The sequence below is a fragment of the Myotis nattereri genome (genome assembly GCF_964212035.1).
Source record: "Myotis nattereri genome assembly, chromosome: 3".
Taxonomy (NCBI): Eukaryota; Metazoa; Chordata; class Mammalia; order Chiroptera; family Vespertilionidae; genus Myotis; species Myotis nattereri.
Window position 1 is genome coordinate 64,530,146 of NC_138077.1, and position 1,053,385 is coordinate 65,583,530.

The following is a 1,053,385-nucleotide window of genomic DNA, read 5'->3' on the forward strand; positions in this document are numbered from 1 at the left end:
CGCAACCTCCCCATCGACCCTGCCTTGAGTGTGACAGGGGGCGGTGCCCCAACCCCCCAATCGGCCCTACCCTGAGCATGACTGAGGGTGGCATCGCAACCTCCCGATCCGTCCTGCTCTGTTCATGACAGGCGGCGGCGCCCCAACTCCTAATTGGCCCTGCTCTGAGCCCGACCAGGGGCTGCGCCTGGGGATTGGGCCTGCCCTCTGCCACCTGGGAGCAGGCCTAAGCCAGCAGGTTGTTATCTCCCGAGGAGTCCCAGACTGCGAGAGGGCTCAGGCCGGCTGAGGGACCCCCCTCCCCCGAGTGCACAAATTTTTGTGCACCAGGCCTCTAGTCTCTATGTATAAAAGCCTAAGTGACTGGCTGACTGGCCCATCGGCCAACCAGTCAGTAGCTATGACATGCACTGACCACCAGGGGGCAGATGCTCAATGCAGGAGCTGCCAAGCTGTGGTCACTTGGCAGCGGCAGTTCTCAGGTGACACACCCAGAACCAGAGAGGAGGGAGCCCGATTCCAGAGTATGTCACCCAAGAACGGCCCTCTCGCAATCCAGGATCCCTTAGGGGATGTCGGAGAGCCAGTTTGGTTTCAACTCGATTTCCACAGACTAGGCTGAGGGACCTCACTGGTGCATGAATCTGTGCATCCAGCCTCTAAGAGGCCCATTGGCTCCCCACTTCTGGTCTGGTTCCCCACCGGGCCTCTAGCCCATTGCAAAGGTCGTGGATCTGGCCCTTACAGAAACTTTTCAACTAGATTAGCTAAATGATGAGACATGCAGGACCTACTGGCTATGGCCCCAACATTTGGCACCCGCGTTGGCCCATCCACTTGATATCTATTTCCAGTGGAGGCAGCGAATTTTCAGTGGAGGCAGCAAATTTTCCCACTACCACTCTCAGCTGGGAAACTGGCCATGGCTTCCCTCCTTCCAGGCAGACAGTAGCACAAGCGGGCAACCTCTGGGGAGGGAAGAAGGAAAAGGAGCAGCTCAGGTGGGAAGAAGGAGGTTTCCACTGCCACAGGACTCCACCTAGGCAGAAGGGCCAGGGCAGGAGCCTGATATTGAGCCTGCCCTAGGCAACTAGATTCCAAGCTAAGTAAATCTTGTTTGCTAAATAATTGCATTTTGCAGCTAAGTGCCCACAAATCGTCAGTTACTGCCAAACTTAGGGTGAAGTGAGATGAACGAAGCGAGACACATACAGAGAGAAAGTGACATAATATTGGGAAAAAGAGAGGAGGGAGCCCAATTCGAGAATGCGTCACCAGAGAACCCACCCTCTCGCAATCTGAGACCCCTCGGCGGATGTCGGAGTGCCGGTTTTGGCCGATCCCCTCAGGCGAGGCCAAGGGACCTCACCAGTGCATGAATCCATGCACCAGGCCTCTAGTGTAATATAAAAATTAATGACTCTAAGGACTGTGTATTTCAATATATTATGATATCGAAATGCTCAATTCTATCCTGAGACACATAGGACTAGAATACAAAGTGTTTCTGGTAGAAAAATGAGAGACAGAACAATGTTTTGCTTCTTTTAGCTCAGTCTGAAAGGCTGTGTTGGTGTGAGATAATCCTGCCCTCTCCCTTCCTCCCTCCCTCTTCTCCAGGGAAATGTGTCGCACTTAGTTGCTGCCCTTGATATGATGTTTGGTATTCTGCATTCCCATCAGCCCTGCACAGCGAGGATGATGTCAGCACAGTTGACATTGTTAGATCCCTGCTCTGCTTACATCAACTCCCTGTCGCTCCGGCATCAGATGAGTGTGGCAAAGGGGAGAAGGCATCATCTTCTTAGCAACCAAGCTCATGTGTCCAGGATCCAGAAATGACATATGGCACTTTGCTTTGGAGATTTCCAGAGCTTCCCAGAATTTCAGCCTGATTGGAATACTGTTGCTCTGAGTTAAAAAAACCAAAAATTGTTACTTATACTCTTCCCATCAGGATGTGTATGCTTTTACAATATTTCAAATCAAAATGTTTATCACCAAAGTACTATTTTTACCAAAGTCCCCATCCCATATTTCCTCAATTCTTCTAGGATATACCTTATATACCTTATCAACATTTGAGAAAGAATCTCACTTCTAGTTAAAGATGTAAAAACTGAAATGAGACCTTTCTATCGCCCTTCTACCTCAAATTAAAGATATGTATAATATAAGCAATCAAACGGAAAATAAAAATTATTGTGCTAGTTATAATAGTAGTCTCTTAAAATGACTCCAGAGAAAGTGTGCCAGTATTTCTGTGTCTCATTTGCTAGATTATACCCATTTAGCAAAAAATACAACAACACAATGAACTCAGACGATTGCCATCTATATAGACATTCAGTCATATATTGATTATCTGGGTGGTGGGGGAGAGGAGAACTCTAAGAGGATATTTTAGAAAGTCCAGTGCTATAGTAGAAGAACTGTGGCAGAGCCATACCACCATTCTACAGAATTCTCAACAATGGAGATTTGATGTCTACTTTGCAAGAGCGATCTCTCCAAGTTATTGTGGGTATCTTGGCTACTTCACATAAATGGTGCCAGTTATTATGTAATTCTCTTTCTGTTCACTGATTCATCCAACAAGCATTCCTGGGTAGAATCTCTGTCTCTGTGATACTTAGAATCAAATGGGAGAGGTAGGTAAATAATTAGACCACCACAGTAGTACTATGTGATAAGTGCTCTCATAAGAAATAAATCCAGGGTGCTGAAAGCAAGGAGAAGCTGAGATGTAGGAAGTAATCCTCAGAGATGGTGGCCTTGAATTTTTATAATTCTTTTTTCTTTGTAATGCAAATGATTTTCTTAAGTCATCACACTTGATCCATCAAACATTACTTCTAAAAAGTTTTAACAAGCAACTCTATTCGGTCCAAAGAGTTCATTTGCCTTCTGACATGTCCAGGTTACCTTGAGCATCCACATTCAACTAAATAAGAAGCAGGTATTACACCTGGCCTCTTGTGGCAAGGAAAATGAGAAGAGTTCAGAGAAATATCTCTTTAAATCTCAAGATCTGAATGGGTTTGAACTGGTGGTTGGGGATATATGTATATAGACCTTGTAGTTTCTCCTCCACCGCTACCCTCTGTCTCCCAGCAAATTACTTTACAAACTATATCATAACTGCTAATTTAAATATCCCTTACTTTTAAGAGACTGAGCTCTTTGAAAGTACATTTCTGTTTTACTTACACCACAGTATCCTCTAGGTATCCCCACTATCTTACCTGGGCCCTGGAACAGAGCAGATGCTCAACAAAAACTTTTGTTGAGTGAATCTTTTATGCTTTTGCATTCTCTCCTAATTTTAATCCTGGCTTTCACCCTATAGTTGGCTGGTTTGGAGCCGTGTTTCCTAACTGTTTTCTTATACCAGCTCCCATAGAAAATGATAATGTTTGTGGGGTGCACTGACGTGAATGGTAGAGGCTGCTCCAGGCTGCAGGCTATTAGCCCCAGGCCCTGACTGATGTCCCAGGACCCCATTTTCCATAGAAGCTCTTTGGTTTAGCAGTGGTTCTCAACCTTCCTAATGCCGCGACCCTTTAATACAGTTCCTCATGTTGTGGTGACCCCCAACCATAAAATTATTTTCATTGCTACTTCATAACTGTAATTTTGCTACTGTTATGAATCATAATGTAAATATCTGATATGCAGGATGTATTTAGGTAATCCCCGTGAAAAGGTCGTTCGACCCCCAAAGGGGTCGCGACCCACAGGTTGAGAACCTCTGGTTTATAGTATTAAAAAGGGAGAGTAAAACAGGTTAACTTTCTTCCACTTGGCTTTTTGTGTCCCAGCTTTGCTTTCCAAAGTTTTGTAGTGTTTTTCCTGTTAACTTTCAGTTTTAAAAATATCTTTTTTAGGAAATCTTGCGCATTGCTGGTTGGAATATATAATGGTGCCAACATTGTGGGGAACAATATGGTAACTTCTCAAAAGTTAAACATAGAATTACCATGTGATCCAGCCATTCCACTTCTGGGTATATACACCCAAAAGAATTGAAAGTAAGAATTTGAATAGATATTTGTACACCATGTTCATAGCAGCGTTATTCACAATAGCCAAAATATGGAAGCAATCTAAATGTCTATTGATGAATAAATGGCTAAACAACATGCGGTATATACATACAATAGAATATTACTCAGCTTTAAAAAGAAACTTCTGACACAATCTACAACATGATGAAACTTGAGGACATAAGTGAAATAAGCTAGTCACAAAAGTACATTTATATGAGATAACTTAGAATAGTCAAATTCATAGAGAAAATTTTAAAAAGGAAAGGAAAATGGTGGTTGCCAGGGGCTCCGGGGAGGGAAGAATGGAGAGTTACTGTATAATTAGTATCAATTTTCAGTTTGAAAAGATGTAAAAGTTCTAGATAGGGATGGTGGTGAGGGTTGCAGAGCAATATGAATGTACTTCATGCCATAGAACTGTACACTTGAATATAACTAAAATGGAAATTTTTATGTTATGTATATTTTACCACAATAAAAGTATACATTTTTAAATGGCATTCTTCAAAACACTTAAAATGATAGTAATTATTACTGTTAACTATTTGTGGAATGATTAATGGAATGCTTAGATGCACTGTTGACTTGTCCAGACATTACGGAAGGCACTTTGTTTCTCCTCTTGCAAAGTAGAGACTGTCAATAAATACTCATTAATCTCACCCCCAACCCAGACCACCATTTGTACCTCCAGTGTCTGTTGTCTAGATGGGTTCCTAACATTCCGCAGGTTATGAAATTCTCAAGTCATTTCAGAATGGATCTCAACTTGACTTCTTTGTCATAAGCACAGAGCCATACACTTTTCCATTCCCCTTCTTGCCTTAAATTTTTAATAAAATCTGATTGATTAACATTTAAAAGCAAATACAAAAGCCTTGATCGACCTGCACTTACATTGATCAATGCTTCCAAGAAGTGCAAAGCTCTGGTCTCTTGAAAATGGAACATAGTTTGGGACTGACAGATTTTCATAGCGTGCCTAGCATTAGATTAACACTTTTCTCATGATGTGTTTACACAGCACAGGACAGAATTTAACATGACTCAAATAGCCTATTCTTTTGCTCATTTCACTCACTGACTTTCAAAGGCAAAAATTAGACATGGTTTTGTGGGGTTTTTTCTCTCTTACCCAGCTTCTATGCCTTCTTTCTTCCCTTCATCTTAGACTCTTAAAGTCTCATTTCTCATTCTTGTGTAAGAAATCAAATGGGGAACAGGTTAAAGAGTAGTCTTGTTGGGAATAAACAGAGAGCAGAAACTGCCCAATAAATAGGATCCAATTTTATAGTCACATAGAATTTTATAATCAACCCAGGAAAAATGGTCAGGAGCATGTCTAGAAAGTAAGTTTAGCACTTTAATCTCTTGAGAATACAATACATAATTGAAACAAAGCAATTTGGAGCTTATATTTCAGTTGCTTGACCATTGCAGTTTCAACTCCTTTCAAATTGCCTGGTCCATAGTAGGCCTTTAGTTCTACTCCACAGCACCTCCTTCTAAATCAGTAAGTGATGCCAGTCTCTGTCAAATTGCTTAATAGAGAGTAATGTAGATAGGTGAAAAGTTGATTACAATACTTTCTATTTCACTGAGCCATGGCCCTGAGGGTCTAGGAGATGTTCACTGGAAGATTTATATCCACATTGAAAAACCATCATTGTAATAATAAGTAGAAGAGGATAAGAAGGAGTTTGACTTTCTCCTCGAAATGGGGATCTATTTAAAATTTTAAGCAGGAAAGGAATATGATTAGATTTGCATTTGGAAAGATCTGCAGTTTGGAGATGAGATTGGATTGAGGGCGAAAAAAGAACAGGGTTGTTTTTTTTTTAATCTAAGTGCTTCTTGGGTAAATTTTTAGGAGATAAAGTGTTGGCCATGGAGAAGCCCTGAAGATTCACTGGGTCCCATAACTCACTATGACGATAAACAACTTCAAATCAGAAATGATCCCAATTAGATTTGGTCTGCTCATGCTCCTTCCACACTCAAACATTAGCCAACTCCTAGAGGGGCTCTTTGCTTTTTAGTTTCTCCTAGGAATCTTTTCCTGTGTGTTCCATAAATGCCTCAAATTCAACATGCCCCAAACTAATAGCCTTTTTCTGTCCCCTACAACTATGCATTCTGTATTTTTTTTATTTCAGGGAACAGTACTGTCTTCTTTAGTGGACACTTAAAGCTGGGAATCTTTGCTCTCCTAGATTTCTTCCTTTTTCTTTACCATATATTGATTGTACCATAGTCCAAACCCTGTCATCTTTTACTTCAACTGTGATAACAGCTACTACCAGGTCTCATTGTTTCCAGTCTTTCTAGCTGAAATTCCCTCATCCACAACTGTTGCTGCATTGAACTTTCTCATATGCAAATCTGATCATGTTGCTTCCCACCTTAAAATCCTGCAATGACTGAGACAAATTAAAACTCAAGTTTCTTCCTATGTCTCTATGTGCCTCAACCCTCTACCCAAGATGCCTATTTAGCATCATCTTTTGTTAACTCCAATTTCAGCATGCCAGCCCTAGTCACCATCTTTGATTGAGAGACCCTTACTCAAATGTCAAACTCCACATTTAGTGTCCATTCCCTGTGCCCTAAGAGAAACTAGCCACTCTTTTGCTCTGTGCTCCAATAGCACTTGGTAAATGTTTGGCTCTAATGTTATTGCTTTGCCTTGTAATTATTCATTTACATGTCTTCCTCCTGCCCTCTAAACCTTATGTCTTAAGTCTGGTTCCATTGGCTCCAGGATGAGTTTTGGGGGTTCAAGCCTCCTTCAAATAACATGCATAATTCTGTGTATAAAGGCTGGTACACACATGCAGGTGATTTTCATCTGCTCTCAGAGGTGTCTATGACCCCAAAAAAGTTAAATATCTATGAACTTTTTAAGGGCATAGAACATATTGTATGCTCTTTTGTATAACCAGTTTATTGAAGAGTCTGATCCCAGTGGGGCATAAACATGAAACAGTTTTATTTTTCTCTAATCTTTACTTTGAACTATGTTCTGTCAAATCTTCTTTTCCTGCTCTTTAATGACATCTCAGCCAGATCTCATAGCTTTCCGGTCTCTTTCAGTTAATAAAAAGACCAGTTCATTTGTTTGGATCCTGATTCAAACAAATCAACTCTAAAAACACATCTTTGAAGCAATCAGGAAATTTGTATATGGATTAGCATTAAAGAATATCATGAAATTATTGCTAATATTCTTTGATATAATAAAACTGTGGGTATGTCTTTTTAAAGTAGTTAAGCTTTAGAGCTATACACAGAAGTGTTTTCAAACTAAAACTATATGATATATTGGATTTGATTTATAATATTCCAGACAAAATGTTAAAATTATTAAAGTTGGAGAATGGGTACAGGATATTCTTTTTAAAAAATATTTTTATTGATTTTAGAGAGAAAAGGAGAGGGAGAGAGAGAAATATGGATGAAAGAGAAATATTGATTGGCTTCCTCCTGCTCACCCCCTACTGGGGATGGAGCCCAAAACACAGGCATGTGCTCTGACTAGAAATCAAACCAGTGACCTCTTGGTGCATGGGACAATGTTCAAAACAACTGAGCCACAACAGCTAGGTGGATACATGGATATTCTTAATATCATTCTTTCTTTTTTGTGTGTGTTTGAAATTTTACTAATAATGTACATGTTTTCTAAACTTAGTCCAATCCATTTTGAAACTTCACTCTCACTCATAGCCAGTGCTGTGCTGGTGTTTAATGACCAACATCTTTGAGGGGATAGGGGGAGGGGGAGTAAGAGGAAATAGCCCTGATTTGTAACATTTGCCATTTGCCATAGTGTAAATTCTATCACGGCCAAGTTACCAACATAATACCATTGAATTTAGAGTTGGGAAGAGATGATGCACAGTTGCACAGTATTACATAGTGTTCTCACCACACAGATACACTAGAAATAAATAACCACATAAAGTAAAATGTAGTGATGAGCTTTATTTGTTGCCTTTGTTTATATGTAATTTATTTACTTAATTGTATACTACTATACCCTAATTTTTAATAATGGCTGTGTAACAACTGGCTTACAAAATTCCTGAAAATTTAACCACCTGCTCGGCCAGATCCAGAACACCATGCAATATCCTCCCCTTTCCCAACTGCCTAGTGCAGCAAATGCTGAGAACTGCTTCTCTAACCTAAACCGAAACGTCTCCTGTGAACACACCCAGCTCTTCTCAGTCAGGCATCACCAGCCAGGGAAAGGGAGAAGCAAATAAATTACCCCCTCTCCTACTGCCTACTGCCGCACTGCCTTCATGCTGCTCTGAATCCTTGATTCAGGATTGCCCCTTGAATGACATTTCAATTTGCTCCTTCTCTTCTTGAATCTTATTTTGCTTCAAAATAGTTATGCACATAACTCTACAATATTTAATAAGTACTTCCATCTCTCATAAAACAATAGCTTAATTTTTCATAGATTGTATTTTAAAGGAAGAGTATGAAACTTTTTTATTGCTAATAAACACTGTTAGGTTATTGATGCCTTAAATTACTGAGTACCCTCTTGGCTTAAGCTTAAGTACAACGTATCCATTCATTATTTATAACCATTTAAAAATTTTAAGTAGTATAATCCATGCTGTTATTTACACTTGTCTTTTCCATATTCTAAATTCTTTGACTTCAGTTCAACAATGGAAACCCATAGTACGCTTTTCCATATCCCTGTTAAGAAGACAATTGATTTTGACTACTTTTTCCTCCAAAAGGAATAACATACATTTTATGTAGAAGAAACAGACACAACAGGGCAATTCTATCATCTAATATTTTACCATCACCAAAGTAAAAGAAAAAACTTATTAAATAGTATACACTGAGTGGCCAGATTATTATGACCACCTGACATTTGTAGGCAAATTAGCTATAATTTTGTGCTGAAGTTGCTAGATGCCCAGACCATTATAAATAGGGAGGCAGGTTGTTTACCACGACAGTAGAAGTGATTTTTTTCTGAAGATATGGGTAAACAACGCAATTTAACAGCCTTTGAACGTGGGATATATTTGAACATGAGTGGCCAGATTATTATGACCACCTGACGTTTGTAGGCAAATTAGCCATACACTGCATCGTATGGGATATGGAAGCCGAAGGCCTGTTCAAACACCTTTGCTGTCTGCATTTACCAAAATAAAACATATCCAATTTGCACAGGAACACAAGAATTGGACAGTCGAGCATTGGAAAAAAGTCATGTGGTCCGATGAATCACTTTTCCAATTGCAGCATGCAGATGGCAGAGTGAGAATTTGGAGGAAACAGCATGAAAGCATGCACCCCGCATGCATGAGTACAACCCTTCAAGCTGGTGGTGGCAGTGTTATGGTTTGGGACATGTTTTTCAGGCATGATTTGGGCCCTTTAATTCGTGTGGAACAACGTCTGAATAGCACAACATACCTAAGTATCATTGCTGATCAAGTTCATCCTATCATGTTGATGGTGTATCCCAATGGAGATAGCTTCTTCCAACAAGACAATGCGCCATGCCACGGTACTCGTATTGTGCAGGAGTGGTTTCAAGAACATGAGGGAGACTTTACCTTGCTTAGGTGGCCCCCACAATCACCAGATCTCAATCCAATTGAGCATTTGTGGGAAGAAGTTAAAAGAACCATCAGGCAGCTGGTTCCACAACCATCAAATCTCACAGAACTGGACAGTGCTATTCATCAGGCATGGTGTCAGATTCCTCGCATTGCCTTTCAACATCTCCTGGAGTCAATGCCAAGAAGAATTGCCGTAGTATTGAAGGCAAAAGGTAGCCTAATGAAGTACTGATGGGGTGGTCATAATCATCTGGCCACTCAGTGTATATTGCACTTCCTGTAATCTTTACTCAACCTAAATAGCACAAATTTACATGGATTTCCAAAGTACAAATTTAGTCAAAGATAACACCCCTAAACCAATTGGCTTACACAACAGATGACCCCTCTGTGCAAATAATAGGCCATTCTGCCATCGTCATAGACTGACAATGCTGGAAGGAGTTTCTAGCCAACATCTCATTTCCCAGAGATAGTAAAAGAATTTCAAGTTACCTTTCATATACATATACACAGACATGTCATACATGTCACACAACTAGTTAGGAACAAAAACAAAATAAAAAGAACTAATATTTGTTGAGCTGGAACTGAAACCACTCATTCGTTGAGAATTCCCCAGAGGCTTCTAAATAAATATGCACAGTAATTTTTTTTTATTTATTTAGCTATTTTTGATGGAGGCTTTCAAGGTTTGTGCCCTTTTACTCAGCAATTTTTTAATTAGCATATCTGTTACCTCAGAGTGAGACAATTGCTAGAATTGCTTGCAATGCCTGCCTTATTGACATGCAAGAAGCATTTAAAAAACCTTGAGCTTAAGAGAAAATCTGTATAGCCTGTCTGTTGGAAAATAAATAGTCCCAAGTGAATGCCATGTTGTGGGCAGTTCTGCTACAGAAGATGGTGGTGAGAATCCAGAACATGCATGGGAAAATACTCTGGAAACTGTAAAATGGCCCCAAAATGAGGAATTGTTATTGAAGTGCTAATAGTGGTGCCTAATTAACACATTTGCTTCCATTGTTTTTATCTTTAAAATTAGAGAAAAATTTTGTTTAAATCACAGACTAAAATGGAAACTTAGCTAACAGTGCAAGGAAAGATTGCTGGGCTCTTATCCAAATTGGTTCATGACACCCTGTACAGAGCAGCAGGCCAGTGTTCCTCTTTCAGGATGGTCATGATGCTGCTAATGAATTGATAATCATGTTGCAATTTGTCTGTTTTTTTCCCTATTTCAATAGCAGCTCACCTATCAGGAGCACAATATCAGCTTTTTTTTTTTTTACCCTTTTATTTTCCTAACTGGAATATGAGTAGGAAGTGGTATGAACAGAGAAAAAAAAAAGAGCAGCCAAAGTCAATGTCACCAAATCCTGGGAGTTGGAGCTCTCATTCATTCTGCCATGTTGATAAAAACCTAATCAGGCTCAGTTTGTCACAAGGCCTTGTCTTTATGGTTTTCAAGACCACAGTGGACTATAAGCAACATATTCTTCTTAGTGAAACGATGTTTTTAATCAGATATACTTACATTGATAGCAGTGAGAAAAGGTACCTGGGTAGTGCCTGCAATATCAAAGTTAAGATGGATACAAATTCAAAAATCATAGCAACCTAGGAAGAGTAATATAGAAGTGAGCAGCCCAGTATACCCTGATGGCCCTTGAGGGCAACATTGCTTTACAGAATAATCACTTATGTGTGCAATGGTAACCATGAGTCATCAAGAATAACTTAAATAATGTTCAGCTTTCTTTAATTAAGAAGGTAGGAAAGTGTGCAATCCATTTTAGAAATATATCCTTAATAAACGCCTTAAATGTTAAATAAAACAATCTCCCCAGGGAGGGGAAGGGCTAAGCCAGGAATGATGTATTTTAATACCTCCTTGTTCCAGCAGGCTTTTACTCTGACCTGACATTCCCACTGTGGACAGCAGCACCAGGGGCCTGGGCCTCTGCAGTAAAGCATGGGTAATAGTTATTTATATCTTAGGAGAGAGGAAAGAACAAAATTAAACCACAGACAGACATAAATAGTAGTCGTGTCGTTAACAAAACAGATTTCCACCAAAGATACCAGTTTTTTCAAATATGGTCAGATAATAAAAAAGGTTCCTGACATTGGTTCCTTGTTCCCAAGAGAATAAATAATATCTGTGTTCTAGGTGTTCAATGGGAAGATACCAAAGTTTGGCCCAATGTGAGCTACACCCCATGGTGATGTCAGAGAAGGTTTGAAGGGTTGTAGGAGAATAGCTGTGTTCAAGTCAAAACTGAGTATAAGGAATCCCAATTTTGACCTAATCTCCTTGGAACCTCCAAGATTATAGAATGCTGGCTACCAAAAACGTCACCAGAATAACCTGTAATAAGACAATGCTGACTGTGGTGAGGGAGAGCACTGCCTCAACAACCATAGTAGCATCTCAGCGGCGGGGGGAGGGTAGGTGAATATTTATGGGATTTTAAAGCCTGGTTTAGAGCAGGTCTTTCAATGAAGAGGCTTGACTAGAATTGAGTAAGGACTATCATGATAGGTGTAAACTGGCTATGATACTTTCCATAAAAGAGTTGATGGGTCTTTCAGGAAGTTAGTTACTGGAATAAACAATAAAGTTATTTGTAACTTTTGTCTTCTAAGGCAAGAGCATCCTAGTGAAGAGTAGCAGGATGTGCCACCCTAAAATATGCCACTTTGGCATAAAGATAATTTTGAGCTGAAGGCAATTGAGAGGTAGCAGATTAAAAAACAAAACAAACAAAAAAGCACACACAAAAACCCACCTCTCTTCCATGCCCCTATTTGTTTAAAAGCAGGACGTAAATTTATAAAAGTGTCTCCACTCCCCTCTCTACTAGGAAGACAAAAGTAACCAGAAAAAACTGGAGACCCTTATCAACACAGAGATGGCACCCGAGGAATTTATATCACTTTACTAGTTAATCCTTATCTTCCATTAGTTCCTCCATATATTTACCTTCCCACAATTTGCCATCCCTAGGATCTCACAGTCCTTGCTTTTGTCTTATCAATTTTCTAAAAATTTGCTGTTCTTTTGTTAAGATGCTATATAAGCCCAAGTTCTAACCACCCCTTTGAGTCACTCATCTCTGAATATTCCATTTGCAAGTGGAATGCACATGTTTACTAAACTTCTGTTTTCCTCTTGTTAATCTGTCTTTTGTCAGTCTAATATATAGGGCTCCCGTTGGAGAAACTAGGAGGGCAAATGGAAAATTTTCTATTTCCTCCCCTTACACATGAATGACAATGTTACATTGAAGACAACAACAGTGAAGAGTAAAGTCAGGGTCATGTAGAAATAAGTTGTGTAGATGGTTTCCATTCTCCATAATGCTCTTAATTGCATTCAGTTGTATATGTGTATGTTTCCCACCCAATAATTTGTAAACTCTTTCAGAGCAGAGATTATATCTACTCCTGAAACACTTCCCATTGTCTTTTCTGTCTTCCATATTGTGTCATCTTCAAAATCACCATCATCTCTAAGGCATCTATATCTTCTAGAAGTTTCTATTATAATTTCCAAATATTCTGTAGGCAAAAAAATGTTAAACAAGATCATGAAAAATACCAGTTGTGGGTTTTTCTAAATAAAAAACTAAGATTGTCTCAGATTCTCTGAGCATATTCAATGGAATTCATTCAGAGAGTGTGCGTTTTGAGCTAATTTTAACATGGATTGATTGTTAAGCCTTCTCAATTGTTTGCAAAACAGTGCTAAAATAGGATAACTTGGATATGTAAAAGTGTATTACATTTTTTCTATAGCAGTGCTACATCTAAGTGTTTAAGAATCACAAATGTAAAAAATTCCATTTCCATGTGTCTTTATTTTTATTACACCAGTTTGTCATCAGCAAAATACTGTGAGGTTTCCTGGGGAGAAAAGAGTTCCTTTGCATTTGAAATGCATCAGAAAGAAATGTTTTTAATTATCACTGGTATTATTTCAGATCCTATGTTAGTCACAAGAGCCCCACTGATGACCTTTTCCATGAATCTGATTTAATTTATATCTTGTAAAGTACTTTCCTTTTTCAGAAAAAAAAATGTTGCTCTTCTGTTTCTCACTTTTATTGCATTTTACATATCACATCATCAAATGTCATAAGGAAGGAATTTGAAGTGAATTATAGGTTGATGGAATGTTTCTCAGAGACATCACTTGAACTACAAGAATGTTCCATGAAGATAACAATGGTTGGGTCTTTTTACTGCTGAATAGACAACACCCAGGATTATGTCAGGCACCCTGGACATTTTCTCAATTATTCCTTAAGCCTACATCACATTCCAGATTCAAAAATGAGACCCCTGAGTGACTGGGCTGCTAAGAATTTGAATTCTACTTCTACCTCACATTATCATTCTTTTTCTGAAATAATCTATTGAAGTCTTCTTTGGGAGTCTCAAACACAATTATGAGCCAAATGTAACACTGTGTTCTTCACAGTTGTCAAGTGATGAATTTCAGGATCCCCTAAAGGCAGCAGAAAGGTGTTACATGGAGTTGCATAAGTCCAAATCGACCAAAACATGCCCCTGTATCTTACATTTTATAATTCGTTTTTAGATCATGATCTGCACCTTTTAAAGTGTTGGAGGGAAAGGTGAGAAATGCAGCCTCAAAAGATATAGAAGCTAAGGTGAGCATTTCCTTTTATCATAGTATTAAAGTCTTGACTAGTTTAACCACAGTTAGGCAGATAAATGCCTATAGTTGTATGTCCAAAAACATGGTAGATAGTAATCAATAAATGTGTAAAAAAGGCATTTTCTTTGCATACCTTTGAGAAAGCTGAATTAAATAAAGTTAAATAGAATTCTCTACTGCAGCATTTCTAGAGCCCTTAATAAGTTCTGAGGATACCCTATATAATAAAAGTGTAGTATGCAAATTGTTCCCTCAACCGGGAGGTCTTCTGAGAGTTTGACCAGGGGGTGGGGCCCACTAGGGGGAAGGGAGAGAGGCCCCAGGCAGCAGTTGGCAGCTGCTAGGGACCCTACCAGTGCACAAATTTCATGCACTGGGCCTCTAGTACATATATATATATGTACTATATATATATACTATATGTACACTATATACTATATACTATATACTATATATACTATATATATACACATATATATTGCAATTTTTATGTGTAAACAAAGTTCATGTGTAAAATAGAATATTTTTTCAAAGAATGTTTCTTACAACTAAAGTTCAAAGAAAAATCATTGGGAAATGCAGGGCTAAAGAATTAATATCAATTAACAAATGGTTTCAGGTATCTGTGTTCTATTCTTTATCAAAAGCAGATAAAATTCATCTTCTTATTGATAATTTCTATCAAAGTCATGGACTAATCTAAATAAATAAAATGAGGTATATGCCTGTCCCTCACCATTTGCTGTGGCCAGGGGAAAAAAGAATATGCTTATTAGATGGCCTGGGACATCTGGCCATCACTAATGTCCCCACCTCTGGGAAGGTGGGAAAGGCAGTGGAGTCAGCCCCACCCCCATGGACTAAGGGAAAAATCATTGGCTGCTATACTGGCATAATAATATCTACTTTGTAGATATTATTAAGGTGATAAATGTATTTAAAGCATTTTAGCACAATGCCTGCCTGGCTCTTAGGAAGAGATAAATAAATGGTAATTGCTGTAACAATAACAAGACCAACATCATCATAGCCTCTCTATCTATTCAGAGTATGTCATCTTTAGGCCTTCTAATCTAGAGCAACTGCCTTCCAACTGGCTTATCACAAATCCTGTGGGATAATTCTTCAAACTGCATCTAAATTATCTTTCAAAAATGCTTACTAGTAGCCCTCGTGGGGTGGCTCAGTTGGCTGAAGCGTTGTCCCGTACACTAAAAAAAGCTTGCAAGTTCGATTCCTGGTTGGGGCGCATACAGGGGGCAGCTGCTCAATGTTTTTCTCTCACATGGATACCTCCTCCTTCCTTCCTCTCTCTCTAAAATCAATAAATATGTCCTTGGGGTTAGGAGAAAACAAATTATTATCTGAGTATGCTACTCCTCTACTCTTTATAGAACTCTATGAAGTTCAAAAACTTGCACACAGGAAGGTCTTTCTGCTGTCTCATAAAAGTCTACCTTTCCAAGTTCATCTTCCACCATTTGCCTGGTCCCATGGTCTCTACATTTTAGTCCTACCACACCTCTTACCCTTGAAGACACTATACATTCTCATTCATTTGTTTAATCATATCCTTTGCATGTGCTCCTGCTGTTCCCTCAAACTGGGACATGCTTCCCCTGACTCCAGCTGCAAAGTTTTCAAGGCCAACTCAATTACTATCTATCCTTGTATCCTCAGTCAGCCTTAATCACTTTCTACTCTCTGCTCCCACATAATTTTTACATTTATTATAGCACTTCTCACACATCCTAATATAACAACTACTTGGACAAATGTTTATTTCCATGCATTATGTAGGACTGTCTGTTGCAGGTGCTAAAAACTTAATTTGAACTTGCTTGGGCAAAAATATGGAGATTAAATTGGAAATATTTTGGGCCACTCATGTAATCCATAGAATACATAATTAACCAAGCCGCCCCAAAAGACAAGAGCTATATCCCAATTTCTGAAACAATTGCAACCACAGACAAAACGCAATTAGAATTTTATTCCAAAGGCAAACCTGCATCATAGTTTCTCTTTATGGGTAGGTTTTCTTTTCTCTGTAAGGTATACTGAGATAAAATTTACATATTGTAAAATATACCCTATTTGTATACAATTCTATGAGTTGTGCAAACACATACAGTCATGAACCCACCATTATAAGAAACATATCAGAGGAATGATTTTTACCCTCCAAAACTCCCCTATTCCCTTTGTAATCAAATTTTTCCTGCAACCACAGCCCCTGGTGACCACTGATCTATTTTATGTCCCCATAGTTTTGCCTTTTTCAGGATGTTGTATGAAATCAGTATGTAACCTTTTGTGTCTGACTTCTTTCACTGATGGTAATTATACCAGATATTCATCAATGTCTTTGCTTGTACCAATAGTTACTTGATCGTGCCTTATTATATTAACTAGGATCTCCAGTGTGATGTTGAACAGGAGTGGTGTGAGTGTACATCACTGCTCTTTTTCCCATTCTTAGGGGGAAAGCATTCGGTCATTCACTATTAAGTATGCTGTTAGCTGTACTTTTTTTGTATGTGCCCTTTATCAGGATGATGAAGTCTCCTTCGATTCCTAGTTTACTGAGAAAAGTTATTATGTTGTTGTTTTAAACCATAAATGGATACTTTATAAAATGCTTTTTGCGCCTATTGTAAATATCATATAGTTTTTGCTCATTACTCTGCTGATATGGTGAATTACACTGATTTTGGAATATTGAACAAGCCTTGTATTTCCAGGATAAACCCCACTTAGTCATAATGTATTATTCTTTTTATATATTGTTGGATTCAATTTTCTAACGTTTTGATGATTATTTTATCATTTATTCACGAGGGATATTGATTTTTTTAGTTTATTTATAATATTTTGTCTGGTTTTGATAATAAGGTAAAATGAGTTAATAAGTGTTCCCTCTATTTACTAGAAGAGTTTGTGTAGACTTGGCATTATTTCTTTTCTAAATGTTTAATAAGAAGTACTAATTTCTTTAATAAATACAGGATTATTCAGGTTATCTAATCTTGCATGTGCTCTTTGACAGTTTTTGCCTTTCAAGTAATTTATCTGTATCATCAAATTATTGAATGTATAGACACAGAGTTGTTCATAATCTCTTATCCTTTTAATGTCTAAAGAGTCAATAGTAATATCCCTTCTTTCATTTCTGATATTAATCATTTTTTTGTTTTCTGTTTAGTCTGGGTAGAAGTTTATCAATTATATTGATCTTTTCAAATACCAGCCTTTAATTTCATTGATTTTTTCTATTTTCTTGTTTTTAATTTCTTAGATTTTTACTCTTTATTTTTACCTTCATTCTGTTTGTTTTGAGGTTTAATTTGTTCATCTTTTTCCAGATTCTTAAAGCTTAGATTATGGACTTGAGGCCTTTCTTCTTTTCCAAATATAAGCATTTAATTTTATAAATTGCACATAAAGCACTGCTTTAGATAAGTCTCACAAACTTTCATGTGTTGCACTCTTATTATATTTTTTATACTCACCTGAGGATATATTTATTGATGAGAGAGCGAGAAACATCGATCAGTTTCCTCCCGTACACACTCCAACCAAGGATCAAACCCACAACCTTTTGGTGTATGGGATGAAGCTCCAACAAACTGAGCCACCCAACCAGGGCTGCATTGTTAGTTTTATTCATTTAAAAATATTTTCTAATTTCCTTTGTGATTTCCTATTTAACACATGGATTACTTAAAAAGTTGCTGTGTTGTTTACTTTCCAATATATGTGTGGATTATCCACATATCTTCCTGTTATGGATTCCTAGCTTAATTCCATTATGGTCAGAGAACATACACTGTATAATTTCAATATTTTAAATTTACTTAGGTTTGTTTTATAGCCCAGAACATGGCCTACCTTGATGAATGCTCCATATGTATTTAAACAGTGTGTATATTCTTTTGTTGTTGGGTTGAATAATCAATAATATCAACTAGTTCAAGTTGGTTGATAGTATTCAGATCCTCTATATACTTACTATTTTCTGTCTTCTTGTTCACTCAGTTACTGAGTATTAAACTCTCCAGATATAATTGTGGATTTATCTATTTCTGCTTCCTCTCCTAGCAATTTTTGCTTTGTATAATTTGAAATATAATTTGTATATATAGTATATAATTTGTATAATTTAAAGCTGCACTCAATTCCTCCCCAAACCAAACTGGAGTTACAATAAAATATAGAAAAATCAACCTGAATAACCAACTGACAACTAGCTGAACAACTAGTCTTATAACCAAGGATTTACAGAAGAAGCCACTTTGAGACTTACAGGAAGGGCAGAGATGCAAAAAGGGCTGGCCCCATACCCACAGGCAGTAGCTGAGAATCCAGAGGGATAGCTCAGTGCAAAGCCCCCCGCTCCCCCCACCACACACACACACACACACCCTGAAAAAAGTTGGGTCTCAACCCCATGCCCGGCTTCTTAGCCCATAGCACCAGAGCTTGGAAGAGGAGCCCACATAACATCTGGCTGTGAAAATCAATGAAGATTCTAAAATTATGTTGTTAGGTACATATCTATTTAGGATTTTTATGAGTTCTTAGAAACTGAATTCTTTGTCATTATATAGTATGCATGGTAGGTTTTGAAGTCCATCATGATTCCTTCACCTATACAAGTCATGAGCAGTGCCAGGTACTGAGTTTCACATTTTGTCCCCTCTTACCACAAATTGACCATCTTTCCCAGGTAAACTTAAAAATTGACTCAGTTTCAGGTAGGTACTCAACCCTGGAGAAATCAACAGTGGCAAGGTGGCAGAATCTGCAAGAACATGGCATCTACCCTATAAAAATTGCAGAATTGAAATGAGAGAAGGAGTAGTTCATAAGGGAGGGAGGCTGGGAAAATAGTACCAAAGATGTCTACCATGCTCTCTTCTAAATCATAAATATGCTTAAGTCATCACACTCATCATATTGGTAATGCTTATCCTACAGAATCTATCAAAATATCCACCATAGAATGTTTGGCCAAAGACTTTGTTTTGATTGCTTACTTCTTCCTATGACAAATCTTGTGTCTTTCCCTCCCCCAACAGGTATTATTGTTGAGAATACTTCCTTGTATATGATCTGTACACTAAGCTACATCTCAGAGTTTGCTTCCTAGGAACTTGACTTGCATCACAATCTTTCAAAATCTAATGAAAGATATAGATTCTTTTTAACTGACCACATAAATATTCAATTTCATATAAATTTAGGATATTCACAGCACCCTGATTCTCACCATGGCCTTAAGAGAACAATTTAAATCGTTTATTTTGCCAAAACATTTGCCTAGTGATATTTGTAATTTGCATAAAGTCTTATGATTACTCAGTGGGAAAAATAGAATTAGATCCTTGTTTCTAGTTACATAGTCCATTACATTTTCCACTATCTTAAGAAATTTGGGACATTTGCCTGTATCTATATTTTTAATTATTCAAATTAATAACCTAGTAGTTATGGAAAACATATCATGTTTCAGCTACTGTGCTTAATGTTTGTCCTGTGTAATTTCATTTAATCTTCAGAGGAAACTTTTGAAGTAGACACAATTATCCTCAGTTTTCAAATGATAGAAATAAGGCTTCTTCATAGTAACTGTCCAGATGTAGTTTGAGAGCCCAAGCTTCAATCCAGTTGTTTTTATATAGAACCAGTTCTAATAATAGCAATACTATACACACATTGGAAATGTTTTTGCATATAATACATTTTACTGATTTTTCCACATATTACAGATATATATAATAGGAAGTCTATACAAAATCTGAAAACCTGAACTCGTGTTAAATGATTGGTTCATTGACCTAGCAAATAACATTTATTGAATGTTTACTATGTGTCAGGAGCCTCAATCATCAATAACCAAGAAATATAGATTGTCTGCCTACAAGGAATTGAGAGTCTAGCAGAGATACAGACATTAAATTATTATAATTTAATTTATGATAAGTTTCATTTTATATCAAACTGTGATAAATGAAAGTTATAAAGGCATTTATCAGGGGGACCTAAAATAGAATCAGGGGGTTTAGGGAGACTTTCCTAAGGAGTGATATTCAGGTTGAGACTAAAGAGAGTATAGGAAAGTCCAGTGAAATTAGATGGGGTAATGTGTTTGGCAGGTAAAATACAGATGGAAGAAACAGGTCTTTATTTTGTGGAAGAAAAATCGTGTACTGGGATTGAGTGGCTTTGACTACCCTTACCTCCATCTGCCCTATTTTGAGCATGTCTTACCTTATTTGTACCATGTTTTTAATATGTTTGTCCTTTCTTCCTTAGTTCTATAATATTATTCTTGATGAATGGGAATAAAGTAGTTAGTAGTTCTCATTTTCTTTCTGGTACAGGCAGTCATCTCTGTGGAATGACTTGAAAAAAAAATGCTGAAAGCCGTCTTTATCCCATTCCACTGCCTAATCATCAACACACAGCAATGTAATACCTCCCACTCAATGCCTTCATTCATTTAAGTAATTACTACCCTCCATGATCCTCATTTGGAAGCAAATCCTCTCGGAGTGACTATAAATGAAGCCCCTAAATCAGGCTGAATGATCTAATTACATTTTCTGCTTTCCTTATGACCCAAATAAACAAGTGTCAGCAACCTGTCCACCACTTTTGAAACATTGTGAATTCCTGGTGCAGTTTAAGTCTCAGAACCTAGTTTTCCCCCTCTGTGATTGAGAATGCTTCACTTTTTTGTTTGTTTATGTTTCTTTGTTTGTTTGTTTGTTAATCCTCACCTGAGGATATTTTTTCCATTGATTTTTAGAGAGAGTGGAAGGGAAGGAGAAGAAGAGAGGGAGAGAGGGAGAAAGGGAGAGAAGGAGAGGAAGAGAGAGAGAGAGAGAGAGAGACATTATGTGAGAGAGACATATCAATTGCTTATCTCCCTCCCATAGGCACCCCAACCCGGTGGAGATCAAACCTGCAACTCAGGTACGGGCCTTTGACTAGAAAATGAACCCAAAACCCCTAGATGTATGAGCTGATGCTCTAACCCAGCGTTTCTCAACCTGTGGGTCGCGACCCCTTTGGCGGTCAAAGGACCCTTTCACAGGGGTCGCCTAAGACCATCCTGCATATCAGATATTTACATTATGATTCATAACAGTAGCAACATTACAGTTATGAAGTAGCAACGAAAATAATTTTATGGTTGGGTGACAACATGAGGAACTGTATTTAAAGGGCCAGAAGATTGAGAACCACTGCTCTAACCACTTAGAAACACTGGCCAGGGCACTTCACTTTTGTCTTTGGTACTTTGTAGTGTCACTCAAAGATGCGGAACAGCCCTAGCTGGTTTTGCTCAATGGATAGAGCATCTGCCTGCTGGCTGAAGGGCCCGGGGTTCGATCCGGTCAAGGACACATGCCAGAGTTGCAGGTTCAACCCCCAAGTGGGGAGCGTGCAGGAGGCAGCCAATCAATTATTCTCTCTCATCATTGATGCTTCTATCTCCCTCTCCCTCTCCCTTCCTCTCTGAAATGAATAAAAATATATATTTTTTAAAAAGATGCAGAACTATGTTTGAGTTATTAATAAGGGTGTTCTCCACTCATCTGGAAGAGTAACCAGGCATTCCCACAGATGGGCAAGAGACCTTTAAATTCAAGAAGAATAGCTACTCTTTGAGTCACTCAACTCCATGTTCAGCCCATCCTAGGGCCACTTGATGAGAAGGGCCACTTGCTTTTATAGCATAACCCTAGGATTTAAATTTAATGTGACCTGAGAAACTGATAAAAGAGAAGACATTGAGAAGAATAGGGAGAAAAATTTTTCTGCAGTGTCTGCCTACAAGGTCTTTTAGTTTCCATAAGCCTCATTTTTTCAACTAGATGGCTTCAAAGTTGCTTCCAGCTCGGGTGACGAACATTTTCCAGTTTGCATGAGATGGTCCTCATTTTAAAACTGAAAGCCTCTCATCCTTGAGATCTTCTCAGTACCTGGAAATCTAAGATAGTTGGTCACCCAACTCTCTCCTCTGGTTCATGAGGAAGCCTAACTCATCACTTGATACATACATATTTAAATTCACTGTTTGGTCCTAGCCAGTTTCTCAATGGATAAAGCATTGGCCCTCAGACTGAAGGGTCCCAGGTTTGATTCCAGTCAAGGGCATGTACCTTGGTTGCAGGCTCGTCCCAGGCCCGTTTCGGGGGTGTGTGTGGGAGGCAACCAATCGATGTATCTCTCTCACATTGTTGTTTCTCTCTATATATCTCTCACTCTCCCTTTCACTCTCTAAAAATCAATGGAAATATATCATCAGGTGAGGATTAACACAATAACTAACTAACTAAATAAATAAATAAATTCACTGTTTGGTTTAAATGGTAATAGTCTCAACTTCATGATGTTTAATTTCAACAGCAGTGCAAATATTTTTTGTCTAATTTTTCACATGGGCTTTATAGTCCTTTTATATTGCTCAATGATTGTTAATTTAAGTGGATGAGTGCTAACAGAGTCAAAGGTTGAGGTGGTTTTTTACCTTGTAAAATTCTGGATACACCAAACTGCTTGTTTTGACTGAATGTAGCAACTTTGTGTGGCATGACATCTTTTCGAAAGCGGCGAAGCACAGTGATATGATGACATTGGCGATCTTCTCAAGAGCTATTCTCCCAGCATCATTCATCTGACAGTGCAAAGCACTTCACTCACAACTTCTAAAACAAGGCTCACAGGTATTTGTAACTGCTACAGAAACTATCAGCTGTTGACCTGGCTGGTTTGGCTTAGTGGATAGAGTGTCAGCCTATATATGGACTGAAGAGTCTCAGGTTCAATTCTGATCAAGGGCACATGCCTGGATTGCAGACTCAATCCCCAGTGGGGGGAGTGCAGGAGGGAGCCCATGGATAATTCTCTCTTATCATTAATGTTTCTGTCTCTTTCTCCCTCTCCCTCCCACTCCCTCCCTCTCTGAAATCAATAAATATATATATATATTTAAACTATCATCTGTTAGTTGATATTAATATTAATGTAATTATTTCTGTGACACTTCTAAATCCATTCCATTTCTAGTCTCTGCTTAAAAAAAGAAGCAATGACATCATCGTTAGCTACTATTTGGAAATCAGTCATAGTGACTAAAACCCTGTTTTCTTCACAAAAGAAAGAAATCAGATGACCTTTGCCCTGACCTTTAGCTTGATATTTACAAAAGCTAATTGTGGGGTTGGCAACTCTCCTTTATCATTCAGGAACATTTGGTTAAAGTCTACACTTAAACTTAAAAAAAAAAAAAAAGCAAAGAAAAAAGAAGTCATTCCAGATTAGGTCCGTATACAGGATGATGAAATCTAGAAAGGGATAGTTAATTTTGAATTTTGGCCATCAACATCGATTTTCTCAAAACCAATCAAGTAGAACATAGAAATGATATAAGTCAGTCATTAAAATCAGTGTTTCAGCTAACAAAATGCAGTCAGTCACCTGGTGTTCTGGTAGTTAGAGGTCATAGAGATATACAGTCTGACAGCTTTAGCATTAAACCTTCCTCATTTTCCACCACCACACCCTCTGCTACTGCATCAGCAAGAACAGAACTGCAGGAAACTCTGTATTACTTAAACTCTAAAGGTTACTTGGCTAATAAATGCCCCTAAGATGGAGCCTAGTCATATACCCCATAGTGCACATATGTTACTTATGTAGCTTTAATACAATCTTTATGATTATAAATAGAGATTTTTGAAGGGCAAAAGTTCAGAAGAGAAAAAAAAATAAGCACTTGTAATTTAAACAATAAGGGAGGCACACAGCATTCTTCTTTCTCCCCAGGCTCCCCTGGCAATCTTGATCTCAGGGTAAAAGTAGAGGTCTGATTCCTTTTGTTCACTCCAGCCACCGCCCTTTATTCTCAGCAAGGCTGCCACGCCCAATCATGGGACAAAGGCAGATATAGGAGAACTCTGGGCACAGACACGGCCTGATCTTATTTACAGATGTGTAATATACTGGTCTCAATGACATGAAAGTGAAAATCAGTTGCTATATCTATAAATGAACAATTAAACAGTGGGCTTAATATATATATGCACATATTCTAAAATGCTAAGTGATAAAAGTATTCTTTTCCTAGAAAGAAAGGGATGTGGCCAAAGGGTTTTCTGGTTTTCGGAAAAAGGGTGAATGCTGCCCCCTTTTGACTGTTCAGAGCTATACACTATACAGCTTTAAACCTTAAACATAATGCAGTGAATAGACTGTGGAACTCAAGATCCCATTTCTGTAATGAAAAATCTGATTAAATCTTGGAAACTAGAAAGCTAAAAGGGCTCAAAGTTTACCTAGTAAAACTCTTAATGTAATTTTTCTAGATTTCTGGAAGATTGGTCATCCTTCATCCAGCCTCCTACATCATTTTAGTTGTATCTCTTTCATTGACTCTGAATTCTGCCTGGAATAATCATTCTAGTTTATTGCTGTTTCTCCCACTAATGATAGCCTTTTTATTGAATTTATTGGGGTGGCATTGGTTAGTAAGATTATATAGGTTTTAAGTATATTATTCTATAATACATCATCTGTATATTGTATTGTGTGTTCTACACCCCAAGTCTCCTTCAATCAACATTTACCCACTCTTATAACCTCTTAGTGATAGACTTCTTGAGATCCTGAACCATGTCCCTTTTTTTGCCTATGTAAGTGTGCACAGTGCCTGCAAAGTCTTATGCATAGTGGGTGCTCAAAAAATACACATATATTGAAAGCAAATGTCTAGCTGAGGTTGAGATCATAGTCTAGTTATGAATGGTTCTCTCTGAGCAAAGCTAGTGAGTCCTTCTGGGGTGTAAATTCAGGATATTCACATCAGTGGTTTCTTACTTTAATCTAGGAGCTCTAAATGTTTTGAGCACACAACTCCAATAAATGTTATGCTTATGTATAGATTATATGGACCTACCACTAAACTATTATATTATATACATTAAAAATACACAAATAATGAAAATTAAACAAAATGAAAAACTTAGTTACACTCCACACAGACATAGCATTGAGTGAAATAAACTATACACAATAGAGAGCACACTGTATGATTCTATTGAGATAAAACTCAAACACAAAGCTAATGTATAGCATTAGGAGTCAAACTAGTGATTACCTTTGGGAGAATGCTGATTAGAGGAAAGTACATGAGTGACTTCTAGGATGCTTCTAATGTTTCTTTATCTTGATGCTGGCTACACACATGTGTTTAGTTTATGAAAATTTAATAAGCTTTATATTTATGATATGTGAACTTATCTGTATACTAGAGGCCCAGTGCACGAATTCATGCACAGGTGGGGTCCTGGGGCGGGGGGGGGGTGGGATGCAATCGGCCCCTCCAGGAGGATGGTGGGACGCCCTTGCTGGCCTAGGATCCGGATCTGTCCCACTGACATTCGCACCAATTGTCAGGAGTCACCTGATGACTGCTTTTATATTGTTTCTTCTTTGCAGAGCATCTAGGGAGGGGAAGTGGCCACAGTGCCCGAGGCAGACTTCCAGGAGGCCGGTGGCGCTGTCGGGATCATGCTGGCGGGGCTGGTCCATTGGTGGCTGGCCCGTTCTCCAGAAATTGGACCTGCAGGACTACTGAGGGAGGGAGTGGCCACCACCAGGCTGGTGGCCCGCTGGGATGGGTTGGTCAGCTGAGTGGCGCTCCTGCTGTGGGAGCACAGTGGCCACCAGGGGACAGCTCCTGCATTGAGCATCTGCCTCCTGGTGGTCAGTGCACATCATAGCAACTGGTCAACCGGTCATTCAATTATTCGATCGTTCAGTTGCTTAGGCTTTTATATATATAGACTAGAGGACCGGTGCATGGATTTGTGCATGGAGGGCGAGGGGTCCCTCAGCCTGGCCTGCACCCTCTCGCAATCCAGGACTCCTCGGGGGATGTAGCAGTGTGCCAAGCGGCAGGCGGCCAGGGAGGAGCCCGAGCCAGGGCCAAGCACTGCACTGCTCATGCTCATCCCAGCCCTTATCCCAGCTGGCTGTGCCTGCCACCGTTGCTCAGTAGTGTTGTCACAGCATGGAGACAGGCTCCCGATGCTGCGGCAGCTGCACTCACTAGCCATGAGGCCAGCTTCTGGCTGAGCGGCACTCCCCTTGTGCAAGTGCACTGACCACCGGGGGGCAGCTCCTGCATTGAGCATCTGCCCCCCGGTGGTCAGTGTGCATCATAGCGACTGGTCGACCAGTCATTCTGGTCATTCTGGTCATTCAGTCATAAAGGTCACTTAGGCTTTTATATAGAGAGATATTATACCTCATTAAAAAAGATTTTTAAACAATATATTTCTCAAACCCCAGAGATTGACTTGCATATTTCTTAGGGTACATGCCCCCCATTTGGGTTACATCTGTTTTAATTAGATAATAAAACTCTGAGTGACTGGTCAGACAGAAAGATACCTTCCAAATGGAAATTCTCTAGCATGAATGCTTGTGCATCACTTCTTAGTTGCTATAGCGACTATAGGGCACTTATCCTCCTTGAGAAAGAGTTTGTTCATCTTGCCCCTCTCAGGTCTGTACGTTACTATTGTCCACTTGGGAAAGTCATTTTAAGCATGAGGACCTATCTTCTGGGGCGAAAGAGAGCACTTCCATAGTAAGGAGCCTCATGTGTGCCTTCCACAGCTTCATATTTCTCATCTGCAAAATGGGAAGTGGACTTCATGGCTTGTGAGAAGGATTTACAACATTAAAGTGTGAAGAGGACAGAACCTGGCAACTTATTGACCCTTTAATAAACTTATTTAATTAGGAAATGTCCTAAATTGTTAGGGAAAACGTCCAGCTCTGGGATTCGAAGGACACAAAGCCTATTACTGTGAAAAGTTAAGTACACCATTAAATGTCTCTTCATCTTGGTTACATCAACTGTAAAATGACCAGATGGCCTTCAAGTTACAAAGGTAAGCATCCAGATGTGAATACAGACTAGAAGAACAATACAAAACTCCGCCAGCCATAGAGTAGAGGTTCAATTTATCCCTGCTGCATGATTAGAATTTTATGACTTGCTGGCCAGTTGCTTCCTGGGCTTTTCACTTTATTACTACAATTTCCTGTGATAGCATAATTTCCTGTTTTCCCCCCTGCCTTTTTTTCACCTTGCTTAACCGCATTGTGTTGTTGGACCATGAAGTTTTAAGGAAAGGACTCCAAGGAGACTTCAAGCCCTTTGTGGCGGCCTGGTTCGCTCTGCTAACAGGACGTGTCCTCTGACACACTGGAGGAAAATTATGGTAGTGAGAGCAAACAAAAATGGTTTGGCCTGTGTTGAAAGATACAGTAAGGAAAGGATATTTTAAAAGGAAGGATGTCATTATTAAATTTTCAGAAGCAAAGAAGAACAATGCAAACCAATTGCTACAAAAAAATGAACTGGAGATGATGCTATTCAAGAAAAATCTGTGGAATATTTTAAGCATAAGAAAGGCAAGTGAGAAAAACAGGAGCTTAGACCTCAAGTTTAAGTCTTCTTTTAGAGAATAATCCAGTCCTCAAAGCAAGGAGGAACACTGTTTGAGGTAGATGGGCAAAGCTCCAGAAAATGTATTTATGTCCAAATGTAAATAGTTAGTATTAATGCATGTATGAAAAGGAGTCAGAAGAAATATAAAGATGTTGTTCACTGTTTAAGACTTTAGGATAACTGACTAGAACTACAGAATAAACAAAGAACTACTAGTATAGAATTGTTGATATGTAGCCTTTCATATTTATCTCATTAATATTCTTGAGACAAGAGCTGAGTAAAACTAAGATTAAACTGTGTTAAGGACAGAGTGATGGATGAATATAATTGCAAAGAAGAAATATGAGAGTAGAAAATGGGAAACTGAAGTTATCTTTTAAAGACAATAAGAGTAAGAAAAAGAAGCAACCCAAGATAAGTATCATTGTAGAAAGAATGGATAACAAACAAAGCAGGTATTTTCATCAGGGAAAGGCTGAGAGGCCAATGCCAATGCCAGCACTGCCCACAGGAAAGGTCAGACCTGTGATGAGTGAGGCCAGCTCCCAGATGGAGGCTGGCTGTTTACACTTACTTTGGAGAATCCGCCATTTGAATACTACCTAGATTCACATGCATACATTTCTTTAACAAATAATGGTAATTTCTTCAGAGAAACTGACTTTGTTACATAAGGCCATGTGTTTTCTAACTGATGGGGGAAGTTTGCCAACTCCTAAAGCTGGACACTCCATTAAAGTATGTATCTGAGATATGGGAAAGGGGTTTCTATATGTCTTAAATGTAAAAGGAACTCTCTATTAGGTGAAACACCTCCTACACCAGTGCTTCTCAAACTTTATTGTAAATCTGAACCTCATGGGGATCTTTTTACAATGACCATCCTGATTCACTAAGTATGGAGCCTGAGATTCTGAACTTCTAAGAAGCTCCTGGGTAATGCCCATACCTGGATGATGGTATATGGGGCATACTTTTAGTATCAAAGTACCCATGCACATTTTAAAAAGAGAAAGAAAATTAATAATATATATATATATATATATATATATATATATATATATCAAGTCACTATTCGTTCCAGCTAAAGATTGACATTTCATTTATTTAGCAAAGATAACTAGATATAATTCTAGCACTGCAGAAATTCACAATTTGAACAGACATTGCTTTGCTTGCAGCTTTTCACACAACTAAACACTCTGGCAGAGATATGACTATGGTGTTTTGCCACACAGAGACGGGGACCTGACTGACAAGGTCTAATGTAAACAAATAACCAGTTTGTACAAAAGCACAGAGGTCAGCAACTGCAAGTAGTTTAGCATTGCTCCAATGCAGAACTTATTTAGCAGAGGCAAGAAGATGAGAGCACCTTCACAGGGAGCACTTCCACTAAGCACTTGGTTCTTACCCTGAGGCACTGAGGCATTTTCTAATAAGTCATGTTAAGCCATTGAGGGGAACAAAGTAGCATGATTAGGTTTTTGAGTTTGAAAAGTCATTCCTGCTACAGAATAGATTTAAGAGTGGGTAGAGCCAGAGATGTAGACACTATTGTAATAGTCCCAGCAGAAAATAATAGGGGCTTGAAATAAATCAATGGCAGTGGGAATAAAGAGATACAGATTCAAGAGATGTGTATTTAAGCAAGCTGCCAGAGTAAAAACCAAGATACAAGATGAAATGCTCAACAAAGAAAGAAACCTTCAAGTAAAGAAAGGATATTCTTCCTATGCTTAAACTCCAGAAATAAGTTAGGAGAGAGTCACACATTTTGTGTCAATGATGTAATTATCAGTTTTGATAATGACATACCATACATACTTACATAATACATAAAATGAGCTAGAGTTTTAAGGTAAACATGCTAGGAACAAAGATAGAATCCACAAAGATGGGATGGAAAGCAGCAGTAATTTTCTACAACCTAAAACCAAGAAAATCTTTGTTCAGTTTGTAAAGGAAGTGAAAGCCTACTTAATAAAATACTTGGAGAAATGATGAGAGCCTGAATCAAACAACAAACATTTCAGAGAGGGACTTCGGAAAAAAACTACAAGGGCATAACAGATGCTGCCCCAGCTCTATTGATCTGAAAAGATGTTTTTCTAAATTAATACATGTGGATTGTGACAGCAACCAAAATCTGCTTCCTGACCCAAGTCCTAATTAACACCATCCACAGAAGGGCCTTCCCCAATTCCCTTCCAGGGGGGCTCAGAAGTCATTCCTGAACAACTAACACCAGTAAATTCACCATGAGTAGATATGGACCAAGCAACTCCACACTCTGGCCTCTCAGTCATGGCTGCTTCTCTGTCTGCTAATGCCGCCTCCCTTGGCTTTAGCCTGCACTGCAGCTGTGCTCATTTTCCCAGTGGCATCCGAGCTACTCTCCCAGGGGCCAAACCTCTCCCAATTACCTTTTAAGCACAGCTGTCTTCCCTTCCACTCTCCTGAAACAACATCTTTTAGGTTCCTGGACCCAATTCCAATGTCAAGTGTGTGTATTTGGGGAGCAGAGGATCCCATACCAACAAGCAAATTTTCTAACACCAACTGGGTGTCCAACCATTCAACTCAATTGTGACACTACCTGCATATAGCTTCAGATTCCATAGATTAAGAGTCCAGTCCTATCGGACTGCTACTGCCTTCATGCACCGTGCCCCCCTTGTCCTATTCTGCCCTGCCACCCCGCCCTCGAACACAGAGGGCGCCAATCACAAGCCCAAGTTGTTACCTGTGTTTCTGAATGCCCAGGTATAAATTGGAGGTTCCAAAGACTCTGTCCAATTTAGGATGTCAATCACATGCTATACTTCTGGCTATAGATTGGAGGTTCCCATCATGCCCTCCTTGGGTTCAATTAATTTGCTTAGAGTGGCTCACAGAACTCAGGAAAACAGTTTCCTTGTGTTGACCAGTTTATTAGAAAAGGACGATAAATAACACAGTGAACACCCAGATGGAAGACATATGAAAGACAAGGTATGTGGAAAGGAGCTTTCACACCTTCTCCAGGCACACCGCTCTCCCAGTGCCTCCAAGTGTTCACCAGCCTGGAAACTCTCCAAACCGGTCCTTGTAGGGCTTTTCATTACTTAGGCATTGTTGACTAATCATTGGCCACTGGCAATCGATTCATCCTCCAGCCCCTCTCTGGACCCGTGGATGATGGGTGGAGGAATGGCAGTCCCAACGCTCTAATCACGTTTGGTCTGGCAACCAGCACCCTCTTCCTCAGCTGGTGTCTAAAAGTCACCTCATTCACATAACAAGAGGCACCTTTGTAGCTCTCAGCACTTAGGAAATTCCAAAGGTTTTGGGAGCTCTCTGCCAGAAATGGGGAAGAAGATGAGACATATATTTCTTATTATAAACCACAATATTACACTCCAAAACACACCTAGAAGCCTCAACTAGGCAGAAGGTCAGAGGAAACCCTGCCTTTTACCACATGTAGACCTTTGACCACTTTACTCCCGCTGGTTATCTTTTTTTGAATGCCATCATCACTGTCAAAGATCTGCTTCTGTCCTTACTATGTTTCTCTACTCCCTATCATGGGATTCAGTACCCACTCTACCTCCAGACCTTAGCTGCATAACAAAATGCTGTAATGAGAACTAATATTGCTACAGCTGAGGCCATTTTGATTGGGAAAAGATCCAGTACCCAACTGAAGTGGTTTAAGTGTGTTAGAAAAATAAAATGCTTTCTATAAGAAACCTTTCATACCAGGCTAAGTCAACTGTGTAAGTATGGGCCAGGATGGTTACTTGAACTAGCGCCAGTCATTCGTACACCTTCCTCATTAAGAGGAAGAAACTACTTTCTCAAAAGTCAATGACTTCTTAATGGACAAGCACAACATCTGTTCTTTCTATACTGGCTTTGGTTATGTCACAACAAATTGTCACAGACATAGCAGCTTAAAACAACACTAACTCATTACCTCACAAAGAGTGAGTCAGAAGTCTGGGCATAGAGTAGTCACCTGGATTCTCTGCTCAGGGTCTCACAAGACAACAATCAAGGTGTCAACAACTCTTACCTAAAGACTCTGCGGAAAATTCCACTTCCAAACTTATTCTGGTTGTAGACAGAATTCAGTTCCTTGTTCTCTATTTTCTTGACACACAAGCCCCTTCATCTTCAAGCCAACAAGGGCATTTAAAATCCTTCTTAGTTTTAGCATATCTGAATTCCCCTTCTACTACCAGACAGAGAATCACCTCTGTTTTTCAGGGCTCATATGGCTTAATTAGGCCCACCTGAATATCTGAATGAGCTCCCTACATCTTAAGTTGGGAGGCTTCAGTTGATTAGAAGCCTTAATTACCTCTTCAAAATTCCTTTTTGCTACCTAAGGTAAAAAATTCACAAGAGTAACCCAAGGGGGTAAATGAAGGCCATCATGGGGGCCTAAATTCTGCATAACACATTCTACATCTTTGCAATTAAGTGGACTCCATTGTTAGTTCATCTCTGTCTGTACTAAGGTTTTAAAACCTGACTGCATATTGTGATCACCTGAAGAGCACTAAGAAAAAGTGATGCCCAGTCCCTAAAACCAATTAAAGTAGAACCTCTGGGGGTGGGGTCTGCCTCAGTAGTTTTTAAAACTTTCTAGATGATCCTAATGGCAACTCAAATTGAGAACCATTGATCATCACTTTTTTCTTGGATCAGTTTATCAATTGATGTGCTTTTAATAATCACCTCTATAATAACAATCTTCCAGTCTATATCTTCATATCTGACCTCTCTTGTATTTCAGACCTGAATCTCCAAAATGCCTACTGATGAAAATATCAGCCCCTCCATGACCATCAAATCTTCATGGCACCTGTTCTAAAACCTTAAATCACAGCTAAAAAAAAAGAAAGAAAGAAAGAAATGTAATATCTTTACTCTCCTAGGAAAGTACTATAACTCCTTAATAGAAACAAAATATTTTTATTTATATATGGCTTTGTATTATAATATTATTTTTAATGTATGCTTTTTTTTTTTCAAAAAAAATTTGTGGGAATGCAGACTGGTGCAGCCACTGTGGAAGACAGTATGGAATTTCCTCAAAAAGTTAAAAATGGAACTCCCATTTGACCCAGTAATCCCACTTTTATGACTATATCCCAAGAAACCAGAGACACCAATCAGAAAGGATATATGAACCCCTATGTTCATAGCAGCACAATAGTTAAGATTTGGAAACAAGTGCCCATCAGCAGATGAGTGGATTAAAAAACTGTGGTACATCTACACAATGGAATACTACGCCACTATAAAAAAGAAGGAACTTTTACAATTTGCTATAGCATAGATGGAACTGGAGAGCATTATGCTAAGCGAAATAAGCCAGTTGGAGAAAGATAAATATCACATGATCTCACTCATATGTGGAATTCAATGATCAACATAAACTGATGAACAAAAGTAGATCCAGAGACAAATGGCAGGGCAGGTGGGGGAGGGGTGGTTAGAGAGCAACCAAAGGACTTGTATGTATGCATATTAGCATAACCAATGAACACAGATACTGGGGCGGTGGGGCTTGCCCAGGGTGGGAATAGCTGGGGAAGAGGGGAGTGGGGAAAAGAGACATATGTAAAACTTTAGACAATAAAAAACAAAAAAAAAGTTAGGTTTGATGGAGCAATTGAATTGATACCCTTCCCCCGGGAACTGCCTTTTCAGGTCATTTCACTATGGACATTCCCTTTGCTGAAGACCACTTTTCATTTGCGGTGACCACATTCCATTATCTCCCCTTTGGGTATGCATAAAGAAGTCTCTGCCCAGAAAAATCCCGCCAAAAGTCCTTTAAAAGCCCCTGACTCCCCTCACTGGGTCCTCTAGGCTCAGCCACCTGGTGTGTGGATGATCGAATAAATGAATAAATTCGTAATCGTGCGTTCCTCCTTCACAAATAACAATAAATAAATTAACAAAACAAACAAAAAAACATTTGAAGTTTCCTCACCATAATAAAGTCCTTTTCTTTTTCCCTATTGAGTAGCCACTTGGTTTCATATTTCCCATCTGAATGTTTCACAGACCTTTCTTTTCTCTTAACACAAAGCAATGATCAGAGAAGTCTCAGGATATAGTTTTGTATAAAATGAAGCAAGTAATCTTAATGTTTTAAAAAATCAGGGTATGATAGTTCCCAGCCCTTCCTTGCTATAATGCTGGCCTTATAAACCATAGTCTTGATTTTAAATTGTAAGTATGTGTTTTCCCCTGTAACAGTCTAGAACAATTCAATATAGATACCCTTTAATCATACCTTCAAATTCAACATAGCTAACACAAATTCACCAATTAATGTATAGATCGTTCCATTGTTAACCTAGGCTACATGACTAAAAGATTTTCACCAGAGCTTAACATTGCACAGAGCTCTCAACTGAGCCAAATGTTATGTCAACAAAACACTGGGAATCCACTCTTCATAGACATTATAGGTTTGTTTGTTTCAGGTTAAATCCTCAGAAAGTTATATATCCCCCAAGAAGCTATGAGCAATTATTAATTTTTTTCAGTTACCATTGTTTTTTCACATTGAGCATGTTAATTTTATAATCAAAGAAACTGTATGGCCCATTGTTTAAGAAGCTGGTCCTAGGGCCAGACTACCGGAATACAAATTCCAGTATTACTTCCTTGTGATCTCAGACCAGTTATTCATTTTTCTGGGCCCTGCTTTTCTCATCCCCAAAATAAGATAATATTCACCATGTTTTACTGCTCTTCACTTTTTTGCACTTCACAGATATTGTTTTTACTAATTGAAGGTAATACACTCTACTAGCAAAAAGATTATGACTCACTTTATTGCAATATTTGCTTTAATGTCGTGGTCTGGAATTGAACCCACAACATCTTTACAATATGCCTCTAGTAATTCTTAATAGGGTGGTTCTAGAGATTAAATGAGATAATACAGAGTAAAGCACTAACATCACAATAATTACTTTAAAAAGCTGGACATTATTTATTTTATTTTTTATAGCAGAATTCTCTTTTTATTTATTATTGTTTTAAATCTTTATTGTTGAAAGTATTATATATGTCCCCTTTTTCCCCCCATTGACCTCTTCTAGTCCACCTGACTCTTCCCGTCCCCGCAGCCTTCACCACCCTATTGTCTGTGTCCATGGGTTATGCATATATGCATACAAGTTCTTTGGTTGATCTCTTCCCACCCACCCACCCTCCCCTATCTTCCCTCTGAGATTTGACAGTCTGTTCTATGCTTCTATGTCTCTGGATCTATTTTGTTCATCAGTTTACTTTGTTCTTTAGATTCCACATATAAGTGAGATGATGTGATACTTCTCTTTCTCTGACTGGCTTACTTCGTTTAGCATAATACTCTCCAGGTCCATCCATGCTGTTGCAAATGGTAAGAGTTCTTTCTTTTTTATATCTGTGTAGTATTCCATTGTGTAAATGTGCCACAGCTTTTTTATCCACTCATCTACTGATGGGCACTTGGGCTGTTTCCAAGTCTCAGCTATTATAAATTGTGCTGCTATGAACAAAGGGTTGTACTTTTTAAATAATTTTTTTAAAAAAGGAATGTTACATACCAAGACATCCTTAGTTAGCCTTGCAGGAACACTGTCATTACGAAGGCAGTCTAGCAGAGTGGTCAAAGAACAAGTTCACATCTGAGCTCTGCCACCTCTTACCTGTGTGGACTGACTTAAAATTGCTTAACTTTTCCTCACCTGTACACCTGTGGAAATGTCAGAACCCACCTCATGGGACTGTTACGGGGATTAAATCAATTAACATTTGTAAAGAATTTAGAACAAGACTTGGTATGTGATAAGTACTATGTAAGCATTTAATACTTTTTTAATTTAAATTCTTTATTGTTTAAAGTATTACATGAATCTCATTTTCATTTAATACACTTTTAAAATGGTTGATTTTTCCTCAACTTTTATGAAGGGTTAATGCAGTAGCTATAATAACTATTTAAATAATTTACATATTCAAACATAAAAACTTAGTAATTTTTAGTTGCTTTCTTTAAAAAATAGAGTTAAGATTTCTTTTCACATTCTCTTTGTTATGTTTTGGATGTTAGAAACTTTTTAAACTATTTCTTGAAGTTCTCATAATAAAGTATGCAATGCCAATGCTCCAGTCACTTTATGAGTAACTATGATTTGTTCTAAGCTTCTGTTTTTTCTCATTCTGATCTTTCCTGGATGAATGTTGTTGAAAATGATTTCATATCTCTCTGGAATAAAATATTTTTTCTGCCCTTAGAACAAAGTTATTTTAGTTACAATTACCTAAGAAAAATAACAGATTTTTGTGTATTTCCCCCTTTTTATTCAAAAATAAGATTCAAAATTATTGTGATTTTGATAGCTGTACTAGAGACCTGGTGCATGAAATTCATGCACGGGGGTGGGGGGTCCCCTCAGCCCAGCCTGCACCCTCTCCAATCCAGATCCCTCTCACAATCCAGGACTGCTGGCTCCTAACTGCTCCACCTGCCTGTTTGCCTGATTGCCCCTAACTGCCCCTCCTGACAACCTGGTCACCCCCAGATGCCCCCTCACCAGCCTGGTCACCCACAACTTCCCCCCCCCTGCCAACCTGGTCACTCCCAACTGCTGCCCCTGCCAGCATGGTCACCCAAACAGCCCCCCTCTGCTGGCCTGGTCATCCCTAACTGCCACCCCCTGCCAGCCTGGTTGCCCTTTCCTGCCCCCTTCTGCTGGCTGGTTGCCCCTAACTGCCCCCCCTGCCAGCCTGGTTGCCCCCAGCTACCCCCTGCCGGCCTGGTCGCCCCACACAGCCTGCTTCTCAGTCGTTTGGTCATCCCTCACTAACCGCCTGCCGGCCTGGTTGCCCCACTCAGCCTGTTCAGTTGTTCATTCGGTTGTTTAGGATGTGACAGTCCCTGGCTCTTTATAAATATAGGTAGTTTTCTCTACTTAGATTTAAATATATTTTAAGTATTAAAATAATGTAAGAATTGAATGCATAGAAAGTCTTTCTTTAGACTATCTTCTGATTGGAATTCAAATCCTAAACTGAGATATCTTTTACATTAATAAAAATGTTCTTTAGTGGTTTCTTAATGTAGTTTCCAGGTACACACAGGCCTATTCCTATAAGATACCAGATGTCTCTGAAAAACAACTTTGGCTCTAGAACCCATTGGTTGTTCTGCCATCTAGGATGCTTCCACCCAAAAATTCTTCACTTATTCCTTCACCCAGTTGACTTGCATGTAGTATGATGGCTCTCTCACCATTTTATCACATGAACAATTTTCCCTTTTAATTAATCCCTTCTTGGCATCCGTGTCTTAGAGAACCCAGACTAACATACTGCCCTATATATATTTGGAAATACCTACTATGTAGGTCTAATGCCAAAAATAATGGGAAACAAATAACTAGAAGGAAACCAAGAAAAGACAGGACATAATTTATGGAGCATTGGTCTACTTGGATCTTTAGATTACACATTATAAACCCATCCCATTCTAAATTAATCTGCCTTGTATTCTCTTGGCACCACCTGTAGTAGAGGAATATTGTCTGTATGATCCCCCATCAAAAATCTGTCTTTCTTTTATTAGTTTCCAACTGTGCTTAAAACATAACTTACCACAGCCTGTTTCAGTCAATGGCTGACTGCAAATATGATGGTGGTCCCATAAGATTATAATGAAAATTTCTATAACGTAGTGATGGCATAGCCCTGGTAATATCATAGCCTTCCTAACAGAATGCAATGCATTACATATTAGTATAAACAAACCTACTGTGCTGCAGGTCATATAAAAGTATAGCATCTACAATTTTGTATAGTGCCAGTACATAATACTTGATAATGATAATAAATGACTATTTTACTGATTTATGCATTTACTATACTATACTTTTATATAAGTAGAAAAAGAACACTCCAAAATAATGATAGCAAGTTTGCTACAAAACAATATGCCATGTTATGCTGGCAGCAGCCTCAGACATCTGTTTACTGTGTCTCTTGGTTACATTATTTTCTCTTGTGCTTGATTTAATCTCATGTTGTTTTGTTCATCATGGCCCCTAAGCATACAAAATCCACTGCTAGTGTTTCCAGTAAAAGGCCATGGCGAGTGATTGACCTGGAAACAAAATGAAAAGTGATTAAGGACTATGAAGGTGGAAAATCAGTGGTGGTTATTGCTCATCAGTGAGGCATGTCCCATCCCACCATAGCAATGATACTGAAGAACAAGAAATGACAGAAGCTGTTGAGAAGGGCCTATGTCAGACATGGAGAAACTTCTAGTGACCTCGATTAAAGGTCAACACAGAAGTATATCCTTCTCAACAACATAACAATTGCAACCAAATCAAAATGTTTGTTTGCAATGTTGAAAAAAAAAGTTGGCCCTATGATGTTGAATTTACTGCTAGCTCTGGGTGGTTTAAACAATTCAAGAATTCTTATGCGTTACATAATGTAAAAGTGAGTGGTGAGTCTGCAAATGTAGATATGAAGACAACTGAAGAATTTTTAAAACTGTAGATAAGTTAATTGTGAAGGAAATTACTTGCCAGAGCAAATATTCAATATGGATGAAAAGTTCCTGTTCTGGAAATGGATGCCTGAAAGGATATTCATCCACAAGGAGCCTAAGTGAATGTCAATTTTCAAGGCATTTAAGGAGAGAATAATGGTCTTGCTTGGAGACAGTGTTGCAGGCCACAAACTGAAACCCTTTGTGATTTGGCACAGTGAAAATCCCAGGGCCTTCACACATGCCATTAAGTACACACTGCAGTGTACTACAGGAGCAATAAGAAGTCAAATATGACCCAGATCCTCTTCTAAGATGCCCTCCTGCATTGCTATGGTAGTGAAATGGAGAAATACTGTTTGAAGAAAAAGAACCTTTCAAGATTTTACTTATTGTTGATAATGATCCTGGACATTCTTCTTTCATTGGTGATCTTCATTCCAATATCAAAGTGGTGTTTCCCTGTCCAAAAGCCACCTCTTTGATCCAACCAATGAATCAAGGAGTTATAGCAGCTTTTAAGGCCTATGACCTGAGGAGGACATTTTCCCAAGCTACTGCTGCAACTGAGGAAGACACTGATGCACTTCTGGGATCACTACAACATCTGTGACTGCATCAAGAACCTTGCTTAACTACAGCGGGAAGGCTGGGGAGGGTTGGGGGGCGGGAGGTGGGGTAAGAGATCAACCGAAGGACTTGTATGCATGCATATAAGCATAACCAATGGACATAAGACACTGGGGGGTAGGGGAGGCCAGGGGAATGTCAAGGGGGTGGGGGAAGGAGACAGATGTAATACTCTTTGTAATACTTTAAGCAATAAAACAAAATTTTAAAAAAAGAACCTTGCTTGCCTTTGAGGTGATGTCACCAAGGAATGTATGAATATCATCTAGAAAAAGATACTCAAGAGGTTCATCCATGACTTCAAAGGATTTGCCAAGAATGAGGAGGTTATAAAAATCAATAAGATGATGGTTGAGATGACAAACAACTTTAACCTGGGTGGGGATAAAAATGACATTGAGAAGTTCCTGATGGTGGTTTTCAAGGAATCCACTAATGAGGAGTTGTTGAAGCTGGAACAGGCACATATAGCTGAAGAAGAGGCAAGAGAAAAGGGGACTGCAGGCGAAGAAAAGGAAGAACCTCTAAAGAAAATTAACAGCAAAGGGTTTGTTTAGCAGAGGCTTTTTCAGTCCTCACCACGCTCCTTAAAAAGTCTGAAACCTGCCCTGGCCGGTGTTGTTCAGTTGGTTGAGTGTTGTCCCTTGCATCAAAGGGTTACCAGTTCGATTCCCAGGCAGGGCACATGCCCACATTGTTTCTTCATCTCTCTCTAAGATTAATTAAAAAAAATTTTAAAAGTCTGAAAACATTGAACCCAACACCAAAGGTTTCAATTTATATAGAGATGTGTTTATGGTGCATTAACTGCTTACAAACAAATTTATAATGAGAAAAAAAACAAACCAAGCAAGCCATCACAGACATATTTCTGAAAAGAGTGACACCTCTTCAAGAAGAGGCTCAGGCAGGTCCTTTGGGAGGTGTTTCAGAAGAAAGAATTGTTTTCATAGGAGATGACAGCTCCATGTGTGTTATTGCCCCTGAAGACCTTCCACTGAAACAAGACGTGGAGGTGGAAGACAGTGATATTGATGATCCTGACCCTGTGTAGACCTAAGTAATGTGTGTGTTTGTGTCTTAGACTTGCACAAGAAAAGTTTAAAAGTAAAAATAATACCTATTTAAGAATAGAAAAAACTCATAGAATCAGGATATAAAGAAAAAATATTTTTATATAGCTATAAAATGTGTTTCAAGCTAAGTGTTATTACAAAAGAGTCAAAAGTTTTATAAAATTAAGAAGTTTATCATGTAAAAAAACTACAGTGAGCTAAGTTTAATATATTATTGAAGAAAGACAAACATTTTTTATAGATTTAGTGTAGCCTAAGTGTACTGTTTAGGAAGCCTACAGTAGTGGACAGCAATATTCTCGGCCTTCACATTCACTCTGCATTCACTCACTGACTCACTCAGAGCAACGTCCAATCCTGCAAGTTCCATTCATGGTAAGTGCCCTATACAGGTGTACCATTTTTACCTTTTACACCCTTTTTTACTGTTTAGATATATTTAGAAATACTTTCCATTGTACTACAATCCCTACAGTATTCAGTACAGTAACATGTTGTACAGGTTTGTAGCAGAGGAGCAATAGGCTATACCATATAGCCTCGGTGTGTAGTAGGCTATACCATCTAGGTTTGTGTAAGTACACTGTATTATGATCCCACAGTGACAAAATTATGTAATGATACTTTTCTCAGAATGTATCCCTTTTGTCAAGTGATACAGGACTATATTTGGAACCATTATCATCCTCACTCTCTGTCTATTAATTTTATTTTTTTTCTCACTCTCTGTCTTAACCATACTGACCTTTCAGTTCCTAGAATACACTAAGCTCTTTCCCCTGCCTCAAAACTTTTATCTAAGCCAGGAGTGGGCAAACTTTTTGACTCGAGGGCCACAATGGGTTCTTAAACTGGACCGGAGGGCCGGAACAAAAGCATGGATGGAGTGTTTGTGTGAACTAATATAAATTCAAAGTAAGCATCATTACATAAAAGGGTACGATCTTTTTTTTTTTTAGTTTTATTCATTTCAAATGGGCTGGATCCGGCCCGCGGGCCGTAGTTTGCCCACGGCTGATCTAGGCTGATATTTCTGCCTGAATTTCTCCTGTTTTCACTCTTTGGTTAAGTTCTACTTCCTTTGGCTATTAGCTTCCTTACAGTGGCTTTCCTTGGTCCCTTTACCCCATAAAATCAAAGTTATAAGCATCTCACTGCCTTTATAATAGATCCTGCTACCTTAATCTCTTAGCAGTATTCACAATTTTAATTATTGTAATTACTAGAGGCCCGGTGCATGAAAATTCATGCACTGGAGGTGGGTCCCTTAGCCCAGCTTGCCCCCTCTCACAGTCCAGGAGCCCTCAGGGACAGGAGGCGACCCAGCAATCAGGGGAAGGTGATGCCCCATCACACCTCTGCTGTTGGCCCTGGTTACCTGAGCCTCAGGAGGCCCTGGGCGGCTGGGCAGCTGCCGTGCAAGGCTTGCCTGCACCTCGGGCTGGCTCTGGGCGGCTGGGGGGCTAAGGGAACTGGGGGACTCTGGAGGCAGGCACACCAGCAGAGCTGAGGGGACTGGGCACCACCATCTTGTGGCTGTGGGTGCCGCCATCTTTGAGGGCGTGGCAGTCAATTAGCATATCCCCTCCTTATTGGCTGTGGGTGCCACCATCTTTGAGGGCAGGGCAGTCAATTAGCATATTCCCTCCTTATTGGCTGTGGGTGCCACCATCTTTGAGGGCAGGACAGTCAATTAGCATATTCCCTCCTTATTGGCTGTGGGTGCCACCATCTTTGAGGGCAGGGCAGTCAATTAGCATATTCCCTCCTTATTGGCTGTGGGCGTCACCATCTTTGCAATGGCATGAGGGTCAGTTAGCAAATTCCCTCTTTATTAGATAGGATTAATATTTTATTATGTGTTAAATGTCCAACCAGATTATAATCAGCAAGTTGCCAGAAACCATGACTATTAAAAAAATTTTTATTGAGTTTGAGAGAGAGAGAGAGAGAGAGAGAGAGAGAGAGAAACATCAGTGTAAGAATGAAACATCCATTGGCTGCCTCTTGCATGGCCCCTACCAGAGATCAAGCCCACAACATGGGCATGTGCCTTGACTGGGAATCAAACTGGCAACTTTTTGGTGCATGCCCAACCAACTGAGGCACACCAGCCAGGGTAGGAACCATGACTGTTTTATTTTCCTTTGTATACAGTGCCTTACAGTGAAGTTGTCTTATCAGCAAATTGTTTCCATTTGAGTTATTAAATTTACCCTTTGCTGATGTCCTAATCCATGCAGATCTCACAATCACCCTGGGATTGTCTGCTTAGCAAGCCAATTAGCAGTCTTTCCATGACAAATATCTATCCTTGTCCTATCATTTCATTTTTGTTAATGTTGGTAATAAATTAGTGAGCCTGAGTTCACTGGAACAGGAAACCAATCCTGTCATCCCCACGTGAGAAAAGTCCTGAGTAAAGGGCACAAAGAATTTACTAGATTCAAAGCTTTTGATTAATGTTAGAGTGGATATTAGTAGTAGTCTTCCTTCTATGAATATCAGTAATTTCAACTCTGAGAGAAACAGAAATGGTTTAATTCCAAGTAGGAGATTCCTAGCCCTTCCATAAATGAGTGTTATTCTACACACTGGAGAGTAGAGATCCTGTCTCTACTATGACTGTCCAAGGTAAATCCTTGGACTTGTGGAAGTCCTCAGAGCTATATGAAACTTTTGCTTCCAACAACATTCTACCTCCTTTCCCAGAATACAAAATTGTGTTATATGTTAAACCCCACAACACAGCAGCATTTGAAAATATCTTCATTATCTCATTCGTTCTTTGACCTTCAAGAATGTGTCCCAGCCCATCAGACTGTGTTCAGGCATGTTGTGCTGTCAGTAGCAGAAAAAAAAAAGGAATGAAAGAGTTATCCAGACATAGAATTGGGGCAAAGGGACTTACCTTGGCAGTAGGGCTGGCCCCTAAAGAGGAGTATAAATTTGAAGCCAGCCCAGGCTTATGCTAATATTCATGGAATTCCTAAGAAGACAGGCACTATATGAAGAGTCTCTGGAGAGTAGCAGTACTCCATTTGGGCAAATATTTTGGTTGCAGTTAGATTAGTATCATTTGAAAGAGAACCTGAAAGTAAGGTCCATCTTTCCAGGGAAAGCACATTACAGAAAAAGAATGAGAATCAGAGCACCAGGTAAACGGTACAGAGATTAAGACAAGGCTACAGTCCCAGCAGGAAGTTGGATTGCACAGCAGAAAAGTAGCAGAAGACCTGGCATGTAGACTAGTTACATATGTTGAGCATTATTGGGCAGATTGCTCCTCACTGCAAAAGCAAGTGGCAGAGGGCTTTGCCCAGGACTTTAAAATTCAGACTCAGACTGGAGGCCACAGACTATTTTTAGGTCCTATCTAATTGTTAAATTGGGCAATTAAAATTATTGGTTCAGGTAGTTGCAGAATTGAGCCTATGGGAGAAAGGTTGTCGAAGCTTGCATCTAGACAAGGTGAGGAAAGCAATAACTAAATAATATATATCCCTAAACAAATGAGGACCAAAGATCCATGTGTGGACACACACACACACACACACACACACACACAGTGATCTATGGGAAGTAAACTCACAGGATGACCTGATCATAAAATCCTAACTGGGAAAGTTATGGTGGATCGTCATGCCCAGCCCCAGGCATGTAATTTTTTAGTGAAAGCGTTATCTTTGCCCTAATCAAGTTGTGTCCACGGTTCTGTGCATCTACTTTAAGTCACCACTGAAATAAACTATAACTACTGGCAAGAGAACTCATAATCTTCTTTAAAAAAATATTTGTTGTTGAAAGTATTACATATGTTCCCCCCCCCTGCCCAATTGACCCCCTAGCATGCCCCCAACCTGTAATCCAATTCCCATGAGACTAACTCCAAGCACATAATCTTAACTGTTCTATAGTCCATCCCACTTTACTCCCATCTTCATGTAATCTTCCTTATCTTTCCTCCTTAAACATAAATGCAAACAAAAGAACTGAAACTTATTCTCTTAAGCATTTTTCTCAGTCTGTTGAGATCTTGTTTCCAGGTGTATCCTCTGGCTCAAATAAAATTTTATAAAAATTCCCCTACAGGTTTGGACATTTCTTCTGTCTACACATGCAATACTCATAGATACTGCTTCACAAAAACTAGGATGCCTTCTTTCCAGGGCAGAGGTGTTTTGAGTGATAATAATAATAATAATCCTATCTAATAAAAGAGAAACATGGTAATTGGCATACGACCGCTACCCTTCCCATTGGCTAATCAGGGCGATATGCAAATTAACTGCCAGCCAAGATGGCAGCCGGCAGCCAGGCAGCTTGAAACTAACATGAGGCTTGCTTGCTTCAGTGACGGAGGACTCCAACGTTCCCCGCCTACGGCGGCAGGCCTCTGAGCTGGCAGTTTGAAACATAGTTACAAAAAATAGTAGCTAAACAAAACCCCAGAAACCACCTTTCAGCTAGCCGGGATCTCAGACCTGGAGTTGATACAGAGTTTCGATTGTAGAACCTAAACAAACCAGATACCTGCTTTCAGGAGCGGAGGCCTAAGAGCTGGAGCCTCAGAGCTAAAGCTGGCTCAGAATAGAAAAAAAGAAAAGAAAAAAAGGAGCAGTTGGGAGCTTCAGTCCCAGCCTGAAAACAGCCCTCAGCCCCTCACCCAGACTGGCCAGGCACCCCAGTGGGGACCCCCACCCTGAAGGGTGTGTGACCAGCTGCAAACAGCCATCATCCCCTCATCCAGGCTGGCCAGGCATCCCAGTGGGGACCCCCACCCTGATCCAGGACACCCTTCAGGGCAAACCAGCCAGCCCCCACCCATGCACCAGGCCTCTATTCTATATAGTAAAAGGGTAATATGCCTCCCAGCACCAGGATCAGCGGAACCGCAAGGTCTCCCGGCACCGGGATCAGCATGACAGGGGGCAGCACCCAAACCCCCTGATCGCCCTGTGGCTCTGTGTGTGACAGGGGAAGGCGCCCCAACTCCCTGATCGGCCCTGCTCTGTGCCTGATAGGAGGGAGGTCCCCAACCTCCTGATCACCCTGCGGCTCTGTGTGTGACAAGGTGTGGTGCCCCAACCCCCCGACCCCATGGGCCCTGCTCTGTGTGTGACGGGGTAGAGCCATAACCTCCCCATCGGCCCTGCCCTGAGTGTGACAGTGGCGGCGCCCCAACCCCCTGATCTGCTCTGCTCTGTGCGTGACAGGGGGGAGCTCCCCAACCCCCTGATCAGCCTTGCTCTGTGCCTGATAGGGGAGAGCTCTCCAGCCACCCCCCGCCCCCCACGGGCCCTGCTCTGTGTGTGACGGGGTAGAGCCATAACCTCCCCATCGGCCCTGCCTTGAGTGTGAGAGTGGTGGTGCCCCTACCCCCTGATTGGCCCTGCTCTGTGTGTGACAGGGTACAGAGCCCCAACCCCCCTGATGGGCCCTGCTCTGTGAGTGACAGGGGGCAGCGCCCCAACCCTCTGATTGGCCCTGCTCTGTGCGTGACAGGGTACAGAGCCCCAACCCCCCTGATGGGCCCTGCTCTGTGTGTGCGGGGGCAGCTCCCCAACCTCCTGATTGGCCCTGCTCTGTGCATGACAGGGTACAGAGCCCCAACCCCCCTGATGGGCCCTGCTCTGTGAGTGACAGGGGGCAGTGCCCCAACCCCCTGATTGGCCCTACCCTGATCGTGACTGAGGGTGGCATCACAACCTCCCAATCCGCCCTGCTCTGTGCATGACAGGGGGCAGCGCCCCAACTCCCCAATCGGCCCTGCTCTGAGCCCGACCAGGGCTGCACCTAGGGATTGGGCCTGCCCTCTGCCACCCAGGAGCAGGCCTAAGCCAGCAGGTCGTTATCTCCCAAGGGGTCCCAGACTGCAAGAGGGCACAGGCCGGGCTGAGAGACCACCCCTCCCCCCCGAGTGCACAAATTTTTGTGCACCAGGCCTCTAGTAATAATAATAAAAACTTCTGTTCACTGTTTATTCCCTGTCCTTGTGAACAATGCTCTCACCTTTTTTTAAAATAAGATTTCTCAGCTACAACTACATTATATAAATTTTTATAAATATTTTGTGTCTCTATCCCTCTCCTGAAAATGAATGACAAGAACTCAGTTGGTTAATTGATATATTGCAAGGTATCCACTTTATTTTCTTACCAAAGACACACAAACTATCTGTAGTAACTTTCTGTAATAATAGCAACCATCTTAGTCAGCTCAGGCTGCCATAACAAATTATCACAAACTGGGTAGCTTAAATAAAAACATTTATTTCTCACAGTCTGGAGGCTGAGAAGTCCAAGATCAAGGTGTAGGCAAATTCAGTTCTGGTGAGAGCCTGCTTTGTGGTCTGTAGATGGCTGTCTTCTCTTTGTATCCTCACATGTTGGAGAGCAGAGAAAAAAAGAGAAAGCTCTTATTTCTCTTCTTACAAGAGTACTAATCTCATTCATGAGGGCTCTACCCTCAAGACCTAGTTACCTCCCAAAGGCCTCACCGCCTAATACCATCAGATTGGAGGGGGGAGGAGGGGTGTAGAATCTCAACACTTGAATCTTAAGGAAAAAAGAACATTCAGTCCATATAGCAACATAATCATCTATCTTACTACTTGCCTTTGCATCTCTCTTCTGTTACATGCTAAGGTTACTTGGAGGTCGCCAATACGTGTATTCCTCTGGTTGGAAAAAAACTGAGAAGCTGAGGTGACAGCCAACCTACCACACTGCTGGTCTTGCTCTACATTTATTGGGAAGTTCTTGAACTTCAAAATTGGGGGTAATTTCATGTATAGAAGATCAGTGGTATAAGTGCTTAATAGTATAATAGTTACTAGTAATAACTAAGAACCTGTATCAATTCTTGACCAACCCCACTGTTCCTACCAGAGTTCCAGTGATTAATTAGATAGATTGATTATATGCATTTATTTATTCATTCATTCATGAACTATTCATTGAAATATACTCTGTGCCAAACATTCTGCTAGGTACTGGGAATACAACATTGAGTAAAATAGACAAAATCCATGTCCCTGGGACTTACATTCTAGTTGAAGTTTTCCGAAGAGAGTAGGCTAGCTGGAGCAGTGTACGCAAGGAGAACAGTGGAACAAGATGAAGTCAGAGAACTTTAGTAAAGGGTCAGATCATATAAGACCTTGTAGATCATGATAGGGAGCTTGGATTTTATTCTCAGTGGTATGGGAATCTACTGACCAGTTTTCAACATAAAAGTAACATGATCTGGTTTCCAATTTAAATGTGTTTTTATTGACTTCAGAAAGAGAAAAAGGGAGAGGAGAAAGAGAAACATCAATGTGAGGGAGAAACATTGATCAGCTACCGCCTGCACTTGGGATCAAGTTAGGGCATGTGCCCTGATGGAATAGAACTGGTGACCTTTTGGTGTATGGGACTACTCTCAACCAACTGAGCCACACCAGCAAGGGCTGGTTTACATTTTTAAAAAATTACTCTGGCTACCCTGTGGGAAAGCTAGAGTGGTAGCAAAAAGGATTAGGACACTATTGCAGTTGTCCAAGGTAGAGATTGTGGTGGTTTAGATTAGAACAGCGGTTCTCAACCTGTGGGTCGCGACCCCTTTGGGGGTCGAACGACCCTTTCACAGGAGTCGCCTAAGACCATCGGAAAACACATATATAATTACATATTTTTTTGTGTGATTAATCGCTATGCTTTAATTATGTTCAATTTGTAACAATGAAATTGGGGGTCACCATAACATGAGGAACTGTATTAAAGGGTCGTGGCATTAGGAAGGTTGAGAACCACTGAATTAGAATGAGGCAGTTGAAAGGGCAAGTGGGAAAGCGAAATTAGGGAAAATTCCTAGGTTTTTCACCTGAATAGCTGAATAAATTTAAAAAATGTGTTATTTGCTAAAGAAACATCAAATGTAGGAGGTTCAATTTTGGATTTTGAATATGTTAGGTTTGAGATGCCTTTTAGACACTCAGATAGCTATATCAAATATGAAACTGACCTAAGCCTGGAAGATGAGGGGAAAATCACACTGCAGAGAGGTAGTGGGAGTCACCAGGGGATTTGTATAGACTTTTAAGGACATATATTTATTATTGTGTTCCAGGGAAAGAATTTATTTCCTTGTGTTGTAAATACGGTATATTTCTTTGTAGTGCAAGTTCCAACCCAGAGCCTGTGTTAGTCATTATATTCTTTTGGTTGCAGACATCAAAAACTGTCTCTGAATAACTCTAGCAAAAAAATGAAATTTATTGAAAAGCATTTTTTTTCTCTCACAGAACAAAAGTAAAGTTGAAAGTCTCAACCCAGGAAGGGCAGCAGGCAAGGCCTCACCAGAAACCTAGTGAAAAGAGTTTGAGGAACTGCCATTAATACCATTCAGCTCTAATGACTTTAAGTTCACAGTAATGCCCTGTAAAGTGATGTCCTTCCCACATTCAATTCCCTCATCTATTAAAGTGGGTTGAAATAAATCTTTGCTATACAAACTGTGGTCCTTGGACCAACAGCTTGTTTGAAATAAAAATCTCAGGTCACACACTCTAGGCCATTTATCAAAATTTTCATTTTAACAAGATCCCCAAGTGATTCATATGCACATTAAAATTTGAGAAACACTGAACTAAATGGTTTTCTAGCCATGAAATTCTGGATAACTGAATGGTCAAGGGTTATGTTAGCTACATCATGGAAGGCTCTTTGGATTCCTACCCATATAAACTTTATTTAAAATAGAATTGTAAACAATTTTGTAATACGGGATCACAAAATAGTTAAACTGTATGTTTAGTGTACATCTTGGTTACATGCAGGTAGGTTATAATATATTGTAGGGATGTTATAAACTTCTCACTGTACATCTTATGATTCTTCTTTCCAGAAAGTTCAGACTTATTTTTGAGACTAATATCTACTCTGGTTATTGATACGTTTATTGTATATAATTCAGGATTTTAAGACTCACAGATATGATATTCTTATTGGGTTAAAGTGCTCTAAAGTAATCTTTTATTTAATTTACACTACATATCTGCTTTCATTGATTAGAATTCTGCATTTTTAGTATTCTATTATTTATAGTTTCTTTGTCATACTTATGACAATATTCTTGGGAGTTGTCACATAAAATAATAAGAATGAAAGGAAACCTATAAAATTAACACCATTGTTTGAGGTAAAATGCATGACAATTTTTATGTGATGAAAATAAACATTGGCAATTCATGAAAATTTTAGTCCAGAATTGTGGTCCAGAAACCCAATAGGTCTTGAAATGGAATGTAACCTGCCCATGATTTCACAGTCCCCCTAAATAATGTCCATGATTCCTTAAGTAATCTTTTCCAAAGAATTCTCCTAGAAATGTATCTAGCAGATATGATTTAAGGAAAATCTTTCAAATGTTTAAGTAGGTTAACTATTGAAACTTACTCATTAGCACTGCTTCTTGAAATGTGACCTCATATTAGAATTATCTGGGACACATTAAAATACAGAATCTATGATCCACTCCAGACCTACCAAATCAGAATCCTGGAGGATAGGGTTCACAAATCTGCATTTAACCATAGTTCCTTAGGTGAGTCTTATCACAATAAAGTTTGAGAATTGCTATACTAAAATTAATTTTTTTAAATATATTTTATTGATTTTTTACAGAGAGGAAGGGAGAGAGATAGGGAGTTAGAAACATCGATGAGAGAGAAACATCGATCAGCTGCCTCCTGCACATCTCCTACTGGGGATGTGCCCACAACCCAGGTACATGTCCTTGACCGGAATCGAACCTGGGACCCTTCAGTCCGCAAGCCGATGCTCTATCCACTGAGCCAAACCGGTTTCGGCCTAAAATTAAATTTTTAAGTTTGGTTTTCTGTTGTCATTAGTGTCAATTTCCAATGACTGAGCCAAGTATTCACTGTTATTGTTTCATGCTGTATTTGCTCAGACTCTGCATACTTCATATTGGAGTGACATTCTGACAAGTACAGGGCTTAGATTTTTTTCTTTTTCCAAAGGCTTCAAACAAATATTTCTTCTTGACAACTCATTAAGACAATATGTACTAAGATGCAGCATTTCCAGAACACCTACGAATATTGCCTTGGCCAGGTTTAGAAATCACTTTTATAATTTTTTTTCTCAATTACAGTTTACATACATTATTATATTAGTTTCAGGTATACACCTGAGTGATTAGACATCACATAACTTAGTAAGTGATCATCCTAATAAATATCACACCCATCTGACACTATACATAACTATTAGAATACTAGAGGCCCAGTACACAAAAATTTGTGCACTCGGGGGGGTCCCTCAGGCTGGCCTATGCCCTCTTGCAGTCTGGGACCCCTCGGAGGATGTCCACCTGCTGGCTTAGGCCCACTCCCAGGAGGATCGGGCCAAAGCTGGCAGTCAGACATCCCTCTGGCAGCCCGGGAACCCTTGGGGGATGTCCACTTGCCAGGGGGGAGCAGACCTAAGCTGCAGTCGGACATCCTTAGCGCTGCCGAGGAGGCAGGAGAGGCTCACACCACCACCGCTGTACTGGCAGCCGTCAGCCTGGTTTGTGGCTGAGCAGAGCTCCCCCTGTGGGAGCTCACTGACCACCAGGGGGCAACTCCTGCATTGAGTGTCTGCCCCCTGGTGGTCAGTGTGTGTCATAGTGACCAGTGATTCCCAGTTGTTCTGCTGTTAGGGTCAATTTGCATATTACCCCTTTATTATATAGGATAGAGCCCTGGTGCATGGCAGAGGGCCGGCTGGTTTGCCCTGAAGGGTGTCCTGGATCAGGGTGGGGGTCCGGCTGGGGTGCCTGGCCAGCCTGGGTGAGGGGCTGATGGGTGTTTGCAGGCTGGTCAAGCCCCCCCAGTGGATAACCTCACCCCATGGAGGTTTGGCCAGCCTGGGTGAGGGGCTCATGGCTGTTTTCAGGCTGGCCACACCCCCTTTAGCGTGGGGGTCCCCACTGGGGTGCCTAGCCAGTCTGGGTGAGAGGCTGAGGGCCGTTTACAGGCTGGCCAAGGCCTCTGGTGACGGAAGCTCCCAGCCTCTCCTTTTTCTCTCCTTTTTTTCTTTTTCTTTTTTATTCTGGGATTTATTTACCTTCTATAATTGAAACTTTGTAGCCTTGAGAGGAGCTCAGAGCCAGCCAGGGCAGGAGCGAAGCCTCCTGCTCACTCCAGCTCCTTGGCCATGGCCGGCTGAAAGCAGGTATCTGGGGTTTATTTGTCTTCCATAATTGAAACTTTTTTGCTTTGAGTGGAGCTCAGAGCCACCGTGGCAAGCGGGAAGTTTGGCTTCCTCCATCATTGGGGCAACCAAGCCTCCTGCTTGCTCCAGCTCCGTGGCTGCTGGCCGCCATCTTGGTTGGGTTAATAATTGCTCTGATTGGTTGGTGGGCGTGGCTTAAGGCATAGCAAAGGTATAGTCAATTTGTATGTTTGGTTTTTATTAGTGTAGATTATTGACTATAGGGAATCACTTTTAATAGAGGATCACTAACCTGCAGTGTGGGGGAGAGAAAAAAAAAGAAAGAAAGACCACAAAAGGAGAGACCAACTTATTATTTGAAGATAGACAAATATTTATCTGCTTTAAAATTTAAGAGACCTATTTTAATTGATACAACTTTATCATTTTTAAATAGTATATGCTTCTTAAATCCACAAAAAGAGAAGGTAAAAATTCTCTCATCTTAAACCCACATAAAACAAGTTGTATATCTCTGTAGCTCTTCTACCATGTTTCACTCTTAGACAGTACACTATACAGTTTGAATGAATAAATGGCAAGTAAGTAGATTTTTACATGTTTTCTCAAAATCTGATTAGTTTCTAGCTATCAATATACCACAGAATATTTTGTAACAATAGAAACCTACATTCTACTGTATTTGATATATCAAAAATCATTTAACCAATACCCTACTAATGGACATTTACTTTCAATTTGATAGTACTAAATCCAGTTCTGAAGTAAAACTTTACATAATTGTCTAGGTATTTTAGGGGATAAATTCCTAAAGCCGAATTGTTGAATCAAAGCTAAAACTTTAATACATGTTGTCCTCCTGAAATGTTGATTCAATATCTTTATAATTTATAACTATTTTCCCACAATGGCATCTTTGTTAATCTGATAGTTAACACATACAATCTCATTATTTTATTTTAATTTGCATAATTACTAGTGAGAATATATCTGTTTTATAAGTTTATTAGCCCATGTGTATATCTCCCTTATGAATTTTACTTGTTCATGATCTTTAGTTCATTTTTCTAATGGAATGGAATAAGGAAACTTAAATTCTAAATAGTAAATATAACAACAGAAACTCCATTGTTTTGTAATCATAAAAGAAGAAAGACATTCGTAGAGAACTGAATTCAAATAGAAATTGAGAAAACCGTAAATAAAATGAAATTCAGAAAGAAAGACAGCAAGAAAAGAGCAAAGTCATATAAGCAGAGGGTTACACCGAAATGGACATAGACATAGAGAACACAAAACTTCTATACATCTAAATAGACAGACATGCAGACACAAAAACACACAGAGATATGCATTGACCAAGGCATAAACAGGGATCAAAAGTTAATAGTGACACCTACAGAAAAAATAGATGGGGCACACATGAAAAGGCCCACATACACAGGCACAGAAAATGACACATAATCAGATGTATATACATAGTAGTATACAGAAAGTCATATTAAAAAACAACAGCACAAACGTAGAGAAAAAGTCTATGCACAAAAATACAGGAAAGAGAAATACAAGAAAATACAGGCAGACTTAGCAACATAAGGATAAGCAAGATCAGAGATAAGCCTTTCAGGAATTAAAACCCTATAATAATGATGTGGTTTTATTTAAAGCTTTTTAACTTGTGTGGCCATATCCCTGGTAGCTAAAGTTAAGGTGATATTTCTTGCTCTTTCCTCTGTAGATCAGATCATCTAAAAGCAAGAACCAGCCCTGGCCAGGGTAATTTAGTTGGTTGGAGCATCATCCCATACAACTAAAAGGTCTCAGGTTCGATTCCCATTTAGGGCACATACCTAGGTTTCAGGTTTGATCCTGGTCAGGGTCGATCATTGTTTCTCTCTCACTTCGATGTTTCTCTCCCTCTCTCTGTCTCTCTCTCTCCCTTCCTCTCTCTCTAAAATCAATTTAAAAAATTAAAACCAAGAACCAGATTATAATCACACTTAGATTTCTCTATTTAGAAAAAATACAAAAATGAACCCTACTAATAAAACATACACAAAATAAATTCTTATTTTGGTGATTCCACACAAATAATTTATCTATTTTCTTTCTTCATTTAGACATAAACATAGTATATGAAAAATAACTAGAAAATTATGTAAGCTCAATATAGAGAACTACAGTTCTCACTAAAGCTACTTCTTTTACTAAATCCTAATGCCAAAATGATCCTAACAAATCTAGCATTTTCTGAATTACTGTTGGGAAGGTGATGAAGACAAGAGGTAAAATAGCAACTGAGAATCAAGCATCATTATGGTAAAGTTAATCTAATTTGTTTATTAAGTTCCCTGCTCTGAGAAGGAAGAAAGTTCAGAACCCCCTAGTGGTTACAGACACCTCACTATTGAGTTAATCAAATCAACTGCATGGAAATTCTATCAAATGCTCATCAATCAACCATTATGAATGGCCAAAAACAAACAAACAAAAAGACTTAACTACAAACCCATCAATTCAGCCTTGCTATACAGACTCCGCCAAAGTATTGCAGGGATGCATAAATATTTTGAAATATGTTTAAATAATGTGTCCTGACTGCCAGTAAAATTTTTCCAAGCAAATGTTATTGAAAATGTTTGGGCTATCCACAAATGTTTTTACAAGCATTCCGACTAGGCAACTACTGAAGCCTCAGAAAAAAATTCTGGCCAACAGGAGAATTCATAAGAAAGAAGTGCTGCAAAGAAGGTGACCTAAGGAAATATAGACAGGATTATTTGAGGTGGTGGGATGGGTAAAACACAAATGCATATTTCATAAAAGCTTTTGAAACAAATAGCTCTAGCTAAAAACAAACATTTGGATAGTGAGGGCACACCCAACAAAAATGTTTGTTTGCTGATACTAACATTTTATTTGGCACGTATTTGCCAGAGCAGAAGTGGGGGAAAAGAAGATAAATGCAAACATCTCACAGAAGGCAAAATTACAGTAAATTTATAAGTGTAAGAAAGATGAGAACATTCCTTTTCCTGAACAGAGAGCAAAAGCTAGATATTTATGGCTTGCTTAAATGACAATTTTACCAGCACAAGATCCCTTTAAAAGCCCCTAAATATTAATTATGTTGGACACTACTATAGCTTCTACATTTGTATAATGCTGCATAGTTCTTTTCAATTAACTCACATAACAATTCTCTGAGATCAGCTTATGACAAGTATTATTATCTCCCTTTCAGATGAAATATATTGGCTAGATAAGGCTGTTCTTGACCTTTACAGTACATTTGCCTCCTGGCATTATAAAACACACTTTTAAAGCAGCATATTCTTTTGTTCTGCTAGAAAAAAAAGAGTTAAGGTATACACTGCTGACTAACATTAAGAAAATAACTTGCATGATAAAGGAGAAAAACTAAAAATTATAGGAACATATAAAAATGTAATTATCGGTGTACTAGTATTTCTTTAATAGCAATTTTTAGAATGCCTACTGTCTACTATTTGTTCTCATTCTGTATCTTAGCACATGGTATGTCCTAAATTACATAAAGTCTCAATTTATTATTACATTTTTCTTTTTAATCCATTGATCTAACTAGACCCAAATTCTAAATATTGTATACTGAGGTTCACACTCAAATACAACGTTCCCCTTATTTGACTTGCCTAAGTTTCTGGATCTCCATTTCGGTTTCTCTTTTCCTTCTTGACCTTAAATATGGTGGATTTCATAGGTTCTGGTATCTGTTTGTTCTTCCATGCTGACTCTTTTGCTAACTCTCACCCCTTGCAGGACTTTTATTGATTCCACTAAGTGGTCATGGTAGGTTAGGAGGAAAGGGAAAATACCTTTATTTCTGGCCCCACTTCTCTTACAGCTCAAACTCTAAGTTTCCAACTGCATGATGGAGACCTCCACTTCGTGTTCTACATCTAACTCAAAATGTCTGAAGAGTATTCATTGATTTCCCCCACAACAAGCCTAATTTCTCCTTTCCATGTATGGCAATATCATCAGTCAGAGATTGATATTTGTGTCTCCCCCAAGTCCCTATATTGAAATCTAATCCCCAGTGTGATGATACTTGGGGAAATGATGATAGGCAGGGCCTTTCAGATATAATTGGGTCTGGAGTGCAAGCCCTCAAAGTGGGACTTGCGCCCTTTAGAAGAGACCCTGGTGAGCTCCCTGTCTCCTTCTTTCGTGTGAGGTTAGAGTGAAAAGACAGTAGTGTATGAACCAGAAAGAGGGCTCTCAGACACTGAATCTGCTGGCACCTTGATACTGGCCTTCCTCCCGAACTGTGAGAAATAAATCTCTGTTGTTTATTAGCCACCCACCCTGTGATATTTTGTGATAGCGGCTTGAAGGGACATCACCATTCTAGTAGCCTTTTTAAAAATCCCTCCAGCTCTCTTTTCTATAGATCCGATTGCTAAATCCTATTGATTTTACCTTCTTAAGGTCGGTAACACATAATACTTTCTCTTTATTCTCATCAATACTACCCCAGTTCAACTACCAATCAGCAACTCACTATTAGCTTCCTTGATATCTCTACAGTTTATGTTCCATCTCTCATTTTGCTTGCTGTTGTCAGATTAATCATCCCACAGCGATGCCACACGTTCATGAAATAAACTAAAGCCCCTCTGGCTGATTTTCCTTTAGTTTGGTGGCAGCTAGGAGTTAGAACTCAGCTTCAAGTACTCCTGATGTTTCCTTCACTTTTTCAGAGATGTATTGAGCAATCCAGCCAGAGGTGTGTTCTCATGAGGTGGTCTTCACTATCAGAATAGCTAACCTATCATTTCATAATATTTTCCCACTAGTTATCTTCATACTCCAGCAAAATAAACTGCTCTCCATGCCCAGAGTACGTTCTACACTTTCCAGTTTCTATGTTTTTGTTCAAAATGTCCACTTGAACACAGCAGTATTTAAAACTCTCATCTCCATTTGTCCAAGTTCTTTCATTTTTTAAAATATATTTTATTGATTTTTTTACAGAGAGGAAGAGAGAAGGATAGAGAGCTAGAAACATCGATGAGAGAGAAACATCAATCAGCCGCCTCCTGCACACCTCCTACTGGGGATGTGCCCGCAACCAAGGTACATGTCCTTGACCAGAATCGAACCTGGGACCCTTCAGTCCGCAGGCTGATGCTCTATCCACTGAGCCAAACCGGTTAGGGCAGTTCTTTCATTTTTTATGATATAAACTAGTCCATGAAGATTTTCCTGATTCAGCCTCAAGCAGGAGGCAATCCCTAATGCCCAAAGCATATTCTCTGAGTCTTTTTTGTAATTGTTAAGAAATTCTAACACAGAATATGTGCCCATATCAGCCTTACTAAACAGTAAGTCCTAAAACATCTTTCAGTCTCCCTTGGCCTAATAACAATAGTTATGGGATATAACTATTGATAATTGCCATATGATTGGATAAAAGAATGAAGAGCTAGAATGAGCATTGCACTATTACTAGAAGATAAGAAATAAAACATAAAAAATGACCTGTTTTAAGGGCTTGTAGTTTAATAGTCTTGACAGAAATGAATGACAAAGGTTCTTGAATCTAAAAATTCTACAAATACTGTATCACTTTGAGAAACTCTAGTGTATGTTGGACAAGTAACTAGACACATTATCTTTGTAGTGGGTTTCTTAATTTTGCAAACCCACTATGCATTCCTTTTTATTCTGGTTACAGAATCTCATTTTGATTTGGTATGCCTTCCTCTTCAACTCTCATTTGATATGATTCAGATGAAGCTGATCCCTGATGTGTCTTAATAAAGTATGTCCCCTTGGGCTACAGAATTGATTCAGGGATGGAATCCTACAACATTGATTAGAGTTCATCTCTGGACTTTTGTTATAACTATTGGGAAAGAAGCTTATAAAATGTAAACCTAAAACTCCAAGGTCAACTTGGCCATAGCTGCATGAGAATGAAATCAACACTGAGGAAAACAAAGATATGGAGAGAAGCATTTTGTTGAGGATGGGACCCACCTGTGCCTAAAGTTAGACTCTACTATTCCTTGTTTTTTGGTTTGGTTTTGTTTTTTCCACTTATAGAGTCAATTTTTTTCTCTTTTGTTTAATCTAGTTTGTGCTAGGTTTCTATCACATCCAAAAGAACTCTAAATAATGCAACCATTAATTCTTGCATCAACTCTGCAAGGTAAGCCTTGTGATCCCCCACTTTACAGATTGGAAAAAATAAAACTGGGACTGGGAGCCTTATACGTATGCCCAGAAAATGTAAGAAGAAAAGTCTAAATTGTCCCTCAAGTATTAATAGCATTATTCGTGGATGCTGAAAATATAAATTATTATTACTTTTTAGATTTTCTGTATTTTCAAAATTTATATAATAAATGTGTACTAATTTTGTTTAAAATAACTATTTAAAAATATATTCTTGTATATTTGTGATATCATTGTATAAACATGTTATACCTTTCTTTATTCTTTTAAAATTAAGTCATAAATATTTCCCATGTCATTAATTTTTTTCAAAAATATTATTTTTAATGACTCCAGGTAATTTCCTGCTTGCCATATTTAAACATTTTTCCTATTGTTGGGAATTTATGTTGTGATAATTGTTTCTAGTGAAAATATTGTATTATATAAATACGCCCTCACAACACAGATTAATTCATCAGATTAAATTCCCAGAATTATTTTGAGTTCAAAGGTATGATTTTTTTATATATATATTTTCTTGTCTTTTGAAAATGTTTTTATTGATTTGAGAGAGAGGAGGGATAGGTAGAAACATCAATCTGTTGCCTCCCAAATGTATTCCGACCAGGAACTGAACCCACAATGTGGGTATGTGCCCTGACTGGGAATTGAACCAGCAAACTTTTGGTGCATGGGACAATGCTGAACCAACTGAATCACACTGGCCAGGGAAGTAAGATTGTTTTTAAAAACTCTTTGCACATATATATGGGCAACAGTGGATATTATCAGTTTTTAATTTGCCTATTACGGAAAATTAAAATTAGCCCTACATTATCTTTAACCATGAATTTCTTTGATTATTGATGACAGCAATGATCATTGCTGAGTTTTAATATTTTTATGTTTCTCAACCACTTGTAAATCTCATTTTACAAAATGCCTGTTAATGTTTTTTGCTGATTTTTCACTAAAGTAGTCATCTTTTTCTAATTTTATTACAGATATTAATTCCTTTCTCTCGACTGTTTAGCATATGCCTGAAATTTTTTATGTACAAAATTAAAAATAAGTTTTAATGCAGTCAAATCAATTATTTGGCTTTGTTATTGATATTATGTTTAGAAAGACCTTCTAATAAGCAGGCCAATATTGTATTTTCCTACATAACTCTCTTATTTGCCCATGTCTCTTTAACCTCACTCACATCTCCATCACATTTCTAGTTTTGCCTTTATATTTAAACCTTCATAATCTCATCTATTACAATAGCTTCCTATCTATCAGCATACTTCTGGCTCTACTCTAATTCATTTCTCTCAGGGAAATCACAGTAATCTTTTTACATTATGTTAATCTGACTGGGTCTTTCCCAATTTAAAAATTCCCCATGACTCCTCACTGACCTTAGGGTAAAAGTCAAAACCCTCAACAAAATCATATGCAATATGGCACTTCACTAATTCTCTAGCTACCTATCTCAACATTCTTCTTTTTGTTTTCTATTTCCAGTCTGCTGAACATCTTTCCACAGATAGTCTTCACATGGACTGTTCCATGGTCTTTTAACTCATTTCCCTCTATACCTAAGTTGTTAAAATCCTTGAGGTCTTAACTGAAATGCAATTTTCTCCAGTAAGTCTTTCCTAATTTATGCAGTACATTTGTATTATAATTGTAAACAATAGCTACTTTCTCCAACCGATTGTAAGCTCCATGAGGGCAGGGAGAATGCATGACTTCCTGAACACTATATTCTTAGTGCCTACAAAAGTGATATATAATATAGTATGTATTAAAAGGAGAATGTATTATTTTACCAGGGCTACACTATTTTAATCATATAGTTTTATTATATGTTTTAGTATCTGGTTGAATATATCATCAAATTTACTTTATTTTTAAAATGTAGTTTGAATATTTTTGTTTATTTATTTATTTTTATCCTCATCAAAGAATATATTTAATGACTTTCTTAGAGAGGAAAGGAGGGAAAGGGAGAGAGGAGAGGAAAGGGGAGGGAAGGAGGGAGGGCAGGAAGGAGGAAAGGAAGGAGGGAAGGAGAGAGAGAAAGTGAAACACTGATGTGAGAAAGGAACATCAATCAGTTTCCTCCCATATCCACCTGAGCTACTGAGGATGGAACCTGCAACCTAGGTATGTGTCCTGACCTGGAATCAAACCCAAAACTTTTTGGTGTATGGGGACAACACTCCAACCAACTGAGCAACCTGGTCAGGGCTGTTCATTTCTTTTAACAGAAAGGACATTCTGTCCAGTTCAAGGTGAAATATAATGGTATATTTGGAATGACGTTGAAACTATAAATATACTAGAGGCCTGGTGCGTGAAATTTGTGCGCTCGGGTTGTGGGGGGGCATTCCTCAGCCCAGCCCGCACCCTCTCTCAGTCTGGGAACCCTTGGGGGATGTCTGACTGACATGGAAAAGGGAGAGGTGCTCCCCCTGTCAGAGCAGACTGACTACCAGGGGGCAGCTCCTGCATTGAGCATCTGCGTCCTGATGGTCAGTGTGTGTCATAGCGACCGGTCATTTCGCCATTTGGTTGATTTGCATATTAGCCTTTTATTATATAGGATGTAGGCAGAGATGACTACTTTATAATATTTGGCTTTCTGATCCAGGTGTATGGCATGTTCTCCATTATTAAAATCTTCTTTTATTTTGTTTATTTAAAAAATTGTTCATGTAGATCCTGATATTTTTCTTAATTTCTAGAAATTTCATAGTTTTGTTGCTACTCAGAATGATATATTTCTCCCCTTATAGTTTATGTAAACTATTTTATTTTAGAAAAGTTTTACATTTATATTATTAACTGCAAAACTAATAGAGTTCCCCTTTTAACCCACACCCAGTTTTCTCTATTATTATCATCTTACATTAGTGTGATATATTTGTTACAATTAATGAATGGTTACTAATACATTATCATTAACTAAAGCTCATGCTTCATTCAGATATTCTTCACTTTACCTAAGGTCCTTTTTCTATTCCAGGATACCACACTGTAATCAGTAGTCATGTCCCCTTAGGCTTCTCTGATTGAGATAGTTTCTCAACCTTGCCTTGAATTTCCACTACCTTGGAAGTTTTGAGTAAACTGATGAGGTATTTTGTAGAATGTCTCTCGATTGGGATTTGTCTGATTCCCCCCCCCCCATCATTAGAGTGGGCTAATGAGTTTTGAGTAAGAATACCATAGAACTAAAATGTTATACTCATCACATCATATCAAGGGCACATATTATGAGTATGACATCACTATTAATGTTAACCTTGGTCACCTGGCTTGTGGTAGGGTTAGACAAGTTTCACCACTATCAACTTTCCCTTTTTGATCTTCTTTCCAATACTCTACTTGTTAGAAGAATCTCTCCTTATACTTTTAACTGAATTTTTTTTTCATATAAGTGAAGAATATTTTAGTATTTATATACTATTTTAAAGTAAATTATAAAGCACACATACTCATCAAGACACTTACCAATTACAAAATATCAATGAGAAATTAGAGTTTTCCCATAAACAATACCCAAAGAAATCTAATTTTTCAATCTAATTGTACAAAAATATACTTACTTTGCTGTGGCTGAGCAGTATTTCTATAATTAATTTCTGGAAATTTTGAAACGGTGACTCTAATATTTTATGATTTTATAAAATAAGAACAGAAATTCAGAGCAAATGCCAGGCTCTAAGTCCCAGGGAAAGCTACTCAATAAAATTTGAATAATTTTGAAGTACTGATCGCATGTATCGAGAAGCAGCCTATTCAGCTCTGTGCCTATTTTCTTTATTGCAGTAAATTATTTGACTCTTTACCAAATATTTCAGCTTCTCTCTGTATTAATTATCTATTGCTGTATAAGAAATTAACACTCACCACCCCCTACACACATACACACAAAACTTAGTGGCTTAAAACAACAAGCATTTATTATCTCATACTTTCAGTGGATCAGGACTGTGAATGGCTTAACTGGGTTCTCTGCTCCTGGGTCTCACAAGAGGTTGCAATCAAGGTGTCAGCTAGGGCTGAAGTTATCTCAAGGTTCAACTGAGATAATCAGCTCCCAAGCTCACTCACTGGTTGTTGGCAGGATTCAGTTCCTCCTGGGCTCCTGGACTAACTAGGAGGGTCTTGGTTCCATGGTGGCTATTGGGCAGAGGTCACCCTCAGTTCCTAGCCATGTGGGCTTCTCCTACATGGCAGCTTGCTTCATCAATGTGAGCAACCCAAGAAGGCAAAAGAAAGAATAAGAAAGTACCAGCAAATGGAAGTAATAGTCTTGTATAACTTAATTATGGAAGCAACATCCCATCACTTTGCTAAATTCTACTTATTAGAAGGCTGTCACACTCAAAGGGAAGGGATGACATAAGGGTATGAACACCAGAAGGGAGAGACCATTGGGAACCATGTCAGAAGCTGCCTACCGTATCATCTATGTGGTGTTCCTGCTACCGGCAGATTAAACAGCACTATCTTGTTGAATAAAGAAATGGCTGTGTGACTTGCTTTGACTCATGAATTCTAAACAGAAATAACACACTTTGTAACTGCATAGGTTATGAAAACTGCTTCAAAGAGGTTGGGATTCTGAAATAGTGGAGTGAGAAGCTTGGCAAATCTTCTTCCCAAAAGCAACAAAAAACTGGACATTTGAAAGAAAATTCCAACTATGAAAATCAACTAAAGATGTATAATTAACTAAGAAATATTTGTTCAAGAAAAACTGCTGAACCTTGGGTAGGAACAATGGGAATTCCCAGCATTTTAGCCATGGGCTGCTCCCTACACAACTCCCCAGGGCAGGTGAGCCATGTAATCCACTGTCTTTATTGCCAAAGTGGATGGACTTGATATTGAACAGAGTAGAAAATCCCCAAGTCCAGGGCATTGTCAAAAATAACAGTGACCTTGGTCACAGTCAGGAGAGACAATATCACAGGTTGCCTGAAGTTGTGTTTAAGGTTAGGACAAGCAATAGACTGCCAGAAAAGGCAGAAATTTAATGGGAAGAAATTAAGAATGAGACAGTTTTCTTACTAACCACAAAACATATTGTGTGTCATACTAAACACAAAAATTAACTCAGGTGAATCACAGATCTAAATATAAGAACTAAAACTGTATAACTTCTAAAGGAAAACATAATGAAAAATCCTTATGATCTTATTAAGTTAGGCAAAGAGTTCGTAGATGTGACACTAAAAGCATAATTCATGAAAGAAAAAATTAAAAGTAAATCCAAGCTGGGATAAAATATTTGCCAGTTAAATATTTGATTAAGGCTTTTTCCAAAATATATAAATAATTCTTAAAATTCAATAAGAAGACAACTCAAAAGGTTGGTGAAGGATTTGAATAGATAATTCACCAAATTTGTGGTTAATAAGCACTTGCAAAGATGCTCACTCACAGTCATTTGAAATAGAAAATGTAAATTAAAACCACAATTAAATACAGTTACATACCCACTGGAATGACTATAATAAGGCAAACAATAACAAGTGTTGTCAAAGATATGAAGAAAGTAGTCCAGCTGACATGGCTCAGTAGTTGAGCATTGACCTATGAACCAGGAGGTCATGGTTCAATTCCTGGTTGGGGCATATGCCCATGTTGTGGCCTCAATCCTCACTATGGGGCATGCAGGAGGCAGTTGACCAATGATTCTCTCTCCTCATTGATGTTTCTATCTCTCTTTCTCTTCCTTCCTCTCTGAAATCAATAAAAACAATTTTTTTAAAGATATGGAGAAAGTGGAACCCTCATATGTTTCTGGTGAGAATATAGACTAGTCACTTCGTAAAAGTTTGGCAATTTCTTAAAATGTTCAACATGAATTTGTCATATGACACAGCAAATAAACTCCTAGGTCTACCCAAGAAAAATAAAAGCATACACAGCAGCTTTACATATAATAGCCAAAAATTTGAAACAGCATAAGTGTCCATCAACTGGTGAATGGATAACAAAATATGATATATCCATACAATGGACAATTATTTAGTAATAAAAAGAAACAAACTATACTGATAAATGCTACACAATGGAGTAACCTCAAATACATGTTGAGTGAAAGAAATCAGACACAGAAGATACATATTCTGTTTCTATTCTTATGGAATGTCCACAAAAGGTAAATTTTTAGACAGAAAGCAGTGTAATCGTTGCATAGGGCTGGGGTAGGAATGAAGATCCATTGCAGTGGGGACAGGAGATGTTTTGGGTTGATGGAAACAAAATATTCTAAAACTGGATTGCAGTAATCTGTTGTACAATTGTACACTTAGAATGGGCAAATTTATTATATGGAAATTATCCTACCTAATAATAGACAAACATGGTAATTAACCGTACCTTCGCTACCCTTCCCATTGGCTAATCAGGGCGATATGCAAATTAACTGCCAACTAATATGGCGGTTAACCGCCAACAAAGATGGCGGTTAATTTAAATATGTAGGCACAATGCTGGGAGGCGAAAGGGGAAGGACGGAAGAAGCCGCCTGCCGCTGCTGGTGATCGGAAACCGAGGAGGCAGCCAAGAGCCAAGGGGAAGGGCAAAGGCAGCCCTGGGGGCCGCCTTTGCCCTGCCCTGTGATCGGAGAACCAGGTGCCTTTTCCCGCCCCCAGCCAGTGATCACAGGAAGCAGGGGCAGAGACGGTAATGGGAGCTGGGGGTCCCCTGCCCAGGCCTAACGCCTCAGTCAGAGGCATTAGGCCTAGGCAGGGGCAGAGCGGGAGATCGCGGGGGTCTGGGGGTCCCCTGTCCTGGCCTAATGCCTTGGCCAGAGGCATTAGGCCGGGGCAGGGGTGGAGCCAGCCATCGTGAGCATGGGCAGAGTCAGTGATCATAGGGAGCTGTGGGTCCCCTGCCCAGGCCTAACACCTTGGCCAGAGGTATTAGGTCTGGATAGGGGTGGAGCCAGTGATGGTGGGAGCTGGGGGTTCTCTGCCCAGGCCTAATGCCCTGGCCAGAGGCATTAGGCCTGGGCAGGGGCAGCGCCGGCAATCGCGGGGAGCAGGGGCAGAGTCAGCGATGGGGGGAGCTGGGGGTCCCCTGTCCATGCCTAATGCTTCTGCCAGAGGTGTTAGGCCTAGGCAGGGGCAGACCAGGAGATCGTGGGGAGCTGGGGGTCCCCTGCCCAGGCCTAACACCTCGGTCAGAGGTGTTAGGTCTAGGCATGGTCAGAGCGGGAGATCGCGGGGGGCTGGGGTTCTCCTGTCCAGGCCTAATGCCTTGGCCAGAGGCATTAGGCCAGGGCAGGGGCGGAGCCAGCCATCGCTGGGAGCAGGAGCGGAGTCAGCAATGGTGGGGGAGCTGGGGGTGCCCTGTCCAGGCCTAACACCTCGGTCAGAGGGTTAGGCCTGGGCATGGGCAGAGCCAGCTATCGTGAGCAGGGGCGGAGTCGGCGGTCATAGGGAATTGAGGGCCCCCTCCCCAGGCCCATCGTCTTGGCCAGAAGCATTAGGCCTGGGCAGGTGTGGGACCAGCCATCTCAGGGAGCAGGGGTGGAGTCAGCAATTGTGGGCAGCTGGGGGCCCCCTGCCCAGGCCTAATGCCTCGGTCAGAGGCATTAGGCCTAGGCAGGGGCAGAGCGGGAGATCGCGGGGGTCTGGGGGTCCCCTGTCCTGGCCTAATGCCTTGGCCAGAGGCATTAGGCCGGGGCAGGGGTGGAGCCAGCCATCGTGAGCATGGGCAGAGTCGGTGATCATAGGGAGCTGGGGGTCCCCTGCCCAGGCCTAACTCCTTAGCCAGAGGTGTTAGGTCTGGGCAGGGGCGGTGCCGGCAATGGTGGGAGCTGGGGGTCCCCTGCCCAGGCCTAAGGCCTTGGCCAGAGGCATTAGGCCTGTGCAGGGGCGGAGCCAGCAATTCCAGGGAGCAGGGAGGGAGCTGGCGATGGCGGGGAGAGAGGCAGAGCCAGCGATCATGGGGAGCAGGGGCTGAGCCAATGATTGAGGGAGCTGGAGGTCCCCTGCCCAGGTCTAATGACTCGGCCAGAGGCTTTAGGCCTGGGCAGGGGCCAAGCTGGCAACTGGTGTGAACTACAGAGGAAACACCTTTTCTGACCGTTCATTGGCTTAGCTCCCTGTATGCCACTGGTAATATTCTTAGTAACTTGGGTAATAAGAATCCAAATAGGTGATCTAGGGTTTTTTACCACACTCCTGGAGAAAAAAAGGAAGGTCCACTGCTGGAGGGTTAAGAAATGTCATATCCTGTCCTAGCTGGTTTTGCTCAGTGGATAATGCCTCGGCCTGCCCACTGCAGGGTCTGGGTTCAATTCTGACCAAGGGCATGTACCTAGGTTGCAAACTCCTCCCTGGCCTGGGCCCAGGTCAGGGCTCATGTAGGAGGCAACCAATCAAAGTGTTCCTCTCACTTTGATGTTACTCTCTGTCTTTCACTTTCTCTTCCACATTCTCTAAAAATCAATGGGAACATATCCTCAGGTGAGGATAAAAAATATAATAAAGAAATGTCATAACCTATGAAAGACCCATCTTGAAAATGCCTAAAGAAAGCTGTCATTTTTTCACGGTAAAGGGACTGGAGTCCGTGTTGATGAAAACACCTTGTTGGCTGCGGTGACTGGCAGTGGCTGCAGCAGTGGGGTGATGGGGCTGGTGCCTTCCCCTGACCAGCCTGGTCACCTCCCAAAAAGGGAGGCCAGACTGTGGCTTAGGCCCGCTCCCCAAGGGGAGCAGGGAGCAGGGAGTAGGACATCCCCTGAGGGCTCCCAGTATGTGATAGGGGGCAAGCTGGGCTGAGGAACCCCCCCTCCAGTGCACAAATTTTTGTGCACCGGGCCTCTAGTCCTATATAATAATAAGGTAATATGCAAATTAACTGTCATGCCCTCACACAAGATGGCTGCCCCCATTTGGCCACAAGATGGCCAGCAGGGGAGGGCAGTTGTGGGTGATCAGGCCAGCAGGGGATGGCAGTTGGGGGCAACCAGGCCAGCAGGGGAGGGAAGTTAGGGGTGACCAGGCCAGCTGGGTAGGGCAGTTGATGGGGTACCAGGCCTGCAGAGGAGAGCAGTTGGGTGTCGATCAGGTTGGCAGAGGAGCGGTTAGGCGCAATCAGGCAGGCAGGCAGGTGAGCAGTTGGGAGCCAGCAGTCCTGGATTGTAAGAGGGATGTCCAAACCAGCAGTCGGACATCCCCCGAGGGGTCCCAGATTAGAGAGGGTGCAGGCTAGGCTGAGGGAAGCACCCCCCCCCCAAGTGCATGAATTTTGTGCACCAGGCCTCTAATATTTCAATAAAGCTGTTTTTAAAAAGGAAAAAGAGTCTTTCTTTTCTGTGTCAAGATAACCAGTTATATTCCAGATAAAGGCAGCTTCAACAGCCTAGGTCCCAAAATGAAGACACCTGTGGAACAGCTACAGGCAAACCCAGATGAATGTGAACAGGAAAACAACCTTTACTGTTGTAAGCAACTGAGATTTAGGCATCATTTATTTTACTCCAGGATAACAGAGTGTATTCTGACACATTTATCTTCTAAAAAATAAAATATATTATGACATATTTGTTGTTATTTATTTTAAGAAATAAAATTATTACAAAATATTTTTTCTGTAGTTCTATAACAAATTTATGATTCTTTAAATTAAAAATATAAAACTTTCTCCCCTAGCCCAGTGTTTCAGGTGGTTGCAGGGTCATCCTGTGCACCAAAGGATTGCAGGTTTGAATTCCAGTCAGGGCACAAACCTAGGTTGTGGGTTCAATACCTGGACAGAGTACATAATGGAGGCAACAGATCGATGTTTCTCACATCAATTTTTCTCTCTCTCTCTTAAAATCAATAAAAACATATATATAAACTTTCTGTGACAATTTAGTATTTCATTCAACTCAAAATCATATAACAAATTATTTATACATATTTGCACAGCACCTTACTTAGGCATAGGAATATCCTGGTGAACAAGATTGACATGGCCCATATCTTCACAAAATTTATGATCTAAAAATCTGTTTATTATCTTTATGCTTTGTATAAAGTATTAAAAGTGGATTATAATTTTATTTTAATATTAAATATCCAATCCTTTTTAAAAATAAAAGAACTAGATGATCATCCTTTTACTAGTATACTAAACTGTGACTATCACTTTTGACTTAACATATAATTTTTAAAGTGTGTATTTTATTTGAAGTTATTTATTATTTCTACCAGCAGGTGGAACCCTTTAGATTTATTTTGTCTCTTACTTTAAAACAGCAACATACACTATAAGTCTTTGTGATTTTCTTTCATTTTAAAAATTGTTTTTCTTTTATTTAATTTTTATTTCTAGAACAGAAGTTAATCACAGTAGGCAAGAATAGTCAGTCCACATTTCAAAAAAAATTCTACATTAATGAAACCCACATCAGCATATTCAATTAAAATTATAAATTGGCAGGCATTTTGTCAAAAAAAACACCTGTGATGGAGTAAATGCTTAAGATAGACTCTACTTCCAAAGCAAAAAAATATGTATGAGCTAGATCAGGGGTAGGTAAACGTTTTGTGAAGGATAAAATAATAAATATTTTTGGCTTTGTGGGCTTTAAGGTCTGTATTAAAACTACTCAAGTCTGCTCTTATAGCCCAAGCAGCAATATACAATGAATAAAGTTGTGTTCCAATAACAATCTTACGCAACATATAGGCACGTGCAGCCTTTAGCCAGTTTGCCCACCCTGGCACATTTTTTTTTTTAAATTATATGTAATTTTAACTAGTTGGGTCACTCTTCTTAAAAAAAATTTTTTATTGACTTCAGAAAGGAAGGAGAAGAAGAAGAGAGAAACATCAATGATGAGAGACAATCATTGATCGGCTGTCTCCTGCATGCCCCTCATTGGGGATCGGGCCCACAACCTGGGCATGTGCCCCTGACTGGAATTGAACCTAGGCCCCTTCAGTCCACAGGCTGACACTCTATCCATGGACCACCCTGGCTCTTACACTTGAGCATGCGTTGGCATCACCTGGAGTGCTTGGCAAAGTACAGGTTTCTAGGCCTCACCTGCAGAGTTTCTGATTAGGCAGGTCTCTGGAGGTGCTGAAGGATCTGCATTTCAACAAGCTTCCTGGTGCTGCTGCTGCCGCTGGTATAAGGTATAAGTAAACACAGTTTACTTTGGAATCCCTATTATAGTCTATCTTTCATCATTTCTTCTGTGCTGTTTTTGTAACACTTAAAAACAGAGTTAAAATAGACTTTTTCTTAACATAAACACTAAGATTTCCTAAAGAGATCATTTGGGAGGGAAAATGGTTGGATGGGTAAGAAGTAAGATTTTATGGCGACTTATCTGGTTCAATTATCACCACCTATTATAGTGACAGGAAATACATCTTGCACAGGTCACGGGCTGAAAATGTGCTGACATTAGCATGAGAAGGTGGGAAAAGAAGCACCCACCTCTCAAAGGCAAGCAATGCTTTCACCATGACATAATTCATGTATTTTTATTTGTATTACTTTTTAAAATACCACAGTCTTTTTTTTTATATTGATTTTAGAGAGAGAGGAAAGTGGGAGAGGGAGAGAGAGATTTGCTGTTTCACTCATCTATGCATTCCTTGGTTGACTCTTATATATGCACGTCCTGACCAAGGATTGAACCTACAATCTTGACCTATCAGGATGATGCTCTAACCAACTGAACTATCTAGCCTGGGCTAACTCCTGTATTTTTAATACATATTTTTATACAGTTGATTTCGTAATATGCTTTTTAAGCTTAGTGATCAGAATCATTCCACTTGTAATGTTTGTAAACATTTTTAATGGATGTGTAATATTCTATTATACTAGCATATATACGTAACAGAGTGAAATGCTTGGCCTCTCTGACTTTATCTTGTTTCAAGCCTACTCTGATTCCATTCCCTACTGCTGAGTCCTGCATATAGATATGGGAATCATTAGAGGTATTCTGCTTGAGGCCTGAATTTTACAAAAACAACTCCTTACCTAAAAGTGTCTCTCCTGAGGAGATAAGGGAAGTATGTACAAAAAATAATGATTGTTTATCAAAAGATTTTTAGGAAGCTCGTGACCAGATTCACATCAACCAGCATCAACAGACTAAGAACAAAGCACAATCTTTCTTGGACCCTGATGGTGGCCAGATGTATTGCTCCTTCCACTTCCCCCCTTCCTTGATGCAAGAAAAGCCCAAACTGAGCCACCATGTTCTCGGTTTGCTGGCTTTTAAAAATATATATATATATATATATATATATATATATATATATAAATATATTATTGATTTCAGAAAAGAAAGGAGAGGAAGACAGAGATAGAAATATCAATGATGAGAATAATCAATTGGCTGCCTCCTGTATGCCCCACTGGGGATCGAGCCTACAACCTGAGTATGTACCCTGACCAAGAATTGAACTGTGACCTCCAAATTCATAGGTCAACACTCAACCACTGAACCAAGCCGGTCGGGCTCAGCTTGCTGACTTTCTAACTAAAGTTGCTTTCCTTGACCTAACACCCTGTCAGCTGACTTATTGGCTGCCATGTGGTAAGTGGTATGAGCTTGGACTCACATGCATATAATCATATTTTGAACCATTCCCACCACCTCCATAATTCTTGGATATTTATATTCTCCTCAGTCTTTTCCTGTTAAAAGTAATTTTGCAACAAACATGATGGTGCATAAATATTTCACCATTTTAGATGTTTTTTAAAAACAAGTAATAGAAGTGGAATTTCTGGATAATTTTCAAACTCTTAATGGATATGGGAGTTATTTTGGTTATAATTTCTCCCTTATTTTATGAGACCCCACTTCACTATACCCTATCCAACATTGTACAATCCAGGAAGTTTCCTTAATTTATATATAAAATAAAAAGTAGCTATAATTGGCTTAATTTTCCCTACCATATTAGAAAAATGTCTGTTTATCTCCTGTCTCCTGTATGAAACCCTTGTCCCACTCATGCTATCTCGCTCTCCCTTATCCTCATTGAGTTACATACACAAAAATACTATCACAAGACACCTGGCTTCAGGCCCAAACACTGCCTAAGGCTGCATTCTCTAAGGTGTTGTGGTGTTTGCCAGAAACACTTGTGTGCATCTTTATGAATATGCAGAGCAAAAACCCTACCCAAGGGTACAACTACACCCAGTGGCACCCAAAGAATGGTCAGAAGACAGATCTCTCCAGCACTGTGGCAGCCTCTCCCTCTCCATGCAGCACAGTTTGAGTCAAGCCATGGTGGAGGCAAAACAAAACAGGGAAAAGGATGATTGAAGCCACAGATGTGCTTCCATGGCTATAGTAGCCCTCACCCAAGGAAATTTCTCCCTGAATGTTGAGTGGAGAAGAGATCAGCTTTACAGCTGCTACTCTGCATGGCTTTGAAAACAATTTTGACAAGTTCATGGAGAAAACATGGAAGAATCTTACTGTCAGAAAAATAAAAACTCAGATGTGTTCTGTGCTGATAAACAATTAAAGATCAGCTAAGAAACTGTCCTTGAAGATGCCAGGACTGATAGATGACAATCATGTCAAATTCTCCCTCTATTTCCATCCCCACCATGCTTTGGCATTTTATAAGTCCCATGAATCTTGGAATCAACACTGGGAGTACAGGGGTGTAACTCCAAAGTGATTGAGCTTCCACCACTCAGCAGAATGAGATCTCAAAGTTGAAATTAAGTTCAATTGAGAAATAAGAGATGAAAGTTATATTTCTAGCAAGCTGGCTGTGTGGACTGAGACTCAAACCCAAATGCCTGTCATTTTCTGATACTCTACTCCCAGGTATGGCACCAATTGTTACAGCTTCTACCCTGTCTGAAAAGCATTTTAAGAATTAATGATGGGTAAAATTGACATAAAAACATGTCTAACCAGTATGAATGTTTTCAAATAACTGGCTTATTGGTGGAAATAATATTGTACCATCTATTCAGTTGAGTTGGTGGCTAACGGAAACCCAAATAGTTGATCCACAAGATCTCTACGATCATATCTTTGACAGCTTAACCAAATTTCTAGAGAATAACAGCAGCAGACCCAAGTTTCTCTATTTATATTTTGTGCTTGAACTTCACGATGAAAAACAGAAAACTGTTCTGAGTTATTTTAACATTAAACACATTCGTCCTTGGACTTGAAAATGCTAATGCTTTCTTATGCCCATATGCTGAATAAAATTGAAAGTAAACAGATCTAGCATATTTTAGGAGTTGCTACTATAGTTATCAAACCAATTAAAAACTCATTTAAGGTAGTTATTATAGTAATAGTTATTATTTATATGTCTGAAAAAGAGACACTTCTGTAGTGATACATTATATTACATATATTAACAGTATAAAATAATCAAGAAAACTTATCTATTTCATAAATGCCAGAATTGATTCTAAATTTTTCAAAATCAACATCTTAAGAAATAAGTTCTTTCTGAGCTATCATGAGTTTAACATTTTCATGTAAAACTACATGTATGTCATAAAAGCATGGTAGATTAAGAATAATAATGTTAGAAACCAAGATGGCGGCATAGGTAAACATCGGAGATTGCTGCCTCGCACAACCACTTCAAAAATACACTAAAAGACAGAACGGACATCACCCAGAACCACAGGAAGGCTGGCTGAGTGGAAATTCTACAACTAGAAGGAAAGAGAAAAGCAGACCAAGACTCAGAGGAGGCGCAGTGCGGAAGTAAAATACTAAGGTGAGGTGCATGCGGAGCGGGCTGGCGGCTGAGGGTGCGGTTGTCGTTTTCAATCGGGAGGGAGTCTCAGGCTCTGAGCTCCAGTTCCAGGTGAGTCTCTAGGGACCCAGACTCATACAGGAGAAGCGGGACTGTCTGACAGCGGTCGGAACTTGAGGGCAGCTTTCTCTCCGAGGGGCTTGCAGTGATTACTGGGACATTGAGAAGCAAAGCCTCTGAGGGCAAGACTGAGAGCAGCCATAACTGCTAGCCCCGCCTTGTTGATCCCCTGGGACCCGCCCCGCCCAAGCCCTGCAGGGAGGCTTTTGCTGGATAGACTCAGGCAAAGGTTAAATTAACACCTCACTAGAGATCCAGGAGCCAGGAAGCCAAGAGGTCAGAGTGGGACCATCCAGTTTGCAGCTCCGTGGAAACATAAAGAACACACTCAGGGGGCAGACTCAGTGAGCACCAAAGCTCCATTGAAGCAAGTCTTGCCCCAGAGGGGTGTCTCCAGCACAGAAGTTCTCCCACTGCAGACACAGCTGATTTTCACAGCCAATTGGCCTGGAGGCCAATTCCTCCCAGTGATACCTACAACAATCAAGGCTTAACTACAACAAGACTGTGCACAAAGACCACAAGGGGGTACACCAAGAGTGTCCTCCTCAGGTAATTGGGGAGGCTGAACCACTGGGCCCTAGAGGACACTTAGCACAGAAAACCACTGTATCAACACAGGGAAGCATAAAAAAAATGCAGAGACAAAGAAAAAGGACACAAATGACATAAATGGAGGAAAGCAAACTACTGGATATAGAGTTCAAAACCACACTTTTAAGGTCTTTCAATAATTTTCTAGAAACTGCCGATAAACTTAATGAGATCTACAAGAAATCTAATGAGACCCTCGATGTTGTGATAAAGAACCAACTAGAAATTAAGGATACACTGACTGAAATAAAGAATATTATACAGACTCCCAACAGCAGACTAGAGGATTGCAAGAATCAAGTCAACAATTTGAAATACAAAGAAGCAAAAAACACCCAGCCAGAAAAGCAAAATAAAAAAAGAAGACAAAAATACGAAGATAGCATAAGGAGCCTCTGGGACAGCTTCAAGCGCACCAACATCCGAATTATAGGGGTGCCAGAAGGAGAGAGAGAGAAAGATATTGAAAACCTATTTGAAGAAATAATGACAGAAAACTTCCCCTACCTGGTGAAAGAAAGAGACTTACAAGTCCAGGAAGCACAGAGAACCCCAAACAAAAGGAATCCAAAGAGGACCACACCAAGACACATCATAATTAAAATGCCAGGAGCAAAAGACAAAGAGAGAATCTTAAAAGCAGCAAGAGAAAAAAAGTCAGTTACATACAAGGGAGTACCCATACGGCTGTCAGCTGATTTCTCAACAGAAACTTTGCAGGCCAGAAGGGAGTGGCAAGAAATATTCAAAGTGATGAATGCCAAGAACCTACAACCAAGATTACTTTATCCAGCAAAGCTATCATTCAGAATTGAAGGCCAGATAAAGAGCTTCACAGATAAGAAAAAGCTAAAGGAGTTCATCACCGCCAAACCAGTATTATATGAAATGCTGAAAGGTATCCTTTAAGAAGATGAAGAAGAAGAAAAAGGTAAAGATACAAATTTTGAACAACAAATACACATCTACAAACAAGTGAATCTGAAAATCAAGTGAATAATCTGATGAACAGAATGAATTGGTGATTATAATAGAATCAGGGGCATAGAAAGGGAATGGACTGACTATTCTTGGGGAGGAAAGGGGTGAGGGGGATGCGGGAAGAGACTGGACAAAAATCATGCACCTATGGATGAGGACAGTGGGTGGGGAGTGAGGGAGGAGGGCGGGGTGGGAACTGGGTGGAGAGGAGTTATGGGGGGAAAAAAGAGGAACAAATGTAATAATCTGAACAATAAAGATTTTATTTTATTTTATTTTATTTTATTTTTTAATATATTTTATTGATTTTTTACCAAGAGGAAGGGAGAGAGGTAGAGAGTTAGAAACATTGATGAGAGAGAAACATCGATCAGCTGCCTCCTGCACATCTCCTACTGGGGATGTGCCCGCAACCCAGGTACATGCCCTTGACCGGAATCGAACCTGGGACCGACGCTCTATCCAGTGAGCCAAACCGGTTCCGGCTGAACAATAAAGATTTTGAAAAGAATAATAATGTTTGATTGTCTGACTCATACATATATGAGTCTTCATTTATTTAATCAGATTGCCAGAGCCTGCTCATAAATTAAAAGGCTTTTAAAGAATTGAGTACAGTTTGTCCTAGACAATAACATAGTTTACGTATCTAACATATTTACCAATTTAGAAAGAGAAAAAATTAAGTTCTGTTTAACAACCTTACCTCTCTGATGCTAAATATTTTTTTAAAAATTATTCTTTATTGTTGAAAGTATTACATATGTCCCCTTTTTCCCCCTCCATTGACCCCCTCCAGCCTATCCCCCCCCCCCCCCCGCGAGCCCAGGCCTTCAAGCACCCTATTGTCTGTGTCCATAGGTTATGCATATATGCACACAAGGTCTTTGATTGATTACCTCCCACCCACCCACCCTCCCCATCCTTACCTCTGAGATTCCACTCGGTTCATCAGTTTATTTTGTTACTTAGATTCCACATGAGTGTGATCATGTGATACTTGTCTTTCTCTGACTGACTTATTTCACTTAGCATGATACTCTCCAAGTCCCTCCATGCTGTCTCAAAGGGTAAGAGATACGAAGCTAAATATTAACCTAAAAGATTTTATAGAATAAGTATTTTCCAGAAAGTTCTTCAGACAGTTAACATTTTTTCATAGTTAATAATCATTTTTATATGCAGAATTTCATCTCCTCAACCACAGAGTAAACACGGAGGATGGAGAAAAAGTTGCACATTGTTCTTTATACCTCTACCTGTCACATACTTCTCATGTTTGCCCAATACCTTAAGCCTGAGAAAATCTCATTCTACATTTCAGGAAGCTTCACATGCATGCCTCTCGTTTATTTGAAAACACATTAACCATAGAGTACCAGCAGACATTATTTAAATAAAATAAAGCTAAATTTATTAAATAGCTTGTGAGAGGCAAATTGCAGTAGTGGCTATCATACTCACAAATGCCCCAAACATATTAATTGTGGTCATTCTTGCCCTATGCCATGAGAAGTGGTGGATGTGAAAAGTCTCTGTGTAGTCTTAGCCTTCTTCAAGATACTGTGACAACTGTACTGACATTCCAGGCCCGTCTCAGAAAGCTAAGATCCCTCCCTAGAAAAAATCCTGCTGTTGGATCCTGAGTTTCTGGCTCAAGTCTCACTTGAAACTCCATGTGCACTTCCTTATCCTATCAAATATCTGTGTTGTCGTGCATTATCTACAGCTCTCCATGAGTGTTGCTTAACTTGATGAGAAGGCATGAAAACATCTCTACTCCCAATAGATTTGTCATTCCAATAGATGCATGGGACTCAGTCCCTAATGGATATACTGCTTGGTTTTATGACATCACATTTGATTTATCAGCCATATTCAGAGCCTAGAACACCAAGGATTGAGATTTTGTATATGTACTCACAAAAGGAGACACATTCTTCCTTAACAGAGTTTTTTGTGTTATCAGTCTTTTGAGTTGTTTGTAGTCTCTTTGTCTTGAGCTTTGAGGGAACCACCTCGTTGCTGCAGGGAAGTCTGTACCATTTTGTGTGACTCTCATTCCCTTATGTAACCCCATTTTAGTTAAAGCTATCCCATCTACAGACTTATGTTGGAGAAATCTGTCTGTCAGTTAGCTCTTGCTGTGTGAAAAGGACCTCTAAACCTGAATGACATCTATTTAGCTCATGCATCAGTGGGTTGACTAGGGAGGGGTTGGCTAATCTAGAAGAGACCAAGAGTAACCCACTTGGAGCACCTATACTCTGCACGTCTCTCATTCTTTTCCTGGGGCTGGCCCAGGTCTTGTCTTCCCATAGCAATAAGTGCACAAAGATAAGAAAAAACATGCAAGTCTTTTTGAACTCAGCTCAGCACTGGCATTTTGCCATTTCTGCCTCATTCTATTGGACATATGTCACTTGGCCAAGCCCTAAATGTGACATTATATTCTGCCTTTTCAGCAGGAAAAATGTGTATCTCGTGGTAAACAGCATGGATACAGGGAAGGGTAAAGAACTAGAGCCACTAATGCAATTTACTACACTGCCACAGCTTTACCTTACACATAAATTACCTTGCCATAAACCCCAGGATCACACTATCTTTGCATCACTAAGTTAGGAATTAGCATCTGATCAACAGCAGCCATCTTTTGGGTTTATCAACTTATGATACAAGACTTCTGATCAACGAGAGAACTTTTTGTTGAATGATAATTAACTAATACAATTAGATATTTTCCCTGGGGGAATTTTTGAAACATACATAAAGGGTCATGGATAGCTGAATAGCACAGAAACTGAATGATACAGTGAATGAAGGCAATGAGGGGAGATATTAGGTGTTGGAAGCTATGGTAAGCTGAACAATGGCCCAAAAAGATGTCCACATCCTAATCCCTGAAACCTGTGTGTGTTATTTTATCTGACAAAAGGGACTTTGCAGGTGTGATTAAATTAAGGATTTTAAGAAGGGAGGATTACCCTGGATTATCCAGGTAGGCCTGATGTTATCCTGATGGTCCTTATAAGGAGGACTCAGAAGTTAGAGTCAGAGGAGAAGGCAATGTGATGACATAAGCAAAGATTAGCTTGATGTACTTTGAAGATGAAAGAAATACAGGCAGCCACTAGAAGCTGAAAAAGCCAAGGAAAAGTATTCTCCTCTCAGAGTCTCCAGAAGGAGCCAGCCAATACCTTGAATTAGCCTACTGATTTCTGACTTCTGACCTCCAGAACTGTAAGAGAATACATTTGTTTTGTTGTAAGCTATTAAATGTATGATAATTTGCTACAGCAGCAATAGAAAACTAATGCAGAATCTGTGAGTAAAAAATGCCATACAGTAGAAGGTGTACAGATGAGAGGAACCCGTTAATTGACGCCAGTAGTCACCACAGAAATGGCAGTAGCTAAGAGAGGAAGTAGTTGAGTGTCCTTTATAATGGACCATTGAAGTTGGAAGGAATAGTCTTCTGCTTCTAGTAGAAATACTCTGTACTCTAAAGGATCTTCCACTTCTCAAAAATCTATCTCTTTAGCCACCAACATTACTTTCACTTTTTTCTAATTTTGCTGTGTTCCCTATATGTCAATTAACTGAGGTAAACATAGGGAGTCAATGTTTATTATAAGTCAAAAGGGCTGAATCTGCCTTATGATTAGAGTATATCAGGAGTCCTCAGTGAAATTATTGACATTTCGAGCCAGATAATTATTAGTTCTCCTGTGTATTGTAGGATGTTTTGCTGTATCTCTGGCCTCTACCCTCTAGATGCCAATAGTGTTGGCCTCCCTAGTTGAGACAACCAAAAATGTCTGTAGACATCACCAAATGTCTAGAAGTCAAAATGCCCCTGGTTGAGAACGAATGAACTTTACTAACCTGAGCCCTCATTATATGTTCCTTACTAATGGTAACATTAGGATTTTGATGTACATTAGCTGACACTCTGAGAAGACAGCACTCACTAGCTATGTGACCTTGGGGAAGTTTTCAACCTTTCTCTGCTTCAGTTTTCTCATCTGTAAAACAGCAAGGAAGAAAATAGTAATTACCTCATGAGATGGTTGTGAGAATTAGATTAGATACACATCATGTGCTTAAAACAGGTCAGCAAACTTTTTCTGAAAAGGGCCACATAGTAAATTTTTTAGACTTTTCTAGGACATGGGGCCTCTGTTGCAACTTCTCAGCTCTAGGGCAAAAGCAGTGGAGGACAGTACTATGTAAACAAATAGTACTGGCTCTGTTTCAGTAAAACTTTATTTACAAAAACAGGTAGCAGGCTGAATTTGACCTGGGCCAATCTGTAGTAGTTTGCTCAGCATGTGATTAGAAGATGCCTGGTACATAATAAGTACTCAATAGTATTATCTATTTTTAATATTATTACTCTTACGTGGTTTCACAGCAGGTAGATCCACAACTGAGGAACAAAGTTTCTCAAGGGAACCTTAATGTTTGGTTTGGATCACTTTCTTTTTGAAGAGCCCATGGTTCTCTCTAGTAAACTATAAAGACCAAAGAAGAAAATGGGAATCTATGCAGATAATAGGTCCCTTTCCTCATATTACAAGTCATGCCTCCCTTGAAGAAATGCCCAGGAATGGTACAAAATGTTGCCCAGTTTCCCATATTTACCAGAGATCATTGAAAGATATTTTGAAAAGAAACTATACAGTAGTTCTTTATGGTGCCTAGGGGATCCTACAATATTCCACTAATGTGGAATATCAATGAGAATTAGAGTCTAAGTTTCCTCACAAACTTTCTTCAGTCTAGATAACTGTAGCTAATCAATTACATCAGTAGTTCTGATTTTGAAGGAAGGACAGCCATAATGAAGCCCCATAGGAAAAGGGAGTCTTGATTTCATTAGTGTGAAATAGATCACTAAATTAACAATTTTTGTTGTGTCTGCTCAGCACCCCTTTTCCAAGTATTGCTTCATTCAACTCCCCAACCATAAGTTTGCAGAGAGAGATGGCTCATTTCTAAAATGTGACCCATCTCAAGGCCACAGATGATTTGCTCTGGGGTGGACACTAGTTCTAGTTGAGCAAATCAGTTCTTGTCCTTAAAATTTTGTATTAGGGATACAAAGAGAATGGTTTTCTACCTAGGGGCTTAGAGTACCAATAATAGGCAAGTACAAAAGCTAATGACAAATATGGTTTTTACCAGTGGATGGGGAAACAAAGAACATTGATCCATACCTTTCCTCGAATGGTTACAAACTGTACTTCCTAACGCTTTGTCTTTGCTAAGGATTCTCCCCTTTTTTCCCTTCTAGTTCATGTGAAGATCCTGTGTATGCTTATTTCCACTTTGAGATCACATCTCTGCATTAAAGAACTATTTGATTGTTGTGTTGGCTATTTTCATTTTTTTTATTTGACAATCTAAGGAAAAAGAGGTCAGTGCCCTTGACTAAATAGTTAGATATTGTGTTTTAAAAATTCTTGTGGCACACCAGTGTGCCATGGGCACAATGGTTGAACATCACTGTCCCAGAGCATTTACTAGCAATATGCTTACTGCCATGTTCATATTGGTTATGGTGCCATCTGCCACATAGTCACAAAGCCTTGTAGAAGAGGCAGCCCAAGGGAGCAGTGTCCTTCTTCACAGATTATTCACCACCACCTCTGTCCCATTTCCAACAGCCAGGTTATCTACTCTTCCACTAAAGGCTAGGTGAGAAAAGCTCAGGCTAAATGAGGCTTGAATAATAAGTCAAACAGACTCTCAGAATTAAACTTGAACTTTAGAAAAGAGAGGGGCAGAAATTAAGACAGAGAAAAATAAACCCAGAGAGAACCATTATCATATTAATGTAGAACATTGGAGCAGGGGTTCTACCAGCTGCCTTGAATCCAGATCAAGCCTCCACGCTTATCTTTCTATAATGCCATGGCATGGATCTTTATCCTAGAGCTCCATCACATCCCACGACTCTTATTATTACATGAATTCTAATGAACCCTCCTCCCCTCCCCACCGTGAGTCTCTATGGCTGGAAATGAAAATAACTATTTTCAATGAAAACACTAGCCATTTATTATATCCTCTGTTGTCTTTTGTTGCATGTTTCATTCCTATTTACTGAGATTATCAGCTCTTTGAAGGCAGAGATATTATGTATCTTCCCAAAGGAACTAACACAGTCTTCCCACACATTGAGATCCTCAGGAAGAACATATTAAATTGTAGTGACATCCAATCCCAATATTCTTTCTAAAACCAATTTAAAAATTATCCCAAATGTATTTGTTATATGCTATTTTAAATAATGACAGTTGAATTCCTTCTTTCAGATGTAGGATGTCCTACAAGATTTCTTCCCAGACAGCAAAAAGAACAGAACACTTTATCTAATCTATTATTTTCTCCTGCATTTAATTTACCTCCACTAGAGATAGAGAATGAGCCAGCAACGTCCTTAAATCACTACTGTGTATTCACAGAACCAAATGTCTGCTGGCAAAACTTTTGTCCCTGGATTCTCTGCAGAAGTAAAAATCATACTTGGAGGTGAAAAAATACTATGGAGAGGCAGAGTGAGAAATGATGGTGAGCCAGAAACTATCAGGTAAGTGTACTGCCAGCTGTTTGAAGTCTCCATCGCTAGCTATACTCACCTTGGGAAATAGAAGTAGGCAGTAGAGTATTTTCTCTCAGCCTTCATCTCCACAATGCATTCTGACAGCACACTGGGGGCTCATCATATATAAGTATACAGAGTAATTCTACGAGGCTTAAGTTTTTCTCAAGTCTGTGATGTTCTGACATTTCAAATGATTAATCTTTGATAGAAAAGATAAATCAAAGGCAGGTTACCTTGGAAGTATTTTATTTAGCAATATTTTTAAATTACATCTTATAACTTTGATCCTTCCCTAGAAGTCTATAGTTAAATCTGATACTTTTACAGAGTTTTAAAGCTTCAACTTTTAAAATACACAATAAAGATGCAAGGAAGGCAATAATATATTTTTAAAATGTATTCAGGATCAAATTACTTGTTCCATTTTTTTTCCTAGTAAAGAAAAAGAAAAAAATGCATAAATAATTCTTCCTAATACTGGAGACTATCTGTGTCTCCTTTCATTAGAATTAAGTTCCTGTATCAGCCACACATTTCTGTCCTCTGAAAGCTATGCTAATTCTTACATTTTAGGAAAGAATTAGGAGAAACTTTTTCTACCAATTTCTCCTAAAACATGATTCATTCTCTTGCAGCTTTCATTTCCAGAAAAACAGATATTGCTTCTTTCTGTGTAAAAAACTCTATTGCTATAAATCTCAATTTTCCTCTCCCATTGGAAAGTATTATCTAATCTTTTCATATTCTAAATAAAAATTCAGCTGTTAGTGTTCAAGAATTCTAAAATGTAATTTTTCTAGTCTGTGTGTCCATGGCAGCAGACAAGACTAACTTCTATCCAGAATATAAAATAGAGCAATTGGAGATGTGATCTAAAATATGTTATATTGCACAACTGTTGCTTGGCTTGCTCCCAAAACTCTTTTCTGCTTATGGAGACCCTTTCATTCTCCACTTTTAGTCCAATGAGGCCTAGAGGATCCTGAGACTTACATCAACCAATGGAATTCTCCCAATGGGAACTTCTCCCTCCCCCAGGACTTTTGCTGGAATCATAGAGAAATATGATTCTGTCCTTCTGTGAATGTGGGCACTATTTTATCTGGTATCCATCTCACCTGTTTCCCCTTATATGGCAGCCTTTTGGCTTGGGTTGGACAGATACAACCCCCAACTCCAGAAGTGTGTTCTGATTAGGATAAGCCAATCAGTGGAGTTCCTACCCACTTTGCCCTAGAAATTGGTTCCAGCATGGACAAATACCTAAGTTGGTCCTCCACAGAATGAAATTCAGAACTTCTGTCCTATAATCAAGGAGAAAGATTTGTTCTCTTGCTCTCATTGGCATGGCGTACATCTGTGAGGCCTAGGACCAGTTGACATACAAAGAAGGGCTAAGAGAATCCAGAGAGTTTGATCAAACTGCCTTCAAGTGAATTCAAATCACTGTACTACATCTGGACTTCTATCTCTTATGGAAGCTGGTACATTTATTACTTAAACCAGTTTGTGCTGGAGATTATGTATGGCTGATGTTTTTGTTACCATCTTTGCCATACATAATCTCCTGAGACATAGTCCACCTGAGCATAAAGTTAAAGTGGAGAAAAGCAGAGCCAGGAAAGTGAGGAGCAGATACTGATTGCTGGTAACACCAGCAAAGAACACTTGTGGTTCTTTCTTCAGATGCAAATTAATACAGTATCCTTTCTTATTTAAATCAATTTGAGTTGTGCTTCTTCCACCCTTAAATGTGAAATCCTGACTAATTCAGTACTGTTTCTGGTTTGTACAGTTTATGTTTCCAAGACTGGGTTATTCTCCCATTGAAAGAAGCATTGTAAGAACCAGATTTCAAAACAAAACAAAGACGAAAATATCATAATCTTTCAGAACTGAGTATAATAGAACCAATAGTCAGAAAACCATAATTTATTATTCAGACAGATCAGCAATTTGCTACTTTAAAGGATAGTTCGGGCTAAAAAATAAAATTAGAGAAAAATGGCTTAGATAAATTCCATCATCCTCCTAATACCTAGTTAAGTGCCCATTCTATATGCTCCTATGGCATGATTATTGTTATCTACATTACATTCCAGGCTCCAAAGAAGATTCAAAGCTCCCTCTCTCCAATGCTACTATCACAACTAAAGAAATATTGTATGGATCAAGACCAGAGCACTGCTAGGCAACAGTGCTAATACTTCCAATCTGACACAAGAGGTTTGACATCCCTATGGCTTCATTCTTCTCTCTATAGTCATCAAAAACTCTCTTTTGGTGCTGTCTTGATGGGATGGGGTCCTCTTTTGGGCTTTTTCTTCTCCCGTGCAACTGTTATTGTCAGAGGAGGTTAGCCCCTTCTTTCCAAGCATTTTTCGACTCCCATTACTTCTAGGCCCTGATAAATGTACAGAATATCAGGGAAGTCAAATAAGCAGGACATAAGTTTGATGGTTAAGATAGGGGTTGAAAGAGAAAGCAGCTATATTAGTTAATATTTTAATCAGCTTATCAAAAAAAAAAAAACACTCATAAGTCAATTCTATCCCAAAATAAGGAATACCTCAACTATAACCTAGCTGTCAGTCACCGTAAACTACTTAACATTCCCTGATTTTACTATATTTTTAACTTTTCTAAGCCTCAATTCCTCATCTTTATTAATGGATACAATAATTGTACTTAACTCATAAAATTATTGAAAAAATTAACTATACATATAGTCCCTAGGCACAGAGTTAGCATTAGGTATTAAAACATATCTCTACCAAGGCTTGTATTAGATTGTGATAGAATTATCATGTTTTTTTTAGTAGACTATGTGATTTGTGAGGGTAGGACAGTAGAACCTTGACCGATTTGTATTGATACATGCAATATTTAGCAAAATTAGGAAGTTCTCAATAAACATATGTCCAATACATAAATAACTGAATGTTTAGAGTTCAAGACTTCCATTGGCCATGAGGGAGAATGGGAAAATAACTTTTCCTACAAATATTTAAGCCATATACAAATCATGTTTAAATCACCATATATAAATGCAAATAATAATGTAATAATGTGATAATTTTTAAAAGATGTGCTTTGCATTCCTTCCAAATTTAAATTTTATAGTATCTCTGAATTTGAAGGGTAGATAGTAGAGGCTACAAAGAAAGCAAGCACTGATCTAGCACATACAGATTAAAGTAAATCAGTTCATAATGAGAATCAGGAAATAGGTCTGATGTCTTTTCTTCCCTTTCACTTGTTCTTCCTCTTCTCTAGGAAGGAACTCAAATTAACCTTAGGCATATGCACCACTTCTCTTAAACTACTGATTTAGGGAAGCATTAAAATGTTTAAGGATTGACAGGAAGTAGAAGAGTTAGCAAGGTGTTCAGCGAAAAGGCTGTGTATGCAAAAGCAGTCCCCAAATGCTAAAGGAGGCCAGAGACCAAAGAACCAGGCAGCCAAGTTCAACTTGTCTGTTAATGGATTCTTTTGTTTAGTTTTTGTTAATCTTCACCCGATGATATTTTTTTTCCCCATTGATTTTTTAGGGAGAGTACAAGAGGTAAAGATAGAGAGAAACATGATGTGAGAGAAACACATCCATTGGTTGCCTTGGGCGCAAGCCCCTGACCAGGGCCGGGGCCAAGATGGAGCCTGCAACAAGGTACATGCCCTTGACAGGAATCGAACCCTGGACCCTTTGGTCCACATGCTATTGCTCTATACACTGAGTCAAACCAGCTAGGGCTGTTAATGGGTTTAATAGGGAACTTAGGATGGGCCCTAGGCGGCCCTGGACCTTCAGGTCTCTGCATCTTTCACCCTCTGCTAGCCCCCCTTAGGGATGGGCCTACGTGCTAGAAAAGGAGTTCATGGGTAGTCAGAGGAGACCAAGAAGCCAGAAACTGACAAGCCTGGGTGCCAGGGAGAGCTAAGAGATAGATAATAACTAGGGCTCCTTGCCCCAGAAGATGGAGTAATGGAAATGTCATGACTAGCCTTAAATCTCTGTACACATCTCAGAGTCCACCGAGGGGGGAGAAGAAGAGGTTAAAGGTCCAGGCTCTTTCACACAGAAGTTAAGCCAAAGATTTGCTTCAAAGATGGAGTTAGCTTTTCAAGATGGGATCAGCTCTGTCCACACACAAGGGTTGTAATTATATGCTCTTGGACCTCTTTATAATGAACCTTTGCTTGTCCCCCAAATTTAAATCATCCCAATTTCCCGAGAATATAACCACCTGTTGTAAGTGCTGAGTCCTGATATGCTTTCAATAGTATCCATTTTTCAACAAAATCCTTGCACGTTTTTAAAGCTCTTGGCTCCCAAACCAGCCTTTTGCCCTATAGCGAGCATATCAGTACCAGCCATAATGACAGATGTGTATGGATCCAATGAAGAAATTTCATTCAGAATGACAGTACTGCCATCTCACAGTTTTGAACATTACTTTCAAAGTACATAGTCTATGAAGGTTTGAAGAAAATGCTAAACTTAGAAGGTAAGGAAACCATTTTTCATGATGACTTGGTTAAAAACTAGGAAAAAAACACACACCCTTGTTTATATATTTACTAGTGGCCTGGTGCATCTTTTATTTTCCTTTAAAATATCCATCTTTTGAACTTAAAAGTTTATCATTATCCCTGTGACATATGTACTTTCCAATGATTTCTATGAGGATCATTTTTAAAATTTGAATCTCAAAAATGCATTCTGATTTGAAACTTAAAATGTCCCTGGCATTTAAAATATCATTTATTTAGGTGCATTTTTAAATCTAGAAATATTAAAATTCTAATTAAAATATTGAAGAGTTACTAAAAGAGGTTTTAAACAAATTTTCCCTGGAGATTTAATACAGAGCAGATTAATTTTCTGCACAAATAGTTTAGGGATTCAGTTTGAGGAGAGAGAGAGAGAGAGAGAGAGAGAGAGAGAGAGAGAGATGCTGTGATTCTGGCTTTGAAGATAGAGGGGAGGACCATGAGCTAAGGAATGCAGGTGGCCACCAGAAACAAGAAAAGGCAAGGAAATGTGTTAATTCTCCCCTGGAACCTCCAGGAGGAACTCAGTCATGTGACACCTTGAATTTAGCTCACTGAGATTGACTTTGGACTTCTGATGTCAGGAACTGTGAGATAATAAATTTGTGTTAAGTCACTACATTTAGGTAATTTGTTACAACAGCAACAGTAAACTAATACATTTTCTCTATTAGCTTTCCAATGTATATCAGGTCTACGGACAATTCTTTAACACTAAAAGTGGTCCTCTTAGGCATTCAACGAACAACAGAGCCACAGAGAGGGAAAATCTTGCTGGGTAAATCACATTCAGATGATTGCTCTTTGGTATAATTGTAAATTTTTCCTTAGCTGAACTGTGATTGATCCAGTGACAGAAATTGCAACAGCCTTTAGGGCAATGAGGGAAAGAATTCCATCTTTACTTGAGGATTAGGAAACACAGTGTACATGAAAGGGCTTGTTCTGGTCCAGCATGTGATTAAGGCAAGAAATTCTTCTGATGCAACCACCCATCCATTACATGAATACCAGGAGTAAACTATTTCTCTGTCTTCTTTTTTTCCCCTGAACAATCTCTATAATGAAATAACTGTAAGATTTGAAATCTAGGTTTGTGAGTCCATAAATTATACTGAGACAGGAAAAGGGGGTTTCTTCACCAATCCTGACCTCTAGGAGATCAGGGTGGGACTATTTATAGTGACACAGGTGTCAGGCACTAGAGTACAATTTATTTTAGAGAGAGATCCATCAGTTTTCAAAGCAATCCTGAATGAAAGTAACAGCATCAATAGAAGTGCTGGTGAATAAACCAGATAGATACTCTGGTCATGATACAATAAGTAGAAATGACACCTTGCACTCAGTAAGCATCTCTGAGAATCTTAGACTTTCATTGGGACATCCTGAGTTGGGATGAAAGACATCTATGGCCCTATTTGATGATAGTTGGGAATTTTTAATTTGAATATTAAAAGATATGTGACCTGGTTTTGTATGCTTTACTTGGTAAATTGATATATATTCATTCATCAAGGTTCCAGTCATGATGGAATGGCTTATAACAGACTAATTTTATGCCAGAAACAACTATAAAAGCTGAATAAAATATAAGTATATAAAACATTTGTTTGAAGACAACTGATGTAGTGTTTGAGGAGCTATGATTCCTGAGAGAAGGAAAGCATAACAAGGAGAGCTTTAAAGTCAATCTCTGAAGCATTTACTAATTCACAAAATGAGGAAATAAGTTCTGAATAAAAAGTTACAGGCTTGCCCTAGTCAGTTTGGCTCAGTGGATAGAGCATTGGTCTATGGACCGAAGGGTCCTGGGTTCAATTCCAGTCAAGGGCATATACCTCAGTTGCAGGCTCAATTCTGGCCCTGGTTGGGAGGCAACCAATCAATGTGTCTATCCCATTGATATTTCCCTCTGTCTTTTCCTCTCTCTAAAAATCAATGGAAAAACAAAAACAAAAACAAAACAATAACACTTCACATCTGTTAAAAAAAAAAAAAAGCTACAGGCTCACTGGGTAGAGGCAAGAGAGGATAGGGTTTGACTCTGACAAAGTGGTTGAAATTTTAGGGGCAAAATTTCAGAAGGAAATGACAGATAACTTGATTTTCTCTTGAGGAGTTTGTGAACTGTAAGATATATATGCACAGAGTAACACCAACAAATCCATCAGGAAACAGCAGCTAAGAGGCTAGAGCTGAGCAGACATTTCTTGCTAGGGATACACAGGATGGAGTTCAGAGAATACTAAAATAGAGTAGAAATTGTAAATGCCCAGACTTTCATTTGAGACCCCAGAAAGGCGATGTCTATGGAAATAAATCTGCCTGGAACAGACTTGCCCAATTAAAGATTAATGCCAACCTTCCTCAGGATTATTGTGATCTACCTGCATCCTATGTGCCTCCCAAAAGAAAACTTTTTGCCATAAATGTTCATTAAATATCCAGAATTCAGTAAAAAATTACGGGTCATGCTTAAGAACAGGATGACTGACTCAAAGAGAAAAGCAATAGAAACACGTCCATAGGTATGGAGTTTTACTTAAATAAGTATTTTATACTAAACTAGAGGCTCGTTCACTCTGGGGTTGGGCGGGGGGGGGGGGGGGGAGAGGTCCCTCAGCCTGGCCTGTGCCCTCTTGCAGTCCAGGACCCCTCAGGGGATGTCCACCTGCCTGCTTAGGCCTGCTCCCCAGGGGATCAGGCCTAAGCTGCAGTCAGACATCCTTAGTGCTGCTGAGGAGGCAGGAGAGTCTCCTACCACCACCACTGCACTCACAGCTGTCAGCCCAGTGTGGCTGAGCGAAGCTCCCACTGTGGGAGCACACTGACCACCAGGGGGCAGGTCCTTTGTTGAGCGTCTGCCCCATGGTGGTCAATGTGGCTCATAGCCACCAGTTGTTCCTCCCGTAGGGTCAATTTGCATATTACCCTTTTATTATATAGGATCAGAGGCCCAGTCCATGAATTCGTGCATGGGTGGGGTCCCTTGTGGTGGCCTGCGGCGATTGGGCAAAACCTGCAATCCAACACTGCTTGCAGCGCCTATCTGCCACTCCCGCTCATCCCAGCCCCACTGTGCCTGCTGTGGGCTCACACCCAATCAGTCCTGATCAGGAGAGGCTCGCACCACCATAGCAGCGCTTGCCAGCCAGCTATAAGCCCTGCGTCTGGCGCCCTCCCGAGGGGAGTGGCCTGCGGGATCCCGCTGAAACTGGCTCTCTGATATCTGCCAAGGGGTCCCGGATTGAGAGAGGGTGCAGGCCAGGCTGAGAGACCCCACCAGTGCATGATCCGGGCTGGGGAGGGACCATGGAAGGGCTCCAGGGTGTGTTCAGCCCAGTCTCTCCCAGTTCTGATCGGCTGGACCCCAGCAGCAAGCTAACCTACAAGTTGGAGCATCTGACCTCTGGTGGTCAGTGCATATCATAGTGAGCGGTTGAGCGGCCTTAGCATATCATTAGCATATTACGCTTTGATTGGTTGAACAGTTGACTGGTCACCAGACAACTGGACACTTAGCATATTGGGCTTTTATTATATAGGATAAGCATATTTTGTATGTTTAGATTAAGAGGGAACGATGGAAAATTTCAGCATAGACATGACTCCATCAACAGGAATCGAACAGAAATTCTACAACTGAGAAATACTGTATTTGAAATAAAAACTTTAGTATGTGAAAATTTTGCCTCCAGATAGGATGGAGAAGATAGCAATAGGCCATAACGCCACTTGAACTAAAAAAAAAAAAAATCTGATAAATTACAAAAACTGTTAAAAACACCAGAGACTTGTGGACACAAAGAGGAATTAATGAATTAAAATACCAGAGAATCAGAACATGCACAGACTCAACAGATACTTCCCCAGGAAAATGTAGTTGGCAAATTCAGCTCACCTCTGCAAATTCAGTAAGACATCAAGGGCTTTAGACTTCTGCCATATTGTGCATTTGGGGGTTCAAGGAAAATTTTATATAAGTCTCCAGGGACAGAAAAACTTGTATCACAGGTGGATTTATGGAAATCTTCCTTTTGCTGCTTTAAAGGCAGTTGTCTAACCTTAATTATTGGCAGGTTGTCCTAACACATTTTTATGTTTAACTCAGTTTTACTTCACTCTGAAAGACTCATTTTTCTCTTAATATCCTTTTACTGGCTATCATCTGCTTAAATTATTGGTGAGAACTTGTATAGAAAAGTCGTACCTGTCTTTTGAGTAAATGGCAAAAAATATCAAGGAATGTGTATTTCATATCTGTTGTGCGTGAGGAAGGGTGGCAAGTTCTCTAATACATCCTTCAAAGACCATCTCAAAAATTGTCTTCCATTAAGATTTTCCTGATTTCCTATCCTTTACTCCTCAAGATGTAAATAGTATTTCTTTTCTGATCTCCCATAACACTTTATCATTAAGACTCTTCTTGTCCTGGCTGGTTGCTCAATGGTTAGACCGTTGATCTACAGACCCAAGGGTCATGGGGTTGATTCCCAATGTATCTCTCTCATGTGGATGTTTCTTTCCCTTTCTCTACCTCCTCTCTCCCTTCTACTCTCTCTACAATCAATGGAAAAAGTATCCTAGAATTAGGATTTAAAAAACCCCACAAACTTCTTATGTTGGCTAGTAACACAGGTTCCTCCCCCCCCCCCCAATATATGTCTAATTAGTGCCCTTATTAGAATCTAAGCCCCTTGAGAGCATGATCTAATTTGATTAACTTTTGAATTCAGTATAGTGATGAGTACAGTGTATTATACACATTCCCAAATTCTTAAGAGTTAGGCATTCTCTTTTCTACATTCCCACTTTGTACTAGTATTACCACATATGTACACAGCATATTTTATCCCTTTACTTCTCTCCCAGTACACAGCGAACGCTTTGCATAAAAATGACAAATCTTATCTTTAGTTTCTAAGTTCTTTGCACTTTTTAAAAAATGTTTTTGATGTTTAGAGAGAGAGGGAGGGAGAGGGAGAGATGGAAACATTGGTGTGAGAGAAACAACATTGATCTGCTGCCTCCTGCACACCCCATACTGGGAATTGAGCCTGCAATCCATTCATGTGCCCTGACCAGAATAGAACCAGTGACCTCTTGGTTCATGGGTCGATGCTCAACCACTAAGCCACACCGGCCTGGCAGTTTTCAGCACTTTTAAACGCTCAACAAATATATCTAATATGAATAATATGCACTTAATATTTTTAATGAATGAGTACATAGCATTTTGAAGAGGCAGACAACTTGAGTTTGAAAACAAGGTCCGCCACTTGTGACATTTAAAGTCAAAGTGTCCTCATTTGTAACATAGGCAAAGCACATTTACTACTAGTTTGGCCTCTTTTGAAGCACTTTTGAAACTTTAGAGTATATTTAGGATCTGTAAAGGCACTAGTTTAGGGGACTAATGAGAATTCCTTGTAAAGTCTTTTCTTAAGCAATCATCACTTTTATTTTAATTTTTATCAATCATGCCTTCATCATTCTTCCAAGCTTCCTTATTACATCATTTGTATTGTAGCCTTTTCCTCAATTCTGCTAATTGCTAACCAAGAAAACATGTCTTTTGCCTCAACATAATTATGGAATTCTTGCTACAACTTTTGTGACATTTGTATTTCCGAATGTGTGGGACTGATGGCTGAGGTATATGTGTATGTAATGTAAAGATAAAGACTGATATAGATTGAGCATTCTAACCCAGATTCTAGTATCAGGAGAACTGGACATAACCACCATCTCTTACAGGGGCAGTAATGTCCAAGGCTTCACATTAGAATATTTTACACTGATTTCTTAATGCCCTACTGTTATAATCCTAACAACTCTCATGGCAACACATTGAATACCTTTAAAAATTTGTTGGAAAGGATGAGTTTTAAGGAGTATTTAGAGTCACCAGTGCCCCTTGGAAAAATTATGGGAATAACTAAATTTTGTTAAATTTTACTTAACTTTCTAATTTGAAACTGATTATTATGGATGTAATACTTATTACAGTCACTACCTAAGTGATGTAGTGACATCACTTTTTAGCTAAGATTTATACATAAATTCTAAAATGTTTCAGCTTACAGACTCAATAGAAATTTGCACACTTTACTGGACTTTAAATTTGACAGCTGATACAATAATTTTGTAAATTCTGAGGCCCTCATACATATATTCCACAAAAAATAGATCTAATAGCATTTATGAGGTTAAGGCCTTTTACATATTTTTTCACTTGAGCCAATTTATTTTGTTTAAGTTCTGCCAAAAATCCCCTAATCAAAGCCAGGCCTCTGGCACTTCCTTGTAAAATCCAATTTTAGCAAGAACCCTGCTAAGTCAGTTTAGCAAAACCATTCCCAACCCACCCCCACATCTGATCCTCCTGGATGTATCATCAGGTTCCTCTTCCTCCACCTCCCTCAGGTGATGTCTGATCACTCTAATGTAACCTGTCCTCAGCAAGAATCCTGTTAGGTTGGTTTAGCTAGAATTCCATCCACTCCCTCCCTTACCTCTGTTTCCTTGGTAATTTTCCATTCACTGACCACCCCCCCCCCTCGCCCCCCTGCTCCTTGGCTGAAATTTCCACTTGCTCATACTGTCTTGGGAGTCCAGGACAATCTCTCTCCCGCTCCGCAAAATTCTAGCGGCACTGGTCCCCACTGATGGCCCTGAATAGAGTCTGCCTAACCATTTTTTGACAAGTGCCATCAACAATTTTTTTCTTGAATGCACGCTGTGTCCAAGGAAGCCTAGGATATAATTCAGAGGATTTAACACACGTCTATTGGAAACTATACATCAGATGCATATCCTATAATAATATTGTTTTAAAATGGCAAATACAGAGTATACTCTTTGCATGCGTGCTATCTTTTCAAATTTAATTTATTGGAGTGACACTGGTTCACAAAACCCATACATGTTTCAAGTGCACAACTCAATAAAACGTTAGCTGCACACTGCACCTGCGTGCCCACCGCCCCAAGCAAAGCTCTTTCTGTCCCCATCCCCCGCCCCCCGCCCCATCCCCTCTGCCCTCCTCCACCGGGACCCCACCTCCCTTTCCTTGGGGCTATCACCACACCGATGGATGCCGTTTTTGATCAAGCCCCTTATTTTGTGATAAGTCATTGCTATCCGAGTTCCCCAAAATGTCCAACATCTTATTTTGGCAGGATTGTGTGTTTTTTCCTTGTGGAGTGAAAGAAGATCCCCCTTCTCCCCCCCACAACCTTTTTAGGAATCTTCCCTGAGCCTCATCCCCCCCCCCTCCCCCCCCCCGCATGCCTGAGGACTGGACCAACACTTGGTAAGAATCTGGCTCTGGGGAGTGCTGTGCTGAGTGACAAATGGACGAGGGAGAGGGTTTTAGGGAAGCATCTGAACCGCATTTAATTTTCCGTGTTGCTTTGTTTGTTCCTTAGCCCCGAGGATATTGAATCTTGTGGGCTCCAGTTGGGTCGCTGGTGCTTCAGGCGTTTAGTAAGAAGACACGGAATCTGCCTTTCCCGTTAGGATAACATCCTCATTTACATGAAGGGCAGCTTGTTCGGAACTGTTGTCCATGGCATGTTTCTAAACCTCCGGAGCGAACATTTTCCCCTTGGAGCGCTGGCTCCGCTTCCGCGGCCTCCGGTGACCTCCCGGCTTGGCAACCTGCGCCCCGCTCCGCAGGAATCGAGCCTGACCCCGGACGGCCCCGGGCGCTGCCGCCTCGCCAGGCCCCCCTCTCCTAGGTCCCGCCCACCGCCCGGGACCTAGCTTCCCTCCGGCTGCCTCCGCCGTGGGCGATGGCGACACCACCTCCTCCCCGGCCGGCTCCCCCCGAGCCCGCCGCGCCAGACAGCGGGTAACCGCCGCCTCCGCTGGGGCACCCCGGCTCCACAGGCCTAGCGCGCTCCAGACACCTGTCTCTCACTGGTCGCCGCCGCTGCCCCTCACCCCGCCGTCCCCTCGGCAATTGGACCCAGGCGGCCCTTCGTCATTCCCGGCCTCTTGTGGAGTCCCGCCTCCGTCGCCGGGTCATTTAAGTTTATCACAAATAAATAAATAAAGGAGGAAATAGAAATGCGTAGAAAGTAAAAGCAGCCGGGAGGGGGCGGGGGCGTGGAGGGAAAAGGGGGAGGCGGGGCGGAGGACAGCCAAACTTTATAGTGTCTGTTGTTGACCAATCACGGGTCAGTCCAGTCCGGTCCGATGGGCTTTCTCAACCAATAGCCTCCCACCTCTAGGATCACTGAACAACCAGATGCGACTGACCTCTCCAGACTGGGGGAAGGTGCGGCGAGGGGGGGGGGGGGGCGGAGTTGGGAGAGTGTTGACCAATTGCCTGTTAACAGTCTTCTGAGCGAAGTTTCGACGCCCCAATAGGTGTTTGAGATAGCGGATTGGGCTTCTTCTAGCCCAATCGACGGTGGTACAGATGAGGGGAAAGGAGGTGGGGCGGGGACAGAGAGGGGCGGAGAAGGAGTGCATTTTGTTTATGGGCGGCAACCTCACGAGGAGCGTCCCATTCTTATAGGCTCACTGAAGCTGAGAGTGGCAGCAGAATCACCCAATAGTGGGGGGGTAGAGAGGATTCGCGGCGTGAGGCGCCCAATGTGGACCTTCTGCCGAAGAAGTAAGGGCGGGGAAGTTTAGGAGTTGAGGAAAGAAGATTAAAGAGCGCGAGGAGGTAACGCCAAAAACTCTAATTTGTTGCTGGGCGGGCGGGAGGGAGGGGTGTGTGCTTACGGTGGGGGATGAGGCGTCCGCGAGGCGCTGGGAGTCGGGGGCGGCGGGACGGGGAAGGAGGGGAGTGGGGTGAGGTCGGCAGGGGGAGCGAGCTGGCGCGGCGAGCCCGCGGGCCGTCGGCCGGCAGAGAGCGCGCGCCCCTGCGCTCCGCCCCGCTCGCGCCTCCTCTCCCCGGGCGCCCCTCCTCGCGTCCGGCTGTGGCGACGTCCTCACCCGACCCGGCTGGGAGGAAGGGAGCGCGGGAGGGTCTCCGGTTCCAGGAGCGGGCGGGGCGTCCTGCAGCTGGAAACGCGTGTTCTACCTACTTCTTTCCACTCCTTGCGCCTGGAGCTGCCGCTTCCAAGAAGAGGAGCCGAGGGCGACTAGCCTGGGCTCCGGAGCTGCTGCTAAAAGCGTCCGCTTGTCTTCCGCCCCCTCCCTCCCCCCCCATGCCCCCCCCCCCCCATTGCCTTGGCCCTTGCGGGCTCTGGAGCGTCTGCAGAGAACTGGGGAGCGGGACATGTCCTGGCCCCAGAGCCGCTGGATGCCTCTCCAGCCCTCGGAGCTACCGGCCCCCGCCTGCTTCGCTGCTGCGACTAGAGAGGAGGGGGCTTGGGGAAGGAATACACACCTTCCCTTTTCGGCTCCTTTGGAAACATTAAAACATGTTGACTCTTTTCCAGTAGCTGAGATAAAAACGGTTGGAAGCCTTGTGAGAGTTTAGAAGCAACGCACTCTGTTACACTGTGGGATGCATGGCTTTAAATCTGTGTGGGTTTCTGGTCCTCTCGCACCCCCCAGCCCACGCCCCCTACCTCTGCGAAGCGGTTAAACCGTTTGAAAGCGGTTGCAGAGGCAGGGATTTTCTCAAAGTTCTATTGATAAACACACTTGCACAGCATATGCCAGGCACACACATAAACTATAAACACCAGCTAAAAACACAATATGGCGAACAGCTACGCTCCCTCGCGCTGTTACCCGCTGATCTCGAGCGCTGAGCCAGTTGAATGGGGTCAGTGGTCGGATGATAGTCCTCCAGTTAAAAATCCGAATGAAAGCAAAAGTGACTTGGCAGCCTGTGGCTTAGGTGCTGTCCTCCGAATCAGCATCGGCCCAAGCTAAATTGAACATGTTGACTTTCTAGACGTGTGAAAATTGTCTTCATCATTTACCATTAAAAATACCAAAATGTTGCTAAAGGCGAGAGGTTTTTTTTTTTTTTACTGTGTGGTCATATATGTGTGAATTTCAGCTCGTAAAAAGAGCCGAGGACAGTTGTTATCCCAATGTTTACGAGTGAACTCAAATCTACAGTTACTATATAGTAACTCGTTGCTTTTGAAAATGTTGAAACCTAGATTATAACGACCATCTTGTAAATAAATTCTGTAGCTGTAAACACTATTTAAGTTATCAACAAACTCATAAATGGTTTGCTCTCCTACCTGTTGCTCCTAATCCCAAGTAACCTTTGCTATCACGTGGGACTAGTTAACATGAACCCTCCTCCCTCCCCGCACCCTACACATGTAAATTTGACCAGGCCAGATTTGGCTGCTTTATGCATTTTATGCTTTATAATTAGGTGTTTCTAGGAAAAGAACAAACCCTCAAAAACAATTTACATTGATTTTTCATCCCTTTGTTTTCTCTTTGTTATTTTTATTCAGACTGCATCCAAGTTGTCCATTCACATGTAGTGCTCTGGCATCATTGTGCCCTCTCAGGAATAGTCTTCTCTCAAGAAAGCTTTTGGAATTGTCTTTGAAGAATTGCTAATGTTACTCATTGTTTAGTGCTCAAGATTCAGTTCCCTAAAATCAGGGTGGTGAGTTACATGGAGCTCAATTTTGGAGGGCTTTAGGCTTGAGAATACTCAAATTAACAGGAGAGAAGAAGTAGAAAAGTGAGTTTTATAGAGATTTGTTAGCTGCTCAGTGAGTCCAGCAGTTCGGTTGTTTGGCTTTGTGATTTCAGATCTCACAGACCAGGGGAATACAGGCCTTTTGCATATGAAGCCCAAGTGACAAGTTAACTGGCTACCAGTCTCCAAAGCAGTACACCCTTTCATGGTGAGGTCCTGATTTTAACAGACTAAAGAAAGAAGTTTAAGGTTAAAATTGTCAAATTTTATTCACTTGCAGGAAGAAGTCTTTATGCTTAATGTCTAGTCCAGTTAAGATGCCAGTATTTTGAGATTCCCACTGCACCAAGAAAATACAGATATAATTCATGTGTACACTGACTAGCCACTGAAAGACAATATGAGTTTAGAAGGAATACTAGAGGAAAGAACTTTCATGTGAGGGTTCTAATTTGGGGTGCATGTGTATGCTTAGAACTACTAGTTGATGTGATGCCAGAAACTTTTTGAGACCCACAAATATACAACTACTTTTACTGTCAAATTAATACAAATTTGACTGCTTTGTATAGGAATAAAGTCTATGAAAAAAGTCATTTTAAATGAATTGCTTTTATCTCAGAAGTGAAAGTCTTCAGACTTTCTCTGACAAAATTGGAGTTCCTAGGAAAAAGAAAAAGCTACACTGAACAATTCTATCATTTTAGAAGAGCAATAAAAGGTACAACTAAGTTCCTTTAGGATCTGACGTTTATAAATGAATTACAAATTATTCTGAATATTTTAGAATGAGTGGTAAGTAGATACTTCTTTAAAACATTTGGAGTAAAAAACGTGGAACTTGATGAGCTCTGCTTTATTCTCTGAAATAATCATGTTTTTCTGAAATGATTGTTTAAATTCAACAACTTGTTTTAGACACTCTCTTCTTGACACTTGGGAGGTAAGGTGAACAAGAGATGAAATTATCTGCATTATAGAGTTTACATTCTAATGTCACATATACTTTGTGTGCTTTAGATTGTTAGGAGGAGACATTTTTGAATGAAACTTTAAAACCTAGCTGTTTTCTCCCTTTTGGGGAATACGTTCTGAAAGAGCTTACAGTTTGAGGGGCAAGGAAGTGTTTAGCAATTGCCAATGATAAAGGAAATGCTTATTTTGTTTCTCATTTTTACCCTTTGTTATTGTTATGAAATGTCCTCCATATACTAGGGTAGATTAAAAAAAACACATAACAGAATAGGGGTTCTATTTTTTTCTTAATTTTAAGCATGCCTTTGAAATAAATAAAATGTTTATATATATAGATATTTTAAATCTGCAGCTTGAAATTTACTGTAAAATTCTTGTGGAGCTTTTGTTAGCAAATTGTGGTAGAACATCACCTAGAATATCTGAAATGTTTTAGTTAGAATGAATAGAAATAGGTGTGAAAATCAAGTGCCTAAGTTTTTTTCAGTTGGAAATTTGTTGTAATTTACAGGTGACATTAAAGAGAGGCCTGCATTAAAAAAAAAAAAAAAAAAAAAAAAAGCTTTGTTATTTAAACCTTTCTTTCAAACTACAAAAGCATTTGATTGGCACTTCTCTTATTTAATAGACCATGTGTAATGCAAGAGGAACATTACAGAAGATTTTAGCATTACTTTAAATCTAATCATTTAGTCTGTAGGTGTAAAAATCCTAGGTTTCTAACAGAAGGAAAGTTGGTGCCTGGTTAAGGGTGTATATGATTTAACAGTGAGTTTGTTGCTTCAAGTAGTGGGTGTCTCACCTTTCCAAAAGCGAGTTCATAGTTCTCAAATAACAAGTTTTGATTTTCTTCATGTTTCTTTGTCATGGTGAGTCTTATATCATTAGCCAAATGTGAGTTGTTTTCCTAAGTAGGATGACTCTTTTTATACAGCCCCTCCCCCCCTGGTCTTCCCATCCCCTGCTGTGAGGGGTTTGTGTTTCCTATACCTACATTAGACCTCTATCTTCTATGCTAATTTGTAGCATAACCGCCTCTTCCAAAAAGGGTGCATATTAATGAACTTTAGAGAAAGTTGAGGTTGCCTCTATTTGTGTACAGACTTGCCAGCATCTGAACATTATAAATAGGAAGATTTAGGAAAAAGAGCAGCGACTGTAACTAACCGAATATGTTGTTTTAGCTGAAATCTTTTTTAAAGAGCAAAGTGGAAGAATGGTTGATAGAACGTTAAAAATGAAGAACTTTTCCTAATTTAGTGAGGATGGTTGATGTATGTGTGTTTATGTACATGTGAGTATATATTTTTATATGAGCAGTTTGTGAATAAAGACATATTTCAGTACTGGATAAATAATTCCAGTCCCGCCTGTGGTCCTTGACATGGAAGACATTCAAAGTTCCCAGGTGATATTGTTTAACTCACTTTGTTAGTTACCAGAAGTTTACTCTGAGCAACATGAAACACAAGCTAACTAAATCTTTGTAAGTTTTGTAATAATTTTGGATTCAAATATATTTTGGAAGTTTTTTGTTTTGTTTTTTAAAGCATGATTACCAAGCAGCTCATAAAATAAATGAAATCTAAAGTGAAGAGTTCTTAAGTCCTGGATCGATATAAGAAGACAATAGAGAGTTTCCAAAGAGGTATTCATAGGGCAAAAATTAAAATCTTGACATCTATCAAATTTTTATAGTATTAAATAAGCATGACTAGTTCTATTACTATTCATATTTTTAGGTACATGTAAGTATGTGTACACTGCATTTTAAGTCAAAATTTGCGGTGTTATTGGCTACACACAGTTATTTCTTTGCCAGAGACACTAGGCTGTGTGAAGGCTAACCATCTGTCAAGTGATAGAGACAAAGAAAGGTTTAATATACTAGTCTAAAATTTCCACAAACTTGTTTTGAATTGTATTGTCATTTTGTTTTGGCCTTCATACTCTGTGTTGAATATGCACTGGGTCAGTCACCCCACTTTGTTTTATGAACAAACTATTCAAGGTCTGGATGAGGTTATTGTCACAGCTGATGTGATCTAGAGGCAAGATAAAATATGTTTTGATTTTGCTTTCATGTAAAGATAAAAATTCACAAGTGGGCCACCCACTAGCAGTTATACAAATGACTTCAAGCACACGTATTTCCACCCACTGATTCTGAATTTTGGGTGTCTTAATTCTTTTGCTTTATATATTCAAGCCTTGTATTTCAAACCCATTCCTGAGCTGGTAGGGGGAAGTAGCAACAGGAATCCAGATTGCCTGTTTTAGGTACAATATGGTGTGATGTGAAATTGAAATAGCAGATTGGTGAGAAACTTTAGTTTCAAACAAATATAAACTAGTTTGCTCAGTGAAGTCATACACAAAACAGTAGTCTCTATTGACAAGGCAAACTTTTTTTATTTCTATTTTTTTTCAGTAATTTCCACATCATGAGGTCACTGTTTCTTTAGGCCAGCAGTCTATTACCAAGGCATTATATAAGAAAAAGAAGCCCTAATATATCTGACTGTAATGATATACTTAGTTATGGCAGACTGAGAAATTATTTATAGCAGTGCTAATTATATCAATAAAAATAGCAATATTAATGCTGTGAGTGTCAAAATCCATTTCTGACAGTATGTGGTAAACAGAACTATAGTCAAACAAAGCAGCCAGCTTGTCTCCACTGTCAGCTCATGAATATGTAATTCAGGAAAAAATATACACACAGTTTAGAGAATTGGGTGTACTGATTTAATCTTTTTCAATTTTAACTTTTTAAAAGATGTTCTTTATTTCTAATTCACACGATATTAAAATGACTTGGATTTTTAGTTTTGAAATTCTTGGTATCTGTTTTACTGTGAGTAGTAAGATTCTAGAGATTTATTTATAGTTAAGTGCGCTAACAATTTAAAAAAACAATGCAAGACAAAACAAAAACCATTACTACAGTTCACACACACACTAAATCTCTGGCTTCCTTTTTACACTAAAAAGTATCCTTTTCCATGGTTTTGATTTAAGGAAGTGCATACATTTCCTTTGATGTTTTTATTACTTTTGAATTTATGATATTTCATCCTTTTATTGATTTCAGAGAGGAAAGGTGAGGGAGAGACAGATAGAAACATCAATGATTAGCTGCCTCCTGCCTGCCCACCACTGGGAATTGAGCCTGCAACTGAGGCATGTGCCCAGACCAGGAATCAAACTATGACCTCTTGATTCATAGGTCAGTGCTTAACCACTGAGCAACACTGGCTGGGCTGAATTTTATGATTTTTTTTCTTTTTTTTATATTTTTTTTATTGATTAAGATATTACATATGTGTACCCTCTACCCCCCTCCCCTCCCCCCCGCTCATCCCCTCACCCCCCCGTTGTCCGTGTCCATTGGTTAGGCCTATATGCTTGCATATAAGTCCTTTGGTTGATCCTTCCCCCTTGCCCCCACCCTCCCCTACCTTCCCTCCAAGGCCCGACAGTCCAATCAAAGCCTCTCCGTCTCTGGATCAGTCCTTGTTCATCAGTTTATGTTGTTCATTATATTCCACAAATAAGTGAGATCTTGTGGTATTTATTCGATCTCCAGTTCCATCGATGCTGTGGCAAATGGTAAAAGTTCCTTTTTCTTCTTCCTCTTCTTAAAGAATACCTTTCCGCATTTCATATAATGCTGGTTTGGTGGTGATGAACTCCTTTAGCTTTTTCTTATCCGTGAAGCTCTTTATCTGACCTTCCATTCTGAATGATAGCTTTGCTGGATAAAGTAATCTTGGTTGCAGGTTCTTGCTATTCAACTCTTTGAATATTTCTTGCCACTCTCTTCTGGCCTGCATGGTTTCTGTTGAGAAATCAGCTGACAGTCGGATGGGTACTCCCTTGTAGGTAACTGACTGTCTTTCTCTTGCTGCTTTTAAGATTCTCTCTTTGTCTTTTGCTCTTGGCATTTTAATTATGATGTGTCTTGGTGTGGTCCTCTTTGGATTCCTTTTGTTTGGGGTTCTCTGCGCTTCCTGGACTTGTAAGTCCATTTCTTTTACCAGGTGGGGGAAGTTTTCTGTCATTATTTCTTCAAAAAGGTTTTCAATATCTTGCCCTCTCTCTCCTTCTGGTACCCCTATAATTCTGATGTTGGTACGCTTGAAGTTGTCCCAGAGGTTCCTTACACTATCTTCATATTTTTTGAATCTCTTTTCTTTTTTCTTTTTCGGTTGGGTATTTTTTGTTTCTTTGTATTTCAAATCTTTGACTTGATTCTTGGGATCCTCTTGTCTGCTGTTGGATCTCTGTAAATTATTCTTTATTTTAGTCAGTGTATGCTTAATTTCTAGTTGGTCCTTTTTCATGTCCTCCATGGTCTCACTATACTCCTTGAGGGATTCATTAAATTTATCGGCGGTTTCCATAAAATTCTTGACAAACCTTATAAACGTGGCCTTGAACTCTATATCCAGTCGTCTGTCCTTCTCCGTTTCTGCCAATTGTGACCTGTTTCTTTGTCTCCACATTTTGGCTGCTTCCCTGTGTTGATAGAGTGGCCCTGCGCGCCAGGTGTCCTGTAGGGCCCAGTGGCTCAGCCTCCCCAGTTACCTGGGGTGGACACTCTTGGTGCACTCTTGGTGCCTTGGTTGTTGTAGGATCACTGGGAGGAATTGACCTCCAGGCCAATTGGCTGTGGGAAGCAGCTGTGTCTGAAGTGGGAGAATGGTCCCCCTCTGACCACTGGGTACAGTGGCTCCTGGATCTAAGGAGGTGCTAATTCAGCCCCTGCCTGAGGCCACACAGCCGGAGCCACGGAGAGGCTCAGCTGTGAAGCAATGCAAGCCGCTGCGGGGCCTTGGGCCTTCTCTTGGAAGTTCCAGGTCTGCTTGGCTGGGCTGTAGTTAGGTACATTCACATGCAAAAGCCTCTGCCGCAGCCTGGGTGGGGCGGGGTCTCAGGGAGTCAAAAGGGCGGAGAAAGAAGCTATGGCTGATTGTCTGCACCGGAGTCGCGTGTCTCAGTGTCCCGGTAACGGCTGCAAGCACCTCTGAGGGAAATCCGCCCTCAAGTTCGCCCGCTGCTGCCTGACAGAGCAGCCTCTCCCCGTATGAGTCCCGGGTCCCCAGAGACTTCCCAGAACCAGAGTTCAGAGCAGTCGGGAGCTTGTGATTCAAAAAGACAGCCGTGTCCTCAGGTGCCACCCCCTTTCCGCGCGCGCGAGCCGCAGCCGTACCTCTGCACTCAGCCTCCGCAGCTCCTCTGGCTCTCAGCGTGCTTTTCTTTTCTTCTAGTTGTAGAAATTACACTCAGCCAGCCTTCCTGTTGTTCTGGACGATGTTTGCTCCGTCCTTTGGGATATTTATCAATTGTTGTGGGAGGCGACTATTTCCCGGTGTTTATCTATGCCGCCATCTTAGTTTCTCCGAATTTTATGATATTTTAAACTTACTTTCCTAGGAATATAAAATCAAGTTAGTAGAAATCATTAAATTTAAAGCTTTAACTTAAAGGGACAACATTTAAGTTTTCTATCACCCCCTCAATATATTATGTTTAACTCTCTCATTTTACTACACATTGTCAAAAGTCTTAGGTGTAGAGTTAGAAAAGATTATCCTAGGTCTAGTGCTCCCACTATCCTAGGTCTAGTTGTATGATCTTGGGCATGTGATATAATCTGTTTGGATCTCTCCCTGAACTTCATCTTCAGGGTTCCTTTTAGTTTTAATAATATAAATATGTTTCTTTCAACAATCAAATATTTTAGTTTCAGATAATATTAGTGGAAGTGATGGTTAGGGTTCCAGAAAAGAGTATATGTAAAATATTTGACTTTGCTTTTGATTTTTAGTCCTTGATAAAACTTCTTAAAAGTGATATTTTCTTTTAAATATGTCATAGTATTATAAGTACTATATAATATTAAGTATAGGTAGTTAATATTAAGTACTTACAATCTTTTATAATTGGTAATTATAATAAATTTATTAGTTTACATAAGTAAACTTTTTTACCAATCTTTCACTCATGAAGATATGTTGATAATAGAATTTATAAATATGATATTTTTGCATTTCACTCTCCCTAAAGTTGATTAACTGGGGAAGGCAGGTAATACTAACTCAGTCATTTTCTAATTCCATAAAATAATATAGTCAGATAAATTGATATATTTCTTCAAAGTGAAAAGATAAACTTGGTTTTTGTGCCTCTCTAAGAAAAAGTCAGGAGCCATCTCCATATAGATCTTATAAAATTGGTAATTTTTAACTACTGCTTGATTTTTGATCAGTAAATATACCCATCTGGAGATAGATTTACATAAAAGGGTTGATAAGACAGACAAAAGAAGTTGACCATTTTGATGAAGAATAGTGGAAAGAATCTGTATTAGAAAAGACTTTACAAATATTTCACTGTTTTATATAGAAACAAACTGCACACAATTCTCACATCGCCACTTGATAGGTCTTTATTTAAACCTCAAAGTTTTCATTTAACATTGAAAATAAAAATCACTCTCAGTTTTGTTTTAATTGACTCATATTCCTTTTGCTGGTAGTGAGAGGCTCAAAACCATCAAATACTTTGCTGTTTCCATTTGTGAATAGGTAATGTGGAGAAAGCTATACTATCTGGGTCCCCCACCCCCTTCCCTACATCCACCCACAGCTCTAGATATTCCTGGTACTGGTCGTAACATTTTTATAAATACCCTCATAGACAGAATATACAGCACACTCTCTGATACAGGGTGGAGAAAAGTAGGTTTACAGTTATGAGTTTATGAAAGTTTATTCTACCATTATTACTTATTAATTATTGTATTATTTTCCATACGCACAACTGTAACGCACCCTGTATATTAGATAAGGGTAACTTATTCAGGCCTTCTTAATGTCTAGTTGACAGACATGGCAAGAAAATTTAGATCAACGATTGGACACAAAAGGTGATAATGAGTGTTTTAATGTGTGCAAATAAAAGAAAAATTATTCTAAGTGATATTTTGAAGGGAAGCTGAGTCCTGGCCAGTTTGGCTCAGTGGAAAGAGCATTGGCCCTCAGACTGAAGCGTTCCGAGTTCAATTCCTGTCAAGGGCACGTCCTTGGTTGCAGGCTCAATCCCCAGCTCTGGTCAGGAGTGTATGCTGGAAGCAACCAATCTATGTGTCTCTCTCACGTTGATGTTTCTCTCTCTGTCTCTCCCACTCCCTCTAAAAGTTAATGGAAAAATATCCTCTGATGAGGATTAACAAAAATAAATAAATTAATAAAATAGAAGGGAAGCTGAGTTAGCTTTATATCCAGCACATGTAATGAGGAATTAATATAGATTCTTTCTAAAGACAATGGTACAAAAAAGACTAGTTAAAAATATTGGTGGACAATGGACATAAGACACTGGGGGGTAGGGGAGGCCGGGGTAATGTCAAGGGGGGGAAAAAGGAGACATGTAATACTCTTTGTAATACTTTAAGCAATAAAACAAAATTAAAAAAAATATTGGTGGAAAACATAGTGAGAATAAAACAAATACATTCTGCCCTTGTACTAAACAACAATAATAACAATAGCAAGAGTAGCCAATATTTAATAAGAATTTACTCTGTACCAGGCATTGGTTATATCTACATTTTCTGAGTTAATTCCATAATCCTATGAGACAGGTACTTTCATTGTGCCCTTTTAAAAGAGATACTAAGGCTCAGAAAGGTTAAGTAACTTGTTCAAAGTCACACAGCTAATATATAACAGCTGGGAATGCAAACTCAAATTCAACTTTAGAGAACCTAAAGCTTTTAATCACCATTCCATCATGCTTCTATTCTGGGACCATTTTCACTCAATGCTTGCCCATATTTGTACTGGTAATTTTATTTTAAGAAAGTTATAGTGGCTTTGGAGAAGGGAACAAGGTGAAAGGTGTAAGTGGAAGAAATGGTTGCTATGGTAGAGTCTGTTTTTAAAATTTAACTCTTCAGTTTAGAAGAACAAATGCTGAGAGAGAATTTGTCTAAAGGTTTTACAGTGGGTGGACTGGGTACTGCTGCACGATTTGGTTCAATGAACAACAGTATTTCCTAAGACTGTTAAAATAGAAGCAGTTCAAAGGAAGCATTAGATACTGGGAAGACTGGGAAGGTAAAGAAAAAAGAAGTAAACCTAAGTAGATTGAGTAACTAAGAACTAGGGATCATACAGGAAAAAAAAAAAGGTGAAGTAGGACAGAAATGCAATATATTAAAAACTGTGGCAGATCCTCAGACTGTGGAAAGTCCTTACATTTATTTGTTGTTTGTGCCCTTACATTTGTTTCAGAAACCAACAGCTGGCTTAAATAGGGACCACCTAAAGCAGTGATGGCAAACCTATGACACGCGTGTCAGAGGTGGCACGCGAACTCATTTTTTTGGTTGATTTTTCTTTGTTAAATGGCATTTAAATATATCAAATAAATATCAAAAATATAAGTCTTTGTTTTACTATGGTTGCAAATATCAAAAAATTTCTATATGTGACACGGCACCACAGTTAAGTTAGGGTGTTTCAAAATGCTGACACGCCGAGCTCAAAGGTTCACCATCACTGGCCTAGAGCAGTGGTTTCTCAACCTTCCTAATGCCATGACCCTTTAATACAGTTCCTCATGTTGTGGTGACCCCCAATTTCATTGTTACAAATTGAACATAATTAAAGCATAGTGATTAATCACAAAAACAATATGTAATTATATATGTGTTTTCGATGGTCTTAGGCGATCCCTGTGAAAGGGTCGTTCAACCACCAAAGGGGTCGCGACCCACAGGTTGAGAACCGCTGACCTAGAGTTTGGGATAGAAAGACTGCTCGGGTTTTGACACAAAACAAACATGATCACCAGTATAATTAAGAATTATTCAGTAAGTTGAGGTGCATTACAAAGAAATGAAATTTAGTACAAAAAATGTATGTGGTAAACCTGAGAATAGTTGTTATATATAAGTGCCTACTGTGTGCCACTCCATTATGAGATCACTGTTTCTGGGAAATTTATAAGTTGCTATTTGCTGTTCATTTGCCAAATATAAGAAAACACTTGTTAGCTTTTCTAGGGATTGGATAGGTGAAATAAATAGTACTTTAATTTTATTTCATTTCATTATGTAGTTTAACTTTTTATCAGCTCCTTAACATATTCATTGAGTTTTAAACCAGGCTATCCCAGGTTTAGGTGGAATAGAGCCTATTTCTCTTAGATAACTTTAACTTTTCCTTAATTTGTCACCATATTGAAAGAAAGGTTTACTTTTATGTGATAGGATAAATACATTTCTATCAGAGTTATAGACTCAAATCATCAAAAGTCAGTTTATATGAGTTTGGGTTATATTTAGGATCGCCAGCATGAATTAATGGAAAGGGAATTATAGAAACTTTAAAATGAATTTTTATTTCAAATAATTTTAATGATATCAAATCAAGCATAAACTGATATGTATGCCATGTATACATATTAACTCACCCTTTTATATAAGGTATTGTAGACTTCAAAAGTTTTTAAGAGCTAATATTCATTGTTGATATATATATGAATATATATATGAGTTGGATCATCTGAATGGAGTAAAAAAAGAAAGTACTTATACCTTTACTTTTGTGACTACTTTTCCTAATGACAATATTTTTGATTTTTTAGACTTATTTTAGTGCATTAGGAAATACGGTGCAATAATCATTTTGTATGTTTCAAATGAATACATCATTAAGAAAAATATACTGTGATTTTAAAAAGGAGATCAGTGTTCAGTTTATGCATGATACCTTTTCCCTTTAAGTTCATAGTCATTGGAACTCTTTTGTTCTTGTTCTGTTGACATCTTATAGTACCTAGTCTTTTAAACAGCTATGTTGTTTGCACCTGACCTGTAGAGAAATACCTTTGAAAACTAGTGCTCTCAATAATTTTTCTTGTTCTAGTAAAGGGTTGAGAACAAGGCAATACTATGTTCAGGAGTGATTTGAACTGAAAAGCAGTATGGAAAATAATGAGCAGAAGTCCAGACTCTTCTGATTCAGATATTCTACATTATAATCTCAACATTTGTTATAAAGTGAATTGCCAAAGTGTATAAAAGCCAAAAATAAAAGGTGTTTTTTTTCCCCTGTAATTTTCTTTTATGCATACCTCCACTTCTGTCTGTTATTTGTGTAATGGTGAGTTTTATTATGTAAAAATGGGTGCATTCAGTGTAAAGTGATTTGATTTGGTTTGATGTTTTATATGAAGTTTCACTCTTGACTCAAATTCTTTGACATTCATCACTCAGGAAAAGTAGTATTTAGAACTGCAGTTCCTTAAGGACAGATACCATGTTTTATTATCTTTAAAGCCTTAGTGCTTAGCATAGTACCTAGCACACTGGAGGGATTCAGTGTTGATCAGGCTCTTTTGTAATTGTTATGGGAAGATTACTTTGATTTTTGCTTACCAGGTTTCTCATTCCCTCATTTTCTTTTGACTGGCTCAAATTTAGCATTGTTATCATTATTACCTATTACAGGCTTTCTCTGTACTTCTCTCAGTTACGAACATTTTTACACATGCTTATGATCTTTTCTCTTTTTATTTAATGAAATTCTATCATCGCAGAGGTTCCAATAAAAAATTATATTTACCGTGATGCAGAAAAGAAATATATCAGATATCACCCATCAGCGGTAAAGCAAATCTACTACAATCAATTCAGGATATTGTGTTGAATAGAGTACACAGAATCATACTACCTAGTGATTCAAGGATGAAACCCAAATTTCATATCCTATATGATTCCTATCTGGATAATAGGACAAACAACCCATAGTATTTTTTACACTTAATAGATGGCAATTGAGATTTGAAACGTTCTATATGATCTTTCTAATTCTTAACAAAACAAAAAAATAAAGTTCATAAAATTTCATACAACTAAAAAGCAGAGGAGTTTTTGCTTATTTTAACTTATTATCTAAGTTGTTTAGAAGTCTGGTCTGGTGAAACATTTTAATATTGGGTGATATTATATCCTTAGCTCTTCTAAGGAGCAAAAAATGTAATTGGCTGTGAACAACATGAAGGGTGATGTCATGTAAACCACCATGTAGAATGTATGTTTAATTCCTATATAGTGGCTGACATTCTTTTTCATAATTATAAGACTTGCTAGTTAGACATTGGGAAAGTTACATGATTAGCTAAGGTCATAATTTGTCTTTCTACTAACTGAAGCTACAGTAAATTGATTTGAAGTTGTTTCCAAACAAAAGATAATTATGTCCTGAATAATTAAAACGGGGATTGCATTGAAGCTTACTGCAAGTGATTAATAGCTGTAGTATGTTTTGGGATCTGTATCTAAGCATAAAGAAAACATGTTATCATTTTCATATATTCAGGGATATGTTTTCTGAGAAAAGTATTGATTCTTGGGAATAATTATAATGAAGTCCCAGACACACTGCAGACTCATACCTCCCTTCCTCGATGTTTTTAAAATTAAGGATTCTGAAAACCAGATGACCTTTGTATGGCTACCTTCCCCTTCATTTTCAATTTCTGGCTGCTTTTCTGAATCAAATAACTGCTGAGATCTGTGAACAATTGTCACGACACCCTGGGCAGGAAAACACTGCTTTGTTTGAAACTTTTCTACTTTTCAGTTGGCAAGCAACTAGAGAACACTACTAGAGTCAAAAGGTAAAGATCAGAAAACAGGAGATATTGGGAAGAAGAGCTTGGGCTTCAGAAGTCTGTGAACCACCGTGGGAGAAGATCAGTAATCACCTATTTTAAGTTTCCAAGTCTCCTCAACTAGCTAAAAAGCCAAAGTAGCTAAATATGCTAGCTGAGTTTTCTTTGTTTCTGAGGATGCAAAGAAGTAACGAGAGAGGACAACAGAGATTCTCCTCCTCATGCCTTGGCAGGGAACTGATTGGCTATTTACCTTTTCTTTTCACTAAGTGTGATATTTTTGCCATTTAGGATACTCCAACAACCACTGTGTTGTCAATGAAAAAATAACAGTCCATTGAAGGGGATTTAGTGGAGGAGAGAGGAAGATCAGGTAGGAAAATCAGAGTAGACATTCCAAGCAACTAGTGTTATTGGCAAAATAAATGAAACCTGAATTTGAAAAAAAAGCATTTGAGGAAATTCAAATATAGAACAAAAAGAATTTTAGGTACTAAGAAAAATATATCAGCTAAACAACTCAGTGGAAAAATCAAAGGAGAACATCATCACTATTGAAACATAAATCAGTGAAAGAACAAGTGCAAGAATTATATCAAAGCACATAGAACAAAAACATGATGAAAATATTGCATAAAAGGATGAGTCTTGAAGGATGGATTAGAAGTCAAAACGTGAATAATAGGAGTTACAGTGGGAGAAATAAAAACAGGAGAAGTATAATTTAATAAGAGAAAATTTCTATGAGATTCAGAAAGATCAGAGTCTGGATTGAAAGGGTTTGCTGATTTTTACATTTCAGGCCAAATAAACTTTTCCACAGATGATTTATAGTTTGAGGTCAAATCAAACTCTAGTCATACCCATGTCAAGGCTGACATGCAGCTTATATCCTTTGATAAAACTTAGGTGGTATATTTCAGTTTGTTCAGTGTTTATTTTCTTTGGTTGGTACCTTCTTTGTCAGTTGTTAAATATTTCTAATAATTAACCCTGTTAATGTTACAAATCCTATCTAATAATAGACAAACATGGTAATTAACCGAACCTCCAACATGCTTCCCATTGGCTAATCAGGGTGATATGCAAATTAACTGCCAACTAAGATGGCGGCTGGCAGCCAGGCAGCTGAAGCAAACAGGAGGCTTGCTTGTTCCAGTGATGGAGGAAGCCAAGGTTCCCCGCCTGCCGCTGCCAGCCTCTGAGCTGCACTCTAAAAAACAATGTTGCAGTTATAGAAGCTAAACAATCCCCAGAAATCTGCTTTCAGCCACCTGGCCTCGGAGCTGGAGCTGCAACAGTGTTTCAATTATAGAAGCCAAACAAACCCAGATATCTGCTTTCAGCAGCCGAGGCCTCAGAGCTGGAGCCGAGCCTCAGAACTAAAGCCGGCTCTCAGTTCCAGTGACAGCCATAGAAGGTGAATAAATCCCAGAATGAAAAAAAAAATAGAAAAAAAGGAGAGGTTTGGAGCTTCAGTCACCCACCAGCCCGAAAACGGCCCTCAGCCCCTCACGCAGACTGGCCAGGCACCCCAGTGGGGACCCCACCCTGAAAGGGGTGTGACCACCTGCAAACAGCCATCATCCCCTCATCCAGGCTGGCCAGACACCCAAGTGGGACCCCCACCCTGATCCAGGACACCCTTAGGGTAAACCAACCGGCCCCACCCGTGTACCAGGCCTCTGTCCTATATAGTAAAAGGGTAATATGCAAACTGACCCTAACAGCAGAAGGACTGGGAATGACTGGTCACTATGACACACACTAACCACCAGGGGGCAGACGCTCAATGCAGGAGCTGCCCTCTAGTGGTCAGGGTGCTCTCACATGGGAGGAGCTCTGCTCAGCCACAAGCCAGGCTGATGGCTGCCAGTACAGCAGTGGTGGTGGGAGCCTCTCCTGCCTCCTCAGCAGCGCTAAGGATGTCCGACTGCAGTTTAGGCCTGCTCCCCACTGGCAAGTGGACATCCCCTGAGGGCTGCCGGGCTGCCAGAGAGATGTCTGATTGCCATCTTAGGCACAATCCCCCCGGGGAGCGGGCCTAAGCCAGCAGGTGGTCATACCCTGAGGGGTCCCAGACTTCGAGAGGGCACAGGCCTGGCTGAGGGGCCCCCCTCCACCCCGAGTGCACAAATTTTTGTGCACCGGGCCTCTAGTTAATTATAACAACAGTTATGTATCGAAGAATTGCATGTAGAAATTGCTTAATAAATACTTGCTATTTTGACATAATATATCTTAGGTACCGTAACGATTTTAACTAGATAACAATATAGAAGTGAAAACATTTAATAATATTTAATAATATAACTAGAAATCAGCATATAATATGATTTTACACTAACCCATTGACTTCTGTGTATCAGAATCTTCATCTTTAAAAGAGTATATTTTTCTCATTTATTTCACACAATTCTTTGTGACGGTCAAGTGAAATAACAAGTGTCTAAGTGCTTTGAAAAACATGATACTTTGTGCAAAGGATGATAATGAAAATCTGAAGGTGGTCATGTTTTACATTTAATGGTCATGTATTTTTATATATATGTATACTGTTTCAAGTTGCATATTGGATATTAAGCCTCTTCACATTTTATAATATCACATATTACTGATGAAGGTATCAAAGCTTCAAAAAGACAAAACAGTGGGATCCATGGAAGGTGTGAATACATTTAATTGCCCAAAATCCAAAATGAGTCTGTAGAGATGTATATTTACCTGGTCATTGAGGGGAATTTCTTATTCAGGCTATCTCCTGATAACCTTTAGTTCTATAGAGATATTAATGTTTTATGTGAAATCTGGGCTTTTATCACATCTGGATAAAATTATAATGTTGACTTTTGTTTTGAATTACTAGTAAATGGCCTTGGACAGCTAAGCACAGCTGTGAAATCTGTTGTTATATTTCATTAGAAATTCTCCTTGTAATTTGTAGCTGCAGTTAATAGTGACTATAGCCTGAATACTTTAGTAAAATTTTTATTGTTTTTTGGTAACCAGACACTAAATTTGCCATTGGGTAATTTGGGGTGTTGGTGCTAAAATAGGGAAATCCCTACATTAGATTTATTGGTTAAAAACAACACTACAGAAGAATTAAAACATTTACATTCTTTTATTATAATCTTCATATACTAGATTCTATACTGTATTATTAAATACTTGCAGCCTCGGCTTCGTCTGGAAGGTCGTCCGGAAGGACGTTTGGTCTAATTAGCATATTATGCTTTTATTATAAATTATTATAGATGCCTAGATTTTGGTTTGGAGAATGGATGAACGTGTTTCTCTAAGTGTAAATCAATTATTATATCTGACTCTTTTCAAGGACACATCCTCATTATATCTATATCTACCTATTTGTCTATCTACCCATTTAAAAATTTTCTTTTCCTTTATGTCTAAAATGGTACTTTATTTTCCCATTGAATATATTTAGAAGATATGAAACAAGATCATTGTACTTGGTTCCATATTTTAAAGTACTTTTATCAATATATGTAAATAATAGAATTTTTTGATTGTTGCACAACTCCAAAGCCAAATAAAATAAAGCTACCATTAAACCTTTTCAGTGGTTCTCTATGAAAAAAAAAAAAAATTTCTTTCCCCAGTAGTTTTGTTTTTACTTTTTCCCTAACTATTCTTGCAACTTCATTAGTCTAATTTTCTTCAGCTTCTTTACTATTCCTCCAGTAAGGGAGGCAATGTTATAAGAACATTGAAAAGATAGATCTTAAAAGAGATAATTTCTCTGCATTTCTTTCAATAGACATTACCCAAGGCTACCAGTAAAAACAACCTGAATTGATTATCTTTGATATTATATGTTTCACTTAATGAAATCATTTGGTCAGGCATATTTGCACTTATTATTTGTGTATTGATTATTATTAAGTATTAAATTAACAGCAATATTGAAAGATATATCTTTTTAATATATCTCTTCACTCTTGCTTAGCAATACTAGTGTTACTACAGCAGTAGGACTTTTCAGAATATACTGTATGCATTCTTGGATGTATGTCATTGCAAGTCATCTTTTAATTCTGTTCTTTTTCTGCCTCCTTTCAAGAAAATTTCTCCTCACCAATGATTGCTCTCCCAAATGGAAGTTGCAGTTTGGTAGAGAACGGCAAGGAAATCTTTAAGTAATCTTTTTATTCTGATCCTTAAGAAACCTAAGTGATATTCCCTTAATTATTAATATTCTTTAAGTCTCTTGTAACTCAGGAAAAGTTTCTTTCACTTCAAAGTAGACCCTGAATCCCAGAATCTTTCATCAATATCTTCAGCTTCACTTTGGAATGGGCTGAAACCAAATCATTATTTCTTAGCACTGTAAGTAAACTTTCCAAAATAATGGCACCAGTCATCCCATTCAGTGGTCAGGCCAGTTTATATCCCAAGTCTTGAGTCATGGATGCTCAGACCATGGTTTCATTTTTTTCTGCTTAGTTTTTTTTTTTTCAAACTAAGTTTTAACTTGCCTGAATAAAAATGTTTACCTGTTCCATTTACTATCTTTTATTTCATTCTTCTTTCATTTGTTATTTTTCATAAAAAAGTGATGGTTGTATATGTGACATGGCATCAGGACTCAGGTCATATTTGATCTTTTATTTTCTCAGATGTCCAGAGCTTGTGTAGTGGCATATTTATCAGAGGATTGGCAAGTATTCTGCTTAATGTGGCTGGTAAAGATAGTCTTTGACAATTTAATCTGCCTCCATCCTTAATCCTTTGTGTTTCCAGAACACTTGCATTCTCTGTGTCTACTTTGATTTTTAAAACAAATTACATAATCAGATAGTAAATAATTGTTTTATTAATAATTCATATTAAAACATTAAATGATTAATCTGCTATTCTAGGTATTTGTTAAATTACATGAAAAGCAAAGTTAACAAGAAAGAAGTTTCTGTGGGATGGAATGAAAATAGATGCCCACAAAAATGTTAAAATAATATTTTTATATTAATAATATAAATAGCAAATAGTTGATTTATGAGACTCCAGTTATTTCTTACAAGTGAAGATATCTTAGGGGGATGTAGATCTGAGAAAGTAGAGGAAAGAACTTTCACTGACCTGGAGTGGATGCAATAGGGATACACCTGGAGGTGTATGATGACACAGCCCACAGAACTAGCTTGTGATGGATCATTGGAAAGGCACAAGAGTTGGAAATTTATGGAAAACCATGCATGTTTTTCATAGTAATTGGAGGTTTGAGGTAAATTATTAGGTCCTGACATTTTTTTTTTTAAATCCTCACCTGAGGATTGTGGGATTGTGTGTGTGTGTGTGTGTGTGTGTGTTTGTGTGTGTTTTATTGATTTTAGAAATGGGACGGGGGGGGGGGGGGAGAAAAGCATCAATGTGAGTGAGAAACATTGATTGGTTGCCTCTTGGTACATACCTGACTGGGAATCGAACCCACAACCTAAGTATGTAACCTGACCAGGAATTGAACCCGCAACCTTTTGGTGTATGGGTCAGTGTTCCAAACAACTGAGCCACCTGACCAGAGCAACCCTGACTTTTTAGTTGATACATTTTTGCCTCAAGAATGGATGTTTGATATTGGAAATGAGAAGCTAGAGAAAGTAGAATTTGGAGTGGTAAACAGTAGTTGGAAAGTGAGCTAGCTATGTGAATGTAGGCTATGGAAAGGTGATTGTCTGGGGCAGCGGTTCTCAACCTGTGGGGGTCAAACGACCCTTTCACAGGAGTCGCCTAAGACCATCAGAAAACACATATATAATTACATATTGTTTTTGTGATTAATCACTATGCTTTAATTATGTTCAATTTGTAACAATGAAAACACATCCTGCATATTAGATATTTACATTACGATTCATAACAGTAGCAAAATTACAGTTATGAAGTAGCAACAAAAATAATTTTATGGTTGGGGGTCACCACAACATGAGGAACTGTATTAAAGGGTCGCGGCATTAGGAAGGTTGAGAACCACTGGCCTAGGGGATGGGCACTTATTAAAATGGGATATACCCTGCAAGGAATGGGAATATATTAGAATGTATAGCAATTGTAGGGATGTGTAGTCAGAAAGAACAAAGTGTGTAGACAATCTTTATGGACACGCATTAGAAAAGCAAGAGATTAGACTTTAGGAGAAGCAGGGCACATAAAGGCATTATGGGATTGTGGCATCTTTTGAATGAATTAACTGTGGAGAACCAAGGCTCTCCTCAGAAGTATAAGATTGTACAGAGATATAATTTCACTGGATTTGCATGAAGTATAAGAAGGAATAATTTTGATTGAGGACTTTTTTTTAAAAAAACATTTAAGGGAGAACGGAGAGCAGTAGACAACAATATACTAACGTTTTGCTAATGAAAATAGAGGAGGGAATTAGACAATCTCTGTTGTTTGGATTTGCAATCTAAATGCATAGCCCACTGACACAGACATCAGTGTGGTGAAGGCCAGGTGTAGGGCCTGGGTGGAAGTGGGCTAAGTGGGGAGAAATGAGGGACATCTGTAAAAGTGTCAACAATTTTTTAAAAAGTCAATTGGGAGGACCCAGATTTGAGGGGAAAAAACACATTTATTGGATATTTAGATCCATGCTTTAAAAATTCATTTGGGCCTTGTGATTTTATAATTTAAACTCCCTTATCCCCATCACTTCCCATCTCTACCTAGTTTTTGCTTTTTGTTTCATGATTAAAATTGAGACAGTTTAGCATGATATTGTTCACATTTTCCTTTCAATGATGATGTTTTAGATATACTTATATTTGCCACATAGCCATCTTCTAATATTCTCTACCTTCAACATTTAGACAGGAAGATAAATTGAGATTCTAAATGCTCAGAAGAATCCTCCAAGGTTTACGAATAAAGTATTTTCATTAAGATTACAAGAAAGACCATTGATCTTGATAAAGTCGCTTTATATTCTAATTTAAACTTTCAAAGTAAAAAATGGAAACATTCTCAAATACATGAGACTTCATAGGAAATAAGCAATTTTATTTATACTGTAAAAATGAACCATTGAGCTGTAAAAATAAACTGATACTTAGTGATACTAAAATTTTGTAAATGCAAACTGTTCTTTCTTTAGGTGCTTATTGGACTATGGTTGGTTAGTGACTATGTGAATTTAAAGATAATGAAAGAAATCCTAATATTCCTCAAACATAAGCCAATGTTTAGAAACTGTAACCTCAATGAAGCTTTATAATCTTTCTTGTCAAAATAAAAAAGGTTGGAAAATAATTCTTTAAAATGCTTTTCCTTATTATAGTCAAAAGTTCTATTTGTTGTCAAATAACATATCTAGACTATCTTCCTAACACACTTATACATTATTATTCCTGCCTTTTACATTTATTTGCTTCACAGTCTAGAATCTTTCTGGTTCAAGTATCAATGGATAACAGGCTGGAAATATTCCTTAAATCCTTTCTTTTCCCTTTTCCCAAAGACGGTTCTATTCTTCATCTTAAATTAGTTCAGTCATCTAAATAAAGGGTGGTGGTGGCAATAGGTAAAATACGAAAAGTAAAATGTTGTGAATTATTGAAATTGGATAATGGATATAACACATTCATTACACACTATTTTTGTATGTTTGAAAATTTTTATAATAAAATGATTTTTAAATTATAATCAGAAAAATAAAATGAAATAAATTAGCCCAATCAACAGATGGGTTTATTTCCCAGTTGTAACTTGATATGAACTCACGAAATTTCAGGGCACAGACTTGAAAGTTGGCCTTATCTCAACAGGTTATAATTTTTTACTAGAGGCCTGCCCAGTGCAGGAATTTGTGCATGGGTGGGGTCTAGCTGGCCTGCCCCATGGGAGCCCATCAGGCTGGGCCAGCAGAGGGGAGGGGCCATGAGCAGTTGGCTGGCCATCCCCACCCCTGATCAGGGTGTTGGGGTTCGATCGGGGGCAGGGCTGTCCTGGGGGAGGGACCGCAGGTGGTTGGCAGCTGGCCCCACCCCCAATCAGGGTGTTGGGGGCTGATCGGGGGCCAGGCCGGCTGCGGTGGGGCCAATCAGGGCCCAGATCAGGCTGGTTGGCTGTTGCAGTGCGTGTCATAGCCACTGGTTGGTCTAGTCGTTTTGCCGTTCTGGTTGCTGGGCTTTTATATATCTAGATCATTTAGTGCTTTATGTTATTTTCTGTCATTTAGTCCAGGCTTGAAAGCACTTTGAATTATTATCTCCAAGGCAAAAACTCAGGTCTAAAACTACCAAAATTTCCACTAGTGAGTCTCTGTTCCTGGAAGATATGACTCCCTGTATTTGCTTATCTCTTTCCCATCATGGTTCAATGGTTTGCCCTATTTTCTGCCCTCTTATGGATCCAAGAAAATCTAGTTGATTTTTTGAATCTGTTCAGCTTTTTACTTGTTATTAGGACTTCCAAGTTCCTTACATGTGGAACCAGAAACCAGAAGTTCTCCTGTTGAATTTTATTAGTTAAGTGACATATGAGAAATCTGATCCTTATTCATAACTGTAAATAAATAATTCACAATTTAGTGCTCATGTTCTCTCTCTGGTTTTTTATCTCCCCCTTCCTTTTTTAGAATGAAATTAAAATTTTTGGGAACTATTTTATTTTCTTTGGAACTATTAAATAAGAAGTTGACATGTATGTAAAGGAGAATTAAACACAAAAAACATAAGCTGAGATTTATTAAGTACTTCCTGGGTGCCTGGCATGGAGCTTAATTGATTAATACTCTTGAATTAGTCTGTTGGTTTTATTGATTTTGTTTATTTTTTAAATTTATCTTTATTGTTGAGAATATTATAGGTGTCCACCTTTTTTCCTCCATTGTCCCCCTCCAGCCAGTTCTCACTCCACCCCAGGCCTTCAACTCACTATTGTCTGTGTTCATCTGTTGGATTTAAATCCTGATTATGGCCTGTAGCTGTGGGACCTTGGGCCTCACTTTTCTCAACTGTAAAAAGGTATAATACTATAGTACTTAATAGAGTTTTGTGATGATTAAATGAGAAAATGTGTAAAATTTCTATCATAGTGTCCTCTATATGGTCAAATGCTTGATAAATGCACTTACTTTCAGTACTTGAGTGATCACATTTCGTTATCACAAAAGCTCTGGTCTATAGGTACTTTTATTTCCTCCATTTTAAAGATGAGGAAAAAAAGCTTTTGATGATATTAAGGTCTTTTTCTAAAGCAGTTAGGTCAAGATTTGACTGAATCTAGAAACTACACACACACCTTTAACTTTTATGCTCGATTTCCTCCTAATTAGTAAGAAACAGATATAAGTTAAGGGCTCAAAGAAATATTTCTTTGTTTTAATTAAATGTATTTTATTTTCTAAAAAATATTTTTATTGATTTCAGAGAGGAAGGGATAAGGAGAGAGATAGATACATCAATGATGAGAGAGAATCATAGATTGTCTGCCTCCTGGAGGTCCCCTACTTGGGAATGATCCTGCAACCCCGACATGTGCTCTGACCAGGAATCGAAATGTGACCTCCTGGATCATAGGTTGAAGCTCAACTACTGTGCCATACTGACCGGGCCAAAGAAATATTTCGCAGTGGCCTTAAGATTCTTGTGCTCATGCAAGTGAGTAATCAGTTGTTCTCTCAAAGTTGGTTACATGAAATGGGAGTCTTATTTTAATGGACCGTTCAATATTTTAGACATACCTATTTTACCAATATTAGTTTTTTTTGATGATTAAGTAATTATTTTATTAAGATATTTTTGTAATTATAAAAATAATATATACATTATACAGAAAATATTGAAAATACAGAAAAGTACCCCAAAGTAATGTATATGTTTCTAGTACTTAGAGACAGCAGTTTTTAAAAAAGATTACGTACACTTTTTATCCTAAAAAGGTTTCCCCAGTTTTATTGAGGTATGATTGACAAAAATTGTATACTTACATTTTACAATTTGATATTTTTAAGAAGTAACTACATGATTTCATGTACATACATATTGTGAAATGACTACCACAATTAATTAACACATCTGTATCACCTCACATAGTTACCATTTTTTTTCCTTTGTGGTGAGAACTTAAGATCTATTCTCGGCATATTACAAGTATATAATACAGTATTATTAAGTATAATCACCACACTGTGTATTAAATCCCCAGAATTTACTCATTTTATAATGTCATTAAGAAATACATAAATTGGTTACTGAGGAAATTTACTGCATTACTGAAGAATATAAAATTACACTCTAAATTTTATTTGAAAGTTATTCCCTACCTTGAAGAACCGCACTAGATATTACTTGTTTTCATATGGGCATATCTTCCTTAACTCAATGTTCTCTCATAAAAACTATTTTCTAGGAAAGTGTTACAAAAACATTTGACTGTACCAACTAAATCTCAGGTCCTAGAACCACAAGTGATAATAATGTGAATATGCCCTTCCTTACTTCAATTTAGGGCTAGGTAAATAGTTTAATAATACTCATTATTATTAGATATCAGTTTCTTAGTATAAAACATTCTTCTTATTTAGTTCTGGATAGAACTATTTTTTAGTATTTGGGAAATCAAGTTTGATGGAATGGTAAGTGAAATTTCAATCTTTTAAGTTTCTACTTGCAAAATCTTACAAAAATTATTTAATTTCTCTGAAGCTTAATTATTGTGAATGAATAGAATAATGCCAAATTACTATATTGATAATAAGGATTAAATTCAGTAGTTGATGTGAAAAACTTTTGTAAGCTGTTATATGAAAGACAAATATAAATTGTTGATGAAGTCATTCATAAATTGAGAACCTCTTGTTTATGAAGAAAAGGAAGAAATGGATTATCATTTAGTGGATTTTTGCTATGGGTCAAACAAGACTTTATATCTATTTTCATTTAATACCTTTATCCCATTTTTCCTAATGAGAAAACTGAAATTCAGGGGAAATGAGTAACTTGTTTCAGTTCATAGCTTGTGAATGTGTAAGCTTGATTCATATCTGGGTTTGTTTGACTTTAAAGCCCATATTCTTTCTATCAAAACATTCTGCTTCTCATCCACCTAGAGAAGGAGTGTACTGTCCATGAATAATTGAGAGTGAGATGAAAAGCTAATCTTTCAGGTTCTCATTAAGATACAGTGATGCCTTACATTTATTATTCCTCCTTTTACTATCTCTAAATATTTCAAAATGATTTGCTTATTTTTCTTTTTAACAGCAGTATTAGTTGGGTAGAAAACTGCGAGATTTCTGATGTGATTAAACAACTACATATTGTACATCACAAATGACCTCAGGTCATTTAGCTGAAAAAAGAGTCATGAAGAACATTTATGGTTTGTAATGCAGTTCACAAGTCAATATAATACTTAAAAAAAATCAAAATTGTTAATTTTAGTGAAGCAGATGGTATATATCACAATACATTTCAATTGATTTTTTTGTAATACTTAGGTAATCATGATTTCAAATTCATTGATTAGAATTACCTACCTTATGCAGAAAATACCCCCACAGAAACCAACATTTAAACATTTCTTATCTTTGGGGAGGGTCTGGAAAAAGGCAAATTCCACATAGTTTGAGTATGTTACACAGAGGGGTTAAGAGGGGGAAAAAAATCACAGAAACTAAATTACATTCAATTTATTTCTAAGTCAGCTTTTCATAGTGCAGCTTATTTTGTTGGAAATGCATTCTCTTTTATAGAACATTAGGCATATCTATACTCACATAAATATGAAACATTTAAAAATCCAAAAAAATTAGGTTTTGATTATCCATACCTTATTTTCCATCTGTTAGTACAAATAATCAAGGTTATTGTATTTTCAAAAGCGCTGGAGAGTGTTATGCTTCCTGCAAAGGTATAATAGAATATGTATCAAAACAGTAGTATGTTTTGCAATGCTTGTGCAATTAATTGATTATTCCTGCTGATAATGGAGTTGCCAGAAGTTATGATGGCATCCTATGTACATTCATTAAAAAACATTTATTTAATTATACAGCACTTAATACATTCAAAACATTGTACTTTGCACTCTATTAAGATACAGGGATGGCTACAATATGACTTTTGCTCCAGGAACATTGAAGTTTCATGGAAGAGATAGGCCCGTAAACAACCAACTGTATTTGCCCTAATAAATGTTCCTGTTTTTGTACAATTACTCTTTCTCTTTCCTGGGAAAGAAACTAATTTTTATTGCATATGCATTATTTGTAGACATTATACTCCAAAAATTAATACATTTTACTGTGCTTTGAATAGTACTTTACACTTTGTAAGCACTCAACAAATATTACGTTATTATTATCAATTTAATATGATAATCAAAACAACTCTATGAGATAGCTCTTCTTATTCTCATTTTATAGATGAGCTATACAAGACTTGGATAAATAACTTGCTTAAGGATACATAGCTAATAAGTATTATTCAGATCTGAGTCCATGGCCCATGCTGCAGAATAGTGGTCTCAAAAGTAGTGTACATGCACTCTAGGAAATATGCAAGATGGTTTATTAGGGCTTGAGAAGATACCAAATCTTTTGTATATATTTTTTTATTTTAAAGAAATTATTGGTGACTAATATTTAATATGTAGATTGTTTCTGGCAATGTCAAAGTATTATTTACACACAATGTAAGTTATACAAAGCATCTTTGTTTTAAAATTGATTTCAGAGAAGAAGGGAGAGGGAGAGAGAGATAGAAACATAAATGAGAAGAGAGAATCATTGATCGACTTCTTCCTGCACGCCTTCTACTGGGGATCAAAACCTGGGACCCTTCCATCCGCAGGCTGACGCTCTATCCACTGAGGCAGACCTGCTAGGGCTATACAAAGCATCTTGAGGGGAGAGTGGGACTTGGTTTCTTTTAAGATTTGGAGGTAATGAATTTTATTTGTGCCTTGTTATAAGAAGTCACAGAGTACATTATCTGCTTTTAACTAAACCAACACTTAGAAAACAGACAACTAAAAATATAGCAAAATAAAGATACTACTAATAATCCATGCACATTTGAACAAGAATATATCTCTCTAATACATATTATGAACACTTTGTCAGCTACATTACAAAGTAAAAGCAATGCCGATTTAATCATATTTGATAATAAATGAACCAAAACTAATGATCAAGAAGTCTATTTGAAATGTGGATTTATATTCATTCTCATTAAGGATGAACCTCATCCTTAGAGTATGGTGTACCTTGAAGTATAGAAAATGAGATGGTGGAAGGCCTTCTCATTGGTAAGGCATTAAAATTTAAATATCTAGGTCATGAAGCAAGCAGTGTTTAATGTCACATGATTCTCAGTCCAGACTTTACAAAGTCATTAAGTTAATGTTTAAAATTCTTTTGGGGGTTATTTTTAACTGAATAGGAAAAGACAAACACATATATCATTAGAAACACTGTGCTTCCCTCAATAGCAAAAATGGTTGAAGTTATGCATGAAAAATAATATAGTAACAAACTAGCACATTTATTTGTTAGCAAATCCTGCTAGAAGATTGTAGAAAACAGTCCTGAAGATTTAAAGAAATAATTACTTGAATATATGATAGTTTGAAAGGTTTACTATATAGTTAAAGTACCAATATTTATAATATTTCAGCCAATGGTATTTGTTACATTTAATCTAAGTACTGTTAAGAACTATATTTTTAGAAAACACTAAAAGAATTACTGGAGAAGATACCTAGCTAAGCATCAAAATTCTAAATAAAACAATGCATTTCTACAAAAAATATCCTATATAATAAAACCCTAAAATGCAAATCGACCAAACTGCGGAATGACCGGTTGCTATGATGCCCACTGACCACCAGGGGGCAGACAGTCAACCAGTCGACCAGTCATTATGACATGCACTGACCACCAGGGGGCAGATGCTCCGACTGGTAGGTTAGATTGCTCCTGGGGTCTGGCCAATTGGGACTGAGTGAGACAGGCCAGGCACGCCCTGGAGCCTTCCCTCTGTCCCTCCCCGGCTGGCCAACCTCCCGCGTCCCTCCCTGGCCCCAATTGTGCACCGGTGGGGTGCCTCGGCCTGCCCTGCACCCTCTCAAAATCTGGGACCCCTTGGGGATGTCAGAGAGCCAGTTTCGGCTCAATCCCGCAGGCCAGGCCGAGGGACCCCACTGGTGCACGAATTCTTGCACTGGGCCTCTAGTAATTTATAAGCAATCTATTTTAACAAATCAGTTGAAGTTAAAAGTGGTGTAGGATGTCATTGATATGATTAATTTGTTGTGTTTTTCAAATAAAAGCTTTTAAATGGTAGAAAATAGTAAAATTGGAAGAACAGTACTTTGTAATAAGATTGATAGTGGCCATGAATATTGTTTGCACCATATCAGGTTCACTGGTTAGTCAGTGGCCGACTATTGAGAAGCAATATCAAATTTATGCAGTCATGTATTTTCTTTTACACACTGACAAAGAATTCTGTTTTACTGCCCTCTTCAATGATGACAGATGGCTGACATTACTATACCTTATAACATATATGCATTTTCAAGAAAACAAACACATCTCTATTTTTAAGAGTAATAGTACCTATAATGAATAAGAAGGTAACTACTTTTTGAAAAGCTCATGTTATGAAAGTTTGTAATTATTTTCTTTTTTATGTTATTTTTATGGATTTATTGTGATGACATTGTTTAACAAAATTATACAGGTTTTAGGTGCCCAATTCTACAATATCTGTACACTGTAGTATGTGTTCACCACTCTGAGTCAAGTCTCTGTCCATCACTTTCTATCCCCCTTATACCCTCCTCCTCTTCTCCCACCCCTCCTTGTAATTATTTTCATTATAATGTAATTTTGTTGCTAAAACCAATGTTAATTGTAAAACTCTGGTTTCTATATAATTTAAAAACTATACAAAACTGTACCTGATTACCTGGAACCAAATTTTATAACTTGTTTTAAAAATCTTCTAAATGAAATCTTTAAATCAATTTAAAATTTTTTTGTTGAAAAATAAAAATGCTAAAATAACCCGGTTAATAAGAATGACTGATTGACATCCGGGAAGATGGAAACTTACTAGCCAGATTTAAACAAAATCTTTTACATAATTGGTGGTTAGGAATGAAAATTGAATATTGTGATTTAATAATCACATTTGGATCTGCTATTTTATGAAGCCACCCCACCCCCACCATGGCAACCTGGATAGTTAAGTATCACAATAACCTGAACATAGTATCAGATTTTAAATGACTGTTTTACAAAGTGTAAAACCGAGCCAAGATATAAAGAGTGACAAATATTTAATCAAATTACTCTGTCTAAATATTTTGTTTTTTTAGTAAGAGCAAAAATGTTTTCCAGTTGTTGATAAATACAACAAAATTAAAATTTGAGTATTGTTTAATTCTTATTTATCTCGTCCTTTATTTATTTATTTATTTAATATATTTTTATTGATTTCAGAGAGGAAGTGAGAGGTTGAGAGAGATAGAAATATCAATGATGAGAGAGAATCATTGATTGGCTGCCTCCTGCATGCCCCCTACTGGGAATTGAGCCTACAACCTGGGTATATGCCCTTGACCAGAATCGAACCCAGGACCCTTCAGCCTGCAGGCCGACACTCTATCCACTGAGCCAAACCAGCTAGGGCTATCTCATCCTTTAGAATGCCTGCTACTTCATTCTATGTTTATAATATAGTAGTATATATCTATAACTATATATATATGTATATATATATATACACATATATATATCTATATATATGTATTTGAGCTTAAAGAAGCAGGGGCCGTCACATCTGAAACAACTAAACGGACGACCGAACAGGCTGAGTGGGGCGACAAGGCCAGCAGGGAGGTTAGTGAGGGACAACCAAAGGACTGAACAGCAGGCTACGTAGGGTGACCAGGCTGTCGGGGTGAGGGGGGGGCAGCAGTGCGGGGTGACCAGGCTGGCAGAGCGGGGTAATGAGGCAGGCGGGGGGGGGAAGTTGGGGGTGACCAGGTTGGCAGGGTGGGGCAGTTGGGGGTGACCAGGCCGGCAGGGGGGGGCAGTTAGGGGAGGTCAGGCAGGCAGGCAGGAGAGGAGTTAGGAGCCAGCGGGCCTGGATTGTGAGAGGCAGTTGGACATCCCCTGAGGGGTCCCAGAGTGGAGAGGGTACAGGCTGTGCTGAGGGGATCCCTTCCCCTCCCCCTCCGTGCACGAATTTCTTGCAATGGGCCTCTAATGCTGCGACCCTTTAATACAGTTCCTCATGTTGTGGTGACCCCCAAGCATAAAATTATTTTCGTTGCTAATTCATAACTGTAATTTTGCTACTGTTATGAATCGTAATGTAAATATCTGATATGCAGGATGTATTTTCATTGTTACAAATTGAACATAATTAAAGCATAGTGATTAATCACAAAAACAGTATGTAATTATATATGTGTTTTTTGATGGTCTTAGGCGACCCCTGTGAAAGGGTCATTCGACCCCCAAAGGGGTCGCGACCCACAGGTTGGCGACCCGGAGGTTGAGAACCGCTGATATATACACTTACATTAATCAGTGCCCAGTCAGTAAAGCAGATATGATTCAAAACAGTGACTTTAATCTGGAGAATTGTTTACAAGTGTTGGAAAATCTGGTGGAAGGAATAAAAGGTGGCACTGTTATTTAGCTGAGTACCTGTAGAAGCAAGGGAAAGTTTTGTTACACAGAGCTTACAACAGCACTGTGATGCTCACTCAGGCAGCTGGAGCTCTGCTGCAGCTGTAGCTGTTGGAATCACCATTACCACTGCTTTTCAGGAAGCCAGGTGCCTGCATGCCTACTGACACCAAGAGCCCAGGAGTCTACTGTTCCACTGAAGCTGGTGGGATTTATCAAGGCTGCTAAAGCTTCCAGTCACCTGTGATGGCTGCTACTGTTCTACAACTGCAGTCCCATTGCTGCAGTCAGCAGTCATGAGGGCCAGATCCCGAGTTCTGTGTCACAGAGGCTGCTGAAGTACCATTGCTGAGATTTCTAGTGTCAAAAGCCAGAGAGGGGGAAAAATTCTCTCTGATTTTCTGCCAGTGCTTTCCATTCTGACAAAGCAATCTGGGAAATGTAGTTTTCAGGTTCCACCACAGAAGAGAGCTTGGAAAGGGTGGGATGTAGAGAATCACAGACAAATGATCTACATAGAGTTCAAAATATTTTTACTGATGGGTGTATAACTTTTGAAAATTGAAGAATCCATTGCTCTAGAGTGCAAGGGTAGTAGCTCAATAGTAAAACTATGTGTAACTTCAAAGTTTATTAGCTTGTTAACGAGTCAGATTCTGGTTGTTATTCAGGAAGCACACATTGGTAACATATCACTTATTTACAGTCACTATCTGTTTTAATTAGTTACTTTAACATTTCTTATTGGTCTATGCTCATGCCTTATCAACTATAAATATTTTACCTATTAACTATCATTGCCTAAAAACTGTGCTGATTTATTATTTATTTCTATATATTTATTATTTTAACTTTAAAAATAAAAATAATAGTGAAAATGTAGCCCTGGAAAAGTTCAGAATTTGCTTTATTTATAACATCTAATATTTTGTAATATAAAACATTTTATATTTATTATTTTATTGTAAACATTTTAAACATATGATTAAATTGCTAAAGCACAAGTTAATTATTGAATGGCATATTGAACTTAGTGGTTTTATTGGTAGAGGGAGTTTAAGTAGAGAGGTTTAATTATTTTAGTCAAAATCATGAATTTTATTAAATTGCTTGCAGTTTATTTCAGTTGCAGACTTTTAGATAAGACAAAGTAAGAAGTGTGTAATATTATAGTCCAAGACCATTATATTTATAAAATGAAATCCACAATGATGATTTATTTCTTCCATAGTCCTTTTCATAATTAATACAAATTTAATTATGGGCAGTGTTCTTCTCTTATTGATTATTAATAAAACTGTTTCCTCAACTGGTGAAATACTTATGTTTATATTCTACATAGGTTTAAATGATGTTCAGAGCATATTTCTGTCTTGTGGAAGGACTGGTTATTACATTTTCATTTGTGAAATGTCATCAGTTTGAAGTAGAGTAGACATCTTATGTAATTAATGATGATAAGTTCAAATTTATGGATCTTCACCCTGAAGTTGAATTTGTTTATTTGATAATTTTAAAATACCCAATGTGATTATTGAAATAAAATTTAATTTAATGAAATTCATTTCAAATTTTCTATTTAATAAGAATCCTGTAAAACATATCTGATACATTATAAATTGTGAATGCACATAATCTGATTAAAGAGGTTTTTCTGTATTTTTTATTAGTAGAAATGAAGATTAAAATTTTATGTAGATTCTTTTTAAAAAATTGGTATGACCATGTATATTTGAAAGGTTATGGTTGTGACCCTATAATGTATTGGGGTTAAATGAACTTTCTTAAACAAAATTAAAATATACTGTTTCTATCCATTTTGAATCATTCCAATGGCCTGTTGCCTCAGAGGAATTAGCAAGCTGCTATCCTGCTGACTCTATTATTAATAACTGGCTTCAAAATTACTGGACAGATTGTTATTAATGTTTCCAACCCTTTAATCAGACTGGTTCATGATATGTTTCTTTTGTCACTTTTGAAAATTATTTATTTATACGCTGCTTTTCTTCATTATCCTTTCTTTAAATTTTACTTTGAGACACAATATACATTAAAATACACACACGCACACACACACACACACACACACACACACACACACATATATTAGAAGCCTGTTGCACGAAGATTAGTGCAGTAGGTCGTCCTTCCCCTGGCGGCTGGCACCGGTTTTCCTCCGGCATCCGGGACCCCCGCCTTTGGTTCAGCCGCAGCGGAGAAGCCAAGCCTCTTCAGTCCTCAGTCTTCAGTCTTCACTCCCGGCCGGAGCCTTCAGTCTTTGCTCCATGCCTGCATATGCAAATTGACCTCCATCTTTGTTGGGTTAATTTGCATAATCACTCTGATTGGCTGGTGGGTGTAGTGGAGTGACATCAATTTGGATGTTTCTCTTTTATTAGTGTAGATATATATATCTGCTTATATAAAAGTATTGAAATTATTTGGTGAATGCTTTCAAACCTGTTCCCCATTATTAGTCTTCTTCCTATCTTTCTCCTTATTGTTACCAGTTGTTTATTCTAGAACATTTTGGAGTAATTTTGTCAAGCCCCTTCCTCAATACCTTGCAATTTCATTTGGATTGAATTTAGGCCTGAACTCTACCACTTCTTAGTTATGTGACTTTGGGCTTTAGTTTTCTTATAAATGAAAGCACTACCTTTTTAATAATGCTCTTGGGAAGATTATATGAGATAGTGTATGTAGCACTACACACAATTCCTGACAGCTTTTGTAGATTGGAAGAACTGAAGACAGCTTTTTCATTTAGTCACCATGCAGGTTCTCACCAATCTGCTGGACATACAACAGCTACAATTAAGATGCCTCTTTTATATCTTCTGTGGGGCTTTTAACTTTCCTATATTATACACTGTAGTTTCTGTTTATTTCACAAAATTTAATATAACCTGTACATATGAATAAATTATTGTGTCAGTATTGAAACTTTAAAGACAGTTGCTAGCACACACTGTCTTAGATTGTTTAGCAGAGAGGATTGAGCATGGAGCTGGAAGAATTCATGTAATATATGTCTAACATTATCTTAGAGCATAAGTACAATGACACTTTTACGTTTTTTAATTCTTTAGTTCAAAATTTTTTGGTTGTGTCATGAAAGTACTTTCACCCCCTAAATTTCTGATGATATATCATTTAAGATTAGTTTATAGGTATAGTAACAACAATAACCATTGTTATAATTCAGACAGTAATTTCTTTTTTTAAAAAAAATACGTTCTATTGATTTTTTACAGAGAAGAAGGGAGAGAGAGTGTTAGAAACATCGATGAGAGAGAAACATCGATCAGCCGCCTCCTGCACCTCTCCTACTGGGGATGTGCCCGCAACCCAGGTACATGCCCTTGACCGGAATCGAACCCGGGACCCCTCAGTCCGCAGGCTGACGCTCTATCCACTGATCCAAACCGGTTTCGGCCAGACAGTAATTTCTATGCCTCTTCTTCACTTGGCCATATTTGTCCCATATATTTGTGGGAAAAGGTGATTGACTAGTAATAATATCTGAGTGATTCTATGCTAAACACACTTTTGACTTTTTACTATTCACTATTAGCCATTTACTGGTCACTCTTCACAATACCACTGGTTACTTCTTGGAACTCCTGGAGTATTTTCTCATTAGGGAGTTTCTATGTTTGCAAAGGTGTGGTAGTATGGCAGTACCTTCATTTTTTATCCTCTTATTTCTCATTACATTACTAAGCAAGGCTGTAGAATATATCAAGCTATCCATAGGTTTAGAGAGTAGAATATTTGCATTGCAAAATGTAAAATTCTTAGAATTTAATATTAGGCATCACTTTAAAAAAATCTTTTGGCCATCTTGACGTTGGGAATTTCTTACTGTCCACCTTTCCTGTCATTCTCCTCTCATTTCCTTTCATTTCTATGCTTCCCTTCCTTCAAAGTGTTACTTCTTAGGCAGTTCACTTTAACCCCACAAAAATTATTATTCAAGCTTCACTCCCTGACCCCAGCTAGCTTACCTAGGTGTTCTCAAAGGAGATGCTTCCATTCCTATGAAGAATACTCAGGCCAACTTCGTACTTACACTTGCATTCTTAACACTGTAGGTGTGCAAGAAATAATGGGTAAATGAAATGTAAAAGCAAGCTGAATTTTCGTCTTAGAGATAATGGGAATTAAAATTCTGCTATCTATAGGGCAGTACTTTTTTTTTAAGAATATATTTTATTGATTTTTTTGCAGAGAGGAAGGGAGAAGGATAGAGAGTTAGAAACATCGATGAGAGAGAAACATAGATCAGCTGCCTCCTACACACCCCCTATTGGGGATGTGCCCGCAACCAAGGTACATGCCCTTGACCGGAATCGACCCTGGGACCTTTCAGTCCGCAGGCCAATGCTCTATCCACTGAGCCAAATCAGTTAGGGTGGGCAGTACTTTTTTATTCAAATTTTATTATGGCATTTTTCCAATACACAGAAAATTTGAAAAGTATTACTTTACCACCCCCCCAACAATAACCATTTTTTCCCCACAAGATCTAAAAGTAAGAATGTTTTCTATATTATTTAACATATTATTAAATGCTATTTACAAGTTGTTTATATAATCCTTAGAATTCAAATTTATTAAAGTTATTAATCAAGATTTATAATACCATGTATTGTTGCTTTGTTCATTTGTTCTGTCATTCATTCATTCATTCATTCAAGAAAACTTTATGGAGCTTCAACTGTATTTCAGGTGTTTTGCCAGGTATTGGGTTGACAAAGCTTAATAAGTAGAGCCTCTTCCTCAGCCCAGTGGAGAAAGGAAAAATGACTACAGCACTGCAAAAGGCATAGTAGATGTACTCCCAGTGATATAGTTTACATGTAATACTTTTTTTCTGTCTTAAACTCAAATATTTGTTGACTAGAATTGAAATTAGACATGCATCTCTTCTCACATAAGAATCATATTACTAGCCTACTGTTAGTAAACTACCATTTATCTATACTTTTTGTTTTGGGGGTTCTGATGGGATACAATTTTAAAATAGATGACCAAGATTAGGGCTTATTATCTAACTAGAGGCCCAGTGCACGAAATTTGTGCATGGGTAGGGTCCCTAGGCCTGGCCAGCAATCAAGGCTGATGGGGGGCCTTGCCTGCCAGGGCCTTCCTTCGTTCCGCGCTGCCCCCTGGTGGTCAGCGCATGTCATAGCGAGCAATCAAACTCCTGGTCTCCCAGTTGAATTCCCAAGGGGACACTTGGAATATTAGTCCACATAAAATTAGGCCACATAAAATTGACTTTATGATGGTGACCTGAATGACAGCGCCAGTAATTCATTAGCATTTATTCATTTTGTTCCACTAATACCAGACTTTGCTTTTCCACTCATTTATTAGAGCTAAAAACTTTTGTTCTGTACATCATTACAACATACTCTTATTTTATGCCTCCTTTTAAACCTGGACAATAAAAATACCTTTTGGGAATGTTCTTGTGAACAGTCTTAAACTATCAACATGTTTTCCAGTTTCCTCAGGTAATATAAAAACATTAATAATACCTGAGAAAGGATGTAGCAAAAGTATATTTGGGACAGTGGTAAATACTTCTGAAAATTAGTTGACTTTCTTTTAAAAAGGTAAAAAACAAATTCTTACCTGTTAAGTACTTTTGAAAGTACTTATTTGCCAAGACAACAATCTCTGATCAAAGTACAGTACATTATAACTTTTAAAATTAATGAAATTTTACGCTCCAGGGCAGTAGCTATCACTGATTTCTACACTCATGTAAGTACTGTGTACTTGTAGAAGACACTTTACTAGGCACCTTGGGGACTATGGATAAAATGTACTCAAGGGGTCTATAAACTGTTAGAGAATAACAATTTGTGGGAAAATCTATCTTTAATACCTCCCCCCTGCTCCAGGAATGAATGCATGTGAGCAAAAACACACACCTATTTCATAAGACATATTTTAAATTTAGGTATTTCTATTTGATTTGTTGAATTTTATTTTTAGCTTTTTGAGGGAAGAGCACAAAGTTGAAGGCACTGTATTACATGGGATATCACATTATGTAGTTGGAGGATTATTTGCTTGCACCAATATTTACATGTCTGTCCCCAGCAGCCTGTGAAGTTTGCAAAAGCAGAAAGTACATCACACATTTTATCTTCACTTTTTAAAGTGAAATGGCAGTGCACATAATGGGCATGCAATCTGTATTTAGTTAATGCACAACGATCAGAGCAAGGGTAAATTCTTTCTTGTAGAATGAATCTATCATAATCTTCAAAATACAACTATTAATAGTTCATAGTTAAAACCAACTGTTTAAAGTCACATGTTGATATTATTCAGCATCTCTTACAAATAATTTATAATTGAATCCTTGCTTTTTCTATGCCTGTTTCAGGCTATGGGAAACAAGACATTTTTATTGTATTTTATTTAATATTTAGTTTTTTAATAATTATTTGCATTAGTATTAGCTATTGTACTTGAACTAAGAAACTTTTAAAAAACTATATAGAGATGTGTGTTTTTTTCCCTTAACACAGCATTCAGAAGAATAATCTGTGGGAACTATATATAATTCAAGTAGGCTTCATAAATTGATTACTTTATTGATTATAGGTTATTTTCCAGTTAAAGCGAATGGAAGCACATACTTGGAGATATTTGGTAATAAAAAAGGTGGTTAAATGTATAATTTAAACTTTTAAATATTGTTGCTAGACTCAAACCAAATGTATTGAGAGCTCTGGGTATAAATTTATAAGGGCAAATTTGCACTATGCTGTATTAGTAATTAAGGTAGGGTGAAGAATCATCAGGATATGTTATGTTGGGTTTTACTCATATCCACAGAATCTTATGGCTAGATGAGGCCTTAGTTATTATTAGATATTGGGAGATGGTATGACACAGGGATTAAATACATGAGCTCTAAACCAGACAGGTGAGTTCAAATCATATTACTGCTATACTGTGTGATCCTAGGCAAATCTTAACCCCTCTATCACCTGGGAAATGCAACAAAAACAATCTACGTTATAAGATTATTAGGATTTAATGAGTTAATAAATGGAAAGTACTTAGAAGAGTACCTGGCACATAGTAAGCACCTAAATACTAGCTATCATAATAATTACTGTTATCCAGTTCTATTCCTTTAATTTTTTTTTTTAATATAAAGAAATGGAAGCTGAGGACAGTTACATGCCTTGCCCAGGGCATGCAGACTACTCATGGCAATGCTGAGAACAAAACCAGTTTTTAACTTTCACTTTAGGATTGATTTTTCTACAGGATGAAATTTCTTCATGGCATATCAACATACTAAATTTAATAACTTTATAAGTTTCAGAATATGATAGTCATCTAAGATGATGATTTCACGTGGTGCTGTGGTTAATTCAATACCTGGGTCTTCTGTCCCAGCAGGGAGAATGTATCTTGAACTCTAGAAAGTATTAAGAATGTGCCACTTACTGTGCTTGGAATCCAGTAGTGTGTGCAGATATGGAGAAAGTGTTGAGATGTGCGTTTTTCAGCTAGCTGGTTCTTTAGAAAAGGTAAATAGCCTTATGGTCCTTACATTCCTTTTGGCTCCTGCTGGTAAAAATAAAATACTCTCTTATTCTCCTTGGGTTAAAACAAAATGAAACTATCAAGAACCTTTTTTAAAAAAAGTTATGGCATACTAATTTGAATATCTAATTTGAATCAGTCTGTCAAACTGTGAGACTTGTGTTCTTTTTTTTAAAAAAAATATGTTTTCATTGATTTTTAGAGAGATAGGAAGAGGGAGAGAGAGAGAGAAAGAGAGAGAGAGAGAGAGAGAGAGAGAGAGAGAGAGAGAGAGAGAGAGAGAGAGAGAAACATCAGTGATGAGAGAGAATCATTGACTGGCTGCCTCCAGCACACCCCACACCGGGGTCAGCCCACAACCTGGGCATATGCCCTCACTGGGAATCACACTGTGACTTCCTGGTTCATAGGTCAACAGTCAACCACTGAACAATGCCAGTTGGGCTTGTATTATTTTATAAGTGGCATTTTTCTTCATACATTTCAATAAAGCTTCAGAGAAACAGTAGGAGAATAGTAGAAAACCAGAACTGCCAGGCTGAGCAGTAAAGGGAGGGGCAAGATGCCTACTGGTCCCTTAGTCACACTAATTGTGTTTCAGAAAGTTGTTTTTTTAAAGACATGATCAAAAGTAAGGGTCAGTTACATCTCCTTTCCTGTGTGTCTGTACCTGGAGAGGGCAAAACACTACTGCAGCACCAGATAATTAGAATTGGTGGTTTACAACGAGAGTGGAGGTTCTGGACTCTTGGTTGGTTGGTCCTTCCTTCCTTCCTTCCTTCCTTCCTTCCTTCCTTCCTTCCTTCCTTCCTTCCTTCTTCCTTTCTTTTTCTTTTTTAAAATGTTTTTATTGATTTTAGAGAGGGACAGAGGGAGGCGAAACATCTATGGGCTGCCCCTTGGATGCCCTCTACTGGGGATGAGCCCACAACCTGGGCATGTGCTCTGACTGGGAATAGAACCAGCAACCTCTCAGTGCATGGGCTGATGCGCAACCAACTGAGCAACACTGGCCAGGGCTGGACTCTTGATTTCTTGACAGAATTTTCCCAGGACAGTTTGCATAATGTTTGGCTGGCCACTGCCTTCTAATTTTTATGCTATACATTATCTACTCTTAAAATAGCTAAAACAAAATTGATCTCTGTTCTGAACATGACCCAAGATTTCACTGACATTCTAAAAACATTTTGTGAATCAGGTGAAGATGTATAATTTATATATTGAAATAATTGCCGAAACCGGTTTGGCTCAGTGGATGGAGCATCGGCCTGCGGACTGAAAGGTCCCAGGTTTGATTCCGGTCAAGTGCATGTACCTTGGTTGTGGGCACATTCCCAGTAGGGGGTGTGCAGGAGGCAGCTGATCGATGTTTCTCTCTCATTGATGTTTCTAACTCTCTATCTCTCTCCCTTCCTCTCTGTAAAATATCAATAAAATATATTAAAAAAAAGAAATAAGTAAGTTATTTACTTTATTAACTGAAAACATACTTTTAAACGAAGGAACTGATGCTTATATAGTAAAGTAGTTTTATTTATGCAAAGGAACACATTCTAATTTTGAAGCATGGTAAAACACTAAACAATATAAAAGGGTGCTTTTACAATTAATATATAATTAATTATTGATGTCCAAATGCAGGGTTTGAGTAGGTTAGATCCACTCATATTTTTTATTTAACTTTTTAAAGTAATATTTAATCTCTAGTATAATGTTTCTAAGTCCCATCTAAGTGGCTCACAACCAAACTTCATAAAAATATTTTAAGGAAGGTGCTGTCTAGGCAAACAAGCAGAGTCTAGTCTCAAAATATTGGGGGACAAGGGGAAGGGCATTAAACTAATTCCATTTTCTGATATTTGTAATTCCATAGCTGAAAAAAGATCACTTATGGGAGAAAATACACCTGGGAGTGGGGGAGAGGGGTGGGAGCACGTGATGGAGTGAGGAGTGTAATACCATCATTATTTTGATTCTAGCTTATGAATAAAATTAGAGTTATCAGGCAAAGAAAAACACCTTTTTTTCCCTTTTAAGAATGGTTTTGAATATTTTTATTTTTCCTTCCTGATAAAAGAACAAGGGATTTCTGTTATGGTTCAGACCCATATTCTATTAAGTCTTATCCTGCTTGTGAGGGAAGCTCCTTATGGGATTTATTTCTGTTGTTATAACACTATGTACTATATGCATTGCACCTGTTCACACAGGGTACATTGCATTGTGATGTTTGTACAGATAGGTGCTCCAAATAAGAATCTAGTCTGCCTTCTTCTAAAGTACTAGTCTATTAGGTACTTAATTAAACTTAATTCTGTTTTTATCTGCAATATTGCATATAGTCTTGACTTATTTACTGAGCATTGATTTCTTCTTTGCAGTTATCAGTTTTGTCTGGGATCAGTTTTCCTATTGTATTGAATCTGTTTCTTTCAGAGCCTCCTTTAAGACTGCTCTGACTTTAAAATCATTACTAGGCTTTTGTCAGAGCAGATTTGTTGACACTCTTCTCACATTAAAGGAATAAATTTAAAAGATTGCACAAATAAGCTGTGCATTTCACTATTTGCTGCTAATGTGCAAGAAATATATTTATGATAATTACATGTACTGTGTGCCAGAACTGAAACAATACATTCCTCATAATGGAGCATAAATAAAGAAGGTGGAGCCAGCTGCTCTTAAACTGTTTATTTGCAAGCTGTAATGATATAGAGAATATACCTTTTTTCACTCTGTTAGTCTGGCAATACTGAACCTGTTGCTGCATTAGACGAGTTGCATTTTGCTGGATAGGGGAAGGAAGGCTGTCTGCTGTCTGGTAGGAGGGCTTTGTCTGTGCCTTTCTCTCTGTTTCTTTCTGTTTTTCTTTCTCTCTCCTCTCTCTCTCTCTCTTTCTCACTCGCTTGCTCTGTCTCTCTCTCCCTCACTGACCCCCCTCTCCCTCCCTTTCTTGCTCTCTTTCTCTTCCCGTCTCTGTGGTTTGTAAGGTAGGTTGCAGTGTGTGTATATACACAACATCAAGAGCAGGAAAATGGACTCATTAGGGAGGCAGGCAGTCATTACCACTCACACTGTACTTCCAGGGAGACACCGATTATGAGAAGAGAAACTCAGCGCTGGGGAAGAAGGTAGGGCAGACAACTTTCATAAAAAAAATCCTGCTTCCTCAATTCCCCCCTCCACCTATCATCTCCTTTAGCCCCCAATGCTTTTATTCTTTCTCCCTTGGATTTTAATATCCAGATTTAAGTTTGACAGAGCTGTTGCTACCTTAAAATTTGGAACCTTTATAGGAGGCCTACCCTTTGCTAATTTTCTTCCTACTTATTTAAGGGTGTGCCCTTGTGATTCAGTTTAATTACTTTAAGAATAATTACAAACAAACCTATTTTTCTCACTAAAGTACCAAATAAATCAGTATCTTTCACTCTTTTAAAACAGACCCCTCCGTATGTTTGTTAGTCTCTTTGCTTTTCTTGTCTGTTTATGCACTTCCATCTGTCTGTCTATATATCATGTTGTCCTTATTTATTGCTAATTAGGTTTTGTCAGTTATGTGCCAATGAGTTTTAGCTGTAGTGCCAGTGTGGGTATTACCAAAGTGAGACTCTTGTTCTTTGTTTTACATTGAAGTTTAAAGTCCATATTTACAGTTTAAGTCCTTGAAGCAGGTTGAAGACTTTTTGCCCAGCATATTTATTTGATGGCATTGGCCATAAGATGAGGGGAGTCACCGAGGGTGGGTGAGAATCTAGTAATTATTTTTATCATCACACATTCTTATTACATCTGGGGGATGTATTTAGAAAGGAATAAGGTACTCTGTTTTGTAACTTTTATTTTGCAGATGGACTTTTATAGGGATATCACTGTGGTTAGTAAGAATGCAGACTTTCTTAACAAGCAGTTTTTATCCTAGGACAGTTTCTTTTTCGTATGTTACTGTTTATTTATGCTTGGGGAGGGAGGAATGGGGGGGCTGGCCATCTTTTTACAAAGTGGAAGCTATGAAGTATTTCAGGCCATCTTGTGCAACAACTGTAAGTATTCTCTTAACATTTTGGGGACTATAAATAATGTATTTGTTATTTCAAACATAGTTTTGAGGTATTTTTCCCCCTTTATATTTTTTATTTTTTATGGTGGGAAAAGTTGCATTTCACAACTAGCTGACATTGTTGAAGAGTTTTCCCAGAACAGAGTTCTTCAAAACTCAAGAGTAGTTAAATAAGTCCATTTGAAATGGACTTCTCAATTGAGTTTTATTCTAATTTGTTCAAAAGTAAACTGCTATTCATTTGAGAAAAATTAAGTCAGCTAGTAAGATACAGAAATATTTTCAGCATGTATGTGTGCAACGATAGAAAATAGATGCTGATCTATAGAGATCTTTGATAACAATCACCTTTTTCATAATACATTATTTATTTAATAGAAGTGGCAGACTTTTTTTTTAAATTCCATTAGGCCTCTCTGACAACACAAAGAAGTCCATAAAGCAATATTCTTAACCCACCTGGGACACCAGAGCAAATTCCCAAACACATTCTCAATGTTCAAACCTAGTAAAATGTTTATTAAAAATCCATTATTTCAAGTAGGTGGTGAACTTTTGCTGTTAAGTCTTTTTTCACTTTCTTCTAAAAAATTTATTCGGAGACCTTAAATTTGCTTATATTGCCTAAACTGTCTTCTCAGCTGGAAAGGCCAGCTTTGATCAAGAGTAGTACAAATAGCCCGTATACTCAGGTTCTAGCAGAGATTTTTTTCTTAAATGGGAACTTTTGGGGGGAGTCAGTCAAAAGTGTATGTTAACAGTGGGTACAAGGGGATTGTGTTTCATATATAATTTTCTTCATTTCAGATTCTTGATCCAAAATTTTGTTTTAAAACTAATATGTCAAAAGTGTGCATGTGTCATGCACCTGTTATTTTCTGCATTAACATGAGTACTATCTAAAATTCTGTGCCTTTTTTCAAAAGGAAATTTTCACGTCTCTTGATCAGTAATTCTCTTTTTCTGTACATATGTATGTGTGGAGATATCTGTGTGCTTATATGTGCCCTTATGTACAATATTCTCATACATGTATGAAGGAAGGAATCGCAGATATTTTTTCACATATGACATTTAAAAATTTTCATGTGAAGCATATTAATTTAGCCTTCCCTTAAATGGAGAGGCTTTTAAGGGAAGATGAAAATGTCTTTCAGCTTTCTAGAAAGAATATAAAAGAAAGTTAAATTTTAATGATTTTTATGGTTGGCTTGATTTTTAGAATGTGTATATGTTTTCTTCTGAATTATAACTCAGCCTTCAGTAGATATAAAATATTTTTAGTAGGAAAAAATATTCTCAGCATTTTCTGGGAAGAACTGTCACAATCTAAATACAGCAGGACATTGTAAAATGTGTGTAAGTAAACTTAAAACCAGTGTGCTCTGCTGTATAGGGAGGGGTTTGGAAAGCTGAAAGGCTTGAGTCATAGGAGGGCTATAGAATGCCAGAAAAATTCACTAACCAGCCTTGCTGGTTATGGTGGGCTCTTTCTATCAGCACATAAGATTTGCCTATTGAGAACTCTGAAGTCTTGGTCCGATCACAGTGTGTTTCATTTTAATGTTGGAGCAGACAGTTATCTAACACACCCACATGAGGAAGTGCTCTAAAGCAGTTATTTCATGCTCTGCCATGCCCTGTAGCTAAAACAATTTGGTATTGAATGACGTGTGTGTGCTTTTTAACTCCTATCTTGATGAAAATCATCATTGGCTCCTCTAGAAGGACCGAAACAGTAGAATGCAGGACAGTATAATTCATGCTAAGTACATTGCTGGTTTAAACTTTTTTTTTAAACTAAGGGGAGAATCACTATGATTATTTTAAATATAAAGACCATAGAGTAATTTCTTGGATTTTACTCATTAAGATTTCAAAAATTATGAATACTTTTCTTTTTCACATTTTTCTCCAGAAGCCATTCATCAAAAGGATAGCAGCTGCAGACTTTCCCCTGAAATGTGAACAAATAAATGGCATCCCTGTTTATCTGTTTTTGAATTTTAATGATTAGTCCATGTGCTAATGAACAAATTCCTATATTCATAAAATTTGGCACTTCATAAATATCCAATTGTGTGATTATCTACACATGTTCTGGCCTTCTATGTAAATATAGAAATTATCAGTGGACGTGTTTATGGACTTGCCCAGCCTCAGTAGTGGCTGGTCATGCTGCCACATCAGAAGACAGGTTCAGGCTCTCAGCAAATGTGTTGCTCCAGGGTCTGGCAAGGTATATGGGAGCAGCATCTGGCTGATACTGCTAACTAGTGAGTGATCCTTCTGGCAAAGGAAGGACTGATGTTGACATTTTTTGAATGACACTAGTTCCATGTTTCTTCAGTCCCAAGGGTAGCCTGTTTAGGTCTAAAAGTTAATAATGAAGCATATTAATTTAGCCTTCCCTTAAATGGAGGCCACGTTAGAAATATATTTTAACAAATTACATTTTTCACTGGAAAATATAATTTACTAAACTTCTACAAAAGAAGCAAAATAGTATGCCTATCCTAAGTTCCTTAATCAATGAGGATATAATTAGCATGAAAAGTCACATAGCACAAAAAATAAAATCTAAATATTTTCATTTGTACGGCTGTGTAACTATTGCAAGCAAATTATAGAAATCAAATATTACTTACATAGTACACCCTGCATGAAAGATAATAAACAGTCATACATGCAGGAGTTATTATTAAATTAGAAAACAACCCCAATTTAAATTATTTTTTTCATATTGTATAAGCCATTGGTTATCTTGTACAAGTACTAGATATTATTTACAATGTTACTAGAGTTAGTATTGGTCAATTGATTCTTTGCTGTAAACTTTCAAATTACATACAGGATTCTTGGGCATTTGGCAAAACTTGAAACTTGTAATTTTCTTGAAAACCCATGTTTCATGCATTTGCATTGCTTAAGTATTTTCTAGCATTTTGTAGAATCCTTAGGGATTATAGCCAATGTCAAGTAACTGGCAAAATCCATTTAATTCTCTACCAAAACCCCAAGGGGGTATATCTATATCCTAGAAATTCTAGGGAGAGCCTGAATTCATATGCTTTCCTGTAACATAGATACTATATATTTAATCATCAGAAAACATTGATGACATTATTTTAATGTATTAAAATATATATTTCTTGAGCTCTTGTAATTTGAACATAGGCAAACTTCTGAGGCTGTGGGAAGAAATAATGCCATCTATTATTACTATCATGTACATGTAAGCACTACAGCAGATGTTGGAAACAACTTTCAAGGGCCTAAAAGAAAAAGGGCTTTTCTGACGCTGTAGCTATATAACTGTAGTAATGAGTAAGTAGCATGCTATTTCTGCACTAAACTGTGGAAAAATTATGCTCAACTTTGGCTTCATAACCTCTCTTCTACTCCAAGATCAAACCTTTTGGTGATTCTACAGTTCGCTTGAAAGTAATCAACTTGAGGACATGGAACTTATCTTTCTGGAATCTTTTGACACTCAACTGAAACTTCAGCCTGGGGTGTTTTGTAGTTCAGTTAACCAATGTAAACCTTATATAACTGCTTTAATTTAGGAAAAGTTAGCTACTAACTTCCAAGTGAGAATACTGAGGTAAGGAGCAAGAGTTGAGTTAGTTAACCCATGTAGTTACCAGATGGGAAATGAAGATATTGTTATTAATTTCTTAGTATTCAGTCTCACCTTTGAAACCTTGTTGGAGAGGGTGGTAATTATAGCATAATGTGTTTACCTTCTTGACATTAGAAGTCATTTTGGCACTGAATACTTCTGTGTCTCAAGGTAGGAATTTAACAAATATTACACAGTATACATTTAGAATATTAAGACTTTATTTTAAAACTTTTCATATTAAATAACTAATGTAAGGATTCATATTTAATAAATAGAAAACTATATAATGAAGTTTGAGGTTTTTGAAAATTAAAAAGATGTTCAATAAATTGAAACTAAAATTGGCAATAATTATAACTCATACATAATAGTTTTATTTAGTTATTTGTAAATTCTTAATCTAAACTTTTTTTAAAGCCATGTTTGAATTTAAATTATTTAAATTTTATGTATTTCTAATCTTTAGAAGGCTTTAATTTGATTTTACTAAATGAGCCTGGTTATTTGCTATTTTTACCTTTTCTTTCAGAAATATTCCCTGAATTACTGTTGTAATCAAATTGTGATTTGTTATTGGCAAATTCCTTTTATAGTATGAGATTCTTTCCAGTAAATGAAATGCAACTTGGAGAAAATAAGGTATTATTGTCAGGTACCAAATTAAAAGTTATTAAAAAAACTGTTATTAGTAGAACACTATCAATGCTTTAGGCTATGTAATCTTTCTGGTAGATGTGTGTGTGTGTATGTATGTATATATATGGTAACTGTACTTTTATTATTATAAACAAACAATATCCCTTATTTAGACACCAAGACATTTAAACAGTGAGAATATGGTCCTCTCTGTTATTATTTAAATACTAAAGGCCCGGTGCATGAAATTCATGCACTCGCGGGTGGGGGGTGGGGGGGTGTCACTCCGCCTGGCTGCGCCCTCTTGAAGTCTGGGAGCCCTTAGGGGATGTCCAAATGACGGCTTAGGTGGGCCTAAGTCATCAGTTGGACATCCTTAGTGCTGCCGTGGAGGTGGGAGAGACTCCCGCCACCGCCACTGCACTCGCCAGCCTTGAGCCTGGCTTCTGGCTGAGCAGAACTCCCCTTGTGGGAGCGCACTGACTACGAGGGTGCAGCTCCTGCTTTGAGCATCTGCCCCCTGGCCTGGTGGTCAGTGCATGTCATAGCAACCTGTTATTCTGCTGTTTGGTCTATTTGCATATTAGCCTTTTATTATATAGGATGAACTAGGCAAATATCTCAAGAGTGGCTTTATGCTGTTGGTTTTCTTTTTGTTGTTGGGTTTCTTTCTATTTCTATTTCTTTTTTTTAAAAAAACTCTGGACATAATAAAATTCATTTTGGCCCAGTAAATGTACTTTGGTTCTGCACATATTTACTAATGTCTCCATATTCTTGGTTATTTACACCCATGCCCAGGCTTTGGGCTGGGTAAAAAGAACTGGAATAATTCTTACTTTTTATAGTTCCCCACATCAACAATGATCTTTTATCCCCTCACCTCATGTTTAGAGGGGAGAAGAATAGAGATGATTAAGCAAATGGAGATGAAAATATAAATAAAGCTGAGGGTGGAAGGGGTGGGTGCTTTTGAAACTTCAAAATGTATAAATATAATAAAAGAAAAAGACTTTCCTCAATAAAGGCCCTCTGACCTTTTTGACATGGCATTATCATGTCATGCCTAAATTTCTTCTCCACTTCAAGAGATTCCATTGGTACCACCAAAGGAAAATAGAAGAGAAAGACCTAACATTTCACATTTCTAATGCAGATTTTAGTTGTTTTGATAAGATGCCTTCCCAACAAGGCAGTCCCAAGGCATGTCACAAAACAGCATCATTAGTTTAATTAGAACAGGTGAAATGATTGACTGAATAAGTTTGTGTGTGTTTCTTCTCTTAAAGTAAAAATACCTTTTATATAAAACAAACAATTCTAAACTTCCGCAGTCCGAATGGATTCAGTTTTGTTTTTTTTTACAAAATGGCTTTTTGAAACCATTTTTGTATAGTGGTTTTGACCAGCACATTCTACACCAGGGGTCCTCAAACTACGGCCCGCGGGCCACATGCAAATACAAATATTGTATTTGTTCCCGTTTTGTTTTTTTATTTCAAAATAAGATATGTGCAGTGTGCATAGGAATTTGTTCATAGTTTTTTTTTTTTAAACTATAGTCCGGCCCTCCAACGATCTGAGGGACAGTGAACTGGCCCCTTGTTTAAAAAGTTTGAGGACCCCTGTTCTACACCTTACTTTGCCCACTGCTACTTTGCTTTCTAAATGTTGATGAATGTGAATAATTTGTTAGTTATATAAAAAAAGAAGCATGTTTTTATAACAGGCTCAGAATATGGCCATAAATATGAAGATATGCTAGGATTTATATACAGTAGTTTCAATCTTATCAACTTAGCATGAAAAACATGCATTACAGTTTTAGAAAATAATTATTTCTCTAATATGTTGAGGGAAGCCCTATGGTGTGGTAAGAAAAAACAAAACAAAGAAAAAGCACTGAAGTACTGCTTTGGAGAGCAGGCGGCATTAATTAATGCTAAAAGGAGTTTAAAGTGCTTAAATCCAGAGGCTTGGTTTTTAGTCTTAACTGACTATATGATTTTGAATAAATCATAATCTCTCTAGCCTCAGTTTCCTTGCCTGTAAATAAAGGGGAAAGTTCCTTATTAGATTTTCTTTTATTTTCAAGAATGTGTGATTTTATTTTAAATAGGCATATAGGTAGTTAATTCTGCTTGCATTTTCTACCTGTAAATCATTTTCTACCTATAAATCCTTTTTTGCCTGTATGGAGAAACATGTAGGTTGGTAATGATGGAAGGACGAAGGGAAGTTGGGTGATCTGAGAAAGCAATGCATAATTTAATTTTTTTGTGGTGGTTGTTTTTTGACCTAAGTAGATGTCACAATATATTATTGGGTCTATTTAATGATTCAGTGAATGCAGTGTCCCCCAAATTCTCATTTGTCAGACAGAGTGACATATTTGCCTGTTGATGGTTTGATAAAAGAGTTGCTTTTAAGGGAGTGAAGCACAATGTGGTTGCTATGGCTTTATTCCTCCCCCACTGGCCACTAGATGTCCATGGTCTTACACAGGGTTAAGAGTTTACTTCTGAGTTTCTATTCACCAAGCTATACTATATGTCTTTGGACATTTCTATGAACAAATAAAATTTGCAGAAACCATCAGGTAATAATTCTCTTCTAGACCGGCATGATGTGATATTCACGAAATGCAAAATGATTTGATCCTTCTTTAACTGCTATTAATGCTAGTAGAGCTAGGAGAAGGCCAGTGTTAAAACTCTGGTTTTAATTTTCAAAATAGGGCCTTTTGCCTCTTTCTAATTTGTCCATTTAGAAAGGACCCTGAAGTGAATGTCAGCACCACAGTGCCACCTTGTGTCCCTGTTGCTGTGAGATTAACTGATGCCTGAGCCAATGAAAAGGAAAGAACAGGACATTTGCAAAAATTTGTCAAATTGTTTCAAGTTCTGATTTTGTAATAGCTGCAGAAAAATCTATGTCTTAGTGTGTTTGGCAATTTTCACTATACAAGGAGAAGTTATGATGTATGCATTTTACTCCTTTCATGCCAGGGTATATTAAAAATACTTGAAAAATTCCAGGCACAAACAATTTAGAATTCGGGATGATGAAGGCAGGGATTGTTGGAGATATTCACTTAATTCTTATCACTTATAAAGCCTCAGTTCAATCATTTCAGATAGTGAAGGGCTCTTTCCTGCATATTCTCAGAGCAACTTTTATATGCATACCTCGATACTACCACTTTTCACATTGTATTGCCATTGTTTATAAGCATATTGGGGATTGTGTCTGTGTCTTACTCATCCTTCTGCTTCCAGGACTTTCTATGGAATTTAGCCCAGAGGCATTCAAATGTTTGAGGTCTGAGTAAATGATTATGTTGCTTGGTTTATAATGTCTCATTTGCTTTATTTTTATTTCTGAGTTTTAAATAAATTTAGAGTCCTTTCTCTTCAGAAAAACACATTCTGATGTCACCTCCTTTCCAAGCATCCCTTTATAAATTTACTTTGTCTTATGTGAAAACTAGCGGCTGCCTGCTGCTGGCTGGGACCTCCCTACCTTCCCCTGGTCGGCCCTGCCCCTGGTTGAACTCCTGGACAAACTCCCTTCGAGGGGACAATTTGCATAGTGCTCTTTTATTATATAGGATGACTATTTCTGTTTTTGATTATGAAAACAAGTTTTTTGCCATTTTACTAGTGCATTATTGTAGTTAACTTTGGGGTAAAGCTACATCATTTCTAGTTCTAGTACTATAAGAACTATACTATGTTATCTTGGGTAAGATATTTAACCTTTCTAGCTCTGTTTCCCATGCATGAAATGAGCAGGCTGGACTAGTAAATCTTAAAGTACTTTTTGTTGTTATTGTTAATCCTCACTCAAGGATATTTTTTTTCCATTCATTTTTAGAGAGAGGGAAGGAGCATAGAGAGAGAAAGGAAGGGAGAGAGAGATGTGAGAGAGACATATCAATTGGTTGCCTCCTGCACACCCCCTGATCTGGGCTGGGGATGGAACCTACAACCTAGACTGGGAAATGAATCCACAACCAACTCTAACCACTTAGCCACACCAGGCAGGGCAATCTTAAAGTACTTTTGACTTTTTTTTTTTTTTTTTTTTTTAGGGATTGGGCACATGTTAATATTATTCTCGTTGTATATTTGTTTTAACAGTTTTTAAAGTACCATGATAACTGAAAAATAAATTGCTAGTTTTTGAAATTACTATTTGATATCCCATTTTTAGAGAAGGAAACTGAGGCACAGGGACTTTTCATATAAAGGGCTGAACTGCAAATGAACATGGTAAATAATATTTTAACTGATGGGTATTCCAATTTCTTGTTTTATTTTATTTTCTTTGTTTGATGGTGGTTAATTGATCTTCACTTTTACCTCGTTCCTTTCGCCATAAAATAAATAAATGACAACACATTTAAACAGTAAGATAAACTCATCTTTGGTATAGGACAATAGACAACTTGTAATTTAGAGATTCTGAATTTTTAATTACACTTAAAAATGAGTTCTAAGTATTAAATTTCATATTTTTTTTGCATAGAATTCACATCTGGAGTTTTCAGTTCATATATTACCATCAAACACCACCAAATTACTTAAGCTTCTTAAACTCGGTTTTCTGATTTGCAGAAAAATGATAATAAATGTTACCCTTCTTATCTACCTTGTGAGGGTTAAATGAGTTGATGTGTTTGGAATTTCTTTAAGATAGTAAAGCCCTATACTAATTTAATAGCATGTTGTTATTAATGCTCTAGTTAAAGAAGGACTGGATAATAGAAGCCTCAGTCAAAGCAAAGCACACAGACACATTTAAAAAACACTGAAATTCATAGCATTTCTTAGTTGGATGCTTCTCAGTGGTGATAGGTTCTCTGGAGATCACTTAATATGTTTGTCCTGTTTCCTATAGTTTTGGTTTAAAAAACTGTAATAATAATAATAATAATAATATGTATGAGCCTAAAGTTAGTGTTTCATTTAAATTACCCTTCATTCATAAATTCATTTTGACAGTGATAACTGATAAAATAGAAGGTGATAAATTTAAAATAACAGAATATGAAGAAGTAAATTGTATATACCTTTAAAATTCTTTTTAAATTAATTTTTAAAAATTTATCTTTATTGTTGAAAGTATTACGGATGTTCCCTCCCCCCCACCCCCATTGGCTCCCTCTGACCCTGTACCTGCCCCATCCAAGTCTTTAATTTGTAGTATTGGATGCTAGTCCAGTAGTTCTTAAATTTTATTGTACTTAAAATTACCTAGGGAGTTTGTTACAATTCAAATTTCTGAGCTCCATCCCTAATATGTCTGGGGTTTCGGAACTCAGGCATCCTGAGTTCCAGTTGGTCTAAAACTGTTAGAAAATGCTACTTTTCTTGTCTGTTTTACATCATAATCAGCCAGGGGCTTTTAAAATGTAGATTTGTAGGTCCTACTCCCAGATATCTTAAATCAAAATATTTAGACACATGTTGGAGCATCTATATTTTCAAAAACTACTTCATAAATTCTAATACTGCTCTTGTTTTTAGGGTATATTGCTAAAATACATTTCCTATAGCCCCTGAATTCATTTTCATTGTTCATATTATTTTTATTTTTTTAAAATATATTTTTACTAGAGACCTGGTGCACAAATTCGTGCACTGGTGGGGTCTGGCTGGCCCACCCCATAGGGGCTGATAGGGGCTAGGCTGGCTGGAGGGAGGGGCCATGGGAAGTTGGCCACCAGCCCCGCCCCCTGATCTGGGTGGCGGGGCTGATTGGGGGCGGACCAGTGGGTTGAGGGGCTGCGGGAAGTTGGGGGGTGGTGTGATTGGGGCCGCAGTTGGGTTGGTTGGCTGCTGCAGTGTGTGTCATAGTGATCAGTCCTTCCGGTTGTTTCGGTGTTCCGGACACTTGGCTTTCATATACCAGTATATAGATTGATTTCAGAGAGGAAGGGAGAGGGAGAGATAGAAACATTGATGAGAGAGAATCATTGATTGGCTGTCTCCTGTATGCCCCCCACGGGGGATCGAGCCTGCAACCTGAGCATGTGTTCTTGACCGGAATTGTACCTGGAATCCTTCAAGTCCATAGGCCGATGCTCTATCCACTGAGCCAAACCAGCTAGATCCATATTATTTTTAAATTAAACACAAACTCACTTTATATAGAAGGGCAAAATTGAAACTGCTATGTATGAAAAGTTTAGGCTTGCCCTAGCTGGTTTGGTCAGTGGGTAGAGCGTTGGCCCAAGGACTGAAAAGTCCTGGGTTTTGTCAAGGGTGTGTACCCCTATTGCAGGCTCAATCCCCAGCCCTGGTCGGGGTTCATGTGGGAGGCAACCAATCAATCAGTCTATCACACATCGATATTTCTCTCTGTTTCTCCCCCTCCCTTCCACTCTCTCTCTCTCTCTCTCTAAAAAAAAAAAAAAAAAAAAAAAAAAATCAACGGAAAAATATCCTGGGGTGAGGATTAACAACAATAAAAGAAGAGGTTAGGCTTGAAAAACAGCAATTATCACTGTTACCCTATAAACCCAAAATTAAAGAAAAGTTACTCAGCACCTTTTGATAATTGCTTAATTTATCTTTATAAAAACTATATTTTATCCCCTGGTTTTCTGCCTATGTTATAGAGCAAAAACAAAAAAACTGAAGCTCATAAAGTAAATTGCTAAGTTTACATAGCTGTTAAATGTTAAAGCCAGGATTCAGAGCCTATACTCTTTCTATATCATATTATTTCCTCCCAAATTCAATAAAGCTTTACCAGGTTTCTATTATGTTAAATGGTAATGTCTAGCTTTAAGGGCTTCAAAGTGCATTACTGAGATGGTATAATAATTATTCTTACACCAGTAAAATAAATTGATATATTTTTCTATTCAGAAATAATTTTTAGCTGGAGGTAGAATTCAAGTTTTGTGAGCAGTCAGCAGTGTTCTAAGTAGTAATCCTATATAATAAAGAGCTAATATGCAAATTAACCCTCACACCCTCACAAGATGGCTGCCTATGACCAGGCCAGCAGGGGGGTTAGTGAGGGATGACCAAATGACTGAACAAGCAGGCTGCGTGGGGTGACCAGGCTGGCGGGGGGGCTGTGAGGGGTGACCAGGCCGGCTGGAGGGTCAGTTGGGGGCAACCAGGCCAGCAGGGGGGCAGTACGGGGGCAACCAGGCCGGCAGGGGGGGCAGTTAGGGGCGACAAGGTCGTCAGGGGGAGCAGTTGGGGGTGATTAGGCTGGCGGGGGGGCAGTTAGGGTCTATCAGGCTGGCACGCAGAGGCAGTGAGGGGTGATCAAGCTGGTGCGGGGGGGGGGGCAGTTAGTGGCAACCAGGCAGGCAGGCAGGTGCGTGATTAGGAGCCAGCGGTCCAGGACTGTGAGAGGGATGTCTGACTGCTGGTTTAGGCCTGGCCCCTGGGATCGGGCCTAAACCAGTAGTTAGACATCCCCCGAGGGGTCCTGGATTGGAGAGGGTGCAGGCTGGACTGAGGGGACCCCCCCCCCCCCGTGCACGAATTTTGTGCACTGGGCCTCTAGTAGTAATAATAATTATTGAACTGTTAAAGAACAATGTCTAATGGATCTTTTAATCCCCCCACCCGACTCCTGTGCCTTTGCTGTGAGGTATTTCTTAACCCAGTTTACAGATAAAGCCAGAAGTGGGAGAGTGACTTACCCAAGATTGCAGATTTAGTAAGTGGTACAACCAGAATTGAACTCTGGTTCAGTCTAACTTTGATAGCTTTGAACTAGTATATCTAATTTCTGACTGCACTTTATAGTTATCCTCCAGAATCATTAGGCTGTTCCTCCATTTGATAAGTACAAGCCACTAAATACTAATTAAACTTTGTGGGATTTAAGTTCATTTCTTTTGTGGGAACAAACTTGGTTTGGCACATTGAATCAGTCTAGTAAGTTCTTTTGTCTTGTAAAGTTTGGCATTAAGATGAATAATGTCTTTGGGAAGTCACTTGACATGAACAATCTTTTGTTATGTTTTTATTTGAGATTTGAAATTCTTTGATAGGATAGATTATGTGAATGAAAAATTTCAATCTTATGTATTATGACACATCATGAAACACAATTTAATGACATAGCCATTGTTATTGGTCTTAAAATAATTGATTTGCATATAAAATCCAATGACAGTATTAGTAGATTCAGTGCAGCAGTGCTTCATAACATCTAAAAACTGAATCCTGTCCTAGCTGTTTTGGCTCTGTGGATTGAAGGGTCCTGGGTTCAATTCCAATCAAGGGCATATGCCCAGGTTGCGGGCTCAATCCCCAGTAGGGGGCATGCAAGAGGCAGCTGATCAGTGATTCTCTCTCATCATTGATGTTTCTATCTTTCTCCGCCTCTCCCGTCCTCTCTGAAATCAATAAAAATATATTTAAAAACACACACAATTCCTGAGCATTCCTGATGTTCTTATTTTTAAAAAGTGCCTCAAAGTATAAAATGACAGCTTGGGTACACAGTGTGGTGTGCAACCTAATACAATTTCTCATTTACCCATTACCTGAATTGTAAAAACATTGTTTGTACATTTTTATAGATTTAATACTACTTTATATAAAACAGGGTGTTGACAATTTAAAGAAGCCCTGAAATGTATAGTTTAATGTGAAGATAATCATCTCTATATATAAAAAGCCAGCAACCATAACACCGTAACAACCAGAACAACCAGTTGCTATGACTCCCACTGCGGCCAGCGAACAGGCCTGTTCTGGGGGGTGGGGCTGGCATGTCAACCTCCTTTGGCCCTTCCCCCCAGCTGCCCCGCCCCTAATCGGCCTCTTCCACCCCGATCAGGTGGTGGGGCCTGTGGCCCCTTCCCCCGGCTGGCCCCACCTCCAATCAGCCACCCCACCCTGATAGGCCTGCGGTCCCTCCCCACAGCCAGCCTGGGCCTGAACGCCCCGATCAGTGCGGGCCAACTGGCCAATCTCCCACTGTTTCTTCCTCCCGCCAGGCCCGGTACTGATCCGCCGATTGGGGCCAGGCCAGCCGGACCCCACCCATGCATGAATTCATGCACTGGTCCTCTAGTGGTTTTATAAATTTTGATATACATATATTATGCCTCTATACTTATGAAAAAAGATACATTTTTAAAAAGACCCACAAAGTCACTAACCAGAGGATTTAGTGTTGTCATTAGCAGACTTTCAAGTTTATTGGAAATTTGGGTTTTGTTTCAACTTTCTTCTCAAAGGGTGGTCTTTTCCCAAATGGCATTCTTTTAAATTTTATCAAGTGAATGGATGCTACCATGAAGTGAGAAGGGTAAAAATATAAAGTGAAGAACTGTACCTTAATTCCTTTTTCAGATATAGAAATTAAAACATGATTTTAAAAATAAAGTTCCATTTAGCAGCAGAGCATAAATTGGAAAATTTGGTCAGTGATTTATTTAGGTTCCACAGGGAAAATCCTGTAGGGTGTTTTTGAATATCCTAAATTTATTTTGATTTGAGACCAACCTAAAGGGCATGTCTATCTTAAAACAGTTCTCCATTTTCCTGAGAAAAATTCCAGTAGGGCTAGTTGTGGGAGGTAGTATCCCAACAATGAACCTTTTGGGGCCAAATAAGCACTTTAACACAACTTACTCCATTCCTTTCCTTAAACCAAAGTCTGTCCTGCCCACTGGGCTTGTTTAACTTTGACCACTAATTTTATTTCTCTGCAGAGGCAAAGGAGACAGGAAAAAGGAGGGAAAATAACTGATGGCATGTTTGTGAGGTTTTGGTTCAGGAAATAGATTTTAAAAGATTCTAGGCAGTGTAGGGATGCATAAAGCAATTGGTCTCTGAAACTTACCCCTGTTTTACAGATTAAGAAATAAAAGTCAATAGAGGTTGAATTACTTGCCTAAAGTTTCACCATAGATTACAGTGTTGGGATTGGTCGTAGGAACTAGGTTACTCATTATTTCAATAAGACAGTTGGACAGTCCAGTCAGTTTCTTTTTTGATTAAGATGCCTTTCTAATATCCCTGACCTACTCCCTTTCCTTTCCTTTTTTTTTTCTACTTTCTTTCAATATCTAAAAAACTATCCTGCTTATAAATTCAGGTTTAGAAGCTGGTTGAATAAATATATTTTACTAGCAAGGCTGTTTAGGATTAGCTGAGTTGTGAGGACAGTATGCATCATGTTAAGCCTTCTACCTCTGTTTTATTGGGATTGTGTAAGTAATGAACATGGAAGCAGAAAATAAAGATGGCTTTGAATAAATTGGGTCTGAGCTCATAGCAGAGTTCTAAACATGAAAAATGTGATGGGCATCTCATAAAGGATAGGCCATTTTTAAAAGTTCTAATTACAATTGATCATAGGATTCTGAAATTAACCTATGCTATTTTGATACTTTTTCTCCTAAGTGGCTGTCATTATATGGCATTAAGGTGGAAAAGGGACTATGATAGAAATGTGAATCAGAACTTTAGTCCTCCTTAAATGGTCTATAACTGTCCACAAATATCTCCTTTGTTTGGACTTTGTGGGAAGGTTGTTTCTTAGCCCTAGTATCACTCTGTCAGAGTTGTGAATATATGTTGAGTCAATTTCTCACTGAAATAATAAATATTTGCTTTAAAAAAATTGGCAAAACATTTTGATGTTGGGGTGCTTGGTGAGTATTGCCATTCACCTGTTAGTGCCATTAGTGTGGTCCCAGATATCAGTCAAACTCAACTACAATATGAGTTTATTTGGTTACGAGCAACTAACTTAGAAGTGATGCCATTATATCAGACATGGTATGAACAGGCCACAGTGTACTAATGTACCCTCTACATTTTTATTAGGAAATATTTAAGAGTTTTTCAAGCTTCAAACCCCAAATGAAATCCAGGTATATATCCTCATGTTGACACATCTGCAGCCTTGATTTCTATTCTAAGAATTGCAGTTTGAATTAATTGAGGTCAGAAGCAGCTACATATTTGATTCACCAAATGTGTCCTATCTACTTGCAAATAGCGGTTCGTTTCCTTTTAGAGGAGGTGGTTGTTGTTTTTATGTAGCAGCACACACAGGCTAATTGTTAGAATATAAGGCTTTGATAGAAATGGAATATAGGCTTCTGGTAATCAAATTCACACCAATTGGCAGGAAATTAAATATGATTCTCTAAGAAATATATTGCAAAAGGCTTAAACTACAAATGGTTAAAAAAGAAAAAAACAACACCACACAAATCCTTTTCATGGGCATTTAGTTATTTCCTACCCCAAAAAAGTAATTTTAAAAAATCTATATTTTTACTAAATCTTTAAGATGAAAGAGGAGAGCTGTAGAATGGCAGTGACCTAAAAGCGTAAAAATATAGTTAGTGGACTTTGGGTAATCTTGAGGACAAATGTTATCCAGGGTATTTATCAGTGAGCTAAGAGAGGCAATACTACCTACAGCATACTGCAAATAGAATGCTTCATTAAAATTCTCCTAAATAGTAGCAACTTGGCCCTGGCCATGTGGCTCAGTTGATTGTAGCATTGTCCTGTACACCAAAAGGTTTCGGGTTCGATTCCCAGTCAAGACACATACCTAGGTTGCCTGTTCAGTCTCCATTTGGGGCTCATATGGGAGACAACCAATCTATGTTTCTCTCTCTTTCTCCCTTCCTGTCTTTCTAAAATCAATAAAAACAACCCCCACCCCCGTGATGATTAAAGAAATTACTTTGTTTTGAGGAAATTAAGATGTGGGGGGCAGGGGGGGAGGAAGGGGGAAGAAAGAAGAAGCTAGTGGTTACAATTTTTTTTTTTTACATTTAGATACTTTTAAAAATTGGTTTTTTTAAAAATATATTTTATTGATTTTTTTTTTACAGAGAGGAAGGGAGAGGGATAGAGAGTTAGAAACATAGATGAGAGAGCAACATCGATCAGCTGCCTCCTGCACACCCCCTATTGGGTATGTGCCCGCAACCAAGGTACATGCCCTTGACTGGAATCGAACCTGGGACCTTTCAGTCTGCAGGCTGACGCTCTATCCACTGTGCCAAACCGGTCAGGGCTTAAAAATAGTTTTTATTCTTAAATTTTAATATTAGGAAGATGGGATTAGATTAATTGCCATTTAAATAGGCAATTCCAGGGTTGTAGGCAACTTACTGAACCAGGATGGGAAGACCACAGAAAAGAATTTAGTGTGGAAATTATGTCTCATGTGGTGAACAAAAATTCAAGAAGTTTCCTGTTATAATAAGGTGACAGTGGTTACCAAAGGAACAAAAGTTTCTTATCATTCTGCCTGAGGCAAATATGGCATATTAAGTTTAAAATGAATCCTCCTTTCCTGAATGCACACAACTGTTATTAAGGTCTTGGAAATTATGCACAATAGGAAAAGAGGAATAAGAATTTCCGGATGCATTTGAATAAGCATCCTTTTGGGGTATAGGACCTATCTAATACCTATGGATACTTTAGTGCTGAGCTGGCCAAAAATCAGTTTTTTCTATTTTACCTTTTACTTGGGTTCAACTGTAAACGGAATGACTTGTTTTCATCTTAAAAGAGGACTTTATTTTAGTGCATCTTAGGTTCCCTGGTGGCCTGAAAGAGTTAATGCAGTTTCCAAGAGTGTCCAACTTACTTCCAGGGAGTACTGCTGTGCATGTGAGAGTCTGGCTCCAGGATATTTGTTCACATCCCAAAACCAATTTGGCACAACTTAAAATGTCTGCTAGGGAGAGGATTCAGAGTGTTGTTAGGCCACGCAATTAGTGCTTTATTTCATGAACACCAAATTCACCCAATAGTGTTTTGTTTTAAAGAAGAGCTTGAAATTCACAATAATAGGTTTCATTTATCAGAGCCATATGGGACTCACCATCTTTGGATATATTTGTAAGGCTTTCACAAAGAAGATTCCTTAGGCATCTCAGATTTCACGGATAGGAGGGCAATCTGGATGAATATCTTTTTTGGAAAGGATGAACTGTCTTTTTCATATGTAGCCTCCAATTTCAGCAATCCTTGAGAAGCCCCCACACCCCTTCAAACAGGAAAGAGTTAAGTAAACCTCAGCTTAATAGCTTTTAGTGGAAAACAAAGACTGATTTTTAGACTTGGCTCAAATGCCAAGTATACCACTGATAATGAAATGTGACCATCTAAGCATTACATTTTCTGATGTGGGACTTAGTAGAGGGAAGGTGGGTTCTAAGTCTCAACCTGTTTTTGTACTTTTTGCTGGTTCTGTCATTGTCATTTATCAGTGGATTGTTGGGAAGCTATCTGCAACACAACAGACAGTAATATAGCATTGTGGTTATTTTGATGTTTGCCTAAGATTATTTATTTTCTGCCTTCTCCTTTTCCATACTTCTCTGATCATTAGAGATCTGTCTTTATTCACATATTCTTGAAAATGTTGTTAATTGATTTTTTGAGAAATATCTTTTCAGAGTATTATTGACTACCATTTAAACTTTATATTGATACCAGTGACATATATTTTAAATACTATTTCATAAAAACTCTAAATTCTACTCCCAACTGCTGGTATTTATTCTCTAAAATTCATACCCTATAGAGACAGCTCTTAGACCTTTGTTATATAGCAGTCCTGAAGGGTACGCACTTGTGTAGCTATATGTCATTGACCCCAAACTGTAGGCTGATGAGGCTGCTGGACAATAGGTAGAACATAGAATGAGCTATAATTGCTTAAGTCAACTTGAGCATTAATTGTGCTGGATGGTTAACTGTCTTGTACTTTTCTACATTTTATTCTTTTATTCTTGTTTATACAAATATGGGCATTGGGACCCAATGAAGTTAAGTGTTTTTCTCACTGAAAAAGTTATTATGGAACTGAACATGAACTCTTTTTTTTTTTTTTTTGGCTGATGCTCTGGTGTTTTCTATAGAAATTTTGAAATATTTTTTCAAGAAAACAATATAGTAAGAATGTTGAAACAGTGGTCAATGACAAAAATTAAAGATGACAGACTCAGAATGTATAGATATAGATACAATGGTATTTCATAGGTCTTAGTTTTAGTATAAACCATAGCCTGTGAGGAGAAGATGGCATCAAATAAGAAAATGCGGATGTAAGGGCCAGTAGTTAATTATTTGTGAATATTCGTATTAAAGGAAAGATGAGGATGGAGAGAAGGACATAATTTGATGGACTATATATATGAATGGTAAAATAGTTTGATGCTGAGTGAAGAAGAGAGATAAGGATTATACATATGAAGTTTTGTGCCTGTAACTGCTTAGTTTCTTACATTTACATTGAGTTTCATAGGATGAATAATTCCTATATGTAATGTTGTTTGTATAAGTAGAATTCATAAATCATTGGGATTGAGCAGGACAACCTGTTTGATTTTGAGGTGTTGTGCACTATTATTTTTACCTTATGGCTAGAGTAAAGTTTATATTATTCACATTATAATTTGAATATAATTATATGAAGCAAATGTGTATATGTGTTGTGTGTACATGCATATATACACATGTAAAGAGGGACCCTTTCATTTCTGTATATTTGTTTATCTGTCTCTTTCTACCTCTTCTGTGCTTGCTGCTTTTTGCTTGCCAGTTTTCCTTTGTCTCTCATTTTTATCTTTGAACCCATCTGTGTAGAACAGAGAACGTTTGGTTTTCTAATTTTTAATGATTTTTTAAATTTATTTTTTTTGTTACTTTCTTCTCCCAACTTGTTTTCACCTCAAAAATTAAGGCTCAAGTATAAAGCATTTTAGTTCTCACATTCAAGAGATATTTCTGCTTTCTTTCCCATCCGTTTGTCCATATGTTTACTGGTTTCTGATAGGCTGTGCAGTGAGACAGCAGTTTACTCTGTGTGTGTGTGTGTGTGTGTGTGTGTGTGTGTGTGTGTGTGTGAAATTAGCTAATTGGTGTTAGCAGAAATATTTTCATATATTTTATAAGCAAAGTGCAGCAAGGTATATAAATGTAGATATGATCCAGACACGCGCACGCTCACAACTGTTACTGCTCATGCATAGGCGCTCAGAAGTAATTAATGTTAATAAGATTTTAATGTGCTTGTGAGATCATAATGAGGAGAAATGAATGCTCTGATTAGGAAAAGGTAACTGTGTGTGTGTTTTGGCTTAGAACAAGATTTCAATTTTTATAAACCGCAATTTTAGAACTTGTTTGTGATTGCATCAATTGGTTTTTATTTTCAAATTAGAGGTCTGTTTAGCCATTTGAATGATTAACCAAATAAATGGGTGAAACCCTGATCATAAGGAATAGTTCAGGTTTTCATTTGCAAAGCAATGTTGGCTTACAGCAAGGCTGTGATCATATCTTTTGCCAATGTACCATTTTTATGTTGTTTCTTAGAAAGCTTGTTCAGAAGCTACTTGTGGAGACACTATTCATTTTTATAAATGTAGATGTTATCTATATGTTCAGAGACACTAATCAGACACTGTAACTATTGTGTCTGAGATATATTCCTGCCAGTCGGTGATGGTGTATTCAGTGCGCAAAGAATGTATATATATCATGCTTGTTGAAATGTTTATTGGGAAAAACATAAAACAACCAAGATTTTTCTTCTTAAACATAATCTTTAAAAATTTTAGAGGCTGAACACTTTCAGGGTGAAGTACAATACCTCAAAGTAAGCAAAGATTACTGTCTTATCGTGGTGGACTCAAGTGCTATGCAATCAATAGCCACTGTAGACTGGCTTGAATCCAGCTGGACACCAGAGGTCCTTCTCCACAACAGATTTTTTGAAAATATTGTTTACAGAGCTTTTGCATACATTTGCATTATTATTATTTTTTAATTATAGGATAAATCTAAATATCTATTAAAGGCCCTTACCCTTTAGCACATAGAAATCCCTTTTGCATTTTTTAATATAAATAGTGGATTAAGATATTCAAAGATTGTAATCCCTTTTAAAGTAAGTATAGTCCAGAAATGCAATAAGAAGTCTTTGAAATGAAGAATTGGAATATGAGGTAGTGTACTTTATTTCTAACTAAGTCCTACAGATGTGGTTTAGGTTCTTGGAAGTTTGGGTCATATTACTACAATCTTTCTGCTGCTGTTTTAACATGATAGTGAAGAAGGTGAAGGTGTTAGAGTTTGTTCTACTGAATTAAGTCCATAGTTTCTGTGATTCCCAGAAGTATGTTGGATTTTGCTTTCCATAGAATCCATGAGAATGACAATTATCTGACCAAAAGAGGCATTGGCTTTTAATATTGTTTGGTTGACTTCATTGGGTCTTATGTAATTGAGGCATAATTGGGAAAAAATTTCCCACTTACAGTCTGTAAAAGGAATTCATTTATGTTTTCTTCCAGTACTTACATGGTTTCCTATTATACATTTTTCTAAACAGTAATACATGTTTTTATATTTTCTGTTTTGTGCAATTAGTCTGTCTACTCATATGGAATTATCACATTATTTTAATTATAGAGGCTTTAGAATATGTTTTAGTATCTGAAGTGTTAACCTGTCCCACCTCTGCCATTGTAGACCTTGAAGTAAAAAAAACCTGATAGTATTTTTATTGGAATTATGATAAAATATGAATTAACATAGGGACAATTAATATCTTTATGAGGTAGAATCTTCTTACCTAAGAACCTGCTTCTCCCCACCCCCATTTGCTCAGTAAGTGTTGTGTTCTTTAGAAATGTTGTATAGTTTTCCTTATTGAGGTTTTAGACATTTGTTACTGTTTGTTCCTTGGTGTTCTATTCATTTATGTATTTACCTGCTTGCTGACCTTTTTACATATATAATATTCTAAACAGACTCTTCTCTTCCATATATTTTCTAAGTGGCCTTTTGTTTCAGTATAGGGAAGCTGTTTATTTTTGTAGTTTAATTTTGCAAAATCCCACTTTGCAAAATTCTCTTATTGTTGGTGTTACATGAGGTGAGTTTGAGCACCCAGTCTAGCAGTGCTTGGTATCTGTGAGACCATGGACAAGTTATTCTGAACTATTTCTCATATGTAAAATGCAAATAAGAAAACCAAACTCCAGAGTGATGGAGAGTAAATGAGATCATATAGTAAAGCACCTAATATTTTGCATAGCAGATAGTAAGCACTTGACTACTGATATTTATTAAATAATGTGATATGAAATGATGTAATATAATGTTATCATCATTATTATTAAAGTACTACTAACATGTTATTGGATTTTTGAAGGTTTATTAAATCAAGATTTTTACTGTAAGAATGGAGTGAATTATAGAAATAAAAAAACTTTTACTTTCTGATAAAACTTTGATTTAAGACGCTTGGACTGAAGATTAATTCTGAGATTAGGATATTTTGTAGCTGTGCACATATATTTCCGTTACTTATAATTATTGTATGCATGACTCTTTAATTCTGGAGAATAAGTAGAGGGAACTTCTTGATCACCTAATCCATGGTCGGCAAACTGCGGCTCGCGAGCCACATGCGGCTTTTTGGCCCCTTGAGTGTGGCTCTTCCTAAGCCTTAGGAGTACCCTAATTAAGTTAATAACAATGTACTTACCTATATAGTTTAAATTTAAAAAATTTGGCTCTCAAAAGAAATTTCAATTGTTGTACTGTTGATATTTGGCTCTGTTGACTAATGAGTTTGCCGACCACTGACCTAATAAACCAGTGGTCAGCAAACTGTGGCTCACGAGCCACATGCGGCTCTTTGGTCCCTTGAGTGTGGTTCTTTCACAAAATACCAACTTCTGAGCATGGGCCACGAAGTTTCAGTAGCACTGTACATGCGCGCCTGCACATGGTATTTTGTGGAAGAGCCACACTCAAGGGGCCAAAGAGCTGCATGTGGCTCACGAGCCGCAGTTTGCTGACCACTGAATTACAGTGATTATTCAGTTTACAAAATGTATTGATTCTAGCACTTGTTAACTATGTAAGTGAATGTGAGCATCTAATTTAAAGTCCTGTAACCATGATGTTCAACCTCAAGAATCTTGCAACTTTACTACATTTTATTAGTAAACAATGCACTGATTTGCAAATGAGCTCTTGTGCCGTAAATATTGAACATATATGAATTCATGATGGTATTGATGTAAGCAGAATAATAGTGCTTGCCAGCCCATTATGTAACTTTTTGATAAAGTTTATGAAAAACAATAATTGATTAAAAATGTAGTCCAAAGTGGTAGTCCTATGACCTTTAATAAAATGGATACTAACATTGCAAATTGCTCTTTTAATTCATCTGAAAAAATCTATTGTTAAAAATGGGAATGCTAGAATTTCAGGGCTCATCTTATTCCTCATTGTTGTTATGAGGGTTAAGCAAAATAATGCACTGGCATTATGTAATGCCATTAACAATGATAATACAGGTGGTTGGCCTCATGGTAAGTGCTGGGAAATTGTAGTTGTTTTTATTGCTATTATTTTATTGTTACCTTTGTTAGTTCTTCACTCACACCCACACACATATTTTTCACTTATATTAGTATTGTTACTAGTAACATTATTTTATGTTTATAATAACTGTATGAAATATGTCTCATAATGGTAGTTAAAAATAAACATACAAGTATATATCTGTTATTTGCCAATATTGAAACTAGTTAAGGGTGAAGTAAGACTCCATCATTGGAGCATGTAAGAGCTTTGATTGCTGTGGATGAAATTTCTGAGGAGCTGCAAGGATGAGAAATAATTTCTCAGAATTATAGGTACATTTTTGTCCATAGTTTACTTTACCCACATTCTGGTTTATTACTTAGTGTAAGTACTCCTCCACAGCTTCAAAGTGTTCCTTTGTTCACTCATTCATATGGAAAACAACATAGAGTATCTATTAGATATAAAATATTGCTCTGGGTTGTATGAGATATACAAATATCAAGATCAGTTAAATGAACTGTCTCTATTCAGGAAGTCCAGTAGACAGCAAAAAACTGGGTAATGTGTACTGATTTTGGAGCCAGATTATTTGGTTTGAATCCCTGCTCTGAAGCTTACTAGTTGTGTAACTTTAGGCAAGTTATTTTGTCTCTGTGTTTCAGTTTCAGTTTTCTTACCTACAAAATAATGACTACTGCATAGGATTGTCCAGAGGATTAAATGATTTGGTATGTGTACAGCATTTATAGTAACAATGTAGTGAGCACTCAATAAATTTTAATTAATATTAGCATTATTATTAGATAAAGCAGAATAAAAGTAATTCCATAAAACAATAAAAATAAATAAATACAGTATTATAGAGGATGATAATACTAATTTTTACTGTGCCTACGTGCAATAGAATTGGCGGAGCTTTGTTGGGTGAAGTAATGTTTAAACTGAAACCTTGAAGCATAATTTCTATAGGGCAAGGAAGACTATTAGAGTAGGAGTGAGTTGATTGCTAGGCTGAGGTATGTATAGTCTATGCAAATATTTAAAGGTGGTAGAAAAGTAAAAATTGAAACTTCTGGGGACTTTGTAGTCAGACTCCTTCCTGAAGCCCAACTCTACTCCTTGTTAGCAGTGTGGCCCTGGGCAAGGCAGGCTGTTTGGTTCTCCCTCTCAGAGTACGTTAAAACAGTTGTAGGGCTGACCTTGTCATGTGCTGCCTCTTGTCCAATGTCTGTAAACCATTATTTGTCTACTTCTTAGTTGTTTAAGGCAGGAGGCTAAATCCTGTTTCTGTCACTCTTTCATTTTTGGAAGCAGAATACCATCATATTACTTTTACTTTTCTCATTGAGTTTAGGATTTACCATCTAATTCTGTTAGCACCATGTATTCAGTTACCCTTTGCAAGTGTTAGTTTTTATCTGCCTCCGCACTCCACTGGCATCTTTGGGAAGGAGGACTATGTCTGGTTCATCTTTATTTCCACTACCAGCCCACTACTCTGTTTAGAGTCTGGAACATAGCAGGCAGTTGGTATCTTCTGAATTGAATGATAAGCTAGAGCTTGGATTTTAATCAGTAAAACACTCAGGGTTTTTAAGGGAAACTCCATGAACCCTCCCACCCCCCTTTTTGAAGCAGGTAACTAGAAGCATAAAGATGGATGGCAGAAGACAGTAGTTCAAAATAATTAAACTACATATTTAGGATTTGGGGCAGTACAAATGGGAACAGAAAGAGAACATTGACAGAATCTGGTGACTAATTGGATGGGTGCTACTAAAAAGGATTGTGAGAAAAATGCTGTCCGATTTTCACAAATAGTTGATCAATTCCTTTAGAATGAAAAAGAATTTTTTTGTCTTTGAAGGATTTTAGTATAATAATTTGAAAATAAAATTTCATGTTATAAAGAAATAATTAATGGTAGAAATTTATCTAAAGTCCATTTTAGTGTTTTTATTAGACTAAAACTTGAATTTAAAATATTTTATGTGAAATGAATTATGTATTTTATTTTACTGTGTATGGATAAATTTCTATTGTACTACAAATATCATTGTCTTTTTATATACATTTTATTATAATCTCTTTATTTGAATACTATATATATATATATTTTTTTTCTTTCCCTGTTAGGTTTTTCTGAAAGATTGCATCTGTCCTTAGAATATGTTGGTAATGGACTCAGGGTCAAAAGTTTATTTTGTGCAATTGAATGAGATGGTACCTGTAGAATGAAAGAGTGAGATTAATTTTTCGCAAATATATTTTAACTTTGGTTTTGTAGTATCAATTTCCATCCAAATTGTCTTCTCTTTTTGAAAGAAGTTATAAGAGCTACTGAAAGAGTAGAAGTGGTGGTAGAGTGGGGGAACAAGAAACATTAGAACAATTATGGATACCCTTCAATGACAAACATTTCTGCATAGAATATAATAGTGGCTCTTTGAAAAGTTAAAACACTTGTACCAAGAACTTGTTTACAGTCGTCTGAAAGACATTAATTAGAACTAATGGATTGAATATGTGCAACGGAAATATTTCTCCAATGAGTCCTGTTCCCTTTGGCATAATCCTCAAGGAAGTAATGCTTCTTGTAAAGTGTGATCTAACCTGAGAAAAATGACACAATGTTTGAATCAACAATAGCGTGCTGACAAGGTAGGAGAATATTTTTTATATTATACCCCCTTTCTTCAGTTTCTTATGTGAACTATTTGTTACTCCTCTTGTAGACACAATGACTACTATTTATTGAATCACCCTTTGCACTGGTAACTGAACTATGAGGTAAATATTATCTTCTTACTCTTCACAACATTCTCATAAGACAGATATTTATTTACATTTTGTCAATAAGAAACCTAAGGCAGAATTAGATTAAGTAACTTCCAAAAGGCTACACATCTACTTATGGCAGAGTTATTTGGAATCAGTGGTGTAAGAGGTAAAAATGGATTTCTGAGTCTAATGTGTGTACCATTATGTGCAACAAAAGGAATTTTTTACTTTAATTTAATAAACAGAGAAAGATGAGTTTTTTGGAACAGGAGGGGGGAAGGACTAGGGAGGGAGAGCAAATGTTTATAGTTTGGGAAGGTGCAAGTAAATTCATTATAGGATAGAAGGCTGGTGTTTCCCTGTGACATATCTTTCCAAAGTCTTAGGAGCTGCTTTTGACTGTGCTTTAGACACTGACGTTCAGGGAACCTGAAAAACTGCATTACACCTTGCTGGGACCAGTTGAGGGGCAGGAGCAATGGCGGCTGCAGGGAAGGTTCTGATAACTTTTAACTCTATTTGGAACACCTTTTGTGGGCAGACTCACTCTATACAACTATTCCATGCTATTAGAGTGCATTGGACCTGATGCCATATGATGAGTGTCCCTTCAGTTTCACTGTTGATCTGCCCTCAACATCTGTGGTCTTAACCACTGTGCTGTTTTGTATAACAAACGTATTATTCAGTGCACTTGAATCATTTGCAGAAAACAACATCTATTCCTGTATACATTTTTAAGCTCTGAAGTAGCACTGAGCTCTAATCCAGAGGGAAACAAATCAATTATATAATATGGTTTCTTACTATAAACGGGGAACCCCAAATGACTATAACCAATTAGAAAATTTTTAAGTTTCTTTTAATCACAAGAATATTTACACCTGGTGAATTGCAGAGATGAAAAAACCCGGACTCTCCAAGTTCTGTTATAAAGAAGTCTAGTTATTTGCCTTAGTTTCAAAAGGACAGTTTCCTAAGTATTTCAAAATGTCCAGTTGGCTGCCACAGCCATTCTCTTTGGAAGCTTCTTTCTCATCCTCATGGCACAACCCTCTGGCATGCATGACCAGCTGCAAGCTAAACCCTGTGGAATAAGAATTCTTTCATCCCTTTGTATGATGTGTTTCATTTTCAGAGTTTGGATGATCCTCTTCGGTAGCAGCAGCAGGCATTGTTAGTTTCAATAGGCGGCCTGGATGCACAAGAACAGTCATCATAGAGAGACAGGCTCTCAGGGTCTGTCCCTTCATGCCGTAGTGCTGTGTTAGATAATTTTCCCCTGCTGAATTAATGGCCAGAAAAAAAGGGAAACAAACTATACCCAGAGGAATCCAATTAAAGTGCTTGAACTTCACTGACGTCCATCCTATTGTTTTCTTAACTTCCTAACCTATGGGTAATTATTCTGACCAGTAGAAAGGAATAACATAAATAAGAGAATTATCTCAAGTTCATTACTTTTTTGTATTTTGAAAAGGCATCAAAATTTTATTGTGTAAGGTAAATAGTTATCTGTATTTGATATAGTTGAATTCTGTTGCTGTTGATGTTTTAAATCTCTTCTCTAATATCTTTACCACACTGCTAGGACTTATTGTATAAAACTGCTCAGCCTTTAACATTTTATCTCTGATGACAGTTTACACTGCAGCATTAGTTCATTCTGGGACTTCTGTTTCCTTGAATCTCCAATTGATCCTACTCCCTGGACTGTGATATTCTTTTCCTGGTTAATCAAGAATTCTCTATTTCTGCTCTATCATCCATGCTACTGTAAGTAGAAAAGGAATTTAAACTTTTGGCTATCAGCCTCGTCACTTGTGAAATGGCCTCCCCTGACTCTTAAGTTCTGTGTCCAAAATACAAAGTAGGATTTTCCAATAATAATAACTTATATGTGTATGACGGTTGATAGTTTTTTTATGTTTTATTTTATATAATTCTGATTATAGTTCTGTGAGATGGGAAAGGTATTATTGTCTTCTTTTTTAGATAGGTACTGTAGCTCTGGGAGAAGTAACTTACCCCACAGCAAACAAGTAGTACGTGGCTGAACCTGACCTTTCAGTCTAGTTTTTTCCATTAGGTGATGGTTTCCTTTATTGGGAAGTTTCTTTATTAAAGCCTAAGTTTCTTCATTTATTATAAGTTTTTGTGTGGTCTGGTTGGGGATGTTCATGCTTTGCGAAGTGGCTTTCTTATACTTAATTCAGTTTGGGATAAAAATTTGTGACTTTATTTTTTATCAGTGAAGGAATCTCTGAGGACTTCTAATTGAGAAAGATTAGAAAAATGTTACCTTTTTAGTGTAGAATTTTGGTATTATTATAAACCCCTCTATCAAAAATCTGATTATATTTTTCAATTGTAAATTAATTCTGCGAGAAACATAATATACTTATTAAATAGTATTCTTTGAGAATTAGGGAAGCTATGAATAAGCAGTCCTCTTAGCGCCAATCCCTGCTTCAGACCAATAGAATACATTCTGAAAATGGTGCATTTCTGTTTATCTGCTTATCCGCTGGTATGGTTACCTATTTGTGTGTGTTTTCAATTTTTTTAGTCCAATCAAATGTGCAATTATCATTTAATTATGCAAACCGATGAAATGTGAGTAAAAAGTATAAAAGGTTGTTGATTTAATGACATTTAAGTTGAATGATATGTAAAGACTTTTTAAAGGTGAATCACTAGCCGGGCCAGTATTGCTCAGTGGTTGAGCATGGACCTATGAATCAGCAGGTCACAGTTTGATTCCTGATCAGGGCACATGCCTGGGCTGCGGGCTTGATGCCCAGGGGTCATCCAGGAGGCAGCCAATCAATGATTCTCATCACTGATGTTTCTATCTCTCTCTCTCCCTCTTCCTTCCTCTCTGAAATCAATAACAATATATTTAAAAAATAAAGGTAAATTACTAAATAAATTATAGTCTAAATAGCTGTACCCTAGACATCCAGGAAATATTGCCTGGGGTGGGGAAAAGGATTAAAGTAAAAACTCTGGAAGGATCCTGCATTCACTTGTAAGTCCCTTTAAGCACTTCCTAACTTAAAAAACCTCAAAACCTTTAAACTCTCACTGACTTTAAATAGATGATACATTGTGGTACAGTTTAAGCAAGAAGAACAATGAGACAGCAAATCTAGAGTCAGTGACAGCCCTTGGTCTTGCTACAAACAGTTGGCCAAACAGGTGTACATTTTGTTTTAACTTAAATAAGCTAAATATATTAAAATTGCTTTAACTAGCTTCTTTCTGTGTCTCAGAATCCTGTATAAAGTGAAGATGAAAATAATTTTACCTAAGAAGGACATTTTTTTTAGAGTGTGAGGATTAAATGAGATAATACATACATAACATAACACCTAGAACAATGCTTGGCACAGGTACTAAAAGAGGTCGCTATTATCATCCTCAGCATCATTGTCATCATCAGCATCAGCAGCATTTGAGATTATCTGCAGTGAGGCTTATGTACACTTATATAACAAACATAATCTTCCGGACCACTCCTACCAGCTATTGAAATATTTTATTAGCAAGATCTAATAGTTCTGATTGGATTGGCAGCAAAACTATCTTATTTCCTACTCCCACTCCACCTCTTTTTGCAGGATTTCTCAGAAGAGGAAGTTTGACTATTAACTACCTGCTCTCAGGAAGTGCTGAGACTTGAAAATGTATTTGAGATATAATTGAAAGGACTACATGGGTATAGTCTCAGCTGAAGACTATCAAAAGGATTGAGATATGGAGAGATTAAGGAGTATTGGTGGAGTTGTATGGACTTCCTACAGGGCACCTATCCACATTGAGCCTAGTTATCTAGCTCAGGTGTCTCTCACTTCAGTAAAAACTAAGCTTCACATAGTTCTATCACAATTGTAAATAGAGAACAAACAAAGGAAACGAAAGTGCAATCGACAAAAATTCCTGGCAGCTAAACTCCAACAGTTGTGGGGTAGTTGAATACTGATTGAAAGGGTAGGTATTGTACTGTTTCCATCAGTTTCTAAATGCTTATGCTGATTGGTAGGTGACAGGTTTTTATTAATGAATCCACATTTCAGAACTGCTTTTCAGAGGAGAATTAAGCTTTTTCTTGCCTTCTTTCTGAATGTTGCCACACACATCTTCATATCATTTCACATCCTGTTTTCCTAACCTACACATGTGCTCTTCATAGAAAAGGGGCTCCAGTCCAACTTCAGGGTAAGAGACAATGCCAACCCTGCTCATCGTTTTCTCCTTGGTTTGAATGTTATAATAGTTGATTCAGTGTCAGTGGCATTATAAGAATGAATGTGCTATCAACTGTTTCTTTTATTATTATTTAGATAAGTGATACCATTCACCTTCTGTAGATGACTTATATGGCACTTCCATAATTTTTAAAAATAAAGCAAGTGGGTAGCAAAGTGGAATTTAAGATGTTTTCCACAGTTAAAAATTTTAAATGGTATAAAGTTATTAACTACCCTTTTGTGTTCCTAAATAAGTATCACTTTTTGTGCCTATTATGAAGGTTAGAACTATTTGTTTTGCATATTGTAGCCAATCCTTACCTGTCATAAAGCTTTTGGGTAATAGAAATGTTGTCTTCCTATTTCATAGCTCATTATAACATTGGGATTATTCCTCAGCTCATAGAACATACATTTTCCTACCTATGATATTATTCAAATATCTCCTCTACTCTGTCTTTCCTGTGCTTTTCTTTCAATCATTACATGTCCTTTCAGTTTTGCCTGTCCTCAGGCCTTGGCCCTCGGTGTGTCCTCATATATTTTTCTTTGCTCTTCTGTGTGTCAGCATTTGTTAACATGTATTTCTTTTTCTAACTTATACTTTTATTCCTTAATTTGTTGATTACCCATGTTTTTCTTTATCTACACAATTTTACATGAGGACAACAGTGGAACTTATAAAAACAAGGTAGTATTCCAGGAAATAGCTGTCTTTATACTGAAGTACAATAGGCTAGGTATTCAGGCTTTGAACCCAGTAAGGATCTACTCATTGTATCCTTTTGTTATACAAGGTGTTTTTAAGGTGGTAGGATTCAAGGGAATTTTCCTCTTCATATTAAATTTCTGTTAGTCAACACAATATTCAGGACCCCTTGCTAAGGACATTTCCAGGCAGAGAAAAGAGCCAATCTCAGTTTGGATACTCAGAGTGCTCTGTTCTTGACTCAAATCCCTGGAGCCCAGCCCCTTGATATTTTAAATTTCAGGTTGTGGATTAAGGCATTTCTATAACTGGCCTGGGATGCATTGCCAAACTTCAGGTGATGGGTTAATACTAGCAGAGTTTTGCTGCAACTAAAATTGAGGTAGGCAGGCAAGTTGGCTTTAATCCATAACAGTGGTCAGAATATCATGGAACCTGAGGTTGGTAAGATAGAAAAAATGATCAATTAGGTATATGTGCATATACAATGGTGCTGTTTCTGTTTTGCTTAGAAGGCAGTTTGGATATCATTGCAATAATATGGAAGGCAGTAACTTAAAGTTCTAGCTAAGAAGATTCTCATTTCTCTGTATTGGATAAATGCGTGTTGGCCAATTTAAAGAGAAGAATACTAACAACGGGATCATCTTTTTTACTTGTTTTTCAAATAGTATGGTTTTTTTTATGTTGAAAATGTTTGCTGTTACTCATTGAAAGATTTAACAAATGTCCAAATAAAGATCAGACTAATGGTCCATATAAAGATCTGCTGAATAGATACACACACTTTAAAAAAGATATATTCATGCCATTTTGATTAAGTTGATCAACTATAGTAATAAGTTCCATTGAATTATTTGGCTTATCATCTAGAGCAGTGGTCGGCAAACTGGCCCCTTGAGTGTAGCTCTTCCAAAAAATACCATGTGCGGGTGCGCACATACAGTGTGATTGAAACTTCGTGGCCCGTGCCACGGGGCCAAAGAGCTGCATGTGGCTCGCAAGCTGCGGTTTGCCGACCACTGACCTAGAAGATAAGATATGCTAAGGAAATGACTCCTTAGTTATATTGAGAAAAAAACATTTCAACAATTGAGTGAGGAAGAAAGGATATAAAGAGAAGAGACTGGTCTGTGAGACCAGTTGGAAGACAGTTAATAGTAATCAGGATTAAATACAGTGAAGGCTGGGACTGAAACAGTAGCTGTGAGGCTATGAGAACCATCACCAGGAATGGATTCCAGAGATTTTTAGGAAGTAGAAATGATAAGATTTGGGGACTACCTAGATGGAGGAGTGGGGGGTGGGTACTATTAAGGGGAAAGAAGTTTAGGATGACTCTCAAGATTTTTCCTTGAGTACCTGAGTGTGCTATTCATGAGGAAAGGATTATTTTAGGAGAAGCAGGCTGCTGGCCAGGTTGAGGTCAGGGAGAATGTGAGAGGGAGAGATAAGAAAGGATATAAATAATTCAGTTGAATTTCAAACATTACTTTGCTTTGAGAAAACATGGTGGAATACTGTGACCTGAAAGAATAAAAATTAGGGTAACTGGCATGTTGAAGCAGGCTGAGGAGAGTGAGTTTCATGGGACAGTACTGATTAGGAAATTTTAAGTGGAAAATAAAGTCTAGAATCATATACTTATTCTTGGAGTAATTTTTTCCCAAATTATCTTTAATGGCATCCTTCCCCCATTTCGTTAACCAAAAAGTAGACTGGCATATTCAAATGGTTTAACCTTATGATGTGTCTGGGAGTCCTTGGAGAGTAGCTGCTTTAAAGAGTTATCTATGTGATGAGGCAGTACGGTAATGAGGCAAGTTCAAGTACCAGCTGTATGAATTGCTAGTTAAATAACCTTGTGTAAAACACTTAACCTTTTTGGGTTTCCATTTGCTCTCCTCTACAATAAGAAGTTGAATAGTATGATCTCTGAGAAGGCTTTTAAATAGTAAAAACCCTATGATTTTATGACTGTGAATAACTTGATGATACCTATAGGATTAACATCTTTAGAAACTTTAACAGAAGCCCTTACCGGTTTGGCTCAGTGGATAGAGCGTCGGCCTGTGGACTGAAGGGTTCCAGGTTCAATTCTGTTCAAGGGCATGTACCTTGGTTGTGGGCACATCTCCAGTGGGGAGCATGCAGGAGGCAGCTGATTGATGTTTCTCTCTCATCGAAGATGTTTCTAACTCTCTATTCCTCTCCCTTCTTCTCTGTAAAAAATCAATAAAATATATTTAAAAAAAAGAAACTTTAACAGTAGACTTCTAGTTAAACATGGTGATTTAAACATGTTTTTTCCTCATTCCTTCCTAGGAAGGGATTAAAAGTGTGAGTAAAAGACTAATATATAGTCTTCACAAGGAAGAGGAAGCAACGTATGAAAGAGATACCATTTTTGGAAGATGTAAGATGGATGGAGGAATCAGTATAACTGAGAAAGCTGCATACAAATGTCTAGCGAGGATTGTGCCAATGAGAAAGCAACCCAGTCATGTGCCAGGTCTGACTCAAGAACTGGAAGCAGTACTTTCTAGGGAATACAATAGGTGAAGTAAAATATAACTATTATACTCACAGAGATAGGATAAGATAGCACTTTTATGAAACATGTCAGGGTGGATTAAAAAAAGAATAATCAGAATAAGCACTCTTAAAATAGCTGAAATATTTTTAATAGAAGAATTGAATCTTTCCTAAAAATATAGCAAAAAGTGAAATAAATGGAAAATGGGAGAAAAAAACAAAATTAGACAAACAGTCTAACAATTCTGTAGATAGAGTGTTGGCACGTGGACTGAAGAGTAGCGGGTTCCATTCTGGTCAAGAGCATATACCTAGGTTGCAGGCTCAATCCCAGCCTTGGTTGGGGTGTGCAGGAGGCAACCAATCAATGTGTCTCTCTCACATCAATGTTTCTCTCTCTGTCTTTCCACCTCCCTTTCACTCTCTCTAAAAATTAATGGAAAATATCCTTGGGTGAGGATTAACAACTACAAAAAATATGATTAATAAAAGTCCTAGAAAACCGGAGAGCAAAGAAAATGATAGGGAAGAGGTTATCATAAAATTATATTATAAAAATTTTCAGAACTGAAGAACATGAGTTCTGCTGGGTGCACATTAAAATATATATAAAGCAGATCTATGACAAGTACATAACTGGACTATTTTAGAATGCCAGCAATATAGAGATAATAATACTAGTTTCTAGAGAGAAAATATAAACCGTACATATACATGTGCTCAAGAAGCAGCATGGTATTTGCTCTCTTAATGGCAATAACCAAAGCCAGAAGACATGGCTAAAATTCTGAGGGAAATTACTTTTAACTTGTGTTCTATACCTAGCCAAACCATTAATCAGGTGTGAGGATAAGAAAAAAGACATTTTTAGATGCATGATTCTCTAAATGTACCTTCCCTGGTTGCTTCCTCAGGGATCTTTTTACATGCAAATGAGGGTAATAGGAGAAAAGAGGAAAACAGTTTTTAGGAAATAAGTGATGAGAATGAGGTAAGGGTGAAGGGAATGGAAGTTCTTGGGCAGCAGCTGTGCATTGATCCTAAGAGTAATTAGTCTGCAGTTGAGCAGGAAGATGGAAAAATCCAGAAAGAGATATTTTTAAAAGGAAGAGTTGGAATTAATAGAATGCTTCATGCTTAAGAGTATGAAATAGAAGGGATTGGAAGTACTGATTCATAGTTATAAACTAGTTACAGGGACAACTGTTTAAAGCACAGGGAATATAGTCAACACTATTGTAATAACTCCGTATAGTGCCAGGTGGGTACCTGAAATATCGGGGGAGCACTTTGTACAGTAGATGTTTGTCTAACCACTATGCTGTACACCTGAAACTAATACAAAATAATGTTGAATGCAAACTGTAATTGAAAAAAATAAATGAAATTTTAAAAAGAGTTTGAAATATATTCAGAGAGGTTTCACATTTCTGTTGCCTAACTTGGGAGTTGGGGACAGAAGTGGCATTATTAACTCTAGGAAAACTTACTCAAGGAAGGAAATGTATTAAAAATATAGTAGTTCACTGAACATTAGGAGGATGAAAAGAAAGGAAGTGTGGGTGGTAGAAGAGCAAAAAACTAAGAATATAATCATATTATTTAGAGAAAAAGAGATAAATACTAGAAAGGTTATGGGCTGCTTTTTTTGTGTGTCTTTTTGTTTGTTTGTCTTTATGAGTTTATGTGAGCCAAACTGACGACATGCCAGGGAGCAAATATACATTTAAAATTAAGGAGGGAGACAGTAGGGGGGGCAAGGGCATGTGCTGGGGGGTGAGAGTGGCTGGAGAGAGGTCAATGGGAAAAAAAGGAGACATATGTAATACTTTAAACAATAAAGAATTTAAATTAAAAAAATTAAATTAAGGAGGAAACTTAGGGAAAATTATGTGAAGATGGGCAAAAGCAAAGCAGGGATTGGATGCAGGGGTGGGGGACCTTTCTTTCTGACAAGGGCCACTTAGATATTTATAACATCATTCCCGGGCCATACGAAATTATCAACTTAAAAATTAGCCTTCTATATTTGGTCAAACATTTAATTAATCACCCCTAATGCCTCGTCTGGGCCAGACCAAATGATTTCTTGGGCCTTATATGGCCTACAGGCTGGATGTTCCCACCCCTGGTCATTACAAAATAGTTAACAAGATTATGTGCTCTCTTGAGATTGGTTACAGTTTATTTCAACTGTGTGTTAACCTAGATGCACAGAAGCTAGGGACAGGGTTTGTGTAAGACAAAGATAAAACCTTTTACTAAAGAAATTATATGCCTGGGGCATGACTGCCTGCCATGACTTGCCCAGTTAGGAATTTATGATCAGATTACACTGTGAGGTTACTTTTCATAGAACCCCCTTTTTTTGTTAATAGTCCCCACTTGTAATCATAAATTGAGAGACCAGTCAGGAACCGAAAACCAGGATTACAGGCTTTATTAGGGGAAAGAGACCTGCTGGGCTGTCTCGCAATAGGAGAACAGCCAACTGTGCAGAGGTGAACACACCTTTTGAGGGGAGAAATGGGAAGGAATGGGGGCTTAGTGTACTTGGCGAGTGCTAATTGGTGGCTTAATGTATGGTCCATATAGGCACAAGGGCTTAGGGTATTTGGCAGGTATTGATTGGTGGTTCAATGTATAGTTCATATAAGGTACATGGTTAGTCACTCAGGTATTTCTGGGCTGCAGGGTACATCATACTCTGCCCACCAGTTGGGGGAAGGGAGGATCTATCATTCCAGGCTTTTGGTAATAGTGAAAAAAAATTGAGAGTCCGGGCAAGGTGAGGGGGCGAAGGTCCGTCTTCTGTAGCTACTTCCTGCCGAGAGGGGATGTCGTCAGGGGCATCTACCCCGGGGTCTCAAAGATTCCAGTGACATAGGTGTCTCTAGGTTCTGAATCCAAGGCCAGATAGATCTCTCCCACCTTCTGGTTGGTGAACACCTGCATTCTGTTCTGCAAAAAACTAGTGAAACAGCACATGAGGCAGGGGCCAAAGAAAGGGGGTAAATTTATAGATTGTGCACAGTAGTAAGGTGTAGGAGTAGTTGAGGTAGTGGTTTGAGAAGTATTTGTTAAACAGGTAGTGTTTTCCGTATTAAAGAGAGATGTTGTATAGGGTGTGTTGAGGTCTGGTATAGGTAAGAGTTAAGTTAGTTGTCCAATAGGTTGGGATTGGAGTGGCTGTGATGAGGGTTCCAGCCAGTGACAAACAAATCCAGCAGGATGTAGAGAAGGAAGGATTGATGTTAGAGAGTAGATGGAAGGTTGTGTTGATGAGGTTGGGTAAAGGAGTAGGCCCAGGGTTCGTAGGGCGAGAGAGAATGTCCTTTAGTGGGGGAGGGATAGGTTGGGGATTAATATAGGTTTTGATAAAGACAGTTATACCCCCAGGGTTCCTACCTCCCCATCTATTCTAATTCCTGCTGGGTGAGCCTGGTTCCAGAGTGGGTCTGCTGGGTTTGATATGGTAAAGCTGACAGGATTACACGTTAGGGGGCCACAGTCCGAGGGGGGTCTGAAGTTTACTAGCAGACTATGTAAAGCACCAGAGTGGTAGTGAGAACAATGCCAATATGGACAATAGAACTCCCCTACATCGTCACAGTCCCCTTTCTGGTGGTATTTCATACATAGATGTTTGTGGTTGGTGGCATGGCTCTGATACCACCACAGTAGCTAGACCACCCTGGGGCCATGGCTGCACAGGCATTGAAATAGAGAGTGACACTAGAGGATTTCCCATCCCAGACAGTAGAATTGATGACTTCCTCATCATCCCATGTCTGTTTCACCTGAAAAGACCAAAAACCTTCTTTGGTGCATTCATTGTTAGCTGACTGTAGGAGGATTATGGTGAGGAGTCGAGACATGTAAAAAGGAATTCGAAAACCTGAACTTCTTGGGCAGGGCCCAGGCGGGGGTCTTGGGTTTGAGCAGGACTTGGCTCAGTGTCCTTCCTTGTTGCATTTGAAGCATGGGCCCGGAGGAGGCTTAGCCCTGACTTACCTGCAGTTGGAGGACCAGCACTTTGTTTGAGGTTTATGAGAGTGGTGGCTATGAGCTGGAAGGCCTCCTACTGGGCCTCAGCCTTGGCCTGATCTCCACTTTATTTTTTGGATTTCAGTTTCCTAGTCTCTATTATCAAAGACCTTAAAGGTTAGGTTAACGAGGTCTTTTTGAGGGATTTGTGGACCTGTATCTATTTTTTGAAGTTTGCGGTGTATGTCAGGGAATAAAGGTGGTCAGGTCAGTGGAAAAAGACCTGAGATGCCTCTTAATTTGTGTGAGGCTGGACATAGAGAATGGGACATGGACTCAGACCATGCCCTCAGTTCCTGCTGCCTCTCTCAGGGGTAGAATGGACGCGGGAATAGAAGAGGCTGTTGAGGAAGGCAGTCTTTGGGTGGCCTGAGAATGAGTGTTAGATGGGAAAGGTTGTTTTGGAGCTCACGTTCTCAAGATCTGGGCTCTCAGGGACTGGGGAGAAGGCGGCTGCTGGTTAAGAGGGTCTGAAGAGAAAGAACCGAGGCGTTTTTCGATTTGAGAAAGATCAGAGAGTGAGAAGGGAATGGCAGCGAATAATACCCTCCCCCTTTCAACCTTGCGCAAAGGGAACTGGCCAGCCACCTGTGAATTCGGTTGCTGGCAGTCACAGGGGCAGAGATTAGGTGGAGAGCGCACAGGGAAAGGTAGGTGGTTAGAATTCTCAGAGGGTAGAGCAGGGGTGGGCAAACTTTTTGACTCGAGGGCCACAATGGGTTCTTAAACTGGACCGGAGGGCCGGAACAAAAGCATGGATGGAGTGTTTGTGTGAACTAATATAAATTCAAAGTAAACATCATTACATAAAAGGGTACGGTCTTTTTTTTTTTTTTTTTTTTTTAGTTTTATTCATTTCAAATGGGCTGGATCCGGCCCGTGGGCCGTAGTTTGCCCATGGCTGGGGTAGAGCATGGGGTGCAGGTTTCATGGCGGGGTTGTAAGGAGGTGGCGGGGGCTGGCGAGGTGGAGAGGAATGATCAGCTGGGTCGAAAGAGTCAGAAGACAAAGGGGCTGAGGACCGGTTTGAGAGGGTGAAGGAGACTTTGCAAGGAGGATCTGATGGGTGGAACTTGAGGAGTAAAGTGAGGGGCAGGAGTGGAGGGGAAAGAAAGCCTGTACATAGGGATCCCTGAGGCCTTTCTGTCCGGTGGCAAAAATTATCTAGGTCTCGAAGGATATTGAAATTGAAAGTGCCGTTTTCGGGCCACTGAGAGCCATTGTCGAGTTTATATTGTGGCCAGGCAGTGTTACAGAAAAAAAAAAAAATGAGCTTCTTTGGTTTGATGTAGCCAGAAAGACCAAGGGTCGAAAGATTGGCAAGGAGATACCCTGAGGGTGTGTTTCGAGGGGTTTGGATTGAGAGGTCCCCATGACTGGAGGGAAGGGCTATCGGAAGTTGGGGAAGGAGCAAGGAGCATCCTCCTGTTCCCTCAACCAACATGTAGAGAGAGGGGGCTGAGAAAAGGTTTTGAGATCATCACCCCGAGACACCTTTCTCATGGAGTAGAAGAGAATTCCCTGGCCAGGCACTTGGGCTTTCATAGAACGAGTAGCCGAGTAGACGGGAAACTCTGTAGACCCTAATGCCCCTCCAGGTCACAGGGAGAGAGAAAAAAAAAAGGGGGGGGGTAAGTTGGGTCTGAAGGCCTACCAGAAGGCGGGAGGTGAAGATATCCTCACGGGTCCTGGTTCGGCAGGGTCCGAGAGAGGGTCCAGGGCGGACCAATCAACTCAGAACCGTACCTTCGAGCAGAGCCAGAGAAGCTCAGGGCTAGGTCTGAGGATCGTCCACATTCTCATTCACCTCTCTCGTGTTTTGGCACCAGAATGAGAGACCAGTCGGGAGCCGAAAACCAGGATTACAGGCTTTATTAGGGGAAAGAGACCTGCTGGGCTGTCTCGCAATAGGAGAACAGCCAACTGTGCAGAGGTGAATACACCTTTTGAGGGGAGAAATGGGAAGGAATGGGGGCTTAGTGTACTTGGCGAGTGCTAATTGGTGGCTTAATGTATGGTCCATATAGGCACAAGGGCTTAGGGTATTTGGCAGGTATTAATTGGTGGTTCAGTGTATAGTCCATATAAGGTACATGGTTAGTCACTCAGGTATTTCCGGGCTGCAGGTTACGTCATATTCCGCCCACCAGTTGGGGGAAGGGAGGATATATCATAAATCACTTTGAAATATTAATTGATGACTAACATTTTGGTAGGATTGTATGGTCTCACAGTGCCAGGAAGGCTCATTTGTAGGGAGTCTCATTATAGACAGCATCTTATGACCATTGAGGATGGGGCCATACTGCAACCATGGCGTTTGAGTTGAGACTGAGTTTTCCCAAAACCTGAAGGGCAAGTAAAAAGAAGGAAGTCAGGTGTTACGACCTTCATTGTGAAAAAACACTCTGGATTGTGCATGTCTATCCTGTGAACTGTCATGATCCCAGTTTTGCCTTCTGTCTCCTTTTTTTTTTTTTGTATTCGGCATCAAATGTAACATTTACATAAGCCATAAAAAGAGTATTAAGTTATCTTATTTATGTTCAGTAATCATAAACAGTTGGGCTGTATAGAAAAACCCAAAGAACAAGTATAACTATTATAACTAACTAGGGGCCCGGTGCACGAAATTCGTGCACTGGGTGTCGGGGGCGGGGAGTGTCCCTCAGCCCAGCCTGCCCCCTCTCACATACTGGGAGCCCTCAGGCGTTGACCCCCATCACCCTCCAATCGCAGGATCGGCCCCTTGCCCATGCAGGACGCCTCTGACAGAGGTGTCAAGCCTGGGCAGGGGACCCTCATTTCCCCCCATCACTGGTTCTGCCCCCAGCCCAGGCCTGATGCCTCTGGCCCAGGCATCAGGCCTGGGCAGGGGACCCCCAGACCCCTCCGATTGCTGGCTCTGCCCCTTGCCCAGGCCTGATGCCTCGGCCAGAGGCGTAGACCCCCATCACCCTCTGATCACCTGATCGGCCCCTTGCCCAGGCCTGACGCCTCCGCCAGAGGTGTCAGGCTTGGACAGGGGACCCCCATCTCCCCCCGATCACTGGCTCTGGCCCCCGCCCAAGCCTGACGCCTCTGACCCAGGAATCATGCCTGGGCAGGGGACCCCCATCTCCCTCTGATCGCTTGCTCCACCCCCCGCCCAAGCCTGACGCCTCTGACCCAGGCTTCAGGCCTGGGCAAGGGGACCATCATATCCCCCCAATCCCCGGCTCAGCCCCCCGCCCAGGCCTGATGCCTTGGCCAGAGGAGTTGACCCTCATCACCCTCTGATCACCAATCACCGGATCGGCCCCTTGACCAGGCCTGAGGCCTCCGGCAGAGGTGTCAGGCCTGGGCAGGGGACCCCCAGCTCCCCGCGGTTGCAGGCTCTGCCCCTGCCCAGGCCTAACACCTCTGGCTGAGGCGTCCCGCTCGGGCAGCGGGGACCTGCAGTGGCAGCGGGGGGCGCCGCGATCGTGGGCTCCGCTTTAGGCCCAGGCAAGGGACCCCTAGCTCCCGGGACTGCCAGCTTAGACCGTGTCCAGCTCCCATCGCTGGCTCCACCCCTACTTCCTGCTATCACTGGCCAGGGCGGCAAAGGCACCTGATTCTCAGATCATGGCTGGGGGGCAGGGCAAAGGCGGCCCCAGGGCCACCTTTGCCCTGCCCCCCAGCTCTTAGCTCCCCCCTGGGTTTCAGATCACTGTCAGTGGCAGGGGGCTTCTTCCTGCTTTCCCTTTCGCCTCCCTGCATTGTGCCTACATATGCAAATTAGCCGCCATCTTGTTGGCAGTTAACTGCCAATCATAGTTGGCAGTTAATTTGCATATAGCCCTAATTAGCCAATGAAAAGGGTATCGTCTTAGCCAATTACCATTTTTCTCTTTTATTAGTGTAGATACTATTAGCAGACAGGTAAAGATAAACAGTTTCTGAGTTCAATATCAATATACAGACCTTGTCAATGTCTTTGTATAGCTGTTTACCTCTGAAGTTGGCAACTTCGCATCCTAGAGGACTTTGATGACCATTGTAGGCAGAGGCAAGTGTCAGAAATATTAGGTATCAATTTGTGGTTAGGTGCCTGACAGGATTCCTTCTAGTGAGTTTAGAGAGTATCTTTTATTTGATGTCCTGTCCACAAAAACAATATCTAAAGTCTGTCTCCTGGGAGCTTGCTGGGGAACTTTTTGTTTTTATTAAAAATAAATATTGTGGTACTATTTAACTAGTAAGCTATACAGATATATTACTTGGAAAATTATGAGAACTGATCATTTAGAAATTATAACAGTAGGAATATAAGTATTTTGGCTTTTGATTTTTCAGATAGAAGGGTAATTATTGGTGAAGTGTACATATTTGACTTATCTGGAGGAATTAAATGGTTTATACCGTGGTATTGCAGAAATTTGGACATTCTGTATCTGGAGAATAAAATTTAGTTACAGGAGTTTCTTCTTATATAGTACACATGTCATTTCCTTGTTAAAAGTTATGGTGAGAAATCGAAAAGTTGTTGCTGCAATTCCCATACCCTAAATATGTGTTCCAAATAAAAGCAAGTTAACTACTGATGGCTAAGGAGAAATAGAAAACACATGAGTAAACTTTCATTTAACTTTGTAGGTACAGTCATATAAGACAAATTAAACATAGTTCACTTGTTAAACAAAGAATAGTTTTCCCTTATTCTAAGTAATGTCTGAATACTTAAGATCAAAAACTTCACTTGGCTAGTTTATGCATTCTCATGGAATGCTTTTAACTGTTCACTGACTCATTACCTATTCATCTATAGCTAATGTAAAACCACTTTTGTTGTGGTTTCAAAAATATGGAGGTTATGTGATTCAGTGCATGCAATTTAGAATTTAGATTATCTTTCAGTAATCAAAAACATCCTTTGCCAAAAAATCCAGTATGAGTGTGCTCAAAATATCAAGTGCTTTTGAAGTTTTAAAATAAAAACTCCAACAAAAATCCAACAACAAACGAACAAAACCCCCATTACATGTCTTGTAAACAAAAGTGTTTAGCAGACACCCTTAAACCTCCTTGAGAAAATTTTTAGAACATAAGAGGGCAGAAACAGAGACTGAGGTAGCAAAGGAGGAAATTTCTCCTTGAATTTTTTTTTTTTAAACCAAGGACATTTGGTGTTGAGAGGAGAAAAAGGAGAAGAAAAATGAATAAAGAACATGATTTATTTCAAAGATTTATTTTGTAATTGATTGTAGCTTATAAAGGTTTTCATTGATAGTTGTATGGGAGGGAGAATTCTAAGTTTCAATGCTGACACTTTGAAGAGTTGCCCTGTTGTTGCAGCTGCTTGGGCAGCCTTGCTCAAACATCAATGGTGCATTGTGGCAGCTTGCTCCGCTTCCCTGTTTCTGATGGACATTCTCCAGGCAGTGAAGGGCGAAGGGGCTGGCAATGCTGGTAACTGGCATAATAGAAGTTGTTGGACCAGTTTAGAGTGTATGTGTGTGAACTGAACACTTAATGACAGATTCTGTATTATGGTCAGTATAAGTTCAGGGTCAGAAAGTACTTAATAGGGATGAAATATATATTTTCTTTCTGTGGCACAGAGTGCATATTATTTAGTTTTTGTTTAGTGGTTGGTAAAAGGGACTAATGCTTGTGGCCTGGCGGGGGCGTGGAGGGGCGGGAATCAGTGTATACTCAGATATAGCTGCATTGAAATATTTTCATCATAAAAATAAATAATTCAATTTACTGTTCATAATATTTTATTATTGATTTTTAGGATATTCTAATTAAAATTTCTGCTATTTGTGAAAATCTGTTTCAGTTTTTAGCCCCCTTCTATATGTCCAATGATACTCTAATATATTCTTTTAGATTCATAATCTTCTAGAAGGGATATGAAAAGTGGCCTCATTCTGAATAGATAGGGTCATTATTTGGAAGTATATGACATAATGTTAGGAGGTAATGCAGAGAAGGAAGAGATGATGGATATTTATTTTGTGTGTGTGTGTGTGTGTGTGTGTGTGTGTGTATATATATATATATATATATATATATTTTTTTTTTTTTTTTTTTTTTTTTGCTAAGAGGAATAACCTTCATATGGAAGGAGGGAATGGAAATCAATGGTTCGTAGATGCTGATTTGTCAAAATTAAAATTTCACAAAGTTTGACACATTTTATTTTAGAATGATAATCATATTAAAAAAAAATCCTGCACATTTATGTAACGTTTTTCAAAGCATTGTCAATATATATTTTTACTGAATCCTTATAGTGATGCTGAGAAGTAATACATTGTGATAATTCCCATTTCATAGGGATGAGGAAAGAGAAAAGAAATCAACTAAAGAATTTTGAATAGTAGGCTGTAGGTCAGATCTTTGCACTTAATCTCATTTATTATTCACTGTACCCAAGAAGATGCTATCCATTTACAGATGTGTTTATTAAAATTAAATAATATTTCCAAGCCACATAGCTGTCCATCAAAGCACCTGGAATCCAAACCTAAGGACTTTGGCTCTAAAGCCTATGCTTTTTCCACTGAAATTCATAACTTTCAGATATGATTACATTGGGGAGTTGGAAGATATATAATACTGTATATAAGCAAATGTATAAAGTCTTAAAGATAAAATAAAGACAAATTTTGTAATCTACACAAACTATTAACTTTGTTTATCTTTGGCAAAGTTATAAAATGAAATATTGAATACATTATTTGTAATCTATGTAGAAACCAAGGTGATTACTAAGAGCCTCGTCATGATTTCACAAAGAGCAAGTCATGTCATTCTAATCTCATGTTCCTTTTTTGATAAAGTTAACTAGGTTATCAGATGAGGACAGTTTGCAGCCATACCTATCTTGGTATAAACATGGGATTTGACAAAATGATGGCAGTAGATTTAGGTAGATTCATAAGCTATTTGAAAAACTTTACTTAAGTAGTCATTTATTCTTGTTTGTTTATTTTTGGTAAATATTTGTTAATTAAGAAAACATACTCTCAACTTGGATCTAGAATGGCATTTAAACTGTACCTTGAATTATAGGATTTGTATTAAAAAATAGGGAAAAGGTTTGCAAGTAATAGCATTAGCTAACCTTTACTGACTAAATGCTCTTCTATTTATTCTTCATGAGAATCCTTTTGAAGTAGGTTCTGTATTATCATTACTATTTTGATGATACTAAAAGTACAGAAAGTTTTAGTGTAACTTGCTCTGTAAACTGCTGGAGTCAGGATTTGAACTTAAGCAGTTTATCCTAGAGCCTGTACTCTTAAGAAATAAAATCAAGAAGATGGGTATTAAGAGGAGGTTGTTTAGGTAATGATACACAATTCAGTATGGTTAGAACATAGGTATGTCTAGAGCAGTGATGGCGAACCTATGACACGCGTGTCAGAAGTGACACGTGAACTCATTTTTTTGGTTGATTTTTCTTTGTTAAATGGCATTTAAGTATATAAAATAAATATCAAAAATATAAATATTTGTTTTACTATGGTTGCAAATATCAAAACATTTCTATATGTGACACGGCACCAGAGTTAAGTTAGGGTTTTTCAAAATGCTGACATGCCGAACTCAAAAGGTTCGCCATCAATGGCCAAGATATCAGGTAATGTCTTTGACTTTCTTGTCATCAATGTTATTTTATATAGCAGTGATTTGGATGAAAGAATGAGAATTTCTATAAAATTTTAAAATTATTCAAAGATGAACTTTAATAGGAATGAATATAACTTCTGTATTTTTTGAAATATTTATAACATAAGTAGGTGTCACATAAAATATATGGTTCTTGAAAATAAACCCTGAAATTTAATGAGACAATGGGGAGAGGCAGATACTTAAAAAACAAACAACCCGAATGCCATCTTCTGCATTGAAATAATTATGTTTTACACCTGGATATACTTTGCTGACCGTGATGCAGAGAAGGGGAACCAAAGAAGAGCACAATAATCACCTTGAGTTGAGAAGACAGAACTTGAAGGTCAGGGCAACTGAGGAAGTGGAAATAGCAGAGTGGGGACAGAGTACTAGAGGGGAGGGAGGTATACTAGTAAAGAGAAAGAGCTGCAGCAATTTGCAAAGGCATTGTTGTGAGTCTGTTGCTAAATACTAAACTGCATACTTTGGGTGAACCTCCAGAAGGCTGGGCAAAGAACAATCAGAGAACTGAAAGATAAACCAAGCCCAGAGCTTATATTAGGATTGGAGATACCTCGTTTTGTTCAGCCAAAGTGGAGAGATCTTATTAATAGTGTGGGGAATGAGTACCCAAAAGAATCACCATTTGCCGTATCAGGTAATATTGACAGATTTCAGGAATTAGGATGTAGACATGTCTTTGGGGCTATCATTCAACCCACCATACCAGGGAAATTTAAAAATATTCTTAACTAGTGCTCGCTTTGGCAGCACATATACTAAAACTATTCTTAACTAAATTATAATGAAATCATTATTTTGAGATGCAACTAATGCAATGGTTAGAAGCAAAAATTGTAGCTTTAAATTATTATATTAGAAATGAGAAAGATGTACAATCAATGATCTAAGCTTCTGCCTTAAGGAGTCAGACAAAAAATAGCAACTTGACCACAAAGTAAGTAGCAGTGAGGAAATAATAAAGTAGAAATAAAATTAATAAAAATATATGAACAGAAGAAATAATAAAGGAAACATAGTTCTTACTTTGAAATTATGAATAAAATTGATAAACTTTTAGGAACTCTGATTTTGAAAAAAGAAGGTACAGATTGTCAGTGTTAGTAATGAAAGAGGGAAATAACTACAAATCTTACAGATATTGCATGGATAATAAAAGAATATTGTGATCAATTTTATGCTAGTAATTCAGTAACTTAAATGAAATGGAGAAATTCCCTAAAACACACAGCTAACGTAATACTTAGTGGTGAACAACTAAGTGCTTTCCTATGATTATCAATAACAAGGTAATCATACCCACTCAAACTACTTCTACTTGATATTTTTTGAGATCTATAAGTGCAATAAATCAGGAAAAAGAAAGGCATAAATGTTGAAAGGAAGAAATAAACTTTATTTATTGACAAATGACATGATCTTGTTTTTCAAGATTCATATAAGTTCTATCAATCTACAAAAGCTAATAGAACTAATAAGATAATTTATCATCCTTGCACAGTATAATATACAAAACCCATTATATTGCATGTTAACAGCAAACAATTAGAAAAAATATAAAATTTCATTTATCATAGCATAAAAATCAGGTATATTTAGGCATAAAATTAATTCTCTGTATAGATAGGTAGGATATAGATATAGATATAGATATATATGACTTATACATTGAAAACTAAAAATATACTACTCAGGGAAAGTAAAGATGACCAAAATATAAGGAATGATAAACCATGTTCATGGATCCAGAAACTCAATATTGTTAATAATGTTGATTTTTCCTGATGTAATCTGTAGAATCAGTGCAATCCCCATTAAAATTAAAGCAAGTTTTTTATAAAAATTGATAAGGTATTTCTAAAATTTATTTGGAAATGTAAATGACACAGAGTAGTTGAGATAATTTTTAAAAATGAAGAATAAAGTAGAAGGACTGGTATTACTTAATTTCAAAATTTATTCTCAAGCAACAGTAACCAATAGGCTGTTTTTCTGCATAAAGATAGATGTATAGGTGAATGCATAAAAATAGAGAACCCAGAAACTGACTCACATATACATGGCTAGTAGATTTTTGATAAAGGTACCAAGATAATTGAGCAGGGAGAGAAAAGTCACCCTAACCAATAATGCTAGTACAACTGGTTAAATCTAAATATTTTCTAGAACACAGGGGGAAATGTTTGCAAGCTTGGAGTAGACAAAACTTTCTGGAAAAGGATACCAAACCATAAAAGAAAATAAAAGATAAAATAAGCCTTATCACAATAAAAAATGTAAAAATTGGCTCTTTGAAAAATGAGAATGTAAGTGATATATACTATAGGAAAATATTTACAGTATTCATCTGACAATTTATTTGTATTCAGAATGCTTAAAAACTTTTTCACCTAATAAATAAGACAACACTGCATAAGAAAGTGGACAAAATATTTGAATCCTTCACTAAATAAGGTACAAGAATGGTCAATAAGTACATGAAAATATGCTCAGCATTTTTCATTATCAGGAAATTGAAAATAAAAGCTACAAGATTCCACTACATATCTCTCTATATAAAAGCCTAAGCAACCATCTGATCGATAGCTAAGATGTGGATTAACCATCAGGGGGCAGATGCTCAATCCAGGAGCTGCCAAGCTATGGTGACTTGGTAGCTGCGGTTCTGAGTGATGCACCCGGAACCAGAGAGGAGGGAGCCTGATTCCGGGTTGCGTCACCCGAGAACTCTTGTCGCAATCCAGGACCCCTCCAGGGATGTCAGAGAGCTGGTTTTGGCCTGGTCCCCTCAGGCCAGGCTGAGGGACCCCACCAGTGCATGAACCTATGCACCAGGCCTCTAGTTTAATACAATAGCTGAAATTTAGAACTTTTTTTTAAAAATTAAATCTTTATTCAGATTATTACATTTGTTCCTCTTTTTTTCCCCCCATAACTCCCCTCCTCCCAGTTCCCACCCCACCCTCCGCCCTCACTCCCCACACCACTGTCCTTATCCATAGGTGCACGATTTTTGTCCAGTCTCTTCCCGCATCTCCCACACCCCTTTCCCCCCCAAGAATAGTCAGTCCATTCCCTTTCTATGTCTCTGATTCTATTATAATCACCAGTTCATTCTGTTTATCAGATTATTTATTCACTTGATTCTTAGATTCACTTGTTGATAGATGCATATTTGTTGTTCATAATTTGTATCTTTACCTTTTTCTTCTTCCTCTTCTTAAAGGATACCTTTCAGCATTTCATATAATACTGGTTTGGTGGAGATGAACTCCTTTAGCTTTTCCTTATCTGTGAAGCTCTTTATCTGACCTTCAATTCTGAATGATAGCTTTGCTGGATAAAGTAATCTTGGTTGTAGGTTCTTGGTATTCATTACTTTGAATATTTCTTGCCACTCCCTTCTGGCCTGCAAAGTTTCTGTTGAGAAATCAGCTGACATTCGTATGGGTACTCCCTTGTAGGTAACTGACTTTTTTTCTCTTGCTGCTTTTAAGATTCTCTCTTTGTCTTTTGCTCTTGGCATTTTAATTATGATGTGTCTTGGTGTGGTCCTCTTTGGATTCCTTTTGTTTGGGGTTCTCTGCGCTTCCTGGACTTGTAAGTCTATTTCTTTCACCAGGTAGGGGAAGTTTTCTGTCATTATTTCTTCAAATAGGTTTTCAATATCTTGCTCTCCCTCTTCTTCTGGCACCCCTTTAATTCTGATATTGGTACGCTTGAAGCTGTTCCAGAGGCTCCTTACACTATCTTCGTATTTTCGGATTCTTTTTTCATTTTGCTTTTCCGGTTGGGTGTTTTTTGGTTCTTCGCATTTGAAATCTTTGACTTGATTCTTGCGCTCCTCTGGTCTGCTGTTGGGAGTCTGTATAATATTCTTTATTTCAGTTAGTGTACGCTTAATTTCTAGTTGGTTCTTTATCACAACATCGAGGGTCTCATTAGATTTCTTGCAGATCTCATTAAGTTTATCAGCAGTTTCTAGAAGATTTTTGAAAGACCTTAAAAGTGTTGTTCTGAATTCTATATCCTCCATCGACATTTGTGTCATGTTTCTTTGTCTCCACATTTTTTATGCTTTCTTGGTGCACCCCCTAGTGGTCTTTGTGCGCAGTCTTGTTGTAGTTAAGCCTTGATTGTTGTAGGAAATACTGGGGGTGTTTTGACCTCCAGGCCAACTGGCTGTGAGAATCAGCTGTGTCTGCAGTGGGAGAACTTTTGTCCTCTATGGAGGTGCTAATCTAGCCCTTGCCTGAGGCTATCCGGCAAATGGCTCTGTGCAGGGCTTGGGCGGGGCGGATCCCAGGGGATCAACAGGGCAGGCGGAGCGAGCAGTTTTGGCTGCTCTCAGTCCCATTCCCAAAAGCTCTGCCTCTCAGAGTCCCAGCAACCCCTGCAAACCTCGGAGTGAAAGCTGCCCTCGAGTTCCGAGCGATGCCAGATAGTCCCGCTTCTCCCGTTTGAGTCTGGGTCCCTAGAGACTTGCCCAGAACTGGAGCTCAGAGCCTGAGACTCCCTCCAGATTGAAACAGACAACTGCGCCCTCAGCCACCAGCCCGCTCCACACGCACCTCCGCACCTTTGTATTTTCCGCACTGCGCCTCCTTTGAGTCTCGGTATGCTGTTCTCTTTCCTTCTAGTTGAAGAATTTCCCCTCAGCCAGCCTTCCTGTGTTTCTGGGTGATGTCCATTCTGTCTTTTAGTTGTATTTTTTCAAATTTAAAACTCTTGATGATACTATCTATGGTAAGGATATGGAGCAACTAGAATTCTCATTCATTGCTGGTGAAAAATGTAAAATAGTAGAACCACTTTGGAAAACTGTTTGACTATTTTTTATAAAGTTTTACTATACAGTACATTCACCATATAGTCTAGCAATTCCTCTCCTAAAGTGTTTACCCAAGATAAATTAACATGTCCACCTGAAAGACTTGTAAATGAATGTTATTCATAGCTGCTTTATTCATAATAGTCTAAAATGTACATCAGCTCAAATATCCTACATCAGTCTATTGGACAAAAATTTTGGCATATTTATGCAATGGAATACTACTCAGCAATAAAAATGAATAAACTGTATGTGTGGTTTTTATTTTTATTTTATTTATTTTAATTAAAAATTTTTCTTTTTATTGAATTTATTGGGGTGACACTGGTTAACAAAATTATATGGGTTTCAGATGCACAAGCCCACAACACATCATCTGTATACTATATTCTGTGTTTACTACCCCAAGTCAAGTCTCTTTCCATCACTATTCATTTCTCTGTACCTTCCTCCCTCACTCTCCTCCCCTTGGCAATCACCACACTTGTCCATGTCCATGGGTTTTTTTTAGCCTTTTTTTTCTTTTTTGCTCAATCTGTCCACACACACCCCCACCTAGCCCCCCTACCCTCCTTTCCCTAACAGTTGTCAGCCTGCTCTCTTTATATAAGTTGTCTCTGTTTTGCTTGCTAGTTCATTTTTTTTTTTCCATTGGATTCCACATATTAGTGAAATCATACTGGTTTTGCCTTTCTCTGACTGGATTATTTCACTTAGAATAATGCTGTCCAGGTTCATCCATGCTGTCACAAAGGGTAAGATCTCTTTCTTTTTTACAGCCTAGTATACCATTGTGTAAATGTATCACAGCTTTTTTACCCACTCATCTACTGACAGACACAAGTTGTTTCCAAATCTTGCCTATTGTAAATAGCGCTGCTGCAATGTCTATTGGCACCTGTATGCCATTTTTGGAGAAGTGTCTATTCAGATCCTTTGGCCATTTTTTAAATTGGATTGTTTTCTTTGTGTTTTGTTAACTTATTTATAAATTTTGGATATTAACCCATTATCAGATGTATCATTGGCAAATATGTTCTCCCAATCAGTGGGTTGTCTTTTTATTTTGTTTATGGTTCCTTTGTTGTGCAAAAACTTTTTAGTTTGATGTAGTCCCATTTTATATTTTTTCTTTTGTTTCCCTTGCCTGAGGAGACATATCAGAAAAAAATACTGCTACAAGAAATGTTTGAGATTTTACTGCCTATGTTTTCTTCTAGGATTTTTATGGTTTTGAGTCCTACATTTAAGTCTTTAATCCATGTGGAGTTTAGTCTTGTGTATGGTGTAAGAAGGTGGTCTAATTTTATTTTTTTTACATGTTATCTGTCCAATTTTCCCAACAACATTACCCTGTTGTATGTTCTTGCCTCCTTTGTCAAATATTAAATGAACATAAAGGCGTGGGTTTATTTCTGAGCTCTCTATTCTGTTTCATTGATATACTAGTATATGTTTGTTTTTATGCCAGTACAATGCTATTTTGATTACTATGGCCTTGTAGTATAGTTTGATATCAGGCTATGTGATTCCTCCAACTTCGTTCTTTCTCAAGATTTCAGTGGCTATTCAGAGTCTTTTGTAGTGATATATCTTTGGAATTTTTGTTCTAGTTCTGCAAAATATTGTTATCTTGATAGGAATAATCTATAGATTGCTTTGGGTAGCATGGGCATTTTAATGATGTTAATTTTTCCTATTCAAGAACATAGTATATGCTTCCACTTAGTAACTTTTTTCAATTTATTTCTATGGTGTCTTATAATTTTCCCAGTACAGATATTTTAAATCCTTGGTTAAATTTATTCCAAAGTATTTTATTCTTTTGGAAGCATTGTGAATAGGATTGTTTTCTTAGTTTCCCTTTCTGATAGTTCATTATTGGTGTATAAAAATGCAACTGATTTCTGGATATTTATTTTGTATCCTGCTACTTTATTGAATTCATTTTTTTGTTTTAGAATTTTCTTTTAGTGGAATCTTTAGAGTTCTCTGTATACAGTATCATGTCATCTGCAAATAATGACAGTTTTACTTTTTCCTTTCTAATTTGGATGCCTTTTATTTCTTCTTCCTGTCTGATTGCTTTGGCTAGGATTTCCAGTATTTACATGTATGGCTTTTAAAAACATTATACTGAGGAAAAGAAGCTAGACCTCAAAGAGTCCATACTGTATTAATTTAATCTACATGACATTTATAACAGGCAAAACTAATCTTTAGTGGCAGGAAGCATATCAGTGTTTGCCTAGGGCCATGAGGGGATGGAGTATTGAATGGGAGGGGGCACATTAAGATGTTCTATGTCTTGGCTGTGCTGGAAGTTAAATGGGTGTACATATTCATCAAAATGCAGCAAATTGTGCACTCAAAGTATGTCCATTATATTGTATATAATTTATGCATCAATAAAGTTGATTTAAAAATTATTCCAATCTTAGTGTGCATAAAAAGAAATATATTGTACCAGTCAGGAAAGATGCTTGTTCTATTGAAGATGAATGAAGTTGCAATGGCCACTCATTCACTAGAGGCTTTGGAGAAGGCAGAAGGGTAATGAGATGATGTTTAATTCTGTGGCTTTATAATAATTTTAAAAATTACATGTGAGTAATTGGAATATGATGATTATTTTATTCTCAGTGGAGAATTTTTATGACCATATACTCTGGAATAGATAAGCGTAAAGATTGCTCCAAAACAATAAATCATACTCTTTGAGGTACTAATTGGATACAACCTATTGTTAAGCAGCTACTTTTAATCTTCAATTGTATTGTGAAGTAAAAGAAGAAATATATTTCTTTTTCTATTTTTTCTCTTTCTCTTCTTATATTAAGCTCAAACATCCCCTAAATAAATAATTGATAGCATATGTAAATTAAATGCCACAAAATTTAGAAGGAAATGCCACAAAATTTAGAAGGAAGGATTTGGCTGTGAAAAACTAGATAGCTGTATGATTTAATTATCTGAATATAAACTTGGAATCCTCTGAATACTCTCATTGGAGAATATTATTTATAGTTCTGTTTATCTTTTTTATAAATTTGAAGAGAAGACACTTTAAAAAAATCAAAGTGACAACATGTAATACATATTCTATACATTAGTTTAAAAAATCTTAGCAATAGAAGAAACTTGTTTGTTTTTTAAGAATATACAGTGTGTGTATATATATATAATCTCCCACGTTCAAAGGCTCTTAAATCGTGTTGGTTACCCATATCTTCAGAAAAAAAATCACTTCTGTTGTGGTAAACAACCTGCTTCCCTATTTAAAATGGTCTGGCCCTCTAGCAACTTTAGCACGAAATTATATCTTATTTGCCTACAAACGTCAGGTGGTCATAATAATCTGGCCACTCAGTGTATTTGCATCGTTGTAGATGACTCTTGCATACTGTGTGATTTTTTTTTTTAGGATAAAATCATTGCCAGCTCCAATGGGAAGTGCACATACAAGATTGTGATATATATTGCAAGAGTGCTTTTCAGAAATTCTGGACCAGTTCACCCCCTCAAAATGTTGTGTTAATTTCTCCACTCCCTCAGCAATACTTAATAATTTTTATCTAAAGATAGGTAAAAAGTGATACTCTCTGGCATTTTGATTTTATATTTTATTTTGTAGCATCTATTTTTGTTTATTAATAATTTGAACTTTTGCAGAATTCTTATTCACTTAACAGTTTTTAAAAAATATATTTTCATCCCTTTGTCACTTGACTTTAACTCTTGTATAAAATCAGTTATTTTACATGTAGTTTCAATTTTATGTAGTCCCATCTCTTAATATTTTCTTTTAAGGTTTTTTACCTTGGCATTATGCTAAGGAAAATTTTCCTACTTCAAGGTTATAAAAATAGTCTTTATAGTTTCTTCCAAAACTTTTATTATTTCATTCTCTACAATTAATGTTAATTCTCTGTGTGTGAATTTTAACCACTTCGGTTTATGGAGTAAAAATGAGCTAACAAATGATTATGAAACACGATAAACTTTTGTGATTAATAATGGTATTATTTTATAATAATAATGAAAAATAATAAATAACATTTATGGAGCTTTTAGTGTCAGCTAGAAATGGTGTTTTTATATTTTTATATAGGTTTGGTATTAGTATGTCTATTATCTCTCAGGAGTGAAGAAATAGATTCAGAGAGCTAGGTAATTTACCTATTATCTCATTTTGGGTGTTAGCTTATCTATTGCAGTTTAACAGGTTACCCCAAACTTAGGGACATAAAACAACAAACATTTATTACATAATTATTTCTGTAATCAGGAATTTGAGAGCTACTTAGATGAGTGGTCCTAGCTCAGAGTTTCTTATGTGTTGTAGTTAAGATATTAGCAAGGCCCTGACTCAGTGGATAAAGCATCGGCCTATGGACTGAAGGTTCCCAGGTTCTGTGCCAATTCAGTTGCAGGCTTGGTCCCCTGTCCTGGTCTGGGTGTGTTCGGGAGGCAATAAATGTGTCTCTCTCACATAGATGTTACTCTGTCTCTCCCCCTTCCTTCAACTCTCTAAAAATTAATGGTGAAATATCCTCTGGTGAGGATTAACAACAACAACAAAAAAGATATTAGCAAGGATAGCAGTCTGGGAGATCTGTTTCCACAATAGCTTACTCACATGAGTATTGGCAAGAGGCCTCAGTTCCCTGTTGGCTGTTGATCAGAAGTTTCTCCATAGGGTTGCTTGGATGTCATGATGACATGGCAGCTGACTTCTTCCCAAGCAAGTTAAAGAGAGAGAGAGAGAGAGAGAGAGAGAGAGAGAGAGAGAGTTTGTGGTAGTTAAAATTGCTTCATGGCTGAACATATTTGTAATAACAAAAGGAAAGCCAAACATGGCTCTGATCTCAGGGAGCCTCTGCAGTGTTTGTGTTATCAGGAAAACATGAACTATAAAAATTCCCACTTCTACAACTCTGACTTGAGGCTAAAATCCTTAAACATGAACTAGCATGAGAACTGGAGGCAGGTCCTTAGAGTTATAATTAGTTTCTACATTTTTCTAATGCCTGTAAAGCATTGTAAGAGTAAAATTATTGAGTGTGAAAAGGATAAAGTGCTAAGAAAAGTCAAGATTGTGTTACTTTTAGGAATAATTGTAGTGACAACGCTAAGGATAATTTCCCTACTTCAAGGGTATAAAAAATTCTTTACATTTTCTTCTAAAACTTTTATTATTTCATTCTCTGTACTTATTTTAGTATATGAAGTTGAACCACCTGGGAGCTATTTCTAGTTGTTTTTTTGTTTGTTTTTATGTGTGTGCTTGTTTAGGCTTCGTGTAGATCAGAGTGTGAACTCAACCAATTATGTATTATCCAACTATTTGTTGCTTGCATGATAGTGTGTAACTTAAAATACTATAAATTCCTGAATTATTCCTGTTTTGGAAAATAATTAATTATGCTTTGTTAATTGGTGCTTGAACTGTGTATTTTTACCTTAGAGAGACTAAACACAGAACATGATGTAGTGTTCTTTAGAACACTGAACTGGAAAAAGATTTGGGTTTGAGTTCTAAAGCAGCTACCAAGTAACTAAAAAATCTGAGGTGCAATTAATATCACCTCTCAACCTAAATTCTTTATTTTTAATATTAGGAAGTGGGTGAGAAACTTGCAAATTTGCTATGATTCCAATTGTTGAGCCTAAATTAACAAAGCTTAAAGAAGAGTTAAATTGCATGACTCTTATAGGTTACTAGAGGCCCGTTGCACGAATTAGTGCATGGGTGGGGTCCCTAGGCCTGGCCGACGATGAGGGCCAATCGGGGGCCCCCTGGTGGTCAGTGCACATCATAGCGAGCGATAGAACTCCCAGTCTCCTGGTTGAACTCCCTAGGGGACACTTTGCATATTAGCCTTTTATATATATAGATTTCAGTCCTTCCTAGGAAAGATGAATGAAAAAGAATAGCCTATACTTAAAGTTGAAATAGTGTCTTTTACTGCTCAGTATGAACAGATTATTTGATATTTTTATCTTAATAAGAAATGTTTTCCTTCACAGCTATTTCTCTGTTGTTTACTCATCAGTTGAGTGATAGGCTTTCTGTCTTGGGTATATAAAAAGTGTAGTATATTTCAATGCCTCATATGTTAAAATTTTGATTTTTTATTTCTTCAAAGAAGATATTGACTAATGGGAGAGAATTGACTGTGATTGTGCCTACAGAGTAAATAATTTAAACAATTGAACATGAAAGCCCAGTTTAATTGAAATTACAGTCATTAGTAGTTTTTATGGTAAAGATGGAGGTTTTATTTTCACTATAGTGCCAAACTGACCACAAACTAAACCAAATAAAAAATTTGCAATATATTCTGATAACTATACATTCTGTTGCAGTTTTCATCCTTTTTTACATGTGTTTCAGTGTTATCATATTGAACCTCTTATGTTTGATTCAGAATTTAAGTATAATGGACTGATACACAGGGCATTGAGATAATTTAAGAAGAAAAATGGCTCTCAGCTTTCATTATTGAAATTCCTGAATTATAGACTGAATATACATATTACAATGCAAATTAGAATAAGATACAGTAAAATCTCATTAATAAATATGTTAATATAAGCATATGTAATTTACATGAATTTAATCATGTGCATTAAGTAAAAGAAAAAATATCTAGTTATTGTGCAAGTACTTGATACATATTCTACTAAAATGAGCTCTTACTTATTAGTGAGCTCATCACTCTCAGAATGAAACAGGTGACATGGTTGAACCCTGTATCCTTTTCATGCGAGCATCTTTTCATTCTGAATTATTCTAATATTTCTAATATTTGATGACACTTAAATAAATTATGCATAGTCCCTGAAATCAATTCAACTATTTTCTATGGTGCTTAACCGAAAGAAAAATAAAAACAAACAAGCAATACAACAGAAAAACAGTTCTAATGATGGAGGGGAAAAAAGGCTGGTTAGATTTATTGAAAGAGGTGTATATTTTCCAGTGTGCTACATCTTTTAAAGAGATATCTCAAATGATTTAGAAGAGTGCTTCTCTTGTTTGGAGCTCACATTTTAAAAAACCATATAGGTTTTGTTTTGTACTTTTTTATCTGTATTGACAATATTTATTTTAGGGAAAAATTACTATTCCCAAAAAGAGAGCGAAAATGGCTACTCAAATGAGAGACTCATGGGCACTGATTTCAGCATTAAGTTTGCTCTGTATTGTAGATTTTACTACAGTGTAATAAAAATTAAATAACTAGTGATATTGATTAATTATAAAGATTTTAAATTTAATAAAAAACCTGATTAAAAAGTGAAACTTATTGCTAATAGTAACTAAAAACAATTTAAATACCATTGCAGTGCTTGTTTTGCAGTAGTGGGATTCTGAACAGTTATTTCTTATGAAATTTCTACTTTTTTACATTTTAAAAAAATGTAAAAAATACTTATAAAAGTATTTATAGTTTTATAATAGAAAATTAAATATACTTCAAAATTATAATAAAATAGAAATTTAAGTTTATGAATTTTTAAATTAAATTGTTTTTTTGTTTGTAGAGGATAATCGGTGGTAGAAATGAAAGCTTGCCAACTTCTTCTAAAGAGAGAGTTTGTCTTTCAGTTATAAACTTTGTAGGAGGAAAGATGATGAATTCCTGTTTAATAGTACAACTTAATTCTAATTTTATCTAGTTGACTTCATATTTTTTTCAAAAATTTATTCATTTGCTAATTCTTAACTGAGGATATTTTTTCCATTGATTTTTAAAGAGAGAGGGAAGGAGGGAGGGAGAGAGAGGGAGAGAAAGGAAAAGGAAGAGAGAGAGAGAGAGAGAGAGAGAGAGAGAGAGAGAGAGAGAGAGAAAGATCAAATGAGAGAGGCACATCCATTGGTTGGGTCGAACTTGTAACTCAGGTATCTGCCCTTGACTGGTAATTGAACCTTCCACCCTTCAATGCATGGGCCAACAATCTATTAGCCACATCAGCCAGGGCTATTTATTTACTTACTAGAGGTTTGGTGCATGAAATTTGAGAACTTGGGGGGGTCCCTTAGCCTAGCCTGTGCCCTCTTGCAGTCTGGGAGCCCTTGGGGGATGTCTGACTGATGGAGCGGGCCTATACTGGCAGTTGGACATCCTTATCATTGCCGCAGAAGCGGGGGAGGCTCCTGCCACTGCTGTTATGCTTGCCAGCCTTGAGCCTGGCTTCTGGCTGAGTGGTGCTCCCCTTGTGGGAGCGCTCTGACCATCAGGGGGCAGGTTCTGCATTGAGCGTCTGCCCCCTGGTAGTGCACATCATAGTGACTGGTCGACCGGTCGACTGTCTGCCCCCTGGTGGTCAGTGCATGTCATAGTGAGCGGTTGAGTGTCCTTAGCACAGTGGTTCTCAACCACAGGTTCTCTTTCACAGGGGTTGCCTAAGACCATCAGAAAACACATATATAATTACATATTGTTTTGTGATTAATCACTATGCTTTAATTATGTTCAATTTGTAACAATGAAAATACATCCTGCATATCAGATATTTACATTACGATTCATAACAGTAGCAAAATTGCAGTTATGAAGTAGCAACGAAAATAATTTTATGGTTGGGGGTCACCATAACATGAGGAACTGTATTAAAGGGCCGTGGCATTAGGAAGGTTGAGAACCACTGCCTTAGCATATCATTAGCATATTACACATTGATTGGTTGAATGGGCAACTGGATGATCGGACACTTAGCATAGTAGGCTTTTATTATATAGGATTTTAAAGAGAGAAAGGAAGGGAGAAAGTGAGAGAGAAACATCAATTGTTCCACTTATTTTTGCATCTATTGGTTTAATTCTTGTATGTATCCTGGCCAGGGATTGAACCCTCTGTCTTGGCATAACGTAAGGTCTCTAACCAACTGAGCCTCCTGCCCTGGGCTTTCATATTTCTTTAGTACACAAGATAGATGATTAGGCCTCTTGCATTAAGATAGTACTAATTTTAGACCTGTGATAATTGGAAAAGAATTTACAGAAATTTCTTAGGAAAATGGGTTGGTGAAGCACAGTGAGATTGTGACCAACATTACTAGAATAATTTCTAGCCTATTTAGGAGAATATATTATCTTTAAGATATTATTTTAGCACTATTAATTTCTATTCTAACAATCAAATAACAACTCTTATTAGCCTATATATTTCTTTAAGAAAAAAACAAAACCCTCTAAATCTTTATCCTGGCCCCTACCAGCTTTAGCTTACCAGCCTTCAAACTCCTACCCAACCATCATATCTTAAACATCATTCAAGGGAATCTTCATGATCATATGTCAGATTCCTTTCTCAAATCATATCATAAAATCTCATTTTTTCCTTCTAAAATGTTCTCTCTACTGATAATTATTTAATTGTTTATATGATTTTTTAATATCTGGCTCCCACTGTGCATTAGTTAAATGAAAACAAATTGTGTCTATTTTTTCTTATTATTATTTTAGGAACTAACATAGTATCCCAAATATAATAGGATCACAATATTATTTATTGAATTAGTATTTTGTATTAAATGTTTTTGCTTCCATTTTCAACTATTCTATTAGAATGACCTGTAAGACCATCCAAAGCCAAGACTGATTGAAGTCATTTCAAGCTATTAGATCTTTCCCAAGTAGTACTTTGTTGTTTAAAATTAAGTAATTGTTAGTGTGCCCCAATACATGGAGCCTCTCTTCTGTGCAAAAATATTGAGTAAACTGCCTTATATTCTGAAATATACTGTATTTGGTTAATACCTACTATTTGTCTAGTTGCTAGAGGCGTATAGGAGGGACACCTAACTCAAGTCAGGGAAGCTTCCTATACGGCATGATGGCTAAGATGTTACTGAAAAGATTAGTAAGAATTAGCCAGAGGTAGAAGTCTTAAGGGTATTATACAAAGAGGAAATTGCTTGTCCAAAAACTTGGATGTTAAAAACATAAGTGTGTGACAGGTCCATGCTTATGCAAATACTTTAATAAGGCTGGAATGGAGTTTGCAGGTAAGAGTGTGTCTGTTAAAGGTGAAGTTGTGCAGATAAACTAGAACATGCATGGATTATTATAAATGCCTTTTTATTTATTTATTTATTTTTATTCTTTTAATTTTTTTTTTTATTTCAGAGAGGAAAGGAGAGAGAAAGAGATAGAAACATCAATGATGAGAGAGAATCATTGATTGCCTACCTCTTGCACACCCCACATGGGGTATCAAGTCTCTAACCTGAGCATATGCCCTGACTGGGAATCTAACAGTGAACTCCTGGTTCATAGGTCAACACTCAACCACTGAGCCATGCCAGCCTGGTTAAATGCCCTTTTAGATAATAATCTTTAGTACATGCTCTTTTGTAGATCATCCAAAAAGTACTGTTTTAAGACAGAAGTATTTAAGACATGCTCAACTAAAATGTAAATAAAAATTTAAAAGTAGTCACATCTTGCCCAACTGGTGTGGCATAATGGTTGAGCATTAATCCATGCACCAAGAGCAAATTGATAGTTCTCTCATCAGTATTTCTATCTCTGTCTCCCTTTCTCTTCCCCCTTTCTAAAATCAATAAAAGCATTTTTTAAGAAGTCACATACTTATAAACAAAGGTTAAATCATGGTTTTTACTTCTTGTGTATGTGAGAAAAGACTGATGGATGACCCTTCAGAGCAGCCCCTAATATATAAGCTCTGTGAGAATAGCACTTGTGAGTTTAATTCATTTTGTGAAACTATGGTTGCTTTGAAAGGTAAAAAGTAATAATTATCTCAACATTTGTTTTAATTCAGCCAAGATTATTTATCTTACCTGAAATGACAGACACTTCCGTTGACATATTATTATAATTATCGTTATTATTTACCAATATAAATCAGAATCCCAAGACCCTGACTTTAGCATAGGATTTAAACCCGCATTAAGTAGACAGGCCTTAAGATGATTTAGAAAAGGGATGTTGCACAGGCTTGTGTGGGAACTTTTCTCTCTTAGCTAGAGTAATTCAGGCATAAAAGACTAATTGCAATAAATAAAAATAGTAGATTTTTCTTGTGTGCATAGATGCACTTCAAGTAAAAAGATAGTTGGTATTTGATAGAGAAAAAAATGATCAGCTATTAGTAATTATTTGTTTTTTTTTTTATGCCAACATCATGATCATATTATTTCTGGGGTCAAAACAGTGCCACAATTCCAGGTATCTTCATAAGGAACAAGCTTTGTAAACACTCTATTCCACCATGCATGAGGTACGTTTATGTATAGAGCAAGCTGTTTGCCATCAATTAAATTGTGATTTATTTGTGTTAAGTAAATTGTGACAACATTTTGACACAGCTTCAGAATATTTGTTTTTCTAAGTGTTTCCTGCAAAATATAATAATTCCAACCATATATCAAAAAACACTCAGAATTTAATAACTAGAGAAAAAAGTCAGAGTCTGTACTTTGAGTACATCTTTTTTTCCTAAGGAAAATTTGTTTGTAATATGTGTAGAGTAAGCAAACTCAACAAAGAAGAGTAAGAGGTAGCTTCTCCATGTCATATTTGAGCACCACATAAGCTTACAGAAAATCCATATTTGGAGCAGAAATGTCTGGTATCACCCCAACCAAAACTTCTTACACTGTCCCTTTAATGCTTAGAAACAAAGTTATTACCGCTCTAGCTGGTTTGGCTCAGTGGATAGAGCATCGGCCTGCAGACTGAAGTGTTCTAGGTTCAATTCTGACCAGGGGCACATGCCGGGGTTGTGGGCTCGATCCCCTAGTGTGGGGTGTGCAGGAGGCAGCCAATCAATGGTTCTCTCTCATCGATGTTTCTGTCTCTCTCTCCAACTCCCTTCCTCTCTGAAATCAATAAAAGTGTATTAAAAAAGAAAAAAAAACACCAAAGTTATTACCACTTCAGACATTATATCAATACTGCATTAGAAAAATAATGAAGAATCAATGAAAGGTGATATCAAGGGAGAAAGGAAGTAACATTTGGCTTTGAAAGAACCTGCATTGCCTGTCTATAATCATCATTGCTGTGATTCTATGGACATACCCTCTTGGCCTCTCATTTTGCAATATGTTTTTAGAAGTCGTGTTACTAAGACTGAAGTGTATGCCCATAAGAAGGTGGAAATTTACATAAGGATTTGTATCTTCATGTGCCACACACTATGCATGAGCTTGCTGTAAAAATAAAATGAACACTGAGAAAGAAAATCCACTGAAATTATATTTACAATGTGGTATTCTGCTGTGCTGTTTGAGCTGTTGCTCAAAAGAAGATCCTTTTCAGATGCCATCCAAGCCATTTCATACCAAGGAAGTTCACTTATATACAGACTAGACTGTTCATCTGAGTTTTATTACTCAAGATATTCATTGATTGTGATTATGGCTGGTGTTTTCTTTCACAGTGATTTATAATAAAGTATTTAGATGAGCATATTTTTTAGTCTTGGGTGAAGGCTAGGAGGGTTGCTTATGATGTGGATGGGTTGCTATTCTTGAAAGTTGCTCAATTACTTAGAGTAGTTCTCTTATATGTAGTGAAGATCTGTCTTTGCTGCATTGCCTGTCCTAATTCAGACTTCTGGTTTTTGTCCTTTTATAGCAGTGTTTCTCTAATTTGTTGCCTGGGCACCATGAATTTTGGTAGCCTTAGAGAAAAAGAAGAAATGAAATAATTTTGTTCACATTAATTTCACAACATAAATATTTTCACACGTTTGTACTTCAAGTTCACATACATATCGCAAAGACAGTTTGTCTCAACCAATACTCAGATAATCGGATACAGTATATGATATGTTTTAGATAGTATGTCTATATAACTTACAGATTGTTTACGTTTGCTAAATTTTGCATTGTTACTTTTCTGTTATAGTCCTAATTCATAAAAATGTATTTATAGTAAAAAATAGGTTCATTGAATATAACAGTATTAATGACAAATTTAAATAAAATTTCACAATATTATAAATATAGATAGTGAATATTCTGGAGCAATCTAGAAAACATATTGAGTATATGCAGGGAAAAAGTGGATATGCAGTTGTGGCGATTTCATACAAACATTTAAAGTACAAATCGCCCTAACCAGTTTGGCTCAGTGGATAGAGTGTCGGCCTGCGGACTGAAAGGTCCCAGGTTCGATTCCGGTCAAGGGCTTGGTGTGCAGGAGGCAGCTGATTGATGTTTCTCTCCCATCGATGTTTCTAACTATCCCTCTCCCTTCCTCTCTGTAAAAAAATCAATAAAATATATTTAAAAAGAAAGAACGAAAGAAAGAAAGAACAAATCGAAAAGCCCAATGATGAATACCAGCAATTCTTTTTCCTCTTAGTTCTTAGTGCTACCTTTTCTTAAAATTTGTCAAATAATTAAAGGAAGCCATTGAAGATTTTTGTTTTTGGTCATTTACAAGCTTTCTGGTACAAAACTTGATGACTTTTATTGCCAAAAGTAAAAAGATCAAAACTACAAAGGCTTAATTCAGAGTTCTATTCCTCAAAGCAAAAACAGATACAAGTGATGCACGGGATTGTTTTAAAACTGGTAAATGAACTTTAAAGTTAGTGACAGATATGCTTACATATAAGGTACAAGAACCTATTGATAAAATTTCTTAAACAAGCTATATTGATTCATTTTGGATCATAGCAACATAGAAATACATTATGGAAAATAGATATCATTGCATTTTAATATATACTCACTAAAGTTCTCAAACCAACATCATTTGGTTTAGTTTTGTTTTAAAAAATATTTAAGAATTAAATTGGTTTTTTTTAGATTAACTAGGTAATAGGCCTGAGCCACATTAGGCTTTAACTTTTCATTTATGTCTGAAGCTTAGAGTTAAGTATGTGTGATATCAAGAAAGTAAATGACTTTACCTCTACAATGAAAATCAGATTTGTGGTTTAAATGATTTTTTTCCTCACTACGGAATAAAAGAGGGTAAACCTAGGCTGGCTGTCAGCAACATGCTAATTTTAGTTTTATATGATTTGAAATATTTTGGAGAGTAATTCCTGATAATAGGACTTATAAATTCAAGGAAGTGAAAAATAATAAAGGAGAAATAAAGAAACAAAGAAAATATGAAGTAAGACAGTATCTCAAAACTACTCGATTGTAGTTGACCTCTTCTGGTTTCAACTACCTTTTTATAGTTCATTTAAGGATGCCATCAATTCTTTTAGAGAATATGTTTTCAGAGTTAAAATACATTTTTTAAACTTAACAAATATGAAATGTGCTAATTCCTTCTGATATCATGGGGAATTTATAACTTAATATTTGAAACATTGTCAATATGAGACTTTATGGGTAGAGACAATATTTTCAGGATAAGGCAAGAAAAGATGTATATTTCTAGAAAGATGTAGCTAGAAACTGGGAAAACCAGACTTTCAGAAAAATTTGTGAAACTTTCAGAAGTTTGTGAAAATTTTTCAAATGACATATATTTAATGAATTATTTTCTCCCTTGTGTTAAAATGAAAAATTGGACTTCACTTTGGATCATAGATATTAATTTCTAATGTTGTTTGCATAACATTGCGTGGTTGCAAAGATGGAGTATGATGGTAAGGCATGGGAAGGGTATGAATTCTTGGTAGAGATCCCACTGACATTTTTCAAATTTGCAAAAAAAAAAAAAAAAAAAAAGGTAAAAAAAGGAGTTACCTATCACTGTTGGAATAAACTCTTTGAAAAAAGAGAAACTCTTATAGGAGGACTTATAGCTTCTTTCCTTTAGGAAATAGAGAGAGACATCCCATACTACTAAAGTTAGAGACAGATATCCTTAGAGAGAAGGTACAAGAACCTATTGCTAAAATTTCTTTAAATTAACTGGATAATAAGACTGAGCCTATTTCATTGTTAAATCTTCAAACTTTTGTGTCTAATTCTAAAGGTATAATGCAGGGAGGCAGAACTAATTGCTACATCAGGAATTTGTAGCCATTTAAAAAATTTTAGGTACTAAATTACAAATTTATGTGTTTCTTGCTAATCACCTCATTAACAAATGAACATCTCCAACCAAAAACTGTAGATATTCTCCAATGTATATTCCCTAGTGGCACTAAATATTGGTCATCATATTCTTTGGCGTGCACATTCTCCCAAAATAATTCTCAGAAAAGTATGCAAGCTAATTCATAATATTTGCATTCTCTTTCTCATAATTTTTCCACAAAATTACAAAGAATCATTTGGTTCTGTCATCTCCTTGTCTTAACCTTGTCCTAGTTCTCAATTGTTTTCAGTTGTGAAATATGACAAAGGGAACCAAGGATTGAACTAGAGATTTGGTTTTGGCACTATCATTTTTTAATGGTAACATATGAACTGGGAAAGTAATTTAAGTTATATGAGCCTCAGGTTCATTTCTGCTAAAATGGGGGATAGTCATGTTTGTTCATATGGTCATGGTGGGATCAAGGCAGAGAGAGGAGATGATGAAAATAAAATGCCTTTAAAATTTTTATGTGGTATGGAAATACATGTATTAATATTATTTTAAGATAAATCGCAACTTCTGAAAGATAAATGTAAAAGCCCATTGAACTTAAGGTTTTACTTTTAATTTGATCTATTTTTATCCTCCTTGAGTTAATTGCCTTTTCCCTATTATGCACCAATATAATATGGTCTTTAATGCTTTAAAAATGATTATTTCCTGTACAGTACTCTACTTTGTACCAATCAGTCCAAATAGTGTTCACTAATTTAATGGAACTTTTGAATAAAGGAATTATTTAAGTAAAACATACAGACTCAGAAATAATAACTGATATTATAAAGAATGGGTGCTCTGTGCTGCCATCTGGTGCCTATTAACTCATCCTTTGGTGGTGCTAATAATTGGAGGACTGAATCCCCCCTCCCCCAAAAAATATATTTCAAAGCAAAAACTAATATTTGAAAAAAATGTATTTCTCACACTGATGCTCATAAATTTTCTGAAATGCAAATCTCATTATATCATCTTTCTACCTGGAAACATCTTCCCTTTGTGCTCAAGGTTAACCCAAATCCTTATATTGTCTTAGGTATTTAACCACAAACTATTTAGTCAATCTTTTTTTCAATTTTCTTTTTACTCTATGTCTTATGCTTACTTTAGTCTTACCTTTATTTTTGTCACTTTCTACTACACACAACACAACACTTGTGCCTCAGAGAACATGTTTCCTCTGCCTAAAATACCATTCTCTCCTCTTACTATCTAGTGCAGGGGTTCTCAACCTGTGGGTCGCGACCCCTTTGGGGGTCAAATAACCCTTTCACAGGGGTTGCCTAAGACCATCTGAAAACACATATGTAATTACATATCGTTTTTGGAATTAATCACTGTGCTTTAATTTATGTTCAATTTGTAACAATGAAAATACATCCTGCATATCAGATGTTTACATTACGATTCATAACAGTAGCAAAATTACAGTTATGAAGTAGCAATGAAAATACTTTTATGGTTGGGGGTCATCACAACATGAAGAACTGTATTAAAGGGTCGTGGCATTAGGAAGGTTGAGAACCACTGATCTAGTGAAACCCTAGTCATCTTTTAAAACACAGCCTAAATATCACCTCCTCTGTGAAGTCTTCCCTGATTCTCCTGGAAAAAGCAAACATCATTTTAGTATGCTCTCAGAGCACACACTTCTAGAATAAGACCTACGAGTACTTTAGAAAGTGATCTGTGTGTGTGTCCACTTACCCCAATAGATTATCAATTGAGGCCTATCTTGTTCTCTCTTTTTATCTGCCACCATGCAGTTTTGGAATATATCAGACTCTGAATAAATATGTGTTAAATGAATGACTGAATGATTCATTCAGTCAGTCATTTAGCTCTTTGTCAGGCCATATGACTTGAAGTAAAAAACAGGCAATCACCATTGTAGAAACTACTTATTAAAGGGCAAAAAACCCAACTTTTTCATGTTTTGCTATTCAAAATCAAATAATAGTAGATTGGTAACTGCAGATTCCAGGCACCATCAGAAAAACATTTTCATCTTAGCAGAATTAAATATTTCAGTTCTTCGCTTTGAGAAGAATCTTAAACTCATGTGGTAAATTTGCTCTTAAGAGTAATCTAGTCTGATTTCCTACATTTTTAACAAACACCTTCAGTCTCCTTATGCTCACTTATATCTTGGGTGAGATATCATATAATCTGTGAACAATTCTAATGATAAGATGTTCTTATTTACTTTGAATGGAAATCTATATCTAGTAGTCTCAATACGTTATTTTAGTATATCCTTTGAGATGATGCAGAGTAAAACTAATAGGAAGTTTTCAAACATTTGAAACCTTGCCTACTCTAATTATTTCCCTAATCCCATAAATAGTTGCCTGCAATGCCCTTGATTCTTTCAACTATTCCTCGCCTGTTATAATTTCAGTCTTGTACCTTTTTTTAGAATACTATAGTGATTCTGGGTCATTCTGTATCACAATATTGATCATGTCATCTGACCATTGCTGAAGAGAGTGGGACTCTTATCTCCTTCATTCTAGATACTGTTATTCGGTTAGTACAGTTTACGATTTAATCTGATTTCTCTTAATGTTCATATCACACAGTTGACTCATGCTGACCTAACTAGAGATACGATCTCTTCCTATCCAAGGATACAGTAACAGGTCACCGAGATATTACCTAATAATGATTTCAGAGAAGGAGCCTTTAACACTTCAGTAGACAGAATTGACAAAAAGAAAGAAAATTTTAAATAGAATGGTAAAAAAAGTGTGGATTAAATATAAATATCATACAATGACCTAAAGCTGCTGAAAATGCTAAATGTTTATATTTTGAAACTTTCATATTGTAGACATGTTACACAAATGTTGAAAGTATTATAGCTTTAGAATCATAATAGGATATAAATTTCAATATTTTTTGCATTTCCCAAATAACATACAATGTGTTATATTATTTTATATTGTGTACATTTTATAATAAAAAATTCAAGAAAATATGATTTACATAGCAAAAAAATATAAAGAAAACTTCACTGAGTTGAGTTTATCCATTGAACAAGTAATGTATATTATTTTCATCCCTTAACTTTCTTGAATACTTACTGATTTCCATCTATTTATTTGAGATTTTTAAACATTCTGTTTAGATTATAAAATCTGTAAAGCTAAGTCAGTTTTGTTTTGTATTTGCTCTTACAGTGTTTTATGGTTTTACTATGCACACAAGGAACAAGGTCTGTTATTGATGATTGTTAGCTGGGTTTGTGAGTATCTTTAGAATGTAGGATGTTGTATAGCACTCACTTGCTTTTAACAAGTGCATTTTGGATTAAGCATGTACTGGTTAATTCACCTTAAAGCTTACATGATTTTCCTTTTAAGTCTTTAACCCCATGACATTTGTCATCTTGCATAGGCTTGGATGGTAGATTGGAAGTCTAATCCTGAAAAGATGCTTATTTTTTGTGTGTACATTGACCAAAACTTGGTAATGGGTGCCTTATGCATATGGAAGTGGCACCTATGCAAAGCTTCATTTTTTTAATATAGCTAAGTTTTCTATAGTTAGGATGAGTGATTTAATTATGATTTTCAATTCATTTGTGCTGTTTAGAAAATAAAAGAGAACTCTCTGTATTAAAATGGCAAAGAATTAATGTTTTCTAGTGGATATATTTATTTAAAAACTAAAACCTAAAGGCAGCTTTAATGGAATAGCCACATCTAGGTAGTTATGTTTTTGTGTTTGTTTGTTTTTTTAATTGATGAGAAAGAGAGAGAGATTGAGAGAGAGATTTGTTGTTCCACTTATGCATTCATTGATTGATTCTTTATGTGCCCTGACCAGGGACCAAACACACAACCCTGGCTTTCTGGACAACTCTTTAACTGGCTGAGCTATCTGGCCAAGGAACACTTGTGTGTGTTTTTATACTAATAGTCTTCTATAAACCCACTTTCTCACACCCGATTGTCATCCAATGTATTCATATTTCTACTGAAAGCCTACTAGCTTGCATGCAGCTCAGCTCCAGTTGTTTTTTATATCAAGTGGGCTTTTATTTTAAATTACCAACTATGCCTCAGTTTTGAAAGTCCTATTTACTTAGTTAAATTCCTTGACTTTGGCTTGAGATATATGTAAGTTTCACAATCACTGTTTTTGTGTCTTTGGGTATTCTTGAGCTCACGATCTTTGTTTCTGAAATAGGTGAACCTTATCATGTTGTTAAGAGAAAAAAATGATATTTCATTAAGAATGCTGAACATATGCTTGCCATTAGTAAGAACTCAAATACTTATCATACCTATATATTACTATCCAATAAAATTTCTCTGTGTCATCTATTTACATCATAAATTTCTCTGACCCTTTAGGTTTGTTCTGAATATAGTTCTAGTTTTATGGTAAACTTTCTACAGAGATGAAGCTGAATTTTATTTTGGATTACTTTCTGTTAATCCTAGGGAATGTTCTTAGTTTACTTTTTGTGCATTACTTATAAGTTCTTTGAGGGCTTAGAGTTCTTCCTGAGGACTTCTTTTTTCTCTCCGTCAAATTAGAAAAAGAAAGTAATAACTGTTTTACTATTTCTTTATACCAATGCTTACTAGGTAAATTTTCCACATATTTATTTTTATTTTTTGTCTTTTTGTTTGGTAGGGGAAAGGGCAAGTAAAAAATTACAAAGCATTACTACCATTTCTTTCATTTTTAAAAGTTGTGATAAAATACCCATAACACAGTTATTTAACAGAGGCCTGGTGCATGAAAATTCATGAACTGGAGCGGGGGTCGCTCAGCCCGGCCTGCCCCTTCTCACAGTCTGGGAGCCCTCAGGGCCAGAGACGACTTGGCAATCAGGGGAAGGTGATGCCCCTATCAAACCTCTGTTGCTGCCATTGCCGGCAGCACAAGCCTTGGTCAGCCCTGGTTACCTAAGCCTCGGGTGGAGGCTTGCCTGTGCCTCGGGCTGGCCCTGAGCAGCTGGGGGACTGAGGGGACAGGGGGACTCCGGAGGCAGGTGCGCGGCAAGGCCGGGCCCTCCAGCCGCCCCGGCAGGGCTGAGGGGACTAGGCGCCGTCATCTTGTGGCTGTGGGTACTGCCATCTTTGCAACAGTGTGAGGGTCAATTAGCATATTCCCTCTTTATTAGATAGGATTTTTAAAATATATTCTATTGATTTTTTTACAGAGAGGAAGGGAGAGGGATAGTTAGAAACATTGATGAGAGAGAAACATCAATCAGCTGCCTCCTGCACACCCCCTACTGGGGATGTGCCCACAACCAAGGTACATGCCCTTGACTGGAATTGAACCTGGGACCCTTCAGTCCGCAGGCCGACATTCTATCCACTGAGCCAAACCGGTTAGGGCTAGATAGGATTTTTAAGTGGCTCTCATATTGTTGTCTAACCACATAATCACCATTCTTCTCCAGAACTCTAGTATTTATGAAAAACTGAAATTCTGTATGCATTAAGCAATAACTCTCTATAGCTTGCTCCCTCCAGCTCCTGGAAACAACCATTTTACTTTCTGTCTATGATTTTGTCTAACCTATTTACCTCATATAAGCACAATCATACAGTATTTGTCTTTTTGTGATTGAGTTATTTCATTTAGCATAATATCTTCAAGGTTCAATATGTAGCATATGTGAGAACTTCCTTTCCTTTTTTTTTTTAATATATTTTATTGATTTTTTACAGAGAGGAAGGGAGAGAGATAGAGAGCTAGAAACATCGATGAGAGAGAAACATCGATCAGCTGCCTCCTGCACATCTCCCCACTGGGGATGTGCCCGCAACCAAGGTACATGCCCTTGACCGGAATCGAACCCGGGACCTTTCAGTTCGCAGGCCGACGCTCTATCCACTGAGCCAAACCGGTTTTGGCCTTCCTTTCCTTTTTAAGGCTGAATAATATTACATTGTATGTATATACCACATATTGCTTATCCACTCATCCATCCATGGACACTAGGGTTGTTTCTGTGTTGAAGCTATTGTGAATAATGATGCTGTGAGCATGGGTGTACAAATATCTATTTGAGACCCAGTTTTCCATTTTATTTTATTTTCTTAGTAAATACCAAGAAATGGAATTGCTGGATCATATAGTAGTTCTATTTCTACTTTTTTGAGGAATTGTCATAATGTTTTCCAAAGTGGCTACAACATTTTACATTCCCACCAATAGTATAGAAGAGCTCTTAGTTCTCCACATTCTTTCCTACACTTGTTATATATTTTGATATTAGTCATCCTAATTGGTGTGAAGTGATATCTTATTGTAGTTTTGATTTGCATTTCCCTAGTGATTTGTGATGTTGAGTATGTTTTTGTGTGTTTATTGGCCATTTGTAGACTTTCTTTTGAGAAATGCCTATTTTTGAATAAGGTGGTTATTGTTGTTGAATTTTAGGTGCTCTCTATATATTCCAGATATTAATCCCTTATTTGACATATGATTTGCAAATATTTTATCCCATTCTGTGAGTTCCTTCTTTGCTCTGTTGTCTTTTGATGCAAGATATTTTTAAATTTCCATGAAGTCCAATTTGTCTCCTTTTTCTTTTGTTGTCTTGGTGCCATATACATAAATCATTGCCACATTCAATGGTATGGAAGCTTTCATGTTTTCTTTTAAGATTTTATAGTTCTAAGTCTTGCATTTAGGTCATGAATTCATTTTGAGTTATTTTTTGTAGATAGTTGTTAGGTAAGGTCCAACTTTAGTCTTTTGTGTATGGATATCAAGTTTTCCTAGTACCATTTATTGAAAAGACTGTTTTTCCCCCCAATTGAATGATCTAGGCACCCTTGTTGAAAACCATCTACACTAATAAAAGAGAAAAATGGTAATTGGCGTACGGCAATACCGTTTACATTGGCTAATCAGGGCTATATGCAAATTAACTGCCAACTAAGATTGGCAGTTAACTGCCAACAAGATGGCGGCTAATTTGCATATGTAGGCACAATGCAGGGAGGCGAAAGGGAAAGCAGGAAGAAGCCCCCTGCCACTGACAGTGATCGGAAACCCTGGGGCCGCCTTTGCCCTGCCCCCCAGCCATGATCGGAGAATCAGGCGCCTTTGCCGCCCTGGCCAGTGATAGCAGGAAGTAGGGGTGGAGCCAGTGATGGGAGCTGGGCATGGTTGAAGCTGGCAGTCCCAGGAGCTAGGGGTCCCTTGCCTGGGCCTAAAGTGAAGCCCACGATCGTGGCGCCCCCCGCTGCCACTGCAGGTCCCCGCTGCCCGGGCCGGATGCCTAGGCCAGAGGCGTTAGGCCTGGGCAGGGGCGGAGCCTGCAACTGTAGGGAGCTGGGGGTCCCCTGCCCTGGCCTGACACCTCTGCTGGAGGCCTCAGGCCTGGTCAAGGGGCCGATCCGGTGATTGGTGATCGGAGGGTGATGAGGGTCAACTCCTCTGGCCGAGGCATCAGGCCTGGGTGGGGGGCGGAGCCGGGGGTTGGGGGGGTATGATGGTCCCCTTGCCCAGGCCTGAAGCCTGGGTCAGAGGCGTCAGGCTTGGGCGGGGGGTGGAGCAAGCGATCAGAGGGAGATGGGGGTCCCCTGCCCAGGCATGATTCCTGGGCCAGAGGCCTCAGGCCTGGGCGGAGGCCAGAGCCAGTGATAGGGGGGAGATGGGGGTCCCCTGTCCAAGCCTGACACCTCTGGTGGAGGCGTCAGGCCTGGGCAAGGGGCCGATCAGGCGATCGGAGGGTGATGGGGGTCAACGCCTGAGGGCTCCCAGTATGTGAGAGGGGGCAGGCTGGGCTGAGGGACACTCTTCCCCCCCGCTCCCCCCCCCCACACCCAGTGCACGAATTTCATGCACCGGGCCCCTAGTTTGATATAAAAGCAAAGATTTATGTACTAATTATCTAGTCTATTTCATTATTCTATATAACTGTCTTTATGCCACTACCACACTGATTTGAATACTGTGGTTTTTTAGTAGGTTTTGAAACCAGAAGTTATAAGTACTCCAGCTTTATTTTTTCCCGGGTCTATTTTGGCTATTTTGGTCCCTTGATATCCCATATGAATTTTAGTTTAGGTTTTCCTATTTCTGGAAAAAACACCATTGGGACTTTGGGATTGCTTTAAATATATAGATCACTTTGAAGAATGTAGATATTTTAACAATTTTCATATCCATGAATATGGACTCTTTCCATTTATTTATGTACTAGGGGCCCAGTGCATGAATTTGTGCACTTTGAAAGGAACTGTGGGCCACGAGGCTGCAGTGGACACAGCGGCAAGTCTTGGCCCTGTGCTCCACGCCCCCATCCGGCCCCTCCCGCTGTGGCTCCAAGTCCCCTCTCTGCCGGCAGCCCCGCTCCTACTGCCACAGCTCCCACGTGCTGACAGTGCCAGCCCCGCTCACAACAGATAATGGTGCCAGCAGTGGGTGCAAGCCGTGTCTGCTGGCCTGATTGCCTCCTAAGAGCAGGGGGAGGTAGAAAAGCCCTCAGTGGCAATCAGGGCCAGCAACCATGGCTCTCATCCATTGGTGGCGCCGAGCGATTGGGACAGGAGCCAGGCACTGGTGGCGGGTGTGAGTGGCGACTCCAGCACCAGCAGTGGGTGCAGGCGGGGCCAGTGCTGGCAGCAGGTGAAAGCGCCGGCTGGGACCGTGATGCGTGGGAGCAATGAATTTTCAGAAACCACCAGAGGCTTGCCTCAGTGACAGTGACCGGTGCCCTGCCTTGGTCTGACACACCTGCTTACCTGCTCCACAATCCCACCACGGCTACGGCTGCCGCCCATCATGTTCTGTTCCCTGTTGCCTGCTGGAAATGCCCACCATATTCCACGTGTGCCCCCTGGCAGTCAGTGCACATCATAGTGGCCAATTGTTCAGTTGTTCCTCCATTCAATCTATTTGCATATTAGGGTTTTATATATATAGATTTCTTTCTGAAATGTCTTGTAGTTTTCATTGTGCAAGTCTTTTACCTTCTTGGTTAAGTTAATTCGTAAGATTTTATCCTTGTTGATATTATTGTAAATGGAATTGTATTCTTAATTTCTTTTTGGATTGTTCCTTCTTACTGTATAGAAATAAAACTAATTTTTATGGGTTGACTTTATATCTTGCTACTTTGCTGAAATCATTTTTATTTGTAACAGTTTTTTTGTATGAAATCTCCAGGGCTTTCTACATATAAGATTACATCATGGTGAGCATAGATAATTTTACTTCTTCCTTCCCAATTTAGATATTTAAATTTATTTTTTTTGACTAACTGTGCTGGCAAGGACTTCCAGGAGTGGCGAAAACATGCATCCTTACCTAATCTTAGAAGAAAAACCTTTCAGTTTGTCAGTATTAGGATATTAATTGAGTTTTTGAGTTCTCTTGTATTACAGATTTGTTGATTTTTTAAAATCATGAAATGGTGTTGAATTTTATCAAATGCCTTTTTCACATCAACTGAGATGATCATGTGCTTCCTATCCCCCCGCCCCCCCAACTTCATTCTGTTAATGTGGTGTAGTGCATCAATTGACTTCCATAAGTGAACCATCCTTGCATTCCAGGAATATATCACAACTTGGTCATGGTGTGTACTCCTTTTAATATACTGCTGAATTCAATTTGCTAGTCTTTGTTGAAGATTTTTGCATCAATGCTTGCCAGAAGCCGTTCCATCCTTACTGCTTGACACAGTCACTGCAGGGAAGACACATCTGCACAGCATATGTTCCAAGGGACCTGGCGTATATGGCATACTGTTTTTAATATGTTTTCTCCCCTTCTTAGCGCTATGTGTTCTTACCAGGGCCACCTCTTCGGGAAAGGTTGTTTCCCTAGCTGGGAATGTTTCCGTAGAGTTAGGGATTAACGGGACTAGGGAAGGGAATGAATCAGTAAAACCCCCTAGTGTTACAGAAATACCATGTACCACTTATGAGGAACTCAGACTAAGACTGTTAGCAATAAATTTAGGACTTGCTAGGCCCACATCCCTAGGATCTACCCACCAGAGAAAGTACCAACGCCTATACCCCTAAAAACTCGCCGACGCAGTGCAGTCCCAAGGAAGACCACCAGTAAGGCTAAAAGGACAGCTATCAAACAGCTAAAGAAATACCGCTGCAAACAATGCAGGCAGGCTCCTTATCTAAAAATCTTATGCGAGCTGTGCAAGCAGAAAGACTTAAACTAAGTGCCAGACAGGTAGTTCATCACCATAGCTAAGAATTATCACGTTTAAGCTACATAACCTTTACTTGGGCCATAGAATAGGAAAACCTCCTTCAGTTTTTCCTTATAGCTTAACAGTAGAGCAATAGAATACTAACCTTAGAATAGAAATAACAAACTAGCCCTCATAATGGAACACAGAGACTAACCTTTAGAGTAGAATGTAGAAACATAGACAATAGATAAGATTAAAATCAGCAGAGCTAAATAGAAATAAGATTTTTAGCAAAGGTCAGATAAGAAACTGTAAACATAAAATAAGAAACTGTAAAAGGTCAAAGGAGGAACCAAAACATACCATGATGTAACTATGTACGCATGCTTATAGAATCAAATAGTAAAATACAGTTGTAACAGGGCAATAAAAAAGAACCTGATTATGCTGATCATCTGAACGCTGTCTCCGTGTCCTTCATTCTTCACCGACGCCATCCACACCTTTGGTGACCCCTGGACCACTGGGGCTGGACCCCGGCAAATGCTCATATGAGATAATGGTCTGTGGTTCCTTTTTTATATTATCCTTGTCTGGCTTTGGTATTGGTAATTCTGCTTTCATAGAATGAGTTAGGGTGTGTTCCCTACTCTTAAAACCTTTTTGAAAAGTTTGAGAAGGATTGGTGTTAGTTCTTTAAATGTTTGGTAGAATTCACCAGTGAAGCCATCAGATCCAGGGTTTTTCTTTGTCAGGAGATATTTTGTTACTGATTCAATCCTATATAATAAAGAGGTAATATGCAAATTAACCCTCACACCCTCACACGATGGCTACCTATGACCAGGCCAGCAGGGGAGTTAGTGAGGGACGACCAAACAACTGAACAAGCAGGCTGCATGGGGCGACCAGGCCGGAAAGAGAGCTAGTGAGGGACGACCAAATGACTGAACAAGCAGGCTGAGTGGGGTGACCAGGCCGGCAGGGGAGTTAGTGAGGGGCAACCAGGCTGGCAGGGGGTCAGTTGGGGGCAACCAGGCCAGCCGGGGGGGCAGTTGGGAGTGACCAGGCTGGCAGAGGGGGACAGTAAGAGGTGACCAGGCCGGCGGAGGGGGGGCAGTTAGGAGCGACCAGGCCAGCAGGGAGGGGGCAGTTGGGGGCAACCTGGCCACCAGGGGGGGCAGTTAGGGGTGATCAGGCCAGCTCACAGAGGCAGTGAGGGGTGATCAGGCTGGCAGGGGGGGGGACAGTTAAAGGTGACCAGGCAGGCAGGGAGGTGAGCGGTTAGGAGCCAGCGGTCCAGTATTGTGAGAGGGATGTCCCGGATTGGAGAGGGTGCAGGCTGGGCTAAGGGGACCCCCTCCTGTGCACGAATTTTGTGTACCAGGCCTCTAGTCTTCTTAATAATTACAGTAGATTCTATTTCTTCAAGGTAGGTTTTGTGTTTCTAGAAATTTGTGATTTTACCTAGGTTAGCTAATTTGTTGGCATGCAATTGCTCATAGAGCTGTGTTATAATTCTTTTTATTTCTATAGAATCAGTAGTAATGTCTCCACTTTGATGTCTGGTTTTAATAATCTGAGCCTTCTCTCTCTTTTTTTTTCTTAATCTGTCTGTCTAAACATTCATCAATTTTGTTGATTGTTTTAAAGAACCAACTTTTGGTTTTGTTGATTTTTATCTATTATTTTTCTGTTCTCTATTTCATTTATTTTTCATCTTTATTACTTTCTTCCACTAATTTTAGGTTTAGTTTATTCTTCTATTTCTGGTTCTTTAAATTGTAAATTTTATTGACTTTTTTACAGAGAGGAAGGGAGAGGGAGAGAGAACTAGAAACATCGATCAGCTGCCTCCTGCACACTCCCTACTGGGGATGTGCTCGCGACCAAGGTACATGCCCTTGACCAGAATCAAACCTCGGACCCTTCAGTTCGCAGGCCGATGCTCTATCCACTGAGCCAAACTGGCTAGGGCAAGTTATAGTGTTAATTTGAGATTTTTCTTGGTTAATGTAAGCATTTGTAGCTATAAATTCTCTGTTAGCTTTTGGTATGTTATATTTTCATTTTCATTCATTTCTATGTAATTTCTAGATTTTCTATGCTTTATTCTTTGATTCATTTTTTTAAACAGTGTGTTTTTTAATTTCCAAAAATCTGTGAATTTTCTCATTTTCTTTCTGTTGTTGATTTCTAATTTTATTGTGTTGTGGCCAGATCTTTATCTTTTTAAGTATATTGAGAATTAATTTATGGCCTAACAATTGGTCTATCTTGGAAAAGGTACCATATGCCCTTGAGGAAATATGCAATCTATTATGGTGGAATAGACTGTTCTGTCTAGGTCCATTACCCCATAATTGTTTTTTGTGTTACTAATAACAAGTGATTTTTATAGTTTTTAATGATTTAAAAATCCCCATTTGTACCCCCAGGAAATATCTAAAATATTTAATGCAATTCTCTTTGTAATGATTATAACTTATCCCCTTCTGCTTCCCCCCCCACCCCCCTTCATATCTCCCATGTCTACACACTTCCCTTTCCCCATTACTCAGGTTAAAAAACAGACCTATAAAATTATTTCTTCATAATATCCAATGATACTACTAACTTAAACAATAAATTATTTTGTGTTTACTGTACAGGTCATTATGTAGTAAGAAATCAGTCTTGATCATATTATATAAAAATATGCTATTATTTTCCCTTTTATTTCATCCTAAATATACGTATATGTTTATACTGAATATATATGAATTTTAAAGGAGTGGGATAATCAAATAGGCCCAAGAAATAATTATTTTTACCACTGGTTAATTTTTGTCATTTAAGCATTTAATTAGAATTTTCCTACTTCTCTTGAAAGCTTATAGGAAGAAAATTTTGTCTTGGTAATATGACATTAGCTTATTTTTTGATAAAGATGTTAAAAGCAACCAGTCTGATGTACTCAGGGTTGGATAGCCTGCCCTAATTTTTGTTGACTAGTGACCTCTAAAACTTATTACATTTGAGCCCACTTAATATCAAGTCACCTAATGGAAGCACATTCCTTTCCAGCAAATCATTTTCTACTAATTCAGTACAATTTTGCCCATTTAATATCAATTGACACTAAACGATTTCCTGTGCAATGTCAATTGAAAATCACTGATTTCCTGTTAATATAGCACTTAGTGTCAATTTCTGTGTGCAGCAAAAGCATTTTTTCAATTAACTACACCATATAATTTTTTGTTTTTAGTTATTTGCATGGCTTGTCTGATAATAATTTTGTGAAACAAAAGACATAAGAAGGAGAAAAAGAGGACTTTTCCCCTTGGCATTAAATAATTTAAATCTAATGATTTTATTTTCAGTCTATAGGAGGTTAGGTAGTTCATTGGAAAACTTCGGAATATATTAAATAGTATGATAGAAAATTGACTTTAGCTGTAAATAGGATGTGTGTTATGAGATATTGTATATACTAAGCTATATGTAGAACAAATGTTTTGACTAACAAGAAAATTCTTACTAATACCTGTCATGATTTAGCTCAAGAAGATCTACTATTGAATGCTTAGTAATAATTTTTTTCTATTCATTGTGGAGAGATGAGCTCATTTAAAAATCCTCATATATTCTACTAGAAAGGGGTTGGTGCAACCTTATCTCCACTAATTCATGAAAATTAGGAAAGCTTTGTGGCCTGGCACAGTTAGCAGAAACATAGCCAAAGCTGTTCTGATTTAATACTGTCAGGTTTACTTAGCAAGTGTAAGTATTTCCATAATATTCAGTATATTGCTACCATTTGGATGGTGATAGAGAAAGGATGAAATTGGAGTTGATCCTCCCTGTCCTAGAGAATTATGAAGAAAATCATGTATATAAAAACATATAAATTATTCAAAGCTATATATCTCTATATATTGATTTTTATTAAAGTACTAAGCTGTCTAGACGAACACATTGTAGGATACCTAACTAGAATAAGCTACGGCCTTTTTCTATAGCAGAGCTCAAAATATGATGAGAAAGAAAAGATCCATAAGTGAGAAATAATTAAATAACAATAAACTTTAAACAATAAATTGTGGGACACAATCTGTAAGTAGTAAATGTCTTTAGATTTTTGAAAAGATCAGTATATACCTGGAATACTCTAGGGTGAATCATTGAATTGTACCCTGAAGGAAGCTACTGGTATGTCTTGGAAAGGAGTACAGAATGAATTCTCATTAAGTAGCTGGCTCTTTTATTTTTATTTTCTCTCAGCCTTCTTATACTGTTTGATTCTTCTTATATTGTTTGGCTCCCTACTGACATTCATTTTGGAATAATCCTGATTAGAAGACATTTCAGCAATAATTCAAACTAATCTTTTTTGAATGTGTACTACCTAGGTATAGTGGTAGACACTCGGGATTCAGAGAGGAGTAAATAAAGTTTTTATTCTCTTGAGGAACTTTAATAATAAGAGTGGAGTGATATATAAATATATATAATGTTAATAGTATGTAATACTAATTTGTTGGTGTGCAACATTGTGCTATGAGCAACACACACATATTTATTGCAGCCTAACAATTCAGGCAAAAATTCTGAATGTCTGAAGAGATGTCTGAAATGATCCTTGAAAAATGAAGAGTAGCCATGGCCAGTTTCGCTCAGTGGATAGAGCGCTGGCCCACGCACCTAAGGGTTGTGGGTTTGATTCCCAGTCAAGGGCACATATACCCGGTAAGGGTATCAGGGTACCTGCAGGAGGTAACCAGTCCATTTCTTTTCTCTCTCACTCCCTGTCTCCCTGTCTCCCTCTCTCCCTCTCCCCCTCCTCTCTCCCTCTCTCCTCTTCCCTACCCTTCCCTCCCTCCCTCCCTCCCTTCCATTCTCTCTCAAAAGCAGGGTTAACAGCACCAACAACAAAAGAATAGTTGACTAAACAATGAGAGAGGAAAGATTTTTTTGGTCAGAGCTAACTGCATGAATAAAAGCATGGAGATTACAAACAACATGATGTGTATGGGAAGCCATTATACCGAAACGTGCATATATTTTACAAAGTTGGGATCAGGACATATACTGTTGTGTAATGTTTTCTTCATTTCTGTATTTGTTGATCATATTTCTCAGGTTCTTACTTATTTTTCATAGAAAAAATTAAATTGCTACACGGTATTCTGTCATGTTTCAAATAATTTTTCTGAATTTATTGTTGTCTTTTATTTTTGCTTATTTTTGTTATATAGATCTTTTTATTTCTTTATGTGTTTAAATCTACCATTTTAAAAAATCTTGTTACATTTTCTTTATATCTACTGCCTTTGCTTTTATGGTTAGAAAGAACTTCTTCAACTTTGATTAAAAATTCTTCTATATTTGCTTCTAGTTTTTTATGGTTTTATTGTTTGCATAATACTCTTTAAACCATCTGGAATTTTATTTTGATATACAGTGTGAGATAGGCTCTAAATTTACTCTGTTCTAAATATTTAACCAGTTGTCCCAGCATCATCAATAGAAAAAAATCTGTTTTCCCTGTTGATTTGAAATGCATTATTTATCATATGCTAAATACTTAATTTACAAATGGGTTTGTTTCATGCCTTTTTATTTGATTTCTAGTCTTTCTATTTTTTCTCTTCTGTTCTATCAGTTTCTTTATTCTTTACTTGGACTATGCTATTTTAATTATTGTGGCTTTTACAATACAGTTTAAACTTATTAATGAGAGTTTTGTTTTATTATTTTTATTTTAAAATATTACTATTTTTTCCAGTTAATCTTCTATATAAGAACTTTAAAATAAATTAATCAATCCCATTTCCTGTCCCGCCTTCAATTTAATTGGTTCTCTGATAGGGTTTGAGTTAAATTTATGAATTATTTTGGGGAGAATTGACATGGGTTTATTAGCTGAAAATGCTGAAATTCAAAACTTTAGATGATGGGTTCAATTTAGTTATATGTAACTACATATTATACCTGGAAAGAAGTGCCTATACTTAATAATAGGTGTTTTGCTGTAGCCGGTTTTGCTCAGTGGACAGAGCTTCAGCCCTCAGACTGAAGGGTCTTGGGATAATTCTGGACAAGGACATGTACCTCGGTTTCAGACTCAATCCTGCAGTTGATCAATGTGTCTCTCTCACATTGATGTGTCTTTCTCTCTTTCTCTCCTCCTCCCTTTCACTTTCTCTAAAAATCAATGGAAAAATATCATTAGGTGAGTTTTAACCAAAAAAACACACCAATAGTGTTTTATGTTATTGTGTTTTGCTATTGTTATTATTGCTTTCTGTTCTCTGTATTTTCCTTTTTTAAAAACCCACATATGTTTTTCATATTGAAAAGTAAATCCTTTGAATTTTGTTGTTTGTTTATTCAAGGAACAGAGAAGAGGAGAGAGAATTCTTGCCTAAGGGAGGCACAGGGTCAAGTGAGATTTGTATTAGGATGAGGGTGATTTACATATTCTGAAAAATAAAGAGGCAGTAGAGAAGAAGGCATGAAGATAAGGAGAGAGACTTTATAATTGATAGAGCAAAAACCTAGAGACTTTAGGAGATTATAAAAACCAAGTATATAAGTGGAAGGATTGGCCTTAAGTAGAACAATAATGATAGTGAGTTGGAAGATAAATGAATAAAACTATGATATGCAGTGAGTCTATCTGATTATCACAGTAATGCTGAAATATGGGTATTATTGTCCTACAGATAAGGAAATTTAGTTTTAAAGATGTTAAGTGAAGTATAAGTAATTTCCATAAAACTTTGGTAAGCTGAGACCTGAGATTTGTATTATCAAAGTAAGCAAGGCATTTATATATTGTAGATGAAGTGATTTCAGACTACCAGGAGTAATTTGGAATAGATTATTAGTAAGCACAGTACAGTGAACAAACAGAAAGTAGATGAGGGGAAATGTCATAAACAATCCTAGTCAAAATGGACCTTATTTAACTTTAATTTTCTTAATTTTTTAATTTCTTGTTTTGTCTCCCACTCCAAACTGGTAATAATTTATTAAACTGTCCATAGAGCCTTTTACAGATGAGAAATCTGTAAAAATACCCATTCCTGAGTCTTTCGTGTGTCTCATTAAATGTCTTTAGATATTTAGATATGCCCCTGACTTTGCAACATTCATTTACATCAGTGTGGTTTTTGATTTATCTAATCTTCAGACTGTCCAGCTAAATTTTATTAAGCCTAGGCATTCAGTTAGTGTTTGGGGAAACAAATATAAAAGAGGTCTCTGTTATTTATGCAGACTCTTTAATTGTGATATTATAGAATCAGTAAGATTTCATGTCATAGGAGAATTGGGAAATATTTATGCAGACCATTCACATATGTATCAAGCCTGGAAGCAAACATAGATTTTATTCTAATTTAAGCCATTTGTTTTATAGTGGAGGAACCCAACTCCACAAATATTAAATTATTTTTATAGACATTATATTAAGTAATCTCTGTTTTCTTCAGTAGTTACACTTTTGATTATGTGATTCTATGAATCATATTCTTCATATATTTAAAAATATCTGATTTTGTTTTATTCTTATTATTGTGGGAATCATGATTTCTAATTAGAAAACAATTGGAAATTTTTGTGGGCTATTTTTGTGTCTCTGAGGTAAACCTTCATAATAACATCAAAGAATAAAGGCAAAGTTTTATAATTTTTAACCAATATAATATCTATTTTAGTAATAGTTCCTAACAGTAACAGTTGATTGAATTGCATTAGATTAACTTCAGTTGTATTTCCTAAGTGAATAAGTATAAAGCGTGCTCTGTTGTTTAAAAAACAATAATGTCAAGACATATAAATGCAGTTTTATGTGAAGAGTTAACTGCTCACTGTTGTGATTGAAGTGTATGAGGAGTTCTTACTAAAATTTCTCTCCTGACAGATTATTTACTATACAGTTCTGGAAATCTCCACCATTAGCAACCAGTTTTTTTCAAATGGAGTGACTTGTTAAAATGCAAGAGAGATATAATGTACATGCTTTGCTCTTTTAATATATATATTATGTATATATTAAAATACATTATACATATATATAAAATTAATTTGTAAGATTGTTTTCCCAAAACACCCAAGAGGTGTGCCTCGAGGGAATATAGGTTTAACCAATAGTTGAGTTTTAATGAGGAGGGTAAAAGTACAGAGAAAATCCTAGAAATAAAGTAGAGGACTCTGAGTAGCCAAATTCATAATGAGGGGAGCAATCTGTTACTTCCATTAAGGGCCATATCGAATTATATTACAGTATGTTCCTACCTCTCCACCTAAGTTATAAACTTGTCCATGTCAGAGAAGGCCTAATTCATCTGGTTGTCAATAGCACTTACTCTAGTTCCTTACAAATAGGTAAGGATCAGTAAATATTTATTGAATGAAAAAGGAAAAAGAGGGAATCTAGGAGATCAGGTTTATCACAAGGATGAAAAAGTGAGAGTCTGAAGACAAGCACTACCAGGTCCAATTTTTTTTTAATTTTTTTTATTTTTTTTTTGCCTTGACCAGCTTTGCCTTCTGCCAACAATGGCCTTTTGATTTAGACCTGCCAAATTGCAGAGCTACAGAAACTTTCTGTATACTCAGATTAAACTGTGTAGCATAGTTGGCAAATAATATGTTGATAGCAAATATAAATGACAAATTTTCTTTAAAAATAATTTAATAAAATATGTTCATCTCCAAAATACTTGTCATTTAATATTTGATTTAGAAAAGAGATATAATTTTGAGTCATCATTAAAATCCTAACTTGTGTGATTGAACTAGCAATGCTTGGAAGTACCATTTAGCAATGTTCTGATTGAAAAGACATTTGCTTTATTTTAGCACAGTTTTTTCTTCTAATGTCCATCAGCAGTGTAATGTAAAACTCAGGAAGGAGAAAAAGGGAAAAAGTTTAAAATTTTTAGATAGTGCTAAGAAATGAATTGAGAGAGAAGAAAAATTTAAAAAGACAGAAGTACAAAGAGAAAGGAGTTGTTGACAGTGCCATAATGTAAAGGTTAACCCAAGTTTGGGTATGCCAATGAGAAGTATTTTCAACTCTCAGGTAAAATGTATTCTTTCCCCCTTATCTCTATTTCCTGTCTAATGGCATTAAAGATAAATACCTAGTAAATTTTACTTATTGTAGACAACAATTAAATTTCAGTGCTAGAAACAAACCCTTTGGAAAATGATATAGATTTTAAAAAACTATAGAAAACATAACAAAATTATTTCTTTATTGTTGTATTGACCCTAGCCAAAGGATTCAGATTATCTGTAAATTTTTTTTTTAAGATTTGTGTTTTTATCTGGGATTATGCTCACTTAAAAAATAATGCTGCTGCCCTAACCGGTTTGGCTCAGCGGATAGAGCGTCGGCCTGCAGACTCAAGGGTCCCAGGTTTGATCCAGTCAAGGGCATGTACGTTGGTTGCAGGCACATACCCAGTAGGGGGTGTGCAGGAGGCAGTTGATCGATGGTTCTTTTTCATCGATGTTTCTAACTCTCTATCTCTCTCCCTTCCTCTCTGTAAAAAATCAATAAAATATATTTGAGAAAAATAATGCTGCTGATAAGATGAAGGAAAGAAACTCCAATAACTTTCAAGCAACCTGCTCTTGGGCTCTCTGCAGAATTTGGGTCTCTACTGTCATAAGAATTTGGGGGTTGAATATGTTCATAGGCTCTGTCTCCACTTGGCCAGCAGGAACTCTACTTTGTATTATTTCCCCAAACTAAAACTCAGTGTAGGTCATCTGCCTCGAAGCATGCATATTATTTCCTGAAAAGAGTATGGCAGACTATATTTATGTACCTAGCATTACCATGGTTTAAAATTACTAAAATGTGTCTTACCTACAATCTCTGTGTATGCAGACTGACCACTCCATTATATGGAAGTATTCTGTGATTGCCTTAAACTTTCTCTCCTTCGATCCCTCTCACTCCTCCTCATATCCTTCCCCTTTCTTTCCTCCTGTCCCTCTCTTTCAGGAAGCAGGGTATGTAGACTTCTTTAGAATATAGCTATTTGGAACTATTTCGCAAGATTTGACACTAACAAAAAAAGTTTCTATGTAATGTAGTTTGTGCTTCCTTTCTTTTTTCAGTTTTATCCTATACTAGAGGCCCGGTGCACAAAAATTTGTGCCCTTGGGGGGGGTCCGTCAGCCCGGCCTGTGCCCTCTCGCAGTCTGGGACCCCTCAGAAGATAATGACCTACTGGCTTAGGCCTGCTCCCGGGTGGCAGAGGGCAGGCCCAATCCCTAGGTGCAGCCCCTGGTTGGGCTCAGAGCAGGGCCAATTGGGGAGTTGGGGCACCGCCCCATGTCATGCACAGAGCAGGACGGATCAGGAGGTTGCGATGCCACCCTCAGTCACGCTCAGGGTAGGGCTGATTGGGGGGTTGGGGCACCATCCCCTGTCACACTCAAGGCAGGGTCGATGGGGAGGTTGCGGTGCCACCCCCTGTCATGCACAGAGCAGGGCCAATCAGGGGGTTGGGGCACTGCCCCCTCTCACTCACAGAGCAGGGCCTATCAGGGGGGTTGGGGCTCTGTACCCTGTCATGCACAGAGCAGGGCCCATCAGGGGGTTGGGGCGCTGCCCCTTGTCATGCACAGAGCTGGGCCAATCGGGGTTGGGAGCCTCCCCCTGTCACGCACAGAGCAGGGCCCGTGGGGTGGGGGTTGGGGCGCCGCCCTCTATCACCCACAGAGCAGGGCCAATCAGGGGGTTGGGGCGCCGCCACTCTCACACTCAGGACAGGGCCGATGGGGAGGTTATGGCTCTACCCCGTCACACACAGAGCAGGGCCCGTGGGGGGGGCAGGGTTGGGGCGCCGCACCCTTTCACACACAGAGCCGCAGGGCGATCAGGGGTTTGGGGAGCACCCCCCTATCAGGCACAGAGCAGGGCTGATCAGGGGGTTGGGGCGCCTTCCCCTGTCATGAACAGAGCAGGGCGGATAGGGAGGTTGTGGCCCCGTCCCCTGTCACACACAGAGCCACAGGGCGATCAGGGGGTTTGGGCACTGCCCCCTGTCACACTGATCCCGGTGCCGGGAGGCCTCACGGCTCCGCTGATCCCGGTGCTGGGAGGTATATTACCCTTTTACTATATAGGATAGAGGCCTGGTGCATGGGTGGGGCTGGCTGGTTTGCCCTGAAGGGTGTCCTGGATCAGGGTGGGGGTCCCGACTGGGGTGCCTGGCCTGCCTGGGTGAGGGGATGATGGCTGTTTGCAGCTGGTCACACACCCTTCAGGGTGGGGGTCCCCACTGGGGTGCCTGGCCAGTCTGGGTGAGGGGATGATGGCTGTTTGCAGCTGGTCACACACCCTTCAGGTTTGGGTCCCCACTGGGTTGCCTGGCCAGCCTGGGTGAGAGGCTGAGGGCTGTTTTCAGGCTGGCGGGTGAGTGAAGCTCCCAACCGCTCCTTTTTTTCTTTTTTCTTTTTTAATTCTGGGCCAGCTTTAGCTTTGAGGCTTGGCTCCAGCTCTTAGGCCTCTGCTGCTGAAAGTGGTTTCTGGCCTTTGTTTACAATGTTGCGATCCTGCTGGCTGTAGCCCGGCGGACTAAAGCGGGTTTCTGGGGTTTTGGTTAGCTTCTATATTTTTTACATAGTTGCTTAGAGTTGGAGGTCAGAGGCCTGCAGCGGCAGGCGGCAGGTGGGGAACGTTGGAGTCCTCCGTCACTGAAGCAAGCAAGCCTCATGTTAGTTTCAAGCTGCCTGGCTGCCGGCCGCCATCTTGGCCTGCAGTTAATTTTCATATTGCCCTGATTAGCCAATGGGAAGGGTAGCGGTCGTACACCAATTACCATGTTTCTCTTTTATTAGATAGGATAATAAAAGCCTAATGTGCTAAGTGCTCGGTTGTCTGGTCGGCCATTCAACCAATCAAAGCTTAATATGCTAATGATATGCTAAGGCCGCTCATCCGCTCACTATGACATGCACTGACCATCAGGGGGCAGACAGTCAACTGGTCAACCAGTCCCTATGAAGTGCACTGACCACTAGGGGGCAGACACTCTGACCAGTAGGTTAGGTTGCTGCTGGGGTCCAGCCTATCGGGACGAGCTAGATGGGCTGTATATGCCCTGGAGCTCTCCCACGGTCCTTCCCTGGCTGGCCAACCTCCCACATCACTTCCTGGCCCGATCGTGCACCGGTGGGGTCCCTTGGCCTGGCCTGTGCTCTCTCTCAATCCAGGACCACTTTGGGGATGTTGGAGAGCCAGTTTTGGCCAGACTGCCAAACGACCAGTTGCTGTGACACACACTGACCACCAGGGGCAGACGTTCAATGCAGGAGCTGCCTCCTGGTGGTCAGCGTGCTCCCACAGTGGGAGCGCCGCTCAGCCAGAAGCCAGGCTCATGGCTGGCGAGTGCAGTGAAGGTGGCAGGAGCCTGACTGATGGCTCCCTGTGGGGAGCCGTCCTAAGCCATCATTCGGACATCCCTGTAAGGGTTCCCGGACTGCAAGAGGGCGCAGGCCAGGCTGAGGGACACACCACTACCCCCCCGCGCCCCCCCCCCACGCATGAGTGCACAAATTTCATGCTCCAGTCCTCTAGTACATACATAAAGGAAAGAAAAAACAAGAGCGTCTTTCATTTGCAACAATGCTCTTCCGTGGGTGCCATCCCTTTCTTTGTTCAGAGATGAAGATTCTGGGTATTCTCAGACAGAACACAGCCAGTTTTTCTTTTGCTCCATTGTAAAGTGTGTAGTGTTTCTTCAACTGAAGGACACCTTGATATAATTTCAAAGTGAGATTTTATTTAGTTATTATTTTCATGGACGATTTCTCTAAATTTTTGGCAAGAAATAATTTGGCTATAATTGGTCACATTTATCTATCTTCATTTCAAGGATCTCCATGGTACTGAAATTTCTGTTTAAGGAATTTGAAAAATGTTCAATTATATACAGCCCATGCAATGTATTTACTTATTCCTCTTCTTTCGTGTCAGCTATTTGCAAATGTGAAACACTTGCTAAAGCTCTGTGTGTGTGTATGTGTGTGTGCGCGCGCGCATGCATGCATGCCTGTGTATCTTGATAGGAGAAGCAGAAAGAGGGAAAGTAGGTAGTCATTGCATTTGAGCCAATGGATGCATTTCTAGGATGAGATACTTTTTGTTGTAATCAATTGGACATTGAATTAATATCTGTATAACTTTTGTATAATTCCCAATATTTTATGAATAAAAATCTAAACATTTTCCTTTGTTATCTAAAAAATTAAAATATGTGTGTGAAAGCCAAAAAGTTCATATTTGAGTGGATATTTAGTTGTTATTACTATTTCTAACTTGGAGTGAACATTATTTTTAAACTAGAGGCCTGGTGCACGAAATTCATACCTGGGGGCTGTCCCTCTGCCCAGCCTGCTCCCTCTCGTAATCTGGGATTCCATGGGTAGGGTTCCTAGGCCTGGCCGGTGACTAGGGCCTGTTGGGGCTGTCCTTCCCCTGGCTGCCAGCAGATGGCCCTGCCCACGCCACTGCCACTACTTACTATTTTTGTGGCCTGTCCCTCTCCTCCCACCCCCCAACCACTGGTCGCCTCCCTCTGCAGGCGACAGGCATGGGGTGTGATCACTTGGCTGGTCTGGGCCTCCCTCTGAGGGGCGATCTCTGGCCGGCCCCGCATACCCGCCACAGAGTCACTGGCCAGTGGCCTGGGCCTCCCTCTGTGGGATGATCAATTGTGGGGCCCCAGATTGATCACCCCGTAGAGGAAGGCCCCACCCACTCACCACAGTGACACTAGCTGGGTGGCCTGGGCCTCCCTCTGTGGTGGCCAGCCAGGTGGCCTGGGCCTCTGCCGGCCAGGTATTGCGGGGCTCTGCAATTGATCACCCAGCAGAGGGAGGCCCCGCCTATCCGGCTGGGGCTTCATGATCGATTGCCATGCAGAGGGTGGCCTGGTCCTACCTTTTTGGGGCGATCGCAGAGCTCCCCCTGCCCCAATGATCCAATCAATTGTCCTACCAGCCGATGACCTGGGCCTCCCTTTGATTGATCGCGGAGCCCCCCCATTGATTGCCCCACAGAGGGTGGCCTGGGCCTCCCTCTGCAGGGCGATCATGGGGCAATGGCAGGGCCCCGACCAATGGCATCACACCCACCTTGGCTGGCCTGGCGCCAGTGTGTGTCATAGCGTGGTCGTCCTGACAGTTGTTAGGTCAATTTGCATATTATGCTTTTATTATAATAAATAAGTATAAAGAACAGATTTATTGCACTATTTCTTATGCCAAGTACTTGTCATGTTCTGTCTCACATAATGCTCTGAAAATCTCTTTGCATTAATGTAAAGTGTGACCCAGTGTGACTCAGTGGCTGAGCTTCGAGCCAGGAACCAAGAGGCCACAGGTTCAATTCCCAGTCAGGGCACAGGCCCGGGTTGTGGGTTGCTTGCTCAATCCCCTATTGAGGGTGTGCAGGAGACAGCTGATCGCTGGTGTTTCTCATCTATGTTTCTATCTCACTATCCCCCTCCCTTCCTCTATTGCTAAAAATTCAATTAAATGTATTTATATATGTATGTAATTAACCCCAGTTTTTAGAAGATGAAGTTGAGGCTCAGAGAGAGTAGGTAACAACTAAGGTGGTTCAGGACCTAACTACAGATTTCTGCTCACTTCTCTCCATCTTGACTGCTGCTTTCTTGATAGAGGTGACATGATCTCCATTCTAGACCAAAGCGTAATATGCTAATGTATGTCCACCACCCACAGTCACATAATCTGTCACCATATATTTAGCCCCCTTTACCCTTTAGTACCCTCCCCCTTCCCTCTGGAGTTTCAGTTTTATAATCCCACATTCTCTTTACATCATCTCAAATCAACTTTCTTTTTAGCTCACAACACTAGCCACACTGATTTTTTTTAGTCCATGTCAAGTGCTTTTCTTTTTTGGAGCATTCATACATACTGCTTGCTGCCCTAACTTTCTGCATCATTGGATGCTTCCACCCTTGAAGTCTCAACTAAAATACAACTCCTAAAACAATTACCCTTTTCCCTTTACCTGAATTTTTGTTCATTATTGTCAGATGATCTTCTTATTTTGTAATTATTTTTTTTTTGTCTATCCTTTTCCACTCTTCACATTATACTGAAATCTGTATGATATAGCACTGTAGACACTCTGAATATTTGGTGGATGACTAAATGACTAAATAAATAAATACCTTCTTCACTTTAATATGTTTTCATATTATTTAGATGTACTCATAAAATTTATCCACTTGGCAATGTATATTTTGTTCTTTTACACAGCATTTCTGTTGTCCTTTAGTAAAGTTTGGAATATGTGAAATGATGGCACTTCTTTTGTTCCTTTGAATATTATTCCTTGCTCAGTGCATGTCATCTTATTGCCATCCCATAATACATTGTGGCTTTATGTTTTAGCAGAATATCTCAAAAAATCATAAAATCCTTAAGGAGCTGAAGGCCACCTTAAATCCCATTTATCCCATCACCTTCCTGAACCTCGAGCCTCCTCTAGAGACTGTCCACCAAGTGGCCTTGGAGGCTATGCTTGGACATCACCAGGCTAAGGAACTAAGTACCTTTCAAGGCAACCCATATAAATCTTACTTTGTTTTAATAGTCTGATATCTATGTTTAGAGTTTTAGTTATTAGTACATTCCAAGAGTCTCCTGTTTCTTGAATTTTCACTATTTATGCCCTTAGATTCTTTTGACTTTTTCAGTTTAACCTTAGTTGCTTTTTTTAATTTAGAAACTCAGTTAAGGTAACTTTGTCCTGAATTAATACAGCAATTTTTAATGATGCAAGTAGTAGTATTTGGAATTTTTCTGGAAAATATTCCCATCTATGGTTGTTTTCATTTTTATCGTGACAGTTCTATTTTCTCAGTCACTGTAGTAATAGCTTCAATACAATAAACCACATCCATGAAAAATTATATTGAAGCAAATATAAAATATACAATTTCATTCATGAAAATGTCAGTATTTCAGATGCAGTTTTTAAACTTCTTTCTCAGTCCTAAAAAGATATTTCTAGAGAAATTCTTTTTCTTGGCTTTCTTTAAGTTAGATTACCATATGATTCATCTGTAGCCTATTTTATGACTTTATCTAATCAGAATACCCAGAACCATAGAGGACCAGACAGCATTTATAGCTTCAAACTGCTTGCCTCTTTTAGGCCCTGGTCTGTTATATTTTTGTCATCAAAGTATGTATGCAAAGTAATTCAATTAAGTAAGTACTTTTAGAGGTTTCACTGTGAATCTTACTGTTTCCTAGGTATTGCAGTGAACCAAAAAAATGCTTTCATGGAGTGTACAGTTTAACTTTGAGAGGTGGCTCTAAAGTTCAGACTGTTTATCAGAGTGGTTCTCAGTGTATTTCTGTTTTTTTGTCACCATTTTCTTTTCATTTGAGGCTTAAAACATTTCTTGTTAAAGCATTGGCTTAAGTATCTTGTCAAGGAGTCTGGTGAAACAAAAATGCTCTGTATTGTGTGGTATCACTTACAAACTTATAAAGTCGATGTTACTTTATAAGAGACCGAGGAAACAGTTTCAATGAAAGCTTTATTGGCTGTTTTAGTGACATCGCATTTTGTAGTTCTACTAAAAACATAACACAGAGGAGTGGGGAGAAGTGTAGTTGGAGCTATGTTTGTTTACATGCTGTGTGATGAGTCTCAGGTGCCCTATATGCTATTGTAGATAGAAAGCATTGCTTATTTTTTAAAATGTAAGTTTGATTGCAATGTGACTAATTGCATAAAAGAGTTATACAGGGAACAAAAACAGGATATTCTAGATCTGCTAATTAAGATAAGTAGAATGAAGTAAAAATAAAGTATGGTTTGTGCACAAATAAAGGAACATACTGTGTCTTTACTGTGTGATAAGGTTGATAAAGTTATTTTGGACTGAATTGCCAATAAATATCCCTAAGAAAAATTTATGGTATACATTAATAGTTTAAGATGGCAATCTTCATTGCAGTAGGCCAAGAAAAAGACAACAATGAGCTGTTACAGAGGAAAAACTACCTCTTGAGGAAATATGTTGTCACTATGCTTTTCCAGGATTTCTTTTATTAAGGATTTTAAAAATCTTACATTGTGTACTGTTGCATTCATGTTATTCCCTTCTTATAATTTCTTCAACAAATACATATTGAGTAAATATGTCATAGGCATTGTGCTGGAAATTTGGAGATACTGTGGTGATTAAATTAAGCATGGCTCATAGGTCTTACAGACTAACTGAGATAGATATATATTTACACACACAAACACACATATACTCACACACATAATCATATTAAATAATCACACAAATACACAAATATTTACTTTCAGATAATGCTACTAAATTGTGGTTAGTTTGTGCTAGCAAGAAATATCTAGTATATAATGATATATACAGTATTTCAAGGACTTTTAAAAAATTTAAACCTGTTTATGCCTAAAGTTTTTTTTCTTTTTGTCCTACAGTTTCAGTTACAAATTGAATCATTGCTGATTTGTATATGTGAATGTTACTAAGACTTCCTCCTTTTTGGGAAGTTTATATGTTATAATATTTTTCACTAGTACAACACATTGAAAGATGCCTTAGTTGCTTGGAATTTATTCAACCAATAGGAAACTTAATTAAAATAGTTTTTCTTGAGATATTAATGTTTATTGCATATATTATTATATTTAAGATAGTTTTTCTTAAAATATAAATGTTTATTGAATGTTACATTAAAAAAAAGAGAGAGAACAGTGAAAAGTGAGTTAAAAGCATTAGATCACTGGGTTAATCATGTTCTGCCAGAGTATCATTACTGTCCTTTAAATAAGAAAAAAAATTCAGTTAGAAAATTTTTAACAAGTTAAAATTAACCAGGGACTGTAAAGGAAAGCAATTTTAGCAGGGTTATTTATGTCCTCAATCAAAGTTTAAAACAAACAAAGAAAGCAACAAAAAAAAATAAAGGTGTATATGTGGTAGCATCTTCTTATATTTGGAAGATGATTCTTTCCATTATTTGTTCTTTGATTTCTATATGAGCAGAAACACATGAAGTGGCAGTGGGGGCCAGGGTGCTAGCTGTCTTGGCACTCATTAACTATGGCAATTAGCACTGTTTAGATTGATTTATTTCCAAGATGAAAACAGACTTGGCCAAACAAAAGATGATGATAGCATTTGTGAAGGTGGAATGACATTGACCAACAAGAAGCAGAAAAGAAACAGAGCTCACCTTAAAAGACTTGGAGTATTTGAAAAATTGATTACATGATAAGACTATTTCGACATAAGTACAATTCTCCCAGGACTTATTAATACTAGTACTTCGGTAGCATTAAAGTATAATGAAAAGACACCATGCCAGTCCGCTTTAATAGTTTGCTGGCTTGAACCCTGATACATAATGTTCTTGTAATAGTTTATGGGTGACTGCAGTAAATTGGTAGTGAATGTTTTCCAATTTTTGTCTGTTCATATCAGATCTACTCTTAGAGAACATTTTGTTCTGAGAACGTTATGAAGTCAATTGATCTAGTTTAGAAGTCGCTTGACAATTTCAGTATAGTGCTAACTTTTCTCCCCTCCAGATTGTCTGATTTTTGTCCTTTGAGCTGAAGTCAAATTAGAGTTAGTTGGATGTAAGCAATTTACTCATTTATATTTCACCTATCCTACCTAAATATTTTGTAAGTACTGCCACAAGGAAAGAAAAATTTAATTTTTCCCAATGCTTTTGTTTGTGATGTCTATTTAGATAGCAATTTAAATCCATTTTTCTCCTTGGCAGAAGAAACAATTTGAGATGGATTAATTTTGAACCTAAATAGTTTGTTGATGAATCATTAATGATCTTATTCAGGGGTTGTATTTGAAATAAAAAGATAATTATAATGCACCAAAAGAAATGACTGTATTTTAAACAAAATAAAGGCTAAGAATTGCCTGGGTTATAATGAACTGAATTATGTAATATGGAGTGCCATGGGGCATTTAGTGCATACCCTCAATGCTTTTTAGTTTTTCAAGCAGCAAATATTCATGCTCTATATACAATAAAAACATGTTACAGATTTACTAGAAATCAAAATGGTAACAATGTTAACATTAGATTCATGAAAAATTAGAGGATATCTTAGTAGCTTATTCATTGTTTTAGTCTTCATGTGCCTAGAAACATTTGTTTCATATAAAAGTTATACAAAATTAATGTACAGAGAGTGGAAATGGAATTTGAAGGAATGTGAATTAGAGTCTGGACATATACTGAATACAAGTTGAAGATGTTTGAGGAACATTTTTTGGAAGAAAGTGCAATCTCTTTCTACTAAGGAGTAGGCATTCAAAAGCAACAGGAAGAGTCAATGTGGTAATATAAAATTGCAAAAAAATTCTGGTCGGACAGAAAGTTCTGAAGAAGTGGCAATGAGGCAGTAAAAGGGAAAATTGAGCAAATGAGAAAATGCAAAGAGGGGTTAGAAATAATTAGAGAAGAAATAAAATGCCTCAACAAAAATGGGAATAAAAAATTCAGGGGATTTCAATACAGAGCAGTCCAGCTGACAGAAAAGAATTTTAAAATCATATGTGCAACAAGCAGATACCATGATTGGAAATGAAATATTTGCTTTTTCCGGTAAGAGTTGCAGGGCAAGACATTCCTAAGCAGCACAACTCTGCACTAGAATTAGTTGCACGTTCTCAAAAGTATTTTGAAGTAAAAAGCTGAAAGCCAAATGGCTTCAGCCACCTGAAGCACCCCAAGTCTTACGTAATACCTTGCCTTTAGTGTTTTATGGCTTATACAAGAAAGACAGATTATATTTTAAAATTGATATGCGTGTGAGCATGGTTTTGCTACATCTATGGATTACCAAAAGTAATACCAATAACAATCAACAGAGTCAACTCAGTCTCAGTATTAAAAAACAAAACAAAAACCCTTAAAAATGTTTTGTTAAATCTTAAGAAAGTGGTTTCAGTGACAAAGGTTTCAGATCTTTGCAAATGGTAATGACTTTGGAGACATAATGACAAACTCTATATTCAGTTCTAGACAGATTTAGATAAATAATGACCCACTAGTTGATGGCAGCCATAGTCTTTAACTTTGAGTAAAAGGATCTTAAAAGCAATTCAACTAAGAAACGTTTTCTTTCCTTTCTCTTTTTAAAACATTTAATTGTTTTTTTGAGGGTGATAAAGAAAAGATGAAATGTAGAGACTTCATCTTATATTATACTCACTAGAGTCCTGGTGCACGAATTCATGCACCAGTGGGGTCTCTCGGCCTGGCCTGTGGGGTCAGGCCAAAACCAGCTCTCTGACATCCGCCGAGGGGTCCTGGATTGTGAGAGGGCGCAGGCCAGGCCGAGGGCCCCCACCAGTGCATGATTGGGGCCAGGGAGAGACTCGGGAGGTTGGCCAGCCAGGGAGGGACCATGGGAGGGCTCCAGGGCATGTACAGGCCATCTCCCTCAGTCTTAATTGGCTGGACCCCAGCAGCAAGATAACCTACCTGTTGGAATGTCTGCCCCCTGGTGGTAGTGCGCATTATAGCGGCTGGTCGACAGGTTAGCTGTCTGCCCCCTAGTGGTCAGTGCACGTCATAGCTAGTGGTTGAGCAGCCTTAACATATCATTAATATATTACGCTTTGATTGGTTAAACGGCCAACTGGATGGCAGGGCACTTAGCATATTAGGCTTTTATTATATAGGACTAGGGGCCCGGTGCACGAAATTTGTGCACTGGGTGTGTGTGGGGGGGAGAGTGTCCCTCAGCCCAGCCTGCCCCCTCTCACATACTGGGAGCCCTCAGGCGTTGACCCCCATCACCCTCCGATCGCCTGATCGGCCCCTTGCCCAGGCCTGACGCCTCCGCCAGAGGTGTCAGGCTTGGACAGGGGACCCCCATCTCCCCCCGATCACTGGCTCTGGCCCCCACCCAGGCCTGAGGCCTCTGGCCCAGGTATCATGCCTGGGCAGGGGACCCCAATCTCCCTCTGATCGCTTGCTCCACCCCCCGCCCAAGCCTGACGCCTCTGACCCAGGCTTCAGGCCTGGGCAAGGGGACCATCATATCCCCCCAATCCCCGGCTCCACCCCCCACCCAGGCCTGATGCCTCAGCCAGAGGAGTTGACCCTCATCACCCTCCGGTCACCAATCACCGGATCGGCCCCTTGACCAGGCCTGAGGCCTCCTGGGCAGGGGACCCCCAGCTCCCTGCGGTTGCAGGCTCTGCCCCTGCCCAGGCCTAACACCTCTGGCCTAGGCGTCTGGCCCAGGCAGCAGGGACCTGCAGTGGCAGCGGGGGGCGCCGCGATCGTGGGCTTCGCTTTAGGCCCTGGCAAGGGACCCCTAGCTCCTGGGACTGCCAGCTTCGACCGTGCCCAGCTCCCATCACTGGCTCCACCCCTACTTCCTGCTATCACTGGCCAGGGCGGCAAAGGTGCCTGATTCTCCGATCATGGCTGGGGGGCAGGGCAAAGGCGGCCCCAGCTCTTAGCTCCCCCCTGGGTTTCCGATCACTGTCAGTGGCAGGGGGCTTCTTCCTGCTTTCCCTTTCGCCTCCCTGCATTGTGCCTACATATGCAAATTAGCCGCCATCTTGTTGGCAGTTAATTGCCAATCTTAGTTGGCAGTTAACTGCCAATCTTAGTTGGCAGTTAATTTGCATATAGCCCTGATTAGCCAATGAAAAAGGTATCGCCGTACGCCAATTACCATTTTTCTCTTTTATTAGTGTAGATTATATTCCCTCTGATGCTTTACACATAACTCTGTTTTGCATTTTTATGTTTATGTTTCTTTAAGTAAACATATTTTATATCCTATATAATAAAGCGGTAATATGCAAATTACCCCTCACGCCTTCCCAAGATGGCTGACTACGACAAGGCCGGCAGAGGGGTTAGTGAGGGACAACCAAATGACTGAACAAGCAGGCTACATGGGGAGACCAAGCCGGCGAGGGGGCGGGGGGGGCAGTTGGAGGCGATTAGGCTGACAGAGAGGGCAATGAGGGGCAACTAGGGCAGTGGGGGGGGGTGGTTGGGGGCGACTTGGCCGGCAGGGGAGCCAGTTAAGGGTGACCAGGCAGGCAGGCAGGTGACCTATTAGGAGCCAATCAGTGGTCCAGGATTGTGAGAGGGATGTCCGACTTCCGAGGATGTCTGCAGGGATCGGGCCTAAACCGGCAGTTGGACATCCCCCGAGGGGTCCCGGGGGAGAATGCAGACTGGGCTGAGGGGACCCCCCACCCTGTTCATGAATTTTGTGCACCAGGCCTCTAGTATTATCTATACACCTATGTATATCACATATATATAGGTACACGTATATATAAGTATAGGGGTATATATATATATATATATATATATATATATATATATATATATATACTATTTCCATATGTATATGGATGTGGATGCATATATATATACACATAAATGCATATTCTCTTCCATTTAGGCTCATGTAGTCTTTTAAAACATTCACTGAAATAATAATTTTGGGTGGATTGGGTTTACATTAAATAGTTTTATTACAAACTAGAGGCCCAGTACATGGATTCCTGCACTGGTGGGGTCCTTTGGCATGACCTATGGGGATTGGCCGAAACTTGCAGTCCTTTATTCCTTGAGGGATGTAGTAGTGCCAAAGTGGCAGGCAGCCAGGGAGGAACCTGAGCCCAGGCCCGGCGCCGCGCTGCTCCTATTCATCCCGGTTATGCTGCGCCTGCCACTGCCACTGCTCGGTAGGCTCCCTGCCACTCCACTGAGGTCTCTGTGCACCTGTTCTAGGGCAATACTGGTGTGCCCATGACCAAGAAGGGGCTGTGGGCTAGCGCCAAGTCAGTCCCGATGCTGGTCCGATCCCGGTCCTGGTCCAGTTGGGTGAGGGGCGCGCAGGGGGAATGTCCACGGGAGAGGCTCATGCTGCCGCAGCTGTGCTCACCAGCCATGAGTCTGGTATCTGGCGCCCATTGGTCAGTTGAGCGATGCTCCCGCTGCAGGAGCGCACTGACCACCAGGGGGCAGCTCCTGCATCTAGTGTCTGCCCCCTGGTGGTCAGTGTGCATCATAGCTACCAGTCTACCGGTTGCTTAGGCTTTTATATATATGTGTGTTTGTGTGTATATATATAAGACTTCCCTTTTATTAACCCTTTGTGGTCATTTACTCTCAGCCACTAAAGCTTTTTTACCGTTCCGGTCGTATGTCTACTCTCAGCCACCACAGCAAGGAACCGTACGAATCTTAACTCTATTCATTCATGTATCAGTTCATAATTTCTCTGAAAGCTCTTAAGTGTCTAAGCGACCTTGTCACGAACCAAAACATTGCCCCGACAAATCGGAGATATCGAAACTCAATATAAACAAACGCGGTCGTTCCACTCGCCATGCAAAACACCATGGCGAGTCAGTCGCCTTTTGAGAGTGAAGAAATCGACAAGCTTCGGAGATACTTCGCAGAATTTCAAATAAAGCTTTACAAATTACATTTAACTGTAATTAGGCATTCTCGCTTGTTAAGATATTTCAAAATAATGCTCCAAAATGGCAAAAAGAAAGTTACGAAAAGAAGTGTACTGCAAATCTGAAAGTAACGATGAAGAGTTTTATTTTGGCACCTTGAATACTGACTCTGACGTAGAAAGTGATAACATTTTTAGTGGTTCTACTAGTAGTGACGTAGTTCCAAAAAAGAATTAATAAATCTTGTTTATCCTTCATAATCTTGTATGTTATGTATCACTCCTCTTTCAATGGAAATTAATTCCGACCAGTACAACACCCATGTCGAAATTTAATATGACCGCAAAGGGTTAAATGAAAGCTTCTTTTAATTCTAAAATGAGGCAGAACATTATTGCTACTGTATAACTTTGTATGATTGGATGTCCTGTTGGTTCTAGATCTCTCAGTTGAAAAATTTACAGGCTGTTAGATGGAGTAAAGGGCAAGATGCAGTCATGGACTGCAGGTTTTTATCCCTTCATTATTTCTATAGTTTGTACTTTACATTAATGGACAATTTTTATCTTGTGACAAGAGTCAACCTATTATATTGTTTGCTATTTGATTTTCCCCTCATATTTTGAATTAATTTTGAGTTTTTTAAAGGCTATTCTTTATTCTTTACCTGGATAATGGCTTGGATGGGTACATAAAACTTGACGTTTGAATTTTAGATATAATCATCTTAATTTCTCATTGAAATTAGGGATAAACCTAAGCAAAGACAAAAGCAACCTCTTATCTACTAAAAAATCACTATCACTATCATTTTCTAACAACCTTACTGTAAAGATGGGGACAGTATATTTATATTTTCAGTGTTTTGTATATATTGCACTTATGTGTACATTCACACATACAGGGAAAGTTTGTTTGTAAAATATATAAACCAACAAACAAAATTGAAACAGACTTATAAACACAGAGAGTGGACTGGTATTTGCCAGAATGGAGGGAAGGTGAGGGATTGAGTGAAAAAGGTGAGGGGATTAAGAAGTAAAAATTGGTAGTTACAAAATAGTCATGGAGATGAAAAGTACAGCATAGGGAATATAGTCAAAATTATGATAACTATCTCTGGTGCCAGATGGGTACTGGAAATATCTGAGGGAACACTTTGAAAGTATATGATTGTCTAACCACTATGCTGTACACCTGAAACCAGTACAATCTTATATTGAGTGTAAACTGTAATTGAAAAGTAAATTTAAAGTTCTTTTAGAAATACTATACTTATGCAGCATGAAAATATCCTATCTAATAAAAGAGAACCATGGTAATTAGCGTACGACCGCTACCCTTCCCATTGGATAATCAAGGCAATATGCAAATTAACTTCCAGCCAAGATGGCGGCCAGCAGCCAGGCAGCTTAAAACGAACATGAGGCTTGCTTGCTTCAGTGATGGAGGACTCCAACGTTCCCCGCCTGCCGCTGCAGGCCTCTGAGCTGCAACTCTAAGCAACTATGTTATAAATATAGAAGCTAAACAAAACCCCAGAAACCTGCTTTAGTTGGCCGGGATTCATCCAGCAGGATCACAACATTGTTTCAAATACCGAAGGTAAACAAAGGCCAGAAACCTGCTTTCAGCAGAGGAGGCCTAAGAGCTGGAGCCAAGCCTCAAAGCTAAAGCTGGCCCAGAATAAAAAAAAAAGGAAAAAAGGAGCAGTCGGGAGCTTCAGTCACCTGCCAGCCTGAAAACAGCCCTCAGCCCCTCACCCAGACTGGCCAGGCACCCCAGTGGGGACCCCCACCCTGAAGGGTGTGTGACCAGTTGCAAACAGCCATCATCCCCTCACCGAGGCTGGCCAGGAACCCCAGTGGGGACCCCCACCGTGATCCAGGACACCCTTCAGGGCAAACCAGCCAGCCTCCACCCGTGCACCAAGCCTCTATCCCAGGGGTGGGCAAACTTTTTGACTTGAGGGCCACAATGGGTTCTTAAACTGGACCGGAGGGCCGGAACAAAAGCATGGATGGAGTGTTTGTGTGAACTAATATAAATTCAAAGTAAAGATCATTACATAAAAGGGTACGGTCTTTTTTTTTTTTTTAGTTTTATTCATTTCAAATGGGCCGGGTCCAGCCCGCGGGCCATAGTTTGCCCACAGCTGCTCTATCCTATATAGTAAAAGGGTAATATGCCTCCCAGCACCGGGATCAGCAGAGCCGCGAGGCCTCCCGGCACTGGGATCAGTGTGACAGGGGGCAGCGCCCAAACCCCCTGATCGCCCTGCGGCTCTGTGTGTGACTGGGGGCAGGGCCACAACCTCCCTATCGGCTCTGCTTTGTTCGTGACAGGGCAAGGTGCCCCAACCCCCTGATCAGCCCTGCTCTGTGCCTGATAGGGGGGAGCTCCCAAATCTCCTGATCGCCCTGCGGCTCTGTGTGTGACAGGGGGCGGTGCCCCAACCCCCTGATCGGCCCTGCTCTGAGTGTGACAGGGTCTGGCGCCCCAATCCCCCCACCCCTCCATGGGCCCTGCTCTGTGTGTGATGGGGTAGAGCCATAACCTCCCCATCGGCCCTGCCCTGAGTGTGACAGTGGCGGCGCCCCAACCCCCTGATGGGCCCTGCACTGTGGGTGATAGAGGGCGATGCCCCAACCGCCCCCCCACGGGCCCTGCTCTGTGTGTGATGGGGTAGAGCCATAACCTCCCCATCGGCCCTGCCCTGAGTGTGACAGGGTGCGCCGACCCAACCCCCTGATCCGTCCTGCTCTGTGTGTGACAGGGGGCGTTGCCCCAACTCCCCTATCGGCCCTACTCTGTGAGTGACAGGGGGGAGCTCCCCAACCCCCTAATGGGCCCTGCTCTGTGCGTGACAGGGGGGAGCTCCCCAACCCCCTGATCTACCCTGCTCTTTGCGTGACAGGGTACGGAGCCCCAACCTCCCTGATGGGCCCTGCTCTGTGAGTGACAGGGGGGAGCTCCCCAGCCCCCTGATTTGCCCTGCTCTTTGCGTGACAGGGGGTGGCGCTGCAACCTCCCCATCGACCCTGCCTTGAGTGTGACAGGGGTCGGTGCCCCAACCCCCCAATCGGCCCTACCCTGAGCGTGTCTGAGGGTGGCATTGCAACCTCCTGATCAGCCCTGCTCTGTACATGGCAGGGATGGCGACCCAACTCCCCAATCAGCCCTGCTCTGAGCTGACCAGGGGCTGCACATAGGGATTGGGCCTGCCCTCTGCCACCCGGGAGCAGGCCTAGGCCAGCAGGTTGTTATCTCCCGAGGGGTCCCAGACTGCGAAATGGCACAGGCCGGGCTGAGGGACCCCTCCTCCCCCCCGAGTGCACATATTTTTGTGCACCGGGCCTCTAGTTACTAAATAAAGCTTATGGATAACAAAGCTGTTATGTACATTGATGTTCTGTAGTGCAGAAATTTGTTTAAAAATTTTCATAGAATTAATTCACTTGAGTCACTGTCCAAACATGAATCCCTATTAAAATAAACATATTTAGATTTGATCTTCTATACAAATTCAGATTTCTAAAAAAGATAATACCATTATATTTGCTGTTCTGTCATGAAGAAGTTCTGTTTTTACAATTCATTCTATTCTCCTCCATACTCAAAAAAGTCACCATCACGTAACTGGTGTATTCTAACAGTAGAAAGTTGGTATCCTCATCAAATTAAATATTACATTATAATACTTTACACATTTGCATGGAGAATGCTGTTCTCATAAAGAATGTTAAATTTGAGTAGAGACATTTTGAAACTGGCTAGATTTTCAGTTCCAAGCATATATGCAGTTTATACACTAGTATGATTATTCAGTAATTCATTCCATTTTGAAACCTTTTTCTTTTTTTCCTGAATAATAGCAGTATTTTTGGTCATTAAGGCACATTATTCAAAGTGTTTTGAATAAAACTTAAAGAGACATTTGTCCCAAAGGTTAGAATCTGTCCACATAATAACTCAAGTGATCTCCATCTTTAAAAACCAAATTTATGGAAATTTAGGATTTGCCAAAGAGATAAATTAAGGAATGATGGTTTGATACATAGAAGAATTATGGTTTGCAAAATATTTTAAAAGTGTAATTTGTATACAAATTTGATTTATACCTATTTAATATATTAAAACAATCAACTTCATATTCTGAAACACATTTAAAAAAACACAAATGCAACTGGCTATTATGAAATGGATTTCTATGCATCCGGATGAGTATTATTCTTTGCAAAGTAGTCACCTTGGGAGATATTTCTTCATTTAAATAGTATAGATATTGTTCTAAACATTCTGCTATATTGGAGTTGCCTTCAGAACCAACGACATATCCTTTTGAGTATTTTCATTGACAACTACCCTTTAATTTGATTTGATTTTTAGAAAAAGTCAAGAATAATTTAGAGTAATGTTTACCAAATAGAAAGAAGTGTGCCCTTGCCAGTTTGGCCCAGTGGATAAAAGGAAGGGCCCCAGGTTCGATTCCTCTCAAGGGCATATGACTGGGTTGCAGGCTCAATCTCCAGTGTGGGCAGTGCAGGAGGGAGCCCATCAATAATTCTCTCACATCAATGATGTTTCTGTCTCTCTCTCCCTCCCCCTCTCTGAAATCAATAAAAATATATTTAAAAGAAAAAGAAAAAGAAAGAAGTGTGTTGCCATAGCAAAATCTGGCCTATTCTGACTGGTACAGTTCTCTCAATTCCTTATCTTCATTTCCTCAGCTCCAACTCTGCAACCTACTCCACTTTAGTGCCCTTTGCCCTATCCACTTCATCCAGACAACTGTTTTTAAGTTTATTGACTGTCTATTTTGGATGATCACAAGGGCATTTATTTTTTACAGTTGTCCATCTGAATTTGCTAGTATCCTAAACAATAAATTAAGACTAATCTTGAGATAATATGTTAGTTCTATTTTTAAATTTTTTAGGAACATCCATATGGTTTTTCATAGTGGCTGCACCAATTTACAATCTCACAACAGTGCCCAGGGTTTCTTTTTCTTTATATTCTTGCCAACCCTTGTTATTTATTCACTTATTTATAATAGCCATTTTGAAAGGTGTGAGGTGATATCTTATTGTGGCTTTTGATTTGCATTGCTGCAGTAATTAGTGATGTTGAACATCTTTTCATGTGTCTGCTGGCCATTTGTATATCATCTTTACATGAAGCAAATAAAAATACTAACTTGAAAGGTATTTACTTTGCTATGTTCATTGAGGCATTATTTAATACAATAGCCATGATATGGAACTACCTTAAATGTCCATCAATAGATGAGTGGATAAAGAAGACAATTTTATTCAGCAATAAAATATTGAAATCTCAACATTTATGCAAACGTGGCTGGACTAGAGGGTATTATGCTGTCTCCAACAGACCCACCTCAGAAAAGGGACTCACACAGACTGAAAGTGAATGGATGGGAAAATATTTTTCAGGCAAATGGAAATGAAAAAAATAAGCTGGGGTCTCAATAATTATATCTGACAAAATACACCTCAAAGTGAAGACCATAGCAAGAGATAAGGAAGGCATTTCATAATATTAAAGGGATCAATACAACAAGAGGATATAACTCTGATAAACATATGCACCCAATGCATGAGCACCCAAATACACACACACACACACACACACACACACACACACACACACAAAACAAAACAAAACTTCTGGAAGATATCAATAGAGAGATCCACAGCAATATAATCATAGAAGGGGACTTGAATACCCCACTGACATCACTGGATAAATCCTCTAGAAAAAAAAATCACCAAAGAAACAGCAATCTAAATGACTCACTAGATCAGATGGACTTAATCAACATCTTCAGAATATTTTACCCCAAAGCTACAGAATATATATTCTTCTCAAGTGCACATGGGACATTTTCAAAGTTACCACATATTATTAAGCAGGCAAAGTCTCTTCAAATTCAAGAAGATTGAAATCATATCAAGCATCTTCTCAGACCACAATGGCATAAATTAGAAATCAACTACAATAAAAACACTAAAAAATATCAAACACTTGGAGGCTAAATAACATGTTATTAAACAATGATTGTGTTACCAAAGAGATCAAAGAAGAAAGAAAAAAAAATCACGGAAACAAAAGAAAATGAAAACACAGCCATCCAAAACTTATGGGACACAGTGAAAGCAGTCCTGAGAGGGAAGTTCATAGCAGTACATGTCTACCTCAAAAAACAAGAAAAACTGGTAATAAATTATCTAACTCTACAACTTAAAAAACCAGAAAGAGAGCAACAAGAAAAGCCCAGAGAGAAAAAGGAAGGAAATAGTAAAGATCAGAGTGGAAATAAATAACATAGAGACCAGAAAAACAAAAACAAAAAAAAACAACAATACAAAAGATCAATGAAACCAAGAGTTGGTTCTTTGAAAGGATAAACAAGATTGATGAACCTCTAGCCAGGCTCACCAAGAAGCAGAGAGAGAGGACCCAAATAAACAAAATCAGAAATGAAAGAGGTGAAGTAACAACAGAACCAACAGAAATGCAAAGAATTGTAAAAAAATACTATGAACAACTCTATTGCAACAAACTGGACAGCCTAGACGAAATGGACTTATTCTTAGAAAAATACAATCTTCCAAAACTCAATCAGGAAGAAAAAAAAATTTGAATAGGTCGATAACTATGGAGGAAATTGGAGCAGTAATCAAAAAACTTCCAGCAAACAAAAGCCCTGGTCTGGATGGCTTCATAGGGGAGTTTTACCAAACATTCAAAGAAGTACTAAAACTTACCCCAGACTGTTCCAGAAAATTCAAGAGGAGGTACACTTCCAAGCTCTTTCTATGAAGCCAGCATTACGCTAATCCCCAAACAGATAAAGACAATACAAAGAAAGAGAATTACAGGCCAATATCCCTGATGAACATAGATGCTAAAATCCTCAACGAAGTTTTAGCAAATTGGATCCAGCATTACATTAGAAAGATCATACAACTTGATCAAGTGGGACTGATTCTGGGAATGCAAGGCTGGTACAATATCTGCAAATTAATAAACGTGATACATCATATAAACAAATTGAGAGACAAAATCACATAATCATATCAGTTGATGCAGAAAAAGCATTTGACAATATACAACACCCTTTCTTGATAAAATCAGCAATGTGGCAATAGAGGGATCATACCTCAACATATATAAAGCCTTGTATGCCAAACCTACAGCCAACATACTCAATGGGCAAAAAGTAAAACCATTTCTCCAAAGAATAGGAACAAACAGGGATGCCCCCTCTCACCATTTCTCCATTTAGTAATGGAAGTGCTAGCCATAGAGATCAGACAAGAAGAAGAAATAAAAAGCATCCAAATTGGAAAAGAAGAGGTAAAACTGTCATTATTCACAGATGACATGATATTGTACATAACAAACCCTAAGGACTCCATCAAAAAACTACTAGACTTAATAAATGAATTTGGCAATATAGCAGGATACAAAATTAACACCCAGAAATCTAAGGCCTTTTTATACACCAACTAGAGACCCAGTGAACAGAATTCGTGTACTTGGGGTGGTCCCTCAGCCAGGCCTGTGCCCACTTGCAGTCCAGGAGCCCTCAGGGGAAGTCCAACTGATGACCAGCAGTCAGACATCCTTAGCACTGCCATGGAGGTGGGAGGGCCTCCTGCAACCTCTTCTGCACTTGTCGGCTGTGAGCCTGGTTTCTAGCTGAACGGTGCTCTCCCCCTGTGGGAGCGCACTGACCACCAGGGGGCAGCTCCTGCATTGAGTGTCTGCCCCTTGGTGGTCAGTGCACGTCATAGTGACCAGTCTTTCTGCAATTCAGTTGATTTGTATATTAGCCTTTTATTATATAGGATTAAAGGCCCGGTGCATGAATTTTGTGCACTGGGGGGTGGGGTTGTCCTTCTTCCCAGCCTGCACCCTCTCCAATCTGGGACCCCTTGGGAGATGTCTGACTGCCTGGGGATGTCCACAGGGATCGGGCCTAAACTGGCAGCCAGACATCCCTCTCACCATCCGGGACTGCTGGCTCCCAACTGCTCACCTGCCTGCCAGCCTGATCACCCCCTAACCACTCCCCTGCCAGCCTGATTGACACCTAACTGCTCCCCTGCTGGCCCATTTGTTCCCAACTGCCTTCCCCTACCAGCCCGATCACCTCCAACTGCCCTCCCTGCCTGCCTGGTCACCCCAACTGCCCTCCTCTGCTGGCCTGGTTGCCTCCAACTTGCCCTTCTCTGCCGGCCTGGTTGCCCCCAACTGCCCTCCCCTGCTGGCCTGGTCACCCCTAACTGCCCTCCCCTCCCGGCCATCTTGTGGCTGTGGGCGCCACCATCTTTGAGGGTGGGACAGTCAATTAGCATATTCCCTCATTGGCTGTGGGTATTGCCATCTTTTGTGATGGCATGAGGGTCAATTAGCATATTTCCTCTTTATTAGATAGGATAATGAACTCACAGAAAGAGGTACAAACAAAAAACAAAGCAATCCCTATTACCATTGCATCAAAAAAAAAATTAAGATATCTAGAAATAAACTTAACTAAGGAGTCAAAGACCTGTACTTGGAAAACTACAGGACGTTGGAAACAGAGATAGAGGAAGACATAAACAAATGGAAGAATATACCATGTTTAAGGATTGGTAGAATCAACATCATTAAAATGTCCATACTACCCAAAGCAATCTATATATTTAATGCAATCCCCATTAAAATACTAATGACATATTTCACAGACCTGGAACAAACTGCAAAGATTTATATGAAACCAAAAAGACCCTGAATAGCCACAGCAGTCTTTAGAAAGAAGAACAAAGTTGGAGGGATCTCAATACCAGAACAAGCTGTACTACAAAGACACTGTTGTGAAAACGGCCTCATACTGGCACAGGAACAAACACAAAGGAGGCAAGAGCATTCAATGGAGTCATGACAGTGTCTTCAATAAGTGGTGTGGGAAAATTGGATAGATACATGCAAAAAAATGAAGCTACACCACCAACTTACACCATACACAAAAACAAACTCAAAATAGATAAGAGACTTAAACGTAAGACAGGAAACCGGAAAGACCTTTGAAGACTCCATAGACAGCAGAATATCAGGCATATTTCGTAGAAATATCTTTATCAATATATTTCCTAGGGCAATGGAAACTAAGGAGAAATTAAACAAATGGGACTACATTAAAATAAAAAGCTTCCGCATAGCAAAAGAAACCATCAACAAAAAAAAAACACAAACAAACAAGAAAGACCACTGCATGGGAGAACATATTTGCCAATTATCAGAAAAGGTCCTAATTTCCAAAATTTATAGGGAACTCATACATCTTAACAAAAGGGAGATAAACAGTCCAATCAAAAAATTGGCAAAGGATCTAAATAGACACTTTTTGAAATAGGACACACAGAAGGCTGAGAGACATATGAAAACATGCTCGATGTCACTAATCATCTGAGAGATGAAAATCAAAACAATGAGGTACCATCTCACACCTGTCAGAATAGCTATCATCAACAAACCAACAAACAATGAGTGCTGGGGAGGATGTGGAGAAAAAGGAACCCTCTTTCACTGCTGGTGGGAATGCAGACTCGTGCAGCCACTGTGGAAAACAGTTTGACGTTTCCTCAAAAAATTAAAAATGGAACTGCCATTTGACCCAGTAATTCCACTTCTAGTAATATGTCCCAAGAAATCAGAAACACCAATCAGAAAGGATATATGCCCCCCTATGTTCATAGCAGCATAACTTACAATAGCTAAGATTTAGAAACAGCCTAAGTACCCATCAGCAGATGAGTGGATTAAAAAAACAGTGGTACATCTATACAATGGAATACTATGCTGCTGTAAAAAAGAAATAACTCTTACTATTCACAACAGCATGGATCACTTGGAGAGCATTATGCTAAGTGAAATAAGCCAGTTGGAGAAAGATAAATATCACATGATCTCACTCATTTGTGGAATATAATGATCAACATAAACTGATGAACAAAAATAGAACCAGAGACAGAGAAGCAATGAACAGACTGTCCAACCTATGAGGCAAGGTGGGACGAGGGGGTAAGAGATCATCCAAAGGATTTGTATGTATGCATATAAGCATAACCACTGGACACAGACACTAGGGGGGGTGAGGGCATGTGCTGGGGAGTCAGGATGGCTGGGGAAAGGTCAATGGGGAAAAAGGAGACACATGTAATACTATATTTAACACTTTCAACAATAAACAATTTAAAAAAGAATTAAGCCATGGTATGTAAGGTACAGCTCAGATTATCTATCTATCTATCTATCTATCTATCTATCTATCTATCTATCTATCATCCTATCATCTATCGATCGATGAATCTATCTATCTATCTATCTATCTATCTATCTATCTATCTATCTATCTAAAAGCCTAACTGACCCAACGACCAATGACCAGTCAATATGATGCACACTGACCACCAGGGGGCAGATGCTCAATGCAGGAGCTTCCCCCTGGTGGTCAGTGCACGCCCACAGTAGGAGCACTGCTCAGCTGAGCGATGGGCAACAGATGCCGGGTTCATGGCTGGTAAGAGCCACTGCAGCAGCACAAGCCTCCCCCACCTCCATGGCAGCGCTACCGAACTGTGGCAGCTGCACGTGCAGCGGGGACTGGATGATCCGCAGTGGCTTGGTGCCCAGCCTGGGCTCAGGCTCCTTCCAGGCTGCCAGCTGATTTGCGTACTACTACGTCCCTTTGGGGATATTGGACTGTTGGTTTCAGCCTGATCCCAGTCCTGCAGGGATTAGACTGTAACTGGCAGTCCGACATCCCCTGAGGGGTCCCTGATTGCGAGATAGCACAGGCTAATCTGAGGACCCTACCAGTGCAAGAAATTGGGGAACCGGGTCTCTAGGGTAGTCAGTCTACACTAATAAAAGAGAAACATGGTAATTGGCGTACGACCGCTACTCTTTTCATTGGCTAATCAGTGAGATATGCAAATTAACTGTCAGCCAAGATGGCGGCCGGCAGCCAGGCAGCTTGAAACTAACATGAGGCTTGCTTGCCTCAGTGACGGAGGATCGTTGAAGGAAACCAACGTTCCCCGCCTGCGGCTTCAAGCCTCTGAGCCGGCAGTTTAAGAAACATTGTAACAGATACCACCGGACTTCAGCCAGCAGATTCGCAACATTGTAAGCAAAGGCCAGAAACCTACTTTCAGCCGCGGAGGCAGGCCTAAGAGCTGGAGCCAAGCCTCAAGGTAAAGCTGGCCCAGAATAAAAAAGAAAAAAAAAGAAAAAAAGGAGCGGTTGGGAGCTTCAGTCACTCCCAGCCTGAAAACAGCCCTCAGCCCCTCACCCAGACTGGCCAGGCACCCCAGTGGGGACCCCCACCCTGATCCAGGACACCTTCAGGGCAAACCAGCCAGCCCCACCCATGCACCAGTCCTCTACCCTATATAGTAAAAAGGTAATATGCCTCACGGCACCGGGATCAGCGTGACAGGGGGCAGCACCCAAACCCCCTGATCGCCCTGCGGCTCTGTGTGTGACAGGGGGCGGGGCCCCAACCCCCTGATCAGCCCTGCTCTGTTCCTGATAGGGGGGAGCTCCCCAACCCCCCGCCCCCCCCCCCACGGTCCCTGCTCTGTGTGTGATGGGGTAGAGCCATAACCTCCCCATTGGCCCTGCCCTGAGTGTGAGAGTGGCGGTGCCCCAACCCCCTGATGGGCCCTGCTCTGTTTGTGATGGGGGAAGCTCCCCAACCCCCTGATTGGCCCTGCTCTGTGCGTGACAGGGGGTGGCGCCACAACCTCCCCACCGAACCTGCCTTGAGTGTGACAGGGGACGGTGCCCCAACCCCCCAGTTGGCCCTACCCTGAGCGTGACTGAGGGTGGCATCACAACCTCCCAATCTGCCCTGCTCTGTGCATGACAGGGGGCGGCTCCCCAACTCCCCAATCGGCCCTGCTCTGAGCCTGACCAGGGGCTGCACCTAGGGATTGGGCCTGCCCTCTGCCACCCGGGAGCAGGCTTAAGCCAGCAGGTCGTTATCTCCTGAGGGGTCCCAGACTGCGAGAGGGCACAGGCCGGGCTGAGGGATCCCCCCTCACCCCCGAGTGCACAAATTTTTGTGTACCGGGCCTCTAGTAATATCATAATAACTTTGTATGGTGACAGGTGACAGATGATTTCTAGACTTGCCATAGTGTTTACATCATAATGTATCTAAATTATATTACTTTGCACACCTAAATCTAATATAATATTGCATGTCACCTATATTTTAGTATAATTTTTTAAAAAGTGACTAAGTTTGGAAATAGGTCTATATCTTGCAACGGGCTAGACATTTGTGTGGTTTGTGATAGCACTAAATGAATAAACATTATGTTTTGACGTTATTTTCCACAAATAAAATGGGCAAGTAATTATATTTCTAAGGCAGAAGGTAAAAAATGCTTCTATCCCATTTCTGCTGAGAAATTTTCCAGAGTTACTAAATAAAAGCAAACATTTGTGATTTAGGGTGGAGCTAAGGAAATAGAGGTCTTTGCACTGAAATTTCTTTTCTTTCAGTGTTAGACTACTCCCAGCGGATAGTTTAATGATTCTAAATGGAAACTGTGGAAAAGCAGGTCTAACAGTAACCAGATGTTTTTGGATTTAGAATGGTATGCTAAAAGTAGCAGCCTGTATAAAGCTTTTGAAAACTTACAATCTTTGCCATTTCTTGTTTTTTTAAATAAACTATTTCAAAAATATCATAAGGTTCAGAGTTAATATAAATACCAAACATCCATCCCTCATTTTAAGAATGTTAGCATTTACTATATTTGCTTAAGAAAATTCTTAAGAAATTAATCTTTACATTCTCCTTCTGTTCTATTTCTCTATTTTTCCCCCAGAGATAGCCACTCTCTCAAGGTTAATATATATGCATTCAGTCCATACTTTTAATAATTTTTACATTTTTTATGCATATTTTGGCCATGAACACTTGGTGTAGTTTTGTATAATCAAAAAGTTATATGAATCATATCTCAACTTAATGCCATGGTTTCCAATCTAGGTCTCAAGGTGCTTCTGGAGTGCACAGTTAACTTCCAGGTGCTGCGGGTTGTTTTAACATATTCTAGAAGAACATGGCAATAGTCAACATCTGTCATATGCCAGGTCAGCCACTGGCTAGTGATATTTCACAGTCTCCACATTTAATTTTAGTACATTCTTCTTGATGGTGTCATATCTTTGAGAAGCTGGATTTTTGGCAGTTGCTGTCATAGAAAGCAGTTACTGTGTGACAATCAGTAAATGACAGGAAATAAGGGTGGCGTGGTCCAACCTTATTTTCAGGTTTGAGAAGTTTTGTCATGCTCAATAGGCACACAGATTCCAATAATAAGTAATTTAAGAATCTATATATATATATATATATAAAACCCCAATATGCAAATAGACCAAACAGCAGAACAACCAAACAACCAGTTGCTATGACTTGCGCTGACCACCAGGTGGTGCACGTAGAACATGGTGGGCATTGGCCGTGGTGGGATGGTGGAGCAGGTGAGCTGGGGCACCAGTTGCTGTCATCACTGTGAGCCTCTGGTGGTTACTGAAAATTTGTTGCTCCCATGCACCGGGTCCCACCTGGCTCTCACACCTGCTGTCTGTGCTAGCCCCGCTCACACCCGCTGCTGGTGCCCGAGCTGCTGCTTGCACCCGCTGCTGGCACCGGTCCTGATCGCTTGGCGCCATCAGTAGGTGCTAATGGCGGCTGTGGGTCCTGATCACCCCTGAGGGCTTCTCCACCTTCCCCTGCTCCTGAGGGGTGATCGTGGCAGCAGCCGTTGCTTGCACCCACTGGCGACACCAGCCTCGCTTGCACCTGCTGCTGATGCCGGCCTCAATTGCCCTGCTCCGTTAGTGGGTGTGAGCGAGGCTGGAGCCTTCAGTGCATGGGAGCACCAGAGGCAGGAGCAGGGCTGCTGCCAGACAGGGTACCGGGAGCCATGATGGGAGGGGTTGGGCCGGAGGGCAGAGGATGGGCCAAGACCCGCCCCTGTGCCCACCACAGCCTTGCAGCCCACAATTCCTTTCAAGATGCATGAATTAGTGCACTGGGCCTCTAGTGATTATATAAGAATGGAATGAAAATATTTCCGTTGAACATATGTTAATTAATCCTATATAATAAAGAGGTAGTATGGAAATTGACCATCACACCCTCACACAATGATGGCCGCCCCTATGTGGTCAAAGATGGCCACCCCCATGTGGTCACAAGATGGCCACCACAAGATGGCCAGCAGGGGAGGGCAGTTGTGGGCGACGAGGCCAGCAGAGGAGGGCAGTTGTGGGTGATCAGGTTTGCAGGGGAGGGCAGTTGGGGGGGGCCAGTCCTGCATGGGAGGGCAGTTAGGGGGGACCAGTCCTGCAGGGGAGGGCAGTTGGGGGCAACCAGGCCTGAGAGGGGGGCAGTTGGGGGCGACCAGGCCAGCAGGGAAGTAGTTAGGTGTTGATCAGGCTGGCAGGGGAGTGGTTAAGGGGTGATCAGGCTGGCAGGCAGAAGCAGTTAGGGGCAATCAGGCAGGCAGGCAGGCGAGTGGTTGGAAGCCAGCATTCTGGATTGTGAGAGGGATGTTCGACTGCTGGTTTAGGTCCGATCCCTATGGCGTCGGACATCCCCCGAGGAGTTCCCAATTGGAGAGGGTGCAGGCTGGGCTGAGGGACACCTCCCCCTCCCTCAGTGCACGAATTTCATGCACCAGGCCTCTAGTTTTTATATAATTACCAAGTTTCTGGGACATAAAAATTTATTGAGTTGTTAGAACTAATCTACTCAATAAGTGGATCTGTTCAGTACTCTTTAGGCTACATTTGCTGTGAAAACATTACTAAGACACTAGGGACTTTATAAAAAAGAAGTACTAATGAGATGCTGGAAGCTCTTGTGAACTGAGAAATTTTGTGTCATTCTGGAACATATTTTAGTTTCACTTGCATTATGCTCATTCATAGTTATCTATGTCAGTTCCTTCAGACCCAAGGCATTTTAGCCGCTGTATATAGTGCTGTTTATTATTTCATTGTATGACTGAGCCTCAATTTGTCCATTTCTTATTGATGTATGTTTGTGTTTCTTCCCTCGTCTTCACTTCACACCCTCACCTTCACTCTCTTCTTTATACCCTCTCTCCCTTCCTCTCTTCTTTCCTTTAACTCTTCCCTCCCTCCCTCCCTCCCTCCTTCCCTTCCTTCCTTCCTTCCTTCTTTCTTTCATAAAAAGAGCAGTAAAAGCATTTCTGTTTGCTGCTTTTGTTTCATTTCTTTTGAGTAAAGTTGAGCTTCTCTTCATATTTTTATTGGCCAATCAGGTTTTATTTTCTCTTAATTTTTTTGGATTATATTCCCAACAGTTTAAAAATTATAATGTTTATGCTTTTTCTTAAGTGATTTGTTGTAACTTGTTATATGTACTGGTTAGAAATGCTTCATTGATTATGTATATTGCAAATATCTACTCAGTCTCTTTGTTCTTGTATCCATGTTTATAGTGTTTTGTGTTTTATTTTATTTTGTTTTCCTTATATTGGGAGAACAATAGTTTTTCTAATTTAATTTCTAAATATGGCATGTATCATGATGTATTTTCTGGTGTTGAATGAATCTTATATTCCTGATATAAATTCTCTGTAATTATTATGGATTTAATATGCACACACACATTGCTTTATTTGTCTTGCTCTTATTTAGAATTTTGCATCTAAGTTCTGTTTTTTCTTTTTTTAATTATATATATTGGGTTGTCATTGGTTAATAAAATTATATGTGTTTCAAGTGTATAATTCTGTAATACATCATTTGTATATTGCATTGAGTTTTATCATCCCCAAACAAATCTTTTTCTGTAACCGTATCTTTGACCCCCTTTACCCATTGTTACCCACCTCTTCCCTCTAGTATCCACCATACTGTTGTCTGTGTCTATGAGTTTTTGTTTGTTTTTCTCATTTGTTCATTTGTTGTTTTCAGTTTTATATCCCACATATGTGTGAAATCATATGGTTCTTGATTTTTTCTGAGACTTATTTCACTTTGCACGATATTTTCAAGATCCATCCATATTGTTACAAATGGTAATATTTCATCTTTTCTTATGGCTGAATAGCATTCCAGTGTGTGTGTGTGTGTGTGTGTGTGTGTGTGTGTGAGAGAGAGAGAGAGAGAGAGAGAGAGAGAGAGAGAGACATCTTCTCTATCCAGTTATCTATTGAGGGATACTTTGGTTGTTTCCGTAGCTTGCCCACTGCAATGAATATAGGGTGTGTATATCTTTGTGAATAAGTGTTTTCAAAAATTTTAGGTAAATACCCAGAAGAGGGGCTGCTGTTTCAAACTGTATTCTTAATTTATTGAGGAACCTTCAAACCAACCAAAAAGTAAAAGCCCAGAACTAGATGATTTCACTAGTGAATTATACCCAACAGTCAAAGAAGATTTAATATCAGACCTTCTCAAACACTTCCAAAAAATTGAAGAGACAATACTTCCTTACACATTTTATGAAGCCAACATAACTCTGATACCAAAACCTGGCAAGGATAACACAAAAAAGGAAGACTACAGACCAGTATCTCTGATGAATACAGATGCAAAAATCCTAAAAAAATACTAGCAAATCGAATACAATAATACATTAAAAAAATAATACATCATGATCAAATGGGGCTCATTCAAGGGTCACATCGATGCTTCAACATATGCAAATCAATCAATGTAACACATCACATTAACAAAATAAAAATCATATGATCATTAATAGATGCAGGAAAATCATTTGAAAATATACAATGTCCATTTATGATTAAAACACTCAATAAAATGGGTACAGAAGGAAAGTACCTCAACATAATAAAGACCACATATGACAACCCCTCAGCTAATATCATATTGAATGGTGAAAACTGAAAGCTTTTCCTCTAGGATGAGGAACAAGAGAAGGGCGCTCACTCTCACCACTGTTATTCAGCATAGTACTATAAATCCTAGCCAGAACTGTGAGGCAAGAGAAATATTTAAAGGATTTCAAACTGGGAATGAAGAAGTAAAATTGTCATTTTTTGCATCTATGTTCTTAAAACAAGATTGTATATACTTGTCCTTTCTCATGCTCTATAGTTTTAGTATCAAGTTTGCTAGCAATCATTGATCATAAAGTTATTCATTTTCCATTTTTTATTGTATTGATTTTTTATGTTATACTTTTCTAGGAAATTGCCCACTTTATTTGAGTTTGTAAGTTGATTGACATTTAGTTGTTTAGTATATTCTCTTATGATATTTAATGTGTCTTCTATCTTTAGAGATTCATTCTTTTCACTCCTGAAGTATTTAATTAGTGCCTTTTTTGCTCAATATTGAAAAAGTAATAATAATTTGATCAATATAGACTTTATTGTTAGGTTGAATATTGGCAATTTCATATGGTTTAACCTAACATTTTGTTTGTCTTTTAAAAAGACCAGTTTTGTCTGTTGAACAACCAGTTTTGGCTCTCTGTTTTATATTCATTTTATACCACTGACTTTTCTTCTAATCTTATTAATTTCCTTTTCCCTTTTTTTGCTTTTTTCTGATATTATTTTTAACTTGCTAAATTAGATTCTCAACTAATTAATTTTACAACTTTTTAACATCTAATATATTCATTAAGGCCATAAAATTTCCACTAACTACCATTTTAGCTGTATCCCACAGGTTTTAATATATAATGTCTTTATTGTTGTGTGTCTTCATTTAATACTCCCATTATGATTTTTTCTTTGATTCATGTATTATTTATAAACTTTTTTGTTTGTTTTTTACTTTCCATATATATAGGGATTTAAAAATCCATCTTGTGGGCCTAATTTCTGATCTTATTGCATTGTAGTCAGATAACATTTTTTGTATGATATAAATTCTTTGGTGTCTGTTGAGACTTCTTTTAATGGATCAATAATGTTGAATTTTATAAATTCTACATTAGGGTTGGAAAGAACATGAAATTCTTGAAATTCTTGAGATGAAAGTTCTATATTTCAGTTAGTTCAAAATTATTAATTATATTGAATAAATATTCTGTATCTTTACTCATTTTTTAGTAAAAATTGAAGTATCTTCTGAAGATGTTGTTGAAGTATCTTCTGCTTCATGATTTACTCCTTTACTTTGTTTATTGTTCTACTGGAATTTTACCTTCTCAGGGAAACTTTCTGTCAACATTCCATCTAAAGTTTCTGCTTCTCCATATCATCTCCTTCTTTTCACTTATTCTGCTTTTTCTGTGACATTTATTAGTACTGGACATTATATTTTTAATATATTTGTGTATGTTCATTCTCTTCCTTACAAGAACATAAACTTGCTAAAGACAGGAACTGTGTTTTATTCACTACTGTATCTTCTAAAATAGTGCCTACCTAAACAGGCACTTAGTATGTAGTTGTGGAATGAACGAATAAAATAATTGCAATTTTCAATTGAAGGAGGTTGTTTTCTATGAGTGTTTTGTGTGTTCTTCCAAAGGGATTTAGCATTTCTTTCTGTCCTATGACCCAATCTTTGCCCATAAGAATTTAAGGAAATCCTGATCATTTTGGGTTAAATTTTAAATTTGGATTTTCTATTCCCAAAATATAATGTAAATGCTGATTTCTAAGGTGCCCATGGAACATATCTGGGTTTCATATTTTTGTGTGTGACTTTTTACCACCCTGAGCCCTAAGAATAATTCAGGTTTTCATACTACTTCTCCATGCTAATCTATAGAATAATTCTCAATCTTATGGGTAGGACATCCATTAATAAGCATGTCTCAGTTGTAATAAGCTCCACCCATCTTACTGGCGTTAGGTATTGTCTGTTGTCTATACATTGCTGCTAATACTCTATACATCATCCCACATATCTAGATATGCATGAGTACAATGCCCTAGGGCCGTGGTCGGCAAACTGCGGCTCACGAGCCACATGAAGCTCTTTGGCCCCTTGAGTGTGGCTCTTCCTAAACCTTAGGAGTATCCTAATTAAGTTAATAACAGTGTACCTACCTATATAGTTTAAGTTTAAAAAATGTGGCTCTCAAAAGAAATTTCAATCATTGTACTGTTGATATTTGGCTCTGTTGACTAATGAGTTTGCCGACCACTGCCCTAGGGCCCAACAAGTCTTCAGCCCCACCCTTGGCTCTAGATTTAAGTTCTCTCCTGACACTCAGAGATATTCCTTTCCAGCTTTCATTCTAACTTGGTTCAGTGAGTTGAACTATCAAAATTGTCCTAAATGTCTTGAGTATTTGAATTGAAAAAGATAAAATCTTCCAAATTCACTGCAATTATTAGCATTTTACAATAACTTGTCTTTACTTCTAGTAGGTCATCCATTAGGATTTTTATAGTTTATTTATAGCACGACACTCCCCTTATAGAAGATGCACAATAAGTATGTTAATGTATTTAGTACTTGATTTGGATTTTATTGCCCTAATACTTCAATAGCTGATATACTTCTGTATTGTCATATTAACATTCACATGTTATTTTTTCAAAGAAAATATCCTTTAAGTTAACAGTTCACATCATACAGTCAGTATTTCTGTGTGTGTGTGTGTGTGTGTGTGTGTGTGTGTGTGTGTGTGTGTGGTATGAAGGAGGGAGAGGGAGAGAAAGAGAGAGGTTAAGAGTTTAGGTGGAGAGACTATTATAGGGAAAAAGATAGTTTAGGAAAGGAGAAGAGAGATAGGGAGAGCATAAGGTGGGTGAGATTGCATTGATAAGATACTTGTACCTAAACAAGACAAATCTTTGGCAAGGTTGGTTTAATTCTTTTCAGTGAGGCAGGTAACTGTAGCAGAAGCAGATAAATTATTCTAATTCCTTCTCATTCCAGTCTCTTCTCCCCTTCAACTCCTTGGCCCTGACTTCTTTTCATATGAATCTCAACTGGTTCTTTTTGCTGATACCTGAGTGAAGTTGAGAGGTTTGCATTTATACTCAATTTTTGGCACTTGATGATTTGTGCTGTACTCATGACTACAGGGGAAAATTGGTTCCTCTGAGTACAGAATAAGTGACTGACTGCTTGTTTGTATGTGAAAGCTTCTATTCTATTTTGTGATATTAACAGAACTCAGGATCAGCAACTGGTGTTGTTTTGGAATGGCTTTTTTTCAATGTTCTCAATACAGAGCAAGAAAATAGGTGAAAAGGGTATTCAGATTTCATGAGTGAACCGTGAACACTTCATCCTGTTTTGTAAACATTGCAGTTTTTTTTATTCTACTTCGTATCAGGAGAGAGAAAGAATTTTCCCAATTATTTTTTAATGAATCAGTTACTATTGGAGCTTTTGAAAATGTTATTCTTCAGATAGATTCAACAAGCTCACTCCAATTGTGTAATTTCTTGGTAAGCTTTCCACATTCATCTGACCTGGGAAGGTCAAGCATTTTATGACCTCTAAAAGCCTGATCCTTGTTTTGTACAGACAATTACCTAAATGTTCCCATTATTTAGAATGGCTATTTCAACTCTCTCAAGGTTTAATTTTACTGGGATTCTCAAATGTTTTCATTTATTAAATAGTAAATCCAATTGAAGTGGCTTTTATAATAGTATCTAAAATCTTATATTTTCTCATTTTATTTTAAAACTAGAGGCCTGGTGCATGAAAACTCATGCACGGGGTTGGGGGTGGTCCCTCAGCCCAAACTGCCCCCTCTCACAGTCCGGGAGCCCTCAGGGGCAGGAGGACACCCGGTGATCAGGGGAAGGCGACACCCCCATCACACCTCTGCGGCTGCCACTGCCAGCAGTGCAAGCCTCGGCCGGCCCTAGTTACCTGAGCCTCTGGCCAGCCCTGGGTGGCTGGGGGCTGAGGGGACTGGGGGATTCTGGAGGCAGGTTGAGGGGACTGGGCACCACCATCTTGTGGCTGTGGGTGCTGCCATCTTTGAGGGCATGGCGGTCAATTAGCATATTCCCTCCTATTGGCTGTGGGCACCACCATCTTTGAGGGTGGGGCAGTCAATTAGCATATCCCCTCCTTATTGGCTGTGGGCGCCACCATCTTTGCGATGGCATAAGGGTCAATTAGCATGTTCCCTCTTTATTAGATAGGATTTGTGGCTGTATGACATGCTGATGTAACTTAATGTTAAACTTTACATTTAAATATTATAGTTTTAGTGTGTTTGCAAAAGCCTAATTGAGGCTAAAAAAATAATTTGACACCATAGGCTCTAGAGATTTATGTAGCCAGAACAGATAGAGCAGAATTGAGTGTCAGAAAAGTAGAGTACAGCTTATTGGTTATCACAAATAGAAGGGCTGATTACTTAATGAAAGCTGGTTGGCAATAGAATCCTATCTAATAAAGATGTAATATGCAAATTAACCATCATCAAACACACAAGACAGCCGCCCCCATGTAGACACAAGATGGCCAGCAGGGGAGGGCTGTTGGGGGCGACCAGGCCTGCAGGGGAGGGCAGTTAGGGGTGACTGGGCCAGCAGGGGAGGGCAGTTGGGGATGATCAGGCTTTCAGGGGAGGACAGTTAGGGGTGACTGGGCCAGCAGGGGAGGGCATTTAGGGGCAATTGGGCTGGCAGGGGAGCAATTAGGTGTCGATCAGGCTGGCAGGGGAGTGGTTAGGGGGTGATCAGTCTGGCAGGCAGAAGCAGTGAGTGGCAATCAGGCAATCAAGAAGGCGAGCGCTTAGGAGCCTGCAGTCCTGGATTGTGAAAGGGATATCTGACTGCCCGTGTAGGCCCGATCCCACCGGGGTCCCTCGAGGGGTCCCAGATTGGAGAGGGTGCAGGCTGGGCTGAGGGACACACACCACCCCCTTCTCCCCCGTGCATGAATTTTGTGCACCGGGCCTCTAGTTTATTATACTATAAGTTGGAGAATAGAAAATGAAAAACACGTCTCATGACAACATGGATGAATGTACTATTATTTAGAATCTTCACCAGCCAGGTTTTAATTTAATTTTTTATCTATTTTGGTGTTGGAATACATTTTTAGAAGCATGAAATTAGTTTAAAATAGGTGAAAATAGTTATCAACTAGAATCTGATAAAGGAGTATTTAGTACTTTGGGTTATATGAAGATATATTCTAATTGGGAAATTTAGAAGATCTAAAAGATTTGAAGAACATTTTTATAATAGATGTAATGAAATGTAACTTAAAATGGCCTGACAAAATTTTCAATAAAACACTGGAAGAAAAATCAGTAAACGTTATGAAGACAAAGAAATCATGAATAATGAACAGGATGAGTTTATTACAAACAAATTATGTCTGACAAAATTAATAGTTGTTTAAAATAGAATTGCAGAATTAGTATGGAAAAAGGGAATGTACTTTTTTAAACTTCAACCTAGTATTTCTAGTAGCATTTTAAAAAATAATTTTAAAACAGGGATACACATAATCTCATAGATTGAATAATTATGGAAAGATGATGCATCTACATAAGGCCAAATGTAATACCCAAAATATCCCAAAATTGATTGCAGGATTGGATGGCAGCAGCAAGGGTGATCTCAGGGGTTTGGATCTTCCATAATTTCCATCAATCCCTCAATCCTTGTACAATTTATGTAAAAGCAACATGGATATCATGCAAAGGAAGTTCTAACATAAGTTCGGCTAGCACCCCTTCTAATCAAATTTTGTTGCTAAATATCCCATATTGAAATTTTGTAGATTTCACTAATGGGTTTAGGTCAATAAATATTCCACTCTCTCTCTCTTTATCCTATCTAATAAAAGAGAAACATGGTAATTAGTGTACGACCGCTACCCTTCCCATTGGATAATCAGGGCGATATGCAAATTAACTGCCAGCCAAGATGGTGGCCGGCAGCCAGGCAGCTTGAAACTAACATGAGGCTTGCTTGCTTCAGTGATGGAGGAAATCAACGTTCCCCGCCTGCCTTGCCAGCCTGTGAGCTTGCAGTTTAAGAAACATTGTAACAAATATAGAAGCTAAACAAAACCCCAGAAACCTGCTTTCAGCGAGCCCAGGATCTCAGAGCTGGAGTTATACATTGTTTCGATTATAGAACTGAAACAAACCAGATACCTGCTTTCAGCAGCAGCAGAGGCCTCAGAGCTGGAGCCTCAGAGCTAAAGCTGGCCCAGAATAAAAAAAAAAAAAAGAAAAAAAGGAGCAGTTGGGAGCTTCAGCCCTCAGTCCCTCACCCAGACTGGCCAGGCACCCCAGTGGGGACCCTCACCCTGAAGGGTGTGTGACCAGCTGCAAACAGCCATCATCCCCTCACCCAGGCTGGCCAGGAACCCCAGTGGGGACCCCCACCCTGATCCAGGACACCTTCAGGGCAAACCAGCCAGCCCCACCCATGCACCAGGCCTCTATCCTATATAGTAAAAGGGTAATATGCCTCCCAGCACCGGGATCAGCGTGACAGGGGGCAGCGCCACAACCCCCTGATTGTCCTGCGGCTCTGTGTGTGACAGGGGACGGTGCCCCAACTCCCGTATTGGCCCTACTCTGTGAGTGACAGGGGGGAGCTCCTCAACCCCCTGATGGGCCCTGCTCTGTGCGTGACAGGGGGTAGCTCCCCAACCCCCTGATGGGCTCTGCTCTGTGCGTGACAGGGGGGAGTTCCCCAACCCCCTGATCGACCCTGTTCTGTGCGTGATGGGGGGGAACTCCCCAACCCCCTGATGGACCCTGCTCTGTGCATGACAGGGGGGAGCTCCCCAACCCCCTGATCAACCCTGCTCTGTGTGTGACAGGGTAAGGAGCCCCAACCACCCTGATGGGCCCTGCTCTGTGCGTGACAGGGGGTGGCGCCGCAACCTCCGTATCGACCCTTCCTTGAGTGTGACAGGGCGGTGCCCCAACCCCTCAATCGGCCCTACCCTGAGCATGACTGAGGGTGGCATCACAACCTCCCAATCCGCCCTGCTCTGTGCATGACAGGGGGCGGCACCCCAACTCCCCAATCGTTCCTGCTCTGAGCCAGACCAGGGGCTGCACCTAGGGATCGGGCCTGCCCTCTGCCACCCGGAAGCAGGCTTAAGCTAGCAGGGCGTTATCTCCCAAGGGGTCCCAGACTGCGAGAGGGCACAGGCCGGGCTGAGGGATCCCCCCACACCCCCGAGTGCACAAATTTTTGTGCACCGGGCCTCTAGTATATAATATAACATTAAATAAGTTTCAAGTATACAACATAATGATTCAATTCATGTATATATGTATATGTATGTGTGTGTGTATATATATACACACACACATATATATACATATATGTATATATATATGTATATATATATTAGAATGATCACCACCATAACTGTAGTTAACAACTGGCATCGCACATTGTTAAAAATGTTTTTATTGTAATGAGAACTTTTAAGATCTACTCTTTTAGCAATTTTCATATATACAATACAGTATTATTACCTATAGTCACCATGACATATATTTCATCCCCAAGACTTATTTTATAACTGGAAGTTTGTATATTAGACTACCTTCATCCATCCACCCTACCACCAATCTGTCTTCTATATATATGAGTTTAGTTTGTTTTTTGAATTTCATAATATTCCATTAAGTACAAATGATATTATATGGTATTTGTCTTTCTTTTACTGACTTATTTTATTTAGCTTAATGCCCTCACGGTCCATATGTTGTTGCAAATGGCAGGATTTTCTCTTTTTTTTTGTGGCTGGATAAGGTTCTGTTGTGTATATATGCACTATTTTTTCTTTATTCATTCATCCATTGGTGGATACTTAGATTGTTTAATGTCTTGACTATTGTAAACAATGCTACAGTGAATATGGGGGAACAGATATCTTTTTAAAATTAAATTTATTGGGGTGACATTGGTTAATAAAATTATATAGGTTTCATGGAATACTACTTAGCCATAAGAAAAGGTAAAATACTGCCATTCATGACAACATGAGTGGATCTTGAGACTATCATGCTAAGCTAAATAAGTCAGACAGAAAAAGTCAAGATTTCACTCATATGTGGAATATAAAACGGAAAGAAACAAATGAACAAACAAGAAAAACAAATAAGAAGATATCTTTTCGAGTTAGTGTTTTCATTTCTTTTGGATAAATGCCCAGAAGTAGAATTGCTGGGTTGTACAGTTCCTTAATATTTTGAGGAACCTCCATACTGTTTTCCATAGTGGCTGTACCAATTTACATTCCCATCAACAGTGCACAAAGGTTCCCTTTCTCCACATTCTTGCCAAAACTTGTTAATTCTTCTTGTCTTTTTAAAAATAGTACTCATTTAAACAAGTGAGATCACATTGTGATTTTGTTTTGCATGTCCCTTATGGTCACTCTGTTTTTGTAAATAAATTTTTGTTGAAATACAAGCATGCTTTTTTGTTTATACATTTGTCTAAGGTTGCTTTCATGCCATAGTAGCAGAGTTGAATGGTTGAGTCAAAAAATATATGATTGACAAAGGCTAATGTATTTATAATTTGGCCTTTAACAGAAAGTTTGCTAATGCCTAGTTTAAATAAATAATTTATTATTTTTAAACATTTATATGTATTATAATTATTGTTACATGTGGACATAGATACATTGACAATACATCTTGTTCTATGGAAAATAATACAATAATTAATAAATAATAATACAATAATAAACTTTTGCATACTCACAACTGTAAACCTACATTTGCCTCACCATTATAAAGAAGACCAGTGTGTCTGCATCCTGGTGAAAGAGTTAGTGTGTATGTGTTCATGTGTGTTATGTTAATTTAGGGTCCACTATGTTTGTGCCTGTGTGAGAGTACTGGGGACAGAGCATAAGTTTAGCCTTCTGTATTTTTTTCTAAAGTATCCAAATGGTCAGTATTGTCTAAAGAGAAATATAGGTGTCTGAGCTAAAATGAGAGCGATTGAATTGATTGTATCTGACTCAGTTTTTGCTGAATCCAAGAGAAAGCCATGAATAGATGTCTGCATAAGAATAAGACAAGAGTGAGAGGGAGAAAGCATAGATAGACTGAGTGTTTTAGAGAAACTGGAGATTAGTGCTTGACTCTTTATCTCCAAGACTATGTAGATTTTAGTTATGTGAATACCCCTTTACACATTGTAAAGCTGAATAAATGTTTGTTGAATCAATGTATATTGGTTTAAAATTGTATATGATTGGATTAGAGGCTACAACTTCTGCATTTGAAGAAAAGTTACAAAATAGAATCAAGTTATGGAGGACTTTGAAAACTCAGCATGTAGGATTCCATATCATGATTAGAATCATTATAAAGAATAAGGTAATAACTAGTTGATTTCCAAATATTTGTTTTACTGTGGTATGTGGGATGATTTAGAGACAGAAGGAGCTGAGGATGGTATTTTATTCCAGGCATACTTTCAGTTTTAACCAGGTTCTCATTTCCAGCTGGCTTAGCTGCATTGGAATCAATTACTCTGTAGAAGTCCCTGGGTCTAATGAAGAAAAGTTTCCTCAGTTACCAAGGTTCTTTCTTGTTATGAATTCTTTTAAAAATTTCATTATTTATTTATTTATTTATTTATTTATTTATTTATTTTAGAGACAGGAAGGGAGAGAGAGAGAGAGAGAGAGAGAGAGAGAGAGAGAGAGAGAGAGAGGGAGAGGGAGAGAGAGAAAGGGATAGATAGAGATGTATTTGTTGTGCCACTTATTTATGCATTCATTGGTTGATTCCTATATGTACCCTGACCGGGGATCAAACCCAAAACCTTGTCTATTGGGATGATGCTCTAACCAACTGAGCTACACAGCCAAGACTTCTTATGAATTCTTGCATCTGCATGTCTATCTGCCTTGTGCTGTACTTTTTTTTTTTAAATTGGGTATTTAATGTTTGACCATGTTTCAGGACTCTGAATATTCTGCCTTATTTTGCCCTTAATGTTTGTGTCTCAGAGGTAACCTGCTTGATTGCACTTATATGTAGGAAATAATTCAATAAAAATAAAATGGAATAAATTTATCACTGAAAACTTTAAGGATAGGAACCTTTTCTTTTTGTCTTTTTTCCCCTCATCATTTGCTCTTTGTGGGATCACTCAAAATGTAAAGGTTGGTACACTAAAAGCAAACCCTGAGATACAAATTAGTTGTTATCTCTGGGAACACTCAATCTGTCAGTGAGAAGGATATGCCAAGACAATTTTTATGTTTTTTCAGCTTTAGCCACTGAAGCAACTTGCCTGCCCTCACTAAATATGCATTTTATTTTAATACTTTAATTCACAGCCTCTATTTAAGACTACAAAGTAAAAATCAATTAATCTGGTTTGTTCCTCTCTTCACAAGAACTAGGAATTACAGACAGTCTCACCTTTAGGTGCTGTTAGGATAACATGGCCCATTTGTCTTGGTTGGCCCTTCAAATGCATAATTATTCAATTTTATATCCCATCAGAACTATTTCCCAAAAGGAAATGAGGGGTCCGCTTTTATTGTAGAGTTTCACATTTACTGAGATCATTGTGTCTTATTTTTCAATCTTGGCATTTAACTCTGGGAAATTTACAGTGGCAGATAATTGCCAGCTTCACAATGGTGGTGCCAGTTTTGTCAACAAGGTAAGAAAAACTCCCTAAATGGACATGTCTGAGCAAAGCAGTATGGATGTTTCTTGCATGGTAGTGAAGAGTTAGACTTGTGCTAAATATAAAATCACATAGGAAAACCCATCAGATCAAGACACATTGGGACTGGAAATGTCGTATGGTTTGTAGGAGTGCAGATTCTGCAGCCAGATTGACTGGGTGTGCATCCTGGTTCTGTCACTTAGTAGAAAGATGATCTTTGGCAAATCACTTACTAGTAATCTCTCCGTGCCTCAGTTTACACATAAATAAAGTAGGGATAGTGACATTTGATATCAAGGTATCTACTTCCTAGAGCTTTTGTGAGGTCTAAATAAGTAAATATACATAAAAGCATTTAGTGGAAAACCTGAATATAGGGAATGCTTATGTAGTTGCTATTATCTGATAATCTTTAGAAATAAAGAGGAAAGTTAAGAAGCTTTCTCTCTGACATTGCCTCCTCTGAGAATTACAAAAGTATAAGAAAATTGTTGCCACTTCTCACATGTGGAATGATTTGAAAACAGCACTATTTTGTTTTAAAGCTCAAAATACTGACAATGCCATTGTCCTAAAAGGAGACTCACATTTAACCTTTTACCAAGATTACATTAAGCAGAATTGTTTTTACACTGCCCTTTCAGAAAGGATATATGCACTCCTATGTTCATAGCAGCACAATTTACAATAGTAAGATTTGGAAACAGCCTAATTGTCCATTATCAGATGAGTGGAGTAGAAAACTATGGTACATCTACACAATGGAATACTATGCTGCTGTAGAAAGAAGGAATTCTTACCATTTGCAACAGCATGGATGGAACTGGAGAGCATTATGCTAAGCGAAATAAGCCAGTCAGAAAAAGAAAAATATTACATGATCTCACTCATTTGTGGAATATAATGAACATAAATTGATGAACAAAAATAGAACCAGAGACATAGAAGCATAGAACAGACTGTTCAACCTATGAGGGAAGGCATAGAAGCGTTGAACAGACTGTTCAACCTATGAGGAAGTAAGAGATCAACCAAAGGACTTGTATGCATGCATATGAGCATAACCAATAGACACAGACAGTAGGGGGGTGAGGGCATGTGCTGGGGGCGGGGTGGGAGTGGCGGGGGAGAAGTCAATGGGGGAAAAAGAAGACTCATGTAATACTTTAAACAATAAAGGATTTAAATTTAAAAAATTAATAAGGAAAAATAATAGTGAAAAATACACTCCCCTTTTATAAAGAAGGAGACAACTCATAAGAAAATAGTTAATAATTAGGGTTGTCTTTATAAGGCATCTTAAAAATCCTTGTTATGTCCTGGGGTCACTATGTAGTCAGTACAATCTCCTATGTGTACATATTTAGAAATTTGTAACATTAGAAGACAAGTGGTCTTTATGTGGGTCCTTGGCTTCTTGAAATATTATACAAAATTTCGTGAACAGGCCCTTGGTTTTTATTATCTCCACAGAGGGACTTATGACCCCCCAAAAGATTTAGAGCCATCCTCTAAAGTAGTATAACATTTTCATCTTTAATGAAGATAAAATTACAAGCCATTTACCAAGGCAGAACAAACCTACTAGTGTATCTTAGGTTTTTAGTTAAAATGATCAAAACATAAACTTTATTCACCCTTAGCTAGCCAAAAATTTTAATTAACCTGTATTCCAGGTAATTGATGTTAAAATTGCCTCAAGTACAATCATTCTTCAGTATATTAGCTGAACTGGTTTTTGGTCCAGAGGAAATGATGATTTTTGTCTACTGTTCATTCTTTCTTTTCGTCCTTCTAGTTTCAGAGTTATTAACATTTTCCATAATTTCATAATTGTTTTTTTCATATGATATGCTTAGAAGTAAGAGCATTCTATAAATGTTTGCTCCAAAACCATTACTCTATCAATCTCATTAATATAATTTAGTACAGAGTATTTCAACTCATTCTGTTCAAAGGTATTGTGGAATAAAATATCTGAAAGAGGACAATGGGGCATTGGCATGAGTGAATTTTTTAAAATTTATCTTTATTGTTGAAAATATTATGGATGTCCCTTTTTATCCCCCATTCACCCCTGCTCCCTCCTTCCCACAGCCTTCACCACACTATTGTCTGTGTCCGTGGGTTAGGGCATGAAGGGAATTTTACAGACCTCTGAAATCTTAATGTTTTGCATTTCTTATGTACTTGTGCAACTGCGTAAATTCACATTTACTTTGGTGTTTTTTAATTATTTTTATTAAAACATTTTAATAGAATATTTAAGAGTAATTGTTTTATGGATCCTTAGCAAAGTATACATTCCAGGCTCAAAAACTTTAAAGTTTTAGTTGAAGAAGAGTAAGTAAATAATTTAGAAATACATTCTGTTTACCTGTTTTTTAATTTTTATTAGGCCAGTTGGACTGTGTGCCTTTTATATAGTCAATTAGTTTTAATTTATTTATTTGTTGGTGTGTTGGTTTTTAATTAATTTATCTAAGGCATTCTGCTATTGGGAAATAAAAATAAACAGGGTAAAGCTGCACCGTGATAAAGGAATGGGCTTGGGTTACTTTTAAAGAGACAAGTGAGAAAAAAAGAAATTGATTGGATTTTCAGGTTAAATGCAGTATTTAGTACATAATCTTTCTGAACTTTTTCTCTCTGTTTGGAAGGGAAACTGAAATACCTAACATCAAGTATAATTGAGTCAAGTGAATGGTCTTTTGTTGTTGCCCTAGAGCTCTGCTCAGTGGAATTTGATTTTAAATGGGTTTAGTATGGGGTTTAGCCAGGTCACTATTACAGATTCTTAGAGGATGTCTGCCATAGAACTTGTTAGATTTGTCTGGTGTTTTAAAAACTATAATAATATCCAAAGCCAGAATGAATACCTCCACTAGAACTAAATTAGTCTTTTCCAGACTTAGAGGGAATGCATCTTGTTCTCTTGACCATGTATGTACACTTTTTCTGACATTGTTTAAGGATTATAAATTGGTTTTCATTTGCCAGTTTTGATGAAATACACCAAACTTAGTATTTAAATTTTTATTTAATAAGACTTCATTTTACCTAACAATTGATAGAGAAGGAACAGTCTTTAGGAGTTTCCATTTATTTTGTCCTGATGTGTCATTTGCTTACCGTACTTTGAATTTTTACTTATTTGAAATTATACTCCTCCTACTTTCAAAACTGATTTGACATAGCTTCATCTGTTCTCTCTTATGGAATATTTTGTTTGTCTCTTAATAGTGGTCCTACTATGTTTTATGTGGTTTCTCTTACAGTAGTATGCTTACTATATAAATATAACCTCAAACTTCATATTTTCTACATTCTAGGTTGTGGCTTTAAAAAAATTAATTAAAATTAGCTTTTTAGGAATCTGATAAATACCATTATAGGTAGTTGATTTTAAAAATAATTACAAATCTTGGTGTTTTTTTTCTTTTTTTGAATTGATATTTCAAGAGAGGAAGGGAGAGAGAGAGAGAGAGAAGCATTTATGTGTGAGAGAAACATCTATCAGCCACCTCCACATGCTCCCTGACCAGAGATTGAAACCACAGCCTGTGTGTGTGCCCTGTCTGGGATCAGACCCACCACCTTTGTGGTGTACTGGATGAAGCTCCAACCAATGACACTACTGGCCAGGGTTCTTTTTCTTTTATTGTTGTTCTGTTTCTTCACCCATCTTCTTTTCTCAAATTTAACCTATGCAGTTAATAAAAGTGGCTTTTGCAGAAATAGGGACAGATAGACATTTTCAAATGGCTTTCTTAACATTCAGGAAATCTAATAATATATCATCAATTTTTTTTCTTCTGAAACGTAGAACAAGTGTCTTGTTAAAGTGCTTTTTTGTTTATAAAAGGGTGGCTTAGTTGGTTGGAGCATTGTCCTATATACCAAGAGACTGCAGGTTTGATTCCTGGTCAGAGCACATACCTAGGTTTTGGGTTCAATCCCTGGTCAAGGCACATACAGGAGGCAACCAATTGATGTTTCTCACAACGATGTTTCTTTCTCTCTTTCCCTTCCTCTCTAAATTCAATAAAAACATATCCTTTAGTGAGGATTAAGAAAAAAAGGTAATTTGTGTTTATTGTAGAAACTTTGAAAATATAAGAAGAAAAATGTCTGCCATAGCCTTAGTGTCTGAGATAGGTATCAGGAATAATCTACACTAATAAAAGAGAAAGATGCAAATTGACCGTACCTTGGCGATGCCCACCAGCCAATCAGGAGTGAGCATGCAAATTAACCAAACAAAGATGGCAGGTTAATTTGCATATCCAGGCACCATGTGACCGGGGGCAGGGCGGGACTCTTGCGTCATTGTGATGGCGACGATGCAGGAGTTTTGCACCGCCCCAGCTGCTCCGGGCCTCTGGGTAGTGTGGGAAGGCGGAAAGGAGGCTCTGGGTTGGAGCAAAGGCAGAAAGGCAGCTCTGGCCAGAGCGAAGGTGGTGCTGGCAGCCAGGAAAAGGAAAGCCTATTCTTGCATGAATCTTCGTGCATCGGGCCTCTAGTTTAGTCTATAAGTCCTTACATGCTTTTGCTAATACATACATGTTTTTTTCTAATACATACATACACACACATATACATACAGATCTGCATTTATATATACATATGACCAAATATTATCATAGTCTCTCTCTGTCTCTTCCCATATATTAAATATTAAAATTGGTATCTTATTATCATTTTATAACCTGCTTCTTAAGCTTAATGGCATATTGTAAATTTTCACTTAACACATTTAATGAAAGTTTATCATTATATCACATATAATTTATTTAACCAGCTCATTACTATGGAATTTTTAAGTTATTTTAATTTGCATTTCTTTCATTGGTATTACAAATTAATATTGCTTTATATATGTCTTAGCTTTTGATTCTTCTATTATGAAATACATGTTTATTTGAAAAAAAGATTCTTTTCATTTATTTATAGGTAAAGGTTATTAAACATATGAATATCATATACATTAAAATATTTTTATTTGTTGTTGGCTTCTTAATTTTTTGAAGATATTTTTGGACTTGTAAAACATTTTTATTTTCAGTAGTTACATTCATAAATCTTTGTGCTTAGGTATATACTACTGCCATGTGCCTCAAAAGGTCTTCTCTCCTTGAAGTACAGAAAATTATATACATATTTTTTCTTAAAGCTCTTGAGCTTTAGCTATACTAATCCAATTTATATTTTGATGTCTGATAGGAGCTAGAAGACAAAATTCCCCCCCCCCCATAGATTAGTCTATTATTTCAAAACTGTGGAAATGCTAACTGTTGCATTTACCTCATACTAAGTCCCTATGGGCTGTTCTAATTATTTGTCTCTTCTACTGCCAATATTACAGTCATATATAATTCAATCTTTGTTAAAAACTAACCTTGTTGGCTATTCCTTTGCTACATTTAACAAAACCTAACAGTTGATATTTTTTTTATTGTAATCTCCTATTTTGCTGTATTTTTAAAAATGTGAAATAACTTTAAAGCATCAGAAGTACTAAAGATCATTTTGGTTTAATTCAGTTCAGCAAAGATGTATTGAATGTTTGCTATACAGTATCAGACACTGTGCTTGTAATAGGAACACATAAATACATCAGATACCTGTGTAGTAGATTCCTTAGTCTGATTGAGTCAGATGGAGTATGTAAATGGTCAAGAAGTGGACTAATGTTGAAAAATTCCTTTTTTTCTGATTCTTCCTTATTACTTTCTTTAATCTATGATTTACTGGATATATATATATATATGGTTCATTTTTTCTTTCTTTTTAATCCATAAATGATTAATTATTAAGCATCTTTGATTTAACAGAATTAAATTGACTCAAGCATATTAAATATGGTGACTTTTTCATGTTCGTATAGTCTGTTTACTTTTTCTAATTAATGAACTGGTAATGTGTAATTCTATTTTTAGTTCTATAAATGTTTACTGAATTCTTGCTAACCAATACTTAAGGAGTTGTAGGAAAATAAAAATGAATGTCTGACAAATTTATAATCTAGTGGGGGAGTTTACCATTTATAAAAATAATAGCAACATAAAACAATAGTCATTGAGAATACTGTTTGCTGAGTGCTAGCCATGTTATGAGAAAGGCAATATATGTCTTGTTTAATCCTTGTAAGAGCTAACATAGTCTACCAGATATTTTTTTACTGTATTCCTCACTTTACTGAGGTCTTTTCTTATTGTCATCTCCTCTTGAGAAGTTTTTCTGTTCAAACCCATTTAAAAATGCTGTTACCTTGTATTTTTTTTTTCCTTCATAGTACTAATTATATAACACTAGAGGCTGGGTACACAAAATTCCTGCACTGGGGGAGGGAGGTGTCTCTCATCCCGGCCTGTACCCTCTCACAATCTGGGGGCCTGTACCCTCTCACAATCTGGGACCCCTCGGGGGATGTAGCAGTGCTCTAAGCATCAGGCAGCCAGGGAGGAGTCAGAACCAGGGCTGGGCACTGTGCTGCTCATACTCATCTCCGCCCGCTGTGCCTGCTTCCACCACCTGTAGTGCTGCCGCGGAGTCAGGAGAGGCTCCCGCTGCTGCAGCTGTGCTCACCAGCTGTAAGACTGGCTTTTGGCTGAGCGGTGCTCCCTTTGTGGGAGCGCACTGACCAGCAGGGGGCATCCTTGAGCACCACCCCCCCCCTGCCCTTGGTTAGTGCTTATCATGGGTATTGGTTGACCGGTCATTCTGGTCGTTTCGGTCATTCCATCATAATGGTCACTTAGGCTTTTATATATATAGATTATAAGCTTTAACATTATATATGCTTGTTTGTTTCCCTGCTAGAATGAATATTGAATGGAAGACTATAAACAATGGGTTGTAGCAGTTTGGGGTTGCAAAGGGCAAAGTTTAATTTAATTCATAACATTTTACTTCCTTAAGCATAAATTTCTTCATCTGTAAATGGGTGTAGACTTAGTGCCTGTTTCATAGGTTGGTCAGGTTGTTCATTCTTTTATTCAATAAATATTCATTGATCTCCTACTCTGTAGCAAACACCATTTATGAAAATGGGGTAATACAGTGAAAAAGACAGTACTGACCTCATGAAACTTTCATCCTAGTGGGAGAAACAGACAATAAATAAAAAAAATTAATTTCATAACATATCATGTAGTAGCCAAATTAGTTTTCTCCCAATTGTCCTTCCCTACTTCATCCCTACAATCTGAACATTTTTTTCTTTTCCATTCCTAGTTATCCCTTGTTTATCCATGAATAATGGTTCTTATCTCAGTCCTCCTAAGAAATTCTAATTTTCAGTGCCTCTTCTAAAGTTTGGTGTTGCAGAATAAGTGTGATATTACTCACATAGCCTGAATATAATAGGACCATCACCTTCCTTTTCTGGATCCTGTTTATATCTATCAGTAGAGTCTACATTCAGGATTCTTTTGATTTTCTGGTGTGGTTTGTTGTTTGATTATTTGTTTTCCCTTTGTAAAATATTGTTTATGCATATTAAAGATCCCAGCAATTAAAATTCTTGACTTTTTATTTTATTTTAGTAGGTCTTTCAGTATAGATGCACTGTTTTATAGGATTGGGATATATATATATATATATATATATATATATATATATATATATACACACACACACACACACATTTCCATTAGCAAAACTGCTTTTGAGACTTTAAATGGCTGAGTCTCTGTGGAGATTATTAGTAAATATGACCTGAAGGTCATAACTGAGATTTCATAGCAAATTTGGATCACATTCCAAAGACATATAATATCAAACTGAATTTTTAATAGGAGAATTGCTTCTAGTTAAGTTTTTTCAAGTTCAAATTCACTGAATTGGCTTCAAAGGCACCTCAACATCCTGCCTGCTTAACTGCTCCCAGTCCCAGCTTTGATTCTATACAATTCATTTATTTGACATCCCTCCCTCCAAATCTGGGTAGGATCTTACCATTACCCTTACTTGCTAGGACAGGAAACATGACACCATGTTATCACGTCCATGCATTAGGTGCTGTAGACCAGTTCCAGCTATTTTGAACATGTTACCCTCTGCTTCCTATTTCTTTCCACCCACTTATTTTTTTATCCTTTCTGGATTGTCTTTTTTATGCACATCTGTCTGACTTCACTGACTTTTTTGAGGATAGGGCCTGGGTCTTTCCTACTTGTATATTTTCTAACTCACCAGTGATTACCAGTATATTGTGTATAGTAGATCAGAGAGTCTTTACAAACTCTCTGATAATTAAGAATAAAAAAATAAATGGGGTAAAGACTATTTGGAATTCGTTTTTTAAAATTATCCTAATATATAAAGAGCCAGGGTCCGTCACGACCTAAACATCTGGATGAACAACCGAACACCAGGCTAGGGTCCTGGCTGGTGCAGCAGAAGTCAGTCCTGGGTCCTAGCCTTGTGGCGGGAGTCAGTCCTGAGTCCTGGCCGCCTGCAGTGTGGTGGCAGAAGGGAGCTGTGGGCCCCAGCCGCCCTTGGCTTGGAGGCCTGAGAGAGCTGTGGGAAAGGAGACATGCTGACATCAGATTGGCCTCTTGATCCCTCCCCACTGGCCTGCAGGCCCAGGGAACTAGAGCCTTGCTGCAATTGTACTGGCCTCTTAGTCCCTCCCCCCACCCGCAGGCTCTGGAGAACCCTAGTCATGCTGCGATCTGGGAATCTTAGTCCCTCCCCCCACCCACAAGCTCCAGGGAACCAGAGCCATGCTGCAATGGGACTGGACCATATGGATAGGTCCCAGATTGTGAGAGCATGCAGGCTGGGCTTAGAGACCCACCCCCCACCCCCCCGAGTGCACGAATTTTTGTGCACTGGCCTCTAGTAGAAATATAAATGTAAAAGCCTTTATTTGTGTAGATTAAGAAATCTTTTAGTAATACTATAATAAGTAACCTATTCTCCATATAAACCCTGTATATATAGTGGTTTATATTATATATTTGTGCCACATTTTACTGAGTACTTGTTCTGCACATACACAAATGAACATGTTAGCCTATTTTATAAAAACTATAAATATTAATTGACATATACAAACTCAGCTATCTACTTTTTATAACTAGTAATAAAGATATTATGAAAATCTAAATTGTTTCCTTAGCAGACTTCTAATTCTAAGCTTTTCTTTTTACAGTCACACAAAAGAAGTGGTAAGACTTGCCTTTTGAGACCCTGAAGGCTAAAGGTAATAGTCAATGAGATTTCCTTGAATGGGTTTTATCTTCTTGAAAAGTTTTATAATATTTAAGTGTTTGGGTTTATAAACTCAAGTCTTTCCTTTATTGCCCTTTAATGCATTATATATATCCTTTTCTATGTCTGCTTAAAGAATAATCTGAAATTATAAGTCAAAAAAGAAGAAAGCTTGTGTCATCTGAGAATATGTCAGCCTAATTAGGTGTTGTTGTATCCTTTCTTCCTTCTATGTGGGAATGTATTATGGCCCCTCCCCTTATTAAAATCAGTTTGGAACTCTTCTAATTCTATACCTTTCCCTTTTCTTAAATAGGCTTATTGACTCAAAACTAATAACTCAGTACCTATTCCTCATCAGAAAGAGCTTTATAACTAACTATAAAAAAATAAAAATGCATTTTTTGGGAACAGCAAAACTGTTCAGATGAGATTTCATGGCTACCAAGTCCAGAATTGCAGGCAAGAAGTTTATAATTGACTTGTGTCCCTTCATTGTGTATAAAGAGCTCATAGGGATTAAAGAAGTTTTCTTAGACAAGAGGGGGCTATAATTACTTTGCTTCTTACATACATGGTTAGATCTTCCAATGAGAATAACATGGTAGGGTAATTTATTATAGAAGAGTAAATCATAGATTACATTGGAGGGATGGGGTGGTATGCTCCAACCATCAGTTTTGTGAATACATACACTTAAACATGTGTGATAGCTTGTTTTTCATTTCTTTACACCAGTGCACACCTCAAACATTCTATTTAGCAGTGGGATATGCAAATTGTTCCAAATGCAGCAGCAGTACTTTCACCTGAATGTCAAAACTGTCAGGGAGCTTTAAATCAAATCTTTATAACACTTAAAAAAAGTACCCAGCCCCAAGATTGAGGCATCAAACTAACTGCAAAAACTTGACTCCCATACTTTCAAACAGCTCTTATATGTCAACAGGGTAATGTCAAAGTCTAATTCACCTGCTTTCTAATTTTAACCTTTTAAGGGCTTTAGTTTATTTGGCTTAATTATGATATTTTCAACAAATTAATGATAAATGCCTTGATTAATAAAATCAAATGTCAGAGAAAATGACAACTTGATGAAAAATTAATACTCAGCAATATTTTAAGGTACAGAAGTACTAAAGATGTATCTTAAACTTTATCAGCTCTTTTTGAATGTCGGTAACTAGAATTTTTCTTGAGCCTAAGTTTTCATAACCACATGTGTAGATGCATTTTAGCAATATAATTTTCAGCTGTTGCTTTTATTATTAGCTGTTATAGATAGAAATGTATTCTTACATTCTCTCTCCTTGACCCCATAATCTTTTTTTAAATAATATTTTTATTGATTTTAGAGAGGAAGGGTGAAGGAGCGAGACAAAGAAACATCAACGATGAGAGAGAATCATTAATCGGCTGCCTCCTGCACACCCCCTAGTGGGGATTGAGCCTGCAACTAGGGCATATACCCTTGACTAGAACCAAACCCAGGATCCTTCAGTCCACAGGCCAATGCACTATCCACTGAGCCAAACCAGCTAGGGCCCCATAATATTTTTTTTATTTCACAGAATCAAGGTAATATTTTCTATTTGCGTTAGTTCTAGAGATGAAGCTGTCATACCGAGTCTACGTAGCAACGTGTGTGTGTGTGTGTGTGTGTGTGTGTGTGTATTTCAAGAGATTTCATGGTGTAAAATGTAGTTATTGGTGATTGGATACCTGCTAGACTATTAATTCATTTGTTTATGAATATTTCAGCTGTTAGATTTTAAAATTATTCAGTAAAATAATATATACACAGAGAAAGCATAGCCTTTCAAAGAGAAATTGATTTTAACAAGGGGATTGCTTTTTTAAAATATCTCTTTTTCTAACATTTTATTAAAATACCTGAATAACAATAAAGAATTGTAACTTGCTTCCCCCCTATCAACTGTTGTTTAAATTAAAAACAAAACAGAACACTGAAGTATAAGAAATATGACTTTTATATTTCTCCTTTAACTGGAGATCATGTAGTTGAAAGATTTTTAAAAACCTCATGTATATATATTTTTTTTAAATATATTTTATTGATTTTTCACAGAGAGGAAGGGAAAGAGATAGAGAGTCAGAAACATCAATGAGAGAGAAACATCGACCAGCTGCCTCCCGCACATCCCCCACCGGGGATGTGCCTGCAACCCAGGCACATGCCCTTGACCGGAATCGAACCTGGGACCCTTCAGTCCGCAGGCCGACGCTCTATCCACTGAGCCAAACCGGTTTCGGCCTCATGTATATTTTTTATCTTCACAAATACCAGGATGACTTTTTAATATGAATACTTAAATATTCTATTAAATGTTATGTGGAAATGGTAGTATGCAGGATTACAGTCCATGTTGTTTTTTTATTTTCATATATCAAAGATTAAGCTGCCAACCAAACGCAGGAAGGTATGATGGCCTCTTCTGTGTTGTACTTTTGTTTGGTTTGGTTGTTCAGGGATAAAAAGACCCACATAATATACTGTCAGTAAAATGAACTCACTTTGACCATCTGTTCGTGTAATGACATGATGGTTATACCCATCAACAGACATTTTTGCCAACTAATGATAAAGTCACTTTTTTCCTGTATATCCTGACAATTTCCAAGTAGTTGTTTCAGGTATGCTACTATGCATAGTAAGATAAATAGAGGTAAGTGCTGGCAACATTCTGTAAATACAGTATATGCCAATCACAAGGGGAAACATTATTGAAGAGAGATTTCTAGTACTATTAAAAACTGGAGTTGGATTGTGCTGACTCTTCCCTTAGCTGGCAATAGGCTTTATTGTTTTTGTGTCATGCCTGGTTTCAAGCCTCCAGTCTGTCCTGGCAAAGCTGCTTGATGAGGAGAAGCCACCAGCATAACTGCCCTGACTGCTTACATACCTGTCATGAATAATAGATTCATCAGCTAGTTAATCATTGCATTGTATCTGTCTCTGTTCCTTCTTAGCTGATCACTGCCCAGAGGAGTTTAAGTTCCATTGTAACACAAAGCTTCTATTATGTTTCTATACTTGCATTTATTTGTATGCAAAAGCATTCATTCTTTCATTTTTCATATACCAGTAATAAGATATGCCCCACTTCTTTGACAGGTCTCAAATTAGATATTAAACAAAGTGCATCCCCTAACCCCCTTTTCCCTGTTTATTCTATTTTTTGGCCTTTCATCAATTTATTTTCTCATGTGAACCAATTAACTTTTATTTATTAGTTAAAAATTTAATTAAGGAACTACTAATATTTATCTCACAGTCCACAACTTTATAAGTTTTTAGCTAAGATTCTAGTTATTTGAGATAAGTACTATAATTGAATGTCATCCTTTTCCCAAAATGTCTATAAATAAAGAAGTTAGACTGAAACAAAAAATAATCTCGAAAAGGCTTTTGCTTCGTATTACATTTTTTGATTTTAGCAATGAGGACAATGGACTTGACTTTACTCAGAATTATTAGTTTCAGGGAATTGAGTTATAATAATTTATACTTGATGCTTGAATTAACACATATAACTATCAGTTGATGTTCTTTGAGGAATCTAAATCTCATGGAAATTTAAAGTTTTAGACTCTCTCTTAAAAAAACCCCCACAAATATTATTTAAAAAAAAGTTCTTTAATGGACTTACGATACCATAACTCCCAGTTTCAGTACTTAAATTAGATAATATCTTCTCTCTAAATGACTTTTTAGCACCTTTGGAAACTGTGTTTTCTCCTTTAAGCCTACTGTCTTTTATTATGGAGCTCAACTGAATGAGACCTTACTAGCTTTCAAAGTTGCCTAATGTATATCTTAAGTATCAGAAGAACTATCAGTCCATTTAAGTAGGATTTATTTACCTTATTTGTTTTCTTTGGAAGCTTGTGTTTATTAATTGAGTAAAGTATGCTCATGAAACACACTGATGACTAGAGCAATCAAAAGATATCAAGAGAAACCATGAACATTGTCTACCATATGTAGGGGATTTGTGTTTCTTGCCTGAATGCTGCATTTATTCTTCCTCCCTATCTACTGTTTCCTCCAATATTCAGATCTCTCTTTATATCCTTTAGTGATGACAAGATGTATTTTTATTTCTCTAATGAAGTGGGAAGCAGATTAACATGCTTTCTTCCTGGGAATTAGACTACTTATTGTAGTACCGCTCAACATATATTTGTAATACTCCCCAACCCCTACCCACAGCTAATTAGTGACTTTAAGAACTAGGGAAAATGTTGGTTGTGCGGTGGCTCTATATTTACCAGTGATCATGGAAGTGTTACTAATACACTTGTCAGTATTAAAAAAGAATTAAGTAAATAAAGAGCCAGATGGTGGAGCCCAGGACCTATGAAGAGCCCAGTACGTGTGGGCTGGTCCAATGGAATGACAGAAACATATTACCAGACTAAGTGGAATCAGAGTTAGGCTTTCACTTATAAGAAAAAGGCCATTTTTCAAATGTGTTTTCTTATGGTAGCGTGACTTACATGTTCAGATCTCCCTTTTACTAGTAATATTTCCCTGTACATCAAAAGCCAGCAGTGTCTACATGTACCAGAAAAGTCTCTTGGAATTGGACGTAGTAGCATCAAAGTACAGCAATTACCATGTGAGCATTTTTTCTGGTTAAGAGAAGAATCCTGCTTTATTCTCTCACAAAAACCTATGTTATTACTATTATTTATTACATTTTATTATAATTGAATATTTGTGTCCTCCAATAGACTCTTTGGCTCATGATATAAGGAATCTGGTTATATAGCGGCTATAGTGCATTGCCATATGAGGAAGTAATAAATAATCTTAGTATTTTGTTATAATAAAAGCATTATAATAATGGTTATAATAAAATTAACCCAAAGAAACAAATAAAGCAAACTTCCTTTCTTTCCTTTGATTTGTCTTTACATGTATACATATATAAACATCTTGTTTCCCACTCTAATTTCCATCTTTTTTAATTTTTCATCTATTTTAGTTTTAAATGTGTTTCAAATCTTCTCAGTTTCTAGGTTAAGTGGATGGATCAGTGAATTACTGGGTACGTAAAATGCCTAAATAGAGTGTACATTTAAAAAAACTTTCCCCCCCATAATCACACAAATAATACTAGAGGATATTAAGCTAAACATAGGTCTCCCACCTTGCATCGCTTCATCCATCTTTCTATCATACAGCAAGTATTTATTGAATTTCTGCTCTGTGCCAGGAACTTCTGAGGTGTTAGATATACCTGTTGAACATAAAAGTACATAGTCTTTAAACTTGTGGAGTTTACAGTCTAATACGAAAATATAATAAACACATAAATATTACACACATGGCTATATAATTAAATTAAAAAATTAAATTTTGCTGGACTTCTCAATTTTGGCACAGTTAGGAAATTTGGTCTGCAATGGGAGAATTAGCTTCAGTAGCCTGCCTTATTAATAGTAGATCACTTCTAGATTAAAAAATGCAGGCAAGCCAAATTAATTCAAATTATATTTTAAGGTATAAGTGGCCTTGGGATGATAGGTGGAGCAATATTTGTTTTCAAGGTGAGTAATAAAGAAAAGTGTTGTAAACTTCGGCTTAATATATATCAATATATATTTTCATTAATATATATCAATATATATTTTCAAATCTCAAATTGAAAAATCAGAGGGATAATTTCTAACATTTTTTAATTACAAAAATATTGATTTTAAATATTGTTTATTGATAGTTCTGTGAATTGGGTTGTAGGAATAGTGATGGAGGAACAGGTGATGGAAATGTATATTTATTTCTTCTTCTCTTCAGACATGTGTGTAGAATATTCTTGTGTTCTGATCAGATTGTTTATTATGCTCTCTTTGGATGTGTGTCCTGTTTGGCCTTCCTGCCTTGCATGCTCATTCAAAGGCATACCAACTCATTATGCTGGACTTAGCCTTGTTCAGTAAAAAGGCCATTTTCTCCATCAGCTGTCCACTTGGACATACATTCTTTTTACTCTCAAAAAGATTTTATATTCATTCAGCATGTATTAGATGGATTTGTCAAATTACTCACAGATAATCAGTTTTTTAAAGTTATAATTTGAGCTATGACCTCTCAAACTGTGAATTATAAGGTTTGACCCTTTGGTTCACTGTTTGACACAGCAGCCATTAATTACAGTTTTTAAAGGACATTTTATTTCATTTAGAATTTGTATGATGAAAAAAGTTGGAGTATTTTCCATTTAACTTTCAAGAATAAGTTCTGAAATGTAAATATAAAAATGTGTACATTGGAATATAATAAATAGCTGGCTTGCATATGCATGCTATATTGAAATGTTTTTATGCATATTTCTAGCAGCACATTAAGTCTGTTATACTACCTATAGAAATAAAAATTTCAGTATAATAACCTGTGACTTACACAAAGATTATACTTATTTTATATAACTCTTGTTATCAGGATGAGACTGACTTTTAAATATGTTTATCATGGTGATAGAAACTTTATTACCATTTGAATCTAGTCTTTTTCTTTTCCTTGCGCAGGAATTCAGAAGTAGTTGCCTATGAATTCCCAGTGTCTGACAGTAATTTGGAAGTCCTCAGGGTGGTTCAGAGTAGCATGGTAGGGGAGACTATAAGTTTATAGTGATTTGAAGGACATAGCGGAAAGCTCAGTTTAGCTAAGTGCAGAAAGACTTTCAGATGTGTGGGTCTTTTTGATAGTTTGGGTTGCACTCTTTTTCTTTTAGACCCATTAGTTTGTGGTTTTTAAGGAAATGTTTGCCTCTAATTTTTTTTTCTATAAGCAGTCAGGATATACTGACTAAAGGTAGAATTTTCAAAAGGCAAAAATGTTTCTGAAACTAACCGTAAACACTCTCTATTTAAAGAACATTGAATCATGTTTATATTTTCCAGAATGCCCTGAGATATGTTTCTACCAGCTCCTCTCCCCGCTAGCTTCTCTTAATATGTAATCATCCAATCTTTTAGGTGGGTAACATCTTAGGAATCTTATTTTCCTATTACAAAAAAACAATTCTTTGAACTAAATGTAAGGACTTGTAAATACATTATGGGGATTTTTAAATATGAAAACAGTTTTCAGAGATCAGAAAAGTTCATTTTAATTTTCAAGATTTATACTGGTCTCATTTTGTTTGGTAAAGATATTTTTTCGCCTTTTCCTATATCTCATATTAGTTAATAGCTAATACAGGATGACAGAATTTTTTTTAATTTAATAATTTTTATTTTATTTTATTTTTTTGAGAGAGAGAGAGAAAGAGAAAGGGTGAAAAAGAGAAACATCAGTTTGTTGTTAACATCCACTTACAAATGCATTAGTTGTTTCTTATTATGTTCCCTGATTGGAGATCAGACTTGCATCCTTGGCATATCAGGACAACACTCTAACCAACGAGCTACCCGGCCAGGACCGACATTAAAATTTAAAAAAATTTTGTCCCAATCTACTTTCTGAGCAGCTAACTTGAAAATTTCTCTTCCATCTCATCTCCTTTCCCTAAGCTCACAATTCTTTCTGCCTACACTGCACTACTAGCTGCCTTAACACACCATAGCCTGCCATGCTTTGTGCCTATTCTCAATGCTCATTCAGCCTTTTGTGGCCTTCCTGTAATCCAGAAAAATGCTATGTCCCTAGAGGAGGCCTAATTTATCCTCTACTACAGAATCAACACATCTTTCTTAGTGCCTCCTTCACATTTATGCACATGAGTATAACACTTAACCCATTGTGTCATAGTTTTTACCTATGTACATCTCCTTTCCCAGAGGATAAGCTTCATTAGGGGAAGGAACATGCCTTCTTCATTTTTGTGATTAGTTCAGACCAGGTTCTCAATAAATGTTTTTTGAAAACTGGCCTGTCAGACTTAGAGGAACTTTATCATCAGTTATACTAAGAATTTATCTACAACACAAACATGGCAAAAAAAGGATCCTTTAAAAATTGTGTGTACTAAATTTCCTTTGGGTCAACATGATTTCCTTAAAGTCTGGGTATTTGTTTTGGTGCTTATTTTTATAGCTTAGTAAGGAAACAGAAGTTTTCCCCTATCTATATATATAAAAGCCAAGAGACTGAACGGCACAAGGACCAGAATGACCAGAATGACCAAAACGACCAGTGGCTATGATGTGCACTGCAGTGGCCAACCTGCCCGATCGGGGGCGGGGCTAGCCAGCCAACCACCCGCGGCCCCTCCCCCCTGCCAGCCCCGCCCCTGATCAGACCCCCCCATCCTGATTGGGGCCAGGCGGCTGGACCTCACCGGTGCATGAAATTGTGTACTGGGCTTCTAGTATACTATAATAAGTTTAAATACAATTTTAAGACAAACGACATTTTTAGTTAAAAAAAAAAACAGTGAATTGTAAAAGTAGTTTTAGATCTTAACACTTGAAATGATAACATTAAAGGATTAATATGGAAAGTCTTAGGAGTGTTTGATACTCTAATTTTATACAAACCACTATTGATGATTGTACTTAGTTTGAGATAGCTTTTTATATGTAGACTTACCAAAGCTCTGAAATTTAGGCAATAATTAGCTTCTCAAATGGATTTGTTTGGAAAGCATTATAAAATAATAGCTCTCTTCCCAAAGAAAGATATAGTTGTGTGAAGGCTGCACTTACTTAATGGTGTCTCAGCTGAAACAGGTGCCTTACTTGCTTTGTTCCCTAGGAGCAGCTTTATAGGTTTAAGCACTAAGTATATGGCCCACAGTGGCCCTATTAAGAAATCAGAATGAGGCCAAGGGAAAGCTCATCTAGGACCCACACACCTCAATGCAGTTAGTAAACAGAGAAACTAACTCTCATTAAGCATAATTAAACCTACTATTGACTGTAAACTGTTACTTACCTTAAACTTCTCTGTGGAGAGTGTGGAAAGGGATTAACCTAACAGATTGGGACATTAATTACTACCTCTTTCACATTAAAGTTACCATCAAGAAGGGCTGTATTCATAAATAAAACATAGAAGGGATTGAGAGACTGAAAATATGTAAATTTACTTTATGGAAAGGAAAAAAAAAGCCTAAATTTAAAAAGAGAAAAAGAGAGAGAGAGAGCTGTGAGCGATGCTAGCCCTAGCAAAATGGAACTCTTGCTAATTATTACAAAAAATAGGCCGAAATGATTGCAAAAATGTGTCCTTGCCTCTGACTGACATACCATTTCACAGGAGACTGTGGGTCAGCGAGTCCTCTTTTCTCATTAGAGCTTCCTCCCCTGCTCAACTAACCTGAGATGTTGAAGGGGCTTGTGAGAAAGAGAATTTCTTCCCCACCCCAGTTGCTAATAGCTCTTTATTTATGAAATTGATTTTAATGTTTGTACAGATGTTTGATATGTCAGCAAGAAAGCACAGTGGTGTTTTTTGTTCAATTAAAATGGTCTGGTAACTGGTCTCCTGTTACTCTTTAATAATCTCCTTCTTGGGTGCAATCTAAAGAGTATGTTGTGAAGGATATAAAAATATCAGCTACATTTAAGATCTATTAAGTTTTCATATTATATTGCTGCCCCAAGGCAGGAGGCCAGGGTCTGGGAGATAAGAATCCTATTTAATAAAAGAGAAACATGTAAATTGACCGTCCCTCCACTATGCTCACCAGCCAATCAGGAGTGAGTATCCAAATTAACTCGACAAAGATCGTGGGCCTGTGGGCAGCACGCATGTGCACAGGTGCCAAGCGGCTGTGGGCAGGCATCCCGCCCCGCCCTGCCCCAGCTGCTCCAGGCCAGTGGGCAGCACGTGCAGGCGCAGAGTGGCCGGGGTGGGACGGGGCAGGGCACCTGGCTTCTGCCCGACCCTGGTCACTCTGGGCCTGTGCACAGCACACAAAGGCAGGAGCGGTCAGGGTGGGGCGGGATGCCTGGCTTCCGCCCCACCCTGGTCACTCCGGGCAGGTGAGCAGCACATGCCAGCGTCCTGCCCTGCCCAGGCCACTCCAGGCCTGTGGGTAGCGCTTGCGGAGAGCCTCCTGGCAGGGGAGGTGGGCCGGCAGAAGGCGGCCTGTACTCCCAACATGGCGGCGGTGGTGGCTGTGAGAGCACCAAGCGGAGCCTGTGGGCTGAGCTGAAGTAGTGCCTGCAGGCCATCAGCACCTAGGAGTGGCTGTGCAAGTTCCGCCTCCTGGCCCAAAAGGTGTGCAATTGCCAGGACAGCCACCGTGGCAGCCACTGCTCAAACCCACAGTCAGATTGACGCCCTCCTGGCCGCGCCACAGGGGTTTGCAAATCTGCGAAGCCACAGGCCTTCGGTGCACACATCCTCTCCTCTCCCCCTGGCGTGTGAATGTCCCCCAGCATGCTGTCACTCTCGAGCACCTGCAACAGTCTTGGACCAAGGCAGGCGCAAGTTCTCCCCTGCCCCTCCGCCACACTTCCATCAACCCCAGCATGCCTAAGTCCCCTTAGGCATGAGGGTGGGCACCTGTGAGATGATAATGAGAGGGCGGAGTGGTGATGCCCTGTTCCCGAAGAGGCCAGTGCAGCTACGAGATCACCTCTGGGGGGTTAATGCAGGTGCTGAGGCAGGAGCAGGTGCAGACAGACACGCCTGCTGGGCGTGGGCGGCCCTCGCTGAGGTGCCTTCTGTCAGCGTTCAAGATCAAGAACCCAGGAATTCTTTCCTCTCAGTGAAATGGTGGGATAGTCGGGGCAACTGCAGATGAGGAATGTGCACTTTGGGTGCCAGCACCCATGAGTGAAGGCTGTCCTGACTGAGCCTCGCTCGCTTGGGGCGTAGCGCACTCCTGCCGGGCAGTGGGTGACAGGATGTGCTTTTCCAAGTTAATGAAAGAAAACTGATTCTCCTGCTTCCCATGAAGGCGGAAAGTGGAGTAGGAAGACATGTGGGGAGTGAGCAAGATTCCCTGTCTGGGGGTTCCAAATCTGCTGTTGGTTCCTTTCACTGCTGATTAGAGATATACAGGGTGTCCCCCAAAATGTGTACACACTTTGAATACCTACTAATTCCAATGGGTTTAAGCATGAAAGAAAGAAACAGCAATGGAGCTGTCATCTGTTAAAAGTGTGGGCACAAACCCGCAGTCAGACATTTCCTGAGGGGTCCCGGATTGGAGAAGGTGCAGGCCAGACTGAGGGGCTTCCTCCCCCCCCACCCCCGTGCACAAGTTTCTTGCCCCGGGCCTGTAGTCTTATATAATAAAAGCCTAATAGGCTAAGTGTCCAGTCATCCGGTCGTCTGTTCAACCAACCAAAGCGTAATATGCTAATGATATGCTAAGGCCGTTTAACCACTCGCTATGACATGCACTGACTACCAGGGGGCAGTCAACCAGTCGACCAGTCGCTATAACGTGCACTGACCACCAGGGGTCAGACATTCAGCTGGTCGACAAGTCGCTATGATGTTCACTGACCACCAGGGAAAGATGCTCCAACTGGTAGGTTAGCTTGTTGCTGGGGTCCGGCTCATTGGGACTTAGTGAGATGGACCGGACACGCCCTGGAGTCCTCCCACGGTCCCTCCCTGACTGGCCAACCCAACCTCCTGCATCCCTCCCCAGCCCTGATCATGCACCGGGGGGGGGGGGGGGCGATCCCTCAGCCTGGCCTGCATCCTCTCGCAATCTGGGACCCCTTGAGGGATGTCGGAGAGCTGGTTTCGGCCCGATCCTGCAGGCCAGGCCAAAGGACCCCACTGGTGCACAAATTCGTGCACTGGGCCTCTAGTCCTGTATAATAAAAGGCTAACATGCAAATTGACCCCTCAGGAGTTCAACTGACCAGTTCAACTGCTCGCTATCATGTGCGGTGACTACCAGGTGGTGGTGCAGAACAAAGGAAGGCCCTGGCCTGCAGCTGGCAGCCGGAGACACAAGGCTGGCAACCAGCAGCAGGGGAAAAGAAGTCTGCGATGGGCCCTGATCACCGGCCAAGTCTAGGGACCCTACCTGTGCAGAATTTCGTGCACCGGGCCTCTAGTTTAAAGGGAAAAGCAAAGTAATGACAGTACAGACTTATCTACCAGCTTTAGAATTGTGTTCAAAATCTATCAGCCTGTCTGTTAGCCCTGAATATATGTTGTTATCTATTACTTGTTTTCTATTTCCTTTCCAATAGGAGACTGCATACTCATTTCTGGATTTTCTTATTACTCCAGGGTGGGGTTCTAAGTTTTAGATCTGAACCCCACATACACCCTGGCTTATGATTTGTTGTACTGAGCCATAGTTTTTACATGTTAGGCTTCTAACCAGGTCCCAGTGCTGTGATGCTAAATTTTATCTTTTAGGTGTTCATGAGCACCAGGGTAATATAGTAGTCGTGCATGTGGAAAAGGGAGCCTAGAAATTAAGCTTGGAGTATGTATTTTTATTTAAAGAATGAGGTTTAATTTTAGAATAAAACACTTAATTTCTCCCCCCTCCCCCTGGCCCCCAAATTTAAAGCTAGTTTCACAACTTTCTTGAGATGAACTAATGAAAAAGAAATAATTCATGGACAAAAATCTATCCTTCATTTCCCCAATTGAATAAAAATTTGAAAACTGGTTGGGTGACAGAGGATGAACAAAAACAGTGAGAGTAAGAGTACTTCTGTCCTCTGTTCTTGTAACAATGCTGACTTTACGAAATAACCATAACAATGGCACTCTTATTAATCAGACATATTTATACAGAATTAGTGTTGGCTTCTACTCTATATTACCTTTAGTTTAACATGAACTTTTATTATCTGTGCATATCAAAAGAGACATAAGTGAACAAAGAAGCCCTATTATGAGACAAGTATTTGACATTTTGGGAAGCTCTTATTATAGGGTTTCCTCTTAAGTGAGAATAACAGCAAGGTTGTCATTAGTTGCACTATTACAGACACTGGGTTTTTAAAAACAAAAATGGAGCTGACCTTTTTTCTTGAAGAAGGTTCATGAGAACAATTAGAATGATCTCTTACCTCTAACCAGAGTTGTGTCCATAGTCTTCTTGTTTTATCATGTGAACCAATGATCCCATAAGGCATCTTTTAAGATAATTGTTTTTTCCCTTGGTTTACAGAGCTAGGTAGCTATGTTTATCTTATTCTTTTAAAGAGGTATAATCATCTTTAGACTTTTGGAAAGTCTCTAATTAAACCAAAATCCCCCACCATAATATGAACTGAAGCAGGGGATATGTATCATTTATAAGTTTACATTCTCCTTAGTGCTTTGGATATTATAGGTATGCAGTACATTTTTGAGGTTATTTTTGTTTTAAATTTGGACAAGATGAGGTCAGTGAGGAGAGTCACCAAATTGAAAGGTAGTTCAGTTAACTATATTTTACACTAGAATGTGATTCATCTTAATTTTGAAGTACATAAAATTTTCAAGGTAATAAATTCACCTGTGTCTCACAAATCACTAAGTTTCCCTTAGTAGCCATTTATGTGTATCCCACTTATTACCTAACCTAAAGCTAGTTATACTTTGGGTTTGTACCATGCTTTTAGTAACAAATCCATTCTTTCATTCACTTAAAAGACATTTATGAGTGCTAGCAATATGTGAAGCATAGAGATATACAAATGAAAATATAGGGTGTCTGTTCTCAAGAGACCAATGGACAGGTGGATTCTCAAACTCAAGAAGAATTCTATAAGTTTTAATATTTTAAGAGAGGCCTAAAATGTTATGATGGGAACATGAACTCTACTTTGGAAAGCAAGAAATAATTCATAAAGATAATAGTTGAATGGAGATTTGAAAGATGAATAGGAGTTGATAGATGAAGGGGAGGTAGGGAAGATAATTGTATTGGGGAAGAACATTCTATAAAAAAGTAGCAGTATGCAAGAAGGCTCAAATGAATGAGAAAGCTTGGCTCATTCAGCCATGGTGACTGATTCAGTATAGCTGCATCTTAGGGTGGAAGTAAGAAGTAAAGTTAGATTGGTAATGCTGTTCAGACCAAAAGAGGCCATGAATCCTGTACTAAAGATTTTACTCGCCAAAACCGGTTTGGCTCAGTGGATAGAGCGTCAGCCTGCGGACTGAAAGGTCCCAGGTTCGATTCCGGTCAAGGGCATGTACCTGGGTTGCGGGCACATCCCCGGTAGGAGATGTGCAGGAGGCAGCTGATCGATGTTTCTCTCTCATCGATATTTCTAACTCTCTATCTCTCTCCCTTCCTCTCTGTAAAAAATCAATAAAATATAATTTAAAAAAAATGTCTATCTGTTTAAAAAAAAAAAAAAAAAGATTTTACCCTATCATTGTTGATAAGTCATCGAAAGGTGAATATAAGATGATATATTTGAGTGTGTAGCTATAACTTACACTGCATAATGATCAAATACGTATGAAGAATGATTGAAGAGTCTTGAATGAGTCAGCTTCATAGTGAGTTTTAGTCGTTTATAAAAGTTAGAAAATGCTACTAGCTGCTATCTTCTGTCTTTTTCCAGTCTACACTCAGATTTCTGCAAATACGTGTTTATTTTATGTTTTCATTTCTTCACCAGTGCATTCATCAATTTACTCCCTGTGCTTTTGAGGCCTTGTCAATTTACCAAACTAACTCTTATTGAGATCTCATTGAGCATTTTTTATCTTGCTGACAACTTCTTCCTTTTTGAAATGTTGTTTGCCCTTACCTTCCATGGCATCATGCTCTCCTGATTTTGTTCCTAAGTCCCTTGTTATTCCCCTGATATATTATTTGCCAGCATATTCTCTCATATCCAGCTATTAAATGTTGGAGATCCTAAAGGCTGGATCCAAAGCACTTCTGTTGATCCCCAGCATTTTGGATATCTTTATAGCCACAATATGTTGACATGCTTTCAGAGAGTGTACTATAATTCTTTTAAGGTTCTTTTTTGGGGACCATGTTTCAAAGTGATATTTGAGTACCTAGTCTTATATTCTTTATTACTAGTGATTTTTAATACTCAACACATGCCTACAGGGGAACTCATATGGTAACTTTGGTTCTAATTTGAACATCTTATAAATTATGTTCTGATATTTATGTTTTAACCTTGGGCAGTTATTAATTATCTTAAAATCTGTTTATTAATATTTAGTATGTGGGTAGTCATCAAGCTCTTTAGGATTCCTTGATGCTGTGGTTTGGTATTTTACTATCTGAAGAGGGTAGTGAAATCTAAAGGATGTGCAGATGACACTTTGAATTCCATAGTCAAAGTTTATAAAAATGTTTACTTGTCTTTTCCAAGTAAATGTTTACTTGTCTGCACTTCACACTTTGCTTCCTATATCTAAGACAACTCCATGCTGTGGAAATATATATTCCTAATTCCATGTTTACTTAAAATTTCTATGCACAATTTTTGCTATAAAATTTTATGAGAAAGATATATTGTGTATTCTGGTTACTGCAATTACAGATACTTATTTAACCCTACAAGAAGCCCAGATGTAATTAACCAAATGGGGCTTAAGTTTTGCAGTAATCTTATTCTTTTGTACTAAATATTCCCTTATTTGTCTTTGGTTACCAAGCTGCTTCTAAACCTTTTTCTTTCTTTTTTTTTTTTGTGATTGGGTCACATTGCCAATGTAATTTCAGTTCTCTGAAAATGGCCACTTTTAAGGACAGGTTAATTAGATATTTGGGGCACAGTTTTATTCTTAATAAACTCCAGTTTAATGCTAGTGATTCATCTACATCTAGCTTATTAATTTTAGAATGACTGTTGTCTTTGTCACTACTTTGAATCGACAGCCTCCTAATTTGTGTGCTTCAAAGTATATTTAATGCATGGGAATCTCCTAAAGTCTTCATAGTATATGTGTGTGTGTGTGTACGTGTGTATGTTTACATACATGTTTTTTAATTGCTTGTTTAGTAAAGCTAAACTTTAAATTTTCCTTCTTATTGCTAATTGGTGTTCCCTTGGTATACAAAAGACAAACAAACAAACAAAACAACAATTAAAAAACTTGCTGTTGGTGTTTGTATCCCTTGCAAATTGGGCTTCATTGTTCTTATTTATTTAATTACTAGAGGCCCGACGCACAAAATTCATGCAAGAGGAGGCCTTCCTTCCCCTGGCTGCCAGTACCTGGCTTCCTTCTGACACCTGGGACCCGGGCTTCCCTCACAGCCCCGGCTTCATCTGGAACATTGTCTGGTCTAATTAGCATATTACGTTTTTATTATTATAGATTGCTGGGGCTGACCAGCAGACCCTGAGCTATGGATGAATGGAATACTCAGATACAAAGTTTGCTGTAAAAGAGAGGGCTAAGGGACTGCCTGGCTAAAGTAACCAGACAACCTCAATTGCTTGCCTCGTTAGCCTTTACTGTAACAGCAATTTGAGATAAAGTTTATCTTTTAGATACAATCAGCAGGGTAAGTGATATTGGGAGGGCACATGTATTTGTAATGTCTTTTAAGCAAGGATACTGAAAAGATTAAGCATAAGGATTCCAGTAAATACCCGGGGGTCTGCTTGTGCATGGACTTGTTTGGAAAGGTCAAGGAATAATTAGGGGCACTGCCTTCGGCACTCCCCTTAGTCGGAATTCCGATAAAAAGGGTAGGCGGCCTTCCGCACACTTCCCTTTTATCAGAATGTCCTTCTTACAAACTTTCCAACCAAGTCTCATGCTTCCCCGCAATTTATCTTACCCAATAGCTAATGGATTTCCTTTCCTCCTTTGGATAATATTTACTGAACACTTACAATGTATAACCTACCTGGATTTCCCCCTACTAACCCCCATGCCCCATACCCCAGGTCGTCTACAAGGTGGCCTTCCTTTACTCATTTGAGCAATCTTTTTTTTTTTTTTTTTTTCATTTAAAAAATTAATGGGCCTTTCTCTCAGATTTCTTTGTTCATTTAAACCTATATGATATACCATTTCCACTTTTCTCTTCCTGTATGTTCATGTTTTTATTCTTTACATTTTATCCAATGAAATGTTTGAAGGTAAGCCTTGAGCAACCTGGGTCATTTTCTGTCTTAAAAACACTCCTTTAGGATTGCTTATCCATTCTAATTGTCCGTTGGTGCTCATTAGGGGAAGTGAGAGGTTAGCTACTTCACTTCCTTTGGAGTTCTGGAAGGAAAATAGGTGAGTATTTGCGATTTTTAGTTTTTGGTCTCCTTAATTCTTGTTTCCACATGATTTAATCCTATGCTAGTCAGATATGGGAGTTTGTGAAGAATTTAAGTGAAATGTTGTAATTTCTGGATTATTCATACTATTTCTGTTTATATCTTTAAAATGTTTATTATTTCAAACTTGAAAAAGATATCTAAGTTTTAAAAATCTATAGGGTAAAGACTTCATTATTCTCTGAATAAGAAAAATTCCCCCACTCAAGTGCAAGTGTAAATACTGTCTTTCAATAGGAAGCTACCAGCTGATTTTAACTTCATTTTAAAAAATTTATGTATTATACTGCTGCTTGGTTTTGTGGGTAAGGATGGCAGATGAAGCTTTATGAACTGTTTGTCACTATCACACAAAGTGAATCACAGGAAGTAAGAAATATCAGTTAAAAATATTATAAGTTCTTTAGACGAGAAGCTGTGGTTTTTCTTTATTCAATTTTATCTGTAGAATACAGGATCCTCCAAACAGTAAATAATCAGTCAATATAAATTGATGGTGAAAATTTCTAATGGTGAAAAGCCTTGAAACAGTAGCTTTATAATTATATTTGAAGCTTTAAGGAAAAACCTCACTCCTGAAATGCTATTTATTGAAAAGCACAAATATTTGTGTGGAGACACTCAAGTAAAGATGAGTCAATTTTTTAGTACATTGTGTGGGGTGTGACATGCCTGAAACTCCATTAATAGCAATGTATGTTGTGTTCTTTTCATTTTTCTAATGAATTTATTATCAGATTAATGGGTTCTCAGAACAGAAAACTTAATTTGCAGAATAAGTTAACAAAGAAGAGGAGTATATATACCAGACATAAGGGCCTAGAAAGCAATTTCTATTGCAGGTCAAGCTCTGGATACAAAGGATACTTGGAACCACTTGCTTCTCATTAGGTATGAATTGAGTTGGTGACCTTATATCTGTGGATTCATTTTCTTTATAGAGGGTGATGTCATCTCCCAGGTAGCATTAGAAAGTGTGTGGTTGTTATAGTGACTAAAAAGCACTATTGGAATGTAGTGGATAGGGGAAAGAGGTGACTTTAAGTTCTACCATAGGTGGGCTGATTACTTAGAAAGGGGACTTGACCAGTTTCCTAAGCCAATAGAATTATTGTCGAGAAATGCTATTTATGCAATATAGGTATCCTTTATGGCAGTGGTTTTTGAACACATTTTCATAATAACCCACAGAAAGAAATCCATTTAAATCATGGCTTAGTATACTCAACAGCTATATGAAATTGAAACAAAAATTTCATTTCATAAGACAATAATTACCCTTCCTATGTGTCATGTCTACTGCTATTTTTATTCTATCCTGTCACATTCTATCCCATCTTATCCTATCCTACCTTATCTGTTTTTTTTCTTTTAAGTCTACAACCCACTATCTTAATTTCAAACCATTGTTAGTATACCCTACAGTTTGAAAAACAATGTTTTAGAGATCTTTAAATTTCCTGATGAGTACAGGATAAAAGGCAAAATAACTGAAGAGTTAGTTGCCTGTAATATGACTTAGTTTCCTTTTATCTTAAGCAGAGTTCAAAACCTCCATGTTTGACTATGGCTCAGTTTTTTTTATTTATTCACTTTTTATTATTATCTATAAATTGCTTTGGGTAGTATGGACATTTTAATGATGTTGATTCTACCAACCCACGAACATGGTATGTTCTTCCATTTGTTTATGTCTTCCTCTATCTCTTTTTTCAATGCCCTATAGTTTTCTGAGTACAGGTCTTTTACCTCCTTAGTTAAGTTTATTCCTAGGTATCTTAATATTTTTGTTGCAATATAAATGGGATTTTTTTTTTTTTAGTCTCTCTTTCTGTGAGTTCATTACTGGTGTATAAAAAAGCTATAGATTTCTGAGTGTTAATTTTGTATCCTGCTACATTACCAAATTCATTTATTAAGTCTGTTAGTTTTTTGATGGAATCTTTAGGGTTTTCTATGTACAATATCATTTACTCTCTCTATATAAAAGCCTAAGTGACCAAACGACTGAATGACCAGTCGACTGGTCACGATGATGTGCACTGACCACCAGGAAGCAGATGCTCAATGCAGGAGCTGCCCCCTGGTGGACAGTGTACTCCCACGGCCAACATCCCATGGCCGTCCAATCTCCCACAGTCCCTCCCCCTAGCCGGCTGTCCAGATGAGCCCTGATCGGGCCAGCTGGCCAACTTCCTGTGGTCCCTCCTCCTGGCTGCCGACGGCCATTGGCCCTGATCACCAGCCAGGCCAAGGGACCCCACCTGTGCACGAATTTGTGCACCAGGCCTCTAGTCTCTGAATAATGACAGTTTTACTTCTACTTTTCCAATTTGGATGCCTTTTATTTCTTCTTCTTGTCTGATTGCTATGGCTAGCACTTCCAGTATTTTGTCAAACAGGAGTGGTGAAAGTAGGCATCCTGTCTTTTTCCTGTTCATAGGGGAAATGGTTTTAGCTTTTAGCCATTGAGTATGTTAGTTGTAGGTTTGTTATATAAGGCTTTTATTGTGTTGAGGTATGATCATTCTATTCCAACTTTGCTGAGAGTTTTTATCAAGAAAGGGTGTTGGATTTTGTCAAATGCTTTTTCTGCATCAATTGATATGATTATGTGATTTTTGTCTCAATTTGTTTATACGATGTATCACATTTATTGATTTGTGGATATTGTACCAGCCTTGCATCCCCGGAATAAACTCCACTTGGTCATGGTGTATGATCTTTCTAATGTAATGCTGGATCCGATTTGCTAAAATTTTGTTGAGGATTTTAGCATCTATGTTTATCAGGGATATTGGCCTGTAGTTCTCTTTCTTTGTGGTGTCTTTATCTGGCTTTGGAATTAGGTAATACTGGCTTCATAGAAAGAGCTTGGTAGTTAGTGTGCCTTCCTCTTGAATTTTTTGGAATAGCCTGAGGAGGACAGGTTTTAGTTCTTCTTTGAATGTTTGGTAGAACTCCCCTGTGAAGCCGTCTGGACCAGGGCTTTTGTTTGTTGGAAGATTTTTGATTATTGCTTCAATTTCATCAGTAGTTATTGGTCTGTTCAGATTTTTCATTCTTCCTGATTGAGCTTTGGAAGTTTGTATTTTTCTAAGAATATGTCCATTTAGTAGGTTGTCCAGATTGTTGGAGTAGAGTTGTTAGTAGCATTTTTTTTTAAATCCTTTGTATTTCTGTGGGGTCTGTTGTTACTTCACCTCTTTCATTTCTGATTTTATTTATTTGGGTCATCTCTCTTTGTTTCTTGGTGAGTCTGGCTAGAGGTTCATCAATCTTGTTTATCCTTTCAAAGAACTAGCTCATGGTTTTATTGATCTTTTGTATTGTTATTTTGGTCTCTATGTCATTTGTTTTCTCTCTGATCTTTATTTCCTTCCTTCTGCTTACTCTGGGCTTTTCTTGTCGCTCTCTTTCTAATTCTTTACGTTGTATGGTTAAATAATATATTACAATTTTTTCTTGTTTCTTTGAGGTAGTCCTGTAGAGCTTATGAATTTCCTTCTCAAGACTGCTTTCACTATGTCCCATAGATTTTGGATTGTTGCCAGGATGCTTTTTATTACTTCTTTGATCTCTTTAGTAACCCAATCATTGTTTAGTAGCATGCTATTTCACCTCCAAGTGTTTGATTTTTTTTCTCATTGTTTTTTTATGGTCCAATTTCTTTTTGGGAGAGGCCTTGTCAGCAGTTCGGGTATAAAGCCTGACTGCACCCCTACCCTCTTGTCATGCCAGTGAGGTTAGAGAAGCAGAGAACACTATCCCAGCTCACTGACAGCACTTAGATCCAAAAACTCAAAGTTACCTTGTGGTATATATATATTAGGAACCATGCGGTCTTACGTTAAAATGAAAAATTCCTAAAAGAATTAGGAATTAGGGTTTAGTGAAATGAGAATAAAACACTTTGCCCATCCTTGTCAAAGTGAGTTATTCCTACCAGTAAGCTGTGAGATAGTCACTTGGCATATTGGTCTCTCCCTTGCATGCTGTTGATTGAGGCAGATGAGGGTTAAGTAGTCTGCATATTTTGGTACAGTGTCCAATTTATCATGGTTGTTTAAATTTAACCAAGATTCTTGGCTTCTCAGAATATTGTCAAAATATTGGCTGTTCAGAGTACTTTTAAGGACATAGTTGCTGATGGGTAGCTTTCCATTATATCTTAACTTTCTTTATATCCTTCACTTGAAGTTCTTGTAACAATTGAATCAGTTCTAAGCTGAAGGAGGGAAAGGTTAATTTGAAAAAAAGCTTCCCTAGTGATTTCAGTATGTCTTCCTAGAAGAGGATCATTATTTGGCCTGGGATACCTACCCTGCTATCTTAAGTCAGCAGATGACCTTCAGCACATGGTTTAGTAACAGAGGTGAGCTGAGTATGGTCAATTTTCTGCTGTCATCTTCCTGGTCTATGCGTTATTTTCATGAATATATATCCACCTGTTTGACTCAAAAGGCCCAGATTTTCCTTCATTTCTTGCTTTAGTTTTGTTGGCCTAGTGACAATTGCAGAATACCTTGAGTAATTAATTAGAGATTTATATTTGGGGGATGAAAGATTACAAGCATCTCTCCTTCCTAGGAGCTGAGTTTGATTACATTTAGGCACTCTTGTCAATAAGCTGGTTGTTCAGAGATATTGGTCTTATTCCGGTAGTAGACCTCCTTTACTATTAAACCTTTGGCATGATAAATGGATGTTTTAAATCTATCAATAAAATAAAATCAACACTATTTGCCACCAAACTTTAAAATGAATTTAAACAATTAGGTTTAGTGTGCCACAAATTTTCCTTTTCCTATTTCACTTTACTAGAACCCTCTTCCAGTTATTTTCCATTCATGTTGTTTCATCTATGGAAATAGGCCCATTTCCTCACAAACAAAGCAAAATAAATGTATCCCCTCCCTCCATTTATTTTGGTCCCACTTTACCCAGAAACACAGATTATCTAGAAAAGTTGAAGTCAGACTTGGGGTGATGGAGTGACATTTGTTTTCCTGTTTCTCTTTTAGAGCCATCATTTCTGACTTGAATATTTTGACTTATCAGGGCTTTGACCTTCCCTTATAGTGTAAAATACCTTACCTGGAAGACATCTTTGTCAATGATTTCAGACTTAAGTACAAGAGCTAAAACAATGAAGACTTGTCCTACTTGAGGTGGACTGAGTGAAAAAGAAACACAGTGTTTTGTTTTGTTTTGTTTTGTTTTGTCAGAGTTCTCGGAGAGTGATTTTCATTAAGTCCATGAGGCCAAGATCAAAGGCGTGCTCAAAGTACAATAGTGCAACACTTAGATTTCAAATCAAGAATTAGGAATGAAGCAAAGCCATGTGGAGGGAAAAAGAAATAAGGTTCTGGCTGGCTGAGCTCTATGAACAGAACTCAGGAAACTGTATCTTTTTTATATTGGTCCTCAATCACTTGGTACAAGGATAGATATGTCTGACTTTTAGTTAGAATGTGCAGGTAGGTAGGAGGAGGCACAGCTATCCTGTCTCTAGCTACTGCAATTTAGGAATTTGCCCAGGAGTCTCTGGAGCTGGAGTTGTTAGAATTATTTCACAGTCATGGGGTGGCTCATTGTGTTGGTTACCATGGCCTAGTGAGGGGCTGAATGCTTCATCTCCTAGTGGCAGTAGCACTGTTCACATCAGGACCCACCTGATCTATGGGATAGTTGTGGGATGAAGTGGAGTCCCAGACTTCTACTTGGCAGCCATGGTAAAATTGGTTTTCTTAGGAATGACTATTAGACCTTCTGTGGCAGAGGAGGTTTGTCACCAGAAATGACAGCTGCAAGTAAAGGAACTTTTGTTTTCCCTGTTCTGCTGTGTCAGCCTGGGCAGGGTCGAATCTACCTAGGTTCATAAGATATTGTTTTAGTCAGAACCCAGTGAAGTTTTCTCTCCCTCTGTTATTTCCTCCAGAGAGTGATTGGTTTCTAATGGTGTATTTGCTGAAGAGTGCACTTGAGGCACCACAAATCTTCTCTTACTTTGGAAGAGACCTTTGACAATTTCACTTTCTTTTATTAAAAAATATATTTTTATTGATTTCAGAGAGGTACTAACTGGGAGAGAGAGATAGGAACATCAGTGATGAGAGAGAATCATTGATTGGCTGCCTCCTGAAAAATCCCTACTGGGGATCGAACCTGAAACCCGGGCATGTGTCCTGAATAGGAATCGAGCTGTGACTTCCTGGTTCATGGGCCTATGCTCAAAAACGGAGCCACACAGGCCAGGCTATTTCACTTTCATTGTTCTCATTAAGTGTGCTGGAACAGGCTCTTAAACTCTCTGGTTGTGTGGGTCCTTGTTGACTATAGTCTCGGCTTAATTGATACCTCTCCAAAGCAGCTTTTTCAGATCATTCTATCTAAAATAGGACCCTCTTGCTAATCCATAGCACAGTATAGTGTTTACTTCTTTCTTAGCATACATGGCTCTAGGAACTTGTAAGTGTGTGTGTGTGTGTGTGTGTGTGTGTGTATCAATAATCGCATTTATATTAAATGCGATTATTGATACATTTGGATTTGTCTACCATTTTATATTCTGTTCCCTGTTTTCCATTCCTCTGTTTCCCATTTCCTGCCTTGTTTTGAAGTTATTTGAAAAATTTTTAATTTGTCTATTGTGCTTTTTACTATATATTTTTGGGTAGTTTTTTTGTTTTTTTTTCTAATGTTTGCAATATACATACTTAACTTTTCATAGTATTTTCAGAATCAATATTTTATCACTTCAAGTAGAATGTAGAAATCTTGCCACAGTATAAACTTTTTTACTCTTAAAGTTTTGCATTATTGTTAATATCTATATACATTGAAAACCTACCAGATATTATGTTTTTTGCTTTCAATTGTGAAACATCTATATATATAAAGAGCCAGGGGTTGTCACATCTGAAACAACTGAACAGACGACCGAACAGGCTGAGTGGGGCAACAAAGCTGGCAGGGGGGTTAGTGAGGGTTGACCAAATGACTGAGCAGTAGGCTGCGTGGGGTGACCAGGTCGGCAGGGGGGTTAGTGAGGGACGACCAAATGACTGAACAAGCAGCCTGCGTGGGGTGACCAGGCTGGCAGGGTATTAGTGAGGGACAACCAAACAACTGAGCAGCAGGCTGCATGGGGAGACCAGGCCAGCAGGGGTGTTAGTGAGGGACGACCAAACGACTAAACAGCAGGCTGTGTGGGGAGACCAGGCTGTCAGGGGGGGCATTGAGGGGCAACCAAATGACCAAACAGCAGGCTGCGTGGGGCGACCAGCCCGGCGGGGGGGTGGGGGGGTCAGTGAGGGGCAACCAGGCCGGCAGGGGGCACAGTTTGTGGCAACCAGGCCGGTAGGGGGGGCAGTGGGGGGCAACCAGGCTGGCAGAGGGGGGCAGTGAGGGGTGACCAGGCCAGCAGGGGAGGATGTTGGGGGTGAGCAGGCCAGCTGGGGGGGCCATGAGGGGTGACCAAGCCAGAAGGGGGGCAGTAAGGGGTGACCAGGCCAGCAGGGAGGGGGCAGTTGGAGGTAATCAGGCTGGTGGGGGAGGCAGTTGGTGGCATTCAGGCTGGCAGGGGGGCAGTTAGGGGCATTCAGGTCGGCAGGCAGAGGCGGTTAGGGGCAATCAGACAGGTAGGCAGGCAGGTGAGCAGTTAGGAGCCGACAGTCCCAGATTGTGAGAGGGATGTCCAACTGCCAGTTTAGGCCCAATCCTAAACCGGCAGTTGGACATCCCCAGAGCGGTCCCGGATTGGAGAGGGTGCAGGCTGGGCTGAGGGGACCCCCTGTGCACGAATTTCGTGCACTGAGCCTCTAGTCCAGTGGTTCTCAACCTTCTGGCCCTTTAAATACAGTTCCTCATGTTGTGACCCAACCATAAAATTATTTTCATTGCTACTTCATAACTGTAATGTTGCTACTGTTATGAATCATAATGTAAATATCTGACATGCAGGATGGTCTTAGGTGACTCCTATGAAAGGGTTGTTTTACTGCCAAAGGGTTTGCGACCCACAGGTTGAGAACCACTGCTCTAGTCTATATAATAAAAGCCTAAGTGACCATTAGGGTGGAACAACCAGAATGACCGGTCGTTATGATGTACACTGACCACCAGGGGCAGATGCCCAATGCAGAAGCTGCCCCTTGGTGGTCAGTGTGATCCACCAGGGGGAGCGCCGCTCAGCCAGAAACTGGGCTCATGGCTGGTGAGCTCAGCAGTGGTGGCGGGAGCCTCTCCCGCATCTGCGGCAGCAATAATGAGCAGCGAGCGGAGTGGTAAGGAACAGCGAGCAGGTGGGTGGTAAGGAGCAAGGGGTCCCATACTGTGAGAGGGCACAGGCCAGGCTGAAGGACCCCCCCTCCAGTGCATGAATTTTGTGCATCAGGCCTCTAGTATTTTTAAAACTCAAAAGCAGAATATTTATTATGTTTACTCATGTGCTTATCATTTCTGTTGTTTTTTCTTTTTTTAAAATTTATCTTTATTGTTCAAAGTATCACATATTATCCCCTTTTTACCTCATTGACTCACCTTCACCTGTCCCCAGCCCTACTGCACTATTGTCTGTGTCCGTGAGTTCTGCATATAAAATGCATATAAGTTCTTTGGCTAATCTTCTTAATGTATAATGTTTCTTTCTGGTATCCTTTTCCTTCTATCTGGAGAACTTCCTTTAGCAATTCTTTTAGAGAACTTCTCCTGGCAACAGATTTTTATTTTTTAGTTCCTTTTTCTCTGACAAGGTGTTTATTTCACTTTGTTCTGTAAAGATATTTTAAGTGGGTATACAGTTTTATGTTGACAGTTCTTTTCTCTCAGCACTTTAAAAAGAGTTGTGTCATTTCCTTTTGGCTTTTATGGATTCTGATGAGAAATCCACAGTCATTTGAATCATTGTTCCCCTAATGTGTGATTTCCTCTGGATGCTTTCAAGATATTATTTCTTACCTTTAGTTTCCACAGCTTCCTTTTGATGTATTTGGACTTGGTTGTTTTTGTTTTTATTCTATTCGGAGTTCTCTATACTTCTTAAATCTATAGGTTAATGTATTTTACAAAATTTGGGAAGTTTTCAGCCATTATTTCTTCAGAAATTTTTTCAGCACTCTACTTTTTCTCTTTTTCTTCTGATCCTCTGATAACATGAATGCTAGACTTCTTGTCCCACAAATCTTTGAACCCCTTTTTATTTTTCCTCTTTGTTCATATTGGATCATTTCAATTGATATAACTTAAAGCTCAGTGACTCGTTTCTTTGTCATCTTCATTGTTATTGAGAGCATACAGTGATTTGTTGCTGTTGTTTATTTTATTTTTTTGTTTCAAGACTGTTCCTTGTTGGAACAATTTTATAAGAGCGAATTTAAAATCTTTGCATATAATTTCAACATCTGTCTCATTTCAGTGTTTGTGAGTGTTAATTATCTTTTCTCATGTTTGTTGAGATTTTTCTGGTTCTTCATATGCCTAGTAATTTTGGTTGTTTTCTGGACATTTTTAATATTATGTTATGAGATTTTGAATCTTATTTAAATTCTGTGGAGAATGTTGGTATTTTTGTTTCGGCAGGCAATTGATTTGGTTAGATTTAGGTCATAAGTTACAAGCTGCCTTCTGTGATTCCTATGTCAGTTTTATTTTCAGTGCTTGTCAGATTTCTCCATGTGTACCAGTGGCCAGTCTTGGACCTGTGTGCTGGTCTTTTAATTTAGTACGTAATTTCTTTTGCAGACTGATTAAAAACAGATCCATGTATGTGCAGGTCAGGATGAGCCCAGAATTTTATAACTTTATGGAGTTACTTTCTTAAGCTCTTTTCTCCTCATGATACAATTGATATTTTTTAGTTCCCTAGAGTTTTCCTTTGTGGTCCTCCAGTCAATAAGCTGAGGCTTAATTTACTCCACTCTGATGCACATTTCTGTTACTGTACCCATGGAATAAGTTGTGAGAGGACAGAGAGAGAAACATGAAAGTAATGATACTTCACCAACCCTCTTGTGACCACAACTATAGGATATATGCACCCCTATGTTCATAGCAGCACAATTCACTAAGATTTGGAAACAGCCTAAGTGCCCATCAGCAGATGAGTGGATTAAAAAACTGTGGTACATCTACACAATGAAATACTATGCTGCAGTAAAAAAGAAGGAATTCTTGCCATTTGCAACAGCATGGATGGAAATGGAGAGCATTATGCTGCTGGGGTCCAACCCCAGCAGGTCCAGGGGTTCCCAAAGGCGTAGACGGAGTCGGCGAAGAAGGAAGGACACGGAGACAGTGTTCAGTTGATCAGCAGCCTAGCCAGGATCTCCAGCCAGGATCTCCAGCCTAGTTTTGGTCTGGATCTCCAGAGAGGTTCCGCTTAGGATCTCCAGCCAGGTTCTGTGTCCATGTTCTCTTGCTAGGTTCTCCAGGTTCTCCAGCCAGGTTCTGTAGACATGTTCCCTTGCTAGGTTCTCCAGCCAGGTTCTGTCCAGGTTCTCCAGCCAGGTTCAGTCACCAGGTTCTAGTCAGGTTCTCTTGCCAATTTCTGTAGTCAGGTTCAGTCCAGGATCTTTTGCCATGTTCTCTCCAGCGAAGTTCTCCTGTCTCTAGAGAACGTTCTGTGTAGGTTCTGTGCCTCCTGGTTCTGTCTTCTAAGTTCTGTCTTGTTACATCTGTATTTATACCAGTTGATTCCAATCCTATCAGTCTCTATTCCAAAGGTTAGGGCGTTTCTTATCTCCATTCCAGGGAGTAAAGATTATGTAGCTTAAGCATGATTGTTCATAGTTAAAGTGATTAATTACCCTCCTGGCACTTAGTTAAGAGGTTTTATTCCCTCCCTAACTTCAGGGGGAAATCCCTACCTGGGGATTGAACCTTTCTTGGAGAGGTGACCTTGGTTAAAACACAGCGCCAAGAAGGTGAGCAAACATATTAAGAACAGTATGCCATATATGCCAGGTCCCTTGAAACAGCAAGGATGGACTGGCTCCTGGCATTATGCTAAGTGACATAAGCCAATCAGAGAAAGATAAATACCACATGATCTCACTCATTTGTGGAATAGAGTGAACAACATAGATTGATGAACAGGAACAATCAACATAGATTGATGCTCAGAGACAGAGAAGCAGCAATCAGACTGTCAAACTTCAGAGGGAAAGTAGGGGAGGGTGGGGGTAAGGGTGAGAGATCAACCAAAGGACTTGTATGCATGCATATAAGCCCAACCAATGGACACAGACAACAGAGCATGACGGGGGGGCGGGGAGGTAATGGGAGGGATAGGGACACATATGTAATACCTTAACCAATAAAGAAATGAAAGATTAAAAAAAAGATTTTTATTGATTTCTGAGAGGAAGGAAGAGGGAGAGAGATAGAAACATCAATGATGAAAGAATCATTGGTTGGATTCTGGGGATGTAGCCTGCAACCCAGGCCTGTGCCCTGACTGGGAATTGACCTTCTGGTTCATAGGTCAATGCTTAACTACTGAGCAACACCAGCCAGGCTAAGCTGTTTTTAATGAAATGTTTTCCTGCAATAAAACATACATATAAAAATGGGCAGAAATCTTAAGTATATACCTAGGTGAATTGTTGAAAAGTCAACATACCCAAGTAAGCAGTACCCAGATCGAGAAACAAAGCATTGCCATACCACAGAAGTCTTCTCATGTCTCCTTCCACTCCTACTCCCCCAGGATAACTTATCTATTACATATAATAGATAAGTTTTGACTTTTTGAGTAATATATAAATAAAATCATGTGATATATCTTCTTTGCTTATGTTTGTGGGATTTATTCATGTTGTGTTACATCTATGTGTAGTTACAGACTTTAAAATACATTTTTTTGCTTTGTAATGTTCCTGTGTATGAATATATCACAATTTTGTTTTAAGCTATTCTTCAGTAGATGGACATTTGGTCATTTATAGTTTAGGGCCATTCTAAATAGTGGACATTCTAGTTCAGCAGTCGCCTCATGAACCACCAGTCATCTGTGGACCACTGGTTGGCGACCCTGTTATTGCATGTTTTGTGGTATATGTCTAAGTATTTCTGTTGGATATATACCAAAGGATGATAATGACGATGTTCAGCTTTAGTCAATACTGACAAAAGTTTCCAAAATTATTATAGCTATTTCTTTTTTTAAAGTGTTTTTATTAATTTCATAGAGAGAAAGAGAGGAGAAAGAGATAGAAACATCAATGATGAGAGAGAAACATCCATCAGCTTCCTCCTGCAGGCGCCCTACTGGGGATCAAGCCCTCAACCTGGGCATGTGCCATGATTAGGAATTGAACAGTGACCTCCTGGTTCTTGTGTCGATACTCAACCATGGAGCCACACCAACCAGGCAGATTATACCAATTTCTACTCTTATTATCAGTACCAGGTGTACTGGTTAATAATGTGGATTTTGCAATCAAAGAAAACATGATAATTTCAAGAGAAACATAAAAAGTGCTTTATTCAAAGTAATGTCCATCGCTAGCTACACATTTCCCCCATCTTTCAGGTAATTTGTGGATACCGTCCCTATAGAACTTTTCTTGTTTTGAGGCAGACCATTCAGAGGCCCAGTTTTCCACTTCTTCGTACATTTGAAGCGCTGCTCAGAAAGTGCATGTGCCATCGATCAGAATAAATGATAATCTGAAGGAGCAAGGTCTGGTGAATACAGCGGGTGGGTTAATACTTCCCAGGCAAGATCTTTTAATGTGTCTTTAACTGGTTTTGAAGTGTGCAATGTTGCGTCATCATGAAGCAAAATTACTTTGCCGTGTCTTCTGGCCCATTCTGGTTGTTTTACAATCAAAGTGTTGTTCAAATTGATTATTTGTTGTTCGTAGCGATCATATTAACAGTTTCACCTGGTTTTAGAAGCTCATAATATACCACACCTTCCTGATCCCACCAAACACAGAGCATTGTCTTCCTTCCGAAGTGATTTGGTCTCACTTGTTGATGGTTGACCTGGATCAACCCATGATTTTGTGCATTTGGGATTCTCAAAATAAATCCACTTTTCATCACCAGTCACAATTCGATGCAAAGAAGACTTTCTTTTGTGCCGTTGAAGCAACATTTTACTGATGTCCATTTGTCTTTCTTTCAGTTGATGTGGCACCCATTTTCCTTCCTTTAAAATCTTTCCTATTGCATGTGAACAATTGGGAATTGTTTGCTGATTAATGTTTAATCTTTCTGTAAGTGATTTTTTAGTTTGACACGCATGTTCGTCCAATAATGCTTGTAATTGTTGGTCTTCAAACTTTTTTGGTTGACCTGGACGTTCTTTATCTTTCACATCGAAATCATCTCTTTTAAAGCGTTTAAACCAGCGTTCATAAGTATTGTGAGATGGAGGATGTTCATCATAAGCCTCCCGAGTATACGATAGCTTTCAGCAGCACTTTTCTTCAAATAAAGTAATTAATTAAAACTTTCCGCAAATGCTCTTTTTTTGGCACGAAATTCAACATTTTTAAGTGTAAAAATATCTATGATGTTAACACCTTCAGAAAATTTGACATAAGAAGTTTTGAAGCTTCCTGTCAATACAACAAAATAACATACATATCAAATTGCATGTATATCAACATATGTGTAACTCCATCTATTGAAAAAAATCTGCATTATTAACCGGTATACCTGGTATATGAGATTGTCAATTGCTTAGTATTAGCTGTCTTTTTAAGTTTAGCTTTTCTTGTATATGTGGCATGGTAGTCCATTATGGTTTTAGTTTGTATTTTTTAAGTCACTGATGAAATGAAATATCTTTTCATGTGTTTATTTTCTGTTTAGATATCCTTTACTATAATGCATGTGTTGAAATTTATTGCTCACGTTATAGTTGAATTTGTTACTATTTCTGTTATTGAGTTGTAGGTGTTTCTTTATATAATGTGAATATCAAATATGCATATTACTTCTGTCTTCTCTTACTCTGAGACTTATCTTTTCATTCTTGAACTAGAGGTCTGGTGCATGAAATTCATGCACGGGCAAGGGTCCCTAGGCCTAGGCCGGCGATCAGGGCCTATCAGGGCCTTCCTTCCCCCGGCTTCTGGCTTCTGGCTGGGCCTTCCTTCATTCCGTGCTGCCCCCTGGTGGACAGCACATGTCATAGCAAGTGGTCAAACTCTCAGTCCGTCAAATCCCTTAGGGGACATTTTGCATATTAGCCTTTTATTATATAGGATAATTCTTTCAATAAGCAATTTTTTTCCTATTTTTATTAACTTTAGTTTATCATTCTCTTATTTTATACTTAGTGCTTTTTATATTGTGGGGGGTTTTTTTTGCTTATTTGCATTGTTTTTTTTGTTTTTTGTTTGTTTGTTTTAATTCTTTATTAGTTAAGGTATTACAAATGTATCCTCATCCCCTCCATTAGGCCCCCCCCCCACACTTATGCTCTCATCCCCCTGTTGTCCATGTCCATTGGTTTGGCATATATGCATGCATACATGTCCTTTATATTGTGTTTTAAAAAGAAAAACCTCTGTCTACCACAAGATCACTAAGACATTTTTCTTTGTTATTTTCTTGAAATTTTATTGTTGGCATTAACATTTAGGTCTCCATTACATAGATTTTGTTTCTTTTCATGTGGGAGTCAACTGTGAGTTGAGGATTGGGGTGGATAGGATTCATTTTATTTATTTGTTTATTTATTTTTGATGAGGTATCTAATTGATCTAGTAGCATTTGCTGACAATTTGTCCCTTCCCCAGATACTTCAGGAGTATCTTTATCATAATTCAAGTACTTACATATTTTTGGGTCTACTTCTGAACTCTATTCAGTTGCATTGGTTTATTATTATACTTTTATTAATACATTGCTATTGCTAATTAATGTGTATTTAGAAGTGTTATACCTGGTTTTATAAATCACTCAGATTTGTTCTTTTTTTCTATAGTTTTGGGTATTCTTGGTATCATGTTTCGATCAAAATTTTGGAGTTTGCTTGTCAGTATCCACAAAATAAAATTTTATGGAATTTTGATTGCAATTTTATTTTGGAAAAACTAGTATCCAATCTATAAATGCATTATATTTACCACTTATTTTAGTCTTCTGTAATTTTTCTCAGGGTTGTTTCATAGTTTTTTTATGCAGAGGACGTGCATACTTTTTGTTAGATTTATGCCTGGTATTCAATTTTATTTTATGATCTTGTAAAGGATATTGTTTTAAGCTTCATTTTTAAAATGCCTGTTGCTAGTGTATAAAAAATCAACTCATGTATATGTATTTTTTCACCGTGTAGCCACAGATCTTGCTATGTTCATTTATTATTTCTATTAGATTCTATGGTTTCTTTTAGAGTTTTTAGATATGAATAATTACAATTTGATGTCTAACTTTCCATTCCATGTCTTTATTTTTTACATCTTTATTGAGATATAATTGATATGTAATACTGTAGAAGTGTAATTGTACAATTAATGATTTAATATCTTTATATGTTGTGAAATTATTACTATAGTTGGGTTAGCTAATACCTTCATAACCTGACATAATTATCATTTCTTTATTTTTTATTTTTTATCTTTTTTAGTGAGAAAATTTATGATCTGCTCTCTTAGCAACTTTCAAGTATACTATACAGTACTGTTATGATAAACCCCTATAATTTATTTATTTACTTATTTTAAAATTAATCTTATTGTTGAGATTATTACAGATGTCCCTCTTTTTTCCCCCCATAGCTCCCCTCCACCTGGTTGCACTCCACCCCAGGCCCTCACCACCCTATTGTCTGTGTCTATAGGTAATGCATACATGCATATAAGATCTTTGTCTAATCTCTTCTTACACCCTCCACACCCCTTTCCTTCTGAGAATTGTCAGTCTGTTCCATTTCCATGCCCCTGATTCTATTCCATTCATAAGTTTATTCTGTTCATCAGCTTGTTTGTTTGATTTTTAAATTCAATTGTTGGTAGATATGTATTTGTTGCCAATTTGTTGTTCATGTTTTTTATCTTTACCTTCTTTTAAAGAATACCCTTCAGCATCTTATAAATTTTATAATACTGGTTTGGTGGTGATGAACTCCTTTAGCTTTTTCTTGTCTGGGAAGTTCTTTATCTTACCTTCAATTCTAAATGGTAGCTTTGCTGGATAGAGTAATCTTGGTTGTAGGTTCTTGCTATTCATTACTTTGAATGTTTCTTGCCGCTCCCTTCTGGCCTGCATATTTTCTGTTGAGAAATCAATTGACAGTCGTATGGGCACTCCCTTGTAAGTAACTGCTTTTCTCTTGCTGCTTTTAAGATTCTCTCTTTGTCTTTTGTCCTTGGCATTTTAATTATGATGTGTCTTGGTGTGGTCCTCTTTGGGTTCCTCTTTCTTAGGTTTCTCTGTGCTTCCTGGACTTGGAAGTCTATTTCTTTTACCAGGTCGGGGAAATTTTCTGTCATTATTTCTTCAAATAGGTTTTCAATATCTTGCTCTCGCTTCCTCTGGCACCCCCATAATTCAGATGTTGGTATGCTTGAAGTTGTCCCAGAGGCCCCTTACACTATCTTCATATTTTTGGATTATTTTTTCTTTTAGCTTTTCTGGTTGGGTGTTTTTTGCTTCCTCATATTTCACGGAGATGAGTGAAATTAAACCTGGGCCCATTGTAATAGAACTATACAAGAAACCCACTGATTTTAAAAGAAAGAAATGATAATTACTGACCAAGAAACCACTTTATCTTCATCTACATCAAACTTTGCACAAGGAATGACCCTGCCATGAATAACATGGAACTTCTGTGAATTTTATCATTCACTAGAAACATCGTAGCTCTGTGTAGAATCCTCTCCCTTTAGGCAGGAAGCAGACTGTGCCAGGCCAGTGGGCCAGAGGGAGCCCACTGCAAAGCTGTAGCACAGAACCCATGTCCAGCACGTCACTGACATGTAAGACTCCTTTGGATACAGGCTTATTGTAGGTTTTGAAACATGTTTTTACTTTTCTATTGATTGTGCAGTTAATATTCTCTTTTCTAATTGACCACTACTGCCCTCTTTCTGGAACAACACTGTTGTGGGTAGGATGTGTTCATCTTCAAACTTATTACAGCAATAAGAATGTACTAGAGTTTACATTTCTGTTCCCTTCTGCTCCACTATGCTCTTGGTTTTTTGAATTAATGTCAATCTTTTGGCTGATGTAGGTAGGATAGTATGAAACTGCTTTGGTGAGTCTGGACCAGTTATGCTGTCCAAGAAGTAAATTTCTAGGCTGCTCCTCGAAAGTGGCCTGAGTTCATCTGATCTCATCCTTTTCCTGCTTAGAGTGTGCCTTGGCCAGATCAGTATCCACATGGGAGTGTTCCCAGGTTGTAGCTGTGATTTTTCCATATGACAAGATTGTTTCTGAAAGTGAGCATATTTTTGGTCATGTTGATTTGCTGTTCTTCTACATCATATTGTTATTCTTTCTGATAGTGAATCTAGGGTTAACACAGAACCATCTCAGAATAATTACCAATTTTAAGGTGGGTTAATAATGTCTTCTAAATCATTTAATCTAAAAATAATTTGAGTCAGATGCTAATAAGATACTTCAGGAATAACTGCTGTTTTTCTGACAACTGATTGTGAGACCTGGAAACCTGCATACCTCTTATAGCGATGAGTATGCAAAATTTGGAGATACTCTATTTTTTTTTTTTACATAGGTAGATAGGATTGCCATTTATTTTCTGTTTAGATATATCACCATTCATCCATATGGAAATATGCAGGTCATTAACTTGTTATAATTTGACTATTTACATTATTTTTGACTTAATGGGGCATAAATAAAACTTTCATAGTATACACAAGGTGCCTGTTTGATACACAGAACATTAAATCTGCAGTGGGCTTTCTGTGCGTCAGATGTAGAGCTCACATATTTAATAGCACTACTTTCAATGACCAGTGCTAGCATGAGGGGAATGTAGTGCAGTACGTGGCTTTTTTTAAACTAGTGTAATAACCTGTCATACTGTTCAATATGTTTGCTTTTTAAAATAAGTAACCATAATTAAGTTGTCCTAGCCCTTGCACTTCAAGAGATCTAGTCTTTCATTTGTCTGTTGGGTCAATTCCGTTTACTGAGATGGATATCAGAAACTTTAGGAGCCTGAAAGAATTCTCAGCCAGATTTAGTCTGGTCTCTCATCTTTATTAGATTAATTTCAAAATGGTTCCGTCCACAATAGCTGGAGGGGATGAGGAATTGCCTTAAATAACTTTGTTATTCACTCAACTCTTAGACTGTGAGTTGTCAGCCGCTCAGACTGTAAGTTCCTCAAGGGGCAAGAACCACACTTTTCTCCACGTCATGTAAACTGAGGTGCAGGGCAGCACTCTGTACCCTGCGGGACTCAGGAATTTTGTTTGATGTCACTGACAAGACCCAAAAAATTCTCCCTCAAAAAACCTGTTAAAATGTAGCAAAACTGACATTTTGTTCTTTCTCTTTTCTCATAGACCGTAAGACATGTATATCAAAGTAGTAATTTATATGAAGCATCTGCTACTGTTCATTAAGTATGTTTTATTTGAACTACACATGCCTTTCATCAGTATTAAAGAAGCTTAAAAAAACAACCTAACATGCAAATTGTCCCCTCGGGCGGTCCTTCGACCGGGAGTTCGACCGCTCGCTATGACATGTGCTGACCACCAGGGTGTGGAACATGGCACGCGTCAGCGATGCAGCACTGGCAGTGAGTGGCAGTGGAGGCGCTGCTGGCCCCGATGGGCCCCAATGAGAGTGGGACCACAGCAAGATGGTGGAGCAGGTGAGCGGGTGGCGCCAGGCCAAGGCAGGTGCGAGCGGGGGCCCGATCATCCCACCAGTCACCCCAAAGACAGCGACCAGTGGCAGCAGCAGGTGGCGGGGCTGCTGCCCAGCTCCCAGATGCTGAGTGAGCCAGGCAGGGGACCCAGGCCCGATCAGTCACCCTGCAGGCAGGATGGTGGAGCAACTGAGGGAGCGGCACCAGGCCAAGGCAGGGTGCCAGGTGGGGCTGCGGGACTGTGAGGCTGGGAGCTCGAGCTGGGGCCCGATCTACACAGGCCAACCTGAGGGACCCCACCCATGCATGAATTCATGCACTGGGCTTCTAGTCTATATATATATAAAAGCATAACTGACTGGCTGACTGTTGAACCATTTGACCATTCTACTTGTTGCTATGATGCACACTGACCACCAGGGGAAGATGCTCAACACAGGCATGGAAGCATGGAACAGACAGATGAATCTCAGAGGGAAGGCGGGGGAGGGGGAAGAGATTAACCAAAGTTATTATATGCATACTAGAGGCCCGGTGCACGGATTTATGCACTGGTGGGGTCCCTCAGCCTGGCCTGCGGGGATTGGGCCGAAACCAGCTGTCCGACATTCCTTGAGGGGTCCTGGATTGCAAGAGGGCGCAGTTCCGGCTGAGGGACCCCACTGGTGCACGAATCTGTGCACCGGGCCTCTAGTATTGAATTAGTTACTTGTGATTCTTCAGTTTGCTGAGTTGGTTGTGTGTTTGTGTGTGTGTGTGTGTGTGTGTGTTTAAATCATGAAGGGGCATTGAATTTTACCACATATATTTATGGAGCTATTTGAAGTTGTAAAGATTTTTCCTTTAATATATTAATGTGATAAATTCAATTATTTTTTTAAAAATGTTAATCCACCCTTGCATTCCTAGAATCAACCCAACTTGCTGTTGATGTGCTACCCTTTTTTTTTTTTAAAAAAAAAAAAGACAAATCCACACACACAGGGAACTGAAATGAGTTTCCTCATTTTTTTAAATATATTTATTGATTTCAGAGAGGAAGGGAGATGGAGAGAGAGATAGAAACGTCAATGATGAGAGAGAACCATTGATTGGCTGCCTCCTGAACACCCCCCACTGGGGACCAAGCCCACAACCCAGGCATGTGCCGTTGGCCGGAATCAAACCTGGGACTCTTCAAACCACAGGCTGACGCTCTATCCACTGAGCCAAGCTGGCCAGGGCTCCTTATATTTTTTTAAAGATATTTCTGTGCAGTGAAGGCCTGGGGAGAAGGTGGGGGTAGAGAGGAGGGGATTTATTGAGGTGGGAAGGTGACATTTGAAATACTTTCAACAACAAAGATTGTAAAAAAATAAAGTATTTCTGGGTAGAAAAAAGATATGTGTACATTCAATAGATAGATTGGCTTGTAATATTATTTTTAAAATCCTTATCAGGTTTTGTTTGCACAGTCCTACTATTTTCATACAATGAGTTGGAAAGTATTTGGGTTTTTTTTGTTCGTTTGTTTGTTTGTTTTTCTACTCTTGGAGTAATTTGTGTAGAATTAGTGCTATCTTTTTTTTTTTTCCTTTAGGTACTTGCAAGAATTTACCTGATTGGGCCAGAGCTGGCTTCTGGCTTTATGGAAAGGTTTTAAATTAAATATTCAATTTGGGCCAGAAGTTTTTCTTATGGAAAGGTTTAAAATTAAATATTCAGTTTTTATTTTTATTTTTAAATATATTTTATTGATTTTTTACAGAGAGGAAGGGAGAGGGATAGAGAGTTAGAAACATCGATGAGAGAGAAACATCAATCAGCAGCCTCCTGCACACTCCCCACAGGGTATATGCCTGCAACTAAGGTACATGCCCTTGACTGGAATCGAACCTGGGACCTTTCAGTCCGCAACTGACGCTCTATCCACTGAGCCAAACCAGTCAGGACTAAATATTCAGTTTTTAAAAAGATATACAAAAAGATATACTGAAAGAGACATGCTAAAATTTCCTATTTTGATTGTGAATTTGTATTTCTCCTTTTGTTCTCCTAGAGGCCCGGTGCACAAAATTTTGTACACTGGCCGGGGGGGGGGGGTGTCCTTCAGCCCCACTTGTGCCCTCTCACAGTCTGGGACCCCTCGGGAGATAACGACCTGCTGCCTTAGGCCCACTCCTGGGTGGCAGAGGGCAGGCCCAATCACTAGGTGCCTGCCCCGCAGCTCCTGGTCGGGATCAGAGCAGGGCCGACTGGGGAGTTGGGGCGCCGCCCCCTGTCATGCACAGAGCAGGGTGGATCAGGAGGTTGCGATGCCACCCTCAGTCACGCTCAGGGTAGGGCCGATTGGGGGGTTGGGGGCCCCCCCCTGTCACACTCAAGGCAGGGTCGATGGGGAAGTTGCGGCTCCACCCCCTGTCACGCACAGAGCAGGGCGGATCAAGGGGTTGTGGTGCCACCCCTGTCACAGAGCTGGCCGATCAGGGGATTGGGGTGCTGCCCCCTGTCATGCACAGAGCAGCGCCCATCGTGGGTTGGGGCTCCGTACCCTGTCACACACAGAGCAGGGCCGATCAGGGGGTTGGGAGCCTCCCCACTGTCACGCACAAAGCAGGGCTGATCAGAGGGTTGGGGAGCTCCCCCCTGTCACTCACAGAGCAGGGCCCATCAGGAGGTTGGGGAGCTCCCCCCTGCCACACACAGAGCAGGGCCTATCAAGGGGTTGGGGAGCTCCCCACTGTCATGCACAGAACAGGGTCGATCAGGGGGTTGGGGAGCTCTCCGCCATCATGCACAGAGCAGGGATGATCAGGGGGTTGGGGAGCCTCCCCACTGTCACGCACAAAGCAGGGCCGATCAGAGGGTTGGGGAGCTCCCCCCGTCACTCACAGAGCAGGGCCCATCAGGAGGTTGGGGAGCTCCCCCCTGCCACACACAGAGCAGGGCCTATCAGGGGGTTGGGGAGCTCCCCCCTGTCATGCACAGAGCAGGGCCGATCAGGAGGTTGTGATGCCACCCTCAGTCATGCTCAGGGTAGGGCCAATTGGGGGGTTTGGGCACCGCCCCCTGTCACCCACAGAGCAGGGCCGATCAGGGGGTTGGGACACTCCCCCCTGTCATACTCAGGGCAGGGCCAAAGGGGAGGTTGCGGCTCCACCCTGTCACACACAGAGCAGGGCCAAACAGGGTTGGGGAGCTCCCCCCTATCTGGCACAGAGCAGGGCCGATCAGGGGGTTGGGGCGCCTTCCCCTGTCACGAACAGAGCAGGGCAGATAGGGAGGTTGTGGCCCCGTCCCCTGTAACACACAGAGCCGCAGGGCGATCAGGGGGTTTGGGCGCTGCCACCGTCATGCTGCTCCAGGGGCCAGGAGGCCTTGCTGCTCCGCTGATCACAGTGCTGGGAGGCATATTACCCTTTCACTATATAGGATAGAGGCCTGGTGCATGGGTGGGGGCCGGCTGGTTTGCCCTGAGGGGTGTCCTGGATCAAGGTGGGGGTCCTCACTGGGGTGCCTGGCCAGTCTGGGTGAGGGGCTGAGGGCCGTTTTCGGGCTGGAGGGTGACTGAGGCTCCCAGCCTCTCCTTTTTTCCTTTTTTTTTTTTTATTCTTGGATTTATTTACCTTCTTTAGCTGTCACTGGATCTGAGAGCCGGCTTTAGGTCAGACCTTGGCTGGTAAAAGCAGGTTTCTGTGCTTTGTTTACCTTCTGTATTTGAAACTTTGTTGCGACTACAGCTCTGAGATCCCGGCCGGCTGAAAGCAGGTTTCTGGGGTTTTGTTTAGCTTCTATATTGTAAGAATGTTTCTTAGAGAGCAGCTCAGAGCCCAGCAGCAGCAGGCGGGGAAGGTTGGCTTCCTCCATCACTAGAGCAATTAGCGGTCGTATGCTAATTACTATGTTTCTCTTTTATTAGAAAGGATGAAAAGAGGTACTAACTAATCTACTAGGAAGATATTACCATTCTAAATTTGTACTATTTATAATAGAACCTTACAAAGGAAAAACCAATCCTATATAATAAAAGAGAAACATGGTAATTAGCCGTAACTTTCCTACCCTTCCCATTGGCTAATCAGTGCAATATCCAAATTAATTGCCAGCCAAGATGGCGGCCGGCAGCCAGGCAGCTTGAAACTAACATGAGTCTTGCTTGCTTAAGTGACAGAGGAAACCAACGTTCCCCGCCTGCCTTGCAGGCCTCTGAGCCTGCAGTTTGAAACATTGTAATAAATATAGAAGCTAAACAAAACCCCAGAAACCTGCTTTCAGTGAGCCGGGCTCTCAGAGCTGGAGTTATACATTGTTTCGATAATAGAACCGAAACAAACCGATACCTGTTTTTAGTAGCAGAGGCCTCAGAGCTGGAGCCAGAGCTAAAGCTGGTCCAGAATAAAAAAGAAAAAGAAAAAAAGGAGCAGTTGGGCGCTTCAGTCACCCGCGAACCTGAAAACAGCCCTCAGCCCCTCACCCAGACAGGCCAGGCACCCCAGTGGGGACCCCCACCCTGAAGGGTGTGTGACCAGCTGCAAACAGCCATCATCCCCTCACCCAGTCTGGCCAGGCACCCCAGTGGGGACCCCCACCCTGATCCAGGACACCCTTCAGGGCAAACCAGCCAGCCCCACCCATGCACCAGGCCTCTATCCTATATAGTGAAAGGGTAATATGCCCCCGAGCACCCGGATCAGTGGAGCCGCGAGGCCTCCGGGCACTGGGATCAGTGTGACAGGGGGCAGCGCCCAACCCCCCTGATCGCCCTGTGGCTCTGTGTGTGACAGGGGGCAGGGCCACAACCTCCCTATCCGCCCTGCTCTGTTCGTGGCAGGGGAAGGCGCCCCAACCCCCTGATCAGCCCTGCTCTGTGCCTGATATGGGGTAGCTCCCCAACCCCCTGATCGCCCTGCGGCTCTGTGTGTGACAGGGTGCGGCGCCCCAACGCCCCCCCCCCCATGGGCCCTGCTCTGTGTGTGACAGGGTAGAGCCATAACCTCCCCATCGGCCCTGCCCTGAGTGTGAGAGTGGTGGCACCCCAACCCCCTGATGGGCCCTGCTCAGTGGGTGATAGAGGGCGGCGCCCTAACCCCCTCTCCCCCCACGGGCCCTGCTCTGTGTGTGACGGGGTAGAGCCATAACCTCCCCATCGGCCCTGCCCTGAGTGTGAGAGTGGCTGTGCCTTAACCCCCTGATCGGCCCTGCTCTGTGGGTGATAGAGGGCGGCGCCCCAACCCCCTGATCCGCCCTGCTCTGTGTGTGACAGGGGGCAGTGCCCCAACTCCCCTTTCAGCCCTACTCTGTGAGTGACAGGGGGGAGCCCCTCAACCCCCTGATGGGCCCTGCTCTCTGTATGTCAGGGGGGAGCTCCTCAACCTCCTGATGGGCCCTGCTCTGTGCGTGACAGGGGGGAGCTCCCTAACCCCCTAATAGATCTTGCTCTGTGCGTGACGGGGGTGCTCCCCAATTTCTTGATCGACCCTGCTCTGTGCGTGGCAGGGTAAGAATCCCCAAACCCCCGATGGGCCCTGCTCTGTGCGTGACAGGGATCAGCACCCCAACCCCCTGATTGGCCCTGCTCTGTGCGTGACAGGGGGTGGCTCCGCAACCTCCCCATCGACCCTGCCTTGAGTGTGACAGGGGGCGGTGTCGCAACCCCCCAATTGGCGCTACCCTGAGCATGACTGAGGGTGGCATTACAACCTCCCAATCCGCCCTGTTCTGTGCATGACAGGGGGCGGCGCCCCAACTCCCCAGTCGGCCCTGCTCTGAGCCCGACCAGGGGCTGCACCTAGGTATTGGGCCTTCCCTCTCCCACCCAGGAGCAGGCCTAAGCCAGCAGGGCGTTATCTCCCGAGGGGTCCCAGACTGCGAGCGGACACAGGCCAGGCTGAGGGACCCCCCCGTCCCCCCCAAGTGCACAAATTTTTGTGCACCGGGCCTCTAGTTATTAAATAATCTTCTTGTTCTGTATCTTGTCTTAAATTCTACTTATGCTATTATATGTAGCTATACCAGCTTTCCAAAAGAAAGTGACATCCAACAAGTAATTTTTTTATCCTTTTACTTTCAATTTTTCTATATGCTTATATTTAAGACTAGAGGCCAGGCACATGAAATTTTTGCGTGGGTATGGTCCCTAGACCTGACCTGGGATCAGGGCCATCTTCCCCAGCTTCCCACAGCCAGTTCCACACCCTGCTGCCACTCACCCCTATTTCCCTGTTCGCCATCGGGTGATTGGTGCCTGACAGCTTGGGGGACGAACTGAGAGCTTGGCTGTTCCACCCGCTTGCCAGACCCCGACCCTGCCGCGGGGTGCCCTTTGTGTGTGGGGCAACTGGTGTGGTGGGGCCCTTGGCCTGGCACCACACGCGTCCCCCGCCACCCACCCCTAGTTCCCTGTTCACCATTGGGCGATCGGAGCCTGCTGGCTGGGGAAAGGTACTGAGAGGTCGTCAGTGTGCCTCATAGTGACTGGTTGAGTGGTTGTTCTGGTCATTCCACCTTTAGGGCCAATTTGCATATCACTTTTTTATTATATAGGATAGAGGCCCAGTGCATGGGTGGGGGCCAGTCCGCCTGCCCTGATGGGGGCCCAGGATCGGGGTGGGGGTCCCTGCTGGGGGGTGGGGCTGGCTGGGGCAATGGGCCCTGGGCAGGTTGCATGCTGGCCACGCCCTTGATCTGGTTGGGGATATCCGCTGGGAGGTGGGGCTGGCTGGGGCAAGGGGCCACATGTGGTTTGCTGGCCGGACTCACCCCTGATCGGGGTAGGGTTCCCCGCTGGGGGGCAGGGCTGCCCGGGGCGATGGGCTGTGGGTCGTTTGCAGTATGTCCATGCCCCCAATCAGGGTTGGGGTCACTCCGGGGGATTGGGGCCGGCCAGGGCGAGGGGCAGCCGTCATTCTGGTCTCTGGGTGTTCTGGTTGTTACACCGTTTTGGTCACTGGGCTTTTATGATATAGGATGTGTTTCTTCTGAACAGCATATTGTGGTTGTTCTTAAATTGAAGTTTGACAGTATTTGTCTTTCAAGTACAATATTTAGTCAGTTTACATTAAATACAACTAGTAATGTTTGTGTATTTAATCTTATCATCTTATTATATTTTCCTACTTTTCCTATCTTTTTTGTTTCCCATTTCTTCCTCCTTTGTTTCCTCATTATTAGTCAACATTTTTATTTCATTCCCCTTATTTTATCTTACTAAGCTATATTTTTAATTTTTTTCATGGTTATCCAAATAAAGCCTATCATAAATAACAAGAGGCATGGTGCACGAATTCGTGCATGGGGGTGGGGGAAGGTCCATGGGAGGTTGGCCATGGGGGGGAGGGACAATGGGAGGTTGGCCAGCTGGGGCAGGGGCCATGGGATTTTGACCGCTGACCCCGAGGAGGGAGCCTCCCCTCCGTCTCCCTGGGAAAGGGGCTACATCCACCACCACACACCCCTGGTTCCCCGTCTCAGCTCGGGGTCAAGGGTCCTGGAGGGGTTGGGAGAGGAGGTGATGGTCGCGAGGCCGGGAGTGGAAGCAATGGACACCAGCTGCCGCTGCCATTGTCAGTGCCCCGCCACGGCGTGTTTCTCTGCCTCCCCTCCCTTGCTGTGACGCCGCCACCACAGCAGGCGGGAAGACCCCGGGGAAGGAAAAGGACAGGAGCGAGACAAACCCTGTGTCCAGGGCTGACTTTCAATAGATTGCAGTGAGGGAGCTGCTCTGCTATGTACGAAACCCCTACCCAGAATCAGGTCTCTAAGAATGGTTTAGCACCTTGAGCCAATGGGGGCTGGCCAGCTGGGGGAAGGGGTCGTGGGACGTTGAATGTGGGAGCACACTGACCATGACAGGGCAGCTCCTGCATTGAGTGTCTGCCCCCTGGAGGTCAGTGCACATCATAGTTAGTGACTGGTCTACTGGTTGTTCTAGTTGTTTTGTTGTAATGGTCATTTAGGCTTTTATATATATATATAGACTAGAGGCCCGGTGCACAAAAATTTGTGCACTCGGGGGGGGGGGGTTCCTTCAGCCCGGCCTGTGCCCTCTCGCAGTCTGGGCCCCTCAGGAGATAATGACCTGCTGGCTTAGGCCTGCTCCTGGGTGGCAGAGGGCAGGCCCAATCTCTAGGTGCAGCCCCTGGTCGGGCTCAGAGCAGGGCCGATTGGGGAGTTGGGGCACCACCCCCTGTCATGCACAGAGCAGGGTGGATCGGGAGGTTGCGATGCCACACTCAGTCACACTCAGGGTAGGGCAAATTGGGGGGTTGGGACACCGCCCCCTGTCACACTCAAGGCAGGGTCAATGGGGAGGTTGTGGCGCCACCCCCTGTCACACACAGAGCAGGGCAGATCAGGGGGTTGGGGCGCCGCACCCTGACACACTCAGGGCAGGGCCGATGGGAAGGTTATGGCTCTACCCAGTCACACACAGAGCATGGCCAGTGGGGGGGGGGGGGGAGGTGCGCCGCACCCTGTCACACACACAGCCGCAGGGCAGTCAGTGGGTTGGGGAGCTCCCCCCATCAGGCACAGAGCAGGGCTGATCAGGGGGTTGGGGCGCCTTCCCCTGTCATGAACAGAGCAGGGCGGATAGGGAGGTTGTGGCCCTGCCCCCTGTCACACACAGAGTCGCAGGGCGATCAGGGGGGTTGGGCGCTGCCCCCCGTCACGTTGATCCCGGTGGTGGGAGGCCTCGCGGCTCCGCTGATCCCGGTGCTCGGAGGCATATTACCCTTTTACTATATAGGATAGAGGCCTGGTGCACGGGTGGGGCTGGCTGGTTTGCCCTGAAAGGTGTCCTGGATCAGGGTGAGGGTCCCCACTGGGGTTCCTGGCCAGCCTGGGTGAGGGGATGATGGCTGTTTGCAGCTGGTCACACACCCTTCAGGGTGGGGGTCCCCACTGGGGTGCCTGGCCTGTCTGGGTGAGGGGCTGAGGGCTGTTTTCAGGCTGGTGGGTGACTGACGCTACCAACCGCTCTTTTTTTCTTTTTTTTTTATTCTGGTCCAGCTTTAGCTCTGAGGCTCCAGCTCTTAGGTCTCCGCTGCTGAAAGCAGGTTTCTGGTCTTTGTTTACCTTCTCTATTTGAAACAATGTTGCGATCCTGCTGGCTGAAACCCGGTGGACTAAAGCAGGTTTCTGGGGTTTTGTTTAGCTTCTATATTTGTAACATAGTTGCTTAGAGTTGTAGCTCAGAGGCCGGCAGCAGCAGACGGGGAACGTTGGAGTCCTCTGTCACTGAAGGAAGCAAGCCTCATGTTCGCTTTAATGTGCCTGGCTGCCTGCTGCCACCTTGGCTGGCAGTTAATTTGCACATCGCCCTGATTAGCCAATGGGAAGGGTAGCGATCGTACGCTAATTACCACGTTTCTCTTTTATTAGATAGGATTCCTTTTATCTCTTTCCAGTAAGGAAAGTGTATTTGTTCCCCTCTCACAATTTCTGTTATTGTCCTGTATTCGAATCCTATATTATATATAGGAATTAGGTGACCTAATTCCTATATATAATAACCTTACATTTCTTCCTGAATTTATTTTCTTAATGTTCACCCGAGGATATGTTTTTATTGATTTTAGAGAGAGAGGAAAGAAGAGAGAAAAAACATTCATGTGAGAGAGAAACATTGATTATTTGCCACACATATGCACTCTGAGTGGGTATCAAACCTGCAATCTAGGAGTGTGCCCTGACTGGGAATCGAACCCACAACCTTTTGGTGAATGGGATGATGCTCTAACCAACTGAGCAACTCAGCCAGAGCTCTTCCCAAATTTCTGTCTCATGGTCTAAGACAATTTTTTTTCTACCTGTAAGATATCCTTTAGTATTGTTAAAATTTTTTCTCAGTTTTGTTTTCCTGAAAATATTTTCTTTTGGCCTTCATTTTGACGGCTGGTTTCATTTGTTATGGAATTCTAGGTTGGCAATTAGTTTTTAAAAGTACGTTAAAGTTATCATTACTTTGTTTTCTGATTTCCATTGTTTTTCATGAAAAATCAGCTATCAAATTTACTACTCCTTAGAAAGTAATGCATTTTATTTCTCTGACTTTAGAGATTTCTTCTTTGATTATTTTTATTTTAAGAAGTTTTGTTAGAAATGTATGTCCTTTTGTGTCAGTTTCTTTTTATTTATCATGTTTGGAGTTCTTAGACATTCTTGAATATATGGATTGATAGGTTTTGTCAATTTGAAAAATTCTTGATTATTATGGTTTTGAATATTTTTCCACCTATTCTTTCTACCATTTCCTTCTGGAACTGGAATTATTTGTATGTTAGACATTTCTTCATTATAACCCTGTTCCATATATCTTTTTTCTTGACTTTTCCATTCTTATTTCTTTTTTGTTTTAGTCTGGCTTTTTTTCAATTGACCTATTTTCAAGTTTATGAATCCCTTCTTTTTTGTGTGTCTAACCTGCTATTATTAAATCAAGTGATGGTAATCTTAATTTGTAATTTTATTTTTAAGGCTAGAATATCATTTGACATTTTTATAGATCCTCGATCTTTGGTAATTCTGTTTTCTCCTTCATGTTTCAAACTATATTAATCATAGTGTTTAAATGTCTGTACCAGTTATTTTCTTGTATCATCTTTTGAATTTGTGTTTATTTTTTTCTCTTAGTTTTTTGGTTATTTGATCATAACTTCTGGCATCCCTGATGCTTTTGTATATGAAAAACTGAGAAGGCTTTGTGTGATACATTTTTCCAAGAAGGATTTCATTTTCTTCTTGCAAATAGCTAGTGTAAAGGTAATTCACCTTAATCTAATCAGGAATTAAGATTAAAGATTGTGTTTCTACCATTGTGATAACTAATCTCTTTCTGTTTTGCCTTTCCTCCTATAAATAGCCATTTAGAGGTTCAAATAAATTTCTGGAATGATTTTTAAGTAGTTCGTAAACTCTAGTTTTTTACTTCTTGGGAACAAAAGAACATAAAACCTTGGCACTGAACATTCTAATATTTTAGTATTCAAGTTGATGTTTTCTGCTTGATTTTGTGTTTTTAATCCCATGAAAAGGAATCTGAAAATGCCCCAGGGGTTAAAAGCGAAAAAAAAACAATAGAGCTTTCACCTCATTGCATTTACCTTCTGTCCAGGACCTTGGCTCCTCATGTTGTGGCTATCTTGACAGCTACAAAGTACACTTTTTGCCTTTCTCCTCTCCATTAGACTACTTAATGTTCTTATCAAGAGCTTTGTGCTCTATCAGTCCTATGCTACTTAGGAATCACTAAATGATTGAGTTTAAAAGTGGTAGATATCATATGGCTTACTTCAATGATTTCCCCTTTTTTTTACTGGATCTTGAGTTTTAAGTTGAAACCACTTTGGTTGATTTCTGGTGCCTTCAAATAGGTTTTAAATTAGTTTATTTTATTCAACTTTTATACTTTGATCAGTAGGAGGGATGGTTTGATACTGGCCATGCTATCATGGTAGCACTGGGTATTCTCTTTTCATGCTAATTTTATTAGCAGGTTATTTGGGGGTAGGTGGAAGTTAACTACATTGTTTCTTTACTATCAACTACTATAGATGATGGAAATTTATGGCTCTAAATGGCCTATATAAACTATAGAAAACCATTTCAAATCATGGATTATTTTTATTTGAAAGTACTGAAAAACAAACCCTGGAGTAGGAGTCAGATTACCAATAACCTAGCACCAATTACATATTGCTATCAGACAAGCCTCTTTCCTTTTCTGATCTCTAATTTTCTTCTTATTAAAGTGAGATAATGTATACCATTTACCTTAGCTTCTCAGAGAGTCATTATGAGGACAAATGAAATAATGTATATGAAGTTTTTTTTCTCAAAGTAAGACTATTATGTAAGTGTATGAGATTAATATCATCATTATTGGTGCTAATAAGACTGAATGATTAGAATGCTCAGTAGCTTAAACTAGTTTTGATAGAGATTTCTCTCATTTTTCTGATAATAGATATGAAGTTTGTCTTCCTATCTGTAACTTATTAGTATCCTTTATATATATATTTTAAATTGCACCAAATTTGCTCTGTGGATTTTAGGAGATCAATCCATAACAAGCTTGGATTAATTTCTTTGTCAGTAACAGTGAGTTTTAAATTCAGTGAATTTAACAAACAGGAACAGGATTTTATCTTATTAAGAATAGGTCCCTGAGTGCATTTTACTCACTCTTGAGTGGAGAAGCAATAGGGTCCTCTGCAGCAAACTTTCTGAATTACAAAGGGGAAGCAGTTTATTCTTTTTTTTTTTTAAATATATTTTATTGATTTTTTACAGAGAGGAAGGGAGAGAGATAGAGAGTTAGAAACATCGATGAGAGAGAAACATCGACCAGCTGCCTCCTGCACATCCCCCACTGGGGATATGCCCGCAACCCAGGTACATGCCCCCGACCGGAATCGAACCCGGGACCTTTCAGTCCGCAGGCCGACGCTCTATCCACTGAGCCAAACCGGTCTCGGCTATTCTTGAACCATTATGAAATTCAAGGGTTGGACGATATTCACTCATGGCCAATTTTGTAACATGATCAAGAAAAGATTAACTCCTTTAAAGGGGTATGTATTATTTTAATTTATGTAATCATTAATTATTTAAAAGTCACAGATCATTAAGTGATGGATTTTAAATGAAAAAAGAAACATGCACAAGCTGAATAAGAAGATAGGTATGCATTACATCAGAGATGTCATTCAAATAGACCTGGAAACCATGTTTTTCTAATTAGAGAGTATGACAACAATCTAGGCAACCAGTGCCTGTGAGTAAATAGAGTTCTACTCTGAGAGCATTTGGCACAATATAGCAGAATTCAGGATACTTTCCATGATCCAAAGAGAGTCAGAAATGAATGGATAACATCCTCTGTTCTTCATTTGTGTGAGTTAGTCAAGTTGTAATCAGACTCTGTTACTGATGTGCATATTGAAGACAGTGTGAAAAGCAATGAAATGTACTGTACTCAATGGACAGGTAGTCCTAGGGCATAGACATATGTGGACTTCCTATAAATGATTTTAGAATACAGGGCTAAAGCATACATTTTATACTGTGACATTTTGTTTACTTGTATAGTGCCTGGCATGTGACTCTCAAAAGTTTGTTTAGTTGTACGTTGAAGAATGAATGCACTATGGAATACACACACACACACACACACACACACACACACACACAGGGAAGACACTCCTTGGGGTGATGATAGAATAACAATACTGAATAGTCATAAAGGAGGGTTTGAAACATCAATGAATCATCAATTTTCATTCAAAAACCTAATACCATGATTAAAATGAAAACACTTCCCCATCCTACTTTTTGTTTTGTTTAACAATATGTTGGATTCATGAATTTTCTAAAATTCTTAAAGATACTAGTCTTTACATTTCTGTCATTTTTTTCCTTTGGTTTTTCTACCATATCTCTATGTTGTACTTCCTTTCCATTCTAAATCATTTTAAATATTATGCATTTTTATTTCACTTTTCTTATTTTATTCCCCCAAATAAAAATTATATACTTTATTAAAGAAAAGTTAGAAAATTAAAAAAAGAAGAAAAAATATTACTATTACTGTATTGGTTAACTTTTTTCCAGTCTCAAAATGTATCGTTTCAAAGGTTTTAATCTGTTGTATCTTAATTTTGAATTTTACTTCAAATATGATAACCTTTTCTATTTTAGTAGGTACAGTATATTCTATTGAGTATATAAGCTATAGTTAGTTACTCAATCCTTATGCTTGGACATTTAAATTGTTCCCAGCTTTCAGTTATTTTTTTTAAAGACTATTATGAGCTTCTTTGTGGTCAAAGCTTCCTTTTCCCCAGTATTTAGATTATTTCCTTGGGATAGATTCATAGGTTTGGAATAAAGCCATATATGTTGGCCGTTGAGGTCCCTTTCTTAGGTTTTCTTTCAAGAGAAGCTAATGTGGAGAGTATAGATGATTGGCAGCTTCCAGTTACTACACCTTTGGATCCATCATGGGATTCAGACATTCACACTGCAGCTGTGCTTCTCTTGGGCTGCTCCCAGCCAGTGACTGAGCATGTTGAGGGTAGTAGAACCAACATGTTCCTGTACAACTCAAGATTATTCTAAGGGAAAACTTTGACACAAAGACTCCCCACCAGCTTGGCTGAGACTTTCTCAGAACTAATCTGTGTACGAATAAACTCTTCCTTTCCTATCTCCTTTCATATGTGTCAGACTTGCAATCATGGTCTGAGCACTCTTCCTGCCTAAACCTCTCCCCCTTCATCATTCATAGGTTATTCTTCCAATAAATAGCTCACACATCCAACTGCTCTTGTAACCTGAGGACTGAAACTGACACAACATATAGTCATTATTCAGGCTCTTGAAATATAGTGCTTGATTTTGTGTTATTGTTTTTTTTAATATATTTTTATTTATTTCAGAGATGAAGAGAGAGAGAGAGAGAGAGAGAGAGAGAGAGAGAGAGAGAGAGAGAGAGAGAGAGAGAGGAGAGGAGAGTTGATGAGAATCTTTGATCAGCTGCCTCCTGCATGCCTCCGGCTGGGGATTGAACCTGCAACTCTCGCATGTGCTCTGATTGGGAATCAAACCCTGACCTCCTGGTTCATAGGTCAATGCTCAATCACTGAGCCAAGTTGGCAGATCAGTGCTTGATTTTCTTTTAAAAAAAATTGTACCAATTTATACCCCCACTGCAGTGCAGGTTTTCAACATTGGATTTTTCTTTCCTTCTTTTACTCTCATTTATTTGATAGGCGAGAGAATGGTATTCTACTTTTTAAATTTCTGTTTCCTTTATGAGATTCAACATCTTTTATTTTCCATTTGACTTATGAAAATTTATTCATTTTTTTCACTAAGAAACTTTTCTTTTAATTTATAATTATAATTATAATAATTCTTTTTTGTGGCCTTTTGATAGTGTATTTGAATAAAGGTCTCATTCAGTATTCACTTACTAGTACTTGGGGTCAGTGAAGAATACAGGGCAACTATCACGATCCATCATTTAGTCAAGGATAAACTAAAACCATTGATACTATATAAGATTTGCCAGCAGCAATAGTAGTAGAATCCAGGCCTCCTGTATGTCTCTTAAGAAAGCCATATAGTAATATTTCTGTTATTAAAGTGTGTGTGTGTGTGTGTCTGTGTGTGTGCCCACACCTGAGGTTGACGATGTGTGTAAATGCAAAATTTTTTGAGTGAGAGGTAAGGCTTAAATGTCTTCATTTAGTTGTCTTATATTTTTTTCTGTTAGCATCTTGCTTTTCTCCTTTGTTTTTCCTTCATTATTTGTCTGTCATCTTTATTTTCAAGGTGTTCCTGATCATCTGATACTTTGATACTTTTTGGTGGTTAAATTATGCACGTGCCAGTCTCTGTGTTCCCAAACTCACATAGCTAATCAAGAATAAAATCATTTATTGTAAATTTACCTCTAGCATGAGTCCTGCTTTCTCTGCTTTTGAGGATGGATAGATGCTCATTATGATCTGGTCGACAATTAAAACATGCACATTTAGAGTGTAGGTGGATAGGAGAGTACTGTGTTAGGTGTTAAGAGTTTTATTTTACTCATTTAAAGACAAAGATTTAAATGTGCTTGTTTAAATTCAACAAGCCCTTAAAGCCATGAGGCCTTGGGGGTAAGAGGTGCTTAAAACCAAATAGCACAGGAGCTGAAGAAGTAATTATATGCCAGACTGAAGACAGAACTGAACAAAGAGTGAGCTGATCTGGGAATAGGGGACGGAAAACTAAATTATGTCCTAGGTATCCACAGACCAAGAAAACAGACAGGGAAACATGCTTCTTCCTACATTTTACCAAATTTTATAAGGTTTGCTATTCTGATTTTACACTTCTCTGCATTTTTACTTTAATCTACATTTTTAAGAATCTTAACTGAAATGATGCTTTTACTGAAAATTATAAAGACTTTGTAACATCGCATGTATATAGGATTTGAGGTAACAGAAATAAAAAATAATTTGAGTGGAATTTTATTGTCCTTATATCCCAGAAGACCAGCTTTTAAAAGCCACCTTGCCTCTCTCACCTCTTCCAAAGTGGGGAAGATGGAAGGTGGGAAGCACTCTGACTAGATTTTAGACATTCTAAGGCAGTAGGATTAATATTATATTAAATGCTTAAAATGTACTACATTCTCCAGTTGCAAGAATGTGGTAGGGAGGAGGCAAATATATATTCTTTGTTCTAAATCCTTTCCAAGGAAATCTGGCCTATGGTTTAAGAAAAGACTCTAGACTGGGTAGCAGGGCTCAGAAGTGACTATAAGTCCCAAATGACTTTTTTTCCCCCCCATTTCTCTTAGGTTGATTCTCATTTTTTGTGAAAGTTAAAAATAATATCTATAAAATCTGATGTTGATAGGCCCATCATTCTAACTACAAAAAAGGGGATTGTTTTACAATTATATAAAAAAATATTCTTAAATAAGCTCACTGTGAATATATAAGTACACATTTTTGCAATGGAAATCCTTTTAAAACTTAATAAATTCTCAATTTTTGGTGATGAGAAATAGAGATTCCATTTTAGAAGCCAGTGTTGAAGTCTGTTTTGCCATAGCACTGTAACAGGACAAAAAGTTCAAGTTCACAATGAATTCCTGAGCTCCTAAGCACGTGCATTTTGCTCTGTTAGTTTTTGCTAAATTGTATGCAAACTGAAAAGGGACTTATGATACTTTATAGAAGACTGAAAGGAGAAAAAAAAGAGAATGGAAAGAGGAAGGGCCACAGTATGCTATGTCCTGCATGTGGATTTTACTAAAGTTACTGGATGGTGAGAACAAGACCCCATTTATTTATTTATTCAGTAAATATTTATTAGGCACCAACTGTGTTCCAGGCATAGAGACTGTAGTTCAAAATTTTATAAGATAAATACCTTATTTGGAGTGTCTAAAATTCAGTGGGAGAGAAAGGGGGAATATCAAGAAATGAAATGATGCAATTTCAATACAAAGCAAATTGCTGTGACAGGGGTAAGCATAGATTTGCCAAGTTAGAGAATACTTTCCTGAGAAAGTGATAGCTAATGAGAACTGAAGGTTGAAGAGGATTTTGCCAGGGAAGAGGCAGAGGGTGGCAAGGTGGATGAGGAAGAAAATAGTACATTTTAGGTAATAGGAACAGTATGTAGTATTTCAATAGACCAGATAGATCAATCCCTTCCTCAGGTTTATTTGTTCAGAGAGACAGCCAGGGGCAATTACACAGGAGGGGCAAAAACCCTAAGGTGAGGGGTAGGTGTTTCCACTAATGAAGAGGTAGATGCCTTTACACTGGATTAAGGTTGATCCTTTTCCTGAGCTGTTAGTAGGGACTGAGGAATGGATGGGTGTAAGTGCAGTTGTTTGTAAGTGAGACTGTACAAAGTCCATCTAATGTCCTTTATTTTCTCATTGAGGTAGCAGATTTCTTTGCAGATACTGAAGGGGGAGAATAGAATAAATTTCAGGAAAGAGGGAAACTTGGAAGGCTTATTAAACAACATTTAGGGCCCAGCTACATGTGGAGTCTATGGATGAGTAGTATTTATAGTCTTTGAGTTTGGGAGACCATGTTTAGTTTCTGAAATCTAGGAGTGGAGAAGGCAAGTAGCTGGATTGCTCCAAAGATTGGGTTTTCACCGATGTTGGTGCCCTTTCCATTTCTCTCCAACAATCATCTCTTGTCACTGAAGATTTCTGGATGATACTGGAGACTCTCTGCTTGAAGGCTTCTCTCCCCACCCCCTCACCCCCTCCACTCCCTCCACCCCCCTACCCACCCTGCCTCCAGGAGGGGGGGAGGGCAAGTTTGGCTCAAGTGTTGGACTGGCTTCAAGCTCCAAAGAGTTCATGGCACTAGAAGAAGCCTTAAGCAAATAACTAGTGGCAAGTTAGTGGATAAATAAATAGCCTAGCATTCTCATCCTTAAGCTGGGGTTTACTGTGAGGCATGTTCCACAGTTTCCCAGAATATCCTAGTAGGATTGAAGTCCAGTTTACCGTAGCAGGAAGTTGCTTAATAAACACATCCCCTATTGATTTTTCTACCTGTTTCATTTATGGCTGTATAACAAACTACCCTAAAACTTAGTTGCTTAAAATAACAAGGATTTATTATTTCTCACAATTCTGTGAGGTAGCAGGACTTAGTTGCGGAGTTCTGCTTCACCTAGAATGCCAGAGGTTAGTCATGTAGCTGCACTTGCCTGTCTGGGCCAGGAATGTCCTTTGGCTTTCCTTACTGATTTGGGGTCTCAGGGCGATGGGTGAAACGGCCAGGCACTGCCTTGGCTTCTTTTCTCCACATTGTTTCTTACTATTCACTAAGCTAGTTAAAGCTTCTTTACATGTTGTCTTGTATCCCGATAAAGCAAACTAGAAGGTTGCTAGGATCTTTCCGACCTTGACTCAGAAGTGTGACTTCTGCTGCAATCAATCAGTTGTTCAAAACAAGGTACAGTAAAAGGCCAGCCCAGGTTCAAGATGGGGGGATGCCGGGAGCCAATTCCAACATGACAGCAGGGCTGAATCATCTGGAGTGGTTGATGGCATTTCCCCAAACCTGAAAAGGATGCATTAAATTGATTGCTTGCTGCCAGATCTCAGGGCATCTTTTTTTTTTTTTTTAATATATTTTATTGATTTTTTACAGAGAGGAAGGGAGAGAGATAGAGAGTTAGAAACATCGATGAGAGAGAAACATCGATCAGCTGCCTCCTGCACATCTCCTACCGGGGATATGCCCGCAACCCAGGTACATGCCCTTGACCGGAATCGAACCTGGGACCTTTCAGTCCGCAGGCCGATGCTCTATCCACTGAGCCAAACCGGTTTCGGCATGGGCATCTTAATCTACATGTTATTGCCTCCTACTGGCCAAACACCTGAACGGCTGAAGGCATTTCCTCAAATCTGACAATGGACTGTGTATATGAAACCCTACTGTTTGAAATGTATATCTCCACCTCACCTCAGGACAATTTGTGTTAATAAAAAGCATGGGGTCCTGAGAGGAGGAGATCTTAGTTTCTTTAGCTAGGCTCCTCTGACCCCCAAATGCCTTTCAAAATTATGCTTGTCTCTGGACTCTATTAAGTTACACACAGCCCTTCTCCAGATTGCTGAACCCTTCTTAATGCCAGAACAAGAACCCAGGCAAGGGGAAACAAACTCTGTCTCTTGATGGAAAAGGCAGCAGGCAAGAACATGGATCTAGAAACATGGATGGTTATCTTTGCAGACTATCTTATTTCCCTTTTCTGCCTTACTCCTTTCTCCCTTACCAGTGTTTCCTGGGGTCTTATCCCAAATAAACTACTTAACATTCAAATTTTTGTCTCAAGATCTCAACCAAGAGGTCTAAGTAAGGTGACAGAGGAAAACCAGGTAGTGAATTGAGGATATTAGTAAAGGAATAAAGTAATAGGCCTTGGGGCTGGTTGAGAAAGACAGTGTAAAAGGGATTAAAAGAGTAGAAAACTCTTGACAATATCTATATCAAACCTGATAAGTTTGGCAGGGAGATAAGTCTGGAGAGAAAGGAGACTATGGTGGTAGGTCCTGCAGGGGCAGAGTATATCTTGGGGACTTCAAGGAGCAAATTTCAGTGGAACAAAGACAAGATTTCATCCATTGTCCTCTGGACAGGCTGCTGCCACCACCTTGGGAGTAAGGCTTATCACTTTTGAGATACATTCTCTGGTTGTACATTAGGCAAATAGTCCTTCAGCTGTGTTACAGGTGACCTATGACACTAGATCTGGTGTCCATTAATACAATCAGTGTGCAACAGCTGGGAAGCGAGGTTGCCCAAAAGAGCTGAAGGGGAATCCCCTGCCTACTGAAGTTACAATCCTATGGAAGTATGCTACTTTTTAAAACTTGGTCTTGAACAAAAATACATATGGGAAAGAATAGAAGCTTCAGAGTCAGTTTGGGGTCACCAGTTAGGTGATACATGGTGTTGCAAAAGTAACTTAGCCTTTTTTAACCTCAGCCTTTCTTGTATTGCATGGCATAAGTACCTCATTTGATTGTGATGATATTAAACAGTAAAACACTTGCTAAGTGCCTAGCTCAAAATAGGGTATAACTAAATATTAGTTCCCTTCCTTCTATTTTTTCTTCCCTCATCCTATAAACCAAGATTCACAGGATAAATAGAACACACCTTTTACTGCTGTTGTTTTTGTTTCTGAAGGAGCACAGCCCATGTGGTTTACTATCTAGGACCCTAGTGGCCAAAGGGTTTACTGTGTCTCCCATATTTCTTGTTTGCTACTAATCACTGTTAGGGAGACTGCATTTTACTGCCCAATCTGAGGAAATGTTTTCTTAGTTTAAATGGAAGACAAGAGGATTCATTTGACTAAGTATCCAAACAAACTGCTTGGAAGGTATTTGGCATTCATATAGATTTTGGCAAGAAATAAGCTTCATTTGAACTCTGTTGTACTCTCATTCAATTTGTTAAAAACAGATTATGTTATATTCAAGTAAGAATAAGGGAAATTTTCACGATGTAATTTGTTTATGGATTTTTGTGAATTGTAAATTAAGCTTGGTGGCTTTTAGCTGAAGTATGTGTCTCTTCATTTCAAAGGAAGGAGTTAAAATTCTGATTCTTGTCATTAGTGTAGTTATAGATTAATTCATTCTTACTGCCCTTTCAAAACTAAATGAAGCCTAGTGATATTGATCCAACCTTTTTACATTTAAGTAGAATGATTTAGAAAGGACAGTAACTCAGTTGCACATATGAGATATATAAATAGCTTTTAGGGGATAGGAAATTGTAAACAGAAACTTGAAGGTAATTTTGTCCTTATCCGCTCATTTAATTTAGCTTGCCAGTATTTGCAAACTGATAGAAATCGTTACTTTTTCAGATACTTTCTGCATAGGGTGAGGGGTATATGAGGTAGAAAACAAAAACATTTCAAAATTCCTTCTCCCATGATAGCAATTTGCTCTTGATGTTTCCTCAACTAGGAATACCCTTCTTCCCATAACAGAATACTTAACTCGATTGTTCTTTTTTCTCAACTCCCAGTTGCAGAGAATCATCCTTGATTCCGGCCTTCTGTCCAGGAATTAGATCCTATTTTCTAGGTGAGCAGCTGTTAGATCTTCAACTGATGGCTGGTCCTCTAGGTCCACATCTCTGCCCTGTTTATCCACGCCCCTCTAGCGACTCCATCATTGGCTTCCCTGGCCACCTCTAACTCTCCTGCATGCTGTGTGGTTGGCCACCTCCTGAAGTGTGATTCCTACTAGCCTAATTTCCTGCAGGAAGTAAAGCCTGAGGCACAGGTTTCTCCCTATTTTTTGCTCATAGTATTTACTTCCTCCTGCTATGCACTATTATTATTTATGTATGAATGTCTTCTAGTATGTGTTGCTTCTGGTAGATCATAATCTCCCTAAAGACAAAACCAAAATTCTTTGTTATGTGTATGTGTCTCGCAGGGGATAGTACAGCACCTTGTACTAACGAGGTGTTCAATATATGTTTATTAAGGTTATTTGGATGAATGTAATCCAAACAGTTGTAAATAGCGTTGTAGTATTTATACTGTTTTCCTTTTTGATTCTAAGCAGTTTTTTTATAAGGTGATAGATCTAAAGTTCTCAGAATCTTAATATTGCAGCATATTTTTCTTGAAATTCATAACAAATGTCCAATTACTTTATTTTCAAATTTAAAATTATTTTTAACACACCATTTAGAAAATTATCTCATTCACCTGAAGTACTGAGGTAAATAACTCTAAGTATCACAACTTCAGATGCCAGTTCATGATTTACTTGAGATTGTATGTGGGTGCCTGCATTTTCACCCCTTCATTTTCTGCAAAGGATAATCAGTCTCTCCTGAATATTTTTTTCATAGGCCTGAGATTTGAGGACTTTGCCAGAACTGTTTCATAGAAATCCTACAAGACCTCAAAAATTTTAAGAATTCAGAACTAAGGCAATTTATAGTCATAGAATGGGTCAATTGCAAAGTACAAACCATTTGTTCTAGCATCACATTTTACATGAGTAAACTAAAGCCTTAAGTGAAGGGACATGTCTAGTGTCCCAAAGATGCTTAATGGTGGAGCCGTATCTTCTCATGGCTGATGGAGAAGGGAGGCATAAACTTTTACTGTAACATAATAGAATTAGATCCAGAGGAATACCAAAAGAAAACAAAGTATAATAAAATTATTTGAAATGATAGCTCTCTTGCAGAGATTAGGTTCATGCGGAGTTTTAAATGAGATACTTTCTTCTACTACTTGTTGTTACCATGTCCTATATTGCATCAAGTCTAAAAGCAGATCTGGTAATGATAGAGATGAATGGGCTCAATTTTCAGCTTATTTTTAAATATTTTTTATTGATTTCAGAGAGGGAACAGAGAGAGAAAGAGATAGAAACATCAATGATCAGAATCATTATGGGCTGCCTTCTGCACGGCACACACCAGGCATTGAGCCCTCAACTTGGGCCTGTGCCCTGACTGACAGGGAAAATCGATCCGCAACCTCCTGGTTCATTAGATCCATGCTCAATCACTGAGTCATGCTGACCAAGCTTCAGGTTATTTTTAAAAAAATTTTTTTACACTTGAGTGTGTGCTTATTTTTAATTTAGAAAATATAATTTAGTTGGGAACTTAATCATTGCCAGTTCTTTAGATAATTTCTCAAGCTTTGAGATGTGTTGTGGGTTATTGTGAATCTTGACAAAGAAATTTCGGACGGGGATTCTTTTTATTAATTTATTCTCCTACTTTGGTTCTGGGATCTGGCAAGAGTATTACGCTTAAAGCATTTGGCTGATATTTTTTCCATTTCCAAAACTTTTGAGAATTTTCTATATATAAATTTCACTTGCTTTCTTTCCTAATTTGTAGCATATATTCCTCTAAGTTTATTTATTGCCCACTTCCTTGTCCATTTGCTTCATGTGTCATGCTTCTCTAAGAAGCAAGTGGCATGTGTCTAGCCCAGGGGTGGGCAAACTTTTTGACTCGAGGGCCACAATGGGTTCTTAAACTGGACTGGAGGGCCGGAACAAAAGCATGGATGGAGTGTTTGTGTGAACTAATATAAATTCAAAGTAAATATCATTACATAAAAGGGTATGGTCTTTTTTTTTTTTAAGTTTTATTCATTTCAAACGGGTCGGATCCGGCCCGCGGGCTGTAGTTTGCCCACAGCTGGTCTAGCCCATTTACTCCAATTCTTTTCTGCATTTCTTTGTACCTTTGTAGAGCTTTCTATTCCCAGAATACAGCATAATATAAGATTTTTAGTTCTGGTGTGGAGAAATAAACTTATAATCAAACAGCATAACTGCAAATAACAGCCATAAACTATGAACAAAAACAAAACAAAATATAATACAATAATCTGAAGGTTTTCATCTCAACAATAGTAGAAAGGTTTTAGAGAGGAAATGAAACTTGGACAAAGCAACTGACATGGGGTGAAGTGAATTCCTGAGAGTATCTGAAGTTGTAGTGGCAACATAGGAAAAGTAAACTTCAAAAGAAATCCCACTGCTTTCTGACTAGAGGAACCCTGGGTAGGAGCAGAGATACCAGAGAGTGAGGGGTAGCGCAGGAAAGGAAAGAGACAGAGATGGGGAACCTCAAATACAGTATATAAATTCCTCCTAAGTCTTTGGCTGACCCCTGAATCACACATGTATAGGGCAGACTGAACACAGGGCAGAGATTAAAGTTTCAGACTAGTTAAGTTAATGGCCTGCTAAAACAAAAATTTCAGCACTGTCTGGCTGTATATAATACAATCCATAATATCCACAATTATCACTGACAGTGTTCATTTAACCCCAAATTAGTTTTTTTTAAACAAACAGCAAACTGTAACCCTTTCTCAAAGAAAAAGAAAATCAACAGATGACAATTATGAAATGACCCAAATGTTGGAAGTATCAGACAAGAAAATTAAAGCAGCTGTTACAACTATACCAAATGAGGTAGAAGAAAATATGGTTAACCCATTGCACGCCATAAGTGTCTGTAGATGCAAGCAGCAGACCTTCCCCACATGCCACGCGTGTCTATAAAAAAATGTCCCTAAGTGGCAACCCTGACCAACTTTAAATTCATTTTTCATGAGAATTTTCAGCTGAAAATATTCAAGAACACCTGAATTGTAAGTAATATATTTATTTGCATAACTAGAGGCCCGGTGCACAAAAGTTTGTGCACTAGGGGGAGGAGGGGGGGCCCCTCAGCCCGGCCTGTGCCCTCTCGCAGTCTGGGACCCCTCGGGAGATAACGACCTGCTGGCTTAGGCCTGCTCCCGGGTGGGAGAGGGCAGGCCCAATTCCTAGGTGCAGCCCCTGGTCGGGCACAGAGCAGGGTTGATTGGGGAGTTGGGGCGCCGCCCCTGTCATGCACAAAGCAGGGCGGATCAGGAGGTTGTGATGCCACCCTCAGTCATGCTCAGGGTAGGGCCGATTGGGGGGTTGGGGCACTGCCCCCTGTCACACTCAAGGCAGGTTCGATGGGGAGGTTGTGGCGCCACCCCCTGTCACGCACAGAGCAGGGTCAATCAGGGGGTTGGGGAGGTCCCCCATCACTCACAGAGTAGGGCCGATAGGGGAGTTGGGGCACCGCCCCCTGTCACACACAGAGCAGGGCAGATCAGGGGGTTGGGGCGCCGCCCTCTATCAACCACAGAGCAATTCCGATTAAGGGGTTGGGGCGCTGCCACTCTCACACTCAGGGCAGGGCCGATGGGGAGGTTGTGGCCCCGCCCCCTGTCACACACAGAGCCGCAGGGCGATCAGGGGGTTTGTGCACTGCCCCCTGTCATGCTGATCCCAGTGCCAGGAGGCCTCGCACCTCTGCTGATCCTGGTGCTGGGAGGCATATTACCCTTTTACTATATAGGATAGAGGCCTGGTGCATGGGTGGAGGCCGTCTGGTTTGCCCTGAAGGGTGTCCTGGATCAGGGTGGGGGTCCCACTGGGGTGCCTGGACAGCCTGGGTGAGGGGCTGAGGGCTGTTTGCAGCTGGTCACACACCCTTCAGGGTGGGGGTCCCCACTGGGGTGCCTGGCCAGTCTGGGTGAGGGGCTGAGGGCTGTTTTCAGGCTCACGGGTGACTGAAGCTCCCAACTGCTCCTTTTTTTCTTTTCTTTTTTTTTTTTTTTTTAATTCTGGGCCAGCTTTAGCTCTGACTCCAGCTCTGAGGCCTCTGCTGATGAAAGCAGGTATCTGGTTTGTTTGTGTTCTATAATTGAAACACTGTATCAACTCCAGCTCTGAGAGCCTGGCTCGCTGAAAGCTGGTTTCTGGGGTTTTGTTTAGCTTCTATATTTGTAACTATGTTTCAAACTGCAAGCTCAGAGGCCAGCAAGGCAGGTGGGGAATGTTGGTTTCCTCCGTCACTGAAGCAAGCAAGCCTCATGTTAGTTTCAAGCTGCCTGGCTGCCGGCCGCCATCTTGGCTGGCAGTTAATTTGCATATCTCGCTGATTAGCGAATGGGAAGGGTAGCGGATGTACGCTAATTACCATGTTTATCTTTTATTCTATAGGATATTCTTTGCAAAATATTCATTTCACTTTCAAAGTTGAGCTATCAGATGTTTAAGTATGCATACATTTTTGGGGGACACCCTGTATATATGTAGTAACTAAATAAAAATTTGAGAACCGAAAAGTACATTGTCTGAAACAAATAAATCACTGAATAGGCTTAATAATGTAATGGAAAAGGCAGAAGAAAAAGTGAGTAAACTTGAAGATCCGTAGATATCATCCAATCTAAAAAGAAGTGAGGAGAAAAAGAGTAGAAAAATAAGCAGAACCTGAAGAACAGTTTGAAAAGATGTGTCATATAAGTAATTTAAGAACAAAGATAGAGAAAATATTTAAATATTTTAAGAATAAAGGTTAAAGCTTCACAAATTTTGTGGAATACATACATACAGTTAAGTTTAGTGAACCTGAAACACAATAAATTTGAAGAAAACAATGCCTTGGAATCTATACTAATAAAAGAGAAAGATGCAAATTGACTATACCTTTGCGATGCCCTCCAGCCAATCAGGAGTGAGTATTCAAATTAACCCAACAAAAATGGTGGGTTAATTTGCATATGTCGGCGCTGAGCGGCCGGTGATGGGGCGGGATGCTTGCATCATTACCATGGTGACAACGCAGGTATTCCATACCATCCCAGATGTTCCGGCCCTCTGGGCAGCATAGGAAGGCAGAAAGGTGGCTCCGGGCAGAAGGGAAGGCAGAAAGGTGGCTCTGGCCACAGTGAAGGCGGCGCTGGCAGCCAGGGGAAAGAAGGCCCATTCTTGCACAAATCTTCATGCATCGGGCCTCTAGTATTATTTAAAACTGTTGAAAACCAAAAATAATATTGCATTCAAAATTGGATTTAGTTTTGTGGAGAGATTATAATGTTCCGTTTGAATATACTTTTAAAAACATGAGGAAGCCCAGCTGGAGTGACTCAGTAGTTGAGCATCGACCTGTGGACTAGGAAGTCAGGGTTTGATTCCTGGTCAAGGCACATGCCTGGGTTGCAGGCTCAAACCCTAGTTTGGGGCATGCAGGAGACAGCCCATCAATGATTCTCTCTCATTATTGATATTTCTATCTCTCTGTCTTTCTCCCTTCCTCTCTGAAATCAAATATATATATATATATATTTAAAAGATGAGGAAGCATTAGAAGGTAGTGTTTAAGTAACAGGTTTTAGTCACATAACATAATCTCTGTCAGATATTAGCTCTGTGACTTTGATCCAGTTCTGTTCTTTAAGCATCATGTTTTCTTTATAAAATGGTGATGAAAATCAAAATAAGACTACCTCATATGGCTGATGTACATATTAAATTAAATATATGTAAAACTCTTGGCAAAGCACTTAGTAGGAGCTAAACAAGTGATAGCTGTTGTTACCTCTCCCCACTCAGTGTTCTTTGCTTGATTTTGCTTCTTAATCCTAATTGCAAGTAATTTTCTTTCTCATAAGTCATCTGTATAGTTTTGATGTAATTGTTTAATCACCCTATGCAATGAGTTTAGTTGCTTTTTTGTTTCCTATGGTGCAGTTTTTTTAACATAGACCTTAACTGGTTTCTGAAGTTTTAGTAAATGTTGCCTTTATTAAAAACATGTTTTTTTGCTTCGGATTTTAGAAAGAAAGATTTTATTCTTTTTTTTATTACTGAGTTATATATGTAGAACTCAATGACAATGAATACAATACATTATGAAAACTCAAGGGATGTAGCTAAAGAAGTTCTTAGGGGAAAATGTGTAGCTTTAAATTTATATGTTAAAAATGACTAAAACTTATTAAGTTAGAAAAGATACAATAATGTAAAACCAAAAAAAATATAAAATCAGGAACATAGCAAAATAATATCAGAAATAATTGAAATGAAAAAGTAATACAGTTAACAAAATAAAACATTGGTTCTTTGAAAAGACAAATCTGATAGACAAATTTCTGGGAAATTTTATCATAAAGAAGGTACCAATAAACAGCATTAAAAAGAAAAAATCTATTTGGAGATTTAAAATAATTACTGAATACTGTGAACAAATTTATAGTGTTTATTTGAACTAAATATTCAACCTACTTTAAAACTTAGATTAAATGGACAATTTTATAGAAAAATATAACTGAATTCAAAGGAACTGGTAAATCTGAATAGACTATTATAAATAAAAATATTACATAAGTGGCTAAAATTACATAAGCATACACAGATAGACACACACCTGCACACACACATTCTTAGCAAAGTCCTAATATATTTAAAGGCAACATTTAGCCTCATTTGTTCATTTTTGCTTTTGTTGCCCTTGCTCTACATCAAACTAAAAAGTTTTGCCCCATCAACAAAATGAAAAGACAGTCTACTGAATGGAAGAAGATATTTGCAAGTGATACATCAATAAGGGGCTAATATCCAAAATATATAAGCAACTCATGCAACTTAACAACAAAAACAAACAATTGAATTTAAAAATGGGCAGAGAACCTGAATAGACATTTCTCCAAAGAGGATATACAGATGACCAACAAACATGTAAAGAGATGTTCAACATCACTAATCATCAGGGAAATGCAAATCAAAACCACAATGAGATATCACCTTACACTTGCCAGAATGGCTATCATAAAAAATCAACAGATAACAAGTGATGGCAAGAATGTGGAGAAAAGGGAACCCTTGTACACTGTTGGTGGGATTGTAAATGATGCAACCACTATGGGAAACACTATGGAGAATCCTCAAAAAATTAAAAATATAACTGCCAAATTGTTCAGCAGTTCCACTTATGGGTATTTATACAAAGAAAACAAAAACACTAATCCAAAATGATATATGGACCCCTATGTTTATTGCAGCATTATTTACAACTAGAGGCCTGGTGCCCAAAATTCATGTGTGTTTTCTCTTTTAAATATAGCACCTCTATGTCTTAACAGGAGAATTCTGTGACGATCTAGCCTGACATCCTATATAATTTACCATATGCAAATTGACCCTCACACTGTAACACCATTACAGGATGGCGGCGTGCACAGCGGGGGGGGGGTGAGGCAGCAGGGGCGGGGGTTGCAGCCACTCCTCGGGGCTTCCACTGGGGTTCCTGCAGCCCTCAGGGGCACCAGGGTCCTGGCGGCCGCTTCGCACAATTTCTGCCGGGGGTTTTGTGGCCCCGCGTGTGGGCTGCATGGATGGGGCCTAGCAGCTGCTACGCCCAGCCTGGAGGTGGGGCATTGGGGCAGCACTCCAGGACTCAGGGCCATCCTGCGGCCTCATGGCTCTGGGATGGGGGGAGGGTCCCGGGTCTCCCGGGATTTCCCGAGACAGGTCACTATTTTTAATAGGAAACAGAAGAGAATACTCCTGTGAGGTGCCCTTTACACTTTCCTTTCTTTTGGCTTGAATGCTCTTTTTCCAAGGATATCTTTCTAACTCATTTCCTCATTTATCTTAGGCCTTTACCTGAATGTGATCTTTCAGTGATATCATCACTGGCCGCCTATTTAAAATTTCACCCCCAACTCTCTCATCCCAGCATTTATTTCTCTGTTCCTTGATTCTTTTTTTTTTATTTTATTAAATCTTTATTGTTCAGATTATTACATTTGTTCCTCTTTTTTCCCCCCCATAACTCCCCTCCTCCCAGTTCCCACCCCACCCTCCGCCCTCACTCCCCACCCACTGTCCTCATCCATAGGTGCACGATTTTTGTCCAGTCTCTTCCCGCATCTCCCACACCCCTTCCCCCCCCCAAGAATAGTCAGTCCATTCCCTTTCTATGTCCCTGATTCTATTATAATCAACAGTTCATTCTGTTCATCAGATTATTTATTCACTTGATTCTTAGATTCACTTGTTGATAGATGCATATTTGTTGTTCATAATTTGTATCTTTACCTTTTTCTTCCTCTTCCTCTTCTTAAAGGATACCTTTCAGCATTTCATATAATCCTGGTTTGGTGGTGATGAACTCCTTTAGCTTTTCCTTATCTGTGAAGCACTTTATCTGACCTTCAATTCTGAATGATAGCTTTGCTGGATAAAGTAATCTTGCTTGTAGGTTCTTGGTATTCATCACTTTGAATATTTCTTGCCACTCCCTTCTGGCCTGCAAAGTTTCTGTTGAGAAATCAGCTGACAGTCGTATGGGTATTCCCTTGTAGGTAACTAAGTTTCTTTCTCTTGCTGTTTTTAAGATTCTCTCTTTATCTTTTGCTCTTGGCATTTTAATTATGATGTGTCTTGGTGTGGTCCTCTTTGGATTCCTTTTGTTTGGGGTTCTCCGCGCTTCTTGGACCTGTAAGTCCATTTCTTTCACCAGGTGGGGGAAGTTTTCTGTCATTATTTCTTCAAATAGGTTTTCAATATCTTGCTCTCTCTCATCTTCTGGCACCCCTATAATTCTGATGTTGGTACGCTTGAAGCTGTCCCAGAGGCTCCTTACACTATCCTCGCATTTTTGGATTCTTTTTTCATTTTGCTTTTCCGGTTGGGTGTTTTTTGCTTCCTCGCATTTCAAATCATTGACTTGATTCTTGCGCTCCTCTGGTCTGCTGTCGGGAGTCTGTATAATATTCGTTATTTAAGTCCGTGTATGCTTAATTTCTAGGTGGTTCCCCAATATACGATCGAGGGTCTCATTAGTTTTCTTGTAGATCTCATTAAGTTTATCGGCGGCTTCTAAACAGTTCTTGAGAGACCTTAAAAGTGTGGTTCTGAACTCTATATCTCCCATTGACAATTTTGTCCTGTTTCTTTGTCTCCGCATTTTGTTATGCTTCCTTGGTGCACCCCCTAGTGGTGTTTGTGCGCAGTCTTATAAACCTTGATTGTTGTAGCTAATACCAGGGAGGGTTTGACCTCCAGGCAAAGTGGCTATGAGAATCAGCTGTTTCCGCAGTGAGAGAACTTCTGTCCTCTAGGGAGGTGCTAATCTAGCCTTTTCCTGAGGCTATCCAGCAAATGCCTCTGTGCAGGGCTTGGGCTGGGCGGGTGGGTCGCACGGGATCAACAGGGTGGGCTGGAGAGAGCAGTTATGGCGGCTCTCAGTCCTGTCCCCAGGGGCTCTGCCTCTCTGAGTCCCAGCACCTGCTGCAAACCTCGGAGAGAAAGCTGCACTCGCTCTGACCGAAGCCAGACAGTCCCGCTTCTCCCGTTTGAGTCTGGGTCCCTAAAGACTCGCCCGTATCTGGAGCTCAGAGTCTGCGACTCCCTCCTGATTGAAAACGCCAACCGCGCCCTCCGCCGCCAGCCCGCTCTGAGCACTCTGCACCTCAGAATTTGACTTCAGCACTGTGCCTCCTCTGAGTGTCCGTATGCGTTTCTCTTTCCTCCTAGTTGTAGGACTTCCACTCAGCCAGCGTTCCTGTGGTTCTGGGTGATGTCCCTTCCGTTTTTTGGTTTCACTTTTGAAGTAGTTGTTCAAAGCAGCAAACTCCGGCGTTAACCTATGCCGCCATCTTGGTTCTCTAAACCAGTTCCTTGATTCTTTTTAATTCCTTAGAATAGACCAGTGGTCGGCAAACTGCAGTTCATGAGCCACATGTGGCTCTTTGGCCCCTTGAGTCTGGCTCTTCCACAAAATACCAACTTCTGTGCATGGGCCACAAAGTTTCAATCGCACTGTATGTGTGCGCCCACACGTGGTATTTTGTGGAAGAGCCACACTCAAGGGGCCAAAGAGCCGCATGTGACTCATGAGCCGCAGTTTGCCAACCACTGGAATAGACCATTGCCATATTATATTGTATATTTAACTTGTTTGTCTTGCTTATTATCAATTGCCCACACAAAAATATAGTCTGTGTGGGATCAGAAATTTTTGTTCATTTTGTTTACTCCTATATTTTCACCACCTAGAACAGTGTGTGGCACATAGTAGTGATCAATAAGTATTGGTTTAACAAATAAATGAAATATCTAACAGCTGTACTATGTGCCTGTCCCTGAACTAGGTGATATGATCTACACTAATAAAAGAGAAAGATGCAAATTGACTGCACCTTCGCAATGCCCACCAGCCAATCAGGAGTGAATATGCAAATTAACCCAACAAAGATGGTGGGTCAATTTGCATACGCAGGTGCTGAGGGGGCAGGGCAGTACTCAGGTGTTCCCCACTGCCCCAGCCGCCCCGGGCCTCTGGGCAGTGTGGGAAGGCGGAAAGGTGGCTCCGGGCCAGAATGAAGGCAGAAAGGCGGCTCAGGCTAGAGTGAAGGTGGTGCCGGCAGCCAGGGGAAGGAAGGCCCATTCTTGCACAAATCTTCGTGCATCGGGCCTCTAGTATAAAAGAAAGAAAGATAGGCAGATTCCAGCCCTCATGAAGGTGACGGGCTTGTAGAGAACACAGACTATGAAAAAAGCAGTTTATCACTTCAAGTACACAAAGGCTGTGAATTCAAATGAATTTTTGATAAGCTTATTGGTACCAGATGGGCAACTCCTGAAGAAAAATATAGAAGCATAGTGGTTACTTTTGGTGTGCAATGCATCTAACACTTCTTATCCTGTTTCTTTATCTGAGAACAAAGGAAAGGACACACACACACACACACACACACACACACTCCAACTTACATACACTAAAAGATAATGACTTAGACAGAAAATAATTTTATTGAGGGAACTGACATAAGCTTTAAAGTAGTGAAAAAATAAAAGCAATTATGTGTGAAATAAAGAATTCCAATAAAGTTTTCATGATATCAAGCTTTCCTTCCCATGGTAGCCACTGTTTGATAAGCACAAAATGCAATGAAAGGGCCTAACTCTATATTCCGCTGCCTCATAATTGTACCTAAAGAGCAAATACACATTTGTCTTTTATAACTCTGCAGGTAGTACATAGAGGAGGATATGCTATTACTTTATCATAGTAAATAATAAAGTTCATGGCTATATTTACCCAGGCTGAGTTTCCAGCATGATAAATCATGTGAAGAATGTTAAATCTCTAATATGTGTTTAATGTACATTTCAGTTTATTTTTTTCCTAACTGTAATAGTAGAAATTATTTTATATATTATATATAGGAGGGAAGGCTGTGTTACCTAAGGGCAGAGTTAATAGATTTCTTGGCAATTTTTCTACCATGTTAAAATCTCTTCCATTTCTAACTGCTATTTTCTTTCTACCACTCTGACTTACACTTTTTTAAAAACGTATCATCCTAAATATCTACTTACTTTTTTTCTACCTTTGAGCCCTGTTTCTTCCATTTTTCTCTATCTAAAATGCCTGCTCCTGGGTTAGTCAAATCATATCTATCTTTCTGCAGAAACTGGCTGGCCAATGTAAAGGAACTAATTTGTAGTGAGCCCTTCTCCTAAATACCAGCTGCTTTCAGATATACACCTTCATTTAATCGCCGTTCAACACTATGGTGTTAGATAAAATTCTCACATTTTCTATTAGATGAAACTGAGTATTAGGGAGTTTATGTAAGTTTCCTCTGGGATACACACTTGTAAGCTGGAATTCAGATCCTAAACTTTTAATTGGAAGTGGTAGCTGTCCTCATTACAATTCCATTGCTTCTCCTACACATTCTAGACCTCCAGACGACCTAGAATTGCTTTGAATTGTTCCTGACTTGCTACTAGTTGAATGAAATTTACAATAGATGAGTACCAATAGTATCAAGGCTTTCATGTGGTAGATAGGGTTGGAATGTAGAGAAAACAAGGCTAGGAGTAGCTGTTAACTACTTAGTTTTAGTTTCTTGATTGAAAGCTGCTGCTCCACACCTAATATTTATACATCTGACAAATACTTATGGAGTGTTTATTGTGTGCCTGGCACTAAACTAGACCCTGGATATAGAGTGCCAAGCAAAATGATGTGACCTCATTAGGTGTACAGCCTCATGGGGGAGAGAGATAATAAACACATACACCAATAACTACATTAATTATTCAAACTCTCATAAATGCCAACAGGAATAAAATAATGGAGGTTCTGTTTCAGGAAAAGTAGCCAGAAGTGGCCTCTTAGGGAGAGTAGAAGAAACAAACAATAGTTTGGGAGCTGCAGAACTCTCTCAGAGAACTGAGTCTCAACTTCGGCCACACCAGGTGTCTATTACCAAGTGGGATTTGGATGGCTCACCTCTCTCCACTGTGGGTCCAAACCAACCAGGCTTCCTAATCCGTTGTAAACATTTGATACTCAGATTCTCGTCATTTAGTTTTATAATGATTAAGAGGAAAAGAAGGAAGGAAAAGTGAAAGAGGTTGGAAGATTATTACTCTTTCAAAGTCTGCAAAACAACTTGTTTAAGAATGTTATTTCCACTTGGCCAGAGTGGCTCTGGCCAAGCGTCAGCCTATGAACCAGAAAGTCATGGTTCGATTCCCTGTCAGGGCACATGCCTGGGGTTGTGGGCTTGATCCTTAGTAGGGAGTGTGCAGGAAGCAGCCGATCAGTGTTTTTCCCTCATTGATGTTTCTATCTGTCCCTCTCCCTTCCTCTCTGAAATCAATAAAAATATGTATTTTTTAAAAAGGATGTCATTCCCTAATTTTATGCAGTGTGAATTTTCTTAATCATCAGAAATAGATGGAAACACAATTTATTCAAAATTCCTTTAACTGATATTTAAGGCACCTATTGTTTATTAGGTCCTGTGGTAAAGACTAGAGTTGTAATAGTGAATAAGATAGAAACGCTACGCCCAAGTTTACAGTCTTTGGTGAAGGTCAGGTACAATGTAGCGTGATGATAATTAGAACAAGATGAAGCCCAGAACATCAGATTCTGGAGGAGATCATGCCTATCTAAGACCCCAAAATGTATGTGTACAAGCAGGTCAATAGAATTTTCACATTCTCCAAGAGCAAATAATTCCTTTCCATAGTTGAGAGTATTTTGAAAATGTAATTCTTAATGTTTATCTAAATTCTAGTTTTGCTCATTTTTTTGACTAGCGCTTCCATTTTTATATAAGAATTTTTAAAAACTCACCTAATTCAAAATAAAAAACACATGGTTTTCCTCTTAATACACTTTGAAGTGTGGATTACAGGATAAATAGAGTTATTAACAATTAGTGTTTTGTAGTTCAGGTTTCTACCTGAGAGTTTAAATTCATCATGTTTACACATAAACTTTGATATTAAATTTGTTTCATTTTAGGAAGTAGCCATTAATGCTAGAAAACTCAAATATAGCATTTTTTATAAACTTAGTTTTTCATGCATTTTGTAGTTTTATTATAGCTGGTCTGACTTAATATCTAGACAGATCAAACTACGCCCTTGGGATAAGGGGTGTTTTTGGATAATTTCCTTCTTCTTTCCTTACTGTACTTTCTTTATCTGTTTCCAACTCACAGAGTTGATAAATAGATAACTGTTGCTTCTCATGCTTCCTTTGTCTGACAGAAAGATTTTTAAGCATAAAGGTCTAATTCTCAGTAATTTATAAAATTAAGTATAATTAATAAGTTTTTCAAGTCTACTTTTAAAATTACAATTCCTCTTACTCCTCATAGTCTTTCTGTTCAGATAAACCACAGAAGTTAGGGAACTTCAATTTTTAAACATTAATTGGATTTATTGATGATTAAAGTCTATATTTTTATAATAACAATATAATAATGATAGAGTACCCAGCTCAGTTGTGTGTCTAGAAGAAGTAAATACATATTAAATAAAATTCAAGTATTTGGGCTTAAATGGAATCTTTTCTCAAAATAGATCAAATTTTAAATGTAAAGCACTTAAAATGTTTGTGAGGATGCTTATTCAGTCATAAGGGAACTGTTTTTTAGTCTAAATTTAGGTTTACAGCCCATTAATGGAGCCACTGGCCTTGCAGACCCGGCCAAAGCCCTTTTCAGTGTCCTAAGTGAATTAGCTATGAGATTTATTAATGGCTCCAGAGGCACCACTAAGAATTCCTTCTTTCACCTCTAGCCAGGCTCAGTGTGGAGGACAAATATATTTCCTAAACTTCACAATAGTGTTGGACCTATTCAGTTCCCACTGGGGAAACAGCTGTGCCAACCTAGAAGTGAAAAGAACTTAAAAAAAAAAAATCCTCTACAGTGTAACTCCATTTGGGGTGGCGCTGATAGTAAGTAACTTCACCCTCACGTGACCCAAACAGTTCTAGAGATTAGATAACTGCATGGGACTCTGAAGACACCATTTAACTGTTCTGGATCTGTGCTGTCCTCCAAATCACAGCAGAAATGAGGATGAGAACAACAGCAGTATGCATTCTGTCCACAAGTGATTGTTAAGGAACCCACAACACCTCAGCCTGATTCCAGTTGGATAATTACATTTATTTTGTCCTTGTTTTTCAAATCCTGTTGTTTTAGTTAAATATGGAAATTGATCCTTCATTTTCACCCAGAAAAATGGACAGAATTGCTGTACATGTTACTATTTAGATCCTACTATCTTCCTCTTTACTAAAAAGGATGGTGTTTAAAAAGACTGTTTAGAATTGCTTATTGTGGCTATCAATATTGTTATAGTTTCCTGATTCAGAAATGTTCGGTAAACACCCGGCACATGATTGGCTCGTGAATGAGTTGTAGAATACAGAGTGATATCTCAAGAAAGCCATTTTTTTCTATCTCCCTAATGCCTGCTTAGCTTAGCCCCTTACCTTAAAGCAGCGGTTCTCAACCTGTGGGTCTCGACCCCTTTGGCGGTCGAACGACTCTTTTACAGGGGTCGCCTAAGACCATCCTGCATATCAGATATTTACAGTACGATTCATAACAGTAGCAACATTACAGTTATGAAGTAGCAATGAAAATAATCTTATGGTTGGGTCACAACATGAGGAACTGTATTTAAAGGGCCAGAAGGTTGAGAACCACTGCCTTACAGGGACAGACATTCCCTCTTTTTCTCATATAACTAGGACAGTACTAGTAGCTTCCATTTAGCAATGCTTGCTTTCGAGCAGGCACTGCGCTAGATCTTTTAAATGACTGTAACATAATACACACAAACAATCCTATAGGGTAGATAACATGATTATCATTTTACAGACAGAGAAAATGTAACTTGTTCAAGATCACACAATTGAAGAAACAGGGGCAGGGGGCGGGGATGGGGGCCTGGAATTTGATCCCAGGTTTGTCTGACAGCAAAAGCTAATCACTTAACCACCACCCTGCCTCACAGAACTGTTGCTGTCCAGAACTCTGTGAGACCCAGATCTACGGATCATTGACCCCATGAACAGCCTCTCTCAGTGCTTGGTTCCACTCCACACAGGCTGACCCACTGGCTGAACCTCAGAACCATCATGTGGCACTAGCATCAGAAGGGGCAAATAACAATTATGGGTCCAGGCCACAAGGAAACTGAGCTGTTGAGAGAAACTCTATGCTGCATCACTCTATCAGCACAACTGAAATGGTACCCTTACCACCACCATTTCCTACCTTTAGTTGTTAGTGATTCTCTCAGCACTTGTCTACATTCCTATCCTCCTTTTCTTTCCCTGGTGGTGGGGTTATAGTAGTATCTTTGGCAAGGTTAGCAAGAAACTTACTTATTTACTTTGTTTGCCAATAAATAACTAGCTTGTTAATAATTGTGCATATGTTTTATGTGGCCTTAGATAATCTGAGATAATTTTACAAATCTGGCATTAGAGATTGGATCAATATCCCTTCATACCTGGTCTCCTATTACATAATTCTCTATTAACAAAAAGTAGATTATGTAAGGAAAAAAATTACAATTTAAAGTAATTTACTAGGGCATTTTATAAGTGATACACACTCATGTACTCATAACTTTTTTTTTTAACCCTCATGCAAGGATATTTTTCCACTGATTTTTAGAGAGAGTGAAAGGGAGGGGGAGAGAAAGAGAGAAACATCGATGTGACAGAGACATATCGATTGGTTGCCTCCTGCATGTGCCCCAACCAGGGCCAAGGATCATGCCTGCAATCAAGGGATGTGCCTTTGACCCAAATGAAACCCAGGACTCTTTAGTTTGTGAGTCATTGCTCTATCCATTGAACCAAACTGTCTAGGATAACTGTTTAATTACTTAAATATCAGTTTTTGCTTAATAATATAAAATAATAAATCTGATAGTTTTTTTGCTTTAAAGTATACCAGATCTGTCACAAATGCCTTAAACTGTAGCATGTTTACATCTTTATGTAAGCTGTATGTAAATTTTTTTGTTTTGTTTTTCCAGGTTGTTGGGTTTTTTTCTTTGTTTGTTTTTTGGCTATTTTTAGAGCAATTTGGGTTTACAGTAAAAATAATAGGAAAGTATATTAACATTTTTAGCACTTTTAAATTGTTAGCTCTATGAAAGTAAGATGTATTCCAGTTTATCTTTTAGCATATCATCGCGCCAAGCACAGCACTTTGCATGTAATAGACACTCATTACATATCATTTACTTAGTGAATAAATTAGTGTGTACTAGGTTGAACAGATTTGCAATCCTAAATTGTTCTTGTCATCATTTCATTCTGCATAATTAAAGATACTTTACTAAAATGATTAAAATGTGCTATTGAATTACTGGAATAGGTTCTAAAGCAGTGGGATGAAAGAGACTGTGGTTGCACCCCTGTGTGGAAACAGGAGGATGAGTTTCTCACTGTGGGGTATACTTGGTGGATTTTATGTATAACTCAAGTAATTGACTTCCCTTAGGAAGGTTAGATTTATGATTTCCATATGGCACTTTATAACTTTTCTTTTACTGCTATCTGCCAACTAAAAATTTTCCTATTATAAAATAACTAGAGGCCCGGTGCATGAAGTCCTGCACCAGTGGGGTCCCTTGGCCTGGCCTGCAGGATCGGGTCGATACTGGCTCTTTGACATCTCCTGAGGGATCCTAGATTGTGAGAGGGCGCAGGCCAGGCCAAGGGACCCCACCGGTGCACTATTGGGGCCAGGGAGGGATGCGGGAGGTTGGCCAGCTGGGGAGGGACCACAGGAGGGCTCCAGAGGATGTCCAGCCTGATTCGCTCAGTCCCAATCAGCTGGACCCCAGCAGCAAGCTAACCTACTGGTCGGAGCATCTGCCCTGTGGTGGTCAGTGCACGTCTTAGCAACTGGTCAGCCAGTTGACTGTCTGCCCCTTGGTGGTTAGTGCACTTCATAGCGAGTGCTTGAGCAGCCTTAGCATATCATTAGCATATTACACTTTGATTGGTTGAATGGACGACTGGACACTTAGCATATTAGGCTTTTATTATATAGGACTAGAGGCCCAGTGCACAAAGTTCATGCACGGGTGGGGTCCCTAGGTCTGGCTGGCAATCAGGGCTGATCAGGGCCTTCCAGCTGCTGGCCAGGGCCTTCCTTCCTGCTGGCTGCCGACTGCTGGCCAGGGCCTGCCAGACAGGGGGAAGGATCAAGGGAGGTTGGCTGGCCACAGGAGGTGGCTGTGGGAGCGCACTGACTACCAGAGGGCAGCTCCTGCATTGACCATCTGCCTCCTGGTGGTCAGTGTGTGCAAGCTTCCAGTTGTTCCAGTCATTCCGGTTGTTTTGGTCATTCTGGCGTTCGGTCGCTTAGGCTTTTATATATATAGACTAGAGGCCTGGTGCATGGGTAGGGTCCCTAGGCGTGGCCGGCGATCAGAGCCAATCTGTGGGGCGACCAGCGGGGTGATTAGGGCCCCTGCTTGCAGCTTCCTTGGCTGGCTTGGTGCCACCCACTCACCGGCCCCATCCCCCACCGCCACCACCAGTTGCCTCTCTCTGTGGGGCAACCTGCGGGGCAATTGGGGGGCCCCTGCTGGAACCTACCTTGGCTGGTGGCCTAGCACTGCCCGCTTGCCAGCCCTGCCCCTCATCGCCACCACCATTCACCTTTCTCAGCGGGGTGACTGGCAGAGTGACTGGGGACCCCCTCCTGGCACCCACCTTGGCTGGTGATGACCTGGCACTGCCTGCCTGCCAGCCCCGCCCCCAGTGGTTGGTCAGGGCCTGCAAGCTGGGGGCAGTTCCTGCATTGAGCGTCTGCCCCTGGTGGTTAGTGCATGTCATAGCAACCGGTTATTCCGCCAGTCATTCTGCTGTTTGGTCTATTTGCATATTAGGGTTTTATTATATAGGATGTTTTTGTACACATTACCTATACATAAAAATAAATAGAACATTAAAATCAGTCATCACCCTATTATCCAGATATAATTACTCAACATTTTTGTGTGCTCTGTTTTTCATCTTCTAAGCCACTTCATCATGTCCATGCAAATGCTACTCTATATGTTTATATAACATTATAGTACCACCAGTTACCCTGTGGATTATTACAAAATATTTCTTTACATTGATATGTTATGTTTTCTTATATTATTTTTCTACTATTGGACATTTAGGTTGCTTTTAGTTTTTCTCTATCATAAATATTACCATTTTAACATAAATCTTTTTGTTTTCAGTTATGTAAGATAGATTTCTAGAGCTAATTAATGACTACAGATTTTGAACTTTAAGTTCTTGATACATACTACCCAGTAGTTTTCCGGGAACATTTTGGCAATTCACACACTCATCAGAAGTGTATAAAAAGGGTGTTCTATTGAACCATCATCAACATTGATTATTACCTTTATATACTCTTAAGCAAGTATTAGACCTACTGATTTAATATTACTGTCATTCACTATGCTAAAAAAAGTATATAAATTAAACACTTCAGTTTGCTTTCAGAAAGAATTATGAAATATTTTTAAGGGTCATAGTAGTGTGGAGGCTGCATGTTACATTACAGTTTCCAAGTACATGCAGATGTGTTTCAGGTCTAATTGTAAATTCTGCATATTTTTGCCTAAGCTGGACTTATGTTTTCTGTATTGACACTCACTTCATTGTCAGTTTTCCAAAAGTGTTTGGTGTGGTTTTAACATTCCCTCTTGTAACAAGCAGTGTCATATCTATTTGCTGTTGTAACTGAAGTTAATGAACATTCCAAATTTACTTTATTTATTTATGCATTTTTTGTGGACTGCTCTACAAAAGCAACTTTCTTCCTCACCAATATACTAAACTGAATACAGATGAATCTGAGTGGTTTCATTTTAGAGATTAGTAGTCATATGTGTATTAGGAAGGCAATAGTCTTGGAAGAATACCAAAAAAAAAAAAAAATCATTTTAAAGTGTTTGCCTCGTTCTCTAGTGAAAGCATTTTCGTTTCAGAGGCCATGGTGAGTCTTAGTCCCTTGCTGGTGCTTGTCTTGATAACACTGTGAGGGACTCTATGAGTGTGTATATTCACACACATGAATTTAAGGTGATTTGAAATATCCTCTAGGGAAGATATAGGTATAAAATAACTCACCTCTTTAAACGCTGCAGTATTTCCTACTTCTCTGCAGAAATTGTCTCAGCATAAAACTGATTCTATTTAGAAAATGAATTTTTACTTATATATTTGTTTTGCATTTCAGGTACCTGGTAAATCTCATCTGTCTGTGTCCCATAGCTGCACAGGTATGTATATGAATTACCTATAGTTACGTAAATCTATGTGTTAACTGACATGTTATTATATTTTTGTGTATTAAAATTGTTTACAGATTTCATAATGTGAAAATGTTAATTTTTGAGTCCTTGTAAATATTGACAGCTTTAAAGGATAGTACATTTTATATACACCTTGCACTTCACTCTATTGTAAGAAGCAAAGAAACATTTCTACGATTTGATGAGGCAGAATAATTTTAATTACAAAACATTCAGCTGGTGAAGCATTAGAGAATGTTTTATGGAACTGTACTATTAAAGCCAAATTATGGGGCCAAATTATTGCAGAACCACTGTTTTTGACATTATTGCTTTATTTTCAAACTTTTTTCTGCTTTAGAGTTTATATTTTGTGGTCATTGCTGTAGGTAAGGAATGGCTGCAGATGTACTGCCTGCTGCACTGTCTCAAGCAGAAGGGAAATGGAAAAAGATGTTTGCACCTGTTTAAAATCTCAGCTGTACGGTGTTGTGGTTCCCGGGCAACAGGCAGGAATTCTCAGAAGCTAGGTTGCACCTGCTCAGTTGGGATTGCAGCTGTGTCTTATGAGTGAGCGCACAGAGAAGCATGTCAGCAGTTTGCTTGTGCTGTTACGTATTTTGTATACTCTTGAGTTCGAAAGATTCTTACTTGATGTAGACCTTGAACTGTTATATTGATTACTTGTAAAACTCACTGATTTTAGCTCCCAAATATTTTCTCCCAAATCTTTCCTTCTGAGTCTCAAATATTTTTTTAGTTAACTGTCCTAGATTATATGTATGTTAACTTCTTTAAAGGATACCTGTGGAAAGGAGATCTCTCCAGATAAGTGGGTTGCTAATAATTTTTGTCCTGATAGACACATTTTGTGTTTGGCTCAATTTCACCATGTTGGCAACCCCACTATGTGAGGCTGGATGTAGTTATTGATCTATTTAACTGAACAGATTTGAAAGCATTTGGCTATTAGTGGACACATGGGGCATATTCAGAAAATTTAAGGGTATATTGTAGGATGAATTCTGGATTTGGGCATGTGTCTCTCTTGCAGTTGGGTGTAAGTGAGAAAGAAGAAAAAGTGAAAATTAAATAGCATTCTTAGAAAAGGGGATACAGCTCAGATATAGTTTTCAAGGCTGGAACATTATTCTTTACTTTCATCAAATTCTAGACACTTGGTATTTTCCTAAGTGCTGTCAGTGATGTTTCTTTTAGTTAATAGTTCTGTATATTTTCTGATAAATATCTATATTTTAATATAAACAAGCTACTATAGACTGTATCTTATATTAGTTAAGTTTTATAAATGCACTATAAAAAGCTGCAACTCAATATAAAAAGTATAGTTAAATAATTTATTTAGTAATCCCAAATTCCCCATATTGAAAATTTATTCAAATGACTGGCATTAATCTCATTAACATATTAAATTGCTGAGGAGTTTCTATCAGTATTTAGTAACAAAGTTTTAGAGCTGGTGTATCTTTTTCATTTCTTGACCTATTTAAATCTGTTTTTAAAAATAAATCACCATAATATAAATTTAACATCTTTGGAAGTAGGAAACATAGGTGCTGAGATAAGTAGAGATTGTCCACAGCCACTTAATGCAATGCCTTGTACATAGTAGGCGGTCAATAAATTTTAAATGAATGTATACATGAATAAAACATGTTTGAATTATATTAAAAATAGAGGGCTAGAGAGTCCTAGAAACTTCTTCCTCATTAAATATTTTGGATGGGTCTTTATGGTGTTCCTTTAGTTCTCATAATGCTGATTAGACAGAGATGAGACTACTGATAAATTCTTTCCTTAAAATGAGAAATGAATATGTAAGAATTGATCCTCATTATCACTAAGAATTGACATCACACTATTCATAATATACTTTATATTCATTTTTGTTGACTATGAGAAAATTCTTTATATTATCCTTATTCTATACACAGTGCTGAGATATTTAATATGACTAAGTTAAATGGAACTTGTCACTGTGGAAATATGTTGCAGCATAGGAATAAACTAATCTCCTGTGTTATATAATTAATGCTATAGGTTTCTGAGCAATCGCTTATTCTCTTTGACCTCTCTCTCTCTCCCTCTACCCATCCTTCTTCTTTCTTCCCCACTCCTACCCCCATCTGTACCTTCCTGAAACACACAGAAAAATGTATGTTGACTTTCTTTGGCTCAGGTGAGATCAGGTCATATTAAAGGTATGTGACTGTTTTGGTAAACAGAAGTAATGAGCCCTGTGTTTACTGTATACATGTTTATAATTATGGTTTCTATTATTTACTAAATTTTAACTGTAAATAGATAAAGTCAAGAGTAGATCATTAAAACCTGCTTTTGATAGGCTACTCTAAAGTTCCATTTTGTGTGGCATGGGTCAGTCACATAAGAATGGCAGAAGCTGCATTATGAGTCAATATCTATTGTCTCAAACCATCTTGTTTAGGCTTCTCAAATTTTGGTGCCACTGGCATAGGATATCCACGGTGCTGCTAGGCTTGGAAGGACCTTTCCACTGGGGCCAGTTTTTCTTTTTCCTTAGTTGACACCAGTGGGTGAAAGGCCAATATCAAGGACATAATTATTATTATTATTATTATTATTATTATTATTATTATTATAACTTTAGTGTGGTAGATTAAACTATATACCTCTGTTGATCTCAACATTAGAAACTAAGAGACAAGACAAAAACATGTATTAACTAGAATATTAAACCAGTAAAACCAGTAACAGCAGTTTCTTCAGTGACTTGTTCCAGAATTAGTGTGGAATACCAAGGAGGGATAAATCACCAAGCCCCAGGATTCCTGGGCACAATTGAAGAATTTTCTGTGATTTCAGGGTTAAAGAAATAAAGTAAGAAAATCAACATTTATTTAGAACATAGCATGTCTAGATATAATTTCCTTCATTCTTCCCTTCTCTCCTTCTCCCCTCCTCATTTCCTTCATTCCTTTTATTCCACATAGTAAATGGACCCCTACCATTTGCCTGACACAGTGCTAGGCTAACAATAAAACACAGTCCTTGCTGGCCTTGGCCGAGTAGCTCAGTTGGTTAGAGCATTGTCCCAATACGCCAAGGTTGCAGGTTTGATCCAAAGTCAGGGAACATAAAAAAATCAACCTATGAATGCATAAATATGTGGAACAACAAATCGATGTCTCTCTCTCTCTCTCTCTTCTTCCCTCTCTCTCTCTCTCTCTCTCTCTCAAATCAATAAAAATAAATAGGGAAATAAATAAAGAAATAAAGCAAAGTGCCTGCCTTCAGAGAGCATACAGGCTAGTAGAAGACAAGGGTATATCAACAAAGATTTTATTGGCCTCACCACTTGTTTATTATTATAGACTTAGTCAAATTACCTAACCTTTCTGTTCCTTTGTTAGTTCATTTTTAAAATGGGAGAAATAATAGTATCTACCTCATATACTGTTATGTTGAATTAGATATAACACAATACAGGTAAAATTCTTAGTTTGGTGCTCGGCACATAGCAAGTGCTCAATGAATCTTAGTGACACTACTGTTATTTCTATCACCACTATCTTCACTGCTATCACTTTGATACTGAAGAAAGACTATCTAATTGTCCGAAAAGAGTGATCCTGGTCTGGGCATTGTCACTTGATTGTCTTAAAGGTTCTATCCAAAGTTACCTCTGCTTCTAGGGGTGGAAGAGATTCTAAAAATCATCTAGCATTAGAACTTGAAGGGCCTTTATAGTCGTCCATCTAACATCTTTATTTCATCCATGGTAAGAAAATAAGCTCAGAAAAGTTCATGTAATTGTCAGGGTTATATAGTCTACTAGGATTTGAACCCAGAGCTCTAGATTCTTGATCTAGTGTGAGATAACTCATGTGTAAACATATTACAATTAAACATTTTTTTTCTACTAGTGATTGGAGAGTTGATTGCTTATCTCCAAGAAATAAATGGATTGTTTCAAGTTGCTGGAACACTAACCATAGAATAGGTATCACTGTACTGAATCTAAAAGACCTTCAGATAGTCTGATAATGGGATTAATTTGATATAAATTTATTGAAGCCTTTTAGTTTGTGTTTGTGAATAACTAGTTTGTTTATAAGGAGAATAAACCAAGTCAGGTTTAGCAAGATATTACTAAATGACTTCAGATGCTTTAAAGGAGTCTGTGCATACCTTAAATAAATCAACATCTTGAATGCCAGGGATCTCTGAACTCTAAATCTCTTGCATGAGTTTGAATTTAAAATCTTTGAGGTCCAAATGATGTGCATTGAAATCCCAGTTCCACAGTGTAATAGCTATGTGACCAAATTAGGATTGCCTAACCTTACTAAGTCTCATGTTTTCTTGTCCAAAATATGGTGGTAACAATGTCTATCTTTTAACAATGGATATAAAGAGTAAGTGGATTATATAAAATATTTAGTGCATGACATCCACTACATATTACTTTTCTCCTCTTTCTTTATGTTAAAACTAGAGGCCCAGTGAACGAAAATTTGTGCACTTGGGGGATACAGGTCCCACAGCCCAACCTGTGCCCTCTTGCAGTCTGGGACCCCTCAGGGGATGTCCGACTGATGGCTGGAAGTCAGACATCCCTCTGGCAGCCTGGGAGCCCTCAAGGGATATCTGACTAACAGCTTAGGCCCACTCCCAAGCCGTTAGTTGGACATCGTTAGTGCTGCTGCGGAAGGGGGTAAGGCTCCTGGCACTGCCACTATGCTGGCCAGCCATGAGCCAGCTTCTGGCTGAGCAGTGCTCCCCCTGTGGAAACACACTGAACACCAGGGGGAAGCTCCTGCCTTGAGCATCTGCCCCCTGGCGGTCAGTGCGTGCCATAGCAACCGGTCGTTCCACTGTTAGTGTCAATTTGCATATTACCCTTTTATTATATAGGATATAAAGATTGTTATGATAGGCAATATAAGAATTTGGAGGAAGTGTGAGATTCACCCATTAAGAAAGTTAATTTTGGCAAAGTTATGTCTTTGATGATAATAGTTGAGTATCTCAGTTCAGTGTGGTTAGACTCACCATTTCTATCTATGCATACTACTTTCTGTAGAAGGCTAGGTCTATTTAAAGAAACATTTAAGATGAAGATAATCACATCACTAGAAGGTCCAATGGTTTTAGAAATGTACTTTGCAAAAGAAAGGCGGTTGATACAACTCCCAGCAACTATCAGTTCTTGTTGAAAGTCAGACACCCAATCGTTTGCAAACAATGAAGAATCCAAACCTGCCAATTAATCCATGTACTCTTGCATGCATCCTGTTTAATTGAAGGTGGTTCTGTTGGCAAGGTTGTTGCTGTCTAAGCAGCCCCTGGTGTAGTGTTCATAGTTGGCATTTAGAAGCTGGCTGTCTTTTTTTTTGGTGAGAAGGAAATTAGGGTAGTAAAATGTCCTGATATCCTCCTTTGCAAACTCCCTCAACAGTAGAAAAGTAGATTTGTAAATTTGTGTGTATGATTTTCCCTAATTATATTTAATAAAAACTAGATGATCATAATTATAGTAAACCAATTTTATTTTGTTATATATTTTTTCCTGCCAGGCTGTTTTTAGTGTAGAAATCAGAAAACAAGCATGTGAAAAAGTACTAGATTTAATTTAATTTATGGATAGGCCATTACTTAGCAGAGTTGATAAAGTTGACTTGCCTAATGTCAAGTGTACAGTTTTTACCATGATTAGTCAAGGTAAATATTAATGACCAATGAAATGTTTACTTAGTTGAGTATTAGTTGTGTAATAAAGTATCACAAACTGGATGGCTTAAAAAAGAGAAATTTGTTTTGTCACAAACTAGAAGTATGAACTCAATGTTTCAGCAAGGTTGGTTCCTTCTAGGGCTGTGAGGGAAAGATTTGCTCCAGCCCCACTCTTTGAATTGTAGATCATCGTTTTCTACCTGTGTCTCTTCACATCAACTTCCCTCTGGGTGTATATGTCTCTGTGTCTAAATTTCCCTTTTTAAAAATAAAGACACCAGTCCCATTAGATTAGGGTCCTCTCTAATGATCTCACTTTTAATTTGATTACCTCTGTAAAAGCCCTGTCTCCAAACAAGGTCACATTTTGAGATACTTGGGATTAGAAATCCAAACATACCTTTTTTTTTTTTTTTTTTTTTTTACTTTTTAGGGTAGGATCACAATTCAACTCAATAATTGTGTTAATAGTTAACATTGATCAAGTTACTTTTATATTTCAGATGTTTGACATATATTACATTGATAATTTTTTAAAAATAAATTGTATTGATTTTTTTACAGAGAGGAAGGGAGAGGGATAGAGAGTTAGAAACATCGATGAGAGAGAAACATCGATCAGCTGCCTCCTGCACACTCCCTGCTGGGTATGTGCCTGCAACCAAGGTACATGCCCTTGACTGGAATTGAACTTGGGACCCTTGAGTCTGCAGGCTGATGCGCTACCCACTGAGCCAAACCGGTTAGGGCAACATTGATAATTTTTACAACAATCTATTAAGTAGACATCATTTTCTGCATTTTACAGGTGAAAAAAGTGAAACAGGAGAGAATAAGCAATTTTTTCAAGATCACACAGCTAGTAAATGTTCAGTGCCAATATTTAAGCCCAGAATTACTTGCCACATTTTTAATGGAATTAGCTGCATAACAATTCAGTCAAAAATATAAAAAGTACTTTGAGCATTTAAGGTGGATTTTTGTTGGTCAGTAATACTTGTGCCAAAGGACATTTTATCTATCAAAAATGGTTCATTATGCCATTGCATAAGTACCCAACACTGACTGCCTACATCAGTGATGGCGAACCTTTTGAGCTCGGCGTGTCAGCATTTTGAAAAACCCTAACTTAACTCTGGTGCCATGTCACATATAGAAATGTTTTGATATTTGCAACCATAGTAAAACAAAGATTTATATTTTTGACATTTATTTTATATATTTAAATGCCATTTAACAAAGAAAAATCAACCAAAAAAATGAGTTCGCGTGTCACCTCTGACACGCGTGTCATAGGTTTGCCATCACTGGCCTACATCTTCACTCCTGATATATATATTTTTAAATCCTCACCTGAGGATATGTCTATGGATTTGAGAGAAAGAGAGAGAGAAACATCAATGTGAGCCAGGTATCGAACCTGCAACCTAGGTGTGTGCCCTGACCAGAAATTGAACCCACAACCTTCTTGGTGTATAAGGGATAACACTCCAAACAACTGAGCCATTTGGCCGGGCATTCACTCCTGATATTTTGCTGACCATTGTCTTGAAATCTTAGGGTGTTAGCTCTCCTGCACTGATGAAGCTTTTGGACAGGAAGAATGCTGAGCATAGACTGCATGGATTATTCTGGCCTCAATTTGTGTGGATAGCATGAAGAGCCAAGTCATGCCCAGGGTTTGCTACTAAGTACGTGTGCACTCTGCTCTCCTTTTCTCTCTCTCCTTTCTCTCCCTCATCTTTTAACAGGCAGTTTGTGATTTCTTTTTCTTTTCTGCAATCATTCCATGAGTGATAAACATGAAGCACCTAGGTGTGAAGAGTGACAGTACAGGGACTGTCTATGCTTATGTGCTCCTGTAGGTGTTTACTATAAATAGGCCACACCCTCAATGTTACTCATTCACACTAAAGAGCAAGGGGCGCTGTGTACCTTATTTAACTTTCTATCTCGCTAATGGAACAGTTTGTTTCTCACTTTGAAGTTTGAAAGCAGAACTTGTTCATGACCCATTTTTGCAAATAATTCTCTTAAGTAACCCTTGTACTCATTTATAAGATTTTTTTCCACCCACTGTCTGTGTAGCCTGGTTTAAAAATTTTATATATGTACTTTTAAAAAATTGATTAGCTGGAGAGCTGCCCATTCCTCTGTGCTGTATAATAAGGATTTAAAAACTGCACACTGAATTCTGTATAGTGTAATTAAAACTGACCCACATTTGGACCTGAGTACACCAGGACTTAGCCAAACTTGCCATGAGCTGAGTTCTGGTGGCAGATGGGAACTAATGAGGACACACTCCACTCCAGAATTTCCCAGCTGCTTGGCCCCTTTTTGTACAAACAAGGTTTGGAGCGAAGTCCGGATCCCAAGAGCATGTTCTGTAAATGTGCTGTACCCAGTGATTTGGGAAATGTTCTCACGAAATCAGGCTGTTTCAAGATAATTCTTAAAACCTCAGCTACTGTCAGATTTTAAACATGAAAATTCAAAGGGGCCATTTATGCTCTCTCCAATCAATTTTTAACTTTAAAGTTAATTAAAATTACATTTTTTCTGTCTTTTTTTCCCCTTGTGACTAGGGATAAATGATCACTTATATCCAAACCTGGAGATTTGCAGGTGGTTGGTCCAGGATAGACTAGGTCTCCTTACAACCTATGGATCTCTTCATCTGGTTTGATGTCCTGGGACTATTCAGGCAGATGTAATTGAATCAGTTAGAAGCAGCTGTAGCTGGCATGTGGTCTCTCAGATTGCTAGCACCTGCTTGTTTTTTTGCAACTCACTGAAGTGAGAGAAGTGCCAAAACCAGCATTGGTCTTGGAGCAGATAAAGCACTTCAGATCCTATACTTCATTCTCCTTCCAATCTAGCCACATCATCATTGGTGCCTGAATTAATAAAACCCCTTTTCATGATTGTGGCTGAGGTATACTTTTCCTTCTCATTCTCCTCAGTATTGAGATCCTGACAGTCTTGACCATGCTAGTCCAAAAAAATAAGGGAGTATAATGTGATCAGGTGGCTTTGGGGCTCTCTTATCATTATACAACTGGGTAGCCTGTGGTTTGCAGAATCATTTAAATGAACACACCAAATTTATTTGCTGTTCCAGCACAGTCTTATTGGCACAGAGAATGAGCAGTTAATGTATAACAAACTGTGAGCTGTTCTGAAATATGATAAATACATTTGCTTAACAGGCGGCATGTAAAATGTAACTCTAAAATAATCAGCATACATTTCTTCAACACTTACTATGTGCAAGAAGATGCAGTCTGTTAAAATGGATAAAAATTTTAGGACATAATGAACAAAGTATGTCTTAAAAGATATAAATTTGAAACTTTTTAAAGGTTTATATACATTTAAAATGCTTGTTTATCTTTCCTTTGTTCCACTAAATTATTTGGCAGGCATCTACTTAATTCTTAAATATTACTGATTTCCTGATGTTTAATTTGAACCTGGAGATGATAAAGACAACATATTTACACCCTGCTTGGGTAGTTCAGTTGGTTAGGGCATCTTCCCGATATGCTGAGGTTGTGGGTTCCATCTCCAGTTAGTGCACATAAAAGAAGCAACCAATGAATGCATAAATACATGGAACAACACATTGATATTTCTTCCTCTCTCTCTAAAAAAAAAATCAATAAAAAATTAAAGACAACATATTTACTTAGTTTTCAGTTTGTGTTACAAATTTCCTTCACAATATCTTTAATATTGATAATCTTTTGAGAGAAGCAGAGAGATAAATGGAGTTTATGAATAGTAGTAATAACAGGGAATTCTAAAAATTTCAACATTATCAACAGCAGATTTCTATTTTGCAAGGCATGGCTAATTGCTATGGACATAAAGAAGCATATATGATCCTTGCTTACAAGAATCTTATGGCACACCTGAAGAGATGTTATATACATCTCAGCATTAAATGCATGCTCTACACCTGTACTTGGTGTCAAATTAACACTATAAAGTAAAAAAAAGTTATGTACTTTTGTAAATAAATGTTCTAGACCTGATGCCCCTTCCTCCCCTTCACTGTCTGTAAAGGTCGTCACTAATCCATCATGGTTCTTTTTGCTGTCAAACCAGAACTTGACCTCAAAATCTTGCTGAAGACAACACTTTCGATAACCATTACCAACTGATGGAATTTGGATTTAAGATTGAAATCCATTTGCCATGACTGAAAAGTCATTAAGTGCTAAAGATATTCAGTGGAGGTAGAGGGCTTGATGAGCTGTAAGAAAGAAATAGGACTTGAGATAAACCTTGAAAAAATATAAAACATAGGACTTAGGTAAGTAGCAAGGAGAAAGGAGATAATTTTCAGATTCAGGAGTAACATCACCAAATGAGTTAAATTTGGAATTATGTGGTATATTTACGGATCGTGAGTAGACCTCAGATGTAAATAAGTGGTGATGTGGTTACTACTTTAATGTTTTTCTCCTCTGCTAGACTGTAAACATGTGAAGTATCATATTAAAATTTATTATAAAATATCTCCTCAGAGGGAAATTCACCGACTCTTCCTATCTGAATTAAGTCTTTCCTATGTTTCTATAGGTTCTTATTTTTTTTCCTCCATAGTGTACAATTCACCTGAAGCCAAGATTCTATATTAAGAATTGAGGGGATTCAAAGATTAATTATCCTCTTTAAACTTATATAACAACAATAATTTTTAAAATGATGATTTTGATTTTTATAAATGTGGTACTCTCAACAGTGGTTTGGGGGAATTTCTATTTTAACGATGATATTTAAGAATTTTAGTGCATAATTCTGGTTTCCAGGAAAAAAGAGGCAATATTATTCTGGAAAAAGTACGGGGTTTTAGAGAGAAGGAAGGGGAAGGGGGAGGGGTTTAGAGATCAACCAAGGGACTTGTATGCATGCATATTAGCATAACCAATGGACACAGTCACTGGGGCGGTGGGGGCTTGCCCTTGGGTGTGGGAGTGGCTGGAGGGTCGGTCAGTGGGGAAAAAAGGAGACATGTAATACTTTAAAAAATAAAAAAAAAGTATGGGGTTTTAGAAATAAAAGATTTGGATTCAAGTGTCTGCAATATCACTTATTAACTATGATATGTTGGGCAGTCCCTCTTGTGCTTTTAGGCTCAATTTGCTAATCTGTAAATTAGATGTGACCATATAACATATATAACAAAGCACTTTGATATTAAAATGAGCCCTCCTCCTCCTCCTCCTCCTCCTCCTCCTCCTCCTCCTCCTCCTCCTCCTCTTCCTCCTCCTCTTCCTTCTCCTCCTCCTCCTCCTCTTCCATCTCCTCCTCTTCCTCCTCCTTTTTCTTCCTTCTCCTCCTCCTCCTTTGCCTCTGCCTTTGCCCCCTCTTTCTCCTCCTCCTTTTGTTCCTTCTCTTCCTCCTCCTTCTTTTTTCTCTTTATTATCATCATTGTGATTTTACTTTGAAACCATACAATAAAATGTTTAACATGGTCTACTTTATAGATCCTTTTTTCTCTACCTATTTGCTCTAGCTCTCACAGATTTACTAGTACTGTCTACTTTGACTAGAGCATGTAGCTTATCTAAAAAGATGCAAGAATTTAAGAAACACTCCATAACCTAGTCATTACAAATATTTACTTTTGAATCACTTGCTCCTCAATAACAATTCTTGTATTTGTAGTAAAATATTTAATATTAATAATTGATAAATTTAAGGGATCTGTTTTATAGTGATCCTATTTAAACATTCTTTTTTGTTTTAATCATTCATTCAATGAAAATTGTTCTACCAATTTATGTAACTGTATTCACCTTCCACCTGATTATATACTTTTATAGTCTACTAGAGGCCCAGTGCACCAGTGGGTCCCTCAGCCTGGCCTGCGCCCTCTCCCAATCCAGGACCCTTCAGGGGATGTAGTAGTGCATAAAGAAACAGGAGGCTGGGGAGGAGCCAGGAGCCACTCCCGCCAACCCCGGCCCCACTGTGCCTGCTGCCACCGCCACTTGGTGGCGCTGCCACAGAGGTGGGAGAGGCTCGTACCACCTGCGTGAACCTGGCATCTAGCACCCGTTGGTAAGCTGAGTGGTGCTCCCACTGTGGGAGCACACTGACCACCAGGGGCAGCTCCTGGGTTGAGTGTCTGCCCCCTGGTGGTCAGTGTGCATCATAGTGACCAGTCGTTCGGTCACTTAGGCTTTTATATACATAGACTAGAGGCCTGGTGCACTAAATTCATGTACGGGGGGGGGGTGTCCCTCAGCCCAGCCTGCATCCTCTCCAATCTGGGACCCCTCGGGGGATGTCTAACTGCCGATCAGACCTCCCTCTCACAATCCAGGACTGCTGGCTCCTAACCACTCGCCTGCCTGATTGCCCCTAACTGCTTCTGCCTGCCAGCCTGATCACCCCTTAACCGCTCCCCTGCCGGCCTGATTGACACCTAACTGTTCCCCTGCCGGCCCGATCACTCCAACCCAACTGCCCTCCCCTGCGGGCCCAATCTCCCCCACTTCCATCCCCTGCAAGCCTGGTCACCCCCAACTGCCCTCCCCTGCAGGCCTGGTCCCCCCCAACTGCCCTCCCCTGCCGGCCATCTTGTGACAACGTAGGGGTGGCCATCTTGTGATGACATGGGGTGGCCATCTTGTGATGATGTGAGGGCATGAGGGTCAATTTGCATATTACCTCTTTATTATATAGAATATCTTGCTGAGCTTATGTGGTGTTAAGAGACCTGTATCTTTAAAAACAATGCAAATAGAAATAGGTTCACCTCTTGAGTTGTAAGAGTCATTTATTTCCACCTCTGGAATATTTGGTGACTAGAAGGTTGATCAGAAGGTTGACTAACAAAAATTTATTAACTATAGAAACAATTTTATTTACTAATAGTCAGTTATTGGTGCCAATCTCTTAAGTAAAAAAATAATATAATTTATATTTTCTATTCCTTAGATAAATTCTTTAATATTTCTTGCTTTAAACATATAATATTTAATGATGAATATTCAAATGTGTCATCCTAATGATTTTGAGGGTCTTTAAAAGAATTTATGAAAATAATTTATAATTTTGTAAATATGTGCATTCCTATATATTTAGGGTATAAATGTGTGGCTAAACCTTTCACCCTAAAAATATTTTTTCCTAAAGTGTTTGAACTTTTCACACTATTTATTATTCTCTCTTTTATGAGAAGAACATCAAAACAAGATTGTACTGTATGTTGTGACTTTTTGAAGGTAAAAATGTAAATGAGTTAGAGTCTTCTGAATTTTGAGATTTAAGTAAGTACATGATGATATATACAGAAAAATAAGTAAACTAACAATTAACCAAGTGTCTTGCTTTTATAATGTCTTCATCTTATGTAGCAAATAAACTAGCTGAGTTTAGTGTTGCTTTAAGAAATGATTAATTTTGGATATTTGGAGACAGTTCAGACAATCATTAATCATGCTAGTTTGATGTCTCAAGCTGACCAATGTAAACTTATTAGAGGTTTCACTTGTGTCAGGATAGGATATATCCTATGCCAAAAAAAAAGTTGATTATTTTTCTCCTGTAAATTTGTCATTTGATACTATATTTAAATTTTCATTGATCAAAATAGTAATACTTACTTGTAAATGCAGTTTTTCAACCCATACTTTTTCATTTGACAACTGATTTAAATTATGTTTAATTTAAGAATAACTTTTTTATTAATCATGCACTATAGAGAATAACTTTATTTTACTGTAGTGAATATCTGTGAAGGCTTATTTACGTACTTATATCGTAATCCTTTCTCCTCTCTGTGGTTGACAGAGTTTATCTGTTCATTTATAGAGTACATGTTGCCTTGGCACTGTGATATTTTTTATGGACTTAATTGAATTATGGGTCATTCTCTTTCATACTCTTTTAAACTACTGAATTTTCTCTTCATTATAGATGTTAAACTTGAGACACAGAAGAGGTAAGCAACAGGGATACCACAAAATACAGTGCAAAATTAAAAACTAATGTTGGTATCATTCAGCTTTTCTGTGACTCCATGTGTGTTGAGGAACCAAATATACTTTTTTTTAGTCCATAGGACTTTCAAATAACTTTACTCATGATCTAAATCACGAGTTACAGAAAAGTTTTTTATAATGATTACTAGAGGCCCTGTGCTCGAAATTCGTGCACGGGGGGAGGGGGGGGTTTCCCTCAGCCCAGCCTGCACCCTCTCCAGTCCAGGACCCCTTGGGAGATATCCACAGGGATCGGGCCTAAACCGGCAGTCGGACATCCCTCTCACAATCCGGGACCACTGGCTCCTAACTGCTCACCTGCCTGCCTGCCTGATCACCCCTAACTGCCCCCCAGATGGCCTGGTCGCCCCCAACTTCCCCCCCTCAATGGCCTGGTTGCCCCTATCTCACCCCCCCCACCCCCCGCCAGCCTGGTCACCCCCAACTGCCTGCCCCCGCCAGCCTGGTTGCCCCATGCAGCCTGCTGTTCAGTCATTTGGTTGGCCCTCACTAACTCCCCTGCTGGCCTGGTCACCCCACGCAGCCTATTCGGTCGTCCGTTTGGTTGTTTCGGTTGAGACGGTTACTTAGGCTTTTATATATATAGATAAACCTACTATGCACCTCAAATTTAGTGTCTTAAAGTCTGAAAAACCATTGTGCTAGATGATTGCGTATTGAAATAATGAGATAATCTAATCTCTCTATTTAACATAGGCAAGGTCTCTATTAGAGAATTATGAATCTGGCTATATATAAAGAATACACATTCATTAAGTGATAACTGAAAGTGATGGATGTTCAGGACTAGATTGAAAAAGCAAGACTTAGAGAGGTCGATTTCTAACTTTCTATAGCTAGTAAGTGCTGAGACAAAATTTAATCTCAGCTGTGCCCAACTGAAACACTTGCATTCTTTTTACTTCTCCCAAATTGATTCTCAAGCTGTTGAAATGTTTCCTTTTCTTGAAATAAAGAGTAACCTACTATTAGGGTAAGAGTGGACAGAGAGAACAGAGCAAAATAAGCCATTCCTAAAATAATTGGAATAGAACTAGAAGCTTTGTTGGTCTTTTCACCTCATGATTGTGGGATATTACCAGTGTGTATTCTTTAACAATACCCAATAAAACTTTGAATTTTAAAAGTCAGTAAATAGTAGAGTGTTTATAGAATTGTGACAGGTCTTCCCTACTGAACAATTCTTTCAAGTTGCGGGTCTTCTGGTGCACTTCTGTTTTGGATAGCACATAATTGTATGCTCATAGGACATAAATATTGAGAAGGAAGCATTCTAAGGAAATAATGCTTGAACTAAGAACTAAATAACATGAAGGAGTTGGTAAAGGGAAGATCTGGAATATAGGAAATTCGATTTCTGTATTCTTACAGGCTGTTCAGGGTTATGTCTCCAAGGTGTGTATGCATTAGAGTAGAGGGGCAAGGGCATGCACATCCTGTCTGTTAGCTATTAACAACATACAATTAGGAAGTCTGCTTTAGGGACAACCAAGTGACATGCCCCCCTGGCCCCCTACCTGCCTCCTTGCCTCTTTATCCTGATATTAAACATGGCAATAATAAGCATTTAGGAATGGATTTAAAATGTTTAAATATATATCACTAAAATTTTACAGACTTGTTATTTGTGAAAGCTGAAGTTAGTTGGCCACAAAGAGAGGGACTGAATTCATTGCTACTCTTGGCTGTTCTTGTCAGTTAATTCCATTGCCCACTCTGGTGGCTGGGTAGAGGAGCCATAGGGATTCTTAAATCATCATTTCTCCCTTTGACAAATTGTCTTTTCTAGTAGTATCATCACACCTTTTTTTCCTATATATAAAGGCTGTGAATGAAAATGGAAGGTCAAACTGAATATCCTTATATTTGACTTTTTATGTTAGTCTCATAGTAGGCCACAATTTAACATTGAGCTCTTTAGTTATATTTCCATGTGAATTGAGCACAGGAAATCTGTTCTTCTCATCTTACTTTTGTTCTGAAGCAGATATTTCTCCAAACGCTTCATTCAGAATTAAATTGTTTATCCATAACTAGAAAAGGACATGTGGTGGTAAATTATCGAAATTGATGAGATTTGATTGAATTTTCCTGAGTTTAATGTGTCTAATCAACATTGCACTCATGACATTATTACTTTCCCATCGCTTGCTGCTATAACAGATGACAGTATTACCATGACCTAGGCTGATACTATACGAAAAAAAATTGCACACGGAAGTAGACAGTCTACAGTGAGCATTTGAAAAACAGAGACAGATTAATATTTTCAAAAATGGTTATTTTAGGTGGTTGGGTTAAATTTTTTTTTTCATTAGATAAACTAAAAGTGTCTCAGTATAATGTTTATAGGCTTTACCTACATTCTAATTTATAAAACAAATTATGGTGGGATTAATAACACAACATTGTTATCACTTATACCATTGAATCTTACCAAGGAAATTTTTATGATTCTTTTTTTTTTTAAAATATATTTTATTGATTTTTTACAGAGAGGAAGGGAGAGAGATACAGAGTTAGAAACATCGATGAGAGAGAATCATCGATCAGCTGCCTCCTGCACATCTCCCACCGGGGATATGCCCGCAACCCAGGCACATGCCCCTGACCGGAATCGAACCTGGGACCTCTCAGTCCGCAGGCCGATGCTCTATCCACTGAGCCAAACCGGTTTCGGCTATGATTCTTTTCTTATCACAATAATGGGAACCAGAAATGGAGGAAAGAACTACTTTCTTTCTCAGAAATTCCACAGTGTACAATTTCTACTGTGTAACTTAGGTGACCATATAATTTGTCCTCCAGACCATAACTGAGAGATTTTGGTTTAAAAATAACTATTCAAGTGACAAAGAATATTAACTCACAATAGAAGAAGGTCATTATCATACTAAAGCCTCAAATACCACATATTAAAAAGATTCAGAGTACCCCTTATACCTTGTGATATAGTGTAACCTTGTGCTATTCTATAATACTATAGCACTATAGTGTTATAGAATATCACACATTATTAAAGAGTGTTTGTGGCAATATATACCTGAATTATAAACCAACTTTGATATTTTATTCTACTCAAGCTGTATATTTGAGAGCACATATCAAGAATAGATTCAAGGCCCTGGCCAAGTAGGTCAATTGGTTAGAGCACAGTCCTGAGGTTGCAGGTTTGATCCCCAGTCGGGGCACATATAAGAATCAACCAATGACTGCTTAAATAAGTGGAACAACAAATCTCTCTCTCTCTTTCTCTCTTTCTCTCTTTCTCTCTCTCCCTTTCCTCCCTCTCTAAAATCAATCAATCAATAATAAAAAAAAGAATACATTCAAGAAAACTCCTGGGCCATGGCTGGAAGTTATCAGTGAATATATAAGAAATACATTTCTGATCAATCTTGTTTGGCATATTTCAACACCTTGGCAGAACTAAACCATTGAGATCAAGAAACACTATTTGCATAGTGAGTGTAGTATTTAAGATAGTATTTAGTTTATTCAGTTTGTCAAAATTTTCCGCATATACATTGTTTTCTGTTGTCATAAAGACATGCCTACACTCTGTCTATAAAGTACTAAATAGAGATTTGTTAATAGTGGTAGCTATAGAAGCTCAACATAAATATTTCAGTCTCAAACATATTTTATGACTATTCTGGATTGGATTATAAAGTATAAACTGTTAGAATTAAAAGATAATTTACATATTATCTTTAAAGTCTAATTCCATTATTTTACAGATGTGGAAATGGAAACACTGTTGACTAGATCTAGACAGAGTGGGGAACTGAGTAATGCAGCACTTCTTACTTCCATTTAGTATACTTTTCGCCATTTACTACTACACTGAACAATTTCTTTTAGTACTTTTATTTTAAAATATATACACATGGAAAAAAATTTTTTAAAATACTACACAGGATATAAAATGAAAAGTATGTCCATACCAACATACAGTGTTATTATCAGAGATATAATTTCATGTATATTCATTTGTAGAAATATACCTATATAGCTGCATTTTTAAAAACAGAGAGGGAATCTTGCTATTTGTTTTCTTTGTATTTTGCTATTTTATCCTTAATACTATATCTTAAAGATTTTATATTATTTAAAATATGGTACATCATGCCATCTCATCTTTTTATTGGTGTCTAATATTTCCATTTTATGGATGTAACAATATGTATTTAACTACTGTCTAATTTGTGAGCATTTAGTTATTTCTAATTTGTTTTCTATTAAAATATTATAATAAATAGCCTTCTAAATATAGCGTGTACTTATTTAAATTTATACGTACTTTTCTAAATACACTTGTATAATTAAAATTATGTTAACTACTAAAATTTTCCCTTTAAAAACATTTTTCTAATATATACATCTATCAGTAGTATATTAGAATTTCTGGGGGGGGAAAAACAAAACCAGGATGGCTGCATAGGTAAACACCGGAGATTGCTGCTTAGCACAACCACTTCAAGGATACAACTAAAAGACGGAAGAGACATCATCCAGAACCACAGGAAGGCTGGCTGAGTGGAAATTCTACAACTAGAAGAAAAGAGAAAAGCCTACCGAGACTCAGAGGAGGTGCAGTGCGGAAGTAAAGTACAGAGGTATGGAGGCGCATGTGGAGAGGGCTGGCAGCTGAGGACACAGTTGTCTTTTTCAATTGGTAGGGAGTCTGAAGCTCTGTGCTCCAGTTATGGGTGAGTCTCTGGGAACCCAGACTCATACAGGAGAAACTGGAATGTCTGGCATTGGTCGGAACTCGAAGGCAGCTTTCTCTTGGAGGTGCTTGCAGTGGTTGCCGGGACACTGAGAAGCGGGCTTCTGAGGGCAGCCATAGCTGCTTGCTCCACCCTGTTGATCCCCTGGGACCCCTGCCCAAGCTGTGCGCCGGCTTTTGCATATGAAAGGCCTGGCCCTTTGCAATCTGAAAATTACCTAAGACACTGCAGCTGGCCCAATGCCCCAGGGCAACTCACATTGCTTCACAGCTGAACTCCTGCTGGGTAGCCTCAGGCAGAGGCTAGATTAGCACCTCCTTAGAGATCCAGGAGCCAGTGTGCCCGGTGATCAGAGTGGAACCATCCAGATTGCAGCTCCTCGGATCCATAAAGGACACACTCAGGGGGAAAACTCAGTGAGCACCAAAGCCCCACTGAAGCAAGTCTTGCCCCGGAGGGGTGTCTCCAGCACAGAAGTTCTCCCACTGCAGACACAGCTGATTCTCACAGCCAATTGGCCTGGAGGTCAATTCCTCCCAGTGATACCTACAACAATCCAGGCTTAACAACAACAAGACTGTACAAAAAGACCACAAGGGTGTGCACCAAGAGTGTCCTCCTCAGGTAATTGGGGAGTCTGAGCCACTGGACCCTATAGGACACCTAGCACAGAAAGCCACTCTGTCAACATGGGGAAGCATAAAAAATGCGGATACAAAGAAACAGGACACAAATGACAGAAATGGAGGAAAGCAAACTACTGGATATAGAGTTCAAAACTGCACTTTTAAGGTTTTTCAAGAACTTTCTATAAACCGCCGATAAATTTAGTAAGACCCTCAAAAAGTCTGGTGAGACCGCCGATAAATGTAGTGAGACCCTCAAGAAAACTAGTGAGACCCTCAAGGTTATGAAAAAGGACCAACTAGAAATTAAGCATACACTGACTGAAATAAAGGATATTATGCAGAGTTCCAACAGCAGACTAGAGGATCACAAGAATCAAGTCAACAATTTGAAATACGAAGAAGCAAAAAACACCCAACCGGAAAAGCAAAATGAAAAAAGAATCCAAAAATATGAAGATAGTGTAAGGAGCCTCTGGGACAGCTTCAAGCGTACCAACATTCGAATTATAGGGGTGCCAGAAGAAGAGAGAGATCAAGATATTGAAAACCTATTTGAAGAAATAATGACAGGAAACTTCCCCTATCTGGTGAAAGAAATAGACAAACAAAAGGAATCCAAAGAGGACCACACCATGACACATCATAATTAAAATGCCAAGAGCAAAAGACAAAGAGGGAATCTTAAAAGCAGCAAGAGAAAGACAGTCAGTTACCTACAAGGTAATACCCATACGACTGTCAGCTGATTTCTCAACAGAAACCATGCAGGCCAGAAGGGAGTGGCAAGAAATATTCAAAGTGATGAATGCCAAGAATCTACAACCAAGCTTACTTTATCTAGCAAAGCTGTCATTCAGAATTGAAGGTCAGATAAAGAGCTTCGCAGATAAGAAAAAGCTAAAGGAGTTCATCACCACCAAACCAGTATTATATGAAATGCTGAAAGGTATCCTTTAAGAAGAGGAAGAAGAAGAAAAAGGTAAAGATACAAATTATGAACAACAAATACACATCTATCAACAAGTGAATCTAAAAATCAAGTGAATACATAATCTGATGAACAGAATGAACTGGTGACTATAATAAAATCAGGGGTATAGAAAGGGAGTAGACTGACTATTCTTGGGGGGAAAGGGGTGTGGGGGATTCGGGAAGAGACTGGACAAAAGTCGTGCACCTATTGATGAAGACAGTGGGGTGGTGGGGTGAGGGCAGAGGGTGGGGTGGGAACCGGGTGGAGGAGAGCTATGGAGGGAAAAAAGAGGAACAACTGTAATAATCTGAACAATAAAGATTTAATTTTAAAAAAAAGAACTTCTGCTTTCCCACAGCCTCAGCAATACTGGGTTTTAACAATTTGTTTTTCTACTCTGAAAATAAAAATGATATTTTATCATTGTTTTGATTTGAATTTATTTATGAGTTAGATTAAAAAACATTTTAAAGTTTTATTGGCCATTTTCATTTATTTTTCCTGGAAGTGGCTATAAGTACTTTTTAATTTTTTTCCTATGAAGTTTTTAAAATCTTGTATTAATTTGAATAACCTCTTTGTATATTATGAAAAAATAACACTTTCCTGTAATAGGAGTTTAAATATCTCTCAGTTTTAAATTTGCTGTTTGACTTTTACTCCTCTTTTTATATGGCTGTATCTATCAGTCATTTCCTTTATGATACAAAAAACTCATATAAAAAAATTACCTATGTTTTCTTCTAATACATTTGTGATTAATCTTTCAATATTTACATTTTTAGTTCAACAATTTATTTTTATATGCTACATATTTTTAAATTTATTAACACTTACTTTTAGAAATGAAAATAATTTTATCATTTGAATAAAAAAATGACTTTTTTAAACCCACAATTATTTTTAGGAAGACCGAGATCAGGACTAAGATAAAAATGAAGTGCTACAATGAGCACTAAAATGTCAAAATTGACATTTTTTATTTATCAATCAGTGATATCTATTGTTTATAAAAGAAAAATTTCAAGAAACTTTTTTACTTATGATAATGTATTATTATATTTTAATAAGCTATGTAATAATTAAATAATTGAAAGTACCATATAATAAATCAAAACCCTAGGAAGATACTATTAACAGCAATTCCAGTTCATATACTTACGTTAATTTTACTTAAGAGAAGCTCTTACTTCTCAGTAAGACTCTATAACTGTACAACTAAAGTCAAAATGTGAACATTGTAATTTAAGCAGAATGAAATAGCCAGATGAATAGGTATGTTTGTACTTTGAAAAGTTCACTTCAAGTCGTCATCATTACTAAGTAAAAAGGCAATTGCTTCCTATGGTTTTTCTAAATTTAAAAAGCAGCCGGGAGGCTTTAAGGATTCTGATGGCTGATGTCATTGTAAGGTTTGTAAATAAGTAAATGATCCATTCACTTAGAAAACTTGAATATTTAGCAATAAAAGAACATTATTGAGCTTAACATCTATTATATTTATGACTGAACTTAACAATGAGAGAAGTAAAGACAGGTGAAATGTGAAATCAAAGTGGGGGAGAGGAATCAGTAAACACATTTTAACCTTTTCTCTTATATCATTTAATTTATTTTTAATAGGATATTCTTTTTTATTATAAAAGTAATATACCACCATGTTAAAACTATTTGGAAAACACAAAAAGGCAGAAAGAAGACAATAAAATCACCCTTGATATTACTGTTACCACGTAGGAAAAAAGTCATTATCAACATTAGGATGTGTGTGTATGTGTGCATGCAAAAACATAGGATTATACTCTGCATGACTGTAGATTCTGATTTTTCAACTACAATATATTATGAGCATGTGTTTGTGTTAAGAATTAATTTTTCTGTGACATAATTTCTATTATTTATATAGTATTCCATACTGTGGTTTTGTTGTAATAATTTAGCCAGTCTTTTAAAAAATTACTGAATTTATTGGGGTGGCATTGGTTAATCAAATTATATAGGTTTCAGATATATAATTCTGTAATGCCTGATGTGTGTGTTGTATTGTGTGTTTGTGTGTTCACCACCCAAAGTCATGTCTCCTTCTATCACCATTTATCCTTTCTTTACCTCCTTCTACCTCCCCCACCCAGCTTTCCATCTGGAAAGCACCATTCTGTTGTCTGTGTCTATGAATTCTTTTTTTCTTCTTCTTAATCCCTTTACCTTTTTCACCCACCCCAACCCCTATCTCCTCTAACAACTGTCAAGTTGTCTTCTGCATCTATGAGTCTCTATTTTGTTCATTAGATTCTGCATATAAGTGAGATAATATTGTATTTGTCTTTCTCTGATTGGCTTATTTCATAGCATAATACTCTACAGGTCCATCCATGCTATCACAAAAGGTAAGATTTCCTTCTTTTTTATAGCTGAGTAGTATTCCATTGTGTAAATGTACCACAAATTTTATCCACTCATCTACTGATGGGCATTTGGGCTGCTTCTAAATTTTGGCTCTTGTAAATAAGGCTGCAGTGAACATAGAGGTGCATATATTCTCTCAGTGTTTTGTGTTTCTTTGGATATATTCTCAGAAGAGAATCACTGGGTCAAAGGCAGTTCCATTTTTAATTTTTTGAGAAAATGTCATACTGTTTTCCACAGTGGCTGCACCATTCTGTATTCCCACCAACAGTGTACAAGGATTCCCTTTTCTCTGTATCCTTGTCAACACTTGTTTGTTACTGTATTGATGATACCCATTCTTACACATGTGAGGTAACATTTCATTGTGATTTTAGTTTGCATTTCTCTGATGATTATTAACTTTGAGCATCTTTTCGTGTCTATTGGCCATCTATATGTCCTCTTTGGAGAACTGTCTGTTCAAATCATTTGCCTATTTTTAAATTAGATTGTTGTGTTTTTTTGGTGTTGAGTTGTATAAGTTCATTATAAATTTTGGATATTAACACTTATCAGATATATTATTGGCAAATATGGTCTTCCATTCAGTGGGTTGTCTTTTCATTTTGTTGATGGTTTTTTGTTTTGTTTTGTTTTTGCTGTGGAAAAAACTTTTTTGTTTGAAGTAGTCCCATTTGTTTATTTTTTTCCTTTGTTTTTCTTGCCTAAAGAGACATATCAGAAAAAAAATACTATTATGAGAAATGTCTGAGAATTTTTTTTGACTAATTAAATCTTTATTGTTCAGATTATTACATTTGTTCCTCTTTTTACTCCCCATAACTCCCCTCCACCCAGTTCCCACTCCACCGTCCTCCCTCACTCCCCACCCACTGTCCTCATCAATAGGTGCATGATTTTTGACCAATCCCTTCCCGCATCTCCCTCACTCGTTTCCCCCCCAAGAACAGTCAGTCCACTCCCTTTCTATGCCCCTGATTCTATTATAGTCACCAGTTCATTCTGTTCATTAGATTATTCACTTGATTTTCAGATTCACTTGTTGATAGATGTGTATTTGTTGTTCATAATTTGTATCTTTACCTTTTTCTTCTTCTTCCTCTTCTTAAAGGATACCTTTCAGCATTTCATATAATACTGGTTTGGTGGTGATGAACTCCTTTAGCTTTTTCTTCTTACCTGCGAAGCTCTTTATCTGACCTTCAATTCTGAATGACAGCTTTGCTGGAGAAAGTAATCTTGGTTGTAGGTTCTTGGCATTCATCACTTTGAATATTTCTTGCCACTCCCTTTTGGCCTGCAAAATTTCTGTTGAGAAATCAGCTGACAGTCGTATGGGTACTCCCTTGTAGGTAACTGACTGTCTTTCTCTGCTGCTTTTAAGATTCCCTCTTTGTCTTTTGCTCTTGGCATTTTAATTATGATGTGTCTTGGTGTGGTCCTCTTTGGATTCCTTTTGTTTGGGGTTCTCTGCGCTTCCTGGACTTGTAAGTCTATTTCTTTCACCAGATAGGGGAAGTTTCCTGTCATTATTTCTTTAAATAGGTTTTCAATATCTTGATCTCTCTCTTCTTCTGGCACCCCTGTAATTCGGATGTTGGTACACTTGAAGCTGTCCCAGAGGCTCCTTACACTATCTTCATATTTTTGGATTCTTTTTTCATTTTGCTTTTCCGGTTGGGTGTTCTTTGCTTCTTCGTATTTCAAATTGTTGACTTGATTCTTGTGATCCTCTGGTCTGCTTTTGGGATTCTGTATAATATTCTTTATTTCAGTCAGTGTATGCTTAATTTCTAGTTGGTCCTTTATCACAACCTCTAGGGTCTCATTAGATTTCTTGTAGGTCTCATTAAGTTTATCGGTAGTTTCTAGAAAATTCTTGAAAAACCTTAAAAGTGTGGTTTTGAACTCTATATCCAGTAGTTTGCTTTCCTCCATTTCTGTCATTTGTGTCCTTTTTCTTTGTCTCCGCCTTTTTTATGCTTCCCTGTGTTGATAACGTGGTTTTCTGTGCTAAGTGTCCTCTAGGGCCCAGTGGTTCAGCCTCCCCAGTTACCTGAGGAGGACACTCTTGGTGCACACCCTTGTGGTCTTTGTGCACAGTCTTGTTGTTGTTAAGCCTGGATTGTTGTAGGTATCACTGGGAGGAATTAACCTCCAGGCCAATTGGCTGTGAGAATCAGCTGTGTCTGCAGTGGGAGAACTTCTGTGCTGGAGACACCCCTCCGGGGCAAGACTTGCTTCAATGTGGCTTTGGTGCTCACTGAGTTTGCCCCCTGAGTGTGTCCTTTATTTTTCCAAGGAGCTGCAAACTGGATCATCCCACTCTGACCTCTGGGTATACTGGCTCCCGGATCTCTAGGGAGGTGCTAATCTAGCCTCTGCCTTAGGCTACCCAGCAAAAGCCTCCCTGAAGGGCTTGGACGGGGCAGTCCCATGGGATCAACAGGGTGGGCCTAGCAGTTATGGCTGCCCTCAGAGGCTCTGCTTCTCAATGTCCTGGCAATTGCTGCAAGCCCATCTGAGAAAGCTGCCCTCGAGTTCTGACCGATGCCAGACAGTCCCACTTCTCCTGTATGAGTCTGGGTCCCCAGAGACTCACCTGTAACTGGAGCTCAGAGCCTGAGACTCCCTCCAGATTGAAAACAACTACCGCGCCCTCAGCCGCCAGCCCGGTCCGTGTGTGCCTCTGTACCTTAGTATTTTACTTCCGCACTGTGCCTCCTCTGAGTCTCAGTATGCTTTTCTCTTTCCTTCTAGTTGTAGAATTTCCACTCAGCCGGCCTTCCTGTGGTTTTGGATGATGTCCATTCCATCTTTTAGTTGTATTTTTGAAGTGGTTGTTCGAGGCAGCAAACTCTGGTGTTTACCTATGCTGCCATCTTGGTTTCCCCTAAAATATATATATATATATATTTTTTTCAAGAAATGTCTGAGATTTTAATGTCTATAATTTCTTCTAGGATTTTTATGGTTTTGAGTCTTACATTTAAGTCCTTAACCCATTTTGAGTTTATGTTTGTGTATGATGTAAGAAGGTGGTCTAGTTTCATTTTTTTGCATGTATCTGTCCAATTTTTCCAACAACATTTATTGAATAGACTGTCTTTACACCATTGTATGTTCTTGCCTCCTTTATAAAATATTAATTGGCCATAAAGGCATGGGTTTATTTCTGGGCTCTCTATTCTGTTCCATTGATCTATATGTCTGTTTTTAAGCCAGTACCATGTTGTTTTGATTACTATGGCCTTGCAGTATAGTTTGATATCAGGCAGTGTGATTCCTTCAACTTTGTTCTTCTTTCTCATTATTTCTGTGGTTGTTTGGGGTCTTTTATGGTTCCATATGAATTTTTTGAATATTTATTGTAGTTCTCTGAAATACGCTTTTGGTATCTTGATAGGAATTGCATGGAATCTTTAGATTACTTTGGGTTGTATGGACATTTTAATGATATTAATTCTTCCTATCCATGAATACTGTATATGCTTCCATTTATTTGTATCTTCTTCAGTTTATTTCTTCAGTGTCTTATAATTTTTAGAGTACAGGTCTTACATCCTTGGTTAAATTTACTCCTATGTATTTTATTCTTTCTGAAGCAATTGTGAATGAAATTTTTTTTTTTTTTTTTTTTTAGTTTTCCTTTCTGATAGCTCATTATTGATGTATAAAAATGTAACTGATTTTTGGATATTTAGTTTGTATCCTGCTACTTTACTGAATTCATTTATTAATTCTAGTAGTATTTAGTGGTATCTTTAGGTTACTCTATACATAGTATCATGTCATCTACAAATAATGGAAGTTTTATTTGTTCCTTTCCAATTTGGATGCCTTTTATTTCTTTTTCTTGTCTGATTCCTGTGGCTAAGACTTCCAGTACTGTATTGAATAAGAGTTGTGATAGCAGACATCCCTGTCTTGTTCCTGGTCTTACGGGAAACACTTTTAGTTTTGCCTATTGAGTCTGATGTTGGGTGTGGGTTTGCCATATATGACCTTTATTATGTCCTCTCTATCCCAGTTTTTTTCTATTAAAAATAACCTATGATGAATATCACTATGCACACTTTTTATGAATAATCCTGATTTTGTTCTTAAGATAAATTACTATAAGAAGGATAGTTGAGTTCAAGATACATGCATTTTTTTTCAAGATTTGAGTGCATTTGGCTACGCCACTTACACATTAGTATAGTTTACCAGCAGTCTCCGAGAATGTCTGTTTTCTCATATCCTCATCAGTTCTTGGTATGTAACATATGGCTCAAAGAAAAGCTATCAATGGTCTGGGAAGGATGAAGACACAGAGGTGGGAAGAGTTTAAGCATAGGTAAGTGATGTTTTTGTCTAAGATATGTTGCAGGCTGCCACAGGCTATGGAGAGCAGCTTTCTCCAAAGCAAACTTCCATTTCATTGGTGCTCAGACTGTGGGTGTTAAGTTGGCACAGTTGAAATGTCCCTATTTGCTTTGAGGCAGTGACCTGACCCTTCAAGTACACCCCATGTATTCAGTGATTGAGACCACTTACTCATACTAATCATTGCACACAGAAAATACATAAAAGAGTTATATTCATCACTCAATATATTTTGCTACTCAAGTGTCATGAAACATTCAGGGTATATTAACTGGAAAATGCACACCTGGAGTATGTTACTTAGCTTTAGAAACTGCTTATTTAAAAAACCAATTTAATTTTGAGGAAAAAAATCAGTTTTGGGTTTTGAGCATATATATCATCTTTCATTTTGGCCCAATTAACCCAGCAGGTGTGTGCAAATTAGGTCACTACTTTGTCACCGTGGTAACATGCTTTGGGGAGGTGGATCTTAACCACCTCCAGCACAGGTGATGTTGGCTGAGTTAGTATTAAGAGATGCTTTACAAACAAGGCAGAATTTAATATGTTAGAGTGTACAAAATAGGTCTGATGCTGGTTACCAAGTGATACCATTCTATGATATGAAAATAAGTACAGAACCACCTCAAGATTATATTAGCAAGAGAGATTAATGAGCCTTAGAAACAGAACTTTATACATAAAATTTATAATCTCTGAAAGGGCAGTAAAACTTACTATCAATCATTCATGAGGTCATTATCTCATTCCCTGATTGAGCAAGAGGCCAGAGTCAGGTTCCCTGGAATTCAAGGATGTTTTTAGAGTTGGGCCATGGTTTTCAGAGGGTCAGTTCCCTTCTGTTTACTCATTCTAATGACTAGATTTTAGTCAGTCCTAGCAGTTGTTTTTTTTAAAGACAGTGTCTAATCCTTTCTTTTAAGTGCTTTTTTTGTCATTATTCATAATTGCTTATGGGTTAAGAAGTTGGCAGACTTGATCTATGCCAGCACTCCAGCTTTAATACAAGTCTCTACTTCTTCTCACCAGGTGGAAAATCAGACATGTTTTAAGATTGCTGGTAGAGATTGTGCAATCTGTTTGGCTGCTGAAGGTTCCAAATCATGTGGGCATTCTGCAGCCCCACAGAGTGGTAGGATTTCTTCACTTATCACTGACAAGTTACCACTTCTTTTGGTCATTAAAATTGTAAATCTGGGTTATCAGATGCAGAAAATAGGCCAAATTAATGATATTAAATATGTTTCCAAGGAAGTGCATCTCCCCTGACCACTTTTAGCTCCCAGCCATGATAAGCCTGTGAGGCCAAGGCTTCATGTTTTTCAGTGTGCCCTAGTATCCCGCCTTATATTTTTATCACTTGTTATAATTCTGAAGCAGTTTTGTATATCCTGTTTCATTTTTTGGATATTTTACACATGGCATTTCAGAAACTTGAATCCCTCTAGTGTTTATTTTCAATTGCTTGTGACCACAGCTTTATTATTTATGTCGTGTGTTTTCAATAGTGAATATTTTACAAAACACTGAACAAACTCTTCAAGATTCCTTTTCATAATTTCCCTCTCCATGTTCAAGGATGAGATGAATAGAGAAGAGTCATAGTGACTTACCCTGTGTCAGAGAGTATGTGGATTCACTTTCAAATGAATAAAGGGCCCCTGGCTGGTTTTCAGGTCTCCTCGTTCCCCCACCCCCCACCCCTTATCTTCCAAGAGTCTTCCAGGTTTGGAGAGTTACAAAGGGATAGCATTGCTAAGTGGAGAAACAGTTGACTCAAGTACTCTTTTACCTCCAACTTCTCTTTCAGCATATACTCCCTCTGTATGTTTAAGTCTTCTTGCCCTATCCAACTCCCCTGTTAACATGGCAAACCATTTTTTTAAGAGCTAGTTCATAGCATAAAGACCAGAAGTCTCAGTAAAATCTATTAACTGACTAAGGCAAGGGTATATGCCTTGTTCACTGAAGAAGTATGCCATATTCTACCCTTTCTGTTTGAGGAACAAGGTGGATGGTAGCACACATTAGCATTAGAACAGTTTTATCATAGTGGAACCCCAGGTTGTTTCAGGAATAAGACTCAAAACAAAAATATGTGAAGGGATTCAATCCATCAAATCTAATAGGGAAATTGTAATATATTCAGGGAGCTTGGATCCCTGAATTATAGTAACCAAGCTGGAGAGGAAATGGGCAGTCAAACAAAGTAGTGCTGTATCTTTCATTCATTGTTTGATGAAATAATTTTTTTGCCCCTTTTAACTGGTAAGTAAAAAAAAAAGAGCTTGAGGTATCTGAAACAAAGAGCTTACACAGCCATCGAGCTGGTTGTTTTGTATAACTTCCTTTACTGAGTATTGTCCTTTAGCACAATACAGAGCCATTTCTTTGTTCTCACAAGCTAGCAGTTAAATTGTATGTAAATGTATGCAAATTAGATGCTGTCTAATAAAGAGAGTCATTAGATGGAAGAAATATTTAGTTTAGGGAAAAAAAGCAGGTGTATTGTGTAAAAGAAAATGTAAGGCTACAAAAAAGCCCAAACTTTTGTGGACAGTTATAGAAAAAACTATTAACATAGATTTTTAAAAGGCTTACATCTTCCTGACCTTTTCTTTGTGCTTATATATATTTGTGTGTTTTTTAAATATTTACATATAAAACTAGGGGATTGGCTTTTTTCCCAGAATTACTGGAAGCACCTTCACCAGGAACATTTGGACTTGAATAATCTCCACAGCAGCATTTTCTTTCTTGAATTAAATGAATTGTAAAATGGATGATTGGTCCAGGAACACTGACTGCTTATCTGTGTTCCTTTCCTTTAAGTCAGTAGAGTCTAGCAATGGTTCTCAACCTGTGGGTCGCGACCCCTTTGGGGGTCGAATGGCCCTTTCACAGGGGTCGCCTAAGACCATTGGAAAACACATATATAATTACATATTGTTTTTGTGATTAATCACTATGCTTTAATTATGTTCAATTTGTAACAATGAAAATACATCCTGCATATCAGATATTTACATTATGATTCATAACAGTAGCAAAATTACAGTTAGGAAGTAGCAACGACAGTAATTTTATGGTTGGGGGTCACATGAGGAACTGTATTAAAGGATCACGGCATTAGGAAGGTTGAGAACCACTGGGACAGTAGCTCCATATTCAGTTGATCATCTTGACTACTTTAAGGTCCCCTTCTATACCACTTCACCCTAGCTTCTTAAAGGCTACTGGAGGCCTTTTAAAATATATGTAGACTATAAGTTCCTTGAGAGGAACCAGCAGTTCCTTTTGAGCTTGACCAATGCTGTATTAAATGTTGAGCACAAAGCATAACCCTTACGAGGCACTCACATTTACTTTTGAATGACGAGGTTAATGACTGAATGAATAAATAAATGAAACATAATTTTACATACATTAAACATTTTAAGGGTAAGTTAAGTACTTATGGGTATGTCAAATACTGTTGTAGTTCTTAGCAAACAATTAGTGAAGTAATTCCTCAGGTTTGCAGATAGCAGTTATATGATAGATGCACACTAAAAAAAGACTTTGCTGTAGAGTTTCTTCAAATCAATTGTAACAAATGTGTTGGCTGCTCAGCATGTGCATCACTCATTGTGGCAGCTATTATAGAGTAAAGAGTAGGCATAGTAGTTTCTCTCTAGGAGTTCCTAGTCTTCCAGAGGAATCACACACACACACATACTTCATACATAGCAAATGGTTCAAAGTAGAGTTACAGATAAAATATTATGGGATCATGAGAGAGAAATTCTCTTTAAAGAGTTTCTGAGATCATATTTTGAAAGAAATTAAACTGAACTAAGCCATGTAGGTCTCAAGGAGCACATGGTTGGCTATGGTGGGGTGGAGTTGCAGAATTCTCTAAGTTACAGTCCCAAGTAAATAGAAATATACTAGATTTTTTTCCTATTTTCTTATGAGTTTCCAGCAATAGCTTGATTTCAACCTCTGTGAAACACAAATGAGGGCTGTGATGGATATACAATAATGACTGAAGTTAAATTATCACTCCAAGTCAAAATTTTAATCACATTCAGCCATTGAATAGGAAATAAGATAAAATATGCAAAATGACTTTGTAACTTCTTAATTCTAAGGCATTAAAATAAAAAAAATTTTAGTATTAATCATAATGTATAAGGTTGTCTATGGTATGAAATAAAATTTAGGGGATAAGTGGTATAGGGACATAGAATGGTATACATCATATATGTATAATACCTTAGATCATAGAGCAAGTGTCAGAGCCAGGTTTTCCTGACAGGTTGTCTAGTATTTTTTCATGTACTGCATTATCATCCTGAAACAATGCACAGGTAATTACATGTCTATAGCAGCAGCAACTATCTTGGCTCTAATTTTATTCCAAATATTTTTTACTGATTTGGTTTTATATCCACATTTTCTTCATTTTGGCATGGGTAAAATATGCAAGTATGGGCAAGAAGAGCTTATTTTGATAACTGATATGGATATGAAAATCATAATGGGTCTGTGGATTGAAAACACTTACGTTTATTTTCTTGACTTTTGAGGTAAAGAAAAAATTTCTGTGTGAAGATGCAAAATAGGCTGCACTGAACTTATCTTGGAGGTAACCAAAGGGCTGTGGGACTAACAGCTTTTGATATTACTTAGTGCTTATTATTGTTATTATTATTATTTCTTTTTAATTATGCAAAGTGCTAATCAGTTTGATTATGCACAGTGCTAATCAGGTTAATTATGCAAAGTGCTAATCAGTTCTTCTTGGAGCACATGAAGAGAGCAGAGGTGCTGGCAGTGAATGGCGTCCCTGTATGGGGGTAGTCACGGCAGTCATTCCTCATTAAGATACTAGTAGACAAGATAACAAGGGGGATTTATCCACAAAAGTAAAGAGGAAAGGAAAGAGAACTATGAGCACACAAAAGAGTGTGGTTTTGGCAGGACGGTGCTTACGCATAGAAAGCTGTTTTTCCCCATTTCATAGTTTAGTTGGGTAATCTCTGCTATATTTTGAAGGCACTCACTTGAAGCAAAAAAGACTGCAGAGGGAAAGAAACAAGAGTATTGTATAGCTAGACAAGTTGTCAAAACAACTTATTGTAGTTGGCAAGCACCAATTCCTGGGAGGACAGTAGAGGAAGTAGAATCTAATAGACCTATACAAGAAAGAGGACATCAATAAAGAGAATTGAAAAATTAAGGGACTGCCATTCTGATAACATAAACAGGGCCATCTCACCACTGTATTGTTATTGGAATGGTCATCTGTGTACCATATTTCCTGAGATGAACTGAGGACTTCTTGGTGCTGGCAGTGGTCTCTATTGAGAGTGGTGATGATGACAAATATGACAATAAGGGTTTTATGTAATAGCTCCTAGCTAGATGAGCTTTGTTCCTGCTGAAATCAAAGTGGATTTCAATATTAACTTGTAGGTCTGGGCTTATTAAGCTTGGTGACTTCCTGTGAAGATGCGTTTATAGTAATATGTTCACATGTTTTTATAGAACAATGGTCATGGAACTCCCCTAGGAAAGCCCTTTTTATTCTGTCCTGTTCTGTTCTGTGGTCTGATAAGCTGTCAATGAAATGCTGCGATACCTACTTGTTTAAATATATTCAAAGAGCAGAAAGCATTTCAGGATTACTATGTGAATATTCATTTGCAAAAGTGTTTTCAGTTCATATGACTTTTCCTTTACTCTGGAATCTGAATAGGAGATTTATAAATCATTTATAAAAAGGAGGATCTGCTTTTCCCTTTATAATGGACAGAGTGTTTACTTACCATTCCTTTTTAGGCTTATATGTAATCATGACTCATCTTCACAAACACCTGTAGTGAGCTTGATTTCTGGAAATGTCCAAATAATGTTAAGAATGCTGCAAAGTCATCGGTGGTGTCTATATTAATGAGGTATTTGTCCAGGTAGCATTGGTATTAGGAATAAAGACACACTTTCAGTTTCCATTTTTATTTTAACCAGGACCACTTTTACTTCAAAATATGAAAAAAAAATGATATAAATCTTTGGTTTCCAAGGAGAATCTGGAAAGAAATAGATTGTTAAAGGACAGTGCCCACAAATTGAAAAGCCTGTTGGGGGCCCTTGGAGAATTTGGCTGGGAAATTCTGTTATAAGCAGTCCTTCTGCTCAGCTTCATAGGAGCATGGTTTTAGAAATAAAACATTGCTTCTGTGTTCCCCACCCCCTGAAACTAAGATAAAGATGAAATTTTCATATTACCACTTTACTAATTAAAATTTGTTGAGTTATTTCTTAATACGTTTAAATTACTTTTTAATGATTTTAACCAAAGGACGCCTTGAAAATTCCATTCATTGATGGTACACTAAACTCTTGATTCCTGAAAAAGGCATTTGAAACCATTTAAAATGTAACTGGAAAGTTTTAAGTAGAAAATGATGTTATTAAAGTAGCAAATAAAATTAATTTAGTAACATCTAACATGGCCGGTCTCCTAATTAATTGTGTACTTGAACCCACATCACACAACTCCTTTGCACAAACCCGTCTATCCTTTCATGAAACAAATATTATTTGAGCACATTCTTTCATAAAATGTGTATTGTGTTTTAGTAACACTACCATTTACTGTCTTAGATCATGGAGATGTTGGTCAAAAAGAGACAAGATCCCTGGCATTGTGGAACTCAGCTACACAGGATGAGATGGGATTTTTCTCATGATCTTCAATCTTAAGGACAAAGATTTTTGCACTTTTTTTTCTCTTTAGTACTTCTCTCCCTAGTAATCTATGATTCAACTAGCTGGTCTTAGTGTCTTTAATATTTGCAAAAAGAGGTTTAGGCCAGATGGTTTCCAAGGTAAGCTGTGCTAGAGTTTATTAGCTGCTTATGCTATAAAATAAATTTATTCTCTATTACCTCTGAAGAGCTTTAGGATCATATAAAGTCTCTCTTAGACTTTAATCATTGAGAAAATAAAGTAATTTTTGGTTAATTTTGTTGACACCACTTTCTTGTATTTAGGCCAGAATTGAATGCATAAAAGGTAGACTTTTTAATTAGTCCTGAGTTTGAATCTTGGCTCTTCAGTTGCTAGCGAGCAAGTATGGCTGCTGTGAGCCTCTGTTTCCTCACAGTTCCTGCTGCACAGGGTGGTTATGAGTATTAGCTGAAATAAACTGTATAAATCACTGAACCCAGTGCCCGGTGGCACACTGGAACATAGCTTTGCTCCATTGTCAGTCCCTTTTTCATTTCTGGCAACTGTAGCCTTTCTGGCTCTCACTACCAAAAAATATCTTGAACTAATTCAACTTCTTCTCCCCAAGCTGCTTTTTCTTGCATTAAGCCTGTACTTCAATTAACTTAGTATTTTTTTTCTCTCATTACATCTTTATAGATTATTTCTCTTTGTTTTCTTATTTGTATACTTTGACCATTTCCTGCTTATTCTGCGTCCATTTTTAGCTACTTATTTTTACCATATGTAACATAGCCTTGATTATAACAAAAATATGTGTGCAACTAGAATTCAAGCCAATTACATAGAAATATGCTGTCTGGGCGAGAGCTGGCCTATAAGTTTTTATGGTTTTGGCCTCCTGACTACAGTAGAAACTTCTTGAGGGCAAGGATAGTGTCCTTAATTAACCTCTGTATTCCTAATATTTAGCATGTGCTCTACCAGTAAAATCGCACAATCTAGCAAGGGACAGGAAGTATAGAGCAGTAGCACACATGATGTACCAGTGGGGAATATATTGTGCAAGTGAAGATGTTGAAAACTTCATGGAGCAGATATTAGGAAGGCTTCCTGGAGAAAATAATATCTGAGTTTGACCTTTAAAAAAAGTTCTTAAAGTATATTTTTTCTTATGGAAAAAGGGAAGAGAAAATGAACTCTAGGTGGAGATAAGAGCTTATGTGTACAAAAAGTTGATTGGTAGCTGGAAGTTAGGGAATTAGGTGACACAATGGGAGATTAGATATGTAGATTGGCAGCATATTATGAAGGATCTAAGAGCTGTTTAAAGTATTGTGTGAATAATCCTAGCTTTCCAAAATAAGTGTATGTTTGTGGTAAAAAGAACATTGTGTTGCAACAATATGGACATCAGTTTTGTGTTGTTGTTTTTTTTAATGAAGGAAAAAGAGGGGGAAGATTTAATAGCCAATGAATACAGGATAAAGGATCATGTGATAAAGAAGGTCCAAATCTGAATCCAAGCTCTACTCCACATTTGCTGTATGACCTTAGACAATTCACTTCATCTTCCTAAACCATATATTTTTTAATACTGCTTGCTGTATCTCATTTAAACTTACAAGAGTTTAAGTCACTTTTAATGATTATAATTAAAGAGAGTACCTACACCGGATGGTTTGGATCCCAGAAGTTGAAGATGATTGGTCTTATTTAGTGAGGAAGATAAATTTTGTACTAGTAGCATATTTAGCTTCAGCCAGTGGTAGGAAATTTGGGACAAAAAGGAAGATAAATAAGAACAATATTGTTCTGACCAAAGGAGATGAAAGGGACCTCTAAAAGTAAAAGTAAGATTATGACTTACACTATTCAAGAAGTCAGAGATACTGAAAAATGGATTTAACAGAGCTGCGCATTTGAGGGATGGACATAGACTGGAAGACCATCTGGTACCCTAATTTTTCTACCCCAATGTTGAAAGTTAATACCTAATGTTAATAAGTAACTATAATATGAGATAGGTGGGGGAGATGGGCAGAGAAGATTATAAGAGTGCACTTGCCAGTGGTTTGCAAAGCTTTGAGGTCTGCATGCATGTGGTTGGTACAAAAATATTGTCATGTAAGTGTTCATAACCTTCCTCTTTTCTTCTATCACAGAAGAGAATTATTCCCAGTTCTCCCCTCTTTCTTTCTTTCTTTCTTTCTTTCTTTCTTTCTTTCTTTCTTTCTTTCTTTCTTTCTTTCTTTCTTTCTTTCTAAGAACTCAGTCATGCCAACTGGGTGTCAAGACTTTGATTACATAGTATCAGGGGAATGGGAAACAGACTGAAAAGTGATAATGGCAGTGGGGAGGGCAGAGGTTACCCCTCATAAAGTGCCAGAATTTTACTAGACTAAGAGGAAAAAAATAAAGATGGAAGGAAAAATGAATTGGAAGGGTGTGTGGAATGCTTGTGAGAGATACATGGAATGGAGAGACATTTCATCTGGGAGGTGAAAGTAAGAGCAGAGAGGATTTTGCTGTCTATATTGAATGTGACCAAGACTGACCAAGGGATTAAGGGATTTTTTCCTCCCCCTCTTTGGTATTTTCTTAAAATAAAAAAATATATATATATATATATATTCCTTTTTCCTGGCTACTATTTCTTTGCATCAAAACTATGTATAAATAACCTGGGACATAACTTTGTTCTCACATTTTTACCACCATAACACAGTGAAAAGTGAAATTCAGAAGTTCAGAATTGCTCCACTGTTTCATATAAATAGTCTATAAAAACTTTTTCTATGACTTATGCTCTGATGTTAAGTTTAACTCTTTAAAAAATATAAAAGTGGAGTGATGATGGCCAATCAATATGTATGGTATAATTCATACTAGACAGCAGTCCCCTGAAGATGGCCTAATTTCTAGGGCATTTCACCTACATGCTAATCTTAATTTATTTCCTTTTACTTGTTAGGGGTCAAATAAGCAAAGCAATTTCATGTTAACCACAAGGTTCAGAGGAAAAAGGTCTTCTCTTCAGGCATTGCTATGTCAGAATAATTTTCTGAGGGATATGTGGTCAATAATCAATATTCCTATAAGAAATGTTAGCAAGTAAACATTTTCTAATACAATAGTTAATGTTATTTAGGAATTAAAGTTCCAGGGTAAATGTTGAGTCATGAAACTATTCTCTGTGAGATGGATTACAACCACTGACATATGTGAATGTGCTTGAGAGCATGGTGCCACCCCAGGGCTGGGATTTCAAGGACTATGTGAAGACTTGCTGACATAACACATTTTTTATAAGGTGGATTTTTTACTTTAGCTAATGTCCATTTTGGAAACTTTCTTTTGCTTTTATTTTTTGGTATTAAAAACGAAATGCAATTTCATAAATCTACACTTTATATTTTTAAAAATGGAATTCCCACTGGATTATGTAACATTAAATATATGACTACACAAAAGTTAGAAAAGCTGCGGCCATCAGGCCAAAATATTGGTAGTAACACTCATGGAATATTACACATGTAGTTCATTGTGAGAAAAGTAGAAAATAATACATAGAACTTAGATAATGAACTAGGCTTGTTTTTAATAAAAATAAAAATGGAAGCATTTGTTGTTAAGTGGTAGGCCTTGAAATTAGCTTTCTGCTTTCATGTAAGAGGAAACAACTTAAGTCAGATGATTTTTTTTCCTCTGATAAGAGTGAAAAATAATCAAACCAATCTATACACATTTTATTATGAAAAAAATATTTGGAAGAATTCTATTGGTATAAGCTAATGCAAGATGACACTTTGTTTAATAAAAAGTATTTTAAATATCCTCTTTCATTGATCATTTTCAACTTGTATAAACAAAGATCTTGTGTATGGTAGGGGACTTATTTGCATCCCTTTGCATGTTTAGATATTCTTTAGCAGGACTTATTTTCCTGTTTATTGATAGTACTCCTCAGAATTGGTACAATTTTAATGTGTACATTAGCAGTGGCAATATTTGAGTTTGTCTGGATTGTAGGTTCTAAAGTCAATGTAGCCAGAGAATATAAAAACTTATTGTATTGGTTTAGATGCTTTGGGTAGAACAGGTTTTTTCTATGGGCTTCCCATTGCACAGGACAAAATGCTTAGGAGACATAAAGGGAGCTGGAGAAAAGCTGCATTGGTTTTGTTTGGGGGGTGCCTAGCTTTTCATCTGCTTGGGAAAGGAGCAGGCCTTATTGCCAGTTGCCAAGTGCTCTAATGCTGGGAAATATGTCAGCTGTGGTTACTCTGGGGATTTTGGCAACAATAAGCACTTTTCCTTGAGAAAAATCAGCATAGATGCCACACATTGGAATTGGATGAATTGCTTTTATTTTCTATTTTCTTTAAAAATCAATTTGCTTTTTCTTCCTTTCCTAGCTGTTGTAGCTTTCTTAATTTTTATCTCAGATGATGAGAGAAACACATGTTCACTAAGACCAAAAGGAGAGCTCACTTATTTTCTTCGTGAACACCTTGAAGTAGGATACTGACTAACCCTAACTGAATAATGATATTCAGAAGGAGATTTATCAGGGGTTGGTGTTCCTGAGTAATAGAATCAGTATTTCAAGGATACCAATATAAATCACATGTGTTAAGAAATTTAAATTTGCCATCTTCGTCATATTTTTTAACTGAAAACCTTGGGGACCTAACCTGTTCCATAGTCTTTTCATTCATTGTAGTTTGTAGCTGGGAAGAAAATGCACTTGTAGGAGTTGGACTGGTTGGATTAGTGCTCTGTAATTCAGGTGTTAAAATATCTCTGTTAATTCTTTCACTTTCCCTGTAACTTCTTACCTATCAAAGGGGAAGGTCACATCTGTATTTTCACTGACCTTGCAGTCAAGAACCAAAATTCCCTTCCAGGTCAGTGTAGGGGAAGAGAGGAATAGCTTTTACCAGTATTCTGATGTCTGGAGCAATCTAGTTTTGCTACCTTCTCTTACTTTGCATAAAGAAGCTAATCATCTGACCTAGCCACAGATTGCGTTTTAAAATTTGCACCCTCCATTTATAAGATCCCTGTGCCCAGATTATTCATTCTTCTCTGGACCTACCTTGGTTCTCATTCATCAAAGAGGTTTAGCTATCCTGCAGTTCTTTTCTGTTGGATCGTTTATTGACTATTGTATGTCAGACACAATGTACTTTACATGCTATATCGGTCAGGCATCTACAGAGAAAAAGAGAGATAGAGATGATGATAGATGATAGATGATAGATAGATAGATAGATAGATAGATAGATAGATAGATAAGGAGAAAGAGAAGAAAAGAAAAGAGAGATTGAGGGAAAGATGGCTTTATTGTAAGAACTGGCTCACACAGTTATGGAGGTTGGCAAGTCCCAAGATCTGCGGATGACAAGCTGGAGACCTGAGAGAAGCAGCGGTATAGTTCCAATCTAAGTCTGAAGGTCTGAGAATCAGCAGGGCTGATGGTGTAGTTCCTGTCTGAAAGCTGGCAGGCTCAAAACTCAGGATGAGCCAAGGTTTTAGTTTGAGTCCAAAGACAGAAACAAAACAAAACACAGATGTCCCAGTCAGGAGGAATTCACTGTTACTCTTAGTAGAGTCTGTCTTTTTGTTCTATACAGGCCTTCAACTGACTAGATAGGGCCCATCCACTTCAGGGAGGTAATCTGCTTTACTTTGTCTATCAATTCAAATGCTAACATTCTCCAAAAACACCCTCACACACACACACATAGAATAACATTTGATCAAATATCTGGGTACTATGGGGCCCAGTCAAGGTGACACATAAAAAAGATCATTATTCATTCTTTATCTAATTTAATTCTGACCAAAACACAGCCCCAAACCCCAGAGGTAGATATTATTACCAAAATAATGATTAAACATATGGTTTGTGGAGTGTGATTACCCTTATTCAGAGTCTATCTCCACCACTTACTGATAACAATAGACAAGTTACTTGATCTCATTTTTCTCATCTCTAAATTGAGCATCATAGTACTGAATATCTTGCTGAGTTATTGTGGAATTAAATGATATATGTAACAGACTTAACACTGATGACTACTTAATACTTTTTTTGTTGTTATTTAACTCTTTTTTTAAAGTTTTGTTTTATTGCTTAAAGTATTACAAAGAGTATTGCATATGTCTCCTTTTTTTCTTCCCCTTAACATTCCCCCGGCCTCCCTACTTACTACTTTTTAAAGCCCCAAGGAAATAAAGGTTCATAGAGGTTAAGATCCTTGCCCAAGGCCACACAGATAGTAAGTGGTAAAATCAGGATTTGAATTTATAGTGACTCCACAATAATGCATTTAATCATCTCTCTCTATTAATGTCTACTTTTCAGGAAAGCCTGTAATATCATGGTTAAGGCTCTGATATTAGATTCCATGAGTTTAAATCTTGGCTCTTTACCTGAAAACTGTAGGCAAGTTATTTCACTTCTCTGTACCTTAGTTTCCTCATCTCTAATAGGAGTAAAATAGTACCCTTCCCAGAGTAATATAGAACTGAAGGATTTTTAGCAACACAGCTGTCATCTATGAATTTTAAGAGACAAAATTTCAAGCAAAGAAGAGTTGTAGAGGAGAGCTGTCATCTATGAATTTAAAGAGACAAAATTTCAAGCGAAGCAAAGTTGTAGAGGAGAGATTTCTTCAGTTTTCCTCAAATTGTATCAGTTGGTACTGGAATGGATAAGTAAGATTTATGAAATCTAGAGAGGTATTGAAACCATATGAACATATTTTTAATGCTGTAGAGAGCCTTATTTTGAAATATACCTCTTAGGAAACAGTTTTTGAGAGAAAATGAAAATGATGCTTTAAATTCAGCTTGATTGTATGTATACTCAAAATGAAGTTAAAACCAATGACTGGGAGGCAGAAGGAAGCCAAGGAGGAGTCTATTACAGGACAAAAAGTCTAGGTCCTCTTTTTGCCCATTTAATAGAAGACATGTAGGGTCCACTGCCTGGGACCAAATATTTCCTCCAGTACATAAAGACAAAAAGACTCAGAATTTCAGAATGTTGTATCTGACTTCTCATCTGTCAACCAAAAGCAGCTAAAAAGGCACGCACCCTGGAGAACTGTTTTCCTACATATGTATTTGTTTTTAGACAAATGTGTTTGTTTGAAGGTCTAAACACCATGGAAATGGCACCATGGAAATGCTTGGTTGGGATGGGGTGGAAGCCCTAGAAGTGTTGACTCAATCCTTGATCCTTCTGTGTGATGGATTAAATGCCACATGCTTCAGTTTGGTGTATGTGGGGGGTCTTTCAGCACAATTTATAATAAATGGCAATCCTGTTTGAAGGACTTAAGAAATTTACTGATTTCCCCCTCCCAAGAGATTAATGAGAGGTTGGCTGTCATCTGGCTGTTGCTTATGGAACTTGAACTCCAGAGAAATTAATATTGTATCTTACTGCACTTTCACCCAAAATATTTACATATACATGAAATCAGGTTAAAATTAATATTAAGGGCAACCTTGAAGGTGGAATGTAAAATTCATGTACTGGTTGAAGAGAATGAGGAAATGAAGGGGAGAAATGTCGGGTTACCCTCTTGCCTGAAAGAAGTGAGAGAAATCATAAGCCAGTTTCATGTCATCCTCAACACTTTCGTGTTTTTCTTAGCTCCTTTTTAATGTCAGTTCCTGAAGGCATAGCTAGAAACCTGTCTTCCTTACTAAGTTTCCCCCTGAGTTACCTCCCACCCATCTGCCTGCTACAATTTGGAATCTTCTCACAATAGGCAATAGTTATGGATATCATGTGAAAACTATTGGAATGAGATGAACATTTTATGGTAAACATCAGATGGAAATGTTCTCTCTTCTATATGATAGCAATTACTTTACTATACTCTTATTATTTTCATAGAATTACAAGGCTTGTATTTTTTGGCAATTGACATGAACAAATTTATTTCAAAGGAAAAAAATAAGAAATAGGAGACTAATAGGGAAAAGGTAATTGAGTCTGGAAACCTTTTTGCCTTGGCTAAATAAATAAGAAATGATAAGGAGTAAAATACAATAAGAGAAGAGAAATACTGAGATTCATGCTGAATATTTTATTTAATGCTATTCAGTTTTACTGGATTGAATTTGAGAGAGACAATGTCAATGGACATGTACAAGGAGATTGGTAGTGGAATGCCTGGGGCTGTTGCATCATTGACATGAACCTGAATAAACAGAAAAGAAATGTTGAATAATTTTGAATAGTGAATTTAGATATCAGATTTCAGCTTTACAAATGCACAGAGCAAGCAGGTTGAAGCAGACCTGTCACCTGTATCTCGTTCTTAATTTCAATGTTCTTGAAAATCAAATACATCAATATCACATTTTTTTATTTTCTTCCTTTGCCAACAGGTGTTTAGAATGTTTTCCCAGCACTACTGAACTCGCAGCAAAAAGATATTTCAGCTTAATTTTTAGAGGAGGAATAAGTCTCAAGTGGGTTTCTAGCAGTGGTTAAACATCAAATGTAGGTTGCCTAGGCCTCCTTGGTTTTCTTATAAAGCTAAGCTTCCCTAACATATTTTACAAATCAGTTTACAAGCAAAAATATTTACAAAAGCTTGATTTCATGTCCTAAAAGTGAAGCCAAAAGAACTGAGATGTTTTCGTAAAACTAAACATCTCAAGTGGATTATCAGAGTGAAATGAAGTCAATTATGCATGCTCCTCAACAAGCTATGCTTTGGTCAGTTGTGCTTTGATAGAATTTGTGTAGTCAACAGGGGTAGCACATGTTATAATCCAATGGGGTGACCACAGATGAGATTGCCAGCCTTTGTATCAGTAACTTTTATAATTAGCCCACATGTGATAGGGAATTTGTAAACCCTTATTTATATTCTAATATTTTGTGCATTTCTTTATTTCTTTCATTGAAGTGGCCTCCTTAAAAAAAAAATGCTTTTATTGACTTCAGAGAAAAAGGAAGGGAGAGGAGGGTGAGAGAGAGAAATAAAAATCAATGTGAGAGAGAAACATTGATTGGTTGCCTCCAGTATACACCCCTGCCAGTGTTGAACCTGCAACCTAGACATGTGCCCTGACCGGGAATCTAACTAGTGGCCTTTCGGTGTACGATACGATGCTAAACCAACTGATAGCCACACCAGCCAGGGCGAAATGGCCTCATTCTTGATCTGCATCTAGATTCCAAGTTGAGGCAGTCCAAATGAAATTCAAGAGTGTGTTTGCATAGAGGAAGTTGGAATTGACAATATGGGTAACATAAATGGATAACTCAAACCCTTCAGAACTTACCCTGATGCATAAGTTAACTTTTCATGCATTCATCAAATTGTCTAGGTAATTGTCAGAGAGCCACTCCTCTTTATGTATACATTAGAGGCCGGGTGCATGGGATTCATGCACTGGTCGGGGGCATGACCAAATCAGCCAAGCAGCTGTGGACCCACCCTCCAAGCTGCTGCTTCCTCTGTGGGAGCACCGCTCATCCTGGTCAGCCGAGTGGTGCTCCCCCTGTGGGAGCACACTGACCACCAGGGGGCAACTCCTGCACTGAATGTCTTCCCCTGGTGGTCAGTGTGCATCAAAGCAACTGGTTGACCGTTCGTTCTGGTCGTTTCACCATTCGGTCGCTGGGCTTCTATTATATAGGATGTTTTAATCAATCAGTACACCTACATTTTGCTATAGTTTCCTCAGGGACACCCTTTAAAGGACTGAATTGTCAAAGCATTAGCAAATTAGGATGCTAAAAACAAACTAACAAGAATCACTGGTTTCTAGAAAATTTTTTACCTCATAATTACATTACATATAAAAACATCCTCCTCTCAGACACATAAACAGTAATTTAAGTTCTGCATCAACAAGGACTTTGTCTCTATTTCAGAACCTCTTACAATACCTGACACAGTGTGTGTTCAATAAATATTCGTTAAGTAAATAAACTCTATTATAAAGAGACTCACCATTATCCTAGATTTAGTTACACACTGGTTCAAATCACATCTCTTCCTCTCTCCTGGACTTCAAAGAGCAGACATTTATATAGGCTGTTTTCAACTTACAAAACAGATTGTGTTTAAAAATTCAGACAGTTTAGTCATTTGGAACCAAGAATGCTTCTCTCATTCATACATTTATTATAATAAGTAGTGATTCAATATTCATTCTGGCCCAGGCACAGTTCTAGGCCCTAGGGATCCAGTGATGGACAAGACACAAAGTCCCCATATCCAAAAGCTCTTATAATAGTGCCTGGCACATAGTGAATGCTCAGTAAATGCTAACTATTATCTTAAATGACTGTAGTATTTAATTCAGAGTCATTAGCCTCTGTTCTGAGGTGTCAGCTTATTTCCCTCTCCAAAATAAAACTGAATGGAAAGAAAAAACAGGTGCTATTTTAGTTATATTCTTAGCTTATTTCATTAATCTTCACTGGACACCCACTTTCAAAAAGGTTCTCTCTCTCTCTCTCTCTCTCTCTCTCTCTCTCTCTCTCTCTCTCTCTTCCTCTCTTCCTCTCTTTAATTTTCTTGCTGTGTGGTCTTGGCAAGTGATGGGCCCTTTCGTGTGATTCTCATTTGAAAATAATGAAGATATGATAATATTTTAATTCACACAGAGAACACAGCAGAACCTAGTAAATTAATGTTTGCATAGTACTTAGAAATCTGAGGTTAAGAATGCTAAGAGAAATTTACAGAACTATTATTGCCACTAAAATTATGATAGACATTTTTTCTTTACTAAAAAATACCTCAGTTAATTGGCGTTTGTATTTTAAAAGTTGTATGCCACCTTAAAGAAAATGTTCAGTGTGTATCTAAAGGAAAAACAGATAAAGATCCTGTCATTTCATTATTATGTGATTAAAAATTTCTAAGCAGTCACTACATTGGGGTAAGTAAATGGCATTTAAGACCTCATGATTCCCCAGTCTGGACAGATGGATGATTGCCTCTTCTCACATATGTGACAGGTGGTGGCTCTGGTGAAATGCTTCCAAAGGTCTTCAGATGTTTGTCTCTCTTCTTTAGCTACTGTTGGCTTGAAATAAAGTAGCAATGCATTCCAATTCTAACAGTAAGGAGGGTAGGGGTGTGTGTGTGTGTGTGTGTGTGTGTGTGTGTGTGTTGTCAGCACTTTGGTTAACTCCATCCACTCAGTGGTCTAGCTAAAATGGCAGACCATAAATACTCCACAGCAATCGGCTGTGATTTCAAACCAGGTCCGAACACACTCTTCCTAGAATAGTCATTCTTCCATGTTGGCTTTATATATTGTATAGAGCATGAAGGTTGTTGCATGTGACACCTTCTCTTATAAGCAGAAAATGACGTGTTTTAATTGTAAAATGTAAGCTAGAGTACCTTAGCCCTAAGTTTTATTTATTTGAGATGATTCTTGTATGTGCCCATACCAGGGATTAAACCTGTAAAGTTGGCTTATCAGGATGATGCTCTAGCCAACTGTGCTACCTGGCCAGGGTAAGAAAGACAGATAATAAGCAAATAAATATATAATTTTAGGAAATAATACTATGAAGAAAACAAAACAGGGTAGGGTCAGGTGAAGGTGACAAGCTATTTTAGATATGATGATGCTTGTAGGTCTCCTGAGAGGTGGGTTTTGAATAGAAAGCAGAATAGAGAAAGAGACTGAACATGCCACAGTCTGGAGGAAGAACTTTGTAGGCAGTTTGAAAAGAAGTTCCCACGCTCGGAGCTGGACCTTAGCTTGGAAAGAACACTTTATGAACTTTGACAGTCTTTAAAATTCTGAAGAACTAGGTAGAACCTATAATTATATGCCTTATGCAACCTATAAGGCTGGAGGACAAAATCTGATTTCCAGTCTTGGATTTTACGATGTCTTCATGATACTTTGATTTTAGTAAAACCATAAAAGGACTGGCTGCTTTCAGTCAAATGGCATAGGACTAATCTGTTCTGATAAGACCTGCAATGTACTCCTCGGAAAGTGCTTTGAGAAGGAATGCCGCAGTTAGAGCACACCAGTGAGAGAGGCAGGGTGACTGTGAGGGCAAGAAAAAAGATGAAAGCACAGCCCTGTGGGTGTGACTTTATTTTCAGCCTTTCTGCACTTAGAAAGCATCTGCCCTCCCAGTCACCTGTAGGCATCTCCTACCCATTGGTTTAATTTATATTGTTAAATTCATGAATATGAGGGCTGTCTGTTGTAATGCTGTAATCCATAATGATGTTCTGCTTCTGGAAATATCTGATTGTTCTGAAAATACTGACATTCCTTATATTATGGCAACCTTTCTTAAAAAGTGTTATGAAGATAAAAAATTAAACATACTTGGATTTGCCATCTCCTCAAAGGAGGCCAATGGCAAATTATTTTGTAAAACAATGTAATCAGATCCTATTTCAGAATTTTGTATATTGGGTGTTCATAGTGATAGACACTTGTAGAAGTAGATTATTCTCCAGTATCTTCATTGGTTTTGGAAGATGAAAGAAGAGTTAGACCCTCACCCTGTTTTGCCTGTAAAAGAGTCTTCAAAGCCTCAGACATGACTCTAGCATGTAGAACAGTTGGGGGGATGGTGTCTGTTAGTGACATTGCCCCTTTAAAGTGCAGTTTGAACCCTTGCTTGGTTTATGCACATACTCCCTTGTCACTGACTCTGTTAAAAGTAACGGAAAATATACTTTTTCACCAGCTATTGCAGCCTTGTATAAAGACGGCCTTTGTTTGGTGTACATCACAGAGTGCTGTGTGCAGCATTGGAGGCCACGATAGGAATGTTTGGAAATAGCTTGATCCCTGAAGGAGATAGACTATAAGAGGAAAAAAAAAGTCATGAGAACTCATCCAAACTTTCCCCTTAAATCAACACTTTGAGGAATAAAAGCGTATGGATTCTGGAACATAAGTGTTATTTTCTTTCTAAAAGTTTACCACCTTCTCCCCCAAATTTAAGAAAGAGAGAGGTGGGGTGGAGGGAGGGAAGAAAAGAGGGAAGGATAGAGGAAAAGAAAGAGCAAGGAAAAGGAAGGTAAAGGGGGAGATGCTTCTCTTGGTATGTAAAATGCTTCTATTAAATTCTTCAGACATTTTCTGTTTTTTGAAAAAATATTGTTTTGCCTCATTATACAGCTTTGAAAGTTTCAAATTATCTGGTTTACTGTAAGAAGAATTAAGTAAATGCAATTTCTATTTTTAATGATAGCTCAAATTTCATGTGAGATCACGTAGCTCTCCAATGTAATTAAGTTTATGGCTTTCTTATGCACTTCAAATCTCCACGATGTATAGTTAATAGTATTTTTAGGTAAGTATTAGGATACCACAACAGTGATGCTGCAGTGGCTGGTGTCTGTTGTAAAGTAGATGCTACCAAGTAATGAAAGTACACGACATCTTGGTGTAATTTGTCTAAGAAGGATCATGACAGAGAAGTCTGTTTTAACTGAATGTCCAAAGTGATAAAGGGCTGACGTGTTTGAATGGAGAAAAAGGGTGTGGAACAAAGACTGTACTTTGCCAGCTGCAGAGCCTCTCTGCTCCGCACAGGTATTCCTGGAGGGCTCAAGTGAAACTTTACGGTTCGGGAGTGTGTACTTGAGATTAGACTAGTAGCTCCTAAAGCAAATATGATGCCCCATGATTTCTTTTAACACCAGAAGAAGAAGGGGGGAAAAACCCATAAGTAGAAACTGCAGGTGCTCCTTTTTTATTGCACGATGTAAAGAGAAAAATGTAAAATGGACAAGCTTTCGACAATCATGTTCTCTTCATCAAGCTGTTATTGTTATTTTAGTGAGTCCACTAAAAAGAATTATCTAGAGCTCCTTGTTTTTACTTCTTTGTGTACTTGATGAATATGATTAACATTTTTACCTCATGTATTTAAACCCCTCTGCCATAATCCCACATTCTGCCTAAAAGCCATGTCTGTGGGAGCTTCCCCCCTTCCCTGCAACAGTTTTTAGGGATATGACTGCATGTAAGCAGGTGCAGTGCATGCATTTTTGGTGATTTTTCACTGTGCGTGCAAATGTAAAATATCTGACATAATCGAGCTGACATTAATAGAGACTGTTGGTAAAATAAGCTTGTTTTATGAATGAAGACCTCACACTCATTCAGCATCGCCCCTCTTTGACAATGCACTGCCTTCAACTCTGTCGCACAGCACTCTGTGCCTGGAGAGTGATGCACATCTGGCCGGTTACCTTCCAGAGTTTTCCATTAACCGTCTTCTAATCCCCCCTCGGGTCTGCAAAGGGAATCCACTTTTATTTTTAAATGAGACAGAGGGATTGGCCTAGCATCACAAGGGCCAGTAATTGTCAGAATCACAAAAAATCTTTAGTTAATTTTGGTCCTGGATTGTTCTTAGTCCTGTGTTTTTTCTCATTTTAGAATTTAAATCATCCTTTTCAAAATGGCCACCACATAGGGGAGGAGGGAGTGAAGGAAAATAATAAAGAGCAGTGGCAACTGAGCTGATGCTGTATAAATAAGCACATTTGCAGTGCCTCTGTTCTGCTGTTTTTATGTCCCACTGATGAGAGAACTGGTTTGCGATGTAAATTGCTTTCCTTTGATTGAACCAGGGAGGAGATGTCATGTAACTCATCACATCAGCATAGAGCATTGTGTGCCTTTGGTGAATTATAGGAAACAGAGCTGGGAAGAATTCCTTAACCTCTCTCTGCAGCCTGACCCCATGTTTAATAACCACGGACAGGAAGTACTTCCCTTTACTCCACCTGACTTCTGTGGTTTGAGCTCATTCCTTCTGATCCTGTGCTTACATATTTTGTAAAGGATCATGGGAAAGTGCCACTGTTTTAACTTGTCAAGTATATCCTATAAATCAAAATATCAAGTTTTAGGGAGGTGTTTTGCTTGCTTGTTTGTTTTAGGTAGGGAGCATTTAAAAGATGGCTTTGGAAAATGAGAAAGGGGATAAAGAAATGATCTGAAGGCATTGTTTTCGATAGTGCATCTTACTTGTTTAGATTTAGGATTAACCTGGGTGGCAGGCAGCTCTACATAAAACTGAGAAAGGAGGAGGGGGTAGGAGTAGAGTTAGAAGTAGGGGGTCGAAACTCACTGTGACATCCATGAGATGATATGCTATATGCACAATTAGGAAATGGATTTTTTAAGACAAAAGAATTGGAAATAAGGCTGCAATCAATCTAGCCTGGTATCTCAACAAACCAGAGACTTTATATATATATATGAAATTCAGGACAGATATCACAGCCCTGTGATGACAGCACGGCCTTTTCTTCCTCCCCTTCTATTAAATCTACATTTTGAAGGTGGATGGTGTGCTGACTCATAAATTAAATTGGAGTAATACATACAGTGTATATATATTTCTGTCACTTTGTCTCAAATTAAACACGAACCTTCTCCCCTGACAAGATGATAGAAAAGTTAATTGCTCACCCTGGCTTTAAATTGGAATTTGAATTTGCAAAATGCTAAAGGTTTATGAGATCTAAATCATGAGGAGCTTAAATTACATTCCTGTGATAAAATATTAATAAATCAATTAAAACATAAGCCGAGTATAATATTACTTTTTTTTTTGTAGGAACCTTGAACACAATAATTCATTAGGGTGTAGTGCAGTAACAATTATTGTATCTTTTTTTAATTTTCTTTTTATTAGTTTTTTTTTTGATAAATACATCATCAGATAACATTCCACATGGTGCATTAGCATTACCCCACTGCAGCATCCAGAAATTTTGTTGCACCCTTAAAATGAGAGCTCACCGCCTAAATCGTCTGCTGTTACTTACCCTTGTCAGCATCAGCTGCTTCTCTTACCATAGGGGTATTTTCCTCTTGAGAACATCTGTTCAATGCCAGCTCTGCCATTTTGTGGTTTCTAAATCTCTTCCCTAAAAATGGGCACAGTCATAATACTACTACCATGGAACTGGCATGAGGATCAAATTAGATAATGTACGGGGAAGCCATTTGTAGATAGTAAAGCACCATCAAATGTTAATTACTACTCTCATAAATTGGAGAATTTTTATTACCAAAAGAATTCTTAGACATCACTTAGTAACCAATCCCCTCATATTAAATATGAAGGATCAGAGGTCCAGAGAGGTTAAGTCATTTCTCTCAAGTCACACAGTTAGATAGTAAAACTGCTGAAACTAAGATCAAAGACTCCTAAATCCCAACTCAGAGTGTTTTCCACAAAAATACTTGGAAGATCACATAAAGTTTGGTACTTTATTTACTCTCTCCATCTTGTTTTCTCTTTGATGCTGTGATTTTTTGACTTACTAAACATTAACAATTTTCAGGGATAATTTTCTAAAGGGCCTGGTGGCACAAACACATATCCTCACAGCTGTCAGGAAAGGTTCATCTGGCTAAGGAGCTACTGCCTTTTCCTGCTACTCCCCAAATGAAGACTCAGCAGTATGTCTTCCTCTCCTACAGGCCCTAGAGCAGTGGTTCTCAACCTGTGGGTCGCCAACCTGTGGGTCGCGACCTCTTTGGGGGTCAAACGACCCTTTCACAGGGATTGCCTATGACCATCGGAAAACCCATATATAATTACATATTATTTTTTGTGATTAATCACTATGCTTTAATTATGTTCAATTTGTAACAATGAAAATACATCCTGCATATCAGATATTTACATTATGATTCATAACAGTAGCAAAATTGCAGTTGTGAAGAAGCAACAAAAATAATTTTATGGCCGAAACCGGTTTGGCTCAGTGGATAGAGCGTCGGCCTGCGGACTGAAAGGTCTCGGGTTCGATTCCGGTCAAGGGCATGTACCTGGGTTGCGGGCACATCCCCAGTAGGGAGTGTGCAGGAGGCAGCTGGTCGATGTTTCTCTCTCATCGATGTTTCTAGCTCTCTATCTCTCTCCTTTCCTCTCTGTAAAAACTCAATAAAATATATTTAAAAAAAAATAAAATAATTTTATGGTTGGGGGTCACCACAACATGAGGAACTGTATTAAAGGGTCGTGGCATTAGGAAAGTTGAGAACCACTGCCTAGAAGCCTCAGATGAGGGAAGGCGGTGGCCTTGCTTTTCAAATACTGCTTCCATGAGGACTCATCCACCACCATTTTTATCTCCTTCACCTCCTTTCTGTCCTCTAGGCCTAGCCTGCAGTTTTCCTACCTCTCTCTACTCCCAAGTCCCAGGAATCACTGGGATTTGCTCTTTATTTATTTTTCAAAATGAAGATAACCTCCTCTTCAATACCAAACAGGCTCTTTTCAAATAATAGTACTTGGAAATGAAGATATATGTTTCTTACTCTGATGCTAAGATAACTCTAGCTTAACAAAACACCAGCACATCAGAGATTAAGAAACTGAGCTGCTGGCCCTGTTTTTAATAAGGCAACTGATATTTGATAAAATCAAAGAGCTTTACATATGATATACTTCTTCAGGGTATCTTTGGTTTTGAAATCCATTTATTGAGCCCATACTATGTACTGGATCTCATGTAGATAGGCTGTAATTTCCTCATAACATACACATAACATTCACTATACAGATGAGAAAAATTCAGGGACATTGAATGATGAGCACAAGGACAGAGAGCCAGGTCAAACAGGTCTGTCTGACTCTCTTTTCATTACTCTATCCTACCTTTCACAGCAGACATAAGGCAATAGAAAACACAACAAATAAGAACAATAAAAATGTACTGGGGAGGAGGAAGCGGGAAGAGAGAAAGTGTTGTTCCTGAGGGCAGCTCACTGAGAGCAATGAGAAGTGAAATGGAAGTTCAGGCTTAACTGAACAATTGGAAAAAGCCCACAAAGGACTCACAAAAGCATATCATATTGTGTAGGATAAACTGCCCTATTCCTGCATTATCTCTGACAGTATCATCATACGTTATTGTGATCTGGGTCATCTTTTATTATTAGATGCACCTTTCTTTCAACAATAAAGAAAGGTGTGCCTAATAAGAAATAAATAATCAGAAAGGAACCAGCATTGGACCCATGCTTAGCTAATTATGAAACAAAAGTAACAGAAGGAAAATCAAATCAATATATATACCAGAAAAAAAACATACTAGTATTTTCATAGTAAAAAAGAAATAGAAGATATTGTGGCCTCTTTAAAATAAGAGACAAAGCCCTGGCCAGGTGGCTTAGCTGTTTGGAGCATCATCCCATGCACCAAAAATGTTGGGGGTTAGATTGGCAGTTAGGGCACATATCTAGGTTGTGGGTTTGGTCTCTGGTCATGGCATATATAGGAGGCTATCTATTGATGTTTCTCTCCTCTCTCCCCCCTCCCTCTCCCTCTCCCTCTCCCTCTCCCTCTCCCTCTCCCTCTCCCTCTCCCTCTCCCCTCATTCCCTCTCCCTCTTCCCTCATTCCCTCTCTCCTTACTTCCTTTCATCTCTCTCTCTCTCTCTCTCTCTCTCTCTCTCTCTCTCTCTCTCTCTCAGAATCAATGAAAACATGTCCTGCCCTGACTGGTTTGGCTCAGTGAATAGAGCGTTGGCCTGCGGACTGAAAGGTCCCAGGTTTGATTCCAGTCAAGGGCATGTGCCTTGGTTGCAGGCACATCCCCAGTGGGAGATGTGCAGGAGGCAGCTGATGGATGTTTCTCTCATCGATGTTTCTAACTCCCTATCTCTTTTCCTCTCTGTAAAAAATCAATAAAATATATTTTTAAAAAAGAAAAGAAAACATGTCCTTGGGTGAGGATTTTTAAAAAAGAAAAAGATAATAGGTCAAATTATATCTATAATAATAAAAGTGTAATATGCTAATTATACCTATTACCTTCCAGACGAAGCCCTGGCAGGCGGGGGCCGAGGCAGAGGCAGACTAGGTGGTGGCGGGGGCCAGGCCCCAGAAAGAGAAATAAAATGAGCTATGAGAGAAAAGGAAAGAAGTGGAAGAAAAAAATAAAACTATTATAGAACTAAAAGCAATATTAGATCTAGAAAGTAGCAGAAGGAAAGAACTGCTACTAATGCCACCAGATTATGGATGAGAAAACTCAAACAAAAAAAACTTAAAAATAGTTTTAAAATGATTTGAGAAAATGATAATTATGATAGGCAACTTATATCTCAGATAAAAATATTATCTCTTTAGGGAATTAGAGCCCCTGAAAATAAAACCAACAACTCAATAGGAAAGCTGGCACTGAACATTCATTCAAATGGCCCTTAAACATACTGATAGATATTCAACACATAGATAAGAGAGATGAAGATTAAAATATGCATCATAAGTGCAAATTTGAAATATACTGAGATATATATATTCACCCATAAAATGCCAAAAATAACTTCAAATTGAGATAAATTTTGTAATATCTACAAAAATAAGTATATAAAGTGGGTCAAAAGTAGGTTTACAGTTGTTCATATGGAAAATAATGCAATAATTGATAAATCTCTCAGCCCCGAGCCTGAGAGTAGAACATGCAGGTGTGGTCCGGAGCCTGAGAGATCAACACAGTGGGGTCCCTGCTCCGAGCCTCTGCGGTGTGGCTGGGGGCACGCCCCCAGTGGACACATACACACACACACACACACACACACACACACACGGCGCCTGCTCCGAGCCTCCTCAGCCAGACTGCGGCCTAAGCTGTCAGTAGGACATCCTCCTGTAAGAGGGGGCAGGCTGGGCTGAGGGACCTCCACCCCCAGTGCACGAATTTCATGCACTGGGCCTCTAGTAATAATATAAGAATAAACTCTGTCTCATGTACTCACAACTGTAAACCTACTTCTGATGCACCCAGTATGTTCTTTGACCACGCATTCAGGTCAAAGAACTTAATCCACATGTGTAAAATAACATATGCAAAGAATTATTCACTACAACATTGTTTGTTATTGGCAATACTGGAAACAATCTAAATATTTGTCATTAGGAAATTAGATTAATTAACTATTGGATATCCATCATTATATATATTTTAATTGAAAAATACAAGATATGGAGCAGTGTGTATAATATAAAAATATATACATGAAGAATATACTTTTGTTTTTACTGGGATATGCAAACAAACAAATAGCAATGATTACCTGTCAGAGGATGGTGTAAAAAATGGGTGGGTGGAACACAGGTTCAAAAAGAGATTCTTTTTTTTCTGTATCATTTCATAGTTTGTATTTTGGAATCGTGTTATCTATTAAAATTGAATAAATAAAATTTTGTGTTATACCTTTGGAAGGCAAATAAAATGTAGAAACAACTGATATCTATGAAGGAGAAAAAGAATAGAACAAATGGAAAAATAATTTGACATGTAATAGAATAATTTTTTTTTTCTGGAATAAAGATATTCCTGTATTTTTATGTTGAAAATGGCTCCCTATATCCCAGGAAAAGCATGATCGTGAGTGATCATCTATCTTGATGAAGTTATAGAACTTCAAGGTCGGAAGAAAGAAACTTGTAAGTAAAACAGGAAAAAAAATATCAAGAAAGGGAGAGATTGGATGTGCCTCAAAATTTAAAATACAGATATTATCACACCATGAACTATTCTAGTAAACAAACAACGCAAAACAAAACAATGTGTTTAATGATGAATCTAGGCTACCAAAAGTTTGAAAGGAGCTATCAGAAGTAAATGTAGTGTATCTCAAATCAACTTAACAATAGATTTATGGCTAAATAGTGGGCATGGGTGGGAAGAATGTTATAGAATAAATTGGGAATGGTGTAAACCTTAATGATATAGAAATAACAACATGACAGAACCTGAGAGGTTAGAAGGTTAAAGAGGAAGTAGGAAGACACAAGGGTAGATTAATTTCGTAGAAGACAATGAGGGATCAATACTGCCTAAGCTGGCAAACTAAGTAGTAGTTTTAGTATTAGTAATAGTACATGTATTATTTAATAGGAAATGAAAATAATTATAATGGATACGCATATACTAGTATATGTATAAATTAAACATTTTTAGTAATAGTACATGTATTATTTAAAGATATAAAGACAAATACTTGAACAATTAAAAGTAGCAATTTAACCAAATTCCACTGGTGAAGAAGAAGGAGAGAGTGGAGGGCAAATTAAATGTAAAAAAATATTCATAAATTTGTAGAATACTTCTTTTAGAGAATCTGAAGTGGTGTTCTAAAATCATCAAATTAAAAAGTAGAACTTTATGACCTTATTAAAACATATAAAATTAAGCATTAGAATAGGGTACTCAAGTTGTGGTCATTAGACCACTAGGATGAGTATTATAAAAGGCCTTTAAAAAATACATAGCTTGCATCTCAATCCAGATCTACTAAATCTTTTGGTACTGAGGGGTGTGTCTTAAAATCTGTACTTTTAACATATCTGCTGCATTTGAGGAACATTGCAATAGAAGAATTAATAATCTGTGATATAACTTTCAAACTATTAGAAAAATTCGTAGTAATAAAGCAAATGATTAGAAAAGAAAGTAAACATTTTTAAAATAATATAAATAAGATACAGAATTAAGATCAAGCAGGTATTTTATAGCAGTAAATACAGGGCTAAAGGCTTCTATTTAAAATGGTTGAATATTAGAAAGACCACTAATACAATTAGCAATGTTAATAAATCTAAGAAAAAAATCTGATGCCCAAAGAACATTTGAGAAAAGTCAGGCTATGTTCTATCAAAGTGTAATGAGTTAGAGATTAATATTGGAAAGAAAAAATTAAAATCATATCTCCTACAAATTTTAAACTTTTAAAATTTATTTTGAATTAAGAGGGATTACCTAATTAACAGAAAATAAGCACATATGGGTATAGATAAAGCAGTATTCAGAGGAAAATCCATATACTAATACAAATGTTACAGTAAAATAATGATAAATAAATTAACATTTATCTCAAGAAGTAAGTTAAAAGGAAAAAAAATCTAAGCGGAAAGAAAGAATTGATAAAAATAAAACCAGCATTAAAAAATGAAAGAGAGACACTATAAAATAAAAAGTTGTTTTTTTTCAAAGAGAATAACAAAACAATAAATAAATCAATATCATGTGATTTAATTACCAAAATGAGAAAGCCCACAAAGGCACAAAATTAGAAATACAAATGGGGAAGTAAACATAGAATAAAAGGAAATGAAAATAATTATAATGGATATGTATATACTAGTATATGTATAAATTAAACATTTTTTGACACAATGGATGATTTCTATGTAAATATAAATTACCATAAAAGAGCAAAGATAAATATAATTAAATTTATAAAAGTTTTAGGGCTACCAGTAAATAAGTAAGTAAAGTGTGTGTGTGTGTGTGTGTGTGTGTGTTTGTATTTGCTAAATAAATGAATCAGTCAACTTTGTAAACAATTTTTTCTTCTTATGTCTTCAATGTGTCCGCAACTTTTCCCCATTAATCCTGAGTAGCCAGGAATAGACTCCACTAGAATTTCTGTTCTGTTTGTATCGGTGGACATCTGCCTCATTTCTCTGCTTTACTAAGTTCTGGGAGCCAGGTAGAGAGGTACAGATCATTTCTGTTTCCACTCCAGATCTTCTGCCTCAAAGGCTAGACACCTGAGGGTAGCACTGAGAGGATAATGAAAGGAACCTGGTTTCTCGGCTTGGTTCTTCTACCATCTATATATATAAAAGGCTAATATGCAAAGTGTTCCCTTGGGAGTTCAACCTGGAGACCGGGAGTTCAATCGCTCGGTATGATGTGCGCTGACCACCAGGAGGCATCAGGGAACGAAGGGATGCCCTGGCCGGCAACCAGAAAGCCCCGATTGGCCCTGATCGCTGGCCAGGCCTAGGGACCCTACCCATGCATGAATTTCGTGCACCGGGCCTCTAGTCTAATCTAATAAAAGAGAGATATGCAAATTGGCCATGCCTTCACCATGCCATAAGCCACGCCCACCAACCAATCAGAGCAACTATATGCAAATAAACCCAACCAAGATTGCGGCCGGCAGCCATGGAGCTGGAGCAAGCAGGAGGCTTGGTTGCCCCGGCGATGGAGGAAGCCAAGCTCCCCGCCTGCCCTGACCGGCTCTGGCCTCCGCTGAAGGCAACAAAGTTTCAATTATAGAAGATGAATAAACCCCAGATACCTGCTTCCAGCCAGCCTCCACTAGGAGCTTGGGTGGCTGGGGGCCGTGGCCAGCCTGCAAACAGCCATCAGCCCCTCACCCAGGCTGGCCAGGCACCCCAGTGTGGACCTTCACCCTGAAGGGGCAGTAGCCTGTCTGAAAACAGCCCTGAGCCCCTCACCCAGGCTGGCTAGGCACTCCAGCGGGACCCCGACCCAGATCCGGGACACCCTTCAGGGCAAACCAGCCAGCCCCCACCAATGCACTAGGCCTCTATCCTATATAATAAAAGGGTAATATGCAAATTGGCCCTAACAGCAGAACGACTGGGAATGACTGGTCACTATGACACACACTGACCACCGGGGGCAGATGTTCAATGCAGGAGCTGCCCCCTGGTGGTCAGTGAACTCCCACAGGGGGTGCTCTGCTCAGCCACAAGCCAGGCTGATGCTGCCAGTACAGCAGTGGTGGTGGGAGCCTCTCCCACCTCAGCAGCACTAAGGATGTCCAACTGCAGCTTAGGCCTGCTCCCCGCTGGCAAGTGGACATTCCCAGGGCCGGGTCTGGGTCTCCTGCAATTTTGAAGTGCATGTGGGTGGGCGGGGACTTGACTCTGTGTCCCATGATGCACCCCAGACTCTGACAAGAAGGAGATTTTCATGTACATTTTACTAATTTTCTTTCATCTCTGACACTTCTGTTATAGAGAAAGGGCAAATAGCAATGTTAAAATATTTCCTCTAATTAATTCCCTTTTAATGTGCATTAATTTCGTGCACCGGGCCACTGGTCCTATATAATAAAACCCTAATATGCAAACGGCAGAATGACTGGTCACTATGATGTGCACTGACCACCAAGGGGCAGATGCTCAATGCAAAAGCTGCCCCCTGGTGGTCATTGTGCTCTCATTGGGAGCGCTGCTCAGCCAAAAGCCGGGCTCAGGCTGGCAAACGCAGTGGCGGTGGCAGGAGCTTCTCCCCCCTCCGCTGCAGGTGGGCAGTAAGGAATGAGGGGTCTCAGCCTGGGAGAGACCTGGACTGGGATGTCTGACTGCTGGCTGATGTCTGATCGGGCCCAAGCCAGCAGGTTGATATCCCCCCAGGGGTCCTGGACTGCAAGAGGGCACAGGCCAGGCTGAGGGGACCCCCCCTTCAGTGCACGAATTTTGTGCACTGGGCCTCTAGTTTGCTTATAATATGTAACATTTACATGTGTTGCTTTATTTTTTTTAATCTCTCAACTGAGATATTCTTTTTCCCAGAAAAGTATACCTATCCACAAAATGTTGAGGCTTCACTGTCTTCCCAAACCTCCTCCCTTCACTGGAGTTCTAGAGCCATGTGCTAGATAATTTTAAATTGCTTCACCTCTACCATTTTACAGCCTGAGGGACCACATAGCTTTAAATTAAACACAGTCCTCATATGGAATGATCATTATTGAGAAGTAGAATACGGTGATTACCATTACCTTCTGCCTTGGGCAAGTTACTTCACCTCTCTTGCCTCAGTTTCCTCATCTGTAACATGGAGAAAATAATAGTACTTACTTTATAGGCTTGTTCTGAGGATTAAATGAATACATATAAAGCTCTTAGAAAAGTGCCTAGCACACAGTAACCTCTTCACAAGTGTGAACTATTACTGATGTCTCCTACTGGCTGAGAAGTAGCTTAGCACAGTTAAACACTTTAATCTACTCATTGTGAAAAATCCTTGTTCACATTTTGGTCGTCGCTGAAATAGCACTTTTCTCCTAATTTGGGGCTGTTTACTAAGTATTCTCTGGTTAGTAGAGGAAGTGATTGAACTAGGGATTAATTTCATCCTGAGTAGAAATTATTATTTTTTTTACTTTCTCTGTTTTTGTAAAGTCTTATTTATTATGTATAATCTATGACCCATGGAAAACAACTTTCTTTAAAAACCACAATAAAATAAAAAATATAAAGTCATGATTTTATTTAACTATACTCAGCATATTTTGTTCTCTTTCAGTGGTGTTTAAAGTTGAGAGATTATTAAGGAAAAACAAGCAGTATGTTGATATTTCAGCATATAAATATCAACTGTCAATTAGAAAACAAAAATGTAAAAATTAATATATATAGTTGCCAGTAAGACATAGTGTGCTGTGCCTTTATCTTCATTGGTAGAAAGTATTTTGGTGTTATACTCATGATCATAAAGTATATCCAAGGTACAAGGAAGCTTTAAAATATTGAACTAGCTTATATCGAGCCAATTTTATCTCAAATTTATAAACAGTTGTATAAAGTCACATAAATATCAAAGGCTGCCTTGGTTATATATGGAAGATAAAAGCCAAGGATCTTATACTTTAAAGAAATGTTGATTTATGCTGAGTTTCAAAGAAAATGATTAGATTATCTTGCTTGTCTGGTTATCAAGATTTTCTCATGTGCTCTGACCTTAGCCTATTTTTCCAAAAGCACAGTTAGTGCTTTTCTAGAAAGCTAGTAACGATCTCAATATTATCTCATTTTTATATTTTTATATTAAATTTAATATTTTGGAAATATGTGAATCTAACATGACCACTTTCTCTACAGGTTTTAGGTTGGGCTGGTGCCGTCGGTGGTTCTATTGGGGCAGAACAATCAAATCACAGTTAATGGGGTGACTGCCAAGCAGGGCCCTTTGTCATTAAGGTCCACTCTTGTGCTAGCAGCACATTATCCTGCTGATTGGATTTGTAGGAAGGCATCCCCCTGTGACCCACATTGGCAGAGGAAAGACATCAGAGGCAGTCCTGGTGAAGTAGGCGGTAGCCATCCTGGGCAGTAGATTCTTTTGCTGGAAAGCCAAAGCATGCAGGACAGCATAAACAATATTAGTAGATGGTGATTCCCACATTACTTGGTTAATGTAGGTCCCATAGTAAAGTAACCAAAAGCAGAGGAGCAGGAACTATATCGTTAGAGAGGAATGACGGGTGTTGAGCTGGAGAAAAGCAAGTAGGACACATAGAGACATTGAGCACTTGATCAGACAAGATTTAAGCACATGGAGGCCTTTACCTCCATCTCAGGAAGGATATTCTGTGTTTGGATGAGAGTGATTGTAAGAATTTCCATGTCTGTTGGGGTCACTGAGGTTCTCACACACAATGGTAAACACGATTTGGCTCAAAGGCTCTCATAATCAGGCTGACTTTCACTGAAAACGAGAATGCTGTATAGCACTGCCAGGCCTCTAGCCATACCAACTGTTAAATAATAAACAGGCCCTGTTTGTTGGCAACCTCTTCCCTTCCCACCAAGATGGAGTGCCCATTCTCTGGGTTTACCTGCCTGCATTTGCTCAGAACAGTGTGCATGTAGTGTGAGATGGTGGTGGTGTGGAGGCATCAGTCTACATCTAATCTGCTTAGTTTATTGTTCTCCCAGGACCTCTGTGAGCGAGCAAACATGCAGGGCTCTGGCAGCCTGAACAATGGCTATGCTGTCATTCTAGATAATGTTACAGACTTTGCAGAGTACATTGGCGAATTGTTTTTCTTATGTTCATTTTCTCTTCATATTCTATCTCTTCCTTTGAATTGGTTTGGAGTGAGTGGGGATTAGGAAGGGTGAGAGTGGTTCTGCTAATTCACTACTTTACTTCTGAGAAGTTAGAAAGTATTTGTGTCAATTGCTTTATTTATTTTTTCTTTTTAATTAAATTTATTGGGGTGACGTTAGTAAAATTATATAGGTTTCAAGTGTACAATTCTCTGATATATCATCTGTATATTGCATTGTGTGCTCACCACCCAAAGTCAAATCATCTTCGGTCTCCATATATTTGACGCCCTTTAGGATTTACTATCCCTCCCACCCACCTTCTCTCTGGTAACTACCATACTGTTATCCGTGTCTGTATAGAGCTTTTGCTTGTTTTTCTTATTTGTTCATTTGTTTCATTTAGTTTTATATCCCACATATGAGTGAAATCATATGGTTTGATTGTTTTATTTTAATGGCAAGATGTATGTGGTTTATTCACATCAATAGTGAGTCAGACATTTGATCAATCAACAAATGCTTACTGAAGGCCCACAGTGTACACAAAACCCTAGACTAGGTGCTTTAATTTCAGTCGTTGTTCTTTATATATTGCCTTACTGAACAATTGCCAGGCTGAGCTCCGAATTTTCCCTCGAATTCCAGGTACCAAAGGTTGCAGTAGATTCCAGAAGAGCAGTTCCATTAAGAGCCAAGCTCAAAACACACACTCAAACCTCAGAAGAATACAATTTCTAAAAGTCCTTCATTTGGTTATTGAAAATTTTCCCAAGTCCCAGAAGGGTTGCTTGGTAATCTTTATTTTATATTGTTTTTTGGCCAAAGGTCTTTGGTATGCTTCACAGATGCAGTGCTCAAAAATAGACTCTCTTAATTCCCATAAACCCTCTCCAACTCCCATCCCCAGCAAAGCTCAGGATAAATAGGCATGATACCAATCTCTGGGAGGAGGCTTTCATTAATCAGTGTAAATGAGGGCCATTCAAATAGGGTAATCTGGGTCATGTGGTGGAGGAGAGGGGTAACTAAAGCAAAAAGACTGTTGTTTTTTTAATTTTTTTAAATGAACTAATTCTAAAGGCAATGCCTCAATTTTCAAGTAATCTCTGGCGTGAGTTTCTATCAGGATGACCACTATGAAAAATAGCGGTCTTGCCGATACCGGTTTGGCCCAGTGGATAGAGCGTCGGCCTGTGGACTTGAAGGGTCCCAGGTTCGATTCCAGTCAGGGGCATGTGCCTGGGTTGCAGGCACATCCCCAGTCAGGGGTGTGCAGGAGGCAGCTGATCGATGTTTCTCTCTCATCGATGTTTCTAACTCTCTATCTCTCTCCCTTCCTCTCTGTAAAAAATCAATAAAATATATTTTAAAAAAAGAAAGAAAAATAGCGGTTTTATTAGAGCCTCTGTTGCAATACACTTGTTTAGAAAATTCAGTCACATTCCTTTATAATGATGGCTCCCACATGAAGAAGCTATCCTTTGGTGAGAATACCAAAACCATTTGCTTGAGTTAAATGAAACTTCCCTATCTCATATCTCTGAATATGCTTTCAGCTGTGGGGTAATCATTCAGTTGCTTGAACTTTTTGTAATTTTTAGGTCAAGAGTATATGCTTGAATTAAAAACTCTGGTGACAGGGGATGTTGCAGACTACTGGAGGTATACTTGTGGTGGTATTTTCCTTTATGAGAAATGCAAGGTGTTATCTTCTCAGAGAGATTTGGTTAATTTATAGTGTCAAAAATGGTTTAAAAATTACACAGTGTTGAATTCACTCAGAATGGTTTACAAATACCTTATGGTAAAAATTCATAGGAACCAAGCAACCATTTAAAAATTAACTACCATTATATAACAAAATAAAGCATTCATATTCACCATTATTCTCTTGTTGGATCCATATCCCCTTGTTAGTTAACTCTCAAAGGTTTCATCCAAAGGAACTAGATCCAGATTAATTACCCTTCACCCAAGAAATGCTGCCTATGTCCACTGCGCCTCCTCTTAACCAGCCTCAGAGCCCCTCTGGGGGCTGCTAGGGAAGAGCCCGAATGGGCCCTGTTAGAGCTCTCATTTCTTCCTACATCAGACTGCTTGCAGCCAGTATCGACCACAGGCTCATCTGCACTCTCAAATTCTCAGTGTTTCATCTGTTGTGCACGGGAAAGCACATGCCCAAAGATTTTAGAATTGTGTCTAAATGGAGAATCTGGAGGCTCTGACTAGGGCTTGAGCGGCTCTCTGAAAACTGAAGCGCATCAATGTGGTGAATTCTGTTGGTGACTTGACTATTTTATCTCCTGTGTTCCAGTGGATTGAGTTTTTATTTCATACACACACATACAAATGCACACCACATGTAATGTAGGTCTATATAGTTATACATGCAGCAGATATTATATGCTATATGATATATATAGTTATAATATTGTGTATTTATCTATCCATCTATCTACATCTCTGGTAATTGTTCCTAGTGACTTAGATGCTAAAATCCATGAAAATAAGCTATTTTTTGGTGGTGGTGGGGAGATAATATATTTAAGCTCTCACATATCTGGAAGTCCCAGGTGCTTATAAGATCCCACCAAACCATGTAGTCAAGACATGTGCAAATAAAGACCAATATAGTACATTACCTTACTACTTATTAGAAAAGCCTTTCACTGCCTAATTTAGTGTTTTGCATAATGTAAAAATGTTTTGGTGTATTTAATAGAAAATATGTATATAGTTACAGTTAACTTTGTTTGTTGGGGAAATGGGATTGCTGGAACAGCACTTAAATAAAACGAATAGTACTGACCTACTTAGAAAAATTAATTATGAAAGAAAAAATAATGGATTATAGTTGCAGATAATGGTTTTGGGGAAGCTGCTGGTTGCAATCCATCCTGAGGCTTATTCATAATTGGCACAATTGAAGTTTTCGAGAAGTCAGCAGCTTTGATTTATTTACAGGGATTCATATACTAGTAGGATTGGAGTTATTGAGGAGGTGAGGAATGGAAATGGGTAGTGGACTTATTTCTTTACAGTTAAGTTCTACAGAATTTCAAACTCACAGGTTTTGGAGAAAAGAATTGTCTTCAGGAAAAGTGTACCAGGCTCTTTAACAGATAATTTAATACATTTGGGCCCTTTTATCAATAAACTTTTATATTAGGTCACATAATAAGAATTGAACATGCCTTTGCATTTAAGACTACTTTAGTTATTATTATTATATTATTATTATTATTATCATCATCATCGTTTTTAATCTTCACTTGAGGATATTTTTTCATTGATTTTTAGAAAGAGTAGAAGGAAGGGAGGTTTTGATACCATGTGTGCACAAAGATTAACACCTTTACAGATGACACCTCGGCTATTTCCCAGGCTAACACTAAGGAAGAAGCTATAAGTCTCTGATGCATGAGAATAATGTATGGAAAGAAACTAAGCCGGAAATAAAGAGGCCCAAGTTCTGGTCTTACCATTGATGTGCAATTACCTCAGGCCTGACTTTTTGGAACTTAGAGTATGATCTGTAAAGAGTTATACTGCCCACACTGCTTATCCCATAATCTCGTTTGAGAGCCAAAAGACAGAATATATGTTAAGAGTAAATGTTGAATTGCTATAGACATGTAAGGGTTTGTTATGAAGGGGGTTAAAAATTCCCCTGGTCAATCTCATTTAGTTCCATAGTTTGATTAGTACCTTCATATGGATAACCACCACATTATTTTCTTCAGCTCATACTTATCTCTGTTCACTGCCTTCCAGACCTTTTCTTGAATGCGCCATAGACACCCCAAGCTCAATATGTTCCAAACAAACTCATACTCTTCCCTCCAAACATGCTCTTACCACCCATGTTTCCACATAATAGCTTATATTAGAAATTTGGCATTAAATTTCCTTATTCATATTAATTACTGTAATACATTTATTCAATCTCTTAATCCTTTTGATCTTCCTCCTAAGTATGTTAATATCTGTTCACTCCTCTCCATACCAAAGCTACTACTCTAGTCTATGGTACCATCTTATCTCACCAAATTATTGCTACATTCTCCTGATGTCCTTAGTATTAAGCTTACAACCTGGCCCCTGTCTAGCCTGATATGGATCACTTTCCCTAGCATTTATGTGCCAAGTTGTACTGAACTTTTTTTGTACCTTCATTGCACCACACTCACGCTCATTTCTGGTCTTTGCATCTCTTCTCTTTGTTTTGAATACCATTCTATTTCTCTCTTCCCCCGCCTTCTGCTCAGATACACTGAAAAAACTTAGCAAGTCTCAACTTAAAGTTTACTTTTTCTGGATGCCTTTCCTAATTTCTTGATTTATTAGAATTGCCTTACATTGTACACTGAAAGTGTAAGCCTTTTATCTTTTATTTTTAAAATATATTTTATTGATTTTTTTACAGAGAGGAAGGGAGAGAGATATAGAGTTAGAGACATTGATGAGAGAGAAACATCGATCAGCCGCCTCTTGCACACTTCCCACTGGGGATGCGCCTGCAACCAAGGCACATGCCCTTGACTGGAATCAAACCCGGGACCTTTCAGTGCGCAGGCCGATGCTCCATCCACTGAGCCAAACCGGCCACGTCAAGTGTAAGCCTTTTAAAAATTTGATTGTTTTGCCTACATCTCTTTTAAGATGGGGAATGGTATACCTCATTCAAGGCTGTATTTCTAGTGCTTAACACACTGCCTGGTATTGACTAGGTATTTAATAAATATTTGTTGAGTGAATAAATAAATACATAAATTTTAACAGCCATAATAGTGATATAGCTAATATATTACAGTTTTCCACTTTCACGTTTTATTTTTTGTAATATTTGCTCACTTTGTCCTTAGGAAAAAAAAAACAACAAAAACACAGCAATTCTTGAAAATTTATTTCACTTTTGCCCTAACCAGTTTGGCTCAGTGGATAGAGTGTCGGCCTGAGGACTGAAGGGTCCCAGGTTCGATTCCGGTCACGGGCATGTACCTTGGTTGCAGGCACATCCCCAGTAAGGGGGTGTGCAGGAGACAGCTGATTTATGTTTCTCTCGCATCGATGTTTCTAACTCTCTATCCTTCTCCCTTCCTCTCTGTAAAAAATCAATAAAGTATATTTAAAAAAAAAAGAAAAAGAAAATTTATTTCACTTTTGTTTTTTGTTATATTTTGACTAGCTCTCAGTAGTCTCAATTTTTTGGTATGAAAGATTTATTCTAGGATGTGAAATACCTAGAATGCATGATTCTTATATTTTTCCTCTAGGAAATTATTGTTAGAACTTATTTTATTTTATTTTTCTCTGCCTTAATGTCAGGGATAATTGAAGGTGTCCATGAATGGTATGAATTTGACAACTCTGTCCTAGAGATTATTATGCTGTTGTCAATTTTCTTAGACAAACATTTAGGAAAATTCTATTGTCACAATTTTTGCTTATCTATCTAGCTGTCTTAAATCCACGCAAGATGCAAATATTATTTAGCAATACTCTGGCATTGCTTTTCCACTATTTGTCTATAAGAAACTAGGGAGGATATTAAAAATTAGACAGCCCTGACCGGTTTGGCTCAGTGGACAGAGCGTCGGCCTGCGGACTGAGGAGTCCCAGGTTCGGTTCCAGTCCAGGGCATGTGCCTTGGTTGCGGGCACATCTCCAGTGGGGGGTGTGCAGGAGGCAGCTGATCGATGTTTCTCTCTCATCGATGTTTCTGGCTCTCTATCTCTCTCCCTTCCTCTCTGTGGAAAATCAATAAAATATATTAAAAAAAATAAAATAAAAAAAATAAAAATGAGACAGTAAAGGAACCTGATCTGACTGTGGTGCCATGGCTTAAAATGGTATGAATACTCGATTTGAAACAAAGGTTTATTGAAACATTTTGTATTGCAGAACCAGTTTCCACATTAATCAATCTCTTACGCTCTAAATAATACCTTCCTAAAATGTTGATTCTCAAGAAAAACAACAGTGTTTAACTTTTATAGATATATGGCACACTTTGACTTTATTGTTAGCAGGCTAATCAAGTATTAAATATTGAGCAGAATAATATTCTGCTGTTGGAATGCTTAGAGTGAATGAGGTACTTTACTTACTATCATTTTACTAATGAGGAACCTGGAGATCAGAGATATAAAGTAGCTTGATGTTTCATTTCACAGTTTGTATAGAGAAAGCCCATGTTTAAATCTCAACGTGTCTTGCTTAAATGTTCTTTCTACTCCAATCCATTACCTCTCTGAGAAACAATTAGTTGTTCTGGGATGTTAGTATATTACCTCAGGGTAGTTAATCTGCAAAGACCCCTTTTTCCAAATAAGGTCACATTCACAAGTTCTGGCAATTAAAATGTGGGCATATCTTTTAGAGAGACACCATTCAACTCTACACTGGATATTGTAGGAACTGTTTTGGTCTCAAAATAGTAAATATATTGTCCACATACTTAGTAGTCAAAGTGCAGTGGCTGGTTAATGCTAATTCTCCATTAGACAGTGAGTGTCAGTCACTCTGTCAATAATACGACAGGAATGATACTATTCTTACAGGGATGCTCCTCATGCTTTTGGAGTGGCTTAACTAATGCTGTGATCCATCCTGCCAGTTTGGTTGCAAATGGAGACTTCAGTAAATAGGTTGAAAGACATAGTTTTCCTTTCCGTGCTAACCACAAATCTCTGTGAAGGCAGTGTTTAAATTTAAACTAAGAATAAGGAGGAGCCAGTCTTGTGAAGATATAGGGGCAGGGCAATACAAGCAGAAGAGAGAGCCAGACTATGGATGGCAGAAATTGGCTTGGTTTGTTTGAGGGATGTCATAGGCCACTGAGGAAGAAGCACAATGAGCAAGGGAAGAGAGTAGGAGATGAGATCAGAGAGGTGGGCAGGGACAGATAATGGAGGGACTTTTTGGGCATAGCTTTGATTTTGAATTTTATTCTTATTGAAACATATATACTTTGTAGATTTTATACAAGGGAATGATATGATCTACCTTGCATTTCAAGACCCTTTGGCTTCTGTTTAGAAAATGGATTGTAAGAGGCAAGAATGGAAGCAGATAAATCAATCAGGAGAGCAAATAAGAGATAATTATGACTTAGGTTGGTGCTAGCAGAAATGGTAAGAAATGGTTGGGCTTAAATGTGCTTTTGGGTTGAGTTAATGGGGATTATTGGTAGATTAGATGTGTTGGATGAGGCAAAAGGAATTTAGAGGCTCCTAATGTTTGGCATGATCAACTGGGTTGATGGTGGTACCTTTCAGAGGAAATAAGTACAGTTTAATTGCTGGTGAAGGTGGTGAAGTGGGTGTTATGGAATCAGTTTATTCTGGATGTGTTATGTTAGTCTGTGATATGTAGAAATATCAAGAGAAGCACCCATTAATCTCTTTTCTGTGCTTTGACCAAGTGTCTTGCTTCGAAAACAACCTCTAACATCCCATATATCTTGTTTCCTCATGAATTTTATTTTTATAAAATCTTTGCGGTGGAATTTTGTCACAGGCTATTTGAATACTTGAATAGACACATTGACTCCATCCCTTCAATATGGTGAGTTAATCAGACATAATTTCTTTTACAGAGTGTTGCAAATTCCACTGAGGGAAAAAATCAGTGTAGTATTTTGCTTATCACTTATTATAACAAGTATCAAATACAAGGTAACTTTTGCTTTCTCCTTGATTTAGACTTTGTTATAACTTTAATCACACCTTCCTATAGTCTTGAGTAATACGTTCATGGCACTCCCCTCACCTTAGAAGTTTGTAGCAGTGTTGCTGTAAGTCCTGTGAATGCAGTGGGTAATTTGAGTGGATCATTGTTTTCTTTCTTCTGTAATAAGTAGTGAGAGTAATTATGGTTACATACATGCATTTGTCTAATAAGACAAAGTGATCAGAAAATTACAGAGAAAATGCTAATAATTCCAACAGCATTTTGCCATGAGACGGTGAACAACAGTCACAATCTACGTCTTAAAGAATAAAAGAAAAACTGCTGAAACCGGTTTGGCTCAGTGGATAGAGCGTCAGCCTGCGGACTGAAAGGTCCCAGGTTCGATTCCGGTCAAGGGCATGTACCTGGGTTGCGGGCACATCCCCAGTAGGAGATGTGCAGGAGGCAGCTGATCGATGTTTCTTTCTCATCGATGTTTCTAACTCTCTATCTCTCTCCCTTCCTCTCTGTAAAAAAAAAAAATCAATAACATATATTTAAAAAAAAAGAATAAAAAAACTCCAAGGTAAATACTATCTAGGCTAGTTGAACATCAGTGCCCTGCATGAGTAGCTAGCAAAAATATCTTTAGATATCTATGCGCTGACAAGTATGGAGTGATTCTCTAGTCCACTGAAAAATTTTGAATTGACTCTCAGATACTATGAAACTGAGGGGCATAGAGTTGATCGGCTAATTCAGAGCCAGTGTATTGTAACTGCTGTGCATGGGGAGATACTTGTGAGCTGGCATATTATAAAATTAAATTGTATGATATAGTGCATTGCATTGTTCCATCAGATTTTGATATCCTCACTTTAAATAATTCATGGGAAGAAATGATCACTTCATAATGCCACAAACTCGCAGCAGGCAAAACTAATTTTACACAATATGAAAACAGATTTTATTTATTTAAAAGGAATATTAAAAAAACACAACAACAACTTTTTTAACACCAGCTGCTGAGAAATAAATAGAATTCTTTATGACAAAAAATATCTAAATCTATAAAAGCTGTTCCTGGGAGATCAAGTTAAGAATTGTAAGGATAAATTTAAATGCCCTGGTCAATGCTATAAGCCTTATTTTGAGGAAAAAGAACCCTTCCATCTTGCTCACTCCCTCTGGGAATAAAACAGTATTGGGAGAAAATCAGCTTTACAAAAACCCTCCTGACACCTACAACGTAGTGCCAATGAAATGGTAGGCTTTAGGTATCATCCAAGACCCCCATTAGTCCAAATGATATCTACAGGTAAATAATAACTGGAATCTTTAAGTACAAACTAAAAATTATTGCTTAGCTTTATACAAACTAGACCTTAACTGGAAATGGAAAAAATATTTTGGCGTGACCACAATTTTCTTTTCACTGGGCTTTAAGAGTGGAATGAGAAAATAAGGTGAAAATATGATGATACTATTTTTTTGGGGTGGAGAGTTTGTTAGACATTTTTATACAAATATGCAAATATCATACATTTTTATGCTAATAGTAAAAATCCAGGCTTCCTGTTCAATTTGATAATACATAACTTCATATCTGACTCAATCAGATGCTGCCTTCAGACAAAGAGTGGGACCCATGCCATGGGTGGGTCTGGGTTTAATCTCAGAAGCATGAAGGTCCAGGCATTCAGGCGGTGTGCAGTCCTCTTCTCTGAAGCCTGAGAGAGAGAGAGAGAGAGAGAGAGAGAGAGAGAGAGAGAGAGAGAGAGAACATCGTGTGCAGAAGGGGCAGGGGTTGGCGTGAGGGAACTGAGGGATGGAGAAAAGAAAGAAGAGAGCAAAGTCTAAAAGAATCAGACATTTTAGCACCAAAGCAATGAAAACATTCTATTGGTAATATAAATGCAGTTTATTGATTTTTTTTTACTTTAAAAGTAACGTTTAACTTAAAAACTCTTGCTGACAGTGGGAATGTAAATCTGAGGCTAAGAGGCTGACTCACCAGCAGTTTATTATTGTATCTTTAATAACAGATGAATTCCAGTCTTCTTTGTGTATTGTAAAATGGGGCAGATTTGTATATCCATGGTGTCACAGGCACCATGGGAAGGGCTTGTCTCTGGTTTTGTTATAAGTTTCCTTCCTCAGGGTAAGTTTTATAAGTCAGGAGTTAGAAATTCATTTTAAATTTCAAAAGGTTAACAAATTTGGAGGGGCACAAATTAAGCGCTGTTATTCTTTAACTTTTCATGATTTAAATACTTTAGAATGTAGCTGAGGTTTTTGATGGGATGGTGTTTTTAGTAGCTTTCTGTAGCATACACAGAGATGGTGGATTTCCTTTACCTTTAGTTTATAAGTGTAGTCTAATATGTATATTAGCAAGGTTGCTTTGGGAGTAATAGAAAGAGCACTGATATTCCAATATAGAGGGTCTAAGTTCAGATTCCGGCTTAATTCCACTAGTAAGTTATTGACCTTATGCAACTCATTTTAACCTTTCTTTGTCTTATGATTATTTTATTTGTAAACTGGGTTAACAATACCTATCTATAAGGTTCTAATTCAGTTGATATAAGTTTTTAGGAATGCTTAAAGTGCTATGAAGTGTTGCTTTAATCCTTTTAATGAAAATTATATAAATTCTGTTTCTCAAAGGCAACAGTGTTGAATATTAAGGGACAACTTTGCACATATATATAATGTAATATATGTGAAAATGAGTGTTTCTGCTGAGCATTTTATATAACACAACTAGAGTCACTATGCAAACATTCACCAAAACAAAGCTGGCATAGCAATGTTAGTATTAGACAATCCGACCAATATTGAAATGGCTTTTCAATAAATCAATATATGGGGCAGACTATTTTCTAATTTAATTTCTTTGATTTTCCTAAGATTTCTATCTTCCAGAATATAAAGCTCATATCCTTTTTACTCAGATATTTACTTCAGCATCAATTTTCTCTTCACAGTGCAAGGGCTACAGATAGAATGGGACAAATATTATTTAAGCAGAATTATTTAAAGGCCATCTTAATTTTATGAAATTGTATATATCCTGAAATATGTTGTCACCTTTTCACCTGATCAGACAAATGCTATACATCAATATCAAACCAGAACATCTGTTTTTATGTAGAAATGGGAATGTTCACATCTAAGTAGAGAGGGGCGGTTCATTCAATGCACAGATTTAATATCTAAAATTTGAAACATTATGGCTGTTCATGCAATTAAGAGCACTTAATTAAACTTAGATGTTAACTTTGAATTTAGAGAATTTTTGAAATAGAAAAAGATGTCTTACAGCTTTTAGGAATATAATTATGTCATTTTTATTTATAGAAAAGTTAATTATGCTTAGTTATAAAATGTCAAAGATTTTGTCATTTGTGAATTTGGGGTGATTGTCTCTTTGTCCCCTTGTGAAATTTACTTTGTTAAAATAGATTATCACATACTTTGAAGACAACTGCTTTGTTATTGACACCAGTCACTACACCTTTATTAAATCTAGAGATGAACAATAAATAATACATACTAGTATGAGTAGCATTGGCCATAATAAAATTTGCTGAACATGATATATATCACATACGAGGTGGTTTTTGGTAGCAAATAAGTAGTTTAACCTGGATGCACTATTGTGGAAAAGAACATTTATTGATTGTTGTATTAACCTGGCATTCCATCCAAACTTGGAATTAGTGTTTATCCAAAGGGCTGATCTGAGATTCAGCAAAGATGCCTGAGAATGAACTGGGCAGCACAGGTAGAAGGAGGGTGGGATTCTGCTGACCTGGCAGAATAGGGCTTTGGGTTATCACCTCCAAAGTAATACTAAGTTCCTTTCTATGCAATTATAACAGCTTTTATTTTCTGGGAGACTTGTCTATAGGATCTAAGAGGCTTATTCTCTTTCATGGAAATAATGCAGTTAAGCTGTTTGAAATTTCAGATTAATATAAATGTTCAGATAAAAAGTTAATATTTTAATGATAGTATTCAAACATAATTAGTAATGAAATTTAAGCAGCGCCTGTGAGAATAGGACCATAGAATCCTAGAATCTTAGAATAAAATCATATTATTTTAGAGGTAGCAGTATAGTCATGTAAAATGACTAGTTTAATATCTCTAAGTTGGGGTATGGGGAAGACCCAGCATCTTGCACAGACCCCGAGAAGCAGGTCTCTCTGGTATATCAACTTATTTAACATGCACTTGAGCAGCTTATGATTTAAAAGCATCCTGTGGTGAGTCCTTTTATAATGTGAATAATCACCCCCTAGTTTATCTGTTTGCTAAGTTCAGTTTGCTTAGTGAATCTTAAGCAAAGAGTACATCTATACGCTTATTCCCACAAGGTAGACAGTATTTTCATGCTGGGCTGGCTTTCAGGAAAATACAGGGTACCTCTTGGATTCAGGATGGCATAGGATACCTGCTGAAACATATAGGGCTCTGCAGTCACTATGAACATTAACCCTACTTTGCTATGCATACATTTTTATGAGCATGCTAGCTCATATAGGTCAGTGAACCACTAGACCATTGAACATAGGAATATTGCCTGAGTTGAAGAGTTGGTTAATTAAGAGTAATTTTCCTTATATCTCCTTTTATCTCACTGAAATTTTAATAAAAATCAACATGAAATTATGACATGGTACATAGGTCCTTCAGGAAAATCCAAACAGCATCAGGAAGTTGTGCAATAGAAAGAACTCTGAATAAGACCTGCCATGTACTTATTGCATGGTATAGGAGAAGACACCTCTATTTTCTCTTAGTGTCCTAATCATAAAAGAATTAGGTTAATCTTAGATCTTTTATGTAACTCTGGCTATTTATTTTTGGTGCATTTTATTCATAAAATTAGGTGAAACTATTTTGTTTCTTTCTAATAGAAAGGACAGAACAGGAAATTTGAAAAAAAAAGAACACTTAAGAATAGTTAAGAAATTTTCTTATTCCCAATCAACAATACTTGTCCCTCTGCCTCAGCTTGAATCCTCTTTTGCAGATGTGAAGATTTATACTACATTTTATTTTATCATGATATAGAAATTAATATGAACATAGGCAAACTGAAACCAAATAGGTATTTTCTCCCATCAGCCTGCTCAAACATTGACCTGTGTTTGGAGACACTTGAATGCATTTGAGAGAAAATGACCTCAATCATAAATTAATTACATCGAAGGCTAAAATAATTATATCTTTTCATTGTTTCCTTTTATTTTCACAGTATCCATGGGGATTTTGCCAATTCTTTATAGAGTGCTTTAAGCTTATTTATAACCAACTTGGATGAAGTACATTTTAAATATATGCTGGGGACTGTCCTCTGCAAGTAGAGTGGGGGACTAAGATAGCATGCTTAAGCTATCTGGTGCTTCTTAAAGATGGCCCCTTAAGAGCTCAGGTGACTGTTTTACAAGAGCTCAAATCCACTTCCAATTTTCCCAAGTTTTTGTGCTCATTGCCATCCGTGCAGGATGTGAACGGAGTCGGAATTCATAAATGACACTGGCTTATCTTTTATCAAGCGATAATTTAAAACACATTTTTATACAGATTTATGCATTATAAAGGGCTACTATTCAGTGTTGAATTTCTTATTGTCAAACGCTTCAAGCTGATTTTTAAGAGAAACTGTTAAAACTTAATTCAATTAAGGAATAATGAAACTTCAAATTTAACCGAATTGGAAATGCAGACAAAGCCTTCGTATCCACAGTTATTTTCAGAATGATTCCATCAACCCCTAAAGACGCTAAAGCCATCAAGATTGCAAGCATATGAGATGAAAAGGTCACCATGATGCCAGGCATACTGGCCAGTGGCCACCAGTGGTTCACAAGGTTCTTCACATTCGAAAGGTGAAAAAGAATTTTACTTAAGGCTTTTATTTTGATTCTTAAGAACGTTGCTATGTATGGTTGTATCCCATGGCAAAAATTTTAACATGTAGGCAAACAAAAATCCTCAGTTTTCCTAGTAAATAAAAAAATAAGCATTAAGTAGTTATTCATATAACAAAATAATTTCCATGTTCCATTTTGTTTTAAGAATGTAGTAAAAACAGGAAGCATATAGAAAACAGCTCATATCAGGAAAGATTAGAATTAGTCATCTAATATGAATTCCAGAAAGGTAAAACTACAGTTTAAAAAAAAATTCTAACATATGGAGTAGAAACTAAGATTTAATTACATATCACCCTATCAGAAACATAGTACAGAAATTTCTCTATGCAATAAATGATCCAGAAATAATTATTGAGTACTTACTCAGTGTTCAATATTTGATGTCATTAAAAATATGAATAATAAATATATAATACTAGAGGCCCGGTGCACAAAAATTAGTGCACTCGGGGGGGAGGGGTTCCCCTCAGCCCGGTCTGTGCCTTCTCGCAGTCTGGGACCCCTCAGGAGATAACGACCTGCTGGCTTAGGCCTGCTCCCAGGTGGCAGAGGGCAGGCCCAATCCCTAGGTGCAGCCCTTGGTCGGGCTCAGAGCAGGGCCGATTGGGGAGGTGGGGTGCCGCCCCCTGTCATGCACAGAGCAGGGCAATGGGGAGGTTGTGATTCCACACTCAGTCATGCTCAGGGTAGGGCCGATTGGGGGGTTGGGGCACCATCCCCTGTCACACTCAAGGCAGGGTCTATGGGGAGGTTGCGGCGCTACCCCCTGTCATGCACAGAGCAGGGCCAGTCAGGGGGTTGGAGCATTTCCCCCTGTCACTCACAGAGCAGGGCCCATTAGGGGGGTTGGGGCTCTGTACCCTGTCACGCACAGAGCAGGGCCAATTAGGGCGTTGGGGCGCCGCCCTATATCACCCACAGAGCAGGGCCAATCAGAGGGTTGGGGTGCCGCCACTCTCACACTCAGGGCAGGGCCAATGGGGAGGTTATGGCTCTACCCCGTCACACACAGAGCAGGGCCCGTGGGGGTGGGGTTGGGGCGCCGCACCCTGTCACACACAGAGCCGCAGGGCGATCAGGTGGTTTGGGCGCTGCCCCCTGTCACGCTGATCCGGTGCCGGGAGGCCTCGCGGCTCTGCTGATCCCGGTGCTGGGAGGCATATTACCCTTTTACTATATAGGGTAGAGGCCTGGTGCATGGGTGGGTGCTGGCTGGTTTGCCCTGAAGGGTGTCCTGGATCAGGGTGGGGGTCCCCACTGGGGTGCCTGGCCAGCCTGGGTGAGGGGATGATGGCTGTTTGCAGCTGGTCACACATCCTTCAGGGTAGGGGTCCCCACTGGGGTGCCTGACCAGTCTGGGTGAGGAGCTGAGGGCTGTTTTCAGGCTGGGGGTGACTGAAGCTCCCAACCGCTCCTTTTCTTCTTTTTCTTTTTTTTATTCTGGGCCAGCTTTAGCTTTGAGGCTTGTCTCCAGCTCTTAGGCCTCCGCTGCTGAAAGTAGGTTTCTGGCCTTTGCTTACAATGTTGTGATCCTGCTGGCTGAAGCCCGGCCAACTAAAGCAGGTTTCTGGGGTTTTGTTTAGCTTCTATGTTTGTTACATAGCTGCTTGCAGCTCAGAGGCCTGCAGCGGCAGGCGGGGAACGTTGGAGTCCTCCGTCACTGAAGCAAGCAAGCCTCATGTTAGTTTCAAGCTGCTTGGCTGCCGGCCGCCATCTTGGCTGGCAGTTAATTTGCATATCGCCCTGATTAGCCAATGGGAAGGGTAGCGGTTGTACGCCAATTACCATGTTTCTCTTTTATTAGATAGGATTTGCTCAAGATTCTATATGACAATAAGATTGCATATACAGGTCCTATAAACTAATGAAAATATTTTAAGTAGATATATAAATCATGAACCTATTTATTACAAGATTAAAATATATTTGCAAAAGTGCTTCATTGGTTACACTCATTTAATCTCACTTTGATGTGTAGAAATTTCTATAGTTATCGAATGTAGACTTTTGGAGACCTCTAAGATCTCTTGTGGATTTACATTTGTGAAGCCTACAACTGTACTGCCAGTAGAAACAAGGGAATAACAAAGGAAAATAAGAGTTAGGCCCAGGTCTGCTTGAGTTATTCTTATATCTATATTGAAGCATTGGTTATGGATTCCATGATGAAGTCCAATTAGTGCTAAAGCAGAGTATATACATTTTTAAATACATTTTATTGATTTTTTTACAGAGAGGAAGGGAGAGGGATAGAGAGTTAGAAACATCAATGGGAGAGAAACATCAGTCAGCTGCCTCCTGCACACCCCCCACTGGGGATTTTCCCGCAACCAAGGTACATGCCCTTGACCGGAATCGAACCTTGGACCTTTCAGTCTGCAATCCGACGCTCTATCCTCTGAGCCAAACCGGTTGCAGTGGTTCTCAACCTTCTGGCCCTTTAAATACAGTTCCTCATGTTGTCACCCAACCATAAAATTATTTTCGTTGCTACTTCATAACTGTAATGTTGCTACTGTTATGAATCATAATGTAAATATCTGATATGCAGGATGGTCTTAGGCGACCCCTGTGAAAGGGTCGTTCGACTGCTAAAGAGGTCAAGACCCACAGATTGAGAACCGCTGGTTAGGGTCAGAATACATTTTTTAAGCAATACTGACAACGGACAAAAGCCCAAGAGCACCCTCTAGTGAAATTCTGGAGTAGACTTAAGGTGTTTGCTCTTGACCTAGGTTCTCTTTTTCAAATGACCTTTGGTTGCCCAAAAATAAAAGTGGATTTTTAGTCTGGCTTTATCTTAAAACAATTTCCAGATCAAAAAGAAGGTGGTATTCTTATCAAGTTTTTCTAGTGGTAGAAATGCTTAAATGCTAATACTTGCTATTTCATTATTGCCATGATTCTTTGCTTTTACTTATAATGCCAGCCAACCACATAAGACTTCTAATGTAGTAATGTGTTAAAATCATTTCTGGAACTACTATAAATAAAGAAATTGTAATAATGATGAGAAATGTATTACTGAATTATAAATACTCCTGCCCCTTCCTCCATCTTTTCATACCTCTCACTCGTGGCTCAAGTACACTACACTCAGGAAATGTTTTAGTCCTTGTCAATATTAGAGGTCAAGAGTAGCAGGCTGAGATTTTAAGTAGATGTCAAAAGTTATAGGAGGGGGTCAAGAAGATTAAGTCCTAGCACTTATGCACTTCCAAGTTTTTACATTATCAGATTACTGCAAACATATATTTTCACTTAAATCTTGAGCAGAAAGGAAAATGATATATCCCACAATGTGCAAGATAGTGCCTTATATATCAGAGCTGCAATTAGATGATTGCAATGCAGGCCTGATATTTGCTGTAAATCAGTTAAATCTGTACTTATAATACCACTCATTTAGATTAGTAACTATTACATAATAAATGAAACAAAGTATATAATTACTTGACTTTGTAGGTAGCTTGTTATAGAATGCTGTTATTAGAAGGAACCTTTTAGATCTACATATTCCAACTTTAGGAAAACAAAAAAACAAAAACTGATACACCTAAATGTTAAGTAACATTCCCAAGATGATACATTTGGATAGTGGCAGCTTCAGGATTATAATGCAGGTCCCTTGTGCCCATTCTGGTATTCATTATGCTTTAAGAATCTACTTATTAAAGAGCTTGCAATGTAATTTCAAACAGTTTCACTCCACTGGTTATCAGTTTTTATGCCTCTAATAATTTATGGGTATGTCTTTACACTTATAGTGATAAAAAATGTGTACCTCTCCATTTCATCTCTTTTCTATATCGTTTCATTTATTGTAGGATAAATGGTTACTATTAGGAAGAATACAAAAACAATGATTTGATATGAGTCATATTTGTTCTTGAAACACAGTGTCACACTGTTAATTTTGCAGAATGAAAAAAGTGGGGGAGACCCATAAGTCAGTTTGATATTCTAGTATTACTGATAACCACCTCTATGATTCTGTGTTCTAACAGTACTTACCTCCTAGTGTTGATGGAAAGATTACATGGGTGAATGCAAATCATGTGAAAGATGTTGGCATTAATTAAGGACATTACCTGTATTGAAGGTTAATGTCTAATTTTTTTAAAGAACATAATACTTACTATCCAGTAGAGGTCAAAGCTATGAACTGTGTTAATAATACCTTTTTAAGGATATGGTCTGATTTCTTGAGAAATAATAACAAACTCCAAGGTCTCTCCAAGTTGTTGTTTTAATACAGAATGATTGGATAAGAAATGGCCATTTGTAAAGGCATGTTACAGCTTAATATGGCTTTAAGCTTAATATTACTACATGTGACCTTAATATTCAATCTTTCTTTCATATTATTGATGATGTTTAGTAGGTAAGGTGGTTGAATATGGCAATTCAGCTTACAATTATATAACTTCAATTTTGCTGTAAAGTTAGTAATTTAATGAAATCATTCTTTGTTTTTTGCTTACTTTGGTATGCCTCAACACACAGTGTTGGTATTTAGAATCATAAACCCAGAAAATATTAGATGAGATCATAGATATTAACAGGTCTAATTCCTTCATCTTACAAATGAAGAAACTGACACCCCAACAGGGGAGATAATTGGTTGAGTTTTATTTTACATACTGAGTTTCAGTGATAGAATATCATATTTCCTTATTTTTCTGCAAACAAATGAATCTGGAGGAACTATTGATTTTTTAAATTTACATTGATATTGTGAACCAATATATTGACAATATAAATCATTGTTCTCTATGAATAGACAATACAGAGTATTTTAAACCTATTTATTCAGTAGTACAGAATGCCATATATGCCTACTGGTTTTGTAATTTTTCTTGTCACTTTATAATGATATTAAAGCCCACACTGAAACTCTTAAGAGATTATGTTTAAGGATTTTTCTCCTCCAGCTATAAACTAAGCAGTCTGAGTAAAGAGACTGCATGTCTCTGCATGGTCTACTAAATACTTCTAGGAAGTAGAACCCCTTCTGGAGTTACGAGAGAAACATCACTTCTAAAATGCCTTTAAAAGTGCTCCAGTGTAAACATTACACTGGAACATTTCATTAGCTTTTTGAGAACAATAAAGAAATGGGGAGCATAATAGGCTAATACGTTTAAGTGGCCTTAGTAGAACCCTATTTAACTCAGTGGGATTTTCTGCAGCATGCAGAGGTGGAAAACTATTCCCTACATATTTATTGTGTAGGACTGCCTCCTCATTTATTGCATGCAGTTAATATAAAAGAGAAGTTACTTTCCACCTGTGATTCTAAAATGAAGGAAGTCTCAACAAATAACTTTTGGAAGAATCAATATTTGGATATGATGATTAGCAACCAGCAGCGTTGGCATTTGGCACTTAGGATTTCTGTCAAAAAGTCCTAAGAGAGGTCAACTTCAATCTCAGTGTTTTAGGATGTAAATAGCCATCAGGGTATAAAGACTGTGAAGTTTCTATATTCCTGAAGAAAAAGGCAAGATGTAAGCCAAACCTTATTGGTCACAAGTTAAAGAAAAAGTAATGAAATTAATAAAAATTTTCAGTCCCTTAAGCCAGCAATAAAACTTATCTGCACAATATTTTGAATTAAATAAATTGACAATTGAACGGAAAATGTTAATTTTTATGGTTTTATTAGGATTCTAAGTGACTGTACTGAGTATATTGCTGGGCTTGCAGTACGATTGTTGCCAATACTTCTTTTCTCTCTGAGCTTGTCTGACATAAATAGGGACTCATAGTTTTTAAAACACTGTGATCATTGAGATTTTCTTGAGATTTTAGGAGAAACTATGTATAAATTAAGCCATAGTTATAATATTTTAAGTAATGTCAGACAAATGATGACAAATTAGAAGTTTCCCTATGGTTATTGGTTTCCTTTGTGTAAAAAAGTCATCACCAACATTTATTGAAAAGGATTCCTGTTTGTGTGGCATTGAATTAATGATACAAAAAAAAAAGCCTCTTGAATGACAGCTCTGGTGGTTGAAATGGCATATTTAAATCATTATGTTTGCTTGTTTCACTTACTGTCAAACTCTGCCTTAGAAATAGTATCAATTGGTTATACTGATAGATGGAATCTGTCTTTCAGCTCCAGGATGTGTTTTGTATCAAAGTTTCTCGTCATTGATTTTTGGAATCTATAGGGAAAATAACACATAAATACAAATGTAAATCCCAGCTGTAATTGTTTCTCAGCATTTGGTGACATCGTAAATTTCTTAAGATTTATATTCACATTTTATTGTAAATATCACCAGATTCATTTTGTAGGAAAATGAAAACTATACAAAACTTGAAAATAATGCATATGCTGCTTTCTCACTACATGGAGCGTTTCCTAGCTACCCTATTTACCCCAGTGGAATTTTACAAAAATGTTCCTGGCACTCACAGTGGATCTAACAAAGAATCAAGTGGGCTTATTTTAAAATTCACCCCTAAATATGTTTGCTAGTTTTGAAATTCTGTGCTTATGTAATACCAAAACAGCTTTGGTTTTAAAACAGAAATTGGCAAAAATACTAGTGCATTATGTGTTCTAATCACGTATGGTGTTTTGAAAAAAAAAATAGATTTAAAATTGACAAAATTGTTTTATTGTCTTTGCAGTTCAAATGTGTGACTTTTTCTTTGTCATAAGTTGCATAAAATAAAAATAAAATAAACAGATTTTTCTTAAGTGAGTAGTATATGAACTTAATTGATTTTCATAATATCTAACAACTGCACTACAGACATAAATTTTCATCTTGTGTTTTTTGCATTCTTTGTTTTACGGTTTACTATGTTTCATTTTATGGTCAATTATGTAATATGCCTTAGCACCAATTTTAAAATGTCTGGGATTCTCAAAAATGTTTGTCCCAGTGACATGAATACTGCTCACATTCTAGTATCAATGGCCCAGCTTTCTTTGATTTTTCTTTAAGTGCTTTTTTTGGTAAAATACATACACTTAGAAAAAGAAGTTTCCCTGGCTCATATTACACTCAAGAGACAAAGATGATACTGAAGTCCTCTTCATAATCAGGGCCTTTGTAAGGATTGTCCAGGTATTCTTAGCCAAAATATCCCTCTCATTGTATACCACTCCAGGGCAACATGTGGTGTGCCAGCTGGATGCCCTCCCTACATGCCTCAGGTGGCCACATTTCAATGGAGTCTATAGAGCACACGCCAAATTCTCATTCTCTGTGTAATCAGTGGGAGAATTCCCATAGAAAATGGGACGGGAACATATTTTAGGAAAACTCAAAGAGATTATCCAGATGATTAGGTCAGGACATTGTAAGTTGGGGTTTTATGTAAGATCCCTATAGTATTATCTTACTTGACCAGAGAATGATAGAAAATTTGGAGATATTGAGAAATTAAAAATAATCATGTTTTTTATTCCACTGTAATTTCTCCAAACATAATCCTACAAAAATTCTCTTTAGATACAAGAGGAACTCATCTTGATTCATAACATCAAAGACAACTGATATATCAAGTAATATAAATTGAGTTTTTCCCATGATCTTGAAAGGATCTGAATTCTACTTATAGAAGTTTCATTATACATCTCTTTTCAATTAAATTCTGACATTTCGTAAGTACTATGTACAAAGCACTCTGATAGATGCTCTTAATAATTCTGTGTATGTGCTTTATGGTGTATAATGTATTTTCACATTCATTATCTCATTTGTGTGGTGAAGATTTCCCTTACAATTATTATTAAAATTGCCTAGAGTTTTAGATGATGCTATATTTTGAATTTGGGGTGTTTTGTTTGTTTGTTTTTTGGTGAGTCCAGAGAGCATTATAGAAATACATTCAGCATTCTTTGAACAAAAAATAAAGCCATATCTTTGTATCATAATATTAAATTGACTTTGATTGGAACCAGTGGCATTTGCTAAATTTTCTGTTTGCTCTATATGCCATTAGGCTCAGTCTAAATGTAATTTTAATGACCTAATTAAAAAGTTTGTCAACATGTTCACAGAAATAATTTTATTTACTTCTTTTAAGGCAATATTGAATAATTGTATTTTATATAGTCTTTTTTAAGTTAAAATTTTTATTTCTTCAGGAAAAAAGTGATTTCTACTCATATTTAAGATTACATCAAATTCTACTACTCTACCATGGAGTCCATTTAAGTTCTATATAACTTCTGGAGCATTGGTCTGAGAGCTATTCTCCTTTTAGCATGTGCAATATTTTCTAATGTTATAGCATCTAATGTAGAGTAAAATGTTCCACTTCTACATTAATATTCCACTGTAAAGTCTTATTTCTACATATTTCTTAGATTATTTTTGCCTTTCTCTCAAACCTACTTTGTAAATACTTTAAACAACCTTATTTTTATTTTTATTTATTCATTTTATTTCCCCTCATAGTATTTAAATGCAATTTACCATTTCTTTGGCATTCTTTACATTTTCAAAGAATTTAAAGGGAAACCATCTTCATGTTAAGCATTGAACACATCACTTTTTTCACAAACTCCAACTTAATAAAACTGGTAGGAACGTCTTTGTCTTTCTAACATCAAATTTGCAAATATGCACTCTCTAGGTAACCCGTTAGCTATGTTACCTTGGGGGCAGACATATTGACCCCATCTGCAAACGCTGGCTAAACTAGAATCTTGGACTATTAGAATCCCATTCATCAAGGTCCATGTAAAGTAAGGTAGGTAGGAAGCAGGAGGACAGATGGTAGGGTAGGCAGCAAGGAACTTTTTGTTGACATTGATAGAGACCCTCCTTCCTGCCAGAGTGACTCCATGGACTTGTTTTGGCATGGAAGAATAGACCAAAGCTATCATCTTAATAGAAGGTGAGCTGCAGGCAAACTGGAGGGATCCATGCACAGTAGGTGTTTAGGGTTGGCTTAGATTTTGTCTATCAGCTTGACTGTCATACATACTTGATTGATGTTCAGTGGTGCTTGAAAGTGCTCCATTGATGTTGAGGGCTGTGTCATAAGGTTCCTGATATGGTGCACATGTCTGAATGAAGTTGGACATTGACTATCTTTGCGTATGCCAAGCAATGCCAGACTTGAGCGCATTATTCTGCGGTTGAGTAGCAGATGGTGAGTGCAGACTTTTGGAGGGGGTGTGCCTTCAAACACAATATGGAGTCGGCAAACTTACTTAGAAGGTTATTGCATGTCTTGAGTTTGGAAGCTATTTTTTAAGCACTGATAAAATAAATATTTAACTCCTCCTCATTGTTACTCTCAGAATACTCAGTATGGTTGGTGTTCCATGCAAAATGAATGTGAAAATCAAATGTATTATTCACTATGCTGGTCACGGTCGATTGAAGGTAACTTCTTTGGTGTTGGTTAAATGGGCCAAATAAACATTCTCAGATTGAATATTACTGAGCATGGTTCCAAAACATGTTGTTAACGAAATAGGTAAACTTTATCTAGAAGTGGTAGAAAACTGTCATCTGAGCACTGGAAAAATATTGTGGTCAATTATGGTACTTAAGAGTGACTTTATTTTCTTTGTTTTTTAATTCAAGAAATGTATTCTATACTTCAGAAATAAAAATAAGAGGATCAAATATCTTAATAGATGGTTTTTATATACAAAATTACCAAGATTTACAGATCAATGAGCATAGTAATTCCACATGTACAGGGAAAGCAGTTTTTATTGGTGTTTGATTTTGTTTTGCTGGAGTGGACTCTGAACAAATATATATTCATTTTAGGTTTAAAATCATTTTTTCAGGTTAAAAAGTAAAGTGTGCACATGAATATATTACAGAAATATAAAACTATATATAGCAAATGAATTTTAAGTCAGGGATGAATAATTCTAAGATTTTGCTCTGCCTCACAATTTTAAAGTATTTGTTTGTTTTTATATCTATGCATGTATATTTTCAAATAAAACTTTGGATCACATAGTCCATATTTTTAAAATTAGCATTAATTATTAGTTCTGAATCAAAAATACTCATTTTTAATGACTGCATAATATTGTACTTATTTATGTACTAACGTGTTTTTCACTATTATTCCTATTGCTCTGAGGACCATTCTTATACATACAATTTTATCTGCATCTTGGATTATGTTTCCAATATATATTTTTTAAAAGTTGATTTCTGAGTTAGAAGATATAAACTTCTCAAAGTTCTCTTGATAATTCCATTTAAATTATATGCGAGAGTACTTTTTTTAAACTGTACTCTTACCTGCTTTGAATACTATCATTTTATATGAATTTCCAGTTGGCAGGTTAAAGTGTGATTTATTTTGCTTTAATTTGCGTTGATTTTATTTATATAGAGCCAAATGTTTTATATGCTTATTTGCCATTGTTTTCTTCTTTTTATATATCGTTTCCTCGTGTCCTTTACTCATGTTGTCTTGATGATTTGTAAGATTTTTTTAAAATGTTGTCACTAATTTTGTCAAACATGTTGCAAAAATGTTTCTTCCGGTTTTCATATGCCATTAAATTGTTTTTGCTATTGTTCATGTGACAAAATTTTAAGTATTTCAGTGGTTAATTGTACTTTTTGCTTTACTACTGTGGTCTTTGTTACTATTATCTTCTTATTAATTGTTTGAAGTCTGATAAATATTCACCATTTTTCTAGCATCTATTATCCTCTTTTTAATTGTTTGAAGGCTGATAAATATTCACTATTTTTCTAGTATCATCATGGTTTTATTTTGTATTTGTAGCTCTCTTTTACTTTCAGAATTTATTTTAGCCTAAGGTATAAGATAAGCATTGTACTTAATTTTCTTTTCAATAATTATGTATTATTCCAGCATTATTTCACCATTGATTTTGGTGCCATCTTTATTGCTTACTAATTTTTATCAACATGGGATCTATTTTTGGACTACTGTTTTTTTTAGTTTTTTCAGCAGTTACATAATATTTCCATTAGAGCCTCAGTATAATTTTACATATTTGTTAAGTCAAATATTTCCTTAATTTTTTATTTTTCAAAAATAATTTGACTATTGTCACCTACTTATTCTTCTACATTAATTTATTGCACTGAATTCATAAAAAATATTTCTTTGGAATTTTATTAAACCAATGAAGTAGTATTAGTTTAAAATATTCAGTGCTCACATTTAAAAATATATGTTTCTATTCATATAATATTTCATGCATAAGTAAATTAGGTCTTTCGATTCAGATAGGCCCCCAATTACTTACTATATTTAAATATAAGCATGCTGTGTTCTTGTTATTGTCCTTAAATGATTGCATTCCATTTTATAATTGTTCAGTAGAAAACTCATATTTTCTTCTTTATATTGATTATCTAGCTGTTTCCTAATAATTTTAATTTCTATAAGTTCTCTTGAGTTTTCAAGGTCATATCTTTTCTACAAACAATGATGACTTTATCTTCTTTATTTTCCTCTTATTCCTATGTAATGTCCTATTTCATTGACTAGAATTTCCCTAAACAGGTAAATAATTCTAGTGATAGGAGAAATTCTTGTTCTTGGTTATATGGTAATGTCTCCAGTTTTTCCCTAGTTAAGGTGGAAATTAGTTGTTGATTTAAGCCAGATATTTTTTTTTGTTATATTGGTTAAATGGATTAGAAGACTATTTTTTTAAAACCCTTCTTGTTGAAAGTATTAAATATGTCCCCTTTTTTCTCCCGTTGACCCCCTAAAGCCTGCCCCTGCCTCCACCACCCTATTGTTTGTGTTCATGGGTTATGCATATATACATTCATGTTCTGTGGTTGATCTCTTCCCACTCACCCACCCACCCCCACCTTCCCTCTGAGATTGCAGAGTCTGTTCCATGAGAAGACTATTTTGTTTTTCAATTAAATCTTTATTGTTCAGATTATTACATTAGTTACTCTTTTTTCCCACCATAACTCCCTTCCACCCAGTTCCCACCCCACCCTCCGCCCTCACTCCCCACCCACTGTGCTCATCCATAGGTACACGATTATTGTCCAATCTCTTCCCTCACCCCCACACCCCTTTACCCCCCCCAAGAAGTCAGTCCATTCCCTTTCTATGTCCCTGATTCTATTACAATCACCAGTTTATACTGTTCATCAGATTATTTACTCACTTGATTTTTAGATTCACTTGTTGATAGATGTGTATTTGTTGTTCATAATTTCTATCTTTACCTTTTTCTTCTTCTTCCTCTTCTTAAAGGATACCTTTCAGCATTTCATATAATACTGGTTTGGTGGTGATGAACTCCTTTAGCTTTTTCTTATCTGTGAAGCTCTTTATCTGGCCTTCACTTTTGAATGATAGCTTTGCTGGATAAAGTAGTCTTGGTTGTAGGTTCTTGGTATTCATCACTTTGAATATTTCTTGCCACTCCCTTCTGGCCTGCAAAGTTTCTGTTGAGAAATCAGCTGACAGTCGTATGGGTACTCCCTTGTAGGTAACTGATCTTCTTTCTCTTGCTGCTTTTAGGATTCTCTCTTTGTCTTTTGCTCTTGGCATTTTAATTATAATGTGTCTTGGTGTGGTCCTCTTTGGATTCCTTTTGTTTGGGGTTCTCTGCGCTTCCTGGACTTGTAAGTCTATTTCTTTCACCAGGTGGGGGAAGTTTTCTGTCATTATTTCTTCAAATAGGTTTTCAATATCTTGCTCTCTCTCTTCTTCTGGCACTCCTATAATTCGGATGTTGGTACACTTGAAGCTGTCCCAGAGGCTCCTTACACTATCTTCGTATTTTTGGATTCTTTTTTCATTTTGCTTTTCCGGTTGGGTGTTTTTTGCTTCTTCATATTTCAAATCTTTGACTTGATTCTTGCGATCCTCTGGTCTGCTTTTGGGATTCTGTATAATATTCTTTATTTCAGTGTATGCTTAATTTCTAGTTGGTTCTTTATCACAACATCGAGGGTCTCATTAGATTTCTTGAGGATCTCACTACATTTATCGGCGGTCTCACCAATCTTTTCGAGGGCCTTATTAAATTTATTGGCGGCTTCTGGACAGTTCTTTAAAGACCTTAAAAGTGTGGTTTTGAACTCTATATCCAACAGTTTGCTTTCCTCCAATTCTGCTGTTTGTGTCCTGTTTCTTTGTCTCGGCATTTTTTATGCTTCGATGTGTCGATAGAGTGCCTTTCTGTGCTAAGTGTCCCAATTACCTGATGTAGACACTCTTGGTGCACCCCCTTGTGGGCTTTGTGCACAGTCTTGTTGTAGTTAAGCCTTTATTGTTGTAGTTATCACTGCGAGGAATTGACCTCTAGGCCAATTGGCTGTGAGAATCAGCTGCGTCTGCAGTGGGAGAACTTCTGTGCTGAGTCTGCCCCCTGAGTGTGTCTTTTATGGTTCCATGGAGCTGCAAACTGGATGGTCCCCCTCTGACCTCTGGGCTTCCTGGCTCCTGGATCTCAAGGGAGGTGCTAATCTAGCCTTTTCCTGAGGCTATCCAGCAAAAGTCTCCCTGCAGGGCTTGGGTGGGGCCGGTCCCAGGGGATCAACAAGGCAGGGTTAGCAATTATGACTGCTCTCAGTCTTGCCCTCAGAGGCTCTGCTTCTCAGTGTCCCAGTAATCGCTGCAAGCCCCAGGGAGAGAAAGCTGCCCTTGGGTTCTGAGCGATGCCAGACAGTCCCGCTTCTCCCGTATGAGTCTGGGTCCCTAGAGACTCACCCGGAACTGGAGCTCAGAGCCTGAGACTCCCTCCCGTTTGAAAACGACAACCGTGCCCTCAGCCACCAGCCTGCTCTGCATGCACTCCGCACCTTAGTATTTTACTTTAGCACTGTGCCTCCTCTGAGTCTCGGTATGTTTTTCTCTTTCCTCCTAGTTGTAGAACTTCCACTCAGCCAGCCTTCCTGTGGTTCTGGATGATGTCCGTTCCCTCTTTTAGTTGTATTTTTGAAGTGGTTGTTCGAGGCAGCAAACTCCGGTGTTTACCTATGCCGCCATCTTGGTTTCTCCTTGAGAAGACTATTTTTTTTAACCCTTTCTTTGTTTATTAGGAATGAGTGTTGAAGTATATTTCATGCTTTTTTGGTTAAATGTCAAACACAAATTGATGAACATAGACTTTTCTTGTGATGTCTTCTTCAATGCAAATAAATTCATACAAACATTTATCCAGCTTACAACCTATTAGAAATTGCTCACTAGGCATAGTTTCTTCTCTTAAAAAGCTTATAGGATATTTTGGAACATAATAATTAACCAAGGGATTTATAGTAATTGATTTTCCATTATTAGATTGCTCCTGAATTGCTAGATAAACTCTGTAGTTTGGATTTTATTAAGAAAACTTTGAAGGCTACCTAACAGTATACCATGTCAAATTTAGAATTTTAAAAATTGCTATATGTAAAATTATGATTTTCAATGGAAATTATGAGTTTTTATATTTGAAGCAATTGTGTTCAGTTTCAAATCAAGAACATCTATAAAACTTGATAATGTCTCTGCAAATTCATAGACCTCTATAATATAGATTATCTATATCCTATATATTCAGGAAATTGGAATTTCTAATCATACTTTATCACTTCTTAACTAGTATAACAGAAATGATGTGTAATATTGGGGCAAATCACTTTCATGATGCCATCATTGTATTTTCATTTCTCTGGCAGTCTTCTGAATTATCTGTTGGATTTAAGTATACATTTATATTGATTTATTTTCAGTTGACTTTTTTTGTAATAATATTATTGCTTCAGTGTAGGTTAGCATAATTTATACTCTTTTTCCCACTTGGTGTTATACTTTATTCTGTTTTTCAGAATCCTTTTTTTTTTCTTTTACATAGTATGCATGAATGAGCATCTGATATTTTTAAACTGTACCCTCTTGCCTAGATTCTTTATATTTCACACAAATCAAATCAGCCCATATTGATTGAGAATGAGTTTTCTACTCAGCATCATCTATGGATTACAGTACAGAAAAGCATGAATCACATACTTTCAAGGAATTTACTTTCTAGTTGGTAGATAGGATACAAATAAGGAAAACATGCCAAAACAACAAATTATAATGAAAGGTTTATTCTTTATAGTGGCTAACGTAAGACAGTCATATTCTTGTTCTGTATTTAAGCAAATGTCTTAGAACTCACAGCTCACCTTTGTATATTGAACTCATTCTGGCCTCTTCATGCTTTTCCTATTGATAGTGTACCTTTACTATTATTTCTTCACTTGCTGCTTAAAAATTGTATTTACCCTTTCAAGTTTTTTTTTTCTCTTTTGAACAACACTCGATAGACAAATGTTATGCACATTAATCTCTGAGACATTATCAGTGATAATTTGTCTCACACCAAGTTGACCCTGCTCAGAGTTAGGAAATAGAAATAGCACATGCTACTATAATTATAGACTGAAAATCATTGCATTCTGAATTTATTTCATTAAAGAACTTGCCCTGATTTATAGAATCATTCACAAAAGAGTTAACATGCAAAGTAGGAGAAATCCAAATGCTTACATGAAGTAGTATCCCTCTTGAAAGGGAATTTTAGGAGTAAACTTTGGTGAATATTAGGAAAAAAGAGGCTTTTGTAAGATTTTTATATTGTAGGGCCATTCATTTTAAGCTTTAGCTTTCAATAAGTATTCTAATTAATAACCTAAAAATTTATTATATTTTGTAAAATTTATATCCCCCCTCAATTTTTAACTCTTGCATTGAATAATGTTTGTCATGGACCATAATACCTATCCCTGTAGAACTATTATCCTATCTTAATTCAGAAGCAATACTATTGATTAAGTAATTCTTAACAGCTTCTAAACTTCAAGGCATTTTCAGCCACCATTTCTCCCTAATCTCACTATGAGCTTCCTGTATGGTATCATTCATTTGAGGTCTTATTAAAATGTAAATAAATTACACCCAGCTCACTTCCTCTATTTGCCCATCTTGTTACTATATCGAAACAACTGTCTTAATGAAACACATATTGATGTATTGTGTATTTCCGAGCTAAACCAAACTGAGGAGGAAGTCATATGAATATATAGCAGAACCCACTTCATAACAGTTTTTGTTAAAGCATTTTATGAATTGGAGATAATATGAGCCATGGGAGATGATGTAATTCTACATGACAGAGTTCACAGAAAGAGGATAGCTCCTCAGATAGAATTGGATTAGGTTTTTCAGAGATATGCATTGAAGCTTTTATGGTGCTTCACCTTTATAAGCATAGCTAACTCTCACTTTTCCATATGAATATTGAAGTGCTATGACAAAGGTAGTTAAAACAATAAAGAAACAAGATTGTTATTTAAAATAATTTGTCTTTGGCCTTTGTATAGAATATGATTTCTTTGTATAAAAAATGCTTTGGTATCAAATTTACCATTTTATTTTTGTTTTTCATGGGTTATAAATATATTTCTTACCTCCATATTATGAAACAGAAATGATCCAACACTTGTGCAATGTCATAGTACTTTGTTATATAATAGGTAACCTTTATAGAGCAGTGATGGCGAACCTATGACACACGTGTCAGAGGTGACACACGAACTCATTTTTTGGTTGATTTTTCTTTGTTAAATGGCATTTAAATATATGAAATAAATATCAAAAATATAAGTCTTTGTTTTACTATGGTTGCAAATATCAAAAAATTTCTCTATGTGACACGGCACCAGAGTTAAGTTAGGGTTTTTCAAAATGCTGACACACCGAGCTCAAAAGGTTCGCCATCACTGTTATAGAGCATGATCAGAGAAAACCTAATGTGTATTAATGAGCAACAATAATGAATAATCCTATCTAATAATAGGTAAACGTGGTAATTAACCATACCTCCAACACGCTTCCCATTGGCTAATCAGGGCAATATTCAAATTAACTGCCAACCAGATGGCGGCCGGCAGCCAGGCAACTGAAGCGAACAGGAGGATTGCTTGCTTCAGTGATGGAGGAGCCAAGGTTCCCCGCCTGCCGCTGCCGGCCTCTGAGCTGCACTCTAAGAAACAATCTTGCAATTATAGAAGCTAAACAAACCCCAGAAACCTGCTTTCATCCAGCTGGGCCTCAGAGCTGGAGCTGCAACAGTGTTTCAATTATAGAAGCCAAACAAACCCAGATACCTGCTTTCAGCAGCTGAGGTCTTAGAGCTCGAGCCGAGCCTCAGAGCTAAAGCTGGCTCTCAGTTCCCATGACAGCCATAGAAGGTAAATAAATCCCAGAATAAAAAAAAAAAGAAAGAAAAAAAAAGGAGAGGTTGGGAGCTTCAGTCACCCGCCAGCCTGAAAACAGCCCTCAGCCCCTCACCCAGACTGGCCAGGCACCCCAGTGGGGACTCCCACCCTGAAGGGGGTGTGACCAGCTGCAAACAACCATCATCCCCTCACCCAGGCTGACCAGGCACCCAAGCGGGATCCCCCACCCTGATCCGAGACACCCTTTAGGGCAAACCAGCCGGCCCCCACCCATGCACCAGGCCTCTATCATATATAGTAAAAGGGTAATATGCAAACTGACCCTAACAGCAGAAGGACTGGGAATGACTGGCCACTATGACACACACTGACCACCAGGGGGCAGACGCTCAATGCAGGAGGTGCCCTCTGGTGGTCAGGGCGCTCTCGTATGGGAGGAGCTCTGTTCAGCCACAAGCCAGGCTGATGGCTGCCAGTACAGCAGTGGTGGTGGGAGCCTCTCCTGCCTCCTCAGCAGCGCTAAGGATGTCCGACTGCAGTTTAGGCCTGCTCCCCGCTGGCAAGTGGACATCCCCCGAGGGCTGCCGGGCTGCCAGAGGGATGTCTGATTGCCAGCGTAGTCCCAATCCCCCAGGGAGTGGGCCTAAGCCAGCAGGTAGTTATCCCCTGAGGGGTCCCAGACTGCGAGAGGGCACAGGCCTGGCTGAGGGAGCCCTCTCTCCCCCCGAGTGCACAAATTTTTGTGCCCCGGGCCTCTAGTAATAATCAGTAGTAACCCTATGAAATACAATACCACTTTATTAATTACTAAATTAATCTCTAGAAAATAGTTACTGTTACTTGAATAAATACCAAATAGTTGGAATAGGACACAATTGAGTGATGTGCAGGAGAAAAAAGAGGAAGCCAAATTGGGATTAAAATTCATCATGTTTGAATGAAATGCTGAAGTGCCAGTGGTGGTTGATTGTCTCTGTGCAATTGGACTTTTGGCATTTATAATTTTTTCTTATACTTTTCTGTATTTGCCAATATTTTTGCAATGGGCATGTGTTGATTTTCTAATCAGGAAAAGTTAATATAAAAATGTGTTATGAATAGACCACTTGCAAATAATTTATTGAGAGTTAACTATATAAAATCTCCTGGGGAAAGTGGAAGCCATAAACTAAACTTAAGGGCAGTGTATTGCTTTATACAAATAATCCGCTGTCTCAGATCTAATTGAAATTTTGCTCTCACTTTTCTTATTGCTTTAAAATTTCAAATGGGAGACAACTTAATCATGGATGGAATAATAATATGAATAGCATTATGCTCTGCACCCATTTCTCAACTCTACTTAGGAAGAAAAGCCTTTAGTATGTTGAGAATATGGCCGTATATAAGGTATGGTATCATCTGTGGAGAAGGACATTATTCTCTTTCAAAGTCAGCCTCTCAGAGAACTATTTATATAACTAACATTCTGGGGTTTTGTTTTTTATTTATTTATTTTTTAATTGTTTTATTGCTTAAAGTATTACAAAACGTATTATATATGTCTCCTTTTTTTTCTCCCCTTGACCTTCCCCTAGCCTCCCATACCCCCCAGTGTCTTGTGTCCATTGGTTATGCTTATATGCTTACATACAAGTCCTTCGGTTGATCTCTTACCCACCCACCCCCCAACCCTCCCCGGCCCTCCCGCTGTACTCTGATTTTAAAGCATTGTTTATTACAAGTTGTGGAGACTTAAGCTCATGAGATGAGGTCATCACTAGGAGGCTTATCTGAATATTTATGTAACAAGTGGCAGCAAAACAGTCAGCTAAATACCAAAGCAATTAATTATATTTTGTTAAAAATACTATGGGACCATTTTATAAAGGGCCTCTGTTACTTATATAGAGGTTTAGTACAACTTTTATGTAAATTATTGTAAGAAACCCCTTCCTTCAGCTGATGCAACATGGGCCCGGAAGCATGGCTTCCAGAACGGAGCATCTCTGGACTTGATGACCCTGTGCAGGGCAGAATCTGCACAATCAATTATGGTTGCCCTGTGTTACATGCTTTATTAATGACCTAAAAGTAGTTTCTGTTGCTCCATAGGTTCCAAATGGTTCTATTCTTGCACAGAAAGCCAAGAACAACCTAAAGGTGACTAAAAAGGTGCTTATCTGAGCTTCAAGTTAGTCTTAGACCCTGATGATGTATGTCTATTAATTTGCTTCAAATATCTGGTTTGAATAGCATTGAAAGTAGAAAGAAATTAAATAAAGTCAGTACAAAGCATAGATGAGTTTATCAAGTTCAGCTCCTAGAAGAACTAAGTTGACATTTAAAAATTGCATCTAGCTCTAGCTGGTTTTGCTCAGTGGATAGAGCATTGGCTTGAGGACTGAATGGTTTTGGGTTCGATCCTGGTCAAGGGCACATGCCCTGGTTGCAGGCCCAATCCCTGGTAGGGAGCATGCAAGAGGCAGTTGATCAATGATTCTCTCTTATCATTGATGTTTCTCTCTATCCCTCTCCCTTCCTCTCTGAAATTATGTGTGTGTGTGTGTGTGTGTGTATGTATTATATATATATATATATATAATAAAAATTGATAAAAATAGATAAAATAAAAATTGCGTCTAAAATTTTGGAGTATCCTAGAATAAATTTACATGACTTGATATATGGAAACAGAGACAGATGTTCTTTCTTTATTCTAAAAGAAATGAAGATGGTTTAAAGGCATACATAGATAAATATGTACATTTAATATAACAAGTTATAAATGAAATATATAATCTAAATGAATTATGTAATATAAGTGAATTTAATGTAAACTAAAATGGGTAAACAAGGGCCAAAATATGAGAAAAGGGGCAGGGCTTAGACTTACATAAAAAAGCATCCTTTATAGAATCTTAAAAACATTTACAAATTGGTTTTCTACCATATGGTTTGAAGAAATACATTGCTAATACTAAGAGTAGGAAGAAATGCCTTCAATATATAAAGGGATAGCTGTATTATGTCATGAATATCATGATCAATATTCACTTTTATGAGAAATGAATATCTTACTGTTGTAACCTCAATATAGATTGACATCATCTCAATAATGTGCAATGTGGTTTTCTCAGTCTTATAAAATACTAGTATATACCAGCCGAGACCGGTTTAGCTCAGTGGATAGAGCGTTGGCCTGCGGACTGAAAGGTCCCGGGTTCGATTCCGGTCGGGGGCATGTACCTGGGTTGCGGGCATATCCCCAGTGGGGGATGTGCAGGAGGCAGCTGGTCGATGTTTCTCTCTCATCGATGTTTCTGACTCTCTATCTCTCTCCCTTCCTCTCTGTAAAAAATCAATAAAATATATTTTAAAAAAAATACTAGTATATACCAAGTAGCTAGCACTCTGTTCTTGTGTAATTCCAAGGGAGATTTTAGAATACACCTAGATTCCAATGAAAGGTTTGCACATCCTTTGGATAATTTTCTATAGGTACTGTTTCTCTAAGTTATACCTTTGATTGTTATTAGGTGACAGTAAACTGTAGACTTATTATTAAAAAACACTTAAATACAGCTTTCTTTTCTAATTGATAACAGAAATACTAATCAAGTTAAAGGCTGGGTTGGAATTCTCTTATAGAAATTATGAAGCCTAACAAAAATACACAGATATAAAAAACATCCACCCACATTACCCAAGATTTTAGCTGAAGAAGTATCATATATAGGACCAAAATAATCTCTTTAAACATTAATTTTGATTTTTTATAATATGCAGACAAATGGGAGATGGAGACTCCAAGTTTCTTCTTTGTTATAGCTTGAATATTGCCAAATTGAAAATCTCATAGTACAATTTAATGCATTTTTATTGTATACTTCCTCACCAGACTTACTCATATTCTTAAGCAATTTATGCTATATTTTACTGCTTTGTTTTATGGATTAGGTTCCTTGTTTTCCAAATACAAGTAATCATATTTACTGTTACTGTTTCCTGGGTTAAAGGTGAATTATGATGACATTTTTATGAGATGAAGTTTGGTGAATACTTTGATTTCTTTGATACTTTGTAAATGTGAGGTATTAATGTTGATCCAAAAATATGAGTAAGTTATTCAGAGTTAATGCATTAAATATTCTGAATTTCTACTGCAGAAATTTTACTAATTTTTCCATTTCTTTTAGTCACTTTGAAGAAAAAAAATGTTTTGAAAATTCCTGGAAGTAAATACTACATGTTTATCTCATTTTACATGATAGGAGTGATTTTGTAAATATATTCATAATTTAAATGCTCTAGGAGAATATGTTCTTAAGGAAATATTATTGTGGATTATCATGTAAAGCAAAAACCACTTTTAACATGTGTATTACTCCCTATTTCTATAGGGGAAATTTCTGATTTACAAGAGTTATTTAAGGTCCCAGATGAGCGTATTTTCTTAGTATGTTTCTGAGGAGATATAACCTGGATGGGACATGAAATTGAAGGAATAAGTTGGTAAAAACTAACCTGCTCCAACTAAGTATTTGGACCACTTCAGAGAGATCTCTGAGCTACTACTTATTTATTTTTATTTATTTGTTAATTCTCTCCAGAAGATGTATTTAGAGATAGTGGAAGGGAGGGAGGGAGGAAGAGAGGGAGAGGGAGAGAGAGAGAGAGAGAGAGAGAGAGAGAGAGAGAGAGAGAGAGAGAGAGAAACATCAATGTGTGAGACACACATTGATTGGTTGCTCCCACACACACCCCTACCGTGGGCCGGATTGAATCTGCAACCCAGGTATGTGCCCTTGACTGGGAATCAAACCTTTTACCCCTCGGTATGCAAGCTGATGCTCTAACCACTGAGTCACACAGGCAAGGACTAAGCTACTCTTTTGTATGAGATTAAGTCTAAATGACATATTCTCCACAATTGCTTGTAATGGATTTATTCTAGTACAGTCCAGCTCCAAATTTACAAGAAATCCATTATGAACCATGTAATTCTAGCTGTTCTCATTGAATGTTTCCTCTCGGCTCTGTAAAGTAAGGTAAAAATTTTTATTTCCCATAGGATAAGTTTGGCACTCTCATCCTCATCCTCCATCCAATTTCCAATCCTTATGGCCCAACCTAAGTAACAATTTTTAGAATTGGCAGACATTCTTAATCCTGCAAAGTTTTAGACTTTCTAGAGATACAGTCAACAGGCAGCTGAAAATTGCCTATACACATGCGGCCATCACGGAAACTTTCATTCAATGATAGTTGGACCTCTTCACCCACCTACCCAGACACATGTACACCTGTAGCAGGGTCTCTGATTCTACCATTATAAGGAAAAGAATTAGGCAGTGTTTTTTTTTGCTGAAGGAATACCATAAATTATTTATGCTCACTATATTGAAGTAGGTAACAAATTATATCACCCAAACTGGATACATTTGAGAGTAAAACAGGCCACATTAAATATTATGCGAAGACAACAGGCATAAATGTGATGTGGTATTGTAGCTGGACTACCTTCACCTCTTACTCCTCCCAAACTCCATTAGCACAATAGTTCTACTAGGGAAGGAGAAGCTATGAAAAGCCCCAACTTCACTGTAAAAAGGGGCTAACTTGATGGAGTAAAACATGAAAAACCACATATTCCTAGGAGCTTGCAAAAGCTGTAGAAATCTTAGTGGTAAACAATCAAGGAGTATAAATAGCACAAGGTTGCAATTCATGTTGGGATAGGCAATAGACAAGCATATTAGCCAGAAATTTAACAAGGAGAATTGGAGAAGGAGACTGGTATAATGGGCCAATCAAAGCTAATACATATCACTGATGGTTTGGAAGGCTGCACACATATTCCAGGAAATGCCAGAGAGGGTTCAGGATATTCACATACCCCAGGCTGACCCTAATGCTTTGGGAAAAGAGGAGATATGAGATAACCCAGTGGAATGTAACAGCCAAGGAAGACTTGTAAACTGCTTGAACTTTGAATGCATTCCCCAACCCATATATATATCCATCTGCAAAGGGTGTTAGCTTATTCGTCCAAGGTGTTTAGGTAAAACTTATGACTAATCATTGGATGTAAACAACAAACTGTGCTGACACAGGGGCAAGTCTTAACTAAAAAATGAAAATAGGCATTATAAAAAATAACCAGAGGCATCAATGGCTGAATAGGATAAAACTGACTCCACAGAATTAGACTGGGAAATCACTAAATGAACAAACAAATAAGTAAATAAACAGCAATAAAAGCAACAACCCCCCTGGAGGGATTATCAGAAGCCAGAATTACTATAATACATTATACAGAATGTCAATTTTCAAGAAAAAGAATTGTGAGATATGCACAGAAACAGGATTATAATCCACACCCTTTTAAAAAAAAAAAAGCAGTCAAGAGAAACTGTCTCTGGATCTCAGTGTGGAGAGCAGAAGTTGAATTTAGCACACAAATACTTGAAAACACCTATTATCAATATGTTCAAATAACTAAAGGAAACCTTGTTAAATAATTAAATATATTATTATAATTATTCTTTGAATAAAGAGTATAAATGTAATGATATAATTTTTTTTTTAAAGAAGAAACAAATTAAATTTCTGGAGTTGAAAAGTGAAACCACTAAAATGAGAAAAAAAAATTCCAAAGGGACTTAAGAACAAATTTTATGTCAGAAGAGTCAGTGAATTTTATAAATCTATAGAAACTATCCAATTTTCTGAAGAATAGAAAATAAGATAATAAAGACAATGAACAGCTTCAGAAATCCATGAGACACCATCAAGCATACTAACATATTTGTAATGGGGGAAAAGTAGAGGAGGAAAGAAAGAAAGGGCAGAACGAGATAATGACCAAAAAACTTGCCAGCAATGATGAATAACATTAATCTACACATATAAGAAATTCAATAAACCCCAATTTTAAAAACACAAAAGGATCCAAACATAGACAAAGTATAGTCAAACATTGAAAGCCAAAAAAAAAGAGAAATTCTTGACAGAAGCAAGAGAAAAAAGAATCATTTAATAGAGGGGACAACACTATGATTAGCAATTGATTTCTCATCAAAAACAATTAAAGCCAGAGAGCTGAGGGATAACATATTCAAAGTGCTGAATACAAATGATGAAAAAAGATTGTGACAAGTAAGAATTTTATATCCATCAAAACTGTTCTTCAATAATGAAGGTAAATTAAAGATATATTCCAAGTTAAACGAAGCCTGAGGTAATTTGTGGCTAGTAGATTGGCCTTATAAGAAACATCGAAGGAAATTTTTTAGATTAAAAGGAAATGACATCAAAAGTAACTAAAAATCCACCCAAAGAAATAAATAGAACTGATAATATAATTATGTAGGTAAAAATAGATAAGATATAAATACATGTTAAAACTCAAAGGAAGGAAATAATAAAGATTAGAGCCAAAATTAATGAAATAGAAAATAATACAGAACATCAATGAAACCAAAAGTTGATTCTTTCAAAAGATCATCAGATCTTTGGCTAGAGTAACCAAAGAAAAAGGACAGAAGATAACAGATACTAAAACCAGGAATTAAATTAGACTCCATAGAAATTAAAAGGGTTAAAAGATAATACTATGAACATATATATTCAAGCAATTGGACAATTTATATAAATTGGTCTAATTTCTGAAAGTGCACAAATTACTGAAACTGATTCAAGAAGAAATAGAAAATCTGAGTAGACCTACAATAGTAGAGATAAAATTAAGTCACCCTACAAAGAAAACTCTGGATACAGATGGCTTTACTGCTTCCAATCCAATATTTATAGACTAAATAATACCAATATTTCACAAACTTTTCCAAAAAATAAAGGAAGAAGAAACTGTTCAGTCTGAGAACAGTATTACCCTGAGACCAAAGCCAGTCAGAACCACTAAGGAAAACACACACACACAGTATCCCTCATGAATATAGATAACAAAATCTTCAACAAAATATTTACAAACAAAGTATAACAATCTATAAAAGTATTGTACACCCAGACATGTAGAATTTAGCAAGGTTAGTTTAACATCCAGTAATTAATTAATGTAATATACCATACTAGGGGCCCAGTGCATGAATTTGTGTACCTTGAAAGGATCTGTGGTCCGTGAGGATGCGGTGGGCACAGGGCAGGTCTTGGCCCATCCTCCGTGCCCCTGCCTGGTCCCTCCTGCTGCAGCCCTTGGTCTCCTGTCTGACAGCAGCCCCGTTCCAGCTGCTGCTGTTCCCACACACTGACAGCACCGGCCCCACTTGCACCCGCTGATGGTGTGGAGCAATTGGGGCAGGCACCAGCAGCTGGTGTGAGCCGGGCGGTGCTATCAGCATCAGCGGGTGCGAGTGGCGGCTGCTGCTCCAGTCACCTCTCAGGAGCAGGAGCAGGGGCAGGTGGAGAAGCCCTCAGGGGCGATGGGGTTTGACAGCCACTGTTTGCACCCACTGACAGTGATCGGGACCAGCTCCAGGTGCCAGAAGCAGGTGCAAGTGGGGCCATCGCTAGTAGTGGGTGCGAGATGTGGCTGCTGGCCCCAGTCGCGTCTCAGGAGCAGGGGGAAGTGGAGAAGCCCTAAGGGGTAATCGGGGTTGGCAGCTGCTGCTTGTACAGGCTGATGACGCTGAGAGATCAGAGCCTGCACCGGACGCCGGCAGTGGGTGCTAGCAGCGGCTCCAGCGCTGGCAGCGGGTGCAAGTGGGGTTGGCGCCAGCCACAGGTGTGAGCACCTCATGGGACTGCGGTGCATGGGAGCAAAGAATTTTCAGTAATCACCAGAGGCTTGCCCTGATGACAGCGACTGGCACTCTGCCTTGGTCTGGCACCCCCACTCATCTACTCCACCTTCCCACCGCAGCTGATGCCCGCCATGTTCCATGCTCTGCCGCCTCCTGCCGACGCCTGCCATGCTCCGCACATGCCCCCTGGTGGTCAGCACATGTCATAGCGACCAGTTGTTCAATTGTTCTGTTGTTCCGCCAATCGGTCTATTTGTATGTTAGGGTTTTATATATATAGATTAGTAGAGTAAATGAGAGAACAACATGATGATCTCAATAGAGACACAAAGATCATTTGAGAAAATCCAATATCTATTCGTGACAGTAACTTTCAACTTTTGCAGCCTGATAAAGGGCATCTATGAAAAACAGCTAACATCATACTTAATGTTGAAAGATTGACTGATTTAACTCTAAGATTAGGAGCAAGGCAGTATTGTGATAGCTCTTTTAGTCAACATTGTATGGGAGTTTATGTTCAGAAAGAAAAAGAAGTAAAGAAAAAGAAAATGAAAGGAAGGTGGGAAAACAACAGAAAAGAAAGAAATCAAAAGCATCCAGATTGAAGAATAAACGAATATTTTTATTTTCAGAAAATATAGTATGTAGAAAATCCTAGGGATTGCATTCACACACATACTTATATGCAGACACACAGAAATAAATGAGTTCAGCAAATTCACTGGATACAAGAGCATTATACAGTATCAATTATATTTATATATACTAGCAACAAACAAAACTAAGAAACAATTCTCATTATAGCATCAAAAATAATAGAGGTGAGAGGGGAGAATATGATGGCTGGCAGGACAGAGGTGAGGGAGAGTGTGTGAGTGAGTGAGGGGGTGAAAGGAGAGTATGTGGATTTGTGTGGTGTGTGTGTGAGTGAGTGAGGAACAGTTAAATCAAGCAGGTGTAGCAGGGGCTGGCAGACCAGGCTCTCCTGAACAGGGAGCACCTACCACCACTGCAAGCACTCCCTGGGCTGTGAGGCTTGGGAATGGGGCCCATGCCATCTTGGGGAGAGAGGCCTTTTCTAGGAACTCATCAGCACCTACACCCAGAGTGACCTTGGACACTGCCCATTACCCTGTAGCCACTACAGCCAAAATCCTGCTGCCCCACCCGCAGACCTGCAGACCCTAGGAAGTCCACCTCCAAGGGTGTATGGCTCCCACAGCAGTAAGTGCAACTTCCTCCTGCCCCAACTGCCGACCTATGGACACCTCAGTTGCATCTCCTGAGCCAAATACCCCATAGGCCGTTCTTGGGTGCTGCTGTGAGCCCCTGCTTGGCGTGCTCTTATCCAAACAAGGATGCATAGCCCCGGCAGTAGAAATTCTGAATTCCCCCTTCCCAGCTGCTTGCCCACAGAAACCTTGGTTGCATGGCTTCAGCACCAGGGCCCCTCTGAGTGCACTGCCCTGGCAAATGGACCCCGGGTGCCTCTGTGCGCCGCCACTGGGCGTGCACAAATCCAACCAAGGGTACAACATCCGGCAGCAAAAACTGAGTCTTCCCACTCCACAGCTGCTGGCCTCCAACACCACAGTTGTGCTTTTTCAGCATGCAGGCCTACTGAACCCGCTGCCCCTATAAGTGGCTTCTGGGTGCCTCCTTGAGCCCCCACTGGGCACGGTCATATTCAAACAAGGGAGCATGGTCCCAGCAGTAGAAATTCGGACTTCCCCCTTGCCAGATGCCTACCCACAGACACTGTGGGCGTGTGGTTTCAGCACACAGGCTTGCTGAGGCCGCTGGCCCAGCAGGCAACTCCTGGGTGCCTCTGTAAGCTGCCATTAGGCGCACTCATGTTTAACCAAGGGTGCAAGGCCCCAGCAGCAGAATCTCGGACTTCCCCTTCCTTGGCTGCTGACCTCTGGTCACTGCAGTCAGACTGATCCAGCACGCAAGACCCCTGAGCCTGCTGCCCCGGCAGGCAGCCCTTGGGTGATTCTCTGAACCACCACAAGGCACAACCCTGGCTGCTGGTATCCAGTCCCCATAGTGCCGCTCTGGCACATGGGTCCCCTGAGCCCACTGCACCAGCAGATGGCTCCGGGGCACCTCTGTAAACAGCTGCTGAGCACATGTATCCAACCAAGGGCGCACATCCCCTGAAGCAGAAACTGGGGCTTCTCCCTCCACGGAGTCGGTGGCACACCACAATAGCTATAATCCAGCGTGTGGGCCCCACGACTGCACATCCCTTGCAGATAACTCCTGGGCCCCAGTGTGACCTGCCACTGGATGTGTGCCTCTCTAACCAAGGGCACACAGCTCCCTCAACATGACATTCCTCGCCCAGCTACCTACCTCTGGACAGCTTGATGAGTTGCTGAGGACTTGCCTCCCTGGCCAAGGTTACATTGTTTCGCCACAGACTCCAGGATTCCCACATCCCCAGCTGCTGGATCCTGAACCCCCTCGTTATTAAGAGAGGGAAATCACTTTGGCCATAGTCCCTCAACCACAGACTACAAGTCACTGGCCCCCACTGTCACGGTCTCCGGGCCCCTCATAGTGAGGTACAGAGTCATACCACACCAGCCAAAGTCACAATACCTGAGACTCCTTCCTCCCAGGCCATGGACTCTGGGAATCCACAGTGAGCACATACCAGTGAGACCTCAGACAACCTTTTCCACAAGAGCCAGAACCAAGATTACATCCAAAACAGCTTGCACAACGAAGCTGAGGGTGAGTCACATTGTCAATCCGTGATGAGAGTTCAACCACGAATAAGAAATTAACATTCAAGATCCAACTACATCAAGAGAAACCAAATAGCTCAAGTAGGGAGCTCTGCTAGATCACCAAGCCAAGGAGACCTGAGAGACTGCACCTCTAGCACCATCCTCAAAAGAACCTGGGTAGCAAAGCAGTTGGATCTAAGACACAGAAACAATTAAAACATTACAGCAAAAAAAAATGGGGAGACAAAAAAAAAAAAACAATTTCCAAAGGAAAGAAAAAAGGAATCACCAATAAGGGAATTAAATGAAGTGGAGGCAAGTAACATATCAGAGAAAGAATTCACAGTAATGGTTATAAGGATGCTCAAATGACTGGATGACAAATACACACAACTCAATGAGAATTCTAAGGAGTGGAATGAAAATGTCACCAACATGAAAAGGAACCAAGAGGAAATGAAGAATGACATAGCTGTAATAAAGAACACAATGGAAGGCTTAAACAGTAGACTAGAAGAGGCTGAGGACCACATCAGTGAATTAGAAAACAAGGTAGGAAAAACACACAAACACAGCAGCAACTGGAAAGAAATCTTAAAAAGCAGGAGGAGAGCCTAAGGGAACTTTGGGACAACATGAAATGAAACAACATCTGCATAATGGGGGTACCAGAAGAAGAGGAAGCAGAGCAAGGAATAGAAAACCTGTTTGCAGAAATAATGACAGAAAACTTCCCTGACGGTGGCAAGAAAAAAAACACGCAAGTCCAACAAGCACATAGAGTCCCAAACAAGATGAACCCAAAAAGACCAACACCAAGACACATCATAATTAAATTTGCAAACATCAACAACAAAGTAAGAATCTTAAAGGCTACCAGAGACAGAAAGTTACCTACAAAGGATCTCCCATTAGGATATCAACTGATTTCTCAACAGAAACACACCAGCCCAGAATGGAATGCAATGAAATATACAAAGTGATGCAAAGCAAGGGAATGAATCGAAGAATACTATACCCAGCAAGGCTTTCATTCAAAATTGAATGTGGAATCAGGAGCTTCACAGACAAAAAAGTGCTAAGGGAGTTTATTATCACCAAGCCAGCAATGCAAGAAATGCTAAAGGGACTGCTATAAAAAGAAGAAACAGAAAGGCAAGAATGAACACAAATATAAAGAATAAAAATGGCGACAAACAAGTACATATCAATCATAACATTAAACGTAAATGGATTAAATGCTTCAATCAAAAGACATAGAGTAGCTGAATGGATAAGAAAACACGACTCCTATATTTGATGTCTTTAAGAGACCCACCTCAGAACAAAGGATTCACACAGACTGATAGTGAAGGGATGGAAAAATTTTTGTCATGCAAATGGAAATGAGAAAAAAGCTGGGGTTGCAATATTATATTTGACAAAATAGACGTCAAAGTAAAGGCCATAACAAGAGATAAGAAGGGCCACTTCATAATACTAAAGGGAGCAATTCAGCAAGAGGATATAACTATGGTAAACATATATGCACCAAATATGGGAACACTGAAATACATAAAACAACTCTGGAAGATATCAAGGGAGAGATTGATACCAAGATAGTCAGTCATACTAGGGGACTTTAATATCCCACTGACACCACTGGATAAATCCTCTAAACAAAAAATCAGCAAAGAAACAGCAATTCTAAATTACTCAGTAGATCAGATGGACTTAATTGAGATCTTCAGAACATTTCACCCCAAAGCTACAGAATAGACATTCTTCTCAAGTGCACACAGGACATTTTCAAAGATAGACCACATATTAGGACACAGGCAAAGTCTCTTCAAATTGAAGAAGATAGAAATCATAACAAGCATCTTCTCAGGTCACAATGGCATAAAATTAGAAATCAACTACAATAAAAACGAAAAAAAATCAAACACTTGCAGGCTAAATAGCATGCTATTAAACAATGATTGGGTTACCAAAGAGATCTAAGAATAAATAAAAAGCATCCTGGAAACAAATTACAATGAAAACACAACAATCCAGAATATATGGGACACAATGAAAGCAGTCCTAAGAGGGAAGTTCATAGCTCCACAGGCCTACCTCAAAAAACAAGAAAAAATGGTAATAAATTATCTAACCTTGCAACTTAAAGAATTAGAAAGAGAGCAATAAGAAAAGCCTGCAGTAACCAGAAGGAAGGAAATAATAAAGATCATAGCAGAAATAAACAACATAGAGACCAAAAAAAAATAATACAAAGAAATCAATGAAACCAAGAGCTGGTTCTTTGAAAGGATAAACAAGATTGATGAACCTCTATCCAGGCTCACCAAGAAACAAAGAGGGATGACCCAAATAAACAAAATCAAAAATGAAAGAGGTGAAGTGACAACTGACCCCACAGAAATACAAAGGATTGTAAAAAAATACTACGAATAACTCTATTCCAACAAACTGGACAACCTAGATGAAATGGACATATTCCTAGAAAAATACAAGCTTCCAAAACTCAATCAGGAAGAATCAAAAAACCTGAATAGGCCCTTAACTACTGATGAAATTGAAACAGTAATCAAAAAGCTTCCAGCAAACAAAAGCCCTGGACCGGATGGTTTCACAGGGGAGTTTTACGAAACATTCAAAGAACCGAAACCAACCCTTCTCAGACTATTCCAAAAAATTCAAGAGGAAGGCACACTTCCAAGCTCTTTCTATGAAGCCAGCATTACCCTAATCCCAAAACCAGATAAAGACACCATAAAGAAAGAGAATTACAGGTCAATATCCCTGATGAACATAGATACTAAAGTCCTCAACAAAATTCTAGCAAACCGGATCCAGTATTTCATTAGAACGATCATACACCATGAACAAGTGGGATTTATTCCGGGGATGCAAGGCTGGTACAATATCTGCAAATCAATGAACATGATACATCACATAAACAAATTGAGAGACAAAAATCACATAATCATATCAATTGATGCAGAAAAGACATTTGACAAAGTCCAACATCCTTTTCTGATAAAAATGCTCAGCAAAGTGGGAATAGAGGGATCATACCTCAACGTAATACTTTATGGTAGATACTTTTTGGAAGAGGACATACAGGAGGCCAAGAGACATATGAAAACATACTCAAAGTCACTAATCATCCAAGAGATGCAAATCAAAACGACAGTGAGGTACCATCTCAGACCTGTCAGAATGGCTATCATCAACAAATCAACAAATGACAAGTGCTGGTGAGGATGCGGAGAAAAGGGAACCCTCATGCACTGCTGGTGGGAATGCAGACTGGTGCAGCCACTGTGGAGAACAGTATGGAGTTTCATCAAAAAACTAAAAATGGAACTCCATTTGACCCAGTGATCCCACTTCTAGGAATATATCCCAAGAAAGTAAAAACGCCTATCAGAAAGGATATATGCACCCCTATGTTCATAGCAGCACAGTTTACAATAGCTAAGGTTTGGAAACAGACTAAGTGCCCATCAGCAGATGAGTGGATTAAAAAAACAGTGGTACATCTACACAATGGAATACTACGCTGCTGTAAAAATGAAGGAATTTCTACCATTTGCAACAGCATGGATGGAGCTGGAGAACATTATGCTAAGCGAAGTTAAGTCAGTCAGAGAAAGATAAATACCACATTATCTCACTCATTTGTGGATTATAATGAACAACGTAAACTGATGAACAAAAACAGATCCAGAGACAGAGAAGCAATGATCAGATGCTCAAAACTCAGAGGGAAGGTATGAGAGGGTGGGAGTAAGGGGGAGAGATCAACCAAAGGACTTGTATGCATGCATATAAGCATAACCAATGGACACATACACCAGGTGTTTTTAGGGAATGATCAGGGCGGGTGGGGGCAAAGGGGGGGGGATAAGGACACATATGTAATACCTTAATTAATTTTAAAAAGTTAAAAAATAATACTAAAGGCATTTTTTTAGAAATTGACAAGCTGATCTTAAAATCTATATAAAAATACAGAGGACCCAGAACAGTAAGATAATTTGAAAAGGAGGACAAAGTTAGATGACTTACACTTTTGGTTTTAAAATTAACTTTTACATTTTGTGTCAAATTAACATTGACTATGCGTGATGAGTACATGGTAGTTCGTTTTACTTTCCTCACTATTCTTGCATATGTTTGAGATTTCTCATAATAAAAATTTTTAAGTGAAAAAGAAAGAATAAGAAATAATTAAAATATAAATCACTCTCTATGCTGACCACTGAAAAAGACTTGTCTCTTAAAAATCAAATCTGGCCCTAGCTGGTTTGGCTTAGTGGATAGAGTGTTGGCCTGCAGACCAAAAGGTCCTGGGTTTGATTCCAGTCAAGGCACATACCTCGGTTGCAGGCTCCTCCCTGGCCTGGGTCTTGGCCAGGCTTGTCCAGGAGGCAACCAATCGATGTGTTTCTCTCACATCAATATTTCTCCCTGCCTTTCCCTCTCTCTTCCATTTTTTCTAAAAACCAATGGAAAAATATCATCAGCTGAGGAATAAAAAATATATATATATCAAATCTGGCCCTGGCTGGTGGCTCAGTTGTTTGGAGCATCATCCATTATGCCAAAATATTGAGATTTCAATTTTCGGTCAAGGCACATACCTAGGTTTCAGGTTTGATCCCTGGCTAGGGCATGTCTGGGAGGTATCTGATTAATGTTTCTCTTTCTCTAAAAAAATCAAATCTGAACAGGGTCATAATGAATCATAGATAGGTGAGTAAACTCTCAAAAACAATCTGAGTAAGTTACAATAGATGGTGAAAGATGGGAGAGCATTAAGAGAAGTGCCTGTATTCAGATAGACCTATCTACATGAGGATTTTACAAAGTAGAGTGTGTGGTCACAGTAGTCCTTTGTTCCCGGTCAATGAATATAGTTGATCACCCTCCTTCCTTTTTTTTTTGTTATTTGGGGGCTATTTTTTATTTACACGATAGGTTACCGTAAATTAATGCATTTGTTACTTCTCTGGAAAGCCATTTAGAATCTTTACTGCAGAATATACAATTCTTTTGCCAAGATAAGCATTCTTCTGGGCTTTTTAGTTTGCATTGATTACTGAGCTGTATCTCAGTGCATTACTGGGTGTTGACTGTAATCTACAAAGCCTTACACAGTTTGGTCCTAATTAAGGAATTTTGATACTGGTGGTCAATATTATAATGACTGAGACAGATCTAGGGGACTTGAAAAAAAAAATGTAGCAGATTTTGGAACCTGAAATGTCAGGAGCAAATTACTCTTTTTTGATGACACATAATCTGGAAATCTATTTTAGAGGTGGTTTCAGTGAATAGTACTGAACTTGAAAAGAAAACAAACAGGAAGTTGAAAAATAGACAGTAGTGCCAAAAATAAGGTTTATGTTCCTTAATCTAATCTGACATGCCTTCAGAATATTGCATTTCTTTGATGACCATCTTTCCAAACAGCTTCTACCCAATACTTAACCCCACTACATAGTGACAGAGTTAATGATTTTCTCATGAGGCAGATATGAATAGGAACAGCATTCAAAGACAACTGGTCTCACTTCCAGGTCCATCTTTGGGCCAAGATATGTAGTCGCCAACAGTGAGTTGGCGACTGTATTTTCTGAGTCCTGGCGCAAAGTAAGATCCATCTGTTTTGCCCAGCCGTTTGCCTGAGTGCCACAAAATGGTCCTGTTATTAGTCTTATTTGTGGTCTTATTTGAGGGCAAGGGATAATGTAAATAAACTTCAGCCCTCCTTGTGATGAAGGTAGCATGGGAATTAAAAGTGTTGGTGTTGGTAGTGGTAAGTGATGTTGTGTCTCTTTTCTCAATTGCTCTGTTTTCTTTGGATTGGGAAACAGACATTTAAGAATGAGTTTGTCATCTGGAAGGAGAGTTGTGACCAAGTTTCCCTCAACAGGATACAAGATGTTATTTTTGAGCTTCATTACCCTCACCAAGGGGGAAAAAAAAGAGGGAAAAAATAAGGAAGAAAGTGAAAGTAAGGAAAAAAGGCAGAAACAGAAATGAAGAGAAAGGTCAGAGGAGGAGGAATGCTGTGAGGAGAGGTAGAGAATGTAACTGACTATTCATAGAAATAGCTTTATTATTTTGAACCAATAGTTAAGTTCATTCCACATCTGGTGAATTAAGAAAAGGAAATCCGACTGATTAAATTGAACTGCTAGTTGTCAGTTAAATCATTATATATAAATATACAATCTAGTTTCCATCACTTTTTCTTGTCGGAACTAGACAGTGAATCAGTCTCACTAACCATATTTGAGTGGTGAGTAGAACAATACCAATTGGTGATTCAGATTTAAGTAGAGGTGGGCAGTTTTTATATTTCTGAATCAGTTATTGGGCATTATTGTTATTGCATACAATTTCTAAGCCTGAGTGATTTTTGTCAGTTTCTTTTATGAATGTTTTGTTGCCTTTAAGGAAATATACACACTCCCCTCCTCTCATTCAGTTGTCCCTGGTGACGCCTTCATAATTTCTGTCTTTACACTGGTACATTTTTAGTCTAATTCAGGCATATGAGAAACAGGGGAAAAGTTTAGTCAATGTCAGTGATTTTTTTTTTTTGATCCATTCATGGATAGATTTAGTGAATCTAAGCCAATTTGCATTTAAAATCTATATACATCAAATAGACACAATACTCAAAATATTCCTCCATATGCTTCAAGAGAAAAAGAAAACAGACTTTACAAGTGAGAACTAGATGCATTTTCTAATAATAGATGCAATTTCAGGGGGGATTTATGATCATGCTCTCAAATGTGGAAATATTAATATATTACCTTGCACTAATATGAAGGTGTACATAAACACACCACTTTAGTTTTACAAGTATATAAAAAAATGCACTGCCATGCTGTAAAGTAAAAGAAGATAATTGTATTGTCTCCATTTTACGTTTAAAAACTATATTTTTCTAAATCATGTCATGTCAGTTATTTGAAGCTAAAAATAGGAATGACTTAATCCCGTCTGTTTTTTTTTTTTTTTAACTATTATCTTTTTTATAAGAGGGTGTTGTATGAAGAAAGATTGAAAAAATAGTATGACATTTAAAGCCCAAATATTTATGACATACTTGGAGATTTTAATGCTTGGACTCTTAATTTGAATATTAGAAGTACATATTAAAAATGTGATTGCAGTTATTTAAACAAGGAGGTCTGGTTCAAATCCTGATGGTCTTCCCGTGCTGCTCCAAACAGCACTGGCTGCATGTGACAGGGTATATAATGTTTGGTATGGGGCAAGCTAAACTTACCACAATGCATTGCAGTGGGCATTTTGTATTTTTAAATATGTCCGTTTACCTCCACTTCACCATCTTCCCCACCACCTATTCACTTATTTGAAAGTAGTGGGTCTAACATTTTTTTTCCAATTCTGTTTAAAGTCACGATTTATCTTTAACATGTGATCATAGATTTTCGTCTTTATTCTCTGAAATTAATATTTTATGTAATCTTTAGGATGTGAAATTGTTTAGGAGTTGTTTTTATATCAGATAGAATATTGCTAAAATTGAGAAGCACTGAGCTTCTAGTCATATAATTATGAAGTCCTTAACATGGAGGCATATTTTGTTTTTCAGAATTGCTTTTTTCCCCTCTTTAGATCCTTTTCTTTTCATTAAAAATCTACTCTGGGAAGAGGGTTTTTTTTTTTTTTTTTTTTTCTTAACAGAAAAAAAAAAAGCCACGCTTGACTGATAATGCATTGCTTTGGATGGTGAAACATTATGAAAGTTTAATTTTTAATTAAATCTGAAATACCAATTATAACTGAAAGAGATTTTAACCTGTTTCTTTTCAGGCTGCCTGACGTTACATTTAGAGACTGAAATCACTGCACCTTAAAAACAAAAGATTGAGCTGCACTGCTTCCTGTAAGTGAAAGCTTCCTGTATCTTCCTCTGTGTTTTGGTGACCAGTTCAATAAAGGACAAAAATATTGCTAACGTAGTAACCAGACATGAGTAAAAAATTTAACGCCCCTGAAGAAATATACATTTAAATGATTTTCTTCTTTAAAAATGGAAAATTTTTGGCCTCAATATTCAGTATGTCTTTTTTACCCAGCCTAAATTGCGAATCCTTTCTTTAGGCTGGTTTGAATTGCATTAGGGAGGGTGTCACCCACTGTGCATCAGCACAGTGACATTCACCCTGTCAGGAAGGATTCTTGAATTTTTGTACAAATCTCAATGAGGGTAACAGATTTCTTATGGAATCAAAGTAAATTCCTTTTTACTTTGTGATGTCATTAGAAATCTTTAGCCTTTGTGTGAATGGAAATGGAAAGTTCATGATGACATCACAAGATTCTGTTGCCTTGAGGACTTTGGGCAAAACTAAGTAAAATGCATAATTCCCTTGTGTGCGTGTGTTCCCCATTCTGCTATGAAACAGTCAAAATAGCACATCTTATGTCTTCCCGTGAGCTACAAGGCTGTCTCTCAGAGCCCCATTGTTCCATAAATGCATGTCAGAGTCTACCACAGTCTGGTCTACCCTTATTTAGCTGCTGTTTTGTCAATGTACTTGGAAGAACAATTAACATTTGGGATTTCAATGTCTGAATAACAGGCAGTGAATAGAACCCGAGTATATAAAAGATTCAGACGCCCAGGGTAAGAAAACAGAAGCTTATCATTCATGGGGGGGGGGGGGCGGGAAAGAAAAGCATTTTAATGCTGCACTCAAAGGTTGTGAAATACTACAAGGAAAGTCAATCTGTTTTTGTTTTTTTTTTAATTTAAAATAAAAATGTACATTTTGGTAGTGATATGCAAAGGGTTATGATGTCTTCCTAAGTTTTGCAATTTAATGTATTGCAAGGTCTTTTGCTAGAAAAATCTTAAAACACTTAAATAACATTCATCTGTTTGAGTCATTGTTGGGATGCCACATGTGGGGTATTTCAGTGGATTTCAGAGTATCCCAGTGCCTGTCCAACAGAGGACACAAAAGGTGATTCACAGGTTTTCTTTCATTTTCACTTTTGGTTCACTGCACTCTTTCATTATTGACTGATTCTTGCCTGTTGACTATAGACAGCTCTCAAGTTGTTAAATATCTCTGCCTATTCTTTGAATTCCTGTTAGATCCTTTTTTTTTTTTTTTTTTTTTTTTTTTTCAGAGCTGATGCATGAACCTCAATGTCAGGGTCTCCAGAGGAACTTTGGCAGCTTATGCATATTGCCCACTCAGCTCAGTGCCTAGTGGGTATGAGTGGATAAATGATGGTTATTGTTATTTTTGTCATAAGTACAACAGTTCAAACCCATAGATGGTAAGGTCTCTAAAAGCAGTGTCCATTTCTTATTCTTTTTTATAATCCCCAGTGCTGGACATAATAATAGTAATCAAGAATTAGCTGTTATTTGTACAATTACAAAATATATTAAAAGTCTGAACTTTGGGATGCATTCTGTCAGAAAGTATTTATTGTGAAGAGGAATTGAATAAAGTTTTTGACAGGGAGAAAATTATAAAGGAATTTGTCCAAGACAAACGTAGTGTTCATCATCTCATTTTAGGCATCTGTCTTCTAGTCCTTCTCCTCTTTTACTTTACATTAATTTTTCCTGACCAGAATGAGATGTGCCCATTCGTACCATATTGTTCTTTGTGAAATGGTGTTCAGTCATTTTCTAAGCAGTGTGTCTTGCATCCCATACACTGGAGTTGTCTCCAAAGATAAATCTCCCTAAATTAGGATGGACGATGCTCTGCACCTGTTTGTCTAATTGCTATGCAAGTGGATTGTGCTTCAAGGAAATAGGGCAAATGACACAATAGATATTGGGTCAAGAGGCCAGGGATTTGGGAAGTTGCCATTAGAAACTCCTACTTTCAGGGCGTAAAAAGGCAGGACCAGGGTCTTGGCACAACGCTCTTTAGAACTCAGAACCATATGACTCTCTTCTAAGTTTAGCCTCCTAGTTTTTGTTTGTGTCTTTCTTTCTTTTGCATAAAGGTCTCTGTCCTCCCCACCAATTTTAATTTAGCTCCAAAAGGGGTTCCTTTATTTTTATTAAATTAGCTTCTGGTGATGTAAATTAAGACTCTCATAAAACTTAGCCCCTGAGGCAGAACTAAAATGAGAAGACTCAGGTTTAGTGAATAGTACTCTTATCATGTTGAATAACATTGAAGGATACCAAAGAACTTTATAAATATACTTCACATTTTTTAAGATTAAAACTTGAGGTGAAAGGGATTTAAGGGCAGGCCACCATCAAACATTATAGGTAGAAAGGATATAAGAAATAAAAGTTTAATCACCTAATTTTAAAATAAGTAAATTGAGGCCCAGTGTAGGGCATACAGGTTACCCATACATACTGACTGACCACCAATGTAGATCATCCTTAGCATCTAGGCCTGAGAGTAGATCAAAATTTAGACTCTGGAACTTTGATGTTTCCTTTACATTCAGGACTGAGAAGTGTTTCCTGAGGAACAAATTGCCTTTGGCTCATTTTATGAAACCAGTTGAACTGTATTTCCTTCCACCATGCAGTCCAAAATTTATATATAAAAGGTATTTTTTCCTGTACATTTTGATATCATGCCTCAGGTTGAACAACAAGTCACATAGAGGCAAATTTATTTGGTTGACTTAATATTCTTTATGATGATTTACAAAGTGGGCAGAAGACCATTAAAAACCAGTGGTTTAATTTGGCTGGTAGGCATGGCGAAACCAGTAATCAGAACAGAGCCATTGTGACATGGAACTCAGACTCCACAATTGTGTGTATCACATATGGTGTCAGAATGTCACTGTTGCCAGGGGTCATTTCCATCAGAGAAAAGTTTTTTAGGGCCTGAAAAAATGAAATAAACTTTAATAATTTAAAATGAAATACTTACTCTGGTAATTTATTTCAGGTTTCCTATATTGGATTCTGTGATTTAGCAATCTAGAGACCAGAGTAGGAATGTTTCTATTATTTTACCTAAAGCTAAGTCCTAGATATGTCTTAGTTTCTTCCTCAAATTTATTTTATCTCCTCCAGACCTTTTCACACCCCAAACCATGAACAAGCTCAAGTCACTGTGTCCAAAAAAATTACTGGCCTAAGTCTTTTGGTCCTAAACAAGGAGTCATAATGTTCTGCCTTAAAAATTTCCATGGAAGCTTTGGCACATAGAGATGAAGGGAGAATTAGAGCCTGAGGAGGCCAGAGCAGGGCCTTGGAAGTAGGTACTCAACAAGGTTCTCTCCCCAGACCTCCCCTCTCTTTGCTTTATAATAATGAATTAAAATTTATTCTGTACCTCTTAAGAACAAACCATTTCTCCGGGATACATAGATACATAGCACCTGTTTCCTATCATCAAGAAGTTTATAATCCATTTGAGCAATAGATAAATATTTTTATAGACAAAGTGTTATATGGGTAGAGTAAAGGAAGTAAATAGTTATTATTTCTTCTGGACCATCAAGAAGTAATATGATATTAACAAGCAGCTCAAGCAGAGGGAGTAATAAAAATGAAAGTTGAGGGAACAGTGAGTAGTAATGGTATGATTTGATTATAGGATGCTGGTTAAGACCAGTGTTTTCCAGAGTGTGGGTTGCAACCCATTCATAGGTCATGAAGTCAGTTTCAAAGATCAGAGTCAACATGCTTTTAATAAAACAGAATCAAAGGAAAAATAATTTATAAAAACTCTGTTACATATTTTAAGACAGTGACTACAAAATATAGTATTTCTTACTGGGAATTATGCCATCAAAATATGAAAGCAAATCTAAAGATGATAGGTATTTTAAATACTCAACTCATGTAATTCTTCTCATTGAGGGATAATATTATTTTTCACCTTTTTATATATGAGGGGATGGAGGGATTAAGCAATTTGTCCAGGTCATCCAACAGGTAAATGATAGAGATAGAATAAGAATATGTCTATTAAACTCCACATTCATACTCTTCCCATGATTTGACACTGCTTTTTAGAATTGCATGACTTTAATTATTTCACTACTGGTAGCTCACACATTTGTATCGCTAGTCCTGATGTCACTCCCAAACTCCAGTCCTATATCTACAATATCCTTATTTAAATCTTCAACTGAATATCATATCAGTCCCTCAGAGGCAGTACATCAACACTGAATTTATCCTCCTAGTTAAAAATCTTCTTCCTTTTGATTATCCTAGTTTTCTTCACCCCAGTTCCAGGTCTCTTGGATCAAAATATATTATTTTCTTTGGTTTCCCCCACCTCCCATGTCCCCTCAAGTGTCCAGTGAGTGTCTGAGTCTTACTGATTTTCGTTCTTTGGTATCTCTGTCCTAGATGGGTTGAAAGGAGACCAGGTTATCCTAAACACTGTTGCCCCATTAGGTTCTTGAAGCAGAAGCCCCAAGATCATGCCACTTTTGTTCAGACAAGACTTTAATAATTCTAAGTTAATTAATAAAAAATTCCTAACTAACACCTGTGATATTGTAAAACCTAATTAACCCCATTTCTGATTTAATCTTACCATACCCTCAGGTCAGTCCCCTCACCCACCTTCTTTATTATTTTTTCTACTACTTCCATGAAACTTTCCTTCCCTGACATGGTCAGAAATAACCCACTCTCCCCTATTCACCAAGCTCATCACCTGTAGTAGCTCTGCCAACAATTTGATTTTTGGACTTCTAGCCTTCAAACATGGGAGAGAATAAGTTACTGTTGTTTTAAGTCAATAAGTTTGTAAGTAATTTGTTATAGCAGCCTAAGCAACTAATACAGAACTTCCTTACACTGGTTTTTGAGATATGAATTACTATATATATACTGGTATAATAAATAAATATCCTATATCCTGTATAATAAAAGCCTAGGTGGCATCATGCGCAATGCCCTCATGTGACAAGATGGCTACCTCGATGTCGTCATAAGATGGCTACCACAAGATGGTAGCCCTCATGTCGTCACAAGATGACCACCACAAGATAGCCAGCAGGGGAGGGCAGTTGTGGGCGATCAGGCCAGCAGGGGAGGGCAGTTGTGGGCGATCAGGTCAGCAGGGGAGGGCAGTTGGGAGCAACCAGGCCTACAGGGGAGAGCAGTTGGGGGCGACTAGGCCTGCATGGGAGGGCAGTTTGGGGCAATCAGGCCAGCAGGGGAGGGCAGTTGGGGGCAATCGGGCCAGCAGGGGAGCAGTTGTGCATCAATCAGGCCAGCAGGGGAGCAGTTAGGGGCTGATCAGGCTGGCAGGCAGAAGTGGTTAGGGGCAATCAGGCAGGCAGGCAAGCGGTTAGGAGCCAGGGAGCCAGTAGTCCTGGATTGTGAGAAGGATGTCCGACTGCCGGTTTAGGCCCAATCCCACAGGGGACAGCAGTCTGGCAGTCGGACATTCCCCAAGGTGTCCCAGATTGGAGAGGGTGCAGGCCGGGCTGAGGGACATCCCCTCTCTCCCAGTGCACGAATTTCGTGCGCCGGGCCTCTAATATATATATATATTTTTTTAATTTTTTTATCCTCACCTGAGGATATGTGTGTGTGTGTGTGTTTAATTGATTTTAGAAAGAGAGGAAGAAGGGAGAAAGAAAGAAATATCAATGTGAGAAACATCAATCAGTTGCCTCCTATATGCACCTTAGCCAGGGATTGAACCCACAACGTAGGTATGTGCCTTGAATGAGAATTGGACCTTGACCTATCCATGTACTGGATGATGCTCCAACCAACTGAGCCACCTGGCCAGGGCTACTTTCTATATTTTTAAACAATATTTATGTGCACACCTTATCCTTTTACTTGAAAATAAATTCTTTACTGATAAAGTCCATATCTAATTAACATTTCCAAACCCTACAGAAATACCACAATAGATCATTAATTCATTATTCAATCATGCTTAATTTAACACTAGTAATATAGAAATGACTCTTTTGACTCTCATGGAAGTTACTGTCTCCTAAGGGAATTAAACATTAAATACATAAACAAATAATTATACATTATAAATTGTAGTCCACAAAAAGAGATAATAGGTATGCAAGACAATAGTGGGTGGGGGAAATCTATTATACTGTCTATTGGGTGCTTAGGAAATAATTTTCAGAGAAAGTCTTATTTAAGTTGAGAGTTGCAGGACAGGAAGATCAGGCAGGTGAAAAATTTGGGGTGGGGATGGAAACATGTGAGGGAGAGAGCTCCAGGCAGAAGCAGCATAGACAAAACCCTGAGGCATGAACAAACTGTGCATTCAGGGAAATAAAATGATTCAAGAGTGGCTAGAGCAAGTGAGCAAAGGAGAAGAGTAACTGGAGGTGAGGTCAGAGAAGTAGCCAGGATATGATTTAGATTGAACACACTTGAAAAGCTCATAGTAGACCAGGTGAGGGGCGTGGGTGGAGGTTAGGGGCAGATGCATACATGTTTAAGGAGAGCTCCAGAATGAAAAAAGATCAAAATAATTCAAACCTAAATAGTATACACAAGTTCATAGCATTCACACATTTATTCTGAATTCTCACTGAGGGTTTACTTCTGATTTTGAAGAGGGCTTGAACTTCTGAAACTGAGGTCTAATAATTCACAACATATTTCCCACCTGCATAACCAGAGTAGATCTCTAACAACCTCTAAGATAAGGTCAAGTTAATTTTATTTCCTTTCTAGTTAATAATTATTAAAATTCTGTTGTTGGTTAATGGATCTTTTATTTTTGTTTATTTTTAAATGTTCACTATGTAAGATAGGAATGAATACCAAAAATGTGTTTTACTCCTAGAGCGTATTTTTAACTGATAAACCTTAATCTTATTTTTAATTTTTGTTCATTTTATTATATGCAGTGACCAAGGGCCTAGAGGCACAAAAAGCCTTGAAAATGAATCATAATTATCCTCATTATTACTACCTACAATATTACTGAATTTCTGGACTAAAAACAATCCATACTGTTTTCACGTGTGGTGCATTAATACCCTGGAATACCACTAAGTCTGAATAGATATATTAGTTTGTTTGCAAAGTGACGGAAATGATGTCCTTTTGCAATTAAAGAAAAAATAAAGATAATGTGAAAATTAAACCATAGAGAAGTAGGTTAAGCTCTAAACATATGAGGGATTATCTGCTGTACCTCAGGCAAAAGATACTAGGATCATAAAATATTATAGTTACAGAGAACCTTAGGAATTATTTATTCCAACCTCCTCATCTTGGAGATGAACAAAATTCAGGCCTAGAATCCTTACCCATTTAAATCTGAGGGCTAGAACTGTAACTCCAGTTCTTAGGAGCTAGATTAACACAGCTAAACCTAATTTGTGATCAAAGCCACCATAACCCTTTCAAGATGTTGGGTGGAAAAAGGGATATTTACTATAGGTCCTATAGTATAGGAGATGAGTCTACAGACAAGCTTTAGTTATTAAAAAGCTGAACAATATATATTGCTCACAATCTATTTACTTCCTGTACCAGATGCCTCATAAAAGTTCTTTTAATCCTTGCTATCACACTCAGCAACCACTCCACACAGTAGGAATCATTCCTGTTTTGTAATAAGAATACCAGCTCGATTAAGTAACATTCAAGATTGCAAAGCTAGTGAGTTTGTATTAATGCCACACCTAGCTGATTCAAACTCTACTGTTTCCTGCTTAGTGTTTTTATCTACTGCATTTTGTTATCAACTTAGCACATGTGATTACAGAGGTTCTCTAAAAGTGCAAATGTCTGAAAAACTTTGAAAAAAGTAGTTTTTAGGAAGGTAAGGAAGAAAGTTACAGTTAAGAGAGGTGCCCTCTCTGCATTAAGCTCTTTTAATTTAATAGTAATTCTCACAGGAATGCTTCCAGATAGATGTTATAATCCTTAGTTTACAATTTAGGAAACTGAGACTTCAATGATATTTAATTGCTCCACACATGTTAGTAAAAGCCTGAGCCAGAATTCAAACTTATCTGCCTGACCCCAAGTGTCCTCATATACTGCCCACCTCCCTGTCTGCTCTTCTCCTGGCTGCTAGCTAGCCTTCCACTGTCTGCAATCTTGGCTCCTTATCTGGCAAAGTGTAATACATGCTCTCATAGACATCCCATGAAGTAAGAGTGTGTTGAGAGGTTGCTTTTATAATTAAGTCATATCATCTGGTCCTGAAATAAATACCATACCACCTATATGTTTTAGTCTTTGAAAATTGAGGAGCTGGGAAGACTAGTCAAATTCCGGACATTGGTCTTTCATTTCTACATCATCTAGACACACTGTGTTTTTGTGCTCAAGGTCCTAATCAGATCAGATAGTGGTGCCACTAACCTAGATCAGTTTCACACCTTTGAAAGTGAAAGAAGTAAAGTCATTGTATTTATTAGACCAATAAGAATTAATGAGCCTTGCATTTTTCCTTCTGAGGTCTAACTTACTGGAAGCCTTATAAGCCTGAGCAGTGATCCAGGTCAATGAAAGTGTTCATCATTACTGCTATTAAATATGCCAAACTGAAAATCCAAACACAATTAAGAATTATTAGTATTGTTTTCTAATTAATACTGAGAACTACATTAGAAGTGAACTTGGTAAAAATGGGGGTGGGGGTAGCGGGGAAAAGATTTGAAAGGTTTGAAACACTTGTTGATGGCAGGCTCCACTGCAAACATGATCCTGGGTTTTCTTCCATGTGTTCATGTGAACAGCTGCATGTATACACCTCCATTTCTGAGGCATTCATTTTCTGTTATTGATACACTAGAACAGTTATTCTAAAATCAAACCCCACTGTAGAATAGCACTTGTATACATAACAAGCTTATGGTAATTAAGGCAATGCTGCATGTTATGGTTCTGGAGTTTCCCTGCCTCTACTTCTTGAATTTCACTTCAGGTCTTTCTGTGTGAAAGTCCTTAGCAGTCCATTCAAGTGTTCTAAAATAACTCAGTGAAAAACATCCTTCCTGCTTCACAGAAGGGATTTGTTCTTTGGCTCAGCCTTGCTCTTTCAATACATATGTTGCTGGTAGCCCTATTATATACATACATGATGCAGAAAGTGCATTAATATAGCCTTTGAATTTCTGAGTCCTCAGGATAAAAAATGTTTTCAAAAATCTTATATTTTGTGAAAAATCCAATTCTGATTCAATGTTTTGTTCTCAATGTTTTGCATGAATAAAACGCGTTTATAAGCGAATAGAAGTTTATCTAATCTCTTCAAGACTGATGAGAAACAAACAGGAGACTTGTGACTCTGGAACAGTGAATTTCCAGGGAATTACGCACACATTTCTCATAACAATAGAGTGTCATACCCCAGGTTGCAGCACATTGGCTGTAAATACACCCTTCATGTATGGCAATTTGAAAGCACCATTCTTTGAGTCAACTGGAAAAGGGAGGAGGCCCTGCTGAATTGCCATTCTTCCAGGAGGTATGAGATATTAAATACTGTTTTTCTACCATCTTAGTTAAATTCTTGAGGGGAACCATGAGTAATTTACTAATTTTCTCAGTGAAACTAGTGCAAGATGGATGTTCAAAAGATTTCTTAGTGCCTGACAGGTTTGGCTCAGTGGATAGAGCGTCGGCCTGCGGACTGAAGGGTCCCAGGTTCGATTTTGGTCAAGGGCATGTACCTTGGTTGCCGGCACATCCCCGGTGGGGAGTGTGCAGGAGGCAGCTGATCGATGTTTCTCTCTCATCGATGTTTCTGGCTCTCTATCCCTCTCCCTTTCTCTCTGTAAAAAATCAATAAAATATATTTAAAAAATATTTCTTAGTATTCTGTGTAAAAATTCAGTAAAATTTTAATAATTTCATTTAAAGGATACTAGTTTCATTAGTTTGACTATATGTATACCATACCATGTGATATGGGCAAATATTATTGAAATGTATACAGCCATTAGAAAAAGAATGAATTATACCTATTGCTATTGACCTAGAAGGATGATCACAATTTGATAAATGAAAAGAGCAAATTTTCAGGGTAATGAGTATTTATGAATAAATATGTTGTATATGTTGGTATGAACAAGGTGAAAAGAGATAAACACATACCATATTCTTCACAATGATCATCTCATGGGGTTAAGAACAGAAAATGACTCAGAAGAATATTATTTTTTTTTCTTTAAATGTTTTATTATTTCACTTATAGTAATATCTATAATGAAAGTAAGTTTGAACATGAATATACAAAATTATTTTTTAAATTACTACTTTTATTTTTTGGAAAAGCAGCCTGAGAAAAATAATCATCATGCAGAAGTTTTGTCTTGTTTTTTGTTTTTTAGTATATTTTATTGACTTTTTACAGAGAGGAGGGGAGAGGGATAGAGAGTTAGAAACATCAATGAGAGATAAACATCAATCAGCTGCCTCTTTCACACCCCCTACTGGGGATGTTCCCACAACCAAAGTACATGCTTTTGACCAGAATAGAACCTGGGACCCTTCAGTCTGCAGGCCGATGCTCTATCCACTGAGCCAAACCGGTTAGGGAACCATACAGAAGTTTTAATTTCATTGTTTCCACTTCCATAGTAAAGTACATACTCTACATAGATTGATTCATTTAATCAACAGATATTTTCTTAGCTCTATGATGGTACTAATTATTGTTAACAAGTATGATGTTATGTGTGTGTGTGTGCACGCACTCTAAGCTAAACTCTTTCATGATGCAGGTTCATATAGAATCACATACAAAGAACTAATAGGTGAGCAAACAAAAGTTTTCATCCTTTGCTATAGCTTCTGAGTAGACAACCTAACAAATGCACAAAAAAACTTCCTAATATTATTTTTTATTTTGTCATCTCTCTCGTTCACATATATCTCCCCATTATAGCTACTAGCAGTGTTTCTCTTACCTTTTCCTCAGTCTTATCTTCAACAACTCCTCCTAACTCTCCTTGGTCCAGGTCAATTAATTTTTCTGTTCACTTTCAAACTCCTTGCTGGGTCTGTTGCATTCTCTTTTTGTTGTAAATCTCACTAGACTTATTGCCTGCTATTTCTCTCATTCACTGAGGGGTTGTGGTGATGGTGGTGGAAACTTTACAAGATAAGTTTCAGGAATATATTCCCAACAGAAAATTCATAAGAGTTTAAGTAATGGAAGAGGCAGACCTAGTCTCCTTAGGTTAAAAACATAAAAGGTCCCCTTTAGAATGTACTTAAATAGACTTGATATAATGACATGGGCAGAACATTTGAATTGGAATCAGGCAGGAGAAGACTGTACAGTTTGAGGCGCTGTATTTCCCAGAGCTGTTACATTCTAGATCCCATCTTGAGTAGTCCAGACAATGAACCCTCCTTTATGGATGGAGAACAGAGGCACCTGGAACTAAATTTAAAAGACAGGAAAGCCATGGCCAGGGGACTCAGTTTGTGGGATCATCCTCCCATACACCAAAAGGTGGCAAGTTCAATTCCTGGTCAGGACACATACCTACACTTCAAGTTCTATCTCTGTTTGGGGTGCGTATGGGAGGCAATCGATTGGTGTTTCTCTCTCTCTCTCTTTCTCTCTCTTTCTCTCTCTCTCTTTCTCTCTCTCTCTCTCTCTCTCTCTCTCTCTCTCTCTCTCTCTCTCTCTCTCATCATTAAAAACATATCCTTGTGTGAGTATTAAAAAAATAATAAAGACAGGAAAGTTGTAATATGATAAGCTTAACTAGTGATAGATACATTTTACTCCATGTTATAGGCAGTTTTGAAAGGCTTTAAGAAAAATGGAGAGAAAGGGCAGGATCAAAGGAGGGGGAAGAGAAAGAGAATCACTCCTCCCAGATAGAAAACGGGAAACAGTGGAAGAGTGCAAGAAGGTGGTTGGTTAGGGGAGTAGGAAGCATGAAGAAAAAATAACATGTTATTTTGACATCCCAGTTCTTTCTTTATAACTGCATAAGTCTTTCCTGGTCCCTCATGAGTCCTACCCTGGGTGGGCTTGGTCTGTTTGGCACTTCCAGCCAGCCAGCTGTCCTCTCCTTCCATTTAGAGAGTGCTGACTCATAGTGAACCACTTACAGTTGTTGGAAACATTTTAAATATGCTCACAATTATGTTCGTTGCTCTCAACTCCAGGGAGCTAAAGAAGTCAATAAGCAGCTGATCATGGCAAGCTTGCTCAAAGATGTAGGTCCCCTTCTCTAACCTATGCTTTCAGTCTAAGAGATTTATGCATAGAAAGAATGTAAATTATTGTTTGTCATATGACTCCTATCTATAGTCTGGTGAGAACTATAAACTCTAGCTAGAAAAATGTCAAATAATAGTGGTGTGGTTAGAAAAACAAATAATGTTTATTAAGATATTTTAATGAGATACAAATGCTTCTATAATGTCAATAGAAAAAAACAATATATTAAACTTATATAAAATATTAAGTATTTATTCTGGGTAGTCGCTGCTCATTTCTCTTGCATTCTTTTTCATTTTCCAAAATAAAGAGAAAAGGAAATGTGCTATTAGGATATCCTTTCTTTTTTTTTTTATTTGTTTGGTTAGCTTGTTTTGATCATTGAATTAACTTAATGGTGTTATCTCTTAAAATGAAATATTTCATCTAAAGTTTGAATGATATATTTATTTTTAATTTTTCCATTACAGTTGACGTTCAATAGTGTATTAGTTTCAAGTATACAACATAGTGATTATACATTTATATAACTTACAAAGTGATTCCCTCAATAAATCTAGTACCCCCAATGACATACATAGTTATTGCAATACTGTTGACTGTATTCCCTATGCCATGCTTTTCATCCCCGTGACTGTAACTGCCAATTTGTACTTGTTAATCCCTTAATCTTTGTCACCTATCCTCCCAATCCCTCTTCCATTAGTTTATCTATGAATTTATTTCTGTTTTGTTTATTTTGTTTTTTTCAAACCACATATAAGTGAATCATATGGTATATGTCGTCGTTGTCACAAATGGCAAGATTTCATATTTTTTATGGCTGAGTAATATTCCATTGTATATATGTACCACATTTTAGTCATTATTTCTTCATTTATCTATTGATGGACACGGGTTAGTTATTGTAAATATTGTTATAATGAACCTAGGAATGCTTATGTCTTTTTGAATTAGTGTTTTGGGTTTCTTTGGATAAATATGCAGAAGTGGAAAGGCAGGGTCCTTTTTTGTCTCTTGTTATAATGTTTGTTTAAAATTCTGTTTTGTCTGATATCAGTATTAATATTTTAGCTTTTTTTTCTTTTTTATTTACATGATATATATTTTCTATCCCTTTACTGTCATTCAGTCTATGTGTATCTTTTGATCTAAAGTGAGTCTCTTGTAGGCAGCATATGGATGGGTCTTGTTTTCTTATTCAGTTTGCCACTTTCTTCAGTCTTTTGAGTGGAACATTTAATCCATTTACACTTAAACTAATTATTTTCTAAGAAAATATGTTTTTATTGATTTCAGAGAGAGGAAGGGAGAAGGGGAGAGAGATAAAAACATCAATGATGAGAGAGAATTATCAATTGATCACGCCCTGCAAACCCACTACTGGGGATCGAGCCCACAGCCCAGGCATGTGCCCTGACCCAGAATTGAACCATGACCTCCTGGTTCATGGGTTGATGCTCAACCACTGAGGAACACCAGCCAGGCTAAAGTAATTATTGATTAATCGGTAGGCCCTGCCCACCTGACTGGGGCTCCATGATGGATCGCCCCTGCAGAGGGAAGCCCCACCCACCGCCGCTGCAGCTTGCTGGTTGGTGGCCTGGTCCTCTCTCTTTGTGGCAATAGTGGAGCCCCCTGATTGATAGATCACCCGCCGGCCAGTGGCCTGGACCTCCCTCTGCAAGGAGATCATAGGGCAATGGCCAGGCCCCCAACCAATAGCATCGCACCTGCCTTGGCTGGCCTGTCGCCAGTGGTTGCCATAGCGTGGTTGTCCGGAAGGTCGTCCAGACGGTCATTCTGCTTTTTGGTTGTTTGATCGGTTTGCATATTACGCTTTTATTTTTATAGGTAGTTTGATCTTTTTCTTCTTCCTCCCTCTTCCTTCTCCTCTTCCTCCTTCTCCTTCATTTTCTTCTTCAAATCGCTTTGACATTTCTTGTAATACTGGTTTGGTGGCGATGAATTCCTTTACCTTTTTCTTGTCTAAGAAGCACTTTATCTTGCCTTTGATTCTAAATGATAGCCTTGCTGGGCAGAGTGAATTTGGTTGTAGATCTTTTCTTTTCATCATTTGAATATTTTTTGCCAATTCCTTCTGGTCTGCAATGTTTCCATTGAGAAATCAGTTTACAGCCTTATAGGTGCTCCTTTGTAGGTAACTAACTTTTTTTTCTCTTGTTGCTTTTAAGACTCTTTTTTGTCTTTAATCTTTGCCACTTTAATTATGATGTGTCTTAGTGTTGGCCTTTTTGGGTTCCTTTTGTTGGGGATTCTGTGCTTACTGGACTTGTATGTCTATTTCCTTTGCCAGGGTACGGAAGATTTTAGTCATTATATTCCTTCAAACAGATTTTCAATACCTTGCTCTCTCTATTCTTCTTCTGGTACCTCTGTAGTGCAAATGTTATGCTTGATGTGGTCACAGAGGTCCCTTAAATTATCCTCATTTTTAAAAATTATTTTTTCTTTTTGTTCTTTTGACTGGGTGTTTTCTGAGTCCTTATCTTCCAAATGGCTGATTCAATCCTCTGCTTCATCTAATTTGTTGTTGATTTAATCTAATGTATTCTTCATTCCAGTTATTATATTTTTCATTTCTGACTGGTTCTTCTTTTTTGTTTATATCTCTGTTGAAGTTCTCACAGAGTTTATTTTTCTTCTAAATTCTTTGAGCATACTTGTAACTAGTGTGTTTTGAACTCTGTATTTGGTAGGTTGCTTGCCTCATTTTGATTAGTTCTTTTTTTCGAGTTTAATCTTGACCTTTCATTTGCAACACACTGCTTTGTCTATTTTGGCTGACTCCCTGTGTTTGTTTCTATATATTAGGTATAGAATCTCCCAATCTTGGCACAGTGGCCTTATGAAATATAAGTCCTGTGGGGCCCAGTGGCACAGTCTCCTCAGTCATCTGAGCCATTTGCTCCAGGGGTATCCCTTGTGTGGGTTGTGTTTGCTCTCCTGTTGTATTTGTGTTGTATTTAAACATTAGTGGAATTCACCCTCAGCCTTACTGGCTGTGGCAAATGAGCTGTGGGGGCTGACCCTATTGAATGGGACTCAACTATAGTGGGGCTGTGGTGCCTGCTGTGTCCACCCCTTAGGTGTGTTTTTCATGGAGCTAATTAGGTGGTTCTCTGGTGTATGTCTGAATCTAGTCACCAAGTATGTTGATTCCAAGGCCTTGTGGGAGGTGATCTAGTTCAGGTACAGGTCAACCACTTCCCATGCCTGGCCCGAGGCCACTTGTTACGAGCAACAGTGATCTGTGTTTTCTAGATACCTCTACGGGTTGGAGGCACTTGGGAGAGGCTATGCTATGAACCAAGGCTGGCTGCCACTAGTGCCAGTCTGAGGGCCACTTAGCAAGAAGTACAGGGCATGTGTAGGCCAATCGCTGTTTGTTTGGGGTTTATTATCCTGTCAGAGATTTTAGGGAAGTTCACAGCATGGGCTGAGGCCACTCACTTGTAAGAGCCACTGAAAGATTCCAGCCTGTGCACTAATAGGGTGAGGTGTATTCTCAAGGAATCACCAGGAGGGCTAGTTCTTGGAGACTCATATTTAACACCTGCCTATGTCTGTAGGCTGGGCTGAGGGAGGGCTCAGCAAAGAAAGAACAGAGCCTTTCTATGGGTGGAGGGCTCAACCAAAGAAGGAAATCGCAGGGAGAGCTGCCACTCCAGCCACTGCCCTAACTACAGACATTTCAGTTCCTCCCTGTATGTCCCTGAGCTTTTCAAGCTGCTTTCTAGTGCTGGAGCTCAGAACGAGTCTATTCTCTATACTAGTATGTAAGTCTGTGCATGGGCCCTTCAAGAGCAATGTCTGGGACTCCAGCAACCCTCTGTCTCATCAGGATAGAATCTCTGCTTATTTGCACAGTCAGATGTTGTAGGGACTCCTATTCCATACACTGGTGGTCCATGTTGGGGAGCATGGTGTGAGGCTGGGACCCCTCACCCCTTAGGGGGTTTTCCAGCTGAGATATACCTCCCGAATTTTAACACCCACACATAGGTGTGGGACTAGCTCCTTTCATGCCCCAGCTCTTCCTAACCAGTCTCAATGTGGCTTCTTCTTTATGTTCTTGGTTATAAGCTTTATACACTTGGTTATAAGAGGTCTGTTCAGCTACTTTTCAGGTAGTTTTCAAGGGTGGTTGTTCTATAATTTAGTTGTAATTTTTATGTGGTTGTGGAAGGAGGCAAGCACAGTGTTTTCCTACTCTCCCAGCTTGACCAGAAGTCCCATGATATATTCTTCTTAATGATTTTTTCTTCTTTTTAGACTGGGACCATAGTGTAATGTTCTGGTCATTTTTAATGACCAAACAGACTTTCATTCTGGTGGAATTATTGTAGAAATAGGCTTGTAAGGTGGATGGTTCATTATTTAATTACTGATGTTTGATTAGTGTAGCTAAGAGATCTTGTCACTTCAGATATGAACAGCTAAGAGAAGCAAGGTAGGTCAATGTGTATATTCAAAACTATGCTTTTATATATAAAATAAATATCTACTTAGGTGATAAATTACTTCTCATTCCACTGATATAACTATTAGTATAAATATTTAAATGGAACAGAAACTATATACAGTCAAGAAAGTTGATATTTCCAAAATTCTGTAATATTTTTCTTCTAAATATTTACCTATTGATCTTATTCTCTCCTTATAACTTTCTCAAACAATTTTAATGGCTTATGTTATAGGTTCTGCAGTTCTTTAGAATCTAGATATTTCCCTGGCTGGTTTGAGCATCCACCTGTGGGTTGAAGGGTCCCAGATTCCATTCCAGCCAGGGGTACATGCCTGGGTTGTGTGCTCGATTCCCAGTAGGGGGCGTGAGGAGGCAGCTAATCAATGATTCTCCTCATTGATGTTTCCATCTTTCTCTCCCTCTCCCTTCCTCTCTAAAATCAAGAAAACATATTTAAAAAATAATTTATATGTTAACTAGGGGCCTGGTGCACGAAATTCGTGCACTGGGTGTGAGCAGGGGGGGGAGAGTGTCCCTCAGCCCAGCCTGCCCCCTCTCACATACGGGGAGCCCTCAGGCGTAGACCCCCATCACCCTCCGATCGCCTGATCGGCCCCTTGCCCAGGCCTGACGCCTCCGCCAGAGGTGTCAGGCTTGGACAGGGACCCCCATCTCCCCCCGATCACTGGCTCTGGCCCCCGCCCAGGCCTGAGGCCTCTGGCCCAGGAATCATGCCCGGGCAGGGGACCCCCATCACCCACTGATCGCTTGTTCCACCCCCCGCCCAAGCCTGACGCCTCTGACCCAGGCTTCAGGCCTGAGCAAGGGGACCATCATATCCCCCCAATCCCCGGCTCCGCCCCCCACCCAGGCCTGATGCCTCGGCCAGAGGAGTTGACCCTCATCACCCTCCGATCACCAATCACCGGATCGGCCCCTTGACCAGGCCTGAGGCCTCCGGCAGAGGTGTCAGGCCTGGGCAGGGGACCCCCAGCTCCCCGTGGTTGCAGGCTCCGCCCCTGCCCAGGCCTGACACCTCTGGCCTAGGCGTCCGGCCCAGGCAGCGGGGACCTGCAATGGCAGCGGGGGGCGCCGCGATCGTGGGCTTTGCTTTAGGCCCAGGCAAGGGACCCCTAGCTCCTGGGACTGCCAGCTTTGACCGTGCCCAGCTCCCATCGCTGGCTCCACCCCTACTTCTTGCTATCACTGGCCAGGGCGGCAAAGGCGCCTGATTCTCCGATCATGGCTGGGGGGCAGGGCAAAGGCGGCCCCAGGGCCGCCTCTGCCCTGCCCCCCAGCTCTTAGCTCCCCCCTGGGTTTCAGATCACTGTCAGTGGCAGGGGGCTTCTTCCTGCTTTCCCTTTCGCCTCCCTGCATTGTGCCTACATATGCAAATTAGCCGCCATCTTGTTGGCAGTTAACTGCCAATCTTAGTTGGCAGTTAATTTGCATATAGCCCTGATTAGCCAATGAAAATGTATCGCCGTACGCCAATTACCATTTTTCTCTTTTATTAGTGTAGATGATGTCTCACACACACACACATACACACACACACACACACGCACACACAAGCACACACATTAGCTAATGACCAAACTTGAACAAATATTTGATGAACATAGAATTACTATTACTATAATAATTAATTAGAAGCTAAGATTAGTTGACCAAATTTTAAAGTCATCCTTAAATCTGACTCTTATAAATGAAATGTCCTGCATTGCTAAAGGGTATCAGGATATGACCTTAGAAGTTTGATGATAATATAATGGGCTTTTTAAAAATAGATTGCTTTCTTTCTTTTCCTGGATGCCTTTAGAATTATTTCATTGTCATTCATTTTAGACAGTTTTAATACAGTGTGCCTTGCAGAAGGTCTTCAGATAATCATCACACTTCTCAATAGAATCTCTATAAGCCTGAAAAGAATGGAATCAAATATTCAAACTATTGAAAAAGAGAAATTACTGCCAAAACCGGTTTGGCTCAGTGGATAGAGCGTCGGCCTGCGGACTGAAGGGTCCCAGGTTCGATTCCGGTCAAGGGCATGTACCTGGGTTGCGGGCACATCCCCAGTGGGGGATGTGCAGGAGGCAGCTGATCGATGTTTCTCTCTCATCGATGTTTCTAACTCTCTATCTCTCTCCCTTCCTCTCTGTAAAAAATCAATAAAATATATTTTAAAAAAAAAGAGAAATTACCAGCCAAGTATAACATATCCAGCAAAATTATCATTTCCATATAAAGGAGAAATAAACACTTTTTCAAACATATAGAAACAGAGAATTTACCACCAGAAGATCTCCATTGCAGGAAATATTCAAAGAGGTTATGCTATGTGAAAGAAAGAACAAAAGGTTGCAAAACTATGAGTAAGATCACAACAAATTCACAGCATAAATAGAGATAATTTGTGACAATAAAAACATCAAAGGGAAGAGGTTAAGGTCTTAATTTATGAAGGGGGCTAAAGATTAGATGCATTTAAAAGAAAAATGACTACTGTATATATGAAACTTTCTACATAAACTTAATCGTAACCACACACATAAACCAAAACTGAGACACATAACTTAAAAAGGGAGGAAACGGGGGAAAAATATGGAATACCACCAAACAAAAACACCAGACAGAAACACAAATGAAAAGAACAAATGGAGGCACAGAGCTACCAGAAAACAAATGATAAAATGGCTATAGGAAATCCTCATACATCAATAATTACCCTAAATGTAAATGGATAGAAAAAGTTGAGAACCATATGAGTTCACTCATATTTGTGCTATAAAACTGAAAGCAGCCCTAACCAGTTTGGCTCAGTGGATAGAGCATCGGCCTGCCGACTGAAAAGTCCCAGGTTCGATTCCGCCAAGGGCATGTACCTTGGTTGCGGGCACATCCCCAGTAGGAGTTGTGCAGGAGGCAGCTGATCTATGTTCCTCTCTCATTGATGTTTCTAACTCTCTATCCCTCTCCCTTCCTCTCTGTGAAAAATCAATAAAATATATTAAAAAAACAAAACAACAACAACAAAAAATTAAAGCAACAAATGAATAAATAAAAAAACAAACAAAAACTAATAGACACAGAAAATAGTATGGTGGTTACCAGAGAAAATAGCATTAATGGGATAGTAAGGGTAAAGGGGGACAGATATATGGTGATGGAAGATGATTTGAGTTTGGGTGGTGGGCACACAATGCAATATACAGCTCATCTATCATAGAAATGTACACTTGAAACTTATATGATCTTATTAACCAATGTCACCCCAATAAATTAAAAAGTCATATATATATATATATATATATATATATATATATATATATACACACACACACACACACACACACACACACACACACACACGTATGAATGACAATGCCTTGAGTCTGATTTGTGGAGGAAAAATGGTGGCTGACAATAGTGTCAAAGGTATGTACAACTGATATTCAAAAGGTAGAATCCCAGAAAGAAGTACAATGGAGGTTACCAGGGGTTTGGAGAGGGAAGAATTGGGATTTGTTTAATGGGCACAGAATTTCACTTTGTGAAGATTAAAAAGTTCTGGTAATGGACGATCGTGATGGTTGTACAACAATATGGAGGTAGTTAATGCAGCTGAACTGTGCACCTAAATGTGGTTATTAAAAATGATAAAATTTATGTTATGTATATTTACCACAATAAAAAAAGAATGTACATTTGAAAACTTTAAAGAAATTTCAGTGAAACTGAATTTCACTTTAAAGGTTCAGAGGCACAATTGAACTGAGTAGTCTATTCACAAAAGCATTAGGGTTCTGTTAAATATAATAATGTATTAGTTTAAGTAATAGGTTTTACTTTGTTATTGAGACCTGTCATACTTATGAAATTTAAGCACTGGTATTATTCTTGATTCATAAGCAGCTAAGACTGTAATAAACTACAGAGACCAAATTTTAAAATAAGCAGGATTATTATTAAATGCTTGTTGCTATATTAGAATTCTCATTTTGGTCAAATGATGACAGAGACAGAACTGCCAGTTTCTTTTTCACCAACAGTACTATCTTACCAAATTATCTTCTTGGTAGGTGAAGCAATGGTTTTGTATGAATCCATACTTTTCAAAAATTCAATATGTAAGCCTGTTGCTTCCCTTTTTCCCCTGAAAATGTTGAACATTTTTATTGACTTTTATAAATTTATTTGTTTACAGTCCTATGAATTTTAACACATGTACAGATTTAGGTAACAGCCACCACCACTATCAGGTTGCAGAGCAGTTCCATCACTCCAAAGGACTTCTTTATTCTATCGCTTTCTCTCTCCCAATCACCACCCCTGGTAACTACTAATCTCTTATTTATCACTATAGTTTTGTCTTTTTGGGATTTGTCTTATAAATGAAGTCATATAGTATGTACATTGTTGAAGTTGGCTTCTTTCACTCAGCATAATGCATTTAAGATTCACCCATGTGTTTTATGTGTCAAAGGCTTGTTCTTTCTATTGCTGAGATGTATTCCTTTGTGTGGATGTACCACAGATGGTTTATTTATTCACCAAGTGAAGGGCATTTAGGTTTTTTTCTAGTTTGGGCCAATTATGAGTATAACTGCTGTAAATATCTGTGTACAGGGTTTTGTGAGAACAAAAGTTTTCCTTCTCTAGGTGGTGGATTGCTGAGTCAGATGCTATGTGTATGCTTAATTCGATAAGAAACTGGCAAAGTGTTTTGGTGAGTGCCTGTGACATTTTGCATTTCCATCAGAAATGTATGAGTTTCCATTATTCCACATCCTTGTCAACACTTGATATTGTCTACATTTTTTATTTTAGTAATTGTAATAGGTGTGTAGTGGAAACATTTTTTTTTCTTTTAACTACATTTTTAAAAGCTACAGCGGGATGTGATTCTGGGGCCATAATCTTTTTGTTTTTACTCCAAATTTTACATATATTCTATTCCTATGCACCTTTTTCTATGTGAGAAAAAAATGTGGTCTATTATTTTTATATTTATGGTTAAATAGTGCATTCATTTAATTTTTCAGAAATTTCTTTCCTGAAGATCTAAAAACACACACACCTTCTTTATATCTAAATTCTAATATAGCTTAAAATAGTGTATGTACCCATTTAAATGCTAAATAACAGGTGTAAGAAAATCAGTGTACTCATTCAATACGTTTTGTTTAATGCTTGTTATATCTCAGACAGGTGAAAAATATGTACAATAGGAGAGGGCAGACTGAAAAATATCAAATTGTAGTTCTGTTTGCACTTCTAGTGTTAAGGCAAATTATATTGAGAATATGGTTGCTAAAATAAAACTCTTGAAGAACAACACATCACATTTTAAATGAGTCTTAGTCTTTACTTTAAAATCACATTGTGGACAAATGAAAACAAATTTCTGTCAATGAATTCACATTTTCTTTGTGAGAAAAAGAGTCCTGTTCTGGGAGTTACAGCCCACCCTTGCCATATTGTAGTTTTGGAGCTCAAGCAAGTGATTTCCCCTTTCCAAATTTGCTTCCTTGACTATTAATTAGAATTGGTCTATTTGATCTCTAAAATACCCTCCAACTTAAAAAATGTAAACTTACATGGTATCTTTCCAGGTCTTACATCTAGCTACCAATGATAACAATGAAGGCAACGTTTTTCTTATTTTTAACAAATATTTGACTTTACATGATAACATAATTAACTAATTGGATTATTACTCTTTCTTGCCATAGGAATTGTCAGTACCCTGATATAGAGGCCTATTATCACCTTTAATTTTTTTTTTTTGAGTTACATTTTACATTCAATATCATTTTAAACTCTGGGAAGCATTTTAAAATGTGATCTAATACTTTTTCCTTTTTTCCTCCTGCCTTACTGACACGGCAGTTTTTTAGTTAGCTCCTCCTTCTCCACTCCATTATTCACCTTAGATGAGCTTATACTATCCAATAGATTTAAATTCTATTTATATGCTGATGAATCCCAGATATTTATCTCAGGTTCAACCTTAACCTATTACCTGAGTTCCACAATTAATAAACTCAACTATTTACTGCTGTCTTCATTGGACATTCACTACTTTAACTTTTTGATTCCCAATCCATCTCTGGGAATAGCACTGACCTGCTAGAAGAGTTATGCTCCAGTTATGCTCAATTTCATCTCTCTTCTTATTCTTATACTAGAGCCCCGGTGCACAAAAATTTGTGCACTCAGGGGGGAAGGGGGAGTCCCTCAGCCCGGCCTGTGCCCTCTCACAGTCTGGGACCCTTTTGGGGGATGACCACCTGCTGGCTTAGGCCTGCTCCCCAGGGGATTGGGCCTAAGCTGGCAATCAGACATCCCTCTGGCAGCCCGGGAGCCCTCGGGGGATGTCCACTTGCCAGTGGGGAGCAGGCCTAAGCTGTAGTCGGATATCCTTAGTGCTGCTGAGGAGGTGGGAGAGGCTCCCACCACCACCGCTGTACTGGCAGCCATCAGCCTGGCTTGTGGCTGAGCAGAGCTCCCCCTGTGGGAGCGCATTGACCACCAGGGGGCAACTCCTGCATTGAGCATCTTCTCCCTGGTGGTCAGTGTGTGTCATAGTGACCAGTCATTCCCAGTCATTCTGCTGTTAGGGTCAGTTTGCATATTACCCTTTTTTTATATAGGATAGAGGCCTGGTGCACGGGTGGGGGCTGGCTGGTTTGCCCTGAAGGGTGTCCCGGATCAGGGTAGGGGTCCCTACTGGGTTGCCTGGCCAACCTGGGTGAGGGGCTCATGGCTTTTTGCAGGCTGGTCAAGCCCCACCCCCCCAGTGGGAACCCTCACCCCATGGAGGTTTGGCCAGCCTGGGTAAGGGGCTGATGGCTATTTTCAGGCTGGCCACACACCCGTTATGTGGGGAGTCCCCACTTGGGTACCTGGCCAGTCTGGGTGAGGGGCTGAGGGCTGTTTTCAGGCTGGCCAAGCCCCCTGGCGATGGAAACTCCAGCCTCTCCTTTTTTTTTTTCTGGGATTTATTTACCTTCTATAATTGAAACTTTGTTGCCTTCAGTGGAGCTCAGAGCCAGCCACGACAGGCAGGAAGCTTGGCTTCCTCCATCACTAGAGCAGCCAAGCCTCCTGCTCGCTCCAGCTCCAAGGCTCCTGGCCGCCGTCTTGGTTGGGTTAATTTGCATATAGTTGCTCTGATTGGCTGGTGGGTGTGGCTTAAGGCATAGCGAAAGTATGGTCAATTTGCATGTTTGTCTTTTATTAGATTAGATCTTTGGCAATTCAGTTTCCTCAAAAACTTAGTTGGCTTCTGGTCAGTTTGTTTCAGGTCATATCCATATGTGAGTAACTACTGCAACACTTCTCAAGAAAACATAGTTTTAAGCCTGAAAACGGTGTTTATTTCTTAACTGACCCCAAGCTTTTCCCATCCCTCCTTCTCCAATTTAACAGTGGCTCTCTGGAGGCCACTGAAAACAATAGGCCATGTGGGAAAGCATATCCTCTACCTACTCTTGCTCTAAGCTGTTGCCATTGTCTGTGTGACAGATAATACTTGAAAAGAGAGGCTTATCTCCTAAGTCTCAGAGTTGTTTCACTTTGGGGTACAGAAGAAGGTGGCTGTGTTGAGCCTTCCTAAACTTCACCATCTTCAAGTATTGCCCTCCATTGTCTGGTTCCAAGCCCTCCATATACCATATGTCCCCTGCAGCTGGATTGATTGGTCTTTCCTCTCTTCTCCTCCTAGAAATGGTATATTCTGAATGAAGATGCGAAGGTCCACTACTTAGAAACTTTCAATGATTTCTCATTGCTCTTAGGTCAATCCAACTCCAAAGTGTGACAATTAAGGCTTTCATCATTGGACCATCAGAATTTCTATATATAATATCCCTTGTACATTGAAATATATTAATGTATTTAAAAAGCTTATCACATTGCCTAGAATATTGATAAGTAATATTACTAAGTAATAGTAATCATTTTATTAACAAAATTACTTGATGTTTTAAATGTTTAAAGAATTCTTCTTCAAAAAATTTAAAGGACTAGATCTTAAGATTCAAGAATCCACTTTTAATAATCTTTCTATAAGAAATACTTACATATACATTAGAATTTTTATTGCAACTTTATTCATAGTAGAAAAAATTTCAAAGCTTTCTAGGTTTCCAATACTTTAATACATTTTTACACTAGACTATATTTGACTAATACAAAGCATAAAATAGATCCATATATTCTGCTCTGAAAAGATTCACCTAGTGTATTTTAAGTGTAAATAGGGAGTTGTAGGTTAATAAAAGTAATTCTCTTATCTTCTCTTATATTACACTGATACAGAGTGAAATATTACTGTCTCAAAAAATGGGAAGGACATACTCCAAAGTGGTATCTTAGGGGCTGACTGAGGAAAATTATAGGGACACAGGATGATTCTCTCACCTCTTGTTAAAATTTATTTTTAAGTGGTGGGATTGTTTTCAAATTTTTTTATACATTAGTTTGTGGGGCAGGGGCAATTTTCAGTAATTTTGAATTAAACAAATTTGTAAGTTAATAAAGCCCTTGTCAAAATTAAAGATGTTGCTTGGAAGAACCATTAGGAACTATGTACAAAACAGCATGAGTTGGTTTGTTGATTGTGCTTACCTTGGAGTATAAAATGTAGTATACAGTGGGGCCTTGACTTACGAGTGTCCTGACTAACGAGTTTTTTGAGATACCAGCTGTCTCTCCGCGGATTTTTTGCATTGAGTTGATAGAGTAATTTGAGTTAATGAGCTCCTTAATGAGCTCGGTCTCAGAACGAATTAAACTCGTAAGTCAAGGCCCCACTGTATTGGCAAAGTATAAAATAGACTTTGGAGAAAGTGAGGATTCTTAAAGACTTGACAATTTTATGAAGGCCAGCCTTATTTAGAACCATTAAGGACTTTGTGTGATAGTACTATTTTTCTATAGTCATCTAGAATTGTTGGCTAATTTTCTATTACTTTGATAATCACAAATTATATCTGTTCAGTGAAACCTTAAATAATTGATTAATCAAGTGACATTTGACTTCAAATGTCATAGATCAACTTTTAAATATTTTTTTGCTTTTTAAAAAAAATATATATTTTATTGATTTTTTTACAGAGAGGAAGGGAAAGGAATAGAGAGTGAGAAACATCGATGAGAGAGAAACATCTATCAGCTGCCTCCTGCACACCCCCCACTGGGGATGTGCGCACAACCAAGGTACATGCCCTTGACCAGAATGGAACCTGGGACCCTTCAGTCCGCAGGCCAACGCTCTATCCACAGAACCAAACCGGTTAGGGCAGTTGAGTATAAATGAATGTATGCCAGTAAGTTCTTAATATTTTTACTCAAAGTAAAGGTAAGAAAGTTTTACATTTTTGGTGTATTTTGAAAAGATTGTATAAATACTGGTGACCACCTCTTTTACTAACTCCTATGAAAGCTGTAAGTCTGGAAGCCTTTTGAGAAATTCCTATGACTAACTATAGGAGTTTCAATAATAATAATAATAATAATAATAATAATAATAATACTATATAAAAACCAAAGTTTGCAAACTCATTGCTAATTTATGTGAAGATAGATTTGAACTATTTGTTTAAAGTTCTAAATATTACCATAGAAATGTGTAATTGAATCACATGAAGATTCCTTCCATAGGGAAACTATAGGTATGTTGTATTTACTCTTTCCCTGTTTCACTGCAGTGTTATGCTGATTTTCTCCTTGCTGCTAACATTCCACTCAAATTCCTTTACAACAGAAAGCAAGTTCCTCTGTGATGGCATTCAAAGGGGCCTGTAGAAATGCAATAACATCTAAATTGTCCTAAGAAATTAAGAAAACAGTAATCTGCTAGGCAGATATAAATATTTGATGCTATAGCTACATTCATCCATTCAATTTAATTATTAGAATATGGGGAGTAAAGGGTTTACAGATTACTTTATTTTTTTTATTTTTAATATTTTTTACTGGTTTCAGAGAGGAAGGGAGAGGGAGAGAGAGAGAAACATCAATGATGAGAGAGAATCATTGACCAGCTGCCTCCTGCATGCCCCCTACTGAGGACCTAGCCTGCAACCCAGGGCATGTGCCCCTGACCATTATGGAACCCGGGACCCTTCAGTCTGCAGGCCGATGCTCTATACACTGAGCCAAACCAGCTAGGGCAGATTTTATTTTTAAAATAAATGCACTGAAGACACTGGAAAAATCAAAATTATTATGCTTATAAAGAAAGATAGTGCCATACAATCTTCAAGTTGAAAGAGTTCTTAGAAATCATGTAATACAGTTCTAGTTCAGTAGTTGGTAAATTATGGTCCTTGGGCCCAATCCAGCTGGCTGTTTGTTCTTAAGAACAGTTTTGTATAGATGGACATTTGCAATTCATTTCATGATAGGATCACTGTCTTTGAACCCGGAGGTAGCAAAATGTTATCCTCTAAAAAAGAGTTCTGTTTTTATTAATAGACTTATATGACTATATATATGTGTGTGTGTGTGTGTATATATATATATATATATATATATATATATATGCTTATTATTCTTAAACTTTTGTTAATGAAATAGCAATGTGATTTATTTTAAATAAATACTTTTATTTAAAATTAATATTTTTAAATTAAATAATTTTATTTTAAAAAGTATAATGTGATTTGTTTTTCCTCTTGTTCTATAAGTTCCTACATAATATACATTCCTAATTTTAGCTCTTGACCCACATAGCCTAAAATATTTATGATCTGGCTCTTCATAGAAAAAGTTTGCTGACCTCTGTTCTAGATGAAGGATCTAAGGCCCAGAAAAGCTGTTCCCAAGGTATTAGCTAGATCTCTTTCATCTTTTTGGGTCAGAATATTCTCATATTGAATAGGCTTTGCAATGTCTAATTTGAATCCTAAACCTACCTTTTATTAGCTTGTTGACCTTGAACAAGTTACTTAACTTTCCTTTGTCTTAGTTTCCTTATTCATAATATAGTGTTTTTGTAGCTTTAAGTGAGATAGTTTATATGAAATTATTATAACAGGGCCTTGCACATGGTTAGTGCTCAGTAAATGTTAGTTATTGTTATAATTAGTGTCAATGTGTCTAATTAGTAGACTATCCTAAAGAGAAGGGATTAATCCACACTTGATCCTATCTCTCATTTTCTTATAAATTAAATGAGGGTATCTAATCTCAAGTTTCTGGAAGAATTGGAAGTTATTCACATTCTCATTTTTGCAGCATAATTTGTTCATTCTTTTTTACAATTGCTCTACAAATTAATCCAAAATAGTACATCTTTCTAAAATACACACATGCATGTACAACTTATGGTATCAATGGGAAACTTAAACGCACAGTATTTAAGTGACAACTACACACTTCACCTGACCTGAGTCCCACAGGTGAGAGTGAGACCCTTTTGTTCTCTCACTCTACATGTCCTATGGACCTTTTCACCATACTGTATTTAAGACTACTTGAACTGATCATCTTTCTTTCAGTGATGGGGCAGAGTTAGCTTCTGGTTTTGTTGTTGCTTTAGTTTAAATGATTATACTTAACTAGGGGCCCGGTGCACGAAATTCGTGCACTGGGTGTGGCGGGGGCGGGGGGGGGGGAGATTGTCCATCAGCCCAGCCTGCCCCCTCTCACATACTGGGAGCCCTCAGGTGTTGACCCCATCACCCTCCTATTGCCTGATCGGCCCCTTGCCCAGGCCTGACGCCTCCGCCAGAGGTGTCAGGCTTGGACAAGGGACCCCCATCTCCCCCCGATCACTGGCTCTGGCCCCCGCCCAAGCCTGACGCCTCTGACCCAGGCTTCAGGCCTGGGCAAGGGGACCATCATATCCCCCCAATCCCCGGCTCCGCCCCCCACCCAGGCCTGATGCCTCGGCCAGAGGAGTTGACCCTCATCACCCTCCGATCACCAATCACCGGATCGGCCCCTTGACCAGGCCTGAGGCCTCCGGCAGAGGTGTCAGGCCTGGGCAGGGGACCCCCAGCTCCCCGTGGTTGCAGGCTCCGCCCCTGCCCAGGCCTAACGCCTCTGGCCTAGGTGTCCGGCCCAGGCAGCGGGGACCTGCAATGGCAGCGGGGGGCGCCGCGATCGTGGGCTTTGCTTTAGGCCCAGGCAAGGGACCCCTAGCTCCTGGGACTGCCAGCTTCGACCGTGCCCAGCTCCCATCGCTGGCTCCACCCCTACTTCCTGCTATCACTGGCCAGGGCGGCAAAGGTGCCTGATTCTCCGATCATGGCTGGGGGGCAGGGCAAAGGCGGCCCCAGGGCCGCCTTTGCCCTGCCCCCCAGATCTTAGCTCCCCCCTGGGTTTCCGATCACTGTCAGTGGCAGGGGGCTTCTTCCTGCTTTCCCTTTTGCCTCCCTGCATTGTGCCTACATATGCAAATTAGCCGCCGCCATCTTGTTGGCAGTTAACTGCCAATCTTAGTTGGCAGTTAATTTGCATATAGCCCTGATTAGCCAATGAAAAAGGTATCGCCGTACGCCAATTACTATTTTTCTCTTTTATTAGTGTAGATTGTATCCTGTGCAATGGAACAGTGTATTTCTGTTCATTATTTTCTATGCAATTCACATAAAACGTTATTTGCTCAGTTTATTGATGTTCTTCCTCTCCTGCTTAGACTGCTGAGCCATGGTCATGAACTAGATGAGATCCAGTGAGGTAAATGTCCTATCTATTGGATCATTTAATATTTTAGCTTGTTAGTCTTCTAGCCTGTGGCAGCTGTAGGTAACTAAACTTTTTCATGAAAAAGAGAGAAAAAAGACAGTTTTATTCCTCTCTAAAACTTGAAATGAAATAGGAGAACATGCTTTTTGCACTAATAAATCCAGAAGTTTTGTTTCTAAAGCAGACCCACTGTGTGGTTTACAATTTTGAGGAAGTATTTGTTATAGGGATGTAGACTATGGATTGTATTTGAAGAACCACAAAAAGGGCCAACACAAATCTTTACTTATTAAAATGATAGGAGTTGTTATTGCCTATCATAACTTCCTCTGTGACTTCTATGCTGTGTTTGTTCAATTTACTGGTCCAAGAATGATTTTACTTTTCTCAGTCCTGTAGATATAATCTTGCAATAGAGAGTATAGTGTATCTGTTTCATCCATCATCATTGTAATCTTTCTGAGATTGCTGTTATTTATAATAAAGGATGCCCCTTAACAGAAAAGAAATCCTGAGGTAGGAAAAATGCTGCCATGTTTAGTCTTAAAATAGTTAACAAAATAAATGTATTTTTTGTGTGCTTGATATATCTATAATTAGATAGGTAGTTCAAAAAGCAAAATTTTAAATAGCAAACAGTATACATAGGACTCACATATGGCAATCTACTCTGTAGATAAACTAGACCAAATCAGAAGAAATTCAAGGGGAAAAAAAAAAGCCACTAGCAAGCACTTGCATTGTTCCAGTGTAGTTCGGCCATACTTCTGGAATGAGTTAAAGTATAAATAGCTTACAAGTATGTATTCCCATGACATCTAGCAGTTCACCTAATATAGAATGTATCACATTGTAATTATTAATGTAATTATCTGAATCCACTTCTTGGGCAGAGAGCTTATTCTGTCTTGATCACCATGATATCCAATGTACACAGCACAGTTCCGAATCTGATACACAGATAGAAAAAAACGAATCTGATACACAAATAGAACAAAACAAATGGATGAATTTTTCTAAGGGGCATTCTTTTTTGTTTTATTGGACTGATTTCACCATTATAGGGACAGTTCATCAACTGATAGCCAGCTTTTCATATATATTAATACTCTGACTTGGGAATGCCTTTACAGTTTGTCATTCTTCACAGATATTTCTATTTATGTCTGCACATCAATCAACTTCCAAATTATGGTATACTACTCTCTCTTCACAGATTTAGATTATTTACATCAACATTCAGCTCAAATATTACATCGCCACTAAAATCACTTTGATTCCCCAGCTATAATAATTACTTATTCTTAATATCCCACAACACACTATTAAGGACTCTTTTTCTGATTTTACTTTCAGACTTATGCTATGGTTTAATAGTCTGATTGTATTTGTATCCCACATTATGCTTAGTCTTTTAAAGAGTCCATTCCTCTGCCTTATAAAGTGTTACATAGTAGATTCTCAAATATTTGTAATTTTTTTAAAAAGAAAGTTATGGTTATTACAACAAATGTCCAATCACTGGGTTGTGTACCTGAAACTACACTGTACCTCAACTCTAATTGAAAAATTAAAAAAAAAAAATATCTATACTAATAAAAGGGTAACATGCTAATTAGAACAGATGTCTTCCAGACAACCTTCCTAACGTCCTTCCAGACAAAGCTGTGGGGAGCTGGCACAGCCATGGCATACTCATGCCAGCTCAGCCTGGTTCAGTGACCCTGAGTGGGGGCGATGAAAGGCTTAGAAAAGACAGATAAGAGAATAAAATCTGGGTCTCGGCGGGACGCTGCGCCTCGGATGGACAGCACCAGCGCCCTCAAGCCGTGTCTTTATTTTATAGCAGATGCCATGAGGCAAAGTAAGGGCGTGATCAAGTTGTTTACAACATTCTCGTGGGTTTCAGTCCCACTCAATTACATGCACCTAAACTCTATCACTCAGGCACATGGGGCCACATGTTCAGACCACAGGCTCAAGCTTATAACTACAGCTGTTGGCTATAATTGTGCTGGGAAGGCTCTGCCCTCCAAGCTGGGACTTGCACGTGGCCACGAGAGGACTGTGCCCTCTGATCAGTCCAAGGCTTGAACCTGTCCAAAACACTGTAGCTGCGTCCCACACAAAGCCGCAGCAGCTGTGAGGGCCGAGCCTCAGGCTGGCAGTGGCAGCAGCAGTGGGGTAATGGGAGCGGCACCTTCCCCTGATTGCCAGGTTGCTTTCTGCAGAGGGAGGTCAGATTGCAGTTTAGGGGTGATCAGGCCAGCAAGGGAGCAAGTTAGGGTCAATCAGGCCAGCAGGGCTGCAAGGTAGGAGTGATCAGGCTGGCAGGCAGAGGGGTTAAGGGTGATGAGGCAGGCAGGCATGCAGGCAGGCAAGCAGTTAGGAGCCAGCGGTCCCAGATTGGAGATAGTGCAGGCCAGATTGAGGGACTCTCCCCATGCACAAATTTTGTGCATCGGGCCTCTAGTCCTATATAATAAAAGCTTAGGTGGCATCATGTGACATCATCGTGCGACATTGTCACAAGATGGCCTCCATAAAATGGCCGGCAGGGGAGGACAGTTGTGGGCAAACAGGCCGGCAGGGGAGGGCAGTTGGGGGTGACCAGGCCACCAGGGGAGCAGTTAGGCGTCAATCAGGCTAGCAGGGGAGTGGTTAGGGGGAGATCAGGCTGGCAGGCAGAAGCAGTTAGGGGCAGTCAGGCAGGCAGGCAGACGAGCGGTTAGGAGCCAGCAGTACCAGATTGTGAGAGGGATGTCCCACTGCCAGTTTAGGCCCAATCCCTCATCTGGCCTAAACCGGCAGTGGGACATCCCCCGAGGGGTCCCAGATAAGAGAGGGTGCAGGTTGGCTGAGGAACACCACCACCACCACCCCCGTGCATGAATTTCATGCACCAGGCCTCTAGTTAAAAAATAAAAAGAAAGTTATGGTTAAAAAATTTCACTAAACTTATGAATGTTTGCACTTCAAAAATATGTTATGCTTACCTAGTGAATTTATCCCCAGAACAGAGATCAGAGATCCATTACCAGTACCTTAATGACCAGTCAGTTCTAGCTCAATACTTCCCTTGGTTGTGTAGGAGTGCCTGTGAGAGTCTTAGCTCTGCCTTTGGGAATCACTATCTACAATGCGAAGAGTCCCATTGAAGTAGTTGTTACTGATTCGGTAGTTTAGCCATGTAAATATTTTACTGAGCAACTATTGAACAGCAAGGAATAGAACAATTTTTCCCTCCCAAGTAGATCACTGTGTAAAAGGAGAAAGCATATGTAAAAAGATAATGACAAGTAGAAGGTTAATTGCTTTGAGACATGAATGAGATGCTGTGGGGTCATGTAAGTGGGGCAATTGCTTGCTGAAGAGTCAACACCTCTATTTGCCCACTTAGTGTTCTTTTGTTTTCCCCCACATCAGAAGATACTTGAACCCTGCCAAGCCTCTCCTGTTTCCTCCCTTTCTCCTTTCCCCGGAAGCTTCACTTCTCAGTTGCTTTTGGCCAGAACAGAGTGCCACTTTTAGTTTATTCCTTTTAAAATAATGATAAACACTTCTCAGTAAACCAGACTGAGGCCTTTCTTCATTTTATTATTCATACTGAGAAGAAATATGGGCATGAATTAAACTAGGCAACAAATTGAAAGAATACTGAAACAACTCTCATTAATGAGATGTTTATATTTATATCCTTACCCCAAAAAATATTTAATAGGTTTGTGCATATTAGTAGTAACAGCTAGCATTTACTGAGTAATTACTATGTGCCAGTCCCTGTTCTAAGAGATTTATGTGTAAAACTAGAGGCCCGGTGCATGAAATGTGTGCAAGGGTAGGGTCCCTCCACCTGGCTGGCCATCTTGCCCTGTCCTTATCGGAGCCCATCATGGCCGGTGGCCGGGGAGGGACCATGGCAGGGACCACAGAAGGGCTCCCGTGTGTGTCCTGCCCTGTCTCGCCCAGTCCTGATCAGCCGAACTCCAGTAACAAGCTAACCTACTAGTCAGAGCATCTGCCCCCTGGTGGTCAATGCACGTCATAGTGACTAGTCGGTCAACCACTCGGTTGGACACTTAGCATATTAGGCTTTTATATATATACTAGAGGCCCGGTGCACAAAAATTTGTGCACTCGGGGGGGGGGGGTCCCTCAGCCCGGCCTGTGCCCTCTCACAGTCTGGGACCCCTCGGAGGATGTCTACATGCTGGCTTAGACCCGCTCCCCAGGGGATTGGGCCAAGCTGGCAATCAGACATCCCTCTGGCAGCCCGGCAGCCCTCGGGGGATGTCCACTTGCCAGCGGGGAGTAGACCTAAGCTGCAGTCGGACGTTCTTAGCGCTGCTGAGGAGGCAGGAGAGGCTCCCGCCACCACCGCTGTGCTGGCAGCCATCAGCCTGGCTGGTGGCTGAGCAGAGCTCCCCCATGTGGGAGCGCACTGACCACCAGAGGGGAGCTCCTGCATTGAGCATCTTCCCCCTGGTGGTCAGTGTGTGTCATAGTGACCAGTCATTCCCAGTCCTTCTGCTGTTAGGGTCAGTTTGCATATTACCCTTTTACTATATATGATAGAGGCCTGGTGCACGGGTGGGGGCTGGCTGGTTTGCCCTGAAGGGTGTCCCGGATCAGAGGGGCTGATGGCTGTTTGCAGCTGGTCACACACCCATCAGAGTGGGGGTCCACACTGGGGTGCTTGGCCAGTCTGGGTGAGGGACTGAGGGCCATTTTCAGGCTGGCCCGTGACTGAAGCTCCCAGCCTCTCCTTTTTTTCTTTTTTTTAAATTCTGGGATTTATTTACCTTCTATAATTGAAACTTTGTTGCTGTCACTGGAGTTGAGAGCCAGGCTCCTGCTCGCTCCAGCTCTGAGGCTACGACCTGCTGAAAGCAGGTATCTGGGGTTTGTTTAGCTTCTATAATTGAAACTTTGTAGCTTTCAGAGCTCAGAGCTCAGAGCCCGGCCGTGGCAGGCGGGGAACCTTGGCTTCCTCCATATCTGGAGCAAGCAAGCCTCCTGCTCGCTTCAGCTGCATGGCTGCCGGCTGCCATCTTGGTTGGGTTAATTTGCATATCTTGCTGATTAGTCAATGAGAGGCGTAGCAAAGGTACGGTCAATTGCCATGTGTGTCTATTATTAGATAGGATAGATTGTAACTCACAGTACAGAATGCTCAGCACGCACTTTCCCTCTATCCCCTGGTCTTCGAGACCTCATGTCCTTCCAAGGCTCAGCTCACCCTCTTCAGCTGCCACATGAAGTAAATTGCATCATGTGCATGGAAACCCTTTGCAGGCTCCATGGGTGTTTCTTTACTTTGTTGCAGTTCCGATTACCCCAACATAAGGAGTGACATCCTCATTATCAGGTAACACCATCGTGGTAAGACCCCTGCTCAGCCTACTGCAGTGGTTTTAAATAGGCCATGGGTCGCCCTAGATGGTTTGGCTCAGTGGATAGAGCCACGGCCTATGGACTGAAGGGTCCTGAGTTCGATTCTGGTCAAGGGCACATTCCTGGGTTATGGGCTCAATCCCCAGTAGGGGGCGTGCGGGAGGCAGCAGATCGATTCTCTCTCATCATTGATGTTTCTATCTCTCTCCCCCTCTGCCTTCCTCTCTGAAATCGTAAAAATATATTAAGAAAATAAAAATAAATAGGCCATGAATCAAACATCACTAGTGTCCATCCATCCAGTCCCCTCACACCCTCTTTTTTCTTCGCCCTCCACACACACGCACACACACACACACTCTCTGCTGGGGTCTGTAAAATGGGGTCAGGATTTCTACTTCAACCGAGGGCAATGCTTCCACACCCATCTCTGTCCCCAGTCCTGGGGGGTCTCTCCCTCCCTCCCTTCCATCTAACTTGGTGGGCCCTGCTCTTCCCCCGCCTCCTGTGACCTCCTGTCTGCACCCTCCCCCTTTCTCCTGTGGAGGAGGTCCCCAAAGGCTGTGTGGGGCGGAACAAGGCGGTGTGAGGCGGGGCTGTGCAGGGTGGGCGAGGTGTTGTGGGCGGGGCTGTGCGGACTTTACAGCAGGTGCAAAGCTGTGTGGGGTGAGCCCAGGCAGGGCCTCAGAGGAGAGCTGGGGTGATGGGTCACGGGGAGGAGGAGAGGGGGATGTGGAGCCTGTCCTGTGGGAGAGGCACCAGGCTCCTTGGCTTCCCCCACCCAGCAGCTTTTCTAGGCCCCTGCGCAGCTGTCACCCTCAGCCCCTTGCTGCCTCCCACTTCCTTTCAAGTTTTGGACACGATTTCTCCGACTCGCCCCACCCGCCTCTCTGTTGTGTCTCTGGGAGCCTGAAGCAGCCCCTTGGCCTCAGGCAGGTCCGCTTGGCCTTTCCCCCCTATAATGGTGCTACCCACTCTCCTGGAGTAGTTAATGAAATTTAACAAATAAAAAGAAGCAGCTCTGAAGATTATACATTGCACACTGAGAATGCCACAGGCTGAGGAGGGCTGTGTAGTTCAGGGCTCTCGGATCACATATAGCAGCCTCCCGCCACCAGGTCCCTCCTGGCTCCCACCCCCACCCACCTCCCCCTAGGGCTCTGGCTAAACTCTGGGGGCTTCCTGAAGCCTCTCATCTCACACCTCACTTTCCAGTCCAGCCCACCAGTGCCCACAGCAAGCTAACCTATCAGTTGGAACGTCTGCCCACTGGTGGTCAGGGCACATCATAGTGACTGGTGAAGTGGTGGGACTCCCAGCAGAACTCCAGTGGAGTGGACAATTTCCATATTAGGCTTTTATTATATAGGATTATGTCATTCTATCTCTACTACAGCTCTTTTATATAGTTACTATTATTATACTAATTTTACTGGTGAGAAAACTAAGGCACAGAAAAAGATACATTTACCAAGGTAAAGTAGGTGACAGAGCCAAGGTTCAGTCCCAGGAAGTCTGATTCTAGAGCCTGCACTTTTAACAAGTTTACCTACTCTGTAGTAGCAAAATGCCAAATTATATTTTATCTTTATATAAATCTAAAATTATTCACATTTTCTCTGTTTTTTTTGTGGAATAATTTTTATTTTAAAAGAGATTTTAACAATGGCCCTTGTGTTTCCCTTCAATTTGCATATGCTGGGGAAATGAAAGGTGATATGATATGTGATTCCCTAGATGTAAATCTGTCCAAACTGTTTATATGCTAATAATCTATGCAATTCTTTAAAAAAAAAAAGGATGCTACTACCATCTTTGTAATTTTTAAGCCAGTCTCCAGCAAAGACATAGATGCATATAAGAGAATACATCCCAGCTTAGTACTTTACCTCCTGTGACAAAGCCTTTCTCCTTTTTTTTTCGATTCTCCTGCACCAACCTTCTACCTTTAAGCCCTTCTCTGCTTCACTTTTCCATATAACAGTCATTTTATCTCAATGCAAATCTTAAAGTAGGCTTTGTTAAAACACTCACATATTGTAAAATGAGAGGTTGGATTAGACGATCTCCAAGTCCCTCTAGGAAGACTCTATGATCTATGTATATATTTGATGAAGATCCTATTCCTGTGAAGAAAAAAATATATACAGTAATCTGTAACCAGCACACATCATGACAGGCAATGATGTAGGAAATTTTTATCCAGAATTTAAAGTCTGGTTATATTCATTACAGATTTTTAAAAAATTTCAATAAATTGCTTCAAAGAAAAAGATACTGATTTTACATTTGTTGTGTAATTTGCCTGTGTGGAAGGGGCAATACAAATTTACTCACTTTGAAGATCTAAGTGCATAATCAAGGGGTATTTATTAGAAAATTTATACTAAGTAACTGATAACCTGGGACTTTGATTAATGCAAGTTTCAGAAACATGACGACTAAAAGGCTAGAGGCAAGTCCTTGTTCATTTAAAAGGTATGCAAGTATATTATATCTTTCCACATGTCCTTGATTCTTGATTTTTAACACCACATACAACTCAACCACTTCTCCCTCACAGCACAGTATAGCATACTCAACTTTTCCTTCGTATTTGTTATGGTACAGCATATTTGTTATGGAACAGTACAGATTAGTAGCTTTCCGGATTATTATGCTAAAGGCGTTAGGCACTTTTGTATTATGATTTTTAAAAATTATTTATGTTTTATCTCTTCAGCACTCAATGTTTTATTACAATGTTTGCAGAGTTAAACGGGCCAATTTACACTTATCCTAGCTACCTATTCTCCTGTGTCTCAAATTAATATATCAACTCGTTATCCCTTAAAAACTTATTGAGTGTCATAAAGCTAAGAGGAACTAGTTAAGAGAAAAACATGTTCCCTGCTCTGTAGGAACTCATAGAAACAGGTAGGAAGGTAAATAAATGGTAATGTTAACAATTGCTTTCTGGGTTGTTGGGGGCAAAGGATCTAAATAGACACCTTTCAAAAGAGGACATTCAGAAAGCCAAGAGACATATGAAAATATGCTCAAAGTCGCTAATCATCCGAGAGATGCAAATCAAAACAACAATGAGGTACCATCTCACACCTGTCAGACTCGCTATCATCAACAAATCAACAAATGACAAGTGCTGGAGAGGATGTGGAGAAAAAGGAACACTTGTGCACTGCTGGTGGGGATGCAGACTGGTGCAGCCACTATGGAAGACAGTATGGAGTTTCCTCAAAAAACTACAAATGGAACTCCTATTTGACCCTGTGATCCCACTTCTAGGAATATATCCAGGAAACCAGAAACACCAATCAGAAAGGATATATGCACCCCTATGTTCATAGCAGCACAATTCACCATAGGTAAGATCTGGAAACAGCCTAAGTGCCCATCAGTAGATGAATGTATTAGAAAACGGTGGTACATCTACACGATGGAATACTATGCTGCTATAAAAGAGAAGGAACTCTTACCATTTGCAACAGCACGGATGGAACTGGAGAGCATTATGCTAAGTGAAATAAGCCAGTCAATGAAGGAAAAATACCACATGATGTCACTCATTTCTGGATAATAAAGACCATTATAAACTTATGAACAAAAATAGATACAGAGGCAGAGCTGCCTCGAACAGACTGTCAAACTACAGCAGGAAGGCCGGGGAGGGTGGGAGAGCAGGAGGGGGGCGGGTAAGAGATCAACCAAAGGACTTGTATGCATGCATATAAGCATAACCAATGGACATAAGACACTGGGGGGTAGGGGAGGCCAGGGGATTGTCAAGGGCGGGGGGGGGGGAAGGAGACATATGTAATACTTTTTGTAATACTTTAAGCAATAATAATAATAATAATAATAAAATAATAATATAAATAAATAAATAAATAAGTAAAGAAAACTATAATTATATGGTACTTTGAAAACCTTCACCACAACTCAATGATATGCATTCCGTCTTTCCAAATATAGGGTGTACATGGCGTTAAAGCAAATAAAACAATGGGACACTAGAATATGCAGCTGGACTTTATATTGGCTGCTCTTCAGAGTGAATCTCTTTGGAGTCCTGAGACCCTGAATGGCTTTAGGTCAGGATACAGTTGGTAGTGGTAGCGAAGGGAAAAGGCAATGCACTAAGATTCTTATTATACCTGCTTTTTAAAATGTAGGTGCATGGGGATACCTACAAGTTTGTTTAGCTTCCTGGTAATTTGAATGACCTGGGATATATTTCTTCTGTGCAATAGTTGTATTAATCATCAGTTTTTCATGTTTATTTTGTTAAAAATAAAGTATTGTGTTCTTTCTGTTATTAAACCTACTGTCAAATGAATAGTCAGTGTTAATAATATGAAAGTAGTAAAATATAAATGGTAATCTTTTACATATCCTGTCATTAGGGTTTATCTTCCAAAGGAAAACTCAGTCTCTATTTACTTTTCAAAGGTAAACTCCATTCCTAGAGAAAGAGTCAGTATTCTTGATTTTCTCTGTTCTTCTTATTTGCTGATGAATCCAGAATCACTTTTGGCTCTACAAAACTTCATTTCTTCATATTTATCAGTGGTCTAGGTCTACTGACTTCATGTTGATTATGCAGATTAATGATTTGGTTGTTGAAAAGCCCAATTGTTTAAAAGTATCATGGGAAGCGAGAAGACTTCCTTATCCTTTTTAATGATGCAGCTACTATAGATTTTTTTATGATGAACTTGATAAAGTGATAAACTGGGCAGTTTGATTATATAATAGTCTTTTTGCTATTGGACTTTTCCAGTTTTAGGTTATGGTTTTAATGCATCTATTTGAGAATTGTTGGGTTGAGGTACCAAACTATCTCTAGGTTAATCTTTAAAAATCAGTTGTTATTGAATAGCTATAGAAAAGTTACCTCAAGTGCAGACAGAGGATCTTCATTTTTATCATATAGTACATATGTGTCCAATATAGTGTATACATGCCAAATCAATTATCACTAAAGTTCATTATACTGACAATTAATTTAGGGGAAAATGACTGGCAATATATTATATGTAAACATTTATTTCAAATGGAAAATATGATAGATTTGTCCTATGTGATAAAATATGCAGACTAGTCTTAGAAAATTGGAATATTTTAATTTACAATATGATTAATCCATTAAATGCCCTCATGTATTCTCTTTGCCCTATTTAGTTTCATTCTCATTATGGTGTAGATCACAAGTTCCATAAGAACTCCTGCATATTCACAAAGAACTTTGTCTTTAAATCTTGGCAACCTATTTTCCAATCTTCCTTTCCACTCCATCAACCTAGGACTGGTGATTTCAGGAGTATGCTGAACAATGGAATCTTAAAACATGATCTTGTATTAGTTTCCCATGGCTGCTTTAATAAATTACTACAAACTTGTTGACTTAATACATCAGAAATTCATTTTCTCACAATTGTGGAGCCCAGAGTTCCAAAATCAGTATCACTGGGCTAAAATCAAAATGTTGGCAGGGTAGTGTTCCTTCTGGAGGATCTAGGGGAGAGTGTGTTTCCTTGCCTTTTCCAGCTTCTGGGTGACTTCCAACATTTCTTGGCTTGTGGCTGCATCACTTAAATCTCTGCTTCCATCGTCTCATTGACTTGTCCTCCTGTGTCTGGGTGAAATATCCCTATTATAAAGATACATGTGATTACATTTCGGACCCATATAGATAATCCAGAATAACCACCTTTTCTCAAAACCTTAACTTAATTGCATCTGCAAAGTCCTTTCCTGCCAAGTAAGGTAACATTCATAGGACCCAGGGTTGAGGATGTAGATATTATTTGGAGAGAACAGTGTTCAGCCCACTACACCACCTGAACCTGTGCACCTACTCTCCATCTCCTGCCTTGTCTTTTCTGCTAGCACCCTCAGCCAAACCAAGAAAATATGAGTAATGTCCAAATATTTAAATTTCCCATGCATTCTCTGTACTTTAGATGGAACAATTGGACAAATGACATAGCAGATCCAAGCATTAAGACTTTATAGTATTGCTTAAGGCTCGTCCATGAGCAATGGTCTGCAGATTTGTATATTTTCTTTGGACTGGCCCACATAATTTCTATCCTAACTCTGAGGACAGTTGCCTGAAGAAACCCGGTTCTGCTTTTCTCACTGTTAACCTTTCTCTATCATTGCGCCTAAGGCACAGAGAACCGTATAGCTCAATCAAATGTTAACTCCCTGTCACACTCCATTCAGGAAAACTGTATGCCAAAGCAGTGGGTCTTGAGTGTTTATTCTTATGCTACATAATGAAGAGGGACATTGCAGAAAGGTGGCTGTGGGGAAAACATCTGGAAGAAATAAATTTCCTAGGATCAAAGGGCTCCGTGTGCAGCCCAGAGGGTCCTCAGGGTGCTCCTTAGAGCAAACAAACAATTCTCTTGATGAGTCACTGCAATTTTCTTCTGCCAAAAGCCCACATGTGTTGCAAGATCTCAAGGAAAAGGGGTGGAGTAAAGAGAGAAAAGGAAAATTAAAGAGGCCAACAAAAGTGATTTTAAAAAGAACTTAACCAAAACACTAAAGGAAATTTCAACATGATTACAATCCTTTAATACACCTAACCATCCTCAACATTGTATCACTTATTAATTTTTGCAGAGTAAAATTAAGTATAACAAAATATTTTTTAAAAAAACAAAATACAGAGATGCAAAGAAAGGATGTTGGGCAAGAATACCGCCTCTGAAACAACATATTTTTTTTTCTTTGCTCTAACATGAAAATTGGCAGAGGAGCGTAAAGCTCAGGACTATGTCTCGAACCCTAGCCAGTGGCATTTTACTGAGGAAAAAAAAGTTACTTATGAATCAGTACAGCCATGCTTTGTTCTGCATGAGTGTTTTAATAGAGCTGGTGTAATATAAGGATCAGGTGGGCTCATGGGAATGGAACAAAAGGTTTTGTAAAATTAAAGCAAAATAATTATAGCTCTAGGTGCAAAGCGAACATACTCCAGCAGTTGATAGCAAGGACCTGCTCAAAATGGAGAAGGGAGGAGGCATGCTGGAAGTTTTTCTTTCTTTTTTTTTTCTTTCTTTTTTTTTTCACTAACAAAGGCTTTTAATAGGTAACAGTTGTAAAGCGTCTTTGAAAGTAATTAATGCACCCACACAAAAAATTATTAAAATGAAAATTTAAGGAATTGTCTAAAATGAATTAATTAACAAAAAAAGGAACATTATGCCTTATTTTTTTAAGAAGGAGAGAAGGTTAAGCAAACCAGATTTTTATGAGATTGCATTTTAAAATGTTCTTGGTTTACTTAGTATCTGAATAGCCCTAAAAAAGAGAGTTGGCAAGATTTATTATTATTCACTCCCTTTAGAAATATTAAATTGGGACGGATATAAAATGGGGATTAATTTGCTCTGCCTGAACCTCAAAGCCCCTCAAAATTATGATATCTTTATAAGATGCCCAAAGTTTTTAATAAGTTTCTAGGGACCTGTAGGACGCAGAACATAGTGTTCAAAAGAAGAGAAAGGTGAATGCTTTTTCCTCAAGTGGCCTCCTTCTTCCCACACTCCTCTTAACCAGTCTCGTAGAACTATGCTTCCTGTTTTGGCCTCATAGAATACAAAAAGAAAGCTGCAAGGTATGGTGTTAGTAATTTGTGCCTCAATTTGTTTTCTGTCTCTACAGAAAAAAAAAAAATTAACTGCATTTATCCTGTTTCTACAAGAATTTAGTAATCGCTATATTTATTTTTCCTTCTATTTTCTTTTGTATTATTTCATACTGTGATGTAATTATGAAGTGGAATATGTATAACCTGCTGAGAATTTACCCTTTAACATGAGAGTCATTTCCAGTTGATTGCAAAAGTAGATGTTTTTAGCATGTTGTTGTTATACCTCCAAAAGTTTTAGGTTCTAAAGTTGAGTAATTCTTCAAAGGTCAAAGTTCTCTAAACCTTCCATGCTGAAAAAGATCACCAGAAATCATTGTCTTTTTGACAATATTCTTTTGTTCGGTTGAGACCAGAAACTGGCTTTGTGAAAAATGTGAATAAGAAAGAAAATTCATTTTGAAAGGTATATTTGAAAGATAGCTCTGGTGATGCCATATAAAATACATAATTGTAGCTTTGCAAATAATTTCCTTTAAGTGCTTCGTGGTGAGACAGCTCATGTAGTGGTGAAAGCACACCCTTGTATCCATATGATCTGTGAATTTTGAATAGGATTGCTTGGATCGTCTTTGTCTTGTTTTCATTATCACTTCATAGGTTGTTATAATCAGTCTTTATAATCCTTTGCACTATTGTCAGATTTCTCGTTTCCATTTTCAAGACAGTGGATTTAGGTGTTGTGAGCAGTGAAGCACCATTCGTATAGTATTCTTGCCTGTGAGGAAAAGGCGCATTTGTGAAGCAACTTGGAGAGGACACTCTGCACTCCTCATGATATTTGTTTGTCCTTCAGTTCTGTATTATTACATTTTATCCGTGAAAATGATTGAAAAAAAGGAAAATCAAGAAAAAAATGTGTTTGTAGTACCAAGAACTCTCTGTTAAAATATTCCTCACTAGAGGATAGTTTTTCCATTGAGTTTTAGAGTGGAAGGGAAGGAAAGAAGGGGAAAGAGATAAAGGAACATCAATGTGAGAGACACACATCAATTGGTTGCCTCCTGCATGAGTCTGGGCTAGAGCCAGGGATTGAACCTGCAACCTAGGTATGTGCCCTTGCCTGGGAATCAAACCCAAGACTCTTTGGTGCATGGGAGACGCTCTAACCACTGAGCACACCGACCAGGGCTGTGTTTTTCTTTTTCTTTTTTAATTAAATTTATTGGGGTGACATTGGTTAATAGTAGTTTCTGATCCAACTCTTTAGTATATAATTTTAAACTATTATGTCCATTGGCCATTGAACTGAAATGGTCTATTACTTTCCTATTGCTGCTATAACATATGACCACAAACTTATCAGCTTAAAACATTACAAATTTATTATTTCATAATTCTATAGAACAGAAGCTTGAGTTGGCTCAACCAGCTTTCTTGGTCCCAGTTTTATAAGACCAAAATCAAGATGTCAGTTGGTTGGATTATTTATTAGGGGCACTGGGAAGAATCCTTTTCCAAGCTCATTCAATTCTTGTGGTTGTGGGAACAAGATCTCCATTTCTTTGATGGCTGTCAGCTGGAGGCCATCCTTAGCTTTTTGCATGTAGGATCCTATATCTCAGAGCCAGCCAGAGTGCCTTGAATTATTATCATACTTGGAATCTCTCAGTCTTTCCCTCTACAATATTTTTCCCCAAAATTTCAGCCAGAAAAATTTCTCTGCTTTTAAGGTAAATAGATTGGGCCCCCTTAGATAATCTAGGATTCTCTTCCTATTTTAAAGTCCATAATTTTTTTAAAGAAAAACTTTATTTTATTTACTTATATATTTATTTATTATTGATTTCAGAGAGGAAGGGAGAGGGAGAGAGAGATAAAAATATCAATGATGAGAGAGAATCATTGATTGTCTGCTCCTGCAGGCTCCCTACTGAGGATTGATCCCACAACCCAGGCATGTGCCCTTGACTGGAATCAAACCCAGTACCCTTTAGTCCACAGGCTGATGCTCTATCCACTGAGCCAAACTGGCTAGGGCAAAAGTCCATAATCTTAATTACATCTACAAAGTTCCTTTTCCAAGTAACCTAACATTTTGCTATGTAATGGAGGTTCTGGGTATTAGAATGTGAACATTTTTGGGATGTAATTATTTTGCCTACCACAGATCAATTCAAGAAGAATGGGTCACCCCCGTTAAGAATTTCTTAATATTCTTTTTTTTTTTCTCTAGAAGTAGAAGTAAATACTTAGTTTGAATACTTATAAAATGTATCCATATGTTTACTCCTAAGAATTTAAACATCTATCCTTATATATGTCATTGAGCTTGGTAGAGTGGTTTTTTTTCTTTTTCTTTTTTTTTTTTTTCTCACTTGATAAATACAATGGCTAGGGCACAGGAAAAACCAAGCTGACCAAAATTGCCTGAGCTAGAGCAGAGGTTTTCTGATTTATGGTACAGGTTCTAGGCCTCAACACCCTTTTATTCTCCACAAAGCATGCTAGAAACCATAGTGATAGACCAACTGGAAAAAGGAAGTAAGATTGAGTGAACCAGCAATGAGATTACTAAAATATTAGCAGAGATGATGTACATGGAGGGCTGAGATAAATGCAGTTATAACTTTCCAAGAAATAGGAAAATCTCCAGTCTTTCACTGGTATATAAGAGAGTATGATCTGATATGTGAAAACATGACACAAACCATAGTGAAATTGGTCAGATAGGTGGCAGCATTTTGATTCAGGGGTTGGCAAGGTAGACAAAAGATGCAGTAGTAAAAATCCAAGTTGAATAAGGACCTCATTTAGTTTACAACTGAAATTAAGGAGAAATATTCTAGCACCCTAGGGAAAGGGACCAGAAGTAAATCTTTTGATAAGATTGAAGAAAGGGCTAAGAAAGTCAAAAGGAAACAAGGTCAAAGGGAGATAAGGGAGAGGAACTGGGGACAAAGTTATCTACACTTTACAGTTTTACCCAAGGTGGGTTTTGATGTCTAAGATGTAAGGGTTGCTTTGGATATTAGAGATAAATTCAGGTAAATGTACTAGTTTGTAATTCCTGTTATTCCCTTTCCTTTCCTCCCCTCCTTCCTTCCTTCCTCTTCCCCATAGTCCTTTTTTTTCTTTTCTTTTCCTTTTCAAGTACTCTTCAGAGAAGAAAGTTTAAGCAAAGGTTATTTTGAGTAAGCCCTGCCCCCCATTTAAAAAAATGCCTAATGAGGTAAGATCTATATAAAAATATCTCTCCATCTTCTTTTTCAACATTTTGTTTTCTACTTTATAATTATCATCTATGCTAAAATATTCCCCAATTAATAAGTAAAACAAATAATTAATTGATTTGTGAATTAACATAGAAATTGATGAAATTACACTGTAATTTTTTTCAGTGGTCTAAGTTATTTTTAGAGATGCGGGCAGGGCCGTCTCCAACTTCAGTGAAGAGTAGAAAAAGATTCCAGCTTTGGCTGTCTTGAATAAAAACTTCCTATTACCATAGGAGTGAAGAGAGACTCCATCATTTCATCAAGACTCTCTTTGTACCATCATTAATTCTTTTTTTAGAGAATGATTTTGGGAAAGCAAGAAAAAGATGACTGTTATTATGGATTTCTGTTAGCAGTTCAAAACGTTGCTCTGCAGTTTCCCCTATGCCCTCTTCTTGTAGGATTTGAATTTTCCAGGTGGATTGACTTGGCTATCAAAAAGTCAAGTTGATTTTTCTTTCTGCAGATTAAGTTGATAACTGGCTGAATAAAATGTTAAGAAGAATTAGGAGAGGTAGGATTTTAAAGCTATTTAACACAACAAACAAATTTTCTGGGGCTATTTTGATCTTTTTTTTCTTTTAACTTCTCCAGGGAACACATTGTAAAGTTACAGCTTCCTGTTCCATGAAGTATTTCTTCCTTGACCTACCTACCATAACTACTTAGCTTTCACTTAAAGAAAAAAATGTTTCCATTCCACTATTGAATCTTTTTAAAGAAAAATCAAGGCAGAGTCTTGTTCACACAAAAGCATTCAGAGCACTAGTTTTAAAGAGACATTAATTGTTGCACTAGATGTTTTTAACTTTGTTCTTGTTCAGAATACAGGAGTGCAACCCTGTCTTGTCTTTCTTTTAGCCTGCAGACTTTTTATTATTTTCTGTGACCATGTCAGATTGTTTCACTGTCAATCCCAGCTAGCCTCCTCATATTTCCTCTCCTTCTGTTTTCATAACTTTCCTCTTATTCTTGCTTTGCCTCCATCTTCTTACGTCCCCCCAATATTCCTCATACTTAGAATCATCTGTAACTTCTCATCTAGACGAATACCTCTTAATTATGATCTAGACCAGGGATGGGCAAACTTTTTGACTCGAGGGCCACAAGGGGTTCTTAAACTGGACCAGAGGGCCGGAACAAAAGCATGGATGGAGTGGTTGTGTGAACTAATATAAATTCAAAGTAAACATCATTACATAAAAGGGTACGGTCTTTTTTTTTCAATAGTTTTATTCATTTCAAAGGGGCTGGATCCGGCCCGCGGGCCGTAGTTTGCCCACGACTGATCTAGACTAAAATCCCATTTCTTAATAGTTCTCTTCTACATAGGCAGCCTCTTTTCTATCAATAACTTCTCTTGGTAACCATTCCGCACTCATTAGGCTATGTATTTTATTTTATTTTATTTTTATTTTTATTTTTTTAAAATATATTTTATTGATTTTTTACAGAGAGGAAGGGAGACAGAGAGTTAGAAACATCGATGAGAGAGAAACATCGATCAGCTGCCTCCTGCACATCTCCCACTGGGGATGTGCCTGCAACCCAGGTACATGCCCTTGACCGGAATCGAACCTGGGACCCCTCAGTCTGCAAGCCGATGCGCTATCCACTGAGGCTATGTATTTAAAAAAAAATAAATAAATTCACATTTATCTGCTTTGCTAGTCAAAATACTTCTTAGAGGTTGCAGAATCTTTCTTTGATGTCTTCTATAGAGTGCTTATCACTTTGTCTTTTTAGTAAAGTGGTGATATCTTGTTGCATTAGCAAAAATTAGAGAGTGTATGTTCCACCTTTGTTAGTCACCTAGATGCCACTCAAACATCAAATGGTTTATTTATTTAAAGCATATTAATGACATTTTTTTGCAATGAATCTTATATTTTTCAGCTTTCTTAAAGTGTCCTGAACATGATTTAATCTTTACATTATTGTATTAGTTTTCTAGGCCTGGTTTAACAAAGTACCACAAACTGGGTGCTTGAACAACAAAATGTATTGGGTCAGAGATCAAGGCATTACAGGGTCGGTTTCCTTTGAGGGATGTAAGACTGAATCTGTTGCATGCCTCCTGTCAAACTTCTGATGGTTCACTGGCAGCCTGGTGTTCCATGGCTTGTGGAAGTATCTCCCTGATCTCTGCCTTCACCTTTTCATAGTGTTCACCTGTGTGCATGTCTGTGTCCAAATCCGCCCTTTTGATAAGGACACAGTTATACTGGATTATGAGCCCACCTTATCTAATTATACCTGCAATGACCCTGTTTCCAAATAAGGTCACATTCTGAGGTAATGGGGGTATGAATTTTGAGGGAATACAATTTAACCCATAAAAATTGTGAACATTATTTTTTTCTTTATAGCTCTACCACACTGATTTCTGCAGGACTCAATTATGGACATGTTTCAAGGTCAATGTAGTTCTCAGCCTTGGATACCTCATCCTTCCCCTACCCACTCTGCCTCCTCTTCATTCAGAGGTTCAGATTATTTCATACTAGGGGCTCAGTGCACGAATTAGTGCACCTTGAAAGGAATTGTGGGCAGCGAGGCTGTGGTAGGCACAAGGGTGGTCTCAGCCCATCCTCTACACCCCTGCCCAGCCCCTCCCGCCACAGCCCTCTGGCCCCTCTCTGCCAGCAGCCCTGCTCCCACTGCTGGCAGTGAGTGCAAGCGGGGCTGGTGCTGGCAGCAGGTGGGAGCGCTGGGCAGGACTGCAGCATATAGGAGCAAAGAATTTTCAGAAACCACCAGAGGCTCACTCTGATGATAGCGACCGGCACCCTGCCTTGGTCTGATGCCCCCACTCACCTGCTCCGCCATCCCGCTGCAGCTGATGCCCACTATGTTCTGTGTGCGCCCCCTGGTGGTCAGTGCTGGTCATAGCAACCGGTTGTTCGGTTGTGACCAATTGTTCAGTTGTTCCACTGTTCGGTCTATTTGCATATTAGGGTTTTATATATATGTAGGTAGTTGTCACTGTGATTTATTCTGGAAGTGTTCTATCTTCCCATGTGTATTAAGGGAGAATATATCGGTTCCTAGTTCAAGTCTCATTGTTGAATAAAGATGACTTTGGCAATCACATGTAATTTTGGAAACTTTTTGTTTAAGGATTCTATTTTCTTTTTCCTGGATTCTTGACCATGTTAAATCAAGATAGATCTATAAGTACATTGGAGAATGCTAGTAATTGAGGTATTAATGTATTATTTTTCCATGACAGACATAAAAACTAAAGAAATATATTTGATAAAAATATTAGAAATTTAATTATCTTATCGACTAGTTGCCCCAGGTTTTACTCATCAGTGTAGGAAAATGAGAGTTTTCTTATAGGATATGAAATTTGACTGGACAGGAACTATGCTTTTGTGTGGCTTGTATAGTGTCTATCAGACTGAAATCATTCAATAAACATAATCTTAGCGCAGAACTGTGTTGAAATCAAATGCTGTGAGTGGGTAAGGAAGTGTGCACATTTAGTTCTTTTTTAAAAAATATTTTATTGATTTTTTACAGAGAGGAAGGGAGAGGGATAGAAAGTTAGAAACATCGATGAGCGAGAAACATCAATCAGCTACCTCCTGCACGCCCCCTACTGGGGATGTGCCTGCAGCGAAGGTATGTGCCCTTGACCAGAATCGAACCTGGGACTCTTGAGTCCGCAGGCCGACGCTCTATCCACTGAGCCAAACCGGTTAGGGCCACATTTAGTTCTTTGCAGGTAGTCCTCCCAAGTAGGATGAGGGTGCTGACCTGCCAGGAGTGGCCCATGTAGTTCTCAGGGCACCTGCTGATGAGCCACCCGCGGTGGTTCCAGTTTTGGCAGGCATAGCCAAATTGGCTCTTTGATCCTTAGAGTGGTTCCTGCCACAGTGAGTGCCTGTGTTTGTCTTGCCCTCCCTTTGGTCATTACTCCCACCTGGCATTATAGAACAAAAAAATGAGAGGTGGGAGGGGGTTGTGAGGCGACACTTCAGAAACAGGACTCTGCCAAGTAGAAAAGCTGCTTAAGTAGTTCTGGTTCTAAAAGTACATATATAACATTTCTGCCAACCCATTAGTGAATACATTTTATTTTCTATATCGTGCAACAGTCTGCTAAAAGTTATTTTTCCTGATTCTGTTTTCTCATTACTGGAGTCATGAATCCAACCTAAAATGCAGCCAGCAAAACAAATAAAAGACAGTATTGTTCCCTGTCTTTTAATACTTTTTTCATAAGTATCTGAATATGCTTGGAAATATTTACTTCATTTTATGTCTTGATATTTTAAAACCAATTCTTCTACTATATTTGAAAATCAACTTCAGTGACTTGATTATATTGGTCAATTTTTTTTTTTACCTTGTATAAAATTTTTGCTGAGAAATTTTAATAGATTTTGCAATAGTCTCTGCCTTTCCATACACTATTTGGTAAAAATGTATACATGACATACCCATTTTATAGCTGAAAAAGTAGACACTGAGGTGCTAAATATGACATGTAAGATTGTACAGGGTGTTAATCTCATTCTACCAATTTGATATTGGTAGTGTTGGGATACTCTGGGATTTAGGGCTTTCACACATCCTCTGTGGTATGAAATTTGCTCCACATTATTGTAATAACGTCATTTAGGTATCATAGATAAAAAGTGAGAAAATCGAAACATAGGGATATTAAATGACTTGTAGCAAATCATAAAGCAAGGTCACAGGAAAGCTGATAAGATCTTGGATTCCTTCACTCTGTGAACTAGTCCTGGCTAGTTTTCTGACAAGAAACATTTTTCTCCTTCAAGAAATCCCAATTTTCACAGTTGTGAAAGCTGGAAACCTTCACTGAGAAAGAATGCCTCAAAGGACAAGGAACTTTTGAAAAAAATTAGGTTTTTAACCTAGGATAGCACAATATATCAACCACCACTTAACCATTTTCTAATACTAAGTTTCTAAAATTCTTGTTTAGACAACAATCTAAATTTGAAACTGGAATTTAATTATATTTTTTCTCCTTCATTATCTACTTATCACTTAGTAAGACATTTCAAAATTAAATATTTATATATTTATGTACAAATGCATGAGTTTTGACCTTGATATATGGAATTTATTGGGGGAAAGTTTATCAAAGTAGCGTCTACTTTGAAATGTTTGTGTAGTAACTTCTGCTTGTCTTCATTTTCAACCTGAAGAAGAAATGTCCCTATATAAGGCTGGAGACTTAGACAATTAGTTAATAAGGAAACAGGGACTAAACCAGGCCAAAAGTTTACTAAATTGTTACCAATGCAGATATCCAGGCTTAAAAGTACATGAAGTAGTCTTCATATGTTCACTTCCTACTCATTATAATTTCCTTTTAGGAAATAAGCAGATTCTAGAAAGCTCTACCGGCCCAGGATGTGCCGCTCAGATTAGGATGGCTAAGTCAGTACCTATGCTCATTAACTCATCTGCTAGTTTCCCATACAGACCTGATCTCCACCAGTGGCGATAAAGTAAGAACCAGTAATGGAAGGTATACGCAGTCCCTTATTCCAAAGGAATACCTAACGAGAAACTTTACATACACATTCAAGTAAATGAGCCTTTGTGAAGTCCCTCTACAGACTCCTCCGTGAAGAAATACCCCAGTTCACCTACATGGAACTAACTTTACCAACATGAAATGTGCATTCACTAACATTTGTTCCATACATTAGGTCAAGAACTGGAGATGGCTGGATTTACTGGTAATTCATGTCAAGAGAGAAGTATGTGGAGAGGGCATCGGAGAGCCTGGAGTTGGAGAATGCTGGTAGTTAGCTGGGAGTTAGTTAAGTTACCAGCATTGGATTATCTGAGAAGAGTGTATGGTTGTACTGAGTGGTTGCTTTCCCCATGATTCCAAGTAAACTTCTCCATCTCCATTAAATAAAATATAGTATTATATAAGCCACTTGGAAAAGTAAGATTTTTTTCTATTATTAACTGGTAAATTCCTGTGTCATCTATCTCAATTTTCTCTGTCAGCTCTGTTTTCTACAAACACAACCTTTTCAGCTGCATTATTAACATTTTCAAAGGCAATTCTACCAGACTACCAAGTGCAATTTACTTTAGCTAAGACTTATTTACATTTATTGTCCAAGGCAGACTTAGATAATATATGTGTCATTTGGTTCACAAATAGTAAATCTTAGTATGTGATAAGCTTTAATTCAGTATAATTCAAACACTATATATTGTGCACCTATTCTGGACTAGTTTCTGTGCTATACACCTACATGCATTTCCTGCTTCAATTTTCATAACAAACCATTTTAGATATAAGACAGTTGAGCCTCAGAGAACCTAATTAATTTGACCAAGGACATACAGATAGCAAGTGCCAAACTCTAGTTCAAACCAAATTCCTCCTCCCCCCCCCCCCCTTTGTAAACCACTATCTCATGCTGCTTCTAAGGATGTGGAAGATTTTGAATTATCTGCTAAGAGTCTATGCTGTTTTAGTAAGGGAGAAGTGGGCTGCTATCGTATGTGGTTCTGTGCTGCTATGCAATTTTTAGGAGCATTTGTTGACTCTGAAAGAGCCCTTTTTGGGGATTGGAGGTATCATTTCTTTGATTCAACATTTCAACCTTAGTACCGCGCAGTGTGAACTCTTTGGCTTAGAGTTATCTGTGTGGTCACTAAATGGTTATAGATTTCCCCCATCCTAATGGTCATACAGATATGATTTATCTTATATGGTACTATGAAAATAGAAGCTGTACAAGTATGTATATTGGAAAAGACGATAAATGTATTATAGAAAGCAAAAAGACAGCATGTGTCACAAATGCTTCCTATTTATCTAAGACAAACAAAACACACTGAAAGCAAGAGAGACCTATATTGTTGCTATTTGTACCAGTTCTAGAGGTGCTGCATATTTCTCTGAGCAGGTCAAGATAGTCTAGTTTGGGGGAACCTTTTATTCTTAAGCAATTTATTTTTAAACCACAAAATGTTTAGTGTTATGGATCTAAAATTATCATGCTTTAAATACCATAGTTCCTAAATGGTAACCTCATTCTAGTAAGAGTTTTAGAACGGGTTGAAATGTTCTTTCTACACTGGCATTCCAACTCACCTTTAGAAACAGTTCGTGCATCAATTTTAGGAGCTCTGCCTTGTACTTTTAGGCATATTTGTGTCAGTGCTCTTGCTATGTTGTATTAAAGTTTTCTGTTTAGGTGTGTATTCTTTCTTTTAGAGTCTAGTGATAAAATGGTGAGCTTCTTGAAAGGCTGTGCTTTATGTATCTCTTAGTACCTGGTATTATTCCATCCCTGCTATGGAGTAGGTGCTCAATAAATATGTGTCCAATCAATTAATGAGTTGCAGTCACACACACATATTAGGCACATGAACAAAATTTCCTAAGTATTAGCATGTTTCTCAAGTGCTTGTGAATCTTTTAACATTTTCTATGATCAGATAGATATATTTCTGACTGCTCTAGCCACTTTTCAGTACATTTTCTAAAAAAAAATAATGTTTAACCCAGCCGTGGGCAAACTATGACCTGCGGGCCGGATCCGGCCCGTTTGAAATGAATAAAACTAAAAAAAAAAAAGACCGTACCCTTTTATGTAATGATGTTTACTTTGAATTTATATTCGTTCACACAAACACTCCATCCATGCTTTTGTTCCAGCCCTCTGGTCCAGTTTAAGAACCCATTGTGGCCCTCGAGTCAAAAAGTTTGCCCACCCCTGGTTTAACCTGTTGGTAGCTTTTGTTTTCACTTTGAGAATCACTTTTGCACACAAATTCATGTGTGCTCTCTAGTATTTACTACTTACTACTTGGTTGAACCACACAGATAGTGTTATGAATATTTTTATTCATGTGCCACCTGTTTGGTGGCTTTGTTCAGGCACGTTATCTGTGTGTTCATAAAAATACAGTTGTGTCAGTTAACTGCAAAAGGCTTACTTTCAAAAAACTTCTCAGCATTTAATACAGCGCTTGGCATATAGTTGGGATTCAAAAAATGCTTGTGGAATGCCTGAACAAATCAGCCGTTATTGTTATCTGTTTTGAAATGAGGTATAAGCTTAAAAAAAAAGGAAATAAATAAATGCTCAGTATCAGACAACAAGCTACAAGTACAGCTGACATTCCAATCCTTACCTCTGTGTTTCTAGACTGTTACTCAGGCTCACTGAGAAGTGCCGAATATTTCTGATTTCTCAACCTCACCCTGCAGTAAACTTTTGCAATCTGGAGGCTGGAGACCTCTTTTGTAAATGTTGTCTACCCGATGCCTGCGTTGGCACCGAGGAGGCCTTAGCAGATAGAGTGGAGGAACATATGGCTCCCATCTGAATACAAATTGGTGGACATAGCATGGTAATTCAGCTGAGATGTCCTCTATATTGTAAGCTGAAAGAGTATGATTAGAGGTGTTTATAAACGGTGTCTGATTCCCCCCTTCCCTCCTCCCCACCCCCTTTTCACTGTAGTTTTATCTGCCTGAATCATAGCCATCTAGCATCCCAGGTTCACTGCATTATTTGTTAAAGTGGCCAGCGTGAGGAATTATTAATTAAAGCTAACAAATCACCCTGACGAGCTGTGCCCTGGCATGGCTGAAGGTTGATTGGCGAAAGTGTTCTCCTTTGGAGAAAAGACTTTTTGTGCTCGTGACGCAGTCAGGGACGGATTACTGAATATTCAAGTTAGAAGAAAAATCACAGGACAAGCAAATTGAGTATTTACTGGCAAATAATTGCTCTCTTAAGCTGTGGCTCTCTTCCTAAATTCTTAACATTCCCGAGGGTTAGAAAGAAACACAGAAAAATGCATCGGTACAGAGTGCATTTCAAAAAATATATATAGACTGATGTTTCAGACTTGTGCAGGTAAGTGTGATTGTGTGTGCATGGAAAGTGAAAGAACAAGGGAAGCGGGGAAGATGGGGAAATTTTGAATATGGTGAGTTTTTAAAAATCCATTTGTTGTTTATTGGAATACTGCTCGGCGTATTTCTAAGTGGACTGAGAATTTAGTTTCAGTGCTGCATTTGTTGTGAAAGTTAGAGAAATGAGAAGCAGGGAGGGTTTTCTCAGTTACTTTATGTCTTTATCAGTAGAAGAAAATTAATGTTTTGCCCCAATAATAGTTATAAACTTTGCTCAGATATTTGTGGATATATGTATGAGATTATGGTTTGATTTAAGGATTTTGAGTTATTCTCAACCTCGTTAATAATGACCTGTCTAACAGTGTCTCAGACATTTGGATACAACTGTTGCATTTATTTTTAAAGTAAATTCTGTTTTACATTAGCACCAAGCTAGTCCTTGTTGAAAATTTGAAAGGGACATTACGTTTTTGGAATACGTAGTTACTTGGGCTTTGGGCTTCTGTAATAAGCAAAGTGTTCTTATTGTCAATTGTGTGGTCTTTTTATCTGAAATGTTGATCAGACTGCTAAGATTTGTGGACATTTTGAGATAAGTGAAACTAGTTTAGAGGCTTTTCCAAAACCAAATTTAAATATATAAAAATATGGTAAGTATGGAAATAAAGTCTCATTCTATGTATACAATGTAGACATTAAGAAACAGAGATACTCTCCTAAGTATAGCTAGATTATGTGAACAGCATTATCAAAACATGTATATCCACTGAGGATAAATTTCATATCCTGTGAAAACCTGTAAACTGTGCTTTCATCGACAACAAACTATTTTTCAAATGAGAATAACTGGCTGGCGAAATAGCATTTTAGGGTTGTAATAACTAAGAATAACATGGATTTAAAACAAATGCTAAAACATAATTTAAACTCAATTAACTAATTAATAACTGCAAAGTGCTTTAACAATAAAGCATCTACATGATAGTAATAGGAATAATAATAAAAATGAAAATCTGGCAATCACCCAGAAATTAAATCAGATGACTCTCATTAGGTTTTAGAGAATCAGAATTTTAAAATATAAGTATACTATACTTATATTTACCTTCTAGTATATTTCTTGAACCATACAAGATTGTGCTGATTAAGATTCTTCCTTACTCTGTTCTATGTGTTTTTAAAAATACAGTTTACCTTAGTATGTAGAATAGAGCATATAAGAAGGTTTAAGACACATATTTTTTAAGGTTTAATTCTCACTGGATAACATTTTGTCTTCAGATTTCAAGAGGCAGCCTTTTTAAAGTTTCTCATGGCTATTTGAGGGCACAATTTGGTCCATTATTTTGATATTGCAGAGGGGGCATTTAAAGCATATGTTCAGAGACTAAACCATCTGCCTGCTTTATTATGGATACCACAAAATTACGAGGACTTGGAAAGGCTCAAAAATTGAACCAGAGTCCTATGCAAGATTAAAAATATACAGCACTTTGATTTTTAAAAGTGTTTTGTAACCACTTACTTTTGCTAAGTATTTCACTAGTCTTCTGTGGTAGAATAGTATAATTACACCCTTTTGATATATGGGTAATGAATAGTAAAGTGTAGTTGAATGACATGAACCTATGGCAAGTTAATGGTAATATTTCCTCTGTGATTTAACGCACTAAATTTAAATACCTTTTGGAGTTTGGGATTTACCTGTCAATAGTGAAACTCACAGTAAATTGGAGAAACATTATAAAATGGTGACTGCTGGAACAAAAATGAAGTCCAGCTGCTAGCTCTGGACTATCTACAGATGAGTTGCAAGAGGCATGCAGAGGTCAGACTGAAAGCACTCTGTAGTCCAACTGTGATGTAATAGAAGTATGAGTCAGCTATTGGTTGCCCATGCTGGGGAGGGGGGCAAAAAATGAGCACTACTTGGCATTATTATAGAGTAGTACTGTATTCCTTTGGTATCTGGAAGGATATGAGATTCAGAAATTAATACTAGAGCCAAAATCATTTTTCGGTCTGAAACATAATACTATTTCAGCCCAGACTGGTCATACAAAGACACATCAAGATGAGTATCATTGTTAAGATGCCTAGTGCCCAATTAGAGTTCATCTAACTTATCTGAGTTTTATTGAACCAGATTTAGACTAGCTGGATCATAATAATCAGAAATGCAGAAAATAAGCTAAACCCAGCCTGAAGATCAGCTTTCAGTGTTGAGATTATCACTATTTGTTACTTAATGAAAATTATTTAAAGAGAATAATAATGGAGACAAAGGACTCAATTGTTTGGTTTGAAGATTCTAAGTTAAAAATATGCATATATATGTATATATATACACACATATATATGTTTCAAATACATGTAAGTCAATAGGATGTACATATTTTATTACATGCATACATATATCATTTTTAAAAGAAAAATATTTTCATAATTATTACTTTGGCTTATTAAGCCTCTGGACTTTTTATGTACAGTCTGGAGATTGAACACACAGCTTTTAACACAGCTATAGTTGGCTTTCAGGACTTAAGGATGTCAGAAAAATAATCTGTTGTGGAAAATACCTTTGTCCAGTTTCATATGGATCTCCTCACAGTGGTATTTAATTTTATGCCTCCTTAAATTGCAATCCTATTAATAATCAAGCGAGCCTCATAGCACAAGGACTACAAAATATCTCCATTATTTGAGGAGGTTAGTTTTTATTTTATACTTGGGGTGTGTTTGATATATATATCTAACACACACACACACACACACACACATTTTTTTTTTTTGGTTTGGTTTCTTTATTTATATCAGCCATATTGCTCCAATATGGTAATTAAAATGGCTGACAAATAAAAAGAAACAGATAATACAGTAAAATACATGAATTAGAAGTAGATGAGAAAGATAAAATAAAACAAAACAATAAACAAGGGCAAGGATATAAAAATGGAGTCAGGACTGAAGTCAACACACAAACTACATTCAGTAAAACGCTATGCATTTGTCTTTGCACTTTACTGCAGCTAAGTCAAGGGGAAAACTATGACAGGTTATGCAATTTACAACATTCATAAGAATAATACAATAATTTCCATCATTCATTAACTAGAGCTCCTGAAAAATGAAAGACTCTGAATTTAGAGAACTCAGTGCTGAGACAACTCCCATGGAAATAATTATAGGCTGCAGAGACCTAGAGGTCAGGGCAGAGCAGAACAGTGCCTTCCCTGGGACAGGTGTAGGGGGGCAGACTTCCAATTCCAGGAGATACATCTCAGGGAGGGCTGTGAGGGAAGCAATGATGCCGGCAAGGCCAGGGTCTTATGATAAATTGGTGAGTTAAAGAGGGACTATTTTTGTTGTTAATCCTCATCTGAGGATATTTTTCCATTGATTTTTAGAGAGAGTGGAAGGAAAGGGGAGAGACAGAGAGAAACATCTATTTGAGAGAGACACACCATTGGTTGCCTCTCCGATGCGCCAGGAACCGAGCCTGCAACCCAGGTACGTGCCCTTGACAGGAATTGAACTGGGACCCCTTAGTCTGATGCTCTATCCACTGAGACAAACCAGCTATGGCAAAGAAGGATTTTTTTAAACAATTCGCTTATATAAATATAAACATACATATCTTATAGTACATCTACAATTTAAGAGGCATCCACTTTTATAATAGCCATTAAAACACATTTTATCAAAATAAACCTGTTGAATCAACATTGCTTCCCTAAGTTGTTCATAAATATTGCTGCATGGCTGCCATACTTCTCCCACTTTTACTTTAAACACACTGTCAATCTTTGTGAAGTTTTAAAAAAGATCCCCTTCTAGCTGGAAATGTATAATTTCTTGCCCTTGTACCTTCTCTTGGTTCATTTTCAAAAGTCTTAGCAAATTGCATCGTCTTTTCACAATTTTAATGGTTAAGTCACATTGAATAAGCTAGACTTTTCTCCACATAGAAAAAGTGAAGCATAAAGATTTCTTTTCATATTTCCTTTATAGCCCAATCCACAGTTAAGTAGTCAAAGGACCACCTGTATCATAATTACCTAGGGTGGTTGTCCAAAGGAAGAGTCCTGGACCTCATTCCGGAATTTCTGAATTAGAAGTTCTGAGGATAGTGCCTGGGGATCAGTAGTTTAGGAAGCTATCCAGGTTTGTTATGCACACTAAAGTTTGAAAACCACTGTTTCAATATTGTAACTTTAAATTTTCTAGTTTGTGAACATAAAATGGTAAGATTTCCATACCACAGTTGGTGAGGATTTATTATATTAACACTGATGCATGTTCAGTAATAAATGATGATTGCCTGCTAATAAAACTGGAAAAATCTAGCTTAGGAAAATACTCTGAATTTGTTTGAATCTTTTAAGCCATATCTCACCATTATAAGGAAACATTCTTTAATTTTTTAGTTATCATTTATTGAAAACATGTTGGTGCTGGGCATGGAGGTACAAAGATGAAAAAGAACAAGTCAGTCTGTTTTTTGAGAAAAACTCATAATTCAGCATAATTTATTATTACTAGGGTATTATCTTTTCTAAACTAGGATGAATGGTCACCAAAATTCCTTTTGAGTAAAACTGAAAATTGCCATTGTATTTTATCAGTATATGAATACATTCATTGATAGCTTCATGTAGTAGGGCTGTGCTATAATTTGGAAGCTGCAAAACATAAGAAAACCTTGTAGGTTCATCCTTTTCCCCTCCAGGGGACAGTGTCCCCCAGAATAGGATGGGATGTATCGTGGGGACCTTCTAATTTTATTTCTTCCATCATCAGAGTTTTGTTACTAGGATCTGTTTAAAAATGTTTTTATTGATTTCATTTTTAAAAAAATTTAAATCTTTATTGTTGAAAGTATTAAATATGCCCCTCTATTCCCCCATTGACCCCTTCTAGCCCGCCCCCACACTCTGCACCAGGTTTTCACCACACTATTGTCTGTGTTCATGGGTTCTGCATATATGCATACACATTATTTGGCAGATCAGTTTCCACCCAATTTTAAAGAGAGAGGAAGGGAGAGGGAGAGAGAAACATGGATGAGAGAGAAACATCTATAGGCTGCCTCCTGTATACCCCCTACTGAGGATCAAGCACACAACATGGGCATGTGCCCTGACCTGGAATCGAATCAGTGACGTCTTGGTGCATGGGATGATATTCAATCAACTGAGCCAGATGGGCCAGGGCCAGGATACTTTTTGAGAGAAGGAGAGAAATCTGTGAGTGTGCCTGACATTATGAAGACTTTCGTATCTCTTTCTACTGCCCCTCTGGGGGCTCAGCTGACCTGTGGGAAATGCTGGAGCCTCCCTTGTTGACACATGGGGCTGCTTCCGCCTAATACTGTGCTCCCAAGTCTCAGCAGTGCAAGAGATTGGGTATGGACAGTCTAGAAGGGACAACTTGTGCATAAAGGAATGTGTTGGTGGTCAGAGGAATAGGATGAGAGCTTGAAATTTCATTGGCAATTCATGTTTTCCCGGGAAAATACCAGAGATATCCACCCCCTCTATTATTTTTCAGATCAATATGAAGAATATTGTAAGAACGTCTGTATTTCTTTTTCCTTTTCTTCCTTTCCTTTCAATACATATTTATTGAGTGTTTGGTACCAGGCTCTCTTCTAGGAACTAGGGATACAGTGGTGAATAAAATAAAGTTTCTACTTTTATGATACATATTAGGTATAAAGTATATTAGGGTATATAACATATTAGGGGTAGAGCGGGAATAAAATTACTAAATAAAAATGTAAAGTAATTTAAATATAATAAGCTTTATTTTGAAGACGTTGCCTACTGCTTTCTCCCTTCCAGTTATATTTATGTTATTGTATAATAAGTATGTATGTGTATTTTTTTAAAATATATTTTATTGATTTTTTACAGAGAGGAAGGGAGAGAGAGAGTTAGAAACATCGATGAGAGAGAAACATCGACCAGCTGCCTCTTGCACATCTCCTACTGGGGATGTGCCCGCAACCCAGGTACATGCCCTTGACTGGAATTGAACCTGGGACTTTTCAGTCCGCAAGCCAACACTCTATCCACTGAGCCAAACCGGTTTCGGCGTATGTATGTGTATTAATAAAGATATATATTCCTTGGTACATTAATAAACTTCTCTGGGGAACATAACACTCAATTCGAATTATCCTCTACTGTGGGAAGCTCTTTTTCATGAAGACTTGTACATAATATAAGGGGAGAAACAAGCCACCAAAAAGTGTGCACAGTCAACCAAGTGTTCAAAGACCAAAAAGTGTGCACAGTCAACCACAAGATCATTCTTTTCCTTCTCTTTGAATCTTCTAGTGTGTGTTGTTCATTGGTTGGTTATTGTTGTTGTTTTTTAACTTAATGCTAGCATTCAGGACTCCTGGGGGTCTAAAACGTAGATAAGTTATGGGGTCAATCTTCAAGGGACTAAAGATAAAGTAGAGGGGACAGTGAACAAAACAGTATGTGGTTTTGATAAGGTTCTGTGGAAGACAGAGCAAGGCACACTGTGCTGTCCTAGGAACAGATCAGAGAGTAGAGGAGGAATGGTTTCCCAGAGAGTGTCATGTTTAACTGAGCCTAGCAACCTAAGAGCAAAACAAAACAAAATAAATTTTTAAAGTTACAGTTTTTCAACTGATAACCTAAGTAATACATGCCCTTGGTGAAAATATTTTAGACAATAGGACAACATATTTTTTAAAGGGGTTGGGAGATTAAAATCACCTATTAACTAAGCACTTATAGGAACAATTGTTAACATTCATCAGACTTTCTTGAGCATGTATTATGTCCTAGGATTATCCAGCCACACTGTCTTCTCAGAAGGGAACACTTTAATTAGCAGGCAATATGAATGAATAGCAACAACTCGAACTTTAACTCCTATTAGCTGTCTTCAGATCTGTGCTTACAAATGAGCTGGATCCCAAACCTAGTTGATGTGGATAGAACATCACAGAATGCAGTCTTCTGAACACACATTAGAGAGTCTGCTAGAATCCCCACTTCATGTAGGCAGGAGAGGCAAACTCATTGGATCTGCTCCTGTATGTGTGTGATCTTGGGCAAGTTTTCTGACTTCACTGTGTCCCATACCCTTCTCTGTTAAATTGGACTACTTATAGTACATACCTCATGAGATATTTTGAGAAACGAATAAGATAATGTATATAAAGTGCTAATCACAGTACTTGGCACATAGGAAAGTATTTAATAAATACTGTCATTATTGTGATGCTGATTATTATTATTGTTACTATTATAGTTATTTTTATTACCAAGGAAACTTGCTGAAAATATATTTTGTTCAGTACCACTCTATTATCACTACCGACAAACAACTCAAAACACATTTCCTACTGAGGGTGGGTCAGAGATATCATCTTTGCAGCACACATTAAGAATTTGGGTTTATAGATGACAATTATAATATAATTTAGCTCAGGAGATAAATGACATTATGCAGACTAATTTTCTGTTTCTAGGTAGAAATGATGTTTACATCTGCCATAAATGCCCTTCATGTTACAGATTTTGTTTCAACAATTTGTTACCAGCTAGGTTTATTTTATTGAAAGGAATTTTTAAATCCAAATTCCTAATTCTTTTAACTTAGTACTATATTTCTTTATACAAATCAGTGACTAAAAAGGATTAGAAATACAATGTTACCTAAAGCGCATCTTCCAAAAGAAGAGGATTCTACATTGTCAAGTTCTGTATTTTAGTATGATCGTGAGCAAAGATATCTAGCCTAATAGGTACCGCATAGTAGGTGCTTAAAGCAGCATCATTTAGTTCTGAATTACATTTTGAAAGAAAAGGCATGTAAACATCAGTGTAGATATTCTGTACAAGAGTAAACAATTTGAAGAGAATGTTGATTCAGTGGAATAAAAGTGTATTAGGAAAAAAGCAATTGTGTGGAACTTGACAACACACTATGTTAGCTTTTAAAACTGTAGGCTTGTGTCAATATGAAAGACAGAGGTAGATAGTGAAAATAATGTAGACTCTCTAGTTGCACAGTCATTTGTTGTCACCTCTATATGAACAAATTACTATATGACCACAGGCATGCTGTCTCTCTTATCTAAGTCCTCAAATGGAAAATGGAGCAATGATGGCTGCATTGAATGGTATGTGTGCATAGTGCATGGAAGAGTTTTTTAGCATAATAGGTACTCAGTAAGTGATATTCACTAACAATAGCAATAATGATGATAATACATAAAAGCCCTGTTAACAATGAACTCAAGCTCATTATATATAGTATATATCTACACTAATAAAAGAGAAACATGGTAATTGGCGTACAACCGCTACCCTTTTCATTGGCTAATCAGCGAGATATGCAAATTAACTGTCAGCCAAGATGGCGGCCGGCAGCCAGGCAGCTTGAAACTAACACGAGGCTTGCTTGCTTCAGTGACGGAGGATCACTGGAGGAAACCAACATTCCCCGCCTGCGGCTGCAGCCCTCTGAGCAGGCAGTTTAAGAAACTTTGTAACAAATACCGCAGGACTTCAGCCAGCAGATTCGCAACATTGTATGCAAAGGCCAGAAACCCACTTTCAGCACCAGAGGGAGGCCTAAGAGATGAAGCCAAGCCTCAAGGTAAAGCTGGCCCAGAATAAAAAAAAAAGGAAAAAAGGAGCATTTGAGAGTTCAGTCACCCCCAGCCTGAAAACAGCCCTCAGCCCCTCACCCAGACTGGCCAGGCACCCCAGTGGGGACCCCCACCCTGAAGGGTGTGTGCCCAGCTGCAAACAGCCATCATCCCCTCACCCAGGCTGGCCAGGCACCCCAGTAGGGACCCCCACCCTGATCCAGGACACCCTTCAGGGAAAACCAGCCGGCCTCACCCATGCACCAGGCCTCTACCCTATATAGTAAAAGGGTAATATGCCACCCAGCACCGGGCTCAGCGGAGCCGTGAGTCCTCCCAGCACCGGGATCAGCATGACAGGGGGCAGCGCCCAAACACCCTGATCGGCCCTGCTCTGTGTGTGACAGGGTGCGGCACCCCAAACCCCCCCCCCCCTCCAGGCCCTGCTCTGTGTGTGACAGGGTAGAGCCATAACCTCCCCATCGGCCCTGCTCTGTGGGTGATAGAGGGCGGTGCCCCAACCCACTGATCCGCCCTGCTCTGTGTGTGACAGGGGACGGTGCCCCAACTCCCCTATCGGACCTACTCTGTGAGTGACAGGGGGGAGCTCCTCAAACCCCTGATGGGCCCTGCTCTGTTCGTGACAGGAGGGAGCTCCCCAACCCCCTGATGGGCCCTGCTCTGTGTGTGACAGGGGGCAGTGCCCCAACCCCCGGATTGGCCCTGCTCTATGCGTGACAGGGGGTCGCGCTGCAACCTCCCCATCGACCCTGCCTTGAGTGTGACAGGGGGTGGTGCTCCAACCCCCCAATCGGCCCTGCTCTGAGCCCAACCAGGGGCTGCACCTAGGGATTGGGCCTGCCCTCTGCCACCCGGGAGCAGGCCTAAGCCAGCAGGTCGTTATCTCCCGAGGGGTCCCAGACTGCTAGAGGGCACAGGCCGGGCTGAGGGACGCCCCCTTCCCCCCGAGTGCACAAATTTTTGTGCACCGGGCCTCTAGTAATGTATATGACTCATGTATATTAATATACACTGAGTGGCCAGATTATTATAACCTGCCAGATTATTATAACCACCCCATCAATACTTCGTTGGGCCACCTTTTGCCTTCAATACTGCAGCGATTCTTCTTGGCATTGACTCCACGAGATGTTGAAAGGTGATGCGAGGAATCTGACACCATGCCTGATGAATAGCACTGTCCAGTTCTGTGAGATTTGATGGTTGTGGAACCAGCTGCCTGATGGCTGTTTTAACTTCGTCCCACAAATGCTCAATTGGATTGAGATCTGGTAATTGTGGGGGCCACCTAAGCAAGATAAAGTCTCCCTCATGTTCTTGAAACCACTCCTGCACAATATGAGCACCGTGGCATGGCGCATTGTCTTGTTAGAAGAAGCCATCTCCATTGGGATACACCATCAACATGATAGGATCAACTTGATCAGCAACAATACTTAGGTATGTTGTGCTATTCAGACGTTTATAATGATCTGGCCCTCTAGCAACTTCAGCGCAAAATTATAGCTAATTTGCCTACAAATGTCAGGTGGTCATAATAATCTGGCCACTCAGTGTATAAGTACTAATACTTAAAATTGCATTGCTTGTTTGACACAAAATGGGAACCCTGTCTAAATTTGTCCTATTTAAATGCATTTACAAAAAGATTTGCTTTAGTTATTCTAGTTATATGAAAATAGAAGTCTAAAACTAACTTTATTTTAAAAAATGACAGTAAAAGCAGACGTTACCAAAGGACTTATTTCTAAAATAACTTGGATTTTGTTCAAATAAAGAATAGGGGTAATACTCTGCTTCAAAAAGTATAAAAAGTGACCCCAAATTTCAATAGTATTAATTGGAAGTTTTTTAAAGATCAAAAAGGCTATTATTTCTAGTTGCAGTGGTAGCTACATATGGAAAATGGCTCCAGAGATTCACAATACAAAAATAGTTCATTGCTAAATTCGAAATTCTGTTAATGTCACAAACAGTGGGATGTGAAACACAAATGAATTGTGATGACAGTTGAGTCTCAAGCTGCCTATTTTATTCCCTTAAAGCTGCCCATATTTGGCTTTATATTTTCCTCAGTCCTGATTTAACCCATCAATATTTGTATTTTCTGAAGCTGGCCCTATCTTGGATCATACCACTTAAGGGTTTAATTTCTAAATACTCTCCAACCCTAGGAATTTGGCTCTCACTGCTCTTCTTCCCACAGATAAGTATTCTGAAATCGTTCTTTACCTCTCACCTAGAGTTGGTTTTGATCACTTTTTTTTTTAATTTATTGCTTAAAGTATTACAAAGGGTATTACATATGTGTCCATTTTATCCCCCCGCCCTAGACAGTCCCATAGCCTCCCCTATCCCCCAATGTCTTATGTCCACTGGTTATGCTTATATGCATGCATACAAGTCCTTTAGTTGATCTCTTACCCCCATACCTCCTGCCCCCCAACCCTCCCCGGCCTTCCCGCTGCAGTTTGACAATCTGTTTGAGGCAGCTCTGCCTCTGTATCTATTATTGTTCAAAAGTTTATATTGGTCTCTATTATCCATGAATGAGTGAGATCATGTGGTATTTCTCCTTCATTGACTGGCTTATTTCACTTAGCATAATGCTCTCCAGTTCCATCCATGACGTTGCAAATGGTAAGAGTTCCTTCCTTTTTAGAGCAGCGTAGTATTCCATCGTGTAGATGTACCACAGTTTTCTAATCCATTCATCTACTGATGGACACTTAGGCTGTTTCCAGATCTTAGCTATGGTGAATTGTGCTGCTATGAACATAGGGGTGCATATATCCTTTCTGATTGGTGTTTCTGGTTTCTTGGGATATATTCCTAGGAGTGGGATCACAGGGTCAAATGGGTGTTCCATTTTCAGTTTTTTAAGGAAACTCCATACTGTCTTCCATAGTGGCTGCACCAGTCTGCATTCCCACCAGCAGTGCACAAGTGTTCCTTTTTCTCCACATCCTCTCCAGCACTTGTCGTTTGTTGATTTGTTGATGGAAGCCAGTCTGACAGGTGTGAGATGGTACCTCATTGTTGTTTTGATTTGCATCTCTCGGATGATTAGTGACTTTGAGCATGTTTTCATATGTCTCTTGGCTTTCTGAATGTCCTCTTTTGAAAGGTGTCTATTTAGGTCCTTTGCCCATTTTTTGATTGGATTGTTTATCTTCCTTTTGTTGAGTTGTATGAGTTCCCTATAAATTTTGGAGATTAGGCCCTTATCAGATATGAAATTGGCAAATATGTTTTCCCACACAGTGGGTTTTCTCGTTGTTTTGTTGATGGTTTCTTTTGCAGTGCAGAAGCTTTGTATTTTGATGTAGTCCCATTTGTTCATTTTCTCTTTATTTTCAAGTGCCCTAGGAGCTGTATCAGTGAAGAAATTGCTTCGGCATATGTCTGAGATTTTGTTGCCTTTGGATTCTTCTAGAATTTTTATGGTTTCCTGTCGTACATTTAAGTCCTTTATCCATTTTGAGTTTATTTTTGTGTATGGTGTAAGTTGGTGGTCTAGTTTCATTTTCTTGCATATATCTGTCCAATTTTCCCAACACCATTTATTGAAGAGACTATCTTGGCTCCATTGTATGTTCTTGCCTCCTTTGTCAAATATTAATTGAGCATATTGGTTCGGGCCGATTTCTGGGCTCTCTATTCTATTCCATTGATCTATATGCCTATTCTTGTGCCAGTACCAGGCAGTTTTGAGAACAGTGGCTTTGTAATACAACTTGATATCTGGTATTGAGATCCCACCTACTTTGTTCTTTCTCAGGATTGCTGCAGCTATTCGGGGTCTTTTTTTATTCCAGATGAATTTTTGGAGAGTTCGTTCTAGATCTCTGAAGTATGCCGTTGGTATTTTAATGGCAAGTGCGTTGAATTTATAGATTGCTTTGGGTAGTATGGACATTTTAATGATGTTGATTCTACCAATCCATGAACACGGTATGTTCTTCCATCTGTTTATGTCTTCCTCTATATCTTTTCTCAACGTCCTGTAGTTTTCTGAGTAGAGGTCTTTTACCTCTTTAGTTAAGTTTATTCCTAGGTAGCTTAAATTTTTTGGTGCGATGGTAAACGGGGTTGTTTTTATAATCTCTCTTTCTGAAAGTTCACTATTGGTGTATAGAAATGCCTCAGATTTCTTGGGGTTAATTTTGTATCCTGCTACATTGCCAAATTCATGTATTAAGTCTAGTAGCTTTTTGATGGAGTCTCTAGGGTTCTGTATGTATAATATCATGTCGTCTGCAAATAAGGACAGTTTTACTTCCTCTTTTCCAATTTGAATGCCTTTTATTTCTTCTTCTTGCCGAATTGCAATGGCTAACACTTCCAGTACTATGTTGAACAGGAGTGGTGAGAGGGGGCATCCCTGTCTTGTTCCTGTTCTTAGGGGAAACGGTGTTAGTTTTTGTCCATTGAGTATGATGTTGGCTGTGGGCCTGTCATATATGGCTTTTATTATGTTGAGGAATGATCCTTCTACTCCCACCTTGCTGAGAGCTTTTATCAAAAATGGGTGTTGAATTTTGTCAAATGCTTTTTCTGCATCAATTGATATGACCATGTGGTTTTTTTCTTTCAATTTGTTTATGTGATGTATCACGTTTATTGATTTGCGGATATTGTACCATCCTTGCATCCCTGGGATAAATCCTACTTGGTCATGGTGTATGATCTTTCTGATGTATTGCTGGATCCGATTTGCTAAGATTTTGTTGAGGATTTTGGCATCTATGTTCATGAGGGATATTGGCCTGTAATTCTCTTTCATTGTGTTGTCTTTACCTGGTTTTGGTATTAGGGTGATGCTGGCTTCATAGAATGAGCTTGGAAGTGTTCCTTCCTCTTGAATTTTTTGTAGTAGTCTGAGGAGGATAGGTTTTAGTTCTTCCTTGAATGTTTGGTAAAACTCCCCTGTGAAGCCATCTGGTCCTGGGCTTTTGTTTGCTGGAAGCTTTTTGATGACTGCTTCAATTTCTTCCATAGTTATTGGCCTGTTGAGATTTTTAGATTCTTCCTGATTGAGTTTTGGAATGTTGTATTTTTCTAGGAATTTGTCCATTTCCTCCAGGTTGTCTAGTTTGTTGGAGTAGAGCTGTCCATAGTATTTTTTAACAATCATTTGTATTTCTGTGGGGTCTGTTGTTATTTCGCCTCTATCGTTTCTGATTTTGTTTATTTGGGTCCTCTCTCTTTGCTTCTTGGTGAGTCTGACTAGAGGTTTGTCAATCTTGTTTATCCTTTCAAAGAACCAGCTCTTGGTTTCATTGATTTTCTGTATTGTTTTTTTGGTCTCTATGTCATTTATTTCTGCTCTAATCTTTATTATCTCCTTCCTTCTGCTCACTCTGGGGTTTTCTTGTTGCTCTCTTTCTAATTCTTTGAGTTGTAGAGTTAGCTGATTTACTACCATTTTTTCTTGTTTTTTGAGATAGGCCTGTAGAGCTATAAACTTCCCTCTCAGGACTGCTTTCATTGTGTCCCATAGGTTTTGGATTGTTGTGTTTTCATTGTCATTAGTTTCCAGGATGTTTCGAATTTCTTGTTTGATTTCATTGGTAACCCAATCAATATTTAATTGCATGCTATTCAGCTTCCAGGTGTTTGAGTATTTTGGGTTGTTTTTATTGTAGTTTATTTCTAATATTATGCCGTCGTGGTCTGCGAAGACGCTTTTTATGATTTCAATCTTCTTGAATTTGGGGATACTTTGCTTGTGACCCAATATATGGTCTATTTTTGAATATGTCTTAGCATTTGAGTAGCATGTATATTCCCTGGCTTTGGGGTGAAGTGTTCTGAAGATGTCTGTTAAGTCCATCTGATCTAGTGAGTCATTTAGGATTGCTGTTTCTTTGCTGATTGTTTGTCTAGAGGATTTATCCAGTGTTGTCAGTGGTGTATTAAAGTCCCCGACTATGATTGTATTGTTGTCGATCTCTCCTTTGATATCTTCCAGGAGTTTTTTTATGAATTTGGGTTCTCCTGCATTGGGTGCATATATGTTTACCAGAGTTATATCTTCTTGTTGTATTGATCCCTTTAGTATTATGAAGTGGCCTTCCTTATCTCTTGTTATGGCCTTCACTTTGAGGTCTATTTTGTCCGATATAAGTATTGCTACCCCAGCTTTCTTTTCCTTTCCATTTGCCTGAAAGATATTTTTCCATCCTTTCACTTTCAGTCTGTGTGAGTCCCTTCTAATGAGGTGGGTTTCTTGTAGACAGCAGATGTATGGGTCATGTTTTTTTTATCCATTCAGCCACTCGATGTCTTTTGTTTGGAGCATTTAGTCCGTTCACGTTTAAAATTATTATTGAAAGGTACTTGTTTGTAGCCATTTCTGTTTTTGTGTGGCTGTTTTCTTTCTGAGCTTTTTATTTCTTATTTTTATACCAGTCCCTTTAGCATTCCTTGCATTGCTGGCTTGGTGGTGATAAACTCCCTTAGCCTTTTTTTGTCTGTGAAGCTTCTTATTTCCCCTTCAAGTTTGAATGATAGCCTTGCTGGATAGAGTATTCTTGGATTCAGACCTTTGCTTTGCATCACTTTGTAAATTTCTGTCCATTCTTTTCTGGCCTGATGTGTTTCTGTTGAGAAATCATTTGACAATCTAATGGGAGATCCCTTGTATGTAACTTTCCGTCTCTCTCTTGCAGCCTGTAAGATTCTCTCTTTATCCTGAACATTTGCCATGGTAATTATGATGTGTCTTGGTGTGGGTCTTTTCGGGTTCACCTTGTTTGGGACTCTCTGGGCTTGTGTGACTTTTTTCTTCCCCACCTCAGGGAAGTTTTCTGATATTATTTCTTCTAATAGGTTTTCTAAACCTTGTTCATCCTTCTGTTGTTCTGGTACCCCTATTATTCGTATGTTGTTTCGTTTCATGTTGTCCCAAAGCTCCCTTAGGCTCTCCTCCTGTCTTTTAATTTTTTTCTCCAATTGCAGTACATTTTGGGTGTGTTTTGCTTCCTTGTCTTCTAATTCACTAATTCGGTCCTCCGCTTCACCTAGTCTACTGTTGATACTTTCAATGGAGTTTTTCATTGCAGCTATATCACTCTTCATTTCTTCTTGGGTCTTACTTAAGTTGTTGATTTTTTCATCTGTTTCTTCTAGCTTCTTCCATATGTTATCGATTTTTTCATCTGTTTCTTCTTGCTTCTTGCAGAGGTTGTCGATTTTTTCCTCCATCCGGTTTATGCACTCTAGGAGCCTTATTCTGAATTCTTTGTCTGTCATGTTGCATGCCTCTGTATTACTTAGCTGCTTTTCTGGAGAGTCCTCCTTCTCTTTCCTTTGGGGGTTTCTTTGTCTACCCATGTTTGATCTCACTGACATATCTATACGTTGAGTCGTTCAGTGGTTGCTCCCTTGGTGGCAGTGACTCCTTGGTCTGTGGTTGCTCTTCGGGCGGTTGCGGTAGCAGCTGCTCTTCAGTTGGCAGCAGCTCCTCTGGTGGGTGCTGTTCACAGCTGTGGTGGCTCTTCTGGCTGGTGGGGCGAGGTTTCACGTACAGCTGCTGTTCCTCAGCAGAGGGTGTTGGTGCTCAGGAGGTTGCTGTTGCTTGGATCTGCTTTCCAGAGGAGTTCTGCTCTTCCCGGCTGCAAACTGTCTCACCAGCTGAGCAATTTCTTGATCACTTTTTAATCTGCAGTCTTTTAGGGCTTGATACTGTTCTCTACTCCTCCATTTCCATCCGGTGTTTAAAGTCATTCCAGTCTCCTTCATCTGCAGGATGTTTCCATAGGACACATTTCTTTTCCATATGCTTTGAGTTGGGGACTTCCTGTCATCTTAATGACCTATATGCTATTCCAGTTTTTGAAAATCTGGTTTTCTAAATGTCACTCATCCTTTGTGGTGGAAGGCCTTTATCATCCTGAATTTGGGAAACAAGACTAGATACACTATTTTACGAACTGAATGGAGCTCCTTTATTTTTATTTTTTTTGTTAATCCTCACCCAAGGATATTTTTTCCATTGGCTTTTAGAGAGAGTGGAAGGGAGGAAGGAAGGGATGGGGGAGAGATTGAGAGAGAGAAAACATCCATGTGAGAGAGACACATTGATTGGTTACCTCAGCATGCACCCTGCATTCCAAGTGTTTGCCCTTGACTGGGAATCAAACCTTGAGCCTTCGATGCTGGGCCAGCACTACATACAACGACTGAACAACACTGGCCAGGGCATGAAGCTCCTTTATCTATCTATCTATCTATCTATCTATCATTTATTTATATTTTTATTGATTTCAAAGAGGGAGGGAGGAAGGGAGGGAGGGAGAGAGAGAGAGAGAGAGAGAGAGAGAGAGAGAGAGAGAGAGAAACATTAATGATGAGAGAGAATCATTGATTAGCTGCCTCCTGCATGCCCCTCAGGAAGGATCAAGACCCAACCCAGGCATGTGCTCTTGACCGGAATTTAACCTGGGACCCTTCAGGGGCTGATGCTCTATCCACTGAGCCAAATCAGCTAGGGCTAAGCTCCTTTTTAAATACAGGAATTCCATATAACCTAAGCTAGCTTGTGTTTAGAGAAATGTCATTAAAATTTTTCTAAAGAGTATTGTTTAAATGACCAAATTATTTTGACTTAATGGATTTTGTAGCATAGATAACAGACCTACCTCCTAGTGCATCTGTCCTGGCTAAATGTGTTTTATCTGAATTTCACTGCAGGCAGTGCTTTGGCTACCATTTATGGAGAGACCTCTCTGCACTAACCATTTTTCATTTAAGTTTTCAAACAATCCTTTGAGATAGGCACCATTATCTTTACTTAATGGATGAGAAAACTTTGACCTAGAAAGGTTAAATGACTTTTTAGGGATGGAAATAGGATACAATCATAAGGTTCTAAGGCTAAAACTCATCCTTTCTTCATTACCACATGCCTGTGCTTGGTTCTTTATTTACATTATTGGTAGTGGGAAAGAAGTTTGTAATATAATTTAATTGGAGGCATAGCCAATTTCATCAAAGAAAACAAAGTGATGAGGTTTTACTGTTATTTTTATAGAAATAGGAACCCAAGGCTATGGATTCATTAGCTCTTAAGAAGGGTGAAGCACACAAGATAGGCAACTTTCTGTACAGCTTATTCCTAGTTCAGGATAAACTGGATCTTAAAATGGGGGGTTCACAGGCCAAGGGTTTCTGATTTCACATCAAAAGCCTCCTGTGACGTGTCCTGGTCTTGTTCTCTAAAATTAAAACTCGCTGATTATTTACAGCAAATGTATTCTGGAGACATTTTCCCCACCAAATTTCTGACTTAGTACTAGTGGTAGTATGCAGTACTTTTATAAAGCAAACAAAAAATATTTTTAATTTTTATGTTTCTCTTATGAGACATTAATGCCACTTTCCTTTTATATAGCACTTACTGTTTACAGTTTGAAAACTACACACCAGGAAAAAACAACACAAAACACATTGTCTTTCTCAAGCTCATCAAAAGTAGAGATATATAATTTAGCCACAATTTTCACAGACAGTAAAGCAGTGGTAGGAGTAACCTTCAGATCAGAATGTTTATTTTCTAGGGTAGTCCTCAGGCCTGGTTTGCCAATCTGCCCTTGTGTAGTTGGACCATTGAGTTTCCTAGTCTGCATTCCAAGCCCCCAAACTCTTGCTTTGAGCAAGCATTTGGGACCTACTGGGGGTTGGCTATGTCACTTTGTCACAACCACTTAAGTTGGTTCAGAACCTCTAAGAGGAGCTCCTGAAATTTTCCTATAATTCTTTTAAAAAAGAAAAGAAATTACAACAAAAGCCCCATGAAACCATATTTCTTTAAATATTCTCCTAAAAAATTATGAAAACTTTACTGTATGATGTTAGGTTTTGGCTTACACATAATGAGTGCTTTTCCTGGGCTGCATTCCTCATGCTTACCCTCCTTCTGGTCACAATGAATGTTCAATTTCTTTCTCTCAAAGTCTGGCCATTGCCAATTTTGATATGTATCTTCACTGAAATTTACTACTCTAAATTTAAAATGGGGTTGATGTTTCATTCTTTCACTTTTTGAAGATTCAGGAAGTTTTATTGTACATTTATCAAAAAATCACTGTAGAACTTGGCCCTAAATCCTATTTTTTAAACAAATATATCATTTTTTAAAAACCTGAATACCATTAGCTATTTTCACCCTTTCTCTTAATCTCAAATTTCTTCAACTTTTATTCTAAGTAATTGGGTCCTGGAAATATACTACTAAGTAAAAATTAAGAGTTCTAGAATATTATCAAAGTTTGCTATTCTTAGTTCTATTAAAAATGGACTTGCTATTATGCTGTTTGTAACCTTTATAGTGTATCATTTTTATAAATTTAAATTATGTAGATATTAAGGCATATTCACAGATGCTCATTAGCAAAAGTATGGAGGAAAATCCCGCATATAAACACGCACCTTCCCCCTGCACTGTGAATCTTGGACATGAGAAAATATCTTTCCAACAGTGCAATATCATGTTGTGCTTGGTGAATTTTAACATTTGCATTCCTTAGTGTTCATGTTTATGAAGCATTGAAGACTTATGACCTCTTTTTCTTCTTAGCTGCACATGGCTCAATCTAATAAATTTTGAATACAGATTCAATATGGTTATTATCCCAATCATACCATATTTAAAAACAATGTTCTAGACTGTGTTTCTCTGACAGCATGACTCCACAAAGAAAATGAAACCAGCCCTAACAAAACCCTCCTTAAAACGGAGAGTGAAATGGAGCTTGCAGGAACTGCTTTGAAAAATGGTTTGAACAGCTACTAACAACCAATTTTTCAAACAGTGTTGTAGCCATTTCAAGCTGTAGAGTGGACGGTACACAGGAAAAATCAATAAAAGGAAAAGATCTCTATCTGTCACAGATGCAACCTAAAAATACCTTTAAGACCAATTCCTTCTCTATGTAACTATTATTGCATTCCACCAAAAGGTGTTGAAAAAAACCAGCTAACTTCTACTAGAACAAAGTGTCCAGAGAAGCAAGTCTGTAAATAATTAAAAGAATAAACTAGAGTAGAAGAAGGGAATTGAGAGGTTGGGGGAGGAGATTAGGCACTTAAAATGTTGACTGTACCAAAACCAGAAAATCCAGGGAAAGAAAGAATGTGTTCTTCAAAAGAAGATATTTTCCATCCTTCACCAGTAACAGACTTGATAGTCTGATAATGGAAGCCCTCTGGGTGAAGTTGGGGGAAGAACACTGTCTTAGCAAAGGCTTCACTAGGTTTTCAATGCCCAGGGCAATCTGATCAGTGCGTCCTTGTTTCTAGAATTGAGTAAACCAAACCAGGATGAACAACATATGGTTTAATAGTTAACTTGTAGAACAAGGGACAGGGAGATGCTTTTATGCCATGGTCCCAATGTTCATTTCAATCTCATTGCTAAAATCTGTTCTGAGAGCATTTACAGCTTTCCGGAGAGTCTGATTTTGGCTGAAACGTGAAGATAGAAATATAGCCTTAATGACCTCCTTGTTCTGGAGTCTCCTTTATTACAGGTGAATCTTTGGGATAAATCATGCTCTAGAATCCAAAGTATTGGTATTACTAATATTATTATTACTACTTTCTTATGTTGGCAGTGATCTCTCCATTTTCCTTTTCTAGGAATAAGTGAATTTTGTGAATATGCAGAGTTGTTTTCTCTGAGTTTCTCTGAGAAAGTGTGTGTCTTCTAAGTTAGAATTTGAGATATTCTGAAATATAGTTGTATGTGCAAGTCCAATCCTGCTTTTTAATGACCATGGACAGAAAAGGTCCTAAAAACAACCTTTTATTTCACAAAGGGAGAGGACAAAGGAAGGGAGAGAATTTTGTCTGATTGTATTGTTTGGATAGTGGTATTTTTCTAAGAGCTCTGCTTTTTTAGAATCCTAATCAGACGCTTCCCCTATGACTAAAAGAACCTTCCCAGCTGTTAGCATCAAACATGAAAATTGAAGGCGAATGAGGTTCTGAAATTGTTGGAAAACTCAAGTATGGAGTTGCTGTTAGTGTTATAGATAAAGTAAACAGCAATAGTAACAACAAACAAAAAATTATACTTCTCCCTCCTTTCTCTCTAGTTCCATTTAAAAACCACCACCACTATAAAAATAGCCTAGGAAAGAGAAAATGCAATCTGTAGTTTGGGTGTATGACCATAGAGTGTATTAGTATATCTTCATTGTAGTTCCTCTGCCACACATTGAGTTATTTGTTTCTGGTGTTTTTCAAAGTTCACCTTTATGTATGTCTCCTTAGCTGCTCTAATAGTGTCAGTATTTTCTCTTCATTCTCTCCTGTTATTTGAGCTCTTTTTTTTCCCCTGCATACAAAAAGGCTCTTTTCTCTAGCCATTTTGCATACATTCTCCATTTTACTGGGACAGTTGGGTGTTTCTATATGATGCCTTTTAAAGTGATAAGCTAGCAAGAAAAGATTGCAAACAATAGTTTACCAGTATCATTGAAAAATTAGCAACTGTATATTCTATATACACACACAGTGGCTGCATAAAATGAAAATTCTATTCATGCCTGATCTCTTCTGCATTTAATAGTGACTATTGCAGTGGCATCCAGGCACTTTATGTTATTTCCTCTTATTATTATTTACCACCTGATCATTCCAAAGTGCTTTTACATCAGAGAATTTCATTAGCAACCCATTCCCTCGCTCTTTGTTTTTCTGCACCCTTGCATGTAAAAATATCAAGCAGCTATATCAGATAAATTACAGTAAAAAGATCGAGTGCTGCTGACAGGAGGTCGGGGAGAAAAATCCCAAAGCATCTCCTAAAATCCAGCTTATATTTTATAGTATCTAAATAATAATATTACAGAAATATATATACTTGAAGCACAGTGTCTACACACCTATTTATTATGGTTTCCACCATTGCAAAATCAGAAATGTGAGGTAAGCAAGGGGAATACTGTCTGCACTTCACGTATTGAGAGGTCTGAGCAATTGTACCTATTCACTGTAGAACACTTGTAATTTTTTATTGCTTCTTGAGCTGCTGGTAGCCCAGAATTATACAAGTCAATTTATTTTAAAATCCAAAAAGTTAGTTTTATTTTTTAGCTAAAAAGATAGAGACTTGTTTATAAAAAGGTTCATTGTGATTATAGATGAAAGTGCGTGGTTGGTACCTTAACAGTTTGATTGAATTAAAATCAAGTTCACTCTGGGGTTTCCTTCTCAGCTTTACTCCTTGCTTTCTCTTTGACTCCAAGCTAATTGCATAACCTCTGGTTGACTTGTGCCTCATCTACACAGTCAAAGTAAAATTCAGAAATGAGGTTATTAATCTTAACTAATGTAGGCTAAAACATTATTTTAAGAATTTTAGATTTTGACTTAAGCTGATAGTAGTAAAAGCTAACAATTTTATGCACAGGCTCCTTTTATTCTTAGACAACAACCCTAATGAAGTAGGTGCATCAGAACCATCTGGAGATGGTGAGTCACCGCTTGGGCTTGTTACAACACATTGCTGGGACAGACCCCAGAGTTTCTGATTCTGAGTCTAGGAGAGATTGGTAATTTGCATTTCTAACAAGTTTCTAGGTAATGCTGGTGGGTAGGACACTTTTAAAATCACTGCACTACAATCAGATAGCTGTGTCTTCAGTACAGAAGAGGAAACAATGGCTAAGAGGGCCCCAGTCATGGAAGAGTGGCAGAGTGCAGAAGAAAACCTAGGGCATCTCATATAAAATCTTGTGGTCTTTGAACTATCCACATTTTTTTCTTTACTTCCACGGCTTTTATGATTTTAATGACTTTCACTTGCCTTGAGATCCTGAGTAAAATAGCATTGTAAAGGAGTGGGAATTGGGTCTTTCCCCCTGGGATCTGGTTGCTGCTCTTATTGGATTTGTGAAAGGAGAGCGGCAGGCCATTCCAAATGTTAGTGATTAGCTGTGGTATGAAGGGCTTTTAAGGTCAGTCTTTACTTCCCTTTTGGGAATGAGAGTAATAAATTTGAGTCTTCCTTGTGTTCATTCATTATAGCCTGTAGATAGATATAAGCAGGTTCTCTTTGGGGGAATTGTAACCTATTCTGCTGTGACAATGCTTTGTAAAAATTTCCCACATTTATGTTACTTCTACAGGAAGTCATAACAATCAAATGTGGCAAAGAGTACCTGGCAGGGCCACAGAAAAGCCATTTTAAAGAGATTGAGGACACTTGGTTTCAGTGCTGTCTTACCCTAGCACAGGTCTGCTGACCTTCATGGGAGGCCGACAGCATAGTGCAGTGATTGGCAGTCCAGCCTGCATGTTACAGTCACCCAGGGGAGCTCTGAAACAAACAACCATGTCTGGGCCTCATGCACAAGAAATTCTGATTAATTGTTCTTGGGATAGGGACTGGGTATAAGTAGTTTTTAAAAGTTTTCCAGGTGATTCTAATCTGCAATTTGAGTTAAGAACTACTAACCTACTGGTTAAGGGCATGGAGTTTGAAATCAGACACATATCTGAGTTCATATCCTGGCTCTTCCACTTAACTGTGAACCCTGGAACAAGTTATTTAATCTCTTTCAGATTTAGTTTTCTCATTTGTAAATACAATAATAATGCTTGCCTTGTAGGCTATTTGTGAGAATTCAATGAGATGTTATATTTAAATGTTTAACATAGTTCCTGGCTTGCCATATGGATCTAATGCATGGTGGCTGCTGTTATTGTTGTAATGTACATTTGGTTTCCATATCTGTAAGTGAGTAGGACACTTTAATATATGAGATGGAGGACAAATGTCACAGAATTATCTATAGATCCTTGTCTGTCACCTTATTCACAGTGTCCTGCTCAGTTCTATCACGTCCTTTCACTTCATAAATATACATATTTTGTTAGGTGCAGTCTTTGACAGACTCAAAGTTTATTACCATAGTTTACTATTTTTTATTGCTACTCTGTCCTACTCCTTTTCATTAAGACTGAAAACTTGAAAAATAAAATAAATCCACTGAAATTCCCATAGGAGGTAATGGAGGTTGATGTTTGGTTGACATATAGGCATAAGAAACAAATGGCAAAGCTTGTGTAAACATCTACAGATACTAACATGCCTCCTCAGTGATTGCTATTTTTCTGCCATCACCCATTCTAAGAGTTCAATCATTTGTCACTTTCATCACAGAGGAGGAAGCTCCTTAGACTACAACCCTAATGAAGTAGGTGTATCAGAACCACTTGGAGATCACTGCAGTTTGTTATTTCCCTTCTTTTTCCCCGACTTCCTCTGGTAAGTCTTAAATAAAGCTAAGTGCACAGATGAGCAGTAATGACTTCTTAAGGCAGTCATGGTTTTCTAAGCCCATTTGCTATGTTTACAAGGTTATACTTTTTAGATCATTTTACATCATTAATTTTAAAAATTAGATTCTTTGGGGAAAAAAATCTCCTCTTGTATCTCCCTTAAAGTATACAAATTATGTCTTTGGATGGACAGAGAGGATTTATTTGACTGTCCAATAAAAGTACAGATGGTTCCATTTTCCTTGACTCATCTTACAGCACACATTAGTCAGGTCACATGCCTATTTCAGAATTTTTGTAGCACTAGGTCACTTGCCGAGCTTTGGGGCACATAAAAGACTATTTGCCTGGCTTTTAAGTTTGTGGATCTTACACTGTGCCTGGCATGGAGATAGGAAGGACATTTTTTTTCCATTAAGCTTTTTCACTGTGTTTTGAAAGGAAAAGTTGAAACAGAGTCCCTACTGAGATTTTAACATGTTCCATGGTGGTAACCATAGGAAATAGGGAAACAAAATTTTTGGACAGAAGGAAGCCAAGGAGTCTATCTCAGCTTGTCCTCACCTCTCAGATACCAGTTGGATTCTACAATATTATTTTTATCTAGGTGTATATCTAATGCTTTGTATTTCTGTAGCTTGCCTTCTGACAGAAGAGAAACATTGCTACTGATCATCATGAAAAAGATTGCTCTCTAAACCATACGCAGTTCCCTATTCTGGAAAACTCAATGGAAACATTCATTCAGATGTTAATAAAGCTAAATCATGGACCTTTTTATTTGGAAAAATCCATTTTGATGTTTAATGGAATTCTCACAGGGTGTTAAGATAGAGCCTATGTAAACTCCAGTTAAGGAGAAAAGTACTTGTTTCACACAAAGATATATAAACACAGTAATGGCTTTTTTCCCCCATTAAATTCAGAGTGGTTAAATTCACATAAGTGTATACACATACACACACACATCTTACACACTTATTCTCTACCTATACTCTCTTCCCTCACCTACCCCTGTCCTTACCTGGACAATAAAAAATGCTGAAAGCTAAATCAGTCCCCATTTTTAAAAGATTTTATAATACCAAGTAAAAGTGTTTAAACACTTCTCTAAAAATGTAATTATGAACATTTTGATGTATGCTTGTGTATGTGTTGTGTATGTATTGTGTGTGTGTGTTCTTTCAGTCTGCAGGGAACATATTTCAAATAGTCTCATCCGATAGAGCTCTGTTGAAAAGTCACCAGTTCATTAACATTACATCTGTGCTAATAGTTTCTATTTTTTTATTATATGGCAGTTATTATAAATGAGATCCTAGATACCACTTTTCATTGTTACATGCGAATAGTGAAATAGAGCTAACCAAGTAGTAGTCATGGCTATTAGTAATTTTTTGATACACATTCAGTGTGGCAGCAGTTATATTTTCTTTCTCATATCCACACTAGCACCAAACCTTAAAATGAATTTTGAAAATTAAGAATTATAAGTCTTTTAAAATGTAGCTATTACCATGTCAGAAATAATACCTCACAAGACTGCTATTAATATCATTATCAATAATCAAAATTGCCATTTCAAACTAGATCACCCTAGATTGCATAATCCTATACTAACACAATAAAATTAGTTTTTCCTAGTCCATTTTTGAAATATAAACACCATGTACACATAAGTATATGTGAAATATCTCAGAGATACAGAACTCATAGCATGGGCATAGTCCATAAAGGCAGGGGAAGGTTTGCTCAAGGAGCCGATTGAAAGGCAGGGTGGTATATCCTCAGAATGCCTGTGCTCTGGTTCAGACATCCACCACTTAATGAGTTAACCATTGTTAAAAGGATTGAACTTCCTGTGCATTAGTTCCACATCTGGCCCAATGTCAACATAAAGCCTCCTACATTTTAATAATCTTCAAAATAATTAAGGTCTTAAAATTATTTTGAAATGGTTAATATTATATGCAAATATAGTCTGTCAAAGGTCAAGTTTTAAATGGGAATTGGAACCAAATTGCTGAGAAAAGTTTCCTTGTTCCAAATGTCAGACAAATTAAATGATGTCAAAGCCTCAAGGATTTGCACAGTTGACAATAAACGTAGAGACAGAGAGAAGAGGCTGGCTAACTAATTCAGTGACAGCGGATTATGTTTTATTTTTAAATTTTTTTTTTATTGTTGACACTATGCAGATGCCCCCCAACCCCCTTCCTTTGCCCATCTCCACCCAACCCCTGTCAGCCTTCACCACATTGTTGTCTGTGTCCATGGGCTATGCATAGATGCATGTATGTTCTTTGGCTAATCTCTCCCAGAGTAGACTACGGTTTTTAAATTCATAGTTCTAAGAAATCAGAGACACTGGAATCTTTGAGGAAGCACATAATTTAATCAAATGTGTTCAAGTATACTGAATTCTCTACTGTTTGATGCAAAGGATCAATTGAAAGGGTTTATCTCACTATAGGAAGCTTTTGTGAGATACAGGGATTTTGCCCTAAGGCTGTTCTCATACTTATTGTATCTCACTAGCTGATTTAAACTGCAAATTCTAGCCATATTCCTCATCTGATTCCTTGGTAGATCATGAGTGGGCCTATGATTTTTCATTCTAACCTACTTCCCTGGCGATTTGGTTGTTGATGTCCTTGGAAACACACTTCGAAATTGTTTGCCACAGCTATTCAATGCTCTAGCCTTTAGGTATGTAGTTTTAGGTTATGAGAAACACCGAAGGGGTTATTTAATGCTCTGTAAAGCCCCTGCAGACAGAACTTTTCATTTGTTTCAATGGAAATTCAATATCTTTGAAATTTTCTCTGTTTGTTCCTACTAAATTTGCATGTTTTAGCATTTAGGAAAGAATGCAAATAGATCTGTTTGGTCAGAATTTTTACTTAATTGGCACTATAGAATTTATTAGTTTAGAGAGTCTTTTACACATTTTAGTATTTTTTTGTCCTCTTTTTATGCATGTGCTCAGCTGTCTTGACAATACTAAAATGAATTTTAAAAGCATAAATGAACAGTTCCATTTAGTATATTTATCACATATTGTCATATGAGGTACTAATGCCATCTGATTTAACCTCTCTAAAATCTTTGAGTCCATAAGGGTAAGCAAGAAATATCCCCATTACTGAGAAAATTTTGTCATATGAAAGAAATATCTATCTTATTCCACATATTCAATCCCTTGTCATTTTACATTATAAATAAATAACAAACCAATTTGGCACATGCCCACCGATTAAAAATAAAAGTTGTCAGAGTGAGAGGGGAAAGACAAAAATATGAATTATTAATTATAATATTGAGCAGCACAAAAAAAGCCTAATATGAAATAATATCACTTAAAAGATCTTATGAAAATAAAAATAGGATGATGATATAGTCTTTATCATACAATTTGCATTGTCATTTAAACTCAGAAATGTATTTATCATATCTAGTGTATCTATACGAAATTTTATGAAAATATATTTTAACAACGGCAAAATTGTTATTTATAGAAGGGTAGCAAAAAAGAAAAGCTCCTTTATAAAGTGATACATTAAATTATCATATTGGCCATATTCTCACATATTATTATTTTCTAAATATCCACTACTAGAAAAAGAAAGAACACTTTATTAGAAGAAAGAGTGATATTTTTCTTTTTAAGATGATTTTAGAAGTTAGTATAGTTCATATTGAATGGGAGTGAATGTGTTTGTTGTTGTTTTTACCTAAATGAAGATATCAAATGATTATACATTGAATACTGGTTTATAACTAAATATAGGTTTTCAGCAGAGTAGAGTGAGTTCTTTCCAAGAAGGGAAAATATCAAGGCATTAATGGAAATCCAGATATACGATATTTGTGACAGGTGACCATTCTTTTCCTCAATAGGCTAGCCTTTTATTTTGGATATTTTAAAAGTTTTATTTCTGATAAAGTTTCATTCGTTTAAAAAAAAAAAGGTCTTAAAATGTCATTAGGAAACAAAAGCAATTATGAAAAAATGTCCCACATTTGGAGTAATTTCATAGGAGTTATTAACATAACTTCTGAGAAAAAAATTTTATTTGCTATTTCCATGGATAGCAAGATTGGTTCTGTTTAGTAGTATTTTTATTTTAACACTAGAGGCCCAGTACATGGATTTGTGCACTGGTAGGGTCCCTTGGCCTAGCCTGTGCCCTCTCGCAATCCTGGACCCCTTGGGGTGTGTCAGAGAGCCGGTTTTGCTCCATCCCTGCAGGCCTGATCCAGACAGGAGGGAGCCCAATCCTGTGCATTGAGGGTCTTCCCCCTAGTGGTCAGTGTGCATCATAGCAACCAGTTGACCAGTCGCTTAGGCTTTTATATGTATATACTAGAGGCCCGGTGCACAAAAATTTGTGCACTCACGGGGGGTCCCTCAGCCCGGCCTGTGCCCTCTCGCAGTCTGGGACCCCTCAGGGTATGACCACCTGCTGGCTTAGGCCCGCTCCCTGGGGGATTGGGCCTAAGATGGCAATCAGACATCCCTCTGGCAGCCCAGCAGCCCTTGGGGGATGTCCACTTGCCAGCGGGGAGCAGGCCTAAACTGCAGTCGGACATCCTTAGCGCTGCTGAGGATGCGGGAGAGGCTCCTACCACCACCGCTATACTGGCAGCCATCAGCCTGGCTTGTGGCTGAGCAGAGCTTCTCCCATGTGAGAGCACCCTGACCACCAGAGGGCAGCTCCTGCATTGAGCATCTTCCCCCTGGTGGTCAGTGTGTGTCATAGTGACCAGTCATTCCCAGTCATTCTGCTGTTAGGGTCAGTTTGCATATTACCCTTTTACTATATAGGATAGAGGCCTGGTGCACGGGTGGGGGCTGGCTGGTTTGCCCTGAAGGGTGTCCCGGATCAGGGTGGGGGTCCCGCTTGGGTGCCTGGCCAGCCTGGATGACGGGCTGATGGCTGTTTGCAGCTGGTCACACCCCCTTCAGGGTGGGGGTCCCCACTGCGGTGCCTGGCCAGTCTGGGTGAGGGGCTGAGGGCCGTTTTCAGGCTGGCGGGTGACTGAAGCTCCCAACCTCTCCTTTTCTTCTTTTTTCTTTTTTTTTTAATTCTGGGATTTATTTACCTTCTATGGCTGTCACTGGAGCTGAGAGCCGGCTTCAGCTCTGAGGCTGTGGCTGGCTGAAAGCATTTGTCTGGGTTTGTTTAGCTTCTATAATTGTAACTCTGTTGCCATCACTGGCACTCTAAGCTCTGAGCCCGCTGGCGTCTGAAAGCAGGTTTCTGGGGTTTTTTTAGCTTCTATAATTGCAACATTGTTGCATCTGGAGCTCAGAGCTGGACTGCGGCAGGTGGGGAATCTTGGCTTCCTCTGTCACTGGAGCAAGCAAGCCTCATGTTCGCTTCAGCTGCGTGGCTGCCCGCCGCCATCTTTGTTGGCAGTTAATTTGCATATCTCACTGATTTGCCTATGGGAAGGGTAGCGAAGTTACAGTTAATTACCATGTTTCTCTATTATTAGATAGGAATTGAGGCCCAGTGCATGAAATTCGTGCACGGGGTGGGGGGGCGGGAGTCCCTCAACCCGGCCTGCACGCTCTTCAATTTGGGATCCCTCTCGTAATCCAGAACCACTGGCTCCTAACCGCTCACCTGCCTGCCTCCCTGATGTCCCTAACTGCTCTCCCCTACTGGCCTGATCACCCTAACTGCCACCTTCTCCCTTCTCCCGCAGCTCTGGCCTTCTCACCTTCTCCCCTCTTGTGTGGTGCTGGCCTTCTCCCTTCACCCTTCTCCTGCAGTGCCGCCTTCTCTCTTCTGCCTTCTCCTGCGGCACCTTCTCCCGTGGCCTCTGCAAAAGGGACTGTGGTGATGGACCGGCCCTCACAGCCACTGCGGCTGCAGGCCTTTGGCCCTTGCAGCTCTTGTTGCTTTGTCTAGAAGGACGTCCGGAAGGATGTCTGCAAGACATCCAGTCTAACTACATATTACCCTTTTATTAGTATAGATAGATTCTATAAAGCTTCTTTGACTTGTATTAAGTTTGCTTGTTCCATTTCAGTTGGTTTTGTTTATCCTGTCTTGATAGTTAATTCTCTCAGGCATGATGTTATATTGCCATCTCAATTTCCTTGGCAGTATCTTTTTTTTAGTTTTTAACTGAATTTAATGCTCATGGAAGTTGAGAAGCAGGTTCATATTCAGGCACAAGGCAAAAAGTCACCCATCTGCTTGCATCTTTGCAATAAACCATTTGATTTTTACTTGCCTACATGAAATATTTTTTCAACTACAAAATCCCTAGAATTCTACTGAAGAAACATTTTTGTGTCATAGGATACCATGTTCCAATGTCTGCCAACATGGTGGTATAATTTTAATTTATTTTGTCAATGAATTTCTAACTTTGGCTCTCAAAAATATGTCATCCTCATTGCTATTGCCATTATCACCATGCATTTTTTAAACATCCCATCTATATTTTTATACACAAAGATATTGTCCCTCAATGTAGGTTATGCAGTAAAGAAATAAAATAGAGTAAAATGTTATACTTGTCTTATTTCTCATTATATTCTTACTAGTAGTTCCCATTTGATCAGAGAACACCGTCCCTTCATTGTTATTGTCTTGTCCAAATATTCATCCAGAGGTGCCTTTCCTGGCTCCTCTCATCTTCAGAGACTGGCTTCCCATGTAAATCATGTAAGTTTCATGGCCTTCCATTTCTTTTTTTGTTTGTTTCTTTGGAGTTCACTGATTCCCACCATTTCACAGCTGCTGTCAAAAGCTGCTCTCTCTTAGTGTGATTTATACAGGGTGGGGCAAAAGTAGGTTACGGTTTGAGTAGGTGAAACAATTTATTCTTGTATTATTATTTATTAATTGTATTGTTTTCCATATGAGCAGCTATAAACCGTTTTTCCCACCCTGTATTTAATAACATCACTTTTTGCCTAATTTTGATAACCATTTATCTCAATAAATTCCTTATAATGTTTAGTTCTTCCTTAAGTTTTATTTTCTAAACCACTGAGTAAGGAACAAGAAAGTAACAGAAGCAGGGACCACAAAAGCAAGTACAGAACAACCAAAATGAAGTGGAGCAATCCTGCCTGATGATTGTGGTGGAGGTGAAGAGATATCAACCATAGATCATTCTGGAAGCAAAGAAAAAGAAATCTAAATAGAACATTGTTCCAGAAGGGAAAAACATGTAGTCAGTAAATTATGAGTAAAATCAGGTCATAGGAAAAATAACCAGAAGAAAACAGCTGGCTTTTAGATGTTGAGCAATTTTAATAATTAAAGTTAATATTTATTGAGATTTTTTAAGTGCTAGGCAACATGCTAACCAACATTTATTTATTTCTCTATCTGTTTATTTATTTATTTATTTCCTGACTTACTACAAATCTGTGAGGCTAGGTATTCTTTTTATTTCCTCCATTTTACAGAAATGAACACTGAGGCTTCAACAGTTTAAATAATTTGCCCAGCGTCACATGGGTGGGACTGTGCAGCCAGAGGAGAAACCCTTTAGCCTTGATACTGGCACCATTCATTAGATAGCCTGTGAAAAATGCATATATACATAACTCTTACTTGACTTCTCTGTACAGCCGCTCGGAAACACCTCAAGTCAGTTTCTTCTTTTGGCTTGAATTCTCAACCTAAGTATGTGCCCTGACCAGGAATCGAACCCACAACATTTTCGGTGTACCAGAGGATGCTCCAACTAATGGAGCCAACCCGTCAGGGCTCAATTTATTCTTGAATTATACTTCAGTGTTCTAAAAGTTCAAAGTGTTTTATAGTAGAGCAGAGTTCAGGTTTCAGAAAATGCATTTTTCCTGAAGTTTACTAGTTTCATTCTCTGTAGTGGTGAAAAGCCATTTTTGGCTCAGTCTTTCCCTAACTATAGAAGATGGCTGATTAATGTTTGGGGGGAAAAAACTTTTGGAAGCTTTTAATATAATATATCTTGAGTAATTGTAAAATAAATGAATAAATGCCCATGCATTACATAATTAATATAAGCAATGCTTCTTAGATCATTAAAGAAGTTTCCATTGACTTATTTCTTGGTTATTACTGGTTAAATTTTAAACTAATATATTAAATTCTGATAATCTGGCTTTCTAAAAATATCTGATAAATTTCATGTACTGGTTAAATTTAAGACAAGGTGACCTTTTTTGATGTCTGATGATTTTATGATAATCTAAAATATATATTTTTTTATTGATTTCAGACAGGAAGGGAGTGGGAGAGAGAGATAGAAACATCAATGATGAGAGAGAATCATTGATCAGCTGCCTCCTGCACGCCCCCAGCTGGGGATCGAGCCTGCAACCGGGCATATGCCCTTGACTGGAATCGAACCTGGGACCCTTCAGTCCACAGTCCGACGCTCTATCCACTGAGCAATACCAGCTAGGGCAAATAATCTATTCCTCAGTGTGAAAGTATCATCTTTCTTAAGCTTGAAGGAATAGTAGTCAGCATATGAACTTGAGTTTATCTGCTGTATACAGTGGCCTGAATCAGCAAGTGGATAAATTCAGAAACCGAGTCTCCTGGAGCCAGAAATTGAGAATCAAACTGCCTTGAGTTGGAGGGTTCATACAAATCATTTGATACAAAGATTATTCATGTTTTTTTTTAAAACCACAGAACCCTCTTTTCAAAATAAATCTTTTTAGAAACTTTACACATAAAATAAGTAGTATTTTATTAAAATAAACTCATTTTATAAATTCAAATTATTTATCATATATTAATAAGAATATAATGGCAAATATGCAAATAAATAGAAACTCACAGTTTATTATATTGGCTTAAGCATTCAGTGTATTTTTGTATGAGGAATAGAGTACTGTATGATGTGAAGAAAATCATAAAACATAGGTTAAGTAGTTGCATATAGTAACAGTTTTTTTGTTGTTTGTGTTTGTTTTATAAACAGGTTGCCTTCCAATCTCAGGGCCTTAATTTGAGGCCCGCATAAAAACTAGTTAACCATATAAAAACAAGTTAACATATTTAATATGTAACAACACATTGGTCTCCAATGTGTTTTAAAAATATATACAATATATTTAAATTTTGCACGTCATTCTTCTCATACTGTTAAATTGATGCAAATATATAAGTTTTGAAATTTACATTTTAATTTAATATTAAGTTATTCAATCATCTCTTTGTAAGCTTGGGGACTATGAAGCATATTCTGAAATCCAGTAATTTGGTTCAAATTTTTTATTTGGTTCAAATAAGGAAGTAGCTTTATTTTCTCTTTCAGTTCCTCTATTAGCTAAGGGCAGTTCTACCTCTGGGCATGCTTTATTTTGTGGATTTTGGTATATAGTAGTTGCCCCTTATCCATTGTTTGTCTTTCTGCAATTTTAGTTATCAGTGGTCAACTGCTGTCTGAAAATATTTAATGGAAAATTTCAGAAATAAACAAATCATACACTTTAAATTGTATACCATTCTCTACAGCATGATGAAATCTCTCATCAGCCTTCTCTGTCTCACCTGAATGTGAATCATCCCTTTGTCCAGCATCTCCAGGCTGTATATGCTTCCCACCTGTTAGTTACTTAGTTCTCTTGATTATCAGATTGACTATTGTGATATCACAGTGCTTATTATGTTCAAGTAAGCTTGTATTTGAGCATTTTACTTGCTAATAGCCGCTAAATGCAAGAATAGTGATGTTGGCTATTCAGATAAACCAAAGAGAAGCCATAAAGTGCTTCAAGTGAAAATTTATGTATGTAGAGTATGTAGAGGATAACACATTGTGCACAAATATAGTGGTCAGTATTATCTGTGGTTTCAGACATTCACTGGGAGGTCTTGGAACATATTCACTGCAGATAACAGGGGGACTACTGTATTTGAATTATTTCTTCAAGTAGGTAAAACTCCTGAGGGGCAAGAATCTTTTTTTGTTTTGTTTTGTTTGCTATGCAAGCCTAATATTACACGTTGTACATAGACATAGAGTGTGTCCAGATGTATTTGGTTACCATCTGTATTCACTAGAGAATTTGGAAGAGGAGCCCAAATTTCAGTCTCATCCTGCTCTGATCTCCTATTCTATATTTCTACTTCAGTTTCTGCATGATGCTGTTGATAGCAAAAGCAATCCAGTGAATTCCCTAGGCTTCCAGTTTTCAGAGTTCCCAAAGTGGGGCTATGAATTAATAAACTGTGGCTTTGAGAGGGTGGAGCTTTGAAAGAATAAGATTGATAGAGTAGGAGCACCAGGTTCAGGGACATAACTTCTGATGAACTAGAGCAAAGAGAAGGAGGAAGAGAGGTTTAAGAGGTAGAAAAGATGTGAAAAAGGGTAAAAACTAGTGTAGAAGAAGAAAGAATCATTACATGGTAGAAGCAAGTAGTTCTGGTAAAACAATAAAGCATAAAGTGGTGGTTTATAATCCAAAATAGTTCTGTAGAAAACTTTGAAATGTAAAAAAGAATGACCAAAAATCAGAATTGACTACCTGGGCCAAAAATGAAAAAAAAATAAATAAATAAGTCCAAAGAGAGAATGTGGTATAAAATGTGATATCAACCAAATGACACCAGAGCCAGAACTAGAAAAACTATGGAATCTGGAATACTCTGCTTCTTTTCAGCCTTCCATCAGGTATGGGTTTCCAGGTGGGCTAAACCAGTAGGGACCAACCTATTATGAATGTCAAGCCACATTGAAACTATTACTTGATAAGCCAGTGAGGAAATGAGAGCAAATATAGTATGCTGTGAATCCACAGAACCCGAACTAAGTCTGGTCTTTTGGTGTTTTTTTGTTGGTTTGTTTGTTTCTTTATAAATGGGTAACATTTCCTTATGAATGTATTTGGAAAAAATATATTTATAATATATGTGTTTACACAAAACCAGTGTCTTGTTATGTTAGAACATTTTGCTTTTATGTTGGGTAAACCATTTACTTTACCTCTTATTCTGTGTCTGTTGGAATATTTATTTTATATTCTCTATTTCATTCCTGTTGGAGCATTTATGTATGATTTGTTTGTTACTTTTATCAGTTGATCTTGCCCTCTCCATATGCTCATATCTGACTGGCCTAGTTTCCCACATTCAGTATGTGATCTCTAGCCTTTCTTAAATATTAATTAGTGTAATTGAATTCCCTCCAGTATTTCTAACCTCAGGCACCTAAATCTCAGTGTTTTTATTATAACTGATTTGTTCATTTAAAGTCCAACCTGCCTCCCATCTCCCATCCCCTAAACAACTTTTCTTGATTAGGTAAGGGTCGGGATTCATGCCTGCCTCAGAGAAAGTCTTCATGGCAAAATAAAAGCATTATATACCTCAACCTTTCTCGGTTAAAACTAAAAATGCAAAGCTGTCTTAAATATTTGGAAGAGGAAATCATCCAGAGTGAATAGAAAAAAGGATGTAACCTTGTCCAGGTGCACAGCTAGATGTGAAAACCATAAGATAGGCAGAGCCATGGGCAGAGATGAATGCAAAGGCCTACATAATCATAGCCTGTTCTGCTCTGACAGCCCAGTCAGGGACCCAAGGACACCACCTCCTGTAAGTCCTCTCTGTTCTTCCACTTTCAGATCTCTGACCAGCGTACCATCTCTGGATACAGTCCATGATTGCACATGAGTGGTTCTATTCCTTGGAAAGAAACAGGAAAAAGGAGAGGAGCCAAGAAACAGGGTTAGAGAACCATAGGCTGGTGAGAGGGTCTGTGGGTGATATCATTACCTATTGCCATTCATAACTGAGGTGAAGACAGCTAGAGATGTGAAAAATGTTCTGATTTTCATAAAATACAAGAGGCAGTTTACAAGGACAAACAGCTTGTTGTCAGTTCCAAACGAGTGCCTAAATGTATTATTAAAACAATAAAGCATAAAGCGGTGGTTTATAAACCCTTGAAAGAAGTGCTGCTTGCTAGGAACCACAGTGGCTTTATGAAAGCATGTGGACAATATATGATCTGATATCACCTGGGTTAGATGCACAGATAGATTAGTAACTAATCTAAGCAAAGATAGATCTCTAACTAGTCGAATGACCACACTATTAAGTGCAAACCAATGGCCCAGTGTCAAAGTAGAAGGGCCTATTGCAGGAATATAATAAGGCTTATCTTGGCTGCCATTTTTTTTTCAATGTCTTGGATGAAAGCATGCTCAACAGAGTTTTAGAATGCCATGAATCCAAAACCATAGAAAAGTTTTTGAATGAAGTAATCAAGTTCCAAAGACATCTTGAAATACTAAATGATGGGCTATACCTAAACCCGATGAAATTTCTAAAATGGATAAATAAGACTTTGTCTTCATATCTTGAAAAGACTATTCATGAATAACATAGGGGAGATATGCTTTAACAAGCTAGTACAAAACAATCTAAACAAACAAGGACATCTTCAGGGGTCTGTTACCAGGATATTAACAATGAAACGTGTGATATGAGAAATGGTTATGGAAACTGGGGTTGTTTGGAAATTTATGAGGAAGAAATATGATAACTATGTTCAAGTATATTAAGAACTCTCTCATAGAAAATAAATCATGTTGTTTTCTCTGACTCCAATAAGTAGAACACAAGCCAGTGATGAAACATACAAGAATAAAATATTCAGGTCAATATAAAAACTAACTTTTAACACCCTTATGTGTTCAAAGGTAGAAAACAGAGAAAGAAGAAAAATATTGGTCTGGAAGAAAGTTAAGTCTTGGTTATGGCACTTTTGATTCTTTGTCTTCTGGGACATTTTCAAATCCCCCATAATCTATTTCTGTACCTGTAAAGTAGACTTAATCAATTTTTACATTGCAAGTTATTGTGAGAACTCTAGTGCCTATAATACTCTGCTGGGACAGCCATAACAAAATAGCATCACAGACTAAGAGGTTTAAACAGAAATTTATTTCTCAGTTTTGGAGACCAGAAGTCCAGGATCAATGTAACAGCATAGTTAGTTTACACTGAGGCCTCTCTTGGCTTTCAGATAACCTTCTTCTCAATGCCTCTCCCCGTATGGTCTTTTCTTTGTGTGTGCTCATCTTTGGTATCTCTTCCTCTTTTTATAAGGATGCCAGTCCTATTGGATTAGAGCCCACCCTTATGACCTTAATTAACCTTAATTACTTCTTTAAAGGCTCTATCACCAAATACAGATACATTGGGGGTTAGGGTTTCAACATGTAATGTGGGATGTAAGGGGAAGGGACATAAGTCCATAATAGCCCCTAATATCAGTAAATATTAATTCCCAAAGTTCAAGGTGTTTTAGTATGGACAGCCACTTAACAGAGATGTTTTATAGGATGTTCAAGACTTAGAAGATTGTAATATATAACAATAATGAACTCCACTAACACTAGTATTCCGTCATCATAAAAATAAAATCCCAGGATAGCATCAACTCTGAAATTCTGCAATTTTCTGAAAATGCTCAGTAACAATTTAGCTGTTCAGCTCATACAGCAATCTTCTTTCAGTAAATGTTTTCATCTAATATTCAAAACTTCAATTTAATTTCACAAATACTTACTTATATACTAGACTTCCCTTAACCTCTGCTGACCCAACTCCCAAGATGCCTTCCAGGTCAGACCTTTGTCTCTTTTGTAGTGTTAACATAAAAACATTCAAACCTGTAAAGAATTTTTGTGAGTTTATTTGAGCCAAACTGTCAACATATGCCAGTAAGCAGAACCTCAACAAATTGAGATAATGCTCTGGAGAATGGTGGGTTATATCTGTATTTATACATTGCAATCAAAGGAAGGGACGTAGGTGGGTTACATGCAATCCATTGGTGATAGACTAGAGAGGCTGGAGAAAGCAAAGCGGGGAAACCCCTGGGATTGTATAAAAGGTAAAATGTTAGAAGGTGGGCGCAGGAACAATTAACATGATAATGAATGAATTTGTGGTATCTGTCCTGGTGCCCAGGCACATTAGGTTGTGCCCTAAGGGGTCCAGAAAAAGAGAAGTTATAAGTTACCCAGACATTTCAATGTTATCTATAATAATAAAAGTGTAATATGCTAATTAGACTGGACAACCTTCCAGATGAAGCTGGGGCTGCCAGAGAAGTCTGGGTCCCAGGTGTCAGAGGGAAGTTGGTGCTGGCAGCCAGGGGAAGGAAGGCCTACTCTTGCACGAATTTCATGCATTGGGCCTCTAGTGTTATTATAGATGCAAAAAGACAGCTAGACTTAGTTAAAGTAAAGGTTGACTTTTACAGTGAAGATACCAGCCTAGGATGTAACTGCTTTTAGTTAAAGTTTAATTTCAGACCATCCTTTGTGGTTACTTTAAGTCTCTGAGTTTGCAAGACTGCCATGCAGGCCTTCCCTGAGCTTGTCAGGTTAACATGTGGCCCCTTTGGTCAAAAGTGGGAAGACATTGCTTCGTTCAACCTCTCAATGCTCTAAATCAGAAGTTAGGCACACATAAGTACAGCAAGAATATAACCATCTTAAAACAGAAAACAAAACGGATAAGTTATATGGGTAAATGCATGTAAAAAAGTAAATTTTTATATTAATTGTACAAGTAAATGCATGTAAAAAGTAAAAATAAAAAGACATATGATAATTTGGTCAAAAGGTTTCAAAGTCTGAATCTATATGGCTTTGAGATTTTTGAGTTTATAATAGTGAGTGGTTTATTTTGTTCATACACCTTTTATTGTTATTCCTCATCTATATATATAAAGAGACAGGGGTCATCACTACCAAATGGACGACCGAACGGACGACTGAACGGACTACCGAACAGGCTTCATGGGGAAACCAGGCCGGCAGGGGGTTTAATGAGGGATGACCAAATGACTGAACAGCAGGCTGTGTGGGGTGACCAGGCTGGCAGGGGGGGGGACAGTGAGGGGCGACCAAATGACCGAACAGCAGGCTGTGTGGGGTGACCAGGACAGCAGGGGGGGCAGTGATGGGCAACCAGGCTAGCAGGGGGGAAGTTGGGGGTGCTTAGACTGGTGGGGGGCAGTTGGGGGCAACTAGGCCTGCAGGGGGCGGGCAGTGATGGGTGACCAGGCTGGCAGGTGCGCAGTTAGAGGCGACCATGGAAGGGAGGCAGTTAGGGGCGACCAGGCCAGCAGAGGGGGACTGTTGGGAATGGCAAGGCCAGCTGGGGGGAGGGGCAGTAAGGGGCGACCATGCTGGTGGGGGGACAAGTTAGGGGCGACCAGACCAGCAGGGAGGGGCAGTTGGGGGTGACCAGGCCAGCAGGCAGAGGTGGTTAGAGGTGATCAGGCTGTCAGGGAGGCCAGTAGGGGCGATAAGGCAGGCAGGCAGGTGAGCAGTTAGGAGCCAGCAGTCCCGGATTGTGAGAGGGTGCAGGCTGGGCTGAGGGGAACCCCCCCACCGCATGAATTTCATGCACCAGGCCTCTAGTTTAAATATATATGCATGTACTGATCACTTATTTAGAAATTAGTGGTTGAAAGTTGAGCCTTTGCCAGGATCTAAACTCTGAGATTGGTTAGCCCTTTGGTTTGTCTTTCTTGTAAGGAGAATTTTCATGGAAATGGGCAATGTTGTTTCTTGTGTCTGTAGTAGTTGGAGTGATTTTTAAAAGCTACTATTCTCGGCCATTGAAATAATACATTCTCTTCTTTTTCTCTTGACAGACTGAGTAATATTACAAAGATGTACATCTACTCAAGAAATGTGTATCTCTTTTTTTGTCAAACAAACTAAAAACAAATGAAAACTCTTTGCCGAAACCGGTTTGGCTCAGTGGATAGAGCGTCGGCCTGCGGACTGAAAGGTCCCAGGTTCGATTCCGGTCAAGGGCATGTACCTGGGTTGCGGGCATATCCCCAGTAGGAGATGTGCAGGAGGCAGCTGATCGATGATTCTCTCTCATCGATGTTTCTAACTCTCTATCTCTCTCCCTTCCTCTCTGTAAAAAAATCAATAAAATATATTTAAAAAAAAAAAAAGAAAAGAAAACTCTTTACACTAATAGTGGTGGTAGCACCTGGCAGTTGAATATGCCACCTCTTGACAAGACCTTTGCTATGTCACCACTGACGTGTGTAGCTGAGAATAAATGTACAGCTCACTGGAAAGATCATGCATCTTATTCTGGATATTTGCTTTCAAGTCCCAGCTCTGCCATCTGTGACTTTGAGGAGGGTTCAGATTCTCTGAGCCTATTTCATGTCATAAAAACTCTGTACCTGGCTTCTTTTCGGGTCTGTACAGAGTTTGACTCAATGTAGATATTCAATAAAGATTAATTTATTTCCTTCTTCTCTGATCCTTAATTCTCTCACCTTCTGATGGGTATAATATTAGTATTTTTCCTACTTACCTATCCCATAGGATTGTTGAGACAGTCAAATAATATGATGTTTGTGAAAGTGCTTTTATAAACTGTGAAACCCTACTATATAAATGGTATTTCTTTCTTCTTATGAGTGGTTGGGGATGCTAAATTAGAAATGGAATTGGGACCAGCCAGGAATTAATGTTGATACTATTTCCTAAGAGACGTTAGAGGCCTTGTGTTGTTGTCTATTTAAATTGCAGAACCGATCTGTAAAATGAAGATCCTTAACAACAGGTATTAAAATTTATCGTGTTTTTCTGTAGTATTTTCAACGGTGCATAGGAAGGGATTTTTTTTTTCTTTCCTTTCCCCCCTGTATTATTGGTCTACTGTCTGTTCTTAAAAATACGGAGACTTATTCTTTGTAACTACGGGGGGATCTAGGCCCATGGTGCTTAGCATAATTATTTCTGTTGTTCCGCTGGTAATTGTTATTATTATTAATTATGCTTCATAATAATATAGCTTATTATTTTAAGGAAAGATAAAGTGACTAGGAAATAAACAAGCTGCTGTCATTGAGAGATTTTTGGAGTTTTGAACATTTTAAATCCACTACTAACCTTTTTTCACAATACAAATTTTACAACACAATACTTTTTTTTTTTGTCTGCCATTGAAAATAAAGCACTAACTTGTAGAATAGTGTCCTTGGAGACATGCTTGAGAAAATAGTTTCTCAGAGCCTTTCTTTTTCTCCCTCTGCTTTTTAAAATATTTCTTTTTTAAAAAAAATATATTTTATTGATTTTTTACAGAGAGGAAGGGAGAGGGATAGAGAGTTAGAAACATCGATGAGAGAGAAACATCGATCAGCTGCCTCCTGCACACCCCCCACCGGGGATGTGCCCACAACTAAGGTACATGCCCTTGACCGGAATCGAACCTGGGACCTTTCAGTCTGCAGGCCAACGCTCTATTCACTGAGCCAAATCAGTCAGGGCTAAAATATTTCTTTATGTATGGCTACTACACAGTGGAAGTTCACTTTGGAGAAAGACTTTGAAGCAGGAAGTAGAGATACGTAAATAGTAACCCACGCCGAAGTGGAGAAATCTTGCTTCCCATTTCACTCCTGATTTCCTGAAGAAAATGAAAAGGTGAATGAAGGTGAGCTGGAAACAGTCTCTGGATTAGGGGCAGGCAGTTAGGTGTAGCCCAAGTACAGAATGTCCAGCATGGATTGATAGAAGCTCTGAAATAAAATGTCCACTCACCTTCTTCAATCACTTGGCGCCATCATTTTCAATTCCTGAATGTCCTTGATGCTGATTCAGTTCCAGGCCGTGTGGCCTGGGCTTCTTCGGATCATGGGTCTCCTATTCCCATAGCTCATGACTTGAGCCTAGTAGAGAGGTCAGGAGGTCAGAGTACACATCTTTTTTCACAGGTCATCTCCATGTAGGTTCTTCGATGACTTGGTATGAAATTGGGGATGAAACTTTATAGGAAATGAATAGGGTACTTCAGTTATTGAATTTTTTCTTTTAAGAAAAACCGCCTCCATCTAACTCTGTTTTACCATCTGCTAAAGCAGTGATTCTCAAGGTCACCAGCAGCATTAGTATCACCTGGGAATATGCTATAAACACAAGCTGTCAGGACTCACCCAAACCTACTGACTCAGAAACTTTGGGGTGGACTAGGCAATTTGTTTTGAATTAGTCCTCTAAGTGATTCTGATGCACGCTACTAAAATTTGAGAACCACTGTTCTAAAGAGATGTTGAATTATATTGAAAAAAAAATTGGGCAATTAAAATTTTTATCAAGAAAAAAAACCTGATTTGAAATTCAGAACCCTCTACTGCTTTACCACAAAGTATATTTTATAGCTTTATCCTAAACTTATTTAACAGTCCCTAAAATGTTTTACCTCTGACCTATGGCTCCTGTCAACACACACACACACACACACACACACACACAAAACACACCCCACCTAAAATGATCTTTGTCTCTCTGTCTAGCCAAAGCTTGTTTATTCTGAATTATCCAACTCAAATACCACTCCTTGCAGAAATCTTACCAAGACAAGATGACATTCTCTTTATTTGGGGTTTCTATAGCTCACAATGCCAGTACCTTTCATTTAGCCTTACCTGTGACAAGGCTTGTATAATAAACTGTCAAGTATTACAATAAACAATAGCTTGCATTTATTTCAGTACCCACTGTGGTCACTACAGCCCTCTCAGAGCAGTACTGTGCCTGAATTTCTGAGATCCTAAGTAGCTAATCTTAGCTCACCCAGTATGTATTAAGGAGATTCTCCTCTGGCCTCACACTTGACTGGTAGGCAATACTGTCTTGTAATGTTGATAAACTTTTATCATATTGGTATATGTTTTTTTCCTCTCCAGCTCAACTGTATGCTCAGTTGCAACCAGAGACCATAATTCTCATCTTGTAATGATAACTTTTAGAATATAGAGAGTTTATGCACATCTTTAGGCATACTGTAGTACAAACTTAAAATATATTTCTAGTTTTTGTCTCATTGTCTTTTCCTTAGGAAAATCTTGAAAGTGAAAATGTTTAAAATTTCCTTAGATCCATGACAGTCTCTATTTGTAGGTGGAGTATCTTCATTTTAGCAAATTAATTGATCGATTGCATTAAAATATTTAACTCACGATTGTGCATTGATTTTTATCATCAATTTTTATTAATGCATTTTAAAAATATTTTATTCTGTAATGCATTTAAATGAGGAAATTACTAGTTTGTTTACTTAAATAATTTACCAATTTTCAAAAAGTTATTTTATTATTTTGTGAGAAAATAGATGAATTTACAATGAATTTTTACTCATGCCTATAAAGTAACATGCACCTAGTAGTGACAAAGAAGCTGAAGATAATATTAGTGTCTATGTAATCAGTATTCAGGACGTGTATTTAGTTGAAGAACAAATAGATTTTTTTAACTCTGTGAACATAATCATACATGTGAACATGTTCCATTTGTATGTAACTGAAATTCATCTAACTGAATTCTGACCTAAGGAATACTAGTAGATGCTTGTTCTCTTCCAGGTCAGCCCTCACTGTGTGTTTTTTTTGTTGTTTTTTTTTAAATAAGTGTTTGGCTAATTTTGATTCCTTCATAGCTATTTTATCTAAGTGAGGATCCTCAACTCTGAATCAGAATCACCGGAATGGTTGTTAAAATGCACGTTCTTGGATTCCACCTCTATCCACTGCATCAGAATCCTGGGGAAGAGCCCAGCAAATTACATTTTTCACATTCACTTTCAGGCGACACTTCTGCATAATAAAATTTGAAAGTCATTTCTATTTAGATTCATCCTCTGTTTTCATGGTGGATCAAAGTTTTTAGAAAACTGATCTCTGAGACTCAAAACTGAGGGTTTTTAGACACAGAGGTTCAGTGAAAACCTTAAGTAATTGTATTTGCCTTCAACGGGCTTTTATTTCATTCTACTACTTAAAAAAAAATTCTCACCCAAGGATATGTTTTCTATTGATGAGGAGGGGAGGGAGGGAGAGAGGAGAGAGAGAGAGAGAGAGAGAGAGAGAGAGAGAGAGAGAGAGAGAGAGAGATCCATGTAAGAGAGAAACATTGATTGGTCACCTCCCATATGTACCCAACCAAGTAGGTGCCCTGATCAGGAATCAAACCCAAGACCCTTTGATTAACAGGATGATGGGATGATGCTCTAACCAACTGAGCCCACACTGGCCAGGGCTATTTCTGATACTTTTGTTTATAGTTTCTCTTATCTATATTAATAAATATAAACCTGACTGACTATGTATGGGAGATAAGTATTCTTGGCCCCATTTTAAAGATATGGTAATTGAGGCTTAGAGAAGTAAATACATTTCCGAAAGCCATCCAACTAATAATTATATTCAGTTTAACTCTAGAATGTGTGTTCTTAACTCCAAAATAAGACTGAGTCAGACTTTGAAATCATATCTTTTCAATCCTGCCTTTTTTAGAAAGAGAGAGAGAGAGAGAGAGAGAGAGAGAGAGAGAGAGAGAGAGAGAGGAATAGTAAAGATTAAAGCTATTTCCAAGTTTGTGTCCAAAGTCTAAGATTTTATAATATTATTCAAAAGTCAGATTATATGGCTGGTAGTTATCCTGTTATGTGATGAGCTCAGTCAGTAAGCCATCATCATCAATGTTATTAGATGAATCAATGGAATCTTCTTCAACATAAACCTGTATATTTTTTAAATTTTATTTTACTGTTCAAAGTATTACAAGTAGTAGTACATATCTCTCATTTTTCCCCCATTGACCTTCCCCAGGTCTCCCCTACCCCCCGGCACATGCCCTTACCACCCTCCCCAGTGTCTTGTGTCCATTGGTTATGCTTACATGCATGCATACAAGTTGTTGGGTTGATCTCTTACCCTCTGCAACCCCTCCAGCCTTCCCACTGTAGTTTGACAGTCTGTTTGATGCTTCTTTGTCTCTGCATCTATTGTTGTTCATCAGTTTATAATGTTATTTATATTCCACAAATGAGTGAGATCATGTGGTATTTTTCTTTCACTGACTGGCTTATTTCACTTAGCATAATGCTTTCCACTTCCATCCATGCTGTTGCAAATGGTAAGAATTCCTTCTTTTTTACAGCAGCATAGTATTCCATCGTGTACATGTCCCACAGTTTTCTAATCCACTCATCTGCTGATGGGCATTTAGGCTGTTTCCAAATCTTAGCTATTGTATATTTTATAGTCTTCTTCATCTTCCATTGCCCTTTAGAGATTTGATATGTATCATTCCATGCAAATATTACTAGAAAAAAAGCTTTCTATCAATTTATGAAGAGAATTTCCACAATAATATCAGGTGGCTTCATTTCCCTTAAAGTGGCTTGTTTTGGTAATATTTTGTAAATATAGCTCATGCACTGTAGAGCTGACACAATGGTTCTCAACCCTGGCAGCACACTCAAATCACCTAGGGACTTTTAAAAATATACAGATGTTGAGTCTCTTGCTACAGGTCCTGAATCATTGTGTCTGGCATGGGGGCTAGATGGATGATTGTTTACAGAGCTTCACGGGTGTTTCTATAGGCATCCAGAATTGAGAATCAGTGATGTAGCTCATTATCTGATATAGAATTTAGAAATATCTTATACACTAAAGAACCAATTGAAGGAAACAAAATTTCATCATAAATCCTACAATGAGTTCTTTGAAATAAATGTGAAACTATGAGCAGTTTGAGAACCTATTGCTTGGGCCATCCAAATATTCAGATTTGGGTGTCAGATAATGAAAAGGCAGGAAGTAAGAATCCATTAGAGCATGGTGCTAAGTGGAATTATAGGAAAACATTTATAAATGCAGTGGAGTTTGGAAGGGCCTTTTTTAAAATTGACATTTTTGTAATAGAAATCGGGGTAATGGAAATGGTAGCATATTTAAATCTATCTACATTTCCTTTATATAAAAATAAAAGAGAAGGGTGTAACCTACAACTGTTTCTTGATCTGATATTATTTTTCCAAGTTAGACAGATATGGAGCTACCAGTCAGCCTGATCAGGGCTAGTTATCAAATCAGAGCTCACTCTTCAAATCCCAGTACTAATCGAAATGATAAAGAGCTACCTTTCGATTAATCCTGCCCTGGACTTTGGACAAAAGATAGTGCAGTTTAATTACTGAGTGAAATTCACTTTGTCTGATCTGCCTGTCTTTGCTGTAATGTCATAATATACTCAGCATCACTCCCATCTGAAACACGGGGCTGAGAAGTCCAAGGACCTGTATGATTGGAAGGAATAAAATGATGCTCAAACAACAACCAGCTGCAGTGCAGTAATTATTCAGACCTTGTTTTCATCTATGTGTCATTCTCTCATTGGCTTGTCATGACAGAAACTGAAGAAAGGATGGGCGAGAGTGTGATTGAAAAAGAGATTGACCCGGTGAAATCAGACTAGGTGTGGGAGGGAAGAGCCAAGCTGTATAAAATCTAGGGCTAATTAAACTTGGTTTTTCTTTACTATTTATCTCACCGGCTGATACTGATCCCACAAGTCTAAGATAAACTATTCAGCTGATTTGTCTTCCTGCAATTAAAATCTCCCCTTCGGTTGAAACTCTGTAGTTTTTACTTCTCTGAAAATAATATATTTTTCTTTTAAAACAGGCAGTTAGTTGGCAGATTTTTTTGTGTAGGTCTCAATGTAGTTTTTTATAAATGCAATTCAGTAAGGGAAGAGGGTTGCAGATTTTCTTTTGTCAGAGATAATAGCCTTTGGGGGTATTCTTTTCTAGGTTTTCAGGGACCCACTGCCTTATTATATAGGAGCCCTGAACCCAGAAAGATACCTGGCTTTCCCATGAATGCTTGCTTACCCCATATGATACAAAATCTTTGAGGTAATCTGCCCTAGATCCTGTTGTTGGAAAGTTGCTAAACCAAGATTTGTCTGACTCTGGGTCATGCTCTTCCTTCCCTTCTCATTTATGATAAAAACTCCTCCAGTTGGTTCATTTAGCACATTAGTTCTGACCATCTATATATCAAGATCTGTACTATACTTTATACTTACATTAGTGAAATTAGGAAGGAAAAGTCAGCTCATATCTATCTTGAAAACACTTTTAAGTTTGGTGGTTTAGTTACTTTTTTGACTCCTCTATAAATTGACAGTTTAATTCTAAAAATCAATTGGACCATTAAGGACAAATGTAAAATCTGAAGTCTAGAAGGTCTATTTTATTTCATTGCTTTTATTCATTGTACCACCATTATACCCATCACCCCAAATCTCAGAATCAAGATTCCCAAGAATCTCGGGTTCTTATGACTAATATGTAATTATCAGTCATCAAGTTCAGTATTTTGTCACATGTGCTTCATCATCACCATCCCTAAGCTCAGGAAAAACAGAAAGCATAGAGATTAAGCAGGCAGGCTCTGGAGTCAGATGACCTGGGTTTGAATCCCGGTTTATTACTTATTAACTGCATAAACTAGATTAAGTTGCTTAATCCTTGTCTGTAAAATAGAAACAAGTTACTTGCCCTTTAGAGCTGCATGCAGATTAAACGGGTTAACCTCAGTAAAGCACATAGTTCAGTGCCTGGTACATAGTAGAGGTTTTGTAAGTATTATTTATCACATCTTTATTCACAATGTCTCTAGAATATTTCATTTCTTTTCCATTTCTAGTGTGACACTATCGAGATCAGATGGTACCTGGGTTTTTACAATGGATTTCTCTCACAATCTCTCTTTCTTACTCTTATTCTTACTACTTCTCCCTGTTTCAATTTATTCTGCTCATCATTCCCAATTACTTATAATAAAATACCACTGTAGTGATGCCAGTTCCCTACTTACAAGCCTTTAATAGACCTCTTTTGCGCACAGAACAAAGTGAATTATTCAACCCAATATTCACATTCCAAGCTCAACCTCTCTTTTCAACATTATTTCCTATTATAATTACAGCTAACTTGTTTATTTGCTGCTCCAAATATATTTTTCAATGATCTGCTTCCATGTTTTTCTCATGCCCTTCACATAACCTGAAATTTCTTATCACTTTCTAAATCTTACACATTTTTTAAAGTATTCAACTATATTTCTTCACTGTAGTAAAGCTTTCCATCCAACCTACCTGTAAGAGATCATTTTCTCTAAACCCCTATTCTAAATATCTGAATTGCTTTGTATTGCAATTATTTTGGGGTGTTATCTCAATAACTAGATATTAAGTACCTCAGACATAGGTCAGTTGTTTCAGTACACATTATTGTTTGCCCAGTGGTATCCAGAGAAACTCAAAACATAGTAGCCATACAATTAATATATGCCAAATGAATTAGTGGCCTGAAAATTTCAGAGTTTCTCCCTTACTCTAACCACTTTTTTATTCCCACAAGTCACTCTGAACTTTAGCCTTTATTCCTACTGTTTGTCCATACTTTCTTTTGACTATTTTTAAATGTCTCCTTTTTTATTCCCACTTCTCTGATCACTCACTTGTATAGTCCTTCTATTGCACTGTTATCACACTGTCCCCTCACTCATCATGTTCACATGATTATCCAGGCTGCTAATGGGTTTTGGGTCTTCTGTTCTAGGTCATGCTTTGCCAACTACATCAATGTTAGAGTGATATGTGCTTATCTATAGAACAGAGATGACAGAACCTACTCTTCTTACTTTTTGGAGTTGTCAGGAAAGCAAAAGATGACGTAATGTGAAAGTATTTTAAACACTATGGAACGCTCTTCAAGGTATAGTCTCCTGTGTCTAAATATTTCCAGTAAGCATGTATTAAATGCATACTTAAAAATATCAAAAGTAAGGTCTGATGAGCTGTATCATATCTCTTGAATCTAAATAAGATATACATGTGTACCTAAGGACTATTCCTTCTACTGTTCCTTCATGTATCTTTCCCTTTTTTCCCATCTAGTCTAACCCCTCTCTTGAGCAACTTATTTTATTTGGCCTTACTCTTTCCATCTACAGGGCAAATGGGAATCTTCCTTAAAATGCCTCACTGGGAAGATTTTTTTTTAAATCATCAAGCACAATTTATCTTTAGCAGACTGACAGGAAGAATCTTAAGAGTTTCTAACCATTCCTAAAACATCATATAAAATAAATCAACCTAACTTATACCACAGATATAAGATTCTGAAAATTATCTGGTCATGTGGATTTTCTTGAAATTTTTGAGTAAAAACTTAACCATAAGCAATATTGATGGTAATACCATTCAGAAATTGGTCTACTGCCTTGATCAGATTTTTTTGCTTAGGTGATATGTTTCTATTAATCAGGGGTGGATTAATGGATAGTTTGGTAATGGCTTAGAACTTGAAATCACAGTCCCTAACAATAGTACTGCAGGGAGACAGTTCAGCTTTGTTTTATTACTATTAAATGGAGCCTGGACAGACAGTCTTCATTCATTTTTTTCTTGTGGGAGAGTGGTCCCAGAATGCTTCACATGATTTCCGTAGCAGGCAGGCAGTGTGGGCCAGCCAACCTTGTATTGGATATCTTACCTGTGTTGGTTAAAAAAAAAGAAAAGGTGTCTATGTCTTGAAGTACATACCTTTATTATCCCAGAATTCGTATGGAAATTATTAGTAGATTCATATTCCTATGAATTTTTTTAACATTGCTCTAAGTTTTATGATTTTGTTAATAAGCAGCAGGTGTCTTCCAAGCATTTTTCTTGCTCCCCCGCACACCCCCTGACCTCAATCCTACACATAATCCAGCTGCCACCGAAGTACTTCCTTCCCTTACTGTGTCACTCTCTTCCAAGGGAACCTTATAGATCAGAGGCAGTGAAATCTTTAGTCCTTTCTACTGGCCTTTTTGCTCCTCCTGCTTGTTTGGAGTTTTGAGTTAAATTTTTCAAGTTAATATTTAACTCATGAGATAACTGTTTACAAAATTGTTGGTTGATAATCAGGGATTTTTTCCCCCCTGCATTAATATGGTTAAAGTTTAACTTAGTGGAACAGCTCATAAAAAAGTAAATATATATATATATATATATATATATATATATATATATATATATTTATATATACACACACAATATATAATTAAATAAAAGTATTAACTCTGGGAATTTTGCTGATGTGTTCTGATGACTTGAAATGGAATATTTGTTCTGGCCTAGATAAAAGAAACACATTGGTTATAGGCCAGGCAAGCTGACTCCATGAGAGAATTTAAGCAGAAAGATGAGCCAGATTCTACTCCTAGGTGGCAGGTGACACATAAAGAATGGGAACATCTCTTTTATTCTTAAGAAAATGTCCTTTGTTCTTGTTCTTGGTAATATCACATTCAAAATATGGTGCTGGGATTTTTCTACAAATAGTATATTTTGTGTAGTTTTTGCTTTGATCAGCCCTGTACTATCTTGGGCTATTTTATCATGTCAATGACCTTGTGTGTTACAACATGACAGACAGGGGGTGAAAAAACACTCTTCAGCTATTGCCCTCCAGCCATTCTAGTAAGCCAGAAAGGACTGTTTCTTTTCCTGAGTCAAAGACAAATGCAAGCTCCAGCTGATGATTGTGAGAGTATGCCTTGTATTCTAAAAAGAAATCTTCATGCTTTTTCTAGGATTCAGTAGTCCAGTCTAGGACAGAAACCATGTTCAGGTCACTTTGGTTTACTTGGGAATAGGTTTCATCTTTGTTTCTTGCAGTGTAGACCTCGAGGAAAAATTGTTGGAAGAAATTGTGTGGAACAATTATGTGAATCCAGCAGAACTATGAGGTGTAGTATAGATGTGAATTTCAAGTTTAATATGGAGGTCTCTGAAATCTAGGCCATAGAAGATATTCTGTACTTTGCCCACATGAAGAAATCTGTCCATTCAGTGACTTTCTAGTTAAAGGATCATTTATGGTTATCCAAAAGTTAGTTCCTAATAATTTTTGCTATAAGAATAAACAAACTTCAAGCCAAACCAAGAACTAGATTTTCTGCTCTATTCTCATTTCAAGCTCATAAAACCAGACATTCAAAACCTGGATATCTCACAAACACCTTCTAAGGGCTCATTGTTTTGCCAAATATGCTACATTTACTCCAAATCAGAAGTAACTTGAGCTTGAATTACTAGTAACCTATTTCATATTTGATGAGACTTAAATGGGTTTTAAGTGCTCAATAAGGTAGTAGGAAAAACTAGAAAGAGAGTTGCCCCAGAAGATAGCCAATATTTTAAGGAAGTGGTTAACCATGTTAAATTGTTGCTGAGAAGTTGAGTAAGATGAGAATAAAAATGTGACCATTGAATTTGGCAGCAACAGATATGGTGGAATGAAATGGATAAAGCTTAATTGGAATAGGTTGAAGAAAGAATAGAAAGTGAAGATTGGTGATTGCTAATGTAGACAATTCTTCAATAAATTGTGTTATGAAAGGAAGAAGGCAAATAGGAGGCATCCAGAGAGAAATTTGGGATCAAGAGAGTATCATAAAGATTTGCAAATCATGGTAGTTTTTTGTCTTCTTGTTTTGTGTTTTATTTGTTTGTTTATTCTGCTTCCCCAGTTAAAAAATAACATGAACAAGAATCAAAGCCTCAAATCTGGAGTAAAAAAAAAAAAAAAAAAAAGACGTGGAAAAGGCAAAACCAGTCTGGTAAGATGTAAAAGATATTGGCTAAGATTCAATAGCTCTTGGTTCTAGTTCAAGTTCTAAGAGCAACTGGTAAAATAACCCCAACTAACATTTCTGTGACTATCAGTCTGATTACTTGTTGATAGCATCTAAATTCCATGTATAATATTCTAGTTCTACCAAGAGAAAAATAAAAAACTATTTCAGAAATCTCTTTCTAGTAGAAATAAAATTTATGTAATTTTTAACCATTTACCATTTAACCACTTTATCATTTAGATAGCACGTATATCGTGTTAGTTAAGCCTCACAAGACTGCTATAAGGTTGGTGGTTATATTGTTTTATTTAACAGATAAGGAAGCCAAGTCTCCAAAAGATTAAATAACTGGCAAAATCATGCATTGTGCAGATAGCAGAGGCAGAATTTAAAACAAAATCTTCAGAATATAATTTAAAGGTTCTTGCCACCAAACAGTTCTCTCCTTCTGCTTCCCCTGTAGTCTTTTGTTGTGTTTTGTTTTTTCCTCTTACTCTTCAGTGAATTCGCTTTTTGTCCATTTCTGGGCCAGGTTTCCATTATTTTTCTTTCCATTTCACATTCGCCAGGACTTTTTGGGTATGACCACCTCTCTAAATATCTACATTTCTTCATAAAACAGAACCAAGTGAGCAGGGTTGGGGTCTGTGTTAAGTGCATAGGAAGAACAATCCCACCCCAAAACGTTTTACCAGTCTAGTGAAAAGGCGTTTCAAACAGTGCATGGAAAATCAAGGCTCTGACCACAATGGCCAGTGTTAGCAGTCAAAACGCCTTTGTAGTGTCTTGTCATTTGGGCTTACAGGCTTTTAAAACCAGAGAATGGAAATGGAAGAGCAAGAAGGTAGGAGGGGGAAATGGGAATTGTGAAGTAAGAGAAGAGGTGGCACAGAGGGGTACCATGTGTTCCTTAGTGTAGGCCCTGCAGACTAAAAATTATAGTGTTTCTAACACTATTGATTTTTTTCAGCAGCTGATATTTCAATCTGGGTGCAGTGTGTCTGTGAGTCTACGCACACTGTCAAGAAGAAATATGATAGTGTCTTAAAAGATTAATAATATCGCTGGTCCTCTGGAGGCCTGTCTTAATTCACTGGCCTGTTCCCTGGCATGTACTGTAATTTATCTAGTCTGATTTGAATAGCAAATGGCAATCGGCTGCCATTAGGGAAATGGGCATCATTCTTATTGATCCAGCATGAGCTGGATTTTATTTAAGGAGAACTGCAAAATGTTATTACCTTCAGGAAGAGAAACTGAAAAGGGAGCTTTTCCCTCGTGTATTTTGGGAGTGTTCTACCTTAAAAAGGGGAGAATGGATTGTGGATTTAGGAGCACAGAGGGAGAAGATGATCCTATTGTGTGATCAGAGACATGTACAGGCTGTTTTCAGCGTAATTGTTTACCAGCAAGAAAGAGTGCTTGGACCTCAGAGGTAGAACGTTGGACCTAGTCAGATATGACCTCTTCCATTGTCCAACTTAGTGAAAAATCTCTGGTTGTTAAGAAACAATTTGTCAGTCTGTAAAATGGGTTAAAAAAATCTACTGGCCAGGTGAAGGTTTATTTAGTGTTTGTTTCACATCCTGGGAGCATTGGGTAAAGGATGCTATGAACTAAAACAGAAAACACAAAGAGGCCTATTTCACATGGGGGTGGGGTTTCAATGTTCATAATTGCTCTTCACTTAGAACTACTGAAAGGACAGGTTGTGCAGTGAGTGAAGCATGACGAACTAGCCCCATAATTCTCATTAACCATAATGGGCATCTCTCAGGTTCACACAGAATATATTGACTTTAATGTTCACCTGTTAGTGGCAAATCTAAACCTGCACTTTTACCTTACTTTAAAGAATCAAGGAAAACTGTTAACATTCTACCAACTGTTATAGTAGAAACTGTGGGGACAATTAGACCTTTCTAACTTCTCCCGTAACCCTTTTTGCCACAGAAATAGGGACTGAATGTGCCATCCGGTTAGAGTTTGTTGGATATTTGCTGTGAAGAAGCACATGCATACCCTATTTTAAACTTCCTTAGCAGTCCCAGGAAGGGAAAAAGGTATGACAAAGGTGGCTAAAGGAAGTGCTCATTGCTACTTAAATTCTTCTCCATTCCACCTCGGGTTGTTATGGAAAGAAACGATAATGTGCTGCAGGAAATGGCCAAGTATAAAAGCAATAAAATAAATTGAAAATGACTTTGTTTTTTTGAGCGGCAGTAATTGCTATATGTTGTGATGTTTGCATAAGGAATTAGTTAATGTGTAGCAGAATGGCATGTGATACTTTTTATTTGCCTGATGACTATAGTCTCTGAGTGAATGACTTATTAAGGTTAATAAAGAAAAATTTGCTTGTGACTTGTAATGATCCAATTGCTAGAATTTAGCATCCCCTTATGCATTGTTGCCTAAAGGGGAGAAGGAAAAAAAACCCACACACACACATTAATGGCCGACTGGCTATGATTTTTATAGTGGTGTGAGAACAAACAATGTCTTCTAAATTGTTGGTCTGTCTATCTTTCTGCCTGCCTGGGCAGGAACGTTATGGCTCTCTTAATTCTCCTGTGTGATTTATCATCCTAAATTCATTGTTTTGCATAACTCTGCTCAAAATGAAGAAATGTCATTATTTTGCAGCGAAAAAGTTGCCATTTGCATAATGCCTGCCATTAATTATTGTGAGACTAATGCAGTTGTTGATATTTTTAGGGCACAGTGGTACAGCCTGCACCTTGTATAATGTCATTCTGAAAACATTGGTAGTTAATAGGTGCCACAACATTGCACAAATGGAAAAGAAGATGATGAAGAAGAAGGGGACACAATGGGACAGACTGTGATCTTTATTTAGCTTTTTTCTTTCTCTTTTTCCACCCTGAAATGCTTGGTGAGGAAAGACTATAAAAGGAACTGAATAGAGCAGGGAGCTGTGACATCCAGGAGAACAAAGGGATTGAAATGTAGAGGTTTTCTATTTAGGCTGAATTGATATAACCTGGGTTCCAGCAGTTTAATGGAAGAAGTCGTGTCTCCTCTGTTTTGACTTACCTACTAAACCTAAGCCTGGAGCAGAATGTAGGGTTGGGCCTTTTTAAACCATCAATTAGGATAAGGGTTTGCTCTGAAACATTGTCATCTTGGGGAAGAATTCTCTTAACTGGTGCAGTTGGCCAGGGTTAAGAGAACCTACCAGGGTTTCATGGAAGAGAGCTGAAGACTATGACTTTCAGGTTTTGATTAATCAGCCTTCTGTACTTCACTTATTTCCATATTCATATAGGGGCATAGCTTTCCTTTTAAGCAAGAAGCAGAGGAATACTGTAGTAATATAGTAGGGTAATGATTCCTCACCCCCCACCCTCACCCCTGCCGCCTCTGTTTCTCACAATGGAAAAAACTTACGTATCTGATTCTTTAGGGCAAGAACCTACTATTACTATACCTTTCTATTTCACAGGTAAATGAAAGTTAGTTATAAAAATTCAATCAGATGAAACTCATTACACTGAGTCTGGGAGGCATAAATATTACAAATGTAGGTAACTGTTGATGTTTTTAATCATGGAAACTTGAAAAAAAGATTCACATCAAATAGAATTTTTCTCCTAATTTTACTGTTTCATGTGTATTATAAATTTAGATCCTTTTTTTATTATTAAACTAGAGGTCCGGTGCATGAAATTCATGCACTCGGGAGTGGGGGTGTGGGTGGGGGCGTCCCTTAGCCCAGCCTGTGCCCTCTCCCAGTCCAGGAGCCCTCGGCGAGAAGCAGACCTAAGCCATCAGTTGGACATCCTTAGTGCTGCTGCCACCACCACTGCACTCACCAGCCGTGAACCCAGCTTCTGGTTGAGCAGTGCTCCCCTTGTGGGAGCACAATGACCACCAGGGGGCAGCTCCTGCATTGAGCATCTGTCTGCCCCTTGGTGGTCAGTGCGCATCATAGCGACCAGTCATTCCACCATTAGGTGGGTTTGCATATTAACCTTTTATTATATAGGATTTAAAAGGCATAAAAGAAATGGAACCTCAAAAGTAGGTCTAGTTGTTAAGACTGACCAGAGACATTTAGAAAGAAGGTGCATTTCCCTTCAATATTTAAAGCCTGGCATTGTAAACTCTGAAAAAGGCATTATTTCTCAGACTGTAATCCAGATTCTGATGGCTGTTCTGTGCTCCCAAACCAGCTCCTCTTTTGGAGCCTAAAAAAGGAGTTGCTGCCCGGGAGGGGGTGCCTCGGAGCTGGAGGAGTCCCCAGGGACTGCCCCAGTTTGTCTTAGAACAAATGCCTCAGCAGAACTTGGGCCAGGATAGTTCCGTAGACCTCACCTTGAGTTTTGGAACTTAATCTGCATGTGCTCAGTTCTGGAATATGTAGAAAACACACATTCTGGGTTAGGAAAATTTCACTTCCCCACAGTGACATCACCATCATAAATTACCACAGTTAGGGTTGTAGAAAACAGAGAGCCCATGCGTCAATCCAGACCAGTCTCTGTTGCCAATTCCCACTTTTCCCTTTCTTCTGAAGAAAAGGAAATTGCCCCAACACCCTAAAGTAATGTCCCTTGACTATAATAAAATCAGGCCAAGCATACAATTTTAAAACCTAAGGAAGAGGTCCAAATTGGGGGCTGGAGGAAATGGAGAGGAAATGAAAGGAGGGATTTACACTTTACATGGTCTGCTAGGACAAGACTAATTCTTGGTCTTCTTGGATTTGTAGCCTACTTGTCTATCCTATATTCTATATCTATATATAAATCCTATACATAAATATTTATGAATACCTGATCATTAAATTAGCAGGTTATATACCATGACTAGGGTGGCCAACTCATCTTGGCTAGACCAGAATTTTCCCTATTTTACATTGAAAGTCCCACATCCCAGGAATCTCCTCAATCTCAGAGAGTCCAAGGTAGCTGGTTACCTTAACCATGATGGATACTCACAAGACATATTGATTTAATAGTTGCAGTATCTGTTTCATCTAAAATTTTATGAGGCTTCCATATTTATTGAAAAAAAGCTGCTGTTGGGAACCCGTTTTTATAACATTTATGTACTAAAGCATTTCACCTTCATAAAGAGAGTTGAATGAAGAGGTGTGTGGACTTTTGTGCACTAAATATCTAGAACTTCAAGTAGCACTATTCTGGGAAGTAGTCTCAGATTCAGTACTCAGCATCAGCTCTCACCCCCCGTGTTCAGGAAATGATTTTTGAGCTGAAATCTTCCATAGAGACAAGAGAGGAATCCATATGTTAGTTGGCATGATTTTCATCACCTAACATCTAATAATCATGTCAGACCAGCATTCTTTAATACAGACTGATCCCTGCCAGAACTTTTAACTTCTCTATCCTTTGCTTTGGAGTTTTTCTCCTTTTATAGCCAGACACTGTGCTAAGAACTGGGGATACAAGGTGGATAAAACATGGTCCTTAACAGTGAGTTTTTCATTTTAATCTATAAAAGAGAAAAGTTGCAAGAATGAATTTTATATAGCATATGTCTAATTGCGGCAATTGCTTTATTCACTGAGATTAGTTAACACTATCACAAAGCCTAGACAAAGAGAATAGCACTTATAATGTTGTTCTACTTTGTTTCATGAATCAATTTGTTCATTTGTTTAATGAACGTTGATTGAAGCTCTTCTATCTGTTCAGCAATTTTCTGAACAATATGGGCACAAAGATGAGTTATACTTTACAAAACGAAAAGTACGAAAAGATACTTTACTCCTTCACCACATGGGAAGTCCTTAAGCACAGATTGCCACGTCAGCATGCCATGTCAGTCCATTCACCAGGACCAGTTGGGCTGGGAAAACTCCTTTGTACACTCAAAGGAGACATTATTTTTAGTTAACTGATTTCACTTTACTTCTCCCAAGCTCTACCATGTAGCTGGGTGCCTCAGGGACAATCCAGAGTAGCCACTACACCACGCAGAATAAAGCTTTTCCATTTAAAGTTCATGTGACTAGGATAAGATTTATAAGCACTGAAACACTTTACTTCTCCATTTATTCATTTCATTTAATATCTATCTACCACCTATAATGTTTCAAACATTGTTCTTATTCTTGGGAATATAGTGAGAAATTAAACAAAGTCCCCTGTGAAACTTACTTTACAGTAGAAGGAAACAGAGCCAATAATTAAGTAAACACAAAATATGCCATTTTAAATAATGATAAAAGGTGGGAGGAAGATAATGCAGAGAAGGGGGGTAGAATACAGGGATAGATGATAGATAAAGTGCTGTGTGAAATAGACATGTAGGGGAGGTCTCACTGAGCAGGAGACATTTTAGCAAATATTTAAATAATGAGAAGAAGCTAAATATTTGGTGATTAGTATGAAGAAGTTTTAGACAGAAGGAATAGATATTGTAATGTATATTAAGAACAATTTGAAATATTCCAAGAGTAAGAAGAAATGTATGGCTTAAGTGGAGTGAAGCAAGCATGATCATGTAGCTAGATAGGGACTGGGTTGCATAGGCCATGGTAAGGACCAACAGGAAGCAGTTAGAAGGTTTTAAAGGGGCCTGTGATCTAATTTATAGATTAAAATACATCTGTGGCTACTCCATGGAGAATAGACTAAAGGGATCTAGGGTAGAACAGGAAGATCAGATAGGAGTTATTGTGGTTGCCCAGTATTAGATGGGCAATGGCAGTGAAGGAGAGGAAAAGTGGCTCAATTCTAAATAATTTGGAGATAATTTTAAGGCAATATCTGACGAATTTGACATGGTGTAGATTAGAAAGAGAAACATCAGGTGCAATGAGTCCTATGTGTTTGGCTTGAGTAACTGGATGAATGTTAATATCAGTAACTCAGTGTAGTTGGAGCTATGGGGGATATGGAGGGAAGAGCAGGTGTAGAGGAAGAGATAATTATGAAGTAACTAGTGGCCTGGTGCACCAATTTGTGCACATTGAAAGGAAATTAATTAAAAGAAATATTTTAATATTGCTATTCGCCCTTTCTCTATAATAGAAGTGTCAACCAAATTCATGATCAACAATGACAAATCAAAACACACCTGTGTGATTGGCGCCAGTGAGAGATTTATATATAGAGAGAGAAACTTGCTTAATTAGAACTGCTTTCTGATTTAGCTAAACTTTTTCTAGCCCAGTGAAGCACCCCAACTTCTCTTTCAGGTAATTGTCAGCAACACAGCAGTAAATATCAACATGAAGCAGATTATTATTGTAGATCATGCAGGGAGAACAAAGGGTAAAATATTTAACTGCAGCAGTGTCTGGCTATAGTCTGCACAGTGAGAAAACTTGAAGTCATTTTCAAGGTCAACCATTTCTTAAGTCTTTTCAGTAGGGTCAAGTTTCTAAGCTTTCTAAATCTCCGTTTCCTGGCTAATGAAAAGAAAATAGGATTACACCAAGTCTCCTGTCTACCTACTCCAGGACTTCTGTGAGGATCAAATGAGATAAGGCATGGGAAAATACTTCACAGACATTTGGTTAAAGTGTAAAATGTTTCCACCTGGCTATATAGCAAGTGTGTTCCTGGGCTGAAGAAACTCCAAGTAGGCTAGTCACTAGGGAGAGGAAGCTGGGCGTTGCTAGGTGAAGTCATTACCTGGCACCCACAGCCACCATTTCTGGGCTCAGTTGGGCTGTGGGCCACATTTTGTGCCAGGGGGTCTCAGCAGCATTGGCTGCGATTTGGTGGGCTGTAGCTCTGGGGTGGTGGTGGGGCCTGTGTCCCACTTGGGGGAGGCCGAGTATTGCTTTGTGGGCGCCAAGTCCGCTTGCTGTTTCTCTGTAAATAGCCAGTGAGTGTCACAGCAACTCCTGCATTCAGTGTCTACCCCCTAGTGGTCAGTGCACGTCATAGTGACTGGTTGGACGGTCAGACACAGCATAATAGCCTTTTATATATATAGATTTGGGAACATATTAACTTTGAGATTCTTATCCAAGTGAAGAAATTGACTAGGCATTTGGATTTATCACTCAGCAGCTCAGAGAAGGAACCGGGGCTAGAGATGTAAGCTTTTTTCTTTTTAATTTCTACATATGTATTTTCTGTAATATGTATGCCTACAAAGTACAAGGAATGTACTCTGAGCAGTGCTTGGAGGTAAAAACAAATACCCTCTGTTATCTGATGATGAGTGTACGAATGCTACTTTATTCATTCTGCTGTATTCGGAAAGTCCTGGATGTCGATATCAAAGAGGTACCAACAAAACCATGTGGACACTTCCTGAAGATGGATATATATTAGAGGCCCAGTGCACGACATTTGTGCACTAGGGGTGTGGAGGTTCCTCTGTCCGACCTGCACCCTCTCCAATCCGGGAGTTTCTGTCTTTGCAATCATATGAGCAAATTGTCTGAGACCCCAACCCAGTTTAGTTTGTTGCTCACAGAATAATAGAGCCTTTTTTTTTCTTTGCTTCATTGGTGGAGATTTCCTGGAAGTTTTAGGATACCTTCCCTTTAATTTTTCCTAGACACTCTAATTTTACTTATCCCCCTTTGCTTTCCCTCTATCCCCCATCACAACAGTAACTTGCTCTAGGCTTACTTTGCTCTAGTGTCTAGGAGATCTGTCTGCCACCAGAACTACAACTCCCAGCATTCCTGGTGCTCCCCGTGCTCTTGGTTTTCCCTTCCTGCTCTGTCTCTGTCTCATGGCCTCCCACTCTGCCAAGTCCTCTAAGCTGCCAGCTCTCCCTCTCTGCTCTCCGTCTGGTGAGCTCCACTCTCTGCCGGCTCTCCCGCTCTGCTTTCAGCCTGGCAGCTTGGGGGTCACTTCCAGTGACCGAGGGAGCCATGTCCCCTCAAGCCTCTGGCTCTCCTGCTCTGTTCTCCACCTGGTGGCTTGGTGGGAGTGACCGAGGAAGCTACGTCTCCCCAAGCCGCTGGCTCTCCTGCTCTGCTCTCCGCTTGGCGCCTGTATATGCAAATTAACCTATCAGCTTTGTTGGGTTAATTTGCATATTCACCCCTGATTGGCTGGTGAGCGTAGCGGAGGGGTGGTCAATTTACATGTTTCTCTTTTATTATATAGGATGCTTTATGATCTCACTGAGATGTAAGCAAACATGATTATTATTTCTATCATGAAATAAGACAGAAGAGAAAATGCATTGTTAATGTGAGTAGAATCAGTGTGAGTTAGAAGAAGGAGGTAAAACTTGAACCCAATTTCGGTAGGGAGGTTTTAAACAAGCATTAAGGAAAGGCAGATCATCCAAGATAGAGAGAAGTTAGGAACTGACATAAAAGACATAAATTAACGTTCTCTTTGCAGGGCACCAGGTATGGAGAACAAGGATACTGACATGGCCCAAGCAGAATTTTTGTGTTGGGAAGTTAAGGGAGATGAATTGTTTTTAGTTGAACTTACCCAGTGGTACATTGGTCCTCATCTCTGGGATATTTTACTATCAATTTTGGAGCTTAAAAAATGTGGATGCCTGTGTATAACTTCTGGAAAGTTAGTTCCATAGATCTTGGAAGGGCCTGGAATTTATTTGGTTTATTTTACAGGGAGCTTGTTCCAGAACACACCTTCCAAAAACTGATTATGTACTAGGGTTAATTGTCCTATTGTACTCCTAGATAGAGTTGTCTCTAGTCACTATTCTAGTGTGGGCTCCCAGGCTGGTTCTTCTTGTTAGTTTTAACTATATTGCCTCAAACACTTAAGATTTTTTAAAGCAATACATACTATCTATAAAACAGAAGAGGGAAGATTCCTAAAGACAAAATTCCTATAGAAAGTCATTTTTAGGCCTTTAAAGAAGGAAGCTTGGTATAAATGAATATTTTAAGTAATATTTTGCTATAAAATAAATATGCTTTCATTATGGAAAAATTAAAAATAAATAAAAATTATTTTAAGTTACCCTGCCCCCAACCACTTTCATTGTTTTCATACATATTTTCCAGTCTCTTTCCACTGTATACACATCTATCATTTCTTAAACAATATTTAACTTAGCAATATTTACTTAAACAATAGATCAATCTTTACATATTGTTGGTTAATATGTCTTTTCATTTAACTATATTCCAAAAACATTTCTTTATGCCATTAAGTAGTATTAAAAATATGATTTTTAATGACTGCATAGCATGCCAATAAATGGATGTGCTACTATTTATCAACCCTCTATTATCAGTTTTCAGTTTTTCACAATTGTATGGAATGCCATGATAAACACTCTTGCTTCTAAATCTTTGTGTAGATCTTGATTATTTTCTTTATTAAAGTTCCTAGACATGAAATTTCTGGTTAAATAGTATTCATATCTTTTTAAATTTTTGATGCATAATGCTTAGGTGCTCTCCAGAGAGCTGTGCCAATTTTATTCTTCCTGGTAACATGTTAACGTTTCCTTCCAAAACAAACTTGATATAAACCTTGCCCTTACTCTTCTCCAAGTCCTATCTGATCCACCAGTTATAGCTGACTCATATAATTCAAGGTTATAGTAATGGAAACAGTGTAGATTATTTATGCTGCAAATGAAACAGTTTGAAGCATATAATTTGGCATTGGGATTGGAATGTGTTTCTGCCTTGTGCCGCTTTCTGCAAGCATTCCATTTATCTTGGGGGTGGGGTGGGTTAAGAGAGAGAGAGAGAGAGAGAGAGAGAGAGAGAGAGAGAGAGAGAGAGATAGGAAGAGGAAGAGGAAGAGAAAGAAGAGGAGGAGGAGGACGAGGAGGAGGAGGAGGACGAGGAGGAGGAGGAGAGGGAGAGTGGGTGGGTGGAAAGAAAGAAGGAAGGGGAAAAGAAAGAAAAAAGGAAAGGAAGGAGGGAGCCAAGGAGGAGGGAGAAGGAGCAAAGGCAGGGAAGTGGGGGAGGGAGGGAGAAAAGGTATTTCTTTATTTGGACTGATTGAGCACTCACAATATGCTAGGCACTGAATTGAACATGCAAGAGATATGAGTGCTGCCTTCTGAAGCCCTACAGTTCTATATGCCATGATTCATAAGGCACAATATGAATACCGGGATCCTAGGACAATCCCCTATTGTTAAAGTGCTTGAACCGTATGGTGCAGGCAATGTACAGGACACCTGTGATCCACATTTGCAGCTGGCTTTTGTATGTCTTAATATCTATAGATTCTAGAAGTCAACATTTGGGTCTATGTTTCAACTCTAGAATAATATTGAAAACTCAAGGAATTCATGCAGAGATAAAGGCAGATAAATGGTAAGCTAGAAAGTGGTGATGGTGATGAGGCAGAAAAAATCTACTCATTCCCACTTTTCCTACTCTGTCCCCCCCCCCCCCCCAGGGAAGTCTGTGTCACTGTTAGAAGGCCAGTTCCTCCATCTGGTAGCTTTGAGTAGCTGAGGTTTTAAAAATGCTTAGGGGAGGGTATAGCATGAATGTACTGACTATTTCCTTGTATGACAGTGGGACAGTATCTGAAATTGAGCCTCTCATGAATAATCAGAAAGGTTGTGGTGGACCTGCAGTATTGGAATACTGTAGTGCAGCTTGTCACACTGCCAGGAGGTGTGATGGGGGATGGGAACTGCTTGATTGTGGATTAAAGAAGCTAGAGTTCCTATCCCACTGCTTGGATAGGGAAGACTTTCTGACAGTTACTTGTTTAGCTAAAACTGGCATTAATTAGAGGGACAATTGTAACAGTTACATAAAAATTCCAAATAGCCCTTCTGAATAGATATGCACACGTTTAGAAAATGCATAACAAATGACATATAGTGAAAATGTAAACAAGCCGTTTAATAACATTTTAATGCTTGATTCTGATCTCTTAATTAAAATGTGCATAAAAGAAAACAATGGTGGAACATCTGTGTGTGTTATGGGGATAGCAGGATTTATGCTGCACCCTGGGCTTTTTTGTTCCCTTCTCAGTATGTGTGAATGTGGGAAGGTTTCCTCTTTGAGGCAAGGTTACCCTTGCCCTTTGGAGACCCAGAAAGTCTGTGTTCCCACCCACCTTCTCTTGGCTGTGGTTTTCTCCCCTTTTCTTTCCTCTTATATTAAATACTGTATGGCTTGCTCTCTGCAAAATTAAACTGCTCTCATCATTTGATCTGAAAACCACTCTTCACTCCACCCCTATAACCTGAAACCCTGACCTAACCCTGACTCACCCTCCTTATCTCAGCAGATGTCCACAGCATTACCTAATGTTTTTGGACTGAGTGAATGATCTCAAAAAGCCTTGGGGAAAGCATGGGCCTTTGTGTCTGTGACCTTGCAGTAGTTATTACTCAGCTGGACACTATGGGTTTTAGATGTTAAAGACAGAAATTCCACTCACCATTGCTGGTGATTTTAAAAAAAAATTCTTATTCATTTGGAGGATGTATTTCTGAGTTTTATTTTGCCCAATTGTTAAAATGAGAGCACCAGCAATCATGAAAGTCGAGGTTATTAAGTGCTTTGAGATCTTCCAGTGAAAATGTTACATCATAATATGCTTTTATTTTTATCATTATTTCAAACATACCTGATCACCAAAAAGTTTGCCTTTGATTAAACCAGCACATGAAGTACCTCATATCTTCTTTTACTCCCAGGAGAGTTCTGTACTTTTATTGCTGAGAGTATTACAGATGTCCGCCGGTTCCCCCGTTGCCCCCCTCCACTCAGCTCCCACTCCACCCCAGGCCTTTACTACACTATTGTCTGTGTCCATGGGCTATGCATATGTGCCTATACTTTCTTTGATTAATCTCTTCCTGTCTATCCTCCCCCATCCCTCTGAGATCTGGCAGAGATATGGAAGCATGGAACAGAGTGACATAATTTAATGACCTCTTTATGAGGGGGATATCTCTGGGACTATCTCTAATCCTAAAAATGTTTCTGTAAAATATGTGATTTTATTGTTCATTTCACAGGTGCTGCTTAAATCTACATTATTAATAAGTGGACAACCTGAGATTCAACTCAAGTCAACTTTTCTCTCTCCAAGCTATAATCTATCCAGAGTATCAGGCCCTGTCCCATGATGGCTCCCATTTCCTGTAGCCAGTAGTTAGATGGTGTTCTGAAAGAGTTAAGTAAAATGTAACCTTGTTTGTGACAAGTGTCTGAAACTTGTTTTTATAACTTGGATTCAATTCACAAATCAAGAGTAATTATCAATATGTCACAAATCAAGAGCTGCGTGGATGGATCAGTATGATTTCTGTACCTTGGTTTATGGATGTGGAATGCCCTGGGAGTTTCACAAATCCACATGGTATCTCTAGCACTGGGTTTTGTGTGAGCTGCACAAAGTATACAACTTCTGTATGTTCTGTGTCGGAATAGCTCACAACTAGTGACTATCTGAGGAAATTTGTATAAAATTACCTTATCATATGTAGACATAGTTTCTTTTCTGAATCTGTTCTTAGCATATGAATTGCAGGTGGAATACCAATTTTTGGTTCTGGCTTTTATTTTTCATAGATGCTGGTTTTTGGAAGTGTTGTCCCTAAAGATGAAGAATAGAAGCTGTGGTTCTTCTTTCCTTTTGCTATTCTCCCTTTGCCTTCTCATGCCTCTGTTTCCCATCTGATGCAGTTTTATAAGTTTGCTATAACCCTTTGATAAAAAAAAACATAAAATGTTCAGACTAGAAGTTATTAGGACTTTAAATTCCATAAGACTACCCTTGGGGTTATTTTAGGCATGAATTTTGCATATTTCAGTTTTCTAGTTCAGGATACAGGCTGTACACTGCGGATGTGTAAGTTACACCTGTTCCACTCCCCTTTCTTCTTTTCTCAGTCTGAGAGAATCTCTGCTTTAGGCTTGTGATACATCCTGAAACAGACCAGTTGTTAGATTCATGTGATGGTTAGGCTGTGGTGGCGGTGGGATTTCCTGGGACATTCAGATGTGTATAAAGGAAAATATCATGATCTAGTGGGGGAAACATGGGCTTTGGAGTAGCCCAGGAGCTCACCTTTTCTTCTTACTAGCTGTGTAGCTCTGGGTGACTTATCTTAGCAAGCCTTGGATTTTTCATCTGTAAAATGGACATGAAGAATAATGCCTACTTTCTATTGTGCAGAATGAGATAGCACATGTAAAATATTTAGAGCAGTGCCTGGCCCTCAGTAAATATTGATTGCTTACATTTCATGCAGTAAAGAAAGGAAAACACAGGAAAGAGTGGAAAGTAGAAGATGATACTGGGTTTGAGAAAAAACCCATTTCAATTCAGCATAGCAGAAAGAGTGTCTGTCGAGAAAGCAGGGACCTGCTTCCAGCTCTGCCACAAGTAAAATGTTTGCTCTTAGCCTAGCAGTGTCTGTTTCCTCATCTTTGAAATGACTGAGTTGGAATGCATGATCTCTATTTAGTCATATAGTTTTGCCTTCAGAAGGTTTTTCTCCTTCCCAGATAGTTACATAAGTCAGCAGTGCATAAGTCTCAGAGGCCAACAGCCAAATATCATAGACAGGCCCATTGTTAAGATGCGCTTTTCCCTGTGCAACTGTTTACATGTTACATTTATGGTTTTTGTATATTTGTCATGTGTCTGAGTATTTCTGCACCTGCCTGCTTCTTAAAGCAAGAACACTAGCATGCATTCATACATTTTTGTGGGTATGTGTGTTTATATATATATATGTGTGTGTGTGTGTGTGTGTGTGTGTGTGTATACAGTATGTGTGTATATATATAAATATATGTCTCTGTGTATGAGAAACAGATGTACTGTAGGCAGATAAATATAGATTCTAATAGAGGCCAAGCATATAAATATAGACATTATATAGAGTGAAAGCAAACAGATCAGCACCATTTCATTAGTGCTTGTGGTCTTTGTAACAGAATAGTTGAAAATCAGTGACTGACATTGAAAATATTGATTGAATGACACTGTCAGATCAGAAGGCATGGTGTAAGGTAAGAAAATAACCTTTAGACTTTGAGAAACAACAGGAAGATATATTAATTTCAATTATTTGATTCATTAAAGCTTTCAGATGATATATAGTATGATGTACAGATATTTTGCCCTCCATAAACATACTACCAGATAACAAAAAGTAATACACAGAAGAATACCTGTCCCAGTCCTGAGATAGGACTTGACAAAGAAGACAAATTGACTTTTATTTACAGGCTGGGATTGGCAGTTCTTTCTAGGTGTAGGTGTGGACAGATGAATTGGATTCATTCTACATTATTTTTTACAAGCCCAGTGAAGTCTTTAAGGAAACCCTCCTGAAAGAAGTGTCCTAAAGCACAAGGCCAAAGTCACCATTTTTAAGTTATTTTTGTGAGTGTGCTGTGTGAGTAAAACTGGGCTTCCATCTGCTACTTTCATGTCACTGTTCTCACCAGTCAAAATAATTGGTAGTGAGATTTTGCTTTATTTTGTTTTGTTTTAGTGAGAAAGGTATTGTGAGTTAATTTCAGCAGGTTCAAGTTAAATGTGTCAGTGTTTTTTAATGTTGCAAGTTATATCTTGGTCACTTTCATAAACACTATATGACAAGAAAGAGTAGTTCCATGTATCCCCCAAATCTCATCTGTTTCTCTAAACAGATTGCATCTCTTGTTCAGCTTTGTTGCAAGAGCACCCCAGGAAGCTAAAATTTGTAGAAAGCTCCTGAAATTGTGCAGATACAAAGTCTGCTTTTGCCTAATTCCAGAAAACTGCCAAAGTTGTTGTTGTTGCTTTTTCTGTTGTTTAGAGTACTATTGCTTTTCCTTGTAAAGATGAGAAAAGGAGACCAGGAAGATGTTCAGTTCTCTCCTCTTTTGTGCCTCTTTGAACCTTATTAGTCCTTCTTCCTTCCTGCTCCCAATCAAGTGTAGACTTGAGGAAGAGAAGGTGGTAAGGACAAAGCAATAGGACTATGAGAAGTTGTGGGATAAATTGGTGCTGCCTAAAGAACTGTGAAGTCTTCCTTTCAAATGTGCTTGCTTGCTATTACTTTGTTGTTAAGTTCTTCAGCAAATGATTATTTTAAACATTATTTTAAAAAGTGTCCCAATGGCCCTAGCCAGTTTCACTCAATGGATAGAGCAAAGGCCCATGGACTGAAGGGTCCAGGTTTGATTCCAATTAAGGCGAGTACCTCAGTTGGAGGTTCAATATTGCCCTGCTCAGGTCATGTGCCAGAGGCAACCAATCAATGTGTCTTTCTCATGTTGATGTTTCTCTGTGTGTCTCTCTCTCTTCCTCCAACCCCCTCTAAATATCAATGGAAAAAATATCTTCGGGTGAGGATTAACATAAAAAGAAAAAAATGCCCCAGTGATCTTAAGAATAGTATACAGACACACACACACACACACACACACACACACACACACACACACACGTGCATGCAAACACACACAAGCCCACTTAATAAAGTTTTAGTGAAAGATTTATTCCAAAAAAATTGTATTGTATGAGGAAATGGACTATACTTTACATTTTACAAATTATTTTGAAAGAATGTTCCATAACAATGTATAAGCTAGTAAACTAAAACACTTCAAACTATAGACTTTTCAAAACTGTTGCTATTTACCTGATGAGTTCTAATGTTATCTTCAACAAGTATCAATTTATACTATTATTATAAATAATTATTTGCCAAATTAATATAGTAAAACTTCTTTATCATTACACACGCACACACATACACACACAAAATCTAGACTTAAATCAGTATGACCTATTTATCTTAAGAAATATTTTAGGATTAAAATTCTCAGGGAAGTTATGCACGCACACACATTCCTCTTCTCTTGTTCTTTGTTTCTTTTCTTTTCTCCTGCCCTAACATAATTACTGTTTAGTATTTTGTCAAGTACTTTATAATAATTACTAAAAATGTTTGCAAGGAGAAAAATATTATATACACACATACACACACATATACACATAGACACACATGCATACATATTAATTTGTTAATATATGAATCATTTGATTTTATGTGCATTATATTTTTAAACTTTTATTTAGTATAAATCTTTTAAAGGAATTTTTATCAACACTCATGTATCTGATCTGATTTAAAAGTTCCTGTGAGATTGTACATTTCCTTATCTATGTGACAAAGAACATTTTCCCAATACGCGTTTAGAAAACAGGAACTTATCAGAGCCAAGAACAGAGTAAGAACCTGTTTCTCTCTAGGAGTCATTTACCCTTCCCCCTTCTACCAGAGCAGGCGGTGACTCTCATCATTGGCATGGAAAATTTTTTTCTTGTTAGATTGCTTCATATTCTGCTCTGGGTTTGTGGTATATGGCAGAACGTGGGGCCTGGGAATACATGATCCTGGTCCTCACCTGCCCAACTTTTTAATTAGTTCTGTGTCCTTAAGAAGGTTAGCTAATGGCTCTGTAACTAGGTTGCTAATCTATGAAATTTAGGCCAAATTACTTCACAGGGGTTAGTATTAACTGGTATAATATTAGTGAAGTATATGGCATGTAATATGTACTCAGTAAATGCTATTTTTTTCTGGCCTATTAACTTTAACTTATGTCAATGATTTCCTCCTTGTATCCCTCCTCACCACTGCATGGCATAGGAAAATACTGTAACCATTAGACATTATAGCCAATGCTAGAAAAATAGGAGCAAGGGGTTTTAAAAATTATTATCTAATATGCACCCTAAGGATGGGTCTTTGAAAAGGGAGATATAAGGAAACCAATATGAATTCCTGTCTCCTGTAACTGCAGTGTTTTCTAGTCAACAGGAGTGGGAGAATTTTCAACAAAGTGTTGCTGAAATTCTATTTGCATCAATAAAGTGGAATGAAATATCCATCCAAATGGTGGGCATTAAGCGATTTAAAATAATAGAATGCCCTTCCATTGGCTATTTATATACCAAGTTAATATCCTTCATTCCACAGTGGATGTTGCTCACCTTAGTTTACTGTGGATTAGGCTTCTTAATAAGCACCTACAATTTTTTAGGGAAAAGTGTGTGCTCAGAATTCAAATGTCATTGGAATTACTGAATAGTTACTGTATATTTTGTTTTTTTAAGGAATAGGGAGAAAAAAGTACCGCTCACTCTAAGACAGTGGTTCTCAACCTTCCTAATGCCGCGACCCTTTAATACAGTTCCTCACATTGTGGTGACCCCCAATTTCATTGTTACAAATTGAACATAATTAAAGCATAGTGTTTAATCACAAAAACAATATGTGATTATATATGTGTTTTCCGATGGTCTTAGGTGACCCCTGTGAAAGGGTCGTTCGACCCCCAAAGGGTCGTGACCCACAGGTTGAGAACCGCTGCTCAAGATAATCTGGAGCTGTGTTTCAGCCTAGAGTTGATCATTTTAGCTGAATTATAAATCCCATAGAAGTCAAGGTTTAGAAGGGAAACAGTGACACAGTCTTAATGACATGGATTGGGGCAGCCAAGTCCCTGTTACAAGTTCTCTTTTGACTTCCTTACCCTTCACTTTCTGCATAACTGCAATTTTACTGTGCAACTCTTTCTGACTTTCTTGGAATTGAGTTTGGCCTGTATCATCAAGCGACATTATGTCACTAGGATTTCTCTGTATCTCCTCTGGCTATGCCATTGTTAGTCTCACAATAGTTGTATCTATAGAATGGAAAGAAAGCAAATGGAAAAGCAAAGTGACCTGGTGTAATGAGAATGTGGGGCCTGGAGATCCTGACCCTTTGCTCTCATCTGTGAGGAGAGTCCGGTGTCATGTCACTAGGCCCCAGTCTGCTAACTGACAGTGCAGAGGTCTAGACAATGGTCAACCTCTGTTTCCCTCAGGTTGTAAGTATCTTGTTGTAGTTTTCTTTATTTTTTTTAAATATAAATATATACCATAGGCCTATTTATTGTATAACGCTAAATTTAATCGTTTTCTTCTTTTATGATTTCTAAGGATCTCAAAGCACATTAACAAGAAAAATATTTTTATGAGGAGGAATAATAAATAGAAATGGGAGAAACTGATGAAAAGTGAGAGAAAGGTACAAATTTGAGGTCATGAATGGGCAAACACGAGGTAGAAACAGGAAAAGTGATTCTCCTCACACATCCAAAGAATGGGAGGAGGAAGGACAAGAGGAGAAAGAGACTTAGATTAAAGATAAAAAATTAGGTAGAAGAGAGCTCTGAGGTGAACATTTTACATTACGTAAGGATTCCTTATCTTATAAAAATATCTTTTGAAAAAATTCCTTATCTTATAAAAAAAATCTATGGTATTTAAAATGAGATTCAATTTATACAATTTTCACTTATGTTATGTTGTGGAGAAATGATTTGTGAACTTTAAATACTAGTCCTCAATCTGTCCCCAAATATATACCCTTGTGAAAATTACCTTCTGAACTTCAGAATATTCATTTATAAAATGAGGCTAGGCAAGTTCTCAATCACTTTTAAGAATCTATGAAATGAAAAAGCACATGGATGGTCTTGTTGACATGCTGCTAGGATTCTTTTTTTTTTTTCTTTTCTTTTGCTGCAATGATTCTTATTGAAGAAAGTTGCTGAAATTGATTGGATTATAACAATGACCAGTTTTTTGAAGGTTTTGACTGAAATGTATGTGCTTCTATAGAGTTAGCAAGATGATAGCGCCACTTTGTAAAATACTACTATGGCTACCCATTGCAGAACTTGCTTTCAGCTGAATTTTCAACTGGCATTTTTTGAGAAATTATACTTGCAACTCTTTCTCTAAAGGTCTTATTCTCTAATTAACTGAAAGATGGCATTTATGATTTTCTAATCCAGAATTTTTTTCTCATAAAACTCCTGTTTAACCAAGAAAATGAAAATCAGTAAGTTCTTGGTTGCTCTTCTACTAATTTAAATTTGCATAACCTAATCAAAACTTAACCTGCCTTGCTCTTCAACAAAAAAGCTATATTCTCTCCAATTACTAAATGGCTACATTCTTAGTCTTTTTGTAAAGATGAATTATGTTGATATCCCATGACTTTTCCTTTAGAATGTGTCCAGGAAAATGAAAATGGACTTTACTATGCCCAAGACTGAAATGAAAATAGTCCAAAAAAGACTGGTGGGCATGAACACAAAACTTAGCTCATGTTATCAGTATTATAATTTTATTTAAGCCTTTTTCCTAATAAAATGGAACTTAGGTAAACTGATCCCCAAACAACTGATACTTCCTCTCTACCATGATTTTGTGTCTACAGCCTAAGTCCAGCCTATAATTTCCTGTGAACAACTAGAATATATTTTTCTGAGGCTTTTCTACAGAAATGTGTATCCCATAATCATTTTACTATTTCAACAAATATTTGCTGAGCATAGAGAATGTGCCAAGCACTGTAGTATGTGTTATGTCCATAGGGCACATAGCCAATCGGTCATTAAAGCATTATTGACAAATGGGTGGAGTAGGCATCTTTTTAGTATTTTCTGGACTAAAATGGGTGAAAAGACATCTTGGATGACCAAAAATGAAACCCTAGATTCTTGTTCTCTCTTGTAACTGACATCCTGTGATTTTACCAGTCACCATTTTACAAACCCACACCTGGGAAGGAAACAAGCTCCCTGTCTTGCTCTCTAGCTGGATGCTAATAACTCCTATTTCTCTTGCTCATCTCAGTGGTTGTTTTCAGCCATAGGAGGGCACTCGGGTACAGGAAGGTCCTGTCACAGCAGCAGAACCAACTTGACCTGTGGAACTGGGTACATGGCATGGAAAGCACTGAGCTGCCTCGGGGAGCTGGAAATGTCTATAATCGCCCAGATATAAAGTTAAGATTTAAGTGTTCTCCATAAGCATAATTTAAGAAGTTATTTAAAGTTCTCTTACAAATATTGTTTATTAGTTTAGAATCTTTCCCAATTTTCTCTATCATTATCTTATATTGGGCTGTTCTGTGTAAAGAAATAATTTGTGGCATTTCTTCTTTCAAGGTAAAATAGTGACATATTCAAATATTTCTAGATTAATTCTTTGTGCATTTTTAAAGGAGATGGGTAAAATAGGGCATATTGTTCTTTTCCCTGATGTGTGCCTTGCAAAATAATAATTGTGACTTGGTAAACTAGTTGGACCATAGCATTGGCTCTTACAGGTACACATTTATAAATGTATAGAGAGAATGATTATATGGAGAAGTCTGATAGGTTAGTGGAATTACTATCAAGTAATTTGACACATTAGTATTTTCAGACATTCACTTGACAGTAATCCTCATTAGATATAAGATTGGAATATTGGGGTCACTAGCTCAAGCCCATTTATCTGAGACCTGAACAATAACAAGAAATCAGAGCTAAAGGGAATGAATGAAACTATTCCAGGCATTAGAATTGTTTCTACAAATGAGCTCTTTCTCTCTCCCCTCTGTTCTTCCTTTCTCCTCTCCATGTTTTTCTCTTTCTTCTTTTTCCTCCCTCCCCCTCCCACTCCTTTCTTTTCAGTGTTCCGAATTCATTAGATGGCATAGTGTAAATCAATAGTAAACGCTAACCGCCTACTCTGCACTCAGTTACACAACATCACATAACCAGTACCCAGAGACAAAAAGGGAAAAAGCACACACAGCCTTTACATTCAAACGCTCTTGCATAATTTTACTTTTCCACAGCCAAAAAGGAAAAAAAAAGGAAATAACAGATGGGAAACTTACAGGTTTTTTTCCTCATTTTCTCAGACTGTTGAAAGGGAGTTAGTTAATATCCATGGCCATTTCTAGTTGCCCTAGGCTGCAGCAAAACATCCCATAATTGCCACTGCCTTCACTGGCTTCAAAACAGGCGTTTGTGACCCTCCATGACATGGTACATTTTCCAGGTCATATAAGACTAAAATTATTCTGAGGTGTTTAATGCTGACTTGGTTTTTACTTATTTTATGAAAAATCAACATCATGTAAAATATGAAATGAATTTTAAAATAGAAAGAGGATAAGGAAGACAGCTGTGTGTGTGTATGTGTTTTCACTTGAAATGTATCCTGATGTAACATTTATGTAAAAATGCCGGTTATATAAACTCTGTCTTTGGGGGCTGTATGAAGCTCTAATATTTTGATTTGTTTTTCCTCCTGACAAAGTATATTCAAACCCAAAGTCATAATTAAAGAGAAAATATCTAGAAGCTATAGAGACACTTACTTCAAACTTCCTATAGACTCCATCCCCTAAGCAGTAGTTCAGTTGAAGAGACTATAGTTTCTGGAGTTCTCATTTAGAACTTTCTGTCACACGATTACCTGGAACACCGTTTGATTTATTGTACTGCCTTTAAGTCCCCTATGTATAATAAACATTGTTATCTCTCTCTCTCCCTTTGTAGCGCTTTACTCCTTTCCCACACCCCTGACTTTTTCATTGAAGCAACTCTCTTCCCAGTTTAAATAGGAACACCGTGAGATTTGTATGAGATTGATCAGTTTTCCTTCTCAGGTTTAATATTTTGTTTCGCTTAACTGATGTCCTCTGGGAACCAAGGGAGGCTGGAGGAATTTTTTACTTTGTTTTGTTCTTCCTTTTTAGTTCTGAATGGTTATAAAATGGATACAAAATTATCAAAAGCACAGCACTAGGCATTACTAGGCATCTGCTTTAAGAAAGTTTGATACAGTGTATGAGCGGTGGTGGTGGTGGTGGTGGTGGTGGTGGTGGTGGTGGTGGTGGTGGTAGTTCTGATTATTCACAATGCAGTCAGGGAAGATGAAAGTGCACAGGAGAGAGGATGGATCTGAGTAGTAACTACTGAGATGCTTCACCTCCTTGTATTTGGGGTCAGTATCATTACTTTAGGTCATACTTTACTTCTTGGATGGTAAGGTCCAATGAAATTGGCTTATTTGATTTTACAGAAGGTAAGAGATTGTTTTTCTTTACTTAAAAAAAAAGTCAGGTTCTTTCCTAGTTTGTTTAACTTTCTCTTATGTGTTAGAATTTAGGGTTCCTTTGTATGGAAAAATCTGGTGCATAAAGATAAAAATCAAATCCAGGAGAGTTTTTTCAGGTGTTTCAGGTTTTACTCTCTGAATGTGTGGCTGTCTGTTAACAACTTCCAGATCAAGACCCTTGGTATTATCATGTCTCTGTATTTCTGATGACATGGAGACATCTTTTGTTGTCTTAAATATGAATAATCACTAGGCTATTATAGCTTTCAAGTACTTTATAAACACGTTTTATTTCTGCTTTTCTTCCTTAAAAGAATCTTTATAGCTCAGAAAAGTTTGTGTCTGGAAAAATAATGAAAATTGGTTAGAATATTCTAGTCTTTAACCAGGAAATTATATTCTCAGGTATATTTTCTCTAAGTGTTCCTCTACATGGATTATAGCTAAATTTGGATTCCAAATTGCAATTTTGTATGTATGTTCCTGATTATCAAAATAAATTCTAAACCATGTAAAGTGTATTCTCTATTATATAATTTTAACATGTTTCATCATCTGTAACCAAGCACTTATGTTTAGATGTGTCATTCTGTACATAGGAAGTCATTTAGAGTACCCTGGCTTTAAAATGGGTTGCCTGGATTTAAAATAAAACTTAGAACTCTATACAGTAGTATTTTCTTGGTTGTCAAAAATAGGTGGAGCTATCTGGTTATGAAAGAATAGAGGAAAATGTCTTTGAGTAAAATATCTTTGAACATGTTTTCCTGTCCCAGTTTGTCTAAATAGCTTCCATTTTCATCTTGGTGGATTTTTAGTCTCTCTGAACCATTGTCAGGACAAAACTGGCCTTTCAATATCCAATGGGGGCCAGCAAATGCATTTCAGCCCCCATTTTCAGTTGTAACCATGGCCCTGGGAACATATAGGCTACTTGTGTTTTTTCATTTGCACTTTGGGATCCAGGCTTAGGAAGGACTGGCAGGCCTAGACTATTTCCTGGACATGCAAGACTTTAGGGAGAGTTTTAAGTATTTTCCAATTTTTCAAAAGTCCTTCACAACTATTTCAACCTTGCTTCGAGTTGCTGTTGGCAGTACTAATAGATACTTTTAAATATCTCAACAAGAACCTCAGTCACTGACTCACCCTCTCAAACAGAATCACTCTAGTTGTGCCTGGCACATAGTAGCTGCTTCACAGATATTTTGCCATGTTTTGGTGAGCTGGTCCCTTCCCTCCTAGTGCTTATGCAGGTAAGCAGTAAGCCATATGAGTAACCCAGGGGTAAGATGAAAGAGAATACAGAGCTCTTCAAGCTTCAGAAATGGACAGGTCGTTTTATAAGAAAGCCCTTATTGTCCTGTCTCTGTCTTTGTAAAAGTAGCAAATTGCAGAAGGTAATTTTATATTTTTTGTAGAGGTCCTCTGTGCTGCATAGACCATTGGATCATTTAAAAAGCATAATTTTTGGCAAGCTACTTTGGTGATCTTCATTAAGTTTCATATGCAGATGTATTAGGGACTTATGATTCTGGGTCTCAAATAATTCCCTTTGCATTCTGCCACAGGGTCCTTTGAATCTTGGCTTTTCTCATTTTCTCTGGTCACTTATATTTTAGACTTTTTATTTATATAGGTCCTAGAGTGAAGACTATAGACAAATTTCATATGGAATTCTTCTTTCATATAGTGTTTCATTACTTATAGCACAATAATTCCTGATCTTTCTGAGTCAATTTTGGCTTAAATTAGTTATGCTGGTTATTATCAAGGCTTCATTCTGGTGTTGATGTTGGGGGTGGGAGGTGATCTCTGGTAAGAACCACCTATGGCTTCTAAATTATACAACAGTGAAAAGACAAGCATGTGGAGTTATTGACATACTGCTGCTTGTTAGGCAAGCAATTTTTAAAATGCAGATTATATAATATTTGGGGATTTTTGTTGCTCCACAGTAGAAGCTTTTTAAATGTTAATTTGGGGTTTGTTTTGTTGCTCTGTGACTTAGCATAAAAGGTTTTGGTTTGAAAAGGTTTCAGTTCACTTATTCCTTTTGTGTTACAGGCCTAGGAATATAATACTATACATTTACTCATGAAGGAGTATAAGACCAGTAACAAACAACTCATGAAGCAAGGGGTAAATAATCCATAGTTTGTTCTCCAACCACTGCCACAATATTTATATCCAGAACACAAGTAACAAACAACCAAAAACAAGGAAAAACCAGTTTGTTGTTATTTATAAAATGTTTAACCAAAAGTACAGTAAAGTTCAAATGGAGCTGCAAATCCTGGTGGTTCACAATGGTTTGATTTATTTTTTTAAACAGACCATGGATAATTAACCATAAAACATAATTTTCTCAACACAAGTCACAGTGAATTGCAGAAATGGGCAACAAGTCAGTCACAACCGGTTGGAGCCCTTAAACATGCAGGCAGTTACAGATGCCACTTTCTCATGCAGAATTGTATTTTCGTTTTCAAAGGGAGGCATCCTTTACTTTATATAGTATCATCAAGTCAGCGTCCCAAAGGGAGAAGCAAATGGGTTATTTTCTATGAACACCATGTTGCCATGCCTTTACTAAATACCTAGTATTTATGATTCTCTTTTCATTTCAGGATGTTTCACCATCACTGACTGAGTATTCCTCACAGGACATTGCTGCCTGGTAAGTCACTTCCAATATCTCTAAATGGCCGTCCAAAATATTGTAAAAACAGGTAAAGGCGTGGCAAGTCCACCACAAGCATAGAATTTGAGCAGAATATATTTTGACTGTGTTAGAGGGTATATATTTCATATCCTGTTTATTCATTTGAAATGCCAGCATTTAGAATGGTGAGAAACTATGACCCTAAGAACCTATTATCACAGATTTTGAAAAACATTTTACAATGATTCTGCTACACAGAGGTGCAAGTACCCAAAGGATTTGTTTGGAAGACTCTTCAAAGATATACAGTATAGTTTTGCAAAGGTGACACCTGTGTGGAAAGAGAGGGTAATGCGGCGAAGTCGGCGCTGACATTTCCCATGTGGAACATTGGATGGCTTGGCATTAAGCAAACAAACACAAAACCCCTCCAAACCTATTTTGTGATGCTTTGAAATACCTGTTATTATTCTGTGGCATGCTGCAAATGTGAATTGTGCTTTCTTCATTTTGATCAATCTTAAATTCAGACATGACTGCTCTTATTTATGCACAGAGACAAACAGCAGGGGAACATGTCCTTTCGGAACTGACACCCCTTGCCCCTGCCTTTAGCAGTGAAGTAAAAGGACCAAGACCAGGGCTGCAAGTGAGCCTTAGTCTGAAACTGAGGTCTCTATGTCTTTTTGTGAAGTTTCTAAAAGGTTGGTTTTGTGGCCTTCTGGAATTGTGGATATTTCAGTGTCCGGAAGGAGGGCGCAGGTCAGGACTGAAGGTATATTGGTAGATCATTGTGTAGTCAGTCAGAGCCTGAAAGAGCCGAGTTTTTTGGGGTTGGCCTGCAGTGAAATGCACTGGTGAATACACTGAACACAAGAGCAGGGAAGTGGTAACTTGCCTGGCATCTTGCAGAATTCCTCCTGGCTCCAGCTTGGCCTGTTTAGTCATGAACATCATATTCATCCAAACCATTAAAAGTTATACTCTTGACTTCACTTTATATGAATGTGCATAAAATGAGGAAAATAATATCTTGGGGTAATAAAGATAGCTTTCTAACACGGACTTTCCATATCCATTGCACAGAATCCATAGTTGTCACGGTATTACCGTCTCTGATTGTGTTGCACATCGATCTGCTTCTCTGAACTTGAAGGCCACAAGCCTTTAGGATTGTACCTCGCCCTCCTTCCACACTCCCACTCCCACTCTTACTTGTTGCACTGCCCCAAAAGAAACATATCAGTGCAAGTGTTAGCAGCTCAGGAAACAGGCTTATTGGTAATTTTAATTTGTGGCTACCATTACATTCGTTGCAAAATGATCTCATCACAAAATGACCTGAATTTCACACTCTTTCTGGCTTGCAAAGAAGCCAGGTCCTCCCCTATTTCTATCCAACACACAGAAAGCCCTTTATGTCTATGATCAGATAAATTTGGTACTGACGTTTCTTTTCCTGTGGGTGTACTTCCCTTCTAGGTATGAAGATTTAAACTCTCAGGGCAGTGCTGTGTGTTTGCAGTTTCTCTGTTTTAGTAGATGAAAAGCTCCTTGGGAAAGGAGAGCACATCTTACCCACTAATGAATAAATATTTATTTTCATTTTAAAATGATACATGCTCATTAAAAATAATTTGGAAAAACACATAAGAGTAAAATGAAGAAAAATTAAAGCAATTATTTCTATAATTTAAATCCAATCATTAATAACCATTTGATATATTTATTTCCTTACTCTCATTTTCCCCTGAGGACATATTTTTAAAAACACACTGTAATCATGCTTTCTATATCATTTTTTGTCTTGCTTTCAAAAGTTAACCTAAGAATTCTACATGTAATTACACAGTTTTTATAAATATCATTTTAAATCAACATATACTATCCATGAAGAGCAATAGCTTACTTAACCTAAATGTCCAGTAATAGCATGTTTTGGTTTTTGTCTTATTTTTTTACTTATGACATTTCCACAATATCTTGCATATAAAGAGTAAAAGAATCAACCAATAAAAAAATGAGTAAATGAATGAATGTTCTAATTGGTATATATTTCTTAAATTTTTATAATAAAAATATTTAAACACATTAATTTGTCTACATCGAACTCCATCAATGTACCTATCACCCAGCTTGCACAATGATTAACTCATGATCTATCATTTCCCAATGCTACTACCATGTTATGTTGAAGCAAACCCCAAACAACATAACATTTAGTCCATCAATATTTTAGGCTCATCAGGACTTTTTAATATTTTAATGTTAAAAACATTTAGATAAATAGTTGTAATCATTGTATTAGGAGTATTTTTCTTCTGCATATACTCTCATCATATATTCTGAAATGTAACAATTGATCATAAAATCTCATTAGTGTGTTTCATAATATTCTTCAGCATATCTGTAAGTCAAAGGGCAGTTTGGTTTACTAGAGAGACATTTTATAGATTTGGCTAGGTTTCCTGGAGGAACTATTATGTTGGGGATAGGGGACACTTTCTTTACTTGATTTAAATTTAGGATGATAATTTGCATGCCAGATCTGTGCAGCATTGATTATATTCATTATTAGATGTATGATGTGTTATCTGGAGTGAAAGGAAAACATAGTCTTTGACTACCTAGAAGTGCAGTGTGGCTTCAGGCAACCCATACTAGATAAATATGGTGAACTTACTCCAATCAAATGTAACACTGGATTTTAAAGTTTATAATTTTTAAAGATTTCTCGGTAGAAATGGAAGATTTCCTCCTAACTGAGGACTTAGGAAGTCTGAAAAGGGAGGAATTATATATTAATAGTCTGGATAAATTTTTTAAGTGCTGTGTTTCAGAAGTGGAAGTGGAGGGAGATAGTGTATTGCAGGACAAAGGGTCTTTCCTATGTGCCTGTATGTATTGCTCTAGTTTTTTCTAAGAATATTTCAAGAACCCACTATGAGCCAGAGCTCCACAGATGAGGAATGCTCTATGCAAGTTGGGCTCTCCATAGAGACCCTACAGTTGGGGTTTTGTCCTGCCCCTCTTTCTTTAAATTGTAGATCAGGGAGTCTCAGTCAGTAGCAGTGTGTTGTCCAACAGGTGTATTCCACTCATCAGAAATTCAGAATGTGAATAACTATGTAACATACTGCATCAGTATAAACTGAATTTATGTGTTACGCAGGTCTATTTAATCTTAGGAACACATTTTCCATTGGCCTCGAAAGTGAGTAGCTAGAATATTGATGTGTCTAACCCTTAGGGAAGAAAAAAAAAGGAGCTTCTGCATCACACTAAATCTATAGAAAAATATGAGGTTTTCAGTAGAGACACACAAAATATTTCCAGCCAAATTTGGTAGAGGCACGCACATGGGGGCAGGGTGGGGGGGTGGAGAAAGCAAAGAAATAACATAAGCAATAAACTATCCCAAGCAAACAGAAAGCATCTGTAAAATTTGCCATACTGGATGGTATAAACAATGCAAAATCTTTCTTTCTGTTTTTTTTTTGTTGTTGTTGTTGTTGTTGTTTGTTTGTTTTTGGTCCTCTCAGCCTTCTGCTTCTCATTTACCCTGACTTGGCATTATCATAATTAAAAAGTCCTCAAAGGTCAGGAATGAAGCTAATGTTTGACACTGAGGTAGACATTCAAAGAAAAGATATGTAGGAACTAGCCACTATCGTATTTTAAAGCTCTAAGGATATTTTACCATAACCTATAATACCCATGTTTTAAAGCAGGTGATCTTTCCATCATTAATTTAAGATTGATATCTACAACACAAATCTGAAATAAAGGCATGAGTCTTTACTTCTTCCTGGATTCTTTTCTTACATGTGGTTTTGAATTATGTAGTTTATATCATATAAACCTAAAATATAAACTGCCTTTTAAAGAGAATAATAAGTTTACCCATGGTTCTTTCTAGCTAATGTATTCTACATTGCACCCAAGTGAACTATCAGTGCCTCATCATGGTAATAGCTATACTACTACTACTAATTATTATTAATGATAGTATTTGCTTCTTGGGTATCTGTATGGCATTTCTTTATGTTTTTAGTCTTTGGATCTGGTGTTTGTACAATTGTTGTTACATTTGTGACCTTATGTATTCTCAAGCTATAAGACAACATTTTTTTGGAGTAAAGTAGTATTCCATATCCTCTACCTCCTTTTCCATCCCTAGTCAAGTTTAGAATCATGGTTGGATAATTCTCCTAGGGCAGGGAATCCTTTGCCAAATACCACCATTAAGCCAAGATTTTCATTCTAGACCTAAAGAAAAAGAAAATTGCAAAAGAAAAACTGGTTTGTTCATATCCATGTTCCATAAAGTTGGCATATTTTCTGGATAAACTTTGTTGGACATGTGACACACCGTCACAAACAACTATTATAAAGATGGGAATTTTGGACTCTCTTACTGCGATAACTTTTATTATTCTGTTTCACCGGAAGTTGTGAGGGAAGGATGAAAGCTCCACTCAAGGCAAAGCTACTCCATGAGATGATTTTGGAGCCAGCTCAGTAAGGTTTTACCTTGGAAATGCTTAGGAAAAGTCTTCATTTTTGCCCCCCCCCCCCCCGCCCCATCCACCCTGCACTAGATAGTGCGCAAAGGCTCTGATACAAAGAACATACTTTGGATATGGTCTTCTCTTTTAAGGACTGCTCCATTAGCAAACTACGCTAGGCTCCACAGAGAATTGGTTCTGTTTGTCCTATCCTACTCTATGAAATATTGTTAATGTGCTGTTGATGTATACTTTTGGTCAAACATAATTTGCTTTCTGGGTTTTTGATGACCACTCTGTAAATCAACCATATATTTATGGTGTGGGGCTCTGTAACCTCTGAAAATACTAAGATTAAAGATTTTTATAGTTCATTATTTAAAGACATTTTAGCCCTTAACTCTTTCTTGCTCTTTGTTGCCAAACAAGCTGATTGGTTAATTATGTCTTTGTTTATTTTTATTGTTGTTGCTGTACACATTACACATAAAACAGGAAAGAGGAAAGGCTGTTTTAAGAGGTAATTATAGTGGCAAAATTGTACTTTCTCTAACTGTTCTCATTTTCTAATGTTTGATTACATCAAGTCCTGCACTCTAAAAGTATGTTTTTGTTTTTCTAGAAAAATGATAGAGGAGAATGATAAATGTGGTTCTATAAAGTGATGTCAAGCACAACCTGGCACAACTACAAATATCAATATTTCATTCAAACCCTATTCCTCCACTCCTGGAGGACTTTGATTTCTGGTCATCCTTTGATAATAAGGATCCAGAGCAAGGCAAAAAAAAAAACCCCAGAGACTATTTTTGAGACCCTTGGAGGTCTAATCTTTTATGAGGACATGATGCGTTGAGTGGAATCTTAGAAGCCTGAGTTAATTCTGGAATGGCTTATATAGCCCTGGGTAGAATCAGAACTCACAGTTTTCTGCAGATCAAATAAAAAACCCAGAGGCTTAGTGAATCTTTAAGATTTCCTCCAGGTCATTCTTTCAACAAACTTTTGTCCATGCCTTCTATGTGACAAGTAAATGTAAACCCATTAATTTTACTTTCTAACTCATTTTACTTATTTTTTTCTTTTTAAAGACAGGACATATCTTTTTAGATTGCTAAGGGCCTATGCACATTTGCATGTAACCAAAGTTCCTTCCCTTCCAGGAATTCTGGTTGTCAACCAGTGATCTTGCCTTTGTCTTTTCTCAGAGTTCTGCCTGTGGCGCCTGTCACTAGCAGTCAAATAAGGACAATTTTGCCATTCTCTCCTGCTGCTCTAATTTCTTTTTTAGTGCCGGTACAAGAATTTGTTATTCTTTATAATTCCCTTTGAAGTTAGAAATCCAAGGGGAATCTAAAACCGACCAGATGTTTCTGCTGCTGGAACGGGAAAAGAGTAAGGATTAAGTTTAACAAAAACTTGGTCTCTAGGAAAGAAAAAAATTATTTCAGATGGAAATCATCTTTAAATCCACTCATTTTCTACATATCTATTAGTAAATTTACATTTATTAATCTGTTGTAGAAAATATCATCTAGTGATTTACTCTGGGCAAAATCTATAAATTTTGTGAACAAATAGACTCATGTTGTGGTTTGTTCAAGCCTATTACCCTTTTGGAGTTTTAGTTCTATTGCTCTACATATTTTCCTCTCATGCTTTACAGTGAAGGTTTCTTGTTGTCATTGCTGTTGTTGAATGATCACTATCATGTCACTTCAGGCTGAGAGGCCCATTCTGCCTACTATCCGAGAGAGGGATGTCAGTGCAGCCTGCAGTTAGGGAGAGAAGAAAAGGAGAATTGCCAAAAATGCTTAAGCTTGCCCTGGCCAATTTGGCTCAGTGGATAGAGCATCGGCCTACGGACTAAAGGGTCCCAGGTTCGATTCCGGTCAAGGGCATGTACCTTGGTTGTGGGCTTAATCCCCAATAGGGGGTGTGCAGAAGGCAGACAATCAATGATTCTCTCTTATCATTGATGTTTCTCTCTCTCTCTCTTCCTTCCTCTCTGAAATTAATAAAAATATGTTAAAAAAAAATGCTTAGCCTTTATGGAATACTTGAACCTCATTCAAAATATGTAAATCAAAACAAGAATAAGAGTAATGAAGACCTTCAGGGTAAATAAAGAAAAGTCCTGTAGTCTTTCAAGGAATCAGATTATGTCAGAGACAACATGAATAAATAGGGTGTGATATAGAAAAATTTAAATACAGTGAAAGGCAAAAGAGAAAAAGGTATAAGTGAGGTGACATTTGTGGGGTTTCTCAGACTGTGTTTCCAAGGCTTCAGGCCCTTATACAAGAGGGAAGAATCCTATCTAATAAAAGAGTAATATGCAAATTAACCATCACTCCACAACAAAGATGGCGGCACCCATAGCGGCTGGGCAGGACTCTGGCAGCATCACCCCGTCAACGTGAGCCCAGCAGGCAAACAGGGCCACAGGCAGCACCCAGCAAGGCCTGCTGGGCGGTGGTGGCAGCGACCTGCAGGCAGGCAAGGGGGGCTCGCATGCAGCACCCAGCAGGGCCTGATGGGCGGTCACCATGGCGACCCGCAAGCAGGCAAGCGGGGCCTGCAGGCAGCACCCAGCAGGCCTTCTGGGCGGTGTTGGCGGTAACCAGCAAGCAGGCAAGTGGGGCCCACAGGCAGCACCCAACAGGGTCTGCTGGGTGGTGGCAGCAGCGACCTGCAGCAGGCAAGCGGGTCCTGCAGGCAGCACACAGCAGGGCCTTCTGGGCGGTGGTGGCAGCGACCAGTGAGCAGGCAAGTGGGCCCCCAGGCAGGACCCAGCAGGGCCTGCTGGGTGGTGGCGGTGGCGACCCAGCGTGCAGGCAAGTGGCCCGCAGGCAGCACCCAGCAGGGCCTGCTGGGTGGTCGTTGTGGTGACCGGCCAGCAGGCAAGCGGCCCTGCAGGCAGCACCCAGCAGGGCCTGCTCACTCGTCCCCATGGTGTGAAGCAGGCAGGCCCTGCAGAGAACCACGGGGAGTGGGCCCAAGCCATCAGTAGCATATCCCCTGAGGGCTCCCAAATTAGAGAGGGTGCAGGTTGGGCTGAGGGACCTCCCCAGACACCCTCCCCCCAAACCCCGTGCATGAATTCCGTGCACCGGGCTTCTAGTTAGAAATAAAATTGGAAAGCAGTGGGTCTATGTTGGGGATGCACCTCCTTCCACAGATACATCTTATATGGTATACACTGACATATAGAGAATTCCTCCTAAATTTCAATTGAGGGCTTATATAACAGCTTCTGAACAATACATGAGAGAGGGACCACATGAAGGTAGGAGAGACCCAACAGGACAACCTTCACTCTAGAATGATATAACTGAGACTACTCTGTACAGACCTGCCTACGCTGGGGCACAGTGATAACACAGCAATTTAAAGGGCACCTAACAGATGATGACTACGCTTATCATGGTCAGTACTTCCTAAGGTATTTAGAGGTCTAATTACTATGTTGTATACCTTAAACATAATATTGTATGCCAACTATAATTTAAAATAAAAAATAAAGGATACTCAGACTATATGTGAAAAAGATTCATTTATTAACTCCAAAGCATCTTCCAAATAGGTGAGGAAATACAGAAACTCTCTGGAAACTATGGAAACTCTCTAGGATCAGAGGTGCCAGGGAGTAGCATTGTTTACATTCACTTTCCACCTATATAGTGCAGGGTGGGACCTTGGTCCAAGCAGTCTATCCAGTCTACAAAGCTGCCACATTTTGTCCTGGGCCACCTTGGCCAGCATCCACCCCGTCTCCAGCCCGGCTGCCAGAGTGTACTCAGAGCTATGTGCTCTGGGACACCTCAGCTTTTGCCTGCCCCAGATTTCCCCAGTTGGCCTGCCAAAATATCCTCAGAGACATGAACTCTAGGACACCACACCCAACACTCACTTCTTAGCCAGTTGATTCTACCATTGTACCCTTGTCACTGCACATACAGTTTATATTGATGTTGCTCCTCCACAAAACCACTTTCAAGATCAGGAAGGATAGCTGTTTTATCTAATTTATAAAACAAACACAAAAAGGCAAACAAAATGAAGAGACAAAGAAATATGTTCCAAATGAAAGAACTCCCTACCTCCAAGAAAACTCTTCAATGAAATGGAGAAAAGTAAAAATAAAAAATTTAAAGTAGTAGTCAAAAGGATACTCATTGAACTTGGGAAAAGAATAGAATATCACAGTGATAATTGTAACAAAATCTTAGAAAATATACAAATGGACCAATCAGAGCTGAAGAATAAATACAATAATTAATTGTATTAAAATATCCTCAAAGACATGAACCCTGTGAAAAAAAATACACTAGAGGGAATCACATTAGATCAATTAATACAGAAGAATGGATTAGTTACCTGAAAAGCAGAACAGTTGAAATCTCCTAATCAGAACAGCAAAGAGTAAAAAGAATTGAAAAAAGATAAGGATAGTTTAAGGGCCCTTTGGGATAACATCAAGAATACTAACATTTGAAGTATAGGAGTCCCAGAAGAAGAAGAGAAAGTAAGGGACAGACAATATTTGAAAACTTTCCTAACTTGGGGAAGGAAACATGCACTTAGGTTCAGAAAGCACAGACTCCCAAACAAGGTGAACCCAAAGAGATCCAAACCAAGACATAGTAAAATGGAAGTTGAAAAAGTAAAGATAAAAAAAGTACCTTCAAGGCAGCTAGTGGAAAATAGTTTAGTCACATTCAATAGAAAACCCATAAGTCCATCAGTTGATTTCTCAACAGAAACTTTATAAGCCAGAAGGGAGTGGCAGGAATATTTAAAATATTGAAAAGAAAGAATCTGTAACCAATAATACTTTACCTGGCAAGACTATCATTTAGAATTGAAGAAGAGATAAAGAGTTTTCTAGACAAGCAAAAACTAAAGCACTTTATCACCAGTAAACAGGCTTTTCAAGAAGTGTTAAAGGGTCTTTAATCACAAAAGAAAAGATCATTACCATAAATTAGAAAATATATGAAAGAAAAAATCTCACTGATAAAATGGCAAATATATAATAAAGGCAGTGGATCAGCCACTTAAAAAGTTAGTGTGAAACTTTATCTATAAAAGACAATATTGACTACAACTAACAAGTAGTTAGGGGATTCACAAAACAAAAAAGATCTAAAATATAATCCGATATATATAAATATCATGGTAGCTACAAACTAAAAACTTATAAAAGTAAAGGTAAAGGAGCTGAAACATAACACTAAAGAAAACCAGCATAGCACAAGGAAGGAGGCCAAGAGAAGAAGAAAGGAATAGAGAAAGACTATAAAAACTAACCCCAAAACAATGAACAAAATGGTAATAAATGCATACCTATCAGTAATTACTTTACATATATGTAGACTAAATGCTCCAATCAAAAGACATTGGGTGGCTGCATGGATATAAAAACAAGATCCATCTATATGAAACCTATAAGGAACTCACTCAGATTGAAAGACATATACACACTGAAAGTGAAGGGATAGAAAAATATATTATATGCAGGTGGAAATTTAAAAAAAGTTGGGGTAGCAATACTTATATCAGACAAAATTGACTTATTTCATTTTATTTTAAAATATATTTTTATTGTTGATAATGTTACAGATATCTTCCATTTGAAAATAAAAGGGGAAATCAAACAATACCTCGAGAGAAATGAAAATGGAAACAGAAGTACCAACTTTTATGGGATTCAGCAAAAGCAGTTCTTGGAGGGTAGTGCACAGAGATACAGGCCAACCTCAAGAAATAAGAAATATCCCAAATAAGCCATCTAACTTTATATCTAAAGGATCTAGAGAATGAAATACAAACAAACCCCCAAAGTTAGTAGAAGAAGGACATAATAAAGATCAGAGTGGAAATAAGTGAAATCAAAACTAAAAAAAAAAAAAATAGAAAAGATCAATGAAACTGTGAGCTGCTTTAAAAACAAAAGAAAACACATGCAAGCAAACTTGATAACCCTTTGGCCAAACTCATTAGTAAAAAAGGAGAGAGCCCCAAATAAATAAAATCCGAAATGAAAGAGGAAAAGTTACAACTGACACTACATACATACAAAGGATATAGGTATGTAACATACTGGACAACCTAGAAGGAATGGATACATTTATAAAAACATATATAACCTTATAAGACTGAATCAGGAAAAAGCAGAATATTTGAACCAGTGTTTCTCAATCTGTGGGTCGCGACCATCAGAAAACACATACAGCATATCAGATATTTACATTACAATTCATAACAGCAAAATTAAAGTTATGAAATAACAACGAATATAATTTTATGGTCGGGGTCACCACAACATGAGGAACTGTATTAAAGAGTCGTAGCATTAGGAAGGTTGAGAACCACTGGATAGACCAATTACAAGGAACAAAATTGAATCAGTAATAAAAAAGAAAACAACTCCCCAAAATATTAAAGAACAGGACCAGCCAGCTTCACAAATAACTTCTACCCAAAATTTAAAGAATTGATACATATACTTATCAAACAATTTCAAAAAATGGGAGAGAAATAAAGTGCTTCCAAACTCATTGCATGAGGCCAGCAATAGCCCGATACCAAAATTAGACAAAGACACTACTAAAAAAGAAAATTACAAACCATTATTCCTGACAAATATAAATGCAGACAGCCTCAACGAAGTGTTACCAAACCAAATTTAACAATACATTGAAAGGACCATATACTATGATCAGTTGGGGTTTATTCCAGGGATGCAAGGATGGTTCAATATCCACAAATCAATCAATGTGATCTACCACGTTAACACAATCAAAGGTAGAAATCATATGATTATCACATTAGATGCAGAAAGAGCATTTGACAAAATTCAAGATTCATTTATGATTTTTTAAAAACGCTCAACAAAGAGGGTAGAGAGGGAATGTACCTTAATATAATAAAGGCTGTGTATGGCAAATCCAGTTAACATCTTACTCTATGGTGAAAGCTAAAAGCTTTTCCTCTGAGATCAGGAAAAAGACAAGGATGCCCACTCTCACCACTTTTATTAGCATAGTTTTGAAAGTCTTAATCGCAGCAATCAGAAAAGGAAAGAAACAGAAGGCATCCAAATTGGAAAGGATAAATTAAAACTGTCACTATTTGCAGGTGACATCATAGTATATGTAGAAAACTGTAAGACTTCATACAAAAAACTATTAGAATTAATAAATTTAGTAAAGCTTCAGGATACAAATTTATTATGTGTTTTTAGAAACTAATAAATAATTATCACAAAGATAAATTATTATCTATGTTTTTATAGACTAACTAGTGGCCCTGTGCACAAAAATTTGTGCACTCGGTGGGGTCCTCAGCCTGCCCTGTGCCCTCTCACATTCTGGGACCCCTTGAGGGTTGACCACCTGCGGGTTTAGGCCTGCTCCCTGGGGAATTGGGCCTAGACTGGCAGTCAGACATCACTCTGGCAGCCCGTGAGCCCATGGGGGATGTCCACTTGCCAGCGGGGAACAGGCCTAAGCTGCAGTCGGACATCCTTAGTGCTGCTGGGGAGGCGGGAGAGGCTCCTACCACCACCGCTGTACTGGCAGCAGTCAGCCTGGCTTGTGGCTGAGCAGAGCTCTCCCTGTGGGAGCGCACTGACCACCAGGGGGCAGCTCCTGCATTGAGCGTCTGCCCCCTGGTGGTCAGTGTGTGTCATAGTGACCAGTCATTCTCAGTCATTCTGCTGTTAGGGTCAGTTTGCATATTATCCTTTTATTATGTAGGATAGAGGCCTGGTGCACGGGTGGGGACTGGCTGGTTTGCCCTGAAGGGTGTCCCGGATCAGGGTGGGGTTCCTGCTGGGGTGCCTGGCCAGCCTGGGTGAGGGGCTGATGACTGTTTGCAGGCTGGTCACACCCCCTTCAGGGTGGGGGTCCCCACTGGGGTGCCTGGCCTGCCTGTTTGAGGGGCTGATGGCTATTTGCAGGCTGTTCAAGCCTCCCCCCCAGTGTGGACCTTCACCCCATGGAGGTTTGGCCAGCCTGGGTGAGGGGCTGATGGCTGTTTTCAGGCTGGACACACCCCCTTTAGGGTGGGGGGTTCCCACTGGAGTGCCTGGCCAGTTTGGGTGAGGGGATGAGGGCCGTTTGCAGGCTGGCTAAACCCCCGGTGACGGAAGCTCCTAGCCTCTCCTTTTTTTCATTTTCTTTTTTTTTTATTCTGGGATTTATTTACCTTCTATAATTGAAACTTTGTTGCCTTCAGTGGAGCTTAGAGCCGGCTCCTTCTCGCTCCAGCTCCATTGCCATGGCTGACTGAAAGCAGGTATCTGGGGTTTATTTATCTTCTATAATTGAAACTTTGTTGCTTTGAGTGGAGCTCAGAGCCGGCCAGGAAGCTTGGCTTCCTCCATCACTGGAGCAACCAAGCCTCCTGCTTGCTTTAGCTCCCTGGCTGCCAGCCGCCATCTTGGTTGGGTTAATTTGCATATAGTCACTCTGATTGGCTGGTGGGCGTGGCATGGTCAATTTGCATGTTTGTCTTTTATTAGTGTAGACTAGAGGCCCGGTACACAAAAATTTGTGCACTCGGGGGTGTGGGGGGATCCCTCAGCCCGGCCTGTGCCCTCTCGCAGTCTGGGACCCCTCGGGAGATAACAACCTGCTGGCTTAGGCCTGCTCTTGGATGGCAGAGGGCAGGCCCAATCCCTAGGTGCAGCCCCTGGTCGGGCTTAGAGCAGGGCTGATTGGTCAGTTGGGGCGCCACCCCCGTCATGCACTGAGCAGGGCGGATCGGGAGGTTGCAATGCCACCCTCAGTCACGCTCAGGGTAGGGCCGATTGGGGGGTTGGGGCACCGCCCCCTGTCACACTCAAGGCAGGGTCGATGGGGAGGTTGCGGCGCCACCCCCTGTCACGCACAGAGCAGGGCTGATCAAGGGGTTGGGGGGCTCCCCCCTGTCACGCACAAAGCAGGTCCCATCGGGGTTGGGGAGCTCCCCCCTGTCACGCACAAAGCAGGGCCTATCAGGGGGTTGAGGAGCTCCCCCCTGTCACAGAGTAGGGTCTATAAGGGAGTTGGGGCATTGCCCCCTGTCACACACAGAGCAGGGCGGATCAGGGGATTGGGGTGCCGCACCCTGTCACACTCAGGGCAGAGCCATGAGGAGGTTATGGCTCTACCCCGTCACACACAGAGCAGGGCCCGTGGGGGGCAGTTGGGGAGGCACCCTCTATCACCCACAGAGCTGGGCCGATCAAGAGATTGGGGCGCCGCCACTCTCACACTCAGGGCAGGGCCAATTGGGAGGTTATGGCTCTACCCCGTCACACACAGAGCAGTGCCGATCAGGGGGTTGGGGCACTGCACCCTGTCACACACAGAGCCGCAGGGCGATCAGGGGGTTGGGGAGCTCCCCCCTATCAGGCACAGAGCAGGGCTGATCAGGGGGTTGGGGTTCCTTCCCCTGTCACTAACAGAGCAGGGCGGATAGGGAGGTTGTGGCCCCGCCCTCTGTCACAGAGCCGCAGGGCGATCAGGGGGTTTGGGCGCTGCCCCCTGTCAGGCTGATCCCGGTGCAGGGAGGCCTCTCGCCTCTGCTGATCCCGGTGCTGGGAGGCATATTACCCTTTTACTATATAGGATAGAGGCCTGGTGCATGTGTGGGGGCCGGCTGGTTTGCCCTGAAGGATGTCCTGGATCAGGGTAGGGGTCCCTACTGGGGTGCCTGGCCAGCCTGGGTGAGGGGATGATGGCTGTTTGCAGCTGGTCACACACCCTTCAGGGTGGGGGTCCCCCATGGGGTGCCTGGCCAGTCTTGGTGAGGCGCTGAGGGCTGTTTTCAGGCTGGCGGGTGACTGAAGCTCCCAACCGCTCCTTTTATTCTTTTTTTTTTTTGTTTGTTTATTCTGGGTCAGCTTTAGCTCTGAGGCTTGGCTCCAGCTCTTAGGCCTCCGCTGCTGAAAGCAGGTATCTGGTTTGTTTGGGTTCTATAATGGAAACATTGTTTCAACTCCAGCTCTGAGATCCTGCTGGCTGAAAGCAGGTTTCTGGGGTTTTGTTTAGCTTCGATATTTGTAACAATGTTTCAAACTGCAAGCTCAGAGGCCGGCAGCTGCAGGCTGGGAATGTTGGAGTCCTCCGTCACTGAAGCAAGCAAGCCTCATGTTCGCTTCAAGCTGCCTACCTGCCGGCCGCCATCTTGGCTGGCAGTTAATTTGCTTATCGCCCTGATTAGCCAATGGGAAGGGTAGCGGAGGTACGGCTAATTACCATGTTTCTCTTTGATTAGATAGGATAACCAATTATCACAAAGAGAATTTAAGAAAACAATCTGATTTTCAAGTGCATCGAAAAGAATAAAATACCTAGGGATAAATTTAATCAAGGAGATGAAAGACCTGTTCTCTGAAAACAATAAAATATTGTTAAAAGAAACCTAAGATAACCCAAATAAATGGAAGGTTATTCCATGATAGTGGGCTGGAAGGATTAATATTGTTCAGATATCCATAATACCAAAGCAATCTACAGATTCAATGCAATCTCTATGAAAATATCAAAGAACTAGAACAAATAATTTCCAAATTTATATAGAACTACAAATACCCTGAATAGCCAGAGTTATCTTGAGAAAGAACAAAGTTGAAGGTAATGCGTTCCCTAATTTCAGACTGTATACAAAACTATACTAATCAAAACAATATGGTATTAGCACAAAAACAGAGACATAAAGAAATGGAACAGAATAGATAGCATAGAAATAAACTAACATTTAGATGGTTTATAAATCTACTAGAGGCCCAATACACAAAATTTGTGCACGGGTAGGGTCCCTAGGCCTGGCCGCGATCAGGGCCGATTAGGGCCTTCCTTTCCCCGGCTGCTGGCCAGGGCCTTTCTTCATTCTGCGCCACCCCCGGTAGTCAGCGCATGTCATAGCAAGTGGTCAAACTCCCCGTTGGTCAAACTCCCAAAGGGACAATTTACATATTTGCCTTTTATTATATAGGATGACAAACAAGGTAAGAATATACCATGTGGAAAAGACAGTCCCTTCAGTAAATGGTGTTGGAAAAACTGGACACATACATCCAAAGAATAAAACTGGGCTACTTTGTTACACTATATACAAATATAAACTCAAAATAATTAAAAACTTAATGTAAGCCTGAAACCACAGAACTCTTAGAAGAAACATAGGCAGTAAACTCTTTGACATCTGTCTTAGCAATATACGTTTTTATATGTCTCCCTGGGCAAGGGCAACAAAACTAAAAAAACAAATAGGACTAAATCAAATTAGAAAGGTTTTTCACAGTGAAGGAAACCATCAACAAACAAAAGGACAAGGTACTTAGAACAGATTTTGCAAAGGATACATCCAATAAGGGGTTAACATCCAAAATATATAAAGAACTGATACTTCTCAATATCACAGAAACCCAAACTTATGAAAAAATGGGCAGAGGACTTGAAGAGACGTTTTTCCAAAGAAGACAGACGTATGATGGACAATAGACATGAAAAAATGCACACATCACTAAACATCAGGGAAATTCAATTCAAAACCATAATTAGTATCACCTGTCAAAATAGTTATTATCAAAAAGTCAACAAATAATAAGAGACAAGGATGTGGAGAAAAAGTAAAACCTTGTCAACAGTTGGTAGGACTATAAATTGGTATGTATAGCCGCTATGGAAAACAGTATGGAGGTTCCTCAAAAACTTTAAAAAAGAACTACCATACCACCCAACAATTCTACTTCTGGATATTTAACCCAAGAACATGAAATCAATAATTCAAAAAGATACGTGCACCCATATGTTCATTGCAGCATTACAATAGCCAAGATATGGAAGCAACTTAGTGTCAATTGACAGATGAATGGATAAAGATTATATATATATATATGGTAATAATAGTCATAAAAAGAAATAAATATTGTGATTTGCAACAACATGAATGGACCTACAGGATATTATGCTAAATGAAATGAGTCAGAGAAAGACAAATATCATATGATTTCCCTTATATGTGGAATATAAACAAACAAACAAAAAAAACCAAAAACAGATGCATACATACAGAAAACAAATTGACATAAAAGAGGAGGTTGAGGGGAAGGGTGAAAAAGGTAATGTGGAATAAGAAATACAAATTTCCAGTTATAAAATAAGTTATGGGGATATAATGTACAGTACAGGGAATATAGTCAATAATATCATAATAACTTTGATGGCATGGTTACTAGACTTATTGTGGTGATCACATAATAAGGTATATAAATGTTAAATATGTTGTGCACTTGAAGCTAATATACTAGTGTATGTCAATTGTATTAATTTTTTTTAAAATTTTAATTGGAGAAGAGTCTTAGAAACCAATCAGAGTGTTTTGGTGCTTAGTACTTTACAAAAGTGTTGGATTGCAGAGATGGATTTTTTTATTTGCTCAAATTCTGCCCAGGGTCTGGATGTCAGAGTCATCCCGAGCATGCTCTCTGGATTTCCCATGTTTCACTAGGCTTCCAGGAGCACAGAAAAATCCACGATTAATTGCTTTGCACCCCTAACTTGCTCTGTTGATTAAAAGTTTGGAAATATTTCCCACACATCACAAGGAATGAATACTCACAATTCATAGTTTCTATTGCCCCAGCTATCTTATTTTTAAATATAAACTGTGAGACCTTTGGAATCAGATTAAGCTTCTTAAGTGGTACATACCAATTGCATATACCATTTTAAACATTTTTTTCAGCCTTTTGAAAAAGAGTAGGGGAAGAGACAGAGAAAAATCACTTAGCAGCTGATTCACTTATTTTAAGCAGTTTTCTCCATCTTAAAATATAAAAAATTCAGGTCCTGGAACATTGGGTGATTTGAATGTTCTGTAAGAATTTGGAAAAAAAAGATTTTTTTAAAAATCATATGTTCTACATTTAGGGACCCAGATTTTTAATTATGTCTTTGAAATAGGTTGAAATAAGAGTGTTTCAACCCAAACAGTTTCTCTTCTTCTTCTCTACTTATTTAACATTATTTTGTTGTAGTTGCTGTTATTATTATTGTTGTCAAAGCAGATGGTATGAAAAGTGTTTTTGTTCATCTCACTGCTGACGACGGAGCTCACCCTGATAATCCAAGACTTGGGACTGGGTGTTTCAATAAAGGGAACACAGTTTGAGGTATTTTCCATTCATACCAGAATCAAAAGTTTTTAATTAACACCATCAGAAATTAATGGGCTAAATTCAGGACATGGTTCCTACATACCCCACTACTGGGAACAAGACATGAAGAGGGCCCCATTGCGCATGTTTGTTTTGTAATGTATTTTTATTTACTCCCTGAAGCTGAGGCCCAGCTGCACATTGCATGCAGAGCCACAGGAGTGAAACCTGCCCAGGGCTGCTTCACTCCAGCAGTTTCATTTTGCTCACTGATTATTGTCCTGAGTCCTTTGTGATTGTAATTGGTTAGAAAGTTTAAAATTAGCAAGTCCTTGTCAGCCCTTGGAAGCTTTGAAATTTGGAGGCTTGATACAGCTATCAAGTCCACTGAAGCTTAATGGCTTGTTGGGCTAAGAGCCTCAGAGCCCCCAGCACTCTCCTTCTTCAGGCTTTGCCCCAATCAGCACCCACCACCTCTGCAGTTCCAGGCTTTGCAAGAGGGCTTTGTGTGAGGCCCTTTCTTTTCCATCACTGAAGCCTATTTGGGGATGAACAGATTGTGGACTGACTTAATGGGGGTGGGGGTAAGGAGAGCAAATGGGGTAAAGAGTGAAGTAGAGGCTCAAGGGCATAGGAAGGAAGGAAAGGGAAGAGAAAGCATAAAAGAAAAAGGAAGCAGGGTATAAGATGGAAAGAGCTTTGTGATGTTGGTGTCTGTGTAACTGCACGTGATGTCTCAGGATGGGACTCACTGACAGTTTAAGTGGTCCCTGGGTCTTGTTTTTTTCTTTTTCAGAATTTTTGATACTTGCCCACTTACTGTCAAAGGGAACCCATATATATTTATTAAAGGTACCATAATCTACCTAACACCACTACCACGGCATTTTCTAGCAATTAGGGATACAGTTACTTCCTTTATACATTAAAATAGAAGAATGAAGAGTTTATCAATTCTTCTGCTGTAACCATAAAAATAGCTATTGTTTAATCTTATGCTCTGGCCCCAGACCAGAAGTCCCCAGAAACTCCTACACTGTGTGGCAAATTTCAATATAAATTCACCTTCAACCATTGAACCCACAAGAACTTCCTGGGCAGGGTTAGGTAAGGTAGATATTGATGAAATGTTTATAGTCTGAATAACTTCCTATAAATCTTCTCATTTATATTGAAAGCCTTCAGGCTTAATAGAGTTAGGTGCAATCCTTAATATTCCCCCCCCCCATTCCTCCTCCTCTGTAATGCAAAACAAACAAACAAAATACAAACCAATTACAACAAAACAGGTATTATTGACATGAATTCAGAATGTGAGGAAATTTTTCAATAGGCCCAGTCGTGACAAAACAGTGCAAAAATGTATCACCGTTTTTAGAAAAGCTCCCTAAAGTAGTTGAAGATTTCTTCCTTGAAACAGAAAGGTCAATACATATCAACTTCTAGAGGATAATTGATGAATAAGTATCAGGGTTTTCATGAGAATTGCTAAGTGTTCTATCTTGACATCATAGCCAGAGAATCAGGTGAGCATATTAGCAAATCATCATTTTTCTGTTTCTTAGATGGACAGTGTCAGGATTTGCTGGTCCAAAGTTTGACCTCTTGCAGGAATCAGAGACCACCCTTTAGGGTCTGTGAGATTCTGTTGCACGGTATATTATGTCCAAGCCCCCAAAAGTCTTTATAGATTATTATAGAAAATATGTCTGACACTTTGCCATAGTCCCTAAGCTCACCTCTGATTTCACACCCAAAGCAGTTCTGTGTTAGCCCAGACACCTACCTCAAGAGTATTTTTCTGCATTCTACCCCAGGACCTTTTTCACTGCTCTGAGAGCTTGATAAATCTACATAGGCTTAAGAAACGGGGATTGGCAGCTTAATGTCCTGTAAGTAACTCAACCAAAGGAGGAATAGAGCTGGAGAAAACAGTGTTCCAGCCTCTATTTATTGCAAATGGATACCTTGGGAGGCATTATGCACAAATCTCAGAGATCCTGGTAGGTTTGTGTTTCAGTTGCCTAACTGGTAGCCTCTTTGACACATACTTATTGCCTTGTCATCTTCTCTGACTCACTTGCTCCTCTCTGTCACTCCTGCCTCTGAGGTCACCTTCCAAATTGCTACCTGTACCCAAGTTCTTGTCTCAGAGTCTTTTCTTTGAAGGAAACCCAAAATTAGACAAGTACTCAGATTTGTTATTGTTGTTTTAAACAGTCAGTTTAAAGAATCTTCTTCTCTACTGTCTACCCGACACAATGAATCATCACTTATGCTGCATAGGTTGGTCCAAAAGCTGGATAGAAGCCCAATTACTTACATCAATAGATTGTAACATTTGGATGGAGGGACATTGTTTTGTTTATCTGTGGGCTTCTGTATCTACCACTTCCCCAGCACATAGTGCGTGCTCAATTAGTGTTTCTTAGTATAAAAGCTTAACTTATACCAATGACTTTTGATGGCAGAAATAAGATATACTGTTGTGCTTCAATTATGAGATGTGTTATAACAAATTTGTTACAAATAATAAATTAATGATATATATGTATGTATGATTAACATTTTTAAAAAATTAAATTAAAACAAACGCAAGATTGTTTCTATAATGAAGTTACACACATTTTTTCTAATATGCTTTATTAAGTTGGAGAAAATGGGGACTGGACTGCCATCATTTGAAGTATTTGGTCAAATTCAACAGGTTTTTTTTTGTGTGTTTTTAAAAAACATATGTTTATAAATTTCAGAGAGGGGAGAGAGAGGGAGCGAGAGATAGAAACATCAATGATGAGAAAGAATTATTGATTGGCTTACCTTCTGCATGCACTCTACTGAGGATCAAGCTCTCAATCTGGGCTTGTACTCTGACCTGGAATTGAACTGTGACCTCCTAGTTCCTAGATCGATGCAGAAAGTAAACTTATATGAAAGATATTTTAATTTGACAGTACTGCAAGGTCACAAGTTTATCAGCATGTATGTTCATATAGAATGCTCTGGGATGCTAATTAGGGGGCTCTAGTCCTAGTCATTAACAGGCATGTGCATATATGTGATTGGGAACATTTGTTCACCATTAGCCTTAGGGCTGGCATTTTATTTGTTTTTAGGGCCTATTTCCTTTGTCTTTCTGTCTCTTACCTGAATTGTTAAATTATCAGATAAATTTAATAAAACTTTTCATCAAAAGTGTCTGCATTTTTATTTGCTTTATTCCAGACTGTCTTTCTTGCTTGTGTTGGTTTCTTGCAACAACCAGCTAGTTACATCACTGGAGGCTCTGGTTCCCTTCACTTTTCCTTTTGAGATAGCCTCGGTTCAGCTCACTTCTATCTGTATGGCTACCACTATCTGTCCTCCATGCCTTAGCCTCGCAGAGTGTTGTAGTATTAGTACTACTAGTACCACCTGGGAACTTGTTGGAATTATAGAATCTGAGGCCCCTCCTCTCACCTACTGAAAGGGAATATGCATTTTAATAAGGTCTCAGATTATTTGTCCAGTCAGGAAAATGTCAGAAGCATGTACCTATCTGAATAAAAAGCATCGTAGCAGCTTCTCCATTTATGAACTTCCAACTGACCACCTTTTAAAAAATATATGTAAAGTATTTATATATCTACTCAAGGCCCGGTGCACGAATTCATCTGTGGGAGGGATCCGGCTGGCCCACTCTGATCAGGCAATCAAGCAGGGCAGGCGGGGAGAAGGGGACAAGGGAGGTTAGCCGGCCAGCCTGCCACCCAATCGAGGGCAGGGCTGGGGGGGGCGGGCAGGGGGAGGGCCGCGAGCAATTGGGCTGGCCAGCCCCACCCCCTGGTTGAACTCCTGGTGGAACTCCCTGTTGAGTGGACAATTTGCATATTAGCCTTTTATTATATAGGATATGAAATATGGATATATATATATGTATATATATACATCAGCAAAGGTGTAGAATATATATATATATATATATATATATATATATATGCGCAAAAGTGTAGACAATGTGCCCCACAGAAAGCATTAATAGCTGTCAGAACATTAGTTATTGCTATGATAATGCTGCATAACAAGCAACCCCAAGTTTAAGTGGCTTATAACTATATTTCTTACTTATGGATCTGTGTAGCAACTAGGTACCTCTGTTTCAGAATGTGTTTGGGTTCATATCTTCTCTATATGCTTCTCATTCTGAGACCCAGGATGAAGGAATGAGAAGCCTGGGACAAAGTTTTCTTATTGCAAATTCTACGGGCACGAGGCCATGCCAGATCACACAATCAAAATTAAATCTGCTTATGGTATGTCTGCTAACATTCTAATTGGTCAAAGCATGCTGCTTACCAAACGCAAAACCAAGGGACAGAGATACATATCCCAACCCCACATTAATACACACTGTACAAGAGTTATGATAAAGGCAGATGGTAAAGTGTATGGATACACAGCTATGTTATAGAGACAGTGTGAAGAATTAGTGAAAATCAATCCACCACATATAGCTTTAGTTTGGACTCAGAAACAAAATGACTTATGCAGTTGCATAAGCAATTTAAGAAGCCTGATATGGTGTAAGGGACTTTCTCTGTGTGTGTGCTAATAGCACATTTGCAATCACAGTATCTCTAACCACCCTCCAGAGGTCTTCTTTATAGATTACTTTTGAATTCCTCAATAATGATAACCACTGAATAGAGACTAGGATGTCAGAGAAAACACACTCGGTTAGAAATGAGGAGCCTTGGGTTCTATTCAAGCTCTATCTCTAAATAAGTGTGGCATCTCACACAGTTCTAATGCTGCTGCTTAGTATTATCTCCAAAATAGGAATGTTCCTGTCCCAGCTATTTTATTTTATTTTTTATTATGAAAGCATACATGGGCACTGGAGTATATGTAGAATAAACTATAAGAGGACAATTAAAATCACCCACAATCATCCAGATATAATCTTTCAGACTTTGAGGATATACATTTCTAGTCATTTTTTTCTCTGCCTTTTTTTTTGTTGTTGTTAAAATACTGTGCACACTATTTTGTATCATACTTTATCTCTTCAATTTATGTTATGAATAACATTACATACTGTTAAATACTCTTTAACACCATTTTATTATTAGCTTCCTATGGTCTATTTTGTGAAATTAAATGTTATGAAGTCTTTAAAAAGCAGAATATACTTTAAAAATAAAGATAGTATTATAATTATAGAATTTTAGAGATTGAATAAAAAAAGAGAAAATAACTAAAATTTCATAAAGGTCTGCTCTGTGCCTAGAACTTTATTTAAGCCATTTCATTTAATAATCTTTCAGCCCAATAAGCTGTATAGCATGATAGTTCAATTCTGTGGGCTGTAGGCAGTGAAGTCTGACTACATAGCCACTTTATGACTTTCTGAAAGTTTATTATCTTCTCTTTGGTTCTGTTTCCATAATTTAAAACGGTAACAATACGTCCTGGCTGGTGTGTCTTGGTTGGTTGGAATGTTGTCCTATGTACATGCCCAGGTCGTGAGTTTGATTCCAAATTGGGGTACATACATAAGGTAGGCGATTGATATCTCTCTCTATCTCTCTCCCTCCCTCCTTTCATCTCTCTCTTAAAAAGCAATCCATATTTCTCTCTCACATTTCCCTCTTTCTCTCCCTCTCTCCCTCTCCCTTCTTTTCTTTCTAAATGTCAATAAACACTTTCCCTTGGGTGAGGATTAAAAAAATCATGATATATGGCAACAATAAAAATAAATTGTAGTAAGGATTAAATGAGTGAATACATCCAACATTTTTAGAACAGTAGTAGGTACTCAATAAATATTGGCTATTATTTTCTTCCATTCAATAACTCTACTAAAGTTCCACTCTGCCATGAATCCATTCATTAAAATATAAATTCATTTTTATTTCAACTTATTTGGTTTGAAAATAGGTTCTAAGAAGAAGTAACATAATATAAATGGGAAAGTTCTAAGCTTTTTAATTCCAGCTCCCCAAGCCTCCATTTAGTAATGTGGCCTCTGGGAATTTAGTTAAGATTCTCACAGTCAGTTATGTTTTTATTTAAAATGGATAAATACTAGCCATCTTAGTGTTAGTGTTTTTATGAGAATGCAAATGAGATAATATATCTTTAGAGTCTGCTACCTTGCCTAGTCAATAAATGGCTTTTTAAATTTTAGACTTTTCTCCCTTGTATTGCTATGTCATTTATTTGTTTTAACAGCTAGTATCCCTGAGAAGAAAATCCACATACTTTTTCTGGTAGCACGGGCACTCACACATCAGTTCAAGACAATAAATAAATATCTCTAGGCTGTGCGGAGGCAGTGATGCTACATGGTGAGCTGGTGATACAGTTGATCACTGCTTTTCCTGACTCTATCGTGGCATGTATTCTTTAGATATTCCCGTTATTTGTTTGATTCAATAACCATCTTGTTCACCTAACAGTTATTGAGCATTGGTTATAGCCCTTGGACATCTATACTTGACCAAGTATATCAGTACAGTTCTTATCTTTTTTGTTTGTAAAACTTCTGTGAAAGACTTAAGGTCAATACTAGCTAGATTCTAGAAGGAGTGAGACATAGAACAAATATTTTTAATGTAAAGTAGAATGAAAAAGTAGCTGTTAGAGAAAGATAAGCAAGGTGCTGTAGGAAACCAAAGAAGCAGATTGATTCTAAGGTGAATGAGAAGAAAATCTTTGGAAAGGAAGTCATCTTTCAAGTAGATGTTGGAGAATGAATGAGAATTTCACCTTCTAGAAGAAAGGAATAAGGCAGTCTGGGCTGATGAAACATCAGGAGAACTAAGGCAGGAAGCCATGAGAGAATCTGGTGTGTTTCAGAAATGGCGAGGAGACTAGTATGACAAGGCATTATGGCATTGTGGAATTCAGTGGTGATCAGGTTGTACACTTTTCGAGAGCAGATGTCTCAGAATGAAGTTCTACTGGTTAGTTAATAGGAATCATTAACGGTAACTCTTTTAGAAATAATGAATAGTGACATGCAATCTATGTTTTTCAGAAGGCAGATATTACATTACTTAACTCTTAGTGGACTCCATTGGTAATGAACTTTGGGTCAGTTAGAGAATCATGTGGTTCCAGCAAAAATAAAAATCATATCTTTGTAGGATATACATTTTAGTCAGTGAAAATGGTACTAAATCAAAAATGGATGCAACACCAAAGTTTCCTTTCTAAAACAAAATTTGGTCATATTATTGCTCAACTTGAAGATGTTTCCTCATTACTTATAAAATCTTCCACATAGAATAAATAATTACAGTAATTCAAAATAAAATAAAATCTAAGCTTTTTTGTAAGTCATTACAAAATCATTTATAATCAGTCAACCTTTTGGTTTTCTCATCTTTGAGATTATGATCCCCTGTACTGCCGGTTTGATGTAAGTTGTTCATATGAAACACCTATACATGATAGGCCCTCAGCTCATGGCAACTCTGATTATAATCACTGTATTCACTCATCTCTTTTGTTTTTACCATCCCCCTCTATACTCCTATTACTGTTTTTCATATAAAGTTGATTGTTTTTTTGTATTTTTTATTGTGGATTATAATGATTAGGACAGAGTAGGTACACACCAAATGTATCTTTAATGAATTAATAAATTATGCTAACTTCCTAAGGTCACTCTTATGCTTATGTACTCTAGATAAATATAAAACTTTCTTCTTTGGCATTATATTTTAAATAATTCTCCATAATTGAGCTATTTAATGACAGAATTTCAGGAGGGTCTTCTGTTATTAAAAATCCCTCCTTTTGAAATTATGAACTCCTTGTAACTTAAAGTCATACATGAGAAATAATGATGCTGTAAAGTATACCTCAAGACTACTGACTTTAGAATTATTCAATTCAAAACCTTAAATAGATATTGTCTAAAATAATAGATAAGATGCCACCCATGCCTTCAGTGTGGAGGTGAAGGAAATAATGACAAGACCTGCTCCCTGATCAGAGAGTTGGTTACAGCAATCATATGGTCTCCCATTGCCCTTAAATTTATTCTCTCCTTAAGATAGCAGGCTTCTTTTGAGTGAGTTTTTTTGTGTGTGTGCATTATCCAACTCTTATTTTAAAAAAAGAATAAGAACACAGTTTTCAGAGTGATGCTGATAATAGTTAATGATGCCAAGGCACCAATGAAGAGTATATTTTTTAAGTTGAATATGTGCTTATTTTTTTGGTTTGTTGATTTTAAAGCCAATCTAAACATGTGAAGGGAAAAAATCAAATTTTGCCAATTTGAAAAGAACAAAAACATCTAAAACCTCCTTTCAAAATTTCTAAGCCATTATGAGACTATTAGACAAAAGATTGTACATGAAAGAATTTTTTAAAATCAGGTTGCTTTGCCTTTCTTTAGTCACTTCAAAAGTCTTTGTCAGATATGAAAAAGAAATATAATCAAAATGAAGAGTAAATATAATTAAAATGGTTCTTTGCCTTGACATATAAGCTTCTTATGGGCAAAAATCTGTATAAATTTAATACTGTGAAACTTAGGTTTAAAAGAAGGAATAAGAGGAGTGGGCAGGAAGAGAAAAGGAGAGAGAAGAGAGGAAGAAGTTTGATTTTTTTACAAGTAGACATAGAAATGATTGTAAGTGAAATGACATTAAATCTTTAATTGCTTTTGACAAGAATATTTTATATCTATTATATTGTCTTGCCAGTAACTGGTGTACACCTAACACACAATATCCTTTTTACAAGTTAATGGGATAGGCCACATTAGTTTGCTATAAGCACAAGATTTCTGATAACAGAAATAATTAAGAATTTAATTGATTCATCATCAAGACCTAATCCTTACTGCACACCTACCTCAAATTCATTCTTTCACAGGTAGGATAGAGTTGTGGTTGGACGTTCACATTCTTGAACACTTAGTTGTGTGACTTTCATGAGCCTCTCTTTTCTCCTGTGTAACATGAAGACTTTGAAAGTCCTTAATTCAGAGGCTTGTGAGGAGTAATATACTTGGCACATCGGAAGAGTTCCTGGCACATAGGAAGTGCTCACTGAATTTTAGGTGTTGGTATAAATGTTATGTTACTTAGATATTATAAATAAACATATTACCTGATAGAATTGTTATGGAGATGTAATAAGTTAATACATGTTATTATAGGGAGGGACAGCTAGAACTTCTAAAAGTTCAGCAGCATATATTAAATATCCTGAAAGCCCTGCCAAAAACCATGAGGATTCATGTTGTTCATTTCCCTGAAAAGAAATACAGTCTAAAGAGGGGAGGGATCATGTGTATTAAGAGATAAAAATCAGTAGAAATGAAGCTAACATTTACTAAGCATTGACCCTCCACTGAGCTCTGATGTGGATTATCCCATTTAACCCTCACAACAACTACATGAAATTGGTGTTATTGCTTCTGTTTTACACAGGAGGAAACTGAGGCATAGATATCAGTAAGTGAAGCACTACTGATTTCCAGGGTTAAACCCTTTATCTGACTTCAAATCTGGAGCTTCTACCTACCATGTTATTGAAAACAGGCTCTGTGCAAACAAGTATGTAACTGTTCAGAAGGGGATTGAGCACTGAGAGTGGGTCCGTTGGGGAAGAGCTTCAGGGGAGATAAGAAGGATTCAGTCTTACAGGACCTAATTTCATCAGTTGGTAGAGTCTGGCTCCCTCTGTTTGAATCCTGACTCCTCTACTTACTGGCTATGTGATCTTGGGCAAATTCTTCAACTCTCTGTCCCAATGTTTTCTTATCTATAAAATGGGAGTAATACTAGGATTACCTGGTAGGGTTGTTGTGAGGACTTAATAAGTCAGTATGTGTGATTCCAGTGGTGCTAGGACATCTATGACCTCAGTAAATGTTACCTGATGTTAATATTGTTGTTGTTGCTGCTGGTGTTGTATTGAGTGATGCCAATACTTTGAAATTTTTCTTTCCTCATGCGTTAGCATTTGAAATGCCAGGAGAAGCTAGTATTTCAACGGAATAAGTATTAGAAGACTTAAAGTATGCTTTTTTATGTTCAGCCCAAGACTATGCTTCAGCCTAACAGGATAGGAGGGGAAAGCACACGATGTCAGAGGATTCCTTTGTATATTTAGGTGAAAGAAACTCAGTAAGATAGTAAGTATGTTTGCTATCTTCACGTGTTTTTCTTTGTTCGGTGGCTGATATTCTCAACCTTTTTATGAAAATAATATCAAGTAAGAAATTAGTGTCATTTTTACTTTTTGTGGACATAAGCAGGTTGTTTTTTAAATATGCACAGAGAGCCTTTAAAACAGAATATTGGGAATGCCAAGCCACAGCTCACCCTGTCACGTACAGTCCATTTCATTAAAGAAACAGTAATGTGCTTAGCGGCTAATGTTTAGAAATGAAAAAAAAAAAAAAAAAAAGTACAGTAACCTTATTCGTGAGATGAATACGATAATGTTCATTGACAGGGGAACTACAAGGAGCAGTTATCCTGAGCTGTGTCTTTCAGACAATACTGTCAGTTTTTCCACTTTGATGAGTACAGCTGGGCTTGCAATGCAAGGGCAAGACATGCCACCGTCACTGGAAGACCAGGCCCTTGGCTGCCATCTTTGCTGTACCAAAGGAACAGTGTCTGTCATGGAAAGATGGGTTTCAAAAACATTTGTGATAAATGATTACTGGCAGCACTTGACTGGTCTTGCTCTCTGCTGGCAACCCCAGCAGAGGCATTTTATCAGACATTCTTTTTCTCCTGCCCTTTTCAGAGGCTCTTTGAAGTCAGAAAGCTATACCAGAACACCCATATTTTTGACCTGTGTGTGTTTATGCATTTATGTGTTTAAACATACATCACACTTGGAATATTTCAAAATGTTGGATATTATGCCTCAAATGACATTTTATAAATCAAATGGCATTTCTAATATTTACTACTTCATGGAAAGAAAAACAGTTATAACTCTGGCTTTCTTATTTTTGCCTACCTGTTTCCTTTCCTTCCTCCTTCTTTTTCTCTTTCTTTCTCTTCCTACCTTATACACAGAGTAAAGCTTAATTTCAGCATTTACAAGATAATTAGAGTTATAGTTATTAACTTTATTTTGTGGTACTCATTCACCTTAGTCTACACCTGTTTTTGCTCACTTACTATTGGATTTTTTTAAAAGATGTAAATCTTTGAGCTAGAAGTTAATAATTAAAAATAGAACAAGGTACCACATGTTCATTCCTCTCCTTGCTTGCTTTCTTTCCCTTTTCAAAATGCTCAACTACAAACTTTATTGCATGGAAGTACAGTACCTCTTTACATACACATCGAAACTACTTTGTGTGTGAGCTATAAAACAAGTAGAATTAAAATGTGTCTAAGGCCCCAAAGCTGTTCTTCACAAAGAACCTTTCTTGCCTGACTTAGTGTTTTGAACGGTGCATAACTAAGTAGAATAACTAAACAATTGCTTTTGAGCATCTGAAGCTTGCCCATTAAGATTTCTATAGCCTTTTCTTTTGCTTTTTGTCGTTTAAGAAGTGATTCATGTTCAGTATATGAAAGTTCAGGGCTCAGGCCCTTGAGCTTTTAGTGGAAGGGTCTCCATGAATCTAATAAATAAAACAAATAAATGTAAGAACTGGGGGCGGTTGAACTCATGTGAGTTTATGCACAAAAAAATGTCCTTTCTGGAGAAAAATAAAGGTATCTCTTGTATGCTTTTGTTTCCTAAATTCATACAGAAATACACCCTAGTTTTCTTTGAAAGATACACAAAAGTCAAATTAATTGCAAACAACTGATTCAAATTTCAGAGAATAACCTCAATACTTTTCAGACAGAAAAATCATTACATACTAATAAGTATGAATTGTGAATATATATCACCTAAACAAAAGCATAGACAAGTGCCTTAATGATGCTTAATTTTAGATGTTGCGCTGGTGAGATATTTTCTATACCAAAAAAAAAAAAAACCAAAAAAAAAAAAACGGACCAAAGTATATGAAACCTCAGAATGTTTGCCTGAGTTAGAATTATAATGTCCCTGTCATTTTTGCATTTCATGGCTTTTATGAAACTTTACTACTGATCCTCTGTCATTTAAAATCAGTGGAGAACATGGATTTATCTCCACTTCACCCTTTGTTTCCCCTTTTTGTGATAACATTTATGAGATATGATGATGTAAAGTGTTTCTACTTATGATGGTCTTAGCCTGTCCCTTGGCAGCCTAAATCTTCTGCCTAATTCACTTAAATAGTCAAGATTATTACTATTATAATTATTATTTTATATTTAGAGAGCACTTTTCTCCAAGGGGCTCAAGGCATTTTACACAGTAAATTACCAAATAGGAATTAATCCTTATATCGCCCTGTGGGGTAGGTACAGTCCCGTAAATGAAATCCCATAGAAGTCCCGCCTGTGTCACAGCTCTGAGCTGTACTTTCCCAACCCACAGCGAACTTGCCTAACTGGAGATAAAGCGGAATGCTGTTGTCATGGCAAGGAATGGCTTGAAGCAAGATCTTTGGGAAAATGGTCCTGTGCTTTTTCTTTGGTGCTCTGAGCTATCCCGGAAAAGATCACTAATCAGAGCAGCTAAGAATCTATGTCTTGATTTGCAGTTTACAGATAAGTTTCACCTACATAGTGTAATTTAATTCTGACTCAAGACAAGTTAGAATGTTATCCTACAGAAATTATTTGGGAAGTGGGTTTCAAAGGGAGATTCCAAGGCTTTCTTGCTCAGAGAGTCTAACTTAATGGGTCAGAAAAGGGCCCTGGAATTTGTATTTTCACCCCTGGCAACTGTGAGGCAGGTGATGCTGACCATCCTTTGAGAAACTTGAGCTTGAAGAAGAATTCTTAGTCTCTATCATGCCTATCAGAAAATGATGGTGCAGGAAAAGAAAATGTCGCACGATTTGGCAGAGCTGCTGCTAAAACCCAAATTTTCAAATTCCAACACCTGTATTATTTTTATCATGCAATAGTGCTTCCTAGAAAGGGGAAACAGAGGTACACATTAAACAGGATTAGAATGTAAAGGATAGGAGAGAAGAGTTCCATGGACATGAGAAACACTTTGCTCTATCATGGACTGGCATCTCCCTCTCCTTTGATTTGTGATGCCTGGGCAGAGAAGAACATCTATATCTATAGGGCAGGGCTAGACTTAATGAAGCCAGTTTCTTAATCTTAGAGTGACCTTGCTCCCCCAAGCCCATAAGTCAGTCAGCTAGCTGTAATGCATAGGGTGCCTCATAGATTTGCAGTGTTTAATTTTTCACTCTGCCCACAAAAAGAGTCCTCTCCTTAATCGGTGCTACACCAAAATAAAAAGTGGGTTTTGCCGGGAAACCTAGAAAAGCTCTTTTAATGAGCTTCCTGTTTACATGAGTGGGCCTTTTATGGAATGGGATGGGTTTTACATTTTTTATTTGCAGCTTCTTACTCCATTTCTAAGAGAGAGAGAGAGGAAAAAAATATAACAGGAAATGGTTATGAACAATTTAACTATTATTTTTCAATTTAGTATTCCATTTGGGGTAATTTTATTCATTTTTTCTTGAATTAATTTTTATTCAGTTTTCTTCAAAAAAAAACTAGGACATGGCATTATAGGAAAAACTGCAGACAGATACAGTGCATCCAAAGCTTTTATTTCGTTTTGAAGTTCTTACTCTAAAGGTCAAAATCCCACACTGGAGTTTAGAGGTGCTTGTAGGATATATTTATGGTTTTCAGAAACCAGAAAAACAGGCCCGTGATGTTACGCATAGCAAAAATTCCCACGCTCTGCAAAAACTCACCATACTTTCAGCAGGTACTACTATAAATTGTATGAAGAGAATTTCCATGCCCTTCTATTTCTCAAATGCATGTATCCCTTAGCTATGAATAAAAATTATGTTAGTGAAAAATTTTGTGTCTCTCTCATGTACCTTTTTATTTTTTAGAAATTACCTCTATCTCTGAATTTTTTGTCTTAAAAAAAACCACAACACAACACAGTGATGACTCTCCCAGTAATTGAAGAGACAGATTTTATTTCAGAGGATCCAGTAACCCTGCTGCTGTGGGACAAGATAGCATTTGTCTTTGGCAGGGTGAAGGGCAACAGCAACAGGAAGAATAGATCTGGTGTCAGGTATAGGACATCCTCCTAGAAATGCCTTTTGTATCCTTCTCAGCATTGGCCTCACAGGACTGTCAGGTTTGATCCCTTAAAGATTACTTTATACCTAGGGTGGATCAAGATTTTGCCAGAAGCTTAAACTATTTGGGAGATCCTCCTTAAGAAAAGGAATACAAAATTATGATTGCAAATTAACTACAGGACCTTGGAAGGAGCCATACAAGTGAGGGGCTCTGACGTATAAGCTCGATTAAATTTACAGTAAATCCACTAATGCATGTCCCCATTTAGGGCTTTACAGAGGCACCCTTAATAAATTTTATTGTTTCATATAAGAACAAGATTATCTAATCCAGGGGTCCTCAAACTACGGCCTGCGGGCCCCATGCGGCCCGCCGAAAACATTTATCCGGCCCGCCGGGTGTTTTTGCCGCCGCTGCCTGTTGCTTAGCAGCAGACTCGCCCCAGGCCCGCAGTGCATGTGTGGAATGTGCGCTGCACTATCCGACTCCCCTCCTTCTCTCTGTCTCTCGACTCCTCTCAGTCTCGGGTGTGATCGGACAAGTCACGAGCTTGCCTGTGCAGAGCCTGCTGCTGCCTGAGGACCGAGGTAAGAACAAGTTAGGAATTTTTTTTTTTTTTTTGAAGTTAGGAGGTCTATTTTTTTCTTTTTATTTTTTTTTTTGCAGTTTGTAGGGCCTTTTTTTTTGAAGTTAGGAGAGCCTTTTATTTTGAAGTTTTGTTTTTTTACTTCAAAATAAGATATGTGCAGTGTGCATAGGAATGTGTTCATAGTTTTTTGTTTTTTTTTTTTAAACTATAGTCCGGCCCTCCAACAGTCTGCGGGACAGTGAACTGGCCTCCTGTTTAAAAAGTTTGAGGACCCCTGATCTAATCTAATAGAAGAGAAACATGCAAATTGACCATAACTTTGCTACGCCCCAAGCCACGCCCACTAGCCAGTCAGAGCGACTATATGCAAATTAACCCAACCAAGATGGTGGCCGGCAGGCACGGAGCTAGAGCAAGCAGGAGGCTTGGTTGCCCCGGTGGTGGAGGAAGCCAAGCTTTCCACCTGCCCTGGCCTGCTGTGGCCTCCGCTAAAGGCAAAGTTTCAATTATAGAAGATAAATAAATCCCAGATACCTGCTTCCAGCCAGCCTCCACTGGGAGCTTGGGTGGCTGGGGGCCATGGCCAGCCTGCAAACAGCAGCCCCTCACCCAGGCTGGCCAGGCACCCCAGCAGGGACTCCCACCCTGAAGGGGCTGTGGCCAGCCTGCAAACAACCATCAACCCCTCACCGAGGCTGACCACACCCTCAAGGGGTGAGGGTCCCTGCTGGGGGGCTTGACCAGCCTGCAAACAGTCCTCAGCCCCTCACCCAGGCTGGCCAGGCACTCCAGCAGTGACCCCCACCCTGATCTGGGACACACTTCAGGCAAACCAGCCAGCCCCCACCCATACACCAGGCATATAATAAAAGGGTAATATGCAAATTGACCCTAACAGCAGAATGACTGGGAATGACTGGTCACTATGACACAGGGGGAGCTCTGCTCAGCCACAAGCCAGGCTGACAGCTGCTAGCACAGCAGTGATGACGGGAGCCTCTCCCGCCTCCTCAGCAGCACTAAGGATGTCCGACTGCAGCTTAGGCCTGGTCCCCACTGGCAAGTGGACATCCCCCAAGGGCTCCTGGGCTGCCAGAGGGATGTCTGACTGCCAGCTTAGCCCCGATCCCCCGGGGAGCAGGCCTAAGCCAGCAGGTGGACATCTCCTGAGGGATCCCAGACTGCGAGAGGGCACAGGCTGGGCTGAGGGGACTCCCCCCCCCCCTCCAGTGCACTAATTTTTGTGCACCGGGCCTCTAGTTTGAGGATAATGCTCTATTTTAAATGTTTAGTCTTTAGGTGAAAAGTAATAGGACATTATAAAAATAATGCAATAGTCTAACTGCTTCTCTGTAGTGTTCCTCTCCGTTTATTCAGGCTAGCCCTAATTTGGCGTATCAACAAATGCCTTTTGAACAAACATCTCTGCATGTAGTCTGTTATTTCAAGCAATACTTGAGATAATAAACTATAGGGCAGCCAAAAAACTTCAACAGTTTCTTGAAGTTCTTTATAATGGGATTATAGCTGTATTATGAAACTAATGTCAGAAACTAGAGGAGGTTGCATTTGATCCATTGTCTCTCTTCTTCAAGTTGAAAAAGATGTGAGAGACACGGTTTCCCTACAGCATTTTGCTTCTGCCACCCAACTTTACACTTAATTGTGCTGTTTCTTCTTGTTCTTCAGCTAAGTGGATTCATCTTTTTCTCTAGAACAAGATTATAAGCATCTTGAAAGCAGACATGATTTTTTTCCTGATCTTTTATAGTGCCAGAATGTTGCTGTTTCCTTCCTCTTTTTTCCTTATTTAAATCCCTCCCTTTGCCTGTTTTAGGAGAACATTTTAGTGGTGGTCTCTTGGCAGGAGGTACTTAACAATTTTGAATTTAACTGCTATGAAAACATTAAAAACATCTCTACCCTCCCCTCTACTGTCCTTCTGACCTTAGGACTTCCCCTTAAGGGAGAAAGAGCAAATGTTTGGAACTAAATCTAGAAATTAAAATGGAAAAGATTAAAGGAAAAGATACTCACAGCTCAGTAATTAGTGAGTTTCCATTCTCTGTATGGCGAAGCCAATCATTTCACCTCTTGTTTCCTTCTCATCAGTAAAAAGTGCCTGCCTAGGAAGCAACTTCTCGTGGTTCTAAGGGGAAAGCATTACAAACCAATTTTTTTTCTGATGCCATCAAAACAATTTTAACTCCTTTACCACTCACCAAAATGAAAATTCAAAAGGAAGAGGTGAGGGAAATGTGCAATATCACACACAATGCTCAGATGCTCACCTGAATGTCAGTTTCTGGTGTCCTTTTCCTTCAAAAAAATATGTGTTGCTTTTGACAGGGACACCCTTGAGAAATTAAATGTCAGTGATTGAATTTTAGTCATTAAAATAATTGTCATGTATTTTATTTTTTTCATTTTCAAATTTCATTTATATTGGTTCTTTCTTTCCCATGTAATCAACATTCTTTAACAGTGGCTTAGTACTGAGTTAAATATTTGCAGAATAGTTGTGGCTTCTTTAAAAAATAAATTTCACACCTTAGCGCTTATGTTGTGCTCACTTAGCTGAAAATGACTCTTGTGCAGAAAGGGCTCTTACACACCCATAGCTTTAGCCTGCTTTGTCTGTAGAGAGAAGCAGTGTCAGAAGTGTGCTGCTCCAATCTGCACAAACGAATGCTTGTGATACATATGGAAAATACTATGTGTAGGAAAAATCTGTCCAGAGAAAATGACTCCTAACTTTCATAAATCATTTAGGCTTTTTTTTTTTCAGTGTGTTCACTACTTTTTACAAACCATTTCAAAATGTCTCTGTGTCAGGATAATGTTGCATAGTCTATAACTTCATCTTTTTAAACCCCCTGGAATGAAAGAAAAAAAAGGATATTAGTTTATAGTGATGTAAATTACATGACTGAGTGATGTAAAATTATCTGTTTATAATATCTGGCATAATTAGCTGCAGAACAGCTACTTGCTTTATCAGTTCTTTCCTTAGAAATATATCCAGATTTATCAGATTATACATGTATTTGAAGTGGCGCTCCTTCTGCTGTATTCTTCAACTGCTAGACTGTCCCATAGACTAAGTAGCTTAAATGTGGATGTAGCTGATGGTTTAAGCCTGCATCTCTGAGAGATACCAAGTCAGTGAAAGGTTTCTCAATAACAGCATAGTACTCAATAACAGCATTGTACTCAATAACAGCATTGTTGACATTTTGGACCAAATATAGCAGATAGATGCATTGTAAGACAATTAGCAGTGTTCTAGGCCTCTACCCACTAGATGCCAATAGCATCCTTTAGTTATGATCATCAAAATTGCTTCCAACATTATCAATTGTCTCTTAGGGGTAGGGGGCAAAATTTTCTCCCCATTAAGAACCACTGGATTAGTAGTATACATTACATGAACGAGAGGCACTGTTATTGTTCATTTGTTTGTTTTGGTCATCATTTTTAATGGAGTACAGGAAAACTGATCCGAAGAAAGTCAGTAGTTCTTAGCTATGAATTTTTTTCATAGAACTGTGATGGGTTCTATTTTAGATGTCAAATTACATAGGCAGGACTCAGAGTTTCCTTAAATGGCTTATGTGTTAGAGAAAAGGTAGTAAGAGTCTACATAGATGTTTATTTTCTCCTTTTCATTTAGTTATTGGTCTCCTTATTACAGTGATCTTCTGAAAGGCAGACCAACCTGGCAAATTGCTATTGACTTAACTAAACTCCCCTTTCAACATTTACTTCCTTCAAATAGTTTAATAGGTGATATTTTACCCTTAGCAGCGATCCAGTGAAAACTAAAAACAACAGGTAAATCCATCTTGGGCTTTGAGGCAGAATGATGGCAAATACACAAACAGGGCTTAAATCCACGGATTTTAGAAGGTCAGAAGCCAGAAGTGATATTTGGAGATCACTAGCAAAACAAAGAAACCAAAGCTTTCCTTAACTAACCTGGTTTCATGTACTTCTAAAGTCTCAGAGAAGCAACCTCACATTGACTGTGTGAAACTCATTAATCCTCATAGTAACCTTAGGAGGTAGGTACTGCTACATGCCATTCTCACAGATGAGGAAACTTAGCTTGCTCTAAGTCACACAGCCTGCAAGAGATAGCGGCACATTCCAAATTAGTCAGTACTCCTCAGTTCATGGTCTTTTTATGTCCTTGAAAATATGTTAGAATTTAAACAGAACTCATAGGTGGATTTCAAGTATCTAAGAACAAAGTGTTTACCCCCCAAAAAATAAATGAAGAAAATAATTGAACTCTCAGATTTAAGGGAGGGAGATGATTGGAAAGAAAGGGTTTTATTTAATACTAAATAGGCAATTGGACATCCCTCTCGCAATCCGGGATGCTGCATGCACCAGTGACCATACTTTTCATACAGGTGAAAGGCATCTTGCTGTTGGATGGGCAGCTACATTTTTTTTGGCCCTGATTATAAAAAGTAGTACATAACATGATCTTTCTGAGGCAGTAGTACCATTTTCCCCATCTTATGGGTGGGAAAACTGAAGCAGAGAGAAGTTAAGTAATTGGCTTTGTCACACAAAGTGTCAGAATCAGGGCTGACCACAAAATGTGCAAGCCAGAGTCCATGCATGTCATGGCTGCATCATCCTGCTTTTTCAGTGTTAGAGTAGCCTTGCCAGGTTTTAATTTTTAAATCTAAGAGACTGCTCCCAATATATAGGGTAGGGTCCCTAGGCCAGGCCAGTGATCAGGGCCGATCTGTGGGGTGACTGGCAGGTGGGGTAATTGGGGCCCCCACTGGCACCCACCTTGGCTGGTGGTCTGGCACCGCCTGCTGGTTGACCCTACCCCCCAATCGACACCTCCAATTCCCTCCCTCGGTGGGGGGGGGGCAGATGCTTAACACAGGAGCTGCCCCTAGCCAGGAGCAGCTCCATTGTTGACCATCTGCCCCCTTGTGGAGAGTGTGCATCATAGTGACCGGTCGTTCTGTGGTGGTTCCACCATTCAGTTAATTTACATATTAGGGTTTTATTATATAGGATATAAATAAAGGTTTATATTTAATATATCTAATAATCAGTTATATTATAATTGTACTACACTATTTTTTAAAATACATAACACAAAATTTTCATAGTACTTCAGTTCTCCCCAGAGTCTCGTGATATTGTGTAATTCCCCATTTCTGTTTGAGAACTGAGAGAATATTGTCTTGCTCATGAGCAGGGTGACCTGCAGCAGAGGATTTCCACTCTCCAGGAACAGTCAGATAATGGTGCTTCTCATTAATACTTTTTCCAGAAAATGCAAGAACTTAGATTACAAATAAAGCAAATATCATTATTTCTTAAATTATGCATTTCTATGCATCATTTTTAAATATATTATACCCACTAAAAATTCCTGGATCTAGAATACTATGATTGAAAAGTTTTCTTGATACATAAAATTTTCTAAGCATCAATATTAGTCAATAGGTAAATGCCCTTGATTGTTCATTTATGCTTGCATAATATTCACTAAACCATGTCACCATTTTTTATTAATTGTAATTAAAAAAATAATTCCCAAATGCTGTTTTACCCAATTCTCTAATTTGTTAGGTAGAGGTTAGGCTGCTGTTAATCTATGGAGGAAGAGGAGCAGAGGCATGGGCACTTTGAAAAATATAGGATTGACCCATTTCCAAATGTGTTTATCACTGCAGCCTGCAATTTGATCATGTTTTGGTTTATCTCATAATAAATTGATTCAATCAACTGGTTATTTTCAAGTCTAATGACACCCATGTTTCTAAAAATGATGAAATCACACAGATATATGTATATATGCACATGTACATATATTCTTTTATTTATATACTAGAGGCCTGGTGCACAAATTTGTGCATGGGTGGGGCCCGAGCAGCCCGCCTTGATGAGGGCCAATCAGGTCAGGCCAGCAGAGGGGAGGGGACGCAGGAGGTTGGCTGGCCGGCGCTGCCCCCAATCAGGCCAGTTGACCAGTCTCAGTGCACATCATAGCAGCTGGTTGTTCTGGTCGTTGCAGCATTCTGGTCGCTTGATATATATATATATATATATATATATATATATATATATATATATATACACACACACACACACACACACACACACACACACACACACACTCGGGGCCCGGTGCACGAATTTCGTGCACTGGGTGGGTGGGGGGAAGTGTCCCTCAGCCCAGCCTGCCCCCTCTCACATACTGGGAGCCCTCAGGCGTTGAACCCCATCACCCTCCGATCGCCTGATCGGCCCCTTGCCCAGGCCTGACGCCTCTGGCAGGTGACCCTCATTTCCCCCCATCACTGGTTCTGCCCCCAGCCCAAGCCTGATGCCTCTGGCCCAGGCGTCAGGCCTGGGCAGGGGACCCCTAGACCCCTCTGATTGCTGGCTCTGCCCCTTGCCCAGGCCTGATGCCTTGGCCATAGGCGTAGACCCCCATCACCCTCCGATCGCCTGATCGGCCCCTTGACCAGGCCTGACGCCTCCGCCAAAGGTGTCAGGCTTGGACAGGGGACCCCCATCTCCCCCCAATCACTGGCTCTGACCCCCGCCCAGGCCTGAGGCCTCTGGCCCAGGAATCATGCCTGGGCAGGGGACTCCCATCTCCCTCTGATCGCTTGCTTCACCCCCCGCCCAAGCCTGACGCCTCTGACCCAGGCTTCAGGCCTGGGCAAGGGGACCATCATATCCCCCCAATCCCTGGCTCCGCCCCCCCCAAGCTCCCCGCAGTTGCAGGCTCCGCCCCTGCCCAGGCCTAACGCCTCTGGCCTGGGCTTCCGGCCCGGGCAGTGGGGGCCCGCAGCTGCAGCAGCCCCGCGATCGTGGGCTCCGCTTTAGGGCCAGGCAAGGGACCCCTAGCTCCTGGGACTGCCAGCTTCAACCGTGCCCAGCTCCCATCGCTGGCTCCACCCCTACTTCCTGCTATCACTGGCCAGGGCGGCAAAGGCGCCTGATTCTCCGATCATGGCTGGGGGGCAGGGAAAAGGCGGCCCCAGGGCCGCCTTTTCCCTGCCCCCCAGCTCTTAGCTCCCCCCTGGGTTTCCGATCACTATCAGTGGCAGGGGGTTTCTTCCTACTTTCCCTTTCGCCTCCCTGCATTGTGCCTACATATGCAAATTAACCGTCATCTTGTTGGCAGTTAACTGCCAATCTTAGTTGGCAGTTAATTTTCATATAGCCCTGATTAGCCAATGAAAACGGTAGCACCGTAAGCCAATTACCATTTTTCTCTTTTATTAGTGTAGATAGATTAGGGGCCCAGTGCATGAGTTTGTGCACAGGTAGGGTCCTAGGCCTGGCCGGTGATCAGGGCCGATCAGGGCCATCTCGCCCAGTCCCAAATGGGGCTGGGCTGATCGGGGCCAGGCTGATTGGGGCCTCCTGGCCAGGGGAAAGGGCAGGGGAAGGGTCTGCAGGAAGTTGGCCAGACTTGAGGAGGGACAGCATGAGGTTGGCCAGCAGGCTAGGGAGAGGGATCAGCTGGGGCGAGGGACCTCAGGAGGTTGGCTGACTGTGGGGAGGAACTTGGAAAAGTTGGCCGGCCACCGGGGGGCAGCTCCTGCATTGAGTGTCTGCCCCCTGGTGGTCAGTGTGTGTCATAGCAACTGGTTGACTGGTTGTTCCGGTCACTCGGTCATAATGGTTGCTTAGGCTTATATACATATATATATATACATATATATATACATATATATATACATATATATATATATATATATATATAGAGAGAGAGAGAGAGAGAGAGAGAGAGAGAGAGAGAGACTCATTCTTTTAAAAATTATTTTGCTGACAGTTGTGCTGTGCTTATCAAGGTCATTCGTTATGAACATAGCAAAGTTACTTTTGATACATTTTAAGATGCATGATTACAGAAAGGAGGAAAATTCTGATGCAGCTCAAAAAATATAAAACTTTCATTTTATTGTTGTTACATGTCACATTGTCACATGTAATCTAGACCAGTGGTCAGCAAATTCATTAGTCAACAGAGCCAAATATCAACAGTACAATGATTGAAATTTCTTTTGAGAGCCAAATTTTTTAAGCTTAAACTGTATAGGTAGGTACATTGTTATTAACTTAATTAGGGTACTCCTAAGGCTTAGGAAGAGCCACACTCAAGGGGGCAAAGAGCCACATGTGGCTCGCGTGCCACAGTTTGCCGACCACGGATCTAGACTATTGTTTCTAACTATTTTTTAAAATTATCTTCCTAACCCATATGTTTACTATTTGTATCTCACTAGAAAAGGTATTGGTAATATGTGTCTTTGCAAAACACTATTACAGGTGGGATATTCACCCATAGAAAAGAGATATATTTACCATAGCCTGCCCTATTTATATTGAGAACCTCATGGATAGTTTTTAAAAAGAAACCCAAGCATTTTTCATATATTCCAGATGCTCTAAAACCCCTTTTCATGTGCACGTTTTTTTTTTTTTACAAATGAAGAGAACAGTGTACCTCCTCTTTTTATTTTAAAAAAAAGCTGTTAACAATTTACCAATCTCTAGCACAGAACAGAATCGCTGTTCTCAGATTTTGAACTTAGAGTTCCTGATAACCGAACCATGGTTGCCTAATAAGAAAAGGGTTGTGAAACTTATCGCCATTCATCAAAAGTTTTTATAAGCAAAGAAAGATCATAAAGAAGTGGCTAACCAGTCTTTGTTGCCAGGTGAATTAACCATATTCGTAGGAAATAGGAAACTTATAGAAAAAAAGTCTAACAGGTATTTATTATAGAATCCTCTCATAATATGATTTTGTAACTGATATTTGTGACAGGTTGCTGTTGTCCTTTATAATAGGAGAACCACTGTTAACTTTTAATATTTCTACTGAGTCAAAGGAAATCAATTATTTTGAGTCAAAGGATGTTATACCTCTTCCACAGGGAATGTGTTTGAGGCTGATGGAATTCCACTCAAGACATCACTATAATCATTGCTAAGAACTATACAGTCTTTTGGCACTTCCTATGAAGAGAGACATACAGTGAAAGGAAATAAATCAAGAAAAACAGGTGGAAAGGTGCTAGGGTCAGGATCTGGATGTACAATCGTGATGGATACCCCCAGTAAAAATCAGAGAATGCAAGGTACAAAGGAAGCATGGAGTCCATTTCAGATAGTTACAATATCAAAAGGATCCAGTCTGGTCTTCCCAGGCTGTCACAGCTGGAGGAAGCAATCAATAAAAGTTTGGCGAATGAGCCCTAACCTGTTTGGCTCTGTGAATAGAGTGTTGGCCTGCGGACTCAAGGGTCCCAGGTTCAATTCTGGTCAAGGGCATGTACCTTGGTTGCAGGCACATCCCCAGTAGGGACTCTGCAGGAAGCAGCTGATTGATGTTTCTCTTTTATCGATGTTTCTAACTCTCTATCCCTCTCCCTTCCTCTCTGTAAAAAATCAATAAAATATACATTAAAAAAAAGTTTGCCAAATGAATAAATGAATGTAAGTACCCAAAGCTACCAGATCACTAGTTCATAGGTTCAGATAGTGTGGAAAATTAGACTTATTTAGGAGGTTGCTATGGTAGCCAGTTACTAACAAATGTCAGTATGACGTCTGCTAAATAACATTTATTAACAACCATGTTTGTTTGCATATTTCTCATAGTCAGTGAATTGTTCTGATGTCACAAAATATTTTGTTTTTTACTAGCTTACATTATGGTAATCTAGGTTGAATTCTTTAATGACTGCTCTGCTTAAGAGACTCTGGGGTATTATGCATAGGAACATGGTACTCTAAGTGCAAATGACTTGACATAAGTGCAGAGGGTTTAATAGAAGAAAAGTATGACACTATTTTCCTTACTTCTCTTAATAACAGCTAACATTTTCAAGGCCTTTTTCTCTGAAAGAGCCCAGTGACCTTCAAGTCAGTTTTCTGGTTAAGACTTAAAGTTATCCTTTTCGTGTATTTGAATATTTTGGTTGTCCACATTCACACTGACACCTTTCTGCTCATCTGGACAAATACTCTGTCATCAGCTTAGCCTTTTCCTGTCCAGGAAGTTTAATTTCATCCACATATTAGATAATTTATTTTGCAATCCTTGTTTTAGATTATCCATTCATTCATTCAGCAAAACTTAACTGAGCTTCTGCTTTACATCAGGCATAGTGCAAAAGCTGGGGGTGAGCAAGTCAGTTATAAATGTGTTTGGCAAGGTTAGTCCTATTACCAATTCCTAAGGAATCCTAACGTGGTCTCAATATTCACCACTTTCCAATTTACCTTTAACTTGTTCCAATCCTATTTTCTTTCCTTGCAGTATTACAGAAAAACCATGGCTATGCCAATTTTCTCACTTTCATTTTTCTGTAGTGCATATAAAGCAACTGCATAGTGGCTCACAAATGCAAATTTAACACTAGACCTAGTCTAGTGCTATGTGTGTATATGCATGTGTGTGTGTGTGTGAGTGTGTGTGTTGGGGAGCTCTATGGGAGCTGTTTCTTGCAGATCCAATTCAAGCAGTGCTTCAAGAACTGTACACAAAAAATACCTTCATTGGTGCTGAGGCTGACCTTTGGTTAGTTTTGTTGTGATGGCTGTCTGCATAGTAACATACTCACACAGTACTACCTTTGTTTCTAAACTCCAGTATTGTTTAATCCTCTTCTTCTTGGGGTTGGTATATTTACAGGCTCTAAGTTTCTTAGTTTTTAGCATGCATCCTGATGTTCTGTTTAAAGTATAGTAAAGGCTTCTTTGTACTTCAGTTCACTACAGGGCTTGAGGGGGAGTCACCATAAGTAATGATTTTGCTTTATTCCTTGGCAGTGCAACCATGAACTAGAGACAGTGGTTCAAAAGCTCAGGTTTTGCAAGAGATTGTGAGAGATTCATATGCAACCTCAGGAAACTGCTAGGGTGCTCAGGTTAACCATCTAAATACAAGTTTATGAATCTCATGAACATTTACCTTAGAAGAAACTCTGAAGTCACTAAGCCACTATTTAATGTCAGCATAAACTACTTGGTTTTACTAGAAGAAAATGGCATCCATTTAAGAAGCAAAATCATAATTTTAAGATAAACTTAATGTAAATAGAACATGAAAGGGAAGCATCCATGAGACCTGTGACAGTAATTTTGTCCTCAGTAGACTTTCTTCCATGTAGCTGCTCTCTCCTTTTCCAAATTCACATTTCCAACAGATTTTTGTTTATTCACATGAGTAGATAAACTCATGAAATGGTCTCAAGCAGCAAATGGTGTTGGAAGCCAGATAGAGTGAGCTAATCTTTGTTTATCAATGTGCTGTGACCCTCAAGGAATGGCTGCATTATCAATCAGCGTTAACTAGGAAGCTGGGGCGGAGGATGAGAAGCTGAAAGGGGTAAAACACAACAATGCTCAGAGCAAATGACATGCCTGGAGAGTAGACTTGGTTATTTGAAGGAGATTATGCAAAAACCAGCTTGAAACTAATGAATGAGAGGGCCAACTTGATATGTTTTAAAGAGAGTTGGTTCAGACAAGGCCTCACCTTGGCTTTGACAGGCTATTGCTAAATGTGGCGGGGAGAGAGAGGTTCACATCCCCTAAAATCACATCTTTCAAACTTTGTTTAAACTGAGCAAAAATAGTAAGAAGTACATTTTCTTTTCTCATTACCAGTCCTATTATTATTATTATTATTATTATTATTATTATTATTATGTCCCAGACTATAAACTAGGCAGGGTCATTTTTGAGAGTTTTCGTAATTCCAAGAGACACCAAATGGTAAGGTAGATCAAAGAGACAAAGAAATCGAAGCTTTGCGCCATTTTCCTTTGGACCCTGAGTACAATGTGTATAGTCTACTGAGCTCCAGGCCTCAAATCAAGTATTTTGCAGCAGACCAGTTTGGATTTCTTGGGAAGTTCTCCCTGTTACTTTTCATAGTTTAGATAATCCACAGGAACAATCCTGATTAAATCAGTTACCCCAGGCTATGGGCAAAAGCATAAGTGGCTTTCAAAAGCCAGTCTCTCCCTCTCCCTCTCCCTCTCCCTCTCCCTCTCCCTCTCCCTCTCCCTCTCCCTCTCCCTCTCCCTCTCCCTCATCCCACTCCCCTACTCTTTTATTTCTGTCTTTATATGTCTTAGTTTTTTTCAGTTATTCTAATCCCCCCCACCCACCCCCCTTCTAAAATTCTGTCTATCCGATGTAATGCTTTAGTAGAGGATCTTACTTAAAATGTGCTGTTTCCCTCATCATTTCATGATTCAGGTTTTGATTTTGAATTACATTTCTGATCTGGTTGTACTTAGTATGAACAGTTTTTTAAAAGTCTGTTATCTAGGGGCTGCTTATCCAAAAATATCATGGACGCTCACCAGCCATTTGTTTCTCATGTCTGATTCTTTTTAAACCAGGCAATTACTCTATCATTTAATAATTCTTACCTCAAACTTCACTTGAAAGAAAGCTCATAAGATTTGAGGGGAAAAAAATCCCTAAAAATAAAAGTTAGGCTAGTCTAGGCCAGGGTGGGAAATTCCATTGTGGCTTGAAGCCCATGGCAGGTAGAGTGGAATTTAATGAAGGAAACTGCTGTGTTTTTGTGTCTTTCTGTATGTTTTTCCTTTAAAACCAAGAGCTGGGCAGGCATCCCATTCGACCTGACGTGACCCAAGCAAATTACTTCTTATATAAAAACAACTGTAGACTTTGAGAATGTGAAAATGCACTGTATCCTTCTCCAACTGAGGGAAATGAAAGCCTGAGAAACAGGACGGCCCTGTCAATACTTGTTGAGCAGAACTATCACTCAAACCCGATAAAGGGCGATTAGAACAGGCTTCCTTGTGCCATAGAGATTCATTATAAGTCAGACTTCTTTATTTTTTGTTTTCTTAAAGAAGCACAGTGTTCTATGGAAAATGCATTTTTAAAAGGCATGTTTTATTTAGGAGTCAATAGTATGCACAATTTTTAAGACTTTTCATAGAACTAGCATTTTTATATTTTTAGGAAGTTAAATTAAATTACAAAGAGAGACTTTCCTTGGCTTTTTTTTTTTTTTTTTTTTTTTTTTTTTTGCCACAGTCTTGTATTAGCAAAGGAGAAGAGATTCAGGGTGTGTCCACTGATATTGCATTCAGATGTGTTGTTTTGGCTTGTGTACTGACAGATTTATTTTAAAAACAAAGTTTAAAAAATGCATTGTGTGCGAGTGAAGTCACTTCATAAATCTTTTCCTTTATGAATTATTTTGATCACAAGGCTCGTTCTTTGAATCACTGAAGGACTATTCTCCCTAAAAGAAAAATGCCTTCATTTCCAAACTGTCAGTTCAAAAGCCAGCAACTTCCCCTGAACAGTATGCAGGGATCCAGCGGGGCAGAGAAAAGGGGACCACATGAGTCCTGGGTCTAACGTAAGGCATAATCCGGTTTAGATTTGCTGTGGTTCACAGAAGAGACATGTTTTGAAAATTTAGATTCATATTTTTTACTTTATGAAAGATGACTTAGTTTAAAATAGTGATTTTGCTTTGGGGAAAAAACAAACAAATAAGGGAGCACAGTCTTTGATGCAGCTGGTCCATCAGAGGACGGAAGGTTAGTTAGAATGCTCTTCAAGCTGTTGCTGAATAATGAAGGGTAGGGCTTCCTAGCTGGGCAGTTACCACAGTCTCCTGGGAGTACAGGGACAAATATTATTACCGAATGTGTACAAAGACTTTAAAAGTTACTTAATTACAAAGTTAGTGAGGAAAGTTGGAAAAGGCAGCAAGGACTGAATTCCACTAGAAGGGCCTGATAGGAGTCACAGGGCTGTACTGAGCCCTTAGTTCCTAGGTTTAAATGAATGGGTACCAATAGGAAGTCAGTTAGGTTCTTAATATGAATATCCTGCATGAAATAATTACAAGAAAGAAAGAAGGGAAGTGACATATTGAAATATATGCATACATAGAGATTGATAAGTTGGATGAAGGTTACACTGTAGTGACTGTGTGATGGATAAGAATCTCCCAAACCAAAGTGTAATGTGCTTGTGATTAAGGACCTTGTCTTGTTCATTTTTTTCCCCACACAGCACCTAGAATGTTGTTGAGGAATAAAAGTAAATAATTAACATTTGGCCTGTTACATCAATTTGCGAAGGTAATTGGTCAGGTAGAATGGTAGGTGGTTCCAAGTTAAATATTGGAGGCTTTCCAGGAGAGATGAATTTGAAACTGATTTCTAAGGACAAGATGGGTAGACAGAGCTGGACAGGCTGTTTCAGGTTCATTGATTCCTGAGGTATTTCTTGAGTGCTCAGTGCTTCAATCCTGCGATCTCCATTTTACTAGTGTTCCATGAAATGAATAAGAATTGTATGGTAAGGATGGAGAGCAAGTTTACATTACATAGGAAGCAAGTTGCTAATGTAGGAGATGGGAAGAATATTAACAGGAGATGCATATTGTTAGAACAAGTGATGAGTGCTGTGAATGATTTTGATCTCAACTCTCAGTAAGCAATAAGAGAAAATTGTTAGAATTTAACTACTTTATAAGTTCATGTATATAAAATACTTACCCCATACCTGTGTTAGAATAAACTTTAAAAATGGTAAGGATGGTGTTACCCATTTTCCTTGCACAATGATACTACATGTTCAGATTCCCTGTCATAATTGGAAATATCTCATACCACTAATCTCCCAAGCACATTCCTTATGGTAGTTTTCTTTATTTGTAACTCATTTCATTTCACTCATATAGATTATTCTGTTGAATTGAGTTATACAAATATTCATTGGTCATATTTAGTAGGTACAATATATATGGTTTTCCTAGGCACTGTGAATTATTTTTTAAGAGATAGAAAATACTATTTTCTCATAATGAACTAGCTATCTTTTAGGAGAGGAAAGCCTATTGAACTTTGATTATAACACAACTATCCAAATCAATTTCTAAATACTATCTAACAACACTTATGATAATTCTAATTTTGATAATGAAGAAGTGACTTGTACAATTCCAGGACAAACATTTCTGCAGGTAACAATTCCAAATTCAGGTTATGATATTATGATATTTTAGGAACAACTAAACTACAATTAAAAACAAACACAATTATTTGAAGACATTGGAGAATGAGCAAAAGCAGAAAGAATGTGGAGTGAACAGTAGTGGGTGAAATTCACATTTATTATAGACTTTCCTATCAAGGAACTCCCCAGTATCTATGGTGTGGGACAGTTAGAATCCAAACAGCCAGCCACAATCTTATTGGATAAAGGTGTCAGGGGATGGATTTTGGAGTTGGCAGAGTGGCTGAAACTGAGGGGGGGAAATCTTAGAAAGGATAGAGCCACATAGGGAAGCGACCTGTAAATCTGCATATACTAGTAAACTCTCCTGTTGTCTTGGCTGACTGGTGAACTGTGCATGTGGAGGGGAAGCTACAAGGACCTGGAGAAAAGGAACAACTGGAACCCTAAAATGAATGAGCAAATGTATTTGATAAAGGGGAGACAAAATTAGAAGTTTTAGGTTTTACTAAGTTAGAAGCGTTTGGTAAATGTCTGAGGCTTAATTAAAACTCAGAAGGGCCACAACTTAGGGATGTAGATGATGACTCAGGACTGAGAAATTAATTCAAGAAAAGGGGACAAAATGGCAATGTTGAAAGGACCTAATGAAGCATAAAACTGTCACCACAATGACAAACTGATCAACCAGTAATTTAATTGCCTGCTAGAATAGAAATTCATTCTTTAGAGGAAGATAACAGAACCCAGAGTTTCTATCATACGTTATACACAAGGTCCAAATGCCATTAAGTAATGACTGGACATGGAAACAGGAAAATGTGACTTCTAACTTAAAAACACAAAATAGTTCATAGAAACAACTCCACAGACAGTGCGGATTTTTAAATCAGCAGACAAGGACTTTACAGTAAAAGTTGTCAATACATTCAGGACCTAAAGGAAAATATGGTACTAATGAGAGAACAAATGCAGAAAAAGGGCAGAGAAATGGAAATTATTTTTAAAAGAACTAAAATGTTAAGGAACAATATCTGAAACCTACAAATAGAAAATAATTGGAGAGGCTTAAAAGCAGATTGGAGATGGAAAAAGAAAGTGTCATTAAACTTGAATACAGATCAATACAGTTTATAAGGAATGTACTATCTTGAGAGTAAAAAAATGGGGAGAAATGGAGACTATAAGTAATAAGCATTAAAAAGTTATATTGACTATATTAGTAGTGGAGTAGACTTTAAGAGAAGGCATATTATTGAAGATAAACAAGGATATTTTAAAATGGTATCTGTCAAATTATTATAAAGGCATAAGCATTATGTAATGTAGAAACTGAAAGAAAGAAAAAAAAACAGAAAAATAGTTAAATTCATAATATCAATTAGAAATTTTAATATTCCCCCTCTCAGTACTTGATAGAATAAGTAGACAGAAAATCACTCAAGATATTCAAGATATTCAAAACATCATCAAACCCCTTGACCTAGTTGCCATTTATAAAACACTACACCTGAAAATATACATTCTTTACAACTATATATGGAACTTTCATCAAGGTACACCACAATCTGGGCCATCAAATTAGTTTCAAATATTTTCAAAAGATTGAAATACAATGTGTTCCCTGACCATAATGTAATTAAATTAGAAATTAAAAACGATAAAATATCTAGAAAAGAGCATTTGGAAATTGAACAGCAAACTTATAAATATCCCATAGTTGAACAGATAAATTCATGTGGAAAATTATAAAATATTTTAGATCAAGTTATACTGAAAATGTAATATATTATAATTTATAGCATGGGTTTAAGAAGGGCTCAGCACAAATCTAGAGGTTTTATTCCTAAATTGGAAGAAAGGAGAATTGTTTAAAATCAATGGGATAGATTTCCACTTCAATAAAGAAGAAAAATATGGTCATATTAAACCCAAAAGTAGTTGAAGAAAAAAAATCCTATATAATAAAAGAGAAACATGGTAATTAACCGTACATCCGCTACCCTTTCCATTGGCTAATCAGGGCAATGTACAAATTAACTGCCAGCCAAGATGGTGACCGGCAGCCAGGCAGCTTGAAGTTAACATGAGGCTTGCTTGCTTCAGTGACGGAGGACTCCAACGTTCCCCGCCTGCCGCTGCTGGGCTCTGAGCTGCTAAGAAACATTATTACAAATATAGAAGCTAAACAAAACCCCAGAAACCTGTTTTCAGTTAGCCGGTATCTCAGAGCTGGAGTCGCAACAAAGTTTCAAATACAGAAAGTAAACAAAGCCAGAAACCTGCTTTCAGCAGCGAGGTCTCGTAGCTAAAGCCGGCTCTCAGCTACAGTGACAGCCATAAATCCAAGAATAAAAAAAAAAAAAGGAAAAAAAGGAGCGATTGGGAGCTTCAGTCACCCGCCAGCCTGAAAACAGCCCTCAGCCCCTCACCCAGACTGGCCAGGCACCCCAGTGGGGACTCCCACCCTGAAGGGTGTGTGACCAGATGCAAACAGCCATCATCGCCTCATCCAGGCTGGCCAGGCACCCAAGCGGGACCCTGCCCTGATCCAGGACACCCTTCAGGGCAAACCAGCTGGCCCCCACCCGTGCACCAGGCCTCTATCCTATATAGTAAAAGGGTAACATGCCTCCCAGCACCGGGATCAGCGGAGCCGCGAGGCCTCCTGGCCCCTGGAGCAGCGTGACAGGGGCAGCGCCCAAACCCCCTGATCACCCTGCCGCTCTTTGTGTGACGGGGTGGGGCCACAACCTCCCTATCCGCCCTGCTCTGTTCATGACAGGGGAAGGCACCCCAACCCCCTGATCAGTCCTGCTCTGTGCCTGATAAGGGGTAGCTCCCCAACCCCCCCATGGGACCTGCTCTGTGTGTGACAGGGTGGAGCAACAACCTCCCCATCAGCCCTGCCCTGAGTGTGACAGGGGGGAGTGCCCCAACCCCCTGATCGGCCCTGCTCTGTGCATGACAGGGCAGGGCCCCAACTTCCCCATCGACCATGCCTTGAGTGTGATAGGGGGCGGCACCCCAACGCCCCAATTGGCCCTACCCTGAGTGTGACTGAGGGTGGCATCACAACCTCCTGATCGGCCCTGCTCTGTTCATGACAGGGGGGAGCTCCCCAACTCCCCAATCGGCCCTGCTCTGAGCTGGACCAGGGGCTGCGGGGCAGGCACCTAGGGATTGGGCCTGCCCTCTGCCACCCAGGAGTGGGCCTAAGCCAGCAGGTCGTTATCTCCCGAGGGGTCCCAGACTGTGAGAGGGCACAGGCCGGGCTGAGGGACCCCCGCCTCCCCGCCAGTCGCAAATTTTTGTGCACCGGGCCTCTAGTAAATAATAAGACAAAAATCCAAAAGATAGAAAACAAACAACATTTATAAAGGCATAGCTTGATTTTTTAAAAAAGACAATTAGGATTGATAAGCCTTTAACAAGAATGATCAAAAAGAAATGATACAAATTACCAATAGCAATAATGAAAGAGGAGATATCATTACATATTCCAAACACTGAAAGGATAACAAGGAAATATAATGAAACCTTCATGCAAATAATTTCCACAACTGTAATGAAATAGATAAGTTCCTTAGAAAACTGACACAGAAAACATTAAATCTGAATAACCCTATTTTTATTAAAGAAATTGAATTTATCAAAAACATTCCTAAAATGACAACCCCAGGCTCAACAGTTTCCTTGGAGAATATATTTCCTACAAAACTCTCAGAAAATATAGCAGAAGAAAACACTTCCCGACTTGTTTCATGAGAACAACATAATCCTGTTAGCAAAACCTGAAAAAAGATGTAAGAAAATCATAGGACAGTATCCCTCATGAATCTGGATGTAATAATCTTTTAAAAATATTAGCTAATAAAGTCTAACAGTAAATAAAATGGGTAATACCTCATGGCCAATTGGAATTTATCTTGGGAGTGCAAGTTTTGTTTAACATTTGAAAATAAATCAATGTATATTCATCATATTAGTAGAAATAAAAGAGAAAAATATCTTCTCAATAGATGCAAAAAATCATTTGAAAATATTTAACAAGAATATATAATAAAAACTCAGAAAACTGGAAGAGATAGGAACTTCCTTAATCTAATGAAACGGTTCTATGAAAACCTACAATTGATATCATACTTAATGAAAGGTTGAATAAATGCTTTCTAGTACAGGAAAAGGATATCTATTCTTACTATTTCTGATCAACAGTGTACTAAAAATCCTAGCCAGAGTAATAAAGCAGGAAAAATAAATTAAAGGTATACAGATAGGAAAGAAGAAAAGTATACTGCATATAACGTGATTGTTTACATTAGAAAATCTTAAGGAATATACAAAACAATTACTGGAGCCCAGAGGTGCATTTAGGAAGGTCACAGAATCATAATACAAAAAAAATTGATTACATTTTTATGTAGTAGTGCCAAATAATATGCATATGAACTTTGAAGTCTATTTACAAAAGCAAGAAATATAAAACACTTAGGAATAAGTGTGTTAAAGAAATATAAGGCCTCTACAATAAAAACTAACTAGGCCTTAGGAAATACCCATTGTTCATGGATGAACACTCAATGTTGTTAAAGTGTCATTTCTTTCCAAACTGATCTATAGAGTCAACAATCTGAGTCAAAATCTCAACAGTTTGTGTGCTTTTTGTAATTTCTAGAGAAATCGTCAAACTAATTTTAAAATTCATATTGAATTGCAAATAAGCTAGACAAAAAAGAACAAGTTTTGATATTCACATTATCTAATTTATCGGCTTTCCATAAATATAGTAATAAAGACAGATTATACCAACCCCATTAAAAAAAAACACAAACAGATAATTGTAACAAAATTGAGAGTCCAGATATCACCTCCGAATATATGTTCAATTGATATCAACAACTGTGACAACATAGTTTAAGTGGGAGAAGGAAACTCTTTTCAACGAATGTGGTTGAACAACTGGATAGACATAAGAATATATGTTCAATTGATATCAACAACTGTGACAACATAGTTTAAGTGGGAGAAGGAAACTCTTTTCAATGAATGTGGTTGAACAACTGGATAGACATAAGGAAAAATATTAATTCTTGGCCTCTGTCTTACACACTATGCATTAAAATTAATTTAATAGAACTAAATTAGACCATTGTAATGCTTCTAAAATGACTCATAAGGGGGGAAAATCTCATAACCTTTGTTTAAAGGACACAGAAAGCCCTACACATAAAAGAAAAAATTGATAAATCAGGCCTTATCCAAATTAAAGACTTCTAATTTTCAAGACAATAAGAAAATGAAGCCAAAGCCGGTTTGGCTCAGTGGATAGAGCATCGGCCTGCGGACTAAAGGGTCCCAGGTTCGATTCCGGTCAAGGGCATGTACCTTGGCTGCAGGCACATCCCCGGTGGGAGATGTGCAGGAGGCAGCTGATCGATGTTTCTCTCTCATCGATGTTTCTGGCTCTCTATCTCTCTCTCTTCCTCTCTGTTAAAAAAAAAGAAAAAGAAAAAAGAAAATGAAAAGGCATGCAACAGATTGGGTGAAATATTTGTGACTCATATAATAACAAAGAATTCATGTCCAGAATATGTAAGGAATGACTAAAAATTAATAACAAGTAGACAAACAAAATTTTAAAATGACTTGAGTAGGTGTTTCACAATGGAAGATATAAGATGGCAATAAGCTCATAAAAAAGGCGTTCAGCGCCACTAGTTATTACTGAAATTCAAAATAAAACCACAAAACCATAGTTCTTGTTTACTAAAATAACTAGAATTTAAAAAAACCTGACACATTCAGTGTTGACAAGGATGTAGATTGAATACTTGGCATTCTTACATTTACTACTGAGAATGTTCCACTTTGGAACATTGGGTCAGTATCTTATAAAGTTAAACAAATATCTAACCTTTTATTTTGTAATGCATTTTTTGTGAATTTACCAATAACACATGAAAACCGTGAACTCAAAAAGACTTATACAAGAACATTATAGTAAATTTATTCATAATTACTTAAAACTAAAAACAGCCTAATATAGAAAACTGTTATGCAAAATTTGGTATATTCATAGAATAAAATGCTAATAAGCAAACAAAACAAAATGGAAAGGACTATCACACGGGCAATAATGTGGATGAATTTCAGAAACACATTATGTAGAAGAAGCCAGGACCCAAAAGACTACACATTGTATGATTCCATTTATGTGAAGGCAGAACTAATCTATGGTGATAAAAATCAGGATATTGGTTATTTATAAGAGGTGGAAATTGATTGAAAGGGCACACAAAAAAAGGTTCTATATCTTTTTTAGGATGGTGATCACACAGGTGTATACAGTTGTCCTTCATTATCCATCCACGGGGGGGGGGGGATTGGTTCCACAATTCCCCATAGATACCAAAATCTGAGGGTGCTTAAGTCCCTTATGTAAAATGCAGTTGTATTTGCATATAACCCCCGCACCTCCTTCTGTATACTCTAGATCAGTGGTTCTCAATCTTGGCTGCACATTAGAATCACCTGGGAATCTTTTTAAAATCCTGATTCCTGAGCCTCATCCTCCGGAAATTCTGTTTCTTTGTTATGGGGTGGAGCCACAACATTAGTAATAAAGAAACATTTACTTTTTATTTGATTACATATTGCAAAGTTAATAGCAAACTCTAGCTTAAAACTTCAAAGGGCTTTTTGGTTTCTCCTTCTTTCTACTATCCAACCAAATTTTCTTTAGTCTCTGGTTTATTATATCTCTTTAAATAGTAATAGGCAAAGAAAAGAATAACTGAATATTCAAAGGTGACAATAAACAGGATTTTGGTTTCTTTCTAAATATAGGCTTCCCACTTCCCTTTGTTTAGCTGTGAGGTTGGTGTCCTGGAATTATTGACATATGATGGAGAATTCTGCTTTACCTAAAACACTTTTTTGTTTGTAGCTTATGTAGGTGTCATCAGGTCTTATGTTATTTTACTCCTCTCTACCCACCCCCAACAAATATTGCCCAAATCTGACTATAATGCAGCCTTTCTTTTGTAGTGAATATTTATTAAAGCACTTAATACCTGAATTATGAAATGTAGACAAGAGCACATTAACCTGGCTGAGTTATTTCCTTTCTTGTTTTTTTTTTTTTTAACACATATTCTAAGTCTATCAACACCAGATGGCAAGTACATTTTGATACACTGAATATTTACCAAGTCATGTGGTGTGCTTTTGAAGTATTTTTTACCCTTTCCATCAAACGAGCTGACTCATCCCTCATTCATTTATTCCTGCTTTTAACAAGTTGCATTTTTAGAAACCTGACCTCAGCCTTATCACAATGATAAATGATGTTTTAAAGTGAAGCATCAAAAGTTCTGAAGGCCTGACTGCCTCTTATATCCTATGACTACCATGTATATTGTTCAACTTTTAAATCTTCATAATGTACCAATTTACATCATATATTTTAATGAAACTGTACTTCACCTACATTACCAGGTTAGCATACAGGAATGTCATGGGAGTATATTTGTACTGAGATAGCTTAGGATATTTGGGGAATTAAAACACTTATGGTTGAAATAACTTAAAATGACCATGAAAATAACAATTAAGCAACTGATATTTATGTTCAAGTCATAAATTAAGAGCCCTATATTTTAGGCCTAATGAAAGATTTAGCCTATGAGATATAAGCAGTAGGTTCCTGGCTGGTTATAGCTTAGTGGTTGGAGCATCAGCCTGCTCACTAAAAGGTTGTGGTTTCAGTTTCGGTTGAGGGCACATCCTGGGTTTTGGGTTTGATCCCAGCCCCAGTTGGGGTGTGTGCAGGAGGCAACCAATGGATGTGTCTTCAACATTGATGTCTCTCTCTCTCTCTCTCTCTCTCTCTCTCTCTCTCTCTCTCTTTCTCCCCCACCCCCAGCGCCTCCCTCCCTTCTACTCTCTCTAAAAATCAGTGGGAGAATATCCTCAGGTGAGAACTAGCAAAAGAGGAAGGGAGGGAAGGAGGGAGGGAGGGAGGGAGGGAGGGAGGAAGGAAGGAAGGAAGGAAGGAAGGAAGGAAGGAAGGAAGGAAGGAAGGAAGGAAGGAAGGAGCAATAGGTAGGCCTAATAATTACATTTATGGTTGAGTGTTTTGAGAAAAAAGAAGAAAACTAAAAGAACTTCAGAATACTGTAATTCTCATGTTTTCATCTTGTTTTCTTGGTCTTCATAGGAATATATGCATTTGTGGGAACACTCAGAATATTGCTGTAAATGCTGATATTCCTTAGTTTAGGGATACAAAAATATAACAGAAGAAAATGTTGCCAGATAAAAGTACATGACATCGGAAACTGTGGATGGAGTTCAATGTATAATATAAGAACTCATCTGGGGCTATGCATCTCTGAAAACTATTTTTATGGCTACTTGACAGTGATTTTTCAGAAATAGTAGAAAATACTATGTGTGTTAAAAAGTTAAGAATCAGTGCTTTAAATAAAAGAGTGGGAGTTTTCTTTGTGAATAGTTTTTTTTTTAATTATTATAGTATTTTTTTTAAGTAGACAGATATTTGGAGCAAGTCAATGGAAGAAATATGAAGGAACCTCCTCAGATGTACCAAAAATTCTTTCATGATACTCTTATCCATTATATTTTCAGCTCAGTTGCATAATTAAAATGGCTTCTATCTTTTGTGTGACTACATTTTGTGTAGTACCTAGTCTGAAGTAGGTTCTCAAAAGTATCGATAGCTTTATTAATTTATTAATGCATATAAAACACTAAATATAGTGCCTAATGCATAGTGTGCATTTAGTTATTAATCAGTATTATCTTAATACTGCTATTCTTATTATTACTACTTTTAAAACAAAATCTCCAACTTGCCTTTAGAAGTTATTTCTTTTAATATATATATATATATATATATATATATATATATATATATATATGCCTAAGTGACCGAACAACCAGTCGACCAGTTGCTATGATGCACACTGACTACAAGGGGACAGACGCTTAACACACAGGATTGGGCTCCCTCCTGTCTGGATCGGGCCTGCAAGGATCAGGCTGAAACCGGCTATGCAATATCCTCCGGGGGGTCCTGGATTACAAGAGGCTGCAGGCCAGGCCGAGGGACCCCACTGGTGCATGAATCCATGCACCAGGCCTCTAGTCCTTTTATAAAAGAGTTGGGAAATGTGTATAACTTACTAGTGTAAATTTAAGGTAATTTGAACTATGTTCTAGAGGCAAAAAGGAAAAACATTCTAGGCAAAATACCACCAACGGTACTGAATTCATTGTTTGGATTGCAATTAGTTTTTATATATAAGAATTTGAGATTGAGTAATTTTCTTCCTATGACACATGTGGAATTTCTGTCTCAATGTGACCCTCCAACAGAGGAAGTACATCCTGATGAAGTATACCTGAGTCACCAGGCAGAGACTGGGCTCCATTATGCACCCATTTAGGCTGTGAGGATCTACAGCATTGTTAGTAGTTAGAAAAGAATCTCAGGGAATTCCACGTTCTTTTTTTAAAAGAAACGAGGATTTTCTACTAACCCTTTCACTTTTAAGCCCTTTTGTGTGTAATCAGCTTCTCAAGAACTGGAATTTCTGGAGTCTGTTTGTTAACTTTACTTTATGAAGTTGACTTAACAATGTTTCTAACTTTGTGGAGACTCATCTGATTGAATGGTAACATTTTGCATTTGGTCAGCATCAGAGTGAGTAGTAAAAGCATTGTGGTTGATACAGGCACAAAAGTAAGGTTGTCCATATTGTTTATATTGCATTTCTTCCCTTGAAGTAAAATAACAATGAAAGCATATCCTATCTTCTTTGGCTTCTCTGCCAGATTAAACTATGGGATAAATAAGTTACTGTATTATTTGGGAAGGTAGAAAATAGATGGACATAGGTTACATTTTTGAACTGTGAGACACTTGGAATGCTATGAAGATAATTTTATTTAGTAACATATTGGTCAACTGCTTGAAAGTAGTATTAGATTTAAATCTTTAAATCTTTAATTTCTGAGGCTGCTGGTAAGTCAAAAGAGTAGGAACTGGAATAAATTGTGGTACTTGCTTTACTTTTATTTTAAGAAGCACTATTTTCTATATTTGTATTGCCTGAGTTTGTTGCCTTTGGGTTGAAATTTAATGATAACCCCCTGACAGTGTACATGATCTTCACCTACTATATTTGTGAACTGTGAAATACATCGGGATGAATTCCAGTCAAGCTAATGTGTTTGATTTTTCTAAATTTTCTCTGTTATTTCAGATGAAATTTTGCTCTGTTCTTAAATTGTTATTTTCATGGAGTATTGTGTAAAATTGATCAAATGCTATCTTTTTGCGGACAGTCCTGAGTGATGTCACATTATTATTGCATAGAGTATAAATTAGTGAAAGTAGTTAACAGTACACTTTTATGAATGACACTTTCTAAATTTAAGATTTTGCCATTCTATTCTATCAGTGCTTGGAAAATTTGGACATGGTGAGTTTTCTTTAACAAGAAAATATTGTCCTATCTCCCCATTTAACTAATGATACTTAGCTCATTGGGTCTTTGAATATGAACTGTGAAAATTTATATGAAATGTTTAGCATAAAATGTGGTACACAGTAAGCATTCAATAAATGGTTCCTACTGTTACTATCTAATCCAGGGGTGGGCAAACTTTTTGACTCGAGGGCCACAATGGGTTCTTAAACTGGACCGGAGGGCCGGAACAAAAGCATGGATGGAGTGTTTGTGTGAACTAATATAAATTCAAAGTAAACATCATTACATAAAAGGGTACGGTCTTTTTTTTTTTTTTTTAGTTTTATTCATTTCAAAGGGGCCGGATCCAGACCGCGGGCCGTAGTTTGCCCGCGGCTGATTCTAATCTAATAAAAGACAAACATGCAAATTGACCATAACTTTGCTACACCTTAAGCCATGCCCACCAGCCAGTCAGAGTGACTATATGCAAATTAACCCAACCATGATGGTGGCCGGCAGCCACGGAGCTGGAGCGAGCAGGAGGCTTCGTTGCTCCAGTGATGGAAGAAGCCAAGCTTCCCACCTGCCATGGCCGGCTCTGAGCTCCACTCAAGGCAACAAAGTTTCAATTATAAAAGATAAATAAACCCCAGATACTTCCTTTCTGCCAGCCGTGGCCATGAAACTGGAGCAAGCAAGAGGCTTGGGTTGCCCCTGGTGATGGAGGAAGCCAAGCTTTCTGCCCGCCCTGGCCGGCTCTGAGCTCCACTCAAGGCTACAAAGTTTAAATTATAGAAGGTAAATAAATCTCAGAATAAAAAGAAAAAAGAAAAAAAAGGAGAGGCTGGGAGCTTCCATCACCAGGGTGCTTGGCCAGCCTGAAAACAGCCCTCAGCCCCTCACCCAGACTGGTCAGGCAACCCAGTGGGGACCCCCCACCCTAAAAGGGGTGTGGCCAGCTGCAAACAGCCATCAGCCCCTCACCCAGGCTGGTCAGGCACCCCAGCGGGACCCTCACCCTGATCCAGGACACCCTTCAGGGCAAACCAGCCCGCCCCCACCCGTGCACCAGGCCTCTATCCTAATAGCAGAATGACTGGGAATGACTGGTCACTATGACACACACTGACCACCAGGGGGCAGACGCTCAATGCAGGAGCTGCCCCCTGGTGGTCAGTGCGCTCCCACAGGGGGAGCTCTGCTGAGCCACAAGCCAGGCTGAGGGCTTCCAGTACAGCAGTGGTGGTGGGAGCCTCTCCCACCTCCTCAGCAGTGCTAAGGATGTCTGACTGCAGCTTAGGCCTGCTCCCCGCTGGCAAGTGGACATCCCCCGAGGGCTCCTGGGCTGCCAGAGGAATGTCTGATTGCCAGCTTAGGCCCAATCCCCTGGGGGAGCGGGCCTAAGCCAGCAGGTGGTCATCCCCCAAGGGGTCCCGAGAGGGCACAAGCGGGCTGAGTGCCTCCCCCCCCTCCCCAGTGCACATATTTTTGTGCACTGGGCCTCTAGTCCTATATACTAAAATCCTAATATGCAAATCAACTGCACAGTGGAACAACCGGTTGCTATGACACGCACTGACCACTAGGGTGCAGAAGCTCAATGCAGGAGCTTCCCCCTGATGGTCAGTGCACTCCCACAGGGGGAGCGCTGCTCAGCTAGAAGCTGGACTCACAGCTGGCGAGCCCAGCGGTGGCGGGAGCCTTGCCTTCCTCTGCTGAAGGCAGGCAGTAAGGAGCAAGGGGTCCTGGACTGTGAGACTGCGACAGGATGTCTGACTGCTGGCAGGTGGACATCCCACGAGTGGTCCTGGAATGAGAGAGGGCGCAAGCCAGACTGAGCCCCCCCCCCCCCAGGGTATGAATTCCGTGTACCAGGCCTCTAGTACATAATATGTTTAATGCTATTAATGATATTTAAAATACTAATAGTGTGATTGGTATAATGTCTAATATGTAATAAGTAATAAATATTATGTTAATTAATAGGTTTCTTAGTAAAATTTTTATTAACTGGGGTGCTGAGACAATAATCAAAGGAATATTATAACACATTCAGTAGTCAAAGATAGCACAATGTTTCATTACAATTTACAGGTAAGGTGCCTCCTTTTACTCTTCTGATAGATAGCCATATCATTGTATAGGTAGAGAGCATGATCTATAATGTGGGAACACTGAACCACCATATGCTTATAAAAAAAATCCCTAAAAGATTAACCTTATGCTTATCTAGCATTATCTTCTGTTTCTTAGGTCTGATCCTTTCCCCACACCCCCAAATGATAGATGTTAGAAAATAATCCTTTATCTTCCACTTCTAAGATTTTATTAATTAGTAAATGAATAGATGTCCCCAAATTCCACTGGTCAATTGTCAAATGATTGTTACCACCAGATAGTGCTCTGGGATCAAATATCTTTTCCTTTTCTCCCATAAATGTATGATTACTAGCTCCTTACTCCCAGTCCAGTTTAGAAAGATATTAAAGAAGTACTCAGTACCAACTGAGTGCCTGCATAATACAGGCTGGGGCAAAAGTAGGTTTACAGTTATTTGTATGCAAAATACAATAATTAATAATACAAGAATAAATTCTAAGTTTCAAGTATTCACAACTGTAAACCTATTGTTGCCCCACCTATATGTGTAACACAGGCCTCATAGTTGATCATCAATTTAGAGATGACTAAACTGAAGTTTAAACAGGTTGGCTAACTTGCTCAAGATGATGCTGATGATAAGTACTGAAATTTGGTTTTAAATTCATAGCTATCCGATCTAAACTCATGCTTTGCCTAGCATATCACATTACTTCTTTTACTCAGCCTAAATAAGTTGCCAAAAGCTTTCCCACAAGTTTAACCTCACTTAAAACCTTTGCGACCTCCCAGCTGCCACTGTGGCTTCCTTTGAGTCACCCAAGGAAGAGCTGTGTAGCTGGAGGAAGAAGAAAAAGAACATTTCTCTCTGTGATAACTCTTACCTTTATTCCCAAGAGGAAAAATGTAAAAGTCCTCCCTTTTTTGGAAAGTGTAAAACTACCCTGACCAAATTTCTCCCAATTAGTGATTAACCAGCAACTCTAGCCCAGAATTCTAAATCTTTTCCTTTCTAAAGGTAACTCTTAATCCTTCTCTTCTACTTACTCTGCATATTGTACTGAGGTCATTTATCTTGCAACATTTTGCAGGTTTCCCTTAGGGATAATCTTAGCAACTGACTTTCATACAAACTGCCTGGGAAAGTTTAAGAGCAGCAAATCCCTTGTAACTAAACAAAATAGAGCATTTGAATGGAAATTTAATAGCAAATTAGACTGGCATCTTTACAGAAAGATGAATGAAACTTTTGTTTTCTTTACATTTGCAGTATAAAAGTCAACTCACTCTCCATTACACAATAGACTGCAAGAAAGAGATTATTCTATTTTTTGGTTTATTGTACAATATAGCTTGTTCTCACCACATTCTATCAGTTCAACCTCCAAAGCAAACCTTACACCTGGTCTCCCTTTCTCTTTGCCATTGCCCAGTGCCTTGTGCCTTGACCATTGCAAACGCCCCTAATCGGATTTTCATTAGGAAGGAGAAGTTTTGTTAGAAGTCGACTCTTCTTTCTCCAAATATTAACTCTAGTACAGAGGAGGAAATGTGGCTTTCATTCTTCTTATGTTAGGGCTTCCACTTTTTCTCATCCCCCATAAAAGTTTCCCAAACTTCTTTCATCTGCCTCAGTCCTACAGAGAGAGGGCGTCAAGGCAAGGGCGGCTTCCTTTTTGGCCCACAGAATCTTATTAGTCTCCCACTTAGCTGCTTTTCAAATAGTCCTTTCTTGTGTAGAGGTTTTTTGAAAACTGAAAAATTGGAGAAAAAAATTATTCCTAAAATGGTATGCCCTATTATTTATGACGAAGGATGAAAAGGTGACTGACTGCTCCAGTAGCACTTCCAGTCGCTTTCGGGAATTCCACTACACGTCCTCTGTGTCCTTTGACCTGCTCCATGCTTCCGACCTGATGCCATCGCTGAGGGCTCATCAACATTTCTCTTCTTTCTAGTTCTCATGTCCACACATTTTGTTCAGTGAAGAACTAAGAAAGAAATATTCCTGCTTTTTAGATAGTTTTCACATGCATTCTTTGTAATTGTGTCATGTCAGAGAAAAGTGTCTGTGTCTATTTGGTAAAGCCAATTGTCTAAAATAAATCCAAATGTAATGGGTAAAGTTAATTTGGCTGCTCCAAAACAAAAGTCTTCTTGTACTAGAAGTCTATTTAGCTCAAGGAGTCATATTAAATATCCATGACTCAACATCCCTCTTTGAGGCATTGGGGAGGAGGGCCAATGCAGGGGAACTAATAATAATATTAAAATAAAATAACTTTGACATTCAACAATACTATTCACTGTAAGCTAATGCCAGCCAGAAAGATATCAGGAAACAGCTGCTGAAACAAATATAGTTTAAACATTTCTGGAATTAACAAATGAGGCCTGTTTCCGGATAGTACTATTAAGACAAAAGAATATAATCTTTGTGTGATTGGGAAGAAGGTGAGATGTGAGGTTGAAAGTTCCTCATCATTTGGTTGTACAATTAATTAGATTTGTCAGTAATACTTTAGATTATATTCATAAAGTTTTAAGGTGGATATTAAGTAATCATGGATATGAATTCTTTGATAATATATTTGTGTTTGAGAGCAGTTATTAGTAAAAAAAAATCTTGTTACATAAATATTATTTAAATTAAAATATATTGTATAAATTCTGAGTAGAATATCTTCAGTATTCACATACCCATAATGTAGTGTCCCACAATGGGTTCTTTAGAACACTATGTTTTATTTTTATCTAGGCAACTTCTATTATATTTTTATAGGTCTTTTGAGCTTTGTAATATCACTTTAGCAAACATTGGTAGGGCCCATAGTTTGTGTGTGAGTGTGTATGTGTGTGTATAATAAACTATTATATTAATGATAAACATATATGGTTTACTAAAATATGCTATTGAATATCCATTATCCATAGGGAAAGAAATTTTTTTAATTTCTAAATTAATTTTTGTTTATTTTTTATTTCTAGAGCTAGTGAATTCATTTAAATTATATCCAAAATATGCATTATCCTGATTACCCATACTACATAATTCTTAGATGTTAGGGCTTATTAGTCTCATTTTTCTTTCTGACCAAACACCTTGGCAACATCAATAATTAGAACCAAAATGAATGAATTGCAGTAATATGCACCAACTTGCATATACCTTAACAGTATAATATTAAGTGAAATTAATTAAATCCCAAAAGCATTATATAGAGCATAACACCAGTTTATAAAGTTAAAAGCACCCATACATACATATTGCCCACATGATATATACGTATATGTATATACACAAACATAAATTTACAAAGAGCTATAGATGTAGTAAAGCATAAAAAGAAAAATAGACACGATAAATAAAGAATCAGGATAGTGGTTATCTTAGGTGGAAGAGGCAAGAAAATAAGATGGGGTAAACTATATGGATAGATGTAAATTATTATAAAGCTCCAAGATCTGTTTTCAAAGGCTTAGTTAGTGGTGTTTATTAATTCACTAGAAAATAACTATGTGAATAAAAGTAAACCAAGCATGGACCAGTACTAAGTATGCATCAAATACCAAGGATTACGATTATTCCAACTCTGTGCACCTGAGATACCAAAGAAAAGCCATAGTCACTGTATCAGCTATCTATTGCTTGAAAAAGTTACTTCAAAACCAGTGACTTGCAACAATAAGCATGTATTATCTCTCAGGAATCTCTCATCATCAGGAATTCAGGAGCAGCTTAGTGGGGTGGTTGTGGTTTCAGAACTTTCATGATGTAGCAATCAAGATGTCAGCGGGAGTTGCAGTCATAGGAGGCTTGGCTGGCGCTTGAGAATTCACTTCCAGGGAGGCTCACTTACATGGCCCCAAAGCCAGTATTGCCTGCTGGTTTCAGTTCCTTGCCACATGGACCTTTCCATAGGGCTGCTTGAGTGCCCTCACAACACAGAAGTGGGCTTCCCCAGAGTGAGTGCTGCAGAGAGTAAGGATAAGCAGTAATGGCTATTCTGACCTGGCAGTGACACTCACAGCTCATTACTTGTCCCATATAGTATTGGTCACACAGACCAACCCTGATACACTGTAGACAAGACTATACAAACGTTGTGCGGAACCAGGAGGCAGGGATCATAAGGGGTCATCATGGAAGCTGGTTACCACATAAGCCATGTGGCTTATCTTGAACATATAGTTTTGTTTGTTTGTTTGTTTTCTACTGCAGTTCTTAAATTCCAAACATCTTTCCCTATTCTGCTTTTGGTGGCATTAGAGAATTGTTCTCTCTAAAGTTGGAGCAGAAAAACTGATTTTTTGCTTCTTTTTAAAAAAATTTTATGAGTTTATTTGAACCAAACTAATGACAATTGCTGGAAAGCAAAATATCAAAGAATTGAGAAAATGCCAGTTTTACAGTTTATTTTATACATGAGAATCAAATGAGGAGACAAAGAGGATTATATAAAATCCATTGGTGGTAGATTAAGGAGGCGGAAGAAAGCAAAGTGGGGAAATCTCTGGAACTGGATAAAAAGCAAAATGGAGAGACACATGCTTCTTTTACATTGGTGCATACAGGATAGTTAAGAATAACACAGCACATAGAGATGGTATTCTGGGAACAAGGTAATGAGAGTTTTTGTAGATTCCTGTTCTAGTGTGGTGGGTGTGCCCTGAGAGTTCTGGAAAAGGAGATTACTCTGACATTTCAAAGGTATGTTATACTAGATGCAAAAAAACCCCCACAAACAAACAATAGACTTACTTTACGTAAAGACTGACCTTTATCAAGGAAGCTACAGGCCTATCATGTGACTACCTGTCATGACATGCTTTTAGTTAGGAATTTTTATGTTCAGACCATCCGATATGATTATTTTCTGCCTCCCCTGGGTTTGTCATGTTTACTCTATGGCCCCTTTTTTGTCCATAATTCACCCTTTTGGTCATAAATCAATCTGAAGGATGCACTGACAACCAACCTTTGGTGGATAACAGGGTCCCACGGTGCTAGGAAGGCGTATTCCTAGGAAGTCTTACTGTTGTAATTTGTTTTGCTAAAATGGAGGTCCACTGGGGATGAGCAAGGTTGAAACCTTGGATGGAAATTAAAGGCCAACTTTTCCTCAAAAGGAAAAGGCAGGTAAATGGGAGGCAGTAGGTCTTATAGAGAAAAAACATTCTGGGTCATTTCTTACCTGCAAGCTATCATGATCCAAGTTAGCTATCTGTCTCACTTTTTTATATTTTGTATCTAGTATCACATTTACTTAAAGTTTGAGGGCATATCATATACTCCTCAGTACACACACACATCCCTTTCCTCCTGCAATAAAATTCCTTCTAAATTTCAAAAGAAACACCAAAAGAAAGTATTCTTGGTCATACAAAAGTTATCTTATATACCATCAGCAATTATTAACAGTTGGGCTATATAAGAACAAGGTTTGAGAAAAACCAAAAGAACAATTATAGCTATTATGATGACTAACATTATTATTAGACAGGTAAATACAATCAAGCAAGTGGGTTTTTAATTTCAACATCAATTATGTAGATATACAGGCCTCCTCGATGTCTTGGAATAGCTGTCTAACTGATTCTGGCAGCTTCTCATTCTTGAGGAGTGTTTGATGCCCACTGCAGGATGAGGAAAGTGTCAGAAACAGGCAGATTCGAGGTTAGGCTCCTTTTTTTATCTTTAAATTCTTTATTAGTTAAGGTATTACAAATGTGTCCCCATTCCCCCCCCCCCATTAACCCCCATTCTCCTCCCCACTCATGCTTTCATCCCTCTGTTGTCCATGTCCATTTTTTTAATGAAAAATGTGAATTCATGAGTTAACACCTTTAAATGTAGCTGCACATGGATTAGTTAGTATAATACCTGATAAGGTCTCTTCCAGCAAGGTTGGAGAGAGTCTTTAATTGGTGTCTTTCCCAATGGACAGAGTCTTCTGTTACAGGTGATGGTCTTTGAAGTCTTTGTCTCCCTGGAGCACAGAGATCACCAGTTTGTAATAAAAGGACAGAACACAGAACAGCCAGATGGAGGAGCTGCATAGTGCCGGATATGGGGAAGGGGCACAGGGCTCCTAGGCCCTCTCTAGGCACACTACCCTCTGTACATCTTCATGCATTCACCAACCTGGAAGCTCATGACTTTCTGCTTTGATACAGTAACACCAGCTAGCATTCTAATTCCAGTCTTTCGATTTAATTTTTAATAAACAATAGATTATCTTCCTTGTATATGTGCTTTCAATTCTGTTGAGCTGTATTATTTTTTTTCTTTTCTGATTATAGAATTTCTCATTTTTAACCTTTTAGGCTTTGTCTTTCCTAAATATTTTTAGAATTTTTAATCACTTTTTACTATCATGTACTTTTCCCCAAAGGTGGACCTTTATTAATTTGCCTAATTAAGATTTTCTATTGTTTACTTTATAATTCTTCCAGTTATTTATTCTTGCATTTACCAAATCTTTATAGAGAACCTATCATGTGCCAAAACAGTATAGTCTCCTGTCAGGCAGAATTCAGAAGGTATGAGAATAAAATATGTAGGGAAAGGAGAAGTGTGGTAAGAAAAAGTAAGGGCAAATATAAGGTGAGAAATCAAATTAAATAGTTGGAGGGATTCTCAGTTATTCTACATTAGCCTCTACATTTGAATGAACTGCACTTCAACCATGCCAACTTAATAGCTATCACACTTCAAGGTAAACTGAGAATCATATACCAAAACTTCAGGGTCGGGCTTTGTGAAATTTTAATGCTGCAGGGACTTCTCACTCCTCCTTATGAGCCAGATACCTTAAAAATGGTGATTCACTCACCTGATGGAAATAAAAATGTGTAGATTTTTGTTTAATAATAAGAAAAATGTGTCTAGTACTTCATAGGTAACTGAAAATTAGCCACACAAAAAATCCCTTTCCTGCCAATGCTTCACTGCTTGTCAAAATGCATTCAGGTGAATAAACCACAAAGGGACCAATTGATTGAAGAACGTGCAACATAATGTTGGCTGTCCCCCTGTGTCCTACATCAGTTCCCAGCCCTACAGAAAGGGATTTTCATTAGAGGGTTTTATTTTCCTTATTAGAATTCATTTCATTAACAATGGAAAAGGAAGAAAATTATTTAGAACAACAAGCCATCAGCACAACAAAATAGCACATGGAACAACTGAGGAAAAATTTTTCATCCCCAAAAGAGGAACTCTCGTGAAGGAAGAAGCATGTTCCAACCATATGTTTTCATGTAATAGTTTACAAATGTATCCAACCACATAAAAACTAAAATTAGCCATTTTGGCAGGAGAGATGACCTCTTTTCTTAACAGTGAAGATTTTAGCATATTTATTTTTCATATAAAAGGAGAGGTGATTAATAATGTTATAAGATGTCATAAAATATTTTTCCTTGAATTTCTGCCCAGCTAATACTTGTAGCTTAAGTCAACTGAAGTCTAATTTAAATTTTTAAACCTTTTGATATCAGATGAAATGGCACTTACTAAAATAGATATAGAATTAATATATCAACTTATATTCTTTTGAAACTTCTTCCAGTATGTTCTAGGATTACATACCATGATCTCCAAAAAGGTAAAGAACTAGAGAGACAATGAAAGAAGACTGGATCACATTTTTAAAAAATTCATTTATCAGTTGAGCTTCAAACCTGGGAGGTTGAACCAGAGGAATCTTAGAGTCCAAGGTTGATGAGTTCTGGAGATAGTGAGAATTAGCTAGAAAGCTTTCCAGGAAAGACTAAACACAATTAACTTGCTATGGCTAAGTGTTTAAAACTTGAAGTTTGCAGGTTTCCAGACCTGTTCTGATCTCAGCCAGACATTAGTAATCAGAAAAGTGTTCATTTTGTGGTACCCAAGCTATTGCCACTCTCCTAGACAAAACTTAAAAATATCAGTATGTTCTACTGCCCACAAATGAAACCCCTACACTACCGCCTCCACCCCACTCCACCAAAGTTACTCTTTTTCCATCCAGAGCTCTTTGCTTATTCCTAGATTGCCAATCCTATATAATAAAGAGCTAATATGCTAATTAGACCAAACAGCCAAATGACCATCTAGACGACATTCCAAACGACCGTCCGGACCACCTTCCAGAGGAAGCCGGGGCTGTGAGGGCTGGCTGAGGCTGTGAGGGGCTTCCAGGGCCTATCCCCTTGCATGAATTTCATGCATCAGGCCTCTAGTATCAGATAAGTGTTGATCATATCCTAGAACATCAAAGTAATTAACAATAAGGTGTGAATGAGGTTTACAGGTTCACAAGGCAGATTTGCATTTTACAAGAGGGGCTTGTTAAATACAACTGAATTAATAGATGGAATGTGTGAGAGATATTTTCTCTCCAAGGGACAGGGGAAGGTTTCTAGTGCTCTTTTTCAGCCCAGGGATATCAAGTCCAGTCCTGTTAGCGTTCCTTTCCCCTCTGCAGTCTCTTGCCATTCACTCCTATTTTTATCCTATCACATTTGAAAGCAGAATATGTTTTTTAAAATATATTTTTATTGATTTCAGAGAGGAAGAGAGAGATAGAAATATCAATGATGAGAAGGAATCATTGATTGGCTGCCTCCCACATGCCCGCACTGGGGACTAAGCTCACAACCCGGGCATGTGCCCTTGGCTGGAATCGAACTCAGGACCCTCGAGTCTGCAGGCCGACCGACGCTCTATACACTGAGCCAAACTGGCTAGGACTAGAATATGTTTAAAATAAAGAATCATTAGTTAGAGAGTTGCTTGATAGAACCTTGTTCAAGCTTAAAGATCTTGAGGCCTCAAATTAGGTACTAGAGCCTTAAATCTCAGAGTAGTCAATTTAAACAGCCACAAATGCCATACATTACAGGATTAGCTCTCCATTTAGTGTATTTACCTGTTTATTTATTTAGATGAAGAATAACTTATAATAACTTTTTTTACAATTACTAAAAGCTCCAAAGAAATGTCTCTTAAACAATGGGGAGGAAGAGTGTCAGAAACTTTTCTAAAAAAATTAAAATTATTTTATTACATTTATAAAGATGAAAAAATAAAAACATTTTTTTTCATATAATTGTGATGTCTGGTAGACTAAGAAAATGAAGTCTGAACACCCATATATTTTTTTTTCTGGGCCAAAGAATTTAGAATCTCAGAGGATAAAAGAGGAGAACAGCAACAAAAGAAAGAAGGATATATCTGTATGGATCCAGGAACTCATTTAACAATGTGACAAGTGAAAAGAATTTTTTTATGCTCCATGAACCAGCCTTTCGACTCCAACTCCTCTTTGTCTCAGTTTCCCTTCCCTTCTAGAAAGAATATCTATAGCAGAAACTCACGGGAGCACTAACAAAACTTTTGACCAAAGTCATATCCTTTAAACTCCAGCCTTTCATTTTCTGGCCTCAGTGCACAAGGTCCATAGTCTTTCCTCCCTAGATTGTTGGGGGCCATAAATGTATCTGCACAGGTGTCACCTAGAAATGACAGAGAGCTGTGTCAGAGGACCAGCAAAAGGCCAGCTCCAGTGTGGCTCAATCTCAGCTGCCGGGGGCAGTTTCTCTGCAGTCAATTCAAGTGCCTAGGAATTGAAAAGGGAAAAATCTGTCTTTATTATAAAAAGAAATAATAGTAACTATGTTGCAATTATGTTAGCTTTTTACAGTATAACTATTTCTTGTCTGGTTTTGGTTGTTTGTTTGTTTGTTTGTTTGTTTTTATGTCCTTAAAGACATTTTAGAAAGGGTTAATAATAACATTCACAGAGATTATCTGAATTTGCCAACTGAGCAAATAGTTGAATTAGGACTCAAATCTAAGATTCAAGAATTTCATTTCAGATCTTGTGCTTTCTTCATTACAACAAATTTTAATGGCAGATATGCCTTCTTATATGAAATAGGACTTAAAAAAACAGTACTGCCTAAAGTTAGGAATCCTAAGTCATAGAAATAAAATTTTCCAAAATTCTTATTTTAAAATGAGATGGAAAGATTTCTCTGAATGAAGCATTGGGACTAAAATCATGAAGTTTTAGTTTATCGCTTCACTTTTGTTGACCAATAGTAATTATTTTAATTTGTCTTAAAGAGAATGGCACTGTAAATGGTGTTACAACTTTTTTTTTAGCTCATATGTAGGGTAACTCTATAATTTGTCAATCAAACTGGGGCACTTTTGAGAGTGAGAGTGGTCACTATTAATAATTGTGCCTGTACAATGGAACTGGAACTATCTTGGGTAAACTGAGAGATATGGTCACCCAACTTATAGGCCAGTGATGGCGAACCTATGACACGCATGTCAGGGGTGACTCGCAAATTCTTTTTTTTTTATTGATTTTTCTTTGTTAAATGGCATTTAAATATATAAAATAAATATCAAAAATATAAGTGTTTGTTTTACTATGGTTGCAAATATCAAAAAATTTCTATATGTGACACGGCACCAGAGTTAAGTTAGGGTTTTCAAAATGCTGACACACCGAGCTCAAAAGGTTCACCATCACTGGTATAGGACATAACTCTGAGTCTGAAGGTGGTGAGTTTTGAATTTAAAAAAAGCCAGTGGAATGAAAATCCATATGACCTGCCTTGACTCTACAGTTCCTGTGAAGTTGTTTCATAAGCGCAATGAGCACTGTTGAATGCTTCATTCTCCTGCTTTGCTCAAGAGATGGCAGAGTGTTGGGGCATCCATTTAGGACCAAGTTAGAGGAAGAGCGCAACCTGCTGAGATTCAAACTCTCAATATTTTATACCTCTTGGTCATGGGGGGCTCTCATCTAAACATTGATTATGCACAACCCATATTCTCAGACCAAAAGACATGTCCTGTGAAGTATTCCCCAGTAAACCTTAGTCACTTTCATAGGGGTCTAAGTGACAAATACTAAACTAGCATTTGACATGTCAGAAGGAAAAAAAATCTATTTCAGCACTTAAATTATTTTTACAGTTGATCAAAATAATATTATATAATGGAAGTCTCTTAAGTTAGTAATCGATGAAAGAATTAAACTGCTAAAAATATATTTTTATACACCAAAGCTAAATTTGATAGCATAGGGAGTAACTTAATCTAAGAATATCCTCGTAACAGGCATAAAAATAAGTTTTATTTTGAAAAGAGATACTATTTATGAGAATGTATTGCTGTGTGCCATCCATGGAACATGCTGACTTTCAATTTCACAAATAAAATGCTGTATTGAAAGGTGACCCTGTATGAACAGTACACTTAACAGACTAACACTACCATAAAATGATAGACTAAGGGAGAGTGTAAAATTATTGCTAACGATTGCTGAATTATTTGGAAATCCTTCCTATGAGATTACTTTTGTCCACCTAACTTAAGAAGTATTTTCCCAGTGAGTATAAAGTTCAAATTAATTTGGTTTGATTTGTAGAAGAAAAAAAATCTTATTTTCCTTGCAATTTAAACTTTTATTTAAGATAAAAAGCTTCCCTTCTGGACAACAAGGAGTCACAGCTTGGAATTGGTAAAATGTCTACTGGGGGTGGGGGGGGGGGAGTACTAATGAAACTTCGTTCGTTGTGGAATAGTTCACAAAGGAATACAAGATGCATTACATAATGCAGCCCTTTGTTTGTGGAGCCTCTGACCAAATCCTGCAGTGTTAGCTCAGGCTGAATGCTGCCACCAAAGTCCTCCCTAACTCCAGGCAGCTCCGAGTCTTTTTCCCCACTTCCTGCCATGATTACTCTGGCTTCTGATTAAATCGCACCTTATATTTAAGGTCACTAACCTAAAACGACCCAGAGCTGCTTATTTCTCTCTTCAGCCGTTCCCCTGTACTTGTAATATTTGGAAGCCTTGAAAATAGCTTCTGTCCCAACTTATGTAGTCTTTTCTCCAAAAGCAAATGCTATAATAGTTTCCTCACTAGTGGGTTCAAACATTAGGTGAAAGATTTTTGGAAGCTAATTAGCATGCTAAGGAGTCTGGAGCATTTGGGTGAGTCACAGTCATGCTGCCTAAGGGACAGAGAAAATGTCGTTGCTAGTGATATTTAACAAGTGCTGTTTCCTCACTCCATTTATATAGAGCAAGAATTGCATTGCATTGTCTTCTTTATATTTAATAAAAATCGTGTTTATATCATCTCTTCTTTCAAACAACTATCCCTTTGGGGCTTTCTTAAAATATATTTTACTAATTTTTGAAAACTGAAAGTTTGTTTTTATTGTATTAATAATTATGCCAGGTTGTAACAAATTATTCTCATGGAATTTATTATAGACTCAAATGTTTCTTTTTTAACCTAGTTTAACCCTCTTTTCTTAGCTTAATACAAATTTCCTCCTTGCTTTCAGAGTGAGGATTTTATTACATATATTGAATGTCTACTGTATATCTGAGAAAATTAATATTTATTAAATGCTCAGAATGTGGCCAATGTATGCCATGCAGTTAGGAAGGACAGTTTGGGCAATTCAAATTATAAAAGTTATTTCTTGGTTAGAAATGTGTTCCTGACTTAAGTGGCCTAAATAAATAGGGGTTTGTGTTTCTCATGTAACAAGAGGTCCAGAGGTAAGGAAGTACTGATGTGTAATAAAATCGGAGCCAATGTCTCTGGAATTGTTTGCCTTTTTGCATGCTTGTTGCTTTATGATCACAAAATAGCTGCTGCAACTCCTAGCATCATGTCCATCTTCAGAGAGGGAGGAAGGGGGAAGGATAAGGATTGCCTTTACCTCTACCTTTATCAAAAAAGAAAAAAATTTTCTCAAAAACCAGCCTCTCATACAGATTGCCACGTAGACCATACTGACTAGAACTGGGTCACAAGGCCACCCTTGGTTGCTAGGGAGGCAAGGAAGTCAGGGAACAGATTTGTCATAATTGGTTTAGAAATAGCATAACTCATCCCGGACTGAGCACATTGTGACTCTGAACACAGGGGTCTGTAGCTAGGAAGAATTGGGGGAATATATATTGGGTGAGCAGTAGTGTTTATTCCAGTTGTACTAGTCAAAAAAAAAAAAAAGGAAAGTTAGTGTGGACTACAAAACTAAAACATGGTTTATAGCAGAGGTTTATAGCAGAGGTAGCATGTAGCAGGACTATAAGATAACTAAAATAATTAGATTCATTAAAGAATAAGGGCACTTTGAGGAAGAGCAGAGCCTAAAATCAGGAACATATATACTATCTATGGAAAGTAGCCACTACATTGTAAATAAATTCCCTAATTCTTTGAGGGTAGGAAGTAAGGCTTATTCCTATTTATTTTCCTAGCATCTCAGACACATAATAGATGCTTATAGAATCATAGTGAATTAATTCATAATATTCCAACTCAGAAGTCTAGACATGATTTAACAGATTATGGAGATAATAGAACAGAAAATGTAAGATTTAGGACTCCTTGACAATACACCGGTGAAAGGAAACATTAATATAGTCTGAGAACACTCCTTAATATTGGTTCAGAAATAGTGGAACCTGGAATGCCTAAGCAGATAGAGCAAGAAATAAAGTCCAAGTTCAGAATTGGAACTTGATCTGTAAATGCCTGGTTATGTTTCTGGAATCAAATCTTGGTAATACACAAGCAAGTCTAAAACAGGCCCTCCAACTGTTACAGGTAGTCAGCCTATTGCTGTCACTTGCTCCCCTTTTCTCCCAGTTCTGTTCACCATGACCTTTCAATGTGAAAAGGGGCTTTGGAAAAATGAAAAGTAGTTCATTGGAGATTCCTAGAGTCCTACTTGACAATAATTGAAATTTTACATTTCTTCAGTTTCTGTTTTATCCCAATCACTCTGCTACAGTTTTCAGGAGATTATTAAAAACAAAGCCCTGCCTACAAATTGTTTACATTTTAGTCAAGAAGTTAAATATCTTGACTGATTTAAGATAAAGAAAAGGAAAAAAAATATATAATACTGTTCAGAAAATAAAACAACCAAGTCAGTCAAAAGGATAGTTTGACTTGCTTTTATTGTTATGGTGCTGATTTAACCAGACAACTTAGCCAAGAGTCAAACTTTTTTCTGCAAATACCACACAAGTAACTTTTCCTAAAGGGAAATTGCCTTACTCACTCTAGCCCTGCTTATTTTTTATTTAACAAAGGCCAAAGTGTCTTGTCCTATTTTGTTTACTGAACCCTAGAATTTAGATTTGGCATGCAGTCTACAATATGGCTTAATAGTAGACTGAAATAATAAATAAAAGTAATTGTATTTTTGAATTGTACCTCCATGAGTCTCATATAATTTCAAGTATCTGACATTACTTTTTGTTTTGATGACCTTAATTTTACCTGAAAAATATGCCAATAGACAGGGGGATAAACAGTGTTAAAATGTTCAACTTTAGTCACTCGGCATTTCTAGCACACTTATGGGCTATGGCCACTTAATGAGGTTCCCTTGTGACTTTAAGCTTCAACCTCCCTGGTTAGATTAGAATACTTCAAATTGTTTGAACTGAAGAGTACTTTTTATTTTGAGAAAAGAACATCGATTTTGTTTAATTGATTGAGTAATATATTTTCTTTTTTAAAAAAAATTTATTGATTTTTTATAGAGAGGAAGGGAGAGGGAGAGAGAATTAGAAACATTGATGAGAGAGAAACATCGATCAGCTGCCTCCTGCACACCCCCTACTGGGGATGTGCCCACAACCAAGGTACATGCCCTTGACCCGAATCGAACCTGGGACTCTTCAGTCCACAGGCCGACGCTCTAGCCACTGAGCCAAACTGGTCAGGGCAGACCTTTAATAACTCCTCTAAAGACTTGTAGCATTATTAATATTGCATTTGGATGAGTAAGTCAATTTATTTGGGCATCGGTTTTATCATCTGCAAAATGAGGTAACTGTCCTTACATGGTTTCTAGCTAATTTCAGTTCTGAAGTTGTATGATTTCATTTTTTAATTCAATTCAACAAATATTAATGAAATACTTATATAAGGCAAACCAATATGGTAGGGTACAAGGATTATTAATGTGATCTTTTTATGCAAATAGCTTATAATTTGATACATACAAGACCAAAATGTGTATTTCTCAACACATATTAGCTTCTTCCTTTTGGGAATGTCACTTATAAATGAGAGTATATGATTTATTCCCCTCATTAATGTTTTTCATATCTGAATTTAGATAACAAAAAGGGGGGCAGAACTATCATTTTAATAATGTGCCTTTGTATCCCACCTTTGGTGCAGAAAATTTAGAGCATTCCCGAACCATAATCTCATTCATCCCTAAAGAAGCTCAATGCATATAGAAAAAATAAATATAGTTATTTCCATGTTAATGATTAGATAACTAGACCTAAATTTCCTCGAATTATATAATGAACCAGTGAGTAAGCACAGGTAAAAATCTAGGAGCTCACTCCAGGACTGCCCAGCCAGCTTCCTTTATGTGTGACAGATTCTTTTAGCAAGTTCTGCAGAGCCGGGTTGGTAAACCACATTCCACACTTGCTCCCTCCTTGCTCCCTCCCTCCTTTCTTTCTTTACCTAAATCTTCCTAGGTAATAAAAAAAAAAGTCAGATCCATGTTTCATCTTCTGGTTTCCTTAGTCAGAAAATTTGCATCTGATGCCTAGGAAAATGTTTGGCCTTCCACAATTGAATGTTTAAACAGGTGCACGCCACACTGGTCTGGCTGAGGAGAGGGAGTCTATGCCTTCTGGAAACCCTGACGTTAAGAGAATGGTTCTTGTGCCAGCTTTCAAGAGTGCTTGTATGGGGAAGTTCAGGTGATGCTTAGATCACATTACCTGGTTACCAGCCCACTGGCTCACTCTCATTCTGTGTTCTCAGGAAGAAATTGATTTAATAGATTCAAGATATTATTAAATACATTCTGCATTAATATTATATGTCCTCTTTGAATCCAAGTGGCAATACAATAGAACTTCATTTTATAAATAACACCTTTCAAGCTCACACCACAGGGCACAGTACAAAAGAATCAAAATAGAACACAAATGCTGTAATCAAATGCAGACCCCAGGAAGGCTGATTAAAAAGGCATGTTGCTGGTAAGAGCAGCCGACAGGGTAAGTGTAGTGGGTCAGAGCAGAAAAGCCAGCTGAACAGAAGGGCGAACTGAAACCAAAGGACGCAGCTGCCTGATACACGGGGACTTCCTCCTTTGTCACCATCTCCTTTTGGACTTGGGAATTGCAGGGGAGGGGAGTGTGTTTATGTTGGTTGGGGAGGTAGGGATCAAATATATGTAGGGTCACAAGGTTTATCCTCAGTCCTTAAACACAACACAAACCAAAGAAAATCCTAAATACAATAGCAGGCAGCTCTTGTCTACAATATGATTGTGAGACAACGGAGTGAGGCTTGCTCTGCTTGACAATACCTCTGCTTTTCAGAAAACACAACTGTGAGGATACAAGTAGAACCCTTCCATAACAGTGAGATCATATAGTACCCAAATGGCCAGGCATAGGAAGACATGGAAAGTGAGTGAGGCGGGTGCTTTGTGGTCTTAGCCTGGTGGTAGTCTTCTCCCCACAGGACCTCTTCTCATCCAATTGCTTTTAGCTCCTCACCACCACCACAGCCTCTTCTAAAGTCAAGGTCTTGTGCTTTAAAACTCTGCCTCTAATTCTAGGATAAAAGGTTCTGTTCTCTTCTTAAAGGAATTAGGAATTGGGCAAAAATTGGGGAGGTATTTTGGCACATACCTCCCCATCTATAAGTAAAACCAATCCTAAAAGTGATCACTATATACCTTGAGGAATGCCCACATTGGTCTTTACTGATGCTTCTCTATTTAACATTGAGGGTAGAACAATATAGGACAGGAATCATGAGAAAAATTCTCTACAAAATACATTTCTTTTTCTGAAAAATAGCAACCCATAGTTGACAAGCATGGAACACCAAATATGGGTCTACAGTCAATAAAAAGAAAAGGAGAGAGAAAGGGAAATGATAACTGAGGCTACTTTTACCACTTTTGAAAAAGAGTGACTCCTGATTGCCCAGTTAGTTGAAACTCTGGACTGAGATCACTGATGCTTAAATTTAGGTCAATAGTTTAGTATTTCTGTACATCTTTTTCTTAATTTTTCAGTTATAAACAATTTAAATATGTGGGCAGTATTTAGGGGTAATATTGTACAAATGCTACTTTTATTTAATAGAATGTTATTTTCTTTGATTCTGTCAGTATTTATTTGGCTATGCAGAGAGCTAATTTATTATCAAAGGCGAAGAGTAGTATAATAAATTGAGAACACTGGATTTTGTCTCCAGAGTGAGTTTTTTCATAAAGTATGTGAACAAATAATAACTATGTGAACAAATAATAACTATCAATGTGCTGCCCCACAGATTTACCCTTCCTTGCCTACTCCACAAACGTCTATCTGGGACCTTTAAATACTTTTCCTTGCTCCAGGGTATGAGTACACCTTGTCAGTAGAGGGTTCGGAGAGACATTAGAGAGGAAGAAATTTTTCCCTCCTGATTCCCCTGTACTCTTTGTCAGGCTCCTGCAGTGTGCAAGATTTCTCCAGGGTCTGGTGCCTGCCAACACACACAGCTGCCTTGGTGCCAAGCAGCTGAGGCACAGGTAGATTTCTCCAGTGCCTGGTGGCCAGCAGCTCCCACCAACACCCGCCACACAACAGCTCCCAGCCATTTCTCTGCCTTTCATTCATTCAATGGCTGGGCCTTGTCCAACCAGGTCTGTATCCCAGTCCAGGGGTGCAGAGGACTCTTCCTTGAACACTCTATCTCAGCCCTACAAATAGTTATGCTCTTTATATTTGCTTATTCTTATATAATTTTGAATTCTCTCCACTTCTTACTAGCTACTCCCTCATCACTCCAATCCTCTATTATAGTTAATAATTCTTTATATTAAACTTTGCCTATTCAAATTGCTATGTGGTTTCTTTCTCCTGATGGACTCCAACTGGCACATAATCAAAGAATATTAAAATAATCTATATTCTTTGGGAGTAAGGGAAAGTAAATATGATAAGCCATCTCTTTATGGAATGGATTAGCATTGGTACCATGTGCCTTATCTAGGTCTGACTGTTAGATGAAAAAAACTTGTGAGAATTTAATGCTAGACTGAAAGGTGAAATAAAAATATGATACTATATGCTATTTTTAATTATACATATGCTTCTAAGGACCAGTTTTTAAATATTTTACTTAATGTCACAGACAGTTCTTGAAAATGTAAACTATAATAAAGTAAACAACAAGTCTGCACTCAAAAGTAATTTATTGGTCTTTAAAATAGGTTGCAAAATAATAACCCTTTAATGCAAATGTGTAGATTATTACTGCTAAGGTAATAATGATACCCATTATTTATTGATAACTCAGACAGCCCTAGCACCTTACATTGGTTTATGGAATCCTTTTAACAATAGAGGTGGCCATTATTATTATTTCTGTTTTGAAAATTGGAAAACAGAGACTGGGGAGATTAAAGAACTGGCCTAATGTGATGCCTGCAGCAAGTTTCTGAGCTAGAATTTGAACCTAGATCTGCCTGGGAGCCCTGGTTCTTAACCGCTGCACTCTGCTCCCAGAGTGACACCACTGAAGCAGATGGCAAGTAGCCTGGGCAAACAGAAACAACAACAACAACAATAACAAAAAAAAACACAGAATAATTATGTTGTTCTCATCAAAGATCCAGGACAAGAGACTTCGAAGAAGTCCTAGAATGTACTAGTATAGCACACCCTGAGATAGTTCTGATTCAGGCGGTCTATTACTTACATGTAACAAGATCCAGACAAATTGGGCGAACATTGGTGATCAAATCCCCAGAACCAAAGTGTTAACAGTGTATCAAAAACCCAGCAGCCTTTATTCCGAGCTGAATTGAAGGCAGATGAAATATTAACAGCAGTTATAGCAGCACAAAATGAAATATGAGATCCTGCATCAGAAATTATTAGTAACCTGTTAAAAGAAATGCTGAAAAATGGCAGTTAACAAATTAAAACTGAGAAACAGAGCTCAAATGGGAAATTTCAAAAAGTTTGGAGGAAAATAAATGACAGATTGTCCTCTTGGCTCTTATTACTATGCCATCCTAAATCCTACTTGGCAATACATGTGGAGGTGAAATAAGAACTGCATCACTGCCAGTGCTGGCCCTCAAATTTGTAGTCCTAAGTGTTTGCGATGGTGTCTGGGATTGATTAGAAAAGTAGTTGGAATTTGGTAGCATTTAGCTTTTGAAGAGTCTAGAGACTCTTATTATGAAAGGCTTCCTCTCATTTGTGAATTGGCCCCTTTGCTCCACTTTTGGATGGCTGGCTTCCTCCATGCTGAGCTGCACTAAATGTTCTACATGGGAAAGCTATTCTCCTTAAACGCCTTCAAATTTAAAGCATCTATCTGGATGTGTTCATATTTATGACTCAAAATATCTAGCATCAAAAAAAGAAAGAGAGGTTACAAATACCAAATACCGGGTAGTAAATGAAGGAGATATTTTTCCATCGGGAACTGAGAGCAGAGAAATGACTGTAAGCAGAGTTGTTGAGTAGTTGATGCCAGAGAGAAAAAGGAAATGAGCTATAGAACCATAGAATCTCTGTGTTGGCAGAGACCGTGGAGTTCATGCAGTCCTACCCTATCATTTTTCAATGAAGACACTGAGACATAGGGAGTTAAGGGACTTGACTTGCCCTAGACACATAGTTGTTTACTGACAGTCAGGCCAAAAACATTTCCCAACTCCCAGTCTGGAACTCTGCAGTTCAGCATGCTACTGCCATCCTCTACTGAAAGTTAACACTGACCCAGCCTGGAACACAGAAGAACTCAGCACAGATGGGGAGCAAGGAAAACGGTGACTTTTGAGATGGTAATCAGTCTGGGGAAAGAATAGGGGAAACAGAGGATCCTCCTTTGTTGTGACTTGTTGTAAAAGCTTGTGCAGGACAGTTTGTGTCAGTTTATTTCCCACAAAAAAATAGTAAAATATTTGGGTTGTAATTCCTCAGAGTTTATATCTATGCATTCAGATTTTATTTGCTTAGTGAATTCTCTCTCATACAGGTTAGCTCCATGTAGATTGGTTTGTGGGGGGCATTGCTATGGATCCCTGTCATTTACATGCACTTGACCTTCTAGCTCCAGAGAACTTGTGGGGAGAATCTTCTTCATGGGCCACTACTAATCAAGGGTCAGATGTAGGTTTGAGATGTAAGAACTATCTGCTATTAACCCTTGTAGTCTATTAACTTCATGCAGAACTCAGGCCATATGTGTGGGGGCCTTTTAATCAGGCTCATGAATTAGGTAAAATAATTTTCTTTATTTGGAAGCACAGAGTCATTTGAAGTAAACCAGTGGCAAAGGGGATATAATAAGAGTGTCTCAGTAGGAGTCCTTGTGTAATAGCAATACAGTCTTTTAGACCAGTCAAATATTTTTCTGAATAGAGTAACCGGAAATGAGAGAACCAGACAGTATGATGGAAACTACAGATGGAATGCTGTGCATGGAAAGTGATTATATACAAGAGAGGGTTCAGGAGAGGGTAGGTGTGGAGCTGGAAAGGAGGGGGTAACTGAAATCAGAGAAGATCATGCTTGACCAGGTCTAGTAAAATATTCCCTGCCACAGTCACTGTTCCATGAAGAGATTGAGCCAAGAGGCCTGAATACACTCAGCTCAAGTTCAGAGCTGCCATTATTGTGGGAAGCATCAGGGAGAGCACATCCGGATTCGTGTTACACAGCAATCACTGTTGGGTGTCAGCATTCATCAGCCAGATGGTCAGACCCACAATTAATCAATTAGGCTGGGATGATCAGCTGGACTGTTTCCCCCTTTGGTGAAAAGCCCTCATCATGCGGTCAGGGCCAATAGCACTTTCATCCTGTTGCTTTTGGAGAAGCTTCTAAACATCCCTCTTCTTTTCTAGGCCTCTAGTTATAGGACTCTGGTAAGCTCCAAGCTGCTTTGACAACATAGATACCCCAAATCGAGATTGTAACATAATAGATTTTCACCATCCTCTGTGTTTAAGTATGTTCAGCCGATAGAAATAAGCTTTTGAAAGCAGCATTCTCTGAGGAATGTTACACAACTGATTTTACTAGTCTTTATATTGGCTCTACTCAGTTGGGTGGGACAACACTGGAAATGATTCGTTCACGGGGCACTTGTGAGGATGATATGATAGTCAAATAAAAATGATAGTGATTTATTGAGTGTTCATCATGTGACCGATACTGCTGGATAAGGACCAAACATCAGCCAAACATAGATTCAGCCCTTGTAATAATTCAATGAGTGTGATAATGTTCCATTTCAAAGAGAAGGAAACTGAGCCCAGAAAATTCATTAGCCCAAGGTTAAACGTTTATTAAAGATGTGTTAAGATGATTTAACACTCTCTAAAGTGCTAAACGAAATTTACTCTACATTTTCTTACACCATGCATCTCTAAGGAATAGCCATTAGAAATATATGGTAGGTTCTTATTCCTTTTCAAAGAATGTTAAAGAAATATTTTTACTGGTGTTTCCCAACTCTGTTGATCTTGTTCTCTTTGCCATGCTATTCCTGCTGTGCACCATTTGACTTGGGATGGCTTTCTTCCTCATTTTGGGGCCATCACTGCTATTTGCTGTTAATTCTGTTTCCACTTCAGTCTCCTGGATACAGTTCCTCTAAGTTTGTTTCAGACACTAAGACTTTCCTTTATCAGTTGGCTTCTAAGGCAAGTTGCCTCCTCCCAAACAAAATGTTGCGTTACTGATTAATTGCTTACGTTGAACCTTATCTCCCCTCTCCTCTTGCTATATCACTGTACTACTGCTCAGGAGAGGTGTTGGGAACTCCTCGTGGTGGGAAATATCGCTTCCTGATGGAGGTCTGTGCTGACCCCATTGAGTCAAAATATGGGCACAGCATATTTCCCTAGTGTTTCATCGTTGAAAGTATGCCTTTCATTTTTCTCAGCTCTTCTCTACTCTCACCCAGTCTTTATTTGAGGAGTGTTTCTCTTTAACCATATGTTACCTGTGTTCTGCAGGCTATTCAAGGACACTATTGTCCCAAATATACCTTTTTGAGATAGTGGGCTCTTACTTATTTTATGCAGATGAGGCTTCTTTTTGATACTTTAACTGCAGCACTTTGATTTTATTTGTTGGTTTCATTACTTACCAAATCAAGAAAGAAATACCAAAATACTAGGATAGTATATAGGTAACCACCTGATTTCTCAAATCAAGCTCAGAGCACATGGAAGAAAAGGTATTCCAGAAATCTTAATGAGCATCTTTTCTCCTCCAGGACTCTACCAGTGCCCTCTCTTTCTGACTGTGGTACTCTAATTTGTTCTGTCTGTGTTCGGTAGGCAGCTGTTTTGCATTTTTCCCTTGCTGCTCTCTTTTTCTACAATCCTACAGACTTTACCCACCAGCTGATGAGGCTCTTTCATTGTGACCTGCAGTGTCTCCGCACATTGCAGAGCCGAGAGCACTGCCGCCCAGACGGCCTCTGCTTCAGTTCGCTCCTGACCTAAACCCCCCTGCTATTCCAGGCCTGGCCTCTCATGACCAGAGACTGCTGACTCATCCTGGCCTGTGCCAAGCTGTGCAGTCGCTTAGCGATGTGGACAGGAGTCGAAGGACTAGAATGAGATCACTGAACTCATTTCACTTGTTGCTTACGGTACAGTCCAGCATGAGCTGGAAATATAGGAACCTCAGCCTCCCGAGCAGAAAGAGTAAGTAGATTAAACACACCGCATCACCAAGTCCTCAACAAGCAGCAGTTGGGTGGAGGGTGGGGCTGGCTTTCTCATGGCTGGGGCTAGGGCATTGGGGTTCACCAGGAGTGTTCCTTTGTCCTCTCTTCTTCCTCTCCTCCAGAGTCAAACCTTCCCCCACCCCTCCCTGAACTTCCCTTCTGAAAATGTCCGGATGGCACAGCAATGATCTGGGCAGAAATGAAATTTTGCTAACAAGCAGCCTCCGCAAGAAATCCTGGAACAGTGACACTGTTGAAACTGCTTAGTTTAGTTTGTCTACTGGGAACGCACACGAACTTCCCAACAGAATTCAAGAGGATGAAAAAACCTTTTTTTTGTTCTCCTTTTCTCCTTGATTCTCCTTTTTCTTTCTGTTTCGAGGGAGGTAGTTTCAGGAGACATGGCTGCATTCTGGTGTGGTGTAAAGTTTTCCGTCGGGAGACAATAATGTACATTCCTCTGGCAGGACGGGATGGTGTTTTTTTTTTTTTGTTTCTGTTGCTGTTGTTTATTTATAAGACATTTCCTCTCAGTTAGTGGAAGTTCGATCGTAAGAGGCTCCAGTGATTTTCCTTCCACCTCCCCTCCCTAATTTCTGTGCTTCAGCACTCTGGAACACTGTGAACTCGACAAGCTAATCAGAGCAGGGAGCTTAGCAGCCAGGCCTGGACACTCTCAAGAGACTGTGCTGATTCTCAGTCGGCACTCCTTGGATCAGGAACCACAGTCTTGGTGAGTGGTGAGGTTCCAGAATTTGATGTGTCAAGGATTCTATTCTTGGTGTCTCTGAGGCAGTCAGGAAATAACGGGTGTTTTTTAAAAAAGAGGGGGGAAACACAATTCTTTTAAAAAGCTACCAAACAGTCCACCGTAATGGCGAAGATTGCAGTGTGCACAGCCGAGACCACTCTATACACAGTGGCAGCGTGTGTGCCAGGAGGACCCGCAGCATAGGTTTCATGCTGCCCACATGGATGTCAGCCTTGACATGCCTAGCACACATGCTGGTAGGAGGAGGAAGATAGGTGAGTGAGTGGGGAGGTTGGTCTTATTCGGGGTGGTAGGAGGGGGAAGTGAAAGTGGGATTCATCGTGCATTTGAAGTTTCTCTGTGCCAACTTTTCAGGCATCTCTATTCTGAACACTTACATTATGCTCAGAATACTTCTGTACCCAGCTAAGCAAGACAGAAAAGTGGATGCTTAGCAAAAGAATATTGTGAATACTGTTCTTTTAAAGATCTCTTTGCTAAAAACTGGCTGCTTTTCAATGTTAGGGAACCTCCCCCAACCCAACCTTTTGGAAAAATATTATTTGTCACACCTTCTTCTTTATTCTTCTGCATTCATGGTATCGAACAGAAGGATGCAATGAGAATCCTTATTTGGTTTCAGGGAAATTTATCATCCTGACATAGGAAAACTAGATGACTGTCCTCACAGTATTAAACCCAAATATAGTATTGTCCTCAATACAAGAGACTCTGATTGAATGTGCTCTGGGAAGTTGTCGAAGGAGTGGAATGGGGGTGGTTGCGTCCTGTCGTGTATAAGACTAACAGAGGAGTCAACAGACCTGCTTTTGGAGTCAATTTCAGCTGAAACGTGTGTGTCCTTTACCATCAGGTCTCGTTGCTCCTCCAGGGTCATTTGATCTTACAGTGTTTTCTTGCCTTCTTTTCAATTTCAAGAATCGAGCATGTTCCAAAATATTGAGTGGAAACAAACAAACAAAAAACATGGTGGCCATAAAAGCATTTGGCTCTGTGGCAGCATCTGAACTGAATTGCTCTTTGGAGAGAGGGAGGAGCCTTTGATGTCCCCAATATGGTTCTCATAGGCTGAGACTTCCAAGAACCACAACCCAGCCTAAGGGGCATTTACTCGATGTTCTTAAATATTTGGAAAGAGATGCTATTTAATTGTTTTCGCTTTCCTTGCTGTTAACACACTGCCAGTAGATTCCTCCTAAAAGTTGAAAATGCTTTAGCAATAGTTATTTTACATTTAACCAGATGTGTGCTGTGTATGTCTATTGTGTACTCTGTCCAAGCCGGTGGAGTCATCCAACATATTACATTGGTACTTAGCTTTGGGATTTTGTCTGCTACTCTCGGCGATTCACATTCTTAACCATGTAACTCATGTGTGTTCATATATAACCGAGTTCCCTACAGAGACTGCCCCCTGCTGCAGCCTCTTCAGGCTCTGTCAGTGACTCTCTGGAACAGAGTCCACTTCCTATCACAATTCCTGTAGTTTAGAAGGCACACCAAACTCCTCAGGTGTCACTGTGACAGGAGGCAGTCTTCAAGTTTTATTAAGACCAATATGTGCTATAAGTTTAATGTATATAATTTGCCTATTTTGGTTAGGCACATTAGTTATGATCATACTATTTGTAAATATAATGTTTCTTGGGGGTTTGTCATTAGGTTTCTTGTTTGCTAAGGAAATAAGTTGAATTGGAAAATGATGATATAAAATTTTAGTTACGGTCTAAAAACTGTAAGTAGCTTTTAACCCATTACTGCCAAGACATACACAGGAGGTTGTGTCTTCCTCAGTTAATACTCAGGTTGCACAGACTCCCAGGAGAAATGTCTTTTAGTTTAGGGATGTCTATTAGGACTGCCTTAAGGGCAAGCTGGATTTTTAACACTTGGAAGACATTTTTTTTAAATCTTCTATGTTTGTATATAAAATTTTGTCAGTGTTGTTAAGCAGAGAATAGGTAAACACAAATATCTAAGAAATGGCATTTAACAAAGATAACCTGCCAGAGAGGTTTTCCTTATTGCTGCCAAGATCTGGAGCTCCACGTGGCTGTGGGAGAATCACATAGCTAAGCTAGTGTCTAAGAGTCAGAATTTGATCAGTATACCTCTAATAGAAAGGCAGGATAATGATGTATTTCATTCTGCTTAAATGGTTGTGTTAATAGTACCTATTTTTTTTCAAAACCTGTCTTTAAACCTTTATAGTATACTATTCAGAATTCAGTTTTCTGGTGCTCATTCTGAATTTTTTTTTATTTCATAAGATGCATGTTTTAAAATGTATATCTCCTTGCATGCACATTGGCTATAAGTACTTCCTATATGTTATAGTCATTTAATGAGACAGTCATAATTAGACACAAATGACATTGCTAAATAACAGAATTATGATTGACCCAATAAGGAATTATTCTTTCTTATTTGTATACAAAAGAGTTTTTATACTTATGTGATTCATTTATAAAGATACATGTTTTAAAAGTTAAGAAAAGGTTGATTCATTGTATCATGTGATTGTGTATCTTTGTTATAAATGCATATGTACATTCATAATCATATACCTATATTCAAGATTAAAATATATCCAAATATTAGCTAAGCTTACTTTCTTTGAATTCAATGAAACATTTTTTTTAAATTGATCATAAGTAAAGTATAGTTGACATTTTATCACACTTATAACAGAAATTTTACACAAATATTTATGAACAGTACCTATAAAAGGTAAGATTTGTTTAGCTGGTAAGATTAGTAATTATTCTTTATCAAATATGCATGTTAGATGATAAATCTAAATTCTGTTATGCACAACATAAAAGTATTAATTGCTATATGTATAAAGCAGTTTAAAATTAAATGGAAAGAAAATAAATTTCTATTATCTTAAAATTGAGAATGTATTTAGTGAATTCACTCTATATTGTAAGAATGAGTATATGCACAAATGACCCAGTTTATTCTAGTTTCTCATCTATTTAGTTATATTTGAAATACTTTGATGCTTTACTTACATATCAGCATCAGCAACTACAATTTTTCAGATACCTTTAAAGATACTGAGGCAAGTCACATCCTTTTCAAGTTCCATTTTTTCTCTGAAGCTTTTCGTAATAACCTGAATGAAGAGTGAATTTCCCCTTCTCCATTGATAGCATTTTAAAAATCGATAGCTTTCATTTATCACTTATGATATACAGCAAGATGTATTCACTGTCAATGTATTTGGCATATGGACAGCCATGCAATCATTCATTCACTCACTCATCACCTGTTCATTGCTCTTCCATTCAGATTGAGGCAGTTTGACATTATTTGGGAAGGAGATAAATAAATATAAAATGCAGTACATGTCCTCTAACCACTTATACCAGTGGTTCTCAACCTTCCTAATTTCACGACCCTTTAATACAGTTTCTCATGTTGTGGTGACCCCCAACCATAAAATTATTTTTGTTGCTACTTCATAACTGTAATTTTTCTACATTATGAATCATAATGTAAATATCTGATATGCAGGATGTATTTTCATTGTTACAAATTGAACATAATTAAAGCATAGTGATTAATCACAAAAACAGTGTGTAATTATATATGTGTTTTCCGATGGTCTTAGGCAACCCCTGTGAAAGGGTCGTTCAACTCCCCCCCCCAAAGGGGTCACGACCCACAGGTTGGCGAGCCACGGGTTGAGAACCGCTGACTTATACGTAGTTTCATACATTAAAAAAACCACTTCAAAGAATCTGCAGTGCTCTGGGACATCGGAGGAAAGGGCCCCTTTCACACCCTAAATGGTTTGCTGTTGACATGAAGCACAGCCAGGGAGTAACTTCATATACTACAAACCGACTGTAACAAACAAAACCAAAATATTGTGTAAGATATGCTTTAATAATATCTATTATCTATGATCAATCAACTTGGCAATCCCCAAACTATATCAAATTCTGTCTTCTATATGGGAGTCTTTTCTAGAGCTTCCAATATATATAACTGAATTGTACTGATTTCATTTTCATCTTTTTATTTTTCCTGCTTATCCTCCAGTACACTAAATTTCTAGTGGTAAGAGCCAGAGGGAGAAGGAGAAGTGATTCACATAATGGACAATTAACCCTTGAACAATGGAAAGTTAACTCTCTACAGACATGCCAAAAACCGAAGTGTTTTGTTGTTGAATTTGTTCTCCTTTGGGTGTTAACACATAGAGGACATCTCCATTAGCACTGACTTGGCACCAAACAGTCTGTGCATCATCAAGCTATGAATGCTATGCTCACCTTCCAGTTCATTCTGGCAGGGTTTATAGTATGACATCCTCTTGGGTAGTCATGTACAATCCACTGTGAGGGGTAAAATTGTATGAGTGCCTAATCCATTTTTGAAAAGGATATGTTTTATGAAAAGGACCTAATAAGGAAAGACACACATTGTAATAAAAAGTATTAGCACCTTGAACCTCCTGTTAATTGCCTTCCTAGTCAAGAGGAATCAAAACAGTGTAGTAAATGTTAGAGGTTCATACTGAACCTAGTGCAAAGGATCATTTTTACCTTTTAATAGTGGATTGAAAAGAGGAGCAAACATTAGGCTACCCATGTAGCTTTAATTTAGGCTCCTAACCTTCCTGGGACTCATCTACTTCATTTGTCTAATGAAGATAATAGTACCCATTCTACTTATTTTCCAGCATTGTTATGAGGATCGGATTACAAAGACTGTCTCTTCATTGCATTCATTAAACATGGATTTAACATTAATTCATTCATTCACTAATTTATTTATTAATTTGAGAACATTTTTGAACCCATACTGTCTGTCAGGTATAATTCTAGACGCTAAAGACTGATTCATTTAATAACAGATATTTATTGAGGAACACATACTATGCATCCAACACTTTTCCAAGATCTGGGATACTACAGTAAACAAAACAAAGAAGTCTCCAATCTCATAATGCTTACTTATTTTTTAGGCAGGGGAGAAAGATGGGAAACAAGTACATATGTAAAATATATAGCATGTAACACAGTGACCAGTGTTATGGAGAAAAGTGAAAGAGGAAAAAGAGAGAAAGATTGAGAGAGTGTGTGTATGTTTGTTAAGGGCAAAGTTGCAATTTTAAGTTGGGTGGAGCTGGAATGCCTCATTGAAGGAACAACATTTGAGAAAGGTGGAGAACTGAGTTTTGCGGATATCTAGGCCAAAGCATTTTTGGTAGTGGAACCACCAATGCAAAGTCCCTGGACAATACTGTATGTGGCAAGTTTGAGTGTAACAGGGTAGTGTGTGTGGCAGGATCAGAGTGAGATGGTAGGAGATGAGGTAGGTGAGGTCATGGGGCCTAAGCACTTGGCCTTGATATGCTGTTGTGAAGGTTTTGGCTTTTCCATTGACAATACAAAATAATACTACCAGGCCTCTAACTACTCACTCGGGAAGTGACAGCTAGGGAAATAAGTCTGTATAATGCCCTATGCTAAGTATTATAATTGAAGGATGTTTAAGGAACCTCGGAAGCACAAAATAGTGAGTGTTTTAGCTGAACGTACTTCTGAGTGGAGGGTCAGGGAAAACTTGAGAGAAGAGCTAATAAACCCATGCTGGGCCTTGAAGGATTTCCCTGGATAGTCAAAAAGAGGAAGAGCATTCAGTAAGTGGACCAGCAGAGGTGAAGCACTTAAATAGGAAATGGCATGGCCAAGTTGGGGACCAGTATCACTGATGTTTAGTAGAGGAGTTGGGAGAAATGATGCTGTAGATGTAGGCAGGCAACAATCATGTTGGCCCATGATTTCCATGCAAAGAAGTTTTAGCTTCATCTTGTGACATTTAGGGAGCCATTGAAAGATTTTAAGTAGAGAAGGTTAATTATCAAATTGTGTGATAGAAGATCACCCTGGCGGAAAGGTGGAGGGTAAATTGGAGGGCTGGGAGAATTGAGACAGGAAAATGAATTAGAAGGCAACTGAAATTGTTCAGACAGGAAACAGTGAAGCCCTGAACTAGGACAATAACTGTGGGAACAGAAAGGAGGAGACACATTCAAGAGATAAGAGGCAGAATGGACACAATTTAATAACCTTTGGGCTGGGCATCGAGAGAAGAATGAATTTTGGATTGCTCCCAGCATTCTGCCTTATACAGCTAAACCAGAAAAATTATGAGGAGGAGAAGGAGGTTTGTAGGCTCAGGAAAGATGATAAATTTTGCTTTTGAATGTGTTGATTTTGAGATGTTGGGGGGAAATTCAGACTGATATCTGGTAGGCTGTTGGATTTGGTCAGGAAAGCTGGAGATAAGTTGGGCAGTCATCTGAATTAACAGCATCATGGTAATAGTTAAAATTGTGTTGTGTACTTTTCTCAAGGAAAGTATGTGGACAAAAAGCAAAAGGGTATATCACATGATTATACAAAGAGGAAGAGGAGCCTTAGAGAAAATTATTATGAGCAACTAATACAGGGTTCTTCAAACTTTTTAAACAGGGGGCCAGTTCACTGTCCCTCAGACCGTTGGAGGGCCGGACTATAGTTTAAAAAAAAAAAACTACGAACAAATTCCTATGCACACTACACATATCTGATTTTGAAGTAAAAAAACAAAATGGGAACAAATACAATATTTGTATTTGCATGTGGCCCGCGGGCCGTAGTTTGAGGATCCCTGAACTAATACATCCCACTACTTCTGCTAGGTGGAGGTGGACCAAGATGAATGGCACTCAGATGCTGCCCTGGCAGTTTGTACAAACATAAGAGATTATTATTACTGTCACCACCAACCGTGGGACAGTACTAATAGAGGAAATGCTCAAACATAGCCAGAAAGTCTTACAGAATATTTTATTAGCATCAAGTGATATTATTATAATGGCAGAATCCTAGAAAGTTTGCTGCATGCATTTTTTGCTGTACAGTTCTTTCCTGATTCCTCTAATACTTGAGTGTGTGTGTTCCAGTGTTAGCATGGGTTCAAGCTATTGGCAAAACAAGCCAGGTGTAAATTATGGTAGAATTGAAATCGATAGTGCTTTGAAGCACTGGAGTGCCCAGTTCACATCAGGGCGTGCGTCTGTGTTCACTGAAACATGGCTATCAAGTGCACCCCAAGTCATTAGATGTGTTATCCAGTGAATAACAGCATAATTATATTTTAGCAGAGCAGCCTTATGATAAATTCCCCTTTAGTGAAACTCCATATACAGAGCAATTTCTCCCGTCCATGTACATTGCAGGGCAAAGAAAGGATATCCTGCTGTGTATCAGAAGGCTGTAATTTCATTTAGGGGTTCTATTGACATCATAAACGGCAAGAGCAGAGCTCAAGTGGCTATTTAAGTCATAGGAACTTCAAGCTAAAATTACTGCCTGGTCCTAATCGCCACCTCCAGGGGACTCCTGCCTATACATACATGCTTTATGTTTCTATCTTTGTGTCTATAAATACTTGGTCACTTCAGAGGCTGAGGTGATAAGCTCTTCTAAAATATGACAGGTATCTGTCATCTTTGCAGCTGGTACAGGATTGTGAATAAAAGCAGTTTTATTATTCACTGAAGGTCAAATGCTAAAAGGGGCCAGCCTCTCCTGACAAGTTCAGGGTATAGGAGTTCCTGTTTCTCTCCTTGAAGAATTCTGTACTCAGTTTAAGGTCAGGGTCTTCCAACATGTTGAGGCTAGAAGAGTGGGGAGTTTAGACTTACCTATACAGCAGGCCTTCTAGCCTATGAGTCCTTGCCCAACTCTTTCCCCTGTTTGCCTTGACCCAGCTTACTTGTGAAAACAACAGTACAGGGTAGTCATAGCATCCAGTAAGGTCCAGGTTATACAGGGCCCCACATAAGTCACCTCCTAGAAGTCTGAAGGGGACATTCTGTCTTGAGATATAGTCAAGCTGAAAATCGGAAGCCATAATAATTGACCTGAATCTTTATACTCTTAGGAAAATAAATTTATATAAAATTGAAAATTCTTATAAATAGTAATTATTAGGTGATACTTTGGAATTGACTCCAGGAGACCAACAAAGAAAGACTCAAGGCTAAGTACATTTCCCCTTGGTTTTAAATGAAAATTTCATGTTCATGCCGCTATGTTAACAATCAACTTTGTTAATAAAATTGGACACTAGAGTCCAAACTTATTCAGTCGCTGTGGTGCTGATGTTTTATTTGGTCACTCTTTCCTGGGCTTGGGAGTCATCTGTGTTCAGAAAATCACAGTAGTAATAGAACTTATGGTTTCTCATATGGTAAATGTTTTATAATCATCGTATTAACCCTTATTCACTCTGTAGAGAAATGGAATATGGAGAGATAGAGAGCAGAACCCACATTTAGTGGCTGGCTGAGACTAAAATTTTACTTTCCATATTACCCTGTCTGTTGTTCTACTGCTTCATAACAATATTTCTTTATTGCTTAAATAGTATAATTAAAATGTAGAGTATAATTAAAAAGAGCCAAATCTCTCATCTGTTACCATGATGCTTTTATCATCTGCTGAACAACATAACATGACATTGTCACATATCTGAGAAGAGCTACTGCTCCAGTAAGAGTAGCCTGAAATCATTTCTATCCCTTGGTACGTAAAAAAGAAGATATCATTTAGATATAGGTAAACTTCTACAACTCTCTCATTGTTCTCCTGGATTTAGGCAGTGTAGCAGAGTGATTAAGTATGCAGACTGCCTGGGTTCTACAACTTACAAGCTGTGTGACCTTGGGAATGCTTTAATTTTTACTGCCTCAGTTTCTTAATCTATAAAGTGGGGGTGGTGCCTTCATCATAAAATTACTGTGGGGAATAAATAATCTAATAAAGGTAAAGTATCTAAACTAAAACCTGGAATATTATGAGCTACAATAAACACTAACTCTTGTTATAATCATCATTATTATCCTCATGCTCAGTTTTTTTGTTTTTCTTGTTTGTTTTTTAATATATTTTTATTGATTTCAGAGATAAAGTGAGAGAGAGATAGAAACATCAATGATGAGAGAGAATTATTGATTGGCTGCCTCCTGCACGCCCCCTACTGGGGATTGAGCCCCCACCTGGGCATGTGCCCTTGACCAGAATCAAACCCAGGACCCTTTGGTCTGCAGGCTGAAGCTCTATCTACTGAGCCAAACTGGCTAAGGCTTGTGCTCAGTTTTTAGGGTCATGGTTAATACCTGTTAGGACACAACCTACACACATGCAGATATGCAGTCACACACACACACACACACACACACACACACACACACACCCTCCCACATTCACCTAGGAATGCTTGCTGCCCCAGCTGTGGGCATAAGCTTCACCAACATGTTGATCTGAATGTCTTTGTAGGCAGAGAACACATGAGGAATCCATGTTTTGGCTGAGGTGATCTTTGTACTGAGTTCTGCCTTAACACTGGTTTCAAGTACTTGATGCAGAATTACTCAGTTGCTGGACCTCACTCATTGTTCTTAATGTTCTTAATGCTGACATCATTGTCCTCCTAGGCCATTGTATTCACTATCCCTCGTTATTATCCCCAGTCTTACAATCCAAACTCTCCTAGTTATTTTTGTCTTCTTTGACAAAATTTGAAACTCTGAGTACTTATATCCAGTCATTATAGAGGCCTATCCTCCTATCTGCTTCATCTTTTCCTTCATGAAACCATGACACCATCCTTACAGCTGTGTTATTTATGTCTCTGCTGATGCCTTTTCCCATTTGAAATTTGTGAACTTTAATCTTAATAAGTGATTCATTACCCATTTGCATTTTAATCTGTTGCCCTTGGTTATAACCTTGATTTTGATCTCCATATCACCTTATACAAACTTTTCTACACTTATTATATTTTGGAAAAAAATGTGCTTATATAAATAATAAGTAAGTGAAAGCTGATATCAAACCCTATCTGCAAAAAACAGCATTCAGCAACCTGGGCATACTATATGTCATATTACTTATTATGCCTCCCACAATGTCACTAAATTAGCTGCTTGATGAATATGAGCTCATATATCCTGAACTTAGTCTCTGTTGCCCTATACCTGCTCTAACTGAAGGCTAATGCTAACAACAGTCAAAGCTCAGTTATTATAAAATTTAATTGGGCACTGTTGGCTTATATAGAGTGTGTCTAATAGTAAATATCACACATAAAAGGTAGAGGAACTAACAGCAAAATGCAGCACTGTTTTTGCAGCCAGTAAAGACCACTGATCATTACATGTTGATGTATTTATTGTGTTTCCATTATTGTCTCTATTTTTTTACTATTATAAAAAAAGGAAAAATATTTTAAAAAGAGGAAAATATACAATTTAAATTTAGAAACAGGTATGAGCTAATCTTAATTAGTATCTATCATAATAGTTAACAGAGACACAATACCTGCTTACAGGGAGCTTCTGGTTTGTATAATCTTATTGTGGAGATTTCTATTTAAATACTAAGACTAGTTAGATAGAAATTATTATTCTATTATTATGCACCAAAATGAGCAGTAAAGAAAGGCGGTGAGTGCTGCAGGAATTCTCATCAGGATGACCTCTAATGGTACATGGATGGCTTGAGAATAGAGGGAGAACTTTAGCTGTAGATGTAAAAGCTGAGTGTTGGAGGATGAAGAAAAAATGGTCTTTTGGAGAGAAAGGGACATGGAATATGGTGGTGTGGTGTCAGAAACCAGGGAAGGAGTTTCATGTAGAAAAATTTCAACCTAGAAGAAGGCAAGGTGGTGGGGATGCAAGTAATGAAATTAGAGATGAGATACATGTGAAGATTAGGATATGAATTGGGAAAAGTCAGGTGGAATCCAGAATTTATTTTTTCAGTGATGAGAACAATGGCTGTCATAGAATTAGAACTCAATAAGCGTTTGCTAAATAATGGAAACATTTTAGAGATGCAAACAAAACTAATAAAAACTGTGTTTTAGAAGTAGCCTGGCTATAGTGCTCAGGGTGGATTTAGGGGATTGAGACTAGTCTGATGCCAGCTGGGCAGCAATTGCAGTCCTGCAGATGTGGAGCACTCAAGACTAAAATACAATGATAACTGTGGAGATTTCTTTTAAAAAGGATATTTAAAACACGCATATGAACAGCACTCTCCATTTCTCTTCCCTACCAACCATAACCCCAGTCCCTCCTAAATCATAACTTGAACTGGAAAATATCTCCTAAATGTGGGATCCTCTTTGCCTTTTGATTGATTTTAGCAAAGCCTATTACTGCTTAGAGGGTAGGGGCAGGTTGGGAAGTGGGCACTAAGGCTCACTCAAGCCTCCAAACAGTGAGGGCTTTACTATAGTATATTCCTGAACAACATAATAATTTGCTCTCAAAGTTTCAAGCTTGAGAGTAAACTCAGGGGACACAGCCTCCTCTGCATTCCCATTTATGAGTTCCTGCTATTCAGGCCTCTGGGAACTTCATATGACATGGAGTACTGATCAGCTCAGGGGGATCTGGGACTCATTCTGGGTTCTAAACTTTTAAGTTCTTTGTTTTTTAATTGACTTTTTATTTTAAAATACTTTAGATATTTATAGAAAATCTGCAAAGATAACACAGTTTCCATATACCCCTCACCCAGATCCCCCTGTTGATAACATCTTATATTACTATGCTACATCTGTCATAGCTAAGAACCCAACATTGGTAAGCACTTTAATATTAAGTAGACTTCACACTTCATTCAGATTTTACTAGTTCCCTCCCCACCAGTGTCTTTTTCTGTCCTAGGATCCCATCCAGGAATACATTACATTTAGTTGCCCATCTCTCTAGGCTTCTCTGGTCTGTGTCAGTTTCACAGATGTTCCTTGTTTTTCACAACCTCAAAAAATTGAGGAGAACTAATCAGGTATCTTGTAGAATATCCCTCAGTGTGGGTTTGTCTGATGTTTTTTCTCATACCCTGGGCTTATGTTTTATTGCTGTTTGTTTGTTTTTAAAAAATCTTTATTGTTGAAAGTATTACATATATCCCCCTCTCCCCCCATTGACCTCTCCCAGACCCCCGTACTCCCAGGCCTTCACCATTTTATTGTCTGTGTCCATGGGTTCTACATATATGCATACAAGTTCATTGGTTGATCTCTTCCCACCAATCCACCCCGCCCTGCCTTCCCTCTGAGGTTTGTCCATCTGTTTGATGCTTCTTTGTCTCTGTATCTATTTTTATTCATCAGTTTATGTTGTTCATTAGATTCCACATATGAGTGAGATCATGTGATTGGACTTATGAGTTTTGGGAGGAAGACCACAGAGGTGAAGTGCTATTCTCACTATATTATATCAAAACTACCATTAATATTTTAAAGCTCAATATTTCATTCTCCGTTTGGTTGTATTCTTAATTCTCACTGACTCCTGAAATAGCAATAGAACCCTTCTTCTACATTTTCTCCATTCCTTCCTAGTTCAGCAGATCAGCACCAAAAGGAAACTGCCAGAGAGACTCTGTGCTCGCAGATATTTCAATGCCATCTCAAGCTCTTTCTCTACCCCTGAGACAGTCTCAGAAATCCCAAGAGTATTGTGGGACTTGGTCATGAGAAACAATGCTCATCACCTTGTCTTTTGCCGTGTGCCTAGTTCACCTATTCTTATCATGCATCTAGTTGGTCTTTCTTTGGACAGTTCTGACATTTCTTGAAAGGTAACAAAGTGCCAGTATATCATGTCTATATTCAGCTTCCTGTTGACTAAGCATTATGTGTACACATCTTAAGGCAAGTGCCCCATTTTATATTGTGGTTACTTGAATGGATGCCTTTTATTGCCTACTCAGAGCTCCTTCTAGATTGGGACCATGCCCTACTTTTCTCTTTATCTCTGGATTCAGTATCAGATATGCCCCACAGTAGACCACCATACATATTTTTGGACTTTTCCTGATTTGATGAGTTTTGAAAAGGAACAACCCTCCTTGAGTATTCCATCCTAAGATCTGAGTCTTTAATGTGGAAAATACCTTCTAAGTGCCTCCCCAGCTAGTCAATCCCGGGTACATACTAGCCTAATTTTCCCCAGCAGTTGGCATAGGGAATGTGAAATTGATGGCTCTGCTTGTCAAATCTGTATGTCTGCACAGTGTAGAGTAGCACCATTTAGAGGAAGGGTGTTTGGAAAATTAAACAAGGACTGTCTGAATAGGAGACCTGTCGGCCTGCAATGGAATGACAGGTTTCTGCCCACAAACTGGGGTTAAGACCTGCATATTGATGCTTCTTTTCACTCATTTGTGAGTAATGGGTCTCACCCCATTAGTGGGTGATTGTGTTACACACTGGAAGCTGTTAGGCATTCTCTGCAGGTCTGTATGAGGGAGCTGTAGATACACGTAAATATGCACTTACAGACAGATCTCTGTATTTATCTGCCTGTCAGTGCAAGCAGACAGGGCACAGCTCTTTGATGGACAAGAACTACAGGTCGAAGCCATGCTGGTATTGCTGCTGCTGCTGTGATTGCTGAGGCTTTATCGTCTGAGTCCCAAAGGAGGCTAGGGGCAGCTTGTTAGTGGTCATTCCAGCCTAACCTGGAAGGCTAGCTCTGGTCACTGACATAGTTAAAGAGAGTTTGCAAATGCTATGGCCAGTGAGATGGACACTTAAAACCATGGTTATCTACCATCTGTAATCTTTCAAATATGTCTCGAGCGTCCATACCTCTTTTCTATCTCTAGGCACCATCCCTAGTGCTGTGCTGAGGCTGTCTGACTCTCCTGGATTCTGCCTGCCAGGCATGCTTCCTGCTGCAGGATGGACTCCTCACTGTCTCTCAGCCTCTACTCCACCTAAGAGACACATTCTCTCCCAGCAGGAAAAAATTATTGTGCCTCAATCTTCTAAGGGAAATAGCCTATGAAACTAGGTGCTTATTTTTGCAGCAGTTAAACAAATATATATATATATATAATTGACCTTGGACTTTATCATCTCAATATTCAGCATGCCTTGTGAGGAAAAAGGTCCCCCCCCCCAAGTTAAAACATACTAGTGATGGCAAACTTAATTTGTGATTACTTTGTAGGGGGGTGGGCAAAAGTGGGTTAGTAATAATAATACATAATTAATGAATAAATAACTATACTCACAACTGTAAACCTACTTTTGCCCACCCCTGTATATAACTGAGGAAAGCAAGCAGAGCAAACTTGTGTTTTTAATCTAGCCCCATTTAACAGTTTAATTTGATAGTGGGAATTAATTGTATAATGCTTAATATAACTATAATACAACCATAATTAACAGACATTCTTTACAGTTATGGCCCCTCCCGCTCATGCTTAGAAGAGGGCATGGACCATTCTTTTCCCCTAACTTAATCTCTCTCGACCGTAGAATTATTGCAAAAATGTTACAGTACTGTTTTTGTGTTCTGGTTGGTTTGTGTAGTATCCACTGAATAAAATGTGACTAGGAGACGCTAGATGGTGGTCTAGAAGGAACTCCTGCCGTCTGCAGCAGCATGGATGGACCTGGAGAGCACTGTGCTAAGTGAAATAAGCCAGTCGGAGAAAGATAAATACCACATGATCTCACTCATTTGTGGAATATAATGAACAACATAAACTGATGAACAAAAACAGATCCAGAGACAGAGAAGCATCGATCAGACCATCAAACCTCAGCGGGAAGGCAGGGGAGGGTGGGGGTAAGGGGGAGAGATCAACCAAAGGACGTGTATGCAAGCATATGGGCCTAACCAATGGACACAGACACCAGGTAGGGTGAGGGCATGAGTGGGCAGGTGAGGGAGAAAGGGGGATAAGGACACATATGTAATACCTTAATCAATAAAGAAAATAAAAATAAAAATAAGACACTAGGTGAACTCATTTTAGGCAGCGTTTCCTGGTTGTGCCTTTCTAAAAGGTGAGTGACAGCGTGGCAAGTTTTGTCTCAGACAGAATTTAGAAGGAAAGTGACTGACTTATCAAAGAAAGGTGGGCTGATGTGAAACGGCTTATTTTTATGTGTCAAAAGGTTTAAGGGAGAGGGGGACTGGGCTCAAATACAGAGGTTTTTTGTTGTTGTTTTTTTCCCCTACTGATTTTTGTGTGGAATGCGTTCTCCTTCTTCTTCTTAATATCTCTGGGATGCAACAAAAGCAGACTGGTTTTTCTAAAGATCACCACCATCAGGATATAAATTAGTAATTTGATCAACCAGATTGACAGACAAAATAAATGTTTAAAAAAAGAAACCATGTATTCAGTCAATGTTTCAGTTAATATTGACTAAGCACAGGCTTTAAAAAAAAATTAGGCATTGATACTTGTAAAGTATAAGTAGATGCTTCAGTGGGAGAGAGCTAGGTGAGAACCCCATTTGACTTTTTGCTATTGCTAAAAGCTTTAAAATTCAGTAAATGTATCTAAAATTATTTTAAAGAAAACATTAGGTCATGTTTTGATATACGAGTATGTGCCTGCTTAAAAGGCACAGCATTAAAAAAAAAAAAAAGAAAGAAAGAAAGAAAGAAAGAAAGAAAGAAAGAAAGAAAGAAAAAGGCGCAACAGAGACATTGAAATGGGACAATTCATTAAGAATGAACAATTTTTTAGATGCTGTGGCAAGGGTTTCTGTGTTACCTGATCCTATGAATCAACATGTGAAGAATGCATATTTCTGAGCCCCACATAGTCCTAGAGAATCAGAAACTTCCATGGGGCAACCTTGGCATTTGTATCTGAAACAAGATATAAATGCCAAATATTATGATCAGGGAAGCTTGGGAAACTGCTCTATGAGATTTTTTAGAGCACGTTGAAGTGGGAGAATGATGTATTATTTCATATAAAGGGGAATATATATATATACATACACACACACATACATCACACACACTTCTCCTATGCCATTGGTTCTCAACCTTCCTAATGCCCCGACCCTTTAATACAGTTCCTCATGTTGTGGTGACCCCCAACCATAAAATTATTTTTGTTGCTACTTCATAACTGTAATTTTGCTACTGTTATGAATCGTAATGTAAATATCTGATATGCAGGATGTATTTTCATTGTTACAAATTGATCATAATTAAAGCATAGTGATTAAACACAAAAACAATATGTAATTATATATGTGTTTTCTGATGGTTTTAGGCGACCCCGGTGAAAGGGTCGTTCGACCCCCAAAGGGGTCACGACCCACAGGTTGAGAACCGCTGTCCTATGCTCTTCGCTGTAATTCAGAGGTATTTAAAATGAGTAGTTTTTCTCTAGACCAATGTTGTTGTTTTTAAGCATCTTATATCTCTCCTTGTCCCTCCATATCAGTGACCTTCAGATTTTGTATCACCCTCTTTCTCACTCCTCGCACCTACCTAATAAATGGTCATCACATAAAAGTCCCTGGATTAGGAATTTGGAGCTTGAGTTCTAGTTCTGGCTGGAACTTCGAGCTAGTGACTTCTTATCACTTTAGTTTTACATCAGAAACCCCAGGGAGGTTACACAGAATGTCATTTTGTGAACTGTACCAGTTCCACATGGTTACAAAGATTAACTATCTTCTCCAGACTTGTTTGGGGTTCATAACCATATAAGATTTTTGTGTTTGATTGGAATGTAAGTTCAGGTTTAGACATGTGTGTAAGTATTATTTATAGACTTATACTTATCTCCAAAACTAAGTTGAGTTACAATTTAATCTAAGATAAACTGCGGAAAATATATTTTCTGCTACTTTTAAAAGCATCTTCCAAGGAAATTATTGACCAGGGATTTCATATTGACAGCGCCACATGATGGGTACTGATTTATAAAAAGAGTAGGGGAATAAATGAATGAATGGACTACCTGGTAGCTGCTCTATGTGCTAACACCTTCAGGTCCATGGAGGCAAGGAGAATTACACTCTTCCAATAAAGTATGGGGACTGGCAGTGAAAATAATTTTTTTAAGTGCATTTAAATGGGCCATGGCTTGGGGTTGCTACAAAGCTATATGGAAAGTACTTGACTGGGCACAAGAATAAAAAGAAAGTGCCGCTGCCATTTCAAATGGAGGATAAAGAGATGCAGTTGTAAAGGTTCATGTTTCCTAAAGCCCCTTGTCAGCTCAGCATGGCCTCCGTGTGAATCCACACGCGACAGTGGCCTGTGCACCCTTTCACACTTCAGGGAAGCCTGGGTTTCCTTTTCCTTCTCCATTTTAGCAATGGGCAGCCTGCAACCTTTTGATTAAGCTAACTTTTTACTTTATATGACTGAACTCAGTGATGCCAAACATCCTTGAGGAAGTTGACATTTGTGTACTTTGAAACAAAAAAGAAAAGAAAAGTGAATCCCAACTGCTTCCTCCTGCCCTTTTGATTAAGGGAAGGGTAAGTCAGCAGGAGAGGTGCTGCTTTTAACAAGCAGGGATATGCAGAACTGATTGGTATCTTTCTTTGAAAAAATGTAGGAAAGATTGATGTTAAACAACACTAATCAGAGTTGATTACAGGGACTGAATGAATTCATTGATGGGAAAGAGCCATGGTTCCAGAGGCAACAAAACAGATTAGGTAACAGTCAGGGAAACAGTGTTTGGAATAGTTCTGCTCATCTCTGCAACCAGGAAGAAGTGTCCCAGGCCGTTCACCACTTCCTGGTACAGACCTGACTGTCTGCTCCGTGCAGGTCTCTGCAGGCAGAGCTCTTCTCCTTCAGCTCTGCCTGGCTGACCCTTTCTCTTCATTGAGGCCTCAGCTTCCCTTGATCACCGTATCTAAAGTAGTACTTCCTTCACCACCTGGGAGGTCCCTACCCACTTCTGAAATCTCATTTCCTGCTGTTCCAATGTCGCCCACAGTTCTGTCTGAACCCCCTGCAGTTTCCTCAATGGACTAGACCAGGGGTGGGCAAACTTTTTGACTGGAGGGCCACAATGGGTTCTTAAACTGGACCGAGGGCCGGAACAAAAGCATGGATGGAGTGTTTGTGTGAACTAATATAAATTCAAAGTAAACATCTATACTAATAAAAGAGAAAAATGGTAATTGGCGTACGGCAATACCTTTTTCATTGGCTAATCAGGGCTATATGCAAATTAACTGCCAACTAAGATTGGCAGTTAACTGCCAACAAGATGGCGGCTAATTTGCATATGTAGGCACAATGCAGGGAGGCGAAAGGGAAAGCAGGAAGAAGCCCCCTGCCACTGACAGTGATCTGAAACCCAGGGGGGAGCTAAGAGCTGGGGGGCAGGGCAAAGGCGGCCCTGGGGCCACCTTTGCCCTGCCCCCCAGCCATGATCGGAAAATCAGGTGCCTTTGCCGCCCTGGCCAGTGATAGCAGGAAGTAGGGGTGGAGCCAGCGATGGGAGCTGGGCACGGTCGAAGCTGGCAGTCCCAGGAGCTAGGGGTCCCTTGCCTGGGCCTAAAGCGAAGCCCACGATTGCGGCGCCCCCCGCTGCCACTGCAGGTCCCCGCTGCCTGGGCCGGACGCCTAGGCCAGAGGTGTCAGGCCTGGGCAGGGGCGGAGCCTGCAACCGCGGGGAGCTGGGGGTCCCCTGCCCAGGCCTGACACCTCTGCCGGAGGCCTCAGGCCTGGGCAAGGGGCCGATCTGGTGATTGGTGATCGGAGGGTGATGAGGGTCAACTCCTCTGGCCAAGGCATCAGGCCTGGGCGGGGGGCTGAGCCGGGGACTGGGGGGATATGATGGTCCCCTTGCCCAGGCCTGAAGCCTGGGTCAGAGGCGTCAGGCTTGGGCGGGGGGTGGAGCAAGCGATCAGAGGGAGATGGGGGTCCCCTGCCCAGGCATGATTCCTGGGCCAGAGGCCTCAGGCCTGGGCGGGGGCCAGAGCCAGTGATCGGGGGGAGATGGGGGTCCCCTGTCCACGCCTGACACCTCTGGCCGAGGCATCAGGCCTGGGCAAGGGGCCGATCAGGCAATCGGAGGGTGATGGGGGTCAACGCCTGAGGGCTCCCAGTATGTGAGAGGGGCAGGCTGGGCTGAGGGACACTCTCCCCCACCCCCCCTTCACACCCAGTGCACGAATTTCGTGCACCGGGCCCCTAGTCATTACATAAAAGGGTACGGTCTTTTTTTTTTTTTTTTAGTTTTATTCATTTCAAGTGAGCCGGATCTGGCCCGCGGGCCGTAGTTTGCCCACGGCTGGACTAGACTATGCCTTGCTCTGTGATATTTTTTTTGTGTGTGTTATCTCTACCTGATGTCCCTTTCTATCCTATTTAGTCCTTGCCTGACCTACTCCTCCCAGCCTTCAAGTTTCAGCTCAAGCATCATCTCCTCTAAACTTTTATATAAATTTCTCATTAAAACCCATACCTCTGTTTTCTAATGATACTAAAATACCCAGAATGTATTGGATCTTTAATTAAGAAAGAATCTATATTAATTAATCAACACTCCTTTTCTACCTCCATGTTCTAAAATAATTGCCTCAAAGAAATAACAGAACCCAGAGGAAGAAATTCTTACACAGAATGGGTAACTCATTGGTTATCTGTTTACCAAAAAAATAATGGGACAAAGGAAATGGCAAGTCATATTTAGGAGCTTCTATGACTGCTCTTTTCTGTGACTTCTAGGTTGTTCCAGTGAGTACCTGACTATAAATATGAGGAAAGCTTGGAGGAACAGTTTCTTGGACTGATGCTATAATTTCTGACCAGTGTACGAATGTGTTGCTTATCTTACAAAAATTAGGCTGCTGCAATCTAATTTATTATTAAATAAAATAAGGCTTCTACTTTAGGAACCCTCAAGTACTCAACATACATCATCAGCTTAATGCTGTCTTCTTCTGCCTAGTGCTAATAATCATATGCATACTGAATACATCACCTGAGCACTTTAAAATCCTGATACAGATTACCTAATAAGTGATTATATTATACTTATTATTTTTAATAATCTCATATATTTACACTCTTAGAGAAATATGTTTTCTTCTTCTTATGTAGCAATAAGTAGATAACCCGATCTTCTCCAACCAACACATGGAAAGTAGAACATACGGGAAATAACCCTAGGCTTTTAAATTAGATTTGTCCCAATTAGTTCATAGTTGAAACATTCTAATGCCATTTTAGATTTTACCAATAACACCGTTTGGCTTAGAAAGGGGCAGTTGTTTAATAACATCATAAGAATGCTGCCATGCTAGGGAGGGAGAAACCTGAGGCATTTTATGGTCCAAGGTGATGGAGTCTCAGGGATGCCAAATATTGGCCACATTTGCCCAAATGTTGACTGTTAGTGGCTAAAAGATAGGGAACTTGGGAAGCATTTTATTATTGCCATGACACTTTCATTTTTACTCTTATTTGAGATCATTATTGAGTTAGTCAATCTTGCATTTTACAGTGCAGTTCTCAATCTTGCATTCTCCATGCATATCTTGGGGATCTTTCCATATCAGTACATAGAGAACTACCGCAATCATTTATCCAATTCCACACTATTTCATTATGTACATGTATCATAGTTCATCCTACCTGTCCCTATTTATAAACAATTGTTATTTCCAACAACATTCCCCAGTGAACCACCTTGTGTATAAATCATTTCAAAGATGTGCAGGCTTTCTGGAGGATAAATCCTGAGAAGTAAATTTTGGTCAAATGGTTTTATGAATCTTAAATTTTGCCAAATAGATCTCAACAGGAGTTCTATTACTGAACAGACCTATTATCAATATACAGAAGTGCCTCTTTACCCCCAGCCTGAACAAAATAGTGGTTTTGTAGACTTTGGATTTCTGCCAAATGCATAGGTATAAAAGGGTATCTTCCTGTATTTTAAATAGGTATCTTTTGATATGTATGACTTTGGTGTTTATTTTTTCTATAAGGTGTTTATCTACTTTTCTATCAGTTTCTTGCTCTTTTCCATTGTTTCTTGCGATTTATACATTAAGGAGATAATCCATTTATCTCCATGTGTTGCCAATGTTTTTTCCAGGTTTTCATTTTTAAAATTATTTTCCTTACTATATATATATATATATATATATATATATATATATATATATATATATATATATAGACATATTCATGAAAACAGTCATTCATGAACATATTGGCTCTATTCAAGGTCAAATGACAGCAAATGTCAAACTTTTCTATAGATATTTCACATTTGCTCAGGATACTCGCCTCTCTCATATGAGCCAGACTCAACATCAGCCCTTGGCAACTATAGGATTTGTTACTGAGAATGAAGGACCAATGGCAATGTGATTAAGAGCTGGTGAGAGTCTTGTTTATGTCATGTATCATGATCAACCTCAATAGATGAAGCATGATAATCTTTGCTGGAGTAATACTCATTTGCCATGAGTACCCTTTTCCTGTCCCTAATGTAGCACCTTCCCTGTGGACACCAAAGCCTCATAGCTGTGACATATTATTGTCCTCTACTGAAATTATGATGTGAGTGGGTTGTTTAAAGAACTTTCTTCAGATCTAGATTATTGACAGAGATGTTCTTTGATTGGCACTGAAGTCCCCCTATTATCTAGCCCTAATTTACCTCAAAATCATCAGTTTTACTTCTTGCTACTCCCTTTCACAAACCAAAAAATTTATTTTACCAGTGCATAATAACCTTTCCTCTCCATACTTATATCCCTTCTATTCTTCAATATTTAGTTTGAAGGATTCTTTATCTGGAATCTCCTTCCTTAGCCATTTCTTGAGGTCATTACTCATATTTTAACTAGCTAGCTATTTATTACTTATCTATTTATTGATCAACCTGTTTATCAATCATCTATCTATTTACCCATCCTCCTAATGTACTTGATCATTATTGTATAATGAATAAGTGTTAAAATGGATGATAGCAGACAGATGTGGGGATATGGGCAAGCAATAAAATAAAGGTGGGCTTAAGTAGGTCCTGTGGTTTCCTTATGACAAAATATTAAATAAAATATAAGAACAGCTTTTATGAATTAGTCCAGAATCAGAGAGGCTGTCTGGTGACCTCCCAGAGAGCTGTCGTGTGTGAAATAATCTGGAATGTGGTCTCCTTTAGCATTTACGAAGAATATTTCTAGCTGATATATCCAAGCTGCCTGTAGGAGGATAGACCATGCTGACCTCTCTCGCTTGATACCTGTTGGCATGCTGAGATTGAATCTTGTTTCCTACCTGAGCTCTAAAGATAAGAAAGTTGATATACTTAATAAGGCTTTTGTGCCCCTGACTAGTTGGCTCCGATGTTTTCAAACAACACTGCTTTTCCCAAGGTCTGGATGACATGTGGTTTATTTTTAAAATTCCATTATTTTTGAATATTTTCCACAAGTAAAGGATGTTCTGAGGGAAAAATATATTTAAAGCATTAATTTAAGAATAAGTCCCCGGTACAAGAAAACCCAAGGACCAAGTTTCAGCTGGTTGTTCGGAAGAAGTGCATGCTGGAAGCATATAGCTTGGCCTCAGTCAGTAACACAACACACTCATATCTGATTAGACAAGGGGGAGAAAATAGCACTTCAAGCCCAGAGTCAGGCTTAGTTATGAGTTGAAGGTGAAGTCAGTACTATTTAAAGTTTCATTTTATTTATAGGACTCACCTGTAAGTGTAGGGTTTCCAAGAAAGTAGAAGACATGGTTCCTGACCCAGAAGCCTTTCAATAGAATGAATATGACGAAGGGAACACAAGTATTGTTGATACATATATAACAGAAACTTGTAACCAAACAGAGTACAAAGGACGCTAATGAGTTTACCTAATCGGAAATCACACATTAAAGGACTTTTTCTGACTGTTCTTTATCAGTGTGGGGTAGGGCCATCAGGTGAAGTACTGTTGTTGCATACAAATTTTATTGAATGAAAGGAAAAGAAGGAAATCATCTCTGGAAACTGCTGGAGTAGATTCAGGAATTACCAGACCAAGGAGGCTGAGGAGAGGAAGATAAGAGGACCTAGAAAGTGCTGCCAACACAGAGACTGCTTCCAGTATAATTCTCACAGACCCAACCTGCACCTGAACCCCTGCCATACAAATCTTCATTTCAATCTGTTAGGAATCTTTTTCCTATGATTTCATAATGTAATTGCTCTGTGATTTGATAATAGAAGTTAAGCCTATACATTTTCATAATCACCTTCCCTAGAACACATCCATTATGCAAAGAAGGGAAACTTGTATAGCAATAATGATAATGTTTTATTTTAGGTATACTAAGTGCTTTCACTTATATTATCTCATTTGGTCCTCACAATAAACCTGAGGTAGGTGCTATCCATTTTCTCTCTCTCTCTCTCTCTCTCTCTCTCTCTCTCTCTCTCTCACACACACACACACACACACACACACACACACACACACACAGACACACACACAGACACAGACACACACAGTCATAGAAAGATAGGATAGCTCTGGGCATTGTTTTCCCTCTGAATAGGAGTCAGGTAAACCTAACCTGGAAGATGATCTTAAGGAAGGTTTGGAATCAGCTTGATGCAGATTTGAGTCTTCACTTGCCTCTTACAGATTTCTGACATTTGGAAAGTTTTTCAACATTTCTAAATCTGGGTTTTCTCATCTATAAAACAGGAATAATAATAACAAGAACAGCTACAGAAAATTTTGAGAATTAAATGGCAAGAGTGTACATAAACATCAACCCATAAGAAGCACAATGGGAATGAGCCATAACTAAAGTAATGGTTGTCATTATTATCTTATTTTCAATAAAAGAAGCAACAAAAGTGAGAAAATTCTTAAATTTTGAAAGGAGGATAAGTTATTTAAATGATAAATAGTAGCACCAGTTGTTTACATGGGAGAGAGGGTTAGTACCCTTCTTCAGAAAAGGATCCTCAACAAATGAAGTATTAAAAGGTGTTGTAATCATTAGGTCAATTGCCTGAGAAATATCACTCAGTATATACTTCCTTCAACTTCCTTAATCTTTGAAGAAGTGCTAGGGCTGAGTACCTTGCAGGAAAGGATTGCTGTGTATTCAGAAGAATAGAGCATTTCTGAGTCCTCCAAAAATGATTCCAGCAAGAACTCTCTCATAACCGTGGGGTATCATGGGGCCACCTCTGCTCCATCATGAGATGTCATGTACTATTATTATGAGGTGGCACAGGGATCATGCTGTTCAGTGAGTAATACCAGATGAAGGGAGAGATCTGTATAATTTGGAGAAGTGTCACATATGGCTTGTGCTGCTCCCACAGTGTACTTGCTAACAGAAACAGTGCAGTGGTGAAGAGTGTCTAGGAAGGTACCAAGAAGAATGGCTCCCCCATCCTAAACCTATGAAAAGAATCTTTTTTACTCCCAAAGAACAGGCGCAAAGGGACTTTGCAAACTGGACATAACCCACCAAAAATTCAATGGTGGTTATTGTTGGATCAGAGAAGTATAAGTTGTTGGGTTTCTTAAAACTTAATTTATGCTTTTCTAGCACTTTCAAATTTTTATAACTATCATGAATTACTTTTATATGATTTATTTTGGAGATATTTCCTTCTAAAATATCGTATATTAATTTTTTTAATACAGAGAAAAGTAAAGGAGAAAAATTCTTAATAACCTTGCCACTCAGATACCTTTGTTGGCATTATTTTGTAAACAAATAGTTGGAAAATTCAAATGGAATAGGAAAATACATAAATTAAAGGAAATATTTTTATCCCTCTAGTCAAAAGTGTCTTGTATAACCTCTCATAAAAAAGTATATTCCAGTATATTTGTATGCATATGTGTCCTCATTTTATTCATACAAGAGATTGTACCATATATGTCATATATTGTCATGTAGCATATACATCTACTTTATTCTTTTTTAGCAACTTCACAGTACTTCTTATAGGAATGTACCTCAGTTGTTTAGCTAGTCACTGAATATGTAGTAAATATTTTTAATTTTATAACCAGAAAAATTCAATACCCTTTTTTTAAAATGTGTTTGCTAGACCTTAGCCTGGAATAAACCGAAACCTCTCTGCTTATTGTATGGTCACAGCTGAAAGATCACTCTATGTATGTCTGTACATATAGTATGTATAAGTGTATGCATGAATGTGTTAACATATTAGAGATTAATGTCTTGAGCTCTAATTTTACTGTATAAAATGTCAGAATGGCCACAGGCAAAGTGAATAATGTCTTTGTGATCTGACTGAATTGTGGCTCACATGGAAGTTGGCATACTTCTCGAAAGTTTTAATGCAGTCACTGATTACAGTGTCTGATATTTTACTGCAATTTCCATTTGGGTTAAAATTGATTTTGTCCTCAAAATAAAAGCTTTTAAAAACAGAGAAAATAATTATTTTTTCCATGGCAGGAAGTCTAAATCCTTCCATTTTATCTCCTAATATAAAAAAGAAGAGTACTAAGAAATCATTGAGAAGTTGATGCAAAAACAAAATCCCTTTTGAATGGTTGAGCTTTAGAACTTTATTCTCCAAGTACCTGCTCATGTCCCAGGTACCCAAGACAGAGAAAGCCAGATGCAGAAAAAACATTTATACCAAGGCCTTATGGGATGCTAGCAAAAAGGCAGCTGAGGCTTTTCAAAACCATTTTGTTACAGGTTAAAACATATTTTTTTTTTTATCCAGGTGCATTTGAATAGGAGGAAGAATTTTGTTTGTGGTCATTGGCCTGATTGCCCTGTGTTAAATGTGGAGATTGCACAACTCTAATACAGAAAAAAAGTGCATACACAAGCCATATTCTAGCCTTGAAAATGTGGTTGCTTTTACAGTGCATGAGGGTCAAGAGATGGTGCCCTCCGCAGATGACTTTCCAAGTGAAAAAGCCTCATCTACATATAAAACATATTGAATTACATTTGATTTCTAAGGAGCCCTTGGTTGTTCTGGTTATGTCCCTGGTTGGTTTCTATTATCATGTATCAAGTAATGGATTTACCTCACGTATTTCCCTGGCAGGTTTCTTCTATGGAAAGGCAGGGAGAGGCAGGAGAAGGAAGAAGGTATTTCTCAATATCTTGTAATAAACCCACTAGGTGTCACTGCTTTTAGTGGGACTCTGGCAAGAAAACTGTCAGAGGACACATTGGTGTCTTGGTGAAAAATGAATTTCATGGCACCTTGAATTTTAACCTCTAATGTATGTGAAGAACTGCTTAGGAGACTTCCTCATAATTATTTGCATCTGTGGTTCCCTTACTTTATTTTGAAATTTTAAAAGAAGTTTTGCAATATTTATACTTGAACCATATTTTGTTGAGAAATCATTTATTCAAGCTATTCCATAGCATGTATCTTCCTAAACTTTGTGAATACACAATGAAATTAGTAAAGGTATTGGAGGGCTTTGGGAGCAGAATGCATTCAGAAAGCTTGCTTTCACATCCTTTGTGAGGAACTTGAGAGATGCCACATTCTTTTATGTCAGTGGTATGGGAGTGACTTTCTTCTTTCCTTTTTTCTTATCCTGCCTCTTGTTCCATGGTCTTTTCTCTCTTCTTGCTCTTCCTTTTTCTCTCCCAGTTTCATGAAAATTCATTTATCTGTGACATTTAAAGACTCTGTGTGAAAGGTGTCTGGAGCTGTGGCCACTGTGTACGTCAATAGTGTATCTTAGAGTCTGGCACTCTGTCAATATTTGGGGGCCTCGGTAACTGCACTTAAATGCAGTGTCTGCCAGCCATCACACTCTTCGTGTCTCAGTAAGGAATCCGAATGAGTGGATATTAGCATGTCAGATCCTTCCACAACTGGCAACACTTTGTAGACAGTATGTGGGCATCCCCCATTTGCCCTCCGCACCTCTCTGTCTGATTCACTTCTATGATGTTATTTTCCCTCTATATAAAAAATAGGAATCTTCAAAAAATACTGGTAAGAAACTGAAGAAAACAGCATCATTGTACAATATTTATTCTGTGGTTTTATAGTATATAGCTATATATGTAGGCGTTACATTTTATTTTTATTTTTATTTTTTAAATATATTTTATTGATTTTTCACAGAGAGGAAGGGAGAGGGATAGAGAATTAGAAACAGCAAAGAGAGAGAAACATCGATCAGTTGCCTCCTGCACACCTCCCACTGGGGATGTGCTCGCAACCAAGGTACATGCCCTTGGCCGGAATCGAACCTGGGACCTTTCAGTCCACAGGCCGATGCTCTATCTACTGAGCCAAACCGGTTAGGGCAGGCATTACATTTTAAAAATTATATTCTATGTATTTCTTTTTTGCTTAGGTTATGATATTTGGATAAAATTATTGTTGCTATTTCATGGTAGATAAATATAGATTTCTTAGGTAAATTTCTCTAGTTTATGTATGAATTAGTTGAAGAAACAAGGTATTTCTCTGAAACTAAACTACTTACATTTTCAAATGTTTCTTAGTGTCCTCTCTATTAGGCCAATGAAATGGCCCATTTCTAAATTGAACCATTAAAGCATTTTTATGACAATTTTCCCATGCACTTCCCCCAGATAACTTATTGGTCTTTCAAGGTTTGTAAGGGAAACCAATAGTTGCAACATGTTCGTTCCTGAACTACTATGTGCTCTCAACCCACCTGTAATCTTGACCATATCTGTATCAAGAATCTGAACTTTAAAGAAAGAAACAAGGAAACTAGGGAGTTTACCGGATACCAGTTTTATCTTAGAGGTCTGCATTCAACCTAGAACAAATATGGAAGAACTTGTTTAGGTCATGCTCAGATCAAATAATCCAGGTATCCAGAATCCAAGAGAATATCCTGGAACTCTTAATGCTCCTTGATGGAGTCATTAATAATAGCTTCTTCCTTGGACCCACTGGATCAGCAAGAATTCCTGAGTTTAATGAATTCACCCAAGCTTCATGCCAATGACAGATCTTTCCCAGACTGTATTTTTAAGTCAGGTCCCTAATATGTGAGCACGTGCTACCAGCATCTGCTATACACTATAGAGATCTTAAAATGGCTCTTATTGGGACTGAGAAGTGAACTGCCTAATCGACAGCATTAACAGTGCAGTTTCAGTACAACCACTGAAGACAAACTCAGGCCCTCTAGAGCCTTTAGCTGTACCTCAGAAAGGGAAATATGCAGATTTATTTGCCTTATAATTATGAGTCATTTGTAAGGTTAAAAGTTCATTTGACCAGTTACAAATGCTGCCTCCAGATTTTACATCATAATATAGCAGTCATTTTTTAGGTTCATTCAGTCACCATGTTTGTAAGCGAAATGCCATTGGGAGTTTGTTTTGAACTAGACAGCATGGATGGACAAAGGGATGTCCCATGAACTCCAACCACCAGAAATCATCTGGCAATATAAGAACACGCCTTAAACTCAAAAATGAAAAATGAGCATGAGGACTGAGAGAATAGCAAAAAGAAAATTTATAGATATACAAGGATCTGTACCTGGTCTACATCAATGGATGTGGTATTTTTCTGTCTAGCTCATTTTTAATTGAATATAGTAACATGTACAGCTTCTAATGAAGAAATAAACATGTTCTCCTGCCTCTGTCTGTACTTAGAGCTGTTTTTGTGGTCCCAGAGAGGAGGGAGAAAAACCCTACAATACGCCACATTAACCACAAGGTTTTTACACCACCAAAACTTTATCTCAAGATATAATAGAGAACATTTTCGGTACCTTTCATGAATGAATCATGTCTCTATTACTGCCAGTAAGACTCATCTGCTGGGCTAAGAACTTAATCTCCTATTGCTCTGGATTCAGAATTTAAGAATATATATTATATCTGTTCTTTATTGTACACTGTTTGTTTAATGTTAGACACTATTCCTTTCCAGGGCGAAGGGAGAAATAAGAATGAAATGAGAATACAAAATCAGCCTGCAGAATTTATAGCTAAGAACAGGAGGAATTTTAGGTTTTCTTGGATCACTTTATTTGAAATTTGATGGGCTACAATTTAACCATCTCTTTTTGTTAATACTAAAATATTCTCTTGCCTAAAGCAGGTAAGATTTGGGTTCTTCCTCAGGAATCCTAAAAACTTCTTCAGCTCTTTCTTCTCTAGTGTGTATTTTGTCTACTGATCACAGAGTGAAATAAGAGAAATGAGCACAGCAGAATGAAGGTGATGAAAGTAGATCTGATCCCACCTCAACATGGAAGACACATATAAATAGTTTTCAGCTTTGGCTGCCCCTGCCAGAAAAGAAAGATCTGCTTGACTCTATAGCTAGAGTCAACAAAGCACTCAAAGGGGTTGTCAAAAAGGTCTATCTTAACATAAAGTAGAATCTACTGTTATTGTAGAGATGAGCTTTGTTAGTGTCTCTGTGACCACTTAGTGAAGACACCACTCAAATAAAGATCCACCATCCCGCCCCAAAAGACAGAGGTAAATGACCTATCTAGTTCCAGGTCTGTGTTATGTGCCAGTCACAGGACACCTTTATTCAGAGATCTGCCCTCTCTATTTTTAGACAATAAGTTGCTATTCTTGTTTTTAGTTTTGAAGGATTGGATGATTTTGTAATGATTACTACCTCCGCCTTCCTAAAGTGTCCACTTGCTAGCTTTTAACTCAAAAGGATCCCAAGTAAAAGGTGTTATAACTACTAAAGGAATCCTTCTTAGTACTCACCTCAAGATCTACTTTAAAAAAAATGTTAGGCCCTGACCTGGTGGCTCAGTTAGTTGGTTGGAGCATCATCCCTTACACCAGAAGATTGTGGGTTTGTTACCCGTTCAGAACACATACCTGGATTGTGGATTTGATCCACAGTCGAGACGTGTACAAGGAGGCAACTGATTGATATTTCTCTCTTCTCTCTCTCTCTCTCTCTCTCTCTCTCTCTCTCTCTCTCTCTTTCATTCTCTCTGAAAATCAATAAAAACATATTCTCAGATGAGGATTTAAAAAAAGGTTAGTACTAAATTTCTGATGTAACTGCACCAGAATGGGGGCCATTGTCTTTGTTCTTGAGGAAATATGCTGGTGAAATAGCTATATGCTTCTCCATAATCAAAGTCCTTTTCCCTCAATAGGTATAATGCATATACTTTTCAGTTTCTGCTCATGTAATAGTGGCCTGGAAGCTACCAGTTTAACTAGCAGTCATGGGCCCAGTGATCATTTATGCGTCCAGACTGATGAATGTTTAGTGATGTATGTGAATCTCTTGGAATTGCATGGCTCAGCAGATAAAGCATTGGCCCATAGACTTAAGGGTTCAGGGTTTGATTCAGGTCAAGGGCACGTACCTTGGTTGCAGGTTCCCCAGCTCTGATCGTGGTGCATGCAGGAGGCAACAAATCAATGTGTTTCTCTCACATTGATGTTTCTCTCTGTCTCTACCTCTCACTAACATTCTCTCTAAAAATCAATAGAATAATATCCATGCACCTTAAACCATTCCCTTCCTACGGCACTAACTGAAATATTTTTAAAAATTTATTATTATTTTTATTGATTTGAGAGAGAGAGAGAGAGACAGAGACAGAGACAGAGATAAATCGATGTGAGAGAGAAATATCAATTGGTTGCCTCCCTTACATGCCCTAACAGGGGATCAAAACCTCAACCTGGGTATGTGCCCTGACTGGTGATCAAACCTGCCACCTTTTGGTGAATGGGATGACACTCCAACCAACTCCTGAGCCATACTAGCCAGGGATGAAGTATTTTTGATTCATCTTCAAAAATAAGAAGCTAATATGTGTTGGTGGTATTTGTTATAAAATAGGGAGAGAATTTCACAGAATGGAATTAGGGGAAAAGATCCCTTAGTTAAAAAAAAATCTACCAAGTTCTTTGTACTTGCCAAGTACTCTTCTGGGAACAAGAGATAGGCAGGTAAGTAAGTGTCTATCACTAAAGCGTGCTCAAAGGATGGTGGGAGAGACAGACATGGAGTTAGATAACTACAGTGCAGTGGAATAGGCATTGCAGTAAAGGTGTGTGCAAGGTAGTATGACATTTATGGGTTATGTCTGTGGCCATGGTATAATTATTCATAGGGTCCTTTAAAATAGCTATAGCAGTCAAGTCTTCCTGAACTTGACTAGCAACATTTCCACAGGATAGGACAGAATATCAAAGAGATTAAGATGTTTTGCCACACATGTTATCGGCGTCCAAATGGAAATGAAAAACTAGGTACACTAACTTTCCTTTCTACCATGGTTTGGGGGGAGATGGGATGTACAGTGGGAATTTAATGAGCTCTTAAGCTATTAATTCCCCGAAGCTCTCGGGATTGAAATATAGAGTGAGAAAAAACTAGAAGCCATGAGGAGAATTGTAGAAACACAGGTTAAGGTTCAATGTCAGGAAGAACATTTTGTACAAATAGAAGAGTCTATTTGGGTTGCCTGTGATGGTGAGAGCCCCATGATCCTAGCAGTCCCTACAAACAAACTTAGGCACAAGATCAAGACTCAGACAACAGTTTATTTGGGTCCTCTGCACATTGCCTTGTGGTCTAATGACTCAACATTATGCATAGTATCTTTTTGAGTACTGTTTAAGTAAGAATGCTATGTTTGGAGAAACCACTGCAAGTAAAAAAAAAATTAGAAATATCATTAAAATATTCAATTTGTGTGAGCTAAAACCTCTTGTAATCTACTCTGAACATACACTAAAAAGAGGCAAAGGAATGATACAGAGCACCCTGAGCTTATTCTTAGCCACTCATACAAGAAAGCCACCATTAGGCAGGTAATATTCAGACATGCCTCACTCAGAAGTCTCCACCTCTAAGACACATTCATTTTAAGATAGAGTAGCAGCAGAGTCTTGCTGACCAGTGTGATTTACATAGCTCTGAATTACACACGAATGGGAACCTGTGGCAAAGCTATCATTAAAGAAAACAAAGTAGAAGACAGAACAAAGGATGCATTCTGTGCAAAGTTGGAAGTTTAAACTGTTTCAGGAATCCCTGTCATGGAAAGAAAGATGCCTGACCCTTCCCCCACCTAAAAAGAACAGCAGATGAGTGACCAAAGGAGGGTCCCTGAGGGTAGGGTGAACTAAAGACTATCCACACGAAGAGAGAGAAAGGAGTTGGCATGGACACAAGATGTGGCCAAACCCCCTGCATTTACAGCACAGATACATGATTAGGTTAGAATCAGTTTCACCTCCTCCCCAGGGTATAAAAGCAGGAACAGGCCAGGCCAGGGCTAAAGAAATGGCATCGTGATGGTGCTGTGATTGTGCTAGCTTTCCCAGAGGCCTCGAAGGATAGCAGCAGCACAGCTGAGGCCAGGATATGCTCATTGGTCCTTTTAAATCAAATTCTTGAGTATCTATATTTATAGATTAAAATGTCTTCCAGTAAACTCGAGAGAAAAGTCTTTGGAAGGCAGTGGAAATGACTAGTTCTTCCGTGGTTTAAGAGTATAAGAGCTCCAGATAAGGGAACTCATTTCAAATCTCTGCTACTTACAAATTGATGGTAAAGTATTTATATTTCTCTGACTTTTAGTTCCAACATGTGAAAAAATGATTGCCCATATACCATCGAGTTAGGTAGATTATATTACACATGTAAATTGTATAACACATGTAGTGCTGGTGAATGATTATCTATAATAATAAAAGTGTAATATGCAAATAGACCAAATGGCTGAACAGTGGAATGACCATCAACCATCCAAATGTCCTTCCGATGACCTTCCAGACGAAACCAGGGCTGTGAGGTTCAAGGCAGCCGGGGCTGTGAAGGCCTACTCTTGCAGGAATTGCGTGCATAGGGCCTCTAGTTAACAATAAAATCTTGATTTAGCAAAGGCTGTCATCCATTTCGATAATATTCTGTGTCACCCACACCAAGCACTGCCTCGCTTCACGGCATGACTTTCTGTCTAGTCCTGACACTTCACCCTGGGGTCCAGCTTTGCTCTGCTTCTCCAAATACTGAGAGCATCTGTCTCCCTGCCTTCAAACCTCAAGCTTTCACGTTCTTTAAGAGTGAGTGCTAGCATTATTTACAAAGTTAGCACCAACAACAGACAAAACAATTTAAATCAAAGATAGGACACTACATGACTTATAGGAAGTACTACTCTTGTTCTTGAGTTCTGAGTGCACTCTTCTTCTATAACATTGACCCTGAGAACACTCATGTTAGGTGAACAAGGAATAGGCATTATTATTTTGTACCTTCCCTCCCAAGGGGTAAAGATGACTCACCAAAAGCCAGGCACTGATATCAGATGAAGAATCCAATGAGGCATTCTTGAATTCTTGATTCAAAACCTACCAGAGTCTCCATTTACTATGGAAAAGTCAACCTAGAGAGGATAACCCTAGCTGTTAATTTTCTATTATGATACTACTTTTTATACTTATAGCATTTTCTGGATTTGGATGGGCCCTCTGGTTACCCCCAGAATACAGGGAGGAAGCCATGTAAATTCCCTTCTCAACAGTTAAAGCTGTCCTTGTTCCAAAAACTCTCACATGTGTGATCACATGTCAGTGTCTGCAACTCAGTCAGGCCTTGGCTTCTTGGGATCTATTCATTACAAGTGAGTTTATGTGTCTTGAAGCATATGGCCTTGATAAATGATCCCGGAGCAAAGGAGCAAGGTATTTTAAGCTGGCCACAATTTTATTGAATCTCACAGGCTTGCTTTGTAGTCACTCCAATAAACTAAATGAGAAATTTCTGATGCTCCAAGCTATCCAGTCCCCGGGACTCCATGTCATGATTCAGAGTCCAACGAGACAACTCAAGAGTGTGCTTTTGTGTGACACTGTGACCACAGGGATAAATAATCGTTTAGTAATTCTCTTTGAGGCAGAAAATTCTAAACATGGAGGAACCATTTCCCCTTAATGGGAGCCAGAAATCCTGTAAGTGCTTGCAATGGCATTCACACGTCTGAATGGTAAACAGATAAAAACAGGAGCGCACCAGTTGCACAAATGACTTGCTTGTCACAAACTTGTCATTGCAGTCATCTAACATTTCTTTCACAGAGCCCGATGGAAAGTATGGAACAAACAGACCCTGCTGACGTTTTGGCTCTGCTAAGCCTTCCTCTGAGCTAAAGCATCTGCAGCATCTTCCTGTTCTAGACCCTTTATCTGCTGAAGTTAGCTGATGCTGTACATGTCAAAGAGATGCTTGACTATTACATTAACAAGTTGATGACAAGCAAGTTATTCCTGCCGCTAAAATACTGCTGCTTTTAGCAGGCTGCCATTTTGACCTTCATCTTATTATACAGGAGAACCCTAACAGAGCAGAGCACAGGGGAGATACCAGCTTTGTTGCCCAGGCCTGTCAGATAAACAAGGACCAACTGTCTAGGGCTTAGGTGCAGTGGATGCACCAGGCAGTTGCATCAGGGTTATACATGGGATTTCCTAGTAAAACTGTAAATGTCTCAAATGCTTCAGACCATCTCAAGCATTCCTGAGATAAAAGGAGCTGAACAGAAATTCATTTCCACCCTCTACCCCCTCAACCCCTGATACATGTGTCCACACATAGGCCTGTATATACTTTATCAAACGTTAATTTCCGGAAATGTTAATGAAAACCATATACCAGCTTCACAGATAGTTTTTGCCAGTTCTTGGAGTTCCTCCTATCAGTAGCCTCTCCTCAGCTCTTCCTCATTAAGCATAACATCTGGAACTGTCTCAACCTAATCAGAACCATGCTCTTATCCCCTGAAAAGCAAGGAATGTCCATTAGCCTCCTCACAGAAACCGTCAAGAGCCCTAAAGCAACACCGGTTCATCTCCAACCTTGGCTGCCAGCAGGGAGTGCTCATACACTATGCTACATCTGACTCCTGTCTTTCTGTTTAAAGAGCCTTTGAACCACCCCCCACCCCCAGGAGGACCCACCCATGGTGTCCCCGGAGTGTGCACACTGGTGGGTCTCAGGCTTATCAGCACACAGACCCTAACTGGAGCTGTAACAGGAGCCTTGCCTGTTGCTTGAGTATTCTGCCTCTGCTGGTGCCATAGGCTACCAGACCTTGGAACAATGGAACATTTGCCCTCAGACTTTGGCCTCTTTTCATAAAGCTGAGCTTCTCTTATTCACCAAGGTGTCGGGTGCCCTGTATTCTTTTTAGACCCCTCCTTAAGGGTGCATTGATAGTGTCTTATCTGGTTTAAATATTGACAGAAACACTTGCATTCTCAGGCATTTTCCAGTTGGTGCCCTAGGTGCTTTCATTTTTTAAAGTCTTGTGTAAAAATGATGATTGTTGTTTAACCATGAGAACCCAAATTTCTTGCCAAAGTAGTGGTGGGGCTTAACTTTATTTTATATTTGGCAAGTTGACCATAGCCATCTCCCAAATGAAATGTTTTAAGCCCATCCCAAATATCTCACGCTGTAATCTATACCTCAGCTTTGTTATCTCAGAAGACAGGTGGGAAGGGTGTGAGAAGACGGTCCTATGTTTTACACAGCTACATATATTGGCCTTGAAAAAGGAAATGAAAGTAGTTTGAGGCGGCACTTATATTTCTGTAAAAGAAAACAGAAACAAATGATTTGAATTTTAAATGGAGTTTTAGTGACTTTTTCTTTTGAAAGTTCCTAATAGGATTTCTGTAATGATTTTGTGTTTTCTTTTTTTAATAGAACTTAAATGGCAAAGAAACGATATGCTATTTTTGATTTAGGGAAAAAAATTAAAATATTTCTTTATGGGAACTCTCTTTTTAAATACACATTAGGGAATAGATAATGGCAACAACAAAAAATGTTCTTGCTTCGTATTTAGAGGATAGCTCATTAGTGTATGTGTATGTGCTTTTTTAAAATAATTCTTTATTGTTGAAAGTATTACCTATGTCCCCTTTTCCCCCCATTGACCCCCCTCCAGCCCACCCTTGCTCCACCCCCGCCCCCACCCCAGGCCTTCAGCACCCTATTGTCAGTGTCCATGGTTATCCATGTATGTATACAATGTCTTTGGTTGATTACCTCCCACCCACCTACCCTCCCCTGCCTTCCCTCTGAGATTCCCCACTCTGTTCCATGCTTTGAGTCTCTGGATCCATTCTGTTCATCTTTTTATTTGTTACTTAGATTTAATATATATTTCCTTACTTGGGTGTTTATTTTCTACTTATTTTAAGAAAGCAAGAAAGGCCGTGGCCGGTTTGGCTCAGTGGATAGAGCGTCGGCCTGCGGACTGAAAGGTCCCAGGTTCGATTTCGGTCAAGGGCATGTACCTTGGTTGCGGGCACATCCCCAGTGAGAAGTGTGCAGGAGGCGGCTGATCACTGTTTCTCTCTCATCGATGTTTCTAACTCTCTCTCTCTCTCTCTCTCCCTTCCTCTCTGTAAAAAATCAGTTAAGAAAGAGAAAGAAAGAAAGAAAGAAAGAAAGAAAGAAAGAAAGAAAGAAAGAAAGAAAGAAAGACAGGAAGAAAGAAAGAAAGACAGGAAGAAAGAAAGAAAGACAGGAAGAAAATAAAAAATACTTATCCTGGAGCAATTTCATTAGATTCATAGGTTTTTAGGACAAGAAAGGAGCCTCACAGTAGGACTATGACTATATCACACTCCCACGTTAGGGATGTGGATACTGAGACACAAAGATGTTTAATAACATCAGCAAAGACACACAACAGGATTGTGGCAGAGCTGCACCTAAGTCAAGATCTGACTTTCAATGCAGACAATACTCTCAGACATTAAATTAAAATTTTAAAAACTTTCTTTTAAACAGGACAGTCTTATGTAAATGATTTACATTGATATGCTTAAATCTCATAGGATATTTGCTTTTGGAATAACTAGGACTATGAACTGGCTAAGCCAATTTAGGGATATATACTTGAATCATTTGGAGACATTTCTTCCTAAACTGTGTTTTATCTGAGTAATGTAAGGAACTGGTATTATTTCAATTAATTTTTTTTCTTTCACAAGATTTCAAAGAAATACTCCATACCCATTTAGGCACCTGAAAGCAAGTATTTTTAAATGGGTCTGTTCCTTTAGTAAGTACTCATTTAAATAGGTCAATATTCTAACATTCTTGGAGATAAAAGGCCTTTTATTAGATTAAAAGAAATCTGTTCTTTATTCCCACTTGTAGCCATGGTTTGGTTGGTTCTCATAATTGCCAATTTCAACAAAACACTGATTAAGTCAAAACATCAATGATTTTGTTTGTTTTGGTTCTTTTAGTTTAACACAAGGGGATAAATAAAAAATGCATTTACCTTTTTGTAGCTATGATAATTATATACCCTATTTTTCATTTATGCAAAACTTATTTTTGAGGGTTTTCTCTTTGTTTCATTTCTCCATTTTTTCATTTTCCAAACATCTGTACCATGGCTGGTGGTGAGAGTAGCAGCGACTGGCACTTTTCCTCCACATTTTGAGAGAAAGAGAATTGGCTGGAATAAAACCTTGCTTTCCATGTGGTCGACTTGAAATACTGCATTGAAAAGGTATTGTCTCTTTTTCTTTTCTGAAACCAGAGGTGAAACCCACAAATAAATAGCTATATTGATGCCGAACCACCTGTTGATTCACATCAGAAAAGTCCTAGGCAATGCATTCCCCACTTGAATAGTTGAAAGATCTAAATGAATGGATGTTTTTTGTGCATTGGTAGCATCATAACAACACTATATGCTGCTGGTCACTCACTTAAGAAAGCCTAGATTCTATAGGCAGTCAAGAAGTTAATTGAGTGCTGCTTTTGCTTCAACAAAATGATCACTTTGTAAGTATGTTTGACTATGAAGTGCTTATTGATTCCTCGAATATTGGGATATGTTGTCAGGGACAGTGAAGAGAAGATCACACTGGTATGTTCTGTTACCTTGACTAATTCTAGTTAGGAAAAGCAGTAGTCTTTGTCTTATCAGTTCTCTTAATGTAAAATATTTCAAACACATGAAAGTATAAGGAATAATGTGAGCATGCAAGAATTCAGGACCCAGGTTAAAAAATGCTTAATTAATTTGAAACACTTATTTTGAACCTTTTTTATCTTCTATTTTTCCATTATAAGTCATATATACTGAAGTGCACAAATGAAATGTATAGCTTGATGAGTGTTTATGTAAAGATACATCCATGTGACAACATCTAATCCAAGATACAAAACATTTATCACACCCTAGGAAGGTCCCTCATGTCCCCTTGCAGGTAACATTCTCTAAAGCTTTAACAAAAGGTTTAAAACAAGCAAAACTATTCTGGCCTCTGTAATCAAGAATAACTTTACATAAGCCATATATTAGGGCTTATATAAAATGCATCCTACTATATGCAAAACTAGAATTTGTTTGTTGAGTCTCTCATTGTTAGACATTATTTCTAGTGTTCCCCAACCACAACCTATACTGCAATTAAAATGTTTATACATGTTTAAACACATAGAGGAATTGCTAAACTGTAAGAGGCAATGCATTTTCAACTTTATTAGGGATTGTAAAACTTTTCTCCAAAGTGATAGTATCCATTTATATTCTCATGAGCAATCTTTGAGAGCTTCTCCTTGTACTTCACATTTGGAATGGGAAGATTTAAAATTTTTGTCAGGCAATTGGGTATTAAATAATATCTCATTTAAAACTTTTTCGCTTATAATCCATTAGGATTTGCTCATGTATTTTGACTATTTGTATCTTTGCACATCTTTCTATTGGGTTATTTGTTGGCTATTATTGTTTGGATGGCTTTTGATTTTGGCTTTTGTTGTTGTAATAGTCTGGATTCCCACCCTTTGAGTAATATAGAATACAAATATCTTTTCCTAATTTGTAGTTTCTCTTTTAACCGTGTCTGTACTAGCATTTTTAAAGAGCTTCTTATTTAAATCAGTTATGTTTACTGGTATTTTCTTTTATGATGTGTGCTTTTATGTCATTTAAGAAATCCTTCCATATAAACCTTCCTTTACTTATTCTAATAATTTTAAAATTTTGCCTTACTAGCTCTTTAATCTTGGCATTTGTTTTGTATATGGTATCTTACATACACCCTATTTTAATTCTTTTTCATGTGGTTAACCTTATTATTCCACCATTTATCAAATTAGTCATCCTTACCAATAATTTACAATGCAATCTGCCCCCTACATCTAATCTGTTTTTAGTATCTTTATTTCATCAGTGGACTGTTTCTCTGCTCTTACACTAACACCATGGTGCCTTAATTACCAAAACTTTATAACATCCTAGTTATTTAGTGAGGTAAATCTCTGCATTGTTTTCTTTAAAGTCCTCTTGGCCTTTTTCAATTCAATATGAATTTTAGGGTAAGCTAGTCAAGTTTGACAAAAGCCCTGCTGAATTTTATTTATAATTACCTTGACTTTAGAGAATACTCTGAAGATTGTAAAACAATGCTATAAAAACTGTCAATTAACATACTATATTCCTCTACTTAATCAGATCTTCCTCCATGTTCCTTAATGTTTTATAGTTTTCAATCTACAGGTCTTGCTTGACTATTTTGTCTATTACATAGAGAATTTGTTTTTATTTCATGGTTTACTGGTTATTATTGGTGAATATTTAGCAACTTTGCTGAACTCTCTTATTAACTACAGACTAAACTGGAAATTCTCTTAGGTTTTCTACATACACTCATATGCCATCAGTAAATAATGACAGCTGTTCCCCTTAAATTTCAATCCTTGAAAGCTTAATTTCCTTTTCCTGTCATATTTCATTACTAGGACTTCTATACAGTGTTGAATACAAACTGTTATAATAGGAATATCTATTCCATTTCTCACTTTAATAACAATGTTTTGGAAATGTGATATTTGCTTATAGATTTTGATAAATCAAAATTATTGTGTCAAGGGAATTTTAACCATCTTACCTAATAATAGACAAGTATGCAAATTGACCATACCTTCGTCACACCTTAAGCCATGCCCACCAGCCAATCATAGCGACTATATGCAAATTAACCAACCAAAATGGCAGCCAGCAGCCATGGAGCTGGAGCAAGCAGGAGGCTTGGTTGCCCCAATGATGGAGGAAGCCAAGCTTCCCAGCCAGCTCTGAGCTCCACTCAAAGCAACAAAGTTTCAATTATAGAAGGTAAATAAACCCCAGATACCTGCTTCCAGTCGCCATGGCCACGGAGCTGGAGCGAATTAAAAAAAAAACAAAAAACAGGAAAGGCTGGGAGCTTCGGTCGCCAGGGGGCTTGGTCAGTCTGAAAACAGCCATCAGCCCCTCACCCAGGCTGTCCAGGCACCCCAGTGGGGACCCCCACCCTGAAGGGGGTGCGGGCAGCCTGAAAACAGCCATATGCCCCTCACCCAGGCTGGCCAAACCCCCATGGGGTGAGGGTCCCCACTAGGGGGCTTGACCAGCCTGCAAACAGCCCCTCACCCAAGCTGGCCAGGCAGCCCAGCGGGACCCCCACCCTGATCCAGGACACCCTTCAGGGCAAACCAGTCGGCCCCCACCCATGCACCAGGCCTCTATTCTATATAGTAAAAGGGTAATATGCAAACTGACCCTAACAGCAGAATGACTGGGAATGACTGGTCACTATGACACACACTGACCACCAGGGGGCAGATGCTCAATGCAGGAGCTGCACCCTGGTGGTCAGTGCACTTCCACAGGGGGAGCTCTGCTCAGCCACAAGCCAGGCTGATGGCTGCCAGCACAGCGGTGGTGGGAGCCTCTCCTGCCTCCTCAGCAGCACTAAGGATGTCCGACTGCAGCTTAGGTCTGCTCCCTGTTAGCAAGTGGACATCCCCTGAGGGCTGCCGGACTGCCAGAGGGATGTCTAACTGCCAGCTTGGGCCCAATCCCCGAGGGAGCGGGCCTAAGCCAGCAGGTGGACATCCTCCGCGGGGTCCCAGACTGCAAGAGGGCATAGGCCGGGCTGAGGGACCCCCCGAGTGCACACATTTTTGTGCACTGGGCCTCTAGTCTGTTTTTAATTTGCTAGCATTTTTAATCATAAAAATATGTTATGCATTTTCTGCATTAACCCTATATAATAAAAGCATAGTATGCAAATTGTCCCCTCGACTGGGAGTTCGTCCAGGAGTTCGATCAGTGGGTGGGGCCGACCAGGGGAAGGAAGGGAGTACCCAGCCAGAAGCCAGCAGCTGCTAGGGACCCTACCAGTGCACAAATTTTATGCACTGGGCCTCTAGCAATATAATAAAATTTCCCATTCATATGTTAAGATTTTATATGACATCAATTAATATATTTCCTGATATTAAATATTTTTTTAAATTCCTGGAGAAAAATTTACTTGGTCTTGGTGTGTTTTTTAATCCACTATTGAGTTTAATTTGCTGATATTTTATGTAGTTTGTCTGCAGGGGAAGATTTGTTTTTAGTTTTCCTTTTTAAACTGTTATTGTAGAGTTTTGATGTCATAGTAATACCAGCCTCATAAAATAAGTTGAGCAGCTTTTCTTTCCTTCTATTTCTGAAACTGGTTTTATAATAAAAGGATTATGTATTCTAAAGATTTGGTTAAATTTGCCTCTAAAATCATTTGGACATGGCATTGTCTATCAGTAGGGAATAAGAAGTGTATGGTGGATTTTTATTATCAGTTCAATTACTTCCATGGTTATTGGTTTATTCGAGTGTTCTATTTTCTCTTAAGTCATTTTTGGGAAATTTTTTTGTTTGTTTTTTCAGGAAAAAAAGGTACAATTAACTGTTAATCTATACTTTTACATTTTTATTTGCATAAAATTGTTTTATAACAGTCTGATGATGCTTAATTTATCTCTATGCCCCCTCTTATTCCTAATATTATTCATCTGAGCCTTTTCTCTTCCTTTACTAGTTGTTAGACCTTATTCTGTTTTATTTGCTTTTCTCAAAATCTGGCTTTTGATTTTCCTTATCTACTTTATTGTGTCTTTTTATATTCTTTACTAGAGGCTTGGTGCACAAAAATTTGTGCACTTGGGGGGCGGGGGGAGGGGGTTGAGTCCCTCAGCCTGGCCTGTGCCCATTTGTAGTCCAAGACCCCTTGGGGGACGCCCACCTGTCAACTTAGGCCCACTCCCCGGGGGATCAGGCCTAAGCTTGCAGTCAGACATCCTTCTGGCAGCCAGGGAGCCCTTGGGGGGTGTCCAATTAAAGGCTTAGGCCCCCAAGGGAGCTGTGATGTGAAAGCTGAAGTGACCGAGGAGCCACTCTGTCCCACCCCACCACCCCGGGTCGGGTCGCACACGGGACGCCCGGGCGGGCCGGCCAATCAGTGCTGCACCACCCAGTCGCCCCAGGTTGGATTGCACATGGGACACCTGCCACCCCGGGTCGCAAATAGCAGGCCCGGATGGCGGCAGGGCAGGCAGGATGGCGCTGACCCGCCCTTCCTACAGTATGCAAATTAACCACCATCTTTGTTGGTGGTTAATTTGCATATCACGCTGATTAGCCAATGGGAGGCATAGCAAAGGTATGGTCAATTACCATGATTGTCTATTATTAGATAGGATCATTACTTCTGCTTTCATCAATATTGTTACCTTCATTCTACTTTCTTATATTTTAGACCATTTTTTCTTTCCTGAGTTGAATTATTACTCATTTAAATTCAATAATTTTATTATTTTTAAAAATGAATTCCTGTCTCTAAATTCTTCAAGTTTCTGATTAACATGTTTTCATATGTAGTTTTGTTCGGTTTTAAATATTTTATAATGCCTGTTTTGATTCATTTTTACCCCTTAAGTTATTTAGGGGTGTGTCTTTTTCCTTTCTAAACACATATTTGCTTTATTTCTATTATTGATTCTGAATTTAACTGCATTATTATGATAGTATTTGTTTTATATGTTTTTAAATAAAAAAAGATCTTTTTGAAATATTTTTTTGTGACCTGGTACATGGATTTTACTGCTCATAAAATCTATAGGTGATTTATCTGTTTCTTTAGTGATCATGCTAACATTTTTATATGTACACATAACTACTTTGTTGTTGTTGTTGATTTTTATACTCAATGCTTAATTACCTTTATTCATATATTTTAGTTAACACTGTGCCCACCTTTATTCTTGGGTTCAATGGCTTTGCTTCTTCTTGTGGAATTACACATTTTAGTAATTCTCTAGGAAGGTGCTTGGGTAGTACATTCTTTTTGTATACCTAAATACATCTATATTTTATATTAAATAACAATTTATCTGGGAATATTTCCTAAGCATTTGAAGATACTACTCAATTATATCTTAGACTATTGTTCTGTCAATTATCATTACTTAAGAGAAATCTGTTATCAGTCTATTTTTCATCTCTTTGTAGAGAGTCTGCCTTTTTCCTCTAGTAACTTTTAAGAGTATTTCTATATATTTGATATATTACCATTCTGAAATTTGTCTAAATATTGAATTATTTTGAAATATTAGATTTGAATACAAGATATATTTTCTAATCTCAGGACTCTAATTCTGGAAAATTCTGAGCTATTATTGTTTTCTTTATTGTTTTGGGGTTTTTTTTGTAATTGCCTTCATTTTCTTTTGGGATTTTTATAAGATATATACATTGGTGTTCCGAAAATACATTTTACTTTCTGTGATTTTTGTTCTATGTTAATTTCTCAATATTATCGTCTTTTCTTTCTTTTTAATTTTTTTCTCTTTATTGATTAAGGTATTACATATGTGTCCTTATCCCCATTGTTCTTCCACCCTCCACTTATGCCCTCACCCCCCTGGTGCCTGTGTCCATTGGTTAGGCTTATATGTATGCATACAAGTCCTTTGGTTGATCTCTCCCCCTTACCCCCACCCTCCCCTACCTTCCCTCTGAGGTTCAATGGTCTGATCGATGCTTCTCTGTCTCTGGATCTGTTTTTGTTCATCAGTTTATGTTGTTCATTATATTCCACAAATGAGTGAGATCAAGTGATACTTATCTTTTTCTGACTGGCTTATTTCGCTTAGCACAGTGCTGTCCAGTTGCATCCATGCTGTTGCAAATGGTAAGAATTCCTTCTTTTTTACTGCAGCTTAGTACTCCACTGTATAGATGTACCACAGTTTTTAATCCACTCATCTGCTGATGGACACTTAGGCTGTTTCCAAATCTTAGCTATGGTAAATTGGGCTGTTATGAACATAGGGGTGCATGTATCCTTTCTGATTGGTGTTTCTGATTTCTTGGGATATATTCCTAGAAGTGGGATCACTGGGTCAAATGGGAGTTCCATTTTGAACTTTTTGAGGAAACTCCATTCTGTATTCCATAGTGGCTGCACCAGTTTGCATTCCCATCAGCAGTGCACAAGTGTTCTTTTTTCTCTGCATCCTCACCAGAACTTGTCATTTGTGGATTTGTTGATGATTGCCATCCTGACAGGTGTGAGATGGTACCACATTTTCATTTTGATTTGCATCTCTAGGATCATTAGTGACTTTGAGCACGTTTTCATATGTTTCTTGGCCTTCCTCATGTCCTGTTTCGAAAAGTATCTATTTAGTTGTGTTGCCCATTTTTTTTAACTGAATATGTCCAGAGGATCTTTTTTTTTTAATTGTTTTATTGCTTAAAGTATTACAAAGGGTATTACATATGTGTTCCTTTTTTCCCCCCGCCCTTGACAATCCCCTGGCCTCCCCTACCCCCCAGTGTCTTATGTCCATTGGTTATGCTTATATGCATGCATACAAGTCCTTCGGTTGATCTCTTACCACCCTCCCTCCTGCCCCCCAACCCTCCCCAGCCTTCCCGCTGCAGTTTGACAATCTGTTTGAGGCAGCTCTGCCTCTGTATCTATTATTGTTCAAAAGTTTATAATGGTCTCTATTATCCATGAATGAGTGAGATCATGTGGTATTTTTCCTTCATTGACTGGCTTATTTCACTTAGCATAATGCTCTCCAGTTCCATCCATGCCATTGCAAATGGTAAGAGTTCCTTCTTTTTTACAGCAGCATAGTATTCCATCATGTAGATGTACCACAGTTTTCTAATCCATTCATCTACTGATGGGCACTTAGGCTGTTTCCAGATTTTAGCTATGGTGAATTGTGCTGCTATGAACATATGGGTGCATATATCCTTTCTGATTGGTGTTTCTGGTTTCTTGGGATATATTCCTAGAAGTGGGATCACAGGGTCAAATAGGAGTTCCAATTTTTAGTTTTTTGAGGAAACTCCATACTGTCTTCCATAGTGGCTGCACCAGTCTGCATTCCCACCAGCAGTGCACGAGTGTTCCTTTTTCTCCACATCCTCTCCAGCCCTTGAACCAATATGCTCAATTAATATTTGACAAAGGAGGTAAGAACATACAATGGAGCCAAGATAGTCTCTTCAATATATGGTGTTGGGAAAATTGGACAGATATATGCAAGAAAATGAAACTAGACCACCAACTTACACCATACACAAGAATAAACTCAAAATGGATAAAGGACTTAAATGTACGACGGGAAACCATAAAAATTCTAGAAGAATCCAAAGGCAACAAAATCTCAGACATATGCCAAAGCAATTTCTTCACCGATACAGCACCTAGGGCACTTGAAACTAAAGAGAAAATGAACAAATGGGACTACATCAAAATACAAAGCTTCTGCACAGCAAAAGAAACCATCAACAAAACAACAAGAAAGCCCACTGCGTGGGAAAACATATTTGCCAACGTCATATCTGATAAGGGTCTAAACTCCAAAATTTATAGGGAACTCATACAACTTAACAAAAAGAAGATAAACAATCCAATCAAAAAATGGGCAAAGGATCTAAATAGACACCTCTCAAAAGAGGACATTCAGAAAGCCAAGAGACATATGAAAACATGCTCAAAGTCACTAATCATCCAAGAGATGCAAATCAAAGCAACAATGAGGTACCATCTCATACCTGTCAGACTGGCTATCATCAACAGATCAACAAACGACAAGTGCTTTGTTGCCCATTTTTTGATTGGGTTATCTTCCTTTTGTTAAGTTGTATGAGTTCCTTGTAAATGTTGGAGATTAAACCGTTATCGGTGATAGTATTGGCAAATACGTTCTCCCATGCAGTGGGCTTTCTTGTTGTTTTTGTTGATGATTTATTTTGCTATACAGAAGCTTTTTATTTTGATGTAGTCACATTTGTTTATTTTCTCTTTAGTTTCCATTGCCCTAAGAGCTGTATTGTTGAAGATATTGCTTTGGCATATGTCTGAGATTTTGCTGCCTGTGAATTCCTCTAATATGTTTATGGTTTCCTGTCTTATGTTTAAGTCCTTCATCCTTTTTGAGTTTATTTTTCTGTGTGGTGTAAGTTGGTGGTCTAGTTTCTTTTCTTTCTTTTTTGCATGTATCTGTCCAATTTTCCCAACACCGTTTATTGAAGAGACTGTCTTGACTCCATTGTATGTTCTTACCTCCTTTGTCAAATATTAATTGAGCATAGTGGTTTGAGTCGATTTCTCGGTTCTCTATTCTATTCCATTGGTCTATATGTCTGTTGTTGTGCCAATACTAGGCAGTTTTGAGAACAGTGGCTTTGTAATACAAATTGATATCTTGTATTGAGATCCCTCCTTGTTTGTTCTTTCTCAGGATTGCTGCAGCTATTCGGGGTCTTTTTTTATTCCAGATGAATTTTTGGATAGTTCATTCTAGGTCTTTGAATATATGCATTGGTATTTTAATGGGGAGTGCATTGAATCTATAGATTGCTTTGGGTAGCATGGACACTTCAATGCTGTTGATTCTACCAATCCATGAACATGGTATGTTCTTCCATCTGTTTATGTCTTCCTCTATTTCTTTTTTCAGTGCCCTGTAGTTTTCTGAGTACAGCTCTTTTACCCCCTTAGTTAAGTTTATTCCTAGGTATCTTAATTTTTTTGGCACAATGGTAAATGGGATTTTTTTAAATCTCTCTTTCTATAAGGTCACTATTGGTGAATAAAAATGCCATAGATTTCTTGGCGTTAATTTTGTACCCTACTACATTGCCAAATTCATTTATTAAGTCTAATTTTTTGATGGAGTCTTTAGGGTTTTCTATGTACAGTATCATGTCATCTGTGAATAATTACATTTTTATGTCGTCTTTTCCAATTTGTATACCTTTATTTCTTCTTTTTGACTAATTTCTATGGCTAGCACTTTCAGTACTAACTCGAACAGGAGTGGTGAGAGCGGGCATCCCTGTCTCTTTCCTGTTCTTAGGTGAAATGGTTTTAGATTTTGCCCATTGAGTATGATGTTGTCTGTAGGTTTGTCATATAAGGCTTTTATTATGTTGAGGTATGATCCTTCTATTCCCATTTTGCTGAAGAATTTTATCAAGAAAGGGTGTTGGATTTTGTCAAATGCTTTTTCTGCATCAATTGATATGACTATGTTATTTTTATCTCTCATTTTGTTTATGTGATGTATCACATTTATTGATTTGAGGATATTGTACCATCTTTGCATCCCCAGGATAAATCCTACTTGGTCATGTTGTATGATCTTTCTGATGTAATGCTGGATCTGATTCGCTAGAATTTTGTTGAGGATTTTGGCATGAATGTTCATAAGGGATATTGGCCTGTAATTCTCTTTCATTATGTTGTCTTTATCTGGTTTTGGTAGTAGGGTGATGCTTCGAAGTGTTCCTTTCTCTTGAATTTTTTGGAATAGTTTGAGCAGGATAGGTTTTAGTTCTTCTTTGAATGTTTGATAAAACTTCCCTGTGAAGCTGTCTGGCCCTGGGCTTTTGTTACCTGGAAGCTTTTTTATGACTGCTTCAATTTCCTCCATAGTTATCAGCCTATTCAGATTTTTAGATTCTTCCTGTTTGAGTTTTGGAAGGTTGTACTAGTATTTTTCTCAGAATATGTCCATTTCATCTAGGTTGTCCAGTTTCTTGGAATAGAGTTGTTCATAATATTTTCTTAACAATCCTTTGTATTTCTGTGGGGTCTGTTATTATTTTGCCTCTTTCATTTCTGATTTTGTTTATTTGGGTCCTCACTCTTTCTTCTTGGTGAGCCTGGCTAGAGGTTCATCAATCTTGTTTATCTTTTCAAAGAACTTGCTCTTGGTTTCATTGATCTTTTGTATTTTTTTTTTTGTTAGATATAAGTATTGCTACCACAGCTTTTTTTTTTTCATTTCCATTTGCCTGAAAGATATTTTTCCATCCCTTCACTTTCAGTCTTTGTGAGTCCCTTGTTCTGAGGTGGATCTCTTGTACACAGCATATATATGGATCATGGTTTTTTATCCATTCAGCCACTTGATATCTTTTGATTGGAGCATTTAGTCCATTTACGATTAAAGTTATTATTGATAGGTACTTGTTTCTAGCCATTTTTATTTTTTGTGCCTGTGCCCCTTCTTCCCTTTTTATGTATTTTTTTTACACCAGTCCCTTTAGCATTTCTTGCATTGCTGGCTTGGTAGTGATAAACTCCCTTAGCCATTTTTTGTCTATGAAGCTCCTTATATCCCCTTCAATTCTGAAGATAGCCTTGCTGGGTAGAGTATTCTTGGATTCAGTCCATTGCTTTGCATCACTTTGTAAATTTCCTTCCATTCCTTTCTGGCCTGATGTGTTTCTGTTGAGAAATCATTTGATAATCTAATGGGAGATCCCTTGTACGTAACTATCTGTCTCTCTCTTGCAGCCTTTAAGATTCTCTCTTTGTCCTGAACGTTTGCATGGTAATTATGATGTGTCTTGGTGTGAGTCTTTTCAGGTTCATCTTGTTTGGGACTCTCTGTGTTTGTGTGACTTTTTTCTTCCCCACCTCAGGGAAGCTTTCTGACATTATTTATCCAAATAGGTTTTCTAACCCTTGTTCCTCTTCCTGTTGTTCTGGCACCCCTATTACTCATATGTTGCTCCATTTCATGTTGTCCCAAAGCTCCCTTAGGCTCTCTTCCTGTCTTTTACTTTTTTCCTCCAATTGCAGTTCAGTTTGGGTGTGTTTTGCTTCCCTGTCTTCTAATTAGCTAATTTGGTCCTCTGCTTCTCCTAGTCTACTGTTGAAACTTTCCATGGTGTTTTTTATTGCAGCCATATCACTCTTTATTTCTTCTTGATGCTTACATAAGTTTTTCATTTTTCATCCATCCGGTTAATGAACTGCATGACCCTTATTCTGAATTTGTTTTCTGACATATTGCATGCCTCTGTTTCACTTAGCTGCTTTTCTGCCGGTTCTGCCTTTTCTTTCCTTTGGGGGTGTCTTTGTCTCCCCATTTTTCTCTCATCGAAGGATCTAGGTGTCGAGTCATGCAGGGCTTGCTCCTTTGGCAGCAGCTGCTCCTCAGGCGGTCACAGCAGTGGCTGCTCCTCAATTGGTGGCAGCTCCTCTGGAGGGTGCTGCTCACAGCAGTGGTGTCTCCTCTGGCTCGTGGGAGCAGGCTTCTCATGAGGCTGCTGCTCCTCGGAAAGGGGCGGACTGTGTGTGGCTGCTGCTGCTTTGACGGGGGCGGGCTGCTCATGCAGCTGCCACTTCTCGGATGTGGGTGGGCTGCTCATGTGGCTGTTGCTCCTTGGGAGTGGACAGGCTGTGTGGTGTTGCTATTCCTCGGACATGGGCAGGCTGCTCACAGGGCTGCTGCTCCTTGTATGGGGCAGGTCACGTGAGGCTGCTTCTCTTCGGACTGGGGTGGGCTGCTTGCAAGGCTGCTGCTCCTCAGATAGGAATGGGCTGCTCATGTGACTGCTGCTCCTTGTGCAGGGATGGGCTGCATGGGGCTGCCACTCCTCAGACTGGGACAGGCTGCTCATGGGGCTTGCTACTCATCAGACAGGGGCAGGCTACCTGAGGCTGCTGCTCCTCAGACCTCAGACAGGGACAGGCTGCTCACATGGCTGTTGCTCATGTGGTCGCAGTTCCCTGGGCTAAAGCAATGGTCCAGCCAAAGGAAAGCACACTTTGTAACTCACAGGTGCCCGCGCCCAGGGTGGCTGGAGTCTTGGTGACCATGGGACCACAGCAAGGCAGCAGATCCCTAGCAGGGCTGGCTGTAGAGTCCCTGGTACTATCTGAGGACACCCTGGGTGGAAGTGAAACTGGGCTCCCAGTCACAGTAGTTCTCCCCTTCAAAAAAGCACAGTGTCTATGGAAGAGCTGGCCTCTCTGGGACTGTTTGCCATGGTAGCAGAGGCTGCCTGGTTAGGCGAGCCAGGTCAGCCTTCCCAGGAAGGTCCTGCAGGATCTGTGACACACACACACACACACACACACACACACACACACACAAACACATACACACACAAACACAAACACACACACCCCACAGGTCCACACACTCCTCTTTTGCTTCCTCGCTCACTCACTCACTCAGGCTCTCTCCCTCACTGCCACCTTCTCTGCCTCTGTAGTTGGGTCTGGAATGTTATTGACCCATTCATGGATGTACTCTCCTCTCCAGGTGTCTGGTTATGTGGCTCACTCTCTACCACATTGGCCAAACAGGATAATTCACCTCAACAAGACACGACACAAAGGGAACAAAACACAAATGTACTCATGACACCAAGAACCCCAATATAAGTGACCACCAGAGAAAAGAGAATTAGGGGAGAGAAAGGAGAGCACAAATGATATCAAAGAGAGGAAAAAATAATATAAGAGAAAAAGGAAAAGAAAAGGGGATAAAAAGGAAAAAAATATATATGTGTGTGTGTGGAGAAAACAGCAGAGAACAAACAGATAAACCAAAACATACAAACACCAAATACCCAGTAAAGGGGTTGGAGGCAGAATTTTATATACAGAAAGTAAAGTTAAGGAATTGGATGAATATGGAGAGGACCTCAGTTCAGTATAGAGGAAGTAGAAAGAGGATGAGTGGATAAGAAGAAAGAGAAAGAGAGGAAAAAAGTAGTAATAAAATTTTTAAAAAAATAAATTAAAAAAATAGGATAAAATAAAAAAAATAGAATGATGCAAAAAGAAATAGAAAACAAAGAAACAAATGAAAAAAGGAAAATAAAAAGATAACAAAATAATTATAAAATTAAAAAATATAAAAATGATGGCTGGTTTAAAATCCCACTCTTCTATACTGTCTGCCTCTTCTCAGTTTCCTGTTGCTGGGACTGAAGACCTCTCTTTAGGCAAGTCCCTGACAGTTCTCATGGACTATTCAGATTTTTTTGTGTGTGTGTCTCCTTTGTACCACTCAGGGTATAGTCTGTGTGTGGCTATATTGGTTGCCTGGAGACTGTAGGGAGGGACTATCTCTTCAGGAGAAAATGGCTGTCTAGGTTCCACATGTCAGGTATGACTCAGCACCAGACTTGCGGCCATCTCTCCCTGACCCTCTCCTCTCCCTGGCCTCTCCCCAGATTCCACAAGTCCGCACCTCCACCTGCACCTCAGTCACGGTGAATGTCTGTATTTGAAAGGTCCTATGAACTAGGTTCAGTGAACCAAAGCAAAGACCAAAAAGAGGGGCAAGAGCTGTGCCACTGCGAGCCCCTCTCCCTCTCTGGGCTCAGTCTTGCATGGCTGTGGGCTCCGATTTAGAATCCCCTGATGTCAGCAGTCCTGCGGATCTCCTTTCCACAGTCAGACGCTATGCCTGTCCTGAAGGATGCAGCCTCTGTGCCATAAGGTTTCCCTCTGACCCTCTGGGCTCAGAGGTGTCACAGTTCTCTCCAGCCCAGATCCCTGATTTTATCATTCTCCAGGCATCCTCTGCCCTTCCTGGCTGCGAATTGTCTCACCAGCTGTGTCTACTTTGCCAGTTTGGGGTGAATGTTATTTTATTTAGTTGTTCATTCTGTCTGCTCCAGGACAAGACTCGGGAAACGTCCATCTATTCCGCTGCCATTTTGTCTCTCAATATTATCTTCTAACTCACTTAATCCTCCTCTTGAAATTGCCCAATCTTAAATTATCCCATTTATTACATGTTTATGTCAATGAACATCTTTTTCATTTTTTATATTTCTGTTTGGTTCTTTATTTACTTATTCGTATTACTGTGTGTTTTTAATAATGTCTTGTTCTTTTATAGTATGATTATTTTATTTATCTCTGAGCAATGTAAACATACTATTGTTGAAGTCATTGTCAGGCAATTCTATAAAATCAAATTCATCTGGAGTGAATGTTCCAATGATTAGTTTTATTATTTTTAATTTTTTCCTTATTATTCCTTTTTTATTGAATTTATTGAGGTTATATTGATCAATAAAATTATACAGATTTCAAGTGTGCAGTTCTATAATACATCACCTGCACATTGCATTGTGCTCTCACCATCCAAGCTCTAGTCTCCTTCCGTCACCATCACCATTTATCTCCCATTTACCCTCTTCCATCTCCTCCCACCCCACCTCACCCTTCCCTTTGGTAATCACCAGACTATTGTGTGTGTCCATGAGGTATATTTGTTATTTGGGTTTTTTTGCTTAATCCCTTTACCTATTTCACCCACCCCTCTAGTCCCCCTCCCCTCTGACAACTGTTAGTCTACTCTCTGTATCTATGAGTCTGTTTCTATTTTGTTTGTTTCTTTTGTTCATTATGTTCCTCACATAAGTGAAATCATGTGGTATTTGTCTTTCTCTAGCTGATTTCACTTAGCATAATGCTCTCTAGGTCAGTGGTCGGCAAACTCATTAGTCAACAGAGCCAAATATCAACAGTACAACGATTGAAATTTCTTTTGAGAGCCAAATTTTTTAAAATTAAACTATATAGGTTGGTACATTGTTATTAACTTAATCAGGGTACTCCTAAGGCTTAGGAAGAGCCACACTCAAGGGGCCAAAGAGCCGCATGTGTCTCACGAGCCGCAGTTTGCCGACCATGGCTCTAGGTCCATCCAAGTTGTTATGAAAGGTAAGATTTTCTTTTTTATGTCTGCGTAGTATTCCATGTGTAAATGTACCATTTTTTACCCACTCATCTACTGTGGGACAGTTTGGCTGCTTCCAAATCTTGGCTATTATAAGTAGCACTGCAATGATCACAGGGGTGCATATATTCTTTCAAATCCATGTTTTGGGATTCTTTGGATATATTCCCAGAAGTGGAATCACTGGGTCATAAGCCAGTTCCATTTTTAAATTTTTTAGGAAACTTCATACTGTTTTCCACAGTGGCTGTACCAACCTGCATTCCCACCAACAGTACATGAAGGTTCCCTTTTTTCCACATCCTCTCTAATACTTGTTGGTTGATTTATTGATGATAGCCATTCTGATAGGTATGAGGTGAAAAATCTCCTTGTGATTTTATTTTGTATTTCTCTGTGGATTAGTGATGTTGAGGATCCTTTCATATGTATATTGTCCATCTGTATGTCCTCTGACCTACTATTCTTTTCCTTTAAGTAACATTTGACCCTTTGAAACTGTTCTCCCTTGGCATCCCTCGTATTAGACTATTATGTTCCTCTGCCTAAATTGGAGACTCCTTTAATGTACACTCATAGGGTCTTTTCTAATGATCAACATATATGTCTCCTTGCTAATAGCTTCTCATTTGCCTTTTGTGCAGTTAGTTGTGTTTCCCATTCTCCAATGTGTTCAGTCTTAGTGGGACTGTAAATTTTGGTGCCTGTCCTTTGTTAGTGAGAGGTAGGTGGGCGACTCAAGCCAAATCTATTGAACTCCTATTCCTGGGCCTTGAAACTTGAGTGAAAGACCCAGGATTGGGAAAAGGTGGTTAAATGTATTTATTCTAGTAGCAATGACTGGATAAGATAGTTGAATAGTTTCTACTCTAGATAGCTGAAGTGATCCTATTTCTACTAATGAATTACTTCATTAGTCCTCCCATAAATTATTTCTTTGTTTAAATCTGCCATAATTGGCTTCTGTTTATAATGAAAGAATCTCTTTGGATGTGGACTTTTCTCTCCAACCTTACAAGAATTACCCTGTTTCCTTATTTTAGTTTCCATGTTAATCCTTTTTTGTGTCCCAAATTATCATATTAAACTCTATCAACCATGCTCCAAACCACTGCATTTCATTTTTAATTAACAGTGTTAAAGTTCTATCAAATAGTTGACATATTTAAAACCAACCCCATTTTCTCCTCAAAACTGGGTTTCTTTACTACTTTGTTTCTCTTAATGTCAGAACCTTTCTCAAAGACTTACACTTATGATAGCAGCACATCTAATCAGTTGCCAAATTATTAATTCTATAAGAGATACACTCAAGTGACCGCAAGTTGTACTCTAAAACTTGGAAATTAGAGACATAGGTTTCCTCTCAGAATTAAACCATTGAAATCTTTAAGACCCTTGCTAATAGTAGCTATAACATTTATTGCATGATTACTACATTCCAGGAATGATGCTAAGTCCTTTACATGTATTATTACAAGTATCCATTCATTAATTTTGTTTGGGATAGGTATTTTTATTCTCAGAGAAGTTATATCTATTAAGATACTTTAGTTGTAAATAATGGAAACTTAACTGGCAATTTAAACAGAAATGAATGTATTGCAAAAATACTAGAAACTTACAGAAACAGTTGGAAGGCAGAAGAAGCCAGTTTGGAAATTGGGTTCCTAATCGGAATCCAAATCTTAGAATGGTAGCTTTCAGCGTCTTCCTCTTTAAGAAGATCCATGAAGCTGTGGTTGTATCCTCCAACCTTTCAGTACCTGCAGCTCTATATAAGCTATTGCCCCAGGCAGAGTTGGACGCATTTTTTACAGCCTCTTGCTGAAGTAGTGAGCCAGGCTAAGGTCTACCATTTCACATGGAGCCTTTTTTGCCACATTGCTTACTCCAAAGAGCTAAACTCTCAGCCACCTCTGTATGCTTCTGGATCCAGATTTCAGCAGTTTATGTCTTCAGCACCCTTTGCTGCTTTTGGTTGTTTTACAGAAATGATCACCTTTTTTTATTTATTTTTATTTTTTGTTAATCTTGACCCAAGGTAATTTTTCCATTGATTTTTAAAGAGTGCAAGGGAAGGAAGGTGGGAGGGAGGGAGAATGGGAGAGCGAAAGAGGGAGGGAGGGAGGGAGGGAGGGAGAGAGAGAGAGAGAGAGAGAGAGAGAGAGAGAGAGAGAGAGAGATGGAAGAGAGATACATTAATTGGTTGCCCCTTGCTCATAACTGGGCCCTGGGCCAAGGCTGGATGGAGAAGGATCCTGCAACCCAGGTATGTGCCCTTGACTGGGAATCAAACTTGAGGCCCTTCAGTGCATGGACTAACACTCTAACCACTGAAAAACACCGGCCAGGATAATGATTACCTTCTTTAAGAATCTCCATCTGGCCCTCGCTGGTTTTGCTCAGTGGATAGAGCGTAGGCCTGTGGACTGAAGGGTCCCGGATTCGATTCCGGTTGCAGGCTCGATCCCCAGTTGAGGGGCATGACGGTCAATGATTCTCTCTCATCATTGATGTTTCTATCTCTCTCTCCTTTCCTCTCTGAAATCAGTTAAAAAATCTCAATCTGCCTCTTTGGTTTTTTTGTTTTGTATTGTATCAACATTTTCAGTTAATAATATATCTTGGACAATGCTCTTGGTATTTTACATCTCTAATATTTAGATACATTATTTTAAAACAAATACTTTATATAATACTTATTATTATTGAATATATAGTTGTGCTAAGCACTGAATTTTATTTTATTCAATCCTCTATATAATCAGTAATTTTTATTCCCATTTTATAAACTGGGAAATTGAGGCAAATAGGCTAAATAATTCCACCTTAGGAAAAAGGTTATAACTAGTAAATGGCAAAAGTAAGATTTGAACTCAGTTTTTTCCACTATTAAAATCAGTGCTCTTAAAGTACTATCCTATGTTTAGATTTTGTGGAGGTTTTATTAAACCTGTGGTATGGTGTTTATTTCGAATACATTAATTAAATTAATATCTATTGTAAAAAAATATCTGGTTCTATCTCAGAAATTTCACTTAATATCTTCTGTGTTTTTATGCATCGTTGGTTCTCTCTCTCTCTTTCTGTTTCTCTTAACATATGAATGCTTTATTTGTTATCAATCTAGTACTTTGGAAGTTTTAAAGCATAATTTTTCTAAATTTTAATAAAATTGCTTTTATTAAAAAACACACACATGTAGGCCTATTTCCTATAATTATTATCATTTATGAAATGATATGCTATATGAAATTAGAAATTTAGGCTGCTCCTTCTTCATTCCTTCCCTCTAAAAATTTCCCATATCTATCCTATCTAATAAAAGAGTAATATGCAAATTGACCATCACTCCAACACACAAGATGGCCGCCCACATGTGGTCAAAGATGACTGCCACAAGATGGCCGGCAGAGGAGGGCAGTTACGGGCAACCAGGTTGGCAAGGGAGGGCAGTTGGGGACGATCAGGCCAGCAGAGGAGGACAGTTGGGGACCCAGGCCTGCAGGGGAGGGCAGTTGGGGGGGGACCAGCCCTGCAGGAGAGGGCAGTTGGGGTCGATCAGGCTGGCAGGGGAGGGCAGTTAGGCATCGGTTGGGCTTGCAGGGGAAGGAAGTTAGGGGCAACCAGGCCTGCAGGGGAGGGCAGTTGGGGGCAACCAGGCTGGCAGGGGAGAGCAGTTAGGTGTCGATCAGGCTGGCAGGGGAGTAATTAGGGGGCAATCAGGCTGGCAGGCAGAAGCGGTTAGGGGCAATCAGGCAGGCAGGCAGGAGAGCAGTTTGGAGCCAGCAGTCCTGGATTGTGAGAGGGATGTCCTAGATTGTAGAGGGTGCAGGCTGGGCTGAGGGACACACATTCCCCCCCCCCGTGCACAAATTTCGTGCACCAGGTCTCTAGTATATATATAAAAGCCTAAGTGACTGACCACCCATTCGACTGATTACTATGATGTGCACTGACCACCAGGGGGCAGACAGTCAATGCACAGGCATGGAAACATGGAACAAACTGATGAATCTCAGAAGGAAGGGGGGAGGGCAGGGAAGAGATTAACCAAAGATCTTATATGCATACTGGAGGCCCAGTGCATGGATTTGTGCACTGGTGGAGTCCCTCAGCCTGGCCTGCAGGGATTGGGCCGAAAACCAACTCTCCAACATCCTCCAAGGGGTCCTGAATTGCGAAAAGGCACAGGCCAGGCCGAGGGACCTCACCAGTGCATAAACCTGTGCACCAGGCCTCTAGATTTGTTAGAATATATTCTCTCATGTATAAGTTATTATCCATTTTTATGATATAGCTGTGGAGAGTATAATCACAAAGAGCTACATCATTTATTTTGGTAGTAGAGAGCTTCTAGCACAAAGTAGGTGCTCAGTAAATATTTGTTATGTATGAATGAATGGATCTGCTTTGCATGTACACACATGTACACAGAGAAAAAAAGCACAGCTGAGATCTCTTTAGAGTCTTCCTCTACTGCTGGGTGACCCACCTATTCATTTAAACCTTAGATTTTGTAAATGATTGAATAGGCATATGATTTAATAAATACTCTTGATGTCAATACTTTTGTTAGACAAACACATTTTTTATGAACCAACTCTTTATAAACAATAAACCCCAATTCTAGTTAGTCCCATTCATACTTATTTCCACATTTTCCCCTTCTGCCATACCCTGCCCCTACAGATAATAAATATATTTGGCAACTCCCATTCTCACATCAGTGACTATTGTTAAGTTTTCATTTGACAAATACTGTGTGCTTCTTAAATATGAAGTAGTGATTAAATAGCAATAGTTGTATGTATCATATTCAATTGCTAAAAGCCCATGTTCTTCCAGAATAGTTCATGTTGTTAAATATTTAAATAGAGGCATTTTAAAGTAGTTCTTATTGTTTTATTTTTTAGGGATAGTTCTTAAAATTCCCAATTATAGTCAAAGGAAATTCTTTATAGAGGTTGCTAAGAAAATTTGATTTTTCGTTGAATATCACTAGATCTTACCAAGAAACTTAATGATGATCAGCAAGATTCTAGAATAAAAATTTTGATGCTTCTATTATAGTAAATCAGACTAATAAAACAATGCAGATTAATAAGGAAAAGTAAGACAATACAAACTAGGTCATTTGCTAATGTGCAAATTTTATGGAAATTTTAATGACATTGATCGATTTATAAGAAGTGTAAATTATTTGTGTTTATAAAAACACTAGATTCTTCTATTTGGCATGATTTTAACAATCTTTTGTATGTAAGAACAGATTAAAAATTACACTGTCTCCCTAGCTGTTTCTATTCTTAAAATTGTAAAAAATGATTTTTATTATTCTCTGTTTAAAAGGCACTCAACTTGGAATCAGGAAACTTGGCTTCTACTCCCAGTTCTGTCATTTAGCTAGCTCTATGACCTTGAGTAATTCTTGAACTCTGAATCAGTTTCTTCATTTTAAATATAAACAGCTAGGTTTGATGTTCTGTAAAGCCCCTTCCAGTGTGTATGTCTAGTGTTAGCATTCTCTCTCTCTCCCTCATATATATACTAGAGGCCTGGTGCACAAAAATTTGTGCACTGGGGGGGGGGGGAGGGGGGTCCCTCAGCCCGGCCTGTGCCCTCTCGCAGTCTGGGACCCCTCAGGAGATAACGACCTGCTGGCTTAGGCCTGCTCCCTGGTGGCAGAGGGCAGGCCCAACCCCTAGGTGCAGCCCCTGGTCAGGCTCAGAGCAGGGCGGATTGGGAGGTTGTGATGCCACCCTCAGTCATGCTCAGGGTAGGGCCGATTGGGGGGTTGGGGCATTGCCCCCTGTCACACTCAAGGCAGGGTCGATGTGGAGGTTGCGGCTCCACCCCCTGTCACGCACAGAGCAGGGCCAATCAGGGGGTTGGGGAGCTCCCCCCTGTCACTCACAGAGTAGGGCCGATAGGGGAGTTGGGGCACTGCCCCCTGTCACACACAGAGCAGGGCAGATCAGGGGGTTGGGGCGCTGCCCCCTGTCACACACAGAGCATGGCCGATCAGGGGATTGGGGCGCTGCACCCTGTCACACACAGAGCCGCAGGGCGATTATGGGGTTGGGGAGCTCCCCCTATCAGGCACAGAGCAGAGCTGATCAGGGGGTTGGGGCGCCTTCCCCTGTCCCGAACAGAGCAGGGCGGATAGGGAGGCTGTGGCCCTGGCCCCTGTCACACACAGAGCCACAGGGCAGTCAGGGGGTTTGGGCGCTGCCCCCTGTCACACTGATCCTGGTGCCGGGAGGCCTCTCAGCTCCGCTGATCCCGGTGCTGGGAGGCATATTACCCTTTTACTATATAGGATAGAGGCCTGGTGCACGGGTTGGGGCCGGCTGGTTTGCCCTGAAGGGTGTCCTGGATCAGGTTGAGGGTCCCCACTGGGGTGCCTGGCCAGCCTGGGTGAGGGGATGATGGCTGTTTGCAGCTGGTCACACACCCTTCAGGGTGGGGGTTCCCACTGGGGTGCCTGGCCAGTCTGGTGAGGGGCTGAGGGCTGTTTTCAGGCTGGCGAGTGACTGAAGCTCCCAACCTCTCCTTTTTTTCTTTTTTTTTTTATTCTGGGCCAGCTTTAGCTTTGAGGCTTGTCTCCAGCTCTTAGGCCTCCGCTGCTGAAAGAAGGTTTCTGGCCTTTGTTTACCTTCTGTATTTGAAACAATGTTGCGATCCTGGTGGCTGAAGCCCGACGGACTAAAGCAGGTTTCTGGGGTTTTGTTTAGCTTCTATATTTGTAACATAGTTGCTTAGAGTTGCAGCTCAGAGGCCTGCAGCGGCAGGCGGGGAACGTTGGAGTCCTCCGTCACTGAAGCAAGCAAGTCTCATGTTCGCTTTAAGCTGCCTGGCTGCCGGCTGCCATCTTGGCTGGCAGTTAATTTGCATATTGCCCTGATTAGCCAATGGGAAGGGTTGCGGCTGTATGCTAATTACCATGTTTCTCTTTTATTAGATAGGTTATAGATAGATAGATAGATAAATAGATGTACCAACCTGTATAAACTTACTTGCATATAGGTTTCATATATCAATAACCTAAGCTATTCAACAGAATTCATAAGGAAATATCCAAGAATGGGATTAATTTTTCCCTGAATAAGGCAGTTTAGCCAATATAAAAATAACTGGGAGCTACTGTTGGTTCTTGCAGAACTGACATGATAAAAGCAGTATTTTCAAAACTGCTGTTAGAGAGCAGTATACAGAATGGATCAGAATGGAAGAAATCTGGACTAGAGACCAGGCAGGCATGATGCCATGGTTCAGAATGAGGTAAGAAGAGTCCAGAGTATACTGATAGCATCAGAGATGAAGTAGAAGCAAATGATGTGAAGATACTGAGATGTACATTTGTTCAAATAGAACATCTGAAAAGATTATTAAAAATCATGAATGAGGAAAAATAAATGTAAATAACTGGCATTCATATAATAGGGATAATGGGGATATATTTTGACATAAAATTCTGTAAAGTAATATGGTATTATAGTATCAAGACCTTTTTTAAAAATGTATCCTTCAGCCCAGTAATTTTATTTCTAGAAATCTATCTGCAGGAAATAAAACTCAGACAAAGATTTATATACTAAGATATTTGTCAGACTGTCGTTTATAAAAGTGAAAGAAGCGAACAATCTTAAGTATTTCATCAGGAAAATTATTAAACAAACTACGGAACATCCATATATATTGTTGCTTATAATAATTATTAATTATATAGTTATTAAATAAATTTTGAAGAAATTTTAACTAGGAAATGCTCATGAAATAATGTAACTAAAAAATATCTGATCCAAAAGAGACTTGTATACCTAACATGATCCCAAATTAGAAAAATGAAAGTATTTGCTTATAATCAAAGGAAGCATATTAAAATATGAGCAATAGTTACCTCTGTATGGTACAATTGATATTTATTTATTTTTTCTTAAAATTTTTTAATGTTCTAAAAAATACTCTGAATAAAGAAAATAAAAATTTGAACAAATAGCAAATAATCTAATTAATTCCAAATCTGATATAATTCACCTTATGAATGCATGTCTACTATTTGTTATGTCTTAAAGGGATTTAAGTATTTTGCTTTTCCTATTTACTAAGCGTCTGAAATGTCTAAGATGGAGATTTTAGGAATCATATCATAGAGACTGTGATATTTTCTGAATTATATCATGTTGTTTCTATTGCCCAGTATTTTTCAGTCTTTTTTTTTTTTTCCTTTTGGATTCCTGTACATTTACCTTAGGTTATCAGTCTGCACTAGCCTCATTTTCCTTAGTCTGTCATTTCTGACATTAATATGCTCAAACTGTTACCACTGGATGAAATTCCCCATCATTTTGGGGAGCCAGGTTCTTGGGGTGGGGGTTGCTGAAAGAAGCATCTTCAGAAGCCCCTATGGGAGGATGGAATGTGGAAGAAGGCTTTATTGCATAGTTCCATTTCTGGGGTTCCAAAGTCCCCTGCCCCTTAAGCCAGTCCTGGAAAAGGTGCCGCTGGGATTTCAGCAGAGCCAGAAATAGGGCCAATGTCCAGAGTTTCCATTCCATGTTACAGCCGAATGTGGTTCAGCATTGAGCCCAGATTAAAGTCCAAGTGTGGAGTCCTGCATGGCCAGGCGCCATTCGGGCAGAGGTGAGCATGCCCTTGTGACAAAACCACATTTACATGTATATAAGATTATCACAAGGGAAGAAATCTAGATCACACTTTATGTTTCTAATTGTTTTTTGACTTCTAAATTTCTCATTGTTTAAAAAGTTCATAATCTAATAATAGAATTATGAGTAATTGAAATATGAAAAATGATGTAAAGAACACAGCCAATGTCACTGTAGACTCACCTTTATTGGGTGGAACGAACCACTACTGATAAAATTTATCAGGCACCAATCTTGAGAATTGAATCTTGACTGCTTTTTGTAAGAGTGAATAAACATAACAACTAAAGTTGGCTCTGTACCCAGAATTTAGCCAAAAAGGAACCCCATTTGGAATGCCAGAAAGAATGAACTAGATAAAGTCTTATCAGCTCCAACTATACAATCAATTTAGTCTGCCTCTTTTCTAACAAAACTGTGTAAGTAAAAAAACGTTATTTTTTAAGTCTAAATTCCTTACACTAGCCAATGGCAAAGTGCTGGAGTAACTAAAAATTTCCAGACCGCACCCTCTTTTTCTTCTTCTGCCAGGGGAGTGAGCCACTCTCACTCCAGTTCTGCCCTCTCCTGACTCCCTGATTATAAGTGAACCCAGAACCATTTGTGCACAAGCTCATCTCTTTTTCAGAACTTAAAGTCCAGTGAAGGCAGAGGCTATGTCCTGTTTGTCTTTGTTACCTCAGGTTCTGGCAAAGTGCATGATTGCTGGATGACCTAATGAAAGATTAGCAGTTTAATTTAGATCATTTTAGTAACTATAAAAATAATCTAAGGAAAAAGTTACTGGGATACAAATGCCCACACCCTATGTATTATATAACCAGTTCTACTAGCATTTAGGCAAGTTCTTTTACAAGGATCCTATCACCAAATCATGAACATCTTTGGGAGTAAACATCTTTCAAGAACAGATTTTCCTGCAAGGCTATGAGTAAAGCAATGTAGTTCTTAAGAGCTTTTGCAATGATTAAGGTGACACCCATAACAAATTACTAAATCTCTTTGAATCTCAATTTCCTCATCTGAAAGATGGGAATAGCAATAATACTTACCTCGTAGTCCTTGCTGTGGGGATTGGATGAGATCTCACATATGAAGCAGCTTATGCCTGGCTAGGCCCTGGGGCTGTCATTACTAGAATTAATGCCTCCCAGGAAAACTGTTGTACTTGCACACCCATCTTGACAACTAGGACAGAGGGTACATGTATATCAGCAGGGCTCTCCATGGATATAGAATTAGAGAGCTTAAGTGCACAAACCAGTGCTTTTCAGGCTTCCATAGCAATAAGAGTTACTTGGGAAGCTCATTTAAAATGTGACGTTTGAGTTTCACCTCAAGACACACTCATTCAGTTTATTTGCTCTTAGGTGAGACCCTGAAATATATGCCCTTTTCCCATGCTCATCATGTGATTCTGGTGTAGCTTGTCCCAGACAAATTCTTAGTAACCCTGGAAATCCTGGCTCCATCCCAGGCTTGATTCCAGATCACCTCCAGCCTCCCAGCATCCATCCCCAGGAATCGCCCTGTCATATATATGGCTTGACTGTCCCCACCCCATTGCCCTATCCCACTGAAAGCAGACAAGAAGAATAGGGAAGACAAGGTTAATTGGTGAAACTTGAGTAACAATAATAAATTATCTGTTATTTTGTATTATTTTGACTAATGATCTTCTGCATTCCTCTGAAAGTGAGCTAGCTTTGAAGTAAGCTTGAACTTTAGAACAATAGTAACTGTGGAATGACTGGCTCTATAGTGAAGTTCTTCTCTTTTTCCGTGGAATTGCTATCTATAGAACTTAGATGAATAAGCACAATCGAAGTGCAAAGTGTTAAATGCATGCTTCAATTTAGTCAATGCATTTGCACATTGAAGCAATTAGGATGTATTTAAAAGCATTCTGCTTGCAATACTTTGTTCTCCATTTCCTACAAATCAAATTAGTGAGGGGCAGATTTGATTTTGACATCATTTTGAAAATATTTTCTTTTTCTTTTTTTAATTTTCTTATTACTATATTTTTACAAAGTTCAAAACACAACCAACTGTGACTAAATTCATAAAAACAAAACAAAAAGTTTCACAGTGCAAGAAAATGAAAAACAGCACAGAGTAATATGCAGTAGAACAACGTAAATCATATCTTACAAATATAGTTGTAATAACACACCTTATCCATGTCTGATTAATTAATAGCAAATGCTTGTTCAAATAGTAGATAGCACATTCTTTTATTTTGAAAGCCCCAAAGTAATTTTTCATCTCCGTTGAAATAAATATTAAAGGACAGTCAGATCCATTGAGAAAAATCTTAACTATCTCCTGTTTTCATTGTACTATGTGTCAGGCTAGGAATGAATGTAAACAAAGATTGTAAAAGGGTGTTTCCTTTGTTTGCTAACAAAGCATTCAAGCAAGATTGCTTATTTTTTAAACAGTTATATTTGTCAAAACCAAGAAATGTTACGGAGGCAAACATGGACCCGAGCTTACATCCCAAGTCTCCACAATGTCTGCCTTTTCTGTAATAACTGACAAGTGCTGCTCAGCTTTCACATCTGTAAAGTGAAGGTAATAATGTCTCCATTGCAGAGTTATGTTCTTAACATGCGATCATGTACTTGAAGTGCCTGGAGTTCAATATGTGCTTGATAAGTGGCAGTTATTATTAATGCAGGGAGAAAATTTGGAGGGATAAGAACCCAAAATCCTCATAGAGCAGGGGTGGGCAAACTTTCTGACTCGAGGGCCACAATGGGTTCTTAAACTGGACCGGAGGGCCGGAACAAAAGCATGGATGGAGTGTTTGTGTGAACGAATATAAATTCAAAGTAAACATCATTACATAAAAGGGTACGGTCTTTTTTTTCAATAGTTTTATTCATTTCAAATGGGCCGGATCCGGCCCGCGGGCCATAGTTTGCCCACGGCTGTCCTAGAGAATAAGACTAAACAAAAAACATTCTGTCTTTTCACTTTCCCACAGGCTATATACAGGAGTCATATAATTTTATGGGATTTCTACAAAAGGGACTGTTTTACCTTTATAATCTTCTTGCCACCCAAATTGTTGTCCTTAATGTAAATCAGTGACCTCAAAATACATGTTGAGAACTTCCCTTCATACAGTTAAAGTACATATTTGAATTACTATAATTTCTAATATAAATTATCAAACTAGAGGCTCAATGCACAAAATTCGTGCAAGGGGCTCAGCCCCCGCAGCCCCAGCTTTGTCCAAAAGGTTGTCTGGAAGGACATCTGGCTGTCCAGTCTAATTAGCATATTACACTTTTATTATTATAGATTCTTTTGTGGAAAATAAACAGTATTTTGGATTGGGTGCAGATTACTTAAATCTAATTCCTTTTATTTTTCTATACTAATTTTATAGTTTTAGAAACCTATGTGTTCCTGGATAGAAGTGAAGGGAAGGTAGAATCACTTCCCTTCACTTGTAGATTCATTTGTGCTTCTTAGGAAACAGAGATAGTATCCTGTTCAGCCCTATCTTCAATAACTAGCTGCTCATTTGATGTTTGTTGAATTAAGTAAATGTTAAGAAACAAAATACTGAGAAAATATTTATAGAATATCAAGAAGCCAGTTCAAGGTAGTATGTGCAGGTAGCAGGCAGAGAGTTTGAGACTTACTTATGGGCATCACTACCCCATTACTTAGGAGACCCTATGTGGAATAATAGCCACCTTTATTCAGAACCTCTAATTCTTAACTGGAGGAAGCTGCTGAACCCAGAAGAACCAATTAACCTTCAGTCAGAGCCATGACATGAGGGACCATAGAGATTTTCTAATCAAAGGGCCTCATTTCTCAGTTGAAGGAACTGAATGCCTTGCTCAAACACTTGGTGGCAAAGTTTATTGATACCCAAACTTTGGTTTCCGGGTCTTGTCCAATTAGTTTTGTATTGTAAATGTTGCCTTTATGTCCTCACTGTCCCCTTGGGGGCCCCATATGCCCACAGTGACTTCTCTTCCTTTGACCAAGACAATCCAATGGAAGATCCAGCCGTGGCTCTGATTAGAATCCTCTCACCCATTATGGTATTTTCCATAGAGCCTAAAAGGCCACAATAAAGGGATTATTTTATTGACTCTTAAATTCATTTTTTACCAATAAATAATCTATATTAAAATGTTACTAACTATTAACAGTTCATCCAAATTACTTTAGCTCCTTTTCAAGTGATTATTAGCTGGAGCTAAAAGGAATAGAAAAGAGAGAACTGCTATCATTTGCGTGAGGAGAAACTGTTAGAAGACTTCTGCCCTTGGGTGTTACTCAGGGAGAGGCAAGGCCAGCTTGGCTGTAGCAGGAGATGGGAAGGGAGGAAAGGGGTGTCCAGAGTACCAAGGAAGTAACCCAAGGATTTGAGTCTTTGAGAAGGAGAAGGGAGACATAGAAGCATGGAACAGACGGTGGAATCTCAGAGGGAAGGTGGGGGATGGTGAGTGGGAGGGAAGAGATCAACCTAAGAACTTGTATGCATACATGCATAACCCATGGACACAGACAATAGGGTGGTGAAGGCTTGGTGTGGGGGTGTGCTGGGAAGGAGGGCTAGAAGGGATCAATGGGGGAGGAAGGGGGACATGTGTAATACATTCAACAATAAAGATTTTTTAAAATAAAAAAGAGAAGGATAGGGGAGAGATGAAGAGGTGAAGGAATAGGAAAAATAAAAGAAGTAAAATGGGGGGAAGAGTACTTTAGGTAGACTTAATAATTTGGTCTTTTGGTTCACTATTTCTGTATTTGTGATTCTTCCATTCAATGGAGAAGCCTTATGTTCAGGTCATTCTTGTCCTGTTACAATTAACACTGCTACTATCAAGTAATGACAAGAATTCCTTGAAACCAGTACAAGTGACATCCATGAAACAAGAAATAAAGCATTTGGTAGGTAAATCCTCAAGAGTGGAGGCAGTGCTGATGGTCTGTTGATGGTGACTTAAACTGGCATACCAGGAATTTTTATAAATGGTTTCCCATGCTTCATTGGATCTGTTGCTGAGACTTTAGTTGTATACCAGCTGTGCGTGCAAAATCTCATAATTATTCTTACTGTATTAAGCATTTTATAGCAATTTTAGCTCTAAAATGCTATGCAATAGTTTTTAGGCAAGTGTACCAGACATGTAAGCTGTTCCAATGAAAACATTTCCTTTCATAGAGACACGTGCTTTCAGGATTCCAAACTTAGCTGTCTGCAACGACAGGAGCATCTCTAGGACAGACATCAGGGTTTTGGTGGGGGAAGAAGGGGCAAATGGGTTTTCTTGTGCAAGCTTTAATTCTCCAAGCAGCCTCATCAGAGCGGGGGCATTTCACTAATTCTACAAAACACTGATATTAGCAAATACTGCTGCTGCGCCCAGCTCCTCCCCAGCCTGCATTATGGAGAGAGGCACTGGAGAAGAGCTGGGGCAATCTCCGCACCCCTCTGGGGTATAATGACAAACAGGCAGAAGGACTTGGACTTAACCTCTCTGCAGAAGGCTGACACCTTTAACACTGCTGCGCACGCACCCACAGGCTGCTGAGCCCTGTGGTGGCAAATCTTGGGCCTGAGCCCAATGCTGGTGTGGAGTTTGAACCCTTGGCATTCTGGCCCAGGGCCAAGTGCTATCAATGGAACCCCACTGACACCTTTAGTTATTCTTCCTAGATTAGGATAGTAATTTACTTGTCTCTTTGATTTCAAGTGTCTGGTTTTGTTTCCAGATGCCTCCCAGCTCATCTGTATTCCAGGGGTTTCAAAAGACTTTAACCCCATTGGTTCTTTCCTTTGTCGGTTCCATTTGGCCCACACAGGAGGGATACAGAACTAGAGAGGCAAGGGAGGGGCTGTGTGTGTGTGTGATGTATGGGGGCCTGTGGGGAGGGCTTGGTGAGACTGCAGGAATAAATGAAAGGCGTATTCACTTTTAGAAGATGAGCTATTATGCCAGAGCAAGTCAGGATGGAGAATAAGAGGTGATGTGCAGGACAATGTAGTGAGAAGTATAATTAGATAGATCCATGTGTCAAAGCCCTCCAACCAGCGGTAATCTCAAACTCCCCCAAATGATTGCAGTATAGGAACAAGATGGAGAGACTATAGAAATGTTATTCCAGTGCCAACAGCCCTTGGATTTTAACATGTATGGTAGGAAAAGGCATTTATGCAGGAGTGTCATTTCGTGTTTACAAGGGCCTGTCTAGCACTGTTTATTGATTTTACTGCATTTCTTTCCCCAGGACCCTGCAGATAGATAATTGCTAGAAATGTCCATCATTAGCAGAGCGACGAGTGCAACCATCACACTAGGAAAAATATACACACAGGACCCTGCAAGCAGGCACCAAATGGGGGAAAGAGTCACACAATAACACGTGCAGCTGTAACTCCAGGCAAACACACACACACAACACCCTGTGTAGCCATTGCACTGAGAAAATCCACAGAGCCCCCTGTGCAGCCATCGCACATCAGGAAAATACACACATGACACCCCTATGCTACCATCACACCAGGTAAAAGCACAGACATAAAATGCTAAGTCAATGGGAATGAACAGCTCATAAAAGCCTACTGGAATAGATCACATCACAGCCAGGTACATCTGTTCTCAGCACTAACCATTATCGTTAGCTTAAAATGCTTAAAATCACTGCACATCCTCAGGTCTTGGGACAGATTATTCCAAGTAGATTCTGCTAAATTGACTTGGCAATGCAGTGAAGGGGACCTCTACTACATTAAAGTGATGCATTTTGCATCTCAAAGGCTGTCAACTGTATTTAGGAGACTGTGTGATTGAAGAACAATACTCTAGAATGGGATAGCAATTTTAGCAGCCCTTCTAACTCTGAGGGTGATTTTTTACCCCAACATGATGAGTTAAGTGTACAATTGAAGGGGCAGCTATCAGATAGGGAGGTGACTAATAAAAGCAGAATTGGAACGAGCTTTCATCTGTGCTGTTTTAAACTAGAACTCTCAGGGGAGATGTCATATCTAGAGGTCTCAGTGAGGTCAGACTTCAAGCCATCAGCTTGAGATAAATAAGTAGTAACTACAGTCCTTGCTTCATAGGGTTGTCTGCCCAACTGGAGGGAACAAAGGAACCACCCACCTCTTCTTCTGCCAGTGCCTTCTCTTTATCCTCCTGCTGTGGTCTGTGATGTGATCCTAGCTGTGTGACACAGGGGTTAGTTACAGCACTGCCAGGGAAACACCGCGGGCCATTCTGAAGAGTGGCCCAAAAAAATAGAAAGAGGTTCAGGCTTCCCGTCCTGCGTTTCCATTACAGGGGCCGTTATGCATTTCTACTGAGCAAGACAAGTTTCAAGCGAGCTTGTTAAGAATGATTTACACCATAATTCTAGGAAAAAACAAATGTGCCTGAGATTTGAAAGGGAAGAGTGGCGGGGAGGAAGTGCTAGACAAAACGAATCTTAAGTAAATAGGGTGGAGTTGGATTGGTTGGTTTGTTTTCTCTTTGGTGTTTTTTGTTTGTTTGTTTCTTTGCTTTTTTAAACAACAAAAGAGAAGATGTATGTATTGTTGGTAATTACTTCACTCACCTGGGTGGAATGAAGCGAAAGAAAGCAGAGTTGCTCCGTGTAAAAGCAAATTTTCAGGAGAGGACAGGTGTTCCTCTTAAATTCACATGACAACATCTTACTGGGAATGAGCAGGACTGGAAATGAGAACTAAGACTTCCACTTCCATTTTCCCCCCAAATATGGTGGGAAATGTTTTGTTAGGATGAGATGAGCATTTCCCATAAAATAGTGCAGCAGTGACATGAAGTAATTACATGGTGACTGGGATACACCGCATGGCATGCAGGAGAAACTGCATGATACCTATGTGATAACTACAGTAACTAGTTATCACTACCGTATCATCTCCTGGTAACTATATAATTAGTTTGTGTCACCAAAGCACCCTAAGTATTCCAGCTACTCTGGTAGGAAAAAAAAAAAGAGTAAACTTCTTTGCAAGGGGGTTGGGGGAGAAAAAGCTAATGAAGAAAGTTGCCAAGAACAGATATTTTGTAATCTGTGCTAAATCTCTGCTGGAAAACATGAACAGTAACGAAGCTGAGAAGACAGTAAAAGAAAATCGGGGCAAGGTGCCAGACGCCCAGACGGAAGGAGAATGTGGACCAAAAGATTGCGACAATCGGGTAATTATGGTTTATGAATTTCAGCTTTAATCTGTAGTTCAGTGAGTCCTGATTAAATATCTGTTAAACACAATTAAAGTTTGTTTTTGTATTTCACCGTCTTGATCAGAATAATTAGAGACTGCGTGTTTCATGTCAAAAGTAGCAAGAGGAATTTTAGTGAATGAACATCGTTTTTAAAAGCCATTTGTAGCACCAGCTGTTGGCATTATTTTATATTTTAGTGTTATCAGCATAAAGATGGTCCTCTGGATGCTGAATAGTTTCCAGCAGGACAAGGATGTTATGCTGCCGTGATAGGCACGTGGTGATGAAGCTTAAATGTTTAAGGACCGTTGTCCACTGGAGATCGGGAACAGGGAGTTGTAGGTCAGGGAAGCAGACATTTTAGGGGAGAGAAGAGGAAAGACAGTTACGTTTATCGAAGCAAGGAGGTGAGGGTGGACAATTTTCATGGGATAGTCATTTGTATTAACACCTGTAAATGCTGGTTAGCTTATTGAGACAGGATGTACATAGTGCCTGAGGAAGGGGCCCAAGCAAGGTGTGGTGAGAAGTGTTGGAGCTCTGACCTGGTTGGATCTTGGCTAAAGAAAATGTATCTTTTATTCCTAGAGTTAGTAGAAGGTATAGCTGGAAGAACTTACCATATTAATAATTCTTTGGCTAGGGATAGCAGTATGAATTCTGCAAAAAGGACAAGTAGGAATATAAGTAGGATTAACTGAAACTAGGGGAGGGGGTAAAATAAGACTCCATAAACCAAAACTAAGATGATGGTTTCCATATACATGTGCCAAAAAGTGAGGCTGGAGAGTTGTCAGGTACTGTCTCTTTAAAAATTATATGAAGGTACATGTAAAACTTTCTTTGTAGCTCACCATGACATGAGCTTTAAAGAAACAAGACAAAACCTTGCTTGCTATTTGAAATTTGTGTACTTGGAATATTTTGGTTCTTGTGATAAACAGAATAATGACCCCTCTACCCCCAAGATGTCCTAATTGTCAGCACCTGTGAGTGTGTTGCCTTAAGTGGCAAAAGGGACTTTGCAGATGTAAATTAAGGATCTTGAAGTAGGAAAATTATCCTGGATTATTTGGGTAAGCCTAACATAACCACAAGAATCCTTTTAAGGAAAAGAAAGAGATAGGAGGGTCAGAGAAGGAAATGTGACAATGGAAGCAGAATCAGAGTGAGAGCGAGAGTGAGAGAGAGATATTCAAAGATGCTACATTGCTGACTTTGAAGATGGAGGAAGGGGCCATGAGCCAAGGAATGCTGGCAGCCTCTACTGGAGAAGACAAGGAGAAGAATTCTCCCCTAGAGTCTGCTTTCTTTCTAAGCAGCCTGGCTGACACCATCATTTAAGAACTACTGACCTTCACAACTATAATAAATTTCTGTTGTTTAAGCCATTAATTTGTGGCACTTTGTTATAGAAGCAAAAGGAAACCAGTACAGTCCTCATGAACCTGCTCCATGAGTTTGATATCCATTTAGAAGTTTTTCTGTTAGAAGTTCATCAAGGTAGAAGAAAAATGAGCCTCTGTAAGTTTAATTTTCTAAGGCCATTCTTCAGGCTTTCTCTGTGGTAGCATTTGGAAGTAGCTGAAATGTTAAGAATTAAGAAAGCCTATGTATTATAAATTTAAATTGTGGGCACATTCAACCCCACCCCAGCACCACTTCTAGCAGTACATTCTACATGGGTAGAAATGTTAACAGGAAGAGAGGGTTGTGGAGTGAGAATAATTTCTCTAACAATGATAGCAGTTAACATTTGAATACTTACCAAAGGTTGAACATTTCACTTTACCAATATTTAACCATTTTTTACCTACAGAAATGACAATTTCATATGGTTCAACAAACCCAGTGTTATCTCATTTAAACCTTCTAGGACTTAAATTAAAATTTTTCCCAAAATAATAGCATTAATAAATGTCATAGTTAGGTACATTTTAGGCTAATAAAATGGTTCTATCCAACATATTCAGGTAAAAATGAGATTAAATCCCAATTTCATTAATTATATTAAGATCTCTCTAATTATAAGTTTCTCTTCCCAGGAAAGTGTGAGTCCCATTACTAGAAATATTAATAATCATAATATTGTGAAGACCAAAAGAATAGTTAAGTTGGGCATAACTCTGAACTGCCAAGGGAAAAGAGAACTTCCAAGTAGAAAGAGCTCTCCTAACTATAATGATTTCACGAATTCATACTTAGTAAATTTTATTAACATAAAATGAGTCAATGTGAGTAAAATATTTGGTTTCCCTTCATTTATGTTGAGCCATTCAACTCATTCAGGTTCAAGGGCAACTTGTGTTTAGTGACTTAACATGGATGCTGCATCCTGAAAGGTATTCTTTATTTTCCTTTCAGTTTTGGCTATATCTACTCTACATTACAACTATCAGTGCTTAAAAAAAATATTATAATCTAATAAAGTGACAGAATTTTCAAAACTTACTTACTAAAAAATAAACTGTAGTCATTAGTGTTTAATGATATCAGGGTTACTGACACAAAAGATTCGACAGAAATTTAAAATCAAAGGTACATTAGGAAATAATATACCTTTTCTAGAATCTAAAAGCCCTGAGACATAGCATTACTAGTAGAACTAAGGGAGATAGAATCGAATGAGAAATCACAAGAGAATATCCAGGTTTCAAATGCGATATACTTTGGGTTAATTTTTTATAGTGAGAGGGCATTTACCAAGAAATGAATAGTCTATAGAGTGCAAGTTCTCCTGTTTCTGAAGAACATATGATAGTAAATGTAGGTGAGTTTGGGAGAGAAGGGAGGATTTAAAGGAAAAGGTCAATGTAGGTTAGATGAAGAAATAGACCTGTTGGAAGATGTTTTGAAAATCATGAGTTCATACCATGAACTATTGTTCATCTTTATCCTACTTTGTAGAAACAATGCATGAACAAATTCAGAGATGAAGGGAAGCCCACAGGAAAGAAACAAACAGTTAACTTTTCACTGGCATGCTTATTCTGTGTTGTTGTTTTTTTATTGTATTTATATTGGATGGTGGGATGTTGTTACCTTCCATTGATAGAGAGGATTTAAAAAAGAAAAGAAAAAGGAGTAGAAGGCAACAATGCCTATGTTATCTCCCAATGTATTTTTGAATGACTCTGATCCAACTTTCAGTTTCAAGCTGTTTAAATCTATCTCACTGATGGGTCCAAATCTAGTGCTCACATGTTTGGGACAATTAAAGTCAGCAGGGCCTGTGGTTCCCTAACCCAGGCTTTATTGTATAAGGAGTAAACAGCCACTTGTAATTTAGTGAGTAAGTGCAGGTCTTTCACAATGCGCATACCAGCCCCACTGAAAACTGATCAATTTCTGTGCTTGGCAGTGGCATTCATAAGGCCCCTATGGAGCATTATCTCATGCCTGAGGGTCATTACTCTTCCACAGAAGCACTGACAGTTGTGATGAATGGCGGTACCTGGGAAGAGGAGTGTTTGGATGTTTAAACAGATTACATTTTCCTTTTAGAGCAGTAGACATTAGATCACATCTTAGACTGTCTGCCCAGGTGGACAGTGAGAATGCAATCAGGGTACATGTGAGCTAGTGGGCTTCAGGTGTACCAATCATCATTTCTATTGGGGTAAGTGGACTTGACTTTGCATCCTGTCACAATATTGTATGTGCTGCATAGCAATGGGTGGTAGCCATATACAGTTGCTGAGATGCTGGGCTGTCAACAGGCATGAGATTCCGTCGATCACTATTATCTACAACAAGACTCATTACCTGTCAGCCAGTAAACATCCATTTGCACCATCTGCAGTGAATTAAAAAGTGACGAAAAGAATCAGGATCTGTTTTAGTTGCAGCATGATTGTCAAGTTCATTTTTGTCTCGGGAAGTCCTTCAGTTCTTTGAGAGACGTTAGGGGGAAAATATATGATGAAGACACCCAGAAATAGCCTGCCAGTGACAACTTTCAGGTTTTTAACCAGGAATTTACAAATACGATTAGCTTCTCAAAGTGTAAGCAAGGTCCAGGCCTTTGTCAGTTCTCCTTCTCAGTGCTTCCTTCTCTTGGGTTTTCTGGTGTGCTGAAGCTGAGAATCAGTGTTTCATTCTCCTAAATTGATGCTGACTACAGTGAGAACTATTTCATAAAAATATATATTTCAACATGAACTCTTAGGCAAAGCTGCCCCTGTATCCAGGGAGGAAGTGATGATTAGTTTCTAATTTACACGTGCAGTGATTTCTTTGGCAAGTGTGAATCCATGTCCTGCGGTAAGGTTCTGTTCCTACTTGAAGGAGTTATTGGGGTATTAACAAGAATCAAAGGTCTATTGGCCCTTGAGGCTATTTAATTTATATATAAGCAAACTAACTGCCTGTCCAGATTACACAGGTGAGTTGTGTTTTTGTAGAAATTGCAGAGGGAAAAATCAGAAGTGTCACACAAAAACCACATGAAAAATAGCAGAAGGATTTGACAGTTATTCACTTGCATCATCTTTATCAGCAGAATCTCTTTTTTTTTTTTCATCTCCTTTTTTCTTCATTATATATTTCAACAACAAGGAAATGACTTTCCTTTTTGCCTGGAAGGTGGGGATTCTTGGTGTTTTCCAAAGTACTGCTCTGAGGAAAGAGACCAGTTCTGAACTGAGGATATTGAAGAGAAGCCCTTCTGAAAATAGCCCTGGCCATGCAGTGGCATTTCACTCCCAGAAATCCATCTCTTCCTCCCACAAATGGCCCTTATGGTAGTAATACAGAAAGGAGGTTATATATTACCTCATCTCCTTACAGAAGAAAGGACAAGTGCTATGGGAAAGCTTTGTTTCTTTTAATCATTCCAAGCATCCCCTGCCTTCAATATCTCACTGAAGAGGTCCTCCGTTGCCTTTAGAAAGACACTCCAGTGAGAGAGGAAGAAGCAGAGTAATGAGAACAATGACCTGATCTGGAAAGGCTATCTAACCAACAGGGAAAAACTAGCTGTGCCCGCCCCCCAGCCTCAAATCTGTGAAACAGACACAGGTAGAGGGATAGCATGAAGTTGTGAGTACTTCTTCAAAATGTTGCTTAGTAAATTTTCTATCTGATACTGCAATTGAATAGGAGACATCATCTTTTTATCACAAGCTCATCTTTATGTTTTGGGAGGAAAAATGAAAACCTCTATGTAGATGATTTTTAGGACTATTGACTTTAGCCATGCTAGAAATAAGGAAGAGAAATGTTCCACTGTGGGAATAAGGAAGCTGTTTTGCAGAACCTAGCAAGGGAGTGAATGAGTTTCATTCTCCCTTCCTCTTAATGTCTACCCATTCCTGAACTTGTACATTGTGTTAATTCCATTAGGGCAAAGTTAATTGCTGATGGGATCATATAGAAGTGTAGATTTTGCTCCCCAGGAATAAATTCTGATTATATTTGAGTCATTTCAGTACTGAACAGCACATGTTCAAACTATAAGAAGAAGGAATAAAAAAAAAAAAGGAGAAGGAATGTACATTCTTATACTATGAATTTATGGTGTTCATTTTAACTAATATATTTGCCTAATACTAAGGTTGGGTTAGAAAAGCTGTAACCCATCTCTAATAGCATCAGAAAAGGGAAGCTCAGTATGCTTTTCATAAATACACATATAATAAAAATCCTGACTTTTCACTGATTTGCTAAGGACCAAAGAAGGATGGTAAGAAGAGACTGAGTGTTTAGGAAAATGGAAGCTAGATTATACTTTAGTTTATTACATATTTTCCTACAAATTAACTTAATATACATGACAGATATTGTTATAAATTGAGCCACTGTGCTCATGAAGTGTTGATTAATACTTTATGTACCACATATATTCATATGTATACATATATATTTCATATTAATAAAAGCCTATGTGGTCATCATGCCCTCACACCGTGACACCCTCATGCCGTAAGGAGTGATCACCAGGAGGCTGCATGCACAGCAGGCACACGCGTGTGGGCGGGCTGTGTGTGTGCATGGGTGGGTGGGGGCTTCACGCTGCGTGTGTGGCACAGAAGCGAGTCCTGCGGCCCCACACGACAAGGCCAGGGGTCCTGGGCTCTGCGCATGTGAAGGCGGGTCCCATGGCTCCAGCCTACCTCTTTGGGGCAATCCATCAAGGAGCCCTGGATGGGTGGGTGGGGCCCACCTCTTTGGGGCGATCAATTACAGGGATCTCGAACTGTGAGAGGGCACAGGCCAGGCTGGGGAACCCCACACCCAGTGCACGAATTTCATGCACCAGGCCTCAGCAACGATACTTAGGTATGTTGTGCTATTCAGAAATTTATAATTGTCTGACCCTCTAGCAACTTCATCATGAAATTATAGCTAATTTGCCTACAAACATCAGGTGGTCATAATCTGGCCACTCAGTGTGTGTGTGTGTGTGTGTGTGTGTGTGTGTGTGTGTGTGTGTGTATGTGTGGAGAGAGAGAGAGAGAGAGAGAGAGAGAGAGAGAGAGAGAGAGAATACAAAATGGTGAAGTTCTTAAAGTCTTACATATGCCACTAATTTCCAGTTGCTTTGGCAATCTTATAGTAAAGTCTTGGACCGAATTGCTTCTCTAGTCACAATGCCCAATTAAACATGAGATATTACTTCCAGTTGCTTTCTTGACAAAACACCATATAACTATTTCATGAAATAAACCTAGATTTATAGAGAGGAGGATAAATTTTTGAAGCTATGCTGAGGACACTTCTAGGAGTGATCCAACATCAGTACTCCAGCTTGGACATATTTTGTGTGTTTATGCAAAGTAATGTTTAAAATAGTAATTCAGAGGGCAAAAATGTAACACAAAGTGATAGATGCAGTCTTCACATGCATTAAACTTCTAAGCTCCCACCTTGGTTATGAAAAAGCAAATCGAGAAACAATATTGGAAAACCTAGCCTCTGTGTTTAGGTTCATCTTACTCTACCGAATACAAGTGTGTGTGTGTGTGTGTGTGTGTGTGTGTGTGTGTGTGTGTGTGTCAAAAAGAAACATGGATCAAATTGCCTGGTATAGCAGCCAGTGACCACATCTGCAGCAAAGTCATTTATGTGGGAGCTCCTAAACCTCAGAACCATGGAGTGAACCATCACTATACTGTTTAGAAATCTATGTCAGAGTAAAAACTTTTGACTTCAACCATTTTCCCTATTAATTTAGGGTGTTTGGAAACATTGTTTTCTTTACTTGGTCCTTGTATATACCTTTATCTTTATTTTCATCTTTCAAATGTTATTTATCCTTGAGGCCCATCTTCAATAGCATTACTTTTATGAAGCCCTTCTTGCCTACTTCTTTTTACCTCTCATGCAGCAAAAGTCATTATTTCTCCTATAGACCTCCCACCCAAACAAACTTTTTGGTGGTGCTTTTATGAAATTTGGTGCTTAATTTGCATTATCATCTGCAATTTGTCTGATCCTTCTGCTAGGTGTAAATTCTTTAAGTGAAAAAAGTTCTCTCAGTATAATGACTTAGACATAGTAGATTCTCAGTAAATACTGGTATTATAACTCAAATTGAATCTTTCATTGTAAACAGAATTTTTTTGAGCATTTTCCATACTACTTAGAGAAGGAAAGACAATTTAAAAAATAAGCATCTCTGATATTCAAAATTAGAAAGACAAGAAAAATAATTTTTAATCCTTGTGAGTCTACAAATTCCCCTTGTTTGCGATACTTAAGCATTTTCTACTACAGATTCTCTTTTTTAAAAAAAAAAAAATTATCTTAGACCAGTGATGGCGAACTTTTTGAGCTCGGCGTGTCAGCATTTTGAAAAACCCTAACTTAACTCTGGTGCCGTGTCACATATAGAAATTTTTTGATATTTGCAACCATAGTAAAACAAAGACATATTTTTGATATTTATTTTATATATTTAAATGCCATTTAACAAAGAAAAATCAACCAAAAAAATGAGTTCGCATGTCACCTCTGACACACGTGTCATAGGTTCACCATCACTGTCTTAGACTCTGTGTGTTCAAAATATAACTCACAAAATACAACTTTTTAAAAAGAGAACAAATGTACAACTGGAAAATAATAAGGAAATAAAAATGGGACTAGAAAATAAGAAATTACAATTACAATTTTCTTTCTAAACATTGAATGAATGTTCTTAAAGACAACCAAAAGGAAAACAAAGTAGAAAGCTAATCAGCACACCTATTATTCCCAAGGCTTCCTCCAGAAGTGAAGAGGAGATGGTGTTGAAGAATGGCAGGCTGTTCATTTTCATGCTTACAGGTTGCTAAAGACAAATCCACTTGCAATTTAAACTTCAGTCTATTCATATGAATGTGAATCAGTTTGATAAATGTATATGCTCTATGCGATCATCAACCCAACTATGGAATAAGTGATGAAAATACCACTAACCACTGAACCAAGATGTACACAGGAAATATGTTCATTTCATAGGAAAAATAGGATTAAATATGATAAGTGAAAGAAAAATAATAAAAAAGATAGAGTTATATAGAAGTAGGAAGAATATTTTATGGAAGGAAAATTGAGGAAGCACAATGATAAAAGCAAAATAGTAGAAATGGAGTGGTTGGGGTCAGTCAGTCATGCAAGCAAAATGCCAGGTACACAGTACACTTTGTAAGTTTACCAAAAAATAATATCAACATACGTTTAAAAGAAAAAGTCAACTTGTAACTTGTTATGAAATGAACCATGCCCACAGCTTTCTAGGAAAGAGTATCTTAGGATTATGATTAGAGAAATGAAAACAGAGGAAAACTCAAAGGAGGACAATAGTAAATTGTTTATGTCCTAAATTGGGCATCATTAGCATTTTTATAGTTTGGTGGAAATGGCTCTGCAAAAGCCAAATTTCTGTTTACAAAAAGAAAATGCTGCTATAGTAAAGATGGGATTGTACTATATAAGACATAATGAACCATTGTGATACCAGTAATAGTACCATGGTGAAAAAAATTAAGTGAGAATATACACTGAACATTTAACAGGATTTTTCCATTAATTTGATAAATTTTTACTAAAGGAAGTAGAAATAGGACTGAGAAGAATTGTTGTATATAATGGTCCCACTGTACTAGGTCATGCACTACAAATTTAACACTGAATCCATCTTAAAGTATTTAACACACACACAAGGTAACCTACTTAAGAAAAGGTCTCATTTTTAGTTATCAGGACTGGTGGATGAGACTATCTAACAATGAACACAAAATGCCTTTTGATTGGACAAATATTTAGTTACATTTTATAAAAGTGTTTTGTGTCCATGAATAAGAGGAGCATCTGCCATTTAAAGAACAAGAGGCTCTGTGCACGAAATTCATGCATGGGGGGAGGAGGGGCCCTCAGCCCAGCCTGCACCTTCTCCAATCTGGGACCCCTCGGTGGGATGTCCAACTGCCTCTCACAATCTGGGACCATTGGCTCCTAATTGCTCACCTGTCTTCCTGCCTGATCACCCCTATCCACTTCTGCCTGCCTGATCACCCCTAACTGCTCCCCTGCTGGCCTAATCGCCCCTAACCACCTCACACCACACCCAGGACATAGGATTCTCTCCTCCTGCTGGTCATAGGCACCTGGGAGCTGGGCTTCCCTCCCTCTGGCCGGCCGCAGGCACCCAGGACCCAGGCCTGCTTCACCAGGGCCGGCCGCAGCCACAGGGGACCGTGAGCATGCGGCTTCACCCGGGCAGTAGCTGCAGGCACCCGGTACCACAGGGCGGGCAGCTTGTCCCTCTCCTGGGCCGCAGCCTGGCTGGTCCCCATTCCTCTCTTGAGTGCTCATTGGTGCCTGGCTGGTCCCCTTTCCTTTCTTGCGAGCTCATTTATGCCTGGCTGATCCCTATTCCTCTCTTGCGAGCTCATTTATGCCTGGCTGATTCCTATTCCTCTCTTGCGAGCTCATTCGTGCCGGCTGGTCCCCATTCCTCTCTCCGCAGTGTCTGAGCAGTTACCGCATGAGGGCGTGATGACATGAGGGCATGATGACCATTTGCATATTAGCTCTTTATTATATAGGATAGTTATAGATTGTCATCCTTCATATCTTCTCAGTAACCAAAAGTCAGAAATAAATATAGTAATACCTTGGGTATATTAAGAGACTTTCATATGTTTATTTGTTCTTTGGGTACTTTTTTATTTAACCACTTCAAAGAACTTATTTTCTTTACCATGACCAGTTTTCTTCAAAGTAGGTTTTTAGGTCTTAATAATCATGGAGATTTCTTCTCCCATTTTTTATACTCCTTTTGCTTTATACAGGGAGGGACAGAAGTAGGTTTACAGTGTGAGTACAGGGAACACAGAATTTATTATTATGTTATTATTTATTAATTATTGTATTATTTCCCATACAAACAACTGTAAACCTACTTTTGCCTCACCCTATATTAATGTTTAAGAAATAATTCAGCCACATTTTTAAAACTTGATTTCCTTATGGTGCAGTTATAGTGGACTCAATTCTGAGCCTACCTGATCTCCTGAGCCTCTTCAGTTCCTTAGACTCAGTTGCATGAGAGAAGAGAGTTGATGTAAGAAATCAGGCCTGCAGGTCGACTCCCACAGGTGTCCATCATATCTCAATTGATGGTGAACAGAGGCCACAACCATTGGATTCCTGCAGTGCTTTGTGAAAAATAAGTGTGAATGTCCCTTTCTCCTCTCATCCCCAAGCAAGCAGGATCCACAATATAATTGGTGGTAGTTCCAATACCATGGCCATAAGGCCAGAATCTGAGTGAAGCACAGAGACTGTACATAGACATGTATCCCTTCCAGACAACCACATGGTTTTCCATCAAGACTGATCATAGTGGAAACTGAAGCCTGCTGTAACCCAAAGCTATCTTATTCAGTGGCTTCATTTACATGCATAAATGCTATTTGAGAAAAAAAGATGCTATCCAAGTACACTAAGAGAAATTACTTGATTATAAATTGTGTAGAAATGGCACATCCATCACTGATGAAAGCACTGCTATGTCAGTGGTCTGAGAATTGCAAACAATAGAAAATTAATACAAAAAATGAAATGTACCCTTTAAGTAATGTTGCAATAAGGTTTAAACCAAGCATGTCAAACTTGCGGCCGGCAGGCCACATGCCTCCTTTCTCAGTGATAGAACTTTCTGTCTCCTTATTGTAAGCCTTACACATAGTTTTATTGTAAACTTAATACATACGTGCTTAATAAAGAATTGGGTAATTGAATGAATGTGGTAAGCTCTTATCTAATATTAGGGAAAAAGAGGCATTGCTCCTAAATCTGCATGTCTATACCTTACACCACACACACACACACACACACACACACACACACACACACACACACACCATACTCCTAATCGTTTGGATGATCCATCACTGCCCAAAGCATCCTCCACTCCAGCCATCCATTTTATTTTCTCCCATTTACCGTCCGTAGGATCCTTTCCTCAGGCCCTAGCACTGGAACATTTTAATTCTCTTCTTTTGCCCTTTACTTAGATTCTGTTGTTCACTAAATTCTGCCAGTTATCCTCAAACAATATCTTCTCGTTTTCTCCTGTCTTCTCTTTATTTTCAGGATTTCACAGTGGGTCTTGGAAAGGATGGCTCTGAACCCCTGAAAATAGGCCATTTCAGGCTATTTCCATAAAGCAGTCCTTTTAAGCACCTGAAATAATTGCTTCCATCCACCATTTTCCTCATCTCATGCCTTGGATGAGGATTCTACACTGTTTCTTTTCTACCTGTAGGTTAAAATCCAAAAGTTCTCACCTGGCTGTAAAGCTTCTCTACTACCAGTTATTCCCCTTGGCTTCTTTTCCTCCCACAACTCCAAGGTCCCATCAACTTCTTTTTCCCCTAAAGTAAAATGAACGAGGTTTTGGTCTAGCAGCTTGGCAATCTTTATGAGCCAGCTGAGTCTGTACCTCAAAGAGTTCCATGCACCTGCAGTGAGCCTTCTGCTCTTGATTGACCTGCTCTTCCCACCTCAGCCAAGTTCACCCACTTCCCCTTTCCCACTGCCAGACTGTAGTTCATGCTCTGTCTCCACTCTGTGATTCTCTTCTCCCTCACTTCAGAAAATTTCTATCTGCCACTTTCTTCTACCGTCTTTCTTTTATCCTGTTTATCACCCTAAAGTCCTTATATCCTCTGTGTTCTCACTTTGTGTTGATCTGTAAGTGTTAAGCAGTTTTGCCTGTCTAGGTTTTGTAGCTCCTTCATTCCCAGCAACATTATAAACATCTTGAGGCAGTAGAGAGCATTTTCTTAAGTATGGTACAGAATTCTCCATTTAGAACTTCAGTAAATGTTTTCTGACTTCTGATGAAACATGTGACCACTAGCTCTCAATGAAACATTTGGATTCTTCATTCATGATTTATTTAAAAAATAGTTGTAAACTCACTCACTGCACATCTAAAACCCACTAATCCAGACTGGAAGCATGGGAGTGTTCACTGACCAGGTGAAGCTCCGAGGATGCTTACATAGCGTATTGAGTTGGGAGGCACTGGATGTGGTCTATCATGGGAAGAACATCAAAGGACCTGTTTCCTGGACAAGCAATCACTCTCAGAGGCAGTGGGCCAGCCTTGCCATTCGGTAGAGGAAGTTTGCCAAATGTTGTCATATATTCAAATGGGTTTGTCCTTAAATGAACACATCTGATGAGCATCCCCACCCAGGCTGCTCTCTGAAGATGTAAGTGGGCAACAAAGCACAAGTGTGACTCAGTCAGCTGCCATAGACTGCCTGGCTCCAAAAACATCCACACCCACCCTTCCGCACTGTGCAAAATGTGCTGTTTTACTCGTTGTGCCAGCTCAATGTTTCAGAATTATCAGTGAATCAGTAAGAGAGAGAGACCACCAAGATTTTTCCTCTGCTTATGGATCTTGAGAATCTTCATCAGGAAATCTCAACTGACTTTCTGAAGGTCCCATGGGGACAGCTATTACTTAGGGAAACTTCCTTCTGACTCCAGTTTAGCCCACCTAATAAAACCTAATGGCAGCACACAGCTTGCTTCAGGGCACATAGTTTCGGGGTTAAAGAAAAACTTGAATTAAATTCTGAATCTTGCTCCCAAAGAAGGACTATCTCTTGAGAGTATATGGAAAGGCCTCTCGTGGCCATGAATTAAAGAACCATTTTATGGAGATGGTTTAGATCTAAGATTTAAAGAATTTACTATTTTAACTAGAGGCTTGGATAGTATAGTCTTAAGTAACAGGGAAGACCCTCTTCCTCCCCTGAAAAAGAGAAACATCATTGAGAAGCCCTTGGTATCCCTGCTGTGGGTTCTCAATGCTCACATTTTTACTGTGCCATAGCTAACCTCTAACTTACTGCAAGGTAGGAGTTATTATCCCCCATTTACAAATAAGAAAATTGTGGCTAAAGTGCTGAGGCAGCTTGCACCCTGGTGTATAACTAGTAAGTGGTTGTGGTGAACATCTAGGTGTCTCTGGTGCCAAAGCCAGTGCTCTTCATCCCCACCACTGCTGCCTTCTTACTGAGCAACACAATGCACAGGAAAGCTCTTTGCAAACTATAATGGTAGTTCATGTGAGAAATAGAAAGTCCTGAGGACAATTTCCAGACTATCCTTAAAAGAGAGTAAATGGCTTTTATTCTGAACACTTTAAAGATATAGCAGCCCTTTTGGTTATATACCAGTACAAAAGGCCATAAGTTATTCTTCTGTGGCATCCAGAAGCACCCAGTAACAAGAGTCCATATTCCTAATCCGGAACACAAATGGCCAAAGCAGGTTTTCCCTCCTTCATGTACAAGTACTCTCATGGCTAATCCATCCCAAGGAGAAGGAAGAAGTGTGAGCAGAATTCTTGTATTTTAATATATGCCTCAACTTCATGAGCCATTTCATTCAGATTTCTGACAGGGTCTCTTCATGGTAATCACAACAAATATGTAGTAATTCTTCTAAATTTATTGATGAAGTAAAATCATCTCATAGTGATACTGCCTTCCATGTTCTAGAAACTAAGCAAATACAGACTGAATGAGTGAATCACAGTTTTTGAAATGAATTTTTTGAATTTTCCTACATATTGGAAAATCTAGTATTTAAGAACACGTCACATAATTTTATTGGCCTTAGGTTATATGCCTTTTTTTTTTTGTAGATTTCTTCTCCTAAACCATTGTGTTTTTTATTGGTTTGTTTTTGTTATTTCAAAAATGGCTCTAGTTGGCAATTCTCAGCATTTTAGCAAGAAAATAATTTGTAAACAAGTACTTATATGATATAAATAAACTATTATTTAAAAAATTCTGTAATGAAAGAAAACTTAAATGATGAGTATTTTTTAACTTCATTTATCTCTATGATCAAATTTACTAATCCTGTCTATTGTTAGTCTTTCCTTAATGATAATAGCAGATAGTATTGAGCACAGTAGGTGCTCAGTAAATAGTTGCTGAATGAATTAATAAATTAATTGCCTCTAATTTATTTGTCATTAGCTTTATGATGTTTCCTGGAGTAGGGAAGGAAGTGTTTAAACTAACTTTTACCTATTTCTTGAGATTTTTCATGCTTACTCTCAAAATAGTTTTTGTAGAAAATCTTTAAAGAAAAAAACTTCAAAAGTTTTTGAGTTACATTCTAATATAAAGAGAAGTCTTTTCTGTCTCAGAAAATACTCATTACTTTTAATTTTGCTTTTATGGCCTTTGAGACCTTAACTTCTTTCTTGGTCTTAAAAGTGTAAACTATCCTATCTAATAAAAGAGAAACATGGTAATTAGCGTACAACCGCTACGCTTCCCATTGGCTAATCAGGGTGATATACAAATTAACTGCCAGCCAAGATGGCGGCCAGCAGCCAAACAGCTTGAAACTAACATGAGGCTTGCTTGCTTCAGTGATGGAGGACTCCAAGTTCCCCGCCTGCTGCTGCCGGCCTCTGAGCCTGCAGTTTGAGACATTGTAACAAATATAGAAGCTAAACAAAACCCCAGAAACCTGCTTTCAGCGAGCCGGGATCTCAGAGCTGGAGTTATACATTGTTTCGATTATAGAACCGAAACAAACCAGATACCTGCTTTCAGCAGCGGAGCCCTAAGAGCTGGAGCCAGAGCTAAAGATGGCCCAGAATAAAAAGAAAAAAGAAAAAAAGGAGTGGTTGGGAGCTTCCGTCACCCGCCAGCCTGCAAACAGCTCTCAGCCCCTCACCCAGACTGGCCAGGCACCCCAGTGGGGACCCCCACCCTGAAGGGTGTGTGACCAGCTGCAAACAGCCATCATCCCCTCATCCAGGCTGGCCAGGCACCCCAGTGGGGACCCCCACCCTGATCCAGGACACCCTTCAGGGCAAACCAGCCAGCCTCCACACATGCACCAGGCCTCTAACCTATATACTAAAAGGGTAATATGCCTCCCAGCACCAGGATCAGCGGAGCTGTGAGGCCTCCCGGCACCGGGATCAGCATGACAGGGGGCAGCGCCCAAACCCCCTGATCAGCCCTGCTCTGTGCCTGATAGGGGGGAGCTCCCCAACCCCCTGATCGCCCTGCGGCTCTGTGTGTGACAGGGTGTGGCGCCCCCCGCCCCCCCACGGGCCCTGCTCTGTGTGTGACGGGGTAGAGCCATAACCTCCCCATCGGCCTTGCCCTGAGTGTGACAGTGGCGGCGCCCCATCCCCATGATCGGCCCTGCTCTGTGGGTGATAGAGGGTGACGCCCCAACCACCCCCCATGGGCCCTGCTCTGTGTGTGACGGGGTAGAGCCCTAACCTCCCCATCGACCCTGCCCTGAGTGTGACAGGGTGCGGCATCCCAACCCCCTGATCCGCCCTGCTCTGTGTGTGACAGGGGGCAGTACCCCAACTCCCCTATCGGCCCTACTCTGTGCGTGACAGCGGGGAGCTTCCCAACCCCCTGATCGACCCTGCTCTGTGCATGACAGGGTACGGAGCTCCAACACCCCTAATGGGCCCTGCTCTGTGAGTGACAGGGGGCGGTACCCCAACTCCCCTATCGGCCCTACTCTGTGAGTGATAGGGGGGAGCTCCCCAACCCCCTGATCGACCCTGCTCTGTGTGTGACAGGCTGCGGTGCCCCAACCCCCTGATCGGTCCTGCTCTGTGTGTGACAGGGTGCAGCACCCCAACACCCCCCTCCCATGGGCCCTGCTCTGTGTGTGACAGGGTAGAGCCTCAACCTCCCCATCAACCCTGCCTTGAGTGTGACAGGGGACGGTGCCCCAACCCCCCAAACGGCCCTACCCTCAGCGTGACTGAGTCTGGCATCGCAACCTCCCGATCCGCCCTGCTCTGTGCATGACAGGGGCAGTGCCCCAACTCCCCAATCGGCCCTGCTTTTAGCCTGACCAGGGGCTGCACCTAGGGATTGGGCCTGCCCTCTGCCACCCAGGAGCAGGCCTAAGCCAGCAGGTCGTTATCTCCCGAGGGGTCCCAGACTGCGAGAGGGCACAGGCCAGGCTGAGGGACCCCCCTTTCCCCCAGAGTGCACAAATTTTTGTGCACCGGGCCTCTAGTATATTTATAACTATATGCTGATGTTATTTAATAAAAACTTGGGAATATAAGTCTTTGGGTGTAGACACATATGGTCCTTGTTTTTTTTCTAGCACAAAGACCATTTTCTAATAGAATTTATAGTAGCTAAGTGTTTTGTAGTCAGTTTGTTAATTGTTGTTAAGTAAATGAAGTATCAAGAAGTAGACAAGTTGGTCCACATCATAGTAAGTTAGAAATGATAAATGGTGATGTACTCATTGATCCAACTACTCCCCTTTCTTCAAAAGCTCATCTCACCATTGATAACATAGGGACTAGGAATTTAGTGGTTATTTATGTTTTTCTGGGTGGTGTAGATATGTGAGGTTTATATTGGTTTTAGTAATTTTTATCATTTGTGAGTCATGGTTTCAGTATAGATCTGCCCACCTTTCATTTAAACCCATTTATGACATTGTAGTACTCCCCGCAGCAAGCCCTGGCTGGGGATATGCCAAGAACTGTGCACTAAGTTATCAGTCTATTGAAGAAAGCTATTGAAGAATCATATTTATACCTTTGAAAAGGAATGTGGTTATGTTATTCTGAATGGGTCTGATTCACCTCAACCCTACCTGTGTACCTCGCTGCCAGAGGAGACAAACCAAGGAAAGTGGGTGGAACACGTGTATCTTTTGTGTACCACTCTGCTAGACCTCAAATGAGATTACTGTTGACAGGGAAAAACAAATTTCCTTTTTATTCCACAAGGTAACTTAGCTGCTTTCAGATGCAAAAGCCCTTTCCCCCACCTCCATGCTCCCTCCCTCACCCTCTTCCCTTTAATTCCTGCCTGGAATGGATTCCTCCCAAATGAGGATAATCCTGTCTTAGCTATTTACTCACTTGGTTACCTTCCTGGGCTCTGCACAGTCTGCAACAGGCTTTGCCGCTTCTATTTATTCCTGCCAGAATGCACTTAGGAGTTTTTATTATTGTTATGGTTGAGGTGGCACTTTAGCTCTAAGCCCTTATATTTATGATTTATAACTTTCTCTCTAAATTGCATGTTGGACTAGAATTTCTCAAGCATGGTCTCTGTTTAGTTACAGATGTTTCATAAAATGTGAACAAAATATTGGACATGGTAGCACAATATTCAAAAATTCACTTCACTCCCCTGCCTTCAGCTGTTACACCTCAATGTCTCATGTATTAAACACACATGGGTGCTCAGTAATAAGCCATGGACACATACCTAACCTAAGGAAACTATTATGGACAAAACACTATGTGTACTTTTCAAGAAAATTAATTTAAATGATCAGTATTTTGTATTTCAGAAATACCTTTGGACAGTCAAGTAATGGTTAAATTATGCTTTAGTGGTAGAAGTTGATATAGCGCTATAAACTCCAAGAGAGCTTTGCAAAGCCTGAGTTACATATATTACTGTAATCTTCATAACAAGCCTAAGAAGTAGGTATTATTACTGAGATAATAAGACTCAAAGAGGTTAAAAAATTTGCTCAGCTGCCTTGGCTAGTAAATAGCATTAAAATGATTAGATCCCTATCTACTCATCTCTAGAGCCTTTGCTTGTTCTACTAGTTATACCCCTGAGCCTAAATATTCTGTTACTCCAGTAAATAATAGTCCCACTTGAATATATTTTGTCATATGTTGAAAGAATACATATACTATCACAGCCCATAGATTGTTTTGTTCATTTGTTTTATGTACCTTCTCTTTCCTTCTCTAGAAGATGGCTAACTTATAATAAGTAAAGTTTAGCCCAGCCGGTATGGCCTAGTGGTTGAACATCAATTTATGAACCAGGAGGTCACAGTTTGATTCCTGGTCAGGACACATGCCTGGGTTGTAGGCTTGATCGCCACTAGGGGGCGTGCAGGAGACAGCTGATACATGTTTCTCACATCTATATCTCTCTCTTCCTTTCTCTCTAGCTGAAATAAATAAAAACATATTTAAAAAGAAGTAAAGGTTAAGGAACTTAGAGGAGAAGTGGACAAATTCCTATATAGAGATATGGTATTCACTCAAATGAGGCATTAAAATTTAAAAATAATTACGCTTTTCTAGTATTATTGATTATATAAAACTCTAAGCAGACATCTATAAGTTGAATCCTAATCTGTTGACCTTTATATTCTTCCCTAGAAGCTTGTCACAGACACATTTAAATTAAACATATATTGCAGAAAATCATGTGAGGAGCGTTGTAAAACTGACAGAGAATGACACTAGAAACCTTCATTTTGCATTTTATGACTTTTGTGCAATTAGAATCTCAATCTTCACCTTGCATTAACTTACTTTTTTTGCATTTAAGTATCGATATTGGGTTAAAGTTATGGAAGTTAATATTTTAAGCCTCCATTAATGGTTGTAATCAATTTTTGTATTATTTTTGCCATAATAATCAGAGCATATAACCTGGACAGGAAATAAATCTGGAATTCTAGAGATTAGTATTAAATCTTCTAATGTACTGTTCCACCATTCTCTGGAGCCTCGGTTATCTGATGCTATGTGCAAGAGCTTATTGATGACAGAGCCTCTGGAAAATGGCTTGGGTTTCTATATATCTCTTAGAATTGTCATAGTAGCATTGTGTGTATTTTTTAGTTTCATAGTGGGATGTATTTAAAGCAAATGAAGGGTTGAGATTCAAATATAAAAAAATCAACATAAAAACTAAAGGAATTGCTTAATTTGTACATTTAACCCTGTATCATGACTCTTCATTAGGAATATTTGTGATACTGATTCAGTCCCAAGCACAGGGGGCAAATGGGACAGAAAGGGCACTAACGGTATTGAAGATGGCACTAGAAATTTGGAGGGCTCTTAATAATTAGGTACTTAAGCTCACCTAGAGAAGTGATTAGTGTTTAGAAGTGGAGACGTGGCCACAGGAACATAGATAAACCAGAAGGGAGCGAAATGTCCAGCTTGCCTCAGTTATTTTAAACAAGCGCAGCCTGCACAGCGATGTGGGAATGACCTCATGCTGCTTTCACAGACACCACAGTCTGTTTGGTCCCATACACTTGACTGTGGTGGTACAGAAGTAGCCTGAGCCTGAAGATCTAGAGTGGGTTGTGTTGTTTCTTTTCCATATCTCTATTACTGACTCACCAGATACTCTCAAATAAACCATTCTCTCTCTTGATTTTTCCACTCTCCTACCTGTGACAGGTATGAAATGCCTTCTGCTCAGATGACACTAACATTTGGAACGTATCTTTTAAAATTGTGGGTTGAAGACAGTTTACAACTAAGAAAAGATGAACATTTATAGTACAGAGTCACTCGCAAGCACGTGGCAGGAGCTCACCAGGGACTAGAGATACAAACATGGATGAAACATTGTCCTGGAGTGGCTCACCGCCTAGAGGGGCCTGTGGGGCGGAGAGGGTGGGTAAGATCTGGGAAAGACAGAAGCAGAATATGACAGGAACGGTATTAGTACAGTGCCAAGGACGATGTGATGTTGGGTATTTGAAAAGCAATAATAAGTACGTAATGGTGAGTAAATACTAATAATAATGTGAGGTAGTGGAAAGAACACTGGACGAGGAGTTTGGTCTGGCCTTGCTGCTTACTTAGTGCTCCCCAGAGCAGTGCCCTCTGTTCCTGTTTCTTTATCTCTATCATGGGTATAATAGCTGATCGCTTATGCCACAAAGTATATTGAGAATCATATAAACTTTGAAAACTTCATAGTGCTATGCAAACGCCTAGCATTATAACTATCATATCACCAAAAATGGTGGAGAGCCAACATAATTAAATGGGTGATTCAGACCAAAATGCACTTCACCAAAAAGCCAAGTAACTGTGGCAGAAGTAAACTTTGATGCTTCAATTGTATGGATGGTGCCTCTGACTACATTTTTATTATATGGAATTTATGTGTTCTGGCCACACACTAGCAAAATAATTGTAGCTTTCAAAAATTATAATCTCCTGAAACTAAGATAGAGAAAATTAAAATTGGAAAGATCCTGGACACTTATACTTTTAAAATGACAGGATGAAAAAGAGGAGGATTGTGCTTTCCCAAATGTCAAAATTTAAAATGCTAATAAAATCCAATAAACAGGATATTTACCATGGTGACAACAACCAGCAAAGGTTAGCATGGACAGGGACTGCGAACCATTGGAGGTACTGAAGGACAGCAATCAATGAGAATACCAGCCCTGAATGAGTTTTAATCTCATTGGCATGCACTCAAGTCATGGAGCTGCTTCTTTCATAGACTGAACCTCGTCATAATCGTTATTTATAAGAGATTTTTTTAATGCACATATTATTTCATTACTGTGTTTTTTGTTTTTGGCACAGCAGAATTTACTTTTGAATCTAAGTGAAAAACCCTTCTTACATGATTTAACTCCAACAGTTTGAGTAAGAAGACAGAATACTCACACACAAATAGGACCTATCTCTACACAGCTTAGGCAGAGAGCAGAATATTCAAACATGTGTATCTTGCACTTAATTTAAACTGTGTGGTTGGTTACCTATCTCTTTGGCAATTCAGTATAAAGTTTTATTACTGTGAAATAGAATAGGGTAGGGATTTATGTCACACAAAAATGAATTTCCATGGATGGGAACACACATGAAATAATTTAGGTAAGCAGTATGTCAAATGAAAATTTAAGATGTTAGAGCTGGTGATGCAAAAGGAGGAAGCCAAGAGGAGGTTTGTGTAATAGATGATAAATATATCACCAGGGAAAGAAAAAGGACCATAGTTGCTATAAAAAGTTTTTATTAATATTGAAGAATTGTGAAAAATATTGAAAATGAGTTTTAGGACCAAGAAACCAAAGCAACTGATCAGATGAAGGGGATGTATTATTTGAATGCCAATGAAAATTATACCAATTAAAATAAATGTGAACCCTTACCATTATACCTAGGAATGAATGAAAACCACAAGCCCACCCAGAGTTTCTGTAGGTTTAGCCATTAGGGGTATTTTTTTCTAACTTTTCTTAAAAAGAAAAGGTTACCAAAGGAATAGCCATGAGCAAAGGTCCTGTCACCTCTGCAAAAATCCTTCCATTCCCTTGATTCAATTTTGTTTCAAAGCTCTCCTAATAGTCAGAAACAGGGTGTGACCATGCTCACTCTCAGGAAAGCTCTCCTGGTCCCATGCTGGCTTACTGCACAAGTCAGGTATGATGGAAGGATATGTTTTTCTGTACTTCTTACCTTTTTGATATGTGTGAAGAAAGTCATGGTAGTAGGTCTCTGACATTGAGCTAAAAGAAATCCTACTATGAATCTGCTTTCAGTTCTCTAGTCCTCAAAGTTAGGCTAAAAATTTCAAACAGGCTGTAAAAGCATAGCATTTGACATTTAATTAGCTAATTTGGATAAGGGACAGAGGAGAAGGACTAGGGGATCTTAATGTGTCTGACTTGATGTCATCCACGAGAAGAGGGAACACGGAGAGGAAGGAGAGGTTTGCCAAGCAAAAGTAAATAATGCTTTTGATTTAGGACCACTTGTACATAAGGTGGCTGCAAATTGTGCAGATTTGGGTAAAATGTTCAGGAGCTTATAAACAACACAGAAGCTCTCAAGTAAGTTCTGGGCTGGAGAGAGGGATTCGGGAGTCATATGTGAGGAAATGGTGGGTGGAGCCCTGAAACTGGGTGTGATGACTCCAGGAGAATTTTTGAGGGATAAACCAGAGGAGACTACAAGTAGATTCCAGTACTTAAGGAGTTGACTAGAAAAAGGAGCCAAAGAAAAGATCGGAGAGATTTGTGAGAGATAGAGAATGGGAAAATCAAGCCAGTATTGAGGAAACCAAGGGTAATGTGTTTCAGGGAGGGGCTGTGGTGAGGCCAACTAAAAATAAAACAGAAAATGTCTAAGGAATCTGGTTCATAAGACGTCAGTACTGACACGGAGAATAAAGTACCAAAAGTGCAGTGATCTCTTTGAGACAGTGGTTTATAGCTATAATTTTATAAGTGATAGTGGTAGTAGAAGTCCCATGTAACTCAAGATATTTTCTTAAAAATCGCTCAGTTCTCATATTTCTCAATTTATCTCTTCACTTATCCCTCCCTTTGGTACTGTTTCAATTTTTAAAAATATTGAGTTTTCACATCATTTTGAGAGCATGATTATTAGGAAGGCAGTACACAAAATATATTAAAAGGCTATGGTTGTCACAATAACACTTTCACGTGTGCACACATGTGCACGTGCACACACACACGCACATACACACTTATCATCCCTACTGTCTACTAAATAGAACAAGACAAAAAACTAGGATTTTTAAAATCAAAACTGCTTTGCCACCTTTTATCATTTTCAAATTAGGTATGTCCTATTCAGAGTTCTGTGGAGAATGAGAAAATGAATAAAACACGTATAGTCCTGGACGATCAGCCAATCTCTGGTTTAAGGGGTTTCTTGGCTAAGTTAATATTATTTTCTATAATACATAAACCTCCCAATCTTAGCAGCTGGATACTATAGGAGTTTAACTTTTGCTCATGTAAATACTGGTCAGGGGTCCAGGTTGGCAGAGGCTCTGTCATCGTTAGCTCATAACTTCCAAGTTCACCTTGGATGTGACATCAGGCAGTGGGTCAGGAGAGAGAGCAGTCACTGCACAGGAACTTTGCATGGACTAGGCCTGGAAAGGCACATGCCACATGTCCCATCCCACTGGCCAGAATTCAGTCACAAGGCTATGGCCATCTTCAGGGAGTGTGGGATGGAGGTTAGCTCTGTACCCAAGAGGAAAGGTATTTTTTTTTAATAACTAGCCAGTGACTACTTATGGGTCTGAGAAGGCCTGTTGGGTAGGATTTAGACTTATAGACAGTGGGGAAGTTCATGGAAGAGTGATGCAGAACAGGAAAGTGGGAGATGGGATTGATGGGTGAATCAATTCCAGCTTCCTCTCCATGCGTAGGATCACAGTGTTGGCTAGAGCATTAGCTTTCAATATAAACTCCTTAACAACATTGTTCTCTCATCTGAGACAATTAGTGTATTTCGGAGAAAATATCTGCAGCACATAGTAATTTAGTGGATATTGAATGTTAAAGCAGAGAGGAAGCATAGACTTTCTCCTTAAAACCCCTCATTTTGGAGATGAGTATGAGGACCCTGCTGAGACCATGCCCTTGGCTTGGACTCAGTGAAGCATCATCAAAACCAGGACAGAACCCAGACCTCAGCTTCCATTCCAATGCTCTTTCTGTGAGGGAGGTGCAGGTTTTAGTCTTGGGGGAAGGGAGGTTAAATTCTATTCACCACAAGTATGTAGAAATAACCATGGAGCTTCATCCTAAATTGTTTCTGTCATTGTGTTTTAAATTCTACTCTTAAACCAAAGGAAGTCAGCTGATGCAAAATATATTTTTTGTTTATTTCTTATTTTTTAAAATTTTGTTTTTATTCTATGGACTACTATATATGTCCTATTCTTTTGTCTCATGTGGACATTTAACAATTCAAATATGCAGAACAAGGGTAGATGAAATCAACATGTTTGCTGTTATTTTTTTACCTAAATATTAGCAGAAAGGGGACACAAAAGGTGAGTGATGAGTGTGTGGTATGGTATAATTGAGTTTGTGTTGCTTTTATTGCTAGAAAATTTTAATTGGCATGATACTAAAATGTATATCAAAATGCATGTCACAGCTTTTGTACAAAAATAAATTTTGACTTTAGAACATATTTTCTTATGTGAGAATGATAAATTATCTCCAAACTCATGATTCTTTACTGTTAAAAATCATAAGGTCAGTTCTTTAATTAAAAGATAAAGAAAAGTACTCTGTGTACATGTAGTCAAATCATTTATATTAGGATAATTTAGTAACAAAAAAAAATAAGAAAAAAGTATGAAGGGAGAGATCCAGTCTATCTTCAGAATAATTGGCCTAAGAATTACTTCTTTTATGGTTTCATAAGGTTCACTTCTAGCAGTCTCCCATCTCAGTGCAAGAAAATAGAAGTAACACTGGGTACATCAAAGAATTTGTTGTAAATTTTACTCACAACACCTTCAATCATGAGGTTTAATTATATTTTCTATTTAATAATAGGTTTCATATATGTAGACATTCTCCTTTCCAAAATAATTAATATGAGTATATGGTATTGGAAATATAGATATAGTCAGCCCTCCATGTCTGTGGTTTTTATATCCTGGATTCCCAATTGCAGAGCTGCAGATGTAAAGGGCCTACAGTGAACATTGTTCTACACCATTTTGTATAAGGGACTTGAGCATCGAGGATTTGGGTATCTGTAGGGGAGCCCTGGAACCAATCCTCCACAGATACCCAGGGACTGTGTGTGTGTGTGTGTGTGTGTGTGTGTGTGTGTGTGTGTGTAAAATACTAAATTGGAATTGCAATTGACCTTTGAACAATGTGTGGGTTAGAGATGCCAACCTTCCACGTAGTGAAAAGTATAACCTTTGACTTCCCAGAAACTTAACTACAGCCTGTTCTTTGTATCCATGGCTTTCACATCCACAGATTCAACCAATTGTGGCTCTAAAAGCAGCAATTTTTATCTGCAGTTGGGAATCTGTGGATGTGGAGGGCCGGCTGCACTAATAGCCTACTATTGACTGGATGCCTCACCAGTAAACAGTTGATTAACACATATTTTGCATGTTATATGTGTTACATGCTGTATTCTTACTGTAAAGTAAGCCTATGAAAAAATGTTAAGAAAATCATAACGAAGAGAAAATACACTTACTTTATTTGTGGAGGAAAATCTGCATATAAGTGGACACATGCTGTTCAAACCCATATGGTTCAAGGGTCAAGTGTACTAGTAAATACGTATTGTTAAATGGTACAGAATACAGCTGTGTATACCCCTGCCCCAGCATGTTTGGTAGTCTTCTCCATGTGTTTCTACAGAGACAAGTTAGACAATACTTTTTATACTCTGTAGATTATGGTGTTGCAAAGACTATTAGGTAATGAAATACAGCTGAACATATGAAAACCAGATCCGAGAATGCCTGTTGATAAATGTCTAGCGGTACCTGATGTGTGAGTCTGTGATGGCAGTGCTCTCTCCAAGCCTAGGTATCAAAGGCCTTCCTTCTCACCACAGTCCTGGGAAGTGATGTGGACAATGTCTTATCCACCCAATATGTTGGCAAGCAGCAGAGGCTTATGGATAAACTAATGCTCATTGAGTGCAAGAAACATTCCATTTCCCAAGTTAAGAATTGCCCTCCTGTGAGGCTCCAATCAGATTCTTGGACCTGCCATCTAGTGGCCACTGCAGGAATAAGGCAGTGGTAACATTTTGGTCCTGTGTCTCATCTGCAGATAACTGTGGAGGCACTCCTCTTATTAAGCTGTATTCCTCTCCTCTTTCATTAGACACTGCTGTTTTCACGAGCAGCTTCAAATCAGAACATTTGTTATATTCACAGGAAAAACAGATTTCTCACACAAAGTGGTATACTTACCACCTGGAATTTAAAAAAGAAGAAAAGAAAGAAAGCCAGTCTTCCATTATAGAAAAGAGATCTGGAATGGGCAGGGAAGGCGGGGGGCGGGGGGGGGGGGCGGAAGGAGGGGATGCTGGAGAGTAGGCAAATATTCCGTCAAGTAGTGCTACTTGTGAGACTAATTCTGACAAACTGTGCACCCAGCAGAGCAAACCTCTTATTTTGCTGCTTTTGCTCTGATTTCCCACATAGCTGTAATATTCTAGTTGTTTTCCCTGTCCTATAAACCACATAGGCATTTGATATGATGCATAATGTTGGCAAAGGGACAATTTGCAAATGACTTAAGTAGGTAGTTATTTATTGGAATATAGTCTATAGAAGTCTATGGTAGTGTAGTGAAACGTGATAAGAGGTTACTTTTTTTTTTACTGTTTTTATTATAATCCCTAATTATTAGTTTTCTTTTTTCCAGGGACTTAAGAGTGGAATGTAGAAATGCACAGTAGGCTATTATTATTATTTATTATTTGTCAAAGAAACATGAAATCACAGAGCAGAGGCCAGTTTGTGAAATATGTCAGGCAGTCTCCAGCCCCAAATACCTCACAATACAGCTCTTAAGCAGGTCTGAAAAATGCAAGACAGAATGAAAACAGATGGATGAATGATACTTATTCAATATCTTAAATATAGAACTCAGTGGTGCAGGTGTATCTTCAGATGTTATTTGAAAGAAGAGACAGAATATCTTGGCATTGTGTCATTTATTCATAAATATTATAAATTTTACATTATTTGAGAAACTATTCTAAATATACAGGGTGGTTTGAAAAAAGGTGTGAAAACTGATCCCCTCAAATGAGACAAAGGGCCAATCAAGTAAGAAGCAGGGACTGAACATAGAGAAAATGGAGAAGAACCATGTGAAGGATGGAGCCAGGGAAAAATAAATCTCAAGGGAATACATCAAGTTGGATGCAAAATAATTGCAAGGATTTTTTTTTTTAGAAAGAATCATATTAACCAAGAAAAACGATTGTCTTGGCAGCTATGTCCTGAAATACTAAAATTGCCAAGCGTCTCCAGGAACAATGATGGGAAAGACAATGATTTAGTTATGGAAATAGCAATGCAAGGGTGTAGACTTTTGTCTGGTGGACAAAGGGCATGCATGGCCCTGAAGATGATATGAAATAGAAGGAAGAATGGTCAGATTTATACTAAAGCAGAATAAATGGTGGGAATGAAGTCAACTTTTTCAGACTATTGACAAAGATAGAAGTCAATGAAACCATCCAGTGAAGCCATGGTATTTGTTTTGAACATCCATTACCGATCATGTATCCATGTGTCCATTATGTCTACATTATGTTAGTTGTTATGGAGTGTACCATAGATGTTAGTCAGGATCACTGAGCTGAAAACAAACCTATGTTCAAAGTAAAAAATATAATAAGATTAGCACACCATAAACAATCAGAAAGTGTGAGGCAGCTGACATAATTAGGCATAGCAGCATTTTCAAGAAGGGAGAAATCAGCAGGCCTCGGAGTAATGATGGAAAAGCCATCCAGGGGATGAGACCCAAGCCAAGCCTTAAAGAATTGGTGTGTAGGGGAACTGACAAAAACAAGGGAGAAATATGATGAAATCATCAGAATAGAAATGAACAGTAGGTTTGGGGAAGTAGTGAAATGCCCTTAACTGAGGAAAACGGGTGGTTTGAGCAGGATTGTGAGGAGAAACACATAAAATGGTAAAGTGAGGCCAGTGTGTGGAACTGAGATGGGGCCATTCATTAATTCATTCTAGAAATATTAATTGACAATATATTATGTTTTAGGCACAAAATAGACAAGGCTTTCCCCCTTAAGGACTTATATTCCAACAAGGGAAAATAGAACCTCTTTCCAACAAAAAGCAAACAAATAAATTAAAAAGATAATTTTATAGTGATTAGTACCATGAAAAACCAACTGAGTGACAGGAAGGAGTGACTGGCAAGAGTGGTGAGGGTCCAACATAGTAAAAATTTGAAAGTGGAAATTTTTAGGAATTGGAGATCATTTGAATAGAAGCGACAAAGGGACATCACGGATGACTTATAGCTGTCTAGTCAGAGAAATCAAAAGTTTGCTAATTCCAGCCACTTAAACTGGGAAGATGTAAAGTAAGAGAGAAGAGTTCACTGTTCTGACAGCCACAACTTGTGGCAGTGATGTGCTTTATAAACCTATGGAGGCCACCCCCAATTTCTTGAGATTTTAGCCACTAACTTACTAATGCCCTTTTTAATTTCTAGGTCATCACAATTCTTGGTCATGTCTCTGTTTAAATATATAATCCTTCCAACACCTTGCCTCTCAATTCCTTGATTCTCTCGTGATTTGTCTTCTGTCCTACCATAGCTACTTACTCCCAACGTTGCGTTTTTAGTTTTGTTTTTACCTTTTTTAAAATTACTAACAATTATAACTTTTCCATAAACTTCATTTATTTTTTTTCCTTTTTATTGAATTTATTGGGATGACACTGGTTAACAGAATGATACAGGTTTCAGACTCTGTACTGTGTGTTTACCACCCCAAATCAATCAAGTCTCCTTCCATCACCATTTATCCCCCCTTTACCCTTCTCCCCCTCCCCCACCTACCCTTCCCTCTGATCACCACATTGTTATCCATGACCATGAGTTCTCTCTCTCTCTCTCTCTCTCTCTCTCTCTCTCTCTCTCTCTCTCTCTTTCTCTCTCTCTCTCTCTCTCTCTCTCTCTCTCTCTCTCTCTCTCTCCCTCCCTCCCTCCCTCTTTCCCTATCCCTATCTCTATCTCTCATCAATCCCTCTGTCCATAAATTTAATTTCAAGTATCACACTCTCCACCCCCCACCTATTATTTTCACAGCCCAATCGCTCTGTTCCCTGTATTACAACAATTTCTGAAGCCCGCTAGGATCTCTAATTCATTGATTCTAATCATATATCCTCACATTCCCACTTCCATATTTGGCTTAGAGTCCATGGACAATGATTTTAATCATTTCCCTGCATACACCCTGAATTCCCACGATCTTCTCTTGCTTCACTGTCCTTTCCTGATGGATCTCACTATAGCGATCATATGCAACTCCCTGTCTATTATATGCCTGCATGTCTGCTGAATGTGGCTGAAGAAAAACACAAGTAAACTGATGGCTCTCACTTTAAACTTATGATCACTCAAAGGAGCTCTTAATGCTGCTCTGCAGTTAAATCATGCTTCCCTGCCCATTCACTTTCCCATATCTCTACAAAAGTATTTCAGATCTTTCCCTCTTTCAGACTTCCAGTATGTCCTCCCCTATTCTTTCTCTCAACTTGTGACCCGTCTTCCTACTTCACTGAGAAAATAGAAACAATCTAAAAAGAACTTGCACAAACGTTAACTCTCCATCACACCTACCCTCCCATCTGTATCCATGCCCACACCCTGTGGTTTCTCTCCTATAACTATGGGATGTTCCTGGCTCAGCCCACCCCTCATTGTGCATTAGATTGCACCCCCTCTCACATACTCATAAACAGTGGCCCAGAAAGAGCTTCCCTCTTTCTCTTACTTTAGCAGTTTTTCCCTATTTACCAAATCTTTCCAAACATGTTGTAATTAGTCTCATGCTAAAAATACTCTGGTGTGACCAACACTCTCCAGCAGTTACTGTCCCATTTCTTTGATTCCCATTGTACCAAAACTTCTCAAGAAATGGCTATAATCACCATAGACACTCTCCAATTCTATTTTCTAATCCTCTCTTGATTCTTCTCTATCTTTTGCACTCACCAGTATAGTAAAACTGTTCACACTAGGATCACCAGGACCTTCCATGTCACAAATCCATGGGCCAATTTGCAGTCTTCATCTTTCCTGATCTCTCAGCAGCATTTCACATGGCTCTTTATTCTTCCTCCATTAAAACACTTTCTTCACTTGGCTTTAATTCTACCACACTCCCCTGATTTTTTTCCCCTACCTGAAAGACCTCCTTTGCTGGCATAGTCTCGCTTCCCTGATGTGGAAACACCAGAGAGTCCTAGGGCTCAATCCTTGAACCTCTTCTTTATTTCTAATCACTCCCTTAATTATCAGACACAGCTTGTATCTCTAATTGAAGCCTTTACTCTGAAGTCTCACATATTCAACTACCTACTCAATATCTCACTGTAAGTCTGATAGTTATCACAAATTTAACATCCTCACGTGGAGTTTATTTTACCCAACAAATGACAGTCTTCCCCACCTTAGCAAACAGCATCTCCAATCCTTAAGAGTTGCTCAAGTAAAATTTTATTTATCTCCAGGCCCTTTATTTCTCTCACAAATCCAGCCTATCAACAAATTCTCCAGGTCTGTCTTCAAAGTACATCCACGTCTAACCACTTCTCATTTTCACCACCACTACTACCCTGAATCAAATTATTATCATCTCTTACCTGGATTATTGCAATAGCTTCCTAATTATCTTCCCTGCTTCTGGCCTTGCCACTTATAGTCTACTCTCAAAATGGCAGCCAGAGTGATTCTTTGTAATTATGTGATGTAACTGCATGTCACTTCTCTGCTCAGAACTCTCTAATGGCTCCCCATCTACCCAGAGGAAAAGCCAAAGCCTTTGCAATTGTCCAGGAAACTGCACTCTCAGTTTGCCTGTTACTTATGGGCCCTCGCTCACTCCTCTCAAGTTTCATTACCCTCCTTGCTTTCTTAACTACCATATATTTCACCTCAGGGCCTTTGCACTTGCTTCTCTCACTGCCTGCAATGCTTCCCCAAGATAAAACCTCATTTGCTCACCATCTTCAGGACTTCATTTATTTTTTACTCCTAAGTAAGGCCTTTCATAACCACCATGTTTAAAATTGTACCAACTCCTCTGATTCATTCTTCTTAATAGCACTCTTCCCTTCAGATATATTGTTTTATTAATATATTTATATCCTTTTACCCCAGGATATACTAGTAAAGCCCCGTGATGGCAGGTTTTTGGTTTTTTGGTTTAGAGTTGTTGTTTATTTTCCTGTATTATACTTGAAGAAATCCTCAGTGTCTAGATCAGTGCCTGGTTCATAAAGGGTGTTCGGTAAATATTTGCTAGATGAACTAAGAAAAAGAATGAATGTTTTTTCCCTGAGTTCGCAGGTGTTTCTATTAATGTAAAACTTAATATTGTGGCATGGGCCCCATGATTCTCCATGGCAAAATTTTCAGATTTTTCAAAATTAATTTTGAAAGCAAAAACATTTTATGCAGCCTTATCCAGAATATTAGATAGGCTACTACTTCTGTTCAGAACCCAAAGCAGCAACATCTAAAACATTTATTACTTTCTCATTTGGTAAATGTTTATCAGGGAATAAAGGTGTTTTAGACACAAGTAGTGACATGTGCAAAAGGCTCAGAAATCCAAGAGAACTTAGTACAATGGACTGTTACAGTATTACAAGTGACAGATAATGGAGGCCCGAGCTAATGTGGTGCAGTGGGAATGAGAGACCTAGAAATGTGAGAAACATCAATAAGTAAAAGGTCAGTAGAATCAAGAAACCTGGCTGATGGGGGAAACAAAATAGTGTCTACCTTTATCATGCTATACAGCAGAAAATGACTGAAAAAGAATTGGGTAAAAGGAAATTGAACATAGAGGACATGAGCTGTAAAATTCTCTTTGTATAATATAGACTCAGAATCCCTCATTATTCTAGTTATTACAAATACATTTGGTGTATTCATTGATGACTCTGATAGAATCATTCTGGAAGATTTTTCCAGGTTAGATCCTCTCATTCTTCCAGCCCCCTGACAGATGAAATAGTTTGAGATCCCAAATTTTCTACCTAGTAACCTAACCCTTCCCGAAAGTGGTATTTCTTATACTGAAATTACTGGATTAATAAATAGAATAATATGTGTGTGTTTAGATAGACACAGGCACATAATATTTTAAAAACCAATTAACTATAAATACTGGTTTTTATGCCCAAACCTCCTTTGGTTATTAAAGAAATTCCATTAGAATTGCAGATCTGGTGATTATTTGAGGGGTGATGAAAAGCAATAAATGATTCCCAAGTGGGGAGCTTGGGCATTGGGCAAATGATGGTGCGATTTGACTACATAGGGAACATAGAAGGAAGAGAAACTTTGAAGAGTACATGATTCAGCTTTGGACATGTTGAGGTATCCAATTGGTGTTGTACAGTAGGTTGTTTGATATAGAGGACTAGAGGTCAGGAGAGAACTAATGGCTCAAAATATATATTTGAGACATATTAACATGATAGTAATTAAAAGTGGGAGATGGGGATTCCAATGAGCAGTGGATATATGTGTAATACATTTTCAAATAGAGACCTGGACATCAAGGAAATTATAATCACTCATGTGACATTTTTGTAGACTAGTTTTGTCTTCGATTCACCCCCACTCATCCCCTATACCCGTGGTCGGCAAACTGCGGCTCCCGAGCCACATGCGACTCTGGCCCCTTGAGTGTGGCTCTTCCTAAGCCTTAGGAGTACCCTAATTAAGTTAATAACAATGTACTTACCTATATAGTTTAAGTTTAAAAATTTGGCTCTCAAAAGAAATTTCAATCGTTGTACTGTTGATATTTGGCTCTGTTGACTAATGAGTTTGCCCACCACTGCCCTATACCAACCTGCATCCTATCTCCAGCCTTGGTTTCTATTTAAAAATATCTATGAATCAACACCTGCACCCTTTACACTGCAGACATGCTTTTATCTCTGTAATAACTGTATACCTCAAAATTGTGCACAGAGAAAAGGTATATACTTGACCACAGTGTCAGTGAACTCTGAGTTCTCATTATTTTAAGAAACTATGGAATGAGCCTGCTGGCATTGTGAACAATGTTCCATAATTTATGTATCCTCTAAGAGTTTTTGTCAGATTGTATTTGACTGGTGTGCATCATATGCATTTGTTAGAACATCAAACCATTGGAATGTTTAAGGAGAACTTGTCTAAAAGTGAAAGGGAAGTTATCTGTATTCTTTTTCTCTCTCCTTGTGGGGGAGGAAACAGGCACTCAGTTATTCTTTGAAGGCCAGCCTCCGTGTAAGTCAGCCACCCTATAGAAATGTAACTTTCAATTTTATTTTTCTCCTAGATTAATTTTTTTTCTTGCCTGGAATCATTTATTTATTTTATTTTTATTGAATTTATTGTGTGGCATTTGTTAATAAAATTATACAGGTTCAGGTATACAATTCTACTATCATCTGTATATCATAGTATATGTTTACCACCCCAAGTCAAGTCTCCTTCCATTCCCTTTACCGTCTACTTTTCCACAACCCCCTTTCCTCTAGTAATCACCATATTGTTGTCTGTGTCCATGAGTCTTTTTTCCCCCCTTTGTTTAATTCCTTCACCCTTCTCACCCAGCCCCCAGCCCCTCCCCTCTGACAGCTGTCAGTCTGTCCTCTGTATCCATGAGTCTGTCGCCAGTTTGTTTGTTAGGTTATTTTGTTCATTAGATTCCAGATATAAGTGACATTATACCACTTTTGTCACCTCTACATCATGGTAGGTTCATTTATTTACTTTTTTATTTTAGAATACCCTATGCCTATTCTTTCTCCTCAACTTGAAATTTTCCTGACAGAGGCAACCTTTGCATGGGAAGTTTGTTGGTTTTATAGTAGTAGTTGTAATCTCTGTTGCCCCACATTTCTAGAACTATGATTATCAAGGACTCCTTTTTGCAGTGCCTCTTTATTGACAGTCTCCGTTCTTTCTTGTGTTTGTATTCCTCCAAAAAAAGGTACAAAACGTGTCTTCCCCATCAATTGTAAGGCTGCACTGTTGGCGTGTGCAGTCTCTATGGCAATGGGTCATATGCCACATTACCAAGACAACAGGTACTACCATTATTGGGGAAATTGGCACGTACACTCCTCTGGCACCGTGGATGTCTCCCCACTGAAATCAGAATCGGATACTACTCTTTCATATGCAGGGCAAAGCGATAAACCCAGGCTCTCTGCAGGCACAACAGTGGGTTGTGCTGGAATTCTTGAAGTTGACTATATATATATACTTAATATGCTAAGTGTCCAACTGTCTGACCAGTTGCTATGATGTGCACTGACCACCCGGGGGCAGACACTCAATGCAGAAGCTTCCAGTTCTTAGTGATGCACCCCAAAACTAGAGAAGAGAGAGCCGATTCCTCGTGGGGCCGCATGATTACACCTTTGACCATGGGTTATGTTTTTGCTAGGACACAGTCGCCCCCAATCTGGTTTACTGCACACTTGTGTTTGCATTTCACACCCTGTACAACAGCAACTTTGCAGAGTGCCCTCTTGCACTCTGGGACCCCTCAGAGGATGTCAGAGAGCCGGTTTCATCCCGATCCCTGCAGGCCAAGCTGAGGGACCCCACCTGCCTGAGGGACCCCACTCATTCTGCAGATGCCCTTCTAGCCACAGCACCACTCCAGGTGCAGCTGACCAGGGAGGGACCATGGGAGGTTGGCTCCAGGGCATGTCGGGCCATCTTGCCCATTCCCGCCCCACTGGCCAACTTCTAATTAATTTCCTTTCAATGTGCATGAATCTGTGCACTGGGTCACTAGTCATGAATAAAATGAGACTTGTGTGCAGATCCCGACCAGAGGTGGATAAACTGGTTGAGTTAGGGGTGGATGTTCCTTCTTCTTACAGATTCATAACTATTCTCTAAATAAGCTAATTTTACTGACATGGGGATATATTCTTAGATAAGCTCAGGCTAATTCCAATAAGCTATAGAAATTACTCACTGACATTGTAGAGACGGACTTTTTCAGGTGCTTTCCCCAACAACTGCATATAGACCCAGGAAGGACAAAAGGCAGAAATGCCTGTCTCTGAGCATGGTTTAGGTGGGACAGTTCCTTGGGTCCTGAAGGGAATGCGAATGAAGCCAGAAGGCTCCAGGACTGAACTTCCTCCCAAAGGTATGGAGGCCACACTGCCAGGTACAGTCCAATAGAAACAGAGGGCCTGAAGCAGGGCTTTATAACATTGGCCTGCTGAGATTTGGGGGCCAGGTGTATCTTTACTGTGCAGGGCTGTCCTGTCATTGCAGGAGTTTAGCAGCATCTCTGGCCTCTGCCAAAGATCCCCTGATGAGGCAAACATTGCCCAGGATAAGAACTACTGGCCTAAAGCACAGTGTGGTGTGCGTATGAAATGCGAGCTGGAGTATTCCTTCAAATGCCCCAAGCTATTCATGCAGTTAGTCACTCAGCAGGTATTCACTGGGTCCCTGCTATCTTCCAGGCACTCCTTTGTGTATCAGGGGTACAGCTCTGCACAAACAGTGCCCTGATCTCGTGGAGCTTGCACTCTGCCACACGTGTCTGACCAATGGATTCCTCTTCCTTCCTACAACCTCACAGCAAATACTTCAAGCCAACTGAGGGCCAGGAAAAGAAAAACACGAGTTCATATTTGAGGACTCTTTTTTCAGTTTATAAACCTCAAAAATGACTCTGATTTAAAAATGAAACTTGGCAAGTGATTAGTTCATATGTTTTAGTTTAAAATATGTTTTAATCATTTTGGGTGTTTTTAAAACAAATGGTGAGATTAGGAGGGTTTTTTCCCCCTTCTATTTTTGGCCCCTTTCTTCTGGAGAGACCTTCTCTCATGTTTGGTTTTGGTGTTCTTTATATATTTGAAGTACACTTTCAAGTATTTGAAATGTGTGCACGTGGATGAAAGGAGATGAGGAACAGAAAACAGAACTGCATGATCCCTGCTCTAAAAAATGCCCATACTTTGTCCCCAAAGTGGTATTCAGGCATCACTTTCTCAGGAAGCCTCCAAGGCCCCTGACCCAGGTGCTCTGCTGCACTCATCATGTAGCCTCACCATATTTGTAGTTAAGGAATGGACTGGGAAGGTAGCTGTTCAGGTGTTCCCTTTAGAATGTGAGCTCAGTGGGGCTCAGAGACATACCAGTTATGTCCACAGTTGTACTGTCTTCAGCAAGGGGCTGGCACATCGTAAGTGCTTAAGAAACACATGTTCAATAACTGACTAACTGAGAAACCCAGCTTTTGGGGATGTTTACCCAAATACTTTCAACCTGTGCCCTCTCTGTGCAGTACAGCTCCCCCACTCTCAGACTTCATTGTGTTGATCATTATTTTATAGATGCTGAAGTAACATGTAAACTCCTAAAATCATGCTTAAATCAGAAAATCTAGAGAACTGTTTTAGTTCATATATCTTAGGGATATTTCAGGCTTATATAGAGATTGTAGGAATGGAAGCAGTCTATCAGGACATGATATTTAGGAATATTTTAAAATATTACTAATGCCCTGAACATTGTTCAAGAGTTAGGGCTTTAGAGAATAAATGCTTATGATTGTCAGTGGGGCACAGAGTGGAATTACACAATTTGTCTTGTTTTCTTGTTTGATGTTTGTTTCCCCCATTAGAATTTAAGCTTCATGAAGGTGAAGAGCTTGGCCTATCAATAATGTTTTCCTCTTTGGTATTTTACACATAGTAGGTATTCATTAAATATTGGTTAAATAAATAAATGGTAGGATTCAATCAATCCTATGTTGATTGATAAATTGCTCATTAGTACACCAAAACTTCAGTAATATGATGTGTTTATTAATTCATTCAACAAGTATATTTTGAGTTTTCGAGGTGCCACACATCTTAATATCCTACCTAGACCAGTGCCTAGCACATTGTAGGTACCCAATAAGTATCTGATGAGTGAATGAGCTGATTAGTATTTCAGTATATTCAAATATGATTTATTTTCTAAGTATGTTAAACTACAGGGCTGCCTAGCAAAGTGCCACAAAACTGGATATCTTAACAACAAACTTATTGCTCTCAGTTCTTGGGGCTAGATACCCAAATTAAAGTATCAACAGACTTGATTCTTTCTGAGGGCTCCAAGAGGAATCTGTTCCATGCCTCTCTCCTAACTTCTGATGGTTTACTAGAATCTTTAGTGTTTTTTGACTCGTAGAAACATCACCCTGTTCTCTTGTATAAGGATACCAGTCATATACTTAGACCTTAGGGACCCACCCTACTTCAGGATTATTTTGTCTTAACTTTATTAATCATGTTTATAATAACACTATTCCCAAATAAGGTCACATTCTGTTACTAAAGGCTAGAACTCCAACAAATGAATTTGGGGGTGGGGGGAGACACAGTTCAACTCATGACACTAAAATAATGGAGATCTTCAAGTAGCAATATTTTAAAGGTTAACTTCTATTTTGAAAAAAATCAACTTCTCAAAATAACATCCAGTTTTATGATTCTATTGGAAATTGACATCATGATATTAATATCATTTGCTATATTAAATGAAAACTTGTGTATTTATAGAGGAAACATGAAGAAAGTCTAAGAGGCATGAATGTACATAGCACACTTTGTTAAATGGTTGTGATCAGACAGTGAGTTGTGTAGGTAACACTGCTTGAGATTCTGAAGGGATTTGTATGTGAATCAAAGGCATTTGGACTTGACTTTATAATCATCAAGGGACCAGCACAGAAGTCAAAACTTCTTGAACTGTAGAAGGGTATAAAAAGGGTGAATTTAATGTATGAAAAATATTCATCAATGAACCTTACTTTAAAAAGAAATAAATAAAACAAGGAGGTTAAAGAATAAACCTTGGGAATTAGCAATTCAGAGATTTTGGGATTATGTCATTCTTCTCATTGGAACCTTCTCTTGAAACTGCTAAAGATAAGGAGGAGCCTGTGGGTCTTTCTTAGCAGTGTAATAAGAAACAGCTAGACAGATAAACCAGATTTTACTGTGTTGAGAAATAAATATATTTAGGAAACTTGAAGGTGGTACAAAAGAGGGAAAAATTAGGTCCATAAAATATGGTCTTTTGTTTGTTAGTTATGGTTATGGCTGCCGAAGCATGTTGGCAGGCAGTAGGAAAATACAGAAGAAAGAAGGAGTAATTGATACAATAAGATTCTGGAAGAGGCCATTGGTGACAGAGAAAAGTCTTTGAAATGTTATGGGTGGGTTATGACAGAAGTGATGGAAATGCCATTTGATGGTCTCTGTCTTCTCTAAAAAAAAGAGGCGAGGTTAATGAAGGGTAGGAGGTGAGTTATAAGGAGTTAATTGGAGTGATAAATGGAAACTGAGAAATGAAAAGGAAACTGAATAGGAACAAATAAAGGAGTTGTAAAGTACTTCTGAACCCCCAGCTCAAATTGGAAACCAGGACTCTGGTGAAGCATCAATCTGTACAGTTTTTTTTTCCTTTTTCTCCTGCTTTGCTCAGCAGCCTGGGAACTGAGGAGGACACACAGGAACGGGTGCATCTAGGCTGAAGAATTGGCTAGGTACAGTTGAGAACCACAGATGAGGGATCTGATGAAGCTAGTAGATGTCTTTATACTTAACCAGTGTGGTCTGGACTGGTAGAGAAGAAATTGGAAATTATTAGTGTAGGAGAAAAGAAAACACAAATGAAAATCAAAAAGTCATAGTGAGAAGGTAGAGTACTTGTTTTCTGGAGGCATATATATCCCAAGAAAGAGCCTGCTGCTGATACACATATCTTTTGCCATTGGTTCCAGAGAAACCACCGAAAACAGACTGAATACTTTGGAGGTCATAGACTGGAGTCAGGAACATAGCCTGGACGTCAAGGTTTCAGTCCCAACTTTGCCAATAACTTAAGGTTGCAATCATTACCACCATTAGCATGGAAAGCTGGTTCTTAGGAAAAGAGTGTCTTCATGTATGTAAAAGTAGACAAATAGGAACTTCCCATGGGGCAATGAAGATAACTGACAAGAGGCAAATGCTTTATAGTTTTTCCCTCAGATTCCCAAAATGTACTGATATTTCCCTCAAATTATGCTCTTTTATTTCTCTTATTTTAAGATCCTTTATTTTTTCTGTTAGACTCCCCAGAGTTGGCACCCTTCTCCTTGCTTCCTCCTGGCTTTTAGGCATTGAATTTTTTGTCATATGCCTCAGCAACCTTCCCCACCCAATGACCAAATAAAGTATTCCCATAAGTTTTATATTGGAATTGGAATTTTTTCCCAAGAAGACAGGGTAACAAGTTGATGTTTAATTAGGAAATACTTTGTACATACCTTGCAGATGACACTATTGGCTAATCCTTCATGTCCTATGTATTCACATAAACAAGGGTGTCTCTGTATGGTTTTCATAAGGAGGCCACTGCTCCTGTGGGCCCTGCCTCTGTAGATCAGACTGGCTAAGTAAACCACTGCTCTTACTCACTTCCAGGTTCCATGCTGTAGTTATCCTTTACTTGCTTGAGTGACTATGATGAACATAATGCTCAGGGTTTAGAAGTTTCCTAAACCCTGTGAGAATTTCTAAACTGCTTCTCTTGATATTGTTTACATCTAAGTTCAAAAAACAATTTAGAGGGCATTTCAATACACAAATTGAAGAAGCCCCTTTTTCTTTTCAAATATAAATCTTTACATAATTTCACCACCACCCCCCGCCCTTGTTTCTTTTCCTGCTCATGATTCTCTTATAGCTCTTTCCTGCAGTGCTAAAAACCAACTAGTCTGGAGATTAATATGACTAGACATACCATGAATTTTTTAAATCTCAAAAGTCCTAAATTCTAGTTCATGGTTAATCATATATAGGTTGTATTCTCTTGTATATATAAATGTGAAATATATTATCACATTGTCTCTAAATTCCGTGTTGTTTTTTTTTTGTCTCACTGTCACCTAAGTTGTTTCTAAATGCTTCTTTGTTATAAAGAGGCAGAGCGAAGACCTGAAGGATGGAGGGGGAAGAGTATGAAGTGATGACGGAAAGAGAAAGCACTCTAGGGAAGAAGGAAAATCAATGAGGAGAAGGAAAAATAGAGATTTCCCTTTTGCCCAGTCCCCTCGGAGCACATCTATGTTTGGTTTTGATGTTCCTCTCTCTCTTATGCCCCCAGATGACCTCTTCTTGGTCACTTGTTCTACAAAAAATATTCCTTTCACTGCCAGGAAATATCTACTACCTACCCAGTCATTCAAAATCTCCTGCCCTACCAGCTTAACATCATCTCCTGCCTGCCAAGCAAGCCCCTTAACCCCTGCCCCCCTTACCCACTGACCCTGGGGACTTGGACCCAGTGCCATTAGTTCCCCCAACCCCATGCTGAAACGAGAGTGTTAATGGCTGGTGTGAGTCTGAAAAGAACTTAAGCAGTAATTTGGTTTTACTTTTATCAACATTCAAAATATAAGCAGGTAAACTACATGTTGAATTCATTCATTCTTCCTCCACTGTTTAGAAAGCTGAAACCTGTATTTTTTAAAGAGGGATTGATTGGTGTCGTGTACGTATTTATTCACTTCTGTTTATGCAAGATAATAGGAATATTAACATGGAGGTGTTTATAATTCCACCAATACTGTTTATGTAAGAAGGAAATATCTAAAAAGAAACAAGGAGAGAACATTTGCTGCCCTGTACATTATTAAATTCTTCCATTTTTGTTTAAAAGGATATGAGGAGGAATAAAAAGCTAAGCAAGCTAAGGAGGGTTTATACCAAGTTCACTGGCATTGACCTAAGTTATCTAGGTTCGGAAACGATGAAAATAGATGGGGCGGCACCTCCTTATAAGGAGCACAGGGACCAGGACATGTGTTCCATTCATTCCTCTCTGAGAATGAGATGACTTTGCATAAGATTATGACCCATTATAAATACTTCAATAGTTCTGGGAAGACTTTTATAATATTTTCTTGACTGTTTGAGAAATGATAGTTGGGAGTGAAGGGGTTTCTTATCTAAGTGAAAATTAGCTAAGTTAATAATATAGGATACAAAGGGTCAGATCACTCAGGAGGGCTTACTGGATGACATGGGGCAGTTGAAAAGACTGAATAAGAAATAGGAAGAGAGGTTGTTATATTTATCATAATTTACCTAAGTGGGCTAATAACCTGCCAGTAACCATGGAGACATGAAAACTCTAAAACGTTCATAAGAGTGGAAGATCCTTGAGAGTAGGAATGGAGTCTAATTAGCACAGTAATTAATAATAAACTAAAAAAATATCTGCTAAATTAATGGATGAATACCTGCCTCCATCTGGGCAATGGTTTGCATGTTCTTCCTTATCTAAAGCAATTCCTCAAGGTAAACTCAGTTATAAATACACTTATCTCTCCATGAGAGAGCTGAATTTTAACAAGGGCATAATTACTAATTTTTATTGATTTATTCCTTTTAATCTCCATTCACATTCCTATTCCTGTCCACTCCCTTAGGTTGCCAGTTGGAACATCTTGACATGAAAAAGAGGGGAAGTAAGGTCAGAGAGGTAGTGAGGATTTGGCCTCATAGACCATGATAAAGCTTGGAATCCTAAACATCAGGGAACCTGGAAAAGTCTGATGGGCAGGAAGGAGTCTTTGACATCAGAACAACCCTACTGAAGGATGAACAGTTCCAGCCAAAGACTGAAATTAGGCTGCATGTCAAATATAAAATGTCTGACCAGTGTAAATAAAAACAAACTGTGCCTTATTGTACCGTATGTTTTGCCTTTGGGGCCAGTTTTACCCACCTGACACTCCCAGTTGGCAGCCATGCCTTTGAGAAGCTTAAATCACTTTTCAGAGGAAAATGAGGTCAAAAGTTCACACAAGACTTTGTACTCTCTATGACCAAGTCTTACCAAAATGGGCGAATTTGCCACACATGCTTTTGAGAGCGATTCTATAGTTGGCCTAACTAAGACGGGAAAAGGAGAGGTCATTTTCTTGTCCATTTATGTGTAACTCTTTAAAACTCTGAGACCATGAACAAGTATAGCTGAGGGAATAGCCCAGAGTTTTTCTTATCATGTACCAGATATGGCAGACTTAAAATCTGATAGCTCTTCGGGGAAGTTTGTAAAAGAACTAGAAATTGTCTGGCTCCACTTGCTTGTCCAGGATGTAGTTCTATGATTCTTCCATGGAGGTTTTTAACAGAACCTCACACCTGCTGTCTAAATTAATGATATTACTTTCTTTTGGCATGACAAAAACCATTCTGCACTATATACACGATATTAAAGATTCTTTATTTCAGCATGTGGACACGTTCTGTAAAAGCTTTTCCCGTTTCATCACGTTGACAAGCTGATTCCATTAAGTCACCCTCCATCATGTTCCCCTTTTTTTTTTTCTTTTTAGAAAAGTTAGTCAACAGTGATCATCTTAGAGTTTTCAAGGTACTCACTTTGGTGAAAATGAAAAACTTGAAAATCATAAGCCTATTCCTTAGAATGGAAAAAAATGAGTTATGTCATTCTTCTCGTTGGAACCTTTTGTTCAAACTGCTAAAGATAAGGAGGAGGCTGTGGGTCTTTTTAAAATTTTTCCAGTAAAATGGGATATTTATTTATTTATATATTTATTTTTGTTAATCCTTACCCGAAGATATTTTTCCATTGATTTTTAGAGAGGGTAGAAGGAAGGGAGAGAGAAAGAGAGAGAGAGAGAGAGAGAGAGAGAGAGAGAGAGAGAGAGAGAGAGAGAGAGATAGATGTGAAAGATACACATCAACTGGTTGCCTTCCACACATGCCCGACTGGGGCGGGGATTGAACTGAGGCATATGCCCTTGACTGGAATAGAACCTGGAACCCTTCAGTCCATAGGCTGATACTCTATCCACTGAGAAAAACTGGCCAGGGCAAAATGGGATTTTTTAAAAGAATTTTCTCTGGCTGTTGATCTAATTTTTCTACCTCAGTATTTATTATGTATTACTTATTTAAAATAGAAACAACAGGGTTTAATTCAAATATATTTTAGCATTTCCACACCTTGGAATAAAATGTTATTTGGTAATGTTTTAGGGTCACATGTAGTTTTGAATTAGAGCAGCTACATCCCAGCCCTCCCATCACCATGCTTTCCTCACTGAGAAGAAAAAAAAAAATCCCCTGCTCATACACTGCTGGGTCCTTTAAAGTGTGGAGTGGATGTGTGAAATGAGAAAAAAAAAAAAAAAAGCTCAGTATGGAGTTAATTAGCTCTAGAGTTGTGGGTGGGTCACTTCCTCCGGACCAAATCCTGCAGGAGAAACCATGCATGTGCAGACTTACAAAATGGAAAGAAAGCTATGAACCTGCAGACTCTGGGGCACAAATGGACCACCTTTAGAAACAAGAAAGTGAGGACTTTACTCAGTTTCTTTTAATGTGCCTTATTTTCTAGGTCTCCTCTTGGAAACAATATCATTTCTTTCTGAAAGTGTGGGTGAATCCTTCCCCTTTCCATAATTGCCTTCGGAGACTGCCACAGGTTGCCTGCCTGCTGAGATCAGCTCTGCCATGGTTTGCCCTGAAGGACTCCCAGGGCTAGGCTGTTTACAATCTAATCCTTTCATGAAGTGGGGGTGAGAGAGCAGACAACATCCTCAGTTCCTAGGTAGTGAATGCAGGAATTCAGGTATTAATAAAGAAATTTCACAGGCAGGGTTTTCTAGGGCAGTCAGATATTGTGTGTGAAAAGTCTCCATGAGCGGAGGCTAACAAAGAGCCAGGAACCAATGGAGGTGAACCCTGAGGAAATTACTAAAAAAGAACTGTTAGTAAAGTTTTAATGTATTTATGTTTTCTTACATTCCTCCCTAAATTACTCTGACATCAGTAGGCAGTGTACGGATAGAAAGTCCCTAAATGATTATAACTGCTGATAGAAAAAAAGATATACGATGTATGTTTGTCCTCCTTTGCAGTTGAACTGTAAGTAACATTGGCTTCTTGAGCTGAGGAAGCAGGTGACCCCCTTGACTGCGAAATTGGAAGAGTCCAGTACAGAGTCCACCACCACACACAAACAACAGTCACCAAATACCTCCCTCAGACCTCATCACCTGAATTTGGAACTTAGAGTTAGTTGAGAAAATGCAAATTCTCATGAGAGGAAGTATGAAGCAATTAAGTTAATAACTTTTCAGAGAACTGAGAGCAAGTTGGGGTTAGGAGGGTGGAGAGTGACCGAGAGGGTACCCAAAGAGGCAGTCTCAGCCACATCTGTTTGTTTCTCTTCAGTGGCCGATGGATGTGGAAATAAGAAGGGAGGGAGTCAGGATTAAGTTTTATGAATTCTAACAACCTACATTATCAGCATATTGTACCATAGCTTTTCAAAATTCAAGTTGCCGGTTAGTTTGACACCTTTGCTATTCCATTCATTCCTGTCTTTGGAAACAGCACAGCAATGGCTACGTGCACCAGCCATTGTCCTAGTTAGGTTGTCAGTTAGCTTAATGCTGCCTTTATTTTCTGTGGATACTGAACAAAATCTTTCTTTTCAAAGGCCTTAGACCTCTGTCCTCCCAACTCCTGATCACAGTAATAACCAATCTCAAGCAGTCATTAGTGAAGACTAGAACAATATCCTGTAACAAATCAGCTATGGACAAATTGGCATAGTTTATCTCTTTTATTCGTGTTCTTATGAAAATAATGGGTTGCAAAATAAAACTGCATTTCTCTCTCTCAATCTCTTTTTTTCTAACTGGATCTTTACAAGTTACACGGACTGATTTTTTTCCCTAACAAAGGTTGAATAACAGCACTTAAAAGCTTTAACAGCCAAAGTCCGTCTTTAGAAATAGCTTTCTTCTATAATGTACTGCCAATTTCTTATGTGTGTGTATTTTGACCTTCCTGATGCCTCTGCTATGGGCTGCCTGTTGATTGGTACATGTTAGTGCTTTGCTTATAAGAGTTGGGCAATAGTTCAGTGATCCAGTCCAAATCTGGGCCACAGAGAGAATGGGCTCATATTCTATTTAAGATATGTGGCAAACTGCTTTAAGTGAATTTGGTTCAGACAAGGTCATTGGAACTGTTCATCTAATCCTGTGTGCTGTATGCAATGGACACTTCAGCCGAGCTCCAAGCTACAAGGTAAAGACAAGAAAGCCAGTAACTTGCCACCCCTGTTAGAGCTTTTTCTGGGTCTGCTGTGAGATTTACTTTCTTAGTCACATGGGACCCATTTGGGTCACTTGAAAGGACGCATTCCCTGATTCTACTGATGTCTTCGAAGATAGTCCTGGGAATAATGATAGTGACTTCTTATATTATTTTCTGGTCATTTTTTTAACTTTTTTTTTTAAATTGGAGATTGAGCTTATATGCATATTCATACCAGGTTTATGAAATATTCAGCTAAATTTCTCAGACATGAAAGAATTAATTGTTAGAATGTTTTACTTTTAGGTAATTATTATATTAAAACTATAGTAGATTGAAGTGTTTTTTTCCTCAATTCTATTTGTGTCATATACACTTGGCAAATTGAATCATAATTCCCAAATTGAAACATAAACATTTTTATACTATTTTGAATTTAGTAACTTACAGACTCTCTGTGTTGCCCTATACTTTTCAAACTGTAATGTATTTTATTCAACTGTGTTGGTGATTCTGTACAACTTTTAGAGTCAATGTCTTATGGGATTTTGTAATAATTTAGAGCTAAACAAGATGAAAGAAGTTATTGAATTCATCCTCCTGAGTAGAGGCAGAGCTGCCTTTATTCCAACCAAAATAGATGAGGATCTTTCTTCTTTTTAAATTTCTTGACTGTTCTTAGCAATCTACTTTGTTATTTACCACTTGTACATTTAGGTTGTTCATCTTTAAGTCTTAATTTTATTTCTTCACTAGACAGTTTAATACCATTTTTCTCTAGGACAAAAATAACAATAATTATCCTCTTTATAACAGCTCTTCTTATAGTCAGAAAACTATGAAGATATACCTCAGCTCTTTTTTTCCTAAGTGAAATTATCCCAGTCCAGTTTTTAAACATTTATTCTTGTTTTTATAGCTCTTTCTGTACAAGCAAGGCAAAGAGGACTATTTTTAAAAGTTCTGTCATATACGATGCCTCTGAGTTCAGCATTGCATGTTTTCATGTTACTGTGCTGATGTGGAAATAGCCACAGCTTTTTCATTATATGCTGATGAACAGAGCATTTGTGTTCATTTAACCTTGAGGCTGAAACTTGTTCCCCAAAAAAGTAACTGACTCATAGGATTGGCTAGACCCAAGAATAAAGAACATCAGTTTTCTTAATCTTCAAACTCATCTTGCCCCCACTCCTAAAACTCACTAAAATTAACTTTTCCTTGACCTCTCTCTGGTGCTATTTATTTACTGATTTAGCAACTTTTTTTATACCATCTTTGTCTCCTAAAATAGAAAGACAGCATTTATTCAACAAACGAAGTGTCATGCTGTGTATAGGTTATGCTAGGCTTGGGAGATTCAAGTGTAAACCACCAACAAAGGCTCAGTGTCCAAGATTCCCTAGGTATGTTCAGAGAGGAGCAAATAGCCTGTCACAGAATGTAAAGAAACAGTAGTGAAAAAAAAATGAGAGAGGTGGATTGGGGTCAGATTGTGAAACATCTTGGATGCTCTTAAGCAAATAGTTGGTGGTGACAAGGACAAAAGTAACATTTTTAATCTATATTATGGAAAGATATTGATGAGTCTTTAAACCACAGATTGTGCCCATGTTGTCCTCGAGGTTTAGTATCTAATAGACCATTAGGTATAAGTACCTGCTTAACGTATTTTTTAATATAAATTCTGTGTCATGATTTTTCTCTTTGTATTTAAAAAAAGAAAAAAAAACATTTGAATGAACCATTTGAGTAAAGAGAGCCTTCTTTTCACACTCTTCTGGATGTTTCTTTTTCCTGCTGTACCCATATTTATTCCAAAACCCTCTGTCCCACTAACATGCTAATTTCTGTGTGACAGACTAAGGAGTCTGTGGATGAGTTTGCCCTATAATAGGCACAACCTTTTTTGTACCAAATGTCATTACTGGTGGTTTGTGAGCAGCATTGTGACCAAGTGTTTCCAAATGATTGCGCCACATGAGAGCAATGCCAGACCTTTTCAGTATCCCCTACAGCAGTGGTTCTCAACCTTGGCTGCACATTAGAATCACCTGGGAATCTTTTTAAAATCTTGATTTCTGGGCCTCATCCTCCGGAAATTCTGTTTCTTTTTTACTAATATTGTGGCCCCACCCCATAACAAAGAAACAGAATTTCCGAAGGATGACGCCCAGAAATCAGGATTTTAAAAAGATTCCCAGGTGATTCTAATGTGCAGTCAAGGTTGAGAACCACTGCCCTAAAGTATATCAGTGTACTATGGTAAATGGTCCTGGTATCCATTTGGAATCCATAAAGCTACAACTTCAGGACTTTGAGGTATGGAGGGAAAAGTTACTAGTGTTGGGGATCAGATTATAGCGAGCTCCTGAATATCATCATACCATAGACTTTGGTCTATTTTAGGAGGTATAAAAAATCATCCTAAATGCAATAAATAAATTCAGTCCCTGCCACCCCTTCCAGCACTACTGCTTTTACTTCATTCTAATTCCTCAGACCCAATACCTATAAGAATCAGAAAGGCTCAGGAGGATTTGTGTGTGGTAGGATGGAGTAGCCAGTTGTATCTCAACAATGTCTCAGGGTCAGAAACAGGCTCAGACCTAATTACTGAACTTTAGTGTCTGAATTCTCTAATTTTATTAATCACTAGAGGCCCTGGTGCATGAAGTTAGGGCATTGGGGCGGGGGGGTGGTGTCCCTCAGCCCAGCCTGAACCCTCTCAAATCTGGAACCCCTCAGGGGATGTCCAACTCCTGGGACATCCAGCAGTCGAACATACCTCTCACAATCCAGAACTGCTGGCTCCCAACCGCTTGCCTGCCTGCATACCTGATTGCCCCTAACCACTTCTGCCTGCCAGCCTGATCACCCCCTAACCACTCCCCTGCCAGCCTGATCAATGCCTAACTGCTCCCCTGCCAACCGATTGCCCCTAACTGCCCTCCCCTGCAGGCCCGGTTGCCCCCAACTGCCCTTCCCTGCCATCCCGGTCAACCCTAACTGCCCTCCCCTTCTGGCTGTCTGTGGTGGCCATCTTGTGACAACATGGGGGGCAGTCATCTTGTGATGACATGGGGGTGGCCATCATGTAATGACATGGGGGTGGCCATCATGTGATGACATGGGGGCGGTCATCTTGTGATGACATGGGGCAGCCATCTTGTGTGGGGGTGGGACAGTCAATTTGCATATTACCTCTTTATTATATAGGATGATTTGATCATCTTAGTTTTTAAAGGTAGACTTCATTCAGAGTTATCATAGCTTATTAAGGAAAGGTAAGGCATCACTGTGATTTTCTTATTGTGCTTCTCAAGATAGATTTAAAAAAATGGATGGTCTTGAAAAGCGGATCCCAAAATATGAATGACCATTTTTGGCATTTTATAGCCTTCTTAAGACTGACAAAAATGAATGAAAATACTTCAAGAAACTTGTCTGCAGAAGACCCCAATGTACCTAGTTGGCAATTGCACCTGCTATTTGTGCACATCTGATTAACCCTTCCATCTGACTTTAACTTATAAATCTTTGCCAGGTAGGAAACAGAGAATTAAAAGTTTCCACATCTAGGGTGCATGAAATGTCATTAAATCAAGCAGAAAATTTATTGAATCTGTCAGATAAAGGAAATCATGTATCCAGAGTGAAGATGGAATATCAATTGACAGGAACCTATGAAGCTGGCGCTCACTCTAACAGGCATGTGAATCTAAAGACCCCACAGTACCTCATCCTTACAAAACACTGGGAGCCAGAAAGGGATTAGGAAAATCAATAAGGTAAAAATCTTCATCCTGCTATTTGGAATGACTCCCACATAAGAATTAATTAACACAATACTTCTACAACATTAAAAGGATATCAAAATATTCTCTTGGCCCATAAAAAAAATAGATGTAAACCCACCTAGCTTCTAGAGACAGTCGTTGAAGAAAGAAGATCAGAAAGATTAAAGCCCTAAGAGGTCATTTCTGTCCTGTTGTCATTCCATTTACCCTCTTCAGATGGAACGATAAGTGTTGAACTTCAGGTCTTCTGAATTCCTCAGTTCTGTCATCAGTGCTGTGACACATTCTAATTTTCTGATTCATTTGTGATGAATAAGCTCTCCCTTTGCTCTTCACAATGCTTAAAAGTAACCAATTTTTATTTCCATATTTTTATTGCACTATAATTTTCTTTTAGCAAAGTCTGTCTCACTCATTATCAGCCGGGGTGAATTCCATGTGCAGAAAAGCCCTTGGACAGTACCAGCACTTAGTCTTGGGGTTAGTCAAGAGGAATGAGAAACTGACGACTGGGATTCTGTTTTTAACCCAGCCAGATACCTCAGCTGGCAAGTGGCTCAGCTTCCGCACCATAAAATGGGTATAATAATAGCTTTCCCTTACCACTGTGAAATATTTAGAATGCAAATCAAGCCAAACCTGTCTTCTTCCAAAGGCGAAGCTTAAACTAGCCTCCGAAATCCTGAATGAGCCCAGATTTCAAGGGAAAACATAAAGTGGGAACCACCTAGAGGTAGTGTAATTTAGTGGTTAAAAATATGTAGACTTTGGAATGGTACAGCCTCATTCAGATCTCAGCAGCTGTGTGATTTGGGGTAAGTTTCCCAATTTTTCAAATCTCCTTTTTTTTTTCTCTAGTCAGTTGGAAGTAATGGTATATACTTGTGTAGTTAGGATTAAGTGATAGACAGTTAATGCTGCTCTTCAAATTCTTCTAGTAGGTGATCTTCAAGTTAGAGTGACTGAACTAATACTCAGGATACTAGGGACATTGCCTGAAGCAGTGTGCCACAAATGAGACTTGTCAGCCAGGTCTCAGGTTTCACCCTAAAAATACATACAGATTTGCATTCTACTCCTCAATATAGTCTTGTTTATTTCACTAAAATGGAAATTCCACGAAGCCAAGAAGAGTATCTGTTTTATTTCTTCTATAACATTAAAAAATAGTTATTGGATAAATGAATACATGTAAAAATAAGAGTTTAAATTATGTATGTAGCCACAAGGGCAACTGCCCCACCAAATACACAACCATGTCTTTATTATTTATTTTGGGGCTTTTGTACTCCAGTTGCTTGACTCCACCTCCCTGGATAGGCCCATAATCAAACTTGAGAAGCATTTATTTAGCAGGATGCCAGAAGCCATAGAGGAACTCATTAATAGTAACACTAACATTTCTCTGCTCACTACTTCTCTACCTCATTGTTCCTAAGGCTCTATGGACTTTAAAAAAAGTATCTACACTAATAAAAAAGAAACATGGTAATTGGTGTACGACCGCTACCCTTCCCATTGGCTAATCCCCCTGTCACTCACAGAGTAGGGCCAAGATATGCAAATTAACTGGCAGCCAAGATGGCGGCCGGCAGCCAGGCAGCTGATGTGAACAAAGAGGCTTGCTTGCTTCAGTGACGGAGGACTCCAACGTTCCCCGCCTGACTTGCCGGCCTCTCAGCTGCAACTCTAAGCAACTATGTTGCGAATATAGAAGCTAAAAAACCCCAAGAAACCTGCTTTACTCAGCAGGGCTTCAGCCAGCCGGACCGCAACATTGTACCAAATACAGACGGTAAACAAAGGCCAGAAACCTGTTTTCAGCAGCCGAGGCCTCAGAGCTAAAGATGGCCCAGAATAAAAAAAGGAAAAAAGAAAAAAAGGAGTGGTTGGGAACTTCAGTCCCAGCCTGAAAACAGCCCTCAGCCCCTCAGCCAGACTGGCCAGGCACCCCAGTGGGGATCCCGACCCTGATCCAGGACACCCTTCAGGGCAAATCAGCCAGCCCACCCATGCACCAGGCCTCTATTCTATATAGTAAAAGGGTAATATGCCTCCCAGCACCGGGATCAGCGGAGCTGTGAGGCCTCCCGGCACCGGGATCAGCGTGACAGGGGGCAGCGCCCAAACCCCCTGATTGACCCTGCTCTGTGCATGACAGGGTATGGAGCCCCAACCCCCCTGATGGGCCCTACTCTGTGCGTGACAGGGGGTGGCGCTGCAACCTCCCCATCGACCCTGCCTTGAGTGTGACATGGGATGGTGCCCCAATCCCCCAATTGGCCCTACCCTGAGCATGACTGAGGGTGGCATCGCAACCTCCCAATCTGCCCTGCTCTGTGCATGACAGGGGGCGGCGCCCCAACACCCCAATCGGCCCTGCTCTGAGCCCGACCAGGGGCTGCACCTAGGGATTGGGCCTGCCCTCTGCCACCCGGGAGCAGGCCTAAGCCAGCAGGTCGTTATCTCCTGAGGGGTCCCAGACTGCGAGAGGGTACAGGCCGGTCTGAGGGAGCCCCCGTTCCCCCGAGTGCATCAATTTTTGTGCACCGGGCCTCTAATATATATATATATATAATTAGGAAGGTCTGGGAGGCCTTTAATCTGTGTTTCTCTAGTCATACTCACTCTCCCAGGTAATTTCTATACATTTGGTTACTCCTGGCTTCAGCATATAGCAACTTGGTAAAACTTCCTAGAACAAGCATGTAAAACTCAAAGGCTAACATGGGCCAAATAAACAAGGTTTAAGTATATGTGGGCCGTAAGAAAAAAAAAAAAAAAGCTTCTGTTTTCATAGAAATGTAGGTTTATTTTGATAGAGACATGCTGAATAAAAGGGCTGAAATAAATGAGTAATCATTAACATGAAATAATAGAACATTTTAATAAAAATTAATTATTTTTCTTGAACATTAACTAAGACACTGAATAACTGCATAAATTAATAAGCATAACACAAAGAAACCTATTTTTCTTGTTCTACAAAAGCAAAATATTTCCTGTTGAGCACACCAAACAAGTCAGTACAAGACTAATGACATGGCAATCGGCTGCTAAAATACTGGCTGCTAGTATTAGTGGAGAGTAATGGTGCGCCTACGTGTAAGGTGCGTAAGGGAAATGAATGCAACATGATTATAGTAATCAGTCATCAGCAAACTTTGTAGTTCATTATTAATAATATATACTAATAAAAAGGTAATTTGCCAATTAGACCGGATAGACTGGACATCTTCTGGTTGTCCGGTCCTCCTTCTGGACAAAGCCATGGTGATGGGGGCCGAGGCAGAAGGGATTAGGGGTGATCAGGCTGGCAAGTGAGCAGTTAGGGGTGATCAGGCTGGCAGGCAGAGTGGTTAGGGGCGATCAGGCAGGAAGGCAGAAGGGTTAGGGGAGATCAGGCAGGCAGGCAGAGGGGTTAGGGGTGATCAGGCAGGCAGGCAGAGTGGTTAGGGGCAATCAGGCAGGCAAGAAGGTGAGCTGTTAGGAGCCAGCAGTCCCAGATTGCAAGAAGGATGTCCGACTGACTAAACCAGCAGTCAGACATCCCTTGAGGGGTCCCAGATTGGAGAGGGTGCAGGCCAGGCTGAGGGATTCCCCCTCCCCCGTGCATGAATTTTGTGCACTGGGCCTCTAGTTATGTATAACAGGATATTGTAAAAAATAAGTTATGAAATTTCTATTGAAATTTTTCTTACATACCGTTATATTGGCTGGGCCACAAAAATATTCATTGTAGGCTGTGAGTTTGACATGCTTGTCCTAGACACAGTGAGCAGTAGAATTGAAAGAGCTTTTTCTCCTCCTCCCCTTAGGGTTACTAACCTGGAATTCCTGGATGACTTTCATGGAGTCTGGGAGCTCCTTGAAACTGGGTGTTTTGGGGGAGTTTCTAAGGAAAGGATTCTCACTGAGATCTTTATCACTATTACCCTAAACATTACATAAATTGGAATCAGAATTGACTGATATTTAAGTTACAATTAATAATACTTTTAGTTCCTTGGAGATTGATAGTATATAATAATTTCCACTTGGAAATCACGAAACTAAGATTAGACTTCCACAGTCACCCCCTCTCTGTTCTTGCCTCTTTCACCATGTTTCAAGGTCCTGATTCCTCTGGGCTTTGCAGTTACATATTCTTTGCTAGATATTTATGCTTGGAACCTAGCATGCTCAATGCAAATGTGTTTAATCTTATGCAAAACTATTATAGATAATTCTTTGCATTCCAGATGAAAACAACTTACATATAAGGTGAATATCACTTAGGCAGAAAGGATGCATATCAATAAAATCACAATTTGAACTGAACAAAAATAAACCTATAGAGATAAATATATAGTCTCAAAATTGCCTAGCAGATTGCAATTCAATCAAGAAGTTGGAACCTTTTGACATTTATAAACATTTATGAATTGTATAAGAACTCTGAGATTAAATATTTAGCCTTAATATTAAAATTGGGATAGGTATTATTGTTTTTCATTAATATATAAAAACAACAATTATATCCAATAAAATCTTTTATTTCACTTTCCTTGAATTTGTCTTAGACTGTGATATAACACACTGATTTTTCTTTCCATCTTGGATTCCTGTCATGGACAGTCTGTGTGTCATTTGACATCCAGAAAAGTTTTGTTTTATTCCAGGCCTTGGATTTATTAGTCAATCTGGGTACAATTTACATTGATCTCTTCTGATCACATCAAAAAATTAATTTTGATTGATTAACTTTTATGAAAAAAATGCTCCTTGAAATTTAGAAAGGGTTATTATGTGCTTAGATATAAGAACATAAATACAAAGTAAAATTTAAAAATAGCATATTATATTATTGGGAGTTATTGAATTTATAACATGCAACAGAAAAACGATAAGCAAGCATATTTCATAGATAACCACTAATCATATTTTTTGTCTTTCTCTTCAAAGCAAGCTCAAAAAATAGTTGGGGGAGAGGGCGGAAAAAGAAGGAAGGGATGGAGGGAGAAGAAGGAGAAAGGAAGGAGGGAGGGAGGGAAAGAAAAATATTTTAAAAGATGCACCCTACCATGGTCTAGGATCCTGGCTTGCAGAAGAGACTAGAATGTAATAAAACTTAGAGTTCTGAAGACTTTGAAGATTAGTCAGTCATATATGATATACATTTCAGGTTTGTATGTACTTTCAATGAATCATAAATAATCTAATTATTTTGCTTAACATTTTAATTGGACTCATCAATTTTGTGAAACACTTTGAAAGCATTGTAAACCCCAACTTCTCTTTGCATACATTATGCCTGGATTTTCATCTTAGCCCTTCTTGTCCATGGAGCGCAACATCACCTTTACACTTGCATGTGCATGGACAGGGTTTCACCTCGGAAATGAAGAAGAAACTCTCTCTTTGGAGGAACTTTTGCAATCGGCATTTGTCCAGAAAATGTGCTGAGAAGTGAAATCTCTTTAATAGCCATTTTTCTGCTTTAGCCTTATTCTATGCTGAGTTGTCTAATCAGACCCTTCTTGATCTCTTTTAATATGGTTTGTTTTGCATATTTCTGGAAGCCTTATGTGAAGTACTTAAAATCATGGTGTCAGAGAGACAAGAATACAATCAGTGTTAAGTCCTTGATACATTTGAGTGGGATGGAGGTGGGGATACCTACTTGGTTTTCTCAGCATCTTTGTTTGGTTTATTAATTTCTCATGGATCTTCTGTTACTTCAATCTTATTCTTCTATAAGAGAAGCTATCAAAACAGTGGTGGGCAGATCAGTTCCTATAGCTTATTTGGCTTGTGAGTTGAAGATTAAAAAGGGGAATTATTAAATTTGAAATAAGGAATGAGAAACTGTTTAGGTCAACTCCCCCAAACCTAAAGTTGTTATCATTAGAGATATGTTTTGGGAGACAGATGTATTATCTTAATATAATTTTTTCAGAGGGGACATTGCTTGGCTGGTGAGACGTGGTACAGGAGGCAGTACCAAGTCCTCAGCCAGCACCAACCCAGGTCCTCAATTGAGGTTGACAACACATGGAAGTGGTGAATTTGTCCAGAGAATCTTCTGGGCACTGAATATGTCGCTAGTGTGATAGAGGAACTAAACATTTACGTTTTCATTAAATTGTAATTATATATTTAAATAAATAAATGTGGCTAGTGGCTACTCTAGTGCACAGTACAACCCTACAAAATACTCATATGATTCAGATCAGAATGAAGGTCACGAAGAATGAGGTTGGCACTTCTTGGGGTGGGGAGCACTGTGTTGGTGGGAGAACAGAAGGTCACACCTTTGGAAAATGTTATGAAGTTGGATCTCCTTCTTTGGGCTCCTGCATCTCGTCCTTTAGGAGCAACCACCCCTGTCTATACAGTATTTAGATTTGCTTTTCTTCTCCCCATAGTACCATTGGGTTAATTTTTAATTCCTTGTTTTTTCTTTGATTTTCAGTTCCTTGACCATCCGTCTGCAGCCTGCCCCTTCTCTGTATGTAAGTAGAAGTGGTTTCTTTATTTTTCAAAACAGTGTCAGATGTGGGAAATTTGGATCTTTCTTAGCATGTTATCTAGTTGACTTCGTTGTGGTTTCCGGCGCTTCTTCAGCATGCATTAGATTGTTCTGTGTTTGGAGTCGATGCTGTTGTGGGGGTAGCAGTTGCCATCCATGAGGGGCCTGGAAAGACCAGTGGCCCCAGCGACTGGACTTCTGTAAAGACTGCTCTTTACTCTGTCACAGCTGCTGTTTGCAAAAGTCACTGCTCCTCAACACTGTAGCTCACATTCTTCAGCCAGATACCCGCAACAACTAGGCTGTTGCTCCACTGTCGGTCAATGGCCAATTATGTATTCTTCAGTTATACACCCATCCCTAGGTTCAAAGTTGTTGTGGTTGTTGTTGTTTAAATATGTTTCCTATTGATTTTAGAGAGAGAGGAAGGGAGATGGAAAGAGAGATAGAAACATAGATGACGAAAAACTTTGATTGTCTGCCTCCTGCACAGCCCCCACGGGATCGAGACTGAAACCCCAGGCATGTGCCCTGACCGAGAATTGAACCTGCAACCTCCTGGTCTGTGGGACAACACTCAATCCACCGAGCCACACTGGCCAGGTGCTTCAGTTGTTTTTAATTTCAGCTTCTAGATCAGAGCTTTCATTTATTGACCAAATTTCTGATATCCTTTTACTGAGAAGTACAAGACTTCAACCATTTAGGTAAAATTATATGTGAAATTATAAAGTTCAGGAAAAGAAATGGAGAGAGAAATCCAGAATTACATGCACCAGGAGGCTTATAAAAGGTGCCATTCTGTTGTAGAAAAGATGCAGGTCATTTGGAGAGAAAAAAACAACTTGATTGCAGATGATACCATAGTAATATTTATTATTTGAAGCCCAAACTAGGCTGCACTGAATGATTTTGGATAAATTTTACTTTGAGCTGCTTGAAAGAGGTTCTGGGGCAATGAACCTAAATAATTAAAGTCACTGCATGAGACCCCACCCAAGAGATGCTACAGGCAGTGGCATCACCTTCTGTGATAAGTAATCATTTATTTATTTAAATAAACGATTTCTTCCAGCTGTTTCCCACTCTTCGGTGAGCACAGCTGGTTCCTTATTCACAACATCCTATCTTACCTCACTGAGTCCTCACTCCCAGGTATTTCTGGTGTTATAATCATTTGCACAGAAGAGGGGTTCCCGTGGCTCTTTTGCTTGTGTGTGGCTTCCAGTAATATTCTTAGAAGCTAGTTAAATATATTTAGGGGAGCAGAATCCTCCAAAGGATGCCCAGGCAAAAGTCTAAACTGACAGTTATTTGACAGAGAAAGGAGATTGATTAAACTCCCCGAAGACTGGTGCCGTGCATAATGCATTTATGCAGCAGGGTGGGTCCTCCCTGCCTGACAGTCTTGTTGTTTCCTATTCTCGGTGTTGACAGAGTAGGTCTGTCAGTGCTTCAGAGGGTGTCAATGTACGTGCTGATGGTTACCACTTTATGTCTCTGCATCCCTGCCCCAGCTACCTCGCACTGCCTATTTCTAGTCCTCTGGCTGGCAAATCATTTTTGTTACAGTTCTTTGTGTAAAAACAGTTCACATAATAGCTCTGTGTTAGACAAGGCATTAATCCTCACATCACCGGGATGAGTCAGCACAGTGCACTCCTGCCCGCATGGCTCAGCTATTATGACGTCAGCACTGTAGAGCGAGCCTCAGACACAACAGTTCAGGGGACTGAAGGCCTGTGTCATGGATTAGAGATCAAGAGGGAGACCTTGGAGATAAAAAATGTAATTGAAAGGCTGTCTCTGGCTCATCGGAAAATGTGAAAGTGATTCTATGCTATGTCAACCATCAGCTGAGCAGCTTGTAGAGAGATCCTAGTTTTTAACTAGAAATGAGGTTGGAGAATGACCTGTAATGGGCTGATAAATCATTCATGTACCCACTCACCTGGTCTTACCCCTGGGCCAATCTTCATGCTCGCAGAGATTGTTCCAAATCCTGAGGCCTGCCTTTATCTCAAGGGTGGCAGGGCCTGTGACAGTCCTGTTGTCCTCAAGTGCCCCACAGACACTGCTGATGTCTCCAGAGGTGGGGTCCCAGATGCCTATCAAAGGGAAAGGAAAGGTTCCTGGAAGTAGATCAGAGCACTATCTCCCCAGTGCTTCCAGCTCTTGGGGTCTCTGCAATGGCCTCCTTCAGACAGGGGTTAAGTTCTGCCTGCTTGACCTTCTCTTCTTGGCACTGCAGTTAGTCCAAAGTCCTAATCTGGATGTGACACGGATTTCAATAGGATAAATAGGTTCCAGATGTTCCCCCTAGAGTTTTCCATTTCATCATTATTTAGCAGAAATGAGGCAGAGCCCTCGATAACCTACCTGCTGCCTTAAAGCAGGTATCACAGACCTGCCCGATTTGGGAAACCGGTTCTTACACGTTAGGCCTCTATGCAGTCCATACCCTGATCATTCTCTGAATAATACCTATTAATACTAAGTGTTGAAGTAGCAGAAAATTCATTGCTTTAGTGACATTCTCTATTAACAAGACATTCTCCATCCCACCACCTACCTCTCCCTCTTACAATCCCCCTGTGATAACCTTCAGAAAGTACCTTACTTCTGGGATCTTCTAGCCTCATTAGATTGCTAAGAGGCTCCTAACATGCCTATAGAAGCTGACTCTACTGCTTGGTTTGTAATTATCATGCACAGCTCTTTATTCAGTTTTTAGTCAACAAACATTTATGGGAAGCTAGTCACTAGGCTTGATACCTGGAACTCCAAAATAAATAAAAAGTGCTGCCTGTTGTTAGGAATCTCAGAGTATGATAGCAGAGATAAATAGTAAACAAAGGTTATACCGTATGGTAGAAGCTGAGATGGAGGTATATACAAGATGTAGCGAGGGTTATGAGAAAGGAATGCCTACATACATGTAAAGGGGTACTCAAGCTGGCCCTTAAAGTCTGAAGAATGAATTGCAGTTTCCTAGGTGGATGTAGAGGAGGGGAAAGCAGAAGAGGATCATAATTAGGAAAAAAGTGAAAGCATTTGCAAAGTCAGGAGGCGTCGAACGGCAGCAAGCTGCAGAGGACAGTGGTTAGTGTGGAGGAACATGTGGTGGGAAGAAGAGCCTGGAGACAAATCTGAAAGTGGGAGGAGGCAGATCTCAGAAGGCCTGCCTGGTCTGCTGTGCACAGGAAGGAGCCTAGACTTGGCGTTGAAGGCTTCAGGAGCCTGTGAAGAATTGTAACCAGATTTGTATTTTAGGAAAAAAATGCTCTGCCCTCACTGCTGTGGCTCAGTTGGTGGGAATATTGGCTCTGTACACAGAAAGGTGGTGGGTTTGGTTCTCAGTCAGGGCACTTACCTAGGTTGCAAGTTTGATCCCCGGTTGGGGAGTGTATAGGAGGCAACTGATCGATGTTTCTCTCTCTCTCTCTTTTTCTCTCTCTCTCTCCCTCTCCCTTCCTCTCTCTAAAATAAATAAATAATAAAAACGAAAAAGAGCGCTCTGGTAATGGCAGAGGTAGTTGACTAAAAAAAAAGGAGACCAGGTCAAAGGTGAAGACCAAGGGCTGAACTGTGCAGTGGGGGTGGGAGTGGAGAGGAGAGCCCATATGATGGTGTTGATATAGGCATTGGCACTGCATTATGCCAGCATATCTTGGCCCAATGCAAAGTCCTTGCCTTCTAAGGGAAAGAATGATGTATTGTGTGGGGCCAAATTTCAGATCAAAGTATATCTTCATGGGAGATTCACCAGAGAGCTCAGTGTAAATCTGACCTCACTCTGAGCTGTTTGCCTACTAGTCTCCAGGGATGTGTGACTCCTTCTCCCCTAGTGGACTTGGGGGTGGAGCAGGCAGATATGGAGAAGCCATTCCCAGTGTCCTGCTTTTCTCATCTTTCATCTGAAAATGAAACCATTTCTTAAGAATGTCCCCCTAAAGTCAGTCAATGCCCCAAATCTTCTATCATTTTCCCTTTGCTGCCTTTTTTAAGCAGAAGTTTCAAGCCATTGAGCTGAATTCCAACTTATGCACAGCCGGGTGTTGAAACAATTCAGTATATTCATTCCTGCTTTCTGAATTAGAGTTCACCATAAGTGTGCTTTTCTCTTGTTCACTTTGGGCTGCCAGGACAGTTTAAAGGAAATTTTCAACAGCTTTTGTTTCATGTACCACGTTCTCTTTTGCAAATGGGAGTATATATGTGGGTATGTTTAAGTCTTCTCTATGTTGCTGTCTGGAGAAAGGCTTGAGAAGATGAGCAAGACAAGGACTGGGGACCCACAGAAAGCTCAGGTCCTTTCAGTGACCTGAGTGCAGAATGTAGGCTGGTGATCAGATGGTCAATTATGTGTTTGTCAAAACACAGTGGGCCGCATTCCAGACTGCCAGCTTTGGAGGCCCAGCTTCTGCCAACCAAATGTCATCTGGGAACATGCAACACTGGGCACTGTGAAGGAGTTTGAAATAGACCATGCCACAGCCAACCTACTGCCAGTCTTATAGCACCAATATGGCATGCACAGCCGGGCCCCATGTTTCAGAGCTCAGGAATTCGCTGCACTAAATTCAGGAGGTCAGATGGGTTCATGTTTTCAAAGCCTATGTTCTCTGCTTTGAACATTGTGACTTGCTCCTCAGCAATTTCCAAGGGATTTTTCCAGTCACATCTCTGTGGAAACCACTCTTTTTGTGATGGTTATGAAAGCCTTGTAAATGTCCCTTAGGAGAGAAAAAAAATAAACTTGCTCTGACAATGACTGTGATTCCAACAGAGAGATTCCAACCCTTAGGAAATTACATGAAAGGTGCATAGCTTTTAAAATACCAGGAACCACCTTGGCAACTTATAAAAAGCAGAAGGGCTTTGCCTATTTTATAAAGTGATTTGCATATACCTGCATAAATAATGTCCCCACCTGTACTTTCATGCATTTAGGTTGAATAAATTAAATGCAGTGATCTTTAAAACATTCACTGTCTTTCATTCACAGATACCATTTTCAAGACCCTTCCTTCTGATTTTTTTTCATGTGGTAGTAGTAGGGGCTATTTTTTCAATATGTCAGCTAATTCAGAGAATCCAAACACTCTGAAGACCAGTTTCCCATGCCAGGAGCATTGCCTCCCTCTGCTTACATATCTCTCAGCCTTTCTACCTAAGACCATGGCTTCCATATGCTTTTCATAAAGGAAAATGGTGATGTGTATTACTAAGATGAAACACAGCGTAAGAGAGAATTAAGCTCCACTATCTATATGTGTATCCAGACTTGCATTGATTCACATCTCAGGGGCACACTCCTATTAAGCTTTTCTTTATTTGTCACTGCCACCACCCCTTCAAGAACCATCCAGCCACTAAGTCATGTCAGTTGTAACATGGGCCTTCAAATCAAAGCCTGGTCAGTGGGCCAGCCTCAAGCACAATCATCCCATAAGATATTATTGAGTACTAACTATATACAAAGAATCATGATTAGTGGGGGGTTAAAATAGAATCTAGATTACTGCCCTTGCTTGCTCTTAAGGAAGTTAAAATTGAATTAGGAAAAGAAGTCATACCTTTGAGTATTCTATAGGTGTATAAGACAATAAGTGACAATTCCAAAAGGAATGATACAGTCCAGTAAGTACTGTAGAATTTATTCATGAAAGAGCCTTGAGGGCTGGAAAGCTTCATGTAAAATGTGATTGAGCTGGGTCTTAGAAAATGGCTAGAATGTAAAAAAGATGAAGAGCAAAAGAAAGGTATTTCAAGCAAAAGTACAAACCTAAGTGTTGGAATTATTGAGGGGATCCAATAAATAGGATTGCTCTTCTCCACTCAAATTCTAAACCCATTGAAAAATAAGATAAAATAACTGATGACGCCCAGCCAGTGTTGCTCAGTGGTTGAGAATTGACCCATGAACCAAAAGGTGGCTGGTTCTATTCCTGGCCCGAGCACATGCCCAGTATGTGGGATCAATCCCCAATAGGTGGCGTGCAGGAGGCTGCCAATTGATGTTTCTATCTCTCTATCCCTCTAACTTTCTTTATCTAAAAATCAATAACAATATATTTTAAAAGAAAAAAGAACTGATGGCTGGGGAACTAAAAGTTTTTATAAAGCCCAGGTTAAAGAATGTAGCTTAATTTGAGTAGTAAAACAGACTTGCTGACTCCCTTCCCTTCTATCTAAATATTGGAAAAACCTGTCCAAAGGAAAATTTAGATCCGCATAAGAGCAATACTTTTCCAGGTCACTAACTTTAACTAGTTTTAGTTGGAAAAGAAGGAGAAAGAGGCTAAACTTCTGCGCTTATAAACTTTGATAGATCAGTTCCACCTAACTCAGAAACATAGACGACATGCTGTCTCACCAACGGTGATTTTCCTCCATCGGGAACTATAAGGATTGAGGCAAGAGACAAGGTGTGTTTAGAAAACTTCTTCGGGAAATGAGGAGTCGGGAAGAGGCATTCCTACCAACTCTATGTCCCACAGGCTGGAGAACAAGAGGAGGAAGTGCTGAGTGAAATGAAACTCAGAGCCAGAGCCAAGAGGCCAAATGAGGCTCTATTTGTCTAAGGGGATATACCTGTGGTTGGAACCAGTAGCCATAGCATTATCAAAGTTTTAAGCTGAGGGTTTCTTTTCAAAGTTACCAGGACCAAAACCCCAGGGAAGAGTCATGAAATGAAGATAGTGGACTAAAACCTCATTAGGAGAAAAATACAAAAACTCTCATCTTTTGTTAAATTAATGATAAGAAGAAGAGAGAACATCTTTTGAGTGCTTGTCTTGCTTTAGGCACTGGACAAAATAATGTTAATGGTTATCTGATTTAACCTTTAAAATTACTCTTATTAATTAGATGCTATGATAATCCTAATTTTGAAGATGAAGTGGAGATTTTGCATGTTTGAGTAAATTTTCCAAAAATGTCTCGTGAGTAATAGACATAGAACTTGAATCCAAGACCATATGTCTTAAAAGCCTTGGCCTAGTTTTGTTAAACAGAAAATGGGTGTCTAACTAAATGCTGAAGATATAATGGTGAGCAATGCAGACATCATTTCTTCCCTTCTAGAGTTTATCATCTGGGGGGATGGGAGACAAATATTAATCAGATGTTCACACAGAAGAGCTTAGCATTAGACATGTTGCTTACTGCTGTGAAATAAAAGTGCCAGGTGCTCTAAGAGTAAGTGTAAGAGGGGAATCAAAGTGAATCTGGATGTTCAGGAGAAGCTTCACTGGGTAGGTGACATTTGAGCTAACATTGGAAGATGAAAAACAAGAGGTGAGATTAGGTGATGGAAGAGGTTTCCAGGCACAAGGAACAGAGTGGGTGAAGCCCCTGAACACAGCTAGATAGAGAGAATGAGATAAAGAGCAGCCCAGGTTGAGGTTGAAGAGATACTTGGGGCCTGATAATGAGATCTTTGTAGGCTGTGTTAGGGATTTTCCTCAATGGGGAGGGAAAGCAAACTTAAGACAGACTGTGGTACAATCAATTTTGTATTCTAAAACGATAGGCTACTCTTGGATATTTATCTCAGAGAAATGGAAATATATGCACAAAAACCTACACACCAGTATTCATAGCAGCTTTATTTGTAATGGTCCCAAACTGAAAGCAACCCAGATTACCCTCTATAAGTGAGTAGCTCAATAAACTGGTACAACCATACTGTGGAATACTTCTCAGCACTAAAAAGTAATGAACTCTTGATACATACAACAACATGGATTAACCGCAAAGATATTATGCTGAATAACAAAAGCCAATCTCAAGATTATATATTTTATTATTCCATTTATAAAGCATTCTTGAAATGACAAAATTATATAGATGGAGGACAGATTAGTGGTTGATAGAGGTTAGGCTGCGGGGGAAAGATGGACCTGACTGTGGATATAAAAGGGTAGCAAGAAATATCCTTATGGTGAAAGGATATTTACACACATACACATATACACAAATGAGTGCATATAAAACTGGTAAAATCTGAATAAAGTGAATGGATTGTACCACTGATAATTTCCTGGATGTAATATCGTACTATAGTTACATAAGATTATTACTCCTGGGCAAAACTGGGTAAAAAGTATGCCAGGTCTCTGTATTATCTCTTCCAACTGTATTATCTCTTTAAACTTCACTAATCATGAAAGTAGAAGTTTAAAAAAGATCAAGCGACCTTTATTGCGGTGAATGGTTTGGAAGGAGTAAAAGTAAAAAGGCTATGGTAGTAGATTAGACAAAAGAGGGATTAGGGTAGTCACAGTGGGAATGGAGGTAAATAAATGGAACTGACAGGTCAGAAGTGAAATATACAGGATTTTCTTACGAAGAAGAAATAAGTGGCCACTCTGACTACTGGCTTCATGCTTTTAAAATTATATGGAGGATTGAGGTGGAGGGAAGATTATAAGATCTATTTTTTAGGGTACCCGGTGTGCAATACTTTTGAAATAAGAAAGCATATTGAATAGGCATTTGGATGCATACAACTGGAACTCAGAAGTACAGTAAAGGAAAATGAAGCTGTTGGCATGGATGATATTTCCTAGGGACGGGGTTAAATTGAGAAGAAGGCCCAAACTGAGGCTTAAATAACTCTTAATATTTCCCCAGCTGGTAGAGGAAAATGAGGTTGTGAATGCCCTCAGAAGGAACAGCTAAAGAGGTAGTGGCATATCAGAAAATAGTGGCCCAGAACCCAAGAGAAGAGAGTGTTTTAAAGAGCGTGGGAAGTAATGGGAAGTGCTACTGAGAGGTCAAGTAAGTTACAGACTGAAAAATATACTTTTGATATATTAATTTGGAAGTTGTTGTTGACCTTAGCAAAAGCTGTTTTGTTGAAAGTGTTTGAAGCAGTTGCTTGTTTGCAATGGAATGAAGAAAAAGTGAGAGGTGAAGAATTAGCAATGGCCAGTGTGGATAACTCTTAGTTTTATTGCAAAGGGAAGGAAAGTGAGCTAGTGTGATATTTTGGGAAGGGGAGAGTGAAGTCAAAAAGAAGGTTTGGATAAATGGAAACATTGGTGTTTTTATATGCTCATGGGAAGAATTCAGTAGAGAGGAGAGATTCGGTGTTCAGAAGAGAGACGGGGATGGGATGATTGGTAGTATAAGATTCCTCATAGGGCTGGAGACCTGGAATACATAAGGAGAAAAGGAGGGTTACCTGAACTATTGTTACAAGAACAAAGAAAGGACAGAGGAAGATGCAAGCCCTGTGTAGATTTGGTGCTGTGAGGTTGAGAAGTTCCCCCGCAAGATGGCTCCTAGGGAACAAGGTCTTCCAAGAATCAATAGAGACCGGATTTGAGGAAAGTAGAGGTTTAAAATGCTTGCTGGAGAAAAGGGCCAGCAAGTTGACCAGAGAAGCACAGGAGGATCCTCCCTGGCAGAGTGGAAGTCCTGGGTGTGTCGATGTTGATAATCCGTTGCCTTGTGTGGTTTTCTCTAGTAATTTAGTGACCAGGGTAGAAGCTCAGAGGTGTGTATTTGAGTTGAAATTAGGATGTGATTCTGCCAGTATGTGTGAAATGACATTAGGGATTTTAGCTTCTTTTCTGGTTCTGGCTGAGGCCAGAAGGAAAGGGCAGTAAATTGGCTCAGTGCAAGTCTCCAAGTCTCTGGCGAGCACAGCCGTTGCACAGACACCGTGTCTGCTACAGAACAATCGGAGGTGAACAATCTATGACCTCAAATAGCTCAGTCAAGGGATATTTGAAGGTTGCCATTTGGTTAAAAAAACAACAACAACAAAAATGGAACAGGCATTCCTTTTTTTTCATCTTATGCTGCTTCTTCCTCCCATCCTGGCTTCACCCAGTTATTTCCTTGCTTTCACAAAAAATATCAACTTTATGCCTCTGGAGGCAAATATCTACTATTGCCTCTAATATGTAGGTTTCATACATATATGAGCGACAGCTCAGATTTCATCATCATTTTGCTAAAATATGATCATTTAGAAAGAATTAGATAACCTACTTGAAGTGTGGTATTGCCATCTAACTATACAGAAAAGCTATTTACTTAAAAGTGGGTTGAAGAGAAGAAGAGTAGGTAAGAGTGGGGGGGGGGAATAATAGTATCTATAGAAGACCTTGTATAGCAGCTCATCCTTATTATTCATGGAAACTCCCATTCAAAATTAATAGATGAGCCTCTATTTCTAATGGTGGCCTATACACATCAGCCTCCAGAAACAACTCCAGACCTGGAGACTTTCCAGAGGACTATATATTATTAAATTCCAGCTTCTAAGAAAGTAAGATAAGATGTGAAGAAGACATGAAGAATGTGGATATTTCTAATTTCCACTATAAGTGAGATTCCCTACTCTGATTTATCCTAAGCATTATAAAATGTGGCCTGGAAAGAGGTGATGGCAATGAAGGCTTTCCTGTATGTCAGTACATTCCATTCCAATAGATTCCCTCTAGGAAATAACATTAGGGCCATTAGACTCAAAAGTAAATTGCAGATACATCTGGGGTAAAATTTGGCAGCTGTATTTTTTTAATATTTACTTTTCATGATTCTGTAATTCACACTTATTGTAAAATATTAAGAAAGTATAGGGTAAGGAGAAAACATCCATAATCCCACTACACAGAAACAACTATCATTAACAACTTTTTAGATCACTCTCAAGTCTCTTCTCTGAATTTTGACGTAATTGAGCATACATTGTACCTATATGGTTGTACCCTATTTTTAAAGTAAATATTATGTAATGAGTATTTCCCAGTGTAATTGCAAACTCTGTAATGTCTGAATTCTTTCCTATTATATAAAACCCCCTAAATTTACCCAACAATGTCCTAGATATAAATATTTGGGTTATTTCCAGAATTGGAGCTTTAAAGTCCTTTAAGATGAGAACTACAATGTATCACCTGAATTGTCAAAGTTGGAGGAAAATTGAGGCAGGCAGTGATGTCACCCATAAAGAAAATGGACGGGCAATGATGTCACCCTATTGTGAGAGTTACTAATGTATAATAATAAAAGCCTACTATGCTAATTAGACCGGATGACCTTCCGGACGAAGCTGGGGCTGCAAGGAAAGCCCGGGTCTCAGGTGCCTGCTGGCGGCCGGAGGAAGCCGGGGTCCTGGGTGCGAGAGGGAAGCCAGTGCCAGCAGCCAGGGGAAGGAAGGCCTACTCTTGCATGAATTTTGTGCATCGGGCCTCTAGTTGCTAATGATCATGGAACTCATATTTGAATTTTTAAGTAATTGTTGCAAGGTTCATCTAGGATCTTTTTCTCCCCAGAGTAAAAGATCTAATTTTTATTTCTAAAAAGTGTACATTTAGTTTTGTTTGAATTTGTTACAACACAGATGTATAAAGAAGGCAAAATTCATTGAAAATCTCACCTCCCAAAGATAATCACTTATTAACACCTTAGCAAATATATTTTCACATATATCTATTTGTCTATCTCTTTGTCTTTGTCTTTCCAAAATGAAAGGAAAAGCTACTTGCTGTTTTATTTTATAATCTGTTTTTTTCACTCAACATTGTAATAGGCATTTTCTGTTTAATAAATATAGATCTATATTATCTTTTTGACAGCTCTATTGTACTCCAGTATATGAATAATTTATGGAATCAATTACTTACTGGTGGGTATTTAAGATATTTGGAATTTTTTCTAACTGAACGATGTTACAGTAACTATTTTTATACATATAAGCATCTTATAAAATGCACTTGCCTAATTACCTCTTTAGAATAAATTTCTACTAGTGGAAATGCCGAAGTTAAATGTATCTATTGCTTAAATTGTCCTCCAGTGAAATTGTGTCAATGAACACCTCCTCCAACGAAGAAAAAGATTGCCCATTTCTCTGCATCTTCACGAATTCTATGATTGTTCATTGTAATTTTTGCCCTGTATGTGTATTTTTCATGTTGGGATATGAGATGCTTTATCCAAGCATAAAACAAAAAATCTGAAAATGTAAATAAAAACATATTGAATTTTATTACAGTAAAAAAAAAATCACTATGGTAGAAAATATTTTTTTAAAAAAACTGGGAAATATATTTGTGACACATTGCTAATATTTTAGTAATGGTTATAATTCAACAATAAAAAGGTGATAACATAAAAATTTGGAAAGGGCCCTGACTAGTTTGGCTCAGTGGATAGAGCATCGGCCTATGGACTGAGGGATCCCGGGTTTGATTCCGTTCAAGGGCATGTACCTTGGTTGCAGGCACATCCCCAGTGGGAAGTGTGCAGGAGGCAGCTGATTGATGTTTCTCTCTCATCGATGTTTCTGGCCCTCTCTCCCTCTCCCTTCCTCTCTGTAGAAAATCAATAAAATATATTTTTTTAAAAATTGGAAAGGGCAAATGAGCAGCCTAAACATGTATTTCATGGCTTCGTTTTATTCTTTACTGCAAAGGCAGTGCTCTCTAAAGTCCTGCGGAGCCAGCTCAAGCGCCGTTCTCTATGCTCTGATAGCAATGCCCACCTCAGTGCCCTCCTGGGAATGCTGTGGGAGCAAAGCACCAATCAGGGCACATGCAGAGTTTCTGGGTGAGAGGCGGTTAGCACTTCTCCTGGTTATATATATTTATGTTCATTTGGCATCACCATCCCCCAAAGGGCAGGCTAATCGTTCCCTCACAAATGTAAAAAGGATCATCTGAGTCTGCCATCAGACTCCAGAATCAGTGAATTATTGGGAAGGGAGAAATACTCACTGGCAATCTTGCCTGATCCATGTCTCCAGGGCAGAATTGACATTGTTCTTCTACCAGATGTAGATAGAGATTTCTGAATGTTCTCATAAATAAAGTGCTAGAGGCCATGTCATCAATGTCCTCCGCCTTCCCCTCCCTCTCTCTCATTCCCATGTGGATTACTACACACTTAATGAAATGGAATTTTTTCAGCAACTTCAGGGAGAGTGTAAGATGCTAGGGAGGCAGAAATGCCACACTGACAGCGTCAGTCCCTCCTCCACAATATGAACTGTGACAGGACGTCTCCCCTGTGTTTGGGGCTAGGAGCATCTTTCAAAGGGGCAGAGGCTGTGCCGAGCTGTTTGAGTGGTAACTGGAGCATTCCTCAGCACATCCATTTGCAGATGACAAGGGGTAGCATGTTCTCTGAGGCCTTCTCTCTCCCCCTGTGGTGGAAACCTGTGTATATTGAGGTTGTGCTTAAATCCATAGGCCATGTCCAAAAAGGGAGAAGAGAGACAAAACATGGTACAGATTATATGGAAGGCCTTCAGACCAACCACAAGCTGAGGAGAGTGGAAGAAACCAGGCCTAGTGAGCAGCTTGTTCTCCACCTGAGCAGTGGAGCACCCAGAAGGTGGGGTGTGGTTACCGCCAGGACTCCTGCAGGGCTGCTAGAGGCCTCCCATCCAGATCAGTGCCAAATGTCTGGCTTTCTTAGTGATGCTCTTAGCAAACTTCACATATTATAACACCTGCCTCCATACCATAGCCCATACATGAAGCCAAGTGGGGACACAGGTAATGATGAGTAATGGTGAGGGCTACTAATTGGCATTATGCGTGTTCCTTATTCAAAGTCTCCACTAGGGCACTTGTGAAGGCATCTTGTACAAGATGTGTGTTCAGTGATAAAATTAAGATTTCTTTCTTTCATTAAATTCTTCTTTTATGCACTCTTTCTGTATTCTCTGTTATTCCTCATTCCTCCAAGGTGGGGTTATTGAGGAAAAATCAGGCATATCTACCTTATCCCAGAAAATCACTTCCAGATATTTACTTCGAATGGGCTGCCTTACCTCTCATACTTGGACAGGCTAAAGTGATTTCTACCTTTAGTTCCTTCCTGTCAATTTCTAGGCTTTTTGGTACATGGTAAATAATTGTCACCTCTAATTTAAATTTCACCCTGTATTTTGGGTGAAAGAAGCATGTATCTCACGACAGAATTTGAGAAAGAGGTACGTGTGAATTTTTTGACAATGTCCTTGGGTCTTTCTGGCCCTTACAAGCCAGTCAAGGATGCATAAGAGAAGGATAGGAACTCTCCCTGGGATTTCCCCTGCTCTTTTCCATCATCACCCGCTTGCATAATGTCCACTACATTGGTTCTTCACTGACAGGTATGCCTCTCCACGCAGTTTCATAACTGCGTGGAGAGGCAGGGATGGTTAGGAAGAATCTTAATACGGTTTACTTTTCCCAGATCTAGGAAGTATCTGTTGACAGTGCCTAAGCACTCTCTATCCTCTACTTCTAAAGAATCAGTTTCTTCATCTAATCACCATGTCACTAGCATCACTCTCCTAGAACAGGCACAGAAGCCACACCTCACAGAATGTTCACCCTCCACCCAGCTCTCGGACAGCCCTGGGAAAAGAGTTTTAGAAACGCCCACTCACGCCCAGAAAACCACTGCAGGGACCTGAGTCACTTGAGTCTCTGTGCAGGAATCTAAAAGAAATCTTACTGGCCACCATTGTTTGGAAATTTCTCCTTTTACCAAAATAGCAAAGAACAACAGCCAAAACACTGTGAAGGATTTCTTTTGAGCCATTTTGATGTTGGATTCTAGATTATTTTTTTCTGAGAACATGGGGGAGCCAGGGGTACATTTAAATTTCAGATAAATGCTCTTACCTAATAAGAAATGAATGTATAATAATGGACTGTTGGGATAAAATGATCTTTCGTGAAAGGCAGTGTCTAATATTCATCTCCACTCCAGTAATGACCAAGCGATGGAGGCCTTCTTCAAAGAGGATGCGGGAGCTCTAGGGGAGCCCACCAGAGGGATGCAGACTGAAACTGGAAGGGGTGCAGCTAGAAGCCAGGAAAACAATGGAGAGCTGTGTTTATTAACAGCACCAGCTATCCAAAGATGAGCTAGGCTTTAGTTAAGATGGAGTCAAAATCATACACTGTAGATATTTATCCATTTCTAGGATTGTGCAGGGCTTTAGTTTCTTCTCGTCTCTTAGCAATTTTTTTTTTGTAAAAATAACTTGATCTAAAAAGAAAGACTTCCCCACACCCAGTCAGATTATTTCATGGGAACAGTACACCCCTTGGCAGACCACACTGACTTGTGGACCAGCCTCACATCCAGGGAAAATAGACTGAGTGGCCCACAGGGAGAGAGTCAGGGCCAGCTGTGGACATGAGCCTTCCCCATCTTCTAAACGCCACCCAAAAGCAGCCGTTGATTTCCTTTCTCAACAATGGGCATTGGAAAACTTAAAGATCAAAGTTCCTTTTGAGGCCTGAGCTGTTGATGTGTTTATGGAGAGATTATTTCTAGGTCAGCTACAGTTACCTTTGGGTCTCAGGACCTCAGAGCAGTCCCACACAGGAACACGCGCACATACACGTGCACACGCACACAAAGTCTATCGGTGTGGGCTTTTCTCCTGCCTATTAGATGCATTACAAATTTGCTTTTAATGGGGCCTCTCTGAATTCCAACAATAATATTTCTGGAGCTCTCCTGGCTCCCACTACATTTGCTGGGTGCACATTTAATATGTTTTAGCTTTACTGCCTGAAGATGGAATCAGGGACATCTACCTGCACATGACAGTGCTTTGGCTCTTGCAGTTGCAGAACTTAATGTATGTATCAGTAATGAAAATCTTAATTAAGAAAGCTGCATCATTGTCCATGAGCACTCATTTTTCTCCCCCTGCACAGCCCTTTGTGCATAGCAGTGTATACCTGGTCCAGACAGACAGAGCCCTCGAAGAGCTTGTCTGGCAGATCTTCTCTTGATTATTAACAGCTACTGAATGACAAAGTCTCTCTCTCCTTTTGTCTTGAAGCTGAGGCTTGGAACAGCAGAGCACACAGTGTACTGGAGGGTTTGTTTGTGTGTGTTTTTAACTTACTTTGTCACGTTGGTGGGTTTAAAAATTCGACAGCGTTGATCAAAACTAACTTAGGTAACTAAGAGTTGCTGAAACACTAGCAAATGCATATTTATATGTATACTCCCAGAGAAATGTAATTTTCCATATAGAAACAATGAACAAACATTAAAAACTAGAAGCCTGGTGCGGGGGGGTCCCTCAGCCCATCCTGCCCCCTCTCACAGTCTGGGAGCCCTCAGGGGATGTCTCCTGGGGGGGTGGGCCTAAGCTGCAGTCTGGCCTTCCTCTGTGGGAGGCAACCGGGCTGATCAGGGGGAGGTGCCACCCCCATCACCCCGCTGCTGCTGCCACTGCTGGCTGTCGCAGCCAATAAGGTGTTTTCATCAACACGGACTCCAGTCCCTTCACTATTAAAAAATGACAACTTTGTCTAGGCATTTTTAAGATGTCTCTTATAACATTTTATTTTTTTAATCCTCACCTGAGGATATGTTTCCATTGATTTTTAGAGAGCATGGAAGAGAGAGGGAAAAACAGACAGAAATATCAATGTAGGAGGGACACTTTGATTGATTGTCTCCTGCATGATCCCTGACCTGGGCCCCGGCCAGGGAGGAGCCTGCCCTTGATCAGAATTGAACCCGGACCCTGCGGTTGGCAGGCCGAAGCTCTATCCACTGAGCCAAACCGGCTAGGGCAGGATATGACATTCCTTAGCCCCTCCAGCAGTGGACCTTTGTTTTTTCCTCCAGCAGTGAGCTAGAAAAACCCTAGATCGCCCTCTTGGATTCTTATTACCCAAGTTACCAAGAATACTGCAAGTGGCATACTGGGAGCTTAGCCAGTGAGTGGTCAGAAAAGGTGTTTCCTCTGAAGCTCATGTGCAGAGGCAGGACTGCTGCCCATGGCAGCTGGCAGGCCCCCATGTCTCCGCTCCGGCAGGCCCCCCGTCTCTGCTCCGGGCCTGCTCAAGCTGCCGCGGCATTCATGGCTTGCCTCACCTCCACGCAGTCCCCTCCCGCCCACCTGCGCGCACAGCCTCCTCCTGAGCAGTCGTGACATTACGGTGTCCTGGACAATTTGCATATTGCCTCTTTATAAATACAGATGGAACATTTAAGTTGCCTGCCCATGTTTCTGGTGTCTTTGGCCTCTGGTGCTTGAGGCCTTCCATACCCCTACTTAGGTGACTTCAGTGGTCACTTCTTTTCTTGCACCCATGGCATGTGCCAATTTGTCCTTTGCTCAGAGAGTAAGAAGCTTTAGAAGATGGAATAACTTCAGGCAGACAAATACCTTTACCCTAGGCTCTGGGTGCTGCGTAGACAATATAATATTACAGATGATGTATTGTAGAAGTACACACTTGAAACATATAATCTTATTAACTAATATCCCCCCTAACGAATTTAATTTTAAAAAGGTCTTTTAAAAAGGTAGCCTACAATTATGTTTATGGAACAGTGTCCGCTCATGATGTTTTAATAATGGCCAAGTCATAATTCCCAAATTAAAAAGTTAATTCATTTGCAATTCCAGAATAGAAGGATCTGCCCACCTAAATAAGATCTTTTAATATATATATATATACATATATATATATATATATATATATATATATGTGTGTGTATATATATATATAATTATTGATTTTTTACAGAGAGGGAAGGAGAGGAATAGAGAGTTAGAAACATCAATGAGTGAGAAACATCGATCAGCTGCCTCCTGCAAACCCCCTACTGGGGATGTGCCGGCAACCAAGGTACATGCCCTTGACCTGAATCGAACCTGGCACCCTTTGGTCCACAGGCCAATGCTCTATCCACTGAGACAAACCGGTTAGGGCCTAAATAAGGTCTTTTGATAAGTATTTAGGACCTGTCTTCCTACCATACCTACTGTCCTCATCAAGAAGGGAGCAAACACTCGGGCTGGTGGCACTACTATACTCTGTTTATTTGTGCTACTTCTTAGTGCTCCACATGCTTCAGCTCATGTATTTTATAAATCACTGTAAAGTAGGCCATGGTCAGATTTCTGCCTATCGAGCGCTTGAGAGAGTTTGGGTAAATATTCTGTGTGTGTTAGGTAAGATATGAGGAAAACCTGATGATGGGAAAATTATTGTGTAATATTCTGACATTAAAATCTCATGATTGCACTCAACATTTTAATTAAGGTTAAATATGAAAAGTAAATAAAAATAGACATGATTTTATACTAGAACCATAATAAAATGTCAGAAGAGATGTCACCAGGGCTCTTGGCTGCTAGATGGGAAATCCTGTGAGTACATTGCTTTACTCTGGAAGGTTTTTCTTTTCAAGAACCATCTGGACAACCCTCCTATAAATCCTGAAACATCTATGAAGTAATTTCCTAGAAATGTACTGTAGGTATGTATTACAAGGCATATAGTATCCTATCAGTAAATGTTTAGAGAATGAATAAATGGGTATTTCTGAATGAATAAGGGAAAGAATGAGTTTTATTGGCATTTCAAAGACCAAATTAGATGATCAGGTTCATTTTTTAATTTTGGAAAGTCCTTGATTAGAAGTTTGAAGGGTGCTGAATTTATAGACCTTGATCTTCAACTTTCCAAATAATAAAACACTCAACAGACTGATGAAGAATTTGAAGATTTAAAATTTGGATAGATAAGTTACTTTCTGTCTCTGGAACACTCCCCCCCCACACACACACACACACATGCACACATGTATGATATAAACAGTCAGTGGATCACAATGTAAAATATATTTCTTACTGTGAATCATGAATAGAGATGTTTAAAAACAACAACAAAAGAAGGGGTGGGTAGAACAAGATTATATTTTCCCCATTCAACATGTCTACAATTTGCTCAAAATTGAAGAGCGACAAGACCCATTAAAAATGGCAGGTGACAGGCCTTCTGAGGATATCCTCTCATTGCTGCTTCTTTGCAGAGACCTCGGTGCATTTCCTCATAGTTTTTGTGCTTGAAATACCATATGTTGTATCAACTTTGGCCCAGTTAACAGCTGAGGAATCAAGCAGATTTAGGGCCAAGAAATGGCATGCAACTGGAGTAAAAGGTCTTCCGAAAGCTGACTGCAAGGATCCTCTACAGTGCAGATCTGGTCACCCTCTGCTCACACACAGAATTATGTCCACTAGCAGTTCAGTTCATAAGTGATCTTGTCGGCAATCGTGTGCCCCAGTGGCCCTCAAAACATTGCACTTATATTAGTGGTTAATGAGATGTTCATGAGACAGTGTGTAGGTTGTTATATTTAAGTTCCTCTGACTTCCTTATTTCAAAAGCGACTATCCTTAAATATAGTACTAGCATTTCTCTATATGCAAACCTCTGTACATAAAAGAGTTTACATTTTAAAACAAACATGTTTTTGAGTTTTATCCAAATTCAAAAAAAGCATCTGAAAAATTTAACAGCTGAAAAACACTTTCTCCTTGCTGAGAAAACTTAAACCTTGCTAGGCTTTATGCAACTTAAAAAAAATCACTTCTGTGCTGAGAACTAGCATGAGAAATCTCAGCATGAAAGGTTGTTGGAATTTTTTTTTTTCTTCGTGGAGCTAAAACCATTTGTTGGTTTTAGAGTGATGCCACAATATTCATATGCTTTGTCAGGAATAAATATATAATTTCAAGGGCACCTTCAACAAAAATTAGGGGAAATGATAAAGGCTACTTACTTAAGCAGTGACCTAGAGTCTGAAAGCTAATGATGTCGAGGACATCATTGTACCATCAAGGTCTAGGAATGCTGCTAGCCCTGAGCTGGTTGTTACTGTTCAAAAGCCTATGGGTATTTGCTTTATTATTGTCTCACTCAATCCTTACTTAGCCCTTAGCCAGGAGGACCTCACAAGCAAAGCGCTGCTCTGTGATAGTGTCCTGGACTTCACTATTTGCTTCAGCACTTCAATAAATGGTCTGCTGCCACCATATGACCTGCATGCATTTGCTGAGCAGTTTTTCAAAACAAATCATGTGGCTGTGTTTCTAGAAAGCTGAACCATTTTCAAGATAATATGGAATTTGAAATACACATAGACATGTCCATGCAGTTGCATGTTTATACTGACACATGTGTTCAGGCATATTCAGGAAAATAAGAAAGTAGACTGGACAGTGCAAATGTAGAAATACAACTTGCTCAAACATTCATAGCCAATGCCTAACAGTGCACATATGTAGAAAGGAGTTTATAAAGAAAGCCCTCTTTCAAGCATGTTCTTCTCAGTATTCTGGGAGTAAAGGATAAAAAGTAAATTTTTAAAATATCATACTGGCAACTTTTAAAGTGTAATAGTCTCGCTAGTGAGTTAGATGGGCCATGGGTGGGAGAATAGACAATGGTAGCTATTGTTTACAGGGTGATTTTTGAGACGAGTTCTTCCTTGAAGACAGGCTTAGATATTTCAAGACCTCCTCAGAAAAACTTTTCAGCACCTTCTGTGCTTCAAATCGAGGCAGTTTGTATCATGTTTCAGTATATCTGAGTAGCAGGCTGGCAAATTCCCTGCTTTCTTATTCACCAAAATCCAAAATAGAACTCACAAAATCTCCCTCCTTCAAACCCCCACCCCACGAACCACCCCATTGTGGCCCCACCCCGGGGAAGAAACAGACAAAAAATAAATATCCAGTAGAGCCAGCCTGAAAGACAAATTCCCAGCTACAACTGTAGCACTTTGCTCGGTACTGTGAGCTTGCAAGAGCTGTCACATTTTTTATAATACAGATGCATAAATGGGCTATCTGAGGCTGAGGCGTTGCAGCAGCCCCTTCGGTGTTTCTTGTCTACAGTATATTGCACAGGAGTAGCCTCCCCAGACCCAGGAAAAAAAGACTTAATTTGCCATCTGACTTTTTTTGTTTTTAATTCTGTTCTTCTGTGACTTAATTTTTTATGTTTGTAGAAAACCACCTTTTCCAGACTTTCACAGCATTTTTTAAATTCAGACTTTCACTCTCTGAGTCTTACATGTACACACATACGCACACCTATTTACAGTTTACACATTTAAAATAAAATTTGTAAATATAGACAAGTTTATAGGTTTTCTGAAGAGTGTACATATATGTGTTTGTGATAATTAGTTATATTACAGTGGACATAAGATAAACCAATGGGAAACCATTGTTTAAAACCAAGATGGATGGAAAAACATATACACCCCTATGTTTGTTACAAAGGCAGCATTACTTTCAATAACCAAGATATGTAAGCAACCTAGGTTTCCATTAATAGATTAATAGATAAAGAAGATGTGATATATACAATGGAATACTTGTCAGCCATAAAAAAGAATGAAATTGTGCCTTTTGTGACAACATGGAACATGGATGGACCTGGAAGATATCATGCTAAGTGGAATAAGTCAGACAGAGAAAGACAAATGCCAGATGATTTCACTTATATGTGGAATCTAAAAGGCAAAGCAAATAAATAAACAGAAACAGAACCATAGATATAAAGAACAAGCTGATAGTTGCCAAATGGGAGGGGGAGTCTATGGGAACAATAAATAAATTAATTAAATCATGAAGAGTATTAATCTTTTTGGACCATAAGATAGGCATTCTTAAAAGGCAGCTTATATTAAGGAGTACCCCTTTTTATTTTTTTACAAATATTTTCTAAAATAATTTCTGAAATAATACTGATAAAGTGAAAGGAAAGAAACATAGGCTCAGATTAGAGGCTCAGTTAAACTTCCAAAATTGGTCCAAAATTTTGTCCAAAATTCAAATCTGGCCTCTGAAGGAAAAAGATGAGAAACACAGGTCTATGCAAAAGAACCTAAGATCCAAAGACCATTTCCAGTAGCTTGGGGGTGAATTCCAGAGGTTCCAAGGACTAGGACCTGTGTTTGACAGCAGGCGCTGCCTGTTCCTTGTGTTCTTTGGGACAAGTTAGTTAATCTTTAAGCCCCAGTTGTTTTAGCTATAAAATAACAATAGTAGAATTGCTTCAGGGAACTTTTGTAAAGACTAAATGAGCTAATACATGGGAAGCATTAGCCCAGTACTGGCCACATAGAAAATGCTCCCTAACGGTACTCATCTAAATTGTTTCAGCCTTGGCAGTACCTTTGGAATAAGAGCCTAACCAGGAAGTAGAGCGGATATACACTTCAGTGTGCTATTTCTGGCATGTTTCTCAATTTATACATCATGACTTTTTATAATCACAACACTTATAAATATGCAACCAGAATCTTGTTTCTTCAAGGTAATATTTACTACCCACTAACACTATGCTTGGCACTGTGGAAGGCTGATGCACATCGTCTTATATAATTCTTACCACAGCTATTTACCTTACCACTGCTGTGCCAGTTTCAGGTGAAGGAAGTGAAGCTCAGGAGCATAGGTAGTTTGCCCACAGTTCCATCACTAGGCAATAATGGAGTCAAACTTTGAACTAGGCAGCCAGTATTAAGCTTGAACAATGAAAATAATTACAGATAAGCAGAAACCATTGTACATAGATGTTTAGCATAGATCGCTATATTTTTACCTTTTCATTATAGACATTTCAAACATACACAAAAGTAGAAAGAACATCACAGTAAACCCTCACTAAGTTTCAACAATTATCAGCTTATGGCAAATCTTGTTAGACATAGCCGTATTATAAAACAGAAAATAAGCTCTATGTTTAACTAGAGGGGACTGGTTGAGTGTATTATGACATACCCACTAAATAGAATTTTTAATCATTAAAATGTGCCACACATTAATGAAAAGGCAGCTTTCATAATTATGCATATTGTTTCATCACAACTATTTTTTAAATAATAGATTTTGGATCTTGGAAATCTAAGATTTTTAAAAAAAAAATTGTCTTACTACTTTCCTATAAGCCCTAGGTTGTATATCATGAGCATATTTTATTTTTAATGATACAAAAATTATTTTTCTAATATTCAGAAAAAATGTATAGGTGCACTCATGTGTAAAGAGAGAGAGCTTATATATCTGACTTAACAATGGAAATCAGTTTATTTAACAGAACATCCCATAGAACAGAAATGTACCACCTCTTAATTATTAATTTTATTAAGTTTTATGTAATTGTCTTACATTTATATGTATATTCAGATTTCTTAGAATATACTTATGATAATTTAAACTCAGTGTCATTGTCTTGAACAATAATTGTGTTAAGTTTCTACTGATGCTGATGTGAATGTGGAAGTATAAAAGTAATGCTGTATATTTGAGTATTATTTTGTGATTTCCAAACAGTTCATTATGTCAGTAACCATTGTCCTTAGTCTATAATATGATTATTTGCTTCTTTGCTTCTTTACCACCAGACTGCTGTAATATTTTCAGTCTTCATATCTTCTTTTTACAGGTTTTATCTTCTTTAGCTATCAAGTTACTTCTTGTTGTGCCAGCCTCCAAGATTCTCATTCCTTCTCTCATGCATTATTTCTAATCTGCTTTGGACAAGGAAAACTAACAACCAAATTGTTAAGTTTGCATATACAGGCTTTAACCCACTCAAACACTGGTGAGCAGTGTGCTTAGCATTGGGGGGTTGGAGGGACGAACATAGAGAAACAAAACTCCAATCCTACCCTCCTAACAGGTTTAATCCCGCCGCAGAGCTGAAACATATGCCTGCTTTGCTAGAATCCAGAGTAGAAGGTGATATGCTCTATAAAAGTAGTTCAGAGAAAGTATTATTGGAGTTCAGAGGGGGCTGACAGGGGGTTTTACCAGAAGAGGTGACACTGGACTTGGGCCTTGAAAAGCAAGGAGAACTTGAGCATACAAAGGTTGAAAAAAGAATATTTCTGAATGTTCTGGAAGAATCAGAGGGTAAAGGCTCTTTTGAGAAGTAGGTGAATTTAACTAGAGCATGGAGTGTATAGAGGTGAGTGGTGGGAAATAAAGTGGTAAAAGCAGATTGGGACCAGAAAGTGAAAGGACTTGATTACCAGGCCGAGGAACGTGGACTTTATTCAGTGGACAATGGGGAGCTATTGAAAGTTTTTAGTAGGAGAGTAACATCATCAGAGCTGCACCTCAGAAAGATTAATCTGGCCACAGTGAGAAAATGGATTGGAGTGGGAAGACACCAAGGGCGCAGACCAGGTAGGAGACTATCACAGTGGTCCGGGAAGAGGCACTAGGGCCGGGGCAGAGGGAGCGGACTGGGAGCTGATTGATGAGACAGGGCCGGATAAGAATAAATTCATTACATTAGGGAAGCAAGGGAGAGGAAGGCATCAAAGACATCGGTACGGTTTGAGCCTGTGTGGGGCCATAAACAGAAGCAGGGCCAGCAGAGCAGAAGAGGTTTGGGAGGAGAGTGCATGAGTGTAATTTTGAACACACTGAGTGAAGGTGCTGATGGGGCATCTTGGAGAGGCCGGCTGGGCTTTCGGAGACAGGAGACTGCAGTGCAGCCAGAAGGCCAGGCTTGGAGATGAAGATTTGGAGTCATCTCTGTCTCGAAAGCAAGGAGGCAGAGTCCAGAGTCAGCGCTTATCAGAGAGACTTTGGGGACTCAGGTGTGGTCTACTTGATGCTAGTTTTAGCTGCCTGCAGATCTTTCTCACTTTCTTTCTGTCCTTAGCCATATTCAGAATGCCACAAAAGTGGCTTGAGGATGAGTGGTTTATTGCTTTGTACATGCAAATACACAAAATATATTCCAAAGTAATAAAGTAATTTGGAATATAGTTAATGAGGTCAATTTCACAATATGCACAGTCTTTTCTTTACATATAGTATATTCCTGTGTGACCATAGGGAAGTCAGTGTACCACTCTGGGCCTCAGAGATAAAAGTATCCAGCAGCTTTTTCCCTTCACTATATACCTTCATGAACAACAAAAGGGGCCACATACCAAACCTGACAAGCTCAGAGGGGGGCCCAAATGACAGGCCTTAACAATTCTAACAACATGTAACTCCACAGGATGGTTTGAACATGAAAATTCCTCACTGGGAAGGTCATGGTGATTACATCATGTCCCAAGCCTATAGCTTCCTCAGCAAAGGTCAGTCTTTACCTTCAGTGAGCCCTATCCATTGTTCTTATGCATCTAGGATAATAAACCCCTGAAATGTCAGAGTGATTTTCTTTTCTAGACCCCCCGAAGGCACAACCACAGAGCACAAGACCACAGAACTCAGATCTCTCCTGGGTTCAGTGAAGATGAGATCCTTGGCCTCCATAACTGGCTGCAAGCACCTAGCACCGACATTACATTAGAATCACTTGGGAAGGGAGGGAGGAGGCCAAGGTTCAGGAATCTGCATTTTTTAACCCCCCCCACCCCCCCCGTGAGTCTGATAAGCAGCCTCGGTTAGTAACCACTGGGCTAAACATTCCAGCTCTCACATTCTAAAGCAGGGGTGGAGAATGTCTGGTCCACAGTCCATAAAAGGCCTGAGAAACATTTGATCTGGCCCTGTCCAGGCATTAGAGGTGAGTTAATTAAATGTTTAACCAAATATAGCAGGCTAATTTTTAAGTTGATAATTTTGTATGGCCCAAGAATGATGTTATAAATATCCAAATGGCCCTTGGCAGAAAAAAGGCTCCCCATCCCTATAATCTAAAGTGTTATCAATATTTAGACAAAATGTGGGGTTTTTTGAGTTTTTTTGCCACAACTCAAAAATAAGGAAACATATCCAAAATAACAAATTTAGTGTCAAATTAAATTTGTCTATAACTCCCCCTTTCCCCTTTAATCCAGGAGTAAGATATTCAGTATATTTGAAAAGCATTATAATTTAGAAGGCTCTTGGGATATTATAAAATGTGGAGGATTGTGGGGCGGGGGCGGGGTGGGGGGAGAAATGGAAGGGGAAGAAAAGCAGGGAGGGTGAGACTGTGCACACATACAGTATGTTCCTCTCCAGCCCCACCTGGGGACCAGCCCCGAACCAGGATTCACTATGCCTGCAATGGATTTTGATGCTCCAGCTGTGCTTGCTGAGGCGTGGAGTCTTGTGCTATCTCTGGTTGTACCTGTCAGATTGTATACTAAGCATTTCAGAAGTACCTGTGCAGACTGCCTTAGTCTGTCCAGGCTGCTATAACACAATACCAATGACAGGTTGGCTTATAAACAACAGAAATTTATTGAATTTGAAGGTTGAAAATCCAAGACTGGGTGCCAGCATGGCCACATGAGGGCCCTCTCCAAGGTCCAGACTCCCATAACAGAAGGGGTGAGGGATCTCTGTGGGGCCTCTTTTATAAAAGCAGTAATCCCACTCATAAGGACTCTGTTCTCATGGCCCAACCACTTCCCAAAGGCTCCACCTACCTTCTAACACTATCACATTGGGCATTAGGATTCCAGCATGTGAGTGTGGGGGACACAAACAGTCCGACCACAGCACAAATCCAGCCCAGATCCAGAGTGGACTGAAAGAGCCTATTGGCATTCCAGTGGGGGCCAATGAGAATGCTCATTAACGGGCTCATCTTTAACATAACCTGTGTTAATTTTCCATCATACAGTTCATAGTGTAACTTTCATATAGCTCCACTGTTACAGCATTGCCTCCAGTTCATAGGAGACACATTCTGAAGGCCCCACAGATTCTAAGGTGTGCTGTCCTGGGCCACACAGGTGGGAAGAGGACTAAGGTACCAATTCTTTCCTCACTTTCTATATTTTTTCTTCCTTCCTTCCACTGAGGAAACGCTTTGCTGAACTTGACAGGTTGGGCAGGATGAACCTACATTGGAGAAACAGATTGGAATTTGGCAAATCTGAAAGTTTCCAACTTCCAAACTACTTCTGACATCTTATTTGCACAACAAGTTTTACTGAGGAGCTGCTACGCATAGGGCATTCTACTCAGTATTTATGTCAGAAATTAGCAACTGGCTGTGATTCTGACTGCACACCAGCTACTACCAAAATTCTAGACATAATTGCAGGTAGGATGGGTAATAATAATGTGGCTACTACTTCACATTGATGTAGCTCTTAACAGTGTTTTCACGGAGTTATATTTGGTACCCTCCCTCTCCCCCATGGAAATCCTTCTCTCATCCTCATGTACCCCCTTCCCGCTTCAACTCCATAGTTATCCACTGCCTTTCCTTCAGACTGGGGCTTTATAACTTTAATTACACTCAGTCAAGTGGTCTGCTAACCTCTTTAAAGTAATTTACTCCAAGGTGTAAATGACGTTTAACCCTCTTGGAGATATTCATGTTTTTAAAAAGAAGTTTAATAAGCAACTGGGTATTTTCCCCCTTCGGTTAGTAACATGTGCAAAGAAATATTTGCAGGGCTCTGAGCCACATCCTCTTTGCCCCCTGTTCAGAAACACAGAAATTTCATTTACATTCCTAAAAGAGAATAACAGGAAATCAGCCAAGCAGCCCAACTTCTTTAGGTACCCCTCCCGCACGCACAAATTCTCTCTCTTCCCTCTTCTCACCCCCCTGTCTCAGCTCTGGGTGTCACTACACTGTGAATGTCATAGGACAACCCTGTGTGTCAAGACCCCTGTTGACCACCCCCATGCTGGACCCATACCTTAGTTCCTAATCTGTTCCTACTCTGAACCTTGAGTTTTGGTTCCATCTGCTATTTATAATCTGATAAGTGCTCTTTAAATGTACCTGTTTAGATTTGGTCACTCTGCTCTGGGAGATGGTTTTAGTAAAATAAGCGAACATAAGCCCTGGAGGCAAATGCCACTTACTCAGCATGTGAGTTATTTATCATCTCTGAGCCTCTGTTTCCTCATATGTAATGGGCATATTAGGAGGATTAAATATGATATATAAATTGGATCAGCAACATTTGGTTAAGAATTCAATACATGTTATTACTATTACTAATATTATTTTTTACCTCCACTTCTATCAACAACGTTGATTGGTTTCCTGCTGCTGGTTCTGCCTTGCAGGATCTAATTCTTGAGTGTTATGTGCTAGTTAGAACTTGTTTCCTGGACCTGACCTTTTCAGCTGCAGTTTACACACAAAGTAGATAATGATAGAAACAAAGACAGGACATCATTTTACAGGTATGGCATATTTGTTGGGATAGTAAAGGTAAGATTTGAAACCACATCTGTTACAGGCAATCAGAGACCCATGGCTTCTATACCTGTCCTTACCATGTGAATTTTCTACTCTGGAGGAAGATGAATTTCTGAGTCATGCGGTAGTGCTAAACATAAGACCTCACTGATAACAGATTGTATTGAGAAAGCAAGGTTGATTCCATGGGGAAAAGTTGTGTACATTTCAGGGAGGTATTTTTCTCCCCCAAAAGAGAAAGCAGCACCTTTGAAGTCAGATCTGGGGTTACATCCGAACTCCACCACTTAAAACCCCTGGACAGAAAGACTCCAAAGCCCCTATTGTTAATCTGCTGTTAATAAGGAAGCTGAGGCTCAGATACATAATTTAACCAAGGTTAACGACACCCATCTTGTAGACATATTATGAAGATTAGTGTATAAAAGGTTGGCATACTATTTGGTCTAAATAATACATTTCCTGGAAATCTAGAACCATGTTCCTCTTCAAGATAAAAAGAACTGAAATATGCCCACCTTCCATATGACCAAGCTCTATATTTAAAAACTTACCTAGCTAGTATAAAACCTGGAAGTAAACATCTTCCATATTTACAGTTTTAACCCTAATTTGTCTAATATGTATATCCAGATAGATAGGTTAGGTGTAAATTAAGTACTTTTTCAACATTGATTTCTAAAAAGGAAATAGTGAAAGGATTCCTAATTTACTTGGCAGAATAGAAGTGTCTTGTTATTATGTAAGGAAACCATAGGGTAATCTGAAGCTTTGTCATTTAAAAAAAAAAAAAGCCATAAGAAATGATCACAACATTCATGGAGAAATATGGAGGCACTTAATGAAAGCTCACAAAAAAAGAGACTCCATATTTCAATATATTTCATGCCTAATTTCCAAGTAGAAATATTTCTCTTATCTAAATAAATCTTGAACATTTTAGGTAAGTTGAAAAATTGTATGCTGAGTGGTTTTTGTTTTTTATTTCTAATGAATCAGTGATTTTGACCTTCGTTCCATATGCCCCTTTAATTTATGGTGAATAAAGTAATACTGATTTTTCAAAAATTAATACTGAAGCCACCAAGTTTCCAAATTATGATATTTCCATTGGCAAATGAAATAACATGCTGTCCGTGCAGTTAGTGATTTGAGGCAATTTGAACATCATGATAAAAGGAGGGGGATTACAAGCAGTGTTATAATTAAAGGTCTGTTGATTCTTCAGTTTAAATGCCATTGTTGAAAGATTTTTCACTCAGATGTCAAAGTCTGTGGCCAGCCAAAACTTGGCATGCTAGAACTCAGCCCAGGGAAACATTGTGTTCTACAGATTTAAAAACCAAAATCTGTCAAGAACAGAAATGTTGGGCTTGGGCTAGATTCTCATGAATCAGAACCAGCACAAAGCCAAACACCACCTCCTCTTTACAAAAGGAAGTAGTGCAGGTGGATGTTAATGGGAAATGTTTGTTCAGATGGAAAACGGAGGGAAATTATCGTTAGATGCCATCATACAGAGCACCGGGTTAAAGTTATATGTAATTAAATCAAGTTTCTTTGGGAAGTCTGAAACATTTTAGAAGTTTCTAGTTGATATTTCATGGGAGATTTAATGGGGAGCAGTATTTGGCCCATCATCCAAGATTCACATATCAAGGCTCAGTTTCTCCACATCTCATTTCCTTGTTACAGGAAAAACTTGAAGCAAAACTTTATTTGCTTAACTCGTCACCTAGAAATATATTTCCATATAACAGGCTTTCCTTTCTTTAATTTGAAGGTTACCATTGGCTTTTGAGCTGCATCTAGCTAGCCCATAGTTTGTTTTTTTATTTAAAGATTATTTTAAAATAATTTGAGAGCTTGAGAGATCTCACCAAAAAATATCCAGGTTTATTCAGCTTCTCATGAAAATGTGAAGATCTGGCAGTATTAGACCTACATTTTTACATGGCACGAGTTTTTGGAACTGAGTAATGGCTGTTCCCTTCAGACAAGCCACTTCCTTTCCAGTTTGACAACGTCTCTATCACCCCAGATTTCATGCCATACCCACTTCACTCATTTACCAGCCTGACTCCTAGAGCATTGACTTTTCTTGTGGTAAATATTTTCTTGCCTTTTTTTCCCTTTGTGGTATTAGGTTTTAAAGCTTCTAAAAATTTCTTCCCGATAAATAATAGCATAACAAAAGCTGTACCAGTATATACCTAGTGCTTAACAGAGCATTACTGAAAATGACAAAAATTGAAATGTAACCAAAATGTCCAAAAATAAGGGTTTGCTTAAATGCATGCTGATATATCCATGGAATGGAATACTATGCAAGGGGTTAAAAAAATATGTCTTGAGAGAATGCAAGTTACAAAGCAATGTATACAGCAAGAATCTTATTTTGTAGGAGAAAAAATATTTGTACATACAGTGAAATGCTAAAGTGATCTCTGGCCAATATTAGAAAAATATGTACATATACAAATATAAGTTAATAAATAAAGCCAACAGTTGGAACATTTCCTGAAGCTATTTTTTAATTCTCTATGTAAAGCTGATTCTTCTTCATTTATTTCATTTATTCTTTAGAGGTACAGTCCAGAATAAGACTTCTATAGCTGTTTTAAACACTTGAATAAGTATTATTGCTTGCCTACAATCTAGACTAACCACCATGGCAGAGCAAGAGATGGCCTGGAGTTGGTTTGTCCTTTTGCTAACACTAAATATTCAAAACTTTTTAAGAGCATCTTGAAACAGAAAAAAATTAAACATAAATATGCAACTTAATAATCTGAACACAGAAACTCTTAGGGGCTGGAAATGAAACTCATCATCACAAAAGCATCAACTTTGTACCAACCATAGGTAGCAAAGCTCACAGGTAAAAGCCAGCTAAGCATTTATGGAAATTCTCCTGATCCCAGCACTTAGCACAATGCCTCACAGATATGAAAGTCCCCCAAAGTATTCATTGAATAAAATATGAATATATTTGCACTTCCGTTACGGAACAGTTGACCTGTGCACAAAAAAAGTCAGTCGTCTTTTAAATAAAACTCAAACAATAAAATTCAGACTTTACTCAAAAAATTTCCAGGTATTATTTGAGTGCTTCAAAGTTAATAATGCCACAGGAAAAAAATGTTTGTGTTTTTGTGTGGTTGAGCACATGTATGAGTTCGGGGAAAGAGCAGAAAGGAGTAAGAGGCAGCTCTTCAGAGATGAGTATAGTGATGAAGACTCTAGCTCTTAGTGCCTCTTCCTCCTGGTAACACTAGCTTCAGTGTTTCTGATTTGACTGTTGACCATCTATCTCCACTTCTCTAGAGCAGGGGTGGGCAACCTTTTTGTGAGTGCGTGCCAAAACCAGCAAAATCTCTGACTCAAAATTCTTCTGCGTGCCAACCCTAATTTTTTGAGAACATGTTACGCCTACTTGATATCGCTTAAGGTGTACGTATGTGAAGAACCTTAAAGAAATAATAAAATTCATTCGAGTGACAAAAACACAGTATATGATGATGAAAACTACATTTATTTTTTAATGTATACATGTACACTGATAGTCCGACAGAAAACTTTATGACTCCGTTTGATATTATCAGTGGGACTTCTGCTGCTGCATTACTGATGACAGAGATTTTACGTCAGGTTTTTATTTCGTGATCTTCAGAAATATGCACGAGCTACTACTTTCATCCGTCAGGCTACTCCTATTACGAGACTTAACAAAATTCATCACTGAGAACAAAAATTCACAAACGTATGTGGATGAAAACATGGAGAGTAACGCTGTTGCAAAGTTTTTTTAAACAGAAAAAATTTTCTGGAATGGCATTCCAAGTCCTCAGCAGTTCATTTTTGACACTTCTCTCTGGTACTCCTGTCTCTAATCGCTTTTTTTCAATGTTTTCCAAGTCAACTCTAAGGTCAATAAATTTCTGCTTCCAAATTGAGCTACTCTGAAATTCAGTCAACTGCATTTCAAAGTCAGCCATGTCTATGGTCATTAAGATAACTTGTTATGTAAAATTATTTATTTATCTAAGATGCACCTACACTGAATTTATCTGAAAAATAAAAAAGTCGATATTAAGAAAAAAATTGTAAATGGAAGATTATAAGAGAGGGTTTAACGTGCCAGCAAAAGTTACTGGCGTGCCATGTTTGGCATGCTTGCCAGGGTTGCCCGCCCCTGCTCTAGAGCACTCTTCACCTTTGGGCTCCACAGCATCTGTTTTTATGGTATCTAAATGATCTTTGCTCCTTCATCCTTCCTCCCTTCATCTGCCCATGATTTACTTTTCTGTCTCCCATTACTTCATTCTTGCCATCTGTGGGCAATTTTGCAGAACCATGCAGCTTCAGCCACACATCCACATCACCTTCCTGGAGATGTGAGTGTCTGGTCCTGGCCTACATGCTCTGCTACTGCAGAGTGTCATGGGTTTCCAGATGCCACCTGGACATTTCCCCCTAGCTGTGTCACCCACAACGTCTCAAACTCTGCTGTTATCCTTTGAGTATTCCAGAGGCAAATCACACCAACCCCCAATATATGTTGTGCTTTTCTATCCCTATGCTTTTATTCTGTGCCCCCTTGCCTAAACCCTATCTCACCAGATTCTGTTGGAACTTTTCCCAGGTTCCAAAGTCCATCTCAGACACTCCCTTCATCAAGTAGCTTTTCTCAGTGTCCATCACAAATGATGTTCCTCAGCCACTGTACTGACAGAGTTTTGTTAGCAACCCTTTGCAGTATTCACTTTATTTTGCATTGTATTTTAGTTGTGTGGTGTTTATTTTCTCCCATGTTCTAAACATTAGACTTATGGCTTCTTACTTACCTGTTCCACTACTTTCTAGAGCTTGGTTCCTAGCAAAGTCCTTTGTTCATAGCAGGTGCTCACTAAATATATGTTGAATTAAATGAGGTTTCTATAATAATGGTTGTACATGTGGTATGATTTGAAAGACCCAGAAAGTTCACCTAACCAATGTTTCTCCCCTACTTTCCAGGACATTGATATCTGGCTTTGGGGGGCTTTCTCTTTTCCAAATGTGGATTTTCCACTAAATTGTGTCTCTTTGCCCCTAGCAAGTAAATTGTTGCCTAATTAATAGTCGAGTTCCCCGACCTTGTAAGATCCATTCATTATCACCTAAGAGGAATAAAGTTTTAAAAGAATAGGCCAGAGGTCAAGTATGTCCTCAAGGGATAGCAAGCAGGAAAAGGACCATGAGAGAGGTCAGTAGTAGGAAGTAGCTTAGGCTATGCCACCTATAAGCTGTAAAACTAGAAGATAATAATTTCTATCTTATAGAGATATTATGAGGAGTAAGTAAATAGTACTAAATACTAATTAATAAATAATAAAGTGCTTAGAATATCTGACACATTGTAAGTGCTAATAAGTGTTCGCTATTAAGTATTTATATATATGGCAAACATAGTATATATTTCATATTTAGATTAAGCATATATGTGTATACTTAATAGATAATACATATACATATATATTTAACAATTGTTATAATTGTTTTAATTGTTATTTCACTCTATGAACTTGATGGTAGATTCCAAAGAAACTCCTGGATAGCCAAAAACCTTAAGTGTCTGGGGCTGGAGCATGTTAAAGAAAAGAACATACAGATAGCAATCTGATAGTGGCCAGTGGAGAGGGAGATGGGGGAATGAGTAAAAAAATTGAAGGGGAATAAGAGACACAAACTTCCAGGCAGGAATGTAATGTACAATGGAGGGAATAGAGTCAATAGGATCGTAATAACTTATTACTGAAACAGATGGTTACTGGACTTGCAATGATCACATCATAAGGTACATAAGTGTCAAATCGCTATGTTGTTCACCTGAAACTAACATAATATTATATGTTAACAATGTTTTAATAAAAAGAAAAATTAAAAAAAAGGAAAGAGGACAGGCTTTGTGAGACAGGGGCCTGACAGCCCTGCCACCTCTAAACTGCATGTTTAGGAAGTTACTCAACCTCTCTGGGCCTCAACTTCTTCATCTATAAAACCAGCCAGAAGGCCTTATCTATACTAATAAAAGGGTAATATGCTAATTAAACTGGATGTCTTCCGGATGTCCTCCCTGACATAGCCAGGGGCATGGCTGGCTTGCAAAACCACCCCAGGCCCCTCGCCCAGGGCAGCCTCACCACCCAGGAGGAACCCCCACTCCAATCTGGGGCTTCCTTCAGGGCAGGCCAGTTGGCCCCCACCCATGCACCAGACCTCTATCCTATATAATAATCCTATATAATAAAAGGGTAATATGCAAATTGACCCTAACGGCAGAACGACCACTGGACCAGTCACTATGAGGCGCACTGACCACCTCTTGGTCCCTTTCCCCAGCTGGCAGGCTTCGATCTCTTGATGGCCACCTGCTGCGGGGGTGGGGCTGGTGAGCAGGCAGGAACAGCCAACCTCTCAGTAGCTTCCCCTGGCCGTCAGGCACTGATCACCTGATGGCGAACAGGGACCCAGGGGTGGGTGGGGGGGCGGGACCGGCTGCGGGCAGCTGGGGAAGATGGCCCTGATCACAGGCCAGGCCTAGGGACCATACACACGCACGAATTTTGTGCGCCAGACCTCTATATATATTAAAGCCTAAGTGACCAGAGGACCAGATGACTGGACAACCAACTGGTAGCTATGATGCTCACTGACCACCAGGGGGCAGATGCTCAATGCAGGAGCTGCCCCCTGGTAGTCAGTGCGCTCCCACAGCGGGAGCGCCACTCAGCTGACAGATGGGTGCAAGCCTCTCCCGCGGACACTCCCCCTAAGCACCTGAGCAGCAGTGGAGGCAGGTGCAGCGGGGCCTGGATGCTTCTCCCTGGCCACCTGCCACTTTGCGCACTACTTCATGCTATGTGGGATCAATGCAGACAGCAGGCTGGAGCCCAGCAATCTGGCAGGTAAGGCCAGGCTGTGGCAGCGCAGAGATCCACTGATCCCCGCAGGCCAGGCCAAGGGACCCCACCAGTGCATGAATTCGTGCACTGGGCCTCTAGTCTTTTATATTTGCTTTGAGGATTAAGTGAGCTTTTGTTCTCCCTAATCATTTTGAGATGGAATCTCATTCTTTTAGTGATCCTATTCTTTTTCTGAACATCACTTTTGTTTTCTTGACAAAGTCAATACCACACTTTTTATTTTGAACCAAGCTTACAAGAAACAGGTGGCAGTTTCGGGGCGGGGGGGGGGGGAGAGCAGAAATTGTGGCCATATCAGCTAATAATTTTAAATTATTAATAATTTTATGCAGTGGTGAAATGTTAAAATGTGTGCCAGTTAATATGCACCAAGCCTAATAGTGAACAAATACCAGACTGGCTAAATCCTTAATCTAGAACAAACTTACCAGTCAGACCCAGGTTTTCTTTTTTATTAATGAAATATATTCTACCTCTGAAAATAATTAACGGTACTATCCACAGGTTTTGCAGTTGGTCATTTTTTATAAGTACAAGAATTCAGATTGCACATAGTCCTATAGAAAGGTAGGGAGGCAGTTGATGGAAGAAGAAAAAAATGATATTGAAAATATTTCCAAACTCCTGGATATTTGGATCTGAAAGAAAAAGAAGCTTGTAATGTCCCTTCTCACATTCAGTCCTGTTCTTGTAGTGCTATGATGTTGCACTAATGCTCTAGGGGACCCAGAGCAAGTGTTACAAATGCAACCAAAAGTCTCATGAAAATGAGCCTCTTAACAGTATGTGAGCTGGTCTGCAATGGCCTCAGGAAATCCCCCCAGCTATTCACATCCTTTTTATCCACTGCATTCTGTGACTCTAAGGGAAACTTCACTTCACCTCCTAGACCAGAATTGAGCAGACATTGATTTGGTTACTCAGTGCTTTATTTATTCACTTATTAGCCTTCATCATTTGTATTCCACCAGAACAAAAGAATATATCTTTTCTTTGCATTAATTTAAATTTAAGGATGTGCAAATGTGTGTTTGTGGGAGAATGCGTATTTATGTTTATGTAATTTTATGGGGAGCTTGCTTTAATTTAAAATATTTTCCATCAAAGCTGTATTACATAAATCCTCACCATCACCATCAGTGTGCAGAATGGCTCTGCTTGACATACTAACTGGATTTCTTAAAATGTTGCATGGAAAGTGAGGTTTTTAAAAGAGAATCATGTTTTTCTATTCACTTCTATAAATAGTCGGGTTAAGTGTCACATGGGGGAAAAAATAAGTGGCCCAATGCATAATTTAAAAAAAAAATTAAGAACCACAACTTCACCTTAGTGATAATGATGCATTTATCTATGGGCACTTTATGTGCCTTAATTGTCCCCAAGTAATGCCAGTAAGAAGTGGATCCAATTAAACAGCAGGTATTTTGGAAGCATATGCTATGTGTAAACCTCTGTACTGGAGGCAATGGGAAATTCAGAGAAATATAAGTCAGGTTTATCTTCAGGGAGCATATAGTCTAGATAAGGAGCAGATGGGACAGAACACGTGGGATTGTATATAACAGTGGAAGATTTAAGTAACCATACAAGATATTCAGACATGTTCTTTGCACAATTATGTTAATGACTTATTTTAAAATACACCACACAGTTAATTGCCCATCCATTGGAAGGACTCACTGATTGGGTACCATATATACTTACAGCTACTTAAAAAGCAACAGTGCATGTGATCTTCATGTCAACTCAACTCATATATTTGTTTAAACAAAATTTGGGCAATTTAAGCAATAATAAGTTGCATTGTGGCAGAACACATGTTCCTTTCCCTTTAAATGTTGAATGTCCAATAGCTTTACTACAAATCTTCTTTCAGGAATGTGTGTTGAGCTAGTAGACATTTCTAAGTAGATGTTTGAGGTTAAGCAACCAAGGAATGGCCTTTGAAGATATTTTCACTCCTCAATACCAGCCTTGGATGCCATGATTTCTTCAATTTTGTGATCTTCAATTTGTCTTTACTTGGGGAATATATTTAAAGCAGAGTTGGCCAGAGCACAGCCATAATAAATTCTGCAGTAGTGTCTATTTACTGATCAGAACCAACCCAGAGATCACATAGGGACTTAATCTTCAGTTACCGCTTTAGTTATTCCTCCCACTCCTGAGGGCACCTGGACTGTGAGAGGGGGCAGGCCAGGCTGAGGGACCCCCCCCCCCTCCAGTGCATGAATTTTCATGCACCGGGCCTCTAGTCCTATCTAATAAAAGAGAAACATGGTAATTTGCCGTACGTCCGCTACCCTTCCCATTGGCTAATCAGGGAAATATGCAAATTAACTGCCAGCCAAGATGGCGGCCAGCAGCCAGGCTACTGACACGAACAGGAGGCTTGCTTGCTTCACTGACAGAGCACTCCAACGTTCCCCGCCTGCCGCTGCTGGGCTCTGAGCTGCTAAGAAACACTGTTACAAATATAGAAGCTAAACAAAACCCCAGAAACCTGTTTTCAGTCAGCCTGCATCTCAGAGCTGGAGTCGCAACAAAGTTTCAAATACAGAATGTAAACAAAGCCAAAAACCTGCTTTCAGCAGCGAGGTCTCACAGCTAAAGCTGGCTCTCAGCTCCAGTGACAGCCATAAATCCAAGAATAAAAAAAAAAAAAGGAAAAAAGGAGCGGTTGGGAGCTTCAGTCACCTCTCAGCCTGAAAACGGCCCTCAGCCCCTCACCCAGACTGGCCAGGCACCCCAGTGGGGACCCCCACCCTGATCCAGGACACCCTTCAGGGCAAACCAGCCAGCCCCACCCATGCATCAGGCCTCTATCCTATATAGTAAAAGGGTAATATGCCTCCCAGCACCAAGATCAGCAGAGCCGCGAGGCCTCCTGGCCCCTGGAGCAGCGTGACAGGGGGCAGCGCCCAAAACCCCTGATCGCCCTGCGGCTCTGTGTGTGACAGGGGGTGGGGCCACAACCTCCCTATCCGCCCTGCTCTGTTTGTGACAGGGGAAGGCACCCCAACCCCCTGATCAGCCCTGCTCTGTGCCTGATAGGAGGGAGCTCCCCAACCCCCTGATCGGCCCTGCTCTGTGTGTGACAAGATGGAGCCGCAACCTCCCCATCGGCCCTGCCCTGAGTGTGACGGGGGGGGGGGGGGGGGGTGCCCCAACCCCCTGATCGGCCCTGCTCTGTGTGTGACAGGGTGCGGAGCCCCAACCCCCCTGATGGGCCCTGCTCTGTGCGTGATGGGGGGCAGCGCCCCAACCCCCTGATCAGCTGGCTCTGTATGTGACAGGGGTGGCACCACAACCCCCTGATCTGCCCTGCTCTGTGTGTGACCGGGTGGCGCCGCAACCTCCCCATCGACCCTGCCTTGAGTGTGACAGAGGGCGGCTCCCCAACCCCCCAATCGGCCCTGCTCTGAGCCCGACCAGGGGCTGTGGGACAGTCACCTAGGGATTGGGCCTGCCCTCTGCCACCCGGGAGTGGGCCTAAGCCAGCAGGTCGTTATCTCCCGAGGGGTCCCAGACTGTGAGAGGGCACAAGTGAGGCTGAGGGACACACACCGCCCCCCCCCCCCAGCCAGTACACAAATTTCTGTGCACTCGGCCTCTAGTTCAATATAATAGCCTTTGAAAGTATACAGACTTCCAGCCTTCATTTTGGCTTGAAGAATTGGACCTGACATCTTGAGAGGTTTTTTTATTTTTTTTAACTTTTTTATTGTTATTACTTCAAAGCCTCAGTTAATACCAAGGCGATATCCCTAACACCTTTGTCTCAGGACACTCACAATCCAAATTAATGTTTTTTCCATAATAATAATCCTGCACTTATAAAATATTTTCATATTTATGATTTTACTAAGTCCTACTTTAGCCCTTTGCATAGACAGAGGGTTTGTTGTTGTTGTTGTTACCATCATTCCCATATTGTAGATGAAGAGATAAGTAGATTAAGAACATGATCCAATGTCACATAGATGGTGACAGATCCACAATTACATCCAGGTGAGCAGGTGACCTTACTCATGTACTTCAGTAACCTTGCTGAACCTCATAGATTTGCTCTATGACAGTGATCCTCAGCCAGGCTCTAAAATTACCTAGAAGGCTTTTAAAATATAGGTACTTAGATATCTACTTTAGTAGTCTGTAATAGGGCCCAAGGATATATTCCTCTGACAAATTTCTAGGCAATGCTGATGCTGCCAAAGACCATTCTTTTAGGAGCCCTATCCTACTGATTATATGCAGTAATTTAATGGCAATGATACGTTAAAGCAAGATAGACAAGAAGGAAGTTTATTTTGCCTGATGCTTCCTCATGCTGTTTATTTTCTCTATTCCTACCTTTTGGGGGAAAGAACAGAACAAATGTGGGAGGGGACTAGCAAGAGAATACCTCATTGTTTAGAATGAGTTTAGACCTTTGACACTCAAGATTGAACAGCAAAACCCTTCAGTTTGCTTCTAACAAGAAACTGTTGTATATTTTCTTGGAGATATGATTGCCAACCCTCTAATGAAGAGCCATAATAAGACTGGACATGGGCAAATATGGTTAGATGGAGCTACAGACAACTGATCCATTAACCAACAACCTTCAGATAGATACTTCCATGTCAACCTAAAAGGAAGTTCTTAATGGCCAGAGGGAGAGCCCCATTCTTGGCCTATCCTAGTCAGTACTTTTCTGAAGACTGGTAAGAAGTTCTTGCATCACAAGCTCAGTTTGAGCAAACAAGGTCATATGTCAGCTTTTTTGAAAGCTAAGAAACATTTCAGCTGTGTTGTGAGATAATGTTCAGATCAAGGTAGGGGAATCTGGTAGGGCTGGTTCCTCTGGAAGTTCTAGGGGATAATTCATTTATTTGCCTTTCCTAGCTTCTGAGAGCCATCTGCAATCTTTTGGTCATGACCCCTTCTTCAAATAACTCCAACCTCTTGCTTATGTCATCACATCTCATACTATTAGCTCTGATCCTCCTGCCTCTCATGAGAACCCTTGTGATTACATTTAGAGGCTACCTAGATAATCCAGGATAATCTGCCCATTTCAGTGCCCTTAATGTAATCACATTCACGAGATCCCTTTGCCATGTAAGGTTCTGGGGTAGGACATGGATATATTGTGTGGGGTCATTATTCAGCCCACCATGGCCCCTTTTAGTGTGTTTATCAGACTACACTAGGAATATAGTACCCCTTTCTCAGCCTCAGAATGTAAGAGTTTCTTTAATAAAATATGTCCTAAAGGGGAGCAGCAGGACTATGAGAGACAAGAGTATGGTTGTGAAAAGCATGGAAGCAGGAAACAGCAGAACCCACTTTCAGTATTAGTTTTGCTTCTGCCAAGTTGTGTGACCTTAAGTTTATTCAATAAAATATCTCTGCCACTTAGTTCTTTTCTATAAACTAAAAACAAAACAAAACAAACAAACAAAAACAGAGAATCTCCTGAATATCTTATATATCTAAGATTCTATGCTTCTATAAGACCTATCAGGCTGTTTCCAGATGACATTTAAATTTAAAACCAAGTGATTAAGTTACCTCTAATGTGCAACATAAATTTTGTTCAATTTTCTTGTGAATACAAAATTCACTTAAATTTTGAATTTGAAATGTGCTACCCAAGGACTTCTTGCTGTTAAAATAGTGGTGAGGCTATGAAAATTGCCAATACAAGTGCTTTTTGCTACCTAATTCTTAAATATCCTACCCAATGATACTACTTTAATCTAAGCATCACATCACTAGTCTTAGGGTAATAGTATACCCCTTTTGCATATTAGAGAGAGTAAATTGTAATTGCATATAAAGAACTAAGAGAATTAACAGTTGTTGCCTCCAGCTTTTCTGAGATATCATCTACCACCTTGGGTAGGTGTGATACCAGGCGATACATTAAATATGCCAAGCAGAGTGCAAAGACCTTGTCCCAAAAATCTCAATCTCAAGGCATGACTGACAAACTAGAAGTCATCACTGAGTGACTGCTGTCATTATCACTGGGGTCAAAGAGGTGGTAAGGACTGGCATTTGATTCTTTTTTAATTGAAATTTAATTTGCCCTGGAACTGGGCCACTGATACTCAAAAGGAAATAGGCTAGTTTGATACAAATCTCTCTACACCATTAAAGTTATCCCACAAACACCAATTTTAAATGATGATTTACAGAGGGCCATGAAGAATAATTTTGAGGAAGTGTATAGGAAGGAAAGGTTTGAGAGCTAAACCAGAAAAGGTGCCTGAAAGTAAATCAAATTATGACATACACTGAATTATGGCATTTATTATTAAGTGGGGAGTATGCATGGAATTTTGAGCTGAAAGCTGAGGAAGCAAAGGTCTAGAAACTCTCATGCACAGTAAATAAATTAACCTTTTATTCCCTGACTTTCTATGCATCCTGTATTTGGTGACTTGTTCATACAGATGTACTCTGAAAATGACTAAGAAACCATGCTCTTCCATGGGTGCATTTAACTATTTGTGTTCATAATTAAAATATATGCTTCCAGGAGATTTTCTTTGGTATCATATAGACACAGTCTTTTCAATTATTTCAAAGGCAAGAATTCTTTGGGAAAAGGAGAAGTGTTTTGTCTGTTTGTGACTGACAAACTTTCCTAAACTTATTAAATGGGGATCCCTTATTCTTTTCTCCTATGAGTTGAAGACTAGTCTAGTGATATGTTTAGCAAGGAAAAAAAATCTGCCAAATAATAACTGGATTAATGACTGTTCTAAGACCCATGGGCTCAATATACTGTGCCATTCAGCACCTATCCTCCTCACTTCCTACTTTAAAAGATAACTTTTCATTGCTATTTTTTATGCTGGAAACTACATAGCATCAGGAAATGAGCTTATCATGAGGAGGTTATCAGCTCTTGAAATATCTGCCCATGAGGAAAAAAATATGACTGGAATCCTATCACCAACAAAATGGTTTAAAAATATGTTTATTTCAGAGCCACGCAAAAATTTTAGCTTCAACTAGTTATCTTTATTTTGCAATGACATTCCTTCTTTTGCCCATTCCTTCATTTACCACATGGCTGCTATCCACTAATCATTTAGGAAAAAAGAACACCCTGTGGATTATGCAAACCTTAAATATAACTACATGTTTGTGTGCGTTCATGTGCTTTTCTAAAGAGCACATTTGTGACAGGAAGTGAAGAATGGCATGGTCAGGGAAAAATTAAAGAGACACGATGTAATTATCTGAACTGGAATTAAGCCAATTAATAACCCGTGTGCTAACACTACCCTCAAAGTGTTGAAAATGCCTTCAGATATTTCAATGCCCTGGGTGGTCATAGTCAGTGATCTTCACCTCATCCATTTTCAACACCACACAGGGACATGGCTCAGCCCAGCTTCTGGGGAAGGGCTCCCACCCAAAGTGAGCTAGAGAAGAGATACAGCTTGTACAATCTGAGCGCAGGGTTCTCTCAAGAGATTGTGCACAGATTTTTACTTATTTTTTAGTGAAATCAAAACACTGGTGTTGTATGCATTTGCTCATTTATTCAACTCATATTTACCAATACCTACTGTGTGTCAGCCCAGCTTTGTGGCTGAGGATGAGGGCTTTGAAGTTAGTTAACTGGATTTCATCTCCAGCTCCACACTTACTAGTTGTGTGCTTTTAAGCAAGTTACCTAACCCTTCTATGCCTTGATTTTCTTTTGCACGAAATGGGGATTTGTAGCACCTAATTGATAGGGTTGTTGTGACACTCAAGTACAGTAACAGTGTGGAAAGTACTAAGCAAAGTGCTTAGCACAAATCAAGTGTTCAGTAATATGTTGATTATTGTTATCATTATGAGCCAGGAAATATCCCCAAGTCTGGGAACAAGGGATCACACAACCCTGAGATGATCCTTGAGTTTAGATTCTGGAACTTTGGGATTCTAACTTTTATATTGCCAACTCTTTCTAATAGAAGTCCTCCGTATATGACATCCCTGCTTTGCTATGTGTGTTCATGTCTTGTGCCTGCTGCTTTGAATAGAACACACTCAGCACATCCATAGTATTCAGTTTGCAGATTTCCAACCTCATAGCAAGCCTTCCTCAATAGTAATCACCATGTAATGACCAGCCATGGACTTTATATATGTTAGCTCATGTCATCCTGAAAGCACCCTTATGCAATCAATTGTATCACCTTTCACAAATAGGGAAGCTGAGTCTCTGAGAGTGTCTGCGGCTTAGGCAATGTTATAATGATCTATTTGACCCCAAAGCGCATTCCCTTGTTCCCTCCGTTCACCCCGCATGCATTTACCAGGCACTTCACTGCTCTGCTCTGGGCTCTTGCCTGTCAGGTGCTCTGAGACCTGCAGGAGGACCCACCAGTGTCAAAATCACTGATCACTCCTCCCTCCAAACTGATTGACTGTGGAGCACGTGTTTTAGACCTGCCACAAGAGCCATGCTTAAAGAGGTTGGTGTGCAAATAAACTAAATTACTCTGGCTATGACTTCGCTCAGATTACTTGCCTTTGAGTGGGCTCCCAGGTGTCTGACATTTTTCAGTTTTATTCTCTCACCCTAAGTAGCAACATCATTGCTGAAGCATGACTGAGAGATAGTTTTCGCTTTTCCATACTCTGTGATTCTTGTTCTAGGACGGGAGACTTAATCTCTCCAGTAACATCTGATGGCACTGTTCTCTTCATAAGCACCTCTTTCCCCCTTAAAGAAATTACCTTCATTTATCTGTTGTCAAGAGGGAAATCCTTCCTGAATATGATCATATGTGTCCCCAAAAAAGATACCATCAAGTACGTGGGCAGATACTACAGTTTCCCCTTTCTATTTTAGTAGCTCATTTCAATTGAATATATTGGAAAAGTCGCCCATAGCTTATCTTTCAGGTAGAACATCTCAGTCGTGATTTCAAATGACACTGTAGGCTGAAAAACTCAATCTCTTTCACCCACAGTGTGCCTATATTTTAAAAATGAGTTGTATGAGAGCACCACATCTCTTTACATGGTGACATATAGCACACATTCACAGAGAGAATTGCAAATGCTGGACGAGGTCTTTGTAGATTGATGTGCTGGCCTTTGCCAGCCTGGAGTGCCATGCCTAAAATCTGTCTCAGCTACACCTTGCTACAAGGTTATAATTTTTTTGCTTTTCTCTGAGAAGAAATTAAGGAGTTACATTCCTAGAATTCAAAATGGACAAAAATATTGCTACTTAGACATGTTTAAAAATTGAAGGTTTGTGCACCAGCTGTGTAGATGGAGGAATCGTGTTATTCTGAAGACAAGAGTGATTTTCATACCTGTTGGGCCAGAATCTTTAGAGAGCTGCAGGTTAGCTGGTGTTCGGGAAAGCTCTGCCTTGTGGGCTGCTGGAGCCAGGTTCCAGTGTCGTTGGCATTACTATTGCCTTCATGATTTATGAGCCCCAGTCTCTGGGCCTCAGTTTCCTTATCTGCCACATTAGGGCGTCAGAGAGATGGATCTCTGTGGCTTTGCCTGGCTCCGGTATCCTCTAGGTCTGTGAATCGCCTTCAGTGCCTGCCATCGTCTGCCTTGCCAGCTCTGTTTGTCACAAAGATTAATCCATTTTAACTGTACCTTTGAGTGCTCCCGGGAGATGAGACTGGATGGATTGTTTTGCACCTATTATTGCATCAGAACTTTTGCCTTTTTAGAGGAGATCATGCCGTGCCCAAAATCTGCCTGCCTCTCTGCCCACTGACTCTGTCTGTGCTGCTCTCTTGCCACGGCGCCGCTTCTTCCAGCATCCATCTCCCTCCAAGATCTAGGCTCAGCATCCGGCTGTACCTGTCTTGTTCTCTGCAGCATCTGTCTGCTGCCCTCCTAGACCATCCTTAATAAACTTTCACACATTACACACAGACCCTAATTTCTGGGCACCTGCACGTAAATATCCACCGTTCATAAAACTAGGGGAGAACACTCACTCCATTTTTTAAAAAGACCTCTATCTAGTGCCATTTGTATTTGCACTTTTTGTTTAGTTGTAAGTTTTAATAGTTCCCCCTTTGAGGATTTGTCAGTACGAGCAGTATTGCTTATCAGAACACACCAACAGTCTTTTTGTAATATTCGCTTTTCCCCTTTGGTTCAGCCGAGCCTGCTGACAGATCATTCAAATTCAATTGTTTTATGTCTAAGCCGAACAGCTAATTAAAGTGGGGATGATTAACCTGACTGGCAGTGTCGCTCTCCCTCTCGCGCTCTCTCCCCCTCTCCCTTTCTCTCTCCCTCCCTCCTGTTCCAATCAGTCTTTTCTCACACTCTCTCTCCCTCCGTCTCTCTCTCTCTCTCTCTCTCTCTCTCTCTCTCTCTCTCTCTCTCTCTCTCTCCCCTCCTCTCTCTCCGTCTCTCCCTCCCTCGGTTGGTCTCTCTCTCTCTCTCTCTCTCTCTCTCTCTCTCTCTCTCTCTCTCTGTCTCTTGCTCTACTGTGTGTGTGTGTTTTTTTTTCCCCTCTCTCTCTCTCTCTCTCCTAAACGTGGTCTGCTTGCTGATGGCAGAATGGCACTCGGAGATTTGTGCATTGTGTCTGGTTTCCTACGGGCAGGCTGACCCAGTGCCTCCAGGGACTTATCAATAGACCACTCAGAAGAGACACAGACAGGAGAGAGGAGGAGGGGTGGGGGGAGAGAGAGAATCAATATCAAGAATAGAAGGAGCTCCGAAGCCATTTTTTTTTTAAAGAAGTATCGGGACTTGGGAGAGGGTGACAAAGAAGGTTTTTCAAAGAGGCAGTGGAGGAGGTTCTAATAAATTTGGAAGGAAACAGTTCCCTGTCTTGGGAAAAGGAGAACTCCTGACTGATTAGCATTCACACCAGGTATGAGATGTTCGCTACCCCTTATCACTGTGTCGCAACCAAGATGGAAAAGCCTTTTTTTTTTTTTTTTTTTTTTTTTAGGAGACCGAGGGAGCATGTATTTTGCTGTGTTTGTTGTTGGGGGGCAAGGAGGGTGGTGTGAGATCTGTGGGCATTTGTGTATGGGAACAGAAAGAATGGAAGCAGTATAGCGGAGGTGGGAAAGAGTATGGAGTGGGTTCCTGTCTTCCCTGTCTTTGTGCACCCCTGGGGGGTTACCCAAGTTCATTTCTAGCAGGTGGATTTAGACGGGAGTTACTTAACGCTTGACCGCCAGTTTTGAAAAAAAGAAAAAGAAAAAAAAAAGCTGCTTCCTATGTCTATTAAAGGAAGCTCCAATTTCTCTCTCTCTCTCTCTCTCTCTCTCTCTCTCTCTCTCTCTCTCTCTCTCTCTTCTCCCCCCTTCTTTCTCTCCCCTCTCTCTCTCTCTCTGCCCCCCCCATCTCTCTTCCCCTCTCTCCCGCTCCCTCTCTCTCCTTTTTTTTCCTCTTCTAACCAGACAGCGGGAGGGTTCCTGGCTCCCAGCCAGCCCAAAAGCCTCTAAGTGTTTTGCACTTGTTTCAGGGAGTAGCTGCCCGGGGATTTTTCAGCATTTTCACTAGAGAACAAAGAGTTCTTTACAAAGGGAAGGGGGGTGGGGGGAGTCAGCTTAATGTCTGATATATGTTTTTCTATTTTTATTAGTTTTTTTGCCTAAAAAGAAAGAGATGGGAACAGAACATTCACTCTATAAAGACACAAAGACATTCAAAAGAAACCCAGTTATCTTTTCTCCCCATCACCTCAATATATATATATATATATATATATATATATATATATATATATATATATAGCTAGCTAGCTAGATAGATAGACATAAAAAATAAAAAGGAAATAGACTAATTAAGTTGGGTATGTTGCTCTTTTCTCCACTTTTAATCTTTCTAAACCCCACTGTCCTATGCTCACTCTATGCTGTATTTTTCTACTCACAATGAAAGTTGTTCAGGATGCATCTCCTCAGACCCTCTCTTTCCCTTTTCCGGGCCCCCAAATCCCGTGGAGGACAGAACGAGTGTCCACCGAATGATCCATTTAGTGTTGAGAACGTCTTCTACTTTTGCCACTTGGGCAAAAAGTTAATCGTGGATTTGGGGGTTCCCAAAATACCGATGGGGTGCAGTAGTTCATTCGGTCTCACAAGTTTTTGCGTTCATTTTTTTAAAAGGTATCGCTTGTGTCACCTGTCAGTTATTCAGAAAGGTATGAAGTGAGTTGATATTTGTATTTTATTTTTGTTTCTATCTAATTACCTAAAAGACAAAACGCCCGGAGTGGTGACTGCCCCGTCCGTGATCCATTAGTTCAACCGCGATTTCCCAGTGATTCTGGCCACGGAGCTTTGAGTTCTCTAAGCGATTTTTGCCTCTGCATGTGTATTTTTGCCGTGAATTTGTGTTTGTAGCAAACATTCCAGAGTGCTTATCATTTTCAAATTAATGCTCCAACAAAAGAAAAAATAATCAGCATGTGAACTGTATGTGCAAAATAAACAATCCCATCTTTTCTATCTGCTGTACATTTATATCTTTATACTAATATTTTTGAATTATACACCCAAGAAAAGGTTTTCTTTCTAAAAGTTCTCCTAATGCATTTATATTTTGATTGGCATTTGGAAATCATTTTGAGGTACATAATAGACACAAAACTGAAGAAGGGGTAAATTTATAAGGGCCAAAAATTTCTTATAAGTGATGTGCAGTACCTAGCTACAGATAACTGTTTTTAGGAACTAGCTACAGTGATTTCAAGATTCAGAAACTCTTTTTTTTACTCACTGAAAATATATTTCTGTCCTTGGGAAGGGAAACCATAGAGAAAATAGAGATATATACATGTTCCCCATATTTTTTAGAATGCATTTATATAATTGCTTCTTAAGGGTGTAATTCATATCAGGGCAAAGTGTGATGTCTAGTTAGTAAACCCTACTTGCTGCGAGGTGTGAGCACCTCACGTTTGAAGTAACTTGATAACTAGGAATTTTTAGGGGGAAACTGTACTGTGTATGTGTTGCCTCAGTAATGAACCTTCAGAGAGAAAAAAATAAGAGTTCGGGGGCCAGTGTTTGCACTTGAACTCACTGAAAGACATTAGAATTAGGGGAACTTTTGGCAAATCCAAAATTTTCTAGGGGAGCTCACTTCTTACAGTTGTGTGTTTTCTTCAGGAAAATTTTTGTATTGCCTTCAGATTTTTCTACACTTTTATAGAGATCCCGAATGCTTTTAATAACGCTGAAGGAGGAAAAGATCTTTAAAGAGAAAGTCATCAAAATAAGGAAAAAGAAACTCAGTCTTTAAAAAGTTTTATATTGAAAGCAAGAGCTTTTCCCCCCCTATTGGCTTGTTTCTGATCCCCCCCCCCGAACTCTTTTGTTGCTGTGGGCTGTTATACATGTGTTTTTGTTTTTTTGTGTGTTGCTTTTGCTTTTTTTGCGGTGGGGGGGGGGTGTCTATTTTTGATGTGACCAAGGAGTGTCTTTGAAAGGGCAGAGGGTTGTAGTAAAGGCTGCTCCTGAAACCTGCATCAGCCCCTCTTGATCCCAACTCAGTCAGCTCCTATCAGCTGGTTGTGCCGCCAGGAGGACAGTGAAAGGTGATAGCTGTCATTCTGGGATTCCTCGTGGATCTGACCTGAGAGTAACACATTCACAGTCGAGGAGAAAAGGGAAAAAAAAATAGAGGAGGAGGAAAGAAAAGCTCTTTGAGCTGGAATACACTGGCCCTTTCTTCCTGTAGGCAATCCGCTCCAGTTCTTGGCGACGTGTCCTGCACTATCAGATATCATATGACTTTTTATTTAGATTCCTTTTCGGAGAATGGCCTGTTTGGACTCTGTTTGTTTTCTTTTATTTAATTTCCTTCTCCCCCTCACCCGCTAGTTTTGTGTATCTGTGTGTGAAAGAGTGTGTGTACGCGTATGCATATGGGTGTGCAATTTTTATCTTTGTTTTTGTTCTGTTGATCTGATGCTTTATTTGAGGACAAAGCTTTAATTATTTCAGTATACTGGCTTCATCATTTGCCAAAAGAAACCTCATTCTAGGCTTTTTGGGGGGTCGATTTTTAAACACATCCATTAACACATGAGGCTGGAAATCCTAAATCCTTGCTGGTCTGGCCCCTGGCCCACTCCCTCACCTGGATAGAACCCTCCCCCTCGTCAGCATGCACAGTGCTATAAGTTAGGAAACACCTGTGCTGAGTTGCAAGGGAAATAAAAGTAGAAGCAACTTCTTCAAATCAGCACTCCCAGTTTCACTTTAATAAACTTTTTTTTAATCGTTGATTTTTTTTTTTTGTTACACCCTCTGCTGAGCTTGAAAGCATCAGAGATACTGAGAGATGTGTCTGGGGAGCTTTGGTGAGGCTGGCTGAGCACCCCTGGAAAGTAGAGAAGGGGCTGAAAGTCATTCAGAGACTTAAGAATTAAGTGAGAGATTTAAATAAAATCTGTGAGATTTGTGAGGTGTGCAGGGTTTGGTGTGGTGATAGATGGTAAAATGGAATACTTAGGGGAACTCAAGGAGGAAAAAGAAATCCCAGCCAGGGGTACCAGGCATTCCTGCTGCAATTAACACTTTAAAAACCATATTTAATCACTTTTAAATTTTATATAACATGAGGTTTAACCAGTTGGTATGCCTTCCTCTTCATGATTGCTATGTAAAGCAGAAGAATTCTACTGACATTATTATGGGGTTTCTCCTAGATTTTTGATGTATTTCTTTTTCAGTTTTGAAGAGTTCAGATTTTAATTAGCAAAAGAAAAACGTAACTTCCCTAGGTATGCAAATATTTGTCTATACATTATTCTTATTACTACATAAGAATATGTACATAATATATTCTGTTTGTATCAGGATTTTTTTTTTTTTTTGTATAGTAAAAAGCAAGTCTGCCTTGAAGATTCAGATGACCATTGCATTCTTTAAAACCCATAGTTTTTAGTTCCTTGTTACTTTCTCTAAATTTATTTCTTTCAGACCTTAAGTTTCTAATGCCTTGTCTTAACTGGGGGTGAATTTGGTTGAATACTTGGAGGAAAATCTATTCCACCCCTTTAAGAGTACCCAAAAGGGAAGGGAGAACTATTTTTTATTCAACAAAAAATTTTAGAAGCCTTTTTTCCCCAGCGGAAAACTCTAAAACAGCTTTGTCTCAGAATGTTAAACTTGGCATGGATCAGAAATGTGAGTTTTGCTTTGTTTGAGGAAATTTGTTTTTGAAACAACAATGTTATAAATATTTTTAAATTGCCTGCTGAGCATGCGCTGTCTCTGACTTTATTCATAGTTTTAAACACACACCAAAGTGCAGTCTTCTGAATGGCCACAGGTAAGGCTGTTGATTTGTATGATCTTGCTCAGAGCCACCTTCAGTGAGTCTTCTCAGTTTTCCAGAAGGGAAAAGGGCGAAAGCTGAGTATAGACCTGGACTCCCTCCTAAAAATCATAGAGCAAGAGTAGATTCCCTCATTAAGGCTTGCACTTTATTCTTAGGGTAAGTACTAATCAACTTTCCTTCCTTATAGGAGTCGCCTGCCTTAACTTTTCGGCTTAATACTAACAGAGTACGCTTTTTTAAAAAAAAATTAATTCAAGGAGGTATTTGAGTGAAGTAGAAAATTTGCAGATTTTTAAGGGCATAAATTTGGGGATACGAGAATTTGCCAGTGAAATGATAGCAGCTCTATGCTTACAGAGCAAAGATGTGCTAGTCTGAACATGCCTGATCTCATCTAGAATCGAAAGCTAAATCTAGGTGGGCCCGTAATAATACCAGAAAAGAAACACATGTATCTTTTGTGCAACTTTTTTTTTTCTTTTATAAGCCAAGCTTCCAAAGGGAATGACAAAGAAGTAGGTTCTCTCTTGCTTAACAAGTAGTCAGACTTTGCTTCTGAAGCTAGATATTTCTAGTTGTTTTGTTTTGTTGTTGTCATCTCTGTTGAAGTATATTTTTTCTTGTCAGTGATTGTTAACACTTTCCATTTTTCAGAATGCTTTATCTCCATTAACTCCATTTGATGTTTCCTCACTTGGTTACCTTTCTCATGTCTACGATGACCCTCCCAGGCTTTGCAATTCTTATTGCTTCTTGCCAGAATATATTTGTTCACTAGCTGTATATTATAGTTATGGTGGAGGTATCGTTTTTCAGGCCTTTAAAAATGTCCAAGAATATTTTCATTTTGAGGTGAAATTTCTCATAGTTATTTTTGATTCAGAACTGAACTTGTCTTGCAAAAACTTGAAGAAAATCCAATTAGCCATTTTTCAAGAACTAAATATTCTAATAATGCAAATGATTTTTTTACAAAGTACATATTGATATGCAATGCTTTTCTAATTTGTTTTTCTCATGCTTTAAAACAGAACCTGAAAATTAAATGTATTTTTTTATAAAAGGAAAGAAATCTGCCAAATTAATGCTGATATTTTAAATGCCCAGTTTAAAAGAGTTCAGTTTTTATTTCTATGCAACATACCATCTTTCGGAGTAATTCATTAATACTTGGTACAGATATACATACATACGCACAGAGAAACGAATCCACTTTTCATTTATATTAATTCTATTTTTGCATAAAAGAGGATTGATTAGCATTAATGCAAATTTTTATTAATTTACTATATTATTATTTTTCTGTAATTTAAAAATCCAGCTGTCGCTTCCATCTGATTATTTAATATATGCATATATTTATTAATAGCTATTTATATTCTAATAATTTAGCTTAACTTATAAAATATTTGTATAAGTTTATACACTCCTGAATATTATGCAGCTATATTAACATCCAAGTTCAGTACAATTTGCTTTGTTCCATATCTGTTACTGTGTTAAAAAATCTTTTACTTTTCCAATCTAGAACGACTATGACCATTTTTTCTTGTATGTGATCTCTATATGTCTTCAGTATCCTGAAGAAAAGCTTTCTAACCTCGTAATCTGGAAAGCTTTCAAACAAGTGGGAGAAGTAATTTTTACCTTGCTACTCTCTGGTCTGTCTGTTTGCCCTTACTCACTGTACCACCCTCACCACCAGCAATCCTAAAAATACAACAATAATAAACATGATATGGTCATTTTTCTGATCACAGAATTAGGAAATACCAAAGAAAACTGTGGCATATGAAGGAAAATGCCAAGAGCTTCTCCAATAAGATCAGCTGTTTTCCTACTTTTTTTTTTCTTTTTCTGAATTTTGTTTGTGACTTTTTTGGCTTGCTGAAGCATATACCCATAATCTTACGAAGCCACAGCAAATTCCCAATGCCACAACTACACTGTGCAGCGCGGGAGAGCCCAGGAGCGCTGGTCCTGGGTGGCTGCAGACATCCCCAGCAATGATGCAAGGCAGGCGGAGTAAGTTGGCTGGCTACTGTTTGCTTCTTACCTGGGCTGCTCAACTGGCCAGGTGGAGTGATTTTCTTTCTGTCACTTTTCCCTTCAGTAACCAGTGGCTTTTTACCTCTTTCCATGGATGGTTTACATAGCAATGCATCCAATTATTCTTTTACATTGAGACATGGAAAACTTTGGAAACTGGGAAGGGCAAAGGAAAGGGGCTCAGGCTATCTGGGAAATATTCAGTGGTATCAGATTCAAAGCCCAGTGGTTTTGGTCTCTAACTTTTCTGTTCTCTCCAAAGCCTCTGAGAGGTGAAAGTAGTGAATGGGATAACTATAGGGTGCAAACAATGATCTAACTGATTCAGTAGATGGAGCTCTTACCCCTAAGTCTGTATTTAAATTATCGTCCCACTCTGGTTTATGGGGCTCTCTGCTTTAAGATGTGTTCAACTACACATGTAAAATCAAGGCAGCTGAAGAAGAGATTTCCTGGCATTTTTCAAAAGAAGTGAAGCATTTGTTCTAAGACACAAAGAAGGGCAGCGGAGAAGTAAAGACGGTGGAAAATGAAGTTTACAAACCTAAATTTCTCCCTGTCTGTTGATATTCTTAAGTATGAAGTTAAATCCTTGCATGTATTATACAAGTGATTATTACTGGGAATGTAAGAAATTTACGGAACATATAATAGTTTGGTTGTGTTCATTGCAAATCTTTCAGGCTCTCTGAACTGTGCAGATCTCCTCTCATTTGATCCTGCAGTGGAATCTTAATACTGCAATACAGTTGTTTCATCCAATTAGTCTGCAGACCTGGCTGAAATGTTACGGGTTCTGAATTGTGACAGTGCAGAGGAGGGCAAAGCAGCTGTGTTAGTAAGGTGCTTTAGGAAGCCAAAATATTTTCAGCAATAAGTGAAAATAGATCTGCAGTGTCTGGTTTAATATGGAAAGAAGTGCTTGTTTATTTTTTAATTAATTGGAAGGAATAACTGCCATGAAATTTGTGTCAGTATTATATTATTCTCAGTACCAAGAGAATATGTTTGATTAGGTCTCTCCTTGGTTTCAGAAGGGAAAAGATATGCATACTGTATGTAATAAATTATCATCCTTAGTTCTGTGTCTTCTCACAGATTGGAGATATTACTGACTATCTCTTGTTAAATCTTGATAAGATCATTTGGCCAAAGTAGAACTGGCTTGGCTTTAGTACGAAAAGAAATAGCATTTTTAAAGGACTTGGATTTCCTTTGCATACCACGTGTCAGAGTCTGATATGGTCCAGGAAAATAGAGAGGATGAGACAAAATTATTCCTAAGCAGCCGCCGTAGGCCAAACACTGAAACAGTGCCAACCTGGACCAATCAGGCCGGCTTCTCAGAAGATACATGCCTTTGTCAAACACTTACATGAAGAAAAAGAGGGAGGAAGCCCTTGACATTGCATTCGTATGGATGACTCTTCACTAATTTCAATAAAGTCCATGGTAATAAATTCAGTGATTTTTTAAAAAAAAATTTTAAAGCAGAAAATGTGAATTTTCTTGTCCAGCTAAGGATCTCCAAATGTTGCATTCTGACATATTTTAAACAAAACTATCCTTTTGAATTTAACCGAGTGAAAAACTTCTCACAGAGAGCATAGAGTAAAATTGATGGAAACTCAAAATCAATTCCAAACCCATTTCTGGCATGATGAGAATAACATTTGTGCTGTGTTTAAAGCAGTTTAAAACAAGAAAATGATAAAATGATCAATATCCTTGCAGCCAAAAATAACCAGGAGAGAATGATCTGCAATCCATTCCCAGACCTGAGATCCTACACTTCTGACTGAACATGAAAATAAACGAATATATATTTTATAAGGTGACATAATAAGCCTTATAATATAAAGCACTGCTGAGATGCCAAGCTTTCAACTCTATTTAAGCTATGTCTTCAGAGTTTAGCCAAATAAAAATTCCTAGACTTAAACTATTGTGGGTTTATTTGTTAATACATAACCTGACCATACAGATAGCAAAAGCTAGGGAATATAGAGACTGTCATAGTGAACTACATTGCCATTCACAGTCTATGTACTCTATATACTCTATTTTCTTTTTTTTAAAAAAGTTTAAGCTACAAGCAAAGAGAATATTTTAAGCTAGAGCTGAAAGAGAATTAGTCAATGTAGAACAGCCTGAACATTTCTTTAAAAATACCTTGACTTTTGACTAATTTATTAAGTTCAATACACACATAAATATAAATCGTGCATATTTTATGTTTATTGCTGCAATAGATTGAAAGACTGAGGTGACACTAATAAATTTTGAAACTGTGGATTCAAGGTCAGTGAAATGCCGCTGTCCAGGCTTATCTAAAACCTCTCTAAACTTAAGATTTTGCCCCAGTGAACTATGTTCTACCAATTTTTTCAGAGTATGTAATGGGCTATCTATTGATTAGATAAAATAAAATTATCCTCTGGATGAAGAAATCCTATCCGAAAAATTAAAATGACAACAAATTGCATAAACACATTTAATTTGGTTGGCCGAAGGTACAGTAGGAATGATGATAATTCTAATAAGCACTGTAACGAATGTAACCACAAAAAGCATGTATGATTGCATCAGTAAGAGTAAACTCAGTGGGCAAGGTCAGAAGGGTGAGACACAGGAGCCATGTCAGAGTGGAGGCTAATGATAAAAGTTACTGGAGATGTTAAAGTTTATGGCTGGCTGCAAAATTCACAGATACCCAAAAGAAGAGCCAACCAATTTTAAAAGTAGATAGATAGCACAATATTTGTCCCTATAGGATGTAATCAGCTATAGAATTCAGTTTTGCAGAGATCATTGGGCCAACTCACAAGTTTTGACTGTCCAGTGTGAAAATAATTGTAAAGGGCTGTTATGCCCATCACTTAAAGATTCATATAAGAGTAATTGTTCTAGGAACCTGTTACATTATTGTTTGAAGTTGAAAAGCTCTGCTTTAAGTGTCAACAAGGCAAATGTCAGCATCCTAAAATCATAATCATTGCATCTTAAAGCTTGAAGGAGCCTTAGATATCTCAATATGTGTGTGGAGGTGAACAAACCTGCCAGAAAGAAATATTAGGATATCTGATGTAGGACTATGTAGAATTGCATACTTTACAATGATTTGTATTTGGAAACACAATCTAAAGAAAAGCTTAAAAAATAGAGAGAGGAAAGCTCTACAAATTCATTCTGACTGGTGGTGCTATACGTTGGTTTCTATGAACCAGGGTTTCTACACAGGAAGAGTGGTAGAATTTATAGAAAAGCACAAGGTTTTATTTTCATCAAAAGGAGCAGGGAGTTTAACAGGTTAAGAAATGCTATTAGGGCTTAAACCATTCACTTTGCCATAAGAAAACTTAAACTGAAGTGGCAAAACTTTCTCAAGACATGAAAAACAAATTGTACTTCAGTTTACGTTTTCTAGCTATTATATCACAAGCCTGACCCCTAAAACAGATTTTTAAAAATAAAAAGTAAATGATATTTCAGAAGTAATTGAAGAACAGAGCAAAGGAACCAAGCCCTTGGGGTTTCTATTTCTGTACCAATGAGCCCACATTAGATAGGGCAGGAGCAAATATGTGTGGTAAGGATGGGCATTCTGAGATATAAAAGGAAGTGTACCCAGATCACGTACTCCCTGGACACCCTCTGCTGCTAGCAGAGCTCCCCAACCCGCATACTCCCTCCAAGGTAACCTTGCATCTCATTCCTATTCTTTCCTTTACCCCACCCCCCAAAACAAAGAAAAGAAATAAAAAATTAAAGAAAATAAAAATATTTTTGAGAAATGGTAGTGAGACGATCTTTTAGAAAGAACTTTTTCTTAGAAATCATCCTATACAGATCAGTGTACCGTTTTATCTTTTTAAGGTATGAGTTCTAATCAGACAGTGCTGATTCAACAAGTTCAAACACATTATCAACTGGGCTACTCCTCATTTCCTAAACACACACCATGTACATTAGCACGTCCCATTCCTTTTCCCCTAGTGTTTCCAAATAGGTGCAAATTCTGCCTCCCATATTTCTGTAATACTCTATCTTTTAATGGCTGTTATCATATTCTTAGAGATTAGCCATTTGTGTGTTTATTTGTAATGTGAGGAACTTGTCTATGTAATTCTGGGCAATGACTTGAATTTCACCGGGCCTCACTTTCCTCATCTGTAAATAGGAAAACTTTAACTACCTTGCTAGGATACTGTAAGGATTCCATAAAAAAGGAGTATATAAAGTGCTTTGTACAATGACCAGCACATGGTCATCACTCAGTATCATTGTTGGTATTGCTACATATTAATGTTATTAATATTCCCTCGCCCCTAGTTCTTTCCCAACAATATTCTTCTTGAGGTCATAGATTTATCTTATTGAGGTCAGTTTCTCCTCAAACAACAAACACAATGACTTTCACAAACTAGGCACTGAATGAAAATGTATTCAGTCATTTTATGCAAGTCTATTACTTCCTACAAAAATCCTAAAATCTTCTCCTGGAAGTTTAGAACAATGGATAGCTGTGGCCAGTGCCAACCTATGTACACCATGACAGATAGCAGTATTGCTCACTGTCAACTGTCAGTACCACCCTCTCCTCTCTCACAGGTTCCCCAAAGACCCTCCAACCACTTAGGATCATTCTTTGCAGCATCTCCAGAAGTGTCAGCTTATAGTTCTGGCTCATGTGATTAATGAGCTTGTTATATCTCTGTCTGTAGCCTGAACTAGAAACTTTCACTTTGGAGAGCATGTCAAGATATTGAATTTAATTTTAGTTGCATCTGTTATAAGCCAATTGTGTATTCATTACATTTATAGATTCCCTCTCCAGCCATATATTTTCATGGCTGTTGAGAGCACCTGAATCTGTGTTGAATGTCCTTAGATTTTACTTTGGGGACCTGAAAATGAGGCAACGAGACATTTTTGATAGCTAGCTGTCATCTTTGGCATTTCTTCCCTTTAGCGTCTAATCTGGTCTGTTTGAAAAAGGGGGCAAGTATATAATTTTTATCTGCCTTGAGTATGCATGGTAATTCTGTATTAATGAGGTCTATAGTCGAAGCAGTCCATCTACACCTTTCTGTTTTTCCTGTCATGCAACCACATTCAGTGGAAATAGGAAACTTCTGAAAAGTGAAAATGATAACTTGAGGCATGTCAGGGTAGAGATGTAGCGTTAAATGCACAGGTTTAGATGTAGGAAAGAAGGACTACAAAATAGACTTGGTGTGTATGTGGACCTTGCCGGTCTTTCGAGGTTACAGTGAATAGTGAGAAAATTAAAAAGGGGGGCAGATCACATGGCCATGGCCAAGGAGACGCTGACAGCAGAGTGTGCTCAAGTCGGAAGAATGTTGCATCTTAATCAGCCAGAAGTTCCATTTATTTGCGAGTGAGCTGGTATTTGTGAGGGGAACAAGGTCACATTTAATAAAACTGGTAATTCAATAAAGGGTTCTGACTTCGCCAGAGTAATGGTGTTGGCATCAAGAGCAGAAAGTTTTGCAGATTTCTGTGTGTGCACTTGCTGTTACTGGTGTTCCTGGTGGGTGGCTGAATCATCCTGATGGCATTCAACGGGAACCAGCTGCTGAGAATATTAAAATGCAAGCATTTATTCCTCTAGAGAGACAGTAGCATCTGCAAAGTTTTCCTATCTCGATAGTGCAGATAATCCCACGGAGCATTCTCTAGGAGTTTTAACTCTCTATTCATTTATAATTTTTTTTCTTAATCATTATCGACAGTATCTCAGGTTCTAACTGGAGAGAAGAGTGCCTGAGCTGCACCAGGTTGTAGATACAGATAGTGAGCACTTGGCCAAGGACAGGCATTACCTCTTGGGATTTACCTGGAATTTATGATTCTCTAGAGAAGTTGGCATCCCCTCCCTTGACCGGTCCTCATGGCAAAGAGCTGCCCGTATCCCAGTCCTCAGTGAGCTCCACCAGTGGCCTGGAAGGGCCTTGGGTTTCCCCCACTCAATACAGGCTTCTTCTGAGCTCTCCTTTTTACATGTAAAACTTGTGAATTTGTTGCTTTCTTAGTGTGATTTGTCGTTGTTTTCGGTTTTGTTTTTTTGAGCTGGTATCAACAGTTGGGGGAAAGGGAGGAGCAGAAAGGAGGTTTGAATTCAGTAATCTACTGTCTTTTCCATCTCAACTATTTATGAATAATGTATTGAACTGATGGAAAAAATGTTGAATATGTTCATTATGAATTATAGTCACCGGTGTGTTGCCTAGAATATTAAAGAGCAAAGCAGTTGCAGCATAACTAGTTTCTTACAATAAATGTGCTGGTAGGACAGAGCTCTGTACCCTTTCCTATTCCACTGTGTGTTGTCCCCAAACACACGCTACATGTCTGAGTGGCTACTGCAGACTGGGTACCTGATGGCATGAACTGGGACATTTATTGTGGAGTCTGGATCCTAAACAGAAGCAGCTTCCTTCCTTCCCTCCCTCCCTCCCTCCCTCCCTTCCTCCCTCCCTCCCTTCCTTCCTTCCTTCCTTCCTTCCTTCCTTCCTCTCTCCTTCCCATCCTTCCTTTCTTTCTTCCTTTCTTTCTTTTTAATCCTCACCCGAGGATATGCTTTTATTGATTTGAGAGAGAGAGGAAGGTGAAGAGAGAGAGAGAGAGAAACATGAATGTGAGAAACATCTATCAGTTACCTTCCCGAACTGCCCCCAAATGTTCCGAATCCGGGTGGAGCCCACAACCTGGGTTTGTGCCCTGACTAGAAATCGAACTTCCAACCTTTTGGTGTACCAGAGGACACTCCAACCAACTGAGCCACCTGGCCAGAGCCTGAAGCAGCTTTCTTCAATGTGTTGATAGTGCAGTCTCCTTCATGAGAAATCCCTGAAGCCAGTATCACCCAGCAGACAGTACACAGGCTGTTATTTTGCAGGGTTACAGTTCTTATCGTCAGAAAAGAAACTTTTAATTCTGTCCCTTCATTTTAAAAAATTAAGTATGGATAATTAACTTGTTGGCAATGTTACATAAATGAGTAAGAATGGCAGATATTTCAGAATAAAGTAACTTACATTTAACTTGAAAATTCATTATACATTTCTCTTTATTTTCTCACAATTACACTTTGTTCAGGATTTATTAAAATAAAACTGTGTTTCCTAAGCATTTACCAGATAACATTTGGAAACATGAACCAGAAGCATGAAAAGAGACAAGGAATCTGGGATTTTTTTTTTTTAATTCACACAAATAAACAACAAAATAAATAAGACAGATAAAAAAAGATAGTCTTTCCCTGACCAAATAACAGTTGGGCCCATTTTTTAAAAATTAGATACAGCACTGTAAGTGACATGCAAAGAGGTACCAAAATAGAAAAAGACTATCTGAGGTCAAGAACGTGGAGGACGCAGCCTTGGCCCAGGAGGGAACAGTTCAAGCTGAAGCCGTTCACAGAAGGAGCAGCAGAAAGCCCTGCCCTCTCTGTGGCCCCTGGAGGGCAGCAGGACCTGGATGAGTGAGTTCTGCTTCCCAGAAGCCTTTGCTGCATCTTTATCACTTCAGAGCCGATGGACTAGTTCTTCCGAAAGAGGAGTCCCAGATGTCACACGTACCAATGCCATTTCTCATTGTGACATTAGGTCAGACTCACTGTCCCAGCATCATTTGCACTCCAGAGGTGATTTTTTTCCCCCCTTATGCTCTCTTAAGAGCTGAAACCCATCAGAGCACATGAGGAGCAAGTATAAACTTAGAGCAGCCACATTTAGCAATAGTTTATCATCTTAGAGGAGAGGAAGAAAGAGTGAAAGAGAATGTATGAGGGAGAGAGAGAGAAGAAGGGAGGGAGGGAGGGAGAGAGAGAGAAAGAAAAAGAAAGAAAGAGAGAGAGAGAGAAAGAGAGAGAGAGAGAGAAAGAGAGAGAGAGAAAGAAAGAAAGAAAGAGAGAGAGAGAAAGAAGTATTTTCTCAGGATATTGCCTGGCCCAACATTTAGACCAGGTCACTCAGAAACAAGAATGGCTCCCCAGTTCCAGAGATAGAACAGGAGAGCGGATGTGGCAGGATTTCCCCACAGAGCACATCACTTAACCTGTCTGTGTAATAGTGTGTTTGTCGAATAAATAGAAAGCCATCTATCCTCATCTCCTTCACAGCAGTATTGCCAAGGCTGATTGTGCACATATATATAAATGGTATATATTAGAGTTGTCTGTTTACAGCAGGGGAGAATGATTTAAAAATAAATGAATCCGGATTTTACACATGCATCTGTTGTGAAGGTCGGCCATTTCCTTTTTTAATGTTAAAACCTCCTCTGCTAATTACTAATTGTTAAAACACGTGTAAATAATGACTGAGGCTATATCACCTCTTTGATATGAAAGAATATTTTTTAGAAATCTAGGCATGATTATAGAGATCCAAACACATTTCCATCTACTTATGGACCCTAGTGTCTTACTCAAGGGAGTACGGACTTATTAAGCAAAATAAAAGGTTAGTTTTGCCAATCGATATCTAAAAAAATCCTAAATCAAGGTCTAGTATCAACATATAATTCTGGCTGTAGGAGTGAACTGGTTTTTCATATTAGACACTTGTATTTTAGGAAATGGGACAAAGATCCATGGCAAGGAGAGACAAAGCCTCAGCCTAACCAAACATCCTCGATAGCTGCCAGGCTCTGGTCTGTCCGACGTGAGTCGGGCTCAGTATATATAAAGGCCCGAAGATCAGTGGAAAAGAAGTCAGCTTTATCTATTTTGTGCTGCTGTTATTCTCTTGATGTTGCTCTTGGCTACTTGATCTCTGCTTTCTATATACAGACCTCAGCGGAATGATAATGACATGAGGAGGACATAAGTGTGATTTTTTTAGACATGGCCGTTACCCTCTAATAGCTTCTCTTTGCTCCATTCCAAGCACCCATGAGAGAGAAACTGAGCTTCCATGGAGGGTGAAGTCAGGCTCCCACGTAGAATGATAAGGAAAGGGAGCAAGTGTTCTGTAGTGAAACGAGTGAGTTTCTGCTGGGCGAGGACCAGCTTCTCCTGTTTCCTCTGTTTTCTACCAACATGAAAAGAGTTATTGTGGTAATTCACCTGTGCTCCGAGCCTGTGCGCACATGCCCAGGACCTGCTCAAGGTAAGGCCAGGCAGAAAGCAGGGACAGGACTGCCATCCAGGGACCTGAGCTGCTTTTCAGTGGCGTCTGCTTGCTTTGTTTTCCAGGGAAATTTGTGTTTTGAGAAATGATGTTTCAATTCCCGGACATCGATATCCTGGGCATCTTTTGGTTGTGACACAAGCGGGAATTGGTGGCTGTGGCAAATGTAGCAGAAGTTGGTGCAATTGCAGTCTGTCAGTTCTGGTGGCGGAATCCTGCTGCGGCATCCCGGGGCACCCGGCCCTAGGAGACAGTGAAGTGGGAGTGTTGAGAATGGAGGTGCATCTTGCTTCATTTTGGTCTTGGTAACTGTGGGACTGGACTGCCTTGGTGAAAACAAGAACTAGAATGAGGGCCGCCTTCCTGGAGGTATGACCTGTGCAGTTAGTTACGCAGGACCCCACACTGAGAAGGGGCCTCTGCTTGATTTAATGTTCTGCTATTGCTGTCTTGAAATTCCTAATGTGTTTGTTTGTTTTTTTCATAAGGGGCTCCACAGTTTCATTTTGCCCTGAACCCCAAAAATTATGCAGCTGGTCCTGCCCGCAATGTGTCTTTCCCTGGCATGGCCACTGAAGGTATCATCCACATGTGTTTTCCTACCGAAAATGGTTCCCTTTTTTGATTCCTTGGGAGCTAATTCCTGTGTTAAATTCTGAAGATTTCTGTCCATTCAGTGTGGTTAAGAAGAACACATCTCTCCTTCCTCCAGACACCTTGAGATGATTATAATCAAGATGGTCTTGATTTGTAATTAGAAACTCTATAGTTGTCTCAGCCAAGTATTTCTTGCTAGAGGTTAAAACTTGGGAGAAATAGCGTGGTGGTGAAGTCTTTGCCCTTTATTGGATAGTTAAAATAGGTTCAACCATTAAATTGAGATTTTAGCAAAGAACATCTAACATTCAGGCTATTTCAGAGCAGTACTTCCAAACCATTACCATACACAGTGTATTCTAATACTAAGCTGATCTCCTCAAGCTGGGCCTGGGCTTCTGTCCCTCTCAGACACCACCCCCCTTGCTGCTGCTGGCTGTTCTATGTCCTCTTTGTTTTCCCTTCTGCCATCAGCTCATATCAATCCTTTCATCCTTCTTACTCAGAATGTGCACTAATGGGAGGGAGCTGCTCTCTTTAGTCTATATGTGACATCTAATGAGAATAGTTCTTGCTATGTTCTGTACTGTACAAACACACTAGCCCACCACCACTTTGGTGAATGTGATGACAGACTGTAAGGTCTAGCTTAGATCCCACAGAGGTTCATGGGCCTGTCACAGTGACAGTTTGTTAGGACCCAGTCTTAACCAGGAAAATCCAGGCCTCCTGACTCCCAGTCAGACGGGCTTCCGATGACTCTGGACATCCTCAGCATTTCTAAGAGAACATTCTGCAGTTGTTAATCACCTGTAACCAGGAGGAAGAGGAAATACGCTGCAGGAACCAGGAACTGGGAGAGTCATATGAGAGAAAGAACCTGACTGGCCACCCTAAGCCAGTTAGGTGGACCTACACAATGCTTCCTACCGCTAATGATGTCTCCAGGATTGTTGGGAGGACTTGGAGAGTTGAACTCAGGAAGGGTTAGCTTCTTCCACCTCCTTCTCCTACTCCTCCTCTTCCACACATCTGACCCTCCTCCACTATGAAAGGAAGGAGTCTGATGGAGAGGTGCCACACTGGGTAGACTTCCTGAGTTTAGATTGTAGATCAGAATAACCTGTCCTTGCCTAAACCAGGTGGGCTGAACTTTGCAGGTTTTTAAGTCAGTGCAGGCCTCCTGTCTGGTGACAACACAGCCATGACTCAGCACAAGGGTCAAATCATTACGCATCTCCCCAGGAATGCACAGTGGGTCACCAGCCCCAAACAAGGCCTAGGGCAAAAACTGCAAGGGAGAGTGAGTCCTTTTCAGTCCTGGCCGCTCCCTTCCTCCTCTACTCTGCCTCCAGAGCCCAGGGTCCTCCTGTTAATCCGATTCCCTCCCAACCACCCCTGTTCCAAAATTATCCCTATCCCTTCCCCCTGCTCCAATTTAAAACTTTACACTGAGGTACAGGCTTAGGGTTGAAGTGATTGGAGCACCGAGGCACAAATGGCTTAGCCCCCCTACGGGATGTTTGCATCTCAGAAGTGTTGGGAATTGAAATGTTCCTCATTAGTGAGGGGGCTTCTTATGCTCCTTTCTTACTGTAAGTGCCTGCCCCTTCTGAGCCAAACATGTCTGCATAGAGTCAGTCCTGTCCTGATGCAGCTGTTTCCACCCACCCCCTTCGGTTTGGTCACATATGTAATATGAACTCAGAAAAGCAAACTTTCTTCCTCAGAGTGGGGAGGGGTGGGGGGAATGTAGGTTCACACAGTGAATAATCTAACCCTGGATGATTGCAGAGAGTCATTGTCACAAAAATATGCCACCGTATCATTTTTTAAAATACAAAAATAAGTTTCTAGTATGGACGAAAAAGGGGCCACATACTAAACCTGACAAGCTCAGGGAAGGCTTGCATGGTGGCCTTAAACTCAGACCTAAAGTAACCACATAGGATGGTCTGAACATAAAAATTTCTAACTGAAAGCAGGTCATGACAGGTAGTCACATCCTAGGCCTGCATCTCCCGTGACAAAGGTTACTCTTTAAGTGAGCCTGTCTATTGTCTTTTTGCATCTACAGTAACACACCTTTTTCCAGATGTCTCAGGGCACAATCCCCAACCAGAGCAGGAGACCACAGTACCCGTCATTGTTATCTTGTTCCCCAAACTCCATCTCTATGTGCTGTAAATGTTCAGTGTTAACTGTCCTGCACCCACCAATGTAAAAGAAGTATGTCTCTTCATTTCACTTTTTTTCTAATCTCAGAGATTTCCCCACTTTGCTTTCTTGCACCTTCTTAGTCTACTACCAATGAATTTCATGTAACCCCCCTAATGTCTTCTCTGATTCTAATGTATAAAAAGCTGTAGAACTGCCATTCTCCAGAGCATTTTCTCAATTTGTTGAGATTTTGCTTCCTGCAATTGTCAGTTTGGCTCAAATAAACTCTGACCAGACTTTCTCTTAGGCTGAGCATTCTTTCGTGGACGCTGTCTTGGATAGCCAAGGCCCTAATGGGTATCATTGTGAAAGTCGTGTATATAAGTTTAAAAGCTGGCAACTTTGCAGTAAATCAAGGCTCCTACCTCCTGTGAACTCTGAGCATTTTGAAAATTTGAATAATCAGTCATTTTGAGTTTCCTCTTTTTGTAGAGGAAACTCAAATGGGACAGGGCTTTTTTCCTGGTCACCCACCTCACCTGCAGAGCTGGGTGTGGGGCCCCTAGGGACGTGTAACGTTTATATTTGCTAGTTAGGGGAACTCCTGAGAGCACCTTCGGCCACTGCGGCCAGCTTTTCCATTTTTCAGTCATTTCTCTTTACTAGTTGTTGCTCCTGCAATGTGAGAGAAAATGTTAGCAGGAGAATCAAAGGGAGGCGAAGGAGCATTAAGGGAGCATCAGCAACTATTGAAAAGACATTTTGACCTATTTCTGAGTTATCAATTTAATAGTATTTGTTGCCAGGAAATGCACCGGTGGCGGGTGGGAGGCTGGCTTGCACCAGCAGCCTGCTCTCAGGGGCCCTCCCGTTACAGGAGGTGGTAATTCCAGTTAATAAAAGGGTGAACTTCAAACACATTTTAACCAAATCAAATTGTAGTGGGAAATATCATATTACTCATGTTCAAACCGACTCACAGCTGGGAACATTCGTCAGTATAGAGGCCCCAAATTCTGATTTTTCAGCATTTTCAGAGGAGTTTCTGGCAGTGAGAGAGTTCCCCAGACACATTGTTATGTAGGAATAGGAGATTTTTAACTAACGTAGGAGCTAGCCTAAGTGAAAATTGTTTTATTCTTGTTAGACTTTTTATACTATTGTCAGATATTTAAATAATATGTAATCCAGACAAACTTCAGGTGGTTGATAGGAAATCTGCTAGAGCCAGGAGTTTTAATTTTTTGGTTGTTTTGGTTTTTTTCTATGACATGTTGGCAAATGATAAAAGCAATTCACTCTGCTCACCAGAGCTGCTGGGCAGAGTTCCCCCAACACTGGCTTCATGCCATGAAAAGCACAAGGCGTGGCGAAGAGCACGGGCTTTGTGTCCTGCTGCTCGAATCTGAATCCCGGTTTAGCCCCACATAGAAAATGGGTAAAGCTGTGTGACCCAAGGACATTCACCTACCCTCTCTGAGCCTTAGGGGCCCCACATAGAAAATGGGTAAATTATCAGTCTTTTATATTGGTATGAGGACCAAATGAGACAATGTGTAAAGAAATCCATGTATAAAGGGGAACTGCTGGTCATGCAACACGCTTTCAAAGGTGATCATTATTATCTTCTACCCTTTTTGTCTATGGTTTGCAAGGCTCTTCTTTTCTAAGAGTCAATTTTTTGCAATAAAATGCATAGCTTTTAATATAAGAAAAGGAAACACTGCTATGAACCCTGAAAACTGATCTGAACAATCCTCTTTGTGAGAATATATGTTGGCCACTTCACCTTAGCACCCTTTCTGAGCCTCCTCGGTGTTCATGCCGTCAAATCATAGGACACATTAACCAAATCAACAGGACCTCCTGGTAACACAGACACATGTTACATGGGCACAGGTGAGACAGTGGAGCATATGGGGGCTGGAACTCTGTGCCCCTTCCTCACCTGTCCTACCCCAGCTAACCTTGAATTAGGAGAGATGTCAGACATCTTTCTGTGGGGTTGCCTCCTGCTCAGATTTTTTTTCTAAACTTTTTCCATGTGTCTGAGTCTCCGTTTTCACAGAGATTAGTTCTGATTTGGTTCGCCTACACTTTTGAAGCTCTAAAAGCTTTCCATTGTGGGCAGATTGTCTCGGATACTGTATTTGAGGATGGAAAAAGAAAACTCGGCCCAAATGTAAGCACCATTGAATCAAAGAAACAGTATTTTTTTAAAATTGCATTCTTTGAGGATCCAGACAACCTTGAATCCTTTACAAAAGCATATCAGTAATGCCATCCTCCCCCTTAAAAAGGCACACATGCACACACATACATACATACCCACATACACACACACACACACACACACACACTATGGAAGCCCACTATTCATGATGTAAAGGGCTAGAGTGTCCAAGAGAAGTAAACATTGAAAAAGAAAGTGAGTCTATAGATAAGACTCAGAACTAGACGTCAGGACGTCCATATTCTGCTTCCTACAGCATGGAAACCTGCCTTCTCAGATAAATTCCAGCATACTGGCTGCACCCCAAGCCCATTGTCATTATTTCTAGGGAGCATGGATTCTGACTCATCCTCCTTAAGGACTATCAGGGAATTCATTTCTTCCTGTTGAAAGATATGTAATACCTGTGCCAGGGGCACTTTACATGGGTAAAGTGTTTCCCTCACTTGTAAGGATGAAGCCCTGAATCGTGCCTCCCATCACTCTGGAATGGATAAAAGAACTTTCCACACAGTGTGGGAAGAAAATGGTGTCATCATAAGGCCAACTTCTTAGGAGATACTAGTAATCATCTTACTACTACCTAAAGCTGATGCAAACCCACTGAGCTGGCCCATATCCATATAAACTCCTCCTTCCCCCATGCATGTGTTTGGTAAACATGAATAACAGGACCACTCAGTGTGATAAGTGTTGTGTGTGCAGAGTATATATCCCTCCTCTCACAGCCTAGCTAAACCCTGTGCTCATTGATGGCTAGTGGACTTAGAGCTTGGTCCAGATCTCTTCCCTTTTGTGCACTGAGCCATGTTAGTAAGTCTACAGAAGGTTGTTCCACAGCAGGAGGTCTGGCTTCTTCTGAGGTGTTAAAGCACATACTTATGTGTCTCATGTGGCACTGATTATTCTTCCATCCTCTACTACAGTGGTTCTCAACCTTGGTTGCACATTAGAATCACCTGGGAATCTTTTTAAAATCCTGGTCAAACCCTGCAGCACAGGTATCCTGGGATTTCTCTCCAAGTGGCACTTGGTTTAGACTTAAACGTGATCATGAGCTTTATTTTGGCCTCTTTATCAGTCCTCTTATGGGGCAGAAGGAAATTTATTTTTCTGTCTCCTCTTTTTCATAGGATTGTTATATAGTTGAATGAGACTTATCTATAATAATAAAAGTGTAATATGATAATTAGGTCAGATATCCTTCTGGATGACCTTCCGTAGAAGCCAGGGCTGCAAGGGAAGCCTGGGTCCCAGGTGCCTGCTCCTGGCCAGAGGGAAGCCCGGGTCCCAGGTGCCAGAGCGAGCCGGTGCCGGCAGCCAGGGAAAGGAAGGCCTAGTCTTGCGCAAATTTTGTGCATCGGGCCTCTAGTGTCTATATAAAAATCATTTAATTCCTGCAATAAAATAATATCAGATGAATAACGCCAGGTTGAGGGAACTTTGGCATCCCAGCACACCAGATCATTTTGTACGTCCTGTTTTTTGTGCTTATCCGTGGACCTGAGGGCCGAGCTTTTAGGTTGGGTTCACATGATCGGTAGCAGCTGCAATAAATGGTGTGCTCAGCCCAGAGACAGCTGATTCAATAGGTCCTCTCCAGCCACACAAAAGCTTCACCATGACTCTCCAACCTGATTAGAGTCTAAATTTCATTCACACAAAATGATCTGAAGCCAGTCACTCTCATGCTAGGTCACAGGACGTGAATTAGCAAAGAAGTACAAAATAGATACATTATTCCAGTTTTTCTTCGTTTCTTCCTCAGAGAGATTGTCTCCCAGAAAGCGGGGTGTGCGGGGGAGCCAGTCCCTCCTCGGCTAGACATTCTGTTGAGTCATGTTTACTGTCCCCCGCAGAAAGGTTCCAAAAGCAAATGCAAGAGGTTGCCGAATGCAGGGACATGTGGCGTGCACGCTACTGAAGTGAGAGGCATAGCACACACCTGCTTCCTGGCTGTGGCAGGCCATCTTGACTGTGCCATGCCACAAGTTAGCATTTTGGATGAGCAATTGCCATTCTGTTGTTTTCTTCTCAACACATGGTGTTCAAAAACAGTTAAAAGAAAACTGTACCCATTTGCTCATCCCAGAAATCTGAAATTTCACAGAAGCATGCCAAATTAATTTTCACATAATATTTTCCAAGCTTTTTTCTTGCACTGAGAAATGATATTTCACTTTTGAACTCTTGGTGTCCCGGCCTGAGGTAAATGGGTGCAGTTTCTCTTTAAATGGCATTAAACATATCAAGGCAGGATTATATCTGTCACCGTCTTTATTTTTTTTTTTTTCTAATGGAATCAAAATCCTTCAGGGAGTGTCCCAAATCCGCATTAATGTCTTTGAGTGCTAATGTTTCCACTGGGACTTTTACATTAGCAAAATACAAGAGTGTGGTTTCCGCCCCCTCTGCTGTCTGTGTAAGAAAGAGATGATTGCGCATCCGTTATTCTCCACGGCCTTCAGCTCACCCGTGTCAAGGTGGTAGAGGATGACTGGAGATTTTTGGTGCTAATGTTTCCTTTTTCACTCCCATGTGTGACTCGCCCACAAAGCTAATGTGAATGCTGTTTTCAGCATGGGTGAATCTTTGGAATCCCAGCAGTAAATTTTATTCAGAAATGACTCAACTGAAGTAACCATCAATACTGTCTATTGAGGACCTGTGGAGCCTGCATTTCACCTTTGGTTCTGATTGTGAAAGAATTAGACAAACACCCATAATTTCAGAGCCACGCTATTGACATTTTTGTTGTTGCTTTAGGGATGATGGTCATGTGCTCTTATTCTTGCAATACAATTTCTATCTACCTCAGTCACCCTTTTTTCTTCCTTTAACAAAGCAATTAAAGTGACGTGTTGTCAGGTCTTGATTATCAAGTGGCAATGAAACATTGCAGTGTCAGAGGAAGATAACAATTATAAATAAATAATTGTAGCATAATAAAAATAATAAATAATTCTCACATCACTATTCACCTTAAAGTGCACCTTTTTCTTGCATTTGAATATATTCCACGAAGTTACCCTATTTCTAGGATAGTAGTTTTATGTGAGGCATAGAAGGGGCTGGAAAGCTCTTGGGTGGCCCCCTCTGACCCCTGTGCAGCGTCTTCCTTCTCTCATCAGCACCCTCCTTGCCACAGAGGGCTTTCTGGAGCTGGGAGAGAGCCAGCCCGGGAGCCAAACTCGCTCTGCATACTTTCACTTTCCAGAGGATTCTGGAGAAGGACACCACTTCCTGAGACACTCTTCCTATCCCTTCCTCTTTCCACCTCTTCTGTTTCCCACTTTTCATGTCTTCCCTTTCTTTTTCTACCCAGCATGGAACTAGGTGGGGACACTTGACCGGGGCTGCGTGTCTGTGTGGATGGTGGAGCACAGAGAGAAGGGCGATCTCCCAATGCCCAAGCCTACCACTAGGAAAGAAACACACTGTTTTTATTTAAACAACCTATCCCACAGCTAAGCCTGCATATGTGGAAGACAAGCTCAGACCTTTTCCTTTCCCACACTGTAAGGAAGTCAAGGTAAGCAGAGGTAGTGATAATGTCAACCCTGGGTTGAGAATGAAGCCTTTATGCAGTCTGTATGCTCACCTTAAATATGTTTTAGGGTAAATCCTTATCTATTGGCAATTAATAGAGAAGTGACTTTGCTATATCTTTGTGGGGATGATGCATGATTCTTTTAGTAATGGAAGAGCTTTGGGGTTCTTTATGTTTTTTAAAAGCATTAGTTATACAAAAGCTTTGTAATGTCCCAAAGACTGTCCTATGTAATAAAAGCCCAGCAACCAAATGGCGGAATGACCAGAACGACCAGTCTAGCAGTCGCTATAGTGCGCACTGACCACCAAGGGGCAGATGTTCAGCCGACCTGGATGAGCGGCACTCCCACAGCGGCCAATCCCCGCAGGCCACGCCCCCCACCAGTGCATGAATCCTGTGCATCAGGTCTCTAGTATTCTATAACTGGGAAAAGATACCCTTTGCACATGAATCATTGGAATTTACTACATTAATATTCTTTGTGCTGGGCCCAGTATCCATTTTTTTGTGTGAGCATATTTAAATACCAAGGTGGCAGAGAATGTGTATTTGTATAAACTTCTGCACACAATATAGCACCACATAGAAGATGCTCACTAAAAATATTGCCAACAATATTCACAGTTGTTTCATCTTTGGAAATTGGACAGTGATCTCTGCTCTGGAAGGTTTTTATAAGGATTAAATGAAATGATAGTTGTAAATCCCTTAGCATAGTACCTGAAGCATGGTAGGCACTCAAATATTATTTCTCTCGTCCATTCCTTTTAAGGGAAACATCTAGGTGACATGATGAGTCTCTGGTCTTAAGCTTAATATTAGCAATTTTTTTCTCCATAGCATATTAATCAGCTTTTAGCCACTCAATTTGTATTCATTTCAAAAGAAATCACTATGCCTTGCCATATACTAAAATATAATTCTAAGTGAAATGACTCAGAGATTAGGGTGTGTTGGTGATAGATGTGGCTCAGCCAGGTTCTTTGCTTAACCCCCACCTGCACGCTCATCCTTCTGCTAAATACCCTCTCAGAGACCATGCAGACGCCCAACAGCAGGAGCCCTCTTTCTGAGCTACGTAGGGAGTGAATCTGGGGTACATACTGAATGGGAAAATGTGTCCAAATGCATAGAACAGTGGCAATCAGTGGCTCAACCTTTAGACTTTGGGTACCAGGAACATTCCAAATAAACCCAGTCATCTCTGACTAAAATGTGATGTAGGATTTATGCCTTCTCTCCTGATTCAAAAGTTAACAATTATGTTTTCTGTTCATCCAAGGAGAATGAGTTTGGCCACTCAATTATTTTAGGTGGTATGTGTTGCAGCAGTAAAACACCTATATTATAAACTCTTTAAAACAATACCAGCTATGTGTAATCATACATTTTTTACTTTCATAATACTTGCACATAGTTGGAACTAAATAAATCTTTGTCAAATGAATCTAATCCAGTGGTTTCGTGACTGTGACAGTGACAATGCTACAGCACAGAGTCCTATTTCTACAGGCCAGCAATACATTTTATATAAACACTGGTGGCCTGGTACATGGATTCGTGCACATTGAAAGGGAATTAATTAGAAGAAATATTTTAATATCGCTATTTGCCCTTTCTCTATAATAGAAGTGTCAGAGATGAAAGAAAATTAGTAAAATGTATAGGAAAATAATATATAAATTGATTAATAAATAAACAATAACAACATGATATAACAATAACAAAAACATGATATAAAAACAACAAAAACATGATATAAAACAACAAAAACATGATATAAAAACATTGATAAAAACAATGACTGATAAATTTATTCTAATATTTCCCTGTATACCACATTAAGAGTAAAAACACTTTCAGAATGCTTGACTAATTTCCCTTGTGATGAAGTATTTACAACTTTAACGTCACACACTCTTCCAACTTGAGAGAGAGCAACATGTAACTGACCATATCCAAAAACGGGTTCAGGTAGGGATATTCCTACTCTGTCTAGATTGGTGTCTGTAAGAGCTTTATATGTATCACGCATGTGCAAGTCAACATTTATTTTTAAATTGCCAGTGTGCATCATATGTACTCGCTGGTCTGTCAGCCAGATGGACAAACAGTTGGTCACTTCGCCTTTTATATATATAGATAGATAGATAGATATTTTTATGTATCGATCTCTCCCTCTCTGTCTATATGTGTTTGTGTTTATACATGTATATACATATATAATTGTTCAAGTAAAAGACCTTAGGGGCCCAATTCCATTGGATCACTGATAGTCTGGAATCCATCTGTGGAGTCATTACTGATAAATTTGTCAGCTGCGTAATTAACTCTGTGACCATTGGCAAGTCCTCAGTTTCCGCATTTACAAAATGACTAGATTAAATAATCACTAAGGTAGAAAACCCTTCCAACTCCACAATTCTATTATTTCTCTCTAGTAAGAAACAGCATGTGTTTTTGAGAGATATGCTATTGTGTGAAGTGCAAGTTTTATCCTAGTGCAAGATTCACAATGAAATCTACTGAGTGGGGCTAGGAATTTGTACTTGCTTTTAAAACTCAGGGTAGCCATTGAAATAGGTGTCTTTTCCTTTGTTACTTATTACTTGGACACGGGGACTCAACATGCTGCTGCCACTCTGACCCCCAGAGGAGCCTGCCTAACTCTGTCATTCCAGAAGAAAACAAACTGCCCAGATTCCCCTGTGGGAATCCTTACGGGTACTTCCTCTACAGTGGGCTAGCCTGCTAGTTCCAGTCTAGCTTTGTGTTTGCTTTTCTAGGACGGTGGGGTGTGCGTGGTATTAATGACACAGTCTGCCTTAGTCAGCCTCACCATTTCCAGAGAGAGGTGTTTCGTGTTTGTTTGTTTGTTTGTTTATTTGTTTGTTTTCTTTTAATAGCTGCATATTTAATGTTGTGTGTGATAGAGCCTGATTGTCCCCATCAGGAAAGTAGGCTTTCATATTATTAATATGCTGATTTGGATTCATGAAAGAGAGGGTAAGCTGCCCGTATGGTACAGTACTTCTGGATTGTGTGTTTTTTATTCCTCTCCTTTTTTTCTCTCTCTTTCATTAATAAGAATAAAAAGGCCTTAAGTGTGACCTATGGATTATAATCTTCTCCTTGTATATTTGAACTTTAAAATCCTGTTTGGATGAACAGTTCTCGAGACTTCCATCAGGACAGCTGCTTTGGGGCGTGTCCCTGGTGACTTTATGGCTGTGGGCGCTTCTTCCTCTCAGCTCTTTGTGAATATTGTGCATCCTGGCCCTCTCTCAGAGTCACATGGCATTCGCACAGTCACCTCTCCCCTAGTTGGAGCTTCTTGATTACCAAAATCACCACTCTGCCTATATTGCTTCATCTCTCTTCCAGATGCTCCCACATTTCTGAAGAAAAAGACAATCTTAACATTTAATGCCTTACATGATATATTTTGATACGCACCCAAGTAGTATTAGATTTTGATGAGTGCTAAGGGGAAGACCCAGACAACAGACACCAAATTTTATTTTTAGAGACTATTTTGCAGTAAATGTACAATACACGGGGGTTGCCAAGTCTTGCACATTTGAATGGAAAAATAGAGTTGTTGCCTTGTCTGTGTCAGGATTTCTTCTTGGTCTGCAGTGCAGTCCTGCTTTGGTTTAATTAATCCATTAAGGTCTATCTCAACCCTAGTCAGTAATGATGGAGGGGCTCACCGGAGCTATCGAGAATGGGAGAAATTAGATGGATAATGATTTTTGTGCTGATGATGTGTTCTGTCTTTTTATATAGTTGATCCCGTGAGGGACATATTTCTTTGGTGTATTCCTGCTGATGTTCTCAAGACAGATATATTACAGAGAAATAAATCAGACTGAGATTCTGCCAGTGTCTAATTCTTAGTGTGTAAATTTAGTGTTTTAAAATAAAAGCTATTTTTAAAACTATATTTTTTATCAATATAATATTAAGTAATCAAGAGGATGAGAGAAATTTGAGAAACTCTCATTTGGGTATTATTTTTTATTACACTTTGATGTTGTTATGGAATATTTATGTTAATAGTCTTCTTCTGATTGCTCCCTCCTCCATGAGTTAAACTGTTTAAGATGATTTTTCCTCAATCCAATTCAACAAGTGTTTACTGATACCTACCACATGCATAGCAGTTGACAGTGCTCAAAAATTGGGAGACTTAAATAGCTTTACAGTAATAAAACAATGCAGTTGTTTTTTCTTTAATATAGCTATTTGAAATCAAGGCCTAAGTTGCAAGGCAGTAAATTAATCAGACTCTATTGGTTGAGTACCCAGTATATCAGAGGTCCTCAAACTTTTTAAACAGGGGGTCAGTTCACTGTCCCTCAGACATTCCACACATGCGCACTGCGGGCCCAGGATGAGTCGGCTGCTAAACAGGACAGGCAGCGTCGGCAAAAACACCCGGCGGGCCGGATATATGTTTTCAGCGGGCCGCATGTGGCCCGCGGGCCACAGTTTGAGGACCCCTGCACTATATATTTATTTCCCACTATTAGTAAAATTTATATGTTGCTACAATATATATTTAAAAATACAATAAATTCATTTAAAGTGTGGTTAGACAGAGGGAGTGCTTTTTACCTTGTTTTAGGGGATTGGCAATTAGCTGATAATGATCTTGGAAATCTCTCTAGCAAAGCAAGGTCTAAGTTATAATTTGAAAGAAGGAAAGATGTTCATTAGTGCATGAGTGGGAATGGTTCAGAGGTGAAGCCAGAAGGCAGAGGAGATTTGCTTAGTGGATGGGTATAGGTGGGCCTTAAGTGGCATTATTTTCTAACAGATTATATGAGCAAACATACAGAGGGCTTTCAATGCTGAGAGTTTGGAATTCACAATTGATCTGAAGTAGGACAGAAATCTAGTGGAAGAATGAAAAGAGAACTATGACCATCAAACCACTGAGAATATGTTTGGAGTGAAGAGGTAATTTTCATATCTTAGGTACAATGTGGTCAGAAGCTGGCCAAGATAATAGTAAGAAATGTTTATTTGAATTAAGATCAAAGAGAGAATGCTCTGTGTGGAATTTGAGGTGCTAACAAAACATTTAATCAGAGATATTCTGAAGAGGAAGTAGTAACTAAATTAACTTAATTAACCATTACTAAGAGAAGTAGTTTATAGAAAAGGGTGAGTGCAGACACCCCTCAAATTCATGAATATACCAAGAAAAAAACAATGGGCCTTAAGGTGTGCCTTTTGAGGGACAGATAGGAAAGGAATGTTGAGGAGATAGTGGAAGGGGTAAGATTGAGCCAAGATTTTAAACTACAGAAACCAAAGACAAAGAAAGAACCATTTTGAGAAGCTTTTTACAGAAATAGTAACAACAAATGAAGGAACATTGCAGGATCATCTCAGCCAGTACCCAAATTCTGTGTACAGGGGAAAGAAGGCCAAGAAGAGAGAAGTGGTCCAGGGCAGATATAACTTGTAGGAGAACCGGGACTTGGATCTGGGGGTCTTTGGTCAGGGCCAAGTGCTCCTTCTATTGTGCTATGCTGCCTCAGTGAGGGACTTGTCTAGTTACCTCTTGCAAATGTCATGAGTTAAGCAAAGAAAGGCTGAATTTCTAGTAGGCCAGACTGAGACAAACTAACCTATGCAAATCCATTAATGAGAGAAAAGGAGAGGGTGGTATTAAAATCTCTATCACTGTTTTGGCTGTGGCCGGGATGGTCAACAGAAGAAGGGAATGACTAGTTTTGAGTATTTCAGAGCAACTTCTTATTGCCTGCTAAGTATCATAGTATCAGAATCACGTGTGTACGAGGGCACTAAGAGACATACAGCTACACAATTTTGCAAATGTAGAAGCATATTTATATTTGGTTTAAATATCAACTCCTTTCAACATGGTCCTTAATATTGACAGAAAATTCTAGGGGTTGCATGTCAAATTAAAATAATTAAACTGAACCTAGATTTAGTTGGTTTAAAAAAAAAAAAAAAAAAAAAAAGACTGAAACTGAAGAATCCTTTTTTTCGAGGCTGAACTGAAAGACTGGTTTGCCTTGGACCTTGACTGGCTTTCTTCAGGCCAGCCACGCGAAGACTTGGCCAGTGTTGTCGTCCCGAAAACATGCCGTGCTTTGCTTGCTAAATATTTTTAAATTGGCCCCTTTTCTTCAGGAAGACTTCCTGGGTTTTGCCTGAGTAAGGCCCATAAACTTGAGCCCATGCTAAGCACCACCATGAAGGCCTCGCGCAGGTTGGAGGACATTCTGTGTGTCTGTGACATGTTGAAGGGGGCTCCCCTGCATAATGTGATCCATGTCTGTAGGAATAGAGCTTTGTGCCCATACTAATACATTCTGGAAATTGCTCAAGAGGCAGCTTTGGCATTAGAATAGCAACTTTCAAAGCAGTGAACGTCAGCACTTCTATTTCTCCTTCTTGGCGTGTGTTACATGAAGCTGGAAAGACTAATTGGCTAAATGAAGGGACTCAGTGTCGCAGAGTTGAAATCCTGGCATGTAAATGGAGAGGTGGGGAGAGACTTTGCATGCATAGCTATATGGCCTCCCTTTGTGAATTATCATAATAGAAATGGTTCTGCCCCTTCTCTCGTTCCCCCGTGAGATGAGTTGGGGTGTGAAGTGCATGGCATAGGGATTCACCGTGCTTTGTATCTGTGATGACTTGTCTCTGTGTGCATCTTTTCCACTCCTAAATTGCATGCTTCCCTAAGGTTGCTGAATAATACATTGTTTTAAAAGATGTGTCCCTGAATTAAAGTTTTTATGTGACAATTATAATATGGCTGCATACAGCTGAAGACTATAAAGAAAAAACTAGCAAATGTCATTTTTAAAAGCAAACAAGGAAATCTCTTATTTATTTTATAGGTGTTAGATTTGCTTCCTTGACCTCTGCCAAGCATTTATAAGGACTGATCAACATTGGGATCAAGCGGTTCATACAAAATTAGTTCCCTATGACAGCGGTCACCCTGGCACGGAAGGTGTATAAGTCCTTCTATCACACAGATGCTTAATGTGGACGTATTTTCAGACAAACTGTGCAAGCACATTGTTAACTTTCATGAAAAGCCAAGGTCTAGAACACATTTGGTTCTCTGCTCTGCCGTCTAGCAACACTTTATCTAAATTGTCACAGACAAAAGGAGACCAAATGTAATGTTATAGAACTGATAATAGGCTATCACAGTATTTCAAGTGAGGATTTAACATCTCCTAAAATATGTCAGAATTGTATAACTAAACTAAATCCCTGATCTTCTTAAGCCCCCCTTTTTAAGTTTTTAACGTGAATTATACATAAAGAACATCTATTAACACATCATCTTAACTGATAACCATTATCAAATCACCTCTTAAAATATTTTGGGCCAGGAAGGAGGAAAGCTCTTTGACCTTCGCCCTGAACCCTCTCTAAGCTTTTCCCATTTCCATTAATTATGGAACTTTGAATCCCACGGTTGATATAACACATGGGGTGAATTTAAAGTTTTCCACTTCTTTGTTAACTTTTGTCATCATTTTATGTTTAAAGCACATTTTATGCTTAGTCACATTCATGAGAGCTGAACCTGACACGTGATAGTCTGGATTATAAGCACCTCACAGACTAATAATGCTTAAAGGGTTGATCATTGAGAGAGTAATTTGAAGTCACTGGATACCATTATCTGAATTGTTGTGGCTGAAGAGTGTGCCCTGGATGCTTGATGCTGGAAGAGGGTCAGGTGATGCAACTAAAAGCTCGGTGAACTTTAAACATTGGTACAACCAAATTTGAGGATGCTGAACCTGATTCGGAGATCAGATTTTAAAGTGCTGCCCTTTGGCCATGGAAGAAAAGGGTTTACCTAGAGAAGAACATGGTAGGGCTCACCCTTACAGCCAATTAGTAGGAAATGCCATTTCATGCTGCGTTCTACCCAAGAGGGGATGGAAGGCAGTGAACTCCAACTATTGTCAGTCACTGTCATGCCAATCTAAAGGCAACTCACTTTAAATACATATAACATCTTTTGTACAGCAGCTTATCTATCATATGATTCCATTCATCTCCTCAGTAAATGAATATGAATGAATATGCATATGAATGAATAGGAATGTATAGGTAATCAGTGGGAGAGCTGAGGTTCCCTGAGGTTAAGGACCTCACTCAGTGTTACCTGTCTGAGCAGTGGTAGAATCCCAACCAGAACCAGGCTCATTGTCTGGGATCTGCAGTGTTGTTTTCAAGGCCAAGTGGAGCAAGTGATGGTTAGTTTGATTTTAATCTATTTCAGAATCTGGGCAGTATCTTACAAAATGTCTGATGGTGCCCTGTTTTTCCTGTAGATTTCTAGAAAGGGAGCCACAATTGCAGGTGAAGGGTAAATCTATTTTCTGACAGTGAAATGTCTTTGCTCTTACAATCTCATCAGCTAAATTACCAGAAAATTCATATTCTGTGTCAAACTTGCACAAGGTGAGTAATGACAGGTAGCGATAGAGTCACAAAATGTACCTTCTTGCTGTGTGTTCCTCACACGTCAGACGCAAATGGCTTTTGCAGAGCTCGCCCTGGTGCTTACATAAGGTCCTGATTCACTGTCGCCGAGTTTGCAGATCTCTGGCACCAGGGAAGAGGCAGCAACAAGCCCAAGGGACCTCGGGTCACCCTGAATCCCATTGTGAGAAACCCCCGGGACAAGGTAGGGAAGCCACAGTGTGAGCAGTGGTCTAAGCAACATGTAATCCAGCTTCCATTTTTCCTTTATTTTTGACCCTGCTGTCATGCCTAGGGGAAAGAGAATAACTGATTTCAATAGCATAAGAAGCCTCCAAATTTCTTCTCCTTCTGTGTTCAACAGGACTAGAGAGGACTACAGAAGGAGCTGTGGACTAGAGATTCCCTCATGCCCAGCCCATGCCTTGCCGTGCATTGGTCTTTGGGTCATTCTGTGAGAGACTGCACGAGGATGTGGCCACAAACTAAGTGAGGTGGTTGGGGGCGGGGGCGTGTCGGGGGAGACCAAGAGATGTCAACTCAATGAGGGACATTGAAAGAGAGGGAATCTTTTCCCTGAGAGGTTTCCAACCACAGAGAATTTTGTTTTAAAAATAACAGCTATGGTCTGAAACGACTCTAATGTCTTTTTCTTCCCTTCTTCAGGAAATTAGCATTCTGAAAGTTAGGTTTAGAGTGTGTCCTGATGTATGTCTAAACCCAGAGTGCATTTTTATGGCTGGATGATAAATTCACCATAATCGCGAGGGGTTAAAACGGAATGCCTTCCAAAGATAACCTATACCTACTGCAGGCTTGAAACTCGATTAGCCCAGCTATTAAAATCAGGAGGACAAACTGTTTCTTCCCTGGATACAAAAGCTGTTAGGCTACGGCCTGACCCAGTACAAAAGTTTCCTGAATCTCTCTCCACTTTACTAAACGCCGGCTCGTTGCTGCCGTCTGCAGTGAAGCTGTTTACAGCTCTTTGCTAAGTGGAAAGTTCAAATCAATTATTGTCCATTAGAGTTTAGGTATAACTGATGAAATATCCCCAGAGGAGTATTGTAAATGTATCAAGCCGTCCTTCCCCATTATAGAAATGGGGACGCGCAGTGAATTACTTACCTTCTCTCTTACCCTTAATGCCTCTGAAAGGCTGCAGGGCTAACAGAGCCTATCTTGTCTTGCTGGGCTGTAAAGCGAGGGCTTCATCATTTGCTGAACATGTGTAGTGAGCCGACAGAAGTTTTAGATTCCAACTCCCCTCCGAGCCTCCCTAAACTCCCTTGTGGGCATAAATGTCTAAGAAACAAAAAATATAAAGAACACCCTAAAAAATGATTACAACTGCCACCCCAAAGGGCCCTACAACCAGATGCTTTTGGAAATGATACGTTTCTTGTTAACATTCAAAGTGGAAAAACTTGGACTCCAGATTTTCAGCACGTGACAGTAAGATTTAGTGTCAAATAATTTGTGCCAGGATGCTTTCTTTCCTAAAACCAGGTCTCTGCATCAAGCTTCAGCAAGGCAGGAAAGGAGACCTACTCACACTCAGATGTGAGGATAGCACTCATTTTCCAGATTCTCTTATGTAGGTACAGCCTCGAACACTGCCTTTCCCCATAAAGACCAGACCCAGAGGAGAAGGAAGCTCTCATTTGTGATCCGCTATGATGGGGGATGGAACAGAGGTTCTTAACTTCCTTTAAAGTTATCTCTTCTCCTCCCTTAGTTCTGCCCCATATCAGTCTCCACGCCCCAGAGATCCTAATACAGTGGTTCTCAACCTTCCTAATGCCACGACCCTTTAATACAGTTCCTCATGTTGTGGTGACCCCCAATTTCATTGTTACAAATTGAACATAATTAAAGCATAGTGATTAATCACAAAAACAATGTGTAATTATATATGCATTTTCCAATGGTCTTAGGCGACCCCTGTGAAAGGGTCGTTCAACCCCCAAAAGGGGTCGCGACCCACAGGTTGAGAACTGCTGCCCTAATACAGATATGTGTGGACTAATCTTATCCGGGGTATTATTCCTCTGAGTACTATGGTTTTTCCAAAACCAGAAAGTGACAGAGGAAGGCCAACGAGACATCATTCTCCCTTATCAACCTCGCCTTCCTCCATGTGCACAGGTGGGCAAGATGCCTTCTTATTCCCAGCTAGTCCTGTTCAGCTCCAATGGCTGTGGGAAACAGCCGACACAATTCCAACACATTCCATAACCAGTCATGCTGGAGATAAGAAGCATCTTTAAAACGCAGACTGATTTCTTTGGGTTTCTCGTAACTCCAAGGATAACCTCCAGAATGTTTCTTTCTGCTGGCAGCTCTGTCCGTGGTGCTAAGTAGGAAATTGGCTCTATTTCTTCCCTGTGGCCTATACTGCTTACCCCCAGCTCTCCTGGGGCTTCCAGTCATCTGTCAATAGAGATGCTAATTGCTGTACAGTAAATCTGGTTGAGATGAAAACCAAGCTTCCAGGATGCTTATAGGGTCAAATTTTCTTCTAGGCTCTTAGGTGATGAAAGATTGTGTGTTGTTTTTCACCTTTGTCTAGATAGGTCTGTTGCTTTTTTTTTTATTTTAAGTTGACAAGAAGTCCTCTGGAATCTACCTCTGACTATTAAAACATCACTCCTGCCCTAACTGGTTTGGCTCAGTGGATAGAGCGTCAGCCTGTAGACTGAAGGGTCCCGGGTTCGATTCCGGTCAAGGGCATGTGCCTTGGTTGCGGGCACATCCCCAGTGGGGGGTGTGCAGGAGGCAGCTGATGGATGTTTCTCTTTCATCGATATTTCTGACTCTCTATTCCTCTCCCTTCCTCTCTGTAAAAAGTCAATAAAATATATATTTTTTTAAAAAAAACCATCACTCCTTTACCAAATGATATACTGTGTCACTCACACAAAGGGAGCAATATGGCTCTGTGCCCATCCAAATCTCTCCCCTCAAATGTGCATCTAGCCCCACATCACCAGCTCCTGATAATTTAAGGAATCTGTTCATTTGTACCAGTGCCCTTGGCCTGCGGCACTCAGCAAGCATAGGATATGTTTCTCTTCATTCAGGTTGCCTTTACTCTGCCTGATATATCAGTTGCTTTTGAAATTCAGGTTGAGTAGTTGTGTCCTCTCTGTATTTTAGGAGAATTATTTTTCATGATAAATTTGAGGCTAAAATAATATTTTGCCACAACTATACAAGTCCATATCTTTCTTAGTGGAGCAGAGCATGTGAATTCTCTACCTAAAAGGCTGCCCAAATATGATAGACTGAAATATGTACCCACGGAACCAAATGTGGGTTTAAAATTATCTTCCTGCCCCACTACTATCTAAGAGTGTGTTTAGTCAGTCCCTTTCAAATCAGCTTCCCTGTTTTGAAGCCCATTCGGCCTGCCCTCCTTTGAGGATCAGCCAGCACACCCTAGATTGCTAATTTGCTTGCTCACATTTAAGGAGCAGTCCTGATTTTCACGTTTCTTCTAGCCATTATTTGTGTTCCAAATTATCTGACTGTGTCTGTATTAATTTTCTGTTTCTAAAAGCAAACTCCATGTATTTTAAGGCAGCACGGTTTCTTTTTTACATTTTCCAGGGAACTGGTGTTTTTAATGTCATGTGAGGACAACATTACACAATGGATCTTTGGCAGGGATACACAGAAATGAATACCGTGTGCGAACAAACATTAAATGGCAGTCTTAATTACAGAGTTTGACTCTGTTGTTTTTAATGCCCTTCAATTTTATAATTTGATGGAAAATGCATCAACACAGCTATTTTCTTTCTACCCTAAATGATTAAGGATTGATATACCCTCCGAGCCGTATTAACTTGTTAGATCTGTCTGATCAGGTAGGTCCTACATTTCACCCACTAGAGGGCAGTAAGGATACACATCCACACCAGCCAATATGTGCAACATATGGTCGATGTGGAAACATAGTAGCCATAGCTTTCCTGTGTACGAAAAATTCCCATTACAGTGTTGCTTCACTTATAATTATATTGAAAGTAAACACTAATTCACAGACGGACTACGCATATTTTATTTCAACATACCCCACTAGTGTTTTGTCTATTCTAGTTTTAAATGCCCTGAGTAATGAAACTTCTACTACTTCCCTTGGGAAGCTGTATCAAAACCCAACTGTTTTTACTGCTTGAATTTTTTTACATGTACTCAGATATACTATTCCTCCTCCAAGTTCATTTAGAACTCTATTATTTACTCCCTTTTCCCTTACAATAAGGTTAACTCCATTCTGGAAAGCAAATGTTTACTGAGCTCCTACTATGTGTAAGACACCACTAAGTGAATGAATGGCCACTCAAGGGTTGCAGCACTGCACTAGATGGGTTTGCCTGAGTCAGAAAGCTGAAGGGGAAGCTCTCCCAGGTCAAACATCCAAAGACAAGTTGGTCTGCGTTTTAAAGTGAGATCCATAAAGCTGTCACAGTGCTGGGAAATTTGTATTTGTGCTTAGGTTTCTGTAGCAGAGTATTACAAACGCATGGCAACATCAGATATCACGTGGAGAACAGTGAGGTGTGCAGCTGACACAGCAGTGGGCTCATGCCAAGTAAATGACCTGGATTCTTACTAATGAAGGTTTGCTCCTTCCTTTTGCAGCTGGTTGTCTGCTTCACCAGGAAGCATCAGAACCTATTCTGGGGTTCTTTATACCCATTTACGAAGGATAGGAAATGGGTCTGTGAGTCTCTCCACGGAAGTGGCACCTTGCTGTACATTGTGTTCTATTGGCCATTTTCTATTATTGACTTTCTGGGTCCAGTCTGGTCACACTACACAGTGGGAAAGAAGTCCAAGTTCATGTGCAATAGTCTGGTTTGCATCATTAAGTTCTTGGCATATACTTTGATTATTAAGTATCTGAGGGGGAGGGTGGAAGAAAGTCAAGCCAAGAAAGTTCCTTTAAGACTAAAACTCATTATTACACAGTTGTTTAAATGCCCCCCCTTTACATTAGAGACATTGCAAGATTTTTTGCTCTGTTGGCTATATTCATCTGGAAGGATTTCTATAAGGCTGTCCTAATCCCCAAGAGCAAGCGCCAGATGGATGTGTGTGCAAACAAGAACACAGTTCGGACTCCAAGAGCAAAAAGTGAACATTGCAGAAACTCTAAAAACAATACTATTTTTTCATTAACATCCTTTGAACCTCTATAGGAAGTAACGTATTCTCCCAAATTTTTGAAATGAAGTGCTTTTCTTTGACAATTATGAGAGCGAAAATATGGTTTCACAGACTCTTTCTTGAGGAAAATATTAGGGAAGAATACAGAATCTACACAATACCCTAGCCCAGGTGTTCTATCTCAAACAAAGCTTGGAGTTGAAATTTATGTCACCTGTAATAAAATCCACATGGGTATTTTATATGGAAGTAATTAAGGGCAAATGTGTAACAGCCATTTTTGTGTTTTTGTTTGTTCCAAAGTACCGAAGGTGATTAGGTTATATTGTGAACTAATTACTTAATTTATTTAAGTTGAAACGAGATTTTGAGTTATACATGAGCCAAACACAAGAACTCATTAATTCATTCCGCACATCACTGAAAGAAACAAAACAAAGAAGTTAACGCCTTTATTTTATTATGTTACAACAACCAATGTCTGAACACTGATGAGGACCCAAGTGGTCAAAACATCTGCATTTGGTAAGAAAATAAAACAAATAAACTTTTTCTCCAGCATTTGGTACTTTCAGTGGTGTGCTGAAATTCAGAAAGAATTACTAAAGGTACTAAAATGGTGTGTCTTTTTTAGTACATTTTCCTATTGAAAGTTTAAAAGACTCTGCAAACATATTTGAAAACAGTAAATAAATAACCTACAAGACTCAATATTTTCTTAAACTTGGAAGTAAACCACAGTCATTCTGGAGCTTGGGACTCTGTACACCAAGTTTCAAACCGGAGCATATTTTGGTATTTTGATGGTTGAGTTATAATCCCCTGAAAAGAGGGACTGCTTGTGTACAGTAAAGACAGCTGCCGGGGAACTACAACGGAGCTGCTAAAATAAAGCCAGTGTTTACTGGCTACTGCTGGCCAGGGGACCCGAGGCTCAGTAGGCCCGTTCTTTAGGCCACAGAGCAGCTCTGTGGGCACTCTGCGATCAGGGTTCACCCTCCGCGTCCATACTTGGCCAGACTGTAAACGGAGAGGAGAGGGAAACACAATACACTCGTGGAACCAAAAACAAAACAAAACTCTAGATGTGAGAAGCAAATTGAAGATGTCGGAGAACATTTATGACCCGAGGTTACTTGTTCTAATCTTTGATCCTCCATCTTCCAGGTTTGAGTCCCTCTTTTTTGATTTCAAAGTATTGCTGAAGAATTCAAAATATGTATGGTATATCTGACCATGGATCAGTGGTTGATATTCTTGTCTTACTTAATTTTTATTTTTAGGTGCTCTGTTATGCCATGAATCTCATTAGCTGAGGCAAAATCCTGGCCTGTGAATATCTCCTAAGTCATTGGGTGTCCTACACATGGTCAAAGTCAAGGCTCAGATATTTTCCAAAGATGTATTGGCTCAAGTTTCAATACTGGTTGACTTGTTTCCTACCACTGTAGGAACTGGGGCGGTCTGCAATGGAAGCAGGCTTCTCCTTCCCAAGTGAAAATGGAGAGGAAAATATCTGTCATTTTCATACCTCAATTGAATGCTGTGAGGATTTGATGAGCTATTTATGTAATCTTAAATTCATGGAATTCTCTTGGGATTCACATCTTTTTGTAAGAATAATCTCAGCTGATTTGAGGGGTAACAAATGGTAACCTTGTTCTTATACCACAACTAGCTATAGCAATACCATTGGCTCAACATTAGTTTTGAATTATTTTGCCCAGGGGCTCAGAACCATTGGTGCTAAACCTATAGTCTCTCTTGGCAGCTCTTTACTTTAACTGAAATTAGAATCTTTGACTATGAAATAGTTTTTCTCTATACCAAAAACATTTATTCATTGAGCAAATATTTACTGAGCCAGTAGTATGTGTGAGCCACTATACAGAGCCATCATATTTGTATGAGAACTGAGTTTATGATATTAACCTCAGTGAACCCACGCTCTAACCAAGAAAACCAGCCAGACAAGACTCACAAAACTGAAACTTTAGATTTGAAAGGAGTCCTTCACTTTACAGATGAAGGCATTTATGCATAGACAGTTAGGTCATTTTGTCCAACCCCACACATCTAATTGGTATCAAGAACCAGAACCAGAGTGCAGAGCTATGGTCACCACTCTGATGTTCTGTCCACTATATGCCCCTCCTCCCCACGTCAAAGGGCACCAGCCGAGTAGAGATCATCCTCAGCCCCTTAGCTTTATCAGGATGAAATCCAAGGGGCTGAGTTGGCCAGTCTTCATTGAAGTTTCTTCAATAGGAAGAAGCTATAAAAGTTAAGTATTATAGTTAAGATTTCTGCATGGAAGAAAAGGAAAGCCCAGTCAACACATGATGTTGTGAATCTATTAATACATATAACGTCATTGAGAAGTTTTTCTGTGGGTTTAGACAATAACCCCTGACACTTTCCTCTTCTTTGAGCTTATCAGTCCCTTTAGTTCAGTTCAGCAGTGACGTCATGACATAGCTTTGCCAGGTTCAGGCCTCATTTTCAGTGAGATTGTCAAATTAGCATTGAGGGAAAATAAGTCTTTAGGTAGGAAGTGTTCTTAAAGAGTAAAATAATTGCTGCTCAGAGAATTATTTCAGTACTTTCCAAATGATTTTTATTGGCCAATGGGTAGTCATTATTTGGCTAGTCCATCTCCAAGGGAATATTTGTGAAAGCAATGAGTTGCCCATCAGTGTTACAAAAACCCAATTATATCTGTGGCTAAAATCCTGGAAAAAAAGAGGGGCGGGGGGGGGGGGTAGGAAGCAGAAATATAAAGAAGGAAAGAGAAGAGAACCCTAGAAAAAAAGATTGTAGACGACTCTACTTGTACCTGAACTTTCAATAATATACTTCAACAGTATTGTATTTACTTGTAAACATATAATTCTGAATATACAAAAAAATGACTGGCCCCATGTCACAAGTGCGGAAATTAAGGTACAAGTATTCACCACCGTACAAGGGCACAAATAATTCCGAAAGGTTTTTTATTTTTATTATGAGAGGCTTAGGGCTCCTAAAATATATTATCACAGCCTTTATGTTAGCAACACTCTTGCATCACAACAAGTCAACTAGTATTAAAACTTGCATCCTGTAACTAAATTTAAACTCTTCAAAATAAGGAGGAAATCAATCACCCAGAGTCCGGGAAAGTAAACTGAATTTTTCTCTAATTTCTCTTCTCCTTACCGTGCTTTTTCTCACCACCCAGATATTTCTCATCTTCCATTTTATAAGCCATTCAACATTATCACTAATAAAACGAGGAGGTTGCTGAAGTCTGATAATCCCGCACTTCTGAGATGTTAGTTTCATTGAAATATGTGCATTTAGATTGGGGAAACTAAGGATGACTCTTAGATGAGCCGGATAGAGAAAATTGCATTTTGGTCTGAGGTACTCTGTAGTAATCCCTAACTGCATGCATGGCTAGCCATCCGTCTTCACCGTCTCATAATCTGTTTATTTTTGTTCCCTCTTAATAAAAGCTGGAGGCATCTTAATGTACAGGGTTAGACGTCCACATGGTTTCATAGCAAGAAGCTCCTGCACACACAATTTAGAGACTGAGGGAAATGAAGAACAAGGCTTCCTATAGCTCTAACAGGTTTCCCTGGTCTTCTTAAACTGTGAATGGATCAGGTTGCTCGGCAGAAAACAGCAGCAGTATGGCCCTGTTGCCTATAGCTTTGGAAGCAGATAATCCTGAGTTCAAATCCCAGGTCTGCCACTTACCAACTGTGTGACCTTTGTTAACTCACTTTCACTCTCTGAACTTCTCTGATCCTTAGTTCTCTGATCTGTACCATGGAGATAACAGTTAGTTGCTGCCGAGAAAGAGTGGTATGACATGACTTAGGCAGTGTGATATGTGTGACTGTGGTTCAAGAGTTGATGGCACCTCTGGCCCCAGTGTGTCTAATGCCAGCACTGCAGTTGGCCCCTGGTTTTTATGAGCATGTGGTTATAAGAAGAGCACCACTTGGTCAGGCCATGGACCTTTCAGCTCTGCCTTCACCTTCTGATCACAGGACCAGGAAATTGTTATGTAAGACACAGTTGTCCTTGTTGCTAATTTCAGGAATTAGAGTCGCTTTCCTCCAGACATCCTAGTTTCCCTGAATAAACACGATAGACTTATTACCCATGAACTTAGCTGAGCCTTTGTGATGCTATTTCTGTCACTGACCTTTAATGGATTTTATAAGTTTACTGCCTACTGTGTAAAGTAGTTTTTTACTTTGTCTTAAATTGTTCCTTTAAGGAGTAGTAAAATGACTTATAATATCTGCATATACTAGAATTTGATAAACAAATCCATATTCACTTTACCCGGGGTTTTCATTTCTTGATAGACATTTACTGTATCCCTTCCTGTATCTGATCATTCTAAATGCAAATCTTTATCTTCTATCATGACTATTTTAACTGAGTTTGAGCTTTACCCTGTCCTTATTTGTTTATTTATTTATTGAAGTACTTCATCCCGAAACAGTGTCCCACACACGGGCTGCCATTATGTTGTGCTCAAGTGGTTGTGATTTAACTCCCCCCTTCCTCTGTCAAAATTACATCCTAAATATGCTCTGGGCTCAAACCAGAATGATCTTATTGTGAATGCGATTGTATTTGAGCCAAGGTTCAGCGTGGGGGCAGCTGGCAAAATGTTCAACCAACAGGACCAAAGAGGAAGAAACATAACAGAAAATATGATTCTGTCTGTACGGAGGTGAGCCTTAAGGAATAGGTAGAGACTGGAATGTTTACTCACTCTGGACATCTTTAGGAAGAGGGACAAGGCAATGCTTCCCTAGCCAGTTTGCTCCCTGGAATTGGGACTTGGACGGGGAGCACGAGTGGGCCCAGGACCAAGCCTTGGTTGGGCTGGCCGGCCCTTGTTGCAGGGAGAGGCGGGGGCTACCATTTTGACAATGCCAGCAGAAATTAGACACTGAAGACCCTAAAACTGCTTACCTCTCCCATTAGCATTGCTAGCATGAAGTCAGATTTGAACTTTATGTGACTCATTATGAGTGGGTGGCAGCCTACTCTGGAGGCAATCATGAACCCAAGGTCAGCATCCTGGTGAGAAATCCCTGCAGGTAGCAGGTGATACCACCAGTCAGCACTGAGATGGGAGAGCTGTGTCCTCCTCAGCTTTGTCAGAGCACTTCCTGCTTTGCTTCCAATCCAGTTTCTAAGGATATTTGTCACCGTGTTTGGCCTGTACTTGGCGCCACAGACTTCAGGAACTAGGGATGGTCTTCTGTTTGTACAGTGCTGTAGAGAATAAATACTTCTGTATAGATTATCTCACTTCGTCCTAACAACTCACGGTAACTGTTCATACTGCCATTTTATGAATGGGAAAAGCTGGTTAAATCCAAGTATGTGTAAAAGTGTAGCTAGCACATGGAACAGCAAGAACTGTTCTCATGATACTAAAGCGTATGGCCTTTCCATGCTACCACCACCATGATAACTAGGTCTTCCCCAGACACCATCCTAAAAATATGCTTTAATTTTCCCTACATGTTTTGTATTATACTTGCCTAGACTGAAGGTGATCTTAATTATTTTGGACAACTGCAAAGCTCGTGAGATCATCCTGAAGACATGGCATTTTAATGCCCAGAATACCAATAAGGCTGAGATTTCCCTGTGTTCCATAACACCCATGTCATATGGAGAGTGGGGAATGGGCAGTATATCTAGCACCAACCTTATGTGAACATGTGATCCAGAGAAGGGGCTGTTTATCCCAACCTTTTCTTCTTTTCCTGAACTTCCTTTCCATATTACAGTCCCACTGCCACTCCTCAATTTAAATGTGTTTCAATATTATTTTCATAACTCTGTAGCATCTGTACCTTACATTTTTCTGTTTCTTTCCCTTCCTTCTGGGGGCAGGATCCCTGAATAATCCCAGGAAATGCTGAAAAGCCCTAGCAGGATGGATACTGGGGAAAGATCCTTGCATTTCAGCTCCCAGATCCATTACACTCCTGCTTTTCACCAGCACGCAGAGTGCTGTGTTTTTTTCCTAACAGAATAAATTAAATATGAAAGAGAAGGACTAATGTAATTCAAATAAACATGTTAATGACCCTATTTTTCCATTTGGTAACTAGACCGGATGTGGTGGAATGCCAGTTTTTTACTGAGCCTGTAATTTAAAACTTTCAACAAGGACACTTTTTTTCCCCTTTTATTTCCATCCTCCACTCCCACCCCTTTTTATTCTTACAGACACTCCTTACTGTCCAATTAGTTTTGGAACATGAAAACTGTCCTCAGAGCTGCCTGGAGTCACAGGGGACCTAGGGTGGTTTATCTCTGTGGGATGGCTTGTAAGACAGGTTTTCCTGGTGATTACCCTGCCAGGTCTCTGGGCTTTTGAGGGGACTGGGAAAGGAGGCGACCAGTGCATTTCATGCACCTCTTTTCTGGCCCTGCACCCCCATTTTGTGGATCTTTGATGTTTTGCGTGTACATGCTTGCTGCTCTGGGCAGTACTTTAGCATTCAGATTTGGGGATGGAGGAGCTTTTAGTGTGTTTTTAACCCTGTAAGTAGGCATCGATTGCCTCGACATTTTTATGAGTCAAAGCTGAGAGCCTGTTGGCATCCAAACTGAAACCGTAACTGACTTTATGTGCCCCCAGATGACTCTCTAATTTATTCCCTCCCCTGCCACCTCTGAGCCACTGACTCCTTCTGCACCCTAAGAGGAGTCATTGCCCCAGCACCCCAACCCCTCCTGCAGAAAATGGACTGCCCAACATTAAACCCTTCCTCTCCTCCAGACCTCACATTCGCCACCTGTCTGCTGTATTTACAGGTGGTTAGCTGTGGAGCCTGACTTTTCTCCAGTGTGCATGTTTAACCCCCAATTTCTCTTCCATCCCCAAATGTGATGTCCCTTTGGCATTTTATCTGCTAGACCAGCTCTCTCTTATTTCTTTTACTTTGGTCACTTTCCAGTGTTTGCAGGAAAACTTTTTGATCTAAACACATTTCAGTTTTTTCCAATTTGCATGCCATGGAGGGGAGAGGGGGCCCTGGCCCTGCTACTTCCTGTTTGTTTCTGTTCTGGAGAATGCAGACCATCTGTGTCTCTCAGAAGCTAGTCTACAGCCTTAGAGCTCATTCTGATATTTAACTTCTTCCTTTTTCTCTCTAAATAATTTTATATTCCTCCTCCAAAAACTCCTAAACCCCTCATTAAATCTTTCTTCCTGAAATTTCTTATCTTAATAGTACCTCTGGACACAGTTCCGTCCCCATTAAGGCCAGGATTCTAATTAAGTAAACAATAATGGGAGAGGGAAAAGGGGAGAGGGGGAGAGAGGAAGCAGTAGGCGAAAGAAAAAAAAAAAAGCAGGCTTACTTTTTAAAATTGGATTTCACTAATTCCCAGACCCAGTTCCAGTTCTCAGACCCATGCTGAACTGCAGCCTCACCTCACCTGTCAGAGGGGCTGTGCCTTTTTCTGAAGAAACACCATGGATGTTGAGTGTAAGGGGCCTGAGAGGGTTCCTCCCAAGTTTATTTTTCAGCCACACAGACTTTGGTTAAGGTTGTACTTTTTCATAATGATTAAACAGTTATTTTCCAGAACTAGTAGAGACCTCGCTTTTCTAAGGGCTGCCCCATGAATCCCAATATATGTCACCCTATATAAAAGTCCTGTATTCTGTCTGTGGTGGTTTTGTTGTTGTTGTTTTCGTGCAATTTCAGCAATCAAGGTCTCTAAACAACTAGATCCCTTTGGACTTTCTCACAGTGCAGTCAAATGGCTTGGTTTCCCATCTTCATTTCAGATGCCATTGCAATTTAGAACACAATATTTCTCCATTTGCTTTATTTTTTTTAAAATCAAAGAACTTCACTTTTTTTAAATTCCTAAGGTCAGAATTAAAAAGCTAAATGGATTCCAGGCTTCAGCCTCCCAGGATTACATTTCAGCAATGTGCTAGGGACAGTCCACCAGTGCAGGGCCGAGGCCGCCCTCCGTGGAGTGCCCAGCACAGTGGCAGCCTGCCAGCTTTCTGGAGCTCTGGCTTTTGGTCTCCCAATCCTGTTCCTTCCCAGTGCCTGCTGGTTCCTGCTGTAGGACCTGCAGCCACGAACATACCATTTAATCAGTGGTGTCTGAAAATGGACGTGGTGCAGTCAGCAACAGCTAGGCCAAAATCAATGGGCTATTTTTAAAAGGGAAAACAGGATGGGAAAATGCTCTTTCAATCTAGGTAAATCAGATCGTGCCTGCTTGCTTTCCACCTGTAGCTCAGTGTAGGCAATGCATTCGCATTGAGGATGGTACTTTCTAGTGTTTCTTTATTCACACTTATCTGCAGGGTTTCTGCAGAACTGAGCGTTCACATTCACATGAGAAAGCTTGTCCCTTTTCCTCGTAGGGAAAAAAAAATCTTCCATTTTGCCCCCTCTTAGGAGATTTGAATAAAAGCAGAATACATTCAGCCTTTTCTGCCCTTTTGTTTTTTTCTGCCATGAAATCATATCTGACTGTGACATCACAGTGTGTTGCTCTGGGCAGCCGTGTGCTGTGTACAGGCGAGGCCTTAATTGGGTTAACAGAACCCACCAGGAGCGGTGGCCACGGAGCGCGGCACTCCCGGAGGCGCGTCTCTGCTCCAGGCAGTGCGCAGGCAGCAGCCGAGACCAGCGTGGGAGGGGCTCCTTTTCCCGTGGTCTTGTTTTCGTAATGCTGGGCTTTCTCTTTTAGAATATTACCAACCAATGAAATTAATTTTTTAAACGAAAACTGTGCTTTGTTTTGCAAACTGCGGGGGGGTGAGGGGCAAAGTGGGAATGTGCTGCCAGGTTTCTTCTATAGCATTGATTTGTAACCAACAAAGGAAACGTCTACTTACGAGACACAAATCAATGCAACCAGACTGCTAAAGCGCAAACAGAGATGTGAGAAAATTATTCAATCGTTCGTCTTCTATGGAATTTAAACACGTACAATTTCAACATTGTTCCAGTCCCCGAAAAGAAAAAAAGCAAGTAAATGACTAGCGCAAAGGAAGGGAGGACGTGATGACCGGTTCTAAATTCGTCAAGGTTTTTCTCTCGTGATTATGGAAAGGTCAGGCAAGGTTATGCGACTCCTAAAAGATTAGCAGTGTTGTGAATGAATTTCAGAACTCATTAACCATGTCCTCAGACGCTGTTGTGGAAAACTGGTGTAAAGCCAGTTTATGCCTGAACTTCTGCTTTCGTCTGCCTAACTGTGGCTGCTGTAGAATTGACAGTTCCTTTATCCCAAAATAATCTATAACAAGTAGACCTAACTCTCACATGGTATTTTAATCATATAAACACATTGCAAAATTAACAAATGAATCAAACAAGTGAAAATATAACTCTAGGAAGCTAAAGATATTTATTTTGTAAAACTTAACCAGTTGAGAGAAACTGGGAAAGAGACAACTGACCTGAGCTGACTTAGCTGAAAGTATGAATCATGGAATATTTTATGTAATCTGAACTGAGATTTCAAAGTGTTAACAAGTTTCTTGGGTACTGGCTTCAAATAAATAAGAATTGTCAGTAGCTTATTAGATGTGTTTATTTTAAAGTTATACTAAAAGGTTCCTCTCCCCTCCCATAGGTTAAACATGGTTCTCCATTTTCCCCCTCCCAACACTCTTAACACTACTAGTCTGATTAGCAATCCTATTTTCAGAGTTAGGGAATAGGTAAATGTCAACACAATCAGCATCCTAACTATCACAGATTGTGAATTACACTGATTTCTCCTTTGGGGGGAAGGGAGAAAAGATCAGCTGTTACTTTTCTAAACGCTTAAATTAATATAAATAGCTTCACAATATTTTGGCTTTCCTAATGTCCAGTAATGCTAGCATCCTGTTCCAAATCTAGGGGGAAATTGGAAACGCAGAGAAATTTTCTACCTTGCCTATATGCTTTTGCTTCTGTTCCCATGATAAAGTCAATTACCAAGAGTCTCACCTCATCCTAAGAAATGTGCTATTTCTCTCACCCTTATTATGTTAGTTGCATTGCCTGTGAAATGGAATGGATGAGAGATCTGCAAACACAGTAATCAGGAATGGATTTCTGGGCAACCACTTTGAAAGTAAGAACTCTTGCAATAAAAATAGCATAAATGTCACTCTTGAGTTGCACAATAATACCTCGATGTCTGATTTCTGGCAGTTCAGACTTGTGAATTACAACCCTGAACAAAGAAGTAAACGAAGACCTTCGAACCCCAAATGAGTGTTCAAAGTCTCTGACCAAACTCTGCTTTCAAGCAATATTGTCTCTATAGCACTCATTTGTCTGCTTTTCCAACCCAGAGCAGACTAGAAACTACATCCAGAGGAGAGGGTTGGAAGGAGATGGCTCTCGAAAACTAGGACAGTGACGCCAGTGAACTATGACAGAGAGTGGGCTGCCGCTCAGCCTATGCCGTTAGACTGAGTGGGGAGGCACGAGGACAATTCTCAAGAGAAACAAAAGCGTGTTACTAGTGTATTACTGAGAAACGGGAGCAGTGAGTAATCACAAGGATGACACTGTATCTTAAGAAAAAAAATGTGGTATCAGTACACCCCGTTTAGGAATACAGGATATGTAAAAGTTTTATACTAAAAAGCAATCTAAAATATATTGTATTGTTTAAGAGGCAAGCTTATGTCATTAAATATATATATGGACCCTGGCCAGGTGGCTCAGTTGTTCGGGCATCATCCAGTGCACTGAAAGGTCATGGATTGGATTCCTAGTCAGGACACATACCCGGGTGGCGGTTTTGATCCCTGGTCCCGGTGCATACAGGAGGCAACCGATTGATGTTTCTCACATCAATGTTTCTCTCCCTCTCCCTTTCTTTCTCTCTAAAATCATTAAAAACATACCATCGGGTGGGCATTAAAATATACAGGGTGGACAATAGTAGGTTTACAATTGTTTGTATGGAAAATAATACAATAATTAATAAATAATAACATAAGAATAAACTTTCACGTATTCACAACTGTAAACCTACTTTTGCCTCACCCTGTGTGTGGGGGGGGAGACATTTCATTTCCCAGTATAGCTGCTTTTTAAAATATATTTTTTTTATTGATTATAGAGAAGAAGGAAGAGGGAGAGAGAGGTAGAAACATCAATGATGAGAGAGAATCATTGATCTGCTGCCTCCTGCATGCCCCACATTGGGGATCGAGCCCATAACCTGGGCATGAGCCTGACCAGGAATCAAACTGTTCATAGGTTGATGCTCAGCCACTAAGCCATGCTGGCCAGGCAGTATAGCAAAAAATTCCAAACAATAATTTTACAAAATAGGGATTAGCCTTCACAATTCTTTTTATAGTTTTGTAGTGACATTACAAAACCAATCTATCCAAAACTACTCAAAACAAACACCTTAGAAGGAGAGAGATTTTTTCTTAAACCCACATTCCTTAAAATAAAGATGTCCTCTGTCATTTATCTGATTTACATAATATACATTGTCATCTGGAGTAAGGCACGATTGCTCATATTTAGCTGGTTTACTTTGTAATGCGTCATTATAAGTGACCGAAAGCATGCTACAGGAAGTTGTTTGTGTGTTTTTTCATTGCTTATGCAACTTCCAAGCAGAAAATGTTCTTGAGACCAGATGGTAAAGAACAGTCAATTGCAAGTCTTATTCTCCAGATGTATTGATGTTTTATGTCTTCTTGAAGCCAGTTCAAATACATTTGTGAATTCAAGTCTTAACTCTGAGTAACCCTTTCACTTCTGCCAGCTCTTATTTCAGTTGACAAAGAAGTGGGCTAGAATGTTTAATCATGGGCTCTCTGAAGCCAGTGTGGCATGGAGTGGCAGAGCCATGGCCACACAGCTCTGACGAGTAGCTCCTGCACATATCTGGTCACCCTGCAGCAATGACTGCTCTGGGTTTATGCTCACAGCACCAAACCTCTTTTCAACTTTATCCTTTTCAATGGTGTATTTTTTTAAGATTTAAAAAAAAAAACAAAAAAAAAAAAACATTTACCCAGTATTTTTACTTGGCATATAGGTTTTTTGTTTGTTTGTTTGTTTGTTGTTTGTAATGTACTCACAAATTGGGAGTTTGCTGGAACACAGATGAGTTAAGATAAAAAGCTGTTTGTTTGTTTTAAAAAAAAAATGCCTCTAGTAAGTAAAAATGAAGATACTATATCTGAATGAATGTGAAAAGTTATCCCCTTGTATATTTTTAAAGCTTCCCAAACCATCCTCAGTTCTCAGCCAAATGCAGCCTACCCAGATTGTCTTTAGGAAAGTAGCAATTCATAGAGATTTGCAGTTAACGGTATATCAAACTGCACTCTCTCTTCAGTCCCTGCTCACAGCTCACCATTTTAGAATATAGTGAGATATGCCAGAGCCCTACCATCTGTTTAATGGGCTAATTATGTTTGCCACATGCCTACTTCACAGGAATACCATGAGCGAGGTTGCCAAACATCATACAAATATATATGTTTGTATATATAGTTATAAAAATATACACATAAATAAAATCATATACATATATAACAGCATCCAGCATTTCTGAGTTTCATTCTATCTTTTGCTATCAGAATATATCCAGGACCATCACTTAAAACCCAGCCAGGCACTGTCAGAGTTTATTATAATGCATGGTTTGGCCTTCACACTGGGAGGGGCTGGGGATAGAAATCAGATTCTATATACATACGTCTGTCTTTGCCTTTTGTAGCTGTGCCCATATTCTCCCTATTAAAATCTTGACATTTTAGCTCCATAATTAAGACAATCAAATTTTATGATACTTGTTGTTGTATCCAATGTTTTAACTCCTTCTTTTGAGAAGGAATATTTTTCCCTTATTTAAAAAATAAGTCAAGCTCTTCAGTCCCTTTCATACAATACTACAACTTTTCATTACAAGGCTATAATTTTTCTCTTATGTACCACATCTCTTCTATTGGGCCTGTTCTGGAAGCTAGCATGTTTAGCCTTTTAGGAGGATCCTGCAACTCCTAGCAATCTTTTTCTCTGGTGTTCTCTAAGCACTTTCTAGATAAGTATTTTCAGCGACTCCAGTTACCACAAGGGTTAATTATCGTTTGCCAGCCATGAAAATTTTCACTGGGCCCCAAGGTGAGTCAACGTGACTTGATTCTTGGAAATAGGGCTTGACCTGGGTGGGTCTTGCAAGATGGGGAGGATTGTAAGTAGTAAATGGAGGTAAGCGAAGGGCATTCTAGGTGCGGGGAATTAAACCAGCAAAGGAACAGCACAGAGATGGAAAAGAGGGAGCCCTGAGTAACTGGAGTGCCTAGTCAGGATATGATATACGCTCAGGATACTGGGTTTTCTGTGTGACACCTGTGTCCATGTAGAGCCAGCTCAGCAAGCTCTGAGCCTTCTTGGCTTCAAGGATGCAATGGTCTGAGAAACGTTGAGAGAAATATCCATACCAGACTATAAATCCAATATGTATCATTTTCTTTAAAATTGAAAACAATAACAACATATTAAACTATTATTGCTGTAACATTTTATTTAGTCTTTTGTAAGCTACAGAAATATTTGAAAAGCTTTATTTTTCCATGAATGTTAGAATGTCTTCGTATACTGCCTTAAATGAAGTAAATTATTCAAACAGAGCTGTTTTGTTTTATTTGTTTGTTTTGCTTTTGCAGCATTATGCTTACCAGAGATTTCGCAAACAAGTTGGAAGAGAAAAAATAGCCAGGGTGTAAATATAGAAATAACTCAATCAGATAAGCTTGCATGAGCATGAATGAGGGTCTGTGACAAGGATAAGGAAGAATCTTAGTGCCAGAATGGTCATGTTTTTGTCTTAGGCATGTAAGTCAGATTTCAGAAGACACACTGACATAGAAAGAAAGGGGGAGAGAAGGGGGCATAAGTGGTGATTGAGACAACTTGGGGTGGTGAACACACAATACAATATACAGATGATGTATTGAAGAATTGTACATATGGAACCTATATAATTTTATTAACCAATGCCATCCCAGTAAATTTAATTTTTAAAAAATTGTAAAAAGAAAGGGAGAATTATTCTGCTGTTATTTTCCCATGTATACAAGGAAAAGTGACTTGCATATTTACTGTGTGACTTCTGGAAGCCAGAAACCTCACACCCGATACAAACCACCTAGGCAGATCAGGAGAAAGCAAGGTATTTACCAAAATGAGAAGAAGGGGGGTGGGTTATTCTGTCATCTTGTCTTTGTCATCATCAAATGTTATGACCAAAAGGACTCTTAAAGACTGTCTGATCCAGCACTCACATTTTACATGAGAAGGGTGAGACTTGGGAGAAGTTTGATGACTTGTCATATTGTGCAACAGGTGGCAGACATCGCCGGGGACACAGATCTTCTGATGCCTTCCACCCAAACCTCGCCATCATTTCTTCAGTTTCTCTGTAATCATTATAGAGAACTCTTCTTCATAAAAATCCTACCATTACTATAAAAAATGGCGTGATCACATTATCAGGGTTTTCAAGGCTTCTGGATTTCCAGACGTTTCTTGGAATGCATAAGTAGATCAGACCAGATCTGCTCTCTTACCCCCTCTGAACTGTCCCTGAGACCTTCTTAAGCTGCTGTGCCTTCTTGACGAAGGAAGTCATTCCCACTGTCATCACTATCACCAGTTCCTTCTATCCTACTGATTACCTGTCCAGTTCAAAAGAAGCTGTGCTTGGTGTTTTATTGATATTTTGTTTTGTGATGGAAGGGGAAAACATGGTGAGAGTTTGGCATAGTCCAGCTCCCTTCTGTGAATGAAGAGTCCGTCCTGACAATAGGCATTCAATAATTGCTTACTGAAAGAAGAGGGAAAGCAGCCACCTCTCCTCTTTTGCTAAGAAGTCTGTTTCATTTGAGAGTTAACTCCAAGTTTCTGATACAATCTCATGCGTTTGGTTGCACCACACGTGGTTATTATGATCAATTTGTTGGCAAAACCCCAGAAATACTTATTGTTGCAATGCAAGATAATATAATAATCCACTTTTACCTTTTAAATGTGTATGGCCCACTGAGTCCTTGCTCAGGTGCCATACACACACTGTGATGGAACAGGCTGACACAGTGCCCCGAAATTTCAGGTCCAGATAATTGCCTCTGATGCATAGATTGGCCTGGATTTTGAGGCCAAGAGGAGAAGAGGCAAGTTTCCCACTCTTGCAGAAGCAGGAACCATTCGGCAATATATTCGCAGTAGTTAGAGGGAAAAGCCTTTTGTGAAGAAAGCTGTGTCATCTCATGGCTGTTTTTATCAAAACCTTTAGTCCACCAGCATTCCAACGCTAAGAAAAATGTTACTCACAAAGCGGACAAAATAAGCGGCAGAGTCTAGCCCCGTCGGCCACATCCCACCACTGTGGTTCTGCTGTTATGTGGGATGATTTACTGGTCAAGATCCCTACTGTTCTGCATTTGGATATTTGTGAGAAAAACCTAGAACTCCTTTCCTCCAGAAACCACATCCGTATGGCATGGAGCAAAGACCAGCAGAGAGAAGTGTAGAGGGTTTGTTACCGACTCCAGCCAGGTTTTCAGGTGGGGATGGATAATGGGACATGAGTAATCGCCCTTCCTCTTCCTCTCTTTTTTTATGCTTTTTCTTTCTCTTCTTTTCTGCTTCTACTCAAAATTCTTTTGATTATTGATTTGGAGAATATTCCAAAAATAAATAGGCAGCGTTAAATCCTATTTTGAGGGAACACACATCCATCTTGACATGTAACTATATCCATATGGCTTTTTCTATTTCTAAACATCTGAAGAGCATGCAGAATAGCCCAGGTGCTGGTCTTCAAAGTGGGTGTGCCCTAGAACATTCTTTGCTGAAGTAGCCTCGTTCACTGTTTCATGCTGTTGAACAGTCAAAACAGGGAGGCAAATTTTCCTTCTGTGGGCCCAGCCCAAATGAGTGGCATGGTGTAGTCTCCACCTGTAATTTCCATAAACTCCTCCCCTGTCCAATTTACATGGTGTCCAGAGCTCCTGCGCTCTTGGGAATACACAGTCAAAAATATATCTGCAGGGATATTTCTTAGGATGGCTATGACGAGGCAGTGAGGAAATGAAGACAGGGATATTACAAATTTATGATCTTTTATGAGGGATGTTACAAATTTATGATCTTTTTTTGCCTCCTACACGTTTTAATTTGCTATCTAGAGCCTGTGTTGTTTTTTTGTTTTGTTTTGTTTTTACCAAATTAGTGATTTACAGAAAAACTTCATAATTTTCTAATAGTCCTTCTTTCAGCCTGGCCTGTTGTTATGTGGGGGGTTTTGGTAATCACCTTAACGGGTGGCTGAGTGGGGATCATGAAAAGACCTCATCATGTCTTACAAGGCAGAGATTATGCTCATGAGAGAAATACAAGTCTTCAGACTCAGGGTTCTCTCTGCCAAAGAAAGCGGCTCTGGTAACAGTGCCCAACACTGGGTAGCCTGCAGAGTGGGGTCATCGAAGCCACCTTCTCTGTTGCTTTTCACTCTCTGGAATTTTGTGCAATGACTGTAGCCAAGAACCATTGAAATACCTATCTCTGGTCAAAAAAAAAGGAGAGGAGGAAAAAGTCCTTTGAAAATTAAGCCGAATTGGTGCAAACTAGTAGCCAATCTAAGAAAACTGCTGCCCCACCTCCACCCCCCTACACTTCCCTTCCCATCTTTGGGGTTTTTATATAGTAGTAGTGTGTTAGAGAACATGTTTGTCTGGTATGTTTGGGGTTCCTTGCTGTTCAAATACTTTGAAGAAGAATGCTTATTTTCTACAGTTTATTAAACTAGCTCAGTTAAAAATATCGGTCATCAGGCCCTGTGATACATCATTATTCAATATATTTTAAAATCCAAATAAAATCAATTGTTCTGGCCCCTTTCTCCCTCTGCCTCCTCCCTGTCTGTCTCGCTTTACTGTGAAGCATTGGGAGTAGTGTGTATCTGTGCCGATGTCTGTGTGTGTGTGTGTGTGTGTGTGTGTGTGTGTGTGTGTGTGTGTCTGGGAGGAAGACAGACTCCCTACCTGTAAATGGCTTGCTATTATTAGACGTTCAGTTACCAGGGGTTATGTAAGACAATTGAAGCTCTGTTTTTTAACAGAGACATGATTCATGCTGCTTGTAGTAACAGTAACCACCTCCAAACGAGACAGAAAGCAGACGCAGACAAAGGCTGGAGAAATCAATGCCGGCGCGGTACAGCCACTCTGCTGATGCCCTCTGCCTCTCTGTCAGAGCACTTGGGGAGCAGGAGAGGAGACTCTGCTCATGCTGGATCTTTTCTGTCTCCTGGGGCTGCCACGTTAAACAGTGTGGGCCGGAGCTGTGTGCACGAGAAACCGGGCCCAGGATCAATGGTGTCTGACCTGCCCCTGGTCTCCCAGTGTGTCCGACTCACCTGGGGGAGCAGTATTGGTCACTGCACTGGGGCTCAGGATGCGCTGTAGCTTCTGCTCAGAAAGGCTGAAACCTGAGTGTTTGGCTCAGCTGCTGAGCTAACTTTGCTCAAGTGGTGCTCTGCAGCATTGCTAGGAGAGAGAGGACAGGAGTGGGGTTTGAGCTGGTGCCAGTGCCTTAGTACAGCTTCTCTCCGAACCCGAGTGGACGTGGCCTGGCTATCAGCCCCCAATGCAGGTAACTCTTTCCTCCTTCCTCCAGAAGCACTCCCGAGGCTGCACCCATTCAGCACCTCAAAGAGTGCAAAGCATTTTCACACGCATCAGCTTATTTAGCCTCGCAACTTTATGAGATAGACCAAGCACACACCATTAACCACTACTGTATTACAGGTGAGAGGTTACGCAGTGCGAAGGAAATCATATCATTCATTGGCTCCTTGCTCATGGTTTTATAGGGTTCGGAAAAGTTAGTGACTTGACAGAGTCACACGGCTAGTTTTTATCAGGTCCAGGAAGACAAGGCCAAAGTGTGATTCTCCATCTAGTGCCCTGCTCCTCAGAGGTGCTACAACACTTGTTGGCAACTGTGGCATTGGGGGGGAGGGGGTGGGGAAAAGACAGGAGTCCCTACTGAAAACTTTGGTTTTAGACTAAGCACCTCTGCTCATTAGCTGAGCAACTGAAACCTCCCCCACCTCCTCAATCTTCTCATCTATGTAACTCATGATGGGGAGAGCTCATTTCTAAAGAGTGTTTGTGAAAGAACCACACAACCTTTAATGCATCTAGATCAGTGAAAAACATTGCCTATAGTACCCCATCTCCACTGTGGGTGACACCCAGGAGAGAGGTGGAGAGATCTCGGACCACCCAGAACATAAAAAAAGTAAATATCTATTTTTACTACAAAAAGAAGAAACCACGCTACTTGACTACAGAAACTGTCCATGGCTCTCAGATAACAGTAGCCTGACCCAGTGGCCCATAACACATCCCAAAAGCAGGCCACCCTTCATTTCCATGTAAATATGTAAACTGTCCAAACAGGCAACTCTAAACAGAGGCAGGACAGAAAAATATCTGAGCCACTTAGCCTGACCCACCGAATAGTCCCCCACAATAAAAATTCCAGTTCTAAAAGCACTTATTTATTGGTTACTAATACTAATAAATTCTCTACTGTGTTGTTAGGAATTTTAACTAAGGACCAACACAGAATTTTCTATTATAGAATTTGTACCATTACCCTACTATTTTCACACATTACAAAATATAGTCTACACCTATTTGAAAGTAAAGATAAATAAACATTCTCATTTACAAATAGTTCTTAATTAAATCTTTTGTTTGGGAACCATTTTGTGTACAGGAAGGTAGCAAAATACTTCACAGACTGTACTTTCATGAAATGCATCTTCTTTTCTGCTAGCACATGAAAATCATTTGTTGCTGCAGTTTTAAGGAAGAAAGCTATACTCTGTTCTCTCAGAATAAAACTCCCTGACTAGGCATCAAGATACCAAATTTCTAATCCTAACTTCACTACAAATTCACTTTCAGGAAACCCATTAAGTCCCAACTTCAGATAACATCTGATCTGAAAAACTCAAAGCCCCTTAATATCTGCATATTGCACACTCACCTGTGACTGCACACCTACTCTGTGTCATGTGATGTGGCCATAAAAGAGCTTTATGGGAAGATGGATATTCATAGCTTGGGGCTTACAGATTGTACTAGTGGCAGCCAAGTTGCCTTGACTTCCCCACACAGACCCAGAGACAGAGGTTGGATGATAGGAGCACATTCTGTACCTTGTTGCCGAGTCCTCTGTGTACCAGGCACAGGGATAGGCAGTGGATCCTCACACAAGACTGCCCCCACCTTCCTCACATAGGAAAACAGCCTTTTCTTTTTCATCAGGTTACCTGATTCAGTGATCATGAGTGGTGATCTTATCATTAGACAGGCATTTATTGCAGTGGTTCCTTTCATGAGTTCTTTGATGTTCCCAGATCATCCTACACTTCTCCCTAATTGGTGTCAACTAATGCAAATTCTTATTTGTATCTGAGGATAGAGCCACCTTTGCTCTTCTAGATGTAGCCCAAAGCACACACGTTATCATTTGCAGAAGTGATGACGGTGATGGTGGGCGGTGTTTCTTCCCAACAAGATGGTGGTACATTCCATCTGGGTCTACAACATCCTAAAGTGTCCCAATAGTTACAGAATGCAAGTTTCCATCTGCCAAACCCCAATGTCATCCATTTCTGTCTATGACAATCATTAACATGGTGATAGCCCCATACTACGCACAAAGGGTATGCTAGGTGCTGGAGTTTCTGAAATTTATAAAACAAGTTCTATACCCTAGAGAAGTATAGTCTCACCTATAATATAGAAAACAGGTGTTAAACTATAGCCATTTGTGTAAGTGCTGAATGGGTGGCAGCAGTCTATATGGGCCAAAGCAATTTTCAGAGAAAAAGTTTCAGAAGGGATACATGATCTAATATGGGTCTTGAAGGAGGGGAGAGGCCTAGCTGAGAAAAAAGTTATAGAGACATTCCAAGCAGCCAAAATGTTCAGGGGCTCAGAGATACAAATGTCCTCTATAAGTTAACTGGTTTAGACCAAATGGAGTATTGATGGAAAGGAAATCTGAGAGGGCTTATTTGACATAGATTCAGTGAACTTACATACCCAGGCTAAAGAATTTGGAACCATGCCCTGCCGGTGTGCTCAGTGGTTGAACATCAACCTATGAACTAGGAGGTCACAGTTCAATGCCCAGTAAGGGACATACCCAGATTGTGAGCTCAATCCCCAGTGGGGGGCATGCAAGAGGCAGCTGATCAATGATTCTCTCATCCTTGATGTTTCTATCTTTCTCTCCCCGCTTCCTCTCTGAAATCAATAAAAATATTTGTAAAAGGACTTGTATGCATGCATATAAGTCTAACCAATGGACACAGGGGGGTGAGGGCATGAGTGGGGGCGTGGGGGGCAATGGGGGAATAAGGACACATATGTAATACCTTAATCAATAAAGAAAAAAATTAAAAAATTAAATAAAATACTTTTATTGATTTTAGAGAGAGAGGAAGGGAGAGGGATAGAAACATTAAAAAAAATAATTTGGAACCAGGGGAAATCCATTAAAGCATATTTTCTCCAAATATAGCCTAGGGTTAATAAGTGTTCCATTAAAAAGGGTGGGGATTGAGGGGAGAGATCTGTAGTCCAATAAGTGTGAACAATGCTGAAGTCTTCAGCACCTTTAATATTTTTATGTGCATTATGAGTTTGCAAGAAGGACATATAATATGCAGTGTTTCCTACATTTCTTAGACCAAAGAACTTTTTTTGAGATGCATCGTGAAGTTCTAGTGTTCTGTAAAACTCACTTTGAGATAAACCACCTGGAATGATTTAGAAGGGCAGGAGTTGAAGGCAAAGCCAAACAGTGCATTGTGACGATTAATCTCTCACTGTTATGAGTGGATATGTCATCAAGAACAGAGAAGAAGATAAAACTGATGGAACCAAAGGGATGGCTGAAGATTACAGGCTAGGTATAGTTAAGATGTAGAGCATATGATTATAACCTGGCTTTAAACCCTGCTTTGTTATGCTCTGACTTCATGATCTATGACAAATAACCTCATCTGTCTTAAGCATCAGTTTCCTCATCTATAAAATTAGAATATAATTCCCACCCCAAAGGGTGATTATAAAAATAACGTTAAACAATGTGTGAAAAGTGCCCAGCACAGGACCTGCCACACAGTGTGATGAAGCAGGAAAAGAGACATGACCTTCACTTTGGAGACAGTGATATTGTGTTCTCCAGTGTAATGCCATTTCAGTGTTCTTGGTACCTGTTTTTCTATTTAGGCACAAACTGCAATAATTAGTCCAGAAAGCATACTCAGTGCAAGGGGAAAGGCATAACACCAGTAACATGCTGCACCATAAATGGTGCTCGTGTTGGAATCCTCATCACAGAGTTATAATGATGTAATAACCAGGACCTGTGGCTGGCTTTCCTAAGCAGGGAGATTCCACTGTCAAATGACTTAGAGAAGGTGTTTCCATCATCAGGTATTCATGAAACCAGACAAATCAATATCATATGTATATATGTATGCATATATGCATATATGTGTATATATTGAGATATGTGCATCTAGCTCACCTGATCTCAAAGACCTCTTATTTTAAAAACAAGAATCAACAGTACCTGACAGCGAGAAGGCTCCTAGGATGTGCAAATCTTAACAGAGTTTGTGAATTGTCAAAGAGGAATCAAGAGGTCTCTATGGAGAAAATTAACATAGATTTAATGTGACAAACAGTGGGCCCTTCTATTGGCAGGGCCATCCCAGGGGTCTCCAAGCCATCCGAGGTATTTCTTCTGGACATGGGTATTAACTAGTGGTTAATTAAGGAGCTGCAGTTCCTTGAAGTAAAACATTTATTAGAGCCTCGGAAAGCTGAGGCTGGGCTCCAGAGTGGTTTGTCTGGCCATGATGCCTGTGGTGCCTTGATTCATTAAATGGTTTTCTCACCAGTTTCCAGAGAGGTGGGATTTGTGATGTAGACTTGGGAATTTCTTTTAGGTAATTAGTTAAAAAGTTAAAAGTCAAATAGATTTCTTTAACAGGTTTAACGGTTTAACAGGTTGATGAGCTATTTAATTCCCACATCTTTCTGCTCACGGGACTATTTGAGTTTTAAGGGACCTTCAAAATCATAAAATCCACCTCCTTTGTTACAGAAAAGCTGAGCCACCTAGAGGTGAAATGACTTATCCAAGGTCATCCAGCTAGTTCTAGGATTTTACTTTCTTTTCTTTATTCCTACTTCTTTTAACTCTCCTTCCTTTTTTCTCTGACCATCATTCTGGTCCCCCACAACACACCTCTCTGCTGATTATTTCTTGGATTGACCGTTACTTTATGAAGTTCCCTGTGCATAAAATTATAATATAGTGGGTCTTTGCCAATTAGTAACCCCTCATCACTAATTCATCACTACATTTGGGACGAAGAGAGGAGGGAAGTGGCACAATTTTAAATTTACTATGATCTTTGAGTCAGCTTTATCTACACCTGGGAATTGCAGTTAGACAATTAAGGTTAGTAAAGCTCATTGAATTTCTCAGAGGAAAGGTGTTATTTGAATTATTACCAGATAATTATTGTTAAAAATAATAATAATGTAAAAAATAGGAACTTTACATGTTAGAGACATTATCATTTTAATTTCCAATGTGGGGAGGAAAGCCCTAGGGGACCTAGAAATGATTATTTTCATAATGTGCTTTATGCCGGAAACTCCTCAAATTCTGTCTAATGCCTGATGACCTGACACACTGGCCCAGAATCAGAAGGCAATCGAGCCTTGTGAGCTGTTAGTCAAGTTGTTCAGTTGGACCTGCTCCTTAAACACAGCCCTAGGTGGGAAGGCGAGTGTCAGATGCCAGACCTGTGGTGCCCGGACCAGTGTCAGCAGCCTCACCTGGTAGCTCCGTAGAAATGCAGAATTACAGAGCTCCTTAGAAATGCAGAATTCACCTCCACCATTCCAGTTTGAGAAGACCGCTGTAAGGTAGATGAGAGGACTTTTCATCTTCTGATAAGGAGGAGCTCGGAAGAAGCCATATGTATTGACAGTATCTGAAAGAGTTCCTTCACCGGAGGTCTGTGCTCTCAGTTCTTTCAGTGGCTCTGAGTCATCATGGAAACAGCATAAGCATCTTTCTTGCACTGAGATCACAGTGGGAACTAGAATGTGTCCCTGCTGGGTTGGAACAGTGACTGTATAGTGAAAAAAAGCACAGATTTGGCGTCAGAGAGGTCTTGGTTTGACTATACACCGCTTCCTAATCTTGGAATGGTTATTTGAGCTCTCTGAGCCTCACTTTTCCTCATCTGCAAAATAGTTATGGCAACACCTACAGGATGACATTGCTGTGAGGGTCAAATGAGAATGTATTTACATATCAAAATGCCTGGCATGGTCCCTGACAACATTTAGAGGTGTAATAAATGGCAGCTATTATTGTTACTATTATCATTTTTGTAAGCTTTAGTCATGAAGGCCCCAGCTGTCACTTTAGAATGACTTGGTGTGGTTTCTAAAGAATGGGAATAAGACCTCTGCAGGAAGTGCCTCACAGTAATATATGACTGTGTGTTACATAACAGCTCTGTTCCCCAAGGGCTTCCAAGACAGAGCTGCAGAGATGTCAGAAACACAGGCAGGAATGGAAAGGACTCCAGTCTCCTGCCTCTGACACCAGCAAGAGCTGTGCCAGCTGGGTTGCCAGAGCAGACTATTACAGGGATGATGTAAGAGGCAAGGAGCACAGCTGTATTTCCGATATGGGAGGCATGTGCGGCCCTAGCAGCCTCTCAAAATTGGCCCAGCAGCCTCTCAAAATTGGCCCAGCAGCCTCTCAAAATTATCTTTTGCTTTAAAAAATGTGACTACATTGGTTATGGAAATCATTGAAAAAGAATAAATATTAAACTTCATGAAATCATTTTCACTGGGTCTTTTTTAGAGGAGAACCACCCTTTAAGCAATAGAACATGACACAGCAGGTGGTAACTCTGATTAATAGACCCTCAGGTGTGTGCTAAGGCATGAGGGGGAAAAAGAAGAAGGGGATAGGTGACAATTTGCCAAAAAAAGTGAAAGCAGGATGTAGGATTGAGAAAAAGGAGTTGGATTAGGGAACGGGGAGATTATGTCTCCATTTAATTATAAAATGCACAATTCAAATCAAATGCTAGGCATATTTAAAATGTACACTCATCTAATTACACAATGGATTTGTAGGCTTCCAGGCAATGTTTCACTGCAATGTCCTAGACATATCGATCAGTGATTTCCCTTATCGTTTTAATGTAGTTGCCAGGGGAGAAAAGACAAGGCTTGTCTGGTGAAGTGTTGATGGCCTGTCCAGCCATGTGATGGTTTAGTAAGAAGAGCTCTATGAAGAGCTCTTGAGCCCCATTTACTGTTTATGTGGCTCCTGGGGTGTGGAGAGTTAATGGACATTTCGGTGCATAGCATGGATCTACCGTACTGGCTGCAAAGAGTGTGATTAATAGTGCCAAGTTGTCCCCTGGCGAGTAGCGGTGAGCAAAGTACTCACCTGGGAGTCAGAGGAAGTCCTATACCTCTGTAGGCTGCCATTTAAAGGCTGAGTTTTTGTGGCCAAGGAAAAACTACTGAGATCTCCTGGAAAAACTACTGAGATTTCCTAACCTGGGAAAACACTGCTATCCCCACAGTGTGTTAGGTTCGGCTTTCTCATCTCCGGTGAGAGAAAACGACTCTGTTTGAGGATAGAGATGAGATTAAACGATTAATGTTTCTTCTACCACAAGAGGAGAACAAGGGAAGGAAATTAGACACGGGAGGAGTCGTCAACGTATTTCTAGAAGTAAATTCGTGAGCTAATGGGGGAAAAATAAGTAAAACTTTAAAGTTGTAAATACTGGGTGAAGCTAGAGTGAAAAAAGTGTTGAGGTGGCATAATAGCAAAATTGCCAATAACCTGTGTTTCCATAAGGTCATAAATTGAAGCATAGAATTGCTGCAGCATGTTCTCACCAAGAACTTCAGCTGAACCCATTGCGTTTGCAAAGCGTGAGAAATTCCTTCATTCTGGTTTTCACCTTGAGTTTATCGCCCCAGTGGTATCTGCAATATTGTAGTGATTGTTTCTGCTGGTAATGTTAGCAAAGTTTGCTTCTTTCTACTTTAAATCACCTCAATTTTAAAACATTATTTAACTATAAAAAGATATTTATGAGTTCAGTTTATTGAGGTGAACAAGTGAAGCAAAATTCTTTGTTTTTTTGGACCCTAGCATATCTTTACAGGTGATGCACTCCCTACCCCTGAGTCTGTCTTGTCTGGTCAATGCTGATGGTCTGCTTGGGCCCATTGGTGCTGAGCAAGCACTGAGAGATCGTTAGAAATTTGTGAGCTTTTATATAAGTTATCATTGCCCAGCCAGCAACAAGGATGTGGTGTTGAGCAAGTCAGTGCCTTTAATCTCCTCATCTGAAAAAATGAGGGTTTGGAATAGATGAGCTTTCCAATTCAGTCTCAGCTTCCATTGACTCTGAGCAAGAGTCTTTTTTTCCTTTTAAATGCAGTTCAGCAGACATCAGCTGAGCGCAAACCTGTGTGCTGGGCATTGCGCACTACAGGGCATACAAAGTAAAAACTGTCTCTGCTTTCAAGGCCTTTAGAGAGTGGGGAGAGATGGTACACAAATAATTATTAGAGTCTATAGAATGTGCAAAGAGCTTAGTGCAAAAGTGCTTCAGGATTCAAGCACCAAGTGCAAAAGTGCTTCAGGATTCACTTTCCTTTGGGAAATGCTTCATAACTGAGGTAGCATTTGGATGGCCCTTGAAGCTACTAGTTTATGTGGACATTGGGAAAGGGAGGCATCACCATGAGCATGGTGGGAAGGGGTGGGACTTTGCAGCAGTGGAGAATGGACTGTAGAGCTAAGACTAGGACATTAAATTGGGGCTATGTTATAAGGGCTTTGAATGCCAAACTGAGAAGTAAGCAAGTGAGCAAAAAAGTGGTATGTTTAGAGTGGTACTTTAGAAAAATGAATGTAATATTGATTATGAAGAATGGGCTAGTGGTAAAGAGAATCTAGATTCTAGAGGAAGTGAAGGCAGTTAGGAGGCTCCCCCAGCAATCCTGGTAACAGGTGATAAAAGGATAAATCAGTATTGAGATAGAAAGCAGGTATTGATTAAGGAAGCACAGCCTGAGTAAAAACCACAGAACTTGGCAGCCGATTAGATTTGGGAAGCAAAAGAAAAGGAGTTGTTAGAGAAGACTCCTTAGTTGTATGTCCAAGTAACTGGAGGAAGATGGTACCAATGGCAGGAGAGGAGGAGGCTGGAGAAGGAACATATTTTGAGGGAGAAGCGATAAATTCTGTTTAAAACTTTCTGAATTTGAAATGCCCATGCAGTATTTCATGGAGTATTCATATTTTCCAGGTGTGTATATAAATACTGAATGAATGAATGAATGAATGAATGAGCCCATTACCAGCAATTATTTAGAATGTTGGTCTGGAGCTCTGTAGACAAAAGCAAACACTAAAGATAGCAATGTGGGTGTTCTCTGTAGAGAAGGGATTGTTGAGGTCATGGAGGGTGGGTGTAGGCAAAGCCTGAGGAGAGAATCTTGAGGAATATCTTGACTTAGGAACAGGAGAAAGACCAGCCAGTGAGGGAGGCAGAAAAGAGAACTGAAGGTAGGAGGAAAGTCAGAGTAACGCAGGGTCCCTATGAGAAGGGAGGAGAGCTTCAAGAATCATTTCAGCCCAATGTGGCCAAAGATGCAAAACCTGGGAAAAGTCCTCTGAGTTGTGGCTCTGAGACAGGTGGTAGTTCATTCAGTAGCTCCTGAGGCTGAACTCCACAGGTTAGAGGACATGGAGCCTTTTCAGTGAAGGGTACAGAGAAGGTAAGAGCTCAGAAATTTGGCCAGGTCAGTGGGTGTCTTGAAAATAGGTAAGAGCTGCCTGGCCGGTGTTGCTCAATGGTTGAGCATCAACCCATGCACCAAGAAGTCACCAGTTCCGTTCCAGTCAGGGCACATGCCTGGGTTGCGGGCTTGATCCCTAGTGGGGGCTGTGCAGGAGACAGCCAATAGATGTTACTCTCTTATCATTGATCTTTCTCTCTCTCCCTCTCTCTCTAAAAATCAATAAAAACATTTAAAAAAAAGAAAATAGGTAAGAATTGAGCACGAAAGAGAGAGAGAGAGAGACTACAGTGGAATCAGGAACACTGAAGAAGAGTAGGCTACGGCAAAGTTGTCTGACACTCCCTCCTCTTCCCCAAACCTTACCCTCCACCACAGCTTCCAACTCAGAGCCATAAAATCAATTCCACCTGCACTGCCAGGGCTGCCAATGCTGTCAGACCAGACAGGCCCGCAGGTAGGAACACTAAAAAGGGAACCTGGAGGACATCCTCTCCCAGCCCCTTCCCTGACTTGCCTCCTCTGGTGCCAAGGTGCTCACCAGCCTCTCAACCAAGTCCTGCTGTTCTGTGTTTATCCAAACAAATGATCACCATGACCTGTTCACTTCGCAGCCTGATTTTTGTTTGTCTCTCCTCTGATCTAGATGCAGCCGCGCTCTGCCCCCTGCCCCAATGAACATCTGCACTAGGCCCAAGCCTTGGAGTGATTTACCTGAAGAGTGACACCATTTATTTGGAAACTACTGTGAGTACATTATGCCTCCAATGAAAGGCCTCTTAGTTCACTTTAATTAAAAAAAAACAAAACACACAATTGTAAAAGCAGATGAAATTTTAGATGGCTTCACCTGTTGGATGCAGTGAGGTAATCGGACTCAGTCCTGAGGCGCCTGCAGCGGTTCTCAGCTTCTAGCCTGTAGTGCACGTCTGGGCGGCATCGCACCCTCCTCTCCAGGGGCTGCGCCTAGCTGGACCTGAGCGCACTGTGCATGAGTGGTGCTGCTCTGCTCGCTCATCTGCACCTCTACCCGAAGCAGTGGCAGCTCCTGCCCAACTTGTTGGCCTCTTGCCACCTCACTGTGACACTCTGCTGCACCTCCCTGGGGCTTCATGCCACCCTGGTCCAATCCAGGCCTGCTTTCCTTGCCCATTTCTATCTGTTGTCTGAGTATCTCTGTGCCTGTGCTGTTGCCTCCTTGTTACCCTCGGGGACCAAGGCCACATCTCTCAGCCTTTGTATCTAGCTCAGCTCTGCCGTCTGAATGCATAGCTCTGTGTACTGGGTTTAGTTCCCTCTGTAACAGGCGTGTATGTAGGAGCAGTACAGCTCTTTCAAGGCACGGTACAGAAATATGTTGGAGTAGGAGGTAGGATGCCTATAGGAAGACACTGATGAGAGATTGATATAAAGTATTCATTAATCATTGCTAAAAATAACAGATGAATATTTGGGGTTGTTTTATTTTCTTCTTACTAGAAAAGCCAGGCATTTACATTATTTAAAGGGTATGCGTGCAAAGTAACCTAATTTCACACTTTGAAACAAAAACTTACTCTGTGTGTCACAGTCACAAATTCTCCTATATGGTGTGAGGCAGGTGATGGGATAATATTTTCCGGGCATCTCTGTTAGTGGAAAATGGTAAGCCTGGTAGGCTAACACCCCTCCTAGGCTTCAGGTAGGATTTTCACATTTTCATTGTCTATGTCTTTATAGCTATTCTGGCAAATATCAAACCCAAAGGGATAAAGCCCGAGGTTTTTGTCTTGTCTTGTTTTGTGTTGTGTTGCTTTATACCTTGAATGCTTTGCCACCTGAATTGTGATTGATGGTAGCGGACGTGCAGGTGACAGGCAGGCCACCTGCCCGAATGGAGAGGTAGCCATCAGAGGGCTCTGCAGTACAATGGGGTCAGGTGACTAGGGACTGAAGATGTGACACCAGATCAAACAGAGTTCTTCATTTCCTACCTATGCAAGGAACATACTTGTGTGAGCACCTTCCTTCATCGTCGTGTTCAAGTGCAAGGTGTGCCTTAGGATTCCCACATCAGGTGTTTCTCTGAGTTTTTCTTCATCCCGAAATAACTGTGCCAGTGCAGGTAGCACAGCAGTACTGGGACGCAGGCAGGTGTTGAGGTATCTGTATCCTTTGGGAGAGGAGAGCGTCTCCACCACTCCCACCTCCCTGTGCTGTATAGAGCCGAGATCCAGACCCAGAAATCAGGACCTAAGGTTTCATGAAAATCACCAGGCAGCCCGCAAGTGAGCGTCTGTTTCTGCCATTGAAAGTATTTCACCTGAGCAGAAAGCCAGCGCCTGCTTTCACATTTCACAGGTCCTAGAGAACGGACAGATTGGGTCCCATTCTTGCAGCCTGTGCTTTTCAGAAACTCAGCTCCCTCATATATGAAAGAGAAATAATGACAAAACTTAGAGTGACCTGCTAGGTGCAAAAAGCAAAAAGGTGATTAAAGTATAAAAATGTGGACTAATTACAAAACTTTGTCCCTTCCTGTGGGTTGACAATACCCTGGGCCAGGTCTCAAGAGTTGGGGGTGGGTATAAAGAGGGTGAGTGTTAGATTTTAAAACCTACCCACTCCCACACCACCTGGACGAGCATGCCCAGTGGCCCAGCCTATTTGCCTGGACTGTTGTGAAAATTAAATGAGAGAATGTATATATAGTGTCTGGCCCAGCAGAGATGAGTGTATTTGCTCAGTCGACTAAAATTCACTGGCCATCTAATATGTGCCAGGCACTCTTCTAGACAACAGAGTTACGGCAGCACACACCAACACCTGCTGCCGTCGAGCTTACACCCAGTTTTCTTCTCCTGTAAATGGCAAGTAGACAAAATAGGTAGGTGGACGCTAAAAGAGAATTGATTCCCTTTTATTTTGCTGTGTCTCTTTCCTTCCAGAAAGTAAGATTGAGAGGCAAAGGGTGAAGAAACGGAGAGGGAAAGAATAGATATGTCTGTTAGTCTCCCTCCATCCCCGATGGACACAAACAAAACCCCAGAACCATTCTCTGCCTTGATTTGTGGCCCAGAGAGTGACCTTTCTGAACTCTGTTGCCCAGCTGTCTTCTCTTCTGGCTTCCTCCTGACTTTGGCTTAAAGGAGAGATCAGCAAGAAGTGTGAGAGTGGGAGGAGAGTGAGGTCACGGCATTGTTAACCTAGCCTCCTTCCCAGCCACACCTTTCCTTGCTCCTTCGGGGTAACAGTTTAAAGCTGAGATTTAACAGCTTCCCAGCACTGTTAGTCCCTGATGCTCACCATCCCTTGAGGGTCCCTTAACCTCATATGAACCTCAGTATAATCCTCTCATTGAATTCTCTTCAGTTCAAACCTTTGAGTGTACCATCTGTTTCTTGCCAGGATCCTGCCTGATACAGTGGGGGAGATATACACTGAAAAACATTGTATGTCAGCCTTGCCAAGAAAGTTTTAAAAAAAAGAGAGAGAATAAAATGTTTTAATCACAAAAACATCTTAAATTGATATGAGAACATTAGACCAAGTAGTGAAAGAGTAAATTGCAAGAACACATGATGAGAGAGTGCCGAAGGTTGGTTTTAATGAATAGACCACGGTGCTCAGGTTTGATGGGCTTCCGTAGGCCAAGGGTAGCCTGTTCGAGCCTCAGCGTGAAGAATAGCTCTTGGTACAGCAGCAGCAGGACCAATGTGAGCAGACAGGAGGTGTCAGGAGGGTAATACAGTGAGATCATAGCGCTCAAGAGGAGGTGCTTGTCCCAGCATTTTTTCCACCTTTGCTACAATTACAGCCCATTTGCCTCTGCCCAAATCTATATATTAAAAAAGATTTCTGAACAAAGGAGATTACTAACATAAAGGAAGTGCTCTGTTATAGCAGAAAAGACAGAACCATAGAAATGACACTCTCTGTGAAAAGAGCTACCATCACTGGGCACTGACCATATGCCAGGATGTGCCACCCACTTGACATGAATTATCTCATTTCTCACATCAGCCCTAGAAAGTATTATTATTATTTCTACTTTTTCAATGAAGAAACAGAGACCCAGAGAAGCAGAGTGGCCTGTCTAGAGCACACAGCTACGAGGTGGTAGAACACAATCCTGCCACCAACTCTCACTGGATGCCTTGTTTCCACCTGCCCTTTGCCCCCAAACCCAAACATTCCCTAAGCCTTCCCCCAAGGCACTGTTGGGAAGGAGAGTAAGGAAATGGTTACCAGTCCAAAAAGATGGGGGGCGGGGGGGGGCATCACTGGTCTAAATTATCATGATCTAATGACTGAGTAATTATTCATCCAGAGGAGGTTCTCACTAATTCTTTCCGATCCAAGCAGACTGGTGAGTGGAAGGCACGCTTAATGCGCGGGAGAGGGGGAGCCTGGCGGAGAGCAAATTGGGAGAGGGAGATAGAAGAGAGCACTCTGCTCTCCAAAGCCCCTGGAGACTGATAAGAGCTCACACAGATAAAATATTTATTTTCCATATGTTGTAGAAAGCACTGCCATCACTGTATGTGCGCAATGTGTGCGAAGAAGTGTGAGATGTATACGTGAAATGCCGCCTCTCTGGTTAATTTCCATGCATTTCACATGCATGATACCTACATCTCATCAATATGTTTTAATGCATATTTCCTTCCACATACAATATGGTCTAGTAAGGAAAGAGCCAACATCCTCCACAGCCTTTCTCACTGCTATGTTTCAGTCCAAAACTTGTTGCCAGGGCCAGCACAGTGAGAGTTAAAAACCAGAAGGGCCCGCTGGCTAACCCAACTGCCAGTCACCTTAGAATGCCTTCCCAGCCTTGAAGCAGTCTTTTTCTCTTAACAGAAATGTTTGCAGTGGGAAGATCAAATGGTTTTGTTCTCCTTGGACAATGGGGAGATATTCAGTCAGGGTGTCAGAACTAACTGTTGAAAGGCAGGTGCCTGCAGCCACACTTTTTTTTTTTTTTTTTTTTAAATGCAGAGCTCCCACCAGAGTGGCGGGAGGAAGTGCACAATGATTGGTCTGTTTCTCGGTGGAAGTGTTCAGGGTACACCCACTTTTGCTTTGCATATATTTACAAAACATCTGCCCTTTTCTTGTTCTTAAATCCTTCCCCTCACCAGCCTCCTTTCCCCTTTCTCCCAGTTTCTTTCTTTGTTATTGTTGGCTTGTCTAACTTTTTCATTGGAGCTTTCATTTTCCGGTTGAGGGGCGACTTCATCAGAGTGTATAATTTTAACACTGGGAGGGAGGGAAGGAGGGAGAGAGAAAAGGGGAGTGGGGTCGGGGAGAGAGAGAGAGAGAGAGAGAGAGAGAGAGAGAGAGAGAGAGAGAGAGCTGAAAAGAAAGAAAGAGGCCTAGGGGCCAGAGCTTGGCAAAGCAGCCTTTGGCATGGTGACCAGGAGAGGAAGGTTCTGGTCTGGTGGGGAGGTGCCGCTCCAAAGGGCTGCCAGGAGCCAGCCAGTGTGCTGCTGCCCTCTAATGGCTCCGGGCAGGAATGCAGAGCCACAGGGTCCTCAGATGTGCTGTTTGTATAATTATTTTTCACACAACCAAAGAAGGTATTTTAAATGAATTACTATAGGACTTGCTCTTCCCTTCTTAATAAACTATTAATTGAAAAACCAGGGTCAGAATAACCCACCTGTGCATTTGTAGACATAGACTGAGGCTATATTTCAGTGTTACTCAACTCTGGGAAAAGGAGTCCAGAAGGACTTTCGGAGAAGGTGGGATGGGAATGAACTGCTTCTGGGAACACTGAGTGTCTCTCTGCTCTCTGGCAGCTGGGAAACAGCCTAATGGCATACAGACAAGCAAAGTGATATTAGGCAAATGGGGGTATGAACCAATTAAGGTTCAGTTTTCAATACTTTCTGTTCATAGAGATGACCCCAATGCCTCTTTGTTTTGAATGTACCCCAAAGGTGATCCTTAAGATAACAAGTAGGAGAGTGTGGTGCAAGATATCAGGTAGGAAGCTGGGTGAAATCTAGGGAAGGAAACAAGGGCATTTATCCTATCTAATAAAAGAGAAACATGGTAATTGGCGTACGACCGCTACACTTCCCATTGGCTGCTCAGCGAGATATGCAAATTAACTGCCAGCCAAGATGGCGGCCGGCAGCCAGGCAGCTTGAAACTAACATGAGGCTTGCTTGCTTCAGTGACGGAGGACTCCATCGTTTCCCGCCTGCCGCTGCAGGCCTCTGAGCTGCAACTCTAAGCAACTATGTAACAAATATAGAAGCTAAACAAAACCCCAGAAACCTGCTTTAGTCACCGGGCTTCAGCCAGCAGGATCGCAACATTGTAAGCAAAGGCCAGAAACCTACTTTCAGCAGCAGAGGCCTAAAAGCTGGAGCCAAGCCTCAAAGCTAAAGCTGGCCCAGAATAAAAAAAAGAAAAAAGAAAAAAAGGAGCGGTTGGGAGCTTCAGTCACCCCCAGCCTGAAAACAGCCCTCAGCCCCTCACCCAGACTGGCCAGGCACCCCAGTGGGGACCCCCCACCCTGATCCAGGACACCCTTCAGAGCAAACCAGCCGGCACCCACCCGTGCACCAGGCCTCTACCCTATATAGTAAAAGGGTAATATGCCTCCCAGCACCGGGATCAGCAGAGTCGCGAGGCCTCCCAGCACCGGGATCAGCGTGACAGGGGGCAGCACCCAAACCCCCTGATTTCCCTGTGGCTCTGTGTGTGACAGGGGGCGGGGCCACAAGCTCCCTATCCACCCTGCTCTGTTCGTGACAGTGGAAGGTGCCCCAACCACCTGATCAGCCCTGCTCTGTGCCTGATAGGGGGGAGCTCCTCAACCCCTGATCGCCCTGCGGCTCTGTGTGTGACAGGGTGCGGCGCCCCAACGCCCCCCTCCCCCTATGGGCCCTGCTCTGTGTGTGACGGGGTAGAGCCATAACCTCCTCATTGGCCCTGCCCTGAGTGTGAGAGTGGCGGCGCCCCAACCCCCTGATCGGCCCTGCTCTGTGGGTGATAGAGGGTGGCGCCCCAACCCCCTGATGGGCCCTGCTCTGTGCATGACAGGGGGCAGTGCCCCAACCCCCTGATTGGCCCTGCTCTGTGCGTGACGGGGTGGCGCCGCAACCTCCCCATCGACCCTGCCTTGAGTGTGACAGGGGACGGTGTCCCAACCCCCCAATCGCCCCTACCCTGAGCATGACTGAGGGTGGCATCACAACCTCCCGATCGCCCTGCTCTGTGCATGACAGGGGGCGGCGCCCCAACTCCCCAATCGGCCCTGCTCTGAGCCCGACCAGGGACTGCACCTAGGGATTGGGCCTGCCCTCTGCCACCCGGGAGCAGGCCTAAGCCAGCAGGTCGTTATCTCCCGAGGGGTCCCAGACTGCGAGAGGGCACAGGCTGGGCTGAGGGACCCCCCTCCCCCCCGAATGCACAAATTTTTGTGCTCCAGGCCTCTAGTATAAAGAATAATACAATTTGTGCAATCATAAAAATAAAAGAGTAATGTTGGCCATATGCTCATTTTTGAAAGAACTTCCTTAATTCTGAAAGCTCACATCTGAAATAGTGTAGGCCTTACTAAGAGCAGCCAGGATAAATATTTTTTCTCTTGTGATTGTCATTAGTATTTCATCCCTGTATTTAAGTGAATCATGAGGAGCAGCCTAACTTTAGTGAGCAAAATGTCCCTACTCCTACCGAGTGCCCTTCATGGATTCAAAGTAAAAGCAGCCATTCAAGGTAGATTTCACTGCTGTATAAAGAGTAGCAAACTTAATTGGGATTCACACTATGACTATTCTCAAAATATACTTTAATTTCTTCATTTCATTCTATCAACAAGTATATATTGAATTATGCTGTGTCTAAGCTATTGGCTTAACAGTACACACTAGACAGCAAACACTGGGAAGGTAGAAACCAGGCTTGTTCTATTCCCTAACCCACGCTGGCACACCATAGCCACATAACAAGTATTTGGAAAATGAATACATGAATAAATGAATGGTGGGAGGGAAGGAAGAGGGGGAAAGTGCATGAACACAGTGAATTCAATAATAACAAGGACATTTCCTAACCCTCAGAGTTTACAGTGTCCTAGAGGAGGGATAATCTATATATATAAAAGCCTAAGTGACCGTCTGACCGTCCGACTGGTAGCTATGACACGCACTGACCACCAGGGTGCAGACACTCAACACAGGAGCTGCTGAGCTGCAGTGTCTTGGCAGCAGTGGTTCTCAGGTGATGCACCTGGAACCAGAGAGGAGGGAGCCCAATTCTGGGGTGCGTCACCCAAGAACTGCCCTCTCGCAATCCAGGGCCCCTCGGGGGATGTCGGAGAGCTGGCTTCGGCCTGATCCCACAGGCCAGGCCGAAGGACCCCACCAGTGCACGAATCCGTGCAGCAGGCCTCTACTAAGTACATAATTGCAGCAAAATTGAGAAGTAAAATAAAATAAGGAAAAAGTGTTCGGTGTTTCAAAGAAAGATAGGAGGGAGAAGAATTTGAGAGACAGAGAGTGAGGTCTTATCTGACAGAGAGAAATCAAGACAGTTATAAGATGGAGACAACATTTAATAAATATAAAGGGTAAATAGGATTTCAATATAGTTGAAATAGGGGCATTCAAAGCAAGAGAAATAACTTGACCAAGGATGAAGATTCCCCAGGACATTCTGGAAATATTCACAAAATTTGAGAGTTCAAGATAGCCAACATATAGGGCATGTGAGCTAAGGTAGAATAGGGTCAGGCTGATGTGGTCACCTCAGATTTAGTGAATGCCAAGAAGTGAGACTAGGAGTCAAGGAGAATAGAGAGCCAGGAAGTGAGCAACAACCCAAATAAAAGGTGTTCGGGCGATTGCAATGGAAATGGAATGGAAACACGGATGACAAAATATAAAGGAAGCAGAACTGTCAGGACTTGATGAATTGACTTTAAGGCAGAGGAAGGTGTGTGACCCTGGGGTTTCCAGCCTGGGGACAGACAGCAGTAATAGAAATAAGGACCTTAGAGGAGCTGCTGGTTTTCTTAGGGAAAGAAAGGAGTTGGGGACCTCATTAAACTAACACCTAGAAACCTGGTTTTTGCAGGTCCATGTAGACACTCAGAATCCGGGGGTTAGTTCCACAGTCACCCACTCAACAAACAGTGGGTAAAGCGCTACAATTTGTTCCTTCTCTTACATTGGCTTCCTCCATCCTGAAAAATATGTCTGAAAGCTTCCCTCTGTTTTCATCCGTGCCACCCCACCTCTGCCTCCTGCCCTCTGGAAAAGCAGATTTATTTCACAGCCAACTGGACCAGAAACACAGCATGCTAATCAGAACACCATATTCTGTGAGGGCAGATTTAACTGCCCCACACAGCAAATCCCAAGAGAAGATATTCTGAGTAACAAGTTCATTGCTATGCTTATAGAAATAAGGAAAGCATGGAAACTGGACTTAGAAGAGAGTATGTACCACACATGATCTTCGACCAAAAAGAAAGCACTTTCTCTGGTCACCATGCATATAGTTCTAGAAGCACAGAGCCAAGGAAATTGGGGAGAATTTTCAGGGTATGATTAATAATTCAATTTGACACCGAAACCGGTTTGGCTCAGTGGATAGAGCGTCGGCCTGCAGACTGAAAGGTCCCAGGTTCGATTCCAGTCAAGGGCATGTACCTGGGTTGCGGGCACATCCCCAGTAGGAGATGTGCAGGAGGCAGCTGATTGATGTTTTTCTCTCATCGATGTTTCTAACTCTCTATCTCTCTCCCTTCCTCTCTGTAAAAAATCAATAAAATATATTTAAAAAAAATAATTCAATTTGACTGAGGCCTAGGGTATGTGCAGTCTAAGTTAAGCATTTATTTGTTTATATCAGTTGCATTGTCCAAGGGAGTGGATACTAGACTTAATCAATAACTTAGCTCTTTTGCTTCCTATTCCTGACCCCAAATAACTATTAGCAATAATTACTTTCTAATTCTCTTTACCAGTCTCTTCATCACATCTCAGACACCCTGTCACATTCCTATACCAAGAGTCATGAAGCCCTGGCCAGGTTGCTCAGAGTGTCATCACAGTAACACCAAGGTAGCAGGTTGGATCCTTGGTCAGGACACATACAAAAATCACCCATGAATGCATAAACAAGAGGAACTACAAATCGATGTTTCTCTCTCTCACTCTTGCTCTCACTTTCTAAAAATCAATAAATAAACTTGTTAAAAAGCAGTTCATGCACTAAATAAAAAAAGGGGGGGGGATCTCAAGCTTTGGGTGAGTAATGAGTTTGGAATAGAGGATCTCCAGTGACACCTTCCCTCTACCTATGGAATCTAAGTCTTCTTTTCACTGTCCGTTTGCTATCTTAACAAAAACCTCCATCACTAAACCTCCAAACCCCTCTCATCTGTACAGCCTGAACATTTAGATTGTGATTTGAAATTATGTATTGATCTAAAATAAAACCTAATGAAACTGCAAAAAAGTTGAATGTTCATAATGTGTTCCATGAAGAGAAATTAAAGCTGGAAGGAACCTTTAAGGCCTTCTAATCCAAGCCCTTTATTTTACAGATGAGGAAACTGAAGCCCAGAGAGGTGAAGTGAGGTGCCCAAGGCCACACAGCAAATTAGAGGCACAGCTAGTACGATAGCTCAAGTCTCCTGACTCCCAGTCCAGTGCTCCTCCCATTACTCCACGAGTCCTGTCTCTAAGCTTCCTGACAAATGCTAGAACGGTAAACCTCCACTAGTATTTTTCCAGACCATGTTAAAACTCTGAAGGGGGAAAAGGATGCCTTCTTGGATAATGTCAGCCATACGTAGCTCAAGCTGTCTAAAGTTCCGGGACAGGGTCTTTTTATGCAGCCAACGGAGTCCAAATGTGGTGCTGTTTGCTTGGCCCATATGCTTTCATGTGTTCCCAGTTAGGCCATTACTGGAGGGAAAAGAAAAAGAAAAAACAAGAATCAGCTTGTTTTAAAACAAGGGACATACTGGACTCCCTCCCATCCCCCCTCAGAAAAAAAAAATCAAGTTATCTTTAACAGATTCTAAAAATGCCTTTTCCCAAATATGCATTCAGTTCCTTCAAAGGGCCCTTTGTTTATTTTCAGGAAGAAACCCAAGACAGCTGAAAACCAGAAGGCATCTGAGGAGAATGAGATTACTCAGCCGGGTGGATCCAGCGCCAAGCCGGGCCTTCCCTGCCTGAACTTTGAAGCTGTTTTGTCTCCAGACCCAGCCCTCATCCACTCAACACGTTCACTGACAAACTCTCACGCTCACACCGGGTCATCTGATTGTGAGTACACCAGTACAGTGGCGCTGTCTTCTCGGGGCGTGGAGCGGGCTTCTCCCCTGGCTCTGGCTCAGTGGCCTTCAGAGCCGGCTGTTTCCATTCGGTCTAAAGTAGCCAAAAATCACTTGCCACCATTTTGTTTCAGCCAACATCTCTATTTTCAAAACGGGATGTTAAAACCAGGTGACCAGCCATTTGGCCTCAAAAGGATGATTAATTACACAGAAACTACATCATCTCCCATAACATTAACTCAAAAAAAGAAGTTGTGAAGTTGTGTAGCTAATTATTTTGTCCCCCGGATCGGAATAAGGGCACTTTCCACCTTGACTTAATTGAGCAGCCAAATGTGGATCTCATACGGCCAGTTAGATGCAAGGAAACATCCATTTTGAAATTACTTAACACAAATCAGCTTTGCATTAGTTATTGGAGTCTCATGTAGCTTGGCTGAATTTCTGTCTTTCCAGTTTTTAATTTATTTTGAAGTGGTTAAAGGATAGCATAAATTTACAGAGGAAAAGAGAATGGCTTCCAAGAATTCAGAAGCCACCCAGGCCTCACGTAGCCAATAGAAACTCAGGTTAAAAATATTTTTTAATTAAAAAAACTGCCTACGGGCTAAATTTGGAAATGGGCAGCTTAATGAGATCGTCGCTATTAAAATCACTCCATTGCTGTTTATTTTTGCTGTCTTCTCACTAATCTGGGAGTCACTTCTTTAAATTCTATTTTAAGAAAGTTGATAAATCACATTTAGGAGACTTCTTTCTCTTTTTGCAATGTAACCCAATACGTGAAAGAGAAAGATATATGTGTGTTAACAAAGGAAAGTAATGGGAAAACTTTGGGTTCCAATCCCAACGAATATTCCTTTTAGTCTTGAAGTACCTAACAACTATTCTGATCTTATCTCCATTAGGGAAATCTGGTAACAGGCAAACAGCTGGCATATTCTTCTTTAAAATGACAAAAAAAAAAAAAGTCTTATAAAAAAAAAAACCTCCATTTATTCTGTCCACAAAGACAAAAATTATTAATTAGGAAATGACATTCTAAGTTTCCTAGTGTCATTATTCTGACAAAACAAATGCAAAATTCTGCAAAGAGGGCCAGAGGTGAATTCATTCCTGCAAGAGATTGCATTCCTTTCTCGCTTCATCATAATAGTCTCTAGATAGAGGGACAAGACCCAGGGGTGGAGTTGGGGTGAAGGAAGATGGTTCTGAGACCACACTCCAGCTGCCCCGAGAAAATGAAATGAGAATAAGGAGATCCAGATCTCCACAGCCAGAGTAATTTGTACAAAGTGGCCGCCTCTCTGGAGAAACCTGGGGGTCAGAAGCGGGGACTGTGTTCTGCTGGCCATTGTAATAGGAACATCCTTGGCCCTTCTTGCCTGGCAGTCTCCAGCCCAATAGTAATTACAGGAAGGATTGGAAAACAGTGTGGCACAGTGCCCGTAGACATGTGCGCACTGTCCCTGCCTACTAGGAGGGAAGCCTGTTCCTGTGGCCAAAGGCCTGGAGCTCCTGCGTGCAGACCTTCCCGCCTGGCTTGCTGCCAGACCTTGTGGGAAGATTACATAGAATGGCCTTCGACCAGAAATCCCCTGTTGCAGCAAAGTGTTTTTCTAACTAGAGGAGGCACTGAGCTCCATTTATTGTACTTTTCTATAAGCATCCTCTGAGCAGGCCTTGGCGTTACCACGGGAGATGTGCAAGGAACTGAACAAGCATGGTAGCCGTACAGTTCCCAGCAACGAGGAGGCCAGTCAGTAGGGTGTCCGAACAGGGAGGAGAAACCTAATCTCCAGCTGTTTGAGGTCAGTTTGATTTTGCCATTAAGATGTGAAAGTCTTCCCTGCTCCAACCTGTTGTTTAATTGATTCTACTTTTCTCCAAATATATTCGGATCATAGTTTGTCCTGAGTTGAGCTTACACTTCGAAGACAATTGTTTTTAGGAAGAATTCGCAGAAATCTGGCCATTTGGAGAGAAGATAGGAAAGAGGTTTATTTTAAGCTGTTAAACTTTTGGATATTCTTCTTGCTTTCAAGAGGATTTTTTCTTTTCTTTTTACTTTCAAATGTCATTCTTTCCTTAGATTAATTTAAAAGCCTAATTTCTTTAAGGTGAAATATTCAGTTCCTATTTAGAACTAACAGATTTGGGGCATTTATAAACAGTGCCCTTGACTTGTTATCTCTTTAACTTTGGAAACATCCGCCAGCATGTGGTATGCCCAGCTTGCACAGGTGCCTGAATTTTTACAGTACTGTTTCATTTGTCATGTGTTTAGCAAAATGATTCTTAGTCATGCTTTAATGCCCATTTCCTGTCAGTCAGTATAATTCTTCCCAGTTTACAGATGAGAAAACTGACAGACAGATGAATGACTTGCTCATAATTAACTCATTCAGATACTGAGGGATGTCTGTGGCTTTGTTCTCACTGTGGGCAGCCTGGATTCTTTGTTCCAAGCCTAGAGATGGCATTCCAGGCTGTAAACGGGCATCTTGAAAATGTGCAATTACTCATTTTGGTGAGTGGGTTATAAAACACGATATATAAACATCCCCACAGAAGAAGTCAGCTCTGAATATGGACCAGTAAGGGTGGGTAGGCCACAGCGTCATTGCCTCTGAAGGGCACAGGCCAAATTGTAGAGGGAAGAGGATAAGTCTGACCCCTGACATTCTCAATTGACTATGTAACCTGCCCGGCCACTTCAGATTTGGCCAAAGATCCCAGCAATGTTCAAACTAAGAAGGAATATGGTTGAGAAGCACCTTCTGTTGTGAGATGATGATGTTAAATTGGTCCTAAGGTTACTATTACTCACATTAACAATTTCCTGTAGTATACTCCTCCATTACCTCCTAGTTTGTCACCTCTTTACCATTTCAAACTCAGATGATGACAATGGAAGGCACTGAGATAAGGTTTGAAATGGATACAAAACTGAATAGGCTCTCCCTTCAAATGCTGAAACAGGACTAAACCACATCAGGAGAGCAGGCGAGGCTCTCTAAGTGAAAGACCTTTCTTGTCAAATAGCAAGCTGTAGCCTAGCACAGTCATGTACACGTGAGAGAGGCCACCCGAACTATCACTTGCATATTTTCCTTGCCCCAAAATAAGTGCCCCCTTGAAGGAGTGGAGGGGTGCCTCTTCCCTGGGGCAGTGCTCCCTGCTTTTGACTAGGCCCAGGATGCTGTTGTCTTTCTTTTGTTGGGAGCTGGCATCCGTGGTTGCTTACCTTCCCATGTTTTGCACTGGTCTCATCAAACTGCCTTACTTTTGTGTGTCCTTGTCAAGATGCACTTACGCATTCACAGTTTTTGTTTATTTTTAATTTAACCTTTGCACATTACCAAAGTGTTGTGTGGGTGGGGTTAACTTTAGCTCTGCAGGTAGCATGACTTGCTGGGGCCAAACGCTGGCCAGGAGACTCCTGGGCTCGTCCCTCTCTTTCCTGCCATCCACCTCCATTGGCCTTCCTACCCCCAACCCTTTGCTTCACCAGTCCAAGTTCCCGAGATTAAAATTTTTAGTACACTTGGTTCAGTTTGAACTTTTAAGCAATTTTTTTAGAGAACAAAACAAAGGATTTTTTATGGCAAGCTCCATTAATGCCACGTTAAGGCTGACATTTTAATTACCCCAAAGTCAGGAAATGCAAAGTCCGGGTTCCCACAGCAACAGAAACTGTCCCCCTAAGTGCTGGCCTCACAGCAGATTCTTTCATCTCTGATTACACAACGCGGGCACAGGGACATTGTTTTTATCCACACACGTGGAAAGGCGCGCAGCTGATCGTCTTTGTTTTCTTCCTGTAACTACAGTTGAGGATATGGGTCGTTAGCCTCCCGCCCAGACCATCTATATGTATGATCCTGGAGCGGAGGCCGTTACAGCCCGCATGTGCACACGGTCGGAATTAAAGTTGCTGTGGGAACATTAACGCTGATTTCCGGACTTCCGTGCCAATCACATTTAAACCATAATGCTGTAATTTTTGGCATGTAATAAATGTGCATTTCATGTACACAGACAGAAAGAAGCATAAAATGTATTTTAAAGAGCAATTAATTACTAACTTTGTGATTAAAAAACATTTGGTGCATGTTCCTTCCCATTTAGCATCAGCTGCTGGTCTTAGCCAGGCCTAATAGATGACATACTGTGTCTCATCCTGTATCTCAGATGTACTTACTGTATGTTCCTGTTCTTCTAGATAATTAATTCCCTTAGTAAAGCTGTAGGGGGAAAACAACATAGAAGGAATATGCAGGCATGTAAATAGGGTAAAGGATATTTAGAAGGAAATGATCCATTTCTGCAAATAAACCTCTTAGTCCCTGATAGAAAGCCAGAAATCTGCTAAGTGGGCGTAGACTAAGGTTCCTGGCCACCTCAGAGCATCTGGTCTGGGCCATAGAACAACGAAAGCTGATTTCCCCCGGAATTCCGGGCATGCCCAGTGGGGGGTGATTTTCCTCCTAATAACTATTCTGACTTCAGGCAAAAGTGTTATTTTACTCTGCAACAACTTTTCAGTTTATATTCAAACTGAAAAAGAAAGATTGTAGGGAATCAAGTAAGGTACGGGTTTTGCTGGAAAACTCACAATTTAGAGAGTAGCATTGTGTCCTTCGTTTAGATTTGAATCCGGTTGACCTATTTGTGTTGGAGAAGGAAGTGTTTCAAAATCACTGTTTGACCAAATTTTCGAGCAAAAGGAATTGGTAGCAGTACTGGAAGGTGCAGTGTTGTAAAGGGCAAATGCTTGGGCACTTACTCGGAAATGAGACAGACTTTTACGGAAAGGATGTGTAGCTTAAACTCTCAGGTAAAGCTTTAAGGTTTTCAGCTCTAAGGGGAACGTGCCCATGAGGAATCGGAGCCTCGGTTCTTGCTGTTTAGTCACTACCTCTCCTGCTGCCGTTTCCTTTTGCTCAGTTCGGTTGCATGTGGTAGTTACCCTCTGAGACAGACACTTCAGTTTACAGGGCTCTGACTCACTCTCGCTCTGGCTGTCTGTATGTGTGAACGTGTGTCTGTGTGAGTGAAAACTGCTCCGGCAAGTTTGAAGGTCTCTTTGGCACATCTGACTGCGTGTTCAGAAAGTTTCCAATCAGAAAGCTGATTCAGTGTAAAACCTTCCAAAAACTTCCAGACGCACCTGCTCACATGAAAAGATTGGGTTCCTGCGAAGGAGTGGGGGAGGGGCGCTCCGAAGGCGGTGTTTAAGACTGAAGAGCTCTGTTTGGAGTGCCAAAAAAATGGAAAACATTTTGCCTCCCCCCAAAGAAAACCTCCACAAATGCTCAAAATGTATAATCAAACAGAATCTTCATTTGGATTCAGATGCATGCATCTCAGCAGATGTGACTAAACTGACTGGAATCCCCCAGGAGCAGCTGAACTGGATTCGGTATGTCTTGATAACTCAACGAGTTATTCTTAGACTTTGGAAGGACAAAAATGGTCCATCTGTGAAGAACCGTAATAGAGACATGGCAAAAAACAGCATCCTCTGAAAGCGTGTATTTATGGAATGTAGGACAAGTTGGACAATCCTGAAAACATTTTGGGGTCACACTAATTTGCAGAGGAGAGAGAGTCAAAGTGGGATGGAATTAGCAGCCGCAGACAGTTACTATCCTATGGCTTGCCATTAACTTTTAGTGGATTCCCTGTCAGTTAAACAGTACACAGAGCATCTTTGGTACAACTGAGTGCTCTCAGTATCTCCAGAATGTCCTGCCTTCCTCTTCATTCTACTTCCTGTAAAGAATTATACATTTACCTTTTCATTGCTAGCAGTTTAAACTGATTTTCTGCTGTTTCATTAACCAAGTAAGCCTCTTGCCTGCTAGTGTGGTTTCATTTCTTTAAAGGTAGTGTTTCCCTTTTTAAAAAGTCACCTTTCTGCCTCTGAGTTAATTGATAGACAATCTCTTTGACATTCTTTTTATTATTTTTGATAACCTCTTGTTTAGAGATGTCAGTGCTTAGTCCAGCCTTTATTCATTGTCAGGATTTTTTTCTTTAATTTCTTAGAATTTGGACTTAGTATAGTTAGGAATGCATTGATTTTTGCCTCTTTTATAAAATGTTTCCTCTTTTTATAAAACCTGCCCCTCTCTACAATGCTCATTTAATTGGCTGTCTTCCAGGGTCACTTAATGCAGTAATTTCTGTTTGTCAGTCTTACCTCATGCAGTCATGCGTCCTCCATTTACTCATTCATCAAATGTTATTGAGGCCCAGCTTCTGTGTCAAGTCTTTAGCTAGGACAGGAGTAAAGACACAAACAAGATGCTGTCCCTCATTTTAGGAACTCACAAAGTCCCCCAACACTTTCCTAAACCTGTTGTCCAAAAGGGGGACATACAAATGCAATATTAACGTGTTTAAGGGACACAAAAACTATCAAGCTCCTGAGGAGGGCGTGAAGCAGTGGGGAGGGCTTCATAGGGAAGGTGAGTTGACCATGAAGGAGTAGGTGTGTGTCTGGTAGAAGGGGAGAGGAATGGCATTCCAGGTAGAAGGAACAGAAGCAAAACCACAGAGGCAAAAACACAGCATGGTGCTCTCAGAAATAGCACAGTTCAGTTATAATACTCTGACCTTCTTAGGCCTCATTTTAATCACAGGACAGTTTGCATTTAGGTAAAATTATCTGTCATTAAAATTCAGCTGGGCTGAGGTGTATGTCTCTTTTAGAGACATTTGCTTTCTAAATATATAATAAAACAAGATCCCCATTTGTTTTCAAATAGGCAGAGTGCCCTTCTTTCCATGTATTCAGTAGACATAGGGAAGTATTATAAGGGACTTAGTGATAATTTATTGATGGGCAAAGTTTAGAATAATTTTTCTTATTGAGAAATGTTCCTTCTTGGAGCCCCAGAGTCACCTTTGTCATATTGGACCTCTGTCCCTGGCCCATTGTCTCTCAGATTCTAGCAATCTGTCCTCTCATGCACTCCTCCCAGGTCCCTGGCAGACTTGGCCTCATGGCCCCTGGCCTCAAGTTACACCATGCACATTGCTCTCCCAGATACTGCACAAATGGGGTTGTGATTGTCCACATGTAATTATTGGGACAGACTGCTGATTTTCAGGGCTCTATTCTTCATCTTGTCATCTCATATCTTGCAGGAGCACATCTTTAATTCTTATCTGCAGCTGCTAGTGACAGTTTCATATGTGCTTCCTGCACTCGTAGCAAATTTCATTAAATAAAATTAGTGTTCCTCCATATCTGTCAGGCTTCTCACATCAGACTTTTAAAAAATCACATGCACCACTGCCCTCAGAAATGGATCATTTATGACCAATTGAGAGCACGCATGAAGATTCTAGGAATTCCTTGCTCTTAGGAAATTTTAAGTCAAATCCTTCCACCAATCACCTCACACTAGGTACAATGCAGCCAAACCCATTACCTCACCAGCTTTCGGTTTTGCTTTACTTCTGCCTCTGCATCCTTTGTTCTCTCTAAGGATTGCGTACCCGTTAGAACTTTCCATCAGTACTGAGAGGGAGTAAGATGACCTGGTCTCAGCTCATTATTATACAGATGAGGAAACCAAGGCCCAAAAAGGGACAGTCTCATACCAAAAGGTTCCCAGCAGAGGGGAAAACCCCCAGTTAGAACCCTATTAGGTACGGACTCATACTCTACTGCCTGTGACTGAGTCTGGTTCTAAGAGAATGTATGTTTTCTGAATATAAAGGGAGTCAGGATTATTCATCCCATCAGTTTCCTGAATGCTTTCAATGTGGAGGACCATGGCTAGAAACCAGAGCCTTATGCTCACAGTCTCACAGAGAAGATAGAGCTCCGCCCCTCATACCTGGGTGCACCAGAGCAGGGATCACTCACTGGCAATCATATGAGCACATCTGTGTGCCCAACACTACACCGAGTTCTCTGTGGGTACAAAACAAAAGTGGAACCAAATACACTCTGCCACCAGGAATTTTAAAATTTAGTATATGTCCTCAAATCACCTTTATCTTAGAAGTTAGAGAGTTAGTAAGATCCATCCTAATCCAGTTAACAGTAACATCCAGTGCAGTGTATCAGAGAAGGTTCCATTCACGCTCTCTTAAAAGATGAATGAAACTTCATGAGAGGTGAGGCACAGAGCAAGGTACAAGGATTTTGCATTCTGCTGCAGATCTGTGAGAGGCTTGAAGAAGGAGTTGCCAGGATCAGGACTTCGCAGTGGGAAGATCTACTTTAGCAACAGGCATGTGGGGCGTGCATGTATGTCGGAGGGGGTGACTGGAGGGAGGAGAGAGCCCTGAGAGCCTTTCAGTAGCTCAGACTATTGGTAACTTGAGGGGTGCTGGTGACAGGGAGTGGAGAGAAGCCAGACTATGGATGAGGGTGGACAGCTCTGGGAGCTGACTGTTTAGTGAGAGAGGAAGTCATGAAAGATATGGCCAAGATATCGACAAAAGAAGATGAGGAAGAAGTGTTTAGAGGAAAAGAATACAGTTCAGTTTTCTGCAGTGCCGAGTATGAGCTACCAGGGAAGGCTGACACTGTGTCACACATGGGGTGGTAGAGTGCAGCAGAAGGTTTGAAATTAGGGCTAACAAATACTTTGGTCAAGAGGCCTTACTTTAGGCCATGAATGTGAGAGTAAACTCCATGATGGTTTTTGTTGACAGAAAAAAGAGAGATGGAACCTTGGGGAATATTTATAATAACTGATACAAAAGAGAATGAGTATCATCAAAGGAAGAAAAAGACAGAGGGTCTGAGACATAGGAGGAAAACCAGGATACTGCAGAGGGACCATCAGGGAGGGTGGGCCAGCAATGTTGGTGGTTTCCTAGTGGTTGCCAAGAGAGAAGTCAAGTACATCCCAGAAACACCATAAAAAGGGGTTCAGGAGCACACGGGATAAGTGGGAAGGCAACAATTATGAACTACTTTTTAAAGAAGTTTAATGGTTTCAAAAGAAATGATAAACAGGTTACACAAAAGCAGGGTAGTGAATATTTTTATGTTACAGGAATCCCAAGCCCAATTATAGGCTGAGGAACAGAATCCATTGTTAAGGGAGGCTGCAGTTAAACAGGCAGGTGAGGAAGAACTAGAGCTCCCATTTTGCAGGGCAATTGGAATGATAAATATATGTAAATGAAATTTGAAGTCATTACCCAAGCCCGAGGAATCAGTAATTTTATTATATTAATTCTCTCTCCACTCCCTTCCAACATTGCTTTCTCTTTCCTTTAGCTACTAAGTAGCAATGTTTAAAAAGAATTGTTACCTGTCTTCTTCAGATGACTTCACAAATATCCACTCACCCTCTCCAGTCTCTGAGCATTAGGCAGACGACAGGTGTCAAATACTTGGAACATTTACATTTTCTAAAAATTTTCAAATAAGTTATCTCAAAGCAGAATCTTTTTTAAATTCCACATTCTGTGAACTGCTTTCCTGAGAGGTCCATTTCAAGCTCTGTACTAATTAATAACAAACCTATGTGTTGTTCTCACGTTCTGCATCATTGTCACAAGATATCCTCAGGTTCATTATTTGTGGAATTTTTTGAAACTTGTTTACCTCCACCGTATTGCTTTTTTGATGGTCGAGGACATCCCTAAGGCCCTGTCATCTGGACACACAGTATCTGCAGTTACTCTGCTCTAGGACTGGAACCAAGTGAATTAAATGGTTTTTTATTCTGCTATTAAATTACCTGTAAAACTAATAAGGAATTTTTTTCACTGTTGTAAGATATATAAACAACTGCATGGAAGAATTTTGAATATGAGTCTTTATAATTTCCCAGGGAAGAATGAATTCAGGGTCCATCAAAATGGACCTGTCCTCTCCAACTTCAAAAAAGGATGTCCTGCCCTAGCTGGTTTGGCTTAGTGGATAGAGCGTCGGCCTGCGGACTGAAGGATCCCAGGTTTGATTCCAGTCAAGGGCATGTGCCTTGGTTGCGGGCACATCCCCAGTGGGGAGTGTGCAGGAGGCAGCTGATCGATGTTTCTCTCTCATCAATGTTTCTAACTCTCTATCCCTCTCCCCTCCTCTCTGTAAAAAATCATTAAAATATATTTAAAAAAAAAAAAAAAGGATGTCCTTCTACTCACTTATCCTCAGTGGTTTTAGGTAGGTTCATGTTATCAGTTTCATTCCAAAATTTCATGCAGTATTATTCCAGACTATGTATAATTTTTAAGAAAGTTTGGTGTGGCACTTAGAACACCACATGAGAAACTTTAAAAAGTAGTAACTAAGTTAACGTTGTCATTTAGTTTTTTGCTGTAATCATTTCCTTTCCTTTATAATTAGCTATTATCTCTTTGCCTCATATCTCAACTGGGCATATAAAAGAGATACTGGAGGAAAAGTGTATATAAATTTGAGCTGCATAGCCTGATTCCATGTCTCATGGAAAATACACATGCAAATTCTGAACTTCAGCCATTAGACATTAACCCCAGGGAAGAGAATGCATATGCTTTCCTCAGGGAAGTTCTGTAGGCCTCTCCAGGCAGGCCTGGGTGCTTTTTGCTAATTTTAAGAAAACCCCCAGAAATATAGCTTTTTCTATTTTATCCCCGACCTAAAGGTCCCAGAGGGATGGTGAGATCCCAGGCTCTTGGAGTGGCCTCATAACCCTGGGTTCACATGCGGAGACACGCATGGCAGACTTGCTGTCCCACTGCTAGCATGACTGAGAGCCACCCCTGAGCCGGTGTGCCCACACATACATGCTTCTGCGTGTGCTGCTCTGGGACACGATGTCTGACTTTCATTAGATTAGGGCCAGGGCACTATAAGAATGAAAGGGCCACTTCCCCAGGACATGTTCCAATCAGAATCTGCATCTCCAAGCCTGGCCCCACGAGTAAACTAAGAAACACGGAGTCCGACGTGAACATCCAAAGGCAGCTGACTCCTGGAGCTCTTTCAGGTCCCTTCACTCTGCCCGCCGGGCCGGGCAGGTATGATAGCAGACTTCTAATGCTGTTTCTGGAACATGTTAATGGACTAATTTGCAACACACGTTGCTCAGAAAATGTTTTTTCACCCCCATGGTCTAGTTATTTGCTCTTTTTAATGTGAACTTCAGCCTATGAATGCATTTCCATGCCTTTACTTCACCTCCCATGATGCCATTTCCTCATATGCATAATGAGAATGAAAAAAGTATCTTTCTCTCTCTGGGTTATTATAGGAATTAGATGGAATTTTGCATGTAAAGCCCCTAAAACAGCATCAGACAGGCAGCCAGCACTCAGTGAATCTGAGCATTATTAGCTATAGTTTAAGTGTTTTAAATTATTAAGTAAATATGTACTAAAATTGATGCGCCATGAAGGAAGGCTGTGGCAGGTGTCCTATCCTTCCTCCTGAGAATGGCAGAGCCCAAAGCTCTGGGTCGGTAGGAGAGCGTGTGAGGACCCCACCTCTGCACCTCAGGACAAAGCAGGCTCTCTTTTTGTCCCTTCTTGGAGTCAGGCCTGGATAGACAGGGAAGCCCCTCCATTTGTCTTGTTTTTCTCTAAATTCAAAAGAGGACTAATATTCACTAAGCATCTACTTCGTGTCAAAACATTTCATCATCGTTACAAAACACCCCATTTTACAGATAAAGAAACTGTGACACAGAGAAGTTAAAAATAAACACCTTTCTGAATGTTTTCTTCTTCGTATAGGGAAGGTTTAGAATATTATCTATATTATAGTGTTAACCTATTAAGTTCCTTCTTGTCCTCAAGTGCATTGTAATCAATGAGGGATTTCCTAATTGTAGAGAATGGATTTGTGTCTCTCTTATTTCAAAATGCATAGTAGAACCTATCCAGGCCCCTACCGTGCACCCTCAGGTGTCCTTTAACTGTAGCCACCTTCTAGCCCTAATACCTGAAGAGGCCAAAGCATCAGGTCCCTAGCATGGGCAAATGGCTGTGCTGCACATCACAGAGCCCTTTCCAAAGAGAGCTACTTACAACCAAAGAAATGCACCTTTTACTTTTTGAAAGACAGTCTACCTGATGGCTTCAGAGTATTTTGAAATAATTCAAAATAGAGGTAAAGTTAGGAGATTAAATGTGTTTCACGGCACAGGACGATTGCTTGTAATCACCCACTCACTAGCCTTTTCCATGCTGAAGCAGGTTGTAGTAATTGAAAAAAATATATAGTAAGATATTCAGTAAGACTTGTTGGCTTGTTGTACCTAGTGAGGCTTTCCTATCCCATGGTGCCCACATAGTTATTGGTAATGCGTGGAGATAATTTCAGACATTTGCTTCTCTTAACTCCTGAGCACCTTTGCTGAGAATACAATTTCAGGGACGCATGGGCATAAAACTGGAGCTATAAATCTCTCAATAATAGTTGCAGATCCAATGCTCAAGGAGATTGGATACAAGTCTATGTAAATCCCAAGTCAGACCCTTAAAGTGATAACTTACTGAGACATGATGTCTGCATCTCATATGCAGTATTCCTTAAGTCATATGTTGATGGCTAATCAGCAGAATCCAAAGACACAAATTAGATGGTACAATATTTACAGAGAAAATATATGTGTAGCTTGAAAAGCGAAGATCCTCAATCTTCTAGGTTATAAGTCCCACGGGGTGGGGGGGGGGGGGGTGGTGGATGGGGAGGTGGAAGATAGCAGTTGCAATCTGAGCTGTCAACACTGTGGCCAAGAAAGGAATGAATATAACAGTAGAAAGAGAGGGCTTTAAAACAGAACTTCTTGATTAAAGAAGTTTGGAACTTTAGGAAATACATTTGAGAAAATTAAGAAGAAATACTGGGTAAGATGAATTATTCCTGTTCCTCAAATAACAATCTAGTGGTTAAATTATTGAATGTTTATTCCGGCGAGGTGGGAAAATTTGTGAGGACAGAAATCCTGTCTGTCTTATTCACTGCTGGGTCCTTAGCAGACTGCTTCACCATAGTAGGTGCTCAGCAAAATCTTGTTGAATGAATGAATGAGGTGGGGTGAACTGAGCGAAAGAGTATAATGCATTTGTGAGCATTCACCCATTGGTAAAGTATAGGCACTGATTTCTTGTTTTTATTTTTTTATTCAGCAGACCTACAAAATGAAGTGCATCCCAGATACCCTCTGGTTTTTATGCTGGGAAAACATAATCACTTTCTGTTAGATGTAGGCTGCTACATGTTTTGATTCTAGTAGCAATATGGCAGGGTTAAGGTCAACTTTGTAGTATAATCTGGTGCCTGTTTTTGATAGATATCATGAAAATAGATACTTATTTTCAAGATGCTCAAACAGATGATTAGATGAAAGCCCCATCAAACCTTGAAACAACAAACAGGAAAGGTTTTCCCACTCCCATCTCCCATGACTGTACCATCCCGCAGTTTTCTGTAACCCCACACCCTCCTCCTGGTTTCACCCTTTTCCTGGTCTCATCTTTGTCTAGAGAATATAGCACGTGACTGGCAGGCTAGCAAGGAGACAGTTCTTGAAATACCCACCCCCACGCTGTGCTCTTAAGCTTCTCTGGTGGGAATGGCATGATGTGACCAACAGCAGGCAGAGCTGGCTCAGGGATACAGGAGCTCAGCACAGAATCTCAGTGCCTTCCCGCTGGAAGGCCCTCCAGAGAGTTCACACCCACCCTCACTCAGCTGGCTGGACAGTAAAGGGACGTGTAGGAAAACAAATTCCTGGCTGAATGAAGAGTGGATTAAATGAATGAGACATGAGTTCACTCCTCCAGAAGTCTCTGCCATCCTACTTGAATAGAAAGCTAACTTTGAAGCCAACCTATTCTCCATGGCACAGTTTTGTATATATTCAGCATTGGACTGTAGTTACCATCTGCTGCCAGTGCATAGGGCTAAGGAAGTATTGGGGTGGGTAGGAGGAGGCCAGGAGGGAAGAAAAGAGACACTTAAAACGAACTCATGATCTCCTTTGTGTTGGAGTCTAGATTTCAGAACTTCAGTCTGGTACTTCAAGAACAAAAACACCAGTGTGTCTTCGACCACACCAGGCGCCGGCACATCAGATAAGACCTGCGCTGTGTGGAGTTCAGGCACCAAGCCTCAAGAAACTCTAAAAGTAAAATTAAAGGGGCAAACTGAGGAAGCTGAAAGGCGCAAAAGCATAGGGGAAAACACAACCACAAGGACTCTGCAGATATGAACCATCAGGGTTACAGTAGTTCAAAAACGAATCTACTAATTAAGGAGTTGAGAAATGCTATAAATCCCCAGAATTTAAGGATCTTTAGAAGAAATGAGACACTTCTCTGTACACTCTGAGTACACTGTGATCCTAGCAGAACCGCAGGGTGAAAGTGACCTGACTATTGTGCATCGCTGAGGATTTAAATGGCTGATTGAGAGTTACAGACGGTTGTGCTAGAGGCACAACAGAAAAAGTTGTTCAGCAAAGCGAATAAGACCAGAGTACATCTCTGGAAGGCAGTGGATAGCTCACATAGCTTCCTCTAGTTTCCCTAATATTACCTGTGTAAATTGTTGGTTTGGGCACAGAATCATATTGATCATTCATATACTGAAATGGCATGTCAGAGAATACTGATTAAGCTGGGGGGGTTAAACCAGTGGGAAAAAATTATTACAGTAAAGTTAACTTTGCCTTTGAAAAAGGCAAGTACTGCTATGTGTTGTATAGTGGTTCTGTATCTCAAGTTTGAGAAAGTTACAAGGTGGAGAGGTAGACATCCTTTTGGCTGTGCAAGGAAAGAATCTCTTCAGATATGTATGAATATAAATTTGCTAGTAGAAGCATTGACAATCCTAGGTGTGCAAAACTCACTTTAGGGAGCAAAGTGACTACCCAGCAGGGGTCACGCTCGGTGCTTGGAGTGGCCGAGTCAGTAAATGTGTGTTAGCTGCATGAGCTCTGTCCTGGACACCTATCTGCCATAAGGGGCAAGTCACACAACTATGGCTGAGCCACATTTAGAATATTAGCAATATCTTCAGTCTATCTGGTGTATGGTTTCTCTTCTTAGCAACCCTGTGTGCCTCCACATTCTATTTTATTTGTCCTCCAGCATCTCTGTGAAGCCCCAGTATCTTTATGTTACAGGTAGGGTAACTGGTCCACACAGCAATAACTGAATTCTCTGTCTTTAAACATAAAATTATTAGTAATCATTATATGACCCAGCTGCTTGTACTATTTTTCACATTACCTCTGGTTTCCCAAGTAAAGGACATATTTTCTCTTTCTCATTATTTTTTTTAATTGGTTTTCAGAAAAATTGAGATAAAAACAGAATCTAACAAATATCCCATGGAGATATTTGGTGTTCTCTTTTCTTTCAAGAATAAATTAAGACTTTCTCTGTTCTTCTCTCCTGGCTCTCTCTGTAGATAGTCAAAATTCCATGCCAATTTCCAAATGAATAAGGACTCATTCTAATAGCCAGATCACAGTCCCCTCTATTGAGGAAACAGTCTTGTAAATTCATGTCTGGAACCCGTAGAAGTTACTTTTGGTTATAAACTTCAGCATTTTGACCTGAAGGTTTTTAAACAGTACTAATATGTGACCTGGTTGTGAGTTCAGCAATAAATTATACTCAGAAATGTGAAAGGCCAAAAAGAAAACTAGTGTCTTTTATCCTCTCTGGTGACCTACACTAAATATTGCATATTTACTTTGTAAATGAGGACACCCAGTGGCCACCAAGTGAAAATATTCCAAACAATCCCTGACATTGTTTAGGCAAATATAAATCCCCATTATCAAAGCTGATTGATAGATACCTCTGTAACATCTATCACCAAGCAGCATAGCATCCCTAAGGTAGGCGAGAGTGGTGGGAGTTTGGCCTGATCATGTTTATATCATTTCACAGATTGTTTTTTTCTCTCAGGGTCGTATAAGGTATGGCTGAGCTTTGAATTCCACTGAATTCTCAGCTGACAGAAGGACCATTGAGGTGCCTCTTGGAAATGGAATCAGAAAGATGGGGACAGCGTGGCATGTGTCAGAAATGAATGAGCACAGTTTGTGGGAAAATCAGTGAACACATGAGAAACCAATTGCCTTAGACCTTAAATTCATACTGAAAAGAGAACTGTGGCTATTCCCTGATGAGAGGAGGTAGAGTAACAAAGGCCAGGAGAAGAACATTACATGGAATTTCAGGGATGGAAAGACCCCCCGGAACTACAACATGTAGACATACCTCAGAGGAAAGGTGTCCCCTGAGATTGTCTCTTATTCTCAGCATTGGAGAGTTGACCAAACAAATACTCAAATAGGAACTACTCAGTGTAAAGAAAAGTATTGGGCAGTGTGAGCAATTCATTCATTTGGAATCATAGTTGTAGGTATAACAATGCAAGGCAGTAGCCTTCTGGAAGCTTAGAGTCTTCTCATAGAGATAAGACAGGCACAAATGACAAAAAAAAAAAAAAAAAGACAACAATATACTATGAAGGACTAAATGTGCTACTTGTGTAAAAAGTTCAGATTGTTCTTCAAAATTCAGGTACAAGAAATATTTCCTTATTTTTCTAAAGCAAATCAAACCCAAGACCACCAAGTGAGCAAGAAATTCAGTGAAGTTCCAGGGTTCCTTTCCCCACCCCCACCCCCAGACCTGCACAAGACTCATGAAATCTAGGGTAGAATCAGACCATTAGTCCATGGTGGTCTCCATCATTGACATTGCTTGTCCACCGACAAAGATGCCATTGAGCCTTGTCCATCTGACTGCCTGAAACTACTACATTAGTTGGTTTTAGAGCAGCCCTTCACGGAGGTCCTCGGTCATGGGCCCAGCCCCAAGATCATCACTGTTAATCTCAAGTCAGTGCCTTTTCATTTGAGCTTCTAAACGTGTGACTTGACATGCAATTGCCCCAACTAGAATCCTGTGCAAGCAGAGACCTCAAACCTTGTCATATTCCCCCATTGAGGGGAAGTGGTTTTTCTCACTGTCAGGCCACCTCAATCTATCTCCAAAGCATCATGCCCTGGCCTGTGTGGCTTAGTTGGTTGAGCATCGTCCCATGCACTGGAAGGTTCAATTCCTAGTCAGGGCACATGTCCCAGTTGTGGACTTGATCCCAGGTAGGGGGCTACAGGAGGCAGCCCATCGATGTTACGCTCTCTCTTTTCCTCTCCCTTCCTCTCTCTCTAAAAATCAATAAAAACATCTTTTAAAAAAGCATCAGCCTTCTGCTCCTCACCCCAGAAAGAGACCAGAATAATTCTCCATAGAGAAGGTAGATTCCAAAAATGAAACTCTTTGTCTTGAGGTTTTGCTTTTAGGGCTTAATTTCTGATTTGGGCTCTGAAGCCACACCTCCCAAGGACAAGGAAGCCCAGAACTGTGCACAAGGCTTGGCCTTTCTTAATTGCCTTATTATTATGAAAGTTCTCTAATTCAGTGAAGTAAAAAAAAAACAAAAAAAAAAAAAAAAAAAAACTTGTTTCAGTTTATTACCTCACCAAGCAATGGGAACTAGGAAAAGAGAACTCAGGATGGACTAGTAATCAAAGTCTCTACAGAGAATGAAGAACTTTAAATAGGGTTCTCGAAAGTACTTAAGATTTGGTAAGTAGAGAAAGCACAATAATTTCAGAACCCAGGGAAAATTCAGCAGAAGAGAATGAAGAATGGATGCAATACATGCAAGGGATGGCAAAGTATCCAGCTTCTTGGATTAGCACAGAGATTTTATTTCAGTAAAATAAGATGAGATGATTAGATTAGTACCTGTAGCTCCAGAGGATTACTGCTTACTATCCTTTTTCCTATAATATGTAAATAATATAATAAAATATATAAATTTACAAATATACTATAAACATATACATAGAGAATCCTATACAGACAGTCCTCAGGTTATGTCGGACTCGACGTACATCGTTTCATGGTTACATCGCCATCTCTCATTTATTTATTAGAAAAAAAAAAAAGTTCCATCATTTCGATGTATGTACATATGTGCTTTATGTTTTTTATTATTTATTTACCACAAGTAAAGGTCAGGAATTGTTATCTTTCTCTCAAATTTTTTTTACTGTTTCACTTCATTATTGCTGTGTATGTGCTCCATGTGAGTGGCGTAGGTGTTTATGTAGGTGGGTTCCAACTTACAGCGAAAATTGCCTTACATTGCGCTGTAGGAACAGGCATAACCCGAGGACCTACTGTATAATAAAAGCCAGCGACTGAACAGTAGAACAAGAACGGCCAGTCGACCAGTCACTATGACGCACACTGACCACCAGGGGGCAGACACTCAACGCAGGAGCTGCCCCCTGGTGGTCAGTATGCTCCCACAGTAGGAGCACCGCTTGGCTGACAGGGATGAGTGGCTGCTCTCATAGTGGCCGCTTAGAGGGCGAGTCCACAGCCGTGCAGCTGACCGGGATGAGCGGCGCTCCCACAGTGGGCCGATCCCCACAGGCCACACTCCCCACCAGTGCACGAATCCCATGCACTGGGCCTCTTGTATAAAAATAAAATACTCCTTAGTAGAATAATTACAAAGTATGCCTTCCCCTTCACTTATTTATCAGTGATTCCCAAGGCTTTACATTCTGACAACACTTATTTAGGATCTTCTTCATCCCAGCATGAGCCAAAAGGAACTTCCTTCTTATTTTTTCTTAAGGAAATCCTGTGCCTGGTTCTATAATGAATCACCCTAAGTGGGCTGTTGAGATGTAGTTTCAGCTAGGCTCTTAAACTGGCCACATTAACTCACCACTGTGCTTCCCTGTTAACTAGTCATTCAGCAAAACAGTTATTTTTTTTCCTTGGCTTTTCTTTGTTGCTTTGAGATAAAAACCTTCATCCCTCAGTAAAACAGCCCAGCAGGTTCAAGTCCACACCTTCCACAGAGAAATAGTGCAGCCACTCCTACCAGCAAACAGCTATGCTTGAAAATCAGCTGTCACTTTGGAAGCAGCTTATTTTTTCTAGGAAGGCACAGGCAAAAACAATGTCAGACCTGCGCAGCAACAGAGGACAAAAGGAAGTTCTATGAATTGGGAAGCTCTGATTATTTTAGTCAAAAAGCTTTTTCTAAATGACACTATGGAGTTCTGTTTTCTCACTCATTGAAGTTCAATTAAGTAAAAAAAAAAATTAATTTCTACCTAATTTCATTGATATTTAAAAAGAGAGAGAGAGTGCCATTCCTGGGATTTATGCATGATATTCAAACTCACTAGAGTTAAAAATTTATTTTTCTTTTAAAAGTAAGCATATGATGTTGTAGAGATTAAAAGAAGAACAGATTAATAAGAAAAATGCTGGTTTTTATATAAACACTTTTTAAATTTAATGATTCCTTTTCAAGCAAAATAAAGAACAGGACTTGTTAACTTGTGCATTTGAATATATGGATCCTTCTTCAAGGCCTATGCAAAGCCACGTTCAAACTGCGTACTTTGTGAATTTAAGTAGATCCCTTTGTTCACTTTTGTATCCCACCCACAGATGTAGCATCTCTGTGTTTTTGTTCCCCAGATTTAGTGAACAAAAGAAAAGGTTACAATAGGGCAGCAGCTAAATTTGTAAGGAAAGAGCTTTAGGAAAAAAAATCAAACTCCTAAAAGGTGTCTCAAAAGGTTTATGATATAAGAGGATTTAAAGGCATCAACCTCAGATTTCATTGCCTTTTCTCCTTCGTCACAGCAGGTCCTCCCTCTTCAAGAAGCCATTTCATTTCAGCTTTAGAATGAGGGCATAGGTGTCTCTCAGAATGCTGTCCACAATTATAGCTACCCAATGCCTTTGTTCACAGAGTAAAACTTGGCTTTCACAAGAGAGGAAAGAAGGTGTTTGAACTTCCGCTGGAATCAAATGCTCAAAGTATAGAATTTAGAAAGCATGTAGCTTGGTAGTACCCCAAACTGAATATTTAGATTGGTCCCATGAAGTGGATAGTCAATTACTTGCTGATTGTTTGACTGTATTCTTACCTCATAACTATAGGTATTTAAGTTAATTTAAAAGAATTTTCAATACATTAGTAAATATGTAGGAAAATATACTTTTTTACCATTTTTTAAATTTTTATTTTTTCAATACAGTTGGCATTCAGTATTATTTTATATTAATTTTAGGTATGTCACATAGTGGTTAGACATTTATATAATTTTGAAGTGATCCCCCCATAAGTCTAATACCCACCTGGCACCAAACATAGTTATTACAATATTATAATATTATTGACTATATTCCCTGTACTGTACTTCACATCCCCATAACTATTTTGTAACTACCAATTGTATTTATTACTCCCTTCACCATTTTTACCCATCCACCCACCTCCCATCTGGCAACAATCAGTTTGTTCTCTGTATCTATGAGTCTGTTTCTGTTTTATTTGTTCATTTGTATTGTTCTTTAGATTCCACATGTAAGTGGTATCTCTTTCTCTGACTTATTTTACTTAGCATAATATTCTCTAGGTCCATCCATGTTTTGCAAATGTAAGGTTTCATTGTGTATTTTTTTTACACCCAAGTAATATTTCATTGTATATATGTACCACTTCTTTATCTAATTGTATATTGATGGGCACTTAAGTTGCTTCCATATCTTGGCTATCCTATATAATAAAGAGGTAATATGCAAATTAACCCTCATGCCCTCACAAGATGGCTGCCTATGACCAGGCCTGCAGGGGGGTTAGTGAGGGACAACCAAACAACTGATCAAGCAGGCTGCATAGGGCGACCAGGAAGGCAGGGGGAGTAGTGAGGGACAACCAGACGACTGAACAAGCAGGCTGCATGGGGTGACCAGGCCGTCAGGGGGGTTAGTGAGGGACGACCAAATGTCTGAAGAGCAGGCTGTGTGGGGAGACCAGGCTGTCAGGGGGGCCGTGAGGGGCGACCAGGCCGGTGGGGGGGTCCGCAGTAAGAGGCAACCAGGCTGGCGGGGGGGTAAGTTGGGGGTCACCAGGCCGGCATGGGGGGGCAGTGAGGGGCGATCAGGCCAGCAGTGGGAGCAGTTAGGGGTGACCAGGCAGGCACGCAGGTGAGTGATTAGGAGCCAGCAGTCCAGGATTGTTAGAGAGATGTCCGACTCCCCTGAGGGGTTCCAGATTGGAGAGGGTGCAGGCTGGGCTGAGGGGACCCCTCCTACCATCCCCCCCCCCCCCGTGCACGAATTTCATGCATCAGGCCTCTAGTTATAAATAATGCTGTAATGAACATAGGGATGCATATATTTTCAAATTAGTCCTTTGGATTTCATTCAATAAATAACCAGAAGTGGAATTTATATGTCATGTGGTAGTTCTGTTTTTAATTTTCAGAGAAATACCCATACAGCTTTCCACAGGGGCTGTACCAATTTGCAATCCCACCAACAATACAGGAAGGTTCACTTGCCCCATACCCTCACTACCACTTGTTGATTTATTGCTGATAGCCATTCTGACAAGTATGAAGTGATATCTCATTGTTGTTTTAATTGGCACTTCCCCAATTAGTGGCGTGCTCCAAGCGGCTGCACAGGCTGGCAGGCAGAAGTGGTTTGGAGCAATCAGGCAGCCAGACAGGTGAGCAGTTGGGAGCAACACAATGCTGCAACCAGTGCTACGTGGGTGAGGCGCGGGTCCCGGCTCCCTGCGGGGTGCCTCCTTGCATGATTTTAATCGCGCACTGGGCCTCTAGTAACCTATATAATAAAGGGGTAATATGCAAATTGACCATCACTCCAACACACAAGATGGCCACCCCATGTCGTCAAAGATGGCCGCCCCCATGTGGACACCAGATGGCTGCCACAAGATGGCCAGCAGGGGAGGGCAGTTAGAGGCAATCGGGCCAGCAGGGGAGCAGTATGCATCGATCAGGCTGGGAGGCAGAAGTGATTAGGGGCAATCAGGCAGCCAGACAGGTGAGCGGTTGGGAGCCAGCAGTCCTGGATTGTGAGAGGGATGTCCGACTGCCCATTTAGGCCCAATCTTGTTGGGCCTAAATGGGCAGTCGGACATCCAGGATTGGGCCTAAATGGGTAGTCGGACATCCCTCGAGGGGTCCCAGATTGGAGAGGGTGCAGGCTGGGCTGAGGGACACACACCCCCATGCACAAATTTTGTGCACTGGGCCTCTAGTATATAATGAAAGGCTAATATGCAAATAGACTAAACGGCAGAACAACCAAACAACTGGTCACTATGACATGCGCTGACCACCAGGGGGCATGTGCGGAACATGGTGGGCACTGGCCGCGGCAGGATGGTGGAGCAGGTGAGCGGGTGTGCCAAACCAAGATGGTGCGCCAGTCGCTGTCATTGGGGCAAGCCTCTGGTGGTTACTGAAAGTTTTTTGCTCCTGCACATCGCTGTCCCGCCCGGTGCTTGCAACTGCTGCCAGTGCCAGCCTCACTCGCACCTGCAGCTGGCGCCAGAGCTGCTGCTCACACCTGCTGGTGGTACCTGGTTCCAGTCCCGATCACTCTGTGCCATCAGCAGGTTTGAGCAGTGGCTTCCAGCCATGATTGTCCCTGAGGGCTTCTCCACCTCCCCCTGCTCCTGAGGGATAATCAGGACAAATTGCCACTTGCACTCACTGCTGGCACCAGCCCCAGTCACTCCGCGCCATCAGTGTGTGTGAGTGGCAGCAATGGGAGCAGGGCTGCCGGCAGACAGGGGAACTCAGACAGGGGACTGGGGGCCGCACTGGGAGGGGTCGGGCGGGGGTGCAGAGGATGGGCCAAGACCTGCCCCTGTGCCTACTGCAGCCTCGCAGCCCACAATTCCTTTCAAGGCGCACGAGTTTGTGCACTGGGCCCCTAGTGTGTGTGTGTGTGTGTGTGTGTGTGTGTGTGTGTGTGTGTGTTCAGTCCTACATTGTGTGGGTAAATGTTTAGAAGAGTTATAGCCTCTTGTTGGATTAATCCTTTTATCATCATGTAGTGTGTTTTTCTTTGTCTCTTATTATAGCCTTTTTTTTTAAGTTATTTTCTCTGATGTAATTATTTCTACCCCAGCTCTTTTGCTTTTTGCTTCCACTGCATGAAATATTTTTTCATCCTTTCATTTTCGGTCTTGGTGTGTCTTTCTATCTGAAATGGGTCTCTTGTAGACAGCATATGTATAGGTCTTGCTTTCTTATTCACTCAGCCACCCTATATCTTTTAATTGGCACACTTAATCCATTTACATTTCAAGTGATTATTGATAGGTATGTTGTTATTTTCAACTGTTACCCATATTTATGGGTTGGTTTGTTTTTTTCATTTCTTTTCTTCTTCTTCTTAAAATAGTTCCTTTAACATTTCTTGTAATACTGGTTTGGTGGTAATGAATTTCTTCAGCTTCTTCTTATCTGGGAAGCGCTTTATCTTTCCTTTGATTTTAAATGATAGCCTTGCTGAGTAAAGTAATCTTGGTTGTAGGTCCTTGCTTTTTATCACTTTGAATAGTTTGTGCAAATCCCTCTGGCATGCAAAGTTTTTGATGAGAAATCAGTTGAAAGTCTTATGGAAACTCCCTTGTAGGTAACTAACTGCTTTTCTCTTGCCATTTTTAGTATTATCTTTGTCTTTGACCTTGGTGTTTTAATTATGTTGTTTCTTTGTGTGGGCCTCTTTGGGATCATCTTGTTTGGCACTTCCTGGACTTTTGTGTGTATTTCCTTCACCCAAGATTAAGTAACTTTTCAGTCATATTTTCATTAAGTAGGTTTTCAATTCCTTGCTCTCTCTTCATCTCTTTCTGTTACTCCTATATGTGAATGTCGTTATGCTTGATGTTGTCCCAGAGGTCCTTTAAAATATCTTCATGTTTGTTTGGTTTTTGCTGTTTTGATTGCATGTTTTCTGCTACCTTGCCTCCCAAATTGCTGATTCAATCCTCTGTTTCATCTAATCTGCTCTTGATTCCTTCTAGTATGATATTTATTTCAGTTATTGTATTCTTAATTTCTGACTTTTTAATGGTTTCTATGTCTCTTTTTATGTCTCCTATCTATTTATTGATCTATTCTTCTCCTAAGTTCATTGAGCATCCTATAACCAATGTTTTTCTATCTGGTAATTTGCTTGCTTTCATTTGGTGTAGTTCTTTATGGGGAGTTTTCAATTGGGACACATTTCTTTGTCTCCTCATTTTGGCTGCCTTTGCATGTTTGTTTCTATTTATTAGTTGGACCTGCTACATCTTCAAGTCTTGGCCAGGTGGCTTTATGTAGTAGGTGTCCTGTGGGGCCCAGTGGCATAGTCTCCTTGGTCACAGGAGTTTGGTACTCTAAGAGTATCCCTTGTGTAGATTTTGTGTGCCCTCCTGTTGTAATTTAGCTTTCATTGCTGCTTAAGCACCAGTGAATGGGATTGACCCTCAGATTGACTGTCTGTGAGGACTAGCCACAACCATAGAATGAGCTGACCCCATGGAGCAAGATTAACAGCAGGGATTTGGTGCCTTCTGAGATCACTCTTTGGGTATGTCATTTGTGGAGCTATTTGGGTGGTGCTTTTTTGTGGTCTGAGGCTGGCCACCGGGTTGTTGGTTTTGTGGCCTCTTGGGAAGTGTTCCAGTGCAGACTAAGGTCAGCCACTGCCTGTGCCTGACCCAAGGCCACCTAGTAGAAGTTACTGAGTGATCCATAGTTGACAGCTGCCTGTGTTGGGCCTGGAGGTGCATGGGAGAGGTCATGCTGCAACTCAAAGCCAGGCCTCGGGGCACTCGTCAAAAGTCACAGTGCACACTGAGGGCAGCCACCACCTGCCTGAGCCTGCAGACCTTGGGGAGTTTTTAAGAAAGCTTGTAGCTGCCTGTGAGGCACAACCCCTAAAAGAGCCAGGGCAATATGTGAATTGGGTGGAACTTGGCCTCAGGGAATCACCAGAGTGGTGTGAGCAGTGTTCACCAGGTTAATGCTGATTCAGATTTGGCCCTCATCTGCCCCTACACTGTATGAGGGGAGGGATCAACACAGGGACAATGGCATCCCTCATCCTGAAGCCACACAATTCATTTTCTACCTGCACAACTCAGATGCCTTTTGAGCTGCTGTCCCTTTGCTGGAGCTCAGGGTGAGTGTCTGTGAGCGACTAAGTCTCTGTGTGGGCCCTTTAAGAGTACAGCTTGGTTTCCAGCAGCCGTCTGTCTCACTGAGGGGAATCGCTACAGAGTTGGGTGGGACCAGGTCTCAGGGAGTCACCAGGGTAAGAATAGGGGGTAAATTTTACATAGAAAAGCATATCATGAAGTCCAATGAAATTCGCCTAAAAATTTATTCTAAGTTCATTATGATATTCACAGGGTCCAGAAAGATAAAAGTAGAATGAGCTTCACCTGGGCACTGAGGTCTGGGAGAAGTTGATTGATTAATGTACATTTCAAATACCAAAGGTGCTTAAGGATGAATTTCTTCCACTGTGAGTCCATCAGTGAATGTTTCCGTTTTTAATGGCTGAAAATTCAAGTGACCCCAAAAACAACTTCACCCGTCAGTTGTATTTGCAATGTTAGACATATGGTCAGGCATTTCTTAGTCCCCTCTGAGAAATAACAGCAGACCTCATTTGAAATAAGGCAAGCCAAAGACCCTGGCAAACCAAAGGGCACTGAGCCTTCAGAGCCCAGTGAAAAGACTTCCCTAGAATTACTTCTTCCTTTGGATCCCACTGGTAATATCAGTAGCCCCATCCTTCAGACAAAGTTAAGGCTTTTACCTTTGGGTAGAATGAAAGCAGGAAAGGAGGAGCAGTCCCGTTTTTGAGATGAGCCTGAAAACATGAGGCATGTTGTCCAGCTTCACCATTTTGGCCTCTTGTTGCCCATATATGAAGCTTAGTGAAACTTAATGGTTTAATAGAAGAAAAGAGGGAAGAGAGGAAGGAGGGAGGAAGGATGGAAAGAAAGGCAAGGAAGGGAGAGAGAAAAGTATGAGCAAGTGGCCTCTTTGAAGTACAACAGAGCTTGCAGATGAACTCTATCTTGTTGGCTATATTTGAATTACATATTAAGTTTTTATTTATTTTTTATTCAACGTATACCATAAAATCTTATTTTTACAATAAAAAAAGTTAAACATTGTTTCCTAGTTCTTCTCTGGATTTGTGTTAACTGTCCAAGGGGATCCACTCTGATAAAAACATGATTCAAACCAAGTTTTGCTAAATAATAATTGGCTTCAACAATCATAAAACTATGTGGCTCTGTTATATTCCACCCTATCTCAGCAAGGGTTAGTATTATCTACATCTGCCTTCTCTTTTTTTCTCTCTTCTCTTTCAGTCTCATTTTTATTTTTAAATCATTCTCTTCTGAAAGGTAATAACTTCTGTCAGTTTGGCTAACGTTGTTGAGCTTATCATATAAAATAACATCAGCTCAACTTGAAGTAAATGGGAAACATCAGCTCAGCAGACCTGATGCATCAGATACAGAGGTGAAGGTTGCATTAGTTACAAAGGCTTTAATTATTGAAAGTTTTTAAGAGCTGCTTAAAGAGAGAGAATTGAATCTCTCAATCCATGGGTCTTAACTTGGGAGAACACAGACCTGTTTGAGATTCTAATAAAAGCCACTGACCTTATTCCTGTGAAAGTAGGAACATGTCCATTCATGAAAAAAATGTAAATGCACCCCCGAAAGCCTTGTATACATCTTAAGGACTTATGAATACTTAAAATGTGTTCCAGAAATGTTACATGTATGAATGACATTTTAAGTAATATGAAAGACATACTCAAGTACAGTATTGAGATCATAGATATAATGGTGTTGTAAACACTTTAAACCAGTTAATATCTCTATCCAGTTAACCTAAGAAGTCATGCCTACAAAATTATATATGGGCTATCCTCAACTTTCATAGGTGATATATTTCTGAAAATATGTTTGAAAGTTAAATTTCTGAAAGTTGAACAATTTATTTATGTTTTATGAGAGAATTCTGTTACCGATTATTTAAAAGAACGCACACAAAACCATGATGATCTCTAATGGTTCTTGTACCCTGGGCCTAGATAATCTGGAAGATAGAGGAGAACATCCCCTGGCAGCTGGCCCAAAGCATCCCCTTTCCACTCAGGAATGGGTAAGTAAAGCAGGGCTGCGCTCCTTCCCACAGGCTGATAACCCTCCCATGGTTCACTCACAGGGGCAATGGCACCTGCCGTATGCGAGGTATATGAAGCCAGGGTAGGAAATGAGGTCTTGCTCTGCCTGTTGCCTTCCATTCACAAAGTGATTTCCTCAGTATCGCCAGCCACCTCCCTCCAAAGAGTGTGAAGAAGCCTTTGAGATGGAGAGGGCCATCTGCTCTAGATGGTGGAAACTGCGCTAGCAACCGCTCTCCTCCTGTAGCACATGGCCTCAGCTCGTCGCCCTCAGAATTTAGGTGATGTAGACACTGAAGTCCGCCCCTGGCAGGGCAGCAGCTGTTGCTTTAGGAGTAAAGGACCTGAGTCACCACGTGCATCCCTGTGTTATCCAGGGAGGAATGGCTCTTTTCTGGTGTGACCAACATGTGATGGCTTAAGATCATCACTTATCAGCTCATCTAGGAAAGAACAGCTTCAGCATAAAGGTATCGAGGTACAAGGTGGAAAAGAGAGTGATGGCAGAGGCTGAGTTGTGGAGGCCTGGCCACCCTGGCCCTATTTCATGTACTGACCCACTTTCCTCACGTGAACCTGGTGGCCCAGATTGAAAGCTCAAGGGCTTTTTGGCCCTTTGGACTTAGGGCTGTTAACCGAAATTCCTATTGGTTTTAATTTGAGGGCTGGTGTTTCCTCCCAAGTCACAGAGACTTCAAATTCCCATCTCCCTCTACAGCATCTCTGGCACTATTCTCATTTTACATATCCGGATGGAGGAAGCACTGGATTTCACACCTAATTAAAAGAGAGTGTATTGCCTGCTGTTTCCTTTCTTGTTCATTTTCCCTTGTGCACTGGCTGCTTTTTATTCTCATGCTAAGTCCTATCCAGGACCCCCGCAGCTTAAGGGACAGAGCAGCTGGGTTCCTACAAAACAGAGAGCTGGGCCCTCTGTCACCTATTTCAGCACAAGCAGGCGTTTCCTTTTGTGCTCACTCCTGTTTCAGCCCCATCCATACTGTGCTCACCCAAGGAACATGGTAACTTAGAATGCATGATCACTTTCAGAGTAGAATTCCTCGCATGTTTCTAGTGAATGCCATCACGGGCTGCCTCTGTATGCGTACTCCAGTGAAAAGGAGACAGGTTAGTATTTTAAAACACTCAAGAACTATTTTTATTCACTTTTTTTCACTGCCATCATTTCTGTGTCCATACCACTGTGGGGGTTTTAGGTGGGGTGGCCTTCCCAACTACGCATCATCTTTGTAAAGTTGTATGGTTTTGTAGAGTGAGAGATTTTTTTTTTCTTTTTTCTTTTTCTTTTCTTTTCTTTTTTTTTTTTTTTTTTGAATAGCCCAAATGCCTATTCAGTGCCAATCTAGGAAAGAATGGAGTCAGCATTTTCACACCATTCCTCCCTATACAGTCCCTGAATAATCATCTAATCAAGATTTGTTTTCAATGGGGACAAATCTTCTACAGTAGAGTATTTCAGATTTATTCCATTAGAATCTATACATTATTTTGCCCATTGGATGAAAAGGACATTTCACAAAAGCCTGGACATTGCTTTGCTGTGGCCGAAACTTTTTCCCACTGTACTAATGTTAGAAAATAAAAGAAAGCCTGGGAAAGGAATTGCTTCAGCATTGTGTGCTGAAGGAACGAGACGCGCTTGAATGGAGAGGCAGGGTCCCCCATCGCATCTGTTCCCATTTCAGCAAACCCACTCAGCCCTTCATGGCTGCTCACTGCCATGCAGGACTGTGCACTCAAGAGATATTTGGAAAGGTTTTCTGTAAAAACCCAAAGAGGCTTGTCAGGTTGTATATGAGTGCAGGTTTGAGTTTGTCTCTGTGGTTTTTAATGAAGTTGGTGACACCATTATTGCAATAATCAGAACTCAGACCATTTAACAGATATTGTATGTGTGTGATCACCTCTACAGTGTTACCTGATTGTTTAGATAGACTCAACGACTAAAGCCAAACAAGCAGTTTGAATTTTCCTCATGCGACTCTGTGTGTGTGTGTGTGTGTGTGTGTGAGTGTGTGTGATATAATGATAGTTTTTGCTGTTAACCATTTCCATCTCTAACGTAACCTTCTTCATCCCTTTCAGTGTCTGCTTCTTCTTCTTTGTACTGAGAACTAGGACAGCCCTCGATCTTTGGGCAATTCAAGTTTTTAATATAGCAATGGGCCAGGCTGCCCACAGCCTCCATGTAGCTAACTGTTGCATTCTACTGGGAGCTGTTCGATACTTCCCTCAGAGACAGTGATTTTATCAGAGACTCAACTAGTTTTAGTGGTTATGGTTTTACTTAAATGAAAGAGACCTTGGTGATGTTAACATTGTATTTAGAAAACTCTACATGTAGTGCCAAGACAAGTTGTTTCACTTCTTGCATTTTTCCATTTATAAACTTAAATATATGTTCTTTATTAGATAACTGAGGCTCTGTTGGAGTCCCAAGATTTCAACAAAGATGAATGCCATGCTAATTCATGGACATGTATAGAAGTAGCTGGAGGGCATGCTAGACAAACCTTTTCACACAGCTTGACAGCAGCAGTGGATATCAAAGGACCAGACTTCATTCAGGGGCAAAGCATGCAAAAATAGTTAAGGAGATAAGAGTATGAACTCTAGAACCAGACTGCCTGGACTCAAATCCAGCTCTACCATCAACTGCCTGTTTGACCTTGAGCAAATTTCTATTTTTTCTGTTTTGTTCATTTTTACAAACCCTTGTGTCAAGGGCTGACTTTCAATAGATCGCAGCAAGGGAGCTGCTCTGCTACATACAAAACCCTGACCCAGAAGCAGGTCTTCTACAAATGGTTTAGCACCAGTTGAGCAAATTTCTTAATTTCTCTGGCCTGCTTTCATCATCTGAAAAATGGAACTAATAATATTACCTACATCATAGGGTTGTTCTGAAGATTAAATAAAATAATATACATATAGTAGTTAGACCAGTAGATAGGATTTGACACAAGGTAAGCTCTACTGGTTAAAAAAAAAAAAGTAAATAAAAGTTTGCTCTTATTATTATCATGATACAAATGCATGGGGCGGGGGGGGGTCTCAGAAAGAGCATGGAGTTTGGTCTGCTGATTTTTCTCCTTAATATTCCTTCCTGGGTTATTGGGGCCTCCCTCTGGGGCCATATTTTGTATTAACACTATTATAGAGGATTCACCATGATTCTTTAATCTGGCAAAGAAAATTTGTTTTACGTGAGTGAAAAAAATAACAGTATCCTAATGAACTGTTTTAGGAAGGAACTTTAGGAAGTTGAAACAAAAAGCAATTCTCTTCTGTAAAAACTTGTGCAAGTCATGTCACTGAGAGTGAACAAAGAGCCTGTAGGCATTTATTACATTAAGTGGATATATGTGAAGCTGACTAAATGTAAAAATGGGAACCAAAGAAATGAATGGCTATATAAAAAGATGTGGTCCCACGACTAAGCAAGAACAAAGTGAGGAGATTGAGTAAAGCAACATAGAACTTCTAGCTGAGCTCAGACTTCCCTGTGCAAGTCCTCTCCTAAGGCAGAGGGGAAAGACCCCAAGGAGCTGTCTGCAGGCTATTACCTCTGAGGTTCTGTTCAACAAGACACAGGGAGCTGGGTCACAGGCCTACAGTCAGTAGTACTTGCACCACCTGGTTTTGAAAGCCCACCTACATGGTCTCCCTCTCTCAAGCTGTCTATTCAGTCAGGAAGCAAGAATGGGGAATCTGACTGAAGAGTGGTTTGGAGAGAGGGATTCTTTAGAGCCATTTGAGAGGTGAGATAGAAAAAGAAGGAAGCCCTAAGACTGATTGTTATAGCCACCTGTTTTCTTTCTCAATCTGTGATGCAAATGTCACTAACATTATTCCTCACCTGCACAGCCCGGGGCATAAAGGTGGTGATGAGTCAGGCTGTCCACTGCCTCTGCAGAGCTGACCGTTGCCTTCCGACCAAGAGTGTTTGGTATTTCCCTCTAGCAAGTACATGGAGCACCCAGTTACCTAGGGTGTTCAGACATCCCACTCCTGGTTTAGTCCTGCTGTCCCAACTTATTAACAGTGTTCCTTTCACTCTCACGGTGCCCAGTTGGAATGTAAATATGATCAGTATGCCAATCTCCCAGATCAATGTTGCCATCTCTGACCTTTTCAACATTCCTTCCTCATTAAGCCTCCAAAAATTCAGAAAACCGTCACATGGTATACAGCCACCCTAGAAAGTTCTGACTGTCAGAGATGACAAGAAAAATGTCATCGGTAGAATGTTCTGTGGATACAGAAAGCAAATGCCCCTGCAGCTGGCAGGTTGCATTCTATAACTCATCCCTCTCTTGGAAAATGTGGTAGCAGCTGTTGGGTGAACATCTTAGTCTGGGTTGACTTTTCCAAGAATCTTTGTATACATGGTGTGGGTTTGGGGAATATGCCACATAAATTAACAGCAAGGACATTTATTTTTTACTATGAGTATTATTGTAGTTTATGAATAAAATAAGGAACTTTGATAAGTTGGGGAAAATATAAGCTTTCCCAAAGGGCATGGACTTAGGACTGTCCAACGTCGTACTGTTCCTTGAGAATAAGTCGTCCAGTTCTTAGTTTGATTCAATACCCCAAAATAGCTGGGACACTGTTGGGGCACAATTCAAGGACATCTTCCCATAGGACATCATACCTGAAGCGTGACCTCTGTGCAAATCCTGTCTATCTCCCACAGAGCCCTTTTGTGTCTGCCAAGGGGGTGCTTCTAGGAGCCATGAGCATTTCCCTCCTGAGCAGCTAGCTCTGACCCACGCTCTGTTTTTTGTCTGCCTTGCCGTGCAGGTGACATCAGTTGCAAGGGGATGACCGAGCGCATTCACAGCATCAACCTTCACAACTTCAGCAATTCCGTGCTCGAGACCCTCAACGAGCAGCGCAACCGTGGCCACTTCTGTGACGTGACGGTGCGCATCCACGGGAGCATGCTGCGCGCACACCGCTGCGTGCTGGCCGCCGGCAGCCCCTTCTTCCAGGACAAGCTGCTGCTGGGCTACAGCGACATCGAGATCCCGTCCGTGGTGTCGGTGCAGTCCGTGCAAAAGCTCATTGACTTCATGTACAGCGGTGTGCTGCGCGTCTCGCAGTCAGAAGCCCTGCAGATCCTGACGGCCGCCAGCATCCTGCAGATCAAAACAGTCATCGATGAGTGCACGCGCATCGTGTCCCAGAATGTGGGCGATGTGTTCCCGGGGATCCAGGACTCAGGCCAGGACACCCCGCGCGGCACGCCTGAGTCAGGCACATCGGGTCAGAGCAGCGACACGGAGTCTGGCTACCTGCAGAGCCATTCCCAGCACAGCGTGGACAGGATCTACTCCGCGCTCTACGCGTGCTCCATGCAGAACGGCAGCGGCGAGCGCTCCTTCTACAGCGGCGCGGTGGTCAGCCACCACGAGACCGCGCTCGGCCTGCCCCGCGACCACCACATGGAAGACCCCAGCTGGATCACGCGCATCCATGAGCGCTCGCAGCAGATGGAGCGCTACCTGTCCACCACCCCCGAGACCACGCACTGCCGCAAGCAGCCTCGGCCCGTGCGCATCCAGACCCTGGTCGGCAATATCCACATCAAGCAGGAGATGGAGGACGATTACGACTACTACGGGCAGCAAAGGGTGCAGATCCTGGAGCGCAATGAGTCCGAGGAGTGCACAGAAGACACCGACCAGGCCGAGGGCACCGAGAGTGAGCCCAAGGGTGAAAGCTTCGACTCGGGCGTCAGCTCCTCCATAGGCACCGAGCCCGACTCCGTGGAGCAGCAGTTCGGGCCTGGGGTGGCGCGGGATGGCCAGGCTGAGCCCGCCCAACCGGAGCAGGCTTCGGAAACCGCTGCAGAGGGCGGTGCGCAGACACACCAGCTAGAGACAGGCGCCTCCTCTCCAGAAAGAAGCAATGAGGCGGAGATGGACAATACGGTCATCACTGTCAGCAACAGCTCTGACAAGAGCGTCCTGCAGCAGCCTTCGGTCAACACGTCCATCGGGCAGCCATTGCCAGGTACCCAGCTCTACTTACGCCAGACAGAAACCCTCACCAGCAACTTGAGGATGCCTCTGACCTTGACCAGCAACACACAGGTCATTGGCACAGCCGGCAACACCTACCTGCCGGCCCTCTTCACTACCCAGCCCGCAGGCAGCGGCCCCAAGCCTTTCCTCTTCAGCCTGCCACAACCCTTGACAGGTCAGCAGACCCAGTTTGTGACAGTGTCCCAGCCCGGCCTGTCCACCTTTACTGCACAGCTGCCAGCGCCACAGCCCCTGGCCCCATCTGCAGGCCACAGCACAGCCAGTGGGCAGGGCGAAAAAAAGCCTTACGAGTGCACTCTCTGCAACAAGACTTTCACCGCCAAACAGAACTACGTCAAGCACATGTTTGTCCACACAGGTGAGTGCAAGCCCCCGGAAATCTGGCAGTGGGTGGGTGTGAGGGGACAGTGGGAAGGGAGGGGCAGGACAGCAGGTAGAAGGGAAGGTTTGGAGTCACATTTCAGATTTTTAAGGAGACGCCACTATAAGCCATCCTTTAGAAGTCCCAACTGTGCCCCCATCATAGAAACAAAGCATCCTGCCACCAAAAGACAAACTCACAGAAACCCTTTCGGAGAAAGGCCAAATGGGGAAAAGCCTGATAAAGAATTTACAGGCACAACATCCTTTAAATACATTGACCTTTGACTCAAGATGCTTGTAACTGGAAAAGTCTTTGGAGATCCTACACTACAGTAACCTCATTTTACAGACAAAAGTCATTAGGTAGAGCAGGAATGAGGGTTTTAGTCTGCAGTAAGTTCTATATGAACCATTAGCTCAAAGAGGCCACAGCAAGGTTGATGCAAGCTTAAGCTGCATTTGTGGTCCCTGAAATGAAGAGGAGTGATAGACTCACTCTATTTTCTATTGCTTATTCTCCATTTCAACATCTAGAGACCACAGTCTGTTCTGGGTACAACCTTTTAAAAGGACAGTAGACTAATTCAGAGGAGTGTGACTAGGGACGCAAAGCCTTAGCATATGAATCACAGTTGAAGGGCCTGGGATGCTCAGACTGCAGAAAAGAAGACACGGAGCATCATATAAGCCATCCTCAGTCCAGCTTCAGGGACAGCATAATGTAGTAGTTAAGCTGGAGCTCTGGAGCCAGATTGATTCGGTTTGAATTTAGATTTACTATCTACTGAACTTTGTCACCCTGGGAAAATTACTTAACCTTTCTATACTCCAGTGTTCTTGTCAATATAATGGCAACAGTAGTGATAGATCTTTAATTTAGTGCTGTTTTTAGGGTTAAATGAATTAATCTGTAATGAAGTTATTAAAAATAATTCCTAACACATAAGCACTCTGTGATAGCTGTTGTTAGCACTATTAAGTTTATGTATGGGAGGGAAGAAAGAGTACGCTTGTTTTGTTTGGGGCCAAAGGTAGAACTGGACCAATGACTGGAAACAATAAGGAGATTCTTTCCACAAAATAAAATGACTGTTGACAGAGCCGCTCTAAGATGGGATAGACAGCCTCCAGAGGGAGTGAGTTCCTATAATTAGAGGTGTTCAAGGAGAGAATGGATGATCATTTTCTAAGGATGTTGTAGAAGCGATTCAATCATCAGATGAGTAGTTGGACAAGATGGTATTTATTCCCTGGATTCTGATTCTAGAGCAGCGGTTCTCAACTTGGGTCATGACCCCTTTGAACGACCCTTTCACAGCGGTCGCCTAAGACCATCGGAAAACACATATATAATTACATATTGTTTTTGTGATTAATCACTATGCTTTAATTATGTTCAATTTGTAACAATGAAATTGGGGGTCACCACAACATGAGGAACTGTATTAAAGGGTCGCGGCATTAGGAAGGTTGAGAACCACTGTTCTAGAGCTAAGATATGGCCTCCCAGCTAGTGCTCTTTCCTAGCTCCATAATGGGACAGACATAGAAGCAAGAACCACGAATATCTTTCATATTAGGGACTACATATGTGATGAGATTTCTCATAGAGTCTCTTATTCCTAAAAAATACCTTTTCCAACAATGATCACTATTTTTGAAATTCTGATTATGAGAGTCACTCTTCTGGTAAACCTCTGTTTCCAGAATATCCCTGTTAAATACAAATACGTTGCCAGGGGAAAGTTACACGTTGAATTAGATACAGTACATGAAATCAAATTAGCTCCTCAAAGCAACCTTGTTTCTCAGATCAGCTAGCAAGAATAGCCAGAGCAACAGACTCTGAGACAAGGTGCACAACAAGGAAGGGAGCAGCTACACTAGAACATTAAGGTGAACTTTTCCTTCTTTGCAGTTCAACTTAAGTCAGGACGTCATGTACGTACCTTTATGCAAATGAGTTGTTTCTAAAGGTGACAGTTTTCACACCTCTTAAAGAACATACTGATGCACTGCTGAATTTAGGAAGAAAATCAGGTAGCGGTGAGTCATGATGTTTACTTGGGGTAAATGTGAATGCGCTTATAACCTGAGATCAACCAAGGAAAGTTTTCATGTGGTATGGGTATCATCATTATTTGGTAAATTAACCAAATAGTAATATTTTTATTTATGTGGCAATTTATGGTTTACAGAGTACTCTCACATAGTTTATGTTCTTTCCTTCTCTAAATAGCTGTCTTATAAACCATAAAACTAAGGATTAAGGGCAAAAAGAAACCATTTGTGGAAGTTTCTTCTTAGCCAAACTTAACTTTGCTGGTCTTGAAAAAACATTTCTATTCTCCTGTGCATCTCTTCCAGTAGACCTAGCAGAGATGAAATTCACACATTCTAGTAGATAAGATATTGAAATAAGGCTTTAAATTTGCAACATAAAATTTTCAGTGTATTACCAGAAATTGTCTTTTTGGTGCATAAACATTTATCCAATGGATTCACCAGAGAATTCCGTGGTTAATCCAAATAATTAGATTTGCCCATAAGAAAACCAGCAATGGGTTTGCACATTTATGCATCATAGGTTCAAAAGCTATAAGTAAAAGCATTTTATAAATCTAAGTAATGCTTAAAGTGTAGCCTTTGGATATGTAGTAAACTATGAGAGTCCTCAGTAAATTATGAAGGTGTTTGTATTGGTGTGTATAGCTTGGCGACATCTGAGAACAATTAATAATGTTCAATATCACTCTAGCACCTCATTTAAAAGAAACACTCTTCTCTTTCATCCCAGAATTATTTGGCATGTCAGTTCGGAAGGACCATCTATCTATCCAGACTTTGTCTCACTGAAGAGACCATAATCTAACTAACAAAGTTTAAGAATAAGTGGTCGAGATTTTCAAAAGGCAAGACAGCCTGATCTGTGGAAGTAATGCAGGACCTGGATTCCCTGTGGCCCACATTTTAAAACAAAGTTCTCTTAAATTTCTTGGGAAAACATCACAAAAGTGGGGCCTCTCAACTTCACAGAAGCCCAGTAGATATAGTAAAAATTTAGAGCAAAAGTCCAAATGTTGGTCTTGAAAGACTCTAGGAAGTACTGGGGATACCTGGAAGAGTAGGAATGGATTTTGTGTTCTTACCTGTAGTCTAATGAAAAGAATCCTGCCAATAAAGAGTATTAACGAGTATTAAAGAGTATTAAGAGCTCAACGAAAAGAAATGTGGGTCCTTGGCATCACAACTGCTATGCATGGTAACTGGCTTTGCATTTCAGTAGCTCCAAGGTTTAGTGTAAATGATACTTACTTTCAACAACTGCAGAAAATCAATTTTGAAATTGGATTCCAAGTAAAATTCTGTGTAGCTGTATGTTAATGATCCACATATTCATTGAAAGGAAGTGTTTGAGACAAATAAATAGTCTATGGTATTTACTTTGGAGTAAAGCTCTACCTTAGAGAACCAAGGAAGTCCTGGTTATAAAACATATTCCAAAATGATTATAACACTAAAACATAAAGTGAGGACATAAGTGAAAGATGATTGTACTGGAATTAGATTATTTGGGTTGAATTTGGTTCCTCTAATTGTGGCCTTATGCAAGCCACTTAATTTCATAACCCTCAGTTTCTTTGAGTTTAAAATGGAAATAATAATTTGCCTGCCATTTGAGTAGCTGTAAAGGTATGATGCATGGGAGAGCTTTTCATGAAAGGTAAAGTACTACTTAATGTTAAAAAAGATTATCATCATTATTACTTTATCCCCTCCTCCCAGGAGACCTTAAGTTTCTTTGACTGTATCCAACCTCTGAATAATAAGCTCTCAACATGTTTCCTTCCTCCATGGAATTCAAGTATTGAGGCAATGTGATACTCCTTAGGTTTCCCTTGAACTGCCTTCATAAAATGAACATTTTTTCTCTGATTTCTTAAGGATAATTTTAAGAATAAAAGAAAATCTCTCATCTAATTGCTCTTTCTTCTGCCAAACAAACTATAGTAGGACTTCATCTCTTCTAGGAGTTTCTCAATTCACTTTAAGGCATCTTTATAAAATGTGTGAGGAAGGGCACCAAGAGTTAGGGTAATCAGAGAAAAAAACAAAGATAACACAAAACATCCTCCCGTGGAATAAAGCAGGACTCCTCTATGCTTCTTCCCAAGAGAAAAAACAAAAATCAGAGGAATGGGGATGAGAGGGAAAGACTGGGGACATGGAGGTGTCAGTGTGGATTGGAAGGCAAGCAACAGGGAAAATTCAAGGATAACTTTGGTTCTGGAAGTGTGAGCCCATGCCAGCTGCATGCAAGTTCTCCAGTCCAACCCAGATCTGCATCAGAACTTCTGGGAATGGGGCCCAGAATATGTTTTAATGAGCCCTGCTTCACAAGTTCAGAATCACTTCCCTAGATGGTCTATAGGTGATCAGGAGGATGGCATCTGGATGCTTTTGTTACACAGCATTGTTCTCTAAAATACCACTCGTAAGAATCCATGTGTTTGGAAAAAGTAACATGGAGTTATGGATAGCAGCTTGACTTCATTATGGAAGCAAGTATCTCTCATATAAGAGGTAAGCTAAGTTTCTCAAACTGCCAGCACCGTGGCACAAGTACTCCTTCTGTCATGTAACAGGCTGACCAATTTTCCATTATGTGGGTGTCTTTACACCTTCCCATTAGAATGCAAACTCTGTGAGAACATAAACAACTTTATATATAATTATATATTTGTAAAAGATAAAGATATATATATATATATATATATATATACATATATATATATCTTATACTTCAAATATACTCAGCATAATACCTTATCTACACTAATAAAAGAGAAACATGGTAATTGGTGTACAACCACTACCCTTCCCATTGGCTAATCAGGGCAATATGCAAATTAACTGTCAGCCAAGATGGCGGCCGGCAGCCAGGCAGCTTGAAACTAACATGAGACTTGCTTGCTTCAGTGACGGAGGACTCCAACATTCCCCGCCGGCTGCTGCAGGCAGTTTCAAACATTGTAACAAATATAGACGCTAAACAAAACCCTAGAAACCAGCTTTCAGCCGGCTGGGATCTCAGAGCTGGAGTTGATACAGAGTTTCGGGAACTGAAACAAACCAGATACCTGCTTTCAGGAGTGGAGGCCTAAGAGCTGGAGTCTCAGAGCTAAAGCTGGCCCAGAATAAAAAAAGAAAAAGAAAAAAAGGAGCAGTTGGGAGCTTCAGTCCCAGCCTGAAAACAGCCCTCAGCCCCTCACCCAGACTGGCCAGGCACCCCAGTGGGGACCCCCACCCTGAAGGGTGTGACCAGCTGCAAACAGCCATCAGCCCATCATCCAGGCTGGCCAGGCACCCCAGTGGGGACCCCCACCCTGATCCAGGACACCCTTCAGGGCAAACCAGCCTGCCCCCACCCGTGCACCAGGCCTCTATTCTATATAGTAAAAGGGTAATATGCCTCCCAGCACTGGGATCGGCGGAGCTGAGAGGCCTCCCGGCACCGGGATCAGTGTGACAGGGTGCAGCGCCCAAACCCCCTGATCGCCCTGCGGCTCTGTGTGTGACAGGTGGCAGGGCCACAACCTCCCTATCGGCCCTGCTCTGTTCGTGACAGGGAAGGCGCCCCAACCCCCTGATCGGCCCTGCTCTGTGGGTGATAGAGGGCAGTGCCCCAACCCCCCCCCCACGGGCCCTGCTCTGTGTGTGATGGGGTAGAGCCATAACCTCCCCATCGGCCCTGCCCTGAGTGTGCCAGTGGCGGCGCCCCAACCCCCTGATCCGCCCTGCTCTGTGTGTGACAGGGGGCGGTGTGCCAACTCCCCTATTTGCCCTACTCTGTGCGTGACAGGGGGGAGCTCCTCAACCCCCTGATGGGCCCTGCTCTGTGTGTGACGGAGGGGAGCTCCCCAACCCCTTGATTGGCCCTGCTCTGTGCGCGATGGGGTGGCGCCACAACCTCCCCATCGACTCTGCCTTGAGTGTGACTGGGCGGTGCCCCAACCCCCCAATCGGCCCTACCCTGAGCGTGACTGAGGGTGGCATCGCAACCTCCCAATCCGCCCTGCTCTGTGTATGACAGGGGGCGGCACCCCAACTCCCCAATTGGCCCTGCTCTGAGCCCAACCAGGGGCTGCACCTAGGGATTGGGCCTGCCCTCTGCCACCCGGGAGCAGGCCTAAGCCAGCAGGTCGTTATCTCCCAAGGGGTCCCAGACTGCAAGAGGGCACAGGCCGGGCTGAGGAACCCCCCCTCCCCCCCGAGTGCACAAATTTTTGTGCACCGGGCCTCTAGTCTATAATAATAAAAGTGTAATATGCTAATTAGCCCAGACGTCCTTCCAGAGGAGGCCAGGGTTGCTAGGGAAGCCTGGGTCCCAGGTGCCAGAGGGAAGCCCGTGCTGGCAACCAAGGGAAGGAGGGCCTACTCCTGCATGAATTTCATGCATCAGGCCTCTAGTAGACAATAAACATTCAACAAATATTGATCAATGAATGAATTAAATTCTTCTCTGATGATGTCTAAATCACTTCCGAAAGGAAAAGTGGTCTATTTCTAGAGTAGTTTACTTACTCTGTTACATACCTCCATAGAAATAATGCAAAAATGCTTTGCTCATTTATATATTGTTCTCTTTGTGGATGTGAACATGTTTCATGTATCATGTTCTTTTTGTTCTTACTGCTCTATGTAACAAATTGCACATATAATAAGGCTGACCAAGATGTCATTCAAGATATTTATGTACTACCAGGTCTAGGGTTATCAAACTCAGCAACAACAAAAAATGCAGATACCCAGTGAAATTTGAATTTTGGATAAACAGTATTTTTTAGTCTAAGTATGTCTCATACAATATTTGTGACAGACTAAAAAATCATTGTTTATCAGAAATTCAGCTTTTACTGGGTGTCATGTATTTTATCTGGCAATGCTATCCAGGTAGAACTTTATTTTAAAACCTAACCTTAAGACTTTTCACTTTAAAATCTATGATTAATATAGGTTAGCATATGTAGTTGCTTAAAAAATATTTGTTGAGTAAGTGAGTGAATGTTCAGAAATGTCCAGAAGAATTTAATTTAAGGAATGTATACATAAATACATTATTTTCTCAGCAAGGCTTGAATTTCTTTTTCTTTTTTCCTTTTTCATTTTTATCTGCTAGGGAATATATTGTGTCTGTGTTCCCACTTATGTTTTCTTCACCAACAAATGGTAGATGTTTGGGTCTTTTTCAGAATTATTTTATCAATAGCCCATTCAGTGGTTTTTAGCCCATTAGTGTCCTCTGCACAGATGATAATCTTTTTACTTTAAGAAGCTCAGCAATTTCAGCATGAACTTGATATAAATAGATATAACAAGGATAGTAACATAACAATGTCATCAATAGAATAAGAATAGTGAAATCAAAATAACAAAATGATAATTCTCAAACAGAGGTTGGGTTTTTAATTATATCAAGCTGTGGAATAATGAATGAGTATAAAGTTTGAAGTAAGAAAGCGCTAGTTTTACCACTTTTTGACTGAGTGACTTGAGGGAAATTCCATCATCAATCTGAGCCTCAGATTTCTGTCACATAAGATACAGATCTTAATAGTAGTTACTTTACATAGTTGCTCTGAGAACCAAATAACATAATTTATGTAAAAGCACTTAACTATAAATGATGTAAGTTATCAAACCATTTAGGAACATCTATGTTATGTATTATAGCAGCATCATACATTTTGCAGCAGAATCCAAAGAGCAGGAAATTGCCTGGGCTGGCTGGGATCATACTCTCAGCTATTACTGACTTGTTGAGTGACCTTCAGGATGTTACTATACCTCTCTAATGGAGATACCATCTTCTGGGGAGGTTAATATCTAGCCCACTCCTAAAGTTGTAAGAAAAGTCAAGTAATATGGGTGAAATTCCCTGAGATCTTCAAAATTCTGCTTAACACCAAAATATTTTAGTTATTATTAAAGCCACTGATGTTTTGTGAATGCAGTGTGTCCCCAGGAGGCAATGCCCCTCCCCCAGCAGAGTTTCGTAGACCAAGCTGGCACTGGGTTGCACCCCGGAACTAGAGAGAAAGGCTGGCAGGCAGTTTACACCTCAGGTGTGTAGGCCCATCACCAACTGCACTTCTCAGTAGAGAGCCGACTCTGCAGTCAGTGAGGGCTGATTCCCTCTGAGCACCTTTCCATGTTGTCACTGAACCTTTCCCATTTTCTGCTCCAATCTTGACGTTCCCCATTCAGAGGACCTGTAATTTCAGGGACCCCTCTGCTTTCCTTGCCCATAGCCACCTTCCCTGATGCCCGCTCTCTCTCCATGCACCCAGATTTGGTCTTCTGACCCCTCACGGTGCTTATCTGAGGAGTTGCCAGAGAAGATGATGGGGAAGCCTAGAGCATGAGAGAGATAGGTGGGGACAGTGCTCAGAAAAGTATTCACTTTCCTTTCTGCAGCCCAGGAAAAGCCTAGTTAGAATGAGAAAGAATTAGCAAAATAAATGGGTTCTTGTTGAGCCCCCAATATAGAGGTCACTTCAGAATTGGGGTGGCTGAGCCCATTAGAATACCTTTTACTTGAACTTTGGACAGACTCTCTGCATCTATTAACCTAACAGTGTCTTTCTTCCTCTCTCTCTCTCTCTCTCTCTCTCTCTCTCTCTCTCTCTCTCTCTCTTCACTCCCTTCCCCCGCCCCTCCCCCCCAGTGGTGGTAAAGTAAGTGTCAGTGCTGGTGCATGAGAAGGAGCTGAAAAGTGGATCTTTAGAGAACATGCATCAAAAAAGAAAGAAAAGTTATGTGTTCACCCTCCCATCGTTGGAATAGTAAAGACTAGTAAAGGACACTGCCCACCCTGCCTCCCGCCCCCCCAACCTCGATTCCTCTGCTTGCTGTCTGGTTTCTCCATCCCCAGAGCTCAGTTGTTGCTTGATAAGAAATCCTCTGTCTGTGCTAATTGCTGACATTTTATTCATGGCACCACTTCTCTCCATGAGCATAGGTAACTGAGAATAGTCTATATACCTTTAACTCTGAATTACGTAGTGCAGTGTTGACTATCTGACACATTGTTTTCCAAATCCTGAGTTGGCTTCCCCACACCACCCAGTCCGTTTCTCCACTGGGTTCATTTATCATCAGTTCCTTTGTGCCAAAAGGAACATTTGTATTTTCCTTAAAATGGTCACATACTCTATGCTAAGTGCCTTATCTCTTTAATTTTCAAAATACCTTCACAAGACAGGTACTTACTGTATTATTCTCAAGTTACAGATAAGGAAACTGAGGCTTAGAGAGGTTAAGTAACATGCCCAAGTCACCAGCCAAGGAAATTGAATTCATATCTGACTCCTACATCTGATTAGCCTCAAAGTGGATCTTTTTAAAGCTAAGGGGCTTATGTGAGCTTCCCCCTCACATTATAATTCTAGTGTCTGTTTTGTACTTCATGGTGTGGTGTTTTAGGTTTTTTGTTTTGTTTTGTTTTTGCTTTGAATCTAACAAATCGGACTTGCCATTTCTGGCCTGGAAAACCATCCACCACCACTCATCTTAACTTCAATTCTCCACCCAAAGCAGCAGCCAGCAGACCATGTCCCTGCCATATACAATGCTGAAAGCGCCTGTGTGATTGCTATAAGTAACATGCAGGAAAATAATGGAAAGGAAAAATATTACCATTTCCACTGAGTGATATTGTTTCAAATCCAAACATATAGAAATGAAATTTGTGGATACCCGACTACTCTAAAAATACACCCCATTTAGTAAGACAGTCCCTTTCCTCTAAGGGGCTCCCAAGTGCTTACTTTGCAAACATGTCTCCTCATTTCATTAACTATGATACCATTTTCTGTGGCAGGGAAGGGAACAGCACACTTTGCCCCATTTAAAAAGCAGGACTGCGGATGCACTGAGGGATTTAAGCAGGTTGCGCTCAGGTCATACACTGATGAGTCCTCAGGGGTGGTGGGCCGCGGTGGCCACCAAATCTGCAAAGGACTGTGACAGAGGTTCCGTCCCACTCCTCACTTTCAGAAGGGACACACACCCGGAGAGATGAACACACTGGGAAAGCCCGGGATTGCACAGGTAACTAACTGCCAAAACAACACTCAGTGCATGCAAACTACATACAGATCTGTGCTAGGAAGGGAAAGCTATCTGTGAAGAAACAAAGGCAGATGAGAAGGGTGTGAAAGTAAAAAGCCTTCTCCAGTGACCTTGCCTGGAGGAAAAACGCACTAGAAGGTAAAAGTTTCAAAGAGTGAGAGCTCTTAAACATAGACAGAGTTTTAACTTCCTAGCAGCCAAATACCATCTGGAACCTAAGAAGGCATGTGTCCCATTAAAGGTGACAGGTGGACATGTTTTAAAGGTAGTTGGCTGGCCTGTCATGGCCTCTAGAAAGTGTCCCGAGAGCACCAGGAAGGCAAGACCAGCGGGAGTTCCAAACGTGTTTACAGCTGACAGAAACATTTCAACTATAAATAACAGGCATGACTCTCTCCCCTAGAGTCTCTCATTTCAAAAAAAAATGTATCTATGTAAATAAATACCATGCTGAGGCAGAACTCTTCATTTAGGAATGAGGCTTCCTGAAATTCCCTCATTTTAGTCTAAAAGTGAAACAAATGTTTCTCTTCTAACCCTGTGGTCCTATGGATCATTCTGTCCCAACATTAAGAAAATGGGAAAGGCAATCAGAAGAGAGTTGAGAAGAGCAGGCAGCAGGCCAAAATGTTAGTGAATAAGTAAAGGAAAAAGAGTGCAAAGGTCCATGAAATTAAGAAATTTGTGGAGTAATTCCTGAACAAAACAGCCATTTCTTACAATCGTGTGCTTTGAAACATATCTTTTTATGCTTTCAAACACAATGAAGAAGCTGTCTGGTAGGATAAACTTTCATAAAACAGATCATGAGCATAAAGCGCCAACACTGAGTCTGGCACATATTAAGCACCCAATACATGGTGAGTGTTTTCATCGCCATTATTACTATGACACATATGGGGGGAAATGGAAACACAGAGGTGCAAATTTTAATTGAAGTTAACTCAAATTTAAGACATAGATTCCCTACCTTGATGCATTGTCCAGATGTTGAAATATTACCTTTAAGAACTTCAAAGGCTTTGGGGTCTTTAGGCTCGTTTGAGGTGGACAATCAGAAATGATGTGGGCAATGGAAACACCATAATGTAGTTCATCTCACCTGTCAAGAGCAGAGCTGAGAACGAACAGTACTAACAAGAAAAACAAGTCCCTATTTATCCAAAGAGATGTCACAGGTCTATGGACTTTACTTAGATCAGAACACCTCATGTGACCATTCATTGACAATACTCATACTTATCTTACTGTTTTTAACATGCTCAATAGTTTGGTTTCTTAAGTCAACAGCAAACCAAAGCAGTAAACTGAGGGAAAAGAGTTCCAGCCAACAGACTGAGAGTAAAGGGGAGAACTATTTTTAAAATTGACCCAAGAGTTCACAAAAAGCATATGGAAACATTTAATGGGCAGCGGAGAGAGGGAGGGTAGTGCTGTAATAAGAATACCATGCAAGTATTCCCATACCACTCTTGGTGGTCTGCAAAGTGATTTCACATGTGTGGTGTTTTTTTTTTATGTCAACACCAGCACAGTGAGGTAAGTAGGACGGTGTACCTCAGAGGCATTGGGAGGTTTGTCAGAGTGATGGGCCATATGTTGGGGCCTGGATTGAAGCAGGACCTTTTGAGAGCATCGTGTTTTTCACCACCTACCCAACCTCCACACCAGATGAGGCCTATCTGCAGTTCAGTGAAGTCAAGACAGAAGAGCCAATTAACTCTTAAGTTGTGTTTTAGGAAGCTTTCCATCTAAACTAGATAAACTTGAAAGTGTAGCTCTTTAAAATGACTTATTCCTATGTTGGCCAATGTTTGCCAGGCCTAAAATCAAGGCACGAGCGTGTTTACTGAATAGAGTACTGGAAATGGAGAGGTGAGCTACGTGATCACTGTGCTTAGTTCCCAAAGATTGTAGAGACCCCCATGTCTCCAAAGATCTTCCCTCTCTCCTAGTTCGTATATTTTTTGATAATGTTGATGGGAAACACATATAAATCCCCTAATGGTGACACTGAAAATTACCCCCTTAAAGTAGCCCTTCCTTTTCTCCACAGGATGACCTTGGAAGACTTTTAGTGGGGAATGTCTTAGAGCTTTCCAAGAAAGCCATTTCTGACACAGGGAAACAGGAAACTCTAGACTTCCCTGGCATCACCTTAAAGCAAGGTTTCTCAGCACACAAGAGGCCAGGAAGGACTGGATCTTTCCAATCAAGAGGGATCCATTAATGAATCAGACTATTTTTTTAATTTTTTTGTTTTTGTTTTTTGTTGTCTTGTTTTTCTGTCTCTTTCTCCCTCCCTTGCTATGTCTCGCCCTGTTCTGCCTGCTGTCTGTTCCCACCTCAACAGGTGAGAAGCCCCACCAATGCAGCATCTGTTGGCGCTCCTTCTCCTTAAAGGATTACCTTATCAAGCACATGGTGACACACACAGGAGTGAGGGCATACCAGTGCAGCATCTGCAACAAGCGCTTCACCCAGAAGAGCTCGCTTAATGTGCACATGCGCCTCCACCGGGGGGAGAAGTCCTATGAGTGCTACATCTGCAAAAAGAAGTTCTCCCACAAGACCCTCCTGGAGCGACACGTGGCCCTGCACAGTGCCAGTAACGGGACCCCTCCCACGGGCACAGCCCAGGGAGCCCGCGCTGGCCCCCCAGGTGTGGTGGCCTGCACGGAGGGGACCACCTACGTCTGCTCCGTCTGTCCAGCAAAGTTTGACCAAATCGAGCAGTTCAACGACCACATGAGGATGCATGTGTCTGACGGATAAGTAATATCTTTCTCTCTTTATTATGAACAAAACAACAAAAAACAAACAACAAAAAAAAGCTATGGCACTAGAATTTAAGAAATGTTTTGGTTTCATTTTTACTTTCTTGTTTTTGTTTTTGTTTCGTTTCGTTTTGTACTACATGAAGAACTGTTTTTTGCCTGCTGGTACATTACATTTCCGGAGGCTCGGGTGAATAATAGTTTTCCCGGCCTCCCTCGGATGGTGGCCTTAAGGCCTGGTAGTGCTTCAAGGGGTCCACTGGTTGGATCTCTAGCTACTGGCCTCTAAATACAACCCTTCTTTACAAAAAAAAAATCTTTTTTAAAAAATTTAAAAAAAAATTTTTTTTTTCACTTGTGAAGAGCACTACAAAAATATATACCGAAATCTAAAAGGCCGACTGTCTTTAAGTACACCGCTTGCAGTGTTTCAGTGGACATTTTCACAATTCTGGCCACTTGGACTTCACAGTAACCAGTTAAAACTGTGGAATATCACTTCTGGTTGAAAACCCAGATGAAAGGCCCTGCTGTTTTCCACCTACCATGTTGTCTGATTTCATAAAAGGGCTGTGGAGGTGGGAAGGGGCAGTGGGTTTGGTGATGTGGGAAAGGGGAATGGCAGGCTTCTCCCCCAGATTCCGCTTGGGCCCACACACCCCAGCCCACCTCCTCCATGCCCCCCCCCCTTTCAGCAGAAGCCAGGAAGACTTGGACAAGCATCAAGCAACAGTGGCTATCGTATTTATTCAGTGTCTTTGCTGAGCCACAGCCTCAGCACAATCAAGAGGGACTTTCATGAAAGGCAGGAATGCAGATAAAACAAAGATATCAGAGGTTTGCACCTATGTTTCTAGGTACAAGAGAAGGATTATTTCCAACAATCTTTGCAAAAAAAAAACAAAAAAAAAAGTGTCAGGATATATTCTTGTGGAAGAGAAAGAGAAATGGAGGGTGGGGGGAATAATAAAAAGTTCTTGAGGCTTTTTTAATTCAAAATTTTATAGAGGGGCAAAAGTGACGTTTACCAGATAGAATGCTGATTTTTTTAATATATTTACAACAGTATTTGTGTAAAAAAAAAACTAAAAAAAAAGTGAGATTGTTAAAAGTAATTTTTTTTCCATTTTGGTTTTGCATACACTGCCACCAATCCCTTCTCTTTTATTTTATTTCACACACATATATATATTTTTTGGTAAGTCAAGACTGTTAAGGTTAGCGATACTGCTTCCAGATAGAAAGAATAAAAGGCAATTAAAGTTATATTTGAAAGAGAGGAAGGATATTTTCTTCATATTTTTTTTTAATTTTTCTTAATTTTTATTATTGTAAGTGTTGCCTGGGTTGATGAGGGCCTCTGTGGCCGCCCATCCCTGCTGTAATTTGAACTGCTGCTTTGTATTTTGATATGTAGTTCTTTGACTTTTAGCAAGCTTAGGTTGCTCCACTGATTTTTTTTCCAACTGATCCATTTAGAATTCTGTTCTTTTTCATGGGAGGGACTTTAACTTTCAGAAACAGATTTCTTGGTTCTCTAAAAGTTTATTGAGATTGAATGATTCTAGAATTTCCATGGACTTTACTGTTTTCTTTGATGAAACACTAGTAGATTAGAGGTCTTGACAAATGGCTTCTTTCCCTTTGTGGTCAGCCTCGGGGAGGAGCTACAGAACTGCAGTTGCTCCTCACCCTTCACATCTACAGAGAGCAGTGATAGCAGAGCCTGTGACAGAGCAGGAAGCCTTGATGCCAAAATTACTTTCTTCTTTTAAGATGTTACCTTCCGACTATTTCCACTGTGGTTGAGAGGGCAAAGTAAGATGATCGTTCTCTATCTGATTTATTAACTCTTGCTTTTTGGAAAGGTTTTCAAGAAAGTAACACACTTTCCAGATGCCAATATCCATCATTCAAAGGCCACCAATCCATTGCATCATCCTAGGTGCCACTCTCTCTTCCTAATTGGGATTTCTCTCTTTGGTCCTGATCAAGGTATTATAATAGGGATTTTTCTATCTATAGACAGTGTCCTGAGGAGATTCCAACCCAACTGTAGGAATTCTTAAACCTAACAAAAATGCCAAAGGTGGTTGCATTGCTGGGCATATTTTTAACACACTTAAGGGGGAAAATTAAAACTTTAAACAAAGCAGAAACACCAAACTAGAATTGTGAAAGAGAAAAAAAATAGATTATTTTAGTTTCAAAATTACTTTTCATTTAACCGATTTTTCTTTTAGCAACTTATTTTCAAAAACTGTGCAGCAAAGGAGAAGTCTTCCAAGGGAAATAGCTCTGTAATGACTAAATTGGTTTTACCCATATATATTTTAGACTTTTGGTTAAATGAGATCTTTTCCATAAGTTCTTGGTGATGTTTAGTAGGGTTAGTGCAGCTGGAGTATATGTGAGTGTGATTTGTTCCTGTGTCCTTAATTCAGTAAATATTTTGCTAGACGTTTTAATGTAGACTTGGATGGTTAATTGACTGTTGCATATCACCCATCATGATTTCTAAGAGGAGTACTGCCAAGAACTGTGTGTCCAAATTGAAGTGTTTTAAAAGTTAGTAGAGAACAGATTTTAACTAAGAAAAAGTCCATTTTTCTCTTGAAAACTTGGCTTTTTAAAATAGCAGTGTGTAAGATTCTCATATTTCCACTTAAAACCAACAGGGGGAGCATTAGTTAACTAACCCTGTCATAAAATTGTTTTGATATTTTGAAAACAAGTCATTCAACCCACAAAATAAGAAAGAAAGATTTTTTAATCCAGAGGGAAATTACATATTGCTTAGTATACATTATAAATAAAAGCCAAAAGTCCCATTAAAATGTTTTCAATTATTTGACAGTAGCTTTTAAAATAGTGTCCTTATTTATTTAAACCTTAGCAAAGTAGACAGAATTCATAATACCTCCAGAAAAGTTGAATTTGGATGCCATTATGGACCACAGATTTAGCTATCTGCTTCTCAAATTCAAAGGAGACCCATTTGCCGTAATGCTAATTTGCCATGTGAAAAGCTAAGCAATTGGGTTAGAATCCACCTTTAGTTATAGAACATGTAGGGGGGAAATTCCAGTTGGGCTTGAAAACCTAATATTCATTACTTTCCTTCAAAGGAAGTATGTCTTTTTTTAACAATGTCAGAGGATCCCTAAAGATTTTTTGGTGAGGTGATGTTATCATTAGGACAGCAGGGACTATCCAGGTTTGCATAGCAGTAGACTTTTTCTGCTTGTCATCATGTGTGTCTATTCCTTTCAAACATCTCGCAGCCTAAAGTCACTGACAGACTATTCTCTGGAGAGAGGAAGAGGCTGGGCTGGAGGGGACAATCTAACCTGGAGGAGCAATGAGTTTGCTGTGGGGCCATTGCCGCGTGTTCTAGCCTCTGAAAGGGCTGCTTTCCAAACTGACCTGCATTTTAGAAAGTAAGCGAGTCATACCTCTTTCAAAAGGATAGAGATGCATCCAGATTATCACTCTTTACTTTTAAATATTCACAAACATCTTAGGAAATAGGGAAACATATTTTGCTTTGAGAATAGAGGATGAACATGAATCCTTTTATTTTGTGACTTCAAATCCAACAATCTTCTTGCATTTAGAACTTCATGCTAGGATGCTATAAGTGCAAGGAAAATTTTTTTCAGTAGCCAGGGGGGAATAAATAGATAAAACAGAAGCAAATGTTCCAGATTTAACACCTCTTAGAGTAAGTATGGGTTTGAGTACAAGAACTGGTATGGAAAATAATATTTTTTAGCAATTTATGATTTTAAAACTGGGTCAGCTGAACAAGGGTAAGAAAAATGTCAAAAATAAATGTTTCCCAAAGCATTTAGATAAAGTTTATGAAGAATAAAATTTCCAGGCACTAAAAACTTGGTAGCATCTCAGCATAGTGGACAATTTCCCCCTATTAAATGCCGATATTTTTATCCCCAAGACCCCAGATGTGTAGAATACGGCCCTAAAAAGGAAGTAATTGGAACACCTGGATCTGATTGAGAAATAAGCCAGGTCAAAAAAAAAAAACAAAAAAAAAAAAACCTGAAATAAAACTATATCAAAATGTTTTTTACTATATATTTTAATTGAGTTATAAACTTTAGCTCTTAATAAGACTTTCTCTCCCCCAAATTTCCAATGCTCTGAATCTGTTTGTGCCATGAGAAACTGGTGGATAGTTTCCTGCTTATGTTCTAGCTGCAGGCCATCCCTTCTTCCTGGGCATCTTGGATGTCATGATAGCTCCTGAAATTAGAAAGAATGACTGTATTTGCTTTGTTTAGGACTCATAGAGGTTTTATTTCATATCGCCCCAATATTCTACAAGGACCAAGAAATCCCGTTCCCAGCCTGTGAGCAGTTAGAGTTTGGGCATTCTGATGTGAACGGAGAAAAGGTTTCCTCTGGGTGGGTTTGTTTCACGTAGTCCTAATGACTTGAGCAACATGTACTAGTACTTTCACCCGACAAGCACACCAGCAGCATGTGCCCATCTATGCCCCAAAACAGTGTTTTTCCTCAGCACAGAAGTTCAGAATGAGGTGTGCTCCTTATAAATCCCTCAGATCCCCAAGAGAACATAATAAAGGTTCATGTTGCTGCCTAGTGTGGCTCCCATAGTGCTCCTAACACCTGTTGCCCTTAGAAAAGGGGGCAATGAAATAGATCTGGCCAGGCTTCACACTAGACGTGCCCATTCTGGAGCCTTCCTCTGTTGTTGTAGATGTTATTTAATGAGCTGGGCCTGGGAGCAAAGGATATGTGAGTCTACAGCAAAGGTATTAGATAAACCATCTGCCTCTGCTACAGCCAGTGTACTGCTGCAGCAAAAAGAAACACAACGAAGGTGCAACGTAAGAGCAGACACAACCTGAGATGCCCTCGGGGTTGAGGAGAATGGGAGAGTGCCCTTTCTGTTGTGACATGACTCTTAAAAGAAATCTCCTGAAAGAATTCTTTAATTTAGGAATGAGTTGAAGTCCTGAGTAATGGAAGCCCTAGGGAAGAGGACAAAAGGATTTCAAAGTGTATTCAGCACCCAATAATGCAAAACCAAAAAACATCCAATCACAACATAACACGAGGAAGTTTGGCAAGAGGTATTTAGAGAAATCTCTGGGCCTTTCCATGGGTAGGGTCAAAGACTTTCTTTTGAGTGATTTCTGGCTCCAAGAACCCTCTTTATTCACTAGAAAAGAACTTTATTTAAATGGCTAATTTTGTCCCCCAGAAAAAGAAATTTAAAAAAAGAAAAATAGGACACTGAAGACAGAACCATGTGACTTGGTGACAAACAAAAGGAAGGGCGCACTAGCATTTCAATAGACTCCCTACTCCATAGAAAAAGCAAAGCAACCCAGTGCCTCCAGTCTGCAGTGCCTGAGGAGAGTGCTTGAGCCGACCAGGCCACCGGGGTTCTGGGGCTACACACAACTTCCCAGCTGGGATGGCGACAACTCTTTCTCTCTCTGTTTTCACGAAGAAAAGGGCTGTTCTCTTAGGTGCCCAGGAAATACAATGACATGGAATAAACTTTCAAAAGCAATCTCTGTCCTGGTGCTCAGGCTTCATATGAAGGCAGAAAAGGGACACAGATGCGCCCTTGCTTTAGAGAAAGAATATCTTCATATTCCCAAGGGCTCTCTGTGTAGAGCTGCCATTTCTGAACCAGCTTAAGTCTCCCCAGGAGGAGAAGCTGTGGTGACCCAGCAAACATAGACTGTGGAAATTACTAACCAAAGCATCATTTCTAGCACTAGGAATTAAGATGATTAGCCTGACCAAAATACTCCAAAGATTTCTCTAAGCCTCTGAATACTTTTTCTCCTTGGACACTGAATCCATAGTGGTCAGTGGTGTACATTAACAGATCCCAGAAAATGGCACAGGTTCTTTTTCAGAACCGGGTTGAAACCAGAAACATCATCTTTTCACACCACTGACTGAAACACCTGGATTCCAGGGTTTCTTCAGGTCCAGCCTGCTATTCCATTAAACTGAATACTTTCAGACTAAAATCTAATCTAAAGTGACCTCGGCTAAGGTATTTTCACAAGAAGCCACTTGTAGTAAAGAATTATTGCCTTAAATCAGAAAGCCCAGGGGAGAGGACAGAAGAGAGAGAGATTGGAAGGGTGCGGAGACATGGACAGTTCTTGGTTTTTAATAGTTGCATTATCACAAAAATGTTTCTGACTGAAGACTATGTTTGGGGGGAAGCAACAAACTTGTCCAGAACTGGCTACTCAGGAAGCAGCTGCTATTTCCTACCCTACTTCTGTGACATAGATCTGGGCCAGGTGTGAAATAGACATCATCTTATCTAACTAGTGAATTGCATAAGACAGGATCACAGGTGTCTGGGATTCCATTTTTAATCATTTTCTTAACGGAGAACAATCTCAACAAAATATTTCCTCTTGTTTTTTTCTCAGTTTTAGTGAGCATCTGGTTTATCTGACGGTTCTTTGTTAAATGCAAACTCAAAACTTTCAAGTCTTCAATGAAGGAGCCTAATCTGAGATCATAGGGAAAATCTAGCCACAGTCATGGGAGTCCTAGTTTTGAGATACCTAATTAGGGTGCAAAAAGTCCCTACTAGCCCTCTTTCAAATTCAGAGGTTTCCTTTGTTCAAAATGCCTCAATGAAATCCTGATACACCCAAGATACAAAAAAAAAAATTTCTTTTACCTCATAGTAGACATCTGTTTCTACTACTGTTGCAACAGAAGTTTGTTACTGCCCAGAAATATCAGTGCAATTTATATGTAGATTCTAGTAATGAAAGGGACTTAACCCAACCAGCATGTCAGCTGCTATCCAAAATGTGCAAATAAGTGTACATTATGCATGTACACACCCAGCATGGGATGCTCTCAGCACAAAAGTGTTCCAAATTCATATTCCCCGACGACAAGATGGGTTCTGGAACTTCTAGTCAGTCAAAAGTCTCACATGTCTGCTTCTGCTCAGCTGCCTTAGTCAGGTGTATCAGTGCCGACCACTGTCTGTGGTGAGGCTTTGGGTCATGTCATTCTGCAGGAGCCCTGCCCATCAGTCATTTCTAGGACCCCTTCCCTGAAAACTTGAAGGTACTTGTGTGGAGCAGGAGAGTGCACTTAACCACCTCTGCACTTCTGTGGGATTTACTGATGTGTGTGTGAACGTGTGTGTTTGTGTGTATACTTGTAGTCTGGGAGAGTGTATGTGTCTCCCACCGAGCACACACAGCAGTAGGTCCTGTGTATAGATTCAGTTGCTTCTCCTCACCGTTGCGCTCCAGACTTGTGGCTCCCTTCCCAGGAAGCAGTCACCTGCCCACTCTGTTGCTTTTTGTAGCGTTTCAGAGTTGGTAGAAACAAGGCAGCTTGTTGGATCCACAGCAAACCCACAGTGACAGGCTGTTTTTCTCCAGAAGAAGGTAGAACAGAAGTACTCAACTGGTGAGGAGACGAGAGGGAGCAGCCATCTGGGGCACCTGCCTAGGCCTGGGAGGAAGGGGCACAGAGGCCATGCAGGCAAGGCCCATACAAGCTTGGCCTAAGCCATTCCAGGTTTTTCCTCTGCAACCCAGTGTGTGCACACAAACACCCAGCCACTTGTAAGTTTTACTTCCAAACTAAAGCTTCCTAATCCTGTCTGCATCTGCAGGACACCATCAACTGTGTCTCCTGACACCAGTGTGGCCTTTGCTGAAGTCTTTCCAGGAGTGGCTTGTTTACCATGCCTAGCAAACCAATGGACTCTCGGGGGAAATAATTTTTGGTAAGAATTGATGGCTCTTGCCTGTCTCAGACATTCAAGTAGGAACTGTTCTGAGTAAATGGGCCTGGCTCTCAGAGCTGACTTTGAAGGTGGCCTGGAAACAGATTCAATTTCCTTACTCCCATGTCCTTCTTTTATAGGTAGTTTATTATTTTTTATGACATGTAGATTATTTCTGCTAATTTACAGAATTCAGAGGACATTTTCTTTCCTCTTCTATTTTGGTGACTTTCCCCTCCCCCATTAAGTAAGGCTACTACTTATGGTTGCAATCTTCTCCTTGTTACTATTTTTTAAATGTATATTGTCTTTCTTTATCCAAAATAAGTCTGTGACTGTAACCATAGTTATTTCTTTTTACTGGAAAAAAAGGTGTGTTTTTTTTAATTAACAGTACTAGTGACTTTGTGGAAGAATATGAGTTACTATTAAAGTATGCTTACTTAAGTACAGTACACTACATTGCAGTATTTCTGAAAGCTAGAACATACACATTATATATAACAACTCTATATTGAAATATATATTACATTATATTCATTTTAACTTTTGAATCTGCCTATGATCATGAGTTGATTGAAATATTATTTCTTTGCATTTATCACCCATCACCAACCTGTCGCAGTTAATCTGGTGCATTTCATAATAATCATTACTGCTCTAGTTTGCATTTTATATTATCAGCTTCAGTATTGTCTTTACAGGTTTTTAGAATTTTTTTAAGCTCAGACTTAGCAAATGTAGGAAAGTGAAAACTTTTTGTAAAAAAAAAAAAATGTTTGGTGTGGCTGATACAAAGAGGTTCATAGTATAAGTGATCTTGTTTCGCTGACTCTCTCAATATCTAAAGAACAAAAGAAAGTGCATATGAATGTATCTGTGATTTTTCCCCTCTAGGACTGTCACTGCCTGTATTTGCTTTTAAAAATATGACCAAGCACCTGCTTACCCTCCATGTGACCTGACCAACAATTACAGGCTGCGTTTCAAAGGGCTGCTCATCTGAAAAGCATCAGGCAGTAAAATGCCTAGTTTTTCTGGCTCTGTTTTCAAACATTGATTTTTAAGATTGGTTCTGTACTGACAGCTTCCTGTTTTCAGTATGCTTGCAGTTCTAACTAGTCTTTAATGCTTCCCTGAAGGCAGCTTGGCAGTAGAATATTCATTTCCCTAGGAGATTTTTTAAAAAAATAAAACCTGAGTTTGAAGAGCTTTTCATGACAGAGGCTAATAGAAGTAGAACTCAGAAAGTTTTATGTAATTTTTTTAGTCTGCAGAATCAATAAAATAAATGGTGGCTCTTGGGTACCTGGCCCTCAGTATCTCCATTTGTCTATTGAGATGGGGACTTGGTTCCTTCTAATTTAACCAGGCCATCGTGGAAACTTCAGAAATCAGGCATCCAGTCTTCCTAGCAAGAAATATTGTCAAATATTATTTTCAGAAAAAAGAGCTTCTTCAGCTTCCCACAGCTATTTAATCCAATGCCTAGAAAACTCCACAGTTGGATAAACTTTACATCCATCCTGGGTGCCTGAAACCAGCCTCACTCTCTCCATTCTATATTCAGGACAAAATAAAAACAGCTGTTCACAGTACTCAGTGTGAAAGCCCTTCCCACCCTGGACCAATAGTGAGGCTTTTTTTCAGTGTGAATAACACCAATTTCTTCCTTTCATCTTCCCCGATATGTTTTTATTTTCAAATCCCATCCCGCTCTGCTGTGCCCCTCCAACAAGTTCGCCCCCACCCTTTTACCCGGGCTCCCCTCCATGCCCTCTGCTTCTGAAGCCTGGTATCATTAAGGATCTACCTACTCTAACCACTTTGAAGGGCTAACATTGAGTCTAATAGCAAAATTATTCATCTGCCTCTCCAAATTTTTCAACTAAATATGTTTCTACTAGACAAACGTAATTGTAAATTAAGAGTTAGGGAAGCTGTTCCTTTTCCAACGATCACATAACACCCAAATTATATCAACTTTATTATTTTCCTCACCCTTTCTCTTTAGTTCTTGGTTCTCTTTAAGACTCCTTTAAATTACCTCTCCATATTATTACCACCCCAGGAACTCTAATAATTAGGCCCCTGAGTGCCCATTTCCTTTCCTTTTCCCAAACCCATTGTGAATGCCCTTCTTTAAGCTGTAGGTGTTTAAAGAGCATTGACATGAGCTCATCCACTTGAGACTGGCAGGCAGAGTGAAGCAAGTGTACACTGCACCTTCTCATTCTAAAAGTTATCAATATTCTTTGGAGAGTGGGAGGACCTGACTCACAGTTTTAAATGTCATCTGCACTAGCTGAGGTCATTAATTCCTCTCACCTTCACATTTGGCCAATGATAAAGAGAAAAATATTTTCTGGTGTGTTGTTTTTTTCTTTAAATACCACAGTGTTCAAATTCCTGATATGAGTAGACTATATCTCTGAGGGAGGGGAAAAAATGTTAACTATTTCAATACCTGCCAAGTGACATATTACCAGATACTAGATTTACAGAAATCAAGCAAAGGGGGTGACATTTCAAAATAATTTTGGCAACTGCTCAAGCCTTAAATGAGCTCTTCTAAAACGAGTAAAGCCACTGCCATTCAAACACATTGTAGGAGACAATCAGGAAGAATTTTTGTCATTTGTTATCTTTTGGAGAAACATAATTATTAATTTAGAGTGTTAAGCAGTAATTTACTAAGAAATTAAAAGATTCAAAAAGTTTCTAAAGAATCTGTTTTTAAACATAAACTTAATATATGTATAAATAAAATAAGGCTTACTAGATACTTGAAGGACCATGTAATACACTCCCCAGTTCCTAAACATTCACCATATAATTTGGTCATCGTACTAGATCTTATTTCAGTGAGTTACAGTTGCCTGGTCGCTGGAGCAGTGCCCAAAGGACTGATGCTGTTCTGGATCTGCCCCTGTACAGGATGTTTAGAATGCGATCTTAGCAGCTCCAACACAGTGCTTCCTGACTCCCAGTCCAACTCTTCCCATGATGTTACGTTGCCTCTCCGCTCTTATGAAGACAAATTCTGAAGCATTTAAAATGTTACCTGGTTTTTAGTGCACAGGGGTGTGCATTCATTCCTTGTTTTACCCATTGACAAACAGAATCAACATTTAATATCAGAAATGGAGTCTTAATTGGACTTGAGGGTTAACTCAGCATTTTTCCTAATCAAACCAGTGTGTAACATCAGCTCACACCACAGAGAGCAATGCAATAATGAGAAGGTTCAGAAGCTTTCCCAAATAGCAAATCCAGTAGGAAACCAACCTTTCCTAAAGCTAGAATGTATGGAGCTGAGGACCATGATCTTCACTTGGCACGTCCTCCCAACAGGTCCTCTCTTCTTCTCTTTTGTCCATTCTGACCCCTGCATCTTTTTTTAAAGTACTCTGCATCTGAAGTGCTCATCTCCCCAAGCACTGGCTTCTAGCATCCTAAATACTATCATTTAAAGTATAATGTAGAGTAGGAGGGGATCTGGTTCTGATAGGTTCCAGGTGGTCCAGGTAATGAGAAAGGTTTCTCCAGGAGGCCTTCTTGGCATTGTTCCCTCTAGTCCCCCAAGAAGAGTTCCAACCCTGACACCGGGGTTTCTCGCCACAATCTGCATTAGTCTCTAGAGTAGAGTAATGGCTAAATTCTGTTTCATATTCTAGAGACTCCAGGGTGTGGATCTCTTACTGCTTACAAGCCTCCTGCTTTTCTAAGCTGACCCCTGCCAGGAGCACCAATAGCCCTCACAGTGTCTAATGCAGCAAAATCATGGTCAGAAACATTATAAAATGTATTTGGGAGGACAGGAAGGGATTTCTTTCTGTCTTCCCCCATTAACAGCTTGCTTCCTTCCCCAAACCCCACCACAGTGCGTTTCAGAAAGTCTGCATCTCATTTTACAGATCTGTAGTTTTAGTATTTACCAGTATAGCTTAGGAAATGTTCTGAGATTGAGGCTGGTAGCAAACCAGTTTGTTTTCTGCACTGGACTTTAGGGCACGTGTGACAGATGCAATTCCTTCAAAGAAAGTGAAACTAACATAGTCAAGCCAAGGGATGATACTTGTACACATTAAAACAGTTGTCTGCTATCTATAAACCTTGATTGAAGCATAATTATTATTTCTTTAGAAACCTGAAACTGGAGGGATGTGTATTTCCATAAAGCTTGTTTGTTAATTTATTTGTTTCCCTTTATCTCTTTCTTCTCAAGATAGTAAAAGATTTTGATTCTTCAACCTGATGGCATAGGCAGCAGTCAGATACCTGCAGGGCCTGCCACCTCCTTTCCCTCTGAGAATGAAAAGCCTCCCGTCTGCCAGCAAGGAGTCTTTCTCTACGAAAACCTTCTCTTTCTTTTCTAGCAGCACTTGAGAGCCTTGTGAGAGAAGTTGTCTCTGCACCTTGAGGATGGAATAGTTGCAACTATTCCCTGAGAAAGAAGCCCCATTTAACCTAAACTGATAGGTCTTGGGCCAAAGAATAGGAGTTGATTGCAGGTGAAAGCCATGTATTTTATACTGTAAATCCTTATTGTCCCTTCATATTTTAGAAATGCAGCTGGGAATAAGTTATTTTAATGAAAATTCTCTTTGGGTATTTCTTACCGCTATCTAGTGATGAATACCCAGAAAAGGAAAAGAAACAGAAAGGATGCTACTAAAAAGCTAAAATCCATTGATCTATCGATTTCTAAAATTGTTCAGATTTCTTTTCTGTTCATTTCAAACCGATATGTGCTCCCGAGGTCTTCAATGGAGAAACATCCACTTCACTGTTTCTCATCTCCTCACCCAGTGCTGGGGGTGGTGGTCACAGGGAGATGGGCTGCAGGGCCCATACCTCACCACCCAGACCCACCACCACACGAGAAGGAGAAGCCAAACTAGAAACTTTTTTTAAAGGAAATTGTGGTGTTTCGTTTGAAAGCATACTGCTTTCAACTCAATCCAATTTACAGGTAGCCTGACAGCCTTTTTATGACCTGCCGTTTGTGCTATAATTTGCATTCTTAGCTCACTCTTTAAAATAATCGCAATTAAGTGAACAGAGGAAAAGCAAGAGGGAAACAGGACAATTTATGGGGCAAATCTGAGACAGTTCTGGATCCTAAAGCTGATTCTCAGGGTTACCAGAAAGTCAGCACCACCCATCCTTTGCCTCCCTTGCCCATCTCTCACCATTACAGTCCCAAGACTTGGTAAGATAACCTCACTTCTTTGTCATTTAAGTCTTAATACTATCAAACCCCTCTGGAGACGTTGTAGACACCTGTGACTGCTCTGAGATCTAACCTGCTCTCGAAGGCATATGCAGAGAGATGACTGAAAATAAAATAATGGGTCAAATTTAGTTCCAGATTTAGACATAGTCTAAGGTGCTCTGTGGGTGTGCACTGCCAGGAGTTCATAAGGCTGGTTACTCTGCTCCTGCTCCCCTTGGGACAAACTTTGATTTGGAACCATCTGTGTGTCACTTGGTAGAAGAAAATGGTCTCTAGACCCTAGACCCTAGGGCATTGTCAGCACGGACACTCCTTCCGTTGTCCCACTGATTTGAACCTCAGCTCTGCTGAGGGGCCTATTAAGATATGAATGAAGGCTAACTTTTTTATATCTTAATATTAACTTTGATTTTTTCACTATTCTTGAAAGAATTGTGCTCTTCAGAGTCAAAGGCAAACGAAGGCAAAGAGTTGATGGACTCGAGAAAATCTAACTTTATGTTTTAAAGTAATTTGAGTGTATCAAACGCACTATGCCACACACCCTTGTTTCTGTAATCTATTCTGAACTAATGGTGATTCTCCTGAGACTTCAGCGTGCATGTGTGGGTACAAGCAGAGAAGCAGATTTACATTTGGAGAGTGGGGACCCAGACACACTGAAGGCTTATTCCTGAGGATTATCAAATGCCAAGCATTTCTCCAGAATCACTCAATACTGTCATATCCCAAACTAATGCCAGACTAATACCAAGCAAGAAGTACACCCCATTAGATATCCTACTATGAATGTTTTCTCTTACAGAATAATACAATAAGAGGTACAATGCAGACTCTTAATAATTCACTTTTATATTTAGTAGCAAGACTTTTTGTGTGAGTGTGCCATTGAGCTATTTGTATCAATTTTCAACCTATCATCCTGAGAGGGGCCTTGAGATTTTATGTGTATGTGTATTTAGATCTGTATTTTGTGTGTATTCAGAAAAAAAAATAGTGAATATTCAGAAAAAATAAGAGAAGAATGTGGCGAGGGAGATGGTGGTCAGTGTAAGAAAGCGCGAGTTCCTCGCGTCCCTGTCTCTGTGAGGTAAGGCGCTGCTGTCTGCAGCCCTGGGGAGTAGCTGATTGCACTATTCAGAAACAAGAGCTCATCACTGTTAAATCTAGGACCTGTTTTGAGAGACAGGAAAGCTTTATCTTTTCCTGTACCCACTCCCTTTAGCATCAGAGCCATTTGACATCATGAAAACCATTCAATAAAAACCACTACTGACCTTTGCATTAAGTAGTCATTCCCCTCTTCTAAATACTACCCTGGTTTCCACTCCACTATTACCCTTTGTTTCCTGCTGATTGGCTTAACATTTTACAGAATAATACATAGGTGCATGTGAATTGTTTCTCTCCCTTGAGCTGAAACAAACAGAGGCAACAAAAGAGATGACTCACTGAAGTGTGAGGCAGAGACTGAATTTCCCATTTTGTGGCACTGGTAACCTTTGTAGAGCTGTGTAGGGTTGAGCTTGGGTTTATAATAGGGCTTTTTTTTTTTTTCTTTGCACTAAATATGACTGCACTGCATTGCACTACTGAAATGTATTTACTTGTGCTGGGAGAGAGTGTGTGAGGTATGACAAAGAAAGAAAAAAGTTATGAAACTAGAAGCATCACAAAAATAGAGGGTTATTTCCATCATGCTTGGTGGTAGCAGGTTTGGTGAAAATCTGTAGAATGCCAGTCCTTAATCGGGCTTAGAAACTGCCATGTGGATAAGATCTGTTTTCATATCATAAGGAAGTTGGCTTAGTGTCGTGAACTTAGGATGTTTGGCCAATGTCATCTCCAACTAAGCTTTCAGTAAGAGTTGCAATGGTGAAGCCAACCGAGGTGCTGTGAACACCCTTGCTCTGCCCTGCACCACGGAGGCTGATGCACATTTCCGTGCCACAGAGGGCAGTGCCCCCTTTCAAAAAACACACAACCATTTTCATGCTAGAGAGATTTCCAGCCGGGGCATGCTTTTCCATCCATGGGTGAAACCTAGATCAGGCTAACCAAAGAGGGAGGCCATGGGTGTGATGACAGTAAGGGAACAGTGCAATAACCACCGAGAACCATGAGGTAAAAGGCTTATTTTGAAACATGCTAGGCCCACTTTGACACTGGAGGAAGGGTTGGAGGACAAAACAGAACCTACTTACTAACTTCTCTGTCGTAGATGGTCTTTTATTAAGCAGAAGACCTTAACAGTGCCTAAAAGTTTAGTTTTGAAGTTATTGGGGCTTTTTCAATTTTTAATTGGATTTTCTTTTATTACCTTGTTTAATCTTAGATGGAATTAGAGTTTATGGCTCTGTAGTGTCTATTAATAAAAGAATCTTACACCACAAGCGATAGTGAAGATGCTGAAGTCTTCTCAGATCCAAAGTGACAGCTTTGAAGGTTCTGGTTCAGTGAGAAAGGATCACAACCCGTCTAAATGGCTAGTGCTGGATTTCTCTGAACATTATCATATAGAGGAATATTATTTGGAATACTCTCTGTCCTAAGATTGCCACATTGACACCTATCTCTCTCTCTCCTCCTTAGGATCCATCCAAGTCTACTATTCCAAGATTTAAAAAAAATAGTTAAGGAAGCTGTCAGTCTTGCTAGCCAGAAAACCTCTATTTAGAGCTTTCAGAACTAACATAACCAAACCCTTAAGCACTTAAAGCATTATTTCCATTTTAAATAAGAATCTCTAAATTCAGAGTTCTTTACAGGTACTTAGAGATGTGTGCTGGGTGGGCACCAAACGGACATTGATTGCACCAAACCAAAGTGATAGAAAGAAATAATTGACCTTTTAAAATATATCCACATTGACTGACCTGGGATACTTCTCTGGAGGCTTTGGGAAAACACCTTCTTCCTTGACACTCACATACCCACTGCAGTTTTGTCACCAAAGATTTTAATCTCTAGAGCCTGACCTCCTCTCTCTAAGACAGAATACAAGGAGCTCAAGAGATATGCCTTGGTGGTCAAGGGATGACACTGTGGTTTTCATTCTGTTCACAGTGATATTTACAGAAGATTTGTTCTTAGAGGAGCTGCTGAACTATCTTTTAGACTTAGGGTTTGGTCAGAGGTTTAAGAAATAGGAAAATGCTAAACAATAGTACCTGACACTGTAAACTAGTCTTTATATGAGTCATGACCTGGAGACTGGTGGAGAGAAAGAAACTTCCATGGAAGAGAATGAGCTCAGTCATTTCAGAACCAAGCAAGGGTCATTGGTAAAATGTGGGGTCACATGGACACAGAGCAGATCAGTTCTCTGTGTGGCCAGAGCCAACAGCGGTGGCCAGTGGGGGAGTCAGATATGGGCAATGAATTAGAGTATTGAAAAAGCCACAGGCTGGGTTTCACCATGGTAACCAGAGTGGTTGAAAATGTCCAGGCCCATGACAAGGGCCGTGCTTAGGCTGAGCTGTTGTGATAGTGCCTTTCTTGTTGCAGTGAGTACCATGTCAATAATTTGTTCAGTTACACTTTTCTGGATCATTGCCCCCTGGTCTTCGGAGGAGGTCTGAAGGGATAGTGTTCACTTGGGATGAAGGGATAGGATATTGCTCCTGGAATGCTGTGATTTGATGATATTTGCACTAGATTCTAAACTCTACTTTAAACTGGAGCAAGTGAATGAGAGAAAAACCAAGGATGGTCTGAAGTGAAAAGAAACCAAAAGCAGTATTTTCTGACTGATGCCATTTCTTTTTCTTCTTCCTTTTTTTCTGAAAGAAAAACTTCATACTTGTTGATTACCGAGCTCAACTCTTACCAATTCTTTTCCTTCATATTCATTTTCCTACACTGGAACCTCGGTGTGCATTTACCGTCAGGTGGGAATGGTCACTACAGCTTTGCATCTCTTCTCTGCCTCCTCAAGGCCCGGGACGTGGGGGTGGGACCCTCCAGAGCCACCTAGCCCTTTGGAAGGCCAGAAAGCATAGGTGTCATATTGAGAGCTGAGATGACAAATGTTTGCTCAGAGGACATTGGTGCCTGTAGCTAATCCTAAAGGATGCTCAGAATGAGAAAGAAAACAATGTGTTGAAGAAAACAAATGGAGGTGGAGGTGGTGCCCAAAGTTTGCCTATTGCAACTCTCCTCTTTCCCATCTCACTGCCATGTGCTCTCTATCAGAATTATGTCTCATCCCATGTATTTTATGTTACCAAAAGAATTATTTGGTTCCTTGGTTTCTCTCTTTATCAGTGGGCTGGGAACTCCTCCAAAATTAAAAACAGACACCATCAGCCGCTCCCCTGTGGCCTACCAGTTTCTCAGATGCTGTCCACCTGGTCTTGGCCAGTCAGCTACGATAACATGGAAGTTCTGGCTGGTTCAACCACCTGTCCACTTTATTTTTGTTTTGTTTCCATTTCCGTTTGAATTTTGAGTGGTCCTATGGAAAGGTGGAAATCATGGGAAAGGTTTGGAGGCTGCAATTCTAGGGCATAGCTTGTCAGGAGTTTGTATGATCCAAAATATATCTTTCTATATTTTCAGTTTAATCGGTTGCCCTGATTATAATTTCTATTATATTTGTGGTTATTTTTATAAGGCTAGAGTACATTTGCTATGTCTATTTGAGTACTTTTTTCTATTTCCCCCATATGGATGCAGAACCAACCTGTTCATGAAATACTTTTTTATTATATTATTAATATGTAATTCTACTGTAGACCAAAAATATAAAAACAAATTTGTCCATTTTAAAGATATAAAGAACTAGTGAGTTAAAGATTAAGAATTGAAGGAAAAGACAGAAGAGCAGTGGTTAACTATGTTGAGTTAGAAATCTAAGAGTAGCCTTACCTATTTTTTAACCAGTGCTTGCCAATCATACCATAGTTGAGATTATATAGTCTTGGCTCCTTCATTCTCATGTTCTATAGTTCTTGTTTGTCTGTTTGTTTTTCTTTTATATAATTGAGGTTGCACATCATGCTATTTTTGGAAATGCCTGATTTTATTATATTGTACTTTTATCAGTCATTTTCTTTAGAAGGATGGGGGGAAAGTTTTATTTCTTTTAATTTAAAATTTGTTTAATGCACTGGAAATAAAATTGGACACATTTAACTGTTTAAAAAATCAGAAACAAAACAAAACAAAAGCCACAAAGAAAAAACCAGCAATCTAATAAGCAATGGGGAAAAAAGCTATGAAAAAAATCCAATTTATACACACAATGAATACACATACAAAATGAGAAATACCACACAAAAGAGAAATACCATCAAATAAGAAAAATACATCATCTTCAGCTACATTGCTGAAAATATAAAACAAAAACAGCATTCCTTTGAGGTTTGAGATCTTGTCATTGTTCCAGTTAATGCCCAACCAGGTTAAGTGTAGGAGAGGCGCCTATGGAAGAAGTCACCCCGCCTTCCTCATCCCACTGGAGCTCTTCACCACCTTGTGTCCCATGCTCGAGCTCCATTTTGAGAAAGAAAGAAAGAAGACATGAGATGGTTGAGAAGGTGGCTTGTATAGAGATGTGTGTACCATACATGTGGACAGAGCTCAGTCCTCTGCCCATGTGCTACCTCACGTGATTCTTTTCTCCGTGAGGACTTACAGCAGATAGACTGGCAACATGGGAGACTGTAAATGACTCGTAGGACATCAGCTATTGCTAAACAACCTCTTGATTTGGCTTCTTCAGCAGTCCCAGGTGCCAGCAGAGCCGTTAGCCCACACTTGTGCACAGTAGTGGGAAGGCAGAGATAGTTTTCCTAGCCAACTGGCTGTACCATTTGTTCAATGTTTGCTGGGTTTTTCTGGTTTTGTTTTGTTTTAGAGTAGGGGTGGAGTGGATGTAACTTTACAATCCTAATACAGTAATTGTTTTGCATCTTCCATGTTTTATGCAAAAACAGACATTTAAATCAATAAATAATTGTGCCCTAGACTGAAAGTTAATGTTTAGGAAAGGAAAAAAAATTGTTGGAATTTTTTCTACATTTTTTTGTGAAGAATCTTTTTTGGAAAGGAAGGATACATATTTTTGTTGTGTAATATTTTCTATTTTTGAATGCATTTTATTGGTACAAGACTGTTTTTTTGGTGAAGACATTATTTAAAAAAAAAAAAAGAAAAAAACTAATCGAAAAGTTTGCCCTTAAGGATATGCTGCAGTTTTGAGGTTAAAAAAAAAAATAACTGATTCAAGATGCGTGTTAAAAGTTGGGATTATATTGTTGTTTTTTGTAATTGTTACAAGAAGAAGTTTGTACCCACTGCTGTTTATTTTGTTTCAGATAAGTAAAGGGATTGTTCTTGTTTTATTCTTTTTTTAGAGAAAAAAGCTATTTATGAAATGTCAAAAACACTGGACTGTGAGTTTAAGTGTGGAAGCATTTACCACCCTGTGTCTTCGACCAATTATGGGAACCCTTTTCTCTTCCCCCCGCCTTAGCCTTGCCAAATGAAAAAAAAATATACCACCAGTCAGATGATCGAAGCCTCTGAAGCCCTGCTTTAATTTTTACGGTTTGAATATGTCAGAAAACCAAAGTTAAATTTGTTTCTGAAATCCCACTGTCCGTAGCCCTTTTTGTGTGATGCAGCCGGCTGCCCCTGCCTCTCTGTCTTGGACCAGTGCCTTCTTCAGGAACTGGGGCCAACTCTGATGCCAAGAGAGGCACCAAGGTGGTGAGCCTGCGAGCTGAGGTCTCATGAAGTAAATGTGAATGGGACTTCAACCTCTCAGTGGGCAGCCACGCTTTCCTGTCCTGGGGCCAGGCTGCTGAGTGCACGCTGCTTTCGGTGCCTGAGGAGAGAGCTTCTAGCCTGTCAGACCCTCTCCTATCACCATCGCTCTCCGGAGTGGCTTTGCCTTTCCAGCGCCCACATTCCCTGGATGGGGCGGGAGAAGAGTGGTTCTGCCGAGAGAAAGACTGTGGGTGCTGGGAAGGCAGCCTGCCCCAGGGAAGACGGTGCGAGGGACCCTCCTGCACATGGATCCTGCTCGCTCCTCTTGGGTTCTATGGGTCCATCTATCTGCTCACTGTGCGGGGGGAGAGGCAGAGGGCCCTGAGGCTGTTCAATAGCTTTTCCATATTTTTTCAACATTGAAAAAATAATTTTTAAAAACTGTGATTTTTTTAAAAAAAAATCATTTGGCTGGAGGGAAGGGAAAAGGGGAACACCAAAAGCTGTATCATAATTAACTGGAGATATGTAACTGGGGGCACTTTCTAGACCAAGACAAATGAATTCCGTTCTGGACCTTAAAGCAGCCAAAATCTTGAGACTGTCAATGACAGAAAGCTGAAGAGAGGCATCCTTCCCTCCTTTCTCCTTTCTTCTCTGTCTCAGAACCCTCCTCCTCCTTCTCCTTCCCCAGCTTCCTCTGGACGACTGCCCCAGCAGCCCCGGACTCCCATGTCGTGTGTCTGCGCTCGCATTCACACACACACACACACACACACACACACACACACACACACACACGAACTTGCAAAATGCCATTTTTCTGGGACCGAATAAAATCATGTGCCTTCATTTTTTCCTTTTATAGGTAGGTGAATCTCTTCCTTTTTACAGTGTTTAAAAACAAACGGGAGGTTGAAGTGTTATTGGAGTATGCGGGCATCATCTGAGAAGTAATTTTTTTTAGCACATTCCCCCTAAACATTGAATGCAAATATGTTCGGGAGGCTCTTTGGACATTGAGAACATGACATAACTAGATACCTGACAGCCCAAACCCTTTTGATCTCAGAGCAGTTCCTGAAAATTCTATTTCATGGACTTCTTTGATTTTTATCAAAAATGAGGTAAGCAATGGCAAGCAGCCTTGCTCTCCCGATCTGGTGCTTTGTGTGTGGCGTGGGGTGGGCGTGGGGGGCGTGGGTGTGTTTAGACAAAGGGTGCATTCCTACAGATCTCTGGTGCTGAAGGGCCTCAAGTTCCTTTCAGAGACCGCATTTGACACATTTAAGTCACACAAATGAGTGGTATCACATGCAATATTTTAATGGAACCATGGGAGAGGCTCTTTGAAATGGGTTTTTGCATCTTTTGTAACATTTTGATTTCTCTGGTGCCTTATTCCTTCTCAGTGCTGGCACTCACATACCCACAGGGAACTGACAGGAAGTCAGCCTTGGGAGTGGGGACGCATGGGCGATGCTTGAACGTGTGGGCACATGGGGAGGCTGGTGTCAGTGGGTGGGCAGGGGACTCGATGGGATCTCTCAGCTGGAGCCAAGCAGGAACTGCACAAATCCGTACAAAGTTAATTCTGACCGTGAACACCCCGCAGACTCATCCTTCCTCATCTGAGCTTTCCTTCCTTCCCCCTCTTCTGTCTCTGCCTTCTCCTAAAGGTGCTGCTGCTGCTGCTAAGGTGCCCAGAGTCCAGAATGCCCAGTAATCACTCAGGCTCAAGCCTGGCACTGCCACGTCAGCCCCTGGCACGACCAAACACAAGTTTCTCTTGCCTGGGGCTGAGAACCGTCAGATTTTTCTCATCAAAAATGTTTTCCAAGGAATCAGTGAATTACAGTTATTCTGCATTGAAAATGCACTTTAAAAAAATAAATGGAAGCTCCATCCTGTTTAAAATAGACAGAGGGAGCAGGGGAAAGATAAACATGTGCTAGTGTGGGAACCCAGTTCAGTTTATCTCCAGTTGAAACAATATACACTATATGATGTATAAATGTATACACACTTCCTGTATCTCCATGTATACAGTGTATATATTATACATGTATAGGTGTGTATGTGTGCACATATACACACATGCACACAACCAATCCAGATGCTCATCACAAATCCAGATGCTACACAAACAACAGCAGAGGAAACAAGGTTGGACTCTTGCAACAGATCACAAAAAATAAAAACAGCTCTTTGCAGTGACTTTGGTCATTTCTGTATGTTCACAAGGAATGGATTGTAACAAAGAAAAAAAGGAACAGTGTTAGTGAAAGAGGAAAAATGGGCGAGACCATCTTGATCCAATGGGAATGCAGTAATGTTCTATACCATTTCATCTGTTATTTCTTTTAGTCATATTGATTTGATTTCCGTTTCTGGCTATTAAATACATTTTTAAGCTCAAGTGACCCACAACAAACTGAATAAATCAACTACAGTGAAAGCCCTTTTCAATGGAAGATGTCAGAAATCTCAAAACCATTGGCCTGGCTCAGAACTACCATGTGCAAATCAGTACTCTTAATGTATGAAATAAAAACTGAAAAAAGAAAAAAACTTTTTTGAAGCACCTTACTGTGGCCATCCATTCGAGGAGTGGGTGCCACTTTTTTCTTTGAGCACCTTATTGACGTGTTTTGCTATCTGCTGTCTTTCTGTTACCTGTTGGCTGAATGGCTAGCTGTTAACACTCACATGTGCACAGACCGGACGTCTGGGCAGGTGTGTTCTCAATGAAGTTTACTGTGGTGACTGCTGAAAGGTGAACCCATTTCCTGATGTTCCCGCCACAGTGTTGTGATAAGATGCGAAGAGACCCTATTTCCTGCACAGAAATGTTTCTTATCACATTGTATCTTCATATGGAAAGGAATATGGTCCCTTTTCTGCAATTGCTACTGTACACATGCGCGCGCGCACACACACATGCATAAACATATCCATTCATCCAAGTGGTATTTTCAATGTCTGTGTGGGTGTCACTGTTTATGCAGTTTCTATTTCCCAGTGAATTTCGAGGGGAGGGCAACTTTTTTCACCAGATTGTCTTTTCAGACTGAAGACCTGGGAATTGGGGAAGAGTTTGGAAAGAGGGAAGGGCAAGGAAAAAGAGAGCTTTAAATTAAAAGAATAACTTCCCAAGAGGAACCAGGGCTCAATGACTGCAGAGACACTAGCCTCCTATCTTGGCAGGTGGGCATGGAACACTGCTTGTATCAATCTGTGTACCTTACGAACCCATGGACACACAAACACACATCCATCCATCCGTATATACGTGGTGTGGGATGAGCAGGTCAATCGTTTTGAGAGGGAGTTTGTTCCTTTTTTTTTTCTTCATTATACTCTTAAATTGTTGTCAGTTATCAAACAAACAAAATTGTTTTTCAAAAACCTTGCATACGCCTTTTCTATCAAGTGCTTTAAAATATAGACTAAATACACACATCCTGCCAGTTTTTTCTTACAGTGACAGTATCCTTACCTGCCATTTAATATTAGCCTCGTATTTTTCTCACGTATATTTACCTGTGACTTGTATTTGTTATTTAAACAGGAAAAAAAAACATTCAAAAAAAGAAAAATTAACTGTAGCGCTTCATTATACTATTATATTATTATTGTGACATTTTGGAATACTGTGAAGTTTTATCTCTTGCATATACTTTATACGGAAGTATTACGCCTTAAAAATACGAAAATAAATTTTACAAGGTTTCTGTTTTGTGTGGAAGAGTAATTGATGTTGCTAAGAATGATGTTTGTTTTTTGGGGTTTTTGTTGTTTTTTTTAAATGTTACCAGCACTTTTTTTGTAAGTTTCACTTTCCGAGGTATTGTACAAGTTCACACTGTTTGTGAAGTTTGAATATGAAGGAATAATTAAAAAAAAAAAAACTCTTCTCTTGGTTTCCTACTGTGTCTTCTTTACATGTGACAGTTTTTCTGTTTTAGGCCGTTCTCCACATTCTTTTATCTATTGTGATCTAGGTCTAGAGATTATCCAAATAAGAATTACCCCTAAAAGGCCCCGAAAAATTCCTAATATATTCTCCTCTTGGCACAAGAGATAGGAATTCCAAGATTGGTAGAAATATAATGCAAATTCAGGCATTTTCCTTCTCCTATCCAAACCTCACAAATGATCACGTGGCTCATTCACTGTTATCTAAATCATCCACCTTTGTTCCTTCCTCACATGCAGATGGGTCTCTCTCTCTGCCTCTTGTAGAAATAACCAATCCTGTATAACACTGTGCCCATCGATCCTGTATCCTTGTACGCAAGGAACATTCACGGCTCAAAATGCATCCCCATCTGATGAGTTTGGAGACTCCTAAGGGACTACATAGACCCTTTCTCAGATGCCACTCTACCCAGGGAGCTCTCTAACCTCATCCCTCTCGCAGAAGTTGCTGATGCAATGGAGAAGACGTACATCTCATTTGTCCCTGGGAAGTCAATCCAATTGAATTAGATTCACTAACTCTTCAGTAAAGTATCTCTATTCCACTCAGCACTGCAGTGTGTGAAGGAAACAGAGCACATTATTTCAGGCCTAATAAACCTTAAAATCTAACCACTGAAATAAAGGTTCGTATAAAATCAAAAGCTAGATTTTACCATTCAAACTTGTAGTGTCATGGGAATTTATAAATTAGCAAGGATAAATGAGCAGGGCAAGTCAAGGAAGGATCCAAGAAATAAGCAGTCTAGCTTGGGGGCTCCCCCGGACATGCAGGCTTTGGGTTGGAGGAAGTGAGCGCAGGCAGACATTTCCACCAGTGTGAGCACACACAGAGACCTAGGCCTGGGCATGTGGCGGGGAGAGGCTTAAGGAGAACTCTGGGCTGAAAGGTGACCTCTGCGAATTTAAATGGTGATTTCTTGCAGCTCAATCACTGAACCACTAAGTTTACCTAATAGTCTATGAAATAGAAAATAAAGAGGGAGAAAACACTTTCATGATGCAAAATTTGTCCCTATGTGATTTCTGTGAATCCTAGAAACATCCTGATGATGCCAGCCAACTTCGCCCGGAGCTTTTGATCTCTCTGTGCACAACCCCCAAACGCTTCAGGCCTCCTCGCTGCCTGCTGAAACATATGGGCTACAGTAATAGTCAGTGGCACATAGGTTATTTATATGGCACTTAACAGTTGACAAAGTTCTCCTTCATTTACTTTAATCCATCCTCACAATTTCCCTGTGAAACATTGTGAAGTAGTTATTACACCAGTTTACAGGAACAGAGGTTCAGAAATATGTGCTTTTCCAATTATAAAATCACTAATAGACTAGTACTTGAAGTCAAGTTTTCTGAAACCCAATGATATGTATACCACACCACGGTCTCTCAAACTTGAGTAATGAATATACCTTCACAAAAGGAAAAAATGATACTGCCCACCGACCATCCCTCAGAGGAGGAATCTAATTATTTTTATTATAATGTTTAAAAATAAATTAATAACTAATATAGGCTATAACCATTTTATTATAATCTTTCTTAAATATGCTCAAACATACAACCAGGTAAACCTTATAGCTGTTACAGAATTATGATACTAAAATGAAAATAAATAAAAGTATATTTTAAATAAATTTAAAATACAAGTAAAAAATTTTTTTAAAAAAACTATAAAATTCATAGGTTAAAATAATAACATGGATTTGCTGTGTTGGATGATGCCTTGCTGAGCCTGAGTCCCCGCTCCCTGAGTGAGGAGCACTGCGGGCCCCGCACCATCCTTCCAGCCATCCCTGCACTGCGCTGTGCCCAGTGAACACACTCCTCCCACCCCTTCCCTGACTCTCGACTGCTGCAAAATCCTCACTTGGAGCAAATGAATTATTTATTAATCAAGCCTCCATATCTTAAAATCAACTTAATTATAAATATGGATTCTGAAGAGAATGACAGCCCTCTGTTATAGGAAGGTCATAGGTATCCAAGATATGTTTGACTTTTAAAAAAGATTATCATCTCACAACACAACGTTTTAAAACACAGATAACTTGCAGGCCCGAGGATATAGCTGCAATTCTTAGCACTCCTTCAACCCCAGTATTTAGGAGTTGGATCATTACAGATACCTTGATTGATCCCAACAAGTTGGTGCTCCCTTGGGGACCTCTGTGGCATCATAAGCAGAGCCAGGCACACATGCTTGTGGAGCATCATACAATATTCATATGAATTCAGCGTTTTACAGCTTACAAAGAGTGAACCACAATATCTTACTGTGTCTTCCTAAGGACACTGTACACTAGATATTGTTATTACCACTGTATAAGTGAGGAAACATTTGTAACGAGGGTTGGGAAGTGAAGGTACTCATTTCAAAGCGAAATGTCAGTGCTCAGCACATGGACAAGTCTTGACTCCCAGTCCAAGACACATCATAGCTACCTCTCTGTTGATCTCTATAACATCAGCCAGACTTTTGGCCCCAGAGGTGGTGTTCTTCACAAGCTACATGACGTCAGAATGACCAGGGCAAGTCCTGTGCTGCATGTCTCTTCCTGCCTAACATTTATCAGTTGCAAACTTCTAGACAGCCCTGACCCTGAGCACCTTACCTGGACCACTTACCTACCTCAAGTATCTTTTGGAAAGAGTCTGAAATAAATAAATTCACATCCTGCTTTTGGCCTCATGGTTTGTCTTGATCAAAGGAAGGCTACAGGACTAAAAGACAACCTCCATGTTTCTCCCTGGTCAGAGTTCTTTCAAATGCATAGCATCTGTAGAGCCATCCAATAGCCTATAAACACATCTTCCTGTGTTTTCTCCATTTGCAAGGCAATCACTGCAATGTCTAATATACTAGCTACCAGTCACATCACTACTTACCTACATTTGAATTTAAGTTAATTAAAATTAAATACAATTTTAAATTCTGTTTCTTAGTCACATTAGCCACCTTTCAAGTGCTCAATAGCTATGTGTGTCTAGTGGCTACCACATTCAACAGCAAAGACACAGAACTTTCATCACAGAAAGTTCTGTTGGATAGTATTGTCCTAGACCCTATCTATGCAAATTAATTTATCTGAAACATCAAGGTATATAGTTCTGACCTCCAGAAAGCTCAGGCTCTTGTACACATAATGCTCCCCTGGGCCTTTTGACAGGTCTGCGATGGAGTGGAGGTGGGGGGTTACTGGTTACAGCCCTGAAGCAGGACTAGGAAGAACCAGAGTCTGACCAAAACTCACACCCCTTGCTGACAGCCACAGCCATGCTGCTGCTTCCCTCCTCTCGGTGGCATGTGGTTTGCCCACCAGAACACTCCATTCATGCGCTGGGCCGCCCTTCCTGTCCAGTCAACACTGATGGGATCTGTATGAACCTAATTGTGTGATGATTCAGCGGAACTCCAGTGTGGTGGAGAAGGGACAAGTCATGATACAAAACTGCACGGTAAAGTTGTGTCCACTCATGAAGATCATTTACGTCAAAGCTCCATGACTCAAATGTCTCATACCTGTTCAATATAGTTCTTTGGATTATAGATCAGACTCTACATGCCCAGGCTTAGAATGTGGAGTGGTAAGGTGTAAGGAATCAATAAGTTTATTTCTCCCTGAACTCTCATCATTCAATGATTCCCCTTTTATTCTCCTCTCCTCCTGAAGGAATTCAAGAGGGGATTCAAGACAGCCTAAGGTCTCTTCCTGTCTGTATTTAGTGGTCCCCTACCTCAACCTCCCATGTGATTCTTCCCTATATATTTTTAGAAAGACATAATGAAAGGAAAAAAGTATAATCAACCCCTACTATGAATGAGAGAGAGAGAGAGAGAGAGAGAGAGAGAGAGAGAGAGAGAGAGAGACCATCAGTCAGAAACAGATACCATCCCTAGGTACCAGCTTGGCTCAGGTTTAGAGTCTGAGCAACATGGTCCAGTAAACATACAATGGAAGCCACATATGCAATTTTATATTTTCCAGTAGTTCACATTAAGAGAGTAAAAAGAAACAGGGGAAATAAATTTTAATAATATGTTTTATTTAACCCAACATATCCAAAATATTGTCATTTTGACATGTAATCAATATTTTAAGTGACTGATGTGATCATTCACATTCTTATTATTCACACTAAGTCTTCAAAACCTGATGTGTATTTTACACTCACAACACATCTGCCTTGCTCATAGCTGCATGTGGAGAGTGGCTATTGGCCTGGACTGACCCCAGGAATCTGGCTTTGACAGGATTGTCTCCTCTGGTTCTCCAAGGAAAATCTAGCTCATTGAATTCCACTTTAAAATTTATTTTCGTTAAATTCCATCTTATTTTAGTCACCTGTCCCACTTACGACATCTCTGGGTCCTTCTGTGTTTTTATCAACTCCAAATGGAATTTGTAAATGTTTCCAGTTGCCACAATCGTGTTCAATAACACCCAACTCTCAGTCTACCTCGACCTAATATGTGTCTCCATCAAAGCAAAACAACACTCCCTTTTCGTCATCCCATCGTCATTCATTTCCTGTCCGTGGATTGTGTTCTACTACCAACAAATTTGCACTAGTTTTGCAAGAAAAGTGCTGTGTACTGACTGCCATGGCAAATAACAGTGTTGTCCATGTGTCTCTCTTTCTTCCAAACAAATTGGCACTCTGGACAGATTTCAGCTCATTGCTCCTAACGACAGACCTGTTTGGTTGAAAAGTGAGAATATAAAAATAAAAATCCACGGAGGAGTAGGAGTTCCATTGTCTTCTTGTTCAACCAGCCTGATTCTGGGGAGCAGAGCAATGCGTTATTGTAATGGTTGGCAGGAGACAGCTTTGCTTCGCATTCTCTCTCGGTTCCTGTGCCCGTGAAAGAAAATCACTCACCTGTAAGCCAGCCTCCCTCCCCGTTTCTCTGAGAGACAGTGGGAGGATAAAAGCCTAAATGCCACCTGAACAGAAGTGAGCAGCTCCGATGCCACCCAACCCCAGCACAAGGAGGCCAGGACTGAATGTAAGCGTTCAGAGAAGATAGCGTGGGGGTGTACATTTGTAGAAACTATCGCGCTCATTTTATATTTTTTCCTAGGAAGAGTCCTTGTTTTAAAAATCTAGGTTTCCCTTTTAGAGGGAAACAGATTCTTTCTTAAAAGTTCGGTGTTGGATTGACAGAGAAAATGTGGGTCACTGCCCAAGGTCACGCAGGCCCCTCGGTGAGCACACACCATTTCCGTGGCTCCCCCAGTGCTCGGCTGGAAGAGGCTGAAGCCCCCACACAGCCCATTGCTATACGCTGAGTAGGTCCAACAAGAGGAGACTTGAATCGTTGCCCAGAGAATAGAATCTGAAGTCTCGTTGGTTCCCTTGGCACCAGGGTCTTCCTTGTGAGGCTTTAGCTCCCGACTTTGTTTTCTGCAAGTTCCTTGGATAAAAACCTGCTCTCACCAGACCAGCCCCTCTGCTCCCCATCCTCCTGGGCCACTTCACCACAGGTATGCCTATGCTGACCACCTCCGCCAAACTGGCATATCTTCCCACAGGCCTGGGTCTTACATCCTTACCCCTTACCACCTTTCCATGGGGATGTTATCTCCCCACTTAATGGAAGCTCTCAAAGGGCTGAGACTCAAGACCATGGTTTAGTCATCCTCCTTTCTCCCCGCAGAAGCTTGGGACCAAGCTTGAATCCTAAAATGCCTTGAATGTGTAACTGTTGATGGAAAGGACAGTGAGAAATGAGAAGAATGTGTTTTTGCAATCACACTGTCATCATCATCCCCCACAAAACCCTGTCACCTGAGCCCCCACCCAGTGCTGTTAGGAGGAACACGTTGTCCAGAGCCACAGAATTGGCTTAAACTGCCAGACTCAAAATCAGGTCACACTGTTTTCAACATCGCATTCATAATCAAGACTCAAGCTGCTCACCCTGGTCTGCCACAATGGAGTGGAAGGGAGGGGGAGAGGAAATGCAGACAGAGATGAGGATGGCAATCATTCACACACACACACACACACACACACACACACACACACACACAGCAGTGATGGAGAGTGCAGACCCTACACATAGTCAGGCTGTGTCTCCCAGAAGATGCCCCTTGCCGCTAACCAGTCTCTGCTGGGAAGCTGATGTCCCCAAGGCTTCTGTAGCTCAGGATGTTGAAGTAGTCGTGCGGCTCATCATAGTCATCATCCCTCTGCTCTCTGCATGGGCCAGCAGCTGCAGCTTCTGTCAGGACGCAGCTTGCAGGGGAGGCCGGAACCCCGAGCCCCCATTCCTCCTGTCCACAGGGCACTCTCCTGAGGCCACTTTCTGCAGAACGAATTCTGAGAAATTTCTTCTAAAAACAAACAAATGACAGAGTATGTAGGGGTGACATTCAAAAGTTACTCCCCAACTGATACGTAATTATAATGCTCTCTCTTCCTTTCTCACACACACACACACACACACACACACACACACACGAAGTTGTATTCGGACCAACACCAATCTCTTGACCTTACTTTCTCAGTTTTGTCATGGCTGGATTTCAGTACTAACCACTCCACCAAAACAAAACTTCTACACACGCAATGCACCTGCCACCATTCCTCCCTATTCACAAAGCCCAGTGAGGCAGCTTGCACCCCACTTCTCTCTTTGTCACCCCAAACACTGACGACCTCTTCTTTTTTAAAATGCTCTCCTCCCCAGCTTCCATGGCACCTCCTCCCTGGTTCTCTTCCTCCTCCCCTGAGTCCCACCCGCACCTTCAGCCAGCCCCGCTCTTCTTCCCGCTTGCACATCAGCTCCCCAATTAAAGGGGTTTCCCAGGGTCTGCCCTCTGCCTTCCCACATTCAACACTCGGAGACACTTCTTCTAAATGTACATCACAACCACCCTCTTCCCTCTGATGATTCCCAAATCTCCACCCACGGAAGTCCAGGCCTCTGCCCTGAACTCCAGACTGAGATGCCCACTTGCTAACTGGGCATGGCCACCTGATGACCCGCAGAAAGCTCAGGACCAGCCTGTCTCAGAGGAACCCAACATACTTCCTCCTCCACAGACGGTTCCGGCCCCACAGTCCCTAAACTGGTTTACGGCACCAGCTGAGACCTGGAGGCCAATGTTAAACTCCAAGTGGCCATAAAATCCTATCCTACGAAACTCTAAAACCTACTCCCTTTTCTATCCCTACTTTTATGTCCTGTCTCTGGACTGTACTTCCACACTCGCCTGCCTCGAGAGCCCCTCTTACCTCTAGTCCAACTTCCACATGGCCACCCACAGAGTGAGCTTTCAAAAATGAAAATTGGATCATGCCATGCTTCTGCTGACAACCCGTTGTCACTCATTGTCTACAGGAGCCACAGGAGGAGTTTAAGGGATTTACAAAACCACTTAAGTTGTGTAAAAAACCTTGTCTGAGATGCATTCTTCAAGAGACTGAGTGTGATGCCCTCAAAATGCTTCATGTGACTTGGTCACTCTCACTTTCTCAGCTTCATGCCCCACCAACACCCCAAATTCTGGTACAGGGCCTCATGCCAGAGAGCTGCCCTGAGCATGGGCTGGGGCCAGTGGTTGGCAAACTGCGGCTCTTTGGCCCCTTGAGTGTGGCTCTTCCTAAGCCTTAGAGTACCCTAATTAAGTTAATAACAATGTACCTACCTATATAGTTTAAGTTTAAAAAATTTGGCTCTCAAAAGAAATTTCAATCGTTGTACTGTTGATATTTGGCTCTGTTGACTAATGAGTTTGCCGACCACTGGGCTGGGCTACCTTCTCATGTAACCTCACCAATACCTCTATCAAAGTCTTTGAATTAGCTCCAAGGCACAGACAGGTGCAGTCACTTGCCCAAGGACAAGTCCAATTCTGACTTGGGTTTGTCTGACCCCAGGCTCTCTATGCTCTTTCCCCTCGACCAAGCTGCCTCTCATCCTGTGGTTTCTAGAATGCAGGCATTGTGTCCTGACTCCCCGGCTTTATATGTTACACCCATCGTCCACCCTCTGTAGTTCCCTGAAAAGGTTGTGTACTCCATCCTGCCGATGCAGCTCTGCAGCACGTTGTCTGGGAGGCCTTCTCTGACCCTTCCAGGGAGCTGTGTTCTCCCCTGCACTGGGATGCACTCTTAGATGTTCCCTGTTGTAACACTGAATCCTGTCTTCTCCAGACTGTGAGCTCCCTGGGGGAAGAGGCTATGTCTGCTTAACCTCAGAGCCCATAACAGATGCTCAGTATATGTTGTAGGACGGAAATGTGCATGCAGGCATGCACACACAGGCACACACATACACGCTCCTGCACATGCGCGCACGCACACATTTTTACACAGCCCCATACCTAAAAGAACTGGATTTTCTGAATCTAAATAGGGACTCATGGTCAGACAACCACAGTTGCACTTGCGGGGCAATAGGCCAGAACAGTGAAATATGTTGGGGAAACCAAGGACCTGAAGTCAGCCATCACATCCATATGAGAGCAGCATCGGTGAGGGTTGAGCTAAGGCAAGGAATCAAGACACCGTGGGCAGCCCTGGCTGGTTTGGCTCAGTGGATTGAGCATTGGCCTGCGGACTGAAGGGTGCCAGGTTTGATCCTTGTCAAGGGAACATGCCCAGGTTGCAGGCTCAATCCCACCAGGGGGCATGCAGGAGGCAGCCAAGCAATGATTCCTTCTCATCATTGGTATTTCTCTCTTGCTTCCAGCATAGGAAACAGGAGCACCATTACTGGTAGCGTCAAGCTCTGAGGTGACAAATATATGCAGGGGATTGCGCAGGAGAGTGGATAGGGCCACATGGAGGCTCACCGGAAACAAACATGGAAGAGCAAAGTGACACACAACTGCAGGCCCTGAGGAGCTGGGCCTGGAGAGAGGCCATAGTCTCAGAAGCACACACAGGAAGTCTCTTACCACATACTATTCCATTCATTCCTTTTCAGGAGGAGTGGCTGCACCTTATCTACCAAAAGTATGAAGAAAGGGGGCAGTTATCATAGGTGGACACTGACGCTGGGCTTAACAGAAGTGCTGCATCCCTTGGCGCAACCCCACCCATTTGGAAGCATGGATGCCCAACTCATCCTCAAGGGAATGGTGTGACCTTCCGTGCACTTGTGCTCTTGCTCCCACTCTTGGCCTGGCCTCCCCCTTGCCTTTGAACCTTAGGACTCTTCTGGCTTCCAGAGTCCTCTGGGAATTGGAGATATGCCTGAGGTGGGTCTCTCCCTGTTCCATTTGCATTGCATCCTGCATGGGGGACTCTGTAACTGTGATCTGTGCGGAAAAATAGTTTGGGATCAAGGCACTGACGTCCTGAAGGATCAAAGGCAGCTACTGGGATTGCAGCTGGGGCTGCAGGACAAACACTGCCCCCGTGGAACCTGAGGAGAAGGACAGGACGTGGCAGTCACGGTCCTGGTGCAGACACAGCCATCTCTGCTGTGCTTCTCAGAAGGTCCCCTGGGACACTCTGCCAACAGCTGCCTGGCAGATAACAATCACTCATTTGGTCTAGTTGATCCATGCGATACAAATATTTACTGAGCACCAAGTATTATGAGGTGCTATGATAAATAAAGTGCATAATGATAAGAACACATATTTATAAGAATAATGGTTATTAATGTATGCCAGGAAAAATACCCAAGCGGCTTACTTGAATTATTTGACTTAAATTTTCTTGCAACCCCACGAAGGCAGCACCATACTTATTTCTGATTTACAGATGAGGAAGCTGAGGCTCAGCAAGGTCAGGTGACATAGCTGCTCACGTGGTAAAGCCAGGATTCCAACCTAGGCCTGTCTGATTCCAACGCCATATTCCTCGAGACAGCAATCTGCTGGCTCTCGGGGTGTGTGGGGAGCACTCTTGGTGCCCCACTCAGAACCTCAGTACCTGACCTGTGCTCCCACTCCCCAGGCCTGGGTGTATAGGCTGTGAGCGGCTCACAGCTGCCCCTTCTCTGCAGAATTGCTCTTGGACCCTCCCTGCTGCGCAGCCTGCAGTCAGTGACTGAGGAAGGTGGGTTTTTAAAAGGCCAGCTCCCTGCCTTAGGATGCAACCAACTCTGCATACAAGACTTGCTTCAACCGAGTCTCCAGCTGAGACCACATCATGCGGAGTGTTCGTCACCCATTCCGCTTCCTTCAGCACCTTCACCTGAGAGCTCGTGCAGGTAAATCCCTGTCGCCAGAACCCACGAGTCCGGCCCTAGTTCCTGGACCTGCTCTAGAACAGTTGTCCTGGGAACGGCCCTGGCTGGGATGTGGAAGGAGAGCCCTCACCACTGGATGGGAACAGGGACCCCACTGCGGGGTGCGGAGGAGAGGGGAGGAGGGAAATGGACGGGACACAGATGGAGGGGGTCGTGAGCTGAAGCCGCGGCCCTGACATTGGAGAAGTGCGCGGTAAGCAGTGATTATGAGGACTGTGGGGTTGGGTGGCTTTTGCTAAACCCTCTGGTGCATGAAAGAGAAAGGGAGACAGATCTGTCAGCAACTGAAAGCAAAGCGAGAGTCAGAGGTCCTCCTGGCGGCAGCATTTACAGAGCATCCTCCCCACTGCAGGCCGGCAGGGCCCCTCCTCGCTGGGGAGACGTAACTTCAGGGCGGGGGGGGGGGTGCCGCTGGGGGCAGGGAGGCAAAGCGGGGAGGGAGAACAAATGTAAAAATAGTGCCAACAATAAATTTTAAAAACAGAGACCGAACTTCAAAGAAGGCTTAGGCCTGGGCAAGTCATATATGAGGGTCCTGATCTGAAAACAGGGTCCTCGTCCTCCTTTCCTTCTCATCCTGCAGAATCGCGGGCAGCCAGGCACCACTGGAGGACTGTTAACACTAAATGGGCTGATGTACAAGATCCCCCTCACAGAGCAGATGCCCCAGGTGCATCACAGCCAAAGCAGGTAAATCTAACCCCAGGGACCGGCAGAAGGGACAGGCAGGACCTCGGAGCTGCAGGTGACAAACAGACTGGAGGAAGACAGTCCAACCTTTCGGGCTCCCAGATAAGGGAGGCACAGAAGGAGAATGCAAACAACTTCCCCAACAGGCGGAACAAGGACCACGAAAAAGGCACGAAGGGCAGTGGGGGATCCCGTCCATGTCTGTCTCTGGACAGAAGGAGAATCAGAAAGGGCCAGGGTGGCCGGTGTGGGGTCCAGAGTCTTACCTTTCTGGCCAACGTGACCACCATGGTGGCCGCTGTGCAGATGACCGCCAGCAACAGGACTCCCAGCAGCGGGATCAGGAACCCAGCGCTGTGCCCAGCCCCTAGCGGGAGGACAAAATAAGGGAAACCGACTGAGGCCAGAAGCAAAGGGCAACCATTTCCCGGGGAGGCCTGAGCTCAGGGAACAGAGGTGGGGGCTGGCCAGGCCTTTCTCCGGCCACAGACTGGACCACTAACCCAGCTGCTTGGACCACAGAGCGTCTGCCTGGCCCACCATGAGCCACTGACACGCAAGCCGTTGTGTGCCTCACACGTTTACACCAGAGCGGGCCATTGTTAACCCCCCTCCTCGACTCAGCAGCCTCACTTTGGAAAATACTCATGAAATAAAACAAACGGCAGCATCCAGAAAAAATGGAAAAGGAATATTTTATTTCATTAAACTTCATATTTGTAATCATACTAGAAGGAAAATGTTAACTTAAAATTAAAATAAAATTAATATTAAAGTGCAAAAAAAGAAAAAAAGCACATCACCTTTCACCTTAAGCCCATGACACTTATTCCTCCTGGGCGGTGAGACCTGGTGGGAGCAAGGCCCTGGGACTGTGTCCTTTACTATTTTCCTTCATTCATACCACAGATTCTTTTTAAATATGTATTTTATTGATTTCAGAGAAGAAGGGAGAGGGAGAGAGAGATAGAAACGTCAATGATGAGAATCATTGACCGGCTGCCCCCTGCAGGCCCCCTGCTGGGGAGCCAGCCCACAACCCAGGCATGTGCCCTGACCAGGAGTGGAACTGTGACCTCAGCCGCTGAGCCACGCCGGCCAGGCCCAGACCACAAATATTCATCAAGCACCTGGCACATAACTGGTGCTTCATCAATGTTTGTGATATGAATTAAACATGAACAAGAGAATTTCTACGAACATAAAATGGAACTGGAAGGAGGAAGAGGCAGGAAGGGAGTTTTGAAGAGATATTTTAATCCAAGGAGCGTGTGAGAGAAACAGGACGGTTACCCCTGTGTGCTTGCTGCGGGGGGAGGTTTCCAGGCTGCTTTCTGTCCCAGAAGGTCGGGGGAACCCAGGTGCCCGGGGAGAAAAGAGGAGGGAGTAGCAGAGGCCGGCCCTCTTCCCTCTGATTAAAGGCTGCGATTGCCGGCAAGGTGGCCTAGGAATGCAATCCCTTAGAACAAGGGCAGTGCCCACAGTCCCCACACGGTACCAGGAGGGGCAGGAGAGGGAGCCCAAACCCCCGGCAGGTGCTTCTCCTGCCCTGAGGATGCCATTCCCTGCTTTGGCCGCAGGCGGGGGGAGGGGGCAGACGGGGAGCAGAGGGGTCATGGAGGGCAGTGGCAGGGTCAGAGGGCCTGCAGAGGGCTGTCCACAGAACAGAAAACCATGTAGGCTCTTGTCCGCATGCACAATTGGCCTATGTGGGAGCAAGCATTTGAAAAGAAACTTTAAGGTAACAGTTTCACAGATTTTGCCAACTCATAAAGCTTAATCTCTCACACAATCAGCAAATAGAAGTTCAGAGGGAACCAGAACACCTGTGTTACAGTCAGCGCTAATGCTCTGAGCCCCACAAGCCTCAGCTTCCACCTGCATCAGTCAGACAAGCAGTGCGTTCATCACTGAGACGTACGTGGTGCTTCCCATGCATGTTCCAGGTGCCGAGCTGCTTGTGGTAAGTAATTCAATCCTGTCAGCACCTCACAAGGTCTGACAACCACCTCCTTTCACAGAGGAGAAAACCAACGCACTGAGCGGCTACCTAATCCTGTCTGTGGTCACCAGCAGCACCGGGATTTGGACACCGGCTGCCTGGCATCAGCCTGAACTCATAACCACTCCACTCCACTGTCTCTCAGATAGGGTCAGAATCCTTTGCCACCGTCCCGACATCTGGTTCAAGTGTCCAGGTGGATAGCAAATGTGAGATTATTTTGGAAGCTATGAAGCACGAACAAATGTAAATTATCGTAAACTTAAAAATAGAACTATCATTGTGACCCAGCAGTTCCACTCCTGGGTATTGATCCAAAGACATTCAAAACACTAATTGAAAAAGACATAAGCACCCTTATGTTCATCGCAGCACTATTTGCAATAGCCAAGATGTGGTCGCAACCTAAGTGTCATGAATGCACACAGAAGGTCTGGTACACTGGCACAGTGGAATATTAATCAGCCATAAAGAAGAATGAAATCTTGCCTTTGTGACAACATGGATGGACCTAAAGGGTATTATGCTAAGTGAAATAAGGCAGACAAAGAAAGACAAATATCATATGATTTCACTTATATGTGGAATCTAAAAAGAAAAAAAACAAATAAATGAACAAAAAAACTCATAGATACAAAGAATAAACTGATGGTTGTCAGTTGGGGGGGGGGTGAATGAAAAAGGGGGAGAGGTTAAGACGTAGAATTGCCAGATATAAAAACAATCACAAGGATGTAAAGCACAGCACAGGGAATACAGGTAATGATATTGTCATAACCGTGTGTGACCCCAGGTGGGTACTAGACTTATCAGGATGATCACTTTGTAAAGTACACAAATGCCTATCACCATTTTGTTCACCTGAAACGAATATAATATTGCATGTCAATTGTAATTTAAAAAAATTCAAAAACCTTTCTAAAATGCAAATTATTGTACATTTACACTTAGCACACAGCTTTGTTTCTAACCAGCTCTAATCCCTTATAAATTTAGGAGCTAATTCTAACCTGCATGATCCATGCTAACCTCATAAATGAGAACGTTTTCTAGATGACCATATCTATATATATAAAAGCCTAAGCAACCGTTACAACCAGACAACTGATGACCGGACGACCAACAACAGGACAACCAGCTGGTAGCTATGATGCACACTGACCACCAGGGGGCAGATGCTTAACGCAGAAACTGCCCCCTGGTGGTCAGAGTGCTCCCACAGCCAACCTCCCCCTGGCTGGCCAGCCATGATCAGCCCCTGGACTGGGTGAGATGGCCCCAATCTGCCCTGATTTCTGGCCTGGTCCAGGGACCCCACCCATGCACGAATTCATGCACCAGGCCTCTAGTCAATACATATACACAAAATGTCCTTTTTATACCCAAAAGTGTGGTTATCAATGTTGGCTGCTCATTGGAATCACAAGGGATGCTCGTAGCACCTATCAGGTCCTGGCTCCACTCCTAGAGATTCCTACTGAATTGTTCTGGGATGGGCGCTGACACCAACATTATTTAAAAGCCCCAGGTGATGTGAGTGTGAGCAGGTTGGGTGGCCCTCCTCCACTGTGCATGGCAGGGATGCATTTTCTATCCTAGAGGATGAGGTTCGTCCTCTGCTCTGCTCCAGAGGGCATACCTGAGCTTCGTAGGACCTCCAGGAAGAATCTCCCTCTGTAAATGCCATCAGGGAAGGTGTGATAGACACAGGAGTACACCCCTGTGTCGTTCGTAGTCAGGGACTGCAGGGTGAGGCCCAGGTTGGGGCGGGGGACCACTCGCTCCCTAAAAGCCGGGTAGATGGACCACCCGGACTCCGCGTGATGAATGGCCAGAAATTGGTCCTGCTTCTTCCAGTCGACCTGAGTCACCGTGGCTGTGGTGGAGGACAGGTGGCATTGTAAGGTGACAGAGCCGCCTTCCTCTGCAGAAACGTTCCCCACGGTCGCTATTCTGCCTGTCACAGCTCCTGGGGAAGGGAGAACGCGTGCGTGAGTCCCGGTCAGCAGCTGGCCCGCTCCTTCCCGTAGAAATCCCAAGGGGCTTTGTGACCAGGACTGGCTTGTGGGATGGTCGTCTCTCCGGTCCGCCTGTCACTCCGCCCGCCCAGGAGATGGAGCACATCCCAGGTGCTCTGCTGTGATACAGCGTCATGACCAGCGCATGGGTGATTTTCAGCTGCTTACTTTACAATATAAACCCTGGCAGCCACTGCTTCTGTTTTATTATATCTTCCAGCAGCCCAGGGCTGGGCTGGACACATTACCTTTAAAATAAAACCTGGCTGTTTGGTTGGTTGCCACTGGGGCGCCTGGAAAACCCTTCCAGAAAGCCATGAACTCCAAAGGGAAGGAGCATTGGTGAGAAACTGGGTCTCCACGAAAAACCACCCTTTTGGCACTTCCCACCCTCAGGTGGCTCAGAAAGCAAAACAAAAACCAACACTGCCGTTTTTAAACATCTGTGCCCCCTTTTAATGCAGAAGGACATAGATTTACCATGAATTCAATCTAAAATGTTAGGATCTCTAGAATCTGTTAAGAAAACATGTTGATCCATAGAAGATCCATAGAAGGGGCAGGAGTGAACTTCTTTAAGTAAATGGATCGCCCCCCTGCCTAATCCCTTCTCTCACCCTTCTTCCTTTCTGGGGTTGGCCAGTCAGGCTCCCCCCGCCCCCACCTCCTTCATCTGCCGCCCAAAACAGACCTGCGCCTTCTTCTCAGGGGAGAAAAGTAGGACACAGGGCTCTGAACGCTGTGGTTTCCTTCCCGACCGATAGAGCGTTCACTCCCTGCCTCCCCTTCCCGCCTCCCGGCTCTCCCTCTTCCTCGGGTTCTAGGCTGGAGTTTCGGTCCCTACCTGACGCCAGGAGGGGAGCCTGCCTCAGCCCCTGAGCCCAGATCAGGAGGAGACACCACCGCATGCTTCTGCCCAGGGGCCCTCAGGAAGCAGATGTGGCCTCCTCTGCCACAGAAACTGGCCGGGTGCCGCTGGCAAGGCGAAACTGAGCCTATGAGCAGCGAGGGTCTCGGAAAAACCGAGTTCAGCAAAACCAAAGGCAGATGCGGTTCTCAACAAGCACACAAACTGCACAGCGAGCCACAAGAAAGACGGTGAAGGAAACACATTAAAAAAATAAGCGGCGATACGGTGAGCGGCACACTGCACTGGTCTTTGGATACTATTAGTCAAGCTACTCATTTAAATTCTCTTACTGCACTTTCTTTTTTTAAGTCAGCCTTTACTTAACAAGCTCAGGGCATCAGTGTCGTGCCCAGGCTCTATAGAACCCATTACCGATGGGCTTCCCTGACTTCATCCTACGAAAGAATGTGCAGAACTAAGAGAAACTTAAGTGTGTGCACTTCTCAGGCCAGGCACTGCCCCGGCACTCTGAGCCAGTGAGCAAGAGGCAGTGACTACGGAGACAAGACCTGGGTGGGACAAAGTCTTGGACAAACATAGCCACACTTTCCTTGAATGAGGTCCTCTCCTTGAATCTTGTATCTTCTTTCTTGTTTATCTGGACTGAGACTTTGTTGAATTCTGGCTTAATCTCTCTGACCCCGTATTAGCAGAGGAGACCAGAAAAGTGAGTTTTCTCCTGCATGGCAACCCCATGAAAATCAGGAATGCCCGACCCTGTAAAGAGATCACGTGATCTTCGCTTGAAGCTCCAGTTCATTGACAAATCCTACTGTTGGCTCATCCTCCCTCCCACCGCCCGTCCCTCGCTTTCTCCCCTCCTCCCTCCCTCCCTCCCTCCCTTCATTTATTTGAAAGTCCCTGAGTCCCTACAAAGGACCAGACTCGACTGCAGGCTCTGGAGATATGAGACACATTAGTCAAAGCTTGCTCTCCAGTGAAGCCACACTCAGGAGAGGCGGTGGAGGGCCCACATTCACCTGCCCCCAGGGCTCACCGCTGCCCCTTTAGACATACTCCGTGTGTATGTACTGAAAATAGCTCCACCAAGGGGAGCATCTGAAGCCCCGTGCTCTGCCCTCTCCAGTCCAGCCAAGCGCCCTGAGCTTCCACACCATCCAGGCTCCTGTCCCCTTCTCCCCTGATGCTTCATCGAAGACCAGCTTCTTCCCCTCCCTGGGTTCTTCCGTGAGGGAAAGCCAAGTGTGGCTGGAGCACTGAGAGGTGCATGCTGGGGTTTGGGCTATCATAAATGCATAGCCTGTGTTCCTGCAGTGGGGGTGGTGGGAAACTGTACAGGCAGGACCTGTCTTCAGTAATGAGGAATCCAAAGAAATTTAGACTTGGTAAAAAAAAAAAATAGTTAAAGAATTGTTCCATTTGTTTCTAAGCAATCAGTCCAAAGAGGAACACAGTCGAGTACATTCCGATGAATGATGCTCTCCAGAGACATTTGAGGTGATGAACAGACTGTAGGCTAAGAAATACCTGGGTCCAGATTCATCCTGGTTTGGTGACCTTGAGAAAGTTACTCAACTTCCTTAAGAGTCAGTTTCCTCATCTGCAGTGAGAAGAATAGCCTCCCCTCCCGCCCTTCATAAGGTCCTTGGGGAGGTTCAGTGAACGGATGTTAGCTAGTGTTCAGCACAGTGCCTGGAGCACAGGAAGGGCTCCACACATCAACGATAGTGCTGATAATAACAGCACTTAGGGAAGTAAAAGGGAAATCAGAGAAGAATATCTATCTATGTAACGTGTTTTGCCAGGAGTAAAACCCTGGTCTCTGGACTCCAAGTTCTCTACGCAACCTCTTCATTCTGTCGTGTGCATCTGGTATAAAACTATGAGGAGGAAATGCTCCTGCAGAAAAGTCGACCAGCCAGAGCCAGAGGAGGCCTGGGAGGAAGGCAAATGACCCAAGAGTCCCCCCAGGGAACCTCCCAGAGTCCCTCTTGGCGCCTTTCACTGATGGGACTCCACCTGGAAACCTCAGGTGTGGCCACCTCAGCAGAGGCTGCACACAGCTCAGCAGCGCAGCTCCGAGGCGCAGGTCTGGATTGGGAGCTCCCAGGGCCACAGGAGCCTCGGGGGCCAGCGGCAGCCTCGGTGGCACAGCATGAACCTCTGTGGTCACTCATATTCTCACTCACATTTCCACTTTAAAGTTCTAAAAGGAGCCACCTTAGTTTTTCTGCCCTCGTTTTTTTAAATATATATACTAGTAGCCCTGCGCACAAATCTGAGCGCCAGGAGTTCTCTGCAGGGCCTGGCCGCTCTGAGCCCACTGCCAAGAGGCCCTCCATGGCCAGGGTGGAATGCTTGCCTCATTGCCACAGCGACAAAGCAAACATTCTGCCAGGCTACTCACACTGCCCACTCTCAGCGGCTGCCCCCCTGGGACTGGGGAACTCCGGTGGGACTGAGAGGACTGGGCGCTGCCATCTTGTGGCTATGGACACCACCATCTTTGTGACAGAGTGATGGTTAATTTGCATATTACCCTTTTATTAGATAGGATATTACTATTGACAGTATTACATATGTCCCCCATCCCCCCCTTTGTCCCCATCTGCCCAGCTCTTACCCCGCCTAGGCCTTCATCACACTATTGTCTGTGCCATGGGCTATGCATGGAAGTAAACAAGTTCTTTGGTTTATCTTTTCTCATTCCCCCACCCTGACACATGTCTGTCTTCCCTCGCTGTTGTGGTTGTGGGATGAACAGGTCTCGTTAGTCTTGAGGCAACTGGGTGGGTGTGGGCACTGAGGAAGGGACTCCATTGGCATGTAAAGGGAAGAAGGGCTGGCCTGGGATGTAAAACACTCCCCTGCCTCCTCCAGTCCTTTCACAGCCCAGCCTTCCCTTGCCCTTTGAGCCCCACGTGAGCCTAGTCACTCTACCCTCTGCAAACCTGTGGCCTGACAGAGATCACAGAACTGTGAACAGAGCTGAAAGAGGTTGCACTTTCTGTGAGACCTGTGACTTACGCACTAGAGACACTACCGAGCAAGTGTTCTCTCAGGGCACAGACCACTCTCTCAGCTGTGTCTTTAGTCTTCCCCCTGGCGGGGGACTTCAGGGATATCAAGGCTTTCTTCCCTCTTTTCCCGGCCTCTAACCCAGTGCATGTCCTGCAGCTGCAGGGCCGGTGACCTTCTCAGCCAAGGGTTCTCACTCCGTCTCGCAGCCCAACGCCTCCTGGCAGTTGGCTGTCTTGTGGCCAAGGGGGCACAAGGCCCCTGAGGCCTGCGGGTCTGCAGAGGCCTGTGGGAGCAGAGACAGGGAAGGGAAAGAGAAGAGAACACAGCTGCCCAGGCACCCAGGAGAGCGTGTCCCCTCACCCCCATTTACCATTTGTCATAGCAAAGCCACCTCAGTGATGCCATCTGAGTAATGCGGGGGTGGAGGGGGGTGGGCGTTGAACGCCCCTATGGAGAGAGCTGCCTCAGAAAATCAAAGACAGTGTGACAGGAATGGCTGTCACCTGAAGCGGTTTTAAGTCTGTGAGCCACAGGGTTTGCTGGCTGCAACCGGCTCATGGTGAATGTATATGGGAGAACTTGGGGGTGGGATTGCTGACCATCAGCCCACGCTCCCTCCAGTGAGGTGACTCCGAGGACCTCCCTGACAAAGGCTGCCAAGGACTTCAGTGAACCATGGGAAGCTTCCTTTGCCTTCCCAGCTGTGAAAATAGAGACACACACCCCGCCTCCCAGCAGAGGGTGGAATGCAGCGTCAGAAGAAGTCTTTGGGAAGAAGCCACTGATCTCTCCGGTACCGCCCTTCATAGCCCTCCCACCCCCCCCCCCCACATCATGCCCTGCTATCCCTCCCCCGCCCTAGACGTGACTATACTGTCAATCCAGCCCTAGTCCCGTCTGCCTTGAGGAAGTACCCTCCACCCCTGGAAACGTACTTGCTGCTTCCTACTCCCTAGAGTCCTCAGCACTGAGGACCACAGAGATTGGAATGGAAGTTCAAGTGAACGTATCAATCCATCAATGTTTCTCTCTCACATCAATGTCTCTCTCTCTCTCTCTCTCTCTCTCTCTCTCTCTCTCTCTCTCTCTCTCTCTCCCTCTCTCTCAAATCAACAAAAACCTAGCCTCAGAAGAGAATTAAAATTAATAATAATATAAAACTATTTCTAGCCCTAACCGGTTTGGCTCAGTGGATAGAGTATCGGCTTGCAGACTGAAGTGTCGCAGGTTCAAGGGCATGTACCTTGGTTGCGGGCACATCCCCAGTAGGGGGTATGTAGGAGACAGCTGATTGATGTTTCTCTCTCATAGATGTTTCTAACTCTCTATCCCTCTCCCTTCCTCTCTGTAAAAAAATCAATGAAACATATATATTAAAAAAATAAAACTATTTCTAGTTGTTGATGCTTATATAAATGTAAAACCCAATGAATCAACTGGGGGGAAAACACACACACACAAAAATAAAACTCTGCAAAACTTGCAGGATATTCAAAGAACTGCTCAATCACCAAGTGCTCTCCCCACACCACCAAAAAGAGTGTCAGGCCTAGAAGGTTTCACAGGAGGACTATAACAAACCTTTAGAGAGCAGATAATTTCATTGTTAGTTAATATATACACACATAGGACATAAAGAAAACTTCCAAATTAGTTTCATGAAGTGAATTTCAAAATGATATAAACATTATTAGTATTGTACACAACTGAAGAAAATCAGACCCTAATCTCACAAATGTTGAGGGGGAAAATTCTATATAAAATATTGTCACATGGATTCCAATAGCATATTTAGCAAAATATGTAATAATGAGGTAGAATGTATTCCAGGATTGCAAGAATAATTCAAAACTAAGCAATCTATTAATATTAAATACTAGATCTACACAGAAGAGGCATATGGTTATTTCCTTTGATGCTGAAAAGAAAATACAACCCCCATTACTGATTAAATAAAAAATAGTAAAATAAAAAATGATAAATTATTTTTTAACATAATTACACATGCACATACACCAGCTCCAAAGCCAACATCTCTCTTTTTTTAAAATATATTTTTATTGATTTCAGAGAGGGAGGGAGAGGGAGAGAGAGAAGGAAACATCAATGACTAGAGAGAATCACCGATCAGCTGCCTCCCACATGCCCCATACAGGGGATCCAGCCAGCCACCCAGGCATGTTCCCTGACCGGGAATCAAACTGCGACTTCCTCGTTCATAGATTGATGCTCAACCAGCCCAGCAGTTGCCAAAATCTCTTTTGATGGGAACACATTCGAGGTATTCCCATGAAAGTCAGGAGTGAGACAAGGATAGTCACTATTGCCACAATTAGTTAACTTTTCAGAACTATTAGCCAATTTAATTAAGAGCAGTAGTTTAAGGCATAAAAATTAAAAATAAGCATATAGCCTAGGGGGAAGAGGCGGGGGGGGGGGGGGGGCGGTGCTCAATTGGTTGATGAGTCGTCCTGTACACCAAAAGGTAGTGGGTTTGATTCCTGGTCAGAGCACATACCTAGGTTATGAATTTAATTCCCAGTCGGGGAGCATAAGGAAGGCAACCCATCAATGTTTCTCTCTCACATCAATATTTCTCTCTCTCCCCTTTCCTCGCTCTAAAATCAATAAAAACATAGCCACAGGTGAGGATTAAAAATAGTAAGGATATAAAACTATTCCTAGTTATTGGTGCTTATATGAATGGAAAAGTCAAGAGAATCAATTGGGGGGGGGGGGGGACCCATACGAAAATAAACTTGCAGGATATAAGATTAATATAAATAAAGAAATAAATAAGTAGTTTTCCTATGTACAATCATTAACCAGTTAACAGATATTTTGGAAGAGAATCCCCATTTATAATCGCAGCCCCAAAAAAGATAAAATACATAGGAATAAATTTGACCAGAGATGTGCAAAAGACATATGAAAAAAACTTTACTCAAATGAATTATCTATGCAAATATACTTTTAAAGGAAACCATACAAATTCTAAAGGAAAACCTAGATGCCTTCCTTTAAAGCCTGGAAGGAGAGAAAACCTTTTTAACTAGGATTCAAACTAGAATTATAAATACAATTTTGTGAGGAGTTTGACTACATACATTTTCATTTTAAAAAAAAAAAAAAGCTTTTGCCTTTAAAACAATCATAAAGGTCAAACGACAAGGGCAAGCTAGAAAAGATTATTTGGAACTTAATTCACAAACAAATGATTCATCTCCTTAACATAAAGAGATTCTAGATATCAAGAAGAAAAAGACCAAGAACACTAAACAGGTCAAAATTCATGAACTGACAATTCCTGGAAAAATATATACAAATATTCTTTAAACATATGGAAAGTTCCTCAATCCCAGTCATAAAAGGGAGATAGGCAATAAAACTACACTGTGAAACCATTTCTCACCCACCAAATTAGCAAAAAATCAAAAATATGCTCTACTGGCAAGGCTGCAGAGAAACGGGTGCTATCATATATTGCTGTTAAAATTAAAAAAGGATACAACTTTTTTAAATTCGATTTTGTCAATACCTATTCGGATCTCAGCTGTGTTTACTGTTTGACCCAAGAGTCCTACTTCTAGAAATCTGTTCTAAGGATATAAGTGCACAAATATGAAATGACATATGCACAAAGTTATTCATTGAGGCATTATATGTACTAGCAAAAAAAAAAAAAAAAAAAAAAAAACAAGAAAGAACTCAAATGTCTATCAATGGGGGCCTAGTTGAATAAACTATGGTGCCAAGTTCCTTGCCGAATAAACTGTTACCTCCACATAATGGGCAACTAGACAACCAAAGAATGAGAGCATCTCAATGCATTGACATGGAGTGATCTCCAGAGGCTTTCTTAAATAAAACAGCAAGGTGCCAAACTATGCTACCGTAGGCTACCTTTGTGGAAAAGGATAAAAGGGAATAAGTATGTAAGTACAAAGTTGCTTATGTTTATAGTAAGAAACACTGTAAGAATTAATCAGAATTTTGTTTTAATCCTCACCAAAGGTATGTTTTTATTGATTTTTTTTTTAGAGAGAGGGAAAGAAAGGGTGGGAAGGGGGAAAGGGACAGAGATAGAGATAGAGAGAGAGAGAGAGAGAGAGAGAGAGAGAGATCAGTGAGAGAGAGAGAGAGAGAGAGAGAGAGAGAGGGATCAGTGTGAGAGAGACAGAGAGACACATCAATTGGTTGCCTCCCATATGGGCCCCAAACCAGGATCAAACCCACAACCTTGGTATGTGCCCTGACCAGGAATCAAACCTTCAACTTTTGGTCAATGGGACAACACTCCAACCAACTAAGCCACCCAACCAGAGCCAGAAAATAATGTTTTTAATTGGTTACCATTAGGTGGTGGGAAAGGGGGTGAGAGGAGGGGATTGGAATGGAAAGAAACTTATTTGGGTATAGCTTTTAACTTCTAAGACATGTAACTCTTTTAAATATTGAAATCATAATTTTGTATACGAACAAAAAAACTAGTCTATCCTTAAAATTGAAAAAAAAAAAAGAAACAAAGTAATCTAATTGCATATAAAATTAACTAGTGGCCCAGTGCACAAATTTGTGCACCTTGAAAGGAACTGTGGGCTGCGAGGCTGTGGTGGGCGCAGAGGCGGGTTTTGGCCCATCCTCCATGCTCCCACTGCAACCCCTGGTCCCCTGTCGGCCTACAGCCCACTTCGACCGCTGCTCCCACATGCCGCCGGCACCAGCCCCGTTCACACTCGATGACAGTGCAGAGTGGTTGGGACCAGTGCCAGCAGTGGGTGCGAGCGGCAGCTGCTGCCCCAATTGCCCCTCAGGAGCAGGGGGACATGGAGAAGCCTTCAGGGGCAATTAGGGCCGGTGCCAGGCACCAGCAGCAGGTGCGAGCAGCAGGTGGGAGCAAAGAATTTTCAGTAACCACCGAAGGCTGGCCCTGATGACAGTGATCAGCACCCCTCCTTGGTCTAGCACCCCCACTCACCTGCTCCACCATCCTGCCATGGGGGATGCCTGTCATGTTCCGCATGCACCCCCTGGTGGTCAGCGCACATCATAGCAACAGGTTGTTCAGTTGTTCCCCCTTTCGGTCTATTTGCACATTAGGGTTTTATATATATAGATAACATAATCACACAGAGAAGATAATCATTTCAACTGAATTTAAAACTTAAATCTTTTATTTTTTGGTGGGATTTATTTTAGGATAAGAAATATATTTTATTCATTCAATGGTATTATTATTTTGAAATACCAAAACAACAAATAAGTAACAACATTAAAGTTGTTTAAAACCAAGCTCTTCAGACTAAGAGAAAAATAGAAGTATAAATTAAAATAAGTAAGTAAAACCCTGTAATGCTAAATTTGAATTATCAATGCAAAACCATGATTTAATAGAATATACATATTGTCTAGCTAAGCCCATTGAAAGAACTGAAAAACAACAATCCTCCAGGAGCCTGAACACAGTTGAGAAACCAGATTTTCTGAGGGAAATGGCTGACTCCAGGTTTGGGGCAAGGAATATACAAGGCAAGTGTGGGGTATCTCATTCTCGTAGGAAATAAATACCTTTCAAAGATTAATGGGATCATGTCAGAAAGACCAGACTAATTTGTAGGGTCCACAATTGGGCCAGAGTTGGGCCAATTAAACTGTGAAAAAGAAAAATAGCTATAAGAATATATTAAAGGCCATAAATCTATAAGTGACACTCTCAAAACAGAAAACTCCCCCCAAAAAAACCAAGCCTCATTTGTCACTATTGGAGATAGTTGCTACATCAACTGCTTGTTCTGAAAATTGGTAATTAAAGTTAAAAGCATTTATTTTGTCTTTCTGTTTGGAACTGTATATAAGGGTAATTAAATAGTCCCAGTTGCTGAGGGAAACGGCTCCTTTGCACAATAATTCCAGCTAATAAATGTAGAATAAATTTGGTAAACGGGAATGGAATAGTTGATTTAGTTACCAATCACCAATAGAAACCAAAACTATTACAAGAAATGTGATGGCAACGCTGATGTTTTCAAGGTGCCAAGGCTACACTCAGGGATCGCCTGCTGCCACAAAGCGGGCATATAACTGCTCAAAAGAAGGATCAAGCTGTCCCCACTCTATCCAGGGACTAAACCTAAACATCACTTAAATTGCTATGTATGTATATATTTAAGTTCATTTCAGAGAGGAAGTGTGGAGGAGAAAGAGATAGAAACATCAATAATGAGAGAGAATAATTGATCAGCTGCCTCCTACACGTCCCCTGCTGGGGATCCAGCCTACAACTTGGGCATGTGGCCTGACTTGGAATCAAATCATGACCTCCTGGTTCTTAAATCAATATACAACCACTGAGCCACACTGGCTGGCCAAACATCACTTGTATTTGAACAACCAGACACACTATGTTGTGCAATGGGACCCAATATGAAGTGCACAATATTATCTATGAAATCTTCTTGCCTAAACTGTATAACCTGAATCTAATTGGGCCTTTAGGCCTAATTTCTAGTTAATAGGAAACCCCATACAACACATAGGTAAACAAGTTAAATTATTCCACTACAAAGCAGAGAAAAATGCAAAATGTGGGGCAATTGCTTCAACAAGACAATGTGGGGGAAAGAAGAGGGGAGGAAGAGTGTTTTAGATCAGCGGTTCTCAACCTGTGGGTCGAGACCCCTTTAACGGTCGAACGACCCTATCACAGGGGTCACCTAAGACCATCCTGCATATCAGATATTTACATTATGATTCATAACAGTAGCAACATTACAGTTATGAAGTAGCAACGAAAATAATTTTATGGTTGGGTCACAACCTGAGGAACTGTATTTAAAGGGCCAGAAGGTTGAGAACCACTGTTTTAGATTAACATAAATTTAGGAGATATAACAGCCAAATGCAATTCATGGTCCTTGATTGACCTTTGGTTTAAACCAGTGGTTCTCAACCTTGGCTGCACATTAGAATCACCTGGGAATCTTTTTAAAATCCTGATTTCTGGGCCTCATCCTCCAGAAAGTGTTTTTTGTTATGAGGTGAGGCCACAACATTAGCAACAAAGAAACAGAATTTCTGGAGGATGAGGCCCAGAAATCAGGATTTTAAAAAGATTCCCAGGTGATTCTAATGTGCAGCCAAGGTTGAGAACCACTGGTTTAAACAAAGACATTTTGGGAACAGCTGTAAGAAATCAAACATAAATTGAGCATAAGTTATATGAATAAACTATTACTAGTTTGGTGAAGTGTGTGTTATGAACTGAATTGTGTCCCTCCCCTCCCCAAACTCACATGTTGAAGTTCTAATTCCTAGTACCTCAGAATGTAACTGTAATTACAGATAAGATCTTTGAAGGGATGATTAAGTTAAAAATGAGGTCTTTACAGTGGGTCCTAATCCAGTATGATTGCTGTCCTTATAAAAAGAGGAAATTTGGACAGAGATATTGGCATATGGGCAGAGGGACAAGCAAGGAAGAGACCGTGAGAAGGTGGCCATCTGCAAGCCAAGGAGAGAGGCCTCAGAAGCAGTCAACCCTGCTGACACCTTGATCTGATTTCCAGCCTCCACAGAAACAACAAAGTTGCTATTGAAGCCACCCAGCGTGTGGTATTTTGTTATGGCAGCCCTAGCAAACTTATAGAGGGGGGAAATCATAATTTGTGTAGTAAAAAATGTTTTAGAGATTTCTACTGAAATTTTTAAGTGTAAAATGTCATAACGTCTATAATTTTTAAGTCCTTAAAAAAAATAGTGAGGAAAAGGTGGCAACATGATTGGTAAATTTGGGCCATGGGAATGTGGGTATTAATTATCTTTCTACCTCAAAATTCAAAGAAAAAGTTAAAGTTAAAAGAAAGGAAATGTTCAAATGCAGCTGGGAGAAGGAAGGCACCAGGCAGGATGGGGGAGCAGGAGGACAGAAAACCCAGGGGGAAACCCCTGCCTGTTGCAGGACTGAACTCAGCACCCCCATCTTTCAACACATCTCAGCTGACAGAGGGAGATTAGAGTGAAAGTGCACATTGCACCTGAGAAATTGCCAGCAGCAAGGCTGTGAGAAGGGAACAATTAAAAACGAATTTCGTTTGGCTGTAAAACATTACTAATTTCAGTCGCTTACATGAACTACTAAACATTTAAGTATAAATACTGTTTAGTGTAATAATAATTATGCATGCAACTGAAAAATACAGTTGGAAATATATAATTAATTTAAATGTCATCATAATTAATGGAGCTTTTCAGTACGTAGCCAGCTTCCTCGTATCGGACAGGCACTTCTAGTCTGAGCTCAGGCTGCTTGATTCTCTGTCATAACAAGTCTAGCAGCTGACACATTTCTCCACGGCAGTCAGTCAACAAATATTGAGCACTTAACGTTGCACAACTGCTGTGCGAGGCACCATGGTCGAGATGAAGAAGAGAAAGTTTACTCAAGGGGTTTACAATCTAACTAGGAAGTTTACTACCCAAACAAAAATATTGTAAAATGTAGAGTAAGGTCTACGAGCCAGTGACTGGTGGAGACGAGCAGAGGACGGCTTACAGGAGAGTTACTTACTCCAGGTAAAAGGTGAAAGGTAGCTGTGTGGATGAAGCAAGGATGTCTGATCTCGGAGCAAGGAGATGACGCCCGAATAACACAAGGTCCCATGCGGGCGCGGCAACCTGCAGTGCAGCCAGGGCCCGCCAGAGCCGCGGGACGGTGTTCACCCACCCGCGCAGGCCCCCGGCTCCCGGGCGACAGCTCAGAGGCAGGACGGGACCGCGGGCAGCTCACACGGGATGCTGGCAAGCCTGTATTATGAAGCACCAGGCATCTGATGGCTGCGGATGGGTGTGGCTCCAGGGAAGGTGTGAACAAAGTCTCAGGGAAGACGGGTGACTGATCCCTAAGGCCGCTGCTCTCACGGGGGTTCCCGGGCATTGGGAGCTCCTTCGGTCAAGCAGGTCGAGTGCTAACAAGTGCTCGGTGCTCCTCTGAAAGCAGCGGGGGGTCCATGCCTCCGTGGGGCGGCAGGGCCCGTGGAAGGGACAGATGGTGCCCACAGTCATCCCGGCTCAGCCTTAAGGAATTGAAGCTGCCCTTCAGGAGTCTGTGGAAAAACTTCGAAAGAGCTGAGACGTGACCCGAGGTCTGACTAGCATCTGCCAGGGGGGGGGGGAAAGGGTCAAAACTGAACTGCAGCCTTCCGACCTCTATGTGGGTCTCAGTAAGGCCTTGCACCCTGGCCCACCCCCAGCCAAACCACCCCCGCGCCCCCGCTGCAATCTGCAGTGAAGAGCTCTGCCAAGGGAAGTTTCATGCAGGGCTAAGCCCCGCGTGGCTTAGCTTCCTCCAGTCAACCAGCTTCAGAATCCAAGCCGCCAAGGTCAGCGCTGGCCACCGGGTTCCTCTTCCTTTCAGGCCTGCTCTGGGAGAGGGGGGGGCGGAGTGGGGCGGGAACGTGGGCCCCAAGGTCTCCTAAGGTCCGTGAAATCATTCTGTCTGGCCCTGCCAAGGGGTGAGTTAATTAAATGTTTGACCAAATATAACAGGCTAATTTTTAAGTTCATAATTTTGAATGGCTCTCAACTGATGTTACAAATATTCAAATGGAGACGGACATGCCTTGATGTGAGGTTGGGGGGGACAAGAAGAGATAAACCAAAGAACTTATATACTTATATGCATAGTCCACGGACAGAGGCAATAGGGTAGTGAAGACCTGGGGTGGGGTAGGTAGGGGTTGGGAGGAGGGGAGAAAGGGGGAGAAAATGGGAGATATCTGTAATACTATCAACAATAACAAAATATGTAATGGCTCTTGGCAGAAAAAATGTCCCCCACCCCTGCTTCTGACTCAGTTTCCCACCCTTACCGCCCCCCCCCCCACTCCAAACTCTCCCATTCTGCCCTTGATTCTCATCAGCAATATTGTCTTTTTTAAATCACTGGTTTTCAAAGGGTGCACCTGGCTAGGAGCATCACATTATTTAAAAACGTAGGAAAAAATGCCAATTCCCAGGCTCCCTCCCGGGACAGGGGACAGGGGACAGGGGGCAGGGTGGAGGATCAGGGTGGGGAGAGGTTGGGGGAGGGGATAGGAGGGTCAGAAGTCTACACTGTAAGGAGCCCTCCAGGTGATGGGTCAGTTGCTGAAGTCCATCTCCCTCCAGGTCTTGAGGAGCAGCCTGGCACTGCCTCAGCCACCGCAGTGGCCCACCTCCCTTCCTGCATAATAATTGAAGTATCCCAGGCCCTGGCCAGTGTGGCTCAGTTGGGTGGGTGTCTCCCGTTCACAAGAAGTCACCAGTTAGATTCTGGGTAAAGGCACAAATAATTTTCGGGAGGCAGCCAATCATGTTTCCCTCTCACATCAGTGTTTCTTCCTCTCTCCCTCTCTCTCTAAAAAAAAAAAAAAGGTAATAACTATTCTAAAAAAAACAAACAAACAAACAAAAAAAAAAAAACCACAAAAACACTATTCTTTAAATAATATATCCCAGCCTGAATCAGCAATGAAGCCTCCTTTTTACCTTTATCCTCACCTCTAACTTCTAATGTCACTGCTCCCCCCCCCCATCCACACACACTGCTCCTGATTCATCCCATCTGGATTCCTTAGCAAGAGTTATCTTTTCTTTTACCCTAAGAACGGTGGTCTCCACATTTTCTCCTTTTTATTTCATACACCATCATCTAAAAAGAATTTAAGCAGCGACCTCCCAAGTGTGTATATTTATATAACGTATGCACACAGATGGCTGTAGTTATATTTTGCACATTATAAAACTCAAACTGAGAATAGGAAAAATTAGAGATTAGGTAAAATATTTAAATAACAAGTGTGAGGTCTTCATGGCGCACCCCAGTGACTCATCGTGTGCAGATTACTTCGGCGATATCAGCTTCGAAGAAATCGAGACGTTCATTGCACGGACCCCGCTTCCACTGCAGGTTTCCACACCAGAGACGCGTGGGCCCGCTGACCAGGAGCACATGTTAGATTTTTGCAGCTGTGTGACAGTCAACGGTTAACGACAGATCTCAGAGAAGAAGAAAAAAGTGCCAGGTTTGTAGCCTTTGTCAGTGTCAGTGGCGGAAATATTCCCACCATGGTGATTTCAAGCTACCAACATGACCGTGAAGTTGGGGGATGCACGATTGTCTGGAGCAAGCCAGCTCCGGCCAGCTCCGGCTCTGGGTTTTGTGCCCAAAGCTTCTTGTCAGGTTTATTTTTCAGGTAATTCCCTTTCTTCTAGGGTAGTGGTCGGCAAACTGCGGCTCATGAGCCACATGCGGCTCTTTGGCCCCTTGAGTGTGGGCCACGAAGTTTCAATCGCACTATATGTGCGCCCACACGTGGTATTTTGTGGAAGAGCCACACTCAAGGGGCCACAGTTTGCCGACCACTGTTCCAGGGAACTGGTTTCCTAATTCAGCTTGTTCTAATTACCTTGCTCCCTTTCAATGTCTCAAAGCCCCTGCTACAGTTGGGATAATTCTTTTTTTTTTTTAATATATTTCATTGATTTTTTACAGAGAGGAAGGGAGAGGAATAGAAAGCTAGAAACATCGATGAGAGAGAAACATTGATCAGCTGCCTCCTGCACACCCCCTACTGGGGATGTGCCCGCAACCAAGGTAAATGCCCTTGGCCGGAATCGAACCTTCAGTCCGCAGGCTGACACTCTATCCACTGAGCCAAACCGGTTAGGGCAAGTTGGGGTAATTCTTTAGTCCTTCTGGCTTCAGTGGGGGCCTGCAGGTCTGATACAAGAGCCAGAGGCTCACCTGGGATTTGTCCACTTGGGAGAGAGAGTAGAGGGAGAGAGAAACAGGGACAGCCGGGCCTTGGAAGTTCCTACCACCAGGCTCTCTGTTGAAGATGTGGGTTTAGCCTGGCCAGTGTGCCCCAGTGGTTGAGCATCAACCTATGAACCAGGAGGTCACGGTTCGATTCCTGGTCAGGGCACACGCCTGGGTTGCAGGCTCAATCCCCAGTACGGGGCGTGCAGGAGGCAGCCAATCAAGGATTCTCTCTCATCATGGATGTTTCTATCTCTTTCTCCCTCTCCCTTCCTTTCTGAATTCAGTAAAAATATATTTTAAATAAAAATGTGGGTTTATGCAAATTCACCACCTATATAGGGGACGCTGGGATTTAGACCTCTCCAAGATCCATGCTCCTTAACTCCAATAGCTTTTGCCGCCTGCTGCCCCTTCCCCACATGAAGACCCCAAACCTGACATTTGAACTTTTAGAGTCAAATGAAAGAAAAAATGTTTATTAATGTGAGTATCACTAATGTGGATGGAGGATGTACTAGGTGCCAGGCACAGTTGCAGCCGCTTTCTATGGTAGGTACTGGTAGTAGTCCCATCTTGCAGATCAGGAAACAGGTTTGGGGAGGTTAGACAACTGCCCAAGGTCACACAACTAATAAGAAGTAAGACTTGGATTTGAACCCACTCAGGCTGTCCTGCTTACAGTGACTCACGCTCTCCTGCTGACCTCTGCAGTCCGACGTCCTCGAGGTGGCTGGCCGGTGGGGGGGGGGGGGGGGGCGGGGGGTAGAAAACCCAGAGAAGTGTGGCCCTGTCCTCAAGATGCATTCAAAAAGCTCACAGGCTCCTCAGGAAAGCAAGACTAAGGAAAGTGAAGTAATTAGACCATCTTAGCAGACAGCCTGTAATTAGCTGTAATGCAGTATCCCCCATGGCGTGGAAAAGTGCTGCCTGGTGGAGGTGGAGACCTAACCTCTGCCCCCAGAGCTATAATCACTCTTTTAAAAACCCAGAATCTAGGTCAGACGGGCCCTCAGCCTGCAGTCGGGTACTGCATTCTCTCCCCCAAGGAATCCCACCTGACCAAACGACATAGCCATAAAGCTACATAAAGCTGCATTGTGTGCACAGTTTTCCCAGTTTTCTCAGACTAATGAGAAAATATTTTTAAACCTCTTTTTAAAAGGTCTTGGTTCTCATTAGCCACAAAACTCCTAAGTCAGCTCTGGCCCTTCACCGGCCTCTCCCTCTGCTCGTATCAATTCTCCAAAGTCACCCACAGGGCTCCATCCTAAATGGACGAGGTGGATAGAAAATTAGATACACCTAGAGAGAGAGGAACGTTAGAAGCCCAGGCTTGTTCCTGTTCCCATTGCTGTGGAACAAGCTACCCCCAAACTCAGTGACTTAGAACAGCAGCCATTTCTTACCTTCACAATGTCTTGGCTGGGTGAGTGTATTAGTGTGCTACGGCTGCCATAACAAAGGACCACAGACTGGGTGGTTTAAACAACAGAAATCTACATTGTCCCACAGTTTGGGAAGCTAGAAGTCTAAGACCAAGGTGTTAGCAGGAAGGGTTGATCGCTTCTGAGGCCCAAGACAAAGCCGCTCATGCTAAGACCCACATCAGCAAACCAAATCTCATTTCAGTTTCTGTGCTCATCTCTCCCAGAAAAGGAAGCCCTGGGTCAACCCATCAGGCCTTGGCTGCTTAGTACAGGTTGCCTGACCTGGCTCTCCTCCAAATAAGCAAAGTAACCCAACCAGGAAATGCCCAGTATAATGTCTGTGTCCTCCTCTTTAAAATCCCTCTTGCTTTGTACAATTCTTTGGAGCCCCTTTCTATCTGCTAGATTGGATGCTGCCTGATTCATGTATCATTAAATAAAAACCTACCAGATCAGTAAATGGCCCGGGGAAATTTTTCTTTAACAGGCTTGTATATATTCTCCACATGTCTTCACACAGTCTTCCCTCTGTGTGTCTATGTCCTAATCTCTTCCTGTAAGGACACCAGTCACATTGGTGTAAGGCCCCCCTCTATAACCTCATTTTACCTGAATCACCTCTCTACAAGCTCCATCTCCAAATGCACTCACATTCTGTGGTACTGGGAGTGTGGGGTGGGGGTGTTACAATTTCAACATGTGCATTTGAGCGGATATAATTTAGGCTATAACAGTAAGGTTTTTTGTTCCTTGTGTAAGTACTGCTGCCACTGAGTGGGACTCAGTTGGCAGATGGGCTGATCGGGAGCCTCCAGAATGGCTTCAGTCACAAGTCTGGTGCCGCGGGAAGGGTGCTGGGAAGCTGGGCCCGGCTGTGCCGGTTCACAGCGGAGCCTGCACACGGCCTCTCCGTCTGGCTGTCTTTGGATAATCAGATATTCTACCTTTAAAAATCTAGCCTCAAAAGTCACATGGCACCACCTCTGTCATGCTCTATCGGTCAGATCAATCACAAATCTGCCTGATTTGAGGGGAGGTAACATGGGCCATTCACATGGACCCCCCACCTCTCAATGGGAGGAGTCTCAAAGAATTTGGGGCCATTGTTTTAAACTGCCACAATTGTTTACAGTTCAGCCACATTATCCACAAAACTTCATCTTGTCCCAGATGAAAAGAGTTTAATAAACACCACATTATTCTCGACCCTCTGGGTTCCTCTCTGCTTCTTGAGGAATGGTGGCGGTGGCTCAGGGTTATAAGAACCAACGGTCCCTCTCCGGCCCTGATCTGCCATATGACCTCATTAATCCTTCAGACGCTTTTCTAATGGCCCAAACCCTAGGACCTGGCGGTCCTTCTTCACTAACTTGGCTGCTATGCCGGGTCCTGACTTCCTTCCGTCTCCATCTCACCCATCTCTTCTTTGTGATCCCTTCATTGTCCTTTGTGAGCTATTTTCTGGGCTCAGACCTCTCACTCCTGCGCCTCAGAGCTACTGTTTAGTATCTTGCATTCCACTTGCTCTCTTTCCGTCTTTTTGTTATAAAAATTGGAATTCGGGTATGCCTGACCCAGACGGGACAAGCCAGCAAGAAAACTACTTTCTGGAGAGACTGGAAATCCCAGGGGGAAGCTTCCCTAAGAGAACACAGCTGGCGGGCGCTGGCAGACTGACTGAGGAGCAGTGCCTCGGTTCTCAGAACCTCTGTCCTCAGAGCCTGTCAGACCCTGAATGACAGCGCCTCTCGGATACATCCCAGCTCGCATCGCTTAGACACAATCTGAACCCTGGATCCTGGTGAGACACGGGGCTTGAAATAAAAACTGAAAGGTCTGTTCCCCTCCCTGATTTAAGACTCCTTGTAACCGAGGGTATCACTGAGAAAGGGGCTATTCTTCCCTGTTTCCGGGGAAGAGGGGTTCCCAGGCACCTTGTGAGATGCCTGTTTTCAGGGGCATAAAGACTCCACCAAAGAGTGAACCAAATGGGGGGGATTCCAAGAAGTCACCAGAAGAGAATGTTCCAGGGGCAGGGAGCCCACACCAATGGTTAGGGGCACCAGGGAGTGACACACATTTGTTTCTACAGAGGAGGCCTGGGAAACTCAAGTAGAGAAAAATCATCACTCTGCTCCTTCTTCTGCCCTGGCTCCCTTTTCCATCCCCTGGTGGCCAGTGTGTCCTGGCCCGGTGGTCTCCCTCACATTCTACCAGCAAGCTCCTTCCATGAAGCAAGCCAGTTCTACCTCTTGAAACCTCATGCACTGGGAGTTGTCTGAACTCCATTTCTGAAAATTGTGTTACACCACCTGCACATTAACTTCACAGGGCTGCTTTAAGAAGCAACATTTTTATAATGAATCACTGTGTAAATATAAGCATCCTAACTAACCTGTCTTTGAACATCTCCTTTGTGACTTCAAAGGGCAAAGAACAATTTTAACAGCAACTTGTAGACTTCACCTTCACCTATGTATATCGCTCTTTCCCCGCCACTGTGTAGACCAGTGATGGCAAACCTAGGACACGTGTGTCAGAGGTGACACGCGAACTCATTTTTTGGTTGATTTTTCTTTGTTAAATGGCATTTAAATATATAAAATAAATATAAAAAATATAAGTCTTTGTTTTACTGTGGTTGCAAATATCAAAAAATTTCTATATGTGACACGGCACCAGAGTTAAGTTACGGTTTTTCAAAATGCCAACATGCCAAGCTCAAAAGGTTCGCCATCACTGGTGTAGACCTTTTGAATGCAGCGACGAGGTTTTTATGTATCTTCATATTCCCTCATGCACCAACTGCAGAGCTTAGCAAACCACTTGGACTTAACAAATCATTAATAACTAACTTAATTTTAAAACCAACCCACCCTGTTCTTCCTCAGCATGAGGCATCTCTTTAATTCATAACCAACCACCTTTATCTCTTTTCTGGATTAAGGCATAGCATTAATGATCAATGATTAAGTTTCGCTATCACCTCTGTGGGACCATGGGGCTGCAATTGTTTCTTTCCCTAGTGACTGATCGTTCTGATTCTTCTGATCAGAGGTTGTGAGTGTGAATCACACACTCCCTGCTCCTGCGCACAGAGCAGTTTCTACAGGGTCTGGGAGCAGCACGCCGGAGCTGCTCACTTGACATCAGCACATCCGCAGATCTGACTGCTGCTGGCTACCTCTGCAGAGGCCTCTCAATCCAAGGGGATTAAGGCTGGCTGGGTCTTCAGAGAAAGGCACATTGTCAAGTCTGCTTCTGGCTGTCTTCCCAAGGGGTGATAGCAGTGGGGGTTTAGGAAGTGAGCACAGGGCCGATTGCTGCCATTTTCCTTCATAGGCAAACGTTCCCTTCTTCCTTCAACACAACTAAAACGAAAGTCCTCTCCAGCTCTCATTTTAGATGTCTACCATCGAAGCAGTGACTCATTCTTCCCCTCTCCTGGCAGATGTCTGAGGGGTATTTTCGGTGGGAGGGTGGGGAGTGGGGAGGTAATGTGGGGGAGGAGTTGTCGGGGTGCTCCCATTTGAATGGTCTTAAAAAAAATTCTTACTTCTGTTCAAAGATCTTGAGTTAAAACAGGAGCTACCTGAGAGTTTAATTTAATCTAATTAAATGTACTACATAGATACTGGGCACCCAGGTCTTAAAAAAAAACCTGGCGGGGGAGGGGGAGGGAGGGGGGCGGGCATGCAGGAGGCAGCTGATCAGTGATTCTTTCTCATCATTGATGTTTCTATCTTTCTCTCTCCCTTACACTCTGAAATCAATAAAAAATATTTTTTAAAAATCCTGGACTCCTCCTTAGGTGTGTAGTACCATGGAAAGAAAATGACAGGAAGGCCCTGGTTGAACTTGAACAGGATAACTCTGCTCCAGTTATGACCACGCACCCCAGACTCATTTGCATAGATGAGTCATTATGGGTGAGTCTGGACCATGTACCCCCGGCTCATTTGCATAGGACAAGGAGTCCCAGGTTGTCAGTGACATGCTAATTGGGTACTAATCTACTTTTTCCATGCAGACGGATCCCTTCGGGCCTGTACAATTGATGATGTGGGGGAGATTCTCTATGTGGGTGACCCACAGGCACTTCAAACTCACCATGTTCAAAGCCGAACTCAGCATTTCCACCCCAAACCTGCTCATCCCCTCGTGCTTTCTGTTTCAGTTGGTGGCACCCCATCTACACAGTCATCCAAGTTAGAAACCTGGAAGTCGTTCTTAATGCCTAGTTTTTCTCCACCACTGCACTGAACATCCAATTGCCAAGTTCTTAAACTTTTGGAACCTTTCCCATTCCACATCCCCAATGCCCCCGCCCAGATGCAAGCTCTCATCATCTCTCACTTGGAATACTGCCATTGCCTCCCCAGGAGCCCTTGGAATGATCCACCTAAAACTCACATCTGTACCTGTTGTTATTTCCTTAAGTCATGTCTGTAGTTCCCCTAAATCTATAAAGGAGAGTCCGAAGATTTTTAACAGTGGTGCTTCATCTGGCACTCAAGATCCTCCACCTGCATAGGGCCTGCCTACATCTTCAGTCATGTGTCTCTTCATTCACTTTTGTACTCTATGCATCTGCCACCACAAATTGATCATTGTTTTTCCTTTGGTACTTGGCTGGAATATACCTGGTATTATGTAAATTAAGATTTTCTATTCTACTTAGGATACTCTTTTCCTGGTCTTTCACTAGAGAGAGAAGAATTGGGGGAGGTGGGTTTTCTTGGTCTTTGCCTCTGGGGGTTTCCAGGTTGATGGTGTCTCCACCACTCTGCAATTTGGGACACAGGAAAAAGGAAAACCCAGGGAACTCACCATGGTGTTGTTCCCTAAGTCCTGAGGTTCAAGGCAGTACACCTTTGTCCTCCCACCTTTCAGCATCTTCCTGTGTTTGTTGTGTTACATCTGGGAAGTTCTTCATTATAAGAGAAGGGCTACTGAGAAATGCAGCTATTCTATCTTGGCCGGGACAAAAGTCCACCAATTAAGCTATAATGAATAAATCAAAGGGGCTGCTTGAGAAAGTTATAGCCCAGCTGGGTAGTTTGAAGGATGTATTACCCTCTATTTTGGAGAATATTGAAGAGAAAAGCCCTACTCTGGGGTTTTGGGATATACTCTGAATATCAGAGTGATGAAGAGTTATTCTCTAGCAAATTCCAGAGAGGAGTTTATCGGAGAAAAACCTATAAAACTGAACACTGTTTTATGAAGAGTCTGGGAAGAGAGAGTGGGCTGGGATTAATCAGACTGTCTTAATAAGGGTAACCAGAGACCCTTACCACAGTCCTATCTCTACTGGAGGTCAAAAAACCCTCTAAGGCATCGGTTCTCAACCTGTGGGTCGTGGCCCCTTTGGGGGTCGAACGACCCTTTCACAAGGGTCGCCTAAATACATCCTGCATATCAGATATTTACATTATGATTCATAACAGTAGCAAAATTACAGTTGTGAAGTAGCAACAAAAATAATTTTATGGTTGGGGGTTACCACAACATGAGGAACTTGGCATTAGGAAGGTTGAGAACCACTGCTCTAAGGCATCCCCAGATGAGCTTCATTAACTCCCCTTGTGTAAGGGAGGCCGAAAATCTACATAGGGACAGTTTAAGTTCTCATATAGTAACAGCCACACATGTCCAGCCACTAATTAAAGAGACTTCAAGTTGACAACTTTGGGCAACAGTATGCAGCAGCCTTTACGTGGACAAGAAAACCAGAAGCTATGGGCAAGGACTGTGTAGTCCAGAAGGAAGGCATAGTTTGGGAAGTCCCCTACTTAGACTCTAGTATGGACTGTATTCAGGATCCCTCCTTCTTCCCCTCTGCCCATGTCCTGTGGCTAGGAATGGCTTGTTAGGAAGGATAGAAGAGGGAGAAGTTAGTGACTTCTTAGAGGTGACATGATCACCCCAATCCAGACACTGAAAGAGTGCCAAGACTGCACCCCACTCTTCGGCAAGGACTTTGAGAGTTTTGAAGTAGGGAATCCTGAAATATATTGAATTAAAATGGAACACAGTGGTCCATCTGATATTTTCTCCCTTTAAGTCCCAAATTGGAGTTACAAATGTAATTATGATTCTATGAATTCTGCACTGAAAGCATTTTCTCTTTCATATTCCCTTCCCACCTGGAAACTTATTAATGGTTCACTCTTGGACTTATATGACCCATATCCTACCGTCTCACTGCAGACTTAGATAGCCTAAAAGTGGTAAAAGGCAAGTTCATAGATCTGGATAATCTGATCTACTCCCTCATTTTCCAGGTAATGAAACTGAAGTATAAGGTGAATTTCTCAAGGTTGTTTAACAAGTCAGTCCTATCTCAAAACTAGGCCGTCCTACTTTGAATTACCAAACCCTCCTAGCCCAAGAAACAGTGAAACTTTCTCTTTCCTATTCATGAATCTTCTTAGTGACATATTACACAGGGAGACTTTGACATCTCCTAACAACCTCTGAAGCATCTGCTGTTGGCCTGGTGATGGGAAACATGCCAGGAAATAAACGTTTATTTATTTGTATATGAATAATTGAGGAGTCAGGCAATCTGTCAGCAAATGGTAGACAAGTAGAACAGACAAAAAGCACATGGGAACCCTCCAGTCAGAAAGAATATTTCCTGAGAAATACAGAAACTCACTCTCCCCACCGCAGCCACCATGGGGAGGGGCTTCAGAGCCCACTGGGCATCGGAGAGACAGGTGTTAGCTCATCGCCGCAGCACCAGGGCCCAAAGGCAACTCCCACAAGCAGAAAAGGAGGAACTGGCCCTAAAACTGAGGCAGAAGCAGTGATTTGCTTTTGTGTTCAGAGTGAAGGGCTCTCATGAGGCAGAGACAGAGCTGTCCCACACAAAGGGAAGAAGTGTTTGGGGGGCGGGGGGGTGTTGTTTGTTGTTCGTTAGCCTTTATATTTTTTGAAGCAGTAAGTGGTGGTGAAAGACCTCTACATAGGCAGGTCATTCTCATCTTTGGGCCACACTCCTCTCAGTCAAAGGGCATAAAACACCTTTTTCTGACGTATAAGAAGAATCAAATTAGACATGTGTTTGCTCATGGATCACACGCAAGGCACATGCAAGTGTTTCTCATTCTGGGAAATGAAGATGAATTCAACAGGAGCTTAGCATCTGGAGAGGGTCAAGCTGCACACACCATTAGCCTTATCTCCAGGCAGGAGGTGAAAAGTGATGCTATGAGATAAAGGATGAAGGACGGGAGAAATTCAAAGGAGAGTTCATTCCTAACATGGACAATGAAGGAGCATCCACGTTTTCCGAGGAAATGACATTCCTTGGACATTTAGAGAAGGAATGAAACATCCCAGGTAGGGGCAGGCATGCTGAGCCTGGGAAGGGAAGATACTGCAAGAGATTCATTCCACAGGGGAAAGAAAGAAACTGAGTTAAAAAAAAAAAAAGTTTCTGGAATCTGGCTCGTGCCACAGGGCTTGGGGAGATTTAGTTGTTTATTTGTTTCCTTTTGCTTTAAATACACTCTTAAGCTCCCATTGGTCCCCTCTCCCCTGGAGCCTGGGATGGATGGGGCCCGGGGGGGGGGGGGGGCAGCTGGCAATCAAAAGACCACCAGCACTTAAAGCTGTTTGAACTCACCTCTAAAAATATTTCGGGACAGAAAGTGTGCCAGCATTGAAATTCATCCACCATGTCCGTCTCTTTAAAAGTCACTATTTTGATTTCCGTTTTCCTGCCTGCGTGCCATGGGACCCTGTTGCTAAGAGCCCAGGGCCCATCAGCTTTTTCAGTTTCCCTTCCACTATCTCCTTCCAGAGCATTTAAAGGGCCAGCTGCACAGACTTGCTGTGGTGGAAGGAGTGGGGCTTGCCGCATGGAAGGTACCTGTGCTGTGCGATGTGACTGGGGCGAGGAATGGCTGCCCACTGGGCAGTTGGGTGAAGGGGTTGGCAGCAGCAGGAACAAAGTGTCTGAGCAGGACCAGGTGCCACCTACTTCTCTGCCATTTTCCAGACCTGCCCCTGGCCCCTCGCCTCCCCTCCTCCCAACCAGCACCAGTGAAAAGGGAGAGAGGGGTGTGGCTCCACAATAGGGCCCTGGATGTGCTCACTCTGGGAGTTCCTCTTCCTCCTCCTCATCTGTGCTTCACCCAGATTCATGGTAGATGGATCCCATGCTGAGGGAGGATCTCTCTGAGCGTGTGTGTGGGATAAATTTGGAGAAGGCTCTAGGCCTGTCAGCTCAGATGAACCCAGGAAGGGCCCACTGCTAAGCAGGAGAGACGTCCAAAGGCACCCGGCCATGCTCAGGGGCCTCCGGGGGAAATGGCCTGCTCCAGGTCTCCTCAGTGACAGAACTGGGATTCTTTGCTGCTGTACAGCTGGAAGCATGGACCAGATTCTAAGACATAGAGATGGAAATACTTTGTTTCTACAAACTGGCAACAGAACAGATCTAGAAAATAACATGCACACTGAAGCACAGAGCTCACCAGTTAACCAGATTGAAACACCTCCGAAAAGAGGAGGGGACCACAGAGAAGTGGAGGTGATAGAGCAGCTGTGGTTCCAAGAAGCTGAATTTCCTGTGTGATCCTGTGGCTTGTAGACAGAAAGACCTTCACCTCTCTCAGGGCTTCTGCAGGGAGGTCCCCACAGGGCTTGTGGAAACAGCCTGGATTTCACGGTGGATATCCTACACAAGGTGCTCTTCAAAACTGAGCAAACCAGCCTTTGGAAAAGTTAAAAATAAAAGGAGTAATACTAATATAAATATTATACCCTATATAATAACAGCCTAGATGGCATCGCGCGACGTCATCACAAGATGGCCACCACAAGATGGCCGCCCTCATGTCATCACAAGATGGCCATCAGGGGAGGGCATTTATGGGTGATCAGGCTGGCAGGGGAGGGTAGTTGGGGGTGAGATCAGGCCAGCAGGGGAGGGCAGTTAGGTGTCAATCAGGGTGGCAGGGGAGCGCAGTTAGGGGTAATCAGGCAGGCAGGCAGGAGAGTGGTTAGGAGCCAGCTGTCCCAGATTATGAGAGGGATGTCCGACTACTGGTTTAGGCCTGATCCCACAGGGATCCCAGATAGGAGAGGGTGCAAGCTGGGCTGAGGGGCACCACCCACCTCCTTGCATGAATTTCGTGCACTAGGCCTCTAGTATTGTTTATAAATAAAAACACATTTTTATATATACACTAGGGCAGGGCCGATGGGGGGGGTTATGGCTTTACACCGTCACACACAGAGCAGGGCCAGTGTGTGTGTGTGTGGGGGGGGGGGGGGGGTTGGGGCGCCGCACCCTGTCACACACAGAGCAGGGCCAATCAGGGGATTGGGGCGCCACATCCTGTCACACACAGAGCCACAGGGCGACCAGGGGATTGGGGAGCTCCCCGCTATCAGGCACAGAGTAGGACTGATCAGGGGGTTGGGGCACCTTCCCCTGTCACAAACAGAGCAGGGCGGATAGGGAGGTTGTGGCCCTGCCCTCTGTCACACACAGAGCTGCAGGACGATCAGGGGGTTTGGGCCCTACCCCCTGTCACGCTGATCCCGGTGCTGGGAGGCATATTACCCTTTTACTATATAGGATAGAGGCCTGGTGCACGGGTGGGGCCGGCTGGTTTGCCCTGAAGGGTGTCCTGGATCAGGGTGGGGGTCCCCACTGGGGTGCCTGGCCAGCCTGGATGAGGGGCTGATGGCTGTTTGCAGTTGGTCACACACCCTTCAGGGTGGGGGTCCCGCTTGGGTGCCTGGCCATTCTGGGTGAGGGGCTGAGGGCTGTTTTCAGGCTGGCGGGTAACTAAAGCTCCCAACCGCTCCTTTTTTTCTTTTTTTTTTATTCTGGGCCAGCTTTAGCTCTGAGGCTTGGCTCCAGCTCTTAGGCCTCAGCTGCTGAAAGCAGGTATCTGGTTTGCTTGGGTTCTATAATCGAAACACTGTTTCAACTCCAGCTCTGCGATCCTAGCTGGCTGAAAGCAGGTTTCTGGGGTTTTGTTTAGCTTCTATATTTGTAACAATGTTTCAAACTGCAAGCTCAGAGGTCGGCAGCAGCAGGCGGGGAACGTTGGAGTCCTCCGTCACTGAAGCAAGCAAGCCTCATGTTTGCTTCAAGCTGCCTGACTGCTGGCGGCCATCTTGGCTGGCAGTTAATTTGCATATTGCCCTGATTAGCCAATGGGAAGGGTAGTGGATGTACGGCTAATTACCATGTTTCTCTTTTATTAGATAGGATATCTAAATACAAATATAGCAAATGTATAAAATATTCAAGAAATGATAAATATCAAGTTTACCTCTAGTAAAAAACATAGTTACTTCCAGAGGTGGCATAAGGTTAATTGAATCAAGAAGAAATACACAAGAGGTTTCCATGACATCTGTAGGATTTTCTTTATTAAACAACATGGTAAGTATATGGGTGCTCATTATATTATTGTGTATACTGGAGGCCCGATGCATGATATTCATTCAAGAAAAGGCCTTCCTTCTGCTGGCTGTTCGCACCGGCATCCCTCTGGCACCCGGGACCTGGGCTTCCCTCCCAGCTCTGGCTTCATCTGAAAGGTCGTCCAGAAGGATGTCCAATCTAATTAGCATATTATGCTTTCATTATTATAGATGTTTGAAATGAAATGTTTTTAGAACATTTGAATATGGTTCATTTAAAATAATTTGAGATATAGTTCTCATACTGAAATTCAGCCATTTAAAGTGTATAATTCAATGGTTTTTAGTATATTCACAGAGTTGTACAACCATCACCACAATCTAATTTTATAACAGATTTCTCACCACCAGAAGAAATGCCATACCCACTAGCAGTGAATCATCATGCCTTCCTCCCAACCACCACCCTACTTCCTGTTCTAGATAACTCATATAGATTCATCCATATTGTAGCAAGTATCAGTATGTCACTCCAGGTGGCTGAATAATATTATACTGTACAGATTAACCACATTTTGCTTATCCTTTTATCAATTGATATATATTTGGGTTGTTTCCTCTTTTCCTATTAGGAATCATGCTGTTATAAACACTCATGTACAGATTTTTGTGTGGACATAATTTCAAATTTCTTTTGGGTATCTACCTAGGAGTAAAATTTTTGAGCCCTACGATAACTCTATGTTTAAATTTTTGAGGCACTACCAGATTGCTTCTGAAAATGGCTGTATCATTGTACATTCCCGCCAGCAATGAGGTTTCCAGTTTCTCCACATTCTTACCAATACTTGTTATTGTCTTTTCAATTTTAGTCATTTCAGTGGGTGTGAAGTGATATCTCATTGTGGGTTTGATTTTCACTTCCCGAATGGCTAATAACATTGAGCACCTTTTCATGTGCCATTGGCCATGTGTATGTCCTTTATGGAGAAATATCTATTCAAATTCTTTGCCTATTTTAATTGGGTTTTTTGTCTTCTTTTTTTTTTCCACGAATTTGCGTGTCATCCTTGCACAGGGACATGCTAATCTTCTCTGTATCATTCCAATTTTAGTATATGTGCTGCCGAAGGGAGCAACAGGGCTTTTTGTCTTTTGAGTACTGAGTTGTAAGACTTATTTATATATTCTGGATACAAATCCTTTTTCAAATATATAATTTACAAATATTTTCCCTATTTCATAGGTTGTCTTTTCACTTTATCAGTGGTGTTCTTTGAAGCACAAAACTTTGTAATTTTAGTGAAGCCAAATTTATTTATTTGTTTTTGCTGCTCATGCTCTTACTGCCATGTCTAAAAAATGATTACCTAACCCAATATCACAGAAATTTACTCCCATGTTTTCCACTGAGTTTTATAGGTTTATCTCTTACATTTGGGTCTATGGCCCATTTTGAGTTAATTTTTTGTGTCTAGTGTAAGGTAAGACTCCACCTATCTTTTGCATGTGGATTTGGTTAACCCATCACCATTTGTTGAAAATATTATTTTTAATATTATTTATTCCCAGCATAATTATTCTTTTTAATGAAAGAAGCTTTCATTGTTTTTCTAAAACTTGTTTATAAGGACACAGTCGTACTAGACTAGGGCCCACCTTAATGACCTCATTTTAACTTGATCTTCTTCTGAGACAATATTCCCAAATACAGTCATAGTCACAGGAACTGGAGGTTAGGACTTCAACAGGAAGCGCAAAGACTGGTGGAGGACCCAGCGCTCAGAGAGTCAATGGCCATCAATCCTCTTCTTCCCACTGCTTCCCAGAACCTTCAAATTGGCCTCTCCTTCTCTAGTCCCCAGACCCCCTCTTCATGTTCATAACCAGCTCTGGCTTGGGCAAGGGAGGGCAGTGGTCAGGTCCTGCTCAAACTGCTGTCACCATCCTCCACATGATGGTCTCCCCTCCTCACCGGGTCCAGCAGGTCTTGGCACAGCTGGGCCCTTAGTTCTGGAAGATTCTGCAACGTAAGTTGTGAGCCTTCTGATTACCCGACCAGAGCACCCTCGGGCTGCTGAACAATGGTCCAGTCTGTGGAGAAGCTGTTCACTCATCCTCTTTCCTGGACTCTCTCTGGCTGTTTGCTGTTGTGAAGGAGAGTGCTATAGAAAAGGAGGGGAGGGGAGGGGAGGGGAGGGGAGGGGAGGGGAGGGGAGGGGAGGGGAGGGGAGGGAAGGGGAGGGAAAAAGAATGCATGCACAGCTTCTTTCACACTTTACTGAAAGCCAAGCCTATGGAAATTTGAATGCATTTCTCTATTTGGAGACATCTGAAGTACAAGGGCCTTGTCCCTTTATTGGCATATCTGTCACTTCTGTCTAGTGGCAGGAGAGTTTGGCAATTGAGGGCAGAGTTATTGAAAGCACTCACTCTTTGTTTCAAAACGTTGTCTCTAATCTTGGGGAACATAGTCTTTGTGAGAAATATACAGGTTTAAGTCATGAAATACTTGAAACTTGTAAGAAAGTTGAATATTAAAAATACTGCCAAATGCGATTATTGTATATTTAGGAGCTAAAGATCCACATATGAATGGCACATTCTACATGCATCATTTAAGACTAAGGCTTTAATTTCTTTTTAATCTTTCCTCATGTGGTTTTGAACACTCAGCACTCACTTTTTTTCGTGTTCACTTTGATATACTTGTTTCTTTTGATTCGTTTTCCTCGGGACATTGGGATGATTGTGTAGCTGTGTGGCTTTCCCAGGTGAGCCTTAATTCTTTTCTCGGTGGTTTCTCAGCTTATTTAGTCCTCTATAGAGGGGCTTCTCCAACCCATGCCAGCAGTCACCTGAAAGTTTAACTAGAGCTAAAATAAGCTAAATAAGATACAGCTATCTTAAACTAATGAAAAACTCAGGATGTTTTTTAAATTTAAAAAAAATGAACACAATGTATTAACATGTAAAAATGTTTTATATTTGAAATGTTAATTCAAGTTCTAGAAATCTAGTTCAGAGAAATTGTCTAACAAATATGCAGAGAGGTATGTATACAAAAAATAATCACTGGAAACTGAAAACAAAATTTTGATCAACAAGAAAATAAATTATGGCACATCTGTTCTATGAAATACTATGAAGCAATAAGGCATCTCTGTATGCACTGAGGTTAAGACACCTCCCAGATATGGTGTTGGTAAAGAGCAAGTTGAATGTAATAAACCTAGATCTGGAAAGATGAACATAGCATTGTCAACAGCAGCTCTCTGTGGGGACTGGGATGGACCAGGACTGTAGGGAACTTCCAATTTTTACCTTATATGCTTCAGTATTGTTTGCATTTTTTTAATAAAGAGCATGCATTATTTTGACAATAATTGTTTCAAACCATTTCATTAAAATGGCATCTTGGAATAAAAGTGACTCCTATTATTTCTTAAAAAGCATGAATTTTACAGGATTTTTAAAGTCCTGGTGTTATTATGTCATCCCCAACTGCCCTCCCCTGCAGGCCTGGTCCCCCCCACCTGCCCTCCCCTACAGGTCCAGTCCCCCCCAACTGCCCTCCCCTGCAGGCCTGGTCCCCCCCAGCTTCCCTCCCCTGCTGGCCTGGTCCCCGCCCCAGCTGCCCTGGTCACCCCTAACTGCCCTCCCCTGTAGGCCTGGGTCCCCCCCAACTGCCCTCCCTTACAGGCCTGGTCCCTACCAACTGCCCTCCCCTGCCGGCCATCTTGTGTCCACATGGGGCCAGCCATCTTGTGTGTTGGAGTGATGGTCAATTTGCATATTACCTCTTTATTATATAGGCTGTATTTTGTGATTTTTATTTATGAGCTAATGTTAATTGAAGTTATATCTATGGGAATTCTTGGAGGCCTAAAATCAAGGTGCATGCCTTCAGGGAAAATTTATGTGTCCTCCTACCAGGCACCTGGAGGCAATACCCAACTCAGATTATTTTGAATTCTCAACTTGGGATTTTTCAGCTCATATTAGTAATGAGAATTCCAGTCTTAAGTCCTATGACAGTGACTCATGGTTATGACTTTCTCAGGAGAAATTTATCCTTCCTAGTATCCCAGGGCTAAGATAGGCAGTTGGACTTACTGGGCTTTCTTTGATAGGCACTTTTTTTCCTATTCTCTCTTTTCAACAAGGATGCCATCTTTGGGGAGCACTAGCTTTAAACAAGAGTCTTTGATCCTTCTTCCCACCTTGCTCACACCTTGAGATTTGTCTTCTTTCTCCCAAATGTCGCTTTCTTTGACTTGTGCTTTCTCGTCATTTTTGTCCTCTAGGAATTTTCCTTTCTTGCCAATGCAACTATGCATTTTTCTAAGTATATAATTTTTCCAACTTTACATTCTTTTTTAGGTGCATGGCATCAGAAGGATTTTTTAAATATATAGTATTCCGTATTGTCAGAAACAGAACTTGTATTTTTCATTTAGTTTCCTATATCAGGTTTTCCCAGCCTTTACAATTTACCAAAGAGTAAATTTTAATATATATATATATATATATATATATATATATATATATATATTTTGACAGAGATAGGCTTGCAAACTTTTCATTGTATGAAACAACATTTTAAAACAATAAACAAGCAAATAAAAACTTAACTACCTCCTACTAACACTATCATTTCATAGTAGAATGTTGGAAAGACAAATTATAACTTAAATTCACTTTATTTTGTATTTTTCTGAAATTGGTGACAACTTTGTTGTACACCATCATTGGTCCATAGAATAGCATTTGGAAGCGCTAAGCTATGTAACATGTCACGAAGATTAGTCTACTTGTGCTCACTGTAAAATTATTAGCCAGAAATTTCAACTACCAACATCAAGTCAACTCCCAACTGGCAAATGCCATTAAATTATGTTCACAATCGAGCAAATAAGGCCCAATTTATACAAGAAAGAAAGCATGAGGTATCAAGTCAAAATCTTGAGTCCCACCTCTATTGTCCTCTTAGCCTCGGTGTCTTCCTCTGTGACAATGCCAGATACATTAAACTTATGGATACCTTGAGGACTAGGAGGAGGAGGCTTCATTGGGGTTATTAACTTCTCTATTATTCCCCTCCCTTACAAAATATAAACTGAATTCTCCCCAAAAGGAGTAAGCGCCAAACTCCAAACAATAGGACTTTCTTTTCAATATGGATCTAGAACAGGCAATGTGTCCCATTGGTTCTTTTTATTCCTATCAAAGGAAGAAGTTAGGGCCAACTCAGACTTCCAGGAGAATAAAATTTGCTGGCAAGAGAGATTAGCCTGTCAAAATTTAAGCTCCACAGAAGCTGGGACTTTGTTCATGGCTGTATCCCAGTACCTGTAACAGTGCTTGGCACATGATAAATGTTCAGTAACTGAATGAGTAATAAAACAAATCAGAGCCCTGCAACAAAATGAGCCAAAACAAAATGACTATCAAAATCACCCAACAGGACAGAAATCTTGTGTTCTACTTCTCAGTCAGATCGATCCTTATCCCCCACTCGCTCCCCATCCTCCCACCATGCAGTGCTTCTCCAACAAGTTCTGACAGTCCCAGAGGCAGAACCTGGCTTTGAGAGAAAACAGGCAAAATTAAAATCAACATGTTGAACCACCTATTCAGAGTCCTTGCAATCTGTGCAAGAGTCTGGCATACAGAGACTGCCTGTACTGTGCTCGGTGCTGGCTCTGAAGGCCCCATGAGCATCCATCAGTGACGTAGAGGATGGCCAGCTAAACACAATGAAAAATAATGCTAGTTAACATTTATTTAGCATTTTCATTATGCCAGACTCTATACTAATGGGCTTACATGGATTATCTCATGTAATTGTCAGAGCAGCCCACCCAGTTAGGTATTATTTTTATTCCCATTTTATAGAAGCTTAGGAAGGTGAAATAGCTGGTCAGGGGTAACATAGCTCATACTCTTATCTGCAAAAGCCATGCTCTTATGGCACTATGTCTGATACAGATTTTATATCACTTCAAAGTCTTTGGCATGGGCCATATGTAAGCATATCCATATTGTGATGTGACTTTGTTTAAATGAATCTATTCCCTTTGATTTTCTTATCCTCGGATAGAAGTTGAAAAGATAAATATGGGAAAAGAAAACCAAGTTTAAAAGTGAAAATAGTTTGAAGTGACTTGGAGTATAGAGAAAAGAACAAAACTGGTCTCCTTTCTCATCTTGTCTTTGTCCTCCTCTAAATATCTTTGTCCTGTCCCTTTCTCTTCTTTACTCCTACCCCCGCCCTCTGTCTGACTTATTGTTTCTTACCTCCACCACTGCTGCATAGGTTTCTCAACTGCTCTCCCTATATCTACTTTGCCCCTCCCCATCCTAGTGATCCTTCAAGAAATAAATAAATCATGGAGTGTTTTTAAAATTGTAGAGCAATTTTTTAAAAAATATGTTTTTATTGATTTTACAGAGAGAGAGAGGAAGGGGGAGAGAGAGAGATAGAAACATTGATGAGAGAAACATCGATCTGAGAAACATTCATTGGCTGCCTCCTACACACACCCCTTCCAGGAGATCGAGCCCACAACCTGGGCATGTGCCCTGTCCAGGAATCAAACCTGCCACTTCTTGGTGCATGGGATGACACTCAACCAATTGAGCCACACCAGCCAGGCTGTAGAGCAACTTTCAAATGCTGATCTGATCCTGTTCATTCTCCCACTTAAAACCCTTTTCAATGGCTTCCCTTTTCCCTTAGGAAAAGGCAAAAATCCCTAATGGGGCCCTTAGGGCCCTGCTTATTCTGCCCTTACCCATCCCCCAGCCATGCTGCCTCTGGATTCTTCCACTTCAGCTACAGTGCTCCACACTTCCGGTTCACTTGCCTGATTCACTCTTCCATCACTTCTCTAAGGGAGTCTGACTCATATTTCAGACTGCTCACCTTGTGTCACTACACAGGGCATACAGGTGTCTGCTGCACATGGAGATGTGGTTGAGTAAGTAAAGGCATGAATCCATGGTGGTCCACATACCAGGCCTGTCAGCATCTGGTTTTCATTTTGAATCTTCCTAAATGAGAGGCTGGAGTTCTTTCACCTCCTGCCTCTGCCATGATTGGCTCCAGTCTGGATCAGACTGGGCCTGCAGGTGGGTCTCATGGCTTAGGTTTGTATGACTTCAGCGGCTAGGAGTATTCTTGGAAGCTCATCCTAAAGCCAGTTCAAATAATTTTGTAGCCACTTAGTATCTGGTAATATTTCTGCTTAACCTCATCAGAGTGGTTTCTGTTATATGAAGCTTTTCCACCAATATGAGGCTCAAGGAGTAAACTGTAAGCCTCTGGGGCACTGGGCATAGACTTGTTCAGTCTACCTGGAGGCCTTGTTCCAGGCCCGGGCCAATTCACATCTGTGAGAATTGGCAGCACCCTTAAGACACAGCAAACCCATGTCCAGCCTTTAGGGACACCAGACTAAAGGATCATCCCCAAGAATTACCACCCAGAGGCTAGTCCTTAAATTGATTCCTCTAATTGCCTTTTTTGCTATCCCTTGTCTGTCCCATGAGTCAGTTCATGGACTTTCCTAAAGAACTCATTACCTCTACTTCTCAGGCCATAAAAAAAAGGGGGGGCTGAGGCTACTTCTATCAATCACTTCAAGTGTAAATAGCAACCCCTCTTATATGCCTCATACACTCTGTGTACTATACTTCAATATAGTTTCCCACATTGTATTAGACTTACCTGTTTACTTTTCCATAATTCCCACTAGGCTGTATCTACATCAGAGTGAGGTCAGAGAGAGCCTATTTTGTGGAGTATTGACTCCTGGTGCTTAACACCATGCTTGGCATGTAGCAGATGCTCAACAAATAGTTCTATAATTGGTTAATGAATACTTAAATGTCTGATGTAAATGTGGTGTTTCTTTCTAAATCCCAGGGACTTTGCCCAACTCCTCTGACTAAACTGAACAAAACACTGCTACAGGGGGAGAGAGAATTGCTAAAAGTCCACTGCTTGAATAAATAGACTCTTCTAGATTTTGTCACTCATATAAAAATTGCATAATTTCACACTTCCTTCAGGGAATGTAAAAATTCTATAAAGGTAAGTTATTGTGTAGCCTCTGCAAAGACTTTTATTCAGGTTATGGTTTTCTTTGGGTTGGAATTGAATATATCTCAATATTGTCTATTATGGTATAATTGTGATGAGAATTCTGAAATGCAAAATAAAATTCTTTGACCACATCACAGTCCTCCTTGGCAGCTCCTTGTCTTAAAGATTGGCATTCACAGATCTTCTGTTATACTCATGTTTCTGCTCTAGCAAGCAACACACAAATGAACAGCAAATGGTGAAAAAAAAAAACAATCTCAAACACCTGTGTGTGTGTGTTTGCTTTTGGCATTTCATTCAACTGCTAGCTATAAATTAATTCTCCAAGTCCAAATTAATTTCTCCGTCTTCCTGCCCAATACTACTTACTTCCTGTATTCTGCAATAATAGCACCTAGCACCTTTTCTCATGTATTGCAGGATCAAGTTCCCCAGTATACTTGCTTAGGAACCACTACACCATTTATTCAAAGACTGGAGGAGAACAACCAACTACCATTAAAATGAGTGTCCTTGATGGTTAATGAGCTTCGCTCACTAGCTACATGACTGGTTCTCACACACCAGGCTCAAAGCACTTGCATTCACATTGATACTACAGCAGTATTATAAATAATATTCATTACATTCATAGAAGGTATAAGTCTACTCAATGAGTGTGTCTCTGACCACTGGAATCAGAATTGCCCATTGTTATGATTTAGGTTGTAATGATTAATACACACTGGTTCTCATGCTCCATGGTAGAGCTACTGAACCAGAGATCCCACCTGGAAGAGAGGACTCAACAACATAAAATGCTGCCAGGACCCCATCGATTTGGTATCCTACTATTCTTCCAGTCCTAGGCCTGCACATCATAGGTGCTCAATTGAGTGTTGTTACCGCTGCTGCTTTTAAATTATTCTGCCCACTGAAGTTTAGCTATATAACACCTACAATAGAAGAAATAAGTATAGATAATAAAATCAGATAATAAATTAAATATTAGTGAAATAAAAAATAAAATAAGAGAGATAAGTATGAACAAAATATTAGCACCAAGGTAGAGATAATCAATTCTGCACAGAAGGCTCTAGAACAGTGGTTCTCTACCTTCCTAATCCCATGACTCTTTAATACACTTCCTCGTGCTGTGGTGACCCCCAACCATAAAATTATTTTCGTTGCTACTTCATAACTGTAATTTTGCTACTGTTATGAATCATAATGTAAATATCTGATATGCAGGATGTATTTTCATTGTTACAAATTGAACATAATTAAAGCATAGTGATTAATCACAAAAACAATACGTAATTATATATGTGTTTTCCGTGAAAGGGTCGTTCGATCCCCAAAGGGGTCGCAACCCACAGGTTGAAAACCGCTGCTCTAGAAAGACACCAAGCAGATTTTCTTTGAACTGGGTCACTCAGAAAGCACTGGAAATAGCCAATCAGAGAAGCAACACAAAAACTCTATAAATGGGCAAGCTTGAGCTGGTTTGGAGAGCCAAACATGTCTTGTGTGGCAGAAATGGGCGAGTCTATCATGATAGCTAAGAGGGATGGGGCAGAGAGCAGAGATGGGGCCAGGGAAATTGGTAGACGTGAAACTGGATGTAGTGTCTGGGGCCAGACTGTGCGGCCTCTAGGCCATATGTGCTTCCCCTGTATTCTCAGAGCTGTAAGCGATCTCAAAAGGCAAACTGGCATAGTTGCGGCCTAACCTAGTAAGAGAATGGGTTGCCCTCAGACATGGAGCTTCCACACACTCCATTGATTTGAAGTGTGTACTTGTCCGTCGATGGCCCCCAGGTGACCATTTCCAGTTACTTAGAGGCCTTTCTGTTACATTAACCAGTCAAGTCAAAGAGCCAAGCACACTGGACTTGTCTGGCTTATGATTTATCTGAAAATAAATCCTAAATGGGGCCATGAGTTGTTTTCAGCAACCACAGCTTTCGAGCACAACAGTAAATTGGGCAGAACCCAGATCCTGATGTCTGATCATTTGTTCAAGCTTCAGAATGAGGGAAGTTGGGGAAAGACTGCGTGGCAGTTCAGCCTGACCTGATTTGCTCAGGGGATTGCAGATCTTAAAGAAAAGATTCCCTTGTCCCTGCCTCTCAGGGGAGTAGGGTGAGGGCAGGCTTTCTACTGAAACATTCAGACTTCATTCCCAGATAATAAGGCAAGAGTGAGCCTGGCAGGAGGGAGGAAAGCCTTGCTGGACCACAAGAAAGGTGGGCAGGAACCCAAACCAAAGGGTTATTCTGTACCTTTCCCCTTGGTTCTACTGAGAGAGGAAAAGCACCCTGGGCGAGGTCCCACCACTACTCTACTCTCATCGTATCGACCTGTTTCTGCCTCCAGCCAGGTCCTGTCCCTCCAGGGTCTGATGAAGACAGCCAGCATCAGCCCGTACTCCTTTGCTCAGCATCAGCCTGTACCCCTGAGCTTGATCTTCGCTGTAAGGAGGCCACACTCAACAGCAATGACCAATGCCTCCCAAATCCTGACCACACCCTTTACATAAAGGGTCTCACTTATCCTCCCAGCACCTCATGGAGTATGTACTGTTACTATCTCCACGTTTTCTTATTTTGTTTTGTTTTTAAATTTTTATTGTTGAAAGTATTACATATATTCCCCTTTCCCCCCATTAACTCCTCCTAGTCTGCCCTTGTCCCCCACCCCAGGCCTTCACCACCCTATGGTCTGCATCACTGGGTTATACATTTATGCATACAAGGTCTTTGGTTGATTACCTCCCACCCACCCCCACTCTGTCCTATGCTTCTATGTCTCTGGCTCTGTCTTGGAAATAGTAGCCCGGAGAGGTGAAGCGGCCCCCACCGCAGAGCATCAGGCTGGGATGTGGACCCAGACAGTCCAGCTCCAGGCCATAGGCTTGGCCTCGACTCCACCCTGCTTCTCGGGCAGAAATGAAGCTTGATCAGAGAAGCAACACAGGTCCATTCTAGGAAATTTGAAAAAAATATAGGAAAGCCACAAAAAGGAAAAAGAAAATCACCGAACCCCACCACTTTCACCTTTTGGGAAAAAGTAAAAATAAAGGAAAACTGAAAATCCCTTCTTATTTCTAACGTTAGCTCTCAAAGGTATCCACTGTCCTTCCAGACTTTTTTCCTTTCATGTTTACACAAAGATGGGTAGGCATATAATGTCTGTTGGCACATTGCACAATAAGATTACTTGTGTATGCCTTGCTCTTTCACTTAATATGACATCTATTTTAATGATTGCATAGTTACCCACTATCTGCTGGACCACAATTTACTCGACCAGAGTTATAATAAATATCTTTGTCCACATATCTTTATGTACTCATGCTAGTAATTCCAAAAGATACATTTCAACAACTCGCAGCGCATGTGCATTTTTCATTTTGCCAATTGTTAAATAACCCAGTGGATTTTAACTCTTTATGTTGTGATGGCAAAACTGGGGTTGTTGATAATGAATCTGCATTATGTAATGAAAATCACACACAACTTATTTAAGCATAATTATATACAACACTGAATAAGTGATATAAAAGGGGTTTCTCGTGCACATTTCTAATTCTTCCTCCCTAGATAACTGGAGAAATACCTTCGTTTGTTGTGGGTAAGAAACCGTGTCTCCTGTTGGCCCTGCAAAACTTTTCCTAATCTTGCCCCCATATAAGTCCACATTGGGGTGTAACTTTCTTGTATATGTGACTTCATTTATGATTTTCTGAAAATGTTCATTCTCGATACCTTTACTCGTTCAAAATGAGGGTTTTTTTCCATTCACACATTTTATATGTTTATTCTTAGCAGCAGTGAAAGAGTCTTAATTTACTAGAAACAAGCAACACTGAGCACAATTTTTTACTCTTCTTGGAACAGATCCTTGTGCTTTATTAAAGAACACTACTCAGAATGGAGTTCAAATACCAAATCTTCACCGATAACTCTCCTCGAATGGCTGCACCCTCCAACACCCTCCACAGAATGCTTGCTGCGGGTTTTCCTGTCTGTTTGCCTGGCCTGCTCCTCTGTTCCAGAGCTGGTGACCCTGAGGGCTCCATGTACTCTGGTCAGTGAGGGGAGGGCAATGGCATTGTTTTGTTTTCACAAAGAGTAACTTGCAGATTGAGTTGAATCTGGTCATAGTCTTCATCTTCCCTCCTGACAGCTCCCCCCACCATTGCTCCTCTCAGCCAGCTTCCACTCACTGCCCTTCCAGCCAAATGCTCATCTCCTTAGGGACCCTCTGCTGTCAGCCAAGCCCAGGACGCCCACTTTCGGATCAGCACAAACCCCTCTCCTTGACCCAAACCTCCTTGCATTAGTTACTCTCCCTGCCTGAGAGACAGTGTAGCCAAATGCAGAGCTCATGGGGCTTTGGAATCAGAAACTTGGGGATGGGAATCCTGACTCTGAACCCTGTGGGCTGTGTGATCTTAGGCAAGGCGTTGAGCCTCTCTCTACTGCAATTTCCTCAACTATAAAATGGGGTCAGGAAAACAGGAAACTCACAGGACTGCTGAAAGACACTGGCACACACACAGACGTAATAGTTTAGAACTATTCCTGATTCTACTCCACAGTCGAACTTCTCAAATGAGGTGTTAGTGGTCATGTCACATAAAATTTTAGAATTGTTTCAAATTTGGGGATTTTATCAAGTTTCTTTCATGCAAGCTCTGGAAGAGGCTCTGGCTCTTCAGCTTCATTAGCCTTCATGTCAACGCCCCCCTGCTGATGGCATGTGAGGGAATGGGACATTTACACCAGGCCCTTTCAGAGAGGGTCAGGTCCCCAAGGAGGGGCCAGTCGGGATCTGCAATCCTTAAACGCTTATTCACGTATGAGAGCTCTCTCTGCCAGCCTCCTCCATTCAAGACCGGCATCAGGCAGTGACCCATCTGATCCAGGTGGCTGGCCAGCTGGCTGATAGGCAGGCAGTTTTACGAAGGACATTCCAGACATGTTGCCCCTCATGCAGTGAGGAGGTTCAGGTATGTGTGGGATCTTTCTGGTTATTGCAGCACTTTGAGATGTGAGGCTCTACTGACATTGAGTGGGCAGAGGCCCCAGGGGCCATATATCCTGCATTGCTTGAGACAACCCCACCCAGTGCAGAATGGTCCCTCCCAAAATGCCAACAGCGCTCCTTCTGAGAATCATCTGTGGGGCTTAGACCTCAACACGTTATTATTGTTGTTTCCCATCCTGGTGAACTGGCTGGAGCATGAGGTGAGCTGACGGGCTCCCGTCACCCCTCTGCATGGAGTCTGGGTTACAATTATAGATGCCCCACCCCATGCCTCCTTCCCCAAGCCCACATCGGAGCTCACCCAGCTGCCAGCACAGAAGGGGCAGGAGGCAAATGCATATTGCCTGATCAATAAAGCTTTGACTTCAACCCTCTAGGTCAGTGATGGCGAACCTATGACACGCGTGTCAGAGGTGACACGCGAACTCAATTTTTGGTTGATTTTTCTTTGTTAAATGGCATTTAAATATATAAAATAAATATCAAAAATATAAGTCTTTGTTTTACTATGGTTGCAAATATCAAAAAATTTCTATATGTGACATGGCACCAGAGTTAAGTTAGGGTTTTTCAAAATGCGAACACGCCGAGCTCAAAAGGTGCGCCATCACTGGCCTAGGTAGTACCCTTGCTGGTAAACTCTCTTTTGGCTTATTCCCAACGAAAAGGCAACTCAAAGTAAAAACCATTCCCCTGAACCCTGGGCCTCCCAAGGGGAACACAATCCACTAGCCCCATAATGGCACTGATCTCCGCCAACTCGACTCCCGTCCTCAGCTCTGGGAGTGTGCCGAATATGGGCAGCCTCTACATCTCATCAGAAGAACCCAAGGAAATAATAATTAATGATCAACACTTTCCAAGGGCTTGCTATGTGCTGGCTCTGTGCCAAGCACTTTATATACATTATCTCACTTAATACCAAGTGACATAAAATAAAGCTCACATGAGAAAAAGGCAATGCTACTCATTCATGCTAATCCAGTTCCTCGACCTCTGTGGGTGACTCGCTCTTGGACGGAAGCTGTGTTCTGGGCCTGCTGCACTCCCAGAATCCCTAAGTGTCTCAGCGGCTCAGGGTGCGCAGCTGGGGCCCACATGGGGAGGATTTATCGCTCATAGGCCTTCTGTCATTAACAGAGATAAATCCAGGTATTGTCATTACGGTAATGGCCTCTGTGACTAAGAGGGGTTAAGTAGAAAGTCAGCGAATGTCAGATTATCTTGAAAAATCTATTCACCATGAAGTCACCTTCTAATGTGTTTGGTGGAAACAATAATATCCATTTTCACTCCAGACACTGCTCTCTGTGGTAAATAATGTCATGAGGTGCCTCTATCCTGTAAGTCCCCAGAAACTGTTTCTAATTATTGTCAGAGGCATGTCAATTACCAACAGAGCCTCCAGGCAGCCCTCGATGTGGCTCTGATTAGAAACATGTTTTACTTCCATTTCTTCAGTCAAGCCCCTCAGCCCCTACATATTAATTGTTCTCTCTTGGCTGTGGGCCTGTTTCCCTCACCCTCCTCTCTGAACCGCACCTCTCACGGCTAAGTCCGTATCTTTGTCTGGTCTCCGCCCTGCACCTCACCCTCTTTGACAAGCAACTCAGGACCTGCCAATGGGCTCAATCTGTTTCTTCAAAAATACTGGGGCTATGGTAATCCAGAGAGCTGATAAACCTGCTTCAATTAAAAAAAAAAAAAGTGGGGTCAGGTACTGTAATAAGCATAGGACACCACTGTATCTCATTGAGTCTTCCAGGAAGACCCTGAGAGGGAGGTACAATTATTGTCTCCATTTTACATTTAGGAAAGCTGAGGCATAGGAAGGTTAAATAATTCTCCCAGCGTCACATAACTAACAAACGGAGAACCTACAACTGCCCAAATGGAGCCTGTCTTCACTTCCACTTCTTCTTGAACCCCTGACCCAGGGATAAGTTAGTTGGGCTTTCTCTTCTCTCTCTGTCCCCTTTCTTATCATGACCTCTATGTTCCTCCCACTCATTCCTTGAAGATTTTGGGTTAGCTGGACTCTTTCCAAACCTCACACGGGCCCTCTACTTGCATTACAACTATTGATTCTTTCAACGTCTAACTAGACTTCATGGAGTTGGGCTTTAGGGGCACCAACCTTGTCAACTACAACAGGAAGGGTGGTCCTGGAACTTCGTGCTGGCCCCCAATTATTTCACCTCCTCTCCTCTGTTCTACCCTACCTCAGCGCGCCCTCCCCATGACGGTGCCCTGCCTAGACATCACCAACAACTACAATGGCAGCTGCACCGTTTCAATGTCTCCCGCTCCAACCACTGCCTCCTCTCTTTGCAGCTCTCCTTTTCTACTCTTCCAGCTCCAACCATCCTTGGGCCATCCCAGGACCTTCAAACGATTGTACTTGGCACCTTTCTATTGTCCCTCACCCTTGCCTTGCCTCCTACTCTCCTTACCCAACTGAGACTTGTGGGCCATCATTGTATTACCCCCTCTGTATGCCTTCAGCTGACTCAGCCTACTCTCCTTTCATTATACTAAGCTGGCAAAACCCTACACCTACTTCAAACCAGCACTTCCCTTAACTACATGCCTGCAGCTGAGCAGTTAAGCAAGACTGAAGAAAACAGCCATGCTGACTAGTCTCATTTCTGTGTTACCACAAACCTCACACGTGCCCTCAGTGCTGCCTGGTAGCCTATGGCATTTCCCTAATCCACACACTTGCCCAAGACTATGTCTCCTGTTCCTCTCTCTCTTCAAGCCTCCAACTCTTAGCTGAGAACTTCGCTTCCCATTTGACTGAGAAAATTGGAGCACGTTTCTACCATCACACCTACCATCTTCCTGCATTTCTGTCTGTCTGTGTACTTTACCTTCCCTCCTGTTGCTGTGGATGAACTGTCTGTCTTCTATCCAAAGCCAACTTTGCCGGTTTGCACAAAATCTCATCCCCTCATGCTTTAGCATCAGTTTTCCTTCTCTACTAAATCAGTACACAAACATGATGTTATTTCTTCAGTCAGAAACACAGCTTCCTATGACCCCACATCTAAATCAAACTCCTATTCTATTTCTGTCCCCTTTATAATAAAACTCCTTAGAATGGTTGCTTTTACCCACATCAGTTTTTCTCATCTGTCTTTTCTTGAACACGTCCAAGGAGACTTTTGTTCCCTCCACTATGAAACATCTCTTATTAAAATCACCAATGATCTCCCATTGCTAAATACAGTGGTAAATTCTGAGTCTAACTTGAATTGCCAGTACTATTTGACTCAGGTGCTCACCCCTTCCTTCTTAAAATGTTTTCTTCCCTTCTAGGTCACCACTTTCTCACCAGGTGATCAACTCCATTTCCTCTACTTGTTCCTCCCCATCTCCCTCAAGATGTATATGTCGGGATCCCCTAAGGTTTTAGTCTTCAGATTTTTCTCTTCTCTAGCTGCAGTCATTCCTTGGGTGACAGCTCCAGCCTAGACTTCTCCTTTGGCATCCAGATGCATGTAGTCAACCGGCCTCCTTGCTGTTCCTGGGACCTGCTCCTGCCACGCTGGCTTTGTGCCTGCTTCTCTCTCTTTGATTCTTCCCCCAAAATAGTTTGTTCCATTCAGTCTTCACTAAACTATCATCTCAGAAATAAGCTCGTCACTGCCAGATTGATGAAAGATTAAAAAACTGTTATCTTCACCACCCTTTCTCCCTATCCCCACCCAACATGTTTTTCCCATTGTGTCTATCTCTATCTGGAATATTATAAATGTAGTTGTTTATTTATTTGTATTTGTCTCCCTTCAGTGGAACCTAAATCACGAGAGCTTGAACTGCTCCTTCCTCAACGTCTAGAATAGTGTTGGGTTTACAGTGGGCACTCCTTTTAAATGTACTTTGAATAAATGAATTTGTTATTTGAACCCACGCAGTGTGACTCCAATGGCCTTGAGTCAGAGCAGTGGAAGAGGGACATCCCTGTCATGGGGGACTCCAAGAACTATTTGAGAATTTGAAGAATTGGAGGCCCCACCTAGTAAGAGCAGAGTCAGAAAAACAAGTTGTTTATCATAACCTTATTTTTGTCTCCTCTCTAGTGGGCTGAGAAACCCAATTTGCACATCTGTGTTACTAAGAGATGCAAAGCACCCTGTGTCCTGAGAACATGTGATCTGACCTGGCATGTAACTGCATCCACAGACCACTAAGGGTTTTGTGTGAGGTGTTTTGTGTGTGTTTTTTAACTCACCAATTTCTATATTAACTGCCATGTTTTTGCCCCATCTCCTACCTTTTCCCTGTGGGATTTTCCCTATCCAAGCACACCTGTGCCCGGGCATGGGTAAATCTGTGCCCATGCAGACAGTGCCATCTTGCCCTGCTTAGTTGAGAAACATGTCCGTAGCACTATAACCACAGCTGCCATCTGAGCAGAGCTGGGTGGAATCAGCCCTCACAGGTCTACTGAAGTACGGATGGGCTTTCAGCCCTGCTCTCTCTGTTTAAAAAAAAAAAAAAAAGATAACATTTTTTTTTTTTGCATTCACCTAGATATTGGTGCCAGGACTTGCATGAGAAAAACACTTCTTTCTGACCCCTGTAGTGATCAACTGATGCCTTGAAGCAGGAAATTTGATTGCCCTCGTCTCAGGCTGCGTCTCTGTTTTACCAATCACACAATGACTCAACCCTTTTTCAAAAGCCAGCTGTGACCAGGGACCTTGTGACCTCCTGTGGTGGTGAATTCAGCTTAAAAAATAACAATGATAAAATAACCAAGGTTATCGATGCTATTAATGCTTCAATTATTGACTTGTTGGCTGCTGGAGAAAATAAAGCAGGTTGGCTGGTCCGGAGAAGTTGGTGATACACATGTCCCTCCTGAAGAAGCATCTAAGGGGTCCCACCCCAGCAGTGACCTCCCAGGACGGCTTTCTCCCTACTATTCCCATCAGCAAGAGCGTGCTGACACAGGCTGATGAGCAGCGAGAAACTCATCGAGTGTGTCCTTCCTGCTTCCAGCCTCAGAGCCTGTCCTCCCCTGCTGTCACAGGGCGCTTGCTCATTCACTCACCGCTCACACTGATCTAGGAGATCAAAGAAAAACTCCACCGACTCACCCCTGTCTAGACCAGTGCGGGGGCTGGTCCAGGGTGTTCGTTAAATATTACTAGATTCGAATCTATTCTTCTCACCCAGCTCGCTGACTTGCTCGCACTCTGTCTTTTCCTTGCTCTCGTTTTTCAAAATATAAATAAATGGATTCTGGGTTGGCTGAGATTTCAGCAGTGTGACTGCTGTGCAGATGGATCCTGCTGGAGCTGGTGCTGGCTCTCTAGGGAGCAGCATGAAATGCTGGTTTTCAAAACCTGAGCAGCGTGTAAATGGCAGCTAAAAAGGAAATGCAGATCGGCGCTGAGTGTTAATTGTCTCTTCCTCTCTTCTTCACACACTTCAGAGCGGGTGGCGGCGCCGACAGGAAAGCAGGCCTGCCCCCTCGTGAGGTGGGCTTTCTTTCCTTCAAGCTGGACTGGGAGAATAACACCTAGCATCCAAGTCAAAACATGGAACAGGATTTTGTTTTCCTTCTCTCTCTGTCTTTTTCTTTTTTTTTCTAGTTCTCATCTGATGAAAGTCAGAGAGGTGGCACCGAGCTTGTAATGAAAGTAAGATTCTGCTGAGAATGAGTCGATGAGATGTGACACATAAAGGGGAAGCAGGATGTCTTTGTTTTGAAATGACAGGCGATAAGCTACAGGGGGTGCCTGGTGAGATTTTAGTTCATAACTAGGTAGCAACCTGTCAAATACAGGCCCCTTAAATGCATCACAAGAATTCTCACTTGAGATGATTTCAATTCCAGCTCTGCCTGGGTGAGTGTATAAGTGTGGGAATGCATGCATAGCAAACAATCAAATGCCCAAGAAACACGGCCATGTCTTGTTACAGGTGCAACAGTAATCACACAGGGACGAGGGCTCGAATGCCCTGCATTACCTCTCTTGCTTAGGCAGTGATAGGTCTTATGACCACACCCCAGGCTCTGAGCCATTTATTCTCTTCCCTGAAGACTCGTGTTAGCTTTCTCCAAAGACGGTCATCAAGCAGAATCTTGATGGACTGTCTTTTCTCTTTATGTGTTTTGTCTGAATGAAGTGGGGTTATTTGAATTTGTGCAGATTTGAATAAAATGGGGGCGATAGAGAAGCAACGGATACAATTGACTATCAGTTGGCAAGGAGAAAAGAAGAATCTAGAACTTTTTTTTAATCATAAAATCCTGGCTCCCTGGACCTGTGGGTGCCCCGTTTCTCCACACATCTATGAAAAGGCTGACTCCCTGCTGCTGTTGCCAAGTGAAGACTCCGTTCTAGCTTGCCAGTTTGGAGGCAAAGATGAGCAAACACAAATGACAACAGCTATTGTCTGGATCCATTCTCTCCTCCATG

The 1,053,385-nt window shown here is 39.7% G+C and overlaps 2 protein-coding genes across 16 annotated transcripts; one reads left to right on the top strand and one right to left on the bottom strand.

The window, feature by feature from the left end:
• The first annotated feature begins 93,737 nt into the window (after nucleotides 1–93,737).
• On the top strand, nucleotides 93,738–968,717 carry ZBTB20 (zinc finger and BTB domain containing 20). Of its 15 annotated transcripts, XM_081085637.1 has the most exons (12): nucleotides 93,738–93,855; nucleotides 271,733–271,783; nucleotides 348,731–348,773; nucleotides 459,138–459,210; nucleotides 590,739–590,788; nucleotides 743,862–743,955; nucleotides 799,230–799,269; nucleotides 910,576–910,676; nucleotides 920,485–920,648; nucleotides 921,027–921,214; nucleotides 953,122–954,726; nucleotides 967,219–968,717. In XM_081085637.1, the coding sequence occupies exons 9-12, from the start codon at nucleotides 920,638–920,640 to the stop codon at nucleotides 967,638–967,640; spliced, it is 2,226 nt and encodes a 741-aa protein (XP_080941763.1). In that variant the 5' UTR covers nucleotides 93,738–93,855; nucleotides 271,733–271,783; nucleotides 348,731–348,773; nucleotides 459,138–459,210; nucleotides 590,739–590,788; nucleotides 743,862–743,955; nucleotides 799,230–799,269; nucleotides 910,576–910,676; nucleotides 920,485–920,637; the 3' UTR covers nucleotides 967,641–968,717. The 15 variants fall into 15 exon arrangements, with proteins under 15 accessions (XP_080941763.1, XP_080941764.1, XP_080941770.1 ...); XM_081085638.1 differs by lacking the exons at nucleotides 743,862–743,955; nucleotides 920,485–920,648 and adding an exon at nucleotides 362,460–362,484 and having other exon boundaries at nucleotides 93,755–93,855; XM_081085644.1 differs by lacking the exon at nucleotides 743,862–743,955 and having other exon boundaries at nucleotides 93,799–93,855.
• A 28,749-nt stretch (nucleotides 968,718–997,466) lies between these two features.
• Nucleotides 997,467–1,007,196, bottom strand: TIGIT (T cell immunoreceptor with Ig and ITIM domains; the record flags this gene model as incomplete). The annotated part of the gene is made up of 4 exons (XM_081085323.1): nucleotides 997,467–997,703; nucleotides 1,002,535–1,002,635; nucleotides 1,005,910–1,006,239; nucleotides 1,007,133–1,007,196. The coding sequence occupies 4 exons, from the start codon at nucleotides 1,007,194–1,007,196 to the stop codon at nucleotides 997,467–997,469; spliced, it is 732 nt and encodes a 243-aa protein (XP_080941449.1).
• Between the last annotated feature and the right edge of the window lie 46,189 nt (nucleotides 1,007,197–1,053,385).

Coding starts and splice junctions, on each gene's coding strand:
- ZBTB20 (XM_081085637.1), top strand. Junction 921,215..953,121: donor TCACACCGGGTCATCTGATT/GTGAGTACACCA, acceptor CTTGCCGTGCAG/GTGACATCAGTTGCAAGGGG. Junction 954,727..967,218: donor GCACATGTTTGTCCACACAG/GTGAGTGCAAGC, acceptor CCACCTCAACAG/GTGAGAAGCCCCACCAATGC.